The sequence below is a fragment of the Bufo gargarizans genome, chromosome 4 (assembly GCF_014858855.1).
Source record: "Bufo gargarizans isolate SCDJY-AF-19 chromosome 4, ASM1485885v1, whole genome shotgun sequence".
Taxonomy (NCBI): Eukaryota; Metazoa; Chordata; class Amphibia; order Anura; family Bufonidae; genus Bufo; species Bufo gargarizans.
In genome coordinates this window covers 439,665,569-440,819,001 of record NC_058083.1, presented here as the reverse complement: position 1 = coordinate 440,819,001, position 1,153,433 = coordinate 439,665,569, and the positions used below count along the sequence as shown (strand labels likewise).

Genomic DNA, 1,153,433 nt, shown 5'->3' with positions numbered 1-1,153,433 from the left:
TGCTGTGGGCGGAGAAAAGGCTTCCTCTGCATCACTCTCGCATACAGCATCTCCTTGTGTAAAGTGCCCCGAATGGTTGAACAATGCACAGTGACTCCATCTGCAGCAAGATGATGTTGTAGGTCTTTGGTGCTGGTCTGTGGGTTGACTCTGACTGTTCTGACCATTTGTCGCTTCTGTCTATCTGAGATTTTTCTTGGTCTGCCACTTCGAGCCTTAACTTGAACTGAGCCTGTGGTCTTCCATTTCCTCAATATGTTCCTAACTGTGGAAACAGACAGCTGAAATTTCTGAGACAGCTTTCTGTATCCTTCCCCTAAACCATGATGGTGAACAATCTTTTTGTCTTCAGGTCATTTGAGAGTTGTTTTGTAACCCCCATGTTGCTACTCTTCAGAGAAAATTAAAAGAGGAGGGAAACTTACAATTGACCCCCTTAAATACTTTTTCTCATAATTGGATTCACCTGTGTATGTAGGACAGGGGTCACTGAGCTTACCAAGCCAATTTAAGTTCGAATAATTAATTCTAAAGGTTTTGGAATCAATAAAATGACAACAGTGCCCAAATTTATGCACCTACCTAATTTTGTTTAAACAATTATAGCACACTTTCTGTAAATCCAATAAACTTCATTTCACTTCTAAAATATCACTGTGTGTGTCTCCTATATGATATATTTAACTGACATTTTTTATCGTAACAACCAACGATTTATACAGGAAAAGCATGACGATTAACAAGGTTGCCCAGACTTTCTCATCCCATTGTATATGCAAATCACATATCTTAATTTGGCTGGCATGAGAAAAGATGAAAAGATTAGCATTCTTTTCTGTTTTGAAAGAAATCTAATTTGAATATATCTCCCATAAAGTCAAAGGTATGCAAATTAGCTTGCCTGACAAAAAAAAAAAGAGGGGATATCCTATCTAATGCCAGAAAAATTAAGATATGTGATTTGTGATATACTCTTCTTAGAAACCAAGAGTAGTATCACCAGGCATACAATACCAATGCATATTTTTTGGTCTGTCTAATGATAAAGAGCACCAAAGAGAACCGCACAAGGCAAGTCTACCAACTAAGCCAAGTCTATCTTGAAACTTTCTGGTTCTCTTGTCTGTCTAGAAAGAGAATTATCTTACATGTTGGGAGAGGTGTAAGCTTTACAGGATATTTTACTTTTCTTGTCTGTCAGTTGAATGTCATTTTGGAGGTCTTTCTGGTTCATGTGATGTTGAATGAAAATATTGAAATAAAATTGCTACAGGTGATGAATTTTCAGGTGAACAACAGAGGGCTATAAATATACCTACTTGCTGCGCACAGGTGAACAGTAAAATGAACACAGCATTAATATGAGCATAGCATTATTTTCACACAGTAAATTGGCAGAGATGTTTCCCTGCCTTTTAAACATGCATATGTAGCAAAGTAAGAAAAATACCTAAGTCAATCTCACATCTGCAAGTTGTTTTTTGAGGACAAAACCCCTTTATCAGAGAATAAAAACAGATGAGAACATTTCTTGTTGCAAGGCCTTAGAGGGAACTTCTGCGTTGGTACTATTTCTATTATGGAGACCAGTTGATGCACGTAGACAACTCTCCTCTGGATTTCTAGGTAAAATATATGCAAATTATCATGTCTAACATCTGCCTGCATCAGATAGGTACGATACTGCTTACTCGTAATTGGTGTACCATGGGCTCTCCATAATGAAGAAGAGTACCACTTAGACAACGCACATATATTGTTGTGAAACACACATTTCTGTAGTAGATGACTGTGCCCGAATTTTTTTATTTTTTTTGTGAACTTGAAACGCAATGAATCTTGTCTGGTTTGCTCATCTCTAGCTTGTACATTGGAGGGATGGTACGTCTGTTAGATAGAGAAACGAGAGTTTAACCTCTTAGGGACCAGCCTGTTTGGGTTTTAATGTCCAGAATATTTTTCCATTTTTTCATGTCTTTAGGGGTCTTTCATTAGGAAACGTGTTCATTTCTGGTTATTAAAAAATTACCTGCTGATGTCCTGCTAGGTATTCCTTGGTTACAGGTTCACAATCCTGTTATGGATTGGGAAACAGGAGAATTGGAGATTAGGGGTAAAGATTGTACTAATAATCTATCTACTGTACTTTACCTATGGCCTAGCTGCAAATGATTCGTCTAAAATTGTCTAATATCATTAATGAATTTCAGGATGTATTTGTAGAACATAGTTCTGTTTTTCTGCCTCCCCACAGAGTCCATGACTGTGCTATTGAATTGATTCCAGACTCCAAATTTCCGAAAGGGCATATATTGATTTGTCGGGTCCGGAACATCAGGCCATGAAGGACTACAATCATTAAAGAAAGTCGGAAAGTGTCATATCCAACCATCTGTTTTTCCTATGGGAGCAGCTTTTTATTTTGTTGTCAATAAAATATGGCAGTCTCAGACCATGTATTGACTGCTGGGAGATTAATAAGATCAGAGTAAAAAAATGCCATTGATAACATACCTTTTTAATCAGATCCAGGGAGCTAAATGGTTTACCAAGTTAGACCTCCAAAAGGCTTATAATATTATTCGCATCAAGGAGGGTGAGTGGAAAGCAGTGTTTAATAACCCATTGGGTCATTTTTAAGATTTGGGGATGCCATTTGGTATCAGCAATGCCCCTGCCAGCTTTTAAAACTTTGTGAATGATTTGTTTAGGGAATTTGTTAGAAGATGTTTGGTCATTTATTTAGATGATATCCTGGTGTACTCACCTGATTTAAGTTCTCATGTTCAACATGTTAAGTCTGTCTTTCAGATACTGCATGATAATTTGTGATCTGGGAAATTAGAAAAATGTTTGTTTTGGGTTAAATAAGTGCTATTTTTGGGGTATATCATATCCCCAGACTCACATGGACTTGGTTAAGGTTTAAGAGATTAATGACTGGGTGCAACCTAAGTCTCTCAAGGCCCTGCAGAGGTTGTTTGGATTAATGAATTATTATAGAAAATGTATTAAAACTACCGTATGTGTGTTGTTGCCAAACCTCTTACCAGGAAAGGTGCTTATGTTGTCAATTAGAAACCTAAGGCTACGGTTGCCTTTGAAACACTGAATAGGTGTTTTGTTGAAGCTCCTATTCTTACCTAACCGGATCAGAATCAACCTTTAATTGTGGCGGTCGATACTTCTGAGGTAGGAGTGAGAACTGTGTTTTCTCAGGGTACATTCACTTTTACCTGTTTGAAACCCTATACGCACTTCTCTAGAAGATTTTACTCTACTGAAGATACCATATTTGTCGCTTTATAAGATGCACTGTTTTCCCCCTAAAAGTTTGGGGAAAATGGCTGTGTGTTTTATAAAGCAAATACTAGTGAAAGCTTTTATTATGGAAGCACTCACTAGTATGCATTAGGTGCCAGGAGGGGGAAAGAAGCACTGCAAACACTTCCAATACTCATCCTCCCTGATCTTTTTTTGCTGTGGCTGGCGCTGCACTGTCCTGTCCCCGTACAGCATCAGAACGTATTGCGAGCACTATGACCTGATGCTGCACGCTGTCAGGTGACAGTGCAGTGTGGGCCGGAGAAGACAGGGGAGCGTGACTTCTGCCGGAGATGAAGAGAAGCCACGGTGCAGGAGAGGTAAGAGGAGTTTTTTATTTTATTCTGATCTGAGGTCAGAAACAAAGGACTGATCTGAGGTCTGATGGGGGTCAGAAATAAAGGGCTGATTTTTGGTCTGATGGGTGTATGACATTAAGAGCTGATCTGAGGTCTGATGGGGATCTGACATAGAGGGCTGATGGGGTTCTGACATGTTGTCCTGATATGGGGGTCTGATATGATGTCCTGATATTTATGGGGGTCTGATCTGAGGATCTAAAATAAGGTCTGATTAAAAAATTTTTTTTCTTATTTTCCTCCTTATCGCGTGCATCTTATAAAGTGAAAAATATGATAATTATGATATAGGAAATCATGAGCTTTTGGCCATTAAGTGGGCCTTTGAGCCTTTGAGTAATCGTGCCATTTTCTTATGGGGGCTAGGCACCAAGGTTATTGTTCTGACTGATTACAAAAGCTAAGTAGTAAAGGACCGGCACTCACTCTTGAAGTCTTGCAAATATTTCTTTATTGCCACATATCTGTATCTGTGATGCGTTTTGGCACAAACTGTGTCTTTATCAAAGTTTGATAAAGGCACAGTTTGTGCCGAAACGTGTCACAGATACAGATACAGATATGTGGCCTTTACTACTACTATTATATGGGATGCCAATCCTAAGACACCGTGACGACACCATAGAGCCAGCGAGATATGGTATGGTCACTGGTTACCAAGGTGTGATGTTACGCCCTCCTGGAGGAGCAGGTAAGGTCAGCTTGATACAGTTTACACAGACACCTCCTGTCCACGTGGACACAGAGAGGCAACAAGCTGAGAGAGCCTTTTCACTGCCCCAGTGAAACAGCGCTTTCTCATCCCGGGTAAACTGCCACCAGGTTCTTGTTTGATATAAGCCTGGTCCACTAACAGGATTATACAGGGTAAGATACCAACTCGCGGTAGCATATTACTAGGCCGAAACAAGAACGTGGGGATTCGTGATCGAAATACAAGACAGCACAAGATTAAATTATATATTTAATCGCCTTAAGGGCTCACTAGAGATAACACTATACACACAGAAAATATATACAGTGGTCTGAGGTTACAAATACAGATGATAGGGTACAACAGGGCTAAGCAGAACAAAAGTCAGTTTACCAGGTATAGGAGTCCTTTGGGTTGTAATGAGTTCTTGGCTATGGTCACATGGGAAGCAGTGATGTCAGCTGGTTGCAGGTCCTTTCAGAGAAAGACACACCCGCTTTCTCGCGCAAGCCTTTTAACCTGTATCTGGCAGCACATGAGCCACAAAACGGATTAGGGATCATGGCTCCAGACCAGAATGTCGCAGGGAGGTGGTTCTGTGATGAATGGATGCGCCTGGGTTCCACCTACCAGTAGAGGATGGTACCGTTATTTTGTTTCTGTGGGGAGATATGTATATCTCCCCTCCCTGGCATCCCACCACCAGACTATGACCACGGGCCTGTTTATCATGGCCACAGGACACAAATATGCATCTGGTTTATGTCTGTGATGGATGGGCGATTCATAATTCCTTATGAATCACCGGTTCCATGATGTCTGATAATGTTCATTGAACTGGGGAATGGCCTAGACCAGTGATACCGAACCTATGGCCCACGGGCCAAATGCGGCCCGCGAAGCCATGTCATGCGGCCAGCGCAGTAAAAGGACTTTATCAGCGCAGGGCTCGCTGCGAATGGCACAGGCATAGTGGAAAACACACATAAATGTAGAAACTACACCCCTCAAGTTATTCAAAACTGAGTTTATAAACTTTTTTAACCCTTTAGGTTTTCCACAAGAATTAAAGGAAAAGGAGATTACATTTTTAATTTTTTAATTCATTTTTTCCTGTAACACATCAAGGGTTAAGAGCCAAATTAAACTCAATATTTATTACCATGATTCTGCAGTTTACAGAAACACCCCATATGTGGTCGTAAATTGCTGTATGGGAACACGGCAGAGCTCACAATATTTGAAAGAAAAACAATCACATTTTTATGTCTCCATTTTCAGAAAGCCAAATCTTTATTATTTTTTGGCCGATTGTCTTAGTTAGGGTCAAATTTTTCTGCGAGATGAGATGACATGACAGTTTGATTGGTACTATTTTGGGGTACATACTACTTTTTGATTGTTTGGTATTGCACTTTTTGTGATGTATGGTGACAAAATAATTAATTTTTTGGCACTGTTTTTAATTATTAATTTTTTTTTACGGTGTTCACCAGATGGGTTAGCTCATGTGATATTTGTATAGAGCAGGTTGTTTCGGATGCAACGATACCTAATATTTTTTTTATATATATATATATTTGATAAAAGCATTTTTGAAACAAAAAAATTATGTTTTTATGTCTCCATTTTCTGAAAGCCTTATTTTTTTTATTTTTTTGCCAATTGTCTTACGTAGAGTCTCATTTTTTACGGCATGAGTAGACGGTTTGATTGGTATTATTTTTGGGTACATACTGCTTTTTGATTGCTTGGTATTATACTTTTTGAGATGTAAGGTGATAAAAAATGGCTTTTTGGCACAGGTTTTAATTCTTTTTATGGTGTTCACCAGATAGGTTACCTCATGTGATATTTTTTATAGAACAGGTCGTTACGGATGTGGCGATACCTAATATGTCTGTTGTTTAAATATATTATGGTTTTAAACAATAAAAGCGTTTTTGAAAAAAAAAAATTTTTATGTCTCCATTTCTCCATGTCATCTTTTTTATTTTTGGGCTGATTGTCTTATGTAATGTTTAGCGGGATGAGATGATGGTTTGACTGGTATTATTTTTGGGTATATATGAGTTTTTGATTACTTGGTAATACACTTTTTGTGATAAAAAAAATTGGGTGTATATGTCTTTTTGATTGCTTGGTAATACACTTTTTGTGATAAAAGGTGATAAAAAAATTGCTACATTACAGACGTGGCGATACCCAATATGTCTGTTTTTTTAAATATATTATGGTTTTAAACAAAAAAAGTGTTTTTGAAACAAAAAAACGTTTTTATGTCTCCATTTCTCCATGTCATCTTTTTTATTTTTTGGCCGATTGTCTAATGTAATTTTTAGCGGCATGAGATGACGGTTTGACTGGTATTATTTTTGGGTATATATGACTTTTTGATTGCTTGGTAATACACTTTTTGTGATAAAAGGTGATTAAAAATTGCTTTTTTTAGAAAAGTTTTTATTTATTTAGTTTTTACAGTGTTGACCGGATGGGGTGGATTATGGGATATATTTATAGAGCAGGTTGTTATGGACGCGGCGATACCTAAGATGTGTGTTTTTTATTTGTTTTTTCTATTTTTTTTAATGTTATATGTCTCTTTTTATGGGAAAGGAGCTTTTTTTAAATTGAAACTTTATTTTTTTTATTGTTGAAAACAGTTACATAGTTACATCGTTAATACGGTTGAAAAAATACATAAGTCCATCAAGTTCAACCAATGGAAAGGTGGGGACTCGAATCCCAGAAGGAATTAAGACTCAGATTTCTACACATTTATACACAGCATTAATGTTATTTACTTTTAAGAATTAATCTAAACCCTTTTTAAAACTGTCCACTGTTCCTGCTGTGACCACGTTCTTAGGAAGTCTATTCCACAGCGTCACAGTTCTTACAGTAAAGAAGCTTTGATGCTTCCAGAGACTGAACTTTTTACTCTCCAATCGGAGGCAGTGCCCCCTTGTCCTTTGAACGCATTTTACATGGGTGAAGGATGCTCGTCTGCTGCCATCCTTCACTCACTGCGCCTGCACCTAATACTAAAATGGATTTGCGGGGCTCAGAGGAGACCGACGATGTCAATCACCTTTACAAGGGCATGCCAAACGGTGAGAGGAGGGAGCCTCTATGTGCTGCAGCAACACCCCACTAGCACCTAAAGGCTCATTTGCATATTATAAAACTCATTATTTAGCATGAACGGTGGCAGGCAGGGAGATATAAGTCATATAGTTATGTTCTGCTGACATTAGCACATCGCTAATGTCAGCCAGCTACATAACGATTTTTCTGATGACAGAAACCCTTTAAAGAATTTTTGGGAATTTGTTTTTCTCTCTTTTGCTACCTGCTGTTCGTTTTATATTTTTGCTAATTTTATCTCCTTTTTACAGATTTTGTAATCTTCAAACGCTCCAGCTGACCCCTCAGATTTGTATTTGTATTTTTTAAATGCCCTTTTTTTGTCTTTTATTGCCCTTCTTACAGTAGCTATAAGCCATGGGATGTTTAATTTTAGCCGTTTATACTTGTTACCTAAAGGAATAAAAAAAAAGTGCAATTACTCACTGTGAATTTAAAGCTCTCCCATTTATCCTCAGTATTATTATGTGACACTAGCTGCACCCAGTCTATGCCCTGAAATGCTGCCTTCAACCCAGGGAAATTAGCTTTTTGGAAATTTAGTGTCTTTGCTCTGCCTCACAGAGTTTGCGTCTTATAGTTTAGGGGGAATATAATTATATTGTGGTCACTATTACCTAGTGCTTCTCAAATAGTAGTATTTCCAACAAGCTCTGCATCATTAGAGATTACCGGATCCAAAGAGCATTGCCCCTAGTGGGAGCTTCTACAAACTGGCCCATAAAGTGGTCCTGCAGCAAGTTGAGGAATCTTCTCCTCTTTGCGGTTAGGGCAGAATCATGTCCCCAGTCAATGTCTGGGAAGTTAAAATCTCCCATTATGACCACTGTACCAGCTAATGCAGTCTGCTCTATTTGATTATACAGTTGCGTTTCTATCTCCTCTGTGATGTTAGGGGGTCTATAAGATTGCACCAAGTATTATTTTTTCAGTGTTTATATCCCTTTGAACTTCCACCTATAAGGTTTCCACATCCTCACCATCCTTACCCACAATTTCCTCTTTCACACTTGTCTTCAGATCACTCTTCACATACAGGCACACGCCACCTCCTTTTCTATTGACCTGGTCTTTCCTAAATAGTGTAAAACCCTCAATATTTACAGCCCAGTCATGCAAAGAATCCAACCATGTCCTAGCCACACCAACTACATCTATGTGTTCTTCTAGTACCATAGCCTCCAGCTACCCCTTTTTGCTAGCTAGACGTCTGGCATTTGTGAAAATACATTTTAAATCACTATTACCTGTAAAGTGAATATATGGGATTTTTGGGTTACCTTGGTTGTTGTTTGTATGCAACAAGTTCTTGTTACCAGCAATTCTATTTTTCATAAGTGTATTGCTATGCCCAGTCTTCTCACTACTTTCCTCGATAACATCAGCACCCAATAAATCCTCAATGTCCCCTTCTATATCCCACTCTCTATCTACACTATCTACCCCCTTATTAGTATGGTCCCCCACCCTCCCCCCAGATCCTAGTTTAAAAGTTCCTCCAGCCGTCTAGTCATTTTTCCCCCCCAGGGCAGTTGCACCCCCCCATTAACCACTTCAATCCCGCTAGCTGAAACCCCCTTAATGACCAGGCCACTTTTTACACTTCTGCACTACACTACTTTCACCGTTTATCGCTCGGTCATGCAACTTACCACCCAAATGAATTTTACCTCCTTTTCTTCTCACTAATAGAGCTTTCATTTGGTGGTATTTCATTGCTGCTGACATTTTTACTTTTTTTGTTATTAATCGAAATGTAACGATTTTTTGCAAAAAAATGACATTTTTCACTTTCATCTGTAAAATTTTGCAAAAAAAACAACATCCATATATAAATTTTTCGCTAAATTTATTGTTCTACATGTCTTTGATAAAAAAAATGTTTGGGCAAAAAAAAATGTTTTGGGTAAAAGTTATAGCGTTTACAAACTATGGTACAAAAATTTGAATTTCCACTTTTTGAAGCAGCTCTGACTTTCTGAGCACCTGTCATGTTTCCTGAGGTTCTACAATGCCCAGACAGTAGAAAACCCCCACAAATGACCCCATTTCAGAAAGTAGACACCCTAAGGTATTCGCTGATGGGCATAGTGAGTTCATAGAACTTTTTATTTTTTGTCACAAGTTAGCGGAAAATGATGATTATTTTTTTTTTTTCTTACAAAGTCTCATATTCCACTGGTTGAAATTTCAGGTTGAAATGGTCTATGAGGGGCCGAATTTTGTGGAGCCGGTCAAAAGCTGGGTGGCCTCTGGGACGGGAGGTGGTGTTGTCACTAAAGTGCAGGAAACGCAGGATGGTCTCAAATCGTGTCCTGGACATAGCAGCAGAGAACATGGGCATGTGATAAATTGGTTTCGGGGACCAATATGACCGCAATTCATGCTTTTTAGTTAGACCCATGTTGAGGAGAAGGCCCAGAAAAATTTTAAATTCGGAAACTTGGACTGGTTTCCACCGGAAAGACTGGGCATAAGAGCTTCCCGGGTTGGCGGATATAAATTGTGTGGCATACCGATTTGTTTCAGCCACGACTAAGTCCAAGAGCTCCGCAGTCAAGAACAGCTCAAAAAATCCCAGGGCCGAACCGATCTGAGCTGTCTCAACCCAAACTCCAGACTGGGCGGTGAAAGGGGGAACTACAGGTGCGGCTGAAGTTGGGGACTGCCAATCAGGGTTTGCCAGCACCTCAGGGATTCTACGGGCTCTACGGGCCCGTCTTTGCGGTGGCTGCGATGGGGTCACTACTGCTCGTGCCACCGTACCAGCTTCAATTGCCCTTCTGGTGCTCGCCACTTCACCAGGTTGTACGGCAGTGCTGGTACTAGGTCCAGGAAGGGCTGCGCTGCTGGTGTATGCCTCACCACGTAATCCGACAGCACCAGCCCCACTCTGCTGCTCTTGAAGCGGATCCTGCGCAACCTGTGGTCTAGCGACACGGGGCCGGGTACGCCTGGTGCTATCAGGGACCTCAGCCTCCTCGTCCGAACTTTGGGTCAGAGAGCCACTGCTTTCTACAGGTTTGTATTTTCACCCGCTAGATTCATCAGATGACGGTTCCCATTCCTCAACCGACTGGGTCAGAAGCCTGTAGGCCTCTTCAGAAGAATACCCCCTGTTTGACATTTGGGCAACTAAATTTAGGGGTATTCCCTGAGACTACCCAAGAAAAAAAGCAAACCTCAGGGATTCTAGGGGCTCTACGGGCCCGTCTTTGCGGTGGCTGCGACGGGGTCACTACTGCTCGTGCCACCGTACCAGCTTCAACTGCCCTTCTGGTGCTTGCCACTTCACCAGGTTGTACGGCAGTGCTGGTACTAGGTCCAGGAAGGGCTGCGCTGCTGGTGTATGCCTCACCACGTAATCCGACAGCACCAGCCCCACTCTGCTGCTCTTGAAGCGGATCCTGCGCAACCTGTGGTCTACGCCACGGGGCCGGGTACGCCTGGTGCTATCAGGGACCTCAGCCTCCTCGTCCGAACTTTGGGTCAGAGAGCCACTGCTTTCTACAGGTTCGTATTCTGACCCGCTAGATTCATCAGATGAGGGTTCCCATTCCTCAACCGACTGGGTCAGAAGCCTGTAGGCCTCTTCAGAAGAATACCCCCTGTTTTACATTTGGGCAACTAAATTTAGGGGTATTCCCTGAGACTACCCAAGAAAAAAAGCAAACCTCAGGGATTCTAGGGGCTCTACGGGCCCGTCTTTGCGGTGGCTGCGACGGGGTCACTACTGTTCGTGCCACTGTACCAGCTTCAACTGCCCTTCTGGTGCTTGCCACTTCACCAGGTTGTACGGCAGTGCTGGTACTAGGTCCAGGAAGGGCTGCGCTGCTGGTGTATGCCTCACCACGTAATCCGACAGCACCAGCCCCACTCTGCTGCTCTTGAAGCGGATCCTGCGCAACCTGTGGTCTAGCGACACGGGGCCGGGTACGCCTGGTGCTATCAGGGACCTCAGCCTCCTCGTCTGAACTTTGGGTCAGAGAGCCACTGCTTTCTACAGGTTCGTATTCTGACCCGCTAGATTCATCAGATGAGGGTTCCCATTCCTCATCCGACTGGGTCAGAAGCCTGTAGGCCTCTTCAGAAGAATACCCCCTGTTTGACATTTGGGCAACTAAATTTAGGGGTATTCCCTGAGACTACCCAAGAAAAAAAGCAAGCCTGTCTTACAAATGGGAGGCTAGCGTGTAAAGTGATTGTGCAGTGATCACAAAAGAAAAAAAGGTTTTGTCACTGCGGTGGGGCGGGTGTAGGCGAACGCACGTGTGGGCGACCGATCAGGCCTGATCGGGCAAACACTGCGTTTTGGGTGGAGGGCGAACTAAAGTGACACTAATACTATTATAGATCTGACCGTGATCAGTTTTGATCACTTACAGATACTATAACAGTACAAATGCTGATTAGCGATACGCTAATCAGCGAATAAGGGACTGCGGTGCGGTGGGCTGGGCGCTAACCGATCGCTAAACTACCTAACCAAGGGACCTAAACTATACTAAAACCTATCAGTCAATACCAGTGAAAAAAAAAAGGGACAGTTTACACTGATCACTTTTTTCCTTTTCACTAGTGATTGACAGGGGCAAGAAGGGGTGATCAAGGGGTTAGTTGGGGTGCTGGGAGGTGATCTGGGGGCTAAGTGTGGTGTTGGTGGGTACTCACAGTGATGTGTGCTCCTCTGCTGGAACCAACCGACCAAAAGAAGGAGCAGAGGAGCACAGCAGCCATTTAACACATCATATTTACTAAATATGATTTGTTATCTGGCTGCTGATTCGTTTTTTTGAAAATCAACAACCTGCCAGCCACGATCATTGGCTGGCAGGTTGATGACGAACTTGTCTTTTACATTTTGTCGGCCCGCGATGCGCATGTGCGGGCCGGCTTTCCCCGAAATCTCGCGTCTCGCGAGAGGACGCACCGGCGCGTCCACCCAGAGAAACAGGACCGCCGCAAAGACGCAATCCTGCGTACGGCGGTCCTGAGCAGGTTAAGGTGCAGCCTGTTCCTACTGTAGAGCCTGTAACCAACAGAGAAGTCAGCCCAGTTCTCCCTAAGCTCCCGTTGTCTCTCTGGTGACGCTCGTGGCAGTGGTAGTATTTCTGAAAACACTACCTTGGAGGTCCTGGACTTGAGCTTCTCTCATTTTTAAGGACCTTCCATCTCCCCCTGACTTTGTCATTGGTGCCAATGTGTACAACGATCGCAGAGTCTTCCCCAGCCCCACCCAGCACTTTTATTTCACTTTTATAACTTATTTTTGTCCCATGGGAATTTAACATTTCAGGGTCTGATCCCTGTTTCAATACAGCACAATACATCTGTATGGTGCTGGGTTGAACTCTCAGTGCCTTACACTGTAAGATGCTGACGGTTGCCTAGGAGACCCAGCCCTGGGGCTGGTTCTCTTGGGCTTCCGTAGATGGCTGTCCCGATGCCTGTGCAAGGCATTGGGCCTGCCATAGTAACCATGCTGATGGGGATGTACAAGCTGCCACAAACCCCCTGTATGCCGCGGTCAACGTAACCATGGCATACAGAGGGTTAATCCACTGGCATCCGTGTTTTCACCGATACTGACAGATACAGCAGGAGCCTGGCTGTCAGTATATTAAAGGAGACCACGGCACTCGTTTTTTCGTATGTAAGAAAATTATTTTTATATTTTCATATTTTCATTTCATGATATATTTTCCATTTCATTTCATGATATTATTTCAAAATTTCATTGTTTTAAAGCATCCAGGAATGCAAAAGACTTGGCCAACGTTTAACGTTTCGGTCCTTGTATGGGACCTTGATCACGGCCTGGAGTAAAATACAATGTAATATGTCAGGAGACATTATATATAATAAGATAGGATATATTACATCATTGTTCATAGTATATAATACAAGTATGTCAAAAATAGTTAGCTCTCGTATTACTTAGGAGCACAGAGGATGACAGGTAAGTATAACGTCATATTATATAGGTGTCATCTATAGTAGAGTTACATACAATAGTATGATAATAGAGCTACACGTAGTTGAGTACAGTTTAAGTACAACATTGAGCGGCAAAATAGGAGAACGGAAGAGAAAACAAGACAAGACAAAGTATAAGACAAAACTACATGAATGGGCTGGAGTCCACAAGCAATGAGGCAATAGTATATCATGCGAAATTCATGGTTGGCAATGGCAAAGTTGAGCTGACAATATGGCAGTATGGCATAGCTTCTCTGGGGTGACAAGACCTGTAGGGTATTGCAAAGGTTAAGTAATGGTATACAGACATGTAGATATATATAAATAGATAAGTAGAGCCTCTAATAAGGTGCTAGGTAAGGGTCAGGGTCACATCCCATAGGAACATATGGTCGGAGTTTGCCACAGGGGAGTAGAATAGATGGAGCGTCCATTACCTTTGTCCGTGTTGCATGTTGCCTGATGTGGGATGCGCTGGTGTAGGCAGCGCTAGTGCCGTATTTAAGCGTGCCGCCGGTGTGGGCTGGCGTCCTGCGCACGCCTCCGGCTCCGTCGCACACATGACGCAGCCGCACGCGGGCGGATGACGTCACTGTAGCGGCCGCGCCGGCGCGCATGCGCAGTAGGCCCGCCGAGACCTGTGCTGGCAAAATAGTACTGGCATAAGGTGTATGGGAGTTAGTACAATAGTGAAGGCATCAGTGGCTTGCCGCAAAGGCCCATATATACTATAGCAATGCAGGCAGAAGTAGGCAGAGGTGAATATATCGAACCAGGATATTAAGATAATAATAGTGGCTATAATAATGGCCAAAGAACAGAATGGTCAGTCTAAATCCTGTAACTAGTATGATATAGATATAGTATAATTTGCTATGGATTACATCTTATGTTCTATACGGCTGTAAAGAATGATATCACTAAGAATATAAATGATCTAAAAACAGGAGCTCTACATACCCCACAAAATCTGAAAAGTGAGGAACACATGGCCCTCAAAATTCTCCAAGATGACAAATCCATAACCATCAAACCAGCAGACAAAGGAGGAGCAATTGTGGTAATGGATACCACAGCTTATATAGCTGAGATCAGACGACAACTGACCGATGCTAGTACATACAAAAAAGTTACACTCAACCCACTCTTCCGCATTAAAAAAGAAATCACTAACTTTCTTGACCACCACCTTCAATTAGGCACTATTGATAAGGCTACATACACATTTCTCAATAATGAGAATCCAGTTACCCCAGTACTTTACACACTACCCAAAATACACAAAAACATGTCCAACCCGCCAGGCAGGCCTATTGTAGCCTCCACTGACTCTATACTCTCTCCCCTGTCAATTTTCCTGGAAAAAATACTGACACCATTGGTAAAAAGGACACGCTCTTTTATTCTCGACACATCACATTTTCTATCCATCATTCTAAATATCACTAACATCACTCCTGAGGATCTTCTGATAACACTCGATGTCAACAGTCTTTATACCTCCATCTCCCATAACAAAGGCATCCAGGCCGTCGAAGCTCTCTTAACCACCTCCGATTACTCCCCAGATACACAAAGGTTCTGCACGGACCTACTCAGATTTGTACTAGAAAACAATTATTTTATGTTTGGCGATGACTTCTATGTACAACAGCGGGGTACGGCTATGGGGGCCAACGTGGCGCCACCGTATGCTAATGCTTTTATGGCCAAATTTGAAGAAGATTTGGTCTACACTAACCCCCTTTTCTTGACCTATGCCAAAACTTGGCACCGATACATCGATGACATTTTTTGCATCTGGAATGGCGATATAAATTCATTTACGGAATTCACCAAGTATATCAATAGCCAGGACCCTGACCTAACATTCACCTCCCACACAGATACGCTATCCATCAGCTTCTTAGACACAGTAGTCCTGAAAACCGAGGTAGGTACTCTCACAACAGATTTGTATACTAAACCCACTGACCGTAATACATTACTACATTTTTCCAGCTGTCACCCAAAAAACACCAAAAAATCCCTACCACGCTCACAATTCAAAAGAATAACCAGGATCGTAGGAAATCCCTCCATGAAAAAACAGCGACTCACCGAAATGTCGAATAAATTCAAAAACAGGGGTTACCCCACTTCCCTACTCACTAAAGAACTGGTTCTGGCCACATCCGCAGCTTCTATACCACCTAAAACCATCTCCCCACCACGAGTCCCCTTGGTAGTGACGTACCATCCATTCATTCCAAAGATTCAGTCTATTGTCAAAAAACACTGGCCTCTACTTCAACAATCCTATCCCGAAGTCGCCGAATTTAAACATCCCTTCCGAATGTGCTACAAGAGACCAAATAATTTGAGAGATAAACTAGTACATGCCGACATCGGTCCCCTCAAAGCCACACCACAACAAACCACCCTAGCCCCGAAAAAAACAGGTACATACCCATGCCTCCACTGTGCTCAGTGCACCAACGTCATCAAAGGGAATCGTATAACACATCCCCGTTCGGGCAAAATCTACCATTCAAAAAACTTTTTTACATGTAGCTCCTCATTTGTAGTATATCTAATCAAATGCCCATGCGGCCTGGCCTACGTGGGGGAGACTACACAAAACATACGCGACCGAATTTCCAAACATAAATCCGATATCCGATGTAACAGAACTGAACAACCCATCCCACATCACTTTTCCCTTGCCAAACACCAAATTAGCCAACTCCGATTCCAAATACTGGAACAAATACCGGCAGGACGACGAGGCGGTAACCGGATCGCGCGCCTAAAAGAACGCGAATCATTCTGGATATTTGAACTAATACCCTCTTTCCAAACGGTATGAATCGGGACTTTGATTTTTGCACATCATGACAAACTTTTCTCAGATTGACATTACCATATGTGTGGCAAGTCTAATACAACTGGACATTCAATATCCCATACTTATCTTTTTCTTTCATATCTGATATGAATGACCTCTGTTTATAATGTGACATTTATTAACGAGATTTACTAATACCTATTTTTCTTTACCTCCCACAGACAAAATGACTCTTAAAGTCCATCCCAACCAGGTAGTATACAATATAGTCATATAGTATTTTCTTTATAGCCGTATAGAACATAAGATGTAGTATTTTCTTTACAGCCGTATAGAATACAAGATGTAATCCATAGCAAATTATACTATATCTATATCATACTAGTTACAGGATTCATTTAGACTGACCATTCTGTTCTTTGGCCATTATTATAGCCACTATTATTATCTTAATACCCTGGTTCGATATATTCACCTCTGCCTACTTCTGCCTGCATTGCTATAGTATATATGGGCCTTTGCGGCAAGCCACTGATGCCTTCACTATTGTACTAACTCCCATACACCTTATGCCAGTACTATTTTGCCAGCACAGGTCTCGGCGGGCCTACTGCGCATGCGCGCCGGCGCGGCCGCTACAGTGACGTCATCCGCCCGCGTGCGGCTGCGTCATGTGTGCGACGGAGCCGGAGGCGTGCGCAGGACGCCAGCCCACACCGGCGGCACGCTTAAATACGGCACTAGCGCTGCCTACACCAGCGCATCCCACATCAGGCAACATGCAACACGGACAAAGGTAATGGACGCTCCATCTATTCTACTCCCCTGTGGCAAACTCCGACCATATGTCCCTATGGGATGTGACCCTGACCCTTACCTAGCACCTTATTAGAGGCTCTACTTATCTATTTATATATATCTACATGTCTGTATACCATTACTTAACCTTTGCAATACCCTACAGGTCTTGTCACCCCAGAGAAGCTATGCCATACTGCCATATTGTCGGCTCAACTTTGCCATTGCCAACCATGAATTTCGCATGATATACTATTGCCTTATTGCTTGTGGACTCCAGCTCATTCATGTAGTTTTGTCTTATACTTTGTCTTGTCTTGTTTTCTCTTCCGTTCTCCTATTTTGCCGCTCAATGTTGTACTTAAACTGTACTCAACTACGTGTAGCTCTATTATCATACTATTGTATGTAACTCTACTATAGATGACACCTATATAATATGACGTTATACTTACCTGTCATCCTCTGTGCTCCTAAGTAATACGAGAGCTAACTATTTTTGACATACTTGTATTATATACTATGAACAATGATGTAATATATCCTATCTTATTATATATAATGTCTCCTGACATATTACATTGTATTTTACTCCAGGCCGTGATCAAGGTCCCATACAAGGACCGAAACGTTAAACGTTGGCCAAGTCTTTTGCATTCCTGGATGCTTTAAAACAATGAAATTTTGAAATAATATCATGAAATGAAATGGAAAATATATCATGAAATGAAAATATGAAAATATAAAAATAATTTTCTTACATACGAAAAAACGAGTGCCGTGGTCTCCTTTAATATTCATTATCTCATATTACCACTGAGCACCGTGCAAAAAGAATTTTCAGGAGTGCCGTCCAACTCAAGTGTATCATGGCTGTCAGTATAAGCTGGGCCCCTGCTGCTGATTGCGGTAGAGCGTGTGGGGAAGCCGGTTATCCCTAGGACGTGAATGGTCGTCCTAAGGCGTTAAGTACCGGCCAGTTAGGACGAGCATTCTTGTCCTATGTCAGCAACCTTGTTAAGTCCTTATTGAAAAAAACATTGCTTCTCTGGTTTCACATGAACCTCCTGGTCAAGTGGAGGTAGAAGGTGAGAAGGAGTAAGAGGTTGGTAGAATTTTGGATTCCAGAAGAATCTGCAATAAATTTCAATATCTTGTCCACTCGAGGGGTTACAGTCCTGAGGAGAGGTCATTGGTGTCAGCTAATGATGAGATCCATGCTGATTGATTGGTTAAAAGGCTCAATTTGTTACACCCTGATAAACTTGCTCCTATTGATGGTCTGATGTCCCCTCCTGAAGGGGGGCAGTACTGTCAGGGTTCCCCTGGTTGCTTTTGCCTCCATACGGCAGCAGCATCTGATTGCGTGGAGAACCAGGATGCGGCCAGTCCAGTGAAGAAGTGCACCAGCGTGAGCTACTGTTCCCGGAGTATAATGGCTGGCACTGGCACCTACAGGTGCCAATGAATTTCTTTCTATCTGGCTCCCCCTATTGTTCACAGGGATTTTTGAAGACTCCCTTAGATGTGACTTTCTATTTGGCTTGGTGACTACGGTTTTGGCTTCTGGAGTTCTGGTATCGTATTTGATCTTCTGACTCTTTCAGCGGGACCTGCGTTGAAGTCACCATGTTCACCACGTGGTGAGCGCGATTACTTCATCAAAGGTCCTTTTGCAGGCCCTGAAAGAAGAAGAAGACGATGCAGGCTGTGCGATCAAGTGCATGAGGGGAGTTATGCTTTTATTATTTTTTAACCCTCAATTGACATTATACTTAGCATTCTTTATTAACCATCCCAGGACCGCCGCACGCAGGATTGTGTCCTGGCGGCGGCCCTGTTATTCTTCCTAGACACGCCGGCGCATCATCTCGCGAGAGGCAAAATTTCCTGTGAACGCGCACACAAAGGAGCGCGCGTTCACAGAAACCGAAGGTAAACCAGTGGATCTACAGCCTGCCAGCGGCGATCATTCGCTGGCAGGCTGTAGATGCGATTTTTAACCCCTGAAAAGTATATCAGACGCTGTTTTGTTAACAGCGTCTGATATACCTGCTACCTGGTCCTCTGGTGTTCCCTTTTGCTTGGATCGACCACCAGAGGACACAGGCAGCTCTGTAATAAGTAGCACCAAGAACCACACTACACTACACCCCCATCACTTATTAACCCTTTATTAACCCTTGATCACCCCCCTGTCATTGATCACACCCCTGTAAGGCTCCATTCAGACATCGGTATGTGTTTTGCGGATCCGTGGATCCACGGATCCGCAAAACACGGACACCGCGGATCTGCAAAACACTGACACTGGCAATGTGTTTTCCGCATTTTGCGGATCCGCACATTGCCAGAACTATATAGAAAATGCATTTTCTTGTCCGCAATTGCCGACAAGAATAGGACATGTTCTATAGGCTCTACAAAAAACACAGTATTCGCCCGATCAGGCCTGATCTTGAGCGCATACTTGCGTTCAGTCCGCCACACCGCAGTGACAGAATTTTTTTTCTGATCACTGCAAAAACACTGCAAAATCGCTGCGGCGCTATAAAGATCACTTTTGAGGGGCATGGCGAGTTCATAGAAGATTTTTTTTTTCAGGCGCAAGTTAGCAGAAATTTTTCTTTTGTTTTTTTGTTTCATATTCCACTAACTTGTGACAAAAAATAAAATCTCACATGAACTCACCATACCCCTCACGGAATCCAAATGCGTACATTTTTTTAGACATTTATATTCCAGACTTCTTCTCACACTTTAGGGCCCCTAAAATGCCAGAACAGTATAAATACCCCATAAGTGACCCCATTTTGGAAAGAAGACACCCCAAAGTATTCCGTGAGGGGCATGGCGAGTTCCTAGAATATTTCTTTTTTTGGCACAAGTTAGCGGAAAATTTTTTAATTTTTTTTATCTTACAAAATCATTTTCCGCTAACTTGTGCCCAAAAAATATATTCTAGGAACTCGCCATGCCCCTCCTGGAATACCTTGGGGTGTCTTCTTTCCAAAATGGGGTCACTTGTGGGGTATTTATACTGCCCTGGCATTTTAGGGGCCATAAAGCATGAGAAGAAGTCTGGAATCCAAATGCCTAAAAATGCCCTCCTAAATGGTACTCATTGGAATTTGGGCCCCTTTGCGCACCTAGGCTACAAAAAAGTGTCACACGTGTGGTGTCGCCGTACTCAGAAGAAGTAGGGCAATGTGTTTTGGGGTGTCTTTTTACATATACCCATGCTGGGTGAGAGAAATATCTCTCTAAAAAACTACTTTTTTTCCCATTCTTTTATACAAAGTTGTCATTTGACAGAAATATTTCTCTCACCCAGCATGGGTATATGTAAAAATACGCCCCAAAACACATTGCCCTACTTCTCCTGAGTACGGCGATACCACATGTGTGACACTTTTTTGCAGCCTAGGTGGGGGGGGAAACACACACTCTAAAGAAGAAAATTCATTTAAAATTATCAGTGTCTAGTGTCATATGGGATTAATCCGAAGTAGTGTAATTGAGTTCACCATTGTTTTGTGGGGTCCCTTGGTGGGTGTAACTCATCCCACCTTTTACTATAGGGTGGTATTCACACTGGCAGTTATAGTGCTGATTGTTTTCTTGTAGTCACATGCGGTACACTAGTGAAGGTGTCACTCCTGCTGAGAATCTCTGCTCTCTAACCTCTGTAATCAAGGTGACCATACAGCTAACAATGTTGCTGTTCTTGTATTAGATGTAACTATTTGTCTCTGCCGCAGGGCTGCCTCTGAATCGCTGGTCTCCCTCTCTCTCTACTATCTCCCTCCTCTCGCTCTCTGCTCAGACTCTACTAAGTCCTCTATTACTGTTCATAGAGGTCTCAGTTTGCGCTGTGAATACCTATTTCCCTCACTCTAACACTCTCCTTATATGCTATGCTGCTGCTACATATACCCCACATCCCCTGACTAAGCCACAGCGTGTGGTGAAACATGTCGGGAGGGGTGGTATAGTGTCACACGTTTTAAACAGTGTCTAGTTGCAGGGAGAAACAGTCTTTAGCACGCTGCAGCAGCAGCATAGCATATAAGGAGAGTGTTACAGTGAGGGAAATAGGTATTCACAGCGCAAACTGAGACCTTTATGAACAGTAATAGAGGACTTAGTAGAGTCTGAGCAGAGAGCGAGAGGAGGGAGATAGTAGAGAGAGAGGGAGACTAGCGATTCAGAGGCAGCCCTGCGGCAGAGACAAATAGTTACATCTAATACAAGAACAGCAACATTGTTAGCTGTATGGTCACCTTGATTACAGAGGTTAGAGAGCAGAGATTCTCAGCAGGAGTGACACCTTCACTAGTGTACCGCATGTGACTACAAGAAAACAATCAGCACTATAACTGCCAGTGTGAATACCACCCTATAGTAAAAGGTGGGATGAGTTACACCCACCAAGGGACCCCACAAAACAATGGTGAACTCAATTACACTACTTCGGATTAATCCCATATGACACTAGACACTGATAATTTTAAATGAATTTTCTTCTTTAGAGTGTGTGTTTCCCCCCAAAAAATAATATTTTTTTTTAAAAATAAATTATCAATAAAGATATAATTTTTTAACATTAGTTAGGGACCCCTACAGGGATTCTAGGTCTCAATAGACAAATAACAGGGAAAACTCCACACCTAGAGCATGCTGCATTTTGAAATGCAGTAGCTGGCAAAAATACTATGAATCTTAAAACTGAATGGAGACCCATGTGTCCATGTAAAGTGGCAACAAAATGTTCCACAACTGTGACATGGCGAGCCACAGCCAAAATGCATTTGCTAGCTGGCCAAAAGCTGTGGTTCTATGCAGCGTACTAATTAAAGGGGTTGGGCACTATATACGTACTTTAAACAACATTATAAGAGACAGGGTAAAAATGAGTTTCCAAATATGCTTTATTTAAAAATATGTCTGCTAATCTTTTTATAGTAAGCCACGCCCCCTGAGCCCCGATCTGCCATGCAGCCAGTTCGTCCATGGCTGCAAGCAACATGGAGGAGCTTTAGAGAAAGCTCGTACATGCCTTTATTGTAACTGCACATGGGCTGCTTTTCCTAATCTGCTAAGAGCAGCGCATGTCCAGTCTGCCCCCGACGATCACTTTGATTGGCTAGTCTGTACAGATCACAGGATCCTAATTCCAGCTGAAAGGTTCTGATCCCCACAGTCCGTGACTGTGGGAATCAGAACCTTCTAAAAATGTGTGTATATATATATATCCCCCCCAATGGGCTTTAGCTCCCATTGTGTCCCCCTAATTTCAGGATGGCCGGCGGCAGTGCTGCAGATCCCCCTTCCACCCCGATCTGTTTCAGGGTGGCCGGAGAGGTTAGCAGAGTTTCAGCTATAATATACAGCTGACACTCTGCTTGAAACAGCCGACATAGGGACCGCTGTATGGAAGGGGTTAAGAGATGGAGGCAGCTCCCTCCCTCTCCCGTCGGGCTGCAGCTGTGCTGCGGCAGCCGCCCGATGCTTGATGGGTTAACAGAGGGAGCTCCCTCTCCCATGTGGCAGCGTCCCAGTGGTTACCATGGCAACCAGACGCCTTCACAAGGCTTGCCTTGGTATAGCTGATCAGGCTCCTGCTAAAGGCAGGAGCCAGATCAGGCTTACTGTGAGTGACAATGCACTGCAGTACACTATACAGTGTACTGTAGGATATTGTAAGCCATCAGACCCACTGGATCTTCAAGAACCAAGTGGGTCTGGGTCAAAATTTTTTTTAAAAAAAGTGAAACATTTTATAAAATTTCTTCTTATAGCCACACATTTATAATTGATTAAAAAAGTTTAAAATAAAATAAACTACACATGTTTGGTGTCATCGCGTCCGTAACGACCTGATCTATAAAAGGATCATGTTACTTTCCCCGCACGGTGAACGCCATAAAAAAAAAGAGAAAAACTATGATGGAATTTAAATTTTTCCCATCTCACTTCCCCCCAAAAAGGTATTAAAAGTTATCAAAAAAGTCATATGTACCCAAAATAGTACCAATCAAACCGTCACCTTATCCCCCCAAAAAATGAGCCCCTACATGAGACAATTGCCCAAAAAATGAAAAAAATATGGCCTTCACAAAATGAAGACACAAAAACATGCTTTTATTGTGTAAAGCCAAAATAAATAAAAAACTATAGACAAATTAGGTATTGCTGCATCCGTAACAACTTGCTCTTTAAAAATATCAAACACTCTTCCGCCAAAAGGTAAATGCCGTAAAAAAATAAAATACAAAGTGTGCCAAAACAACCAATTTTATTTGTCTATTTGCCCAATAAAGTGTAATATTGAATGATTTCCAGAAACTGGAGACACAAATTTTTTTTTTTCAAAAATGCTTTATTATGTAAAACTGAAACAATCAAACAAAGTAGACAAATTTTATATCATCACGTCCGTAACAACCTGGTCTATAAAAATAGCACATGATCTACCCTGTCAGATGAACACTGTAAAAAAAAACTAAAATTAAAAATAGTGCCAGAACAGCCACTTTTGGTTAACTTGCCTAACAAAAAGCGTAATATAAACCAAAAATGGTACCAATAAAAACATCAACTCTTCCCGCAAAAAAATTACCCGTGCACAAGATAATTAGTATACCTTTCAGAAAATGGTGACACAGAAACAAAAAGATGTCATGTGACCACTCCTATGAAGATGCTTGCTGTGATGCATGCTGGGATTTTTACTTTCACTTTGAAGCTGCTTCACCCACACAGCCTCTCATCAATTGGAGCATGCTATGCTTAACACATTAGAAAAATTATATGTACACAGTATATCTCTCATGCAAATGCCTTGTGGCTTTAATTATTATCTGGGGTCATTTTTTTTGTTTTTATGCGTATGGTGGCCAACCCCTTTAAGTATTCACACAATGCTATTTGTTAATGGCCACATGATTCTTCTGAAAAAGGGGTTGGAATAATTTACATTGGTTAAAAGGTTTGTGCAAGAATAGGAGGATAGCCAGCCCCCCCCCCCCCCCCCTCCTAACTTGGCAGGATCTGTAAAGGGAAGATTACTTTCTCGCTTCCCAGTGCAGGCTCCCAGCTCCTTGTCCTCCAGGCCTGTGACACTCAACTGGGCTCCGTCGCTGTAAACATCTGGTTTGACGCCACCACAGCCAATCACTGGCCGCAGCAATGACCGGCTCCCCTTACGTTATACCAAATGGTCACATAATGCAAGGGGTTCCCGTCTCCGCAGCAGTCAGTCATTGGCTACAGCGATCTCAAACCAGATGATATATTTACAGCTAGGGAGCCCAGTGGAGCATTTCAAGCCTGGAGCAGAAGGAGCGGAAAGCAGGTAAGTAATCTTCCCTTTACAGGTCCTGCCAAGTATGTCTGGGGTCATTAATATCAGATTGTCGGGGGGGCCCCCGACTCCTGGTACCCCCACCAATCAGCTGTTTAAAGAGAAAGCCGTACTCATGCAAGCACTTCTTGTTCTTTGTTGTCTTCAAGTGAATGGGACAGCTTAATTGCAACCGCAGAGAATGAGCACAAGTGCTGCCTTCTCTGATCAGTGGGGGTGATAAGTTGGAATTTTCAATATCAGGACCCGATTTAATATGGAAATGTTTTGCTGGGACTTACTGTAATGAATCTGGACCTTATGTTATTGGATTTTTGACTATTGATATTTGTTTGGCCTGGATTATGAAATGTATTATTTTTAATGATTTTTTTTTTTTGAAGTATACCAATTTCTATTATATACTTATGTATTTCTTTACCATCTGATTAATATTTCTTTATTTTCACAATTTATTTTCTTCTCTAGCTTGATTATAATATATATATATATATATATATATATATATTGTTATGTAGCACTATTTACTCTAGATTTCGATGTGGGGTGTCATGGTCATGAACAAGTCCAGCAGTAATACCCTGTTCAATGATTAGATAACTCAATTTAATGAGTATAAACAAACTTATACATAGTCATTAGGGTGGGCCATGACACAGTAAGACACACTAAAGTGAGTGGTGGGGAAATTGTCCCTGCCACTGCTGCCCTACTCTGGTCCTCTGCCCAGGGACGTCCCCTAATGGTGGGGACTCCCTGTCCTTGTGCCTAGCCTCACCTCTTGTCTAACCCTGATGAGGTGACAGGTGGAGAGAAACTAGTGTCAGAGTGGTCCCCCAATGGATGACCAGCACAGATAACAAAGAAAGGAAAGAAGGTGTCCACTGTAAACAGCCCTCGTGACGGATCGCCAGGAGGGACAGGGTCAACCTAGTGGGTAAAATACGCAGACAAACACACGCACAAAAATACACTGATAAGATAGTTTTATGATGTAAATATGATACATTTACATCATAAAACTATCTTATCTTTATTTACATCATAAAACTATCTTATCAGTGTATTTTTGTGAGTGTGTTTGTCTGTGTATTTTGCCCACTAGGTTGACCCTGTACCTCCTGGTGATCCGTCACGAGGGCTGTATACAGTGGACACCTTCTTTCCTTTCTTTGTTATCTGTGCTGGTCATCCATTGGGGGACCACTCTGACACTAGTTTCTCTCCACCTGTCACCTCATCAGGGTTAGACAGGAGGTGAGGCTAGGCACGAGGACAGGGAGTCCCCACCATTAGGGGATGTCCCTGGGCAGAGGACCAGAGTAGGGCAGCAGTGGCAGGGACAATTTCCCCACCACTCACTTTAGTGTGTCTTACTGTGTCATGGCCCACCCTAATGACTATGTATAAGTTTGTTTATACTCATTAAATTGAGTTATCTAATCATTGAACAGGGTATTACTGCTGGACTTGTTGATTTCCTTACTATTACCCTTATTCTGTATATATTGGTATCGCTACTGCTGGACTTTCGTGTCATGGTCATGGGCTGCCATATGTTTCCTATTTTATTTTTATTTTTTCACCAGTTTTTTTTTCATGATATAATTGTATCATCAGATTAGTTTATTTTTTTTTACTTCTTTGTAGATATTACCTTTTTTACATTTTTTGTTTTGTATGGGCTTATATTTTAAATTTACGTAATTTTTTCATTCTTTATTTTTATATATTTTTTACATAACATGTATTTATTTGCACTTTTTAATATATTTATAATGGTGCTTGCAGTTCTGATATTATATACAATACACATAATTGCATTATTTACTTATATGGAGCACAGCATTTTTCTTATATTGGATGTGTGTCCTCTGAAATTCTCTATACATGCATGTGGTGTTAGTGTATGGCTGTTTTATTTGTTTTCATATCTTTTGTCATCCGTATATAATTAGTGCAGGCACAAAGTTTTGTAGTCAGTGCTGGCACACTTTGTGCCTGCACTAATTATATATAGATAACAAAAGATATGAAAACAAATAAAACAGCCATACAGCTTTGTGGACTGCTGTCCAGGACCATGACACTTGTTACATCGGGGTAGATAATACCAGGGTTAACCCATAGAGGACGAGCGCCATACATGTACGGCGCAGCAAACATAGTGTTTGTGCAAAGCACTACAGTGCTCCGATTGGGTGGGCACAGAAGCTGTGCTCTCCCAAACAGTACAGGGACCCCAGCTGTTACTAACATCCGAGCCCCTGCTGTACCCACCAGAACGCTGACAACACCAATGCTGGTGGATTAAGCCATCAGATGCTGCACACAGTGCTGACCGCACAATCTAAGCGGCTTGCAGAGGGAGAGGATGGGCTTTCTCTTTGAACCCATCTGCTCACTGCCCTGCGATGATGGCTAGATGATGGTCGCCGTGGCCCATGGAAGTCCTAATAACGGGCTTCTGGGCTGCTAGCTATGGAAGCACATGAGACCCAGCCCCCAGTGTAATCGCTGCGTCGACCGCGGCTCTTTAAAAATATAACATGAACTACCCTCTCCAGCTGAGACCATAAAAAAAACTGTGCCAAACAGCCATTTTTTGCTCTCTTGCCTCACAAGTAATTTGTACTCCAAAAAGTCATATGCACCTGCAAAAACAAGCTCCCACACAAGACAATGGGCAGAAAAAAAAATGGTCTCAGAAAATAGCAAAGCAAAAACATGACCTTTTTAAAAAATGCTTTTATTGTATAAACCTGGGAATAATATATATTTGATCTACCCCATCAGGTGAACATTATAAAAAATATATAAAAACGGTGCCAAAAAATGAGCCCTCGTACAAGATCTTCGCCAGAAAGATAAAATTAATATGGCTTTTAGAAAAAGGTGACGCAAGCTATGGGCAACTGCTTTGATTTTAATTACTCTTGTGAGTATAATACATCTGTTGATTTGTACTAGTCTCTGTTTGCTTTTCTATTTTGTCCATCAATTTCTGACCAAAATACAGGAATTGAGCTGGCAGAAATAAGTTTGCAGGATATACTGTGAGAGACATGAAAAGCAGCGAATGACCATACCAAAATGAGAAAAAGGCTAACTACAGGCTCCAACTTACTCTGTTTGTTTGTCGGAAAAAAAAAAAGAGCAGCGCGGTCCAATTATCTTTATATTGCACTTCACTGAGTACCCTGCAGCTCTCAAAATTAGGAGACGCAACTTGAGACATTTTATATATTTCCAGGACATTCAGGGTCGTTTGGCTGTGTTCCAGAAAAAATAGATAAAGATAGAAAACCTGCAAAAAAAAGTTTAAACTTTTTTTTTTACGCCAAAAACAGGTGTAGGGATGTGTTTTTTCTAATAAACGTATACATTTTTAATTTGCGTTATTTTGTTTAATTTGTTTGGATGGATGGCTTTTCTGTTTTTGGTCTGTATGCTCATTTAAAGTATATGTGTTACAGCACCCCTATATTTTATGGAGCTATCTGCCATTGATTATATTCATTTTCTAAAAAAGGAGTTAAAACGTATTTCTCTAACACTCAAAAATAGGGGTGGCACGTTCACATAATACAACTGGTATTGACCACAAAGTAAAAAAGCTGGTGGGAGGGTCACACTAATGTTATGAAGTAACTCTTGGAAGTAGCTCTTATTTTTCCATATACAATATAGTATATAGGGGTCCCAGACGAAAGCATGTCGAAAAGCACATTGGGGCAGGCGCCACCTTGCACTGTCCTTTTGATTTTTACATGTGGATAATTTATTTACAACAATTCTGGGCACCCCTGGTCAAAATTACTGTTACTGTGAACAGTTAAAGGGAGTCTGCCACCACATTTTGACATTATAGACCGCTTACATAGCGCTGTAGCATAACTGTAGATGATTCAAATGGTACCTTTGTTGTGTTCTTGTGAAGTTCACCCGAGGCAAAAATTGACTTTTATTCGTATGTAAATGAGGGCTCGCAAGTGCCCAGGCTTGGAGCCCAGGCTTCTCTGAATCTTTTGCTCATATACCCGGCCCAGCCTCTGCCTCTACCCGCCCTTCTCTTCCCTTGCGTCCTCCTTCTCTCCCAGCGAGATCTTGCGCCTGCGCTCTCCCTCGCTGGGCCGGGGCATGTGCACTGCGATGCCTATTGTGGACATGGCATCACTGTAGTTACTGCGCATGCACCGACCAACGGCGCAAAACCAGCGGCAAAAAGGCTGACCAGAATGACAAGAATATTTCCAATGGGCAGCTCTATATGCAAAATATGTCATCTATGTGCTTTCCAAATTTTGGCATAGGCTTGATACAATTCATGAGTGTAAATATAAGATACTTCTTAATTTGTTGTGAAACAATTTGCATATGAGGGTGCACATTAGAAATTATCATAGTACTATTTTTCAAAGAAAGAAATGTAAGCAAATAATTGTGTTTGCATATGGATGTTTTTTCTAGCATACAGGGAGATACATTTTCTTTATCTAACTTTTATTGTGCAGTAGTTTGTTTGAGAAAGGCCTGTTGTTGGGTGAAACATCACATGTATAATCTACAGCTCAGTAAAATAATTTAATCATTTACAAATAGTATGGAGCGAAGCAAAGCATCCAAAGTGGAATTCGGTCTGAATTTTAAGAAAAATTTGATTCTAAATGAAGCTGAATTTCCTTGTGTTAATTCGGAACAAATTTCTTGTCTAAGGTATGTGAATCTGCCAAATCAAATTTTTTAAAGCTTCACTCATCTATATTTACAAAGCAACAGAGTGCTCATGTTTTCGTATTTATTGATTATACGTTTTGGTTACCCTATGTTGAGCACAAGTATCATGTAAACATTAGATAAAACACAATGAGAACCAATATTTAAAAAAAAGGCGGTCATACATATTAAATAATTGTCAACTTAATTTGATAATCTAATGCTGGTTGGTTTCATAGAAATTGTTGACAAGTAGAGATGGCCTTGCGGTTCGCCTGGCGATCGTTTCGCGGCAAGCTTTGCGTGTTCGCGATTCACCGAACATGCGAACGTATGAAGAAATTCGCGCCCGCCATATTCTTTTACAATATAAAGAACTTTGACCCATGACAAATCCATCCATCGGGTGGTACAGGACAACCAATTGAGATGTTACAGCACATGGACATACCCCCACCTTATAAATAAACCTGATCTGGCCGCCATTTTACATTCAGTGTTTTGCCAGTGTAGGGAGAGGTTGCTGTGTGGAGCAGGGACAGACTGTTAGGGACACCAAACGCTAACTAATAGGGCCACAAATGTCATTTTAAGGACTGTTATAGGTGTGCTATCTATATGTGTGATACACAGAGGGGTGTGATATACTTATAATATACTTTTATAATGAGTCAAAAACACATAGATCTATATAGTGATCACCTGGAAGTCAGGGGCTAGGGGCTTACTAGGGCCATTTTTATATAGGGTAAGGTTCCGGACGGGGTCGCTCTTATCAGGGCGGGTGGTCTGTGGTTAGGCTATCAGGGCCAGGATAGCACCCCCCTGTCGGGCAATGTCAGGGACAGTTCTTTGCCCACCCTGTCCTTCAATACCCCATCATCATCTAGCCGAGGGATAGATGGTTTTTGCTTTCCCTCCGGGATTCATGGATGTGCACTGGAACCCCTGGAACATCCTCATGTGCACTCTGGATAGATCATCAGCATCTAATCGGCGGGAGTCCGACACCATGTACCCCCGCCGATCAGCTGTTTGAGAAGGCAGCGGTGCTTCAGCAGCCTTCTCGCTGTTTACCGCCGGCCCACTGACATCACGACTAATATCAACTAGCATGGGCGGGGCTAAGCTCTGTTTACTTGAATGGAGCTTAGCCCCGCCCACACTAGTTGATACTAGTCGTGACATCACTGGGCCAGCGGTAAACGGTGAGAAGGCCGCGCCGCTGCTGGAGCGCTGCTGCCTTCTCAAACAGCTGATCAGCGGGGGTCCTGGGTGTCAGGCCCCCGCCGATCAGATGCTGATGATCTATCCAGAGGATAAATCATCAGTTAAAACAAAGTGCAGAACCGCTTTAACTTTAATAATTTAATTTATTTTCATTTTGAGGGATATCTTTTCCATTCACACGACCGCAAAATGGGTCCGCATCCGTTCCGGTGCAGATCCATTCATGTTCAATGGGGCCGGAATGTGCTGTCCGCATCCGCATTTGCGGATCCACACTTCCGCATCTATGCTTCCGTTTCCGCAAAAAAATAGAACATGTCCTATTCTTGTCCGCAATTGCAGACAAGATTAGGCATTTTCTATTATAATGCCAGAGATGTGCAGTCCACAAATTGCGAAATGCACATTGCCGGTGTCCGTGTTTTGCGAATCCGCAAAACACTTACGGACGTGTGAATGGACCCTCATAGTACAATTATTAAAGGTTACATTCGATCTTTATGTATATTCTAATGGATTGCCTTACTACTACTAATATATTTTCTTTATAGCGCATTTGGGTACTGTATAGTGCATTTACACAGGCGCGTACGCAAAATTATATTGCCAATATTTCACATTGAAAAAGATAATAAATGGAGATCGCAAATTAGAATAATACATCTAGTATGTCAGTGTCCATGTTGTGGGACTATTTGTGCACTTGTAGTAATTATTTCTTGGCTGCAAATATGAGCTAATGGTTCTTCAGGTTTGCCTACCATTAAAATGAATGGGACCCGCCGCGAATTTGCGGTTCGCGAACATTTGATAGATAAGGATTAGGAATATGTTGATATACAATTGGATAGACATTTCTGGTTTTATAGTTCCCTATAAACACTGCATTAACATGTAATTTGGTGGTTTCTTTATTTTTATTCCACTGCCATTTGTATTCTAAATGAAGCATGTGCTGGATGTGGAATTTATATATTTTTTTAAATTAAATAAACAACTACAGGTGAAAAGAATCAGCTCAAAAAATTCAATACCTACGTGGCTTACTTGTGTTTTTATGTGTTTACTTGAACCAAAAAGTTAGGAAAAGTACATAAAACAGAGTATTTATAGTACCTCAAATCCAAATGTTTACTTGACTGCAAGCCCAAACCAGTTGTAATTTTCTTTCTACTATATCAAAACATTTGTCAAATAGTATATAAAGTAAAGTACCTACAGAGGACTACCAGACCGCATGAAGTCAATAATATACTTCTTTTGCAGGTTTGCCGAAACGCGCGTCCGGGTTAGCGCCATTCCAGTAGGAGGCACATTATGAGTAAGTGATTCTGCCTTTTATTTTTTGCTGCATTATTTTTACACTTGCAGTTGCAATTCTTAATTAATTGTTGGAGCAGTATGAATTAGTACCATTGTGCCCTTTTCTGGTTGATGTTGCCTTTTCTCTGCACTTTTTTTTATATATTGTGATTTTTCCTTATGAATTTTTGTATATAAAGTATATTATTGACTTCATGTGGTCTGGTAGTCCTCTATAGGTATTTGTATTTTTTTCTACCATACGCATATGCATACTTAGGGTAGTTACATTATCTGAGCTAGTCCTCAATTCAATTATTAAGGGTTGAGCCTTTTTGGTATGTTAAGTATTAGGCTACTTTCACACTAGCGTTCGTCGGTCCGCTCGTGAGCTCCGTTTGAAGGAGCTCACGAGCGGACCCGAACGCCTCCGTCCAGCCCTGATGCAGTCTGAATGGAGCGGATCCGCTCAGACTGCATCAGTCTGGCGGCATTCAGCCTCCGCTCCGCTCGCCTCCGCACGGCCAGGCGGACAGCTGAACGCTGCTTGCAGCGTTCAGCTGTCCGCCTGGCCGTGCGGAGGCGAGCGGATCCGTTCAGACTTACAATGTAAGTCAATGGGAACGGATCCGCTTGAAGATGACACCATATGGCTCAATCTTCAAGCGGATCCATACCCCATTGACTTTACATTGAAAGTCTGAACGGATCCGCTCAGGCATCTTGCGCACTTAGAAATTTTTCTAAGTTATTAATGCAGACGGATCCGTACTGAACGGAGCCTCCGTCTGCATTAATATGATCGGATCCGTTCAGAACGGATCCGATCAAGCGCTAGTGTGAAAGTAGCCTTATACGTACAAGGTGAATATGAAAAATACAAAAAAAGTTGAGGACTATAGGTACATCTGTCATGGCAGCTAAATCTACCATTGTGTTGACATCTGACCACATTACAGAACCCCCATGTTACCAACAAATGATCATATAAAAACAGACAACCAATGCAGGAACATACAAATCCCTATTGCTATAACCCATTTTGAATAAATAAAGTAAATTGAACAATGGGATATAGTTTAGCCTCACAATAATGGTCCCTTTCACTACAGATATTGTTTCCCTAAACTCCTTGGGGTTGTTAGGATGAGAGGGCTCCTCAATTAGCTGTTCTTAAATAGTTTTTCCTGGACAATTTTGCTGAAGGCAAGTAATCCAGATGGCTATAAATTGTCAATTAGATTCTTTATAAACGCAAGTTGTGCTTCATCTCTGTATCCTTCTGCCTGCTGTTCCAATGCAAAAACAAGCTAAATGTTACTGAACTGGGCAGATGGTACGAGTAATCACACTCCCACTGAAATATGTTTAAACAAGTTTGCTGCCTTACTATATCATATTGGTTATTCTAGGTCAAACATTTTACTTGACTTAATTGTTTTTTAATACATTTGTTTGTTTGCTTTTTCTTATGCTAATCCCCATGTTCCCATTTGTGAATTTTGTTTTTAAGGTGGCTGTCCCAAAAGTGGCTGTCCCATTAGAGTGTGTCTAAGGCCAGCTGCACACATTGCGTAATTTGTGCGGTTCTGTACAGATTCCCATGGAGAAAAACTAGCGTATTACAGTACCAGCAAAGTGTATGAGATTGCACAAATGTCATGTACACTTTGCAGACTTATTCCGTGCAGAAAATGACCTGCATTGCAGATTACTAAATCTGGAGAATGTCAAATATGTTTGTGGTTTTAGTTATGGATTTCACCAAAAATCGCTGTTAGACATTGCAGATTTTTGCGCGGATATGCTGCAGAAACGCACAGAAATACACGTCGAAATTCGAATTTGTGAGGATCTTATGTACGTTCAGCGTAACCCATATGCAGGTGGCCTAAAGGTTAACATGGGTGGCCAACTAGAAATATTTTGGTTGCAGAAATATTTACAGCCACACATACTGTATATAACTGGATTAGTTACTGACGATATAGGCTTGGACTAAATACTAAGTCTGGTGATATTGCCTTAATGGGAATTTTTTGTTTCAGGATATTGATGACCTAACTTCAGTATAGATCAGTGATGGCTAACCTTGGCACTCCAGCTGTGGTAAAACTACAACTCCCAAGATGCCCCGCTTGTTTGGCTGCTCTAAGAACTCTATAGAAATAAATGGAGCATGTTGGGAATCGTAGTTTCACCACAGCTGGAGTGCCAAGGTTAGCCATCACTGGTATAGATCATCCATAATAGATTGGTATGGGTTTGTAACTGGGCACCCCTTCTGATCAACTATTTGAAGGTGCTGAAGAGTGCATCATTCTGTCTACATGCATATCGTCTACTTGGTAGAGACAGTACAAGGTATTTCAGCTTTGTCCCATTCACTTAAAAAGGACAGCAGGTAGATGGTCTCAAATAAACAAAAGAGACTGTAGTGTTTGCATGAGCGCCGCAGCATCTTGGAACAGCTGATTAGTAGGGGTGTCAAAAGTCAGACCCCCAACTATTTGATATTCATGGCTTATCCTGAGGACAGGCCATCAAACTCCTCTAACAAACAAACCCATATTTTACAGTAAAATAAAGTTGCAGTTACTGTTCACAAATAAGGGCACTTTGGCCTCATACACACTGTTGAGGGAAGTGTCAAATATATATATGTATATGTGCCTGGACATATATGCATATATATAGGCCCTTTCTCTGGGCCCGTCCAGGTGGGTTGTGTATTCATACATGGAGATGTATGTATGCCCCCTTTTGGCAGCATACATCTCTATGTATATAGAATATGCATCCTGGGGGTGGGTTTCATGAGTATGGGCACATATGTCTATGGATGTGTCCCAGACATCTATAGATATGTGTGCCCATATATATATACAGGGAGTGCAGAATTATTAGGCAAGTTGTATTTTTGAGGATTAATTTTATTATTGAACAACAACCATGTTCTCAATGAACCCAAAAAACTCATTAATATCAAAGCTGAATATTTTTGGAAGTAGTTTTTAGTTTGTTTTTAGTATTAGCTATTTTAGGGGGATATCTGTGTGTGCAGGTGACTATTACTGTACATAATTATTAGGCAACTTAACAAAAAACAAATATATACCCATTTCAATTATTTATTTTTACCAGTGAAACCAATATAACATCTCAACATTCACAAATATACATTTCTGACATTCAAAAACAAAACAAAAACAAATCAGTGACCAATATAACCACCTTTCTTTGCAAGGACACTCAAAAGCCTGCCATCCATGGATTCTGTCAGTGTTTTGATCTGTTCACCATCAACATTGCGTGCAGCAGCAACCACAGCCTCCCAGACACTGTTCAGAGAGGTGTACTGTTTTCCCTCCTTGTAAATCTCACATTTGATGATGGACCACAGGTTCTCAATGGGGTTCAGATCAGGTGAACAAGGAGGCCATGTCATTAGATTTTCTTCTTTTATACCCTTTCTTGCCAGCCACGTTGTGGAGTACTTGGACGCGTGTGATGGAGCATTGTCCTGCATGAAAATCATGTTTTTCTTACCTTGCAGACTTCTTCCTGTACCACTGCTTGAAGAAGGTGTCTTCAAGAAACTGGCAGTAGGACTGGGAGTTGAGCTTGACTCCATCCTCAACCCAAAAAGGCCCCACAAGCTCATCTTTGATGATACCAGCCCAAACCAGTACTCCACCTCCACCTTGCTGGCGTCTGAGTCGGACTGGAGCTCTCTGCCCTTTACCAATCCAGCCATCTGGCCCATCAAGACTCACTCTCATTTCATCAGTCCATAAAACCTTAGAAAAATCAGTCTTGAGATATTTCTTGGCCCAGTCTTGACGTTTCAGCTTGTGTGTCTTGTTCAGTGGTGGTCGTCTTTCAGCCTTTCTTACCTTGGCCATGTCTCTGAGTATTGCACACCTTGTGCTTTTGGGCACTCCAGTGATGTTGCAGCTCTGAAATATGGCCAAACTGGTGGCAAGTGGCATCTTGGCAGCTGCACGCTTGACTTTTCTCAGTTCATGGGCAGTTATTTTGCGCCTTGGTTTTTCCACACGCTTCTTGCGACCCTGTTGACTATTTTGAATGAAACGCTTGATTGTTCGATGATCACGCTTCAGAATCTTTGCAATTTTAAGAGTGCTGCATCCCTCTGCAAGATATCTCACTATTTTTGACTTTTCTGAGCCTGTCAAGTCCTTCTTTTGACCCATTTTGCCAAAGGAAAGGAAGTTGCCTAATAATTATGCACACCTGATATAGGGTGTTGATGTCATTAGACCACACCCCTTCTCATTACAGAGATGCACATCACCTAATATGCTTAATTGGTAGTAGGCTTTCGAGCCTATACAGCTTGGAGTAAGACAACATGCATAAAGAGGATGATGTGGTCAAAATACTCATTTGCCTAATAATTCTGCACGCAGTGTGTATATATATATATATATATATATATATATATGATATATTGTAATATAGGTGGGCTTACCTACCCCCTATATGTATATGTGTCCATTCCTATATGTTTATGGATGTGCCTCAAGCATCCATAAACATATATGGCAGTTAGTCTGGTGCCCCAAATCCCCCGCTCAGATGCGCCTGCTGGGGGTGGTGGAGGAGACCGACAGTTGGACAATTATGTCCAGCGTCAGCCTCTACAAAGGACAGAAGATCAATAAGATCCTCTGCCCTTTGTCACCATCTCCGGCCGCGCCGGAGATGGTGCGCCTAACAGGGACATGGGAACAAAGAGTTCCCATGCCCCTGTGGGTGGCTGACCTCGGGCGCTGAGGTAGGCATCTGCTTCACAGGCGTGAGGATCAAAGGATCCCCCCCTGGAAGCGCGCTCCAAGATCCTCGGGCCGGCGCGGTGACGTCATATCACCGCTCCGGCCCACAAATTCAGGCCGGCGGTGTGCATGCACACGGCGGCAACAGTGGGACTGTGAGCGGGCGCCGCCAAGCTTAAATAGGCCGGCGGCACTCCGCTCAGCAGTCAGGTAAGTCACCCAGCAAGAAGAGGCATCCCCTGGACCAACGAGCCCCCCTGGACAACGAGCATATCACCGCTGAGTATATCACCCTCCCTATACCACCAACGATCTATATATATATATATATATATATATATATATTATCCCCTTACCCTATACCACCAACGATCCTCTGCCATCTATCTTCCCCTGCATTAACCCTTATCCCTGCCCTGCAACACCACCAACCCCTGTGTTCCCCTATAGCCCCTGTTTCCCTTGGTTTCCCCCCTATAACCCTTGGTCTCATATACCCTTAACCCTTGGCAACCCTTACCTTCCCCTGCAGCTCATTTACCCTTACCCCTGAACCCTTGGTAACCCTTACCTTCCCCTGCCCTGAGCCTAATCCCCCTGTGTTCCCCCAGGATCCCCGCTACCCTGTTATTACCCCTGATACCCCCTTCCCGGCTGCCCTGTTTACCCCAGCTGCCGCAGTGTCTGTATTTACCCATTGTAATTCCCCGTAGGGATAGTATATTGCCAGGATTGGGTGGGCTCCGGATAAAGTGTATGTATGAGATTGTAGTTCAATTCTGGGGAGGAATTGGGACTGCGAGTGTTGTTAGGACCGTATTAGTGTATTGTTATAGTGTGTGTACTTATTGCTGTGTCCTGTTATAACTATATATATCTATTCCCTTGATATAGATATATATGGTTATAAACATATGTTCATTTGTAGTAGTAAGGCCCCCACAGCAATAGTTGTAGTGTATTGTTGGTACTGTATGATTAGTGTATTACGTATGTTATATTCTGTAAGGATTAATAAATACTGTGTTATTTATACCTATTGTGTAACGTGTGGTTACTAGCAGTAGTTAGTAAGGCGCATGCAGCTAGTTTAGTGATTAACGTAAGGCAATCAGTAGTGATTTGTTGTTAATTTAGGCATAAATAGGCAGAGTCATCAATAGACGACCTCCATCTATTTATAAATATTAATTATTGAGACTTGCATAAATATCAATAATTAATATCCCCTTTAACATTGGCGAGCCAGACCCACTGCTGGGAGTTTGTATCTGTGTTTGGTTTTGGGAAGAAAAATCGCTTACGCTGTGAAATAATCAGGTGAGAAGGACGCGGTCAGTGTATTCTGAGCGTCCATAGCCTGAAGGTTCGGACAAGTAGAGCGTTTTTTCTTAATCAGAACTAGTCACAGAGCAAACTCTACAGCAGAGAATCTAAAATCTTTTCAGATTTTTGTATATTAATATTCTCTGATTCCCTTACACGCTGAAGACTGAAGAGAGAACCATCATCATTGAAGCAAAAGTCGTCTGGCTGGTCGGGAGAAGACGTTCCGAATATTGAAGGACCTCCTCCACGCAGCAACACAGTACAACGAACAACGACACCAATGAAGATGTGAGTATGAACTTTGCCACACTGCAACACCTCAGCAAACATAGCACATACAACCCCATCATCCCCACCACGTACAAATCCACTGAGCTGCTATGGTCCACTTTATTGGACCAAGCATACACTCATGATAAACTCTGCATTAATCGTAGTAAAAAACGGCTCCAAATGTAGCCAAATTGGTTCACACCTTTGAGGATATCATTTGGAAGCCGGAACATCTTGAAACACTTAACAGTAAAACAAAGGCAGAGGAAGTTTCCAACACGGCAAACTTTCACTGCAATTGTTGTGTTGAGAACATCAAACAGTTACACACATTACAAACACAACTACAAGAGAAGTCCCAGTGTACGGTCGAGAGGGGCAGGGAGATTTGCGTGTTAGAGTCTAGACTCTCGGACAAGGAGAGTTTCTACTCTGACATGGACAAGGAACTGATCAGACTGTATACTTAGATAAATCAGTTCAGGAACAATACGGTATCTATGGATAACATGATTGTTCAACTTCGAGAGGACCTGGCTGCGAAAACGCAAACCATTGCGGATTTGCAGCAGGTCATCTCGAATCTGTCACGGCCTGGTGCTAACAGCATGTTGCCCACGAAAAAGGTTTGTGTTTCGGGAACGGCACAGGGGGAGACAGCGGTGACTGCGCCAAGGTCTCCCACGGATCAAACGTCCGACGCAGTAAACACCAGGGGACAGGTGGAACGGACGCTACCTTTCACCCAAACACCCAGGGAGAATAGGGGTAGCAACTGAGTCTAGGAAATGGACAACGATTGGAGAGAGGAAAGTGGGTGGCCATTTACCACTTCCAATCCGCCAACGCGTCCGGAAAGACAGGAAGATTTCTATCCTAACCATTCCAGTATGGAAAGGATAAACTTCCTGTTACGGATTTGCAAGGAGATCCCAAAATATGATCCCATTGTAGAGCCGTTTACTTCATGTGATATCTTCGAGGGTCACTGTAACAAGTATTCAGTGGCTCACGAATATCGCATGGAGTTATTCAAGTTATGGTTACCTACACACCTAAACCAAAGAATGTACAGTTTTATGACAAGGAGGAATGTCTCTTCATACTCCATTGGGACGTCACTCCAGATATCCTGTCCAAGTTCAAACCCACTATACATGACGAACCTCTGTCTATGTGTAGTCAGTTTGAAGCCATGTATAGAAGGGTTACAAAGGATCACGGTATCGGAATTCCACAGGGTATGATACGTATGTTTGTGGAGAAATTCCCATACGTTGACACTGCAATCCGGTTGAGCCATCCCTCACGGATGCTGCTATGATTATTGAGCAGTGCAGACAGGATACACTGCTCAATAAGAAATCCGTCAAAGTGACGGAGCATGCGCCTGTACACGATACATCTCAAGATGAACGGGTACAGCACACAAAAGGTAATTCAGATATTCGCCCCACGGCCCCGCCATTGGAAAGGATAGGAGGCATTCGATGCTTCCTATGTTTACAATACGGGCCCATAAAGAGGAATTGTCCACAATGGTCACGTAATAACCGGACAAATCCTGAGAGAACGGCAATAATAAGGGTTTCAAGATGAAACCTAATTATGCCAAACCAGTGGGGGAATATCTGGGACATTCACAGGTCCAGACACCAAAACGTGTGGCTGTTGTGAATGACCCAGCGCGTTCGGTAAGGAGTGTGTAATCCCTGGAATCCACACTAAGGGTCCATAGCAAGAACCCACAAGTGGCAGTATGTACCTCACAGGTACCTAATGGGAGTCTGGTAGAAATTGATTGAAGATCAGGGATCCCTAAAGATCTGGCGCCAGTATGTCCCATCATACTGGATTCTTCAGGGAGACCCCACATAAAGGCCGAAATCAAAAATCAGGACGCTGAAATCATGATTGACACTGGTGCGGAAATCTCCATTACCAATATCAAACATGATTTACATCCCAACAGCCCTCAGTGTGTGGTGATCGGATTTGATCACCAACAAGGGGGGGTGAAGGCTCACAGAATAGAAGAAGTAATTGTCCAGATTACCAGTTAGACTACCCTTAGGATCCCCATGTGGTATTATCCCGGTTCTGACAACATTATTGGAACCGACGTAATGACACAAAATGGGTGGATCCTAGATCTGGCAAATAGTATTGTATGGAAGGGTCCCAGACAATCCAAGGTGTTTGTCATCCAACGCCAGTTTTTGGGACCACCATTGCCAACAATAGATGACTCTACGGAAGTACTTAAGATCTCGCATAATCCAGACTTTGAGCCTATTGTGTATGAGTACCCCGATCTGTAGGCCCAGGGAAAAAAACGATTGTGGCAGACTGATTGGAGTTCAGGTGGACATACAAGGTCCCGACCCTCCACCTCAACACCAATACCGCTTTCCGCCAGAAGCCACACATTCAATTTTGGACACTGTCCAGGAATTGAAAACTAGGGGCGTGGTCATAGAGGGCAATTCTAAATGCAACAATGCCCTCTGGCCAGTAAAGAAAAAGGACACCAATGCATGGAGGCTCACCATAGACCTCCGGGTCCTCAACAAATACACCCCAATGTCCGCTCCAGTGGTGGCACAGACTCACGACATCATGACCAGAATAAGCGGCAAAAGTCGCATATTCTCAACCATAGATGTTGCCAATGGGTTCTTCTCAATTGAACTCACTGAAAACTGTAGGTAAAAATTTGCCTTTACAGTAGTAGTACTCCCCCAGGGATTCCACAGTAGTCCCACGTATTTTCACCAGGCATTGGCAGCCTTTCTGAGTGTATTTTCACGGCTGGGATGCGTTCTGCAATACGTGGATGACCTGCTCTTACACACAGAAACCATAGAAGAACACTTGGTTCTGTTAAAAGAGCTATTGGGACTCCTGGTGAAGTCAGGACTCAAGCTGAGTCCCCATAAGGCAAATTTGGCCAGAACAGAGGTGACTTTCCTTGGAGTCCAAATTTATTTTGGAGCCAAAGGAATTGTGGCAGCCAGAGTGGAAGCCATGGTAAAGTTACCTAGGCCGGGCACGCTACAGGATTTGAGAAAATTCCTGGGAGTTGCTAATTTCATGAGGGAGTTCATAGAGGATTTTTCTGCCAAAGCAAAACCCTCTATGAACTCCTCAGAGGAGAAGACCCCTCAATCAAAGATTGGTTTGATGCACAGGAAGAGGCCTTTTCTACTTTGAAAAGGGACCTCTCCTCTGCCCCTGTATTGGCCACTCCCCATCCTGAAGGGGAAATAGCCATACAGGCGCATGCAGGGACAGAGTTTATCTCAGCGGTCCTCCTACAGCAGATAGGGGATGACACTAGACCACTGGGATACTTCTCCAGGTTACTTTCGCCTGTTGAATGAGGGTTCGATGAGTGTGCCAAACAACTGGCAGCCATACACTATGCCGTCAAAACCACTGAGCATATTGTAGGCTTCAGGCCCCTCACTTTGCAGACTCCACACTCTCCATTGGCCCTTCTGCTCCGTGATACACTCCCTGGAGTCTCCCAACAGAGATTCGGGAGGTGGATTATGGATCTCAGTGGCCGGAGTCTGCAGGTGAACCACAAAGCCAAGTATGTTCTGTCCCAGTTACTGAACCTAACTGGCACCGAACATGACTGTGGCCAACCAGCACATATCAATGTGCCACAAATTTTCAGGACCGATAAACATCCAGAAGACAGAGTCATCTTTGTTGATGGCTCTCGATTTTTCATGGATGGGACCTATGTCACAGGTTATGCTGTGCTGGATGAGACCACAGGTACCCAGAATCTTGTCAAGTTACCAGGTCACATGTCGGCACAGCGGGCGGAACTGGAGGCGGTCAAGGAAGCCTTGCTTCTTCAACCCCCAGGGAAACGAACCATATATAGCGACAGTTCATATGTAGTTCGTTCTCTCACCCTGCACCTGGACACATGGAAAAGACGAGGATTTGTGGACAGCCAGAACAAACCTCTGGCTCATTTGTCGGTCCTGAAAGAACTTTGGGAATGGGGCATGGCACACACGGCGGAAGCAGCCATCAAAAAAATCCCTGCGCATCAGAAAGGGGACGAGCCTTTGACGCTAGGTAACAACAAAGCGGATGAATTGGCCAAACTAGCGGCAGTGTCTGGGATCCTTCGAGAAACAGGCACTGAGCCACTACCAGCCTACCAGATTGCAGTTCGTACCAACCTGAGTAAAGGCCCGGTGTCATTTGAGGAGGAACAAGCCAAGGATCCTCTTCTAATGACACACCTCACATCTCCACAGCATCCCTGGTCAATACAGCAAGGGATCCTGTGTTCCAATACCGGTGCACAGCAATTTCCTCTTCCCGTGGTTCCACAGCATCTGCAAGTTCCTCCTGCAGATGGTCCGTGGTCCGCACTACAAATAGATTTTATAGGACCTTTACCAACAGGAAGTCGTAACTATCATTACGCACTGGTGGTAGTGGATGTCTTCTCTAAGTGGGTAGAAGCCATCCCTATGGTTAATGATTCGGCTACAACCACTGCCCGTGTTCTCTGGGAACAGGTTTTGTCACGATGGGTTATCCCCAGATTGATAGAGTCAGACAGAGGGACCCATTTCACGGGTAAGGTAATGAAAGCGCTTTGTGGTCTTTTAGACATAAAGCAAAGGTTTCATGTGCCTTACCACCCTCAGTCTGCAGGTATCGTGGAGCGGATGAACCGGACCATAAAAACACGACTTTCTAAAGCACTACTGGTGAAAGGTTCCTCATGGGTAACCTCTCTGCCAGCCATGCTAATGGGAATCCGAGCTACCGAGGCTACCAGTACCGGTATCACCCCATTAGAACTAATGACCGGACGCAAAATGCCCCTATGCCTGCCCAATGAACCCCTAGTGTCAGAACCAGTGAAGAACGCCATCGCCAGAGACCTGTTTCTCCAACAGGTACAACTAAACCTGAAGGAGTTATTGCCTCATGCAGCGATATGGCTACACAGACAGTATCTACAGCGGGAAACACCAATGCCCTCTGTAGGGGAGCTGGTAATGGTAAAAATCTTCCGTCGGGCCGGTCCCTGGGATGCAAACTGGGAAGGACCCTATCAGGTCCTTGAAATAATGGGTGACACCATGCTAAAGGTGCAAAGGCCGATGACAACCAAGAAAAAGTCACGTAGAGGGCAGGGAGTTTTATGGGTCCATATCAACCAGGCCAAGGCCACCTGAGCCTCCCCAACTCAATAATGTGAACCCTCGCAGAGTTGGGTGACGGGGAGGATGTGGTTGGTGCGTCGAGGGTGGATCCATGAAACTAATCACATTCATATTGAATTAACAGATCACGGGAGGGAGACTCACCAAGGTTACGACTAGCCAGAAAAGATATAGTAATCCTCTGAACAAGGCATATCCCCAACTTGTGGCACTGATGGTAAGCATGATGATGGCAGGCTCAACCTCTTCGGGAGAGGGCCTGGGAGTTAATAATGATATGGCTGACATATCTATGAATAAACCCGGCCTTTTAATGGTGGAATGTTTGGAGGGCAAAATCCTGAAACCATACGAGAACTTTTCCTTTACACCAGGACAGTGGTATCTGTATGGTTTCCAGAGGGAGAGTTTTGCCCAAGGTGTACATCAACATTATACCCCTGTGGAGAATGTGTCTGCCATACAACATGATTTACATGCCCTCTGCCTCAAAGAATTCAGACATTTTCGGGACTATGACCCTACTCCTATGAGATCTTTAAGATGGGTGTCTAGGGAACCTCACTTGCATCCTTACAAACAAGTGGAAGCCAACACTACCACAGTGTTGTGTACCAAGGAGGGGGTTCTGAGTCCCAAAGATGTCATGGGTGCAGAGTATAGTGGCTAGTATATCCTTAAAGCTACCTTCATAAGGAGGGATAGCCAAGATGGGCTGAGGGTAAGGACATATTTTGACAGACCCATTCCGGTAAAGGGCACCCTAAAAGCTTATTGTATGTTAAGAGATTCCCAGATGATTATCACTAGGGAATCCAGTTATGTTCAGAGACATGTGTCCACAGATTACATACGAACCAGTATAATGATGTTAAAGTTAAACTGCAGTAACTCTGGCCAGGCCCTATGGAATGACCAAAGTGGTCCGGTAAAACTGGAAGGCTTTTACCGAGCCACCATTTTAAAAGTACGCACAGATGCCCAGGATCCCAGGTATGCTCAGTTAAGGGGATCTCCATCCATACGATCCTTTATGATCACCATCATGAGAGACAATTGTGTTCAGGAGGTGACTGGATACTATTTCATCACCTATGCCCACTGGGAACAAGATACCCAGATGGTAACATTGGACACTAATCCCTGGAGTTGGGATTTAGTGTGCAATGGGGTGGATACCCCTACAGTGGATGTATGGATGGACGGTACCCCTATGAATGAGGAATACCGGGGTAGGAATGTGTCTTCTGATTGGAAATCAATATAGATGGTTCATTTAGATGGCCTTTTTGCAAGGCAGTAGATGAAGGGTGCTGGACATTTACACAATGGGTCTATCTGTCTAAATCCAAACCCGTAGGGAAACTAGTATTACAGGTTGGAGAAAGTGACCAATGGTATCCGTTCAGAGGTAGAGGGCAAGTTTGTGTAACAGTGGTGAGGATCCCCTATGAAGCGACAGGTCTCCAACCTGTAAAAATGCATTTAGACTCTTGTAACGCCCCTATCCATCAATTGGCAGATCCTATAGCTCCTCAACTGTCATCCCCATGGAAGATCATCACGGGGACAAAATTCGTCCAATTTACTTGGAGAATTTCCGTAGATGACTTCCGAGTCGACCAGTGGGATCACAGATGTGGGGAGTTTGTGAGAAACCAAATTGACATGATAAGAGGTTGGATAGAGGCGGGGCAAGAGGTAAGAAAGGACGATCTCATACACAGGAATTACAGGGGAAGAAGAGATCTGATAGCCATGGGACTAGGCGGAGGTGCATTGGGAGTGGGCGCCCTGAACACTATGGATATGGAAGTCCTGAGAGGTAAACTTGGAGATGTTGCACGACACGCCGGAGAAGGGTTCGAGACCCAGCTTGATGTAAACCACGTCTTAGAGGGTTTGCAGCATTCGCACATAGATGCCACTACCTCTCTATCTTCTGCTTTACGAGAGAAGTTTAGAAGGTTAGTTATGGGTCTCTTGGAGGTACAGGATAGAGCTCAGCTCGCTCTGGCGTGTACGCAAGTCCAAAGTGAACTCTCGGGCAACCTTAAACATATTGTATCATTATTGTACGGCGGCCACTTCCCATTTAACCTCCGCCAACGGGTAAGTCCTCTTATATCTCCTTTTGCAGCCAATCACACCAACTGGTGGGTAGTCCAGTGGCATGGCTGTAGGAATCTCACGTGCACTGCGTCGTCATTGGCTCCTGTATCTGGCCATCTCAGACAGGGTTACAGTGCAGTTAACCTAGGGATTGTCATAAATAACCAGACGGTGCTCCATCCACAGCTCCCCTCGGGCGTTCTAACCTATGAGGGAGGCCATCCTTATCTGTTAGACACAGAGGAATGTTGGAATAAAGAGGTAGTCAAGGTAGTCAGGATCGGGTGTTAAGACACCAATGTTGGAGCACCGAGGGGTCCTGTGAGATGAAGGCCAGCCCAATACCCTCCTCCCCTAAATACCTGGGACAAGGGTATTGGTGCTGGTACCAAAGGCAAAACATGTCTTATACCATTTATGGGACTAATTGCACCGAGAGAGGAGTACTCCTCCCTGGAGCGTATTGCACCTTTAGTCCCGTCCTAGGTTTAGATGTCGCAGAGCTACAAGGAAGGACACCAATCACCTCGGAGAAGAGACTCGACATCCGCCCTGACGTACCCGTGAAACTCCAGAAGATACCTCTTGGATTTGGGATAGAACTCAAAAATCTCCTGCTAGACTTCAGCCAAGAAGATGAAATACTTAAGAATCTTCGAGAAACAGAGAAACAGGCCACCATCCAACTGACGCACGACAAGAATAAAATAACGGCAATCACTACCGCTTTGGACAAAAACTCCAATATCTCCTGGTGGGAAAGTCTGTTCGGCTACAGTCCAAAGGCAACATCCTTCTTCAACCTATTGATAACCCGGTGATAGTTCTTCTGGTTCTGGTAATCATCATGTACACGGGACTGTGTCTAATCTACAGGAGGGTCAAGAGACTTGCGGACCAGCTAAACCAGAACCAGACAGAACTTCACGAAGTTAATAGTAGGAGGCTCAGGACTTAGCTCCAACAAAGTCCTGAAGCCAGAGATCACATGGACATATGGTTTCCTATGAGGGTCGGGATGAAAATCCAAAAGCCATCCTGTGACCTCATAGTATTGTGTGTGTGGGTATAAATATTGTGTTGTAGTAGTTTTGCTATGAGGGTTCAGGATGAACATCCAAAGCCATCCTGGGACCTCATAGCATTGTGTGTATGTATATCACGTATTAGATTTTCGTAGGAGGGTTCGGGGTATAATCATAGGCCACCCGGTGACCTCATCATACTGTGTATAGCGTTATATTGATTATTTGCATGTGAGTTCCCCGTGTACCCATGGACACTTTAGGTGCAAATGTGCGACAACCATACTAGAATATGGCTGGACGTACACGTGCATCCTATAGTCATTTCCCCAATGACACAAGGGTCTGCTAACTACCGGTGTCTTGGGAGCTATAGAGAGTAAGGCCAGGTTGCATGAGTCTCTATGGGTACACATTGAATTGAATTAGGCTGTATTGGGAGGGATGTGACATGTTTGTGTGAGTGGGGAATAGATTCCCTAGGGTCAGGCCCCTCATTTACTAAGGTATTTGCCGCTTCAACATCGACAATGGGGACTTTTTGTAAGGGTTAGACTGAATGATGGTAGTGTGGGGTTCCTTCCTGCAGTTAGAATTTAGATACTATGACATCACCCCTCACCAGAAATTCTGACCTGCCTTGTAAAAACCTACGTATCTGTCCATGGGAGAATCTCTCCGACAACTGAGTCTTCAATCAAGATGAAAGTCATACTTGTGTTAAAAGGCCAGCCTACGGCCGTCCGTACCCCATTAGGAGGTGCTACATGTATTACCGGCACTGACATTGGGGGTGACGGACGCCAGAAGAACAACACTGGCAAGAAAAGAGAACACGGTCGCTGAGTGGAGCGATCTAAAGACGGCGAGGGTGAAGCCATTCCAGAGTCAGAAATAGACTACATAGGGAGTGGCTGACACCTGAGGATCATAATGTAAGATGCCAAGGAAGTTATCCAAAGAGAAGACTGTGTATTCGGTGGATGGAAACGTTTGGTGAAGGACAGGTCAGAGATATTAGTCATGATGGGTGATGTCTAGGTACCTAAGGGTCATATTACATCAGTCCTTCCTGAATCGTCACCTAGTGGGCGATTGAGAGGAGACAAATACATCCCAACCCTTACCCCAAAATGTTATTGTCGTGTTCCCGACAACAGGGGGATTGTTGAGGGAAGTGTCAAATATATATATGTATATGTGCCCGGCCATATATGCATATATATATAGGCCCTTTCTCTGGGCCCGTCCAGGTGGGTTGTGTATTCATACATGGAGATGTATGTATGCCCCCTTTTGGCAGCATACATCTCTATGTATATAGAATATGCATCCTGGGGGTGGGTTTCATGAGTATGGGCACATATGTCTATGGATGTGTCCCAGACATCTATAGATATGTGTGCCCCTATATATATATGAAGAAAAAGACCGGCACTCGAGTCGTATGTAGAAGATGATGCTTTATTCAAGCATATTCACGCATCAGAGGAACAGAGCAGAAAATAGGCGACACGTGTTTCGGCTCACACCTGAGCCTTTGTCAAGCATACGCCATATAATCTGAACACAAATTTAAATAGAGTGCCACCCTTAACATGAATAACGTATTGACGTCACATTACCAATCATAGTATACATAGTATACAATTATACACATTGTTACATGAAAAATAATAATAATAATCCAGTACATTGTTGCAATGAAGTTACAACAGAATCATAATGCAATTATGTTACATTTCTTTTATATATCAACAATTGAATATTCCACTTCCTATATCACCAAGAAAATAATAAATGAATAAATAAAATACTAAATGAATAAAGAACACTGATGGTATGAGACAGCTGCAGACAGCATACCTAGAAACATCATATTGTGTATGAATTTTTTTTTCCATCTAAATACAGGCTAACTTTGATATTCTTCTCTTTATAATTTCTTTTATTTTTTCTGAGACTAAAGAGGAGAAAGGAAATAATATATAAAAATATTATTATTATTATTATTATTATTATTATTATTATTATTATTACGGTTTGAAAAATATTCTATTTAAAAAAAAAGCATTTAAATCATATTCTCGATTGAAACCTCTAGGTTCCAGAGTTTGCAAGGTGTGTATCCAGTAACTTTCCAGTTTTTTCAACGATTTCAAATCATTGAGCAAATGTTGCCACCACGTCGAGGTGGCAACAGATTGCTCATGTTGAAAAAACTGGAAAGTTACTGGATACACACCTTGCAAACTCTGGAACCTAGAGGTCTCAATCGAGAATATGATTTAAATGCTTTTTTGTGAAATAGAATATTTTTCAAACCGTAATAATAATTATAATATTTTTATATATTATTTCCTTTCTCCTCTTTAGTCAAAGTTAGCCTGTATTTAGATGGAAAAAAAAAAAATTCATACACAATATGATGTTTCTAGGTATGCTGTCTGCAGCTGTCTCATACCATCAGTGTTCTTTATTTATTTAGTATTTTATTTATTCATTTATTATTTTCTTGGTGATATAGGAAGTGGAATATTCAATTGTTGATATATAAAAGAAATGTAACATAATTGCATTATGATTCTGTTGTAACTTCATTGCAACAATTTACTGGATTATTATTATTATTTTTCATGTAACATCAATGTGTATAATTGTTGCGCATGATGATATGTATACTATGATTGTCATGGTAATGTGACGTCAATACAATATTCACGTTAAGGGTGACGCTCTATTTAAATTTGTGTTCAGATTATATGGAGTATGCTTGACAAAGGCACACGTGTCGCCTGTTTTCTGCTCTGTTCCTCTGATGCGTGAATATGCTTGAATAAAGCATCATTTTCTACATACGACTCGAGTGACGGTCTTTTTCTTCATATTACTACGGGCAGCCTTTCTCTGACGCGTGCACCGGGAGCTCTGGACACGAGGAGTGCCGTCTGTGTTCATTCTACTGCCCCTATATATATATATATATATATATATATATATATATATTATATATTGTAATATAGGTGGGCTTACCTGCCCCCTATATGTATATGTGTCCATTCCTATATGTTTATGGATGTGCCTCAAGCATCCATAAACATATATGGCAGTTACTCTGGTGCCCCAAATCCCCCACTCAGATGCGCCTGCTGGGGGTGGTGGAGGAGACCGACAGTTGGACAATTATGGCCAGCTTCGGCCTCTACAAAGGACAGAGGATCAAGAAGATCCTCTGCCCTTTGTCACCATCTCCGGCCGCGCCAGAGATGGTGCGCCTAACAGGGACATGGGAACAAAGTGTTCCCATGCTCCTGTGGGTGGCTGACCTCCGGCGCTGTAATTACAGCGCCGGAGGTAGGCGTCCGCTTCACAGGCGGGAGGATCAAAGGATCCCCCCCCCCCCCCCCCCCGGAAGAGCGCTCCGAGATCCTCGGGCCGGCGCGGTGACGTCATATCACCGCGCCGGCCCACGTGTTCAGGCCGGCGGTGCGCATGCGCACGGCGGCAATAGTGGGACTGCGAGCGGGCGCCGCCAACCTTAAATAGGCCGGCGGCACTCCGCTCAGCAGTCAGGTAAGTCACCCAGCAAGAAGAGGCATCCCCTGGACCAACGAGCCCCCCTGGACAACGAGCATATCACCCGCTGAGTATATCACCCTCCCTATACCACCAACAATCTATATATATATATATATTATCCCCTTACCCTATACCACCAACGATCCCCTGCCATTTATCTTCCCCTGCATTAACCCTTATCCCTGCCCTGCAACACCACCAACCCCTGTGTTCCCCTATAGCCCCTGTTTCCCTTGGTTTCCGCCCTATAACCCTTGGTCTCATATACCCTTAACCCTTGGCAACCCTTACCTTCCCCTGCAGCTCATTTACCCTTACCCCTGAACCCTTGGTAACCCTTACCTTCCCCTGCCCTGAGCCTAATCCCCCTGTGTTCCCCCAGGATCCCCGCTACCCTGGTATTACCCCTGATTCCCCCTTCCCGGCTGCCCTGTTTACCCCAGCTGCCGCAGTGTCTGTATTTACCCCTTGTAATTCCCTGTAGGGATAGTATATTGCCAGGATTGGGTGGGCTCCGGATAAAGTGTATGTATGAGATTGTAGTTCAATTCTGGGGAGGAATTGGGACTGCGAGTGTTGTTAGGACCGTATTAGTGTATTGTTATAGTGTGTGTACTTATTGCTGTGTCCTGTTATAACTATATATATCTATTCCCTTGATATAGATATATATGGTTATAAACATATGTTCCTTTGTAGTAGTAAGGCCCCCACAGCAATAGTTGTAGTGTATTGTTGGTACTGTATGATTAGTGTATTACATATATTATTACGTAAGGATTAATAAATACTGTGTTATTTATACCTATTGTGTAACGTGTGGTTACTAGCAGTAGTTAGTAAGGCGCATGCAGCTAGTTTAGTGATTAACGTAAGGCAATCAGTAGTGATTTGTTGTTAATTTAGGCATAAATAGGTGGAGTCATCAATAGACGACCTCCATCTATTTATGAATATTAATTATTGAGACTTGCATAAATATCAATAATTAATATCCCCTTTAACACACACAAAGCCAATACAGAGACACACGGGGGGTAATTTACTAAGCTGAAATACACCTAAATTAGGTGCATTTCAGATGCAGATGGAGGCGCAACGGTTAGTTGTGACGATATCTGCGACTTCGCTCCATTCACGCCAGGTCTAAAATTGTGGGCATGGCGAGGATGGGGAAGGCAGGAGGCCTGTCTCATTCATCATTTTCTACGCCTGTTTTAGTCATAGACAATTGTCTAAATGTAAGACGCCGGTCTAAAATGACGATCCTAATAAATGTACCCCACAGTATCCATGCTCCACTGTAAGATACATTTGAGTCTGTGTAATATAGAATACAACAGGGAAAAAAATGGGATAGTGGGGACGTGTAGACCTTTATTGGTGCCATATACAAGCACTTAGACACCACGTTTGCAACATTCACTCTCCAATATGTCTTCTTTAACCAAAAGGAAATATTATGTAATGTTTCCATTTTCCTTGTGCAAAATATGATCCATTGTTCCATTAAAAAAAAGATGTATAGGGGTAGAACTGTATGGAATTTTCACTGCAGGTTTGTTGTAGATTTTACTTGGAATTTGTCACAGATTCCACCCTATGCACTGCAAAGAGTGAAATCCGCAGTGGAAATCTGCAGCATAACTTGACTTGCTGTAGATTTAAACTCCACACAGCTGATTTTTGTTTTTGTTTATTGCAGCCTGTGGATATCATATTTCTTAAAATCCTAGCCACATTTCTGGCCCTAAAAAATGCTGCATATTTGCTGCATGCAAATCAGTGCAGGCAGATCAACACTTTTAATATGGATGTACTTAACAGAGCAGATCTCCTAAACATGATTTGAAAACATAGGTCCTGTTCAGATCATGTTAAAAGCCTCTACTTCGCTATTTCATACAATGGCATGCAGTGAAAAAACATATACAGTCGTATACTTTTTTTTTTTTTTTTTACAATAGGACCCTATGAGTAATGTATCAAACGGTACAGTGGTATGTTACAGACCTCTATCACAAGTACATGATTGAAGCTGTCCTAGCGTAAATATGAAACGGAGGCCATTATTGTAATGTGAACAGCGCCAGTGGAGTAACAATAACAGTCGCACCCTGCCAGGTCCCAAATGGGCCCACAGTGGCAGAGTTACTTTAAACTGAATCTACATCCTCAGACTGTACAGGCTGCTTTAGGTGGTGGCCTACTAGATTTCAGAAGCAGATGATGTTAGTGTTCTGGAGCAGGAGGCACGGCAGCAAGAAAATAATCTGTCTGTTCCTGTCCAGACACAAGTGTGTTCATTGTGAGAAACTAACAGCGTGTGTCATCATGAGGTCCTGTTCTGACCTCCGCTCTTCTGTCAGGATTACACAGCTTTATAATGATTTATAATACTGTGAGTGACCTTGAGAGTCCTGGAATCTATTGTACTTCACTGATAGCATGTCAGTGTAATTCAGTACATTCCAGGACTCTCAGGATCACACAACATTACAAATAATTATAAAGCCGTGCGATCCTGTCAGAAGAGGGGAGGTCAGAACGGGACCTCACACTGACACACGCTGCAAGTTTCTTGCATTGAACTCATTCAAGTGTCTCTGGCCTGATTTTCGCGTGACACATCTGCAGCATTGTACAGTAAAGCAAAGTGGATGAAATCAAATCCACACACTGTGGAAAAAACAGGGACATTGTTGCTATGTGGGAGCAGAAAGGGGGACGTTGTGTGTGGCTCCACAAACTGAGGCATTGTTGTGTACAATGCATAAAGGGAGCACTATTAATGTGTGGGTCACCTAGAGCACACCATTACTGTGTGGGCAGTAAGGGCACTAGTACAGTTTGGAGGGCACTATTACTGTGTGGGGCCGAAAAAGGTGGTACTTTTACTCTGTAGGGCACCGAGAAGGCATTATTACAATCTGGGGAACCATTACATCTGGGGCACTATGGATGGGGAGTTTTTGTAGAAGAGGGAAACAGTAGGGAGGTTGCTGGAAAACCAAGAAACAAATAATATCTGCATTAAATTCTGCAGAGATAATCTGCAGCTGGAAGAAGTTTTGGCTGAATGGAAGTGAAATGTGAACCACTCCAATCAGAGAGGACATCATGTGAGTCACTCAATTTACTTGTACTGTCTAGGCTCTGACAGCAAAGGGCCCTTGTGCAGGATGTGTATTTGGGCCCCCTTTTCTTCCAGCCCCTCCTGCATATACACATGCATATCTAAAATATGCAAGTACTGTATACATGCAATAACATTACACAGCTTGTCTGATCTGTAATGCTTTTATGGAAATTAGGAAGAAAAGCGTCATTCTCAACTGTCAGAATCTGCCTTGTAGCCAGAGGCTTGAAGGGATGCATTGCAGCTCAAAAACTGTTGCTTAGGCACGAGGAGGCTATGGTGGACTAAAAGAACAGGAATTGAATTATTGGTCAGTGGAAGAGTGTTGTTTTCACAGACACATCAAAATTTTAAATGGCAAAAGTTTGTTTGTCGTACGACAACTAAGCACATGATTCTTGCCTGCATTCAGCCAGAGGTGGTGTGGTTGGTGACTTACTAAAAAATTGAAGGAATCATGGGCTCCAAAGTGCTACCACAACACGCTGGTGTGCGGTGCCATACTTCCAGCATCCATCTTATTGGTTGTGGTTTCACACTATAGCAAGTTAACGACCATTATGATAGGTCATCAGTATCAGATTGGAGCAGAATAGCTGTATAAGGAGACAGCGCACGCAGTGCGCACGTGCTGTCTCCCTTCTCTATTCCTGTTGACCGCTGCTGTCTATGGTAAAGACCATAGACAACAGTGGTTACCAGGAAGAGAGAGGGAGACGGAATGTGCGCACTGTGGGTGCCATCTCCTCAAACAGCTGATTGGCAGGGGTGCTGTGTGACAATAATTGCTGAAGAACATGCTTTGGCCACCCCAGAGTCCCGATTGCTATCCAGCTGACCGCTTTTGAAACAGGTGTTTGTCTGATGTGCAAGTTTCAAACCAAAATCACTTTGTAGAGTTTCTTCAAGTCAAATGGGCTGCAATTAGAGCTGAAACGTTGAACAAACTGACCAACAGAATGCCCTTTGTTTGCACTGCTATGATCTCAAACATCACAGGAAAAGCTAAAAAAAAAAAATATCCTGCACGATGTAATAAATGAATATGCGGATGTCCATGGCTACATTTATCAAAGAAAAATGACTAAAAATAATGCACTAACAGAATATATGCAAACATTATATATGGACTAAGCCTTAGTAGTAAGAGGGGATATGTTTCGTCAAAGTGACAGGTACCACGCCCCTTTTACACGCCCCCTTTTATATCTCTTGATATAAATTTGATATAAAATTTATAGTGTTTGATATAAGCTTTATAGTTTGATATTGTTTGATATAAATATAGGGCTAGCTATTAAAATTTATAGGTATTGCTATTAAAATTTATAGGTCTAGCTATTAAAATTTATAGGTCTCGCTATTAAAATTTATAGGGCTCGCTATTAAAAATTTATAGGGCTCGCTATTAAAATTTATAGGTGTCGCTATTAAAATTTATAGTGTTCGCTATTAAAATTTATAGGTCTAGTTATTAAAATTTATAGGTATCGCTATTAAAATTTATAGGGCTCATTATTAAAATTTATAGGGCTCGCTATTAAAATTTATAGGGCTCGCTATTATTTATAGTGTTTGATATTAAAATATTAAAATTTATAGGTCGAGCTATTAAAATTTATAGGTCTTGCTATTAAAAATTTATAGGGCTCGCTATTAAAATTTATCGTGTTTGATATTAAAATGTATAATGCATGATATTTTAATATAATAGTATTAAAAATCAAAACGATGACAAATATAATTTGGTTAAAAAGCTTTATTCATTTTCCTTATTTACAACATTCCCGTAGGGACAGACACGTTTGACTGTAATTACAGCATCGTATACATAACCGTTTCATGCGTTTTGTTACAAATGACCGCACAATACGGTAATTTTTTCTAAAATAGTTAGTGAACATTTTTAACACATTTTCAAAAGAGCTCCCTTTAGCGAGGCATTGCAAGATATAGATACAGTAATGGCCGCAGACCGTACTAACGGCGTCTTGTATTTGTCTGTTTTGGTACCTTATAGTCTTAGAATTTTTATATAAAAACTGCATAAACTCGCCCGGAAATATTTCATTTGCGTGGGATAAACCATAACTATCAAAAAAAATAGATATATCATTCGGGTATAATATAATTAAAATCCAATGCTTCCCCGCTGATACGAATTATCCGTATTTACAATGTAGGCCGCGGGCCTGTCGATGATCTTACCCCCCGGTAATAAATCACACGGGAATACACCTTTAAATATGCACATGACGTTAACATCAGCTTTAATAACACATGCAATTTCATAATTATTCATGTCTATTGAAAATCATATAATACCTCCCGACGATTATTTATTTCAATAATATTTTCATGAACTGAATATACAATCATATTAATTGTGTTCGCAATCGGTTCGGCAAATCTAATTTCAGCTCGCAGATTGCCAGTTTTTACTAGTGAGAAATGGCCGCCGGGCTCCTGATCCGGCGATAAATCAAAAGCGAACAAAGTGTAACCGTTCAAAAACTCGTGTCGATCGACTGATAAAGCGTTGTCGGCCTTGTGTTTCCCCGAAATATGTACTAGTGACATATATTCACGAACAGCTGACTCGTCTTGGAAGTTAGGTTGAAAAGGTTTTGCAGGTATCTGTTGACCATCCAAATATAAGGCTGCATAATTCACATTATAGTGGTTGAAGCACAAAGGGTTTCTTTGGTAACTCCCGGAAAATGATTCGTTATCCACAAACGCTAGTATTACTGTTTTTGGTAGGTTGCCGAGGAAAAGATTCTCGTGGTTACATATGCGAGTACCGGCGGGTACGCTATACACTTTAAGCGACGCCCGATCGATCGAGTACTTTGCGTTAGCGGTTAACAGAGCACGACTGTGACCGATTCTTACAGCGGGCGATACTTCTACTCTTTTGACAAACAGGGAAGCGTGCTGTATCTGTACTTTAAAATGTGCAGCCTCGGCCGACATAAGGCAGAAAGTGTCTTTGTTTCTTGTCAATTTTATCTTTAGATCTAAACTGTTCAGTATTAACTTCGGTTGATTAAATATATCGGCGTAAATGGGGCCCATTAATTCAACACTCCTAGAGCGGGCTGAATACTTTGCTCTCTTGCTGAAGCCGTCATTACGCTCGTCGAGAACCCGATCATCATGATGTCCCGCTGTGTCTTTATAGAATAAACCGGCTGTAAATTGGGTCGCTAAAGTTTGTGAATTATAATTTATTAGGGACTCTATATACGCTCTATACGTATAAAGGTTGTCGCTTCTTGAAATCAACGTGTCGCCGAGCGTTATATCCAGTTGATTAAAAAGACTCGCTATAGGGTGGTTAATAAGTGCAACGCGGGATCCTTCCGGTATGGGGGTGTTATCAGGACTAACGATTTTGCAAACGACGTGTAACAACGTGTTATTAAGGTCGTAATAATATTCACCGCTGCCCGTGATGTAGATTTCCAAAGGTGCATTGTCAGTGATTGCGGCGATTGGCTGCACCTCTACATAAAGCGATTTTTCAATGCTTGTTTGGGTAGGTGGTATTTGAAAGATATCCAACTCTGATTTGGCGTACTCGGCGGAGGCGTCATGCACGAAAGCCATAGTGTCTGACTAGAAGATGTCACTCGGTGAGCGACTTCTTGTTTTCTGGCGGCGACGTCTCTTAGGTTGTGCTACTTTATTCATAAAAGATGGTAAGACAATGGCTGCTCGGTCACGTTTTCTTTTACGCGTTTTTTTACGTATTTGAACGACACCAGAGCCCTCCTGGTTCTGCGCCGACCTATTTACACGATCCATAAAGGCTGTCGAAGCCGTAGTAACAACGTCTTTAGCGATGTTACGGGCGGCTGTTTTCACATGTGGTTTTGCAAGCTCCACACCTTTCTTAAATAGGGGAACGACACGGCGGAACAGACCCCGAAATAACCCGGCGAGTCCAGAACCATGCATGAATTCAGTACCGTGGAAGCCGTCCAAGCCATGAACGGCTTGCGTTATGTAATAATGCGTATAAGCGTCCGGGTCACCGTACACTCTCTGGGACAACATTTTAGTGCATCGTCACCGCGCGCGGTCTAAAGTGTAATCGCACAATAGTCTTACCGTATTTGAATTTAACAGGTTTAGCCTGATCCGTCAGTATCGATATTGTAACCGTGTCAAAATGATGTTTACAAACAGGTATATAGTCCGGCCGTTGATACTTTTGCGTGACGATATCACCATTCTTGCCGCCTAACTCGACAGTTCTTAAAAGTTGTACGTAACTATCGCCAACAAGTTGATGTTGGACGATATCGGTACATACAAACAATGTATAAAAACCGGCTTTAATATCGGAATTATTTTTTTTCTCTTTTGATGAAACTAGAGCAAGCCCCTTTTTACCACCAACATGATGTTCTAAAACAGGTAAGCCGGGTCCTTTGTAGCGGAGAGTGATGTGCTCGGTGTCGACATTCTTGAGCGGCGGAGCTTTCGAATACCCCGTCAGCCCCAAAATATTCCCCAACTTCACACAAGGCATGAACTTGTATGCTGGTGAATTCAGTACATAAACGGTTCTGTCAATATCATCGTATCTTAGACGCAATTGATCGGGAGGTATTTTTATAGATTCAAGCTTGCTATTAATGGCTTTGATGAGATCTTGCATATTGGAGTAATAACCCGATTTAACAAAAAGTTCGCTGATCGTCTCGTCGCGCTGGGCGACGTAGAATACACCATCTCCGGGGCCAAAGGTTTCCCACGTATGTGGATACTGAATCTCCACTAAAGCTACTTCGTAAGGGCCGCGAAGATGCACCGCTTTTGCTAACTTAGTGGTGTAATCGGCGATGCTGTTTTCGGGATAAAGTTTGGCGGAGGCGTTGCAAGGCAGTGTGATAAAAAACGATCCGTCCTCCATAGTTTACAGACGCATCAACTGTTTTTCAGGCACCCAAGAGTTAAACTTGTCAGGGTAACCTATCCACTTTACAAAACACAACGTATTACCCTGAACTTTGTTCTTTATCAGTATTTTTTCTATCCTGTAAACGTGTAGCTTGTCGAGAGTTACTTTTTGGACTTCTTCCGGGTAGAACGAGCCTTCAATGAGCTCATCAGACAGGTCTTTCAGCTTATAAAGGGGTCTGAGGCCCCTAGTGTTTACAGCATGAATTTTAAATATCTTGTCCGTATAGGTTTGTTCATACCCCTTTGTAAAAACACCCTTATAACGAACAATTCTGATGTGGTCACCTATTTGTAATACCTGTTTAACTTTTTTAATAGTATCGTAACACCCGTAGATATTTTTCCAAACGGTTAAAGAGTTCTCTTTTGTCACATCGACGGGGCGCCGCCTTATAGTTCTGTGGTATGTGTGGTTATAACTATACACCAAGTCTTGCAACTTGTCGATGTACCTGTACGTGTTTTGTTCTCTAAGATAGCGCCACATTTTAGTTTTCAGCGTTCTATTAAAACGCTCGACCAACGCTGCCTTAACAACGTTTGTAGTTAAAAAATGATGTATTTTATAGGTTTCACAAAGATGCCGCATAGGTTTGTTTATAAACTCACGGCCCCGATCAGTCTGTAGCTTTCGGGGGGTTCGGCCGCTTAACTTAAATATCTGCTCAAAAGCGGTAGCCACGGTCGCCCCGGACTTATTTGAAAGGCCCGACACCCAGGCATATTTAGATAGAATATCAATGACCGTCAGCAGGTATTTTACACCATTATTTTCTTTAGAAAAATCCATCATCGACACAAGATCTGCCTGCCATTGCGCATCTATATCAGACACCACAACCTTGTTTCTTGTAAAGGTTTTTTTAACAGGTTTGTATAATGTGTAAGTATCCTCGTTACTCAACCAGTTTTTGACAGCTTCTTTTCTTATTCCAAATTTCCGTACTTCTCTGAATAAGGCGTCAACGCCCCCATAAGAGCCGACAGCTTTTGGCGTGTAGTACTGTTTTCGCAATATTTTGCTTTTTGCAGGCATTTTAGCTGTGTTTTAAACAGCGTCTACTCAATAACACGTCCTAACTGTTTATACAATTTTAAATAATCAAGCTATTATATTTATTGTAAAAATAAAAAACAGAATACATTTTTATTTTAAACAGTTTATGTATAGTAAATAAACATTATAAGACATTACACACAAATACATTTTATATACAGGCACAGTAAAAATTTATGTAAAACAAATAAAAGTATTATAAGATGTTTAATACAAACAAAATTTATATACAATCGCCAAAGTAAGAAAATTTACAACGTTAACCAAGCAGCTTGCAACAAGGGCGGTGGCCTCTTTTTAGGTAGTAATGATCCACGCGGCGATACAGTAGGCGCACTTAATAACCCCGGGGGTGTAAAAGGGCTTCGAGCCACGTCAAAGGGCTCACTCAGCGACCGCTTTTTCAAATTATCGAAAAGTTCTCTTGTTCTTGTGTTACCGATAACCGTTGACGGGGCGTTCAGCTGTGCAATAGTCTCCATAAAATAGTCCCAACCGTGAGGTTTAATATTAGGCAAGCCGTGACTCTGGGTAGCCGTTCGAATCAGGTCAATAATGTTGGATCTGGGTACAGTTTGTTCTTTGTAAATGAACTCACCCATAGCGTTCCAGCACGGCTTATTACCAGAGCGGTACAGTTTACTTAACAATAGTTCGGCATTTTTTCTATAACGTGTGTTAATACTGTCAAGTATCTCGTTATTATCTGTGCTGCTTGAGGCTGCATTTGACAATTGTTGTTGATCGGTTTGCGGCTGTGTAATCAGGGTTATACCAGACATTTCTTTACCGGACTGTTTGTTGAGCATTAAGTACCTCTGTAACACAACTGTGTAGCTCTTAATTTTTTCATCATCTGAAAGGTCATTTCTGTGTAGTATTTCACTAATCTCAGCATCTAAGCGCCGTATGGCTGTTTGGCGTATATCTGTTGCATCTACGGAGGTATTTTTAAGCCTGTCCATTTCATTTTTGGAAACCAGGAACATTTTCTCTGCATGCTGCATTATGAACCACCGGCAGTATTAGCTATCAGGCTAGTGATTAAAGGTATAGCAAAGCCGAGCAAAGCTCCTATAAAACCGCCGCTCTGGCTCACAATGCGTTTCTTTCCTTTAATGGAGTACTTTTTATCGCTTAATTTCTTTATAGCCCTACGCCATTTTTTCAATATATTTTTTTGGCGCTCTTTAAGGGGGATCTTTCCTTTAAGAATGTTGAGAGCTATCTCGCCAATAGCCGATATATCAAATCATTACTGGCGTTACGTAATATAGATTTTCGGGCCTTCAGATTTGTTTTGACTAATGCTTTTAAAAGGTCCCAATTACGCCGGATCCTGTTCGACATCCTTACAGCACCAGCGCAGCTAACAAAAATAACCGTAAAGATGTGCGCTACCTAATTTTAGAGCTTCTGTTTGCACACATAAGCTACAGGCAGATCTGGTGGGAACAGACCGGTTCTGAGTCGCAGGTCCTCAGGCGTGTCAGATCTTAAATCTACAAGTAAATAGCCGTAAGGCTTGTGTGTAGCATCTTCAAAAGCTTCTAAAAAGAAACGTGTTTTACCGGGGTACATCTGCCGAGCCAACGTAATAACCTGTAATTTATCACGAGGGTTCTTAAAAAGGACCATGTATTTAGTGTTTAAATTTATGGTTCGGCTTTTCTTACCCTGACAAAAAACGTTTTGAACGAGATACATAATGCTCAAATTTCTGTGGTGCACGTATTTGGTGAATGCGTTTTGTATTTCAAGATTTTCACAAGCCGCCTCCATAAGATCATCAACATCCGCCAAATTTACCTTGTCCGTTGGAAATAGATCCGCGTCTGTAAAATTTTGCGGGACCCCCTCGATAAACCTGATATTTGTAAACAAACGGGTTAGTTCATCATACAATTTCTGCCAACAGGCGTAAAACCAAATGACATTATCAGGTTTGTGCGACATTAACGTATCCTTGTGCATTAATACATTTTTAACAAGAAAACTCTTTTCGGAATTTGAGGGTCCTGCTAGAATACACGAAAAAGGGTGTTGAAATTGTGCAGTCATATTTAATAGCCAAAAGGCAGCGTTGTAAAGTCAACTGTCAGCTGCCTCTTTGTGTAGACGCACTTTTGCGTTTTACGTAACGGTCTTGTCTCTATGGTCAAGCGCTTCCTATTTCTGAAAATGCCATCTTGCTCGATGCCTATTGTTTTCTGCGTCTCGGGGTCGCTGTTGTGTGAGTAATCCAACACAAGGTCTTTTAAACTGTCAAAATTAACAAGCCGTGTGTTAGCGACATTGAGTGTTATACCCTTAACCTTCAATACGGTTTTGCCGTTGTTAAGTTTGTAGCCGTAAGTCTTTGGGCCTGCGGACACAAACTCGGTAATGTGGGCATCGTCGGGTATTTCACTAGTTAGTTCACCGAGAAAATCACCCAAGGGTGGTGTCCATTCAGACCCCTTACTCACGAATATTACGGAGTCTGTGTCATGATAAAGGCAACGTTCCTGTAGCCTGTCTAGGAGTGTGTATAATTTGAGTCTGGCATAGGCGGTTGTAAAACAGGCTATAAAAATGTTTGTGTTTTTGTTGTGGGTGTAGCGCTCTTTTACATAGCGCCAATTGACTACGGCCGTATCGTCATCGATAAAATTAACCTCGGAGAGGTCGTAGTACGGCACAAAAGCTAATTTGAAAAGCTCGTCAGGGTCCGTGACTATGCTGGTACGTGACAAGTTAGAACGCTGGCCAAACTTACCCCACAAAGAGTTTAGGAACAGTTTTGAAATTTGTCTTTTTGCGGGGTTTACAGCTATCTTATCAGAGCGCAAGCAGACATCTTCTTTTTTTTTAAATGCCGCTATGTAAGCGGCTTTTTCAGAATCCGTTTTACACCAACTGGGATAACCGGAAGCCTCCTGTTTATCTCTGAGGTGTAATTTGATGTACGGGGCGAACAAATTGTCTGTTGTATTCGGAAAATGCCGGATCTCGTAGATCTCGGCAATCCTGTAACCTTTTTCAACAGCTAAAACTAGCTCTATGGTGCACCATGTACCGGTTAGGGACCGCTCATCGTCTGTGTGACTGCAAATGTCTTTCTGACAGCCCAAGGCACATGTGTAACATAGCGGAAACATTAGTTTTTTATTTAGCTTTACAGGGAGGACCGGAAAAAATAAGTCTCTTGGCGGGTACACTTTAACTCGCGCAATGCCAAAGTATTTTTTGATGTATCCAAAATGATCATAAATGATTTTTGGGTGCCCTACAGGGTATGTCTTAGTTTTATTAACAAAAGGGTACAGACTGGTGAAATCGTAATAATGCAATGTTTCATCGGCCTGCACCTTGTGGTAAAGTTTAATGGCGTTAGTTCGCCCGCCGTAAAGCGCGTCACGAGGATCCAAAGGAGCTGGGAATTTCATTTTAATCAGAAAGTCTTTGACCCCCGAATCGTTTGCAATCATTTCCCGCCACTCGTGTTCCCACAGGACGCGGACCGTAAAGCCTTGTCGCTGTAGTTGACTTTTCCTGACTAGGTAAGATTGGTATAGCTGCCCGTAGGACGATTTAGTAAGCTCGTTGCTGTCCTGCTCGTTATAACACACAGGACACCCATGATAAAAACAGCCCTGAAATTCAAAAGCGGTGTGTTTACCGTTAACAAAAGCATACCCGTCCCAAAAATATTTACCAACCTTTTTTTCACCGCCCTTTAACGCGTGTTGTATAGAAATGCCTTCAGCATGTTCAAGGTACATGAGCCAATGTATAGCGGGTGTTGAAAAGCGTTTCTGGGTCTTGTGGTAATTATCTGCAGGGACAATCGCTATGGTATTTTTGGGTAGAAATTTAAAGCGATACATGGCCATGCACACAGATGCCAATGTGATAAGCTGGAGTGGATCAATACATTTAGTGACCGTTCTGTATTTGTTTTCACTTTTAATGTATTGCAACACTTTTTGTTCCGTCATGGCCATAATCGTGTCCCTGTAACACTCACAAGCCCTTCTCAAAACCTCAACATCCTGCTTACAGTAAGCTTTTAACTCTTTTTGAAAATTAAAGGTATCCTTTTTATGTTTCTCATACCAATCTGTGAATTCTTTTTTATCACCGGGCATCATGTATTCGACACCATAATACATAGCGGCCGGTAGGGCGCCTATGTAGTTTTGATTTTCGGCCGTGTTGAAAAAATGCGGGAAGTGCCCCTTGGCGCCTGAAAAACCCATAGCCTCGGGCATCTTGCTGAGTTTCATAGGCATGAAATTCAGAGAGTCTATGAACCAAATTTTTAAGTCCTTCAGGGTAACGCACATTAACCGACTGCCTTGATTTATAATATCAATTTTAAATTTTTCATTAATCAACGCCTGTAAAACAAAAGCAGCCTGCATTGTGAGCTATGAACGTGTAACCCAAAAACTTACCATCGGCAAAAAATCGCACAAAGTCAAACGTACAGGTTTTTCTGCTAAACTGCCAGGAGTCGGGTCCGTATAGTGTGGTTGCGTAAATGAAATTGGGTACATGCAAGCCTGTTTCTTGCATGCATTCAAAATCGTAAAAGATGTACTTGTCAGTCATTTTTTGGGGGGTGTATGGCTGCATGTAACAAACATGGTCGTCAAATTTGTCAACCTGTCCGCCGCAGATGGTGCATTTTAAACCGTTACATTTGTGCTCATCGCCGTTGTCTATATATTTGTAACAAAATCCGCAAAAAGTTTTTTCTTACAAAGAGCTTTATCACTAAGTGACAGGTTTCTAAAACATGCAGCTGAACGGCAGTACGTCCTACATATCGGGCAACGTGTATTATTAGACTGCTCCGCACAATTCGGGCTCTGGCACGCTTTACAAAACTGCATGCACCCGTGTCGGAGTCAGCTGTTCGTGAATATATGTCACTAGTACATATTTCGGGGAAACACAAGGCCGACAACGCTTTATCAGTCGATCGACACGAGTTTTTGAACGGTTACACTTTGTTCGCTTTTGATTTATCGCCGGATCAGGAGCCCGGCGGCCATTTCTCGCTAGTAAAAACTGGCAATCTGCGAGCTGAAATTAGATTTGCCGAACCGATTGCGAACACAATTAATATGATTGTAGATTCAGTTCATGAAATTATTATTGAAATAAATAATTGTCGGGAGGTATTATATGATTTTCAATAGACATGAATAATTATGAAATTGCATGTGTTATTAAAGCTGATATTAACGCCAGGCGCATATTTAAAGGTGTATTCCCGTGTGATTTATTACCGGGGGTAAGATCATCGACAGGCCCGCGGCCTACATTGTAAATACGGATAATTCGTATCAGCGGGGGAAGCATTGGATTTTAATTATATTATACCCGAATGATATATCTATTTTTTTTGATAGTTATGGTTTATCCCCCGCAAATGAAATATTTCCAGGCGAGTTTATGCAGTTTTTATATAAAAATTCTAAGACTATAAGGTACCAAAACAGACAAATACAAGACGCCGTTAGTACGGTCTGCGGCCATTACTGTATCTATATCTTGCAATGCCTCGCTAAAGGGAGCTCTTTTGAAAATGTGTTAAAAATGTTCACTAACGATTTTAGAAAAAATGACCGTATTGTGCGGTCATTTGTAACAAAACGCATGAAACGGTTATGTATACGATGCTGTAATTACAGTCAAATGTGTCTGTCCCTACGGGAATGTTGTAAATAAGGAAAATGAATAAAGCTTTTTAACCAAATTATATTTGTCATCGTTTTGATTTTTAATACTATTATATTAAAATATCATGCATTATACATTTTAATATCAAACACGATAAATTTTAATAGCGAGCCCTATAAATATTTAATAGCGAGACCTATAAATTTTAATAGCTCGACCTATAAATTTTAATATTTTAATATCAAACACTATAAATAATAGCGAGCCCTATAAATTTTAATAGCGAGCCCTATAAATTTTAATAGCGAGCCCTATAAATTTTAATAACGAGCCCTATAAATTTTAATAGCGATACCTATAAATTTTAATAGCGATACCTATAAATTTTAATAACTAGACCTATAAATTTTAATAGCGAACACTATAAATTTTAATAGCGACACCTATAAATTTTAATAGCGAGCCCTATAAATTTTAATAGCGAGCCCTATAAATTTTAATAGCTAGACCTATAAATTTTAATAGCGATACCTAAAAATTTTAATAGCTAGCCCTATATTTATATCAAACAATATCAAATTATAAAGTTTATATCAAACACTATAAATTTTATATCAAATTTATATCAAGAGATATAAAAGGGGCGTGTAAAAGGGGCGTGGTACCTGTCACTTTGACGAAACATATCCCCTCTTACTACTAGCCTTCATTCTGATATGATAAAATCTGAGAATCTCAGCCAATATATTTCGATCAAAACATATCTGTGCCCGCCTACCAGTGCCAAGGTGGTCTCAGTTAGGCAGGTTGTACTCTAAGCCTATCTATGCCATTGGGCATCTATATCTACATTGGGATGCAGACTCAAGCATCCAATGAGAGGAAGAGCATACACAGCTACATGTACTAACTAAGCAAAACACCTCACAGGTTATAACAGGAAACAAAGTAGCTTCACTGAAATAGGTTCTCTCTGATTAATTGCACTCACACCAGGACTCTGTGATAGAGATGAGCGACTCAAAGTTGACTAAGTGGAATTCGATCTGAATTTCAGAAAAATTTGATTTGCACTGAAGCCAAATTTTCTCACGCTTCGTGGTAACGAATCACATTTTTTCCTAAAATGGCTGCTGCACATGTTGGGACATGGAACAAATAACTCTGGGAACGAGGGATCATTCACAATGCCATGCATGCAGCCAATCAGCAGCCATCCAGCCCCTGTGATATCACAGCCCTATAAATAGCCTCAGCCATATTTGGATTCTGCCATTTTCCAGTGTAGTGCAGGAAAAGACGTGACAGGTGATAGGGACATTGCTAGGAAAGACTTTATTGTGCTGAAAAAAACTATTTAGAAGTTCAGGGAAAGATTATTCATAGTGTAGAGAAATTATAGGGAGGTATTATCTACACCATAAAAGGAGAATAGTGTTATGCAAGCGGGTGTGGACTCACTGCGCAACTCACTGGGTATACTGTGGAGGGGTGTAACTAAGCCCCTATCTGGTCTTCTCTAGAGCCTCTGATGGTGAGGATAGGCTTGGGCAGTTAGGGTAGTTGCCAGGGGCTACTCCAGAGAAGTCTCTGAGTTAGTGGCAACTGACCAGGGGGTCAGAGTACTCGGTGCAAGCACCGAGGGGACTTGCATGGCCAGGAGGTTCGGGGTCTGGACAGGCGACAATCGAAGTCAGTAAGCGAAGTCCGAGATCAGAGGCAGGCGGTAAACAAACAAAGTCTATAAACGAGATCCTAGATCAGGGACAGGCGGAAAACAGGCAAAGTTCATAAACGAAGTCCAAGGTCAGTGCGGTAGTGGGTATGCGTCTCACACCTTCAAAGAGATTATCAACATAGCACAGATCTGCATGTTCATGCTTTTTATTATACTTCCAAAATTGTAATCTTGAACATTACATCGAACATATGATAAAGCCCGACCCGGGTTTCACTCCTGCTTCGTCTGGGGCGTTTCAGTTTCACTTTCGGGTATGGGCAGTATTTATCACCACGTCACATCCTCCCACTGTTTATGTCATTGCTAAAAATGCCCTTATACCATTTCCTTGTTATTATGGCCCTTTTTTCAGTATTGCTCAAACATTTAAATTCTCATATGCCTATATGTAAAACACTCATAAATCAAATAAAATATAGCAATGAAAAAACGTTCTCTTCATTTACCTTTTCACTTGACTATGTTCAAAAATAGCAGTTCCATGCAAAGCGATACTCCTGAACGGATCAATATCCACATGATTGCCCCACATGGGCTACAAGTGAATTCTTGGATGCTAAGTATCCTATAAGAAAAATTAACACCCGTATTGGCTACATCAATCCCATCAATGCGACAAGGTCCCAAATCCCGCACCATTCTCACCGCGGTCCATATCATCTTTCCACAGGATGACGCTACACAATGAGTAAAGAGCCCTGTATCCTCATTCTTATACTGATAACTAGTACAATTATTTTCTCCCACTTCCCTCTATGCATTCTACTCTCCTGTCCTTCCCCTACAGCCCCAACCCCCCCTCCTTTTCCATAGATGTGACCTTACTATTTTAACATCCATAACTATCATAATGCTATCTCCTGGTATTGAGAGAACTATATACGATAAGGCCAACCAAACTATAAAGCAATTCGTTTTCTTTAATTAAGGAACTACCTCAGTGCATGTATACAGATTTTATGTCCCACTATATATTTAACCCGTTGGGTTGTAATGTGTTCATATTATAAATCCATTCTGCCTCCTTTTTATTTATATATTTGACAGGGTCTCCCTCTCTCCATTTATTCAGTACTAACTCTAACCCCATAAACTTCAGACTCTCTGGATTCTTATTATGAATTTTCTTAAAATGTGCCGAAAAGCTATGCATCTCCAGCCCCTTTCTGACGTTTCTTATGTGTTATTCACTGATTCTTATCTTCAGTTGGCTGAGTGTTCTTCCTACCTATTGGAGTTTACAGGAACACTCCAACACGTATATACAGACGTGGACAAAATTGTTGGTACCCTTTGGTCAATGAAAGAAAAAGTCACAATGGTCACAGAAATAACTTTAATCTGACAAAAGTAATAATAAATTAAAATTCTATAAATGTTAACCAATGAAAGTCAGACATTGTTTTTCAACCATGCTTCAACAGAATTATGTAAAAAAATAAACTCATGAAACAGGCATGGACAAAAATGATGGTACCCCTAACTTAATATTTTGTTGCGCAACCTTTTGAGGCAATCACTGCAATCAAACGCTTCCTGTAACTGTCAATGAGACATCTGCACCTCTCAGCAGGTATTTTGGCCCACTCCTCATGAGCAAACTGCTCCAGTTGTGTCCGGTTTGAAGGGTGCCTTTTCCAGACTGCATGTTTCAGCTCCTTCCAAAGATGCTCAATAGGATTGAGGTCAGGGCTCATAGAAGGCCACTTTAGAATAGTCCAATTTTTTCCTCTTAGCCATTCTTGGGTGTTTTTAGCGGTGTGTTTTGGGTCATTGTCCTGTTGCAAGACCCATGACCTGCGACTGAGACCAAGCTTTCTGACACTGGCTAGTACATTTCTCTCTAGAATTCCTTGATAGTCTTGAGATTTCATTGTACCCTGCACAGATTCAAGACACCCTGTGCCAGACGCAGCAAAGCAGCCCCAGAACATAACAGAGCCTCCTCCATGTTTCACAGTAGGGACAGTGTTCTTTTCTTGATATGCTTCATTTTTTCGTCTGTGAACATACAGCTGATGTGCCTTGGCAAAAACTTCGATTTTTGTCTCATCTGTCCACAGGACATTCTCCCAGAAGCTTTGTGGCTTGTCAACATGTAGTTTGGCATATTCCAGTCTTGCTTTTTTATGATTCGTTTTCAACAATGGTGTCCTCCTTGGTCGTCTCCCATGTAGTCCACTTTGGCTCAAACAACGACGGATGGTGCGATCTGACACTGATGTTCCTTGAGCATGAAGTTCACCTTGAATCTCTTTAGAAGTCTTTCTAGGCTCTTTTGTTACCATTCGGATTATCCGTCTCTTAGATTTGTCATCAATTTTCCTCCTGCGGCCACGTCCAGGGAGGTTGGCTACAGTCCCATGGATCTTAAACTTATGAATAATATGTGCAACTGTACTCACAGGAACATCTAGTTGCTTGGAGATGGTCTTATAGCCTTTACCTTTAACATGCTTGTCTATAATTTTCTTTCTGATCTCTTGAGACAGCTCTTTCCTTTGCTTCCTCTGGTCCATGTCGAGTGTGGTACACACCATATCACCAAACAACACAGTGATTACCTGGAGCCATATATATAGGCCCAATGGCTGATTACAAGGTTGTAGACACCTGTGATGCTAATTAGTGGACACACCTTGAATTAACATGTCCCTTTGGTCACATTATGTTCTGTGTTTTCTAGGGGTACCATCATTTTTGTCCATGCCTGTTTCATGAGTTTATTTTTTTACATAATTCTGTTGAAGCATGGTTGAAAAACAATGTCTGACTTTCATTGGTTAACATTTATAGAATTTTAATTTATTATTACTTTTGTCAGATTAAAGTTATTTCTGTGACCATTGTGACTTTTTCTTTCATTGACCAAAGGGTACCAACAATTTTGTCCACGTCTGTAACTCCTATACTTTCACATTATAGATGACCTTTTACTTTTAATTCCTTATCATTTGCCGTTGCCACTGTATTATTTCTGTTCATACTCCTTCTTCCTCCTTTCGGTCTATTTTTACATCCAACGCAGAAGCCGCATCATGTGAACATGCCTCTTATGGGCTGCGGCTCTCCTTTATGCAGGCAGCTATATATGATCTTATCTTTAATTGTTGGGGCTTGTTTAAATATAAATGGAGGTCTCTCTGGAATAGAATTTCTCAAGATTCCCCAGTTTTTCTTAATTACCTCTTTGATCTGAGGACACATTATGGAGTATTGCGTAGAGAAGGAAAAGCTATTTTTACCGCTGTAATTTTTTCTTTTTTCTTTCTTCCCTTCGTTTCCTTGTCTTACTTTTTCTTTGCTACTGATTAGTTCCTCCTCTTTATAACCTTTTTCTTTAAACCTTTTTCCACTCTGTTCATCATAATCTTTTATTTTTGGAACCATTTTTTTTAATTCTCTGAAATTGGCCTACAGGGATGTTTTTTTATCCAGGGTTTATGATGGCAGCTGCTCACATCGATATAACCATTGCGATCTGTGGGTTTGAAAAAGGTCCTCATATGGATTAACCCATCCTCCACTATAATTTTTAAATCGAGGAAGTTAGGCTACTTTCACACTAGCGTTCGGGCGGATCCGTTCTGAACGGATCCGCCCATAATAATGCAGACGGAGGCTCCGTTCAGAACGGATCCGTCTGCATTATATTAGCTAAAAAAAGCTAAGTGTGAAAATAGCCTGGGACGGATCCGTCCAGACTTTCAATGTAAAGTCAATGGGGGACGGATCCGCTTGAAGATTGAGCCACATTGTGGCATCTTCAAACGGATCCGTCCCCATTGACTTACATTGTAAGTCTGGACGGATCCGCACGCCTCCGCACGGCCAGGCGGACACCCGAACGCTGCAAGCAGCGTTCAGCTGTCCGCCTGTCCGTGCGGAGGCGAGCGGAGCGGAGGCTGAACGCCGCCAGACTGATGCAGTCTGAGCGGATCCGCCTCCATTCAGACTGCATCAGGGCTGGACGGCTGCGTTCGGGTCCGCTCGTGAGCTCCTTCAAACGGAGCTCACGAACGGAAACCCGAACGCTAGTGTGAAAGCAGCCTTAACTGTTTTTCTGCTAATGTTTTCAGTAAATTTAATATTCCAAGTTTTATCATTGATATACACAATAAATTATCTCAGAGCTGCTTTCTCCCCTTTCCAGATACATAGACAGTCAGAATAAGACTGCCATCACCCTTCTTTCTACTTAATAAGGGGTCAATACATATATATGCTCCAAATATACCATGAATAAATTGGCAAAACTGGGTGCGAATTTTGCACCCATCGCAGTACCATCGGTCTGCAATTAAAAACAATCCCCATACCAAAAATTATTATGATCTAAGCAAAAATCAATGCAATCCAAGATTAAGCTCTTTTTTTTTTTTTAAGTTCCTTATCTCTATCTAGATAATATTCTACCACTGTCAGGCCTACTTCTCTCGGTGTAATAATATACAGGGACATCATGTCTACTGTCACTAGGAACATATCACCAGTAAAGGATTGTTGTTCTTTTAATATCTTCAGGACTTGCCCTGTATCTTTAAGAAAAGAAGGGGTTGTTGGTACATATTTTTGAAGGAAAATATCCACATACTCAGAGACTCTGCTTGTGAAAAAACTGAAACACCCCAGACGAAGCAGGAGCAAAACCCAGGTCGGGCTTTATCATATGTTCCATGTGATGTTCAAGATTACGATTTTGTAAGTATAATAAAGAAGCGTGAACTATTTTACATGCAGGTCTGTGCTATGTTGATACTCTTTTTGAAGGCATGACAAGCATACCCACTACCACTCGTTGGTTCAGAGATTAAGAAGCTGTGAAGGAGGAAGGATAAGGAAGAGATTGGAAGAAGCAGCATAAAAGGAACCAGTGATTTTTGTGTTACCCCTATGCTTTCCTTTATTGCAGCACGAACCCTAACCATTTTTTATACGTTTGGACTGAAAGAAGTGGGAACCTACTTCTACAAAGGGAGTGCAACTAATATCAGCACGTAATCTAATACACAAAACTTTTGTATAGGAAAAATAATACGTCTTAATTGCTGTTCTGCAGTGAAGTAATATTGTATTATAACCATCTAGTAGTAGTAGGAAAGATATGTATGTCCTATTAGCTGTTCTGCGGTAAATTTTGATTGTTATACTTTTTGTTTGGGGGTGTATTAACAGGAAAAAGAATACGTCTTAATTGTCGTTCTGCGGTGAAGTTATATTGTACTACAGCTATTTACTGAGTGTATTAACAGGAAATATATGTATGTCCTATTAGCCGCTCTGCTGTGAATTTTGATTGTTATACTTTTTGGGGGTGTAGTAACAGGAAAAAGAATACTTCTTAATTGCCGTTAACAGACTTTTTTGGGGTGTATTATTTTAATTGTAATTTAATTCTTTTTTATACAGTATGTCAGACAGACAAGTGACAGACCCTTCAAAGGGAACGGGCAGTGGCCAAAATGTCGCAGGCAGAAGTAGCAGCAGAAGAAGGGGGGGTAGCAGCAGGAGTCACAGCGACCCTGAGCTCCCAGTGTCATCTAGCGGTCTTCGACTTCATCGCAAGTGACATCAGACACCTCCAGCCAAGAGTCGGTGGGTTCCTCTGACATGATGCTTAGTTGGCACGGCCCAGGAGCAGGCCCTGTGCCCTTAACTGTCCTCAACCTGCCTCTGTCATTTTCTGTTCCCTCAGCACGAAAAGTATTATATGCTGTGGGCTCGGCTTCACTTTTCAGCGAGGAAGAGCTACTAGAGGGCAGTCAGCAGCTACTGCCCAGCCAAGATCTGCAGGAGACATCCGCCACTTCCTCCGGTATGCAGGCAAGTAGTGATGATGAGAGTTGCATGGGAACAGGTGTTGCGAGTGGTCAGGCTCCTGGCCTTGAGACGATTGAGGGGGACATCAGTGACGTGGAGACAGTTGCGGATGATGATGTAGCCGATCGCACTTAGGAGCCGGGTGAAGAACGGGCTTCATCATTGTGCTTTCCCAGCATTTATTTATTTCATTTAAGATAAATTGCTGTATTTGTGTTATCATAGCATTACCATGTAATATAATGCTTCCACCCTGTTGTCATTCTTGATTTAGGTTTCTTGAATGTATTATGTAAAACCCATTGCCTATGCTCTGTCTTCTCCTCCCTTTCAGTGACATCATATCCTGTTGTTCTCTTCCTGTGTCTTTTTTTCTGCAGCAGACTCAGAGCTGGTGAGAGCATTTCATTTTGACCTCTAATATCCTCTAATGTTCCTCTATGAGTCTTTGCTCAAGGTAAACTCAATAAATTACCAAAGCATCTCCATCGTATCCTCCTCACTGGAAACTCACATTCAACTGGTACCACGACCTAGGAATATTAGTGAGTTCAGCTGTCTACCATTACTTGTACAGAGATTCCCACTCACAACCAGTCAGAGACTTTTTTAACTTACATTTGTGGCACAATAGTCAAAAACTAAGCCTAAATCTACAGTCTTTGCAGGTCTACATGCATTTTGCAAGCAAGCTTAGAGCTGTCCGCCATCTTACATGCACGTGGCTTCATAAGCACAGTGAGTAAGCTGAAATCCTTTCTTAAAGAGACAGTACCATTTGAACATAAATAACATGTCCACAAAAGGCTTTGTGGATTTCTCGGACACTGAACATACAGAAACTCACCCTGCTCTCAAAAACTCGGATATAAAACAGAGCCCATGTTCACTGAAGAACAAACTGTATGATCTAAACGTGTTATCAAATCAACACAAAAGATTAGAGAGAGAGAACGTTCAGGCAACCAAAGAAGAGTTCAGTGATAATTTAAATGACTTATGGCAAATAACTGAACACTATATAGCAGCTCTTTCACGCTATAACAATGATGCACCAAAGTTAACCACAGCGTTGAATCGTTTAACTAATGTCTATGTTTGCTATCAGCGACTGTCTGCAAAGTACATTACCTTTCTGAACGATTCCAATTTTGATGATGCTTCAGAAGAGTTGAGAGAGAGAAAGAATCTCCTCCAGAAAGGATGCCTTAGTACAAGACACTAAGAACAAGGCAGTACTCCACATTGTACACTTGCAGGAGGTGAGATCTCATCGATCAACTTCAACCAAATATACACTTTCATCTTCCAAAACCTCTTGTTCTGGAAGGTCGGCATTACATGACAATCTTATAGAGATCTGGGAAGAAGCAGAGGAAGCTAGTGTAAGAACTTGCTTTGTTAAGAAGGAGGCTGAGGTCGCAAAGAAGTGAGCAGAAATGGAGGCTGAGAATGCAAAGAAGAGAGCAGAAATGGAGGCTGAGAATGCAAAGAAGAGAGCAGATATAGAGGGTGAGAACGCAAAGAAGAGAGCAGAAATGGAGGCTGAGAACGCAAAGAAGAGAGCAGAAATGAAGGCTAAGAATGCAAAAAAGGAGGCAGAAATGGTGCAGATGGAGGAAGATGCAGAAGCCCAACTAAAAGTTCTCCAAACAGAAAGAGAAGAAGCAGCTACCTTAGCTAAACTGAAGGTCTTCAAGCAAGCATTAGGGCAAGGTAGCAACCTAGACTGTTTCATCCCAGGATAAGTGGATGACCCAGCCGACCGCACTGCCAGATATGTATGTGCTAAGGCAATTATTGCCTGCTCCTCCTGCTAAATCGCATGTACCAACGCCACTTCTAAATCACCAACAGGGTAAACCCACAGAGCAACAGATATTGTCACCCACCGATAAAAAGGTAATTTCTAGCCTAGAGCCAGCTGATCCTCCAGAGACTAAACCACAGCTTAATCCTTATGCCACATCATTTGGTCCTGATAAATCTCAGCCTTATGTGCCAGAGCCTCTACATGCCCCAGAGACACCACAATGCAATCCAGCAACAAGGAATGGGAGATCAGACATGTCGGACTTTGCCAGATACATGATGCGCAGGGAGCTGATTAACATTAGTCTCTCGAAGTATGATGACTGTGCTGAAAACTACAGAGCCTGAAAGTCTACCTTTGAAGCTGTAATCAGCGATCTTAACCTCACTGCCAAGGAAGAACTTGACTTTCTTGTCAACTGGTTAGGCCTAGAATCTTCAGAACGCATAAAGACATTAAGAGCAGTTCATGCAGGCCACTCAGAGGAGGGTCTCGCTTCAGCATGGGAGAGACTTGAACAGACCTATGGCAGTTCTGAAGCTATAGAAAGCGCCTTATTCAAGAGACTTTAAACCTTCCCAAAGATAACTGGCAAGGACAATTGCAACCTCCAGGATCTGAGCGACCTACTAAAGGAATTAGAATTGGCTAAAATGGACCCACATCTGCCAGGACTGAGTTACCTTGATACTGCCCATGGCGTCAATCCAATTGTGCTGAAACTACCACACGGCATGCAAGAAAAATGGGCAGACCAGGGCTCCAGATACAAGAGAGAACACAATGTGTCTTTTCCCTCTTTCTCTTATTTTTCAAGATTCATCAGTGACCAAGCTCAAATTAAGAATGATCCCAGCTTTGACTTCACAGAATCCACTCTCCCTGCTTCATCCTCATGCTCCAGGTATGACAACACAACATATAAGCGTAGAGATTTAAGCGTAACGGTATCCGTTAGAAAGACAAACATCCCACTTATTGCAACCTCCACTACTAGGAAGGACACCTCTGTCCTTAAAGAAAGGGACCCTAATCGCATGTGCCCTATCCACAAAAGACCTTATCCTTTAGAAGAATGTTGTGGGCTCAGGGCAAAGACTTTGCAAGAATGCAGAGAGACACTTAAAAGAGATTGGAGTATTGGTACAAGTGTTGTACTTCGTCAAATCATATGGCAAAAGACTGTAAAGCTATCCTCAGGTGTGCAGAATGCAGCAGTAACAAGCATGTTACATCAATGCATCCTACTTTGCCTCCGGACAACGCACCATCTCAAGCCGCAACCAACGCCGTCGCACTTCATGGCTGGGAGCCACCGGCTCAAGAGCTAGCTACAATCACGTTCTCTTCTTCCTGTATGGAAATATGTGGCAAGGAGACTGGTTCCAAGTGCTGTGCAAAGGTGTGTTTGCTCATCGTCTACCCAGAAGGGCAATCTGAAAAGGCCACAAGAATGTACGCCATTATAGATGAACAAAGCAATAGGTCTCTGGCGAAACCTGAATTCTTTGAGATGTTCGGCATAACAGGGGAAGCAACACCATACACACTTGTTCTGGTCGTGTAGAGACTTATGGCAGAAGAGCCACTGGATACCTTTTCTCCTCCATTAAAGGGAATGTTCATATACCCTTGCCAGCGTTAGTTGAATGCGACCAGATACCTGATAAAAGAGATGAAATTCCTACTCCAGAAGCTTCATATCATCATTCCCACATGAAACATCTAGGTAGTGAGATTCCTGTTATGGACATGAATGCTGACGTCCTACTCTTGCTCGGGAGAGACATTCTGATGGGCCACAAGGTGCGGCAACAATGCAATTGTCACGTACCGGCAGGACAGGTAGTGGATCCTCTGGACCAGAGAGGCGATGGCGCGGGTTGTACTAAAGGACCGGTTCTAAGCAGTTACTGGTCTTCACCAGAGCCCGCCGCAAGGCGGGATGGATTTGCTGCGGCGGTAACTACCAGGTCGTGTCCCCTAGTAACAACTCGACCTCTCTGGCAGCTGATAAGGCGTGGTACACAGGGAGAAGGCAAGAGTGTAGTCGGACGTAGCAGAGGTCAGGGCAGGCGGCAAGGTTCAAAGGCGAGTAGACGGTAGCAACTGGTTCGGCAACAGGCAAGGCAAACTAACACAGTGGAACGCTTTCTCTGAGGCACAAGGCACAAAGATCCGGCTGGAAGCTGTGGGAGGAGAAGGTATAAATGGGCAGTGCACAGGTGCAGCCTAATTAAGTCAGCACTGCCTCTCACAAACCTTAACCCTTAATAACCCCTTTGGACCAGGCACCAATCACTGGTGCACTGGCCCTTTGAATCTAAGAGTCCCGGCGCGTGCGCGCCCTAGAGAGCGAGGACGCACATGCCGAGACACTGGAGTGCTGCCTGGGGGCATACGCTGTGAGCGCTCAGAGGCCAGCAGGGGACCCGGAGCGCTCAGCGTAACAGTACCCCCCCCCCCTTTGGGAGAAAAACGGTTAAAGACAGCAGGTTTAAGAAGGGAGACATGGAAGGAGTTATGGATTCGGAGGGAGGGAGGAAGATGGAGCTGATAAGAAACTTGATTGATACGACTCTTGATTTTATAGGGTCCCAAGAAACGAGGGCCCAACTTGTAACTTGGGACCCTAAATCGGATGTACCTAGAGGAGAGCCACACCTTGTTACCCGGGCGAAATTCCGGAGGAGATCTGCGTCTCTTGTCAGCTTGAACCTTCATACGGGCGGAAGCCTTGAGGAGAGCAGTGTGGGTTTCTCGCCAGATGGAGGAAAAATCCTGTACAAGACTGTCAACGGCAGGTACAGAAGAAGGAGTGGGAGACTGCGGCAGAGGTGGAAGAGGATGACGGCCAAAAACTACAAAGAAAGGAGACTTGTTAGAGGCAGAGGATTGTTTGTAGTTGTAGGAGAACTCCGCCCAGGGAAGTAGATCAGCCCAGTCGTCATGGCGTGAGGATACAAAGTGACGCAGATAGTCACCCAAAATTTGGTTCACCCGTTCTACTTGGCCGTTAGACTGAGGATGGTACGAAGAAGAAAAGTCCAATTTGATCCCGAGCTGAGCACATAGAGCCCTCCAGAATTTGGAGACGAATTGTACCCCACGATCCGAGACAATATGTTTGGGAAGGCCATGGAGACGGAAGATGTGTTGGAAAAACCGCAATTAGACTTACCGGTAATTCCGTTTCCTTGAATCCACCATGACGGCCCACATTGAGATTGACCCTTGACCTCTGTAGGGGCAGGAACACATAGAGAGTTTAAGAACCCCCCACCCCTCCACCTCCTCAGTGCTTTACAATTACCCGAAAAGGTGGAACAAAAGTAAAAGGATATTGATTCATACCCTTAAACTCCTATTTATCCTAAAGTACGTATATATGAAAAATATATTTGTAAGTATATATCCCTTTTTTTTTAAATAAAAATCTTTATTTTATTTTTTTGGGAAGGGGAATAGTATGGGCCGTCATGGTGGATTCAAGGAAACGGAATTACCGGTAAGTCTAATTGCGGTTTTTCCATTTCATCCACCATGACGGCCCACATTGGGATATAACAGATAACTAAGAGGGTGGGGATAACGCCTGTAAAACCTTCCGGCCGAAAAGAGCTTCATTCGAATCCGGAAGATTAAGACGGTAATGTTTTACAAAGGTATTAGCGCTTGACCATGTTGCAGCTTTGCAAATCTGGTCCAGCGAGACTCCTCCTCTCTCAGCCCAAGAGGAGGCAGTGGCCCTAGTAGAGTGGGCCTTAACATTATCAGGACTGGGTTTATTTTGGATCCTGTAACAGCATTCAATGGTGGATCTGATCCATCTGGCTATGGAAGACCTAGCTAGTTTCTTTCCCTTATTTTTCCCCGAAAACTGAACGAGGAGATTGTTATCAACCCTAAAATCTTTTGAGGAATCCAGGTACTGGATAACTGTATCCCTGACATCTAAGAGATGTAAATTAACGCTAGACCCTGAAAATTCAGATCTGGGGATGAAAGGTAGGAAGATCTCCTGTTCTCGATGAAAGGGGGAGACTACTTTTGGGAGAAAACCTGGATCGAGAGTTAAACGGATGTGATTTTTGCTGATCTGGAGGTAGGGTTCTCTACAAGAAAGGGCCTGGATCTCTCCAATACGTCTGGCTGAGGTGATAGCAATCAAAAAGGCAGTTTTTAGGGAAAGGTGTTTTAAAGAGATTTCTGATAACGGTACAAAGGGAGGTTTTGTTAGGCCCTCTAGGACGATGTTAAGGTCCCAAGTAGGAGCTCTGGATTTCAGAAAGGGTCTCAATCTTGAAACCGCTCTAAAGAACCTCCTGATCCATCTGTGACTAGCTAGGCTGCAGTCATAAAAAGAGCTGAGAGCAGAAACCTGGACTTTCAGAGTACTAGGTCTTAGGCCCAATTCCAAGCCGCACTGCAGAAAGTCCAAGATCCTATTGATGGGAGGGGAGGAGGTGTCTGGGCGCTCCACTCCTAACCAAGAACAGTATCTCTTCCAGATCTTTAGGTAGATGGCAGACGTCACCTTTTTCCTACTGGCCCTTAGGATAAATATCACCTTTTCTGAGAGACCCCTGTTTCTCAACGTCTCGCTCTCAGGATCCAGGCTGACAGTTTGAATATCCCGGGGTCTGGATGAAGTAGAGGGCCCTGGACTAGAACGTCCCTCTGGAAAGGGATCTCCCATGGATCCTCCAGCGATAGCTGTTTTAGAGTGGAGAACCAACTCCTCTTTGGCCATAAAGGGGCTATTAGGATCAGAGTAGTTGGTTCCCCTAGGAGCTTCTGGATGACCCGGGGTAGAAGAGGTATTGGGGGGAAGGCGTAGGCCAGATTCCAATTCCAGTGTATTGACAGGGCATCGATTGCCCAGGGTCTGTCCTCTAGGTTTAGGGAGCAGAAGCATTCCACCTGCGCATTTTTTCTGGAGGCGAACAAGTCTACCTCCGGACGGCCCCATCTTTCCGAGATCTTCTGGAAGATATCCCTGTTCAGAGACCATTCTCCTGGATCTATTATCTTCCTGCTCAGGAAGTCTGCTATCGTGTTTTCGCAGCCCCTTAGGTGGATGGCGGAGAGAGATAAGACGTTCTCTTCTGCCTAGGAGAAGATTCTTCTTGCTATCGCACTCAGAGGCCGTGACTTTGTCCCTCCTTGATGTCGCAGATAAGCCGTTGTGGTGTTGTCGGACATTACTCTTAGGTGTCGCCCTTTTAAAAGACTCTCTCCCCTTAATAACGCCTCCAGGACCGCATACAGCTCTCTGTAGTTTGAGGATCTGACTCTTATCTCGGCTGGCCAGGAGCCTTGCAGAAGATGATCTCCTATCTTTGCACCCCAGCCTCCGAGGCTTGCGTCTGTGATTACCTGAACGGCCGGATGGTTCTGCCACTGTAGGCCTCCAAGCAGTCTTCTTCTTTCTTTCCACCAATCTAGGTCTGTCTTTACGGCCTGCGGAATCCGGAAAGTCTTGTCCAGACTTACTTGCTTCCCGTCCCAGATACCTAGGATCCAACTCTGGATCACCCTTGTGTGGCTTTGGCACCAAGCAACTGAGGGAATGCAGGCGGTTAGGCTTCCCAGGAGACTCATGGCCTTCCGGATGGAGCAACTGCGAGTCCTCTGGAATGCTCGGATCTTTTCCGTCAGTGTAGTGGCCTTGTCCTGAGGGAGGAAAGTTTTCAACAGGGATGAGTCCAGTTCCACACCCAGGAACCTTATTCTCCTGGATGGGATTAGGGTGGATTTCTTTAGATTTATGATCCAGCCGAGATTTTTTAAGAATTCCGAGAATCTTTGAGTTGCCCGGAGGTTTTCGGACTCTGTCTTGCCCAGAATCAGGAAGTCGTCGAGATATGGGATGATTGTAAATCCCTCTTGACGAAGATAGGCCACCATCTCTACTACGACCTTTGTGAAGACCCTGGGGGCCGAGGAGATACCGAAGGGAAGGGCCACGTATTGAAAGTGATGGATTGATCCGTCTGGACCCTTTAGAGCAAATCTTAAATACTTCTGAGAGAGATGATGAATGGGGACATGGTAGTAGGCGTCCTTTAGATCGATTGATGACATGAACGCCCCCTTCTGGATCAGGGGAATTGTGGATGGGATGGTCTCCATCCTGAACCTCCTGTATAGAATGGACTTGTTTAGGGGTTTTAGGTTTATAATAGTGCGAAAGGATTGGTCTGGTTTTTTTACTAAAAAAAGGCTGGAATAAAACCCTCTCCTTTCCTCTGGGATAGGGACCTTCTGAATCACCCCTAGGTCCAAGAGGTCTTGGACGCCCTGCCAAATTTTTGGAAGTTCTGACCTGCGCTGGGGTGAGATGCAGAATCTTCTTGGGGGGACTGATGTGAATTCTATCTTGTAGCCCTGAGAGATTACATTTAGAACCCAGGGATTTGAGGTTACCTGTTTCCAGGAAGATAGAAAACCCATCAGTCGCCCCCCTACTCTGGCATCACTGCTGTTTATTTTGTCTATTTTGGGGATTGAGGATGAAGCCTCTTCCTCTCCCTCCTTTGGGACAGCGCCATCGGCCGGTTTTCCCTTTCCCCCTGTAGGATCTCTGCTGAGGCTGGAATTGACGAAAGGGCTTCTTTTTAGAATGTTTTTCCTCTGGGAACCCCTTTTTCTTGTCTGCCGCCCCCTCTAGGATTTTATCCAGAGTGGGACCGAAGACAAATTCCCCCGAAAAGGGGATGGAGCAAAGTTTGGCCTTGGAAGCCTTGTCCTCGGACCAGGCCTTCATCCATAACGCCCGCCGGGCTGCATTAGAAAGAGCCGCATCCTTGGCTGAGAAACGGATCGACTCTGCAGAAGCATCGGCCAAAAATGCTGTGGCGGAGCGGAGAAGAGGGAGCGAATCTCTGATCTCTTCTCTTGGGGTTTTATTTTTCAGGTGTTCGTCCAACTCCCCTAGCCATATATACATTGCTCTGGCAACGGAGGTAGCAGCGATATTAGTTTTGACCCCAAACATGGCTGATTCCCAGGATCTTTTTAGGAGCCCATCTACCTTTCTATCCATAGGATCGCTCAACTGTGAGGAGTCTTCAAAGGGTAGGGCGGTCTTCTTTACTACCTTGGCCACCTGTAGATCCACTTTAGGGGTCTGATTGTAAAGTTTGCATTCAGTCGGGTCAAAGCAGAGCCTGTTTCTGAACTCTTTAGGAACGCCTAATCTTTTCTCTGGGTCTGACCATTCTTCCATTATCATCTCTTTTATATTTTCATTAATGGGAAAAACTATAGAGGATTTGGATCTAAGACCCCCAAACATTCCGTCCTGTACCGTACGGGGTTTAGGGGTATCCTCGATACCCATTGTGGATCTGACTGCTCTCAGCAGCTCCTCCATTTCGTCAGCGGAGAAGAAATATTTTTTTATCCTCGTCCGGAATTTCCCCGTCAGGACTAGGAAATTGTCTGAATGAGGTGGAAGCCACTTCAACATCTTCACCCTCAGAAGAGGAGATAGCGGACAATTTGCGTTTCTTGGAGGGGATGGGAGTACTAGCGGGGGCAGACAAGAGGACTTAATTTCGTCCGCAATAAAAGATTTCATCTCAGACAGTATATCTGGTTGTTCTTCCTTCCAAATTTCCGTTGTGCAAGATTTGCACAACCTTTTTTTGTAGTTCTCAGGGAGATACTTAGAGCAAGCGCAGCATTTTAAGAGTTTGGATTTTGGTTTTGACTCCTTGCTGGAGTGAGGAAGCAACCAGATATGCCACAATTAGTATTTCAATGACAGGAGACTGAAATATATACCCCCCAGGAGGGGACTCACGGTACTGGCAGCAGTGGGATCAGGGCCTTCCTGGCGGGGAGCAGGTGTCTCAGACATCGCGGTGCAGCAGGCAAGGGCCGGAGGGAACCGCGGTCTTCTTCCTTTTCAAATACCCCGGCGTCTGACGTCATCTAGCTGCGCCCCTAGTGACGGCAAGAGCCGGCGCCGCACGAGCCTATGAGAGGATACGTGCGACGTCCGGCCTGCCTCCTGAATAACGGACTTGCCATGGGAGGAGGGAAGATCTGTAATAAAGTCCATGGCGATATGAGACCAGGGAACTTCAGGAACAGGTAGAGGCAAGAGGAGACCCGCTGGTTTCTGGCGAGGCGATTTATCCCGGGCGCAAATCATACAGGCCTGGACGAAGTCCGAGACATCTTTCTCCAGAGAAGACCACCAGTACCTTTGGGAGATTAGTTGGAGAGACTTTTGCACCCCTGGATGACCGGCAAAAGGGGAGGCGTGGCCCCACTTGAGAATTCGCAGCCGCTGACGTGGAGGTACGTAGGATTTGCCAGGAGGAAGAAGGCGCAGGTCCACGGGAGCGACTGTAATAAGGCGTTCTGGAAGGATAATATATCGAGGTGTTAACTCGTCGCCCACCACATCAGAGGAGCGAGACAGAGCATCTGCCCTAATGTTCTTACAAGCCGGACGGAAATGGATCTCAAAATTAAAGCGGGCGAAGAACAGAGACCAACAAGCCTGATTTAATCTCTGAGCAGACTGAAGATAAGCCAGGTTCTTGTGGTCCGTGAAGATGTACACAGGATGTGTGGCGCCCTCGAGTAAATGTCTCCATTCCTCCAGTGCCAATTTAATAGCCAGCAGTTCCCTGTCCCCAATGGAGTAATTTCGCTCTGCGGAAGAGAATGTTTTTGAAAAGAAGCCACAAGTAGAAGTCTTGCCCCGGGAAGACTTCTGGGTGAGGACAGCTCCGGCTCCCACCGAGGAGGCATCCACTTCAAGAGAGAAAGGCTTGGTGGAATCTGGTCTAGAGAGAACGGGAGCAGAGGCAAAGGCAGATTTCAGGGACTGGAAGGCTTCCTCGGCTTGGGAAGGCCAGGATTTGGGGTTAGCTCCTTTTCTTGTGAGGGCCACGATAGGAGCTACCAGAGTGGAATAGTGAGGGATGAATTGCCTGTAGTAATTCGCAAAGCCCAGAAATCTTTGTATGGCTCGGAGACCAGAAGGGCGTGGCCAATCCAGAACCGCCAAGAGCTTGGCTGGGTCCATTTGAAGTCCTTGGGCTGAGATAATGTATCCCAGGAAAGGCAGGGAGGTCCATTCAAAAATACATTTTTCAAGTTTAGCGTACAGGCGATTTCTCCTAAGACGAGTAAGAACTTGTTGCACATGGACCCTGTGTTGATCCAAATTCGAGGAAAAGATGAGGATATCATCCAGGTATACGACCACGCAGGTGTAAAGTAAGTCCCTGAAAATATCATTGACGAATTCCTGGAAGACAGCAGGTGCGTTGCAGAGGCCGAAGGGCATCACCAAATACTCAAAATGGCCGTCCCTTGTGTTAAAGGCGGTCTTCCATTCGTCTCCCTCACGGATACGGATCAGATTATAGGCCCCTCGAAGGTCCAATTTAGTGAAGATCTTAGCCCCTCTGAGATGATCAAATAGCTCAGAGATTAGAGGCAGAGGGTAACAGTTCTTGATGGTAATTTTATTAAGACCTCTGTAGTCAATGCAGGGGCGGAGGGAGCCGTCTTTTTTTGTCACGAAGAAAAAACCGGCCCCAGCAGTAGAAGAAGATTTTCTTATGAATCCTCTCTGTAGGTTCTCACGTATATAGTCGGACATGGCAAGAGTCTCAGGAGGTGAGAGAGGATAAATTCTGCCCCGAGGTGGAGTAGAACTGGGTATCAGGTCGATCGGGCAATCATAGGATCGGTGATGAGGAAGGACCTCAGCTTGTTTCTTGCAGAAGACATCCGCGAAGGAATGGTATGGCTTGGGTAGCCCAGAAGGCGGAGAAACTTGCGGATTCTGTTTGACCAGAGCAAGCTTGAGACAGCGGTCCGAACAGGAGGAACCCCAACGCAGGATCTCACCGGTGGACCAATTCAGGACAGGACTATGACGTTAAAGCCACAGCAGACCCAGGAGGAGTTCAGAGGAACAGAAGGGAAGGACAAAGAACTCTATAGTCTCGGTATGAAATATTCCGATGTCCATCTGCAGAGGCTGGGTACGGAACTGCACGGTGGCAGAGAGTCTCTCACCGTTAACAGTAGAGATGAAAAACGGCTTGGGTAGACGGAATACGGTACTTGTCAACCAAGGAGGCGTGAATGAAGTTGCCAGCTGAACCGGAATCCAAGAAGGCGGCTGCGGCGAAAGAGGACTTGGAAGAGATGATCAACTGCACGGGTATGATGAGACGTGGAGAGGAAGAATCCACACCTAGCAACGCCTCTCCCATGTTTACTAGGTGCGAGCGTTTCCCCGAACGCGGTGGACGGAGAGGACAATCTCTAAGGAAGTGCTCGGTACTGGCACAGTACAGACACAGGTTCTCGTTTCTGCGGCGGCTTCGTTCTTGCGGAGTCAGGCGTGACCGATCCACCTGCATGGCTTCCACAGCGCAAAATCCAGTAGCGGGTTGAGATGGACGCAGAAAAACGGGAGCCAGACGAGGAAAGCGTCTAGGACGAGCTTTTTCCTTTTCAAGGAGGAGTTCCTCTTGTCTTTCGGCGAAACGTTTGTCTATCCTAGTGGCCAGCAAGATGAGGTCACTAAGAGTGGAAGGAAGCTCACGTGCAGCCAGAACGTCCTTTACTTCACTGTTAAGTCCCTTCTTGAAGGTGGCGCAAAGGGCTTCATTGTTCCAGTTCAGCTCAGAGGCCAGGGTGCGGTACTGAATGGCATAGTCACCCACGGAAGAACCTCCTTGGGTCAAATTTAGTAAGGCAGTCTCTGCGGAGGTAACCCGGGCAGGCTCCTCAAAAACATTCCGGAACTCTAGGCAGAAGCTCTGGACGGAAGCGGTGGCAGGATCTGCGCGGTCCCATAGTGGTGTAGCCCAGGCCAGGGCCTTCCCGGACAGTAAACTAAGAATAAAGGCTACCTTGGCTCGCTCAGAAGGAAACTGGTCGGACAGAAGCTTGAGGTGGAGAGAGCACTGCGACAAGAACCCATGGCACTGCTTAGGATCTCCGTCATATTTGTCTGGTAAAGACAAACAGATTCTGGAACCGGTGGCAACTGCAGGCGGAGGTGATGCAGCAGGAGCAGACAGAGGAGCTGGCTGTTGCTGAGAAGGCAGGAGCTGCTGCAACATAGCGGTCAACTGGGCCAGCTGTTGACCCTGCTGGGCCACAATAGTGGTGAGGTCCGCTAGGCTTGGCAGGGGAACATCAGCGGGATCCATGGCCGGATCTTACTGTCACGTACCGGCAGGACAGGTAGTGGATCCTCTGGACCAGAGAGGCGATGGCACGGGTTGTACTAAAGGACCGGTTCTAAGCAGTTACTGGTCTTCACCAGAGCCCGCTGCAAGGCGGGATGGATTTGCTGCGGCGGTAACTACCAGGCCGTGTCCCCTAGTAACAACTCGACCTCTCTGGCAGCTGATAAGGCGTGGTACACAGGGAGAAGGCAAGAGCGTAGTCGGACGTAGCAGAGGTCAGGGCAGGCGGCAAGGTTCAAAGGAACGGGTTCGGCAACAGGCAAGGCAAACTAACACAGTGGAACGCTTTCTCTGAGGCACAAGGCACAAAGATCCGGCAGGAAGCTGTGGGAGGAGAAGGTATAAATGGGCAGTGCACAGGTGCAGCCTAATTAAGTCAGCACTGCCTCTCACAAACCTTAACCCTTAATAACCCCTTTGGATCAGGCACCAATCACTGGTGCACTGGCCCTTTGAATCTAAGAGTCCCGGCGCGCGCGCGCCCTAGAGAGCGAGGACGCACACGCCGAGACACTGGAGTGCTGCCTGGGGGCATACGCTGTAAGCGCTCCGAGGCCAGCAGGGGACCCGGAGCGCTCAGCGTAACAGCGATGGTCCTAACATCGCTGTATGCATAGATAAGAGCCACATACCATCTCAAGTGGACGTCATCATTACGAGGTAAAGGAGAAGCTTTCTAAGGCTACTTTCACACTAGCGTTCTGCTGTCCGCTCGTGAGCTCCGTTTGAAGGAGCTCACGAGCGGAGCAGAACGCTTCCGTCCAGCCCTGATGCAGTCTGAATGGATGCGGATCCGCTCAGACTGCATCAGTCTGGCGGCGTTCAGCCTCCGCTCGTCTCCGCACGGCCAGGCGGACAGCTGAACGCTGCTTGCAGCGTTCAGCTGTCCGCCTGGCCGTGCGGAGGCGTGCGGATCCGTCCAGACTTACAATGTAAGTCAATGGGAACGGATCCGCTTGAAGATGACACCATATGGCTCAATCTTCAAGCGGATCCGTCCCCCATTGACTTTACGTTGAAAGTCTGAACGGATCCGCTCAGGCTACTTTCGCACTTAGAAATTTTTCTAAGTTATTAATGCAGACGGATCCGTACTGAACGGAGCCTCCGTCTGCATTAATATGATCGGATCCGTTCAGAACGGATCCGATCAAACGCAAGTGTGAAAGTAGCCTTACCTCTTTAAGGCACCAGACATCATTCCTACCCTTTATAACAACTTAGGAAGATCAGTGTTTTGTACAACACCAGAGAACAACAGATTAGCTTTGTCCATAGATGACAAAGAGTTTATAAAATAATGGACATTGGATTCTTCAAAGATGCATCTAACCACTGGGTTGCACCTTTACCTTTCCGTTCTGTAAGAGCCAGACTTCCTGACAACTGGCAACAGGCACTATTCAGATTCATGTCCTTGCGACGAACGTTAAAAAACAAGCCTGAAATGAAAAATCATTTTGCGGCCTTCATTGAAAAGATATTTCACAATGACCATGCAGAGCCGGATCCACCTTTGCAAGAGCATGAAGAATGCTGGTACCTTCCCTCTTTTGGAGTATATCACCCATGGAAACCAAACCAGATAAGAGTGGTGTTCGACTCAAGTGCCAAACATAATGGCGTATCTCTGAACGACGTCCTTCTTACCGGTCCAAACCTGACAGATAATCTGTCAGGAGTACTTATGAGATTCAGAAAGGATCCAGTTTCCATTACTGCAGACATTAAACAAATGTTCCATTGCTTTATCATACGGCAAGATCATAGAAATTATCTCAGGTGTCTTTCGCACAGAGACAATGACAACCAGCAAGGAAATGGTTGAATACTGCATGAAGGTATGTGTTTGGTAATCGGTAACAGTCCTTCACCTGCTGTTGCTACATATGGCCTATGTAGGGCTGCCTCTGATGGTGAGTCATAGTTTGGGAAAGATGCCCGAAACTTCGTTGAAACTACGTGGACGACACACTCAAGTCCTTGCCCACAGCGGAGGAAGCCATAGTTCTGCTCAAAAGGACACAAGGTATACTTTCAAAATCTTGTCTGAGGTTACATATAATCGCCTCTAACTGTGCTGCTGTAATAAAAGCTTTCCAGCCCAGTGATTATGCCACAGAATTCAGATACTTGAATCTAGGGATAGACAATCCACCAGTAGAGTTGAGCAGACACCTGGATGTTCGGGTTCGACGGGTTAGGCCAAACTTACTCGATCCTGAACCCCATTGAAGTCAATGGGGACCCAAACTTTTGAGCACTAAAATGGCTCTAAAAATGTCTTGGAAAGGGCTAGAGTGCTGCAAATGGCAGCAAAACATGGCAAGTGCTCTGCAAACAAATGTGGATAGGGAAATTACTTTAAATAACATAAAATACATAAAAAAATTAAAATAATAATCTTGATCTAGGAGGATGATGTCCATGTGGTAGGAGGTTGAGGAGGCAGTGGATGTGGCGGTGTAGGTGGAAGTGGTGGTGGAGGAGGAGGAGGAAGTAGCCTACACTGAGTATTACACGTACACGTGTGCCATAAACCTCTCACTGCAGAAGATATTGTCCTAAGTGAGTTGCTTGTGATGCGTAACGTACAGCAGAGTGCCTTTCACACGGAACTGAAATGTATACATGACAAGCAAGATATTATTATTTATTATTATTAAAGCGCCATTCATTCCATAGCGCTGTACATATGAGAAGAGGTATACATACATAATACAGACAATTGCACTAATCATAAACAAGACGAGTTACAAACTGGTACAGAAGGAGAGAGGGCCCTGCCTGTGAGGACTTACAATCTACATGATATTCCAAAAAGCAGCCCCATTGTCAACTAGAAATCAATGACTGACGATCAAGGAATGCTGAGGGTTGGTGGTCACCTAAATAAGGCTAAGTTAGACATTTCAGAAAGGAATCCCCTGTTTATTCCTGCCAATCACCATGTTACACTACACTGCTGGAACGGCATTATCATGAAACAATCAAGCACTAAGGCAGACATTTCATTGAGGGTGCTTTAAGAGCTGCAGGTTAGTGATGATCGAGCACCAAAGTATTCGGGTGTTCGGGCCAAACACATTGCTATATTCATATGCTCGGCAAAGCACCCGAGTATAAAGGAAGTCAATGGGAGACAACCTGGCATCCCCTCCTCTGAAGAGGGGAGGGTGCCTGGTCCATAGGAAAAGGTCATAAAGTGACAGAAACACCACTGAAATGTATCAGGAACACCATGGGGACGATGTCTGGATGCATCTTGGACTCCCAGGTTGCTGCTGGGAACCATGTTGTCCGAGTTCTACGCCACTTTTACAGACTGACAAAAATACGCACATCCCCCCCCCCCCCCAAAAAAAAAACTGGAAAAATTGTTAGGAAACATTCTTTCCGGTATATTTAATTGTATATAAAGTGCAAGTTCTGCAATAAAATTGCAAGGAAGAGGTACTCCAATGCAACCTGTATATCACATAAAGGAGGGCCTCATTCACAATTGTTCATGTAGTGGGACTCCTACACTCATAAAGCATATGCACTAAGTGAAAGGGCTGCCAAAAATTACAAGGAACCGACACTCCAATACACTCTTTGTTACAGGAGGGAATCATGCACAGCCTTGAAAAATTATGATTGATGGCCTGCTGGTGACCCTCAAAAACATTTGGAGCAAATGCCTGCTGATCTGACCATCTAAAACATTAGGGGTGAGGGCCTGCTGCCGCATTGGTGACTCTAGATAACCTCTGGGCGATTGCACGTCCCTGTGACGGCAACGATCCATTCGGATGTCTGCCCTATCAACTTTCGATGCTCTTTTCTGTGCCTACCATAGTGATCACGGGTAACGGGGAATCGGGGTTCCATGCCAGAGAGGGAGCCTGATAAATGGCTATGTCTACTACTTCAAAGCAAGGCAGCATGAGTCGCGGGCCTGCATGTGAGCTGACCCAGTAAAAGATTTGAGTTGCGGGCCTGCAGGTGAGCTGAACCAGTAAAAGATTTTAGGTGTGGGCCTGCTGGTGAGCTGAGGTGGAACCGAAAAACCCAACTTGAATTTTATGGCTGCATAAATCTGCAGGTGACAGTGATACAGCTCCACAGATTTGTTTCCATCTGCATCTTTCTAAGCAATCTGTGGAGCTGTGGTCTTTTATGCAGACTCAATAATTGTGCGACTACAGTTGCTACTCTCCCTAGGAGTGGCCATCCTGTAAAGATGACTGCAAGAGCACAGCGCAGACTGCTCAATGAGGTGAAGAAGAATCCTAGAGTGTCAGCTAAAGACTTACAAATGTCTCTGCCATATGCTAGCATCCCTGTTAGCGAATCTACGATGCGTAAAACACTAAACAAGAATGGATTTCATTGGAGGATACCACAGAGGAAGCCACTGCTGTCCAAAAAAAACATTGCTGCACGTTTACAGTTTGCACAAGAGCACCTGGATGTTCCATAGCAGTACTGGCAAAATATTCTGTGGACAGATGAAACCAAAGTTGAGTTGTTTGGAAGAAACACGCAACACTATGTGTGGAGAAAAAGAGGCACAGCACACCAACATCAAAACCTCATCCCAACTGTAGTGGGGGCATCATGATTTGGGGCTGCTTTGCTGCATCAGGGCCTGGACGGATTGCTATCATTGAAGGAAAAATGAATTCCCAAGTTTATCAAGACATTTTGCTGGAGAACTTAAGGCCATCTGTCCACCAGCTGAAGCTCAACAGAAGATGGATGTTGCAACAGGACAACAACCCAAAGCATAGAAGTAAATCAACAACAGAATGGCTTAAACAGAAGAAAATATGCCTTCTTGAGTGGCCCAGAGTCCTGACCTCAACCTCATTGAGATGCTGTGGCATGACCTCAAGAAAGCGATTCACACCAGACATCCCAAGAATATTGCTGAACTGAAACAGTTCTGTAAAGAGGAATGGTCAAGAATTACTCCTGACCGTTGTGCACGTCTGATCTGCAACTACAGGAAACATTTGGTTGAAGTTATTGCTGCCAAAGGAGGTTCAACCAGTTAATAAATCCAAGGGTTCACATACTTTTTCCACCTGCACTGTGAATGTTTACATGGTGTGTTCAATAAAAACATGGTAACATTTAATTCTTTGTGTGTTATTAGTTTAAGCAAACTGTGATTGTCTATTGTTGTGACTTAGATGAAGATCAGATCACATTTTATGACCAATTTGTGCAGAAATCCATATCATTCCAAAGGGTTCACATACTTTTTCTTGCAACTGTATGTACAGTCATGGCCAAAAGTTTTGAGAATGACACAAATATTAGTTTTCACAAAGTTTGCTGCTAAACTGCTTTTAGATCTTTGTTTCAGTTGTTTCTGTGATGTAGTGAAATATAATTACATGCACTTCATACGTTTCAAAGGCTTTTATCGACAATTACATGACATTTATGCAAAGAGTCAGCATTTGCAGTGTTGGCCCTTCTTTTTCAGGACCTCTGCAATTCGACTGGGCATGCTCTCAATCAACTTCTGGGCAAATTCCTGACTGATAGCAACCCATTCGTTCATAATCACTTCTTGGAGTTTGTCAGAATTAGTGGGTTTCTGTTTGTCCACCCGCCTCTTGAGGATTGACCACAAGTTCTCAATGGGATTAAGATCTGAGGAGTTTGAAAATATGTTGAAGAAGAAAAAAAAAGAAAAAGGAATAAGGGAATTAAACGCAGTGAAAAGGGAAGGAGAGAAAGCATTTTCTGGAGCGCCAAGAGGACTATTTAGACGTGGTGGAATGTTAGGGTGGGATATAAATGGTTTGGTGGGCATTCACCGAGGCAGCACCCTGAAGCAGTGTACGTCAGTGCACTGCAAGGTAGTATGAAGATAAAAAAGAAGAAAAAGGTGGGGGGCGCCATGGTAAAGAAAAAAAATATAAAAAATATATTCAGATAAGGGCGGTGTAGTAAGTCTATGGAGAGTTACTACTTTGCTACTCCGATTTGTGCTACTACTTTACAGTATCGATATATTGTGAAGGCATATATATCACTGTGTCTATGTAGTTAGCGGTAGTCTCAGTATATGGTGAGCCTATATATCACTGTGTCTCTTTATATTTTTATATATATTTTTATATTTTTTTTCTTCACCTTGGCGCCCCCCATTTTTTTCTTCTTTTTTATCTTCATGGACCCAAAATGTCAATGTTTTGGTCCCCGAGCCACTTAGTTATCACTTTTGCCTTATGGCACGGTGCTCCATCGTGCTGGAAAATGCATTGTTCTTCACCAAACTGTTGTTGGATTGTTGGAAGAAGTTGCTGTTGGAGGGTGTTTTGGTACCATTCTTTATTCATGGCTGTGTTGTGAGTGAGCCCACTCCCTTGGATGAGAAGCAACCCCACACATGAATGGCCTCAGGATGCTTTACTGTTGGCATGACACAGGACTGATGGTAGCGCTCACCTTTTCTTCTCCGGACAAGCCTTTTTCCTGATGCCCCAAACAATCGGAAATAGGCTTCATCGGAGAATATGACTTTGCCCCAGTCCTCAGCAGTCCATTCACCATATTTTCTGCAGAAGATCAATGTGTCCCTGATGTTTTTTTTGGAGAGAAGTGGCTTCTTTGCTGCCCTTCTTGACCCCAGGCCATCTTCCAAAAGTCTTCGCCTCACTGTGCGTGCAGATGCGCTCACACCAGCATGCTGCCATTCCAGAGCTAGCTCTGCACTGGTCGCACTCCAATCCCGCAGCTGAATCCTCTTTAGGAGACGATCCTGGCGCTTGCTGGACTTTCTTGGATGCCCTGAAGCCTTCTTAAGAAGAATTGAACCTCTTTCCTTGAAGTTCTTGATGATCCTATAAATTGTTGATTGAGGTGCAATCTTAGTAGCCACAATATCCTTGCCTGTGAAGCCATTTATATGCAACGCCAGGTCACTATGGTTAATAATGGAAGAACACTTGATTTCAAGTATCACCCTCCTTTTAACAGGTCAAGTCTGCCATTTTAACCCAATCAGTCTGACATAATGATCTCCAGCCTTGTGCTCGTCAACATTCTCACCTGAGTTAACAAGACGATTACTGAAATGTTCTCAGTAGTTCCTTTAATGACAGCAATGAAATGCAGTGGAAAGTTTTTTTTGGGATTAAGTTAATTTTCATGGCAAAGAAGGACTATGCAATTCCTCTGATCACTCTTCATAACATTCTGGAGTAAATTCAAATTGCTATTGTAAAAACTTAAGCAGCAACTTTTCCTATTTCCAATATTTATGTAATTCTCAAAACTTTTGGCCACGACTGTATATGCAGCCAATTGAGTACACAAATAAACATAATAGGACAACTGTTACATATACAAACACAGATATCCTGCAGTCCTGCGATGTGCGAGGGCCATGTGGAAACGGGAACCTAGGCCCGATGCCAGAGATACACAAAAATAGGTAGTGACAGGTCTGCACAATAAAGCATGAATGCATAAGCTACATAACTAAAAACTGTATTGGCAAATAATGGCTTGAATCAATTACCCATGGTGGACTGATGACCCGGGGCTCACAATGTGCTAGAGCCCTGCCTTTGTTGGAACTGCTGTGTTTTCTCCTTGTATCCCTTCCTCGGTTGCCTAAGGAAGTATGGACTCTGCCACCAGTGTTGTCAGACAGAACATTTTGGAGCAATTTTCCAACAAGGATCTTCTGGTATTGCACCATTATGCTCGTCCTCTCCACCACAGGAATGAGAGATGAGAAGTTATTTTTGTAGCGGGGGTCGAGAAGGGTGAACACCCAGTAATCCGTGTTATCTAAAATGCGTATAACGCGAGGATCCCGAGAAAGACAGCCTAACATGAAGTCAGCATTGTGTGCCAGAGTACCAACAGGCAAGAAGTCGATGTCGACATCAGGATGACTCTCCGTCTCCTCATCCTCCTCCTCCACTCCTGTCCATCCACGCAAAACAGATGGAATTAAAGTTCCATGGGTAATACCCTCTGTAGCAGAGGCAACTGTCTCCAGCTCTTCCTCCTCCTCCTCCTCATGGTCCAATTCACGCTGAGAAGACGAACTGAGGGTGGGCTGGCAATCACTCTGTGTAAAGTCCTCCCCCATTTCCTCATCTGCCACTGTCACGGACGGTGTACAGGAAACAAGACAAAGCAACATGCATATATGACTCACTGGATCCAAAGCTAAGGAACCATAAGGGAGACCCCTGCACAAGACCTGAGACTTTCCCTGGCTGCTCAGCCTATGCAACGATCCCAGAGGTTAATGGTTGCATATCCACGTACCTCAACTATATAACCCCTGAACACCCTACAATAGTGAGGGGACACGACCACCGGCTCCCTACACCAGACACGGAGGGAGTCAGGGTCACCTGGGATCCAGCAAACAGAAAATAACAGATAAATGTACAGCACTTAACTTTGTAGCAGACTGGAAAACAAGATCAGCATGCACACACACTCCAGGAAGTAGTATAAGCCGCCCAGTAATGCATTATGGGGCGGAATTTAAAGGGATGCAATCAGTCCAACCACATGACAGCTGAGAGAGTCTAACGAGATGAGGAACTGAATATCACAACAAAGAAACTCAAGGAGGAGGTTCTGAAAGGCTTCTGTCAGAGCTTCTCAGCTGTCTGGTTGTGACAGTACCCCTCCCTCTACGAGTGGACTCCGGACACTCAGAGCCCACCTTCTCAGGATGGGACCTATGGAAAGCCCTGATGAGACGAGAGGCCTTAATGTCCGTCACTGGGACCCACATCCTCTCCTCAGGACCATAACCCTCCCAATGAACAAGGTACTGGAGAGAACCGCGGACAAGCCGAGAATCCACAATCCTAGAGACCTGAAATTCAAGATTCCCATCAACCATAATCAGAGGAGGAGGCAAAGGCGAGGGTACAATGGGTTGAACATACGGTTTCAATAAGGACTTATGAAAAACATTATGGATCTTCCAAGTCTGAGGAAGATCAAGACGGTAGGCAACAGGATTGATGACAGACAGGATTTTGTAAGGCCCAATAAACCTAGGACCCAACTTCCAGGAGGGAACCTTCAATTTGATATTCTTGGTAGACAACCACACCAGATCACCAACATTCAGGTCCGGACCAAGCACACGTCTCTTATCTGCCACACGCTTATATCTCTCACTCATGCTCTTTAGATTATCCTGAATCTTTTGCCAAATAGATGACAATGACGAGGAGAATCTGTCCTCATCAGGTAAACCAGAAGACCCCTCTCCTGAGAAAGTCCCAAACTGCGGATGAAACCCATATGCACCAAAAAATGGTGACTTATCAGAGGCCTCCTGACGACGGTTATTTAAAGCAAACTCAGCAAGGGACAAAAAAGAACACCAATCCTCTTGATTCTCCGCCACAAAACAGCGCAGATATGTCTCCAGATTCTGATTGACGCGCTCTGTCTGGCCATTCGACTGCGGGTGGAAAGCAGAAGAGAATGACAACCGAACCCCCAAGCGAGAACAGAAAGCCTTCCAGAATCTGGAAACAAACTGCGTGCCCCTATCAGAGCCTATGTCTGAAGGAATACCGTGCAATTTGACAATGTGATCAATAAATGCCTGCACCAGCGTCTTAGCATTGGGCAAACCAGGAAAAGGGATGAAATGCACCATTTTGCTAAAACGGTCCACCACCACCAGAATCACAGTCTTCCCTGAGGAACGAGGCAGGTCCGTTATGAAGTCCATGGACAGATGTGTCCAAGGACGGGAAGGAATGGGTAGGGGAAGGAGAGGACCTGATGGCCGTGAATGAGGGACTTTGGCACGAGCGCAAGTCTCGCAGGGAGCCACAAAACCCTCAACCGACTTACGAAGCGCAGGCCACCAGAATCTCAGAGTGATGAGATCCAGTGTGGCTCTTGCCCCCGGGTGCCCAGTAAGGACCATATCGTGGTGTTCCTTAAAAATCTTGTGTCTTAAAGCGATAGGCACAAACAACCTCCCAGGAGGACAAAGATCAGGAGCCTCTGACTGGGCTGCCTGCACCTCTGCCTCCAATTCAGAAAAAAGAGCAGAGACCACCACACCTTCAGTCAAAATGGGACCCGGGTCTTCAAAATTCCCGCCTCCCGGAAAACAACGTGACAGGGCATCTGCCTTCACATTCTTAACTCCAGGGCGGAACGTGACAACAAAATTAAACCTAGAAAAGAACAAAGACCATCTGGCCTGTCTCGGGTTCAGACGCTTGGCTGACTCCAAGTAGGCCAGATTTTTATGGTCAGTAAATACGGTAATAGGGTGTCTGGCTCCCTCTAGCCAATGGCGCCATTCCTCAAAAGCCAACTTGATGGCCAACAATTCCCTATCTCCCACATCGTAATTTCTCTCTGCGGAGGAGAGTTTTTTCGAGAAAAAGGCACACGGTCGCCATTTGGCAGGAGAGGAACCCTGAGACAAGACTGCCCCCACACCCACCTCAGAAGCATCAACCTCAACTATGAAGGGTAAAGAAATATCAGGTTGCACCAAGATGGGAGCGGAAGCAAAACTCTCCTTGATATTAGAAAAAGCCTTACGTGCCTCTACTGACCAAGAAGAAAAATCTACCCCCTTTCTGGTCATATCAGTGAGTGGTTTAACAATAGAGGAATAATTCAAAATAAACTTCCTGTAATAATTGGCAAAGCCCAAAAAACGCATCAGCGCCTTCTGATTCTCAGGAAGCTCCCACTCAAGCACAGCGCGGACCTTCTCGGGGTCCATGCGAAAACCAGAAGCGGAGAGAAGAAACCCCAGAAATTGAATTTCTGGAACCGCAAACACACATTTTTCCAGTTTCGCATATAATTTATTCTCCCGCAGGATGAGCAAGACCTGACGTAAATGTTCCTTATGAGTTTTGAAATCAGGAGAAAAAATCAAAATGTCATCCAAATACACTAATACAAATTTTCCCATCAAATGATAAAAAATGCTGTTCACGAAATGCTGAAAAACGGCTGGGGCATTCATCAAACCAAAAGGCATAACCAAATTTTCAAAATGGCCCTCAGGGGTATTGAAGGCCGTCTTCCATTCGTCTCCTTCTCTGACCCTGACCAGGTTGTATGCCCCTCTTAGATCTAATTTGGAAAAGACTTTAGCCCCAACAACCTGGTTAAACAGGTCCGGGATCAGAGGAAGCGGATAAGGGTCACGAATAGTGATACTGTTCAGCTCCCTGAAATCCAGACAAGGTCTTAAAGAACCATCTTTTTTCTTAACAAAGAAAAAACCAGCGGCAACAGGTGACTTCGAGGGTCGTATGTGTCCTTTTCTCAGACTCTCAGAGATATAAGCACGCATAGCGATCCTCTCAGGTTGGGAAAGAGTGTATAAACGAGATTTAGGCAGTTTGGCACCTGGGATGAGATTAATAGGGCAATCGTACTCCCTGTGCAGGGGCAAATCCTGAAATCCACTCTCAGAGAAGACATCCGAAAATTCAGAGAGAAAAGATGGTACAGTCTTAGTAGCAACCTCAGAAACAGATGTCGTGAGGCAATTCTCTCTGCAAAAGTCACTCCAACCATTTATTTGCCTCGCTTGCCAATCAATGGTGGGGTTATGTTTAGTGAGCCAGGGTAGCCCCAACACTAGAGGAGTAGGCAAACCGCTAAGGACGAAACATGACACATCCTCAACATGAGCATCACTCACAATTAAACGGATATTGTGAACTATGCCCTTTAATGATTTCTGAGAAAGTGGAGCGGAATCAATAGCAAAAACAGGAATATCCTTTCCCAACGTGCGCACCTGGAAACCATGAGTTATTGCAAATTGATTATCAATAAGATTGATAGCTGCTCCACTATCCACAAAAATCTCACAAAAAATGTTCTTGCTCTCTATCGCCACCCTAGCCGGCAGGACAAAACGGGAACTACAAGCAAACGGAAAACCTTCAATCTCCGCCTCAACCCTGCCAATATTACTCCCAGAAAACTGCCTGAATCTCCTAGAAGGACAAACGCACAGAATGAGACCGCTGCACTGTCCTGGGACTGAGTATGACAGGAAGGGGACATCTCTCCTCTCTCTCTAAGACGCCTGTCAATACGAACGGCCTGAGACATAGCAGAGTCCAAAGAAATAGGCCTCTCATGAAAGGCAAATGCATCTTTCAATCCCTCTGAAAGACCATGGCAAAATTGACTTCGGAGTGCAGCATCATTCCAACCAGTATCAGCTGCCCATCTCCGAAATTCTGAGCAGTATATTTCTGCGGATTGTTTACCCTGGCATAATAGACGTAGTCTAGACTCAGCCAGAGCAATACGATCCGGATCATCATATATCTGACCCAGGGCTAAGAAGAATTCATCCACTGAACGGAGAGGCCGTGCCCCCTCCGGCAGCGAAAAGGCCCAAGACTGAGCGTTACCCCTGAGCAGCGATATAATAATCCCCACCCTCCGTTCCTCATCACCAGAGGAAAGGGGAAGAAGGCGAAAATGGAGTTTGCAAGCCTCTCTAAAACGCACAAAATTCTCACTACCCCCGGAGAACGTATCCGGGAGCGAGATCTTAGGCTCAGAACAAACTCCATGAACGCAAGCTGAACCGGTCACTTGAAGCTGAGAGAAAGTCTTACGGAGATCAGCTACCTCCAATGAAAGACCCTGGAAGCGTTCAGCCAAAAGTGAAACCGGATCCATGCTTGAGACGGTTTTGGCGGCTTATAATGTCACGGACGGTGTACAGGAAACAAGACAAAGCAACATGCATATATGACTCACTGGATCCAAAGCTAAGGAACCATAAGGGAGACCCCTGCACAAGACCTGAGACTTTCCCTGGCTGCTCAGCCTATGCAACGATCCCAGAGGTGGATGGTTGCATATCCACGTACCTCGACTATATAACCCCTGAACACCCTACAATAGTGAGGGGACACGACCACCGGCTCCCTACACCAGACACGGAGGGAGTCAGGGTCACCTGGGATCCAGCAAACAGAAAATAACAGATAAATGTACAGCACTTAACTTTGTAGCAGACTGGAAAACAAGATCAGCATGCACACACACTCCAGGAAGTAGTATAAGCCGCCCAGTAATGCATTATGGGGCGGAATTTAAAGGGATGCAATCAGTCCAACCACATGACAGCTGAGAGAGGCTAACGAGATGAGGAACTGAACATCACAACAAAGAAACTCAAGGAGGAGGTTCTGAAAGGCTTCTGTCAGAGCTTCTCAGCTGTCTGATTGTGACAGCAACATTCAGAGCGTCGTCCTTAATTGTGAGCAGTGATCGTTTGAGTAGACACAGCAGTGGGATGGTTACGCTGATAATAGCGTTATCGTCACTAACCATCTGTGTGGATTCATCAAAGTTTTTTAAAACCTCACAGAGGTCTGACATCAATGCCCACTCCTCGCTTGTGAATAGTGGCAGTTGACTCGAAAGGCGACGACCATGTTGCAGTTGCTATTCCACAACTGCCCTCTGCTGCTCACAAAGCCTGGCCAACATGTGGAACGTAGAGTTCCAGCGTGTGCTCATGTCGCACAACAGTGGGTGAGCTGGAAGCTGCAAGCGCTGCTGCAGCGTTGACAGACCGGCTGAAACTGTAGACAACTTGCAGAAATGGGCACACATGCGGCGCGCCTTCACTAGTAGCTGTGGCAAATTGGGGAAGGTTTTGATAAACCGCTGAACCGCAAAGTTTAAAACGGGGGCTAGGCATGGGATGTGTGTTAGGTTGCCGAGCTCCAAAGCCTCCACCAAGTTATGCCCATTGTCAGACACAACCATGCCTGGCTGAAGGTTGAGTGGCGAGAGCCACAGCTCGATTTGGCCCCTATACTCTGCCACAGCTTTGCGGCGGTGTGCTGTTTGTCCCCTAAACAGATCAACTTCAACACGGCCTGTTGACTCTTACCCACAGCAGTGCTACACTGCTTCCAGCTAGCGACTGATGGCTTACTGCTGCTGGAGGTGGAAGTGGGGGTTAGAACCAGTAATATAGCTGCTGGCGGAGACCCTGATGGACGTAGGGCCCGCAATCCTGGGCGAGGGTAGCACCTGTGCCATCCCAGGGTACAACTCACTCCCGGCCTCCACAACATTCACCCAGTGTGCGGTCAAGGAAATGTAGCGTCCCTGGCCACCAGCACTTGTCCATGTGTCCGTGGTTAAGTGGACTTTCCCAGTAACTGCGTTGGTCAGGGCACGGGTGATGTTCTGGGACACATGCTGGTGTAAGGCGGGCACGGCACACGGTGCAAAATAGTGGCAGCTGGGGACTGCGTACCGAGGGACGGCCACCGACATCAGGCTGCGGAAGGCCTCAGTGTCCACAAGCCTAAATAGCAACATTTCAAGGGCCAGTAATTTCGAAAGTTGCTCATTTAGTGCTATAGCCTGCAGGTTGATATTTGCACTTGCATTCAAATAACTGTGTTATGGACATTTGGCTGCTGCGCTGGGACAGGGAAGTGGATGTTGTTGCTGATGGTTCATGCGAAGGTCCAGGTGCAGGGCGAGGGGCATCCGGGCCTGCGCCTTCAACAGGGGATTGGCCAGCAGTGCGTAACACAGGGGAAGAGGAGGCAGTGGGGTGACCCGCAGATGCAGACTGTGGACTCAGGCGTCCGGCCCACTTGTTAGGGTTCTTGGATGCCATGTGGCGGGTCATGGTGGTGAGATTGCTAGTGTCAGGCGGCCCGCGCAGTAACAGGACTTTATTAGCGCAGGGCGCGCTGTGAATGGCACAGGCAGCAAAGCGATGCTGCCTGTGCCTGCAATCTCCCCGCCCAGCGCCGCCTCCTAGCTAATTTATTCACTGCACTTGCCTCTGTGAAATTGAAGAGAAGCACCGTGATCTCGCACAGGCACACTGGCAGAGGCCAGGAAGACGGTGCATGCGCACTTCGATGCCTCTGCCAGTGCGCCTGTGCGAGATTACGGTGCTTCTCTTCAATTTCACAGAGGCAAGTGCAGTGAATAAATTAGCTAGGAAGCAGCTCTGGGTGGGGAGGAGATCTGTGGATGACATTGAGGAGCATATCTGTGGATGACACTGAGTGGGGATCTGTGGATGACACTTAGGGGGATCTAGGGAGGGGTGTGGGGATGTTGAGGTGGGAGGTCCTGGAGGGGTGTTTGGGTGGGAGCTCTGGAAGGGGTGGGAGGTCCGGTATGTGGGGGTGGGAGATCCGGGAGGGGGCCCATAATTTTTTTTTGCTATAGGGCCCAGTCATTTCTAGCTACGCCCCTGATTGGTAAGATTGGGCGGGCACTGGAGCGATAAAGTGCCCTGCTGTAGGAGAAGCGGGAGGGGGAGATGAAAGGAGGAGGGGACAGCTCCTGGTGGTCTCGGGCACACGGCACAAGCATGGCGGTGGAGGATCTGACTGAAGCCTAAAGACCAGACATCAAGGTAGACCTGCAGAAGAAGGTGACAGCGCAGTATGTGATGTATACATGTGTGTAATGTATGTAGTGCAGTATGTGATCATCACATACTGCACTATTTACATTACACACATGTATACATCACATGCCCCCTCACAGTAATAATGCCAAGATATGTGCCCTCTACACAGTAGTAATGCTCACACATTCCCCCTCACAGTAGTGATGCACAGATATGTGACCTTCACAGTAATAATGCCAAGATATGTGCCCTCTTCACAGACCTAATGCTCACACATGCCCCCTCACAGTAGTTATGCCCAGATATGTGCGTGATCATCACATACTGCACTACATACATTACACACATGTTTACATCACATGCCCCCTCACAGTAATAATGCCACGATATGTGCCCTCTTGACAGTATTAATGCTCACACATGCCCCCTCACAGTAGTGATGCCCAGATATGTGTCCTCTCACAGTAATAATGCCAATATATGTGCCCTCTTCACAGATGTAGTGCTCACACATGCCCCCTCACAGTAGTTATGCCCAGATATGTGCCCCTCACAGTAGTTATGCCCTGATATGTGCCCTCCTCACAGTAGTTATACCCTGATATGTGCCCCCTCACAGTAGTTATGCCCAGATATGTGCCCCCTCACAGTAGTTATGCCAGATATGTGCCCTCTTCACAGTAGTAATGTTCACACATGCCCCCTCACAGCGTTTGCATTTCTTTCTGGCAAAGCTACCTGGTTCAGGCCCGCAAAATTTATATTAAGTCTAGTGCGGCCCTCAGACGAAAAATGGTTGGGCACCACTGCCCTAAAGAAACAGTTTTCGGATGCAGGACAGTATATGTCCCAGAAACACACAGAATATGGACACTATTTTAGGCCCAGATTATTGGAATCTGCGGTATACAGACACTGTTTTCTTATGTAGTTTATATTTATATTTTTCACTATATCTGGGCCTGCCAACCACACAATTTATTTTTTGGATAAATTATGGAATAAAAAATGTTTTCTGTATTATAATTTTTTCCCAATATCTGGGCCTGACAACCACACAATGTATTGAAGCGCAGATCACACACAATTCACGGGTTGCACCATTGACAGCAAAAATGTGGATAGATTATGGGAAAAAATAGTGTTTTCTGTATTATAATTTTTTCCCTATATCTGGGCCTGACAACCACACAATGTATTGAAGCGCAGATCACACAATTCACGGATTGCACTGTTGACAGCAAAAATGTGCATAGATTATGGAAAAAAATATAGTTTTTTCTGTTTTATAATTTTTTCCTTATATCTGGGCCTGACAACAACTAAATGTATTGAAGCGCAGATCACACAATTCACAGATTACACCGTTGACCGCAAAAATGTGGATTATGGGGAAAAAAATATTATTTTCACTAATATTCTTCCTATCTCTGCCCCTTACACACAGAAGGTATTGCTACACAGATGTCACAGGTCACTGCAGACACTTCTATACAGCAAAATAATGGCTATTTCGAAAAGTATTAAAAAAAATAAAAAATTTGTACAACTTTTAATAATTAAATCAGCCGCAAAACATGCGGGGGGGGGGGGGGGGAAGATTCGAGCATGGAGCTCGAGCACATGTGGTTACTTGGCCGAGCATGTTCGCTCATCACTACCGCATTTCTTTGGAAAGTGGGAGCAACCAGGTTGCTTATATAATTCACCATTGCATTAAAAGTTACAAGGCAAGGGGAAAACTGCAACATCAACAAATGTCTGATTTGTCAGTTGATAGGACAAGCACCGAACCACCGTTTACTTATGTTGGTCTGGATGCCTCATCTGGAATATGCAGTTCAGTTCTAAACACCAATCCGTAGAAAGGATGCCCTGGAGCTGGACAAAATGCAAAGTAGAGCAACTAAACTGATAAGGGGCATGAAGGGTCTTAGTTATCAGGAACGATAAAAAGAATAAGGTGGTACATGATTAACCTATACACTATGGGTCAAGGCAGCACCGCAGAGACAAGGCCAGGTCCTAGTGACACCTCCACATTTGTGTTGGCCTGGTTCCCACACCAATCTACCTCCTCCACATCCTCCTGTGGATATCCTTCCATCCCCAACAGAAGCAGGGCAATGTCGCTCCCAACTCCCTCTGAGTCCTATCATATGTGTAAAGTGAAGCGTTGCCATGCCATGTTAGAACTGATCGGCCTGGGCATGAGTAACCAATCACTTGCTAAAGTACATCAAGCAGCAAACATCCCTTTAGCTGTCTTTATGCCATCACCAACTGGGCAAGGTGGTCAGCGATAATGGCAGAAACATCATGCCCACACTGCATTTGAGTAAATAACACATGCACCCTGCATAGTGCACGTGATAAATCTCGTCTTGCAAAGTTTTTTGAAAAAGTATAGCAGCTTGCAGAGGGTGCTGGCCATGTCCAGACAACTGTCTTTGCATTTCAAAGAAAAAACACAACACAACAGCACTCTGCAAACACACATAAAGTACAATAATGCCATAGTTATAGAAAATATTCTGGTGCTAATACTACACTTATTTTAAAAATTTGAGATTCTTGGCAAATACATTTTGTACAAAATGATTTCTGTCCCGTTTGCCATTGTCAAGGCGATCTCTATAAGATGGGAACCTAACACTAAACACTACCTGTTATAGTTCCATACTGGCCAACATAAAATCCAGGGAATACAGGTGCCAACATGCATGCCGAGCCCACTCTATACCTCTCCTGGTGCCAGATGGCTTCCAATGAATGCAGTCTACAGCTTTATACATACACTAATTAAAATCAGCCTATGGGGCAGACAGGCTGGTCAGGGGTGCAAGACTAACAGGTGTAGAAAATGGTCTAAATGTAAGCCAGCAAAGAAGCTGGTCTACATTTAGAAGCGGTGCTGGATTACCTGTGGCAACCCCCAACTTGTTACCACCGCTCTGTACCTTTACTGCAGAAATATATGGCACAACATAGAGACATGGGAATAGATGCCCCAGAATTGTTATTACATGGGGAATATGCATGAAGCTATTTAAACAGGCATGTCAGGAGTGGTGAAAGAGAAAAGGAATATCCCACGGCGCAAGAACCACCCAGTGGTTGGAATAGAATGAAAGTTCATTTTTATTAAGCAAGCGGTACAACGCGTTTCAGGGATATACCCCTTCTTCAGGTACCAATGACTTGCAAGTCATTTGTACCTGAAGAAGGGGTATATCCCCGAAACACGTTGTACCGCTTGCTTAATAAAAAAGAACCCTCATTCTATTCCAACCACTGGGTGGTTCTTGTGCCATGGGATATTCCATTTCTCTATTGAACTACTGGCTTTCTGACGGACTCCAGGCATCCCTGAACAGAAGCACTCATCCCGGGCTGCATACCATCCGCCGTGAGGGGCTTATGCCAACCTGACATACGTCTTCATTAGAGTTGTGCCTAATTTAGCACAACTCTACCAGATGAGCCTCCACTACTTATTACCCATCTAAAACATTACCCTATGGTGCACCATTTTTTTGTTCTACAGCTGAACGAAGCCTGCTTTTATTAAGGAGTGGTGAAAGGTCCTCTTTAAGCAGTAATATTTAAAGGCTATGTACACCTTTGGGGACAATTTTTTTTTAATGATGGCATTGTATTCATTTTGAGCTAAAAATAATTTTTTTAATTGGTCTTTATTGCAAATATGGAACTCTTTTTCTGTACAGGGCTGAGATGCTCTAATAAACGGATCTGAATTTTCTCTCTCTTCTGTCAGCCAGCTAATCTGACGGCTCCTTATCTCTGCTCTCTGAAATTATAAATCCTCACTATAGCTCAATCCTTATTTTACTGATAAGAATGTAGCTTAAATAAGTGTTTATGAGCTCTTAGTAAATTAGAGATAAGGTTTATTAGATGACCACACAAAGTGAAAGTAAAAAGTAGATTCACATAGCTAGACAAACAGTTAACCCTTTGCGACAGAACAGCTCAGTGTAAGGCCGATTTATTGGCCTGTATTTGTGGGAGGGGCATGGCTGCCTACTTCAACAGCCAGCGTCCCTCTCACTCTGTACGTCGTTACAGCGTTTGATGAGCCACACCTGGCTTCCCAGTGAGAGGAGTTCAGCATTCCTGGATATCCTGACGTCGGTGAGGGTGAGAAGCTGCTTCTCTGCAGCGCACAGTGTTAGGGTCCGACCGGGGAGCTGCGCTGCTCCCCACGCGGTACGGGTGTCCAGCCGGCGGTGGGTCGGCCCCTGGCTGATGGGGGTTCCCCCGCACTGGTGCACTCTGCCAGGGAGCTGCGCGGCTCCCCACGCGGTTATCATGTAGGGACACAGGGGACACCGTGGCCCCGCTCCTTATCTTCGTTAAAGTCTGGCACGGGCCGCCGTGCCGTTAGTGAGGCAGGGATCAGGGATGAGAGAACCAGGCTGTTCAGGGGGAGCAGGTCATAGCCGGTGGCTAGCTTCCTTCTGCCGGCTGCACACAAGGTCGCCCAGAGGGTCATTTAGGCACGGGGGATTAATTAGTCCGTACAGGTTAGTACTAGGTCTCCGGGGAGGGGTGGGTTACAGGGTACTGCATGGTCTACAGACCTGGTCCATCATAGTAAATCCTAGCTGGGATTGCTGGTCAGGAGCCGAGGTTCACTCGTCTCAGTGTCAAGCCAGTACAGGGGCTTAGTAGGCGCAGCTTGCGGTGGTAGCTTCCCCCCCAGGTTAGGCAATTCTTATTGGCAAGGGTTAATGGTAAAAAAAATATATATATAGAAAAAAAAAATTGAAATAGAAAAAGGAAAAGAAATTCAAAAAAAAAAAAAATATTTTTTTTTTTTACTTGTTTGCGTGGTTCTTTACGACGAATGCACAATCCAGGGTTAATGTCTTGATTGTTTTGCTTCTAGGTCCTAACTTGTCTCGGCTACACCCTGATTTGTGGCTTATCAGCAAGGTACTAGGGGTACATGTCGGGGGGGGGGGGGGAGAGAAGTCACAAGCTTGGTTTTCAATAAAGTCTGGCACGGGCCCCCATGCCGTTAGTTAGGCAGGTTTCAGGGGTGGGAGAACTAAGCTTGGTCAGGGTGAGCACGTTATAGATGGTGGCTGCCTTCCTTCTGCCAGCCGTACATAAGGTTTCCCAGAGGGTTATTTAGATACAGGGTGTTAATGAGTCCATGCAAGTGATTTATTTTAATTTGCAAAGGGTTGATTTTATAAAAAAAAAAAAAAAAGATAATAATGCTGCCTGCACATCTTGCATTCTGCCATGGAGCAGCGCGAGCTCCCCGTGCGGCAATTGCGTAAAAGTACAGGGGACAGCATGTACCAGGGATCTTAGACGGGTGTGTTGGTGTCATGGAACCATGAACCAGACGTACAACAAGAGATAAGTGGGAATAAGAAGGCTTTATTGAAAATCAAGCTGTAAGCAAAAGTCCAAACGGATGGCTAAACCGAAGCAGGGTCTTGCGTAGCCAGAGGTCAGGAACCAGAAGGGTAGTCAGACGAAGCCAGGATCAGGAACCAGCGGGGTAGTCAGACGAGGCCAGGATCAGGAACCAGAAGGGTAGTCAGACGAAGCCAGGATCAGGAACCAGCGGGGTAGTCAGACGAGGCCAGGATCAGGAACCAGAAGCAGCAGCAGTCTTAGAAGCATGTGAACACAGGAGGACCAAGCAAGGAACTGAAGCCACAGACCTCCTATATATATGAGCTAGGCATCCAGCTCCTCCCAGTGGGAAGGAGAAGCCGCAGGGTGGGAGGCTACAAGAAACCCAGAAACCAAGATGGCCGCCAGCACATGTCAAACGAAGGAGAACAGCAAGAAGGTAAGACCATGACAGTTGGGTCTGGTTTAGTAGGGACGGGTTTAAAAAAAAAAAAAAAAAAAAAAAAAGAAAAGGGAATTCATAGTTGGCGAAGCAAGGTCTCCGGGGAAGAGCGGGTTACAGAGTACCGCACGGTCTACAGGCCTGGTCCGCTGTGAGCAACCCTAGCGGAGGCTGCAGGTCAGGGGCCTAGGTTCGCTGGTGTCAGTGTTAAGCCAGTACGGGGGCTTAGTAGATGTGGCTTGCCTTGGTATTTTACCCTCCCTAGGTTTCCAGGTTAAGTAAATTTTAATTGGTAAAAGGTTAATTTGTAAAAAAATAAATAAAAATGCTGCGCAGGGTTTCCTCACGACATGTGCACAATCCAGTGTTGATGCCTTAATTGTTTTGTTTCTAGGTCCAAACCTTGTCTCAAATTACATTCTGAAATTGGGCTTATCGGCAAGGTAGTAGGGGTACACGTCGGGGAGGGGGGAGGAAGCTTGGTTTGTGTCTCATGCACCGTCTCATGTCCAGGTCGTGCTGTGTTACTACCGTTCTGCGGTTGTCAGTCCGTAGGTATTCTGAGCAGGTAAGTGCATGGTCACCCTCTGGGTGTTACTTTCTGGGTGTCTGTTCGAGTTGGAGAAGGGTTTTGATCGGTCTTTGCGAAGTGCCCCCCTTTCAGTGGTGGAGAGTTAGTCCCGATGGGGTGGTCACAGGTAAGTTTAGCAAGAAGGAGAGACTTATCATCGACCTGTCAGCCCCACGTGGTTCTCATGTCCCTAGTCTTAACTCCCTCATTCCTTCAGAGGAAGTGGGCATGAGGTATTCTTATATTGATAAGTGGAAGGTCCGATACTACTTTTCCACCAAACTCGCTTTCTGTTCTAGGAGCAGCCCGTGGCTCTTTGATCAGTTGGCTCAGGCCTCTATTGGGTTTTAGAATATAAGGTACGCTGTGAATTTATTCCTTATACAGATGACTTCCTGCTGATCTAGAGGCCAGGGTCAGCCCCCTTAGAGCTGGGGAGATTGTTGAGCTGTTTTCCCAGTTAGGTGTCCCGGTCTCCCCCAAGAGACCTGCTAGCTCAGGTTTTGCTGCTATTTTGGCACCCACTTGGTTGCAGGCGAGTGGCCTGCTGAGGTGAGACAAATCCCAGGTTTCCTGCAAACCTCAGCACTTTTCGAGCTGTACCCCATTGTGGTGGCCGGCCCGTGTTTGGGGCAGCAGCTGGGTAAATCGCGCTGTTTTGTTTGTAACCGACAACGCTGCGGTGGTAGATATCTTAACCAATGGGTTGTCTAAGTCGTCTTATGTCATATGTCTCTTGAGACGTCTAGTTCAACTCTCCTTGCGACATCATTTTTGTGTTAGTAGTACGCATGTGCCAGGTTCTCAAAATGTGGCAGCTGATGCTTTATCGAGGGCTAATTTCTCCCTTTTCGCAGGTCACGCCATAGGCGGATGTTGTGGGCGCTACCGTCCCCGTCACGAGTCACTAATACTGGTTTAAATGGTCACCTAGAGACAGCCCACTCCTTACTAGCCTAGCCCCTTTCGCCGTATACAACTAGGGCATATCGCACTGGGTGGAGGGCATTTGCAGGTTTTAGGGAATATGCCCTCAAAGGGAGTCCAGTTTTGTTGAATACATCCTTGCCTTCATTGGCTACTGCCACTCTGAGCTCAAGCTGTCCCACAACACGGTGAAGTCGTACTTGTCTGTCAGTCATCCTGAACGGGCATCGGAGTTCTCTGTGCATTCTGTCAAAGCTACGTTGAGGGGTTTGAACAGATGTGGACCAGGAGGCCAAGTACGCATACAAGCTGTTACTGGACTGCTTTTCGTAACCTATCTGACATTCTGGATAGGAACCTTTTGGGGTTTTGCCCAGCCTGGTGCTTAAATCCGCTGTTTATTTAGCCTTCTATGGTTTCTTGAGGCCTGGGGATAGTAGCAAGTTTCTCACAGTCAGCCAGTTGGTCCAGGGTCCCAAGGGTTACGTGCTGCTGCTGAGGACATCCAAGACCTCGCAGACAGGTCTCCCAGTCCCAACGTCCTAGTTCCCTATGTCTCATCGATGGTGCCCTGTCAGAGTTCTTCATCAGCTGCAGGTTCAGGCCAAATAGTCCACTATTGCCATTCAGGGTGGTACCGCTCGCCTCTCACCAGTTCATGTCTCACATACGCTCCTCAGTTGCCAGTTTGGGAGGCGACCCAGCTACGATCTCAGGACTTCTATTCGTATAGGTGCAGCATCCACAGCCTACAAGAATCAGGTACCAGCGCATGCCATCCAGAAGTTGGGACGTTGGCGCCCCTCGTGTTTTTAGCCGCTATATACCTTACCCCAAAACTAAGATGTCAATGGCTTTCCAAAGTCTGGTTTTGTGATCTATGCTGTAATAATTACTCCTGCTACTCAGTATGTCTTTTGCCCTCTTTCAGGTGTCCCTACTTCGGCGCGGTTGCGGCATAACTCTAACCGCTTAGGGGCAGGGTGGTCTCAGGTGGGACGGGGTGCATTCTCTTGGTTGCCACGACCACAAGTGTAAGGCCGATTTATTGGCCTGTATTTGTGGGAGGGGCATGGCTGCCTACTTCAACAGCCAGCGTCCCTCTCACTCTGTACGTCGTTACAGCGTTTTCCCCACCCACCCTTACTATCCACTACTCTTAAAGGGGATGCCCTCTTTCAGGTGTCCCTACTACGGCGCGGTTGCGGCATAACTCTAACCGCTTAGGGGCAGGGTAGTCTCAGGTGGGACGGGGTGCATTCTCTTGGTTGCCACGACCACAAATATATTTTAATAAAAAACAATTGAAAAAAGGATTTGTAGCTCAAAATGAGTAAAATGAAATCATAAAAAATTTGCCCCCGAAACCACTTCCAGATCAGGCCATTTGCCCCTTTCCTAACCAGGCCTAATTTTGCAAATCTGACAATGTCACTTTATGTGGTAATAACTTTGGAACACTTTCACTTATTTAAACCATTCTGAGACAGTTTTCTCGTGACACATTGTAGATCATGTTAAGGTTAAATTTGAGTCAATATGTTTTACCTTTATTTATAAAAAGAAATCTAAAAGTTACAAAAAACTTTGCTTTGAAGACAGATAGTGATACCTCATTAAATATTTATTAATTAACGTTCATCATATGTCAACTTTATGTTGGCATCATTTTGGTAATGTACGGTAATTTTATTCTTTAGGACATTAAAATTTTAGAAGCAATTTTTGAAATGTTTAAGAAAATTTCCAAAATCAACTTTTTTTAAAGTAACTAAACTTTTGAATATATTTTTGCTAACATGTCCCTGATGCGCTAATAATTTTTTTTGTTATAAAGTTTATTAATTTATTTTTTAATAGACTTTCTCCCCCTAAATAGCACCTTTCCCTGTGTGCTTAAAATTGACTTTTTTGTGCACCGCTGACTTCTCAGCGGTGTATGGAGTTGACACTTTATCAATGGGGCTGCAGCGCAGGGAGTATGGGCAGGAGCGCATATTACTGCTCGTGCCCGTAATCCCCAGAGGTTTACTAAATGCTGGCATAGCACATGGGTACCCTGTAACCATGTACTATGCCAGGATTAGCTGAGCGGAGCTGCTCCTGCTTCTACCTGCTTTGCTAAGCTAAAAGACCTGACATGCAGGACTTTTAGCTTAGCGAAGCAGGCAAAAGCAGGAGCCTGCTCCACTCAGCTAATCCTGCCATAGCACATGGTTACAGGGTACCCATATACTATGTCAGCATTTAGTAAAACTCCGGGGGTATGGGAAGAAGCAGCAATATGCGCTCCTGCCCATACTGCCAACGCTGCAGCCCAATTGATAAACTGTCAACTCCGTACTGTGTACACTGCTAAGAAGTCAGCGGTAAAAAGAAAAGTCAATTTTAAGTGCACAGGGAAAGGTGCGCTTTAGGGAGGGGAAGTCTATTTAAAATACATTAATAAAGTATATTACAAAAAAATGTATTAGGGCATTAGGGACATGTTAACAAAAAATGTATTCAAGAGTTTAGTTACTTATTAAGGACCAGCTCAGTTCTGAAGTCACTTTGAGGAGCTCACATAATAGAAACTATCCATAAATGACCCCATTTTAGAAATTATACCCCTCAAATTATTCAAAATTGGTTTTAGAAATGTTGTTAACCCATTAAGTATTTCACAGGAATTAAAGCAAAATGGAGGTGAAATTTCTAAATTTCACTTTTTTGCAGATTTTCCATTTGAATAAATTTTTTACTGTAACAACCTTAACAAAAAATAACCCTCAATATTGATTACTAGTGATGAGCGGGAGGTGCCATAGAATATTCGTTTCATATTCGTCGAAATCGAATATTCGTCATTTTTATAGTTTTCGCGATTAATATGCGATTTAAATAATCGCGTATTGCGATTGTAACTTAAGGCTTCTTTCCTATTAGTTTGATATCTAAAATTAGCGAATATGACAAATGTATTCGTCATATTCCTCAAAACGAAGATAACAAAGTATTCTCCATCTTCGTTTTAGCTCCATATTCGTCAACTTCGCTAATTCTAGCAATCAAATAGGAAAGTTGACTATAGAGACAGCTGTTTTTAATTCGCTATGAGATTATATTACTTAGCTTTTTTTTATAATTATAATAATTATCAGGTATTATAATTATTCTATTTATTTCTAAAAAAAAGCAAAGTAATATAATCGCATAGCGAATTTAACTTAGCTGTCTCTATAGTAAACTATAGTAAACTTTCCTATATGATTGCTAGAATTAGCGAAGTTGACGAATAGGTAGCTAAAACGAAGAAGGAGAATACTTTGTTATCTTCGTTTTGTGGTATATAACGAATACATTCGTCATATTCGCTAATTCTACCAAGCCAACCATAGTAAACCAGGTCCAAGTTGAAATCGCAATTCGATTATTATAACTTAAATTAATCGAATTGCGATTTCAACTTAGCACTGCTATATTCCATATTAGGCTAGAATTAAGGAATATGGAATATAGCAGTGTTAAGTTGAAATCGCAATTCGATTATTATAACTTGAATGAATCGAATTGCGATTTCAACTTATACAGTCTACCATGTTTGGTTTGTTATCGCGATAATACGTAATTTAAATAATCATGTTTGTGCGTCCGTACGTGCGTGCGTCTGTACGTGCGTGCCTGTCTTTGGATCGCAAGGGAAGTGGAGAGAGACCGATTAGTGACAGAGATTTTGAAAAGTTTATTCGAAAATGGCAAAGAGCAATTTCAATCAAGAAGAGCTGGAAGCTTTGATCACTGTAAGTAATTCTACCGAAAAAAGTATGTCACTGTTAAAGAGGAGGCCACAGTTCAAGTCACTGTTAAAGGGGCGGTCACTATTCAAGTCACTCTTAAAGGGGCGGCCACAGTTCTAGTCACTGTTAAAGGGGAGGCCACTATTCAAGTCACTCTTAAAGGGACGGCCACAGTTCTAGTCACTGTTAAAGGGGAGGTCACTATTCAAGTCACTGTTAAAGGGGAGGCCACTGTTCAAGTCACTGTTTTAGGGGAGTCCACTGTTCAAGTCACTGTTAAAGGGGCGGTCACTATTCAAGTCACTCTTAAAGGGGTGGCCACAGTTCTAGTCACTGTTAAAGGGGCGGCAACTATTCAAGTCACTCTTAAAGGGGCGGCCACAGTTCTAGTCACTGTTAAAGGGGCGGTCACTATTCAAGTCACTCTTAAAGGGGCGGCCACAGTTCTAGTCACTGTTAAAGGGGAGGCCACTATTCAAGTCGTTCTTAAAGGGGCAGCCACAGTTCTAGTCACTGTTAAAGGGGAGGCCACAGTTCAAGTCACTGTTAAAGGGGAGTACACTGTCAAAGTCACTGTTAAAGGGGCGGCCACTGTGGAGTTTAGTTCTTATATTTGCCTTGAATATAAATGTTTTTATTTTATTTTACTTTCATATAGTTCCATAGGGAACTATATAAATATTTACTCTTTTACCGTTTTGATATTAAATTTTATTTTTAATAGTTGACATGACTATAATTACTAATAATTGTATTTTGGGATTACATCCTTTCATTGTTATCTTGCAGACTATGTTGGAGAAGGGATATGATGATCTAAAATGCCGTTTAGAGAAACAGGCTATAGTACGGAGAGAAGCACGCCGGCTGTGGCATTTGCATGGAAAGGTTCATTCCAAAAATGCAATGTTAAAGACCTTAAACGGCATCGGATGGATCTCATCAAAGAGTTCAGAGACAAAAATTGTCCAGGTACGATGCTTACATTATTTTTATTATCACCCACCTATTGTTATTTATGTGTTCAGTTATGCAAATAAGTATTTCTATCCCTTTACAACTGATAACTTAGTTCAGTGGTGTCGAACCGATGGGACGGGTGCTAAAGACGGCACTCAGAGCCCTCTCTGTTGGCTGCATACCCTTGAAAAGGTCTAAGGCGTGCTAATCGGCTTTAGACATTTCCTACCATACAGCTTCGCAGGCACACTATTAACAGCACAGTCAGCATATTGAATGTAGGCAGGCTGTTACAGCAAAATGATAATTGTGAGGAAGACAGACTATACTGGTATTCAGGTACAATGGTAACGTTGGAAATTTGCAATAAATAATTTAGTTGGGTTTCTCTTCTGCCTAAAAGTTCTCCAGCACGAATTTGATAAATGTTGGGACACGTGGCTGATTATCCCTTTACAATATATACATACACTCACAGCGAGATACAGATATATGATGTAAACCCTTATCCAATGTCAAAACAGTTGACTTGGTCCACCTCATTTCAATAACCCTGCAACAGTACCTTCCGAACCAATGCCCCCCGCTAACTCATCCTAGATATTAACGTTTTCAACTGTAAACCATCTGAATGACTTCATTCATAGTTTCATCTCAACACCAAATCATGTGAAATCAAACATAGGGGTAATCATTATCCCTTCCAGATCCCACCATAGATAAATTTGTGTACAGTTAGCTTTTTTTTGTTTTGCTTTGCTTGTTTATCTTGGAATTTTTGTAAAATTTGTTCATTACAGGGGTGCCTCTTCCTAAAGTAAGAGCTAAGCGCTCTAACAAGAAGGTGGTGGTGGAAGAGAAGGCGATGACGGAGGATGAGGAGGATGAGGAGCAGGAAGAGGAGCAGGCAGGACCATCAGGGCATCAGACCCATAGCCCACCTGAGGCAGATGAGGTCCAGGAGGATGAGGAGGAGGAAGAAGACGAGGTGGTGACCACCCCCCGCCAGGAGGGTAAATATATTCTGTTTTAATTTAAAAAATGTCCCCACACACATACAGGTGTCAGTTTAATCTTTACCACAGGCAGATTTTATTCAAGAAAACAATTATAAACAAGTTCAACCTCTAAATGTTATTCAGACTTCAAATATTACATAACCTAAAGTCCCACACTTTGTGTTCACTCCAAGCAGTGTAACAAAAATATTAGTATATCACCACTCTTTAGGGTCTGTCAGAGACCATGCTCATTTCTCTGCAGGTTCAGTTTTCACATCTCCTGTCCACACTTGAAAAGAACAGCATTTTTAATCCAAACTTTATTAAAAAGGCTTCATGGACAGGAGTGACCTGTGCCACTATATCTGTCTGGGCACTCAGTCCAAAAACACGGACCCTAATTAATTCCACGTAAAGTTTTTTTTACAGCTAGCTGATGTTACTGGTGTACTGATTTCCATAAAGTATTTAAACGAGGCATACAATTTAATTAAGATGTAACGAGCATCGAAAATATAAAAATTTTCTTAGACTAAAAAATAAAGTGCACTAAACCATATTAATATTTATCAAAAAAATGGTGTAAAAACTATGAAACTGTCAACAAAGAACGTACAACACACAACATTAATATAAAACATGAACACTATAAAGTAATTAATCTACATAAAAAGCATTAATTTAACTACTAAGTCCATAACCCTAAAGTCTAAAGAACTATTATTAATCCTAACTAAACCAATATATAATGGATTAACATAGTAACATAGTATATAAGGCTGAAAAAAGACATCTGTCCATCCAGTTCGGCCTGTCATCCTGCAAGTAGAAGCCAATTTTCACCACTTTAGGGGAATAAAAAATTATTTCCCAACTCCAATCAGGCAATAACAATAATTCCCTGGATCAACTACCCCTCTCTAGTAGCTATAGCCTGTGATATTATTACGCTCGAGAAATACATCCAGGCCCCTCTTGAATTCCTTTATTGTACTAACCATCACCACCTCCTCAGGCAGAGAATTCCATAGTTTCACTGCTCTTACCGTAAAGAATCCTCTTCTATGTTTGTGTACAAACCTTCTTTCCTCCAGACGCAGAGGATGTCCCCTCGTCACAGTCCTGGGGATAAATAGATGATGGAATAGATCTCTGTACTGACTTCTGATATATTTATACATAGTAATTAGATCTCCCCTCAGTTGTCTTTTTTCTAAAGTGAATAACCCTAATGTTGATCATCTTTCAGGGTACTGTAGTTGCCCCATTCCAGTTATTACTTTAGTTGCCCTACTCTGGACCCTCTCCAGCTCTGCTATGTCTGCCTTGTTCACAGGAGCCCAGAACTGTACACAGTACTCCATGTGTGGTCTGACTAGCGATTTGTAAAGTGGTAGGACTATGTTTTTTATCAAGGGCATCTATGCCCCTTTTAATGCAACCCATTATCTTATTGGCCTTGGCAGCAGCTGCCTGACACTGGTTTATGCAGCTTAGTTTGCTGTTTATTAAAATTCCTAGGTCCTTTTCCATCTCAGTGTTACCGAGTGTTTTACTGTTTAGTATGTACGGGTGACTTGCATTATTCCTTTCCATGTGCATAACTTTACATTTGTTAGTGTTAAACCTCATCTGCCACTTATCTGCCCAAGCCTCCAATCTATCCAGATTCTTCTGTAGTAGTATACTGTCCAAGCGCATGGATCATGTGATCGCATGGCACGTCATCCATGCGCATGGGGCGCTCTGACGTCACTCTGGAGCGCCCTTGGAGCCGCACGGACTGTAAGTATACCGCTACCCCGCTCCCCGCTCCTACTATGGCAACCAGGACTTTAATAGCGTCCTGGCTGCCATAGTAACACTGAAAGCATTTTGAAGACGGATCCATCTTCAAATGCTTTCAGTACACTTGCGTTTTTCCGAATCCGGCGTGTAATTCCGGCAAGTGGAGTACACGCCGGAGCTGGACAACGCAAGTGTGAAAGAGGCCTTAGTCGAAGATGTACTTCTTCCTGGGTCAGACAGGACTTTATCTGCTTTATACACCAAACAATGATTGTCTTTTAAAGTAGATTTAAAATTAATATTTCCTTTACTTTTACACCAATAAACAATGTGCAGCGGGAGCAGTGTGAAAGGATGAAAAAGTTGAGGGCGCTGCACATGAGAAAGATAAGGGAGCAGAAGCTCCAATTCTCCCATGAGCTGACCCTAGCAGTGGAGGCCAACCAAAAGGACATGGATGGACTGCTCCAAAAGCTCAAAAAAATTTAACAATTGCCTTAATTTTTTATTTTTTTTTCATTTGTTTTTTGGGGGCTTCAGTTATTTATGTTCTTAATATTGTTCTCTATTTAAAGATTGTTTTATAATACTTTATTGTTGTGTTTTGTTTTGTTGTAACCAATGGTGTTACAGTACGGACAATTTAGTCTGGGCCAAAGTAATAATTCATTATCATTACATACAGGGTAATAGACATGGCGCCGCTTATGGTCGCACCACTTATTCACTATGACTATTTTCTTGTGCCGGTGGTCATGTGTGTGCCACAATACTGCGGACTGAGGCGCTCTTAGCAGCATGCGTGACGGGACCAGGTCCAATCATAGACCTTGTACAACATGCATACATGTAATCAAAATACAAGTATTAGTACTTAATGTGATCATGTCATCCCAAAAAAATATATAATTATGGCTATAAATGGAAAAAATTTGATTTGAGGTTACCGTTATAACATTACATTGTATTTAAATTGCATGTGTGTGGGGTATGAGCAATGGGGTATTGGCCAATGGCCATGTGAGGAGAGGTGTACCTGTGTAGTGAGGTGACGGTACGGTATGGGGTGTACAGCTGGTTCACCTCTACGTGGTGCACCCTGGGTTATGGTAAATGAACCAGCGAATACTAAAATACTGGAGGTCAATCATTACTTCTCATAAACTGTGTGTGAGTGAGGAGGTGGGGGGTGGACATGATGGAGGGGGGTTGGTGTGGGTTTTATAGCGTGGGATATACAGTGTGTAGCACGTAAATAGAGGTGCTATGTGCATATGAGAGATATTTGTCTGCTATCCATACATACATGTTACAGACATTGTAGTGTGGTGTAACTACTTTAATTTGTGCCATAATCATTTACCACTTCACACCCAATGACGTAGCTATACTTCATCCAGCAGAATAAATAAACATAGATCAATCCTTATGCGGGCGCCGTGGCCACCTGCTTTGTGTGGCTGCATAAACCCACGGCTAATGTCTGTGACCGTCAGTAATACCGATGGTGAACATTTAACCCATAGTATGTAGTGGTCACTTGTTAACTATAACAATACAAGCAATACGAATATTTTAGCAATAGTGTTGAATTCGAAATGCAACAAATTTTTATTGCATTGCAATTCCAGCTTTGGAGATTTTGCTATAGGTGGTATTGGTAGAATTAACTAATAAAACAAATATAGTACTGTATGTCAGAATAGTGCATTATAAAAGTTGAGCAAATAACATGGGGATAGGCGCTAAAACAAAATAATAATGTCTTTATTAATTGTCTGATTAAGAAATAAGGGGTATCAACCGTCAGTATAATGTGCAAAACTGACTTTAACAATTGTGAAAACACTGATACATACCAAATAGCACCACCATCTGGATTGCCAGTGTAGTCTCACAAGCTACTAGCATAAGGGGCTCATTCAACCACAGGGTTCAAGATGTGTATCCCAGGGTGAAAGGTATCAAGGGGATGTATTGGTATGGGAATTTCACCAAACACCACTCCAAAACAGTGAGAGCCAGCGCGCAGACTCTCACTGCACTAATAATCACAGGTGCTGGACTATGGCAGAGCAATAGCATTCACTCCAGGTGGATTAAAGGAGCAATGGTTGCCCTGACATGTCCCTTATTTGCAACAGCTCAACGCTGCGTTTCCATGCATTGGGAATGCATTTCATCAGGAGCTATGTGTACCAGGTTAATACTAGAGCCCAGAGCCTCAGTGTTGTTTTAATAACCGAGGTAATGGACAAACAAACAGTCAGTGATAGAGATCCCTGCCTAGCACCGTTTTCCTCTAGTGTGAGGTACGGAGCTTTACAAACAGTCACTATCCTGCCTGAGCTAGCAACCTCTAGGCTGAGGTGCTGCGTGCTAGTGTGCATGTAATCCGGCACTGTGATGGCCGCAAAGCGGCCCACAGAACACCGAGCTTTACAGGGTGAAACCCCGCCCTGTTAGACACGCCTCCGTCAATCAGCCAATCCGGCCAGGAGGCACGGCACAAGGCAAACTAAAGGCTGAAGGGTGGAGGAACAAGGTGAGTCACAGGGAAAGCGCAGCAAGCGCCACATAAACAAAGCAAGGAATTTACAAAGCGGCTTTATATATTTATCGCAGCATGGACATCTTTATTGTAATATACAGTGAAGGAGAGTCACTCCAAGAGAAGTGTGTAAAAACGGACAGACACATAGATTCATGTGTGTAGCCACTTGTATCAATGATCACACACATGAATCCACTTCTCATAGTGCATTGTACAGTAACACAAAGAAATCAGCCTGGTCACTAGATGAACGGGACGTATGAGATCGCATCATTGAGGCCGGATGGTTTGATGGTATTCAGAGAAAAAATCCATCTCGCCTCTTTTTGCAACAATATGCGATCATAATCACCGCCCCTTGGTGACGGCTTCACAGAGTCGATCACTTGAAATTTGACCGAAGATGTATCCCCCCTGTGAAGGTCAAGAACATGACGAGCAATTGGCGTATCTTTGAGATTGGTAATATCCAAAATATGCTCCCCAATCCGTCTTCTTAGCTCTCTGATGGTTTTACCCACATATTTGATGCTGCATATACATGTCATTAAATACACAACACCAACTGACTTGCAATTGTGGAAAGACTTAATGAAGAACGTTTTATCCGCAGTGCTGTTAGTGAAGCTTTTGGATTTTTTAATGAACCCACAAAATTTACAGGATCCACAAGGAAACGTACCTGTAAGTGGGTTTCGCAGCCATGACTGCGGACGGGGGCTGATGTACAGACTATGTGTCAACATATCACGTAAATTATTGTTGCGGCGATAAGTGACTGAAGGGTTGGCTGAAATCATCCCACCAATATCCGGATCGGATTTCAAAATGTCCCAGTGCTCGTTAAGGACATGGCGCACCTCGTCATGGGCGCCGTCAAAAGTCCCAATGATCCTCACAATATTCTCACTATTGTCCCTCTTTTTCGGAGACAACAACCGATCCCTGTTAGTACTCATTGAGTGCTGGTAAGCCTGCTTTAGACACTGCTGAGGATAACCACGACACTGAAACCTCTGCTGGAGATCTTTAGCAGCCACCCTAAAATCACTGAGATGAGAACAATTCCTCCTAACCCTCAAGTATTGGCCCTTAGGGATTCCTCTCCTAAGGGCCACCGGGTGCGCACTGTCCCATTTCAAAAGGTTATTGGTAGCTGTGGGCTTTCTGAAAACGTTGGTACTAATATGCCCATCAGCAGACAATGAAATGGACAGATCCAGGAAGGAAATGTTCTTCAAATCCATTTCTGAGGTGAAAAAAAGTCCCACGGTGTTGTTGTTGAGGACCGCAACAAATTCACGGAACAATTCGCTATCGCCCCCCCACAGGATCAGCACATCATCGATGTACCTGATCCAGAGGGGGACAACATCCGTGAATCGCTCCATATCTTCACAAAACACTACCTCCCTCTCCCACCAGCCCAGGTAGAGGTTCGCAAAAGTCGGGGCACAGGGACTGCCCATTGCGACCCCCCTGAGCTGGTGGAAGATAGAGCCATCAAACAAAAATACATTGTGTGTGAGTATGAAACTCAACAATTCCATTACAAAGGCATTATGGGCCCTATATTGTTCACCCCTCTGCTGAAGGAATGTTAGGATCGCTCCACAGCCCAATCCGTGAGGGATTGAGCTGTAGAGCGCCTCCACATCCAAACTGGCCAGATAGGTACCACTGTCACATTGGACACCATCCAAGCGTCCCAGCACATCCATAGTATCCCTTACATGTGAGGGCAAGCTGTTAACAAATGGACGCAGGATGGTATCAACATAAGTACTGATATTGGCTGTCAAACAATTGTTTCCAGACACTATCGGCCTCCCCTTTAGAGGTTCATACCCCTTATGAACTTTGGGGAGACAATAAAAGGCCGCAGTGACTGGGTGTGAAGGTAACAAAAAGGCCAATTCAGTCTTGTCAATGAGTTTCTTCTCAAGGGCTTGGTTCAAAATACAGGACAATTCCACCTTATAAGTTGGCGTGGGATCAGACGGAAGTAGTTCATATGTAAGCTTGTCCCTGAGCACGCTCATACACATATTACGATATTGTTCGTGCCCAAGGACAACAATATTTCCGCCTTTGTCTGATGATTTAATCACCACTTCTTTGTCCTGTTGCAATAACCACAAGGCCCCTCTTTCTTGGTCATTCAAATTGTCACTGTTAAGTCCATGCATGTCAATCTGACTCAACTTATTAGACACTATGGACACAAAAGTATCAATTGGGGTGCAATCACCAATAGGTGGCATTTTTGTTGAGGGTAATCTAAGCTTGGTGAACGGACCATCACCTGGATCCCTTTGTCCCTCAGCCAGAAGATCTGATAAGATTTGGACATCTGGCAAGTCTGATATATCAATTCCTAGCTCTTCGCATTTCCTGCGGTCATTATTGACAAAAAAATTTCGCCACTTGAGCTTACGCGCAAATAAATTCAGGTCTTTGACCCACCCAAAACAATCAAACCTGCGCATCGGGACAAATGAAAGGCCCTTTTGTAGAACATGGGTCTCCATGGTAGTTAGAGTCCGTGAAGACAGGTTAATAACTTGTAACTCGTCCTTCATTGATCTAGATGGAAATAGGGATGTAGTTTGGGACGTACAGGGGGATGTCAATGTTTGTTCCTCAGTAAGTATTGGGAAATCAGCGGGGTATCGTCTAAAAAACCCCCCTACCGTATTGACCTCTACCTCCTCGTCCTCTTCTACTACCCCTACCTCTATTCCTACCACCATACGGTCTTCTAGCGGACTGGGACCTTGTTCGCTTATCACCAGTAGCGTCTGAATCTATTTCACCCTCTGAGGAAGAGACTTCGGTATCTAACTCAAGAGCATCCGAATGTTTGATGCTATAATCAAAGATTTTGCCCTCTTTAAAGTCTCTGATATCTCTATTGAAAAGGGAGTGTTTCTTTTCTTTTAACTGGGCAGTGTATTTTTCCACAGAAATTTGGAGGAGTGACTCCTTTTTATTAAAATCAGTGTGACTATTGAATTTTTTTTTTGCCTCAATTGCTTCCTTCAGGTCACTTTCCAGAGATGTCACAACACTCTTTTCCTCCTCCAATAGGAGTTTCATCAGTCTCAGAGAGGAATCTACGGACTCCTTCTCCCACTTTTTCAGGAAGTCCGCAGATCTCAATCGGACTGATGGTGTGATAGGATTCCTCAGGCCACGTGGGACAATTTTATTCCCAATATACGTTTCCAAAGACTGCACCTCCCACCAAGATCTAACAAAATTTTTGTAGATCTTAGTGACTTGTTTGAAAGCAGAAGAGATGGTAATTGTCTGAGAGGCAAAAGATATGTCTCGCTCAGAAAACACCTCACTAGGATCTCCCATCCACTGTGCGGTGTCAATGCCGCTAGATAAAAAGCCTGCCATTCCTTGTATAATAATTAAATGGAATAAATTGAAATGATATATTAAATATACGCCTATAAATACAATAGAGCAAATAACATGGGGATAGGCGCTAAAACAAAATAATAATGTCTTTATTAATTGTCTGATTAAGAAATAAGGGGTATCAACCGTCAGTATAATATTGGAGTTGGATTCGCAATGTGGTTAATTGAAAATATTATCACATTGTGATTAAAAATTAGCACTGCTAAATTCAATATCAGTTAAGTTCGTTAATTCTAGACCCATTCCATTAGAGACCCAGCAGCAGCCTCAAGTTGCAATCGCAATGCGATTAATATAACTCAAAGTAATCGCATGGCGATTTCCACTTAGTACTGCTATATTTCATATTCGTTAATTCTAGCCTAATATGGAATATAGCAGTGCTAAGTTGAAATCGCAATTCGATTAATTCAAGTTATAATAATCGAATTGCGATTTCAACTTGGACCTGGTTTACTATGGTTGGCTTGGTAGAATTAGCGAATATGACGAATGTATTCGTCATATTCCACAAAACGAAGATAATGAAGTATTCTCCATCTTCATTTTAGCTACCTATTCGTCAACTTCGCTAATTCTTGCAATCATATAGGAAAGATTACTATAGTTTACTATAGTTTACTATAGTTTACTATAGAGAAGTTTAATTCACTATGCGATTATATTACTTAGCTTTTTTAAAAAATAAATAGAATAATTATAATACCTGATAATTATTATAATTATTCTATTTATAAAAAAAAGCTAAGTAATATAATCGCATAGCAAATTAAACTTAGCTGTCTCTATAGTAAACTTTCCTTTATGATTGCTAGAATTAGCGAAGTTGGCGAATAGGTAGCTAAAACGAAGATGGAGAATACTTTGTTATCTTCGTTTTGAGGAATATGACGAATACATTCGTCATATTCGCTAATTCTACCAAGCCAACCATAGTAAACCAGGTCCAAGTGCCGATATTCGCTAAAAAAATTCGATATTCGAATATTCGCGCCCAACACTATTGATTACCCTGATTCTGCAATTTGCATGTGTTGTTGTAAACTGCTATATGGGCACACGAGAGGTTTCAGATGGTAAGGAGCTCAATATGGTTTTTGCCAGGCAGATTTTGTTTTAATGGTTTTTAAGCGTGATGTTGCATTTGAAGAGACCCTGAGGTACCCCCACAGTGAAAACCCCCAAAAAGTGACCACATTTTGTAAACTACACCATCCAAGGAATTTTTAAGGGGTGTAATGAGCATATGACCCAACAGGCGTTTCATATAATTTATAATATTTGGCTGTGAGAATGAAAAATTGCCTTTTTTTTTTTTGCTTTAGGCCCAAACTTTTTTTTTCACAAAGGATAACATGAGAATATTAACCCACAATTATCTACCCATTTTCTCATGAATACAGTAACACCTCAGTTGTGGTTGTAAAATGTTATTTGGGGATACGCCAGGCCTCAGAAGGGAAGGAGTGGCATCTGGATTTTCCAACATGGAATTTTCTGACATGGTTTTTAAGAGCAATAACTTTTTAAAAAATTTTGACAGAGCTGTGGGAGGTCTTTTTTTTTGCAGGACAACCTGTAGTTCTCATTGGCACAATTTTTGGGGTACATTTGGCTTTCTGATCGCTTTTTATCTCATTTTTATCTCATTTTCTGGAAGGTGAAGTCATCAAAAAAAGCTGGTGTAATTTTTCAGTTTTTTTACACCGTTTACTTGATGGGATAGATCATGTGATATTTTTATAGATCTGGATGTTACGGACACGATGATACCAAATATGTTTTTGGCACAATAAGAAAATTTTTAGAAAGAAAGATCATATTTTTGAGTTGCTCTTTTCTTAGATCCATATTTATTTATTTTTATGGCTATTGTCTTGTGTGGGGGCTAGTTTTTTGTGGGATAAGGGGATGATTTTATTGCTAATATTTTGGGGCATATATGACTTTTTGATCGATTAACATTATGTTTATGGTGAGGTGACTAAAAAAATATTTTTTCGTAATGTTTATAATTTTTTTTTTTTTTACAGAGTTCACTTAATAGGGTAGATCATGTGATATTTGTATAGAGCCGGTCATTACGGATGCGGTGATCAAAATATGTCTATTTTATTTCAATTAAAAAAAAATATTTTATGACTAAATTGGGCAGGGATTTTTTTTATATATGAAACTTTTTTTTCTAAATAAAGCATTTTATTATTTTTATCTCACATAAGGTCATACAAGACCTCTGGGGGACATTAAACTTTGTTTTACTATTGATTTCTCCTGCAGCAGGGGCTGAAATAGAAGCCACAGTTACAGGGGAAATATACTCCCCAGAGAGGATGGACAGCAAATCACCATACTGTACTGCCTCATTGCAGGGCTGATCGAGGTCTGTGGAAAACCCGGCAGCTCCTGCAGTCTCCCGGCCCCAGCAGCCACATGACCATCGGGTCAGGACAGGAAGACACAGGAACACATTGCTTCCTATGGGGGACACAAAGTGTAAAATAAAAAATGAAAAATAAAAATAATAAAGTATTTTATATAAAAAAAACATGTTTCACATGTAAAAAAAAGTCCCCAATTGTCATTTAAAAAAAGTAAAAAATAGAAAAAATAAAATAAAATAGATATATTTGGTATCGCTGCGTTCATAATGACCGGCTCTATAAAAATATCACATGATATACCCCTTCAGATGAATGCCATAAAAAAATAAACATTACACCAAAATAGCTTTTTTTAGTTGCCTCACCACCCAAAAAACATAATTGTCAATTGATGAAAAAGTCGTATGTAACCCAGAATGGTAACAATAAAAACATCACCTTATCCCACAAAAAATGGCCATAGCCAGAAGAATTTAAATATATGGCTATAAGAAAAATGCAACAGAAAACATTTTATATATATATATATATATATATATATATATACATATTTGGTATTGCCGCTGTAAGAAGGTACCTGGAATCATCGTGGATGGACGGTATGTGTCACCGAGGTTCCTGGCCATGGTGAAGTAAGAGTATTTTATGTGTCAGCAGCAGCTATTGCTAATTGACACCTTGAGATGGGGTGGAATTGATACCTTGAGGTGAGTGGATTTACCTCCCTCTGACAGTGGAGCTCAGGAGTCTGTGTGCTGTGAACTGAGGGCTATGCTGGAATTTGAGGTTTGAGCCGGGCTGGAGGACTCAGGCCCCTCTAAAGGCGAACAGGCCGACTATGGACTTGATGAGGCTGAACTGCTAACAGGGTGTGAATTAACACACAGGAGAAAAGTTGACTTTTATTGTTTATGGACTTTTCTTGTGTGTGAACAAACACCAAGCCACCTGCGTTTTGTGATACACCAATGTGTGAATAAACACCGCTGTTTGATTCAAGAACTGTATACTTTGCCTCTATACTGCATCCGCTACTCATAACTACCAGAGCAAATCCCCAAATTGGTGGAGGATGCGGGCAAGCGCAGTGAGGCTGGCATGAACGCTGATATATTTTTGGGTTTGCATTTTTGGGCACAGTTGTATGTCGTACATCAAACCAGCTGTATTTCAATCCGTGCCACATGAGAAAATGGAGGCTGTTGTGAAGTCCCTCATGGAGGCTAATTTGCAGCAGCAAGAGACCAACCTGCACAAACAGGAGGCTAATAAGCAGCATCAAGAGACCAACCAGTTGCTGCTACAACACGTGATGGTTTTGCAGACAGCAGCAGCAACCCCAAGCGTCCACGATGCCCGGAAAGCAGTCCGTGCAGCGATCCCTAAGAGGACACCCGCAGACAACATCAAAACCTACCTAATGATGTACGAGAAAGTGGCCACAAGGGAAAATCTACCCGTAGACCAGTGGGCTGAGGTTGTCGCACCTTTCCTGGCATCAGAGTCCCAGTGAGTGTATTTCGACTTGCCGGATAATCAAGCGGACGACAACCCGAAGGTAAAGGGTGAGATTTTAGCAAGACTGGAGTTGAATGTGTTGGTCTGGGCCCAGTGGATACATCAATGGGGGTTTAAGCAGGGTGAGCCAGCGAGATCCCAGTATTATGACTTACTCCACCTTTTTCAAAAGTGGCTACAGCCTGATGTGCTGAGTCCCAAATCTCCACTATGAAATCCTAATAGGTAGAGATGTTCCAGGTTTCCCTGCCCTATGGCTGTTGTGAGAGTTAAAGGGGTTCTGCAGTTTGTTTAAACTATCCTCTGGATAGATCATCAGCATCTGACCGCCGGGGGTCCGACACCCGGGACCCCCACCGATCAGCTATATGAGAGGGCAGGTGCGCTCCAGCAGCGCCGCGGCCTTCTCACTGTTTACCGCTGGTCCAGTGACGTTACTACTAGTACCAACTGGCCTGGGCAGGGCTAAGCACCTTATTTAAAGAGGTCACAACAAGGGCGCATTATATGTGAAGAGGACACTAGTGGGGGGCAATAAATGTAAAGTGGACACTACTGGGGACATCATAGGGCACCACTGGGGGGCATTATATCTACTGGAGTCTAAATGGGGATGATTACTAAGTATAAAAGGAGGCATTAATACTAGATATCTGTGTTCTGTTTGTTCAATTATGTAGAAAGAAGTTGTGGTCAGGAGACATCATCAGTGCGATCTGTGCAAGACTATGAAAAAAAAGGAAAGAGAACAACTCTAGTCAGAGGAGAAATGACCCGTAAGTGTATAGTGAAGGCCTATATGGGTTTATTGACTAGTGTGTTTTTATCCCCTCCACCCCCTTCCGCAAGATTTTTTTTTGTGTGAAACCAGTCCCTGATTTAGAGGACTAAGTCGTCCTTAGTCTTTCAACTATCCCTAACTCACTACCTGAAGAAATGTTTAAAAAACTAAAATAACAAATGTTTTATTGGGTATACTAATAAAATGAAATAAAGAAAAGAAACCACCTGATTTCCCAGGGGCTAATAGGCAGAGAATAAATGAAGCTGGTTGCCCATGTTTCTCTAATACAGTTTCACCCAGGAACCTGTAATTTATAATCTATCTTCCTGGATTAGCGGAGTAATCAAAGTGAACACCACCTCCATAGACACCATTGATTTTTATCACAAGTTGCCTGCTGCTATTTTGGATCCAAACCCACGCCTCAGCGAAACGAAGTGCAGGAGCTGCTCAGGCACTCAGATTCGCTAAGGCATGGGTTTGGCTCCACTACAGGAGAGGAGCCAACTCTTTATATGCGCTTGCAAACAATGGCCACCTTGTGGGCATTCTAGGGCTATTCACGCTGCGACACTGCACCAGAGGTGGTAGGCGGCATACTGATTTGTGTATTCGCTGTGCTCTTGATGACCCACTTTGTGGTGAAACGAGTAGAGCAAACCTTAGTCAGAGCCAGCGAGCCCTTCTCAACTAGCTAGCCATGCTTACAGTTTAGGAGGTAGGACTCGTCTTTGTTCCAATCAGACCCTGAGCTAGAGGATGGGCAATCAATCATGTCTGTGTGTGTAGGAACAGCGAGAGTGAGCACATTAGGATCAGAAAGCTACAAATGGGACCACAGGTCCAGCTCACAGGGTCAGAAATCACACAAGACCTGAACTGTAATACATAGTAACATAGTACATAAGGCCGAAAAAAGACATTTGTCCATCCAGTTCGGCCTGTCATCCTGCAAGTTGATCCAGAGGAAGGCAAAAAAAAAAAAAAAACTGTGAGGTAGAAGCCAATTCTCCCCACTTTAGGGGAATTAAAAATTCCTTCCCGACTCAATCAGGCAATCAGAATAACTCCCTGGATCAACGACCCCTCTCTAGAAGCTATAGCCTGTAATATTATTACGCTCCAGAAATACATCCAGGCCCCTCTTGAATTCCTTTATTGTACTCACCATCACCACCTCCTCAGGCAGAGAGTTCCATAGTCTCACTGCTCTTACCGTAAAGAATACTTTTCTATGTTTGTGTACAAACCTTCTTTCCTTCAGACGCAGAGGATGTCCCCTCATCCCAGTCACAGTTCTGGGGATAAATAGATGATGGGATAGATCTTTGTACTGACCCCTGATATATTTATACATATTAATTAGATCTCCCCTCAGTCATCTTTTTTTTAAAGTGAATAGCCCTAATTTTTACAATCTTTCAGGGTACTGTAGTTGCCCCATTCCAGTTATTACTTTAGTTGCCCTCCTCTGGACCTTTTCCAGCTCTGCTATGTCTGCCTTGTTTACAGGATCCCAGAACTGCACACAGTACTCCATGTGTGGTCTGACTAGCGATTTGTAAAGTGGTAGGACGATGTTCTTATGCCCCTTCTGATGCAACCCATTATCTTATTGGCCTTGGCAGCAGCTGCCCGACACTGGTTTTTGCAGCTTAGTTTGCTGTTTATTAAAATTCCTAGATCTGTTTCCATGTCAGTGTTACCGAGTGTTTTACCATTTAGTATGTACGGGTGACTTGCATTATTCCTTCCCATGTGCATAACTTTAAATTTGTCAGTGTTAAACCTCATCTGCCACTTATCTGCCCAAGACTCCAATCTATCCGGATCCCTATGTAGTAGTATACTGTCCTCATCAGTGTAAATTACTTTACACAGTTTAGTGTCATCTGCGAAAATGTATACTTTACTATGCAAGCCTTCTACAAGATCATTAATAAATATATTGAAGAGAATAGGGCCCAATACTGACCCCTGAGGAACCCCACTAGTGACAGTGACCCAATCTGAGTGTGTACCGTTAATAACCACCCTCTGTTTTCTATCATTGAGCCAGTTACTTACCCACATACAGACGTTTTATCCGAGTCCGAGCATTCTCATTTTATATATTAACCTTTTATGTGGTACAGTGTCAAATGCTTTGGAGAAGTCCAGATATGCAACATCCATTGATTCGCCGCTGTCAAGTCTAGAACTTACCTCCTCATAGAAACTGATTAAATTAGTTTGGCAGGACCGATCCCTCACGAAGCCATGCTGATATGGCGTTATTTGCTTATTTCCATTGAGATGCTCTAAGATAGCATCTCTCAGAAAACCTTCAAACAGTTTACCTACAACAGATGTTAAACTTACCGGCCTATAGTTTCCAGGCTCTGTTTTTGGGTTTCCAGGCTCTGTTTAACTAAATGTGTGTTTGCAGAGCAGGAGAGCCAAACAGTGGAGGCAGGTCCGAGCACCAGTTGCAGAATAGCACCATTAATGCAACTGGACGTACTGTAGATTTCTTGAAAACGTTTCACTCGTTCTTCCAACGAGCCTTCTCAATTCTGAGTGACTGTACAAAAATGTAACTGAATCAACATCTGGTAATTTTACCCAGCATTGGGTCAAAGGTGTTTATTCCATTATCCTAATTGGAGTCAGTAGGTGATAAAGACTTCCCAGAAAAAGGTGTTAAGACAGCATTGTATGTGGCAGACAATAGATGTCTAACCCCCTCACCTCTATTCAAGCTTGGCTTCTCCATTTTTACGTAGATGGCCTCCTTCACGCCTCGTTTGTACCAATCGGCCTCCTTATCCAAAACACGTACTTGACTGTCTTCAAAGGTGTGACCTGTTCCTTTTAGATGTAAGTACATGGTTGAATCTTGACCAGAGGTTTTGGCTCTTCTATGGCTCTTACCTCTGGTCAAGATTCAGCCGTGTACTTACATCTAAAAGGAACAGGTCACACCTTTGAAGACAGTCAAGTACGTGTTTTGGATAAGGAGGCCGATTGGTACAAACGAGGCGTGAAGGAGGCCATCTACGTAAAAATGGAGAAGCCAAGCTTGAATAGAGGTGAGGGGGTTAGACATCTATTGTCTGCCACATACAATGCTGTCTTAACACCTTTTTCTGGGAAGTCTTTATCACCTACTGACTCCAATTAGGATAATGGAATAAACACCTTTGACCCAATGCTGGGTAAAATTACCAGATGTTGATTCAGTTACATTTTTGTACAGTCACTCAGAATTGAGAAGGCTCGTTGGAAGAACGAGTGAAACGTTTTCAAGAAATCTACAGTACGTCCAGTTGCCTTGATTTATTCTTTACAGATATACTATGACCTGGATAAATGAGAACCTTCACAGACAGCACCATTAATGTTTACTGACTGTGACAGTGAGCTACTTGGGATATGTTCAGCCGCTTTCTGATACATATGTCCACATAACATAATTACATAAAGTCACATGCTTCTTGTACTACCACACAAAAACCACACCCTTACCAAGTTTATGCTACTTTGCATCATGCTACTGCACCTAGAAGTTTTCTATGCCCTCATGAGAGATATTGATGCAGATTCAAATTAGCAGCAGGTAACCCAATGGTGTCCATGGAGGTGGTGCTCATTTTGATCACTCTGCTCACTCAGGAAGATAGATTATAAATTACGGCTTCCTGGGAGACACTGCATAAGAGAAATATGGACAACCACGTTTCTTCAGGCAGTTAGTGATAAATATTTTGAGACATAAACCTTTTCAACCCTTTCAGGACCAAGACATTTTTCATCTTTCTGCCCAGGCCATTTTTAGCAAATCTGATATATGTCACTTTATGTGGTAATAACTTTTAAATGCTTTTACTTATGCAGGCCATTCTGAGATTATTTTCTTGTCACATATTTTACTTCATGACAGTGGTAAAATTGAGTCAAAAAATTTCATTTTTATTCATAAGAAAATACCAAATTTAAAAAAAATCTGGAAAAATTAGCAAATTTCCACATTTCGATTTCTCTACTTTTATAATAGATAGTAATAACTACTAAAATAGTTATTACTTTACATTCCCAATATGTCTACTTCATATTGAGATAATTTTGTGAATGCCATTTTATTTTTGGGTGACGTTAGAAGGCTTAGAAGTTTAGAAGCAAATTTTAAAGTTTTTCTGAAAGTGCATCCCCCATAGTCCTGACTCCCACACTGCACAGTCACCAGGCCACCGCCCACTGTCAGAAAAGACAAGCCACTCTGACAAAGTCCAAACTCCTGTGCTGTGACAATGATCTGTAAAATTAGACTTAGGGTCCATTCACACGTCTGCAAAATGGGTCCGAATCCGTTTCGCAATTTTGCGGAATGGGTGCAGACCCATTCATTTTCAATGGGGCCGCAAAAGATGCGGACAGTACAGTCGTGGCCAAAAGTTTTGAGAATGACACAAATATTCGTTTTCACAAAGTTTGCTGCTAAACTGCTTTTAGATCTTTGTTTCAGTTGTTTCTGTGATGTAGTGAAATATAATTACACGCCCATCATACGTTTCAAAGGCTTTTATGGACAATTACATGACATTTATGCAAAAAATCAGTATTTGCAGTGTTGGCCCTTCTTTTTCAGGACCTCTGCAATTCGACTGGGCATGCTCTCAATCAACTTCTGGGCCAATTCCTGACTGATAGCAACCCATTCTTTCATAATCACTTCTTGGAGTTTGTCAGAATCAGTGGGAGTTTCCAGGCCATGGACCCAAAATGTAAACGTTTTGGTCCCCGAGCCACTTAGTTCTTACTTTTGCCTTATGGCACGGTGCTCCATCGTGCTGGAAAATGCATTGTTCTTCACCAAACTGTTGTTGGATTGTTGGAAGAAGTTGCTGTTGGAGGGTGTTTTGGTACCATTCTTTATTCATGGCTGTGTTTTGGGGCAAAATTGTGAGTGAGCCCACTCCTTTGGATGAGAAGCAACCCCACACATGAATGGTCTCAGGATGCTTTACTTTTGGCATGACACAGGACTGATGGTAGCGCTTACCTTTTCTTCTCCGGACAAGCCTTTTTCCTGATGCCCCAAACAATCGGAAAGAGGCTTAATCGGAGAATATGACTTTGCCCCAGTCCTCAGCAGTCCATTCACCATATTTTCTGCAGAAGATCAATCTGTCCCTGATGTTTTTTTTGGAGAGAAGTAGCTTATTTGCTGCCCTTTTTGACACCAGGCCATCTTCCAAAAGTCTTCGCCTCACTGTGCGTGTGTCACGGCGGACAGGATCTCAGAAACACAGATAAACCAAGCAACAAGTTTCTAGGCGAGAAGCTGGGGTAAGGTCACCTCCTAGCAAATACTGCTAAGCCCACATACAGACCCTAAAGGTGGGAATAATGTGTCCTCGTGCCTGGGCTGCAAATACCCTAGAATCCCTGAGTGTCACGAGGGTGTTAAGAGCCACGTCTGACTCCGTTATACCCGGGGTCAGGAAGTCGCAGCGGGTGGCTGCGCGCTCTATGTCTAAAGATCACTGTGTTTCTTAGTGTTTGTTTTCTGTGTTTGCCTTGCTATCCTTTTTGTCTCACTCAGGGATCCGTAGCTTCTCCTCCTCAGCTGTTTCTTGTCTGCCACTCCCAAACTCCTTATATTCTCCTCTCACACTTCTCTAGTTGCCAGTTATAGAGCTTCCTGCCTGGACATCTATGCTGACCCACTGGAGCTGAGAATCTGGTTGTTGTTCCAGAGTGCTACCCTCCGGATCCCTGTTGGGCTTTTGTTGTCTCCTGTTGTTGCCCTCCTGGGATTATATGTTTAGTTTGTATTGTCTGTCCTCCCCTTGGTGTTTTCCTTTAGAGCTAGTGGTGCGGACTAGTGTTCCCACCGCCCTGTTCACTATCTAGGGCTCATCCTAGGGAAAGCCAGGGTTTTAGGCACGTGATCGGCGTACGGGTGAGGAACCCGTCTAGGGACGACAGGGCAGCCAGGCGCCAGTCGCAAGGTGAGTCAGGGGTCACCACCTTCCCTCTCACTAGGGCAGGGCCTCCCTCTTTTCCTCCCTCCGTGTCACGTATGTGACAGTTACGCCGATCGTGATATTATAACTGGCCCTTATTTTTTTTTGAGAAAAAAAAAAAAAATTTTATTTTTTTTCTCTACTTAGAATCCAATATGGATCCTATTGCTGCTTTGGCAAAACAGCTTCAAGGCCTGTCTTTGGAGGTGGCAGGATTGAAGGCGTCTGTCCTCCAACAGCAGCAGCAAATGCAGCAGACCGTAAGCCCAGCGGTTGCTATGGGTAACCAGGTTGTTACAGAACCCAAGGTTGTTCTTCCTGACAGATTCTCTGGGGGAAGGGACAAATTTGTGTTGTTCTGTGAGGCCTGCAAATTATATTTTAAGCTGCGCCCTTACTCCTCAGGTAATGAAGAACAGCGGGTGGGGATTGTTATTTCCCTGCTTCAGGGGGACCCGCAATCCTGGGCGTTCTCGTTACCCCCTGGTTCCCAGGCTCTCCGGTCAGTGGAGGGATTTTTTGGGGCTTTGGGTCTCATATATGATGACCCTGACCGTGTCGCCCTGGCTGAGTCGAAGTTACGGAGACTCCTACAGGGAGATCGGCCAGCAGAGGAATATTGCTCAGAGTTCCGCAGGTGGGCTACGGATACTCAGTGGAACGACCCGGCTCTCAGGAGTCAGTTCTGCTCTGGGTTATCTGAAAGGGTTAAGGATGCGCTGGCGCTGTATGAGACCCCCCTTTCCCTTGATGCTGTTATGTCCCTCTCTATCAGGATAGATAGACGTCTTAGGGAGAGATCGAAAATTCCTGAGCAATCGGTAACCTCTCCCAAGCAGCAGTTAGTCTGTACTGACTTGGATGAGCCTATGCAGCTAGGAGGAACTTCTCGTCAGGTCCGTCCTCCTGAGGTTCGCCGTAGGTGGGGGGCTTGTTTTTTCTGTGGGGGGAAGGGTCATTTCATTAATGTCTGTCCCTCCTTTTCCCAAAAACAAAAGACCGTCGGAAAACTACTAACCCCAGGCTGTGCGGAGGATGTCAGCCGGGGGGTATACGTTTCCTCCATACGAACATCTCAATTTGTGTTGCCAGCGGTTATTGTTTTTGGTGTTAAGACGGAGTCTATTTCTTTTTTTCTAGACAGTGGTGCAGGGGTAAATTTGATAGATGCCCATTTTGCCCGCACTATGGGTTTGTCTCTCTGTACGCTGCAGAGACCCATTCCCATATTCGCTATTGACTCTGCTCCTCTGTCTCAGAGAAACCTCACTCACGTTGTCCATAACTTACATCTTCGGGTAGGGGACCACCATAAGGAGCGTCTTTCATGTTACGTTCTGGAGGGCCTTCCCTCTCCTGTGGTATTGGGTCTTCCCTGGTTGGTAGCGCACAATCCAGTGGTGGATTGGCAGGCCAGGGAGATATTGGAGTGGAGTGAGCATTGCAGAGAGAATTGCTTAAATAACAATTGCTTAATCGCCTCCATAGCTTCCCTACCTACATTTATTTCGGACTTTGAGGACGTTTTTTCTGAAAAGGGTTGTCAGAAGCTACCACCTCATCGTCCTTATGATTGCCCGGTTAACCTGATTCCCGGTGCAAAATTACCCAAGTCCAGGTTGTATAATCTTTCGGGTCCCGAGAGACAAGCCATGAAAGATTATATCTCCGAGAGTCTGGCCAAGGGACACATCAGACCCTCTTCTTCACCCGTGGCTGCAGGGTTTTTCTTTGTTAAAAAGAAAGATGGGGGCCTGCGTCCTTGCCTAGATTTCCGTGAGCTAAACCGGATAACCGTCCGAGACCCATACCCTCTTCCTCTCATTCCTGACCTTTTTAATCAGATTGCGGGTGCTAGGTGGTTCTCCAAACTTGATCTTAGGGGGGCCTACAATCTGATTCGTATCAAGGAAGGGGATGAGTGGAAGACAGCTTTTAACACCCCTGAGGGGCATTACGAAAATTTAGTCATGCCTTTCGGTCTGACCAATGCCCCTGCTGTCTTCCAACATTTCGTTAATGATATTTTTAGTCATCTCATCGGCAGGTTTGTAGTCATATACCTAGATGATATCTTAATTTATTCGGCTGATCTGAAAACACATGAAGTACATGTCAGGCAAGTACTGCAGGTCCTACGGACGAATAAATTATATGCGAAAATTGAAAAATGTGTCTTCGCCGTTCAGGAAATACAATTCCTGGGATATCTATTATCTGCTTCAGGTTTCCGTATGGATCCTGGGAAGGTCCAGGCAATTTTAGATTGGGATCTTCCTGAGAACCTTAAAGCTCTACAACGGTTTTTGGGTTTCGCAAATTTCTACAGAAAGTTTATTAAAAATTATTCAGTGATCGTTAAACCCCTTACTGACATGACTAGGAAGGGGACTGATTTTTCTAAATGGTCTGACGCCGCTAAAATTGCATTTTCCTCTCTAAAAGAGAGATTTACCTCGGCACCTGTCCTAATTCAACCTGATGTCTCCCAGACTTTTATTGTTGAAGTTGATGCGTCGGAGGTGGGAGTGGGGGCTGTATTGTCTCAGGGTCCGTCTCCTGGCAAATGGCGTCCTTGCGCTTTCTTTTCCCAAAAATTATCTGCAGCAGAAAAGAACTATGATATTGGAAATAGGGAACTGTTGGCAATTAAACTGGCGTTTGAAGAGTGGCGTCACTTCTTAGAGGGAGCAATCCACCCCGTCACGGTAATTACGGATCACAAAAACCTTCTGTACCTAGAATCGGCTAAGCGTCTCACCCCTAGACAAGCTAGGTGGTCGCTATTCTTTACCAGATTTAACTTTGTAATCACCTATCGTCCTGGGGCAAAAAATACCAAGGCAGACGCATTGTCTCGTAGTTTCCCTGGAGGGGGTAATGTTAGTGATCCGGTACCTATTTTACAAAGAGGAGTGGTTGTCTCTGCTGTACACTCTGTTCTAGAGGGAAAGGTGTTAGAGGCCCAGGGGGACGCCCTGGCCTCTTGCCCCTCAGAGAAATTGTTTGTACCGTTAAACCTGCGTCTTGAGTTATTGAAGGAACATCATAATTCGGCACTTGCTGGGCACCCGGGTAGTAAAGCAACCTTGGAGCTATTGTCTCGTCGTTTTTGGTGGCCAAGGTTGCGTCAGGATGTAATAGATTTCGTGTCTACTTGTTCTACTTGTGCACGCGCGAAAGTCTCTCATACACGTCCAGCAGGGTCTTTATTGCCACTTTTCATCCCCAATAGACCATGGACACATCTATCAATGGATTTCATCACTGACTTACCTTTGTCTGCGGGTAAAACAGTTATCTTGGTAGTAGTAGACAGGTTTAGCAAAATGGTACACTTTATTGCGCTACCCGCCCTTCCTAATGCTAAGACTCTTGCTCAGGTGTTTATCAGTGAAATCGTGAAGCTTCACGGGGTCCCTTCCGATGTGGTTTCGGATCGGGGAACCCAGTTTATTTCTAAGTTTTGGAAAGCTTTTTGTACCCGTTTAGGGGTACACTTATCCTTTTCCTCAGCTTTCCATCCTCAGTCGAATGGACAGACTGAGCGTACCAACCAAAACCTAGAAACATATTTAAGGTGTTTTGCGTCTGAAAACCAAGAGGTGTGGTCATCATATTTACCGTTAGCCGAGTTTGCCATAAATAATCGCCGTCAGGAATCCACTGGCAAGTCACCATTTCTTGGTGCATACGGTTTTCATCCCCAATTTTGTACTTTCAAAGAGGGGGGGTCTTCTGGGGTTCCCGAAGAGGAACGGTTTTCTTCATCTCTTTCATCGTTATGGCAGAAGGTGCAAGCTAACTTGAAAAATATGAGTGGTAAATACAAATGCATGGCCGATAAGAAACGGTCGCCAGGTCCGGACCTAGGAGTGAATGACTATGTGTGGTTGTCTACTAGGAATATTAAGTTGAAGGTTCCCTCTTGGAAACTGGGTCCTAGGTTCATTGGTCCTTATAAAATTGTAGCCGTCATTAACCCTGTGGCTTTTCGCCTGGAGCTACCTCAGACTTTTAAGATCCATAACGTCTTCCATAAGTCGCTGCTCAAGAAGTATGTTCCACCTCTAGAACCATCACCGCTGCCACCTCCTCCTGTTGTTGTGGATGGTAATCTGGAGTTTCAAATATCCAGAATTGTTGATTCTCGTCGGGTCCGCCGCTCTCTTCAGTATCTGGTGCATTGGAGGGGTTACGGTCCCGAGGAAAGAATGTGGGTTCCAGCTTTAGAGGTAAACGCCAACAGGTTGATTCAGGCTTTCCATGTCTCTCATCCGGAGAGACCTGGTCCTGAGTGTCCGGAGGCCCCTCGTGAAAGGGGGGGTACTGTCACGAGGGTGTCAAGAGCCACGTCTGACTCCGTTATACCCGGGGTCAGGAAGTCGCAGCGGGTGGCTGCGCGCTCTATGTCTAAAGATCACTGTGTTTCTTAGTGTTTGTTTTCTGTGTTTGCCTTGCTATCCTTTTTGTCTCACTCAGGGATCCGTAGCTTCTCCTCCTCAGCTGTTTCTTGTCTGCCACTCCCAAACTCCTTATATTCTCCTCTCACACTTCTCTAGTTGCCAGTTATAGAGCTTCCTGCCTGGACATCTATGCTGACCCACTGGAGCTGAGAATCTGGTTGTTGTTCCAGAGTGCTACCCTCCGGATCCCTGTTGGGCTTTTGTTGTCTCCTGTTGTTGCCCTCCTGGGATTATATGTTTAGTTTGTATTGTCTGTCCTCCCCTTGGTGTTTTCCTTTAGAGCTAGTGGTGCGGACTAGTGTCCCCACTGCCCTGTTCACTATCTAGGGCTCATTCTAGGGAAAGCCAGGGTTTTAGGCACGTGATCGGCGTACGGGTGAGGAACCCGTCTAGGGACGACAGGGCAGCCAGGCGCCAGTCGCAAGGTGAGTCAGGGGTCACCACCTTCCCTCTCACTAGGGCAGGGCCTCCCTCTTTTCCTCCCTCCGTGTCACGTATGTGACAGTTACGCCGATCGTGATACTGAGATGGTGAAAGGGGATTAGGGCAGCCTGCTCCCTCAGAACCTGGTGGGGACAGGCATAACACAAACAGCCTAGACAGCAAACCACAGAAACCAAACTTATCTTATCTGAGCCGGAACAGACAATCCTTCCTTCCTTACTTCCAAGGCCAGACTGATTTCTATAACCCGCTCTGAACACTGGGATTGAGTCTGATTTAAACCAATGACCCCACCCAGTGCACCTGAAGGGAGGAGGATCTAGCACGACTCCAAAACAAAACAAAAAACTAAACACGTGCTGCTAATCTGGCCGACCTCCGCACATAGTCAGAGCAGGGCATGACAGTACCCCTCCTTCTACGGGTAACCTCCGGACACCTCGGACCAACCTTATCCGGGTGGGATCTGTGAAAAGCCCTCACCAGTCAGCTGGCACTGACATCCAGCGCCGGAACCCACATCCTCTCCTCAGGGTCGTATCCCCTCCAGTGTACCAGGTACTGAAGGGAACCCCGAAGAACTCTAGAGTCAAGAACCCTGGAGATCTCGAACTCCAAACTTCCATCGACCACAACAGGAGGAGGGGGCAAAGGCGATGGTTCCACCGGTTTCACGTATTTTTTCAGTAAAGACCTGTGGAACACATTATGGATCCTGCAAGTCTGCGGAAGATCCAGCCGAAACGCTCCTGGATTGATCACTGCAGATATTTTGTACGGACCAATAAATCTTGGACCCAGTTTCCAAGATGGCACTCTCAGTTTAATATTTTTAGTGGACAACCACACCAGATCACCCACACACAGGTCCGGACCAGTCACACGTCTCTTGTCAGCCATTCGCTTATACCTCTCACCCATCTTCTCAAAATTCACTTGGATCCTCCGCCAGATAGAAGACAAGGCAGAAGAGAATCTCTCCTCCTCTGGCATCCCAGAGGAACTAGTGCCAGAAAAGGTACCAAACTGAGGATGAAAACCGTATGTGCCAAAAAATGTCGACTTACCCATGGACTCCTGCCTACGGTTATTCAAAGCAAATTCTGCTAGGGACAAGAATGAGGACCAGTCCTCCTGATTCTCAGCCACAAAGCACCTCAAGTAGGTCTCCAGGTTTTGTTTAGTACGCTCTGTCTGTCCATTCGACTGCGGATGAAAAGCCGAAAAGAACGAAAGTTGAAGGCCAAGCCGAGAGCAGAACGCCCTCCAAAACCTGGAGACAAACTGCGTGCCCCTATCAGAGACTACATCCGAAGGAATACCATGCAATTTCACAATATTATCAACAAAAATCTGTGCAAGAGTCTTGGCATTAGGCAGACTAGTTAATGATATAAAGTGAGCCATTTTACTAAAACGGTCAACTATCACCAAAATTACTGTTCTCCCGGAGGAACTCGGCAGATCCGTTATAAAGTCCATAGACAAGTGCGTTCAAGGATGAGATGGAATAGACAAAGGAAGAAGTGAACCAGCCGGTCGAGTATGAGCAACCTTTGACCGAGCACAGGTTTCACAAGCTGTAACGTAATCCTCAATGCTCTTACGTAACCCTGGCCACCAGAACCTCAGTGACACCAGTTCACAGGTGGACTTACCCCCAGGATGTCTAGCAAGGACAGTATCGTGATGTTCCTTGAATACCTTGTATCGCTGACCTTCAAACAACCTACCTGGGGGACAAGAACCAGGAGCCCCCTCCTGGGCTCCCAACACCTCCATCTCCAATTTGGGGTACAGAGCGGAGACCACCACCCCATTAGCCAAAATCGGAGCAGGATCCTCTGAATCACCTCCCCCAGGAAAGCTGCGAGACAAGGCATCTGCCTTGACGTTCTTAACCCCCGGGCGAAAGGCAACCACAAAATTGAACCTGGTAAAAAACAGTGACCATCTGGCCTGTCTAGGGTTCAGACGCTTGGCAGATTGCAGGTAAGCCAAATTCTTATAATCTGTATATACTGTAATGGGGTGAGACACCCCCTTCAACCAGTGACGCCATTCCTCAAAGGCCAACTTGATGACCATCAACTCTCTATCTCCTACATCATAATTCTTCTCGGCGACCGAGAGTTTCTTGGAGAAAAAAGCACACTGGACCCATTTGCCAGGAGATGAACCCTGCGACAGCACTGCTCCAACCCCCACTTCTGATGCATCAACCTCCACCACGAATGGCTGAGACACATCGGGCTGCACCAGAATGGGAGCAGACGCAAAACACTCCTTAATAGCTGAAAAGGCCTGCAATGCCTCATCCGACCAGACAGAGACGTCGGCGCCCTTCTTAGTCATATCAGTGAGAGGTCTTACAATGGTAGAATAGTTCGAAATACATTTTCTATAATAATTAGTAAACCCCAAAAACCGCATTAAAGCTTTCTGATTCTCTGGTTGGTCCCATTCCAGAACCGCCCGGACCTTTTTGAGGTCCATACGAAAACCAGAGTCAGAAAGCAGATATCCAAAAAACAGAAGCTCCTGCACCGAAAACACACATTTCTCCAATTTGGCATATCATTTATTCTCCCGAAGGATAGTGAAGACCTGTCTCACATGATCCTGATGGGTCTTCAGATCAGGAGAGTAAATTAAAATGTCATCCAAGTAAACCACCACAAACCTCCCCACCAAATTATGGAAAATGTCATTGAAGAATCGCTGAAATACTGCTGGCGCATTCGTCAACCCAAAAGGCATAAACCAGATTCTCAAAATGACTCTCGTGCGTATTTAAGGCCGTTTTCCACTCATCCCCTTCCTTGATTCTGATCATATTGTAGGCCCCTCTCAAAGCCAACTTGGAGAACACCTTGGCTCCAGCAATCTGATCAAAAAGGTCGGAGATCAAAGGTAGGGGATATGGATCCCCTTCCGGAAATCCAAACAAGGTCTCAGCGATCCATCCTTCTTTTTTACAAAGAACAAATCTACTGCCACTGGAGACTTAGATGGCCTAATATGACCTTTTGCCCAACTCTCGGCGATATACTTCCGCATGACCTCTCTTTCAGGTTGAAAAAGATTGTAAAGCCGAGACTTTGGCAACTTAGCACCTGGGATGAGATTAACTGGACAATCATAGTCATGATGAGGGGGCAATTCCTGAGCCCCACCCTCCGAAAAGACATCCGCAAAATCAGAGAGATACTGAGGTAAAGCCGTAGTGGACACACCAGAGATAGATGTGCCTAGACAATTATCCGAACAAAATTCACTCCAACCAATGATTTGTCTTGCTTGCCAATCTATAATTGGGTTATGTTTAGTCAACCATGGTAACTCCAAAACTATAGGAGCCGGCAAATCCTTCATGACAAAACAAGACATAATCTCAACATGTGAATCACCCACCCTTGTCACGTACCGGCAGGACAGGTAGTGTATCCTCTGGACCAGAGAGGCGATGGCGCGGGTTGTACTAAAGGACCGGTTCTAAGCAGTTACTGGTCTTCACCAGAGCCCGCCGCAAGGCGGGATGGATTTGCTGCGGCGGTAACTACCAGGTCGTGTCCCCTAGTAACAACTCGACCTCTCTGGCAGCTGATAAGGCGTGGTACACAGGGAGAAGGCAAGAGCGTAGTCGGACGTAGCAGAGGTCAGGGCAGGCGGCAAAGGTTCACAGGCGAGTAGACGGTAGCAACGGGTTCGGCAACAGGCAAGGCAAACAAACACAGTGGAACACTTTCTCTGAGGCACAAGGCACAAAGATCCGGCAGGAAGCTGTGGGAGGAGAAGGTATAAATGGGCAGTGCACAGGTGCAGCCTAATTAAGTCAGCACTGCCTCTCACAAACCTTAACCCTTAATAACCCTTTTGGACCAGGCACCAATCACTGGTGCACTGGCCCTTTGAATCTAAGAGTCCCGGCGCACGCGCGCCCTAGAGAGCGAGGACGCACACGCCGAGACACTGGAGTGCTGCCTGGGGGCATACGCTGTGAGCGCTCCGAGGCCAGCAGGGGACCCGGAGCGCTCAGCGTAACAACCCTTAAGTGCAATATGAGTGAGACTCCTTTGAGAAAGAGGGGAAGAATCAATTGCAAAAACCGGAATCTCTCTTTCTAAAGTGCAAGTACTCAGGACTAGATTTTGAAGAAAAAGAAAGTCAATAAGGGTTACCCCAGCACCACAGTCAAGGAATACTTCAACAAAAAATTCTCTCGAGTCTAGCGCCACCATAGCTGGAAGGAGAAAACGGGTATTACAGGGAGCTTGCATACCTGCCTGCTCCACCACACCATTCACGCTACCAAGAGTCAGGAAAGATTTTTTTTTCTTTTTCTCATCAACATGCGGTTTAACAAAAGTACAAGCAAAAATAAAATGACCACTTTTCCCACAGTAGTAACATAGTTTATGCAATTTCCTAAAGTCTCTACTACCAGAACGGAAAGAAACCTGACCCAGCTGCATGGATTCCTCCCCTACCCCAGAGTTACCTGTAACATCACCCTGGGAAGCAGTAGAGACAAAACCACTCACAGAAGGGATCCCTTGCACGGGGGGAGCCCTACCCTTCTCTCTAATACGTCTGTCTAACCGTACTGCCAAAGACATTGCATTCTCCAAAGAATTTGGGTACTCATGAAAAGAAAGGGCATCTTTCAATCTCTCGGATAACCCCTGACAAAACTGACTACATAACGCGGGGTCATTCCACTCTCGGTAGCCCATCTCCTAAACTCAACACAGTACGCCTCTGCAGTATGTTCACCCTGTAATAAATTACGTAATTTCGATTCCGCCATCGAGACCCGATCTGGGTTATCGTAGATTTATCCCAGGGCCTTAAAAAATTCTTCCAGCGACCGGAGGGCCCGAGAACTGGGCGGCAGAGAAAAGGCCCAGGATTGCGCGTCCCATTTAAGCAGAGAAATGATAATACCAATCCTCTGACTTTCATCACCTGACGACGATAGACGCAGCCAAAAATACAATTTGCATGACTCTCTAAAATGGATAAAGTAATCCGTACCCCCTGCAAATCTATCAGGAAGAGCGACTTTAGGCTCCCCACAAATTTGACCTGCACCTGATGCCAGAGCATTCTGACACCGTGTGACCGAATTACGCAGATCCGCAACCTCTAGGGATAATCCCTGCATGCAGTCAACTAGTGCATCAATTGACTCCATCACAGAACAGCTGATCAATGGCAGTCACAGTATGGCGGGTTATAATTTCACGGCGGACAGGATCTCAGAAACACAGATAAACCAAGCAACAAGTTACTAGGCGAGAAGCTGAGGTAAGGTCACCTCCTAGCAAATCCCTAACAGCTCTCCCTATATTGCTAAGCCCACAATCAGACCCTAAAGGTGGGAATAATGTGTCCTCGTGCCTGGGCTGCAAAAACCCTAGAATCCCTGAGATGGTGAAAGGGGAATTGGGCAGCCTGCTCCCTCAGAACCTGGAGGGGACAGGCATAAAACAAACAGCCTAGACAGCAAACCACAAAAACAGAAACCAAACTTATCTTATCTGAGCAGGAACAGACAATCCTTCCTTCCTTGCTTCCAAGGCCAGACTGATTTCTATAACCCGCACGGAACACTGGGATTGAGTGTGATTTAAACCAATGACCCCACCCAGTGCACCTGAAGGGAGGCGGATCTAGCATGACTCCAAAACAAAACCGAAAACTAAACACGTGCTGCTAATCTGGCCGACCTCCGCACATAGTCAGAGCAGGGAATGACAGCGTGCAGATGCGCTCACACCTGCCTGCTGCCATTCCTGGGCAAGCTCTGCACTTGTGGCACTCCGATCCCGCAGCTGAATCCTCTTTAGGAGACGATCCTGGCGCTTGCTGGACTTTTTTGGATGCCCTGAAGCCTTCTTAACAAGAATTGAACCTCTTTCCTTGAAGTTCTTGATGATCCTATAAATTGTTGATTGAGGTGCATTCTTAGTAGCCACAATATTCTTGCCTGTGAAGCCATTTTTATGCAACACAATGATGGCTGCACGCGTTTCTTTGCAGGTCACCATGGTTAACAATGGAAGAACAATGATTTTCAAGCATCACCCTCCTTTTAACAGGTCAAGTCTGCCATTTTAACCCAGTCAGCCTGACATAATGATCTCCAGCCTTGTGCTCGTCAACATTCTCACCTGAGTTAAGACGATTACTGAAATGATCTCAGAAGGTCCTTTAATGACAGCAATGAAATGAAGTGGAAAGGTTTTTTTGGGATTAAGTTAATTTTCATGGCAAAGAAGGACTATGCAATTCATCTGATCACTCTTCATAACATTCTGGAGTATATGCAAATTGCTATTATAAAAACGTAAGCAGCAACTTTTCCAATTTCCAATATTTATCTAATTCTCAAAACTTTTGGCCACGACTGTACACCATGTGCTGTCCGCATCCACAATTCCATTCCGTGGCCCTGCAAAAAAATAGAACATGTCCTATTCTTTTCCGCAGCCACGGACAAGAAAATACATTTCTATCATAGGGCTGGCCATATGTGGTCCGCAAAATGCGGAAAGCACATGGCCGTGTTTCCGTGTTTTGCGTATCCGCAATTTGCAGACCGCAAAACAGTTGCAGACTTCAAAATGGACTCTTAGAGAGTAGTTTTACAGTACTGTCTAGTGTTTAAATCTAAACGTAAAGATCAGCACTTTAGTGTAGCGTGAGAGTTGGGACTTCTTCCTTCTGACAGCAGGCGGTGGCCTGGTGACTGTGCAGTGCAAGTGGGTCTTCTTTAGCGAAATCTGAACTAACAGTGGGCCACTGTCAAATCAGATGCCACTGACAAACTGACAGTTGGGTAGTTTGTAGACTGTGACAGTAAGTGGCGAGTAAAATTGTGTGTCATGAATGACCCACCTCTACTTACCTATGCTGCATGGACCAGAATAATGGCTGGCTCTTTCTTCCTTCTGGCACCACTGGTGTGGTGTTGTTCACTGCCGGCTACAACTGTGTTAATTGGTGGAAGTCCCTACTGGCTGCTGGTCCACCAGCTTAACATTGCAGTGCAGTGGAAAGGGAAACAACTTGCTTGTCTCTCCCTTCTTCTGCCTTGTTGATGTGTGTGTGCCAGCTTGGGGCCTGCAGACCAGTTTCACACTGTTCACTGAGGCTTTCAAACAGGCAGGCACCAATTGTGTAGAGATCATTATTCATCAATCTTCTCTTTATCTTCACTAGTATTACAATGAAGATTATGATTTGAACGGAATCACTGTGACAATTTTCTTTTAATGTACATATTGGGGGAGATTTATCAGTGTTTTTATATCACAATAGTGGCACGTCATATTTGCCACTTTATGAGCTCCTTGCCATTTTTTTATAGTTTCAAAGACTGGGACGAGCTTACTGGAAGAGGGGCGTGTCCATAGACATTAATGTACAGTGGATTAAAAGGGACATTTTTAACCAAAATGGTAGTTCAGCAGGTGTCTTTTAGCAACAAAATAACCAGTTTAGCCAACCAATAACAAACTATGATCATTTGAAAAGGAGACCACCATGAAATTGTCTTGCAATAGCTGAATTAAATATCTTTCCTTCCGTGTGAAAATGGAGACATACAGAGAAGAGATGAGCTAATCAATTCTAAACTAATTAGATTCATCACAAATTTCACAGAAATTCTTCTTTCAAACACATAAGAAGCTTTGACCATTCATTCTGATGAACTAGCAAAACAGCACCACCATCTTACATTTAAAATTCACTACACTAGAGAAGAAAATAGGTAAGGGAAGATGAAAATGGATCACATGACCCCAGGACAGTGGCGTACTAAAGTGGGGGGGGGAGTTCGCCCCAGATGTCTGCTCTCAAGGAGTAGCCAGAAGCAATACAGATGGAAGCGCTCATTGCTGGAGCGCTGGGAGCTGCGGTCCTGTCACTCACCGCTCAGTTCTCAGCGCTCCTCCGCTCCTTCAGGCCGTCGGCGCACAGAATGGTGAAGCAAGAAGACTTCTGCTCCACCATTCAGCTTGCAGACACAGATTGTGCTCCCTGCCTGTGTGGGCGGAGCCTGCAGCCCAGAAATCTGCAGAAGCTCTGCCCACAAAGTGCTGAAGAGTGATCTGAGTCTGCAGGGAAGAGAGGTATGTGAGCATCAGGAACGGGACAAGTAGTAGTTACTATGTTTGTTTGTTTTTATACAGATGGGGCACAGAGGGCTTTTTTACTATGGGGGGCACAGAGGGCATTACTAATGTGAAGAGGGCACAATGGGCATTTCTACTATGGAGGGGGCACAGAGCCAGAGGACATTACTACAATGAAGGGGGCACAGAGGGTATTATTATTATGAAGGGGACACAGTGGGCATTATTACTGTGAAAGGGGCACAGTGGGCATTATTACTGTGAAGGGGGCACATTGGGGATTTCTATTATGGAGGGGGCAAAGAGGGCATTACTAGCACAGTGAGCTTTACTACTATTAAGGGGGCACAATAGGCATTATTACTGTGGAGGGGGCACAATGGGGATTATTATTATGAAGGGGACACAATGAGGATTATTACTATGAAGGGGACACAATGGGGATTATTATGTGAAGGGGCACAATGAGGGCATTACAACTAGGAAAAAGAAACAGAGAGGGCAGAACTACTTTGATGGGGCACAATATGGGCATAACTACTGTGAGAGGGAACACATCTGTACAAAACTACTGTGAAGGTTGTACAATGAGGGCAATACTACTGTGAGGTGTTTGGCAAGATTAACAGAAAAGTATATGGTGAAGTCCTGAAAGGGGTGTATATACCACCCAGCTTCCTCAACTGGGTGAGGTAAATAAAATCCAAAAGGTTAAAATGGTCTCATCAATGTGTAGGTTTCTGAGACAGTTTTGTTAAGTTAATGGGCTGAATTTTATTGGACTGGGAGAAGGTAGGCTTGGTCCACCCCATTCCAGGGCAGATTTTCCCCTAGCCTGAAGGATCCCCAGCTAAAGCCAGCTGTGTTGTTAAGGGTAAATAAAACACAGTCTAGGCTGTTAGTTTGAGAAGAGTGATGCCTGGGAAAAGTCTAGGAAACTGGCTGCCCTGCTGGCTAGTGAAGGCTGGATTAAAGATGTGAATTGCATTCAATAGGTGAGCCAGGGATAATCGTTGTGCATTAAGTAGAGCCAATACGGGCAGGTGTTTATTTTGTTTGGTTTATGTTTTGTAGTGCTGGACCTTCACCTTACCCAGTGTTATAACTGGGTTTGCCTCTATTGCCGGAGTGTTATATAAACAAAATAAAGCAACGTTTGGAATTTAACCCTGTGGTCTGCAAGAGAATCTGTCATCGCTACCCTGCCTGAGAGTGTAACCCCTTACAGGTGATACAATTCTTTTAAAGTATTGGGGGGGGGGCTGAGAAAGGACCCGCCCGGGTTCCAAACACCCTAGGCATGCCACTTCCCAAGGAGGGTCCCCTGCCGATGTGCTTGCCCACAATGCTTTGCAGTCAGCCTGACTGCCATTCAAAAGGGAGGATATTGGCTGATCTATCAGGTTCTATGCTAGCTCTGAAGCAGACACCATTGTGAGCTCAGCAACTGATGTGGCAAGATGTGTCTGCCGTGGGCATTCAAGTACAACCGTAAGAACCACAGCTCTATTGTAGCAATGAGGCAGCATCACAAGATACAGTGGAAAAATAGAACCAGCAATCATAACAATACTGTCCTCCTTCTCCCAGTCTTCTTTATGGCTGTATCCAAAAGCAGTACAGTCCTTGTTATTGTTATAATCAGTTACTGGTCCTCTGCTCCATTGTTAGTCATTCATAACAAAATGTGTGGCCAAGAAACATCTATGCTCCCCCAACAATTAGCTTGTGTGCAAGCCGAACTCCCATCTAGCTAAGTTGCTTGTGGTGCAATTGCTGCCTACCACTTAGTGGACTCCACTGCCTTTAGGGTACTGATGATGTGCGGTCAGCCTTGATGGAAGTTACCTAGACACCATTATTACAAAAAAAAAACATCCCTGCCTTGTACTCTAACATGATAGAGAACATGGCCTGCTAGTGGCGTCGCTACCGGGGGGCGAGGGGGGGGGGGCAATTGCCCCCCTATGTTATTCTTTGCCACAACCGGGTGTCCCCCCTCTGATTCCCCAAAGCAGCTGCTCTGCCTCTTAAGCCCCAATTGCCGGTAAATACTAATGAGCGCTTCCATTATGGAAGCGCTCATTAGTACCGAAAGACCAGGAAGTGGTAAACGCTGGTAAACTCTGTACTTACCGCTTCCTGGTCCTCGGCTGTCGCTGTGCGTGCCGCTCTGTTCGCCCGCTGTGTCCTCCAGTATCTTCACTGAATTGGTTCTACTAGGCGGAGTGTGCTCTGTTTCACCCTGGGCGTTCCTTCTCCCAGGCTGTGAACTCTGCGCTGCGATTGGGAGAAGGAACACCCAGGGTGAAACAGGGCAGACTCCGCCTAGTAGAACCAATTCAGTGAAGATACAGGAGGACATAGCGGGCGAACAGAGCGGCGCCCAGGGATAATAGTAAGTGCAGTGAGATCCCGGGGCGCCGCTCTATGTAGCCTAAAAATTATCTTACAATGTTTGGACCGATGAAAGGTCCTCTTCAACCCCTTAAGGACTCAGCCCTATTTCACCTTAAGGACTTGGCCATTTGTTGCAAATCTGACCAGTCTCACTTTAAGTACTGATAACTTTAAAACGCTTTTACTTACCCAGGCCGTTCTGAGATAGTTTTCTCGTCACATATTGTAATTCATGACACTGCTAAAATTGGGTCAAAAAAAGTTATTTTTTTTGCATAAAAAATACCAAATTTACCAAAAATTTTGAAAAATTGGCAAATTTAAAAGTTTCAGTTTATCTACTTCTGTAATACATAGTAATACCCCCACAAATTTTGATGACTTTACATTCCCCATATGTCTACTTCATGTTTGTATCATTTTGGGAATGCCATTTTTTTTTATTGGGGATGTTACATAGCTTAGAAGTTTAGAAGCACATGTTTCGAAAATTTTCCAAATCCCACTTTTTATGGACCAGTTCAGGTCTGAAGTCACTTTGTGAGGCTTACGTAATAGAAACCACCCAAAAGTGACCCCATTTTAGAAACTACACCCCTCAAGGTATTCAAAACTGATTTTGTTAACCCTTTAGGTCTTCCACAAGACTTCATGGCAAATGGACATAAAATGTAATGTTTTGGGAACATTTTCCAATATAATCCATTGCAGGACTGGTTTTGTTTATACCGTGTCCCATTTCAAGCCCCTCGTTGTACCCCATGAATAGAAATTCCCAAAAAGTGACTCCATCTAAGAAAGTACACCCCTCAAGTTATTCAAAACTGGGTTTACAAACTTTGTTAACCCTTTAGGTGTTCCACAAGAGTTAATGGCAAATGGAGAAACAATTTAGAAATTTCAATATTTTCTTGGAAAATTTTCAATTTTAACCAATTTTTCCAGTAATAAAGTAAGGGTTAACTGCCAAACAAAACTCAATATGGGTTGACCTGATTCTGTTGTTTGAAAGAACACCCCATATGTGGTCCTAAACTACTGTTTGGCCAAACAGGAGGACATAGAAAGATGGGAACGCTATATGGGTTTTGGAAGGCAGATTTTGCAGGACTGGTTTTGTTTATACCATGTCCCATTTCAAGCCCCCCGTTGCACCCCTAGAATAGAAATTCTCAAAAAGTGACTCCATAAAAGACAGTACACCCCTCAAGGTATTCAAAACTGGGTTTACAAACTTTGTTAACCCTTTAGGTGTTCCACAAGAGTTAATGGCAGATGGAGAAACAATTCTGAAATTTAAATTTTGGGGAAAATTTTCCATTTTAACCCATTTTATCCAGTAATAAAGTAAGGGTTAACTGCCAAACAAAACTCAATATGGGTTGCCCTGATTCTGTAGTTTGCAGAAACACCCCATATGTGGTCGTAAACTACTATTTGTCTGAATGGCAGGACATAGAAGAAGGGGAACGCCATATGGTTTTTGGAAGGCAGATTTTGCTGGACTGGTTTATTTACACCATGTCCCATTTCAAGCCCCCTGTTGCACCCCTAGAATAGAAATTAAAAAACATGACCCCATCTAGGAAACTACAGGATAAGGTGGTTGTTGTTTTGGGACTATTTTAGGGTAAATATGATTTTTGGTTGCTCTATATTACACTTTTTTGAGGCAAGGTAACAAAAAAATGTAATACTAAAATTGTTTCTACATTCGCTATTTAGTTTTGTGGAACACCTAAAGGGTTAACAAAGACTGTAAAGTAACTTTTGAATACCTTGAGGGGTGTAGTTTCTTAGATGGGGTCACTTTTTTGGAGTTTCTAGTCTAGGCTTCATCAGGGGGGGCTTCAAATGGGACATGGTGTAAATAAACCAGTCCATCAAATTCTGTCGTCCAGAAACCATATGGCTTTCCCTTCGTTCTATGCCCTGCCGTGTGGCTATATAGCCATTTACGACCACATATGGGGTGTTTCTGCAAACGACAGGATTTGGGCAATAAATATTTGGTTTTGTTTGGCTGTTAACCCTTGCTTTATTACTGGAAAAAAAGGATTCAAATGGAGATTTTGCCCAAAAATGGGTGTTTTGGCACCGTTTTTATTTAATATTTTTAATGCTGTTCATCCGAGGGGTTTGGTCAAATGTTATTTTTATAGGTCAGATTCTTATGGACGCGGCGATACTTAATATGTCTACATTTTAAAATTTATTTAGATTTTACACTATATTATCATTTTAGCAACCCCCAAAAATTATTTTAGTATCTCCATAGCCTGGGAGCTACGTTTTTTTTTTTTTTTGGGCGACTATCTAATGTAGGGGCTCATTTTTTGTGGGATGAGATGGCGGTTTTATTGGCACTAATTGGGGGTGCATATGACATTTTGATCGCTCGCTATTACATTTTTTGTGATGTTAGGTGACCAAAAATGCCATTTTTTTTTACACTTTTTTTTTTTAACGCTGTTCATCCGGGGGGGTTGGGTTAAATGTTATTTTTATAGAGAAGATTTTTTTTTCCCTAACTAACTTTTCCCTTCTATCCCTGCTTAACGGTGCCTCTCCCTCACTGACCCTAACCTACCTGAAGGGTGATGGGTGCCGATGGGGGGATCGCAGGAGCCTGGTGAGGACGGTGCTGGATGGTGCAGGTGATGAACAGGAAGAGGAGGGGAGAGAGGAGCGCTGGAAGTTTGAATCTCGCGCCTCTCTCCCTGCACCGATCAGCACCCTGGACAGAGGCATTCAGCAACACGGCCAGCACCACCTCTCCCAAATGTTCGTACTGTGATTAGGTGGTGTGTAATCACACCACCGATCACAGTCTTTTTTCCGGTTCATGGACAGGAAAAAAATGCAAATGAATTGACCTGCGGTTTGCTGCGATCGCCGATGCGGGGGACCCCCCCCCCGGCATTGTGACAGGATGCCCGCTGAATGATTTTAGCGGACATCCTGTTCGGATTAACCCCCGCTACGCCACAATCGCGATTTAAAGTTAGGACATACCGTTACGCCCTGGGTCCTTAAGGACTCGGGAAACAGGGTGTACTGGTACGCCCCAAGTCCTTAAGGGGTTAACTTAGTATTTTTAAAGTCCTGCGTAACTTATGATTGTACTACATCTTTTGTTTTCTGTAGTCCTGCGTGACATGATTCTATTACTTGTTTTCATATTCCGGCTGTGAACAAATCCAGATGGACCGAAAAGTTGGCCGCAATTCAATTAGTATATCTGCACCCTAAGGATGGAATAAATCTCTTTATTTCGAAAAAAATTCTCTTTGAGTGCCGTGATTTGATAGAAGCCTGGAGCAGCTGTTATGGGCAGGGACAGTACATGCCTTTCATGGGCCACTGGGTCAATGTTTTGTGCCGGAGTAATGACGCAGCACCACAGCAACCAGGCATTTATCTACCTCCTCCATGCTCTCCTCAATGGACATCCTCCTGTTCCCACCAGAAAGAGGGCGGAGTGTTGCCTCCACCCCCCCCCCCCCCCTCTTCCTCCCTAATATCATAAGTGTAAACTGAAGCGTTGCCAAGCTGTCATAGAACTGATGAGCCTGGTTGAGAGAAGCCACATAGCAAATCAGTTGCTAAAGTGCTTCAAGAAGCAAATATCCCACTGGATGCCTTCCTGCCAATTCCAACTGTGCAAGGCGTTACATTTGGGGGAAATTACACATGGTCCCTGCATTGAGCTTTTGATAAATTTTGTGGTGCAATGCTTTTTGAAAAAGTATTGTGTCTTGTGCAAAAGGTGCTGGCCATATCTAGAAGAATTTCTGCATATTTTATCTATTCTTATGTGGATAAGAACGATCTCCTGGACAGACAGGATATCTACCTCTGCACCACCTGATCGGCGACTTCCAACTTGCTGGAATACCACTTTGCATAAGCTTACATCATATGATTACATCATGCACAAGACCAGCAGGAAAAATGTTTTTTTGAACTCAGGCAGTCGCAGCTCATCAGAGCCACATGCTGCATATTAGCTCCCTTCGAACAGGCCACCAGACTTGTCAGGGACAACAGCAGCATCATCGATGTCGCCCTCTGATATTTATATTAGAGCAAAGCTCATTATGATGCAAATGGGATGGTGACATTATGACATTAATATGTGCGTAAATAGCAAGCAAGAATCTGCCCCATTAGTGCATAATTTGTGGATGCTTTTTCAGAACAAGCTTTTACTTCTTCCGATACTAATGTGTATAAATACAGGCAGGCATCTTCCTCTGTTAAGACATCATTTTTGGACTGCTTGTTCAAAACAAGCCACTGTCTTTTTCCAATACCACTGTATATTTTTAAACATCTTCGAAAGGTATCTGCCCCCAATAAGGGACCATTTTTTTAATTTTTTTACAAATTTTAAAAACCCTAAAACCAATGGTGCAATTTTTTTAAACAGGCGGTTTCTTAACACCATCAGCCATGAGTTTACCCATAGCTATACATGTACAGTGGATATAAAAAGTCTACACACCCCTGTTAAAATGTCAGGTTTCTGTGATGTAAAAAAATGAGACAAAGATAAATCATTTCAGAACTTTTTCCACCTTTAATGTGACCTATAAACTGTACCACTCAATTGAAAAACAAACTGAAATCTTTTAGGTGGAGGGAAGAAAACAAAAAAAAACAAAAATAATATGGTTGCATAAGTGTGCACACCCTCTTATAACTGGGGATGTAGCTGTGTTCAGAATGAAGCAATCACATTCAAAATCATGCTAAATAGGAGTCAGCATACACCTTCAATCTTTTAAAGTACCTCTGATTAACCCCAAATACAGTTGAACTGCTTTAGTTGGTCTTTCCTGGAATTTTCTTAGTTGCATCCCACAGCAAAAACCATGGTCCATAGAGAGCTTCCAAAGCATCAGAGGGATCTCATTGTTAAAAGGTATCAGTCAGGAGAAGGGTACAAAAGAATTTCCAAGGCATTAGATATACCATGGAACACAGTGAAGACAGTCATCATCCAGTGGAGAAAATATGGCACAATAGTAACATTACCAAGAACTGGACGTCCCTCCAAAATTGATGAAAAGACGAGAAGAAAACTGCTCTGGGAGGCTACCAAGAGGCCTACATAAACATTAGAGGAGCTGCAGGAATATCTGTCAGTTACTGGCTGTGTGGTACATGTGACAACAATCTCCCGTATTCTTCATATGTCTGGGCTATGGGGTAGAGTGGCAAGACGAAAGCCTTTTCTTACAAAGAAAAACATCCAAGCCAGGCTACATTTTGCAAAAACACATGTGAAGTCTCCCAAAAGCATGTGGGAAAAGGAGTTATGGTCTGATGAAACCAAGGTTGAACTTTTTGGCAATAATTCCAAAATATATTTTTGGCGCAAAAACAACACTGCACATCACCAAAAGAACACCACCCCCACAGTGAAGCATGGTGGTGGCAGCATCATGCTTTGGGGCTGTTTTTCTTTAGCTGGAACTGGGGCCTTAGTTAAGCTAGAGGGAATCATGAACAGTTCCGAATACCAGTCAATATTGGCACAAAACCTTCAGGCTTCTGCTAGAAAGCTGAACATGAAGAGGATCTTCATCTTTCCGCATGGCAATAACCCAAAGCATACATCCAAATCAACAAAGGAATGGCTTCACCAGAAGAAGATTCAAGTTTTGGAATGGCCCAGCCAGAGCCCAGACCTGAATCCGATTGAAAGTCTGTGGGGTGATCTGAAGAGGGCTGTGCTCAGGAGATGCCCTCACAATCTGACAAATTTGGAGTGTTTTTGCAAAGAAGAGTGGGCAAATCTTGCCAAGTCAAAATGTGCCATGCTGATAGACTCATACCCAAAAAGACTGAGTGTTGCAATAAAATCAAAAGGTGATTCAACAAAGTATTAGTTTTAGGGTGTGCACACTTATGCAACCATATTATTTTAGTTTTATATATTTTTTCCCTATACCTAAAAGATTTCAGTTTGTTTTTTAATTGAGTTGTGCAGTTTATAGGTCACATTAATGTTGGAAAAAGTTCTGAAATGATTTATCATTGTCTCATTTTTTTACATCACAGAAACCTGACATTTTAACAGGGGTGTGTAGACTCTTTATATCCACTGTGTCACTTGCTGTCTTCGCATTACAGAGCTTGAAATGAGGGGAGGGGGTATAGAAACATTTGAAAAAAAAAAAAGAAGAAAGAAAATGTATTTGGGTAAGTGTCATGCAACAATTTTCAGGCCAGTTGAAGCACTTTTGATTTTGATAGAATAAATTCTATACTGAATCCAATTTGACATATTTTTTCCAGTTGGACCTGGAAAGAAATTCATGAAATTTGCTTATCTCTAATTCAGAGGTTACTTATAGCCACATAAACTTCTATAGGAAATTTTACAGAGCTATGGTTGTGTGCAGTCCTAAGGCTAGACTCATACATGGTGTAGTGATGGCCCGAACTATTCGCGAACTATAGCTTGTTCGCGTTTGCCACGGCGGGCGAACATATGCGATGTTCGGTCTGCCCCCTATACATCATCATTGAGTAAACTTTGACCCTGTACCTCACAGTCAACAGACACATTCCAGCCAATCAACAGCAGACCCTCCCTCCCAGACCCTCCCACCTCCTGGACAGCATCCATTTTAGATTAATTCGGAAGCTGCATTCTCAGTGAGAGGAGGGACAGTGCTGCTGCTGCTGCTGATTCAATAGGGAAAGTGTTAGCTAGGGCATTGTTCTGTGTCCACAGACTCATCTGCTGTAAGGACAGCGTCCTAACAGCACCCCAAAAAGCCCTTTTTAGGGCTGGTACATCAGTGTGCTTTTGTATTTTTATATATATATATATATATATATATATATATATATATATATATATATATATGTATATATATTGCAGTTGCCTAGCTGCCCGTGTGTGAGAGGCTGCAGGCTCAGTCACAGACAGAACCGTGTGCACAGTGCACACCATTCATGTAGAGTGTGACAGAAAATACCTTGCAGATAAAAAAAAATGTATTTAATATTTTTCTGTGATATAATCACATTTGCAAGCCTGTGTGTGTCAGGCCCACACAGACTGTATTGTGGCCACTGGCTAGTGGCTAGGCCTCCACTCATACCGCTACAGGGTGTCACTCACTCAAATACCTTGCAGATAAAAAAAATTATATTTAAAATGTTTCTGTGATATAATCACATTTGCAAGCCCGTGTGTGTCAGGCCCACACAGACTGTATTGTGGACACTGGCTAGTGGCTAGGCCTCCACTCATACCTTTACAGGGTGTCATTCACTCAAATACCTTGCAAATAAAAAAAATTATATTTAATATTTTTCAGTGATATAATCACAGTTGCAAGCCAGTGTGTGTCAGGCCCACACAGACTATATTGTGGCCACTGGCTAGTGGCTAGGCTCCACTCATAACGTTACAGGGTGTCACTCACTCAAATACCTTGCAAATAAAAAAAAATTATATTTAACTTTTTTCAGTGATATAATCACAGTTGCAAGCCAAGTGTGTGTCAGGCCCACACAGACTGTATTGTGGCCACTGTCTAGTGGCTAGGCTCCACTCATACCGTTACAGGGTGTTACTCACTCAAATACCTTGCAAATAAAATAAATTCTATTTAATATTTTTCTGTGATATAATCACATTTGCAAGCACATGTGTGTCAGGCCCACACAGACTGTACTGTGGCCACTGGCTAGTGGCTAGGCCTCCACTCATACCGTTACAGGATGTCATTACTCAAATACCTTGCAAATAAAAAAAAATTATATTTAAAATTTTTCTGTGATATAATCACAGTTGCAAGCCAGTGTGTGTCAGGCCCACACAGACTGTATTGTGGCCACTGGCTAGTGGCTAGGCTCCACTCATACCGTTACAGGGTGTTACTCACTCAAATACCTTGCAAATAAAATAAATTCTATTTAATATTTTTCAGTGATGTAATCACATTTGCAAGCCGTGTGTGTCAGGCCCACACAGACTGTATTGTGGCCACTGGCTAGTGGCTAGGCCTCCACTCATACTGTTACAGGGTGTCACTCACTCAAATACCTTGCAAATAAAAAAAATTATATTTAAAAATTTTCAGTGATATAATCACAGTTGCAAGCCCGTGTGTGTCAGGCCCACACAGACTGGTATATCACCTACACTGTGCATTGGGTCAACCTGCTGACGGCTGCCAAGCATGGAATGCGTGGCTCTGCAGCGGAGTTGGTGACACCGCCACGACTTGCAGGCAGGCCTACTGCCACCTCCTCTACTCCTCCTACTCCATCCTCTTCCATAACCTCCTCGCCTGAGTCCTCTTCTGCTGCGGCGACTGGCTGCACATCAACTGAATCCCCCCAGCTCCCAGGGGCTATTCCACATCCCGGATACGACAGTGTCATGCTGTCTTGGGGTTGACTTGCCTGAAAGCAGAGAGCCACACCGGACCAGCACTCCTGTCCGCCCTGAGTGCACAGGTGGATCAGTGGCTGACCCCGCACCAACTGGAGATCGGCAAAGTGGTGTGTGACAATGGAAGCAATTTGTTGGCGGCATTGAATTTGGGCAAGTTGTCACATGTGCCGTGCGTGGCACATGTGTTGAATCTCATCGTGCAACGCTTTGTGTCTAAGTACCCAGGCTTACAGGACGTCCTCAAGCAGGCCAGGAAGGTGTGTGGCCATTTCAGGCGTTCCTACACGGCCATGGCGCACTTTTCAGACATTCAGCGCCAAAACAACATGCCAGTGAGGCGCTTGATTTGCGACAGCCCGACACATGTTCGGCCGCCTGCTCCAACAAGAAAAGCCGTCAACGAGTATTTGTATGACCGGGGCGCTAGGACAGCCTCTGCGGAGCTGGAAATTTTTTTGCCACTTTACTGGACGCTCATGCGCAATGCCTGTAGGCTCATGCGTCCTTTTGAGGAGGTGACAAACCTAGTCAGTCGCACCGAAGGCACCATCAGCGACCTCATCCCATTTGTTTTCTTCCTGGAGCGTGCCCTGCGAAGAGTGCTGGATCAGGCTGTAGATGAGCATGAAGAAGAAGAGTTGTGGTCACCATCACCACCAGAAACAGCCTTGTCATCCTCGCTTGCCGGACCTGCGGCAAACGCTGCAAGAGGAGTATGAGGAAGAGGAGTCAGAGGAGGAATGTGGCTTTGAGGAGGACGAAGACCAACCACAGCAGGCATCCCACCAGGGTGCTCGTTGTTGTCACCTATCTGGGACCCGTGGTGTTGTACGTGGCTGGGGGGAAGAACAGACAATCAATGACATCAGTGAGGACGAGGAACGGGAAATGAGTAGCTCGACATCCAACCTTGTGCAAATGGGGTCTTTCATGCTGTCATGTCTGTTGAGGGACCCTCGTATAAAAAGGATGAAGGAGAACAACCTGTACTGGGTGGCCACTCTACTAGACCCCCGGTATAAGCAGAAAGTTGTGGAAATGTTACCAAATTACCGACATTCAGAAAGGATGCAGCAGTTCAAAACCAAACTAAAAAATATGCTTTACACAGCTTATAAGGGGGATGTCACAGCACAACGGGAATCTAACTGGGGAAGAGGTGACTTCCTGAAATCGCAAGTTAGTGGAATATGAGACTTTGTAAGGAAAAAAGAAAAAAAAAATCATCATTTTCCGCTAACTTGTGACAAAAAATAAAAAATTCTAGGAACTCGCCGTGCCCCTCACGGAATACCTTGGGGTGTCTTCTTTCCAAAATGGGGTCACTTGTGGCGTAGTTATACTGCCCTGGCAATTTAGGGGCCCAAATGTGTGAGAAGTACTTTGCAATCAAAATCTGTAAAAAATGACCGGTGAAATCCGAAAGGTGTACTTTGGAATATGTGCCCCTTTGCCCACCTAGGCTGCAAAAAAGTGTCACACATCTGGTATTGCCATACTCAGGAGAAGTTGAGGAATGTGTTTTGGGGTGTCATTTTACATATAACCATGCTGGGTGAGAGAAATATCTTGGCAAAAGACAACTTTTCCAATTTTTTAATACAAAGTTGGCATTTGACCAAGATATTTATCTCACCCAGCATGGGTATATGTAAAATGACACCCCAAAGCACATTCCCCAACTTCTCCTGAGTACGGCGATACCAGATGTGTGACACTTTTTTGCAGCCAAGGTGGGCAAAGGGGCACATATTCCAAAGTGCACCTTTCGGATTTTGCAGGCCATTTTTTACACATTTTGATGGAAAAGTACTTCTCACACATTTGGGCCCCTAAATTGCCAGGGCAGTATAACTACGCCACAAGTGACCCCATTTTGGAAAGAAGACACCCCAAGGTATTCCATGAGAGGCATGGCGAGTTCCTAGAATTTTTTTATTTTTTGTCGCAAGTTAGTGGAATATGAGACTTTGTAAGAAAAAGAAAAAAAATCATCATTTTCCGCTAACTTGTGACAAAAAATAAAAAGTTCTATGAACTCACTATGCCCATCAGCGAATACCTTAGGGTGTCTACTTTCCGAAATGGGGTCATTTGTGGGGTTTTTCTACTGTTTGGGCATTGTAGAACCTCAGGAAACATGACAGGTGCTCAGAAAATCAGAGCTGCTTCAAAAAGCAGAAATTCACATTTTTGTACCATAGTTTGTAAACGCTATAACTTTTACCCAAACCATTTTTTTTTGCCCAAACATTTTTTTTTTTATCAAAGACATGTAGAACAATAAATTTTGCGAAAAATGTATATATGGATGTCGTTTTTTTTGCAAAATTTTACAGCTGAAAGTGAAAAATGACATTTTTTTGCAAAAAATTAATAACAAAAAAAGTAAAAATGTCAGCAGCAATGAAATACCACCAAATGAAAGCTCTATTAGTGAGAAGAAAAGGAGGTAAAATTCATTTGGGTGGTAAGTTGCATGACCGAGCGATAAACGGTGAAAGTAGTGTAGTGCAGAAGTGTAAAAAGTGGCCTGGTCATTAAGGGGGTTTTAGTTAGCGGGGTTGAAGTGGTTAAAATTCCTAGGTCCTTTTCCATGTCAGTGTTACCGAGTGTTTTACCATTTAGTATGCACGGGTGATTTGCATTATTCCTTCCCATGTGCATAACCTTAAATTTGTCAGTGTTAAACCTCATCTGCCACTTCTCTGCCCAAGCCTCTAATCTATCCATCTGTAGCAGTATATTGTCCACTTCAGTGTTAATTACTTTACACAGTTTAGTGTCATCTGCAAAAATTGATATTTTACTGTGCAAGCCTTCTACAAGATCATTAAAAAAAATTATATTGAAGAGAATAGGGCCCAATACTGACCCCTGAGGTACCACACTAGTGACAGTGACCCAATCTGAGGGTGTACCATTAATAACCACCCTCTGTTTTCTATAATTGAGCCAGTTACTTACCCACATACAGACATTTTCTCCCAGTCCGAGCATTCTCATTTTATATACTAACCTTTTATGTAGTACAGTGTCAAATGCTTTCGAGAAGTCCAGATACACGACATCCATTGATTCACCACTGTCAAGTCTAGAACTTATATTTATGTTCAGCAAAAAAATAGAACATGTCCTATTATTGTCTGCATTACGGACAAGGATAGTACTGTTCTATTAGGGGCCAGCTGTTCCATTCCGCAAAATACGGAATGCACCGCGGATGTCATCCGTATTTTTTTTGGATCCGTTTTTTGTGGACCGCAAGAGGCCTAAAACAGCATTATTAAGATTAAAAACAGGTGTAAACACTTTAATAAATGTGCCCCAATGATTGTACTTAGAGATGAGTGAATTTTTCAAAAATTTGATTTGCCGGTTAGCTGAATATTTAGTTCGATCCAAATATATTTGCGGCAAATTACTTTAAAAAAAAATCTATTTCGCGACTGCTGAGAGTCTTTATATAGTGGTGTAGAACACTGTGCCTTGTAGTAACATGCATAGGTAGCCTGCTTTGGTAGTGAAAGAATACTGTCAGTATGACATGCAGATGACAGGCGTCCCTCTTAGAATCACTGCACACTTCAGTTATTTGGGCAGTCACAGGGCCAAAACTGACCAAATAACTCAAGTATGAACTCAGCCTTACAGGTCAATGTTAGCAACAAGAAGAAGCGCACTGCTTTTACACCGTCGCCATCTGATTCCACATAGATGTTATCAGAACCAGTTCTATTAAATGCTTATATAAGTAGAGCCCCCGACAGAGTGGAGAGGGTGTCAGCAGTAAGTTTGTGCTGACGTCACTGATTAATTTGCCCTTCCTCTGATCCATCAGAACAATAACCCACAAAAAACGGATCCTGTCTGTGGAGCATATACGCCTTCATTCGGTCAGCATTTGCTCAATAATCAATCAGTATTGCTAATGCCAAAAGAAACAGGAGTGGATCTAAAACAGAGATGACACGTGTATGGAATATTTGCATGTCTTCTGTGTTTTTTACCCACTCCTGCTTTTGGCTACCAAACCATAAGCCAATTCTGAAGGGACCATACAGACCTTACAGCTGCTACACAGACAGGATCTATTGTGCGTCTCATTTTTCCTTCCTTCTGACAGATCAGAAGAAAGGTCAAACAAATGATGATGTCAGCCAGGCCAAAATAGTGGCCCAGTTATGAAGTGGGGAGGGTGGGAACAGCATGAGGAGACAACAGAGTGGCCCAATGACAGGGTCTGGAGGTTGCGGCAGCATCAGGAAGCCACATAGTGGCACAATGACAGAGTCTTGAGGTGGTGGCAGCATGAGGAGACCAGAGAGTGGCACAATGACAGTGTGAAGGTAGCGGCAGCATCAGGAGGCCACAGAGTGGCACAATGACGGAGTCTAGAAATTGCAGCAGTATGAGGAGGCCATCGAGTGGCAAAATGACCAAGTGTGGAGGTGGCAGCAGTATGAGGAAGCCACTGAGTGGCACAATGACAGAGTTTGGATGTGACAGCAGTATGAGGAAGCCACCAAGTGGCACAGTGAACAAGTGTGGAGGTGGCTGCAGTATGAGGAAGCCACCGAGTGGCACAATGACAGAGTCTGGAGGAGGCGGCAGCAGCAGTAGCAGCATCAGGAGAAAGCCACTGAGTGGCACAATGAAAGACTCTGGAAATTGCAGCAGTATGAGGAGGCCACCGAGTGGCACAATGACAGAGTGTGGAGGTGTCAACAGTATAAGGAGGCTACTGAGTGGCATAATGACAGCGTGTGGAGGTGGCGGCAGTATGAGGAGGCCACCGAGTGGCACAATGACAGAGTGTGGAGGTGGCAACAGTATGAGGAGGCCACCGAGTGGCACAATGACCGAGTGTGGAGGAGGCGGCAGCAGCAGTAGCAGCATCAGGAGAAAGCCACAGAGTGGCACAATGACAGACTCTGGAGGTGGCAGCAGTATGAGGAGGCCACCAAGTGGAACAAGGACAGAGTCTGGAGGTGGCAGCAGCAGCAGTAGCAGTATCAGGAGAAGGTCACCGAGTGGCACAATGACAGAGTCTAGAGGTGGTGGCAGAATGAGGAGGCCACCGAGTGGCACAATGACAGTGTGGAGGTAGCAACAGCATCAGGAGGCCACAGAGTGGCACAATGATAGAGTCTGGAGGTGGCGGCAGCAGCAGTAGCAGCATCAGGAGAAGGCCACCGAGTGGCACAATGACAGAGTCTGGAAATTGCAGCAGTATGAGGAGGCCACCAAGTGGGACAATGACAGAGTCTGGAGGTGGCGGCAGCAGCAGTAGCAGCATCAGGAGAAGGCCACCGAGTGGCACAATGACAGAGTCTAGAGGTGGTAGCAGCATGAGGAGACCAGAGAGTGGCACAATGACAGTGTGGAGGTGGCAGCAGCAGCATCAGTAGAAGTCCACAGAGTGGCACAATGACAGAGTCTGGAGGTGGCGGCAGCAGCAGTAGGAGCATCAGGAGAAGGCCACCGAGTGGCACAATGACAGAGTCTGGAAATTGAAGCAGTATGAGGAGGCCACCGAGTGGCACAATGACAGAGTGTGGAGGTGGCAGCAGTATGAGGAGGTCACTGAGTGGCACAATGACCGAGTGTGGAGGTGGCAGCAGTATGAGGAAGCCACTGAGTGGCACAATGAGAGAGTCTGGAGGTGGCGGCTGCAACAGTACCAGCATCAGGAGAAGGCCATCGAGTGCAACAATGACAGAGTGTGGAGGTGGCAGCATTATGAGGAGGACACTGAGTGGCACAATGACCGAGTGTGGAGGTGGTATCAGCAGAATCAGTAGAAGTCCAAAGAGTGGCACAATGACAGAGTCTGGAGGTGGCATCAGCAGCATTAGCAGCATCAGGAGAAGGCCACTGAGTGGCACAATGACAGATTCTGGAGGTGGCATCAGTATGAGGAAGCCACCGAGTGGCACAATGACAGAGTCTGGAGGTGGCGGCAGCAGCAGTAGCAGCATCAGTAGCAGGCCACCAAGTGGCACAATGACAGAGTCTAGAGGTGGTGGCAGAATGAGGAGGCCACCGAGTGGCACAATGACAGTGTGGAGGTAGCAACAGCATCAGGAGGCCACAGAGTGGCACAATGACAGAGTCTGGAGGTGGCGGCAGCAGCAGTAGCAGCATCAGGAGAAGGCCACCGAGTGGCACAATGACATAGTCTGGAAATTGCAGCAGTATGAGGAGGCCACCAAGTGGGACAATGACAGAGTCTGGAGGTGGCGGCAGCAGCAGTAGCAGCATCAGGAGAAGGCCACCGAGTGGCACAATGACAGAGTCTAGAGGTGGTAGCAGCATGAGGAGACCAGAGAGTGGCACAATGACAGTGTGGAGGTGGCAGCAGCAGCATCAGTAGAAGTACACAGAGTGGCACAATGACAGAGTCTGGAGGTGGCGGCAGCAGCAGTAGGAGCATCAGGAGAAGGCCACCAAGTGGCACAATGACAGAGTCTGGAAATTGAAGCAGTATGAGGAGGCCACCGAGTGGCACAATGACAGAGTGTGGAGGTGGCAGCAGTATGAGGAGGCCACTGAGTGGCACAATGACCGAGTGTGGAGGTGGCAGCAGTATGAGGAAGCCACTGAGTGGCACAATGAGAGAGTCTGGAGGTGGCGGCTGCAACAGTACCAGCATCAGGAGAAGGCCATCGAGTGCAACAATGACAGAGTGTGGAGGTGGCAGCAGTATGAGGAGGACACCGAGTGGCACAATGACCGAGTGTGGAGGTGGCATCAGCAGAATCAGTAGAAGTCCAAAGAGTGGCACAATGACAGAGTCTGGAGGTGGCAGCAGCAGCATTAGCAGCATCAGGAGAAGGCCACTGAGTGGCACAATGACAGATTCTGGAGGTGGCAGCAGTATGAGGAAGCTACCGAGTGGCACAATGACAGAGTCTGGAGGTGGCGGCAGCAGCAGTAGCAGCATCAGTAGCAGGCCACCAAGTGGCACAATGACAGAGTGTGGAGGTGGCAGCAGCAGCATCGGTAGAAGTCCACAGAGTGGCACAATGACAGAGTCTGGAGGTCGCGGCAGCAGCAGTAGCAACATCAGGAGAAGGCCACTGAGTGGCACAATTACAGATTCTGGAGGTGGCAGCAGTATGAGGAGGCCACCGAGTGGCACAATGACAGAGTTTGAAAGTGGCGGAAGCAGCAGTAGCAGCATCAGTAGGAGGCCATCGAGTGGCACAATGACAGAGTCACTCGGTGGCCTCCTCATACTGCTGCCACCTCCAGAATCTGTCATTGTGCCACTCAGTGGCCTTCTCCTGATGTTGCTGCTGCTGCTGCCGCGACCTCCAGACTCTGTCATTGTGCCACTCTGTGGACTTCTACTGATGCTGCTGCTGCCACCTCCACACCCTGTCATTGTGCCACTTGGTGGCCTGCTACTGATGCTGCTACTGCTGCTGCCGCCACCTCCGGACTCTGTCATTGTGCCACTCAGTGGCTTCCTCATACTGCTGCCACCTCCAGCAGTATGAGGCCACCGAGTGGCACAATGACAGAGTCTAGAGGTGGTGGCAACATGAGTAGACCAGAGAGTGGCACAATAACAGTGTGGAGGTAGCGGCAGCATCACAAGACCACAGAGTGGCACAATGACAGAGTCTGGAGGTGGCGGCAGCAGCAGTAGCAGCATCAGGAGAAGGCCACCAAGTGGCACAATGACAGAGTGTGGAGGTGGTGGCAGCAGCAGCATCGGTAGGAGTCCACAGAGTGGCACAATGACAAAGTCTAGAGGTGGCGGCAGCAGCATTAGCAGCATCAGAAGGCCACTGAGTGGCACAATGACAGAGTCTGGAGGTGGCAGCAGTATGAGGAGGCCACCGAGTGGCACAATGACAGAGTCTGGAGGTGGCGGCAGCATCAGGAGACCACAGAGTGGCAAGTTGACATAGTGTGGAGGTGGCAACAGCATGAGGAGGCCACAGCATGAGGAGGCTACAGAGTGGCACAATGACAGAACGCGGAGGTGGCAGCAGCAGCAGCATCAGGAGGAGGCCACAGGGTGGCACAATGATAGAGTGTGGAGGTGGCGGCAGCATCAGGAGGCCACAGAGTGGTAAGATGACATAGTGTGAAGGTGGCGGCAACATCAGGAGGCCACAGAGTAGCAAGGTGACAAAGTGTGGAGGTGGCTAGTGTTGAGCGCTAATATTCGAATAGCGAATTTTAATCGCGAATATCGTCACTTTGAGAATTCGCAAATATTTAGAATATAGCGCTATATATTCGTAAAATTGAATATTTGTGGGGTTTTTTGTTTTGTTTTTAACACAGTACACATTAGGTGATCATTCCTCCCTTCTTCTAGCTTGTGGCCCAATGAGAAGGCTTTATCACAGCTTAGCAACATCCCTAGCAGCCAATAGAAAAGTTGCTTACCGCTTACTATTTTCAAAAATATTGGAGCACTTTATCTGCATATTAAGCTATTCTAATGTTCTGCCGGTTTCTGGCGGGGACAGTTTCCGTTGCTGTCTGGCTGTTGATGAGCCATATCAGCTGTGTATTTTACTGTACCCAGTGTAGCACTCACCACTAACTGTTCTCAGTGGATGGCAAAGTGGCCATCCTCTGGGTTACTTTGGAACATCCAGTTGTCAGACTGTGGCTCTGATGTAGCCCTGCACTGGATACTGTGCCTCGATTCAGGGGTATTATCCTATTAGGCGCTTTATATAGCGGTGAAATATACAATAGTCGCCACTTACTTGCCACATGTGATTTATACCAATGTTCTTTTGGGTCTATCTCAATTAGAGGACTGTTGTCACCTGACTGGTACTCAAATTGTTGATGTTTAGCGCTACACTATTTCTACACCCATCCAGTCTGTGTGAGGCAAAAGTTTCCTCCATTTGACCCTTCAGTCAGCCTAATTCCCACAATGTTTTAAGGTCACACACCCTTTCTGTATGTTTTTAACATATATCATTAGTAAAACTTAATATTTTTGATTTTTCAACGTCCTTTAAATTATTTGCTTCTTGTACCAATACTCTGGATGTATACACTTCCACCACTGAATATTTATTTTTGTTTTTGTTGGAGAGAGAGAGAGAATCCAAAAAACAATTTCTCTCCACCTGGAGACGAATCCTGCTCCCGACAGCAGCGGTTGGGAAGGTCATGGAGCGTCCCGGCCATCCGGCATCTATTTGCCCTGCTGAAGGATTATTTTGAAAGTGTGTAGAAGCCACACTGGGCCCCCACGCTGCATATTTATCATGGAGACATCATGGAGATTTTACCGCATATAACCGCAGCGCTCACCGCTGAATAAAGCTTGTTTTTCGACCGAAACACTTCAATAAAGATTTTACCACATACAGGTGAAACTCAAAAGTTTTTAATATTGTGCAAAAGTCTATTAATTTCAGTAATGCAAATTAAAAGGAATTGCATTAATGCAGCTTAAAATTTTAGTTTTGTGAAAAGGTTCAATATTCTAGGCTCAAAGTGTCACACTCTAGTCAGCTAATTAATCCATACCCCCCTGAGCAAAGGGTACCTCAAAATTGTGACTTTGGGGTTTCATAAGCTGTAAGCCATAATCATCCGAATTATACCAAATAAAGGCTTGAAATATCTCGCTTTGCATGCAATGAGTCTATCTCATATGTTAGTTTCACCTTTAAAGTTGCATTACTGAAATAAATTAACTTTGTACGATAATCAATTTTTTCGAGTTTTACCTGTATAACCGTCACCGACATGAACTGAGAATATATTTTTCTTTTTCTACTGAAATAGGCCACTAAACGCTTTCAAGACATATATAACCGCGGCCAACGTGAACTGAGTGTCACACCGGTGACAGGTTTGAGAAGGTCTGAAAGATTATCTGCTCATTAGTGATCTGACAGCCTCTTTTGGTTTCACTTTGTCTGTGTGTTGCTTGTATGTCCACACCTCCTGTTCAGGTGTGGATCATGTGACCTTTACCTCCCCTATTTAGTTTGACTTCACCCATCACTCCTTGCTCTGGATAGCTTGGTGTTGGAAGAGCTGGAGTGTGGTTCTAGTTGAAGTCCTGATCATCCATCATCCTTAGAAGTTAAGTGTTCCGCTTGTTGTGTTTTGTATTCCTCCCCCCCCCCCCCCCCCCCTGTTGTTTACTAGGCCTCAGTGAGACGCTGGTTCCTTCACCAGGGAAGGGGCGGGTTGTCTCTGCCCTGTCATTAAGTCTAGGGCATCCGAGGGCCACCAGGGCCACCAGGGTTTTCTAGGTTCCTGTGTATAGGCATCTCTACCATATGGATAGGAGTTAGGGCCAGGAGCAGGGTTGTATAGGTGGTGACCCTTTTCCTTCCCTAGCGGTGAGGCCTAATGTCTTTTCCCTTCCATCTTGTTGTCTTTTGGTGTTCTCCCCTACTACGGTAATTACGGATCACAAGAATCTGGCCTACTTGGAGTCGGCTAAGCGACTGAACCCAAGGCAGGGCAGATGGTCATTGTTTTTTACCAGATTTAACTTCATCGTCACTTACCGCCCTGGGGTTAAGAACATCAAGGCGGATGCTTTGTCACATAGCTTTCCTAGGGGGGGTGAGTCTAATGACCCTAGTCCCATTTTATCTGAAGGGGTAGTTATTTCTGCTCTTTATCCTGATCTCGAGGCCAGGGGGTTGGAGGCACAGGAGGATGCTCCGGACTCTTGTCCTCAGGGGAAATTGTTTGTTCCCCCCCCGAATTACGTCACAAGGTGTTCGAGGAACATCACTGTACGGTGCTTCCTGGGCACCCTGGGAGCAGATCGACTATCAATCTCATCTCTCGCAGATTCTGGTGGCCGGGGTTGCGTAAGTGTATTGAGGACTATGTGTTAGCTTGTGGTACCTGTGCACGTGCCAAGATGACACATACTCGGCCTTCCGGATCTCTGCTTCCATTGGCAATCCCATCTAGACCTTGGACCCATTTGTCCATGGATTTTAGCACAGATTTACCGAATTCTTCAGGAAAGACCGTGATTCTGGTGGTTGTCGATCGTTTTAATAAAATGGTACACTTTATTGCATTACCTAGTCTACCCAATGCTAAAACACTTGCGCAGGTGTTTGTCGACAACATCGTAAAACTACATGGCATTCCCTCTGATGTGGTGTCTGATAGAGGGACTCAGTTTGTTTCCAAATTCTGGAGAGCGTTTTGTACTCGTCTGGGTGTACAATTGTCCTTCTCTTCGGCTTTTCATCCTCAGTCGAACGGACAGATGGAGTGCACTAATCAGAATCTGGAGACTTACTTGAGATGTTTTGTTTCAGAGAATCAGGAAGAGTGGTCTTCCTTTTTGTCGTTAGCTGAGTTTGCTGTAAATAACCATAGACAGATATCCACTGATAAGTTGCCTTTTTTGGGGGCATATGGGTTCCGTCAACAGTTTGGTACATTTTCTGGTGCTCATAATTCCGGCATTCCTGAGGAGGAACGATTTTCCTCTTCTTTGTCTTCTATTTGGCGGAAAATCCTAAATAACCTGGAAAAGATGGGCAACAGGTATAAGCGTGCGGCTAACAGGAGACGTATGAGTGGACCGGACCTGAGAGTGGGTGATTCTGTGTGGCTGTCTACAAGAAACATTAAACTTAAGGTACCTTCTTGGAAGTGCGGACCAAGATTTATTGGTCCATATAAGATCACTGCCATTGTTAACCCTGTAGCCTTCCGTCTTGAACTTCCTCAGGCATTGAAAATCCATTATGTATTTCATAAATCGTTGTTAAAGAAATGTGTTGAACCTGTTGAGTTGTCCTCCTTGCCTCCCGCTCCTGTCATGGTGGACGGCAACTTGGAATTTCAGATCAGCAGGATTGTGGACTCCCAAGTTCTCCGGAGGTCCCTCCAGTATCTTGTTCATTGGAGAGGGTACGGACAAGAGGAGAAGATGTGGGTTCCAGCGACTGATCGACTGATGTTAATGCTAGTCGTCTGGTGAGAGCATTCCACAGAGCTCATCCTGATAAGGTTGGTACTGTCACACCGGTGACAGGTTTGAGAAGGTCTGAAAGATTATCTGCTCATTAGTGATCTGACAGCCTCTTTTGGTTTCACTTTGTCTGTGTGTTGCTTGTATGTCCACACCTCCTGTTCAGGTGTGGATCATGTGACCTTTACCTCCCCCTATTTAGTTTGACTTCACCCATCACTCCTTGCTCTGGATAGCTTCATTTGGTGTTGGAAGAGCTGGAGTGTGGTTCTAGTTGAAGTCCTGATCATCCATCATCCTTAGAAGTTGTGTTCCGTTTGTTGTGTTTGGTATTCCCCCCCCCCCTGTTGTTTACTAGGCCTCAGTGAGACGCTGGTTCCTTAACCAGGGAAGGAGCGGGTTGTCTCTGCCCCGTCATTAAGTCTAGGGCATCCGAGGGCCACCAGGGTTTTCTAGGTTCCTGTGTATGGGCATCTCTACCATCGAGAGGTGCCCATACGTTTAGGAGTTAGGGCCAGGAGCAGGGTTGTATAGGTGGTGACCCTTTTCCTTCCCTAGCGGTGAGGCCTAGTGTCCTTTCCCTTCCGTCTTGTTGTCTTTTGGTGTTCTCTCCTACTACATCTGTGACACTGAGAATGTATTTTTCTTTTTGTACTAAAATAGACCACCAAACGCTTTCAAGACATACAACCGCCGCTAACGTGAACTGAGAATGTATTTTCTTTTTGTACTGAAATAGGCCACTAAACGCTTCAAGACATACTGTATAACCACAGCCAACTTGAACTGAGAATGTATTTTTCTTTTTGTACTGAAATAGGCTACTAAACGCTTTCAAGACATATAACCGCCGCCGACGTGACTGCGTGACTGCTACCGCCACTACTTCTGTGAATACCTGCACCACTACTTCCCGGATAGGTAGGCTGCTGCGAAGCAGGCGCTCTACACCGGGCACGTTTGGCTCCCGACCTCCCACTGCTGCCACCCTGCTGACTCCCAGCCATACTTTCAACACATATAACCGCCGATGTGAACTGAGAATATATTTTTCTTTCTGTACTGAAATAGGCCACTGAACGCTTTTGCCACAAATAAGTGCACCAATGAAGTGAGTATATATTTTTCTTTTTGTACTGAAATAGGCCACTAAATGCTTTTGCCACAAATAAGTGCATCAGTGAAGTGCGAATATTTTTTCATTCTATAATGAAATAGGCCACTAAACGCTTTTGATACAAATAAGTGCAACCAGTGAAGTGCGTATATTTTTTTTCTTTCTATAATGAAATTGGTCACCAAACCCTTTTGCCACAAATAAGTGCACCAGTGAAGTGTGTATATTTTTTTTCTTTCTATAATGAAATAGGCCACTGAACACTTTTGCCACAAATACGTTTTTTCTTTCTGTACGCTTTCAACACATATAACTGCAGAAGTGAACTGCATATATATTTTTATTGTTTGAAAAGATAGAAGCCACTAAAGGATTTTCAACATAGCACTTGCACCCCAAGAACTGGGCTTAGCTCTGACACATTTTGGGCTTAACCCACCCACAGTGTCCGCGGCATCACAAGATTCTGAAGCAGAAGAGTCCCTGGCTATTCTTTGGGAGATATGTGGCCTCTGCTCTTTTTTGCTACCGCCATCACCCTTTTCCTCTGATGTTGCCTCATCCTCAGCATCCTGATCTGGCTCCCAGGTCCTGTGTAGCATACAATCATCATCGGAGTCCTCAACCTTCCTTTTTGCTTCTATAAGACTATGTGATATCATGATGGGTTCTTTGCCACCCCCCCCCCCTGCTCTTCCCCAAATGCCACTGTCGCTGCCCCCAACACGAATAGCGCGGCAACAGGGGCCAACCCTACCACAACCACCACGGTTATGCCTGGGGTCTGTACCTCCTCCTCAGGGCAGTGCAAATGCTGATTTCTCTCACAGAAGTCATCAATAGGTAGACTCTCTTGACTATCTGCCGTAGGGTTTGATGGGGTTTTCTTCTTACTAATCAAGAAAAGGAAGGCGCCACTCTACGAAGAGGCAGTGAAGACTGGGATTATCTCGGCAAAGGAGAAGTGCTCACTAACACAGATTTAGACGGATTTGTGAACAATATTTGAGAGTAATGGGTCTTTTGAGTATGTAGAAAATGTTTCAGATCTTTGAGTTCACTTCATGCAAAATGGGAGCAAAACCGAAAGTGTTGCGTTTATATTTTTGGTCAATATAGATATATATATATATACAGTAAAGACCAAAAGTTTGGACACACCATCTCATTCAAAGTGTTTTCTTTATTTTCATGACTGCACTTGGGGGCACTTTCAAAGTTTTCCCAATTTTTCGGACTGACTGACCTTCATTTCTTAAAGTAACGATGGCCACTTGTTTTTCTTTACTTAGCTGCTTTTTTCTTGCCATAATACAAATTCTAACAGTCTATTCAGTAGGACTATCAGCTTAGTATCCACCTGACTTCTCCACAACGCAACTGATGGTCCCAACCCCATATATAAGGCAAGAAATCCCACTTATATAACCTGACAGGGCACACCTGTGAAGTGAAAACCATTTCAGGTGACTACCTCTTGAAGCTCCTCAAGAGAATGCCAAGAGTGTGCAAAGCAGTAATCAAAGCAAAAGGTGGCTACTTTGAAGAACCTAGAATATGACATATTTTCAGTTGTTTCACACTTTTTTGTTATGTATATAATTCCACATGTGTTAATTCATAGTTTTGATGCCTTCAGTGTGAATCTACAATTTTCAAAGTCATGAAAATAAAGAAAACTCTTTGAATGAGAAGGTGTGTCCAAACTTTTGGTCTGTACTGTATATATAAATATAATGTATAATGCCCTCTGTATTAATTGTATATATAATGCCCCTCTTGTATTATTAGTATACATAATAGTCCCCTCTGTATTATCAGAATATATAATGACTCCCTCTGTATTATTAGTGTATACACTCACTTAAAGAATTATTAGGAACACCATACTAATACGGTGTTGGGTTCCCTTTTGCCTTCAGAACTACCTTAATTCTACGTGGCATTGATTCAACAAGGTGCTGATAGCATTCTTTAGAAATGTTGGCCCATATTGATAGGATAGCATCTTGCAGTTGATGGAGATTTGAGGGATACACATCCAGGGCACGAAGCTCCCGTTCCACCATATCCCAAAGATGCTCTATTGGGTTGAGATCTGGTGACTGTGGGGGCCATTTTAGTACAGTGAACTCATTGTCATGTTCAAGAAACCAATTTGAAATGATTCGAGCTTTGTGACATGGTGCATTATCCTGCTGGAAGTAGCCATCAGACGATGGGTACATGGTGGTCATGAAGGGATGGACATGGTCAGAAACAATGCTCAGGTAGCCCGTGGCATTTAAACGATGGCCAATTGGCACTAAGGGGCCTAAAGTGTTCCCAGAAAACATCCCCCACACCATTACACCATCACCACCAGCCTGCACAGTGGTAACAATGCATGATAGATACATGTTCTCATTCTGTTTACGTATTGTAGCCTCTTTTTCCTATTTGTAGTGGAGATGAGTGGTACCCGGTGGGGTCTTCTCCTGTTGTAGCCCATCCGCCTCAAGGTTGTGCATGTTGTGGCTTCACAAATGCTTTGCTGCATACCTCGGTTGTAACGAGTGTTTATTTCAGTCAACGTTGCTCTTCTATCAGCTTGAATCAGTCGGCCCATTCTCCTCTTACCTCTAGCATCAACAAGGCATTTTCGCCCACAGGACTGCCGCATACTGGATGTTTTTCCCTTTTCACGGAGAGTGACTTAATAAGTCATAAAACTTACACCCCTATGAGAAGCGCCAAAGCCCCAGGAAATAAGGAAGATGAAATTAAGTAAGCAATTAAGGTATGGTAGATCATATACCCAGATCAGGGTAACCAGGAAAAGAGAGTGAACTCAGTGAACAGTAGACACACCACTGAGGCGTCCTAAAGTAAACAATAAGTAAAAGTATTCACATATGGTCACCCTATAGGGTATATTAGAAAAGCCAAAAATAATCAACTCACTTCACGGGGGGTGGCCAGCTGGATAAGCTCAAGACACCAGCATGGACCAATACCCCCCAATCCGGAGTGCCTGTAGAGTCGTCCACACTGACAATTGCCCAGTAGGAAAAGGAAAGGCTTCACTTCAGTGGTATTGTTTGAAGACTTTGGCTTCTTTATTAATTCATAAAAGGCTCAACGCGTTTCGGGGTATGCAGACCCCTTCTTCAGGAGCAAGTACAGACAGAATACAAATAAAAATAAGCTTATAATAATAATACCTGGTGGCCCTATATATAGGGCTTGTGAAGGAATGCCAATATGGTGTCTTTTGGCGCCAAAAAGGAGGGGGTGGGGACCACGTGGGAGGCGGATGGGCGTACACCGCCTCCTCTCTCATTCAGGGAATGCTTTAGGAGGGAAAATAATGAACTTCCGGTATCCGATGCGTTCCAGCCTGGAACGCATCCGGAACTTCCGGTCCGGCAGGCGCTCCAACCTGGAACGCACAGAGAGCCGGGATATATCACTTCCGGTGTGCGTCTCACGCTGGACCGCATAGACTAACTTCCGGTCCGGCGGTGAGAGTGCCAGTTAATACAAATTGTATATTTAGAGGAGGGACAGTTAGGACCACTTAAGGAATCGCATATATAAGGGCATAAGGGGCACACAAGGATTCATATAACCCCATATGTGCACATGGGCGTATAACACTTATATAAAAACATATTTTGGCAATCAATTGGTACATATATATATATATATATATATATATATATATATACATAAAAAGCAGTAGAAAAATAAAAATATATATAAATAAGATAAAGTGGACATGGGGAAGAGATTTTTTAGAGAACCAAAAATATAGTTAAAATATAATTAAAAACTAATAATGAAAATATTAAAAGTGAAGGTAATATATTAAAATAACATATTAGAAAGATTGTTATATTAAAAAAAAAAACATGAGGTATTATATAATCATAAATATTTAAAAGTAATCCAAAAAAAAGGAGAGAAATATATATAAAGAAAAAAAAAATTTTTTTAAATTAAAATAAAGACTAAAAAATAATCAAAGAAAGGAGAATCCCATCAGTAATTGACATATTCAAGTGCCTCATTTAGGCCAAATGGCGCTAATGTATTGAGATGATATATCCAAAACATTTCTTTAAGGCTGAGTTGTTGAAAAGAAGATGGTACGTATTCTAGTGGAATCATCTTGAGGGTAGCCGAATTTCCTTCATGCTTAAGTGCAAAATGGCGTGGTACACTATGAGTAGTAGTTTTTCTATTAATATTGGAGCGATGCTCATTCATACGCTCCCTTAGGGTTTGGGTGGTACGACCCACATAATAGAGCCCACAAGGACACCAAAGTAAATAAACAACATTCGTTGTACCACAGTTCATATGGTGTTTGAAGGAAATCTTATTGTTAAGTGTTGGTAAGTGAAATTCGCCTGTTGCACATTGTAGCATAGCGCAACACTTGCATCTTCTTAATCCACATTTGAATACACCTTTAGTCATTCCTTGTTTTTTGTCGTGTTGTGTCAGGCTAGTTCTCTCACCGGCTAGCTTTGGGCAAGAGGTGGCTATTATATTCTTAAGTGTTTTGGCTCTACGATAGATTAGATTCGGTTGTTTACGGATTTGTTTGCCTAAAATAGGGTCTTTTTGTAGAATTGGCCAATACTTATTAAGGATCTGTCTTATGATATTGTGTTTAGAATTATATCTTGTAATAAGACTGGGTTTGTACACAAAGGGGTTAGTTTGATTCTTAATTTTTGGTTTGAGACTGGTCGTTTGTGTCTCCTTAAGGACTCTATTTTTTGATTCTCCAATGAGTTGCAAGGGGTAACCCTTGGCGATGAATCTCTCGCCTAACAGGTCTAATTGTTCCCTCATTACCTTGTCCTCAGTGCAATTCCGCCTAATACGTCTCATTTGGCTATAGGGTATGTTACTCTTCCATTTATGATGGTGACAGCTATCAAAATCTAGGTAACAATTTGTATCAACGTTTTAAAAAAAAGTCTTTGTCAGAATTCTATTATTGACAATATTCAGATGTAGATCAAGAAAAACTGCTTCTTTCGGATGGTGTTCTAGAGTGAAACTAAGATTCCAATCATTTGTGTTAACATTATTTACAAAAAACTTCAAATCTTCAACATCACCCTTCCAAGCTAAAATAATATCGTCTATATAACGTTTATAGAATATGATATTGGGATGGCAGAGGAAACCGAACCGTTTCTCAAACGCCCCCATCACAAGATTGGCGTATGATGGGGCAAACTTCGCCCCATAGCTGTGCTTTTTTGTTGTAGATAGAAGGTGTTGTTGTGAGTAAAATAATTATGATATAAAATAAACTCAATACATTGTAAAACAAAATCTCTCTGAATCTGTGGCATAAGTGTGTCAGCATCAATGAAGTCTTTGATTGATCTTAAACCTATTGAGTGTGCAATGTTACTATAAAGTGCTGTAACGTCAAGGGTTGCCCACATATACTCGTCTCTCCACTCAAAAGCTTCTAAAGCACAGATTAGTTGGGCAGAATCTCTAAGATAGGAGGGCAAAGAGATTACGTATTTTTGAAGTAGGCCGTCGACATATTCAGACAAATTAGACGTGAGTGAACCAATCCCTGAGATGATTGGCCGCCCGGGGGGGTCCTTCAGGGATTTGTGTACTTTCGGCAAAAAATAGAAACGTGCTGTTGAAGGATGTAGGGCTTTAAGGTACGCTTTCTCCTTTTTATCAATAACGCCATTTTGATGGCCTATTTCGATCATTTTATTAAATATTTGGACATATTCCTTTGTAGGGTCATAGCTAAGTTCTTTGTAGTACTCAGTATCCGACAGAATTCTAGCTGATTCGGCCTCATAGTATGAGGTGTCCATAATGACTATTGCTCCCCCCTTGTCAGCACTTTTTATAACTATATCTCGATTCTTTTTTAGATTCGTTAAGGCTAACTGAAGATTCCGATTTAAGTTATTGGGTCCCGGGGCTGGTAGAGTAAAATCCTTCTTTGTTGACCTATTGGTACAAGTTACTCTATTACAAAAGAGAAGACTTAAGAGCTTTTGAATACAATGAAGTTCGATCTAAATGTCGTAAATTTATTAGAGACCTTAATGATTATGCCAATAAAGGAATACGAGTATGGGATAGAAAAACTTTATTAAATAATCAGGGTTACTATAGGGGGAATAATCCCCACCACCCTATATCTTTACCCACTGAATTCCGCTCCAACGATCAGCCACTAATGTCAGATACCAATAGATCACTATCATATGCACAAGTAGCGCATATTGGTTTAAGATCCAGAACATTCTATAACAGCAAGACAAAACAGGCTAAACTCCCTGCGATTAAAGAGGTTAGGAGTACATATCCCATTACCCGATCCCCACCGTCCACCAATGGATTAATATCACCAAAACTTCCTGGACCTCTGGGCCAACCCCCTATTATTAGACAAACTGATTCGATTGTAAACATTATTCAGTCTCAACATCTCACCGTTGAGTCTTTACCACGGAAACCCATTGGACCCTTGCTCACTCCCATTGCGACTACCGATATCAATCTTTCCATTTATGGCACACCATTACCCTACAGGGAACCTAGGATTGAGACGGGTACAATACCAGACCCCCCTATTTCCCTTTTAGATAAAAATGATAGGATGGACAAAGCATCAAATGATCTATCTGGCTCACTATTAGATATCACCACCCATTCCCTATCTCAGTCTAGCCCTGATGCTTTTTTAGCGCTTCCACCCAGCTTACAGGAAAGTCCTTTTTTAGACCAGCTATCACCTCTGATTACCCAGCACTATCCAACCACTCCAACCCCACCCCCTCCGAGAATCAATTTATCCAGTATCCAAGATCTCAACACACTAATCTCGACTCCGAGCCCCAACCAGGTCATTCCCAGACCACTCTTCACCCCAAAGATCACACAATTTTACACACCAATCCAGAGTACAAGAAAAAGACAAAAATCTGTCACAGAGGACGTAGAGGAGGCCGAAAGAGATATGCCGGTGTCCAAAAGGAACAGACCCAAACCACTCCCCCAGTAATTACTCCATCATCACAAAGAGACTCACTAAGAGAGAGAGGGATTTTTAACCTATCTAGGTATTTGCTAAAACCGAATGAGATTGAATTGCTCAGTAAAGGACTATCTTTTTGCCCCTCAACCGAGCCGGATGTCTTTGAACTTTTCATTGATTTAAATAAATTTGTCCGTAAACTCACTCTTCAACGTCATTTTACCGTAAGAAATCTATGTACCACTAATATATTAACATCAACGGAAAAACAATCACCACATCTTCCGCCGTTAGCTTATCCAACACCCCTAATAGAAGGTTCGGAGACTGTCACTGCTACTCCCCTCAAACCATCATTAAAAAGAAAATCGTCCTTTTAGCCCTTGGAAAGTAGAGGCCCTCACATTGAGAGTTTCTATAATATTGTTATGGATGAGTAGTTATTAGTAGGGTGGGCACTCTAATATCTGGGTCACAGAGTAGGCAATGCGGCAGTGTTTAATTGACAGTAGTTTATTTTAGTAACACCAAAACAGATCAAAATCTGCTAAAAATAATGTATCTATAAAATTGATAAAATTAGTAAAAGTAAATATACTTGATAAAATATATTGTGGTATGTCCACTGGTAATAATATGATATGGCCTGGGTGTACTGGCCGAGGATCATATATAATATCCGTAAATTCTGATTTGTACAAGCTATATTAGCAAGTATATTTATTCTCTGGAACAGCAGTCTCCTTTAACTCCACATAATCAAATAAATGTAAAATATGAAAATGAGTGACCAGTGCATAAGATATAAAGAAACCAAAATTAGGTGATAAACATACAAATTTTATATTAAGGTGCATTAAACTAGAAGTGTTCAATTGGTTGCAATAATGTGCAAACGTGCAAAATATCTGTGGAGATTTATCCTCAAGCTCAATCTTTCTAGATGTAACACAAGAGTTGTAACAAAAAAGTTCCTGAGAAACGGCTTGTTATTCCAGCATATATATTCTATTATGCAATATGTCAGTCCGGCGAATCTCTAGTTAATAGCGCTATAAAGCGCAGCAGCGATAGTTGGTACAATGTATCAGTCCGGCAAATCTCTAGTTGGTACAATCTATTAGTCCGGCGAAACTCTAGTTGGTGCCGCTATGGAGCGCAGCAGTAATACTTAGTTATTTCAGCAGTGGAGCTATTGAGCGATGTTATGTGCACATATAATCATTTATTTTGTTACTCACATGCGGGCTTTCAGCCGTCTTCACCGTGGCGTCCCACGTAGTGGAGGTTCTGGGTAAAGTGTATCGCTAAACCCCAAGTAGCATACGGCCTGGCTATTTTGAATACAGGATCCTCTGGTATATTACCGTGTTTCTGCCAGGTCCTGGTTGTGAGTAACAGTGCTGGTAATGTTCGGTCAGCTCCGCTGCAGGTTCACCTGGATGTCCTTAATTAGGATACGTGCTCCACCTTTCTTTTAGTGCAGTCACGTACATAGGTGTCTGTTTAGTGTCCATAAAGCTTTAAAGTCCTGGAAAGCGCTTTCTTCTGTCCAATATCAAGTGGCAAACTGTTGCGGTTTATAGTCAGGTCCAATTGGTCCACGCCAGACGCGTTTCGAAGGGTATCCACCTTCTTCCTCAGTGGCTCTGTGCCACTGAGGAAGCCACTGAGCCACTGAGGAAGAAGGTGGACATCCAGGTGAACCTGCAGCGGAGCTGACCGAACATTACCAGCACTGTTACTCACAACCAGGACCTGGCAGAAACACGGTAATATACCAGAGGATCCTGTATTCAAAATAGCCAGGCCGTATGCTACTTGGGGTTTAGCGATACACTTTACCCAGAACCTCCACTACGTGGGACGCCACGGTGAAGACGGCTGAAAGCCCGCATGTGAGTAACAAAATAAATGATTATATGTACACATAACATCGCTCAATAGCTCCACTGCTGAAATAACTAAGTATTACTGCTGCGCTCCATAGCGGCACCAACTAGAGTTTCGCCGGACTAATAGATTGTACCAACTAGAGATTTACCAGACTGATACATTGTACCAAATATCGCTGCTGCGCTTTATAGCGCTATTAACTAGAGATTCGCCGGACTGACATATTGCATAATAGAATATATATGCTGGAATAACAAGCCGTTTCTCAGGAACTTTTTTGTTACAACTCTTGTGTTACATCTAGAAAGATTGAGCTTGAGGATAAATCTCCACAGATATTTTGCACGTTTGCACATTATTGCAACCAATTGAACACTTCTAGTTTAATGCACCTTAATATAAAATTTGTATGTTTATCACCTAATTTTGGTTTCTTTATATCTTATGCACTGGTCACTCATTTTCATATTTTACATTTATTTGATTATGTGGAGTTAAAGGAGACTGCTGTTCCAGAGAATAAATATACTTGCTAATATAGCTTGTACAAATCAGAATTTACGGATATTATATATGATCCTCGGCCAGTACACCCAGGCCACATCATATTATTACCAGTGGACATACCACAATATATTTTATCAAGTATATTTACTTTTACTAATTTTATCAATTTTATAGATACATTATTTTTAGCAGATTTTGATCTGTTTTGGTGTTACTAAAATAAACTACTGTCAATTAAACACTGCCGCATTGCCTACTCTGTGACCCAGATATTAGAGTGCCCACCCTACTAATAACTACTACATTATTTCTGGTGATCGGGGTACGACATCAGGGTGGAGCACCTTGCCAGCTGGAATCAGGGGTGAGCCGACCTGTATTACAATTTTACAATTGTTATGGATGAGTTTAAAGACACTTTTTCCCAATTAGGTCCATCCAACCAATTAACTTGTACCAATAGGTCAACAAAGAAGGATTTTACTCTACCAGCCCCGGGACCCAATAACTTAAATCGGAATCTTCAGTTAGCCTTAACGAATCTAAAAAAGAATCGAGATATAGTTATAAAAAGTGCTGACAAGGGGGGAGCAATAGTCATTATGGACACCTCATACTATGAGGCCGAATCAGCTAGAATTCTGTCGGATACTGAGTACTACAAAGAACTTAGCTATGACCCTACAAAGGAATATGTCCAAATATTTAATAAAATGATCGAAATAGGCCATCAAAATGGTGTTATTGATAAAAAGGAGAAAGCGTACCTTAAAGCCCTACATCCTTCAACAGCACGTTTCTATTTTTTGCCGAAAGTACACAAATCCCTGAAGGACCCCCCCGGGCGGCCAATCATCTCAGGGATTGGTTCACTCACGTCTAATTTGTCTGAATATGTCGACGGCCTACTTCAAAAATACGTAATCTCTTTGCCCTCCTATCTTAGAGATTCTGCCCAACTAATCTGTGCTTTAGAAGCTTTTGAGTGGAGAGACGAGTATATGTGGGCAACCCTTGACGTTACAGCACTTTATAGTAACATTGCACACTCAATAGGTTTAAGATCAATCAAAGACTTCATTGATGCTGACACACTTATGCCACAGATTCAGAGAGATTTTGTTTTACAATGTATTGAGTTTATTTTATATCATAATTATTTTACTCACAACAACACCTTCTATCTACAACAAAAAGGCACAGCTATGGGGACGAAGTTTGCCCCATCATATGCCAATCTTGTGATGGGGGCGTTTGAGAAACGGTTCGGTTTCCTCTGCCATCCCAATATCATATTCTATAAACGTTATATAGACGATATTATTTTAGTTTGGAAGGGTGATGTTGAAGATTTGAAGTTTTTTGTAAATAATGTTAACACAAATGATTGGAATCTTAGTTTCACTCTAGAACACCATCCGAAAGAAGCAGTTTTTCTTGATCTACATCTGAATATTGTCAATAATAGAATTCTGACAAAGACTTTTTTTAAAAAGTTGATACAAATAGTTACCTAGATTTTAATAGCTGTCACCATCATAAATGGAAGAGTAACATACCCTATAGCCAAATGAGACGTATTAGGCGGAATTGCACTGAGGACAAGGTAATGAGGGAACAATTAGACCTGTTAGGCGAGAGATTCATCACCAAGGGTTACCCCTTGCAACTCATTGGAGAATCAAAAAATAGAGTCCTTAAGGAGACACAAACGACCAGTCTCAAACCAAAAATTAAGAATCAAACTAACCCCTTTGTGTACAAACCCAGTCTTATTACAAGATATAATTCTAAACACAATATCATAAGACAGATCCTTAATAAGTATTGGCCAATTCTACAAAAAGACCCTATTTTAGGCAAACAAATCCCTAAACAACCGAATCTAATCTATCGTAGAGCCAAAACACTTAAGAATATAATAGCCCCCTCTTGCCCAAAGCTAGCCGATGAGAGAACTAGCCTAACACAACACGACAAAAAACAAGGAACGACTAAAGGTGTATTCAAATGTGGATTAAGAAGATGCAAGTGTTGCGCTATGCTACAATGTGCAACAGGCGAATTTCACTTACCAACACTTAACAATAAGATTTCCTTCAAACACCATATGAACTGTGGTACAACGAATGTTGTTTATTTACTTTGGTGTCCTTGTGGGCTCTATTATGTGGGTCGTACCACCCAAACCCTAAGGGAGCGTATGAATGAGCATCGCTCCAATATTAATAGAAAAACTACTACTCATAGTGTACCACGCCATTTTGCACTTAAGCATGAAGGAAATTCGGCTACCCTCAAGATGATTCCACTAGAATACGTACCATCTTCTTTTCAACAACTCAGCCTTAAAGAAATGTTTTGGATATATCATCTCAATACATTAGCGCCATTTGGCCTAAATGAGGCACTTGAATATGTCAATTACTGATGGGATTCTCCTTTCTTTGATTATTTTTTAGTCTTTATTTTAATTTAAAAAAAAATTTTTTTTCTTTATATATATTTCTCTCCTTTTTTTTGGATTACTTTTAAATATTTATGATTATATAATACCTCATGTTTTTTTTTTATTTTTTTTTTTTTTATATAACAATCTTTCTAATATGTTATTTTAATATATTACCTTCACTTTTAATATTTTCATTATTAGTTTTTAATTATATTTTAACAATATTTTTGGTTTTCTAAAAAATCTCTTCCCCATGTCCACTTTATCTTATTTATATATATTTTTCTTTTTCTACTGCTTTTTATGTATATATATATATATATATATATATATATGTACCAATTGATTGCCAAAATATGTTTTTATATAAGTGTTATACGCCCATGTGCACATATGGGGTTATATGAATCCTTGTGTGCCCCTTATGCCCTTATATATGCGATTCCTTAAGTGGTCCTAACTGTCCCTCCTCTAAATATGCAATTTGTATTAACTGGCACTCTCACCGCCGGACCGGAAGTTAGTCTATGCGGTCCAGCGTGAGACGCACACCGGAAGTGATATATCCCGGCTCTCTGTGCGTTCCAGGTTGGAGCGCCTGCCGGACCGGAAGTTCCGGATGCGTTCCAGGCTGGAACGCATCGGATACCGGAAGTTCATTATTTTCGCTCCTAAAACATTCCCTGAATGAGAGAGGAGGCGGTGTACGCCCATCCGCGTCCCACGTGGTCCCCACCCCCTCCTTTTTGGCGCCAAAAGACACCATATTGGCATTCCTTCACAAGCCCTATATATAGGGCCACCAGGTATTATTATTATAAGCTTATTTTTATTTGTATTCTGTCTGTACTTGCTCCTGAAGAAGGGGTCTGCATACCCCGAAACGCGTTGAGCCTTTTATGAATTAATAAAGAAGCCAAAGTCTTCAAACAATACCACTGAAGTGAAGCCTTTCCTTTTCCTACTGGGCAATTGTCAGTGTGGACGACTCTACAGGCACTCCGGATTGGGGGGTATTGGTCCATGCTGGTGTCTTGAGCTTATCCAGCTGGCCACCCCCCGTGAAGTGAGTTGATTATTTTTGGCTTTTCTAATATACCCTATAGGGTGACCATATGTGAATACTTTTACTTATTGTTTACTTTAGGACGCCTCAGTGGTGTGTCTACTGTTCACTGAGTTCACTCTCTTTTCCTGGTTACCCTGATCTGGGTATATGATCTACCATACCTTAATTGCTTACTTAATTTCATCTTCCTTATTTCCTGGGGCTTTGGCGCTTCTCATAGGGGTGTAAGTTTTATGACTTATTAAGTCACTCTCCTTGATTCTCTCTTACACACCGAATTCTTTCAGTATGAACACCCCTTTCAGCTGCCTCCCCTTTTACATTTTTTTCTCTTTCTCCTGCCTCTGCTTTTTTACGTCTTCCTGTTCTCCATCCACTGGCGCCTCTAGTTATATCCTGTCTCTTGGAGTTTTCCACCAGATTGGAATAACCCTCGCCTTTTTCTTTTTCTCTATACCTGCTTTCCCTTTTCACACCATTCTTTGTAAACCCTAGAAATGGTTGTGCGTGAAAAGCCCAGAAACTGAGCAGATTGTGAAATACTCAGACCGGCCCGTCTGGCACCAACAACCATGCCACGCTCAAAATTGCATAAATCACCTTTCTTTCCCATTCTGACATTCAGTTTGGAGTTCAGGAGATTGTCTTGACCAGGACCACAACCCTACATGCATTGAAGCAACTGCCATGTGATTGGCTGACTAGATAATCGCATTAATGAGAAATAGAACAGGTGTTCCTAATAATTATTTAGGTGAGTGTATATATATCACTCTCTGTATTATTAGGATATATAATTGCCCCCTATGTATTATTAGAATATATAATGATCCCCTCTGTATTATTAGTATATACAATGGCCCCCAATGTATTATTAGAGTATATGATGCCCCCCCTGTATTATTAGTATATATTATGGCCCCCTCTGTATTATTAGTATATACAATTGTCCCCTCTGTATTATTAGGATATGTAAGGGCCCCCTCTGTATTATTAGAATATATATTGGCCCCTCTATTATTAGAATATATAATGGCCCCCCTCCATATTATCAGTATATAATGGCCCCCTGTCACGATCAGTGTGTAGGGAAACCTCCACACTAAACACAGGAAGGAAGGGGAGCAGTAACTGGGCCTGGAAACTAAGGAAGAAACAGGTCACCTCCTAAACAACCCTAATCCGGGCCCTAACTACCTATCAATATGAATAGACCTTGAAGGTAGGGATATTTATATGCTGTATACCTAGGCCCTGGAATGAGGTTAGGACCAGAGACAACCCTTTCCTCTCCAGATGGACGAATGGAAGTTTCTGTCTCAGGCCCAGATACAAACAACAGGGAATATAACAAACACAAAACAATAAGAACAGACAAGACTTATCTGAAAGTAGAAAACTGGCAACTTCAGAATTACCACAGAGTACAACCGACCAGCAAGTTAGAAGGCAGGAAGAAAATCGATTAACCGCACCTCCAAGAGTGAGAAGCGGCTACTTGGCCCCATAGCAAGAATCTAAATTGGGCCCACTTTCCCTTTTATAGCCCCTCCCACTACCCACTCCAGGCCTCTCCTTTTGTTCCATGAACTGTTCTTGCTGCTGCGTTTTATAATATATGCCATCAGGGTCGGATTGGGATTACAAAACAGCCCTGGCACACAAAAGAGCTATAATAGATGGAGTGTATACAGATGTATAGTATATACAGCAGTGTACAGTTATGTGAGGTACACGGTATAATATATGCAGTGTGAACAGGTATATAGTATATTCCCTAGTGTACTGATATATGAGGTACAGGGTATAATATATGCAGTGTGTACAGGTATATAGTATATACAGCAGTGTACTGATATGTGAGGTACAGGGTATAATATATGCAGTGTGTACAGGTATATAGTATATACAGTAGTGTAATATGTGAGGTACGAGGTATAATGGATGCAGTGTGTACAGATATATTGTATATAAAGCCTGTACTGACATGTGAGGTATAATAGATGCAGTGTGTACAGGTATATAGCAAATATGCAATGAGCCGGACCGTGGTACGCTTACACCGACACCAAATTATGCAGTGGGTCAGCATATGGGTATAATAGTCTATAGTTTGTTTGCAACGCCAATTGCAGCGTGCGCAGGGTACAATCACAGGGCCCTCCAAGGTGTTATAACTCACACCCCAGGGTAGGAATGCCAGAGTGGTGTAATGTCTCTGTATGGTGGTGATAATGGTGTCAACGGTGTCTCCTACCTGGGTACGGCTGGACTCATGGATCTTGCAATAAAATGAGTGTGATGCTAGTAGGGGTAATAGAAGACTTTGCAGCAGAAATTGAGATCCAGACCTTTGGTAAAGTTCAAACTTGTCTTTGCTGAGAGTAGCTTTCATCCAAGCAAGATACAGTATTAGTCTTAGGCCCCAGCCGGTATTGGCAATGGTTGGCAGAAATTTATACTTCTGCTCTCTCATGTACCTGGAGCTTTGCAGGAAAGGACGTCTGCTTTGTATCTCTAAACTATGGCATGAATTTGGCTTCTGCACTTTCTACCTTCTGCTGTATGGGGAGTGACTAGCTGAGGAGGAATATAGCTTCTCCTGGGTCTCTGGACTGTACTCACAGTTATTTTCCCAGGGTATGATTCTTCCTGGAACTGGAGTTGTCTGCTTGCTTCTTCCAGCTGAGACTGCAAGGTTCAGGCTGGGGATGATCAATGTCTCAGCGGAGACAAGATCCTGGCTTGATTCCCTATATCTGGGAGCTCCTACATGTAAGGCAGGGACAAGGAAAAGAAAAAAGGAGAGGGGATTAGCACAAGCCCTTTTGAAAGAAAGGGTCTGGGATATCCTGGCAGGGCGCCAAATGAAAGACTGTATTAGTGGTTAAGAGTATAGACGATAAATGAGATAGTACAGGCAGCCACAGGTATATAGTCCAATTAGGAATGTTCCCAACATCCGATAAATACCCCAACCATGGGATGATTACTTTCAAGTAATGGAAGCCTATGGCAATATTACTAAATATATAACCTACACAGAAATGCCAGACCGCTTCTTAAAAGAATTGGTACAGGAGATAAAAATGACAACATCACTGGAGGAAACATACAGTGGACGCAAGTCCCATTAATCCTAACATGGCTATTTTGTTGAAATGCATGTATAATGTACAATTAAACATAGGACATAGGACAATTACCCATACTGTGCTTCCTCCAGGATGGCGCCAACCCCAACGCGCGTTTCGGCGTACCTTCGTCTGGGGGTAGCGTCATCACTGGGGGACACAGTTTATATATTGGAGTCAGCCAATCAACACATACCAGCAGCCTGTCAATCTGTTTGTCATCATTATGCGCCAGGACTAGTCTGTCGCTTCGGATGCCGGCATCCCAAGAACCACGTGACCTATTCGGATCACCTGATCCTCGTATGGTCACATGGTCCGGATGACGTCACTTGAACGCGCACATTACTGTCGCGGCCCCGCGGCGTCATCCTAATCTATGCATACACCACTGAATCATTGCAGAACAGTCATTTATCTTGCTCCTATGATGGAGCGACAAACAAAGAAGCGAAAACATCATAACATAAGATGTATCGGAGTGTGTGTAGGAGGAAACAAACATAAAAGGAATAAATAAATCATGACCACCTTGATTATAGTATGGGAGGAAAGAAACAAGGTCTCCGGAACCTGATTTAAACATAATACATAAGAATAATATGTGCTATGACACAATACTGGGTGAAATAAACATAATGCTTCAAAAATTAATAATAAATAAATAACCCATATTACCCATGATTACAAAAAGGACACTCCATTAATTAAAATCTATCCATAGATATAATATATAAATTCATTCATTACGTGATTATTCCTCTACCTATACCTATATTACCACAGTTTCATATTTACAACATGATATATGTGCAATGTCTATACGTGTACATCAATTAAAAATCACCCATCATATTGGGCCAATTATGATACTAATGAAACTGTATCCATTAGTAATGTTATTAATTTCATATTAAAGTGCAAGTGCCTTATGGATGTATACATATATGTCCATTAGAAACTGTATACTATCCATACACCGGATTTATATAAGAACCGGGGACCGTGAAGGAAAGAAAGAAAAGAATGGGAGGAAAGGGATGAGGGAAGGGGGAAAAAGGGGGAAAAAGGGGGAAAAAGAGGGGTGGGGAGATGAGAGAGGATATACAAGGAGGAAGGAAAGAAAAAGGGGAATGAGAGAAGGAAATACATGTGAAGAAAGAACTATGTAAGCCATGGGCCTGCGAAGCAGGGCCATGTTAACCTAGCTGGTGCCATACACACACTCACATGGATCTATTTGTACTCCTATTGTGTAATGGTGTTACCATGTCGCGTCTCCCAGCGCGCACGCTAAAGCGTGCGAACCGGGAGTCGCAAGACGGGAACACCACCCAGCGATGACCCTAGAGATGAGGGGTTAAAAATGTTAAAACATATTAAAATACAAAATATACAAATGAAAACCCCCCCTAAATTTAGGTGTGGAGACCCATGTGATCCATTATCTACAGGAACGAGGAGAAGCCAGTGGATTCATTTAGGCCACCCGGGTGAAGTGAATTAAATTTCCAAATCCACTTACACTCGAGCTGTCCCAATCTTTTTGTTATATTGCCACCTCTAATATTTTTCATGACACAATCAATCGCCCGCACCTTCAAAAACGCGGGATTGCAGCCGTGATATATTTTGAAATGTCTCGCAACCGGTTTTAAATTACATAGATCTTCCTCCTTGGTCGCTGCCATTATATCTCTGACGTGTTCTCGCACTCTCACTTTTAGTTCCCTTGTGGTTAGACCCACATAAATTTTTGGGCAAGAACATTTCGCATAATACACGACTGCCGTACTCGTGCATGTGAGGCATTGTGTAATTTTAAAGGTTTTGGTGTTGGTTGTGTCATCAAAGGAGGTTGCCCTCTCCATATTAGGGCATGCTATACATTTCCATGCATGGGACAAAACCCCATTTGGGCCTGCCTATTCCTGGAAAAAGAGGTTGATTTTGTTTTACAACAATTTAGTTTTACAAATCTTTTAGATTTTTGGATCGTCTAGCTGTTACCATAGGGAATGGTGCTATATATTTTGTCAAAATGGGATCAGTCAACAAGATAGGCCACGATTTCCTCAGAGCATCTTTCATCTCTCCCCATCTTTCATGGTATCCTGTAATATATCGTGTCCTAATATCGTTGATCCTTTGATCTCCAGAAAATAGTAGATCCTGTCTTGAGCTTGTTTTCACTCTCCTATAGGCCTTTTTAATTGCACGTTGGCTGTATCCACGGCTGGTGAACCTCTTCTTTATCACCGCAGCCTGTTGTTCAAATGTTTCATCTGTGGAGCATATTCTCCGAGCCCGTAAATATTGACCGATCGGAATCGAGTTAATCATCTGTGGAGGATGTGATGAAGAGGCATGTAAATATGAGTTTACTGCTGTTGGTTTCCTGAAAATGTTTGTCACTATATACCCATTAGTGTCTTTTTCCAATTGTACATCCAGGAACTCAATAGATTCACTGCTACTTTTGTATGTTAATTTAATATTCTTGCAATTGTTGTTCAGTGCTTCAAAGAATTCCCTTAGCTCTTCAGTACTCCCCTGCCAGATCATGAATACGTCGTCGATGTACCGTGCCCAGAAAATGGCGTGGTCCATCGACATGTACTGATCTGACAGGAAAAGGTCCCTCTCCCACAGCCCCAGGAACAAATTTGCGTATGACGGCGCACAAGGCGCCCCCATTGCAGTCCCCTGGAGCTGCAGGTAGAAGGACCCTCCGAAGGAGAAAAAATGGTGTGTCAAGACAAAAGAGAGAAGTTCCAGAAGGAACTCTCTACGATTGGCCTCCAAATTGCCTTGCGTAAGGAAGAAATCCACCGCCTGAATACCATCCATATGTCTAATGCTGGTATACAGCGACTCGACGTCGCAAGTCACCATAAGTGTGTCCTCCCCCAAATGGATACCATCGACTTTCCGTAAAAAGTCGGTCGTATCCTTAATATAGGATGGAAGGCTGGCCACCATGTTTTTCAATTGAGAGTCCAGGTATCGTCCTACTTTCTCTGTCAAGCTACCCCGGCCTGAAATTATTGGCCTCCCAGATGGTGTTTTGGGGTTTTTGTGAATTCTGGGTAGCAGGTACAGAGTAGGTGCCACTGGTTCTTTTACGATTAAGGCATCATGTAGGGCCCTAGATATCACTTGGTTGTCAACCGCCTTCCCCAAAATCATACAGAGATTCTTCTGAAAGGACTGTAATGGGTTGAAGGTCAGCTTTTTATAGCATTCCTTCTCCCCCAATTGTCTGTAGGCCTCACGTTCATATAGATTATTAGGCCATACCACAATGTTGCCCCCCTTATCAGAGGGTTTGAACACCACGTCTTGTAATTTGCCAAGATTCTTCAGACTGAGCCGTTGAGCTCTTGACAAATTATCCCTTGGGGTGAACATCACCATATTCTCAAATTCTCTGGAGACAAGCTTCACAAAGAGGTCAACTGCTGGACACAGGGAAAGTGGAGGGAACTTCTTAGACTTACATTTAATGGAGGCCGGTATCTCCTCAGTTGCATGTAATTCGTTTTCTCCTGCCAATTCCTCCAATATTTGAACTGCCTGCATCTCTTCAGGAGTAGAAAAAGCCCCACTCTCAGCCTCCTTATGATGCCATCTTTTTAATAGTAGAGAGCGGGCAAATATGTGCAAATCCTTTACTGCTGTAAACAAATCAAATATTGCACAAGGGGAAAAGGTTAGACCCTTTTCCAGTAATGAAATATCAACTGGTGACAGAATGTGATTGGATAAATTAATTACCTTCAGCCCATCATGGCTGCTGGTATCCCTTCTGTCAGCAAAAGGCCTCCTTTTTCCATTCGAAGCTGGTCCTGGGGGTCCCTTTCTCTTCTGTATCCCACCCGATCTGGTCATTCTACCATCTACCTCCTGGCTGTCAGAGATTGATGAGAGGGATAATGTTGAAGGTGTTCGGTTCCAGGGGGTGAGACTTGCGTCCACTGCATGTTTCCTCCAGTGATGTTGTCGTTTTTATCTCCTGTACCAATTCTTTTAATCATGTATACATTCTTTTTGTGACATTAATTGTGATTTTTGTAATAAAGTATTTAATCAATATAAGCGGTCTGGCATTTCTGTGTAGGTTATATAGGAATGTTCCCATATTGTGCAAAAGGGTAAATAAAAGGAAAAGGAAAAAAGGAACCTGTGAATGGCGCCACGTACTTAAACAAAGCAGTAATATCTCATTAATTGATAGTCACTGGTTAGTCATATGCAGTGTTCAATAATTGACTATATAATAAACAACACTTATACCTCTTAGCTGGAGTGGTCCAGTTATCAATTGATAATAATGGGATGTAGTAGTGTCCTATGGACATTGAATAAAACATAGGCATAAAAACATTATTAAAAAGCACTCACTTCACCCAGGAGGGGCAGGGTGGGATAAAGCTCATGACACCCACTCTGCTACCTCCTGCGCCTGGATCGCCCGTAGAGTATCCGGAATTGACGGCAGTAACACTTGGAACTTCTGGTCAAAGTATCCTTTATTCAGGACAGGGTATGGGTGGGGTGCAGGCTCAACGCGTTTCGGGGTCTTGCAAGATCCCCTTCATCAGGAGCATGAGTACATTGTTGCGAGGTCTCATATTTAAAAATAGAAAAAAGGCGGCAAACACAAAGAGGTTACGTCCCTTCCGGGCTGTGCTCCAGCGTGGAACGCAAGTGGACTGGAAGGCAATCAAAAGATGCAACGCCACTTTTCGATTGCGCTCCAGCGTGGAATGCACCGGGCCGCCTCATAGCTGCGGACTCGAACAGGCTGAAACATCTGTACAGGAGATAAAATAGTGGCTGGATGGCTAGTGAAATTTTAAGGATTATGGCTTCTGATACATAATCTTAGCAGTATATAGAGATGTATAACAATCTGCTGCTGTATAAATAGATGTATAGAAAAAAAGAACTATAAGCAGTATTCTAGTACAACAAAATCGACCCTAATTACCTAGAACCTGGGATATATAAATATATGTGTATAAGGGCACATCACAAATTGTAAATCTAAATGTTCTAAAACAATCATATAAAAAAAGGAATAAAATGAATTGAAAAAAATGAAAATGAACTTCCGTTATCCAGAGGCATGTCAAACAATTGCATGTTAAAATTGCTAAAAACACGTACATATACATACTCACAATAAATACAATTACACTTAAATCCCTTACATAAACCCTTAACAATAATCCAAAATGTCCTTAAAATAGTAAAATATAAAATTAATTAATCTAAAACTATAATAGATAATTAAGACCGTAGATGTATTAAGACAGATTTTATGTCCCATTCAATATTGTGTCCATGTGGCTGCAATGTATTCATTTCATAGATCCATTCAGCCTCCTTTTTATTGATTTGTGTGGCTGGATTACCTCCACGCCAATGGCGCTTCACTAATTCCACGCCACAAAATTTGAGACCAATGGGATCCTTTTGATGGAATTTTTTGTAATGTGCCGAGACACTATGGGTCTCCAGCCCTTTTTTAATGTTTCTAATGTGCTCTGCAATTCGGACCTTCAGCTTCCTTAATGTTCTGCCAACATACTGAAGTCTACATGGGCACTCAAGTATGTAAATCACCCCCATGGACTCACATGAAATATTACCTCTGACTTTTTTTTAGATTGATTTGGAAGTAGACACAATATTTTCCATTTTGCTTTTCTTCTTATCCTCCCTGGAGCGGTTTTTACAACAAAGGCAAAAACCGCACCAGGTGAAAACATTGCAGGGTTTAGACAAATTCATATCCTCTTTCACAAAACACCGCACAAGACTGTTTCTAACTGTGGGGGCCCTTTTAAATATAATAGGTGGTTTGGTGGGGATGAGGTCTCCTATGACCGAATCATTTTTAAGAACATTCCAATTTTGTTGGATAATCCTCTTAATTTGTGGACAGTTAACGGAATAAGTGGTGGAAAATGCTAATTTATATTTATCCCCATTCTGTGTTTTATACTCACTCGAATCCTTCTTTTTAATATTCAAATTTTCAGACTTCACCTCCTCCCTTTGATTAATTAACTCCTCCTTTTTATAACCTTTTTCTATGAATCTATTCACAATGATATCACTCTGTTTTTCATAGTCATCAAGACTGGTACAATTTCTTTTAATGCGTTTTAACTGCCCCTTTGGTGCATTGCAGATCCAAGGTGCATAATGACAACTGCTCCTTTCTATATAACCATTACGGTCAGTCGGCTTGAAATATGTTGTAGTTTTAATTTTTCCTTTTTCCACCCTAATTTCAAGATCCAGGAAATGTATGGTGCTTTTACACACATCCTGGGTGAAGTGGATATTCCACTTGTTTGAATTAATCTGGGAAATAAATTCCATTAATCTTATCTCAGTGCCGTACCAAATTCCAATGCAGTCGTCGATGTACCTCCTCCAAAGTAGGAGACTGCCCCCCTCCATATCTTTTTTTATAATGGGACAGATATTAAAATGCTCCCAATAGGCCATGAAGAGGTTAGCGAAACTGGGTGCGAATTTCGCACCCATCGCCACACCATAAATTATTATGCTCAAGGCAAAACCGTATGCAGTGTAGAATGAAAGATTTTTGATCCTCACTCATTTGATCATCATTATCCATATAGAATTTAATCGCCTTCATACCTATGTTGTTTGGTATGATGGTATATAATGAAGTGACATCTAGAGTCATCATGAATGCATTCTCACTGATATTGTCAAACTCTTTTAAAATCTCTAAAATATGTCCTGTATCCCTTAGATAGGAAGGTGTGGAGGTTACATATCTTTGCAAAAAAATGTCAATATATTCTGATACACGGCTGGTGATCGAGTCTATCCCCGAGACTATAGGTCTCCCAGGGGGACACTATGAATATTAAAAAGAAGGATTCGAGTGAGTATAGAACACAGAATGGGGACAAATATAAATTTGCGTTTTCCACCCCTTATTCCGTTAACTGTCCACAAATTAAGAGGATTATCCAACAAAATTGGAATGTTCTTAAAAATGATTCGGTCATAGGAGACCTCATCCCCACCAAACCACCTATTATATTTAAAAGGGCCCCCACAGTTAGAAACAGTCTTGTGCGGTGTTTTGTGAAAGAGGATATGAATTTGTCTAAACCCCGCAATGTTTTCACCTGGTGCGGTTTTTGCCTTTGTTGTAAAAACCGCTCCAGGGAGCATAAGAAGAAAAGCAAAATGGAAAATATTGTGTCTACTTCCAAATCAATCTAAAAAAAAGTCAGATGTAATATTTCACGTGAGTCCATGGGGGTGATTTACATACTTGAGTGCCCATGTAGACTTCAGTATGTTGGCAGAACATTAAGGAAGCTGAAGGTCCGAATTGCAGAGCACATTAGAAACATTAAAAAAGGGCTGGAGACCCATAGTGTCTCGGCACATTACAAAAAATTCCATCAAAAGGATCCCATTGGTCTCAAATTTTGTGGCGTGGAATTAGTGAAGCGCCATTGGTGTGGATGTAATCCAGCCACACAAATCAATAAAAAGGAGGCTGAATGGATCTATGAAATGAATACATTGCAGCAACATGGACACAATATTGAATGGGACATAAAATCTGTCTGCATGGTGTGATTTACCTGAATATATACTGTCTTAATACATCTACGGTCTTAATTATCTATTATAGTTTTAGATTAATTAATTTTATATTTTACTATTTTAAGGACATTTTGGATTATTGTTAAGGTTTTATGTAAGGGATTTAAGTGTAATTGTATTTATTGTGAGTATGTATATGTACATGTTTTTAGCAATTTTAACATGCAATTGTTTGACATGCCGCTGGATAACGGAAGTCACTTTTTGTTCCGGGGCAAAAGGTTGTTATATACTGGTGGACTATAGCGGCGTCTATACCGCAGCCCCTGACGAAGCTAACAGCGAAACCCGGGTCGGGCAAACATATATGCATGTGAAAACTCTGGAATATGTGAGTAAAATAAAATTTGGTTACCTCTGAGTGCTGAGGGTATTGCACCATCTCTCTGTCCTTTCTGTGAAGGTAATCCTGATTCGGCTGGAGTGAGCGGTTGGTGGCTTGAACTGAGAACTGATTACAGGCTGGAGGTGGACAGCAGGCTTATTGCATATGAAGTGCGGACCTGCAGTTCATACTTTTCACGGCTGAATAAGAACTTGGCTCTCTGTGTTTTTGGTTTTATTAACCACTTTCATAAACTGCTAACAATATAGCGTGGTTCCTGCATATAACTTTGTACTTTACATTAAGGAGATTGAACCTACTCTATCAAGGACACCGCTGCTTGATCTAGTAATTCACACCAAACACTACTTGTTTTAGCGTTATGCTGTAGTGATATATACTATAAAACATACTTCAGTGAAATAAAATAAAGGATAGTATATAATACGTATTCAGTCAAAATATTCTGTCCATAGACAGAGAACGTATTGAAACAGTATGATATAATAAAACCGAGGATCATGATAATTTATAAGAGACATAATATATATAGGGGGTATTTATAAGAGACATAATATACACTCACCTAAAGAATTATTAGGAACACCATACTAATACGGTGTTGGACCCCCTTTTGCCTTCAGAACTGCCTTAGGGCTCTTTCACACCTGCGTTATTGTCTTCCGGCATAGAGTTCCGTCGTCGGGGCTCTATGCCGGAAGAATCCTGATCAGGATTATCCTAATGCATTCTGAATGGAGTGAAATCCGTTCAGGATGCATCAGGATGTCTTCAGTTCCGGAACGGAACGTTTTTGGGCCGGAGAAAATACCGCAGCATGCTACGCTTTTTGCTCCGGCCAAAAAAACTGAAGACTTGCCGCAAGGCCGGATCCGGAATGAATGCCCATTGAAAGGCATTGATCTGGATCTGGCCTTAAGCTAAACGTTGTTTCGGCGCATTGCCGGATCCGACGTTTAGCTTTTTTAGAGTGGTTACCATGGCTGCCGTGACGCTAACGTCCTGGCAGCCATGGTAAAGTGTAGCGGGGAGCAAGGGAGCAGCATACTTACCATCCGTGCGGCTCCCAGGGCGCTCCAGAGTGACGTCAGGGCGCCCCACACACATGGATGACGTGATCGCATGGCACGTCATCCATGCGCATGGGGCGCTCTGACGTCATTCTGGAGCGCCCCAGGAGCCGCACGGATGGTAAGTATACCGCTCCCCCTCTCCTACTATGGCAACCAGGACTTTAATAGCGTCCTGGGTGCTATAGTAACACTGAAAGTATTTTGAAGACGGATCCATCTTCAAATGCTTTCAGTACACTTTGCGTTACACGGCGTGTAATTCCGGCAAGTGGAGTACACGCCGGATCCGGACAACGCAAGTGTGAAAGAGGCCTTAATTCTACGTGGTATTGATTCAACAAGGTGCTGATAGCATTCTTTAGAAATGTTGGCCCATATTGATAGGATAGCATCTTTTTTTTTTTTTTTTTTTTTTTTTAAACATCTCTTTATTGAAGTGGAAGGAACCATACAATGCGAACATCAGTTGCTTGACAGACATGATATAAAACATTATCTGCGGATTTTACAGGCAGGTAACATTACATAGTTCCCCACTCATTTTTCAATTTTTTCCACCAATAAAGTCACTCCACCCTCCCCCTCCCCCCAATCCTCCTCCCCCCTCTCAACTCCCCTCCCCCCTCTCAACCCCACCCAACCCAGAAACACTAGTCCGGTCGCTGAATACCATTCCACGAAATACTCTTCACGTCATGAGTCAGTAGGTCCCCCAAGACACCTTATATCTCCAGCTTTCCCAATCTGTTTGCAAGTTGCGCTTTGAGGTACCATTCAGTCAACCTGAATGGGGTCATTAGCTCTCCTATCTCGCCAGCAGACAAAAACTCCTCTACAAAAACCTTCCATTTCTTGATGAATTTCCCCACCCGTTGTTCTTTGTCTTGCTCCACCTCCAGCCTTTCCAAATAGAGGACATTCTTCATCACCCCTACCACTTCGTCCCATGACGGGACTTCCGCCCCCAACCAGTGCCGCAATAGCGACTTTTTCACTGACATCAACAGAAGATGTATCCCTCCCTTGTTCACCACCGCCCCCAAGTCTTCCTCCTGATTCTTTGGTACATAGTGAAAGACACATTGTTGGGGTGTCGATCCCACTTTCTCCCCCCAGACCCTTTCTATTGTTGCTATTGCTTGCTGCCACAGCGGTTGTATTTTTGGACACTCCCAGATAGCATGCAGCAGTCCCGCCTTAGGGAGATCACATTTAGGACATTTTCGTAAGTAATGGGCGGGTGCATCTCGATATGATAAATTAAAGGCATATGTCGCCCTGTGCATAAGTCTTAGTTGCGTTTCTCTCCACTGCTCATTGTATGTTGCCCGCCGTACCAATTCGAGACCCTCCCTCATTTTCTTTCCCAAGTTTTGGTCTGACAGCTCCCTCTCCCACGGCTTATATGCCCCTTTAACTAGGCCTATCGTCTGGATATTGTGGAGCTTTTGGTGGAGATCCGATAGGGACATGGGAGAGCCATCCCTACCTAGCAAAGCTGCAAACCATGCCAGCCTGTCAGAGTCACCCAATGTGTTCGCCTGCGCTTTGCAATAGCTTTTGACTTGCTGATAGGGGAGATAATGTGCGTCCTGAAGGGCATACTTTTCTTTCACCTGCTCCCATGACAGCCACTGGAGACCGTCACTCTGTAGTAGGTCACCAAGCATCATAATGTTTCTGTTTCTCCATACCTGGAACAAGCTATTCTCCCTGCCTTGGGGAAATGCCGGCAACGACCACAGCGGTAGCCTAGGGGACACATAATAGGGGAGACCGTAGATCTTTCTGATTGCCTTCCACGCCATTATGGTGTCCTTTAATAAAACCGCCCCTTTAATTGAAGCCGGAATATCTCTTAGCTTGGAATGTAGTAGGGCTTCTAAATCTTCCCCCCCAGCCAATTCCTTTTCAAATGATAACGCAGAGTAGTGGCCTGTTCCCCACACCCAATCTCGTATATGCCTAAACAAAGACGCCAGGTTATAATGGCGTATGTGTGGAAGCTGTAACCCCCCTTCATATTTTAACATCGTCAGTTTCGCATAGGCAATGCGTGGTCTTTTAGCTTTCCAGAGGAAGCGGTTAAAGGCTCTCTGCATCCTCGTGACGTCTGCGTGTTTTAGCAATAGTGGGATTGTTTGGAGCGGATAAAGCAGCTTCGGAAAGCTCATCATTTTAATCAAATGTGCTCTACCACATAGAGACAGGGGCAGATCTTGCCATTTGTCCAATTCCCTCTCTATTTTCGAGAAGAGAGGGGGATAATTCAGCGCATATATTGAGCTCGGGGTGCGTCCTATCTTAATACCCAAATAAGTCAGATAATCCTTTCGTATCTCCACCCCTTTTTCTACCTCACTCCCCCGATGTGGTCTATGCCCCAAAAACATTGTCATACAGCGCTGTCAAATAGTTCCTAAAAAGTCCCCTTATATTGAACCTATCCAGTACCATGTCCAGCCATTGCCAGCTAACGTTATCGAACGCTTTCTCAGCATCAATTGCCAGCAATGCTGGACATGGCCCCTCTTTACTCTCCCCCTTCGTACTTAGGGCGGCTAGGACCTTACGCACATTGGTTACTGCAGACCTGCCTTTCATAAATCCTACCTGGTGCGGGCCTATTAGATCAGGTACACAAATGGCCAACCTATTGGCCAAAATTTTGGATAGGACTTTGATGTCCTGGTTGATTAAGGATATCGGTCTATAAGCACTCGGTTGAGTTAAGTCTCTTCCTGGCTTCGGAAGAATTTTAATATAGGCCATTTTGCCCGTGCCAGGTAGACTCCCCCCTCCCAAAATGTCGTTAAACATCTTGGTCAACGTCGGGACCAATTCTTGGTGCATTGACTTATAAAATTCCGCAGGGAACCCGTCGGGTCCCGGCGCTTTATGATTTGGCAGAGATTTAATGGTCGCCCTCACCTCTTCCTCCCGTATTTCACCATTTAAGGCTTCTAACACGTCAGCAGACAGTCGCGGGAGATCTACCTGATCCAAGAGATCCCTTGCCGCCAACGGGTCAAAGCTGTCACTCGTGTACAACGTCTGATAGTATTCACCCAGGACCTCTACTACGTCTTTTGGTTGGGTATGTAGTTTTCCTAGCTTATCCTTCAGGGGATGCAGCGCTGGTTGCTTAGCAAAGGGACGCGTTAAGTTGGCCAGTAACCGTCCTGCTTTATTACCCAAGCGGAAAAACTTAGCCCTTTGGTAATCTCCGACCCATTTTTCACGTCTTTCCTGGCAATAGTCAAAGTTATGTTTAGCTGTTACCCAGAGCAATTTATTTGCGTCTGTAGGATTGTCCTGGAATGCAGTATATGCCCTCCGTACCTGTCCCGTAGCCTCATCAAATTTTTTCTTCTCATCCCGCTTAATCCCTATCGTGTAGGACATTATTCTGCCTCTCAGCACCGCCTTCGCCGCATCCCAGAACAATCCCTGATCCATCATATGGTCCGCGTTATCCTGTGCATATTCCCACCACCAGCCTTTCAGTCTGTCTATGCACTCCTTATCCTTGGACAAATGTTGGGGCATTCTCCATATATAATCGTGGCCTCTAGGAACAGTGTCCATGAGCTCCACCAGTACTGGGGCGTGATCCGAGATCACCAAATCAGAAATGACCACCGCCTGGACCCTAGATAATAACCTAGACGATGTCAAGAGGTAGTCAATCCTGGACCAGGACCCCTGGGAACATGAGTAGTGGGTAAATTCACGGTCTTCGGGATGGTAGTGGCGCCATGCGTCATGAAGCCCTGTACTCTGTAGTAATGGGAGTAACGTCCGGTTTTTGCTCTGTTTGCTAGCGGACCCAGAGACCGTCCTCTTCCTATCCTCCTGCTCGCTATGGACTCGATTAAAGTCCCCCCCCCACCAATAGCATTTGCGATGCTTCCGCCAGGATGTCCCTTTCCAGTGTCCTAAAGAAGACCGCCTGGGAGTCATTCGGGGCATAAATGTTATACATTACTATCTGTCCCACCGGTGAATCCAAACACAGGCGCATCCACCTCCCCTGCTTGTCTGTTGACATTGCTGAAATATCATACCTCAGGCGCTTATGTAACAAAATCATCACTCCCGCCCGTTTGCCAGTTGAGGGCGAGCCCACCACCTGACCCACCCACAAACGACGCATCCTTACGAAATCTGCTTCTTCTAAATGGGTCTCCTGCAGAAATGCAATGTCTATTTTAAGTTTCTTGAGATGGCGTAATACTGCCATCCGCTTTGCCGGGGAACGAAGTCCCTTAACATTCCATGTGGCTACTCTCATAATTGATTCTCCATTTAATGATCTCAGCAGGAGAAACCATTCTGATTAGACCTCTATTATATTTTGCTTGGTGACCTCTAAAAATCCTCGCATTCATTTTCCCCAGACTAGTGAATCTGCCCTCCCCCCCCCCCCCCGTTCCCCCGTGCCCCACCCCACAACATAAACACCCATAGTATTGACTTCACTTTTTTCGCACATCTTATAGTGTAGTAGTTGTCACTACAAAATTCTAACTGACTCATTTACTCTCTCCCACCATATCACACTCTCCAGCCCATATAGTTAAACACAACAGGTTGCTATAAACTCAACGATAATGGAACATAAGTCCATTTTTGTCTCACGTGTCCCTTCAAGGAGGCATCATCCATGGAAGTCCATACTGAAGGTCGCCTCTGTTCACTCTGGGTCTGCCTCCCGGTGCTCCGACCCCTTGGCTCTTGGCGTTAATCGTCCTGGATTCAATCTAGCCCCTCTTCCTCTGACCGAGGCCACGGACCTTTGGGAAACTGACAGGGTCGCATCTGATTCCAAGGAATCCCACTCCAATGCCTCTTTTGCTTCCCCAGGGGAATGGAAGGTATCGACAGAACCATCTTGCTGAAAAACCCTCAGGGTTGCTGGATATATCAAAGCAAGCTTGGTTTTATTCCTAGCCAGCATGGAGCAGACCTGGGAAAACTCTCTCCTGCGTTTGGCCACCTCCGCGGAGTAGTCACTGAACAGCAGGATCTTGTTGCCCCGGATGATCAAGGGTTGTTCTTTGCGCCTATATTTTGCCAATATGGCCTCTTTGGCAGCGTAGTTAAGATATTTCGCTATCGTAGCTCTGGGCCTTGCATTATTGGATCGCGCCCCTGCTGGTGGTGGTGGTCCCAGCCGGTGTGCCCTTTCCACTATACAGGCGCCCCTTAATCCCAGTGCTTGCGGTATTTCCACCTCGCATATATCTGCCAGCTGGTTCGGAGGGATTGACTCTGGCAAACCGATGAACCGCAAGTTGCTCCTCCTGGAGCGATTCTCCAGATCGTCAATCTTTTCTTTCAGGAGTTGATTACTCCGCAGGAGATCACTAATGTTGTTCTGAGCCCTCTCCAGCTCGTCTTCCACTACCCCCACTCTTTGCTGTACCTCTGTGATTTGAGAGGTATGCTGCGCCACTTCATTCTGCAGTTGTTGTAGAGCCGCAGCTACCGTGGCCTCCAGGGAGGCTTTAATATCTGGAGCCAAGAGTTTTGCCACTTCTATGGCCATGGTTTTGCATGAGGCTGTAATATCTCCTTTCAGGAGGTGACCACAGTCCACATCCTCATCCTCCGAACCGGAAGCCTCCGTACTCCTCTGTGTGGACTGGGAAGCCGAACGGGTGAGCCTGTGGCGTTTTTCACTCACCGGCGCCATCTTGCCCTTGGCTCTCGAATCCTCTCCTGTCGGGTGTACTGCCTGCACCTCTTTCTGCGAACCGCCTCTGACCACGAATTTTTCCATGAGCGGCCCCCTGGTGTTCTCGGGGGGTTTGTGGGGATACCAACTAGCCCCGATAAGCGGCGGTTCCACAAATCACGGGCCGGACGAGCGGAGCTCCTCTGATTAGCGGCCGTCCATGCGCGCGCCGGAACCGGAAGTCTAGAATAGCATCTTGCAGTTGATGGAGATTTGAGGGATGCACATCCAGGGCACGAAGCTCCCGTTCCACCTCATCTCAAAGATGCTCTATTGGGTTGAGATCTGGTGACTGTGGGGGCCATTTTAGTACAGTGAACTCATTGTCATGTTCAAGAAACCAATTTGAAATGATTTGAGCTTTGTGACATGGTGCATTATCCTGCTGGAAGTAGCCATCAGACGATGGGTACATGGTGGTCATGAAGGGCTGGACATGGTCAGAAACAATGCTCAGGTAGCCCGTGGCATTTAAACGATGGCCAATTGGCACTAAGGGGCCTAAAGTGTGCCCAGAAAACATCCCCCACACCATTACACCACCACCACCAGCCTGCACAGCGGTAACAAGGCATAATGGATACATGTTCTCATTCTGTTTACACCAAATTCAGACTCTACCATTTGAATGTCTCAACAGAAATCGAGACTCATCAGACCAGGCAACATTTTCCAGTCTTCAACAGTTCAATTTTGGTGAGCTTGTGCAAATTGTAGCCTCTTTTACCTATTTGTAGTGGAGATGAGTTGTACCCGGTGGGGTCTTCTGCTGTTGTAGCCCATCCGCCTCAAGGTTGTGTGTGTTGTGGCTTCACAAATGCTTTGCTGCATGCTTCGGTTGTAACGAGTGGTTATTTCAGTCAACGTTGCTCTTCTATCAGCTTGAATCAGTCGGCCCATTCTCCTCTGACCTCTAGCATCAACAAGGCATTTTCGTCCACAGGACTGCCGCATACTGGATGTTTTTCCCTTTTCACACCATTCTTTGTAAACCCTAGAAATGGTTGTGCGTGAAAAGCCCAGATACTGAGCAGATTGTGAAATACTCAGACCGGCTCGTCTGGCACCAACAACCATGCCACGCTCAAAATTGCATAAATCACCTTTCTTTCCCATTCTGACATTCAGTTTGGAGTTCAGGAGATTGTCTTGACCAGGACCACAACCCTACATGCATTGAAGCAACTGCCATGTGATTGGTTGGCTAGATAATCGCATTAATGAGAAATAGAACAGGTGTTCCTAATAATTCTTTATGTGAGTGTATATAGGGGGTATGATAGTTTATATGGAATATATGTAAGGGTTATAATGGATATAACGGTGATAATATTTATTCAATCCTTTGTTGATAATTAAATGGCTCTATTAGAAAAAGTGATATCCATATAAAAGAATGGATCGAGGAGTCATAGTTAATAGGATCTATATATATGATGAATAAACAGATTTCATCAAATCTGATCGCCTAGAATCCATAAAAAGATCTTAAAAAGAATGTTTATAAAAAATAAAAAAATATATAGAAAAAATATAGAAAAATATATATATGTAAATTTTTTTATAAAACCATATAGGTATGTGTATATATTATATTGTAATCTTGATATTATGAAGAGAAAAAGTCACTATGAAACTACAGAACATAGCGGTACCCAGTTGTATAGCAGTGAATGTATATATAATGCATGATGCTTTATCTTTCAAAATATTTTTATTGATTTTTCCAAAGTGTGAAGTACACTTATAACATATATGTAAATTATGGTTAGAAACATTGTTTAAGTTATTGCAATTTGTTACAGAAATTACAAGATAATAATAATTGACTAACAATAATCTGATACTGTGAGTGAGACAGTGTTTTATGATAAGTTTCAAGATGTTAACATTAACAATGAGTCAAAGATTTATTTTAGAGCTAGTGTCATGGTCTTGAGCTTCACATTAGGCTCTGGTGGATCGAGGATCTTCAGTTTTTACAGTTTAGTTCTCCTCGGCTTCAGGTAGTCTTGAATAGATGTGTCAATATGTTTAAATGAAAGTGTTATTGATAAGAGAATATGACTAAGTTTTGTTTGGAAAGTGTAGTAGCCAACTCTCCCATCTCTTTTTACATTTGTATCCGTTACCAATTTGCCATGCAAAAGCTTGTTCAGAGGTGCAATTATTTGACACTATTGAAATAATATAATTTATTTCTGGTGTGATTTTTGTTTTCCAATGTTTTGCTATTAAGAGTCTAGTAGCTATTGCGATATGGCAAATTGGAGATCTCCAATCCGGTGAGAGGTTTTCCAGTCCAATAATTAGTAGGAATAGTTCTGGTGTAAGGATGTCTTTTTTCCCTGTAATCAGCATGAAAAGGCTTTCCAAATCTCTTCATAATTTTTTTAATTTGGGACATGACCAAAAGATGTGTTTAATTGTGCCAACTCTGTCGCATTCTCTCCAGCACTTGTCTGAGTGGTCTGGGTAAATATTATGTAATTTTTTAGGTGTGAAGTACCACCTTGAATGCATTTTAAAGAACTGCTCTCTGTGTAAAGTGCAGGCAGTTGCTTTGCGCAAGTTTATACAAGCGGCTTCCCATTCTTTGGGTTGAAAGGTTTTCCCTAATTCAGTTTCCCATTTATCACGGTAGTGTAACTTGATTGGTTGAGAATCTTAATTATATATGTCATATTACTCTTTGGTAGTTATTTTTTTGTTTGGTCTAGCATTCTTGACTAAGTCTGAGATGTCGCTGGGTAGCCAGGTTTCTTGAAAGGGGTATTTGGTTAAATGGTTGGCTAGTTTTTGGTATGTTTTGAGATCTTTTGTGTCCAAATCGTATTGATTTTTGATAGAGTCAAAGTTTCTTATTCTCCCATTTTCCATTACATTGTGTATATATGTTCCGCCTTTTTTTCCCATTCTGAGAGTGTAATTAATTATCTAACAGGATAAATTATAGCTGTAGATAGAGGGCATGGTCAGATGGCACATCGGGGGATGTATCTAGTTTAGAGGGAATATAATGGGGGTGATATTAAAAAAAATAAACATTCTAAAAATAAACATTCTTTCTCTACGTCAATTCTTTAATATCTGTATGAAGCAGGGACCTTTCATGTGATACACGTGGGGGGACTCGGTGGCCCTGGTTCAATGTATTAAGTGTCCTAACTAAGAACATCATAACATTATGGATTGTATCTGCTGGATTTTAGTATGATAAGGTGTTCAAAAGAAAGATCCAATGCATTTCTTTTTGACATAATTGTTGGTAAGATGTGGTGATGTGTTCTATGGGTGATACTTTCAGAGTGGATGGATCATTATTGTGTTTTTCGGAGAAGTGACGAGAGACGCTATGAGTTAAAATACCCTGTCTAATGTTGGAGCGGTGTTCATTCATTCTCTCCCTAATAGGGTCACGGATGGTGTTGCAGAAAGCTGGAACTTATAAATAAACATCCGACTGGCTTGATCCCAAACTAAAGAGCATATGGGTGAGCCCTATAAAACCCCTAGAGCTCTCCGTGACTGCTATGCCCATGCAAAGGTCTTTATGGGAGACGATTGCATGTCCACGTACCTCATACTATGTGACACCTGAAAACCCTATAATAGTGAGGGGACACGACCACCGGCTCTCTGCACTTAATAGGGAAGGAGTCAGGGTCACCTAGAATCAAGCCAGCAAGGAAACCCAAATAAAGGAAACAGACTTATCTGAGGAATCAGCAGAAGCAGCATCCAGCAGTGAACACAATCCAAGAAGAAGTATAAACTGCAAAGTGAGGCAGTATGGGAGGGAATATAAAGGGAGAGAATTAGTGTAAATAGGTGACAGCTGGGAGAAGGAAAAGAGATGACAAAGTGAAACCAAAACAAAGAACTTCATGCAGGTAGTGTCACGGCTGGCGGTGGGGGAAACCCCCAGCCGTGCGGTACCCGTAGATGTTGGGTCGCTGCAAGGTCAGGACCACAGGATCAGGGAGCAGGTCACCTCCTAAAGTCTCCCTGATCTGACCCTAACTCCTAACCTGCATGGGCCGACCTTTAGGGTAGGAGGACCCATGCGCTGGAACCTCGGGTCCCTACTATCCCTCCGCAGGTCCCTAGGCTAGGAGCTGGATAGACTACCTGTTCCTCCAGAACACGGAGGAACAGGAGCCTAGAAAGGCCAAGCTGGTAAATAAGGGGAAACCAATACACCTTATGGCAGTGGCAGGTATGTGGAACTACTACCTCACCTACCTGCCATAAACACACAGCCCGGAACCCATGCAAAAGTGCTGTCTGTCTAACAACCACAGAAAAGACAACAGCACACAACATACATCACACGGGGAACCAGGGAACCATAAGGTGCAACAAACCAGCAACCACATACACATAAACATAACATCAGACAAGGTAACAAAGGTTTTACTAACAAGGTTTTATGACCAGAAGGTTGGTCCTCACCAGGCAGATGGAGGAGACAGGAGGCTGCTCCAGCCAGCATGGCTGAGAGCAACCTACTGAAGCCTGCAGGAGTCTCAGGCTATATAGGCCGAAAGGCCACACCCACCAGTCAACCACACCCAGTGACAACACACACACTGGGAAGGGAGTTAACCCTTCCTACACCACAGAAGGGAAAACACCAACTGAAAGGGGAATAGCACACACACTCACTCACCTGTCACCGCTGGCAACGGCATGCGTGGCCACCGTGTCCTGCAGAACAACCAGCAGGCAGAGACCCTGCCACCACATGCACAACACCAGACGTTGCCGCGGACAACCGCAGGTGAAGGGAGGTGTCCAAGTGCATACAACCTCATGCACAACAAACAGACAAGGAAGTGCACACAAACACAGACGAAGGACGTGCACACCAAAACACGTTGCCAAGGGCAACCGCACGCATGCCTGTTATTCGCGGCAACCGCACCTGAGGCAAACCACTAAGTGCCCCCAGCTGCGGTTGCGACAACACCAGACCGCGGATAACTGCATGCGGCTCCCAAGGAGTCACGACCATGACCAGGGGTCGTGACAGGTAGAGAAGAACATCTAACAGACCTTCCCACAGAAGTGGCGGTGACAAATTGTTTGTGTAGTTCTACCAACATATTTGAGTTTGCATGAGCATGTCAATAGATACACCACGTTTCTTGTCCCGCAATGTAGATCCTGTTTTATCTTCCAATAATCTTCTTGTCCCTCTTTGGGGGTATCTAACAGTATTTCTTTCACCCCGTGAGTGATCATGGTGCATCATAGACACTTTTTCAGCTGACATTTCCTTATCCTTGTCGTCATTAGTATTTTTCAGGGTGGGGTGACTTTTTTTGTCTCTAGTTTTGGACAGTATGGGGTAATTATATTTTTGAGAGTTTGTGCTCTCCTAAACATAATGGAGGGTTGTCTCGGAATAGAATCTCTTAAAATCCGGTTCTTGAGCAGGATGTTCCAGTGTTTCATCAATATTTGTCTGATGGTCTTATATTTTGCGTTGAAACGGATGATGAGGTTATACTGGTATTTATCATCAGTTTTGGTTTTCGATTGAGTGGAGCTAAGAGCTGTTTTCTGGGAGATGGTTAGTACCCTCTTTGCCGTAGCATTGATGAGCCCTTTAGGGTACCCCTTTTCTTTAAATCTATCTTTAAGTATTTCCAACTGTTCTCTCATTACTTTATCCTGGGACAGTTTCTTCTAAATCTTTTCATCAGCCCGAATGGAATATTATTTTTCCATTTTGAATAATGGCAACTGGAATAATCAAGATAACTGTTCGCATCCACTTTTTTAAAATGAGTGAGTCGTAATTCTGTTGGATGTTGTTTTGATGTGAATATCTAAAAAAATAACTGTCTGGGGGTCATGTTCAGAGCTGAATTCCAGACCCCAGTGGTTCGTATTAAGTTCCTTTATAAAATTGATCAGGCCCCCCTTGTGCCCATTCCAGATAAGTATAATGTCGTCAATATATCTTTTATAAAATATAATGTGATCATTGGAGGTTAGACCTAGTTTTTCTTCAAAAAGGCCTACGAATAAATTAGTGTAGGAGGGCACAAATTTCGTCCCCATCGCCGTGCCTTTAGTCTGTAAATAAAATTTGTCATTAAAAGTAAAGAAATTTTGGTGAAGAATAAAATGAATGGAGGAAAGAATAAAATCTTTTTGAAACGAGGGCATGGCATGATCTTTGGTAAAAAAATGCTTGATTGCTTGTAGGCCAAATTCATGCTGGATGTTACTATATAAAGAACTAACATCCAATGTAACCCAGTGGTACGTTGTTTTCTATTCAATGGTGTCAAGTAGGTTTATTAGATGTGAAGAATCCCTAAGGTAGGAGGGGAGTTCTAAAACATATTTCTGTAGAAATTTGTCCACATAGGCAGATAAATTGGATGTGAGTGAATCGATGCCAGATATAATTGATCTCCCTGGGGGGTGTTCAATTGATTTATGGATCTTTGGTAGAAAGTAAAAACGGGCTAATGTGGGGTGATTATTGGAAAGAAACACTTTTTCTTTTTTATTTAAGATTCCTAAAGCAAAACCTGAGTCTAGTAATGACTGTAAAGCTTTTTTGAACACAGGTGTGGGATCACTAGTGATGATCCTATAATAGTTTGTGTCTGATAGGATTCTATTGGCTTCTGCTAAATAATAATCATGATCCATGATGACAATCCCCCGACCCTTATCGGCGTTCTTGATAACTATATCTTTGTTGTTTCTAAGGGCCTTGAGGGCTTTGTTTTCATGATGATTTAGATTTAGCGGGGATTTATTAGCTCTAGTTTTTGTTAAGGCTTTAAAGTCTTCAAGAACTAGATTGAAGATGGTCTCCAAGTTGGGGCCCCTACTTCCTATAGGGTAAAAGGACCATTTTGGTTTAAAGTTGGAAGGTACAGGGGGGTAGCTCCTACATGCACAGCCTTCCCCTAGCAGGGGTGGCTGGCACACTAACTTACTTCTCCACCCATGAGGCAGGATGTGGGCATAGCCTACTCTGCTTACAGAGGTGGGAGTTAAACTGGAATGAACTATTCCAGCCTAGGAACACTAAACTGAACCTAGCTCCTTGCCAGAACATTGCTTCCACCTGCTGGTGAACATGAAAATTACAGCAATATACATTTAACAAGGCTTATAAAGCACAGGTGTGAGGATGTAAGGTAAAATTAAATCAGATGACAATGTTAATGCTCTTGAGAGATTGTAGCGGGGTAAAAGAGTTTTGTAACACAACTCTGGGGTGTTACATTCCTCCTTAATTTGAGTTAAGCCTCCCTCAGCTAATGCTTAGGAGGAGAGGCAGCTCTGGGGTACCCAAATAAAATACAAAGTGCTGCATGTGTTACATATATGACATACAAAGACAAAACATATAACAGCTACCCTAGGTTCCTGCCCGCATGAGTAGGGTGTCATAATTAACAGTTTACCTCTCGGTATAACCAGTGAACCAACGTCTGCACTAAGCAATCACTACTGACTGACTTTTGGAGTATCATCCACCAATACCAAAGAAAGTATGGGGGTGCCTTTACTCTGTAGTCCCACCATTATGTAATGAAATGCCTGCAAATGCCTGCATTCCCTTCCCTGCACCAAAGTCAAAATATAAGGCTCATAGCACAATCACTATGGTGACTATGGGTAGCTAAAAGTGGCTCTAAGGTTTGAGGCACCATACCTTAGGCAAAGGCACAGAAGGGGAGGTATTAGCGTCTCCATGCACTTCTGGCAGTCACAGGAGGAAGATATGAAAATACCATGAAACTCCTGGAAGACACCTCAGGATGGGAGCAATCTTGAACACATAACAAGCGGAGAGGAGGGGTCAAAAACTTCTCTAACCATTCCCGAAGCAGCGGGGTTACCCGTGTAGTTACTAGACCTGCCGGGACTTACCACTTGGTCCTACCCTGGGTACCCGGGATATATGACACCAGATGTAGGCCATTAGTATTAAGCTTCCATATGGGCAGTTTGTTTAAAGGGGGGAGAGAACAAGAACTGTAAAGTAAGGCACACTGGAGTAAGGCGCTACATATCTGGTTCAGTGCAAAGTTAAGTGCAATTTCACAATAAGTGCATGAGGGTCACATTGCTGCACCTAAAAGAGAATACACACAATGGGCATAAAATACTTGAATTTTGCATAACCTGAAAACCAAAATAGTAAATGTGGCGCACAGGAGTAACTACTGACCAAGAAGAGGTGCACTCAGTCAAGTGAACTCACCCTGTCCACTCAAGCACAAAACCGAGTGAACAAAGATAACTGGGCACTCTCAGGATATCTGAACCATTTGAAATGTATTTAAAGTTATTTGCATGTAGTACCAATAGATATAGTAGGTGGCAATATACACAACGGCGGTAAATAATATCACAAATAGCTAAAAAACATTCCCAAAATCCACAACATGCAGTAATTAGGGATGAGCGAACCCGAACTGTATAGTTCGGGTCCGTACCGAATTTTGGGGTGTCCGTGACACGGACTCAAACCCGGACATTCTCGTAAAAGTCCGGGTTCGGGTTCGGTGTTCGTCGCTTTCTTGATGCTTTTTGAAAGGCTGCAAAGCAGCCAATCAACAAGCGTCATACTACTTGCCCCAAGAGGCCGTCACAGCCATGCCTACTATTGGCATGGCTGTGATTGGCCAGAGCACCATGTGACCCAGCCTCTATTTAAGCTGGAGTCACATAGCGCCGCCCGTCACTCTGCTCTGATTAGCGTAGGGAGAGGTTGCAGCTGCGACAGTAGGGCGAGATTAGGCTGATTAACTCCTCCAAAAGACTCCATCCATTGATCGATCTGCAGCTGTGGATGATTGAACTGCTGCTATTGAATTGCTCACTGTTTTTAGGCTGCCCAGAGCGTTTTTCAGTCACTTTTTTCTGGGGTGATCGGCGGCCATTTTGTGTCTTGTGTTGCACCAGCACAAGCTGCCACCAAGTGCATTTAACCCTCAATGGTGTGGTTGTTTTTTGGCTAAAGCCTACATCAGGGTCAAGCTGTCACACCAAGTGCATTTAACCAGCAATAGTCTGTTTATTTTTTGGCCATATACTACATCAGGGGCAAGCTGTCACCAAGTGCATTTAACTCTCAATAGTGTGGTTGTTTTTTGGCTAAATCCTACATCAGGGTGAAGCTGTCACACCAAGTGCATTTAACCAGCAATAGTCTGTTTATTTTTTGGCCATATACTACATCAGGGGCAAGCTGTCACCAAGTGCATTTAACTCTCAATGGTGTGGTTGTTTTTTGGCTAAATCCTACATCAGGGTGAAGCTGTCACACCAAGTGCATTTAACCAGCAATAGTCTGTTTATTTTTTGGCCATATACTACATCAGGGGCAAGCTGTCACCAAGTGCATTTAACTCTCAATGGTGTGGTTGTTTTTTGGCTAAATCCTACATCAGGGTGAAGCTGTCACACCAAGTGCATTTAACCAGCAATAGTCTGTTTATTTTTTGGCCATATACTAGATCAGGGGCAAGCTGCGCCTGTCACCAAGTGCATTTAACCCTCAGTAGTGTGGTTGGTCAAGCTGTCACACCAAGTGCATTTAACCAGCAATAGTCTGTTTATTTTTTGGCCATATACTACATCGGGGCAAGCTGCGCCTGTCACCAAGTGCATTTAACCCTCAGTAGTGTGGTTGGTCAAGCTGTCACACCAAGTGCATTTAACCAGCAATAGTCTGTTTATTTTTTGGCCATATACTACATCAGGGGCAAGCTGCGCCTGTCACCAAGTGCATTTAACCCTCAGTAGTGTGGTTGGTCTAGCTGTCACACCAAGTGAATTTAACCATCAATAGTGTGGTTCTTTTTTGGCCATATCCCAGTCTAATTCTGTCAGTAAACGTATACTTGTCACCCAGCGCCTAAATACTAGGCCTCAAGTTTATATCCAGCTAAATCTGTCGTTACTGGTGTGGCTGGTCAAGTTATTTAGTGTCCGTCAAAGCACAGTTTTTGTTCTGGGTTGAAATACAATTCCCAATTTAGCAATTTCCTAATTTAGTGGTTTCTGCTGTATCAGAGCTATTTTAAATCTATCCCGAAAAGGGTATATAATATTCAAGGTGCACATAGGGTCATTCTGAATAACTTCACACACACGCTACTGTGCATTTCCAAGTCTAATTCTGTCAGTAAATCTATACCTGTCACCCAGCGCCTAAATACTAGGCCTCAAATTTATATTCAGCTAAATCTGTCGTTACTGCTGTACTGTTGTGGCTGGGCAAGTTATTTAGTGTCCGTCAAAGCACATTTTTTGTTCTGGTTTGAAATACAATTCCCAATTTAGCAATTTCCTAATTTAGTGGTTTCTGCTGTATCAGGCCTACTTTGAATTTATCCCTAAAAGGGTATATCAGATTCAAGGTGCACATAGGGTCATTCTGAATAACTTCACACACACGCTACTGTGCATTTCCCAGTCTAATTCTGTCAGTAAATCTATACCTGTCACCCAGCGCCTAAATACTAGGCCTCAAATTTATATCCAGCTAAATCTGTCGTTACTGCTGTACTGTTGTGGCTGGTCAAGTTATTTAGTGTCCGTCAAAGCACAGTTTTTGTTCTGGTTTGAAATACAATTCCCAATTTAGCAATTTCCTAATTTAGTGGTTTCTGCTGTATCAGAGCTATTTTAAATCTATCCTTAAAAGGGTATTTCAGATTCAAAGTGCACATAGGGTCATTCTGAATAACTTCACACACATGCTACTGTGCATTTCCAAGTCTAATTCTGTCAGTAAACCTATACCTGTCACCCAGCGCCTAAATACTAGGCCTCAAATTTATATCCAGCTAAATCTGTCGTTACTGCTGTACTGTTGTGGCTGGTCAAGTTATTTAGTGTCCGTCAAAGCACATTTTTTGTTCTGGGTTGAAATACAATTCCCAATTTAGCAATTTCCTAATTTAGTGGTTTCTGCTGTATCAGGCCTACTTTAAATACATCCCTAAAAGGGTATATCAGAATCAAGGTGCTGATAGGGTCATTCTCAATAACTTCACACACACGCTACTGTGCATATCCCAGTCTAATTCTGTCCGTAAAACGTATACCTGTCACCCAGCGCCTAAATACTAGGCCTCAAATTTATATCCTGCTAAATCTGTCGTTACTGCTGTACTGTTGTGGCTGGGCAAGTTATTTAGTGTCCGTCAAAGCACAGTTTTTGTTCTGGGTTAAAATACAATTCCCAATTTAGCAATTTTCTAATTTAGTGGTTTCTGCTGTATCAGGTCTACTTTAAATACATCCCTAAAAGGGTATATCAGAATCAAGGTGCTGATAGGGTCATTCTCAATAACTTCACACACACGCTACTGTGCATATCCCAGTCTAATTCTGTTCGTAAAAAGTATACCTGTCACCCAGCGCCTAAATACTAGGCCTCAAATTTATATCCTGCTAAAACTGTCGTTACTGCTGTACTATTGTGGCTGGGCAAGTTATTTAGTGTCCGTCAAAGCACATTTTTTGTTCTGGGTTGAAATACAATTCCCAATTTAGCCATTTCCTAATTTATTGGTTTCTGCTGTATCAGAGCTATTTGAAATCTATCCCTAAAAGGGTATATCAGATTCAAGGTGCACATAGGGTCATTCTGAATAACTTCACACACACGCTACTGTGCATTTCTAAGTCTAATTCTGTCAGTAAACCTATACCTGTCACCCAGCGCCTAAATACTAGGCCTCAAATTTATATCCAGCTAAATCTGTCGTTACTGCTGTACTGTTGTGGCTGGGCAAGTTATTTAGTGTCCGTCAAAGCACATTTTTTGTTCTGGGTTGAAATACAATTCCCAATTTAGCAATTTCCTAATTTAGTGGTTTCTGCTTTATCAGGCCTACTTTAAATCTATCCCTAAAAGGGTATATAATATTCAAGGTGCACATAGGGTCATTCTGAATAACTTCACACACACGCTACTGTGCATTTCCAAGTCTAATTCTGTCCGTAAATCTATACCTTTCACCCAGCGCCTAAATACTAGGCCTCAAATTTATATTCAGCTAAATCTGTCGTTACTGCTGTACTGTTGTGGCTGGGCAAGTTATATAGTGTCCGTCAAAGCACATTTTTTGTTCTGGTTTGAAATACAATTCCCAATTTAGCAATTTCCTAATTTAGTGGTTTCTGCTGTATCAGGCCTACTTTGAATTTATCCCTAAAAGGGTATATCAGATTCAAGGTGCACATAGGGTCATTCTGAATAACTTCACACACACGCTACTGTGCATTTCCCAGTCTAATTCTGTCAGTAAATCTATACCTGTCACCCAGCGCCTAAATACTAGGCCTCAAATTTATATCCAGCTAAATCTGTCGTTACTGCTGTACTGTTGTGGCTGGTCAAGTTATTTAGTGTCCGTCAAAGCACAGTTTTTGTTCTGGGTTGAAATACAATTCCCAATTTAGCAATTTCCTAATTTAGTGGTTTCTGCTGTATCAGAGCTATTTTAAATCTATCCTTAAAAGGGTATTTCAGATTCAAGGTGCACATAGGGTCATTCTGAATAACTTCACACACATGCTACTGTGCATTTCCAAGTCTAATTCTGTCAGTAAACCTATACCTGTCACCCAGCGCCTAAATACTAGGCCTCAAATTTATATCCAGCTAAATCTGTCGTTACTGCTTTACTGTTGTGGCTGGTCAAGTTATTTAGTGTCCGTCAAAGCACATTTTTTGTTCTGGGTTGAAATACAATTCCCAATTTAGCAATTTTCTAATTTAGTGGTTTCTGCTGTATCAGGCCTACTTTAAATACATCCCTAAAAGGGTATATCAGAATCAAGGTGCTGATAGGGTCATTCTCAATAACTTCACACACACGCTACTGTGCATATCCCAGTCTAATTCTGTCCGTAAAACGTATACCTGTCACCCAGCGCCTAAATACTAGGCCTCAAATTTATATCCTGCTAAATCTGTCATTACTGCTGTACTGTTGTGGCTGTGCAAGTTATTTAGTGTCCGTCAAAGCACAGTTTTTGTTCTGGTTTGAAATACAATTCCCAATTTAGCAATTTCCTAATTTAGTGGTTTCTGCTGTATCAGGCCTACTTTGAATTTATCCCTAAAAGGGTATATCAGATTCAAGGTGCACATAGGGTCATTCTGAATAACTTCACACACACGCTACTGTGCATTTCCCAGTCTAATTCTGTCAGTAAATCTATACCTGTCACCCAGCGCCTAAATACTAGGCCTCAAATTTATATCCAGCTAAATCTGTCGTTACTGCTGTACTGTTGTGGCTGTGCAAGTTATTTAGTGTCCGTCAAAGCACAGTTTTTGTTCTGGTTTGAAATACAATTCCCAATTTAGCAATTTCCTAATTTAGTGGTTTCTGCTGTATCAGGCCTACTTTGAATTTATCCCTAAAAGGGTATATCAGATTCAAGGTGCACATAGGGTCATTCTGAATAACTTCACACACACGCTACTGTGCATTTCCCAGTCTATTTCTGTCAGTAAATCTATACCTGTCACCCAGCGCCTAAATACTAGGCCTCAAATTTATATCCAGCTAAATCTGTCGTTACTGCTGTACTGTTGTGGCTGGTCAAGTTATTTAGTGTCCGTCAAAGCACAGTTTTTGTTCTGGGTTGAAATACAATTCCCAATTTAGCAATTTCCTAATTTAGTGGTTTCTGCTGTATCAGGCCTACTTTAAATACATCCCTAAAAGGGTATATCAGAATCAAGGTGCACATAGGGTCATTCTGAATAACTTCACACACACGCTACTATGCATTTCCAAGTCTAATTCTGTCAGTAAACCTATACCTGTCACCCAGCGCCTAAATACTAGGCCTCAAATTTATATCCAGCTAAATCTGTCGTTACTGCTGTACTGTTGTGGCTGGTCAAGTTATTTAGTGTCCGTCAAAGCACAGTTTTTGTTCTGGGTTGAAATACAATTCCCAATTTAGCAATTTCCTAATTTAGTGGTTTCTGCTGTATCAGGCCTACTTTGAATTTATCCCTAAAAGGGTATATCAGATTCAAGGTGCACATAGGGTCATTCTGAATAACTTCACACACACGCTACTGTGCATTTCCCAGTCTAATTCTGTCAGTAAATCTATACCTGTCACCCAGCGCCTAAATACTAGGCCTCAAATTTATATCCAGCTAAATCTGTCGTTACTGCTGTACTGTTGTGGCTGGGCAAGTTATTTAGTGTCCGTCAAAGCACAGTTTTTGTTCTGGGTTGAAATACAATTCCCAATTTAGCAATTTCCTAATTTAGTGGTTTCTGCTGTATCAGAGCTACTTTAAATCTATCCCTAAAAGGGTATATCAGATTCAAGGTGCACATAGGGTCATTCTGAATAACTTCACACACACGCTACTGTGCATTTCCAAGTCTAATTCTGTCAGTAAACCTATACCTGTCACCCAGCGCCTAAATACTAGGCCTCAAATTTATATCCAGCTAAATCTGTCGTTACTGCTGTACTGTTGTGGCTGGTCAAGTTATTTAGTGTCCGTCAAAGCACATTTTTTGTTCTGGGTTGAAATACAATTCCCAATTTAGCAATTTCCTAATTTAGTGGTTTCTGCTGTATCAGGCCTACTTTAAATACATCCCTAAAAGGGTATATCAGAATCAAGGTGCATGATAGGGTCATTCTCAATAACTTCACACACACGCTACTGTGCATATCCCAGTCTAATTCTGTCAGTAAAACGTATACCTGTCACCCAGCGCCTAAATACTAGGCCTCAAATTTATATCCTGCTAAATCTGTCGTTACTGCTGTACTGTTGTGGCTGGGCAAGTTATTTAGTGTCCGTCAAAGCACAGTTTTTGTTCTGGGTTGAAATACAATTCCCAATTTAGCAATTTCCTAATTTAGTGGTTTCTGCTGTATCAGGCCTACTTTAAATACATCCCTAAAAGGGTATATCAGAATCAAGGTGCTGATAGGGTCATTCTGAATAACTTCACACACACGCTACTGTGCATTCCCAGTCTAATTCTGTCAGTAAAACTATACCTGTCACCCAGCGCCTAAATACTAGGCCTCAAATTTATATCCTGCTAAATCTGTCGTTACTGCTGTACTGTTGTGGCTGGGCAAGTTATTTAGTGTCCGTCAAAGCACATTTTTTGTTCTGGGTTGAAATACAATTCCCAATTTAGCAATTTCCTAATTTAGTGGTTTCTGCTGTATCAGGCCTACTTTGAAATTATCCCTAAAAGGGTATATCAGATTCAAGGTGCACATAGGGTCATTCTGAATAACTTCACACACACGCTACTGTGCATTTCCCAGTCTATTTCTGTCAGTAAATCTATACCTGTCACCCAGCGCCTAAATACTAGGCCTCAAATTTATATCCAGCTAAATCTGTCGTTACTGCTGTACTGTTGTGGCTGGTCAAGTTATTTAGTGTCCGTCAAAGCACAGTTTTAGTTCTGGGTTGAAATACAATTCCCAATTTAGCAATTTCCTAATTTAGTGGTTTCTGCTGTATCAGGCCTACTTTAAATACTATCCCTAAAAGGGTATATCAGATTCAAGGTGCACATAGGGTCATTCTGAATAACTTCACACACACGCTACTGTGCATTTCCAAGTCTAATTCTGTCAGTAAACCTATACCTGTCACCCAGCGCCTAAATACTAGGCCTCAAATTTATATCCAGCTAAATCTGTCGTTACTGCTGTACTGTTGTGGCTGGTCAAGTTATTTAGTGTCCGTCAAAGCACATTTTTTGTTCTGGGTTGAAATACAATTCCCAATTTAGCAATTTCCTAATTTAGTGGTTTCTGCTGTATCAGGCCTACTTTAAATACTATCCCTAAAAGGGTATATCAGATTCAAGGTGCTATAGGGTCATTCTGAATAACTTCACACACACGCTACTGTGCATTCCAAGTCTAATTCTGTCAGTAAACGTATACCTGTCACCCAGCGCCTAAATACTAGGCCTCAAATTTATATCCTGCTAAATCTGTCGTTACTGCTGTACTGTTGTGGCTGGGCAAGTTATTTAGTGTCCGTCAAAGCACAGTTTTTGTTCTGGGTTGAAATACAATTCCCAATTTAGCAATTTCCTAATTTAGTGGTTTCTGCTGTATCAGGCCTACTTTAAATACTATCCCTAAAAGGGTATATCAGATTCAAGGTGCACATAGGGTCATTCTGAATAACTTCACACACACGCTACTGTGCATTTCCAAGTCTAATTCTGTCAGTAAACGTATACCTGTCACCCAGCGCCTAAATACTAGGCCTCAAATTTATATCCTGCTAAATCTGTCGTTACTGCTGTACTGTTGTGGCTGGGCAAGTTATTTAGTGTCCGTCAAAGCACAGTTTTTGTTCTGGGTTGAAATACAATTCCCAATTTAGCAATTTCCTAATTTAGTGGTTTCTGCTGTATCAGGCCTACTTTAAATACATCCCTAAAAGGGTATATCAGAATCAAGGTGCTGATAGGGTCATTCTGAATAACTTCACACACACGCTACTGTGCATATTCCAAGTCTAATTCTGTCAGTAAACCTATACCTGTCACCCAGCGCCTAAATACTAGGCCTCAAATTTATATCCAGCTAAATCTGTCGTTACTGCTGTACTGTTGTGGCTGGGCAAGTTATTTAGTGTCCGTCAAAGCACATTTTTTGTTCTGGGTTGAAATACAATTCCCAATTTAGCAATTTCCTAATTTAGTGGTTTCTGCTGTATCAGAGCCTACTTTAAATCTATCCCTAAAAGGGTATATCAGATTCAAGGTGCACATAGGGTCATTCTGAATAACTTCACACACACGCTACTGTGCATTTCCAAGTCTAATTCTGTCAGTAAACCTATACCTGTCACCCAGCGCCTAAATACTAGGCCTCAAATTTATATCCAGCTAAATCTGTCGTTACTGCTGTACTGTTGTGGCTGGGCAAGTTATTTAGTGTCCGTCAAAGCACATTTTTTGTTCTGGGTTGAAATACAATTCCCAATTTAGCAATTTCCTAATTTAGTGGTTTCTGCTGTATCAGGCCTACTTTAAATACATCCCTAAAAGGGTATATCAGAATCAAGGTGCACATAGGGTCATTCTGAATAACTTCACACACACGCTACTGTGCATTTCCAAGTCTAATTCTGTCAGTAAACCTATACCTGTCACCCAGCGCCTAAATACTAGGCCTCAAATTTATATCCAGCTAAATCTGTCGTTACTGCTGTACTGTTGTGGCTGGTCAAGTTATTTAGTGTCCGTCAAAGCACATTTTTTGTTCTGGGTTGAAATACAATTCCCAATTTAGCAATTTCCTAATTTAGTGGTTTCTGCTGTATCAGGCCTACTTTAAATACTATCCCTAAAAGGGTATATCAGAATTCAAGGTGCTATAGGGTCATTCTGAATAACTTCACACACACGCTACTGTGCATTTCCAAGTCTAATTCTGTCAGTAAACCTATACCTGTCACCCAGCGCCTAAATACTAGGCCTCAAATTTATATCCAGCTAAATCTGTCGTTACTGCTGTACTGTTGTGGCTGGGCAAGTTATTTAGTGTCCGTCAAAGCACAGTTTTTGTTCTGGGTTGAAATACAATTCCCAATTTAGCAATTTCCTAATTTAGTGGTTTCTGCTGTATCAGGCCTACTTTAAATACTATCCCTAAAAGGGTATATCAGATTCAAGGTGCACATAGGGTCATTCTGAATAACTTCACACACACGCTACTGTGCATTTCCAAGTCTAATTCTGTCAGTAAATCTATACCTGTCACCCAGCGCCTAAATACTAGGCCTCAAATTTATATCCAGCTAAATCTGTCGTTACTGCTGTACTGTTGTGGCTGGGCAAGTTATTTAGTGTCCGTCAAAGCACATTTTTGTTCTGGGTTGAAATACAATTCCCAATTTAGCAATTTCCTAATTTAGTGGTTTCTGCTGTATCAGGCCTACTTTAAATACTATCCCTAAAAGGGTATATCAGATTCAAGGTGCACATAGGGTCATTCTGAATAACTTCACACACACGCTACTGTGCATTTCCAAGTCTAATTCTGTCAGTAAACCTATACCTGTCACCCAGCGCCTAAATACTAGGCCTCAAATTTATATCCAGCTAAATCTGTCGTTACTGCTGTACTGTTGTGGCTGGGCAAGTTATTTAGTGTCCGTCAAAGCACAGTTTTTGTTCTGGGTTGAAATACAATTCCCAATTTAGCAATTTCCTAATTTAGTGGTTTCTGCTGTATCAGGCCTACTTTAAATACTATCCCTAAAAGGGTATATCAGAATTCAAGGTGCATGATAGGGTCATTCTGAATAACTTCACACACACGCTACTGTGCATTCCAAGTCTAATTCTGTCAGTAAACCTATACCTGTCACCCAGCGCCTAAATACTAGGCCTCAAATTTATATCCAGCTAAATCTGTCGTTACTGCTGTACTGTTGTGGCTGGGCAAGTTATTTAGTGTCCGTCAAAGCACAGTTTTTGTTCTGGGTTGAAATACAATTCCCAATTTAGCAATTTCCTAATTTAGTGGTTTCTGCTGTATCAGGCTACTTTAAATACTATCCCTAAAAGGGTATATCAGAATTCAAGGTGCACATAGGGTCATTCTGAATAACTTCACACACACGCTACTGTGCATTTCCAAGTCTAATTCTGTCAGTAAACCTATACCTGTCACCCAGCGCCTAAATACTAGGCCTCAAATTTATATCCAGCTAAATCTGTCGTTACTGCTGTACTGTTGTGGCTGGGCAAGTTATTTAGTGTCCGTCAAAGCACAGTTTTTGTTCTGGGTTGAAATACAATTCCCAATTTAGCAATTTCCTAATTTAGTGGTTTCTGCTGTATCAGGCCTACTTTAAATACTATCCCTAAAAGGGTATATCAGAATTCAAGGTGCACATAGGGTCATTCTGAATAACTTCACACACACGCTACTGTGCATTTCCAAGTCTAATTCTGTCAGTAAACTATACCTGTCACCCAGCGCCTAAATACTAGGCCTCAAATTTATATCCAGCTAAATCTGTCGTTACTGCTGTACTGTTGTGGCTGGGCAAGTTATTTAGTGTCCGTCAAAGCACAGTTTTTGTTCTGGGTTGAAATACAATTCCCAATTTAGCAATTTCCTAATTTAGTGGTTTCTGCTGTATCAGGCCTACTTTAAATACTATCCCTAAAAGGGTATATCAGATTCAAGGTGCTACATAGGGTCATTCTGAATAACTTCACACACACGCTACTGTGCATTTCCAAGTCTAATTCTGTCAGTAAACCTATACCTGTCACCCAGCGCCTAAATACTAGGCCTCAAATTTATATCCAGCTAAATCTGTCGTTACTGCTGTACTGTTGTGGCTGGGCAAGTTATTTAGTGTCCGTCAAAGCACATTTTTTGTTCTGGGTTGAAATACAATTCCCAATTTAGCAATTTCCTAATTTAGTGGTTTCTGCTGTATCAGGCCTACTTTAAATTATCCCTAAAAGGGTATATCAGATTCAAGGTGCACATAGGGTCATTCTGAATAACTTCACACACACGCTACTGTGCATTTCCAAGTCTAATTCTGTCAGTAAATCTATACCTGTCACCCAGCGCCTAAATACTAGGCCTCAAATTTATATCCAGCTAAATCTGTCGTTACTGCTGTACTGTTGTGGCTGGTCAAGTTATTTAGTGTCCGTCAAAGCACAGTTTTTGTTCTGGGTTGAAATACAATTCCCAATTTAGCAATTTCCTAATTTAGTGGTTTCTGCTGTATCAGGCCTACTTTAAATACTATCCCTAAAAGGGTATATCAGAATTCAAGGTGCACATAGGGTCATTCTGAATAACTTCACACACACGCTACTGTGCATTTCCAAGTCTAATTCTGTCAGTAAACCTATACCTGTCACCCAGCGCCTAAATACTAGGCCTCAAATTTATATCCAGCTAAATCTGTCGTTACTGCTGTACTGTTGTGGCTGGTCAAGTTATTTAGTGTCCGTCAAAGCACATTTTTTGTTCTGGGTTGAAATACAATTCCCAATTTAGCAATTTCCTAATTTAGTGGTTTCTGCTGTATCAGAGCCTACTTTAAATCTATCCCTAAAAGGGTATATCAGATTCAAGGTGCACATAGGGTCATTCTGAATAACTTCACACACACGCTACTGTGCATTTCCAAGTCTAATTCTGTCAGTAAACCTATACCTGTCACCCAGCGCCTAAATACTAGGCCTCAAATTTATATCCAGCTAAATCTGTCGTTACTGCTGTACTGTTGTGGCTGGGCAAGTTATTTAGTGTCCGTCAAAGCACAGTTTTTGTTCTGGGTTGAAATACAATTCCCAATTTAGCAATTTCCTAATTTAGTGGTTTCTGCTGTATCAGAGCCTACTTTAAATCTATCCCTAAAAGGGTATATCAGATTCAAGGTGCACATAGGGTCATTCTGAATAACTTCACACACACGCTACTGTGCATTTCCAAGTCTAATTCTGTCAGTAAACCTATACCTGTCACCCAGCGCCTAAATACTAGGCCTCAAATTTATATCCAGCTAAATCTGTCGTTACTGCTGTACTGTTGTGGCTGGGCAAGTTATTTAGTGTCCGTCAAAGCACATTTTTTGTTCTGGGTTGAAATACAATTCCCAATTTAGCAATTTCCTAATTTAGTGGTTTCTGCTGTATCAGGCTACTTTAAATACATCCCTAAAAGGGTATATCAGAATTCAAGGTGCACATAGGGTCATTCTGAATAACTTCACACACACGCTACTGTGCATTTCCAAGTCTAATTCTGTCAGTAAACCTATACCTGTCACCCAGCGCCTAAATACTAGGCCTCAAATTTATATCCAGCTAAATCTGTCGTTACTGCTGTACTGTTGTGGCTGGGCAAGTTATTTAGTGTCCGTCAAAGCACATTTTTTGTTCTGGGTTGAAATACAATTCCCAATTTAGCAATTTCCTAATTTAGTGGTTTCTGCTGTATCAGAGCTATTTAAATCTATCCCTAAAAGGGTATATCAGATTCAAGGTGCACATAGGGTCATTCTGAATAACTTCACACACACGCTACTGTGCATTTCCAAGTCTAATTCTGTCAGTAAACCTATACCTGTCACCCAGCGCCTAAATACTAGGCCTCAAATTTATATCCAGCTAAATCTGTCGTTACTGCTGTACTGTTGTGGCTGGTCAAGTTATTTAGTGTCCGTCAAAGCACATTTTTTGTTCTGGGTTGAAATACAATTCCCAATTTAGCAATTTCCTAATTTAGTGGTTTCTGCTGTATCAGGCCTACTTTAAATACTATCCCTAAAAGGGTATATCAGATTCAAGGTGCACATAGGGTCATTCTGAATAACTTCACACACACGCTACTGTGCATTTCCAAGTCTAATTCTGTCAGTAAACCTATACCTGTCACCCAGCGCCTAAATACTAGGCCTCAAATTTATATCCAGCTAAATCTGTCGTTACTGCTGTACTGTTGTGGCTGGTCAAGTTATTTAGTGTCCGTCAAAGCACATTTTTTGTTCTGGGTTGAAATACAATTCCCAATTTAGCAATTTCCTAATTTAGTGGTTTCTGCTGTATCAGGCCTACTTTAAATCTATCCCTAAAAGGGTATATCAGATTCAAGGTGCACATAGGGTCATTCTGAATAACTTCACACACACGCTACTGTGCATTTCCAAGTCTAATTCTGTCAGTAAACCTATACCTGTCACCCAGCGCCTAAATACTAGGCCTCAAATTTATATCCAGCTAAATCTGTCGTTACTGCTGTACTGTTGTGGCTGGGCAAGTTATTTAGTGTCCGTCAAAGCACATTTTTTGTTCTGGGTTGAAATACAATTCCCAATTTAGCAATTTCCTAATTTAGTGGTTTCTGCTGTATCAGGCCTACTTTAAATACTATCCCTAAAAGGGTATATCAGATTCAAGGTGCACATAGGGTCATTCTGAATAACTTCACACACACGCTACTGTGCATTTCCAAGTCTAATTCTGTCAGTAAACCTATACCTGTCACCCAGCGCCTAAATACTAGGCCTCAAATTTATATCCAGCTAAATCTGTCGTTACTGCTGTACTGTTGTGGCTGGTCAAGTTATTTAGTGTCCGTCAAAGCACAGTTTTTGTTCTGGGTTGAAATACAATTCCCAATTTAGCAATTTCCTAATTTAGTGGTTTCTGCTGTATCAGAGCTATTTTAAATCTATCCCTAAAAGGGTATATCAGATTCAAGGTGCACATAGGGTCATTCTGAATAACTTCACACACACGCTACTGTGCATTTCCAAGTCTAATTCTGTCAGTAAACCTATACCTGTCACCCAGCGCCTAAATACTAGGCCTCAAATTTATAGTCAGCTAAATCTGTGGTTACTGCTGTGCCTGTATTAGTGTAATACGGTACCTAAATAGATAGCCAGATAGTGTTAGGTGTCTGTAAAAAAGGCCTGAATTTGAATTCAATACATTGGGCCAAATAATATTTTTGTTGTTGTGGTGAACGATAACAATGAGGAAAACATCTAGTAAGGGACGCGGACGGACATGGTCGTGGTGGTGTTAGTGGACCCTCTGGTGCTGGGAGAGGACGTGGCCGTTCTGCCACATCCACACGTCCTAGTGTACCAACTACCTCAGGTCCCAGTAGCCGCCAGAATTTACAGCGATATATGGTGGGGCCCAATGCCGTTCTAAGGATGGTAAGGCCTGAGCAGGTACAGGCATTAGTCAATTGGGTGGCCGACAGTGGATCCAGCACGTTCACATTATCTCCCACCCAGTCTTCTGCAGAAAGCGCACAGATGGCGCCTGAAAACCAACCCCATCAGTCTGTCACATCACCCCCATGCATATCAGGGAAACTGTCTGAGCCTCAAGTTATGCAGCAGTCTCTTATGCTGTTTGAAGACTCTGCTGGCAGGGTTTCCCAAGGGCATCCACCTAGCCCTTCCCCAGCGGTGGAAGACATAGAATGCACTGACGCACAACACTTATGTTTCCTGATGATGAGGACATGGGAATACCACCTCAGCAAGTCTCTGATGATGACGAAACACAGGTGCCAACTGCTGCGTCTTTCTGCAGTGTGCAGACTGAACAGGAGGTCATGGATCAAGACTGGGTGGAAGACGATGCAGGGGACGATGAGGTCCTAGACCCCACATGGAATGAAGGTCGTGCCACTGACTTTCACAGTTCGGAGGAAGAGGCAGTGGTGAGACCGAGCCAACAGCGTAGCTAAAGAGGGAGCAGTGGGCAAAAGCAGAACACCCGCCGCCAAGGGACTCCGCCTGCTACTGACCGCCGCCATCTGGGACTGAGCACCCCAAAGGCAGCTTCAAGAGTTCCCTGGCATGGCACTTCTTCAAACAATGTGCTGACGACAAGACCCGAGTGGTTTGCACGCTGTGCCATCAGAGCCTGAAGCGAGGCATTAACGTTCTGAACCTTAGCACAACCTGCATGACCAGGCACCTGCATGCAAAGCATGAACTGCAGTGGAGTAAACACCTTAAAAACAAGGAAGTCACTCAGGCTCCCCCTGCTACCTCTTCTGCTGCTGCCGCCTCGGCCTCTTCTGCTGCTGCCGCCTCGGCCTCTTCTGCTTCTGCCGCCTCGGCCTCTTCCTCCGCCTCTGGAGGAACGTTGGCACCTGCCGCCCAGCAAACAGGGGATGTACCACCAACACCACCACCACCTCCGTCACCAAGCATCTCAACCATGTCACACTGGCAGCGTTCAGCTCTCCATCTCACAAACATTTGAGAGAAAGCGTAAATTCCCACCTAGCCACCCTCGGCCCTGAATGCCAGCATTTCTAAACTACTGGCCTATGAAATGCTGTCATTTAGGCTGGTGGACACAGACAGCTTCAAACAGCTCATGTCGCTTGCTGTCCCACAGTATGTTGTTCCCAGCCGCCACTACTTCTCCAAGAGAGCCGTGCCTTCCCTGCACAACCAAGTATCCGATAAAATCAAGTGTGCACTGCGCAACGCCATCTGTAGCAAGGTCCACCTAACCACAGATACGTGGACCAGTAAGCACGGCCAGGGACGCTATATCTCCCTAACTGCACACTGGGTAAATGTAGTGGCAGCTGGGCCCCAGGCGGAGAGCTGTTTGGCGCACGTCCTTCCGCCGCCAAGGATCGCAGGGCAACATTCTTTGCCTCCTGTTGCCACCTCCTCCTTCTCGGCTTCCTCCTCCTCTTCTTCCACCTGCTCATCCAGTCAGCCACACACCTTCACCACCAACTTCAGCACAGCCCGGGGTAAACGTCAGCAGGCCATTCTGAAACTCATATGTTTGGGGGACAGGCCCCACACCGCACAGGAGTTGTGGCGTGGTATAGAACAACAGACCGACGAGTGGTTGCTGCCGGTGAGCCTCAAGCCCGGCCTGGTGGTGTGCGATAATGGGCGAAATCTCGTTGCAGCTCTGGGACTAGCCGGTTTGACGCACATCCCTTGCCTGGCGCATGTGCTGAATTTGGTGGTGCAGAAGTTCATTCACAACTACCCCGACATGTCAGAGCTGCTGCATAAAGTGCGGGCCGTCTGTTCGCGCTTCCGGCGTTCACATCCTGCCGCTGCTCGCCTGTCTGCGCTACAGCGTAACTTCGGCCTTCCCGCTCACCGCCTCATATGCGACGTGCCCACCAGGTGGAACTCCACCTTGCACATGCTGGACAGACTGTGCGAGCAGCAGCAGGCCATAGTGGAGTTTCAGCTGCAGCACGCACGGGTCAGTCGCACTGCGGAACAGCACCACTTCACCACCAATGACTGGGCCTCCATGCGAGACCTGTGTGCCCTGTTGCGCTGTTTCGAGTACTCCACCAACATGGCCAGTGGCGATGACGCCGTTATCAGCGTTACAATACCACTTCTATGTCTCCTTGAGAAAACACTTAGGGCGATGATGGAAGAGGAGGTGGCCCAGGAGGAGGAGGAGGAAGAGGGGTCATTTTTAGCACTTTCAGGCCAGTCTCTTCGAAGTGACTCAGAGGGAGGTTTTTTGCAACAGCAGAGGCCAGGTACAAATGTGGCCAGCCAGGGCCCACTACTGGAGGACGAGGAGGACGAGGATGAGGAGGAGGTGGAGGAGGATGAGGATGAAGCATGGTCACAGCGGGGTGGCACCCAACGCAGCTCGGGCCCATCACTGGTGCGTGGCTGGGGGGAAAGGCAGGACGATGACGATACGCCTCCCACAGAGGACAGCTTGTCCTTACCCCTGGGCAGCCTGGCACACATGAGCGACTACATGCTGCAGTGCCTGCGCAACGACAGCAGAGTTGCCCACATTTTAACGTGTGCGGACTACTGGGTTGCCACCCTGCTGGATCCACGGTACAAAGACAATGTGCCCACCTTACTTCCTGCACTGGAGCGTGATAGGAAGATGCGCGAGTACAAGCGCACGTTGGTAGACGCGCTACTGAGAGCATTCCCAAATGTCACAGGGGAACAAGTGGAAGCCCAAGGCCAAGGCAGAGGAGGAGCAAGAGGTCGCCAAGGCAGCTGTGTCACGGCCAGCTCCTCTGAGGGCAGGGTTAGCATGGCAGAGATGTGGAAAAGTTTTGTCAACACGCCACAGCTAACTGCACCACCACCTGATACGCAACGTGTTAGCAGGAGGCAACATTTAACTAACATGGTGGAACAGTACGTGTGCACACCCCTCCACGTACTGACTGATGGTTCGGCCCCATTCAACTTCTGGGTCTCTAAATTGTCCACGTGGCCAGAGCTAGCCTTTTATGCCTTGGAGGTGCTGGCCTGCCCGGCGGCCAGCGTTTTGTCTGAACGTGTATTCAGCACGGCAGGGGGCGTCATTACAGACAAACGCAGCCGCCTGTCTACAGCCAATGTGGACAAGCTGACGTTCATAAAAATAAACCAGGCATGGATCCCACAGGACCTGTCCGTCCCTTGTGCAGATTAGACATTAACTACCTCCCCTTAACCATATACAGTCATGTGAAAAAATTAGGACACCCTTTGAAAGCATGTGGTTTTTTGTAACATTTTTAATAAAAGGTTATTTCATCTCCGTTTCAACAATACAGAGAGATTAAAGTAATCCAACTAAACAAAGAAAACTGAAGAAAAGTCTTTTCAAGATCTTCTGTAAATGTCATTCTACAAAAATGCCTATTCTAACTGAGGAAAAAGATAGGACACCCTTGCCCCTAATAGCGAGTGTTACCTCCTTTGGCTGAAATAACTGCAGTGAGACGGTTCTTGTAGCCATCTACCAGTCTTCGACATCGGTCTGAGGAAATTTTACCCCACTCCTCAATGCAGAACTTTTTCAGCTGTGAGATGTTTGAGGGGTTTCTTGCACGTACAGCCCTTTTCAAGTCACCCCACAGCATCTCAATGGGATTCAAATCTGGACTTTGACTTGGCCATTCCAGGACTCTCCATTTCTTCTTTTTCAGCCAATCTTTGGTTGATTTACTAGTATGTTTTGGGTCATTGTCATGTTGCATGGTCCAGTTCCGCTTCAGCTTTAATTTTCTTCAAGCACCTTCTGATACACAGTAGAATTCATCGTGGATTCTATGATGGTGAGCTGACCAGGTCCTGCTGCAGCAAAGCAGCCCCAAACCATGACACTTCCACCTCCATGCTTCACAGTTGGTATGAGGTTCTTTTCTTGGAATGCTGTGTTTGGTTTACGCCAAACATGTCCTCTGCTGTTGTGTCCAAATAATTCAATTTTGGACTCATCTGTCCAAAGAACATTATTCCAGAAGTCCTGGTCTTTGTCAACTTTATCTCTGGCAAATGTCAGTCTGGCCTCGATGTTTCTCTTGGAAAGCAAAGGTTTCCTCCTTGCACACCTCCCATGCAAGTTAAACTTGTACAGTCTCTTTCTGATTGTAGAGGCATGTACTTCTACATCAACAGTAGCCAGAGCCTGCTGTAGTTCTCGAGATGACACTTTAGGGTTTTTGGAGACCGCTTTTAGCATCTTGCGGTCTGCTCTTGGGTTTAACTTGCTGGGGCGACCAGTCCTGGGCATGTTGGCAGTTGTTTTGAAAGTCCTCCACTTGTAGACTATCTTCCGGACAGTGGAATGGCTGATTTCAAAATCTTTTGAGATCTTTTTAAATCCCTTCCCAGACTCATAGGCTGCTACAATCTTTTTTCTGAAGTCCTCTGACAGCTCTTTTGCTCTCACCATGGTGCTCACTCTCACTTCAACAGTCAGGAGCACACGAAACTAAATGTCTGAGGTTTAAATAGGGCAAGCCTCATTCAACATGCAGAGTAACGATCTACTAATTATGTGCACCTGGTGTGATATACCTGTGTGAGATCTGAGCCAATTTAAGAGGGAATACATGTGAGGGTGTCCTATCTTTTTCCTCAGTTAGAATAGGCATTTTTGTAGAATGACATTTACAGAAGATCTTGAAAAGACTTTTCTTCAGTTTTCTTTGTTTAGTTGGATTACTTTAATCTCTCTGTATTGTTGAAACGGAGATGAAATAACCTTTTATTAAAAATGTTACAAAAAACAACATGCTTTCAAAGGGTGTCCTAATTTTTTCACATGACTGTATTATTGTACTCCAGGGCACTTCCTCATTCAATCCTATTTTTATTTTCATTTTACCATTATATTGCGAGGCTACCCAAAGTTGAATGAACCTCTCCTCTGTCTGGGAGCCAGGGCCTAAATATATGCCAATGGACTGTTGCAGTGGTGGCTGACGTGAAGCCTGATTATCTGCTATGACATGCAGACTGATTCTCTGCTGACATGAAGCCAGATCCTCTGTTACGGGACCTCTCTCCTCTGCCTGGGTGCTGGGCCTAAATATATGACAATGGACTGTTGCACTGGTGGCTGACGTGAAGCCTGATTCTCTGCTATGACATGCAGACTGATTCTCTGCTGACATGAAGCCAGAGTCTCTGTTATGGGACCTCTCTCCTCTGCCTGGGTGCTGGGCCTAAATATATGACAATGGACTGTTGCAGTGGTGGCTGACGTGAAGCCTGATTCTCTGCTATGACATGCAGACTGATTCTCTACTGACATGAAGCCAGATCCTCTGTTACGGGACCTCTCTCCTCTGCCTGGGTGCTGGGCCTAAATATATGACAATGGACTGTTGCACTGGTGGCTGACGTGAAGCCTAATTCTCTGCTATGACATGCAAACTGATTCTCTGCTGACATGAAGACAGATTCTCTGTTACGGGACCTCTCTCCTCTGCCTGGGTGCCTGGGCCTAAATATATGCCAATGGACTGTTCCAATGTTGGGTGACGTGAAGCCTGATTCTCTGCTATGACATGCAGACTGATTCTCTGCTGACATGAAGACAGATTCTCTGTTACGGGACCTCTCTCCTCTGCCTGGGTGCCTGGGCCTAAATATATGCCAATGGACTGTTCCAATGTTGGGTGACGTGAAGCCTGATTCTCTGCTATGACATGCAGACTGATTCTCTGCTGACATGAAGACAGATTCTCTGTTACGGGACCTCTCTCCTCTGCCTGGGTGCTGGGCCTAAATATATGACAATGGACTGTTGCACTGGTGGCTGACGTGAAGCCTTATTCTCTGCTATGACATGCAGACTGATTCTCTGCTGACATGAAGACAGATTCTCTGTTACGGGACCTCTCTCCTCTGCCTGTGTGCTGGGCCTAAATATTTGACAATGGACTGTTGCAGTGGTGGCTGACGTGAAGCCTGATTCTCTGCTATGACATGCAGACTGATTCTCTGCTGACATGAAGCCAGATCCTCTGTTACGGGACCTCTCTCCTCTGCCTGGGTGCTGGGCCTAAATAGATGCCAATGGACTGTTGCAGTGGTGGCTGACATGAAGCCTGATTCTCTGCTATGACATGCAGACTGATTCTCTGCTGACATGAAGCCAGATCCTCTGTTACGGGACCTCTCTCCTCTGCCTGGGTGCTGGGCCTAAATTTATGACAATGGACTGTTGCAGTGGTGGCTGACGTGAAGCCTGATTCTCTGCTATGACATGCAGACTGATTCTCTGCTGACATGAAGCCAGATTCTCTGTTACGGGACCTCTCTCCTCTGCCTGGGTGCTGGGCCTAAATATATGACAATGGACTGTTGCACTGGTGGCTGACGTGAAGCCTGATTCTCTGCTATGACATGCAGACTGATTCTCTGCTGACATGAAGACAGATTCTCTGTTACGGGACCTCTCTCCTCTGCCTGGGTGCTGGGCCTAAATATATGACAATGGACTGTTGCACTGGTGGCTGACGTGAAGCCTGATTCTCTGCTATGACATGCAGACTGATTCTCTGCTGACATGAAGCCAGATCCTCTGTTACGGGACCTCTCTCCTCTGCCTGGGTGCTGGGCCTAAATATATGACAATGGACTGTTGCACTGGTGGCTGACGTGAAGCCTGATTCTCTGCTATGACATGCAAACTGATTCTCTGCTGACATGAAGACAGATTCTCTGTTACGGGACCTCTCTCCTCTGCCTGGGTGCCTGGGCCTAAATATATGCCAATGGACTGTTCCAATGTTGGGTGACGTGAAGCCTGATTCTCTGCTATGACATGCAAACTGATTCTCTGCTGACATGAAGACAGATTCTCTGTTACGGGAACTCTCTCCTCTGCCTGTGTGCTGGGCCTAAATATATGCCAATGGACTGTTGCAGTGGTGGCTGACGTGAAGCCTGATTCTCTGCTATGACATGCAGACTGATTCTCTGCTGACATGAAGACAGATTCTCTGTTACGGGACCTCTCTCCTCTGCCTGGGTGCTGGGCCTAAATATCTGACAATGGACTGTTGCAGTGGTGGCTGACGTGAAGCCTGATTCTCTGCTATGACATGCAGACTAATTCTCTGCTGACATGAAGACAGATTCTCTGTTACGGGACCTCTCTCCTCTGCCTGTGTGCTGGGCCTAAATATATGCCAATGGACTGTTGCAGTGGTGGCTGACGTGAAGCCTGATTCTCTGCTATGACATGCAGACTGATTCTCTGCTGACATGAAGCCAGATCCTCTGTTACGGGACCTCTCTCCTCTGCCTGGGTGCTGGGCCTAAATATATGACAATGGACTGTTGCACTGGTGGCTGACGTGAAGCCTGATTCTCTGCTATGACATGCAGACTGATTCTCTGCTGACATGAAGACAGATTCTCTGTTACGGGACCTCTCTCCTCTGCCTGGGTGCTGGGCCTAAATATATGCCAATGGACTGTTGCAGTGGTGGCTGACGTGAAGCCTGATTCTCTGCTATGACATGCAAACTGATTCTCTGCTGACATGAAGACAGATTCTCTGTTACGGGACCTCTCTCCTCTGCCTGGGTGCCTGGGCCTAAATATATGCCAATGGACTGTTCCAATGTTGGGTGACGTGAAGCCTGATTCTCTGCTATGACATGCAGACTGATTCTCTGCTGACATGAAGACAGATTCTCTGTTACGGGACCTCTCTCCTCTGCCTGGGTGCCTGGGCCTAAATATATGCCAATGGACTGTTCCAATGTTGGGTGACGTGAAGCCTGATTCTCTGCTATGACATGCAGACTGATTCTCTGCTGACATGAAGACAGATTCTCTGTTACGGGACCTCTCTCCTCTGCCTGGGTGCTGGGCCTAAATATCTGACAATGGACTGTTGCAGTGGTGGCTGACATGAAGCCTTATTCTCTGCTATGACATGCAGACTGATTCTCTGCTGACATGAAGACAGATTCTCTGTTACGGGACCTCTCTCCTCTGCCTGGGTGCTGGGCCTAAATATCTGACAATGGACTGTTGCAGTGGTGGCTGACGTGAAGCCTGATTCTCTGCTATGACATGCAGACTAATTCTCTGCTGACATGAAGACAGATTCTCTGTTACGGGACCTCTCTCCTCTGCCTGTGTGCTGGGCCTAAATATTTGACAATGGACTGTTGCAGTGGTGGCTGACGTGAAGCCTGATTCTCTGCTATGACATGCAGACTGATTCTCTGCTGACATGAAGCCAGATCCTCTGTTACGGGACCTCTCTCCTCTGCCTGTGTGCTGGGCCTAAATATTTGACAATGGACTGTTGCAGTGGTGGCTGACGTGAAGCCTGATTCTCTGCTATGACATGCAGACTGATTCTCTGCTGACATGAAGACAGATTCTCTGTTACGGGACCTCTCTCCTCTGCCTGGGTGCCTGGGCCTAAATATATGCCAATGGACTGTTCCAATGTTGGGTGACGTGAAGCCTGATTCTCTGCTATGACATGCAGACTGATTCTCTGCTGACATGAAGACAGATTCTCTGTTACGGGACCTCTCTCCTCTGCCTGGGTGCTGGGCCTAAATATATGACAATGGACTGTTGCACTGGTGGCTGACGTGAAGCCTGATTCTCTGCTATGACATGCAGACTGATTCTCTGCTGACATGAAGCCAGATCCTCTGTTACGGGACCTCTCTCCTCTGCCTGGGTGCTGGGCCTAAATATATGACAATGGACTGTTGCACTGGTGGCTGACGTGAAGCCTGATTCTCTGCTATGACATGCAAACTGATTCTCTGCTGACATGAAGACAGATTCTCTGTTACGGGACCTCTCTCCTCTGCCTGGGTGCCTGGGCCTAAATATATGCCAATGGACTGTTCCAATGTTGGGTGACGTGAAGCCTGATTCTCTGCTATGACATGCAAACTGATTCTCTGCTGACATGAAGACAGATTCTCTGTTACGGGAACTCTCTCCTCTGCCTGTGTGCTGGGCCTAAATATATGCCAATGGACTGTTGCAGTGGTGGCTGACGTGAAGCCTGATTCTCTGCTATGACATGCAGACTGATTCTCTGCTGACATGAAGACAGATTCTCTGTTACGGGACCTCTCTCCTCTGCCTGGGTGCTGGGCCTAAATATCTGACAATGGACTGTTGCAGTGGTGGCTGACGTGAAGCCTGATTCTCTGCTATGACATGCAGACTAATTCTCTGCTGACATGAAGACAGATTCTCTGTTACGGGACCTCTCTCCTCTGCCTGTGTGCTGGGCCTAAATATATGCCAATGGACTGTTGCAGTGGTGGCTGACGTGAAGCCTGATTCTCTGCTATGACATGCAGACTGATTCTCTGCTGACATGAAGCCAGATCCTCTGTTACGGGACCTCTCTCCTCTGCCTGGGTGCTGGGCCTAAATATATGACAATGGACTGTTGCACTGGTGGCTGACGTGAAGCCTGATTCTCTGCTATGACATGCAGACTGATTCTCTGCTGACATGAAGACAGATTCTCTGTTACGGGACCTCTCTCCTCTGCCTGGGTGCTGGGCCTAAATATATGCCAATGGACTGTTGCAGTGGTGGCTGACGTGAAGCCTGATTCTCTGCTATGACATGCAAACTGATTCTCTGCTGACATGAAGACAGATTCTCTGTTACGGGACCTCTCTCCTCTGCCTGGGTGCCTGGGCCTAAATATATGCCAATGGACTGTTCCAATGTTGGGTGACGTGAAGCCTGATTCTCTGCTATGACATGCAGACTGATTCTCTGCTGACATGAAGACAGATTCTCTGTTACGGGACCTCTCTCCTCTGCCTGGGTGCCTGGGCCTAAATATATGCCAATGGACTGTTCCAATGTTGGGTGACGTGAAGCCTGATTCTCTGCTATGACATGCAGACTGATTCTCTGCTGACATGAAGACAGATTCTCTGTTACGGGACCTCTCTCCTCTGCCTGGGTGCTGGGCCTAAATATCTGACAATGGACTGTTGCAGTGGTGGCTGACATGAAGCCTTATTCTCTGCTATGACATGCAGACTGATTCTCTGCTGACATGAAGACAGATTCTCTGTTACGGGACCTCTCTCCTCTGCCTGGGTGCTGGGCCTAAATATCTGACAATGGACTGTTGCAGTGGTGGCTGACGTGAAGCCTGATTCTCTGCTATGACATGCAGACTAATTCTCTGCTGACATGAAGACAGATTCTCTGTTACGGGACCTCTCTCCTCTGCCTGTGTGCTGGGCCTAAATATTTGACAATGGACTGTTGCAGTGGTGGCTGACGTGAAGCCTGATTCTCTGCTATGACATGCAGACTGATTCTCTGCTGACATGAAGCCAGATCCTCTGTTACGGGACCTCTCTCCTCTGCCTGTGTGCTGGGCCTAAATATTTGACAATGGACTGTTGCAGTGGTGGCTGACGTGAAGCCTGATTCTCTGCTATGACATGCAGACTGATTCTCTGCTGACATGAAGACAGATTCTCTGTTACGGGACCTCTCTCCTCTGCCTGGGTGCCTGGGCCTAAATATATGCCAATGGACTGTTCCAATGTTGGGTGACGTGAAGCCTGATTCTCTGCTATGACATGCAGACTGATTCTCTGCTGACATGAAGACAGATTCTCTGTTACGGGACCTCTCTCCTCTGCCTGGGTGCTGGGCCTAAATATCTGACAATGGACTGTTGCAGTGGTGGCTGACATGAAGCCTTATTCTCTGCTATGACATGCAGACTGATTCTCTGCTGACATGAAGACAGATTCTCTGTTACGGGACCTCTCTCCTCTGCCTGGGTGCTGGGCCTAAATATCTGACAATGGACTGTTGCAGTGGTGGCTGACGTGAAGCCTGATTCTCTGCTATGACATGCAGACTAATTCTCTGCTGACATGAAGACAGATTCTCTGTTACGGGACCTCTCTCCTCTGCCTGTGTGCTGGGCCTAAATATTTGACAATGGACTGTTGCAGTGGTGGCTGACGTGAAGCCTGATTCTCTGCTATGACATGCAGACTGATTCTCTGCTGACATGAAGCCAGATCCTCTGTTACGGGACCTCTCTCCTCTGCCTGGGTGCTGGGCCTAAATAGATGCCAATGGACTGTTGCAGTGGTGGCTGACATGAAGCCTGATTCTCTGCTATGACATGCAGACTGATTCTCTGCTGACATGAAGCCAGATTCTCTGTTACGGGACCTCTCTCCTCTGCCTGGGTGCTGGGCCTAAATATATGACAATGGACTGTTGCACTGGTGGCTGACGTGAAGCCTGATTCTCTGCTATGACATGCAGACTGATTCTCTGCTGACATGAAGACAGATACTCTGTTACGGGACCTCTCTCCTCTGCCTGGGTGCTGGGCCTAAATATATGACAATGGACTGTTGCAGTGGTGGCTGACGTGAAGCCTGATTCTCTGCTATGACATGCAGACTGATTCTCTGCTGACATGAAGCCAGATCCTCTGTTACGGGACGTCTCTCCTCTGCCTGGGTGCTGGGCCTAAATATATGACAATGGACTGTTGCAGTGGTGGCTGACGTGAAGCCTGATTCTCTGCTATGACATGCAGACTGATTCTCTGCTGACATGAAGCCAGATCCTCTGTTACGGGACCTCTCTCCTCTGCCTGGGTGCTGGGCCTAAATATATGACAATGGACTGTTGCACTGGTGGCTGACGTGAAGCCTGATTCTCTGCTATGACATGCAAACTGATTCTCTGCTGACATGAAGACAGATTCTCTGTTACGGGACCTCTCTCCTCTGCCTGTGTGCTGGGCCTAAATATATGCCAATGGACTGTTGCAGTGGTGGCTGACGTGAAGCCTGATTCTCTGCTATGACATGCAGACTGATTCTCTGCTGACATGAAGACAGATTCTCTGTTACGGGACCTCTCTCCTCTGCCTGGGTGCTGGGCCTAAATATCTGACAATGGACTGTTCCAGTGGTGGGTGACGTGAAGTCAGATTCTCTGCTATGGGACCTCTCTCCAATTGATATTGGTTAATTTTAATTTATTTTATTTTTATTCATTTCCCTATCCACATTTGTTTGCATGGGATTTACCTACATGTTGCTGCCTTTTGCAGCCCTCTAGCCCTTTCCTGGGCTGTTTTACAGCCTTTTTAGTGCCGAAAAGTTCGGGTCCCCATTGACTTCAATGGGGTTCGGGTTTGGGACGAAGTTCGGATCGGGTTCGGATCCCGAACCCGAACATTTCCGGGAAGTTCGGCCGAACTTCTCGAACCTGAACATCCAGGTGTCCGCTCAACTCTAGCAGTAATCCTAAAATATCATAAAATAAATGGGATACAATAATCTAAACATTCGAGGAATAAAATGGAATAATCGATTCACACTTATTAACAGCAATGGTAGCAAATCGTACAAATATTTCGTATAACTATTCGTATGGGAAAAGTCTTGAATCTATTGGTGGCGATAAAACAATGTCCTAAAACTACGCCCAATTCGATAAGTTGGCAGTGGTATCCAAAAGTTCTAATGTCCCAATGAGCAATAGGTAAACAGAGCTAATTGCATGAACCAGCGGCGTCCCACTGAAATGTTAGCAACGAAAGTTTAAATGAAGCCAGATTAAAATTGAACGGTCTTACCGGCTCACTTGCTGAGTCGACAAGGTTGCTTTGTACAATGGTCCTATGGATCTGTAGACCAGTAGTATACAAGCAATATTCGTCCTAAATTTGCACACTGGCAACTGTTTGGCACGTGTAGTCAGACCTTCACCATGGAATCAGGTCTTACAGGTTGCTTTTCGAATATACCATTCGTGTGGCGGACGATTTCTCTTTGCGAAAATCCGGTAAAATCCTCCAGCTTCCCAAGTGGTCCAGAATTTGGGGTCCTGTCTAAGCTAGATGCGTTTTAGGGTATCGAATTACCAGCGGCGGCCGTCTTGCCAGCCGGTGGAGGAACTCACAGCCTCCGGGGACACTCCAAAAACGCTGGGGGCAGATCTCTTCACAAGCTGGGAGACCGGAGCTCTGGTGGGTGAGCCTCGTACACTGGCTCTCCCTGGACTGTCATTTGGTTCCCCTTGGGTGATGGGAGCGCCATCTTCCTTGGCTCCTCTGTCACAATCAGTGCAGGAAATGCAGGAAGTGAGGGTGGAGCCCAGAGGGTGGAGTCTGCACTCCCTTGGCTCCCATTGCAAAGTTCTTGGTGGGCAGGCCTGAGAGTTCCCGCTTCTAGGGGGGCGTATTTGGAATTTTTGCACTCTTGAGAGGGCGTTCTTGAGGTTTCCTGCTTCTGAAGGGCATGAAGAAGCGGCGTCATTATGCAAATATGGCGAATTAACCCTTGGAGTGCTGGTGCGCACTGTGTAGCGCTCTCTGGCACAGAAATAAAGGCAGCAAAGTGAATTTTCAGGGTTTTGGCACAATTTTAAGGTCTTGCAGTACTGTTAAACATGCAATTTGATCCTGTTGGCACACAATTGCATCCGTCTGCAGGCACACAGTTGGATCTGCAGGCACACAATTCCATCCGATCGAGTTCGTGATGCCAAAAATGCAATGAACCGGACCGTGGTACGGTTACACGGGCGCCAAATTATGCAGTGGGTCAGCATATGGGTATAATAGTCTATAGTTTGTTCGTGACGCCAATTACAGCTTGCACAGGGTACAATCTCAGAGCCCTCCAAGGTGTTATAACTCACACCCCAGGGTAGGAATGCCAGAGTGATGTAATGTCTCTGTATGGTGGTGATAATGGTGTCAACGGTGTCTCCTACCTGGGTATGGCTGGACTCATGGATCCTGGCTCACTTGCAATAAAATGAGTGTGGTGCTAGTAGGAGTAATAGAGGAATTTGCAGCAGAAATTGAGATCCAGACCTTTGGTAAAGTTCAAACTTGTCTTTACTGAGAGTAGCTTTCATCCAAGCAAGATACAGTTTTAGTCTTAGTTCCCAGCAGGTATTGGCAATGGTTGGCAGGAATTTATACTTCTGCTCTCTCATGTACCTGGAGCTTTGCAGGAAAGGACGTCTGCTTTGTAGCTCTAAACTATGGCAGGAATTTGGCTTCTGCACTTTCTACCTTCTACCAGCTGAGGAGGAATATGGCTTCTCCCGGGTCTCTGGACTGTACTCACAGTTATTTTCACAGGGCATGGTTCTTCCTGGAACTGGAGTTGTCTGCTTGCTTCTTCCAGCTGAGACTGCAAGGTTCAGGCTGGGGATGATCAATGTCTCAGCGGAGACAAGATCCTGGCTTGATTCCCTATATCTGGGAGCTCCTACATGCACAGCCTTCCCCTAGCAGGGGTGGCTGACACACTAACGCTAACTTCCTTCTTCACCCATGAGGCATGATGTGGGCATAGCCTACTCTGCTCATAGAGGGGGGAGCTAAACTGGAATGAACTATTCCAGCCTAGGAACACTAAACTGAACCTAGTTCCTTGCCAGAACATTGCTGTCACCTGCTGGTGAACATTAAAATTACAGCAATATCCATTTAACAAGGCTTATAAAGCACAGTTGTGAGGGAGTCAGGTAAAATTACATCAGATGACAATGTTAATGCTCTTAAGAGATTGTAGTGGGCTAAAAGAGTTTTGCAACACAACTCTGGGGTGTTACAAATACAGCAGCTCGTACCTCACATATTAGTACACTGCTGTATATACAATATATCTGTACACACTTCATCTATTATACCTCATACCTGCCATATCAGTAAACTTCTGTATATACTATATATCTGTACATATTGCATCTATAATACTGTGTAATATATGCAGTGTATATGCATATATATATATATATATATAGTACAGACCAAAAGTTTGGACACACCTTCTCATTTAAAGAGTCTTCTTTATTTTCATGACTATGAAAATTGTAGATTCACACTGAAGGCATCAAAACTATGAATTAACACATGTGGAATTATATACATAACAAAAAAAAGTGTGAAACAACTGAAAATATGTAATATTCTAGGTTCTTCAAAGTAGCCATCTTTTGCTTTTGTTACTGCTTTGCACACTCTTGGCATTCTCTTGATGAGCTTCAAGAGGTAGTCACCTGAAATGGTTTTCACTTCACAGGTGTGCCCTGTCAGGTTTAATAAGTGGGATTTCTTGCCTTTTAAATGGGGTTGGGACCATCAGTTGCATTGTGGAGAAGTCAGGTGGATACACAGCTGATAGTCCTACTGAATAGACTGTCAGAATTTGTATTATGGCCAGAAAAAAGCAGCTAAGTAAAGAAAAACGAGTGGCCATCATTACTTTAAGAAATGAAGGTCAGTCAGTCAAAAATTGGGAAAACGTTGAAAGTGTCCCCAAGTGCAGTCAGAAAAACCATCAAGCGCTACAAAGAAACTGGCTCACATGCGGACCGCCCCAGGAAAGGAAGACTAAGAGTCGCCTCTGCTGCGGAGGATAAGTTCATCCGAGTCACCAGCCTCAGAAATTGCAGGTTAACAGCAGCTCAGATTAGAGACCAGGTCAATGCCACACAGAGTTCTAGCAGCAGATATATCTCTAGAACAACTGTTAAGAGGAGACTGTGTGAATCAGGCCTTCATGGTAGAATATCTGCTAGGAAACCACTGCTAAGGACAGGCAACAAGCAGAAGAGACTTGTTTGGGCTAAAGAACACAAGGAATGGACATTAGACCAGTGGAAATCTGTGCTTTGGTCTGATGAGTCCATATTTGAGATCTTTGGTTCCAACCACTGTGTCTTTGTGCGACGCAGAAAAGGTGAACTGATGGACTCTACATGCCTGGTTCCCACCGTGAAGCATGGATGAGGAGGTGTGATGGTGTGGGGGTGCTTTGCTGGTGACACTGTTGGGGATTTATTCAAAATTGAAGGCATACTGAACCAGCATGGCTACCACAGCATCTTGCAACGGCATGCTATTCCATCCGGTTTGCGTTTAGTTGGACCATCATTTATTTTTCAACAGGACAATGACCCCAAACACACCTCCACGCTGTGTAAGGGCTATTTGACCATGAAGGAGAGTGATGGGGTGCTGCGCCAGATGACCTGGCCTCCACAGTCACCGGACCTGAACCCAATCGAGATGGTTTGGGGTGAGCTGGACCGCAGAGTGAAGGCAAAAGGGCCAACAAGTGCTAAGCATCTCTGGGAACTCTTTCAAGACTGTTGGAAGACCATTTCAGGTGACTACCTCTTGAAGCTCATCAAGAGAATGCCAAGAGTGTGCAAAGCAGTAATCAAAGCAAAAGGTGACTACTTTGAAGAACCTAGAATATGACATATTTTCAGTTGTTTCACACTTTTTTGTTATGCTTATGATTCAACATGTGTTAATTCATAGTTTTGATGCCTTCAGTGTGAATCTACAATTTTCATAGTCATGAAAATAAAGAAAACTCTTTGAATGAGAAGGTGTGTCCAAATGTTGGGTCTGTACTGTATATATATATATATATATATATATATATACACAGAGCAGTGTATTGATGTGAGACATACAAGGTATAATACTGTAGATGCCTTGTTTTTAGAAATATGTGGTCAGTATTACATTATGCTCACTGTGTGTGTGAGGTACATGAGGTACTGATCACGTCTGATGTATTATACATATGAGTGAGCAATGACTAAAATTAGGACTTGGGAGGCAAATGACAAAAAGTGGAGGACCTCCTCTTACCACTCCATTCCAGTCTGTATGGATCAATGCAGAGCTGATTTTGAACTTCTAATACTTGCTGTTAGGGGTTGAAGGACCTGTGATGATGTCATCACAGGTCCTGGCAGATGTACCTTTGAAACCTAGGAACTATACCATTTCCTACACCAGTTCCTTTGCTAGATTCTGCAGGACCTGTGATGTTGAAGATAATGTCATCACAGGTCCTGGCAGATGCACTGTTCTAACCTGGGAACTACACTTTACACTGTGCAGTTCCCTTATAGGACCTGTGATGACATCATTAAAGGTCCTTTAGCTTATGAAAGATAGACAATTAGGGGGCGGGGCCTCTCCTCCACTTCGGGCCCCTCTTTCTCACGGGTCCCATAGCAGCTGCGTGGTCTGCCTATATGATAGTTACTCCACTGTGTATATGGCCCCCTTTCTCTCTATATAATGGCCACCTCTTTCTATATATAGAAATCAGTGTATGTATTTCAACTTTGTAGTATTTTATAATGCTCCCCCACTCCCCACACTGCCTGCATTAGGTACATACATAATAAAAAAAATACTCACCTCTCTTCTGCTCTCCATCTGAGCTTGTCTCTTGAGTTTGGGCATCCCACTGCAGGCGGTCACGAACACATCATTGTGCTACTAAATTTAATTTAGTAAGACTCCTGTACTCCACTTGGGTTTCAGTATAATGCTTTTATTTTGTGCGGTTCCAGTCAAATGTACCCACCCAGCACTTACAACGGCCATACCACTAGGGGCACAATATGATATTTAGCACTATAAGACCCCTCATACTCTGTACCTACCTTCTAGCCTCAGACAGAATGTACGTTATGTCTTAATCCCTCCTATTTTACTCCTTAATTCCACCAACTGATGCCTTTTGCCCAATTTCAACCCCTGTGAAATACCAAAGTGATCCATTGGAGAATGAACCCACCTCCTAAGGCCACCAACCTGCCACAGACACTTCTGATGAAAAGGATCCCCCAGGGTCCCCCAGATGACAGACTGCGCTCTCTCTATATGCTATATCGACATGCTTTTCTTCTTCTGTTTAAATTTAATCGATATACTATGTGCTGTATGTCTATTGCACACTTATTGTGACACTTTATATGCTGTACGACTATTGCACACTTATTGTGATACTTTATATGCCCTTCCAGTTGTACATAAGAATGCTATTCAGCCGAAAACGTTTTACTGGAACTGCACAAAATAAAAACATTATACTGAAACCCAAGTGGAGTACAGGAGTCTTACTAAATTACATCTATCTGGTTTGGGAACCATCTCCTAACACCCACGCAATCTAATTGGAGAACAATCCAACCTTATATCGCACATCATTGTGCTACATCATCACATCATCTTACGAGACCCGGCGCAGGAGGTCATGGTGATGTCATCACGATCTCCTGCGGCATTCTACTGGCTCATAGGCTTCAGGCCTATTGACCTAAGAGGCAGAACAGAGGGGGTGAGAGCTATAGGCTTCCGTGGCCCCCACTGAACTGTTTGCTGCCTGTCGCCCCCTGCAATTTGGTGCCTGGGGCAATTATCCTCCCTGACGCTACGACACTGTGTCAGACAGCCACCAGTTGATATTGCTGGAGTATCATAGGCCATCAATATAAAAGGAGTGGACCTTTAAGTCTAGCATAAAATGTAGCAAAGGCATCATGTTGGGTTTTTACATTACTCTTTTTTTTTTTTTTTATAAAAATGCAGCATCGTGTGTTTTTTTTCTGGTGTTTTCCCCTATAATTGTACAAAAAGCTGTACAAAATGTCCCAAAATAAAAAATTATATTCTAAATTGCTTGCAAGGCATGGCTTTTTAAAGTTTTAAAATAAAGAAAAGTGCGTGAGAAGGATGCCTACATATTTAAAAAAAAATCACCACATGAATGAATGACTTACTTTAGTAGGTTTATTAAGTATAATTAAGGAAATCAAGAAGCTATATGGCATTAATGTATATGTGTTTAACTGTGTCAGCCTACAGGAAATTAAATAGTTACTCCATAATTTACAGACTTCATTGGGAGGCATTTGTATAGATTTTTTCCACGTTACACAGTCTGTGTGTATGCTGCCTTCAAAAGAGTGTGTTGTGTGCAATGAACAGAGGACACATTTGTGTGACGGAGTGTGGATATTTGGACAGCCCTTCCCTTTTTCTGAAGTTTCACTCAACCCCCACATTGTGCTTTCGATGGAGCTGTAATCTGATCTGTATTCAGAAGTTAAAACGTCTCCCATTAGTCACTTCCAGCCTATGTATTTATTAACGTAAAAGAATTTGAGAAAATCCCCCCCAACTTATGAGAAAATCAGAACACGGAGGTTATGAGAACATTCTTCTGAATTAAAAACATATAAAGACTTAAGACTTTCCACATGTTCTGGAGATTTCTTAGGATATTTGTAGATGTTGGTTGTGTTATACTGTGTACAAGTTAACCACCTCCCGACCGCCTAATGCACGGATGCGTCCGGAAGGTGGTTGATTCATTCCTCCTGGACGCATCCGCGTGTCATCTCGCGATAGCCGAGATTTCCTGTGAACGCGCGCACACAGGCGCGCGCGCTCACAGGAACGGAAGGTAAGCGAGTGGATCTCCAGCAGGCTGGAGATGTGATTTTTTTAACCCCTAACAGGTATATTAGACGCTGTTTTGATAACAGCGTCTAATATACCTGATACCTGGTCCTCTGGTGGTCCCTTTTGTTTGGATCGACCACCAGAGGACACAGGCAGCTCAGTAAAGTAGCACCAAACACCACTACACTACACTACACCCCCCCCTGTCACTTATTAACCCTTTATGAACCACTGATCACCCCTGATCACCCCATATAGACTCCCTGATCACCCCCCTGTCATTGATCACCCCCCTTTAAGGCTCCATTCAGAGGTCCGTATGATTTTTGCGGATCCACGGATACATGGTTCGGATCCGCAAAACGCATACGGACGTCTGAATGGAGCCTTACAGGGGGATGATCAATGACAAGGGGGTGATCACGCATATAGACTTCCTGATCACTTCCCTGTCATTGATCACCCCCCTGTCATTGATCACCCCCCTGTAAGGTTCCATTCAGACGTCCGTATGATTTTTACGGATCCACTGATACATGGATCGGATCTGCAAAACACATACGGACATCTGAATGGAGCCTTACAGGGGGGTGATCAATGACAAGGGGGTGATCACGCATATAGACTTCCTGATCACTTCCCTGTCATTGATCACCCCCCTGTCGTTGATCACCCCCTGTAAGGCTCCATTCAGACGTCCATATGATTTTTACGGATCCACTGATACATGGATCGGATCCGCAAAACACATACGGACGTCTGAATGAAGCCTTACAGGGGGGTGATCAATGACAAGGGGGTGATCACGCATATAGACTTCCTGATCACTTCCCTGTCATTGATCACCCCCCTGTCATTGATCACCCCCCTGTAAGGCTCCATTCAGACATCCGTATGATTTTTACGGATCCACTGATACATGGATCGGATCCGCAAAACACATACGGACGTCTGAATGGAGCCTTACAGGGGGGTGATCAATGACAGAGGGGTGATCACCCATATAGACTCCCTGATCACCTCCGTCATTGATCACCCCCCTGTAAGGCTCCATTCAGACGTCCGTATGATTTTTACGGATCCACTGATACATGGATCGGATCCGCAAAACACATACGGACGTCTGAATGGAGCCTTACAAGGGGGTGATCAATGACAGGGGGGTGATCACCTCATATACACTCCCTGATCACCCCCCTGTCATTGATCACCTCCCCTGTAAGGCTCCATTCAGACGTCCGTATGTGTTTTGCGGATCCGATCCATGTATCCGTGGATCTGTAAAAATCATACGGACGTCTGAATGGAGCCTTACAGGGGGGTGATCAATGACAGGGGGGTGATTAATGACAGGGGGGTAATCAGGGAGTCTATATGGGTGATCACCCCCCTGTCATTGATCACCCCCCCTGTAAGGCTCCATTCAGACATTTTTTTGGCCCAAGTTAGCGGAAATAGTTTTTTTTTGTTTTTTTTTCTTACAAAGTCTCATATTCCACTAACTTGTGTCAAAAAATAAAATCTCACATGAACTCACCATACCCCTCACGGAATCCAAATGCGTAACATTTTTTAGACATTTATATTCCAGACTTCTTCTCACGCTTTGGGGCCCCTAAAATGCCAGGGCAGTATAAATACCCCACATGTGACCCCATTTCGGAAAGAAGACACCCCAAGGTATTCTGTGAGGGGCATATTGAGTCCATGAAAGATTGAAATTTTTGTCCCAAGTTAGCGGAAAGGGAGACTTTGTGTGAAAAAACAAACAAAAAATAAATTTCCGCTAACTTGTGCCCAAAAAAAAAAAATTCTAAGAACTCGCCATGCCCCTCATTGAATACCTTGGGGTGTCTTCTTTCCAAAATGGGGTCACATGTGGGGTATTTATACTGCCCTGGCTTTTTAGGGGCCCTAAAGCGTGAGTCTGGAATCCAAATGTCTAAAAATGCCCTCCTAAAAGGAATTTGGGCCCCTTTGCGCATCTAGGCTGCAAAAAAGTGTCACACATGTGGTATCGCCGTACTCAGGAGAAGTTGGGGAATGTGTTTTGGGGTGTCATTTTACATATACCCATGCTGGGTGAGAGAAATATCTTGGCAAAAGACAACTTTTCCCATTTTTTTATACAAAGTTGGCATTTGACCAAGATATTTATCTCACCCAGCATGGGTATATGTAAAATGACACCCCAAAAAACATTCCCCAACTTCTCCTGAGTACGGCGATACCACATGTGTGACACTTTTTTGCCGCCTAGTTGGGCAAAGGGGCACACATTCCAAAGAGCACCTTTAGGATTTTACAGGTCATTTTTTACACATTTTGATTTCAAACTACTTACCACACATTGGGGCCCCTAGAATGCCAGGGCAGTATAACTACCCCACAAGTGACCCCATTTTGGAAAGAAGACACCCCAAGGTATTCCGTGAGGGGCATAGCGAGTTCCTAGAAAAAAAAAATTGTCACAAGTTAGTGGAATATGAGACCTTGTAAGAAAAAATAAATAAATAAATAAATCATCATTTTCCGCTAACTTGTGACAAAAAATAAAAAGTTCTATGAACTCACTATGCCCATCAGTGAATACCTTAGGGTGTCTACTTTCCGAAATGGGGTCATTTGTGGGGTGTTTGTACTGTCTGGGCATTGTAGAACCTCAGGAAACATGAAAGGTGCTCAGAAAGTCAGAGCTGCTTCAAAAAGCGGAAATTCACATTTTTGTACCATAGTTTGTAAACGCTATAACTTTTACCCAAACCATTTTTTTTTACCCAAACATTTTTTTTTTTATCAAAGACATGTAGAACAATAAATTTAGCGAAAAATTAATATATGGATGTCGTTTTTTTTTTACAAAATTTTACAACTGAAAGTGAAAAATGTCATTTTTTTGCAAAAATTTCATTAAATTTCAATTAATAACAAAAAAAGTAAAAATGTCAGCAGCAATGAAATACCACCAAATGAAAGCTCTATTAGTGAGAAGAAAAGGAGGTAAAATTCATTTGGGTGGTAAGTTGCATGACCGAGCAATAAACGGTGAAAGTAGTGTAGTGCAGAAGTGTAAAAAGTGGCCTGGTCATTAAGGGGGTTTCAGCTAGCGGGGTTGAAGTGGTTAAAACTATATACTGTAAAGCTCAATTAACAGAATTTACACATTCTAAATACCAATTTCCCATGCACTGCTAAATAATTCATTGTAAATTCACCAGCAGTAAATATTTTATATCCATAGCATGTCAACTTAAGCTGCGAATTTCCACCAGGGAAATTTCATCCTATGCAATACAGTCGGTTGAGGTGGGTTTTGCTGCAGATTCGTTGCACATTTTGTTGCGTATCCATGGCAAAATACGCAGTGGATTTTCCATTCCATTTTACTTTCTGTGTGGACGTACACAAAGATATTTTTGTAAATTAGATGTGAAAAAATTTGTAGTCACAAATTAGAAGACCAGTCATTCCTGTGATGACAAATTGAAAAAACTCCTGTTTACAAATGACCATAACTGCAATAAGGCTTGCCTGACCGCCAAATATATAGTAAATATATAGTAATAGTATAGTAAATATATAGTATACAGCATTCCAGAATAATTTCAATTAAAATGTCAGCTCTAATAAAATGACATCTATGGTGCCGGATTGTCTCCCCTGAGAGGAAAAGGATCGGCTGTTGAAATCCAACATACCCCCCACAGTCATCATTTGGAGGGGGGGTTGTCAAAAAAACGTACCAGCTTATTATATTTTTGGGGTAATTTTTCAAACTGGTGTAAAGTGGAACTGGTTTAGTTGCCCAAAGCAACCAATCAGATTCCACCTTTGATTTTTGACAGATCATTTGGAAAATGAAAAGTGGAATCTGATTGGTTGCTATGGGCAACTGAGTCAGTTCTACTTTACACCAGTTTGAGAAATTACCCCACTTGTTTTTTACATTTTGCTATCACGATTGTCAGATGTTAGTCTTATAGGGAACTGTATAACAGGGGTGGTCGAAAGTACTATTTATCATGAATGATGAAAAGTAACACTATGTTGTCAGCAAAGTTATGCCACCCCTAGCATGTTATTAAAAATATTCCTGCGGGAGAATTTATTTGTGCCAAATGAAACTGTTCCACACCAGCATTATGAAAGGGAAACAAGTGCTATATTCACCATACTAAAATGAAGACACTATTCAGGCTGGAGTTTGCAGCGACTAAGAGCACCGTTAAACACTTGTGTTGACGATTATCATTGCATTTGTCACTTGGACTTAACTGAGGATGTTTAATAAGGCCTGAAAAATCTTCATATATTAGATGCTGGACTTCTTCTATTTTACTGGCATACCTCCATAGTACTCTAGTCCTGCTGAAGTCAGTGACTTGGGTGGCCTTTGCTCTAATGTGTATGGGTGCCTTAAGGAATGAGAGCTAAGGGGGTTTTCAATTTGCATCAACATCCTTTTATATAATCATTCATGAAGGTAGCTGTAATTTTGTAATGTTCCTATAGTATCTTCTGCTCAGGGCTGTGGTCACATGACCAGGTCCATGCAGCTCTTTCTAATTTCCTGTGATAAGTTCATGGGCGTGTCATAGCAGCAGCAGAGGCAGTGATTAGGGAGTGTCTATGTAAATAGCTGTGTGGGAGGAGCTATGAATTAGCTGAGCATTGTTAGGAGCTATGCTAGAGCAGTGGAGAAAGGAGAAGTGCATCATGGGTTTGGTTGGATACAGAATAGGAAGTGCTACATACAGGAGGTAAACCATCCAGATTGTTTTATGAGTACATGCAGGGCCGGCGTCATAACCCGGCATCCCCGGGAAAGTGCCGGGGCCCAATGCTCCTGGGGGGGCCCACTGAGCTGCTATGAGCACTTCCATCAATACAGATGGGAGCTCTCACTGCTGTCACTTCACTTACGCAGTACCCCTCTGGTGGGCCCTCTGAGCTGCAGAGACTCAGGACACGCCCCCTCTACACAGAACACATGCTGCCTGAGGAGAGAGACCGCAGGGCTGGAGCTGGAGCAGAGAAGTGTGAAGACAGTCTGTGAGTGAGTCTGCACTGTGACTGTCTCTTGTCTGTGGGACAGAAGGGGGGGGTCTCTTCAATCTGCTGCTGCTTCATTCTATTTAGAGTTGTGTTACTGTTTCATTAAGCAGTTTGTCTCCATGATACCTGCCCCCCCCACATATCCTGTCCTATCTCATCCTCATGGGGCCCCTGCTGTCTCCTTTCGTCCCTCATGTATCCAGAGCTCTTGTTTCACCCTCCTATCTCCTATTGCTGCCCTGCACAGACCTCCTGCCACTACTTCTTGTATGAATCCCCCTCAGAGCCCCTTCCACCTACTTGCTGTGTCCACCCCTCCTGTCTATCCAGGGCCCCTGTCTAACTCCTCTGCCTCTCATTATGGTGGCATCTGAACCGCATTCACCATAAGGACCTTCTAACGTCACAGGGTCATGTGACTGTGCCCCCCCACCCTGTACTGTGCCCTTTTATACCCTGCATTGTGCCCTCCTTCCACACCCTGTGCAGTGCCCCTAGTCATTCTGTGTACTGTGCCCTCTTATACCCTTTTATCCGGTCACTGTATAGTGGTTTTATCATTGTATGGCGGTGTTATCACCATATGGCGGTGGTATCCAATAACTGCATGGCCATAACTGTATCCCCTTCCATGCCCACACCACTTTTTTTAGACCTGGCATGAGCGGGAAAAGATACAGATTGCGGTGTTAAGGACCTTTGCGCCACAATCTGTGTCAGAAATACGCCTAATATAGACGTATTTCTATATAATAAATGACCCCCTAATTGTATTATTATTCGGGGGTAGGGCTAATATCTTTATATTATATAGATTCTAGTGTATTATACTGTGCCCTGTATTTCCCAGTACAAAATAATCCTTGGGAAACATAATCCTCATCCCTGACCACCAGGACGAGGTAGCGCTCAGTACATGGTGGCCTCCCCTCTCCGCCACGCTGCTCCGCTGTGTACTGGTACTTATTCTAACACTAGGGCTGGGTTCACATCCTATTTGTGCCATCCATTTAATGTATACCAAAAATGTATGGGTTAACAGATGCCTCAGACTGATGCTGTACAGTGGCGTCCGTTCACCATACAGTTCCATGGTAGAAAAAACATATACGTTAACATATGCATTTTTTACTTGACTCTGCAGGATACAAAAACGGGGAGCGCTGCACATTTGTATACATCAAACCAATAGGAAAAACGTGATGTGAACACACATTGGGGGGGAGGGGGGCGTACTAAAATTTGCTGTGGGGCCCAGTCAGTTCTAGCTACATCACTGCACATCTCCTTCTCTCCTCCAGGCCTGGCTCACTGCTGCCGCGGGCCGGAGGAGAGAAGGAGTGCAGGGAGCTGCGGTTAGTGATGGACAGGACCGCCGGCTCCCCTGCAATGATAGGTATGTGAGGGCCACTGGGGGGTCATTCATCACACTGTGAGGGCCCCTTACACAGTATAATGACTCCCAGTGCCCCCCATTTAGTATAATGACCACCAGAGCCCCTATTAAATATAATGACCCCTCGTGCCCCCTCCATACAGTATAACCCCCAGTGTGGGGGCGACTGGGGGTCATTATTCTGAATGGAGGGTCACTGTGGGGTCATTATACTGTGAGGGCCCCTTACATAGTATAATGAACCCCAGTGTCCCCCATTTAGTATAATGATCACCACTGACCCTCCATTCAGTATAATGACCCCCAGAGCCCCCTCCATACAGTATTCCCCCAGTGTGGGGGCTACTGGGGGTCATTATTCTGAATAGGGGCGACTGGGGGTTATTATTCTGAATGCAGGGCCACAGGTGGTCATTATACAGTGGGGGGGGGGAATTGGGGGTTCATTATACTGTGTGAAGGGCCACTAGTAGTCATTATACTGTGTGAAGGGCCACTAGTAGTCATTATACTGTATAGGGGCCACTGGGGGTCATTATACCGTGTGGGAGCCACAGGGGGACATGTCATGGTAAAAAAATGCCTCATGGGGGCCCACTGAGATTTATCGCCCAAGGGCCCACATGAACCTGGAGCCGACCCTGAGTACATGAGTATATTTGTTAAAAGCTGTAGCAATCCTAGAAAATCCCCTTAACCTTTTCTCACCTAGGATGTATTCTGATTGCTAGATCTCAGGCTGTGTAGCAATACAAACTCACAATCTAATCTTTAACAAAAGTCGAAAATCACAGGACTATTCATTGGAAGTTACAGCGCTTAGAAATGGGTTTCAGTGAGAGCTGAATATACATGTAGCTCTGCCTCTTGATCTAAATTCTTAGAATGTCACATCCATAGCTGCTGCACAGCAGAGAGGAGGTGAGGAGGAACCAGTGGGAGACCTGCTGACAGGCAGCAGGAGGAGAGAAGAGACAGATAGCTTTCTCTCTCCCTAACTGTACATGTTCCCGGGGGGAGGATAACGTGAATTATTTTTTGTGCATGCTATCAATCCCCTTTCCCCATCAATCAGAAAGCATACTTGCTTTCTGAATGTAAGATATGGGGAGTCTCTTTTTTTTTTTTCAAGATTAGAAATGAGAAGATGAGCACTTGCTCATCTAATCAACCCTCTGCACCTAATTGGGCAATTATTGTTATTATTGAAGCCATGGCCCAGATATTTGCCAGCATCCAGATCACAATGTCGAATAAGTTGCACCAAGCACACCACAAACACCAATAAAGTTTACATTTTACACAGTCCCTATCCTGTTCATGCACAATCTTTAGAGTAAAATATACAGACAGGGGCGTACATAAAAATCACTCGGCTCCATAGCAAGAATCTAAATTGGGCCCCCATTCCCCTTTTATAGCCCCTCCCACTACCCATTCCAGGCCTCTCCCTTTGTTCCATGAACTGTGCTTGCTGCTGTTTTATAATGTATGCATTCAGGGCCGGATTGGGATTACAAAATGTATAGTATATACAGCAGTGTACAGTTATGTGAGGTACGCGGTATAATATATGCAGTGTGTACAGATATATAGTATATTCCCTAGTGTACTGATATATGAGGTACAGGGTATAATATATGCAGTGTGTACAGGTATATAGTATATACAGCAGTGTACTGATATATGAGGAACGAGGTATAATGGATGCAGTGTATACAGATATATAGTATATACAGCCTGTACTGACATGTGAGGTACGAGGTATAATAGATGCAGTGTGTACAGGTATATAGTAAATACAGCAGCGTATTGACAGCTTGTACCTCACATATCAGTACACTGCTGTATATACAATATATCTGTATACACTGCAAATATTATACCTCATACCTCACATATCAGTAAACTTCTGTATATACTATATATCTGTACATATTGCATCTATAATACTGTGTAATATTTGCAGTGTGTGTATATATATATACATATATATATATATATATATATATATATATACACAGAGCAGTGGTGTATTGATGTGAGACATACAAGGTATAGTACTGTAGATGCAGTGTTTACAGAAATATGTGGTCAGTTCTACATTATGGTCACTGTGTGTGTGAGGTACATGAGGTAGTGGTCACGTCTGACGTATTATACATATGAGTGAGCAATGAGTAAAAACAGAGCATGGGGTGGGGGGTTAATGAAGAGAAGTGGAGGACCTCCTCTTACCACTCCATTCCATTCTGTATGGATCAATGTAGAGCTGATTGTGAACTTTTAATACTTGCTGTTATGGGTTGAAGGACCTGTGATGATGTCATCACAGGTCCTGGCAGATGTACCTTTCAAGCCTAGGGACTACACCATTTTTGGTGCAGTTCCTTTGTTAGATTTTGCAGGACCTGTGATGTTGAAGATGATGTCATAACAGGTCCTGGCAGAAGCAATGTTCTAACCTGGGAACTACACTTTACACTGTGCAGTTCCCTTACAGGACCTGTGATGACATCATCAAAGGTCTTTTAGCTTATGAAAGATAGACAGGAGCAATTAGGGGTGGGGCCTTTCCTCCACTTCGGGCCCCTTTTTTTCACGGCCCCATAGCAGCTGCATGGTCTGCCTATATGGTAGGTACACCACTGTATACAGACCTCTTCTCTTGTGGTACCCGTTACACACTGCAACAATAGCGATAATAATTGCTACAGAGGAATCTAATATAGTTCTGACAGATGGAAAAGATTTTCATCAGTCAGAAAAGACATTTTACTCAATGCTGTCGCCATAAATAATAGTTTTGAAGTACTTAAAAAAAAAAAGAAAAAGCAACTATATTCAGACGCTTTTCAGATGGGAGCTCTTATTGTCCCCTTATTATTATTTAGGGCCCACCAGTAAAATTCATTTTAGGGGCTAATGCGCAGCTATATGCAAATACCACCTGCTCACACAGAGGCAGGCAGCAGCAAAATGCTCAAGGTGATTGATTATGGGGCTGCTGCAGCAACTTCGAGAAGGTCCCTGAGGAAAGAGGATAGAAGAGGTGGGCCTCTGTGTTTAGAGGTCTTCTCCACCAGCATCTACAACTTTAAATTGTGGAGTCTCTTAACTCTACCCAGTTTTTATATGGACGGATAGCATGTCTATTCGTATGTAGTGCAGTCAATCTACTGTGCCATGTGCAACTTGCGCAATCGGTATAGGACTGGCAGCCCACCCTAGCTCTAGGGCCCACCAGGGAATTTAGCTGTTCCCCTGTGGGCCGGTCTGAGACTGTGCAGGAGGTTCAGGTGTTGTGTACATAATACAGGGGCTATAAAGCACCCATACTAAACCCGTCTGTGAGCAGTCTTAGTTATTGCATTATATAATATATATTCAGGGATTTATCATTGTTAATTAGGATTATATTTTATATAGATGAATGGAAATGATATACAATATAATCCCCACCACTTGCATGCAAATGTTGGTTGGTGCTTTCCTTTATTCTTTGCATTTATTTAACACATGCAGCATTGATTGTACAAATGTGTGATATGTAAGAACTCCTCACATCTTATCCTTTTTTTGCAGACTATGGGGCACATTTATTAAGAAGCTGATTCCGCCACAACATGAGACAGGCGTGAGAAAGAATCCGCACCAGATATACGCCATAAAAGTCCTAAATGACCCGCTAGATTTTTATCTATCTCTGCTAGAGAATATATTTAGACACAAATTAGAAAACCACTGTTTGCTGCCAGGCTGCATGAGGGTGGTTGTGTGTATTAGTCATTAGGTTATTTTATAACTCATTTTATACACTATATGCTGTGCACTTTCACAAAAAGTAGATTTTGATAAAAAGTCATCTATTTGCTAGTATACATTTTTTACGCATTTGTGGATATCTTCCAAATATCACACGGCCTCTATTTCAGTGTTTTTATATAGCACAAGCTCTCGATGTATATGCTTGTGTTATATATTAGCTTTGCACAATTCCATATGTTAGTTTTACATTGTTTAATGTATGTAGAATGACTGGATGTGAGTTTTAGATGCAAAAGTTTGTTTTGATGCATTTTTTTATATTTCCTGTTTGTCACAAAGTTACCTAAATGTGGACATGTCATCAGTCTGTCAAGGCAGCTGCAATTATCACGTTGTCTTCTTTCAGGAAACATAGGTTTTCGGGGTACACTTACAGTTGTGTTCAAAATAATAGCAGTGTGTTGAAAAAAGTGAATAAAGCTTAATATCCTTCTAATAGCTTTTATTTCTATACACACAAATGCATTGGGAACACTACACATTCTATTCCACATCAAAACATGAAGAAAAATATATCAAATATGTGTTGTTGCTCTAAAGAAATTGAAAAAAAGAAAAATAGCAGTGTTTGTATTCTTCTTTACAAACTCAAACATTCACTATATAAACTGAAAAAGTTTAAAGATTTTGCTTTCCTTTGAATCACTTAACTAATATTTAGTTGTATAACCACTGTTTCTGAGAACTGCTGTACATCTGTGTTGCATGGAGTCAACCAACGTCTGGCACCTGTGAACAGGTATTCCAGCCCAGGATGATTGGACTACATTCCACAGTTCTTCTCTATTTCTTGGTTTTGCCTCAGAAACTGCATTTTTGATGTCACCCCACAAGTTTTCTATTGGATTAAGATCCGGGGATTGGGCTGGCCACTCCATAACGGCAATCTTGGTCTGGAACCAAGATGTTGCACGTTTACTGGTGTGTTTGGGGTCGTTGTCTTGTTGGAACACCCATTTCAAGGGCATTTCCTCTTCAGCATAAGCCAGCATGACCTCTTCAAGTATTCTGATGTATTCAAGCTGATCCCTGGTATGCGATAAATAGGCCCAACACCTTAGTATGAGAAACATCCCCATATCATGATGCTTGCGCCACCATGCTTCACTGTCTTCACAGTGTACTGACTTGAATTCAGTGTTTTGGGGTCATCTGACAAACTGTCTCTGGGCACTAGACCCAAAAAGAACAATCTTACTTTCATCAGTCCACAAAATATTGCTCCATTTCTCTTTAGGCCAGTCAATGTGCTCTTTGGCAAATTGTAACCTCTTCAGCACATCTTTTTTTCAACAGTGGGGCTTCTTGCAGATAGCTTGGCTTCACATTGGCATCTTCTAATTGTAACAGTACTCACAGGTAACTTTAGACTTTCTTTGATCTTCCTGGAGCTGATTGTTGGCTGAGTCCTTGCCATTTTGGCTATTCTTCTATCCATTTGAATGGTAGTTTTTCACTTTCTTCCACGTCTTTCAGGTTTTGGTTGCCATTTTAAAGCATTTGCGATAATTTTAGCTGAGCAGCCTATCATTTTCTGCACTTCTTTATATGTTTTCCCCTCTCCAATCAACTTTTTAATCAAGGTACGCAGTTTTTCTGAACAATGTCTGGAACAAACCATTTTTCTCAGAATTTCACAGAGAAATGCACTGTAACCAGCATGTACAATATTTGCTGCCTTCCTTCCTTAAATAAGGGCAATAATTGCCACCTGTTTTTCAAAGAATGACTGACCCCACTAATTGAACTCCACACTGCTATTATTTTTAACATGCCGCTTTCAATTAGTGATTCAATCACACAGAATCAGCAGCATGCATGTCCTGACTGTTGGGTCTGTTGGATTTCTATTATTCTACTACACCTGTTAGTAAATTATTTGCCATTTAGAAATATCATTTCTACCAAAAACAGTGATTGATCAGGTAAGTGATGTCTGACTGCTATTATTTTGAACAGAGCTGTACTTTTCAAGGACTGTAATCCCTACATTTTTTGACTTTTTTATTTGTTATGATACTTATTTTTTTATAATTCCTGTTTGTCACAATGTTATATGAAAATGGACATGGTTGTCAACAGTCTGTCAAGGCAACTACCAAACTGAGGAGACTGACAAGTGAAAATAGGAGACTGTTTGAATGCTTAAAGGGAAGGTGTCACCTGGAAATGACCTAGTTTTTTTTATCAAATTTTGCACAGACGCAGGAATTACAGGGATGTGGTACATGCATGGTATTTAGAACTTGCATTTGACATGATAGGAATTTGAACATCTATCAATTAAATACTTAGGTGTGGGAAAGGCGGCGCAGAGAGCTTGACTTCAGGAGAGAAAGCTGCTGCCCCTTTGACTTCAAGAGCCTAATTTACATGATAAGGGCAGGGAAATAACAGCGTTTTTTTTTCCCCCATTAGGTGCATCTGACACCAGGGGCAAAACCAATTTTGAAAACAAGTTACAGACTTCTATAAGTTAAAGGGGTGTTCCTATCACAGACATTCGGGGTATATCGCTAGGATATGCCCATTTTGTCTGATAGGTGCGGGTCCCACTTCTGGGACCTGCACCTCAACTAGAACAGAGTAGGAAGAGCTCTGGCTGGAGGACCCCGGATATCCCAGGGTCCATCCACCACCAAGCGCTGCTCCCATAGGAGTGAATGGGAGCGCATCGCACACGAACGGACCCTGCTCCCATTCATTTCTATGGGGCAGACGGAAATAGCCGAGCCAGTGCTTGGCTATTTTCAGCGACCCCATAGAAATGAATGGGAGCAGGGGCCGTTCGTGTGCGATGCGTTTCCCATTCATTTCCCTGCTTTGTTCTCATTGTAGGTGCGGGTCCCAGAGGTGGGACCATTGTCTGTGATGGAATTACCCCTTTAATTCTGGCCATTTATATGTGTTTTCTATGTGACAGATTCCCTTTAAGAGTTTCTGTTCTTTAGGAGCAGCCACATGGGCCATAGACATGATAGGCTAAAAGGTCCTCATTGACTTCTAAGGGAGAGTTCCCGGGAAAGTCTCAACATATTATTAGGCCTTGTGGCCAGTGTGAACACTGCATGATTCTTGAACTTTTTTTTTTAAAGATAGATAGTGACATGGAAAATTTAATAAAAAATCACCCAAAAATTCTAAACAAAATAGGTTTACCATAAAAGCATGATTTAAACAAAAGGTCATTTTCAGATGACATGTTCCATTTAACATATGAATAAGATTTTTGTGAAACTCACCTGTAAAATCATTTTCTCGTCTTTTCCATTGGGGGACACAGACCATGGGTATAGCCTAGGCCATTACCAGGAGGAGACACTATGCAAATAAAGAAGAAAGCTCCTCCTCCACAGGCTATACCCCCAGGCTCCCACAGGAGGACCTCAGTGCGTGCAAAAGCAGTAGGAGAAGGAGACCAAAAAATTTGCAAAAGAAAAAACCAGAACAAGGGAATACCGCCATCAGACCGAGACCATAAGGTCCCAACATAATTGAACCAACCCCTCCTGCAACAGACAAGAATGGGTGGGAGCTGTGTCCCCAATGGAAAAGACGAGAAAAAGATTTTACAGGTGAGTTTCACAAAAATCTCCTTTTCTCGCCCATTCCATTTGGGGACACAGACCATAGGATGTCCCAGAGCAGTCCATGGGGTGGGAAAAAGATTAACACCACCAGAGGGGCACATTGAATGGTCAAACAGGAACCACTGCCTGCAATACCTTGCGCCCAAGGGCAGCATCAGCTGATGCCAAAGAATGCAGTTGGTAAAACTTTGCAAAGGTATATAAGGACGACCAGGTTGCTGCCTTACATAGTTGCGAAGCAGAAGCTTGATTACGCCTAGCCCATGAGGCCACCAGAAACACCACCTTCCAGGTGGGAAGAGTCAGGGAAATCTCCCTCAGGGGTTTGAAGGGAGCCGCCTGGAGGGAAGACAGAACCAGATTGAGATACCAGGGGGGCAGAGGAGGAACATACGGAGGAACCGAATGCGCCACCCCCTGCATGAAGGTCCTCACTGAGCAGAGCCAGGGACCGCTGAAAAATAATGGCTAGAGCCAAAACCTGACCTTTCAGGGAGCTCAGGGACAATCCCATCTCAAGGCCCGACTGGAGAAAGGAGAGGACCACCAGAACAGAGAAACGAAGGGGACAAATGCCTAGCTTCTCACAAAAGGCGAGAAAGGCCTTCCAGTTACGATAGTATATCCGGGAGGAAGCTGGTTTCCTGGCTTTGATCATGGTCTTCACGACGGAGTCCGAGAAGCCCCTCTTCTTCAGGATGGCGGTCTCAACAGCCACGCCGTTAAACAAAGCGACCGTAAATTCTGGTGGAAGAGCGGTCCTTGAGACAGCAGGTCCTCCCTGAGAGGAAGAGGCCACGGAATGTCTGCCAGCATCCGAGTGACCTCCGAGAACCAGGCGCAGCGAGGCCAATCGGGGGCGATGAGGATGGCCGGAATCCCTTCTACCGCGATCCTGCAAAGAACCTTTGGAAGTAACGGCAGTGGTGGAAAGACATAGAGGAGGGCGAAATCTTGCCACGGAGACACCAGAGCGTCCATCCTGTATGCCTCCGGATCCCGAGCTCGGGCTAGGAACGTGGGAACCTTGTTGTTGAGCTTGGACGCCATCAAGTCCACGTCCAGTTTGCCCCAACGACGACAGACGTCCTTGAATACCTCCGGGTGCAGAGACCACTCTCCCGGATCCACCTTGTTGCGACTGAGGAAGTCTGCCGCCCAGTTGTCGACCCCTGGGATGTACACCGCCGACAGAACTGGAACGTGAGCCTCCGCCCACTGAAGGATCCCTCTTACCTCCTGCATCACCATCCGGCTTCGGGTCCCGCCCCGATGATTGATGTAAGCCACGGCTGTGGCATTGTCCGACTGGACCCTAACCAGGTGACCCACCAGGAAAGAAGTCCAAGGAGAAAGGGAGAGGAAAAATTGCTCTGAGCTCCAGAATGTTGATCGGAAGGCAGGCCTCCACCGCTGACCAAACCCTGTGAACCGTCCGCGTCCGGAGAACGCCACCCCAACCCAGGAGACTGGCGTCGGTGGTGACGACCGTCCAGGAGACTGGAAGGAAGGACCTCCCTGAAGTCAGGTTGTGAGAGGAGAGCCACCACGGGAGTTCTGCGCAAGCCCGAGGAGGCAGGCGGATCCGAGAGTTCAGACCTCACGATGTCTTGTCCCAGGAGGACAGGATCGCCTGCTGCAGAGGCCGAGTGTGAAACTGAGCAAAGGGGACGGCTTCGAAGGAGGCCACCATCAGGCTCTGATGGAGAGATACCGGGAGCGCAGAAGACGAGACACCGACTCCTGAATCCGAGAGAACTTGGCCTCCGGAAGGAATACCCGGGCTGCCGTGGTGTCCATAATCATCCCCAGGAAAATCACCCTCTGGGAAGGTCGAAGAGAGGACTTTGGGAAGTTGATCAGCCAGCCGAACTGTTCCAGGGTCTGGACAGTGATTCGGACGCTGTCTTCTGCCTGGGGAAGGGAGGGAGCCTTTATCAGTATGTCGTCCAGGTAGGGCAACAGAGATATGCCTCTGGTACGGAGAAGCACCATGAGCGGCGCCAAGATCTTGGTAAATACCCGCGGGGCTGTCGCCAGCCCAAAGGGAAGAGCAACAAAATGATAATGATGTCCACCGATGGCGAAGCGCAGGAATCTGAAGTGAGATTCCGCGATAGGGACATGCACATAGGCGTCTCGGATGTCCACTGACGCGAGGAACTCCCCCAGAAGAAGAGAAGCAATAACGGAGCGGAGGGAGATCCGCCTATACTTATCTGCATCCTGCAGTCTTCGCCCTCTGCTCCACACCAGCGGGTACACCTCTTCAGTCAGTTGGCACAAGGAGTGGCAGTGATCTGGATAGAGGGCAGGAGTAGGTGACCCTGGATCTGATAGGCTGCCGGAGCTGCAGGTTGAGCCCGGTTCCACTTATCTTCTGGGGGGGGGATCTGGAGGTAGCCGGGGATGCCATTTTGACCCCGTCACTCGCTCCACTGAGAGACCAGGGCAGCCCCATGCTGCCCTGCATCCTCTGTTGAGAAAAAAACAAACAGGAGTAGAAAAGTCAGAAATGTCAACCTCCTTATCCGACACCAAGCAAGAACTGAGGTCCTCCTGTGGGAGCCTGTGGGTATAGCCCGTGGAGGAGGAGCTTTCTTCTTTATTTGCATAGTGTCTCCTCCTGGTAATGGCCTAGGCCAGGCATGCTCAACCTGCGGCCCTCCAGCTATTGCAAAACTACAACTCCCATCATTCCCGGACAGCCTACAGCTATCACTCTACAGCAGGGCATGGTAGGAGTTGTAGTTTTACAACAGCTGGAGGGCCGCAGGTTATGCATCCCTGGCCTAGGCTATACCCATGGTCTGTGTCCCCCAATGGAATGGGCGAGAAAAATGATTACTCTGACTACAAGGTGAAAAGGATTGTTTGTATAAAAAAAAAAATCAAGGCTTGTAAACACACTATCTACAAGCTGCATAATGTACAAGTGTTAACCCACCATAAATATCTATTTTTAACCTATACCATTGCCTCCATCCATGGAGTATTCCACGATGGCATGCCTGCGTTCCTGAAGTCTGCCCCCTGTGATCCTATAGCATGGGTTGCTTTTGCTGGAATATGTGGGAGCTACAGACTGATGGCATTGTCCCCCAATCCTGTTTTTTAATGACTTGTAGGTTAAGTTGGTTATAACACTGTTTATATTTTATTTTTGACGAAATAGCTTAATTTATTCTTTCATGTCAGAGGAATTCAAATAGACTGAATATTAAAAGAAAAAAGTGGGGATGATGTAAAGTTCTTGCACACGAACTTGATGTGACGGTTCACAGCAGCGTTGACGAAATCCCACGCCTGCGCCTTTCACTTCTGTCTTCGGCTCAGGGAGTGAATGCATCATTCCTGGTGCCAGATTCCTCACTGCGCTTGCTCCGAATACGTCACAGTGAGGAAGCCGGCATCAGGAGAGCGGCCTTCACTCACTGCGCTGCGCCTAAGACAGAAGTGAACGGTGCAGGCGCGGGATTTCGTCAACACTGCTGCGAACCGTCACATCAATCAAGACGAGCGGGGCGGGCAGAACAGGGGACCTTGGTGGGATAAAGGGTGAGTAGACGGAGCCTCTAGGTGATGATTTTATGCCCACATAGCACCTAGAGTCTCATTAGCATATTATAAAAGTGTTTTTTTTTTTAACCAAAACAGCTGCAGGGAGAAAGGTAAAAACATACTGTTATGTAGTGCTGACATTAGCGCATCGCTAATGTCAGTCAGCTACATAACAGTATTTCTGGTGGTAGAAACCCTTTAAAGAAGTTTTCTCACTGGTTACAAAGATTAGTTTTCAACATAAAGGGACAGTTAAAAGAAGACATTTTCTAAATACATTGGTCAGTAGATTTTACTTTACAAAGGAAAAGACCGGCACTTCGCTGATGTAGATCACAATGTAGATTTATTCAGTCACATATTCAAATGGCATAGTGACGCGTTTCAGCACAGGTGTGCTTTCATCAGACTGCAATAAAACATCTTACACTCCAGCTATTTATACATAAATGAAACACAAAGGAACTAACATCATCAAAGGAGCTCCGCCTCCCTCATTAAATAAAAATTTGCATATCAAATAATTGCAATGAAAAATTTGCATTGAAAAATTCGCAATAGAAAATTCGCAATAGAAAATTCGCAAAAAACATATCCACTCTATACTGGCGAAGATTTTCAGTCACATAATCCATTCTTGCAGTGATTAATCACGCTGAAGAAAAAAAGAAATATATTTATCGGACTCCATAAGGCCGAATGCCTTATAGGAAGCAGGACACATTGTACTCACGATTGAGGCCCCTGGGCTCCATTGTCTGAAGACGATGGATCCAGTAAGCCTCTCTTTTCAATAACAATTTATTTCTGTCACCCCCTCGACGGGGTAATGATACACCTTCAATAATCTGATACCTCAATTGCGAGATGTTGTGTTTTTTATCATGAAAATGAAGGGGTATTGGGAGTAATAAATTCTGTTTACGGATAGTAGATTTGTGTTTACTTAGTCTGGCCTTCATTCTCATCGAGGTTTCCCCCACATATAGTAATCCACATGGACATTTAAGAATGTAAACCACAAATCTACTATCACAAGTGAACGTGCCCTTATTGGAATATTTTCACCTGAGTGAGGGTGGGAAAAACATGGACCCTTTATAATGCTGGAACAATTGACACAATTTAAACAAGGAAAAGTGCCCCGTCTAGGTGTAGATAAAAAACTCTGTCCTCTTTCTATTTTATTGCTTCCCACATCTGCCCGGACTATTTTATCCCTAATATTTTCTGCCCGTTTATAGCATATCATGGGTGGCCTCTGGAACTCTCCTATCCGTGGATAGGACTTGGATAATATGTGCCAATGTTGATTAACAATAGTCCTAAGGCGCTGGGACCAGGGATGGTATTTAATCACTAAGAGGATCCTTGTTTCTTTCTTAGTTCTATCCGGTGGTATAATCTCAGCTTTATTACGCTGTATTTTCAATAGATCAGGGGGGTAGCCTCGCTCTCTAAATTTATTGGTCATATCGTCTAATCTTGTTTGACACATATCCCTATCGCTAACGATCCGTCTAACCCTCTGGTATTGGGAATATGGGATAGATTCCTTGATGGTTGCTGGGTGACTACTTGAAAAGGACACCAAACTGTTCCTATCTGTTGGTTTCACGAATAAATCCGTCTGTATTTTACCTTCTTTGTCCCTAGTCACCCAGGTATCCAAAAAGGAAATTTTATCAGAACTATGGTGTACAGTGAATTTAAGTTCATCCCAGATGGAATTTAAATACGTGGTAAATTCCATAAGGGATCGGACGTCGCCCCGCCATACGCAAAAAATATCGTCGATAAATCGACGCCAAAATATGCAATGTTGATGATATAGAGGGCTAGAGTAAACAAATTGACACTCGAAAGAAGCCATATATGTATTTGCGTATGGCGGTGCGACATTCGATCCCATCGCGGTCCCATGGCACTGCTGGTAAAAGGAATCTTGAAACAAAAAATAATTTTGCTCAAGAACTATTTTCAAAAGTTCCAGAAGAAATTCCCTTTCTGCCTTTTTGTATGTGCTTGTGCCTAAGAGACCCGCGACTGCATTGATTCCTTTTTCATGAATAATAGATGTATAAAGGCTGCACACGTCTAAAGTGACGAATATGCAGCCTTCATCCACCTGGAGAGAGCTAATTTCAGATAGAAAATGGCCAGTATCTCGAATATACGATGGTGCTAGTTTAGTTAGAGGGGTTAATACCCTCTCCAAAAAAATAGCTGGATTTGAAAGTATGGAGTCGGTGGACGCCACTATCGGGTGACCTGGTGGATTAATTAGTGACTTATGCACTTTTGGTAGAGTATAAAACACCGGGGTAATCGGATGTTGATTTATAAGAAAGACCCCCAATTTGGCGTCCACCACTCCATTCTCTTTGGCTTTATCTACCACTTGCTGTAAAATTTCTTTGATATGGTAGACTGGATCACTATTTAGTATTATAAGTACTACTAACCTGAACGTATCAAAGTTCCCGGTCGGGCTGAAAGATAACTGTTAAACAGTTTAATTTGAGAGTAAAAAGTAATTATACACCTCCCAGGACACATCATCCAGTTGAGACATTTATTAAATTGGTGCAAAATGATGTGGATAAATTGTTGCAACAATGTAAACAAGGAAAGTTACATGTACATTATAATTTACCTGTGGAGGAGAAACATGCCCTTGACTCTTTATTAAAGGAGAAATCCTTAATAATAAAACCCGCAGATAAGGGGGGGGGGGGGGGGGGGGGGCATCGTTATCTTAGACAAAGAATATTACGTTAGCGAAATTTTACAACAATTACAGGATAGTAGTACTTATAAAATACTAAATAGTGATCCAGTCTACCATATCAAAGAAATTTTACAGCAAGTGGTAGATAAAGCCAAAGAGAATGGAGTGGTGGACGCCAAATTGGGGGTCTTTCTTATAAATCAACATCCGATTACCCCGGTGTTTTATACTCTACCAAAAGTGCATAAGTCACTAATTAATCCACCAGGTCGCCCGATAGTGGCGTCCACCGACTCCATACTTTCAAATCCAGCTATTTTTTTGGAGAGGGTATTAACCCCTCTAACTAAACTAGCACCATCGTATATTCGAGATACTGGCCATTTTCTATCTGAAATTAGCTCTCTCCAGGTGGATGAAGGCTGCATATTCGTCACTTTAGACGTGTGCAGCCTTTATACATCTATTATTCATGAAAAAGGAATCAATGCAGTCGCGGGTCTCTTAGGCACAAGCACATACAAAAAGGCAGAAAGGGAATTTTTTCTGGAACTTTTGAAAATAGTTCTTGAGCAAAATTATTTTTTGTTTCAAGATTCCTTTTACCAGCAGTGCCGTGGGACCGCGATGGGATCGAACGTCGCGCCGCCATACGCAAATACATATATGGCTTCTTTCGAGTGTCAATTTGTTTACTCTAGCCCTCTATATCATCAACATTGCATATTTTGGCGTTGATTTATCGACGATATTTTTTGCGTATGGCGGGGCGACGTCCGATCCCTTATGGAATTTACCACGTATTTAAATTCCATCTGGGATGAACTTAAATTCACTGTACACCATAGTTCTGATAAAATTTCCTTTTTGGATACCTGGGTGACTAGGGACAAAGAAGGTAAAATACAGACGGATTTATTCGTGAAACCAACAGATAGGAACAGTTTGGTGTCCTTTTCAAGTAGTCACCCAGCAACCATCAAGGAATCTATCCCATATTCCCAATACCAGAGGGTTAGACGGATCGTTAGCGATAGGGATATGTGTCAAACAAGATTAGACGATATGACCAATAAATTTAGAGAGCGAGGCTACCCCCCTGATCTATTGAAAATACAGCGTAATAAAGCTGAGATTATACCACCGGATAGAACTAAGAAAGAAACAAGGATCCCCTTAGTGATTAAATACCATCCCTGGTCCCAGCGCCTTAGGACTATTGTTAATCAACATTGGCACATATTATCCAAGTCCTATCCACGGATAGGAGAGTTCCAGAGGCCATCCATGATATGCTATAAACGGGCAGAAAATATTAGGGATAAAATAGTCCGGGCAGATGTGGGAAGCAATAAAATAGAAAGAGGACAGAGTTTTTTATCTACACCTAGACGGGGCACTTTTCCTTGTTTAAATTGTGTCAATTGTTCCAGCATTATAAAGGGTCCATGTTTTTCCCACCCTCACTCAGGTGAAAATATTCCAATAAGGGGCACGTTCACTTGTGATAGTAGATTTGTGGTTTACATTCTTAAATGTCCATGTGGATTACTATATGTGGGGGAAACCTCAATGAGAATGAAGGACAGACTAAGTAAACACAAATCTACTATCCGTAAACAGAATTTATTACTCCCAATACCCCTTCATTTTCATGATAAAAAACACAACATCTCGCAGTTGAGGTATCAGATTATTGAAGGTGTATCATTACCCCGTCGAGGGGGTGACAGAAATAAATTATTGAAAAGAGAGGCTTACTGGATCCATCGTCTTCAGACAATGGAGCCCAGGGGCCTCAATCGTGAGTACAATGTGTCCTGCTTCCTATAAGGCATTCGGCCTTATGGAGTCCGATAAATATATTTCTTTTTTTCTTCAGCGTGATTAATCACTGCAAGAATGGATTATGTGACTGAAAATCTTCGCCAGTATAGAGTGGATATGTTTTTTGCGAATTTTCTATTGCGATTATTTGATATGCGAATTTTTATTTAATGAGGGAGGCGGAGCTCCTTTGATGATGTCAGTTCCTTTGTGTTTCATTTATGTATTAATAGCTGGAGTGTAAGATGTTTTATTGAAGTCTGATGAAAGCACACCTGTGCTGAAACGCGTCACTATGCCATTTGAATATGTGACTGAATAAATCTACATTGTGATCTACATCAGTGAAGTGCCGGTCTTTTCCTTTGAAACGTTTGTCTGGACGCCATTCCACGGACACGTGCACTGCGAATTTAAAGAAGGTAGTGCCGCCCTGCTTCTTACTAGATTTTACTTTAGTCATGAACTGTAGAGTCTAGACAGATCAGCAGGTCTCTCACTGCATACAGGTTTCTATGGTAACCTGCATACCAGGACAGGCTTGGACTGGCCCACAGGGATACAGGGTAATCCCCGGTGGGCCCCTGAGCAAGGTGGGCCCATAGTCTCCCACCCCCTGCATAAGTGGCACATAACACATTAAATACACTACACTACATACATACTGTATATTCAATGTACAGCACCTCAAGCAGTCTATGTTCATATAAACAACTTGTCGATTTGCATAATACTTAGTTTGAATACTGTAGGGCTCCGTACAGTATTATAATGTATTTTCTCCTATGTTATTACTTCACGAAGTCTCGCGAGACTTTGTATAATAACTTTGTAAATCAATTTCTACTGTAAAAAAACATTTCCCACACTGGAGTTCGGTTCCAAGTGGTAACTTCGGCTAATAGGAGCCAATACATTCCAATCCTGTATGGAGTTCTCACTCTGTACAGTATTCAAATGATGTATTATGCAAATCGACTTCGGATGTTTCATCCGAAGTCGATTCATTCATCCCTAGTTGTGAGGACTGAGAAGCATGGCTTTACCTGTAATTTTGTTAGAGATCACAATCTCCTGCTCTGTCAGAGTAAAGCCTCATGCAGACGTCCGTGGAACGGGGTCCGTGAGATACTGGACTGGCATCCTGCTTAGTGCAGGAGAGCACGGTGTTATTGGTTGCTATGACGCCGTGCGCTTCATGCCGCCACCGCAGTAAAGTAATACACTCATATAGATCATAAGAGTATAATACTGTACTGTGGCGGCAGCACAAAGCGCACAGCGTCATAGCAACCAATAACACCGTGCGCGCCTGCACTAAGTAGGATGCCAGTCCGGTATCTCACGGACTCCGTTCCATGGACATCTGCATGAGGCTTAAAGCCTCTTGCACATGAACAGTTTTTTTCTGCTTACGTTCCATTTTTTGCGTTCCATATACTGAACCATTAATTTCAATGGGTCCGTAAAAAAATGGAATGTACTTCGTATGCATTCTGTTTCCGTATTTCCGTTCTGTTCAAAGATAGAATATACCCTATATAGTGAATGAAGCCTAAAAGAGGTATTCCCATCTCAGACATTTAGTTCCCATTCACACGACCGTATTTTTGCTCCTCATCCGATCCACGTTTTTGGCGGAACGGATGCGGACCCGTTAATTTCAATGGGTCCGGAAAATGTAGAACATGTGCTATTCTTGTCTGTTTTGCGGAAAGGAATAGGCATTGTTATAATGGATCCCCAAAAAATATGTCACACGGACGCCATCCATATTTCTTGCGGATTCGCATTTTGCGGACTGCAAAATACATACAGTCGTGTGAATGCACCCTTATATTATATCTACAGTATATGCAATAAATATCTGATACAAGAGAGAACCAACCACACAACGATTTCAGGAAATGGGGTCCCATGAACGACCTTCCAGCCTGATGAGGTGGCTGCTGGCTGCCACGTCCAGAAAGAGACAGGACGGTGGTATACAGGGAGTGCAGAATTATTAGGCAAATGAGTATTTTGACCACATCATACTCTTTATGCATGTTGTCTTACTCCAAGCTGTATAGGCTCGAAAGCCTACTACCAATTAAGCATATTAGGTGATGTGCATCTCTGTAATGAGAAGGGGTGTGGTCTAATGACATCAATACCCTATATCAGGTGTGCATAATTATTAGGCAACTTCCTTTCCTTTGGCAAAATGGGTCAAAAGAAGGACTGGACAGGCTCAGAAAAGTCAAAAATAGTGAGATATCTTGCAGAGGGATGCAGCACTCTTAAAATTGCAAAGCTTCTGAAGCGTGATCATCGAACAATCAAGCGTTTCATTCAAAATAGTCAACAGGGTCGCAAGAAGCGTGTGGAAAAACCAAGGCGCAAAATAACTGCCCATGAACTGAGAAAAGTCAAGCGTGCAGCTGCCAAGATGCCACTTGCCACTAGAGTTGAGCGAACACCTGGATGTTCGGGTTCGAGAAGTTCGGCCGAACTTCCCGGAAATGTTCGGGTTCGGGATCCGAACCCGATCCGAACTTCGTCCCGAACCCGAACCCCATTGAAGTCAATAAGGACCCGAACTTTTCGGTACTAAAAAGGCTGCAAAACAGCCCAGGAAAGGGCTAGAGGGCTGCAAAAGGCAGCAACATGTAGGTAAATCCCCTGCAAACAAATGTGGATAGGGAAATGAATTAAAATAAAAATTAAATAAATAAAAATTAACCAAAATCAATTAGAGAGAGGTCCCATAGCAGAGAATCTGGCTTCACGTCACCAACCACTGGAACAGTCTATTCTCAGATATTTAGGCCCCGGCACCCAGGCAGAGGAGAGAGGTCCCGTAACAGACAATCTAGCTTCATGTCAGCAGAGAATCAGTCTTCATGTCATAGTAGAGAATCGGGCTTCACGTCAGCCACCACTGCAACAGTCCATTGTCATAAATTTAGGCCCAGCACCCAGGCAGAGGAGAGAGGTCCCGTAACAGACAATCTGGCTTCATGTCAGCAGAGAATCAGTCTTCATATCATAGCAGAGAATCAGGCTTCACGTCACCCACCACTGTAAGAGTCCATTTTCATAAATTTAGGCCCAGCACCCAGGCAGAGGAGAGAGGTCCCGTAACAGACAATCTGGCTTCATGTCAGCAGAGAATCAGTCTTCATGTCATAGCAGAGAATCAGGCTTCACGTCAGCCACCACTGCAACAGTCCATTGTCATAAATTTAGGCCCAGCACCCAGGCAGAGGAGAGAGGTCCCGTAACAGACAATCTGGCTTCATGTCAGCAGAGAATCAGTCTTCATATCATAGCAGAGAATCAGGCTTCACGTCACCCACCACTGTAAGAGTCCATTTTCATAAATTTAGGCCCAGCACCCAGGCAGAGGAGAGAGGTCCCGTAACAGACAATCTGGCTTCATGTCAGCAGAGAATCAGTCTTCATATCATAGCAGAGAATCAGGCTTCACGTCACCCACCACTGTAAGAGTCCATTTTCATAAATTTAGGCCCAGCACCCAGGCAGAGGAGAGAGGTCCCGTAACAGACAATCTGGCTTCATGTCAGCAGAGAATCAGTCTTCATGTCATAGCAGAGAATCGGGCTTCACGTCAGCCACCACTGCAACAGTCCATTGTCATAAATTTAGGCCCAGCACCCAGGCAGAGGAGAGAGGTCCCGTAACAGACAATCTGGCTTCATGTCAGCAGAGAATCAGTCTTCATATCATAGCAGAGAATCAGGCTTCACGTCACCCACCACTGTAAGAGTCCATTTTCATAAATTTAGGCCCAGCACCCAGGCAGAGGAGAGAGGTCCCGTAACAGACAATCTGGCTTCAAGTCAGCAGAGAATCAGTCTTCATGTCATAGCAGAGAATCAGGCTTCACGTCAGCCACCAGTGCAACAGTCCATTGGCATATATTTAGGCCCAGCACCCAGGCAGAGGAGAGAGGTCCCGTAACAGAGAATCTGGCTTCATGTCAGCAGAGAATTAGTCTGCATGTCATAGCAGAGAATCAGGCTTCACGTCAGCCACCAATGCAACAGTCCATTTTCATAAATTTAGGCCCAGCACCCAGGCAGAGGAGAGAGGTCCCGTAACAGAGGATCTGGCTTCATGTCAGCAGAGAATCAGTCTGCATGTCATAGCAGAAAATCAGGCTTCACGTCAGCCACCACTGCAACAGTCCATTGTCAGATATTTAGGCCCAGCACCCAGGCAGAGGAGAGAGGTCCCGTAACAGACAATCTGGCTTCATGTCAGCAGAGAATCAGTCTTCATATCATAGCAGAGAATCAGGCTTCACGTCACCCACCACTGTAAGAGTCCATTTTCATAAATTTAGGCCCAGCACCCAGGCAGAGGAGAGAGGTCCCGTAACAGACAATCTGGCTTCATGTCAGCAGAGAATCAGTCTTCATATCATAGCAGAGAATCAGGCTTCACGTCACCCACCACTGTAAGAGTCCATTTTCATAAATTTAGGCCCAGCACCCAGGCAGAGGAGAGAGGTCCCGTAACAGAAAATCTGGCTTCATGTCAGCAGAGAATCAGTCTTCATGTCATAGCAGAGAATCAGGCTTCACGTCAGCCACCACTGCAACAGTCCATTGTCATAAATTTAGGCCCAGCACCCAGGCAGAGGAGAGAGGTCCCGTAACAGAGGATCTGGCTTCATGTCAGCAGAGAATCAGTCTTCATATCATAGCAGAGAATCAGGCTTCACGTCACCCACCACTGTAAGAGTCCATTTTCATAAATTTAGGCCCAGCACCCAGGCAGAGGAGAGAGGTCCCGTAACAGACAATCTGGCTTCATGTCAGCAGAGAATCAGTCTTCATGTCATAGCAGAGAATCAGGCTTCACGTCAGCCACCACTGCAACAGTCCATTGTCAGATATTTAGGCCCAGCACCCAGGCAGAGGAGAGAGGTCCCGTAACAGAGGATCTGGCTTCATGTCAGCAGAGAATCAGTCTGCATGTCATAGCAGAGAATCAGGCTTCACGTCACCCAACATTGGAACAGTCCATTGGCATATATTTAGGCCCCGGCACCCAGACAGAGGAGAGGTTCATTCAACTTTGGGTAGCCTCGCAATATAATGGTAAAATGAAAATAAAAATAGGATTGAATGAGGAAGTGCCCTGGAGTACAATAATATATGGTTATGGGGAGGTAGTTAATGTCTAATCTGGACAAGGGACGGACAGGTCCTGTGGGATCCATGCCTGGTTCATTTTTATGAACGTCAGCTTGTCCACATTGGCTGTAGACAGGCGGCTGCGTTTGTAATGACGCCCCCTGCCGTGCTGAATACACGTTCAGACAAAACGCTGGCCGCCGGGCAGGCCAGCACCTCCAAGGCATAAAAGGCTAGCTCTGGCCACGTGGACAATTTAGAGACCCAGAAGTTGAATGGGGCCGAACCATCAGTCAGTACGTGGAGGGGTGTGCACAAGTACTGTTCCACCATGTTAGTGAAATGTTGCCTCCTGCTAACACGTTGCGTATTAGGTGGTGGTGCAGTTAGCTGTGGCGTGTTGACAAAAGTTTTCCACATCTCTGCCATGCTAACCCTGCCCTCAGAGGAGCTGGCCGTGACACAGCTGCCTTGGCGACCTCTTGCTCCTCCTCTGCCTTGGGCTTCCACTTGTTCCCCTGTGACATTTGGGAATGCTCTCAGTAGCGCGTCTACCAACGTGCGCTTGTACTCGCGCATCTTCCTATCACGCTCCAGTGCAGGAAGTAAGGTGGGCACATTGTCTTTGTAGCGTGGATCCAGCAGGGTGGCAACCCAGTAGTCCGCACACGTTAAAATGTGGGCAACTCTGCTGTCGTTGCGCAGGCACTGCAGCATGTAGTCGCTCATGGGTGCCAGGCTGCCCAGGGGTAAGGACAAGCTGTCCTCTGTGGGAGGAGTATCGTCATCGTCCTGCCTTTCCCCCCAGCCACGCACCAGCGATGGGCCCGAGCTGCGTTGGGTGCCACCCCGCTGTGACCATGCTTCATCCTCATCCTCCTCCACCTCCTCCTCATCCTCGTCCTCCAGTAGTGGGCCCTGGCTGGCCACATTTGTACCTGGCCTCTGCTGTTGCAAAAAACCTCCCTCTGAGTCACTTCGAAGAGACTGGCCTGAAAGTGCTAAAAATGACCCCTCTTCCTCCTTCTCCTCCTGGGCCACCTCCTCTTCCATCATCGCCCTAAGTGTTTTCTTAAGGAGACATAGAAGTGGTATTGTAACGCTGATAACGGCGTCATCGCCACTGGCCATGTTGGTGGAGTACTCGAAACAGCGCAACAGGGCACACAGGTCTCGCATGGAGGCCCAGTCATTGGTGGTGAAGTGGTGTTGTTCCGCAGTGTGACTGACCCGTGCGTGCTGCAGCTGAAACTCCACTATGGCCTGCTGCTGCTCGCACAGTCTGTCCAGCATGTGCAAGGTGGAGTTCCACCTGGTGGGCACGTCGCATATGAGGCGGTGAGCGGGAAGGCCGAAGTTACGCTGTAGCGCAGACAGGCGAGCAGCGGCAGGATGTGAATGCCGGAAGCGCGAACAGACGGCCCGCACTTTATGCAGCAGCTCTGACATGTCGGGGTAGTTGTGAATGAACTTCTGCACCATCAAATTCAGCACATGCGCCAGGCAAGGGATGTGCGTCAAACCGGCTAGTCCCAGAGCTGCAACGAGATTTCGCCCATTATCGCACACCACCAGGCCGGGCTTGAGGCTCACCGGCAGCAACCACTCGTCGGTCTGTTGTTCTATACCCCGCCACAACTCCTGTGCGGTGTGGGGCCTGTCCCCTAAACATATGAGTTTCAGAATGGCCTGCTGATGTTTACCCCGGGCTGTGCTGAAGTTGGTGGTGAAGGTGTGTGGCTGACTGGATGAGCAGGTGGAAGAAGAGGAGGAGGAAGCCGAGAAGGAGGAGGTGGCAACAGGAGGCAAAGAATGTTGCCCTGCGATCCTTGGCAGCGGAAGGACGTGCGCCAAACAGCTCTCCGCCTGGGGCCCAGCTGCCACTACATTTACCCAGTGTGCAGTTAGGGAGATATAGCGTCCCTGGCCGTGCTTACTGGTCCACGTATCTATGGTTAGGTGGACCTTGCTACAGATGGCGTTGCGCAGTGCACACTTGATTTTATCGGATACTTGGTTGTGCAGGGAAGGCACGGCTCTCTTGGAGAAGTAGTGGCGGCTGGGAACAACATACTGTGGGACAGCAAGCGACATGAGCTGTTTGAAGCTGTCTGTGTCCACCAGCCTAAATTACAGCATTTCATAGGCCAGTAGTTTAGAAATGCTGGCATTCAGGGCCAGGGATCGAGGGTGGCTAGGTGGGAATTTACGCTTTCTCTCAAATGTTTGTGAGATGGAGAGCTGAACGCTGCCGTGTGACATGGTTGAGACGCTTGGTGACGGAGGTGGTGTTGGTGGTACATCCCCTGTTTGCTGGGCGGCAGGTGCCAACGTTCCTCCAGAGGCGGAGGAAGAGGCCGAGGCGGCAGCAGCAGAAGAGGCCGAGGCGGCAGCAGCAGAAGAGGTAGCAGGTGGAGCCTGAGTGACTTCCTTGGTTTTAAGGTGTTTACTCCACTGCAGTTCATGCTTTGCATGCAGGTGCCTGGTCATGCAGGTTGTGCTCAGGTTCAGAACGTTAATGCCTCGCTTCAGGCTCTGATGGCACAGCGTGCAAACCACTCGGGTCTTGTCGTCAGCACATTGTTTGAAGAAGTGCCATGCCAGGGAACTCCTTGAAGCTGCCTTTGGGGTGCTCGGTCCCAGATGGCGGCGGTCAGTAGCAGGCGGAGTCTCTTGGCGGCGGGTGTTCTGCTTTTGCCCACTGCTCCCTCTTTTGCTACGCTGTTGGCTCGGTCTCACCACTGCCTCTTCCTCCGAACTGTGAAAGTCAGTGGCACGACCTTCATTCCATGTGGGGTCTAGGACCTCATCGTCCCCTGCATCATCTTCCACCCAGTCTTGATCCCTGGCCTCCTGTTCAGTCTGCACACTGCAGAAAGACGCAGCAGTTGGCACCTGTGTTTCGTCATCATCAGAGACATGCTGAGGTGGTATTCCCATGTCCTCATCATCAGGAAACATAAGTGGTTGTGCGTCAGTGCAGTCTATGTCTTCCACCGCTGGGAAAGGGCTAGGTGGATGCCCTTGGGAAACCCTGCCAGCAGAGTCTTCAAACAGCATAAGAGACTGCTGCATAACTTGAGGCTCAGACAGTTTCCCTGATATGCATGGGGGTGATGTGACAGACTGATGGGGTTGGTTTTCAGGCGCCATCTGTGCGCTTTCTGCAGAAGACTGGGTGGGAGATAATGTGAACGTGCTGGATCCACTGTCGGCCACCCAATTGACTAATGCCTGTACCTGCTCAGGCCTTACCATCCTTAGAACGGCATTGGGCCCCACCATATATCGCTGTAAATTCTGGCGGCTACTGGGACCTGAGGTAGTTGGTACACTAGGACGTGTGGATGTGGCAGAATGGCCACGTCCTCTCCCAGCACCAGAGGGTCCACTAACACCACCACGACCATGTCCACGTCCGCGTCCCTTACTAGATGTTTTCCTCATTGTTATCGTTCACCACAACAACAAAAATATTATTTGGCCCAATGTATTGTATTCAAATTCAGCTGAATATAAATTTGAGGCCTAGTATTTAGGCGCTGGGCGACCGGTATGGGTTTACTGACAGAATTAGATTTGGAAATGCACAGTAGCGTGTGTGTGAAGTTATTCTGAATGACCCTATGTGCACCTTGAATATTATATACCCTTTTAGGGATAGATTTCAAATAGCTCTGATACAGCAGAAACCACTAAATTATGAAATTGCTAAATTGGGAATTGTATTTCAACCCAGAGCAAAAAATGTGCTTTGACGGACACTAAATAACTTGCCCAGCCAGAACATCACAGCGGTAATGACAGATTTAGCGGGATATAAATTTGAGGCCTAGTATTTAGGCGCTGGGTGACCGGTATGGATTTACTGACAGAATTAGACTTGGAAATGCACAGTAGCGTGTGTGTGAAGTTATTCTGAATGACCCTATGTGCACCTTGAATATTATATACCCTTTTAGGGATAGATTTCAAATAGCTCTGATATAGCAGAAACCACTAAATTATGAAATTGCTAAATTGGGAATTGTATTTCAACCCAGAACAAAAAATGTGCTTTGACGGACACTAAATAACTTGCCCAGCCACAACAGTACAGCGGTAACGACAGATTTAGCGGGATATAAATTTGAGGCCTAGTATTTAGGCGCTGGGTGACCGGTATGGATTTACTGACAGAATTAGACTTGGAAATGCACAGTAGCGTGTGTGTGTGAAGTTATTCTGAATGACCCTATGTGCACCTTGAATATTATATACCCTTTTAGGGATAGATTTCAAATAGCTCTGATACAGCAGAAACCACTAAATTATGAAATTGCTAAATTGGGAATTGTATTTCAACCCAGAACAAAAAATGTGCTTTGACGGACACTAAATAACTTGCCCAGCCACAACAGTACAGCGGTAACGACAGATTTAGCGGGATATAAATTTGAGGCCTAGTATTTAGGCGCTGGGTGACTGGTATGGATTTACTGACAGAATTAGACTGGGATATGGCCAAAAAATAACCACACTATTGCTGGTTAAATGCACTTGGTGTGACAGCTTGACCAACCACACTACTGAGGGTTAAATGCACTTGGTGACAGGCGCAGCTTGCCCCTGATGTAGTATATGGCCAAAAAATGAACAGACTATTGCTGGTTAAATGCACTTGGTGTGACAGCTTGACCAACCACACTACTGAGGGTTAAATGCACTTGGTGACGGGCGCAGCTTGCCCCTGATGTAGTATATGGCCAAAAAATTAACAGACTATTGCTGGTTAAATGCACTTGGTGTGACAGCTTGACCAACCACACTACTGAGGGTTAAATGCACTTGGTGACGGGCGCAGCTTGCCCCTGATGTAGTATATGGCCAAAAAATAAACTGACTATTGCTGGTTAAATGCACTTGGTGTGACAGCTTCACCCTGATGTAGGCTTTAGCCAAAAAACAACCACACCATTGAGGGTTAAATGCACTTGGTGACAGGCGCAGCTTGCCCCTGATGTAGTATATGGCCAAAAAATAAACAGACTATTGCTGGTTAAATGCACTTGGTGTGACAGCTGAGCTTCACCCTGATGTAGGCTTTAGCCAAAAAACAACCACACCATTGAGGGTTAAATGCACTTGGTGACAGGCGCAGCTTGCCCCTGATGTAGTATATGGCCAAAAAATAAACAGACTATTGCTGGTTAAATGCACTTGGTGTGACAGCTTCACCCTGATGTAGGCTTTAGCCAAAAAACAACCACACCATTGAGGGTTAAATGCACTTGGTCGCAGCTTGTGCTGGCGCACCACAAGACACAAAATGGCCGCCGATCACCCCAGAAAAAAGTGACTGACAAACGGTCTGGGCAGCCTAAAAACAGTGAGCAATTGAATTTCAGCAGCTCAATGATGCACAGCTGCAGATCGATCGATTAATCAAGTCCTTTGGAGGAGTTAATCTGCCTAATCTCGCCCTACTGTCGCAGCCGCAACCTCTCCCTACGCTAATCAGAGCAGAGTGACGGGCGGCGCTATGTGACTCCAGCTTAAATAGAGGCTGGGTCACATGGTGCTCTGGCCAATCACAGCCATGCCAATAGTAGGCATGGCTGTGACGGCCTCTTGGGGCAAGTAGTATGACGCTTGTTGATTGGCTGCTTTGCAGCCTTTCAAAAAGCGCCAAGAAAGCGTCACAAAAGCGCCAAGAAAGTGACGAACACCGAACCCGAACCCGGACTTTTACGAAAATGTCCGGGTTCGGGTCCGTGTCACGGACACCCCAAAATTCGGTACGAACCCAAACTATACAGTTCGAGTTCGCTCATCCCTACTTGCCACCAGTTTGGCCATATTTCAGAGCTACAATATATTGGTTTCCTTAACGATTTTTTCTGGTCCTCAACTGTGCCTCACACTCAGAGTACCCTGTGCAGGGGTAATCAAAATCCCCAGGATTGCTTACCAGTCGTGTATCATTACCTTGATATAGGTGTAACTGTAGCCATTCCTTTTTGCCATTATAGGACATTGTTTGTCGACTTTTCTTGTATGTGTAGTCCGGCTGTAGGCCAGATTTTAAAAGAATATCATTAAAAGGTATATTTTAATTGGGAAGGTGTTCCAGTATATATTCAATTATTCTTCCCTTAGATTTATTTACTGCCAAGCAGGTTTGTGATGTGGCATATTTCAGAGCTGCAACATCACTGGAGTGCCCAAAAGCACAAGGTGTGCAATACTCAGAGACATGGCCAAGGTAAGAAAGGCTGAAAGACGACCACCACTGAACAAGACATACAAGCTGAAACATCAAGACTGGGCCAAGAAATATCTCAAGATTTTTCTAAGGTTTTATGGACTGATGAAATGAGAGTGAGTCTTGATGGGCCAGATGGATGGGCCCGTGGCTGGATTGGTAAAGGGCAGAGAGCTCCAGTCCGACTCGGACGCCAGCAAGGTGGAGGTGGAGTACTGGTTTGGGCCGGTATCATCAAAGATGAGCTTGTGGGGCCTTTTCGGGTTGAGGATGGAGTCAAGCTCAACTCCCAGTCCTACTGCCAGTTTCTGGAAGACACCTTCTTCAAGCAGTGGTACAGGAAGAAGTCTGCATCCTTCAAGAAAAACATGATTTTCATGCAGGACAATGCTCCATCACACGTGTCCAAGTACTCCACAGCGTGGCTGGCAAGAAAGGGTATAAAAGAAAAAAATCTAATGACATGGCCTCCTTGTTCACCTGATCTGAACCCCATTGAGAACCTGTGGTCCATCATCAAATGTGAGATTTACAAGGAGGGAAAACAGTACACCTCTCTGAACAGTGTCTGGGAGGCTGTGGTTGCTGCTGCACGCAATGTTGATGGTGAACAGATCAAAACACGGACAGAATCCATGGATGGCAGGCTTTTGAGTGTCCTTGCAAAGAAAGGTGGCTATATTGGTCACTGATTTGTTTTTGTTTTGTTTTTGAATGTCAGAAATGTATATTTGTGAATGTTGAGATGTTATATTGGTTTCACTGGTAAAAATAAATAATTGAAATGGGTATATATTTGTTTTTTGTTAAGCTGCCTAATAATTATGCACAGTAATAGTCACCTGCGCACACATATATCCCCCTAAAATAGCTAAAACTAAAAACAAACTAAAAACTACTTCCAAAAATATTCAGCTTTGATATTAATGAGTTTTTTGGGTTCATTGAGAACATGGTTGTTGTTCAATAATAAAATTAATCCTCAAAAATACAACTTGCCTAATAATTCTGCACTCCCTGTACAAGTGCACGGCTCTCAATTCCGTTGTGTGGGGGTTAGAGAACAGTTGACCAAGATAGCTTGGCCTTTTCCATAACTCACAGTGCGTACACACAGCCACCTCTCCAGTTCTTTCTAAGGCTACTTTCACACTCGCGGCAGGACGGATCCGACAGGCTGTTCACCATGTTGGATCCGTCCTGCCGCTGCTCCGTCCCCATTGACTATAATGGGGACAGGGGCGGAGCTCCGGCGCAGCACGGCGAAAGCCACTGGACTAAAAAGTCGGACATGTGGACACGGCTTTCGCCGTGCTGCGCCGGAGCTCCGCCCCCGTCCCCCTTATAGTCAATGGGGACGGAGCAGCGGTCCGGCGAAATAGCGGCAGGACGGATCCGACATGGTGAACAACCTGTCAGATCCGCCCTGCCGCAAGTGTGAAAGTAGCCTAAGCTTGCCGTCATATATAATATTAATACATTTTGGTTATAGTCATATCTGCAACAAACATATTGTTAGGTAGAGTCATTATATTAAAGGGGTTGCAGCTCTATTCATCAGTATATGAGAAAGCCAAGCGTTGTAGTCAGCTATGTCTGGCAGTCATTCAAGGGAATGGACCCCTGTTTCTGTGATCAGTCGGGGTCACAGCGGTCGGACAGTCACTGATCGGAAGGCTATTCCATAGCTTGTGGAATTTGGCACAACCCCTTTAATTCAGTTGCTTGGTATACTGTCTCTAAAACAATAAAACTAGATGATCACTATATGTATACTGAAATGTCACAATATTGGCCTTTGTCAGTGAATTTGTTTGCTAATGGTTGTAAATAACCGCGCATATTTACACAAAAAAAATACACATACATTTACCATAATAATAAAACAGCCATAAACACAAAAGGGACACACAGAATAGAAGACAACAGGTAAGGTTTGAAAGGGACAGAAGAAACAAATAAAGCTAGAGGCTGATTGGAATAGGTGGAGGCCATGCAATTGCTAATTTACAGCCAGGTCCTGACTTTGCAATGTATATATGTGGGACTAGTGCCTTATAAGTAATCTCTGGGGTGGGTTATGTCACGTAAGTCTGAAAATGTACCCTGGTATATTACACATTATATGGTGGAAGACACAGAAAGTCACTGCTATCTCCTCTGTGATATGGAATCACCACTTGAATGCTTTCTCCCTGGCACACACAGGTACAGTAAGGTTCCTGGCACCTCTGTAGGTCTGTAAAACATTGCTGTGTGCATGAGGCTGAAGACTTAGTACAATTCAGTTGTCAGCTTTTGATATCTCATAAAGACATGCAGACGATTGATCATGGGGGTCTGGATCCTTGGACACTAAAGACCATGCTCCTTTATCTCCTGTTGGAATTTATTATTCCCATACACCTCTTTTTGGCGTAAAAAAAAAGTTGCAAATCAACTGGATTTTTGACTTTTAAATGCATTTGAGTCTTTACTAGTCGCAATCTTCATTTTATGCTGTCCTCGTCAAGTCTTCGAAAAGCGTCTGTGGCGTTGGCAGAGGGAGGGCGTAGCAAAGGCGGAGTCATCGAACCTGGCTAATTCATCATTATTTATACCAAAATCTGGTGGAAATAACTGAAATTACAGCATCTTGGAGCTTGCACGAAGGGCTGGAGGAGGCAGGTTATTTATGACCAGGCCTGCTCCTCCACGCCTATCAAGACACTGGACTGGATAAATCAGGGCCAAAGATCTTCAGAGAACTTGCTGCCCCGTTTCCAGCGAGGGGTCTATGCAAAGATACTTTTTATTATTGAATGAGTAATACAAGCAGTTACTCATCCAGTCATGGCAGGAGAGGTGACAGCCCCTCTGACTGGCAGGCAGAACATGCCAACATGAAAGAAACCGTCATGGGCAGGAGAAGGGGAAGGGCCAAGAGTCTCATTGGACTGGCACACGCTGGAAGGTTTGCCCTGTCAGAACTGATAGTACTGAATTTTAACCCAAAAGTGACAGCCCGCTGCAAGGGTGGCATAGTATAGGTGACAGGTTCCTTTTAAGTTATCCATAGATGGAATAATAAATGGAATTGTAGTAAAAATGAGTCTGTAGAATGAATAAGTCCTCTTTTTTTCTTCAGCAGGGGTCAGGGTTGTCAACCCAAATTTTTCTTTTTCTGGACAACTTGTACCTAAATCACGGACAGCCAACATTTTTTACAGACAAATTGGAAAACCAGTAATACATGTCTATAGTTCAGTACACTGAACTAGCATTTACAAATTCTGACAATTTCCATCAAAATAAAGTGCCAACTGCCTCAAAAAATTAAAAAAAAATCACACAGGAAAAAAAAGTCGCCTATTTTTATGGACTGTCCGGAAATTTCTGGACAGTTGTCAACCCTGGCAGCGGTCCACAAATGTTTGGGACAGTTCTAGGAAATAGAGGACACAGTACTTTCTGAGCTTTGTCCATTTCATCTTATGGTGGGTTAAAATGTTGTGAAGAATGCTGATTTGTAAAGTTACACCTGACACAAAAAGGATAAGTTTCATCAGGGAGAACCGTGTCCACCTGGCACTTAGTGCAGACAGTGCAGTGCTCCTGCCTATAATCCCAGGTTGCCTCCACTTATCGTGTATGAGGGGACGTGTGGCGGCACAACAATGGCTGCTGTTTGTAAAGCCGGAATGTTTGCTGTGAGGGAGGGCTCCGCGTGTGAAAATGCTGGCAAAGGACAAGGAGCCGCCGGGGGGAGGGACCGAGGGACAAAGGGACGACGAGGGGCCTGGGCATGGGAAGTTTTGGGAGGGTTGACGTTGTGGGGAGGAGGCACAGCAGGATGGAGGAGGAAGCGGGCCGGGACTAGGAGGAGAATGAGCAGCTAGACAGAGCAGGCAGTGAGCGCCGCTTCTCCTCTGTCCGCACAGTCACACCATCGGGGGACCCGTGTGACCAGCAGCCATGTCTGTCACCACCAGCCTCCTGTGTATCAGCCCTGGCCTGGGGAACTGAACTATGGGAACTTGAGAGTCGCCGCGGATGTGCTAGACTGCAAGAGCACTGCCATCAGTATTATTCGAAGGAGACACCATTGTCCGGGCTGGATATTTACCACGTATCATGGAACCTGTCACAAAGTGGACTCCAACGCAAGTAGTGGACTGGATGAGAGGTGGGTGGTGTGCCCGGTGTGCTGGGGGAGAGGGAGTCGTTGTGCTGGGGGCAGTAGTAAAGAGAAGTAGTGTTCAGGGGCTAAAGGGGAGAGGGGCAGGAATATGTACTAATGGGGCAGTAACTGTAGTGCAGATCAGTAGCTGAGGGATAGTGGTAGTAGTGCAGATCAGTAGCTGAGGGATAGTGGTAGTAGTGCAGATCAGTAGCTGAGGGATAGTGGTAGTAGTGCAGATCAGTAGCTGAGGGATAGTGGTAGTAGTGCAGATCAGTAGCTGAGGGATAGTGGTAGTAGTGCAGATCAGTAGCTGAGGGATAGTGGTAGTAGTGCAGATCAGTAGCTGAGGGATAGTGGTAGTAGTGCAGATCAGTAGCTGAGGGATAGTGGTAGTAGTGCAGATCAGTAGCTGAGGGATAGTGGTAGTAGTGCAGATCAGTAGCTGAGGGATAGTGGTAGTAGTGCAGATCAGTAGCTGAGGGATAGTGGTAGTAGTGCAGATCAGTAGCTGAGGGATAGTGGTAGTAGTGCAGATCAGTAGCTGAGGGATAGTGGTAGTAGTGCAGATCAGTAGCTGAGGGATAGTGGTAGTAGTGCAGATCAGTAGCTGAGGGATAGTGGTAGTAGTGCAGATCAGTAGCTGAGGGATAGTGGTAGTAGTGCAGATCAGTAGCTGAGGGATAGTGGTAGTAGTGCAGATCAGTAGCTGAGGGATAGTGGTAGTAGTGCAGATCAGTAGCTGAGGGATAGTGGTAGTAGTGCAGATCAGTAGCTGAGGGATAGTGGTAGTAGTGCAGATCAGTAGCTGAGGGATAGTGGTAGTAGTGCAGATGAGTAGTTGAGGGATAGTGGTAGTAGTGCAGATGAGTAGTTGAAGGATAGTAGTAGTAGTGGTGATCAGTAGCTGAATGATAGTGGTAGTAGTGCAGATCAGCAGCTGAAGGATAGGGATAGTAGTAGTGCAGGTCAGTGGTTGAAGGATAGCAGTAGTGCAGGTTGGTAGTAAAGGGATAATAGTAGTTGAAGGATAACAGTAGTGCAGGCCAGTAGTTGAGGGATAATAGTAGTAACAGTAGTGCAGAAGAATAGTTGAAGGATAGCAGTAGTGCAGGTTGGTAGTCAAGGGATAATAGTAGTTGAAGGATAGCAGTAGTGCAGGCCAGTAGTTGAGGGATAATAGTAGCAGTAGTGCAGATGAGTGGTTGAAGGATAGCAGTAGTGCAGGCCAGTAGTTGAGGGATAATAGTAGTGCAGATGAGTAGTTGAAGGATAGCAGTAGTGCAGGCCAGTAGTTGAGGGATAATAGTAGCAGTAGTGCAGATGAGTAGTTGAAGGATAGCAGTAGTGCAGGCCAGTAGTTGAGGGATAATAGTAGCAGTAGTGCAGATGAGTAGTTGAAGGATAGCAGTAGTGCAGGCCAGTAGTTGAGGGATAATAGTAGCAGTAGTGCAGATGACTGGTTGACGGATAGCAGTAGTGCAGGCCAGTAGGGGGCGCAGTACTTCACAGCTGACTGACCTGCCTGCTCTGCTGCAGGGTCTCATGTCCCCCCTCTGATCTGCTTCCTCTCAGTGAAGTCTTTGAAGTTTCTTCCCCCTGTGCTCCCTCCACCATAGACGTCACTTACCCCCAGTTAAAGTCTGCTTAGTCCTGGTCAGACGTGATACTGGGACCTGCTGACATACTGGCAGACGACTCATGTTGGTAATGTGGGCAGTTGTCAGCAGGCCTGGCATGCAGCAGGTCCTCCCCAACTGGAGAGAAATAGTAACAGATGGGACAAAAGCTGCTCACTTCCTGCACTGTGGGAATCAACACCAGGGGAAGGGAATGGCAGAAATATTCTAAAAAATATGGGCCTAACCTCTAATAACCCTGTTGGCAGGTCTGGGAAGAGCTTGTGGTGTGCCAACTCCTCCCATGCCAGCTGCTTGAGGTCCCTGTGGGTACATGTACCAGCTTGTAGTTGTTTCTCCTTGCCTTGTGCATTGTGTGGGTCCGGCCACCATCCTTTATACACCAGGAGCCCGTGGCAATCTAACAGATCTATGAGGTTTATTGAGTAGGCTGCTGGTAGATTTAGTAAGAGACCACTGAGTAGGTTATTGGGAACTTGCTGTGGTGGTCTCAGAGTTTATTTTACTGTCATTTTGTATACAGTGTTTATGTATGGACCATATATACTCATGCCCGCTGACAGTGTACATGTTCATGCTTCTGTTGTGCCTGCCGCCTGTTGCTTCTGATTCTGTGTAGTTGGTTTCATTGTAAAAAATAAAAAAAGTTTTTTCCCCCCAGACTTTTATGTTAAATGTGGGGGAAAAATTGAGCCTAAGGCCTCTTTCACACGAACGTAAGGGCTCCGTGCCCGTGCTGCACCGACCGTGGGGAAGCCACATGCGGATTGCGGACCCATTTCCTTGAATGGGTTCCGAGATCCGTCTGTTCCGCAAAAAGATCAGACAAAGAGCACACAGGGGTTCCGTTCCGTGCTTCCGTTGCGTTCCGCACCGCATCTCTAGATTTGTAGACCCATCCGCATCCCTGATGCGGAATGCACACGGCTGGTGTCCTTATGCTCATGTGAAAGAGGCCTAAAACGGCATGTGTGATTGCAGCCTAAGGCTAGGTTCACATCTGCAGCAGGAGGACACAGTAGCTTAGCATGCGCTGGCAGAATGGCGGACGCCAGAATGGAAACCCAACGGACCCTGTTATAGTCAGTTGGGTACATCGGGAGGCTCTGGTGTCCTCCATACGAGGGATCTAGAACAGAAAAATGGAAAGTACACCAGAGATGTAAAGCCAGCCTTGAGGTCATTGTCATCTGTCAGGATCCGTTACCAAACAGATCCACCCTGGATCCTGTCAGAACAGAATCCCCCCAGTGTGAGGAGGTGTTTCCAGTTCTATACTTGTCTGGAAGCCTTTGTTACTTGTTATCCGCCCTGTAGACTCGTTGTACACCGTCATATACTGAAAGGAATCCCAGTCACTGGTACAAGACAGAAGCGGAGGCCTCTGGCAGCAGACCTTCTGATGGACGGCTGTCTCGGTGATACTTCTGATCTTCCCAATAACCTCAGTATACTTTATCCCAGTTTCTGATACGCTGTGTGACAGCCCCCTTGGTGACGAATGGTGTCGTAGTGTCTGGACTGGCAGCATGAACACAGTAGAATTGGAAAGTGTCCAGGAGCCATGTTCACACTAGTTAGTCCTCAGATGACTAGATTACAGGCTAATCCTCTGCAGACTGTTCCAAACATGTGGGAAGTTCTCAGGTTCTTCTCCTACTTACTGACACCACTGGCATGTAAGGTTGGCAGCTGCACATCAAGCCACAGTGGGTTATGTAGCATCACAATGCCTATGTAGTGCCTTCTGCCAGTACTGCCCCTCATTTTACTAGACATGAGGCGTTTGTCATATTGTTGGGTGCTATATTAATTTTCTTATTACAGAGCTCCCTACAAGGTATATACCGGTAATAAACCCATATGTGCACAAGGAATAACTGATCAAACTACTCTGAAATCCTAGCACGTAAAGTAACAATACAACGGTGCTTATTCTGTGGCTGGGTTCAGTTACCTGGTCATGTGTTCCTGTAGGGTAGTGTGGTGCGGAAACGCTGGAGGGTAACGGATGCCAAAGGATCCCATAGTTTCTTATGCCGGAGAGAAAGACGCTGTATCCCGCTGTCAGGCTATGGATGCCGGTTGACTAGTGAACATATATAATACAAAGATCTGTTTTAATTTGCCTCCATGGGAACAAGTTGTTAGTCACTGAGTTAAGTTTCGGAACAAATAATTTGTCTTTAATATTACTTAGTGGTTACTCCCATATTGCCTGCTCATCAGAGGAGGTGAGAGATGCAGTTGTGTGCTGCAGTCATCTCCTCTGCACCATCTGCTGCCCAGAAATGATGATTTCGGTCACCAGAGCAGTGATTCTGTTACCTGCTGAATGAGCAAGGTGTTCGGTGGTGCCTTTACACAGGGCAGTTAGCAGAAATTGCCTCCTGTAAAGGTCTAGTTGTCAGCTGAATGATCGTTCGCCGACAGCTATCTCTCGCGACTCCCCCATACACATACAGTTTCAGTTTGTGAAAGTTTTCAATGGGGAGAGAGGAGACAGCCTCTGCCAGACACTTTATCTCCTGGGAGAACTATAGGAGCAGGTGAAAATATTCAATTCGCCCGATCCTTGTCCCCCCAACATCATCTGCTGGGGAGTGTTGGGATCTTTCCATACCCGTTAGGCCTCATGCACATGGCCGTTGTTTTGGTCCGCATCCGAGACGTTTTGGCGGCTCTGATGCGGACCCATTCACTTCAGTGGGGCCGCAAAAGATGCGGACAGCACTCCGTGTGCTGTCCGCATCCATTGCTCCGTTCTGTGGTCCGCAAAAAATATATAACATGTCCTATTCTTGTCCGCGCTTTGCGGACAAGAATAGGCAGTTATATTAAAGGCTGTCCATGGCTTTCTGTAAATTGCGGAAGCCTTAGACTGTTGGCCAAACTCCCGAAACGCCACGTGGAGGGGGGGAGGTGTGAACGATGTCTGTCTCAGCGTCCCTCATGATGTACCATTTTATATTGGAATGAAGTAAAGAAATAAAAATAAACAAAAGGTTTTGTACCAGCGACTTGTGAGGATGACTTCTATTGTAAGGTAAAAAGAAGACGCACGTCTGCAAGAAGCTGGTCAGTGCTGGGTTAGGACGAGCTCCTGGAGTGGACTTGTCTTTGCTAAAGGTGGCTGAAGTGCTACATATTACCCAAACCCCCTGTTCTCATTGGGTTCTCCCAACAATCCGCTTTTGGCGTTATGGTGCATTTCGATGAGTGGATAATCGGATAGGCGATTAACCGCACAGTCACATGACAGTCAAGCATTTTCATGCAAAGATTATTCTGTACAAATTTGCATGTGGTTCACTGTGTTACACAGGTATAGCAACGCAGTGATTTACATAAAACACGCCGGTTTTTGCATTGTTCTCAACGACGGACCTTTAAAAACCACATTTTAATAACTACACGTGATTGATTATTCATTGGTGTAAATGATTTTACAGGCAATGAACGAGCGTTTTCAGTCACTACGTACGCTTCCAGGACACGATTATCGCATAACCTGAATGGTGCTCGTGTAGATCCGCCATTAGGCACTTCACCCACACTTACACAGACAGCGCTATTCATGGACCATCTGGAGCTCAAGAAGAACAGACATTTAAATGTATAAAATTACAAGTTCTATTGAATCTTGTCCCACAAAAGTATTTATCAATCTGCCGCTGCAATTCATGGTGGGAGGTTCATGCACGCGGCCGTTGTGCGTCCGTTCCGTGCCTTGCAGACCCCAATTTGCGGTCCTCAGTGCACGGGCAACTTGAATGGGTCCATGATCCGTCCGCACCGCAAAAAAAATAGAACTTGTTGGAGGCACAGCCAGAAACATTTCAAGAGAGTACGCATTCGTGATGCGGAGTGCACACGGCCGTGTGCATGAGCCCCTACTCAGAAAGCCATTATTGGGAATGAACTGTTTGTTCCTGATACTTGCCTGCTTGTCACAGGAGGTGAGCGCTGCAGGTACAGAACATACCGCATTCACCTCCTTTGAGTGGGAACCAGCGCTCATCACTGCCGTTGTTCCTCCCCATAGAGTGTCTTTGTTTCGGTTTACATAGGTTGAAATTGATTTTGGTGTTCACATCAACGATGCTTTCACCCAATGAACGAGCCTTTTTACAAATGGGGTCAGCAATGTCCGGAACTCCAGCTGTTGTTAAACTACAAGTCCCAGCAATCTACATTCAGTTTTGTGAGAGCTTTGAGAACACCCAAGCAAATATGCATGCTGGGAATTGTAGTTTCACAATAGCTGGAGGCTGCTGACCCCTGCTCTCCACCATGGCAGCTGGCCATGGGTCATGTATCTGATGAAATAGTTTAGATTGTCTTTAAGACTGGGGCTACACAGCGACTTGTGTCCCGCTTGGAGCTAGTGACATTTGTGTGCCATCGTCTGTTCCGTGCACGAAGACTATATTCACATGTAGCAGAGTTATTCAAGTTATTTCAGAAAATAAATTTCATTCATCTGAATGGGGTTGGTCATGGAAAGTTGAACAAGCGGTATAGGAAGTGGTATTTTGCGTCAGTACTTGGCTGCAGATCTTTCCATCCTGGCTTTTCTCTGTTTAGACTTCTACTCTTGGCCTTTACCTACAGTATGACAATGACTGCTATGTGAAAGCGGACAATAAAGAGAGGGGGTATAGGAAGAGTCCACTTCTATTTTTTTTTTTAAATCTATTACTATCTAAGGCTTCAAAAATCATGTAAAATCTGCATCAAAATGACACGTGAAAGCGTCCAAATACGGTAATTATATCCAAATATCTTACTGCTCTGCATGTGATTGACCTTGTTTAGATGGACTTTAAGAATTTGGTCTTCAAGGTGGTACTGAAAGGCCTGCCACTCTGGGCAACATGTACGCGGCTTGACCTGACGGCAGGGTTTCAAAAATAAAATTTTCGCTAAGGCCCTTGGAATTTGTCAGGCATTGCTTTGCCAGCAGTCTCCTCCATACCTTTACTACATTACAAAAAGTGTCAGTAACCTTTTCTTTAACCTCGCTGCCCCACATGTACATTATCGTCGGCTTACATTGCTGTGTTAATTGTGCTGACAGCAAAAATACCAGTACAACTTATGGGAATGTGTCACCAGAAAATGGCCTGCTGTGTAAATCACGTCTTTATGTAAGGCTACTTCCACACTAGCGTTAGAAGAATCCAGCAGGCAGATCCGGAAATCCGTATGTAAACGGATATCATCATTTGTTTCCGGATCCGTCTGACAAATGCATTGCAATACGGGATCTGTCTCTCCGGTGTCATAACACTTGGTACCGGATCCTGCATTAATACATGTCAATAGACGTTTTTCAAAACGGGCGCATACAGCAGGATGGCGTAAAAAGATGCTTTGTAAATAACCCCCAATGAGTCAGCTCCTGTCCATTGTATCTAAGGCCCATTGCGGAACTCTGGCCCGCCCCCATTATAGTCAGTGGGGCCGGAGCGGTAGTCCGGGGCCACGCGTGCACTAACTGCAGCGCGGATCCGACAGGCTATTCACCCGCCGGAACAGACTGCCAGAGTTCCTTGCCGCTAGTGTGAAACTAGCCTAAATGCTGTTAAGGACAGTGCAGGCAAGATAGCAGCTGCCATAATTATGGTCAGAAAATAGAATTAAAAAATCTAAAATCATTAAATAAAAATAGATTAGGTAAAAAAGGAGACGTGTCACTGTCTGGCAGAAAACATTTAAGTGTGGAGTTGACCATCCAGTTTTCAAACGAGTAATTCTCATATGTTAAGCCTCCTCCTCCTCGCACCAGTAGATTCAGGTTACATGCAGAGGTTCTCTGCTTTCTCTTCACTGTAGTGAAGTTATTTATCTGTATACTTCACATACACTCAGATTTCTCAATGGTCTGTACCTTTTCAGCTATTTAAACATATCGGAAATAGTTTAGCATCATGTGTTGCCAAAATAGGGGAGAAAATATCCTCGGAAAAAATGAGATTTGTGCTAATTTTATCAATGGATCCGCAAAACACGGACAGTGGCAATGTGCGTTCCGCATTTTGCAGACCGCACATTGCCAGCACTATAGAATATGCCTTTTCTTGTCCGCAATTGCGGACAAGAATATGACATGTTCTATTTTTTTTCGGGAACGGAATTGCGGACCCGGAAGTACGTGCCCGCAATTCCGTGTCCGGGCAGCACATCGTGCTGCCCCATAGGAATGAATGGGTCTGCAATTCCGTTCCGCAAAATGCAGAACGAAATTGCGGACGTGTGACTAGACCCTAGTGGTGTAAATTTGTGATTGACACTTTAGGAGATTATTGTCAGCAGAAGCAATTCATTTCAGAGAGATTTGGGCTACTTTCACACTGGCGTTTCTGGGTCCGCCTATGAGATCTGTTTCAAGGCTCTCAAAAGTGGCCCAAAACGGATCAGTTCAGCCCTTAATGCATGGGGGCAAATGACACACTCTAATACTAACTTAACGCTAATAAATGATTGACACCAACAACATAGTGGAGGAAATGGCCGCTGAGCTTTATTAAGGGTCACTTAAAATTATTTAACAACCATAAATAAATAAATAAATTAATTTAAAAATACCATAATAACCGATACCAAAAGACCAATAATAAATTAACCATATAAAGACCAAGATCCACTCAGCATGAGCTGAGCGACACTACCCCTCTAATAAAGCCCAGCGACAGGTGACACAGTGCGAAAATAAGGGAAGGGGGGGTGGGACGCTGGTCAGTTCTTCAGGCACATCTGAGCCAGCTCTGCCGAACCTGTAAATATAAAGGGGAACAGCTTCCCGCCACTAAACCAACAACAAATCAGAGGGCTGGAAATCTCCCCCAGCAACAGCCAGCACCAATCAGCTGCGCTCTTCACTTGTACAGCAGGAATCTTCTAGACTACAGGTAACACATTTTTCTGAGGTAAATGTACCTGTAATAGAAAAAAGGGCGGGAAAAGACAAACAGGGGAAAAAGACATGGATCCTACTTCAATCCTAATTATGTAAACCTATGGTGTCATTGCCCCCATGCTTCCCCCCAAGCTAAACGCTCTGGTGGGGTTAATTCATGGGGGCAAATGACACACTCTAATACTAACTTAACGCTAATAAATGATTGACACCAACAACATAGTGGAGGAAATGGCCGCTGAGCTTTATTAAGGGTCACTTAAAATTATTTAACAACCATAAATAAATAAATAAATTAATTTAAAAATACCATAATAACCGATACCAAAAGACCAATAATAAATTAACCATATAAAGACCAAGATCCACTCAGCATGAGCTGAGCGACACTACCCCACAAGCCACGCCTAACATAGGCGAGGCCCCCCACAAGACAGCAGCCATTTCTCCACTATATTCTGAAAACCCAAGTTAAAAATATCAATCCCTACCTCAGAAAGATGAACGTTATCGGATCTAAAAAGGCCAGGCAAAAAACCCTCCAAGTCTGAATGCCTATAACTAAAACCGCCCACTAAAGGGAGAAATTTTTCAAGGGCCCTGTTCACTCTTTTCCGGATTTTTTCCATAAATTTACCGTCCCTCCCGGACCAAACTAAGCGAGGGACAATCTCTGAAAAAACTAAGTTAGTACTAGGAAGACTATGATGTAATAAGGCCAGGTCCCTCTTCATGACCCACAGTAGCTCACAGGTCCTTATCTTACCTAAATCATTCCCCCCAAGATGAATGATAACCAAATGAGGAACAGGCCATTTTTTAATAAGCTTATTAATTTCATCCATTAACCCTTTCCAACACAACCCTCTAACACCCTGCCAAAAAATAAGAACTTCAGATGTATTAAACGACAAATTCTCTGAGTATATTCTTTTTTCAGCTCGCTTCTGAGCCCAAAAAACAAATGAATGTCCCACAATCCAAATCACAAACTGACTTCCTGCAAAAATAGAAAAGCATTCAGACTGGCAGCATTAAATTCGGCCTAACATAAATTTTAAACCTATTAGATTCCCACCTCCCAATTCTTTTAACTACTGAATCATCCAGCCCAAACCTGGCAGCCTCCGTCGCAGCACCTATCCTAAAAGAGTGTGACGAGAATTTTGCAGAACTAAGGCCCAATTTCCCCAAACATTTTTTAAAAATTGCGCTGAACTGAAATTTAGTGAGAGGGGAGGAATCCTGGTGCATTAAAAAGGAACCACACTTAGAGGGATGCATCTCATACAAGCACCTTACCAATTTAACCGGACAAAATTCAGAACCCACCCAAGAATGTAAACTAACTACCTGACCCCTACCATACTGATCAGTTTTTGACTTCCTAACAAGAATCTCGACTTTATCATTACTCACCATAACATCAGAAAAACCCAAACCTGACACACTATTACGGCTTGCCGCAACTAACTCACTAATCCTAAAAGCCCCGAAAAAGGCTAACACAAAAGCTGTACGAAAAAGCAATATTTCACCCTGGTCCCTACACACGTCAGACAAAACTTTACAAAGCTGCCCCAATAAAGAGATAGAAATTGGCCTCCTAGCATCCAACTTACCAATACCTTTCTTGTAACCCTTCAGAGCCTGCTTAATCTGAAAAAAGGAAGATAACGGCCTCTCACCCCGCAGTTTCTGAAAAAATGACACGCCAGCCACTACTTTCGCCACAGATGAAGCCGCCAATTTCCTATTAAATAAGCTAGTAACAAACAATACACCGCAACTTAAAACATCCCCTTTAATATCCATTGAGCAAGCATTTAAAAAATACCACCAATCCCGCCATGCGGCAGAGTAAGCTGCCCATGTTCTCGGGGCCAAGGACCTCTCAATAGCTTCAGACATCAGTCCCAAATCAAGCCCCACAGATGTTGAGGACATGGGCTCCCATCCAGATCCGCCTCCGGAGCTAATTCCCGGAATCTCAGGAACTGTGAACGAGACAAAGAATCAGCCAACACATTAGATGACCCTACAATATATTTCGCTTTGATCCATATATTAAACTTCATACACAACAGAACTAAATGCCTTAATAATTTTACAACTACATCACATTTGGATGAAAGAGTATTGATCGCAAAACAAACCCCTTTGTTATCCGTGTGTAATAATATCCTTTTATCCTTAAAATCATATCCCCATAGAACAACAGCAACAATTACTGGAAAAAGCTCTAATAGAACAATATTCCTTGTAAGACCATTAACAACCCAAGAAGCAGGCCACCTCTCAGCCGACCATTTACCATTCCAAAAAGCCCCATATCCACAGCTACCAGCCGCATCCGTAAATAAACCCAAAGCGTCAGAACTCGAAAATTCCTCCTGCCAACAACTAGAACCATTAAATTCCTGTAGGAATTCTAACCAAACACCCATATCCTCCTTCAAACATTTAGTCAACCGAATGTGGGAATTAGGAGACTTAAGGCCCCTAGTTGAAAAATATAGTCTACTAGAAAAAACTCTACCAATGGGGATAACCCTACAAGCAAAATTAAGTGACCCCAGAAGAGATTGCATATCTCTAAGAGTACATTTTTTCTTACTTAACAAAAGCAAAAGTAACACCCGAATTTTTTCCAATTTCGCCTCTGACAGTCGAAACTCCATGCGACTAGAGTCGATAACTATCCCAAGAAACTCTAAACAACAACACGGACCAACCGTCTTCTCTTCTGCTACTGGAATCCCAAAACAAGAACAAATATCCAAAAACCTACTTAACAAATCTGAACAAGTACTAGAATTAGAAGAACCAACAAATAAAAAATCATCTAAGTAATGAAGAACCCCATTAAAACTTACATCATACTCAACAACCCATTGGATAAAAGTTGAAAATGCTTCAAAGTAATAACAGGACAGTGAAAAACCCATTGGCAGGCATTTATCAAAATAAAAATAACCGTCAAACTGAAAACCTAGTGAGTTGAAGCCGTCTGGACAAACAGGCAATAAACGAAATGCAGATTTAATATCAGCCTTAGCTAACAGGGCATCCTTACCAAAAGTCCTGACTAAAGCTAGTGCATTATCAAAAGAGGCATATGAAACAGAGGCCTCAGATTTATCCACCATATCGTTCAAAGAGCTTTTTCCTGGGAACGACAGGTGATGAATCAACCTGAAATCTCCAGGCTCCTTCTTTGGCACAACGCCCAAAGGAGAAAGCCTAAAATTAGCAAACGGCGGCTCTAAAAAGGGGCCCTCAATCCTCCCCAAATCAAGCTCCTTCTGAATCTTACTACGAACTACCTCTTTATGTAAAATCACAGATTTTAAGTTCTCAACCCAACAGCAGCCAACGCCAGAAAAAGGTGGAACTTCAAAACCATATAAAAACCCATAAAAAATTAAATCAGCTTTCTGACGGTCTGGATAGAGAGCGAGCCATGGCTGCATTTCTGCTAACTTCACTGGACTCCACGCTTTTTGCCACCTGCTCCCTGACGTTTGGCTGCTGCTGGCCTGACTGGGAGTTCCTTTTAAAGCAACGGGACATAGGATGGAACCCCCCACAAAAAGAACATTCATGTCTATACCGGCAATTATTTAACCATTTACAGGTAGACTCGTTATAAGCAAAGCAAACGCCTTTCCTCATAACAGTCTGAGCCGACGCCGGCGGTTTTGCCGGTATAGTTTTTTGCGGCAACATTAAATTTACCCATAGCCCAATGTCCTTCACACCCCATTTAAGGGATGGATGGACAGCTAGCTTTTGGCGGAATGTCTCATCGTAATGAAACCAAGCCATCCCGCCAAAATTCCTATAGGCTTCAGTTACAATGTCTAAATGCTGGAAAAGTCCTGAGCACAGCTCAGAGTGCTTCTCCCCCAAAACCGCAGCATAAACACAAAATGCCTGAAGCCAATTATTAAATGATCTAGGGGGAAAGCGTTTCTTATCATCTTCTATTTTCTCATCTTTCTTGAAAGCACTATCTTTGGCGGACGGTAATAACGCCATTAATTCCACGTATTCCATCCGCCAAATACGCTCCTTCATAGTTGCACTAAGATGATAACCTAAAGGAGACACTTCACAAGCTAGTGCCTCCTTTAAACAAGTCTCCTTAACCCCTGCGCCTCTCTCCAGCACAGGCACCACACTACCAGCATTACTACTAGCATTACTACCAGCATTACTACTAGCATTACTACCAGCATTACTACCACCAGCATTACCACCAGCATTACCACCAGACGGAGTAACCACCGTACTTTGACCACTGCTCCAGACATCTGAAGCACCATGAACCATATGCCTGCTAGAAAACTCAGCTAGCAGCTTAACCAAACCATTTAACACAGACGACTCAGACAAGGGAACAACATTGATGTTCTCACCCACTGGCTGTCCTTCCTGGCGTGGACCATAGGCAGCAGATGATAGGTGTGGTGATCTTCCCAGGGGGCCCGGAGATGGCTCAACCAGCAGAGGTGGGAGCCTCTCAACAGGCAGCCCCTGTAATTCATCCTGCAGGATCTGCTGCTCCACTTCCTGCTGCAGCTCCTCAGTGGCAGCATCCTGATGACGTTCCACACCAGTGAGAACAGCTTCTGTATAGGAACTGCCACTCTGCCTTCCAGACTCTCTGATCCTGGAGGACTGCCGGCCTCTCTGAGAAGCTGCTCTTCTCCGATTGGTGCTGCGCCGACGCCCCGCCCCCGGGGGAGGAGTACAAGCGCTCCCTGCACTTCTAGCTCTTTTGCTGGGCAGCGCTGCAGCCTCCTCCTCCCGGAAACGGCTGCTGGATCCTCTGGTGGTGCGCAGCTCCGGACGGCTTCCCCATGCTGGCACCGGACTTTCTTCAACAGCTGGCGGCGGCGGCGGCTCCAGAGACAGCGGCGGTGGTAACATCGGGGACCCCAGCGGCGGTACAGACGAGCTCGGCGGCGATGTCAGCACTTCAGGTGGGCTTGATAGCAGCGGCGCCGGCATCTTCAAACAGCTCCGCAGCCACTCTTCTCCGCCGGCGGACCCCGCTCTCTTCATCAGCTGCTGCAGGAGTTCTTCCATGTCCCACGCTGGTCAGTTCTTCAGGCACATCTGAGCCAGCTCTGCCGAACCTGTAAATATAAAGGGGAACAGCTTCCCGCCACTAAACCAACAACAAATCAGAGGGCTGGAAATCTCCCCCAGCAACAGCCAGCACCAATCAGCTGCGCTCTTCACTTGTACAGCAGGAATCTTCTAGACTACAGGTAACACATTTTTCTGAGGTAAATGTACCTGTAATAGAAAAAAGGGCGGGAAAAGACAAACAGGGGAAAAAGACATGGATCCTACTTCAATCCTAATTATGTAAACCTATGGTGTCATTGCCCCCATGCTTCCCCCCAAGCTAAACGCTCTGGTGGGGTTAATTCATTCTGAATGGATAAGGATCCGTTCAAAATGCATCAGTTGGCCTCCGTTTAGCCTCCATTCCGCTCTGTAGGCGGACACCAAAACGCTGATGTCCGTCTTATGAAACTGAGCCAAACTGATCCGTCCTGACTTACAATGTAAGTCAATGGAGACGGATCCGTTTTTACTGACACAATATGGTGCAATTGAAAACTGATCCGCCTCCCATTGACTTTTAATGTAAGTCAAAACGGATCAGTTTGCATATTTTTTTTTTATGTTCATGGTAATGCATGAACCCCATCGAAGTGCATGGTCCCCCATCGAAGTGCATGGTTCCGCATACGGGCCACAAAAAAAGAAAAGGTGCGGGTGCGTTGCAGGAACATGCGCAATTTTTCCGGGCGAGTGCAAAACATTGCACGAGTGAGAAAAATCGGCATGTTTGGTACCCAAACCCGAACTTCTTGACAGAAGTTCGGGCTTGGGATCGGTGTTTTGTAGATTAACATGGTTATAAGGGAAAATAATAGCATTCTGAATGCAGAATGCATAGTACAATAGCGCTGAAGGGGTTAAAAAAAATATATTTTTTTAACTCTCCTTAATCCACTTGCTCGCGCAGCCCGGCTTCTCTTCTGTCTGTCTTCTGTGCTGTGTGAAGGAAAAGGACCTGTGGTGACACTGACATCACTCCGGTCATCATATGATCTATCACCATGGTAAAAGATCATGTGAAGCCGGGCTGCGCGAGCAAGTGGATTAAGGCGAGTTAAAAAAATATATATTTTTTTAACCCCTTCAGCGCTATTGTACTATGCATTCTGTATTCAGAATGCTATTATTTTCCCTTTTTTAACCATGTTAGAAGGGAAAATAATAATGATCGGGTCTCTATCCCGATCGTCTCCTAGCAACCGTGCGTGAAAATCTTGCGTTGCGTGGAAAGCGCACAATATAGAGCATGCTGCGATTTTCACGCATTACCGCTCATGTGCACAGCCCCATAGAAATTAATGGGTCCTGATTCAGTGCGTGTGCAATGCAGTCAACTCACACATCGCATCCGCGCGGAATACTCGCCCGTGTGAAAGTATCATCGAAAGGTTAATTTATTTCAGTAATTCAATTAAAAAAGTGAGTCTCATACAGTACAGACCAAAAGTTTGGACTCACCTTCTCATTCAAAGAGTTTTCTTTATTTTCATGACTATGAAAATTGTAGATCACACTGAAGGCATCAAAACTATGAATTAACACATGTGGAATTATATACATAACAAACAAGTGTGAAACAACTGAAAATATGTCATATTCTAGGTTCTTCAAAGTAGCCACCTTTTGCTTTGATTACTGCTTTGCACACTCTTGGCATTCTCTTGATGAGCTTCAAGAGGTAGTCACCTGAAATGGTTTTCACTTCACAGGTGTGCCCTGTCAGGTTTAATAAGTGGGATTTCTTGCCTTATAAATGGGGTTGGGATCATCAGTTGCGTTGTGGAGAAGTCAGGTGGATACACAGCTGATAGTCCTACTGAATAGACTGTTAGAATTTGTATTATGGCAAGAAAAAAGCAGCTAAGTAAAGAAAAACGAGTGGCCATCATTACTTTAAGAAATTAAGGTCAGTCAGTCAGAAAAATTGGGAAAACTTTGAAAGTGTCCCCAAGTGCAGTCACACAAACCATCAAGTGCTACAAAGAAACTGGCTCACATGCGGACCGCCACATGAAAGGAAGACCAAGAGTCACCTCTGCTGCGGAGGATAAGTTCATATTAGAGACCAGGTCAATGCCACACAGAGTTCTAGCAGCAGACACATCTCTAGAACAACTGTTAAGAGGAGACTGTGAATCAGGCCTTCATGGTAGAATATCTGCTAGGAAACCACTGCTAAGGACAGGCAACAAGCAGAAGAGACTTGTTTGGGCTAAAGAACACAAGGAATGGAAATTGGACCAGTGGAAATCTGTGCTTTGGTCTGATGAGTCCAAATTTGAGATCTTTGGTTCCAACCACCGTGTCTTTGTGTGACGCAGAAAAGGTGAACGGATGGACTCTACATGCCTGGTTCCCACCGTGAAGCATGGAGGAGGAGGTGTGATGGTGTGGGGGTGCTTTACTGGTGACACTGTTGGGGATTTATTCAAAATTGAAGGCATACTGAACCAGCATGGCTACCACAGCATCTTGCAGCGGCATACTATTCCATCCGGTTTGCGTTTAGTTGGACCATAATTTATTTTTCAACAGGACAATGACCCCAAACACACCTCCAGGCTGTGTAAGGGCTATTTGACCATGAAGGAGAGTGATGGGTTGCTGCGCCAGATGACCTGGCCTCCACAGTCACCGGACCTGAACCCAATCAAGATGGTTTGGGGTGAGCTGGACCGCAGAGTGAAGGCAAAAGTGCCAACAAGTGCTAAGCATCTCTGGGAACTCCTTCAAGACTGTTGGAAGACCATTTCAGGTGACTACCTCTTGAAGCTCATCAAGAGAATGCCAAGAGTGTGCAAAGCAGTAATCAAAGCAAAAGGTGGCTACTTTGAAGAACCTAGAATATGACATATTTTCAGTTGTTTCACACTTTTTTTGTTATGTATATAATTCCACATGTGTTAATTCATAGTTTTGATGCCTTCAGTGTGAATCTACAATTTTCATAGTCATGAAAATAAAGAAAACTCTTTGAATGAGAAGGTGTGTCCAAATTTTTTATTTCTTTTAATGTCAAGGAATTGACCAAAACTGATGGATTTTGCATGTTTATCAAGTCTGTTCAGATATTCAGTTCTTGCTCAAAAAACACATTGAGGATCATTTACTAAGGCTACTTTCACACTTGCGTTCAGAGCGGATCCGTCTGAGACGGATCCGCTCATATAATGCAGACGGTGGCTCTGTTCTGTACGGATCCGTCTGCATTATAATGGTAAAAAATGTCTAAGTGTGAAAGTAGCCTCAGACGGATCCGTCCAGACTTTCAATGGGGGACGGATCCGTTTGAAGATTGAGCCATAATGTGTCATCTTCAAACGGATCCGACCCCATTGACTTAGATTGTAAGTCTGGACGGATCCGCACGGCCAGGCGGACACTCGAACGCTGCAAGCAGCGTTCAGGTGTCCGCCTGCTGAGCGGAGTGGAGGCTGAACGCTGCCAGACTGATGCATTCTGAGCGGATCCGCATCCACTCAGAATGCATTAGGGCAGTACGGATGCGTTCGGGGCCGCTTGTGAGCCCCTTCAAACGGAGCTCACAAGTGGACACCCGAACGCTAGTGTAAAAGTAGCCTAACATTGCTACGCCAGTTTTTGGTTTAAAAAAAAAAAGCCTCGACCCCTTTTTCTGACTTTTTAAATGCCATCCTTGCCACTTGGGGGAAGCAGGGAACCTGCACCTCGTCATAAACTAGCCGCTTTCTCCGGCAGCGCAGGGGCTATCAAAGACTGGTAAAAGGCTGGTCTTTGAATCCATTCTAATCAATGCATATGTGTGTTGTCCATGGAGAAAACTGTTTACTAACGTGATAGAGGCCGTAGGTTGCCTGCACACGGTGCAGATTGTGTGCATTATATTTGCATGAAATCCTCACCAAAACCACACACACAATGCAATTTCTGCAAAAGCAAAGTGTACATGAGATTTGTCTCCTACACTTTGCTGGAACTCTATTAGGGCTCATGCACACAACATAGCTGTTTTTGTGGTTCTCAGATTGCCGGCTGCGTGCGTTCCGCATTTTGCAGAATGCAGTGTCCAGCCAATAATAGAACAGTCCTATCCTTGTCCCTAATGCAGACAAGAATGGGACACTATATTTTTGCAGTGTTTTTTTACAGCCCCATTGAAGTGAATGGGTCCACATCTGACCTCCAAAAATATGTTTGTGTGCATGAGCCCTTGCGCATTGGTTTTTCCTGGTACTGATTACGCCGTATTGTCACCCTGTGAGCCACCCATAAGCCTTTCTCAGACGGGTGTGTCCAATGCAGAAAACACATTATAATGCTGTGCCATCCTGTGAAAGGAGCAGTGTCCATAACGGAAATAATGCTCCCACACTGGACACACTCGTCTGAGAGAGGCCTCAAGGCAGGTTTTTACAGTGTTTTGGGGGAGGTTTTGAGGCAGATTTTCCTGAAGGTTTTTCAGCCAAAGCCAGAAGTGGATTTGAAAGGAATCAGAAATATAAAGGAATGACCTGTACTTCTCCCTCCTGCAGGTTCCATTTTTGGCTTTGGCTGAAAAACCTGTAGGGTAATCTGCCTAAAAACATCTTCCCAAAAACTCTGTGTGAATCTACCCTTAGGCTGAGTTCACACGGGCGTGTCCGGATTAGGTCCGGATGTGTCCCGGTGTATTGCGGCAAACCCACGCGATTAGGTACGCAATTGCAGTCAGTTTTGACTGCGATTGCGTTCCGATGTTCAGTTTTTATCGCGCGGGTGCAATGTGTTTTGCACACGCGTGATAAAAAACCGACTGTGGTACCCAGACCCGAACTTCTTCACAGAAGTTCAGGTTTGGGTTTGGTGTTGTGTAGATGTTATAATAGCATTCTGAATACAGAATGCTTAGTAGGTGATCAATTGAGGGTTAAAAACTATTAACTCGCCTCCTCTTGATCACGTAGTTCAGGTCTCTTCTTTACTTCTTTAATAATGAACTACTGGCTAAAGGACCTGTGGTGACGTCAGATCACATGCTCCAATCACATGGTCCATCACCGGGAACTATTTTTTTAACCCTCAATTGAGGGCTCAATTCAGAATGCTATTATTTTCCCTTATAACCATGTTATAACCATGTTATAAGAAAATAATAGTGTCACCTAGCAACCATGCGTGAAAATCGCACCTCAGCCGCACTTGCTTGCGGATGCTTGCGATTTTCACTCTGCCCCATTCTCTTCTATGAGGCCTGCGTTGCGTGATAAACGCACAATATAGAGCATGCTGCGATTTTCACGCAACGCATAAGTGATGCATGAAAATCACTGCTAATGTGCACAGCCCCATAGAAATTAATGGGTCCAGATTCAGTGTGGGTGCAATGCGTTCACCTCCCGCATTGCACCCACGCGGAAATCTCGCCCGTGTGAACTCAGCCTTAGGCAAGCGCATTGGGAGCGTGATTTCCCATAATGAACTCTGCTTCTGAGACAGGACTGCACCGGCATATTAATGATTTATAATGCTGCATGTCTCTGCCCGACATTGGCTGTAATGATTTGTACTGAGGGCTTTATGTGAGTACAAATCATTACAGTGGAGGCCAGGCAGAGACACACAGCATTATAAATCATTATAATGCTGTGCAGTTCTGTCACAGGAGAAGTGTCTAGACACCGCACCATGCGTGTTTCCCGCAGTGGATACTCTCCTCTGGAACTGCCCTTACAGAATAAACCTGAAAAAAGCACTTTCCACACACATGCACGACAGATGACTTGCCTGCCCAGTATGTAGACTGAAGATTTATAGTAGACCCTAACACACTCTTGAGTCTCATATGAGAATGCCATGAGATTGAGAAAGAACTCTCAGAATAACAAGGTCATGGCCTACACTTTTATTGCACCCTTTAGAAACACTGAAGACAACTACTCAAGATATGTAAAAGCAGAGCATACCGTTTTCAGTTAGGCACAACGCTTGGTAGTAGATATTAGAATAATGGTAAATCACAGTGAATACAAATAAGGCCCCGTTCACACCACCATATTTGTGCTGCCCATCCTGTCCACATTTTTTACAGATTGGATGTGGTCCCATTAATTTCTCTGCATCTGTATGTCCCTTCTGCAGCCCTGCAAAAAAGATTAAAGATGTCCTAATTGTTTCTGTTTGCAGAGGAGAATAGGCATTGTTACAATGGGTTGGAAAGAAATGGATGCATCACTAACGTCATCTGCGTTTTGCAGACTGCAAAGTACATATGGTCTTGTGAATGCACCCCAAGTGTACCTAAAATGCACCAACGCATTGAAGATCAGTTGCCATAGATTTTTGGGTCAGGAGGCAGAAAGTACACTTTATTCACACATACTGGGGCACATTTATTAAGGGACTTGTGATTATTTTAGTCATAAAATAACTGCCTGTACAACAGTATTCAGTCACACAGATGGTTTTACGGCGTGTTTGTCAACTGGATGGGACGGGGGTGGAGTGGACCGTGCATCAGTGGAAGAACTGTGGAAACATGCACTCCTTTGGTCTGTGATGTGGACCAAACATGTCCATTTGAAGACTATGATGACGTCCATGTTCTGTAAGAGGTTTTCACTGAACATTGGTAGGCTGGCTAGTCTTATCATTTTCTATGCCTGTTTTAGGCATAGGAAATGGTCTAAATCTACTCTAGCAAGGGAGCTAGTGTAGATTCAGACAGGCAGTCGAGCCGCCAAAGTTTTGTAGACGCCCGCACCTCTACATAAATTCATATGCATAATTAAAATTACATAATGTATCCCCAAATACCACATAATCAGACCAAAATAGGCCTATACAGTCTGAGTTAGTCCAGCACAAAAAGATCTTTAGGAATAAAAAGCTGACTTTTCTAAATGTCCTTATTTCTTCAAGAAAAAGCTACATACCGTACATTATCTACCCATTTAACGGCATGGATAGAAATATTAGCAATCAGAATGTTCATATAAAGCGATGAAGACTTTCTGATAAAAATTGAATGGGACGATTACATGTGGTGGTGGTGGTAGTAGTGGTGTGTTTTCATGGACAAATCTGCAAAATCTTCATGTCATATTGTAACAGTATAGTAATGGTGGAGTGTCTAAGCCTCTATAAAATCAATAGAAATTGCTGCCTATGTTACACCTTATAAACCGTGGTGATTCACCCTTCATTTATTGTTGTGTGAAAAGTAGCAACAGACAGATACATGGAGAGCGCTATTGTCATATAATTATTATAGAGTGAATTATAGAGTCTCGTCCTAACTTGTAGAGAGCCACATAGTCACTGGTGGTGTCACCTGGAAGCCAATGTAATGAAGTTAGTGACATGCAGCACTGCACTCAGTCCGCACAAAGGATAAAAAGCCTTCACAGTATAGGCCATGTGGCTCCTCGCACCTTCATTTGCAGCTTGCAGCGGAGTGCGCTCTCCTCTACATACGCGTCTCACAAGGGAGTGAGCCAGATAGGGCTGGAGGGGTTAAAAAAAAAAAAAAATTTTTTTTTACTCACCTTAATCCACTTGTTCGCGCAGCCGGCATCTCTTCTGTCTTGTTCTGTGAGCAATAGGACCTTTTGATGACGTCACTACGCTCATCACATGGTACTTCACATAATCCATCACTATGGTGATAGATCATGTGACGGACCATGTGATGAACGCAGTGACGTCATCAAAGGTCCTATTGCTCACAGATGAAGACAGAAGAGATGCCGGCTGCACGAACAAGTTGATTAAGGTGAGTTAAATTCTTTTTTATTTATTTTTTTAACCCCTCCAGCCCTATTTTACTTATAACCATGTTATAAGGGAAAATAATAATGATCGGGTCTCCATCCCGATCGTCACCTAGCAACCGTGCGTGAAAATCGCACCACATCTGCACTTGCTTGCTGATGCTTGCGATTTTCACACAACCCCATTCATTTCTATGGGGCCTGCGTTAAGTGAAAAACGCACAAAGAGGAGCATGCTGCGATTTTCACGCAACGCACAAGTGATGCGTGAAAATCACTGCTAATGTGCACAGCCCCATAGAAATGAATGGGTCCGGATTCAGTGCGGGTGCAATGTGTTCACCTCTCGCATTACACCCGCTCGGAAAACTCCCCCATGTGAAAGGGTTCTCGGCAACCACTTACTTTTAACTTTTACATGACGAACCGCTAAAATCAACTCGCCTGTCTCTACTTTATACTGCCGTTAGTATGGGCAGCATAAAGTTGATGATGGGTCCCTTTAAGGCCTTATTCACACATCAGTGTTTAGTCAGTGATTTCCATCAGTAATTGTGAACTGAAACCAGGAGTGGCGGCTACACAAAGATAAGTTATCATGGAACAATTTACCACTATTCTTTTTTGACCCATGCCTGATTTTTTTTTATCACAATCATTGAAGGAAATCAGTGACTGAACACTGACTGTGTGAATAAGGCCTTACTCATATACTGTTTTCTGATATGACAGGCATGGGTCTGGGGACCCCCATTCTCCCAATATACTGTTCCAAAGTTCCAAAAATGGATACACAGTGTACGAGTGGTACTTGCCTGTGCTGTGTGCTACTCATCTTCTCTTTGACATGGAAACTACATGTGAGTAGCCACACGTGAACATGTTTTTTTTGTATGTAGATGGTTGGGGGCTGCTCAGATTGGCATTGCAGGTCTCATGTGGCCACAGGTTGTGCACCCTTGTTTTAGGGACTCCTGCTGGGTGTGAATGAATGCGATCTGTCCTAGTCATTCACAAATGCTTTGCTGGTGACTGGGAATTACCTTGCCGGTGGATGAGAGGATATAACTTATTAGTATTATTGAGTATTTTTTGTAGTAGGCCACAAGAGGATTCCAAAAATAGGAAAAAATGAAGGAAAAATACCTCTGAAAAAACCTCCTGTGATCCTGTATTTATGTATATCATACAGAAATATGCTTAAATTAGGTGTATTTCTGGCACAGATTTCGGTGCCAGCAGGCCCGTCTCATTTACCATTTTCTACGCCTGGTTTAGGATGCTTTCACACTAGTGTTTTTACTGGATCCGTTACTGATAATAATACAACCATCTGCATCCGGTATGAACGGATCCGGTTGTATTATCTTTAACATAGCCAAAACGAACTCCATTGAAAGTCAATGGGGGACAGATCAGTTTTCTATTGTCAGATTGTGGCAACTTGCTCTGCAACCCAGGACAGAAAGAAAACTACAACATGCTGCGGTTTGCTCTCTGGTATGGGAACGCAACTAAACGGAACAGAATGCATTTTGGAGTATTCCATTCTGTTCAGTTCAGTTTTGTCCCCGTTGACAATGAATGGGGACAAAACTGAAGCGTTTTTTTCCGGTATTGAGCCCCTAAGACGGATATCAATTACGGAAAACTAAAATGCTGGTGTGAAAGTAGCTTAAGGCCTAATGCACACAAACGTGCTGTTTTTTGTGGTCCGCAAATCGCGGATCCGCAAAAAAACAGAAGCCGCCCGTGTGTCTTCCGCAATTTGCAAAATGGAATGGGTGGCCCATTGTAGACATGCCTATTCTTGTCTGCAAAACAGACAAGACTAGGACATGCTATATATTTTTTTTTTTTGCGGGGCCTCGGAACGGAGCAACGGATGCGGAAAGCACACGGAATGCTGTCCGCATCTTCTGCGGCCCCATTGAAGTGAATGGGTTTGCATCGGATGCGGACCATAACTACGGTCGTGTGCATGAGACCTTAGGTGTAGAAAATGGTCTAAATGTAAGATGACAAGGAAGCTGTCTTACATTTAGAAGCAGCAGTGGATCTACCAAAATTATGAAGAGGTTGGCGCCTCTATGTAAATCCAGCGGATCCACCGCTAGCATAAGGGTTATTAAGACCGGCGTCTAAAATGCCGGTCTTAATAAATGTGACCCATAATCTACGTCCCCACACAGGTCCTTTGGTAAATCTAGACAACTATCTCTGCCGCTCTTCCTTTGCAGCACTTTTAGACTGTCTCTCCATACGTGCATTAGTCTTTATGTAAATGAATAGTTTTTGGTGTTTTTTCTGTGCCGGTTGCTTGTGTCATTGATGTGTTTCCTTTCTTTTTGTAACTTTTGTAGAATACCCCAGGACTGTGCAGCAGGCAGATTAGTCAGGGCAACAGATGGCATATCAGTAATAGCTGATTTCCAGCCCTGCCCTGTAGTTACACTACTATGTGTGAACTCGGCTAACTCCTAATCCTGGAACTATTCTGCTGGAACCTTGGGAGAATGTATCAGTTCACATGCTCAGAGATTTACAGCAGACTTAGCAGGTCACACACTCTTTTCCTGTTGGTTAGAAGGGATTTGCACGGTGCTATGTGAGGGGCGGTGGTTTTGCTTGATCTTAGACATTGTCATTATACTGTGTTATTGCTTAATATTCTCCAAGGTAAGTGAACATTTCAGAGGCACAATGTCTTCAAACCTGTAAAAGAGATGCTCTGTTTTATGACAGATCCTTCATTCTATGACAAAAGCCATTTAGAAATATTCTTTTGACCAGTTGTGTCCTGCAGCCAAGGAATCTGGGGGCGCCCTGTGCTGCTACAGTAGGTCTACAGCTCTGGTGTATATCTGGCTCTGTTCCAGTATAGACCAGTGGTGGAGAACCTACGGCACAGGATCCTCTCTGTGGACACCCGCACCCTGGAAAAAGTCTAAGGTGTACCAATATGCCTTAGACCTTTTCTGCCATTCATCAGTGCAGGGCGTGCTATGGACAGCACAGGCAGCGCACTAAATGCAGGCAGGATATTATAGCTAAGTGATAAAGTACATGGAAGATATACTGTATTGGTATTCAGGTTAAATTGACGTGTTGGCACTTTGCGATAAATAAGCGGATTGTAAGGAACTCTGTCTCCAGAAGGTTCCCCATCACTGGTATAGACCATCTCCCTATGTGGGCATCCCTGTATTAGAACAGCAAACAATCCATAGGCTTTTCTTTGGTGTACTCAGCCCCCAATGTTTAGTCTGTGTATCACTCAGGTGGTACTGTAAAACCACTTATATGCTGTACAGGAGGCAGAACATACTATTTAGGGCTCATGCATTTGTCTGTAAATGTGACAAGAATAGGACAGGTTCTATTTTTTTGCAGGTGCCATAAAATGGAAATATGGATGCGGACATCTTCTTAAAGGAAATCTGTCACCAGATACACGATTATGAATCCATCCAACTTATGTGGGATATGCACGCTTGTCTGTACTTTGTAATGGTCTGGTGATAATTCAATATGTGGCCCCATTGTGTAGAAATCAGCCTTTTTATTTTATGCTAATTTGCCCTCGGAGTAAGAAGAACGTTGCCATATCACCGCGTTGCACCTAAGGCTCCTCTCCTTTCCAGTTCCTGCCACACACACCCTTTCTTAACAGAAAAAAATGCCTAAAAACTGATGTCACGCACAACTTTTATGGCAGTTTTTGATGCAGTTTTTTCAGCCAAAGCCAGAAGTGAGTTGGAAGGTAATTAGAAATATAAAAGAAAAACTAAGGCTACCTCACACGGTACAGATTTGTATGCAGAAAATCCACATGAAATAAAAATATGATAAAACTGCACATAAATCTGGACTATTTATTGCGGTTTCCATGCATTTTTATGCAGATTTTGGTGCAGATTTTCTGTTTATGTTAAAGGAAATGTGTCATCAGAAAATGACATATTGTTTAAATCGGATAACAATTCTATATATCAGGTGCCGAGTGTCACACTATCCTGCTATTCATGTACCGTTCTTCTATAGAGATACTGGTGCATCCATACAGCCCATTACAAAGGTCCAGTTTACCTTACTACACTCTGCTGTGGTTCCGGTGCACGTGTCTGTCCTCTCCTTAGTGCGGGAACCACAGGAGATTATAGCAAGGTAAACTGGACCTTTGTAATGGGCTGTATGGATGCACCAGTATCTCTATAGAACGGTACATGAATAGGGGGGATAGTGTCGTGTAGTACCAGATATATAGAATTAGTATCTGTTATGTTAGGCAGCAGTAGCAGTACGGTTGTGGTACTGCAGGCATAGTTAAGATGCTAAATTAGGGTGTACAGCGCCAGTGGTGTTGTCTTAAAGTTTATTACTGGTATATTGTTTAAATCAAGTTTTTATGTTAAACTTATTTTTCTTGGTGTTTTTTTCCATGTCACTATTTATATTTAAAAAATGTATATAATCCTGCAGCTTCCACAACGGTCACTAGGCCTAATAGGTCGTGATTTTCTGTTCAGGTAACTTTTCAGCAGTCATCATCACTAAGGATGAGCGAATCGACTTCAGAATTAGCAGAATACGAGCGCTCCGTCCAGTATTAGAATGTATTGGCTCCGATAAGCCGAAGTTATTACTTTGCGAAGTCTCGCAAGACTTCGCATAATAACTTCAGAAATCGATTTAGAATGTAAAAAAAAAACATTTCCCGAACTCGGGTTCAGTTCCAAGGTACGGGTTCAGCTCACTGCGTACAGTATTGAAACAAAGTTTTATGTGAATTGATTTTGGATGTTTCATCCGACGTCGATTCGCTCATCCCTAATTATCACCACAGGCAAAATTACAATGACAAGTAACACCTCTGTATAGATAACAGTGGGTCCACCATTCTCAGTATGTGGTATCACGGCTTTGTCCTGACCTCTACTCATGTCATAGAGCATGCCGATACAAGTCAATAGGACCCCTCCTGTGCTGCTCTCAAAAGACAGGAAGTCTTAACATATTTCAGGCCTAGTGGCCAAGGTGTGATTTACACAATAGGTCATTTTCTGATTGAAGTCTGTGGGGAAAACCACTCTAAAGAAGGTGTGGAATCGCACAAACAATTCACATGCTGCAGATTTAAGAATCTGTATGGCAGGTCAATATCCACACCGACTCAAAAAAACAACGTGAACATGAGATTGGTAAAATCTCAATTCACTTTGCTGATACTGAATTACACTGAGAAAACGCGCACAATCTGCATAGTGTACAATTACTATTACACGTCTTCCTGCTGGATCCACTTCTGGCTTTCTGGCTTTGGCTAAAAAAAAGTGCTCCTAAAACTGCCACAGCAGCTGTGCCAGATCTTTATGTGGGCGAGTGATATGGTTTCCATACAGTGCATAGTCTGTAGCAAGGTGGTTACTGCTCCTATGTTGTATGAACAATGTGTTGTTGGCATTTATACTATTTATATCTTTATGAGACTAGTAAACGGCAGTTCTTGTAAAGTGGTAGGAAATCAGGTCTCAGCCTTGTGGCTGTAGCTGAGCACGCTGTGGATGAAAGGTGCCTAATAGAACAACTGTTTAAACAACTTCTGTGTTTGCTTTCTGCCTCGAAATGTAATTAGCCTCATGGCGCTCTTTTCGGTGGCTTATTGCAGTGACAATCACATGCACTTGTTGTTTAGAGCAGTTCCATAGACTTGTCTATAGAAAAGAAATTACTAAAAATGCGACTATAAAAAGCCTGTAAAACACCAAACTTTCATGCCATTGTTCACAAGCTAAAAAAAAAATGCCCTGACCCAATGTGACATATCTCTAAATAATTTGTTTCTTGCATAGCAACCACCCGGTTGTGCAGACGACAGTCGACCCCATTCACTTCATCTTAGGCCTCATGCACACGACCGTTGTGTGCATCCGTGTCCGTTTTCTGTGATTTTCTGCGGACCCAAATGCACCGTTGTTCATCCGCGTCCGTGATCCGTGTTTCCTGTCTGTCAAAAAAAAATAGGACCTGTCCTATTTTTGTTGACGGACAACGGTTCACGGGGCCATTCAAGTCAATGGGTCCGTGAAAAAACACAAGATTGTCATCTGCGTCAGTGATCCGTGTCCGTAGGCTACTTTCATACAGATGGATTCGAAGATCCGTCTGCATAAAAGCTTTTTCAGAGCTGAGTTTTCAATCACTAATACAGTAGAGGGAGGGGGGGGGGCGCACTGGCCACCAATGAAATTAATACAGTAGAGGGAGGGAGGGGGGGGGGCCGCACTGGCCACCAATGAAATTAATACAGTAGAGGGAGGGAGGGGGGCCGCACTGGCCACCAATAAAATTAATACAGTAGAGGGAGGGAGGGGGGCCGCACTGGCCACCAGTGAAATTAAAACTGGGGAGAGAGGGGGTGCCTGCCAGCACCTGATATCTTACAGGGGGCTACGATACGCACAATTAACCCCTTTAATTGTGCTGATCACAGCCCCCTGTAAGAGATCGGGTGCTGCCAGGCAGCAGTCATGTACACAGTTCTTAGTATATTCTAACTTGAAGCGTCCCCATCACCATGGGAACGCCTCTGTGTTAGAATATACTGTCGGATCTGAGTTCTCACGATCTAACTCAAATCCGATGGTATATTCTAACATAGAGGCGTTCCCATGATGATGGGGACGCTTCAAGTTAAAATATACCCTGACTTTACATTGAAAGTCAATGGGGGACGGATCCGTTTGCAATTGCACCATATTGTGTCAACGTCAAACGGATCCGTCCCTGTTATCTTGCATTGTAAGTCAGGGCGGATCCGTTTGGCTCCGCACAGCCAGGCGGACACCAAAATGATTTTTTCCTTCATGTTCGTGGATCCTCCAAAAATCAAGGAAGACCCACGGAAGAAAAAACGGACACGGAACTACGGAACCCGTTTTTGCGGACCGCAAAAAAAACAAAACGGTTGTGTGCATGAGGCCTTAGTTATGTTGCGGTTCCTCTGCTCAGCAGGTGGCCAAGTGCCCTTGTGCAGGGTAAGGGCTCGTTCACACGACCTTTGGTCTCTCAGGCCCGTGACGTGAACCGCAAATTGCGGTCCGCAATGCATGGGCACCTTCCGTGGAGCAGGCGCATGCGGATCTCATACTTATTCACTTGAATGGGTCTACAATCTCTCCGTTCCGCAAAAAATATAGAGCGTGTTCTATCTTTTTGCGGTGCGGAGGCACGGAACGGAACCCCAGAAAGCACTCCGTAGTGCTTCGGTAGTGTTCCGTTCTGTGCTTCTGTTCCACATCTCCGGATTTGCGGACCCATTGAAATGAATGGGTCCGCATCCGTGATGTTTAATGACAACGGAACTGTGCCTGTGTATTGCAGATCCGCAAATGAGGTCCACAATACGGGAACGGGATACCAACGGTTGTGTGAACAAGCCCTAAGGGTAGGTTCACACTTAGGTTTTTTGGCAGTTTTTATGTAATTTGAGCCAAAGCAAGAAGTGGATCCAACGGGAACAAGAAGTATAATCTTTCCTTTATCGTTTTCATTCCCTTCCAAACATTGCCACAAAAATCTATGCCACAGCCCTGAATCTGTATTTTACTCTTTTTACTCTCAGGATCAATGTGGGGCCCTGAGGTTGGACTCTCATATCCTAGTGATATGCCATTACTTACTAAACATTTGCAAATATGCAAATCAATTCTATATGAATTTAATTTGTTGTGAATTTCCCCCAAAATTTGGCTTCTAGTAAATTAGACACTTTGGGGTTCATTCAATGACCTCTACCATTCTACATCAGAATATAGAGAAGATGAAGTCCTAGCAGGCTTGCCCATAATGCCTTGCAATCAGCCACAGCCAAGCATATTATATCATTGGATATGACCTAGGCACTATATAACATCCCAACCAGGATAGGCATAGGCTTTCTGGGCTTGTAAATTGAAGGTATAGGATGTCACTAACAGGCCATAGTGTTAGGCTGTCGCCTATTTACAATGGTCAAGTCTAAGTGCTGCACAGGTCTCTAGTTCAACGGGGAGAAGAAGCACAGCTCTCATATGACAGTCAAGCTCCCGCTCTAACGGCTGTCTGGCATAAGCAGTACAGTGTATTATAGAAACGATTTTACTAATGTATTGTGATTGTCCATATTGTCTCCTTTGCTGGTTGGATTAATTTTTTCCATCGCATTATACACTGCTCATCGCGACTGCAATACGGTGACAGCCTATGCATGCTCCCCACAGTCCTGGCCACCATAGAGGCCATAGTTTTTTCTTGTCTTAACTTTGTCTACATGATAAATGCCATTTAAGCTCCTGACTCCTGATAATACTGGTTATATATGGAGAAACATGTTGAGGGAACTTAAGAACATGATTGAATTGTATAGCTGTTCTGGTGATGGTCATCAGCTTCTGCTTCTCCTGCTCCTCCCCCGCTGTGCCATCATTAGTCCATAATGAAATGTGTGGGCAGGAAACAATATGTTGAAACTACTACTGCCACTACACAGCTGCACATCTCCTGCCTTGTCTATCATGTTCCATACTGTGCTCCTGCTGCTGCTGCTGCTGCTGTGTAGACAGCCACACATCTCCTGCCTTGTCTATCATGTTCCATACTGTGGTGCTGCTGCTACTATCCCTACACAGCCACACATCTCCTGCCTTGTCTATCATGTTCCATACTGTGGTGCTGCTGCTACTATCCCTACACAGCCGCACATCTCCTGCCTTGTCTATCATGTTCCATACCGTGGTCCTGCTGCTGCTACTACCTGTACACAGCCGCACATCTCCTGCCTTGTCTATCATGTTCCATACTGTGGTCCTGCTGCTCCTACTACTACTTCTACACCGCCACACATCTCCTGCCTTGTCTATCATGTTCCATACTGTGGTCCTGCTGCTGCTTTCCCTACACAGCCACACATCTCCTGCCTTGTCTATGATGTTCCATACTGTGGTCCTGCTGCTGCTACTTCTCCTGCACAGGCACACATCTCTTGCCTTGTCTATCATGTTCCATACTGTGGTGCTAGTGCTATCCCTACTAGGGTGGTTGCGGGTATCGAAATTTCGATACCGAATCGATACTTTTGTCCCGGTATCGATACGATACCAGGATTTCCATTTTTTCGATACTGGCCTACGCTGCTGCGCAGTCTAGTATCTCTGAATATGAGCGCGCTGCTGTCGGCGCGCTCATGTTCTCTCAGCAGCAACGGGGAGAAGAAAGCAGTCTCTCCCTCCCCCTGTGCCGCTGCCACCAATGGGGAGAGAGGGGCGGGCACACTGCGCCACCAATAATAAGGACTTTTCCTGGGCCCAGACTTTAAGTATTAGGCTACACAGAGCGGCCCCCAGAACTTACTATTATTCCTGGGCGCCGCTCCGTTTGCCCGCTGTGCGCCTGTGCCCCAATACTGTCTCCTGCTCCATATGCTAATTACTATGGAGCAATGGGGAGGAGACATCAGCTTCTCTCCTGGGCGTTCCTACATCGCAGGGAGATGTTTTTGGACCCCTTCCCCAAATACCATCGTGTAAATAAGTACCGGCAGGCATTTACCACTGCAAAATGATCATTTTGGACAGTTTTTAAAAGACATAGAAAACAGTATAATGTGTTTTTTAAACAGGTTGCTTGTTACCACCAGCTGCAATCAGTATACCCTTAGCTATATATGTCACTGTCTCTTTGACATTACTAATACTTCCTTGGCATTAAGATGCTTGAAAGGGGTTGGATACAGTCCAAAGAGACCCCAGAGTGTCATGCACCACTTTCAGGGCAATAGGGGTATTTTTGATTTGTGACTAATTTATTTGGGCCCAGAGAAATCTGACGGCTGAATTAATAGAAACAATTGATGGCTGAATTTCTGAAAATTTGCTCATCTCTAGCCATGTGTTAATGAGATGGGAACACCCCTTTAATTATATATTCAGGTATATTATTACTGACATTCTCTCGGAGGATATTTATGTCAGAGGAATCGATAGAGCTTGAATATTTACGAAAATGACCAGAGGACTGGAATTTGGTTTTAATAAATGTTGTACAATAATTTGTCTGTCAGAATGATGGGAGAGGCCATGCTACACAGCATTGTGTTACTAAAGTAAAGATTGGCAATGAAATGCGATGCTGGGATGAATCACATCTTGGAAAGAACGCAGACAAGGATGAGGGATGAGATCTTGCTGATACCAGAGAAATGGCAAAGTTCATATTGAAGGCTGTAGGGACGCATGATCTTATCTCTTTTACAAATGATGTCAGATCTTTAGGCCCCTTTCACACGGGCGAGTATTCCGCGCGGATTGAACGCATTGCACCCGCACTGAATCCCGACCCATTCATTTCTATGGGGCTGTTCACATGAGCGGTGATTTTCACGCATCACTTATGCGTTGCGTGAAGATCGCAGCATGCTCTATGCTTGTGCGTTTTTCACCTAACGCAGGCCCCATAGAAATGAATGAGGTTGCGTGAAAATCGCAAGCATCCGCAAGCAAGTCCGGATGCGGTGCGATTTTCACGCACGGTTGCTAGGAGACGATCGGGATGGAGACCTGATCATTAGGGCTGCAGCTAACGATTATTTGAATAATCGATTAGTTGCCGATTAATTTCTACGATTAATCGATTAATCGGAAAAAACGACAAAATTACAAAACAGAGAGGTTTATATGATCTTACTTGAAAAATTATGTTCAAAGGCCATATTAAAACAAATTGTGGACGACACTATTATGGGGGCTCTGTGGACGACACTATTATGGGGGCTCTGTGGACGACACTATTATGGGGGCTCTGTGGACGACACTATTATGGGGGCTCTGTGGACGACACTATTATGGGGGATCTGTGGACGACACTATTATGGGGGATCTGTGAACGACACTATTATGGGGGATCTGTGAACGACACTATTATGGGGGATCTGTGGACGACACTATTATGGGGGATCTGTGGACGACACTATTATGGGGGATCTGTGGACGACACTATTATGGGGGATCTGTGGACGACACTATTATGGGGGATCTGTGGACGACACTATTATGGGGGATCTGTGGACGACACTATTATGGGGGATCTGTGGACGACACTATTATGGGGGATCTGTGGACGACACTATTATGGGGGATCTGTGGACGACACTATTATGGGGGATCTGTGGACGACACTATTATGGGGGATCTGTGGACGACACTTATGGGGGATCTGTGGACGACACTTATGGGGGATCTGTGGACGACACTTATGGGGGATCTGTGGACGACACTTATGGGGGATCTGTGGACGACACTTATGGGGGATCTGTGGACGACACTATTATGGGGGATCTGTGGACGACACTATTATGGGGGATCTGTGGACGACACTATTATGGGGGATCTGTGGGCGGCGTAGTTATGGAGAGGGGGGATCTGTGGACGGCGTAGTTATGGAGAGGGGGATCTGTGGACGGCGCAGTTATGGAGAGGGGGATCTGTGGACGGCGCAGTTATGGAGAGGGGGATCTGTGCACTGTTATGGGCATAACAGTGCACAGATCCCTTTCCTCATAACAGTGCACAGACCCCCCTTCCCATAGCAGTGCCATACACAGACCCCCCTCCTCCCCATAGCAGTGCTATACACAGACCCCCCTCCCCATAGCAGTGCCATAGACAGATCCTCCCCCCTCCCCATAGCAGTGCTATACACAGACCCCCCCTTCCCATAGCAGTGCCATAGACAGATCCTCCCCCTCCCCCTTCCCCTTCCCCCTAACAGCCCCGGCCCCGATGCTTGCATCTTTATTTTACCTTTTTACAATGACGCTCCCGCTCCTGTAACAGCCAGGCAGAGCGGACGGCGGCGTAACGTCACTCAATCACGTGACGCGCCTGCTCCGCCCACTTCATGAATGAAGGAGGCGGAGCAGGCGTGTCACGTGAGTGAGTGACGTTACGCCGCCGTCCGCTCTGCCTGGCTGTTACAGGAGCGGGAGCGTCATTGTAAAAAGGTAAAATAAAGATGCAGCGACCGCCCGCCCGAATAGCAACGAATCGGCGATTATTCGATAACTGGATTCGTCGACAACGAATCCAGTTATCGAATATAATCGATTACATCGATTAATCGTTGCAGCCCTACTGATCATTATTATTTTCCCTTATAACATGGTTATAAGGGAAAATAATAGCATTCTGAATACAGAATGCATAGTAAAATAGCGCTGGAGGCCAGGGGTTAAAAAATAAATAAAAAATTATTTAACTCACCTTCACATGATCTTTTACCATGGTGATGGATCATGTGATGACCGGAGTGACGTCACCACAGGTCCTGTTACTGCACACAGCTAAGATGAAGACAGGAGGAGATGCCGGCTTCACGATCAAGTGGACTAAGGTGAGTTAAATTATTTTTTTTAACCCCTCCAGCACTATTTTACTATGCATTCTGTATTCAGAATGCTATTATTTTCCCTTATAACCATGTTATAAGGGAAAATAATACAATCTACAGAACACCGATACCAAACATGCGCGATTTTTCTCACGTGAGTGCAAAACGCATTACAATGTTTTGCACTTGCGCAGAAAAATTGCGCATGTTCCCGCAACGCACCCGCACATTTTCCCACAACGCCCGTCTGAAAGAGGCCTTACTGAGAAAGCCATTCATTTATATTCATTCTCTGCTGTGCTCTGTTGGATATGGATTTAATAAAGCAGAAGTAGTAGTTGTGTAGGACCGCATTGACCGACCCATTGGGGGACATTTACTAAGCATGTTGCACCAGAATAAGGGTACTTTCACACTTACGGCAGGACGGATCCGGCAGGCTGTTCACCCTGTTGGATACGTCCTTCCGCTGACTATAATGGGGGCGGCGCTCCGGCGCAGTACGGCAGTGCACGGCGAAAGGCTGCCGGACTAAAAGTCCTGCATGTCCGACTTTTTAGTCCGGCGGCCTCTGACCGCGAACTGCTGTACTGCGCCGGAGCGCCGCCCCGTCCCCATTATGGGAACGGAGCGGTGGTCCGGCGGCATGGCGAAACAGCGGAAGGACGGATCCGACAGGGTGAACAGCCTGCCGGGTCCGTCCTGCCGCAAGTGTGAAAGTACCCTTATGGTGTAAAATGCGCCAAAAGGAATGGTGTTTTGATTTGCACCAAATTTCTTAACTGTTTTCGCCAGAATTTTTTACCAAAAAAATGCATCACTCCAGAAATGAGTTAGAAATGTCAGTGTGGGCGGGGCTATCAAATTGGCGCATATTACGCCTTATTTATCATCTACTTATCAGCAGAAATGGCTCCAGTTGTTGCGGACAATTAAGCCAGTTTATGTGGTGGTGTTTACTCCAAAAAGTCAAATTTATCAGAGAAAGATGTGACATTTTCTCAAAAAGTCACATGTATGGAAAGAAAAAAACAACTTGTCGTGGGAACAAGTGATAGGTGAGTAATATAACAGGATGCATTTATTTTTATCTAATCTAAATGAGCTAAACTGCAGGGTTTTGGCACTAAATGGACATTCAACAAAAGCGTCCCAAGTCTGAGACAAAAGTCGCAATTTACCAGTGGAAATGTCGCAAATATGTTTAAAAAGTCGCAAGTGCGGTCTGGCGGGGTTGGCTGAAATGGCGCAGTTCTGTTAAAAAAAAAAAGTCACCTTTTAGTGCTATTGGCATTAAAATGTTGAAAATTTAGAGAAATAGTCGGGTAATCAAGTTTATATTTAAATAAGTCACATTTTAAAAATGAAGGCGAAACAAATCACCTTTTGATATGTTATGTTAGTATTTTTTTGGCGCAAATTGCACCATTATTGATAAATGTCCCCCATTTTGTTTCCAGAATCAGATCTGAATTCAGCATGTTTTGCATATATTACTTTGCTCAAACATTCTAGTATCAGCAGTGCTGCAGTGAGGAGAGTTGTGGGCTGATTGGAATTTGTTTATCCAGAACCAGCATATTACGCACATTGGTCCCTTTCTCATTGGGTTTGCAGTCTATTTAGTACCCACCACGCCATGCACAAGATGTTTGTGGAGTGCTCTCATGCTTTCCTTTTAATCAGTCATAACCTTGGACGTGCTCTGAGACTGATATCGTTTCTTTTGAACAGCTGACAGATTAAAACCAGATCAGTATATTTACACCAGTTTTCTATCTCACTGTCCCGAACATGTGTGACTCTTTTGGGGAAAGTGGGTTGACTTTAAGGTAGTCATGCACATTAGTCTAGAGTTGATCAAAATTGATGATTTCAATCTAAGCAATCATTCACTGGGTAAAATTCAACGGCTAACGACTGTTTTAACCCACCGATGACAGACCACATCATCTGAAAAGAAGCTGGCCATGTTTGAAATTTACATCTGATAGCCAGATAAAACTCTTTAGTTTAAAGAAAGATCGTTCATGGATGAGAAATGTTTCTTTGAAGGAATGATCCTAGAGGGATCTTTTGTCTATAGCCTGGTTTAATTGAATGAGTGGCCAGCATGAACAACTAGAATGGACAGTATAGCTGTGTCTGCCAAATGTCCATTATCCAGATGATTGTTTGGTCAGCTGCTGTTCATCCATCAACCAACTTCTATCTAAGGTATATGGCCACCTTCAAAGAGTACCTAAACTTTTATACTAACTTTTAATATATTGTTCCTAACCCCCTAAAAAATATTTTTCTAATATACTGACATGCAGTTTTCTTAGAAACATAGAATGTGTTGGCAGATGAGAACCATTTGGCCCATCTAGTCTGCCCAATATACTGAATACTATGAATAACCCCTGGACCCTATCTTATATGAAGGATGGCCTTATGCCTATCCCATGCATGCTTAGCTGAGCAGGCAGAATCAGGAGCCCGCTCCGCTCATCTAATCCTGGCATAGTGCATGGGTACAGGGCACCCATGTGTTATACCAGCAGTTAGTAATAGTCCAGGGAGCACGGGCAGGAGCAGCAATGTGTGCTCCTGCCCGTACTCACAGCGCTCCCCATTCATGAAATGAGTTCTCCGTACTACGCTGAGCTGTCAGCAGTGTACGGAGATCTGAGTTTTAAGCGCACCAGAGAATGGTGCACTTTAGGGATGAAAAAGTAGGATAAAGATAGAAAATTAATAAATATAGTATATTAGAAAAAGTTTTTTTTAGGGGGTTAGTAACAATATATTAAAAGTTAGTATAAAAGTTTTGTTACTCTTTACACTGCTAGATACAGCAGGCGAATGTCAGGAAGAAAATGTTCCTTCCTGGCAATCATCTGCTCATCAGTAAAGGAGACTGCTGCTATTATATGCAGCGATCTCCTCCATAGTATGGGGAGGAGTGAACACTAATGCCATTGCTCGTCCCCATACAGAATCATTGTTTGCCAGCAGCAGACTAATGTTTAGACGGCATGCTTTGCAATGATTTAGGTGACTGCACAAATCCATTTCGCTCGTTCATTGGGTACCTTTACACTAGCAGATTTTTGCTATTAATGAACATTCTTACGCATGCTTGTCTTGCCGACGCTAGGGCAGTGTAAAGGGGCCTTTAGAGTTGTAGTTTGCAAGTCATTTATTAGCAATTGTCTTCATTCTCTTATATGAAAAGTGGCACAAAACAATGCCAGGCATTCCATAGCAGCAGAATGTTTGCCCTGTTGGTAAATGTGGTGTATGATGCACTGGTACTGATACATTTCCCTTCTTAGGCCCCTTGCACATGGGCACGGGTGCAATGCGTTACGTGAACGTATTGCACCCGCACTGAATCCTGCCCCATTCATTTCAATGAGGCTGTGTACATGAGCAATGTTTTTCACGCATCACTTGTGCGTTGCGTGAAAATCGCAGCATGTTCTACATTCAGTTTTTTTCATGCAACGCAGGCCCCATAGAAGTGAAAGGGGCTGCGTGAAAATCAGAGCTGTGGAGTCGGTGGATAAATGCTCCGACTCCAAATCCGACTCCTCAGTTTTTGGTACTTCCGACTCCCCGGCTCCGACTCTGTTTTTATTATGCAAATTTATTTTAAACATTCCTTGAAGGAAAGAAAGGCAACATACATGTCATTACCACAGAACTACTGGCTAGGAAGCTGCTGGCTTCTCCTTTGTGTGCTGATCTTCTGCTGAAGATAAGGCAGTGGGGGATCCAGGAAGGGGCATTTATTGTAAAACCTGATTTCCCTAGTAGAATCCCAAAGTCATGTTTAAAGTTTAAGCTAACAATCTGAGTTTACAAGTTTTTATAGCCTCAGCTGAATGACAGCAGTTTTTCAAATGGCTTACAGCTTCAGTCTTGAACTATTGACTACCCATTCCTTTCACTTATACAAGTGTCTAGTCCTGCAAAAAACATATTTACTGTTATCAGTGAGAGGCGAGGCTAACCACGGGCGTTGCGTTCCCTGTAACCGCTCCTTAACTGTGCGTTGTGTGCCATGTAGTGAAGCATATGAAAAGCATGCTTCTTCATGGTCACTTAACGTGTTCATTTTACAGTAATGTGATGCATGCATTGGCCTTTATTGTTACAGTGGAGAAGTACCATATTTTTTGGAAAAGTGGGGGGAAAATAGTAGTGCGTCTTATGGGGCGAATGCTGCGACCGTCCGGTGAATAGGCTGAGAGGGAGGAGGGGCTGGGGGTCGGCATCTGTTTCTGTAATGGCAGCGGGGCCCGTTGCAGTCGCTGTATTCTACTACACCGGGCCCCGCTCACTGTAGTATACGTTAATCATATGTAACTTGTGGGTATTGTTAAAGTATTCCAATCATCTTAAATCTAGCGCTTTACTACTTACTACTAACTTCTTGGCAGTCAGGAGGCCGGGTGGGCGCTCGTAGCGTAGCTCACTACGTCACGCGCCTGCTCTGCTCACTTTATGAATGAAGCAGGCACCGGGCCCCGCTGCCATTACAGAAACGGATGCCTGCCCCTATTCACTACACAGGGACACTGTTATGGGGGGGATCTGTGGATGACACATAAGATGCTATATACAAACCGGATTCCCAAAAAGTTGGGACACTAAACAAATTGTGAATAAAAACTGAATGCAATGATGTGGAGATGGCAAATGTCAATATTTTATTTGTAATAGAACAGAGATGACAGATCAAACATTTAATCCGAGTAAATGTATCATTTTAAAGGAAAAATACGTTGATTCAAATTTTCACGGTGTCAACAAATCCCAAAAAAGTTGGGACAAGTAGCAATAAGAGGCTGGAAAAAGTAAATTTGAGCATAACGAAGAGCTGGAAGACCAATTAACACTAATTAGGTCAATTGGCAACATGATTGGGTATAAAAAGAGCTTCTCAGAGTGGCAGTGTCTCTCAGAAGCCAAGATGGGTAGAGGATCACCAATTCCCACAATGTTGCGCAGATAGTGGAGCAATATCAGAAAGGTGTTACCCAGCGAAAAATTGCAAAGACTTTGCATCTATCATAATCAACTGTGCATAACATCATCCGAAGATTCGGAGAATCTGGAACAATCTCTGTGCGTAAGGGTCAAGGCCGTAAAACCATACTGGATGCCCGTGATCTCCGGGCCCTTAAACGACACTGCACCACAAACAGGAATGCTACTGTAAAGGAAATCACAGAATGGGCTCAGGAATACTTCCAGAAACCATTGTCAGTGAACACAATCCACCGTGCCATCCGCCGTTGCCAGCTGAAACTCTACAGTGCAAAGAAGAAGCCATTTCTAAGCAAGATCCACAAGCTCAGGCGTTTTCACTGGTCCATGGATCATTTAAAATGGAGTGTGGCAAAATGGAAGACTGTTCTGTGGTCACGAGTCACGATTCGAAGTTCTTTTTGGAAATCTGGGACGCCATGTCATCCGGACCAAAGAGGACAAGGACAACCCAAGTTGTTATCAACGCTCAGTTCAGAAGCCTGCATCTCTGATGGTATGGGGTTGCATGAGTGCGTGTGGCATGGGCAGCTTGCATGTCTGGAAAGACACCATCAATGCAGAAAAATATATTCATGTTCTAGAATAACATATGCTCCCATCTAGACGTCATCTCTTTCAGGGAAGACCCTGCATTTTTCAACAAGATAATGCCAGACCACATTCTGCATCAATCACAACATCATGGCTGCGTAGGAGAAGGATCCAGGTACTGAAATGGCCAGTCTGCAGTCCAGATCTTTCACCTATAGAGAACATTTGGCGCATCATAAAGAGGAAGGTGCAACAAAGAAGGCCCAAGACGATTGAACAGTTAGAGGCCTGTATTAGACAAGAATGGGAGAGCATTCCTATTTCTAAACTTGAGAAACTGGTCTCCTCGGTCCCCAGACGTCTGTTGAGTGTTGTAAGAAGAAGGGGAGATGCCACACAGTGGTGAAAATGGCCTTGTCCCAACTTTTTGGGGATTTGTTGACACCATGAAATTCTGATTCAACATATTTTTCCCTTTAAAATGGTACATTTTCTCAGTTTAATCTTTTGTTCCGTGATTTATGTTCTATTCTGAATAAAATATTAGAAGTTGGCACCTCCACATCATTGCATTCAGTTTTTATTCATGATTTGTATAGTGTCCCAACTTTTTTGGAATCCGGTTTGTATGTGCCATCCACAGATGCCCCCATAACGGAGCCATCCACAGACCACCATTAGTTCAAAACCCACCAAAAGCACACCCTTTTGGTTAAAATTTATTTATTATTTTCCTCCTGAAAAACCTAGGTGCATCTTATGGGCAGGTGATTCTCATAGGGCGAAAAATACAGTAATTAATTATAACTTTTTGTGAATTGGGACATTTAAACTTGCTTTTTTTATTTTTTTTATTTCAATTTAAATCTAGTCGGAGTCGGTTAATTTTTTGCTGACTCCAGGTACCCAAAATTGCCTCCGACTCCACGGCCCTGGTGAAAATCGCATAGCATCCGCAAGCAAGTGCGAATGCTATGCGATTTTCACTGATGGTTGCTAAGGAGATAATGTGGAGGTCCATCCACTTTATTATTTTCCATTATAACATGGTTATAATGGAAAATAATAACATTCTTTAATACAGAATGCTAAATAAAATGTCCCTTGAGGGTTAAAAAATAATAAAAAACTTAACTCGCCTTATCCACTTGATCTCGCAGCCATTATCCTCTTCTTTCTTTTTCTTGCAGGACCTGCAAAAGGACCTGCGCTGACGTCATCACGCTCATGATGTGGTGAGCGCGATGACGTCAGAGCAGGTCCTTTTGCAGGTCCTGCAAGAAGAAGAAAGAAGACGATAACGGCTGCCAGATCAAGTGGATGAGGTGAGCTAATTTTTTAAAATTATTTTTTAACCCTCAATGGACATTTTACTTAACATTCTGTATTAAGAATGATATAACATCTACAGAATACCTAACCCAAACCTGAACATCAGTGAAGAAGTCCGGGTTCGGGTCTGGGTACCAAATTTAGTTTTTTATCACGCGCATGCAAAATGCATTAAAACGCTTTAAAACTGAACAACACAATCGCAGACAAAATGGAGTGAAATTGCGTGTGCACTCGCGCGGGTTTCCCGCAATGCACCCGCAACGCATCCAGACAAAATCTGTGACGCCCGTGTGCACGGGGCCTTAGAGCGGCAGTTCTGGCTTTTTATCACAAAGCTTAAAAGAAATGTATTTGGGGCAAATGCAGTCTTTTCTTTTGGTTTACATTTGTGTTTAAATAAAAATGTTCTGTACATATAGAATAAAGAAATACTGTTACATGTGGTGGTAGGTGGTAAATTAGCTCTGTGTACCAGGAAGTATGAAGGAAAGCTATTAGTTTTTTTCTGCTTTTATATACACAGTGTATTTTCCACCATTGCAATTCCCAAAAATGCTCCATTTCAGTTACAGCCCTAGAGCATCAGGAACATTATCATCCCACCCATTAGGTACGGCCAGGAGGTGTCCAGTACCTTGGTACCCAGTGCTTTAGACCTTCTTTTGCTTATCAACAGAATTCATGTTATTTTTCATGTTAGTATAGTTTTTTTATGGTAGTTTTATCGGCGTGAGATCTAGTTTTTTAAATTCAGTTCCCCAGAAATATAGAAAAGATTAATACTTAAAATGTGATGCCCTTTTTCCTATTTAAGTATTATGTTTGGTACAACGCAATATGGATATTCGGCAAGGAATGTGATATAATCAGACTGAAATGTAAACCGACCAGTGTTGAGGATATATGTCTGTTCATGTGTAATGCTCTTAAGCAACAGGTTACATAAGTGCAGAAATAAATGTTGTACAGGATATACAAATATCTTGGCATGCCCCTAAATGCAGAAATTCCATGGCTGTCCCAACCATTTTATCCAAACACCAGCTGGATTCATGCCTTTTTTTAACAGTGAACGGAGTGGGTGAGGGGTTGTCACGTTTACTAACAAGCAGGGCATTGTGAGACAACAATGTTCTGTACGATTATGAAGGCAGCTGCCGGGACTTGTCCAGTGGTGCAGGTGTTCCTTTCTGCACCGCAGTTATGTCATGGATTTGTTCATAGAGGGATGTTTTTTTTTACCTGGGTTGTATTAGAACAAGAAGAGCCAGGTGTCAGCTGATCTCCAGCCCCGTATGACAGTACACAGGCTGTTTTACTCCACCTAGCAATCATTAATTTCCCTCTTAGTGGATATGCTTCAGAAACAGTGTCTCATGGAACTTTTAACTTAAGGGGTTGTCCGAGATAATTAGAAATCTAGGACAAGACCCACTGATGTTCTATATACCTCTATCTACAATGGTGTCACTGCTTGTTAACAAACTGCAGTGTTGACATGCCAGTATAGCACGTGACTGCTGCAGCCAATCGCTGTCCTCAGCGGTGATGTGCCCATCACTGTGATGGTGGCATGTACAGTTCAGTGAAAGTATACTGGCACATCTCCACTGCAGTTTGAGGAACAACGCTGGAGATAGGGGTGAGCATAACATAATTTTTATTTTAACCACTTGGGGAGCGTGCCTGAGATTTTTAATTATCTTGGGCAACCCCTTTAAAGGGATATGCTGTTCCTGTAGCATCCAAGTTACAGAAACAGTGGAAATTGCTATGTTGCGCTGTTTTCGTAGCTCACATTCATTCCTATGGGAGTTACAGAAACCGAGTAGCACAGTCTATGCCGTGGCATGCTGGAGGATTCCCTGGATGGCTGAGTAGGAATAACCATTTAAAGGGGTTTTGCCTCCTAGAACATTTATCACCTATCCTGTGGTCATGTCTAAGTGGCACAGGTTCACTTACCAAGCTGTGCGCCTTTTTACATGACCAACAGTGCCATTTAATGCAAAGTGCATACTTGATATGGCAAGACCTTACAATGTCCCCACAACCCCACCTGCGAGCTAGATGAGTATGGGTAGATTGCAGTTATCATTTTATCTTCCTTACTTATATTCCATATTGCACCATATTGGGGAGATTTAGGCCTCATGCACACGGCCGTTTTTTTTTGCTGTCCGCAAAAACGGATTCCGTTGTTCCGTGATCTGTGTCCGTTTTTTCTTCCGTGGGTCTTCCTTGATTTTTGGAGGATCCACGGACATGAAAAATGAAAAAAAAATCTAAGTCAAGTTTGCCTTTGAAATGATAGGAAAAAATGGACACGGATCACGGACGCGGATGACAATCTTGTGTGCATCCGTAATTTTTCACTGACCCATTGACTTGAATGGGTCCGCGAACCGTTGGCTGTGAAAAAACATAGGACAGGTCATTTTTTTTTCACGGACTGGAAACACGAATCACGGATGCGGATGACAAACGGAGCATTTTCCGTTTTCTTTTTCCACGGACCCATTGAAAGTCAATGGGTCCGCGGAAAAAAACTGAACAACGGCCGCGGATGCACACAACGGTCGTGTGCATGAGGCCTTATAAAAACTAGCCCAAAGGAAATGTGAGAGAGCTAGCAGTCACAGTCCTGCTCAGTGCATATTAGACCCTTGAAAAGGGTTTTCCTCAATATTAATACTGATGACCTATCCTCAGTAAACTTTGTGAAGGCATCGGCACTCCTGTGAGCACCACGGCCATCTCCATGCTTGCCAAGCACAGTGCCTTACATTGTATAGCAGCTGTGCTTGGTATTACGCTCAACCATATTCACTTCAATGAGAGGATAGGTCATCAGTATTAACATCTCAGAAAACCAAATGACTACTTTTCCTTGTCTCAAGGTTTCTCCTGACTGAAGATATTTATAAAAATGACTCAATCCAGATAATAGATGGAGTTATGTGTGAAATGAGAAAATGAACGTTTGTTTATATTGAGTTTTCCACATAAAGAAAGAATGAGCAAAATCCTAGTCTAAACATTAATTTTGGGCTCCTGTTAAATTTTTCATCTTCTATTTATTAATTATTTTCCAGTGGAATGAGTTCCAATATTGTACTATTGGCAACGTAGGACCAAATGTTCTCACATGCATTTCATAAGATAAGACCTTGTGCAACAAGACAGTTCAGTGTTCACAGGGTCATACAGCGGTGCATTGTGGGGGTCAATGTGTGCTGACTTCTGGAACACAACACAAAGAGAAAAGGCTGGCAAAGTCAAAGTTTAAAGGGAACCTGGATTTTGTGTATAGAGCTGAGCATATGGGTTGCTAGATGATCGCTAGCACATCGGCAATACCCAGTCCCCATAGCTTTGTGTGCTTTTATTGTGTAAAAAAAAGATTTTATACATATGCAAATTAAGGCTACTTTCACACTAGCGTTCGATCGGATCCGTTCTGAACGGATCCGATCATATTAATGCAGACGGAGGCTCCGTTCAGAACGGATCCGTCTGCATTAAAATGGCAAAAAAAAAGCAAAGTGTGAAAATAGCCTCGGACGGATCCGTCCAGACTTTCAATGTAAAGTCAATGGGGGACGGATCCGCTTGAAGATTGAGCCATATTGTGGCATCTTCAAACGGATCCGTCCCCATTGACTTACTTTGTAAGTCTGGACGGATCCGTACGCCTCCGCACGGCCAGGCGGACACCCGAACGCTGCAAGCAGCGTTCAGCTGTCCGCCTGTCCGTTCGGAGGCGAGCGGAGGCTGAACGCCGCCAGACTGATGCAGTCTGAGCGGATCCGCTCCATTCAGACTGCATCAGGGCTGGACGGCTGCGTTCGGGTCCGCTCGTGAGCCCCTTCAAACGGAGCTCACGAGCGGACACCCGAACGCTAGTGTGAAAGCAGCCTAACTTAAGATGAGTCCTGTCCCTGACGCAGAACTCATCTCAGGTTAATTTGCATATGTATCAAATCAATTTTATTATACAATAAAAGCACACAAAGCTATGGGGACTGGGTATTGTGGATGTGCTAGCGACCATCAAGCAACCCATGTCCTCGGCTCTCTACACAAAATCCCGATGACAGGTTCCCTTTAAAGAGACTAGTCTTCACTCCAGAAATTTGATTTTTGTGCAGTCAAAGATCACTATTTAGAGAATATGTACTGACCCTCTCCTAGGCATCACACACAGTGTCAGTTTCAGATTGTTCTTCTATTGCTTAGGGACACTGAAACTTTGGGTGTTCCTATTCTTTGGTAAGATTCTGCTTACGTTGGTCACACAGGATCGTAAAGTTAAAGGGGTGATTGTATGGATACCCATTCACTAAAATATAAAAATTGTTCATCTTCCTTTATAGAAGAGGTCACTTACATGGTCATATAGACTGATAGAAGTCTTCCTTTATAGAAGATGTCACTTGTGTGGTCCTATAGACTGACAGACGTCTTCCTTTACAGAAGATGTCACTTACATGGTCTTATAGGCTGACAGGCGTCTTCCTTTTATAGAAGATGCACTTACATGGTTTATAGACAGACGTCTTCCTTTATAGAAGATGTCACTTACATGGTCCTATAGACTGACAGACGTCTTCCTTTATAGAAGATGTCACTTACATGGTCCTATAGACTGACAGACGTCTTCCTTTATAGAAGATGTCACTTACATGGTCCTATAGACTGACAGACGTCTTCCTTTATAGAAGATGTCACTTACATGGTCTTATAGGCTGACAGACGGCTTCCTTTGTGCTGGACTACCAATGACAGCAGTGCTTGTAAGGGAAACGTGTCTGTTGGACATGTTTTGGCATGCTTACTTAAAGTTCTAAGAAGAGGGCTTGTCAGAAATACTTAAGACCCTAACCTATTTCTTCTTAAGCCCTTTGGGTAAGATGAGGTGTGCCTTAACATACTAGGAAGGAATTTGGCTCTTAAATTGTACTGTATATTATCTGATTTTTATAGCATGCACATTATCTTGTTACTACTGGCTTTTGTTTGTAACTGTGAAAATGTTTGATGTTCAAAACTTTTCATGAATATAACACAAATGATGTGTAACATGTAAAACTCTTGGAAATTAACCCTTAAAATACCTATTATTATTTTCTTTCCCAGCTGAACCTTTGTGGTCACTCCCAAAGCTAGGAATGGTGTGAGGTTAATGACAGACAATTCATGGAGTTGACGTGGCCTTCACATTTACATTTCCCAGCTCTCCATCCAGTTGAGCACCTGTGGGATTTGCTGGAAGAACAAGTCTGAGCCATAAAGGCCCTACCACCCAACTTATGTTTTGGTGAGAGATACCACAGGACACCTTCAGAGGTCTTGTGGAGACTGTGCCTCCATGGGTCGGAAGCTGTATTTGCCAGCATGTATAGAGCCTACACAATATCTCTTACATAAGACTTTGTGGGTTCTACTGTCTTCCTATGTCCTTATAAGCAGCTAGTCAGAATAAAACTATGGGGCACATTTATTAAGACCAGCGCTTGAGACGCCAGTCTTAATAAACTCCTAATGGTGGGTTCACACTAGCGTTAAGGATTCTGCTATGGCTTTCCATTATAACATGGTTATAATGGAAAATAACAGAATCCATAAGACAGAAGTTATTTTCCGTTATAATGGAAAGCTATAACGGAATCCCTAATGCTAGTGTGAACCCACCCTAAGCTGGTGGTGATTCCTCTGAAGTTATGTAGAGGCGCCGGCGTGTACATAACTTTGGCGGATCCTCCACCATTTCTAAATGTAAGACCGCTTCCTAGCTGTCTTACATTTAGACCTTTTTCTATGCCTGAAGCGGCACCCACACAAATTTTTTTAAGACCTGGGGTGAGGGGGGAAATTTGCAGATTGCAACGCAACTACACCTGAAATACGCCTAATATAGGCGTATTTCAGCATAATAAATGACCCCCTATGTTCACATGGTCAGGATTTGCAGAAATAAAATTGTAGTGGATTTTGGATTTGTATTAAAATTGAAAGGAGTTAATCTGCCAGATTGCCTCCAGAGCACGGAGAATGGGTGATAGAAAAGATTCCCATGCATTGCTGGCATACTTGCAGCAGTCTTACTGGATTTAGGTAAGGAGCACATACTTCCAGACAGGATACCAAGCATGTGAACACAGCTTTATATGGAGCATTGTAATGTCACCTCCAAATGACCGTATAGGTCCCTAGATGTGCCCAGAAATAAGAGGTTGTTTCCATCAACAGCACAACCACCTCTCATCAGTTGTGTTAGCAAATGTCTTTGTGGTTGCAGTTATTGGACAGGAATGTGTTTTGTTAAGCATGGATAATGAATTAGAAACAGTGCGCTCTGCTGGCCTTGAAATTCTATGCTCCGAGATGATTTTCCTGTGCGAGTTCAGAGGCGCAGCTGTACAAGCATCTTCCCTAATCCTTGACATAAAAATCCAAAGGTGTTCAACTTCACATCTAAGGTGATTATTCCGTTTTTTGAGCCAGTGTATGCTCTCCCTGTGTTTGTGTGAATTTCTTCCCACACTGCATAAATATACCAGTTGGCATAATTGGCCACCTATGAAATGGACTGTGTGTGAGATAGGAATTAGAGTGTGAGACACATTAGGTGTAAGGACAGATATGTGATTGCAATGTCTGTACAGAGCTGCAGAATATTGTGGCATTATCTAAGGAAATAAATCCATCAAAATTTGCTGTGTTGATCAAAATCAGATATACATAAGAATTTTTCTTGGTAAGGCTACTTTCACACTAGCGTTGTTTAAATCCGGCGTTCAATTCCGACACCGGAACTACCTGCCGGATCCGTAAAAATCTGTGAAAACGGATTACATTTGAATCCTGATCAGGAAAAAACAGATCCGTTATTTATGGACTAACTTTTTTTTCACATTTTTCGGGTTTAACATGCAAAAGCCGGATCTGGTTTGACTGAACATACGGCGACGGATCCGGCGTTAATGCGAGTCAATGGGAAAAAGACCGGATCCGGAGTTCAGTCAAAGTGTTCAGGATTTTTGGCCGGAGGTAAAAATACAGCATGCTACGGTTTTCTGAAAAGCCTGATCAGTCAAAAAGACTGAACTGAAGACATCCTGATGCGTCCTGAACGGATTACTCTCCATTCAGAATGCATAGGGATAAAACTGATCAGTTCTTTTCAGGATTTGAGCCCCTAGGTCGGAACTCAGCGCCGGAAAAGAAAACCGCTAGTGTGAAAGTACCCTAACCAGTCATTGCCCCAACATGTCGTTTTTTGTTTTTTTTTGTATATGTGGCTAATGTTTTTCTTGACATATTCTGGATTTGATTTGTCTTTTATATAATTGCAATATGGCCTTGTAGATCATGTTCTAGAGTACTGCTGGCCCTACATTGTAATGTATCACAGAAAGTGTGCCCCATAAAACAAATTCAAAAATAGGAGGGTGCTGCCCATGTACGCAAACATATACATTAAACCATAACAAGGAGCACATAAAAAAGCACAAAAACATCACATGATTAAATCACAAAATTTTATTAATATCCAAAAATGATCACAAAAAAACATTCAAAACCATTAAAAACAACATTTCATGAGAGATGTTTAGAAATATACCTACACCTGCCACAACAGCTACCCCTTATAAGGTTCAATATCTGTGAGACAAAAGTGTTGAACCAATAAAGTGACCAGTGCATATAAAGTGCCAAGATATAAAGTGAGCGTAACAACTTTAAAGTGCCATCTATTTGATATGCAAAATATCTGTAAATAATAATACATATACAACCCCCTAATAATAATAATAATAATAAAAATATATATAGATTTGTGGTAGGAGCTAATCGAGGAACAGAGTAGGCATGCCTATGTACTGCCCTGAACCAACTGGCTGGAGTGTGCCCGGTGCCAGTGACGAGGTAAGGCCTAGATAAGTGGGCAAAGAGAACCGGCCCGGAGTAGGGTGCAATGTATTATTGGAGCATCATGGAACCCATAAAGCCCAAAGAACGAAAGGCTCTGACAATCTCAACTCGCGGATTGGGAATGTACCTAGCGTAGCAGGACGACCGCTAACCGGTACCGGTGCCGGTACCTGATGACTGGATGCTGCGGAAGCGGCCCCTACGTGAGAGGAGTGCCCAGATACCGTGCTAGGGTTGAACCCCAACCCAGCCGCTAGGGTGCGGATATTGGAGACAACTGGGCCGAAGAAGGGGGGCCTACCGTTAATCGGGAGCAACGGGTCGTCTAACGCAGGAGACTGGAGTGAGGCCAGAAGCTCTTGGAGCGCCTTGACGGGACGCCAACAGTTGGCCGTAGGGAAGAACTCTACCTCGGTGGGAGGACCAGCCTGATTGGACTTGGTGGCTGGGATGGACAGTAAGGTGGACCGAATGCCAGGCGAGATGTCGCCCGAGCAGGGTCGCTTGGTTGACCGTGTCGCAGGTGAACTCCCCGGGTCTAAGAACCCATAGAACCCTAGGTACATGGCTGCTTTGGTGATGATGCTTGCTGAGTGCCCAAAAGGGAGACCGTCTAGGGCTACGGACAAAAAAACCCCGAGCGTTTCAGGCAAATATAACAATACCAGAGTGATTCAGGCAAATGTGTACAACATGTGGGAAAAAAGACCTGAGCGATTCAGGGAATACGTAACCTGAGTGAATCAAGAAAATACACACAACCTGGAAATACCGCCAACCTGAAAGAGACAGGAAAATACAAAACCTGAGTGATTCAGGGAAATACGTAACCTGGGTGAATCAGGAAAAACGTACCACCTGGAAATGCCGGCAACCTGAAAGAGACAGGAAAATACAAAACCTGAGCGATTCAGGGAAATACCTGACCTGAGTGAATCAGGGAAAACGTAAACCTGAGTGACTTGGGCACCTACATAAACCTGAGCGATCCAGAAAACATGAACCCGGGCGATTTTGGAAACATAAAACCAGAGTGATTCAGGTAAATACATGAACCTGAGCGATTCAGGAAACACGTAAAACCTGCGCGACTCCGGGGAATTAGACCTGGGTGGATGGGTAAATACGTGAATTTGTGAGCTAATCCGGGAAATACATGAAACCTGAGAATCAGAAGGAAACAGGAATGAACATGGTATAGAAAGGATCGCAACCTAACCGAATCAACGGACAGCGCTGCCAACTCTCCAGCGATACTAGGAATGGCGGCTCGTGATGAACGAAGGAAGTCTCTGAGCTGCGGAGAAGCGTCACGCCGCTACTCGGCTGGAATTTACCTGAAACCCGGCCCCGTGGAGTGACCGGGCATGGAGGAGCCCTGTGACACAATTGAGGATGGATCAAAATTCCGGTGGCCTGAGGCCCTGCTTACATGAAAAATAAGCTTGCGTTAGTACGAGACCCGGAGACAGGTGCGATCTGGTGGCACTGGAAAGAGGCGACGGAGAACCGGGATGCAGCCTGGGCGCCATGGCCAACTGCTGGGTGACCCTGGACAGCCAGAATAAGAGCCCGAAGTCGCGCCGCATGCAACAAACCTGCGGAAACAGGAATCCAGGGAGCACACAAGACCCGAGCGATCCAGGGAACATTACCCCTAAGTGACTAAGGGGAGGCATAACACCAGAGCAATCCAGGGGACCTGGCCCCTGAGTCACTTAGGGAAGACATGACACATGCAATTTTGGGAACATGACACCTGTGAATTGGAGAAAACATAACCCTGAGCGATTCAGGGAAGACATGACACATGCGATTCTTGGGTAAATGACGCCTGCAATTTGGAGAAAACAACATAAACCTGAGCGATTATGGGAAGACATGACACATGCGATTTTTGGGAACATGACACCTGCGATTTGGAGAAAAACATGAGCGAATCAGGGAAGAAAACCACGCTACTGACTTCTGCAGTGAGATGAAGACCTATGAACGGGAGCTCGTAAAGACGAATACTTAACGCAGTGACAGGGTGTAACAGCAGCCTCGTGGCTGGATCTTACCTGGACAAGGAGGAAACTTAGGCGCAACGATAGTGGCTTGCTTGCAGCTCTGGTGGCCGAGGCCCTGTTTATGGGAAGAAATAGGCTGTGTTTGGACCGATACCCGGCGAGGGATGCAAACAGCTAGTCCCTCATGCAGCGAAAGGGTGTGTGACCCTGACCCATACGAACCTGGACCGGAACCGTGCCCGAGTGACTCAGGGAACACACGACACCCGGGTTTATACTGCACATGACACCTGACCAACACGGGGAACACATGACCCCCGAACGCAACAGGAAACACAAGACGCCCGGCCAACCAAGGGGATCCATGATACCCGAGCGAACAGGGAACACATGTCCCCCGAATGAACAAGGGACACATGACCCCCGAGTGACCCAGTGAACACGTAACGCCAACACGAAGCCGGGCGGACACCGCACCTGAATGACTTGAGGGAAACCTGATATCTGAGCGATTCAGGGAAGACATTAACGCCAGAGCGAATCGGGGCAGATACCACCTGAGTAAACCAGAGAAGACATTACACCTGAGCGAACCAGAGAAGACATTGCACCTGAGCGAACCAGAGAAGACATTGCACCTGAGCGAACCAGAGAAGACATTGCACCTGAGCGAACCAGAGAAGACATTGCACCTGAGCGATTCAGGGAAGACATTGCACCTGAGCGATTCAGGGAAGACATTGCACCTGAGCGATTCAGGGAAGACATTGCACCTGAGCGATTCAGGGAAGACATTGCACCTGAGCGATTCAGGGAAGACATTGCACCTGAGCGATTCAGGGAAGACATTGCACCTGAGCGATTCAGGGAAGACATTGCACCTGAGCGATTCAGGGAAGACATTGCACCTGAGCGATTCAGGGAAGACATTGCACCTGAGCGATTCAGGGAAGACATTGCACCTGAGCGATTCAGGGAAGACATTGCACCTGAGCGATTCAGGGAAGACATTGCACCTGAGCGATTCAAGGAAGACATTGCACCTGAGCGATTCAGGGAAGACATTGCACCTGAGCGATTCAGGGAAGACATTGCACCTGAGCGATTCAGGGAAGACATTGCACCTGAGCGATTCAGGGAAGACATTGCACCTGAGCGATTCAGGGAAGACATTGCACCTGAGCGATTCAGGGAAGACATTGCACCTGAGCGATTCAGGGAAGACATTGCACCTGAGCGATTCAGGGAAGACATTGCACCTGAGCGATTCAGGGAAGACATTGCACCTGAGCGATTCAGGGAAGACATTGCACCTGAGCGATTCAGGGAAAACATTGCAATGGAGCGATTCAGGGAAAACATTGCAATGGAGCGGTTTGGGGACCTCATTTCATTTGAGCGGATCAGGGAATACTTGCACCTGAGCTATTCAGGGAGTACATTGTACCTGAGTGAATCGGGAACGACATTACACCTGAGCGATTCAGGGGACAAATGACACCTGGTGGTTGCAGGGATGACATGACAACTTGTGCGGACCGGGAAACACGTGATACTTGGGCAGTACCACGAATGACGTTATCCTGAGCGATTCAGGGAAAGCGCGACCCCTGGGTGACCTAAGGGCAGCTGCACCGGACGCGAGGCCCAGGTACCAGACCCCTGACCTCAAGGAACGACTGCCCTCACTCACCCAGGGGATGAAGATCGAACAACGCAATGGCGTGGGTGGGAGGCGCCCAGCCTGGCAGTAAATCACGATTCCCCCCTTTTTTTTCTTTTTTTTTTCTTCACAGCAGTGCGGGGGTTAACGGGCAGCAGGCCAACAGCCAGTATTCAGCCGGCAACTCGTTCATAGGAGAACGGAGCTCCCCGGAGGCAGGGCTGCTGCGCTGCTAGTCCTGGCGCTCTGGACCCCCGCACTGGGAATATGGCAGGAAGACGGTATGGATGCCATGGTGCCGCTGCTAACATTAACTAAGTGGGAACACCCCCTGACTGGAATGAACCATGGCCCAATATGCAGCTGTGTGAGTCGTCCCCGTCTGCCCCCCTCTCTCTGTGAGGCGCGCCGCCCCAATTTGCGGCGCATGCGCCGGAGGGACCGGTACCTGGAGGCGGGGGAGGCGTCGCAATGTGCACGCACCAGCCGCAGTCGCGGTGGCGGGCAGTGCGGGGGTTAACTGGCAGCTGCTGCGCTGTTAATCCTGGACCCTACGGAGCTTCAGGCCAGCTTGAAACGGGGAACACGAGGTGCCGGTGGCAGGCGCGTCCGGCCGGGCCGCAAAGCGGTAATGCTTACAGGAGACGACGCGGCTGGCTGCACGAACCGGGATGCGGGGTGACGAAACGACGGAAGACGCGACCGGAAGTGACGTCAGGCGCTGATGCTGCTGAAGCAAAGAACGGGCGCCCTCCTGCTTGTACCAGAGGGTTTAAATAGGGTAGGTCGCTCCACCCACAATTACAGGCTGCACGCAGCCTCAACTATATATATATATATATATATATATATATATATATATATATATATATTTATTATATATTTCATTCACAATTGTGGTACATTATACTGTACGGAAATTAATATATCTTAATTCCAATGCATGATTACAGAATTATAAAAATACATAGAAGTAGATATATATTCGGTTGCTGCCTCTCTGTATTTCATGTTCAACATAGGTAATAATTCCCTATTATGTAGATAGCCAGACGAATATAGACGACTCTTCAATCATATACAAATATTGCAGGTAAAAAAGCTAATTCATTCCACATTATTCCATAAAAACTAAAATCCTCTGTGGTGGTAACGCTGAATTAGATGGCAAGTCCAGCACATGTATCTGTCCTAATGTGAAGATCAGTTGATCATTTTCAGCGTATTGAATATGAATGTCCTCCTGCAGTCACTGGCTAGGAAGGGGCAAACAACAAAGCAAAAGGCAGGATGGGCGCACGTACGGTTGGGCGATATCAAAATATTCCCATGATAACAATATTAAGAAATTTATCACGATAACGATATACAGTATATCACGATAAATGGCAATTCAGAAAAAAACACTCAAAATATTTACTTGTGTTTCCTTGTTGCCCCCATACATTATAATGTCTCCTTGATGCCCATATGAAGTAATATCTCTTAGTTGCCCACCAAGAACGGGGTCACCGTTCCCTAAAAATCTGATGGAGCAGTCGTGCCCCCTGCTGCTCCATTTCTATGGGAGTGCTGGAGATGGCAACGATCAGCCATCTTCACCGCTCCCACAGAAAATGGGACATCCTAGTGGAAAACCCTGATAAGTGGGTTATTCAGTGTGCCCATCATAGGTTTCACAGCCAGGAAGTGCACCCTGGAATCATAAAGATGCCTTACAAGTCAAATAAAGCATTAGGAGTCATTCACTAAAGACTGGCGTTTCCCATATGGGTCTTAGTCCCTACACACTACAGCCATATTACCCAGAGTGCAGCGACTGTTCTCAGCCCCGGCCTCTCTGTGCAGCAGCCCCCAGAGTGCAGCGACTGTTCTCAGCCCCGGCCTCTGTGCAGCAGCCCCCAGAGTGCAGCGACTGTTCTCAGCCCCGGCCTCTCTGTGCAGCAGCCCCCAGAGTGCAGCGACTGTTCTCAGCCCCGGCCTCTCTGTGCAGCAGCCCCCAGAGTGCAGCGACTGTTCTCAGCCCCGGCCTCTCTGTGCAGCAGCCCCCAGAGTGCAGCGACTGTTCTCAGCCCCGGCCTCTCTGTGCAGCAGCCCCCAGAGTGCAGCGACTGTTCTCAGCCCCGGCCTCTCTGTGCAGCAGCCCCCAGAGTGCAGCGACTGTTCTCAGCCCCGGCCTCTCTGTGCAGCAGCCCCCAGAGTGCAGCGACTGTTCTCAGCCCCGGCCTCTCTGTGCAGCAGCCCCCAGAGTGCAGCGACTGTTCTCAGCCCCGGCCTCTCTGTGCAGCAGCCCCCAGAGTGCAGCGACTGTTCTCAGCCCCGGCCTCTCTGTGCAGCAGCCCCCAGAGTGCAGCGACTGTTCTCAGCCCCGGCCTCTCTGTGCAGCAGCCCCCAGAGTGCAGCGACTGTTCTCAGCCCCGGCCTCTCTGTGCAGCAGCCCCCAGAGTGCAGCGACTGTTCTCAGCCCCGGCCTCTCTGTGCAGCAGCCCCCAGAGTGCAGCGACTGTTCTCAGCCCCGGCCTCTCTGTGCAGCAGCCCCCAGAGTGCAGCGACTGTTCTCAGCCCCGGCCTCTCTGTGCAGCAGCCCCCAGAGTGCAGCGACTGTTCTCAGCCCCGGCCTCTCTGTGCAGCAGCCCCCAGAGTGCAGCGACTGTTCTCAGCCCCGGCCTCTCTGTGCAGCAGCCCCCAGAGTGCAGCGACTGTTCTCAGCCCCGGCCTCTCTGTGCAGCAGCCCCCAGAGTGCAGCGACTGTTCTCAGCCCCGGCCTCTCTGTGCAGCAGCCCCCAGAGTGCAGCGACTGTTCTCAGCCCCGGCCTCTCTGTGCAGCAGCCCCCAGAGTGCAGCGACTGTTCTCAGCCCCGGCCTCTCTGTGCAGCAGCCCCCAGAGTGCAGCGACTGTTCTCAGCCCCGGCCTCTCTGTGCAGCAGCCCCCAGAGTGCAGCGACTGTTCTCAGCCCCGGCCTCTCTGTGCAGCAGCCCCCAGAGTGCAGCGACTGTTCTCAGCCCCGGCCTCTCTGTGCAGCAGCCCCCAGAGTGCAGCGACTGTTCTCAGCCCCGGCCTCTCTGTGCAGCAGCCCCCAGAGTGCAGCGACTGTTCTCAGCCCCGGCCTCTCTGTGCAGCAGCCCCCAGAGTGCAGCGACTGTTCTCAGCCCCGGCCTCTCTGTGCAGCAGCCCCCAGAGTGCAGCGACTGTTCTCAGCCCCGGCCTCTCTGTGCAGCAGCCCCCAGAGTGCAGCGACTGTTCTCAGCCCCGGCCTCTCTGTGCAGCAGCCCCCAGAGTGCAGCGACTGTTCTCAGCCCCGGCCTCTCTGTGCAGCAGCCCCCAGAGTGCAGCGACTGTTCTCAGCCCCGGCCTCTCTGTGCAGCAGCCCCCAGAGTGCAGCGACTGTTCTCAGCCCCGGCCTCTCTGTGCAGCAGCCCCCAGAGTGCAGCGACTGTTCTCAGCCCCGGCCTCTCTGTGCAGCAGCCCCCAGAGTGCAGCGACTGTTCTCAGCCCCGGCCTCTCTGTGCAGCAGCCCCCAGAGTGCAGCGACTGTTCTCAGCCCCGGCCTCTCTGTGCAGCAGCCCCCAGAGTGCAGCGACTGTTCTCAGCCCCGGCCTCTCTGTGCAGCAGCCCCCAGAGTGCAGCGACTGTTCTCAGCCCCGGCCTCTCTGTGCAGCAGCCCCCAGAGTGCAGCGACTGTTCTCAGCCCCGGCCTCTCTGTGCAGCAGCCCCCAGAGTGCAGCGACTGTTCTCAGCCCCGGCCTCTCTGTGCAGCAGCCCCCAGAGTGCAGCGACTGTTCTCAGCCCCGGCCTCTCTGTGCAGCAGCCCCCAGAGTGCAGCGACTGTTCTCAGCCCCGGCCTCTCTGTGCAGCAGCCCCCAGAGTGCAGCGACTGTTCTCAGCCCCGGCCTCTCTGTGCAGCAGCCCCCAGAGTGCAGCGACTGTTCTCAGCCCCGGCCTCTCTGTGCAGCAGCCCCCAGAGTGCAGCGACTGTTCTCAGCCCCGGCCTCTCTGTGCAGCAGCCCCCAGAGTGCAGCGACTGTTCTCAGCCCCGGCCTCTCTGTTATCCAGCGCCGGTCTCCTGGCTCTGGGGGTTTACAGCCACTAGATGCCATTTCTTTGTGACCTAAAGGGCTTATACCCCTGTGACTAGGGTTGTCACAATACCAACATTTTGATAAAATTTCGGTCCCATAAAAAAGTAATGCAAAACTCGATACCACGCAAAAGAAAAATTAAATGCCAAAATAAAGTGTGCATTCCACAATTTATGGAACGTGCGGCCCAACAGTTCTATCCCATTTTTTAGGGGAGAAGGAGACAAAAAAAAGGAGAATCGTGTGTTTTTTACATTATTTATTTATTTATTATTTTTTTCTGTTTCGGTGTTCACCACATAAGAGATATTTTTCAATAATTTAATAGTTTGGACTTTTCTGGACGTGGCGATACCTTTTTTTTTTTTTTTTTTTTCTTCCCTTATGGGGCTAGAACCTGGGATCTTTTCATCCCTTGTCCTATGCACCCTAATAGAGAAACGTGTCTTATCTGACTTTGGAGTACTTTCACACTAGCGTTAGAAGAATCCGCCAGGTAGTTCTGTTGCCGGAACTGCCTGCCAGATCTGAAAATCATTAGATCATTTGTTTCTGGATCCGGATGCGGATCCGTCTGACAAATGCATTGAAATACCCGATCCGTCTCTTTGGTGTCATCTGGAAAAACTCATACGGTATTTATTTTTTTCATATTTTAAATCGGATGCTTCAAAGCAGAGATTTCCTGAACACTTGGTACCGGATCCGGTATTAATACATTTCAATGGAAATTAATACCGGATCCGGCATTCCAGCAAGTGTTCCAGAATTTTGCCCGGAGAAAATACTGTAAAAGGGACGAAATGAAAGACATCCTGATGCATACTGAACGGATTGTTTTCCATTCAGAATGCAATGGGATAAAACTGATGTGTTTTTTCCCGGTATTGAGCCCCTATGACGGAACTCAATACAGGAAAACTTTAACGCTGGTGTGAAAGTAGCCTTATAGGGCCAGAGAAAAGTCCATCATTATCAGCGTGCCAGGTATTATATTCTATTGCAATCACTGCACAGCAATGATAGAACGCCAACTTTGTTAGTATCGTTGGTGTTGTTTCAATAACAGTTACTTACTTGGAGTGCAGCTCATCAGTTCTGAGGGTACGGGATTTGCACTAACCCCTCCTCCTTTCTTAATACCGTTGGGTGCTTTTGGTACCTTATGTATATCTCTATGGTGGTGGCACACTTCTGAGTTGCGGAACCACAAGCAATGATTTGATAATGAATTGTAGCGTGCTGCTTCTCCCAGCAATGGTGAGTTTGCTCCAAGACGAGTGTTGCTTTATATACCTTAGGTCTGGACCATAAAATTGTATATAGAAATATTGCCATATGCATTTGGTGCACAAGCTCCTTCTTCAGTGGCTTATGTTTATAAATATGGCGATACCGTCTTTTTTTAATAGTGTTGGGGACTGGTTATAGGGTTGAAATAAATTACAGCGGAGATTAGGTTCAAATTAAAGCCCGTATATGGAATCCTTTTATATCCAGCTATCCTCATAATTATATACCTGCTTTTATTGTGGTCTTTGTATATTTCTTCACCATATGTCAATGATACCTCCTATGACCACATATCAACAAATCCTTACACATTTCAAAAAGGCCATGTTCTCAATATTTTGGACCTTAGCTTACTGCGGTTTACATGCAGTTTATAGGTGCTTTTTTTCGCATTTGAATGCGTTTTATTTCCATACCTTTGCTTTATCCTTTATTACATAGATTCATTATATTCAGTAAAAAAAAGGGTTAGAAGAAAGTGTATGTATTATAGTTTCTTCATATATTCCATCTCTTCTCCTAGATTTGTAGTCATATTGTACCCTGTACCCTACCATATAGAATAACACATATATAGGGATATAAACGTATGAAAATATAAAATAAAAAAAATGTAATTCAACTGGATCCCAATAAGGGTCGTATTGTTATGGAAGATGGTTTGAAAATATTAACAAATATTTGAGGGAGATATATTTTAGGCCCAGAGCCAAGGGGAGATCGAGGTGCTGGTATAGAACAGCCGGAGTACTTCCTGAAAGAAACCCAAACGGCTCCATGTTGGAGTTTAAACTGAATGGCAACAATGTATTGAATTCAAAAAGTCTTCTTGCTTCAGCACGAGACATTCTTGCGATATGGCTCCCGCCCCTCCAATGTGGTTTAATCCTCTCTATTGCCACAAACGTTAATACACTAGGGTCAAGCATAACACAAAATGACAGCCTCTAGATCAGGGATCAGCAACCTCCGGGCACTCCAGCTGTTCTGAAACTACAACTCCCAGTATCCTCCTTTCACTTCTTTAGGAGTTACAAGAACAGCTAATCAAGTGTGCATGCTGGGTGTTGTAGTTTCACAGCAGCTGGAGTGCCGAAGGTTGCTGCACCCTAGATTTACAGGGGAGCCTAGTGGTTATCACTGCGTGATGACGTCATCCAGATCCACAACAAGTGACTGGCCGTGCGAGCACCTGGCACCAGAGGTATGTGTCTAGGTCTTTCGCTTGTGCCCTTGGCACCAGCATGCACCACCATCCGTTGTGCCTGTGTCCTGCTCTGCCAGTGCCTCAGGTCTTTTCAGAGTCTACCAAGAGCCCCGGTGGCACGACATACCCACCTGAGAGCTCATTTACAAGCACGTAACTTTGGTGGGCAGCAATGGCCATGTAATGGATGGCAAACCCCAGTGACCAGCGGCACAGAAACAGCAGCAAAAATGTAAGGGATTGTCCCAAGATCCACAATATTTACCTATCCATACTTGACCCAGAGAACACTAGAACTATGTAACCAAGGTGGGACCCCCAGCGATCATGTACTTGAAGGGGCCATGTCTGTTTTTAGTAATGACTTGCATTTCCCATGCAATAACAATTCTGGGGAATCCATTCTTGTGACTCTATATTGTACCATTCCTCTAGAACTATAAGGCCTCTTTCACACGGGCGTCATATTTTTGGCCCGGATAAGAGGCGGGTGCGTTGCGGGAACACGTGCGATTTTTTTATTTATTTTTTCCCACGCAAGTGCAAAACATTGTAATGCGTTTTGCACGCGCGTGAGAAAAATCGCGCATGTTTGGTACCCAAACCCGAACATCTTCACAGAAGTTTGGGCTTGGGATTGATGTTCTGAAGATTGTATTATTTTCCCTTATAACATGGTTATAAGGGAAAATAATAGCATTCTGAATACAGAATGCTTAGTAGGTGGTCAATTGAGGGTTAAAAAAAATTAACTCCCCTTCTCCTCTTGATCGCGTAGTTCCCGGTCTCTTCTTTACTTCTTTAATGATGAACTACCGGCTAGGACCTGTGGTGACGTCAGATCACATGTTCCAATCACATGGTCCATCACCGTGGAGAGGTGAGGGGTCCTCCTTACTGATAAGTATAAATATCGATCTTAGGACAAACCCTTTAAACCTCATAAAATCACTGCAACAGTGACCTCAGTGGTACTGCCCCCCCTCAGCGCAACAATGACCTCAGTGGTACCGACCCCCCCTCAGCGCAACAGTGACCTCAGTGGTACCGACCCCCTCAGAGCAACAATGACCTCAGTGGTACCGACCCCCCTCAGAGCAACAGTGACCTCTGTGGTACCGACCCCCCTCAGAGCAACAGTGACCTCTGTGGTACCGACCCCCTCAGAGCAACAATGACCTCAGTGGTACCGACCCCCCTCAGAGCAACAGTGACCTCTGTGGTACCGACCCCCCTCAGAGCAACAGTGACCTCTGTGGTACCGACCCCCCTCAGAGCAACAGTGACCTCTGTGGTACCGACCCCCCTCAGAGCAACAGTGACCTCTGTGGTACCGACCCCCCTCAGAGCAACAGTGACCTCTGTGGTACCGACCCCCCTCAGAGCAACAGTGACCTCTGTGGTACCGACCCCCCTCAGAGCAACAGTGACCTCTGTGGTACCGACCCCTCAGAGCAACAGTGACCTCTGTGGTACCGACCCCCCTCAGAGCAACAGCGACCTCAGTGGTACCGACCCCCTCAGAGCAACAGCGACCTCAGTGGTACCGACCCCCTCATGGATGCATGGAAGACCGTTCTAGAGTACTAGTAATGGTTTCCCTGCATAAATAGCAACCCCTTAATGTTATGTAGGCCTTCGTATTAACTATTTGAATTACTGTAACTTTCGTACTCCTCAAAAATGGTAGGAGGGGTATTTTTACTCTTCCAGAAAAAATGTAGCTACCTCTGTGTATGTAAAGAAATATATTAAAACAAATATAAATATTCAACACAGTGCACAGTGAATGAATAAGCGAATGTGCAAGTATACCGATGACGACTCCAAAGAGTTTAAAATACTCTTAAAGCATAGCGTTAATTATAAATCCATGCCAACAATATGCATCAAATATACAGCAATAGGCAAAAAGGTAGTGTATATAAATACAATTACGCAAGCGCAGTGCAAGAGGTGACAATTATAAATATTCAGGCGCATCAATAGTATATAGGCAGCAGAATACAATGCAATAAATGCCCAGTCCCCTGTATCAATATACCTATTTTCAAATTATGAACTTGAAGGTATGAATGCAGCACATTATATATCAAAATGAGATTCGCCAAGTCTCGTGCATGTGCGGTGCGCTCTGTAGTAATGCGTTATCCCATCTCCTGCTGCCGCTGTTAGTTGGGTTTCAGCGGTGCAATGTGCACGCGCGAGACTTGGGGGATCGCCGCCACACTGCAAGTTGTCACTCTCAGGCAAGAGGGGACGGTTAGGCGGAGTGGTTACCTTGACTTGAAGCAAGGAGGCTGCTGCCCCCTTGACTTCAAGCTGGCCAGCACTATAGCGCTGATGGAGAATAAAACGCAGTTTTTTTAACTTGCGCAGCATCGGAGAACAGGATGAAGCATATGATTATTAACAGGCTGCGGGCTACTATAAGGTACTGCTGGCGGGTGTACATGTATTTTTGAGGTGACAGGTTCCCTTTACCAATCCACTTCCGCTTGCAATAGTTTGTGATTACAGTCATGGTGACGAATAATGGGAAATAACTTTTGGAGGCCAAAAGTTCTAAGGCCCAGCAAACTACCCTGATGATGGGTCCAAAATGTGCTGCCTCTCTTTGATGTCGTTCTGCTAGAGACATATGTGTTTGTAGATGTGTTCTTAGTTCTTTTGATGTTTGTCAGCAGGTGCAGACTAGAACATAAGTGACATCACGTGTTTTGCAAGTAATATGTTAACGTGGTTGTCCGGGTTCATAGCTGAACCCGGACATACCTCCATTTTCACCCAGGCAGCCCCCCTGACTTGAGCATCGGAGCATCTCATGCTCCGATGCTCTCCTTTGCCCTGCGCTAAATCGCGCAGGTCAAAGGCATTCTTAGGAGTTCTGGTGACGTACCGGGGCTCTCCATAGGGCTGCCAGGAAGCCCAGTGACGTCACCGGCACTGATGGGTGTCACCGAACACACTGACTGTGCAATCACAACGTTATGGCCATTGTGACATATTTTAGGCTGATATTACGTCAGGCAGATGGGACTTCTCAGGAAATTTGATATGATGGCTCCTAAGTACCTTACTAATGCTTGTACGACTAGTTACCATGTGAATGACTACTGTGCCAAGTGTATACAAAAATAAAATAAAAACCCTCTAAGGGACCCTCCCGTCCATTCTAACAGATGTTTTGCTAACCTTTTGTGCATTCCTTGCCCAGTCATACCATTCTTGGTCCACACCTGATCATGTCGCTTTCCTCTTAGACTACACCCTGTTTGACAATAGCACATTGGAGTTGTTGCTTTGATAATGTGAGAGTATATTCATACCCTGCTCTGAACGAACCAGTGATTTGTGGCAGACATTTTTTCACAGACGTATGGTCCCAGAGATCAGAGAACGAGCACAGTAACACTTTCTATACTTGGGAAGGTCATTACAATAGTTTCAAGAAAGAAAAAGATAAGGGCTGTCCAGTAATGCCCAATCAATGGAACATTATCCGGGAGCCAGTTATCTTGCAGCATGGCAACAGAATCCACTTGAACTTCAGCAGTAGCTGCAGAAACCAGATAGGTCGTATTGTTCACCACATAAATGTTTTAATATTTAAACTAGGTTCACTTAAATGATGAGAGATGTGTGAATAGAGAGTAAGCTCTAGAAGATTTTTGTCAGAATTTATGAAGCATGAATTTTGTTTGCTTATGGTTTCCCTCATTGTAGCTCACTCTATAAATAAAGGTATTATTAGGAATAGGAAAATGTTTTGTAAGAATTGTACATATGTGGAATGGAGACATGTATGTAGAAGTGCCTTGCAAATGTATTCACCCCGCTTGAATTTTTTTTCGTGTTTTTTTTACATTACAGCCTTAAAGGGAACCTGTCACCATGATTTAGCGCATAGAGCTGGGGACATGGGCTGCTAGATGGCCACTAGCACATCTGCAGTACCCAGGTCCCATAGCTCTCTGCGCTTTTATGGTGTTAAAATACCGTTTTTAGTGATATGCAAATTACCTCCTATGTGTCCTGTAGCCGGAGATGAGTCCAGCGGAAGGGAGCCCAGCACCGCCCCGCGTCCGCCGAATCTCCTCCTTGCCTGCTGACGTCATAGAGCTGCAGTGCCGAAATCTCGCGATGCGCGAGCTAGCGCATGCGCAGTCTCGGCATCATGTTCATTCCCTGTACTGGAATCAGCACAGGGAACGAACTACGCATGCGCTAGCTCGCGCATCGCGAGATTTCGGCACTGCAGCTCTATGACGTCAGCAGGCAAGGAGGAGATTCGGCGGACGCGGGGCGGTGCTGGGCTCCCTTCCGCTGGACTCATCTCCGGCTACAGGACACATAGGAGGTAATTTGCATATCACTAAAAACGGTATTTTAACACCATAAAAGCGCAGAGAGCTATGGGACCTGGGTACTGCAGATGTGCTAGTGGCCATCTAGCAGCCCATGTCCCCAGCTCTATGCGCTAAATCATGGTGACAGGTTTCCTTTAAGTTGAATGTTTTGTCAATCTGAATTTTATGTGATGGCTCAGAACACAATAGTCTAAGTTGGTGAAGTGAAATGAGAAAAATATATAAATAAAACCATTGTTCAGAAATAGAAAACAGAAAATCGGCATGTGCATATGTATTCACCCCCTTTGTTAGGAAGCCCATAAAAAACTCTGGTGCAACCAATTACCTTGATAAGTTACATAATTAGTGAAATGATGTCTACCTGTGTGCAATCTAAGTGTCATGATCTGTCATTACATATACACACCTTTTTTTAAAGGCCCCAGAGGCTGCAACACCTAAGCAAGAGGCATCACTAACCAAACACTGCCATTAAGACCAAGGAACTCTCCAAACAAGTAAGGGACAATATTGTTGAGAAGTATAAGTCAGGGTTAGTTTATAAAAAAAATATCCAAATCTTTGATGATGCCCAGGAGCACCATGAAATCCATCATAACCAAATGGAAAGAACATGGCACAACAGCAAACCTGCCAAGAGACGGCCACCCAAAACTCACAGACCGGGCAAGGAGGGCATTAATCAGAGAGGCAGCACAGAGACCTAAGGTAACCCTGGAGGAGCTGCAGAGTTCCACAGCAGAGACTGGAGTGTCTGTACATAGGACGACAATAAGCCGCATGCTCCATAGAGTTGGGCTTTATGGCAGAGTGGCCAGAAGAAAGCCATTACTTTCAGCTAAAAACAAAAAGGCACATTGTGAGTTTGCGAAAAGTCATGTGGGAGAGTCCCAAAATGTATGGAGGAAGGTGCTCTCGTCTGATGAGACTAAAATTGAACTTTTCGGCCATCAGAGAAAACGCTGTGTCTGGCGCAAACCCAACACATCACATCATCCAAAGAACACCAACCCCACAGTGAAACATGGCGGTGGCAGCATCATGCTGTGGGAATGTTTTTCAGCAGCCGGGACTGGGAAACTGGTCAGAGTTGAGGGAAAGATGGACAGGGATATTCTTGAGCAAAACCTGTACCACTCTGTGCGTGATTTAAGGCTAGGACAGAGGTTCACCTTCCAGCAGGACAATGACCTCAAACACACTGCTAAAGAAACACTTGAGTGGCTTAAAGGGAGTCTTTCACCTAAAATGACCATTATACACCACAAACATCGTGATATCCATTACATTCCCCATATTCTAATCTTACCTTTCATGTTGCTGTCCATCACCTATTTTCTCGTAAAAATGCTTTTATTCCATATGCTAATTAGGTTCTGAAGGTGCCCAAGGGCGGCGTTTATGCGGCCGGTGCCCATGCCCCACGTCTCTGTTCAAATCTAACCCCTCCCCTTTCACCCCTCTGGCCCGCCCTAGGTTCTTCAGATTCCATCCTCCCGTCATTGACAAATCCGGCACCTGTGCCGTTCAACATAATCCTCGCGCCTGCGCACTCCATTATCCACTAGGGCAGAGGGAGCAGAGTAGGGCTGCAGCTAACGATTATTTGAATAATCGATTAGTTGCCGATTAATTTCTACGATTAATCGATTAATCGGGAAAAACGACAAAATTACAAAACAGAGGTTTATATGATCTTACTTGAAAAATTATGTTCAAAGGCCATATTAAAACAAATTGTGGACGACACTTATGGGGGATCTGTGGACGACACTTATGGGGGATCTGTGGACGACACTTATGGGGGATCTGTGGACGACACTTATGGGGGATCTGTGGACGACACTTATGGGGGATCTGTGGACGACACTTATGGGGGATCTGTGGACGACACTTATGGGGGATCTGTGGACGACACTTATGGGGATCTGTGGACGACCTTATGGGGATCTGTGGACGGCGTTTATGGGGGATCTGTGGACGGCGTTTATGGGGGATCTGTGGACGGCGTTTATGGGGGATCTGTGGACGGCGTTTATGGGGGATCTGTGGACGGCGTTTATGGGGGATCTGTGGACGGCGTTTATGGGGGATCTGTGGACGACACTATTATGGGGGATCTGTGGACGACACTATTATGGGGGATCTGTGGACGACACTATTATGGGGGATCTGTGGACGACACTATTATGGGGGATCTGTGGACGGCGTAGTTATGGAGAGGGGGATATGTGCACTGTTATGGGCATAACAGTGCACAGATCCCTTTCCTCATAACAGTGCACAGACCCCCCTTCCCATAGCAGTGCCATACACAGACCCCCCCTCCTCCCCATAGCAGTGCTATAGACAGATCCTCCCCCCTCCCCATAGCAGTGCTATACACAGACCCCCCCTTCCCCCTAACAGCCCCGGCGCTTGCATCTTTATTTTACCTTTTTACAATGACGCTCCCGCTCCTGTAACAGCCAGGCAGAGCGGACGGCGGCGTAACGTCACTCAATCACGTGACGCGCCTGCTCCGCCCACTTCATGAATGAAGGAGGCGGAGCAGGCGCGTCACGTGATTGAGTGACGTTACGCCGCCGTCCGCTCTGCCTGGCTGTTACAGGAGCGGGAGCGTCATTGTAAAAAGGTAAAATAAAGATGCAGCGCCCGCCCGCCCGAATAGCAACGAATCGGCGATTATTCGATAACTGGATTCGTCGACAACGAATCCAGTTATCGAATATAATCGATTACATCGATTAATCGTTGCAGCCCTAGAGCAGAGCGTTTAATGCGCACGCGCTGGCCCGTACATCCAAATCTTGCGGCAGTTTACTTCCGCCGGCTAGATCGGGAGGTACAGGCCGGCGCATGCGCATTAAACGCTCTGCTCCCTCTGCCCTAGTGGGTAATAGAGTGCACAGGCGCGAGGATTATGTTGAACTGCGCAGGCGCCGGATTTGTCAATGACGGGAGGATGGAATCTGAAGAACCTAGGGCGGGCCAGAGGGGTGAAAGGGGAGGGGTTAGATTTGAACAGCGACGTGGGGCATTGGCACAGGCCGCATAAACGCCGCCCCTGGGCACCTTCAGAACCTATTTAGCATATTGAATGAAAGAGTTTTTAATAGAAAATAGGCGATGGACGGCAATATGAAAGGTAAGATTATAATATGGGGAATGTAATGGATATCATGATGTTTGTGGTGTATAATGGTCATTTTAGGTGAAAGATTCCCTTTTAAGGGGAAACATGTAAATGTGTTGGAATGGCCTAGTCAAAGCCCAGATCTCAATCCAATAGAAAATCTGTGGTCAGACTTAAAGATTGCTGTTCACAAGCGCAATCAACTTGAAGGAGCTGGAGCAGTTTTGCAAGGAGGAGTGGGCAAAAATCCCAGTGGTAAGATGTGGCAAACTCAGAGACTTATCTAAAGCGACTTGGAGCTGTGATTGCCGCAAAAGGTGGCTCTACAAAGTATTGACTTTAGGGGGGTGAATAGTTATGCTCATTGACTTTTTCTGTTATTTTGTCTCATTTGTTGTTTGCTTCACAATAAAAAATAAACATCTTCAGAGTTGTGGACATGTTCTGTAAATTAAGTGATGCAAATCCTCAAACAATCCATGTTAATTCCAGGTTGTGAGGCGCCAAAATACTTTTGCAAGGCACTGTATATACATTAGTGGTCTGAGTAAATCAAAATAAATTCAAAGATAAAATATAACCATAAAACAAGCCAGACTAAAATGACCACAAAACCTAAAATGTACTCTTTTTATGGAGCTCAGTGACACAGTAGCTGCGTAAAAAATGGCCACATCAAATTGCTGGCCAGTTGGTCAGATGTTGCACCATGTGTGGCCCCTTTTGTTTACCTTGTTCCTGTTTGGACAGAAGGCTCCTACATTCCTTAGAGGTTTAATCCCTGCTGTGTTGGCATTCACGGAGAGAGTAATCGGGCAGTTATTGTTTTAGGATGTGTTCACACATCTAAAGCAGGAGTTCAGTTGCTATGTCTCCAAGAAAAGCCTATCCAGATTGGGATAACAAAGCCATACTGTTTCCACAGAATTAATCGCCCTTCTGAACACTGAAACATTGCATGCAGTATCTTTTTGTCCGCTAAAGGAAAAACGGACAGAAAGGGCATATGGATGTGAAACGGCAACTACTATTCTCCATTTGCCACTATGTTCTGCTTGTACCTTCAAGGAGGACCTGTATGTTTTAGTGGCTTACAAGTGCTGGCGCATCTTTTCATAGACCTCTGTATTGTGCCCTCTCTCTTTTAGGCCAAGTTCACACCAGTTATTTGGTCAGGGAGCCAAAACCAGGTGCGGGTGAAAAACACAGAACAGGAGGAAATCTTTCCATTACACCTTATCTCTGTGTAGGCTTCACTACTGATTTTGGCTCACAATAACTGATGGAAAAAAATGAACTTGGCCTTATTCCTCCCAGGAGTATAAGATTTAGGCCTAGTTCACACGAACGTATGGCTTTTATAGTTTTTTGCGGTCTGTTTTTTAACGCATCCGTTCTTCAGTTTTTGAGTTTCGTTGTGTTTCCTTTCCGTTTTTCCTTTCCGTTTTTCTATATGCCATGTACAGTATACAGTAATTACATAGAAAAAATTGGGCTCGGCATAACCTTTTCAATAGATGGTTCAGAAAAAACAAAACGGATACGGATAACATACAGATGCATTTCCGTATGTGTTTTTTCTGCGGACCCATTGACTTGAATGGAGCCACGGAACGTGATTTGCGGGCAATAATAGGACATGTTCTATCTTTCAACGGAACGGAAATACGGAAATGGAATGCATACGGAGTACATTCCTTTTTTTTTTGCGGAACCATTGAAATGAATGGTTCTGTATACGGAATGCAAAAAACGGCCCGTAAATGGAAAAAAAAAACGGTCATGTGCAATAGGCCACGGTCCGTATACAGAACCATTCATTTCAATGGTTCCGCAAAAAGTGAAATGAATGGTTCCGTATACGGACCATATCGGAACACAAAAAAATGTCCCGTACACTTGCAAAGAAAATAGGCCTTATGCCTATTTCACATGACCGTTTTTTTTCTTCTTCCATTTACGGGCCGTTTTTTCGTTTCAATGGTTCCGCAAAAAAAAAAGGAATGTGCTCCGTATGCATTCTGTTTCCGTTTTTCTGTTCCGTTAAGAGATAGAACATGTCTTATTATTGTCCCCAAATCACGTTCCGTGGCTGCATTTAAGTCTATGGGTCTGCAAAAAAAACTGAACACATACAGAAATGCATCCGTATGTCTTCCGTATACGTTCCGTTTTTGTGGAACCATCTATTGAAAATGTTATGCCCAATTTTTTCTATGTAATTACTGTTTCCGTATGGCATATACAGTATAAACAGAACAGAAACGGAAACACAAAGGAAACAAAAACGGAACAACGGATCTGTGAAAAAACGTACCGCAAAACACTGAAAAAGCAATACGGTCATGTGAAAGAGGCCTTAGGGTCCATTCACACGTCCGCAGAATGGGTCCGCATCCGTTCCGCAAATTGCGGAATGGGTGCGGACCCATTCATTCTCTATGGGGCAGGAATGGATGCGGACAGCACTAAGTGTGCTGTCCGCATTTCTGGAGCGCGCCCCCAATCTTCCGGTCCGCGGATCCGTAAAAAAATAGAGCATGCCCTATTCTTGTCCACAATTGCGGACAAGAATAGGCAGTTCTATGGGGGTGACGGCCAGGTGTATTGCGGATTCACAATGCACTACGAACGTGTGAATGGACCCTTAGGTCTCATGCACATGTCTGTTGTGCACGGGCAACGTCCGTGCGGCGGCCAGGATAGATTGAGACCCATTCAACTTGAATGTGTCCGTGATCCATCCTCACCGCAAAAAAATGTAACACTCCGTAGTGCTTCCGTGGCGTTCCATGCCTCAGCTCCGGATTGTGGACCCATTCAAGTGAATAGGTCCGTATCCGTGATGCGGGGAGCACACGGCCGGTGCCCACATATTGAGGCCTAATTGACACTGGGCATTGCCATCAAGTTTATGCATCAAGCTGTGTCATACTGACAATATGAGCTCTTGTTGGAGAGGACCAGTGTATGGAGACACATTGACAGGAGGTTTGGTAACAATCAGTATTTATGCACGATACGTCTAAACTTATTAGGCAACCATAGTGCAGCTCTCATTTCAGAAGACAATGCTGAGTTGTGATTGGTTCCTCTGACAGTGTCAATTAATAGCACCTATTATTATTTATTAGGTATACATTTGACTTGCTTGTCATTTTTTTTTTATAAAACTGCCTAAACTTTCATCTTTTTTTTTTTTTATGCAGGACTTGATGACACTTTGCAGCCCTATGTTGTCAGCATAGAAAGGGAGAAGATTAATGGTGAACAGCTCCTAAAGATATCCCATCAGGATCTGGAAGAACTAGGCGTGACACGAATTGGTCACCAGGAGCTTGTTCTTGAGGCTGTGGATCTCCTTTGTGCCTTGGTAAGTAGACAATTGCTTCGTACAATGTTTGCCTCTATATTTGATTCATTATTTTATTAGCCCTTATAAGCACCCAGGGACTGGCCCCAGTGGACCCCTAACAAAGGCAGGCTCCCCAGTGCCCCAGCACAGCACCTCAGCCAGCCTATATCTGTATGAAAACTGGGTAGATTATTTAGGAAACTGTTTATTATTATTATAGACATCTTGGTGGTTAAGGTGACTTTTGGGTACAGAGGCAGGTCAGCCTCTTTCCTCAGGAACCCCATAATCAATCACCTTGAGCATCTTATTGCTGCTGCCCGTTGCTATGTAAGCAGGTAATAATTGCATGTAGCTGTACAGCGGTCCCCTAGAATGAATTTTACTGGTGGGCCTTAGGCACCCCAATCTGACACTGCATATGAGTATGATGGTGCCCCTTATTGCAGTTCAGCCCATTCAGTTGGAAGGGCTGAGTGGGGATAAGCTGCAGTACCAGGCACAGCCATAAGCTACTTTCACATCTGCGTTTTTCCTTCCTAGTATTGAGATCCGTCATGCGGATCCGGCATGAAACACAATGTAAGTCAATGGTGCCAGATCCTTTTTCTCGGACACAAAAGACCTTTTTAGAGACAATACAACCGGATCTGTTTATAATGGATGCAGCCGGTTGTATTATCCTAACGGAAGTGTTTTTGCTGATCCCTGACGGATCCAGCCAAACTGCACCGCTCTCCCTTCATGATGCTTTTTAGTGGGGTTCCCAACTCTAGGATATAAAAATACCCCATCAATGTCAGGCGTTAATATTTTATTGTCGGGTCCTGTTTATTTCTAAGTAGTGGTCCGCTAAGGGCAAGATGCGACCCCCTCCACCCCTCTTACTGATCTCTCCATGATCAAGTTTCTCTTGAATAATTTGGTGTAAACTTCGCTACAAATAAATAATAATTCTAGATGAGCTCAGTGTGCATAAGAATGACGCCCCCAAACATAAAGGACTTTTCTTTGTAAGACTTTGTTTTTTATATCACTTTGCGAGGCTTCCTGTTCAATAAGAAGTTATTTTTGCATAACTTGCTGTCCCATCGGCTATTGTCAAAAGTCCCTCAGCAGAGAACGGAGAAACTCATGCAGGCACCGCATCCTCCCCATTCAGGTCGGGATCCAGTTCTTGAGATTGGTGCGGGTTCGACCTCTAGGACCTGCTATCTAATTGATATGACACAAATGTCGAGATGGTACAACCCCTTTAAGGTCATAAATAATTTTACTAAGGGCTCTTTCACACTTGCGTTCTTTTCTTCCGGCATAGAGTTCCGTCGTCGGGGCTCTATGCCGGAAGAATCCTGATCAGTTTTATCCTAATGCATTCTGAATGGAGTGAAATCCATTCAGGATGCATCAGGATGTCTTCAGTTCAGGACCGGAAAGTTTTTTGGCCGGAGAAAATACTGCAGCATGCTGCACCTTTTGCTCCGGCCAAAAATCCTGAAGACTTGCCGCAAGGCCGGATCCGGGATTAATGCCCATTGAAAGGCATTAATCCGGATCCGGCCTTAAGCTAAACGTCGTTTTCGGCGCATTGCCGGATCCGATGTTTAGCTTTTTCTGAATGGTTACCATGGCTGCCGGGACGCTAAAGTCCTGTTTGCCATGGTAAAGTGTAGTGGGGAGCGGGGGAGCAGTATACTTACCGTCCGTGCGGCTCCCGGGGCGCTCCAGAGTGACGTCAGGGCGCCCCAAGCGCATGGATCACGTGATTGCATGGCACGTCATCCATGCGCCTGGGGCGCTCTGACGTCACTCTGGAGCGCCCCGGGAGCCGTGCGGACTGTAAGTATACTGCTCCCCAGCTCCCCACTACTACTATGGCAACCAGGACTTTAATAGCGTCCTGGCTGCCATAGTAACACTGAACGCATTTTAAAGGCGGATCTGTCTTCAAATGCTTTCAGTTCACTTGCGTTTTTTCAGATCCGGCGTGTAATTCCGGCAAATGGAGTACACGACGGATCCTGACAACGCAAGTGTGAAAGAGGCCTAACTCAAGTATCTTAATTTTAGGATATGTCTAAGCATTCTCAATGTCCTTAAATTTCAGGATAACTGTAGCTCCGTATGCTCTATCCTGAACATTTTTATTTTCTTGAATTATTATCAATCATTCTAGGATGAATTCACATGTTGCAAATTTGCTGCAGATTTAGAGACCAATAATCTGCAGCAATTTGCAGTAAAATACGTGTTTTAAAAACCCCATCCACATGTAGCAGAAAAAAAATCTGCATAGCATTGAGGGAATGCTGTGAAAGTCCACAGAAGTGGAGTGAGGCCTACAGGACAGAGCTCTTTGAGTTACTTTCACACCAGCGTTTTTGCTGGATCCGGCAGGGTTTAGCAAAAACGCTTCTGTTACTGATATTACAACCATCTGCATCCGGTATGAACGGATCCGGTTGTGTTATCTTTAACATAGCCAAGACTGATCCGTTATGAACTCCATTGAAAGTCAGTGGGTAATAGATCCGTTTTCTATTGTGTCAAGAGAAAACGGATCCGTCCCCATTGACTCTGCATCCTGCAGTTTGCTCCCCGGTATGAGAACGGAACGGAATGCATTTTGGGGCATTCCGTTCTGTTCATTTATGTTTTGTCCCCCTTGACAATGAATAGGGACAAAACGGAAGCGTTTTTTCCGGTATTGAGACCATATGACGCTAGTGTTAAAGTAGCCTTAGGGAGTTTATTGATTCGTATCCGTCCCAGACAACTGGGTGGATTGCTTTTGGGCTACAGATTAAAAGGGAATTCTCAGGGCAGTCCATATAGATGCGGAGAACACACACTACTGAATACAATGCATCATCTTATGATGACGTCATAACTGTGATTACATGAAAAGCCTATATGTGCCGTCATACTACTATATGGACCTTCACTCTATTATAGGTTGTGAAATGAATCACATTGTTAGACATATACAATGACCTTGCCGCAAGTGAATGGAAAGAATGTCCAATCATTCCATTCTCATTACTACAACACTCGTTACACCCTTTTTTCACTGTCTGCCAAGTTTTTCTTAAAATGGAAACGGCTTTTACCTTGTAGAATATGAATCTGCATTTCTGTTTATAGGATAAAGTCATCTTTGAGTCACAAGTTAGGCTTTCTTCACATTTTGTTTTGTTCACATAGCACAGCGCAGCAGGGAGCATCCTATTCCCCCTAATAGATCTCTATTAGGGTGAAAAGGAGAAGGGATCAAAAGATTCCAGGTTCTAGACCCCTAAGGGGACTAATAGTTATTAAATAAAAAGAGAAAACAAATTTCAGTTTTTAAATTATTATATTTGCTAATGTAAGCAGATTCCATATATGCCCCTCTTACCTCGGGCTGTGCAGTAATTACAGTAAAAAAACATACTTTTATGATATGCAAATTTCTTCACTACCAGCAAGTTGGGCAGACTTGCTGGTAGCAACCGCATCCCCTGTTGGTAGCAACCGCCTCATTCTCTTTCGGGTGTAGGGCTGACGTCATCGGCGCAGGCGCACTGAGGAAGGAGTGGCCAATCGAGCGGCCTTCTCTCAGAGCGCCTGCGTCGAATGAGGACTGGTGCAACGCAGGCGCGGGATTTGAGGCTACAGGCAGGGCCAGCGAGGGGAGGAGAGCGCTCGCTGGCCCTGTCAATCAAGTGGAGGAGGGGGCGTTTTTTCAAACGGAGGATGCGGTGGCTACCAGCAAGTCCGCCCAACTTGCTGGTAGTGAAGACATTTACATATCATAAAAGTAAGGTTTTTTTACTGTAATTACTGCACAGCCCGAGGTAAGAGGGGCATATATGGAATCTGCTTACATTAGCAAATATAATAAGTCAAAAACTGAAAATTGGGGGTTGGGGGGTGACAGAAGCCCTTTGAAATAGCCATGATGGATCCGTCATGAACACCATTGAAAGTCAATGGGGGATGGATCCGTTTTCTTTTGTGTCCGAGAAAACTGATCGGTCCCCATTGACTTACATTGTCCGCTACTTGCAGCGTTATTCTGTCCGCGGTGGGGAAGCAATCAAATGGAACGGAATGCATTCTGGTGCATTCAGTTTTATTCAGTTTGGTCCATGTTGACAATGAATGGGGACAAAACTGAAGCGTTTCCACCACTATTGAGCTCCTATGATGGATCTCAATAGCGGAAAGGGAAAGCACAGATGTGACAATAGCCTTACGTATAAAATATATTAACAATAAAAAAAATAAACATATCACGTATCGCCTCATCCGAAAATGTGGAAACTATTAAAATATGAAATAAAATTCCTGTACAGGGAAGGCCGTAACAGGAAAAAAAAACACGATTCGCCATCTTATTAGCCACCCCCATCCCCCAAAAATTGAAAAACAGTGATCAAAAAGTGGTACGTACCACAAAAAAAACTGGAGTTTGTCCCGCAAAAAAAAAGCCCTCAAACAGCTCTGTGGATGGAAATATAAGAACATTTTGGCTGATAGAAATGGCGATGCAAAGAAAATGTAGAATAAAAAAATTATTATTTTTTGTTTACAAGTTTGGTGTCGCTGTATTTGTATTGAGCCGCAGAATAAGAACGTCATGTCATTTTTAGCATACAGTGAACACCATAATGTCAAAACCCAATAAAACCTTCAATTTAACCCTACAAAGAATTTTCTTCACCGGTTTCCATTAAGAGACATGGTAAATTACATGGTGCCCTTAAAAAATACAACCTACGGTATGTCACAAAAAATAAGACCTCACATGGCTATATGGAGGAAAATTTCAAAAGTTATGGCTAATGGAACGTGGGGAGGAAAAAACGAAAATGTGAAACCAAAAATGGGCCTGGTAGTTAAAGAGTTAATATTGCCCACTTACTTATTTTTGTATTTTAACATTATCCAAACTTTATTAGTAGGAAGCAGCCAGAGCAAAACTAAGGGTGGTAATGTATTTTTTTACTTGTAGATGCTGCGTATGCATGGAATATTATACCTGTGAGATGAGCGGATGTGCACAATGTGATACTTTATCTAGCACAGAAATAAAGACATATCCTAAAGCTTTCATTTTTTTTACCAGCCCATTGTCTTACACATTTGACGAAAAATGAAATAGAATTGGTTCCACGCCAGATCCTTAGGCTGTATTAGGTCTCATACAATTTCCTGCTAACATTTTTTTTAATCAAGCAACAGTTCTGACCTGAGCATTGTTGGCTGTCACTGTATTGATGCCACATAATATCCATTTCCATGGAAAAATATGTTATTTAGGCCCTATTCACTCAACTGTATTTTTGGTTTGCATCCGATCTGTATTTCTTTGCGGATAGGATGTAGACTCGTTCATCTCAATAGGTCAGCAAAAAATGCGGTACAGTTGAGCATGTGCACTGCCGCCAATAGACAGGGATAGACGAGCGCTGTTCTCAGTTATCTCTAGCAGTCCCATAATGATGAATAGAGCGGCAGGCAATGCTTCATTCATACGTGGGAACATCCCTATTCTTGTGATTGTCGCTGGTCCGTGTCACCATCTATCTAATAGTTATCTACTGTACAGTAGTATGGGAATAACGTTTTGCAATTATCAAAATTATTAAATGCGTTAAAGGGGTTGTCTTACGAAAAATATTTTAAAGTCTTCTAACCAGCATTCTGTAATTGCATATAATTAGAAATATAGCATAGCCACTGAGTTATTCAGTAAAATATTTCTGTATGGCGCCACCTGTTGTTTTTTTTTCTTACTTCTTTGTCCTGCTCACTGAGATGGCCGCACATGCTCAGTTTCATCCTTTAACTAGCTCCTGAGCTGTGATAGGGAGAAACTGGACACGCCCCCTTAGGCTACTTTCACACTAGCGTTCGGGTGTCCGCTTGTGAGCTCCGTTTTGAAGGCTCTCACAAGCGGCCCCGAACGCATCCGTCCAGCCCTAATGCATTCTGAGTGGACGCGGATCCGCTCAGAATGCATCAGTCTGGCACCGTCTGTCCTCCGCTCCGCTCAGCAGGCAGACACCTGAATGCTGCTTTCAGCGTTCGGGTGTCCGCCTGGCCGTGCGGAGGCAAACGGATCCGTCCAGACTTACAATGTAAGTCAATGGGGACGGATCCGTTTGAAGATGACACAGTATGGCTCAATTTTCAAACGGGTCCGTCCCCCATTGACTTTCAATGTAAAGTCTGGACTGATCCGTTCAGGCTACTTTCACACTTAGAATTTTTTTTACAATATAATGCAGACGGATCCGTTCTGAACGGATCCACCATCTGCATTATATGAGCGGATCCGTCTCAGACGGATCCGCTCTGAATGCAAGTGTGAAAGTAGCCTTAGCTGCAGCAGAAAAGACACTCCCCTTGTGCTGTCAGCTTGATATAAATGTAGCAGAGCAATAAGTAGAGATCCATGTGAGGTACAGGGCTGGTTCTAGCTTTGTTAGAAAGAGGTTGTTGTGTACTATATGATGTATGATTGATTTTTATTTTTTACATTAGTTATAGGATAACCTCTTTAACAGATTTAGAATTTACAGTTATTTTAGAAATAATATTTAAAACCTTTTCCACAAGACTATTAAAGGGATTTTCTGGGATATTTAACAGGACAGATTGGAGATGGAGCACATGGAAATCCCTATGATCCATGCACAAACATCTAATGCATTTGGCCAGCTTGGGAGGCATCAGGTAGCACTTATCAATGCAGTTTGTGGAATCATCAGTGATTTTATTCTTATGAGTATATGTGCAGACAGACCTTCCTTTGGCCGCTTTCACAGAAACGTATTTGCAATCCGTGTATGGACCAGATTTTATGTACCGGAACCCGCTGCTAATGTTAGTAAATTGAGCTATTCACATAGGCATGTCCTAGTTTTTTGCTTCCAAATCTACACATTTTAGTCTCTGGGCGTGCACAAAAGGAATGTAATGCATGTAATTCCTCATGAAATATTGAAGCAATGGTAATGTCAATACTTATAGTACATCATCTGGAATCTGTGCGTATTCTTGGATAAAGTTAAATTAAATCCACTGCGTTAATTGAGATCTTTCATATGAATGTTTAACAGGAAAATTAATCTGAGCTTTACATTTTTACATTTTGTATAGTTATTGAGATGATCAGATACCAAAAGGTCCGTTAGGTTCCATCATCTATCATTTTTACATGTTCTAGTTACCGTTTACCTATAGTAGATTTATGCTGGTTGTATGTTCTTCTCCAGGAAGTTAGGGCATGGGAAAGCAAAATGCTCAAGACGCGCTACTAATTGTCTATTCAGAGCATACATATAAGGCAATAAGGTAATGAGGTGACATTCTTTTCAGATCAAAGGTTAGCTCTCGGTCAGTTGAGTTTTTTTATTTCACATCACATTTTTCTGCTCAGTGTTGCATGCCCTAAAGCAGTCAGAATGGCTTATGTCAGTGGATGGGTGAATGGCTGAGATAGAGACCGCTCTAATTGCTACAACTGGTTAAACTCCCCTTTAACATAATTAACCTATTCCTTTTACTGTTTGCTGTTTTATTGCTTTGTGCTGGCTGTAAGTGTTCTGCCTACATTTGTAAATGCATCAGAGTATACAGCACTGAAACAAAAGCTTCCAAGTGTAAAATACATTTATGGGTATCTGTACGTATAAGTAGCAGGTTGTTAAACACATACATGTTTTGTATATATTTATACAAAAGAACAAGTTGGTCTGGTGAGATTTATCAAAACTGGCTTAGGCCAAGTTCACACGTCAGTGATTTGGTCAGTTACTTCCATCAGTTATTGTGCGCTAAAACCAATATTGAAGCCTACTCAGAGATAGGCTACATTCACACGAACGTATTTTGTTCCCGCATCTATTCAGTTTTTTTTGCGGATTGGATGAGGACCCATTCATTTCAATGGGTCCGCAAAAAATGCGGACAGCACACCGCGTGCTATCCGCATCCGTATGTCCGTTCCGTAGCCCCGCAAAAAAAAAAAAATAGAGCATGTCCTATTGTCTGTTTTGCGGACAAGGATAGGCATTGTTACAATGAATCTGCAAAAAAACGGATGCAATACGGATGCCAAAAGGACGTCATCCGTATGTTTTGCAGATCAGTGTTTTGCGGACCGCAGACCACATACTGTTGTGTGAATGTAGCCATAAGGTGTAAGGTTTCCTCTTGTCCTGTGTTTTTATCACGTCTGATTAGGCAGGTAACAGACATGAGGCGCAGAGGGGAGGGAAGAAGAGTGGTGACCCCTAACTTACCTAGCACTGGCACCTGGCTGCCCTGACGTCCCAAGCTAACCCATACTCTGATCACGTGCCTCGTCCCTGGCTTACCCTGATATACAGTGCCTCGCAAAAGTATTCACTATACCCCCTTTTTTCTAGTTGCTTTAGATAAGTCTCTATGAGCTTGCCACATCTTACCACTGGGATTTTTGCCCATTCCTCCTTGCAAAACTTCTCCAGCTCCTTCAAGTTGGATGGTTTGCGCTTGTAAACAGCCACCTTTAAGTCTGACCACAGATTTTCTATTGGATTGTGATCTGGGCTTTGACTAGGCCATTCCAACACATTTACATGTTTCCCCTTAAACCACTCAAGTGTTGCTTTAGCAGTGTGTTTGGGGTCATTGTCCTGCTGGAAGGGGAACCTCCATCCTAGCCTCAAATCACGCACAGAGTGGTACAGGTTTTGCTCAAGAATATCCCTGTATCCATCCATCTTTCCCTCAACTCTGACCAGTTTCCCAGTCCCAGCTGCTGAAAAACATCCCCACAGCAGGATGCTGCCACCACCATGTTTCACTGAAATTAAGATAAAAAAATAAAAAAATTGGAACTTAAAGGGCTTCTGCCCCCCCCCCCCCCAAACAGCAATTTTCAGTATTGGACTTAATATAATTGCTAATGTACGCAGAGTCCACATATACCCCTCTTACCTCTGGCTGTGCTTTAAATTCTTTAAAAATAGTACTTTTGTGATATGCAAATTTCTTCACTACCAGCAAGTTGGGCGGTTACTTGCTGGTAGCCGCCGCATCCTCGGTCTAAAAAAAACACACCCTCCTCCACTTGATTGACAGGGCCAGCGAGCGCTCTCCTCCTTCCTCTGGCCCTGTTTGCAGCTGAAATCCTGCGTCGTACTGGTCCTCATTCGGCGCAGGCGCTCTGAGAGAAGGACGCTCGCTTGGCTGCTCCTTCCTCAGTGCGTCTGCGCCGATGACGTCAGCCCTACACCCAGAAGAGAAGATGCCGGCATCGCTGGTAAGGAGGCGGAGAGTCCGGTGACATCGCTGGATGCTTGATTCAGGTAAGTAATAAGCATGCAGCCACTACAACCAACAACGAAATGGGGTGCCATTATTTTACAAGAAGTATATTTAGACACACTATACCACCAACGCTTATAAATAATATACCCATAATTAATTTATAAATAAGTGTATGTGTGTGTGTGTGTGTGTATATGTATATATATATATATATATATATATATATATATATATATATATATATAAAATCACTATTTCCAGCAAGTGTGAACTGCACTATAATCTGGTGGCGGGTGCCAGCGGCTGATGAAGCGATCAAAGACTTCAGAATAACAATAATCCAAGAGAATCCACTGCACTTCCTTGCGTAAAAGCACACTGGAACCTTTTTCAAGCAGTGATACAAAGAAAGGGGAGGTGCACATAGTGTGTATATATAGCGTATTGCATATCAATTAATCAATAACATCATTAAGTATAAAACATGATAAACTTCATAAAATCATGTATCAAAATCCAAATAAACATGATTCAAAAGCAAGTGTGACGTATGTGTAATCTATATGTGACAAAAAATATCTATCCCAAACGTGTTTGCACATAAAAAGACTCTAAATCACATTCCATAATAGTTAAGACATCAATATGAGCCAATTGCCTCTATCCTATAAATACCTCAGCATTCACCACAATCCTCCACTTACTGATGAAGGGAGAGACTCCCGAAACGCGTTAGGTATTTCAACAATCCTCTGCTCCTATCACTCGTAACGGAGCTAGAGGATTACCCAAAACAAGCCGGGACCATTCAACACAAAGCCGCGACCACGTGACAACCTACGTCACCTTACAGACGCGCGAACCACGCCTCCCGGCGTCCCTAGCAACATGAGCTACACTGCCGACTCCCGGATCCAGGACAGCCGCTGAGGGAGAACAAATCACCGCTAGAAGACCGAAGACAACAACGCTGGGTGAAGGGTAAGTGACCTCTGCAGCCAGAGAAAGTGCGGGACGCCGCACCCAGGCACAGAGCACCCCTTCTTCCCACAGTACCCGCATGATAATTACAACACTATCCTATGATACATTGTACTAATGCACATGTCTGCGGCTCTATGAAACTTAATTGACTTACAATATTTAGTCACATCACGTACCCTCCATGGAATAACACGGATCATAAAAGGAGTCCTAAGGCGCAATACCCATTCTTTTATTCATATCTAGAGAATATTATTATAAAAGAATAAGACTACCTTAGATTAAGGAGCAATACGGATTATTCTAAGACTATTATTCCATGAATAGACTTATCTACCCATAAGGACATCGTTACTACTATTATTATTTTTGCCCTTTTTGTCTTTCTAGCGCATTATTTTCCTAGCGCACATTTTATATCCATATATTCACATTTCCCAGCGCATCATCCTTATAGCGCATATCCATATCTATACATACACATATATTTTATTCCTACAACCTCTTCAATACCAGCTGGTAACCATTGAATGATAATCCACCCATCTCCATAAAAAAGATCCTCCAATACGATATTTTATTGAACACTTTTTAATATACCTTACAGTCACTATATATACAAATAAATTTATTTATTGACCCAAATCAGAGTGCGCCTGCTTAATCTCTTTCTTTCACATTATCTACTCCTGGGTGAGTCAGTTTTAGCAGCTCTGCACCTCGATCATTCTCCTGAGCGGTAGAGCCGTCTATTCCACTTATTCTCTTTATAGTAATTATCTGCCACTCATCCCAGTAGGAATCGGGTACAAACTGTACCAAGTTAGGTTCAAGAATTCCAAGTGAAGACAGAGCACACATATATAAAAAAAGTAATATCATGTGTATAGTCTCAATATACATATACATATAGTGTATATATCATATATATTTATTAATTATGGCTATATTATTTATAAGCGATGGTGGTATAGTGTGTCTAAATATACTTTTTGGAGAATGCCTAGTAGGCATGATGAGTCTTATAGGCCATGCAATGCACCTCTAGGAAAAACATAACGTATGTAAATTAGCTCTGTTTGCAAATGAAAAAAATAAGGCTGGGTCCCAACATTTCAAAGTCAGCTATCCTAGAATCCAATATTTCACCTTTTTAAATTAAATAGGGAAGTGGTTTTCTTGCTGATTTGACATTTATCTGCAGGTCATGGAATCTCTGCATATTGTCATACATGTTACACTTGGTGTTGTATATATGGACATATTCTCCCATAGAAATAATGGTTCTAGGGGTGACTACCTCTGCATATATTATATATCTGATGGAGCGGATATGTATGGAATCTTACAGAAAAAAATTATATAGTAATGGCCAAATGCTCTACTGAGACATATTACAACCCTGTGCAGGGGGGGGGGGGGGGGGGGGTCTAAAAAGTGTAGTGTTTATATATTGGAATACATTTTTAAAGCTTTTTTTCCATTCCTTCTTTTTTTGGTGGGATTGTCTCAGTAAGAATGTAATGATTAACTAGAGTGGAATGTTAAATATTTGCATTATTCTAGATGTGTGTCAAGGAAATCATGTAAGTTTCCCACCTACAAGGAATGGAGAGGTCTGTAATTTTTATCATAGTTAGGCCTCATGCACACGACCGTTGTGTGCATCCGTGGCCGTTGTGCCGTTTTCCGTATTTTTTTCGCGGACCCATTGACTTTCAATGGATCCGTGGAAAAATCGGAAAATGCACCGTTTTGCAGCCGAGACCGTGATCCGTGTATCCTGTCCGTCAAAAAAATATGACCTGTCCTATTTTTTTGACGGACAACGGTTCACGGACCCATTCAAGTCAATGGGTCCGTGAAAGAACACGGATGCACACAAGATTGGCATCCGTGTCCGTGATCCGTGGCCGTAGGTTACTTTCATACAGACGGATCCGAAGATCCGTCTGCATAAAAGCTTTTTCATAGCTGAGTTTTCACTTCGTGAAAACTCAGGTCCGACAGTATATTCTAACACAGAGGCGTTCCCATGGTGATGGGGACGCTTCTAGTTAGAATATACAACGAACTGTGTACATGACTGCCCCCTGCTGCCTGGCAGCACCCGATCTCTTACAGGGGGCTGTGATCCGTACAATTAACCCCTCAGGTGCTGCACCTGAAGGGGTTAATTGTGCTATCATAGCCCCCTGTAAGAGATCCGGGGCTGCCAGGCAGCAGGGGGCAGACCCCCCTCCCTCCCCAGTTTAAATTTCATTGGTGGCCAGTGCGCCCCCCTCCCTCCCTCTATTGTAATAATAGCATTGGTGGCACAGTGTGCGGCCCCCCTCCCTCCCTCTATTGCATTAACATTGGTAGCAGTGTGCGCCCCCACCCCTCCTCCCTCTATTGTTTTAATACATTGGTGGCAGTGTGCGCCCCCCCCCCCCCCCCAGATCATTGGTGGCAGCGGAGTTCCGATCGGAGTCCCAGTTTAATCGCTGGGGCTCCGATCGGTAACCATGGCAACGAGGACGCTACTGCAGTCCTGGTTGCCATGGTTACTTAGCCTTAGCAATAGTAGAAGATTCATACTTACCTGCTGGCTGCTGCGATGTCTGCGTCCGGCCGGGAGCTCCTCCTACTGGTAAGTGACAGCAATGCGCCGCACAGACCTGTCACTTACCAGTAGGAGGAGCTCCCGGCCGGACACAGAGATCGCAGCAGCCAGCAGCCAGGTAAGTATGATGCTTCTACTCCGCTGCCACCAATGATCGGGGGGGAGAGGGGAGGCCTCACACTGCCACCAATGCTATTATTACAATAGAGGGAGGGGGGCGCACACTGCCACCAATGCTATTATGACAATAGAGGGAGGGAGGGGGGGGGGGCGCACACTGCCACCAATGCTATTATTACAATAGAGGGAGGGAGGGGGGGCGCACACTGGCCACCAACGAGTTAACTACAGGGGAGGGAGGGGGGGGCCCACTGGCCACCAATGAGTTAAAAACGGGGGGGGGGGGGGGGTCTGTCATGTACACAGTTTTTTTGTATATTCTAACCTGAAGCGTCATCCCATCACCATGGGAACGCCTCTGTGTTAGAATATACTGTCGGATCTGAGTTTCACGATGTAGCTGATATCAGACAGTATATTCTAACATAGAGGCGTTCCCATGGTGATGGGGACACTTCAAGTTAAAATATACCATCGGATTGGAGAAAACTCCAATCCGATGGTATAAAAGAACTCCAGACTTTACATTGAAAGTCAATGGGGACGGATCCGTTTGAAATGGCACCATATTGTGTCAACGTCAAACGGATCCGTCCCCATTGACTTGCATTGTAATTCAGGACGGATCCGTTTGGCTCCGCACGGCCAGGCGGACACCAAAACGACTTTTTTTTCATGTCCGTGGATCCTCCAAAAATCAAGGAAGACCCACGGACGAAAAAAACGGTCACGGACCTACGGACCCCGTTTTTGCGGACCGTGAAAAAATACTGTTGTGTGCATGAGGCCTTACACTACAACTGTGAGAGACAGAATCTAAAAAAAAAAATCCACAAAATCAAATGTATGATTTCTAAATAATTAATTAGCATTTTATTGTATGAAATAAGTGCAGGTGAAACTAACAAAATTAGAATATTGTGCAAAAGTTCATTTATTTCAGTAATGCAACTTAAAAGGAGTTGCATTAATGCAACTTAAAATTAGAATTTTGTGAAAAGGTTCAATATTCTAGGCTCAAAGTGTCGCACTCTAGTCAGCTGATTAATACTCCCTGAGCAAAGGGTACCTCAAAATTGAGACTTTGGGGTTTCATAAGCTGTAAGCCAAATTATAACAGATAAAGGCTTGAAATATCTCGCTTTGCATGCAATGGGTCTATCTCATATATTAGTTACACCTTTTAAGTTGTATTACTGAAATAAATGAACTTTGCACAATATTCAAATTTTCCGAGTTTCACCTGTATTTGATACAATAGAAAAACAGAACTCGCTATATGGTACAGAGACCTTTGTTTGCAAACACAGAGGTCAGACGTTTCCTGTAGTTCTTGACCATGTTTGCACACATTGCAAAAGGAATTTTGGCCCATTCCTCCATACAGATCTTCTCCAGATCTTTCAGGTTTCGGGGCTGTCACTGGGCTACATTGAGTTTCAGCTCCCTCCAAAGATTTTTGATTGGGTTCAGGTCTGGAGATTGGCTAAGTCACTCCAGTACCTTAACATTTTTCTTATGGAGCCACTCCTTAGTTGCCCTGGCTGTGTGTTTTGGATAATTGTCATGCTGGAAGACCCAGCCGCGACCCATCTTCAATGCTCTTACTGAAGGAATGAGGTTGTTGGCCAAAATATCGCCATACATGGCCCCGTCCATCCTCCGTTCAATATGGTGCAGTCATCCTGTGCCCTTTGCAGAAAAGCACCCCCAAAATATGATGTGTTTTCCCCCATGCTTCACAGTGGGGATGGTGTTCTTGGGGTTGTACTCATGCTGCTTCTTCCTCCAAACATGTCAAGTCATCTGACCACATGACCTTCTCCCATGCCTCGTCTGGGTCATCCAGATGGTCATTGGCGAAATTTAAACGGGCCTGGATATGTGCTGGCGTGAGCAGGGGGACCTTGCGTGCCCTGCAGGATTTTAACCCATGACTGCATAGTGTGTTACTAACGGTAATCTTTGAGACTGTGGTCCCAGCTCTCTTCAGGTCATTGACCAGGTCCTCCTGTGTAGTTATGGCCTGATTCCTGACCTTTCTTAGAATCATCCTTACCCCATGAGGCGAGATCTTGCATGGAGCCCCAAACCGAGGAAGATTGACAGTCATCTTGTGTTTCTTCCATTTTCTAATAATTGCACCAACAGTTGTTGCCTTCTAACCAAGCTGCTTGCCTATTGTCCTTTCTGTAACCTATCCCAGCCTTGTGCAGGTCTACAATTTTTTTTTCCTGGTGTCCTTAGACAACTCTTCCGTCTTGGCCATGGTGGAGAGGTTCGAGTGTGATTGATTGAGTGACAGGTGTCTTTTACACAGGTAACGAGTTCAAACAGGTGCAATTCATACAGAAAAAGAAGTGCAGACAGTGCTCCAGACAAAAAAAAATATCAAGGAGCCATTTGGCTCCTAACCTGAAAAATTTAGTCGCCAAATTAGATTTTTAGTCGCCAAATTTAAAATACATATAATATAGCTAGGATGCTTAAGAGCATGGCGTCAGTGCATTCACTGTCAGACTAGCCGGATTCGCGTTGGTAATCCCTAGGTGCTGGGTCCTGGCTCATTCGCTTCTGGGCCTCCGCTGCTTGTCTTGGGTTTCTCCATGAAAACGTTTGGCTGCAGTGGCATCAAGACAATCACTGGCCACAGTGTGAGGGGCGGATCTTCACCCAGCGTGTGTCTGCTGGATGAAAGCCTTTTTTTTTCTTAAGGAGGCAGAGCAGCGGAGGGTCTAGGCGCAAATGGCTACATGACAACAAAGCCTTGTCGCCATTTTTCAATCTAAGTGGTATTGGTGACCATTTTGGTCGCCATCTGGAGCACTGGCCTCCACAAATTGCGGATCCGGAAAACAAAACGAATGACGTCCGTATGGCATCCGTTTTTTTGCGTATCCATTGTAACAATGTCTATCTTTGTCCGCAAAACTGACAATTTCTATCTTTTTTGCGGGGCTACGTAATGGACATATGGACACGGAAACAAAATACCTTTGTGTAAATGTAGCTAAAGGGTATATTTACACGCAGCAGATTTGTTATCGAAATTTCTGTGACCGAAACGCACTTCCAATCATCTGAATGGGGTTCTTCCTGCAGCAGGGGCATACTTTACTGCCTTCAATTGAATGGGACAGTCACAGAAATGTCTCCAATAAATCTGCCACATGTGCCACTTAGGCTACTTTCACACTAGCGTTCAGTTGTCCGCTTGTGAGCTCCGTTTGAAGGGGCTCACAAGCGGACCCGAACGCTTCCGTCCAGCACTAATGCATTCTGAGTGGACGCGGATCCGCTCAGAATGCATCAGTCTGCCAGCGTTCAGCCTCCGCTCCGCTCAGCAGGCGGACACCTGGAGGCGTGCGGATCCGTCCAGACTTACAATGTAAGTCAATGGGGACGGATCCGTTTGAAGATGACACACTATGGCTCAATCTTCAAACAGATCCGTCCCCCATTGACTTTACATTGAAAGTCTGGACGGATCCGTCTGAGGCGATTTTCACACTTAGAAATATTTGAACAATATAATGCAGACGGATCCGTACTGAACAGAGCCACCGTCTGCATTATATGAGCGGATCCGTCTGAGATGGATCCGCTCTGAACGCAAGTGTGAAAGTAGCCTAAGGCCTCATGCACACGACCGTTGTGTGCATCCGTGGCCGTTGTTCCGTTTTCTGTTTTTTTTTCGCGGACCCATTGAATTTCAATGGGTCCGTGGAAAAATCGGAAAATTCACCGTTTGGCAGCCGCATCCGTGATCCGTGTTTCCTGGCCGTGAAAAAAATATGACCTGTCCTATTTTTTTCACGGCCAACGGTTCACGGACCCATTCAAGTCAATGGGTCCGTGAAAAATCACGGATGCACACAAGATTGTCATCCGCGTCCGTGATCCGTGTCCGTTTTTTCCTATCATTTCAATGGCAAACTTGACTTAGATTTTTTTTTCATTTTTCATGTCCATGGATCCTCCAAAAATCAAGGAAGACCCACGGACAAAAAACGGTCACGGATCACGGACCTACGGACCCCGTTTTTGCGGACCTTAAAAAAAAACGGTTGTGTGCATGAGGCCTAAGACACCAGAGTTACTATAAACCAGAATTACTGTAAGGGATTTACTAAGAACTAAGGGGGTTCATCAAACTGGTGTAAAGTAGACCTGGCTTAGTTGCCCATAGCAACCAGATTCTACCTTTAATTTTCCAAAGGAGCTGTGAAAAATGAAAGGTGAAATCTGATTGGATGCTATGGGCAACTAAGCCAGGTCTACTTTACACCAGTTTGATAAATGACCATCTAAGGGTTTTTCTAGAATCGTAAAACCTTCATAAGGGCGCATGCACACAAACATATTTTCTTTCCGCTTCCGTTCCGTTTTTTTTTTTTTTTTTGGACCGTAGGCGGAACCATTCACTTAAATAGGTCCGCAAAAACAACAGAAGATACTGTGTGCATTCCGTTTCCGTATTTCCGTCCTGCAAAAAAAGTAGTGCATGTCCGATTTATTGTCCACAAATCACTGTCCGAGGTCCCATTCAAGTCAATGGGGTCCACAAAACATACGGGACGCACACGGAACACATCCGTATGTCATCCGTATTTTGCGGATCCATACTGTAGAAATGCTTTCCTTAGCCCATATTGCTCATGTGTTTGATGATTAATACGTTAGTGTTTCCGATCCGCAAATACGGAAACCATATGGATATGTTTTGTGCAATAACAAAACGGAAGATGACTTAAATCGGAGAATAAAAAACCTCTGATATGGAACAACGGATCTGTGGAAAACGGACTGCAAAACAATAACTGTCATGTGCATGAGCCCTAAGGCTGTATGCAGGTTTCAGTGTATTATGCAGCAGTGCACACATCACCGCTGAGTTGCACCAAAAACTGCTAGTGTCCAGCCTAAACAGTCACCCCCAATTATTCCACCAGACAAGAACATTTTGGGGCGTCATATCCTCTGTGCGGCAGTTGCCCATAGCAACCAGTCAGCCTGCAGCTCAGAGAACATGAATGTATCTGATTGGTTGCCAAGGGCAACTGCTAACCGTCCTCTCCTACCTGCCGTAGTGAGCTGACGCTGGCTCTTCTCGTGTCCTGGTGTGAGCGCAGCAGGCCGGACTTCAGCGGTCACCGGGAAGACGCGCGGAGGAGGGAGAGGAGAGCAGACACCACAGACCCGGCATACTGCAGCTGGCGTTGTGATGGCGGGAGTACCAGCGATTCCCGGCGGCACAGGAAGAATACCAGTCCGAAGCGAACAATCCGGTTGTGGAGAGGCTGCGGCGGGTCTGGGCTCGGTTTCTCCCCCTTGCAATGGTTGTCATGTTTTGGGGTTCCATGCTGCGAGGTCCCCTGTTTAAATATATCTCCTCCATTCATCAGCTCGGCCGGATAGAGCTCCCGCAGAAAGTTTTCCAGCAGATGTCGGCTCTCCGCCCGGTCCTACAGTTCCCCGACCACCAGGACTTGTTGAGGACCCCGAAGCGCTCCAGCACCTCCCTGAAGCGGCTCTCCGTGCAGTCTCTCGCTATGCCGGCCTTTATCATCCTAGCATCATCCTGATTTTACAGCTCCGTACACAATCCACTGCCTGCAGAGCAGCGGAGGGTCTAGGCGCAAATGGCGACAGGACAATAAAGTTTTGTCATCATTTTGCAATTCTAAGTCGCATTGGCGACCATTTTGGTCGCCATCTAGAGCCTTGGCAGAGTAGGAGGGGTTCTTAAAGAAACACTAACAGGTCTGAGGGCAATAATTCTTGCTGGTTGGTAGGTGGTCAAATACTTATTTCATGCAGTAAAATGAAAACTATTTAAAAATCATACGATGTGATTTTCTTTTTTTTTTTTTTTTTTTTAGCTCTAACAGTTGAAGTGTACCTACGATAAAAATGACAGACCTCTTCAGTCTTTGTAGGTGGGGAACCTTTGCCATTGTATCAAATACTTTGTGTGTGTGTGTGTGTATATATATATATATATATTCTTTGGATACTATAGATATGTATATGTGTGTATATATGTGTATGTGTGTGTATATATATATATATATATATATATATATATATATAATATATACACACACACTAGTAGAAGAACACGGCTTTGCACGGATATATTTCATTTAATGTTTGTGTGTCATTAAAAGATATCAATAGTATCCACTATAACGGTGACATCTACAGCACCCAGCCCCCTTAACAGTGACCTCCACAGCCTCCTACCCCTTAACACTAACTCCCCCCCACTGTGCCCCGCTGCCTTAAATTGTGACCTCCACAGCAGCCAACCCTTGTAACTTTGACCTTCACAGCAGCCCGCTCCTTTAACAGTGACCTCCACAAGAACCCACCTGCGCCCCTAACATAGACCTCCACAGTGGGGCATTATTGTCTTTAATTGACAGTATATAAAACCCCACAGAATTAGTATACACTGAAGGTCATGTGAGTTACAAGTTACATCAGCCTCTACAACAACGTTGGCTAAGCGTTATATTAACTCGCACATAAGCTATCTAATACTAAGAATGTCCTTCATTGCCTATAGCAACCAATCAGAGCTTATATTAATGACCTATAGCAAAATAGAAGCTGAGCTGTGATTGGTTGCTATATGCAACCTGATGAATATCCAGGCTAGCTGCCACAATAGCCAACAGACAATGGCTCCTGTAGTTTGGTGGTTAGGTTACTAAGCGTATTTTTATGACGTTCCCTGGGTCACAGGAGGCAGTAAATGCAACAGTGTGGATTCCTTTACACACATACATACACTCAGCTTTATATATTAGATATATCTATAATATATAAATATATACATATATATATTATATTAACATGATGGCTGGTAAAGTACTGGAGGGAGTGTATACCTCACCCAGAAGAAGGTACAAGAATCCAGGAAAGTGGTGTGGTTTCAGTGTAGTGTAGTTTGCTGAGGCATTTTTGTTTGTTTAAAGTATGTCAGTGGCCTACATTTTTGTGGAATGGTGGGTAGGTTCTAGAGGGACCTCCCTCTCACTCCACTGTGGCATTTTCCCCTAACCTGAGATGAACCCAGGTGTAGCTGCTGGGCTCATTGCTGTACGGCTAAGGCTACTTTCACATTTGTGGCATTGCATTCTGGCTGCCAGTTCTGTAAGAGAATGCTGGGAATCTGACGGACACAAACCGCAGAGTGCAATTCGACGCATTTTTACCGGATTGTGACTGTATCGCCTCAGGACCTCATTATAGTTAATGGGGCCGGCGGGCATTCAGGTTGCATCTGGCAGTGCCGGATTCTGAAAATTCCAACAGGCTGTTCTCTGCGGAAATCAGCCTACCGGAATAGCTGCCACAGATATGAAATCAGCCTAACACCAGGCTCAAAGCCTCATTCAGTGTTAGTGCCTGAAGACTGATTCCCGTGTGTTTGGATTTGAAGTACATAGTTTAGGTAACCTAATGTATAGTTAAGCTTTGTTCACATCCCGTTGCCGGATCCTCTACATCACCACCGGATCCCCGTTGCCTGCAATGAGGTCTGGCAGTGATGCCGTGTTTCGGCTGGACAATTAACATCGTATTCAATGGTTTTTTTTCCATCCAACAGCTGGCATTTGTGCCAGATCTCTGAAATGAAGATGTGAATTCAGCTTTAGCGCCCAAACTTTTTGTGACATGACCGAAATGGTGGATGTGACAGTATTTGCTTGTACATTCCAGATGTTCATTTGGTGATCACGGGCACAGTGGGCAACTGACTGGTGCAGATTTGTGGAATATATATCAGACTGCGTGTATGTGAGCATTGTGTTCTTCACAGCACATACCGGAAGCATGCCATTAGCTTTGTACAAAGGACATTCGGTCTGTGCTATATACAAATCCTTTTGTAAAATAAACAGAAAACTTCCCATGTATTCCACTTCTCGGGAAATCCTCTGCTTGAGGTATTCACAGATTTACAGCCTCAAAGTCTATGGTGACATGACACATTACATGAAACAGAATATCAACAAAGCGAGTGTGAAGATGGGATTGGTCAGGCTTTGTGCCAGTCTAAATCTGGAAGGTATTTGGAGTTGTTCTCATGTCAGCATTGTGTTAAGTAGTTTCAGGATGTTTCCATATCGTTCACACTGTTGGAAGAACATTCTAAAGTATAATGGGAAGAACAGGGCAGTCCGCACTATGCTAAATCTGGTGTATGCCTTGGTGTAATGTTATTTTAGAAACTGTCTCCAGTTGTCAAGATTGTAGCTGACAACTAAGGCTACTTTCACACCAACGTTTAAGTTTTCCGGTTTTGAGTTCCGTCATATGGGCTCAATGCTGGAAAAAACGCTTCAGTTTTGTCCCCATTCACTGTCAATGGGGACAAAACTGAACTGAACAGAATGGAATGCTCCAAAATGCAAACCGCAGCATGTTGTAGTTTGCTTTCCATCCTGGGATGGGGAGAAATACGGATCCGGCATGACCCCCAATGCAAGTCAATGGGGACTGATCAGTTTTCTCTGACACAATCTGGCATGATAGAAAACAAATCCGTCCCCCATAGACTTTCAGTGGAGTTTATGACTGATCCGTCTTTAGTGTAATATGTCTCCAAGTCTAATATATTTATGTATGAAAAATATATCAACCTGATTTGGTAATCCTCTCCAAATATAGTGTATGTTTATTTGGCGTAAAGAACACCCGGAGGACTCATCACCAGGATTCAGCAAGAGTTATATAAAAAATGTATAATGCAATTTATTATCGGTCTTCATAAAAGTTGATTACTTACAAAAATAGTTTAGGAAAAGTCTTAAGCCTCATGCACACGTCCGTGGAACACGGACCGTGAGATACCGGCCTGGATTCCTGCTGAGTGCAGGAGCGCACGGCGTCATTGGTTGCTATGACGCCGTGTGCCCGCTGCTGTACAGTAATACACTTGTATTATCTATGCGAGTGTATTACTGTACAGCAGCGGCGGCATTGGTAAAACGGTAGGAATCTTCTCCAAAGGTTCCATGTGTCTTCCATGATCTTCAGCAGCAACCACCCGCAACAGACGTGAGAGTGAGAATCAGACCACCCTCTTGTCTGTCTCTGTCAGTCGTTTATACCATAGAAATAGGCGTGTCTTAACTAATGTATGGGCTTATACATCGTCATATATAGAGACTTCAAGTATAATTTTGACATTCCCATACAGACCTCCCATTGCCAAGTGTATTACTATAGATGGTGTCAGTGTGTAGTGTAATATATACTTTAAATTAAATACCAATTAATATTATATCCTATATAATTTAACACTTGGCTATGTTAAAGATAATACAACCGGATCCGTTCATACCGAATGCCGACGGTTGTATTATCAGTAACGGAAGCGTTTTTGCTGAACCTTGCCAGATCCAGCAAAAACGCTGGTGTGAAAGTAGCCTAAGCGTTTTTATACTGAAGGGATGCCACAATCCTAGTGCCCGTTATTTACTATAAAATTGGCTATTGAACTGTTGATGCTTACAGTACATTGTATAGGTGTTTTTCCTTAAAGTGCCACTGTCTAGCGACATATCAGAAGTTTTGATTGTTGGGGTTGGAGTGCAGAGACCCCCGCTGATTGCTAGATCAAGGACAGACAAGTGCTCACATAGTGCTCACTGCAGGAGATGAAAGGGAGACAGACTCAGCTGAAAGTCTATGGGCCCTGTATCGAGGAGAGAAAGCGATTGGCCACAGTCTTGGTGCTCACACCCCTACCAAAAAACTTTTGATATGTTTTTATGACATCAAAAGTACAGTACCATTTCCCTCTTAGCTTGAGACATCCCAAGATGAGTGGGGTCAGATGACCAACTTAGAAAAGAAAAATGTATCTTTACTCTGTAAGGCGTTGTTTACGTTCTATGGAGCACATTTATTAAGGCGTTTTAGACACCAGTCTTAATAAAGCCCTAAGCTGGCGGTGGATCCCCCAAAGTTATGAAGAGGCACCGACCTCTCCATAATTTCGGCAGATCCAGCGCCAGTTCTAAATGTAAGACATCTTCGTAGCTGTGTCTTACATTTAGACCTTTTTCTACGCCTGAAACAGGTGAGACGATCCTGTCCCCTTTCCCGCAAACAATTTTTAGACCTGGTGTGAGTGGGGAGAAGTTGCGCATATATATATATATATATATATATATATATATATATATATATATATATATAATAAATGAACCCCCATGTGTCTGGACACATCTGTAGTTGGGGGACGGGCACTGTTCTGTCTAAGGCTACTTTCACACTCTTGTTTTGCCTTCCTGTTTATGAGATCCATTCTGGGCTCTCACAAGCGGTCCAAAACGGATCAGTTTGCATTCTAATGCATTCTGAAAGGAAAAGAATCTGCTCAGAATGCATCAGTTTGCCTCCGTTCCACTTTGGAGGCGGACACCAAAACACTGCCTCCAGCGTTTTGGTTTCTGTCTGATGAAACTGAGCCAAACTGATCCGTCCTGGCACACAATGTAAGTCAGTGGGGACGGATCCGTTTTATCTGGCACAATAGAAAACTGATCCTTCCTCAGTTGACTTTCAGTGGTGTTCAAGACGGATTCATTTTGGCTATGTTAAAGAAAATACAAACTGATCGGTTCTGAACGGATGCAGACGGTTGTATTATCTGAACGGATCCGTCCATGATGGATCCGCACAAAACACGAGTGTGAAAGTAGCCTAAGCTGTATTCTTTGGCATTGAAAGTGTTTGCAACAGGTGAAGTGGTTACTGGGCCTCGTTAGTATGTTTTAACCCTTTCCAGTTCCCTGAGCTAAATGCACCAAACACATTCAATAGCTGTCATTCATTCAGCCAACAACTGAGTCTCCCAGCATCCTCATACACACACATGATCAGTGGCCGAACATCTATGTGTATTTAATGGGGAGAGAGGAGAAAACTGTCGCCGAACCCATCGTTCTCAGCACGTTCGCTGGCAATTCACTAATGTGTATAGAGGGAAGACCAGGAGGGGGTGATTTTGCATTGGAGTAACGCCTCTGTTAAGGTGTCCATGTCAGCTGATCATACATGGTTGGTTCGGCAGAACATGTTTATCATGTTGATGGGGTGAGAGGAGACAATTGTTTATCTCCAGGGAGAACAAAAATTTCAGTTTTCATTCTCTCTGATGTCGGGGGAGAGTTGGGACATCCTAGAACAATTAGATTGATGGGTTTGGTCAACAATACACTGATGTGTTTGGGTGTCTTTACAGTTAAGGCTACTTTCACACTCGCGTTTGGTGCGGATCTGTCATGGATCTGCACAGACTGATCCGTTCAGATAATACAACCGTCTGCATCCGTTCAGAATGGATCAGTTTGTATTATCTACCATAGCCAAGACGGATCAGTCTTGAACACCACTGAAAGTCAATGGAGGACAGATCCGTTTTCTATTGTGACAGATTTTGTCATAGAAAACTGATCTGTCCCCATTGACTTGCATTGTGTGCCAAGAAGGATTCGTTTGGCTCAGTTTAGTCAGACGGACACCAAAACGCTGATGTCCGCCTCCAAAGGGGAATGGAGACAGAACGGAGTCAAACTGAGGCATTCTGAGCGGATCCTTTTCCATTCAGAATGCATTAGGGCAAAACTGATCCGTTTTGGACCGCTTGTGAGAGCCCTGAACGGATCTCACAAACGGAAACCAAAACGACAGAGTGAAGGTAGCCTAAGGCATACAAGCAGGGAGAATCTCAACACTACACGAATAGAGGACTTTGATGGTTCTTTATTCATTATCTAGCATCAATTTACTGTAGTGGAGACAACATCATGTCCTGACAAGTTTCTTTGATAAAGATGACATTGCCCAAAAATATAATGAAGCCACATAACATGTTAACAGGGTTGTCTCATCTCGTCGTTGTTAAGGCGAGATGAGACACAGTCCCGACCATCTCCCGGATGGGAAACATCCGGCCCGCGCTGTTTTAGTAGCTCCCATTGGAGTGCATTAGAGCAACAGAAACAGCATAGCATGGAAATGTATGTGGTTTCCCTCACTCTGAAACACCATAGCTTGCTGTGCTACATAGTTTCCGTAGCTTTCCTGCATATCAACGTGAGCTATTAAAACAATGAGCACCAGATCGCTCTGCTCGTTCTCGGCTGGAAGATGTGTCTCATGTCGCCTTAGTAATGGTGAGATGAGACAACCCCTTTAAGGTTGTGTTCCCATATGAAGTGAATTGGAGTAGCGCTGCAGTAACTAGCTATGTCCTATACCAACTTCGGGAGTTGGAGCTACTCAGGAACGACGGATCATGTGGGGTGTGAGGTGTCAGGCCGCTAATGAGATATTGATGCAATAGCAGCAAATGGACGCTGGCACAGATTGATACAGTTACCAGAATCACTTGTATCGGCACATGCAACAGATGTGTCCATTTGCTGTTCGCAGAGTATGTGGTCTCCGCCATCTTGCAGCCCATGGAAGCGGAAGATGACAAGGGAGTATGTTTACTTCACTGACACTGGGGCAGCTGGAGGACACTATACAGTTATGTATGCTTTTATTGCGCATTCATGACTGTATATGGCATTTTGACCAGTTTAAACCCCGGTTTCTCCTGTAAAACGTAATAGTCTTTATTCTGACTGCTTTATTCTGACTTTTTTTTTTTTTCAGAATTATGGTCTGGAAACTGACAATATGAAAAACTTGGTGCTAAAACTCAGATCGTCTTCCAACAACCTTCAAAATTATATTGGCAACAGGAGGAAAAATGCAACTTATGATGGGACTACTTCATATAAACCTCCCAATGAGTTCCTTACATCAGTGGTAGAACTGATAGGCACAGCCAAAGGCATGTTAGCATGGCTGGACAGGTAAGCCGTAACATTGAAGTCATAAAGTTTTGTGATGATAAATATCCCTGAATAAGACATTGGGGAAGATGTCTTATCCTTTTGATAGCATGTATCAGAGCTGTCTATAAGCAGCATTAGCGCTTCTCACTCATCCCCTCTAAACGTGACCACGTTTTTATTACTTAGTTCTGTGTATAGGAGCCTCTATAAAACAATCTTTTCTTGTGATCTCTTCTGATCCACGTTTCCTTTTTCCATGATTTTTCACCGACCAGCATCTGCCCAGTTTTTATTGTTTCACTCACTTCTCCAGAATTTCCTATACCAAGTACAGTGAACTCTGAACTTTGTAGGCAGCTATCGTTTTCATGTTCTTTCCCATAAGAGATGAGAAGACTCAAACAAATCCTTAGACTTCTCATGTCATTGAAGAGAAACCTAATTTTAACTTCCCTTGGCATTTTGATAAAAGACAGGCTTCTTTCCTGTTACGGAATGCAGAACTTGGCTCGCTGTCCGCAGTCCACTTATTTCTGCGGTTTAAAGTGAGAGAGGAAACTATTCTGCTGCTTAACGGAGAAAGATGTTCCCTGGCCGGTTGACCCACATTCACAATGTATGTTTAGTCTGCCAGCATGTGCTCTTCAAAGCGTTTCAGCTTCACCTTTATTCATACTGGATTTTTATGTTTGCTTACAGGACACCATTTACTGGGATCACCGACTTCTCTACAACAAAGAACAAAATCATTCAGCTTTGTCTGGATTTGACAACCACCGTTCAACAGGTCATACGAAGTAGTGCTCTGGATTTATCTCATGAAATCTATAGAATTACATATATCATGAAGCAAGAATATCAATATACTGAAGTCAGTTAGTACTCATTACAATGCACCTATACAGTCCCATAGACCTGTACCAAATATCCTATCAAAATCATTCAGATTTGCTCAATAGATACTAGATCCCTGAAAATATCTACAGACAAACATTTCAGTTTGAAAAAGATTGCCACTTATTTACTCTGAGTCTTTTATGTCTATAGAGCACTTGTGTGACACGTCTGATAGAAAAAGTGCCTGATGCTGGAATGTGGCATTCTGCACAAAGATAAATAATGGTGGAGATGTATCAAAAATGGTGCAAAGGACCAATCAGCTGGCTCCTTTACTTTTCCAAAGGAGCTGTGAAAAATGAAAGGTGGAATATGATTGGTTGCTGTGGGCAGCTAAGCCAGTTCTACTTTACACCATTTTGGATAAATTTCCTTCCATGTGTCTTTCTTCACTAGCTGAATCCACAATTTTCCTAGGTTATTCTTTCAGTGTCGAAGACAATATCTTATTATTAGCTGCCAATTTATAGAATTGTGGGTGGAGACATAGATGCCTTGCACCATCAGACTCACCCTTTGGCAGCATAAACAAGTTTCTCCTATTGGAGTGCCAGCTTCATTGTGTTTGCCCTTGTTATTTAGCCAGTGAGTTGGTTCTAATGACTCATTTCAGTTTATCGTCATGCTATTCTTAAATCAAACACTGAACCTCTAGCTGGGCTACAACAGAAACTAAAGCAAGCTGTAGACATGAGGTGGTTGTTAGCCGAGGGCTAGATCTCCTGATCCTATCCATACATATGCATGCTCGGCTCAGCCAAGCATGCAAATGTAGTGAATGTCAAAGAGAGAAAGTAGCTGCCAGACACATCTGCCTAAGAACTGAATCGGCCAGTTTAAGCCCAGCTTGCCTGGTCCTAGAATCAGGAGACATTAAAGGGGTTCTCCGGGAATTAAGAAAATGAAAACACTTAAATAATATTTTATTATAAATATATTCCCAAATATCTTTCATTATTTATAATGGCTTGTTTTGTCTGAGGAGCAATCATTAGGAAAAATAAAATGACTGCTGTCCTATTGGTACACACAGAACCTGTCCTAATCTCATAGCAGGACACAGCCACATCCCCACCTCCTCTCTGTTCTTCATGTCTCCTTATGACCTCCATTCCTACAGAGATTCAGCTGAAGATCATATTAAACTGTATCCAGGACCATTATCCCTGACGAGCAGGGCAGTGAGGAGGACAAGGCAGCTCTTTACCTTAGTGCTCTGAAGTACCTTGTCCTGCTGTGTGATTAGGACAGGTTTTGTGTGTACCAATAGGACGCGGGCAATTTTATTTCTCCTAATGATTGCTCCCTAGACCAAAACGAGCCATTATAACTAATGAAAGGTATTTGGAAATATATTTATCATTAAGTAATATTTACATATTTTCATTTTCTTAATTCCTGGAGAACCCCTTTACCCCTTCTCGACTGCCATACGGCTATATACGCGCTATTTACACATATCCTGTGCAGATAGCACGTGTATAAACTTCATGGCAGCTCTTTAATCCAAGCGCTGCCAAACGCTTGGATTAAAGCTTCTGCCCCTTCACTGCTGCTGTCACGGACAGCATACAGTCCAGTAATGCTGGCAAGGCACCAATCAGAGTGGTCCCTTGCCAGCGATGGACCCGATTGGTTAGTCTGTGCAGACTAACCAATTGGATCGCGGCAATGTAAAAGTGCCTGTTCCAGGCTCTGATCTGCAGTCTGCAGATGAGAGCCTGAAATCAGGTAGGTGTATTCCGTGCCCCCGATCTGTGGGGCCCATCTGTGCCCCCCACACCCCGGGAAGGCACTCTCCCTGCTGGCATCTGTCCCCGCCTGCCCCTGATGCCCCCCCCCCAAATCCATGTATCCTGCCCAAATCTGTGCCCCCGGCCCCCGATGCGGTCCCCCGCTGTATTGGATGGCGGCGGCTCCGTTCCTCAGCTGTATGCTGACACTCTGCTGTAACCCTTTAGATGCCGCGGTAGCGGCATTCATGGGATTAATAGAGAGAGGGGGCTCCCTTTCTCAACTATTGAGAGCCGCTCTGCGATGGCAGCGGCCCGATGGTTGCCATGTCAATCGTACGCTTTTTAAAGGCGTCCGGTGGTGCCATCTATCAGAAAATCTAATAGTACTATACTTTGCAATGCAAAGCATTGCAAAGTATAGTACAGCCATCAGCCCCACTAGATCTTCAAGATCCAAGTTGGACTTGATAAAAGTGTGAAAAAAAAAAGTTTAAAATAAATAAGTACAAATGTAAATTAAAAATAAAATACATTTTTTTGCCCGCCGCTCATTTATACAGAGATAAAAAAAAAATGAGAAAAAAAGAGAAAAAAAGAATAAACTACACATTCGGTATTACCGCGTCCATAACAACCGGCTCTAAAAATATATCACATGATCCACCCACGTCCAATAAACACCATAAAAAATAAAAACTGTGTCAAAAAAAGCAATTTTTGTCACCTTGCATCACAAAAAGTGCAACACCAAGCGATCAAAAAGGCATATATTCCACAAAATGGGACCAATAAAACAGTCACCTTATCCCGCAAAAAATGAGCCTCTACATAAGAAAAATGCTTAAAAAACAAAAAAAAACTATGTCTTAGAACATGGATACACTAAAACATCATTTTTTGGTTAAATATGCTATTATTGTGTTAAAGTGAAATAAATTAAAGTATACATATTAGGTATCGCTGTGTCCATAACAGCCAGCTCTATAAAAATATCACATGACTTAACCCCTCAGCTGAACATGGTAAAAAAAAAATTATAAACAGTGCCAAAAAAAAGCCATTTTTTGTCACCTTACATCACAAAAATTTCAACACCAGGTGATCAAAAAGGCGTATGCCCCCCAAAATAGTACCAATCACACTGTCTTAGGTAGTGTCTCATTTTTTGCAGGATGAGGGGACAATCAGTCATAAAATAAAAAAAGCTATTGCTCTCAGACTATGGAGACACTAACACATCATTTTTTTGGTTTAAAAAATGCTATTATTGTGTAAAACTTCAATAAAAATTTATGCCACGTTCGTAACGATTTGCTCTATAAAAATATCACATGACCTAACCTGTCAGGTGAACGCTGTAAAAATAAATAAAAATGATCCAAAAATACCAATTTTTTGGTCACCTTGCCCCATAAAGTGTAATAATGAATGATCAAAAAAATCATATGTACCCAAAAATGGTACCAATAAAAACGTCAACTCTTCCTTCAAAAAACGAGCCTCTGCACAAGACGATTGACAGAAAGATAAAAAAAATAAGGCGTTCCGAAAATAAAGACACAAAAACATAATACAAAAATATATATAATGCTTTATTATGTAAAACTGAAACAAACAAAGAAAATAGACATATTTGATAGCATTGCGTCCATAACAGCCTGCTCTATAAAAATAGCACATGATCTATCATGTCAGATGAATCTTGTATAAAATAAAAACAGTACCAAAACAGACATTTTTTGGTTACCTTGCCTCACAAAAAACCTAATATAGAGCAATACAAAATCATATGTACCCCAAAATAGTACCAATAAAACTGACACCTTATCCCCTAGTTTCTAAAATGGAGTCACTTTTTGGGAGTTTCTACTGTAGGGATGCATCAGGGGGGCTTGAAATGGGACATTGTGTCTAAAAACCAGTCCAGTAAAATCTGCCTTCCAAAAACCATATGGCATTCCTTTTCTTCTGCGCCCTGCCGTGTGCCCTTACATCAGTTTACGACCACATGTGGGGTGTTTCTGTAAACCGCAGAATCAGGGTAATAAATATTGAGTTTTGTTTGGCTGTTAACCCTCGATGTGTTAAAGAATAAAATGGATTAAAATGGAAAATCTGCCCAAAAAATTAAATTTGTTACTTTCAGACTCGCATTTTGTGCGGATCCGTCATGGACCGATCTGTTCGGAACGGATCCATTTGTATTATCTTTAACATAGCCAAGGCGGATTCGTCTTGAACACGATTGAAAGTCAATGGGGACGGATACGTTTTGACTGACACAATTTGGCACAATAGAAAACGGATCCGTCCCCATTGACTTACAGCGGAATGGAGACTGAACTGATTAATTCTGAGCGGATCCTGTTCCATTCAGAATGCATAAGAATGCAAACTGATCAGTTTTGGACCGCTTGTGAGAGCCCTGAACGGATCTCGCAAACTGAAAACCAAAATACGAGTGTGAAATTTCATCTCAATTTTCCTTTAATTCTTGTGGAACACCTAAAAGTTTAACAAAGTTTGTAAAATCAGTTTTGAGTAACTTGAGGGGTGTAGTTTCTGCAATGGGGTCATCCACTCTGTAAGCCTCGCAAAAAATTTTCTTAAAAATTTTATGAATTGCTTCTAAAATTCTAAGCCTTCTAACATCCTAAAAAATTAAATTGATATTTACAAAATGATGCAAACATAAAGTAGATATATGGGGAATGTTAAGTACTAAATATATTATGAGATATCACTTTCTGTTTTAAAAGCAAAGAAATAGAGATTAAAAAAATTGCTAATTTTTCAGAATTTTGGGTAAATTTGGGATTTTTTTTATAAATAAAGGTGAAATATATTGACTTAAATTTATGACTATCATGAAGTACAATGTGTCACGAGAAAACAATCTCAGAATGGCTTGGATAAATAAAAGCGTTCCAAAGTGAATAGCACAGAAAGTGACACGTGTCAGATTTGCAAAATTAGGGGCACGAAGGTGAAAAATGGCTTGGTCTTAAAAGGGTTAAAGAGGACCTGTCGCCACAAAATTCAGTGCAATATAAAAGCACCAAGTTGTTATAGAGCAGGAGAAGCTGAGCTGATTAATTCATAGTTTTGTGGCAAAAGATTTGGTAAAAAAAAGAATTATGGGGCACATTTATTAAGACTTAATAACCCCCTAAGCTGGCGCAATTGCAGACAAGAATAGGCATATTCTATTAGAGACGGCAATGTGCAGTCCGCAAAATGCGGAACGCACATTGCCCCTATCCATGTTTTGTGGATCCACAAAACATGTTACGGACGTGTGAATGGAGCCTAAGGGCTATTTTATACTGGCCAAGGATTGGGTCAATTCATGCAATGAGCAAATCAATTCTTCTTCATAATGAGTTCTTTACCTCTAGACATCTTGGTCCTGACAATTGTGCGCCTCCACCACTGCTCCAAACTGCGACGCAAGTGCAGAGCCATTGCTTCCACTTCGGGAGCAGTGTCTGTTCATGTGCAGCTATCACCATATAAGAACATTAGTTCCTGATAACTGACCTGTGTAAAGGTGCCGGTGATCACCCAACATATGCACAAAACATTCATTTGTTGGCTGATCATCTTTGATGTGAGCACATAGAATCGTCATTGTTGGAAGCACGTCACCCTGAGTAAACGGAGTATGTGCTGCCAACAATATGCAAAGTGAATGGGAGATGAGTGATCGTTGTTTGCCCCCTTTTACTTGCATCTTGCCACGTGAAAGTCCCTTTAACTTCCTAACAGTCATGTTAAAATTCAAAATACCCTTCCAAAAATTTTACTTTTTTATTGTAGATTTTTTATGTGTCTGCAGTAAATCTTCTTAACTCGGGGGACACAATTGCATTTTTAACCCCTTAGTGACATAATTAATTTTAGCCTTAGTAAACCAATAAGAGGTTTCCCCTTTGTGTTCTAGCAGTTACATTTTTCCTACATTTTTTTTGCTTTTGTTTTGCGGGATTAGTTGTAGGTTTTTTAGGAACCATTTTGGGGTATATATAGTGTATTAAATAACTTTTACTGTGTGGTAAAAATAACATTATTTTATTATCTAGGTCACTACACTGATCATAATGTCACATTTTTATATATTTTTACTGTTTTGTTTTTTTCTCTCCTCCTGTCAGCTGTACAGCTGCTCCCTCATTCTCCTCCAGACTGACAGGGAGCGGGCTGCTTAAGCTGCTCATATTTCTGGTTTGGTACCAGCTAGAGATATTGAATAAAAGCAATATGTTCAGTACAGGGGAAGATATCACTGATAGAAATTGAGATGCTGTGAATACATTTGAAAGTGAAAGTAAAACCATGTTTTACCCGCGATTATTCCCGTCTTAATTTCTAAGAGTGATTTCTCCTCTGTTGCTTGGACTTTAACTGGAATGTCAGCTTTCAAACAAGACCAGTTCAATGTTTGTAGTTGCTACCATTCAGGTGATATCAGGATCTATAGCAGCCCTCCCACAGCTCGGGCAGAACAGTTAGCTCCTTTTCCCACTCCCCGAGCTGGACTCAGAGAAAACAGTTAGGTGGTTAAACAACCACTGATCAACTTGTTTGTCAGCAATCAGTGCTTGTAATTGGGCCCCTTCATGGGACTGACTAAGAAGACCCTAAAGGTGGCTTTAGATGGCACAATTCTGCAGCCGATTGTGGGGAGGGAAGCTTTCCTTCCCAACAGTCGGCTGCTTGTTCAGTGAAGTAGACCCAATCTCCTTCAGTGTATGAAGATGAGGATCGCTAATGCGATCCCTTGTCCTCATAATCATTGTGTCTGAGCAGCAGATCGCTGTTTAAACCACACGATCTGCTGCCCAAAAACTATGATCGGTGGTGCCTGCATGAACGATAGGATCACCCGATGAACGAGCGTTTCGCTTGTTCATCGGGTGATCGGTGGCACATTTACATGGCCAGATTGTTGGGATTGTCTGGACAATTATTGGCTTGTGTAAATGCAGCTTTACTTGTTGTTATAGGTAGGCTACAAACCTAAGATGTGAGCCCAATCATTGGTGGAAAAGCAAGTTGCATTTTTCATCCAGCTTTTGAATGCCTGTTTTAATAGCTTCATGCATTCCCCCTGTGATAACAGCTCTGGAACATATTTTGTTATGTCTCTATGTTGTGCCATTTCTTTATTATTTCTACTAAAAGTTATGAATGAATTGCTGTCAGTCTGCAGTAAGGGTACAGTGGGGTGGCAACCAGTTGGTGGTGAGTACCTGCACAGACTCACTCTATTCAATCAGTGCTGCCATTTTCACATTGTGCAGGTACACCCCAACTTGTTACCCCCCCCCCCTCTCTCTATACCCTTACTGCAGACTGCTACCAATTCATTTATAACTTTTAGTAGAAATAATAAAGGAATGGCACAACACACAGACATAAGAATTGATGTTCCAGAATCATTATTACATGGGCAAACAGACATGTCAGAAGCGGTAAAAGGTCCTCTTTAAAACAAAGACATTATTGACTTTGTAGCCCTAACCTTAAAAGGGAAACAGACGTGTTTCTAGAGTGCAGGGTTTCATGGCATATTAAGGCACGAGAGAGCATGTGAGTTGATATTTTCAAAAATATTAAAAAATAAACGTAAAAAATAAAACCGTTTTTGTGTCCAGAAAGAGCTAGCGCATGACATAAAATAAAAGAACTGTGGTGTCAAATGCCCTTTACTATTGTTCCTGAACCTCACAGTTCTTTACCTGATGTAGTGAAAGAGTGTAAACTCAGTACTCCTGAGCAGGCTTTATGACATACTTCAAAATTCCACAAATTATATCACAAACCGAATTCACTAAATAATTCCACGTTCATAAATGACAACCGCTCTTATAATTCTAATGTGTTTTTTCTTGTCCTTGCAGGAATCCACAGTTGCTGAAATGGAAGATTCAGTTCTAAACGTTGTAAGCATATTTTATGTATAATTCTGGAGTATGGATGGCTAGAAAGATAGATAGATATTGAAGGAATGTAGTACATATATGAAAAGTAAAGGAATAAGAGGCCAGTAACCAAGACCAAGGAAATACAAAAGGAAAAAAGTTGCAGTATTCCACTGAAGTTGAAAAGGAGCATGCTCTTATCAGAAAGGAGTGTAAGACCAGTAGCCAAAGATATACACTTTGGGCAGGGTATGCTGCAAGCCCCCAGCATTCTGACTGTGCATTCCATGCATTTGGTGTAATATAATAAGAATTGTTTGCACTTTGGTGATGGTGCTTATTGTGCACCTAACAGTATATCTGTATGCAGTAGTGATAGCTCACCACCTTTAGTGACCAGCTTGTCTAGGCCTTAATTAGAGATGAGCGAAGTGTTGAAAAATTTGATTCGGCTACTTCGACAAGAAATTAGATTCATTCAGAATTACTTTGTAACTAATCTCATTCCATTATATGGAGCAGATGCAATGATGGGGCGCTGACACCTCCACCCCTTTTCCGGTCATTTGATCGCAGCATCTGAGAGTCACATTTAGTCTATCAGGGTGTTAATCAGGGTCTAAAATGAAAAAATCTATACAGTCACTTCATCCATATGATTGCGGAGAGGCCGTCGCAGGCATCTTGATTAAAGACGTCACTGATGACGTCACCGCGCCTGCCCAGCTTGATGATTTGGGGATGTCACAGGTCAGCGTGTGCGAGAATTTGCATGTTCTCTTCAATCAAGATGGCCTCGACAGTGTCTCTGCAATCAAATTGATGAGGTGAGTATGTTTGGTTTTTCTTTTGTCGCCATTTAAGGGAAAATTGAGTCGTTACCATGAAGTGCCAGCAAATTCCGGCAAATTTAATTTTTCCTAATTCGATTTGCTCAACACTAGTCTTAATGACCAACCAATTTTTTTCATTGTCCCATTCCAAGAGCTATAACTTTTTTATTTTTGTGTCAATGTAGCCATATGAGGGTTTGTTTTTTTGCTGGACAAGTTGTAGTTTTTAATGGCACCATTTGCAGTACATATAACTCGGTAATTAACTTTTATTTACTCTTTCTTGGGGGGATAGAAAAAAACACCAATACCGCCACAGAATTTTTATGTTGTGAGACATCAGCACCACTTGATATCATTCGGGGGTGCTGATGCTTGACAGAGGGAGCATCCTCCCTTTGAACCACTTAAATGCTGTGGTCGCTATTCAATGCTGCTATGGATGTGGCATTCAAGGAGTTAAATAGTCCGGATTTGTGCTTCTGATGATATAGCCCGTTAGAGCAGGAGTCATATGAGAGCCAAGCTCCTGCTTCGTGCTGCACGGGAGACCTGTGCAGAGCTTAGATTAGAGACAAACGGCTTAGCCGAAGGCCCCTTAGTGACCACCGTAAAAAGGTGTATTGGCAGTCACTAAGGGTCCACTGAGGTCCTGTCATAGCACCATTCTCAAGCAGGCTTCACATGGTTGAATTAAATCACTTACTTGGATTGGACTTCAGTGGAGTGCTGTGATAGATAAATAGATAGATCGATAGCTGCCACGTTCTGTCCTTCTCCGTTTGTCTCTAATTAAGATGGTGCTTAGGCGGTGAGAAGCGGACAACAGCCCCAAGCCAACCCTACTTTCAGCATGCTGCCTGAATTTCTCCTATAGTGCCTCCAGTTCCAGTAGCATGCTCCTCGAATGGCCAAGGATAGAAAAAATTTAAGTGCCTATGCCAAGTCCATTGCAGGCCACAGGTCTTTTTCAGTCTGCTGCCTGAGCCACCAATGCTCTTGTGCAATATGTAGATAGATAGATAGATAGATATATGATAGATGGATATAGAAATATGATATATAGATAGATATGATAGATATGATAGATATAGATATATGATAGATATAGATATATGATAGATGGATATAGAAATATGATAGATATATGTTAGATATAGATAGAGTAGAATGAAGTAAGAAGATTGTATTTATTTAATGTGTGAGAAGTTACCCTGCCTGGATCGGGATCCTCCTGTCAAGGATGAATAATGTCAGTCTTATTTTACCTTGAACTACGCTACTGGGGAAACTCTCTCTTGCATATCACACGTACAATAAAACGTTACCCCTTTACTATTCTGACAGTCTGTCTTCCAGCGGAACCATTGTTTACTAAATGAATTAATAAAAATGCCTAAATCCGCTTTGCCCCATTAAACAGAAGACATACAATGTGATTTATTCCTCCTGATACAGTTCAGTATGTAAAAGTGATTCCTATGTACTAAACTATTTATAGACTTCCATTTTGATGTGTTGCTTAATTTGACTCTTGACTGCTGAAACGAGGCAAGGTGATCTCATCTTTGCAAGCGTTTAATCTTCATTTCCATCTCACTTGGACGTAGTAGATATTCTTTTGATGGATGGAGAATTTTTCAGTGAAGTCCAATTAGCAGAATAGTTTTTGACTGACAAGCCAGTTTACTAAGAAAGTTTTGCCTTTGACGTTTCTTTGTATTTTTGCATTGCCTGTTTTATAGCCTTTTCTTTAATGTCTGGTAAGAAAATATCATGCTAAATAAGAACTTTAAAGTAACTAGAACCTGTATGAACATCCTAGAGAGTAGAGTAATAATAAGGGTAAGACAGCACTTTCCAACCAGATAAAGCAGTAAAGATACAAAAATATGATAAAAGGCTAAAGGATGCTGTGGAGCTTATTGTATGAAGAGGAATGATGCTGAGAAGCAGATAATGATATTCTGTTAGAGTAATGTAAAACTATGTTATCTGTTTTTTTTCTTGCAGTCTAAAGTTCTAAATGGAATATGTGACAAAACGTACCGATTTACCACAGACCCTTTAACAAGTCAAAGTGCCTGTCTGGAGGAAGTCGTCCTAACTAATATTAGACCGGGGGAAGGGTTGGTAAGTACATAGCATTGCTCCTCAGCCGGTGTAATATGCTAGGAGATTACAAGATGCTGTACCCACAAAATGCAACAGCACAGTTTCAATTGTACAAAGAAAAGAAGCTCAACCTCGGACTCACCATTTTTGCTATGTCCAAAAGATTGCCAAAAGGATAAAACGTAGGTTGGGCATTGCTACATATGACAGAAATCAAAACGGGAAATGTCATCAGAATGTCTCAGTTGTACAGCCTCAGGTTTTCCAGCTTTACACCCTATGATAGTGATTTGCTTCTTTAAACTACATGGATCAGTGGGCATGAAGGAATCTAAGTATAGCTGTTTTTTAAGGGGTTTTCTGAAACTCTGATATCAATATATGATCTGTGTGAACTACCAGAACCCTAGCTGGACATCTGTTTGAAGGGACAGTGCTGTGGTCTCCATAGCGTGCAAAGCTGTACTGTACATTGCATGGTGACTGTGCTTGTATTGCAGCTCAATCCTATTCACTTGAATCAGACTGAGCTGGATAAAGGCCATGTGACTGATGGACATGACCTCACCGGCTGAGGAAGCAGGGAGCTGCATTGCTCCTTCCAACAGCTGAGGATAGGTCATCCATATCCAAGTCCCGGAAAACCTAGACCATCAAGTGATTGTATCTTGACACCACAATTTTCGAGTGCCAAGAGATTTAAGACTATATGTATGTATTATTGCAGTTAGATCTCATAGATATAAGATAAAAGTAGCTCAGATTAATTCTCTACTGGTAGGTCACCTGGAGTGCTATCAGGCTTGGATGTGGCTTTAGACCTCCATGAAAACATGTATGACTTTTCTGGAAACATTGGGTTATGGGTTAGGTTTGTCCTGTATGATGTAGGCAAAATACACAAGGCTGCTTCTTAGATAAAATATTACTAATAAATACAAAAAATGACTTACATTCTTTTAAAATCAAGCCCAGATGTGGAACTTTAACAGCCTGAAATCCCTTACACAAATGTTTCCATTACTATAGCCTTCAGTACCAGTTTTTATATATTTTTTGGTTTCCAGAAGAATGCAGTTTAATGTTTTCATATTTTTATTAGGATGTATGTGACCATTAGCTATTTTTCCTCTCCTTAGGGAATGTATATCAAATCCACATATGATGGGCTGCATGTCATTACAGGAACTACAGAAAATGTAAGTGAAATCTGTTGCAGCTGTCTCCTAATTTAACTAGTGTATAAAGCTATATGTACACGACTGAAACTCTATGGGAGTATTCACATGGCCTTTTCTATTTTAACAGCCAGTGAATAGCGGCTATCAAAAAATAGGACATGACAGACCTCATTGAAATTAATTTGGACCATTTTTATCTGCCGCTTAGACAGGTGTGCACCCGTCTAACGGCCATTCAAAACATTACACTAAAACAATATGGCCTGTTAGAGGTTTAAATTTTTTTTTAAATTAACACTCACCTTGGCCACTTGCACGCGCAGCGGCAGTCACTCCTCTCTTGATTGAAAAGGACCTGCCGAAGGGCTCAGCATGATGACGTCACTATGCGCTCATACTGGGAGCACGGAGGGACGTCATCACTCTGAGCGCAAGTCGATGAAGAGAGGAGCGACTACCTCTACGTGTGCAAGTGGATGAGGTGAGTATTTTTTTATTGTGATGATTGCTAAAAATTACAGCTGGGGGCCTCTATGGGCGACATTACTAATTCTTGGGGGCACTATGGGGGACAATATAACTGCTGGGGGCCACTATGGGAGACATTACTAATGCTGGGGGACACTATGGGAGACATTAATACTGCTGGGGCTACTATGGGGGACATTATTACAAATAGGGGCCACTATGAGGGACATTATTACTGCTGGGGGCCATTATGTGTACTAAGGGAACGGCAGGGGTTGGAATCTTTATAAAAAAAGCCAATGAAATTCATCCATTTTTTCATGCCTATTTTTAATGGCCAAGAAAAAATTATGAAAAACGGCCATTAAAAATAGACAGACAGACAGACAGACAGAAAATGGATGTACAAATGGTTGAAAAATGGCCATGAAAAACTGACAGCATGTTTTTGTTTTTTTCCACTGTTGTGTGCATGTAGCCTAACAGTCTCTGTTGCTCGGAGATTTATTACAAATGATTTGCAATCTTGGTAAAATAGTAACTTTGTAAGATTGAAAAAAATGCATCCATCCAGTTCAGCCTGTTATCCTGCAAGTTGATCCAGAGGAAGGCAAAAAATCTGTGAGGTAGAAGCCAATGGCCTTCATTTTAGGGGGAAAAAAGCCTTCCTGACTCCAATCAGAATAACTCCCTGGATCAACAACCCATCTCTAGTAACTATAACCTGTAATATTATTACGCTCCAGAAATACATCCAGGCCCCTCTTGAATTCCTTTATTGTACTCACCATCACCACCTCCTCAGGCAGAGAGTTCCATTGTATCACTGCTCTTACCGTAAAGAATCCTTTTCTATGTTTGTGTACAAACCTTCTTTCCTCCAGACGCAGAGGATGTCCCCTCATCACAGTCACAGTCCTGGGGATAAATAGATGATGGAAGAGGTCTCTGTACTGACCCCTGATATATTTCTACATGTTTATTAGATCGCCCATTAGTCCCCTTTTTTCTAAATAACCCTAACTTTGACAATCTTTTCTGGTACTGTAGTGACACATTTCAGTTTTTACTTTAGTTGCCTGTCTTAAAATGTATGTAAAATGTATGAACACTGCTATGAAAAGGATCAAAAAGACCTTTTACATACACTTCCCGTCGTAAAGCCTTCTTCAGCACATCCCAAAGATTCTCAATGGGGTTAAGGTCTGGACACTGTGGTGGCCAATCCATGTGTGAAAATGATGTCTCATGCTCCCTGAACCACTCTTTCACAATTAGAGCCCGATGAATCCTGGTAATGTCATCTTGGAATAGGCCCATGCCATCAGGGAAGAAAAAATCCATTGATGGAATAACCTGGTCATTCAGTATGTTCAGGTAGTCAGCTGTCCTCATTCTTGGAGCACATACTGTTGCTGAACCTAGACCTGACCAACTACAGCAACCCCAAATTATAGCACTGCCCCCACAGGCTTGTACAGTAGCACTAGGCATGATGGGTGCATCACTTCATCTGCCGCTCTTCTTACCCTGATGCGCCCATCACTCTGGAACAGGGTAAATCTGGACTCATCAGACCACATGACCTTCTTCCATTGCTCCAGAGTCCAATCTTTATGCTCCCTAGCAAATTGAAGCCTTTTTTTCTGGTTTGCCTCACTGATTAGTGGTTTTCTTACGGCTACACAGCTGTTCAGTCCCAATCCCTAGAGTTCCCTTCGCATTGTGCGTGTGGAAATGCTCTTACTTTCACTATTAAACATAGCCCTGAGTTCTACAGTTGTTTTTCTTAGATTTTGATTTTACCAAACGTTTAAGTGATCGCCGATCACGATCATTCAGGATTTTTCTCCCGCCACATTTCTTCCTCGAATACAATGGGTCCCCACTAACTTTCCAGTTTTTAACAATGCGTTGGACAGTTCTTAACCAAATTTTAGTAGTTTCTGCAATCTCCTTAGATGTTTTCTCTGCTTGATGCATACCAATGATTTGACCCTTCTCAAACAGACTAACATCTTTTCCATGACCACGAGATGTGTCTTTCGACATGGTTGTTTAAGAAATGAGAAGCAACTCATTGCACCAGTTGGGGTTAAATAACTTATTGCCAACTGAAAGATAATCGCCTATATAGTAATTATCCAATAGGAGGCTCATAACTATGCTTAGTTAAATCCAGGCAGTGTATAAAGCTGCTTCACCACCATAAAATTACATGCAGTGTTTGGCACCCTTGCCGATCAGCAGGTGCCTTTTTCTAGACCAACTATGTCACTTTCATTGGTGACATGGCCTAGGGGCAGCTCAGTTCCATTCAAGTGAAAGGGACTGTGCTGCGATACCAAGCATGGCCGATATCAAATGAACAGCATGGTGCTTGGTAAAATGTGAGGAAGCTGTGGCACTCACCTGAGCGCTGCAGCCCATGCAATCATCTGATTGACGGGGTGCTGGGAATCATACTCCCACAATCACATACGTATGAAAGGCTCAGATTTCTTCCGGCACATGTCTTCCTACACAATGGATCTGTTCTTGGCACTTCAGAAGCATTTTTAATGTTTTCATAAAAAAAACATCACCCTCTATATAGGGGTATGGGTAGAAATTCAAACATGGCTTAAAAATACTTATACTACATGATGGCAAACAAAAAACACTAAAAGGGTCCTTATACACATGAATTTGGCTCTGGTGTTTTACCACTAGTTAAACAAAATGCTAGAATCTGCAATTTTTTGCACACAAATAGGGGCAATATCAGTGTTTAGACCATTTTTATGGGGTAAAAAGGTTGCGAATTATGAAGTGTGCCTTATTTGCCCAAAAGATTTACTGATATCTATGCCATGAACTGGTCTAAATGATAGCGTAGATTTGAAGGTCTGGGCAGCAGATCGCTGTTTACACAGCACGATCAGCTGCCCCAAAACAATGCTTTATCTGTCAGTATATACAATGAATTCATCCGATCATTATGTGATCGCCGGTACCATTACACAGGCTGATTATTGGGCAAAAGTGTCCATACGAATGTTCATTTCTGATAATTGTCCAAATAGTGGACCATTCAAGGGACCATTACAGACTGGTAGAATTCGGGAAATGTTTGTTCTCTTATAATCAAGTCAAACAAAGTCAAGCTATTGAATCAGTATTTCTTATGAAACATTCCTTCACCCACAAGTTTTCCACCATCGTCGCCATTGCCCATGTCTACAGCTTTACAAGAGGACAAGCTGTAATGAAAAGTCCAGTTGTATGTGAAGAAAAGAGTTTGTTTTCTTCTTTGCTTGCAGATACAAAGTCTGCTGAAGGTGTTTTAGGTAAAGCTTATTTTTAATTAGGCGGCAGAATAAAAGGTGGAATTCATTCACAGCCAACAGACCCCGTGATTTTTTTATCCGACTGCTAGATGCCAGCTTCTTATTGCATGATTAAATGAGGAGACTGGTACCATTTTTATTCTGTGCTTGTTGCTATGGGATTTGTTGTAGCCTTATGAAGAATGCTTTACTTTGTGTAAAGGACAAGCACAACATTCACCACTGTTATAAGATAAATAACGACTAAACATTTGCACAAGCAGTGATTTCCGAAGAAATCATCAAGTATCACCATTGGCAAGAAGTTCGAATGAGGTACCCACAAGGAAGTGAACAATGCTAAATGTTAACAAAATAAGGTCATTCTCATGCGTCATTCTCATGCTGCTGTCATAGGCTCTGTTCTGAGCCTCTGTCAGCCATTCCTTCTATTTGACAGAAAGAATAGCACAGCATGGAGCACTAGTCTTTCTGTCAGAATGACAAAAACCACATTAGGATTCATATTGGATGATTATTTCATTATTTTTAAATTACATTTCACACTAACGGACATACAGGAGAATACAATACTACATATATATTACATGCAGTTACATCTCTTCTGATATAGACGTTTTCTTTCCTCATCTTATCCAACTCATCATGATGACTTCTTTAAGCCATGTCTCATCATCTTAGAGTCCTACTTTTTCATCATCCTCCCACCTTGTGAACACCCTATCCTGCCCCCTCCAATACTGTTCCTGCAGTGCTCCCCAATACTATACTTCAGAAACAGATAGCCCCCCTGAAATTACTAGTACCACACAGATAGTGCTTTCTTTAAAACTTAATGCCACACAGTACCCTTTAAAATAATTGTGCACAGCAAATAGTGCCCCCGACAGTGATAGTGTCATAAACAAAGTGTTCCCCAGAAATAATTGTGCCCACAGCAATAGTTCTCCCAAAAGTCCTAGTAATAATAATTCTCTCCCAGAGTGCCTTTGTTATTAGTGTTCCTACTTTGCCCCCAATAGTAATAATGTCCACCATTGTGCCCCAAAAGTATTAATGCTCCCAACGTGTCCATACCAATAATCATGTTCCCCATAGTCCCCCAGTAGTAACGAAGCCCACCAGAACACCACCTACAATAGTAATAATTCGACCTATAGTGCCCCTAGTAGTAATAAAGTCCACCATAGTGCCGCCCAGTAGTAATAAAGCCCACCATAATGCCTCAGTAATAATAAAGCCTACCATAGAGCCCCTCAGTAGTTAAAAAGTCCACCATAATTCCCCCAGTAGTATTAAAGCCTCCACAGTGTGCACCAGTAGTAAATATGCACCCTTATAGTGTCAGTAGTATTAAGACCCCCATAGTATGCCACAGAAGCAATCATACCCACCCAAAATGCATCCAGTAGTAATAAAGCCCCCATAATGGCTCTTATAGTGCTGCCAGTTGTACTATTTGTCCCCATATTGGCCCCATAATAATAACCCCCCACCCCTCCCATAGTGGCCCAATAGTGCTGATCCAAGAGAAATCTCAAACGTACTTACCTCCATGCTGCTGTCAGTTCCGGCAATCATGATGATGTTGATGTCATCTCACCACCTACAGTGTCCTCTCCTCTATGCCTTTAGCCTAAGAGAGTGAACTGCCCCACTGCAGCATTCAAATGTATCGCCGTCCTCAAGACAGAGATAGAGTTGAATGTTGAGCGGTCCTCGTGACCAGCAATAAAACAATGAGCCAGCAGCTGCTGTAGCTCTCACAGCTTTTAACAGTAGATAGCACTGTTGGCAGCTAAAGGAGGGAACTGAGCATATGCATCCACCTCAGTGAGGTGGACAGAGAAATAACGAAAGGAACAAACAGCAGGTGGTGCTCTATAGATACATTTTATTTAATAAGTCAGTGGCTATACAAAATTTTTAATTACTTGCAATAACAATTTCAGATCCAGGTGCTGGTTTAAAAAATTAGAATTATGCATATTTGTTTGTGTTGCTTAATAGAATGGAGACACATTATCGTATGATTTGAATGGAAAATATAAAAATGACCAACATAATCCAGGAATACAAGACTTTGTTGTAATACTGTCTCTTGGAACATGACATCAGCCAGGCTCGCTCCCTAGGCACAGCTCCACAGATACATTCTCTAAAGCTGTTATAGTTACCTGCAACAGAACAAACAATCTCCAGAAAACAACTAAAGACAGGTCTGGGCATTCTCGTTGATTTGTTTTTCATTTCTTCCAACTCCCCAGTCGCCAGCTGATATGTCCCGGAAGATTCATGCAGGTGATGAAGTGATACAGGTTAACCGCCAGACTGTGGTAAGCAACGTGGTATTATTTTAATCGTTCTTCAGTAAGAAAAAGTACAGACAATTACATCAGAGGATGGATAGCACAGGCATTGAAACCCAGGCACACATTTCCGCATGGTATCTAAATTGGTAGAAAGTGGAACATCAGTATTGAGTCTTGCTGATGTGTGCTACTGTTACTTGAACTCATCCTACTGTCATATGTGTAGGACACAATAAACACCAGATTGGGAATAGTACAAAATCATATACTAAAAGACTGATAGGAGTAGTCGTGCTACATATGTCAGCCGGAGGGTGAAACAGAGCAGTGCATGACGAATAGAAGGCAAGGTGACGAATAAGTAGTGGCTTTATCTATTATATTAGGAGAAAAGATAGAAAACTTAGCTATATCGGTTGAAGTTCCACCTTTCTCAGATCAATGTTATGGAATTAGTTGTTAGATTAATTATAACCCTCAATGCCTTTTGCTATTAGGCTACTTTCACACTGGCGTTTTGGTTTCCGTTTGTGAGATCTGTTTCAGGGCTCTCATAAGCGCTCCAAAACGGATCAGTTTTGCCCTAATGCATTTTGAATGGATAAGGATCCGTTCAGAATGCATCAGTTTGCCTCCGTTCCGCTCTAGAGGAGGACACAAAAACGCTGCTTGCAGATCCGTTTTCACTGATGCAATATGGCACAATAGAAAATAGATTGCATTTTGGCAATGTTAACGGATCCGTTCTGAACGGATGCATGCGGTTGTATTATTGGTGCGGATCCGTCTGTGTAGATCCATGAAGGATCCGCACCAAACACCAAAGAGTGTGAAAGTAGCCTTAGATAAGCATCTAGCCTGTCGTTACTGCCTCAGGGTAGAATATTCAATAGTTTGATTTCTGTAACTGTAAAGTGTGTTTTCCTGTCCTAAAGTCTACTAGTGCTGCAACGAGTACTCTATTAAATCGAGTAATTCGACACCATTTTTTTTTAAATTTCAGGTGCCTTTCCGTCAGAAAGACAGTGGCATGTGGCACCATATGCCACAATGAAAGAAGCCTTTTGAGAATCAAAAATTGAAGTCTGGGGAAATAAAGGGCCTTTGTAATGGGGACATCTTAGGCTACCTTCACACTGGCGTTTTGGTTTCCGTTTGGGAGATCCATTCAGAGCGCTCACAAGCGGTCCAAAATGGATCAGTTTTGCCTTAATGCATTCTGCAAGGATAAGGATCCGCTCAGAATGCATCAGTTTGCCTCCGTTCTGTCTCCATTCCGCTTTGGAGGAGGACACCAAAACGCTGCTTGCTGCGTTTTGGCGTCCGTCTGACGAAACTGAGCCAAACTGATCCATCCTGGCGCACAATGTAAGTCAATAGGGACGGATCCGTTTTCACTGACATAATCTGACACAAGAGAAAACTGATCCGTCCCCCATTGACATTCAATGGTGTTCAAGACGGATCCGTTTTGGGCGGATGCATGCAGTTATATTATCTAAACGGATGCGTTTATGCAGATCCATGACGGATACGCACCAAACCAGAGTGTGAAAGTAGCCTAACTTGTAAAATATTGAGACAAAAAAAGATGTCCTCATAATGACATCTATACATCCAGACAGTAACAGCCCTGTTCCTGTGCACTCCACAAATACCACCGTCTGTAAGCCTGTCTGCATACAGGATTACAATAAATATATGGGTGGGGTGGACCTTGCAGACCAAATGCTACAGCCCTATAACGCCATCAGGAAATCCCGCATTTGGTATAAGAAACTTGCAGCCCACCTTATGCAAGTAGCCTTGTATAATTATTTTGTCATATTCCAAAAAGCAGGGAACCAAGGAACATATCTTGATTTTCAAGAACAAATTATTAAAGGATAACTGTCATATTTTTATTTAAAATTCCATTTTCATATATGTTGTTGCTGCTGTGGTGATAATCCATAATCACAAATTTTTATTGCGAATATCGGCACTATCCCTGTCTGATGGGAGCATGCACACAGCGTTCGGGACTGCCCACTACTACGTCCTCCGTCTTCTGTATATAGAAGATAGGTGACGGAGGACACCTAGCTGTTTTAGCCGCACCACTGAAATGCCTGGGAGAGGAAAGAACATGCTGCACTTACTAGTTAATTCAATACCTATACAAAAGTGTTAACTAGGGAACTAAAGTAAACTTAATAAGACCAATCCAATTGCATAAAAAAAAAAAATTGGAGAGCAGCGCCAGGATAGCAGTGGGATAGCGTCATCTAGTCATGTCAGCAGAATTATCCCAGGGCAACATTTTCAATCAGAAAAATGAAAAAAGCAGAGCCCAAAAGAGATGTAGGGTTGTTGCAAGAATGGGATATGGCGGGATACTATATATCAATGTGACACCTGTCCAGATAAGCTTGGACTTTGCATTAAGCAGTGTTTCCGCATTTACCATTGTAGCGGAGAGGTAGTACAATCCACGAGGTCTCCGCTGGTAGACAGGAAAAGCAGGCAATAATCCAAATAGGCCGGTACAGCATACAATCCTTCCCTCCCAAGAACTAGACGAAACATAGGCTGGGAGTCAACTGAGGTCTTTATTCCAAGTTCCAACATTTATACAAGTCCCCATGCAAGGGGTTTCCATAATGACATGGCAGGGGCATTCCCCACATTTCTCCCATCAGGCATTGCATTTCTCCCATCAGGCACCGCTGCACGAACAAAGGATCTAAAATTGCCGACCGCCGCATGGTCGGTAGTCGAACGACGGCCACCCGAACTCCTCTTAACTACCGATTGTAACAATGTTGCAATCCTTAATGGGAGCCCCACGACCTCCTATGTGTGGTCTCCATTCGGCAGTTTGTTCTTTTTACGAACAGTGTTGAAATTCACTGTTCGTGAAGCAATTGCATGACTGTTGGCGATTGTCATGCCGCCAGCATAGGAGCGTTACAGCCCACCTGAACCATATTACACAAACATATATACGCTTGGTTCTTTAAAGTGGTATACACATATGCCATAACATCATACATACAGGAATTACAGTATACAGTGGCTGGGTTTGCCACGACCATACTTAATTTAATACATTTACATATTTTTTACTACTTTTGTGCACTTTTGGCCATTTTAATTAATTATGCAATCCACTGTTTTTTAACACTCCACATTTCGTTATATTAGCCAATTATTATTTGGAAAATTAGACAAACTCCAAAATGTAAAAATACATTCTCATTATACCCCTAGATCAGTGATGGCTAACCTGTTACAGACCAGGTGCCCAAACTGTAACCCAAAACCCTCATATTTATCGCAAAGTGCCAACACGGCAATTTAACCTGAATACTACAGTCCAATATAGTATATATCCCATGTACTTTATAATTCAGCAATAATAGCCTGCCTACATTTGATGCGCTGCCTGTGCTGTTCATAGTGCGCCCGGCGCTGATGAATGGCAGGAAAAGTCTAGGGCATATTGGTACACCATAGACTTTTTCCAGGGTGTGGGTGCCCACAGAAAGGGCTCTGAGTGCCGCCTCTGGCACCCGTGCCATAGGTTCGCCATCACTGCCCTAGATGAATACCGTAAAATAATAAAATTCTCACTAAACCCCTATATGAATACTTTAGGGCAGGGGTGGCCAACCTGTGGCTCTTGAGCCACAAGCGGCTCTTTGCTTCTTCAAGTGAGGCTCTAGCTGTGAAGCCAGGAAGCAGTCAGGCTGGCTCACTCTCCACCCCATGCTCAGATCTCTTTTCCTGATCGGGCACTGTTGCTACTTTGCATTTCCATCTCACTCTTCACTACGTCCTGATGCACACAGTGTGAGAATGTAGTATGTGGAGACATGCACTATGACCTGACGTTGTGCTCATCAGGTCACAGTGGAGAGCGTGTCAGACCTGCAGAGTAGCAGAAGCCTAGTGCCTGATCAGGAGGGAAGATATATTTTTTTAAATTATAGAACTGAACATGGGGGTCTGATCTTATCATTGGAGGTTCTGATCTGAGCATGGGGGGGTTCTGATCTGGACAATGGGGGCCTGATCTCAGCATGAGTGGGATGATCGGAGCATGAGGGTTCAGATTTGAGCATGGGGGGCAGATCTGATCATGGGGGTCTTGTTTGAGCATAGGTTGGTCAGGTCTGATCATGGGGGGGTCAGATCTGAGAAGGGGGGAGATCTGAGGGTCTGACACTGGGAGTCTGATTTGTGTTGCCTGATCCGAGCATTGGGGGTCTGATTTGGAGGTCTGATGAGGTTTGGGGATCTTATTGTAGGTCAGATTAGGATTGGGGATCTGATTTAGGAGTCTGATCTGAGGTCTGATGAAAAATATTTTTTGGGTTTTTTTCTCTGCTAATGAAAAAGAAAAAAAATATTTTAGCAGAACTCAGATCGGATGAAAAATATTTATTTTATCTTTTTTTTCTTTGTGAAAACCTAGGTGCATCTTGTAGGGCGAAAAATATGGTGACTCGTGTGTAATTGTATAGCTTGTGGCTCCTGGTAGTCATATGTTGTTGTTTTTTGGCTCTTTGTGTACGTAAGGTTGGCCACCCCTGCTTTAGGGGGTGTAGTTTCCAAAATGGGGTCACATTTTGGGGTACCTCAGGGTAACTTCAAATGCGACACAGCACCTGAAAATTATTACAGTGAAATCTGCCCTCCAAAAGCCATATCGTCCTCCATCTGTTCTAAGCTCTGCCGTGCGCCCATGCAGCCATCGACAACCACATACGGGGTGTTACTGTAAACTGCAGAATCAGGGTAATAGATATTGAGTTTAGTTTGGCTGTTAACCCTTGCTGTGTTACAGGAAAAAATTTATTTAAATGGAAAATCGGCGAAAAAAGTTTACTTTTGAAATTTCATCTCCATTTTCCTTTCATTCTTGTGGAGCACCTAAAGGGTTAACAAAGTTTGTAACATCAGTTTTGAATAACTTGAGGGGTGTAGTTTCTAAAATGGGGCCATTTTTGGGCAGTTTCTACTGTGTAAGGCCCACAAAGTGACTTCATAACTGAACTGGTCCTTAAAAAGGACGGATCTGTTTTCTATCCATTTGGCTCCGTTTCATCAGACGGACACCAAAACGCTGCAAGTAGATTTTGATGTCCGCCTCCAGAGCGGAATGAAGACTGATTGGAGACAAACTGAGGCATTCTGAGCGGATCCTTTTCCATTCAGAATGCATTAGGGCAAAACTGATCTGTTTTGGACCGCTTGTGAGAGCTCTGAACGGATCTCACAAACTGAAATCCAAAACACGAGTGTGAAAGTAGCCTTAACTGAACTCCTAAGTACCTGTGGATGTATGCCATCTGGATCAGGGGCTTTTTGCTCGTCTGCATGATATCTGGTACTGGCAGCTCACTTGCGAGCACAGATTAAAAATATCAGTTTAATATCTCTGCCTTCCCTTTGTCCTCTACAGTTATAGTCCCATGGTTATCTTCTAGTATAACATTTTTTGGCATGTATATATTTTAAAAGTTTTGGGAATTTATTTTAATGTTTAGTTTACATTTCCCGTTTGAGCTCTTTATAAACCTGGAATACTTTTTCAGAACCCATGACATACAGGATTTTAAATGTGATTTTTTTTTATTTTTTTTTCAAGTATTTATATTATTCCGTCTCTCCACCTATGAAAAAGAGGTCCTTATTTGTAAATTTACATTTTTATTCATTTATTCTGTTAATTTCAAAACTATATTTTATATTATGCTAAACTTTGAGTAAAATGTGTATTCTGTTGCTCTTAAGGTTGGATGGCAATTAAAGAATCTTGTAGCAAGATTGAGAGAAAATTCGGGTGAAGTCACCCTGGTTCTAAAAAAAAGACCGACAGGAACTTTCAATTTCACTCCTGCTCCTTTGAAAAACTTGAGATGGAGACCACCTGTTGTGCAGGTATGTAGAATAAGCTAAATACACTCATTGACAAAAAATAACTCCCCAAGAAGAAGTTGTTAGAATGGAATGAAACTTTGTTTGAATGTAATGATAATATATGTACAAGTGATTACAATATAAGAGTGAAAGGGCACATTTATTGGAGAAAACGGTACAATTAAAAGCAGGCTCCAGTACCCTATTGGGCAGCCTCGAGCTTGGATACAAGATGAGATGCAGTTGAGCATGGAGACATACAGGTTCTATATAGTATCCTGCAGCACATTTGTCCACAGTTGTTGCAGCTGGGTCTGTAGATGCTGTACATTCATAGGCTAAATAAGCTGGCACCTCAGGTCATCCCATAAATGCCTGATTGGCAATACATCTAGCGACTGGGTAGGCCAAGGAAGTGTTGCAATCTGGTGGAGACGTTAATGGGAAACTTTTGCTGTGTGTTGGAGAGTATTATACTGCTGAAAAATGCCATTCGGAAACCCAGCCATGAGAGGCAACACATGTGGCCACAGGATGTCCTGCATATATCTCGGAGCTGTTAGTTTCCCTTGTATCACTACTAGGGTTGACTGACTGGAGTTCTGGCACGTAGTAATCCATGTTTCTCATTCATGACACCACTGCAAAAAAAAGGAGACTGTGGATAGATGCCATGAGACAAAATTTCCTTCTGATAAATGCCTAGAAATGAACTGGACACAAGGGTGTGTAATGAAGGTGCCACCTTTGGCTGGAAGGTGGACAGCAAAACTATGGGAGCTGCTCATGGTTGTCTGTGGATTACACTATCCTCTTTACTGGTGGTCTGTCTGGGTCCTGTTCTCCATTTGTGTGTACCATCACATAACCGGTGCTTCTAATACCTCATAAAAGCTTTGGCCCAAATGTCCTTAATGGTGGGAAATTTGTCAACATGACCATCCTGCTTTTCTCACTCCAGTGATGCACCTCCTCTAAAAGTCTGTCGACACCACAAAATGTCTTCGAGTGCGTTGTAGAGGCATGTCTAGCAGTCACTACCCAAAAGTAGCCCATGAGAGCTTTTTTTATAGGGCAGCGGGGGAAGCACTTTTATGCCCTCTTGTGGCAGCACCCATTGTTTAATCAGACCACACATGTAATCATTTACATATCTGCCTGACACATATCTGCATGCCAACATTTGCAGCAATATGACATTTCTATCTAGGTGCTTTCTTTTATCTTTGTCAGTGAGTGTGTATTATTCAACCATTTTCATCACTATTTAAAAAATCTAATAACTTATAGGGAGTCTGTCAACAGGAAATTCACTGTTAAAACAGGCACAGTGCTTTTTAGGGATAGCTTAGCTGAAAGTAAAGGATACCTTTCACTTTGTGGTCCTTTGCCTCATTCTGCATATCCAAATTAACAGTTAAAAGGGTTATCCAAGTTATTTTTTTGTTCTTTGAATGTTTCTAACCATGCAAATGCAAGGGGTTTTCAATTCACTTGCTTCATCTACATTGGCCCTGTTGGTCTAGTTAGCTGAGCATCACATGACCTGTGATGTCAGCGTCTTTCCCTGCTCTAACATTCCATGCACAAGCCTGAGGGAGCAGGAAGGCTGTGCTAGTTGGAGCAACAAGCCACACCCCCTGCACTACCCGATCTGGTGGCTTAGCTTTCTGCCCTGTGTTTCCCCTCTTACTGGATTCTCTAGCAAAGTTTAACCCCTTCTATCATCAGCAGCACAGACTCAGGGTTGGAGGCTCTGCCTCAGGTACTGAGCAACTTCACGGTTTCCTCAAGCACTGAAGAAACAAAGCAAATAAAATATATATAAAATATATCAAACAGCCTTAGGTACGTTGCCTTTCTTTCGGTGCGTCGCGAATTCCAGTAGTGAAGTGGGCAATGTTCACATTTATCGACACGTTTTCTTTAAAAGGACCGCGCTGCACCAGGACAGAGCTGAAAAATCCTCCTTTCCAGATCTCACAGGAATTTCTTTAATATAGGTAAGCGATCAGCTCACTTAAGTACACCTCTCCTCCAGGTAACCTTATGAGAAATCAAGGTGACACCAATAGTGAAGTACATTCACACGAGGTTCCAACTGCAAGGTTTTTATTATACTTACAAGGTGGATAAAAATCACATGCGGTGTATACAAATCAATTCTACTTACTTGGATCGACCACCAGAGGACACAGGCAGCTCTGTAAAGTAGCGCCAAACACCACTACACTACACCCCCCCCTGTCACTTATTAACCCCTTATTAACCCCCTGGTCACCCCATATAGACTCCCTGATCACCCCCCCTGTCATTGATTACCCCTCTGGAAGGCTCCATTCAGATGTCCGTATGTGTTTTGCGGATCCGTGACACCCCGTCATTGATCACCCCCCCTGTAAGGCTCCATTCAGACGTCCGTATGTGTTTTACGGATCCATGAATCGGATCCGCAAAACACATACGGACGTCTGAATGGAGCCTTACAGGAAGCTGATCAATGACAGGGTGGTGATCACCCCATATAGAATCCCTGATCACCCCCCTGTCATTGATCACCCCCCTGTAAGACTCCATTCAGACATTTTTTTGGCACAAGTTAACGGAAATTTATATATTTTTTTTTTTTCTTACAAAGTCTCATATTCCACTAACTTGTGACAAAATATAAAATCTCACATGAACTCACCATACCCCTCATGGAATTCAAATGCGTAAATTTTTTTAGACATTTATATTCCAGACTTCTCACGCTTTAGGGCCCCTAAAATGCCAGGGCAGTAAAAAAAAACCCACATGTGACCCCATTTCGGAAAGAAGACACCCCAAGGTATTCGCTAAGGGGCATATTGAGTCCATGAAAGATTGAACTTTTTGTCCCAAGTTAGCGGAAAGGGAGACTTTGTGAGAAAAAACAAAAAAATCATTTTCTGCTAACTTGTGCCCAAAAAAATAATAATCTTCTATGAACTCGCCATGCCCCTAATTGAATACCTTGGGGTGTCTTCTTTCCAAAATGATGTAATATGTGGGGTATTTATACTGCCCTGCCATTTATGGGGCCCTAATGCGTGAGAAGAAGTCTGGGATCCAAATGTCTAAAAATGCCCCCCTAAAAGGAATTTGGGCCCCTTTGCGCATCTTGGCTGCAAAAAAGTGTCACACATGTGGTATCGCCGTACTCAGGAGAAGTTGGGTAATGTGTTTTGGGGTGTCATTATAGATATATCCATGCTGGGTGAGGGCTCTTTCACACCTGCGTTATTGTCTTCCGGCATAGAGTTCCGTCGTCGGGGCTCTATGCCGAAAGAATCCTGATCAGGATTATCCTAATGCATTCTGAATGGAGTGAAATCTGTTCAGGATGCATCAGGATGTCTTCAGTTCCGGAACGGAACGTTTTTTGGCCGGAGAAAATACTGCAGCATGCTGCGCTTTTTGCTCCGGCCAAAAATCCTGAAGACTTGCCGCAAGGCCGGATCTGGAATTAATGCCCATTGAAAGGCATTGATCCGGATCCTGCCTTAAGCTAAACGTCGTTTCGGCGCATTGCCGGATCCGACGTTTAGCTCTTTTAGAGTGGTTACCATGGCTGCCGGGACGCTAAAGTCCCGGCAGCCTTGGTAAAGTGTAGCGGGGAGCGGGGGAGCAGTATACTTACCATCCGTGCGGCTCCAGGGCGCCCCAGGCGCATGGATCACGGGAGCCGCGCAGACTGTAAGTATACCGCTCCCCCGCTCCTACTATGGCAACCAGGACTTTAATAGCGTCCTAAGTGCCATAGTAACACTGAAAGCATTTTGAAGGCGGATCCGTCTTCAAATGCTTTCAGTAAACTTGCGTTTTTCCGGATCCGGCGTGTAATTCCGGCAAGTGGAGTACACGCCTGATCCGGACAACGCAAGTGTGAAAGAGGCCTGAGATAAATATCTTGGTCAAATGCCAACTTTGTATAAAAAAAAAATTGGAAAAGTTGTCTTTTGACGAGATATTTCTCTCACCCAGCATAGGTATATGTAAAAAGACACCCCAAAACACATTGCCCTACAGCGATACCACATGTGACACTTTTTTGCAGCCTAGGTGGGCAAAAGGGACCCACATTCCAAAGAGCACCTTTAGGATTTCACAGGGCATTTATTACACATTTTGATTTCAAACTACTTCTTACGCATTAGGGCCCCTAAAATGCCAGGGCAGTATATCTACCCCACAAGTGACCCCATTTTGGAAAGAAGACACCCCAAGGTATTTCGTGATGGGCATAGTGAGTTCATGGAAGTTTTTATTTTTTGTCACAAGTTAGTAGAATATGAGACTTTGTAAGGAAAATAAAAAATAAAAACTCAGGAAACATGACAGGTGCTCAGAAATCAGAGCTGCTTCAAAAAGCGGAAATTTACATTTTTGTACTATAGTTTGTAAACGCTATAACTTTTACCCAAACAATTTTTTTTTTTTTACCCAAACTTTTTTTTTTTTTAGCAAAGACATTTAGAACAATAAATTTTGAGAAATATTTATATAGAAATGTAGTTTTGTTTTGAAAAATCTTACAACTGAAAGTGAAAAATTTCATTTTTTTGCAAAAATTTCGGTAAATTTCGATTAATAACAAAAAAAGTAAATGTCAGCAGCAATGAAATACCACTAAATGAAAGCTCTATTAGTGAGAAGAAAAGGAGGTAAAATTCATTTGGGTGGTAAGTTGCATGACCGAGCAATAAACAGTGAAAGTAGTGTAGTGCAGAATTGTAAAAACTGGTCTGGTCATTAAGGGTGTTTAAGCTAGGGGGGCTGAGGTGGTTAAGTGAGCTAATCGCTTACCCATATTCAAGAAATTCCTGTGAGATCTGGAAAGGAGGATTTTTCAGCTCTGTCCGAGTGCAGCGCGGTATTTTTGAAGAAAATTGAAGAGACAAATACTGTGCACAGAATCGTCCCTCCCTCCTCACCTTGCAAACAAGGTGACAAAGACCAGAGGAGTTCTCTCCTTTGTACTCTTGTGCTGGCTGTGAAGAAGTTTCTGCAGAACATTATACAAGAACAGGTAGGAGGGAAGATCCTGTGTGTATCAGCAATGTCATTGTACTGTACAACTAGGACTTGCAGTCCCACACATACAACATGAGTATCCCAGCAGTTACACTGCAGACAGGCCAGCAATTATATTGACCCCTTTTTTAGAGCAGGAGAAGAAAGGCAGTCTTGGTTGACTCCCACAAATATTCATGAGGAAAAATTCAGTTTGCTTTTCACACACCCACAGCTTCTGCAACTGCATGCAAACAAAGGGGCCAGAACTCAACTAGGGAAATTAGTAAATATTATTTTTTGGCCTAAAACTTGCTTAGTATAGAATGCTGATCATCAGATTTACAGTGCTTTTTATTTTAATTTTATTTTTTATATATAGAACTTGGACAACCCCTTTAAGTCCACCCAGGGCGAGTCCAAGCCACTCTGTGTATCCTTGCTGCTCCTGCTTTCTCTGCCAGTCCCTCCCTCTCCTTCACTGACAGGGCCAGGTTCCTCAATAGTCATCGTGCCTGGTCCCATCAATCAAGAAGGAGATTGAGGGGCTGGCAGAAGAAGCAGGTGCTCTGATGGGCATTTGCTTTGTTTTCTCTAGAATGAAAAACAGATCACTAAGGGAAAGGTATCATTACATGCAGCTGAGCTTTCCTATGCAGCATTGTGTTTGTTTCAATGGTGAAGTTCCTGGTGACAGATTTTCTTTATATAAAAGAGGTTGTATGAGATCAGGGGGAAAAAAGATTCTTGTCCATGATCCACCACCCATCATTTTTAACACAATTATTTTTAATAATGTATATCTTTCTTGTAAATTTAGACAAGCCCACCGCCCACTACAACACAGTCTCCTGAAAGCACATTGGATACCTCACTAAAGAAAGAGAAGCCAGCAATTCTTGATCTTTACATTCCCCCACCACCAAGAGTTCCTTACTCCCCAAGGTATGTATGAAGCAACTCTTTTGAAAGGTACCGGTTTAGTCATTTTCCAAATGTTTACATCTGTACAATATTAGATGATATTTAATTTGTGTTTTACATTTATTTTCAACACACAATTGGGCACCCTTACAGGCACACCAGCCAATGATGTTGATGTTTGTGGTAAAAATCAGCATTAGTAATTTTTTGGGCATCTTAAATACCATATTTAGAAGCATTTCTGAAGTATTTATACAATGAGGGCACAAATACCACAGTGTGAGCATAACTACTGTGATCGGGCACAATGTGGATATTACTAGGGGACACATATCTGGAAATAACTATTTTTTTTAAGTACTGGGGGGAGGTGCAAGAGAAAGGACCCGACCCGGGTGCCAAACATCTTAGGCATGCCAGTGGATACAGCCTAAACAGCAAGTTGGTGAAAAAAAAATGTTTTGGGTGGAAATCCTTCACAGGCCAAGCCAATTTCACATAAGTGTAATACGGGTAAAAATCCAAACCCGGCCTTGAATGACCATTACGACCAGATGCACCCATATTATACTTGTTTGAAATGGTCCTTCATTTGCTAATTTTTAAACCTAAATATAGTGTAAAATGAACCTTGTAACATTGTTTTAGACTGTGAAGGCAAATTAATGACACTGTACAATTTGATTGTGTTTTTTAATATAATAAAAGCATATTTTCTGTGTTTTTAGAGATGAGAAGATGAGTTTCAGTTACAGTGGTTACAGAGATTCACATCCACGCTCAAAAGGTTCTGAATCTCCAAACTCTTTCCTTGATCAGGAAAGCCGAAGGAGGTTTACTATTGCAGACTCGGATCAGCTGCCCTCATATCCAATTGAAGTTCATGTCCAACCTGCTAAACTAAGAGACAAGACTCCAATGTATGGTAAGCTTTGAAACTTTAAAACTTCTAATTATACGGTTTTCTTCATACCATATACAGTAGGTATATCATTAATTCTGAAAAGGAAGCAGCGCCAATTTGATAATGATAACCCACCCTGCACAACCCATTTAATTAAAGTTTTTTATTTCTCAAAAGTACAATAAACATTTCAGTATACAGTAAGTACAAGTCTCCTAGGCCCACTGGTGCCTGTGGTGGTGGCGGCATCAATATGTATTCACATGGTGGGTGTCATCTGGACAGTGTGTAGCATAGCATTGGAAGCAAGGAGAAAATGGGAGAAACCTTCGCTAGAGAAACAGAGAAGAATCAGTACATGAAGAATATTGAAACATTTCTTATTGCTCACTTTTTGGCTGAATACAATTTTAACTGAATTTTTAATTGCCTTTTTAGAAGGAATGTGGAATATTTAAAAGACTCCCATTCTGTGAATTGGAGATACTAGTTCCCATTGCTGACCTCTTGACATATGACACCTTACAAAACAGTTATGATTATCCTCTACAGATTTTTATTCTCATTTCAGACTATTACTATTCATTTTTATCTTTATCGATAAAAATTAATGTAAAGAAAAACCTCTAGAAACATTCAGTTGCCTATTTTAGTTTATGGATTTAGTCTGTTTCACTAATTCATTCTTCTGTCATTGTGAATAGGTAAGCCACGTCCTCTATCTATGCCTGCTGAAGCTAGCTGGATTGTGTCTACAGAATCGTTTTCACGGCATAGAATGACAGGAAAAAAAGGTAAATTAGTGAATAGCTGCTCTTTAACAGACAAGCACACAAATAAATATTATAGTCACATATGTAAGAGAATTAAAGGGGTTGGCCAATTTCCATTGTCATATACAGTAATGTATGCTCCATTCAACTATGCTTAATTGCATACTGTCCCCCAGGTTTCCTAATGGAGGACCCCGGCTGTCCCAGTTTCAGTGAAGTAAACGTACTCATCTGTCATCCTCCATGTCTGTGGACTGCAAAAAGGTGGCAACCACTTCCACTGGCTTTTCCTGGGTACCTTCTATTCTACATGTGCGCTGATCAGCAGATGGACTTATCCAGTGCATGCCAGATATAGGCAGCAGAATAGAAGGTACTCAGGAACAGCTTGAGGAAGTCTTGTAGCCCATGGAAGCGGAGGACAACAAGTGAATATGTTTACTTCATTGAAACCGGAGCAGCCAGGGGCCTCTATTAGGAAACCTGGGGGGCAGCATACAGTTAAGTATGCTGGAATAGAACATACATTACTGTATATGGCATTTTGACTAATTACATTGAAAATTCCCTTTAAGCCTGGCATATATCCATATTGTATAGTGAAGATTTTTAACCAGCTATTTTAAATACATCTTTGTATGATTGTATGGTACTGACAAGAATGCATATGGCATATTTTTACATATTTATTGTAATTGAATTTCCTTTCTTTTTAAGGTGATGAAGCACTCTCCAGGTATTTCAGTAATGAGAGGATAGCACCAATAATAGAAGAAAGTGTATCATCTCGTAATTATTTTACCAGATCAACTGAGAGGCATTTAATCAGAGGAACAGATTATATTAGGGGCAGCCATGGTCTTCTAAACATGGACTTGCACAATAGCGCAACAATGCCATACCAGGAGGAAGGTTCCAGGAAACACACTACCGCTTCCTCTTCAAAAAATAGCACCACGGAACCCTCACTACTGGTCAGTTGGTTTACCAAACTAAAACTCTTGAGTCGCTGACATCGTTTCCATAGACATTTACCTTTCAGTGCCTTTGCCCTTATAATGGCAGTATTATGTGAAGCTAGTTCCCCAGCAATGAATGGGATTTGCCTTCACAGCTTGCTTACTTTTGCAAAATGGCATCAGGATATGACAATGCCACAAATAATTTATCAGCAATAAAGAGGAAATAAATATTTTGAAATCACGTGTATTCTAGCTATAGAAATTATTTTTGTCTCCTGGATGATGTTCTTTTTTGTACTTTCTTACAAAGCTCTGTTAAAGAAACGCAATACGTGCATGTAAATTTTATTTACATTTTTTGCGCAACTACTTTTTTAAGAACTGTTCAAGAATTAAGTAATTTATTAAAAAATAGTTGTCATTTTTTTTCCTTTTGCTGTTTACCAAAGGATCATTTATTTAATATTGATTTTAGGATGCTTTCATTGCATTCGGTTTTTGGTTAGCAATTATACTTTCCTAAGGTGTTTAAGCAATATGAAAGAAAACACATTTCACATTTTATTTAATGGAATTTTTGATCATATCAATAAGGCATATAAGTACATGAATGTGCAGAGATTTGTCTTGTCACTTTCTACTTCTTCTGTCAGCTCCCCTTACATTTTTTATTTAGTAAATACTTGTATTCCCCATAACAATTGTGGAGCGTCTTAGGACTTCGTTACGTTCCTCTTCTATCCCTCCTAGGAATTTATGAATAAATTGACAGCTGGGTGCTTCCATTTTCCTTCTAAAAATGTTGTGTCCCTACATACTCTGACCCTCTCAGCACCGATTGGACAGTGTTAGATTGTGTAGGGACAAAATACCAGCTGTCAATTCATTCAGGTTCCTAGGAACAATAATATCAAATATATTAAGAAACTGTATCAAGTCTACTATGCTAATGGTTTGTGAGGTTAAGTACACTTTAAAGGTTATCAGAGTTTTAAAGGGTTTATCCAAGTTAAATAAAAAAAAAAAGGCAGAGAAGCTATTAGAATAATAAAAAAGTTGTACTGTCTGGAATCCCGTGTGATCCAGCTCCACCACTCCGATCCTCCCCACTGCCATGGCCATAATGTTAAGTTCTTGAATGGAGCAATGAAATGCTTGTATATCAATCACTGTGACCACTGCAGCTAATCACTGGCCTCAGTAGTAAAGGACAGTTACAGGGCAAGACTGCTGAAGCCAGTGATTGGCTGCAGCGGTGACATGCGTTATGCAGGCAAGTCACCACTGCTGGCAGGGAAAATTGAGTGGCAAGGGCTGGAACGGAGGGGGCTCAAGACTGAGTATAATCCTTTTTTTATTAAAATAAATAAGGCAGGGATTTTTTTTTTTTAAATAAGGTCTGTTGTATGTGCTGCTGTGCACATCAACTTCTGTTTTGATTTGCTGAGATTAATAGACCCTACAGAGCTTCCAATTTATGTCCTTGTAGGTTATTATTGTAAAGGTGCCTTACAAATGAGGAAACTGCAAAGAAACAGGTTCTCTCATCAGCTTATCTGAATCAGAGCTGTTCATTTCTAGACCTTTTCCCCTACTACTTCCTGCTTATCTTCTTTTCTATACTATACAAATATCATTGCACTTACCTACAAAGCATTTGTTACAAGCGGTAAGGATGTAAAGTAAAGGGGGTGACAGGAAGAGGAGGGAACAACCTACTTATGGATGTCGTACTTTAAAGAAATGCTTAAGCCTATGCAAAATGCCATTACTTAGAGACAATGAAGGTGATGTACTAAGAAGGCTACACTAATTTAAGGTGTAAAAAAAATAGAAGAAAATGATAAACTTTGAATTAAAAAAAAAGGTGTAAAAAAAATGTTGCAAGATCCCAAACTTTTGTCTCAGGAGGTCTGTTCCTTCCTGATAACTGCCTGCTCATCAGTGGAGGAAAGAGCTGCATTTACCGTACATGCAGCAATCATTTCTGCTGTATGGGGACGAATGATGGCTGTGGCCATCATCCGTCCTCATACAGATTCATTGTTTTTCTGGGCAGCAGATCGCTGTTTAGAGGTAAATCTCCTGCCCAGAAGCGATGGTGACTGCATCAGTGATGATTTCACCCGATGAACATGCGTTTTATTCATTCATGTGGTGATCTGTGGTATCTTTACATCGGTCGTTTGTACTAACGTTTATTCCTGATAATCGGCCCAACAATTGCCTTGTGTAAACCGGCATTACTTACCATAACTGAGAATGTTAAATTTGTCTATGGCTTACTGTTTGAGACATATATACGTGGAAAATGTAAAGTAACAGTTTCTCTGCACATAGATGTGAGTTCTAATGATCCCTTAGCATTCAATGTACAACAGAATGTACAGAATAATTTGGACATTCTACAGTGTAGGTATCATTGTTTAGCATAGCATATGTGTATATATATGCTATGTACTCTTAAAGGTATTGTGCAAGAATGGACCTGTAAAGGGAAGCTTACTTGCCTGCTTTCCTGCGCTGGCTCCCCACTTTGTCTCCTCCCAGCCCATGATGCTCCCTTTCAGAAAACATCCAGCCGATCACTGGCCGCAGTGATGACCAGATCCCTTTGAGTCATGTGCCATCTGTCATGAAGTAGAGGGGGGGGGGGGGGGGGGGGGGTCACCGCCGTGGCCAGTGATTGTCTGCAGGCAATATTAATCAATCCAGTGCCGGGAAGCAGGTAAGTAAGCTTCCCTTTACAGGTCTGATGAAGTGGGGAGGTTTGCCAAAACCCGTCCGTTCTTGCACAACCCCTTTAAGCATTTGCCTTTAGCAATGAGCACTATTTAGCAAGGAGGTAAACCTTCTATAATTACTGATATTCGAGTCAGGTATTGAAAGCCATGTGTTGCACTAGCAGGGATGTTTGTAATGTGTTTTAAACATTTAAATGTTTTTTTTATATTATTGTTTGTTTTCTCTTGTACTTATAACATATGATCAGTTTAACTGTTAAGATACCTCCTTAAATCAGTCCTCCAAAGCTTTAGGCTTCATTCACATCACCATTCAGCCTTTCCGTTCTCCTGCTCCGTTTAGGAGCAGGAGAACGGAAAGGACGGATAAGGCACATAACTGACGCAAAAAACTGAGCCCTTATGCCCCCTAGACTATAATGGGGTCCGTTTTGTGTCCGCTTCAAAATCATCTTCTGAGCGGAAAAATAAGTCCTGCATGCACAACTTTTGTCTCCGCTTAAAAATCTTCTGAGCGGAAACATAACGGACCCCATTATAGTCTATGGGGTCCTAAGGGCTCAGTTTGACTCAGTTTGGCATGGGTTATGTGCCTTTTCCATCCTTTCTGCTCTCCTGCTCCTAAACTGAGCAAGAGAATGGAAAGGCTGAACGGTGATGTGAACGAAGCCTTAGTCAAATTAACAACACAAATTCTTAAAGAGGACCTTTCACTCGTATACAAACTAAAAACTAACTCCATCAGTGGGCAGAGCGGCGCCCAGGGGTCCCCCTGCACTTACTAGTATGCCTGGGCGCCGCTCCGTTCGCCCGGTATAGGCTCCGGTGTCTCAGCTCCGTCTGTTGTACTGGACTGATTTTTTGTAGGAGGCGTGTCCCTTGCTGCAGCACTGGCCAATCGCAGCGCACAGCTCATAGCCAGTCTATGAGCTGTGTGCTGCGATTGGCCAGCACTCGGGTGTCCGCCTGGCAGTGCGGAGGCGTGCGGATCTGTCCAGACTTACAATGTAAGTCAATGGGGACGGATCCGTTTGAAGATGCCACAATATGGCTCAATCTTCAAGCGGATCCGTCCCCCATTGACTTTACATTGAAAGTCTGGACGGATCCGTCTGAGGCTATTTTCACACTTAGCTTTTATATGCCAATATAATGCAGACGGATCCGTTCTGAACGGAGCCTCCGTCTGCATTAATATGATCGGATCCGTTCAGAACAGATCCGATCGAACGCTAGTGAGAAAGTAGCCTTAAGCTGTTTAAGGAGTTGTTCAATTTTACAATATTGATGACCTGTCCTCATTAGTATCAGATTAGTGGGAGTCTGACTCTTGGAACCCCCACGATCAGCTGCGTCCTCTTCGGGGTTTACCTAGAAATTTCCAATGCACCAAATTCCAGGTCAAGTTATGCTTGTGCGTGTGAGCATATCCTCAAATGCATAATCATATTGTATAGATATTTATGACTTGTAACCTTGGAAACTCTCCCTCAATGTGAAGGGGTAACTGTTACCTAAGCATCACAGTACCACTACAAAAGTCAATTAAATGTGTATATCAATCAATTATATACCTAGATGCAGTGCTTATTTGTGGAGAAAGTCAAATGCCCAATTAACAAAGCAGTCTGGCTATAGACCCTTATTTTCTAAAACCACCTCTGGTAAGTATTACCAGGTATGGGGGGTAGGGGGTCAAATGGCTGTGATATGAAATAATGTCATACCTTCTATATTTGCCTTCTAGTGGTATAACAAGACATAGATTGGGGCAAATATTAGGAAATGGACACTTGCCTGTTACATACTGAGGTCTGTGTGCATATTTTCTTAGTTCTTGTATTGCTCATACAAATCTGTATCTTTATACATAGCAATAATGAAATAATTGAGAAACTGTATATTGCACTTATTAAAGTATACAATGTTTCAGGAGCATCGTGTAATTTTATAACCTTTTCTGTCAAGGCAAGCTGAAAAATTCCAACTAGGAGTAAACATGTAAATATATTATGACTGTACAAACTATTTCATTACATTTAAAATAAGCTCAGTTTGATCCATTGTATTGCATTTTACTTGGGCTTTGTCATGGCTTCAGGTGACTGCAAGGTTTTATAACCAGTTGATTATTGATGCCCACCAAATTAAGAAGGGGCCACTTGTATAGTTTCTTCCTATTGAACTCATTGCATGTGGTTTCTGCAACTTCCATTCATTTCAATAGCAAGAGATTGCTTGTACATCGCCTGCTCGACTATTATTAAAGGAGTTTTCCGTTAGTTTTACACTGATGACCTATCCTTATTGGTGGGGGTCCGACACATAACTGTTTAAGAAGGCATTGGTGCTCGCAGAAGCACTATGGCCTTCTCCAGCTTTGCCATGTGACATGTTCATCAGTCTCATAGCTCAGCTGCGATACCAAGCATAGCCACTATACAATGTATGGCACTGTGATTGGTTTGCTGAGAGAAGGCTGCAGCGCTACTGCTAGCGCTGGTGTCTTCTCAAACAACTGATCCCCGGGGGTCAGTATAAAACTCTCTGGAAACCCCTTTAATTAAGAGACTGATTCTTGAGATCATTAGGGTCTCAGTGGATGGTCCCTATAGATCAGTAATTGCTGAAGCCAGTCATTGGCAGCAGTGGTACACAAGACCATGTCTATGCCCCGGTTGGAAGAAAACAAGCTGGGACTGGAAGATGAAGGTAAGGGAACCAGCACAGCAGACTGGAGCAGCATGTAGCAGATAAGTATGAATCCGGAGGCGATGCAGAGCAGACGCCTTGCCTTGATAGTTAATATTCCCAGAAAAAAAACAATTAAGGGGTATTCCCATCTCAAACATTAATGGCATATCGATATGATACGCCATCAATGTCAGATAGGTGCAGGTCCCACTAGGGTTATAGGGATATGCCATCAATACTTAACATTGGTATAAACCCTTTAGGTATAGATCATTAAACCTATTTTCTTTCGTTGGGGGGCTTTAAAGAGCATGAGCTATAGATGTTTACATGTTAACACATACATTAGTGTGGTTCCAGAGGTCTATGCTTGGGTCATATTTTCACAGGATATATTGCAAGCTTTTAGTATATTTGTTCAGTTGAGGCCCTTATGTATCAAAAAGGATCCAAAGAAATAGTTTTGCAGTTCAGCTGGGTAGATATCAGGTTTCACTGGTTACTCTGGGCAAAATGGATACTGAACTCATGGAAATTGGAAAGTTTTATTTGATTAATTTCTATTATTATCTAACAAATATTACTGTTGGTGAATACAGTATTTAGAATACTACAAAGTAAATATTAGCAACAACCCACACTATGATTTAGACTGAATTCGCAAGGCCATAATATGTTCACAATTTAGCCTCTGCATTACTACCACAACACCCAATCTCTGCTGAACCCTGTGGGATACAGGTATGGCTGTAATATAACTGCTATAATACTCCCATACTGTGGTCATGTTAAATGAGCCTCATAATTATGTCCTCCTTCACACAGCCTTTTTTTTTTTTTCAAGCTTTTTAATTTAATTTTTATGTAGTGTTATCTAAAAACGTGAATTTTTTTTTCTTGCCTTTTTTAAGTCCTTTAGGAAAGTCTATGGGTAAAATGCCAGAAGAGGAAAAAAAAAAAAAAACCTCGCAGCAAAAAAAAGTCAAAATGACAAAAACACAACAAACTAAATCTCTTTGTATGTAGAATGTTAACACAGTGACATCTTCCGGCAGAATCTCTGAGCTAAAACAAAAATGCTGTGAAAACCCCGCACAACGATGTTTCTTTCTTAATGTTACAGAAACCGGAAGTCTAGTTTTGGAAACCAAAGTCATTTTTCCTCTTTTGTGTGCTTCACTTAACTCTCGCTGTACCTCATTTGTTTTGATGGTTTATAGAGTGATTCGTGAGCGGTTTTCACTTGTAGATATTTTCAGGAAGAGCTAATGTCTATTTTTATGCAATACAATCAGATTACACATATATTTATAAGATTTGCTGGTTTATAAGTTTATGGCTTCTTTGTAATGCAATTATGTTAAATTCTTATTATATGTTTTAAGTCTGTATTACTGCCTTTAATAAAAGCTGACATTTCAAGTTTTGAATAGCTGATTTAGAAAAGTGAAATACTAAAGGCATTTTATTGAAAGGTTGTGTGCCTTGCTTCATCTGCTCACTTATTTTGCTTTATTTTACTTTGCGTAAAAGAATATTTATTATTTCAAAGATTGACATTAATACGGACATATAATAATTTGGGCTTGAAGAGCTATTAAAAACAAGATTGAAATCAGTCGAGGAGAAAAGCACTTGAGTATTAATAGAAAACTGGTGGCAAAGTTCGTGTCACTGAAAATGTAGAACAGAAAGAATGTGTATTTCCTTGGATAATCTCTCACAACACAAATCTGTAGAATGAAGTATGCCCACAACAACCTATGCAGGTTGTACCTGTTGGTAGACAACTCTGGCAGTGGTGTATCACTCGGGAGAACTAATGGATCCAGTATTAAAAATCCTGTTAATGACCAGCCTGTTTTGACCTTACTGTCCAAGCAAAATTTTTCATCGTTTCCTTCCAAGATGCAGAACTTTATTATTTTTCTGTCTATGTAGCCGTATGAGGGCTTGTTCTTTGAGGGGCAAGTTGTAGTTTTTAATGTTACCATTTTGGGGTACACATAACTTACTTATTAACTTTTATTAACTCTTTCTGGGAGGGTTATATGATATTATCTGGTGTGAAGTTAATGAACCTCAGCAGCGGTCCCCTTAAGGGAGTAGGTTCGATCTCCTAAGCGAGTTTGCAAACAGAAAATGCGGGAACCGCGCTCTAACACACAGTTAATGTCAGTTCTTGAACCTTGCAACCACAGAACACCGAACGTCCACTCCAGCTCGCAGAGGCGTTATTCCTAGAGAAATAATGTTCGTACGAACAGATGTATAAACCGCCTCTTGCTGGTCCACAGGTCTTATAAAGGTTCACCAACCATGGAATCCAAAAACCCCGGACACGGATACCTTCAAGAAGGAATAGAACAAATGGTGCAATACCCTCGGGATCTTAAGACGTAAGCGGTTTATTGTACTTACAATTATTAAATGACAAACTTGCACATAGAAATGCCCGACCCGGGTTTCGCTATTCGCTTCTTCAGGGGCTGCGATGCACTCACCGCTGCAAACACGAGTAAAATGTCTTCTACCCCGGAACTGAAACGGACTTCCGTTTTCAGATTGCTTATCACCTACAGGTGTCCGATATCACATGTGCATGATATAAACATATAAAATCAAACGTGCATAATATAAACATATAAAATCAAGTGTGCATGATACAAACATCTAAAATCACATGAATGATCGACACATACAGTATAAATACATAAAAAATTATTTTCTCATATAAAATGAATATAAAATATATAAAAAATGTGCTGGTATCAAAAGATCAAGCCATACAAACTGCTTTTATATCCCACTCTATATTTAATCCCTGTGGGTGTAAGGTGTCCATCTCATATATCCATTGCGCCTCTTTTTTATTAATTTGCGTGGCGGGATTACCTCCACGCCAATGGCGTTTTACTAGTTCAATACCGCAAAATTTTAGACCACTGGGATCTTTTTGGTGGACTCTTTTAAAATGGGCTGAAACACTATGTGTTTCCAGCCCCTTTCTGATATTTCTAATGTGTTCTGCCACCCGAACTTTAAGCTTCCTAAGTGTTCTACCTACATATTGGAGCCCACAAGGGCACTCCAACATATAGATAACTCCCATAGTTTCACAGGAGATATTTCCCTTTATCTTTAACGTGGTAGTTTTGGAGGTGGATACAATTTCTTTTATTTTAGATTTTTTCTTTTCTTCCCTGGAGCGGTTTTTGCAACAAGGGCAGAAACCACACCAGGTAAAGGCATTGGAGGAATTCGTAGTGGTGGGATCATTTTTCACAAAGCTGTGTACAATACGGTTCCTAACAGTAGGGGCTCTTTTAAAAATAAACGGAGGTATTTTTGGGATAAGGTCTCCAATAATCCGATCATTTTTTAAAACATTCCAGTTCTGATGGATAATTTTTCTAATCTGGGGGCACATAGTAGAATAGGACGTGGAGAAGGCAAATTGGTACTTATCCCTTATCTGATTTGGATCCATATTTTTATTCTTTATTTTAGGGTTATCTGATTTTACTTCTTCTCTCTGTTTATATAATGTTTCCTTTTCATATCCCTTTTCTATGAACCGATCTATAATGATGTTACTTTGATTCTCAAAATCTTCTACATTGGTGCAATTCCTTCTGATACGTTGTAGCTGTCCTTTCGGTACATTGCACAACCAGGGCTTGTGATGACAGCTACTCCTCTCTATATATCCATTCCGATCAGTGGGCTTGAAATAAGTTTTGGTTGTGATTAGAGTTGAGCGAACACCTGGATGTTCGGGTTCGAGAAGTTCGGCCGAACATCCCGGAAATGTTCGGGTTCGGGATCCGAACCCGATCCGAACTTCGTCCCGAACCCGAACCCCATTGAAGTCAATGGGGACCCGAACTTTTCGGCACTAAAAAGGCTGTAAAACAGCCCAGGAAAGAGCTAGAGGGCTGCAAAAGGCAGCAACATGTAGGTAAATCCCCTGCAAACAAATGTGGATAGGGAAATGAATTAAAATAAAAATTAAATAAATAAAAATTAACCAAAATCAATTGGAGAGAGGTTCCATAGCAGAGAATCTGGCTTCCCGTCACCCACCACTGGAACAGTCCATTCTCAGATATTTAGGCCCCGGCACCCAGGCAGAGGAGAGAGGTCCCGTAACAGAGAATCTGTCTTCATGTCAGCAGAGAATTAGTCTGCATGTCATAGCAGAGAATGAGGCTTCACGTCAGCCACCACTGCAACAGTCCATTGGCATATATTTAGGCCCAGCACACACACAGGCAGAGGAGAGAGGTCCCGTAACAGAGAATCTGGCTTCATGTCAGCAGAGAATCAGTCTGCATGTCATAGCAGAGAATCAGGCTTCACGTCAGCCACCACTGCAACAGTCCATTGTCATAAATTTAGGCCCAGCACCCAGGCAGAGGAGAGAGGTCCCGTAACAGAGAATCTGGCTTCATGTCAGCAGAGAATCAGTCTTCATATCATAGCAGAGAATCAGGCTTCACGTCACCCACCACTGTAAGAGTCAATTTTCATAAATTTAGGCCCAGAACCCAGGCAGAGGAGAAAGGTCCCGTAACAGACAATCTGGCTTCATGTCAGCAGAGAATCAGTCTTCATATCATAGCAGAGAATCAGGCTTCACGTCACCCACCACTGTAAGAGTCAATTTTCATAAATTTAGGCCCAGAACCCAGGCAGAGGAGAAAGGTCCCGTAACAGACAATCTGGCTTCATGTCAGCAGAGAATCAGTCTTCATATCATAGCAGAGAATCAGGCTTCACGTCACCCACCACTGTAAGAGTCAATTTTCATAAATTTAGGCCCAGAACCCAGGCAGAGGAGAAAGGTCCCGTAACAGACAATCTGGCTTCATGTCAGCAGAGAATCAGTCTTCATATCATAGCAGAGAATCAGGCTTCACGTCACCCACCACTGTAAGAGTCAATTTTCATAAATTTAGGCCCAGAACCCAGGCAGAGGAGAAAGGTCCCGTAACAGACAATCTGGCTTCATGTCAGCAGAGAATCAGTCTTCATATCATAGCAGAGAATCAGGCTTCACGTCACCCACCACTGTAAGAGTCAATTTTCATAAATTTAGGCCCAGAACCCAGGCAGAGGAGAAAGGTCCCGTAACAGACAATCTGGCTTCATGTCAGCAGAGAATCAGTCTTCATATCATAGCAGAGAATCAGGCTTCACGTCACCCACCACTGTAAGAGTCAATTTTCATAAATTTAGGCCCAGAACCCAGGTAGAGGAGAAAGGTCCCGTAACAGACAATCTGGCTTCATGACAGCAGAGAATCAGTCTGCATGTCATAGCAGAGAATCAGGCTTCACGTCAGCCACCACTGCAACAGTCCATTGTCATAAATTTAGGCCCAGCACCCAGGCAGAGGAGAGAGGTCCCGTAACAGAGGATCTGGCTTCATGTCAGCAGAGAATCAGTCTGCATGTCATAGCAGAGAATGAGGCTTCACGTCAGCCACCACTGCAACAGTCCATTGGCATATATTTAGGCCCAGCACACACCCAGGCAGAGGAGAGAGGTCCCGTAACAGACAATCTGGCTTCATGTCAGCAGAGAATTAGTCTGCATGTCATAGCAGAGAATGAGGCTTCACGTCACCCACCACTGCAACAGTCCATTGGCATATATTCAGGCCCAGCACCCAGGCAGAGGAGAGAGGTCCCGTAACAGAGGATCTGGCTTCATGTCAGCAGAGAATCAGTCTGCATGTCATAGCAGAGAATGAGGCTTCACGTCAGCCACCACTGCAACAGTCCATTGTCATAAATTTAGGCCCAGCACCCAGGCAGAGGAGAGAGGTCCCGTAAAAGAGGATCTGGCTTCATGTCAGCAGAGAATCAGTCTGCATGTCATAGCAGAGAATCAGGCTTCACGTCAGCCACCACTGCAACAGTCCATTGTCATAAATTTAGGCCCAGCACCCAGGCAGAGGAGAGAGGTCCCGTAAAAGAGGATCTGGCTTCATGTCAGCAGAGAATCAGTCTGCATGTCATAGCAGAGAATCAGGCTTCACGTCAGCCACCACTGCAACAGTCCATTGTCATAAATTTAGGCCCAGCACCCAGGCAGAGGAGAGAGGTCCCGTAACAGAGGATCTGGCTTCATGTCAGCAGAGAATCAGTCTGCATGTCATAGCAGAGAATCAGGCTTCACGTCAGCCACCACTGCAACAGTCCATTGTCATAAATTTAGGCCCAGCACCCAGGCAGAGGAGAGAGGTCCCGTAACAGACAATCTGGCTTCATGTCAGCAGAGAATTAGTCTGCATGTCATAGCAGAGAATCAGGCTTCATGTCAGCCACCACTGCAACAGTCCATTGGCATATATTTAGGCCTAGCACACAGGCAGAGGAGAGGTTCATTCAACTTTGGGTAGCATCGCAATATAATGGTAAAATGAAAATAAAAATAGGATTGAATGAGGAAGTGCCCTGGAGTCCAATAATATATGGTTATGGGGAGGTAGTTAATGTCTAATCTGGACAAGGGACGGACAGGTCCTGTGGGATCCATGCCTGGTTCATTTTTATGAACGTCAGCTTGTCCACATTGGCTGTAGACAGGCGGCTGCGTTTGTCTGTAATGACGCCCCCTGCCGTGCTGAATACACGTTCAGACAAAACGCTGGCTGCCGGGCAGGCCAGCACCTCCAAGGCATAAAAGGCTAGCTCTGGCCACGTGGACAATTTAGAGACCCAGAAGTTGAATGGGGCCGAACCATCAGTCAGTACGTGGAGGGGTGTGCACACGTACTGTTCCACCATGTTAGTGAAATGTTGCCTCCTGCTAACACGTTGCGTATCAGGTGGTGGTGCAGTTAGCTGTGGCGTGTTGACAAAAGTTTTCCACATCTCTGCCATGCTAACCCTGCCCTCAGAGGAGCTGGCCGTGACACAGCTGCCTTGGCGACCTCTTGCTCCTCCTCTGCCTTGGCCTTGGGCTTCCACTTGTTCCCCTGTGACATTTGGGAATGCTCTCAGTAGCGCGTCTACCAACGTGCGCTTGTACTCGCGCATCTTCCTATCACGCTCCAGTGCAGGAAGTAAGGTGGGCACATTGTCTTTGTAGCGTGGATCCAGCAGGGTGGCAACCCAGTAGTCCGCACAGGTTAAAATGTGGGCAACTCTGCTGTCGTTGCGCAGGCACTGCAGCATGTAGTCGCTCATGTGTGCCAGGCTGCCCAGGGGTAAGGACAAGCTGTCCTCTGTGGGAGGCGTATCGTCATCGTCCTGCCTTTCCCCCCAGCCACGCACCAGTGATGGACCCGAGCTGCGTTGGGTGCCACCCCGCTGTGACCATGCTTCATCCTCATCCTCCTCCACCTCCTCCTCATCCTCGTCCTCCTCGTCCTCCAGTAGTGGGCCCTGGCTGGCCACATTTGTACCTGGCCTCTGCTGTTGCAAAAAACCTCCCTCTGAGTCACTTCGAAGAGACTGGCCTGAAAGTGCTAAAAATGACCCCTCTTCCTCATCCTCCTCCTCCTCCTCCTGGGCCACCTCCTGTTCCATCATCGCCCTAAGTGTTTTCTCAAGGAGACATAGAAGTGGTATTGTAACGCTGATAACGGTGTCATCGCCACTGGCCATGTTGGTGGAGTACTCGAAACAGCGCAACAGGGCACACAGGTCTCGCATGGAGGCCCAGTCATTGGTGGTGAAGTGGTGCTGTTCTGTAGTGCGACTGACCCGTGCGTGCTGCAGCTGAAACTCCACTATGGCCTGCTGCTGCTCGCACAGTCTGTCCAGCATGTGCAAGGTGGAGTTCCACCTGGTGGGCACGTCGCATATGAGGCGGTGAGCGGGAAGGCCGAAGTTACGCTGTAGCGCAGACAGGCGAGCAGCGGCAGGATGTGAACGCCGGAAGCGCGAACAGACGGCCCGCACTTTATGCAGCAGCTCTGACATGTCGGGGTAGTTGTGAATGAACTTCTGCACCACCAAATTCAGCACATGCGCCAAGCAAGGGATGTGCGTCAAATTGGCTAGTCCCAGAGCTGCAACGAGATTTCGCCCATTATCACACACCACCAGGCCGGGCTTGAGGCTCACCGGCAGCAACCACTCGTCGGTCTGTTGTTCAATACCCCGCCACAACTCCTGTGCGGTGTGGGGCCTGTCCCCCAAACATATGAGTTTCAGAATGGCCTGCTGACGTTTACCCCGGGCTGTGCTGAAGTTGGTGGTGAAGGTGTGTGGCTGACTGGATGAGCAGGTGGAAGAAGAGGAGGAGGAAGCCGAGAAGGAGGAGGTGGCAACAGGAGGCAAAGAATGTTGCCCTGCGATCCTTGGCGGCGGCAGGACGTGCGCCAAACAGCTCTCCGCCTGGGGCCCAGCTGCCACTACATTTACCCAGTGTGCAGTTAGGGAGATATAGCGTCCCTGGCCGTGCTTACTGGTCCACGTATCTGTGGTTAGGTGGACCTTGCTACAGATGGCGTTGCGCAGTGCACACTTGATTTTATCGGATACTTGGTTGTGCAGGGAAGGCACGGCTCTCTTGGAGAAGTAGTGCCGGCTGGGAACAACATACTGTGGGACAGCAAGCGACATGAGCTGTTTGAAGCTGTCTGTGTCCACCAGCCTAAATGACAGCATTTCATAGGCCAGTAGTTTAGAAATGCTGGCATTCAGGGCCAGGGATCGAGGGTGGCTAGGTGGGAATTTACGCTTTCTATCAAATGTTTGTGAGATGGAGAGCTGAACGCTGGCGTGTGACATGGTTGAGACGCTTGGTGACGGAGGTGGTGGTGGTGGTGTTGGTGGTACATCCCCTGTTTGCTGGGCGGCAGGTGCCAACGTTCCTCCAGAGGCGGAGGAAGAGGCCGAGGCGGCAGCAGCAGAATAGGCCGAGGCGGCAGCAGCAGAAGAGGTAGCAGGGGGAGCCTGAGTGACTTCCTTGGTTTTAAGGTGTTTACTCCACTGCAGTTCATGCTTTGCATGCAGGTGCCTGGTCATGCAGGTTGTGCTCAGGTTCAGAACGTTAATGCCTCGCTTCAGGCTCTGATGGCACAGCGTGCAAACCACTCGGGTCTTGTCGTCAGCACATTGTTTGAAGAAGTGCCATGCCAGGGAACTCCTTGAAGCTGCCTTTGGGGTGCTCGGTCCCAGATGGCGGCGGTCAGTAGCAGGCGGAGTCTCTTGGCGGCGGGTGTTCTGCTTTTGCCCACTGCTCCCTCTTTTGCTACGCTGTTGGCTCGGTCTCACCACTGCCTCTTCCTCCGAACTGTGAAAGTCAGTGGCACGACCTTCATTCCATGTGGGGTCTAGGACCTCATCGTCCCCTGCATCGTCTTCCACCCAGTCTTGATCCCTGACCTCCTGTTCAGTCTGCACACTGCAGAAAGACGCAGCAGTTGGCACCTGTGTTTCGTCATCATCAGAGACATGCTGAGGTGGTATTCCCATGTCCTCATCATCAGGAAACATAAGTGGTTGTGCGTCAGTGCATTCTATGTCTTTCACCGCTGGGGAAGGGCTAGGTGGATGCCCTTGGGAAACCCTGCCAGCGGAGTCTTCAAACAGCATAAGAGACTGCTGCATAACTTGAGGCTGAGACAGTTTCCCTGGTATGCATGGGGGTGATGTGACAGACTGATGGGGTTGGTTTTCAGGCGCCATCTGTGCGCTTTCTGCAGAAGACTGGGTGGGAGATAATGTGAACGTGCTGGATCCACTGTCGGCCACCCAATTGACTAATGCCTGTACCTGCTCAGGCCTTACCATCCTTAGAACGGCATTGGGCCCCACCATATATCGCTGTAAATTCTGGCGGCTACTGGGACCTGAGGTAGTTGGTACACTAGGACGTGTGGATGTGGCAGAACGGCCACGTCCTCTCCCAGCACCAGAGGGTCCACTAACACCACCACGACCATGTCCACGTCCGCGTCCCTTACTAGATGTTTTTCTCATTGTTATGGTTCACCACAACAACAAATATATTATTTGGCCCAATGTATTGTATTCAAATTCAGCGGGATATAAATTTGAGGCCTAGTATTTAGGCGCTGGGTGACCGGTATGGATTTAGTGACAGAATTAGACTTGGAAATGCACAGAAGCGTGTGTGTGAAGTTATTCTGAATGACCCAATGTGCACCTTGAATATTATATACCCTTTTTGGGATAGATTTCAAATAGCTCTGATATAGCAGGAACCACTAAATTATGAAATTGCTAAATTGGGAATTGTACTTCAACCCAGAACAAAAAATGTGCTTTGACGGGCACTAAATAACTTTCCCAGCTACAACAGGACAGCGGTAACGAGAGATTTAGAGGGATTTAAATTTGAGGCCTAGTATTTAGGCGCTGGGTGACAGGTATGGGTTTAGTGACAGAATTAGACTTGGAAATACACAGTAGCGGGTGTGTGTGAAGTTATTCTGAATGACCCAATGTGCACCTTCAATATTATATACCCTTTTTGGGATAGATTTCAAATAGCTCTGATATAGCAGGAACCACTAAATTATGAAATTGCTAAATTGGGAATTGTACTTCAACCCAGAACAAAAAATGTGCTTTGACGGACACTAAATATCTTGCCCAGCAACAACAGTACAGCGGTAACGAGAGATTTAGCGGGATATAAATTTGAGGCCTAGTATTTAGGCGCTGGGTCACCGGTATGGATTTAGTGACAGAATTAGACTTGGAAATGCACAGAAGCGTGTGTGTGAAGTTATTCTGAATGACCCTATGTGCACCTTCAATATTATATACCCTTTTAGGGATAGATTTCAAATAGCTCTGATATAGCAGAAACCACTAAATTATGAAATTGCTAAATTGGGAATTGTACTTCAACCCAGAACAAAAAATGTGCTTTGACGGACACTAAATATCTTGCCCAGCAACAACAGTACAGCGGTGGGTAACGAGAGATTTAGAGGGATTTAAATTTGAGGCCTAGTATTTAGGCGCTGGGTCACCGGTATGGATTTAGTGACAGAATTAGACTTGGAAATGCACAGAAGCGTGTGTGTGAAGTTATTCTGAATGACCCTATGTGCACCTTCAATATTATATACCCTTTTAGGGATAGATTTCAAATAGCTCTGATATAGCAGAAACCACTAAATTATGAAATTGCTAAATTGGGAATTGTACTTCAACCCAGAACAAAAAATGTGCTTTGACGGACACTAAATATCTTGCCCAGCAACAACAGTACAGCGGTAACGAGAGATTTAGCGGGATATAAATTTGAGGCCTAGTATTTAGGCGCTGGGTCACCGGTATGGATTTAGTGACAGAATTAGACTTGGAAATGCACAGAAGCGTGTGTGTGAAGTTATTCTGAATGACCCTATGTGCACCTTCAATATTATATACCCTTTTAGGGATAGATTTCAAATAGCTCTGATATAGCAGAAACCACTAAATTATGAAATTGCTAAATTGGGAATTGTACTTCAACCCAGAACAAAAAATGTGCTTTGACGGACACTAAATATCTTGCCCAGCAACAACAGTACAGCGGTGGGTAACGAGAGATTTAGAGGGATTTAAATTTGAGGCCTAGTATTTAGGCGCTGGGTCACCGGTATGGATTTAGTGACAGAATTAGACTTGGAAATGCACAGAAGCGTGTGTGTGAAGTTATTCTGAATGACCCTATGTGCACCTTCAATATTATATACCCTTTTAGGGATAGATTTCAAATAGCTCTGATATAGCAGAAACCACTAAATTATGAAATTGCTAAATTGGGAATTGTACTTCAACCCAGAACAAAAAATGTGCTTTGACGGACACTAAATATCTTGCCCAGCAACAACAGTACAGCGGTGGGTAACGAGAGATTTAGAGGGATTTAAATTTGAGGCCTAGTATTTAGGCGCTGGGTCACCGGTATGGATTTAGTGACAGAATTAGACTTGGAAATGCACAGAAGCGTGTGTGTGAAGTTATTCTGAATGACCCTATGTGCACCTTCAATATTATATACCCTTTTAGGGATAGATTTCAAATAGCTCTGATATAGCAGAAACCACTAAATTATGAAATTGCTAAATTGGGAATTGTACTTCAACCCAGAACAAAAAATGTGCTTTGACGGACACTAAATATCTTGCCCAGCAACAACAGTACAGCGGTGGGTAACGAGAGATTTAGAGGGATTTAAATTTGAGGCCTAGTATTTAGGCGCTGGGTCACCGGTATGGATTTAGTGACAGAATTAGACTTGGAAATGCACAGAAGCGTGTGTGTGAAGTTATTCTGAATGACCCTATGTGCACCTTCAATATTATATACCCTTTTAGGGATAGATTTCAAATAGCTCTGATATAGCAGAAACCACTAAATTATGAAATTGCTAAATTGGGAATTGTACTTCAACCCAGAACAAAAAATGTGCTTTGACGGACACTAAATATCTTGCCCAGCAACAACAGTACAGCGGTAACGAGAGATTTAGCGGGATATAAATTTGAGGCCTAGTATTTAGGCGCTGGGTCACCGGTATGGATTTAGTGACAGAATTAGACTTGGAAATGCACAGAAGCGTGTGTGTGAAGTTATTCTGAATGACCCTATGTGCACCTTCAATATTATATACCCTTTTAGGGATAGATTTCAAATAGCTCTGATATAGCAGAAACCACTAAATTATGAAATTGCTAAATTGGGAATTGTACTTCAACCCAGAACAAAAAATGTGCTTTGACGGACACTAAATATCTTGCCCAGCAACAACAGTACAGCGGTGGGTAACGAGAGATTTAGAGGGATTTAAATTTGAGGCCTAGTATTTAGGCGCTGGGTCACCGGTATGGATTTAGTGACAGAATTAGACTTGGAAATGCACAGAAGCGTGTGTGTGAAGTTATTCTGAATGACCCTATGTGCACCTTCAATATTATATACCCTTTTAGGGATAGATTTCAAATAGCTCTGATATAGCAGAAACCACTAAATTATGAAATTGCTAAATTGGGAATTGTACTTCAACCCAGAACAAAAAATGTGCTTTGACGGACACTAAATATCTTGCCCAGCAACAACAGTACAGCGGTGGGTAACGAGAGATTTAGAGGGATTTAAATTTGAGGCCTAGTATTTAGGCGCTGGGTCACCGGTATGGATTTAGTGACAGAATTAGACTTGGAAATGCACAGAAGCGTGTGTGTGAAGTTATTCTGAATGACCCTATGTGCACCTTCAATATTATATACCCTTTTAGGGATAGATTTCAAATAGCTCTGATATAGCAGAAACCACTAAATTATGAAATTGCTAAATTGGGAATTGTACTTCAACCCAGAACAAAAAATGTGCTTTGACGGACACTAAATATCTTGCCCAGCAACAACAGTACAGCGGTGGGTAACGAGAGATTTAGAGGGATTTAAATTTGAGGCCTAGTATTTAGGCGCTGGGTCACCGGTATGGATTTAGTGACAGAATTAGACTTGGAAATGCACAGAAGCGTGTGTGTGAAGTTATTCTGAATGACCCAATGTGCACCTTCAATATTATATACCCTTTTAGGGATAGATTTCAAATAGCTCTGATATAGCAGAAACCACTAAATTATGAAATTGCTAAATTGGGAATTGTACTTCAACCCAGAACAAAAAATGTGCTTTGACGGACACTAAATATCTTGCCCAGCAACAACAGTACAGCGGTAACGAGAGATTTAGAGGGATTTAAATTTGAGGCCTAGTATTTAGGCGCTGGGTGACAGGTATGGGTTTAGTGACAGAATTAGACTTGGAAATACACAGTAGCGGGTGTGTGTGAAGTTATTCTGAATGACCCTATGTGCACCTTCAATATTATATACCCTTTTAGGGATAGATTTCAAATAGCTCTGATATAGCAGAAACCACTAAATTATGAAATTGCTAAATTGGGAATTGTACTTCAACCCAGAACAAAAAATGTGCTTTGACGGACACTAAATATCTTGCCCAGCAACAACAGTACAGCGGTGGGTAACGAGAGATTTAGAGGGATTTAAATTTGAGGCCTAGTATTTAGGCGCTGGGTCACCGGTATGGATTTAGTGACAGAATTAGACTTGGAAATGCACAGAAGCCTGTGTGTGAAGTTATTCTGAATGACCCTATGTGCACCTTCAATATTATATACCCTTTTAGGGATAGATTTCAAATAGCTCTGATATAGCAGAAACCACTAAATTATGAAATTGCTAAATTGGGAATTGTACTTCAACCCAGAACAAAAAATGTGCTTTGACGGACACTAAATATCTTGCCCAGCAACAACAGTACAGCGGTGGGTAACGACAGATTTAGAGGGATTTAAATTTGAGGCCTAGTATTTAGGCGCTGGGTCACCGGTATGGATTTAGTGACAGAATTAGACTTGGAAATGCACAGAAGCGTGTGTGTGAAGTTATTCTGAATGACCCTATGTGCACCTTCAATATTATATACCCTTTTAGGGATAGATTTCAAATAGCTCTGATATAGCAGAAACCACTAAATTATGAAATTGCTAAATTGGGAATTGTACTTCAACCCAGAACAAAAAATGTGCTTTGACGGACACTAAATATCTTGCCCAGCAACAACAGTACAGCGGTAACGAGAGATTTAGAGGGATTTAAATTTGAGGCCTAGTATTTAGGCGCTGGGTGACAGGTATGGGTTTAGTGACAGAATTAGACTTGGAAATACACAGTAGCGGGTGTGTGTGAAGTTATTCTGAATGACCCTATGTGCACCTTCAATATTATATACCCTTTTAGGGATAGATTTCAAATAGCTCTGATATAGCAGAAACCACTAAATTATGAAATTGCTAAATTGGGAATTGTACTTCAACCCAGAACAAAAAATGTGCTTTGACGGACACTAAATATCTTGCCCAGCAACAACAGTACAGCGGTGGGTAACGAGAGATTTAGAGGGATTTAAATTTGAGGCCTAGTATTTAGGCGCTGGGTCACCGGTATGGATTTAGTGACAGAATTAGACTTGGAAATGCACAGAAGCGTGTGTGTGAAGTTATTCTGAATGACCCTATGTGCACCTTCAATATTATATACCCTTTTAGGGATAGATTTCAAATAGCTCTGATATAGCAGAAACCACTAAATTATGAAATTGCTAAATTGGGAATTGTACTTCAACCCAGAACAAAAAATGTGCTTTGACGGACACTAAATATCTTGCCCAGCAACAACAGTACAGCGGTAACGAGAGATTTAGCGGGATATAAATTTGAGGCCTAGTATTTAGGCGCTGGGTCACCGGTATGGATTTAGTGACAGAATTAGACTTGGAAATGCACAGAAGCGTGTGTGTGAAGTTATTCTGAATGACCCTATGTGCACCTTCAATATTATATACCCTTTTAGGGATAGATTTCAAATAGCTCTGATATAGCAGAAACCACTAAATTATGAAATTGCTAAATTGGGAATTGTACTTCAACCCAGAACAAAAAATGTGCTTTGACGGACACTAAATATCTTGCCCAGCAACAACAGTACAGCGGTAACGAGAGATTTAGAGGGATTTAAATTTGAGGCCTAGTATTTAGGCGCTGGGTGACAGGTATGGGTTTAGTGACAGAATTAGACTTGGAAATACACAGTAGCGGGTGTGTGTGAAGTTATTCTGAATGACCCAATGTGCACCTTCAATATTATATACCCTTTTAGGGATAGATTCCAAATAGCTCTGATATAGCAGGAACCACTAAATTATGAAATTGCTAAATTGGGAATTGTACTTCAACCCAGAACAAAAAATGTGCTTTGACGGACACTAAATATCTTGCCCAGCAACAACAGTACAGCGGTAACGAGAGATTTAGAGGGATTTAAATTTGAGGCCTAGTATTTAGGCGCTGGGTGACAGGTATGGGTTTAGTGACAGAATTAGACTTGGAAATACACAGTAGCGGGTGTGTGTGAAGTTATTCTGAATGACCCAATGTGCACCTTCAATATTATATACCCTTTTAGGGATAGATTCCAAATAGCTCTGATATAGCAGGAACCACTAAATTATGAAATTGCTAAATTGGGAATTGTACTTCAACCCAGAACAAAAAATGTGCTTTGACGGACACTAAATATCTTGCCCAGCAACAACAGTACAGCGGTAACGAGAGATTTAGAGGGATTTAAATTTGAGGCCTAGTATTTAGGCGCTGGGTGACAGGTATGGGTTTAGTGACAGAATTAGACTTGGAAATACACAGTAGCGGGTGTGTGTGAAGTTATTCTGAATGACCCAATGTGCACCTTCAATATTATATACCCTTTTTGGGATAGATTTCAAATAGCTCTGATATAGCAGGAACCACTAAATTATGAAATTGCTAAATTGGGAATTGTATTTCAACCCAGAACAAGAAATGTGCTTGAACGGACACTAAATAACTCGCCCAGCTACAGCACTAGGGACAGATTTAGCTGGATATAAATTTGAGGCCTAGTATTTAGGCGCTGGGTGACCGGTATGGATTTAGTGACAGAATTAGACTGGGATATGGCCAAAAAATAAACAGACTATTGCTGGTTAAATGCACTTGGTGTGACAGCTTCACCCTGATGTAGGCTTTAGCCAAAAAACAACCACACCATTGAGGGTTAAATGCACTTGGTGACAGGCGCAGCTTGCCCCTGATTTTGTATATGGCCAAAAAATGAACAGACTATTGCTGGTTAAATGCACTTGGTGTGACAGCTTCACCCTGATGTAGGCTTTAGCCAAAAAACAACCACACCATTGAGGGTTAAATGCACTTGGTGACAGGCGCAGCTTGCCCCTGATTTTGTATATGGCCAAAAAATGAACAGACTATTGCTGGTTAAATGCACTTGGTGTCACAGCTTCACCCTGATGTAGGCTTTAGCCAAAAAACAACCACACCATTGAGGGTTAAATGCACTTGGTGACAGGCGCAGCTTGCCCCTGATTTTGTATATGGCCAAAAAATGAACAGACTATTGCTGGTTAAATGCACTTGGTGTGACAGCTTCACCCTGATGTAGGCTTTAGCCAAAAAACAACCACACCATTGAGGGTTAAATGCACTTGGTCGCAGCTTGTGCTGGCGCACCACAAGACACAAAATGGCCGCCGATCACCCCAGAAAAATGAGACTGACAAACGGTCTGTGCAGCCTAAAAACAGTGAGCAATTGAGGATCAGCAGCTCAATGATCCACAGCTGCAGATCGATCAGTTAATCAAGTCCTTTGGAGGAGTTAATCTGCCTAATCTCGCCCTACTGTCGCAGCCGCAACCTCTCCCTACGCTAATCAGAGCAGAGTGACGGGCGGCGCTATGTGACTCCAGCTTAAATAGAGGCTGGGTCACATGGTGCTCTGGCCAATCACAGCCATGCCAATAGTAGGCATGGCTGTGATGGCCTCTTGGGGCAAGTAGTATGACGCTTGTTGATTGGCTGCTTTGCAGCCTTTCAAAAAGCGCCAAGAAAGCGTCACAAAAGCGCCAAGAAAGCGACGAACACCGAACCCGAACCCGGACTTTTACGAAAATGTCCGGGTTCGGGTCCGTGTCACGGACACCCCAAAATTCGGTACGAACCCGAACTATACAGTTCGAGTTCGCTCATCCCTAGTTGTGATTCTTCCTTGTTCTAACATGATTTCTAGATCAAGAAAGTGGATGGTAGTTTTACTAATCTCCTCAGTGAATTTTATATTCCATTCATTGGAATTGATATAGGAGATGAAATTCAACAATCCCTTTTCAGTGCCCTGCCAAATACCAATGCAGTCATCGATATATCTTTTCCAAAAACTAAGACTGCCATCCACGGTATCTCTCTTTAGTGCAGGGGAGATGGTGAAATGCTCCCAGTATGCCATAAAGAGGTTGGCAAAACTTGGTGCGAATTTCGCACCCATCGCCACACCAGAAGTTTGCAGGAAAAAGTAATCATTATACCAAAAATAATTATGTTTTAGACAATATTCTATACAGTCCAGGATAAATGTTTTTTGGTTTTCACCCATCCGCTCATCCCCATCTAAATAAAATTTGACCGCGTTCATGCCGATTTCGTTAGGTATTATAGTGTATAACGATGTAACATCCAGGGTCATTAGATAGGTGTTGTCTGAGATGTTATCAATATCTTTCATTAACTCCAATATATGCCCTGTGTCTCTTAAATAAGAGGGAGTAGTAGTCACAAAACGCTGTAAGAAAATATCTATGTACTCTGATACTCTACTGGTGATTGAGTCGATACCAGAGACTATCGGTCTCCCAGGGGGGCGCTCCACATTTTTATGCACCTTTGGTAAGTAATATATAGTGGGAGTTTTTGGATGTAAATTGTTTAAATACTGATATTCCTTCTGGTTAAGGACCCCTTGAGCAAGACCTCTATCCAGAAGGATTTTTAATTGCTTTTTATATTCGATGACCGGATCACCTCTTAGTTTTTTATATGTCTTTTCATCACTCAAGATTCTCGCCATTTCGGCATCATAATCCCCCTTATCTAACACCACTATCCCCCCCCCTTTGTCGGCTGGTTTAATTATTATTTTGTCATGTTGTTCTAGACTTTTTAAAGCCTCTTTTTCTTTTTTACTTAAATTATTCTGCTTCATGCCCTTTGTATTTATTTGGTCAAGTCCCTTCAATACCCCACGTTTGAATGCTTCAATACATTCATTTTCTTTGTTATCTGGATAAAATGTGGATTTATTCCTTAGATCTGTATATATCTCCGTCCCATCTGTTTGGGGAGCCCTGATAGGGTTTTTTATAAGGTATTTACGAATATTAAGTTTTCTGATGAAGCGGTGTAGGTCCAAGTAGGTCTCAAATTTGTTACCCTGATATGTGGGTGCAAACTTGAGACCCTTACCTAAGACCGACAGCTCCTCCGATGACAAAATATGTGAACTTAAATTGTAAATACCTATTGAGTTCCCCTGCCTTTCTTCGCCTCGGGGCTTGTTATGTCTCCTTCCTCCTCTATTGCCTCTACCTCTCTTTTTTTCTTTCTGGGCGTTTCCTCCTTCTTTTGCTGTGTTTGTGGTATTTGCGGTATTTTTCCTTTTACTAGTTTGTGAGGAAAATTTTGTTCCTGGACACTATTGTCAATTCTTTCATTAGGATATGATCGTATTTCATTGCTGGTTTCCCTTTCAATATAGGTTTCATTTTTTTTATTATGTATTTTGGGGGAATAAGTCTCCCTTCTATTATATCCTGTTTTATTCTCATAGCTTGTTTCATTATAATACATATCATTATGATTCCTATAATTTGTTTCAGTTTGATACCTTCCATTATGTTCAGGTGCATAATTGTCCCTACCTCTGTAATTAGAATACGGGCGGTATTGTTGTCTAAACCTCCCTTGATTTTGGTATTCTCGGGGGCCCTGATGGTACCAATTGTTATTTCCTCGATATGGCTGGGTATTATAGTGGGAATGGCCATCCCCTTCGTAGTTATATTGGCCATAATTTTTTCGATACCCATTCCACCTGGGTCTATAGCCCCGAGGATTTTTTTGACCCCAACCAGAGTTAGATTCTACATGGTAATTCTGTGTAGTGTTTTTCTGTACGGTATTCTCATTGTTTGTAGGTTCACTGACAAAAACTGCTATTTCTTCCTTTTTTTGTTGTTTCCATTTATACACTGTGTTATTTTTATAATCATCAACTACCTTTAGATACTTTTTTTGTTTTTTTCTTTTTCACTTCTTGCTTACTTTTTGTCAGTGAACCTACAAACAATGAGAATACCGTACAGAAAAACACTACACAGAATTACCATGTAGAATCTAACTCTGGTTGGGGTCAAAAAAATCCTCGGGGCTATAGACCCAGGTGGAATGGGTATCGAAAAAATTATGGCCAATATAACTACGAAGGGGATGGCCATTCCCACTATAATACCCAGCCATATCGAGGAAATAACAATTGGTACCATCAGGGCCCCCGAGAATACCAAAATCAAGGGAGGTTTAGACAACAATACCGCCCGTATTCTAATTACAGAGGTAGGGACAATTATGCACCTGAACATAATGGAAGGTATCAAACTGAAACAAATTATAGGAATCATAATGATATGTATTATAATGAAACAAGCTATGAGAATAAAACAGGATATAATAGAAGGGAGACTTATTCCCCCAAAATACATAATAAAAAAAATGAAACCTATATTGAAAGGGAAACCAGCAATGAAATACGATCATATCCTAATGAAAGAATTGACAATAGTGTCCAGGAACAAAATTTTCCTCACAAACTAGTAAAAGGAAAAATACCGCAAATACCACAAACACAGCAAAAGAAGGAGGAAACGCCCAGAAAGAAAAAAAGAGAGGTAGAGGCAATAGAGGAGGAAGGAGACATAACAAGCCCCGAGGCGAAGAAAGGCAGGGGAACTCAATAGGTATTTACAATTTAAGTTCACATATTTTGTCATCGGAGGAGCTGTCGGTCTTAGGTAAGGGTCTCAAGTTTGCACCCACATATCAGGGTAACAAATTTGAGACCTACTTGGACCTACACCGCTTCATCAGAAAACTTAATATTCGTAAATACCTTATAAAAAACCCTATCAGGGCTCCCCAAACAGATGGGACGGAGATATATACAGATCTAAGGAATAAATCCACATTTTATCCAGATAACAAAGAAAATGAATGTATTGAAGCATTCAAACGTGGGGTATTGAAGGGACTTGACCAAATAAATACAAAGGGCATGAAGCAGAATAATTTAAGTAAAAAAGAAAAAGAGGCTTTAAAAAGTCTAGAACAACATGACAAAATAATAATTAAACCAGCCGACAAAGGGGGGGGGATAGTGGTGTTAGATAAGGGGGATTATGATGCCGAAATGGCGAGAATCTTGAGTGATGAAAAGACATATAAAAAACTAAGAGGTGATCCGGTCATCGAATATAAAAAGCAATTAAAAATCCTTCTGGATAGAGGTCTTGCTCAAGGGGTCCTTAACCAGAAGGAATATCAGTATTTAAACAATTTACATCCAAAAACTCCCACTATATATTACTTACCAAAGGTGCATAAAAATGTGGAGCGCCCCCCTGGGAGACCGATAGTCTCTGGTATCGACTCAATCACCAGTAGAGTATCAGAGTACATAGATATTTTCTTACAGCGTTTTGTGACTACTACTCCCTCTTATTTAAGAGACACAGGGCATATATTGGAGTTAATGAAAGATATTGATAACATCTCAGACAACACCTATCTAATGACCCTGGATGTTACATCGTTATACACTATAATACCTAACGAAATCGACATGAACGCGGTCAAATTTTATTTAGATGGGGATGAGCGGATGGGTGAAAACCCAAAAACATTTATCCTGGACTGTATAGAATATTGTCTAAAACATAATTATTTTTGGTATAATGATTACTTTTTCCTGCAAACTTCTGGTGTGGCGATGGGTGCGAAATTCGCACCAAGTTTTGCCAACCTCTTTATGGCATACTGGGAGCATTTCACCATCTCCCCTGCACTAAAGAGAGATACCGTGGATGGCAGTCTTAGTTTTTGGAAAAGATATATCGATGACTGCATTGGTATTTGGCAGGGCACTGAAAAGGGATTGTTGAATTTCATCTCCTATATCAATTCCAATGAATGGAATATAAAATTCACTGAGGAGATTAGTAAAACTACCATCCACTTTCTTGATCTAGAAATCATGTTAGAACAAGGAAGAATCACAACCAAAACTTATTTCAAGCCCACTGATCGGAATGGATATATAGAGAGGAGTAGCTGTCATCACAAGCCCTGGTTGTGCAATGTACCGAAAGGACAGCTACAACGTATCAGAAGGAATTGCACCAATGTAGAAGATTTTGAGAATCAAAGTAACATCATTATAGATCGGTTCATAGAAAAGGGATATGAAAAGGAAACATTATATAAACAGAGAGAAGAAGTAAAATCAGATAACCCTAAAATAAAGAATAAAAATATGGATCCAAATCAGATAAGGGATAAGTACCAATTTGCCTTCTCCACGTCCTATTCTACTATGTGCCCCCAGATTAGAAAAATTATCCATCAGAACTGGAATGTTTTAAAAAATGATCGGATTATTGGAGACCTTATCCCAAAAATACCTCCGTTTATTTTTAAAAGAGTCCCTACTGTTAGGAACCGTATTGTACACAGCTTTGTGAAAAATGATCCCACCACTACGAATTCCTCCAATGCCTTTACCTGGTGTGGTTTCTGCCCTTGTTGCAAAAACCGCTCCAGGGAAGAAAAGAAAAAATCTAAAATAAAAGAAATTGTATCCACCTCCAAAACTACCACGTTAAAGATAAAGGGAAATATCTCCTGTGAAACTATGGGAGTTATCTATATGTTGGAGTGCCCTTGTGGGCTCCAATATGTAGGTAGAACACTTAGGAAGCTTAAAGTTCGGGTGGCAGAACACATTAGAAATATCAGAAAGGGGCTGGAAACACATAGTGTTTCAGCCCATTTTAAAAGAGTCCACCAAAAAGATCCCAGTGGTCTAAAATTTTGCGGTATTGAACTAGTAAAACGCCATTGGCGTGGAGGTAATCCCGCCACGCAAATTAATAAAAAAGAGGCGCAATGGATATATGAGATGGACACCTTACACCCACAGGGATTAAATATAGAGTGGGATATAAAAGCAGTTTGTATGGCTTGATCTTTTGATACCAGCACATTTTTTATATATTTTATATTCATTTTATATGAGAAAATAATTTTTTATGTATTTATACTGTATGTGTCGATCATTCATGTGATTTTAGATGTTTGTATCATGCACACTTGATTTTATATGTTTATATTATGCACGTTTGATTTTATATGTTTATATCATGCACATGTGATATCGGACACCTGTAGGTGATAAGCAATCTGAAAACGGAAGTCCGTTTCAGTTCCGGGGTAGAAGAAATTTTACTCGTGTTTGCAGCGGTGAGTGCATCGCAGCCCCTGAAGAAGCGAATAGCGAAACCCGGGTCGGGCATTTCTATGTGCAAGTTTGTCATTTAATAATTGTAAGTACAATAAACCGCTTACGTCTTAAGATCCCGAGGGTATTGCACCATTTGTTCTATTCCTTCTTGAAGGTATCCGTGTCCGGGGTTTTTGGATTCCATGGTTGGTGAACCTTTATAAGACCTGTGGACCAGCAAGAGGCGGTTTATACATCTGTTCGTACGAACATTATTTCTCTGGGAATAACGCCTCTGCGAGCTGGAGTGGACGTTCGGTGTTCTGTGGTTGCAAGGTTCAAGAACTGACATTAACTGTGTGTTAGAGCACGGTTCCCGCTCTTTCTGGGAGGGGGCTACGAAAAAACAGCAATACTGCCACTGAGCTTTTATGTTATACATTTTGTGGTGTTCATTTTTTTACATCGCTGCATCCCAAGACCCATAACTTTTTTATTTTTCTTTCTAATGAGCTGTGTGGGGGCTTGATTTTTGCGGGACGCCTTGTAACATAGTATATAAGGCCGAAAAAAGAAATTTGTCCATCCAGCCTGTTATACTGCAAGTTGATCCAGAAGAAGGCAAAAAAAAAGTGAGGTAGAAGCCAATTTTCCTCACATAAGGGGAAAAAAATTCCTTCCCGACTCCAATCAGGCAATCAGAATAACTCCCTGGATCAACGACCCATCTCTAGTAGCTATAGCCTGGAATATTTGTATACTCCAGAAATACATCCAGGCCCCTCTTGAATTCCTTTATTGTACTCACCATCACCACCTCCTCAAGCAGAGAGTTCCATAGTCTCACTGCTCTTACCGTAAAGAATCCTCTTCTATGTTTGTGTACAAAACTTCTTTCCTCCAGGCGCAGAGGATGTCCCCTTGTCACAGGCTGGGTTCACACGGGCGTTGCGGTAAAAGATGCGGGTGCATTTCGGGAACATGCGTGATTTTTTTCCCCTGCAAATACAAAGCGTTTAATGTGTTTTGCACATGCGTGAGAAAAATCTGCATGTTTGGTACCCAGACCCGAACCCGGACTTTTTCACAGAAGTTCGGGTTAGGTGTTCTGTTGACTGTATTATTTTCCCTTATAACATTGTTAGAACGGAAAATAATAGCATTCTGTATTAAGAATGCTTAGTAAAATAGTGATGGAGGGGTTAAATTTTTTTAATATTTAACCTTTATAAATATTATATTTAATCTTTATCCACTTGTTCGCGCAGCCCAGCTGCTCTTCTTTCTTCTTCGAGAAAAAGGACCTGTGGTAACGTCACTGCGCTCATCACATGGTCCATCAAATGATCCATCACTGGTGATGGATCATGTGATAAGCGCAGTGATGTCACCACAGGTCCTTTTCCTCCTGGACAGCAAAGAAGAAGACAGAAGAGAAGCCTGGCTGCGCAAACAAGTGGATGAGGAGAGTTAAATTATTATTATTATTTTTTTTTTAACCCCTCCAGCCCTATTTGACTTAGCATTCTGTATTAAGAATGCTATTATTTTAAAAATAAAAATAGTGATCGGGTCCCCATCCCGATCATCTCCAAGCAACCATGCGTGAAAAATCGCATTTTCACGCAATGCACAAGTGATTTGTGAAAATCCCTGCTCATGTGCACAGCCCCATAGAAATGAATTGGTTTGGATTCAGTGCGGGTGCAATGCGTTCACCTCACACATTGCACCCATGTGAAAATCTCGCCCGTGTGAAAGGGGCCTTACAGTCCTGGGGATAAATAGATGATGGGAGGGATCTCTGTATTGACCCCTAATATATTTATACATAGTAATTAGATCTCCACTCAGTCTTTTTTCTAAAGTGAATAACCCTAATGTTGATAATCTTTCAGGGTACTCCACTGTACCCTCTCCAGCTCTGCTATGTCTGCCTTGTTCACAGGAGCCCAAAACTGTACACAGTACTCAATGTGTGATCTGACAAGTGATTTGTAAAGTGGTAGGACTATGTTCTCATCACAGGCATCTATGCCCCTTTTGATGCAATCCATTATCTTATTGGCCTTGGCAGCAGCTGCCTGACACTGGTTTTACCTAAAATTCTTAGGTCCTTTTCCATGTCAGTGTTACCCAGTGTTTTACCATTTAGTATGTACGGCTGACTTCCATTTTTATCCTTCCCATGTGCATAACCTTACATTTGTCAGTGTTAAACCTCATCTTCCACTTCTCTGCCCAAGCCTCCAATCTACCCAGATCCATCTGTAGCAGTATACTGTCTTCTTCTATATCTGGGTAGTTGAAGTCGCCCATAATGATGACCTCATTATGATTTGCCGCCTCGTCTATCTTGTTTAGTAGCAGATTTTTTGTGGACTCTGGTATATTAGGCCTCTTTCACACTTGCGTTGTCCAGATCCGGCGTGTACTCCACTTGCCGGAATTACACGCCGGATCCGGAAAAACGCAAGTGTACTGAAAGCATTTGAAGACGAATCAGTCTTCAAAATGCTTTCAGTGTTACTATGGCACCCAGGACGCTATTAAAGTCCTGGTTGCCATAGTAGGAGCGGGGGAGCTCCAGAATGACGTCAGAGCGCCCCATGCGCATGGATGACGTGCCATGCGATCACGTGATCCATGCGCTTGGGGTGCCCTGACGTCACTCTGGAGTGCCATGGTAGCCGCACGGATGGTAAGTATGCTGCTCCCCACTACACTTTACCATGGCTGCCAGGACTTTAGCGTCAATGCCTTTCAATGGGCATTCATTCCGGATCCGACCTTGCGGCAAGTCTTCAGGATTTTTGGCCGGAGCAAAAAGCGCAGCATGCTGCAGTATTTTCTCTGGCCAAAAAAACGTTCCGTTACGGAACTGAAGACCGCCTGATGCATCCTGAACGGATTTCACTCCATTCAGAATGCATTAGGATAAAACTGATCAGGATTCTTCCGGCATAGAGCCCCGACGATCATTGACACCCTCAAGCAAGAGGGTAAGACACAAAGAAATTTCTGAACGAATAGGCTGTTCCCAGAGTGCTGTATCAAGGCACGTCTGTGGGAAGGAAAAAGTGTGGCAGAAAACGCTGCACAGCGAGAAGAGGTGACCGGACCCTGAGGAAGATTGTGGAGAAGGACCGATTCCAGACCTTGGGGGACCTGCGGAAGCAGTGGACTGAGTCTGGAGTAGAAACATCCAGAGCCACCGTGTGCAGGAAATGGGCTACAGGTGCCGCATTCCCCAGGTCAAGCCACTTTTGAACCAGAAACAGCGGCAGAAGCGCCTGACCTGGGCTACAGAGAAGCAGCACTGGACTGTTGCATGTCATTTGGAAATCAAGGTGCCAGAGTCTGGAGGAAGACTGGGGAGAGGGAAATGCCAAAATGCCTGAAGTCCAGTGTCAAGTACCCACAGTCAGTGATGGTCTGGGGTGCCATGTCAGCTGCTGGTGTTGGTCCACTGTGTTTTATCAAGGGCAAGGTCAATGCAGCTAGCTATCAGGAGATTTTGGAGCACTTCATGCTTCCATCTGCTGAAAAGCTTTATGGAGATGAAGATTTCATTTTTCAGCACGACCTGGCACCTGCTCACAGTGCCAAAACCACTGGTAAATGGTTTACTGACCATGGTATTACTGTGCTCAATTGGCCTGCCAACTCTCCTGACCTGAACCCCATAGAGAATCTGTGGGATATTGGGAAGAGAAAGTTGAGAGACGCAAGACCCAACACTCTGGATGAGCTTAAGGCCGCTATCCTGGGCCTCCATAACACCTCAGCAGTGCCACAGGCTGATTGCCTCCATGCCACGCCGCATTGAAACAGTCATTTCTGCAAAAGGATTCCCGACCAAGTATTGAGTGCATAACTGAACATAATTATTTGAAGGTTTACTTTTTTTGTATTAAAAACACTTTTCTTTTATTGGTTGGATGAAATATGCTAATTTTTTTAAATAGGAAATTTGGGTTTTCATGAGCTGTATGCCCAAATCATCAATATTAAAACAATAAAAGGCTTGAACTACTTCAGTTGGTGTGTAATGAATCTAAAATATATGAAAGTCTAATGTTTATCAGTACATTACAAAAAATAATGAACTTGAATGAATGAATATGCTAATTTTTTTAGAAGGACCTGTATTCCCGGATGTGTGGGCTTTAGACAGGACTTTACACAAAGGCAGACCCCTCCCCCTCTCAGGTTTTGACTATCCTTTTTAAACAGACTGTAACCCTGTACATTAACTGCCCAGTCATAGCTATCATCCAGCCATGTCTCAGTTATTCCCACTATGTCATAGTCCTCCTCAAACATCACTAATTCCAGTTCACCAGTTTTATTAGTCAGGCTTCTGGCATTAGTATACATACATTTAAAGGGAACCTGTCATCAGGATTTTGGGTATAGAGCTGAGGACATGGGTTGCTAGATGGCCGCTAGCACATCCGCAATACCCAGTCCCCATAGCTCTGTGTGCTTCTATTGTGTAAAAAAATATTTTATACATATGTGTAACGGATCACCTGGCACCCCGACCGGGTACCTCCGTTGCTAGATGCTCCTAGTGCTTTCCGAGGACTCCAAGCACTCCACTTGACACCGTACGTACTGCAGACCCCACAAACCGCCGTAGCTTGGTTGAGGTCTCACCGTCTCCTACCCACCCTGGACCTACGACAAGGCTCCAGGCTTCAGTGGGTGAACCTCTCCTAAAACCAGAGAGCAGGAACAGCTCTTACAAGAGCTAGTAGTTATGCCACGGGAGTATAGCAAATCTTCAGCATATAGCAATCCCCCAGTTTTGATCAGTTATCCAAACACCAATCTCAACATGATGAAGGATAAAACAGGAACACTTTATTGAGGGCTATCCGCCCGTATTTATGCAGGTCCCCATCTGGTGGCCACGTCCTTAGAGAACCAGAAGGGAGACTGTGACACAGGACAGATATGCAGCAATTCAGGATACACAGACACAACACATCCCCACAATGCATCATGGTTTCCTCCTCTCTGCCCGGCGACACCCGAGGAGCAATCCAATTATGTCTCAGGACAAAGGGAAATCGCCAATACAGGGAGTGCAGAATTATTAGGCAAATGAGTATTTTGACCACATCATCCTCTTTATGCATGTTGTCTTAGTCCAAGCTGTATAGGCTCGAAAGCCTACTACCAATTAAGCATATTACGTGATGTGCATCTCTGTAATGAGAAGCGGTGTGGTCTAATGACATCAACACCCTATATCAGGTGTGCATAATTATTAGGCAACTTCCTTTCCTTTGGCAAAATGGGTCAAAAGAAGGACTTGACAGGCTCAGAAAAGTCAAAAATAGTGAGATATCTTGCAGAGGGATGCAGCACTCTTAAAATTGCAAAGCTTCTGAAGCGTGATCATCGAACAATCAAGCGTTTCATTCAAAATAGTCAACAGGGTCGCAAGAAGCGTGTGGAAAAACCAAGGCGCAAAATAACTGCCCATGAACTGAGAAAAGTCAAGCGTGCAGCTGCCAAGATGCCACTTGCCACCAGTTTGGCCATATTTCAGAGCTGCAACATCACTGGAGTGCCCAAAAGCACAAGGTGTGCAATACTCAGAGACATGGCCAAGGTAAGAAAGGCTGAAAGACGACCACCACTGAACAAGACACACAAGCTGAAACGTCAAGACTGGGCCAAGAAATATCTCAAGACTGATTTTTCTAAGGTTTTATGGACTGATGAAATGAGAGTGAGTCTTGATGGGCCAGATGGATGGGCCCGTGGCTGGATTGGTAAAGGGCAGAGAGCTCCAGTCCGACTCAGACGCCAGCAAGGTGGAGGTGGAGTACTGGTTTGGGCTGGTATCATCAAAGATGAGCTTGTGGGGCCTTTTCGGGCTGAGGATGGAGTCAAGCTCAACTCCCAGTCCTACTGCCAGTTTCTGGAAGACACCTTCTTCAAGCAGTGGTACAGGAAGAAGTCTGCATCCTTCAAGAAAAACATGATTTTCATGCAGGACAATGCTCCATCACACGCGTCCAAGTACTCCACAGCGTGGCTGGCAAGAAAGGGTATAAAAGAAGAAAATCTAATGACATGGCCTCCTTGTTCACCTGATCTGAACCCCATTGAGAACCTGTGGTCCATCATCAAATGTGAGATTTACAAGGAGGGAAAACAGTACACCTCTCTGAACAGTGTCTGGGAGGCTGTGGTTGCTGCTGCACGCAATGTTGATGGTGAACAGATCAAAACACGGACAGAATCCATGGATGGCAGGCTTTTGAGTGTCCTTGCAAAGAAAGGTGGCTATATTGGTCACCGATTTGTTTTTGTTTTGTTTTTGAATGTCAGAAATGTATATTTGTGAATGTTGAGATGTTATATTGGTTTCACTGGTAAAAATAAATAATTGAAATGGGTATATATTTGTTTTTTGTTAAGTTGCCTAATAATTATGCACAGTAATAGTCACCTGCACACACAGATATCCCCCTAAAATAGCTAAAACTAAAAACAAACTAAAAACTACTTCCAAAAATATTCAGCTTTGATATTAATGAGTTTTTTGGGTTCATTGAGAACATGGTTGTTGTTCAATAATAAAATGAATCCTCAAAAATACAACTTGACTAATAATTCTGCACTCCCTGTACACATGTGGAGACAACAGGACAGGAATCACCACCCAAACACACAATGTCACACCCCCACAGAAAACACAGACATTTAACATATCCCCAGATATCTCAAGTCTGAGTGCATATTATTAGGTGAATGGCACTCAGAATACACGAATACAATACTATTAGCTATCTGGGTACCGTCACATAACATACAATTGAACCAAACGCATAATAACATAAAATACAATTCCAAAACAGATTTAAGCTGTGCGGCTGGTCTGTCTTCTCCTTTAAAGTTAGTATGGGCCATAATCCTGAGGCAAGAGGCTGGCAAACAGCCCCCTCCAAAACACCGTGGCGAGGTTGGTTTCGCCACAATATGCAAATTAACCTGAGACTCCATATGACTCTTCTCTGATCACACAAGTAAGATATGAGTCGTATATGTAATTTGCATAAAAGGCGGGAAGTACTAAAATGCATAATACTTTTTTAATTTCATTTGCAGACAAATTCAATGTCATTTATATGTTTAGGGTAACACAATGAACATTTAGAAACGCTTAGTGAGGGTAGCATAGTAGAGGTGACAGGTTCCCTTTAAGAGGTTTATGTATATTTTGTACCCTACACTTTTCCTTCTGAGCTTTTCTAGTCCCTCCTTCCATTTCTCCCCCAGTCCCATTACCTTGCCCCCGGTCTCTATCTTCCCATCCTATAACGTAATTACCCTTCCCCACAGTCCCTAGTTTAAACACTCCTCCAATCTTCTAGCCATCTTCTCCCCCAACACAGCTTCCCCTTCCCCATTGAGCTGCAGCCCATCCCTACGATAGAGCCTGTAGCCCAAGCATGTCAAACTCAAAGGCTAACATGGGCCAAAAAAACTAAATTTAAGTTTATGTGGGCCCCATAAAAAAAAAACGCCTGGCCGTGCGGAGGCGTGCGGATCCGTCCAGACTTACAATGGAAGTCAATGGGGACGGATCCGTTTGAAGATGACACAATATGGCTCAATCTTCAAACGGATCCGTCCCCCATTGACTTTCAATGTAAAAGTCTGGACGGATCCGTCTGAGGCTACTTTCACAGTTAGAATTTTTTTTACAATATAATGCAGACGGATCCGTTCTGAACGGATCCACCGTCTGCATTATATGAGCGGATCCGTCTCAGACGGATCCGCTCTGAACGCAAGTGTGAAAGTAGCCTTAGGGGCGAGAACCTGGGATCTTTCATCCCTTGTCCTATTCAGCTCTATCAGGGTGAATAGGACTTCACACTGTCCCTGCTGCTCTGTGCCTTGTGCACACAGCATCAGGGATGTTACCATGGCAACCAGGGCTTCTGTAGCGTCCTGGCTGCCATGGTAACTGATCGGAGCCCCAGGCTTACACAGCTGGGGCTCCGATCAGAAGCTGCCACTGCACCACCAATGAGGGGGAGGGGAGAGGTCCCTGTGGCCACTGCCACCAATGATTTCAATACTGGGGGGGTTGAGAGGGGCTGGCGCACTGTGCCACCAATGATTTTAATGGGATGGGGGGGTTGAGGGGGGGGGGGGGGGCACACTGCACCACCAATGATAAATTACCCCTTTATACAGGAGGCGGGTACTGGCAGATCAGCAGTTAACCCCTCAGGTGCGGCACCTAAGGGGTTAACTGCCTCTGATCGCAGCTCCCTGTCAGGGGCAGGGTGCCGGCAATGCGATTCTGCTGCCGGCACCCGCCTCCTGTATTGTGTTAAACTACTTTCACTATCAGGCCACACAGAGCGGCGCCCAGCGATGTCTCAGCACTCACCATTAGTCCTGGGCGCCGCTCGTTCGACTGCAGTGCTCCATTACTGTCTCCTCTCCTGCTCCACATGCTGCTGATTACTATCGGAGCGATGGGAGGAGACATCAGCTTCACTAGTGGGTGTTCCTTCTTCCTGGCTGTAGCGCTGTCCAATCGCAGCGCAGGGAGAAGGAACGCCCACTAGTGAAGCTGATGTCTCCTCCCATCGCTCCGATAGTAAGCAGCATGTGGAGCAGGAGAGGAGACAGTAATGGGGCACTGCGGGCGAACGGAGCGGCACCCAGGACTAATGGTGAGTGCTGGGCGCCGCTCTGTGTGGAAATAGTCCAATCATTGGTGGCGCAGTACGCCCCCCCTCCCTCTATTCTCATTGGTGGCGCAGTGCGCCCGCCCCTCCTCCCCCCTCTATTCTCATTGGTGGCGCAGTGCGCCCGCCCCTCCTCCCCCCCCCCCCTCTTCTCATTGGTGGCAGCGGCAGCAGCACAGGGGGAGGGAGGACAGCTTCCTTCTCCCCGTGCTGCTGAGAGAACATGAGCGCGCCGATAGCAGCGCGCTCATGTTCAGAAATACTTGCCGGGCCGCAAAAATATTCATTGCGGGCCGCATGCGGCCCGCGGGCCGCATGTTTGACACCCATGCTGTAGCCGATAGAGAAGTCACCCCAGTTCTCCAGGAACCCAAACCTCTCCTTCCTACACCAGTTCTTGGGCCATTTATTAACCTCCCGCTGCCTTACTTGTGTGGCTCGTGGTACCGGTAGTATTTCGGAAAATACTACCTTTGAGGTCCATGCCCTAAGCTTTTGACCTAAATTCCCAAAATCATTTTTAAGGACGCTCCACCTACCTCCAACTTTGTCATTGGTTCCGACATGGACCATGACCAGCCCCTCCCAGTAATCTTTCAACCCGATCCACGATGTGTCGAACTCGAGCGCCAGGAAGACAACACACCGGTCGACAATCCCAATCTTTGTGACAGATTGCCCTATCTATACCCCTAATAATTGAGTCTTGTAGTTTATATTGGTATCGTTTTGGGGTGCATAACACTTCTTGATTGCTTTTTATTAACTTTTTTTGTGGTGAATAAGCAAAAAGCAGCAATTCTGGCACATTTTTTTTTTTTACGATGTTCACCATACTGAATAAATTACATGATAATTGCGTAGTGCAGGTCATTATGGATGCGGTAATACCAAATATGGAAACATTTTATTTTTCCAGGTTTTTTTCCATTTGAAAAGTGTTTTTTTTTTTTAAAAAAGCATATTTTTGGCTAAGTTTGGCTATGTAGTGTACTGTTGCATCTTGCTGCTGTAAAGTGCAGGATGCAGATAGACTCAGACTGGGCTGCAATCAAGTTTTCTTTGATAACGAAACTGTGACAACTTACTGGCTAGATGCAATATGTATGTACAGTATCTCACAAGTTCACCTCTCACATTTTATTCTATCTTTTTATGGGACAACAATGAAGATATGACTTGTATAACAGTTTCAATTTGGTATGTCCTCAAAATAACATAGCAATTAACGTCTAAAGCGCTGGCAACAAAAGTGAGTACACACCTAAGTGAAAATGGCCAAATTGTGCCCAATTAACAATTTTCCCTCCCCGGTGTCATGTGGCTCGCTAGTGTTACAAGGTCTCAGGTGTGAAAGGGGAGTAGGTGTGTTAAATTTGGTGGTATCTCTCTCATACTGGTCACTGGAAGCTCAACATGGCACCTCATGGAAAAAAAGAATTGTTGCTCTACATAAAGATAGCCTAGGCTATAAGAAGATTGCCAACACACTGAGTCTGAGCTGCAGCATGGTGGCCAAGACCATACAGCGGTTTAACACGACAGGTTCCACTCAGAACAGGCCTCGCCAAAGTCAACCAAAGAAGTTGAGTGCACATGCTCAGCATCATATTGACAGGTTGTCTTTATCAAAATAGACATACAAGTGCTGCCAGCATTGCTGCAGGTTAAAGGGGTGGGGGGGTCAGCCTGTCAGTGCTCAGACCATATGCTGCACACTGCATCAAATTGGTCTGCATGGCTGTCATCCCAAAAGGAAGCCTCTTCTAAAGATGATGCACAAGAAAGTCCACAAACAGTTTGAGGAAGACAAGCAGACTAAGGACATGGATTACTGGAACCATGTCCTGTGATCTGATGAGACCAAGAAAAACTTATTTGGTTCAGATGGTGTCAAGCATGTGTGGCAGCAACCAGGTGAAGAGTACAAAGACAGGTGTGTCTTGCCTACAGTCAAGCATGGTGGTGGGAGTGTCATTGTTTGGGACTGCACGAGTGTTGCCAGCTGTGGGGTGCTACAGTTCATTGAAGGAACCATGAATGCCAACATGTCCTGTGACATACTGAAGCAGAGCATGATCCCCTCCCTTTGGAAACCGGGCCTCAGGGCAGTATTCCAACATGATAATAATCCCAAACACACCTCCAAGACAACCACTGCCTTACTAAAAGAAAACAGAGGGTAAAGGTGCTGGACTGGCCAAGAATGTCTCCAGTCGTAAACCCTATTGAGCATCTATGGAGCATCCTTACACGGAAGGTGGAGGAGAGCAAGGTCTCTAACATCCGCCAGCTCCGTGATGCCGTCATGGAGGAGTGGAAGAGGATTCCAGTGGCAACCTGTGAAGCTCTAGTGAACTCCATGCCCAAGAGAGTTAAGGCAGTGCTGGAAAATGATGGTGGCAGCACAAAATATTGACACTTTGGGCACAATTTAGTACTCACTTTTGTTGCCAACGGTTTAGACATTAATGTCTATGTGTTGAGTTATTTTGAGGGCACAAAATTTACACTGTTATACCAGCTTTACACTGACTACTTGTAAATTGTATCAAAGTGTTATATCTTCAGTGTTGTCCCAGAAAAAGATAGAATAAAATATTTACAAAAATGTAAGGGGTGTACTCACTTTTGTGAGATACTGTATGTTTAGAACAGTCTTTGTATGACCCACAGTAGCAGCCAGGATAACATAAACACTTTATTGAGCTAAAGACAATTTCTAAACAATTTTGTGTTTAGCCTCTGAATACAATTGCAAAAAAAGAAAGTGAACCATTTGGAATTTCCTGGATTTCTGCATTGATTACTAATAAATATGGGCTGATTGTTTTCTAAAGGGATACTCCTGTCAGAAAGGTGTATTGTTTTGAAACGCAATATTCATAGAAAACAAATATTTAAATAATTTTTGGCTGGTTTTCTTTTGACTACTATACCACTGAAAATGTAATACAAAATATTGTACTTCGATGCTCCACAGAGATAAAACTCTTATATAGATATACAACCCATTGTTAGTTTTGTGAGGAAAAAAATGCTATATGTTAGTAAAATTAGTAGAATTAGGATAACAGTATGACAGCTTTATTGTTGTCTTGATAGGCCAGATAAAGATGGCCACAGAAGATTTACATGAAGTGATCACCCCCACTGAATGAGGATAAGCAATGGCTACTGCCATTACTCATCAACATACACATTAATTGTTTAGACAGCAAGGTCTGATACCCAGAAGCAATAATTGTCCGCACCCACAATCATTTCATCCAATGAATCCGCACCCACCCAGTTGTCCGCACCCACAATCATTTCATCCAAATGAATGAGCATTTCGCTCATTCATTGGCTGATTAAGATACCTTTACATTTTTTTTGCAGGATGGGCTGTACTTTTTATTGGTATCATTTTGGGGTACACATGTCTTTTTGATCACTTTTTATACCATTTTTTGTGGACGTGAAGTGGGCAAAAATGGCACCGAAATAGAAGACGTCATCGGCGCAGGCGCACTGAGGGAGTGCTGAGGAGACGAGCCTCCTCATCTCAGAGCGCCTGCGCCGAATCAACACAGGCGCGCGATTTTTGAAATGCCGACAGGGCTGGCCGGAGGAGGAGATCCCGGCTGGCCCTGTCAATCAACACGACGAGGGGGCGGATTTCTGCAGCAGCTACCAGCAAGTAGCCGCCCTCCTTGCTGGTAGAGACCGAATTTACATATTATAAAACTTCGTTTTTTGCAGAAACTGCTGGATCAAAGTAAGTAACACAATTATATTGTCATATATCGCAATATAACTAATTTCACTAGCCCCAAAAAAATAAAAATAAATCACTTTAGTGGGGTGACAGAAGCCCTTTAAATTCCACCCTGGCATTTTAAAACAGATAGGTTCACTTGCTGTGTGGTGAACATGAAATGTGTTTGTGCTCTTCCCCCTCCCCCATCTGAATTTTCCACCCCACGTCTCAGTTCTAATGGCATATTTGGATGGACATTACATTCAGCACCACCAAAAATACAGGAGTATACAACACTACATATCTATTACATCCAGTGACGTCAACTGTGATTATGTCAATCCTCTTTTGTCATCTTCTCCATTCGACCCAGACTAACATGATGATTTCTTTCAGCTATGTCTCTTCTCTGCACAGTTTACCCTCAGTAGTAATAAGGCCCCCTAAAGAGCTCCCAGTAGTAATTAAGCCCCTACAAAAAGCCTTCTGTGGAGCCCCCAGTAGTAATAAGGTTCCTCTATATTGCTCCAAGTAATTATAACGGACCATGTAGTGACTCTAGTAGTTATGCCGTCTATAGTACCCCCAGTAGTTATAATGTACCCCATAGTGCCCCAGTACTTATAATGCACCATGTAGTGCCCCAAGTAGTTATAATTAGTGATGAGCGGCAGGGGCAGTATTTAAATTTGTGATATTTAGCGAATATTTTGTAGAATATTCACCATATATTTGCGAATTTAAGAATTTGCGATTATTTTCTTGATTGCGAAAACCGGCAATGCAATATTCGTGTAATACGCACGCAATACAGGCGTGGGTCACTTTTGCTACATTTACCAAGCTTCCTGGGACTGGAAAAAATGCTTGGCATGGCAGAACATTAAAAATGGCTTTATATGCAGATAGAGTGCTCCAAAATATTTGTGATTGCGTTAATAATGCAAATATTTTGGCGCAATACGTGAAACTTCACATTTTAGCAGGTCTGACTACATATTACTGATTGGTGCACTATGTATTGTTGTGACATAACAGCACTATGTATATATGGACAGCAGAATCTATCACACTACACTGCAACAGCTACACAATATCAGGATAGCTCCCACTAACTATCTGTATTATTTATATAAGCTATCTAACTATCTATCTAATGTAATAAGTGGAAGGCACAGAGCATAGTAATGACACTGCTGTCTCTCTCAGAACTCCATAAAACTACAGAAAATAGCTGCTGGGGAGGTTCTTTTATAGTAAGGGGTAGGCAACTTTCCTATTGGTTGCTAGGGATGTTTCTAAGCTCAGACAAAGACATTGCAGCCTTCTCATTGGCCCACAAGCAAGAAGCAGGGATGGATCATGGGTTCAGATGTTTTTTTTTAGAATATTAGAAAATACGAATATTTATCGCTATATTCTAAATATTTGAGAATTTTTGAAGTGCGATATTCACGATTAATATTCACAATTGGAATATTCGTGCCCAACACTAGTTATAATGTGCCCCATAGTGCCCCAATAGTTATAATGTACTCTGTAATGCCCCAGTACATATAATGCCCCCTGTAGTATCCACAGTATTTATATCCCTCTGTTGTGCCCCCAGTAATTATAATACACCCCGTATTACCCCAGTGCTTTAATGTGTCCCTGTAGTGCTCTCAGTATTTATAATGTCCCCTGAACTTATACTACTGGAGGGTGGCACTGCAGGAGAGTGTTATGTTTCCTCAAAATGACAGGAAAAAAAATCCTCAAAAAGATTTTTTCAAAATGTCAGGAGAAAAAAAAAAACTCAACTGACTGGCTATAGACGGCATTATAACTACAGGGTCCATTATAATTACCTGGCTGCGGGCAACTCAGTCCACAGGTCGGAAAAGGTTTCGCAAATGGCAGCCTGTGGACTGCGTGGCAGAAGTGGTCAGGAAATAATTGCTTTACAACCACCTGTGCTGCCTCTTAGGTTACATGCCTAGTGGCCTATGAAAGTGATTTACAGTGGGATTACATAGTTAATACAGTTGAAAAAAAGACATAAGTCCATCAAGTTCTGCCAGGGATAGGTGCGGATGCGAATCCCAGAAGGAATTGAGACTCAGATTTCTACACGTTTTCATAAGCATTTATGTTGTTTACTTTTAAGAATTCATCTAAACCCTTTTTAAAACTGTCCACTGTTCCTGCTGTGACCATTAGTGTTGATCCCGAATATTCGAATTGCAAATTTTTATAGCAAATATCGGCACTTCAAGAATTCACAAATATTTACAATATAGTGATATATATTTGTAATTTTGAATATTCAAAATATTTTTTTTATCAGTACACATGATCTCTCCCTGCTTCTAGCTTGTGGGCCAATGAGAAGGCTGCAATATTTTTGACTTTAGGAGTAGTGTTCATTGCACATTTTTGTAATGCCAATTTTTATCGCAAATTTTTCAATTACCGATTTTCGCAATCAAGAAAATAATGACTCGAGATAATGAATTCACGAATATATGGCGAATATTCACCCAAATATTTGTGAAATATCACAAATTCGTATATTGCTCCTGCCGCTCATCACTAGTGACCATGTCCTGAGGAAGTCTATTCCACAGCTTCATCGTTCTTACACTAAAGAAGCTTTGACTCTTCCAGAGACTGAACTTTTTCTTCTCCAGTCGGAGGCAGTGCTCCCTTGTCTTATGAGGCATTTTACATGGAACAGTTTTTCACAGTATTTTTGTATGGCCCATTTATATATTTGTATAGGTTAATCATGTCCCCCTTTAGAAGTCTCTTCTCAAGACTAAATAAATTAAATTCTTTTAATCTTTCTTCATAACTAAGACCCTCCATGCCCCTTATCATTTTAGTCACTCTCCTCTGTACTTTTTTCCAGTTGTAGTGTGTCCTTTCTATGGACTGGTGCCCAGAACTGAATGGCATATTCCAGATAGGCTGCACCGGCACATACCTGCCCCGCAAGTCCATGCCTCGTACATTGAGAAGAAAGAAAGAACAAAAGAACACTTGGGTTGAAAGCAGTGGTTTCTAAGGGTAAAACCACTGGGTTAAACCCTGTTCCCGAACCCACCAAAGAGCGCCAAACTCTATTATAATATTTTATTAGGGTTGCCTAGCCACTTTTTTTTTTTTTTTAAACCAACTGTAGGTGGCATTGTGCAAACAATAGGAGGAATGTAAGTGGTTACGCCAAACCCTATTCCGTTGTTTTGTTAGGTTTTTCTAGCCCCTTTTTTTTAAGTCCAAGTGCAGATGGCTTTGTGCATATAGTAAGAAAAATAGAAGTGGTAGCGCCACCAAAACAAGTTAAGACAAGTAAAAGAATAACATGCTAAAATCATAATAATATGAGCAGTGTAGGTAATTACCCGGATTGACACCAGGAAACCAAGAGCCCCCCCCCCCCCCCCCCCTCCGCCAGAATCACCTTTAGAATCTTAGAAGATGAAGGCAGCCAACATCAGTCAGGGCTTCTGTTCAGGTTCTTTATTAATGGTCAAAATCTTGCTCAACGCATTTCAGGGCTTAACAATATCCTCTTCCTCAGAAGCAACATACATAAGAGTATGCCCTGTCTATATATAGAGGATTGCAGGCCCGCCCAAAAAAGGGGGAGTATTACACTCTGCCAGGTGGAGGTGCACGGCGTGTAGGGGTGCGCATGTCCGGAAGTAAAATAGTCTGATGCGCTCCAACCTGGAACACACCCAGCATCTCCGGAGACAAGCGACCCGATTTGTACATGACAGGAAGTTAAACTCCGGTTCGATGTGCTCCAGCCTGAGACGCATCCTCCACTTCTGGTGACATAGTGCGTTCCAATGTGGAAGGCAAACAGAGTGTGGCTTACGGTTGGGTACTCCCCTACAATATTAGATTAAAGCATTAAAAAGATAATGGAGAGTCGATTGTGTCTATATATTGTTTGGTTAGTTAAGGGGACATATTATAGTATATTTACTATTCTAATTGGTGGTTGTAGATTTCGCATTGATTCAGACATATATATACACACCATATGTATTATATTATATGTCAGGATGCCCAATTGAGTTTGGGAACGGTCTGATAAATCCTGACGGATTATCTATAGACAAGGGAAAGCCCAATAGATGGCTTCTCAAAATTATACAAGACATACATAAAAAAACGATGATTAATAATAAAAAATAAAGTTAAGATGAATGCCCAGGTATGTGTGAATACATACATAAAATCATGAATAATGATTCAAATCGATTAATACATAAATATGTATGAAAAAGCATAGATATGTACAGGGAGTGCAGAATTATTAGGCAAGTTGTATTTTTGAGGATTAATTTTATTATTGAACAACAACCATGTTCTCAATGAACCCAAAAAACTCATTAATATCAAAGCTGAATATTTTTGGAAGTAGTTTTTAGTTTGTTTTTAGTTTTAGCTATTTTAGGGGGATATCTGTATGTGCAGGTGACTATTACTGTGCATAATTATTAGGCAACTTAACAAAAAACAAATATATACCCATTTCAATTATTTATTTTTACCAGTGAAACCAATATAACATCTCAACATTCACAAATATACATTTCTGACATTCAAAAACAAAACAAAAACAAATCAGTGACCAATATAGCCACCTTTCTTTGCAAGGACACTCAAAAGCCTGCCATCCATGGATTCTGTCAGTGTTTTGATCTGTTCACCATCAACATTGCGTGCAGCAGCAACCACAGCCTCCCAGACACTGTTCAGAGAGGTGTACTGTTTTCCCTCCTTGTAAATCTCACATTTGATGATGGACCACAGGTTCTCAATGGGGTTCAGATCAGGTGAACAAGGAGGCCATGTCATTAGATTTTCTTCTTTTATACCCTTTCTTGCCAGCCACGCTGTGGAGTACTTGGACGCGTGTGATGGAGCATTGTCCTGCATGAAAATCATGTTTTTCTTGAAGGATGTAGACTTCTTCCTGTACCACTGCTTGAAGAAGGTGTCTTCCAGAAACTGGCAGTAGGACTGGGAGTTGAGCTTGACTCCATCCTCAACCCGAAAAGGCCCCACAAGCTCATCTTTGATGATACCAGCCCAAACCAGTACTCCACCTCCACCTTGCTGGCGTCTGAGTCGGACTGGAGCTCTCTGCCCTTTACCAAACCAGCCACGGGCCCATCCATCTGGCCCATCAAGACTTACTCTCATTTCATCAGTCCATAAAACCTTAGAAAAATCAGTCTTGAGATATTTCTTGGCCCAGTCTTGACGTTTCAGCTTGTGTGTCTTGTTCAGTGGTGGTCGTCTTTCAGCCTTTCTTACCTTGGCCATGTCTCTGAGTATTGCACACCTTGTGCTTTTGGGCACTCCAGTGATGTTGCAGCTCTGAAATATGGCCAAACTGGTGGCAAGTGGCATCTTGGCAGCTGCACGCTTGACTTTTCTCAGTTCATGGGCAGTTATTTTGCGCCTTGGTTTTTCCACACGCTTCTTGCGACCCTGTTGACTATTTTGAATGAAACGCTTGATTGTTCGATGATCACGCTTCAGAAGCTTTGCAATTTTAAGAGTGCTGCATCCCTCTGCAAGATTTCTCACTATTTTTGACTTTTCTGAGCCTGTCAAGTCCTTCTTTTGACCCATTTTGCCAAAGGAAAGGAAGTTGCCTAATAATTATGCACACCTGATATAGGGTGTTGATGTCATTAGACCACACCCCTTCTCATTACAGAGATGCACATCACCTAATATGCTTAATTGGTAGTAGGCTTTCGAGCCTATACAGCTTGGACTAAGACAACATGCATAAAGAGGATGATGTGGTCAAAATACTAATTTGCCTAATAATTCTGCACTCCCTGTATAACAAAGCGAAAGAACCTGTTCATACGACAAAAGAGAGCTATACATCACAATAAAAAATATATAATCTGTAAAATATAATAAATGCCCATACGACAATAAATGAATAAGACTAGTGTAAATAGACAACAAGCATCATCCCTAAATAATTTAAGTAAAAAATAATTCCAGGGATAGATTTCAAACAGGGAAACAGATGTTGTGCATTTCCCTTAATATTAGTCACAAAATGGTCCAAAGCACTTCAACAGGGGAAGTACGATGGTACACTCCTCAGCATAATACCAAGACACTACAAAAATTGGAGTGCGAAAAAACACCTAATTGATTAAAAATATATTTTTATTTGATACAATATTAAAAAGATAATAATCATGACATTACAATAATATAACGTGATGGCAGGGTACAACAGCTGCTCACCACCTCTGTAACTCCCTCAAAAAACAAGTAAGGAGGGATGTATAGGCCGTTCCAAAGACTAAATGAGATCAGAGCATACCCTCATCAATCAATATGGTGCAACCAGCACATGCCCAATATCCTATACAAATGATCAAACTCAAATATATGGTAAACATACCTAATCAATAGATAACGGGTGCAGAGGTGGTGGTGCTCCTCAAGAGGTTCCGGAACCTACATTTTACTCTAGAACTCCACCCTAGAGAGGCCATGTTTTGGGATCTCCATCTCAGCAGTCATAATAACTATCTCTACTAGTACACATTTTAAAAGTGTTGATGCAAGTAGTTTTTTAGATTTCAGAAGTTGTCATTATCATAAATGGAAAACTAATATACCCTTCAGCCAAATGAAGAGGATCAGACGTAATTGCACAGACGATAATACAATGAAAGAACAGATAGATATTTTAGGTACGAGGTTCATGGATAAGGGTTACCCCCCTCAGCTTATTAGGGATTCGAAAAATAGAGTACTCCAAGTAAACCAGAAACAAAGCCTTGAACCCAAAAAACTGCAAAAAAAAAAAACAAAGCATCTGGACCCGGCCTGTTAACCAGATACAACCGCAATCACAAACTGATTCGACACATTCTAAAGAATAATATATCCTATTTTAGGCAAAGATATACCAAGACAACCTAATTTAACTTTTCGTAGAGTAAAAACTTTGAAAAACATGTTGGCCCCCTCGTGTCCGAAAAATAAATGTTTTCAATCACAAACCCGGAAATCATTAGAAATGAAGGGCTCCTTTAAGGACTAGGCCTGCCTGATGTCCAGACCATATATAAAGCTATACAACTAGGTCAATGGTTGAACCTGGCCTTCCCTCATGATTACAATCTCAACAGAGCAGAGTTGTCAGACACTCTGAAAGGGCACTCACTCAAAGACCTATGGATCCCCCCTAAACACCACAATCAGAATATCAAATCTGAAGCAGATTTTTTGGTTAGAGGGTCTTCACAAACCTGGAATTCAATTGCTCCTCATCTGGCCCCTTCTCCTTCGCCGCTACTCCTGGCAAGCCTGATACCTGTGGTTGTAGGGAAAGACTCACCATCCTTCAAGACAATGTGGGAACATTTGGATCACGTGTCGGTTGGAGAGTTCCTTGCGGGCAGAGTGGTTCCTGACCTAGCGAATCTGAAGGAATACCTACCAAACTTTTCACTCACATTTTTACATATTGCCCATTTTAATAGCTGTTGCAAGGAATTTATTGGGAGATTCCCATTTTAATAGCTGTTGCAAGGAATTTATTGGGAGATTCTTCCCACTTAGGGAAAAGACAAATTTTGAGCTTTCCATATCCACTCCTGATAGCCGTAAGAAAAAGTTGTCGAAACTACTGCGCACATGCAGAAAGGCCATGGATACTGGCATTCCGGGTTATATCACTTCTTGGGAAAAGGAACTGAATATCACATTCTCAAATGCGGATAAAACCCACATACTTCAAAACTCACATGGTTATTCTAGGTGTGTTCGATTGCAAGAGACTCAATATAAAAAGTTATCTCAAGATGGTATAAGACACCTGAATTCCTTTATACACATGGTCTGTCGCCCACAAATTTGTGCTGGAGATGCAAGACACAGATTGGCTCACTCACCCATATATGGTGGTCTTGTTCTATGATTAGACCCTTTTGGAGTGAGGTGGAGCGAGTGATAAATTAGTTCAGAGATAAACATTTGACTTTAACCCCTTCTATAGTTCTTTTAGATTGCACCTCGGAAAATTACAGACCTTCATCCTCAAACTTAACAACCCATCTGTTGATGGCGGCCAGGTCCCTGATCCCCCTGAGATGGTTAGATACATCACCTATCACGATTGATCAATAGCTAGAGAAAGTAGGCCAAATATGTAGATTTGAGGAGATGTGCAGCAGATCATCTAGGTCTCACCACAAATTCCTCCGAATCTGGACATCATGGTTGTCATCATCCTACTGCACATGGAATAAGTAATATATTCAGAAGCTAGGGCTGTACTCTACGAGACAATTGCAAGATAAGATCCTCTAACCACCCCCCTCCTTCCCCTCACCTTTTCTTTCGCCATATACTTCATTTACCCCCTACTTTTGTTCTTTTTTTTACCAAATCTCAGTCATGTTATACTCTACCCAATTATTACTGGTCAGCGGAGTATTTGGTTTACTACTGTTCTGTTATGACACACATTACTCAGTACTTACAATATCAAATGTAAGTGCCAGATTTGTTGGTCACAAAAAGAAAATGTTCCTTTACCTATGCTATATTGTAAATGTCTGGTACTGTAGTTTTGGAGTTTGCAAACTCCTTTATTACTTTTGTTCTATCAAAAGCTATAAATGTTGACTTTATGAATACTTTTGTCAATAAAAACAGTTGATAAAAAAAAGAAATTAAGGGCTCCTTTAAATGTGGGGCATGTAAGTGCAAGTGCTGTAAGATGATCAATGTAGCTCAGGGAGAAGTGCGACTATCACAACCAAAAGGTAGAATACAGTTCCAACATCATATGACATGTGGCAGCACAAATATATATTTATTACAGTGCCCTTGCAATCTCTATTATATAGGCCGTACCACCCAAACGCTTAGAGAACGGATGAACGAGCATCGGTCTAACATAAATAGGAAGATTACCACTCACAGCGTGTCACGCCACTTCACAACAATGCATGATGGTGATCCAACAGGCTTGAAAGTAACTCCACTAGAACTGATCCCAACTTTCAACAATTGTGTAGAAAGGAAATGTTTTGGATTTACCAAATGAATTACACCGTACGGCCTTAATGAAACATTAGAACACATTAACTATTAGACTCAACCATCAAGCCCTTAACCAAGTAATACCCCTATTTCTTCACCACAGCCCTTAGCATAGCGTCAGAGATTAGTGTATTCAACAACTCGGATTCGATGTATACGCACACCAATCTGTTTCCCCGTTTGAAATCTATCCCTAGTATAATTTTTTACTTAATGGTAGTATGATCCGTGTATTTAGGGATCATGCTTAGGTTTTATTCTATACTTTATGCTTATGTCCATTTACACTATTCTTATTCATTTTTATTGTTATGTATTGCTATGATTTATTGTTGTATTGTCACCAATGAACGTGACGTAGTTGGCCTAGAAAAAGGCACCGGCTGATCGTCAAGGGTACCAAACACTGCATGTAATTTTATGGTGGTGAAGCAGCTTTATACACTGCCTGGTTGGTCCCAGAAGAGAGCACAGATAAACTGTAATGCACAAAACATCTCACATTTAGCCCCAGATCACCCCCCATCACCACAATTAACCCCTTGATCACCCTTGTCAATCACTAGTGAAAGGGAAAAAAATGATCAGTGTAAACTGTTACTTAATTTTTTTTCACCAGTATTGACAGTTAGGTTTTAAGTTAGTTTAGGCCCCTTTGCTAGGTAGGCCCCGTCGGTTAGCGCCCAGCCCACCGCAGTCACTGATTCGCTGATTAGCGTATCGCTAATCAGCATTGGTACTTTTATAGTATCTGTAAGTGATCAGAACTGATCACAGTCAGATCTATAATAGTATTAGTGTCACCTTAGTTCGCCCTCCACCCAAAACACAGTGTTTGCCCGATCAGGCCTGATCGGTCGCCCACACGTGCGTTCACCCATGCCCGCCCCGCTGCAGTGACAAATTTTTAATTTTTTTTTATCTGCGCAATCACTACACAAGCGCTGCGGCGATAAAAAAAATCTGTTTTTAAATATTTTTTTTATCAATTGCAGCGGCTTCCTGTACTTCACTAGCCTCCCATTTGTAAGACAGGCTTGCTTTTTTGTCTTGGGTAGTCTCAAGGAATACCCCCTAAATTTAGTTGATCAAATGGCAAGTAAGGGGTATTCTTCTGAAGAGGCCTACAGGCTTCTGACCCAGTCGGATGAGGAATGGGAACCCTCATCTGACGAATCCAGCGACGAATACGAACCTGTAGAAAGCAGTGGCAGTCTGACCCAAAGTTCGGACGATGAGGTTGAGTTCCCTGATACCACCAGGCGTACCCGGCCCCGTGTTGCTAGACCACAGGTTGCGCAGGATCCGCTTCAAGGGCAGCAGAGTGGGGCTGGTGCTGTCGGATTACGTGGTGAGGCATACACCAGCAGCGCAGCCCATCCTAGACCTAGTACCAGCACTGCCGTAGAACATGGTGAAGTGGCGAGCACCAGAAGGGCAATTGAAGCTGGTACGGTGGCACGTGCATTAGTTCTCCCTTCGCAGCCACCACACAGACAGGCCCTCAGAGCCTCTAGAGTCCCTGAGGTGCTGGCAAACCCTGATTGGAAGCCCCCAACTTCAGCCGCACCAGTAGTTCCCCCTTTCACCGCCCAGTCTGGAGTTCGGGTTGAGACAGCTCAGATCAGATCGGCACTGGGGTTTTTTGAGCTGTTCTTGACTGCGGAGCTCTTGGACTTAGTCGTGGCAGAAACAAACCGGTATGCCACGCAATTTATAGCCGCCAACCCGGGAAGCTTTTATGCCCAGTCTTTCCGGTGGAAACCCATCCAAGTTTCCGAATTTAAAACTTTTCGTGGCCTTCTCCTCAACATGGGCCTGACAAAAAAGCATGCATTGCGGTCATATTTGTCCACAAACCCAATTCATCACATGCCCATGTTCTCTGCTGCCATGTCTAGGACACGATTTGAGACCATCCTGCGTTTCCTGCACTTTAGTGACAACAGCACCTCTCGTCCCAGAGGCCACCCAGCTTTTGACCGGCTCCACAAAATTCGGCCCCTCATAGACCACTTTAACATCAAATTTGCAGATTTGTATACCCCTGAGCAAATCATCTGCATAGATGAGTCCCTTATACATTTTACCGGGCGCCTTGGCTTCAAACAATACATCCCAAGCAAGCGCGCCCGGTATGGGGTCAAATTGTATAAGCTCTGTGAAAGGGCCACAGGCCATACGCACAAATTTCGAGTCTATGAGGGTAAAGATCAGACCCTGGAGCCGGTCGGTTGCCCTGACTACCTGGGGAGCAGTGGGAAGACCCTCTGGGACTTGGTGTCACCCTTATTTGGCAAGGGGTACCATCTTTATGTGGACAATTTTTACACAAGTGTGCCCCTCTTCAAGCATTTGTTTCCTGAACAGATTGGCTGCTGTGGCACCGTGCGACCTAGTCGCTAGGGCTTCCCCCAACGGCTCGTTACCACCGTCTTGCAAGGGGGGAGAGGGCTGCCTTGTGTGACGAAGAACTGCTTGCGGTGAAATGGAGAGACAAGCGTGACGTAGCAGGAGTAGAATAAGGCGTGACACCCGCTATTTCTGTCCTGACTGCCCTGACCACCCTGCCCTATGCTTAGGGGAGTGTTTCCGGAAGTACCACACACAGGTACACTTAGCATAGGGATTGCATCACACAGGACAGGCACACAGGGCTCTTAGGGCCCTTTCACACAGAGCTGCTGCAAACCTCTCCTTTCACCTGGGACAAAGTGCATAATGTACTTCGCCACATCTCTGGACGATTTGCGCTTTGCACATTCTCCCATGGGGAAGGAGAGGTTTGTCCTATAAAAAGGTAAAAAAAAGAAAACACCGGTAAGCAAAAAAGTTAATGTTCCAAAAGTTCAATAAAGTTTATAAAAGTTAATGGTCTGTTTCAAATGTTATATAAAGTTAATGTTAATAAATTTATTGCATTGCGACCATTTTTTTATTTTATTTTTACCTTCTAGGTGGACCAACCAATCGACCAGCTGCAGCACTGATGTGCATTCTGACAGAAGCATTGCGCTGCTGTCAGATTACACAAAAGTCGGTGTATGCGGCGCTGCAAGACAAGATTTCTCCTCTGCAGTAAAAAAGATACGTTTGCCGAGGCTTATGAGCTGAGGGGCAGCGTTCATATGCTTTGGCAAACACTTTGTATATAAAAAATTAAAAAAAAATTCTGGCAATGATTTATTCATCCACATCGATTGATGTGAATGGAGAAATCAGGTTTGCCAGGGCATACGGGCTGAGTGGGTTTGGATGTTGGGCGGAGCTCCTATGTCCTGGCAGACACCTTTCCCCTATTTTTTTTTTTTTGCACATTTTTGGCAGAGATTTTTTCATCCACATTGATCGATGCAAATGAAGAAATCTGTGCCGTTCATTTTTTCTTTCAGCCCAGAGGCTGAACGGAAAAAAAAAATCTCATTACCTGTATGCTCAATATGAGGAGAATAGCAGAAACTCCTAATGCTGGCCATACATGTAATGATTGTGTAGACCCTCAAATGCCAGGGCAGTACAAACACCCCACAAATGACCCCATTTTGGAAAGAAGACACCCCAAGGTATTCGCTGAGGGGCATATTGAGGCCATGAAAGATTGAACTTTTTGTCCCAAGTTAGCGGAAAGGGAGACTTTGTGAGAAAAGACAAAAAAAAAATATCTATTTGTGCCAAAAAAAAAAAAAAAAACTTCTATGAACTCACCATGCCCCTCACGGAATACCTTGGGGTGTCTTCTTTCCAAAATGGGGTCACATGTGGGGTATTTATACTGCCCTGGCATTTTAGGGGCCCGAAAGCGTGAGAAGTCTGGAATCCAAATGTCTAAAAATGCCCTCCTAAAAGGTACTGGTATTGCCGTACTTGAAGTAGGGCAGTGTTTTGGGGTGTCTGTTTACATATACCCATGCTGGATGAGAGAAATCTCTCTCTAAAAGACAACTTTTCCCATTTTTTTTATACAAAGTTGTCATTTGACAGAGATATTTCTCTCACCCAGCATGGCTATATGTAACAATACACCCCAAAACACATTGCCCTACTTCTCCTGAGTATGGCGATACCACATGTGTGACACTATTTTGCAGCCTAGGAGCAAAAAGGGGCCCAAATTCCAATGAGTATCTTGAGGATTTCACAGGGCATTTTTATGCATTTGGATTCCAAACTACTTCCCACGCTTTAGGGCCCCTAAAATGCCAGGGCAGTATAAATACCCCACATGTGACCCCATTTTGGAAAGAAGACACCCCAAGGTATTCCGTGAGGGGTATGGTGAATTCATGTAAAATTTTATTTTTTGTCACAAGTTAGTGGAATATGAGACTTTGTAAGAAAAATAAAAAATAAATAAATCATTTTCCATGAACTCACTATGCCCATCAGCGAATACCTTAGGGTGTCTACTTTCTGAAATGGAGTCATTTGTGGGGTGTTTCTACTGTCTGGGCATTGTAGAACCTCAGGAAACCTGACAGGTGCTCAGAAAATCAGAGCTGCTTCAAAATGCGGAAATTCACATTTTTGTACCATAGTTTGTAAACGCTATAACTTTTACCCAAACCAATAAATATACACTTATTGCATTTTTTATCAAAGACATGTAGAACAATACATTTAGAGAAAAATTTATATAGAAATGTAGTTTTATTTGAAAAATTGTACAACTGAAAGTGAAAAATGTCATTTTTTTGCTAAAATTTCGGTCAATTTCGATTAATAACAAAAAAAGTTAAAATGTCAGCAGCAATGAAATACCACCAAATGAAAGCTCTAATAGTGAGAAGAAAAGGAGGTAAAATTCATTTGGGTGGTAAGTTGTATGACTAAGCAATAAACCTTGAAAGTAGTGTAGTGCAGAATTGTAAAAAGTGGTCTGGTCATTAAGGGGGTTTAAGCTAGGGGAGCTGAGGTAGTTAAAAAGGACTGACTGTCGGATAGTTCCCACAGGATGCGAGACTATGGTGACAGCTGGGTCTGAAGTGACAACTTAGAACCAAGTTATCTACATTGCCTAATGAAAATGTGAACCAGGCACCTGAAAAAGCCTGAGCAAGTGCACGTAGTTTTCACTGAGGGGGAGTCTCCAGTGAGAACTGGGTCTTGTGGACCTGAGGTTACAAATATGTTTATATACTGTATGATGTGATGTTGGGCTGTTATATTGTTTTGTTGTGGGGTAAGACACTTCTGCAGATAGTGAGGAAACTCCTGCAGAACCTGTACTTGGCAGTTTAAATAATGGTCTAAGGGAGCGGCACATGGGGAAAGAATATTGCCTATTGAAAACAATGGTGCTGATAAGAAACAGGTGAATGATGCAGAAGTGCAGATAAATGTTGTGAGCACCGAGTGGAGCAATCCTACTCTCGTGAACGTGCAAGAAAGGGTAGCAGTCCTAGAGGGTGTATCACACATACCAGAGGTGGACATGCAGTCTCCACAGTGTTTTATGGGCAATAAAGTAATGTCCCAGGTAGGGATTAACTTGGCAGTGCCTCTAGAGGTCAGCGTTAATAATGACACGAATGACATAGGTGATATATGTGCTGTGAAGTTGGTGGTTACTAGTAGCGACTAGTGAAGAAGCTAAGGCCAAGGTCTTGAAATGGGAGAAATCCTTGGATGTTCCAGAGACCAAAGTTAAGGCGGAAGGAGCGACTGCCGAAGTGGGAAAAGCCAGTGAAGACGCAGTAGACTCTGAAGCTGCCCCTAAACCCAAAGAAACCCCTGCTGAGTAGTGATGAGCGAGCACCAAAGTATTCGGATGTTTGGTCCGAACACATTACCATATTTGTGTGCTCGGCCGAGCACCCGAGTATAATGGAAGTCAATGGGAGACAACCAGATACCCCCTGCTCAGAAGAGAAGTGGCTGTCTGGTTAATAAAAATAAGGTTAGAAATTGATGGAAACCCCATCAAAATGGTTTGGAAATAGCATTAAGAGGATAGCTGAATGTGTCTTAGACTCCTATTATGTACAACATACAATAGACAACCACACAAAAGCTGTATACCAAAAGCCAGGTATGTGCAAGCCATCAATCTATCCATGAGACAGACAGGCTTAATCAACATACCTTACAATGGCAGCCTTGTGCATTATGAGATATTCCAAACCAGCTCTCATCTGACTGAGAACCAGTAAACCTCAAAGATATTTTGCATCTGTGGATGGCTTGGGTGGACCTACACACCTAGGTCAATATAATTAGGACGACAAAAAGTTTTCAGATTGTCCTAACATAATATTCAATAACCTTTCTATAGAGTTTTGTCATGTAAAAACTAATTTGCATAAACATGGGCATATGGGAAAGACATGCAAATAAGCAGACTCTACCTTGTTTTTCAGCTGTCATAAGACTATGAAAACCAATAGATGGCGCTTATAATCCGGGACCACTTATAATCCGGGACCATTCTGAATATGTATCTTTGACCACAACTCTCTGGACACAGTCCTTCAGCCAGTTTTCAATCTAATTACAAACTATACTTTCCAAGCCTATAGGTCTATAATTACCTGTGAAGGACCTTGATCCTTTTTTGAATATAGTCACCACGTTTGCCTTACACCAATCACTTGGCACTGTACCAGTACCTAGAGAATCTTTTAAAATTATCTGTCCAGCTTAGTCAATATAAATCAATAGAAAAAGGATCTGAAAGTCAAAGTATAATGTCCAGCAGTATTGATCCCTTTAAAACGTAACTTTTACTCTTCAAATTATAAAATAATACCACCGTAGTGGTTCACCAGTGAGAAAGTGATAAGACAAACAACAATAATCATAGATACGAAGATGTTCCTGGGAGCTAGTCGTAAATACACTTATAGAGGGGTGAGTGAACACAGGGCAGCTGAGGGGAGCAGTGGGCAAAACTATACTCTCCCTATGCTCACCCTAGCTAAAACCTCAGCCCAGGGACGTCCCCTGGTGGTGGAGACTCCCTGTCCTCGTTCCTGGGCTGACTGCCCTGCGTTTACCCTCCTCTCCAAAAATAACAAAATGTGCTCCCCAGGAAGCTGACGGGTGTATTAATGTGTCCCTGGTAATTGAATACTCTCAGGGCCACTATAATGGATAAAGACCAGTTCAATGAACAGGTGAATTGGATAAATGTCACCTCTAAACATACGGGACCAAGCACTGGGGCATCAAACCGGTGCGTTCCCAGGCTGGTTCCACAAAAGCCCCTACGCGTTTCCCCTATTGCTAGGTTCATCAGGGGGCATACATGGTCAGAGATACAACCATCAAAGTGATAAATCAAAGATACTTAAAATATAGTTGAGGCAACAGGACCAGAGACGCAGATGATATTAAGCATAGGACCAAGGGACCCGTTTGATATGTCCCACCTGTAAGAAATAAAAACATTCTCAGTTCAGGTGCTGGATATAATATATATATATCCCCTGTACCTCCTTAAGATCAGCACTTACTTAATATCCTGTGCAATCAGGAGGCTAAAGGGCCCACACGATACGGGCCAATACTTCACCCAGGAAGCTGTGAGCAAAAGGTCAAATATAGTGTGAAACACACTACATACTATGATGGTATCAACTCTTAATAAATGGTCCAGACTTACATTTAAGCTGCGTCCTGGTAGCGTCCTGTTCCTCCTCTCATTCACACTCGCTCTCATTCCCCTAAATACCCACTTACCCGCTGTACCGAGTTCGCGCTAATTAGCATGCAAAATCAGCTTAAGCCAAAAAGTGAGGTGTCACAGCCGGGGTCACTTCCGGCCTGTGAGCCGTATACACATGTAGCGATTCGTCCCTCCTATAGTTAGGGGCGTACCCCCCATCACTAGGAGCCGGCCGGATCAGGTGGAGCGCACTCGGACATAGCATCCGGTTGCATGGAACGCACAGTCGCGTCACTTCCGGTCTGTGCGGCGCCTCTCCCAGGTGGAACGCATAAGGCAGCCACATCCTGTTCTGTGGAACACAAGGTCGCACCACATCCGGTCCATGAGCCGAATCGTTTATAGTAAATAAAGATCCTATGTCAGCAGAGGCAGCCCAGCAGGCAAGGCGACGCTCAATACATATATAGATCCGGCCAGCCTCATCTGGCATAGTAGTGTTTGTTGTGGCATTCTAATAATAGGGGAAGAAGAGTGGGGTGTGAAAGATGTTAATAGTTCACTCTCATACTTTTCACTTTGGTGTATTCCTATGATAAAGGTAACACCTAAAACACATTGGATGACTAATGTGCAGTCTGGATACTTTTAAGTTGTATCCTAATTCTTTCATCTTGGCTATTGGTGAAGTTACCGAAGTGGCGTTATTTTTTAGACAGAGAGACAGGAGAGACGTACATATAGATAAAGAGGCCCCCCCAGGATAGATCACAGGAAACAAGAAAACGTGAGTCTCTCATTAATCCCTAGTGGTGCCTGGGATCTAAAGCGGTGAATCCATACGCACTCTTTTTGGAGGATTTTACGGTCCCAGTCTCCGCCCCTTGGTGACAATGGGATGGTTTCCAGGACCGAAAATCGCAGACATCTGGGATCGCCGCCATGCACATCAATTACATGTGACGCGACGGGTGTGATCTTTTTCTTCACCACGTCGTTCACATGCTCACAGATCCGACGCCTGACCTCTCGAATGGTTTTGCCTATATAATCCATAGGGCAAGGGCACTGGCATAAATATACCGCACCCTTGCTCCTACAGTTGTAGAAATCTCTGATTTCATAGGCTTGACCAGTGACTGAGCAGATATTCGATTTTGTGGTGGAAATAAACGCACATGCTTTACAGGAGCCACATTTGAACATCCCGCAAGGTTTCCGGTCCAGCCAAGTACCAACTCCAGTTGGTGTGGTGTAATGGCTATGGACTAGACGGTCTCTTATACTCCTCCCCCGCCTATAGGTGACACTCGGTTGCTTCGTCAGCACATCCTTCAGGTCAGGGTCCATGTGGAGAATTGGCCAGTACCTTTTCAGGACTGACATTACTTCCACGTTTGCGCAGTCAAATACAGATATCAGGCGTATGGGTTGTTGTCCACTCTGTACCTTTGGTTTGGGGACAAGGAGTTCGATACGTTCCCTACTTGCGGCGTTCCGGAACGCCCCTCCAAGGACCGTTTGGGGATAACCCCTCTCCCTGAATCTCATCTGTAGCTTCTTGGCCTCAGTGTGGAAAGCCTTACCCTCAGAGCAGTTTCTCCGGGTCCTCAGATACTGGCCCCTTGGTATACCGCGTTTAAGCGGTGGTGGGTGATGGCTCTCCCAATGCAACAACGAGTTGGTCGCGGTGTCTTTCCTGAACATGTTGGCAGTGAGTTTTTCTCCCTCCCTGGTTATCCGTACATCAAGGAAAGAAATAGAGCGATGATCAAACTCGAAGGTGAACCGCAACCCAACATCGTTGCTGTTAAGGGACCCCACAAACTCCCGGAGTTCCTCCGACCCACCCTTCCAAATCACGAAAATGTCGTCTATATATCGTGTCCAGAAGGTGATCTTCTCAGACCACCAGGTCACAGCATCTGGAAACACGCAAGTGTCCTCCCACCAGCCCAGGAAGAGGTTGGCATAGGTGGGGGCACAGGGGCTCCCCATTGCCGTCCCCCTGAGCTGGTGGTAGAACCGTGAGTTAAAAAGGAAGAAATTGTGGGTCAGAGTGAACTCCAGGAGTCTGAGAACAAAGATGTTGTGTGCTCTGCAGTGGATATCCCTCGTCTTCAGGTAATGTTCTGTGGCAAAAATCCCTTTGGTGTGTGGGATTGAGCTATATAGGGACTCGACATCTATACTGGCCAGTATGCAGTCCTGGTCCACATTGATCGCGTCAATCTTGCTGAGGAAGTCCATCGTGTCCCTCGTATATGAGGGTAAAGACACGACGAACTCCCTCAGCACGCGATCAACGTAGATACCACAATTCTGGGTCAGGGAGTTAACCCCAGAGACGATGGGACGTCCCTTGAGGGGTGTAACCCCCTTATGGATTTTGGGTGATTTTGCATGCTAATTAGCGCGAACTCGGTACAGCGGGTAAGTGGGTATGAGAGCGAGTGTGAATGAGAGGAGGAACAGGACGCTACCAGGACGCAGCTTAAATGTAAGTCTGGACCATTTATTAAGAGTTGATACCATCATAGTATGTAGTGTGTTTCACACTATATTTGACCTTTTGCTCACAGCTTCCTGGGTGAAGTATTGGCCCGTATCGTGTGGGCCCTTTAGCCTCCTGATTGCACAGGATATTAAGTAAGTGCTGATCTAAAGGAGGTACAGGGGATATATATATATATTATATCCAGCACCTGAACTGAGAATGTTTTTATTTCTTACAGGTGGGACATATCAAACGGGTCCCTTGGTCCTATGCTTAATATCATCTGCGTCTCTGGTCCTGTTGCCTCAACTATATTTTAAGTATCTTTGATTTATCACTTTGATGGTTGTATCTCTGACCATGTATGCCCCCTGATGAACCTAGCAATAGGGGAAACGCGTAGGGGCTTTTGTGGAACCAGCCTGGGAACGCACCGGTTTGATGCCCCAGTGCTTGGTCCCGTATGTTTAGAGGTGACATTTATCCAATTCACCTGTTCATTGAACTGGTCTTTATCCATTATAGTGGCCCTGAGAGTATTCAATTACCAGGGACACATTAATACACCCGTCAGCTTCCTGGGGAGCACATTTTGTTATTTTTGGAGAGGAGGGTAAACGCAGGGCAGTCAGCCCAGGAACGAGGACAGGGAGTCTCCACCACCAGGGGACGTCCCTGGGCTGAGGTTTTAGCTAGGGTGAGCATAGGGAGAGTATAGTTTTGCCCACTGCTCCCCTCAGCTGCCCTGTGTTCACTCACCCCTCTATAAGTGTATTTACGACTAGCTCCCAGGAACATCTTCGTATCTATGATTATTGTTGTTTGTCTTATCACTTTCTCACTGGTGAACCACTACGGTGGTATTATTTTATAATTTGAAGAGTAAAAGTTACGTTTTAAAGGGATCAATACTGCTGGACATTATACTTTTAAAATTATCAACAGAGGCACAGCAATGACTGAACTGAGCTCTTTAAGCACTCTTGGGTGTAATCCTCTGGCATCACTGGCTCCTATGTTCTGAGGGTGGCAATACAGTTGTATCTGTGGTGGACTCTACGTTCAGGACCCTGGGTAAGGGCTTATTGACACCCCTGGAGCTGGCAGCCCATCCCAGTACTGACCCATTTGACAGTTGCCAGAATTCCCAGATGGGTAGTTTGGCCCTACTAACCAAGGTATAGGAATTTGCTGGTGTGTCGGGTTGCAGTCACAGCCTACCTGTGATATCCCAACATACAGGGTGTGTCTCCCACAGTAGTACACATATTTGGTCATCATGCTGGCTTCTCCCAGCAGCTTAATGGCACAAAACATGGCATAACACATAGAGTGAACACAATGGTCAAGGAAGTCCCACAGATGCTCTATTGGGTTCAAGTCTAGGGAATTAGGGGGCCAGGGTAGTACTTGGAAGTCTTGGTCATGCTCTTCCAACCAATGTCAGACATTTCTAGCCATTTGACTTGTCAAATTGTCTTGCTGGAAGATCCCATCCACCCCAGAGAAGACAATCAGCATGTATTTAATTTCATTTAGCACCATTTTGGGGTACAAATAACTTACTGGTTAACTTTTATTAACTCTTTATGGGGTAGCTGGGAAAAACAGCAACACTGCCACTAAGTTTTTTGGCATAAATAACATGATAACTTTACTATCTGGGTCAGTAAGATTTACAACGATATCAAATACATATTGGGGGAGATTTATCAAACTGTAGTGTAGAACTGGCTTGGTTACCCATAACAACCAATCAGATTCCACCTTCCATAGCGCCTTTGGAAAATTAAAGGTGGAATCTTATTGGTTGCTATGGGCAACTAAGGCTACTTTCACACTAGCATTTGGCTTTCCGGCTTTGGCTGTGAGATACATTCAGGGCTCTCAAAAGCGGTCCAAAACGTATCAGTTTTGCCCTAATGCATTCTGATAAATGATCCGCTCATTGCATCAGTTTGCCTCCATTCAGTCACCATTCCGCTCTGGAGGCGGACACCAAAACGCTGCCTGCAGCGCTGCCTGACAAAGTGGAGCCAAACGGATCTGTCCTGGCACACAATGTAAGTCAACAGGGACGGATCAGTTTTCTCTGACACAATCTGGCACAATAGAAAACGGATCCGTCCCCCATTGACTTTCAATGGTGTTCAAGGCTATAGAAGACATAATACAACCGGATCCATTCTTGACAGATCCATGTGGTTGTATTATTGTAACGGAAGCGTTTTTTACAGATCCATTACAGATCCGCAAAAAACGCTAGTGTGAAATTAGCCTAATCCAGTTCTACTTTACACCAGTTTGATAAATCTCCCCCACTGTCTTTTTTATTGTTTTACTACTTTTACACAAATAAAGGCCTAAAAAAAATTAAGAAAATGTTTTTGCATCACCACCTCCTAAGGCCCATAACTAGTGTTGAGCGAATCGATCCGAATTTCAGGGATGCCGCAAAGCCTAATTTTCTTGTGCTTTGTGGTAGCAAATTGATTTTCCCTGAATGGCAGTAAAAAATAAAAAATCATATTGCCAGCTCGTCACGATCAAATGGATAAGGTAAGTATGATTTTTTAAATTTTTATTTCACACTGTCTTATTACTGTCAGCTATGAACGTAGCATCTGAGGGGTACAATGACGGAGAGGGAAGCGCAATCGCCGCTCCTTGTCATTGCACCCACTACTTACTAAGAAATTCACAAACTTTTTTTTTTTTTATTGGGTGAAGCAGCCGAATTGAATTTTACAATACTTAGCTCATTTTAACCCATAACTTTAAATTTTCTTTCTACAGAGCTGTGTGAAGGCTTGTTTTTTGTGGGACGACGTGTACTTTTCATTGATATCACTTTGGGGTACATAAAACTTTCTGAGCACTTTTTATTTATTTATTTTATGTTCACTGTATGGGTTAAATTACATAATTGTGTATTGCGGGTCATTACGGATGCAGCAATACCAAGTATGTGGAGAGGATTTTATTTTTTCCTTTGAAAATCTTTTTTTTTTCAATGGAAAAAAGATGTATTTTCTTACTTGGAAAGTTAATAAACTTTTTAACCATTTAAGGGGACTTTAATAGGCAATCTTTTAATCACTTCTATAATACATTTGTATTACTAATGCAGTACAAATGTATTTGACTGTCAGTTCCATACCGACAGTCACCAGCAGGCTGCGTATATACTTCTGGCAGGCCTGGGCCTTCACCAGCTCCGGGCATGCCAATCAAATACATTGGCACCCCATGATTTTATTCATGGCCTGCTGATGGGAGACAGAGGGAGTTGACTCCCTCTAAACTACTTACTTACTGTGGTTGCTATTGACTGCAACATCTAAGGGATCGGCTCACCTGCCAGTCTGGGCAATTAGAGTCGAGCCCATCTCTCCACTTTTATGACTGCCTAGAATAAAGACTATTAATGACCACCATAAAAAGGCATATGGGTAGTCATTAAGGAATAATGAGTTAACACCCCAAAAAGTGTGTGTGTGGCATCTTTTAAATGTTGTGCTTTTTTTCTGTCACTCATTTTAAACCTGCCTGATCAGTGCTCTCAAAGCTGTCAAAAAGTAGTATATATTGTCAATGACAAAATGATCCTACTGTATAGTAGGAACACTTTCGGTTTTGTTCCCATTTTGCATGAGGTGAACTGAAAGATCTGAAAAATGTTCTACATACGCAAAAGACCTATTACTCAAATATTGTTCACAAATCTGTCTAGATCTGTGTTAGTGAGCACTTCTCCTTTGCTGAGATAATCCATCCCACCTCACAGGTGTGGCACATTAAGGTGCTGATTAGACAGCATGAATATTGCACAGGTGTGCCTTAGACTTCCCACAATAAAAGACCACTCTGAAATGTGCAGAGTTTTGCCTTACTAGGGGGTTGGTCAGAAAACCAGTCAGTATCTGGTGTGGCCACCATTTGCCTCATGCAGTGCAACACATCTCCGTCACATAGAGTTGATCAAATTGTTGATTGTGGCCTGTGGAATGTTGGTCCACTCCTCTTCAATAGCTGTGCGAAGTTGCTGAATATTGGCAGGAACTGGAACACACTGTCGTATACGCCGATCCAGAGCATCCCAAACATGATCAATGGGTGACATGTCCGGTGAGTATGCTGGCCATGCAAGAACTGGGATGTTTCCAGCTTCAAGGAATTGTGTACAGATCCTTGCAATATGGGGCCGCGCATTATCATGCTGCAACATGAGGAGATGGTCGTGGATGAATGACACAACAATGGGCCTCAGAATCTGGTCACGGTATCTCTGTGCATTCAAAATGCCATCAATAAAATGCATCTGTGTTCGTTGTTCATGGGGAGCGCCCGACAGCCTATGGAGGGTGATAAGAGACTGGTGGTACTCCCTGATCCCCTTTGCCCCCGAGTAAATAATGGGGTCATGGCCCCTTTAAGGGTTTGTGAGCAGAGGCCTTCCCATGAGCCAGTGGGAATGGGGCGGTGCTGAGGGGCTATATATTCCTGGGAGTGAGCGTTTCACTTCCTCTTGACGGCGGATGTGCTGGTTGAGGTACCCCTTGCCGCTGTCATGTCCGCAGGAGATATGGCCCTGCGGGATTCACTCCTTGCGCGCTTTCAGGAGGAAGGAGAGGGGTGGCTGCGGGCATTCCTTGGGAGCCTGCACTCCCCTTTGCCTTCTTCTACTCTGGCCCCTCTGCCTGTTGTTATCGCTGAGCCGGCGGTTCCTGCCGCCGGCTCTGCCTGTCGTTCGGGGGATCGGCGGTCCGCGCGGCGTTCCCGCCCCCCGGCGCGGCTTGGCCATAGCCCCCCTGCTCCCATCGTAACCCATTGCAGTGGTCCCCAGGGCTCTCCCGGGTCTGGGGAGCGCTTACCTGTTCCTTCCAGGCGCCGTGGCAGGTCGGGCCGCTCCGGCGGGCGGAGGGATGGTGGGCGGTCTCGGCGCAGCGCTGTGGCTCCTCCCCTTCCTCCGTCTCCCGGAAGTGGGTTCACGGCTGGCGGCGCGCTGAGTGAAAGGAGTAGTATGGGAGCCCGGGAAAGCGCGATGGGGGAGGAATTACCCCCTACACCCCCCTCTTCTCAATTATTGCCCCCTCCGGTTTCTGTAGGGCAGGGGATGTCTGTGCTGGCGGCGGCACCTCTGTCTGGGGATCCAGGCAGTGGGTCGCAGAGCGTCCTGTTGGCCCCCCCTTGCATTATGACCACCCCCCCGCCCCCTCCCTCCCAGGTTCTACCTGTTGATGTGGCCCCCAGGCAGAGGAGACGCAGGGAGGTCTCTGTCTCTCCCTCCTCTTCATTAGAAGATGGCAGGGGTGAGCGTACTTATCGCAGGCGTCCGTCCCGTCGCCATTCTAGGGCACGAGGGAGTCGGAGACGCTCCAGATCCTCCAGGTGGCGTTCCCCCTCATCTTCGGAGTTGTCATCGGGCGCATCTGAGGAGTCTGGTAGAGTTTCACGGAGCAGAGGAATGAGGGCAGCGCCGAGCTGTACGTCCAGGGCCCCAAGCCTGGTTCATCCGGTGGTTCAGAGTCAGGCGGTTTCCGTGGAGGTGCCTTCTCCGGTGGTTCCTAGTGTTCCGGTTGGTGAGTTTCAATTTGCTGGGGCATGGGGGGAAGGTGGTTCTGTGGCAGGTATGGAATCGGTGATGCGGGCTTTGTTAGAAAAATTGCAGGATCCCCCAGCCCCAGTAACGGGCCCGACTCCTTCCCCTGTGGGTGCGGGGATACATAAGGAGGCTTTTTTCTGCGGGGTTAGCCCCTTGGGTTCACATGTGGAGGAGTCGGTTAAGGAAAAGATTTGGGCTAATCATTACGTAGACATATGGTCCCTTATCTCGGTCGATCAGCATACAGTTGATAGGGAGCGCAGGGTTCCGGATAAGCCGTATGAGCGTAGACCGAAGGTGGCCAAAACTATTGGGAATTGGCTTCAGGCGTTTGCGGTTTTGGGATGCGTCATGGGTCAGCGACACCCTGAACGTTGTTCGGAGATGTTCGTTTATGTGGATACGGTGTATAGTGCTTACAAGGCCCACGGGGGCAGCGCCTGGTGGCGGTATGACGAGGAGTTTAGGAGGCGCCTTGCCCTTCAGCCTGATGTGGGTTGGGGAGTAAAAGCGACTGATGTATGGCTGCGGCTCATGTTATCTCAAAGACAACAACCCTTTCACGGCGCGGCCGCCGGTGCGGGCACTTCGCAGGCCCATGCATCGGTGGCCGTCAGACGCCCAGGAGTGTGCTGGTCGTTCAATGAAGGGAATTGCAAGTACGCGGGTTTATGCAGGTTCAAGCATGAGTGCTCTGTGTGTGGAGGCTCCCACGCCGGGAATAGGTGTTCGGGACAGGCAGCCAGACTTAGTAAGTTTACAGCCCAGAGTGAGGGTAAGGACCCCGGTGAGCGTGGACGCGATGTCCCCGTGGTTAGACAGGTACCCCGATAGGCAGGCTGCTTCTCAGATTCGTTCTGGTTTTTTGGTGGGTTTCTTTATCCCGTTTGTTCTCAACCGGTCACCTGTTTTTAGTGATAATTTGAGGTCCGCCAGGGATCATCCTGAGGTGTTGAGGGAGAAGTTAGCTAAGGAGGTCGAGTTGGGTAGGATTGAAGGCCCGTTTTCTTATATCCCATTTCCTAACCTAAGGGTGTCCCCGTGGGGTGTGGTTCCGAAAAAGGAGGTTGGGAAGTTTCGTTTGATTCATCATTTGTCTCATCCTAAGGGCTCCTCGGTGAATGATGCGATTCTTCAGGAAGAGGCATCTGTTTCTTACGTTTCATTTGACAGGGCGGTCTCTCTGGTCAGAGATGCTGGTAAAGGGGCCCTTTTAGCTAAATCTGATATTGAGTCGGCATTTAGGCTCCTCCCTGTTCACCCCGATTGTTTTCACTTGTTGGGAGGTTGTTGGGAGGGGCAATTTTACTATGACACTTGTTTGCCGATGGGGTGCTCCATATCATGTCATTATTTTGAGTTGTTTAGTTCCTTCTTGGAGTGGGTGGTGAGATTTGAATCCGGGATGTCGTCTGTGATACATTATCTAGATGATTTCCTGTTTGTTTCCCCCAGCGACGGTGGGGGTTGCAGGTACTTGTTGTCATTGTTTTTGTCCTTGATGGGACGGTTTGGGGTCCCTATTTTGGCTGAGAAGACGGAGGGCCCGGTCACGTGCTTGTCCTTTTTGGGGATCGAAATTTATACGGTTGCTATGGTTTTTCGGTTGCCTGGAGAAAAGTTAGAAAGGGTATTGGAGTTAATTGAAGGTTTTCTGTCAGTTAGGAAGGTGACGCTGAAGCAGCTTCAGTCTTTGTTGGGTTTGTTGTGTTTTGCATGCCGGGTCATGCCTATGGGGCGTGTTTTTTCCCGCCGGTTGTCGTTGGCCACAAAAGGGGTGTCCTCTCCGGGGCATCGTATCAGGTTGACTAAGTCCCTTAAGGCGGATCTGCGCGTGTGGCGTTCCTTTTTAGATGGTTATAACGGCCATACTTGCTATATTTCCAAGGAAATCGTTAGTTCGGAGTTGTCATTGTGGTCGGATGCGGCCGGGTCCTGCGGTTTCGGTACCATATTGGGTGGTGAATGGTGTTTTGCTCCTTGGCCGGAGGCGTGGAGGGAGGCTGGTTTGTGCAGAAATCTGACGCTGTTGGAACTGTTCCCTATAGTGGTAGCAGTAGAGATTTGGGGGGAGCGGTTAGCGAATAAGCACGTGTGTTTTTGGTCTGATAATCTGGGAGTGGTGCAGGTGATCAATCGTTTATCTTCCTCTTCTCTTCCGGTGCTGGCGTTAGTTCGTCACCTGGTTTTACGGTGCCTGGATTATAACATTTACTTTCGGGCCCGTCATGTCCCGGGGGTAGATAATAGAGTCGCTGATGCTCTCTCTCGTTGTCATTGGCAGGTCTTCCGGGAACTTCATCCGGAGGCGGACGAAGGTGGCAAGGAGTGTCCTCCGTTCCTGTGGCGTCTGGTGGACAGCTGATGTCGCTTATTAGCTCCTCGGTCGCGCCAGCTACGTGGCAATCGCATGGTAAGGCCTGGGCTGAGTGGTTGTCGATGGTGGGTTCTAGGGACGTGTCCTCTCGTGAAGATATCCGGCTGGAGGTCACGGTGGAATGGTTGCTTCGTTTGCATTCTTCGGGTGTGTCTTCCCTTGTTGCACTGCGGCGGCTGTCAGGTGTGGCTTTCTTTTTTAAATTGTGTGGTTGGACGGATGTAACAAAACACTTTGTGATTCGCCAGGCCATGCGGGGCTGGCGGAAGGCGTATGTAGCGCGTGAGCGCGTCGCCCGTTGTCATTTTCTTTACTGTGTAGGTTGATTGTTTGTTGCGCTAGCGTTTGTAGATCTGCATATGAGGAATCTCTTTTTGCTGCCAGTTTTAGTGTCGCTTTCTTTGGTGCATTGCGTGTTGGGGAATTATTGGCCCCGTCTCTTAAGAAGGCGGGTGGTTTGTTGGTGCAGGATGTAGTTTTAGCCAATGGCGCCCTTCGCATTAGGGTCCGCCGGTCTAAGACGGATCCGTATGGTCGCGGGGCGTGGATCCCGCTTCTTCCTGTTCTGGGTCCCGCCTGCCCGGTGAGTTTGGTGGGGGAATTCATGAACAGGAGACGCAATGGTGCTAATTTCTTTTCGCATGAGGATGGGACTCCGGTGACTAAGTTTCAGTTTACGGCTGTTTTTAGACGGTGTCTTTCGGAAGTTGGTGTGGATCCGAAGGAATTTGGCACCCATTCGTTCCGCATTGGTGCGGCTACCGAGGCTGCTAGAGCGGGTTTGCCTGAAGCGGAGATTATGCGTATTGGTCGCTGGCGTTCATCTTGCTTTGCGCGATATATCCGGCCGGATTTGCTGCTTTAATTAAATACATAATACTAATACAAGCATGGAATTTATGATGAAGGATAATGACGGTATTTGAACAATGTCATGTTAATTTTCAGTTCTTTATTACAGGCGTGGTTATGTTCTGGTGGTTCTTCTCTAACGTGGTTATCTTTTCAGGTGCTGAGCGTCCAGCAGTATGGATTGTTGGGCACTCCTACGTATTTTGGGCGGCACAGCGGGCCGAATGTCGGCCTGGCGGGCGCAATCTTGGATTTCGGAACGTGGACGTCCTATGGAGAGGTGTTCGGGGCCTACGGTGGTCACAATTACTCACGGAGGTGGTCGAGATTGGTGTACGTTCGGTGGGTCCGGTGATCTTGGTGATTCATGCCGGGGGTAATGATCTGTGCCATTTACGAGTGGCGGAATTGTTGACGCTTATGCGTTCGGATGTTGAGCGTTTTCCGTCATTTTTTAGGGAGATGGTCCTAGTGTGGTCAGAGATTGTCCCAAGGGTGGTGTGGCATGGGGCCCGGGATGGTGAGGCGTTAGAAAAGGGCAGGCGTACGGTGAACGCTCGGATCTCCCGGTTTGTGCGTTCAAAGGGGGCAGTGGTTGTTCGCCATAGGCAGCTAGAGGGTGACAACCGGGCGTTGATGAGGCCGGATGGTGTTCATCTTAATGAGATCGGTCTGGATATATTCTTATCGGGTATTCAGGATGGAATTGAGCAGGCCATGTTTTTGCTGGGTGGTGGTCGGAGCCACGTGTAGGCACGAGTCTCCTCCGTGGCGGTATATAATTCAGTATGGAGTTGGTTATGGCACAAGGCAGACTTGCCCGCTGGGAGGCCAGCGGCTGGCATACTGCGCCATTTACAGTTATGGTGTTATGATTAAATAAAGTAAGCTGTGGCCGATCATCACCCAGCATTAAAAGTAAAATGGTTGTCGGTCTCTTATTTAAGGGAATGGGTTGTGAGTAGGCCTGACCGGGTGGCCCATCCCCCCAGGGGTTTTATCCCTATTTACCAACAGTCTGGGGAGCGCCCGACAGCCTATGGAGGGTGATAAGAGACTGGTGGTACTCCCTGATCCCCTTTGCCCCCGAGTAAATAATGGGGTCATGGCCCCTTTAAGGGTTTGTGAGCAGAGGCCTTCCCATGAGCCAGTGGGAATGGGGCGGTGCTGAGGGGCTATATATTCCTGGGAGTGAGTGTTTCACTTCCTCTTGACGGCGGATGTGCTGGTTCCCACCCGCCCTCCCCGAAAAGGTTGATGTTTTTGATGTATTGCATCCGTTTTCCTCACGCGAGGTATTTTTCAAAAAAAAAAAAAAAAAAAAAGACTTAAAAAAAAAAAAAGAAGAATAAAAAAAAAAAAAAAAAGGAAAAAGACAAGAAGGATGTTGATGGAAATATAAATGATATTTTTTGATGTTATGAACACAAGTCACAGCTGGCGGTATATAATTCAGTATGGAGTTGGTTATGGCACAAGGCAGACTTGCCCGCTGGGAGGCCAGCGGCTGGCATACTGCGCCATTTACAGTTATGGTGTTATGATTAAATAAAGTAAGCTGTGGCCGATCATCACCCAGCATTAAAAGTAAAATGGTTGTCGGTCTCTTATTTAAGGGAATGGGTTGTGAGTAGGCCTGACCGGGTGGCCCATCCCCCCAGGGGTTTTATCCCTATTTACCAACAGTCTAACATACGCCTGCCCTTACCATAACCTCACCGCCACCATGGGTCACTCAATCCACAACGTTGACATCAGCAAACCGCTCACTCACACAATGCTACACACGCTGTCTGCTATCTGCCCTGAACAGTGAAAAACGTGACTTATCTGTGAACAGAATGCCTCTCTAACGTGCCAGACGCCATTGAATGTGAGCATTTACCCACTCAAGTCTGTTACGACGAAGAACTGCAGTCAGGTCCAGCCCCCGATGAGGATGACAAGCATGCAGATGAGCTTCCCTAAGACGGTTTCTGACAGTTTGTGCAGAAATTCTTTGGTTATGCAAACCGATTGTTGCTGCAGCTGTCCGGGTGGCTGTTCTCAGACGATCATGCTGGATGTGGAGGTGCTGGGCTGGTGTGGTTAAACGTGGTCTGCGGTTGTGAGACCGGTTGGATGTACTGACAAATTCTCTGAAACGCCTTTGGAGATGGCTTATGGTAGAGAAATGAACGTTCATTGCATGGGCAACAGCTCTGGTAGACATTCCTGCAGTCAGCATTCCAATTGCACGCTCCCTCAAACGTTGCATTGTTTGACATCTGTGGCATTGTGCTTTGTGATCAAACTGCACATTTCAGAGTGGTTTTATTGTGGGCAGTCTAAGGCACACCTGCGCAATATTCATGCGGTCTAATCAGCACCTTGATATGCCACACCTGTGAGGTGGTATGGATTATCTCGGCAAAGGAGAAGTGCTAACTAACACAGATTTAGACAGATTTGTGAACAATACTTGAGAGTAATGGGTCTTTTATGTATGTAGAAAATTTTTCAGATCTTTGAGTTCAGCTCATGCAAAATGGGAGCAAAACCGAAAGTGTTGAGTTTATATTTTTGTTCAGTGTATTATTAGGCTTATTATTATTAGGCTGAATTCACACCAGCCTTTGCTTAGAGAAAATGGAAAAAATAAATAAAATAAAAATGGTTCATTTGTTTGGTATTTTGAGCATCAATTGTGCTCAGTTTGTGTCAGTTCCTTTAGGTTTTAGTTATTTTTTTTACAGAAGAAAAAGTCTGACAGGACTTTTTCTCTTTAAAATCAACTGAAACCTGACGAAACTGACACACGCTGGCATAAACTGATTCTCAAAATATCAATCAAACAAATAATTAAATGGATCATTCTTTTCTGTTCCTCTGATGGAATATGCGTAAATACAATAAACACAACACTGACTAGCAGTCAGTAAGAGTATTGCAAAACGTATATATGTCATAATGATATTACAACAGCACCCTCTAGTGGTATATACACTAGTTAGTTTAGAGAAAAGACAGTGAGAGAGAAAATGTTTTAATTAAAATACAGTATATTATAATATAGTGTATTTTAATTAAAATAATATCTTTCTCACTGGTCTAAATTACATAATGCTTTTATACATGTATTTATTTTTAAACTGAAGTGAAGATTATCATAGATGACTGTCAATGCCATACCTCACGATATACAATATTCTTGATGTTACTTTTTCTACTGCTTATGAAGTGGTAAGCCTCTGTTCATGTTACAATTTGTCCTTTTGTTTGGTGTGTATGTCAGGAAGTGCCCCTGACATATATGATAATATGCCTATGGACTTCATTGAAAAGCATAGTGGACTTTATATGGCATAGTTTATTTTACAATGGGAATCAATGAGACATATGCAGCTGTCTAGGCAACCTGTTGCATACATATGAATCATACATTTCAAATTTCCATGGTGAGCACAATAGTTTTATTTTTATAAGCTAATTGAACTACAATATTAGTATATTGTATGTGTGAAGATACCAGGCATACAATGAAAAAGTATATAAACATGGAAAAAATCCTTAATCCACAAATATTTGCCACTTAGATGTTAGCCTCAGACCCGTGTGAGAATGCCAACCACTGAACCACTGTTCTGCTCATTTGCCGTTAAATGGATTTTTGTAGGCTATCGAACTACATATGCAGGGCCGGCATTAGGAGTGGATGACTTGTGCGGCCATACCAGGTGCCTCACCACTCACTCTTGAAGGCACCAGATGATCCGCTCTCCTGGGCACCTGGTCACCAGGATAATACACCACTTTCTTGGGCACCAAGAGCATGGAGGCACATTGAGCATGGAGGAACAGAGAGAACATGAATGCACAGACAATGCATGAGGGCACCGAGAACATGGGGGCACAGAACATATAGTGCTTTATAAGGGGGCACAGAACATGTGGCACTATGCATGGGGAACAGAGCATGTGACACCACGTATCGGGGCAAAGAACATATGGCATTATGTATGGGGCGCAGAGCATGTGGCATAGCATGGGGGCACAGAGTATGTGGTACTATGCATAGGGGCACAGTAAGGGGACACATCACGTAGCACATGCAAGGGGACACAGAGTATATGGCACTTGTTATGTGGGCACAGAGCATGTGGCACTATGTATAGGGGTGCAGAGCATGTAGCGCTATGTATAGGGGTGCAGAGCATGTGGCACTATGCATGGGACTCACAGCATATGTCACTATGCATGGTGCTACAGTATAGGGGCACATAGCATGTATGTAGTTTGGTCAGTAGATGGCAGCAAAGGACCAATTTGCATTGAAGTTTACCATAGAGAAAGTGTATTACTGTGATACTAATTCTTTAAGGCAGCAGCTAAGTGTTGAAGTTACACGCCCTTATGATGTCAGCCTGCCTCAGTGTGAGCAGGAAGAAGGAGGAAGAGAGACTTGAACTGCAACTGCTGCCATATTGGCAAGATAGAAAACATGTTCTGTGTTGTGCAAGACGTGTGTGGAGATACTAAAGGACTTCCCTGTGCAGCCAAGCTGTGTGAACTTCGGTCTAGAGACGGATGGAGTGCAAAGAAACCGTGCATTTAGTGAAACCAAGTTAAAAAGGACTGTGTGCAGCAACTAACCTGTGGAGCCGACATTGGGCTGAGTGAATTGCCACAAACAGTAAAGAAACTCACAGTGCTGTCGAGGTACTGGACAGTAACTGTAAAATTCTGGATTATATTCAACAGATTTTCCGGCCTGCTGAGGAGGACTTCTTTGTTGCGGATCCTGCATTGGTTAAAGGAAAAGGATGACATCGGGCCCCACCCTGCACTTCCACAAATTGTAAGAGGTCCACTTGGACCACTGGGATAAGGGGGTGCGCACCCGCTTGAAAGTTACGGTCAGTTAGGGACAGTTTCTGGGACTATTATTTCTTAGTGTCCGCACTGTGAATTCGGACACAGTAAAGGTAAAAATTGTTGCAGTATTTGACTTGTACTGTTTATACTGTTTTGAATATTTTGCTTGTCTTTACCTCTGTTACTTCACTATTAACCTGCTCTGTTACTTCACTATTAACCTGCTTTTATTAATTTATAGTAAATGCAGTTTTCTTAATCTTGACTTCTGCGTACGCACTCTTTTCTGGTTGCGGAGTCAAACCACCTGCCTTGCTCTCGGTTCACAAATTGGCGTAGTTGGCAGGATCCACCTACCAGAATGGATGGCGGCACATCCGATAGGATGGATGGTGCTGGAGGAAGAATGCCAGCATGGGCTGTAATGAATCAGTTAGCAAAGTTTGATGGCAATAATATGTCTGAGTGTGTGGGCAGAGCAGATACGAATGGTACAGCACATGTACCAGACCGCACCAGAAGTACTAGTAGAGCTAGCCATATTGATGTTACAAGGAGATGCTAAGACTACAGTGATATTGCGGCCATTTGAACAAAGACAGACATTTGAGCAAGTTCTCCAGATTCTAGAAACTATTTATGGAGAAACCGCGTTGCTGGGGTCCCTGCAGGCACGGTTCTTCCAGAGGGTACAAAAGGAGAATGAAAGTCTCCCTCAGTATGCAAATGCCCTACAAGAACTGCCCCGAGATATTCAAGGGAAGGAAAGAGGGGGCTCATCAGCCTTCTGTAACCCTGATCGGACACTCCATGACTAGTTTGTTCTGGGGATCCGTAATGGCAGTTTGACTGTTGCTATGCAGGACTTTATACGAATAATGAACTCCCTGGTTTCCTGAGCCTGTTTAGAGGAGAGGCTGTCAGCAATTTTTATTGTGGCAACCGATTCCTTTGCATCAGACAGAGGAGCCGGAACCTCTTGGTTTCCCTATCCTTCCAAGGTTTTAGCAAATTAACATGGTAAACCTGCTCCGGTTTTTGCCTCCCCAGCTGGTGTACTTAACCAAAACCGATCACCCGTGTTAAAGATTCAGACTCGGGCCTGACGATTATAGATCCAACTCTGGGCTCGCTGAGCAGCCTCCATATGCTCCCTGACAAGAGGCAAAGCGGTCTCTATCTGCTGTTGCATCTTGGTAACATATTCAAGGACTCTTTTATGCGGAGTGGGTTGTTGTTCCCATGCCTTTTTGGCTATGTCCAACAAACCACGAGGATGTCTGCCATATAGCAATTCAAAGGGCGAGAACCCAGTAGAGGCCTGAGGCACCTTTCACACTGCGAACATGAGATAGGGCAGAAGAAGGTCCCAATCCTTTCTATCTTTGGACACCACCCTTTTTAACATGGTTTTTAGAGTTTTGTTAAACATTTCAACCAGTCTGTCAGTTTGTGGATGGTACACGGACATCCTTCACTGTTTAATACACAGTTACTTACAGAGGTCCCTCATGAGCCTTGGACATAAAAGGGGTCCCCTGGTCAGTCAGGACCTCTTTAGGTAACCCCACTCAGGAGAACATTTCCATTAGCTCTTTAGCTATAAGTCTCGCCGATGTATGTCGTAGTGGCACTTCCTCTGGGTACCGAGTGGCGTAATCAAGGACGACCAAGATGTGTTGATGTCCCCTAGCGGACTTCAGTACTGGGCCTACTAGGTCCATAGCGATTCGCTCAAATGGTAGAGGCACCAAGGGACTGCGAAAAAGGTGCTGGGGGCTAGTTGCCTGGCAGGTCGGGCAAGACTTACAGAACTCGTCCACCTCCTTAAACACACTGGGCCAGTAAAACCGTTGTAGTATCCGGTCCTGTGTTTTCTGCATTCTAACAAGAGTTTGCAATAAGCTTGGGGCACCACCAACTGTTCAATTGATTCACCGTACAGCTGATTCACCCAATAAAACATATCCTGATGAACCACAAAACGGGGGAACACCGACTCTGCCCCTGGTTGTTGTGGTTCACCATCAACTATTAATACATTTTCCCAGGCTCGGGATATGGTTGAGTCCTGGTGCTGAGCGGTACCAAAATTATCCCCAGAGATATTGAGGTCTGCCAGCTCAGGACCCGGTGTCAAGTCCTCCATGTCTCCCACCATCACACTTAGCGGGGTTGTCTCCTCCTCTTCCACCAAAGTGGCGGTCACCCCTACCGCTGGCCCTTCGGACTCAGGTTCCCAGGGTTTTGGTCTCCCCCCTGAGCCGGGCCATTCTGCTAGGGTTACCCCTGTCTCATGGGTATCAGTCACTCTCGTTACCAGCCACAGTGCCGGGAAGTCTCTCCCTATTATAAGTTCATAGTGTAGGTTGGTTGCGACAGCCACCTCATGGGTCCATCTGCGGAAACAGTGGACAGAAACACCATAGCAGTAGGGTAGTCTTTTAAGTCTCCATGTATATACATGACTCCGACCTTATGGCCGGTGTACTCAGCGGAGCGTACCAGGGAAGCCCTTACCAGGGTCACCAGACTCCCTGACTGGAGTGTCTCCCACCTCCACCTGGCACAGGTGGTTCAGAGACTCCAGAGCACCCACGCCACACAGTTTCCTGGCGTATAATGATTGACTGAAGCCATAGTTCATGTCCATGGGTTCCCCCTGCTGTGGGCATTCCGCTCGAACATGGCTAGGCTCCCGACACCACCAGCAGACCATTGGAGCAGGGTCCACAAGGGGCCACATCCGGGGCAGGTTTGGTGGGCACCAGTTGCCGGGTCCAGGGCAGATGGACATGGGATTTGAGTGCCCCCTTCCCAAAAGAACCCCCTGTATGTTCTGGGTAGCCTTATAGTGCTCCACCAGGTCGACCATCTCCAGCGTATTACCTGGAGAGACCTGGCCAATCCATTGCTGGAGAGGGGGTGGCAGAGCCCTCCAGAACCTGTCTGCTAGTAACCGGTCCAGCATAGCAGTGGGGCTCAGCACATCAGGCTGTAGCAACTTTTGCAACAGGTTGAGCAGGTTATAATACTGGGGTCTCATGGGCTTAGCCAGGTTGAACTCTCACTGATGCACCCGCTGGGCCCGGACCAGCACATTCACCCGTCTTGACAAAATCTCCCCCTTTACCTTTGGCTAGTCGGCCGCTTGATCTTCCAGCAAATCGAAATACACACACTGAGACTCTGATGCCAGGAAAAGAAGCAATGACCTCAACCCACTGGCTGGGGGCAGCCTTTCCCTGGTGGCTACTATGTCATACATCGCCAGGTATGTTTCGATGTCATCTGTGGGTGTCATCTTAGGGATCGCTGCTCGGACTGCTTTCCGGGCATCGTGGACGCTTGGGGTTGCTCCTGCTGTTTGCAAAGCCATCACATGTTGTAGCAGCAACTGGTTGGTCTCTTGCTGCTGCTTATTAGCCTTGCGTTGCTGCAGGTTGGTTTCTCACTGCTGCAGATTAGCCTCCATGAGGGCCTTCAAACAGCCTCCATTTTGTCACATGACACAGGTTTAAATCTAGCAGGTTTGATAAACGACATACACCTGTGTGCAAACCCAAAATATTTTGGCGATCACGCCAGCCTCACTGCTGTTGCGCGCTCCAAGCCACCAATTGTAGGGATTTGCTCTGGTAGGCATGGTAAGCGGATGCAATACAGAGACAAGGCCACATTTGAAAAAACAAAAGTCCAGTGTTTATTCACACAGAGAAGGCAGAAAAGAAAAACAATGCTTTACAGGGTCCTGGTGTTAGTTCACACAGCAAGAGTTCCCCAAATAACATAAATCACCTGGCAGACCACAGCAGGATTTAGGGCGCCTGACTCCCAGCAGGCGGCTCTCATGCAACTCTCAGCCTTGCAGTATGGCGGATCTCATCAGCTACCAAAAACACAGAGCTTCCACATCTCCACTATCACTTGGAGGATCATACCACACTCAGCTGAGCTGCTGGCTGGGTTTTTAAACCCCAGCCCAAAACCTATCTTGGACATCGGGAATAGCCACCCACCCTGCAATTTGGCTGTTCCCAATAAGAACCGTTCCGGATTGGCTTTACAGCCACACTACGTAAAACAGTGTCAGCGAGCACTAGCTGCCGCTGACACACAAAATTACCGTTTCATATCTCACGAGGCCAGGAACCGCGGTGACACGTACCTTCCGTTAATGACGGACCCTTGCGCCTTCCTACAAGGTGCAGCTTAAAATTATTATAGTGAAATCTGCTTTCCAAAAACCATATGTTGTTCCTTTCCTTCTGCGCAATGCCGTGTGCCCATACAGCAGTTTACGACCACATATGGGGTGTTTCTGTAAAGAATCAGGGCCATAAATATTGAATTTTGTGTGGCTGTTAACCCTTGCTTTGTAACTGGAAAAAAAAAAAATTAAATGGAAAATCCGCCAAAAAAGTGAAATCTCCATTTTCCATTAATTCTTGTGGAACACCTAAAGGGTTAACAAAGTTTGTAAAATCAGTTTTGAATACCTTGAGGGGTTTAGTTTCTAAAATGTGGTCATAGTGGTTTCTATTATGTAAGCCTCCCAAAGTGACTTCACACCTGAACTGGTCCTTAAAAAGTGGGTTTTGGAAATTTTAAACTTCTAAACTTCTAAGCCTTCTAACGTCCCGAAAAAATAAAATGGCATTCACAAAATGATCCAAACATGAAGTAGACATATGGGAAAATGTAAAGTAAGGCCCCTTTCACACGGGCAAGTATTCCGCGCGGATGCGATGCGCGAGTTAAACGCATTGTACCCGCACTGAATCCCGACCCATTCATTTTTATGGGGCTGTTTATATGAGCTGCGATTTTCACGCATCACTTGTGCGTTGCGTGAAAATCGCAGCATGCTCTATATTCAGCGTTTTTCACCTAACGCAGGCCCCATAGAAATGAATGGGGTTGCGTGAAAATCGCAAGCATCCGCAAGCAAGTGCGGATGCGGTGCGATTTTCACGCACTGTTGCTAGGAGACGATCGGGATGGAGACCCGATCATTATTATTTTCCCTTATAACATGGTTATAAGGGAAAATAATAGCATTCTGAATACAGAATGCATAGTACAATAGCGCTTGAGGGGTTTAAAAAAATAAAAAAAATTTAACTCAACTTAATCCACTTGATCGCGCAGCCGGCATCTCCTTCTGTCTTCATCTTAGCTGTGTGCAGTAATAGGACCTGTGGTGACGTCACTCCGGTCATTACATGATCCATCACCATGGTAAAAGATCAAGATGAAGACAGAAGGAGATGCCGGCTGCACGATCAAGTGGATTAAGGTGAGTTAAAATATTATAATATTTTTTTAACCCCTCCAGCGCTATTTTGCTATGCATTCTGTATTCAGAATGCTATTATTTTCCCTTATAACCATGTTATAAGGGATAAATAATACAATCTACAGAACACCGATCGCAAGCCCGAACTTCTGTGAAGAAGTTCGGGTTTGGGTACCAAACATGCACGATTTTTCTCACGCGAGTGCAAAACGCATTACAATGTTTTGCACTTGCGCAGAAAAATTGCACGTGTTCCCGCAAAGCACCTTTTCCCGCAATGCTCGTCTGAAAGAGGCCTAATAACTATTTTTGGAGGTGCTACTATCCATTGTAAAAGTAGAGATATTGACATTTTCTAATCTTTCAAAATTTTGGGTAAATTTGATATTTTTTTATAAATAATAAATATTTTTTTTTACTCAATTTTACCACTGTCATGAAGTACAATATGTGACGAGAAAACAATCTCAGAATGGCCTGGCTAAGTAAAAGCGTTTTAAAGTTATCACCACATAAAGTGACAAAATGGCCTGGTCCTTAAGGTGAAAAATGTCAGGCTTCCGTTTTGCATTTAGTCATAATAGAAGTCTATGGGCAGCATAACGGATCCGTCCTGGTTACCGCTATGCAGGACTGGACTCCTGCATAACGGAAACCAGGACGGATCCATTATGCTGCCCCTACACTGAAGGATCAAAACGGAATGCCTCTTAAAGGCCTCTGTTTTTGCTTCCATCTTCTGGATTCCGTTATAAAACAAAAACGGAATCCATAAGGCTGGGTTCACACGGGTCGTGACAGATTTGTTCAGGATGCGTCCTGGGTGTATTGTGGCAAACCCGTGTGAGTAGGTCTCCAATTGCAGTCAGGTTTGACTGCCATTGCGTTCCGTTTTTTTTATCGCGCGGGTGCAATGTGTTTTGCACACGCGTGATAAAAAAAATGTATGTGTGTCCCAGACGCGATCATTATTATTTTCCCTTATAACATGGTTATAAAGGGAAAATAATAGCATTCTGAATACAGAATACTTACTGAAATAGAGCTGGAATTAAAATACATTTAACTCACCTTAATCCACTTGTTCGCGCAGCTGGCATCTCTTCTGTCTTCATCTGTGAGGTAAAGGACCTGTAATGATGTCACTGCGCTCATCACATGGTCCATCACATGATCCATCACCATGGACCATATAATGAGCACAGTGATGTCATCACAGGTCCTTTACCTTACAGATCAAGACAGAAGAGATGCTGGCTGCACGAACAAGTGGATTAAGGTGAGTTAAATCATTTTTTTAATTATTTTTTTAACCCCTCCAGCCCTATTGTACTATGCATTCTGTACTCCGAATGCTATTATTTTCCCTTATAACCATGTAAGACCTCATGCACATGACCTTTTTTTTTGCGGTCTGCAAAAACAGGTTCCGTAGTTCCGTGATCCGTGTCCGTTTTTTCTTCCGTGGGTCTTCCTTGATTTTTGGAGGATCCACGGACATGAAGGAAAAAGTAGTTTTGGTGTCCGCCTGGCCGTGCGGAGCCAAACGGATGCAATGCAAGTCAATAGGGATGGATCCGATTGACGTTGACACAATATGGTGCAAATGCAAACGGATCCGTCCCCCATTGACTTTCAATGTAAAGTCAGGAGTCCCTATTATACCATCGGATCGGAGTTTTCTCTAATCCGATGGTATATTTTAACTTGAAGCATCCCCATCACCATGGGAACGCCTCTATGTTAGAATATACCATTGAATTTGAGTTAGATCGTGGAAACTCAGATCCGACAGTATATTCTAACACAGAGGCGTTTCTATAGTGATGGAGACGCTTCAAGTTAGAATATACTACGAACTGTGTACATGACTGCCCCCTGCTGCCTGGCAGCACCCGATCTCTTACAGGGGACCATGATCAGCACAATTAACCCCTCAGGTGCCGCACCTGAGGGGTTAATTGTGCGTATAATAGCCCCCTGTAAGAGATCAGGGGCTGCCAGGCAGCAGGGGGCAGACCCCCCTCCCTCCCCAGTTTTAATTTCATTGGTGGCCAGTGCGGCCCCCCCACCCCCCCTCCCTCTACTGTATTAATTTCATTGGTGACCAGTGTGCAGCCCCCCTCCCTCCCTCTATTGTATTAATTTCATTGGTGGCCAGTGTGCGGCCTCCCTCTCCCCCAATCATTGGTGGCAGCGGAGAGTTCCGATCGGAGTCCCAGTTTAATCGCTGGGGCTCCGATCGGTAACAATGGCAACCAAGATGCTACTGCAGTCCTGGTTGCCATGGTTACTTAGCAATATTAGAAGCATCGTACTTACCTGCTGCGCTGTCTGTGACCGGCCGGGAGCTCCTCCTACTGGTAAGTGACAGGTCTGTGCGGCTCATTGCTTAATGATCTGTCACTTACCAGTAGGAGGAGCGGGTCACAGACAGCGCAGCAGGTAAGTATGATGCTTCTAATATTGCTAAGTAACCATGGCAACCAGGACTGCAGTAGTGTCCTGGTTGCCATGGTTACCGATCGGAGCCTCAGCGATTAAACTGGAACTCAGATCGTAACTCTCCGCTGCCACCAATGATGGGGGGGGGGGAGAGCGTGGGCCGCACTGGCCACCAATGAAATTAATACAATAGAGGGAGGGAGGGGGGGCCGGGGGGGCCGCACTGGCCACCAATTAAATTAAAACTGGGGAGGGAGGGAGGTCTGCCCCCTGCTGCCTGGCAGCCCCTGATCTCTTACAGGGGACTATGATACGCACAATTAACCCCTCAGGTGCCGCACCTGAAGGGTTAATTGTGCAGATCACAGCCCCCTGTAAGAGATCGGGTGCTGACAGGCAGCAGGGGGCAGTCATGTCCACAGTTCATAGTATATTCTAACTTGAAGCGTCCCCATCACCATGGGAACGCCTCTGTGTTAGAATATACTGTCGGATCTGAGTTTTCACAAAGTAAAAACTTAGATCTGAAAAAGCTTTTATGCAGACGGATCTTTGGATCCGTCTGTATGAAAGTAGCCTATGGACACGGATCACGGACACGGATGACAATCTTGTGTGCATCCGTGTTTTTTCACTAACCCATTGACTTGAATGGGTCCGTGAACCGTTGTCTGTCCAAAAAAATAGGACAGGTCATATTTTTTTGAAGGACAGGAGACATGGATCACTGACGCGGATGAACAACGGTGCATTTTCCGAGTTTTTAACGGACTCATTGAAAGTCAATGGGTCCGCAGAAAATCACGGAAAATGGAACAACGGACACGGATGCACACAACGGTCGTGTGCATGAGGCCTTATAAGGTAAAATAATAATGATCGGGTCCCCATCATAATCGTCTCCTAGCAACCGTGCGTGAAAAACCGCAGCCTCATTCACTTCTATGGGGCCTGCGTTGCGTGTAAAATGCACAATATAGAGCATGCTGCGATTTTCACGCAATGCACAAGTGATGCGTGAAAATCACCACTCATGTGCACAGCCCCATTCAGTGCGGGTGCAATGCGTTCACCTCACGCATTGCACCCGTGCAGAAAACTCGCCCGTGTGAAAGGGGCCTAACGGCGATGTGAACCCGCCCTTATAAAAAATATTTCCCAATTAGTTACATGCACTAAAGCACTCTATATGTATTTCAAATTACTGTAGTTTTAATATCTTTAAGATAAATGCTAGTGTTCTAAATAAAATGGAGTAACTACATCTAAACAATTTGTTTTTATCTATCTGTCTTGATTTCTGCTATTATATTTATTTCCTTTTTTATTCTAAATAGCGATTTAAGTTACATTTATTCCACAATTAAAATTTGCATAATGTGTATTTTAGAGACCATAGTAATATAACATGCTCTAATTTTATCCATTTTACAGTTTATTGCTAATCAGCAGATGAAACATGATAAAGAATACTTCATAGAGTGATACTGTAAGTATTAACTTCTTTTTGTCATTGGGACTCATGACTGAGGATAGAGTTCTGCAGATTCATGCAAGATTAGTTCTCAGGTAACATTACTTTCTAATTTAAGTATTATTGTTCGGTTACATAAAGCTCCATTACATGAAGCTAAAATGCTTCATCTTTGTAATAAATGAAGTTTATGAAACCCAGACGTTAATATTACCAGATATAGCTTTCACTGCATGCTTCCTCTTTCTCTGCAGTCACGCTTTCCTTTGAACTGTATTTGTGTCTTTAACACATAGATATTGAATAACAATCCCTGCTTCCCCATTTAGTTTAAAGGCTACACTGTACTCAGCAATCTTTGGTTGTGCAACAGGTGTTGTGGCTAAGATCACTGTGTAGTACCAGCCTGAATAAAAGGAAAGAACATTACTAGCTAGTGAAAATGTGTGCCTTGACAAAGGCCTCAGTGAGAAGGCCGAAACGTTGCTGGGAATAAAGTTTGGGGTCGTCACCCTATCACCCATAACTGGAAGTGCTGCCTCTTCATTCGGTGAATATATATGTTGGAGGACAAGCCAGCCTTTCTGAGGAACATTGCACCCAGTGCACAACGTCTGACTGTGCTGCTGCATCATCTGTGGTATTATATATATATATATATATATATATATATTTGTGGTCCTGGCTACGGCGCGAAGCCTGGAGAGTGTGACTGAACCTAATCTAGCTAAAGTGGCTGGTGGTGTGCCTGTTGCCACGTGACGAGGGTAGGCCAAATAAAGGGGGCAAAAATACGAGTAGGAAAGGTTTAGGAAACAACTCTTTATTGTAAATGATGGTACTACAGAACTAAGTCTGAGAAAGCTGCGGCGATTTCGGCTTTTGGATGCGGGATGTATTGTGAGAAACAGGAGGACTTCCAGCGACCCATTTTGCGTATGATATGGGCCGGGACCCCATGTTTGGAGGCGGCGGAGACGGCTCCGATCCTGAATAAATGGCCAGTGATGGCCTGGGGGTTTAACCCTAACCCTGACGCGAGGCTGCGAATGTGTTTGACGAACTGCGAGGACGTGAGTGGCCGTGAGGGGAAAGGAAGGAGAGGGCTGGCGGGAGCCCGGTTGCCCAGGGTGGTTAGTAACCTGTTAAGGACGGCCACGGGGCACCAGGAGTTGGTGGTAGGGACGTATTCTATGCGCACTGGGGGACCGGTTTGTGAGGTTTTGGAGACTGGCAAGGTGAAAGTGAAATGTGACTACGGGTGAGTTGGTTTAGAGCAGGGCCTATGTTGTGAGGAGAGGTGCCGGTGAATTCCCCGGGCCGGAGAAAGCCGTAAAAGCTTAAGTAGAGGGCGGCTTTGAGAATGCAGCTTCTGAAAGGGCCAAAAGGACTGCTGTCTAGGGAGAATGAGAGTTTCCTAAACAGGTCCCCTGAGACGGGTTGCCTGGACGGTTCGGATTTGTGTGAGCTTTTTTGAATACCCCTCAGCGTGGCTTTGATGGCGTGGGAAGAAAAGATTGGGTTGCTGTCTGGATGACGGATTATGAGGTGATGCTGGACCCCTGACAAATACGATCTGATGGTGCTGAAAGAGAGGTGTAGGTCCTTGTAGCTTTCCAACCAGACTGGTAATTTCTTGTGGAGTTTTCGGACAGGGACTTGCGGATGAGAGTTTGAGCCATGAATAAGTGCCTGTCTAGTCCAGGATCAGGGAGCCGAAGTCCGGGGGGGGGGGAAGGGGGGGGATCCCGATTCTCTCGGCTTGTGGCATGACCTGGAAGAAGAGAGTTAGGTTTAAGCGAGACAAGGCATCTGCTGCAATGTTCCTGATGCCCTGAATGTGGGTGCAAGAAACATGAAAATTGTATTTGAGGGCAAGCCAGGCGAGTTTGCATAGGAAGCGCATGACTTTGGGTGAGCTGGATCTGCCTTTAGTGATGATGTCGACGACCGTGTGGTTGTCGGTGATGAAACGCACTGGTATGTTGCTCCATTCTTCGCCCCAGACTTGTGCGGCTGCCACGATGGGGTACAACTCAAGGAGAGGAGAGGACTGAATGGCTTGAGGGTCCAAGTGGATTTGGGAGGGCCAGGAATCAGCGAACCACTGGTGGCCGAATAAGGCGCCGAACCCGACGGATGCGGCCGCATCGGAGTACACGGTTGGACAGGCGGGACGAGGGACGAACATGGAGATGCCATTCCATGCTGACAGAAAGACCCTCCACATGTCTAGGTCGGTCAGGGCTTCACGGTCCAGTTGAATCAGCGAGTCCTCGGTTGTGGCTGTAGGTAACAATTGGAGGAGTCTTGCTGTGAAGGATCATCCCTGTGGCATGATGCGGGTTGCGAAATTGAGAGAGCCCAGAAGTGACTGCAGGTCGCCCTTGGACATGGTTCTGGATCCGATGTGAGCAGAAATGGATGATTGGAGTCTGACTAGTTTGTCCTCTGGGAGTCTGGCTTCCATTCTGCAGGTATCTAACGTGATACCCAAGAAGGTGAGGACCGTGTTAGGGCCATCGACCTTTGATGGCGCCACTGGGACCTGTAAGGCGGAAAAAATGCTAAGGAGGCTTTCCAATCTGTCAGGCACGTGGTTGGGGTTCTCGACCAGTAAGAAATCGTCCAGGTAGTGTATGACTCTGGGACAGTTGCAGTGATTTACCAGGATCCAATGGAGGGCCTGGGCGAACTGATCAAAGAGTCAGGGGCTGCTCTTTGACCCGAACGTGAGGCGGGTGGCAAAGTAGTACTGGTCCCTCCATTTGATCCTGTGAAACCTCCAGAGGTGGGGTTGGATTGGCAGAAGCTTAAAAGCGTCCGAAATGTCCGCTTTTGAGAGCCAAGCGCCTGCCCCTACCTGTAGGATGAGTTGGATGGCTTCATCCAGGGAAGAGTAGTGCATGGAGTACTCTTCCGACGGTATCAAGGAGTTGAGGCTTGGGACGCTGGATGCATGAGGCACTGACAAGTCGTAGATTAAGCGTTTTTTATTGGTATTTTTCTTGCTGACCAACCCGATGGGGCTCACCCTGTAGACCTGGAAGGGAGGGGTGGGAAAAGACCCTATGATGAAACCCTTCTGCAGCTCGACCTGCAGAAGGGAATCCACCGAAGCCGGGTCCTCCATGGCCGACATGAGATTGGGGGTCTCCCAGGAATCCCGAGGCAGGGTGACAAGACCGGTGTGGAAGCCTGTTGAAAAACCGGAATGCAGGAAATCGTCGAAGGCGGGATCGTGGTGGGTAGTGAGGAGGGAGACGAGAAGGGGGACATTAATGTCGGCTAGTCAGCTTTTGGCCGAGCGCTGGGAGCAGGAGGACTGGGTGTGGGCTCGGAAGCAGGTGGAACAAATGTGGAGCGCCTTACATTTGCTGTAGTTGCAGAAGCTGGAATTGAAATTATTACACAACTGTTTTTTCCGAGTTACACGATGGGGCGACCTAATTTATCCAGGAGCGGACCCGGCTTCTGGGGGGCAGAAGTGCTGGGCTGCTGTTTGGGCTGGGAGGTGACATGAGAGTTTGGGCACCAGTCAGATGCGTGCAGAACTGACTGGCAGTTGGAGCAAAAAGGTGACCTGAGACCTGCAAAGTGTCTGCAGAATAGCTCCATGTCTAGAGAGGCCCAGTTGGTGATATGCTGGAACTGGGCGAGGGCTGCGGCTGCTTTCGCCAAAAACGACCGGAGATAGTCGTAGAAAGCAAATCCTCCGTATTTGTGCCCGAGCTCCGTAACCCTGTATAAGTATGCGTCCAGCTCCTCTCTTCTCGCTGGATGTGCCGAGCAGATGATGTCACAGTAGAGGCTGAACGCGAGCACGAACTCTGGGATGGAGAGTTTTTTGTTCAGCCGGGAGTCTTTGGCCTTCAGGACTACGGACACATCCCCGCAAGCGATGGTCCGGTTTTCCACCGTGTCATGCGTGGAGATGAGGACTGCTGCCAGGTTCACGTCCTTGCCTGCGAGTATGTCCCTGCGCAGGTTTTCGGGGACGAAAAAGGAAGGTGCTATTTCGGGAGCCCCGGACAACCTACCTGGGGAAGACGGCTGGGAAGTGGAAGGACCTAGGTCGGGACTGGAGGGAGCGGCAGGCGAAGCGTCCCTGTTTTCGACTGCCTGGAGCCTGGTGTTGATGTCGCAGATGGAACTGGACAGGTTATTGATAGTGGCGTGTAGTTGCGTCAGTGACAACTGTATGGTTGACATGGAGACCTGTTCCGTGGGCCCTGTGGATGGCTCAGGAAACAAGAGGCGATATAATTCGGCTTTCCGGGCTGTGGCCGAATGGCGGATCCCTCGCCTGTTCAGCTCAGCGATCATCTTGGGGATGGTCCATGTCCGGTAAAAAGAGAGACTTGCTCGTTCCGATACCGCGGACTCTACGGTCGATAGAGCGTCCTCAAGATCGGAAACGTGGGACATGGTAGAGCTGAAAAACGAAGAGGGAGAAGACGAAGCTGGAGGGGGAAACGAGATGGGTGCGGGCGATGTGACTGAAGAATGCGTGTAGCGGGAACGTGGTGCCTTGAGTCTGGGCGAGGCCGGAGGACGCGTGGTCCCCTTGCTGGGCGTGATCTCTCAACTTACCTTAAGTCACTGGAACCGTTCGTGCCGCGAATAAAGGGGGATGGACAAAACTGGCGAAGCCGAGGTTGTCACTACTTCACCTAAAAAGAACGGTATATGATGCTACGATTGGCTATGCCGGGCGGCCAGAATAGCGAATCGTGTCCGCTACTTACCTGGAAGACCGAATAGATTCTAAGGGAGCACTAACGGAGTAGCTTAACCACCTGAAAGAACAAGACCGGACGTGTTGATTTGGGAAACCGTAGCTGGTGCGTGACCAGAGCCAGAGGTTTCCTGGGGTATGACCGGGCCGGTGCTGGGAATGACACGTGTGACTGCTGCAGTGGCAAGCAAAGGAGTGGAAAAGCGCGTCATGGGTGGGATTGCGTCCCGGCAGAACTGATGGAGTTTGCGACAAGGGGTCGCTGAGAGAAATGTGTGCCAGGGCGATCCTGGGTGGACGAGGTTAAGGAGCGGTTCAGGGCGTACCTGTGAAGACTGTTGGGGCAAAGTGGGGCCTGGCCGTAGCAGGCCCGGGGTAGGTGTGGGAATGCGAGGTGGGCGCACCACCTTGAAGACACATGGGTTGCGTGACCCGAGCGGAAAACAAAGAGAGAGATAGGACACAGACAGGCAATGTCAGATGGATGGAGGGAAACAGGAAACTTGCCTGTGGAGAGCGACAAGAGAGAGAGAGAGAGGAAAGAGATGAGAAGAGTGCAGGGCGTTCCTGCGGACAGAAGAGTGGTGGAGGATGGACGGGTTGGGAAACATTTTAATTTTTTTATTTTTTATTTTTTGGTGAACCCGTACGTGGCCACCCGGAGGAGGAGGGTGCTGGGATGGCAGACCCCGGAGCAGCCGGGTCCCCCCCCCGGCCGTGCTGGCGGCCACCACCCGGCCCGGGAGGAGAAAGGGAGGGGGGGGGGCGGCGGCACTCGGCGGGGGGGCAACGGACCAGCACCGGAGAAGACAAGCCCGCGTGGAGATGTGCCCCAGTGGTGGTTGGTGTGTGGACCAGTGTTGAAGGGGGGGCAAAAGTGGGAGGGACAGAGGCCGAGCGGGAAGGCCGCACTGTCCCTCCCCATGGCGGGGTGTCATGGGTGATGGAAGGTGGCAGGTGGGGGGGAGGGTTGTGCGTGTGGACAGGGATGGCCGCGGCCATGTGATGGCTGGTGTTTTATTTATTTATTTGTTTATTTATTTATTTTAATTTTATTTAGATTTTTTTCCTTTTTTTTTCTTTCTGGAGTGCATGACGGCGAGACGGAAGCGGCAGGAAAGGAGACAGATGACCGGGCGGGGTGCGGAGGTACTGGTGGCGGGGCGACGGGCGGAAGCTGAGGAGGGGGGAATTACCTTGAAGGTGGCGGTTCTGGCGTACAGAAACCGCTGCACGTGCAGGCAGCTTTCGGGCCGGAAATGCGAATGAAAGGTGCAGCTCCTCCTACCAGCGTCAGAGAGAGGACGTGCACCAGGAGAGCTGGGCGGCGGAGATTAAGAAGCCCCCTACGCCCCTCCCACAAAAGCAGGCTGGATTCAGCCTGCTGAATATATATATATATATATATATATATATATATATATATATTTATATTTATATTTATATTGTGACAACTCGGGGTCACTTAGCTCTCCAGGATCGCTATCTTCTCAGCTTAGGCCTCTTTCACACTTGCGTTGTCCGGATCCGTTGTGTACTCCATTTGCCGGAATTACACACTGGATCCGGAAAAACGCAAGTGAACTGAAAGCATTTGAAGACGGATCCGTCTTCAAAATGCGTTCAGTGTTACTATGGCAGCCAGGACGCTATTAAAGTCCTGGTTGCCATAGTAGTAGTGGGGAGCGGGGGAGCAGTATACTTACCATCTGTGCGGCTCCCGTGGCGCTCCAGAATGACGTCAGAGCGCCCCATGCGCATGGATGACGTGTCCATGCGATCACGTCATCCATGCGCGTAGGGCGCCCTGACGTCACTCTGGAGCGCCCCGGGAGCCGCACGGACGGTAAGTATACTGCTCCCCCGCTTCCCACTACACTTTGCCATGGCTGCCAGGACTTTAGCGTCCTGGCAGCCATGGTAATCATTCAGTAAAAGCTAAATGTCGGATCCGGTAATGCGCCGAAATGACGTTTAGCTTAAGGCCGGATCCTGATTAATGCCTTTCAATGGGCATTAATTCCGGATCCGGCCTTGCGGCAAGTGTTCAGGATTTTTGGCCGGAGCAAATAGCGCAGCATGCTACAGTATTTTCTCCGGCCAAAAAACGTTCCGGTCCTGAACTGAAGACATCCTGATGCATCCTAAACGGATTTCTCTCCATTCAGAATGCATGGGTATAATCCTGATCAGGATTCTTCCCCGGCATAGAGCCCCGACGACGGAACTCTATGCCGGAACAAAAGAACGCAAGTGTGAAAGAGCCCTTAGACGGTTGGCGCGCCTCAAAAAGCCACTCCAACACTGCAGATTTGGGTGCAAACTGGCCATGTCCAGCTTTATTGTCACTTTTACAGCAGACCGAACATAAATCATAAACAAAAAATTCTAAGGCTACTTTCACATTAGCGTTCGGGGCTCCGCTTGTGAGTTCCGTTTGAAGGCTCTCACAAGCGGCCCTGAATGCATCCGTACTGCCCTAATGCATTCTGAGTGGATGTGGATCCACTCAGAATGCATCAGTCTGGCAGCATTTGGCCTCCGCTCAGCAGTCGGACACCCGTTCGGGTGTCCGCCTGGCAGTGCGGAGGCAAACGGATCCGTTCAGACTTACAATGTAAGTCAATGGGGACGGATCAATATCAATATCGCTCAACTTTCAAACGTATCCGTCCCCCATTGACTTTCAATGTAAAGTCTGGACGGATCCGTCTGAGCTACTTTCACACTTAGAATTTTTTCTAAAATATAATGCAGAAGGATCCGTTCTGAACGGATCCCATCGCCTGCATTATATGAGCGGATCCGTCTGAGCAGACCCCAGACGGATCCGCTCTGAACGCAAGTGGGAAAGTAGCCTAAGCTGTCTGGCCACAGACTCCACAGTATTTCTCCCCCTCTATCGGGATCTGGGTTTACCACCCAACTTCCCAAAACACAGCATGGTGCTTACCCCACACAGAGTTAGAGGGTTCCAACTCCCACAGGCCTTGGTGCAGCCTGCTCCTTCCCCAGACCGGGGGCCCTGATTGAGGATCTAAGCCCACATTTTTTTGAGCTCCTCTGCTGGCTGCTAATTCTCTTAATTACCAGCCTAGCTGCTGCAGACTGTGGGAAAAAACTATTTTCCCAGCCTTTCTTGTTCTCACCCAGCTTCCTCTGGGCAGGGGCGGATTAAGTGGCCTAAAGGCCCGGGGCTGTTCCTCTAGCTTGGGTCCACGAGAAAAACAGTATACTACACAGTATATCCTTCTGACCCCCCCAGCCATAATGATAAACATATTTAGATGGATATCAAATTCCGCACAGTCACATATACAGGGTGCACCACATGTCTATTGCATCTAGTGATGTCTCATCTGATGTAGATGTTCTTTCCTCATTTTCTTCACCGTAAACAGACCACCATGTTATTTTAGCCACGTCTTGTCTCTGCAGAGTTTACCACACAGACTTCTTACTTTCCTGAGTTTTCCATCATCCACTCCCTAAAGTACTCTCAGCAGTTATAATGCCCCCCTATAGCAACCCCAGTAGTTACACTGCCCCCTATAGCGCCTCCATTAGTTATGTGCTCCCAGTAGTTATATGTTCCCCTATAGTGCTTATTGCCCCCAGTAGAGCCTATTTACCCGTTCAGATATATGTATAAGGGCTTGTTTGTTGCAGGACAAGTTGCACTTTTTAATTGGCACCATAGCATACAATGTAAGGGAAAACTGGAAATAAAATTCAAATGGAATGAAAAAAAAACAAAAAAACAAAACACAATAGCGCCATAGTTGTATGGGTTTTGTTTGTACAGCATTCCCTACGTGGTAAAACTGAATGAACTGTTACTGTTATCCAGGTCAGTCCGATTATAGCGGCACCAAACTTGTATGTCTTTTTTGTGTTTTAATACCCCCAAAAAAATAAAAGCTTTGGAAAAAAGTATTTTTTTCTTTGTATCACCATATTCTGACTATTTTTTTTTATAGCTATGTGTGAGGGCTCATTTTTTGTGGGTTGATCTGTAACTTTTATTGATACCAATTTGGTGTCAATTTGGTGTATATGACATTTTTTTGTTTTTTTCCAGGCAGATGAAGAGATGAAAAATTGCAAATTGGCCGGGTGTCTGCCGTTTTTTAAAGACAATATTTACTTACAAGTTGTACGGCGGTAGGGTATTGGATAATCATGCAAAGGGTTACTAGGAGGATGAGTAAGCAGCGGTATATAATACTTCACATAAAGGTTTTTTTTATTCGACAGCATCTTCACATTCGCAGTGTTATTATCATTTGGAGGCAATTTTGCACTGCCAATTATCTGCCTCCCAGGAAACTACATGGCCATGCTGTTTCTTGAAAGGTCACTAAATTCAGTGGTTATGTAACTTCAGAAATACACATATTGCTGACTGGCATTCAACATGTCCCCACAGCCACAGGGTTAGCTCCCAGCCCCACATTGTCCCTTACATTTCAAGCTGCAGCCTACAGGCAGCACTCATGACCTACAGACTTGAAGCAGCATTGTCTCAGGGCAGTGACTGACTGACAAATTTGCACAGCGAGTGTTCTGTGCAGTGCTACGAGCAATGTGCTCACTCTTACCCTAAGTTCACACCTGAGCGTTTTACAGCGCGTTCAAACGCGCTGTAAAACGCTCAACACGTGAAAACCAATGCTTCCCTATGGCCCTGGTTCACACTTGAGCGTTTGAACGCGCTGTAAAACGCCCCGACGCATAAACAAGTTCTTGAGCTTTTTTTGGGGGCGTTTGTCGCGCGTTTTGGCCCATAGACTCATTGGACAACACTGCAGTCAATCACTCAAACGCGCGTTTACTATTGCAAAAAACGTGCATAAAAACGCGCGACAAATACACTCGTAAAACGCGCGTCTCAGAAACGCTCAGGTGTGAACCCAGGGTAAAAGCCGCCTCCTGCTGCCTAATTCTTCTCTTCTTGCTGCAATGCTCCTGTACTCTTGGCCAGCATGGAGTCAGTGCTGAATCTAAGTCCCGCGCAGAACGTCCTGACTCAAGCATCAGGACGTTATAACTGTAGGTCTGCTGTAGATTGTTAGTGTGGCATTGCGACTCGTGGCAGTGCTGTGCTTTAGGCCTCATGCACACGACCATTTTTTTTTACGGTCCGCAAAAACGGGGTCCGTAGGTCCGTGACCGTTTTTTCGTCCGTGGATCTTCCTTGATTTTTGGAGGATCCACGGACATGAAAAAAAAGTCGTTTTGGTGTCCGCCTGGCCGTGCAGAGCCAAAAGGATCCGTCCTGAATTACAATGCAAGTCAATGGGGACGGATCCGTTTGACGTTGACACAATATGGTGCAATTGCAAACGGATCCGTCCCCATTGACTTTCAATGTAAAGTCTGGAGTCTCTTTTATACCATCGGATCGGAGTTTTCTCCAATCCGATGGTATATTTTAACTTGAAGCGTCCCCATCACCATGGGAACGCCTCTATGTTAGAATATACTGTCGGATATAACACAGAGGCGTTCCCATGGTAATGGGGCTGCTTCTTCTAGTTAGAATATACTACAAACTGTGTACATGACTGCCCCCTGCTGCCTGGCAGCACCCGATCTCTTACAGGGGGCCGTGATCAGCACAATTAACCCCTCAGGTGCCGCACCTGAAGGGGTTAATTGTGCGTATCATAGCCCCCTGTAAGAGATCCCTCCCTCTATTGCATTAATAACATTGGTGGCAGTGTGCGGCCTCCCCCGGCCCCCCCTCCCTCCCTCTATTGCATTAATAACATTGGTGGCAGTGTGCAGCCTCCCCTCTCCCCACCCCCCCGATAATTGGTGGCAGCGGAGTTCCGATCAGAGTCCCAGTTTAATCGATGGGGCTCCGATCGGTAACCATGGTAACCAGGACGCTACTGCAGTCCTGGTTGCCATGGTTACTTAGCAATAGTAGAAGCATCATACTTACCTGCTGGCTGCTGCGATGTCTGTGTCCGGCCGGGAGCTCCTCCTACTGGTAAGTGACAGGTCTGTGCGGCGCATTGCTGTCACTTACCAGTAGGAGGAGCTCCCGGCCGGACACAGACATCGCAGCAGTCAGCAGGTAAGTATGATGCTTCTACTATTGCTAAGTAACCATGGCAACCAGGACTGCAGTAGCGTCCTGGTTGCCATGGTTACCGATCGGAGCCCCAGCGATTAAACTGGGACTCCGATCGGAACTCCGCTGCCACCAATGATCGGGGGGGGGGGGGGAGAAGGGAGGACGCACACTGCCACCAATGTTATTAATGCAATAGAGGGAGGGAGGGGGGGCCGGGGGAGGCCGCACACTGTGCCACCAGCGTATTAATACAATAGAGGGAGGAAGGGGGGGGCCAGGGGGGGGCGCACACTTGCCACCAATGTTATTATTACAATAGAGGGAGGGAGGGGGGCCGCACTGGCCACCAATGAAATTTAAACTGGGGAGGGAGGGGGGTCTGCCCCCTGCTGCCTGGCAGCCCCAGATCTCTTACAGGGGGCTATGATGCGCACAATTAACCCCTTCAGGTGCAGCACCTGAGGGGTTAATTGTACGGATCACAGCCCCCTGTAAGAGATCGGGTGCTGCCAGGCAGCAGGGGGCAGTCATGTACACAGTTCGTTGTATATTCTAACTAGAAGCGTCCCCATCGCTATGGGAACGCCTCTGTGTTAGAATATACTGTCGGATCTGAGTTTTCACGAAGTGAAAACTCAGCTCTGAAAAAGCTTTTCTGCAGACGGATCTTCGGATCCGTCTGTATGAAAGTAACCTACGGCCACGGATCACGGACACGGTGTCACGGATGGTGTACAGGAAACAAGGCAAAGCAACAAGCATAAATGACTCGCTGGATCCAAAAGCTAAGGAACCAAGGGAGACCCCTGCAGAAGACCTGGCACTTTCCCTGGCTGCTCAGCCTATGCAAAGATCCTAATGGTGGAGGTTTGCATATCCACGAACCTTGACTAAGTAAGCCCTGAGCACCCTACAATAGTGAGGGGACACGACCACCGGCTCCCTACACAAGATACGGAGGGAGTCAGGGTCACCTGGGATCCAGCAAACAGAAAATAACAGATAAATGTACAACACTTAGCTTTGTAGCAGAGAGGAGAACAAGGTCAGCATGCACACACACTCCAGGAAGAAGTATAGGCCGCCCAGAAAAGCATTCTGGGGAGGAATTTAAAGGGAAGCAATTAGTCCAACACATGACAGCTGAGAGAGGCTAACGAGAGGCGGAACTGAATACCACAACACAGAAACTCAAGGAGGAGGTTCTGAAAGGCCTCTGTCAGAGCTTCTCAGCTGTCTGGTTGTGACAGTACCCCTCCCTCTACGAGTGGACTCCGGACACTCAGAACCCACCTTCTCAGGATGGGACCTATGGAAAGCCCTGATGAGACGAGAGGCCTTAATGTCCGTCACTGGGACCCACATCCTCTCCTCAGGACCATACCCCTCCCAATGAACAAGGTACTGAAGAGAACCGCGGACAAGACGAGAATCCACAATCCTAGAGACCTGAAATTCAAGATTCCCATCAACCATAATCGGAGGAGGAGGCAAAGGCGAGGGTACAATGGGTTGAACATAAGGTTTCAATAAGGACTTATGAAAAATATTATGGATCTTCCAAGTCTGAGGAAGATCAAGACGGTATGCAACAGGATTGATGACAGACAGGATTTTGTAAGGCCCAATAAACCTAGGACCCAACTTCCAGGAGGGAACCTTCAATTTGATATTCTTGGTAGACAACCACACCAGATCACCAACATTCAGGTCCGGACCAAGCACACGTCTCTTATCAGCCACACGCTTATATCTCTCACTCATGCTCTTTAGATTATCCTGAATCTTTTGCCAAATAGATGACAAAGACGAGGAGAATCTGTCCTCATCAGGTAAACCAGAAGACCCCTCTCCCGAGAAAGTCCCAAACTGCGGATGAAACCCATATGCACCAAAAAATGGTGACTTATCAGAGGACTCCTGACGACGGTTATTTAAAGCAAACTCAGCAAGGGACAAAAAAGAACACCAATCCTCTTGATTCTCCGCCACAAAACAGCGCAGATATGTCTCCAGATTCTGATTGACGCGCTCTGTCTGGCCATTCGACTGCGGATGGAAAGCAGAAGAGAATGACAACCGAACCCCCAAGCGAGAACAGAAAGCCTTCCAGAATCTGGAAACAAACTGCGTGCCCCTATCAGAGACTATGTCTGAAGGAATACCGTGCAATTTGACAATGTGATCAATAAATGCCTGCGCCAGCATCTTAGCATTGGGCAAACCAGGAAAAGGGATGAAATGCACCATTTTGCTAAAACGGTCCATGGACAGATGTGTCCAAGGACGGGAAGGAATGGGTAAGGGAAGGAGAGGACCTGATGGCCGTGAATGAGGGACCTTGGCACGAGCGCAAGTCTCGCAGGCTGCCACAAAACCCTCAACCGACTTACGAAGCGCAGGCCACCAGAATCTCCGAGCGATGAGATCCAGTGTGGCTCTTACCCCCGGGTGCCCAGCAAGGACCGTATCGTGGTGTTCTTTAAAAATCTTGTGTCTTAAAGCGAGAGGCACAAACAACCTCCCAGGAGGACAAAGATCAGGAGCCTCTGACTGGGCTGCCTGCACCTCTGCCTCCAATTCAGGAAAAAGAGCAGAGACCACCACACCTTCAGCCAAAATGGGACCCGGGTCTTCAAAATTCCCGCCTCCCGGAAAACAACGTGACAGGGCATCTGCCTTCACATTCTTAACTCCAGGGCGGAACGTGACAACAAAATTAAACCTAGAAAAGAACAAAGACCATCTGGCCTGTCTCGGGTTCAGACGCTTGGCTGACTCCAAGTAGGCCAGATTTTTATGGTCAGTAAATACGGTAATAGGGTGTCTGGCTCCCTCTAGCCAATGGCGCCATTCCTCAAAAGCCAACTTGATGGCCAACAATTCCCTATCTCCCACATCGTAATTTCTCTCTGCGGAGGAGAGTTTTCTTGAGAAAAAGGCACACGGTCGCCAATTGGCAGGAGAGGAACCCTGAGACAAGACCGCCCCCACACCCACCTCAGAAGCATCAACCTCAACTATGAAGGGTAAAGAAACATCAGGTTGCACCAAGATGGGAGCGGAAGCAAAACTCTCCTTTATATCAGAAAAAGCCTTATGCGCCTCTACTGACCAAGAAGAAAAATCTACCCCCTTTCTGGTCATATCAGTGAGTGGTTTAACAATAGAAGAATAATTCAAAATGAACTTCCTGTAATAATTGGCAAAGCCCAAAAAACGCATCAGCACCTTCTGATTCTCAGGAAGCTCCCACTCAAGCACAGCGCAGACCTTCTCGGGGTCCATGCGAAAACCAGAAGCGGAGAGAAGAAACCCCAGAAACTGAATTTCTGGAACCGCAAACACACATTTTTCCAGTTTCGCATATAATTTATTCTCCCGCAGGATGAGCAAGACCTGACGTAAATGTTCCTTATGAGTTTTGAAATCGGGAGAAAAAATCAAAATGTCATCCAAATACACCAATACAAATTTTCCCATCAAATGATAAAAAAATGCTGTTCACGAAATGCTGAAAAACGGCTGGGGCATTCATCAAACCAAAAGGCATAACCAAATTTTCAAAATGGCCCTCAGGGGTATTGAAGGCCGTCTTCCATTCGTCCCCTTCTCTGACCCTGACCAGGTTGTATGCCCCTCTTAGATCTAATTTGGAAAAGACTTTAGCCTCAACAACCTGGTTAAACAGGTCCGGGATCAGAGGAAGTGGATAAGGGTCACGAATTGTGATACTGTTCAGCTCCCTGAAATCCAGACAAGGTCTTAAAGAACCATCTTTTTTCTTAACAAAGAAAAAACCAGCGGCAACAGGTGACTTCGAGGGTCGTATGTGTCCTTTTCTCAGACTCTCAGAGATATAAGCTCGCATAGCGATCCTCTCAGGTTGGGAAAGATTGTATAAACGAGATTTAGGCAGCTTGGCGTCTGGGATGAGATTAATAGGGCAATCGTACTCCCTGTGCGGGGGCAAATCCTGAACTCCACTCTCAGAGAAGACATCCGAAAATTCAGAGAGAAAAGATGGTACAGTCTTAGTAGCAACCTCAGAAACAGATGTCATGAGGCAATTCTCTCTGCAAAAGTCACTCCAACCATTTATTTGCCTCGCTTGCCAATCAATGGTGGGGTTATGCTTAGTGAGCCAGGGCAGGCCCAACACCAGAGGGGTAGGTAAACCACTAAGGACGAAACATGACACATCCTCAACATGAGCATCACTCACAATTAAACGGATATTGTGAACTATGCCCTTTAATGATTTTTGAGAAAGTGGAGCGGAATCGATGGCAAAAACAGGAATATCCTTTCCCAAAGTGCACACCTGGAAACCATGAGTTATCGCAAATTGATTATCAATGAGATTGACCGCTGCTCCACTATCCACAAAAATCTCACAAAAAATGTTCTTGCTCTCTAGCGCCACCCTAGCCGGCAGGACAAAACGGGAACTACAAGCAAATGGAAAACCTTCAATTTCTGCCTCAACCCTGCCAATAGTAACAGACGGAACATTTTTAAAAGATTTTTTCCTGTTTGTTTCTTTATTACTCCCAGAAAACTGCCTGAATCTCCTAGAGGGACAAATATTTGCCAAATGATTTATACCTCCACAACAAAAACAAACCCTCCCATGCGAGCTGAATCTTCTATTGTCAGAAGCAATCAACCCCAGCTGCATGGGCTCCTGCTCAGAAGGGGCTGACGGCGACTGAGACCCCTGTGCACAGAATGGGACCGCTGCACTGTCCTGGGACTGAGTATGACAGGAAGGGGACATCTCTCCTCTCTCTCTAAGACGCCTGTCAATATGAACGGCCTGAGACATAGCAGAGTCCAAAGAAATAGGCCTCTCATGAAAGGCAAATGCATCTTTCAATCCCTCTGAAAGACCATGGCAAAATTGACTTCGGAGTGCAGCATCATTCCAACCAGTATCAACTGCCCATCTCCGAAATTCTGAGCAGTATATTTCTGCGGATTGTTTACCCTGGCATAATAGACGTAGTCTAGACTCAGCCAGAGCAATACGATCCGGATCATCATATATCTGACCCAGGGCTAAAAAGAATTCATCCACTGAACGGAGAGGCCGTGCCCCCTCCGGCAGCGAAAAGGCCCAGGACTGAGCGTTACCTCTGAGCAGCGATATAATGATCCCCACCCTCCGTTCCTCATCACCAGAGGAATGGGGAAGAAGGCGAAAATTGAGTTTGCAAGCCTCTCTAAAACGCACAAAATTCTCACTACCGCCGGAGAAGGTATCCGGGAGCGAGATCTTAGGCTCAGAACAAACTCCATGAACGCAAGCTGAACCGGTCACTTGAAGCTGAGAAAAAGTCTTACGGAAATCAGCTACCTCCAATGAAAGACCCTGGAAGCGTTCAGCCAAAAGTGAAACCGGATCCATGCTTGAGACGGTTTTGGCGGCCTATAATGTCACGGATGGTGTACAGGAAACAAGGCAAAGCAACAAGCATAAATGACTCGCTGGATCCAAAAGCTAAGGAACCAAGGGAGACCCCTGCAGAAGACCTGGCACTTTCCCTGGCTGCTCAGCCTATGCAAAGATCCTAATGGTGGAGGTTTGCATATCCACGAACCTTGACTAAGTAAGCCCTGAGCACCCTACAATAGTGAGGGGACACGACCACCGGCTCCCTACACAAGATACGGAGGGAGTCAGGGTCACCTGGGATCCAGCAAACAGAAAATAACAGATAAATGTACAACACTTAGCTTTGTAGCAGAGAGGAGAACAAGGTCAGCATGCACACACACTCCAGGCAGAAGTATAGGCCGCCCAGAAAAGCATTCTGGGGAGGAATTTAAAGGGAAGCAATTAGTCCAACACATGACAGCTGAGAGAGGCTAACGAGAGGCGGAACTGAATACCACAACACAGAAACTCAAGGAGGAGGTTCTGAAAGGCCTCTGTCAGAGCTTCTCAGCTGTCTGGTTGTGACACACGGATGCCAATCTTGTGTGCATCCGTGTTCTTTCACGGACCCATTGACTTGAATGGGTCCGTGAACTGTTGTCCGTCAAAAAAATAGGACAGGTCATATTTTTTTGATGGACAGGATACACGGATCACGGTCTCTGCTGCAAAACGGTGCATTTTCCAATTTTTCCACGGACCCATTGAAAGTCAATGGGTCCGCGAAAAAAAACGGAAAATGGCACAACGGCCACGGATGCACACAACGGTCGTGTGCATGAGGCCTTACACGGTGTGACTGCAAACCAATAAGGGGCATTTGGAGCGGCGATGAGCCCCACAGGGACAATGGACCCGGGACTGCTGACCCAAACATCACTATTATAATCCGCCACTGCCTCTGGGTGAGATTCACAATTTTAATGGGCCTCATATGGCCCTCTGGCAGCTCCACTGCCACAATATAAATTTCTGTTGACTGTCTATCTGTTCTTTATGCACAGCCAAATGACTTTTGAGATACAATTCATTTCAGGCGTGCTAAAAAAAATGTATAGTTTGGTTTGGACCGGAATTAATTCTACCTGAACCAAAGTTGCTGCAATTGCCCTGAAAATTGGTAAATGCTACCCTTTATTGTTCTAGGACTATAGGAATTTTTAGGAAACAATGTTATCGCTTTTCATTAAAAGGGGGTTTCCAAGATGTTTTTACTGATGAACTATCCTCAGGATAGGTCATCAGTATCTGAGAAGGCAGCAGCATACTTGTGAGCACAGTAGCCTTCTCTCAGCTTTTCCTAGACCGGGTGACGACACATTCATCAATCACGTGGCCTTGGAGCAGCTCAGCCCCATAGAAGTGAATGGGGTTGAGATGCAATACCAAGCACAGCCGCTATACAATGTATGACACTGTGCTTGGTAAGCTGTAAGAAGGCAGCAGCGCTCACAGAAGCACTGCTACCTTCTCAAAACAGCTGATCAGCAGAGGTTCCAGGAGTTGGACCTCCACCAATCATATACTGATGACCTATCCAGAGAATCTTGGAAAACCCTTTTAATTTTTTATGCATTTTATCTTCCCCCTCCCGAGCTCTTGAAAGCAACAACAGCAAAAGCAATAGTGACATTGACATATATAGCTATGGGCAAACTCAGTAAACTCATGTTTGATGGCGTTAACAAACAGTTTGTTTAAAAACTATGCTTTTACATATTACAAAGCTTTCAAAAATTGTCCCTTATGGGGGGTAGATAGTGTTTAAACACACACTGTGTTATGGGGGGAAAAAACTGTGCTTGTTTGGGGACCAAGCCTCTAAAAATTATGTCTTAACAGGGGCAGAATGCACGCACAAGTGATAATTGTTATTAGCAACAAGGAGCAGCACCCATACAGAACATGATAGTAAGCAGGCAACATGTGGTAAGGCAGGTAGGCAGGCACACAGCAACAGTGGTAAGATGGGGCACCATCAGCAAGGCTAGATTTATTTATCAGCTTAAGCTGGAAGAGTGTGAAAATCCTCTTGGATTCATGCCTGGTTCATTTTGATGTTTTCAACATTGGCAGAGAACAACTTGGCCCACTCGAATGTCACCATACCTCCTGCTGCACTGAAAACCCTCTTCAAGATGGCATTGGAGGCTGGGTAAGAAAGAAGACAGAGAGCATACTGGGTCCGTTCAGGCCACTGTTCTAGTCTGCCTGCCCAGAGGTCCATGGGGTCAGGGAACATGCCAGACAGGTCAGAGTTCAGGTAGCACTGAACTTGGGTGTTGAGGAGGTAGGTCTCTGTTTTCTGACTGGTGTGGCAGGCGAAAAAAGTGTTCCATCATATTGAAGAGACTGAGCTGGCTGCTGTGGCTTCTGAGACTGTGGGAGTTGGGTGATCCTGTGAGAAGTGGAGTGAGGCCTCTCTATCAGACATGCTGGCGGCAGGTGTCTGTTCACTGAAAGCTGAGGCAAGCTGCATACACAGTGTTTCCTGGTAATAAAGTAATTTGGCCTCCCTTTTGGTAGGAGACAAACATTTTCCTATTTTCTTTAGTGCATAAGCAAGCAAGCATACAACTCTTGACTCAATGCATGTTATAGGATGGAGGAAGAGTGGGAGAATGCTCTACCCTGGTGCTGTTGGGGATAGAAGGATGTCCATGGATATGGAGGTGGAGGAGGCGGATAAGTGCCTGGTGTGGGAGCCAGGACAACACAAAAGTGGATGATGATGATGATGATAAGGACACCGTACTGTATGCATTGGATATGGCCTGGCTGCTGCAAAGATGACTGTTCGAGCTACAGGAGACAATTTCTTTGCAAAAATGGACAAGTTTTGCAGGAACTGTAAAAGCTATGGACATGAGATCGAAGAATGCAAGCAAGTGGTGTGTACCAGAGAGAGAGAGAAAAGAGGAAAAAGTTGAAGAAAGTGAGGAGAAGGAAGAATAAAGTGATTTTGAATTATCAGAAGAATTTAAGAAGAGATTTGGTCAGTTAAGAATGAGATTTAATGACGATCGGCTATAAAGAGGTCGCATAAGAGGGTATTTACATCCAAATCAGGTGAACGGTGTAGGAATTACAACAGTTTGCATATGTGCCTCCCACTTGTTAAGGGACCGAAAGTAATGGGACAGAATAATAATCATAAATCAAACTTTCACTTTTTAATACTTTGCAGTCAATTACAGCCTGAAGTCTGGAACGCATAGACATCACCAGACACTGGGTTTCATCCTTGGTGATGCTCTGCCAGGCCTCTACTGCAACTGTGTTCAGTTCCTGCTTGTTCTTGGGGCATTTTCCCTTCAGTTTTGTCTTCAGCAAGTGAAATGCATGCTCAATCGGATTCCGGTCAGGTGATTGACTTGGCCATTGCATAGCATTCCACTTCTTTCCCTTAAAAAACTCTTTGGTTGCTTTTGCAGTATGCTTTGTGTCATTGTTCATCTGCACTGTGAAGCGCCGTCCAATGACTTCTGAAGAATTTGGTTGAATATGAGCAGATAATATTGCCTGAAAAACTTCAGAATTCATCCTGTTGCTTTTATCAGCAGTTACATCATCAATAAATACAAGAGAACCAGTTCCATTGGCAGCCATACATGCCCACGCCATGACACTACCACCACCATGCTTCACTGATGAGGTGGTATGCTTAGGATAATAAACAGTTCCTTTTCTTTTCCATTCTTTTCTCTTCCCATCACTCTGGTACAAGTTGATCATCTTGGTCTCATCTGTGCATAGGATGTTGTTCCAGAACTGTGAAGGCTTTTTCAGATGTCATTTGGAAAACTCTAATCTGGGACATATACCCAGGGAGAAAAGAGCAGGGCGGCATTGCTACATATGGCGTGGGGATGTGCCAGGTGCTAGGCGGCTCTGTTGAACTTCAAACACAGTAAACGTGGTGCTCTGCCCCAAAAATAATGTCCCATAATCGTGAGAATGGAGAAGAAAAAGCAAAAGAGGGGCGGCACTCACCACTGTTGTAGCAAATCCTTTATTCTCGTGGTATAAAATACAGAAGACAGGAGCAGACGTTTCGTGCGGATCTGCGCTTCGTCTGGCCTCTGACCATTTTTTCCTTGGTAGTACACCCAACCAAAGCACATCTATATAATTTTAATATTTTTTAGATGTGAAATATAAATGAGATTCTATCGAGTTTTTTATCGAATATATTTTATATTTTTATTTTTTATTTAACTTTTTTTTAAAAATATTTTTTACTCAATTTTTCATTGAATATTTTTATTAAACATTCTTATTAGTAAAATTTTATTATGATTATATATTTACTTATATTTTAATTCCAGGAATAATAATGATTTTTTTCTGAAGAAATCACAGAAAATCATATAGAGGTCAATATCAGAAAGTAAAAATCGCATAAAAAAATCACATAAGAAGCAGAAAATCGCATACAAATCGCATGATCATCACATGAAAAAATATTTAAGTAAATGTTTGTTTCAATATATAATATTTTATATATCAATCCATACTACCTACAAATATGGTTCCTGATCAATCATTACTATATTCTTTCCTATATCTTGTGTGACTTGTATATATTGTGAGATTTGAATGAATCCAGATCCATGTTTTTTGTAAAAATACTCATATATTAATTAGATACCAGGTGAAATCCATTTGGATTTTTGGAGGTCTGGCTTGGACTCTATATAAACCAAAACGAAATATGGTACTCCCACTCACTGATGAAAGGACCACATGGCCTGAAACGCGTCTGAAGAAGTTGGGGGTGAACTTTTTGCTTGCAAGCTAGGAAAAAGGACTTTGTTTAGTCTCTCAACCTTAAACAACTATAAAGCGCATGGTCATATCAATGTGAACAGCTACACACAAGCATTCCATTGAACTCAGCGCACTGCTCTTTGGCATCTGGGTCACGTGGTCACTGCTGACATCAAGACTACATTGAATGGAACTTGGGAGCACCACTCCACCCCACGTGAGATGCAGAGAAAGCCTGCACATAGATACGTATACCCACGGGACTGCAGAGGGAAAACTCCTGGAAAGGTAAGCGCCGGATATAATACCATAGAAATCGCGGGACGCCACGCTGAGTTATACCGGCCTGAGACCTATCTACCCTCAATTGCAGGTCCTTCATTAACTGTTCATTACTGTGCCTTAATTCATGGTCTAAACATAGTAGGGCTGATACTGGTAGTCACAAACTACTACTAACCTGTTCACATTGCAACAAAGTACCGGAAACACTTTGATACTTTGTTTGTACCACCAATATTTATTAGACTATTGTTTTGAACTGAAGCACCCTCCTTGGAATTGGAACATTCAGTATTTAATTGCTGCTATCGATCCCCATTGAACTTTATCGATCTCCACTAGCTGCTATTTTAATACCTGGTTGCTGCTATATTTATGCATCATATTTAACACTTGTTTTTCTGCTATCTGCTTATTTATGCATTGTATTAACTGTTACTAGCTGCTATATTAGATACAAGTTCTTTTAATATCACCTGGATTTTTAACAATAAATACATGCTCCTTATGTAAGTGTTGCCTCCTACCTTTCATACATTTATTTATTTCACAATTTCAATTGAGTCTACTAGCAGTGCACCTATCCATTTTTACTCCTGGTTGAACAACCCATTTTTCCTCTCTTTTCCTCTATTGCCAAAAATGGGTGTTTTTTAAACACAGATTATTGCAGTATTTCAAGCTTGTATTTCACAATGACAAATGCAGCAAAGGCCCCAGATGTAGGGTATTGCCAAAAATGGGTGATTTTTAAATCCAGAATATTATGGCAGTATTTCAAGCTTGTTTTTCACACTGAAAAATGCAGCAAAGGCCCCAGATGTAGGGTATTGCCGAAAATGGGTGCTTATTTAAACCCAGAATAGTATTGCAGTATTTCAAGCGTGTATTTCACACTGAAAGATGCTGCAAAGGCCGTTAATTGAGTATTTTGCCCAAAATTGGTGTTTTTAATAATAGAATATAAAAGCAATATCTACCGCTTGTATTTCACACTGGCAAATGCAGCAAAGGCTGCTAATTTAGTGTTTTGCTAAAAATTGGTGTTTTTTTAATGACAGAATATTATTGCAGTATTTCAAGCTTGTACTTCACAGTGTCAAAAGCAGCAAAGGCCCCAGATGTAGGGTATTGCCAAAAATGGGTGATTTTTAAACCTAGAATATTATAGCAGTATTTCAAGCTTGTATTTCACACTAACAGATGCAGCAAAGGCTGCAGATGTAGGGTATTGCCAAAAATGTGTGTTTTTTTAAACCCAGAATAATATGGCAGTATTTCAAGCTTGTATTTCACACTGAGAGATGGCGCAAAAGCCTCTAATTTAGTATTTTGCCCAAAATGTTATATATTTTTTTTATAACAGAATACGACAGCAGTATCTACCACTTGTATTTCACACTGACAAATGCCGCAAAGGCCGCTAATTTAGTATTTTGCCAAAAATGGGTGTTTTTTTAAACCCAGAATATTATTGTATTTCAAGCTTGTTTTTCACACTGACAGATGCAGCAAAGGCTGCTAATTGAGTATTTTGCCCAAAATGGGTGTTTTTTTTAAAACAGAATATTATTGCAGTATTTCCAGCTTGTATTTCACAGTGACAAATGCAGCTAAGGCCCCAGATGTAGGGTATTGCCAAAAATGGGTAATTTTTAAACCCAGAATATCATGGCAGTATTTCAAGCTTGTTTTTCACACTAAAATGCAGCAAAGGTCCCAGATGTAGGGTATTGCCAAAATTGGGTGATTTTTAAACACAGAATATTATTGTAGTATTTCAAGCTTGTATTTAACACTAACAGATTCAGCAAAGGCCTCTAATTTAGTATTTTTCTCAAAATGGGTGTTTTTTTTAATAACAGAATACAACAGCAGTATCTAACGCTTGCATTTCACACTGACAAATACAGCAAAGGCAGTTAATTTAGTATTTTGCCCAAAATGTGTGTTTTTTTAAACACAGAATATTATTGCAGTATTTCAAGATTGTATTTCACACTGACAGATGCAGCAAAGGCTGCAGATGTAGGGTATTGCCAAAAATGGGTGTTTTTTTAAACCCAGAATATTATTGCAGTATTTCAAGCTTGTATTTCACACTGACAGATGCATCAAAGGCCGCCAATGTCGTATTTTGCTCAAAATGGTTGTTTTTTTAATAACAGAATATAACAGCAGTTTCTAATGCTTGTATTTCACACTGACAAATGCAGCAAAGGTCGCCAATTTAGTATTTTGCCCAAAATTGGTGTTTTTTTGATAACAGAATATTATTGGAGTATTTAAAGCTTGTATTTCACACTGACAGATGCAGCAAAGGTCGCATATGTAGGGTATTTCCAAAAATTGGTGTTTTATTCTTTTAACCCCAGAATATTATTGCAGTATTTCAAGCTTGTATTTCACACTGAAAAATGCAGCAAACGCTGCAGATGTAGGGTATTGCCAAAAATGGGTGATTTTCAAACCCAGAATATTATAACAGTATTTCAAGCTTGTATTTTACACTGACAAATGCAGCAAATGCCCCAGATGGGTATTGCCAAAAATGGGTGATTTTTTTAAATTCTGAATATAATTGCAGTATTTCAAGTTTGTATTTGACTGTCACAGAAACACATATGCTGTGCTGGTGCACTGAACTTGCAAAAAAAATGGCCGCTAACTAACATACGGATAAAAGTTATTTTTCTGTGTCACTGGGCTCAGGGCAGGGTTAGGCCTCATGCACACGACCGTGCCATTTTTTGCGGTCCGCAAACCATGGATCCGCAAAAAACGGAAGGTGCCGTTGTTGCCTTCCGCAATTTGCGGAACGGAACGGGCGCCGGCAATATAAATGCCTATTCTTGTCCGCAAAGCGCGGACAAGAATAGGACATGTTATAATTTTTTTTGCGGGGCCGCGGAACGGAGCCACGGGTGCGGACAGCACATAGAGTGCTCCACATAGAGGGCTCCATTGAAATGATTGGGTCCGCATCCGAGCCGCCAAAACGGCGGCTCGGATGCAGACCCAAACAATGGCCGTGTGCATGAGGCCTAAAAATATTGTGCACCCACAAAACAAAATCGCCGTAGATCGCTGAGTTAAACAAGCACTTCTGATAATATATTCTTTCCTATTCTCTCCCTCACAGCAGCAGCATCCTATCCCTACACTAAACAGAGCAGAGTGACATGCAGCTTATATAGAGGCTGGGTCACATGCTGCACTGGCTAATCACAGCCATGCCATTAGTAGGCATGGCTGTGATGGCTTCTAAGGGCACACGATTAAACAGTTGTTGATTGGCTACTCTGCAGCCTTTCAAAGAGCGCCATTAACTCGCCGAACACCGATCTCAAACTTTTACTGAAAAGTTTATCCAGATAGACACATCGCTGTATTGAAGTGGGCAAAATCACAGAGACAAACCACAGCACAATTATTGTATTGCTTCAATATAGGAGGCTAGATAAAGAATACTATTTGCTTACATTGTCATCTACCTATATTTGAGTCTTCTACAACTGCTGGACAGCTTATGACAGTACATCTGCTTTGTGTTTTATATACAGTGGGATGCGAAAGTTTGGGCAACCTTGTTAATCGTCATGTATAAATCGTTGGTTGTTACGATAAAAAATGTCAGTTAAATATATTATATAGGAGACACACACAGTGATATTTGAGAAGTGAAATGAAGTTTATTGGATTTACAGAAAGTGTGCTATAATTGTTTAAACAAAATTAGGCAGGTGCATAAATTTGGGCACCAAAACCTTTAGAACTAATTATTGGAACTCAAATTGGCTTGTTAAGCTCAGTGACCCCTGACCTACATACACAGGTGAATTCAATTATGAGAAAGTGTATTTAAGGGGGTCAATTGTAAGTTTCCCTCCTCTTTTAATTTTCTCCGAAGAGTAGCAACATGGGGGTCTCAAAACAACTCTCAAATGACCTGAAGGCAAAGATTGTTCACCATCATGGTTTAGGGGAAGGATACAGAAAGCTGTCTCAGAGATTTCAGCTTCCACAGTTAGGAACATATTGAGGAAATGGAAGACCACAGGCTCAGTTCAAGTTAAGGCTTGAAGTGGCAGACCAAGAAAAATCTCGGATAGACAGAAGCGACGAATGGTGAGAACAGTCAGAGTCAACCCACAGACCAGCACTAAAGACCTACAACATCATCTTGCTGCAGATGGAGCCTCTGTGCATCGTTCAACCACTCGGCACACTTTACACAAGGAGATGCTGTATGCGAGAGTGATGCAGAGGAAGCCTTTTCTCCGCCCACAGCACAAAAAGTGCCGCTTGAGGTGGGCTAAAGCACATTTGGACAAGCCAGCTTCATTTTGGAATAAGGTGCTGTGGACTGATGAAACTAAAATTGAGTTATTTGGCCATAACAAGGGGTGTTATGCATGGAGGAAAAGGAGCACAGCATTCCAAGAAAAACACCTGCTACCTACAGTAAAATATGGTGGTGGTTCCATCATGCTGTGGGGCTGTGTGGCCAGTGCAGGGACTGGGAATCTTATCAAAGTTGAGGGACGCATGGATTCCACTCAGTATCAGCAGATTCTGGAGACCAATGTCCAGGATTGAGTGACAAAGCTGAAGCTGCGCCGGGGCTGGATCTTTTAACAAGACAACGACCCTAAACACTGCTCAAAATCCACTAAGGCATTTATGCAGAGGAACAAGTACAACGTTCTGGAATGGCCATCTCAGTCCCCAGACCTGAATATAATTGAAAATCTGTGGTGTGACTTAAAGAGAGCTGTCCATGTTCGGAAGCCATCAAACCTGAATGAAGATGTTTTGTAAATAGTAATGGTCCAAAATACCTTCAACCAGAATCCAGACTCTCATTGGAACCTACAGGAAGTGTTTAGAGGCTTACTGCACCCACTGCTGGATAAGGGTTACCATCTATATGTGGATAATTACTACACAAGTCTACCGCTGTTTCAGTCCCTAACTTCCAGAGGTACTGTGGCGTATGGCACAGTACGCAAAAATCTGAGAGGCCTCCCTAGATCCCTGGTAGGGCAACCACTAATGAGAACATATTGGTGGTTAAGTACAAGGACAATAGGGATGTATTTTTACTGACCACCATTTACACTAACACCAGATCCCCTGCTCCTGTACGAGGTACCACAACCACTACCCCCAAGCCAGACTGCATCCTATAAGCATATGGGCGGGGTTGATCTTTCAGATCAAGTTTTGAAGCCTTACAGTGCCACACGAAAGATAAAAGTGTGGTACAAAAAGCTGGCTGTGCACATTGTACAGATGGCGCTGTACAATGGGTACATGCTATTTAGATCTAGAGGCCAGACAAGAACATTCCTACAATTTTTAGAGGTGATGATAAAGGCGCTAATTCTGCAGGTTATGGTGCCTGAATTGTACCAGGGCAACATTTTCCTGGTGAAGCCCTCCAAACAGCAAGGAAGGGAAGGACCCAAAAAAGATGCAGGGTGTGTTCCAAAAGAGGGATAAGGAAAGACACCTTTTACCATTGCGAAACCTGCCCAGAAAAACCCAGCCTGTATATCGAGGATTGTTTCAGAATCTACCACTCATCCATGGATTATTAATTCAATTTCATCCTTGATGTACCCTGTAGTTTTACCACCTTATATCTCTGATTAAGGGTCCATTCACACGTCCGTAACGCGTTTTGCGGATCCACGGATCCGCAAAACACGGACACAGAAATGTGCGCTCCGCATTTTGCGGACCGCACATCGCCGGCACTAATAGAATATGCCGACAAGAATAGGACATGTTCTATTTTTTTCGTGAACAGAAATGCGGCCCCATAGAAATGAATGGGTCCGCAATTCTGTTCCGCAAAATGCGGAACGAAATTGCGGACGTGTAAATGGGACCTTAGTCCGCATAGCTTACATATCCACTTTTCACCAACCACTACATATTAATTTCTGCAAAACACCAGTTTGGTCAAAGGTGCCCTTTCCACCCCTTAAAATGTTCATACAGGGGTGCACTTTCCAAAATGGTGTCACTTCTTGGGTTTTCAATTTCTGGGCATCTCAGGAATTTTTTAACATGCTACATGGCAGCTAAATTCCATGTCTGCCAATTCAGGACTTCGAAATCCATATTTAGCATTTTCTCTCTCGAGCCCTGCTGTGCGCCCATACAGCAGGCTACAAGCACATGTGGGGTGTTTCCAGAATGGGGAGAAAATGGGTAACACATAATGGGGTGCATTTTCTCCTCTTACCCCCCTTGTGAAAGTGAAAAATTGGGGTTTGGTTGTATTTTTTCATTTTCACAGCCGAGTGCTTTTAAATCCGTTGATTTTAAAGTGTTTCTGCATTCTGGGAGACACCTGTTTGCTGAAAAGTACCCTTTCCACCCTTTAAAATGTTCGTACAGGGGTGAACTTTCCAAAATGGGTCACTTCTTGGGGTTTTCCATTTCTGGGGACTTCAGGAATTATTGAAATGCGGCACGATTGGCACCTAAAATCCATGTCTGCCAAGTCAGGCCTTCAAAGACCATATTTTTCTGTTTAAATCTGGAGCCCTACTGTGCAGCCATACAGCAGGCTACAAGCACATGTGGCATGTTCCCGTATTTTGTCCTCCAAAAGCCCTACGACACTGCTTCCCTTTTGAACCCTGCAAAGCCCTATGACACTGCTTCCCTTTTGAACCCTGCAATTTTTTTTTTTGGGGGGGGGTTGTAAACTGCAATATCAGGGTAATAAATATTCAGGTTTATTTTTATTTTAACCTTTTCTATGTTACAGCAAAAATGTAAGGAAATGGAAAATCTGAAAAAAATTATGAAATTTCACCTCCATTTTCATTTCATTGTTGTGGAACACCTCAAGGGTTTAAAAAGTTTGTAACATCAGTTTTGAATAATTTGAGGGGCATAGTTTCTAAAATGAGGTAATTTAAGGGTGGTTTCCATTACATAAGCCCCTCAAAATCACTTTATAACTGAATTGGTGCTTAAAAAAATGGTTTTGGAAATTTTGTTCAAATTTTGAAAAATTGCTTCTAAAATTCTAAGCCTTTTAACATGCTAAATAAATGAAATGACATTTACAAAATTAAGCCAACATAAAGTAGACATATGGAAAATGTAAAGTAATTTGTGAGGTATCGCTGTCTGCCATAAAAGAAGAGAAATTCATATTTAGAAAATAGTGAATTTTTCCATACTTTCAGTAATTTTAGTTTTTTTTAAATAAATAAAGGTGAAATAAATTGACTCAAATTTATCACTAACATGAAGTACAATGTGCCACAAGAAAACAATCTCAGAATTGCTTGGATACGATTCAGTTCCAAAGTTATTAGCACATAAAGTGATGGCCTGGGATTTAAGGTGAAAAGTGTCTTGGTACTGAAGGGGTTAAAATTATAGTCATGTATTTATGTTATGCCATGGTTCTAGAGCTGTATTTATGTTATTATTTCTGGCACTGTATTGTAACTCTGATGGTCCATGCTCACTGGCATGACGTTTCTCCTGGCAGCCGCTGGAATGTTTATCTACACTCCTGTTCAGTGTTCCCAGTGACTGCTCATGTAGCGCTGTTCCATCCACTCCACACAGGCTGAGGCCTGCTTCTTGACTGCAGTGCCTCGCCGTGACACTAGGGTGCATGCACACCTCTTCATCTCTTAAAGGGACAGCCCACACATCTTAGGCTACTTTCACACTTGCGTTCGGGGCTCTGCTTGTGCGTTCCGTTTGAAGGCTCTCACAAGCGGCCCCGAACTGATCCGTACAGCCCCAATGCATTCTCAGTGGATAAGGATCCGCTCAGAATGCATCAGTATGGCACCGTTTGGCCTCCGTTCCGCTCAGCAGGCGGACACCCGAACGCAGCTTGCAGCGTTTTGGTGTCCGCCTGGTCGTGCGGAGCCAAACGGATCCGTCCAAACTTTCAATGGAAGTCAATGGGGACGGATCCGTTTGTCCTGGCTCCGCTTTGACACGGAACCATTCACGTCTCTGCGCATGCCCAGTAACTTCCTGTCCCTCCCCCTCATCGTCGGCCATTTTGGATTTTCGACTTGGTGAGACTGGTAAGTATATGAAGTTTTGTCTGTTTGTCTATCTTTCTTTTTTTTTACTATCTATCTATCTATCTATCTATCTATCTATCTATCTATCTCTCTATTTCTAGGGTGGGGGGGCTGCTGGCACTTGGGAAGGCGTGTGTGTGTGTCTGGAACAGTGGGGGCCGCTGGCACTGGTGGTGGGGGCTGCTTTTATGGGGGGCTTCTGGCACTGGGGGGCTGCTGGCACTGCGGGGGGGGGGGGTTTGGCTGGAACTGGGGGGGCTGCTGGCACTACGATGATGTTTGTGGCTGAAACTGTGGTTGCTGCTGGCACTGTGGGTGTGTTTGTCACTGGAACTGTGCGGTGCTTCTGGCACTGCAGGGGTTTTTGTGGCTGGAACTGTGCGGTGCTTCTGGCACTGCAGGGGTTTTTGTGGCTGGAACTGTGGGGTCTGCTGGCACTGCAGGGGTGTTTGTGGCTGGAACTGTGCGGTGCTTCTGGCACTGCAGGGGTTTTTGTGGCTGGAACTGTGGGGTCTGCTGGCACTGCGGGGGTGTTTGTGGCTGAAACTGTGGTGTCTGCTGGCACTGCGGGGGGTTTGTGGCTGAAACTGTGTGGGCTACTGGCATTGGGGGGGGGCTGAGGGCACTGTGGGAAGGTTGTTTGGAACTGGGGGCCTGATGTCATTGTGGGGGGCTGCTGGCACTATGCGGGGCTGCTGTCTCTGGGGGTGTTTATGGCACTTGGGGGGGGGGGGGATTATGGATCCTGTCGGATTAATTTTTTTAATCATTTTATTATTAGGGTTGTTCCAAAAAAAATAAAAAATAAAACAAATTGAAAGAGACATCTGCGATGGGCAAGCACAGATCTATATTTTAAAAAGTAAGTATTTAAAAAAAAAAAAAAAAAAGGTGATATATGAGGAAATAGTGCTCTACAAGTTCCTTTAACGTTATCTGCATTTTGTCTGGTATTCTGTTGTGTACAGATGTCATCAAAGAAAACAACCGTAGACTGGAAAAACCCACCCAGAAGGCGACGTCGTATCCAGTGGCCGGTAAGTATAAAATGAACACTTGGAGTTTTTACTGTTTGATTCGTTGCATTAATCAGTATGTGCTATTATTATAGATTTCTTCTTCATCTGCGGAGGGCTCTCCGGAAGTGGCCAGCTCACCTGCCGCATCACCAGCGTCCAGGGGAGGTGGACCAAGCCCGGACTGGGGCTGTCAAGAAGTAAGTATATATATATATATATATATATATATAATAAAAATGGCGGCACTGACTGCAAACAGAAAAAATGGGTGCACGTTCCAGGGGAATCGACTTCTTACCCCAATCAATGAATCCAGAAAATGGATGGCATTCCAGCTGGATGAAAGTGAAGTTTTTCTTTATTCAACCATACGGTGCAACGTTTCGGCTCCAAAAATAAGCCTTTCTCAAGCCTTGAGAAAGGCTCATTTTTGGAGCCGAAACGTTGCACCGTATGGTTGAATAAAGAAAAACTTCACTTTCATCCAGCTGGAGTGCCGTCCATTTTCTGGATTAATTTTTATATATATATATATATATACAGTACAGACCAAAAGTTTGGACACACCTTCTCATTCAAAGAGTTTTCTTTATTTTCATAACTATGAAAATTGTAGATTCACATTGAAGGCATCAAAACTATGAATTAACACATGTGGAATTATATACATAACAAAAAAGTGTGAAACAACTGAAAATATGTAATATTCTAGGTTCTTCAAAGTAGCCACCTTTTGCTTTGATTACTGCTTTGCACACTCTTGGCATTCTCTTGATGAGCTTCAAGAGGTAGTCACCTGAAATGGTCTTCCAACAGTCTTGAAGGAGTTCCCAGAGATGCTTAGCACTTGATGGCCCTTTTCCCTTCACTCTGCGGTCCAGCTCACCCCAAACCATCTCGATTGGGTTCAGGTCCGGTGACTGTGGAGGCCAGATCATCTGGCGCAGCACCCTATCACTCTCCTTCATGGTCAAATAGCCCTTACACAGCCTGGAGGTGTGTTTGGGGTCATTGTCCTGTTGAAAAATAAATGATGCTCCAACTAAACGCAAACCGGATGGAATAGTATGCCGCTGCAAGATGCTGTGGTAGCCATGCTGGTTCAGTATGCCTTCAATTTTGAATAAATCCCCAACAGTGTCACCAGCAAAGCACCCCCACACCATCACACCTCCTCCTCCATGCATCACGGTGGGAACCAGGCATGTAGAGTCCATCCGTTCACCTTTTCTGCGTCGCACAAAGACACATTGGTTGGAACCAAAGATCTCAAATTTGGACTCATCAGATCAAAGCACAGATTTCCACTGGTCTAATGTCCATTTCTTGTGTTCTTTAGCCCAAACAAGTCTCTTATGCTTGTTGCCTGTCCTTAGCAGTGGTTTCCTAGCAGATATTCTACCATGAAGGCTTGATTCACACAGTCTCCTCGTAACAGTTGTTCTAGAGATGTGTCTGCTGCTAGAACTCTGTGTGGCATTGACCTAGTCTCTAATCTGAGCTGCTGTTAACCTGCGATTTCTGAGTCTGGTGACTCGGATGAACTTATCCTCTGCAGCAGAGGTGACTCTTGGTCTTCCTTTCCCGGGGCGGTCCGAATGTGAGCCAGTTTCTTTGTAGCGCTTGATGGTTTTTGTGACTGCACTTGGGGACACTTTCAAAGTTTTCCCAATTTTTTGGACTGACTGACCTTCATTTCTTAAAGTAATGATGGTCACTCGTTTTTCTTTACTTAGCTGCTTTGTTCTTGCCATAATGCAAATTCTAACAGTCTATTCAGTAGGACTATCATTGTGTATCCACCTGACTTCTCCACAACGCAACTGATGGTCCCAACCCCATTTATAAGGCAAGAAATCCCACTTATTAAACCTGACAGAGCACACCTGTGAAGTGAGAACCATTTCAGGTGACTACCTCTTGAAGCTCATCAAGAGAATGCCAAGAGTGTGCAAAGCAGTAATCAAAGCAAAAGGTGGCTACTTTCAAGAACCTAGAATATGACATATTTTCAGTTGTTTCACACTTTTTTGTTATGTATATAATTCCACATGTGTTAATTCATAGTGTTGATGCCTTCAGTGTGAATCTACAATTTTCATAGTCATGAAAATAAAGAAAACTCTTTGAATGAAAAGGTGTGTCCAAACTTTTGGTCTGTACTGTATATAAATATATATATATTTTTTATTTTTTATTTAAGTACAGTCTTCAAAATTTTTTTTATTTGTTTTAGCAATCTGCACCTAGAGCCGCCAGCGAGGATCCCCCAGTCGCCTCCAGAGTCCGCGGGAATGAGCGTGGCGGTCGTAGACGTGTAAGTCTTGAATTAAGTAGTTTTAATTTGCATTTGGTATTAGGATTTACATAAAATTTTGTATTCCCTTTTTTTCAGGGTTCCGTAGGCTCCACCAGGGAAGATGAGGAGTTCGGGGTTCCGACCATCGATAACCTGCTCCTCATCCAACTGGTGGAGGCGCGTCCAGCATTATGGGACCACTCCGACCGCCACCACGCCGATTATCGTCGTACCCAGCGGCTCTGGAGGGACATCTGTGCTGAAATTTTCGAGACCTGGGGGGATCTAAATGCGGCGGCTCAGGAGAAATAGGGTAAGTAAAACAATATGTATTTTGTTCTTTTCCTTTCATCATGCTGATTTAAGTTTTTATTGTTTTTTTCTATAGTAAAACTGGTTACAACGCGTTGGCGATCTATCCGGGACCGCTTCAGGAGGGATTATAACAAGGAGGGTCAGGCCCCGAGTGGCTCCGGAGGAACCTCAGGGACCACCTACATCCATACGGCGGCCCTGGGGTTCCTACGAAAGGCAATGGCACCAAGAAGGTAAATATAAAAAAAAAAATATTAATTGTAAAGGGGCTATCTGAGACAGGGTAGCTTTTGGCTCCGCTGTTTTGGCCAGCCCCCTACAGTCAGAGGGACAACTGTTCTCTCTGTCTGAGTGTAAGGGGCTGTCTGAGACAGTGGAGCGTTTGGCTCCCCTGTTTTGGCCAGCCCCCTACAGTCAGATGGACAACTGTTCTCTCCATCTGAGTGTAAGGGGCTGTCTGAGACAGTGGAGCGTTTGGCTCCACTGTTTTGGCCAGCCCCCTACAGTCAGATGGACAACTGTTCTCTCCGTCTGAGTGTAAGGGGCTGTCTAAGACAGTGGAGCGCTTGGCTCCGCTGTTTTGGCCAGCCCCCTACAGTCAGACGGTCAACTGTTCTCTCTGTCTGAGTTTAAGGGGCTGTCTGAGACAGCGGAGCATTTGGCTCCCCTGTTTTGGCCAGCCCCCTATGGTATACGGTAGACATAGCATAGAACATGGATGTTTTATTTAAAGAACAATTCATAACTTTCCTTATTTTTTTCCAACAGAAGTGCCAGCAGCACTCGGGAGCCTGACCAACCTCCTGAGGCGGAACCGGAACAGATCGCCAGCGCCAGCCCTCCTGTCCCTCATGTATCGGCTCAGGATAATCCGGGTCCCCTACCGGGTCCCTCTGCTCAACAGAGGCTCTTAGGTTTTCGTCAAAATTTGAGAGCCCTGGTGAGCGGGCATAGATCCAGTAGGCCAAATCGAGCTGATTATGCGAACCTTGTAGAGGTCGTTTCCGACGCTCTAGAAGGTTTTGCCCAACATCAGATGGAGTTTGGTGCTGACTTGATTCGCTGCTGGAAGGGGGCGGAGTCGGCATTCCAACACAGCCCAAACTACCATTATGGGCTAAGCCTAATCAGTTTGATGGACTCAATGACGCCCGAGCAGTTGCATGAGTTTAAGATCATGCTAGAGAACGGGTCATGGGAAATCATGGGTAACCTTGGCACTACAGCTGTGTTGAAATTAAAACTACCCTAGTCTCACTACTGTGCGTTTATTATAAGACCCTTGGTAGTTTTTATATCAAAACAGCATTAGTGCCAATGTCGTAAATCCATTAAAACATGACCATCAATAATGAGCTATCTTTTGGCTCTTTATTGATCGTAGACCCTATGATTGACACATGAACAAGCAAATGCTTGTTCATTGTTCAATCTTGTGCCCTTTCATATGAGCCCTTGTGGGAGTCACGGTCCAACAGAATCATCAGGAATTCATTAATAAATTGTGATTTTTTATTTTTTTTTAAACAATTTTTATTTCGGAGAAATAGGCAGTATACAAACAAACAAATCACAATAAATATTCATGCTCGCAGGCATGGATACACATTCTATCTTGCAGAATAATATACATAATACTCAGCTGTCTAGCATTTAAGTAGTACGTGCCTTATCCGAATTTTCAATTTTCTCCCCCCCTTAGTAAATAATTCCCTCCCTACCCCCCCAACTGTTTCCCAACTCACAATGCCATGACAATATCTCACATTGAAACCTCCGGGTAAAGTACCTCACATTCATGTGCAGTAGAGATATCACTCATTAATATTTTCTTCCTCTAGACTACCTCTAATCCTCCTAATGTACCCTTTAATTTCCCTTCTAGATACCACCTAGTATGTACGAAAGGCCTAACAACTTCTGATACTTCTGTTGGTGTCAATGAATGTACAATAAATCTTTTCCAAGTATGAAAAAACTGCTTTGCGGACTTCTCTTTGCTACGTTCTACATCTAGCCTGTCCAGATACATGATATACTTCATAGCCCCCAGTGCTTCTTGAAATGTAGGAACTGTGGGATATATCCAGTGTCTGAGTATGGTCTTTACCACTGCCAAAAGGAACAAGTGTATCCCTTTAATATGAGTAGAATGGGATATTTCTCCTTTTTCATCCAGTGGTATATAATGAAAAATGCAGTGCAAAGGTGACATTTGTGGTTTTATTCCCCATACTTGCTGGATATACTCGACAGAGTCCTCCCACAGAGACTTCAAGTGAGGACAATGCCAAAGCCCATGCAATAAGTTAGCTTTTTGCTGTGAACATTTAGGGCACCATCTCAGATAATGCGCGGGCACGTCTCTATAAGATAGATCAAAGGCATACGTAGCCTTATGGAGGATCCTAAAATGCATCTATGACGAAACCAACCTCGCCACAGTGTTTTGGAGGGGGCTGGTTGCCAGCCTCCTGCCTCAGGATTATGGCCCATACTAACTTTAAAGAAGACAGGCCGGCTGCACAGCTTAAATCTGTCTTTGGAATTGTATTTTGTTATGTGAGGGTACCCAGATGGCTAGTTTAATTGTATTCGTGTGGTCTGAGTGCCATTCGCCTAATGATATGCACTCAGACTTGAGCTATCTGGGAATATGTTAAATGTCTGTGGTTGCTGGGAGGGTGTGACATTGTGTGTTTAAATGGTGATGTCTGTCCTGTTGTCTCCACATGTGTATTGGCGATCTCCCCTTTGTCCTGAGAGATAATTGGATTATTCCTCGGTTGTCTCTGGGGCAGAGAGGAGGAAACCATGATGCATTGTGGGGATGTGTTGTATCTGTTCGGTGTGTCGCAGTCTCCATTCTGGTCCCCTGGGGGCGTGTCCACCAGATGGGGACCTGCATAAATACGGGCGGGTAGCCCTCAATAAAGTGTTCCTGTTTTATCCTTCATCATGTTGAGACTGGTGTTTGGATAACTGATCAAACTGGGGGATTGCTATACGCTGAAGATTTGCTATACTCCCCTGGCATAACTACTAGCTCTTGTAAGAGCTGTTCCTGCTCTCTGGCTGTAGGAGAGGTTCACCCACTGGAGCCTGGAGCCTTGTAGTAGGTCCAGCGTGGGTGGAGGACGGTGAGACCCCAACCAAGCTATGGCGGTTCGTGGGGTCTGCAGTGCGTACGGTGTCAAGTGGAGTGCTTGGAGTCCTCGGAAAGCACTAGGAGCATCTATCGACGGAGGTACCTGGTCGGGGTGCTAGGAGATCCGTTACATTGGTGGCAAGCGGTGGGATGGCGTCCTAGTGTGAGGAGAAGCAGCTCGGAGACACCGTTCGTGGAGTATATTGAGGGCAACGCTAGTATCCGTACAGCGCCCCTGGCTACAGCAGGATGGAATCGGCTAGTCTTCGAACAGCGTTCCACTACGAGGAGGATGATGACCCGGACTGGAGAGATGCAGTCCGGAAAGGCGTCTGGCACGAGGCCCTGGAAGATGTACAGCATCGGCGGGGCGAGTGTCTCCCCAGTGAGGAGCAGCAGTTGTGGATGCGAGTGGCCCTGCGAATGCCCCTTCTGGGAGAGGAGCCCCTGAATGAGTGGGTGACAGAACTGGAGAGCCTGGTATGGAAGGAGCTTTGGCTAGATGACGCCTACCAGGCACTCTGGTGGTATGTGATTCGGCACTCTCCCTGGATGGCTGAGCACGACAGACCCGAGGGTGAGGATTATGATGGCCCTGTTGTTTGAGGCCTTTGCAGAACCGGAGTTCGGAGATGCTGGAGGGTCCCGGTTCTGGGATATCTATGACTACAGGGAGGCTATGCATGATTGGGCTACAGGTGAGACAAGACCTGGCATCTCTAGTGACAAAGGAGTGGGAGCTGGAGCAGGATTACCAATACCGCTTCAGCTCAATTCGGTCCCAATATACACTGCCAGAGAGCTGGGTGGCAGCCCCAGACCTACAACCCTACAGCTGGGAAGACCCGACTGAAGTATCCCCTGCTTCAGTACCAGCTACAGAGGTAGGGGTCCTCATAGACTGGTCCTGTGAGGAACCACAACAGGCAGGTGGAGACGGGACCGAGGGCTCTCCACCGGGATGCTGGGATGCTGGCCCAGACCCTCAGCAGCAGCCGGAGTTGCCAGGTGTGGACGCAGGTGATCCTGACTCGCAAATGTTGAGGGACCTCACAGACTGGTCCTGGGAGGACCCACAGATGGCAGGTGGAGATGGGACCGAGGTCTCTCTACTGGCCCTACAGGGATGCTGGGCCGCCTACCCAGATCACCAGCGGCATTGCATATCACAGGGAGAGGAGACAATCGGTCTCTCTCCCCAGCGGCAACCTGAGTTCCAGGGGGAGGAGATGCTGGGTCCCTCTGCCTTACAGCAACCAGAGTCCTGGGGAGGAGAGGCAACCGGCCTCACCTTCCACCAGCAGCTGGAGATACCGGGAAAAGGGGAACACAAGCCCCTCTGCATGGGCGCAGATGAGACCGCGGGCTCGGTGCCAGTCCTACAGGGATGCTGGACAGTCGGTCCAGATCCCCATCCATCTCCGCAGGGATACCAGGAGGAGGAGGTAAGCGAGCCCTCCCCTTCCCAGCTGCTTCCCAACAGAGTTCTGGGGGCAGGGGATGAGCCTGCGCTACCCACTCATTTCTTCCCAGCGGAAGAGCTGGCATCAGGGCAGAGCGCAGCCGGCCTCTGCCCTCCTCTATCCTCTTCTCCAGAGCCGGACATCCCACAGGCTACCCCAGTGGAAGTGCTGGCATCGGGGCAGAGTGCAGTCGGCCTCTGCCCTCCCCTATCCTCTTCTCCAGAGCCGGACTCCCCACCGGCTACCCCAGCGGAAGAGCTGGCATCTGGGCAGAGCGCAGTCGGCCTCTGCCCTCCTCTACCCTCTTCTTCAGAGCCGGACTTTCCACAGGCTACCCCCGCGAAAGAGCTGGCATCTGGGCAGAGAGCAGTCGGCCTCTGCCCACCAAGTACCTACAGCTCCAAGCTGGAGAACCACAAGGCAGCAAGGAGTCGCAGATGCCCACTCAACAGCTGGGGACATACAGAACAGAGCCAAGCACCAAAATTCAACAGGTCCAGTATGGGGTTGTGGTTGGACTGCCAGACTAACTCAGGTACTGACCGTGAGGTCAGGTATCTGGTTAGTCTTCCCTGGAAGGGGGAGATGTGTGACGAAACCAACCTCGCCACTGTGTTTTGGAGGGGGCTGGTTGCCAGCCTCCTGCCTCAGGATTATGGCCCATACTAACTTTAAAGAAGACAGGCCGGCTGCACAGCTTAAATCTGTCTTTGGAATTGTATTTTGTTATGTGAGGGTACCCAGATGGCTAGTTTAATTGTATTCGTGTGGTCTGAGTGCCATTCGCCTAATGATATGCACTCAGACTTGAGCTATCTGGGAATATGTTAAATGTCTGTGGTTGCTGGGAGGGGGTGACATTGTGTGTTTAAATGGTGATGTCTGTCCTGTTGTCTCCACATGTGTATTGGCGATCTCCCCTTTGTCCTGAGAGATAATTGGATTATTCCACGGTTGTCTCTGGGGCAGAGAGGAGGAAACCATGATGCATTGTGGGGATGTGTTGTATCTGTTCGGTGTGTCGCAGTCTCCATTCTGGTCCCCTGGGGGCGTGTCCACCAGATGGGGACCTGCATAAATACGGGCGGGTAGCCCTCAATAAAGTGTTCCTGTTTTATCCTTCATCATGTTGAGACTGGTGTTTGGATAACTGATCAAACTGGGGGATTGCTATACGCTGAAGATTTGCTATACTCCCCTGGCATAACTACTAGCTCTTGTAAGAGCTGTTCCTGCTCTCTGGCTGTAGGAGAGGTTCACCCACTGGAGCCTGGAGCCTTGTAGTAGGTCCAGCGTGGGTGGAGGACGGTGAGACCCCAACCAAGCTACGGCGGTTCGTGGGGTCTGCAGTGCGTACGGTGTCAAGTGGAGTGCTTGGAGTCCTCGGAAAGCACTAGGAGCATCTATCGACGGAGGTACCCGGTCGGGGTGCTAGGAGATCCGTTACAGCATCTCCCTCCATGTTTCACTTGTAATCGCCTGTCTCACTTTCTCCATCCCTTCCCTCAATTTAGGAGTGACTGTACCCTCCCCTAGTTCTTCTTCCCACCTCTTATATACTTTATCTCCTATTGGGGTAGAAAGGATGTTCTGCATTCTTCTATAGAGGTCAGATAAAGAGTACTCCTGGGCTCCCACCAGGGCCCCAAACCAGGCCAATCTCTCAGGGTCTCCCAGTTTCACTGATTGAGCCACGCAGTATGAGTGTATCTGCTTATATGACAGAAAATGGGAAGCTGGGATCTGATATTTGGATTGAACCTCAGGCCATGTTAAAAGCCCAGTACCCCCCTCGCTCAATAATTGTTGCAATACAAGAATCCCTTTACCCTTCCACAGTCTAAAAAGACCAGATTGCCTGCTTTCCGGAAATGCTGGGAGATTCCACAATGGCATATAGGGAGTAATATACATGGGCAGTTTATATAATTTATGTATGCTCCACCATGCAGCCAGAGTGTCCCTCAGAACTACATAGTCTTTGAACGGCTTAGGGAGATCTCTTACTCTAGTATGTAACAAGGCTACTAAATCCCAAGGTGCTACCAATTCACTTTCCAGGGGGGTATTTGAGAAATACGAGGTGCCTTTCAGCCAATCCCTAGCATGTCTAAATAATGAGGCCAAGTTATATCTTCTGATTGACGGCATCTGAAGTCCTCCTTCCCACTTAGTGAGGCAAAGTTTATCATATGCTATTCTAGGACGTTTTCCCTGCCAAAGGAACCGTACAAACGCTCTTTGGATCCTATTGACATCAATGTGTGTCAACAGGAGGGGTATTGTTTAAATTGGATAGAGCAGTCTCGCGAAACTTACCATTTTTAAGAGATAAGCCCTCCCAAAAAGCGAAAGCAGTAATTTAGTCCACCTGTCTAGCTCCATTTCTATTTTCCTAATTAGGGGATCATAATTTAACTTATACAGCGAGGATGGGTGTCGCCCTACTTTGATACCCAAATAGGTCAGATACTGTGGTACCACTTCAACGTTGCAAAAGTCACATTCCAGCTGGACTTGAGAACCTCCTTTATCTAAGAATAACAATTGGCTCTTGGTGACATTTATTTTGTACCCAGTGGTTCCTCCAAAATACTCAAATGTATCTAGTATTTTTTGAAGGTAAAGGTGTGGGGAGTCTATAAATAGCAAGATATCGTCTGCAAAGCAGACTAGTTCAATCTCTTTCTTACCTATCCGAATCCCTTTAAAAATATCTGATTGGATCAGATGTTGTACAAGTGGCTCCAGAGCCAAATTGAACAGGAGGGGAGATAAGGGGCAGCCCTGCCTTGTACCTCTGTACAAAAAGCCGGGTACACTTACCTGAGCTTGCGGGCTCTGATAGATGTTTTCAACCAGTGATTTGAAAGATCCCTCTACTCCAAAAGCAGTCATGGATCTCCACAACCAGCTCCAGGTTACAGTGTCGAAAGCTTTCTCCGCATCGACAGACAACAAGGCAGGGCTCCCTCCCCCACAACCAGGTCCATGGTGAATATAGTCCTGCGCCACCAAAACCGATCTGATGTTAGTCACCGCTGCTCTATTTTTTATAAATCCTACCTGGTGCGACCCTATAAGATATGGCATATGTTGCGCCAATCTATTAGTTAACAGTTTTGTCAGTATTTTAAGGTCTTGGTTAATTAAAGAGATTGGTCGGTATGAGGCGGGCTGCGCCATATCCTTGCCTGGCTTGGGGATGAGTTTGATATGCGCCATGTTCCCAGATTGCATAATACTCTGACCCTCCAGGCAACTATTGAACAACAATGTTAAAAAAGGGGTAATTTCCTCTTTGAGTCCTTTATAAAAGTCCGCTCCAAATCCATCAGGGCCCGGAGCTTTCCCATTTACAAGGGATTTAATGGTATTTTTTACCTCATCTTCCGTGATCTGAGCATTAAGATGGGTACGCATTTCCACTGTAAGCCGTGGTAACGAGATCTTAGATATAAGTTCCTCTGCTAATTTAGCGTCATATTCTGCTTGACCGTATAGAGTAGCATAGAATTGCCCAAAGCAGTCTACTATTCCTTTTGGGTCTGTGACCCTGTGTCCCGACGCATTTATTACGCTTTTGATATTAGTGCTAGGCACATAAGGTTTGGCTAGATTAGACAGCATCCTCCCTGCCTTATTTCCATATTTGAATAGATGTGACTTCTTATAATCCCCGGACAGTTTTGTATTCTGCTCGACATAAAAATCGTAACTATGTTTAGCCGTGACCCATTGGGTTTTATTAATATCTGTTGGATTATTTAGGAAGGCCGTATATGTACCTCATCTGTCGCTGCGTTCAATTTTTGGGCCAGCTTCCTCTTTTTAGCTGCGGCATATGAAATTATGCGCCCCCTAATAACTGCCTTTGCCGTGTCCCAGAATAGGGTATAGTTATCTCGGTGTTCCCTATTAGTATCTGCAAATTCCCACCACCACCCTTTCAGTTGTAGGAGAAATTCCTCATCTGTAGCCAAATAGCTAGGCATGCGCCATATGTAATCTGTACCTCTGGGTATATTTTCCAAAAGGGATAGGGATACTGGGGCATGATCCGATATTAGAATATCTAGTATCTCTGCTCCCTTCACCTTCCCCATCAGTCCTGGTGAGACAAGTGCATAGTCTATTCTAGACCAAGACTGATGGGCAGGCGAGAAATGAGTAAACTCACGTTCCGTCGGGTTTAGGTGTCTCCATATATCTGTCAGGGCAGTAGATTGCAAAAAGGAGCCAAGTGTCATTCTCTGGACAGTTGTCCCTCGTCTCAGCATATCTGCTGCCTCCACTCTCCTACAGTCTTCCTGAGTGTTATGAACTACATTTAGGTCACCCATCACTATCATACTACCACGCCTCTCCTGCACAACCTTCAGCTCTAACTCTGAAAAAAAAACTAGCTTGCATAGCATTAGGCCCATATACATTAAACAGTGTTAGCCTGCCTACATCTGTATCTAGATCAAGCTTCAGTAATCTACCTTTATCATCTCCATCTGTTGATAATACCTCACATCTAAGCCTCTTATGGATTAATATCATCACACCTGCTCTTCTTCCATCTGAGGGAGAGCCGTATATTTGTCCCACCCACATGCGCCGCATCCGCCAAAAATCAGCCTCCCCAAGGTGCGTCTCCTGGATTAAGGCTATATCAGCTTGTAATCTCTTTAGGTGACGTAGAACCATTATTCTTTTATGCGGGGACCTCAGCGCTCTAACATTCCAGGAAACTAATTTAATCATTTGAGCTGAGTAGATGGTATTGGTGAAATAGAGGCACCTTTGAGAGGCCGATTCTCGGCGAACAACCCTCCACAAAGCCCGTTAGATATATTGCAAACATGACATTAGATGGCATAGCAAACATAATCCCCCCTCCCAACGTAATCCCGGTAAACATATAAACCCTCTCTCCCCTGAGAAACTGGAGAGTGCTCAAACAATACAGCAAATCTTCTATAGACTCCTCTTTTTTCGCACCGACCTGGGCTAGATCGCTGCATACTCTTAGCCCAGAGTCCATTTCCTAAAACCACTTCTTTCTTCACCGACCTCCCCTCCCCGGACAAATCACAATCATGGTAATAAACTTGTATACTAACTTCCCCTCCGCTAAACATATTCAGTGCATGATAACCGAAAACCCATACATTCCTTACTGAGTTCTTTACAAGCATGGGTCACCATCCTCAGCATAGATTCGCGACTATCCGCTATCTAAATGATATATAGTGCGGTTATCTCCAATCTGGGCTGGAAGCAGGATCTCTCCTTCGTCTCGGAGAAACTCCAGGTGATGCAGTTGACCGCACATTTCTTGTATTCCCAAAGCGACCCCCTCTTGGCGAAGCCGCTCCGCTGTTAGGTGATCTTGTGACTGGGTCCCTTGGTAGATTGCAGTCCTCCAGGGCATCTGCAGCATCCGAAGGTGTAAGGTAAGTGTCCACTCCACCATCCTTCCTGAATACTCTCAGTATTGCCGGATAAGTTAGGGCAAATGTAACTTTCTAGTGTACTAGCTCGGTACATATTTGAGAGAAGGCTCTCCTTTTCTTGGATACCTCCATGGAATAGTCCCCAAAAATTAGGATCTGATGGCCACGTAATTTGAGCGGCTGCTTAAGCCTTCTATACTTGAACAAGATGGCCTCCTTATCTGCGTACTTCAGGAACTTTACCTTGGTCGTTCTGGGTCTCCTCTGTGGTTCGGCCTCCAAGTTATCTTGCGGCGGGCCGATTCTATGCGCTCTCTCGACCGTTGCTGGGGCCTGAAGTCCCAATGCTTGTGGCAACTCGTCTGAGCAGATTCGGGATAGCTGGTGCGCTGGAATGTTCTCTAATAAACTGAGAATACGCAGATTACTTCTGCGGGACCTGTTTTCCAAGTCTTCAACTTTATCCCGGAGCGCCTTATTAGACTGTGTAACGTCCCTGAGCTGGGTATGAACTCTCTCCAGCTCGTCCTCCACAATGCCCATTCTTTGCTCAAGCTCCTGCACTTGCTCCGTGTGCTGGTTCACCGTGGCCTGCAGCTGCTGTAAGGAAGTTGAAATTGTAGCTTCCAGAGTGGCTTTTATATCTGGCGCCAATAATTTAGCTACCGCTATGGCCATGTCTCTGCAGGAGGATTCCAGATCGCCAGCCTGTTGAGCCCTTTCCAGCTGTGTGAATATCAACTCCTCCGTCTCTTGCGGCTGAGAATTTTGTGAGGACGAGCGAGTCATCCTCTTCCCAGCCATCTTGCTCTTCTGAAGTTCAGCTAAGTCGTGCGGTGGGAGAGGCGAGCTGACCAGCGGGGTGCCACTGCGCACTACAAACTTCTCCATCTACCTCCCTGTATGTTGGGGAGATATACAGTCGGGGTAATGAAGCCCCGGGTCTCGGCTACGCCCGCTGTTAGTATCCGGCGAGACGGAGCTCTCTCTGCTCACCTCCTTACATGTGCGCGCCGGAACCGGAAGTCTAAATTGTGATTTTAACGTTTAATGATTTCCCGATGACGCTAATATAACTAGTGTGATTACCACAAGGGACACGCAAGGGTACATACATACAGTTTTTAAAGGGGTATGCACATAGACAATGGGGGGGATTTCACTTGAATATGCCCCCATTGTCTGATAGGTGTGGGTAACATTGGTAGGACCCACACCTATATCGAGAACGGAGCGGGGAGCACTGTTGCTGTAGGACAAGAAATTTCCCATGGTATGTCCACCACCAAGCGCTAATCCCTGCCTCTCCCATAGAAATGAATGGAGGGCGGAAGCGCAGTGCGACCTCATCTACTTTCTTGGCTTCGTTCTCAATATATGTGAGGGTACCAGCCGTGGGACCCGCACCTATAAGACAATGTAGGCATATCTTAAAGTGGTATGCCCCCATTGTATGAGATGAGAAAACTCCTTTAAGGCCTCTTGCACACGACTGTATGCCCCAAGAGACATGCGGGCCATATGTCCCGTAGTGGCATTGATCGTGCGCACGAGAGTACACAGCATCATAGTGTACAATGATTCTGTGCAAGTTGAGCTGCCCACGGGGATATAGTCTTGCACTAATAGATCATATGTGTGGGGGACAATAGCCCAGTTTGCGGCACAGCATGGTCAGCATCATGATGCTCTGTACTCCCGTACGCACGATCAATGACGATCAGGGACATATGGCCTGCTAACGAACACTATACATCTTTAAGTGCATGTAGTTATGTACAAGATGTGGTCAAAGTCAGACCAGCTTTGAACTTCAACAAGATAGCCCTGGAGAAATATAGGAGCATTACAACCCTATAGATCTGAATACATGAAGATGGAACCTAGAAATGCTTTTCATTCCAAAACGGATCCGCTAAACAGATGACAAAACAGAAACCAATGTGACAAACAGATCCGTAATACAAACGGATCCGTACAAACGGATCCGTCTGAATGGCTTCCGTTTGGCTCCGTTTAGTCAGTTTATTGACGGATCCGTTTGAAATGCCCTTTAAATGGATCCGTGAACCGCAAGTGTGAAAGTAGCCTAAATCTTCCCCAGGCTATGGAAAGGTTACTTCACTTGCAGACCCTGCAAAGGTCCATTGCTATACATGGGCGTCCGCAGAAATTTTTCCAGGGAGGGCATAATTTTATTGACATCCATGCTCTGCTTGTTTCTGAGAATGTAATGAAGGGGAGGGGCATATTCATTATCACAAAGTATAATAATGCATGAGCTGTTCAGTGGCGGATCCAGAGCCTGGTCTCGGGAGGGGCACTTCTAAACAAAACAATGTTGCTTATAGAACAGACTACACAGTGTAGTGGTATACTGTATATTGTGTGGCACAGTGTAGGCTATATGTGTATAACATAAACATATTTCACATGAAAACTTACAATTACTTGGCTTGGCCCTTGGGGATCTCGGACACCTCTTCAACACTTGGCTGGGGGGCTCGGCGGAGCTGATGTTGTGTTTTATCCTAATGAGAAAGATTTCATAATAAGGATTTGGAGAAGGGGCAGAGAAATAGCAGAGCAGGGAGAGGATGTGCTGCTACTAGGGGGTCATACCATGTGGGAGTAATAAAGCCCACCATAATGCCCCCCAGTAGAAATAATTCTCCTTATAATGTGACAGTGCAAAAAATACCCCCTTGCAATGCCCCCAGTTGAGCTAATGTCCTCATAGTGCCCCCATAATGTGTCAGTATAAAAGACCCCTATATAGTGCCCCCAGTAAATGCCTCTATAGTGCTCCTCTCCCCCCTTCCTCCTAGTGCCCACCATAATGTGTCCCAGTATAAAATGCTACTGTACAGAGCCCCCCATATAAAACACCCCTTCTTTATGGCCTCAGTAGATGCCCCTATAGTGCCCCCAATAATGTGCCATCATGTGCCAGTAATAACAGCCCCCCATCATGTGCCAGTTATAACAGCCCCCCATCATGTGTCAGTAATGACAGCCCCCCATTATGTGCCAGTAATGGCAGCCCCCTATTATGTGCCAATAATGACAGCCCCTATTATGTGCCAATAATGACAGCCCCCCATTATGTGCCAGTAATGACAGCCCCCATTATGTGCCAGTAATAACAGCCCCCCATCATGTGCCAGTAATAACAGCCCCCCCATCATGTGCCAGTAATGACAGCCCCCCCTTGTACCAGTAATAACAGCCCCATTATGTGCCAGTAATGACAGCTCCCCATTATGTGCCAGTAATGACATGCCAGTCCCCCATTATGTGCCAGTAATGACAGCCCCCCATTATGTGCCAGTAGCCAGAGCCCCCATTATGTTCCAGTAGCCAGAGGCCCCCCATTATGTGCCAGTAGCCAGAGTCCCCATTATGTGCCAGTAGCCAGAGACCCCTCATCATGTGCCAGTAGCCAGAGACCCCCATTATGTGCCAGTAGCCACCAGTATTGTACACAAAAAAATAAACACTTATACTTACCTCCTTGGCAGCGATGCGATGCAGGCCTCTTCTGGCTTGTGTCCCACGCTATACGGCTCAGGTGGCACAATGACATCATCGCGCAGCCTGCAGCCTATCAAGGGAAGGGAAAGGGACACGCCTCTCCCTCCCCTGCCTCAGCACAGTAAGGCTACTTTCACACTAGCGTTCGGAGCGGGTCCGTCTGATGTTTCATCAGACGGATCCGCTCCTATAATGCAGACGTTTGCATCCGTTCAGAACGGATCCGTCTGCATTATAACTTAGAAAAATTTCTAAGTGTGAAAGTAGCCTGAGCGGATCCGTTCAGACTTTACATTGAAAGTCAATGGGGGACGGATCCGCTTGAAGATTGAGCCATATGGTGTCATCTTCAAGCGGATCCGTCCCCATTGACTTCCATTATAAGTCTGGACAGATCCGCTCGCCTCTGCACGGCCAGGCGGACACCCGAACGCTGCTTGCAGCGTTCAGGTGTCCGCTCACTGAGCGGAGCGGAGGCTGAGCGCTGGCAGACGGATGCATTCTCAGTGGATCCGCCTCCACTGAGAATGCATTAGGGCCAGACGGCTGCGTTCAGGGCCGCTTGTGAACCCCTTCAAACGGAGCTCACGAGCGGACACCTGAACGCAGGTGTGAAAGTAGCCTAATCTGTATTGCTGTCCTGAGGACCGTATCGCTGTCCTGAGGACTATGGAGATGAATGCTGCCCGCCGCCCCCCCCCCCCACTTCTGAGCAGCTGGGGGGGGGGGCATTGCCCTGTTGCCTCCTCCCTGGATCCGACAATGCTGCAGAGAAGAGACAGAACTCACAGATTTCCAGGCCCCCCCACGGATGCCCATGTTGATATAGTGTCTGTCTACTTGTGTCCGAATATTTCCTAACTACTGGATTTGACCCTCTGTTGCCTGACTTCTGTCTGATTCCTGGATTTGAACCTGTCCAGCCTACCCTGACCTCCGCTTGTCATTGTCTATGGTTTTACCTTATCCTTCGGTGCTCCAGAACAGTGTCTCTTACCTCCATTGGTCAGTAGTGATGTCCCGAACCATTTGCCGGCGAACAGTTCACGGCAAACATAGCTTGTTCGCGTTCGCCGCGGCGGGCTAACATATGCAATGTTCGGTCCGCCCCTAAACATCATCATTGAGCAAACTTTGACCCTGTACCTCACAGTCAGCAGACACCTTGCAGCCAATCAGCAGCAGACCCTCCCTCCCAGACCCTCCCACCTCCTGGACAGCATCCATTTTAGATTCATTCGGAAGCTGCATTCTTAGTGAGAAGAGGGAGAGTGTAGCTGCTTCTGATCTAATAGGGAAAGCGTTAGCTAGGGCATTGTTCTGTGTCCACAGACTCATCTGCTGTAAGGACAGCGTCCTGACAGCACCACAAAAAGCCATTTTTAGGGCTGGTACATCAGTCTGCTTTATTTTATTTTATATATATATATATATATATATATACATTGCAGTTGCCTGCCCGTGTGTGAGAGGCTGCAGGCTCAGTCACAGACAATACTGTGTGCACACCATTCATACAGGGTGTCACAGACAATACCTTGCAGAAAAAATAAATCAATTTATATTATTTCTCTGTGATATAATCGCATTTGCAGGCCAGTGAGTGACTGTGTGGCCCACAGACAGGACTGTGTGCACACCATCCATACAGGGTGTCACAGACAATACCTTGCAGAAAAAAAAATTATATTTATATTATTTATCTGTGATATAATCGCATTTGCAAGCCAGTGAGTGACTGTGTGGCCCACAGACAGTACTGTGTGCACACCATACATACAGGGTGTCACAGACAATACCTTGCAGATTTTTTTTTTCAATTTATATTATTTATCTGTGATATAATCGCATTTGTAGGTCAGTGAGTGACTGTGTGGCCCACAGACAGTACTGTGTGCACACCATCCATACAGGGTGTCACAGACAATACCTTGCAGATAAAAAAAATTCAATTTATATTATTTCTCTGTGATATAATTGCATTTGCAAGCCAGTGAGTGACTGTGTGGCCCACAGACAGTACTGTGTGCACACCATCCATACAGGGTGTCACAGACAATACATTGCAGATAAAAAAAAATCAATTTATATTATTTCTCTGTAATATAATCGCATTTGCAAGCCAGTGAGTGACTGTGTGGCGCACAGACAGTACTGTGTGCACACCATCCATACAGGGTGTCACAGACAATACCTTGCAGATACAAATAATTTAATTTATATTATTTCACTGTGATATAATCGCATGTGAAAGCCAGTGAGTGACTGTGTGGCCCACAGACAGTACTGTGTGCACACCATCCATACAGGATGTCACAGACGATACCTTGCAGATAAAAATAATTCAATTTATATTATTTCTCTGTGATATAATCGCAGTTGCAAGCCAGTGTGGGTCAGGCCCACACAGACTGTACTGTGCCCACTGCCCACCACTTATATAGGGTGGCACAGTACCTTGCACGCATAGTACCTACCACTTATAAAAAAAAAATGACAGGCAGAGGCAGGCCACCCCACAGGGGCCGTCGTGGCCGTGGTGCTGTGATTTCTACTGGCCCTGGAATAATGCCCAGTGCTCAGAGGCCACGTACCCTGAACCCAAAAAATTTGGAGAAAATAGTTGACTGGCTTACACAGGACGCTCAATTTTTCAACAGCTTCCGCTAAGAACCTTGACGCACCATCCTCCTCCAGCTCAGTTTTAGTCACCTGCTCTCAAGTTACCACTCTCCCGCCCGCTGCCACCACCACCACAGCCACCACAGCCACCACAGCCGCTTCACTTGATCCCTCAGAGGAGTTATTTACACATCAGTTGGTTGAAATTAGTGATGCGCAAACATTATTGATGGAGGATGTAGATAACAGGGATATGTCTCAGTCAGGCAGCATTACACACATGGACGTACAGTGTGATGATGATGATGATCATCATCACACTGTATGTCCATGTGTGTAATGCTGCCTGACTGAGACATATCCCTGTTATCTACATCCTCCATCAATATTGGTTGCGCATCACTAATTTCAACCAACTGATGTGTAAATAACTTGTACCCGCTGCTGCTTCCTTTGCTGAGGTGTCAGATACAAGTGAAGTGGTTGATGATGACGATGTGTCCGTGGATGCCACGTGGGTTCCTGCTCGAAGAGAAGAAGAAGAGCGGGAAAGTTCAGAAGAGGAGACAGAGAGAAGGAGGAGACGAGTTGGAAGCAGGGGGAGGTCGTCTCAAGGAGCTAGTTGCACAGTCAGACAGCATGTATCGGCACCCAGGGTCAGCCAGACAGCACGCCAATCAACGCATGCTGTTGCCACCACCAGAATGCCGTCATTGCTCAGCAGTGTGGCTTATTTTTGTGTGTCTGCCTCTGATAACAGCAATGCCATTTGCAACCTGTGCCAAAAGAAACTGAGTCGTGGGAAGTCCAACACCCATCTCGGTACAACTGCTTTGCGAAGCCACATGATCTCACATCACAAACGCCAATGGGATCAACACATGAATAGCAGCACACAAACTCAAAGCCACCATCCTCCACCTGGTCCAGCATCTTCAGCCACGTCAACCACTGCTGTCTTCCTTGCCCCCTCTCAACCACCCGCCACTCCGCCTCTCACCTTCAGCAGTTCCATCTCATCTGCCCACAGTCAGGTGTCTGCAAAGGAAATGTTTGAGCGTAAGAAGCCAATGTCACAGAGTCACCCCTTTGCCCGGCGTCTGACAGCTGGCTTGACGGAACTCTTAGCCGGCCAACTTTTACCATACCAGCTGGTGGAGTCTGAGGCCTTCAAAAAATTTGTCGTTATTGGGACACCACAGTGGAAGGTACCCGGACTAATTTTTTTTTTCAAAAAAGGCAATCCCAAACCTCTACTCAGTGATTGAAAAGGAAGTCATGGCATCTCTGGCATACAGTGTTGGGGCAAGGGTCCATCTGACCACTGATACCTGGTCTGCAAAGCCCGGTCAGGGCAGGTATATCACGTACACTGCGCATTGGGTCAACCTGCTGACGGCTGCCAAGCATGGAATGCGTGGCTCTGCAGCGGAGTTGGTGACAACACCGCGACTTGCAGGCAGGCCTACTGCGACCTCCTCAACTCCATCCTCTTCGATAACCTCCTCAGCTGAGTCCTCTTCTGCTGCGGCGTCTGGCTGTACATCAACTGAATCCCCCCAGCTCCCACATCCCGGATACGACAGTGTCACGCTGTCTTGGGGTTGACTTGCCTGAAAGCAGAGAGCCACACCGGACCAGCACTCCTGTCCGCCCTGAACGCACAGGTAGATCAAGAGGAAGAGTTGTGGTCACCATCACCACCAGAAACAGCCCTGTCATCATCGCTTGCCGGACCTGCGGCAACGCTGCAAGAGGAGTATGAGGAAGATGAGTCAGAGGAGGAATGTGGCTTTCAGGAGGAGGAAGACCAACCACAGCAGGCATCCTAGGGTGCTCGTTGTTGTCACCTATCTGGGACCCATAGTGTTGTACGTGGCTGGGGGGAAGAACAGACCGTCAATGACATCAGTGAGGACGAGGAACGAGAAATGAGTAGCTCGGCATCCAACCTTGTGCAAATGGGGTCTTTCGTGCTGTCATGTCTGTTGAGGGACCCTCGTATGACCTGTACTGGGTGGCCACGCTACTAGACCCCGGAATAAGCAGAAAGTGGCAGAAATGTTACCAAATTACCAAAAGTCAGAAAGGATGCAGCAGTTCAAAACCAAACAAAAAAATATGCTTTACACAGCTTATAAGGGGGATGTCACAGCACAACGGGAATCTAACTGGGGAAGAGGCGAAAGTAATCCTCCTCCTACCACGACCATGGCGGCAAGGACAGGACGCTTTACAGATGTGTTGTTGATGGAGGACATGCAGAGCTTTTTCAGTCCTACACATCGCCACATCCCTTTGGGATCCAGCCTTAGAGAACGACTCGACCGACAGGTGGCAGACTGCCTTGCCTTAACTGCAGATATCGACACTCTGAGGAGCGATGAACCACTTGACTACTGGGTGTGCAGGCTTGACCTGTGGCCTGAGCTATCCCAGTTTGCGATAGAACTTCTGGCCTGCCCCGCTTCAAGTGTCCTGTCAGAAAGGACCTTCAGTGCAGCAAGAGGCATTGTCACTGACAAAAGAAGTTGCCTCGGTCAAAAAAGTATTGATTACCTCACCTTCATTAAGATGAATGTGGCATGGATCCTGAAGGGACTGACAGTGGGGGATACGTTTGACTAACAAAAGGCCTGATGACATGCCTTGGCCTCAAAATGGTCACCACGCTGCTGTATTTAATGTCTGCATACAGGATGACTTTCATGAATTCTCCACCACCAACTAGGGTTCAAGCCGCAATGTTTTAGTCACCTTTCTGCCTGGAAAACATAATTTTTTCCGGCAGTTGCTACAAATGCGGCTGCAACAATACCATTATTTTTCAGGCATGTGTACATGCCTAATTCTTCTGGCCTCTGGTGCTGCACTGTGGCTGCAAAAAAAAAAGGCACATACAAGTGTCAATTCCCCTTCGTGATCGGTACCTTGTTGTGGTGAAGGGGCTTGCGTATCACAATGAAGCGATCATCACCTCTATGAGTGTGTTGGCAATGTTGCCACACCCCAGATGATAAGGCCGTTGCTTCATTATGATCAGACCAAAGCAATCGGCTGGATAATTTTTCATAGAAAAAAGATAAATTATTATTTATTTTTTTAAGCTGTATGGGTTTTTAACACATAAAATAAAAAAAATCCTAATAAAGTCTCTTAATAGTTTATTAGAATTTAAAAAATCTCTATCAATTCCAATACAAAGCAAATACAAAGCTCGGAACTAAATTATTTCAGGATGTCATAATGGTTCGTTAATTCGACAATGGTTAATCAATTTGACACACGTCCCCGGATAGGGGACGTAACAGGGATTAAACTGATAGGAATAGTACTAGTTAAGACACCACTCATATAGGGTCAGGGTGTCAAAGCACATTGCTCCGTGCACGCGCAGTGCCCCAACTTGGGAGTAAGAGGACCGACCAAGCTGCTTTTCCATCTCCCGTTTCCTAAAATCAATTCAGTTTGGTCTGTCACTGTGAAGGCAGTCGAGGGTACCTGGCCTAAAAATTTTTTTCACAAAAGGCAATCCCTGATATGGGACGTAACAGGGATTAAACTGATGAGAAGAGAACTATAGAAAATACCACTCATATCGGGTGTGACAGTAAATTGCACGGCGCAGACGCAGTGACCGTGGATTAAAACAAAGGGCAGGGAGCCAACGTTTTTTTTACCATCTCCCAGTTCAAAAAATCTATTAAATTCACCTTTCGGGGACCCTTGGTGTTGTACGTGACTGGGTGGAGAAAGAAACCTTCAATGACATCAACGGGACATGGCTAGCTTGGTATCCAACCTTGTGCAAATGGGTAGTTTGCGGTTGGGCAAATGGACTGTTTGCGGTTGTTTGCGGTTCATTAAAAGGGGAGTTTGGTCTGTCAATGTCTGTGAAGCGGGTATAACCCTTACACTACCTGATCGATACAACATCATACCTGATCGTATACACACACTGGATGTTTTAAACCACGTTGTTCAAAAAAAATTAGGATTGTTAGGTGATTTATGCCCTTTATGGATTAAAATCCAACTCTGCGTCAACTATGTAATTTTCCATGGGAGTTTTGCCATGGATCCCCCTCCAGCATGCCACAGTCCAGGTATTAGTTCCCTTGAAACAACTTTTCCATCACTACTGTGGCTAGAAAGAGCCCCTGTGGGTTTTAAAATTTGCCTGCCTATTGAAGTCAATGGCGATTCACCCGTTCGTTAACATTTGCAAAAATTTGCATTTGTCGTTCGCGAATGGAAAATTTTATGTTCGTGACATCTCTATTGGTCAGTAATCACGGCTGTATTTATATTATATACTTGGTTCTGGTGCTCGATTTATGTAATGAGCTTAATTCTGTTGCTATATTTGCCATCCCCTGTGTCTTGCTGCTGTATTCAAGTTATTAAATTATTATTATTATGTTATGTTATTAACTAGGTTCAGGCGCTGTATTTATGTTATGTGCTTGGTTCTGCTGCTGTATTTATGTTATGAGCTTGTCCCAGTTCTGTATTAATGGCATTTATCCGAGGGACTTAGGGGCACATTTATTAAGACCAGCATTTTAGATGGCGGTCTTAACAAAGGCCTTGTGCTGGCGGTGGATCCACTAAAGTTATGACTTCCAGCGCCAGTCCTAAATGTAAGACATAGGAAAAAAGGATTGCGCTGCAGGAGAGTATGCTTAAAAGTCCAAAAATTATATATATGTTCTATTGTCTATGGAAATCTTCAGTCAAATAGGTTCATCCATACACATCAAACACAGCTGCGGTGTGGAAATCTGAAATAAAATAGAAACCGCACTATGGTGTAGTAACTTCTCAAAAGGAGTGTCACCTGATAACAGGTTATACTCACAAGACTCAGATGGTATTAGGCGTAAAAAGCAGGCTTAGCGCTGTCATCCACCCAGGAACTGCACACCTTAGATGTCGTTCACTAGACCACATGGACGGACAGGGTGCTTTACTGCTTATGTGAAATCTTGCACAAGCACAAGCAGGATCCCAAAATGAGCACTTTGGCAGGATATCACCAAACTCCACACTCTTCAAGGTCTCGGAGAAAAGATGTCAACCAATAGTGAAGTACGTACCACAGTGTTGAATAAAAAGGATTTATTATACTCACAAAGAACGCAAGTTTTGGAGCAAGTTAAAACAAGTAGAGAAAGCCCGACCCGGGTTTCGCCATGATGCTTCGTCTATTTCTACTCACTTGTGTCCTGGATTTTGCAGCGCTAGAGGGTAAGATATCTGAACAGGAATTGTACCTTATATTTTCTAAATGTAAGACAGCTTCTAAGCTATCTTACATTTAGACCATTTTCAACGCCTAAAACAGGCATAGAAAATGGTGAATGAGAAGGACCTGTCGAACACGCCCACTCATTTAGACCTGGCTTGAGCGAATTTAAGTATAGTAAATGACCCCCTTAGTTCTGGTGCTGTATTTGTGTTATTTCATTGGTTTTGGTGCTGTGTTTATGTACTGGGATTGGTTTTTGTACTGTATTTAAGATATAAACTTTGTTTTGATGCTTCATTTGTATTATGTGTTTGGATATGGTGCTCTATTCATGTTATGAGCTTAGTTCTGGTACTGAATTTGTTATAAGCTTGGTCCTGGTGCTCTGTTCGTTATATGCTTTGTTGTGGTGCTGTATTTATCTTATAAGTTATGAGTTTGGTCTTGGTGCTGTAATTATGCTATGTCATTGGTTGTGTGTCACGCTCGCGTGTGGGAGGAAAACACCACACCGAGCATAGGAGGGAAAGGGGATACCAGAATAAGGCCTGGAAACTAGGGAAGGAAGATGGACACCTCCTAGAGAAAACCCTAACTCCAGTCCTAACAGACTACCAGTATGCACAAACAGGCCCCAAAGGTAGGCAAGTTCATACACCAGATACCTAGAATCCCACCTCACTCTATAGGACCCTGGAACTAATGTCAGGACCGAGTCTACCTGTTCCTCCAAAGGGAAGGACGAACCGAAGTCTCCCTCAGGCCCAGGAATGTGCACAGACATTTTGAATGGCAGGGGCTTAAGTAAAAAAAAAGGCACTTGTTATAATTTCAAAAATGTTTGTACCACAAAGCTTACTTTTCTAGAAGTCCTACCTTGTTCTCCATTAGTTTGTTATACTGTAATTGCAAACACTACAGATACAAAGTAATGTATATTTGTTTTATTTAAATACAAACTTGTAACTTTGTAACTAACATGTCACATTAAAACTGTAATAAAATTTCCATCCCTATAAAAAAATTAAAATGTTTGTGATAACATTACACACAACACAATTCATTCACAATCACTTTCATTCCCTTGTTTTTTGTCCCTTATAGCAGCAACCTTCGGGGGAAAATGTACCTGTTTATGTTTACTACTTCACTGTGGTTTATGGGAATGTCTTTCTCAATAGCCAGGAGTAGGAGGTCAGAAAGCCTATCTTATGAACAAAGGTTTCTCAGTGTATCTTTTACAGCTTGAGCTTGGAAAAGAACCTCTCCACTGTTGCTGTTGACACCAGAATTGTTGCATAGGTTCTTATCATTTCCGCCAGTGTTGGAAAGATATCCTGCCTAGTGTTGTCTCTCAGTGTTGTTAACAGATCCTTCACAGTGGATGTGTCTGGGAAAGAGGCATAAAAGACCCTGAGCTCTGTTCTTAACTTTTGCTCTTCTCCTACATAGAATTCACATAGTGTGGGAATGGCCTCAAGAGAGTCAGGGCCTATGACATCTTTGCCTAACCAGTTGTTGGCCTTTGTCAAACTGTTAAGTGCACTTAGTATTTTACTACCCTGTGTCTCGCCATCTCCCCTAAATATATTTTTTGTAGTTCCTGAGAAAGAACATCAATGAATGTATAGTATACCTTCCCTCTATAGTAGTCTTTTATGGACTGGATTGAGTGGCTCTCTGTGGCTGCATGGGTACTGTCACGGAATGTGTACAGGTAACAAGGCAAAGCAACATGTATAAACGACTCGCTGGATCCAAAAACTAAGGAACCAAGGGAGACCCCTGCAGAAGACCTGGCACTTTCCCTGGCTGCTCAGCCTATGCAAAGATCCTAATGGTGGAGGTTTGCATATCCACGAACCTTGACTATAAAGCCCTGAGCACCCTACTATAGTGAGGGGACACGACCACCGGCTCCCTACACAAGACACGGAGGGAGTCAGGGTCATCTGGAATCCAGCAAACAGATATTAACATATAAAAGTACACTTAGCTTTGAAGCAAACAGGAGGACAGATCAGCGTGCACACACACTCCAGGAAGAAATATAAGCCGCCCAGAAAAGCATTCTGGGGAGGCATTTAAAGGGAAGCAATTAAGACATGACAGCTGAGAGAGGCTGACGAGAGGAGGAGCTGAATACCACAACACAGAAATTCAAGGAGGAGGTTCTGAAAGGCCTCTGTCAGAGCTTCTCAGCTGTCTGGTTGTGACAGTACCCCTCCCTCTACGAGTGGACTCCGGACACTCAGAGCCCACCTTCTCAGGATGGGACCTATGGAATGCCCTGATGAGACGAGAGGCCTTAATGTCCGTCACTGGGACCCACATCCTCTCCTCAGGACCATACCCCTCCCACTGAACAAGGTACTGAAGAGAACCGCGGACAAGACGAGAATCCACAATCCTAGAGACCTGAAATTCAAGATTCCCATCAACCATAATCGGAGGAGGAGGCAAAGGCGAGGGTACAATGGGTTGAACATAAGGTTTCAATAAGGACTTATGAAAAACATTATGGATCGTCCAAGTCTGAGGAAGATCAAGACGGTATGCAACAGGATTGATGACAGACAGGATTTTGTAAGGCCCAATAAACCTAGGACCCAACTTCCAGGAGGGAACCTTCAATTTGATATTCTTGGTAGACAACCACACCAGATCACCAACATTCAGGTCCGGACCAAGCACACGTCTCTTATCAGCCACACGCTTATATCTCTCACTCATGCTCTTTAGATTATCTTGAATCTTTTGCCAAATAGATGACAAAGACGAGGAGAATCTGTCCTCATCAGGTAAACCAGAAGACCCCTCTCCCGAGAAAGTCCCAAACTGTGGATGAAACCCATATGCACCAAAAAATGGTGACTTATCAGAGGACTCCTGACGACGGTTATTTAAAGCAAACTCAGCAAGGGACAAAAAAGAACACCAATCCTCTTGATTCTCCGCCACAAAACAACGCAGATATGTCTCCAGATTCTGATTGACGCGCTCCGTCTGGCCATTCGACTGCGGGTGGAAAGCAGAAGAGAACAACAACCGAACCCCCAAGCGAGAACAGAAAGCCCTCCAGAATCTGGAAACAAACTGCGTGCCCCTATCAGAGACTATGTCTGAAGGAATACCGTGCAACTTGACAATGTGATCAACAAATGCCTGCGCCAGCGTCTTAGCATTGGGCAAACCAGGAAAAGGGATGAAATGCACCATTTTGCTAAAACGGTCCACCACCACCAGAATCACAGTCTTCCCCGAGGAACGAGGCAGGTCCGTGATAAAGTCCATGGACAGATGTGTCCAAGGACGGGAAGGAATGGGTAAGGGAAGGAGAGGACCTGATGGCCGTGAATGAGGGACCTTGGCACGAGCGCAAGTCTCGCAGGCTGCCACAAAACCCTCAACCGACTTACGAAGCGCAGGCCACCAGAATCTCCGAGCGATGAGATCCAGTGTGGCTCTTACCCCCGGGTGCCCAGCAAGGACCGTATCGTGGTGTTCTTTAAAAATCTTGTGTCTTAAAGCGAGAGGCACAAACAACCTCCCAGGAGGACAAAGATCAGGAGCCTCTGACTGGGCTGTCTGCACCTCTGCCTCCAATTCAGGAAAAAGAGCAGAGACCACCACACCTTCAGCCAAAATGGGACCCGGGTCTTCAAAATTCCCGCCTCCCGGAAAACAACGTGACAGGGCATCTGCCTTCACATTCTTAGCTCCAGGGCGGAACGTGACAACAAAATTAAACCTAGAAAAGAACAACGACCATCTGGCCTGTCTCGGGTTCAGACGCTTGGCTGACTCCAAGTAGGCCAGATTTTTATGGTCAGTAAATACGGTAATAGGGTGTCTGGCCCCCTCTAGCCAATGGCGCCATTCCTCAAAAGCCAACTTGATGGCCAACAATTCCCTATCTCCCACATCGTAATTTCTCTCTGCGGAGGAGAGTTTTCTTGAGAAAAAGGCACACGGTCGCCAATTGGCAGGAGAGGAACCCTGAGACAAGACCGCCCCCACACCCACCTCAGAAGCATCAACCTCAACTATGAAGGGTAATGAAACATCAGGTTGCACCAAGATGGGAGCGGAAGCAAAACTCTCCTTGATATCAGAAAAGGCCTTACGCGCCTCTACTGACCAAGAAGAAAAATCTACCCCCTTTCTGGTCATATCAGTGAGTGGTTTAACAATAGAAGAATAATTCAAAATGAACTTCCTGTAATAATTGGCAAAGCCCAAAAAACGCATCAGCGCCTTTTGATTCTCAGGAAGCTCCCACTCAAGCACAGCGCGGACCTTCTCGGGGTCCATGCGAAAACCAGAAGCGGAGAGAAGAAACCCCAGAAATTGAATTTCTGGAACCGCAAACACACATTTTTCCAGTTTCGCATATAATTTATTCTCCCGCAGGATGAGCAAGACCTGACGTAAATGTTCCTTATGAGTTTTGAAATCGGGAGAAAAAATCAAAATGTCATCCAAATACACCAATACAAATTTTCCCATCAAATGATAAAAAATGCTGTTCACGAAATGCTGAAAAACGGCTGGGGCATTCATCAACCCAAAAGGCATAACCAAATTCTCAAAATGGCCCTCAGGGGTATTGAAGGCCGTCTTCCATTCGTCCCCTTCTCTGACCCTGACCAGGTTGTATGCCCCTCTTAAATCTAATTTGGAAAAGACTTTAGCCCCAACAACCTGGTTAAACAGGTCCGGGATCAGAGGAAGCGGATAAGGGTCACGAATTGTGATATTGTTCAGCTCCCTGAAATCCAGACAAGGTCTTAAAGAACCATCTTTTTTCTTAACAAAGAAAAAAACAGTGGCAACAGGTGACTTTGAGGGTCGTATGTGTCCCTTTCTCAGACTCTCAGAGATATAAGTACGCATAGCGATCCTCTCAGGTTGGGAAAGATTGTATAAACGAGATTTAGGCAGCTTGGCGTCTGGGATGAGATTAATAGGGCAATCGTACTCCCTGTGCGGGGGCAAATCCTGAACTCCACTCTCAGAGAAGACATCCGAAAATTCAGAGAGAAAAGATGGTACAGTCTTAGTAGCAACCTCAGAAACAGATGTCGTGAGGCAATTCTCTCTGCAAAAGTCACTCCAACCATTTATTTGCCTTGCTTGCCAATCAATGGTGGGGTTATGTTTAGTGAGCCAGGGTAGCCCCAACACTAGAGGAGTCGGCAAACCGCTAAGGACGAAACATGACACATCCTCAACATGAGCATCACTCACAATTAAACGGATATTGTGAACTATGCCCTTTAATGACTTCTGAGAAAGTGGAGCGGAATCGATAGAAAACACAGGAATATCCTTTCTCAAAGCGCACACCTGGAAACCATGAGTTATCGCAAAGTGATTATCAATGAGATTAACCGCTGCTCCACTATCCACAAAAATCTCACAAAAAATGTTATTGCTCTCTAGCGCCACCCTAGCCGGCAGGACAAAACGGGAACTACAAGCAAACGGAAAATCTTCAATTTCCGCCTCAATCCTGCCAATAGTAACAGACGGAACTTTTTTCAAAGATTTTTTCCTCTTTGTTTCTTTATTATACCCAGAGAACTGCCTGAATCTCCTAGAGGGACAAATATTTGCCAAATGATTAATACCTCCACAACAAAAACAAACCCTCTCATGCGGGCTGAATCTTCTATTGTCAGAAGCAATCAACCCCAGCTGCATGGGCTCCTGCTCAGAAGGGGCTGACAGCGACTGAGACCCCTGCGCAGAGAATGGGACCGCTGCACAGTCCTGGGACCGAGTATGACAGGAAGGAGAGATCTCTCCTCTCTCTCTAAGACGCCTGTCAATACGAACGGCCTGAGACATAGCAGAGTCCAAAGAAATAGGCCTCTCATGAAAGGCGAATGCATCTTTCAATCCCTCTGAAAGACCATGGCAAAATTGACTTCGGAGTGCAGCATCATTCCAACCAGTATCAGCTGCCCAACTCCGAAATTCTGAGCAGTATATTTCTGCGGATTGTTTACCCTGGCATAGGAGACGTAGTCTAGACTCCGCCAGAGCAATACGATCCGGATCATCATATATCTGACCCAGGGCTAAAAAGAATTCATCCACTGAACGGAGGGGCCGTGCCCCCTCCGGCAGCGAAAAGGCCCAGGACTGAGCGTTACCCCTGAGCAGCGATATAATGATCCCCACCCTCCGTTCCTCATCACCAGAAGAATGGGGAAGAAGGCGAAAATGGAGTTTGCAAGCCTCTCTAAAACGCACAAAATTCTCACTACCCCCGGAGAACGTATCCGGGAGCGAGATCTTAGGCTCAGAACAAGCTCCATGAACGCAAGCTGAACCGGTCACTTGAAGCTGAGACAAAGTCTTACGGAGGTCAGCTACCTCCAATGAAAGACCCTGGAAGCGTTCAGCCAAAAGTGAAACCGGATCCATGCTTAAGACGGTTTTGGCGGCTTATAATGTCACGGAATGTGTACAGGTAACAAGGCAAAGCAACATGTATAAACGACTCGCTGGATCCAAAAACTAAGGAACCAAGGGAGACCCCTGCAGAAGACCTGGCACTTTCCCTGGCTGCTCAGCCTATGCAAAGATCCTAATGGTGGAGGTTTGCATATCCACGAACCTTGACTATAAAGCCCTGAGCACCCTACTATAGTGAGGGGACACGACCACCGGCTCCCTACACAAGACACGGAGGGAGTCAGGGTCATCTGGAATCCAGCAAACAGATATTAACATATAAAAGTACACTTAGCTTTGAAGCAAACAGGAGGACAGATCAGCGTGCACACACACTCCAGGAAGAAATATAAGCCGCCCAGAAAAGCATTCTGGGGAGGCATTTAAAGGGAAGCAATTAAGACATGACAGCTGAGAGAGGCTGACGAGAGGAGGAGCTGAATACCACAACACAGAAATTCAAGGAGGAGGTTCTGAAAGGCCTCTGTCAGAGCTTCTCAGCTGTCTGGTTGTGACAGGTACTCTGGCAATATTTTGCAGTCACCCTCCTCTGTCTTTGCTGTCCTGGGGAGACTGTGGGAATGCTGATCCCAGTGGCTTCTGCCTTTTCAGTGGCACTTTTAAACAGCTTTCCAAACTGTTCTTCTGTCCTGAGGTTGGACAAGGTATCCTTTACTCCATTAACAACAGTACATGCTCTGGACAGATCAATATCACAGTTCTGTAGAGCACCAGAGGCAAGTGCAGTCACCTCAAACACTGGAGTGGCTATCTCAAGGCAAAGCAAAAACTCTAAGTCTATGGCTTTAAGGTACATCCTGGCATTTCCAGCAGCAGTATCGGGAGGCTCCTGCTCTGTAATGTCAGTGAGGACTTTGACCATCGAACTCATACCTTTAAGAAGGACCTTCAGGGCTTTTTCTCTACATGCCCAACATGTGTCAGAGAGCTTTTGCAGTTGAATTACACATTCTCCAGGGTGCAAGGCTTCTTGACATCTCACAAATGCAGTGTGCCTTTTTGTAGAGCTGGTGAGAAACACATAGAGCTTCTGTACCAGGTTGAAAAAGATAATGAAGTGGATGCTTGATTTTGCAGCTTCAACTAAGACCAAATTTAGGCAGTGGGCTTGGCAGTGCACATATAGAGCCTTGTTATTGTGTTGCAGTATTCTTGACTGCAGTGCTTTGTATTGACCACTCATATTGGCAGCACCATCATAGCGTTGACCATGCATGTTTTTTATATGTAGATTGTTGTTCTTTAGTAAGTTAAGAACTGTTTTCTCCATCTCTTCACCTGTCGTTTTTGACACATTGCAGACCTGGAGGAAGCGCTCCTTGACTTCCATTACTGGGAAGGAAAGACAACCAAAGGGAACCACAACTAAACAACAACAGACTAGGCCCTAAACCTAGGGAATACAGAGGTCACCTCCTAGCAATCCCTGATACTCTCCCTAAGCTGCTAACAACATGTGAAAACTTCAATGGTAGAAATGCACATGCACAGGAACCTGAAACTGCTGAAACACTGCACCAAACCCTCAGTTTGGGGAACAGGGAAAGCAGCAAATGGGTCCTTCTAAACTGAAGGAGCTAGTGTCTCCCTGAGGCCTAGTCAGGACAGACACACCAAGAAAAGGGAAAGGACTTAGCTTGAGATGTAACTGGAACAGGAGAACCACCACACAAGCAGAGCATTCCACAGAAGAACTATCAGCCGCAGGGAAATGAGTGAGAGGCGGAACATATAAAGAGATCTGTCAGACTGTCGGCGGTAACAGTACCCCATTTTACGGGTGACCTCCGGGCACCCAGGACCAACTTTATAAGTGTGGGCTCTGTGAAAGGCCTTCAGAAACTGACTGGCATTTACATCTGCCGCCGGGACCCACATTCTCTCCTCCGGACCGTAACCCTTCCAATGAACGAGGTATTGAAGGGAACCCCGAAGCACACAAGAGTCAACAACTCTGGAAATTTTAAACTCCAGATTCCCGTCAACCATGACAGGTGGAGGTGGCAAGGAAGATGGTACAGCAGGTTCAACATAACTCTTTAACAAAGATTTATGGAAGACATGGATCTTCCAAGCTTGCGGAAGTTCAAGGCGAAAAAAAACTGGATTAATAATGGCAGATATCTTGTATGGACCAATAAATCTTGTACCTACTTCCAGGATGGCACCTTCTACTTAATGTTCAAAGTGGACAACCACACCAAATCACCCACATTCAGGTCTGCCCATCTTTTTTAAATTTATTTGAATTTTCCGCCAGATAGATGATTAGGAAGAAGCAAATCTCTCCTCATCAGGTATACCAGAGGAACTATTCCCAGAGAACGTACTAAACTGAGGGTAAAACCCATATGCACCAAAAAATTGTGACTTATCAGTGGACTCCTGACGACGGTTATTCAAAGCAAATTCAGCCAAAGACAAAAATGAGGAACACTCCTCCTGATTCTCAGCAACAAAACACCTCAAATATGTCTCCAGATTCTGGTTAGTGCGTTCAGTTTGTCCATTCGACTGAGGGTGAAAAGCCAAAGAGAAGGACAAACGAATCCCCAGGCGAGTACAGAAAGCCTTCCAGAATCTGGACACAAATTGAGTCCCTCTATCAGACACCACATCAGAGGGAATGCCGTGTAATTTCACAATGTTATCAGCAAATGTCAAAGCCAGAATTTTAGCATTGAGTAAACCAGAAAATGGAATAAAGTGTGCCATCTTACTGAAGCGGTCAACCACCACCAAAATCACCGTCATCCCCGAAGAACTGGGCAAATCTGTGATAAAGTCCATGGACAAGTGCATCCAGGGACAGGATGGGATGGACAAAGGAAGAAGAGATCCTGAGGGCCGAGTATGAGTCACCTTGGCACGTGCACAGGTCTCACAAGCTGCCACATAGCCCTCAATCGTCTTACGTAAACCCGGCCACCAGAAAATATGAACAACAGTGGATCTGCTCCCAGGGTGTCCAGCAAGCACAGTATCATGATGTTCCTTAAACACCTTGTGACAAAGTTCAGAAGGAATAAACAACCTCCCTGGGGGACAGGAATCAGGTGCCTCTCCCTGAACTTCCAACACCTCTGCCTCCAGTTCAGGAAAGAGGGCAGATACAACCACCCCATCAGCCAAAAATCAGACCAGGATCCTTAGTATCACCCCCCCCCCCAGGGAAGCTACGTGACAAGGCATCTGCCTTGACATTCTTGACCCCAGAGCGAAAAGTGACTGAAATTAAATCTGGTAAAAAACAAAGACCATCTGGCCTGCCTTGGGTTCAAACGTTTAGCCGACTCCAAGTAGGCCAGATTTTTATGATCGGTAAATACAGTAATGGGATGAATCGCTCCTTCTATCAAATGATGCCATTCATCAAAGGCCAACTTAATGGCCTGCAATTCTCTATTGCCAACATCATAATTTCTCTCGGCAGAAGAGAGTTTTATCGAAAAAAAAAAAGGACCCAGGAGAAAACCCCCAAAAAGTTGCAAAATTGTGTTTTTCTCTTATATTTTTCCCCACAAATATTACTTTTTTGGTTTCACCGTACATATTATGGTAAAATGAGTGATGTCATTACAAGACTCTACAGACTCTAATATGCAAAGAGACAAAGCACTACATCTCCCAGTATGCAAAGGGTCAGCGCACTACAACCACAAGTATGCAAAGGGACAAAGCACTACAACTATTGTTCCTTTGCATACTTGTTTTGTTCCTGGACTTTACATTATATACAATATATTACCAGGGTGGGCACTGAAGGCACTAAAGGAACTTAGGAAGCAAACAGAGTCACACAGGCTGGTGCTTGCAACCCTGCATTAATCCCACTGGGGGGGTTTACATGACGTAGCAGATGTGCGTCACGCATGTCCGCTACCCAGGCAGCCTTAAAGGACCCTGTCATCCTGACCCTGCACTGGTGAGCAGGCGGACTAGTGAATAAATTGTATTGGTGAATAAATTGTGCTGCCTCCGGCAGGATGGAGGAGGGGGATGTGTGCGGACTCGCGGCTCGCTTGTAGTGGGTCGGCTTGGGACAACATAAAAAAAGGCATTAAAGGGGCAGGGACGGAAGGGGGCAGGGGCTCAAGCCCCCTTTGAGCCCTATGTGTGCACGCCCCTGCTCAGGCCTAATGACAAACAACAGGGAAAGGCAACATACACATAATTAGCCGTTCAGTGGTGAACATACATTGTTTTATAGACTTTTTGGGGTGTGTTAATTTACTTATAATTAAATTATTTTACTTTACAATTTTTCAGACAGACAGGTGACAGGTCCTTCAAATGGAACCTGCAGTGGCCAAAATGTTTCTGGCGCAGGCACAAGTAGCAGCAGAAGAAGGGGGGGGGGGGGGTGGCAGCAGGAGTTGCAGCGAGAGGCCTGAGCTCCCAGTGTCATCTAGCGTTTATGTCTTGACCAGAGTCGGTGGGTTCCTCTGAAATGACACATAGTTGGCATGGCCCGAGAGCAGGCCCTGTGCCCTCATCTGTCCTCAACCTGCCTCTGTCATTTTCTGTTCCCCCAGCGCAACAAGTATATGCCGTAGGCTCGGCTCCACTTTTCAGCGAGGACAAGCTACTAGAGCATAGTCAGCAGCTACTGCCCAGCCAAGATCTGGAGGAGACATGTGCATTTTCCTCCGGTAGGCGGGCAATTAGTTATGATGAGAGTCATGTGGGATCTGGTGTTGCGAGCGATCAGGCTCCTGGCCCTGAGACTGTTGAGGGGGACATCAGTGACATGCAGACAGTAGCAGATGATGATGTAGCTGATCGCACTTGGGTGTTGGGTGAAAAAGGGGCTTCATCAGGAGAAGAGGGTGGCAGCTTGAGCTTTAGGCAGCGGCTGAGCTAGCAAGGTGGTAGCGTGGCCGTGAGTCAACAGGGTGGCAGCAGTGGGAGCTCAGGAGCCAAACGTGACTGGGGTAGACTGCCAGCTTCACAGGGGTTCACAGAGGCAGCAGTAGCAGGCAGTCAGCGTGGAGTGTTCGGAGGAATATGCCATACTTGGAGGTCTGGCAGTTTTTGTCAAGCTGCCAGAGGAGGTAAACATGGCCATTTGCCGGATCTGTGGTAGAAGGTAAAGCGTAGCCAGGGTGCCAATGTTGTCACCATGGCCCTGAGTCAACCATAAAGTGGCCTGGGAGAATCATGGTGCTAATGCAGTGGTCCAGCCTGCCGCAGCAACCGCTGCATCGCCCAGTGACCAGCATCCCTTTTCCTGCAATCAAGGCTCCACCACCTCAGCTGAAGGGAGCTGTCTGTCTTTCCCATCATCTACTAGTCCTGATGTTCCTGCTCCTCATCCTCCTACTCCTCGTCAGTCATTTTGGCAGCAATCGATCACCGAAGCGATTGCCAAGAGACAACAGTATGTGTGCATTCATCCAATGGTACAGAAGCTGAATGTGCTCCTGGCTAAGTTGCTGGTGCTGCAGTCCCTCCCTTTGCAAGTGGTGGACTCTGCATCTTTCAAACAACTGATGGCTTGTGCCGAGCCGAGGTGGAGAGTCCCAAACTGTCATTTCCTTTCAAAAAAAGGCAGTACCAGCCCTGCACACCTATGTTTAACAGAAAGTCGGCCAGTCCTTAAGCCTGTCGGTGTCCGCCAAAGTGCACGGCAGCGCCAACGTGTGGAGCTGTAACTACGGTCAAGGACAATATATGTCCTTTGCAGCCCACTGGGTACATGTGGTTCCTGCCCAGCCACATAGCTACTTGGCAAGGTGATGCCGCTGCTACCTCCAAGTTCTCACGCCGTTGGTCCTGCGACAATGTCCGCCTCTGCCTCCTCATCCTCCACTGTGTCATCAACCTCCACTGCAGGGACAATTCACAGTGCTTCTCCAACATACCACATACAGTGGCGGAAATAATTATTTGACCCTTCACTGATTTTGTAAGTTTGTCCAATGACAAAGAAATGAAAAGTCTCAGAACAGTATCATTTCAATGGTAGGTTTATTGTAACAGTGGCAGATAGCACATCAAAAGGAAAATCGAAAAAATAACTTTAAATAAAAGATAGCAACTGATTTGCATTTCATTGAGTGAAATAAGTATTTGAACCCCTACCAACCATTAAGAGTTCTGGCTCCCACAGAGTGGTTAGACACTTCTACTCAATTAGTCACCCTCATTAAGGACACCTGTCTTAACTAGTCACCTGTATAAAAGACACCTGTCCACAGAATCAATCAATCAAGCAGACTCCAAACTCTCCAACATGGGAAAGACCAAAGAGCTGTCCAAGGATGTCAGAGACAAAATTGTAGACCTGCACAAGGCTGGAATGGGCTACAAAACCATTAGCAAGAAGCTGGGAGAGAAGGTGACAACTGTTGGTGCGATTGTTCGAAAATGGAAGGAGCACAAAATGACCATCAATCGACCTCGCTCTGGGGCTCCACGCAAGATCTCACCTCGTGGGGTGTCAATGGTTCTGAGAAAGGTGAAAAAGCATCCTAGAACTACACGGGAGGAGTTAGTTAATGACCTCAAATTAGCAGGGACCACAGTCACCAAGAAAACCATTGGAAACACATTACACCGCAATGGATTAAAATCCTGCAGGGCTCGCAAGGTCCCCCTGCTCAGGAAGGCACATGTGCAGGCCCGTCTGAAGTTTGCCAATGAACACCTGAATGATTCAGAGAGTGACTGGGAGAAGGTGCTGTGGTCTGATGAGACCAAAATAGAGCTCTTTGGCATTAACTCAACTCGCTGTGTTTGGAGGAAGAAAAATGCTGTCTATGACCCCCAAAACACCGTCCCCACCGTCAAGCATGGGGGTGGAAACATTTTGCTTTGGGGGTGTTTTTCTGCTAAGGGCACAGGACAACTTATTCGCATAAACGGGAAAATGGACGGAGCCATGTATCGTGAAATCCTGAGCGACAACCTCCTTCCCTCTGCCAGGAAACTGAAAATGGGTCGTGGATGGGTGTTCCAGCACGACAATGACCCAAAACATACAGCAAAGGCAACAAAGGAGTGGCTCAAGAAGAAGCACATTAAGGTCATGGAGTGGCCTAGTCAGTCTCCGGACCTTAATCCAATCGAAAACCTATGGAGGGAGCTCAAGCTCAGAGTTGCACAGAGACAGCCTCGAAACCTTAGGGATTTAGAGATGATCTGCAAAGAGGAGTGGACCAACATTCCTCCTAAAATGTGCGCAAACTTGGTCATCAATTACAAGAAACGTTTGACCTCTGTGCTTGCAAACAAGGGTTTTTCCACCAAGTATTAAGTCTTTTTTTGTTAGAGGGTTCAAATACTTATTTCACTCAATGAAATGCAAATCAGTTGCTATCTTTTATTTAAAGTTATTTTTTCGATTTTCCTTTTGATGTGCTATCTGCCACTGTTACAATAAACCTACCATTGAAATGATACTGTTCTGAGACTTTTCATTTCTTTGTCATTGGACAAACTTACAAAATCAGTGAGGGGTCAAATAATTATTTCCTCCACTGTATGCAGGGCACGGCGGTGTCACGCTGCACTGTACCTAATTTGCTTGGGCAAACTGAGTCACACAGGGGAGGAACTGCTTTGTGTCATTCATCAAGAAATGGAATCCTGCCTTTCTCCTCGACAACTCAAAATCAGAACCATGGTGTTGGCGCTGCTTTAAGGAGGTCTGAGCCATGCGCCCTGCATTGCGCATGTGTTCAATCTGATCGTAAAGAGGTTCTTGAAGTCTTCCACCCATCTCCAAGACTTCCTGAAAATGGCCAGGAAACTGTGCATGCACTTCAGCCTCTCTTACACTGCAAAGCTCACCCGCCTCGAGCTGCAAAGGCAGAATGGCGTTCCCCAACATCGGCTGATATGCAACATTTCCACCTGTTGGAACTCCACCCTCTATATGTTGGAGCGATTATATGAATAGAGAAAGGCCAAAAAATGTGTTGATGATACAGGCGTGTAACGGACCGTTTCAGCAGACAAGGGGTTAAAATCCGTTTAGGCGATATGCCCCTTTCTGAGAGACAGGCACAGCTACTGCAGAACACCAACCTCCCGAACTGGATACAAAATAGCACTCCAAACTGGAATCTCGCGGATAGCTGCCAGCAGACGAACAGGAAAAGCATCCAATCAGCTTACACTCCTGGCAATCAGTCTCTAACAGCATATAGGGAATCCCCCCAATAACGAGACAAGGCTCCGTCTTGAGGGTCAGCAGTGGTCTGATGTACTGGCACACCCAGCCTGGTTTTTATTACAGTTTTGCAAATACAGAACAGATACAACACATCCCCACAATGCATCATGGCTTCCTCCTCTCTGTCCCAGAGACAACCGAAGGCAATCCAATTATCTCTCAGGACAAAGGGAGATCACCAATACACATGTGGAGACAACAGGACAGACATCACCATTTAAACACACAATGACACACCCCCACAGCAAACACAGACATTTAACATATCCCCAGATAGCTCAAGTCTGAGTGCATATCATTAGGTGAATGGCACTCAGAATACACAAATACAATAATATTAGATATCTCGGTGCCCTCACATAACATACAATTTAACCGAATGCATAATAACATAAAATACAATTCTACAAACAGATTTAAGCTGTGCGGCCGGTCTGTTTTCTCCTTTAAAGTTACTATGGGCCATAATCCTGAGGCAAGAGGCTTTTAAACAGCCCTCTCCAAAACCCAGTGGCGAGGTTGGTTTCGCCACACATCTCCCCCCCCCACCCCCAGTGAAGACTAACCAGATACCTGACCTCACGCCGGTCGGTACCTGAGTTAGTCTGGCAGCCCACCCACAACCCAATATTGGACCTGTTGAATCTTAGGGCCTGGCTCTGTTCTGTAGGTCCCCAGCTGTTGAGTGGGCATCTGCTACTCCTTGCTTTGCGGTTCTCCAGCTTGGAGCTGTAGGTACTTGGTGGGCAGAGGCCGACTGCGCTCTGCCCAGATGCCAGCTCTTCCGCTGGGGATGCCTGTGGGAAGTCAGTCTCTGGACAAGAGGATAGGGGAGGGCAGAGGCCGACTGCGCTCTGCCCTGATGCCAGCTTTTCCGCTGGGAAGGGATCAATGGGTATTGCAGGCTCATCCCCTGCCCCCAGAACTCGGTTGGGAAGTAGCTGGGAAGGGGAGGGCTCGCTTACCTCCTCCTCCTGGTATCCCTGCGGAGATGGCTGGAGATCTGGTTGTTTGAGGGGGAGACCGACTGTCTCCTCTTTGGCTAAACAGCCCTGTTGCTGGGGGACAGGACCGACTGTCCCTACCCCCTGTGCTGTGAGTGCAGAGACCACGGTCCCATCTGCACAGTTGTGGGGCTTACTGTCTCCCCCTGGTGCGTTAAGCTGCCGCTGGGGAATGGAGACTAGGCTCCCAGTACCCAACAAATCCTGCTGCTGCTGGGGGACAGGACCGACTGTCTCTGCCCCCTGTAACTCCGCCTGCCGCTGGGGAATGGAGACTCGGCTCCCAATTCCCTGTACATCACACGGCCGCTGGGGAATGGAGACTAGGCTCCCAATTCCCAAAAAATCATGCTGCCACTGGGGGGCAGGAACAACTACCTCTGCCCCCTGTAACTCAGCCTGCCGCTGGGGAGGGAGGCCGCTGCTCTCCCCTCCCTGCACTTCACACTGCCGCTGGGGAATGGAGACTAGGCTCCCACTGTCCCGCAACCGTAACTTCCGATGGAGGTCCACCCAACGTGGCAGCGGACCGTCACCTTCTGCCCAGTATAGTAGGGTCTTAGACACTAGACTCCTCACGAACTTCACGTATTTCTCAGCTGGATTGGGTCCGAAGAAGTTCAGCCGCAACCACATCATACGGTCAAATTCCTCAACAGAGTATCTGTACTCCACTGCTGGTTCCATCCTGGTGCTTTTAGGGTCACTGTACTGAGACATGCGTTGCCCTTAAATTGTAGAATCCACAGAAATGGTGTCTCTTGTAGCTGTCCTTCTGGCTGTAGGAACGATCCCGCTGCTTGCCACCAATGTAACGGACTGTTTCAGCAGACAAGGGGTTAAAATCCATTTAGGCGATATGCCCCTTTCTGAGAGACAGGCACAGCTACTGCAGAACACCAACCTCCCGAACTGGATACAAAATAGCACTCCAAACTGGAACCTCGCGGATAGCTGCCAGCAGACGAACAGGAAAAGCATCCAATCAGCTTACACTCCTGGCAATCAGTCTCTAACAGCATATAGGGAATCCCCCCAATAACGAGACAAGGCTCCGTCTTGAGGGTCAGCAGTGGTCTGATGTGCTGGCACACCCAGCCTGGTTTTTATTACAGTTCTGCAAATACAGAACAGATACAACATATCCCCACAATGCATCATGGTTTCCTCCTCTCTGTCCCAGAGACAACCGAAGGCAATCCAATTATCTCTCAGGACAAAGGGAGATCACCAATACACATGTGGAGACAACAGGACAGACATCACCATTTAAACACACAATGGCACACCCCCACAGCAAACACAGACATTTAACATATCCCCAGATAGCTCAAGTCTGAGTGCATATCATTAGGTGAATGGCACTCAGAATACACAAATACAATAATATTAGCTATCTGGGTGCCCTCACATAACATACAATTTAACCGAACGCATAATAACATAAAATACAATTCTACAAACAGATTTAAGCTGTGCGGCCGGTCTGTTTTCTCCTTTAAAGTTACTATGGGCCATAATCCTGAGGCAAGAGGCTTTTAAACAGCCCTCTACAAAACCCAGTGGCGAGGTTGGTTTCGCCACACAAGGCGGACAGAGGTACTCCCCTGTGTAACTTCGATGTTAGCCAGTGGCAGCTTATGCGTCACACCTGCCATTTGCTGGGGCCCTTTGAGGAGGCCACATTATTTGTCGCCTGAGACTACGGGATGAACAACGTCATTCCACTGCTTCTTGTCCTGAAACAGATGCTGCTAAATCTGTCTGGACAGGGGACAGGAAACGAGGCAACTATATTTCACGGCCACATGAGCCCTGTAGGGGCTGAACTAGAGGAGGAGGAGGACATTCGAGCACAAGCAATGCATAGAGAAACATGCGTTAGGACTGTGTGGTTCTCCTGAGGACATTATATTTTGATGGGTATGCTATCATTACGATTTACTTGTTGATTGCCTATGTATTTATTGACCTCTTATTTGTATAGGGGTAATTTTTTGTACATAAGTTTGGGATGATGTTTTTATGTCCTGGCACTGTAATCTTTGGTATTAGGTATTTCCTTTGGTGTACACATTTTTGTTGACAACTTCATCTCTAATACTAACAGTCACCTCGATATAGGCAATTATATGCATATTGTACCAATGTATTGCCATACCATCCCTCAGGGGAACCGAACTTTTATTTCTTGTGGGTTTCTCATCTCTTTTTAATCATGTCAAGCCATATATATTTATGTAAATTAAATTTACTATTTTTTGAGCTACAGAGACTCTGTTGTTTTTGTAGGTGGTTGTATTGATATAGAGTTGGAGAGAGTGTTTTCCCCAATATGGGTGCCTTCCTACTTACCATACCACCCTAATCTAATCCTGGTTCCAGAATTGCCCACAATTTGTCATCCTGTATTTATGCTATGTGTTGATTGTATTGCCAAGGATGGCAATACAATTTAATCTAATGCAGTGGAAGAGCTAAAGGACCTGTGGTAACATCACAGGTCATGTGACCAGTAAAACATGCAGTGGTTGAGAAGGACCTGCGATGATCTCACCATCATGTGACCAGAAGAGGAGAGCAGTGAAGAGGAGAAGTCCTGGGGGAAGAAGCTGTGGTGATGTCTGCTACATGAGGGGAGGTAAGTGAAGCGATAGGCAGAGCAATGCTGGGAGTTGTGGTTATTTAACTGGGACTGTATGTTTGAGCTGAAGGGAGGGATTTTATTTATATGCAACTGTGTGTTGGAGGTGGCTGGGAAGGGGGTCATGTTATTTACATGGCACTGTATGTTGATAGTGGCTATAGGAGGGAGTGATGTTATTTACATGGGACTGTATGTTGTAGGGGGCTTGGGGAGCAAGTAATGTTATTTACATGGGACTATATGTCGGAGGGAGTGATGTTATTTACATGGGACTGAATGTTACAGGGGTCTGATGGAGAGAGTAATGTTTTTTACATGGGACTGTATGTTAAAAGTGTCTGGTGGGGGGAATGATGTTATTTACATGGGACTGAATGTTGAGGGGGTGATGTTTACATGGGATTGCATGTTGGAGGCAGCTGGGGAGGGGGTGATATTATTTACTTGGGACTGTATGTTGAAAGCGGCCGGGGAGGAGTGATGCTATTTACATGGGACTGTATTTTGGAGGGGGCTGCAGATAGAGATGGATGTTATTTACATAGGACTGTATATTGGAGGGGGCTGGAGAGATGGTGTGATGTTATTTACATGGGACTCTATGGCGGAGGCAGGAAAACGGTGTTATTTACATAGGACTGTATGCTGGTTGGAGGAATATTACTACAGGGATCACAGGGAACCTGCAAATGTAGGGGACATTGAGTTCTTATTACTACTGGGGGCTCTATAGAAGGGACTTGTAGATCTGCCTTATTTCTATATTTCTACTAAGAGCACTATGGGGGCCTTATTAGTATTGAGGGGTCTGTAGAGAGCTTTATTACCACTGTGGGAACAATGGGGGGCCTTATTTCTACTGGGGGCTCTGTGAGGGTATTATTAATACTGGAGGGCTCTTCTACTAATGGGGGGCACTCTTAGGGAGCATTATACTGGTTGGGGGCCCTGTAGGGGGCAGTATTACTACGGATGCACTAATATTTCTTCAGGATAGTATTTGGGGGTATTGGGGGGGGCACAGCGAGCAGCAGGATAAGACTGTGGGGACTCCACGTTGGGGGATGATAATAGTAATGTGAGAAAGTTAAGATATCTGTGTGTCACACTCTGCAGAGACGAGGCATGGCTGAAAGAAGATGTACGGACCAAATGGAGAAGATGATGACAGAGAAGATCTACATCGGAGGAAAGGTCACCTGGAGGCACTGGATATGACAGGTATGTGCTGCTGTATAGAAAATACAGCAAAATGCGGTGTGTGGGGGGAGAGGGGTGGCGACTTAAAAAACTGGGCCATATTAATTGGAGCTTGGGCCCCGGATCTTTTGAGACCCTAGCAACGCCCCTGCTATCGATACTTCTGTTGTCCCTGCCTACATGTACTGGCCTGGTGTGTTGGCCCGGCTTCTATCAGTTTGGACCCACATTGTGCCACTTTTATTTAGTATTTTGTTCAGGGCCACTTTATGTTCCCAGTCTGCCCCTGCCCCTGCTTGGTCCTGGCACTATATTTATGTTATGAGCTTTGTTCTCCTGATGAAGCATTCTTGCGAAACATGTCAGATGAGCAAGGAACACCATGGTTGGCCGCACATCTCCTGCTTATGACTTTTGTTCATTTACTTTCAATTGTCTTGTAATGTGCTTATGGGTGATTTTCTCTGGACTTCTGTCTACATGAGATAGGTCTCCTAGTTGCGACCCTATTCTACTGCTTACTTTATTGACATAAGCAATCGGTTATTGTTAGATGCATGTTATATATAGCTTTGACTATGGCATGTTATTCACTTTTATATAGTGTCATACATTTTTTGCCCACCGGGTGTCCCTCCTGCTTTACATTGATTTCATTGTTCTGTGTATTCCTTTGCAATGAATAATGCTTTTTAATGGGATTTTTCTGTAAAGAAATTGTGATATTTATTTATTGCTATTTTTTTTAATTTTATTTAGGGATTTACATGTTTTTTGTTGGTATTATTTGCCATGTAACCTTATTTGTTAGGTCAAGTTTGTAAGTATGTTATGAGCTTGGTTACATTTATTTTGCATCACATTACATTTCTTGGTTACATTTCTTCTGGTTATAGTTATGTTAGGAACTTTGTGTAGATGCTGTATTTAAGTTATAAGCTTGGTTCTAGTGCCTTAAAGGGGTTGTCTTACTTCAGCAAGTAACTGCATTCAGTTTTCCATCACATTATACACTGCTGATTTCCATGTTTATGACCACCCTGCAATCCATCAGCAATGGTCATGCATGCACATTATAGATAAAAGCGCCAGCCTCTCTGCTGGCCGGGACTGTCGGACAGCACAAAGGATGGTGCTTTCACGGCCACCACTGATGGGCTACGGGGTGGTCATAACCATGGAAAAGAGCAATGTGATGGAAAAATAAATCTAGCCAGCAAAGGAAGCAATATGGACAATCACGATACATTATTACATTATTAAGTGCCTTGTATTAACTTTACATAGTAAATGCTATTTGCTGAATTGAGACAACCCATTTAAGCTTGAAACTGAAACTGTATTGGTGTTTTAAAGTTTTGCATTTGTTGGGAAAAAAGCTGGAAGATAAGCTACAACTGTGTTTCCTATTACAGGTGCCCAATCTAGCTAAATAGACTGCATATCTGTAGTACTTTATGTGCACTTATAGGTTGAAATGTTTTGTAGTGGGAAGGTATGTATGTATACATAGTAACATAGTAACATAGTACATAAGGCCGAAAAAAGACATTTGTCCATCCAGTTCGGCCTGTTATCCTGCAAGTTGATCCAGAGGAAGGCAAAAAGAAAAAAAAACCCTGTGAGGTAGAAGCCAATTTTCTCCACTTTAGGGGACTATAAACTTCCTTCCCGACTCCAATCAGGCCATCAGAATAACTCCCTGGATCAACGACCCCTCTCTAGTAGCTATAGCCTGTAATATTATTAAGCTCCAGAAATACGTCCAGGGCCCTCTTGAATTCCTTTATTGTACTCACCATAACCACCTCCTCAGGCAGAGAGTTCCATATTCTCACTGCTCTTACCGTAAAGAATCCTTTTCTATGTTTGTGTACAAACCTTCTTTCCTCCAGACGCAGAGGATGTCCCCCTCGTCACAGTCACAGTCCTGGGGATAAATAGCTGATGGGATAGATCTCTGTACTGACCCCTGATATATTTATACATATTAATTAGATCTCCCCTCAGTCGTCTTTTTTCTAAAGTGAATAACCCTAATTTTGATAATCTTTCAGGGTACTGTAGTTGCCCCATTCCAGTTATTACTTTAGATGCCCTCCTCTGGACCTTCTCCAGCTCTGCTATGTCTGCCTTGTTTACAGGAGCCCAGAACTGTACACAGTACTCCATGTGTGGTCTGACTAGCAATTTGTAAAGTGGTAGGACTATGTTCTTATCACGGGAATCTATGCCCCTTCTGATGCAACCCATTATCTTGTTGGCCTTGGCAGCAGCTGCCTGACACTGGTTTTTGCAGCTTAGTTTGCTGTTTATTAAAATTCCTAGATCCTTTTCCATGTCAGTGTTACCATTTAGTATGTACGGGTGACTTGCATTTTTCCTTCCCATGTGCATAACTTTACATTTATCAGTGTTACATGATGTGTTAAAGGGAACCTGTCACTGGAATTTTTTGCAATAGAGCTGGGGACATGGGCTGCTAGATTCCTGCTAGCACATCTGCAGTACCCAGTCCCCATAACTCTCTAGCAGCCCCTGTCCCCAGCTCTATGGCCAAAATCCCGGTGACAGGTTCCCTTTAAACTAATAAGTGTATGAATTCCATGATGCCAAAATGAGAAAATATACTTTTTTGAGGCCCTGGAAAATTAGCAGTTGTTTATATTTTACGGTATTCATATTTTGTGTGTTAATTTCAATGAATGGTCGTATGAAATGTGGGATCTTTTGCAATCTGAATTATGGAATTTCTTTAATCAGGAATTTTGTTGACAAGTGCCCATTAAAATAAATACCAAATCAAGGTTCTATTTTGGTAACTGACAAGGCACGTTGATCTGTTAAAAAATGAGGAAGTAAAGACGTGAAATATATGGTGAAAAGGACCAACAGGAAATGTTAGCACAAGGTACTGCAGTAAATGTTATGACAGAAAGAAAATAGTTTTCAGTATCTATGTGTGACCATTATTTCATATACACATGGACAGAGGTGCTCAGCATGGAGGAAAGGGAAGGGAAACACATCTAACACGTAAGCAGACCTCACCATGAACACTAGAAATACCATTAGATAATGACTGAATTACTGTACTGTATACAAACACTGTACAAAGACTAGTATTAACACCATACAGAGATCATACAGTGGTTGATAATAGATTCTAACAGATATACATGCAATGAGCAGGACACTAGTACAAGGCAGTGGGTCAGGATAGATATGTGTATGAGTCTATAGTAGTTTGTGACGCCAATTGGAGCTTGCGCAGGTACTGCAGCAGGGCCCTTTAAGATGTTATAACTCACTTACCAGATGAGGAATGCCTCTGTATAGCAGATATGGTAGTGTCACCGGTGTCTCCTACCTTGGTACGGCTGGACTCCTGGTGTCACGGCCTATGGTGTGTTTTGTGACACTTTCCTTCACTTGGTTGCCCGTGGCAACGTGTGGTGTTGTGTGCATGTGGTGGCAGTGTCTCAGCCCTATGGCTGATCCCCAGGACATGGTTGCCACGCATGCCGTTGCCCGCGGCAACAGGTGAAGTGTGTGTTTATGTGTGTACTTCCCCTTTAAGTGGCCGTCTTCCCTTGCCTTGTGTTGGAAGGGTTAACTCCCTTCTGTGTGTGTGATCATCTGGTGTGTCTGAGTGTGTGTGTGGCTACTTTGGGCTATAAAGCCTCTGCTGTTTTCAGTTAGCTTAGGGGTTCTTCAGCCATGGTTGCTGGAGACATCCTCCTGTTATACCATCTGCCAGTGGGGACCACCCTTGTGGCCATAAGCTTTATGTATGGTGTTAAGTAGATGTTTCTTTGGTCTTTATTTATTGCAGCATATGGTTTCCTGGTTTCCCGTGTGATGTGTGTTGTGTGCTGTGTCTCTTGTGTTGTTGTGGACAGCAGCACTTATACATGGTGTGGGGATCCGCTCTGGTAGGCAGTGGTAGCGAGTGCAGTATAGAGGCAGCACAGAATGGTCTTGGTGTAAAACACGTTGCTTTGTTTATTCACACGGTGCATACAAGTGAAAGACGGTGCAGTTCATAGGGAGGGTGGTCACACACAACAGCAAAATAATAGTTCAAACACAGCAAGTCCCTGCTGCAGGCTACTTGAGGCCTGTTTCAGTCACATAAAGCAAAGTCTATTCAAAGCCAGGAGTAATGTCACCTTTTTCTCCTTGGTGAAGTAAGTCCATGGGTCTTGCTTCTAGCCACAGGACACGGATCCCTCCTGGTTTCAGCTGCAGGATCCTGCACAGTCCTTCACAGGCCTCAGCACACAGCCCAGCTCACCTCCACTTCTCACTCTCACAGCCAGAGAACACAGAAGCTTCACATTGCACACCACACCCTTGTTGCTGGTCAGGTTTTAACCCTTCCCTGCAAAACCTGGCCTGGACCGTGGGGAGACAGGCACCCGCCCGCATATCTGCCTGCTCCCAATAAGAGCCGGCCCGGATCCGCTGTGTTAACAGCATAACCGCTGCAATATGCACTTTTCTGGCTCTTACTCCACCGGTGTCAGGACCCCCGGTGGCACGTACCTGCCGTCTATTACCACCCCAGGTACTCTCCTACATATCCCCCCCCTTTGTTCAACCCTGAAGGGTTGCACACCCTGTTCAATCCTGAGGGGTTGGACACATGTACAACATTGTACCCGGGAAAGGGCATTGGCATTCCCCTGTAAGCGGCCTGCCCTGTGTTCGACACTGAACTTAAAATTCTGGAGGGACAAGAACCATCTGGTGACCCGGGCACTCCCCTCCTTGGCCCGGCTCATCCACTGGAGAGGGGAATGGTCGGTCACCAGACGGAACCTTCTCCCTAACAGATAGTACCTAAGGGACTCGAGGGCCCACTTAATGGCCAGGCATTCTCTCTCTACCACACTGTACCTGGTTTCCGCTGGGGTGAGTTTGCGACTCAGGAAGACAACAGGGTGTTCCTCCCCACTGATTTCCTGAGAGAGTACTGCCCCTAGGCCCACTCCAGAGGCGTCCGTCTGAACGACAAATTCCCGTGTGAAGTCGGGTGTCACCAAAACCGGGGACCCACACAGAGCCGACTTCAAACGGGAGAATGCCTCCTCCGCCTGCTCATCCCAGCGGACCATCACCGTCTTCCTCCCCTTTAAAAGTCTTGTCAATGGGGCCGCTACTGTGGCAAAGTTGGGGATAAAGCGCATGTAATATCCTATCATCCCTAGGAATGAACGTACTTGCTTGGTGGTAAGAGGTCTGGGCCAGCTCTTGATCGCCTCAACCTTGTCTACCTGGGGTTTGACAACTCCCCGCCCAATCACGTATCCCAGGTACCGGACCTCCTCGAACCCGAGCGAACACTTTTTTGGGTTGGCCGTCAGTCCAGCTTTTCTAAGTGAATCGACTACGGCCTGTACCTTGGGCAGGTGACTCTCCCAGTCCTGGCTAAACACGATGATGTCGTCCAGATATGCCGAAGCATATGGACGATGGGGCCGTAGGATGACGTCCATCAATCGCTGGAAGGTGGCTGGAGCGCCATGTAGGCCAAAGGGCAAAACTTGGTACTGAAATAACCCCTCGGGGGTGACAAAGGCAGTCTTCTCCTTTGCCGCCTCCGTGAGAGGCACCTGCCAATATCCTTTTGTGAGGTCGAGGACCGAGAAATAGCGAGCTTTCCCTAGCCGTTCTATGAGCTCGTCTACCCGGGGCATGGGGTAGGCATCGAATTTCGACACTTCGTTGAGCTTTCTAAAGTCATTGCAGAAGCGCAGAGTACCGTCAGGTTTTGGGATGAGGACTATGGGGCTGGCCCACTCGCTCCTTGACTCCTCAATCACCCCTAACCTCAACATGGACCTTACTTCTTCTGAAATGGCCTGTCGCCGGGCCTCCGGTACACGATACGGCTTTAACCGTACCCTGACGTGGGGCTCGGTGACGATGTCATGTCGGACTACCGAAGTTCGACCAGGAAGCTCAGAGAATACGTCCCTATTTCGACTCACCAACTCTTTGGCTTCCTGAGCTTGTTTAATCGACAGACCACCCGCTATCTTTACCGCGGAGGTGCCCTCCCGGACCTCGGGTGGAGCTGGGATCTTCCCCGCAGACAAGACAGTGCTTGGGCTGTCCCCAATGAGACACTCCCTATCTCTCCACGATTTCAGTAAATTTACATGATATACCTGTTCTGGCTTCCGCCGGCCTGGCTGGGATATCTTGTAATTCACTGACCCTACCTTCTCTTTCACCTCGTAGGGACCTTGCCACCGTGCCAAAAACTTACTGTCAATGGTGGGGACTAGCACCAGTACCCGGTCACCCGGGTTAAATGTCCGTACCTGGGCACTCCGGTTGTATACCCGGCTCTGTGCCAGTTGGGCGGCTTCCATGTGTTCCCGGACGATTGGTAGGACTGTCTCTATACGGTCCTGCATCTTTTCTATATGCTCTATAATACTCTTGTGGGGGGTGGGCTGTTGCTCCCACGCCTCTTTTGCGATGTCCAGCAACCCTCTTGGCCGTCGACCATATAATAGCTCGAAGGGCGAGAATCCCGTAGATGCCTGGGGCACTTCTCGCACTGCGAACAATACGTACGGCAGCAACAGGTCCCAATCCTTTCCGTCTTTGGCTACGGTTCTTTTAAGCATAGTTTTTAGGGTTTTGTTAAAGCGTTCCACTAGTCCGTCGGTCTGAGGATGGTATACGGACGTGTGCAACCGTTTAACCCCTAAAAGCTTGCAGAGCTCCCTCGTCACCTTAGACATGAAGGGCGTCCCCTGGTCGGTCAGGATCTCTTTTGGAATCCCCACCCTTGCGAACATACCCATGAGTTCTTTAGCTATGAGCTTAGCAGAAGTATGACGTAGTGGGATCACTTCAGGATATCTGGTGGCATAGTCTAAGACCACCAAGATATGCTGGTGCCCTCTGGCCGACTTGTTTATGGGGCCTACCAGATCCATCCCTATTCGTTCGAAGGGGACCTCGATGATGGGCATGGGTACTAGGGGACTGCGATAGTGGGGCTGGGGGCTCGTCATCTGACACACTGGACAGGATTGGCAAAACCTTTTGACCTCCTCATAAACCCCGGGCCAATAGAACCTTTGCAGAATCCGCTCTTGGGTTTTTTTTACGCCCAAATGTCCTCCCAGCACGTGGGAGTGGGCCAAGTCCAGTACCACACGGCGGTATGGCTGGGGTACCACCAGCTGCTCCACTACCTCTTGCTGCACTTTGTCCACCCTATACAGCAGGTCCTGGTTAAAAGCCAGATGGGGAAACACCGAGTCGGCCCCTGGGTGCTGAGCCACCCCATTTACCACTGTCACCCCTTCCCTCGCCCGTAATAACGTCGGATCCTGGAGCTGGGCGGTCCCGAACGTGTCACGGGATACCTCCAGGTCCGGGATGGACGGGGTTTCCACGGATTCGCCTGCCAACACCTCTAGGGGAAACCTATCGGGATGACACTCTACAGGTGATGTGGTGACCCCTACAGCTGGTATCCCTGCATCGGGATCCTCAGGCACTGGGCCCGATTGTCGTCTGTCCCTAAGGGAATGCATATTGCTCTTCCATAGAGTCCAGAACAAAGGAAAATCCCTTCCCAGTATGGCGGCATAAGGGATTTGGCGTCCCACTCCGACGACATGCTGCACCTCTTTGCCCAACACGGACATGGTAACCCTGGCAGTGGGGTACTCCCGGCGGTCCCCATGGATACAGACAATGGACAGGGTTTGCTTCTCTGGGAGTGTCTCAGACACTAAGGACTCATGCACTAGGGTCACCAGGCTCCCAGAGTCCAGCAAAGCATTAATCGGATGCCCATTGACCAAGACTTGGCACAAAGGTGGCATATCGATGGTCGGCCTGGCATCCGCGGTACATACAGGCCGGGCAAAGAAAGAGGACCGGCGAGCGAACCCGCAGTCCATGGGTTCAGGTGTTTGAGGACAGTTCGCTGCCCTATGTCCCAGGCCGTGGCAGTGCCAACATTGAATCCCCGTGGTCCCTCCCCGGTCTCTCTTCCCTGGAGTAGGACTAGCCTTCCCCCCCTTTGTGGTTGGGTCCCTTTTTCCGGATCCCTAGCCTGAGAGGGAGCCCGACGGGATTCCTGCACCTGCGTTGAGTCCCGCACCAAGTCCTGGGTTGCCACATACCTCTCGACAAGGCTTACTAACTGATCCAGGGTGCCTGGATCACCTTGTCCCACCCAGCGCTGTATTGCTCTTGGGAGGGTACGCACCAAACGATCCACCACCACACGTTCCACCATCTGCGAGGGGCTCAATGTCTCAGGCTGCAGCCATTTTTTTACGAGGTGTAACAGGTCATAGGCCTGGGACCGAGCAGGCCGGGACTCTGAGAAAGCCCACTGGTAGACTCGATGTGCACGCACATAGGTATTAACCCCAAGACGAGCCAACACCTCCCCCTTCAGCCTCTCATAGCTCTTGGCTTCCTCCTGACTGAGGTCGAAGTAGGCCTTTTGTGCGTCACCCACTAAAAATGGCGCCACTACTTCGGCCCACTGTTCTGCCGGTAACCTTTCCTGTTCCGCAGTGCGTTCGAAGACCATCAGGAACGCCTCGATATCATCCCCGGGGCCCATCTTTCTTAACGCTGAGCGCACCTTATCCCGGGCAGCAGGTAGGATTGCGGTCCCCCCCGGGACGGCTTGTTGTTGTAACACCCGCATGGACTCCTGCATAGTCGCCAGTTGCTGGGCCAGTAGACTATTCAACTGCCGCTGGTCTCTCAGGGCTTCCTCATGTCTCCGAGTAGCCTCCTCATTACTTTGCACCAAGTGTCTAATAGCCTCCTCCATTTTATCTGGAGCCACAAAACTTGCTGGCTTAATATATGACATACAGTCCAAACAGCACAATTTTCAGCCTCACTGCCGTTTGCCCGCTGAAGCCACCAATTGTGGGAATCCGCTCTGGTAGGCAGTGGTAGCGAGTGCAGTATAGAGGCAACACAGAATGGTCTTGGTGTAAAACGCGTTGCTTTGTTTATTCACACGGTGCATACAACAAGTGAAAGACGGTGCAGTTCATAGGGAGGGTGGTCACACACAACAGCAAAATAATAGTTCAAACACAGCAAGTCCCTGCTGCAGGCTACTTGAGGCCTGTTTCAGTCACATAAAGCAAAGTCTATTCAAAGCCAGGAGTAATGTCACCTTTTTCTCCTTGGTGAAGTAAGTCCATGGGTCTTGCTTCTAGCCACAGGACACGGATCCCTCCTGGTTTCAGCTGCAGGATCCTGCACAGTCCTTCACAGGCCTCAGCACACAGCCCAGCTCACCTCCACTTCTCACTCTCACAGCCAGAGAACACAGAAGCTTCACATTGCACACCACACCCTTGTTGCTGGTCAGGTTTTAACCCTTCCCTGCAAAACCTGGCCTGGACCGTGGGGAGACAGGCACCCGCCCGCATATCTGCCTGCTCCCAATAAGAGCCGGCCCGGATCCGCTGTGTTAACAGCATAACCGCTGCAATATGCACTTTTCTGGCTCTTACTCCACCGGTGCCAGGACCCCCGGTGGCACGTACCTGCCGTCTATTACCACCCCAGGTACTTTCCTACAATGGGTTTCAGGCTCTGTGTCGGTGGCAGGTAGGTGTGGTACTAGTCTCACTTACCTGCCATTGCCATATGTCTGTTTCTGTTTCCCCTGTCTTTATAGTTTGGCCAGTGAGACTCCTGTTCGTCCGTTTCTAGGAGGAACAGGTAGTCTTACACAGCTCCTAGTCCAGGGCCACCCTGAGGGCTAGCAGGAATATTAGGTTCCGGAGTATGAGCCCTCATACCATCAGGGTCAGCTCATACAGGCTAGGAGACAGGGTCAGAATTTGGGATTGTTAGGAGGTGACCTGCTCCCTGATTCCTGTCCTGGCCATGCTCTGACCATCCATCTGCTGATACCTCACGGCTGAGGGTTTTCCCCATCCTCAGCCGTGACACCTGGATCCTGGCTCACTTGCAATAAAATTCAGTGTAGTCGGTAGGAGTAATGATGGAATGATTGAGATCCAGACAGGAGATATAATCCAACTTGTCTTTACTTAATGGGAATAGATATCCATACGAGTTACAGCAATAGTCTTTTTAGGTCCCAGCAGGTATTGGCAATATGTGGCAGGAATTTATATCTATTCTGCTTCTGATCATATGCCTAAAGAATCTGGCAGGTATTTATCTTCTGCTCTGTCTGTCTTTTGCTTGTTGTGGGCCTGACTAGCTGAGGAGGTATTTGGCTTATCCTGAACTCTGGATATGTACTCACAGCACTGCTCGCAGGGAATGATGTCGTCCCGGAGATCTGAAGTTCTGGAGGTTGTTGCTTGCTTGTCACCAGCTGAGGTAGATGACTCAGGCTGGGAAGATGGATCCTTTCCTCACCCGAGGCGGGATCCAGGGTTGGGACCCCTGGTTCTGGGAGCTCCTACCAACACAGCCTGCCCCTAAACTTCCTCTCCTTCTCATGAGACAGGACATGGGAACGTCCCACTTCTGCTCACACAGGGGAGGCTAGACTGGAATGGACTATTCCAGACTAGATATACTAACCTAGCTATGGTCTGCTACATATTGCTGCCACCTGCTGGCGGACAGGGAAATTACAGCAAATACATAATACAGGCCTGGAAAATACATATAATGAAAATGCACAGTTTGACTACACAAGATGACAATAAATATACACTTGACATATTGTAACAGGGAGACAGAGTTTAGTGACATACTCTGGGATGTTACATACATATTTAAACAGGCGTATGTTGTGCTCACTATTTTCTATCTGGCCTGGACCACCCTGCCAACTTCATTCAGCCATAACTTGTGTTTGCAGAGTTTGCAACAGACATATCTTTGGCTTCTCCTTTTTCCAGCATCCACCCTACCTTTTCTGTACACAAACTCACACTTCTGCTGATAATCCCAATTATGCCCCTGTTGCTGCTACTGAGCCTGCTTTGTGGCACAGGGCCCCTAATAAATACCAGGGACTACAGGTTCATCTCCATAGTGTTGTGGAAATTTTATTATTCGGACATTTAATCTTAGGATGTGTGTGTGTTTTATAGATTGTCATCATGTCTCTCAGTGGTAATGGTAGATTATTGTATACATGAGTTTGCTATGTTATACAAGGATGGGGTGTGTCCATTATCTGCACAGCCACATTCACTGCCCCTCCCTGTCCTTTGATATGTCATCACTTCCTGTATCCTTGTCTTGGGCCAGCCCCCTTTTTACACCTTTTGTTTAGTCAATAAAGGACGGACTGGGCAAGGAGGAGGGGGAGATGCTTAGGAGAATTCAATCAAGATGGTAGCATTTGGGTGGTTCTCTGGCTGCGACTGAGGGAAGATGGACTTACCTTTTTCCTTACACAAACTTTGATGCGAGCTGATTACAACTATTGATATTTTTACCACAACAGATGGCGAGCTCAGGAAGGAAATCATTTTTTTTCCCTGTTATCGGCAGAACTTAAAGGAGACACAGTTTAATTTTCAAAAAGCAAAAAAGGCCGGCATAAGGTAATATCCTTTTCTTTACTCTCATTTTTGAGAAAGTTTTGGTCTTTGAGAACTGAAATCTGTGTACTCCAATCTGCTGGTATCAGAGGAAAAAGAAATTGGTTCAAACAATTGGTTGTTGTCTGCCGCATCAAAGGGTGTGGGGAGTAAGGTAAGTGTTTTTCCGTTGTGTTGATTGTACAGAGATTGTATGATGTTTTCTTGTAACTTCTTAACTTTTATGTTACTGTGATTTTGTAAGAGGCGATTTTATAGAGGCAGCAATTGGTTTTAGTGTCTGTACATTAGAGACAGGGTTCAGAGTGGTTTTTGTATTGTTAGCCTGTAAATAACCCATAGAGTGGAGGTTTTGCTCTGGTTTAAACATAGGGAAATATAAAAACTGTTTTTATTGCTGGATATTGTAAACACTATCTTGATTTCCTTTGTGTGACCATGCTTGTCGGCCATCGTGACTATGCTTGTCGGCCATCTTGACCATGCTTGTCGGCCATCTTGACCATGCTCGTCGGCCATCTTTACCATGTACCATGCTTGTCGGCCATCTTAGTCAGTTTGCTATGGAAGGCGATTTGATTGTTTTTGACTAGTGTTTTGTTTTTTGTAGCAACCATTGTGGTGTTTGTTTTCTGGTACAATGGAAAGTATTTTAAAGAAGTAGCAAAGTTGAAGGACATGGCGCCCATTCTTCAGGCTATGCAGGGATCTACTGATCCATGGCTGCAGGCCCAGAATTGTGTAGCAAACATGATCGGTACCAAAAAATGGCGCAAAAGGAAAGGCAAGTATGCTCTGATTTTTGCTGCTGGGTGGATAGCGGATAAATATCAGGAGTCTTGTAGACTGAAGCTGAGTTTGGAAGGAGAAGTGGAAGATTTAAAAGTGGAAATTGTTAAATTGAGATCTCTTGTCCAGCAGGCAGCTGAAGCTAGCCCTGAGTATGAATGTACTGTGAGGTGTAATACTGCGCTGCGCAAGGAGAATGAATGTTTATCTGAAAGCCTGATAAAACAACCGTTGGAGAGTAATGTGTCTGGGATTAGAGGCAGAACCCAGGGACAGCCAAGGTCTTGGACCAATGAGGCAGATTTTAAATCACAATATGAACGGTTAAAATGTGAAAGAAACCGGCTTTGGGACCTTGTGATGTTAAATCCTGCTTCTCTGGTCAAATGAATCTGAAGCTGTTTGGGGCTGGGCAAATTAACATTTCAATTACTTGGTGGGTAGGAATTCCTCCTGTACGGTTTCAGGGGAACCCTCCAGGACATTGATTTGTTAATTCAGTCCTATACAATTGTATGTGTTCCTGAGGTTTTAGTTTTTGCATGAGTTTGGGGTTTTAAGGTAAAATTTATTTTTTACTAAAGCTCAATGTATGTAATCAAGTGTTTTTTTCCTTTTTATTTTTCAGTTATATTTGTCTATTTTTGTTTCGGTATTTCTTTGATTAATTTATATTTACATTTTTCTTTTTTTACTCATTTTAATTTTTTAGGTTTTTATTGCATATTTGGTGCTTTTCTCTCTCTCTCCCTCTCTTTTCTCTGTAGATTTGGTTAGGAGTACTGGGGGTCTCATGATATTGTGTGCGAACTACTGTCTGAATTCAAGGGTTGCTGCTGAGTGAGAGGTTTTTGATCAGTCACTGCAAAAAGGGCTTTGTGTGCTGTTCAGCTTGACTATATAGAATCATATCGGTAAAGGAAAGTGAGTTGATGAGCATTTTTTAAGGAGACAAGGTGATGTATATCACCTGGGCATACCAATAGCTGTGTGAGTAACCCCATTCCCCACAGGAGTACTGTGTGTTCTGTGTGTACCCCTCATCCCCACAGAAGGTACTGTGTGTTCTCTGTGCACCCCTTTTTCCACTCCAGGTCAATTGGAAGCCCTATCCTGTGGTCAGGTCACTATTCAGAGCCAAAACCGAGGCTGGTATATCTCATTAGGAGACTCAGAGGGCCGCCGTGTGTCGACGAGAGCCCTTTTCCTCACACTGATTACTCCTTTTCCTGAGGTCTAACTAGGGTGAACGGAGTCGGTCCCTAGAGCAACTCAGAGGTGAACGAAGAGGAATAACAGCTGCCCAGCGTGTGTCGCAGGGCAGTCCTTGCGTAGGTCGCGGGACAATTCCTTGCGTAGGTCGTGGGAAAATTCCTTGCGTAGGTCGCGGGAAAATTTATGCTCGAGCATCGGTTTAGGGAAAATTAGGGATCAGAAGGGTACCACTTCTGACTACTATAGGACAGCCAAGCAGTACATGAAATCCATCTATAGAGGAGGAGTTGTTAAGGCCCCTCAAAGATTGGCACCAAGGGACTGTAGGTTCAGAGTGGACCATCCCCAAAGAAGGTATATGGTTATGCCAGGCTAGCAGACACCATTGACAAGGGTCAGGCCCATACTGACAGGAGCAGGGCAGGGGCAGAGCTATGATTAGTGAGAGTCAGAATCCTTTTTAAAACTTTGGGAGGTCTTGGGGCTCACTGGTTTTCCATTGGATCCGGGCGAAAAGAAATAGGACATATACTTATGTTTTTTGTCTCCATTCCTTCTATACGCCGGAGTGAGATGTTCCTGATGTCTAATCGACTGGTATACCGAAGCCCGAACAGACAAGACGCCCTGAAGACCAAACCATGGACCAGATGCAGAGGATCCCAAACCAGCCGGCGACCAACGCGAAACGCCACCTCCTTCAGTCAGCTTCCGAAGAAAAGAAGCTACGTGTCAAGATTGACGTTCTGTTTTCCATCATCTGTTTTGTTTTATGGATTCAGGACTTTTCGTAGACAAGACTGTTTTTTTTTTCACAGAAGATCAAGATTCGCCAAGGGACACTGGGGAGCATATGACAAAGAGGAGGGACTGTTGTGGAAATTTTATTATTCGGACATTTAATCTTAGGATGTGTGTGTGTTTTATAGATTGTCATCATGTCTCTCAGTGGTAATGGTAGATTATTGTATACATGTGTTTGCTATGTTATACAAGGATGGGGTGTGTCCATTATCTGCACAGCCACATTGACTGCCCCTCCCTGTCCTTTGATATGTCATCACTTCCTGTATCCTTGTCTTGGGCCAGCCCCTTTTTACACCTTTTGTTTAGTCAATAAAGGACGGACTGGGCAAGGAGGAGGGGGAAGATGCTCAGGAGAATTCAATCAAGATGGTAGCATTTGGGTGGTTCTCTGGCTGCGACTGAGGGAAGATGGACTTACCTTTTTCCTTACACAAACTTTGATGCAAGCTGATTACAACTATTGATATTTTACCACAACAATAGGCATGTTTCAGAGTTCCAGCAGGCTATCTCTGGATCAGCATTGCTGGACGTTACTGGAATAACTATAATGCATGCAGCAGTATTTGTCCGTCATACTGGGCAAGTAGTGGCTGGATCTCTGCTGGACCCCAATAAAGTCAATAGGACCGGCAGTCATTTCGGTAAAATCTGGCAACGCTGGATCCAGAGAATTCTGGCGTGCTTGTCTCTGCAGGAACCGCCTGCCGGAACTCCTGCGGTAAGTGTGAAACGGGCCTCAGCTGAGAACTAAATATACAATTATGCACTATTCTTTAATCTGTTACGGACACAGGGCGTATAGGTACGCCCTGATGCCCTGGTACTTAAGGACACAGGGCGTGGGCGGTGATCGGAACAAGGTGCCTGCTCAAATCATTGAGCAGGCACCTTGGGTCAATGCCCAGGGTGGTCCTGTAACCCCCCCCGCGTCGGAGATTGCAGCAAACCGCAGGTCAATTCAGACCTGCGGTTTGATGCGTTTTCTGATTATTCGGGTCTCTGGGGACCTGATAACCCGGAAAAGGACGGTGATTGGTGGTGTTATAATACACCACCAATCACCGTCCTGCGATCCTGAGAGGTAGCTGTCATGCCACCTCTCAGTATCGCTACTCATTGGTCGGCTGGGCACGTGGGCGGGCGGAGCGGCAGTTTTGAATTGCTGGAGCTCCTCTCCCCACTCATACCGGTCCGTGGAGCGGCAGAGAGAGGAGCCCGGCTGTTGTGTGAGTTTTTTTGTGCCATCAGGCACACATCTGTGATTTTTGGTGAGGTAGGGAGAGGTAGATTAGGCAGGGATAGTGAGGGACAGTTAGGGGGAAAAACTTTTTTTTACTGTGGTTTAGCACCAGATCAGGTGTCTGGGGTCCACAGCACTCAGCTGTGTGATCCTAGAACCCCCCAGGGGTGCTGCAGCTTCCCCCCCGCCCCCCCACCCACATTTTTTGTGGGCGGAAGTTTTTTATTTGCATGCACTGACTGTGGCCGGCACTTTTAGTGTCCAGTCACTGTTAGCGCATCGCCCACCCCACCGCTGATCAGCTTTGTACCACTGAATTGTATTTTATTTTTTTACACTTTTTGGTATTTTCAATGTATTTATTTTTGCTAAAAAAATTCAGTTAGGTGTAGGGCAAAGTCCGTGAACACCCGTTGCGCACACATACGCACACTGAATAACGTTTTCCACGCACACACACACACTCCCCTATGGCCCGCCAGACGTTCTCGGCCGAGGAGGCATACGCCCTGCTTGCCTCCAACTCCGAGAGCCCCAGTGACGAGGATGACTGCACTTTCCTTTTGTCATCCACGTCCTTCCCATCATGTAGCGATGATGATGAGCCCCCAAGGCGGCGGAGCAAGGGGACCGCCATGCTAGGGACCCTGTGGCCCACACTAGTACGAGAAGCTCTGGGGCTTGTATTAGGTTTCCTGCCCACCAGTTAAGTCCACCTGAGCACCCTACCTGTGAACTTGTCTGGTGTACCCCAGAGCATTTTGAGCCTGTGATTCCTGATTTTATTGGCCAGGCAGGAATCCAGATCTTTTTTGGCTAGGGCCGTTGGCTGGACTCCGGTCAGTGCAGCCAAGATGAGGATGTTTTGGGGCCTCGTGCTGGACATGGGCCTAATCAAAAAACCTAGTGTCAGGCATTACTGGAGTGGGGACGTCCTATACCAGACCCGACTTTACAGTACGGCCATGACACGTACCCGGTTTGAGGCCATCTGGAAATGCCTGCCTATGACCGCCTGTACAAAATCAGGCCGGTCATCGATCACTTTGGGGCCAAATTTTTGGAGGCCTAAGGGAGGTCGAGGTTGATGAGTCTCTCATTGCTTTCAAGGGGAGACTAATTTTCCTCCAGTATGTTCCCTCTAAGCGGGCGAGGTATGGCGTGAAGCTGTACAAACTTTGTGAGAGTACCTCAGGATACACTTACAAGCTTCCTGTGTACGAGGGGAGAGATTCCCGTATTGAACCCCCAGAATGTCCCCCCACTCTGGGTGTTAGCGGGAGACTTGTGTGGGACCTTATGTACCCACTGCTAGATAAAGGTTACCACCTGTACGTGGATAACTTTTATACTAGTATCCCCTTGTTCCAGTCCCTTGCCGCCAGATCCATGTCCGTTTGTGGGACCATGCGGAGAAATCAACGCGGCCTCCCTACCCACTCCCTCCAGGTACCTATCCCCAGGGGTGAGACCTGTGCCCCTACCAGTGGAAACCTGTTGCTGGTCAGATATAAGGACAAGAGGGATGTCCTTGTACTGTCCACAATTCACAGTAACGGCATCACCCCTGTCCCTGTGCAAGGTACCGCGGCAACGGTTCTCAAGCCTGATTGTATCATCGACTAAAATCGGTATATGGGAGGAGTTGATCTCTCTGATCAAGTCCTCAAGCCATATAATGCCATGCGCAAAACCCGGGCATGGTACAAAAAAGTTGTGGTCTACTTGGTACAGGTTGCCTTGTCCAACTCTTTTGTGCTTTCCCGGAGTTCTGGCAACACAATTCCTGCAGTTCTATGATGCAGTCCTCAAGGCCCTGATCTTTTCTTGTACATTTTTTATTTGGTTGAAATGTAATAAAATTAACAGTGTCAAAGTTGAAATTCACTTTGACAGCTGTACAAATAACAATAAAATTGTAATAACATCATCGTACAATATAGGTATTAAAGAACATTACTTGTATCAAATATTACATAAGATAATATAACATTAAAATAAATGGGTAAATAGGGGAGAAACAGAGGATAAAAGGGTAGAGATCGGTTAACAAGGGAAAAGGTGGGAGAGGGTAGGGAAGGAAAAAAGGAGAGAAAAGAAAACTGAACCTTTAAGGCATCAGTCAATACAGCTAAGATTGAGCATCTAAAGGATTTTACAAATAAGTATACATTGATCATCTGGTTATAATTCAAATATATCCAAGTACAAAAAACAAGAAAAGTGAAAAGAAAAAAGAAAAACAGTATATTGTTACATCAGATTAGATTAATTCAAAGAGCTCGTCATTTTTTAACTGATATTTTATCCACTTCTGCCAAATGGCTTCAAATTTATCAGTGTTATGATGTATCGTCCATTTGCGTCTTTTGAACTTCTGTATTTTGCAAACTTCTGTTGTCCATTCCAGTATAGTGGGTGGATCTTCTAGGAGCCATCTTCTAGGTATAATAGCTTTTGCTGCGTTTAGGAAAATGCTCATAAGTGCAGATTTGTAGAGTGTTTGAGATGTGTCATAGATATTAAACAAAACCAACTTCTCAGATAAAGTAATCTTAGTACCGAAAATTTCGTCTAGAATTTTACATAGAGCATGCCAAAAAAGGGCTAGTTTTGAACATGAAAACCAAATGTGTGAGTAAGTACCTGGGTCAATATGGCATCTCCAGCATTTATTACTAATATCACTATTTATTCTGTGCATAACCAATGGGGTCTTATACCATCTAGCGTTTATTTTGAATTGTGTTTCTTTCATGGTGTATGAACAAGATGTTTGGTCTATGTATCTAATCATTTGATTAATCTGGTTGTCGTTTAGGTGATGATTTAATTCTTTGTTCCATTTATCAATGTATAAAGGCGGGGTGTCAGAATCATTTAACATTTTATATAATTTAGATAGAATGTATCGGGGCGTATCGATATTATGGAGTAGAACCTTCATAGTGTTATTTATGGCATTTTTATTGATGGATCTCCACTGGGTAGTGTTACCAACTAGTGTACTATATTGCTTAGTAGATAAATTCTGTAATCCTGGAGCGTCTAAGACTTCAGAGAACGATTTTATATTATTATCTCTGTATATGTCTTTCAACTCTAAGCGTTTACTAGTCGAGTTGCCTTCTAACTCTGTAATTATATTGGTCCATGTATGTGGGATAAAGCTACTTACTGGGATATTCAGGTCTCCATTCGGTATCAGGTCTCGTGATTTATTAATGTTATGCCATTTGTTTAATGTAAGCATTGTAATTATATTTTTGATTTTTTTCTTCTTCCTAGTGTAGCTGGGCGTTTTCCAAAGTAAAGTGTACAAGTCAATGTCTGCACACTCTCGTTCTATTTCGACCCATTTTTTGTCTGGAGATATCTTCCTCCATTCTATAATCCTAGCTAGGGTGGAGGCTTCATAGTAATTTTCTAGATCAGGTAGGCCAGTACCGCCATTTTTCCCTGATCTAGTCAAAGTTCTATAATGGATCCTATTTTATTTATTCTGCCAAATAAATTTTAAAATATTTTGTTTCAGTTGTTTAAATAGGGTCGCTGGTAAGTTAATAGGCAATGTTTGGAATAGATAAAGAATTTTTGGAAGTATGGACATTTTAATTACATTTATTCTACCAAACAAGGATAGCCATAGTGGTTTCCAATCTGTCATTAATTTGTTAATCTCTTTTAGTAATGGTATATAATTTATGTTATATAGATCTTTAGGATCCCTGCAAATATTTATCCCAAGATACTTGAACGAATTTTTTGCAACTTTAATCGGGATGGACTGTTTGATATCTTCCCAAAGTGACGTGTCAAGGGTTACATTAAAAAGTTCTGACTTATTAAGATTTATTTTAAAGTTTGATACTTCTTGAAACCTATCAAATTCTTCTATCAAGTTTGGTAATGATTTTTGGGGATTGGTGACGGCAAAGAGAGTATCGTCTGCGAAGGCAGCAATTTTATGTATTTTGTGTTTAGTATTTATCCCTTCGATGTTTGGATTTTCCCTAATTTTTGTGAGGAACGGTTCTAGACATAACACGGAAAGTAACGGTGACAAGGGGCAACCTTGTCTTGTACCATTATAGATATTGAATGGATTAGAAAGGAGTCCGTTTACCCTGATGCAGGCCGAAGGTGTGGAATATAATGCCATAATTTTCCCTATAAACGTTTGGGGAAATTTCAATTTGCTTAATACAGCTTCTAGGTATTGCCAATCTAGTCTGTCAAACGCCTTTTCTGCATCAGACGCCAACAGAAGTAAAGGAATTTTTTTAATTTTTGCTAATTGTATTATATGTAATATTTTAATTGTATTGTCTTTGGCCTCCCGCCCAGGAACAAAACCAACTTGATCATTGTCAATCAGTGTAGTCAATAATCCTTGTAGTCTATTCGCAAGAACTTTAGCGTAGATCTTGATGTCGTTATTTAATAACGAAATTGGTCTATAGTTGCTACAGTCTGATTCATCTTTGCCTTCTTTAGGAATGACCGTAATGTGAGCCAATAAGGATTCATTCCTGGGCGGGCAGACCTTGGAAATCTCATTAAAATATGACATTAAGTGGGGTGCCAGGATGTCTTGGAATTTTTTTATAGTAAATAGCGGAGAAGCCATCAGGGCCAGGGCTTTTGCCGTTTTTAATGGAGTTAATCGCATTTTTAATCTCATCAATTGTAAAGGGTGATTCAAGTTTTTGTCTGGTATCTTCACTTAATCGAGGTGGGTTAAAATCATTTAAATAACTATTTATGGCTTGCTTCGTGTTATCTTGGGACTGCCTGTCTTTTTTTAAATTATATAATTGTCCATAGTATTCCTTGAAGGAATCCGCAATCTTTTTGGAGTCTGAGGTATGTTCATTATTTTGCATCTTTATTTTGGATATGTTGGTTTTGGCTCTTTCTTTTCGTACCAGATCGCTAACGTTTTACCGCATTTGTTGTCGTGTAGATAGTGTTTGAATCTAGATAGGAAAATACATTTTTGGTTATCTTGATCCAGCAACTCCTTTAGATCTCTCCTCAACTTTGCTAACTTTTGTTCTAGAGTTGTATCTAACGTGTTTTTGTGTATTAGTTCTAGTTTTTTTATTTCATTCATTACATTGTCCAGGTCTTTGGTGCGCTTCCTTTTTTCTCTAGCTCCCATTTGGATCAGATAACCTCTTATAACCGCTTTGTGTGCTTCCCAAATTGTGGGGTTACAGTTACCTTCAGAGATGTTGTCTTTGAAGAAGTTTTTCAAGTGGGTATTAAGTACAAACACGTTGTCCTGTTTCGCTATTAGACTTTCGTTTAATTTCCAAGTGCCTCTGGTCTTGTCTAGGGGCAGTGATTGGAGTGTAACGTATAGCGGGGCATGATCTGAAAGAGTTATCGGCTCGTAATCAGCTTTTTTGATCATATCGATATCTCTCTGACTTATGAAAATATAGTCTATTCTGGTATAAGTTTTGTGAACTGTTGAATAGAAAGAGTAGTCCCTGTCTGTGGGATGGAGAGCCCTCCACACATCAACTAGTTGGTGTTGTTGTAGGATCTTTTTGATTGTTTTGATTTTTGCAGCTGAAATAGCTGATTTACCTCTTGAGGAATCAAGAGTAGGTTCCAAAACCACGTTAAGGTCTCCACCAACAATCAGGGATCCCTCAAGAAAGGAATCTAGTTTTGAAAAAACAGATTTTATGAAATCGACCTGTTTCTCATTGGGGGTGTATATGTTTACAAATGTATGTAATCCATTATTTATATACCCTTTAACAAAAATATACCTTCCTTCGGGGTCAGTGAAAGTATCCTTATGTCTGAATTGTAAGTTTTTGCTCATGACTATTGAGACTCCTTTTCTTTTTTGTAGGGGAGTGCAAGCATTGAACCATTGGGTGTAATACTTGTTTTTAGAGATCGGTGTATACAATTTTTTAAAATGAGTTTCCTGCAGGAAAAGTATATCTGCTTTACTTTTTTGAAAAATTTTCAATAACTGATTTCTTTTAGACGGAATATTCATTCCATTAGTGTAGCACATGTGAATCCTACCATCCTTTAAAATTATTATGAGTACGATGACTGAGAGTAGTGAGTTGTGACTGGTACCTTTAAACAAAAAGAGATAGCAACAGGAAATAAACCAAAAGAACAATCAAAGAACAGATTTCCCAGTACACCTCGTAGAGTCTGGTACTGAGATAAGTATTAAATATATTTAGCGTCTGAGTTACAGGGGAATCCAAAGGGTTTCCCGGTAAATCAGAGTTTATGGTGCCAGGAGGGCACCACTAAGGTGGGGGGGGGGGGGGGGAAATAGTGTGTATAGTACTTACTGATTAACTTTGCCCTACAACTGGGCATAAATTACAAAGAAACATAAAGTGATAGAGAACATGCATATTGTAGGTCTGTTTTGATTGGAAGGGGGAACGCGGCTAGATGGCCTAGTTCCCCTGCCCAAAATTCGTCATGTATTAGACCTTAGACAGGCGTCATGAGCCCGACAATTATTTCAACTATAACTTATTATATATAAAAGGATATCGGGTAACTTCAGCCCGGGGTGAAGCTTCTCCCAGTATTTCTTGGGATTCTATAGTGATTGACGTCAGGTGTGTCTCTTCTCCTCTGTCTGGGTGTTTCAAACTTTTCCCATCTACCAGCTGCTGGAAATGTTGAGGTGTCGTCTGTATTTTCTTCAGCTGTCCAGTCTGGGACTTCTATAGTTCCAATGTTCAATTTTGGCAGCACCGAGTAGAGTTCATCTGGGGTTCTAATTGTAAATGGACGACTGTTATGTGTGATTAGGATACCAAACGGATATAACCACCTGTATCTAATCCCATTGTCTCTTAACGCTTTGGTGAGTGGTTGGAGAGCTCTTCTTTTTCCCAATGTTAGTTTCGATACATCTTGGAATATTGAAATCTCTTTACCCTCATACTCAATTTTCTTGGCTATCCTGGCTTTACGCAGTATTTCTTCTTTAGTACGGAAGCTCAGTATATAGCATAGTACATCTCTGGGCGCATCTTTGGGTGCATTTCTAGGTTTGAAGACCCTATGTACTCTTTCTAGACCTAAGTCTTGGTTCTCTTCTTTGCTCAACAATTCACAAAATATTGTTGTTAGTGTCTCACTCAGATCCTTGTCTTCTACAGTCTCGGCCAGGCCTCTTATTCTAAGGTTATTCCGCCTGGATCTGTTTTCTAAATCATCAATGTGCATGGTTAACGCGTAGATGTTTTTTTGTTGTGACTTAATTTGGTTCTCCATCTGTGAGGTTTGTTGGGTTACCGTTTCTGAAGACTCTTCCAGGGAGATCACTCTTGAATGTAACTGGCTCAAATTAGTCTCGATTTCAGAGATCTCTGACTTCAGTGTATTCGTCAGCTCATGAAACATATCTCTCATTGCACTGGCGGTTGGGAGGGACTTAATGTACTTTTTAAGACTTGAGACTTCTTCATGTTCTTGACCTTGTGATTCCTCCTCGCTATCTGACCCAGATGACACCGCTTGCGCAGCTTCGTGTTTACTTTTGTGTTTCATGGTAGTATTGTTCCTCATAGGAGAGGTAACATTTTCTCTAGGTAGCTTGACGTCTGGCACTCTACCTGTGGTCTTGTTAGGTCTGCTTACTTCTGTTTGGCTTTTAACTTTCTTCATACCTTGTTCTAATTGCACACGTTAGGTATTGATTCAAATTGTCACTAATGCCTGGAGATGATTGATGCAGAGACAATGGGTTATGTCAATATCACTTTATGGGATTAGCTTCTTCATATCAAGCTAATGAGGGAACATATTCTCTATCATAGCATATGCGTCCTAGTTCCGTGTAACGGCGGCCTGCATTTATGTACTACGGGCCGTGCGTGTATATTTTCACTATCTTAGCAATATGCCTTGGTTTTAGGTAATAGCAGTCTGCAGTTTATGTACAAAAGGCACTTCTAGATGGTGTGAGTAAATCAGAGCACTTCTGGTGGGAGGCCGGGGGTAGTAGGACTGTAGATTGCAAGTATAATCAAGATTCACCCTCTTCTATATTTTCACCGTAACAGATCAGTATCACTGTATAACTATTAGGGTATTTGGAAAGGTGCTGGTTAATAAATCAACTGTCCTTCACAATAAGAATTCCAGTAACCTGTGGGTATCTTAATGGGAGCTGTCAGGTTCCCCCCGGAGCACTTTAAATCACTTGTCTGCCAATTGCTTTATTCCTGTTGCAAACTGTATTATAATTGGTGTATACTGAACACCTAAACGTAGACATGTGCCAGGGGAATGTGAATAGCAAGTGCAGCTATCAACTACACTGCTCCGATTTGAAAATCGCGCTCAAAGAATCCTGCTTAGCTACGGCCGGCGGATGGATCTCTCCTCCAGAGCATCTCCGTCTCCTATCTGCTCAGTACCAGTGGGGATTCAAGTAATAGTCCCGCAGAAATCTTCTCTTATCTAACTGCTGCTGGTCTGGAAACGGCTTAAGAACTTACCGCTCCAGTGGTGGCTTGTGCAGGTGATAAAAAGAGACAATTTAGTGTTCACTTTCACACCGGACCTCCGAGGTGATGGCCGGAACTACTTTCGCTGAGCCTGGTGTAGTTGAATCGGCAGTCAGCGATGCTGTTATTTCGCTAGTGTCCGAGCTTGCAAACTTCTCACCCTAGAACGGTCCGGGTATCTGCTGTGAATCTCAGTTGGGATCGGCAGCTGGTAGCATATAAGCCGCAGGGCACGGCTCTTACTGCCCGGGTGGGCGTTCTAATAGAGTCTGGTGCTTGCCAGACTGCCGCAGGCCACAACTTTCCTCTTTCTTCAAATTCAGAGATAAAGATGTTCTGGTGATCCAGAAAGTGTTCTTAATCTGTATTCGTGGTATTCAAGCAATAAAAAATCCAATTTAAATCGTCTTTTTGCTGATTTTTCCCTTACTCTCCACAGAGCTCACACAGGCTGCGTCTTGTCAGCTCTGTAGCTAGCTCCGCCCACCGGCCCTGATCTTTTCTGACCAGGAAAGAGCAGGCCGGAGTACCTCTGGAACTGGAGGCGCCCGGAATGTGTGGTCCCCCATACTGGAAAGAAGGGACGGTCCCAAAAAAGTGCAGAGTGTGTCACAGGAGGGGGATCATCCGGATCTCTGCATTTTTGGTTGCTTCAGGGAGTACCACACTTCCATGGAGTACTACATTTATATTCCCCTTCCCCAATTTTGCCACTGGCAATTGAAAAAATATATATATGGTTCTCAGACTTGAGACACTAAAACAAAAACAAAAAAATTTCAAAAATATTATTTTGCAAAACTAAAATAAATAAAAAAGTAGACATATTGGATATCGCCGCGTTCGTAACAATCTTCTCTATAAAAATACCCATTGACCTAACCCCTCAGATGAACACGGTCAAAAAAATAAATACTGTGCAAAAACAGCTATTTTTTGGGCAAATGTTCCATTTTAATCAGTTTTTTTTCCCAGTAACAAAGCAAGGGTTAACAGCCAACAAAACTTAATATTTATTACCCCGATCCTGCAGTTTATAGAAACACCCCATATGTGGTCGTAAACTGCTGTATGACCAAACGGCAGGGGCAAAAGGAAAGGAATGCCGTATGGTTTCTGGAAGGCAGATTTTGATGGCCTTTTTTGGGGGCACCATGTCCCATTTGAAGAACCCCTGATGCACCCATAGAGTAGAAACTCCATAAAAGTGACCCCATCTGATAAACTACACTCCTCAAGGTATTCAAAACTGATTTTACCAACTTTATTAACCCTTTAGGTGTTCCTCAACAGTTTATGGCAAATGGAGATGAAATGTCAGAATTTCTATTTTTGGTAACCTTGCCTCACAAAAATGTAATATAGAGCAACCAAAAATCATATGAACCCTAAAAATAGTCCCAATAAAACTGCCACCTTATCCCGTAGTTTCCAAAATAGGGTCAATTTTATGGAGTTTCTAGTCTAGGGGTGCATCAGGGGGGCTTCAAATGGGACAAGGTGTCAAAAAGAAAGGCCATCAAAATCTGCCTTCCAAAAACCACACAGCGCTCCTTTCCCTCTACGCCCTACCGTGTGCCCGTACAGTAGTTTACGGCCACATATGGGGTGTTTCTGCAAACTACAGAATCAGGGCAATAAATAGAGTTTTGTTTGGCTGTTAACCCTTGCTTTGTTACTGGAAAAATGAATTAAAATAGAAAAATTGCCCAAAAATCTAAACTCTGAAATTTTATCTCCATCTGCCATTAACTCTTGTGGAACACCTAAAGGGTTAACGACGTTTGTAAAATCAGTTTTGAATACCTTGAGGGGTGTAGTTTTTAGAATGGGGTCATTTTTGGGTGGTTTCTATTATGTAAGCCTCCCAAAGTGACTTCAGACCTGAACTGGTCCTTAAAAAGTGGGTTTTTGAAAATTTCTGAAAAGTTTCACGATTTGCTTCTAAACTTCTAAGCCTTGTAACATCCCCAAAAAATAAAATTTTATTCCCAGAATGATCCAAACATGAAGTAGACATATTGGGAATGTAAAGTAATAACTATTTTTGTAGGTATTACTATGTATTATAGAAGTAGAGAAATTTAAACTTTGAAATTTGCTAATTTTTGAAAATTTTTGGTAAATTTTGTATTTTTTTATAAATAAAACATAATTTTTTTAACTCAGTTTTACCAGTGTCATGAAGTACAATATGTGACAAAAAATCTATCTCAGAATGGCTTGGATAAGTCAAAGCGTTTTAAAATGTTATCACAACATAAAGTGACACTGGTCAGATTTGCAAAAAATGGCCTGGTCCTTAAGGTGAAAATTAGCCCGGTCCTTAAGGAGTTAAGTACAGGATTTACCACTATGCTCTGTTCCTCAGGGTAAGTCCAACGTTATCAATAATAAAATGACTACGGAAATATGTGAGTCGCTACGGAATGTAATATCAGACAAAATACCCATCCATGTCATATCAACAGGGTATTGATCACATAGTGACATCTTTCAGTGGGTGCCAAACTCTGTAAATTCCAAAAGTCTTAAAGCTCCGGCAGAGTATCGGTGGAGGCAGGCATCAGGTACACATCTCTCAATCTGCGGCATATAAGATCACATGGATATATCCCGAATAGGCACGAAATACAACAAGACCTGTTAAAAACAATAATAAACAAATACCATTATTAATAATGTCAGTTAAAACCAAATCATAAGTCCTGGGTATTGGACCCAGACCGAGAGCAGATGACATCGAGGAGGCCCCCTGATGAGAGCTGCGAGCACCGAGGAATGCACCACCAGAACGCAACAATAAAGGGGAAAAGGGGAAGAAAAAGAAGAAGATAAAGGAGAGGAGGGGAGAGAAATACAAAGTCTACCAGATTGCTCCATCACAAGAATGGCGCAAAACTGTTGCCTTCGTTCAACCCAAACGGTGTGATTGTATTTAACAAAAATATCCATTTTGTTTCTTTTTGGGCTAGTATTTTCTTCCAATCTCCTCCTCTTGGAGAGATCAGCACACGATCCACACCTCTAATCCTAAGTAATGTCCCATCCGAGTTATGTTTCTCTTTAAAATGTCTTGGTAAGGTCTTCAGTTGTGTGGAGTCCTGTTCTTCTCTGGCTGCCTCAATAGAGAGGACGTGTTCCCTCACCCTTCTTCTTAACTGCCGGGACGTCAATCCCACATAAATGAGATTACAGGGGCAGATGGCCCAATACACAACGCCAATCGTCGTGCACGTAATGGCATGTGTAATCTTGAACACCTTATCCCCTGCCGCATTGTGGAAGTGAGTTGCTCTGTCCATATTGGTACAGGCAACACACTTCCCACATTCTTTACTCCCCCATGGTGGCCCTTTATTGCCAAACAGCCTCACTTCCTTACGGACATAGTGACTGCGGACCAATTGGTCCCGCAAATTTTTTGACCTACGATAGGTTATAGAAGCCTGTGGGGGTATCACCTCCTGCAGCTGGCGGTCCGATGTCAACATTCTCCAATATTTATTTAGCACCGTGTTTGCCTCTTTCGACTTACTGGTGAATCCGATAATAAATCTGATCTGTTGTGAATCCTGCCGAATCTGTTGCTTGTGAAGCAGATCACTTCGCTTCGAAAGACGTGCTCTTTTGTAGGCCATCTCTATGCACCGATTCCCGAACCCTCTCTCCCTGAATCTTTGCCTCAGATCTTCCACCTGTGTCTCAAATAGCCCATCCGACGAGCAAATCCTGCGAGCTCGCAGGAATTGCCCCACAGGTATACTTTTTATCAGGTTGCCTGGATGTGACGACCCTGCATGTAGCAATGCATTTACGGAGGTTTCTTTGCGGTATAAGTTAGTGCCTGGACGCCTGTTGGTATCCACCTGGAAAATCACGTCTAAAAACTCGACGTCCATGCGACCAACCTTAAACGTAAGTTTTATATTTTTAGTGTTGTGATTCAATAGCCGAATGTAGTTCCCAAACTCTTCCTCCGTCCCCTGCCAGATAATTAGTATATCATCAATATACCTACCCCAGTAAAGCACTTTACTGGATTCTGGCAGGGGACTGGATTGGAGGATGTCCGTCTCCCACAGCCCCAGGAACAGATTTGCATATGAGGGTGCACATGCTGCCCCCATTGCCGTACCCTGGAGCTGTAGGTAGAAGGACCCCCCAAAAAGGAAAAAGTTATGGGTAAGGACAAAATTGAGAAGAGTTAGAATAAAATTACACTTCTCCTTAACCATAGTCGTGGTCTTCAAGAAGAACTCCGTAGCTTCCAACCAACCATGGTGTTTAATTGACGTATAGAGCGATTCTACGTCGCATGTGGCTATCAGCAAGTCAGATTCGAGGTGGATACCCTCCGTTTTCCTCAAGATGTCCATCGTGTCTTTTAAATGTGTAGGTAACCCCTCCACCAGCGGCTGTAAAAAATGATCAATATATTTACAGGCTGCGTCATTTAGGCCATTCACCCCTGATGCGATGGGCCTACCAGGGGGCTTCGTTGGATCTTTGTGGATCTTGGGCAAAAGGTACAGGGTAGGAATGACCGGATGTTCCAATAACATGTGGGAACTGTGTTTCCCTGAGATGACCCCTTGTTCAACCCCCAGTTGCAGGATAACCTCCAAATCCTGCTTAAATTTTATTAAGGGATTGAATGTCAGTTTCTTATAGCAGCTACCATTCTGCAGCTGTCTTTGCACCTCCTTCTCATACATACATGTCGGCCATATTACGATGTTCCCACCTTTGTCCGCCTGTTTTATGACCACATCATCCCGCTTCCCTATCTCCTTCAGTGCTCGTCTCTCCCCACTTGTACAGTTATCTCTCCCCTTCTGGTCGGAGATATGTGAGAGTTCACATTCCACCAACTTAACAAAATGATGCACATTCGAATATAATGATAAAGCTGGGAAGTTCTTAGATTTTGGGATCAGGGTCTTGGGAAACTCAACAGATTTTTCTGCTACTTCCTGTTCATCCAGAAGTGCAATCAAATTAGCAAGTGTTTCCTGTTCCATTTTCGTGGTAGAATTAGAATCCCCCCTCTGGTGATAGATTTTTTAAAAAACCAGGCCTCTGGCAAACAGATGTAGGTCCTTCACTGCAGAAAAATAGTCAAGAGTTCATGCCCTCACCCGGCCTGTGTATGAGAAATTTTCTCACCTTAGCCATTTGGCTTACTCAGGCTAAGTGGTGAGGGGTGCTTGGGGGGATAGTTCCTGACTGGTACCTTGGTGGGGCGCTGATTCGCAGTGCCGCCACTTTATTGCTGCTAATTTTATATATATTTATTATGTCCAAAGGTTTGTCTTTTTGTGATGAATTAATAAAATATTTTGTTATGCATATACATGTGTGTTGTTGTCTGTCGGATTTATGAGTTGGTGCTCGCACATGATTCTCTCACTGGTTGTGAGAGGTATATCGGTTATAATATGATGTATATGTCAAAGATGTACTTTACATATGTTAGCGATTGCTGTTGGATTATGCAAGGGACATATTTACTATCTGATATTCTTATGTTGAAAAATCTATAAAACTTGAAAGTAAAAAAACAAACAAAAAAAACAAAAAAAAAACCTTTTGGGTCTTGGAAAAGTTTTCTCAGAATAAAAACTGTGAAATTCACTCCCTACTCTGTCTTTCCCTTCCTACCCTCTACACTCCCTGTCTATGTTGGAGCTGAACATGTGTCATCTGGTGCTATATAGCATAGTGATGCTCGAGCCCAACAGATATTCATCACTATACAGATGTAGCAGAGGTAACACACACTCTTAACTCAAATTTTTTAACTCATCGCTTTATCTTGAAACAAAAGCCATTAAAAAGCAATTGCTTAACGCATTTAGTTGCATTTAGTTTCGATAACATGTCTCATAATGCATGTGTACCCTGCTACATCCTGGTTCCAGTGCAGGGTGTTAGGTAGTGTGATAGGTTCTTCTGTCCATACATACAGTCGTGGCCAAAAGTTTTGAGAATGACATAAATATTAGTTTTCACAAAGTTTGCTGCTAAACTGCTTTTAAATCTTTGTTTCAGTTGTTTCTGTGATGTAGTGAAATATAATTACACGCACTTCATACGTTTCAAAGGCTTTTATCAATTACATGACATTTATGCAAAGAGTCAGTATTTGCAGTGTTGGCCCTTCTTTTTCAGGACCTCTGCAATTCGACTGGGCATGCTCTCAATTAACTTCTGGGCCAATTCCTGACTGATAGCAACCCATTTTTTCATAATCACTTCTTGGAGTTTGTCAGAATTAGTGGGTTTTTGTTTGTCCACCCGCCTATTGAGGATTGACCACAAGTTCTCAATCGGATTAAGATCTGGGGAGTTTCCAGGCCATGGACCCAAAATGTCATTGTTTTGGTCCCTGTGCCACTTAGTTATCACTTTTGCCTTATGGCACGGTGCTCCATTGTGCTGGAAAATGCATTGTTTTTCACCAAACTGTTGTTGGATTGTTGGAAGTAGTTGCTGTTGGAGGGTGTTTTGGTACCATTCTTTATTCATGGCTGTGTTTTTGGGCAAAATTGTGAGTGAGCCCACTCCCTTGGATGAGAAGCAACCCCACACATGAATGGTTTAAGGATGCTTTACTGTTGGTATGACACAGGACTGATGGTAGCGCTCACCTTTTCTTCTCCGGACAAGACTTTTTCCTGATGCCCCAAACAATCGGAAAGAGGCTTCATCGGAGAATATGACTTTGCCCCAGTCCTCAGCAGTCCATTTACCATATTTTCTTCAGAAGATCAATGTGTCCCTGATGTTTTTTTGGAGAGAAGTGGCTTCTTTGCTGCTCTTCTTGACACCAGGCCATCTTCCAAAAGTCTTCGCCTCACTGTGCGTGCAGATGCGCTCACGCCTGCCGGCTGCCATTCCTGAGCAAGCTCTGCACTGGTGGCACTCCGATCCCGCAGCTGAATCCTCTTTAGGAGATGATCCTGGCGCTTGCTGGACTTTCTTGGACGTCCTGAATAGGGGTGAGCGAACCCGAACTGTATAGTTCGGGTTCGTACCGAATTTTGGGGTGTCCGTGACATGGACCCAAACCCGAACATTTTAGTAAAAGTCCGGGTTCGAGTTCGGTGTTCGTCGCTTTCTTGGCGCTTTTTGAAAGGCTGCAAAGCAGCCAATCAACAAGCGTCATACTACTTGCCCCAAGAGGCCATCACAGCCATGACTACTATTGGCATGGCTGTGATTGGCCAGTGCAGAATGTGACCCAGCCTCTATTTAAGCTGGAGTCACATAGCGCCGCACGTCACTCTGCTCTGATCAGTGTAGGGAGAGGTTGCAGCTGCGACGTTAGGGCGAGATTAGGCAGTGATTAACTCCTCCAAAAGACTTAATTCAGTGATCGATCTACAGCTGTGGATGATTGAACTGCTGCTATTCAATTGCTCACTGTTTTTAGGCTGCCCAGAGCGTTTTTAAGTCACTTTTTTCTGGGATGATCGGCGGCCATTTTGGTGTCTTGTGGTGCGCCAGCACAAGCTGCCACCAAGTACATTTAACCATCAATAGTGTGGTTATTTTTTGGCTATATCCTACATCAGGGTCAAGCTGTCACCAAGTGCATTTAACCATCAATAGTGTGGTTATTTTTTGGCTATATCCTACATATGGGGCAAGCTGTCACCAAGTGCATTTAACCATTAATAGTGTGGTTATTTTTTGGCTATATCCTACATCAGGGTGAAGCTGTCACCAAGTGCATTTAACCATCAATAGTGTGGTTATTTTTTGGCTATATCCTACATCAGGGTCAAGCTGTCACCAAGTGCATTTAACCATCAATAGTGTGGTTATTTTTTGGCTATATCCTACATATGGGGCAAGCTGTCACCAAGTACATTTAACCATCAATAATGTGGTTATTTTTTGGCTATATCCTACATATGGGGCAAGCTGTCACCAAGTGCATTTAACCATCAATAGTGTGGTTATTTTTTGACTATATCCTACATCAGGGGCTTGGCTGTGCTTGCTATTTTATTGAGGGGCCAAAATAGCAGTACCCTAAATCTTGTGTTTCAGCTGTGGCCAGCCAATTGTAATACTGTCTGCTGTCTGGCAAAGGATATATTTTTGTTCAGGGTTGAAATACAATTCCCAACTTAGCAATTTCCTAAATTAGTGGTTTCTGCTGTATCAGGGCTACTTTAAATCTATTCATTAAAAGTGTATATAAGATTCAAGGTGCAGATAGGGTCATTCTCAATAACTTCACACACACGCTACTGTGCAATTCCAAGTCTAATTCTGTGTGTAAACGTATACCTGTCACCCAGCGCCTAAATACTAGGCCTCAAATTTATATTCATCTAAATCTGTTGTTATTGCTGTGGCTGGTCAAGTTATTTAGTGTCCGTCAAAGCACAGTTTTTGTTCTGGGTTGAAATACAATTCCCAATTTAGCAATTCTCTAAATTAGTGGTTTCTGCTGTATCAGGCCTACTTTAAATCTATCCCTAAAAGGGTATATTAGTTTCAAGGTGCAGATAGGGTCATTCTCAATAACTTCACACACACGCTACTGTGCAATTCCAAGTCTAATTCTGTGTGTAAACGTATACCTGTCACCCAGAACCTAAATAATAGGCCTCAAATTTATATTCAGCTAAATCTGTTGTTATTGCTGTGGCTGGTCAAGTTATTTAGTGTCCGTCAAAGCACAGTTTTTGTTCTGGGTTGAAATACAATTCCCAATTTAGCAATTCTCTAAATTAGTGGTTTCTGCTGTATCACGGCTACTTTAAATCTATTTATTAAAAGGGTATATTAGATTCAAGGTGCAGATAGGGTTATTCTCAATAACTTCACACACACGCTACTGTGCAATTCCAAGTCTAATTCTGTGTGTAAACGTATACCTGTCACCCAGCGCCTAAATACTAGGCCTCAAATTTATATTCATCTAAATCTGTGGTTATTGCTGTGGCTGGGCAAGTTATTTAGTGTCCGTCAAAGCACAGTTTTTGTTCTGGGTTGAAATACAATTCCCAACTTAGCAATTTCCTAAATTAGTGGTTTCTGCTGTATCAGGGCTACTTTAAATCTATTCATTAAAAGTGTATATAAGATTCAAGGTGCAGATAGGGTCATTCTCAATAACTTCACACACACGCTACTGTGCAATTCCAAGTCTAATTCTGTGTGTAAACGTATACCTGTCACCCAGCGCCTAAATAATAGGCCTCAAATTTATATTCATCTAAATCTGTCGTTATTGCTGTGGCTGGTCAAGTTATTTAGTGTCCGTCAAAGCACAGTTTTTGTTCTGGGTTGAAATACAATTCCCAATTTAGCAATTCTCTAAATTAGTGGTTTCTGATGTATCAGGCCTACTTTAAATCTATCCCTAAAAGGGTATATTAGTTTCAAGGTGCAGATAGAGTCATTCTCAATAACTTCACACACACGCTACTGTGCAATTCCAAGTCTAATTCTGTGTGTAAACGTATACCTGTTACCTAGCGCCTAAATAATAGGCCTCAAATTTATATTCAGCTAAATCTGTTGTTACTGCTGTGCCTTTATTAGTGTAATACGGTACCTAAATAGATAGCCAGATAGTGTTAGGTATCTGTAAAAAAAAAGCCTGAATTTGAATTCAATACATTGGGCCAAATAATATTTTTGTTATTGTGGTGAACGGAAACAATGAGGAAAACATCTAGTAAGGGACGCGGACATGGTCATGGTGGTGTTAGTGGACCCTCTGGTGCTGGGAGAGGACGTGGCCCTTCTGCCACAGCCACACGTCCTAGTGTACCAACTACCTCAGGTCCCAGTAGCCGCCATAATTTACAGCGATATTTGGTGGGGCCCAATGCCATTCTAAGGATGGTAAGGCCTGAGCAGGTACAAGCATTAGTCAATTGGGTGGCCGACAGTGGATCCAGCACATTCACATTATCTCCCACCCAGTCTTCTGCAGAAAGCGCACAGATGGCGCCTGAAAACCAAGCCCATCAGTCTGTCACATCACCCCCATGCATATCAGGGAAACTGTCTGAGCCTCAAGTTATGCAGCAGTCTCTTATGCTGTTTGAAGACTCCGCTGGCAGGGTTTCCCAAGGACATCCACCTAGCCCTTCCCCAGCGGTGGAAGACATAGACTGCACTGACACACAACCACTTATGTTTCCTGATGATGAGGACATGGGAATACCACCTCAGCACGTCTCTGATGATGACGAAACACAGGTGCCAACTGCTGCATCTTTCTGCAGTGTGCAGACTGAACAGGAGGTCAGGGATCAAGACTGGGTGGAAGACGATGCAGGGCACGATGAGGTCCTAGACCCCACATGGAATGAAGGTCGTGCCACTGACTTTCACAGTTCGGAGGAAGAGGCAGTGTTGAGACCGAGCCAACAGCATAGCAAAAGAGGGAGCAGTGGGCAAAAGCAGAACACCCGCCGCCAAGAGACTCCGCCTGCTACTGACCGCCGCCATCTGGGACCGAGCACCCCAAAGGCAGCTTCAAGGAGTTCCCTGGCATGGCACTTCTTCAAACAATGTGCTGACGACAAGACCCGAGTGGTTTGCACGCTGTGCCATCAGAGCCTGAAGCGAGGCATTAACGTTCTGAACCTTAGCACAACCTGCATGACCAGGCACCTGCATGCAAAGCATGAACTGCAGTGGAGTAAACACCTTAAAAACACAGAAGTCACTCAGGCTCCCCCTGCTACCTCTTCTGCTGCTGCCACCTCGGCCTCTTCTGCTGCTGCCGCTGCCTCGGCTTCTTCGTCTGCCTCTGGAGGAACGTTGGCACCTGCCACCCAGCAAACATGGGATGTACCACCAACACCACCACCTGCGTCACCAAGCATCTCAACCATGTCACACACCAGCGTTCAGCTCTCCATCTCACAAACATTTGAGAGAAAGCGTAAATTCCCACCTAGCCATCCTCGATCCCTGGCCCTGAATGCCAGCATTTCTAAACTACTGGCCTATGAAATGCTGTCATTTAGGCTGGTGGACACAGACAGCTTCAAACAGCTCATGTCGCTTGCTGTCCCACAGTATGTTGTTCCCAGCTGGCAGTACTTCTCCAAGAGAGCTGTGCCTTCCCTGCACAACCAAGTATCCGATAAAATCAAGTGTGCACTGCGCAACGTCATCTGTGGCAAGGTCCACCTAACCACAGATACGTGGACCAGTAAGCACGGCCAGGGACGCTATATCTCCCTAACTGCACACTGGGTAAATGTAGTGGCGGCTGGGCCCCAGGCGGAGAGCTGTTTGGAGCACGTCCTTCTGCCACCAAGGATCGCAGGGCAACATTCTTTGCCTCCTGTTGCCACCTCCTCCTACTCAGCTTTCTCCTCCTCTTCTTCCACCTGCTCATCCAGTCAGCCACACACCTTCACCACCAACTTCAGCACAGCCCGGGGTAAACGTCAGCAGGCCATTCTGAAACTCATATGTTTGGAGGACAGGCCCACACCGCACAGGAGTTGTGGCGGGGTATAAAGCAACAGACCGACGAGTGGTTGCTGCCGGTGAGCCTCAAGCCCGGCCTGGTGGTGTGCAATAATGGACAAAATCTCGTTGCAGCTCTGGGAATAGCCGGTTTGACGCACATCCCTTGCCTGGCGCATGTGCTGAATTTGGTGGTGCAGAAGTTCATTCACAACTACCCCGACATGTCAGAACTGCTGCATAAAGTGCAGGTCGTCTGTTCGCGCTTCCGGCGTTCACATCCTGCCGCTGCTCGCCTGTCTGCGCTACAGCGTAACTTCGGCCTTCCCGCTCACCGCCTCATATGCGACGTGCCCACCAGGTGGAACTCCACCTCGCACATGCTGGACAGACTGTGCGAGCAGCAGCAGGCGATAGTGGAGTTTCAGCTGCAGCACGCACGGGTCAGTCGCACTGCGGAACAGCACCACTTCACCACCAATGACTGGGCCTCCATGCGAGACCTGTGTGCCCTGTTGTGCTGTTTCGAGTACTCCACCAACATGGCCAGTGGCAATGACGCCGTTATCAGCGTTACAATACCACTTCTATGTCTCCTTGAGAAAACACTTAGGGCGATGATGGAAGAGGAGGTGGCTCAGGAGGAGGAGGAGGAGGAAGATGAGGGGTCATTTTTAGCACTTTCAGCCCAGTCTCTTAAAAGTGACTCAGAGGGAGGTTTTTTGCAACAGCAGAGGCCAGGTACAAATGTGGCCAGCCAGGGCCCACTACTGGAGGACGAGGAGGACGAGGATAAGGAGGAGGTGGAGGAGGATGAGGATGAAGCATGGTCACAGCGGGGTGGCACCCAACGCAGCTCGGGCCCATCACTGGTGCGTGGCTGGGGGGAAACGCAGGACGATGACGATACGCCTCCCACAGAGGACAGCTTGTCCTTACCTCTGGGCAACCTGGCACACATGAGCGACTACATGCTGCAGTGCCTGCACAACGACAGCAGAGTTGCCCACATTTTAACGTGTGCGGACTACTGGGTTGCCACCCTGCTGGATCCACAGTTCAAAGACAATGTGCCCACCTTACTTACCTGTACTGGAGCGTGATAGGAAGATGCGCGAGTACAAGCGCACGTTGGTAGACGCGCTACTGAGAGCATTCCCAAATGTCACAGGGGAACAAGTGGAAGCCCAAGGCCAAGGCAGAGGAGGAGCAAGAGGTTGCCAAGGCAGCTGTGTCTCGGCCAGCTCCTCTGAGGGCAGGGTTAGCATGGCAGAGATGTGGAAAAGTTTTGTCAACACGCCACAGCTAACTGCACCACCACCTGATATGCAACATGTTAGCAGGAGACAACATTTCACTAACATTGTGGAACAGTACGTGTGCACACCCCTCAACGTACTGACTGATAGTTCGGCCCCATTCAACTTCTGGGTCTCTAAATTGTCCACGTGGCCAGAGCTAGCCTTTTATGCCTTGGAGGTGCTGGCCTGCCCGGCGGCCAGCGTTTTGTCTGAACTTGTATTCAGCACGGCAGGGGGCGTCATTACAGACAAACGCAGCCGCCTGTCTACAGCCAATGTGGACAAGCTGACGTTCATAAAAATGAACCAGGCATGGATCCCACAGGACCTGTCCATCCCTTGTGCAGATTAGACATTAACTACCTCCCCTTAACCATATATTATTGTACTCCAGGGCACTTCCTCATTCAATCCTATTTTTATTTTCATTTTACTATTATATTGCGGGGCAACCCAAAGTTGAATGAACCTCTCCTCTGTCTAGGTGCCGGGGCCTAAATATATGACAATGGACTGTTTCAATGTTGGGTGACGTGCAGCATGATTCTCTGCTATGACATGAAGACTGATTCTCTGCTACGGGACCTCTCTCTTCTGCCTGGGTGCCTGGGCCTAAATATCTGACAATGGACTGTTCCAGTGTTGGGTGATGTGAAGCATGATTCTCTGCTATGACATGAAGACTGATTCTCTGCTGACATGAAGCCACATTCTCTGTTACGGGACCTCTCTCCTCTGCCTGGGTGCCTGGGCCTAAATATCTGACAATGGACTGTTCCAGTGTTGGGTGACGTAAAGCATGATTCTCTGCTATGACATGAAGACTGATTCTCTGCTGACACGAAGCCAGATTCTCTGTTACGGGACCTCTCTCCTCTGCCTGGGTGCCTGGGCCTAAATATCTGACAATGGACTGTTCCAGTGTTGGGTGACGTAAAGCATGATTCTCTGCTATGACATGAAGACTGATTCTCTGCTGACATGAAGCCAGATTCTCTGTTACGGGACCTCTCTCCTCTGCCTGGGTGCCTGGGCCTAAATATCTGACAATGGACTGTTCCAGTGTTGGGTGACGTGAAGCATGATTCTCTGCTATGACATGAAGACTGATTCTCTGCTGACATGAAGCCAGATTCTCTGTTACGGGACCTCTCTCCTCTGCCTGGGTGCCTGGGCCTAAATATCTGACAATGGACTGTTCCACCAGTGTTGGGTGACGTGAAGCATGATTCTCTGCTATGACATAAAGACTGATTCTCTGCTGACATGAAGCCAGATTCTCTGTTACGGGACCTCTCTCCTCTGCCTGGGTGCCTGGGCCTAAATATCTGACAATGGACTGTTCCAGTGTTGGGTGACGTGAAGCATGATTCTCTGCTATGACATGAAGACTGATTCTCTGCTGACACGAAGCCAGATTCTCTGTTACGGGACCTCTCTCCTCTGCCTGGGTGCCTGGGCCTAAATATCTGACAATGGACTGTTCCAGTGTTGGGTGACGTAAAGCATGATTCTCTGCTATGACATGAAGACTGATTCTCTGCTGACATGAATCCAGATTCTCTGTTATGGGACCTCTTTCCTCTGCCTGGGTGCCGGGGCCTAAATATATGACAATGGATTGTTACAGTCGTGGGTGACATGAAGCCAGATTCTCTGCTATGGGACCTCTTTCCAATTGATATTGGTTAATTTTTATTTATTTTATTTTAATTTTAATTCATTTCCCTATCCACATTTGTTTGCAGGGAATTTACCTACATGTTGCTGCCTTTTGCAGCCCTCTGTTTTACAGCCTTTTTAGTGCCGAAAAGATCGGGTTCCCATTGACTTCAATGGGGTTCGGGTTCGGGACGAAGTTCGGGTCGGGTTCGGATCCCGAACCCGAACATTTCCGGGAAGTTCAGCCGAACTTCTCGAACCCGAACATCCAGGTGTTCGCTCAACTCTAGTCCTGAAGCCTTCTTAACAAGAATTGAACCTCTTTCCTTGAAGTTGTTGATGATCCTATAAATTGTTGATTGAGGTGCAATCTTAGTAACCACAATATCCTTGCCTGTGAAGCCATTTTTATGCAACACAATAATGGCTGCACGCGTTTCTTTGCAGGTCACCATGGTTAACAATGGAAGAAAAATTATTTCAAGCATCACCTTTCTTTTAACAGGTCAAGTCTGCCATTTTAACCCAATCAGCCTGACATAATGATCTCCAGCCTTGTGCTCGTCAACATTCTCACCTGAGTTAACAAGACAATTACTGAAATTATCTCAGCAGGTCCTTTAAAGACAGCAATGAAATGCAGTGGAAAGGTTTTTTTGGGATTAAGTAAATTTTCATGGCAAAGAAGGACTATGCAATTCATCTGATCACTCTTCATAACATTCTGAAGTATATTCAAATTGCTATTATAAAAACATAAGCAGCAACTTTTCCAATTTCCAATATTTATGTAATTCTCAAAACTTTTGGCCACGACTGTACATACTACAGACATAGTGCTGGGATGTCACAAGTTCACAACAATACTGCACCAATCAGTAATATGTAATCAGACCTGCTAAAATGTGAAGTTGCACGTTGTAAAGGAGGAATATTAATCACCAATATTATGCGAATATCGATAATTAATATTCCTAAATAGGAAGAGCCGTCTAGTGAAGACTCCGCCTATTTATGCCTTTATATAACAATAACACAATACTTTCGCTATGCTTTACACTAATCACTAATGCTAGCTGCATGCGCCTTACTAACTCGCTACCGCTAACAAGTACACGCTACACAAAGGGTACAAATATAACGGTATTTATTTAACACACTAAGCACGCAATACACTAACAATACACAGCACTACACATATACAATACTCAACTACACTACACGTTCCCAAATTCCACCCACAAACTAACTATACAATACACACATACAAGTAATATTAACAATAACCCACCCATCTGCACTGTCCCTACGGGGTACACCGAGGGTTAACGGTGGTCTTACAGGGGTGTAAGCCGACCACAAACACAAAGGATCAGAACTGTACAGCAATGCAAGGGATAAATACCCTGCAAGTGTACAGTGGGAGGGGGGGGGGGGTGGCAGGGTTTAAGCATTGGTTACAACCAGGGGTTAATCAGGGTAGGAAAAGGGTGAACCGGGGGGGGGGGGGATAATCGTAATCTAATTATACGCTAAATCTATATATATTTATAGATCAATGGTTATAAATATATATACATATAGAAGTACACACCACAATACAAATCTACAATTCCCAATTTCACCCCACACTCTAGCTGTATTGGATTCCACCCCAATTCCACCCCAAAACACACACTCAGCTGCTACTGGAAGCAGGCAGCAGTGAAGGGATAGGCAGGGAAGGGGTGAATATGGTTGGCACTGCAAGGGCAGAGGTACAATGCCATCCCAGCGTATACTCAGCCATCTCCAGGGGCAAATGGGCCTCTCTTCCTTCAGGCACCAGTCCTCATGTGTCTCTGGTTCTAGTCTGGTTGCAAGAGACCTTCTTCCTGGTTTCAGGCTCCTATATCAGTCTCAGAAACCCCCACCTCCCCCCTTCTCAGGGGTGTGACATCATAGTGTGACTGTGACGTATGTGTCACGGCTGAGGATGGGGGAAATCCTCAGCCGTGCGATGACGGAGGATGTCCGGTCACTACTTGGCCAGGACCACAGCATTAGGGAGCAGGTCACCTCCTAGTGCGTCCCTAACGCTGACCCTGTCTCCTGTCAGTATGAGCCGACCTTGATGGTAGGAGGGCTCATACGCTGGAACCTACTAGTCCCTACAAGCCCTCAAGTCGGCCCTGACCTAGGGAACAGAGTAGGACAACCCACTCCTCCAAGACAGGAAGGAGCAGGAGTCCCTACAGCCAAGCTGTAGGGAAAAGAGGAACACGAATGCAAACCAATGTATATGGCAGGCGCTGCACTAGTTCCAGCCACCTGCCACAGCCCTGCTGACTGGATCCGTGTGCAGGAAAGCTGAAGTCCACAAATAGCAAACTGAAGTCAGCACAAACTCACCCACACACCGGAACCCAGATACATGGTAGCACAGAAATCTACCAGAAAACATAAACCGAACATCACACAGACAAAGACAAACTGAACATAAACTTATGACCACAGTGGTGGCTCTCACAGGCAGATCAAATACACAGGAGGCTGCTCCAGCTAGCAGAGCTGAAGCAACCTACTGAACCATGCAAGAGACTCAGGCTATATAGGCCAAAGTGGCCACACCCTCCGGTCAACCACACCCAGTGACATCAGACACACTGGGAAGGGAGTTAACCCTTCCAGCACACAGATTAACCCTTCCAGCACACAGAAGGGAAAACACACATATAAGGGGAAGTGCACACAAAACCTAATACACCATGCACACAACACACACACCTAACAAAAAGGGAGTCAAGTGAGACTGCATGCCAGAGCAGCAAGCTGCCTAGCGACGCTCAGGCTGCTCTGCTGCAAAATACCACGCTAGTTGCCTGCGGCAACCACAAGTGAGGCCACACACCAGCGGCCCTCACCCATGGTTGAATACCCATACAAAACCGCAGGCAACCGCATGTGGTCAAGGAGTCACGGTCATGGGCATGGCCGTGACAGTATGCATGCCAGTTGGCCCCCTGAGGCTAGCAGCACCACACGCCCAGCCATGTCACAAACACAAAGTGGGGCCGCATAGTAAATAGGGTGATAAACCTCAAATCAATTGATCCTTTGAAGTCACCAGCCACCTGGAGACATATCCACCCCCTGCAGGAACTCGCTGAACGCCGGGGAAATTTAAGTATATATATATGTATATAGATACTTGGGGCGCATCTATATACATATAATTACTCATTAGAAACCTGGGGGCATACATTGGCAGTTATAGGCCTATATATATATATATATATATATATATACACACACCTGGGGGAGAGCCATGGCAGATACACATATATGTCCTCCTGATAATATATATACACATATATAAGGGGCATAATGTATTCTAAGGGGGATTATAGATTATATATATAAATATATATATATATATATATATATATATATATGTTATAAGGGGCCACAGCCATATATATATTATAAGGGGCACGGTCTAAAGGAGGCACATATTTCCCACAGGGGCCACCATGAGCCCCTGGGGATCACCATGGGCAGACGTGCGCAGATGCAGGGCACATCTGCGCACATCGTCCCATGATGCTGTGGTTAATGTATGCACATATATACCATACATGCCCGCACATGTTTGCAGGCATGCATGGATATATATGCATACGTCTCAACCCTTCCTCAACACACGTATTGAACAAAAATATGCACATCATTAATTGCCGATTTGCGCAATTGCAAATATATTGGAGCACTCTATCTGTATATAAAGCTATTGTAATGTTCTGCCGTGCCAACCATTTTCTGCAGTCTCAGGAAACTTCTAGCAGCTTGAAAAATGTAGCAACAGTGACCCACGCCTGTATTGAATGCGCAATACGTCCATATTATATTGGCTATTATCACAATCAAGAATAGAGAATTTGCGAATATATCACAAATATTCGCCAAAATATTTGCAAAATATTGTGAATTTGAATATTGCCCCTGCCACTCATCACTAGTAATAATGCCATTTGGCCATGGGACTTTCTCCTTGTGGGTCCCCACCAGCTACACAGGGTAGGCAGCAAGATACCTTAGTTGTTCTTCCCCTGTCGTCTATTACTGCATAAGCATCAGCGTCTGTTCTAAGATAAATATGCGGGGGATGAGACAGTTCATGCCACAGTTGTCCCTATTGACAAATTTTGTAGTCTCTTCAAAGGGCTTCAGCACCTGACAGGTGTCTCAGATGAGCTGCCACTGGCTAACATCTGTGGGGAGTCTGGCTCTTCCAGAAATTTTTAGACTAGAAGGTTTTTCACTCTGGGAATGGAGGGGACTGTGGGGTCTAGAACAGCTATTCAATGGTAAAGTACTTAAAACATTTCAGCAATTGCACAATGCGAAATATTACCGGATCCGCGCTGATTCTCTCTGCATCAGTCTCTAAATGGTAAGTGTATTCCCTTCTCTGTGAATCCAGCGCCTTCTCCTGATCTTTTTTCACGGCGCAATCCTCCATCCAAGGTTGTTTTGTCACTCTTTCAATGCAGCACCAGCAGAAAAGTATCTTTGTGCAAAATCATCAATAGGAAAAATATATAGTGAAGTTCTGCAACATAAGGTATAACAAGGACAATTTATTCACTCACAGGATAAAACTTTTTCAACAGCATAAAATCGATCATCACCAAAAGTCCAAATATGCCTGGTTTAGCTTCAGCTTCTTCAGGGGAAAACCTTCATATCACTTAATTCAGGGCAGTGTTTATATTCCCAATCTGCCTCATTTACCGTTCTTAATTAAATAGTGCCCACATTTTACAAAACCTTATTGCTATAAAAGTATATGAGAAATGTTTAAAAAACATTGCAAATGTTTAAAAATACATATTCCTCCATATCAGCTTATATAATACACAAAAACCATACAAATCCCCCAGGAAGACCAATTATATACGGTCCGGGAATATGTGGATGTATTTTTACAATACATGAAATTGGCCCCTTCTTATTTGAAGGATATAGGGTCGATATTGAAAATAGTGAGAGATTACAAAACATTTTCAGAAGACATGTAATTAGTAACAGTGGATGTAATATCGCTTTGCACAATAATTCGTAAAGAAAAAGGACTAGAAGCATCTGGAAAAGGATGATAGCTTGAAAATAAAACAAAAATAATCTCTCCTGAAGTGTATTGGTTTATGACAAGGATTTCTATCTGCAGACTAACGGAACAGCGATGGGGGCAAAAATTCGCCCCCAGCTTTGCAAATTTGTTCATGACAAACTGGGAAAGTATTTATATAGACCCTCTATTGGAGAGAAAATAATAAAATAACCAGCTAATCCTCTGGAAAAGGGATATAGATGAGTGTATGTGTATTTGAAGGGGAGACCTGAAAGAACTACAACATTTTATTGTGTACATTAATAATAATGACTGGGGCATAAGGTTTACAGAAAACATAAGGACCTAGAAATATATGTTGAAGATGGAAAGCTGAATACAAGAACATTCTTCATGCCAACAGATAGAAATGGTTATATAGATGTGATTAGCTGCAATTATCTCCTTAAGGGCACAGCCTTATTTCACCTTAACCCTTTCATGACCAAGGGTCATTGATGCCCCAGTGTCCAAGTCAAAATTTACAAATCTGACATGCGTCACTTTATGTGGTAATAGCTTTGAAACACTTTTACTTATCCACGCCATTCTGAGATTGTTTTCTCGTGACACATTGTACTTCATGATAGTCATATATTTGAGTCAATATATTTCACCTTTATTTATGAAAAAATCCCAAATTTACCCAAAATTTGGAAAAATTCACAATTTTCCAAATTTCAATTTCTCTGCTTCAAAAACAGAAAGTCATACCTAATAAAATATTTATTACTTAACATTCCCCATATGTCTACTTTATGTTGGCATCATTTTGGAAATGTAATTTTATTTTTTTAGGACATTAGAAGGCTTAGAAGTTTAGAAGCAATTCTTGCAATTTTTAAGAAAATTTCCAAAACCCACTTTTTAAGGACCAGTTCAGGTCTGAAGTCACTTTGTGGGGCTTACATAGTGGAAACCCCCATAAATGACCCCATTGTAGAAACTACACCCCTCAAGTTACTCAAAACTGATTTTAAAAACGTTGTTAACCCTTTAGGCGTTCCACAAGAATTAAAGGAAAATGGAGATGAAATTTCTAAATTTCACTTTTTTGGAAGATTTTCCATTTTATAATTTTTTTTTCTTTAACACATTGAGAGTTAACAGCCAAACAAAACTCAATATTTATTACCCTGATTCCGCGGTTTACATAAACACCCCACATGTGGTCGTAAACTGCTGTACGGGCACACGGCAGGGCGCAGAAGGAAAGGAATGCCATACGGTTTTTGGAAGGTAGATTGTGCTGGATTGGTTTTCTGAACGCCATATGTTTTTTATTTTTGTGCCGATCGTCTTGTGCAGGGGCTCGTTTTTTGCAGAAAGTGTTGAGGTTTTTATTGGTACCATTTTTGGGTACATAGGATTTTTTGATCATTCATTATTGCACTTTATGGGGCAAGGTGACCCAAAAATTGGCAGTTTTGGAACAGTTTTCATCTATTTATTTTTACAGCTTTCATCTGAGGAGTTAGGTCATGTGATAGTTTTATAGAGAAGATCGTTACGGACGTGGCAATACCTAATATGTATACTTTTTCTTATTTATTTAAGTTTTACACAATAATAGCATTTTTGAAACCCAAAAAATGATGTTTTAGTGTCTCTATAGGCTGAGAGCCATAAGCCTTTTTGATCGCTTGCTGTTGCACTTTTTGTGATGTAAGGTGACAAAAATAGCTTTTTTGGCACTGTTTTTTTAATTTTATTTTGATGGTGTTTATCGGACGGGGTCTATCATGTGATATATTTATAGAGATGGTGGTTACGGACGCGGTGACACCTAATATGTGTATTTTATTTTTTCATTTTTTATAGGAAAAGGCAATTTCTTTTTTCTAATTTACATTTTTATTTATTTTTACTTTTATTATTTTCACTCCAAAGTATAGTACTTCCAGATTGCCTGTAGGTGGCAGCACTGGACACCTTTGCCATGGCAACCGGACGCTTTTGCAAAGCGTCTGTTTGCCATGGCAACCATCGGGTGCTGCAATCACAGCGCTGCAGCCCCGATGGTGGAGAGAGGGAGCTCCCTCCCTCTGTTAACCCCATGGATGCCACAACCGTGGCATCTATAGGGGTTACAGGAGAGTGTCAGCATAGAGCTGACATTCTCTGCTGATGGCGGCGGCTCAGTAATGGAGCCGCCGCCATCGCACACAGCAGGGGGATCGGGGGGGCAGCGCTGGAAAGAGGGGGGGTCGGGAGGCTGCCTACAATATTGAGAGATGCTGGGGCAGGAGGGGCGGCTAGAAAATTAATGCAGGGGGCGGGGAGGGGGCGGACCGCATGCCATCAGGGCAGGAGATGAGTGCAGGAGAGGGGCACAGATCGGCGGGGCACAGATGGGGGGGCACAGAGGGGCACTAAGGGCTTGGAGGGCCACAGATCGGGGGGCATGAGTTACACTATCGGCTTTCAGGCTCTGATCTGCAGAGCGCAGATCAGAGCCTGAAACCGGCATTTTTTCACTGCCGCGATCCGATTGGTTAGTCTGCACAGACTAACCAATCGGATCGATTGCTGGCAAGGGGCCACTCTGATTGGTCCCTTGCCGGCATTACTGCACTGTATGCTGTCCGTGACAGCATACAGGGCAGGGGCAGAAGCTTTAATCCAAGTGCTTTGCACGGGGTATGTGCAGCTATCACGTATATATACAGATTGTGGTCGGGAAGGGGTTAAGGACCAGGCCATTTTTTGCAAATCTGACCAGTGTCACTTTAAGTGGTGATAACTTTAAAATGCCTTGACTTATCCAGGCCATTCTGAGATAGCTTTTTTGTCACATATTGTACTTCATAACACTGGTAAAATAAAGTTAAAAAAAATTCATTTTTATTTATAAAAAAATACAAAATTTAGCAAAATCTTTTACAAAATTGCAAATTTCCAAGTTTTAATCTCTCTACTTCTATAATACATAGTACTACCTCCAAAAATAGTTACTTAATGTTAATTACTTTACATTCCCCATATGTCTACTTCATGTTTGGATCATTTTGGGAATGATATTTTATTTTTGGGGGATGTTACAAGGCTTAGAAGTTTAGAAGCAAATCTTGAAATTTTTCAGAAATTTTCAAAAACCCAATTTTTAGGGACCAGTTCAGGACTGAATTCACTTTGCGAGGCTTACATAATAGAAACCACCCAAAAATTACCCCATTGTAGAAACTACATCCCTCAAGGTATTCAAAACTGATTTTATAAACTTTGTTAACCCTTTAGCTGTTCCACAAGAATTAATGGAATATAAAGATACAATTTCAAAAATTCTCTTTTTTGGCAGATTTCCATTTTAATATTTTTTTTTTAACTTTTACAAAGCAAGGGTTAACAGCCAAAGAAAACTCAATATTTATGGCCCTGATTCTGTAGTTTACAGAAACACCCCATATGTGGTTGTAAACTACTGTACGGGCACACGGCAGGGCGCAGAAGGAAAGGAATGCCATACGGTTTTTGGAAGGCAGATTTTGCTGGACAGTTTTTTTTTACACCATGTCCCATTTGAAGCCCCCTGATGCACCCCTAGAGTAGAAACTCCCAAAAAGTGACCCCATTTTAGAAACTACAGGATAGGGTGGAAGTTTTGTTGGTACTAGTTTAGGGTACATATGATTTTTGTGAGGCAAGATAACAAGAAATAGCTGTTTTGGCACCGTTTTTATATTTTGTTATTTACAACATTCATCTGACAGGTTAGATCATGTGGTATTTTTATAAACCAGGTTGTGACGGATGCGGCGATACATAATATGTATACTTTTTATTTATTTTGTAAGTTTTACACAATGATTTAATTTTTGAAGCAAAAAAAAATCATGTTTTAGTGTTTCCATTACTGTTTTATTGGCACTATTTTGGGTGTGTGTGACTTTTTGATCGCTTGCTATTACACTTTTTGTTATGTAAGGTGACAAAAAATGGTTTATTTAGCACAGTTTTTATTTTACATTTTTTATGGTGTTCATTTGAGGGGTTAGGTCATGTGATATTTTTATAGAGCCGGTCGATACGGACACAGCGATACCTAATATGTATACTTTTATTTTATTTATGTAAGTTTTACACAATTATTTCATTTTTGAAGCAAAAAAATCATGTTTTAGTGTTTCCATAGTCTGAAAGCCATAATTTTTTCAGTTTTTGGGCGATTACCTTGGGTATGGTATGATTTTTGCGGGATGAGATGATGGTTTTATTTGCACTATTTTGGGGTGCGTGTGACTTTTTGATCGCTTGCTATTAAACTTTCTGTGATGTAAGGTAACAATTTTTATTTATTTAGCACAGTTTATTTTTTACGGTGTTCATCTGAGGGGTTAGGTCATGTGATATTTTTATATAGAGCCGGTCGCGGCGATACCTAATATATATACTTTTTTATGTAAGTTTTACATAATAACAGCTTTTTTAAAACAAAAAAAATCAGGTTTTAGTGTCTCCATATTATGAGCCATAGTTTTTCTATTTTTTGGGAGATTGTCTCAAGTAGGGGCTCATTATTTGCGGGATGAGGTGACGGTTAGATTGGTACTTTTTTTGTGGGCAAACGCCTTTTTGATCGCTTGCTGTTGTACTTTTTGTGATGTCAGGTGACAAAAAAATGGTTTATTTAGCACAGTTTTTATTTTTTATGGTGTTCATTTGAGGGGTTAGGTAATGTGATATGTTTATAGAGCCAGTCGATACGGACGCAGCGATACCTAATATGTATACTTTTTTTCCCCCCTATTTTTTACCAATTTTTTTAAATTTTATTTGTGGAAAATTCCTTTTTTTTATTTTTACTTGAAACTTTAAATTTTTTGGGGGAAAACTTTATTTTTTCAACTTTTTTTACTTAATTTTTTCAACTTTTTTGACTTAATTTTTTGTCACACTTTGGGACTTGAACTTTTGGGGGTCTAATCCTTTACAATGCATTCCAATACTTCCCGTAGTCCTGACTTTTTTATTTTTCCAATCACATAGCCTTCTGAGGGCTTATTTTTTGCGGAACAAGTTGTACTTTCTAATGGCACCATTTACGGTTGAATTCCATGTAGTAGGAAGTGGAAAAAAAATTCAAATGGGCTAGAATTGGGAAAAAACACAATTATGATAAAGGTTTTTTTATTTATTTTTTCACACTATACACTTTGCGGTAAAATTGTTATCTTCATTCTCCAGGTCAGTACGGTTACAACGATACCACACTTTTATAATTTTTCTTGCAATTTAATAGAAAAAAAAAATATTAAAACCTTTGAGGAAAAAAAAAAAATTTATAACCATAATCTGATCCCTATAACTTGCTCATTTTTTGTGAGACGATCGGTTCTTTTCAATGATGCCAATTTGAAGTGTGTGCGACTTTTTGATCACTTTTTATAAAAAAAAAGTAATTGTAATATGTAATCAACCTTATGGCTGATCGCATACATGTGCCACGGGTCTCTCCTATTTAAAATAGCAGAAACCCCATGGCTATGGCGCATCACGCGTGAGAGAGCACCATGTTTGCAGACCATGTTTGTGGAGGTCCTTAAGGGGTTAATAAAAATTTGTTTACGGTACATGGTGTGGCTTTTGCGGTGCATGCAAGAATAGGCTACAGGAGCAAACACGGAAGAAAAAGGAAGATAGCATTTCTTTGACTGTGGGTTGAAAAAGTTTTAGGATTAAGGGAGAACGGTTGTGTGAAAGTATGGGGGTCATATATGTTCTGGAATGCCCCTGTGGATTCCAGTATTTAGGAAGGATCCTAAGAAAACTAAAGATTAGAATACAGGAACACATCCACAATATAAAGTGTGCGTTTTTAGCACACCTTAGAAAGTATCATAAAAAATACCCTAGAGGTCTCAAATTTACAGGGGTAAAGTTGGTAAAAGAGAAGTGGAGAGGTGAAGACCCAGTAAAAAATATTAACAAAAAAGAGGCTGAATGGATTTATAATATGCAGACCTTGCAGCCAAGAAGTCTAAATATAGAATGGGATGAGGTAACAGTCCGACAATGCCATTTTATAGGTTAGGAGTAGAGATGAGCGAATTTCATATTTTGAAGTTCGTGTGGGTTCGTGTTGTGGTGTTTATTGAATTGCATTATGGATTCCATTACCACGGACCATAACGCAATTCCATGATGGAATGCATAGCGGAATGCCTTTAGATGCATTCCATTATTCATTCCGTCATAATAGAAGTCTATGGCCTGCACAACTGATCCGTCCAGTTTAATTTATGCAGGAGAAGACTCCCCTGCATAACGGAAACGGGACGGATCCGTTTTGCAGCCCATAGACTTCTATTATGAAAGAATGAATAATGGAATGCCTCTAAAGGCGTTATGGTCCGTAGTAATGGATTCCATAAAGCAATTCAATAAATACCACAACACGAACCCGCACACAAACTTCAAAATATGAAATTCGCTCATCTCTAATTGGGAATATAAACATTGCCCTGAATTAAGTGATACGAAGGTTTTCCCCTGAAGAAGCTGCTGAAGCTAAACCTGGGTTGGGCATATTTGGACTTTTGGTGATTATTGATTTAATGCTGTTGAAAAAGATTTTTCCTGTGAGTGAATAAATTGTCCTTGTTATATTTTATACTGTGGAACTTCACTATATATTTTTCTCTATATATTGAAGAGTGACAAAACAACCTTAAAAAAAATAAGGAGAAGGAGCTGGATTCACGACCTTCACAGCTCCCACCCCTTAACACTGACCATAGGTTACAGTCCCCTTAACTGACCTTGACTATTCCCGACCCCCTTAACAGAGATCTCCACAGCGACTGCTCCTTTAACAGTGACTGCCACAGTACCCCGCTCCCTTAACAATGACCTCCACTGTACCCCATTCCCTTAACAGTGACCTCACAGTACCTTGCTGCCTTAATAGTAACCTCACAGTACCCTGCTGCCCCTTTTATAGTGGCCTCCACAGTCCCCTCCTCCCTTAACAGTGACCTCCACAGTGCCCGCCCCTTTAATAGTATCTTCTACAGTGTCCTGCCCCCTTAACAGTAACATATACAGCGCCTTCCCTTTTAACAGTGGCCTCTACAGCGGCCATCCCTTTATTAGTGACCTGCACAGTATCCTGTCTCATTAACAGTGATTTCCACAATAGCCCACCCCATTAACGGTGACCTCCACAAAGCTCCGTTCCCTTAAAATGTGACCTCCACAACACCCCGTCTCTTAACACTGATCTCCATAGCAGACCAACTCCTTAACTGTGAACTCCACTGTTCCCTGCCTTCTTAACAGAGACCTCCACAGCGCCCGCCCCTTTAACAGTCACTTCCACAACATCCTGCTCTCTTAACAATGACCTCCACAGCGGCCAGACCCTATAACAGTGACCTCCACAGTGGCTACCCTATCTCCTTAACAGTGATTTCTACAACACCCCGTCCCCTTAACAGTGGCCTCTACAGCAATCTGCCTCTTAGCACTGACCTCCATAGGGGACCGTTTCCTTAACTGTGACCTCCAAAGCAGCCTGCCCCTCGGCTGGCCAGAGGTCCAGTTTTAGGCCGGAAAATCAGGCCGGAAAATCTGAGAAATCATAAAGTGATTAAATAACTTAAAGTGAGAGTACAGATACTCAAGAGAGAAATATATCCACCATTTTATGTTGAATGACAAGATTGAACAGTTGAACCACCATCTTAATCCTACCGCTCTTTTGTGATATCTTTTCAACCAGTGTTATGAACATGGACTATCTGGTATGGAGGCAGCAGTGATATATGAAGAAAAGTTGAAGCTAATAAAGAAGTTATTTCAAGCATTTGGTGTTATCTTTAAACCTACTGTTTCCATAGAATGGTGCTAGAGTAATTACAGAGTAATAGACAGTCTGGTTAGACCAAAAGTCAGAGATACCAAAATTCTTCTAATGCCACAGTGCAATAGGCACTTCATAGTGCTGCGCCGGCCACGGTGGAACTATTACCCTCAGAGGGCGAAGCAATAGCGCTCCTCAACTTGCACAGTAAAGAGCGTATTAGAGGAGTGGAGCGCCAGCATATACCGCCGCGCAGCAACTGTTCCCTGAGTGAACAAGCAAAGACATCTCAGAGGAGCTTCCATAAAGGCCATAGAACATGCACACTAGTCAAACTGCAGCTGACTCTTAAAGTGGCAGAACGGCAAAATCAAAAATAGTCATAGAAAGAGTGCCAACCCTCCTGCTATCCCTAGTGGGAGGCCACAGTCAAGAGCTAGAGTGCCTATCCATGAAGAGATCACATACTGCAGTCAGCTATTTTCCCACCACTAGGCCCAAAGCCTGCAGCAGCGTATCCGGGCCAGCGCATCGTAAGTATGCACAGAGCATTGTAAGTCATCACAGAGCATCGCAAGTCAGCGCAAGCATCGCATCATATCAAGAAAAGACACGTCTCCCTTAAGATTGACATTTATTCCTGCTCTTCAGAATAAGGTCAGAGCTCTCCTTTTATTACTTATCATTGCATATAGGCTTTGGCATAAAGAGACATTTTTTGTGTTCAGAAATAAGAGACTTTAAATAAAAACAAAGGATAATTTGTAGTACATGGACTCTAAAGCATGCAAAGTGAAAGTAATTTGTTGCCTGCATTTATCACTGTTGTATTTAAAGTGAAAGGACTCTTAATATTCGTTTTGATTGTCAGTATTGCATTTAAAGTAAAATGTCTGAGCCTAGTATTACCATGCCACTGTTAGAGGATGCAAAGATAGATAGAGTAGAAGTTGAAGAGCAAGGGAACCTGTCTGAGGTAGAAGAGTCTGATATAGCATAAGTTTTGCCTCAAACAAATATAACCTAAGCAGATAAACTAAGACGTTTATCACGTGCCAGAAAACCAACCCCAAAGATGCTGGAAAATTTGGAGCAAGAAGCAGCACTGAAAGGAAAAAAGTTTGACAGAATGTATGATAAATGGAAATTATACATTAAAGACATTCGTAAAAAGTTAAAGCAAGAAAGTATAAAAGGGAACTTGAGTGATATGTTGGAGACGGTAGAAGAATCTGAATCAGAGCTTATGGCAGCATATGTCAACCTGCGGTCATTTACAACACCTTCCCAGGATATTGTAAGGAACATCGACACATGTACTGCTGTCACTAAAGATTTGGTAAAGCTCATGAGATAACTATCATCTGCAGAAAACTATGATGAAATTAAAGCAAGAAGTAGAATGAATTAGCTTTTTATGAGAGACTATGCTAGGTCCTTAGGTGATACCTCAATCTCAAGTGTGACTTCCTTCTCTAGCAGAAGTGCCACCCATATATCAGAGTCCTCAAATACTTCAGCCAAAAAAAAGGAATTAGCTGAACAACTTGCTGTCAAGAGAGCAGAAATTGAAATGGATGCTGCCATCGAGGTGCAGCGCCAACTGATGGAAGCTGAAATCGAGGCACAGCGCCAACAGATGAAAAGTCTGGAAAGGCAGAAAGAAGTTAAGATCATAGAAGCCAGACTCAGAGTACATGAGGAGGATATGAGTCCGAGTAGTCATAGGTTCAAATCTGTACTAAGTGAAGAAACAGATTTCTACTTTCCTTCATATGCCCAGGAGAATGGAAGGAAATCTCCAGCATGTAGTGAAGAAATAAATTATTATCCTTCCATCTATGCTCATAAAAACAAAGAGAGGCCTAGTCCAGTGTTAGGAAAAAGGTGTGTGAATTTAACCTCTATCTCTACCGGAAAAGATGAAGAAAAGGACTAACCTAATTCAAAAGTAAGTGAGAAAATAGAACCGGATGATTCTATTCCTAGATGCCATGGAGAATGTTACAACCATTGTCCCAGCAAGACCACTGAGAACAGTCCTAGCTAGACTTCCCATTCCGGAACCCACTGTATTTTCAGGAGACATACTGAAGTTCATAGAGTGGAAGGCAAGTTTTGAAATGATCATTGAGCATCATTGCTTCAGTCCAGTTGACAAGTTATTCTACCTTCAGAGATATGTCGGTGGAGAAGCCAAGGAAGTTCTTGGAGATAACTTCTATAGAAAAGACGAAGAAGCCTTCAAACAAGCTTGGGAAAAAATTGAATGCAACATATGGTCATCCTTTCTTAGTACAAATAGACTTTAGAGAGAAACTGAATAACCGGCCTAAAATAAGTCCTAAAGAACACTTCAGACTCCAAATGTATGGTGGCTTCCTGCAAGCATGCAGCAATGCCATCCCACATGTTCAAGTACTGGAATTACTGAACGACTATCTAGAAAACCACAGGATACTAACTAAGCTACCTGAAGAAGTGGCTTCTAGATGGAATCACTATGTGACTAAACAGTTAGATCTAGGTAAGAACTTCCCGAGTTTTGAAGAGTTCTCTGAGTTCATCAATAAGGAAGCACAGATAGCATGTAATCCAGTAACATCATCTTACGTCTTAAAATCCTTACAAGAAAGACCTGCAAGAGAGATAAGACGTGCAAGAGCAACTAGTTTTGCAACCAACACAGCAGCTAAAGGTCCAGATACCTATGAGAGCAAGTTCAAATACACTATGTCACGGCGGACGAGCACTCAGACACACAGATAAACCAACAACCAGGCTCTAGGCGAGAAGCAGGGGAAGGGTCACCTCCTAGCTAATCCCTGATCTCTCTCCCTGCACTGCTCAGCCCACATTCAGACCTTGGTGGTAGGAATGATGTGTCCCTGTGCCTGGGCTAAAACACCCTAGATTCCCTGAGATGGTGAAAAGGGGAAATAGGAGCAGCCTGCTCGCACAGAACCTGGATGAGAGAGATGACACAAACACAACCTAGACAGCAAACAACAAAAACTGAAACCACACTATAGTCAGAGCAGGGCATGACACACTACTGGGATCAGTAGAGAGACAGACAACCTTCAAGTGTATGTTCTGCGGAGAGAACCACTCCCGACATAAGTGCCAGCTATTGAAGGCGAAGTCTCCAAAGGAAAAGATAATTTTTTTGCAAGATAACCAACTGTGTTTCGGATTCCTAAGAAAAGGCCATGTTACTAAGGAGTGTAAGAAAAAGGCAACATGCAGAGTTTGCAAAGGACGCCATCCTACACCACTACATGAAGAACTTCCAAAGAAAGATAAATCCTCAATACCTAAAGATACTGAGAAAGGAAAGAAAGTATTGGTATTCTCTTGCAGAGTGAGGGAAGGAGAAAGCAATGGCACATCAATGGTTGTACCAGTGTGCATATTAAATCCTAAAAGGAGGAACAAGAAGGTATATGCCTATGCGCTACTGGATGCCCAGAGTGATGTCACCTTCAATGATCAAGAAATCTGCAAGAAATTACTACAGAAAGTGGCTACAGAACCAGTGACGCTCAAACTCACCACAATGACAGGGAGAGACACATTAGTGAACAGTCAAAGGATCAAAGGACTGAGAGTTAGAGGATTTCATTCAAACTGCAAATTAGATCTACCTCCAGCTTATACAAAAGACTAAATACCTCTAGATCGAGATCTACCTGTGAAACGGCCAATAAATGGGAGCAACTATCTGTCATATCTCATGAAATGTCCCTGCTGAAAGAGTTTTGCTGTTGGACTGTTGTTGGAGGAAAACATCAGATCGCAAACTCAAGACAGGTGACAGGATTGTGTCATTGAATATCTGTCCAAGAGTTACCAATCGAAGTCCCGCAAAAATAATCAAGATCCTTGAATCCGACTTTGCAGACATAAGTTCTAAAGAAAAGAGTGTATCCCAAGAAAACATAAAGTTCGTACACACTCTAGAAGAAAATATTCAGCAGAATCAACAAGGTCATCTTAAAATGCCCTTACCTTTTAGAGAGCGACCTCGTCTGCCAAATAACAGAAATCTAGCCCTAGCAAAGATGGGAAGAGATCCCAAATACAAGCAGGATTATTTGAAATTAATGGAAGGCATTCTCAAAGAAGGACATGCAGAGAAAGTTAATAAAAAACCTAAAGAAGGAGAAGTGTGGTACATCCCTCATCAAGGTGTTTACCACTCAAAGAAACCAGATAAGAATAGAGTGGTAAGTGATTGCTCAGCAAAGTACGAGGGTGTTGCATTGAACGATCATCTACTAAATGGACCAGATCTTACAAACACTCTGCCTGGAGTACTCTGTAGATTCAGAAAGTATCCCGTAGCAGTCATGTGTGATGTTCAAAAGATGTACCACCAGTTTCATGTAAAGAATGACAATAGAGACTTCCTGAGGCTCCTATGGTGGGAGAACAGAGATACAGATTCAGAGCCAGCAGAATACAGAATGAAAGCACACTTGTTTGGAGCAGCATCGTCTCCAGGTTGCACCAATTATGGTATGAAGTACCTAGCCAATCAGAATGAAAAGGATTGCTCATCAGCAGCAAAGTTTCTGAAAAAAAAAACTTTTATGTACAGTAGATGATGGTCTCATAAGTCTAGAGTCCACAGAATCTGCAATAAAACTAGTGAAAGAAAGCCAAGAGTTATGCGCAAGAGGAAACCTGCGCCTTCACAAATTCATCTCAAACAACAGAGAGGTACTGGAATCCATCAGCGACTCTGAATGTGCAACAATAATGAAGAATTTAGATCTCAATTATGATCATCCTATAGTTCAGAACGTACTTCGATTGGGATGGAATGTAGAAAATGACAAGTTCTTCTTTGAAATATCTATTGAAGAGAAAGTTGCAACTAGATGAACCATTCTTTTCGCAGTGGCTTCTATATTTGATCCATTGGGATTCTTGGCCCCAGTAATCTTCAGAGCAAAAGAAATACTACAAGAATTATGCAGACAGAAGTTGAGAAAATTTGAGGCCAAGGTGGGAGAGTTGGATAAGGCTTGCAAAACTTGAGGGAAGTTCGAATACCCAGATGTTTTGTACCTCATGATTTCGGAAAGTACAAGAAAATAGAACTTCATCATTTTTTAGATGCCAGTAGTTATGGGTATGGTCAGTGCTCCTACATCAGAGTAATATGAAAGGAAAAGATACACTGTTCCCTGGTTATAGGGAAGGCCAGTGTTGCCCCTAACAGTATTCAGATAATACCAAGACTTGAACTGACAGCAACCGTAGTTTTAGCATCAGTAAGCAAGTTTCTGAGAGTAGAATTGAAAATGAAAATAGATGAAGAATATTTTTGGACAGACTCGCAAGTTGTCCTAGGATACATAAACAACAACGCTTGAAGATTCCATATCTTTGTCACCAAAAGAGTTGAGAAAATTTAGGAAATAAATCCAGAACATTGGCATCACATTGACACATAGCATAATCCAGCAGACCATACTTCAAGAGGCCTGAAAAATTCTAACTGGTTCATAGGCCCAGAGTTCCTTTGGGAAAAGTAAATCACGCCCAGTAAAGGTTATACAGAATTGTCTATGGGTGATCCAGAAGTAAAGGTTGTACAAACATTGAGCACTGCTGCCAAGTGTCAAGATGACATATTTAAAAGACTAGCCAGATGTTCAAAATGGAATACAGTCATAAACGTAGTAGCTTGAATTCAACGTATGGCAAAGGGAATCAGAAAGAAGTAATCATTGAATGTAGAAGAAAGACTGAAACCTGAAGAAACAGTCATAGGACCCATTCAAAGAGATTCTACAGTGAAAAGTTGAAGAGACTTAGTCAAGAACCTAAAAGGCTTCCAAACAAACACCCATTGTACAAGCTTAATCTTGTTCTGAAGGATGGTATACTGAAGGTGGGAGGGAGACTGGAAAATGTGTCGTTACCTAGCAGAGTGAAGCATCCAGCAATTCTACCCAAACACTCTACCTTCACAAGATTGATTATTGATCACTACCACAACATATCCTTGCATCAAGGAAGAAGCTTTACCCAAACTTGTTTGAGAGAAGGTGGTTACTGGATTGTGAAAGGAAGCAAAGTTATAGCAAAGTATATAAGTAAATGTGTAGTCTGCAGAAAGGCATGTAGACCTACAGAAGAACAAAAAATGTTCTTTATAGCGGAATGGATTGTTTTGGCCGATTTACACCAAACAGAACTGCAAGGAGTACAAGAGATATGGACTAATATTTACATGTTTGAGTTCCAGAGCGATTCACCTGGAAATGTTAGAAGATATGGCAACTGACAATTTCATCAATGCCTTGAGATGTTTCATAGCCATTAGAGGTACTGTTAGAGAGCTAAGATCTGACCAAGGATCTAATTTTTTCAGAGCAAAGAATGAATTGAAGAAAGCTCTAAAAGAGATCGATAAAGAAAAGAGTATTTGTTAGAGAAACAGTGTGATTTTCATATGAATGCTCCACATGCAAGCCGTACAGGAGGAGTTTGGGAAAGACAAATCAGAGCTGTGAGAAATGTGTTACGTTCAGTGTTGAAAAAGAACGCCGGAAGAATAGATGATGCTTCACTTAGGACTCTATTCTATGAAATAATGTCTATTGTTAACAGTCGTCCACTTACAGTCGGATTACATAAGCCACCGCCTGGCAAGTTCACCAAAGAGGATTTATATGCCAGAAGGAGATGGCGAAGAGTTCAATATCTATCAGATCAGAAGAGAGAAATATATCCACCATTTTATGTTGAATGACAAGATTGAACAGTTGAGCCACCATCTCAATCATACCGCCATTTTGTGATATCTTTTCAACACGTGTTATGTACATGGACTATCTGCTGCGGAGGCAGCAGTGATATATGAAGAAAAGTTGAAGTTAATAAAAAAGTTATTTCAAGCATTTGGTGTGCTCTTTAAACCTACTGTTTCCATAGAACAGCGCGAGAGGAATTACAGAGTAATGAACAGTCTGGTTACATGAAAAGTCAGAGATACCAAAATTCTTCATAGTGCTGTGCCTGCCACACTCTCCACTATACTGTACCTAGTCTCGGCTGGGGTAAGTTTGCGGCTCAGAAAAACAGCAGAATGTTCCTCCCCATTGATGTCCTGACAGAGTACAGCTCCGAGGCCTACTTCAGAGGCATCGGTCTGTACCACAAACTCACTCTTAAACTCAGGCGTCACCAATACCGGGGATCCACTCAGGGTAGACTTTAAAGCGGAGAAAGCCTTTTCTGCCTGCTCATTGCACTGAACAGTCACTCACTTGTGTCCCTTCAAAAGGCCTGTCAATGGTGCCGCGACTGTAGCAAAATTGGGGACAAACCTCATATAGTAGCCCACGATACCCAGGAACGACTTTACTTGCCGAGTAGTGATAGGTCGGGCCATTTCCTAATTGCCTCAATTTTGTTCACCTGAAGTTTAATAGTTCTGCGCCCAATTACATACCCCTGGTACTTGGTCTCTTCTAACCCTATCACGCTCTTCTAACCCTATAGCGGTTAAGTTTGACTCCTCGATGACACCTAGCTGGAGAATTCGCTGCACTTCCTCCGCAATGGCTTGTTGCCGAGCCTCGGGTACCTGGTATAGTTTTAGCCGGACTTTTGCCTGAGGCTCAGTGATAATGTCATGTCAGACTATGGAAGTGCATCCAGGGAGGTCCGAGAACACATCCGTGTTCCGACTAATGAACTCCCTGGCTTTCTGAGCCTGTTTAGAGGAGAGGCTGTCAGCAATTTTCACTGTGGCAGTCGCTTCCCTTGCTTCAGACAAAAGGGATGAAAAACTTCCCCTAGGAACTCTGGTCATGGGCTGTCTCTCCGTACAGGTTTCCCTATCTATGCAGGGTTTGAGCAGATTCACATGGTACACATGCTCTGGCTTTCGCCTCCCTGGCTGGTGTACCTTGCAATATACCTCTCCAATTTTTTCAAGTACCTCGTAGAGCCTCTGCCACCTAACTAGGAACTTACTGTCTACAGTTGGTACCAGAACCAATACCCGATCACCCGGGTTAAGCGTCCGGACCCGAGCCTTCAATTATATATCCTACTCTGGGCTCGCTGCGCTGCCTCCATATGCTCCCTAACTAGAGTTAAAACTGTTTCCATCCGTTCTTGCATCTGGGTGACGTACTCACCAACACTTCTGTGTGGTGTGGGTTGTTGTTCCCACACCTCTTTAGCCACGTCCAACAGACCGCAAGGGTGTCTACTGTATAGAAGTTTGAAGGGGGAGAACCCAGTAGAGGCCTGGGGCACCTCTTGCATTGAGAACATGAGATAGGGCAGAAGAAGGTCCCAGTCCCTCCTATCCTTAGAGACCACTCTATTTAGCATATTTTTTTAAGTTTGATTAAACCTCTCAGGCCATCCATTTGCAGATGATACGCGGACTTCCGTAGCTGTTTTATGTGGAGCAACTTACAGAGTTCCCTTATCACCTTGGACATAAACAGGGCCCCTTGGTCAGTCAGAACCTCCTTAGGCAGACCCACGCGAGAAAACATCTCCATTAACTTCTTAGCTATGAGTTTGGCTGATGTATGTTACAGTGGCACTGCCTCCGGCGTAGTCGAGGACAACCAAGATGTATTGGTGTCCTCTTGCAGACTTCAGTACCGGGCCTACGAGATCCATAGCAATTCGCTCGAATGGGACCTTGGTAATCGGGAGGGGTACCAGGGGACTACGGAAATGTGGCTGGTGGCTAGTTATTTGGCAGGTTGGGCAAGACTTAAAATATTCTTCTACCTCTCTGAACACACTTGGCACTGGGCCAGTAAAACTGCTGCAGAATCCGATCCTGCATTTTTTTTAATTCTGAGATGACCCCCAAGAACATGCTGGTGGGCTAACTCTAACACGAGTTAGCGATAAGCCTGGGGCACCACCAACTGTCTAATGGATTCACCTCGCAGCTAGTTTACTCGATACAACATCTCTTATTAATAAATTTTCCCAGGTTCGGGATAGGGTTGGGTCCCAATGTTGTGCAGTACCAAAATTATCCCAAGAGACATTGAGGTCGGCTAGCTCCGGACCTGGCAGGAAGTCCTCCATTTCTCCTCCCATCACACTTAGCAGGGTTGTCTCCCCCTCTTCCACCGAAGTGGCACTCACCCCTACCGCTGGCTCTTTGGACTCAGGTTCCCAGGGTTCTGGTCTCCCCCCCTGAGCCGGGCCACTCTGCTAGGGTCACACCTGTCTCACGGATATCGGTAACTTTCGTTTCCAGGGTAGTCTCTCCCAATTATTAGTTCATATGGTAATTTTGTGGTGATGGCCACCTCATGAGTCCACCTGCCGGCCACCGTTGATATAGGGACAAGGGCGGTGGGATAGTCCTTTAAGTCCTCATGAATGCACGCAACGCCGACCCTTCGGCCAGTATACTCGACAGGCCTCACCAGGGCAGCTCTTACCAGGGAAACTAGGCTCCATGAATCCAGCAGTGGCACCGCCAGAGTGTCCCCCACTTCCACCTGGCACAGGTGGCTATTGTCTACAGTCTCAGAGGTACCTGTGGCACACAGCTTCCTGGCATACAATGAGTGGTGGTAGCCATAGTTGGTATTCATAGGTTTACCCCGATGGGGACAGTCGACCCTTATGTGTCCAGGCTTGTAACACCACCAGCAAACCACTGGGGCTGGGTCTGCATGGGATGCGTTCCAGGCGGGTTTGGCTGGCACTGGACGCCGGGTCTGGGGTGGAGATTTCTGGGGTTTGATGGGCCCCCTCCCAAAAGAACCTTCCTGCAGATTTCTGGTGGACTCGTAGCGTTTCACCAGGTCGACCATCTCTAAGACATTACCAGGAGACACCTAGCCGATCCAATGCTGGAGAGGGTACGGCAAAGCCCTCCAAAACACATCCGCCAACAGACGGTCCAGCATAGCAGTGGGAGTCAATATGTCAGGCTGAAGCCATTTCTGCAACCAGTGTAGCAGGTCATAATATTGTAGTCTGGTGGGTTCAGCCGAGTTAAATTCCCACTGGTGCACCTGCTGAGCCCGGACCAATACATTAACCCCCAGTTTCACCAGGATTTCACTTTTTCATGTCGGGTAGTTGGCCGCTTGATCATCGGGAAGATCAAAAAACACTTGCTGGGGCCCAGACGCCAGGACCGGATCGACGACCTCAGGCAACTGGTCTCGGGTAACTTCTCCCTCACGGCCACTGTGACGAACTGCGACCGCCGCGGCCACAATATGTCACAAAACCGTCACAGCGCCCCTAGTGGTCAATCCGCAAACAGGCCTCCCGGCCACTTTCAGCACACCGACAGTCTAACTTGAGTCCGTACAGTCGATAGGCTGAAAGCGCAGGGATTGGACCGCCGATTGACCGCCAGTAAGCGTGTGAGCGACCAGACCGGAACTACACACAGGGTAGTTTAACTGCCACCACCTTGCAATTTATGGGAGCAAGGAACCCACTATCTAGTTAACACAACCGAGTAGCTTTCCCTTCGGAGAGGCTAGGGTAAGTTTTTGCAGTGTTTGAAAACAGGCATATGGCTAGAGAAATGACTTGGAGGTCATTTATTATATATCTATATACAATGCAAATTATCAAGATGCACAGTAATTATTAACACAATAATAAAGGAAAGTATAGTCCAATAAACAAAAGGGAGAAAAGGAAGAAAATACTTAGTTTCCGCAGAAAAGATGTCTGTTGGTGAAATAGTCCGTTGCAGGGATAAAGTCCAAGAAACCTTTGTCCAGCTTAATATGCCTACAGCCCACGGGTTCTCTGGCTGAGGCCCTCTTTAGGTGTTGTTAAAAGTGGAGAACTCCTTTAGCAGATTCTAGGTCTTTGTTATAAAGGGTCCCATAATCAAGGTGGGGAATTGAGAGTCCGCCTGCTGGGCAGGCTGTATTCCTGAGGTGAATGTCAGTTCTGAAATATGGCATGTGCCATATCGCAGGATGTCTCCGCTGTACACAAGTAACAAGCACATATTCACATTCCCCACAAAATATGGAGTTCAGGGATACCAAATATTACTATTATAACTGGTTCTATGATGGGGTAACACCATAACTTTACCTGGGCACATCTTAGAGTTATGTTTGTCCTATGTAAACGTCCAGTGAATTCTGAGTGACACGATGATGTAATTTTTACGTCCGTAAGATGCATGGTCTCTCTTAAAAAGGTAAAAATCATATCTCAGATTCATGTTGCAATCTGGGAAACCTTGTAAGCACAGACCCTTATGGCAGCGACACCATATGGCTCCCCCCAGGTGCAGTCTTCACACCTAGCTGTGATATCTCTTCAGAAAGGGAAGTTCTTTTGTCAACCTGAGGAAGCCAGCTGTAATTGCGTTATCTGCTGGGCATCTATTGACTGACTTGAACAAAAGGACTATGTTGTTCTCTGGGTACAACAGAAGGACAGAAGGAGACGCTCTGAATAATCAAATTGTAGGTTCTGGGGCCTAGGGAAATAATTACTGTTTATTAGACCTACTGATCAATAAGGCAGAGTAATATTGATAATATTGGGAGGACAGTTCAATATTCTTGCGGATCATCCGTGACAGTCACCTTTTCGAACATTGCCATATAGGTCTCGGCATCATCAGAGGGGGATATCTTAGGGATCCCCGCATGGACAGCTTTCCATGGATGTTCTGGGACGCGCCGGCCGCTTGCAACGCCATGACATGTTTTAATAGCAGCTGGTTAGTTTCCTGCTGCTGCTTGTTAGCCTCCCGCTGCTGCAAGTTAGCCTCCACGAGGGCTTTCACGACCGCCTCAATTTTGTCAGGGGACACGGGTTGTAACCCTGCCGGCTTAATGTAGGACATACACTTGTGCCCGGGAAAAACAAAAAAAACTTTTCGGCCTTCAGGCCTGCCTCACTGCGTTTGCTCGCATCCGACACCAATTGTAAGGTTTTTCTCTAGTAGACAGGCTAGTGGATGCAGTATAGAGGCAATCGCAAAGTCTTTAACTTAAACAGTTCGGTGTTTATTCACAAATAAGGAAAAACAAAATGACCGTTCACAGTCTTGGTGTTTGTTCACACCATACAATGTTCACAGAACAAAATCGTCACCTGGTTAGCAGTTTTCCACTCGCAGTCCACAGCAGGCTTTCGGGGCCTGTTTCCCAGCATGCGGCTCTCAGCCCTTTAGTACGGCACAAATTCACAGGTCCCAAAACACAGAGACTCCCCAGCTTCTCTGTCAGATGGAGGAAAAACCACACCCAGCTGAGACTGCCGGCTGGGTTTTATATAGGCCAAAAAAAGACCTGGCCTGGACCGTGGGAGGAGCCACCCACCCATGCAGAACTTTGGCTACTTCCAGTAAGAGCCGTCCCAGATCGGCTTTACAGCCATTCTAACAACAAAACAGTGTCAGTCAGCACCAGTTGCTGCTGACACTTAAAACTACCGGCTCTTACCTCACTGAGGCCAGGAATCTCGGTGACACATACCTTCCATCAATGATGGCCCCTTGCGCCTTCTTACAAAAGGTACAAGGCATCATCGTGTTACCGAGGTTCCTGGGCTCGGTGGAGTAAGAGACAGTTTTTATGTGTCAGCAGCAGTTGCTGTTTGACACCTTGATACTTAGTATGGCTATAATAGCTTAGGCTACTTTCACACTGGTGTTTTGGCTTTCCGTTTGTGAGATCCGTTCAGGGCTCTCACAAACGGTCCAAAATGAATCAGTTTTGCCCTAATGCATTCTGAATAGAAAAGGATCTGCTCAGAATGCATCAGTTTGCCTCCGTTCCGCCTCCATTCCGCTTTGTAGGCGAACACCAAAACGCTGCTTGCAGCGTTTTGGTGTCCAACTGACGAAACTGAGCCAAGCGGATCCGTTCTGACACACGATGTAAGTCAATAGGGACATATCCATTTTCTATGACACAATCTGGCACAATAGAAAACGGATCTGTCCTCCATTGACTTTTAATGGAGTTCAAGACGGATCTGTCTTGGCTATGTTAAAGATAAAACTAACTGATCCATTCTGAACGGATGCAGACAGTTGTATTATCTGAATGGATCCGTCTGTGAAGATCCACAAGGGATATGCACCAAACGCAAGTGTGAAAGTAGCCTTATCCTGGACGGCTCTTACTGGGAGTAGTCAAAGTGCTGGGTGGGTGACTACTCCCCATGTTCCAGGCTGGGTTTTGCCAGGCAAAAAAAAAAACAGCCAGAACTGCCAGGTGGAGAGGATTATCTCCATCTGACATTGGAGCTCAGGAGGTCTGTGTGCTGTGATCTGAGGGCTGTGTTGGGATCTGCGGCTTGAGCCGGGCTGGAGGGCTCAGACCCCTGTGAGGGTGAACAGGCCGCCTAACTCCTGCCTGTGGACTTGACAAGGCAGAACTTCCAACAGGGTGTGAAGTAACACCCAGGAGAAAAGGTGACTGTTTTGTAAATGAACTTTTCATGTGTGTAAACGATCACCAAGCAACTTGCGTTTTTGTTTTGCTTTCACGTGTGAATAAACACTGATGTTTTGAACCAAGAACTTGTACTTTGCCTCTGTGCTGCATCTGCTAATCTTAACTACCAGAGAGAATCCCCACAATACTAGCATCACAGGGGGCATTATAGTACAGGGTGACTATAGGGCGGTGAAAGAATTATCCATTCTAGCATTATAGGGGGGATATTATACTACAGGGGCACAACAGAAATGGAGAGCATTATACATAATAGCAATAGAGGGGGCATTATAATACTGGGACATTAAAAGGGGGTCATTATAATTGCAAGGGACACTGCAACAGGACTTTATAAATACTGAGGCTATTACAGAGGGCAGTATAAATACTTGGTGTTACTTCTACTGCCATTCCATTGTCCTCATGTATTTCCACTCAAAATCACCATGGTGACACAGCTTGATATATTACATGGTGGTTTGGTGTTGAAATAAAAAATCAACACCTTTTTTCAGTCAATGTCTTCTTGCCCCAGACACTCCCCAATTTAGTGTGCAGCTTTGGCAGGCTGTGCTGGTTAGTGGAGAAGCAGACAGAAGCTCCTGCTGACTGCTTCTCCACCAAACACAATGAGGTTCTGCCACATATCACGGATGTCCAGCATTGTAGTGTGGCAAAAAAGAGCACCAATAAAACGCATGTGCTTTTTGCAATAATATACTTGCATTTATGGTGAGTTTTCTTCCAGTAAAGGGAAAACACACAGCACAACTTAAGTCTGTTGTGTGTTTTCCCTTTGCTGGAAGAAAATATAACCGCAGGTATGTTGTTGCAAATACTGCATTTTTTCATGTGTTTGTTTGCTGCATCCATAACTCAGCACAGCCGTGATGTGTGGCAGCACCCTAAGGGTTTGCCTGGCTTTTTTTTTTCTGCCCTCACCTATCTCACTATTTTCTTGACATTCTGCCCCCTATTGTACTTGTACACAGTATGACTTAGGCTACTTTCACACTAGCGTTCGTCGGTCCGCTCGTGAGCTCCGTTTGAAGGGGCTCACGAGCGGACCCGAACGCAGCCGTCCAGCCCTGATGCAGTCTGAATGGAGCGGATCCGCTCAGACTGCATCAGTCTGGCGGCGTTCAGCCTCCGCTCCGCTCGCCTCCGCACGGACAGGCGGACAGCTGAACGCTGCTTGCAGCGTTCGGGTGTCCACCTGGCCGTGCGGAGGCGTGCGGATCCGTGTGGATCCGTCCAGACTTACAATGTAAGTCAATGGGGACGGATCCGTTTGAAGATGCCACAATGTGGCTCAATCTTCAAGCGGATCCGTCCCCCATTGACTTTACATTGAAAGTCTGGACGGATCCGTCCGAGGCTATTTTCACACTTAGCTTTTTTTTTGCAATTTTAATGCAGACGGATCCGTTCTGAACGGAGCCTCCGTCTGCATTATTATGAGCGGATCCGTTCAGAACGGATCCGCCCGAACGCTAGTGTGAAAGTAGCCTTAGACTTGCTATGAGAGCCATTTACTTCCGCATAGACCCCTTCCACCTTAAACATACACTTACACATACTTAAATCTCCATATAGCTAAGGTCAAGTCATCGGGTCCTGATGGCCTCTCGATCAAAGTCTATGTTAAATACAAAGACACTATAGCGCCACAATTACTTTTCCTCTATAATGACATTTTTGCCACCGGGTGTTTCTCAGACTCATTGAATGATGCTAACATTATTGTCCTGCTAAAACTAGATAAAGATCCTGAGAATTGTAGTTCTTACTGCCCTTTATCACATGTTAATATCAATTATAAGTTTATTACAAAAATCCTTGCAAAAAGACTCAAGTCTACTACTGATAACATTAGGAGGTATCAGTACCTTGCCCAAATAGGATGGCACCACAATGTTTGGGCCTTGGCATTGCTAGATGCTGCTAATACTTTAGATTCTGTAGAATGGCCTTATGTCATGGAGGTTATTTGACGATTTGGCTTGGGGAGTGTATTTGTCAAATGTATGTCCATTATCTATGTGCAATCTTCTGCTACAGTTATATTGAATAGACTTCTCTTTTCCTCCTCCCGGGTACATAGGGAAACAAGACAGGGTTGCCCCTTGCCAACCCTATTGTTTGCAGTGGCAATTGAGCCCCTAGCACTGGCTATTAAGCAAGATATGTCCTTTTAAGGCATTACCGTAGGTACCAGGGTAGATCGGAAAGGTATTTATGCAGATGATTCTCTTAATGTCATATGCTAGTGATTCTCTCTCATATGCCATCTCTCTCATTCTTAAAAATTGGCAAAAACCCTACCTTATGCCGTTATCTAGATCTAGAGGGCGAATTGGGAACGTGCAAGGTCAACTCACCGTTGTCTCTCATTTTAAATACTTGGGAATATACATAGAGATAGCTCTCACTATCTTATGACTTATTCACACAGTCAGTGTTCGGTCAGTGATTTCCATCAGTTATTATGAGCCAAAACTTGGTGTGGCTCTAAACACAGAATAGGTTCAGATCCTTCCCTTACACCTTATTTATAAGTATGCCCCAATCCTGGTTTTGGCTCACAATCACTGATGGAATTCACTGATCAAAATACTGACGTGTGAATAAGTCATTACTCTCTTAACATTTCCGCCCTACTGACATATCTCAGAGATCCCGAACTTGGGGTTCTTTACACTTGTCTGTGGTGGGCAGGATTAACCTCCTTAAAGGGAGTCTGTCACCTCCATATGGCCATATACAGTGCTTACATGGCTCTGTAGCACACCTATACAGGATTGTAACGGTACCGTTGTCTTTAGACTTGCACCAGCAGGAAAAACGAAGTTTAATTCATATGCAAATTTGAACTCACAAGTGCCCAGGGGAGGCGTTCAGTGTTTAGGAGCCCAGGCTGCTCTGCCTTCTTTTCACTTTACTCCTCCCCAGCCTCTGCCTTTGCCCGCCCTCCAAGTCTCTTGGCTCATCGATAGGTCCGGACTTGGAGGGCGGGCAAAGGAAGAGGCTAGGGAGGAGAAAAGTGTATGGGGGACTTGGGATTCTAATGTGTATGAGCAGCTTAATGACCAAATGAGGGCATGAGCACTAAAAGTGACTAGGGCAGCGTGAACTGTAAATACGGCCCATGGATTTCTGGACAGGGAGATTGGAAGGGTGGCTAGAACTGGTTTTATGACGCAAGTAACTCTTAGAATGTTTTATTTAAAGGGGTTTTCTGGGATTTTGATACTGATGACCAGTATCTGATCCAGGGGAAGGGAAGGGGCGGGTCAAACACCAATCAGCTGTTTGAGAAGGCACCGGCACTCCTGTAAGTGCTGTGGCCTTCTCTGTGCTTACCAAGCACAGTGTCGTACATTGTATAGCGGCTGTGCTTGGTATGGCAGCTCATCCTCACTCATTTCTATGGGGCTGAGTGCAGCACCAAGCACAGCCACTATAAAATGTATCAAAATCCCCTTTAAGATGGAGAGTCCCTTTAAGCCACTACTCCAAGCAGGATACTCACCTGTTCTTTATTTTGTTTCTTTTTAGCTATGATCAAGTTACTATAAATTTAGATGGTGACTCATTTTCAGCAGTCCTCTGAACTGTTATATTACCATTCTTTCGCTTTTTTTTTTTCATAAACGGTGGGCCACTTATTCCAGTGGAGGAAATGTGTGGCATATTACCATAACAACCATAATTACATATGTTAATAGACTTTTCCTTATTTCTGAGTATGTTAAAGGGGTTCTCCAGGAATAAGAAAATGAAAATAGTTAAATATCACTTTATTATAAATATATTCCCAAAATACCTTTCATCAGTTATAATGGTTCGTCTTGTCTGGGGAGCAATCATCAGGAGAAATAAAATGACCGCTGTCCTATTAGTACACACAAAACCTGTCCTGTCCAATACCGTCCAACACTGAGCTAAAGCGCTATCTCATCCTCACCTACTTGTCAGAAATTATCCTGAATACAGATGATAAGATCTTAATCTGAATCTCTGTAGGAATAGAGTTCATGAGGAGACATAAAGTACAGAGAGGAGGGTGGGGATGTGGCTCATGAGCAGCAGCAGTTGTATACAGTCTCCATTACCACAGCCCCACATTACCACAGTCTGTCCTGTCCATCCTGTCTGTACTTTATGTCTCCTCATGAACTCCATTCCCACAGAGATTCAGCTGAAGATCAGCTGTGTTCAGGACCATAATCCCTGACAAGTAGAGCAGATAGGAGGATGAAGCAGCTCTTTAGCTCACTGTTGTGAAATAACTTGTGCTTCTGTGTGATTAGGACAGGTTTTGTGTGTACTAATAGGATGGCGGCCATTTTATTTCTCCTAATGATTGCTCCCTAGACAAAACAAGTCATTATAACTAATGAAAGGTATTTGGGAATACATTTATAATAAAGTAATATTTAAGTATTTTCATTTTATTAGTTCCTGGAGAACCCCTTTAAGCATAAAGTTTGTTTTAGTTCCCCTTTTCCACATTATGCAACTAAGTTCAGAAGCTGTGACAGTGATCATTAGAGAGTGACGTATGTTCTATTGGATGAATCTACACAGCTTGCACATGCTGCTTTCCTCTGAAGCAATCTTGGTAATATAACTAGCTTGTGAAAAGGTTTCCTGTCACTAAGATGCTCACAGTGGATTTCACCACCTGATTATTGCTGCTGCATAGAACGTCTGAGTATGTAATTTCTTTTCTGTTTCACTTCATATGCTCTTTTAAGTGTTAATGTGATACTTAAATTACAGGTTTTGTTATTTATCTTCCTACCCCAAATTATCTCAAATCGGCTGTTGTGTGCATACACATCTGCTGAAAAGAAGAAACGACTTGTAGATATTATGTAGTTCAAAAGTGAAATTTTCCATTCTGTTACAATGTAGAATTGCAGATTTTTTTTTATTGTTATTTACATTTTGTTTTAGAACTCACATTATATTTGAACTGCAGCCACTCCTAGCTAATACATATCTTGTATACACACATTTTTGAGTTATGAAGTGTACAATACACTTCCGTTTGTCAAATAGCCACTAGCTGCTTGTAGGCATTTTGAGAAAGAGGAAGTGGCACTGTCATAGAGACAAGCTTGTTACATGCTGGTGTAATTATACTTCATGTAATGCTGTACAATTGTACCATGAACCATTCTTTCATGTACAAAACTTGCGGTGCCATCCAAGAAAACGCTTTTACGATATCTCATACACTGTTATTATAAAACTTTGTTCAACGTATAATTATTTCTCTACTATGCCACCCACTCATGGCTAAATGTGGCCTGTGACTAAATATTCCAATAAGCTGACACTCATACACCCACTTTTTTTTTTTTGCTAGAACAGTATGATTTTGTGATTGTGCTTGCAAGTGAACCTGGAAAAAGAGTAAGATTTTGCATAATTTCACCTGTCCCCACATCCCAGTCTTTTTGATGAATGGACAAACAATCAGGGCAGGATTCCCTGTAACAATACTAATGTAAATCACTTTTAGGTCCAGCACTACATTGTCTTTACTTTAATATCAAAATAAACAGCATATGCATTTCGAGCAGAATGCCACTGTTAGTAATAGCATAAAAGACATAAGCTAGCACTCCCTCTATAAACAGGTAATAGAGGGTGTACCTATCTTAAATACAAACAGTAACGTGAGATATTTTAGGTTAAGAAGGGTAATATGGAAACACCGTCAATCTTTTTATTTGTTAAAATCTTCATTCAACAGTTCACAACATGTGGGACACCCAGTCCAGCAACATGTAAGCCCCCTTCCCCGCCAGGCAATGTTTTAGGAAAAGAGAGAAAATAGGGTGAGACAACTGTGGCATGATGTTTTTTGGAAATGGCACTTGAACTGAGGTGGCAGATATTGGAGCATGTAAAAGTTAGGAAAAATTTTACTTCTGAAAGAGACCTATTGGATAATAAAATTGGAATCAATTGTATATATAAAAAAAAGGGTTAAATGAAACTTGTAGCTTTAATGTATTGTTAAGTTCACTCTAATATAGTTATGGGGATATTTATTGTAACCTGTGGAACATTTGTAAGATAAGATATTTATATGAAATTTCCATTGTACATATTGTTCGAATATTGATCGTGAGATTGTTTGGCCTCATTATATAAACCTGTGGGGCCATTTATCAAACTGGTGTAAAGTAGAACTGGGTTAGTTGCCTATAACAACCAATCAGATTCCACCTTTCATTTTCCAAAAGAGCAGTCAAAAATGAAAGGTGGGATCTGATTGCTTGCTATGGGCAACAAAGCAATTTCTACTTTACACCAGTTTGATAAATTACCTCACTAGTCCTTTCTTCCTCCTACACGCATAAGTAAGGAGGTCATCAATGTAGCATCCATACCAGCTGACACAAGATAAGAATGGTGCATGATACTTGTTGGACATCAAATTATTATTTTCGTGTCTGTACCACCCAGCATGTGTTTTTTTTTTTCCACACCCAATAATTCATTGAGCAGTACATACCATTTAAAGTGAAAAATGAAGCAACTTTTCAATGTCATAACTTTAAAATATCCTATTGCTAAAGAGTTTTCGGTTCCTATAAATTGATCGCCTAGGTCACCAATATCAGATTAACATAGAAACATAGAATGTGTCGGCAGATAAGAACCATTTGGCCCATCTAGTCTGCCCGATATACTAAATACTATGAATAGCCCCTGGCCCTATCTTATATGAAGGATGGCCTTATGCCTATCCCATGCATGCTTAAACTCCTTCACTGTATTTGCAGCTACCACTTCTGCAGGAAGGCTATTCCATGCATCCACTACTCTCTCAGTAAAGTAATACTTCCTGATATTAGTTTTAAACCTTTGCCTCTCTAATTTAAAACGATGTCCTCTTGTAGCAGTTTTTCTTCTTTTCAATATTCTCTCCTCTTTTACCTTGTTGATTTCCTTTATGTATTTAAAAGTTTCTATCATAAGGTCCTTTAATCTTTCCTGGTAAGTTTTATCCTGCAATCCATGTATCAGTTTAGTAGCTCTTCTCTGAACTCTCTCCAAAGTATCAATATCCTTCTGGAGATATGGTCTCCAGTACTGAGCACAATACTCCAAATTAGATCTGACAGGCACCAGTCAGCTGTTCCCAGCACCCACTGGTTCCAGAAACAACACAGTGGATGAAAGTCCCGTTCACTATTTAGTGATTGTGCCAGCTTAATCCATTTCTGGAGCTGATCTGCCGAGAACCAACAAAGCTTTCTGCTTCTTGCTCCATCCACTGTATTGTTTCCAGTATTGGTGCCTGCAGTCATTAGCTGATGAGTGGGGTGCTAGGTGTCAGAGCCCTACCAATCTCATATTGATAACCTCGCCATAGGATAGATCATAAATATGTAGAGACCATAAAACCACTTTATGTGGTACAGCTTTACAGAGAGCCACATGTCTCTTTGTCAACAGACAGCAAACAAACCTTTAGTGTAGTTTGATCCTGCATTCATGCTCACTCTATCCCCCTACTTCTTACCAACCTACTGAACAGCTATAAAGATGGAAACAGATCAACAGATCAGACTACACTGAACTTATTTCCTGGCTTGTAAGAGGGTTGGAAACATATGAATTTGGACTATGACTTTTTTATGGTACCTTACTCAAGGATGGTGCAACTGGACACAACTAGATGTTTTTAGATGTTTACTACAGAGCTACAGTCTCTAAGAGACAAACTTGATGGTAACAGACAATATTGTAGCATACAGCTTGATACTTATGGACAAAGAATTGTAAGACACCAGGCTGTGCGCTGACTAATAGCAACAGAACAGTCTCTTACTACATTTTACTAAATAACTCACTGGTGGTTGCCAGCAGTAGTTGAGTAGAGATGTCGCAAACATAAAATGTTCCGTTCACGAACGGCGAGAGCGAATTTTTGCAAATGTTCACGAACGGGCGAACCACGCAAACCGCCATTGACTTCAATAGGCAGGCAAATTTTAAAACCCACAGGGACTCTTTCTAGCCAAAGTAGTGATGGAAAGGTTGTTTCAAGGGGACTAACACCTGGACTGTGGCATGCCGGAGGGGGATCCATGGCAAAACTCGCATGGAAAATTACATAGTTGACGCAGAGTTGGGTTTTAATCCATAAAGGGCATAAATCACCTAACAATCCTAAATTATTTTGAACAACATGGTTTAAAGCATCCATTGTGTGTATACGATCAGGTATGATGTTGTATCGATCAGGTAGTGCAAGGGTTATGCCCGTTTCACAGACATTGACAGACCAAACTCCCCTTTTAATGCACCGCAAACAACCGCAAACAGTCCATTTGCCCAACCGCAAACTCCCCATTTGCACAAGGTTGGATACCAAGCTAGCCATGTCCCGTTGATGTCATTGAAGGTTTCTTCCTCCACTCAGCCACGTACAACACCAAGGGTCCCCGAAAGGTGAATTAAATTGATATTCCGAACGGGGAGATGGTTAAAAAAACGCTGGCTCCCTCCCCTTTGTTTGAATCCACAGTCACTGCGTCTGCGCCGTGCAATTTACTGTCACACCCGATATGAGTGTTATTTTCTGTAGTTCTCTTCTCATGAGTTTAATCCCTGTTACGTCCCCAATCTCGGGTCCATTTATTGAATTGATTTTTCGAATGGGGAGATGGTTAAAAAAACGCTGGCTCCCTCCCCTTTGTTTGAATCCACGTCACTGCATCTGCGCCGTGCAATTTACTTTCACACCCGATATGAGTGGTATTTTCTGTAGTTCTCTTCTCATCAGTTGAATCCATGTTACGTCCCATATCAGGAATTACCTTTTGTGAAAAAAAAATTTGGCCGGGTACCTTCGACTGCCTTCACAGTGACAGACCAAACTCTGATACACCAAACTGAATTGATTTTAGGAACCGGGAGATGGAAAAAGCAGCTTGGTCGGTCCTCTTACTCCCAAGTTGGGGCACTGCGCGTGCACTGAGCAATGTGCTGTAACACCCTATATGAGTGGTGTCTTAACTAGTACTATTCCTATCAGTTTAATCCCTGTTACGTCCCCTATCCGGGGAAGTGTGTTGAATTGATTAACCATTGTCGAATTAACGAACCATTACGACATCCTGAAATAATTTAGTTCTGAGCTCTGTACTTGCTTTGTATTGGAATTGATGGGGATTTTTTAAATTGTATGCATTATTTCTAATAAACTATTAAGAGACTTTATTATGATTTTTTTTATTTTATGTATTAAAAACCCATACAACTTAAAAATAAATAAAATTTATGTTTTTTTTCTATGAAAAATTATCCAGCCGATCGCTTTTGGTCTGATTATAATGAAGCAACTGCCTTATCATCTGGGGTGTGGCAACATTGCCAACACACTCATAGAGGTTATGATCGCTTCATTGTGATACGCAAGCCCCTTCACCACAACAAGGTACCGATCACAAAGGGGAACTGACACATGTATGTGCCTTTTTTCATTTTGTTTTTGCAGCCACAGTGCAGCACCAGAGGCCAGAAAAATTAGGCATGTACGCATGCCTGAAAAATTTGGTATTGTTGCAGCCGCAGACGGAAAAATTTATGTTTTCCAGGCACAAAGGTTACTAAAATATTGCGGCTTGAACCCTAGTTGGTGGTGGAGAATTCACGAAAGTAATCCGGTATGCAGACATTAAATACAGCAGTGTGGGGACCATTTTGAGGCCTAGGCATCTCATCTCATCAGGCCTTTTGTTAGTCAAACATATCCCCCACTGTCAGTCCCTTTGGGATCCATGCCTCATCAATCTTAATGAAGGTGAGGTAATCAACACTTTTTTGACTGAAGCGACTTCTTTTGTCAGTGACAATGCCTCCTGCTGCACTGAAGGTCCTTTCTGACAGGACACTTGAAGCAGGGCAGGCCAGAAGTTCTATCGCAAACTGGGATAGCTCAGGTGACATGTCAAGCCAGCACACCGAGTAGTCAAGGGGTTCATCGCTCCTCAGAGTGTCGAAATCTGCAGTTAAGGCGAGTTAGTCTGCTACCTGACGGTCGAATCATCCTCTAAGGCTGGATCCCGAAGGGCTGTGGCGATGTGTAGGACTGAAAAAGCTCACTGATGTCATTGACGGTCTGTTCTTCCCCCCAGCCACGTACAAGCACCCTGGGATGCCTGCTGTGGTTGGTCTTCGTCCTCCTGAAAACCACATACCTCCTCTGGCTTCTCTTCCTCATACTCCTCTTGCAGCGTTGCCACAGGTCCGGCAAGCGATGATGACAAGGCTGTTTCTGGTGGTGATGGTGACCACAACTCTTCCTCTTCACGCTCATCTACAGTCTGATCCAGCACTCTTCGCAGGGCACGCTCCAGGAAGAAAACAAATGGGATGAGGTCGCTGATGGTGCCTTCGGTGCGACTAACTAGGTTTGTCACCTCCTCAAAAGGACGCATGAGCCTACAGGCATTGCGCATGAGCGTCCAGTAACGTGGCAAACAAAATTACAGCTCCAGAGGCTGTCCTAGCACCCCGGTCTTACAAATACTCGTTGACAGCTTTTTCTTGTTGGAGCAGGCGGTCGAACATTAGGAGTGTTGAATTCCAACGTGTCCGGCTGTCGCAAATCAAGAGCCTCACTGGCATGTTGGTTCGGCGCTGAATGCCTGAAAAGTGTGCCATGGCCGTGTAGGAACGCCTGAAATGGCCACACACCTTCCTGGCCCATGTGATAACTTGCCAAAATTCAATGCTGCCAACAAATTGCTTCCATTGTCACACACCACTTTGCCGATCTCCAGTTGGTGCGGGGTCAGCCAATGATCCACCTGTGCATTCAGGGCGGACAGGAGTGCTGGTCCGGTGTGGCTCTCTGCTTTCAGGCAAGTCAACCCCAAGACAGCGTGACACTGTCGTATCCGGGATGTGGAATAGCCACTGGGGAGCTGGGGGGATTCAGTTGATGTGCAGCCAGACGCCGCAGCAGAAGAGGACTCAGCTGAGGAGGTTATGGAAGAGGATGGAGTAGGAGGAGTAGAGGAGGTGGCAGTAGGCCTGCCTGCAAGTTGTGGCGGTGTCACCAACTCCGCTGCAGAGCCACGCATTCCATGCTTGGCAGCCGTCAGCAGGTTGACCCAATGCACAGTGTAGGTGATATACCTGCCCTGACCGTGCTTTGCAGACCAGGTATCAGTGGTCAGATGGACCCTTGCCCCAACACTGTATGCCAGAGATGCCATGACTTCCTTTACAATCACTGAGTAGAGGTTTGGGATTGCCTTTTTTGAAAAAATAATTTGTCCGGGTACCTTCCACTGTGGTGTCCCAATAGCGACAAATTTTTTGAAGGCCTCAGACTCCACCAGCTGGTATGGTAAAAGCTGGCGGGCTAAGAGTTCCGTCAAGCCAGCTGTCAGACGCAGGGCAAGGGGGTGACTCTGTGACATTGGCTTCTTACGCTCAAACATTTCCTTTACAGATACCTGACTGTGGGCAGATGAGATGGAACTGCTGAAGGTGAGAGGTGGAGTGGCGGGTGGTTGAGAGAGGGCAAGGAGGACAGCAGTGGTTGACGTGGCTGAAGATGCTGGACCAGGAGGAGGATGGTGGCTTTGAGTTTGTGTGCTGCTTGTACTCATGTGTTGATCCTATTGGCGTTTGTGATGTGAGATCATGTGCCTTCGCAAAGTAGTTGTACCGAGGTGGGTGTTGGACTTCTCACGACTCAGTTTCTTTTGGCACAGGTTGCAAATGGCATTGCTGTTATCAGAGGCAGACACACAAAAAAAATGCCACACTACTGAGCTTTGCAATGACGGCATTCTGTTGGTGGCAACAGCATGCGTTGATTGGCGTGCTGTCTGGCTGACCCCGGGTGCCGATATATGCTGTCTGACTGTGCCACTAGCTCCTTGCGACGACCTCCCCCTGCTTCCAACTCATCTCCTCTTTCTCTCTGTCTCCCCTTCTGAACTTTCCCCCTCTTCTTCTTCTCTTCGAGCAGGCACCCATGTGGCATCCACGGACACATCGTCATCATCAACCGCTACACTTGTATCTGACACCTCAGCAAAGGAAGCAGCAGTTGGTACAACATCATCATCACACTGTACGTCCATGTGTGCAATGCTGCCTGACTGAGACATATCCCTGTTATCTACATCATCTGGCAATAATGGTTGTGCATCACTAATTTCATCCAACTGATGTGTAAATAACTCCTCTGAGGGATCAAGTGAAGCAGCTGTGGTGGTAGTGGTGGTGGTGGCGGCGGGTGGGAGAGTGGTAACTTGAGAGCAGGTGACCAAAGCTGAGCTGGAGGAGGATGATGCGTCAAGGTTCTTAGCAGAAGCTGTTGAAGATTGGGTGTCCTGTGTAAGCCAGTCAACTATTTTCTACAAATTTTTTGGGTTCAGGGTACGTGGCCTCTGAACACTGGGCATTATTCCAGGGCCAGGTGAAATCACAGCACCACGACCACGACGGCCCCTGCGGGGTGGCCTGCCTCTGCCTGTCATTTTTTTTTTAGATAAGTGGTACTATGCGTGCAAGGTACTGTGCCACCCTATATAAGTGGTGGGCAGTGGCCACAGTACCGTTTGTGTGGGCCTGACACACACTGGCTTGCAACTGGGATTATATCACAGAAAAATATTAAATTGATTTTTTTTTTATCTGCAAGGTATTTGTGACTCACACCCTGTAATGGTATGAGTGGAGGCCTAGCCAGTGGCCACAGTACAGTCTGTGGGCCAGACACACACTGGCTTGCAACTGGGATTATATCACAGAAAAATATTAAATATAATTTTTTTTTATCTGCAAGGTATTGTCTGTGACACCCTGTATGAATGGTGTGCACACAGTACTGTCTATGACTGAGCCTGCAGCCTCTCACACACGGGCAGCCATGCAACTGCAATATATATATACAGTATATATATATATATATATATATATAAAAGCAAAAAACGGAACAGCACCTCCTGAGACTAATCGCAGGTGCAGGCTACCCGGCAATAATACAGCAAACAAATAAAGTAGCAGCACACCACTAAATGCACTAAGACTGAGTATACAAGTGAATATGTGAACAGGGTCAAATACATGACGCCAATATTATTATTATTATTATTTACTGCAAATGCAGTAAAGAAGCTTTTAGCGCATATTATTGATCAAAAATATGTCGGGCCCACCTACCAGGCGACAAGGTTGCTTCTTATCAGGTGGGACCTACTCTAACATGGAGGGTCCAGCTCCATTTTCACTCTGATTTAAAAACACCAAGGGCTGGGGGATGGGCGAGGAGTGCTAAGTTCCAAAGAGGATGCCTAGTCCTCTATAATATACATATAAGCAAAAAACGGAACAGCACCTCCTGAGACTAATCGCAGGTGCAGGCTACCCGGCAATAATACAGCAAACAAATAAAGTAGCAGCACACCACTAAATGCACTAAGACTGAGTATACAAGTGAATATGTGAACAGGGTCAAATACAGGAGGTGCTGTTCCGTTTTTTGCTTATATGTATATTATAGAGGTGACTATCCTCAAAGATATGGGGGCGCTGAGGTTCCGCCTTGCCACTATGTAGTTTGATCTCTATTTCTTGCATTGCTAGGTTTCATTTGTTGGGGGATTTTTTTTTTAACAAAATAGACCCAGTAATGCACCTAAAAAGCATGGTGATAAGGGCTGGTGATAAGTCCAGGGGGTGTTCAACTTGTTAAAAAAACTGACTGTTGTATACATTAAAATTACAAGCTAACATGATATTTTGTGATGAGGTGCAAAACTATGGCAAAAAATACGAGTGTCATACACACTAGTTAACTGCCCATCAGGAGCTCCAGCTCCTCCTTATATCCTAGCCTCAGATACCATGCAATGCAACAGTACAGCATCTGCACATGCAAGCCACATTTTTTTCTCCTACAGTGGTAAAAATTGGCTTCTACCTCACAGTTTTTTTTTTTTGCCTTCCTCTGGATCAACTGGCAGGATCACAGGCCGAACTGGATGGAGAGATGTCTTTTATCAGCCTTATAAACTGTGAATACTATGAAAGGAAAAAAGGAAATAATGTGAAGAAAAAGTGTATATACAAGAGGAGAGACCCCTCCAGTGCACTTTAAAAGTGCTGGAGCATCTGATAGGATGTCTTTGTCTCTGTATTGTTATCTGTATTGCTTAGACAGTAAGCACTTCCTCAGTAGGCAATGTATTTGTTAGATATTTGTCTCCCCTAGCAATAGTGGTTTTATTAAACCAAACAGGAAGTGTCCTATATCTCCAACCCAAAAGAGGTATAAATGAATCACCAGTGACAAGCTGATAACTAATAGCCCTTCCCAAAAAGGGAGTTATGTTACAGTATTTGAGTTACTAATATATAATCTCCAACTGTAGTGTAATATATTATATATTTCCAAGATCTCTAATATATTCTCCCCCCCAACAGAAACATTAGCTACTCAACGGAAACCTTTGAGTGTTAAAGTGGTTAACACAAGAAGGTATTTAATGTACCAAAAACTGCCTATCTAGAAGGCTCATAGGAGTCCACTGGGGAGCTAGTTAACCACCGACCGCTCATCCTCACATTGAACAGTGTATTGCATAACGGACCCTTTACACAGGCCAATTCTTGGCCAGATGATCACTAACAAGCGTTCATAGGAATCGCAGTAGCGATTATCTGATAAACATGTAAAAGTGCTGACGATTACCTAATGAATGAGCGAAACACTAGTTCATTGGGTAATCACATCATTCATATGGTCACAAAAATCATTGTTTGCCGGCTGCAGATTGTGCTGTGAACACAGCATCTGCTGCCAGCAAACAAGGAGTCTGTATGGGGACGAGCAATGGCATTAGTGATCACTCCTCCCCATACTGTGGAGGAGACAGCTATATGTAAATACAGAGGTCTCCTCCACTGACTAGCATGCGATAGCCAGGAGAGAAATACTTCCTTTCCAACAATCACCTGCTATATCGTCCAGGCTAAAGGGATCTTAATTCCATATAAGTGTGGGAAAGGCTGCAGTCCGTTGACACTAAAGTCAGTGTGTATTCTGCCCCCTGACATGTTTCGCCATGTGCAAGGCTTCATCAGGGGTCAAGGGCTAATGTAACTTATGCATCCCTGACTACATTGGTGGAGAATATATTAATATCTATACCGTAAAAATATATTTATCTCCCTGCCCTTTCTCACTGATTAGCATGCTCAGGGCTGTCAGTGATTGATTCTGCTTTATCCCCGGTATGCTGACTAATTAACCATCCATGGGGAGATTCATAAGAAGCTGTAGTTTGAAAAAAAAAATTGGGGGAAATGTTTTATAAACTGTTTTCCCCCCAAATAAAGCGTAATGTGCCATGCCCCACATATAATGTATTTCAATGGTATCATAATGCGATATGCTACGATGTGACTCAACAGTCGCAAAAAAAGTCTTCTTTCTGGAGCGTGCATTGCATCCTGTCATTGATCAAGCCATCGAGGAGCAGGAGCTGGAAGATGAGGAAGTCGCAATGCTGAATGAATTCCCAGGGGGGCTACTGCATCTGAGACAAGTCAGCAGGAGTCTGAAGAGGAGTCAGATGAGGATGGTGGCCTGGGGGAGGGGCAAGAAGAGCAGGCTTTGAGGGGGCTTTAAACTTTTCGGGGATCCCCGGTGTTGTCCCTGGCTGGGGGGAGGAGACCCAGGACGACATTCTCCTGGGCGATGAGCAGGAGCCAGGGAGCTCCACTGCTTCCAATTTAGTGCAAATGGGGAACTTCATGCTCTAGTGTTTGAAGAGAGACCCCGTATAAAAAGCATAAAGGGCAAGGACCTGTACTGGGTGACAATGTACTCAGACCCCCGGTACAAACACAAAATGGCAGACATGTTACCTGTTGCGGAAGCTGGCAGAGGAATTTCTACCCACAGCAAAACAGGTGCTGGTACCAATCCTACACATCTTCAAACTGCCCTCTTCTTGCAGGCGCGGTAGTATTGGTACCCGCACATGCCGGGCCCCTCACAATGAATATACTTACCCCGCTCCCTGAGCCGCTCCTAGTCCCCGCACCGCCGCTGCTGCTTCTCACCACGCATGGATGAAAACATCCGGTGTCGGGGGGCATCCAATGGCAGGCGTGGACGGGGACATGCCTCCCTCGTATCGCTGGTGACATAAGGGAGGCTCATCCCCGCCTGCCATTGGCTGCTCCCACCCGACACCGGATGATTTCATCCGCACAAGGGAAAAAACAGCAGCGGCGGTGCGGGAATCAGGAGCGGAGCAGGAAATGGGGAGCCAGGTAAGTATATTCAGGGGGGCATTTAATAGTCTTGGATAATCCCTTTAACCGTTTCATATATTGACACACAGTGTGCATTACTTAATCTATTTAAAATCGTGCAAAACAGCAAAATATCCTACAATAAGACATTCAAATGGCAGCATTCATATAATCCTTTGGGTCTCAAAGACCACAACTTAGTTATCCAATACCCCTCACATTGTAATTTACACATTTCAATCTGGATATTGACATTACAATGAACTTCTTCTAATATTGACCATCTCAGTTCACACACAACATGTCTTTGCTCAAAGAAATGTCTCTCAACGATTTCACCATCATTTTTTTTCTTGGTTATAATTGTTTACCTTTTTTTTTTTTTAAATATCTATTTTATCTTGTGCAGACTTGTGAAACACACTTAGGCCTCATGCACACGGCCGTTATTTTGGTCTGCATCCGAGCCGCAGTTTTGGCAGCTCGGATGAGGCCCCATTCACTTCAATGAGGCTGCAAAAGATGCGCATCCGTTGTGCTGTCCGCATCCGTTGCTCCGTTCCGTGGCCCCGCAAAAAAAAATATAACCTGTCCTTATCTTGTCCGCGCTTTGCGGACAAGAATAGACAGTTATATTAAAGGCTGTCCGTGCCGTTCCGCAAATTGCAGAATGCGCACGGACGCCATCCGTGTTTTGAGGATCTGCGATTTGTGGACCGCAAAACACACAACGGTCGTGTGCATGTAGCCTTATTCTGTGTTTCTTTGTTGCAAAAGACCTGATGACTGAACAATGTTTATTAAGCCTAATTTTAATAGGTTGCAATGTCTGTGCCACATATACCTTACCACAGGGCACTTCAACATGTAAATGACATGTGAAGAACTCCCAGACATTAATCTTTGATCTATGTAAAGGATGATCTAACACTTCTCCTTTGATAACTGCATTGCAATTCTGGAAACTCAAATAGCCATTGTCTAGAGGCTTTTTTAGGTGAAACATCAGCCCTGATTAGGTTATTAGCCCAAGACTTACCTCTTTTATATACAAAATATGGTTTGTCTATAATAAAACATCCAAATTTAGTATCTATAATTTTTTTTTAACTAGCATTGAATGTGAATCCCACACAGAGCCATATATTGTTCTATTTCTTTTTCATTTCTTTTATTTTTAAATACTAGAAATCCCTTGTATCCAGTGATCTCACCTCCTGGCCAGCTCGTAACACATCATTGGCATAATAATCTCTAGCTGTGAACTTTTTCACCATTTTCATCGTGTTTTTTTTTTAAAACTCCTCATTACTACAAATTCGTCTTAGGCCTCATGCACACAACAGTATTTTTTCACTGTCCGCAAAACGGGGTTCCGTTGGTCCGTGATCCGTGACCGTTTTTTCGTCCGTGGGTCTTCCTTGATTTTTGGAGGATCCACGGACATGAAAAAAAAGTCGTTTTGGTGTCCGCCTGGCCGTGCGGAGCCAAACGGATCCGTCCTGAATTACAATGCAAGTCAATGGGGACAGATCCGTTTGACGTTGACACAATATGGTGCAATTGCAAACGGATCCGTCCCCATTGACTTTCAATGTAAAGTCTGGAGTCTCTTTTATACCATCGGATCGGAGTTTTCTCCAATCCGATGGTATATTTTAACTTGAAGCGTCCCCATCACCATGGGAACGCCTCTATATTAGAATATACTGTCGGATATGAGTTACATCGTGAAAACTCATATCTGACAGTATATTCTAACACAGAGGTGTTCCCATGGTGATGGGGACGCTTCTAGTTAGAATATACTACAAACTGTGTACATGACTGCCCCCTGCTGCCTGGCAGCACCCGATCTCTTACAGGGGGCCTTGATCAGCACAATTAACTCCTCAGGTGCCGCTCCTGAAGGGGTTAATTGTGCGTATCATAGCCCCCTGTAAGAGATCAGGGCTGCCAGGCAGCAGGGGGCAGACCCCCCCTCCCCAGTTTGAATATCATTGGCAGACCCCCCACCCTCCCTCTATTGTAATAATAGCATTGGTGGCACAGTGTGCGGCACCCCCTCCCTCCCTCCCTCTATGGCATTAACATTGGTGGCAGTGTGCGGCCTCCCCCAGCCCCCCCCAGCCTCCCCCTTCCTCCCTCTATTGTTTTAATACATTGGTGGCAGTGTGCGCCCCCCCTTCCTCCCTCTATTGTTTTAATACATTGGTGGCAGTGTGCGGCCCCCCCTCTCCCCCCCTCCCCGAATCATACTTACCTGGTAAGTGACAGCAATGCGCCGCACAGACCTGTCACTTACCAGTAGGAGGAGCTCCCGGCAGGACACAGACATCGCAGCAGCCTCAGGTAAGTATGATTCTTCTACTATCGGAACTCCGCTGCCACCAATGATGGGGCGGGGGGGGGGGGGGGGGGAGAGGGGGGCCGCACACTGCCACCAATGTATTAAAACAATAGAGGGAGGAAGGGGGGGGCGAGGGGGTCCGCACACTGCCACCAATGTATTAAAACAATAGAGGGAGGAAGGGGGGGGCGAGGGGGGGGCGCACACTGCCACCAATGTATTAAAACAATAGAGGGAGGAAGGGGGGGTGGGGGGGCGCACACTGCCACCAATGTATTAAAACAATAGAGGGAGGAAGGGGGGGGCGGGGGGGCGCACACTGCCACCAATGTTATGCAATAGAGGGAGGGAGGGGGGGCCGCACTGGCCACCAATGAAATTTAAACTGGGGAGGGAGGGGGGTCATGTACACAGTTCGTTGTATATTCTAACTAGAAGCGTCCCCATCACCATGGGAACGCCTCTGTGTTAGAATATACTGTCGGATCTGAGTTTTCACGAAATGAAAACTCAGCTCTGAAAGAGCTTTAAAGGGACACTGACAGGGCCAATAAGCATATTGAGGTATATATATGGCAGTACAGGTCTTATAATGGGTATTACAATCATCTAAGTATCCCCCCCTGTCCACATTATACATACAGTAAACTTAAGTTTTATAACCTGCTCCAACGGTCTTCAATCTGCCCAAGGGGCGGCGTTTCACCTCTCTTGCGCCCAGCCAGCCTCCCCCAACTGCCGCTTTGAAGCGCCGCCCAGCTCATGAATATTCAGTTTGCTGGGCGGCTTCTGCGGTCCCCGCTCTGAAGCGCTGCGCTGAACAGTGCCCTGCGCATGCGCCGGATCTTGTGAAGTCGGGGACAGTAAGCGCCGCCCAGCGAAGTGAATATTGATGAGCTGGGCGGCGCTTACTGTACCGGACTTCACAAGATCCGGCGCATGCGGATCTTGTAATACCCATTATAAGACCTGTACTGCCATATATATACCTCAATATGCTTATTGGCCCAGTCAGTGTCCCTTTAAAGCTTTTATGCAGACGGATCTTCGGATCCGTCTGTATGAAAGTAACCTAAGGCCACGGATCACGGACACGGATGCCAATCTTGTGTGCATCCGTGTTCTTTCACGGACCCATTGACTTGAATGGGTCCGTGAACCGTTGTCCGTCAAAAAAATAGGACAGGTCATATTTTTTTGACGGACAGGATACACGGATCATGGTCTCGGCTGCAAAACGGTGCATTTTCCGATTTTTCCACGGACCCATTGAAAGTCAATGGGTCCGCGAAAAAAACGGAAAACGGCACAACGGCCATGGATGCACACAACGGTCGTGTGCATGAGGCCTTCGGCCTCTTTCACACGACCATATGACTTTTTCAGTGCTTTGCGGTCTACTTTTTACGGATACGTTGTTTGCTTTTTGTTTCCGTTTCTGTTCCGTTTTTCCGTATGGCAAATTCAGTATACAGTAATTATATAGAAAAAATTGGGCTGGGCATTTTCAATAGATGGTTCCGCAAAAACGGAACGGATACGGAAGACATACGGATGCATTTCGTATGTGTTCCATTTTGTTTTGCAGACCTTGACTTGAATGAAGCCACGGAACGTGATTTGCGGGCAATAATAGCACATGTTCTATCTTTCAATGGAACAGAAAAAGGAAAATACGGAAACGGAATGCATACGGAGTACAAAAAAAACGGTCGGTCGGTCGGTCAACATATGTTCTTTAGGTATACCCTTAAACACCTGAGGGGCATGATAACTTTCTCTTCTCAGGAGGTTGCTTTTATCTGTAGGATTACAGAACTGTGTGGTAGTCAGTTCTTTTTCCTTTTTGCGGACTTCAATGTCCAAATAACATATCATAGTGGTATCTTTGGTAAAAGGAAACTTAGTTAGTTCATGTTGACTGTTTAGAAATAACAAAGCTATTCAACTGTTCTTCAGAACGTGTCCGCAGCATAAATATGTTGTCCACATACTTCAATCTCACTCCATATGCAGCAGGTACCTGCTGGGGTTGTGAGAAAGTTGATTAGGGGGAGGGTGTTCAAAAATTTGCTGTGGGGCCCAGTCATTTCTAGTCGTGCCCCTGTCTGGTGCCATGGAGACACAGAGCTGTAGACACAAAACAATAGGATATTTTTATTTTTTATTGCAAATTTGCATTTTTTTATGTTAAAATGTATTGGGGCAATTTTTTTAAATTAGTTGTGAAAGTGTACTGTAGGTGCATACTATGTATGACAAACTGAAGTATGGAGCAAAGTTTTCTTTTCTGTTATTATACAGCTATATACACTGAACAAAAGTGTAAATGCAACACGTTTTTGCTCCCATTTTGCATGAGCTGAACTCAAAGATCTGAAACATTTTCTACATACACAAAAGACCCATTACTCTCAAATATTGTTCACAAATCTGTCAAAATCTGTGTTATTGAGCACTTCTCCTTTGCCGAGATAATCCATCCCACCTCACAGGTGTGGCATATCAAGGTGCTGATTGGACAGCATGAATATTGCACAGGTGTGCCTTAGATTGCCCACAATAAAAGAACACTCTGAAATGTGCTGTTTGATCACACAGCACAATGCCACAGATCTCGCATTGTTGAGGGGGCGTTCAATTGGCATGCTGACTGCAGAAATGTCTACCAGAGCTGTTGCCCATGCAATGAATATTCATTTCTCTACATAAGCCATCTTCAAAGGCGTTTCAGAGAACTGGCCTCACAACCCCAGACCATGTGTAACCACACCAGCCCAGGACCTCCACATCCAGCATGTTCACCTCCATAATCGTCTGAGAACAGCCACCTGGACAGCTGCAGCAACAATCGGTTTGCATAACTAAAGAATTTCTGCACAAACTGTCAGAAACCGTCTCAGGGAAGCTCATCTGCATGCTCGTCCTCCTCATTGGGGGCTGGACCCGACTGCAGTTCGTCATCGTAACAGACTTGAGTGGGCAAATGCTCACATTCGATGGTTTCTGGCACGTTGGAGAGGCACTGTTCACGGATGAATAGCGTTTTTCACTGTTCAGGGCAGATGGCAGGCACCGTGTGTGGCGTTGTGTTGGTGAGCGGTTTGCTGACATCAATGTTGTGGATCGAGTGGCCCATGGTGGCGGTGGGGTTATGGTATGGGCAGGAGTATGTTATGGACAATGAACACAGGTGCATTTTATTGATGGCATTTTGAATGCACAGAGATACCATGACGTGAGATCCTAAGGCCCATTGTTGTGCCAATTATCCACGACCATCACCTCATGTTGCAGCATGATAATGCACGGCCCCATATTCCAAGGATCTGTACACAATTCCTCGAAGCTGAAAACATCCCAGTTCTTTCATGGCCAGCATACTCACCGGACATGTCACCCATTAAGCATGTTTGGGATGCTCTGGATCAGCGTATACGACAGCGTGTTCCAGTTCCTGCTAATATTCTGCAACTTCGCACAGCTATTGAAGAGGAGTGGACCAACATTCCACAGGCCACAATTAACAATCTGATCAACTCTATGCGACGGAGATGTGTTGCACTGGGTGAGGCAAATGGTGGCCACACCAGATACTGACTGTGAGGAATATGGATTAATATTTACTGTCAGCCATGTCCTCACACCCCCCATTTGCTGACAGACAACAGAGGTAGGGATTTCCCTGCTTCAAAGCCCCCCAGCCCTGATTGTAATTTTATGCACCTCTTGGCATGACTCAGGGTACATGCAAAATAAGTTTACACCCCCCATGTGCTGACAGATTGCAGAGGTAAGGAACTCCACAGGAGGGCCCTGCTTCAAGGAAAAGTTCACACCTCCATGCACCAGTTTGGAGCCAGCTGAATCTTGCAGGAACCCCCCCCCCCCCAGCAGGGGGTATCTGCTTTTGCCTGGTTCAATGAGATTTCCTAGACATATTGGCACCTACCTCTCATAAGGAATTATGAATCACCTGGCCACCGCAGACGCAAACCGGATACATATTTGTGTCCCGGTGGCCACGAGGTACGGTCCCATGGTCTTTGTTTACTCGTACCCAGTCGGGGTAGGGAGATACCCATATCTCCCCATAGAAGCCACCTACCGGTACCAGGTTTGGGCTCTAATTGTAGCCGGAACCCAGGCAGGTCCATTAGTCCCAGAACCATCTCCCTGTGACCCTCTGGTCTGGAGCTATGACCCCTAAAGGGTTTTGTGGGTCATTCACCGTCAGCCCAGAAGAGGGGGAGTTGACCCCTCCCTGAGGCCGGGAGGGGATGGACCAGCTACAGGTTAAAAGCCTGGTGCCAGCAAGTAGGCGGCGTCTTTTCTCTGAAGAGGGGTCACATTCTACACATGTGTTTAGAGGGACCCAGGAAATAGCAGGAGATCACAGCCCCTCGTGTGGCCTCCGGTTCAGGACATCGCCAAGGAACTTTCATCATACTTGGTAACTTACTTTCACACTGCTTAATCCTATTGTAACCATATACCCTGTAATCTGTAACCTCAGACCACTGTATATATATATTGTCTGTGTATAGTGTGTTATATCTAGTGTGCTCTTATAGCGATTAAATATATAATTTAATCTTGTGCTATCTTGTATCTCGATCACGAATCCCCACGTCCGTGTTTTGGCCTAGTTATAAGCTACCGCGGGTTGGTTTCTGACCCTATATAAGCCCGGTCCGGAAGGAGCTCATCGCCACAGAACAGTTCTTGTGGAACTGCCCAGAGGATCTCCAGCAGTACCTCCGTGACCGGAAGCCAAAGGGGGCCTCCGCAACAGCAGCCCTGGCCGATGAATACACCAACAACAGGACTTCAGAGGCCCGGAAACCTGTCGGCTGGAGAGGGGGTAAGACGCACGCTGCACCTGCTACCCCTGCCCCTAGGCCCAAGTGGGCACCGGCCCCTGCTGCACTTTCCACATCGGTGGGGGAACCCCGACTTTGTCACCTGTGTAAGCAGCCAGGACACTTCAAAGCCATGTGTCCCCAGCGCCCGAGGGATCCGTCCCAGTCATCAACCCGGAAACCGTCCACGGTGTTGTGTGTGGGTGGGGGTGGTGGGAGGTCCCTTGACAATGTTCAACCAGTCACCGTGGGCCAGGCCGTGGCCATGGGACTTAGAGACACCGGCGCTGAAATGACACTGGTACGGCCTGAACTGGTGACACCCTATGATTTACTGCCCGGGAGATCCCTCACTGTCTCCGGGATTGGAGGAGTGGAACCGGCGCTGCCCGTCGCCAAGGTCTATCTGGACTGGGGCGCCGGTCGAGGAGTGAGGGAGGTGGGGGTATCCGCAAATATCCCTGCCAGTGTTTTGCTGGGGACGGACCTGGGGCGGCTTGTGTCTAAGTACGTGGCCGCTGACACCCCAAGGTCCGATTCCCCAGAATGTGATGTGATGTTCCCCCCTGATAATACTGTGAAAGTACCCATTATGCCTGTTGATGGGGAGGTGGGGGATGTGATGTGTGCCTCTCCCCTCAGTGGAGAGGGGGTCATTCCTGCCAGCTGGGCTGAAGCCCCAGGGTGTAGCCAGCAAGCCTGCTGGACCCTGTTGTCCTCCAGTGTGGTGACTGGGGGGACAAGCAGGGGGCAGACAGCTGCAGGGGGGGAGGATGCAAATGAGGTCAGGGCTGTCCCAGGAGAAGTAGGACTGCCAGGTGAACTCTCAGTGCAGGGTCCCTCCCCCACTGGGATGTCAGAAGGCCAGGTTAGTCCGTCTGGACTGGCGACTTGGTCGGGAGCCGAGGGAAAGCAGGCACTACCAGCAGTGGCAGCGGCCATAGCTGCCGTCACGCGCAGTGGGAGTGCTGGGGCCTTAGGGGCCCCTCAGGGGTCTGATGGCTTTCCCCCTTCCGACCAAGTGGCTGCCGAGTCAGAGGGAGGCCAGGAGACAGGTCCCAGGGACCTGACAGGGGACGTGGCAGTCTCGTCTATTCTGGCCACGTCCAGTCAGGAGTTTCAGGCAGCGTTAGCGGCTGACGCCAGCCTGAACGCTCTCAAGGAGCAAGCGGAACAGCCCCCCTCGGACTCAGACCTCGAGCGGATGGTCTGGGACCAAGGACGGCTGTACCGGGTCACGGTCCAGCCGGGCTCACAGGAGGCGTGGCCTAGGGACCGACAGCTAGTGGTACCCTATCAGTTCAGGAAGGAGTTGTTGCAGGTTGCGCATGAGATTCCAATGGCTGGACACCTAGGGATCGCTAAGACAAGGGCCAGATTAGCCCAGCATTTCTACTGGCCAAAGATGGGGGCTGATGTGGTTGCCTACTGCCGTTCATGTGACACCTGCCAGCGGGTGGGGAAGGCGGGGCGACGCCCCAAAGCCCCACTGGTAACGCTGCCCATAATTGAAGAGCCTTTCAGGAGGGTGGCTGTGGATCTAATTGGACCGCTGTCCATTCCCAGCAGCTCCGGGAAACGCTTCATATTGACGGTAGTAGACTATGCCACCCGGTACCCAGAGGCGGTAGCCTTGTCATCCATTCGGGCTGACAAGGTGGCTACTGCTTTGCTGGAGATTTTCTCCAGAGTGGGCTTTCCCCAGGAAATGCTCACCGACCGGGGGACCCAGTTCATGTCGCAATTGATGGAGTCCCTCTGTAGGCAAACACAGGTGCAACATCTGGTGACCAGCCCGTACCACCCACAGACAAACGGCCTGTGTGAACGATTTAATGGCACCTTAAAGCAGATGCTTAGGATGTTGGTCGACTCCCACGGGCGTGACTGGGAGCGGTACCTCCCACATCTGCTGTTTGCTTACCGAGAGGTCCCACAGGCCTCCACGGGGTTCTCCCCCTTCGAGCTCCTGTACGGGCGACGTGTGCGGGGGCCCCTGGCTCTGGTGAAAGAGGCCTGGGAGGGAGAGGTAGTCACCCCTGGAGTGTCGGTCGTCGAGTATGTCATGCGCTTCCGGAACAAGATGCAGGCCTTGTCGCAGCTGGTGCACGATAATATGGAGCGGGCCCAGGCCGACCAGAAGCGATGGTATGACCAGAACGCTTGTGAGAGGACCTACCAGGTGGGTCAGAAGGTATGGGTACTGGTCCCCGTACCTCAGGACAAGCTTCGGGCGGCCTGGGAAGGCCCGTACCTCGTGCATCAGCGCCTCAATGCCGTGACGTACCTGGTCACCCTGGACCACGCCCGAGGAAGGCGGAAGGCCTTCCACGTGAACATGATGAAGGCCCATCATGAGAGGGGGGAATGTGCCCTCCCTGTCTGCAACCTCCCCGAGGAGGGGGAGGAGGAAACCCTCCTGGACATGCTCACCCAGGTGAAGGCGGGTGGGTCCATCGAGGATGTGGAGGTGGGCCAACAGCTCTTGACGGACCAACGGTCCCAGCTGTGGGCCACCCTTCACCCCTTCTGGGAATTGTTCAGCAACAAGCCCGGAAGGACGGAGTTGGCTGTCCATCACGTGGACACTAGGGATCACCCCCCAATCCGGCGTTCAGCATATCGGGTTTCCTTGGAGGTGCAGCAGCACATGCGCCAGGAGATGGACGAGATGCTGAAGCTGGGGGTCATCCAGGCATCCAACAGCGCTTGGGCCTCGCCTGTGGTCCTCGTCCCAAAGAAGGACCGGACCACCCGGTTCTGCGTGGACTACAGGGGACTCAACGCTGTCTCGGTCACCGATGCGTACCCTATGCCACGCATCGATGACCTGCTCGATCAGTTGGCCGGGGCCCAGTACCTGACCATCATGGATCTGATTCCCCTGACCCCGGAAGCGCGGGAACGCTCTGCCTTCATCACCCCCTTTGGATTGTACGAATCCACAGTGATGCCGTTTGGCATGAAGAATGCCCCTGCCACTTTTCAGCGGATGGTCAACACGCTGCTTAAGGGACTCGAAAAGTACGCGGCCGCGTACCTGGATGACATTGCCGTTTTCAGTCCCACCTGGGAGGATCACCTGCAGCACCTGACGCAGGTGCTGGGGCGGATCCACCAGGCAGGCTTGACCATCAAGCCGGAAAAGTGCCAGCTGGGCATGAGCGAGGTCCACTACCTGGGGCACCGGGTAGGTGGGGGGACCCTTAAGCCAGAGCCCGGGAAAGTGGATGCTATCGCATCCTGGCCCACCCCCAAGACCAAGAAACAGGTGATGTCCTTCCTGGGCACCGCAGGGTACTATAGGAGGTTTGTTCCCCACTATAGTAGCCTGGCGAAGCCCTTGACGGATCTCACCAAGAAGAAGCTGCCCTCCGCAGTCGATTGGACAAACGACTGCGAGACGGCCTTCCGAGCGCTGAAGGCCGCCCTCTCGAGCTTCCCTGTACTACAGGCGGCCGACTTCACGCTGCCGTTTATAGTGCAGACTGACGCCAGTGATTTTGGCCTCGGTGCCGTACTCAGCCAGGTTGACACTACGGGCCAGGAACACCCTGTTCTGTACCTGAGTCGGAAGCTCCTGCCGAGGGAGGTGGCGTACTCCACAATGGAGAAGGAGTGCCTGGCAATTGTCTGGGCACTGCAACGGTTGCAGCCGTATTTATACGGGCGCCGCTTCACGGTGGAGACCGACCACAACCCCCTCAGTTGGTTAAACACCGTATCCGGGACGAATGGGAGGCTGCTACGCTGGAGCCTAGCTCTCCAGCAGTATCACTTGACCATTCGCCACAAAAGGGGCCGTGACCACGGGAACGCCGATGGGCTATCCCGACAAGGAGAGGGGGCGGATGGGCGCACGGGGGAGCACAGGAATGTGCTGCCCCCTGGCGCCCTCTAAAAGGGGGAGGTGTGAGGAATATGGATTAATATTTACTGTCAGCCATGTCCTCACACCCCCCATTTGCTGACAGACAACAGAGGTAGGGATTTCCCTGCTTCAAAGCCCCCCAGCCCTGATTGTAATTTTATGCACCTCTTGGCATGACTCAGGGTACATGCAAAATAAGTTTACACCCCCCATGTGCTGACAGATTGCAGAGGTAAGGAACTCCACAGGAGGGCCCTGCTTCAAGGAAAAGTTCACACCTCCATGCACCAGTTTGGAGCCAGCTGAATCTTGCAGGAACCCCCCCCCCCCAGCAGGGGGTATCTGCTTTTGCCTGGTTCAATGAGATTTCCTAGACATATTGGCACCTACCTCTCATAAGGAATTATGAATCACCTGGCCACCGCAGACGCAAACCGGATACATATTTGTGTCCCGGTGGCCACGAGGTACGGTCCCATGGTCTTTGTTTACTCGTACCCAGTCGGGGTAGGGAGATACCCATATCTCCCCATAGAAGCCACCTACCGGTACCAGGTTTGGGCTCTAATTGTAGCCGGAACCCAGGCAGGTCCATTAGTCCCAGAACCATCTCCCTGTGACCCTCTGGTCTGGAGCTATGACCCCTAAAGGGTTTTGTGGGTCATTCACCGTCAGCCCAGAAGAGGGGGAGTTGACCCCTCCCTGAGGCCGGGAGGGGATGGACCAGCTACAGGTTAAAAGCCTGGTGCCAGCAAGTAGGCGGCGTCTTTTCTCTGAAGAGGGGTCACATTCTACACATGTGTTTAGAGGGACCCAGGAAATAGCAGGAGATCACAGCCCCTCGTGTGGCCTCCGGTTCAGGACATCGCCAAGGAACTTTCATCATACTTGGTAACTTACTTTCACACTGCTTAATCCTATTGTAACCATATACCCTGTAATCTGTAACCTCAGACCACTGTATATATATATTGTCTGTGTATAGTGTGTTATATCTAGTGTGCTCTTATAGCGATTAAATATATAATTTAATCTTGTGCTATCTTGTATCTCGATCACGAATCCCCACGTCCGTGTTTTGGCCTAGTTATAAGCTACCGCGGGTTGGTTTCTGACCCTATATAATCCCGTTAGCGGACCGGGCTTATATCAAACGAGAAACTGGTGGCAGTTACCCGGGCTGAGTGTGGGCTGTTTTCACTGTGGCAGTGAAAAGGCCCTTCCAGCTTGTTGCCTCTCTGTGCCCGCGTGGACAGGAGGTGTGTGTGTAAACTATACCAGCCTGACCTTACGTGCTCCTCTGGAGGGCGTAACTTCACGTTTTTGGTAAACCCCGTGATCATACCAGGTCTCGTGAGCTCTACGTGGTTGACGTCAGCGGACACGAGGGGTGGTATTCATCACACTGACTGGTTTTCTGACCCCTCTCCCCCCCCCAGTAAGGCAAACCTGTGCACATTTCAGAGTGGCTTTTTATTGTAGGCAGTCTAAGGCATAGCTGTGCAATATTCATGTTGTCTAATCAGCACCTTGATATGCCACACCTGTGAGGTGGGATGGATTATCTCAGCAAAGAAGAAGTGCTCACTAATACAGATTTAGACATATTTGTGAACAATACTTGAGAGTAATGGGTCTTTTGTGTATGTAGAAAATGTTTCAGATCTTTGAGTTCAGCTCATGCAAAATGGGAGCAAAACCGAAAGTGGAGAGTTTATATTTTTGTTCAGTGTATATTATGCCCTGATCTGAATGTGACCTCCTGTTAGAGATGAGTGAATCGATTCTAAACTAATCGATGTTGTGAATTTTGCAAAAATTCTTCTTCCAAACAAATCAATTTTTCATTTAAAATTCAGTACACTAGTGAGGAAAACAGGGCAGGGAGGATGAGGATGGAGGTTCACAAGACACCAGGCTGGGCCCCAGCCAGCAGGCTTGCACACAGAGCTTTTTAGTCATAATCTGTGCTGCTCCTACTAGTAGAAGTTTTGGAGAGAGTATAAATAGCCACTAAATCCTCCAGTATTCACATTAAAGGTTTCTCCTGTGTCTCTTCTGAATGCTGCTAATCTCCACACATCATTTTCAATAACAGCTGTACTATCACCAAAATTCCTCCAAGAGTCCTTTACCAGGAAAAAGGAAAGTATTCGATAGTGAAGTACCTATGATGATGGTTAAAACACGCAAGATTTGTTTCACCTACAGGAGAAAGGATAAACACACCAATAGCAATAAAACGTCATGTCTCAGAATCGCCCTACCTAAGTGTTACACCAGCCATATCAAGTGTGACATTGAGAAGAGATTGAAGAGGATACTGGAGGATTTGGTGTCTATTTATACTGGCTAGGCCACTCCAGGACCTTGCTTGGCTATACTGGCTAGGCCACTCCAGGAAATGCTTCTTGCGGAGCCACTCCTTAATTGCCTTGGCTGCATTTTTTGGATCCTTGTTATGCTGGAAGACCAAGCCACATCCCATCTTCAATGCTCTTACTAAAGGAAGGTGGTTGTTGGCCAAAATCTCGCAATACACGTCCATTCTCCTTTCAATACGGTACAGTCGTCCTGTCCCCTTTGCAGAAAAGCACCCCCAAAGCTGGCAAACTTCAAACGTGCTGGCATGAGCAGGGGGAGCTTGCGTGCCCTGCAGGATTTTAATTCATGATGGTGTAGTGTGTTGCAGTAATCTTTGAGACTGTGGTCCCAGCTCTCTTCAGGTCATTGACCAGGTCCCCACATGTAGATCTGGGCTGATTCCTGACCTTTCTCAGAATCATCCTTACCCCACGAGGTGAGATCCCAGACCAAGGAAGATTGACAGTCATCTTGTGTTTCTTCCATTTTCTAATAATTGCGCCAACAGCCTATGCCCATCCCAGCCTTGTGCAGGTCTGCAATTTTGTCCCTGGTTGTCACGAGGGTGTCAAGAGCCATGCCTGACTCCGTTGTACCCGGGGTCAGGAGGTCGCAGCGGTTGGCTGCACGCTCTATGTAAGATAGGGATGTTTCCTTATTGTAGCTTTCTGGGTTTGCTTTGCAAACCCTTTTGGCTCACTCAGGGATCCGTAGCTCCTTCTTTCAGCTGTTCCTTGTCCAGCACTCTCAATCCTCCTTATATTCCCCTCTCACACTTCTCTGGTTGCCAGATATAGAGCTTCCTGCCTGGACATCTATTCTGACCCACTGGAGCTGTGTTGCTGCGTTCTCTGATTGTTGCTTTAGAACGCTACCCTCCGGATCCCTGTTGGACCTTTGTGGACAGTTGTTGTCGTCCACCTGGGTGTTTGTGTTTGTCTGTCCTCTCCCTGGTGTTTCCCTCTTAGTGCAGTCGTGAGGACTAGCGATCCCACCGGCCCGTTCATTATCTAGGGTTCATTTCAGGGAAAGCCAGGGTTTAGGCACGTGATCGCCGCACGGGTGAGGAACCCGTCTAGGGATGTCAGGGCAGTCAGGTGCCAGCCGCAAGGAGAGTTAGGGGTCACCACCTTTCCCTCTCCCTTGGGCAGGACTTTCCCTTTTTCCTCCCTGTGCGTGTTGCCGGTCATTACACTGGTATCCTTTGCAGCAGCAATAAAGATCAGAGGCAATGTACAGACAAAACAAAACAAAAAAACACCAAGGCCAAATCTGCTTGTATTGTGGTCAACTCGGGAACTCGTGATGCCACTGATACCGTTGTTGCAGGCTCAAGATGTGCCAGACATAGGCTGGAATCCACTGCTGGTAGCTCTTTGAGGGTAACTGGCTATGGGAATTTTTCACCACAGTGCCTGCAGACAAAACCACTGACATGTGCAAGATCTGCAGGATGAAAATAAGCAGTGGGCGTTCAAACACAAACCTAGGCACCAGGGCTCTATTGTATCACATTAGGTGGCACCAACAGCAAGGGTGGATTGGCCATAGACACTACAGAGAAATTTCTAAGTGGGCCGATGCCCAGGGGTCACTCAAACCCTTTTAATGGCCGCAGGCCAGGTACATCAGGATCTGATGTTTAACGGCCGCAGGTGCCCTCCTGAACTCAACTGTATTACTGTCTTCATCATGGTGATACAGTTAAATACTGTGGTTGGGGCAGCAGTATTTTGTGCTGTCCTGTGGTATTTGGTTCTCCTGTGGCAGTATTCTGAATAGCACTACAGTATCGCAGGCCGAAACTCCTTCTCTTGTCTCTGCCTATATGTTTTGGCTTGTATTCTGTCAGTTTATTCCCACCTACAACATGGGGCCACTTTTAGTTTTTCTCCAGGGCCACTTATCCACCCCTACCCACCAGATCCAATGGGAAAACAAAATTTGCCACTAACAGTCAGAACAATACTGTCCTCCTACTCTCAGTCTTCTTTGTGGTAGCCAGGCCACATTCAAAAGCAATGCAGTGTCCTTGTTATCATCAGTTAATAGTTGTCCCACTCATACTACTTCTATGTTCTGTTGTCGGTCATCCATAACAGAATATGTGGCCAGGAAACAACTATACTTAGCTAGCAACTTGCCACTTGGCTAGGTTGCTGGTGGTGCAGTCGCTACCATATCACACTTTTAGGAAGGTCATAGCATGTGCTCAACTTCACTGGAAGATACCTAGTCACTATTTTTTCTCCAAAAAAAAACACCCCTGCCTTGTACTCTGAGGTGGCGGAGAATGTGGGCAACTCCTTGGAATTTTAACTATGCTACCCTTGACACCTGGAGCAGTTGTTATGGGCAGGGACAGTTTCAAGCAGTGAGCACATAAGGGGAGGAGTGGTAGTTGTGGCCCTCAGTGGAGTAGTACTTACAGTTCATGGTGGCAGTCCTCCCTCTGGCCCTCCCTGGGGCTGTGTAGTGAATGGATTTTAGTACAAGTAGCAACACAATCACAATTCAGAAGTGTCTTACAGTGTCATCATACGGGTAACATAATGTCATAGATAGTAGTACTTTCAGTCTATTTCTATACTATTTCTATACTATTTACAATCTTTTCAAGTAAAGTCATGCAATTAGGTTCTAATTTCAGTTCCAAAACTGAGAAGTTAGCAGTAAAGTAAGTAAAGTCAACAAAATGTCCAGGTACAGCTTGGAAAGCTTAATATTAATCAAAACAGTTGTGTGTCGGTTATGGTACAGCATAAGAGATACATATCGAGAGGTACACAGTAAAGATGATTAGATGGCTGGTTAGGCAGAATCCTTCTAAAGGAGTAGAGTCCAATAAGAGGGGTTAGCACATAAAATTTCTATATGAAGATCAATCTTGCCAACATTTCCTATACTTGGTTATATTCTGTCTCTCCCATGCAGCTAGTTCCTCAAATCTATATATTTTGTCCACCTTACCCACCCATTGTGGTATAGATGGAAGATCCTTAGACAGCCGGTAATGAGGAATCAGCAGTCGGGTCGCAGAAGTCTGTATCTTGCTAGCATTGTTCTAGACCTTACTTGCAGGTTCTAGACCTTTTCAATATATCTGTTATTCTTTCACATGTTCTTTAGTGTTAGAGCTATTCTTTGGTAAATGACCATATTTCTCACCCTATAAGATGCACCTGCCCATAAGATGGACCTAGGTTTTTGGGGCTCAGACTCTTATGTTAATTACACTTCAGCTCAGACCCCAATAAGATCTCTGCTCAGACCCCCAATGTTGAGTAGACTTCCGCTCAGATCCCAATAAGATCTCAGATCAGAGCCCCCAATGTTAAAAATAAAATAAAAATCAACCTCTTCTGTTTCAGACGCCACTGCTGCTCCTGAGATTCAGCACTCTTCGTGCTGCACTGTTACCGGACTTTGCAAAGCGTGGGGTCACAAAGCGTGCCTAAGTCTCACACTGTGTGCAGGTCACAGCACAGTGTGCGGCTCCAGCAGAAAAAAACTGGGGAGTGGTGAGTACAGACAGCACAAGGAGTGCTGGATTTACTACTCGCTGGTCCTATTGTGCTAATGAGCGCTCCCATAATGGAAGCGCTCATTTCATTCAACTACATGCATTCATTACATGCATCTTATAGGGCAAAAATACAGTAAGTCTCAGACATGGCCATTCTCTGCAAACACCAGACTTCTCTAACTCTAAACAGGACACACCTGGGTTGAACACCTTGACAACCTGTGTGATAAAACAGTGCTAACCAAATAGTTGTCTGTACACTTGCCAAGGGACTTGGCATGGTATGGTACTTTTACCATAAATCACAACATTGCACTAAATAAGAGCAGTTTAAGTTCTGCAGCAATAGTTAAGTGGGGTACTGCACAGGACATGTGTTTCATGGCCCCCTAGGTCAATGTTTTGCATGGCATTGGCAACGCAAAACCACAGCAGCAAGGTCTGGTCCTATTGACACCTCCACATTTGTGTCAGTCCTGCTGGATGTCTCCCTGCCAACTTAAACTGAGCAAGATCATTAGTGACAATGGCAGGAACAACATGGCTGAGCTGTATTTGGGCGAAATAACACATGCTCCCTGCATGGTGCGTGGGATAAATATACTGGTGCTATGCTTTTAAAAAAAGAATCATGGCTTGCAGAAGGTGCTTGCCATATCCAGGCGAGTATCTGCACATTTCATCCATTCTTATATAGCTTAGGCTCCTTTCACACCTGCGTTCAGGTGTCCGCTCGTGAGCTCCGTTTGAAGGGGCTCACGAGCGGCCCTGAACGCAGCCGTCTTGCCCTAATGCATTCTCAGTGGAGGCGGATCCACTGAGAATGCATCCGCCTGCCAGCGCTCAGCCTCCGCTCCGCTCAGTGAGCGGACACCTGAACGCTGCAAGCAGCGTTCGGGTGTCCGCCTGGCCGTGCGGAGGCGAGTGGATCCGTTCCGACTCATAATGGAAGTCAATGGGGACGGATCCGCTTGAAGATGACACCATATGGCTCAATCTTCAAGCAGATCCGTCCCCCATTGACTTTCAATGTAAAGTCTGAACGGATCCGCTCAGGCTACTTTCACACTTAGAACATTTTTCTAAGTTATAATGCATACGGATCCGTTCTGAACGGAGCCACCGTCTGCATTAATATGAGCTGATCCGTTCAGAAAGTAGCCTAAGAACTCCCTCCTGTACTTTTAGTAACAGAACTGTCTACCCTTGCACTTCTAGATCAGCGACATTCCATCTCACTGGAATTCCAGCCTTGCATATGCCTCTGTATGATCCATGTAATGTGGTTAATATTTACATCATGCAACAGACCGCCAAAAGAGAAAGGGGGTGATTTTATTTATTTTTTTATCATTTATTTTTAAATATTTTTAAAAACTTTTTTCTTTTATACTTTTTAAAAGTTCCCCTTGGGAACTCGAACATGCAATCATTATATTGTTTCTGTCATAGACTCCAATGCATTAGTATTGAAGTCTATGAGAATTTCACTATACTCTTATGTAGTCCGGCCACAGGCACCCGCTGGAATTCCAACTTGTTTAAGCTTGACGCTGGGTTCAGACCTGAGCGTACTTGAACGCACGCTCTGTATGCACGATTGTACGGGCGTTTGCAATCGCGCATACAGAGACAAGCGAAGCCCATTGTCGCGCGTTCCCGCTGAAGTCTATGTACGGGAACGCGCGACAAGACGCCCCAAAGAAGCTCCTGTACTTCTTGGGGCGTCGGATGTTTTACAGCGCGATCGTACGCGCTGTAAAACACTCAGGTGAGAACCATTCCCATAGGGAATCATTGGTTCTTGCCTTTTGAGCGTTTTACAGTGAGTAGGAACTCGCTGTAAAACGCTCAGGTCTGAACCCAGCCTGACTGTCTGTATGAGCAGGCTAAGCTAGTGTCACGGATAATGGAGAAGGGGAAAACACCAGATACACACAAAAGAAATAGAAAACAGTCTAGGCCTCAAAAGCTAAGGAAGAAGAATGGTAATCTCCTAGTCATCCCTAGGCCTTTCCCTAAGGCCTCATGCACACGACCGTTGTGTGCATCCGTGGCCGTTGTGCCGTTTTCCGTTTTTTTTCGCGGACCCATTGACTTTCAATGGGTCCGTGGAAAAATCGGAAAATGCACCGTTTTGCAGCCGAGGCCGTGATCCGTGTATCCTGTCCGTCAAAAAAATATGACCTGTCCTATTTTTTTGACGGACAACGGTTCACGGACCCATTCAAGTCAATGGGTCCGTGAAAGAACACGGATGCACACAAGATTGGCATCCGTGTCCGTGATCCGTGGCCGTAGGTTGCTTTCATACAGACGGATCCGAAGATCCGTCTGCATAAAAGCTTTTTCTGATCTAAGTTTTCACTTCGTGAAAACTCATTTCCGACAGTATATTCTAACACAGAAGCGTTCCCATGGTGATGGGGACGCTTCTAGTTAGAATACACTGCAAACTTTGTACAAGACTGCCCCCTGCTGCCTGGCAGCACCCGATCTCTTACAGGGGGATATGATAGCACAATTAACCCCTTCAGGTGCGGCACCTAAAGGGGTTAATTGTACTATCATATTCCCCTGTAAGAGATCAGGGCTGCCAGGCAGCAGGGGGCAGACCCCCCCCCTCCCCAGTTTGAATATCGTTGGTGGCACAGTGTGCCCCCACCATCGCACCCCCCCCTCCCTCCCTCTATTGTATTAAATCGTTGGTGGCACAGTGTGCCAACCACCATCGGCCCCCCTCCCTCCCTCTATTGTATTAAATCGTTGGTGGCACAGTGTGCCAACCACCATCGGCCCCCCTCCCTCCCTCTATTGTATTAAATCGTTGGTGGCACAGTGTGCCAACCACCATCGCCCCCCCCCCTCCCTCTATAGCAGTAACATTGGTGGCAGTGTGCGGTCTCAACAGTAGAAGATTCATACTTTACCTGCTTGCTGCTGCGATGTCTGTGAACGGCCGGGAGCTCCTCCTACTGGTAAGTGACAGTTCTTTAGCAATGCGCCGCACAGACCTTTCACTTACCAGTAGGAGGAGCTCCCGGCCGGACACAGACATCGCAGCAGCAAGCAGGTAAGTATGAATCTTCTACTGTTGAGACCGCACACTGCCACCAATGTTACTGCTATAGAGGGAGGGGGGGGGGGCGATGGTGGTTGGCACACTGTGCCACCAACGATTTAATACAATAGAGGGAGGGAGGGGGGCCGATGGTGGTTGGCACACTGTGCCACCAACGATTTAATACAATAGAGGGAGGGAGTGGGGGGGCGATGGTGGGGGCACACTGTGCCACCAACGATATTCAAACTGGGGAGGGGGGGGGCTGCCCCCTGCTGCCTGGCAGCCCTGATCTCTTACAGGGGAATATGATAGTACAATTAACCCCTTTAGGTGCCGCACCTAAAGGGGTTAATTGTGCTATCATATCCCCCAGTAAGAGATCGGGTGCTGCCAGGCAGCAGGGGGCAGTCTTGTACAAAGTTTGTAGTGTATTCTAACCTGAAGCGTCCCCATCACCATGGGAACGCCTCTGTGTTAGAATATACTGTCGGATCTGAGGTTCACGAAGTAGCTCATATCCGACAGTATATTCTAACATAGAGGCGTTCCCATGGTGATGGGGACGCTTCAAGTTAAAATATACCATCGGATTGGAGAAAACTCCAATCCGATGGTATAAAAGAATTCCAGACTTTACATTGAAAGTCAATGGGGACGGATCCGTTTGAAATGGCACCATATTGTGTCAACATCAAACGGATCCGTCCCCATTGACTTGCATTGTAATTCAGGACGGATCCGTTTGGCTCCGCACGGCCAGGCGGACACCAAAACGACTTTTTTTTCATGTCCGTGGATCCTCCAAAAATCAAGGAAGACCCACGGACGAAAAAACGGTCACGGATCACGGACCCACGGACCCCGTTTTTGCGGACCGTGAAAAAAAACTGTCGTGTGCATGAGGCCTAAGGCTGGGTTCAGACCTTATTTACAGCGCGTTCCTACGCGCTGTAAAACGCTCAACAGGAAAGAACCAATGGTTCCCTATGGGAATGGTTCTCACCTGAGCGTTTTACAGCGCGTACGATCGCGCTGTAAAACGCCCGACGCCCCAAGAAGTACAGGAGCTTCTTTGGGGCGTCTTGTCGCGCGTTCCCGTACATAGACTTCAGCAGGAACGCGCGACAATGGGCGTTCACTTGTCTCTGTATGCGCGATTGCAAACGCCCGTACAATCGCGCATACAGAGCGTACGTTCAAGTACGCTCAGGTCTGAACCCAGCGTAACTCCTGCTAGTATGAGCAGATCCTGATGGTGGAAATGCTCATACGCTGTATACCTATGCCCTGCTAAAACTAACGAGCCCTAGGATAGCTAGCAGGAGACGAGACAGCTGGTTCCTTCCCAGATGAAGAAACCCGCGTCTCCCTGAGGCCTAGAACCAAAACACACCAGAGAACAACAAACAGAACAGGCAACTTGTACTTAGCTTTGAGATGTATGGAGAAGCAGGAGATCCAAGACAAACAAGCTCTAGCAACTCCAATAGGAAATATCAACTGCATGGTCAGCAGTGTGTGTGGACCTAAAAAGAGCCTCATCACTGATAACCAGCAGAACCCGGGCAGAGGTGAGATTCTGCCAAACAACAACATACAAAGAGGAAAACAGAGAGACCTGTCAGACAGCCTCACGTGCAGCAAGTCTATCCAATCTTCTCACCTCTGTCACAGGAGGGCCCGTGCCCAATTTGTCATCTATGTACTGTCTTGCCCAGCCTCCAATGCATTGTCAGAGATGTATTCAGCATGGCAGGTGGCGTTGTCACACCAAAACAGACAAAATTGTTCTCCACAAGTGTTAAATACATGACATTTCTGATAATGAATCTGGCCTTACTGGCATTGGGGATTAGCTATTTATAACTAACCCAATGATGCCATTTCTGCTGTCAGACTGTCTGTGTTCCATACTATACTGTTGCTGCAGCCATGGCTACCACTTTCCCTGCTTCCACTACTACTGCCCCCACATAGCCATACATGTGGGGCTATTGCCGCTACTACTGCCCTGGATAGAGGCTCATCTCCTGCCTTGTCCATCATGTACCATACTGTGCAGTTAACCATGTAGCCATTTAAACAACCTGGTAAATGCATATGACTAGAGATGAGCGATGTTCTTGAAAATTAGATTTGTCTGCTTTGTAGAATTTTACCCCAAAAATTGCTTTGTGACGAATAACTTTGTCACAAAGCGCATTTCTTTGTAAGTAGTGGGTCCGATGACAGGAAACAGCAATTGCACGAGATCTTTAATCAAGATGGCGGTGGGTTCTTTGCGCTGAAATGGGCGAGGTGAGTATGATTTTTTTTATCCCATTTCAGGTAAAATCGATTTGTTACTATTAAGGAAGAGGAAATTCTGCTTCGTGGCGTATCAAATTTTCCTAGAAATTTCGATCAAAGTCCATTTCGGACACTGCTACTGACTACCGAATTCACGAATGAAAGGTCCAAAAACTTAGCGACTCCTAGGCACTCCTGTGAAGTGACATATTTTGCAGTTTTGATGTTGGTCTATTGGAGTCATAAAGATTGAGTTCACACTTCAGTTATTTAGTCAGTCATTTCCATCAGTTATTGTGAGCCAAAACCAGGCGCAGGTCAAAAACACAGAACAGGTGCAGATCCTTCCCTTATACCTGATCTCTGTGTAGGCTTCACTACCAGTTTTCCTTCAGAATATGGCCTCATGCACGCAAACATATTTTCATTCCGTGCCCTTTTAGTTTTTTTGTGGACCTTATATGGAACCATTCATTTCAATGGGTCCGCAAAAAAACGGAAGGTACTTTGTGTGCATTCCGTTTACGTTTGTTCGTATTTCCATTCCGCAAACACATAGAACATATCCTATTATTGTCTGCATTACAAACAAGGATAGGACTGTTCTATTAGGGGCCAGCTGTTCCGTTCCGCAAAATACGGAATACACACGGATGTCATTCGTAGTTTTTGTTGATCCATTTTTTGCGGCCCATGTGAGGCCTAACTGATGGAAATAACTGACCAAATATCTGAAGTGTGAACTCAGCCTATTGCCACTACTTTTCTTTGTGATTAAGTGGCCTAAGGCAGGTATTTAGGATAATTACACATTATGATACATTAAAAATATGAAGATTAATACAATAAAAACACAAGTTGTCCTCAAATTGTTAAAAAGTATTTTTTCTTTTTTATTACATCTTGTTGTGATTATAGCTATAACAGAGGCATTCATTCAGCTCCCACAAGTACAAGAAGATATTTGGGTGGATTTAAAGTAGCTTGCACGCCAGCCTTATAAAACAAAAATATTTCTACATTTATTATGCCTCATTCACACGTCAGTGTTTGGTCAGTGATTTCCATCAGGGATTTTGAGCCAAAACCAGATGCGGCTCTTAACACAGAACAGGTGCAGATCTTTCCCTTAGGCCTCATGCACACGACCGTTCAGTTTTTTGTGGTCCGCAAATTGCGTATCCGCAAAATACGGAGGCCGCCCGTGTGCCTACTGCAATTTGCGGAATAGAACAGGCGGTCCATTGTAGAAATGCCTATTCTTGTCCGCAAAACAGACAAGAATAGGACATGTTATTTTTTTTGCGGGTCCACGGAACGGAGCAACGGATGCGGACACCCATTGAAATGAATGGGTCCGCAGCCAAGCTGCAAAAAACTGCGGCTTGGATGCGGACCAGAACAACGGTCGTGTGCATGAGGCCTTATACCTCATGTTTGTGGAGGCTCACAACTGATGGAAATCACTGACTAAAACACTGAAGTGTGAATGAGGCTTACGGCCCCTTTCACACGGGTGTCACAGATTTTGTCCGGATGCGTTGCGGGTGCATTGCGGGAAACCCACGCGAGTGCGCATGCAATTTCAGTCAGTTTTGTCTGCGATTGCGTTGCGTTGTTCAGTTTTTTCCATGCGAGTGCAAAGCATTTTAATGCATTTTGCACACACGTGATAAAAAACGGAATGTTGGTACCCAGACCCGAACCCGGACTTCTTCAATGAAATTCGGGTTTGAGTTCGGTGTTCTGTAGATTTTATTTGATGACGTCAGCGCAGGTCCTTTTGCAGGTCCTGCTAGAAGAAGAAAGAAGACGATAACAGCTGCGCGATCAAGTGGATGAAGTGAGTAATTTTTTAATTATTTTTTAACCCTCAAGGGACATTTTACTTAGCATTCTGTATTAAAGAATGCTATTATTTTCCATTATAACCATGTTATAATGGAAAATAATAAAGTGGATGGACCTCCACATCATCTCCCTAGCAACCATCTGTGAAAATCGCATAGCATATAGAACATGCAGCGATTTTCACGCAACGCACGTGATGCGTGAAAAACATTGCTCATGTACACAGCCCCATTGAAATGAATGGGTCCGGATTCAGTGAGTGTGCAATGTGTTTACGTCACGCATTGCACCTGCACGGAATTCTGGCTCATGTGAAAGGGGCCTAACAGTTGCATGTGGAAGTTTGCTCTTCATCAGGCCTCATGCACACTGGCCGTGTGCTCCCCGCATTACACGGTCGCGGACCCATTCACTTGAATGGGTCCGCAATCTGGAGTTGCGGTACAGAACGGAGGCACGGAACCCAACGGAAGCACTACAGGGTGCTTCCATGTTGTTTCTGTCCGTGCCTCTGCACCACAAAAAAAATAGAACAAGTTGAATGGGTCTTGAGCTGTCCTGGAAGCCTCACGGACGTTGCCTGTGCATTGGGGACCGCAAATTGGCCTTGAGTGCACAATTGATTTACAACAGAATTTTAGCTCAATGGCCAAAATAGGTAGAAATTTTATATAGATGTACAGTCAGGTCCATAAATATTGGGACATCAACACAATTGTAACATTTTCGGCTCTATACACCACCACAATGGATTTAAAATGAAACTAGCAAGATGTGCTTTAACTGCAGACTGTCAGCTTTAATTTGAGGGTATTTACATCCAAATCAGGTGAACGGGGTAGGAATTACAACAGTTTGCATATGTGCCCCCCACTTATTAAGGGACCAAAAGTAATGGGACAATTGGGTTCTCAGCTGTTCCATGGCCAGGTGTGTGTTATTCCCTCATTATACCAATTACAATGAGCAGATAAAAGGTCCAGAGTTAATTTCAAGTGTGCTATTTGCATTTGGAATCTGTTGCTGTCAACTCTCAAGATGAGATCTGAAGAGCTGTCACTATCAGTGAAGCAAGCCATGATTAGGCTGAAAAAAACAAAACAAACCCATCAGAGAGATAGCAAAAACATTAGGCGTGGCCAAAACAACTATTTGGAACATTCTTAAAAAGAAGGAACGCACCGGTGAGCTCAGCAACACCAAAAGATCGGAAGACCACAGAAAACAACTGTGGTGGCTGACCAAAGAATTATTTCCCTGGTGAAGAAAACACCCTTCACAACAGTTGGCCAGATGAAGAACACTCTCCAGGAGGTAGGTGTATGTGTGTCAAAGTCAACAATCAAGAGAAGACTTCACCAGAGTGAATACAGAGGGTTCACCACAAGATATAAACCATTGGTGAGCCTCAAAAGCAGGAAGGCCAGATTAGAGTTTGCCAAACGACATCTAAAAAAGCCTTCACAGTTCTGGAACAACATCCTATGCCCAGATGAGACCAAGATCAACTTGTACCAGAGTGATGGGAAGAGAAAAGAATGGAAAAGAAAAGGAACTGCTCATGATCCTAAGCATACCACCTCATCAGTGAAGCATGGTGGTGGTAGTGTCATGGCGTGGGCATGTATGGCTGCCAATGGAACTGGTTCTCTTGTATTTATTGATGATGTGACTGCTGACAAAAGTGGATTACGGATGAAATGATGGATGTTTATCTTGACTGTATTTTTTTCCCTACTATTACTTTGGCTCAAAGGAGGGTACTTGAGGCTGATCTCTCAATTCAGGAGCTTGAAGGGGCAATTAAACTTTGCTCGTGTAACTCCACCCTCGGCTCAGATGGACTCCCATATGAATTTTATAGTAAATATAAGGAGGTTATTTTTCCCAAATTGTTGGGGGTCTTTGCTGAGTCGGTGGAGGAAGGGACCCTACCGGGTTCAATGTCGGAAGCTGAAATAATATTAATTCCAAAAAAAGGTAAGGACCCCACAGAACTGGGACCCTACAGACCGATTTCATTGTTCAACGCAGATGTAAAGCTCCTTGCAAGGATTTTGGCCTCAAGACTCTCTGGGGTCATCTCCTCCATTGTCCACCTGGACCAGAATGGTTTTATCCCAAATAAGGGTACTCACCATAATCTTCATCGGCTTTTCGCTAATATACAGGCCCCCGGTGGGTCTGCTCGCTCCACCCTGTCATTGGATGCCTCTAAGGCCTTTGACAGGGTGGAGTGGTGATTCCTGTGGAGGGTCCTGGCCAGGATGGGCTTTGGGGAGAGATTCATAAATATGAATGGGCTGCCCATTGTCCCCACCCCTATTTTATATTTATATTGAGCCTTTGGCTCTGGCTATCAGGCAGGACACCCAAATTAAAGGATTTGGAATACTAGGCGTGGAAGATCGGATTTCCCTATATGCGGACGATGTCCTTTTTTTTATAGATAGTACAGAAATAACTGCTCCAAGAATTATTCATACGGTTAAACTATTTGGTGAGGTATCAGGCCTAGATATAAACTGGTCGAAGACAATTTTGATGCCAATAGATCCGTTACCCCAAGAGGAGTCCTTGATAACCCAGATAGATGTTGTTGACACTTTTCAATACTTGGGCATGAGGATATCTCCCAGGGTTGAAAATTGTGTACAACTCAATCTGATCCCATTGATAATGAAAATTAGGGCAAAAATAGGGATTTGGCTGAGACTTCCTTTATCTAGGGCAGATCGACTTTCACTGGTCAAGATGGTGATTCTACCTCAAATCCTCTATGTTCTTAGGTATACACCTACCTGGATAGAGGATAAATATTTTAAGCTTATGGAAAGAATAATAAATTATTTAGTTTGGGGAAGAAAACGTGTTAGACTCAAATTGGAATACTTGTATAAACCTTTGGAACAGGGGGGTTTAAATCTCCCTTGTTTCAAAGGTTACTTTATTGCTGCTCAGCTATGGATGTGTTATTAATGGGAAAATAGTACATTTTTGAGTAGGTTAGTGAGAAGTTCCTCGCATAATAATATATTTACGCTTCTGGAATCCGGCCTACTGATTGGTAGAGACCAGGGCCATAAAGCGACTACAAAATCATTACTGAAAACCTGGGCTACCACTAGAGGATGGTTGGGGGTGAAAGGATCCCTTATATTTACGCCTCTTTGGCACAATATTCACTTACAGAGTTTAGACGGTATAGCTACGGATCAATTTTGGCAAAAGACTGGGATTCTTTATATTACACAGGTTGTTAAGAATAGAGAGATTAAGTCGTTTGTGGAACTATCACATAATATAGTGAACCTCCCTTGGATCAGGCATTTTCAGCTTCGGTCAGCACTTCTTAGTTTGAAATAGATAATACTTCTCCGCTAAATGGGTGGCTGGGAAGTTACCACAAAGAATGAAGATTTCCAATATATATATAAACTATTACTTAAATCACGTTTTGGAGAGATACAATTGCCGGGACAAAGGGCTTGGGAGATGGATTGCCCAAATATACAATCGGTAGGGTGGCGAAGTATTTTTACTAATTTTGATTTACTATCTCACAATTTTAATCAATAACAATATGTTCTAATACAGTTTAATATCTATCATAGATTATATGTTACCCCCACTTGGTTAAACAAGTGTGGATTAAGAGACACCTCCAAATGTCCTCAATGTGATACTGTAGGTGCGGATTATCTGCACATGATCTGGGCCTGTTCAGAACTCAGAGCTTACTGGAACGCTATTCATAATCTTCTTACTCAGAAATTGAAAATATGGATTCCTCTTGAGCCACAATTGTTCTTACTGAATGACTTTTCGTTAATAGGTAGCCATAAATATCAAAAGATTATGTTAGGTAGAACACTATTATTGGCCAGAGTTTTGATTAGTCGGAGCTGGTTTGCACGCTATACTCCAAAGGTAAACAATTGGATAAGTTTGGTTAATAAGGTTAAAAACTATGAACGGATTCTCTATAAGCAGAGAGATGCACTATAGAAATGGACTAAGATATGGGATGATTGGAAGTGTTGACTTAATTCTATTTGTAATCGTATTTCAGTGTTTTTTTATTTATTTATTTTTTCCTTTTTCTCTCTCTTCTCTTTCTTTCTTTCTTTCTTTCTTTCTTTCTTTCTTTCTTTCTTTCTTTCTTTCTTTCTTTCTTTCTTCTCCCCTTCCTTCTCTGCCTTTTAGGGGGTGGGGAGGGTGTACGCATCACAGGGGAGGGGAGGGGTGGGGGTTGGGTGTAAAATGGTATTAATGAATTAATTAATTATATTAAGTTTGAATATCTTGTGTGTATTCGTTTTGTATATTAATAAAGAAATTGATAAAAAAAAAAAAATAAGCAGCAGGATGAATTCTGAAGTGTTTTGGGCAATATTATCTGCTCATATTCAACCAAATGCTTCAGAACTCATTGGACGGCGCTTCACAATACAGATGGACAATGACCCAAAGCATACTGCAAACGCAAGCAAAGAGTTTTTTAAGGGAAAGAATTGGAATGTTATGCAATGGCCAAGTCAATCACCTGACCTGAATCCGATTGAGCATGAATTTCACTTGCTGAAGACAAAACTTAAGGGAAAATGCTGCAAGAACAAGCAGGAACTGAAGACAGTTGCAGTTGAGGCCTGGCAGAGCATCACCAGGGATGAAACCCAACATCTGGTGATGTCTATGCATTCCAGACTTCAGGCTGTAATTGACTGCAAAGGATTTGCAACCAAGTTATTAAAAAGTGAAAGTTTGATTTATGATTATTATTCTGTCCCATTACTTCTGGTCCCTTAACAAGTGGGAGGCACATATGCAAACAGTTGTAATTCCTACACCGTTCACCTGATTTGGATGTAAATACCCTAAAATTAAAGCTGACAGTCTGCAGTTAAGGCACATCTTGTTTGTTTAATTTCAAATCCATTGTGGTGGTGTATAGAGCCAAAAATGTTAGAATTGTGTCGATGTCCCAATATTTCTGGACCTGACTGTATAGGGATGTTTAATTGAAGTGTATTTTTTGGCACTTCAGCAGTGGCCAGGTACGGGTGGATAATATTCTGTATTTGTCGTGACGCCAATTGCAGAGTGCGCAGGGTACTATCCCAGGGACCTTCCAAGGTGTTATAATGCCAGAGTGGTGTAATGGCCTATAATGTCTCTGTAGATTGGTGGTAGTTGTGTCACGGTGTCTCCTACCTGGGCACAGCCGGACTCCTGGCTCACTTGCAAGAAATTTGAGTGTAGTGATAGTAGGAGTAATAGAGGAACTTTGCAGAATAAATGATGTCCAGACCTTTAGATGAAGTTCAAACTTTGCTTTACTTGAAAAAAATTTACATCCAAACAGTATACAGCTTTGGTCTCTTGGTCCCAGCAGGTTTTGGCAATGATTGGCAGGAATGAGTACTTCTGCTTAAAATGTGGAGCTTGCAGGATAAACGTCTGCTTGGTAGTTCTGTAACTGTCAGGATTAGCTTCTGCACTTATCTGTAACTTCTGCTATGTGGGGACAGACTAGCTGAGGATGAATAGGCTTCTCCTAGGACTCTGGACTTCTCTCACAGATGGATTCTCAGGGGATGCTTTCTTCCTGGAACTCTGGAGTTGGTCTGTAGTTTCTGTTTCTTCATCCAGCAAAGCTGAAGGTGCTCAGACTGGGTATATGGCCATGTCTCTTGCGGAGACGTGCCCCTACTTTCTTCCCTAAGGAGGGAGTACCACTCAAAACCCTCCTTTCCCTAACAGGGGGTAAACTGTATCTGGCTCTAACAGTTTTTTCCCTCTACCTTGGTGCAGAAAGAAAGACTAGCCCACCTCTCTCCAGAAGGGGGGCAGAATAGAACAGGAATGTTCCACTCTGAAGTGCCATAACAATGAGACTATCTCTGCCAATGATGCTGCCACTCGCTGGTAACCAGGATAATTACGTGAACCATTACATTTAACATGGCTTTATGCACATTTCTGTAGGACATAATGTAACTTATATCAGATGACGGTGGATAGAGGTAAAAAATTGAACCTTATGTAAGGCGGCGCTGCTGCAGAAGACAGGACTCAGGTAGGTAAAATAAAGTAGGTTCTTTATTTGTATTAGTCTACGTGTTTCTGGGGCGGACTGCCCCCTTCATCAGGACAATAGGTCTGTACATTATGGGTTTGATTACTGTGCTTTTTATGGTGTTTTTTGGCGCAATAGTTCGGGATTCTGTGGGCGTGTGGGGGGGCGTGAGAAGGGCGGGGGCGTGTACGCACATGCTTTGTTGTTGTTGCCATGGCGCTCCTGGCCGGCATGTTGTTGACTGTGCAGGCCTTGCCGGCGTATCACGATCGGGCCTTGCTTACGTGCTGTGTGGGCGGGGTGGTGCCGTAACGCTCCTGGCTGGCTTGTTGGTGTCTGGGCCGGCTTTGCTTACATCTCCTGGGCGGGCTTTGCTGACGTATTCTGTGGGCGGTGCGATAATCCTCGTGCTCCAATGTTTGTGGGCGGTTACCGTGCTCGCTCTGTTGGTGTGTCTATTCAAGTGGTGGGTGTGGCCTGGGCAGAGTTGGCTTTAGGTGCTTTAGGTCACGATCGCCTACTGTGAATGTTCATGCTGTGTCATATCGTTTTTCAGGATGGGTTGATCTACTAGACTCACATGGGATTATTATATGCCGCAACATATGTATGAGTCTGTATTGGGATTATTAAGTGTGAGGGGTATAGACAAGTGTTTCTGTATATAAAACGTCTGGACTGGGCGTTACGCGTATAAAAATAAATAAATAAATATAAATTATAATAAAAAAATAAATGAAATGGATATATATATATAAAATTTAGTGAAAATAAATAAATATGGTAAATTATACCAAAAATAGAAATAATTGAAAATAAAAGTTATATATATATATATATATATATATATATATATATACACTCGTAGTAATCGTGATGATAATAGATAGAGATAGTCAGTGATAGGGGACGAAAAGATAAATAGAAGAATGAAGTGGGCGTATAGTCTGAGCTAATGGTGGATGATATCTATAAATTAAAAAGTTGCAAAGGAGATGCCGTATATAGGAATGTTACTCTGAGGGTCTTATCAGGTGTTTTCAGCCTAGATATTCTCAAGGTAAAGGGATATATATTTTGGATCCAGCTGGGATCTGTATTTTTGCGGATGGCCGTGTGTGTGGGTCTTAAGGGATTAGGGTAGGTAAGGGGTTTATGTCTAAAAAGTTGTAGATTGTAGAAGGGATTTTCCTCTGAAAACTACAAGAGGAGAGGGTGGGGAGGGTTGAGGGGTAGGAGCGAATTTTTGGGTTAAAACTATTATAATGGTCAATATTAATGCATACCCCTATGTGTGCACAACATAAAGCGAGCTGTACGTTTGTACGTATGGGCGCACGCATTTGTGTCTGTAGGTGTTGTGGGGTATATATGTAATTTCGAATTACAGGATGGTTTCACTAATCTCATTTAATCCAAAGGGGGTTAAAGTGTCCAGTTGGAATATCCAAAATACTTCCCTTCTCTGCAGGCTGGTGAATCTATTGTAGGGATTCATAGGTATGTAGTCGATAGGTGTGATTTTTATCTCATGTTTGTCTTTTTCTGCTATGGTCATGCAGTGTCTGGCGATGCTATGTTTCACGCTCTGTTTCCGTATATTATATCTGTGTTGGTTTAATCTGCAATGTACCGGCTGTGTGGTACGGCCCACATATTGGAGGCCGCATTGGCATTCAATCAGATAGATGACATAGCTGCTCTGGCAAGTGAGGTGATGTTTGATTTTGAAAGTGGTACCGTTCTTTGTTGATGTGAAGGTTGTGCTTCTATGTGTGATGGTATTGCAACAGAGGCAACGTCTTTCCCCACATTTGTAGCTGCCCCTTATTTTCTGTGTTGTGCACTTTTTTTCTCCAGTGTTTTGTTTTGGTTTGTTTGGGGCCACAGTACTCTTGATTGTGGGGGCTCTTCTGTGTGTAATTATTGGTTTCTTGGGTAGGTATTTTTCGAGATAAGGGTCTTGTTTCAGAATGTGCCAATGTTTTGTTAGTATTGTGCGTATGCCATTATTGGATGTATTGTATTGTGTGATAAGGTTGAGATGTCTTTCTGTTTGGGTTCCTTCCCTTTCTGTCGTTTTACTGGTCAGGCATTCTTTTTGAGTATTTTTAATGCTTCTTTTGTATGCGTCTGTAACGAGACATTTTGGGTAACCTTTTTCAATGAAGCGTTTTTGTAGAATTTTGGCTTGTTTTTTGAAGTCTGAATCTTCTGTGCAGTTATGTCTAACCCGTTTGTATTGACTATATGGCACGTTCTGTAGCCATTTTTTGTGGTGGAAGCTTTTGTAGTGTATGTAGCTGTTTGTGTCTACCTGTTTAAAAAATGTTTTTGTTGTGAGGGTGTTGTTTGTGATAGTGATTGAGATGTCTAAAAAGTCTATGTGAGTTCTATCGAAGTTTGGGGTGAGGGTAATATCAGATGACGTTATAAGAGGCGCTTGGAAGATAGTAGTGCCGTGTAGTAACACAACTCTGGGGTGTTACACTTCATTATTGTGATATTAAGACAAATTAAAACTCATGATCAAATAGATAAAAATTTAAGATGAGTGAACTTTCTCAAATTTCTCTGCTGCTGCTTCTTGCTGGTGATATCTCTCCAAATCCAGGCCACCCTCAGCAAATCCCCACTACCACCTCTTCCTCCTACTACTGCTCTCCTTCTACAAATTTCTGTAACCCCTTAAACCTGAAAAACATTCTCCTGATCCCTGCTCCTTTGGTCCCTCTTGCAGGTGCATTATGGAATGCTCGCTGTGTCTGTAACAAACTGTCCTACATTCATGATCTCTTCATCTCTCGCAAACTTTCTTTTCTGGGTCTAACAGAAACATGGCTGACAACCTCTGACACTACCTCCCCTGCTGCACTCTCTTATAGCAGATTTAATTTCACTCACCCCCCCCCCACCCCGGCTGCAAACATGGTGGAGGAGTTAGTCTGCTCCTACTGCCCAACTGCTCCTACAGCCCAACTCCTCTGCCACCCTCCATTACTCTCTCTTCATTTAAAGTACACACTGTTCCCATTTTTTAATACAAAGTTGTCATTTTAGAGAGATATTTCTCTCACCCAGCATGGGTATATGTAAAAAGACACCCCAAAAGACATTGCCCAACTTTTCCTGAGTACGGCGATACCACATGTGTGACACTTTTTTGCAGCCTAGGTGCGCAAAGGGGCCCAAATTCCTTTTAGGAGGGCATTTTTAGACATTTGGATTCCAGACTTCATCTCACGCTTTAGGGCCCCATAAATGCCAGGACAGTATAAATACCCCACATGTGACCCCATTTTGGAAAGAAGACAATGTATTCTGTGAGGGGCATGGCGAGTTCATAGAAGATTTTTTTGGGCACAAGTTAGCGGAAATTGATTATTTTTTGTTTTTTTCTCACAAAGTCTCCCTTTCCGCTATCTTGGGACAAAAAGTTCAATTTTTCATGGACTCAATATGTCCCTCAGCGAATATCTTGGGGTATCTTCTTTCCAAAATGGGGTCATTTGTGGGGTGTTTGTAATCATTACACCCCACAAATCAGTACATGTACGGCCAGCATTAGGAGTTTCTGCTATTCTCCTTATATTGAGCATACGGGTAATGAGATATTTTTTTTTCGTTCAGCCTCTGGGCTAAACGAAAAATTGAACGGCACAGATTTCGCGAAGGCACACCGAAACGCGCGTTGGGGTAGCGCCATCCTGGTCTTCTTTCACACTTGGTCCCTCCTTGGTGAGTTTCAGATCACAGTCTCCCTGCTATGGCTTTGTGCTGCCGATGTTGAGACTTCTCACTTGGCCTTTATTCATTGTTATACTGCCTGTATATTTCTGTACTGCCAGTGTTCCAGCATATTATGCACTACAGCCATGGTGGGTTTTGTTATCGGTCTTTACTCACCTCCAACTATTCAATATATTATTTTGTACACTGGACTCATGAGTTGGTCATTGTACCCTATATAGATGTGTTTTTCCTCTCATGATCTTAGTATTATCTTTACTACATGCACTTTGTGACCAGTGTGTGCTTCCAGGGTGGCGCTCGTTTTTCTCCCCCTACCTTGTCCTTGGCATCAATTATATGTGTGTTTTTAATCATGTATTTAATAAAATATTTTTTCTAATCATTAGTTTGGTACTTTGAGCTTCCTTCCTCTTTTTTTCTGCTAAGGGATAAGGTGGCAGTTTTATTGGTACTATTTTAGGGTACAGATGATTTTTGGTTGCTCTATATTATACTTTTTGTGAGGCAAGGTAACATAAAAGTAGCTGTTTTGACACTGTTTTTATGTTTTGTTTTTTACAACGTTCATCTGACAGGTTAGATCATGAGCTATTTTTATAGAGCAGGTTGCTACGGACACGACAATACCAAATATGACCTTTTTTGGTTGTTTGTTTGAGTTTTACATAATAAAGTATTTTTGAAAAAAATAATTTTTTTGTGTCTCCATATTCTGAAAGCCATAGTTTATTTTTGGGGCAACTGTCTTATGTAGGGGGCTCATTTTTTTCAATATTAGATGACGATTTGATTGGTACAATTTTGGGGTGCATATGACTTTTTCATCGCTTGCTATTACACTTTTTGTGATGTAAGTTGCCAAAAAATTGCTTTTTTGACACTGTTTTTTTATTTATTTTATTTTTTACGGTGTTCAACTGAGGGGTTAGGTCATGTGTTCTTTTTTTAGAGCAGGTTGTTACTTTTTTTTATTTATTTAAGTTTTATACACTAATGTCATTTTTGAAGAAAAAAAATCATGTTTTAGTGTCACCATAGTCTGAAATCCATAGTTTTATTATTTTTGGGGCGATTCTCTTAGGTAGGGTATAATTTTTGCGGGATGAGATGACAGATTGGTACTATTTTGGGGGCATACGCCTTTTTGATCGCTTGGTGTTGCACTTTTAGTGATGTAAGGTGATAAAAATGTTTATTTTTTATGGTGTCTATCGGACGGGGTGGATCGTGTGATATATTTATAGAGCTGGTTGTTACGGACGCAGCGATACCTAATATGTGTGTGTTTTTTTCTTTCTATTTTTTTATTATAAAATCAGGGGAAAGGGGCGTTTTTTCTTTTTTTAACTTGAAACTTTATTTTTTATATCCAAAACACTTTTTTTTACTTTTTTTTTTTAACTTTATTTCTGTCCCATACTGGGACTTCAACTTTTGGGGGGTCTGATCCCTTCTGCAATGCATTACAATACATCTGTATTGTAATGCATTGCCTATTAGTGTATGACACTGAGTCATACACTAACAGGCTGCCTAGGAGACTCAGCCTGAGGCCGGATCTCCTCGGCACCCGTAGAAGGCAGGTCCCGATTCCATGCAAGGCATTGGGTAACCTCTGCACGGCATCGGGCTGCCGTCTGACACATAGAGTCCCCGCCACAGCAGTGCAGGGACTCGATGCACTGTTTCACCCGCCGGAAACAACTTCACGGCCAGCGCGGACCGGCTGCACAGAAGGGGTTAATCCGCCGGCATCGCTGTAAACAGCGATGTTGGCGGATACAGCAGAGGCCCGACTATCAGGGACTGCTAGACCCCTGCAGTGATCGGGTGCACACCGATCCGGTGCCCGTCCGATCAGCCCGCCGTGCATGTACGGCGGAATGCATTCTGGCAATGCATCCCCCGCCGTACATGCACGGCATTTTGCTGTAAGGGGTTAAACATGCTATCATTACACCCATCCTCAAAAAACCTTCACTTGACCAATCTTCTTTGTCCAGTTGTCGCCCCATATCACTTCTTCCATATGCCTCAAAGCGACTTGAACAACATGCCCATTCTGGATTGTCCTCTCACCTCGCATCCTGCTCCCCTTTTTACCAGTGTAAGGGATCATTTACTCTTAGGGGGTCGCCATCACAGATTACTTCACCAGACAAGGGTATAATGTCCAAACTCGTGCTTTATTCTGGACACTTCAGCAAAAATAGGCAATGAAGTCACAGCTTCAACTCATCACGTGTGACATCCACTCTAAATAATAAACACTTGCCTATCTAGGCTCTAACTACAGTAAAACATATTATGTGTCTATGACTCACCTAAACATCACACTTCCCCATGCATTTTATTGTTCACATCGCCACACCGGCTACAATCTGGCTTCCGACCCTACCACTCAACTGAAACTGCCCTTACCAAAGTCACCAATGACCTGCTAACAGCCAAAACAAAAAAACATTACTCTGTCCTCTTTCTACTTGACCTGTCCTCTGCCTTTGACACCGTCGACCACTCAAACTCCCTCATCGCTTGGCATCACCGACCCTGCCCTCTCCTGGATCACATCATACCTCATAGTCCGGACATTTAGCGTATCCCATTCTTAAACCACCTCCTTGTCTCATTCCCTCTCTGTTGGTGTCCCGCAAGGCTCTGTGCTAGGACCCCTGCTCTTCTCTATCTACACCCTCGGCCTGGGACAGCGCATAGAGTCCCATGGCTTTCAGTATCACTTTTATGCTGACGTCACACAAATCTACCTCTCTGGTCCAGACATCACCACCTTACTATCTTGAATCCCACAATGCCTATCTTCGATATCCTCCTTCTTCTCATCTCGCTTTATTTAACTTAACATGGATAAAACAGAATTTATTCCCCCATCTTGCTCAACCCCCCAACAGACCTGTCTATTACGATCAATAGCTGCACACTCTCCCCAGTCAACCAAGTCCGCTGCTTTAGAGTGACCTTGGATTTTGCTTACTGTGTCATTCCTCCATACCTTGTAGATTGTAGGCCCTCTCGGGCAGGGCCCTCTCTCCTTCTGTACCAGTCTGTAACTTGTCTTGTTCATCCTTACTGCAATTGTCTGTATTATGTATGTATACACCTTATCGTATGTACAGCGCCATGGAATGAATGGTGCTTTAATAATAAATAATAATATATAAAAAAAATGATTTATGTTCAAATTGATTCTACACAAATTGGCCAAAAAATTGGTATGACACTCTGAGGTCTCCTGTGATTGTCATAGCTTTTTTATTATATTTTTTATTTTTACAAATTCTCTCTCTTTTCTCATCCCATCCCTTTTAAGCTTTTTAATGTCAGAGTGAGACTGACATATATAACTATTGGTAAGTGCATGGTTTCATATAGAAACCTTCCAAAAATTGTCCCTTATTGAGGGCAAACACACACACAATATTTTTGGAAAAAAAACTGTGGCTTGTTAGGACCAAGCATCTAAAAATGGTGCCTAAATGTGGCAGAATGCCTGCCCATATATATACAAACATACAAACACACTTTTTCAGAAGAAACAGTGACTTGTTCTGAACAAGCCTAGAACAAGTCTCCCTTTTTTTGGGAGCAGGACTAGTACAGTGTGTATGTGAAAAGGGAACGTTGTGTATGAGTAATAACTGGCAGCAATGGTAGTGCCAGCAGTAACGGCATGACAAATAATAAACAAGGCATTAGATGTGTGTGTAGCTGTGTTGGTGTAGCAGTAGTAGTGGGGGCTGTGTAGTGATAATAGTAGTGGCGGTAGGGGTAATGGAAGTGGCAGTAGGGGGATTAGCATCAAGCATGATGGTAGGCAGGCAGGTAGTGGCATGATGGGGCCTTCATTAGCCTTAGCTGGAGTCATGTAAAAAATCCTCATGGATCCATACCTTGTTCATTTTGACAAACGTTATGTTTAGTACACTGGCAGAGGACAACTTTGTCCGTTTGAGTGTAATTCCTTGAAAACCCTCCCTGAGATGACATTGGAGGCTGGACAAGACAGTACAGAGAGAGCAAACTGGGCTACTTCCGGCCACTGCTCCAATATAGCTACCCAGAAGTCCATGGGGTCAGGGAATGTGGTATGCACTGTAGAATGGCCAGAGTCCAGGTAGAACTGCACTCGGTTTTTCAGGAGTGGGGGTGGATAGGGGCCTTCTGGTCAGAAATGCAGACATCAGGCATCTGTTTGCTGAAAGCAAGCTTCCTTTATCCTGTATAAGGGATCATTTCTTTGCAGCGGGTCACACTCACAGATATCTCACCAGACAACGGATTTTCATGTCCAAACTGTGCATTTATTTTGACAGTCTTCTTATAAAGGATAGTCCAGTTTTACATCCCTGGGTGGGGTGAGGTTCCCGCACCGCCAACACTAATAAACTCCTGCCCGTCTAGGCGCTACCTAAACACAATACGTCCCTATCTCACTCATAGAGCTCAGTTCACACATGGACAACATATGCGGCTTTCCTCAGCCAACATCAATGCTGCAGCCTCAAGGCTGTGGCAACTCCAGTACCTTTTGCGGGAGTGTGGCCCAGTAGTCCTCCAGACGCTGGGCGTGCAACCCTTGTTCTATAGGTGTCGCTAGGTCTTCCAAACCTCAGGCTAGTCAAAGCCTTGTGGCCCCTCAGTCCTCCTGACTGAGACCACACACAGAGCCTCTGCTTCACAAAACAGTCTCGCTCTCCCTCCTCAGACTGACCTACTCTGAGGCGCTTTATGCAAACCTGATTACAGCAGGCCTCACCTGCGATCACCTCAGGTAGAAAGAAAAACCCATACTGGAAGGGTGTGGACTGGTAACTCCCTTTACCAAGCCTAGCCACCAGTCCAAGTAAAATCCAGCCCAGAAAATGTATTCAAAAAGGCCTTAGCAAACTATGCTTTGCTGAGACTACTGCCACTCTATGGATTTTATCTGTCTCACATATCTGAGATACCTGAAGTGGGACAACACACCTTCCAGCACTGTTCACATTACCACACCTGGTAATAATTTGCCCTCCCTAAAAGCAACAGGAAAACATTCTCCCATTTTGGTTTGATAGCGAGTGTCTAAAAACATGGCTATCCATTAATCATCAGAATGTTTGATGGTAAGGATACGCCTGTCATTACGTAAGCAAACAAGCATTCAGCTTGCCATTCTTGCCAGTGCCCCCAAGGACCCAGTTCTTTTGAGCTCCTTCCCACACTGAGATGATTGGTCATTATTACCAGTGTCATCGTCATCATTTTTCAAAAAGCATTTCACAACTAAATTTATCACATGCACCAGGCAAGGAGCATGTGTTATTTCCCCCAAAAGCAGAGTGGGTCTGATATTCCGACCATTGTCACTGACTACCTTTCAAAGTTGGAGTTGGCAGGCAGACAACCATTTGGATGTTTGCCGCTTGATGCACTTTAGCAAGTGATCGGCTGTGTGGCTACTCTCACCCAGTCCGATCAACCCTAACACGGCATGGCAATGCTTCATTTTACACATATGATAGGAAGGAGGGGAAATGGGAATGATGCTTTGCCGTGCTTATGTTAGGGATCAATGGAGGATGATGTGGGGGAGGAAGATAAGCCTGGTGTGGGAACCAGACAAATGTGGCAATAAGACCTGCCCTTGTTGCTGCGGTGCTGCCTTACTGATGCCGTGAAAAACACTGACCCAGTGGGCTGTGAAAAACGTGTACTGTTCCAGCCCATAACAGCTGCTTCATGTCCTCTGCACTATGAGAATACATGGCATGGATGGTTTTTATGAAGAAATAATGCTGGCTAGGTATTTTCCCAGCAAGGTTGAGCATACACCATCATTTCCCTGGAGGCAACAGACTTCATTAGGTGTTATGGCAACATTTGCACCACTAGCAACTTGTCCAGGTGGAATTTAAGCTTGCGCACCAGCGGATTGTGTACAGTTATTTCCTCGCCACACATTTGGCTGACAACTAAGCAGATTAGGAGGAGGTGTAGTCTGAGTGGGAGAAGCAGTAATTGATGATGACAAGGACACTGCACTGCACGTGCATGCTGCCTGGCTGCCGCAAATGAGACCTTAAAGTCTATGTACATCTTTGGAAGCAATTTTAGTTTTATGATTGCATTTTACTCATTTTTGGCCAATTTTTTTTTTCAATTGACCTTTATTAAAAATATTGACCCGTTCAGTCACAAAGTGTTAACTGTTTTTCTAGCTGTGTGACTGGTACTTTGTACTGGTTATCTAATAAACCTTGTCTTTAAACTACTGAGAGGTCATAAACACTTATTTAAGCCACATTCTATTCTTATCAGTAAGATAAGAATTGAGCTATGAGTGCTTAGGAGGTCAGAGAGCAGAGGTAAGGAGCTCCTAGTCTGACAGAAAAGACATCAAATCAAAAGAGTGCTACTAGATCTCAGCTCTGTACTAAAAAAGTATTCCATATTTTTAATAAAGACCAATATATTTTTTTATTTTAGCTGAAAATGATTACAATGCAATGATAAAACAAATTGCCCACAAAGGTGTACATAGCCTTTGAGATCTTGTTGAGCAAACTAGCAGCCATTTCTGTTTTCCCACGGGAACTGGTGATGCTGCTTTATGTGCTCCAATAGAGTTTTTGTGCTTATGTTTGTATTCGAATGACCAAGGCTTATTTTCATCCACCAGATCTTGCACACAGCAATGCTTTTACCTTCCGGCACTGTGGAGAAAAACTGCCAGATGGGAGATACTGGCACAGAGCTGACCATAATAGAAGCAGGGAGGTTCTGGTCGTTTGTTACCTCTGCTCCTTATTTCTCTTTACCACCCTCCTCCTCTGATATCACCTCCTCCTCAGCATCTCAATCCAGATTCTAAGTCCTGTCCAACACACAATTGTTATCAATTGTCTTTACTGTCCCTGACACTTTTATCAGACTGTGATATGTCACTGTATGCTTCTTGGCTCCCCTCCTGATTCCCTGTTCACTGTTTTCCCCAAGTGGCACTGTCGCTATCACTGCCCCGACTGCTACCAACATGGTTACAAGTGCAACTACTACCACCAACAACAAGCTGTGCATGAAGTCCCACGTCTGAGCTTGGGAACTTGGGTTATATTCAGCTTTCCCAAACTATTCCAACGTCTCTGCACATGTGATATGCAGTACAGTAGGAGAGCTGGGTGACATTACAACATGTAATGTCATCCAAGTTTCCTGCTATCCTGCATGACACAAGTATAGAGGCATTAGAGTATGGGCAGTGGGGCCCATTCAGTTCTAGCCTGCGGCTGACTAGCATTATTCCTTCCCATGTGCATAACCTTACATTTGTCAGTGTTAAACCTCATCGGCCACTTCTCTGCCCAAGCCTCTGATCTGTCCTGATCCATCTGTAGCAGTATACTGTCCTTTGTTCTGTTAATTACTTTACACAGATATTTTACTGTGCAAGCCTTCTACAAGATCATTAATAAAAAATATTGAAGCGAATAGGGACCAATACAGTGAAATGACGGGCACATTAGTGTAGTGGGTGGGCAGATAGATGAGTCTGACTGCTGCATTTAGGACAGACTGAAGGGCGCTCTGTGTGGCCTGATAGTGAAAGTCAGTCTTTAACGCAATACAGGAGGCGGGTGCCGGCAGCAGAATCTCATTGCCGGCACCCTGCCGCTGACAGGGAGCTGCGATCAGAGGCAGTTAACCCCTTAGGTGCCGCACCTGAGGGGTTAACTGCTGATCTGCCAGTACCAGCCTCCTGTATAAAGGGGTAATTTATCATTGGTAGTGCAGTGTGCCCCCCCCCCCCCCTCAACCCCCCATCCCATTAAAATCATTGGTGGCACAGTGCCCCAGCCCCTCTCAACCCCCCCAGTATTAAAATCATTGGTGGCAGTGGCCACAGGTACCTCTCCCCTCCCCCTCATTGGTGGTGCAGTGGCAGCTTCTGATCGGAGCCCCAGCTGTGTAAGCCTGGGGCTCCGATCAGTTACCATGGCAGCCAGGACGCTACAGAAGCCCTGGTTGCCATGGTAACATCCCTGATGCTGTGTGCACAAGGCACAGAGCAGCAGGGACAGTGTGAAGTCCTATTCACCCTGATAGAGCTGAATAGGACAAGGGATGAAAGATCCCAGGTTCTCGCCCCTAAGGCTACTTTCACACTTACGTTCAGAGCGGATCCGTCTGAGACGGATCCGCTCATATAATGCAAACAGTGGATCCGTTCAGAACGGATCCGTCTGCATTATATTGTAAAAAAATGGGTTTTTTTTGGGATGCGGCCCACATAAACTTAAATTTTGTTTTTTTGGCCCATGTTAGCCTTTGAGTTTGACATGCTTGTCCTAAAACATTTAATGTGAAAATGGCTTAATGTAGCTTAATGTACCATAATGTGCCTAAACCTCAATTAATTGCCTTGAAACTTTGCACAACCTAAGATCTCAGCTTTCCAAACCTATCCGATTTTGGCTACCCACAAGGCAAATAAATGACATTAAGCTTGTTTTTTGGGGAGCTTAATGTGGCTTAATGTACATACGGTAAAACAACTTAAATGTTAACCGATTTCCCCCAAACTTCCCATACTACAAGACGGAACCCTGATGAACCCCAACATCAAGAGGAAGAGGAGAAGTAGTGCCAGCAAATGATACACTAAAGGAGTGGCCAGAGAAATAGGAAGAGAACCAGAAGAGAGCAGTGTCCTTAAGGCCAGTTGAGTGGAGCATGGCGAGGAGGAGTTTGTGGTCTACCATATCAAATACTGCAGAGAGATCCAGAAGAATCAGTAGAGAAAAGTTGCCATTGCTTTTTGTCATCAGGAGACTGTTAGACGCTTTGGTAAGGGCAGTTTCTATAGAGTGGAGCAGGCAAAAGTCACATTATAGGGGTCAAGAAGAGAGTTTGCAGAAAAATAGCATATTAAGGGAGAGTAGACAAAATGTTCAAGGAGTTTAGAGATGAAGGGGAACAGGGGCGGATTGGGACCTTAAAGTAGCCCTGGAAAAAAGACTAAAAGTAGCTCTGTTTTGTAGTTGGGTCCAAATTGATTGAAGGCAGGGCCAGCAATACCATATTGTGGCACATTATACCCCCCCAACAGAGCCAAATACCACAGTTCATCACAAAATACATCCCCAAAAACTTCCACTGGCCGGCGGCCCCCTGGGCATCTGCCCACCGGGAAATTTCCCTGTAAGGTCTATGGCCAATCTGCCCCTGGAGAGGAGCTTGTAAACAGGTCAGTAGTTACAGTAGCAGCACAGGTTGGGTCAAGATATTTTATTTTTTAGTAGTGGGGTTATAACAATGTTTGAAAGAAGAGGGAAAGGTATCAGAACAGAGAGAGAAAGGTTAAATATTGTAGTTAAGTTAGTAATGACAGCCAGGCAAAGTGACTGGAGGAGGTGTGAGGGGAAAGGATCACTGTTGCAGTTCGTGGGTCAAGAAGAAGAGAGAAGCCTTGAGACTTCTTCTGTTATAGGGTCAAATGAGGAAATAAAACTCAAGAAATTATTTGGGTTATTTGAGAGTGAGGAGATGAGAGAGGTGAAGAAGTTCTGTTTGGCAATGTGGAGGTCCAAGTTGTAGGTATTAAGCAAGCATAAATTTATAATTAGGAAAATCTGTAGATATTCGTGATTTTCTCCATAAGTGTTCAGAACACCTAGAGCAAGGCTGGAGAAAACATGCTTCATGTGTGTGCCAGGTTAACCGTGTTCTACATTGGATTGTAACTGGAACTGCTTCATTCATGGTGGTTTTGAGAATATGGTTATAATGATTGGCAGCTAGATCCATACAAAAGAGGGGAGAGATTGAGGCCAGACATAACTGTAGGTTGTTGACGAGTTGCTGGGGGTTAATGGTGTGTTGATTTGAGAGATTGAGCAGAGGCAGAAAAATACTGGATTTGCATGGCAGAGGAAGTAAGCTGTGAGAAGCCGAGAGAGAAGGCCATAGAAAGAAAGTGAGAAGCTGATGGGGAGTTAGGATCATCAATGGTGATGCAAAAATCGTCAAAATAAGAGTTGGTAATTTGGATGATAGGAAGTGAGGAGGCCAAGCAGGGGAGGGGGGGGGGGGGTGAAGATAGACATCAGCCACTCACAGAAGTCTGATGATGTGAACCTCAAAATAATGGAATGTAGGAGAGGTTATAGCAGGAATTAATTGAAAAGTGCACTGTGGAGAAAGTAGTATGCCTACTCCACCGTGCCTGTTATCAGGTCTGAGGGTATGAGAAAAGTGTAGCCCACCATAGGATACAGTGACGCAGTATCAGAATGTTGAAGCCAAGTTTCTGTGAGAGCCAGCAAGTTAAAGGGGTTGTCTGCTTTTTACTATTAATGACCTATCCTCAGGAACAGACAGAGCTGTCCCAAAGAAGTGAATGGGGTGCCATACTTGAAATTACACCTGCTCATTTCTACAATTGTTACGGCAAGCAGGTAAACAGAGAAGAGAAGGCAGTGTTGCCTTCTCTTCAAACAGCTGATCAGCGGGGATGTCAGGATTTGGACCCCCGCTGATCTGATATTGATGACCTTTTCTGAGGATCAGTCATCAATAGTAAAAAACAGACAACCCCTTTAAGACACTTTTCTTATATTATTTTTCTATATGCTTTCCCTGATCAAACTTTAAAACATTCCCAATTATATCTCCCTATACTCTTCCTTTACTCAAATTATATGTAGTCTCTACCACACTAGATTAACAGCTTGTGTCTGTAATAGCTTTTATCAGACACATCCACAAGACATCCTTTCTGGTCACAAGTTGAGCAGGATGGTGTTTCTTTTTTCTGAGCACAAGAACCTGACTGCATACTATTCCCTGACTGACTAATCAGGCTGTGTCAGCCTCTGAGCCAGTTAGGGCAAGCCCTCCACCCACTCCCAATTTCATCTCAGTGTCATGTGATTCTTGATCTTTATCCTTCCTCCTGGTTTTATCATCAATATTCACAGTAAAATGGTGCTGGGCACCAAAACTTTTGATTTGTTTGATGAATTTTTGTGAAATTCGTAATTAATTCAATTTGCTTAGAATCAATTTGCTCATCTCTAATGAAAATACAATTCAAAACAGGGTTGTTCCATTTTAGCCTTTCATGGCCCACATGTAAGTTACTCACAGTGTAAACTGGCCCGGCTGGCTGGAATTATGGAAGCAGCTGAGCATCCGGGACTCCACTGTCTCAGAAACTTCCCATAGTAGTGAATAATGGACACTCAAGCAGAAGTTATGAAAACAACATAGCTTACTGTGCTACACTGTTTGTGTAGCTCCCATTAACTGCTATGGGAATTACGTAAACAGCAGGGCACCAACGGTTCAGCCATTTCCGTAACTCTGCCTCCCCAGGCAGCACTTACTGTGGGTTATTCCCATTAAAGCCATTATGGGACACTCCCTTTACGTTTCTTAATCTTATCATTTCAAATAAATTAATTTCTAATTTTTCATAATTAAAAATTGTGTAAGAAGACAGTAGGTGTCTTGGAAATGACATCTAATTACTTAATTACTTACTTAACCAGGAAAAAAAAATTGAAGGTTCCATACCTCTATTAAAATTCTGACAGCAGAACTTTTGATGTACAGTAATTTAAGCCTTTTCACTTTGCAAGTGACAAGTTACAGTGCAAGATTATCAAATGGAGTAGGAGGATAATAAAAGATTAGGATAATAAGATTTAGTGTGTTAGTTGACGATGCCGAAGGGCTCATTTGAACTCAGTTTGTCATTGTCTAAAGAATAATAACTGTTATTGTCTACGTAATTATTGATTATTGACTAGTTTATAGTATTAACAGATGTAAGACAAAATCATTGGGCAGTAGTGTGACTAGAAATGACTGGTCCCCATAGGAAATATTTGAACAGGCCCCAACCTATCTAGTTCCCTGTGATACCCCCTCTTTTGCAACCCCCACTCCTGCAGCTAGTGAAGATTGCACGCTTGCCATACAATCCCCCACCCACTTATATATCAAATATGAAAATAAGATAAAGAACTCACTAGTGCTCAGGGATCTAAAGTGATTTCTAGTAAATGCAGAAAAAAGGGTGCTACAATCTCAGAAGCTGCCTGTCAAAGTGCCTATAATACTAAACTACAAGATTAAGAAAAAGCAATAAATCAAAAAAACTTAAATAACTTAAACAACAGGTTCCGCAATGACATACATATAAAGCACACTCTAAGGCCTCTTTCACATGGGCGTCATGGATTTGGGCCGGATAAGATGCGGGTGCGTCGCGGGAAAATGCATGATTTTTCCTCGCGAGTGCAAAACATTTTAATGCGTTTTGCACGGGCGTGAGAAAAATTGGCATGTTTGGTACCGAAACCCAAACTTCTTCACAGAAGTTCGGGCTTGGGTTAGGTGTTGTGTAGATTGTATTATTTTCCCTTATAACATGTCTATAAGGGAAAATAATAGCATTCTCAATACAGAATGCATAGCAAAATAGGGCTGGAGGGATTTAAAAAAATAATTTAACTCACCTTAATCCACTTGTTCGCGCAGACCAGCTTCTCTTCTTCCTTCTTTCTTCAGGACCTGGGTAAAGGACCTTTGATGACATCACTGCGCTCATCACATGGTCCATCACATGATCCACCACCATGATGATGGATCATGTGACGGATCATGTGATGAGCGCAGTGACATCACCACAGGTCCTTTTCCTCCTGCACAGCAAAAAAGAAAGAAGAGATGGCGGCTGCACGAACAAGTGGATTAAGGTGAGTTAAATTATTATTATTTTTTTTTAACCCCTCCAGCCCTATTTTACTGAGCATTCTGTATTACGAATGCTATTATTTTCCCTTATGACCATGTTATAAGGGAAAATAATAATGATCGGGTCCCCATCCCGATCATCTCCTAACAACCATGTGTGAAAACTTGCTCGCGGATGCTTGCGATTTTCACGCAGTCCCAATCACTTCTATGGGGCCTGCATTGCGTGAAAAACGCACAAAATAGAGTATGCTGCAATTTTTTCACGCAACGCACAAGTGATGCGTGAAAATCACCGCTCATGTGCACAGCCCCATTGGAGTGAATGGGTCCAGATTCAGTGCGGGTACAATGCGTTCACCTCACGCATTGCACCCGCGTGGAAATCTCGCCAGTGTGAAAGAGGCCTAAGGCCTTTATTACACTGGCTGATAGTAGGAACGCTCATTATCAATGAGTAAGACAATAGTGGATAGCTCACTACCTTTTCCAAACGGACCTGGTGCTCTAGCCTAAAGACTGCTCACCCAATCAGTCAAAAGGTAAATAGTGGAAAAAATGTATAAGGCTGGCACCAAAATATGTGAAATCAATAGGAAATGGCTATTTATTAAATAAAAACACAATTCAATACACAATCAATTGATAAAATATACGATATGAATTAATAGGAAATGCACAATATAAAATACGCAATATTAAAAGACCGCAATTTGTATGCGCACACACTGTAGGCTACAATCTTGGGGGTATTCTCAGATACTCCCCAAGAGGCTCAAGATGTATCTGTTGAGAGATGAATAGTGATCAAATGGTGTCCTCCTTGGAATAGTCTTCTAGTTAAAATGCTAATGCATTTTAACTAGAAGACTATTCCAAGGAGGACAGTGTGTGCGCAAATTGCGTATTTTATATTGTGCATTTCCTATTAATTCATATCGTATATTTTATCAATTGATTGTGTATTGAATTGTGTTTTTATTTAATAAATAGCCATTTCCTATTGATTTCACATATTTGAGTGCCAGCCTTATACATTTTTTCCGCTCATTATCAATGATCCGTCAGTGTAATACTTCCGCCTATTACCCAATGAACGAGCAAATAATAATTCATTGGGGAACCCAGATTTTTAAGCAGGCTTATAAAAAATCACAGTTTGCCAGCAGTAGATCGTGCTGTTTGCCAGTGGTAGATCGTGCTGTTTGCCAGCGGTAGATCAGACTTTATTACTATGGAGGGGGTACAGAGGACTATATTACTATGGAGGGGGCACAGCGGGCATCACTACTATGGAGGGGGCACAAAGGGCATTACTATTGTGAAGGGGCACAATGGGCATTTCTACTATGGAGAGGGCACAGAGCCAGAGTGCATTACTACAATTAAGGGGGCGCAGTGGGCATTATTACTGTGAAGGGGGCACAGTGGGCATTATTACTGTGAAGGGGGGCGCAATAGGTATTTCTACTATGGAGGGGGAACAGAGGGCATTACTAGCTCAGTGGGCATTACTACTATTAAGGGAGCACAATGGGCATTATTACTGTAGAGGGGGCACAATAGGCATTATTACTATGAATGGGGCACAGTGGCCATTATTACTATAAAGGGGGCACAATGGGGATTATTACTATGAAAGGAACACAATGGGAATTATTGCTCCGAAGGGGACACAATAGGGATTATTACTATGAAAGGGGCACGATGGGGATTATTACAGTGAAGGGGCACAATGGGGATTATTACTGTGAAGGGGGCACAAAGAGGGCATTAGAACTGTGAGGGGGCACAATGTGGGCATAACTACTGTGAGAGAGCATATTGCGGAGAGCTCATTAGTGCAGCCTTTACCTCTCTCCTACTCCCCCTTGTGTTAATTTTAAAAAAAATGCACTCATCTCCGCCACTTGCTCGTGGTGCTGACTGGATGTGCAGGACAGGACCTGTGAGACGTCATCACGCTGGAGCGCAGGTCCTGTCCTGCACATCCAGTCAGCAGTGAGTGTCCATCACAACGCAAGCAAATGGAGGAGGTGAGTGCTTTTTTTATTTTTGGGCAGAAGCAGAGAAGGGGGCATTATTCTTCCTGGGGACACTAATAGGGGCATTATTCTTACTGGGGGCATTATTATTATTGGGGGCACTAATAGGGATATTATTCTTCCTGGAGCCACTAATGGGGGGGGGGGCATTATTCTTCCTGGGGGGCACTAATAGGGGCATTATTGTTACTGCTAGCACTAATAGGGGCATCATTCTTACTCGGGCGCACTAATGGGGGATATTAATTCTGGGGTGCACTAATGGGGGCATTACTATTACTTGGGGCACTAATAGGGACAGTATTAATTCTGGGCAGCGCTAATGGCGGCATTACTAATACTGGGGCACTAATGGGGGCATTATTAATGCTGGGGGTCACTAATGGGGGCATTATTAATCTTGGGCGGCACTAATGGGAACATTAATATTACTGGGGGCAGTAAAATAATTGGGATCCACATTATGACAGCGACTTAACACCCTGTGTTAAGCCAAGCCCCCACAGCCCCACACCCTTTGGGGTGTGGCTTAACTTGGCAGGTATTTTTTGTTGGGAAAGGTGTCAACCCTAAGTATATATCATACAGTCAGTAGTGAGGACAGATGCAGTATACAGTATACAGTCAGTAGTGAGGACACATACAGTATACTGTATATTATATAGTCAGCAGTGAGGACACATGCAGTATATAGCATACAGTCAGTAGTGAGGACACATGCAGTATATAGTATACAGTCAGTAGTGAGGACACATGAAGTATATAGTAAGTATACAGTCAGTAGTGAGGACACATGCAGTATACAGTATACAGTCAGTAGTGAGGACACATGCAGTATATAGTATACAGTCAGTAGTGAGGACACATGCAGTATATAGTATACACTGAGTAGTGAGATCACATGCAGTATAAAGTAAGTATACAGTCGGTAGTGAGGACACATGCAGTATATAGTATACAGTCAGTAGTGAGGACATATGTAGTACATATTATATAGTCAGTAGTGAGGACACATGCATTATATAGTATACAGTCAGTAGTGAGGACACATGCAGTATATAGTATACAGTCAGTAGTGAGGACACATGAAGTATATAGTAAGTATACAGTCAGTAGTGAGGACACATGCAGTATACAGTATACAGTCAGTAGTGAGGACACATACAGTATATATTATATAGTCAGTAGTGAGGACACATGCAGTATATAGCATACAGTCAGTAGTGAGGACACATGCAGTATATAGCATACAGTCAGTAGTGAGGACACATGCAGTATATAGTATACAGTCAGTAGTGAGGACACATGAAGTATATAGTAAGTATACAGTCAGTAGTGAGGACACATGCAGTATACAGTATACAGTCAGTAGTGAGGACACATACAGTATATATTATATAGTCAGTAGTGAGGACACATGCAGTATATAGCATACAGTCAGTAGTGAGGACACATGCAGTATATAGTATACAGTCAGTAGTGAGGACACATGAAGTATATAGTAAGTATACAGTCAGTAGTGAGGACACATGCAGTATACAGTATACAGTCAGTAGTGAGGACACATGCAGTATATAGTATACAGTCAGTAGTGAGGACACATGCAGTATATAGTATACACTGAGTAGTGAGATCACATGCAGTATAAAGTAAGTATACAGTCGGTAGTGAGGACACATGCAGTATATAGTATACAGTCAGTAGTGAGGACATATGTAGTACATATTATATAGTCAGTAGTGAGGACACATGCATTATATAGTATACAGTCAGTAGTGAGGACTAGTGTTGATCGAGCACCAAAGTGCTGGGGTGCTCTGGCTGAACACATCGGGATTCTGTATAATGGAAGTCAATGGGAGAACCCGACCATTAAACCAGGTACCCCCTGCTCTGAAGAGGGGAGGGTGCTTGGTTCATAGGAAAAGGTCAGAAATTGCTGGAAACACCACCGAAATGGTTCGGGAACAGCATGGGGAGGATGTCTCGATGCATCTTGAACTCCCAGGTCGCTGATGGGAACCATGTTGTCCGAGTAGTACGCCACTTTTACAGACTGACAATAATACGCACAAAACCGAGAAAAAAAACTATTTTAGAGGAAAAATTGTTAAGAAACGTTCTTTCCTTTATATTTACTTGTATATAAAGTGCAAGTGGGCCTCATTCACATTGTGGTACAATAGTTCAGGTAGTGGGACTCCCACACTCATAAAGCCTATGCACTAAGTAAAAGGGGTGCCAAAAATTACAAGGAACCGACGCTCCAAAACACCCTTTGTTACACATAAAGGAGGGCATCATGCACACCCTTGAAAAATTATGATTGATGGCCTGCTGGTGAACCTCAAAAACATTTGGAGCAAGAGCCTGCTGATCTGATCATCTAAAACATTAGGGAAGAGGGCCTGCTGCCGCATTGGTGACTCTAGATAACCTCTGGGCGATTGCACGTCCCTGTGATGGTGACGATCTATTCGGATGTCTGCCTTATCAACTTTCGATCTTCTTTTCTGCGCCTACCACGGTGATCATGGGTAATGGGGAATCAGGGTTCGATGCTGGAGAGGGAGTCTGAGAAATGGCTACCACATCCAAGGGAGGTCAATGGCTGAAATCTGATTGTCTGTTGTTGCCTTGCCCCTTTTTTTCCTAATTGTGAACCACCCAGAGAGGGTGGGTCAAGTTATTAAAGCACAAGCGTCCAAGGAAGGCAGCAGGCGCGCGGCAATTACCCACTCCCGACTAAGGGAGGTAGTGACGATAAATAACAAGAGGCCCTGGTATTGGAATGAGTACACTTTCCGTTAATAATGATCTATTGGGGGGCAAGTCTGGTGCCAGCAGCCGACTTGATCCCGGCCTCCACAATGTTCACCCAGTGTGCCGTCATGGTGAGGACTCTTGGCTACTGAGACTGGACTTGCAGGTGAGGGTCTGCTGCCGCTTTGTTGACTCTAGATAACTTCTAGGCGATCACATGTCCCCGTGAAGGCAACGATCCATTTGGATGTCTGCCCTATCAACTTTGGAGCAATTTTTCAACAAGGACCTTCTGGAATTGCACCGTTCTGCTTGTCCTCGCCACCAGAGGAATGCGAGATGAGAAGTTCTCTTTGTAGTGGGGGTCAAGAAGGGTGAACAACCAGTAATCCGTGTTGTCTAAAATGTGTATAACGCGCGGGTTGTGGGAAAGGAAGCCTAACATGAAGTCAGCCATGTGTGCCAGAGTGCCAACAGGCAAGACTTCGCTGTCATCATGAGAAGGTGAGCTGACCCTGTAAAATATTATATGCGAGGGCCTGCTTTTGAGCTGACCCTGTAAAACATTATATGCGAGGGCCTACAGATGAGCTGACCCTGTAAAACATTATATGCGAGGGCCTGCAGTTGAGTTGACCCTATAAAACATTATATGCAAGTGCCTGCAGGTGAGCTGACCCTGTAAAACATTATATGCAAGGGCCTGCAGGTGAGCTGACCCTGTAAAACATTATATGCGAGGGCCTGCAGGTGAGCTGACCCTGTAAAACATTATATGCGAGGGCATTATATGCGACGAATAAGCATGTTGATATGATGGAAGGAGGAGGAGGATGAGAAAAGGAAGATTTAACCATATATCCTTTTTTGTGGTGGAAGGGGTGCATGGGAATACAGTGTATTGAGTACATTAAACAGCACATTTAAAGTGCCTTTGATCATCCGCTTTCCTTTGATGGAGTTCAGAAGTCTGGGGCAATCCAAGCCTTCTTAATTTTTATAAGAGTCAACCTATCAGCATTTTCAGTTGACAGGCGGATACGCTTATCTGTTATAATGCCACCAGCAGCACTAAATACTCGCTCAGACAAAACGCTGGCGGCAGGGTAGGCCAGCACCTCCAAGGCATAGAGTGCCAGTTCATGCTACATGTCCAGCTTGGACACCGAGTAGTAGTAAGGCACTGAGGGATCACTGAGGATGCTGACATGGTCTGCTACATACTCCTTCACCATCTTCCAAAACTTTTCTCTCCTTGTGACACTAGGCCACGCATCAGGGTGAGGGTGCTGGCGGGGTGTCATGAAACTGTCCCAGGCCTTGGAGAGTGTTGCCCTGCCTCTGTTGGAACTGCTGTGTGTTCCTCTTGTCTCCCCTCCTCGGTTGTCAAAGGAAGTACGGACTCTGCCGCCAGCGTTGTCATATGGAAATTTTTGGAGCAATTTTTCAACAAGGACCTTCTGATATTGCACCGTTTTGCTCATCCTCTCCCCCTGAGGAAGGAGAGATGAGAAATTCTCTTTGTAGCCGGGGTCGAGAAGGGTGAATACCCAGTAATCTTTGCTGTCTAAAATGCGTATAACGCACGGTCACAGGAAAGGCAGCCTAACATGAAGTCAGCCATGTGTGCCAGAGTACCAACAGGCAAGACTTCGCTGTCGTCATCGGGAGGATGACTGTTCATATCCTCATCCTCTTACTCCTCTTCTGCCCACCCACGCTGAACATCTGGAATTAAACTTCCATGTGTACTACCCTCTGTAGCAGAGGTAACCGTCTCCTGCTCCTCCTCCTCTTCATCGTCCAATTCGCACTGAGAAGACGGACACAGGGTGGTCTGGTTATCATCCTGTGTAATGTCTTCTTCCCCCATTTCCACCTCTTCCACATGCAACGTCGTCCTTAATTGTGAGCAGCAAGCGTTTGAGTAGACACAGAAGAGGGATGGTTACGCTGATAATATTGCCGCTCACCATCTGTGTTGATTCCTCAAAGTTTCTTAAAACCTCACAGAGGTCAGACATCCATGCCCACTCATCGCTTCTGATTAGCGGAAGCTGACTGGAAAGGTGATTACCATGTTGCAGCTGGTATTCCACTACTGCCCTCTGCTGCTCACAAAGCCTGGCCAACATGTGGAACATCGAGTTCTAGTGTGTGCTTACGTCACACAACAGCTGGTGAGCTGGTAAGTTAAAGCGCTACTGCAGTGTTGACAGACCTGCTGAAGCTGTCGATGACTTGCGGAAATGTGCACATACACGGTGCACCTTCACCAGTAGCTCAGGCAAATTGGGGTAGGTTTTGAGAAACCACTGAACCACTAAGTTTAAGACGTGGGCTAGGCATGGGATGTGTGGGAACTTGCCAAGGTCCAAAGCCGCCACCAAGTTATGGCCATTATCACACACAACCATGCCTGGTTGTAGGTTGAGTGGCAAGAGCCACAGCTCAGCCTGGTTCCTTATCCCCTGCAACAGCTCTGCTGCTGTGTGCTGTTTGTCCCCTAAGCATATCAGCTTCAGCACGGCCTGTTGACAATTCCCAGCTGCAGTGCTACACTGCTTCCAGCTACCGGCTGACTGGTGATGCACGCGGATAATTCGGAGGTGGAAGTGGAGGAGGAGGCGGAGAAGTGGGGGTTGGAACCACTAACATAGGTGCTGGCGGAAACCCTGATGGAATTAGGGCTCGCAATCCTCAACGTTGGTAGCACCTGTGCCATCCCAGGGTACGACTCGCTCCCGGCCTCCACAATGTTCACCCAGTGTGCCGTCAGGAAAATGTAGTGTCCCTGGCCAAATGCACTTGTCCATGTGTCCATGGTTAAGTGGACCTTCCCAGTAACTGCGTTGGTCAGGGCTTGTGTGACGTTTCGGGACACATGTTGGTGTAAGGCAGGCACTGCACAACTTGAAAAATAGTGGCGGCTGGGGACAGAGTACTGCGGGGCGGCCGCCATCATCAGGCTGCGGAAGGCTTCAGTGTTCACAAGCCTAAATAGCAACATTTCCAGGGCCAGTAATTTTGAAAGGTGCGCATTTAGTGCTATCACCTGTGGGTGGGTGGCTGGGTATTTGCGATTGTGTTCAAATGCCTGGGGTAATGACATATGGACGCTGCGCTATGACAGGGAAGTGGATGTGGTCGCTGATGGTGCTTGCGAAGGTCCAGGTGCAGGGCGGGAGGCATCCTCGCTGCACCTTCGACAGGCGATTGGCCAGCACGTACCACAGGGGAAGAGGAGGCAGTGGTGTGACCCACATACACAGATTGTGGACCCCGGCATTCGGCCCACTTATTATGGTGCTTGGGTGCCATGTGGCGGACATTGTGGCCTGTACTGCTGTCCTTGCTCGGCTTTCCACCTTCCCAGGTTGGGTCAGTGACCTCATCATCCACCACCTCCTCTTCCACTTCCTCACTCTGATCATCCTCTTGACTTGTTGACCTAACCACAACCTCAGTGATTGACAACTGTGTCTCATTATCTTCATTAACCTCTTGAGACAGTAATTGCAGTTGACTCATTGGCAACTGTGTCACATCATCATCCACCTCATTAAACACTAATTGCCGTTCCCCACCGTCATGTTCTTGTGGATGCTAAAAAGGTTGGGAATCAGGGCACAAGATCTCATGGCCCTCTTCAGGCGTGCTTGACGAGAGGGCCAAATCAATGTAATGGCGATGAAAAGAGCTCCTCAGAATATTCCAAGTGTGGGATCACTTGTTTGCAAAGACTCTCCATGGTGGGAGGAAGGAGGATCAGGGTGAGGATTCTGTTGACCAGACTCTTGGCTACTGAGACTGGACTTGGTGAAACACAGGGTGGTGCTTAACCGACTGGAAGCATTATCTGCTGCAATCCAATCGATCACCTGATCACACTGGTCTGACTTCAAGAGTTTTGTCCTGCGACGCCCTGCAAACTGGGGCAAGAAGTTAGGTAATGTGGATGATTGTTTTTGGCCTCTGCGTGAACCATTAGCATCACGGCCACTTCCCCGTCCCTTAATGCAAGCCTTCTTCATATTAAAGGGTTATATGCACGCTTGACACACAAGATGTGGCACGGATGCCACAGTTCACAGCAAGAAGTATATGAAAAAGTACTTAAAAAAAGGAAAAAGGAAAATAGATTTCACTTATATTTTTCCTATCTCTGTCCCTGACACACCTTCTTCTATTGCACATATGTCACAAGTCACTGCAGACACCCTCTATAGAAAAAGTATTGAAAATGATGGAAAAAATATACTAGTTTGCACTTATATTTTTCCTATCTCTGGCACTGACACACAGAAGGTATTGCACAGATGTCACAAGTCACTGGGGACACCCTCTATAGAAAGAGTATTGAAAATGATGGAAAAATATGCTTGTTTGCATTTATATTTTTCCTATCTCCCGCCCTCACACACAGAAGGTATTGCACAGATGTCACAAGTTACTGCAGACACCCTCTATGGAAGCAGTATTGAAAATGATGGGAAAATTTTTTGGATGGGTATACTATATTGCTGTCACCTCACACAATAGTCCTTAAAAGGACTTTTGGGTCTTTGAAATGTTTTTCAACTAAATAGATTGCGAATCTTGCAATCACACTCCCTACACTATCTGTTTCTTCCTAAGCGCAGCTCTCCCTGACTACAAATGAGCCGAACATGCGTCATCGAGTGCTATATAGCACCCGATGACGTGTTTCTGCCAGCCAATCACTGCAATGCCAGTAGTTAGCAGATAGCTGGAACATATAAATAAACAGGCGCCTGGCTTGATCACAAACTAAGGAACACATAGGTGAGCCCTATAAAACCCTAAGAGCTCTCCCTGACTGCTATGCACATGCAAGGGTCTGTATGGTAGACGATTGCATGCCCGCGTACCTAATCCTGTGTGACACCTGAAAACCCTATAATAGTGAGGGGACACAACCACCGGCTCCCTGCACTTAATATGAACGGAAGGAGTCAGGGTCACCTAGAATCAAGCCAGCAAGGAAAGAGGTAGAGAAGAACGTCTGCCAGATCTTCTCACAGAACTGGCGGTGACAGTACCCCTCCCTCTACGGGTGAACTCCGGACACTCAGAGCCCACCTTCTCAGGATGAGACCTATGGAAAGCCCTAAAGAGACGAGTGACCTTAATGTCTGCCACTGTGACCCACATCTTCTCCTGAGGACCATAACCCTCCTAATGAACGAGGTACTGAAGAGAACCGTGGATAATGCGAGAATCCACAATCCTAGAGACCTGAAATTCAAGATTACCATCAACAATAATCAGAGGAGGAGGCAAAGAGGAGGTTACAGTTGGTTGGACATAAGATTTTAATAGAGACTTGTGAGAAACATTCCAAGTCTGAGGGAGATCAAGGCTGAAGGCAATGGGATTGATGACGGACAAGATCTTGTAAGGCCCAATAAACTTAGGACCCAACTTCCAGGAGGGAACCTTCAGTTTGATATTCTTTGTAGACAACCACACCAGATCACCAACATTCAGGTCCGGACCAGGCACACGTCTCTTATCCGCCACACACTTATATCTCTCACTCATCCTCTTCAGATTACCCTGAATCTTTTGCCAAATAAATGACAAAGACGAGGAAAATCTCTCCTCATCAGGTAAACCAGAAGACCCCTCTCCAGAGAATGTCCCAAACTGCGGATGAAACCAATATGCACCAAAAAATTGTGACTTATCAGAGGACTCCTTGCGACGGTTATTTAAAGCAAACTCAGCAAGGTACAAAAAAGAACACCAATACTCCTGATTCTCTGCCACAAAGCAGCGCAGATATGTCTCCAGATTCTGATTGACGCGTTCGGTCTGACCATTCGACTGCGGGTGAAAAGCAGAAAAGAACGACAACCGAACCCTCAAGCGAGAACAGAAGGCCTTCCAGAATCTGGAAACAAATTGCATGCCCCTATCAGAAACGATGTCTGAAGGAATGCCATGCAATTTAACAATATGATCAACAAACGCTTGCGCCAGCATCTTAGCATTTGGTAACCCAGGAAAGGGAATAAAATGTGCCATTTTGCTAAAACGGTCCACTACCACCAGAATCACAGTCTTCCCCAGGAACGAGGCTGGCTGCCTGAACCTCTGCCTCCAAATCAGGATAAAGAGCAGAGACCCCCCCTTCAGCCAAAATGGGACCCGGGTCTTTAAAGTTCCCCCCTCCCAGAAAACAACGTGACAGGGCATCTGCCTTCACATTTTTAACCCCAGAACGGAACGTAACAACAAAATTAAACCTAGAAAAGAACAAAGACCATATGGCCTGTCTCGGGTTCAGACGCTTGGCCGATTCCAAGTAGGCCAGATTCTTATGGTCGGTAAACAGGGTAATAGGGTGTCTGGCTCCCTCTAACCAATGGCGACATTCCTCAAAAGCTAATTTGATGTCCAACAACTCCCTATCTCCCACATCGTAAATTCTCTCTGCAGAGGATAGTTTCCTTGAGAAAAAGGCACACGGTCGCCATTTGGCAGGAGAGGGACCCTGAGATAAGACCGCACCCACACCCACCTCAGAATCATCCACCTCAACAATAAAAGGTAGAGAGACATCAGGTTGTACCAAAATGGGAGCGGAAGCAAAACTCTTTTTAATACTAGAAAAGGCTTTAAGCGCATCTACCGACCACAAGGAAAAATCCACCCCCTTTTTAGTCATATCAGTGAGTGGCTTAACAACAGAGGAATAATTCTAAATTAACTTTCTGTAATAATTGGCAAAACCCAAAAACTGCAATCAGCGCCTTCTGATTCTCAGGAAGCTCCCAATCAGCACAGCGCAGACCTTCTCAGGGTCCATCCGAAAACCAGAAGCGGAGAGAAGAAAACCAAGAAATTGAATCTCAGGAACAGAAAACACACATTTTTCCAGTTTAGCGTATAATTTATTCTCCTGCAGAATCAGCAAGACCTGACATAGGTGGTCCCGATGAGTCTTGAAATCAGGAGAAAAAATCAAAATGTCACCTAGATACACCAGTACAAATTTCCCCATTAAATGATAAAAAATGCTGTTCGCAAAATGTTGGAAGACGGCCGGAGCATTCATCAAACCAAAGGGCATAACTAAATTCTCGAAATGACCCTCAGGGGTCTTGAAGGCCATCTTCCATTCGTCCCCTTCCGTGACCTTGACTAGGTTGTATGCCCCTCTTAAATCCAACTTAGAAAAAACGTTAGCCCCAACAATCTGATTAAACAGGTCCGGGATCAGAGGAAGCGGATATGGGTCACGAATCGTGATACAGTTCAGCTCCCTGAAATCCAGACAAGGTCTTAAAGAAGCATCTTTTTTCTTAACAAAAAAAACAAACTGCGGCAACAGGTGACTTTGAGGGTCGGATGTGTCCCTTTCTCAGGCTCTCAGAGATATAGGTACGCATAGCGACTCTTTCAGGTTGGGAGAGATTGTATAGTCACGATTTTGGCAGCTTGGCGCCTGGGATGAGATTAATAGGGCAGTCGTACTCCCAGTGAGGGGGCAACTCCTGGACACCACTCTCGGAAAACACATCCAAAAATTCAGAGAGAAAAGATGGCACAGTCTTGGTAGAAACCTCTGAAAGATCATTGTGAGGCAATTCTCTCTGCAAAACTCACTCCAACCATTTATTTGCCTTGCTTGCCAATCAATGTTGGGGTTATGTTTCGTGAGCCAGGGTAGCTCCAACACTAGAGAAGTAGGTAATCCGCTTAAGACGAAACATGACATATCCTCAACATGAGCGTCACCCACAGTCAAACGGATATTGTGAACTATGCCCTTTAACGATCTGTGAGAAAGTGCAGCGGAATCGATAGCAAAAACAGGTATATCCTTTTCCAAAGTCCATACCTCGAAACCATGCGTTGTTGCAAATTGATTATTAATGAGATTGACAGCTGCTCCACTATCTACAAAAATCTCACAAACAATGTTCTTGCTGTCTAGCGCCACCCTGGCAGGTAGGAGAAAACGGGAACTACAAGCAAACGGCAAACTTTCAATTTCCGCATCAACCTTGCCAATAGTAGCAAATGGAAAGTTTTTAGAGTTTTTTTTGTCTTTTTTTGTTTTTATTACCCTCAGAAAATGCCATGAATCTCCTAGAGGGGCAAACATTAGCCAAATGATTTATACCCCCACAACAGAAACAAACCTTCCTCTGAGAGCTGAATCATCTACAAACCGGATTCCAAAAAGTTGGGACACTAAGCAAATTGTGAATAAAAACTGAATGCAATGATGCGGAGATGGCAAATGTCCATATTTTATTTGTAATAGAACGTAGATGACAGATCAAACGTTTAATCCGAGTAAATGTATCATTTTAAAGGAAAAATACGTTGATTCAAATTTTCACGGTGTCAACAAATCCCAAAAAAGTTGGGACAAGTAGCAATAAGAGGCTGGAAAAAGCTGATTTGAGCATAACGAAGAGCTGGAAGACCAATTAACACTAATTAGGTCGATTGGCAACATGATTGGGTATAAAAAGAGCTTCTCAGAGTGGCAGTGTCTCTCAGAAGCCAAGATGGGTAGAGGATCACCAATTCCCACAATGTTGCTCAGAAAGATAGTGGAGCAATATGAGAAAGGTGTTACCCAGCGAAAAATTGCTAAGACTTTGCATCTATGATCATCAACTGTTCATAGCATCATCCGAAGATTCAGAGAATCTGGAACAATCTCTGTGCGTAAGGGTCAAGGCGGTAAAACCATACTGGATGCCCTTAAACGACACTGCACCACAAACAGGAATGCTACTGTAAAGGAAATCACAGAATGGGCTCAGGAATACTTCCAGAAACCATTGTCAGTGAACACAATCCACCGTGCCATCCGCCGTTGCCAGCTGAAACTCTACAGTGCAAAGAAGAAGCCATTTCTAAGCAAGATCCACAAGCTCAGGTGTTTTCACTGGGCCAGGGATCATTTAAAATGGAGTGTGGCAAAATGGAAGACTGTTCTGTGGTCAGTCGAGTCACGATTCGAAGTTCTCTTTGGAAATCTGGGACGCCATGTCATCCGGACCAAAGAGGACAAGGACAACCCAAGTTGTTATCAACGCTCAGTTCAGAAGCCTGCATCTCTGATGGTATGGGGTTGCATGAGTGCGTGTGGCATGGGCAGCTTGCATGTCTGGAAAGGCACCATCAATGCAGAAAAATATATTCAGGTTCTAGAACAACATATGCTCCCATCCAGACGTAATCTCTTTCAGGGAAGACCCTGCATTTTTCAACAAGATAATGCCAGACCACATTCTGCATCAATCACAACATCATGGCTGCGTAGGAGAAGGATCCGGGTACTGAAATGGCCAGTCTGCAGTCCAGATCTTTCACCTATAGAGAACATTTGGCGCATCATAAAGAGGAAGGTGCAACAAAGAAGGCCCAAGACGATTGAACAGTTAGAGGCCTGTATTAGACAAGAATGGGAGAGCATTCCTATTTCTAAACTTGAGAAACTGGTCTCCTCAGTCCCCAGACATCTCTTGAGTGTTGTAATAAGAAGGGGAGATGCCACACAGTGGTGAAAATGGCCTTGTCCCAACTTTTTTGGGATTTGTTGACACCATGAAATTCTGATTCAACATATTTTTCCCTTAAAATGGTACATTTTCTCAGTTTAAACTTTTGTTCCGTGATTTATGTTCTATTCTGAATAAAATATTAGAAGTTGGCACCTCCACATCATTGCATTCAGTTTTTATTCACGATTTGTATAGTGTCCCAACTTTTTGGGAATCCGGTTTGTACTATCAGAGGCAAGTAAAACCCAGCTGCATGGCCTCCTCCTCAGAGGGGATTGAGACAGACTGAGACCCCTGTGCACTGAATGAGACAGCCCCACTGTCCTTGGGCTGAATATGACAGGAAACAGTAGTGTCCTCTATCTCTCTAAGACGCCTGTCAATACGAACAGCTAGAGACATGGCTGACTCGAACGACGCTGGTCTCTCATGAAAAACAAATGCATCTTTAAATCTTTCCGAAAGACTATGGCAAAATTGACTTCGGAGTGCAGCATCATTCCGACCATTATAAGCTGCCCAACTCCGAAATTCAGAACAATATATCTCTGCGGACTGTTTACCTTGGCATAAAAGATGCAGTTTAGATTCAGCCAGAGCAATACGATCCGGGTCATCATATATCTGCACCAGGGCTACAAAAAAATTCATCCACCGATTGGAGGGGCCTTGCCCCCACCGGCAGCGAAAAGGCCCAAGACTGAGCGTTATCACTGAGCAGCGAGATGATGATCCCCACCCTCTGCTCCTCATCACCAGAGGAATGGGGAAGTAGGCGAAAATGGAGTTTGCAAGCCTCTCTAAAGCAAACAAAATTCTCACTACCCCCGGAGAACGTATCCGAGAGCGAGATCATAGGCTCGGAACAAACTCCATGAACGCCAGCAGAATCGGTCACCTGAAACTGAGACACAGTTTTACAGAGCTCTGCTACCTCCAGCGAAAGACCTTGCATGCGGTCAATCAATGCTGAAACCAGATCCATGCTTAAGACGGTTATGGCGGTTTATAATGTCACGGGTGAAGTTAGCAGATAGCTGGAACTTATAAATAAACAAGCGACTGGCTTGATCCCAAACTAAGGAGCTTATAGGTGAGCCCTATAAAACCCTAAGAGCTCTCCCTGACTGCTATGCACATGCAAGGGTCAATATGGTAGACGATTGCATGCCCGCGTACCTAATCCTGTGTGACACCTGAAAACCCTATAATAGTGAGGGGACACGACCACCGGCTCCCTGCACTTAATATGGATGGAGTCAGGGTCACCTAGATTTAAGCCAGCAAGGAAACATAACAAAGTAAAAGACTTATCTGAACAAACAGCAGAAGCAGCCTCCAGCAGTGAACACCTCATCCATGAAGTAGTATAAACCGCAAAGTGAGGCAGTATGGGAGGGATTATAAAGGAAGAAGATTAGTCGAAATTAGTGACACCTGGCAGAAGGAAAGGAGATGAGAAATTGAAACCAAAACAAAGAACATCATACAAGAGGTAGAGAAGAGCGTCTGCCAGATCTTCTCACAGAACTGGCGTTCACAGCATTACAGTGAGGTCAGTACTTACCTGCACGTTTATTGGCTGCATAGCAGCCACAAAACGTCCAGGGAGAAGACTCGAGCATGGCGCTCAAGCACATGCGGTACTAGGCCAAGTTCCGCCATGTGCTGAGTATAGCGATGCTCGAGCCGAACAGCAGTTCGGCAGAGCATGCTCGCTCAACACTAGTGAGGACACATGCAGCATATACTATACAGCCGGTAGTGAGGACACATACAGTATATAGTATATCCTCAGTAGTGAGGATGCATGCAGTATATAGTATACAGTCATTAGTGAGGACACATGCATTATATAGTATATAGTCAGTAGTGAGGACACATACAGTACATAGTACATAGTCAATAATGAGGACACATACGGTTTATAGTCAGTAGTGAGGACGCATGCAGTATATAGTATATAGTTGGTAGTGAGGACACATGCATTATATAGTATACAGTTAGTAGTGAGGACACATGCATTATATACTACACTGCCTGTCCCAAAAAAAATTGCCACCAAAAAAAAGGTCACACACTAATATTTAGTTGGACTACCTTAAAGGGAACCTGTCACCAGTTTTATGGTGTCCTAACTAAGGGCAACATAAATAAGTGACTGATTCGCTTAGCAAAATGCTGGGTCACTTTATTTAATTGACCCAGTCAATCTGCCAACATCTTGTATTGAAAAGCTCTAGCTGAAAATGATGGTCATGAATATTTATGAGCTCCTGACTCTCCCCGCCCACCTGCTGCTGAATGACAGTTTGTTTCCATAGGAATTAGCAGCAGGTGGGCAGGGGAGTGGCTATAGCTCTGAATTAAATATACGCTGGACTCAATGACATCACGCCGGACTCTAATCAGCTCATTAGCATGTGGAATGCGGCATCTTTGTGTGTATATTATGAGGTAATAATCTGTCACACCAGTAAGTGAATACATCTAAGGCACTTTTTAGTAGTTAATGATTGTATATAATTAGTTAGATTATAATCAAATATCCACATGACAGGTTCCCTTTAAGCTTTGATTACAGCACACATTCGCTGTGGCATTGTTTCGATAAGCTTCTGCAATGTCACAAGATTTATTTCCATTTTTCAACAAGATCTTGTATTGATGATTGTAGAGTCTGACTGCTGTGCAAAGCCTTCTCCAGCACATTGCAATGATTCTCAATGGGGTTAAGGTCTGGACTCTGTGGTGGCCAATCCATGTGTGAAAATGATGTCTCATGCTCCCTGAACCACTCTTTCAGAATTTGAGCCCAATGAATCCTGGCATTGTCATCTTGGAATATGCCCGTGCCATCAGAGAAGAAAAAAATCCATTGATGGAATAACCTGGTCATTCAGTATGTTCCAAGTAGTCAGCTGACCTCATTCTTGGAGCACATACTGTTGCTGAACCTAGACCTGACCAACTACAGCAACCCCAGATCATAGCACTGCCCTTACAGGCTTGAACAGAAGGCACTAGGCATGATTGCAGAATCACTTCATCTGCCTCTCTTCTTACCCTGATGCGCCCATCACACTGGAACAGGGTAAATCTGGACTCATAAGACCACATGATCTTCTTCCATTGCTCCAGAGTCCATTCTTTATGTTTCCTAGAAAATTGAAGCCTTTTCTTCTTGTTTGCCTCACTGATTAGTGGTTTTCTTATGGCTACATGGCTGTTCAGTCCCAATCCCTTAAGTTCCCTTTGCATTGTGCATGTGATAATGCTCTTACTTTGACTATTAAACATAGCCCTGAGTTGTACTGTTTTTCTTTAATTTGATTTCACCAAACGTTTAAGTTGATCACGATCATTCAGGATTTTTTTCCTGCCACATTTCTTCCTCGAATACGATGGGTCCCCACTATCCTTCCAGTTTTTAATAATGTGTTGGACAGTTCTTAACCCAATTTTAGTAGTTTCTGCAACCTCCTTAGATGTTTTCTCTGCTTGATGCATGCCAATGATTTGACCCTTCTCAAACAGGCTAACATATTTTCCACGACCACGAGATGTGTCTTTCGACATGGTTGTTTAAGGAATGAGAAGCAACTCATTGCACCAGTTAAGGTTAAATGACTTATTGCTAGCTGAAAGATAATCGCCATGCAGTAATTATCCAATAGGAGGCTCATAACTATTTGCTTAGTTAAATCTAGGTGGCGACTTAATTTTTGGACAGGCAGTGTATATAGCATAGTCAGTAGTGAGGACACTTACAATATATAGTATACAGTCAGTAGTGAGAACACTTACAATATATAGTCAGTAGTGAGAACACATGCATTATATAGTATATAGTCAGTAGTGAGCACATATGGAGTATATACAGTGCTGCCTATAATTATTCATACCCCTGGCAAATTTTGACTTAAAGTTACTTTTATTCAACCAGCAAGTATTTAAGTATTTTTTTTTGACGGGAAATGAGGTGTCTCCCAAAAGATAATAGGACGATGTACAAGAGGCATTATTGTGGGGGAAAAAAACCGTTTCTCAGCTTTTATTTACATTTAAGCAAAAAGTGTCCAGTCCAAAATTATTCATACCCTTCTTAATAAACAATAGAAAAGCCTTTATTGGCTATTACAGCAATCAAACACTTCTTATAATTGCAGACCAGCTTTTTGCATGTCTCCACAGGTATTTTTGCCCTGATCTTTAGCTCCCTCCACAGATTCTCAATTGGATTCAAGTCTGGACTCTGGCTGGGCCACTCCAAAACGTTAATGTTGTCTGCTAACCATTTCTTCACCACTTTTTCTGTGTGTTTTGGGTCATTGTAATGCTGAAATGTCCACTGGTGCCCAAGGCTAAGTTTCTCTGCAGACTGCCTGATGTTGTCACTGAGAACCCTCATGTATCCTCACTACTGACTGTATACTATATACTGGATGTGTCCTCGCTACCGAGTGTATACTTGCTATATACTGCATGTGTCCTCACTACCGACTAATCACTATATACTGCATACATCCTCACTAATGACTATATACTGTATGTGTCCTTACTACTGACAATATACTATATACTGCATGTGTCCTTTTTTCATGGTGCTGTTTACTGTGATTAGGTTCCCTGGTCCATTGGCTGAAAAACACCCCCAAAGCATTAGGTTCACACCACCATGTTTGACAGTGGGGATGGTGTTCTTTGGGTTGAAGGCTTCTCCTTTTTTACGCCAAATGAAGGAAACATTATTGTGACCAAACAATTTAATTTTTGTTTCATCTGACCATAACACAGAAGACCAGAAGTCTTCTTCTTTGTCCAGATGAGCTTTTGCAAAGGCCAAGCAAGCTTTTGTGTGCCTTATCTGGAGAAGTGGAACCCAGCAGTTTGAAGTGTCCGTTGGATCGCCTGCCTTGAGACATTGCCACCAGCAGAGCCCAGATTCACCAGGATGGCCTTAGTGGTGATCCTTGGATTCTTTTTCACCTCTCTAACTATCCTCCTGGCCAGCACAGGTGTCACTTTTGGCTTCCGACCAAGTCCTCTCTGATTTTCCACAGTGCGGAACATTTTTTGCTCAAATGTAATTAAAAGCTGAGAATTTTTTTTTCCACAAGAATGCCTCTTGTACATCGTCTTATTATCTTTTGGGAGACACCTATGTCATTTCCCATCAAAAAATTACTTGCTGGTTGAATAATAGTAACTTTAAGTCAAAATTTGCCTGGGGTATGAATAATTATGGGCAGCACTGTACTATATAGCCGGTAGTGAGGACACATGCAGTATATAGTATGCAGTCAGTAGTAAGGACACTTACAGTATATAATATATAGTCAGTAGTGATAACACATGCAGTATATACTATATAGCCGGTAGTGAGGACACATGCAGTATATAGTATATTGTCAGTAGTAAGGACACATACAGTATATAGTCATTAGTGAGGATGTATGCAGTATATAGTGATAAGTCGGTAGTGAGGACACATGCAGTATATAGCAAGTATACACTCGGTAGCGAGGACACATCCAGTATATAGTATACAGTCAGTAGTGAGGACACTTGCAGTATATAGTATACAGTCAATAGTGAGGACACATGCAGTATATAGTATACAGTCAGTAGTGAAGACACATCCAGTATACCAGTATATAGTATACAGTTGGTAGTGAGGACACATACAGTATATAGTTGGTAGTGACATGCAATATATATTATACAGTCAGTGAGGCCATATGCATTATACAGTCAATAGTGAGGACACGTGCAGTATATAGTATACAGTCAGTAGTGAGAACACATGCAATATATAGTATATAGTTGGCAGTGAGGACAAATGCAATATATAGTATACAGTCAGTGAGGCCATATGCATTATACAGTCAATAGTGAGGACACATGCAGTATATAGTATACAGTCAGTAGTGAGGACACATTTAGTATATAGTATATAGTATATAGCTGGTAGGTAGGACACATGCTATATATACCGTAGTATACAGTCAGTGAGGCCATATGCATTATACAGTCAATAGTGAGGACACATGCAGTATATAGTATACAGTCAATAGTGAGGACACATCCAATATATAGTAAACAGTCAGTAGCGAGAACACATGCAGTATATAGTTGGTAGTGATGATACGTGCAATATATAGTATACAGTCAGTGACGCTACCTGCATTATACAGTCAATAGTGAGGACACATGCAGTATATAGTATACAGTCAATAGTGAAGACCCATGTAGTATATAGTATACAGTCAATAGTGAGGACACATGCAGTATATAGTATACAGTCAATAAGTAAAGACTAGGGATGAGCGGATCCGTGGATGGAAACTCAAACCCAAACCTAAAACCCATTAAAGTCAATGGGGACCCGAACTTTGGTGCACTAAAATGGCTGTAAAAAAGTCATAGTAAGGGCAAGAGGGCTGCAAAAGGAAGCAACATAGGGGTAAGAGCGGGACAATTGCCCTGCAAACAAATCTGGATAGGGAAATAACTTAAAATAACAGAAAAAATGTATAAATAACTAAAAAAGCTAAAATTTCTGGGGAAATTGTGTGAAGTGTTATTGCCTCCACCAGTAGTCTACAACTGAAGTGGGCGGAGTAACTGGGTGGAGTGGCTTGAGTAACTGTTGTGTGGTTGGAGTAACTGTGGAAAGGTTGGACTAGGCAGAGTAAATTTATGAAGTGGGCAGAGTAACTGTGTGGAGTGTTTGGAGTGAATAAAGATAATAAACATTACACTAACCAACTGATTGATCAAATTTAAAAAGTGCACATGGCAAGCTTGATAGAGTGAGAAATGCATTTCAACTTTTATTTATTTATATAGCACATTTATTTGCAATGTTGCCCAAAGTGCTTCATAGTTACATTAAAACATACTTTTATAAAAACATTAGAATCCGATTTGTGTAGGTGGGCTTGAAAATGAGGGAGTGGTGGCAGTATAAAAATCATGTCCTGATTTTTCAGCTCACACTCTAGCTTTTGTCACTCTGCTGACTGCTTACACACCTGGGTTCCTATGGCAACTCACTCTACAGCAAGGGCAGAGAAGAGCGGTTAAGAGTGATTTTTAGTGGCAGCAGGGATAACTGAACGTTTTGATATAAGATTTCTGTAGGTGGGCTTGAAAATAAGTGAGTGGTGGCAGTTTAGAATGCATGTCCTGATTTTTCATCTCACACTCTAGCTTTTGTCAGCTCCCACTCTAGTTTTGAACATTCCACCATTCATTCCTATGGAACCAATTTCAGCACAAAAAGGCCAATATTTTGTGAACCATTCGGCAAAACGTTCCACAAAGTAATAGCACACCAATCGAGAACAATACGCACGTTTTGGTATATTATTGTCTATGTAGTGTAAAAACTGTGGGAGGAGTTAGGATGGTAAATTTGGCTATAATAATAAGAATATATATGTGAGATAACAGTAAGTGGTCTTGCCATGCAAGAGCACTTAATACTCTTGAATTAGGAGGCAGAGGTCAAAGTGGAGTAGGAGGTTGAGGAGGCGGTAGACGTTACGGTGTAGGTGGAAGCGGCTGTGGAGGAGGAGGAGATAGCCAAGACAGTTTTTTTTTCCTTTATTTATTCTGTATAAATTTGGGATGGCCCCAATACATTGGGAAATGTAAAAGAGAACGCAAGGAGAAAGTGCGCTGCAGCATAACAATGGCTGAGTGCGGCCAGTATACTTGTCTATTCAGCACAAGGTGCTCTTCCTCCTGTGCCACATCCTCTTCCATCATCGCCCAAAGCATTTTTTCAATGAGACATAGAAGTGGGATCGTAACGCTGAGGACGGCATAATCAGCACTGGTCATGTTGGTGGAGTACTCGAAACAGCGCAACACAGCACACACGTTTCGCATGGAGGCCCACTCGTTGGTAAAGTGGTGCTGTTCCACAGAGCTACTCACCCATGCGTTCTGCAGCTGAAACTCCACTATCGCCTGCTGCTGTTTGCACAGTGTCTCTAGCATGTGCAAGGCAAAGTTCCACATGGTAGGTACATTGCATATGAGGCAGTGAGCGAGAAGGCCGAAGTTACGCTGCAGCGCAGACAGGCGAGCAGCAGCAGGGTGAGAATGCTGAACGCGCGCACAGACGGCCTGCACTTTCTGCAGCAGCTCTGACATATCGGGGTAATTTTTCAGGAACCTCTGCACCATGCTCCAGGCAAGGGATGTGCGTCAAACCGGCTAGGCCCAGAGCTGCTACGAGATTTCTCCCATTATCACACACCACCAGGCTGGGCTTTAGGCTCAGTGGCACCAACCACTCATTGGTCTGTTGTTCCATGCCCGTCCACAGCTCCTGCCAGGTGTGTTTTTTTTCCCCCCAAACAGATGCATTTCAAAATTGTCTGCTGTTGTTTCCCCCTGGCTGTGCTGAAGTTGGTGGTGAAGGTGTTTCACTGACCAGATGAGGAGACGGTAGAGGAGGAAGTGGAGTAGCAGGAGGAGGCAACGAGAAACGTCCTGCAATGCTCGGTGGAGGAAGGACGTGCGCCAAACTGCTATCCGCCTCAGGCCCAGCCGCCACTGCATTTAACCAGTGTGCAGTTAGGGAGATATAACGTCCCTGCCCGTACTTACTTGTCCACCTATCAGCCAGGTGGGGTCAGGTGGGAGAGAATGTGAAGGAACTAGAGGCACTGTAAGCCACCCAATCAATCTACTACCGCCTCTACTTGTTCCGGCCTCACCATTCGTACACCGGTATTCGGGCCTACAAAATAATGCTGAATGTTCTGTCGCCTACGTGCACCTGAGGAATGTGTTTCATTTGGGCGTGTAGCTGGCACAGATCGACCACGTCCTCTTCCTGCAACAGGAGCTCCACCAACACCAGCAGCACCACAACCAGGGCCACGTCCCTTATTTGATGCTTTCCTCATTCTTTGAGGTCACACACTTAACTAACAGACAGATTAACTATATAAATTTTCCTGTCATGTATGCAGTGCAGGTGTACTTCACACCAAAAATGGGTATATATCACCCACTGATCTAACAGACAGATGAACTATATTAATTTCCCTGTCACGGATGCAGTGCAGGTGTACCTCACACAAAAAATGGGTATATATCACCCACCGAACTAACATTTTATTTTTATTTTTTATTATTATTATTTTTACAAAAAATACAAAATTACTAAAGTACAGAGGAGCTAAAAGGAGCAAAAAATCCCACCAAGATAAGTATACGCAAACATTTGGACAAAATTATATAGTAGATCCCAAATCGTATCCTTAATAAGCTCATATCTACCCTCCTCTATCTCATTAGTAAAATACAAAATATATTTTCTACTCCCCATCCCCTACCCCCCCTGCCCCGACTGTCCGCAATGGGAGCCCCGACGCTCCCCCTTCAGAAACCAGAGGAAAGTCCTCCGGTGGTCCAAATTAATAGGGTTCAGCCCAGTTGGCCCATACCAACTCCCTTTTCCACCTCTGACCCTCAGTCGCGCAGCCAAAAAGTTCATAATACTTTATCCTACTCATATAGTTTTTCCATTCAGCGAAGGTCGGGGTGTTTTCAGATACCCATTTCTGAATAATCAATACTTTAGCAATCACTAAACCCTTCATCCATAGTTGTAATAAGGTGTACGGTATTTTACCTTTTATATCAGTTGAACCTAGTCCAAAAATAACGAACTCAAACGACGGATCTGGGCAAAATGTATCCACAATTTCCAATTTTCCCAAAATGGTTTGCCAGTATCTCTGAACACTGGGACATCTCAATAAAAGATGCAAAAAAACAGCCTCTTCAATTCCACACTTCCTACAGGAGAAAACTCTCCCGTTACCTCGATATGTTTTAGACAGGGGTATAGTAGAGCCTATGCACAATCTTAAATTGAATCAGCCTATGTTGATTTGACACCGAGACTCCTTGGATATTTTTATATACCCTTGCCCAATCCCTAACCGTGCCACCCAATTCCTTATTCCATTTCCTTTCACTCTTAAACTTTGTAAGTCGACCTAGCTCTACTTGTAAACTAGCATAAATTTGTGATATTTTAACATTCGTGCTTAACGTGGAAAAGCAAAAATCTAAAAACGATTGCTCCTGAACACAGTGAAACCTTATTAATAGTGGATAAAGTGCCATGTACAACCTGTGCATACCTAAACTGCACCATAAAAGTGATATCTTCATCTAAAAAGATTTCAGAGAGGGCTTTTAATTTCCCATCCCGAAAAAAAGTGTGCAACTGTCGTAATCCCCCTATTTGTCCAAAAGTGGTAGTCCCTTATCTTATCAAACTCAATTAAGGCTAAATTATTCCACAGAGGGGAAAAGTGCAGCGCATGCATAACATCAAGGAGACCCTTAACATTATTCTAGACTTTCTGCAACATATAGGAGATCGGGCACTCAGGGCCCCTAGTCTCCAACCCCATTAGTAGTACCATGTGTTGCAGTAAGATCTACAATACTATGTTTTGGTGCTGGGGCAAACTTTTCAGATTTTTCCTGTGCCTTTATAGCGTGTCTAAGCTGCAAATATAAATAAAATAATTTTTGAGGGATATTGAATTCTTGTTGTAACTGCGTGAATTCTTTTAATGTACCCTCCGAGTATAACTGAGCCACCCTATCAAGGTTATAGGAGTTCCACACCTGTAGTTCTGTAATTTTGTCCAACTCCTTGTACATGAAATTAGGCCATATCGGGGTATACATCGTACAACCAGAGATTTTTGTTATGCTTCTGTAATGACCGGCAACACGCACAGGGAGGAAAACAGGGAAAGCCCTGCCCAAGGGAGAGGGAAAGGTGGTGACCCCTAACTCACCTTGCAGCTGGCACCTGCCTGCCCTGACGTCCCTAGACGGGTTCCTCACCCGTGCGGCGATCACGTGCCTAAACCCTGGCTTTCCCTGAAATGAGCCCTAGATAATGAATGGGCCGGTGGGATCGCTAGTCCTCACCACTGCACTAAGAGGGAAACACCAGGGAGAGGACAGACAAGGACAGACAAACACAAACACCCAGGTGGACGGCAACAATTGTCCACAAAGGTCCAACAGGGATCTGGAGGGTAGTGTTCTAAGGCAACACTCAGAGAACGCAGCAACACAGCTCCAGTGGGTCAGAATAGATGTCCAGGCAGGAAGCTCTATATCTGGCAACCAGAGAAGTGTGAGAGGGGAATATAAGGAGGATTGGGAGTGCTGGACAAGGAACAGCTGAGAGAAGGAGCTACGGATCCCTGAGTGAGCCAAAAGGGTTTGTAAAGCAAACCCAGAAAGCTACAATAAGGAAACTTCCCTATCTGACATAGAGCGTGCAGCCAACCGCTGCGATCTCCTGATCCCGGGTACAGCGGAGTCAGGCGTGGCTCTTGACACCCTCGTGACAGCTTCTGGCTTTCCACCACCTTATGAATGGTACGCAGGACACCATGTTGACTCTGCTTGGTGTGAAAGGTGCCATCTTCCAGCGCAGACAACAAGCAGGGCCATCCCAGGAGATAGCCCACTATCTTTCCTGCCATATTCATCTTCTCTACATCCCCTAATATGTTGTAGCTGACTCGCTAAATAATATAACCACAGGTCTGGTAAGGCCAGGCCCCCATTTGTATTTGTTAATACGAGGGATACCCTTCTTCCAAATTAAGTCCCTAAACAGGGCATTTACTTTATAAAAAAAAATAAGCGGGATCCAGCAAGGTGTATTATGGAGAAGGTACAGTAACTGGGGAATCAGTATCATTTTTATAAGATTGGTCCTCCCAGCCATTGAGAGCGGCAGTTTGACCCATGTATTCACCTTATTTTTGAATCTATGTAGCAGGGGAGAGAAACAGAACTGGATCACACATCCACAATGCTATGCTTTGATCTAACTCGCTTATCAGCGCTATATTAAAGTGTACAGCCCCCCATACTGCATGCTGTACAAGAGGCATTAGTGTACATTTTGATCAAAAGGCATAAGCCCACTCACCATGCCAAGGTCGCCTCTGTGAGTGGAACCTACTCTGACAAAAAGGCGCAGCGCAGTGCGGTGACAAAGCGGCACTGCCCAGGTAGGCGGGGGGACCCAGGAGTCAAAACAGCAACCTTGATGTCTGACAATACCACCCATAGCACTGGGTCCCACCAACCCACCAGAACAGCACCACAAAAACAAAGGCCACCACACAGTACTGCACCATGTGAACAGTTGTCTAACACAACATGTCCATTGCTATCAGGAGCTACAGGTCAATGACCACTATATGCAGACTTGTGTGATTAAAACTACCTGTGCCGAATGGGAGGAGTGCTGATACCAGTAAAGAAAAAATAGACCATTAATATACCAGGGGGAGAGAAACAAAACCGGATTGCACATCCACAATGCTATGCTTTGATCTAACTCGCTTATCAGCGCTATATAAAAGCGGTGGAGTTAAGTTCAGGCTTTCATATTCCCTTGTATCAGGAGTTATTTGAACGCCTAAATACTTTTGCGTATTCCAAGACCTATCGCGTCTTCCAAGGTTGGGGCACCTCCGTTAGTTAATGGCATAACTACGGACTTCGTCCAGTTAATGCGAAGACCAGATAGAGAACCATATTCATTGATGATCTGCATGGCCCCCTTAAGGGAGTTCATCCAGTCATCCAAGAACAACAGCAGATCATCTACATAGAGCTCAACTTTTTCAGTCGGCTCACCATATTGAAAGCCTCGCACTGAGGTTGCTCTTCTCAAAGCTTCCGCCAAGGGCTCCACCACCACCGCAAACAAAAGCGGCGACAGGGGACACCCTTGTCGCGTCCCCCTATGCAGCTCAAAGGAGTTGGACAAATTGCCGTTAATCCGCAATTCTGCTCTCGGGGAAGCATACAGAAGATGCACCCACTCTATGTAATGGTGTCCAAAGCCCATCCTTTCAAGCACTAGCCATAAGTATCGCCATTCCACACTGTCAAATGCCTCATCCAAAGATGCAACCGCCGCATTCGAGGTGTGGACCTGGCTCGCCTGAATATTCAGAAATAGTCTTCTGACATTCACAGCAGTGGAGGCCTTCGGCATGAAGCCAGCCTGGTCTGTGTGAATAAGCAGTGTAATAACCCTATTCAGTCCGTTTGCCATCACTTTTGCCAGCAATTTCACATCCGTCTGAAGGAACGAAATTGGTCTATAAGAATCCGCCTCTTTATCATCCTTACCAGGCTTCGGAATGAGCACAATTATAGCCTCATTCATCGAGGCAGGCAATCGTCCTACTTCTTTCGCCTCTCTGCAAACCTCCAGCAATTGCGGCAAAAGTATGGATGCATATCGTTTATACAGTTCAGTTGGTAGGCCATCTCGCCCTGGTGCCTTATTTTTTTATTTAAACTTTCTTTATTAAATTTCCAATAATAACAGACAAAATTATTTTTTTAAACATATATATATATGATCTTCATTTTCCAACCCCATATAACCCAACCCTTACCCCACCCCCAGATGTGTCCTCCTTCGGCACCAGTCCTCCGCAACCCGACCGAGGAAAGATGTAGAAGGATGGAGAGCGAAGGAAAATCTATCTATTCCAATCTCTCCAAATTTTACTCCATTTTAATTCAATATCTCTTTGCTTATACAGGATATGTTCGTATCTCTTATTGATATCTAGCAATTTTAACCATGTATTAATTAATACTTGGAGCCTCTCGCACAAACCAAGAGTGTGCTATTAGGAGTCTTGCCAGGAACATTATCTTAATCAGAAGATTTTTTTTATATTGATAACAAGCCACCCTGGCAAGATCCCCAATACCCAAACATCAGCCTATAAAGGTATCCGCACGTTCAACTTACTCTGGATATAGTCATGAATAGACCACCAATATTGTTTCAACTTTGGGCATGACCAAAACATATGCAAATAGTCCGCGTCCAGAGCCTCACACCTAGGGCAATTGGCATGACTCCTAATACCACATCTCCTAAGCCATTGCGGAGTAACATACAATCTATGTAGAATATTAAACTGCACTAAAACGTGATTAAAATTATGTGAAATCACTTTAAGATCCTGAGAAACCCTCTCTTGATCCTCCACGTGAGTCATTGAGGAATCATTTAGCCAGGCCCTCTGACCAGGAGACATAATATCACCGAATCGTGCTATAAGTAAACTTTTATACAGTTGAGAAATCTTCCTCCTTTGCCCCAAATTCTCTACCAATTCATTAAATTGTGTAAAAGCGTGAATTTCAAGCCTATTTTTTTCTTTAATATTTAATAGCGCCGACCTTAACTGTGGGTATCGGAACCATGATAGTTTGTGTACATTTTGTCTTTGTGATAGTACCGTGAATGAAACTATATCCCCATTCCCTATTACCTGTGTCAAATACAAAATATTACCTTTTTGCCAATATAAATCTCTATTTAATTCAGCTAAATTTTGAAAGTGCTTATTATGCCAGAGCGGAGTACATCCAATTGAACCTTTCACTCCATACCAGTCTGATCGAATACCATGACTTCATAAAGAGGTTCCTGGCGGAATTAAATTCTCTATCGGAGTTGGTCAATTGACCAGACTCCAATAGTGTGAAAAAGTTGTCATAAGGAGATCTATTAACTAAATACTTACAGAGTAAGTCCACTCACGAAAAAAACTAAACTGTGTGGCCCAAAAATAACTCCTGAAGCAGGGGAGATTGACTCCTCCTCTCTCCAAGGGCTTATACCAATGCTCTAGTTTAAGTCTTACGCGTTTCCGCCCCCAGAGTAAATCCCTAATCATTCTTTCTATTATTTTAAAAAATCTATCCCCAATCCAAACTGGAGAGTTCTTAAAAAGATATAATAACTGGGGGAGAACCACCATCTTGATTAAGGATACTCTGTCAGCCTTTGATAAAGGTAAGCGGAGCCAAGTTGTTATTTTAGATTTTAGCTTGTTTATCAATAGAATCAAATTGAGCGGGATAAAACCTTCCACCCTTGGAGAGATTATAATTCCTAAATACTCAAAGGAATCTGCAATTTTTAAAGTATTAATTGGGGCTTCAATTTGGAATAACGGGTTATCTAAAAGCATATTCCTATTGTCCAGGGGCATGAGAGTAGTTTTTTCCCAGTTTACATCCAGACCAGAAATCTCTCCAAACTAATGTATCATTTGAATAACGCTCAGCAGTGTGAATTGTGTCTGCTGCACATAAAACAAAATATCATCTGCGTAGAGAGAAATTCGGTCTTCAATTCCCAATATCCCGAACCCCAAGATCCCAGGGTCCTGTCTAACTCTAGCCACCAAAGGCTCAATATAAATATCAAATAAAAGAGGAGAGAGCGGCCATCCCTGGCGAGTGCCTCTAGTTAAAGTAAAACTTCTTGTCAGATGACCATTTATATTCAATCTTGCAGTAGGAGATCTGTACAGAAGTTTTATCATATTAGTAAACCTAGGGCCAAAGCCCTGGTGCCTTATTATTAAACGTGGATCCTAGAGCTTCCTCCCCGGTAACTCTTTAAGAGTTACCGGGGCGTCTAACATATCTTTTTTCTCTGCCGAAAGGTCAGGCAGCGGCAGCCGCTGTAAACATTTTTTTATCTCCTCCTCCGAAGCTGTCGTTTTGGACTCATATAACGAGGAGTAGAAGGACTGCATAATGTGAACTATCTCATTAGGATCATTCCTTATTACTCCCTCCGAATCCCTAAGCGCCGCTATATTCAATGTTTGTTGCTGAGCTCTGGAAATCAAAGCCAGCAATCTTCCTGCTTTTACCCCCCTCATAATAGGCCTGCTTTTGGAAGAAGCGTTTATTCTTTGCATTTTGCAATAATTTGTCATTAAATTTTTGCTGTGCATCCTTCCACCTTGTCTCAGTGTCCGCAGTTGGAGCAACCACATGTGTTGCCTCCAAGAGCTCCACCTTAGTAGACAATCTTTGTACTGTTAACTTGGTTTCAGTTTTTTTTGCATTAATATCCCCTATTAACAGCCCCCTTAAATAGGCCTTCATGGCGTCCCATACCACCAGTTTAGACACCGACGGGAGATTAAGGTAAAAAAATTCCTTCAGTTTGTCTCCTATGCCCCCAAGATCCGGCAGCACATGTAACCAGTGTGGATTGAACGCCCAGACCATATTCCTCCGTATTCTGGTCGGTTGAAAGTCAGCTATCGCCAGAACCGGCAAGTGGTCCAAGTCTACGTTGTAAGTATTGCACATCTCGGAGAAAGCGCCCCATGTTAGCATTCCCTAATATTAGGTTAGTCTTCGATAAAGAGTCATAGGTAGAGGAGACACACGAATATTGTTTCGTTGACTGATTTTTTCAACCGCCAGAAATCTAACAGAAGGGATTCCCGTAGGAGCTTTCCAAATGGGGTAAGGTCGCACCCAAGAGAGTGAGAGCTCCCTCCCATCTTGTCTAACGTTGGGTCAATAATACTGTTAAAGTCTTCCAAAACAATGACTGAAACATCTGGCACTTCCGCTAAGTAAGCCAGAATAGACTTGAGTACCTGTGGGGAGTAAGGCGGTGGGATGTATTATCACACACAGGGTAGTATACAGTGTACAGTGCAAGCAGATATATCTCCCTTCTCTATCTATCTTGTACAATATACAGGTAAAAGCTATGGATTTATGCACTAAAATGCTTACGCCTCTCGCATATGTAGAATACGTAGCATGGTAGCATTGTCCAGCCCAATGTGGACTGAGAAGCTTTGTTTGATCCTCCAATAAGTGCGTTTCTTGGATGCAACATATCACCGGGTGGTGTTGTTTGACATTGTCTAGAATAGCCCGCCTTTTGTTACTATCCTTCACTCCTCTAGTGTGCCAGCTGAGAAAGTGAACTATTCCTGTCATGACAATATTTTAATCATCAGGACATTGAGACGGGTGAGGCCCAGGGTGTCTACTGCTAAAGGGCACAACATATTCCCCATGTCATGTACCGGGACTCTGACTACTGAATATCGAGGAAACATGGTCACAGTTTACACACACTAACTAGCAAAAATGAAAAGAGACTCTCCCCTTTCTTTAACCTACCTAAATGAATAGAACCAAGATGATGCTATAGTCTCAACAGCGGGGCCCCGCCAAATACACCCGGGTTACCAGGCCTGTGGAATCACAATAGCACCCACCGTTGAGGCCAAGCACCAGTGGTTATCCTATCTACCCCAAATCCAGGGCACTGTTAACAATAAATATAACTGTATGAAAAACAGATAACAATTTTTATTGCAATTAGAGAATAAATGATGTATGCGACATACGCCCTCACCTCCTGCACCTCAAGAACGAAAAGTATTAAACCCAATGCAAGATGACCCTTCCATTAGTAAGTTGGAGGAGCCACTCTGTTTTACACATTTTGAACCCCTTATAAGCTCACCAGCCATACTGTCACACATGCCAACTGACACACTACATGCTCTCAATGTCGATTGTGTGGATTATCACCGCGTCTTCCGGCCATCAGTTTCCATCTGCCTCCAACTGTCGCTCATAACGGTCCAGCCACTTCCTTGCCTCATCTGGGTTGTCGTGGAAAGACGTAGTCCCCAAGGCCACTATCCACAACTTGGCAGGGTATATCATGGAGTATGCAACATTCAGGGACCGTAGACGTTTCTTTATATCCAGAAATTTCGCTCTCCTTTTGTACTCCCTGAGAGAAGTCCGGGTATAGTGATACCTTATGTCCATCAATAGTGAGATCCGACAACTCCCTAGCTTTCCTCAAAATAATGTCCCGATCTCTCTAGTGCAATAATTTCACCAGTAGACGTCTAGGAGGCGCCCCCGGTGGTAGCGGTCGGTTAGGGACTCTATGAGCCCGTTCCACAGCAAAAAACTGCGTCAACACCTCTGCGCCAAATTTGTTTTTAAGCCAAGTTTCAAAAAATTCTGCCGGGTGGCTTCCTTCAGCCTTCTCAGGTATGCCAACCATTCTAATGTTATTTCGGCAGGCCCGATTTTCCAGGTCATCCTGTTTGGCGGCAATGAATGACATCCACCCGCCTGGCGTACTCTCTCATATCTCTTTTCAGGGGGGTAAGGTATCCTCAACCTCACCCATTGTATCTTCTAAGGCCGTGGTGTGCTCTGCCAGTTTCCTCAGATCATGGCGTACAATAGTGACATCTTCTTTGATCGCTCCTACTTGTACAGTAAGAGTAGTAAGCGACTTGCCGCAGTTATTTATGGCCAGCATAACGTCTTTCAGAGTAGGCTCGTCTGAATCAGACTCTATATCCCCCATATTATTATCTGCTCCATCATCAGGGCACAGTGAGGAGAATCTATTGGACTGGACTGCAGATCCCCCAGACGGCTCCTCCATTTCAGGATCAGAGTCCATATGCCCTTCCCCCTTAGCAGCCACTTGCCTCTTTTGGGAGCCTTTGCCCCCTACCACTGAAGAGGTCCTGGCGAATTTCTCTAACCTGGCTGCCACAGCACGCTGCGTCTCTGCTGCCCGGCACTAGCAGCCTGGAGTTGCCGCGCTGGCGCCATCTTGTATTTCCCTCTCCGCCGCTTTACTGTCTTTTTTAAGCTTTATGGCTGCAGGGAGTCTGCCTTGGCGATGTCTAGGGGCTAGGCAGCTGGTTAGGGAGTCGAATGGAGGCAGGTTATTTCTGGTGTAATGTGGATTTCAGGATGTTTTCCCCGTATGGTGCAGAGGAGCTCGGCCAGCATGCTGCCACTCACATGCTCTGCTTAGCTCCGCCGAAGCCTGTTTGATCTGGATTTATTAACTTTTTTATTATCTTCTTAAGGCGATTAGCTAGTACTTTCGCCAGGATTTTATATTAAGGAGCGAAATGGGTCGATAAGACCAAATTCCGCTCTCATCTTTTCCTTTTTTTTTTTAATCAGACTAATTGAGGACTCTCTTAACGAGAGTGGCAGTTTACCCTCAAGTAAAGACTGATTTATTACATGATCAAGAAAGGGCAACAAGGTATCACCATATACTCTATATAGTTCAAAAGGCAGGCCATCTAGTCCCTGCAGTTCAGTTACAGAGATGGGGGTCATTAATAGTTTTGCTTTCTTGATCTGAGAGTCTTTCCAGATTGATCGAGCCCAAATACGCCCTTAAATTCTCCTCCCCCTGATTTAACCCTGAGCGATAGAGAGCTGAGTAGTGTTCCACAAATTCCTGTATAATTCTTTCCTGGTTATTTACCATACCTCCACCCGTTCTAATTTTCCTGATTACATTACTAGATCTTTGGCTAGAGGCAATCAGTGACAATAATTTCCATTCCAATACTTCATTTTGATAACTTGATTTCCTACGGAATCATTGGCAAAAGCTAAGTCAATCCTGGACATCGTTCCACGCGCAGCGCCAAAGCAGGAGAGTGCCGCCCTATTGGCATATAAGTGCCTCCAAATATCCACTAGGGACAGCTCCCGACAAATACCCGTCGACGCGGAGCGAGACCCAGGACAACCAGCCGGGACTCTATCAAGCAGGGGATTCAAGACATTGTTAAAAAAATCCCCCATTACCAGCACCTGGCAGGTGTCCCTATCGGCTATATAGGAGGCCAAGCAAGCCAGGGCAGAGGACGAAAAGGGAGGTGGAATATATACAAATGCAAGATAAGATACCTTTCATTCGATCGTCCATATATAAAAGCATATCTTCCCTCTCTATCAACCGGTTCAAAAATATATTCCCTTATGGATATACACACTGAACCCACACGAGTGGGAAGACCAACTGGAATGATACTCAGCCCAGTTCTTCTTTAAGTGAGAGTAGTTGCCAGGGGAAGAGTGAGTTTCAAGTAAAGCAAGTAAAGCAACTATAGCCGGCAAGTATTTACAAACTCGGTCAAATATCATAGATCTTTTCACTCTCTCACCTAGGCAATGAACATTCCATGTTAATATATTGTAGATCATAACGGGCTAAGACCAAACAGGGGGGAGGCCCTGTAGCTCCATGACATGAACTACAACACAGAGATCCCATCGCGGTCAGCCATAACCACCCCCACAACCCTCCCCCCAACAACCCTTCCCCACCCCCAAAACCTCCTAACCTCATAATGATTCATGAGACACTAGACCCCATAAACCTCTTACATAATTCGCCCCCCCACCCTCATCCAAAACCGCCCATAAAAGGTTTCTGTCACCAGGATTAACGATATGTAGATATTTATATTTGCCCATTAGTCTTCATGCAGTGTTTACAATGATCCCTTTGTTTATGCTCTGTGTGCCTTATATTCTTAACTGGGGTATGAACAAAGTGTACCCTCTCTTTATATACAATTCTAAGTGTGGCAGGATAGCGCATAGCATATTTGATGACCGCAACCTTTTTTCATCTCATATTTTCTCCTTTTGTTCCGGGTATCCCTGGAGAAATCAGGGAAAATTTGGATCAGATTATTATTATACTCTATCTCTCGTAGTTCTCTCTTCCGTCTCAACACCCAATCTCTGTCCCTGGAACTAAGCACCTTCAGGTGTTTTTTATAAAGGAATTCTATGCGCGCGTTCCACACTGAAGGTAGTGGAGTTATGTTCTGACCCCAGGCCTGATCAAACCATTCTTGAATAAATGCCTCTGGATCCTGTTGCTCTATTCCCTCCGGGAACCCAATAATTCTCAGATTCTGTCTACGAGATCTAGCTTCCAGATCGGTCAACTTACTCCTAAGCCTAGTCTGCTCCTGCTCCATTTATTTAACCTTTTTGGATAGCCCCGCCACCTCGCCCCCCACAGACTGGACCTCAGTACTCATTTCCTTAAGTTTTTTCTTACTTAAATCGTTTTTAATCAAAGCCAAGTCTGCCTGCAGCAAGGAGACGGAGCCAGCCAACGCCACAACTGACATATTTGTACTCTGTACAGCCCCTAAAATATCTGCCAATTTTCCATCTATGATCTCTAAGCGGTCATCCTTAGTACTAGCCCCCCCCTTTTGACTCTCAGTGCCTAAATGCTGGGAAGCCTGTTCCTCGCCCCTTAAAATCGGAAGGTTCTTCTGAACCCCCCCTTGTTTTTGAGATCGGAGACTTAAGGAATTTATCCTGCTTAGCTTGTGGGCTGGATGATATCACATTCTTTGGTAAGCCCAGCCCCCCGATCTCCTATTATATTTGGGTGGCATTGCAAATTCTATAAAAAAAACTGCAAAAGCAGCTACACTCAAACAGAACCACGAATAATAGGCCCACTCTAGACAGCCACACGGTTCAGTCTCTAGAACGTAGTCAGAAGCCGGGCCAGGATCAGTCCCCCGAATCTTATACGGCAGTTTGTTCCACACACAGGTGGGCAACCTCAGACAAATAAGGGCAGAAAGCCAGTCCCTCCACACTAGATCCAGTCCTTCGATGACCGTTCCCCGCAACAGTCCAATAGGAGAGAGAGGAAGAGCTAAGGGTCCAGTATGGTAACCAGTTCACATCAATCGAAGTAACAGATACTGGAGATGCTCAAAGAACTGCTATCTTTCAGGTATAGAGAGAAATACAGTCCGATCTCACCCGTCTTCAGCTTTTTTGAGCCACTGAACCAGTCTGTATCGACACTGCTGCACGCGCCTGCTTCAGCGTTGCACCCTCAAACTCGTCCGGACTTCTGCCAACCTTCAACGGTTTTTCACAGGAGGCCCCCTCCACAAAATCACTCCAGCCCCACCTCAGCTCCACAGCTTCCAGGCTAGATCACCCTACAGGGCATTATGAGCAGCCACCTCCAACCACAATCAGGGAACACATCCAACGCCACTGCGTAGCATATATGGTTAAGGACTGAGGCAGGCAGGTGGGCACAGCGGAGCATAGCAGCAGTGAGGGAAGGGATCAGGGCAACAGGGGAGCAGGGAGGGTCCTCTTATCCGCAGTACCTTACCTAGAGTAGTCGGGGTGCAGCCGTCCTACACAGACGCATCCACTCGCGATAGAGAGCTTTCCCCTGGCCACGTACGCCAAGCACACAAGCACGCAGCTTCAGGGGAGATGCGGGAGATGGGCGGCACATGAAAAATGGGTATATGTCACCCACCAAACTAACAGACGGATTAACTATATTTATTTCTCTGTCACGGATGCAGTGCAGGTGTACCTCACACAAAAAATGGGTATATGTCACCCATTGAACTAACAGACAGATTACCTATATTCATTTCCCTGTCACGGATGCAGTGCAGGTGTACCTCACACAAAAAAATGGGTATATTGGGCAGACTAGATGGGCCAAATGGTTCTTATCTGCCGACCCATTCTATGTATATGTTACCCACCGAACTAACAGATGGATTAACTATATTAATTTCCCTGTCACAGATGCAGTGCAGGTGTAGCTCACACAGAAAATGGGTATGTCACCCACCGAACTAACAGACAGATTAACTATATTAATTTCCCTGTCATGGATGCAGTGCAGGTGTACCTCACACCAAAAATGGGTATATGTCACTCACCGAACTAACAGATGGATTAATTTCCCTGTCACGGATGCAGTGCAGGTGTACCTCCCACCAAAAATAGGTATATGTCACCCACCGATCTAACAGATGGATTAACTATATTCATTTCTCTGCCACGAATGCAGTGTAGGTGTACCTCACACAAAAATGGGTTTATGTCACCCACCGAACTAACAGACGGATTAATTATATTAATTTCCCTATCATGTATGCAGTGCAGGTGTACCTCACATAAAAAATGGGTATATGTCACCCACCGAACTAACAGATGGATTAATTATATTAATTATCCTGTCACGGATGTAGTGCAGGTGTACAGCACACCAAAAATGGGTATATGTCACCCACCAAACTAACAGACAAATTAACTATTATATTTTTGTGTCAGTGGTGCAAAGATGGTGTATTGCACCCACAAAAGATCGCTATAGGTCACCCACAGAATTAACAGCCAGATTAATTATTATATTTCTGTGTCAGGGGTACAAAGCTGGTGTATTGCACCCACAAAAAAATCACTATAGGTCACCCACAGAATAATTCCTAACACTCTCCCTCACTTCAGCTGCCTGCTTCCTGTCCCTGCACTACTCAGAGCTGATGGGCGGTGCTACACGTGATCCAGCTTGTATAGAGGCTGGGTCACATGATGCACCAGCCAATCACAGCCATGTCATTACTAGGCATGGCTGTGATGGCTTCTAAGTGCCCACAGCTTAAAAGCTGGTTGATTGGCTGCTCTGCAGCCTTTCAACAAGCTTTATTAATCGCCTGAAGACCGAACTTGAACCTGAACTTTTGCTGCAAAGTTCGGGTTTAGGTCTGGGTCCCCGAACTTGCAAAGTTCGGTACAGACCCGAACTTTGCAGTTCGGGTTCACTAAACACTAGTAAAGACATATGCTGTATATAGTATACAATCATTAGTAAATCACATAAATTATATAATATACAATCAGTAGTGAGGACACAAGCAGTATATACTATATAGCCGGTAGTAAGGACACATGCAGTATATACTATATAGCCGGTAGTGAGGATACAGTATTCGGACTGTCTCCATTTCACTTCACAGTCTTGTCCTCCACACTTCTCTCCTGCTCTGCCCCTCATTTCTAGTCCCACTGTTTTCTCCGGAACAGCTTGCCAGATCGCCTCCGCTAGTGTGCAATTATCCTAAGTCAGTTTCCTTTATACCAATTTTTATAAATCTCCCCCATATAGTTGTGAATGTCATGGAGTAATTTTATGAGTAGCTGCAAAATGAGAATGTTGAACATTGACATTATAAATATTTCTGTCAAACGCAATGTTCATCTGAAAAGTTTATTTTGTAGCTTTTCTATTTGATCAATCACATTTGCACATAGCTATATTCTATGATAGGCTAAAATATGCAAAAACACTGATAATATTAGTCAAGTATTCTAACTTTGTTGTTCCATTGCTTTAATACTCAAATCCACTAAAGGGATTGGGAGTAAAATTTGTTAATATATGTGTATTTAGGAAAGATGAGTAAAAAGTGTAGACAAATCGAGAAACTTAACTGCAAATCAGCAGTATTGCGCCATAACAAGTGACACATGCCACAGTTTTCCTATATAAGTCATTGCTGTTTTGTGCTGTTGCCATTTTTTTGCTTTACTATCAACCAGAAAAGGAGTAAACCTTGTCCTGTAATTGTTGGAATATACTTGCTAGCTGCTGCATTTTTTCAAATTTACTTCTAAGTAGAGTTGAGCGAACACCTGGATGTTCGGGTTCGAGAAGTTCGGCCGAACATCCCGGAAATGTTCGGGTTCGGGATCCGAACCCGATCCGAACTTCGTCCCGAACCCGAACCCCATTGAAGTCAATGGGGACCCGAACTTTTCGGCACTAAAAAGGCTGTAAAACAGCCCAGGAAAGAGCTAGAGGGCTGCAAAAGGCAGCAACATGTAGGTAAATCCCCTGCAAACAAATGTGGATAGGGAAATGAATTAAATTAAAAATTAAATAAATAAAAATTAACCAAAATCAATTGGAGAGAGGTTCCATAGCAGAGAATCTGGCTTCCCGTCACCCACCACTGGAACAGTCCATTCTCAGATATTTAGGCCCCGGCACCCAGGCAGAGGAGAGAGGTCCCGTAACAGAGAATCTGTCTTCATGTCAGCAGAGAATTAGTCTGCATGTCATAGCAGAGAATGAGGCTTCACGTCAGCCACCACTGCAACAGTTCATTGGCATATATTTAGGCCCAGCACCCAGGCAGAGGAGGGAGGTCCCGTAACAGAGAATCTGTCTTCATGTCAGCAGAGAATTAGTCTGCATGTCATAGCAGAGAATGAGGCTTCACGTCAGCCACCACTGCAACAGTCCATTGGCATATATTTAGGCCCAGCACACACACAGGCAGAGGAGAGAGGTCCCGTAACAGAGAATCTGGCTTCATGTCAGCAGAGAATCAGTCTGCATGTCATAGCAGAGAATGAGGCTTCACGTCAGCCACCACTGCAACAGTCCATTGTCATAAATTTAGGCCCAGCACCCAGGCAGAGGAGAGAGGTCCCGTAACAGACAATCTGGCTTCATGTCAGCAGAGAATTAGTCTGCATGTCATAGCAGAGAATGAGGCTTCACGTCAGCCACCACTGCAACAGTCCATTGGCATATATTTAGGCCTAGCACACAGGCAGAGGAGAGAGGTCCCGTAACAGACAATCTGGCTTCATGTCAGCAGAGAATCAGTCTGCATGTCATAGCAGAGAATGAGGCTTCACGTCACCCACCACTGCAACAGTCCATTGGCATATATTTAGGCCTAGCACACAGGCAGAGCAGAGAGGTCCCGTAACAGACAATCTGGCTTCATGACAGCAGAGAATCAGTCTGCATGTCATAGCAGAGAATGAGGCTTCACGTCACCCACCACTGCAACAGTCCATTGGCATATATTTAGGCCTAGCACACAGGCAGAGCAGAGAGGTCCCGTAACAGACAATCTGGCTTCATGACAGCAGAGAATCAGTCTGCATGTCATAGCAGAGAATGAGGCTTCACGTCACCCACCACTGCAACAGTCCATTGGCATATATTTAGGCCCAGCACCCAGGCAGAGGAGGGAGGTCCCGTAACAGAGAATCTGCCTTCATGTCAGCAGAGAATTAGTCTGCATGTCATAGCAGAGAATGAGGCTTCACGTCAGCCACCACTGCAACAGTCCATTGGCATATATTTAGGCCCAGCACACACACAGGCAGAGGAGAGAGGTCCCGTAACAGAGGATCTGGCTTCATGTCAGCAGAGAATCAGTCTGCATGTCATAGCAGAGAATCAGGCTTCACGTCAGCCACCACTGCAACAGTCCATTGTCATAAATTTAGGCCCAGCACCCAGGCAGAGGAGGGAGGTCCCGTAACAGACAATCTGGCTTCATGTCAGCAGAGAATTAGTCTGCATGTCATAGCAGAGAATCAGGCTTCATGTCAGCCACCACTGCAACAGTCCATTGGCATATATTTAGGCCTAGCACACAGGCAGAGGAGAGGTTCATTCAACTTTGGGTAGCATCGCAATATAATGGTAAAATGAAAATAAAAATAGGATTGAATGAGGAAGTGCCCTGGAGTCCAATAATATATGGTTATGGGGAGGTAGTTAATGTCTAATCTGGACAAGGGACGGACAGGTCCTGTGGGATCCATGCCTGGTTCATTTTTATGAACGTCAGCTTGTCCACATTGGCTGTAGACAGGCGGCTGCGTTTGTCTGTAATGACGCCCCCTGCCGTGCTGAATACACGTTCAGACAAAACGCTGGCTGCCGGGCAGGCCAGCACCTCCAAGGCATAAAAGGCTAGCTCTGGCCACGTGGACAATTTAGAGACCCAGAAGTTGAATGGGGCCGAACCATCAGTCAGTACGTGGAGGGGTGTGCACACGTACTGTTCCACCATGTTAGTGAAATGTTGCCTCCTGCTAACACGTTGCGTATCAGGTGGTGGTGCAGTTAGCTGTGGCGTGTTGACAAAAGTTTTCCACATCTCTGCCATGCTAACCCTGCCCTCAGAGGAGCTGGCCGTGACACAGCTGCCTTGGCGACCTCTTGCTCCTCCTCTGCCTTGGCCTTGGGCTTCCACTTGTTCCCCTGTGACATTTGGGAATGCTCTCAGTAGCGCGTCTACCAACGTGCGCTTGTACTCGCGCATCTTCCTATCACGCTCCAGTGCAGGAAGTAAGGTGGGCACATTGTCTTTGTAGCGTGGATCCAGCAGGGTGGCAACCCAGTAGTCCGCACAGGTTAAAATGTGGGCAACTCTGCTGTCGTTGCGCAGGCACTGCAGCATGTAGTCGCTCATGTGTGCCAGGCTGCCCAGGGGTAAGGACAAGCTGTCCTCTGTGGGAGGCGTATCGTCATCGTCCTGCCTTTCCCCCCAGCCACGCACCAGTGATGGACCCGAGCTGCGTTGGGTGCCACCCCGCTGTGACCATGCTTCATCCTCATCCTCCTCCACCTCCTCCTCATCCTCGTCCTCCTCGTCCTCCAGTAGTGGGCCCTGGCTGGCCACATTTGTACCTGGCCTCTGCTGTTGCCAAAAACCTCCCTCTGAGTCACTTCGAAGAGACTGGCCTGAAAGTGCTAAAAATGACCCCTCTTCCTCCTCCTCCTCCTCCTCCTCCTGGGCCACCTCCTCTTCCATCATCGCCCTAAGTGTTTTCTCAAGGAGACATAGAAGTGGTATTGTAACGCTGATAACGGTGTCATCGCCACTGGCCATGTTGGTGGAGTACTCGAAACAGCGCAACAGGGCACACAGGTCTCGCATGGAGGCCCAGTCATTGGTGGTGAAGTGGTGCTGTTCTGTAGTGCGACTGACCCGTGCGTGCTGCAGCTGAAACTCCACTATGGCCTGCTGCTGCTCGCACAGTCTGTCCAGCATGTGCAAGGTGGAGTTCCACCTGGTGGGCACGTCGCATATGAGGCGGTGAGCGGGAAGGCCGAAGTTACGCTGTAGCGCAGACAGGCGAGCAGCGGCAGGATGTGAACGCCGGAAGCGCGAACAGACGGCCCGCACTTTATGCAGCAGCTCTGACATGTCGGGGTAGTTGTGAATGAACTTCTGCACCACCAAATTCAGCACATGCGCCAAGCAAGGGATGTGCGTCAAATTGGCTAGTCCCAGAGCTGCAACGAGATTTCGCCCATTATCACACACCACCAGGCCGGGCTTGAGGCTCACCGGCAGCAACCACTCGTCGGTCTGTTGTTCAATACCCCGCCACAACTCCTGTGCGGTGTGGGGCCTGTCCCCCAAACATATGAGTTTCAGAATGGCCTGCTGACGTTTACCCCGGGCTGTGCTGAAGTTGGTGGTGAAGGTGTGTGGCTGACTGGATGAGCAGGTGGAAGAAGAGGAGGAGGAAGCCGAGAAGGAGGAGGTGGCAACAGGAGGCAAAGAATGTTGCCCTGCGATCCTTGGCGGCGGAAGGACGTGCGCCAAACAGCTCTCCGCCTGGGGCCCAGCTGCCACTACATTTACCCAGTGTGCAGTTAGGGAGATATAGCGTCCCTGGCCGTGCTTACTGGTCCACGTATCTGTGGTTAGGTGGACCTTGCTACAGATGGCGTTGCGCAGTGCACACTTGATTTTATCGGATACTTGGTTGTGCAGGGAAGGCACGGCTCTCTTGGAGAAGTAGTGCCGGCTGGGAACAACATACTGTGGGACAGCAAGCGACATGAGCTGTTTGAAGCTGTCTGTGTCCACCAGCCTAAATGACAGCATTTCATAGGCCAGTAGTTTAGAAATGCTGGCATTCAGGGCCAGGGATCGAGGGTGGCTAGGTGGGAATTTACGCTTTCTATCAAATGTTTGTGAGATGGAGAGCTGAACGCTGGCGTGTGACATGGTTGAGACGCTTGGTGACGGAGGTGGTGGTGGTGGTGTTGGTGGTACATCCCCTGTTTGCTGGGCGGCAGGTGCCAACGTTCCTCCAGAGGCGGAGGAAGAGGCCGAGGCGGCAGCAGCAGAATAGGCCGAGGCGGCAGCAGCAGAAGAGGTAGCAGGGGGAGCCTGAGTGACTTCCTTGGTTTTAAGGTGTTTACTCCACTGCAGTTCATGCTTTGCATGCAGGTGCCTGGTCATGCAGGTTGTGCTCAGGTTCAGAACGTTAATGCCTCGCTTCAGGCTCTGATGGCACAGCGTGCAAACCACTCGGGTCTTGTCGTCAGCACATTGTTTGAAGAAGTGCCATGCCAGGGAACTCCTTGAAGCTGCCTTTGGGGTGCTCGGTCCCAGATGGCGGCGGTCAGTAGCAGGCGGAGTCTCTTGGCGGCGGGTGTTCTGCTTTTGCCCACTGCTCCCTCTTTTGCTACGCTGTTGGCTCGGTCTCACCACTGCCTCTTCCTCCGAACTGTGAAAGTCAGTGGCACGACCTTCATTCCATGTGGGGTCTAGGACCTCATCGTCCCCTGCATCGTCTTCCACCCAGTCTTGATCCCTGACCTCCTGTTCAGTCTGCACACTGCAGAAAGACGCAGCAGTTGGCACCTGTGTTTCGTCATCATCAGAGACATGCTGAGGTGGTATTCCCATGTCCTCATCATCAGGAAACATAAGTGGTTGTGCGTCAGTGCATTCTATGTCTTTCACCGCTGGGGAAGGGCTAGGTGGATGCCCTTGGGAAACCCTGCCAGCGGAGTCTTCAAACAGCATAAGAGACTGCTGCATAACTTGAGGCTGAGACAGTTTCCCTGGTATGCATGGGGGTGATGTGACAGACTGATGGGGTTGGTTTTCAGGCGCCATCTGTGCGCTTTCTGCAGAAGACTGGGTGGGAGATAATGTGAACGTGCTGGATCCACTGTCGGCCACCCAATTGACTAATGCCTGTACCTGCTCAGGCCTTACCATCCTTAGAACGGCATTGGGCCCCACCATATATCGCTGTAAATTCTGGCGGCTACTGGGACCTGAGGTAGTTGGTACACTAGGACGTGTGGATGTGGCAGAACGGCCACGTCCTCTCCCAGCACCAGAGGGTCCACTAACACCACCACGACCATGTCCACGTCCGCGTCCCTTACTAGATGTTTTTCTCATTGTTATGGTTCACCACAACAACAAATATATTATTTGGCCCAATGTATTGTATTCAAATTCAGCGGGATATAAATTTGAGGCCTAGTATTTAGGCGCTGGGTGACCGGTATGGATTTAGTGACAGAATTAGACTTGGAAATGCACAGAAGCGTGTGTGTGAAGTTATTCTGAATGACCCTATGTGCACCTTGAATATTATATACCCTTTTTGGGATAGATTTCAAATAGCTCTGATATAGCAGGAACCACTAAATTATGAAATTGCTAAATTGGGAATTGTATTTCAACCCAGAACAAAAAATGTGCTTTGACGGACACTAAATATCTTGCCCAGCAACAACAGTACAGCGGTAACGAGAGATTTAGCAGGATATAAATTTGAGGCCTAGTATTTAGGCGCTGGATGACAGGTATGGGTTTAGTGACAGAATTAGACTTGGAAATACACAGTAGCGGGTGTGTGTGAAGTTATTCTGAATGACCCAATGTGCACCTTGAATATTATATACCCTTTTAGGGATAGATTTCAAATAGCTCTGATATAGCAGAAACCACTAAATTATGAAATTGCTAAATTGGGAATTGTACTTCAACCCAGAACAAAAAATGTGCTTTGACGGACACTAAATAACTTTCCCAGCTACAACAGGACAGCGGTAACGAGAGATTTAGCGGGATATAAATTTGAGGCCTAGTATTTAGGCGCTGGGTGACAGGTATGGGTTTAGTGACAGAATTAGACTTGGAAATACACAGTAGCGGGTGTGTGTGAAGTTATTCTGAATGACCCTATGTGCACCTTCAATATGATCTACCCTTTTAGGGATAGATTTCAAATAGCTCTGATATAGCAGAAACCACTAAATTATGAAATTGCTAAATTGGGAATTGTATTTCAACCCAGAACAAAAAATGTGCTTTGACGGACACTAAATAACTTTCCCAGCTACAACAGGACAGCGGTAACGAGAGATTTAGCAGGATATAAATTTGAGGCCTAGTATTTAGGCGCTGGGTGACAGGTATGGGTTTAGTGACAGAATTAGACTTGAAAATACACAGTAGCGGGTGTGTGTGAAGTTATTCTGAATGACCCAATGTGCACCTTGAATATTATATACCCTTTTAGGGATAGATTTCAAATAGCTCTGATATAGCAGAAACCACTAAATTATGAAATTGCTAAATTGGGAATTGTACTTCAACCCAGAACAAAAAATGTGCTTTGACGGACACTAAATAACTTTCCCAGCTACAACAGGACAGCGGTAACGAGAGATTTAGCAGGATATAAATTTGAGGCCTAGTATTTAGGCGCTGGGTGACAGGTATGGGTTTAGTGACAGAATTAGACTTGAAAATACACAGTAGCGGGTGTGTGTGAAGTTATTCTGAATGACCCAATGTGCACCTTGAATATTATATACCCTTTTAGGGATAGATTTCAAATAGCTCTGATATAGCAGAAACCACTAAATTATGAAATTGCTAAATTGGGAATTGTACTTCAACCCAGAACAAAAAATGTGCTTTGACGGACACTAAATAACTTTCCCAGCTACAACAGGACAGCGGTAACGAGAGATTTAGCGGGATATAAATTTGAGGCCTAGTATTTAGGCGCTGGGTGACCGGTATGGATTTAGTGACAGAATTAGACTGGGATATGGCCAAAAAATAACCACACTATTGCTGGTTAAATGCACTTGGTGACGGGCGCAGCTTGCCCCTGATGTAGTATATGGCCAAAAAATGAACAGACTATTGCTGGTTAAATGCACTTGGTGTCACAGCTTGACCAACCACACTACTGAGGGTTAAATGCACTAGGTGACGGGCGCAGCTTGCCCCTGATGTAGTATATGGCCAAAAAATAAACAGACTATTGCTGGTTAAATGCACTTGGTGTGACAGCTTCACCCTGATGTAGGCTTTAGCCAGAAAACAACCACACCATTGAGGGTTAAATGCACTTGGTGACAGGCGCAGCTTGCCCCTGATTTTGTATATGGCCAAAAAATGAACAGACTATTGCTGGTTAAATGCACTTGGTGTGACAGCTTCACCCTGATGTAGGCTTTAGCCAAAAAACAACCACACCATTGAGGGTTAAATGCACTTGGTGACAGGCGCAGCTTGCCCCTGATTTTGTATATGGCCAAAAAATGAACAGACTATTGCTGGTTAAATGCACTTGGTGTGACAGCTTCACCCTGATGTAGGCTTTAGCCAAAAAACAACCACACCATTGAGGGTTAAATGCACTTGGTGACAGGCGCAGCTTGCCCCTGATTTTGTATATGGCCAAAAAATGAACAGACTATTGCTGGTTAAATGCACTTGGTGTGACAGCTTCACCCTGATGTAGGCTTTAGCCAAAAAACAACCACACCATTGAGGGTTAAATGCACTTGGTGACAGGCGCAGCTTGCCCCTGATTTTGTATATGGCCAAAAAATGAACAGACTATTGCTGGTTAAATGCACTTGGTGTGACAGCTTCACCCTGATGTAGGCTTTAGCCAAAAAACAACCACACCATTGAGGGTTAAATGCACTTGGTCGCAGCTTGTGCTGGCGCACCACAAGACACAAAATGGCCGCCGATCACCCCAGAAAAATGTGACTGACAAACGGTCTGGGCAGCCTAAAAACAGTGAGCAATTGAGGATCAGCAGCTCAATGATCCACAGCTGCAGATCGATCAGTTAATCAAGTCCTTTGGAGGAGTTAATCTGCCTAATCTCGCCCTACTGTCGCAGCCGCAACCTCTCCCTACGCTAATCAGAGCAGAGTGACGGGCGGCGCTATGTGACTCCAGCTTAAATAGAGGCTGGGTCACATGGTGCTCTGGCCAATCACAGCCATGCCAATAGTAGGCATGGCTGTGATGGCCTCTTGGGGCAAGTAGTATGACGCTTGTTGATTGGCTGCTTTGCAGCCTTTCAAAAAGCGCCAAGAAAGCGTCACAAAAGCGCCAAGAAAGCGACGAACACCGAACCCGAACCCAGACTTTTACGAAAATGTCCGGGTTCGGGTCCGTGTCACGGACACCCCAAAATTCGGTACGAACCCGAACTATACAGTTCGAGTTCGCTCATCCCTACTTCTAAGTATTTTCTGGCATTAATTTTGGCATTATGCTCTATAGTTGAAAACAAGCACCAGCAATCTGAAATTGACAGACAGCTACACTTGCAAGAAAAAGTAAGTGAACACTTTGGAATTACCTTGCATTCTGCTATAATTACTAATAAAATGTGGTCTGATTATTGTCTAAGGCTGCATTCACACGTCCGTGGAACATGGACCGTGAGATACCGGACTGGCATCCTGCTTAGTGCAGGAGCGCACGGCGTCATTGGTTGCTATGATGCCGTGTGCTTCCTGCTGCAGCCGCAGTACAGTAATACACTGTTATAGTGTAGTACGAGTGTATCACTGTACAGCGGCGGCAGCAGGAAGCGCACGGCGGCATAGCAACCAATGACGCCATGTGCTCCTGTACTAAGCAGGATGCCAGTCCAGTATCTCACGGTCCATGTTCCACAGACGTGTGAATGCAGCCTAACTAAACTAATGAGACACAAACCAAACATGACTGCCTATTATGCTTTTGGAGTGATCTTAACCCCTTCATGACAGAGCGATTTTCCATTTTTTTGCTCCCAGTCTTCCAGGAAGCATAACTTTGTATTTATTTATTTTTTTGCTCACATGCCATATCAGGGCTTGTTTTTTAGTGAGACAAGTTATACTTCCTAATGGCACCATTTAATATTGCATACAAAGTAGTTTTCTAATAGAAAGAGAGAATCCAGCTTCTTGTGGAGTAAAAAATAGTTCTTTATTGGCTCATCTTATAAAATCCACCAAAATCACAGGAAAAAGATGTACAGTAACATGTTTTGGGCTACAGAATCCAGCCCTTCATCGAGACATCCAAGACATGTAGTTTTCTGGATTTAATTTTTATGGCATTACCTACAGTATGCAGTAAAAATGACATGTTAACGTCATTCTATAGTTCAGTTCCATCAGAACAATACCACATTTTTACATTTGTTCTTAGAAAAAATGTTTTTTCTTTGCATATTCTAACACTAATAACTTTTTTATCTTTACATGTTCAGAGCTGTGTAAGGGCTAATTTTTTTGCGGGGCTAACTGTATTTTTCATAGATACCATTTGGCGGTGTGTATGACTTTTTAGTACTTTTTATAAATTTTTTGGAGAGAGGTAAAGCAACCATAAAACTGGGAATTGGCCAGTTTAATTTTTTTTTTCTGTTAAGCCTTAACAGGATAAATACTTTTATATTTTAATAGTACTAGGAAAATTTTGGGACACAGCAATACTAATAATTTTTATTTGTTTTATTGTTTATTTATTAAAAAAATGGGGAAAGGGGGTGATTTAAATGGCACAGCTCAACTCCTGGGAAGGCACCATCCATAAAGACCCAACATCTGCCGTTCATGTCGGGAAGGGGTTAACATGAAGCTGACTCTAAAGGCCCGAACACCAGGTTTGTCTGACTAACCAATATGTATGGGGAGCTCCTGATTATCACCCAACAGATGGTGTTGGGTCAGTCAAGGAACAGGGGATCTAAATATTGTTAATCAGTGGGTGTGAACCCACTGTGTGACTTGAACATATTTGACTTGGTGATACTCCCAAGTGCCTTATCTAAGTAAACCCTGTGGTATTCACACTGTAACCTATACATAGTGATTTTAATTTTGCTCAAGTGCATGCTGCCCACAGGGTGAAGAGACACCGGTGGTGAGTATCTAGACATCAGGCAAAATTCGTAGTCAGGAGCAGACTGGGATCAGGACATGCAGAGTACATGCAATTTGATAAACAGTTCAAAGTTAGGGCAGACAGCACAGGGTCAGAATGGAGAATAGGCAGATTTCAAATCAGACAGAAAAGGGTCAAATCCTAGTAGCAAACAGAAGTCAGTACATTGGAAGATGAACATAAAACAGCACATCTTTTCAGGAACCTAGCAAACTGGAACCTATTGCTCAGTCACCCTCCATAGGGGAAGGGGTTGTAAGTACTCCAAAGGGCCAATCATTGGCTGGTACAGATTACAGTGTGTGTACTGGTCTCACTGCCCACTGCTGTCTCTGCCAGATGTGGCAGGTGCATGCTCCATCCCATGCTGGCGTCCCATAGGGTTGCGCGCCAGCCACTTGACTTCACTTGACTTCACTTTTGTCATTTATGCTTCCAGGGTTGCATACTTCCTGCCTCCCAGCATTGGCCCCTCGGCGTGGTTACAAGGTTAAATAGCAGCTTCCTCTTCCAGAAAGGTGTTCTGTTCTCATCATTTGTGTTTGACCCAGCCTGTGATATGATGATAAGAAGCCATTGGACAACGTTTCGGTCTAACCTAGACCTTGTTCACGGCTGTAATATTGGCTGCCAAGTAGTTGTAGGGAGGATTGGCTTCTTATCTTTTTTGGATGGAATAAAGAATCTTAACTATTTTGCAATACAACTGAGTGCCGTGGTTTACTATATCTGACTTTGAATACCATTAACCACTGAGCACCACCTTCAGCAACTAGGAGTGCTGACCAACTCTTTCTCTACTGCATCGACTACTGGACCTGTCTTACCCTGAGCCTGCTTGATCCTGTGTACCACACTGCTATCTGATACCAACTTCTGACCTCTGGCTTGTCTCTAACCATGCTTCAGCTTCTGCCTCTGACAATCATCATCCATCATCATCTGCTGCCTTAACTCCAGTCTTCTCTGCAATACCACTTCTTACTACTGTGTCTGCTATTTGACTCAGTGAGTTCACACTAACTGTGGTTCTTACAGCAATTTTAGCTACTGGATGTCTTTCAAGTAGAACATGATACAGATGTTGAGCAATGGTCAGACAATGAGAGTGGCACCTAGTGCCCCAGCTCAGAACCTGTCCATGGTCCCAATCAAACCATGAAAGAACCAACAAGAGAGATTAACTGAGAAAGACAAAATGTAGAAGTAACAAATGCCCTTTAACTGAAACTTATTTTGCCAATTAGCTCTTGGAGAAATCATTAACACAGAGGGTAACTTAAATTTTTACTTTAGTGTCCAAATTATCAATCTAGGTGCATTATTTATAAAAACAATTTTGACAAACTGTGCCAAATAAATACTTATGGGGTCATTTATTAAGAACAGCGTTTTAGACTTGCTGCGCCTAAGTTATGTAGAGGCCGGCGACTTTCTTAAATCTACACCAGTTCCCCTGCTGGCATATATTTCAGTCATTTTCTATGCCAAAAACAGGCGTAGAAAATGATAAAAGACGGGTAGCCATAACCCTGGAAAAGTGGCGTGAGCGGAGAAAAGTAGCAAGTTTGGAAGCAAATTCCCTTTGCAACTGAATCTACAATAAAAGTATTTATCATAAATGATCCCCTTAGTTTAAATATGGTGCATTATATTTATAGCATTACATTTTTTCAACTGTGACACAGACTGCAATCAGAGCACTGCTAAAAAAAAAAATGTTACATTTTGCTGCTCCCGGGATATTTAATTTTTCATCTGTGACATATTTAGAGCAAACTAAATAAGTAATTATATCATTGCATTCAAAAAGAGAAGTGGAGCTAGGCAAAACAACCCTTACTCCAAAAAAGAATAGATAGAATTGTTGGTGTAGGAAATAAAATGAACAGCTTAATTTATTATAGCAGGCTCCTACCTTATTTGTTAATAGCTATATTATTTAGAGCGGTGCCTTGAGTATAGTATTAGGTGCACCATAGAGAAAGGTTATTCTCTGTTAGTACTACCTCTGTTTTTCAGCCATGCAGAAAGACGTGAATAGACCCAGTGGACAGTGGTGTACATATAGGAGTAAGGGCCCCATAGCAAGGTTCAAACCAGATCCCCCCCCCCCCCCCCCACACACACACAGAACAGAAGGTCTTCCTCCTTTCAATGACCCTTGGCCCATTTTTCCCACTGCCTCGTTTGCTAAAAGTAGTTTCTTTAGAGCAGGGGTGGGGAACCTTTTTGCTGCTGAGGGCCATTTGGATATTTGTAACATCGTTCACGGGCCATACAAAATTCTCAACTTAAAAACTTGTCTGTTATGTTTGTTCAAACATATAAGTGACTTAGGGGTACGTTACAGAAATTGGGCTCCAGTTTAAAAAATCTAGAGCGTTGTATTTTTGGAGCACAAAATTGCACCTGCACTGTATATTACAAATAGTACAGACGCCATTTTGACCACATATAGCAGTCTATATCAGATCAGACCCCCATCCTCAGATCAAACCCCCCAGCCTCAGATCTGACCCCCAAAAGGCCCCCAGACTCAGATCAGACCCCACCCCCAGCCTCAGATCAGCCCCCATCAGACCACCCAGCCCCAGATCAGCCCCATCAGACCCCCCAGCCTCAGATCAGACCACTCCAGCCTTAGATCATCCCTCAGATGATCCCAACTGGGCCCCCTCTTGCCCTGGGCCCCATAGCATGGTCTGCCGCTATGGTAGTTATGCCCCTGCCAGTGGATCACCGCTAAATGGTTAATATGTAGTCGATCAGTGCAAAAGAGTTAATGTTGTAATTCATTGCCAAAGTATTTAACATGGTTAAAGTATCGTATTTCTTGTACACTGTGAATCCCAAATTATTGTTTATAGGTAGCAAATTGTTAATCTGGTAGACATAGTATGGCTGCCAGGAGACATGCTGGACCTGTGCTGCCCCCCCCCCCCTATCCACCCTCTTAGAGTATAGAGCCCCTAGAGAGCAGAGGTAGAGTCAAGATATGCCTAGTGTTTGCTGCTGATAATGAGGCCTAGTACAGAGACTACCCCAGACTTTATTGATGGTTGAGAACTTCTTTCAAGGCATTGCTTGGACAGTATGGGAAACGCTTGTTTATGGCAACAGACTTTACTGCCTCTGGAACCCTCCACACTTCTGAGATGGACTGACCATCAGTTAAAACCTGCAACCCACAGCCTGGGTATTGCTGAATTGCATGCCAGAACAGTATTGCATGCCTGTTTTTTGGGGGAAGATTGCAAAGTGTACCTAGAGAGACTCAGTAAGGATCACTAATAGGGATGAGCGAACCCGAACTGTATAGTTCGAGTTCGTACCGAATTTTGGGGTGTCCGTGACACGGACCCGAACCCGAAAATTTTCGTAAAAGTCCGGGTTCGAGTTCGGTGTTCGTCGCTTTCTTGGCGCTTTTTGAAAGGCTGCAAAGCAGCCAATCAACAAGCGTCATACTACTTGCCCCAAGAGGCCGTCACAGCCATGCCTACTATTGGCATGGCTGTGATTGGCCAGTGCAGCATGTGACCCAGCCTCTATTTAAGCTGGAGTTACGTAGCACCGCACGTCACTCTGCTCTGAACAGTGTAGGGAGAGGTTGCAGCTGTGACTGTTAAGGCGAGATTAGGTAGTGATTAACTCCTCCAAAACACTTAAGTCAGTGATCGATCTACAGCTATGGATCATTGAACTTCTGCTATTCAATTGCTCACTGTTTTTAGGCTGCCCAGAGCGTTTTTCAGTCACTTTTTTCTGGGGTGATCGGCGGCCATTTTGTGTCTAGTGGTGCGCCAGCACAAGCTGCCACCAAGTTCATTTAACCATCAATAGTGTGGTTATTTTTTTGCTATATCCTACATCAGGGGCAAGCTGTCACCAAGTCCATTTAACCATCAATAGTGTGGTTATTTTTTGGCTATATCCTACATCAGGGGCAAGCTTTCACCAAGTCCATTTAACCACCAATAGTGTGGTTATTTTTTGGCTATATCCTACATCAGGGGCAAGCTGTCACCAAGTCCATTTAACCATCAATAGTGTGGTTATTTTTTGGCTATATCCTACATCAGGGTCAAGCTGTCACCAAGTGCATTTAACCATCAATAGTGTGGTTATTTTTTGGCTATATCCTACATCAGGGGCAAGCTGTCACCAAGTCAATTTAACCATCAATAGTGTGGTTATTTTTGGCTATACCCTACATCAGGGGCAAGCTGTCACCAAGTCCATTTAACCATCAATAGTGTGGTTATTTTTTGGCTATATCCTACATCAGGGGCAAGCTGTCATCAAATCCATTTAACCACCAATAGTGTGGTTATTTTTTGGCTATATACTACATCAGGGGCAAGCTGTCACCAAGTCCATTTAACCATCAATAGTGTGGTTATTTTTTGGCTATATCCTACATCAGGGTCAAGCTGTCACCAAGTGCATTTACCATCAATAGTGTGGTTATTTTTTGGCTATATCCTACATCAGGGGCAAGCGGTCACCAAGTCAATTTAACCATCAATAGTGTGGTTATTTTTGGCTATACCCTACATCAGGGGCAAGCTGTCACCAAGTCCATTTAACCATCAATAGTGTGGTTATTTTTTTGGCTATATCCTACATCAGGGGCAAGCTTTCACCAAGTCCATTTAACCACCAATAGTGTGGTTATTTTTTGGCTATATCCTACATCAGGGGCAAGCTGTCACCAAGTCCATTTAACCATCAATAGTGTGGTTATATTTTGGCTATATCCTACATCAGGGGCAAGCTTTCACCAAGTCCATTTAACCACCAATAGTGTGGTTATTTTTTGGCTATATCCTACATCAGGGGCAAGCTGTCACCAAGTCCATTTAACCATCAATAGTGTGGTTATTTTTTGGCTATATCCTACATCAGGGTCAAGCTGTCACCAAGTGCATTTAACCATCAATAGTGTGGTTATTTTTTGGCTATATCCTACATCAGGGGCAAGCTGTCACCAAGTCAATTTAACCATCAACAGTGTGGTTATTTTTGGCTATACCCTACATCAGGGGCAAGCTGTCACCAAGTCCATTTAACCATTAATAGTGTGGTTATTTTTTGGCTATATCCTACATCAGGGGCAAGCTGTCATCAAGTCCATTTAACCACCAATAGTGTGGTTATTTTTTGGCTATATCCTACATCAGGGGCAAGCTGTCACCAAGTCCATTTAACCATCAATAGTGTGGTTATTTTTTGGCTATATCCTACATCAGGGTCAAGCTGTCACCAAGTGCATTTACCATCAATAGTGTGGTTATTTTTTGGCTATATCCTACATCAGGGGCAAGCTGTCACCAAGTCAATTTAACCATCAATAGTGTGGTTATTTTTGGCTATATCCTACATCAGGGGCAAGCTGTCACCAAGTCCATTTAACCATCAACAGTGTGGTTATTTTTTGGCTATATCCTACATCAGGGGCAAGCTGTCATCAAGTCAATTTAACCATCAATAGTGGGGTTATTTTTTGGCTATATCCTACATCAGGGGCAAGCTGTCACCAAGTCCATTTAACCATCAATAGTGTGGTTATTTTTTGGCTATATCCTACATCAGGGGCAAGCTGTCACCAAGTCCATTTAACCATCAATAGTGTGGTTATTTTTGGGCTATATCCTACATCAGGGGCAAGCTGTCACCAAGTCCATTTAACCATCAATAGTGTGGTTATTTTTTGGCTATATCCTACATCAGGGGCAAGCTGTCACCAAGTCCATTTAACCATCAATAGTGTGGTTATTTTTTGGCTATATCCTACATCAGGGGCAAGCTGTCACCAAGTCCATTTAACCATCAATAGTGTGGTTATTTATTGGCTATATCCTACATCAGGGGCTTGGCTGTGCTTGCTATTTTATTGAGGGGTGAAATACAATTGCCAAAATAGCAGTACCCTAAATCTGGTGTTTCAGCTGTGGCCAGCCAATTGTAATACTGTCTGCTGTCTGGCAAAGGATATATTTTTGTTCTGGGTTGAAATACAATTCCCAACTTAGCAAATTAGTGGTTTCTGCTATATCAGGCCTACTTTAAATCTATCCCTAAAAGGGTATATTAGATTCAAGGTGCTGATAGGGTCATTCTCAATAACTTCACACACACGCTACTGTGCATTTCCAAGTCTAATTCTGTCTGTAAACGTATACCTGTCACCCAGCGCCTAAATAATAGGCCTCAAATTTATATTCGTCTAAATCTGTGGTTATTGCTGAGGCTGGTCAAGTTATTTTGTGTTCGTCAAAGCACAGTTTTTGTTCTGGGTTGAAATACAATTCCAAACTTAGCAATTCTCTAAATTAGTGGTTTCTGCTGTATCAGGCCTACTTTAAATCTATCCCTAAAAGGCTATATTAGATTCAAGGTGCTGATAGGGTCATTCTCAATAACTTCACACACACGCTACTGTGCATTTCCAAGTCTAATTCTGTCTGTAAACGTATACCTGTCACCTAGCGCCTAAATAATAGGCCTCAAATTTATATTCATCTAAATCTGTGGTTATTGCTGAGGCTGGTCAAGTTATTTTGTGTCCGTCAAAGCACAGTTTTTGTTCTGGGTTGAAATACAATTCCCAACTTAGCAATTCTCTAAATTGGTGGTTTCTGCTGTATCAGGCCTACTTTAAATCTATCCTTAAAAGGGTATATTAGATTCAAGGTGCTGATAGGGTCATTCTCAATAACTTCACACACACACGCTACTGTGCATTTTCAAGTCTAATTCTGTCTGTAAACGTATACCTGTCACCCAGCGCCTAAATAATAGGCATCAAATTTATATTCATCTAAATCTGTGGTTATTGCTGAGGCTGGTCAAGTTATTTAGTGTCCGTCAAAGCACAGTTTTTGTTCTGGGTTGAAATACAATTCCCAACTTAGCAATTCTCTAAATTAGTGGTTTCTGCTGTATCAGGCCTACTTTAAATCTATCCCTAAAGGGTATATTAGATTCAAGGTGCTGATAGGGTCATTCTCAATAACTTCACACACACGCTACTGTGCATTTCCAAGTCTAATTCTGTCCGTAAACGTATACCTGTCACCCAGCGCCTAAATAATAGGCCTCAAATTTATATTCAGCTAAATCTGTCATTACTGCTGTGCCTGTATTAGTGTAATACGGTACCTAAATAGATAGCTAGATAGTGTTAGGTGTCTGTAAAAAAAGGCCTGAATTTGAATTCAATACATTGGGCCAAATAATATTTTTCTTATTGTGGTGAACGGTAACAATGAGGAAAACATCTAGTAAGGGACGCGGACATGATCGTGGTGGTGTTAGTGGACCCTCTGGTGCTGGGAGAGGACGTGGCCGTTCTGCCACAGCCACACGTCCTAGTGTACCAACTAGTCAATTGGGTGGCCGACAGTGGATCCAGCACGTTCACATTATCTCCCACCCAGTCTTCTGCAGAAAGCGCACAGATGGCGCCTGAAAACCAAGCCCATCAGTCTGTCACATCACCCCATGCATACCAGGGAAACTGTCTGAGCCTCAAGTTATGCAGCAGTCTTATGCTGTTTGAAGACTCTGCTGGCAGGGTTTCCCAAGGGCATCCACCTAGCCCTTCCCCAGCGGTGGAAGACATAGAATGCACTGACGCACAACCACTTATGTTTCCTGATGATGAGGACATGGAAATACCACCTCAGCACGTCTCTGACGATGACGAAACACAGGTGCCAACTGCTGCGTCTTTCTGCAGTGTGCAGACTGAACAGGAGGTCAGGGATCAAGACTGGGTGGAAGACGATGCAGGGGACGATGAGTTCCTAGACCCCACATGGAATGAAGGTCGTGCCACTGACTTTCACAGTTCGGAGGAAGAGGCAGTGGTGAGACCGAGCCAACAGCGTAGCAAAAGAGGGAGCAGTGGGCAAAAGCAGAACACCCGCCGCCAAGAGACTCCGCCTGCTACTGACCGCCGCCATCTGGGACCGAGCACCCCAAAGGCAGCTTCAAGGAGCTCCCTGGCATGGCACTTGTTCAAACAATGTGCTGACGACAAGACCTGAGTGGTTTGCACGCTGTGCCATCAGAGCCTGAAGCGAGGCATTAACGTTCTGAACCTTAGCACAACCTGCATGACCAGGCACCTGCATGCAAAGCATGAACTGCAGTGGAGTAAGCACCTTAAAAACAAGGAAGTCACTCAGGCTCCCCCTGCTACCTCTTCTGCTGCTGCCGCCTCGGCCTCTTCTGCTGCTGCCGCCTCGGCCTCTTCCTCCGCCTCTGGAGGAACGTTGGCACCTGCCGCCCAGCAAACAGGGGATGTACCACCAACACCACCACCTCCGTCACCAAGCATCTCAACCATGTCACACGGCAGCGTTCAGGTCTCCACCTCACAAACATTTGAGAGAAAGCGTAAATTCCCACCTAGCCACCCTCGATCCCTGGCCCTGAATGCCAGCATTTCTAAACTACTGGCCTATGAAATGCTGTCATTTGGGCTGGTGGACACAGACAGCTTCAAACAGCTCATGTCGCTTGCTGTCCCACAGTATGTTCTTCCCAGCCGGCACTACTTCTCCAAGAGAGCCGTGCCTTCCCTGCACAACCAAGTATCCGATAAAATCAAGTGTGCACTGCGCAACGCCATCTGTGACAAGGTCCACCTAACCACAGATACGTGGACCAGTAAGCACGGCCAGGGACGCTATATCTCCCTAACTGCACACTGGGTAGTGGCGGCTGGGCCCCAGGCGGAGAGCTGTTTGGCGCACGTCCTTCCGCCAACAAGGATCGCAGGGCAACATTCTTTGCCTCCTGTTGCCTCCTCCTCCTACTCAGCTTCCTCCTCCTCTTCTTCCACCTGCTCATCCAGTCAGCCACACACCTTCACAACCAACTTCAGCACAGCCCGGGGTAAACGTCAGCAGGCCATTCTGAAACTCATATGTTTGGGGGACAGGCCCCACACCGCACAGGAGTTGTGGCGGGGTATAGAACAACAGACCGACGAGTGGTTGCTGCCGGTGAGCCTGAAGCCCGGCCTGGTGGTGTGCGATAATGGGCGAAATCTCGTTGCAGCTCTGGGACTAGCCGGTTTGACGCACATCCCTTGCCTGGCGCATGTGCTGAATTTGGTGGTGCAGAAGTTCATTCACAACTACCCCGACATGTCAGAGCTGCTGCATAAAGTGCGGGCCGTCTGTTCGCGCTTCCGGCATTCACATCCTGCCGCTGCTCGCCTGTCTGCGCTACAGCGTAACTTCGGCCTTCCCGCTCACCGCCTCATATGCGACGTACCCACCAGGTGGAACTCCACCTTGCACATGCTGGACAGACTGTGCGAGCAGCAGCAGGCCATAGTGGAGTTTCAGCTGCAGCACGCATGGGTCAGTCGCACTGCGGAACAGCACCACTTCACCACCAATGACTGGGCCTCCATGCGACACCTGTGTGCCCTGTTGTGCTGTTTCGAGTACTCCACCAACATGGCCAGTGGCGATGACGCCGTTATCAGCATTACAATACCACTTCTATGTCTCCTTGAGAAAACACTTAGGGCGATGATGGAAGAGGAGGTGGCCCAGGAGGAGGAGGAGGAAGAGGGGTCATTTTTAGCACTTTCAGGCCAGTCTCTTAGAAGTGACTTAGAGGGAGGTTTTTTGCAACAGCAGAGGCCAGGTACAAATGTGGCCAGCCAAGGCCCACTACTGGAGGACGAGGAGGACGAGGATGAGGAGGAGGTGTAGGAGGATGAGGATGAAGCATGGTAACAGCGGGATGGCACCCAACGCAGCTCGGGCCCATCACTAGTGCGTGGCTGGGGGGAAACGCAGGACGATGACGATACGCCTCCCACAGAGGACAGCTTGTCCTTACCTCTGGGCAGTCTGGCACACATGAGCGACTACATGCTGCAGTGCCTGCGCAACGACAGCAGAGTTGCCCACATTTTAACGTGTGCGGACTACTGGGTTGCCACCCTGCTGGATCCATGGTACAAAGACAATGTGCCCACCTTACCTCCTGCACTGGAGCGTGATAGGAAGATGCGCGAGTACAAGCGCACGTTGGTAGACGCGCTACTGAGAGCATTCCCAAATGTCACAGGGGAACAAGTGGAAGCCCAAGGCCAAGGCAGAGGAGGAGCAAGAAGTCGCCAACGCAGCTGTGTCACGGCCAGCTCCTCTGAGGGCAGGGTTAGCATGGCAGAGATGTGGAAATGTTTTGTCGACACGCCACAGCTAAGTGCACCACCACCTGATACGGAACGTGTTAGCAGGAGGCAACATTTCACGTACTGACTGATGCTTCGGCCCCATTCAACTTCTGGGTCTTCAAATTGTCCACGTGGCCAGAGCTAGCCTTTTATGCCTTGGAGGTGCTGGCCTGCCCGGCGGCCAGCGTTTTGTCTGAACGTGTATTCAGCACGGCAGGGGGCGTCATTACAGACAAACGCAGCCGCCTGTCTACAGCCAATGTGGACAAGCTGACGTTCATAAAAATGAACCAGGCGTGGATCCCACAGGACCTGTCCATCCCTTGTGCAGATTAGACATTAACTACCTCCCCTTAACCATATATTATTGTACTCCAGGGCACTTCCTCATTCAATCCTATTTTTATTTTCATTTTACCATTATATGAACCTCTCCTCTGTCTGGGTGCCGGGGCCTAAAAATATCTGACAGTGGCCTGTTCCAGTGTTGGGTGACGTGAAGCATGATTCTCTGCTATGACATGAAGACTGATTCTCTGCTGACATGAAGCCTGAATCTCTGTTACGGGACCTCTCTCCTCTGCCTGGGTGCCAGGGCCTAAATATCTGACAACAGACTGTTACAGTGGTGGGTGACGTGAAGCATGATTCTCTGCTATGACATGAAGACTCATTCTCTGCTGACATGAAGCCTGAATCTCTGTTATGGGACCTCTCTCCTCTGCCTGGGTGCCGGGGCCTAAATATCTGACAATGGACTGTTACAGTGGTGGGTGACATGAAGCATGATTCTCTGCTATGACATGAAGACTGATTCTCTGCTAACATGAAGCCTGAATCTCTGTTATGGGACCTCTCTCCTCTGCCTGGGTGCCTGGGCTTAAATATCTGACAATGGACTGTTACAGTGTTGGGTGACGTGAAGCCTGATTCTCTGCTATGACATGAAGACTGATTCTCTGCTGACATGAAGCCAGATTCTCTGTTATGGGACCTCTCTCCTCTGCCTGGGTGCCAGGGCCTAAATATCTGACAATGGACTCTTACAGTGGTGGGTGATGTGAAGCATGATTCTCTGCTATGACATGAAGACTGATTCTCTGCTGACATGAAGCCTGAATCTCTGTTATGGGACCTCTCTCCTCTGCCTGGGTGCCGGGGCCTAAATATCTGACAATGGACTGTTCAAGTGTTGGGTGACGTGAAGCATGATTCTCTGCTATGACATGAAGACTGATTCTCTGCTGACATTGTGGCGAAACCAACCTCGCCACTGGGTTTTGGAGAGGGCTGTTGCCTCAGGATTATGTCCCATAGTAACTTTAAAGGAGAAAACAGACCGGCCGCACAGCTTAAATCTGTCTGTAGAATTGTATTTTATGTTATTATGCGTTCGGTTAAATTGTATGTTATGTGAGGGCACCCAGATAGTTAATATTATTGTATTTGTGTATTCTGAATGCCATTCACCTAATGATATGCACTCAGACTTGTGTTACCTGGGGATATGTTAAATGTCTGTGTTTGCTGTGGGGGTGTGCCATTGTGTGTTTAAATGGTGATGTCTGTCCTGTTGTCTCCACATGTGTATTGGTGATCTCCCTTTGTTCTGAGAGATAATTGGATTGCCTTCGGTTGTCTCTGGGACAGAGAGGTGGAAACCATGATGCATTGTGGGGATGTGTTGTATCTGTTCTGTATTTGCAAAACTGTAATAAAAACCAGGCTGGGTGTGCCAGCACATCAGAGCACTGCTTGACCCTCAACACGGAGCCTTGTCTCGTTATTGGGGGGATTCCATGTATGCTGTTGGAGACTGATTGCCAGGAGTGTAAGCCGATTGTATGCTTTTCCTGTTCGTCTGCCGGCAGCTATTTGTGAGGTTCCAGTTTGGAGTGCTATTTTGTATCCTTATGGTTCAAATAGCCTTGCGGCTAATAGATTCCCGTTTGCGGTCTAATTTAAAATATAACGTTTATTATATGTTCCTTTAAAAAGATATACGGGAAGACAAAAAAAGAAAAGAGATGGTAGTAGCTCCATTGCCCCTGAAGACGCCACATCCGTGGTGAAACATGTCGGGGGAGCTGCTAGTTAGGTTTTAAATAGTGACGCTTGTGCTTGGTGTTCGGCTCCCGGTGCACTGCAGACACCGGGCAAGCCGATACAAATAACAGCAACACTCGATCTACTAAGGGGAATAAAGGCGTAGAGCTTTACACACTCCAGCTACTCTGATGTAGGGCTGACAGAGAGCAGTTATCTCGTCATACCCTTACGAAACCAGAGTAGGGAAATAGACAAGGATAAATCCCGTAGATAGAGTGGTAGATACATTATGATTAGAGACTGCAAACATAAGCAGTAACCGCTGAAAAAGAAAACAATTATTGCTGCAAGCACAAGGTCACTTTAATTTTAAGATACATCTTTTTTCTTTTTTTGTCTTCCCGTATATCTTTTTAAAGGAACATATAATAAACGTTATATTTTAAATTAGACCGCAAACGGGAATCTATTAGCCGCAAGGCTATTTGAACCATAATAATTTGAAAATCCCGGGTCCAAAGGGTCCCTGAAGGGCTATTTTGTATCCAGTTCGGGAGGTTGGTGTTCTGCAGTAGCTGTGCCTGTCTCTCAGAAAGGGGCATATCGCCTAAACGGATTTTAACCCCTTGTCTGCTGAAACGGTCCGTTACATTGGTGGCAAGCAGCGGGATCGTTCCTACAGCCAGAAGGACAGCTACAGGAGACACCATTTCTGTGGATTCTATAATTTAAGGGCAACGCATGTCTCAGTACAGCGACCCTAAAAGCACCAGGATGGAACCAGCAGTGGAGTACAGATACTCTGTTGAGGAATTTGACCATATGATGTGGTTGCGGCTGAACTTCTTCGGACCCAATCCAGCTGAGAAATACTTGAAGTTCGTGAGGAGTCTAGTGTTCAAGACCCTACTATACCGGGCAGAAGGTGACGGTCAGCTGCCATGTTGGGTGGACCTCCATCGGAAGTTACAGTTGCGGGACAGTGGGAGCCCAGTCTCCATTCCCCAGCGGCAGTGTGAAGTGCAGGGAGGGGAGAGCAGCGGCCTCCCTCCCCAGCGGCAGGCTGAGTTACAGGGGGCAGAGGTAGTTGTTCCTGCCCCCCAGCAGCAGCATGATTTTTTGGAAATTGGGAGCCTAGTCTCCATTCCCCAGCGGCCGTGTGATGTACAGGGAATTGGGAGCCGAGTCTCCATTCCCCAGCGGCAGGCGGAGTTACAGGGGGCAGAGACAGTCGGTCCTGTTCCCCAGCAGCAGCAGGATTTGTTGGGAACTGGGAGCCTAGTCTCCATTCCCCAGCGGCAGCTTAACGCACCAGGGGAGACAGTAAGCCCCACAACTGTGCAGATGGGACCGTGGTCTCTGCACTCACAGCACAGGGGGTAGGGACAGTCGGTCCTGTCCCCCAGCAACAGGGCTGTTTAGCCAAAGAGGAGACAGTCGGTCTCCCCCTCAAACAACCAGATCTCAAGCCATCTCCGCAGGGATACCAGGAGGAGGAGGTAAGCGAGCCCTCCCCTTCCCAGCTACTTCCCAACCGAGTTCTGGGGGCAGGGGATGAGCCTGCAATACCCACTGATCCCTTCCCAGCGGAAGAGCTGGCATCAGGACAGAGAGCCGCTAGCCTCTGCTCCACCAACCCCCTTGTTACAGGACTGGCTTGTACCCCCCTCACCCCAGCAGAAGAGCTGGCATCTGGGCAGAGCACAGTCTGCCTCTGCCCACCAAGTACCTACAGCTCCAAGCTGGAGAACCACAAAGCAAGGAGTAGCAGATGCACACTCAACAGCTGGGGACCTACAGAACAGAGCCAGGCCCCAAAATTCAACAGGTCCAGTATTGGGTTGTGGGTGGGCTGCCAGACTAACTCAGGTACCGACCGGTGTGAGGTCAGGTATCTGGTTAGTTTTCCCTGGGGGGGGGGGATGTGTGGCGAAACCAACCTCGCCACTGGGTTTTGGAGTGGGCTGTTTAAAAGCCTCTTGCCTCAGGATTATGGCCCATAGTAACTTTAAAGGAGAAAACAGACCGGCCGCACAGCTTAAATCTGTCTGTAGAATTGTATTTTAGGTTATTATGCGTTCGGTTAAATTGTATGTTATGTGAGGGTACCCAGATAGCTAATATTGTTGTATTCGTGTATTCTGAGTGCCATTCACCTAATGATATGCACTCAGACTTGAGCTATCTGGGGATATGTTAAATGTCTGTGTTTGCTGTGGGGGTGTGCCATTGTGTGTTTAAATGGTGATGTCTGTCCTGTTTTCTCCACATGTGTATTGGTGATCTCCCTTTGTCCTGAGAGATAATTGGATTGCCTTCGGTTGTCTCTGGGACAGAGAGGAGGAAACCATGATGCATTGTGGGAATGTGTTGTATCTGTTCTGTATTTGCAAAACTGTAATAAAAACCAGGCTGGGTGTGCCAGCACATCAGAGCACTGCTTGACCCTCAACACGAGCCTTGTCTCGTTATTGGGGGGATTCCATGTATGCTGTTGGAGACTGATTGCCAGGAGTGTAAGCCGATTGTATGCTTTTCCTGTTCGTCTGCCGGCAGCTATTTGCGAGGTTCCAGTTTGGAGTGCTATTTTGTATCCAGTTCGGGAGGTTGGTGTTCTGCAGTAGCTGTGCCTGTCTCTCAGAAAGGGGCATATCGCCTAAACGGATTTTAACCCCTTGTCTGCTAAAACTGTCCGTTACAGACATGAAGCCAGATTCTCTGCTATGGGACCTCTCTCCAATTGATATTGGTTAATTTTTATTTATTTCATTTTTATTAATTTCCCTATCCACATTTGTTTGCAGGGGATTTAACTACATTTTTCTGCCTTTTGCAGCCCTCTAGCCCTTTCCTGGGCTGTTTTACAGCCTTTTTAGTGCCGAAAAGTTCGAGTCCCATTGACTTCAATGGGGTTCGGGTTCGGGACGAAGTTCGGGTCGGGTTCGGATCCCGAACCCGAACATTTCCGGGAAGTTCGGCCGAACTTCTCGAACCCGAACATCCAGGTGTTCGCTCAACATCATTGTTACTGCTTATACATAGCTATAGGGCGAATGTTATCTACAAGGATGGATTCATTCTCAAATTGGTTGAGTTCCTTCTTCATGGAGGTGTGGGCCAAGAATGCCACGAAAACATGCGTGCTGACTATGAATGTACCTTGCATTAGTACACCCTGGTCTGACTGGACCAACTGCCTTAGTGCCAATTCTCATCGAGAAGTAGCGACCTGGTGTTCCCCTTGAAAATTCTATCCTCACCATCAGGGGTACTGTGAAGAAAATGGGGTCCACTTAGACAATGCCCTTAGAGGAGGTTGGTCACGTGGCACAGTGTGTTCACACACGCTGGTTCGTGAAAATAAGTCTAATGCACAGTAATTCTATGTATAACAGAACAAATTAAGTATAAATGGTGCAGCAGGTAACCTAGATAAACGAGCCTATACAGTATATTAGACTGCCTGACGACAATCAGTCTGATGCACGGTAAGTCTATTTATAACAGAACAAATTAAGAATTAATGGCGCAGCAGATGAACAAGAGGCAAAGGGCGATTACACTGAGCCTGCCTTGTCCCTGCAGTCTCCCTATGCTCTCCCTACACTGTCCATGCACTCTCCCTATCCAATATTCTACAATTAAAAGCTTTCTAAAACACTGTCCCTAGTGCTTGCCACATCTCTCCTTATGTTCAGTTCACAGTGAAATAGTGGCGACCGCATGGGATTAGGTTTTTATAGGGCCGTGACATCACAGGGGATGGCTATCTGCTGATTGGCTGGCTGCATGGCATTATGGGTGATGTCACATTCCCGGGCTTGTTATTTTCACTTTGTAACACGTGTAGTCACCATTTTAGGAAAAAAATAATTTGGTACTACGAAGTGCAAGGAAGTTCGGATTTGTGGTGAATTGAATTCACCAATTAATTTCCCTTCTATTTGCTCAGCACTAATAATCACATAGTGAATAATATGCCCCTGTCTCCAGTCCTACACATTTCACTAGCTTTATTTCTTCAGGGACTTATGTGAGCAGAAAAGTAACAGGTCTAAGGTCAGAGCAGCAGTGGCATAGTGCCATCGCCTAGTTGCTCCTTTTATTCACTGTGCTCCTCCCCTTTGGCTCATAATGATCAGCAGCCAATCATCACTTAGTGGGTGTTCCTGTCTCACCTTGCATCATGTTGTGCTGATATTCTTTATACAAGAGCAGCTAATGCTGTCAATGACAACTCAAAAATGCATCTCCTAGCTTTAATACCTGATCGGTTCACTTATCCCTTTCTTGACCAAGGGTCATTGATGCCCCAGTGTCCAGGTCAAAATTTACAAATTTGACATGCATCACTTTATGTGGTAATAGCTTTGGAACACTTTTATTTATCCAAGCCTTTCTGAGATTGTTTTCTCATGACACATTGTACTTCATGATAGTCATAAATTTGAGTCAATATATTTCACCTTTATTTATGAAAAAATCCCAAATTTACCAAAAATTTTAATTTCCCTGCTTTTAAAACAGAAAGTGATACCTCATAAAATATTTATTACTTAACATTCCCCATATTTCTACTTTATGTTGGCATCATTTTTGGAAAAGTCATTTTATTTTATTTTTTAGGACATTTATAGGAAGCAATTCTTAACAATTTTTAAGAAAATTTCCGAAACCCACTTTTTAAGGACCAGTTCAGGTCTAAAGTAACTTTGTGGGGCTTACATAGTGGAAACCCCCCATAAATGACCCCATTGTAGAAATTAAACCCCTCAAATTACTCAAAACTGATTTTACAAACTTTGTTAACCCTTTAGGTGTTACACAAGAATTAAAGGAAAATGGAGGTGAAATTTCAAATTTAACCTTTTTGGGCAGATTTTCCATTTAAATTTTTTTTTATTCTTTAACACATTGAGGGTTAACCACCAAACAAAACTCAATATTTATTACCCTAATTCTGGGGTTTACAGAAACACCCCACATGTGGTTGTAAACTGATGTAAGGGGAGCAGGGAGCAGAAACAAAGGACAGATTTTGCTGAACTGGTTTTTAGATGCCTGATGCACCCTTACAGTAGAAACTGCCAAAAGGTGACCTTATTTTGGAAACTAGGGGATAAGGTGCCAGTTTTATTGGTACTATTTTGGGGTACATATGATTTTTAATTGCTCTATATTACGTTTTTTATGAGGCAAGGTAACAAAAAAATGGCTGTTTTGGCACTGTTTTGTTATTTGTAAGATGTAAGAATCATTTGACAGGGTAGATCATGTGCTATTTTTGAAAAATAAATTATGTTTTTGTGTGTCCATTTTCTGAACACCATTTTATTTTTATTTTTCTGCCAATCGTCTTGTAAAGGGGTGCTTTTTTTGCAGAAAGAGATGAGGTTTTAATTGGTACCATTTTTGGGTACATAGGATTTTTTGATCATTTATTATTACACTTTATTGGGAAAGGTGACCAAAAAATTTGCTGTTTTGGAACAGTTTTTATTTATTTATTTTAACAGCTTTCAACTGAGGGGTTAGTCCATGTGAAAGTTTTAAAGAGCAGATGGTTATGGACGTGGCAATATCTAATATGTATACGTTTTCTTATTTATTTAAGTTTTACACAATAATAGCAATTTTAAAACAAAAAAAGTGATGTTTTAGTGTCTCCATAGTTTGACAGCCATAGCTTTTTTTTATTTTTGGGGCGATTGTCTTAAATAGGGTATCATTTTTTGCGGGATGAGGTGACGGTTTGATTGGTACTATTTTGGGGGCATAATCCTTTTTGATCGCTTGGTGTTGCACTTTTTGTGATCTAAGGTGACAAAAATGGCTTTTTTGGCACAATTTTTATATATTTTTTACAGTGCTCACCTGAGGGGTTAGGTCATGTGATATTTTTATCAAGCATGTTGTTAGGGACGTGGCGATACCAAATATGTACACTTTGTTTATTTATTTCACTTTAACACAATAATAGCATATTTGAAATAAAAAAAATGTTTTAGTGTCTCCATGTTCTGAGAGCTATAGTTTTTTTTTTTTTTAGCGATTTTCTTATGTAGGGTCTCATTTTTTGCGGGATGAAGTGACCATTATTGGTACCATTTTGTTTGACATACGCCTTTTTGATCGCTCGGTGTTGCACTTTTTGTGATCTAAGGTGACAAAAATGTCTTTTTTTTACACATTTTTTATTTTTTATGGTGTTTATCGGACGGGATCAATCATGTGATATATTTATAGAGACGGTTGTTACGGACGTTGTGATACCTAATATGTGAAGTTTTTTTTCTTCTTTTTTTTTAAAGGAAAAGGCAATTTTTTATTTACATTTTTATTTATTTATTTATTTTTACTTTTATTATTTTCAATTTTTTTTCATCAAGTCTCACTTAGATCTTGAAGATCCAGAGGGGCTGATGGCTGTACTATACTTTGCAACGCTCTATCATTGTAAAGTATAATACAAACCGGATTCCCAAAAAGTTGGGACTCTAAACAAATTGTGAATAAAAACTGGATGCAATGATGTGGAGATGGCAAATGTCAATATTTTATTTGTAATAGAACGTAGATGACAGATCAAACGTTTAATCCGAGTAAATGTATCATTTTAAAGGAAAAAATACGTTGATTCAAATTTTCACGGTGTCAACAAATCCCCAAAAAGTTGGGACAAGTAGCAATAAGAGGCTGGAAAAAAAGTAAATTTAAGCATAACGAAGAGCTGGAAGACCAATTAACACTAATTAGGTCAATTGGCAACATGATTGGGTATAAAAAGAGCTTCTCAGAGTGGCAGTGTCTCTCAGAAGCCAAGATGGGTAGAGGATCACCAATTCCCACAATGTTGCGCAGAAAGATAGTGGAGCAATATCAGAAAGGTGTTACCCAGCGAAAAATTGCAAAGACTTTGCATCTATCATCATCAACTGTGCATAACATCATCCGAAGATTCAGAGAATCTGGAACAATCTCTGTGCGTAAGGGTCAAGGCCGTAAAACCATACTGGATGCCCGTGATCTCCGGGCCCTTAAACGACACTGCACCACAAACAGGAATGCTACTGTAAAGGAAATCACAGAATGGACTCAGGAATACTTCCAGAAACTATTGTCAGTGAACACAATCCACCGTGCCATCCGCCGTTGCCAGCTGAAACTCTACAGTGCAAAGAAGAAGCCATTTCTAAGCAAGATCCACAAGCTCAGGCGTTTTCACTGGGCCAGGGATCATTTAAAATGGAGTGTGGCAAAATGGAAGACTGTTCTGTGGTCAGACGAGTCACAATTCGAAGTTATTTTTGGAAATCTGGGATGCCATGTCATCCGGACCAAAGAGGACAAGGACAACCCAAGTTGTTATCAACGCTCAGTTCAGAAGCCTGCATCTCTGATGGTATGGGGTTGCATGAGTGCGTGTGGCGTGGGCAGATTGCATGTCTGGAAAGGCACCATCAATGCAGAAAAATATATTCAGGTTAAAGAACAACATATTCTCCCATCCAGACGTCATCTCTTTCAGGGAAGACCCTGCATTTTTCAACAAGATAATGCCAGACCACATTCTGCATCAATCACAACATCATGGCTGCGTAGGAGAAGGATCCGGGTACTGAAATGGCCAGTCTGCAGTCCAGATCTTTCACCTATAGAGAACATTTGGCGCATCATAAAGAGGAAGGTGCAACAAAGAAGGCCCAAGACGATTGAACAGTTAGAGGCCTGTATTAGACAAGAATGGGAGAGCATTCCTATTTCTAAACTTGAGAAACTGGTCTCCTCGGTCCCCAGACGTCTGTTGAGTGTTGTAAGAAGAAGGGGAGATGCCACACAGTAGTGAATATGGCCTTGTCCCAACTTTTTGGGGATTTGTTGACACCATGAAATTCTGATTCAACATATTTTTCCCTTAAAGGGTTTCTACCACTTAGGTGTCACATATTTGGCTGTCAGACACTAGCGATCCGCTAGTGTCTGCTCTGGCCAACCATCCTAATATAATTGCTTTTGGGGCGGTGGTTTGGCTAAAAAAACTACTTTTATTAATATGCTAATGAGCCTCTAGGTGCTATGGGGGCGTCATTAGCACCTAGAGGCTCCGTCTACCTTTAGAAACTGCCGCCCCCAGCGCGTCCCTCCAGCCCGCCCATCTCCTCCTGAATGCGATCCTCGTATGTATTCTGCGCATGCGCAGTAAATGTCTGACAGCTTCCCTGCTCAGACATCTCCACTGCGCCTGTTCCTCGGAGCACTATGGCGTCATCGCGCAGGCGCAGTGGAGATGTCTGAGCAAGGAAGCGGTCAGACATTCACTGCGCATGCGCAGAATACATACGAGGATCGCATTCAGGAGGCGATGGGCGGGCTGGAGGGACGCGCTCGGCGGCGGCAGTTTCTCAAGGTAGACGGAGCCTCTAGGTGCTAATGACGCCCCCATAGCACCTAGAGGCTCATTAGCATATTAATAAAAGTAGTTTTTTTAGCCAAACCACCGCCCCAAAAGCAATTATATTAGGATGGTTGGCCAGAGCAGACACTAGCGGATCGCTAGTGTCTGACAGCCAAATATGTGACACCTAAGTGGTAGAAACCCTTTAAAATGGTAAATTTTCTCAGTTTAAACTTTTGTTCCGTGATTTATGTTCTATTCTGAATAAAATATTAGAAGTTGGCACCTCCACATCATTGCATTCAGTTTTTATTCATGATTTGTATAGTGTCCCAACTTTTTTGGAATCCGGTTTGTACTATCAGATTTCCTGTAGATGGCAACACTGGACACCTTTACCGTGGCAGCCCCGATGGGTGAGAGATGGAGCCCCTTCCCTCTATTAACCCCATGGATGCCGCTGCCGCGGCATCTAAGGAGTTACAGCAGAGTGTCAGCATACAGCTGACACTTGCTGCTGATGGCGGCGGCTCAGGAATTGAGCTGCCGCTATAAAATACAGCAGGGGGACCGCATCGGGGGCTGGGGGCACAAATGGGGTCATCGCTAGAAAGGGGTGGTACGGCCAGCATTGAAGGGGGCACAGATGGGGGCAGGATGCCTGGATGGGGGAGGGGGGGACCGCTTTAGGGGCAGGATACAGGGATGGGTGGGAACCGCATCAGGGGCAGGCGGGGACAGATGGCAGAGGAAGGGCTCACAGGAGGGGCGGTTGGAGGCGCACAGGGGGGAAACAGATTGGGGGGCACCAGGACACATAACCTGATTTCAGGCTCTGATCTGCAGAGCGCACAGACTAACCAATCGGCCACTCTGATTGGTCCCTTACCGGCATTGCTGCATTGTATTCTGTCCATGACAGCAGCAGGGCAGGGGCAGAAGCTTTAATCCAAGCGCTTTGCAGCTGCACAGGGTATGTGCAGCGAGCATGCATATAGCCGTATGGAAGTCGGGAAGGGGTTAACTAAAGAAATAGTTTATAAGGCTGAAAAAAGACATCTGTCCATCCAGTATTACATATTTTGTTCAGAATCACAAAAGACCCTCTCTTCAGTCATGTTTATTATGTATGAGCTGTTAAAGATTATATCTATAATGATCAAAGATGTCTATACAATATGAAGCGACTGAAGCTTAGACTTTTATTCTGACCAAAGAGTGTATTTGATTAATTTTCATTTCACTTGCAAGAGTAATTTGTCCCAGTCACCCTCTGTTATACCTGTGGGTACTGTGGTCATTCCACTGAAAATAATAGCTCTTACATCCCATCCAGGTTTATCCCAAATGTGTTTAGCGATAGGGGTGTCCTTTTATTCCAGATATCACCAGTGGAAATGAGTGAAGTTTATAAAAAATTGATTTGGCAGCTTCATCGAAGTTTGACGAGAAATCTGATTTGTTCCTAATTCATTTGTGACAAATCGCTGTGTTAAAACCCCATTTAGCCTATCAATCAATGGGACCATTTTTAATGGGCACTTAGACAGAATTGCACATGTCTAACAGCTGTTAAAAACGGTAATACCCTAGTGCAATATGGCCTTTTGGATTTAAAAAAAATAAAAAAATCACTCACCTCATCCACTTACCCACGCAGAAGCGGTCGGCTTCCCTCTTGATTGAAAAAGACCTGCCGAAGGACCAGCGCTGAGTGTGATGATGTCACTGCGCACTCCCAGCATGATCACGTGATGACATTATCATGCTCAGCGCAGGTCCTTCGGCAGGTCTTTTTCAATCAATAGAGGAGCAGACTGCCTCTGTGCGAGCAAGTAGATTACGTGAGTGATTTTTTCCCCCCGTCAGTTTAGAAAAAATTATTTGTTACCAAGAACCACTAGAAAATTCGGCTTCGTTTAGAATAGAATTTTTTGGACTGAATTCCACTTTGGATGCTTCTCTTCACTCAACACTAATCCCCAGAGTGTTGACAAATTAATTTCTAGAATTTTGTTTTGGTTTTGCCCACGTAATCCAGTGGGCATCTGAATTTCCCCAGGTATTTGACTCCTTCAGATTTGCAGTTCATAAACTCTCTGATCAAATAACTTTTTCCTGTTGAACTACTATCAAATGTCTTGGAAGGAGAGATTTGATTACACACAGCATATGTGCCAAATTTAATCCCTTCAACTCCGGGCCTGTTTTCACCTTCCTGCCCAGGCCATTTTTTGCAAATCTGACATGTGTCACTTTATGTGGTAATAACTTTGGAACACTTTTACTTATCCAAGTCATTCTGAGTTTTCTCGTGCATTGTACTTCCTGATAGTCATAAACTTGAGTCAATATATTTCACCTTTACTTGTGAAAAAATCCCAAATTTACCAAAAATTCTGAAAAATTCCCAAATTTTCAAATTTCTATTTCTCTACTTTTATAATAGCTAGTAATACCTCATATAATAGTTATAACTTTACATTTTCCATATGTCTACTTCATGTTTAGATCATTTTGAAAATTACATTTTATTTTTGGGGGGACTTTAGAAGGCTTAGGAGTTTAGAAGCAAATCTTGAAATTTTTCAGAAAATTTCCAAAACCCACTTTTTAAGGACCAGTTCAGGTCTGAAGTTACTTTGTGAGGCTTACATAATAGAAACCACCCAAAAATTACCCCATTTTAGAACCTACACCCCTCAAGGTATACAAAACTGATTTTAAAAACGTTGTTAACCCTTTAGGTGTTCCAGCAGAATTAATGGAAAATGGAGATAAAATTTCAGAATTTCATTTTTCTGGCAGATTTTACATTTTAATCCATTTTTTCCAGAAGCAAAGCAAGGGTTAACAGCCAAATACAACTGCTGTATGGGCACACGGCAGGGTGCAGTAGGAAAGCAACGCCATATGGTTTTTGGAAGGCAGATTTAGCTGAACAGGTTTTTAGATGCTATGTTCCATTTAAGGCCCCCTGATGCACCCCTACAGTAGAAACTCAAAAAAGTTACCACATTTTGGAAACTACGGGATAAGGTGCCAGTTTTATTGGTACTATTTTGAGGTACATATGATTTTAAATTGCCCATTTTTATTTTTTATTTTTAACAACTTTCATCTGGCAGGTTAGATCATGCGCTATTTTTATAGAGCAGGTTTTTACAGACGCAATGATATCAAATATGTCTACTTTCTAAGGCTACTTTCACATTAGCGTTCGAGGCTCCGCTTGTGAGTTCCGTTTGAAGGGTCTCACAAGCGGCCCCAAACGGATCCATACAGCCCTAATGCATTCTGAGTGGATGCGGATCCGCTCAGAATGCATCAGTCTGGCAGCGTTTGGCCTCCGCTCCTCTGGCGGACACCTGAACGCTGCTTGCAGCGTTCGGGTGTCCGCCTGGCCGTGCGGAGGCAAACGGATCCGTCCAAACTTACAATGTAAGTCAATGGGGACGGATCCGTTTGAAGTTAACACAATATGGCTCAATTTTCAAATGGATCCGTCCCCATTGACTTTCAATGTAAAGTCTGGACGGATCCGTCTGAAGCTACTTTCACACTTATAATTTTTTCTAAAATATAATGCAGACGGATCCGTTCTGAACGAATCCCATCGTCTGCATTATATGAGCAGATCCGTCTGGGCAGACCCCAGATGGATACGCTCTGAACGCAAGTGTGACAGTAGCCTAAGATGTTTGTTTCAGTTTTACATAATAAAGCATTTTTGAAAACAAAAATTAGGTTTTTGTATCTCCATTTTCTGAACGCCCTTTTTTTTATATTTTACTGCCAATCGTCTTGTACAGGGGCTCGTTTTTTGCAGGAAGAGTTTACGTTTTTATTGGTACCATTTTTGGGTACATATGATTTTTTGATCATTCATTATTACACATTGTGGGGCAAGGTGACCAAAAAATTTGTTGTTTTGGCGCAGTTTTTATTTATTTATTTTTAAAGCGTTTACCTGAGGGATTAGGTTATGTGACTTTTTTTATAGAGCGGATTGTTACGAACATGGCAATACCTAATATGTCTTATTTTTCTTATTTATTCAAGTTTTACACAATAAAAGCATTTTTGAAACCAAAATAATAATATTTTAGTGTATCCATAGTCTGAGAGCCAAAGCTTTTTTATTTTTTGACCAATTCTCTTAGGTAGGGTCCAATTTTTTTGCGGGATGAGATAACGGTCTGATTGGTACTATTTTGGGGGTCATACGCCTTTTTGATCACTTGCTGTTGCAATTTATTTTTTATGGTGTTCACCTGAGTGGTTAGGTCATGTGATAGGTTAGGTCTGGTTGTTATGGATGTGGCGATACCTAATATGTATAGAGATGTCGGAAACATAACATTTTCTGTTCGCGAACGGCAAACGCAAATTTATGCAAATGTTCGCGAACAGGCAAACCGGGTGAACCGCCATTGACTTCAAAAGGCAGGCGAATTTTAAAACCCACAGTGACTCTTTCTAGCCACAGTAGTGATGGAAAAGTTGTTTAAAGGGGACTAACACCTGGACTGTGGCATGCCGGAGGGGGATCCATGGCAAAACTGCCATTGAAAATTACATAGTTGACACTGAGATGGATTTTAATCCATAAAGGGCATAAATCACCTAACAATCCCAAAATGTTTTGAACAACGTGGTTTAAAACATCCAGTGTGTGTATACGATCAGGTATGATGTTGTATCGATCAGGTAGTGTAAGGGTTAATGCACCGCAAACAACCGCAAACAACCGCAAACAGTCCATTTGCCCAACCGCAAACTCCCCATTTGCACAAGGTTGGATACCAAGCTAGCCATGTCCCGTTGATCTCATTGAAGGTTTCTTCTTCCACCCAGCCACGTACAACACCAAGGGTCCCCGAAAGGTGAATGATTTTTTTGATCATTCATTATTACACATTATGGGGCAAGGTGACCAAAAAATGTGTTGTTTTGGCGCAGTTTTTATTTATTTATTTTTACAGCGTTTACCTGAGGAATTAGGTTATGTGACTTTTTTATAGAGCGGATTGTTACGGACATGGCAATACCTAATATGTCTTATTTTTCTTATTTATTTAAGTTTACACAATAATAGCATTATTGAAACCAAAATAGTATTTTAATGTATCCATAGTCTGAGAGACAAAGCTTTTTTATTTTGACCAATTCTCTTAGGTATGTTTTTGTATCGATCAGGTAGTGTAAGGGTTAATGCACCGCAAACAACCGCAAACAGTCCATTTGCCCAACCGCAAACTCCCCATTTGCACAAGGTTGGATACCAAGCTAGCCATGTCCCGTTGATCTCATTGAAGGTTTCTTCCTCCACCCAGCCAGTAAAACACCAAGGGTCCCCGAAAGGTGAATTGAATTGATTTTTCAAACAGAGAGATGGTTAAAAAAACGCTGGCTCCCTCCACTTTGTTTGAATCCACGGTCACTGCGTCTGCGCCATGCAATTTACTGTCACACCCGTTATGAGTGGTATTTTCTGTAGTACTATTCTCATCAGTTTAATCCCTGTTACGTCCCCAATCTGGGGTCCATTTATTCAATAGATTTTTCGAATGGGGAGATGGTTAAAAAAACGCTGGCTCCCTCCCCTTTGCTTTAATCCACGGTCACTGCGTCTGCGCCGTGCAATTTACTATCACACCCGATATGAGTGCTATTTTCTGTAGTACTATTCTCATCAGTTTAATCCCTGTTACGTCCCATATCAGGGATTGCCTTTTGGGAAAAATTTAGGCCGGGTACCTTTGACTGCCTTCACAGTAACAGACCAAACTCTGATACACCAAACTGAATTGAATTTAGAAACCGGGAGATGGAAAAAGCAGTTTGGTCGGTCCTCTTACTCCCAAGTTGGGGCACTGCACGTGCACGGAGCAATGTGCTGTGACACCCTATATGAGTGGTGTCTTAACTAGTACTATTCCTATCAGTTTAATCCCTATCCAGGGACGTGTGTCAAATTGATTAACCATTGTCGAATTAACAAACCATTACGACATCCTGAAATAATTTTGTTCTGAGCTCTGTACTTGCTTTGTATTGAAATTAATGGGTATTTTTTTAATTGTCTGCATTATTTCTAATAAACTATTAAGAGACTTTATTATTATTTTTTTATTTTATGTATTAAAAACCCATACAACTTAAAAAAAAGAAAATGTTTTTTTCTATGAAAAATTATCCAGCCGATCGCTTTTGGTCTGATAATAATGAAGCAACGGCCTTATCATCTGGGGTGTGGTAACATTGCCAACACACTCATAGAGGTGATGATCGCTTCATTGTGATACGCAAGCCCCTTCACCACAACAAGGTACCAATCACGAAGGGGAATTGACACATGTATGTGCCCTTTTTTTGTTTTGTTTTTGCAGCCACAGTGCAGCACTAGAGGCCAGAAAAATTTGGCATGTACACATACCTGAAAAATCAGGTATTGTTGCAGCCGCTGCTGTAGCAGCGGCCGGAAAAGTTGATGTTTTCCAGGCAGAAAGGTGACTAAAACATTGCGACCTGAACCCTAGTTGGTGGCGGAGAATTCACAAAAGTAATCCGGTATGCAGACATTAAATACAGCAGCGTGGGGACCATTTTGAGGCCAAGGCATGTCATCAGGCCTTTTGTTAGTCAAACGTATCCCCCACTGTCAGTCACTTCGGGATCCATGCCTCATTCATCTTAATGAAGGAGAGGTAATCAACACTTTTTTGACCGAGGCGACTTCTTTTGTCAGTGACAATGCCTCCTGCTGCAGTGAAGGTCCTTTCTGACAGGACACTTGAAGCGGGGCAGGCCAGAAGTTCTATCGCAAACTGGGATAGTTCAGGCCACAGGTCAAGCCTGCACACCCAGTAGTCAAGGGGTTCATTGCTCCTCAGAGTGTCGACATCTACAGTTAAGGCGAGGTAGTCTGCTACCTGTCGGTCGAGTCGTTCTCTAAGACTGGATCCTGAAGGGCTGTGGCGATGTGTAGGACTGAAAAAACTTTGCATGTCCTCCATCAACAACACATCTGTAAAGTGTCCTGTCCTTGCCGCCGTGGTCGTGGTAGGAGGAGGAGTACTTTCACCTCTTCCCCTGTTAGATTCCCGTTGTGCTGTGACATCCCCCTTATAAGCTGTGTAAAGCATATTTTTTAGTTTGGTTTTGAACTGCTGCATCCTTTCGGCAATTTGGTAACATTTCCGCCACTTTCTGCTTATACCGGGGATCTAGTAGCATGGCCACCCAGTACAAGTCGTTCTCCTTCATCCTTCTTATACGAGGGTCCCTCAACAGACATGACAGCATGAAAGACAACATTTGCACAAGGTTGTATGCCGAGCTACTCATTTCCCGTTCCTCATCCTCACTGATGTCATTGACGGTCTGTTCTTCCCCCCAACCACGTACAACACCACGGGTCCCAGATAGGTGACAACAACGAGCACCATGGGATGCCTGCTGTGGTTGGTCTTCCTCCTCCTCAAAGCCACATTCCTCCTCTGACTCCTCTTCCTCATACTCCTCTTCCAGCGTTGCCGCAGGTCCGGCAAGCGATGATGACAAGGCTGTTTCTGGTGGTGGTGGTGACCACAACTCTTCCTCTTCACGCTCATCTACAGCCTGATCCAGCACTCTTCGCAGGGCACGCTCCAGGAAGAAAACAAATGGGATGAGGTCGCTGATGGTGCCTTCGGTGCAAATGACTAGGTTTGTCACCTCCTCAAAAGGACGCATGAGCCTACAGGCATTGTGCAGGAGCGTCCAGTAACGTGGCAAAAAAAATCCCAGCTCTGCAGAGGCTGTCCTAGCACCCCTGTCATACAAATACTCGTTGACGGCTTTTTCTTGTTGGAGCAGGCGGCCGAACATTAGGAGTGTTGAATTCCAACGTGTCGGGCTGTCGCAAATCAAGAGCCTCACTGGCATGTTGTTTCGGCGCTGAATGTCTGAAAAGTGCGCCATGGCCGTGTAGGAATGCCACACACCTTCCTGGCCTGCTTGAGGACATCCTGTAAGCCTGGGTACATAGACATAAAGCGTTGTACGATGAGATTCAACACATGTGCCATGCACGGCATATGTGACAACTTGCCCAAATTCAATGCCGCCAACAAATTGCTTCCATTGTCACACACCACTTTGCCGATCTCCAGTTGGTGCGGGGTCAGCCACTGATCCACCTGTGCGTTCAGGGCAGACAGGAGTGCTGGTCCGGTGTGGCTCTCTGTTTTTAGACAAGTCAACCCCAAGACAGCGTGACACTGTCGTATCCGGGATGTGGAATAGCCCCTGGGGAGCTGGGGGGATTCAGTTGATGTGCAGCCAGACGCCGCAGCAGAAGAGGACTCAGCCGAGGAGGTTATGGAAGAGGATGGAGTAGGAGGAGTAGAGGAGGTGGCAGTAGGCCTGCCTGCAAGTCCTGGCGGTCTCACCAACGCCGCTGCAGAGCCACGCATTCCATGCTTGGCAGCCGTCAGCAGGTTGACCCAATGCGCAGTGTAGGTGATATATCTGCCCTGACCGTGCTTTGCAGACCAGGTATCAGTGGTCAGATGGACCCTTGCCCCAACACTGTATGCCAGAGATGCCATGACTTCCTTTTCAATCACTGAGTAGAGGTTTGGGATTGCCTTATTTGAAAAAAAAATTCGTCCGGGTACCTTCCACTGTGGTGTCCCAATAGCGACAAATTTTTTGAAGGCCTCAGACTCCACCAGCTGGTATGGTAAAAGCTGGCGGGCTAAGAGTTCCGTCAAACCAGCTGTCAGACGCCGGGTAAGGGGGTGACTCTGTGACATTGGCTTCTTACGCTCAAACATTTCCTTTACAGACACCTGACTGTGGGCAGATGAGATAGAATTGCTGAAGGTGAGAGGCGGAGTGGCTGGTGGTTGAGAGGGGGCAAGGAGGACAGCAGTGGTTGACGTGGCTGAAGATGCTGGACCAGGAGGAGGATAGTGGCTTTGAGCTTGTGTGCTGCTTCTACTCATCATAATGTGTTGATCCCATAGGCGTTTGTGATGTGCGATCATGTGCCTTCGCAATGCAGTTGTACCTAGGTGGGTGTTGGATTTCCCACGACTCAGTTTCTTTTGGCACAGGTTTCAAATGGCATCGCTGTTGTCAGAGGCAGACACACAAAAAAAATGCCACACTGCTGAGCTTTGCAATGACAGCATTCTGGTGGTGGCAACAGCATGCGTTGATTGGCGTGCTGTCTGGCTCACCCAGGGTGCCGATACATGCTGTCTCACTGTGCCACTAGCTCCTTGCGACGACCTCCCCCTGCTTCCAACTTGTCTCCTTCTTCTCTCTGTCTCCCCTTCTGAACTTTCCCCCTCTTCTTCTTCTCTTCGAACAGGCACCCATGTGGCATCCACGGCCACATCGTCATCATCAACCACTTCACTTGTATCTGACACCTCAGCAAAGGAAGCAGCAGCGGGTACAACATCATCATCATACTGTACGTCCATGTGTCTAATGCTGCCTGACTGAGACATATCTCTGTATCTACATCCTCTGGCAATAATGGTTGCTCACCACTAATTTCATCCTACTGATGTGTAAATAACTCCTCTGAGGGATCAAGTGAAGCGGCTGTGGTGGTAGTGGTGGTGGTGGCGGCGGGTGGGAGAGTGGTAACTTGAGAGCAGGTGACAAAAGCTGAGCTAGAGGAGGATGGTGCGTCAAGGTTCTTAGCGGAAGCTGTTGAAGACTGGGTGTCCTGTGTAAGCCAGTCAACTATTTTCTCTGAATTTTTTGGGTTCTGAACACTGGGCATTATTCCAGGGCCAGTGGAAATCACAGCACCACGACCACGATGGCCTGCCTCTGCCTGTCATTTTTTTTTTAGATAAGTGGTACTATGCATGCAAGGTACTTTGCCACCCTATATAAGTGGTGGGCAGTGGGCACAGTACAGTCTGTGTGGGCCTGACACACACGGGCTTGCAAATGTGATTATATCACAGAAACATTTTTAATAGATTTTTTTTTATTTTCAAGGTATTTGAGTGAATGACACCCTGTAACGGTATTAGCGGAGGCCTGGCCAGTGGCCACAGTACAGTCTGTGTGGGCCTGACACACATGGGCTTGCAAATGTGATTACATCACAGAAAACATTTTTATAGATTTTTTTTTTATCTGCAAGGTATTTGAGTGAATGACACCCTGTAACGGTATGAGTGGAGGCCTAGCCCACAGTATAGTCTGTGTAGGCCTGACACACACGGGCTTGCAAATGTGATTATATCACAGAAAAATGTTAAATAGATTTTTTTTTATCTGCAAGGTATTTGAGTGAATTACACCCTGTAACGGTATGAGTGGAGGCCTAGCCACTAGCAAGTGGCCACAGTACAGTCTGTATGGGCCTGACACACACGGGCTTGCAAATGTGATTATATCACAGAAAAATGTCAAATATAATTTTTTTTATTTGCAAGGTATTTGAGTGAATGACACCCTGTAACGGTATGAGTGGAGGCCTAGCCACTAGCAAGTGGCCACAGTACAGTCTGTATGGGCCTGACACACACGGGCTTGCAAATGTGATTATATCACAGAAAAATGTCAAATATAATTTTTTTTATTTGCAAGGTATTTGAGTGAATGACACCCTGTAACGGTATGAGTGGAGGCCTAGCCACTAGCCAGTGGCCACAGTACAGTCTGTGTGGGCCTGACACACCCGGGCTTGCAAATGTGATTATATCACAGAAAAAATATTAAATAGAATTTTTTTTATCTGCAAGGTATTTTCTGTCACATCCTGTATGAGAGGCTGCAGGCTCAGTCACAGACAGCACATGCACACCGCATGTGCTGTCTGTGACTGAGCCTGCAGCCTCTCACACACGGGCAGCCAGGCAACTGCAATATATGTATATAAATATATATATAAAAAAAAGCACACTGCTGTACCAGCCCTGAAAAGGGCTTTTTGGGGTGCTGTCAGAACCCTGTCTATACAGCGGATGAGTCTGTGGACACAGAACAATGCCCTAGCTAACGCTTTCCCTATTGAATCAGCAGCAGCAGTACTCTCCCTCCTCTCACTGAGAATGCAGCTTCTGAATGAATCTAAAATGGATGCTGTCCAGGAGGTGGGAGGGTCTGGGAGGGAGGGTCTGCTGCTGATTGGCTGGAATGTGTCTGCTGACTGTAAGGTACAGGGTCAAAGTTTACTCAATTATGATGTATAGGGGGTGGACCGAACATCGCACATGTTCGCCCGCCGCGGCGAACGCGAACAAGCTATGTTCGCCAGGAACTTTTCGCCGGTGAATAGTTCGGGCCATCACTACTCATTATTTACTTCTAGAAGACAATTGTATATACATATAGTACAGTTAGATTTGATGTAGCAGTAGATAGGAAGCACTAGTGATACAAAAATAATAATGCCCATATTTATTGATTTGCCACTGATGCCCTCTGACCAGTTCTTTTACCAGAGAGGACAAAATGGGTACCAAGTTGAGATATTTCAAGGCACCAACCAAAAACTAGAAATATAGATATAGTGGCCAACATTACCACTACATATTCTGATGCTTCTTGCATCGATGACCAGCTACAGGTGTAATATAAATACTGGAAACAAAGGCATAGGAGAAAAAAATAACCCAGGCAAACTTAAATAATTTGTCAAATGAAGCACGTAAACATTAGTCTCTCATTCAAACCATCGGGGGACTGGGACCAAAAGCGATATATCCATTCAGATTCCTTCTGAAGCATCTTTTGGTCCAATTCTCCTTTCCTAGGGGGGAATGGTATTATTCCAAGTGCTGCAAACTTAACCACTTCCCATCTGGGCCATTTGCCCCCTTCCTGACCAGGCCTAATTTTGCAAAACTGATATATCTCACTTTATGTGGTAATAACTTTGGAACGCCTTTATTTATCCAAGTCATTCAGAGATTGTTTTCTCGTGACACATTGTACTTCATGATAGTCATAAATTTGAGTCAAAATATTTCACCTTTATTTATGAAAAAATCAAAAATTTACCCAAAAATTTAAAAAATTTGCAATTTTCAAAATATCAATTTCTCTGCTTTTAAAACAGAAAGTGATACCTCATAAAATATTTATTACTTAACATTCCCCATATGTCTACTTTATGTTGGCATCATTTTGGAAATGTCATTTTATTTTTTTAGGACGTTAGAAGGCTTAGAAGTTTAGAAGCAATTCTTCAAATTCTTAAGAAAATTGCCAAAACCCACTTTTTAAGGACCAGTTCAGGTTTGAAGTCACTTTGTGGGGCCTACATAGTGGATCCCCCCATAAATGACCCCATTGTAGAAACTACACCCCTCAAGGTATTCAAAACCGATTTTACAAACTTTGTTAACCCTTTAGGCGTTCCACAAGAATTAAAGGAAAATGGAGATCAAATTGTTAAATTTCACTTTTTGGGCAGATTTTCCATTTTAATCAAATTTTTTCTTTAACACATCGATGGTTAACAGCCAAACAAAACTCAATATTTATTACCCATATTCTGCGGTTTACAGAAACACCCAACATGTGGTCATAAACTGCTGTATGGGCACACGGCAGGGCGCAGAAGAAAAGGAAATCCACATGGTTTTTAGATGCCATGTCCTATTTGAAGCCCCCTGATGCACCCTTACAGTAGAAACTCCCAAGAAGTGACCCCATTTTGGAAACTAGGGGATGCCAGTTTTATTAGTACTATTTTTGGGTACATATGATTTTTTGATCATTCATTATAACACTTTATGGGGCAAGGTGACCAAAAAATTGGTTGTTTTAGCACAGTTTCTATTTATTTATTTTTACAGCGTTCACCTGAGGGGTTCAGTCACGTGGCGATACCTAATATGTATACTTTTTCTCTTTTATTAAAGTTTTACACAATAATAGCATTTTTGAAACAAAAAAATTATGTTTTAATGTGTCCATGTTCTGAGCGCTATAGTTTATTTTATTTTTTTAGAGATTTTCTTATGTAGGGGCTAATTTTTTGTGGGATGAGGTGACGGTTTTATTAGTACCATTTTGTGGGACATACGCGTTTTTGATCACTTGGTGTTGCACCTTTTGTGATGTAAGGTGACAAAAATAGCTTGTTTTGACACATTTATTTTTATTTTTTTCCGGTGTTCACCCGAGGGGTTAGGTCATGTGATATTTTTATAGAGCTGTTTTTTACGGACACGGCAATACCAAATATGTCTATTTTATTTAATTTTTTCTATTTTTAACATTTTTTTTATTCCTTACTTGGGGACTTTTTTTTTTTTTACATGTGAAACTTTTTTTATTTTATTTTTTCAACCCTTTATTTTTTATTTTTTATTGTACACTTTTCGTCCCCCATAAGGTCATACAAGATCTCTGGGGGACATTTACTTCACTTTTTCTTTTTTTTTTTCACTGTTGATTTTTCCTGTAACTGGGGCTGACATAGTAGCCCCAGTTACAGGAGAAATGCACCCCCCAGAGAGGCTGTACAGCGATATACTGTGCTGTACAGCCTCAGTGCAGGGCTGATCATGGTCTATGATAGACCTGACAGCTCCTACACTCTCCGGTCCCGGCGGTCACATGACCGCCGGGCCGGAACAGGAAGCGCATAGCACTTCCTGCTCTGCATACACAGCGCTCGGTGAGCGCTGTGTATGCAGCGATCCAGAAGGCAGGGAGACCTGGGCACTGTCCCTGCCTTCTCTCTGGGTTGCCCTGCTGTCACTTTTAAAACGTCCATTCAGAAATAGAAATTCACCCATAGGACGTTTATATCCTATGGGCGGACGGAAAGTGGTTAAGAGCATGAGGATCACCGTTCTGAAAGTCAACTATGTGATTAGCTACCGGTGTGTTGTTTTTCTTATTAATATTGTTGACATGTTTGCAGATCCTGCGTCTAAGTACTCTGAAGGTCTTAATTGTAATTTCAATAGTCCACTGGCGCTGATGCTTCCTATATTTTGTGCTGCAGTACCGCAACAGTACAGCAATACCTGCTGCTAAAAATACCTCACTGTAAAACAACTCTATTCAGGATACTGCAAACTACCTTCCCCACTATCCTCCCTGGTTCCCCTGCTTGAGAAGGACCACAGGTGCATGCCAATATATAAACCAAGAGTACCTTGCTATTAAACCTTCCTCAGTGGTGTCTGCTTTTCCTCTATTGCAGGCATGACATTAATACGGGGCGTGCTCCAGTAGAAAGATACCAGACCCGCTACACCCTGAACTCAAGCCTGCAATAGAGGAAAATCAGAGACCATGGAGGAAAGTTCAATAGCAAGGTAATCATAGTTTATATATTGGCACGCACCTGTGGTCCTTCTCAAGCAGAAGGGGAACCAGGGAGGATAGCAGGGAAGGTAGCACCCGGTATCTCTGACGCTGGGTTCAGACCTGAGCGTACTGAACGTATGCTCTGTATGCGCGATTGTACGGGCGTTTGCAATCGCGCATACAGAGACAAGCGACCGCGCATTGTCGCTCGTTCCCGCTGAAGTCTATGTACGGGAACGTGAGACAAGACGCCCCAAAGAAGCTCCTGTACTTCTTGGGGCATCGGGCGTTTTACAGCTCAGGTGAGAACCATTCCCATAGGGAATCATTGGTTCTTGCCTGTTGAGCGTTTTACAGTGCGTAGGAACGCGCTGTAAAACGCTCAGGTCTGAACCCAGCCTGAAGGTCTTGCCAATATAATCCTTAGAGCATGTACATTGGCAAATATACACCACGCCTTTACTTTTGCAATCAATGAAATCTTTGATAACATAATTAAGTTTAGTCATGGAACAAGTTATTATTTTGGAAGTACATACAAAACTGCATGCTTTGCAGGATCCACAGTGAAATATGCCACATGGTTTTCTATGCAACCAAGTACCTTCCCTTTTTGGGCCGGTATAATGACTGTGAACCAAACGGTATTGCAGACTTCTGCCTTTTCGATAAGTGATCTTAGTGTAAGATCTTAGTAAGATCTGGGTCCATAGATAGTATTGGCCAATATTTGTTTAAAAACCCTCTAATCTTTTTATTAGCTATATCGTAAGTGGATATCAGGCGAATAAGATCCTTATCTTTCTGATCAGTAGTCCTGGGGATGAGGAGATCACTTCTCTGTCGTATCTGTGCTTGTTTGAAAGCACCCCTCAGAATAGATTGGGAATAACCCCTTTGTAGAAGTCTGTTATATAGTTTTTTGGATTCTAGATAGAAATTCTCACTATGGGAGCAGTTTCTGCACATCTGCAGATACTGCCCCTTTGGTATACCTCTTTTCAAAGTAGGTGGCAGTAGGTTTACGAATTACGGAACTAACTAGCCTGTCTTCTTGTTTTTCAATTACCATGTCAAGAAAGGTTATGCATTTCATTTGTACCTCATACATAAAAGAAAGTTCAATCTCGTTGTCATTAAGAGTCTCAATCAATCTATGAAAATCATCTTTACTCCCCTTCCAGATAAGGAAAATTTTATCTATTGCTTTCGGTCCCAGTCCTCTGGCAGTTTGAATGATAGACTAATGTTCATGTGCTTTATTTGACAAATTATTTGAGTTTCGGATGTCTGGCCTATCAACTTTCGATGTAATTGTCAGCTCAAAACCATTGTAAATTACGGGTAACGGGAAATCAGTGTTTGATTCCGGAGAGGGAGCCTGTGAAACGGCTACCACATCCAAAGAAAGGCAAGCGGGTGGTGCCCAAATCACACACTCCCGACTCGTGGAGGTAGTGACGATAAATAACAATAAAAGACTTATAAGATGCCCTGTTGGAATGAGTAATAAAAAATTACAGGGAATGTCACTGCGGTATTTTGGATGAGGAAACGTTATACCGGAGAGGTCTTCTTGCCGCTTTGTTGACTCTAAATAACTTCTGCCTGATCGCAAGTCCCCGCGACGTCCACAATCCATTTGGATATCTTCCCTATCAACTTTTGATGTTCTTTTATGCGCTTAATACCACTTGTAACGGGAAAGCATTGTTCTATTTCGGAGAGGGAGCCTGAGTTGTGGGCTTGCAGGTGAGCTGACCCTGTAAAACATTATATGCGAGTGCCTGCGGGTGAGCTGATCCTGTAAAACTATATATGCGAGGGCCTGCAGCTAAGCTGACCCTATAAAATATTCTATGCAAGGGCCTGCATGTGAGCTAACCCTGTAAAAGATTTGAGTTGCAGGCCTGCATGTGAGCTGATGCAATAAAAGATTTGCGTTGCAGGCCTGCAGCTCAGCTGACCCTGTAAAAGATTTGAGTTGCGGGCCTGCAGGTGAGCTGACCCAGTAAAAGATTTTAGGCGCGGGCCTGCTGGTGAGCTGAGGTTGAACCGACAAACCCAAATTGATTTTGATGGCTGCATTTATCTGCAGGTGACCGTCATACAGCTCTACAGATTTGTTTGCATCTTTCTCAACAATCTGTGGCCTCAGTCTTTTATCCAGACTCAGTCATTGTGCCACTATGTGGCTGCCTCATGCTGCCATCTCCACACCATGTCACCTTGCCACTCATTTTTATCACCATGCTGCTTAAAAGGCATTAAACTGATCACCAGGCCCACAATTTAATTAAGGTTTTGGAATCAGTAAGCCTAACTTGCTTTTGTGGGCTGCATCAGTGGCGTAGCTAGAAATGACTGGTCCCCACAGCAAATTTTTGAATGGGGCTCCATCCCACAGTAATTTTTTAGCAACCCCTTCCTTTCATGCCGCCCTCTTTCCTGTGGCTAGTAAAGATCACCCTCTCAGACCTGGGCCGGCAGCTGTTCTATCCATTTAATACACTATACTGTCACTGTATATAATTTCATTGTGTAATACTGTTAAGCGGGCCCTGACCAAATCCTTTAGTCCTCCTGGATGGGCCCCTTCTGGGTCAGGGCCCAAAAGCTGCAGCTTCCCCTGCTTCCCCTATAGCTACACCTCTGGTCTGCATTAATCTGCAGGTGACCGTCACACAACTCCACAGATTTCTTTTCATCTGCATCTTTCTAAACAATCTGTGGCCTTAGTCTTTTATCCAGACTCAGTCATTGTGCCACTATGTGGCCTCCTCATGCTGCCATCTCCAGACCATGTCACCTTGCCAATCATTTTTATCACCATGCTGCTGCTGAGGCTGCTTAAAAGGCCTTAAACTGATCACCAGGCCCACAATCTAATTAAGGTTTTACGCACAAAACCAAAGTAAAAAAATCATTGATTGATTGAAAACATTTCCTGTATATTATTTACTTGTATATAAAGTGCAAGTGCTGCCAAAAATTACAAGGAAGAGGCACTCCGATACAACCTGTATATCACATAAAGGAGGGCCTCATTCACATTGAGTTGCCGGCCTGCAGATGAGCTGACCCTGTAAAAGATTTGAGTTGAGGGCATGTTGGTGAGCGGACCCTCTAAAAAATTATATGTGAGGGCCTGCTGGAGGGAGGACCCTGTACAGCCATTATCAGGCAACCATGCCTGGTTCTAGGTTGAGTGGCGAAAGCCACAGCTTAGTCTGGTCTCTTATCCCCTTCCACAGCTCTGCGGCGGTGTACTGTTTGTCACCTAGGCAGATCAGCTTTAGCACAGCCTGTTGCCGCTTCCGCACTGCAGTGCTACACTGCTTCCAGCTACCGACTGATGCTTGACTGGTGCTGCACGAGGATACTTCAGAGGTGGAAGTGGAGGAGGAGGCAGAGGAGGAGAAGTGGGGGTTGGAGCCACTAACGTAGGTGGTGGCAGAAACCCTGATGGAATTGTGGCCCGCAATCCTTGGCGTCGGTAGCACCGGTGCTATACCAGGGTACGAGTCGCTCCCGGCCTCCACAACATTCACCCAGTGTGCCGTCAGGGAAATGTAGCATCCCTGGCCGAAAGCACTTGTCCATGTGTCCATGGTTAAGTGGACCTTCCCAGTATCTGCGTTGGTCAGGGCACATGTAATGTTAAGGGACACATGTTGGTGTAAGGCTGGCATGGCACACATTGAAAAATAGTGGCGGCTAGGGATTGCAACATCAGGCCTAAATAGTAACATTTCCAGGGCCAGTAATTCGGAAAGCTGCGCATTTAGTGCTATGGCCTGTGGGTGGGTGGCTGGGTATTTGTGTTTGCGTTCAAATGCCTTGTGTTATGACATCTGGACTCTGCGCTGGGACAGGCTGGTGGATGTGGTCACTGATGGTGCTTGCAAAGGTCCAGGTGCAGGGCGGGGGCATCCGGGCCTACATCTTGGAAAGGGGATTGGCCAGCACGTAACACAGGGGAAGAGAAGCAGTGGTGTGACCCGCATACACAGATTGTGGACCCAGACGTTCGGCCCACCTATTAGGGTGCTTTGATGACATGTGGCAGATCATGCTGCTGGTGGTGAGGTTGCTAGTGTTCACGCCCCGGCTCATTTTGGTGTGGGACAGGTTGCAAACTACTATTCTTTTGTTGTCCGCACTTTCCTCAAAAAAGAGCCATACTGCCAAAAACCGACCCTTTGGCAAGAGAGATTTACGCAAAGAGGTGCTCTGTGGAACAGTTGCAGGCCTGTTTGGTGGTGCCCAGCTTGTACCTTTTGCCACCCCACTGCCTCTTCCAGACTGTTGCAGTGCTGCAGATCCCTCCCCCTCTGTACTGCTCTTCTCTCTTGTTGCCACCTTCCCAGGTTGGGTCAGTGACCTCGTTGTCCAGCACCTCCTCTTTCACTTCCTCACTCTGATCATCCTCCTGATTTGTTGACCTAACCACAGCTTCAGTGATTGACAACTGTGTGTCATCCTCTTCCTCAACCTCTTGAGACAGTAATTGCGGTTGAGTCATTGGCAACAGTGTCTCATCATCATCCACCTCATTAAACACTAATTGCCATTCCCCAGCATCATATTCTTATGACTCTGGATGCTCAAGAGGTTGGGAATTGGGGCACAAGATCTCAGGTCCCTTGCGTGCTTGGCGAGAGGGCCAAATCAATTAATGGCGATGCAAGAGGTCCTCGGAATATCCAAGTGTGGGATCACTTGTTTGGCCAGTTTACAAATGGTGGGAGGAAAGAGAATCATGGTGAGTATTGTGTGGACCAGACTCCTGGCTGCTGAGACTGGACTTGGTGGAAGACAGGGTGGTGCTTAACTGACTGGAAGCACTATCTGCTGCAATCCAACCGACCACCTGCTCGCACTGGGCTGACTTCAAGAGTGGTCTCCTGTGCCGCCCTGCAAACTTGGACATGAAGCTAGGTATCTTGGATGATTGTCTTTCTTGTGCTCTGGCAGCAGGCACAGTTTCAATGCACCCAGGGGCCACAGCCTCTGCGTGCACCATCAGCATCACGGCCACTTCCCCATCCCTTAATGCTCGCCTTCTTCATATTGCCTTCTTCGTCAACATGGCTACTGTCTTTACAGTGATAGCAGTACTTACCTGCATGAGTGTGGGGCACAAGATCTCAGGTCCCTCTTCAAGCGTGCTTGGCGAGAGGGCCAAATCAATTAATGGAGATGCAAGAGGTCCTTGGAATATCCGAGTGTGGGATCGCTTGTTTGGCCAGATTATAAATGGTGGGAGGAAGGAGGATCAGGGTGAGGATTGTGTGGACCAGACTCCTGGCTGCTGAGACTGGACTTGGTGGAAGACAGGGTGGTGCTTAACTGACTAGAAGCACTATCTTCTGCAATCCAACCGACCACCTGCTCGCACTGGGCTGACTTCAAGAGTGGTCTCCTGTGCCGTCCTGCAAACTCGGACATGAAGCTAGGTATCTTGGATGATTGTCTTTCTTGTGCTCTGGCAGCAGGCACAGTTTCAATGCACCCAGGGGCCACAGCCTCTGCGTGCACCATCAGCATCACGGCCACTTCCCCATCCTTTAATGCTCGCCTTCTTCATATTAAATGTTATATGTTATAAGGGACCGTTTAAAAGAAAAATGTGGATAAATTATGGAAAAAATATAATTGTTTTCGCTAATATTTTTCCCAATTTCTGGGCCTGACACACACACTATTGCAGCACAGATGTGACAATTCACTGCAGACACCGTTTATAGGCAAAGTGTGGATAAATTATGGAAAAAATATATTTGTTGTCAGTAATATTTTCCCCAATATCTGGCCCTGACACACAGAAGGTATTGCAGCACAGATGTCACAAGTCACTGCAGACACCCTCTATCGAAAAAGTATTGCAAAATATGGAAAAAAAAATATTGCTAGCTATATTATATTGCTGCCAGCCTGCCACCACACACAATAGGTCCTTAAAAGGACTTTTGGGTCTTTGAAACGTTTTTCTATTGAATATATTGCGATCACACGCCCTACACTATCTGTCCCATCCTAAGCGCAGCTCTCCCTGACTCACAATGAGCCGAACCTGCGTCATCGGGTGCTATGCCAACATGGCTACTGTCATTACAGTGATAGCAGTACTTACCTGCACGTTTATTTGCTGCTTAGCAGCTGTGAAACATACGGGGAGGAGACTCGAGCATGGCGCTTGTGCACATGTGTTACTCGGCCGAGTACCGACATGTGCCGAGCATAGCGATGCTCAAGCTGAACAGGTATTCTGCCGAACATGCTCGCTCAACACTAGAAGTAAAACATGCGTTCCACGGCTGCGGTCCACTGGACCAGAAAATACTACTCCGGCGGGCAGAAACTCCATGCGGTGCTAGGGTGCTAGCATTTAAGCCTTAGTGCTGGCGTTGGTCCACTACTACACCGTTCTGTATCAGCAGAGGAGCATGCCAGCCCCCTGTCTGCCAATGTAAGTATTTATTCGTCATACTGACCATATATCACAGTTATTGTAAGCAAACACAAGCATTTATAGCATTTGTCTGTATTTTCCTACAGGGATCTTTGTCTTTGCTGAGCATCTTTTGGCCACACCTGGGCAGACATTCTTGAATTGTCATACCGGGGTAAAAGTACCCAAATATCATTTTAAGCTCCTCACATCTAACTATTTCCTATATTTGGATATATATTCTTTATCCTTTATTACCCCCTGATGAAACTCATTGGGGTGCAGGGATCATTATGCTACCTTATACGTCCACTACAGGGTGTTTATAGGGTGGCTCAGGTTAGGAACGAGGTCAGGGAGCCCCTACCTTCTGGGGGTATACCTGGGCTGAGGGCTCCTCTGACCTATAATTGATATCTGATGTTATGTTATACCATATAGGACTTTTTTGGTATTATATATTTTTTTTCTTTTTCTAATGTGTTTCTAGAGCTTGATTACATATATTTTCAAAATTATCTTTAATAAAGGTTTGTTTTTAGGGATCTCGCACATTTAGAGATATACATATATTCATTTGTCAGGATAGTAGTACTTGTAATTACACCGCCCTTCTGAGACAACAGACAGTGTAATGAACAAGAAGCAGTGCTCGCATGGAGCCTCCTCTTCAAAGAGCTGATAGGTGGGGGTGTCAGGTGTCGGACCCCCGCCGATCGGATATTAGTGACCTATCCTGATGATCAATATACATGGCCTGCACAACTCTATTAAAGGTGTGGCTAGTTACCTGCAATGTGAATGCTGTTTTGCAGTTTTTAAACACCTTTGTTGAACATGCACTGATGCACAAAGTGAAGCAACATGTACGAATTCCATATAATGTGCAATGCGTGGTTCTAAATTATATTAGTAGGTTAATTTGTTCTATTGACACTTTAATATTGATTTTGAGATGCATGTTTTTGGCAAGACTTGATTGCAAGAGCCTGGATAGCCAAAGAATTTCCAAATAAATTAGGGATTATAAGAAAATATTATATAAAAGCAGGAATAATATAAAACACTGGTTTGATATTTGGTCATGCTGGGACAATATTTAGATATTGCAAGGAATGGGACCTATTCATAGTTTAGTCTTCTTTTATTTTTTTCTTTATTCCTTCCCTCCCTCTCCCTCTTTCGGCAGGACAAAAAAATAAGAATAAGGCTACTTTCACATCTGCGTTTTCCTTTCCAGTTTTGAGATCTGGCAGACGATCTCAAAACCGGAGGAAAACGCTTCAGTTTTGTCCCTATTTTCAACAAACTGGAATGGAGTGCACAAGAATGTATTCCGTTCCAATCTGTTGTGTTCCCATGCCAGACACAAAACCACTGAAATCAACGTTTGTGTGTGGCATGGGAAACTGAACATGCCAGATATGGCACCAAAAACCATGTAAGTCAATGGTGCCAGATCCATTCTGACCGGTTGAAGACAGTTTTATTATTCAAATGGATGTGTTTTGCTGTGATCCCATGCCGGATCTCAAAACCAGACAGCAAAAACGCAGATGTGAAAGTAGCCTAAATTGAGCTGCAAGGCATTATGGGCAATCTAATTTTCTTTGTATTCTTATATGTATGGCAGACACCATATTCGTGCAGGACAAATCCAACTTCAGATTAATTAGAAACTAGAATCTTTGGGAAAATCATAACAAATTTGATTAGTGCAGAATCGGTTTACTCATGTGGCCTGTCATTTTTGAACTATAGGGGGAGATTTACCATCTCCCGATGGCCACTGCAACAAATTTAACTTCTTTTATGCCAGTTTTCTGGCTTAACAGAAGCCAGAGATCTATGGTAGCTCAGAGCTACTGTACATTTCTGTGTAGGTGCACAGACTGCCAGAGGATGTCCCTTATTTATGACAAGGGATGTGCCCCATCATAAATGTGACACATCCTCTGACAGTGCAGGGAATATGCAGACCAGTGCAAAAAGTGATGGTCTTGATAAATCTCTATGATAGAACCAAAAATACATACAGTTTGCAAATGACAGGTGTCATTTAAATTGATCCTGTTAATTTTGTTTCATTGCAGGTGTAATGATGGCTTCTGAAGGAACCAAAGAGGTGAGCAACAGAATATTAAACTGATGTATACTATTTGTTTTACAGTTTTTCCATTGAAAATGTTTTCTCTGCTCATTGCTGACAAGAAGATGGTAATTTCTAGCTGGAGTTTAATTATTATGACCAGAGGCGTAGCTAAAAGCCCATGGACCCTGATGCAAGCGTTCAACTTGGGCCCCCTTCCCTCAGTGCTTTGTGGCTTGGGGCAGAGCAGCACAGCTTTCCTTCTACCTGAGGCAAAAATTGAAATGACACACCCCCCATGCCAAATTCTTGACCCGTCCCTCCAGCCAGAAGTGTAATTTGAACATTCTGGGCCCCAGTGCAAAATATATGACAGAGCCCTCCCAGCATGCACTTTCAGTGGCGTAGCGTGGGTTGCAAGCACCTGGGGCAAGCCATGTATTGCACCCCCCAACCTGTGGACACGCCCCTTTTTACAGATAATGTAGTAGTCCTATGTAACACCACAGATAATACAGTGATAACTCTCTGAGTACAGATAATGTAGTAGATGGGTGTGAGGCCCCAGAATTCAGAACACGCACAGAGTGATCTGAAGTCTGGGGCCAGGATGCAGCAGGGTGGGCCAAATTCTCAATCCACCCCCCAACCCTACCGTGAAACAAATATCTATTTGGACATTACATACATCACTACAATATATACAGTATAATACAGCACCACATACCTCAACCATCCAGTGACATCTCCTGTGATGTAGACTGTCCTCAACGTCTTCATTCGGAGATAAGACCGCCATGATGCCTTCTTTCAGCTGCGTCTTATTTCTGCAGAGTTTTATTATTACTATTTATTATTATTATATATAATGGCCCCCTCTGTATAATATAAATTGGCCCCTCTGTATAATGTATAATGGCCCCTCTGTAATATTAGGGTATATAATGGGCTATTATATATCCTAATAATACGGAGGGGGCCATTATATATTATAATAATACTGGGGGGGTCATTATATATAATAATTATACAGGGGGGCCATTTTATTTTATAATTATACAGGGGGTCCATTATATATAATTATACAGGGGACCATTATATATAATACAGAGGGACCATTATATTTTATAATTATACAGGGGGGCCATTATATATAATAATTATACAAGGTGGGGCATTATATATTATAAAGAGGGGCCATTATATATAATAATTATAATGGGAGCTATTATATATTATACAGAGCGGCCATTATATATAATAATTATACAGGGGGACCATTATATATTCTACAGAGGGACCATTATATATTATAATTATACAGAGGTGCCATTATTAATAGGCCCTCTGTATAATATGTAATGGCCCCTCTGTATAATATGTAATGGCCCCTCTGTATAATATATAATGGTCCCCCTGTATCATTATAATATATTAGTGGTGCCCAACCATTTTACGTCTGAGGGCCGCACTTGACATAGTATAAATTTCGCATGCCAGAACCAGGTAGCTTTGATGGAAATAAATACAAACACTGAGGGGGCACGTGTGAGCAGTACTACTGTGAAGGGCAAAAAATAATATCTGGGCATTTTTTATGTGAAGGGGGCACATCTGGGCATTTTTACTGTAAAGGGGGCACATCTGGGCATTACCCCTGTGAAGGGGGCACATCTGGGCATCACCCCTGTAAAGGGGGCACATCTGGGCATCACCCCTGTGAAGGGGGCACATCTGGGCATCACCCCTGTGAAGGGGGCACATCTGGGCATCACCCCTGTGAAGGGGGCACATCTGGGCATCACCCCTGTGAAGGGGGCACATCTGGGCATTACTACTGTGAAGGTGACACATCTCTGGACGTAGCAAGACTAAGGAGTTGAATGCAGGAAACTCTCTCTAGAAATGCCCTGTGGTGCAATATTATGAGTCCTCTCTCCCTCATCAATATTGCTAAGCGCGTTCGGAGCAGCAACCCAAGTGGCCCATATGGGCACCAGACATAGTGATCACATATTAAGAAATAGGCTCAGGTCCAATCACTTCCACCACTACCACACCTCGCCAGTCACACCCTTCATAGACCTCCTTCTCCCATCGGACTCATCCTCACCTTCTCCTTCCACATGCTCTGATGGCTTGCTGAGAGTCCAGTGGGGTCTGTACAGGCGGGTGGGTTCATTTCTTGCCCCCTCTGTGCACATATATGTCCATTTTGCACCCTCTGTGCATATATATATATATATATATACACACATATACACATTTTACCCCCTCTGTATATATTCCTATTTTTGGCCTCTCTTTATCTATATTCCATTTGTCCCCTGTGTACATATTCAATTCCCCCCCCCACTGTATATATTAAATTTTTTGCCCCTTCTGTATATATCTGGGTGTTTTTTTTTTGCCCCTTTATATTTCATGATTTTCCCTTCCTTCCTGTGTTCGGTGACACCCATGTGCCCTTATTAGGTAGGATAGTTCTTTCAGTTGGCTTCATATAGTATATGAAGTCAAAGAAACACTAAGGGGGTCAATTATTATACCGAAATATGCCTATATTACGTGTATTTCAGGCGCAGATGGGGGTGCAACAATTAGTTGTGCTATCTGCGACTTTTCCCCACTCAGGCCAGGTCTAAAATTGTGGGCATGGTGTGGGTGGGGAATAGGACGGGGCAGCATTTACCATTTTCTATGCCTGTTTTAGGCGTAGCAAATGGTTTAAATGTAAGACAGTTTGGAAGCTGTCCTACTTTTAGAACTGGTGCTGGATGCACCAAAGTTATGGAGTGGCCTGCGCCTCTTCATAACTTCGGCGGATACCCCGCCAGCTATGGGACTTTATTAAGACCGGCTTCTAAAATGCCAGTCTTAATAAATGTGCCCCTAAATTTTAAATTGGCAGCTGACAAAAAGAACTGCTATAATCATTAACACATATGGGATAAAAAAAAAAAAACAGCTATTTAATTCACATTATGATGAAAGACATGAGAAACTGAAACATGGCCTAGAAGGAGGGTGAAGACTTCCTGTTATGCACAATTTTTAGCTTCTGTAAAATGGGTTTGTTTCACATAAAAAACACACTGTTTATTTCTTACTGACAGGAGAACAATTAATTTGTCTTATGTTTATCCTTAAAGGGGTTGTCCGGGTTCAGAGCTGAACCCGGACAGCCCTCCAATTTCACCCCAGTAGCCCCCCTGACATGAGCATCGGAGAAGTTCATGCTCCAATGCTCTCCTTTGCCCTGCGCTAGATTTTGCAGGGCAAAGGCATTTTTTGGAGATCCGGTGACGTATCGGGGCTCTCCATGGGGGCTACCAGGAAGCCCGGTGACATCACCGGCACTGATGGGTGGGATTTAGCTTTGACCTAGCCAGTAAAACGGCTAGGGCTGAGCTAAAGCCCGTCCCTCAGTGCCGGTGACGTCACCGAAGACACTGCCGGGCGGAAGTTTAAGCAAAAGACGTTGAAAACAAAAGAGCCCATGCCCTGCTCGATTTAGCACAGGGCAAGGGAGCGCATCGGAGCATGAGATGCTCCGATGCTAGCCTCAGGGGGGCTGCCTGGGTGAAAATAAGGGTATGTGTTTTGTTGCAGATGTCACCCTTCCATTGAAAAGGTTGAGATCCGCAGCCAAATTTCACAAACATTATTGACATGCTATTAAATTTGACAATCAATTTCCACACTGGAAAAATCCACAAAGCGTACATAAGATTTGCTGGTATGGTAAGGGTGCCTTCACATCAAATCATATCAAATGTATAACCCATAGCATGGCTCTATTGGAAAAGACAATATTAGCTTTTAATTAGTGTAGATAAAATACAAGGCCCAAAACAAACTAAGCTCCTTTTTAAAATAAAAAATATATAAAAAAGAGGAATGGTATTCCCAGATCTAGTAGAATCTGGCTACCGTGTAAAATGAATACTGCAGGTGGGATCAGGAAGTGAAGATGAGTTTGACTTCCCATATCTTAAACATCCCACGGTGGGCACTTTTTATAGTTTGGGTATTAATAATTGGTTACAGTGGCTCTACCGCCCTAAATCCACAGAATAGGTGCACTCTCCGTGGCACCCCTCTGCCGATATAAAATAGCTATATAGGACAATAAATGGTATGGAGGGCACTCAAATATCCGTTGTTGCAAGGAAACATACAATATAGATATACCTGGAAATATTTATTCAATACATATTTACAATAAAATCTGAATACACTTGAAAAAATAAAAATACACAAATGTACAAATTATAAAAAAATATATATATAAAAAACAAATATATAGAAATATATAGAATGGGCATATGGATTATATCAATAATATCAATATGGGAAATATAATAAAATAAAGTTATAGAGAAAATGAATACACACCTCAATGTGTGTATACCATTCTTTAAAAAAACAAACAAACATGATTTGCAAGTATTTGTTTGTATCTTGTGGCATATATAGTTAAATCTGTGATTAAAACTAAATATCAAAACAATATATGGTTTATCATGGGTAGGAGAACAAATCAGCATTTTTTTAATATATAGGATAAGTATGAACAGTACCATATGTGACGGACTGAACCATCACTGGGGCTGCTGGAGAAGCCTGAGGGCCAGCCTCCTTCCTACAGATTATGGACCGAGAACTATGGAGACCCCCTCAGACCTTTTGGGGTTACAAGGAACTATGAACCCTGATTTATGTGTGTAATTTATATGCCACATATTTCCTATGGCCCATTAAAAAGGCATGGTGTGGATTCAGTTGTGGAAAGGAGGGATCGTTTACCTCCTCCTCCTGGCATTCCTGCGGGGTTGGTGGAGGATCCGTACCGGCCGTCCAGCATCCCGGTAGGCCTGGTGCACAGACTGGGGTCCCATCTGCACCATCGGAGTTAGGGGTGCCACCCCCCTGTGGTTGGGGAAACAGACTGATTGTCTCCTCTCCCTTCAAGGTACACTGCCGCTGTGGAATGGAGACGATGCTCTCCTCTCCCTGCAAAACATACTGCCACTGGAGAGCAGAACCGACTGACCCTACTCCCGGAAACTCCAGTTTCCGTTGGGGATCTGGGCTGACTGCCCAGCATCCCTGTAGGGCCGGTGGAGAGTCCACTGTTGTGGGGCTTACTGTCTCCCACTGGTATGTTAACCTGCCGCTGGGGAGAGGGGGTAACAAGCTCCTCTCCCATACATACTTCCAGCCGATGGGGAGGGCGACCGACCGTCTCCACCCCCAATACAGTGTCCTGCTGCTGGGGGACAGGACCGACTGTCTCTGCCCCCTGTAACTCAGCCTGCCACTGGGGAATGGAGACTGGGGTCCCAATTCCCTTCAGGACCGGTGGAGAGACCTCGGTCCCACCTCCACCGGCCACCTGGGGTTCTTCCCAGTAAACCTCCACAATATCCTCCCAGCTGAAGGGCTCTGGACCTGGGTCTGCCACCCAGCAATCCGGCAGTGTATATTGGGGCCGAATTGAGCTGAGGAAGTATTGGTAATCCTGCTCCCCAGCTCCCACTCCATTGTCACTAGAGATGCCAGGTCTTGTCTCACCTCTCTCGCTGTAGCCCAATCATGCATAGCTTCCCTGTAGTCATAGATATCCCAGAACCGGGACTCTCCAGCATCTCCGAACTCCGGTTCTGTGAAGGACTCAAAACAACAGGCCAGGGCCATCATAATCATCACCCTCGTGTCTGTCGTGCTCAGCCATCCAGGGGGAGTGCCGAATCACATACCACCAGAGTGCCTGGTAGGCGTTGTCTAGCCAAAGCTCCTTCCGTACCAGGCTCTTGAGTTCTGTCACCCACTCATCCAGGGGCTGTTCTCCCAGAAGGGGCATTCTCAGGGCCCTCACATCCTCAACTGCTGCTCCTCAGTGTGCAGACTCTCGCCCCGCCGACACTGTACATCTTCTAAGGCCTCGTGCCAGACGCCTTTCCGGACTGCATCCCTCCAGTCCGGGTAATCCTCTTCCTCATAGTGGAATGCTGTCCGAAGACTAGCCGATTCCATCCTGCTGTAGCCAGGGGCGCTGTACGGATACTAGCATTGCCCTCAATATACCTCATGAACGGTGTCTCCGAGTTGCTTCTCCTCACACTAGGACGCCATCCCACTTCTGCTACCAATGTAACGGATCTCCTGGCACCCTGACGGGGTACCTCCGTCGATGGATGCTCCTAGTGCTTCCTGAGGACTCCGAGCACTCCACTTGACACCGTAAGCACTGCAGACCCCATGAACCGCCGAAGCTTGGTTGAGGTCTCAACGTCTCCTACCCACCCTGGACCTACGACAAGGCTCCAGGTTCCAGTGAGTGAACCTCTCCTAAATCCAGAGAGCAGGAACAGCTCTTACAAGAGCTAGGAGTTATAGCCAGGAGAGTATACAGCGTATAGCAATCCCCATACACATGAGACAAGGCTCCATGTTGAATGTAAAACAGGAACTCTTTATTGAACACACAGCATTGACTTATATATAGGGATGAGCGAACTCGAACTGTATAGTTCGGGTTCGTACCGAATTTTGGGGTGTCCGTGACACGGACCCGAACCCGGACATTTTCGTAAAAGTCCGGGTTCGGGTTCGGTGTTCGTCGCTTTCTTGGCGCTTTTGTGACGCTTTCTTGGCGCTTTTTGAAAGGCTGCAAAGCAGCCAATCAACAAGCGTCATACTACTTGCCCCAAGAGGCCATCACAGCCATGCCTACTATTGGCATGGCTGTGATTGGCCAGAGCACCATGTGACCCAGCCTCTATTTAAGCTGGAGTCACATAGCGCCGCCCGTCACTCTGCTCTGATTAGCGTAGGGAGAGGTTGCGGCTGCGACAGTAGGGCGAGATTAGGCAGATTAACTCCTCCAAAGGACTTGATTAACTGATCGATCTGCAGCTGTGGATCATTGAGCTGCTGATCCTCAATTGCTCACTGTTTTTAGGCTGCCCAGACCGTTTGTCAGTCACATTTTTCTGGGGTGATCGGCGGCCATTTTGTGTCTTGTGGTGCGCCAGCACAAGCTGCGACCAAGTGCATTTAACCCTCAATGGTGTGGTTGTTTTTTGGCTAAAGCCTACATCAGGGTGAAGCTGTCACACCAAGTGCATTTAACCAGCAATAGTCTGTTCATTTTTTGGCCATATACAAAATCAGGGGCAAGCTGGCCTGTCACCAAGTGCATTTAACCCTCAATGGTGTGGTTGTTTTTTGGCTAAAGCCTACATCAGGGTGAAGCTGTCACACCAAGTGCATTTAACCAGCAATAGTCTGTTCATTTTTTGGCCATATACAAAATCAGGGGCAAGCTGCGCCTGTCACCAAGTGCATTTAACCCTCAATGGTGTGGTTGTTTTTTGGCTAAAGCCTACATCAGGGTGAAGCTGTCACACCAAGTGCATTTAACCAGCAATAGTCTGTTCATTTTTTGGCCATATACAAAATCAGGGGCAAGCTGCGCCTGTCACCAAGTGCATTTAACCCTCAATGGTGTGGTTGTTTTTTGGCTAAAGCCTACATCAGGGTGAAGCTGTCACACCAAGTGCATTTAACCAGCAATAGTCTGTTTATTTTTTGGCCATATACTACATCAGGGGCAAGCTGCGCCCGTCACCAAGTGCATTTAACCCTCAGTAGTGTGGTTGGTCAAGCTGTGACACCAAGTGCATTTAACCAGCAATAGTCTGTTCATTTTTTGGCCATATACTACATCAGGGGCAAGCTGCGCCCGTCACCAAGTGCATTTAACCAGCAATAGTGTGGTTATTTTTTGGCCATATCCCAGTCTAATTCTGTCACTAAATCCATACCGGTCACCCAGCGCCTAAATACTAGGCCTCAAATTTATATCCCGCTAAATCTCTCGTTACCGCTGTCCTGTTGTAGCTGGGAAAGTTATTTAGTGTCCGTCAAAGCACATTTTTTGTTCTGGGTTGAAGTACAATTCCCAATTTAGCAATTTCATAATTTAGTGGTTTCTGCTATATCAGAGCTATTTGAAATCTATCCCTAAAAGGGTATATAATATTCAAGGTGCACATTGGGTCATTCAGAATAACTTCACACACACCCGCTACTGTGTATTTCCAAGTCTAATTCTGTCACTAAACCCATACCTGTCACCCAGCGCCTAAATACTAGGCCTCAAATTTATATCCCGCTAAATCTCTCGTTACCGCTGTCCTGTTGTAGCTGGGAAAGTTATTTAGTGTCCGTCAAAGCACATTTTTTGTTCTGGGTTGAAGTACAATTCCCAATTTAGCAATTTCATAATTTAGTGGTTTCTGCTATATCAGAGCTATTTGAAATCTATCCCTAAAAGGGTATATAATATTCAAGGTGCACATTGGGTCATTCAGAATAACTTCACACACACCCGCTACTGTGTATTTCCAAGTCTAATTCTGTCACTAAACCCATACCTGTCACCCAGCGCCTAAATACTAGGCCTCAAATTTATATCCCGCTAAATCTCTCGTTACCGCTGTCCTGTTGTAGCTGGGAAAGTTATTTAGTGTCCGTCAAAGCACATTTTTTGTTCTGGGTTGAAATACAATTCCCAATTTAGCAATTTCATAATTTAGTGGTTTCTGCTATATCAGAGCTATTTGAAATCTATCCCTAAAAGGGTATATAATATTCAAGGTGCACATTGGGTCATTCAGAATAACTTCACACACACCCGCTACTGTGTATTTCCAAGTCTAATTCTGTCACTAAACCCATACCTGTCACCCAGCGCCTAAATACTAGGCCTCAAATTTATATCCCGCTAAATCTCTCGTTACCGCTGTCCTGTTGTAGCTGGGAAAGTTATTTAGTGTCCGTCAAAGCACATTTTTTGTTCTGGGTTGAAGTACAATTCCCAATTTAGCAATTTCATAATTTAGTGGTTTCTGCTATATCAGAGCTATTTGAAATCTATCCCTAAAAGGGTATATAATATTCAAGGTGCACATTGGGTCATTCAGAATAACTTCACACACACCCGCTACTGTGTATTTCCAAGTCTAATTCTGTCACTAAACCCATACCTGTCACCCAGCGCCTAAATACTAGGCCTCAAATTTATATCCCGCTAAATCTCTCGTTACCGCTGTCCTGTTGTAGCTGGGAAAGTTATTTAGTGTCCGTCAAAGCACATTTTTTGTTCTGGGTTGAAATACAATTCCCAATTTAGCAATTTCATAATTTAGTGGTTTCTGCTATATCAGAGCTATTTGAAATCTATCCCTAAAAGGGTATATAATATTCAAGGTGCACATTGGGTCATTCAGAATAACTTCACACACACCCGCTACTGTGTATTTCCAAGTCTAATTCTGTCACTAAACCCATACCTGTCACCCAGCGCCTAAATACTAGGCCTCAAATTTATATCCCGCTAAATCTCTCGTTACCGCTGTCCTGTTGTAGCTGGGAAAGTTATTTAGTGTCCGTCAAAGCACATTTTTTGTTCTGGGTTGAAGTACAATTCCCAATTTAGCAATTTCATAATTTAGTGGTTTCTGCTATATCAGAGCTATTTGAAATCTATCCCTAAAAGGGTATATAATATTCAAGGTGCACATTGGGTCATTCAGAATAACTTCACACACACCCGCTACTGTGTATTTCCAAGTCTAATTCTGTCACTAAACCCATACCTGTCACCCAGCGCCTAAATACTAGGCCTCAAATTTATATCCCGCTAAATCTCTCGTTACCGCTGTCCTGTTGTAGCTGGGAAAGTTATTTAGTGTCCGTCAAAGCACATTTTTTGTTCTGGGTTGAAATACAATTCCCAATTTAGCAATTTCATAATTTAGTGGTTTCTGCTATATCAGAGCTATTTGAAATCTATCCCTAAAAGGGTATATAATATTCAAGGTGCACATTGGGTCATTCAGAATAACTTCACACACACCCGCTACTGTGTATTTCCAAGTCTAATTCTGTCACTAAACCCATACCTGTCACCCAGCGCCTAAATACTAGGCCTCAAATTTATATCCCGCTAAATCTCTCGTTACCGCTGTCCTGTTGTAGCTGGGAAAGTTATTTAGTGTCCGTCAAAGCACATTTTTTGTTCTGGGTTGAAGTACAATTCCCAATTTAGCAATTTCATAATTTAGTGGTTTCTGCTATATCAGAGCTATTTGAAATCTATCCCTAAAAGGGTATATAATATTCAAGGTGCACATTGGGTCATTCAGAATAACTTCACACACACCCGCTACTGTGTATTTCCAAGTCTAATTCTGTCACTAAACCCATACCTGTCACCCAGCGCCTAAATACTAGGCCTCAAATTTATATCCCGCTAAATCTCTCGTTACCGCTGTCCTGTTGTAGCTGGGAAAGTTATTTACTGTCCGTCAAAGCACATTTTTTGTTCTGGGTTGAAATACAATTCCCAATTTAGCAATTTCATAATTTAGTGGTTTCTGCTATATCAGAGCTATTTGAAATCTATCCCTAAAAGGGTATATAATATTCAAGGTGCACATTGGGTCATTCAGAATAACTTCACACACACCCGCTACTGTGTATTTCCAAGTCTAATTCTGTCACTAAACCCATACCTGTCACCCAGCGCCTAAATACTAGGCCTCAAATTTATATCCCGCTAAATCTCTCGTTACCGCTGTCCTGTTGTAGCTGGGAAAGTTATTTAGTGTCCGTCAAAGCACATTTTTTGTTCTGGGTTGAAATACAATTCCCAATTTAGCAATTTCATAATTTAGTGGTTTCTGCTATATCAGAGCTATTTGAAATCTATCCCTAAAAGGGTATATAATATTCAAGGTGCACATTGGGTCATTCAGAATAACTTCACACACACCCGCTACTGTGTATTTCCAAGTCTAATTCTGTCACTAAACCCATACCTGTCACCCAGCGCCTAAATACTAGGCCTCAAATTTATATCCTGCTAAATCTCTCGTTAGTGCTGTAGCTGGGCGAGTTATTTAGTGTCCGTTCAAGCACATTTCTTGTTCTGGGTTGAAATACAATTCCCAATTTAGCAATTTCATAATTTAGTGGTTTCTGCTATATCAGAGCTATTTGAAATCTATCCCTAAAAGGGTAGATCATATTGAAGGTGCACATAGGGACATTCAGAATAACTTCACACACACCCGCTACTGTGTATTTCCAAGTCTAATTCTGTCACTAAACCCATACCTGTCACCCAGCGCCTAAATACTAGGCCTCAAATTTATATCCCGCTGAATTTGAATACAATACATTGGGCCAAATAATATATTTGTTGTTGTGGTGAACCATAACAATGAGAAAAACATCTAGTAAGGGACGCGGACGTGGACATGGTCGTGGTGGTGTTAGTGGACCCTCTGGTGCTGGGAGAGGACGTGGCCGTTCTGCCACATCCACACGTCCTAGTGTACCAACTACCTCAGGTCCCAGTAGCCGCCAGAATTTACAGCGATATATGGTGGGGCCCAATGCCGTTCTAAGGATGGTAAGGCCTGAGCAGGTACAGGCATTAGTCAATTGGGTGGCCGACAGTGGATCCAGCACGTTCACATTATCTCCCACCCAGTCTTCTGCAGAAAGCGCACAGATGGCGCCTGAAAACCAACCCCATCAGTCTGTCACATCGCCCCCATGCATACCAGGGAAACTGTCTCAGCCTCAAGTTATGCAGCAGTCTCTTATGCTGTTTGAAGACTCCGCTGGCAGGGTTTCCCAAGGGCATCCACCTAGCCCTTCCCCAGCGGTGAAAGACATAGAATGCACTGACGCACAACCACTTATGTTTCCTGATGATGAGGACATGGGAATACCACCTCAGCATGTCTCTGATGATGACGAAACACAGGTGCCAACTGCTGCGTCTTTCTGCAGTGTGCAGACTGAACAGGAGGTCAGGGATCAAGACTGGGTGGAAGACGATGCAGGGGACGATGAGGTCCTAGACCCCACATGGAATGAAGGTCGTGCCACTGACTTTCACAGTTCGGAGGAAGAGGCAGTGGTGAGACCGAGCCAACAGCGTAGCAAAAGAGGGAGCAGTGGGCAAAAGCAGAACACCCGCCGCCAAGAGACTCCGCCTGCTACTGACCGCCGCCATCTGGGACCGAGCACCCCAAAGGCAGCTTCAAGGAGTTCCCTGGCATGGCACTTCTTCAAACAATGTGCTGACGACAAGACCCGAGTGGTTTGCACGCTGTGCCATCAGAGCCTGAAGCGAGGCATTAACGTTCTGAACCTGAGCACAACCTGCATGACCAGGCACCTGCATGCAAAGCATGAACTGCAGTGGAGTAAACACCTTAAAACCAAGGAAGTCACTCAGGCTCCCCCTGCTACCTCTTCTGCTGCTGCCGCCTCGGCCTATTCTGCTGCTGCCGCCTCGGCCTCTTCCTCCGCCTCTGGAGGAACGTTGGCACCTGCCGCCCAGCAAACAGGGGATGTACCACCAACACCACCACCACCACCTCCGTCACCAAGCGTCTCAACCATGTCACACGCCAGCGTTCAGCTCTCCATCTCACAAACATTTGATAGAAAGCGTAAATTCCCACCTAGCCACCCTCGATCCCTGGCCCTGAATGCCAGCATTTCTAAACTACTGGCCTATGAAATGCTGTCATTTAGGCTGGTGGACACAGACAGCTTCAAACAGCTCATGTCGCTTGCTGTCCCACAGTATGTTGTTCCCAGCCGGCACTACTTCTCCAAGAGAGCCGTGCCTTCCCTGCACAACCAAGTATCCGATAAAATCAAGTGTGCACTGCGCAACGCCATCTGTAGCAAGGTCCACCTAACCACAGATACGTGGACCAGTAAGCACGGCCAGGGACGCTATATCTCCCTAACTGCACACTGGGTAAATGTAGTGGCAGCTGGGCCCCAGGCGGAGAGCTGTTTGGCGCACGTCCTTCCGCCGCCAAGGATCGCAGGGCAACATTCTTTGCCTCCTGTTGCCACCTCCTCCTTCTCGGCTTCCTCCTCCTCTTCTTCCACCTGCTCATCCAGTCAGCCACACACCTTCACCACCAACTTCAGCACAGCCCGGGGTAAACGTCAGCAGGCCATTCTGAAACTCATATGTTTGGGGGACAGGCCCCACACCGCACAGGAGTTGTGGCGGGGTATTGAACAACAGACCGACGAGTGGTTGCTGCCGGTGAGCCTCAAGCCCGGCCTGGTGGTGTGTGATAATGGGCGAAATCTCGTTGCAGCTCTGGGACTAGCCAATTTGACGCACATCCCTTGCTTGGCGCATGTGCTGAATTTGGTGGTGCAGAAGTTCATTCACAACTACCCCGACATGTCAGAGCTGCTGCATAAAGTGCGGGCCGTCTGTTCGCGCTTCCGGCGTTCACATCCTGCTGCTGCTCGCCTGTCTGCGCTACAGCGTAACTTCGGCCTTCCCGCTCACCGCCTCATATGCGACGTGCCCACCAGGTGGAACTCCACCTTGCACATGCTGGACAGACTGTGCGAGCAGCAGCAGGCCATAGTGGAGTTTCAGCTGCAGCACGCACGGGTCAGTCGCACTACAGAACAGCACCACTTCACCACCAATGACTGGGCCTCCATGCGAGACCTGTGTGCCCTGTTGCGCTGTTTTGAGTACTCCACCAACATGGCCAGTGGCGATGACACCGTTATCAGCGTTACAATACCACTTCTATGTCTCCTTGAGAAAACACTTAGGGCGATGATGGAAGAGGAGGTGGCCCAGGAGGAGGAGGAGGAGGAGGAAGAGGGGTCATTTTTAGCACTTTCAGGCCAGTCTCTTCGAAGTGACTCAGAGGGAGGTTTTTTGCAACAGCAGAGGCCAGGTACAAATGTGGCCAGCCAGGGCCCACTACTGGAGGACGAGGAGGACGAGGATGAGGAGGAGGTGGAGGAGGATGAGGATGAAGCATGGTCACAGCGGGGTGGCACCCAACGCAGCTCGGGTCCATCACTGGTGCGTGGCTGGGGGGAAAGGCAGGACAATGACGATACGCCTCCCACAGAGGACAGCTTGTCCTTACCCCTGGGCAGCCTGGCACACATGAGCGACTACATGCTGCAGTGCCTGCGCAACGACAGCAGAGTTGCCCACATTTTAACCTGTGCGGACTACTGGGTTGCCACCCTGCTGGATCCACGCTACAAAGACAATGTGCCCACCTTACTTCCTGCACTGGAGCGTGATAGGAAGATGCGCGAGTACAAGCGCACGTTGGTAGACGCGCTACTGAGAGCATTCCCAAATGTCACAGGGGAACAAGTGGAAGCCCAAGGCCAAGGCAGAGGAGGAGCAAGAGGTCGCCAAGGCAGCTGTGTCACGGCCAGCTCCTCTGAGGGCAGGGTTAGCATGGCAGAGATGTGGAAAACTTTTGTCAACACGCCACAGCTAACTGCACCACCACCTGATACGCAACGTGTTAGCAGGAGGCAACATTTCACTAACATGGTGGAACAGTACGTGTGCACACCCCTCCACGTACTGACTGATGGTTCGGCCCCATTCAACTTCTGGGTCTCTAAATTGTCCACGTGGCCAGAGCTAGCCTTTTATGCCTTGGAGGTGCTGGCCTGCCCGGCAGCCAGCGTTTTGTCTGAACGTGTATTCAGCACGGCAGGGGGCGTCATTACAGACAAACGCAGCCGCCTGTCTACAGCCAATGTGGACAAGCTGACGTTCATAAAAATGAACCAGGCATGGATCCCACAGGACCTGTCCGTCCCTTGTCCAGATTAGACATTAACTACCTCCCCATAACCATATATTATTGGACTCCAGGGCACTTCCTCATTCAATCCTATTTTTATTTTCATTTTACCATTATATTGCAAGGCTACCCAAAGTTGAATGAACCTCTCCTCTGTCTGGGTGCCAGGGCCTAAATATATGCCAATGGACTGTTGCAGTGGTGGCTGACGTGAAGCCTCATTCTCTGCTATGACATGCAGACTGATTCTCTGCTGACATGAAGCCAGATTGTCTGTTACGGGACCTCTCTCCTCTGCCTGGGTGCTGGGCCTGAATTTATGACAATGGACTGTTGCAGTGGTGGCTGACGTGAAGCCTGATTCTCTGCTATGACATGCAGACTAATTCTCTGCTGACATGAAGCCAGATTGTCTGTTACGGGACCTCTCTCCTCTGCCTGGGTGCTGGGCCTGAATTTATGACAATGGACTGTTGCAGTGGTGGCTGACGTGAAGCCTGATTCTCTGCTATGACATGCAGACTAATTCTCTGCTGACATGAAGCCAGATTGTCTGTTACGGGACCTCTCTCCTCTGCCTGGGTGCTGGGCCTAAATTTATGACAATGGACTGTTGCAGTGGTGGCTGACGTGAAGCCTGATTCTCTGCTATGACATGCAGACTGATTCTCTGCTGACATGAAGCCAGATCCTCTGTTACGGGACCTCTCTCCTCTGCCTGGGTGCTGGGCCTAAATTTATGAAAATGGACTGTTGCAGTGGTGGGTGACGTGAAGCCTCATTCTCTGCTATGACATGCAGACTGATTCTCTGCTGACATGAAGCCAGATTGTCTGTTACGGGACCTCTCTCCTCTGCCTGGGTGCTGGGCCTGAATTTATGACAATGGACTGTTGCAGTGGTGGCTGACGTGAAGCCTGATTCTCTGCTATGACATGCAGACTGATTCTCTGCTGACATGAAGCCAGATCCTCTGTTACGGGACCTCTCTCCTCTGCCTGGGTGCTGGGCCTAAATTTATGAAAATGGACTCTTACAGTGGTGGGTGACGTGAAGCCTGATTCTCTGCTATGACATGAAGACTGATTCTCTGCTGACATGAAGCCAGATCCTCTGTTACGGGACCTCTCTCCTCTGCCTGGGTGCTGGGCCTAAATATCTGACAATGGACTGTTGCATTGGTGGCTGACGTGAAGCCTGATTCTCTGCTATGATATGAAGACTGATTCTCTGCTGACATGAAGCCAGATTGTCTGTTACGGGATCTCTCTCCTCTGCCTGTGTGCTAGGCCTAAATATATGCCAATGGATTGTTGCAGTGGTGGCTGACGTGAAGCCTGATTCTCTGCTATGACATGCAGACTAATTCTCTGCTGACATGAAGCCAGATTGTCTGTTACGGGACCTCTCTCCTCTGCCTGGGTGCTGGGCCTAAATTTATGACAATGGACTGTTGCAGTGGTGGCTGACGTGAAGCCTGATTCTCTGCTATGACATGCAGACTGATTCTCTGCTGACATGAAGCCAGATCCTCTGTTACGGGACCTCTCTCCTCTGCCTGGGTGCTGGGCCTAAATTTATGAAAATGGACTCTTACAGTGGTGGGTGACGTGAAGCCTGATTCTCTGCTATGACATGAAGACTGATTCTCTGCTGACATGAAGCCAGATCCTCTGTTACGGGACCTCTCTCCTCTGCCTGGGTGCTGGGCCTAAATATCTGACAATGGACTGTTGCAGTGGTGGCTGACGTGAAGCCTGATTCTCTGCTATGATATGAAGACTGATTCTCTGCTGACATGAAGCCAGATTGTCTGTTACGGGACCTCTCTCCTCTGCCTGTGTGCTGGGCCTAAATATATGCTAATGGACTGTTGCAGTGGTGGCTGACGTGAAGCCTCATTCTCTGCTATGACATGCAGACTAATTCTCTGCTGACATGAAGACAGATTCTCTGTTACGGGACCTCCCTCCTCTGCCTGGGTGCTGGGCCTAAATATATGCCAATGGACTGTTGCAGTGGTGGCTGACGTGAAGCCTCATTCTCTGCTATGACATGCAGACTAATTCTCTGCTGACATGAAGACAGATTCTCTGTTACGGGACCTCTCTCCTCTGCCTGGGTGCCGGGGCCTAAATATCTGAGAATGGACTGTTCCAGTGGTGGGTGACGGGAAGCCAGATTCTCTGCTATGGAACCTCTCTCCAATTGATTTTGGTTAATTTTTATTTATTTAATTTTTATTTTAATTAATTTCCCTATCCACATTTGTTTGCAGGGGATTTACCTACATGTTGCTGCCTTTTGCAGCCCTCTAGCCCTTTCCTGGGCTGTTTTACAGCCGTTTTAGTGCCGAAAAGTTCGGGTCCCCATTGACTTCAATGGGGTTCGGGTTCGGGACGAAGTTCGGATCGGGTTCGGATCCCGAACCCGAACATTTCCGGGATGTTCGGCCGAACTTCTCGAACCCGAACATCCAGGTGTTCGCTCAACTCTACTTATATACACATGACATACTGAGGACATGACATAGCAGCCAATCCTGTACAGTTCAAACACAAAACTAACCCTATTCAGCAAACACACTGGCATTGACGCAATCCACAATGAACAGGCAAACAGATATCTTCACCCCCACCATAATGAATGAATGGGAAGAGGAGACACATGTGATGGGATTATCTCCTGAGTGTATCATATGAGTCGGCTGCTATTATAATCAACCATCTTAATCCCATCACTAACACAATCAGGGGGAGTCTCAGTGCAGAGTTAACCCTTTTTGTGCTGCTGAATCCACACTATGCCTTTTTAATGGGCCACAGGAAATATGTGGCATATAAATTACACACATAAATCAGGGTTCATAGTTCCTTGTAACCCCAAAAGGTCTGAGGGGGTCTCCATAGTTCTCGGTCCATAGTCTGTAGGATGGAGGCTGGCCCTCAGGCTTCTCCAGCAGCCCCAGTGACAGTTCAGTCCGTCACACCATATATATAGACAAACAATGTACTTTCACATAGTGTCATAATTCCTATATGTCCAATTTCTTTAACACCATTCCCCTTATATATCGCTTAATTTAAACTGACTGCTATATATTAGTACTGTATCAAAGATGGTGAGTGTCTTTTCTATATAGAAACGTGGTTAGTTGTTATAATTAATCCTTCAGCGTTATTGCTGGGCAGTTACTTGTCACAGTCTCCAATTGTTAGTGGTTAGTGTAACTTAGAAAGTTTGTTCAAATTACAGTCTTTTATGTGACCAGGGAACTGTGTATCCAGAGTGGGAACGTATCGCTGTAGCCGCTGTGCTGAGAATGCCTCACTCCTTTGGCGTCCAATGTCTCTTGACCTGTCCTGTCCTCTCTTGAGAAAACTTACAACAGGTGTTGAATCAAAAAAGCCTGGGCCCAGACTTCAGAATCAAAATTTCCTGGTTCAATTAGAACTGTAATTCAAACAGTCCTCCTCATCCTGCTGTTCACATTTTGACATCATGAGACAACACCTAACAATTTATCAACAGTACCTCGCCATTACGAGTCTTCAAGCAGGATGTCACAGAGTGTCATCAGCAGGTTACAACAGAGATACAGAGAGACTGGAAGAGTCATAGAAAGGCATAGAAGTGGGCGTCCTTCGGCCACATCCCACACTAATGGCCGCTTTATTGTGAACAATGCCCTGTGGAATCGGCACATTTAAGGAGGGTGAGAGGCACCCAAGTGTCACATCAGACCATTAGAAACCGTTTACATCAGCGTGGTCTGCATGTTGGGTACCTGACCACACCACCAGGCAGAGGCATCATGTCTTGCATGGGCCAGGGAGCATCTATCCTGGACGAGGGACCAGTGAGCCTCAGTGCCATTTATTCATGAAAATAGATTCACGCTGAGCAGAAATGATAGCAGCCAACAATGTTGCAGACAACAAGGAGAGCGCTATGCATCAGCCACTGTTGTCACCAAACGAGCGGGTTACTCCATCTGGACAACCAGAAGAGGTGTAGAGCATTAAGGGATTACTAGGGGCAGCCAGGTCTTTTCTTCCTGATCCCACTTGGAGTATTCATTTTACACGGTAGTCAGATTCTATCAGATTTTGTAAGACCATTTGGTATATTTTTTATTTCAAACTGGTGTTTTGAGCCTTGTATTTTATCTACACTAACTTAAAGATATTGTCTAAATATTTTATTTCCCATTAGGAGTGAAAGAGGCCTCAGGCCTTGTTCACGTTTCCGTTTTTCACTGATGTATGCATTTTCCTTGGACATCTCATGTACCCATTGATTTTAATGTGTTTGTTGACACATCAGTATTTTTTACTGACCATGGGTTAGTGAAACAAATCACAAAGGAAAACATGCCAATTGCAATATATGGCATCCATGTTTGGTCCGTTATTCACTGACCACTGAATCTCCTTAAAGAGACCTTGCTTGCTGTGCTATACTATTTCCAGAACTCCCGTGTCCCTCAATGGTAGCTACTGAAGCAGCGAGCACCAGATCTCGTCGTGACTGTCTCATCTAGCCTTCTTAATGGTGAGATGAGGCAACCCCTCTAAGCAATGTCTTATTTTTTTATATTACTCAACTATTAAAGGGGTTGTCTCACTTCAACAAGTGGCATTTATCAAGTAGACAAAGTTAATACAAGGCCCTTACTAATGTATTGTGATTGTCCGTATTGTCTCCTTTGCTGGATTGATGAATTTTTCCATCAAATTATACACTGCTCATTTCCATGGATACAACCACCCTGCAATCCAGCAGCACCATTTTATGTGCACCGCCCCCCCCATGTGGTCCCAGCCACCAGAAGGGCCAGTGCTTATTCCTGTAATGTGCAAACTCAACCACTGCTTCTGGATTGCAGGGTGGTCATATCTGGATACGTGCAGAGTTTGTATAATGTAATGGAAACATAAATGAAGCCAGCAAAGGAGGCAATATGGACAATCACAATACAATAGTAAGTGCCTTGTATTAACTTTCTCTACATGATAAATGCCACTTTGAACCATTTTTTAACCCTACTTTGTGGAGTGTAGGGCTTAGTGATCTTATAGACAGATACAGTGGGATGCGAAAGTTTGGGCAACCTTGTTAATCATCATGATTTTTACTGTATAAATCGTTGGTTGTTACGATAAAAAATGTCAGTTAAATATATCATATAGGAGACACACACAGTGATATTTGAGAAGTGAAATGAAGTTTATTGGATTTACAGAAAGTGTGCTATAATTGTTTAAACAAAATTAGGCAGGTGCATAAATTTGGGCACTGTTGTCATTTTATTGATTCCAAAACCTTTAGAACTAATTATTGGAACTCAAATTGGCTTGGTAAGCTCAGTGACCCCTGATCTACATACACAGGTGAATCCAATTATGAGAAAGAGTATTTAAGGGGGTCAATTATAAGTTTCCATCCTCTTTTAATTTTCTCTGAAGAGTAGCAACATGGGGGTCTCAAAACAACTCTTAAATGACCTGAAGACAAAGATTGTTTACCATCATGGTTTAGGGGAAGGATACAGAAAGCTGTCTCAGAGATTTCAGCTGTCTGTTTCCACAGTTAGGAACATATTGAGGAAATGGAAGACCACAGGCTCAGTTCAAGTTAAGGGTCGAAGTGGCATACCAAGAAAAATCTCGGATAGACAGAAGCGACGAATGGTGAGAACAGTCAGAGTCAACCCACAGACCAGCACCAAAGACCTACAACAGGCATCCTCAAACTGCAGCCCTCAAGCTGTTGCAAAACTACAACTCCCAGCATGCCCGAACAGCCTACAGGTATCCGCCTACAGCAGGGCATTGTGGGAGTTGTAGTTTTACAACAGCTGGAGGGCCGCAGTTTCAGGATGCCTGATCTACATCATCATCTTGCTGCAGATGGAGTCACTGTGCATCGTTCAACCATTCGGCGCACTTTTCACAAGGAGATGCTGTATGCGAGAGTAATGCAGAGGAAGCCTTTTCTCCGCCCACAGCACAAAAAGTGCCGCTTGAGGTGGGCTAAAGCACATTTGGACAAGCCAGCTTCATTTTGGAATAAGGTGCTGTGGACTGATGTAAATAAAATTTAGTTATTTGGCCATAACAATGGGCCAAATAACTAAATGGAGGAAAAAGAACACAGCATTCCAAGAAAAACACCTGCTACCTACAGTAAAATATGGTGGTGGTTCCATCATGCTGTGGGGCTGTGGGGCCGTGTGGCCAGTGCAGGGACTGGGAATCTTGTCAAAGTTGAGGGACGCATGGATTCCACTCAGTATCAGCAGATTCTGGAGACCAATGTCCAGGAATCTGTGACAAAGCTGAAGCTGCGCCGGGGCTGGATCTTTCAACAAGACAACAACCCTAAACACTGCTCAAAATCCACTAAGGCATTTATGCAGAGGAACAAGTACAACGTTCTGGAATGGCCATCTCAGTCCCCAGACCTGAATATAATTGAAAATCTGTGGTGTGACTTAAAGAGAGCTGTCCATGTTCGGAAGCCATCAAACCTGAATGAACTAAATATGTTTTGTAAAGAGGAATGGTCCAAAATACCTTCAAGCAGAATCCAGACTCTCATTGGAACCTACAGGAAGCGTTTAGAGGCTGTAATTTCTGCAAAAAGAGGATCTACTAAATATTGATTTCATTTCTTTTTTGTGGTGCCCAAATTTATGCACCTGCCTAATTTTGTTTAAACAATTATAGCACACTTTCTGTAAATCCAATAAACTTCATTTTACTTCTCAAATATCACTGTGTGTGTCTCCTATATGATATATTTAACTGACCTTTTTTATTGTAACAACCACCGATTTATACAGGAAAATCATGACGATTAACAAGGTTGCCCAAACTTTCGCATCCCACTGTACTTCCATCTCTGCTGTGCTTGGTATTGCAGCTCAACCCCACTAACTTTGCATGTGACAAAGATAATACACAGGGGGACCTTATTCAACAAATTATGTCATTTTTGAAGTTATTTGGTAGGACAGACCTTATTTGGGGGTTTCACAGCAGAAGCAGTGAATGTACACAGTATGCACAATAACATTTTAGTTTTTAATTACCGTATTTTTCGCCCCATAAGATGCACCCCCCACCCCCCAAAGTGGGGGAAAAATTCCCCTGCGTCTTATTATGAAAGCGCTTCATTAATACCAGAGGACCGGGAAGCGGTACTCACCGCTTCCTGGTCCTCGGCTATCGGCTGTGCAGGGCTGCGCACAGCATGAGGGCGCTCTGTGACCTCACACTGTGCACCGCAATACATAGCCGACAGCAGGATAAGGAGGATCGCGATGGTGAGGAGCGGTGGTGTCCAGGAGCAGGAGAGGTAAGTGTTTTATTTTATTTTATTTGCAATGCTGATGGCTGACATATAGGGGTTGATATATGGGGCTAATGGCTGACATATGGGGGCTGATGGCTGACATATAGGAGCTGCTAGCTGACATATGGGGGCTGCTAGCTGACATATGGGGGCTGACATATAGGGGCTGGTATATGGGGCTGATGGCTGAATATATGGGGCTGATGGCTGACATATGGAGGCTGATGGCTGACATATGGAGGCTGATGGCTGACATATAGAGGCTGATGGCTGACTGACATATGGGGGCTGATAAATGGCTGAAGGTTGGGGGGTTGATCTGAGTTCGTACCGAACTTTAGGATTTTTGGACCCCGAACCCAAACTTTTCAGTAAATGTTCGGGTTCAAATTCGGTGTTCGGCAAGTTAATGGCGCCTTTTGAAAGGCTGCAGAGCAGTCAATCCACAAGCTTTGACTCATGTGCCCTTAGAAGCCATCATAGCCATGCCTTCTAATGGCATGGCTGTGATTGGCCAGTGCAGCATGTGACCCAGCCTCTATATAAGCTGGAGTCACGTTGCGCTGCACATCACTCTGCTCTTCCTAGTGTAGGGATAGGATGCTGCTTCTGTGAGGGAGAGAATAGGAAAGAATCTGTTATCGGAAGTGCTTGTGTTAACTCAGCGATCTACAGCGATTTTGCTTGCTCTGCCCTGAGCCCAGTGACACATAAAAATAACTTTTATCCGTCTGTTAGTTAGGTGGGCGTCGGCGGCCATTTTGTGAAGGTTTAGTGCACCAGCACAGTAGATGTGTATTTGTGACAGTCAAATGCAAGGTTTAAATACTGTAGTTATATTTAGGGTTTAAAAAACACAATTTTTTTGCAAGATAATACATTTTGGATCCTTTGCTGCATTTGTCACAGTAAAATACAAGCTTTAAATACTGCAATTATATTTTTGTTTAAAAAAACACAAATTTTTTGCAAGAACCTACATCTGGGGCCTTTGCTGCATTTGTCACAGTGAATTACAAGCTTTAAATACTGAAATGATATACTGGGTAAAAAAATTTTTTGCAAGACTCTACAGCGTTTGGTCTCTCTTGCATTTTTTAGGCAGTCACTAAAATGCAGCTTGCAGTGTTTTGGTGTCCGCCTGACTATGCGGAGCCTAACGGATCCGTCCTGACTTTTAATGTAAGTCAAGACGGATCTGTCTTTACTTGCACTTTTTTTTTTACAAATGGATCCCTTATGAATGGATTCAAGCGTTTTCATTATCGGTGCAGATCCGTTTTGCAGATACAAGACAAATCCGCACCGAACACCAGTGTGAAAGAAGCCTAAGCTGAACCGTGGATAGGCTGGACTTGTCTTTCTGTAAAGCTAAGTAAATCGATTTTGTCACTAGTGTTTTTATACTGTACTTTGTCTTAATAATCATAGTGGGGGGAGTGAAAGGTAGATGGTGTAGCCCGTTTTCACAGTATGGATATACAGTTGCAAGAAAAAGTATGTGAACCCTTTGGAATAATATGGATTTCTGCACAAATTGGTCATAAAATGTGATCTGATCTTCATCTAAGTCACAACAATAGACAATCACAGTCTGCTTAAATTAATAACACACAAAGAATTAAATGCAACTGTAGCTGGCTGGCACATGTTCATCATTTACATGGGAAATAAATGGCACCAGGATGCACTATAGGGAGAAGGAATGCTAAGGGAGGCAGTGTGATGCTCTGAGCAACATTCTGCTGGAAAACCTTATATCCTGGCATTCATGCAGATCTTACTTTGACACATACCTTAGCATTGTTGCAGACCAAGTAAACCCCTTCACAGCAATGGTATTCACTAAGATGTGGGCTCTTTCAGCAGAGCAATGCTACATTGTAGAAATTGTTCAGGAGGAACAAGACAAGAGTTTAAGGTGTTGACTTGGTCTGCACAAATGTTATGGTTGATCAGTGTAGGTTCTCCATAAAAATCAGAAAACAATGTTCAAGTACATCCAAGTTGGTTTTAACACACTTAGAAATTCACCACAGCACAAATAGCTGCTGATGCATTAAAACGGACCATGTGTGTAACCTTTTCATCAATTCGAAACATAATGAGGCATATTCTTTTAGCATAGATATAAAACATTTTCAGTTCTGTTTGTGTTTAAGTTTAACCCTGTCTTAATTTGCCTGCTTGCCCTGCTTATGTCTTCACTACCACTCAGCCTGACAGGTTGTCCCGTGTCTTCATTCATATACAGTACCAGTGTGCAGTCTACATCCAGTCTGCATTTAAGTCTTAGTGACTGTACAGACAGTACATGTGGTTTTCCTATGCTTTTGGTGCATTTTCTGTATCCTGAGATCTTGTTGCCAGCACCTAAGTCCCTGGCAGCAGTAGGTCAGCTGCCAACTACACTGGAACCATCCCAGGAGGTAGCAGTCTGGTCGCTTCCCTGCAGCAAAGACCATATCCCTCTAAAGGGGTTAAAGGGTGAATACCAAGGCATTCTATCCTACTTGTCTTGCGAGTATGGCTATTTCCCGCACATTCCAAGATAATTTTACAATTGCTACTTTTATTACTAATCAAATTTTAGATAGAACTCCAGTTAAGGAAAATTAGTCATTGTTTGTGCCTTTTCGGGCTTCAGCTTCTCCAAATATAGGAAGTTTCTCAATTAATCCAGTATCAATTCCATTTCAGGAGGCCTTGTAGAAATCCATGGTTTTAGTATGCATCTCTTAACTGGCAACAATATTATATAGTTAAACAGTACAGTTGAAAAAATATATATGTCCATCAAGTTCGAGCAAAGGATAGATGGGCCAGTGGGTTCCAAGACCTGAGAAAACTATTATGGCAGTTGGTGTGGAACCACTGTGTCAGCCAACAGATTTAAAGGGGTTCTGCACTTTGTTTTAACTGATAATCTATCCTCTGGATAGATCATCAGCTTCTGATCGGCGGGGGTCCGACACCCTGGACCCCTGCCGATCAGCTGCTTGAGAAGGCAGCGGCGCTCCAGTAGCGACGCGGCCTTCTCACTGTTTACCGCCGGCCCACTGACGTCACGACTAATATAAACTAGCGTGGGCGGGGCTAAGCTATGTTCAATTGAATTAAGCTTAGCCCCGTCCACGCCAGTTGATACTAGTCGTGACGCCAGTAGGCCAGCGGTAAACAGTGAGAAGGCCGCGGCGCTACTGGAGCGCCGCTGCCTTCTCAAACAGCTGATCGGCAGGGGTCCCGGGTGTCAGACCCCGCCGATCAGAAGCTGATGATCTATCCAGAGGATAGATCATCAGTTAAAACAAAGTGCAGAACCCCTTTGACTTTCAGTTACTCCTAAGGGCGTTATCCTGGCAGTCCCTGGTGCCGGCTTCCTTTCTTCGGTGCTGGCTCAGTGAGGAAGCCGGCAGCCGGAGCACGTTCTTCACTCACTGCGCCGAATACTAAACAGACGCGGGATTTACGTGACGATGAGGAGAATTCGACAGTCAATCAACTGGGCGTGCCAAAGGGTGAGTAGACCGAGCCTCTAGGTGCTGAAGCATATTTTAGAAATCTTTATTTTAAGAGAACGGCGCAGGCAGGGAGTTATAAAGCACACTGTTATGTACTGCTGACATTAGCACATTGCTAATGTCAGTCAGCTACATACCGCTATTTCTCATGACAGAAACCCCTTAACGGTGGCAGGTGCATGCGCATGTTTACACAAATACAATTGTTAATGTCATAATCAACTGTGGCTTGTTCAATAAGCATTGAAAAGCTCAATTTCTTTTAGAAGCAGCAGCAGTACAGTGGGGAAGTGGAAGGGGTAAGCTGTTATAGGGGTAATAAGTGGCAGCAATAGTAACAGTGCATTGCATGGAACAGACAAGGCAGTAGATGTGCAATTGTGTAATGATAGTGGCAGTAGGGGAAGTTACGTTCAGCAGTGCAGTTATATGCTCTAAAGCCCTTTTTGTTTTGTATTAGTGGCAAAAGTAAAATACATTTGCCGTTCAGTGGTGCAGTTATATGCTCTAAAGCCCTTTTTGTTGTGTATTAGTGGCAAAAGTAAAATATATTTGCCGTTCAGTGGTGCAGTTATATGTTCTAAAGCCCTTTTTGCCATGTATTAGTGGCAACAGTAAAATATATTTGCTGTTCAGTGGTGCAGTTATATGCTCTAAAGCCCTTTTTGCCGTGTATTAGTGGCAACAGTAAAATATATTTGCCGTTCAGTGGTGCAGTTATATGCTCTAAAGCCCTTTTTGTTGTGTATTAGTGGCAAAAGTAAAATATATTTGCCGTTCAGTGGTGCAGTTATATGTTCTAAAGCCCTTTTTGCCGTGTATTAGTGGCAACAGTAAAATATATTTGCTGTTCAGTGGTGCAGTTATATGCTCTAAGGCCCTTTTTTGTGTATTAGTGCCAACAGTAAAATATAATTGACATTCAGCGGTGCAGTTATATGTTCTAAAGCTCTTTTTTGTGTGTATTAGTGTGTGCGAAAAAAAGGCATATTGTTGTGTGGTGAAGTGAGAAAATTATAGACTTTTTTGGGGGTGTTTTAATTTTCTTTTTATTTATTTATTTACAGAGAAGTGCCAGGCCCTGCACAGGGGAGTGGCAAAGGCTTAAATGTTTCTGGCGCAGGCACAGGTCGCAGCAGAGTAAGGGGGCGTGACAGCAGGAGTCACTGCGAGAGGCCTGAGCTCCCAGTATCATCTAGCGGTCGTGTCTTGACCATCAACCCAGTGGTTTTTAAATGGTTGACTCGGTCATCTCTGTTTTGGATCCACTCCTGTTTTTTTGGCATTAGCAATACTGATGGATTACTGACCAAATTCTGACTGAATTGTGAAGGCGGATGCTCAACAGACAGGATCCGTTTTTTGGTGGTTATTGTTTTGACGGTTCAGAGAAAGGGCAAAATGATAAACTTACTGCTAACACCCTCTCCACTCTGTTGGGGGGGGGGGGGGGCTCTACTTGTATAAGCGTTTAATAGAACAGGTTCTGTAGACATCTATGTGGAATCAGCTGACGACAGCGTAAAAGGAGTGTGCTTCTTCTTGGCACTAACATTGACCTGTAAGGCCTGTTGCACACAAATGTATTTTCTTTACGTGTCAATTAGTTTTTTTTTTTTTTTGCGAACCGTATACGGAACCATTCATTTCAATGGGTCCACAAAAAAACCAGAAGGTACTCCGTGTGCATTCCATCTCTATATTTCCGTTCCGCAAAAAAAGGCTAAGTTTCACACTCACGTTTGGTGCGGATCCATCATGGATCTGCACAAACGCATCCGTTCAGATAATACAATCGCATGCATCCGTTGAGAATGACATTGAAAGTCAATGGGGGACGGATCCGTTTTCTATTGTGCCATATTGTGTCAGTGAAAACGGATCCGTCCCCATTGACTTACATTGTGTGTCAGGATCCATTTGGCTCAGTTTCGTCAGACGGACACCAAAAGCAGAGCAAGCAGAATGGAGGCGCAACGGAGCCAAACGGAGCCAAACTGAGCCAACCTGATGCATTCTGAGCGGATCCTTATCCATTCAGAATGGATTAAGAGGAAAACTGATCCGTTTTGGACCGCTTGTGAGAGCCCTGAACAGATCTCACAAACAAAACCAAAACGCCAGTGTGAAAGTAGCCTTACGGAAAAGGATAGTACTGTTCTATTAGCGGCCAGCTGTTCCATTCTGCAAAATACATACAGACCGCAAAATACATATGGTCGTGTGCATGAGGCTTAAGGCTGAGTTCATACTTTAGTTATTTGGTCAGTTTTGGCCCCGTGATTGCCCAAATAAGTGAAGTGTGCAGTAAATCTAAGAGTGACGCCTGTCATCTGCATGTCATATGGACTCACAGTATTATTTCACTACCAAAGCAGACTCCCTATGCATGTTACTGCAAGGCACAGTGTTCTACTGAGTTTAGTCCTCCCCCCCATTTATTGCCCGAAGCTAAAAATTTTATGTAGTATTGGTGAATAGAGAAACGGACAAAGTGCTGAAGAGAAAAGATTAGAGATGCTTGTCAAAGATTGCTAAAGATATTCCAGTTATTTGAGAATGAACTGTTAGGAGACTTTTACATAAGCCAAGGATTTTTTGGGCCAATTGTCAGAGATGAGAGTGCATAGGAACACTCATTCCCAATTATTGCCCCAAATAAATGTCTCATACTTTATGGTGCACATAAAGTTGTGTAACAGATATGTGCTGCTGGTAGTAATAGGGGCAATTTACCAAGGTGTTTACACCACTATTGTACACACCTTAATGTGCACGCCATATGTGCCATAATTTGCGACTTTTTATGCTTCGCAAAACTTTTCAAAATGGCTAGAAAAAGGGTCAGGTTTTAGCAGGAGGGGCAGGGCTTCACACTGGCTGCCAGATTTACTGCAACTTTCGGCTGAAGTCTGCATAAGGCTACTTTCACACTAGCGTTCGGCTGTCCGCTCGTGAGCTCCGTTTGAAGGGGCTCACGAGCGGACCCGAATGCTTCCGTCCAGCCCTGATGCAGTCTGAATGGATGCGGATCCGCTCAGACTGCATCAGTCTGGCGGCGTTCAGCCTCCGCTCCGCTCGCCTCCGCACGGACAGGCGGACAGCTGGCGGTGTCCGCCTGGCCGTGCGGAGGCATGCGGATCCGTCCAGACTTACAATGTAAGTCAATGGGGACGGATCCGTTTGAAGATGCCACAATATGTCTCAATCTTCAAGCGGATCCGTCCCCCATTGACTTTACATTGAAAGTCTGGATGGATCCGTCCGAGGCTATTTTCACACTTAGCTTTTATATGCCAATATAATGCAGACGGATCCGTTCTGAACGGAGCCTCCGTCTGCATTATTATGATCGGATCCGTTCAGAACGGATCCGATCGAACGCTAGTGTGAAAGTAGCCTAAATCTCTGGCTGGCATAGACTTCAATTTCTAGCACACTGCATGTCAGAGATGCTCCTAATTTATTAAGGCACCTGCCTCTTAATAAATTAGGTACATCTCATGGCAGTGCAGGGAGATCATGACTGACATATGGTTACACCAGTCTGAATAAATCTCCCCCATTGAATCTGTATGAGGATGACGGAGCAGGGATTTTTGTCCCCATGCAGAGGAGGTGATTGCATCATTTAAATGCAGTCGCCTGTGGTCAAGATTAGGCAAATATTGGGAGTGTTCAGTTTGTCCCCAATAATTGCCTGGGCATCGGCCTATATAAAAGGTTATTAACTGTTTGTAATATGAGCTAATAAACTCTTAGCAAATAAACACACATGTATGTCAATGGTTGCTAAGAAATATATGGAACAGCTCACAAGCTGGTGCCAAATGTATAGTTACAGCTGACATAGTTACAGTGACAGGGTTAGAGTTATCTACGATCCCAGCTGTTTAACCCCTCAGATGCCTCAGTCAATAAAGACCACTGCATCTGAGTGGTTAGACAGAGGGAGCTTGCTAATACAATGACAGCTGGGCCTTCTGAAAGCCCCCCCAGGACTGCCAGCATCTTACAGTAATTTGACCAATTTTTCGGTCCAATCCCTGGACTCTGTTCACAGCCTTATGTATAGGAGAGCTATGTGGACGGCATGGCATTTAGTCCACTGGAAGGAGTGTATTTCTTTGCTAGTGCCATCTGCACAGGTTTCTTATGCATGAGGCCACAAACAAGGTCCAGGGATTGGACCTATATGTTGGCCAAATTACTGTGAGATGCTGGATGGATATCCCCCCCACACACAAATTATTCACTTGTTTCTGAGTCCCTAAGTAAAATAATCTGCTGAATAGTGGCCATTATACAAGCATTGTCAGCTGTTTCTCTGTATGACAAGTTACATATATTTCGCTTCAAATGCAGGCTTTATTATATATTCATGCAATTTGAAAGCCACCCCTTCTATTTTTTTTAATTATTAGACATCATGAAATACCTGCTGTATGCCTTGCCATATTAATTTAGAAAAGACACTTTCTAGTCTATTTTTTACCAAGAAACCCCCCCACAGAAGATGGCTTCACAGCCCATACATACACAGCCTTTGTCAAAGATAAAGTAGTGACAAGGGATGTGCCTTCTCTGAAGTATCTGTGTAAGATAGAAGACTAAAGCTGTTTTTTAAAGCGTTAAATATTTTTGACATTTTTGACATCTTAGTAATCTCATAATTGTTCGGATATGTGCAATTACTAAGCTTGCGTCATAAAAATTATTAAAGCAGAAAAGAAGAATTCAAGAATTAAATACCATTTTCAGCAGCAGATGAAAATAATGCATTTTGATTTACAGTAATTGTTTGATTTACTCCAGTTTACTCACAAATTATGGAAGAGATGTGTATTAATGTATGACTGCACAATAAGTTATGCTAAACAAAACTCTGCATGCAGTTGAGTAAACTTTTTACTATATAAAAACATATAAAAAAATATATAAAAGATACCAATTTGAGAAATACATATATAAGACATTACATTTTTGACACCAAACTATCCTTTCACACATAATTATGCATTACAAATCACCAATGAAATTATCAAATTCAGTAATAGATCCAATAATAATTATACATTTATCCACCAAAAAAAGGAAAACACTTCCTAACTTCCCCCTCTCTTTTTCCACTGTGCAAGGAATGTACCTGCCCCCCCCCCCCCCCCAAACCACACATACAAATATAAACATATACGTGCAAATAAAAAAACATCTTGTTAATATGGGTCAATATGTTTATAGTATGTATATATTTTTTTGATACTAGGTCATGCCTCTAACTCTGCCCAAAGCATAACTATACACAACCTACACAATGCGCACATAGTAGTAATGCCTACACTGTGCCCCCTTCACAGTAGCTATACCCAGATATGTGCCTCTTCACAGCAGTTATACTCAGATCTGTGCCCATTTCACAGTAGTTATGCCCAGAGATGCCCAATTCACAGTAGTTATGCCCAGATATGTGCCCCCGTCACAGTAGTTATGCCCAGATGTGTGCCCCCTTCACAGTAGTTATGCCCAAATATGTGTCCCTTCAGAGTAGCTATGCCCAGATATGTGCCCCCTTCACAGTAGTTATGTCCAGATATGTGCCCCTCACAATAGTTATGTTCAAATATGTGCCCCTCACAATAGTTATGTTCAAATATGTGCCCGCATTACTGAGAAAAATGCAACCATCAAATTGAGCAGGGTTAGCCACTGATCAGCCTGTGACCGCAGAGCTGAAAGCAGTGCAGGACCGGTGTGGCTTTTGGCTTCCAGGCACAACAGCCGCAGCACAGCTGTAATGACCGACGTCACACAAAGGGAGGGAAAAGGGAAGGCCCTGCCCAAGGGAGAGGGAAAGGTGGTGACCCCTGACTTACCTTGCGGCTGGCACCTGACTGCCCTGACGTCCCTAGACGGGTTCCTCACCCGTACGCCGATCACGTGCCTAAACCCTGGCTTTCCCTAAGATGAGCCCTAGGTAGTGAACAGGGCGGTGGGATCACTAGTCCGCACCACTGACACTAAGAGGAAAACACCAAGGAGAGTACAGACAATACAGACAAACATATAATCCCAGGTGGGCGACAACAGCAGACCACAAAGGCCCAACAGGGATCCGGAGGGTAACGTTCTGGAACAACAACCAGGGAACACAGCAACACAGCTCCAGTGGGTCAGTATAGAAGTCCAGGCAGGAAGCTCTATATCTGGCAACCAGAGAAGTGGGAGAGGGGAATATAAGGAGGTTGGGAGTGCTGGACAAGGAACAGTTGAGGAGAAGGAGCTACGGATCCCTGAGTGAGCCAAAAAGGGTTGCAAAGCAAACCCAGAAAGCTACCATAAAGAAACAGCCCTATCTTTCTACATAGAGCGCGCAGCCAACCGCTGCGACTTCCTGACCCCGGGTATAACGGAGTCAGGCGTGGTTCTTGACACCCTCGTGACAGTACCCCCCTCTCTACGAGGGGCCTCTGGACACTCAGGACCAGGTCTCTCAGGATGAAAGGCATGAAAAGCCCGAACTAGCCTGTCGGCGTTTGCATCAGATGCAGGAACCCACATTCTTTCCTCGGGACCGTAACCTCTCCAATGCACCAGATATTGAAGAGAGCGGCGGACCCGACGAGAATTAACAATTTTGGATATCTGAAACTCTAGATTACCATCCACAACAACAGGAGGGCCGGCAGCGGTGACGGTTCTAGAGGTGGAACATATTTCTTGAGTAACGACTTATGAAAGACGTTATGGATTTTAAACATCTGAGGTAGCTCCAGGCGAAAAGCCACGGGGTTAATGATGGCTACAATTTTGTAAGGGCCAATGAACCTAGGACCCAGTTTCCAAGAGGGAACCTTCAACTTAATATTCCTAGTAGACAACCACACATAGTCATTCACTCCTAGGTCCGGACCTGGCGACCGTCTCTTATCAGCCATGCATTTGTATTTACCTCCCATATTTTTCAAGTTAGCTTGCACCTTCTGCCATACCGATGAAAGAGATGACGAAAACCGTTTCTCTTCGGGAACCCCAGAAGACCCCCCCTCTTTGAAAGTACAGAATTTGGGATGAAAACCATATGCACCAAGAAATTGTCGATTATTTATGGCAAACTCAGCTAATGGTAAATATGATGACCACAACTCTTGGTTTTCAGACACAAAACATCTTAGATATGTCTCAAGGTTTTGGTTGGTACGCTCAGTCTGTCCATACGACTGAGGATGGAAAGCTGAGGAAAATGACAAGTGTACCCCCAAACGGGAACAAAAAGCTTTCCAAAATTTTGAAATAAACTGGGTACCTCGATCCGAAACAACATCGGAAGGGACCCCGTGAAGCTTCACGATTTCACTGATGAATACCTGAGCAAGAGTCTTAGCATTAGGTAGTGCGGGTAACGCAATGAAGTGTACCATTTTGCTAAACCTGTCCACTACTACCAAAATAACTGTTTTACCCGCAGACAAAGGTAAGTCAGTGATAAAATCCATTGACAGATGTGTCCATGGCCTATTGGGAATGACAAGTGGTAATAAAGACCCTGCAGGACGTGTATGAGAGACTTTCGCGCACGCACAAGAAGACACAAAATCCATTACATCCTGACGCAACCTTGGCCACCAAAAACAACGAGACAATAGCTCCAAGGTTGCTTTACTACCCGGGTGCCCAGCAAGTGCCGAATTATGATGTTCCTTTAATAATTCGAAACGCAGGTTCAATGGTACAAACAATTTCTCTGAGGGGCAAGAGACTGGGGCGCCCCCCTGGGCCTCTAACACCTTCCCCTTCAGAGCAGAGTGTACCGCAGAGACAACCACTCCTCTTTGTAGAATGGGTACCGGATCACTCACATTACCCCCTCCAGGGAAACAACGAGATAATGCATCAGCCTTGGTATTTTTTGCCCCAGGACGATAGGTAATAACAAAGTTAAGGCTACTTTCACACTTGCGTTAGGAGCGGATCCGTCTGGTGTCTGCACAGACGGATCCGCTCCTATAATGCAATCCGTTGCATCCGGCCGGAAGCTCCTCCTACTGGTAAGTGAAAGGTCTGTGCGGCGCATTGCCTATAGCACAGACCTGTCACCAGTAGGAGGAGCTCCCGGCCGGACACAGACATCGCAGCTCTTCAGGTAAGTATAATGCTTGTATTTATTGCTAAGTAACCATGGCAGCCAAGACTGCAATAGCGTCTTGGTTACCATGGTAACCGGTCGGAGCCCCAGCGATTTAAACTGGGACTCCGATCGGTACTCTCCGCTGCCACCAATGATGGGGGGGGGGATTTTAATTAGGGGGGGGAGAGGGGAGGCCTCACTGGTCATACTACTTGGAATCCGCACTGGCCACCAATAAATATAGAGGGAGGGGGAGGCCGCACTGGTCATATTTAATACTGAGGAGGGAGGGAGGGGGAGGCCGCACTGGTCATATTTAATACTGGGAATCCGCACTGGCCACAGGTGAATATAGAGGGAGGGGGGCCGCACTGGCTACAATTAATACTGGGGAGGGAGGGGGGGCCGCACTGGCCACCAATAAGTTAATTACAGGAGGAGGGGGGGTCTGCCCCCTGCTGCCTGGCAGCATCTGCCAGGCAGCAGGGGGCAGTCATGTACACAGTTCTCAGTATATTCTAACATGAAGCGTCCCCATCACCATGGGAACGCCTCTGTGTTAGAATATACTGTCGGATCTGAGGTTGACGATGTAACTCAAATCCGATGGTATATTCTAACATAGAGGCGTTCCCATGGTGATGGGGACGCTTCAAGTTAAAATATACCATCGGATCGGAGAAAACTCCGATCTGATGGTATATTAATAGGGACTCCTGACTTTACATTGAAAGTCAATGGGGGGCGGATCCGTTTGAAATTGCACCATATTGTGTCAACGTCAAACGGATCCGTCCCCATTGACTTGCATTGTAAGTCTGGACGGATCCGTTAGGCTCCGCACGGCCAGGCGGACACGAAAACGCTGCAAGCTGCGTTCGGGTGTCCGCCTGCTGAGCGGAGCGGAGGCCAAACGGTGCCAAACTGATGCATTCTGAGCGGAACCGCATCCACTCAGAATGCAATGGGGCTGTACGGATCCGTTCGGGGCCGCTTGTGAGAGCCTTCAAACGGAACTCACAAGCGGAGCCCCGAATGCTAGTGTGAAAGTAGCCTAAACCTGGTAAAAAATAGCGACCACCTAGCTTGTCTAGGGGTGAGACGCTTAGCTGATTCGAGGTACAGAAGGTTTTCGTGGTCCGTAATCACAGTGATGGGGTGGATTGCCCCCTCTAAAAAGTGACGCCATTCTTCAAACGCTAGTTTAATAGCCAATAGTTCCCTATTCCCAATATCGTAGTTCTTTTCTGCTGCAAATAGTTTTTTAGAAAAGAAAGCACAAGGACGCCATTTTCCAGGAGACGGACCCTGAGACAGCACAGCCCCCACTCCCACCTCTGACGCATCGACTTCAACAATAAAAGGCTGGGAGACATCAGGTTGGACTAGTACAGGTGCCGAGGTAAACCTCTCTTTTAGAGAGGAAAAAGCAAGTTTAGTGGCGTAAGACCATTTAGAAAAATCAGTCCCCTTCCTAGTCATGTCAGTAAGGGGTTTTACAATAACTGAATCATTTTTAATGAATTTCCTATAGAAATTTGCGAAGCCCAAGAACCGTTGCAGTGCTTTGAGGTTCTCAGGAAGATCCCAATCTAAAATTGCCTGGACCTTCCTAGGATCCATACGGAAACCTAAAGCAGATAATAAATAACCTAGGAATTGTAACTCCTGAACGGCGAAGACTCACTTTTCAATTTTAGCATATAATTTATTCGTCCGTAGGATCTGCAGTACTTGTCTGACATGCACCTCATGTGTTTTCAGATCAGACGAATAAATTAAAATATCATCTAGGTATATTACCACAAACCTGCCGATAAGTTGACTAAAAATGTCATTAATGAAATGTTGGAAGACAGCAGGAGCATTGGTCAGACCAAATGGCATGACTAGATTTTCATAATGCCCCTCAGGGGTGTTAAAAGCTGTCTTCCACTGATCCCCCTCCTTGATACAAATCAGATTGTAGGCCCCCCTAAGATCAAGCTTGGAGAACCACCTAGCACCCGCAATCTGATTAAACAGGTCAGGAATAAGAGGAAGAGGGTATGGGTCTCGGGTGGTTATCCGGTTTAATTCGCGAAAATCTAGGCAAGGACGCAGGCCCCCATCTTTCTTTTTACCGAAGAAAAACCCTGCAGCCACGGGTGAAGAAGAGGGTCTGATGTGTCCCTTAGCCAAGCTCTCGGAGATATAATCTTTCATGGCTTGTCTCTCCAGACCCGAAAGATTATATAACCTGGTCTTGGGTAATTTTTGTGCCGGGAATAAGGTTAACCGGGCAATCATAAGGACGGTGAGGTGGTAACTTCTGACAACCCTTTTCAGAAAAAACATCCTCAAAGTCCAAAACAAATGTAGGTAGGGTAGCTATGGAGGTGACTAAGCAATTGCTATTTAAGCAATTTTCTCTGCAATGCTCACTCCACTCCAATATCTCCCTGGCCTGCCAATCCACCACTGGATTGTGCGCTACCAACCAGGGAAGGCCCAGCACCACCGGAGTGGGAAGCCCCTCCAGAACATAACATGAAAGCATCTCATTATGGTGGTCCCCTACCCGAAGGTGTAAGTTATGGACAATGTGGGTGAGGTTTCTCTGAGACAGAGGAGCAGAATCAATAGCGAAAATGGGAATAGGTCTCTGTAGCGTACAGAGAGACAAACCCATAGTGTGGGCAAAATGGGCATCTATCAAATTTACTCCTGCTCCACTGTCTAGAAAAAAAGAAATAGTCTCCGTCTTAACGCCAAAAACAACAACTGCTGGCAACACAAATTGCGATGTTCGTATGGAGGAAACATATACCCCCCGGCTGACATCCTCCACACAGCCTGGTGTTAGTAGTTTTCCAACGGTCTTTTGTTTTTGAGGAACGAAGGACAGACATTAATGAAATGACCCCTCTCCCCACAGAAAAAACAAACCCCACGCCTACGGCGAACCTCCGGAGGATGGACCTGACGAGTAGTTCCTCCTAGCTGCATAGGCTCGTCTAAGTCCGTACAGACTAACTGCTGCTTGGGAGGGGTTACCAATTGCTCCGGGTCTTTCAATCTGTCGCTAAGACGTCTATCTATTCGGATAGAAAGGGACATAACCGCATCAAGGGAAAAGGGGGTCTCATACAGCGCAAGCGCATCCTTAACCCTTTCGGATGACCCAGAGTAGAACTGACTCCTGAGAGCCGGGTCGTTCCACTGGGTATCCGTAGCCCACCTACGGAACTCAGAGCAATACTCCTCTACTGGCCGCTCTCCCTGTAGGAGTCTCCGTAATTTTGATTCAGCCAGTGCGACTCGGTCAGGGTCATCATATATGAGACCCAAGGCCCCAAATAATTCATCCAGTGACCGGAGAGCCTGGGAATCAGTGGGTAAAGAGAACGCCCAGGATTGCGGGACCCACTGCAGCAGGGAAATAACAACCCCCACCCGCTGTTCTTCATTACCAGAGGAGTAAGGGGCTTGCGGTCAGTAGCAACCGCTGGGCTTGCGGTCAGTTGTAATTGCTGCTGTTGCTGGAGGACCGACACCTTCAATCCTGCTACCTCCAAAGACAGGCCATGAAATTGCTTTGACAAAGCAGCAATTGGATCCATACTGGATTCTAAGTAGGTAAAAAACATATATATATATTTTTTTTTACCTACACAAAATAAGGGCCAGATCTAATGTAATGACCGGCGTCACACAAAGGGAGGGAAAAGGGAAGACCCTGCCCAAGGGAGAGGGAAAGGTGGTGACCCCTGACTCACCTTGCGGCTGGCACCTGACTGCCCTTACGTCCCTAGACGGGTTCCTCACCCGTACGCCGATCACGTGCCTAAACCCTGGCTTTCCCTAAGATGAGCCCTAGGTAGTGAACGAGGCGGTGGGATCACTAGTCCGCACCACTGACACTAAGAGGAAAACACCAAGGAGAGGACAGACAATACAGACAAACATATAATCCCAGGTGGGCGACAACAGCAGACCACAAAGGCCCAACAGGGATCCGGAGGGTAACGTTCTGGAACAACAACCAGGGAACGCAGCAACACAGCTCCAGTGGGTCAGTATAGAAGTCCAGGCAGGAAGCTCTATATCTGGCAACCAGAGAAGTGGGAGAGGGGAATATAAGGAGGTTGGGAGTGCTGGACAAAGAACAATCTGAGGAGAAGGAGCTACAGATCCCTGAGTGAGCCAAAAAGGGTTGCAAAGCAAACCCAGAAAGCTACCATAAAGAAACAGCCCTATCTTTCTACATAGAGCGCGCAGCCAACCGCTGCGACTTCCTGACCTCGGGTATAACGGAGTCAGGCGTGGTTCTTGACACCCTTGTGACAACAGCATAGCAACGTCTGACCTGGCACGTCGAATAGGTTCTCGGGAGCTTGGCGGGAGCAGCGGAAGAGGCGGTAGCAGTGTAGAAGGAGGAGTCAGCCGAGGAGGAGATGGAGGATGGAGTAGGAGGAGGAGAAAAGGCAGACCTGCATGCAATCCGTGGCGGTAACACCAAACCCACATGGGTGCCACAGGTTACATGCTTGACGGCTGTCAGAACTTACACTCAGTGGGCAGTAAAAGTTATGTACCTTTCCTGCCCGTGTTTTCTAGACCACATGTGCAGCACGCCAGACCTGCAGGGTATAGCGATAGTGAGGTCACAGTATGGGCAATCGAGGGTTACTCACTTTTCTGAGGAGAACCCTGGGCAGGCATGCGACAGTGAAGGAGAGGTAGACACTAGTTCCTCTGGGGCACACTCTGATTGTAGGGACCAGGCCTGATGGAGTGTGAGGTGCCCTGGATGTTGCAGATATTCTGAGTGCCTTAGGTAAGGTCCCTTTAAGAATCGTGACGCCAGTGCCTGTTTGCAGGAGGATTAATGGAGTACACAGTTGGTAAACCAAACGTTGCTTTACTTTATACAACAATCCAACTTTTTACAATCAGTTGCAGGGGTGTATAATGCAGTTCTTTACAGTACATATGCACAGCAGGTTTACTTGATAGCACAGCAGGTTTCAATCTTGCAAGATACTTGGAGGGTATACAGTTAATGCTTTGCAGTACAATGCTGCTCTATCCCCTCAGCTATTCTAGCTGGCTGGATCCCAAGGCCCGGATGCCTAACTGTTGGCTTAAATCTATGGTGTATATAATCCTTCCTCCAGTATTGGCACTTGCTTTAGGTTACAGTACCTTTGTTTTCCTAGCTGTCTTCACTGCTGGATTGGAAAGGTGACTGCAGGTTTCTCCCAGGAGGTGTTCTCCTACTACTGGGGTGTCTCAACTGAGCTATCCTTAGCCTCAGGAGCTTCAGGCTGACTAGGTGACTCCTCTAGTCCCCTGGAATACACTCGGTCTCCAAGCAGGCTGTACTCCTTCTAGCCTCCTGGTGCAACTAGAAACCAGGACTATCTAGCTGCATGTCAGGAGGAGGCCCTCAGCATATCTTGGGCTGGTGCCTTCTCACTTCTGTCTCCACAGACTCCTGACTATGACCTAACCCCTCCCTGTCTGGGCCTGGACATTTATACTAGGGGCTCCCTATCTCCCTCTAGTGTCTGGAATGTTTAATTACACCCAGCTAGGCCTGCTAAGCATTAACAGGGGAAATATACCAATGCACAAACACACAGGAAATACATTACAATGCATGGATAAATACAATATCACTGTCCCTTGTGAACATGTTACCCAATTGACCCTTGTGCAGTGCCCACTCCTACCTAGTGGGACACTACACATGTCTGTGGTCAGATGTATCTTGGCACCGATAATGTGTGCCAGAGATATATTAACTTGCCGCTGAACGTGGCCATATAGTTCAGGGATGCCCTTCTGGGAGAAATGTTTCCTTCCGGGGACCTTCCATTGATCGTGCCAATGGCCACAAATTTTCTAAAGGCCTCCGAGTCCACTAATTTATATAGCAGTAGTTGGCGGGCTAGCAGTTCCGACAAGCGAGCGGTCAGCCATTGGGCAAGAGGGTTATCCAGCGTCATCAACTTTTTTACGCTTGGAAATTTGGGCCACAGAAGCCTGCCTTCTGCCAAATGAACATGACAACGCCACGGTGGAAGGTGGAGTGGAGGACAAATGGGAGGAGAGAGGAGAAAGAGAAGGAAAAGAGGCAGGACGTGGAGCGCCGGGAGTGTGGCTTTGTGGGTTCTGACAGCGTAGCTCCCACTGGGCTTGTGATGGAAGGCCAGGTGCCTTCTTAATGCGGTCGTCCCTAGGTGAGTGTTGGGCTTACCGCGACTTATGCATTGACAGCACAGGCTGCAGATGGCAACACTATTGTCAACAGCACAAACATTTAAAAAAGCCCACACTGCGGAGCCATGGGAGCACAAGATGTGACCGTGAATGGTGGATGGCTCGCTCCAGATACATTGCAGTCTGCTTTTTTCCTCCTGTGCAATGCGAATTCTGCCTGCTTCTCCTCCTTCTCCTCAGTATTTTGTAAAAGCAGGTATATCGCACCCCTCAATCAGTATTTTGTGGAAGCAGGTATATAAAACCCCTCAATCAGTATTTTATGGAAGCAGGTATATCACACCCCTCAATCAGTATTTTGTGGAAGACGGTGTATCGCAGGCCTCTATAAATATTTGCTGGAAGCAGGTATATCGCACCCCTCAATCTGTATTTTGTGGAAGCAGGTATATAGAACCCTTTAATCAGTATTTTGTAGAAGCAGGTATATTGCACCCCTCAATCAGTATTTTGTGGAAACAGGTATAGAGAACTCCTGAATCAATATTTGGTGGAAGCAGATATATCGCATCCCTCAATCAGTATTTTGCAGAAACAGGTATATTGCACCCCTCAATCAGTATTTTAAGGAAGCTAGTGTATGGCAGGCCTCCATCAATATTTGGTGGAAGCTGGTGTATCATACCCCTCAATCAGTATTTTGTGGAAGAAGGTATATACAAACCGGATTCCCAAAAAGTTGTGGACACTATACAAATCGTGAATAAAAACTGAATGCAATGATGTGGAGGTGCCAACTTCTAATATTTTATTCAGAATAGAACATAAATCACGGAACAAAAGTTTAAACTGAGAAAATGTACCATTTTAAGGGAAAAATATGTTGAATCAGAATTTCATGGTGTCAACAAATCCCAAAAAAGTTGGGACAAGGCCATTTTCACCACTGTGTGGCATCTCCCCTTCTTCTTACAACACTCAACAGATGTCTGGGGACCGAGGAGACCAGTTTCTCAAGTTTAGAAATAGGAATGCTCTCCCATTCTTGTCTAATACAGGCCTCTAACTGTTCAATCGTCTTGGGCCTTCTTTGTTGTACCTTCCTCTTTATGATGCGCCAAATGTTCTCTATAGGTGAAATATCTGGACTGCAGACTGGCCATTTCAGTACCCGGATCCTTCTCCTACGCAGCCATGATGTTGTGATTGATGCAGAATGTGGTCTGGCATTATCTTGTTAAAAAATGCAGGGTCTTCCCTGAAAGAGATGACGTCTGGATGGGAGCATATGTTGTTCTAGAACCTGAATATATTTTTCTGCATTGATGGTGCCTTTCCAAACATGCAAGCTGCCCATGCCACACGCACTCATGCAACCCCATACCATCAGAGATGCAGTCTTCTGAACTGAGCGTTGATAACAACTTGGGTTGTCTTTGTCCTCTTTGGTCCGGATGACATGGCATCCCAGATTTCCAAAGAGAACTTCGAATCGTGACTCAAGAACAGTTTTCCATTTTGCCACACTCCATTTTAAATGATCCCTGGCCCAGTGAAAACGCCTGAGCTTGTGGATCTTGCTTAGAAATGGCTTCTTTTTTGCACTGTAGAGTTTCAGCTGGCAACGGCGGATGGCACGGTGGATTGTGTTCACTGACAATGGTTTCTGGAAGTATTCCTGAGCCCATTCTATGATTTCCTTTACAGTAGCATTCCTGTTTGTGGTGCAGTGTCGTTTAAGGGCCCGGAGATCACGGGCATCCAGTATGGTTTTACGGCCTTGACCCTTACGCACAGAGATTATTCCAGATTCTCAGAATCTTCGGATGATGTTATGCACAGTTGATGATGATAGATGCAAAGTCTTTGCAATTTTTCGCTGGGTAACACCTTTCTGATATTGCTCCACTATCTTTCTGAGCAACATTGTGGGAATTGGTGATCCTCTACCCATCTTGGCTTCTGAGAGACACTGCCACTCTGAGAAGCTCTTTTTATACCCAATCATGTTGCCAATTGACCTAATTAGTGTTAATTGGTCTTCCAGCTCTTTGTTATGCTCAAATTTACTTTTTCCAGCCTCTTATTGCTACTTGTCCCAACTTTTTTGGGATTTGTTGACACCGTGAAAATTTGAATCAACGTATTTTTCCTTTAAAATGATACATTTACTTGGATTAAACGTTTGATCTGTCATCTACGTTCTATTACAAATAAAATATTGACATTTGCCATCTCCACATCATTGCATTCAGTTTTTATTCACAATTTGTTTAGTGTCCCAACTTTTTTGGAATCCGGTTTGTAGAACCCCTTAATCAGTATTTTATAGAAGCAGGTATATCGCACCCCTCAATCAGTATATTGTGGAAGCAGGTATATCATACCCCTCAATCAGTATTTTATGGAAGCAGATATATCGCACCCCTCAATCAGTATTTTGTGGAAGACAGTGTATTGCAGGCTTCAATCAATATTTGGTGGAAGCAGGTATATCGTACCACTCACTCAGTATTTTGTGGAAGCTGGTGTATCACAGGCCTCAATCAATATTTGGTTGAAGCAGGCATATTGCACCCCTCAATCTGTATTTTGTGGAAGCAGGTATATAGAACCCGTTAATCAGTATTTTATGAAAGCAGCTATATCGCAACCCTCAATCAGTATTTTGTGGAAACAGGTATATAGAACACCTGAATCAATATTTGGAGTAAGCAGGTACATTGCACCCCTCAATCAGTATTTTGTGGAAGCAGGTATAGAACCCCTTAGTCAGTATTTTGTAAAAGCAGGTATATCGCACCCCTCAATCAGTATTTTGTGGAAACAGGTATATAGAACCCCTTAATCAGTATTTTGTAGAAACAGGTATATCACACCCTCAATCAATATATTGTGGAAACTGGCATATAGAACCCCTGAATCAATATTTGGTGGAAGCAGGTATATCGCACCCCTCAATCAATATTTTGTGGAAGCAGGAATATGGAACACCTGAATCAATATTTGGTGGAAGCAGGTATATTGCACAACTAAATCAGTATTTTGTGGAACCAGGTATAGAACCCCTTAGTCAGTATTTTGCAGAAGCAGGTATATCGCACCCCTCAATCAGTATTTTGTGGAAACTGATATATAGAACCCCTGAATCAATATTTGGTGAAAGCAGGTATATCGCACCCCTCAATCAGTATTTTGTGGAAGCCGGTATATTGCGACCCTCAATCAGTATTTTGTGGAAACAGGTACATAGAACCCCTGAATCAATATTTGGTGGAAGTAGGTATATCTCACCCCTCAATCAGTATTTTGTTGAAGCAGGTATATCAAAACCCTAAATCAGTATTTTGTGTAAGTAGGTATATCGCACCCCTTAATTTATATTTTATAGAAGCAGGTATATCGCACCCCTGAATCAGTATTTTGTGGAAATAGGTTTATAGAACACCTGAATAAATATTTGGTAGAAGCAGGTATATTGCACACTCTATCAGTATTTTGTGGAAGCAGGTATAGAACCCCTTAGTCAGTATTTTGTAGAAGCAGGTATATTGCACCCCTCAATCAGTATTTTGCGGAAGCAGGTATATAGAACCCCTGAATCAATATTTGGTGAAAGCAGGTATATCGCACCCCTCAATCAGTATTTTGTGGAAGACGGTGTATCGCAGGCATCAATCAGCAATTTGTGGAAGCAGGTATATCACAGCCCTCAATCAGTATTTTGTGGAAGCCGGTGTATCACAGGCCTCAATCAATATTTGGTGGAAGCAGGTATATAGAACCCCTCAATCAGTATTTTGTAGAAGTAGGTATATCGCACCCCTCAATCAGTATTTTGTGGAAACAGGTATATAGAACCCCTGAATCAATATTTGGTGAAAGCAGGTATATTGCACCCCTCAATCAGAATTTTGTGGAAGACAGTGAATTGCAGGCCTCAATCAGTATTTTGTAGAAGCAGGTATATTGCACCCAATAATCAGTATTTTGTGGAATTCGGTGTATCACAGGCCTCAATCAATATTTGGCGGAAGCAGGTATATTGCATCACTCACTCAGTATTTTGTGGAAGCCAGTGTATCACAGGCCTCAATTAATATTTGGTGGAAGCAGGTATATCACACCCCTCAATCTGTATTTTGTGGAAGCAGGTATATAGAACACCTGAATCAATACTTGGTGGAAGCAGATATATTGCAACCCTCAATCAGTATTTTGCGGAAGCAGGTATAGAACCATTAGTCAGTATTTTGTAGAAGCAGGTATATCGCACCCCTCAATCAGTATTTTGTGGAAGCAGGTATATAGAACACCTTAATCAGTATTTTGTAGAAGCGGGTATATCGCACCCCTCAATCAATATTTTGTGGAAGCAGGTATATAGAACACCTGAATCTATATTTGGTGGAAGCAGGTATATTGCACCCCTCAATCAGTATTTTGTGGAAGCAGGTATAGAACCCTTAATCAGTATTTTGTGGAAGCAGGTATATCGCACCCCTTAATCAGTATTTTGTGGAAGCAGATATATCAAACCCCTTAATCAGTATTTTGTGGAAGCAGGTATATCGCACCATTCAATCTGTATTTTGTGGAAGCAGGTATATAGAAACCCTTAATCAGTATTTTCTGAAAGAAGGTATATCGCACCCTTCAATCAGTATTTTGTGGAAGCAGGTATATAGAACCCTTTAATCAATATTTGGTGAAAGCAGGTATATCACATCCCTCAATCAGTATTTTGTGGAAGCTGGTATATCAAACGCATTAATCAGTATTTTAGGGAAGCAGGTGTATCGCAGACTTCAATCATTATTTGGTGGAAGCAGGTATATCAATCCCCTTAATCTGTGTTTTGTGGAAGCAGGTATATAGAACCCCTTAATTAATATTTGGTGGAAGCAGTTATATCGCAACCCTCATAGTAATATAGTAACATAGTACATAAGGCCGAAAAAAGACATTTGTCCATCCAGTTCGGCCTGTTATCCTGCAAGTTGATCCAGAGGAAGGCAAAAAAAAACAAAAAAAAAACCTGTGAGGTAGAAGGCAATTTTCCCTACTTTAGGGGAATAAAAAATTCCTTCCCGACTCCAATCAGGCAATCAGAATAACTCACTGGATCAACGACCCCTCTCTAGTAGCTATAGCCTGTAATATTATTACGCCCTAGAAATACATCCAGGCCCCTCTTGAATTCCTTTATTGTACTCACCATCACCACCTCTTAAGGCAGAGAGTTCCATAGTCTCACTGCTCTTACCGTAAAGAATCCTTTTCTATGTTTGTGTACAAACCTTCTTTCCTCCAGATGCAGAGGATGTCCCCTCGTCATAGTCACAGTCCTGGGGATAAATAGATGATGGAATAGATCTCTGTACTGACCCCTGATATATTTATACATATTAATTAGATCTCCCCTCAGTCGTCTTTTTTCTAAAGTGAATAACCTTAATTTTGATAATCTTTCAGGGTACTGTAGTTGCCCCATTTCAGTTATTACCTTAGTTGCCCTCCTCTGGACCTTGTCCAGCTCTGCTTTCTCTGCCTTGTTTACAGGAGCCCAGAACTGTACACAGTACTCCATGTGTGGTCTGACTAGCGATTTGTAAAGTGGTAGGACTATGTTCTTATCACGGGAATCTATGCCCCTTCTGATGCAATCCATTATCTTATTGGCCTTGGCAGCAGCTGCCTGACACTTGTTTTTGCAGCTTAGTTTGCTATTTATTAAAATTCCTAGATTATTTTCCATGTCAGTGTTATCGAGTGTTTTACCATTTAGTATGTACAGGTGACTTGCATTATTCCTTCCCATGTGCATAACTTTACATTTGTCAGTGTTAAACCTCATCTACCACTTATCTGCCCAAGCCTCCAATCTATCCAGATCCCTCTGTAGTAGTATACTGTCCTCTTCAGTGTAAATTACTTTACACAGTTTAGTCTCATCTGCGAAAATTGACACTTTACTATGCAAGCCTTCTACAAGATCATTAATCAATATATTGAAGAGAATAGGGCTCAATACTGACCCCTGAGGTACCCCACTAGTGACAGTGACTCAATCTTAGTGTGTTCCGTTAATAATCACCCTCTATTTTCTTTTATTGAGCCAGTTACTTACCCACATACAGACGTTTTCTCCCAGTCCGAGCATTCTCATTTTATATACTAACCTTTTATGTGGTACAGTGTCAAATGCTTTGGAGAAGTCCAGCTATACAACATCCATTGATTCGCTGCTGTCAAGTCTAGAACTTACCTACTCATAGAAACTGATTAAATTAGTTTGGCATGACCGATCCCTCACGAAGCCATGCTGATATGGCGTTATTTGCTTATTTCCGTTGAGATGCTCTAAGTTTAACAGATGTTAAACTTACCAGCCTATAGTTTCCAAGCTCTATTTTTGGACCCTTTTTGAATATTGGCACCACATTTGCCATGCGCCACTCCTGTGGGATATTCCCTGTCAGTATAGAGTCCGCAAATATCAGAAATAAGGGTCTGGCTATGACATTACTTAATTCCCTTAGGATACGGGGGTGTATGCCATCCGGTCCTGGTGATTTGTCTATTTTAATCTTTTTAAGTCGCTGATGTACTTCTTCCTGGGTCAGACAGGACACTTTTAATGGGGAATTGTCACGAGGGTGTCAAGAGCCACGTCTGACTCCGTTATACCCGGGGTCAGGAAGTCACAGCGGGTGGCTGCGCGCTCTATGTCTAAAGATCACGTTGTTTCTTAGTGATTGTTTTCTGTGTTTGCCTTGCAATCCTTTTTGTCTCACTCAGGGATCCGTAGCTTCTCCTCCTCAGCTGTTTCTTGTCTGCCACTCCCAACCTCCTTATATTCTCCTCTCATACTTCTCTAGTTGCCAGTTATAGAGCTTCCTGCCTGGAATTCTATACTGACCCACTGGAGCTGTGAATCCTGGTTGTTGTTCCAGAGTGCTACCCTCCGGATCCCTGTTGGGCTTTTTGTTGTCTCCTGTTGTCGCCCACCTGGGATTATATGTTGAGTCTGTATTGTCTGTCCTCCCCTTGGTGTTTTCCTTTAGAGCTAGTGGTGCGGACTAGTGTTCCCACCGCCCTGTTCACTATCTAGGGCTCATCTTAGGGAAAGCCAGGGTTTTAGGCACGTGATCGGCGTACGGGTGAGGAACCCGTCTAGGGACGTCAGGGCAGCCAGGTGCCAGCCGCAAGGTGAGTCAGGGGTCACCACCTTCCCTCTCACTTGGGCAGGGCCTTCCTCTTTCCCTCCCTCTGTGTCACGTATGTGATAGTCACGCCGATCGTGATATTATAACTGGCCCTTATTTTTGGGGAGAAAAAAAAAATATTTTTTTTTTTCTCTCTACTTAGAATCCAATATGGATCCTATTGCTGCTTTGGCAAAACAGCTTCAAGGCCTGTCTTTGGAGGTGGCAGGATTGAAGGCGTCTGTCCTCCAACAACAGCAGCAAATGCAGCAGACCGCAAGCCCAGCGGTTGCTATGGGTAACCAGGTTGTTACAGAACCCAAGGTTGTTCTTCCTGACAGATTTTCTGGGGGAAGGGACAAATTTGTGATGTTCCATGAGGCCTGCAAATTATATTTTAAGCTGCGCCCTTACTCCTCAGGTAATGAAGAACAGCGGGTGGGGATTGTTATTTCCCTGCTTCAGGGGGACCCGCAATCCTGGGCGTTCTCGTTACCCCCTGGTTCCCAGGCTCTCCGGTCAGTGGAGGGATTTTTGGGGCTTTGGGTCTCATATATGATGACCCTGACCGAGTCGCCCTGGCTGAGTCGAAGTTACGGAGACTCCTACAGGGAGATCGGCCAGCAGAGGAATATTGCTCAGAGTTCCGTAGGTGGGCTACGGATACTCAGTGGAACGACCTGGCTCTCAGGAGTCAGTTCTGCTCTGGGTTATCTGAAAGGGTTAAGGATGCGCTGGCGCTGTATGAGACCCCCCTTTCCCTTGATGCTGTTATGTCCCTCTCTATCACAATAGATAGACGTCTTAGGGAGAGATCGAAAATTCCTGAGCAATTGGTAACCTCTCCCAAGCAGCAGTTAGTCTGTACTGACTTAGATGAGCCTATGCAGCTAGGAGGAACTTCTCGTCAGGTCCGTCCTCCTGAGGTTCGCCGTAGGTGGGGGGCTTGTTTTTTCTGTGGGGGGAGGGGTCATTTCATTAATGTCTGTCCCTCCTTTCTCAAAAACAAAAGACCGTCGGAAAACTACTAACCCCAGGCTGTGCGTTGGATGTCAGCCGGGGGGTATACGTTTCCTCCATACGAACATCTCAATTTGTGTTGCCAGCGGTTATTGTTTTTGGTGTTAAGACGGAGTCTATTTCTTTTTTTCTAGACAGTGGAGCAGGGGTAAATTTGATAGATGCCCATTTTGCCCGCACTATGGGTTTGTCTCTCTGTACGCTGCAGAGACCTATTCCCATATTCGCTATTGATTATGCTCCTCTGTCTCAGAGAAACCTCACTCACATTGTCCATAACTTACACCTTCGGGTAGGGGACCACCATAATGAGTGTCTTTCATGTTACGTTCTGGAGGGCCTTCCCTCTCCTGTGGTATTGGGTCTTCCCTGGTTGGTAGCGCACAATCCAGTGGTGGATTGGCAGGCCAGGGAGATATTGGAGTGGAGTGAGCATTGCAGAGAGAATTGCTTAAATAACAATTGCTTAATCGCCTCCATAGCTTCCCTACCTACATTTATTTCGGACTTTGAGGACGTTTTTTCTGAAAAGGGTTGTCAGAAGCTACCACCTCATCGTCCTTATGATTGCCCGGTTAACCTGATTCCCGGTGCAAAATTACCCAAGTCCAGGTTGTATAATCTTTCGGGTCCCGAGAGACAAGCCATGAAAGATTATATCTCCGAGAGTCTGGCTAAGGGACACATCAGACCCTCTTCTTCACCCGTGGCTGCAGGGTTTTTCTTTGTTAAAAAGAAAGATGGGGGCCTGCGTCCTTGCCTAGATTTCCGTGAGCTAAACCGGATAACCATCCGAGACCCATACCCTCTTCCTCTCATTCCTGACCTTTTTAATCAGATTGCAGGTGCTAGGTGGTTCTCCAAACTTGATCTTAGGGGGGCCTACAATCTGATTCGTATCAAGGAAGGGGATGAGTGGAAGACAGCTTTTACCCCCCTGAGGGGCATTATAAAAATTTAGTCATGCCTTTCGGTCTGACCAATGCCCGTGCTGTCTTCCAACATTTCGTTAATGATATTTTTAGTCATCTCATCGGCAGGTTTGTAGTCATATACCTAGATGATATCTTAATTTATTCGGCTGATCTGAAAACACATGAAGTACATGTCAGGCAAGTACTGCAGGTCCTACGGACGAATAAATTATATGCGAAAATTGAAAAATGTGTCTTCGCCGTTCAGGAAATACAGTTCCTGGGATATTTATTATCTGCTTCAGGTTTCCGTATGGATCCTAGGAAGGTCCAGGCAATTTTAGATTGGGATCTTCCTGAGAACCTTAAAGCTCTACAATGGTTTTTGGGTTTCGCAAATTTCTATAGAAAGTTCATTAAAAATTATTCAGTGATCGTTAAACCCCTTACTGACATGACTAGGAAGGGGACTGATTTTTCTAAACTGCCTGACGCCGCTAAAATTGCATTTTCCTCTCTAAAAGAGAGATTTACCTCGGCACCTGTTCTAATTCAGCCTGATGTCTCCCAGCCTTTTATTGTTGAAGTAGATGCGTCAGAGGTGGGAGTGGGGGCTGTATTGTCTCAGGGTCCGTCTCCTGGCAAATGGCGTCTTTGCGCTTTCTTTTCCAAAAAGTTATCTACTGCAGAAAAGAACTATGATATTGGAAATAGGGAACTGTTGGCGATTAAACTGGCGCTTGAAGAGTGGCGTCACTTCTTAGAGGGAGCAATCCACCCCGTCACGGTGATTACGGATCACAAAAACCTTCTGTACCTAGAATCGGCTAAGCGTCTCACCCCTAGACAAGCTAGGTGGTCGCTATTCTTTACCAGATTTAACTTTGTAATCACCTATCGTCCTGGGGCAAAAAATACCAAGGCAGACGCATTATCTCGTAGTTTCCCTGGAGGGGGTAATGTTAGTGATCCGGTACCTATTTTACAAAGGGGAGTGGTTGTCTCTGCTGTACACTCTGTTCTAGAGGGAAAGGTGTTAGAGGCCCAGGGGGACGCCCCGGCCTCTTGCCCCTCAGAGAAATTGTTTGTACCGTTAAACCTGCGTCTTGAATTATTAAAGGAACATCATAATTCGGCACTTGCTGGGCACCCGGTAGTAAAGCAACCTTGGAGCTATTGTCTCGTCGTTTTTGGTGGCCAAGGTTGCGTCAGGATGTAATGGATTTCGTGTCTACTTGTTCTACTTGTGCACGCGCGAAAGTCTCTCATACACGTCCAGCAGGGTCTTTATTGCCACTTTTTATCCCCAATAGGCCATGGACACATCTGTCAATGGATTTCATCACTGACTTACCGTTGTCTGCGGGTAAAACAGTTATCTTGGTAGTAGTAGACAGGTTTAGCAAAATGGTACACTTTATTGCGCTACCCGCACTTCCTAATGCTAAGACTCTTGCTCAGGTGTTTATCAGTGAAATCGTGAAGCTTCACGGGGTCCCTTCCGATGTGGTTTCGGATCGGGGAACCCAGTTTATTTCTAAGTTTTGGAAAGCTTTTTGTTCCCGTTTGGGGGTACACTTGTCATTTTCCTCAGCTTTCCATCCTCAGTCGAATGGACAGACTGAGCGTACCAACCAAAACCTAGAAACATATTTAAGGTGTTTTGTGTCTGAAAACCAAGAGGTGTGGTCATCATATTTACCGTTAGCCGAGTTTGCCATAAATAATCGCTGTCAGGAATCCACTGGCAAGTCACCATTTCTTGGTGCATACGGTTTTCATCCCCAATTTTGTACTTTCATCGGTTCCCGAAGAGGAACGGTTTTCTTCATCTCTTTCATCGGTATGGCAGAAGGTGCAAGCTAACTTGAAAAATATGAGTGGTAAATATAAATGCATGGCCGATAAGAAACGGTCGCCAGGTCCGGACCAAGGAGTGAATGACTATGTGTGGTTGTCTACTAGGAATATTAAGTTGAAGGTTCCCTCTTGGAAACTGGGCCCTAGGTTCATTGGTCCTTATAAAATAGTAGCCGTCATTAACCCTGTGGCTTTTCGCCTGGAGCTACCTCAGACTTTTAAGATCCATAACGTCTTCCATAAGTCGTTACTCAAGAAGTATGTTCCACCTCTAGAACCATCACCGCTGCCACCTCCTCCTGTTATTGTGGATGGTAATCTGGAGTTTCAAATATCCAGAATTGTTGATTCTCGTCGGGTCCGCCGCTCTCTTTAGTATCTGGTGCATTGGAGGGGTTACGGTCCCGAGGAAAGAATGTGGGTTCCAGCGTCAGAGGTAAACGCCAATAGGTTAATTCAGGCTTTCCATGCCTCTCATCCTGAGAGACCTGGTCCTGAGTGTCCGGAGGCCCCTCGTGAAAGGGGGGGTACTGTCACGAGGGTGTCAAGAGCCACGTCTGACTCCGTTATACCCGGGGTCAGGAAGTCGCAGCGGGTGGCTGCGCGCTCTATGTCTAAAGATCACGTTGTTTCTTAGTGATTGTTTTCTGTGTTTGCCTTGCAATCCTTTTTGTCTCACTCAGGGATCCGTAGCTTCTCCTCCTCAGCTGTTTCTTGTCTGCCACTCCCAACCTCCTTATATTCTCCTCTCACACTTCTCTAGTTGCCAGTTATAGAGCTTCCTGCCTGGAATTCTATAGTGACCCACTGGAGCTGTGAATCCTGGTTGTTGTTCCAGAGTGCTACCCTCCGGATCCCTGTTGGGCTTTTTGTTGTCTCCTGTTGTCGCCCACCTGGGATTATATGTTGAGTCTGTATTGTCTGTCCTCCCCTTGGTGTTTTCCTTTAGAGCTAGTGGTGCGGACTAGTGTTCCCACCGCCCTGTTCACTATCTAGGGCTCATCTTAGGGAAAGCCAGGGTTTTAGGCACGTGATCGGCGTACGGGTGAGGAACCCGTCTAGGGATGTCAGGGCAGCCAGGTGCCAGCCGCAAGGTGATTTAGGGGTCACCACCTTCCCTCTCACTTGGGCAGGGCCTTCCTCTTTCCCTCCCTCTGTGTCACGTATGTGATAGTCACGCCGATCATGATAGGAATTTATTTTTACATTCTGCATGTCATCTGAGAGTTTATTTTCCTCAGTGAATACATTGGAGAAAAAAAATATTTAACAGCTTTGCTTTCTCCTCGTTGCTTTCTGCGACTCCCCCCTCATTACTCTTTAAAGGGCCGACACCTTTAGATTTATACTTTTTAACATTTATATAATTGAAGAACATTTTAGGGTTAGTTTTACTCTCTTTGGCAATTAATCTCCCCGTCTCTAGTTTGGCCGCTTTTATTTGTTTTTTACATGTTCTATTTTTTTCCTTATAGTTTTTCAGTGCTTCAATGCTACGATCCTGTTTTAGTGATTTATATGCTTTCTTTTTGTCATTTATTGCTTTCTTTACAGTTCTATTTATCCACATTGGTTTCTTTTTGTTCCTTAACCTTTTATTCCCATATGTTATGTACCTCTCACAATGAGATTTTAGGATATTTTTAAAGATATCTCATTTTGTTGCTGTACTTTGTCCCAGTTAGTTAGGCCTATGGCCTCTCTTAGTTGGCTAAATTTAGCTTTTTTGAAGTTTGGTATTTTTGTTCCTCCCTGTAGAAACGCTCTTTTGAATGATAATTGAAAGGTTATTACTTTATGGTCACTATTTCCCAGGCGTCCCCCGACCTGGACATCTGTTGTTCTGTCAGGCCTATTGGTTAATACTAAGTCCAGTATGGCCGTCCCTCTAGTTGGGTCCTAAACCAGTTGGGAGAGGTAATTGTCTGGGGTTATTGCCAAGAACCTGTTTCCCTTATGAGAGATACAAGTTTCAGTTTCCCAGTCTACAAACCGGATTCCCAAAAAGTTGGGACACTACACAAATTGTGAATAAAAACTGAATGCAATGATGTGGAGATGGCAAATGTCAATATTTTATTTGTAATAGAACGTAGATGACAGATCAAACGTTTAATCCGAGTAAATGTATCATTTTAAAGGAAAAATATGTTGATTAAAATTTTCACGGTGTCAACAAATCCCCAAAAAGTTGGGACAAGTAGCAATAAGAGGCTGGACAAAGTAAATTTGAGCATAACGAAGAGCTGGAAGACCAATTAACACTAATTAGGTCAATTGGCAACATAATTGAGCTTCTCAGAGTGGCAGTGTCTCTCAGAAGCCAAGATGGGTAGAGGATCACCAATTCCCACAATGTTGCTCAGAAAGATAGTGGAGCAATATCAGAAAGGTGTTACCCAGCGAAAAATTGCAAAGACTTTGCATCTATCATCATCAACTGTGCATAACATCATCCGAAGATTCTGAGAATCTGGAACAATCTCTGTGCGTAAGGGTCAAGGCGGTAAAACCATACTGGATGCCCGTGATCTCCGGGCCCTTAAACGACACTGCACCACAAACAGGAATGCTACTGTAAAGGAAATCACAGAATGGGCTCAGGAATACTTCCAGAAACCATTGTCAGTGAACACAATCTACCGTGCCATCCGCCGTTGCCAGCTGAAACTCTACAGTGCAAAGAAGAATCCATTTCTAAGCAAGATCCACAAGCTCAGGCGTTTTCACTGGGTCAGGGATCATTTAAAATGGAGTGTGGCAAAATGGAAGACTGTTCTGTGGTCAGACGAGTCACGATTCTAGGTTCTTTTTGGAAATCTGGGACGCCATGTCATCCAGACCAAAGAGGACAAGGACAACCCAAGTTGTTATCAACGCTCAGTTCAGAAGCCTGCATCAATGATGGTATGGGGTTGCATGAGTGCATGTGGCATGGGCAGCTTGCATGTCTGAAAAGGCACCATCAATGCAGAAAAATATATTCAGGTTCTAGAACAACATATGCTCCCATCCAGACGTCATCTCTTTCAGGGAAGACCCTGCATTTTTAATAAGATAATGCCAGACCACATTCTGCATCAATCACAAAATCATGGCTGCGTAGGAGAAGGATCCAGGTACTGAAATGGCCAGTCTGCAGTCCAGATCTTTCACCTATAGAGAACATTTGGCGCATCATGAAGAGGAAGGTGCAACAAAGAAGGCCCAAGACGATTGAACAGTTAGAGGCCTGTATTAGACAAGAATGGGAGAGCATTCCTATTTCTAAACTTGAGAAACTGGTCTCCTTGGTTCCCAGACGTCTGTTGAGTGTTGTAAGAAGAAGGGGAGATGCCACACAGTGGTGAAAATGGCCTTGTCCCAACTTTTTGGGGATTTGTTGACACCATGAAATTCTGATTCAACATATTTTTCCCTTAAAATGGTACATTTTCTCAGTTTAAACTTTTGTTCCGTGATTTATGTTCTATTCTGAATAAAATATTAGAAGTTGGCACCTCCACATCATTGCATTCTGTTTTTATTCACGATTTGTATAGTGTCCCAACTTTTTTGGAATCCGGTTTGTATATCTGGGTAGTTGAAGTCCCCCATAAGAACCACCTCATTATGATTTGCCGCCTCGTCAATCTCTATTTCGTGGAAGCAGGTATATAACACCCCTCAATCAGTATTTTGTGGAAGCCGGTGTATCGCAGTCCTCAATTAATATTTGGTGGAAGCAGATATATCGCACCCTTCAATCAGTATTTTGTGGAAGCAGGTATATCAAATCCCCTAATCAGTATTTTGTGGAAGTAGGTATTTCGCACCCCTCGATCTGTATTTTGTGGAAGCTGGTATATCAAACCCCTGAATCAGTATTTTGTGGAAGCAGGTATATCGCACCCCTCAATCAGTATTTTGTGGAAGCAGGTATAGAGAACCCTTCAATCAGTATTTTATAGAAGCAGGTATATCGCACCCCTCAATCAGTATTTTGTGGAAACAGGTATATAGAGCACCTGAATTAATATTTTGTGGAAGCAGGTATATTGCACCTCTCAATCAGTATTTTGTGGAAGCAGGTATATCGCACCCCTCAATCAGTATTTTGTGGAAGCAGGTATATCGCACGCCTCAATCAATATTTTGTGGAAGCAGTCATATAGAACACCTGAATCAATAATTGGTGAAAGCAGGTATCTTACACCCCTCAATCAGTATTTTGTGGAAGCAGGCATAGAACCACTTAGTCAGCATTTTGTAGAAACAGCTATATCGCACACTTTAATCAGTATTTTGTGGAAACAGGTATGTAGAACTCCTGAATCAGTATTTGATAGAAACAGGTATATCGCACCCCTCAATCAGTATTTTGTGGAAGCCGGTGTATCGCAGGCCTCAATCAATATTTGGTGGAAGCAGGTATATAGAACTCAATCCCTATTTTGGAGAAGCAGGTATATATCACCCCTCAATCAGTATTTTGTGGAAACAGGTATATAGAACACCTGAATCAATATTTGGTAGAAGCAGGTATATCGCACCCCTCAATCTGTATTTTGTGTAAGCAGGTATATCAAACCCCTTAATCAGTATTTTATGGAAGCAGGTATATCACACCCCTCAATCAGTATTTTGTGGAAGCAGATATATCAAACCCCTTAATCAGTATTTTGTGGAAGCAGATATATCGCACCCCTCAATCTGAATTTTGTAGAAGCCTGTATATCAAACCACTTAAGGCTACTTTCACACTCACGTTTGTTGCGGATCCGTCATGGATCTGCACAAATGCATCCGTTTAGATAATACAACCGTCTGCATCCGTTCAGAATGGATCAATTTGTATTATCTGTAACATAGCCAAGATGGATCCGTCTTAGGCTACTTTCACACCTGCGTTCAGGTGTCTGCTCGTGAGCTCCGTTTGAAGGGGCTCACAAGCGGCCCTGAACGCAGCCGTCTGGCCCTAATGCATTCTCAGTGGAGGCGGATCCGCTCAGAATGCATCCGTCTGCCAGCGCTCAGCCTCCGCTCCGCTCAGTGAGCGGACACCTGAACGCTGCTTGCAGCGTTCGGGTGTCCGCCTGGCCGTGCGGAGGCGAGCGGATCCATCCAGACTTATAATGGAAGTCAATGGGGACGGATCCGCTTGAAGATGACACCATGTGGCTCAATCTTCAAGCGGATCCGTCCCCCATTGACTTTCAATGTAAATTCTGAACGGATCCGCTCAGGCTACTTTCACACTTAGAAATTTTTCTAAGTTATAATGCAGACGGATCCATTCTGAACGGATGCAAACGTCTGCATTATAGGAGCGGATCCGTCTGATGAAACATCAGACGGACCCACTCCGAACGCTAGTGTGAAAGTAGCCTTAAACACCATTGAAAGTCAATGAAGGACGGATCCGTTTTCTATTGTGTCAGTGAACTTGCATTGTGTGTCAGGACGGATCAGTTTGGTTCAGTTTCGTCAGATGGACACCAAAACGTTGCAAGCAGCATTTTGGTGTCTGCCTCCAAAGCGGAATGGAGGCCGGACGGCGCCAAACTGATGCATACTGAGCGGATCCTTATCCATTCAGAATGCATTAAGGGCAAAACTAATCCATTTTGGACCGCTTGTGAGAGCCCTGAATGGATCTCACAAATGGAAACCAAAATGCAAGTGTGAAAGTAGCCTAATCAGTATTTTGTGGAAGTAGGTATATCGCACCCCTCAATCAGTATTTTGTGGAAACAGGTATATTGAACCCTTTAATCAATATTTGGTGGAAGTAGGTATATCACACCCCTGAATCAGTATTTTGTGGAAGCCGGTGTATCGCAGGCCTCAATCAATATTTGGTGGAAGCAGGTATATCGCACCCCTTAATCAGTAATTTGTGGAAGCAGGTATATAGAACCCCTTAATCAGTATTTTAGCAGAAGCAGGCATATCACACCCCTCAATCAGTATTTTGTGGAAGCAGGTTTATCAAACCCCTTAATCAGTATTTTGTGGAAGCAGGTATATCGCACCCCTCAATCAGTTTATTTGGGGGCAACAGATATATCACATTAGTTGCAATTATATATTCCAATAGTGTTTGTGCCTCTATATAGCTGCGGTATCGCAGCAGAACCACACACAACTGCTGCACAATACAAATGCACTATAATATACTTTCTATGTTAGAAAGTATATTATACTTATATCACACCCCTCAGTATATCACACCTATAGATAGCACACTCTCTATAATATCCAGTCCCATGTAAATAACATGACTTCTTACCCTCCAGTCTAATATAATATCCAGTCCCATGTAACTAACACCCCTCTCCTCCCTTTAGCCTCTCTAACATACAGTCCCAGTTAAATAGCATATTTCCCTCCCACTAAGCAGGGAGGAGGTATAATGAGGAGAATCACATCTCCCAGCATTTCTCTGACACTTACTTGGCATCACAGTTCTCCACTGCTGAGCGCTGACCTCATCACAGGTTCTATCACCACTTCCAGTGTTGAAAAGGTCACATGAATATGATGTCATCGCAGGTCCTTCATCTATGGAGTACAGGCAGAACTGGCAGCAGATTCACAGTAAATCCTAATCCCCACACACACCCAAAAAAAAGCCGACTCCACCACAAGGCGACCAGGTTACCCTGCCAGAGGAAGGGAGTGAAAAAAAAAAAAAAAAACACCTACAAAAAAAAACACCTCAGCTGGCACTGGGAAGAGCCCCCCTCCCTCTCTGGGGCCCTGTGCAGCTGAACCAGCTGCACAGGTGATATTTTCACCCCTGTACCTAGAGTTTCCACATCTGTTTAAATTTCTGCAATATATTTCTTTTAGACATTTTGAATCCCAGTCCTGAAGCAATATTTAGTCAATTTTTGGGTGAATAATACAGGCGATTTAAAATGAAAAACTGAGATAGACATTGTGCTGAGTTCAAAGAGATCTGCATATTGTTAAAAATCTGTTCCCACTGATGTTAAACAAGTGGTTCAATGCAATCCTCCCAATAAAGATTACCTAATAAAGAATATTTTCCTATTTTTTTTATTAAATAAAGATTTATAGAGGAATGTAATTTTATCTTTAATAGTTAAAAATTCCATAAGTAGTGATGAGCGAAGTTATGAGAAATTAGATTTGGCTGCTTCGCCCAATTTCCAAAAGAAATCAAGTCAAGAAGCACATTCCTTTGTATGTGGTGTGTGCAATGATGGGTAACAGAAATCGTGCCCCCCTCCATCATTGAACCCCTCAGATGCCGTGTTCAGCAAGAAAGACATATTCACCTTATCCATTAGCTAGCATAGAGGCCGTCACGGCCATCTTGATTGCAGACACCATGCGAAATCACGTGCAATTACATAATCACATCAACACACTGGCCAGGAGTGGTGATGACATCACCGCGCCTGGACAATGAACTGACGTCACCCCACGTGACATTTCTTTCAGTTTCTGCAATCAAGATGGCCACGATGGACGAGGTGAGCATGTTTTTTGTTTTTTACTTCAGACAGTCTTTGTATTGATTCATGGAAACAAAGGAATACGGGAGATCATCAGCATATAGCAATACATTTTCAGAGACTTCTTTGAATAGACACCTTACTTTTTTCTTGTCTTGCGGCCAAAGAGCGGCCAAAGGTTTTAACGAACTTGAAAGAGCAAAGTTAAAAGTGAGCAGTTCTGCCTTGATCCCCTTTTTATTTTAAAGACTCTAGATACCTGCCATTTACCAACACTCTTGCATAGGTCTATATAAAACAAATTTATGGAGGAAATGAACCCTGTTCCATAGCACATATATTCAAGGAGTTAGAAGCTTTAGAAACATCTAGTGCCAATAGAGTTCTTTCCTCTGCGCTGGATTGTTCAGCCTGTAGATTCAAAGGACATATAATGTATGCATATTGTCGGAGGTGGATTTGCCAGGTACAGTATATATGCACTGCAAAAATTGCAACTTTCCCTTATGCCTATGACAGCACCCTTGAGTGACCGCCTCCATCCTGGAAGGGAACAGGAACTTTCATGAAGAGCTCTTAATACCACCAGTTCCTGTTTCTTGTCCTACAGATAGGACGATTTCTGGAGAGCTCTAGCAGGCTGCAGGGTCCTGATGGTAGTTACCATAAGGGTTTACCTGGTATGGAGTAAGTCTCCTCTTGAATAGCTCTAAATCCTCCTCAGATGAGGAGTCCATGGGCAAACCCCTATTTTCCCCAGAGGATACTGATGCTCTGCTTAAAGCAATTAGAGCCACTATGAAAGTCGATGAATCTAAAGAACAGAAAACAGTCCAACAAATAATGTTTGGTGACCTGGGCCATAAAAAATGCAAGAGTCTTTCCGGTGAATGAAAATATTAAATACCTGATACAAAAAGAATGGAAAAAGCCTGATAAAAAATTCTTTATACCAAAAAATGTAAAAAGAAAATACCCCTTTGATGAAGGTGAATCCTCTTGTTGGGACAGGCCTCCTAAACTGGACGCTTCAATTGCCAAAATGTCTAAAAGAGCTGCTCTGCCGTTTGAAGATCCAGGTTCCCTAAAGGATCCTATGGACAGGAGAGCAGAGGTATATCCTAAAAATGCCTGGGAAGCCTCTACTCAGGTGTTTAAACCTAATATTGCTGCTACATCTACGGCAAGATCCTTAAAATTGTGGTTACAAGATCTAGAATCCCACATTGAGAATTAGACTCCCAGGGAACAATTACTAGAGGTTTTCCCTACGATATTGTCGGCAGTGGATTTCATATCTGATGCATCTGCGGCTGCCTTGAAGTTGAATGCTACTGTAGATCTGTCATCTTAACCAATTCTGCTAGAAGGGCGATTTGGCTTAAAAGCTGGCCGGGATATACAGGTTCAAAAAATAAATTATGCGCAATTCCATGTCTAGGTGATTTTCTTTTTGGGCCAGTTCTGGGCGAACTCTTGGAAATCAGTAAGTTGGTGGCTAGAACCCTCAAACCCGTCACAGGGGCTTCCCTGGGTTCTGCAGGAACAAATATGAATTACCACGGATGCAAGTCCAACGGGATGGAGGGCATACTGCCAGTCAGAAGTTTGGCAGGGAGAGTGGAGTTTTTCTTGCCCTAGATGCTTTTCTCACCAAAATAAAAGGAAAAGGAGTGAAAGTTTTTTCAGACAACACTATAGTGGTATCTTATTTGGACAAGCACAGAGGTACAAGATAAGAAGATCTTATGTCACTAACCGAAAATATTTTTTCTCTAATTATTCCCTGCGTACCATTTATCAAAGCGGTTCACTTAAAAGGTACAGAAAACAAAAAAGTGGATTTCCTGAGCAGAAACCGGTTAGACCAAGGCGAATGGACTCTAAACCAGGAAGTATTCAAACATATAAACCAACTTTGGGGCTGTCTTCTGATAGATCTTTTTGCTACCAGACAGAACAGGAAGTGCCATCAGTTTTCTTCTCTAAATCCAGAAGATCTACCTACAGGAATAGATGCCTTTGCTCTCCCATGGCCCGACCATCTGCTTTATGTCTTTCCACCACTAAAGTTAATACCAAGAGTACTACAAAAATTGAGACCACAAGACAATTCTGGTCGCCCCCTTTTGGCCAAGAAGAGCCTGGTTGCCTGGTTCACTTGGCTCAGGAGATTGTCTCTCACGGACCCATGGATTCTTCCAGACAGACGGGATCTGTTGTTTCACGGTCTGATCCTGCATCCAGAAGTAGTAAATCTTCATCTAGCAGCCTGGTATCTGAGGGGAGGATCTTAGAACAAAAAAGCTTATCCAAACAAGTGATTTATACCCTTCTGTCTTGTAGGAAGGAAATTACCTCCACAATCTATCTTAGAATATGGAAAATGTTTTTGAGCTTCTCTAGGATCCCGATATATCCCTTGGGTCCCCCTCCGATGCCAGAAATTTTGGATTTTCTTCCGAGTGGGCTTAATAAAAAACTAAGACTCGGTACACTCAAAGTGCAGATTTCAGCCCTCAGTGCCTTTTTTTATTTTTCTCTCGCCAATCATCCTTGGCTTAGGAGATTTTTTAAAGCAGTTAGCAGAACCAATCCAGTAATTAGATCCTCAGCTCCCCCATGGGATCTCAACCTAGTTTTATCTAGCTTAATGGAACCTCCTTTTGAACCTCTTCAGGATTTACCAATTAAGTTTGTCATTTAAAACTGCTTTCCTAATCACTATCACCAGTGCTAGACGTGTGAGTGAGATTTTTGCTTTTTTTTACCTCTCCTCCCTATACTAACATCTTGGATGACAGAGTTATCATTAAACCTGATCCCTCTTTTCTTCCTAAAGTGGTCTTCTTTTTCCATAGGTCCCTAGATATTGTTCTACCTTCTCTGTGTCAGTTCCCAAAGAATGAGAAAGAGAAGAAATTATATTGTCTAGATGTGAGGAGATGTCTTTTTCCGTACCTAGAAATCACTAGCGTCTGGAGGAAATCCTCTAGACTTTTTGTTCAGTTTCAGGGGAAGAACAAAGGTAATAAGATTTCATCTAGAACACTATCGAGATGGATAGTTGGTGCCATCTCTTTAGCCTATCACTCATCAGTAACTCCTGGGCAGAAAGTCTGTCTCTAACTCCTGGGCAGAAAGAGCAGACGCATCCCTAGAGAAGATTTGTAGGGCTGCTACCTGGAAGTCTCATTGTACCTTCTTCTGCCACTACAAGTTAGAGCTAGACTCTAGAGAGCGGTTATCATTTGGTAGGAAAGTAGGAAAGTCCTACATTCTAGTCTTCTCTCAAGGGTGCTGTCATGGGCATAAGGGAAATTTAAGATTACACTCACCGGTAATCACTTTTTCATGAGCCCATGACAGCACCCTTTAGAGACCGCCTCCATCCTGGACAGGAAACAGGAACTTTCGTGGAGAACTCTTAAGGAGGGACTCTGCCCCCATACCACCAGTTATTTGGAAGTGGTCTCAGAAGGGAGCTGTCAAGGGCTCATGGAAAAGTGATTACCGGTGAGTGTAATCTTAAATTTCAAAAATGTTGTTGGGGGTATCCTTGCCAGCAATTGTCAGAGTTTATAAAGGAAACAGGACTATATCAATGTTTCTCTCAGAGGATAAGTTGGAAGTCTATGCTTTTTTGTGAAATGCCAAAACCCAATAATTTAACTATCACCAATTCCATGTACTGAGAATACAATTCAAATGGTAAACTATCTAATCTGGTGTATTTATGCTTCGCAACAGAGTAAAGAAACACATTGATTTCATAATCAATAAGTCATAAGGGAGCATCTAAGATTTCTCTCTGATTACATGTTAATTTGGGAACGAGATCCCAACAAGAAAATCCTTTAATTCCCTATACTCAAACTGGGGTTTATTCTAATAAAGTTTCTCATCATAATTAAAAATGTCCTCCATTATAATTTCTTGAGTATTTGGACACATACCATAGCTTTATAAAAGATTAACCACTAATTTTTATTTTGGTCAGTGGGATTATCTATACAGTATATTGTATTCTTTCTCCTTTTTCATCATTCTGTTTGCTAAATCTTGTACCTACTTAAATAGGTAACTTGTTTAATAATAATAATAATAATACCTCTGATGTACGCCTTACCAGTGTCCTATACTATGAATAGAGAGGCGGAGCTTATTTTATTTTATTTTTTTATAAAGCTTCTACTAATATGTTCTTGCCCCTCCACAAATCCTAGCCAAGGTGGGTTCAGTCTAGAGGCATGTGTTACAACTCTATGCTCAATGTTCACCGCAGCCAATACTGGTGAATGAAATCTATTCTTGAAAACACATTGTGCATTTTAGAATAGCAAGAAAATTCTATCTCTTTGGGTTCCTTACCCCCTACGCGTCTTCCCATCCAAACTCTTCCAAGAAAGTATTCTACTAAACCTGTGAGCCTCCCATTTCTTTTGTATCCATCTCATGATTTAGCACTTTGTTAAAATCCCTACACTTAAAAGTACATAATTATTTCTAGTCATCATATAACTGTTTCATTTGAATAACGCTTCGGGTGTGTGTGGTGGTGGTATATACATATTAGCTATCACCCTTAATCTGTTTTCAGTATGACATTGGACATTACTTAATATTTTTGTGTAGACTTCTGGCTCTGGCGCACGCATGTATGGCCCCACAAACAGTGGGCTCTGTAGCTCCGGTCTATAAAAATTGGAGAAATCCAACAACCTCCAGCACCACACAGAGAACTTTCTAATGAGAGACAGATCTCTGACAGCAGATAACCCATTGCCTGACATGAGGCAAGATGGCATCAGGCGCAGAACGCTCCATGAGAGTCATTTTTTCCTCTTCTTAGCCTCCTCAAAGACAAGCAGAGCAGAATCCAGACATTACAGGACACGGTTTCATCTACTCTGACATAGCTTCAGGCCAAAGTGGTTTAATTCCTCTAAGATCATGGAGCTGGGGTCATGGATTAACCTCATTGAATGCTAAATGGAGAGATCACAAACCTACAGTAGGTTCTTAAAGTAAAGCAAATTACTCTGCTGATGTGTTTACAAAAAATGGCGTGGTATAAAAAGGCAGGAAGTGCTCAACCCCATATGCAGTTGTGCATCTATACCCAGGGGAGCAGATCCAGCACTTGTGGCCCATTGCTAATGGCAATTCCCAGCAAAAATGCTTACAGTGGAAGATGCCCGCAGCGGACCACAAGTACCACAAAAAGACATCCTACACAAGATAGAAAAATGTGTGGATGGAAATATCTATATGAAATAAACATTAATAAGGAAGGTGCACTACTGTGGATGCAAACAAACAAGTCTGACTAAACCCTCAAACTGGTGTTAAGGACTATAAGGTTCGACTCACAGCAAACTCCCAGTTACCTCCAGCATGCAGCCGTGCTTGCAATGGGAGGAGGCTGTGAGTCCCCTACAAGACTAACTGATTAGGCCCAGGCCTCACAGGTGCACCTAAATGTTGCCTGTGGATGAAAATCAGGCACATTTAAATATGGAGTTTATATACCTCCAAACATATCTATATACAAACTACAAAAAATGGTGTGGCGTCAAAAGGCAGGAAGTGCTCAACCCCATATGCAGTTGTGCATTGTTAAGGGAAATATTAATTATTGATATTTTGGATAATACCAATAATGAATATTCATGAATAGGCGTGAGTCATCTAGTGATGACTTCGCCTATTTATACCTTAAATATAAAACTATCTCTGTTAGTCAGCAAATTGCCAAACTAACCACCTCTGTTGACTATAGACTTCACTGAACTAACCTACGTGTGACTTACTACTACCACTACTACTACTTTGGTCACTTAAAACACTATACAGTCGTGGCCAAAAGTTTTGAGAATGACACAAATATTAGTTTTCACAAAGTTTGCTGCTAAACTGCTTTTAGATCTTTGTTTCAGTTGTTTCTGTGGTGTAGGGAAATATAATTACACGCAATTCATACTTTCAAAGGCTTTTATCGACAATTACATGACATGTATGCAAAGAGTCAGTATTTGCAGTGTTGGCCCTTCTATTTCAGGACCTCGGCAATTCGACTGGGCATGCTCTTAATCAACTTCTGGGCCAATTCCTGACTGATAGCAACCCATTCTTTCATAATCACTTCTTGGAGTTTGTCAGAATTAGTGGGTTTTTGTTTTTTCCACCTGTCCCTTGAGGATTGACCACAAGTTCTCAATGGGATTAAGATCTGGGCAGTTTCCAGGCCATGGACCCAAAATGTCAACGTTTTTGTCCCGAGCCACTTAGTTATCACTTTTGCCTTATGGCACGGTGCTCCATCGTGCTGGAAAATGCATTGTTCTTCACCAAACTGTTGTTGGATTGTTGGAAGAAGTTGCTGTTGGAGGGTGTTTTGGTACCATTCTTTATTCATGGCTGTGTTTTTGGGCAAAATTGTGAGTGAGCCCACTTCCTTGGATGAGAAGCAACTCCACACATGAATGGTCTCAGGATGCTTCACTGTTGGCATGACACAGGACTGATGGTAGCGCTCACCTTTTCTTCTCCGAACAAGCCTTTTTTCTGATGCCCCAAGCAATCGGAAAGAGGCTTCATCTGAGAATATGACTTTGCCCCAGTCCTCAGCAGTCCATTCACCATATTTTCTGCAGAAGATCAATCTGTCCCTGATGTTTTTTGGGGAGAGAAGTGGCTTACCTGCTGCCCTTCTTGACACCAGGCCATCTTCCAAAAGTCTTTGCCTCACCGTGCGTGCAGATGCGCTCACACCTGCCTGCTGCCATTCTGTCACGGCCTATGGTGTGTTTTGTGACACTTTCCTTCACTTGGTTGCCCGTGGCAACGTGTGGTGTTGTTTGCATGTGGTGGCAGTGTCTCAGCCCTGTGGCTGATCCCCAGGACATGGTTGCCATGCATGCCGTTGCCCGCGGCAACAGGTGAAGTGTGTGTTTATGTGTGTACTTCCCCTTTAAGTGGCCGTCTTCCCTTGCTTTGTGTTGAAAGGGTTAACTCCCTTCTGTGTGTGTGATCACTGGGTGTGTCTGAGTGTGGGTGTGGCTACTTTGGGCTTTAAAGCCTCTGCTGTTTTCAGTTAGCTGGGGGGTTCTTCAGCCATGGCTGCTGGAGACATCCTCCTGTTATACCATCTGCCAGTGGGGGCCACCCTTGTGGTCATAAGCTTCATGTATGGTGTTCACTAGATGTTTCTTTGGTCTTTATTTATTGCAGCATATGGTTTCCTGGTTTCCCGTGTGATGTGTGTTGTGTGCTGTGTCTCTTGTGTTGTTGTGGACAGCAGCACTTATACATGGGTTCCAGGTTCTGTGTCGGTGGCAGGTAGGTGTGGTACTAGTCTCACTTACCTGCCATTGCCATATGTCTGTTTCTGTTTCCCCTTTCATTATAGCTTGGCCAGTGAGACTCCTGTTCGTCCGTATCTACGAGGAACAGGTAGTCTTACCCAGCTCCTAGTCCAGGGCCATCCTGAGGGTTAGCAGGAATATCAGGTTCCGGAGTATGAGCCCTCCTACCATCAGGGTCGGCTCATACAGGCTAGGAGACAGGGTCAGAATTAGGGATTGTTAGGAGGTGACCTGCTCCCTGATTCCTGTCCTGGCCATGCTCTGATCTCCATCTGCTGATACCGCACGGCTGAGGGTTTTCCCCATCCTCAGCCGTGACAGTATGACCACAAAGGCTCCCCATATGGCATTCCCTCGAAAGAGGGTGCAGCATGTTCCGCCATCTACGGATGGGGTACATGCGCGTTCTCCGGAGGGAGAGTGATATGGGGGTTTCACCGTTTACGGCGCGGTGAGTGGCATTCCCCGCCATTCCTTTATCACCGGTGTCCGTGTTGGTGTCCCTTTGTTTGTCATTTCCCTCCCCCCCCCATTGTTTTTTATGCCACACCAACTTTCCCCTTTTGTTGTTGGGAGGGGCTTTGAGGGGTGGGAGTATCCCGCCTTTGGAAGAGGGCGCAGCATGTGGTGCCTGCCGCTTTCTGGCAGACATGCTTATCCTCTGGAGGGAGGGTGAAAGGGGAACCCTGATACTGTGCAGTTCTCTGTGGCTGTGGCTGCAGTGTGTGTGAACTGGCACTTGTGGTTGGGTCTCTCCTCGTCCACTTCTCAGAGGTTTGCTCACCTGTGTCGGTGTGGCTGGCTGCAGTCGTCGTTGGACTGGCTGTAGTGTGTGCTGGGAGAGGATGCATGCTGGCAGCGACTTAGTGGAACCGTTTACTGAGAGTGGACGCAGTGTTCAGTGCAGTCTCTCCGGGCTGTTTCTTTGCTGGTCTCTGGTCCCTGTGTGTTGTTCCAGAGGCTGGCAGTCAGCACCCTGGTCCCTGTGTGTTGTTCCAGGGGCTGGCAGCAGTCCTGGGGAGACTCGCTGACACTGATTCTGCTACCCTTTTCCCTTCTCCCTTCCCTGTTTTGGGTCCCACACTGGTTTTCCCTTTTTGTGTTGGTAAGGGTGCTTTGAGGGGTGAGAGTGTCACGGCCTATGGTGTGTTTTGTAACACTTTCCTTCACTTGGTTGCATATGGTTTCCTGGTTTCCAGTGTGATGTGTGTTGTGTGCTGTGTCTCTTGTGTTGTTGTGGACAGCAGCACTTATACATGGGTTACAGGTTCTGTGTCGGTGGCAGGTAGGTATCCTGGCACTTGCTGGACTTTCTTGGATGCTCTGAAACCTTCTTAACAAGAATTGAACCTCTTTCCTTGAAGTTCTTGTAAATCCTATAAATTGTTGATTGAGATGCAATCTTAGTAGCCACAATATCCTTGCCTGTGAAGCCATTTTTATGCACTGCAATGATGGCTGCATGCATTTATTTGCAGGTCACCATGATTTCAAGCATCACCCTCCTTATAACAGGTCAAGTCTGCCATTTTAACCCAATCAGCCTGACATAATGATCTCCAGCCTTGTGCTCATCAACATTCTCACCTGAGTTAACAAGACGATTACTGAAATTTTCTCAGCAGGTCCTTTAATGACAGCAATGAAATGCAGTGGAAAGGTTTTTTTGGGATTAAGTTAATTTTCATGGCAAAGAAGGACTATGCAATTCATCTGATCACTCTTCATAACATTCTGGAGTATATGCAAATTGCTATTATAAAAACTTAAGCAGCAACTTTTCCAATTTCCAATATTTATGTAATTCTCAAAACTTTTGGCCACGACTGTACACTGTATTATGAATAATAAAATATGTATTACACAATACAATGATACAAGTCTAATAATACACTATATATATATATATATATATATATATATATATATATATATTTATAGATTAATGGTTATATATACATATAGACGCACACACCATAGTACAGTAATAACACTACAATAAACACAATATTATTAAACACAATACAAACCTAATTACACTACACAATACACAATTCCCATTCCACCCCACACACTATCTATACATTACACTTACTTACACACATACGTATATCAGCAACCCACCCTATATACACACTGTCGCTATGGGCACAAGGGGTTAATCAGCCGAGCAGCATTAAAGGGGATACTGCTGCAGGGGTATAGGGAGCAGTGAAGGGGCAAATTCAGCAGGGGTAATAGGCAGAGTACTGGGGTACAGGGACTCTGCAGTACAGGTCTCTGCTGGGCAGGATCAGTCTAGCAAGGGGTAAATATGCTGCTGGGGTTACAGGGTCCACAGGGGGGCTGCTGGGACAGACCAATGCAGGGGTTAATGCTCTGCAGGGACAGGGCAGAAACTGCAGCAGCAGGGGAAAGGGTACTGCAGGGTTGATTCAGGGGTATCAGGGCAGCAGACTGCAGCAGGGGAAGGGACAATGAAGGGGTTACTACTGCAGGGGAGCAGGGCACTGAAGGGGTTAATGATGGGGCTGGTTCAGGGCAGAAGGGTTAACAGGGGTAAATGCTGGGGACTGCAGCAGGGGAAGGAGGCAGGGATACTCAGCCAATCCATGACTTGGTCATCGATGAGCACTGTCTGCTCCCTCTCTCTTCTCTGGAGCTGCCTGGGATCTGAGCGCTGCCTGCGCTCTTCCTCTGATCAGGGTACTGGGGGTAGACTCTTCCTTCCCCCGAGCACAGCACTGCCTGCGCTTTCAAAGGGGGGAATCGTCTCTACTCAGCATCGGCGGGGCCTGTCTTTTCCTGAGCGCAGCACAGCGCTCTGTGTTTTCAGGGAAAGGGGTAGGGATCCCGTTCTGAGCAGCGCAGTGCCGCTGGGGTGTTTAAACCCTGCGGCGCTCGCTCCTGTTTTCCCACCCTCAGCCCAGTCCACGTGGGCTGGCGTGGTGATATGACGTCACCGTGCCAGCCCTCGCATCCTGGAGCGCGCTTCCAGGCAGGGGGACCCTTTGATAAATAATGCATACCTCTGGCGCTCTAATTACAGTGCCAGAGGTAAGAGGCACACAGGGGCATGGGAACTCTTTGTTCCCATGTAAATGTTAGGCACACCATCTCCGGTGCTGCTGGAGATGTTAACAAAGGGCAGAGGATATTTATTGATCCTCTGTACTTTGAAGAGGCAGAAACTGGACATAATTGTCCAGTTGTCGGTCTCTCCCTCCTGCAGGAACATTCCGGGGGGGGGGGGGGCATCCATGGGGGATCTTCTGGCCACATTTTAACTCTATATATATATTCATAGTTGCTTGGGGCACATCTATAAATATATATATATATATATATATATATAATATATATATATATATATATATATATATACAGTACAGACCAAAAGTTTGGACACACCTTCTCATTCAAAGAGTTTTCTTTATTTTCATGACTATGAAAATTGTAGATTCACACTGAAGGCATCAAAACTATGAATTAACACATGTGGAATTATATACATAACAAAAAATTGTGAAACAACTGAAAATATGTCATATTCTAGGTTCCTCAAACAACCACCTTTTTCTTTCATTACTGCTTTGCACACTCTTGGCATTCTCTTGATGAGCCTCAAGAGGTAGTCACCTGAAATGGTCTTCCAACTGCGGTCCAGCTCACCCCAAACCATCTCGATTGGGTTCAGGTCCCGTGACTGTGGAGGCCAGGTCATCTGGCGCAGCACCCCATCACTCTCCTTCATGGTCAACTACCCTTACACAGCCTGGAGGTGTGTTTGGGGTCATTGTCCTGTTGAAAAATAAATGATGGTCCAACTAAACGCAAACCGGATGGAATAGAATGCCGCTGCAAGATGCTGTGTTAGCCATGCTGGTTCAGTATGCCTTCAATTTTGAATAAATCCCCAACAGTGTCACCAGCAAAGCACCCCCACGCCATCACACCTCCTCCTCCATGCTTCACGGTGGGAACCAGGCATGTAGAGTCCATCCTTTCACCTTTTCTGCATTGCACAAAGACACGGTGGTTGGAACCAAAGATCTCAAATTTGGACCCATCAGACCAAAGCACAGATTTCCACTGGTCTAATATCTATTCATTTTGTTCTTTAACCCAAACAAGTCTCTTCTGCTTTTTGCCTGTCCTTAGCAGTGGTTTCCTAGCAGATATTCTACCATGAAGGCCTGATTCACACAGTCTCCTCTTAACAGTTGTTCTAGAGATGTGTCTGCTGTTAGAACTCTGTGTGACATTGACCTGGTCTCTAATCTGAGCTGCAGTTAACCTGCGATTTCTGAGGCTGGTGACTCGGATGAACTTATCCTCCGCAGCATAGGTGACTCTTGGTCTTCCTTTCCTGGGGCGGTCGGCATGTGAGCCAGTTTCTTTGTAGCGCTTGATGGTTTTTGTGACTGCACTTGGGGACACTTTCAAAGTTTTCTCAATTTTTTGGACTGACTGACCTTCATTTCTTAAAGTAATGATGACCACTCGTTTTTCTTTACTTAGCTGCTTTTTTCTTGCCATAATACAAATTCTAACAGTCCACCTGACTTCTCCACAACGCAACTGATGGTCCCAACCCTATTTATAAGGCAAGAAATCTGACTTATTAAACCTGACAGGGCACACCTGTGAAGTGAAAACCATTTTAGGTGACTACCTCTTGAAGCTCATCAAGAGAATGCCAAGAGTGTGCAAAGCAGTAATCAAAGCAAAAGGTGGCTACTTTGAAGAACCTAGAATATGACATATTTTCAGTTGTTTCACACTTTTTTGTTATGTATATAATTCCACATGTGTTAATTCATAGTTTTGATGCATTCAGTGTGAATCTACAATTTTCATAGTCATGAAAATAAAGAAAACTCTTTGAATGAGAAGGTGTGTCCAAACTTTTGGTCTGTACTGTACATTGCCATGTAGCTTTCAGTGTCGTCTGCGGGTGTCATCTTAGGAATCGCCGCACGGACTGCCTTCCGGGCATCGTGGAAGCTCGGGGTCGCTACTGCTGTCTGCAGAGCCATCACATGTTGTAGAATCAACTGGCTGGTCTCTTGCTGCTGCTTGTTAGCCTTCTGTTGTTGCAGGTTTGTCTCTCGCTTCTGCAGATTAGCCTCCATGAGGGCCTTCACAACACCCTCCATTTTGTCATGGGACACGGGTTGTAATTCCGCTGGTTTGATGTATGTCATACAACCGTGCCCAAAAATGCGAACCAAAAAATATTTCGGCATTCGCGCCAGCCTCACTACTTTTGCCCGTATCCTCCACCAATTGCGGGGATTCGCTCTGGTAGACAGCACAAGCGAACGCAGTATAGAGACAAAGACCAGTTTTTAACTCAAAAAGTGTTTTAGTCACACTTATGGCAACAAAACAGTACGACAGTCCATATGTAGTTTTGGTGTTCGTTCATACCTAGACATTTCATACAGCAAAACAGCCACCTGTTATCCTAGGTGTTAGTTCACACCCGATCGGCATTGCTCAGGACAGAGCAGTACTCCCAAACTCAGGCCTCCAGCCTAGCACACGGCTCAGATCCGAATCAAGTGATTGCCAGAGCTCCTCTGTCAGAGAGAGAGGAAATTACCACCAGCTGACACTGCTGGCTGTTTTTTTTTTTTATATAGGCCAGTCAAAACCCGGCCTGGAACGTGGGGAGTAGTCACCCACCCAGCACTTTGACTACTCCCAGTAAGAGCCATCCCGGATAAGCTTGTAAGCTTTAGTATAGCTGTAAGCTATTACAGCTATACTAAATAGCATGGTGTCAAACAGCAACTGCTATTACTTCACTGAGGCCAGGAACCTCTGTGACACATACCTTCCGTCAACGAAGGTCCCTTGCTACAGTGGCTAGACACATGGAATGCAACAATTGTAGTCCATGTCCTGTATATGCCCGTGGGTTGTGACTTCAGCCTCAGTCTGTGTGCAACAGACTAATGGGTCCTACAGGAGGTGGCCACGCTATTTAAATATATAACAAAGTTTTTCAAGGGTCATGCGACCAAAGCGTGGCTTGAATCACCTACTGACTAACTTTTTATTTTTAATGCATAAAACTTATACTTTTATTATTGCTATTTAAAATTTAACACTCTAAATTATGTTTAAAAATCCTCAAGATGAGCGGTGAGAACTGATATGTAAGTTTTGTGTACCTCTGCTCAGTATACACCACTAGGTGGGATAGCCCTGATAACGTTCTCAGGGCTTACCCAATTTCCTAAACCTTTTCAGCAACTTTATGTTTAGTTGCACGTGTGTCTCTGCTATGGAGACTCACTACGCTCATCTGACTCTAAAATCTAAAGTGTTCCTGCTTCCCTACATGTTTCGCCAAAACTTCGGCGTCCTCAGGGGATATGCAGCATATCAACATTAAAATAAATAAATGCTTGAAATAGATCCCTTTGTGTGTAATGATTCGTAAATCTTCCAAAACAGTTCAACATAGTAGGTATATGCATTTTGGAAAGTTGCCTCAAAGGGGTTATACGACTCCTCTGGATAGGTCATAAGCATCTAATCAGTATGGGTCTGGCATCTGGAACCCCCACTGATCAGCTGTTTGAGAAGGCCCTGGCACTCTTGTAAGCCATGTGGCCTTCTTGCAGCTTTTCCTAGACCGTAGACATCACAAGCATCGTGTGGCTTAGACACAGCTCAGCCCCATTCACTTGAATGGAGCTAAGCTGCGCATAAGCCTCATGATGATTTTAACGTCATTGGTGTAGGGTAAGCTTAAAAAATGTCATGGTAGTCACAGGAGCATCGGGGCCTTCTCAAACAGCTGATCAGTCGAGGTCCCTAGTGTCGGAACGCCACCTATCAGATCCTGATGACCTATACAGAGGATAGGATAACTCCTTTAGTCATAATTTGATGTGAACATGGTACAACTCTCATCCTAAAACCGAATGCCAACCCAGACATTAGTTAGACACGCGTTCACATAATGATATAATTAAAATGCATACAAGGGTGGGGACCTTAGTAGAATTATTTTTAAATTTGAATCCTATTGGGTTTTTACTTTGGACCGTGGGTTACCCAAAGGACTTAACAATAGACATGATTTGATTTATGAATATTAAAATCAAATAATAAGTGTGGGTATTTTGATATTTTGATTATCCCTCCTTAGATAAGACAGCTCCTGTGTATTTAGGTTTTTGTATTTGTGTCTTATATATGCATTATAATTCTATCAATATGTGAACACATGAGCTCAAATGATGTCTGGGCTTTCATGTGTTTTTAAAAGAAGAGTATTAGCATGTTCAGATTAGGTTATGATTAAGGCAACTTGGTAAAATGCATAAACCTGCTATATTGCACTGCTGTAGAAAATTTTAAAATGGATAAAAAATAATTCTGTGGATACCACATTGTGCTGGAAATTGTTTCTACTAGTGGGCTGACCTCACGCTAAAAGTTCCATGCATGTTGGTTTCTGTTCTGCAGTAGGTGATCCGACAAACTTGTTTGCTTAACTTCAGTCCTTAGGTACACTTAACAGGACTTGATTTTAGTATGTCTGAAAAAGGGAAGACGTGGCTATTCCTGGTTCAGTTCTATACAGTAACTAGCAGAAGGACTCGGCTTTGCACGGATATATTTCATGTATTTCATTTAATGTTTGTATGATATCAACAGTATCCACTATAACAGTGACATCTACAGTACCCCGCCCCCTTAACAGTGACCTCCACAGCCGCCCACCCCTTAACACTGACCCCCTCCACAGTGCCCCGTCTTCTTAAAATGGGACCTCCACCCCCTTAACTTTGACCTTCACAGTAGCCTATCCCTTTAACAGTGAGTTTTACAGAACCCCACCCCCTTGACAGTAACCTCCACAGGTGCCCGCCCCCTTAACAGTGACCTCTACAGCACCCGCCCCTTAACACTGACAAAAGGTTACAGTCCACTTAACTGACCCCCACCATTCCCGGCCTCCTCAACAGAGTCCTCCACATCGACTGCCCATTTAACAGTGACTGCCACAGTACCCCGCTCCCTTAACAGTGACCTCACAGTACCCCACTGCCTTAACAGTGACCTCACAGTACACCGCTGCCCCTTTAATAGTGGCCTCCACAGTCCCCTCCTCCCTTAACAGTGACCTCCACAGTGCCTGCCTTTTTAACAGTGACCTCCACAGCAGCCTGTCCCCTTAACAGTAACATCCACAGTGACCTCCACAGTGGCCGTCCCTTTATTAGTGACCTCCACAGTACCCTGTTTCGTTAACAGTGATTTCCACAATAACCCACCCCCTTAACAGTGAGCTCCACAGAGCTCCATTGCCTTAAAATTTTACCTCCACAAAACCTCGCCCCCTTTAACAGTGACCTCTATAGCACCCCGCCCCTTAACACTGACCTCCATAGCGGACCTGCAACACGCCAGACCTGCAGGGTATAGACGAAGTGAGGTCACGGTTATGGGCAATCGAGGGTACTCACTGTATTGGAGAACCCTGGGCAGGCGCGTGGCAGTGAAGGAGAGGTAGACACGGTTCCTCTGGGGCACACTCTGTATATAGGGACCAGGCCTGATGGTGGATGAGGTGCCCTGGATGTTATGGGTATTTTGAGTGCCTGGGGCAAGGTCCCTGTTGTATTCGTGACGCCAGTGCCTTTGGACGGTGGCACGCCGGTTGGTAGTTGGAATGATGGAGGTACACAAGTAGAATAGTGAACCAAACGTAACTTTACTGAACAATGCAACTTTGTACAGCAGGTAGTAGTACAGTCTTTCAATCACAGTTCCACAAGTAGGCTTATTCACAAAATGGCAGGCAATATTTATGCAAGATACGCAGAGGGTAAATTCACAAGCACTCAGCAGCAGGTTGTACCTTTCCTCAGAATAAATGTACACTGTCCTTTCTAGAACTCCTGCTCTGGCTTTATCTCCCAAGGCCCGGATGCCTAAAGGGTGGCTTAAATCCTTGGTTATTAGATTCTTGCTGCACTTTCTAGTTTCATCTGCCCATCAGGGTCACTTAGCTTACCCTGGATCGCCCTCTCTTGTAAAGTGGATGACTGTGGGTTTCTCCCAGGAGGTTGGGTCCTGCAACTGGGGTGTCTTCAGAGCTAACTAAGGCTCTCTTGTTCTCAGGCAGGCTGGAGCTTCTCACTAGCCTCCTGGACATCACTAGCAGCCAGGGCTATCCAGCTGCATGTCAGGAGCAGGCTTTTTAACCTCTGTCTTCTCAGACTCCTGACTCTGCACTCCCTCTCCCTGTCTGGGCCTGGACATTTATACTAGGGGCTCCCTATCTCCCTCTAGTGTCTGGGATGTCTAACTACACCCAACTAGGCCTGCTGTTGCATCAAACAGGGGTACATTGCATATAACAACACATTAAAACATACATTAAATGCACAATTAAACATGACATTTCTGTTCCTTGTGAGTAGGAGTAACGCGCACACCAATTGACCCTTGTGTAGTGCCCACCCCTACCTAGTGGGACACTACAGACCTTCTCCTTAACTGTGACCTCTACCGTTCCCTGCCCCCTTAACAGAGACCTCCACAGCGGCCCGCCCCTTTATCAGTAACCTCTACAGTATCCTGCCCCTAAACAGTGACCTCAATAGCGGCCCACTCCTTTAACAGTGACCTCCACAGTGTCCGGCCCTTTATTAGTGACCTCCACAGTACCCCATCTCCTTAACAGTGATTTCCACAACATTTTTGCTCCCTGAGGCGAAAACTGAAATGGTGCCCCCTCAATGCCAATTTCTTAACCTAACACCTATGCCACAATTAACTCGCTCATTCCCCATGGCTCTTCCGCTGCCCCCTCTTGTCTCTACCTAGTGCTGCCTGAGGCGATCGCCTCACCTGGCCTCATTGGTGGTGCGCCCCTGACCTCGCCACTTACTGTGGCCTCTACAGCAAACAGCCCCTTAACACTGACCTCCATAGCGGACCATCCCCTTAACTGTGACCTCCATGGCAGCCTGCAACTAGGGTGGCCAGAGGTCTGGTTTTAGGCTGGACAGTCCGGCTTTCAGACTCCGTGTCTTCCGTCCGGCGCAGGGCCTGGACGGACACAGGGATGTCTTTTTGAACAGCTCACTCTCAGACAGCAGCACTGTCCTGTCCGAGCGTGAGCTGCAAGTCACCCTCCCTTCTATCCCTGCAGCTGACAGAAGTAGATTTTTACCTTAATTTTTTCATTCCCCATCGGCTGTGGAGTGGGGGGGGGGGGGGGGGCGTGACTTAACCAAGTTGGGGCCTTGTCTTAGTGGGACACTGGGGGGGTCTGTCTTTTGATGGTGGCCTGAATGGCCACCTTATCTGCCCCCTGAACTGTGACCTCCACAGCACTCCGCTTTCTTAAAGGGGTTCTCCAGGAATTAAGAAAATGAAAATACCTAAATATTACTTTATTATAAATATATTCCCCAAGTGCCTTGCTCACACTTCAGTTATTTGATCAGTTATTTCCATCAGTTATTGGGAGCTAAAACCAGGTGCGGGTCCAAAAACACAGAATGGGTGAATATCTTTTCATTATACCTTATCTCTGAGTAGCCTTTACTCCTGATTTTGGCTCACAAAAACTGATGGAAATAACTACTGACTAAATAACTGATATTTGAACTGGCTCTCAATTGTGCTGGAAAATCACTAGATGCAATTTGCTTCAAAATGTGCCAAAATTGTAGAAAAATAATGGATGTGCACAGTCAATAGTGAATTTGGATCAATATCTGCAAAGTGATTTAGGATTTCAGTCACACTTTTATTTTTTGCCTGAGATACACTTAAAGGGGTATTCCGGTGGGTAAACGTTATCCCTTATCAACAGCAAAAGAGATAACTATCAGATCTCATGATCGGTGGGGGTCCCAGTGGTAGGAACCCCACCGATCATGAGCATGGTGACCCCATACACCTGCAGGTCAGCTGCTGCTCCCCTGAAATGACCAAAGCAGCCAATCGCACAGGTGGGCAGCCTCTCCATTTATTTCTATAGGCGTTCCGAGCAGAGTACTCGGCTATCTCCAGAACTCCCATAGAGTGGGTGGATAGGGGATAACTTTTACCTCTCAGAATACCCCTTTAAATATATGATTTTACTGCAACAGAATATATCGGAAATGAAGGTGGCATTTGAAGAATTAACTAAATACATTATGGTTAACACAGCTACTGGCAGGAAGTAGCTTTTTCACATGACAGAAACTGAAGGGAAGAGAAATGTGGAACATAAATGATTGCACTTTCAAGAGAGAGACTATACACAAAAACTACACAGGAAAGCTGAGAGTAATACATAAGAAAATTGCATCAAGAATGTCCACTATGTACTATGTGTTAAAAGAGGTCCACTTAACATATCGTCAATTATCATTATTGTGTATCCAAGCAAGCAAAATATTGTGTAACACAACAAGAGATTTAAAGGGGTTGTCCAAGTTATATTTATTGATGACCTATCCTCAGGATAGGTCAACAATATCAGATCGGCTGGGGTCCGACACCCCTGCCGATCAGTTGTTTGAAGAGAAGGCACGCGCCGTGCCAGCGCTGCCTCCTCTTCATTGTTTACCTGCTCGCCGTTGCATCTGTAGCAGTGAGCAGGTGTAATTACACCCAAGCTGATCCGTACCATCCGACCCGCTGATCGACGGGGGTGCCAGGTGTCGGACCCCAGCCAATCTGATATTGATGACCTATCCTAAGGATAGGTCATCAATAAATATAACTTGGACAACTCCCTTAATAAATAGATATGTGTACCTCCAGATAAAAATAAAAATGCATTATGAAGTATATATTTTATTTTATATGGCAAATTCCCCAGAGTTAAGAAAATTCTGACAATGTTTCTAACTGCTGTTTCAAACAGCAGAGACCTGCCGCTAATTACCGTGACCGACAATAATGCCGATCGCCGTAATTAAAGGATTTAGATGCCATGATCAAATTAGATCACGGCATCTAAAGTGTCAAAAACTGAGGACAATAGGGATGTCGGTAGCTGCTTTGAATGTTGTGAGTCTCGCTGACAAGACCCACAGTATTCATGCTGCAATTCTTATTTTGGCCACCAGATGGCAGGCCAACTAAAGAAATTAGCAATTGACAGTAATACATTCATTTTAAAAATACACGATGGTTCAAAATGAAAAATTTAATAACACATTTTATAGGTTCATATATGAGCTTCAAATTCATTACGAAAAATTGTAATTTTTAAAAAACATATATAGAAAAAAATAAAAAATATATAAAAGTCAAACGAAATACCCAAAAATGCTAAAAAAAAAATGAAATACCCCAAAATATAAGTATAATGGGTATCACCGTGACTAAAACTGCCCATACTATTCAAATATAAAAATATTTTTCCAATACTGCGAATGGCGTAACGGAAAAAAAAAATTTCATGGCTTTTCTTACCCAAAATTATGTAATAAAGTGTGATTAAAAAATCACAAACACTCCAAAATGGTATGAATAAAAAGTACAGAAAAAAGAGCCCTATTCATCTCAGTAGACATAACTATAAAAAGTTATGGGGGGGCAGAATATGGTGTTGCATATTTTCAAAATGTAAATTTATTCCTACACTATTTAGAAATAAAAAAAACTATACATATGGGGTATCATTGCAATCGTACGGACCCAGAGAATTAAGAGCATGGGTCACTTTTGCCTCAAACAAAACACAGTGGGAACAAAACACGTAAAACGGTGGAGGAATTCAGTTTTTTTTCCTATTCCAACCGATTTTTTTTTTTTTTAAATACCGCTTCCCACAACATTGTATGCCATGTTTATGGTGGCATTAGAAATTACAACTTGTACCACAAACAATAAGACCTCATATAGCTATGTTAATGGAAATATACAAAAGTTATGGCTCAAGGAAGATAGGGAAGAAAAATTAAAATGCAAAAATGAAAAAACCTCCAGTAGTGAAAGGGTTACGACTGTATATTTGGATCCTATTTAAAGGGATTCTGTCACAAGGTTTCACCCATTTAAGATAAAAATATGCTTATGTTCAGGGTGCCTTCACGATTCCTAGTGTGGTCTTATAAATGTAATCTGTAGGCTAATTTTGATTAAAAAAAACGCTATTACTAACCTGTCAATCAAAAAAATAAGGCACCCGCCGCCGCTCGTGCCCAGCACGCCTTTCCCAACCTCAGCACCGCCTCATAATCTTCTGTGACACCTCCCGCTCTCCCTCCCTCCCCCCTCCTCCTGCTGTAACATCGCTGTGACGCCTCCCCCTCCTCATGCTGTAACATCGCTGTGACGCCTCCCCCCTCCTCCTGCTGTAACATCGCAGTGATGCCTCCCGCTCTCCCTCCCTTCCCCCTCCTCCTCCTGCTGTAACATCGCAATGTTACAGCAGGAGGAGGAGGGGGAGGGAGAGCGGGAGGCGTCACAGCGATGTTACAGCAGGAGGAGGGGGGAGGCGTCACAGCGATGTTACAGCAGGAGGAGGAGGGAGGCGTCACAGCGATGTTACAGCAGAAGGACAGGGGAGGCGTCACAGCGCCTAAGTCATTCCTGTGTTGCCTTGGCTGTGTACTTAGGGTCATTGTCTTGTTGGAAGGTGAACCCTTTGCCCCATTTGAGCTCCAGAATACACTGAATCAGGCTTTCATTAAGATTATCTCTGTACTTTGCTCCACTTGCTTTCCCTCAAGCTTGACCAGTCTCCCTGTCCCTAGCACTGAAAATACACCCCCTGCAGCATGATGCTGCCACCACCATGCTTCACTGTAGGCATGGTATTGTGCAGGTCATTAGCAGTGCCTGGTTTCTTCCAGATATGATAATTAGAATTGAGACCAAAAAATTAAATCTTGGTTTCAACAGACCAGAGAATCTTGTTTCACACAATCGGAGTCCTTTAGGTGCTTTTTTGCAAACTCCAGATGGGTTTTCCGGTGTCTTTTACTGAGGAGAAGCTTTTTCTGGCCACTCTGCCCACAAGCCCAGATTGGTGGAATGCTGCAGTGATGGTTGACCTTCTAGAAGTTGATCCCTTCTGCACACAATATCTTTGGAGCTCAGCCAGAGTGACCATTGGGTTCTTGGTCAGCGCTCTCACCAAGACCTTTCTCCCCTAATTATGTAGTTTGGTGGGGGTGGCCAGCTCTAGGAATAGCTGTGGTTGTTCCCAAATTCTTCCAAGAATTATGGAGGCCATTTTGATCTTGGGAACTTTCATTGCAGCAGAAAGTTTTTTTGTACCCTTCTCCAGATGTGTGCCTCTACACAATCCTGTCTCTGAGCTCTACAGGCACAGGTGGGATTTAAATTATAAACCCACCCGAGGCCGTCCGAAAAGGAAACTCAATAAGGTGCCACTCCCTGGTGAAAATAGGTTATAGAGACTGTATTGAATAGTATATACCGTAAATGGACAGATGTTCAGTTGGCACCAGTGTGGAATGAGACAAAAGCCTACTGGAATAAAAGAAATCAGTGTACACTCAATTCACAGAGGGGTGGTCAACAGGATAACCTCAAGACACCTGAGACTTTTAATCCCCCTGGCCAGGATCGCATGAAGAAATCTTGATGGCAGCCCATGCCTGGAGGCTTCTTATCAAACACTTTATTTCACACAATATATGGCCCATATATTCTCATAGTCTCAGGTGTCTTGAGGTTATCCTGTTGACTACCCCCCTGTGAAGTGAGTGTACACTGATTTATTTTATTCGATTAGGTTTTTATCTCATTCCACACTGGTGCCTACTGAACATCTTTCACCAGGGAGTGGTGCCTTATTGGGTGTTTCATTCAGACGGCCTCGGGTGGGTTTATAATTTAAATCCCTTTTATCCCCCTTTTATCTACGTTCACTGGGGTTGAACCCAGGTTCAATCCCACCAAATACCTGTGCTGCCTTCCCAATATAGCAATTAGTAAAGTGATCTTCTACGTGTATCCGCTCATCTTTTATCATTTCTTCCCTTGACTCCACCTTCTTGGCGCCTTGTAGTGGGAGATACTTTTTTCCAATCTGGGCCAATTATCCGTAATTGGTACCTCACACTATAACCCTCTATTTTTGTTATCTTTTCTTCTCTCGACTGAGCTCTACAGGCCATTCTCTCCTCCTTATGGTTTGGTTTTTGCTCTGATATGCATTGTCAGCTGTGAAACCTTGTATATAAAGGGTGTGTATTTCCAAATCATGTCCAATTAACAGAATTTAACAAAATATGCATTTCACAAGGGTGAAAAGCTGCTTTTGATGTGATGCTGTGACAAATATGGTTTGTTGAGTTGAGGGTCTTGTGTATGTTCTATAACATTTGGTTTAAAGACAGTTACATAGACAATTTGTATATGTGTAATACTGCCCATTACTTACAGAGTTAAATGTTATAATTTCTATGCATTTTTAAAACTACTTAAAAAAAAGTAATTCCCATTATGCTACTACTTAGGCACCTTTTCTTGCACCTTCATCTAGGGCAAACTGCATGGAAGTAAGTGTCTATCTATAATGGACAATACTGTCTCATATGATTTGCGGGAACATTCCTGATCATCCATTTGCGGTCATCTTTTTATTTACAGCCAGCTTTCACCACTTCAAATGAAATTACTGCTGCAAACAAAAAAAAGTCACCTTTACTTCTTTAAATGAAAAATATACTCCATCTAAAATTAACTTCACCCCCAAAACAGATTGAGTTTAAGAAACACATTGACTACTAAAAGAGAAGCATTTTCTTCAGTTAACCGCCTTGTACTCAAGCAACCATGTTTGTCATAAATCCTGTTTCATTTTTGATTTTCATGTAGTATTAAATAATTTTCTGGTCTAATGAACACACTGGTCATGTTGTAGCTAGGAGTAAACACACAACTTGATCTATTTCATGGCAAATGAAATTCTCATAAAAATGTCAGTATTCAGAATGCCTGATTCATCAAGAAATAGAAACGAACTGCAAATGTAGCACTTAACTGTAGCTTCCTCATTTGCCTGTGTGTGCAGCATAGATTGTTCTTCTCACAGACCCTCCTTTTCTTTTAACTCCAGCCTCCTCCATAACAAGCACAATAAGAAATTTCCTCTCTATCTTGCTTTCCTCTGTCCATTTCCTGTAGGTTTCCTTGCGGTCAAAGCAAAGGAGGAAATCTAGAGGTAAGCAACAGCTATATTTTCTTATTTTTGTAGAAATTGTATTTGCCCATGTATAGTTTGTGACTCTGCTTTGGAGCTCTACATGGGTTAAGCTAAGTAATATAAAAATAGAACTACTTACCTTGAACACAGTTTTATCTGTAATGTACTGCTATTGCCTAAACATGGGAAATGTACATACTGTGTTCATCCAGTTATCTCCATAGACATATAATAGAGTTAAAACAAATACAACAAATTGCAGATGAATACACCGTTTGTGGGTTGGATGGTCATACAAGCATGATCATTGTACATTTATACTTTTAGTACTAAGTTGTGGAAAACAATGTGTTCTGTCATTTTATGCCTATAAACAACATTTATATCTGACAGTTGTATTATGATCAGTGATGACATCTTTGAAAATATGAATTGTATGAATCAGTACGATATTAGTCTATTCATTGGTAATCCTGAAGTGATTTTCCTTATTTATTGCACAGTCAGTATATTCAAAATGAGTCGTAGAAGAATCTCATGCAAAGAATTAGGAGATGCTGATTGTCAAGGATGGTTGTATAAGAAAAAAGAAAAATCATTTCTTGGCAACAAGTGGAAAAAGATTTGGGCAGTTTTGAAAGGTTCATGTTTGTACTGGTATACCAGCCAGATGGTAAGTGCACATTTTTACTACTCACTTTTTTATATCACTAATGGAAATGTTAAAACAAAAATCGAATAAATAATAATGTAGATTCCATTTAATGTGTTCGGTTTCCTGTATTCTTAACATTACTGAATGGTGATTGCATAAATATAATCTTATGGTTATATATTATGGATATAGAGAAAAAAAGACAATGCAACAGCACTCACTTCCTGAACTTTATGGCGGCACAGGTAGTATTTAGTGTTAGGTTACCGTCTTACAGAGATCACCTTGACGTTTGGCAGACGGGCCCAAATGGTTTTGTACAAAATGCATTTGCCAAGCATCTCACTTTATAAATAAGTGTAGCATTAGCACTATTAAAACTATATTTTTTGTCACTATGGCATTATTGTACTTTATCTGGTTTGCAGAGTGCTGCTGCATTGTCTTTTTTACTCTGTTTTCAGCCATGACAGCGTGCACCTGCGCATTGGGATGTGCTGACTGACCCCCTTTTCTTTGCAGATATATATTATGGATAGAGATGAGCAACGTTTTCAAAAATCTGATTTGGCTGCTTTGTCGGGTTACTTCGTAACGAATCGCATTCAATTGTATGGAGTGAATGCAATGACGAGAAATGGCGATCGCACCCCCCCATCATTTAACCCCTCAGATACTGCGTGCAATGCTGATGGTCATCTTATGAATAGCATGCATAATCATATGTGTACATTGTAATTACCCCCGCAGCATGTTGTCCTTTAATCATTTTATTCCATGCTTACTTTCATTTTCAATTTTTTATGGTAATACCTCTATCCCTTAAAGGGGTTATTCAAGGTCTAAAACAAGCCCCCCAATTCCAGGCTCCTAATATATATATTATACTTACCACGCTCCTGTCTCTGTTGCGGCCTGCTATTGGCTGCTTCCCCCGTTGCCGGATGTTTTGATCCATGCAACAGGGAGATGCAGCAGCAGATGGAAGCTCTCATTGCTGGAGCGCTGGGAGCTGCGGTCCTGTCACTCACCGCTCAGCTCCCAGCACTCCTCCCCTCCTTCAGACCCGGGCGCACAGAATGGTGAAGCAGGAAGATTTCTCCATAGTCGACCAGCCTGTGTGGGCGGAGCCTGTAGCCCAAAAATCTGCATAAGCTCCGTCCACACCGTGCTGCAGAGCGATCTGTGCCTGCAGGGAAGAGAGGTATGTGAGCTTCATGAATGGGACAAGGTGAGTAGTTACTGTGTTTTTTTTTTTTTTAATACAGAGGGGGCATAGAGGGCATTACTACTGTGGAGGGCACACAGAGGGTATTACTAATGTGAAGGGGGAACAGAGGGCATTTTTACTGTGAAGGGGGACAGTGGGCATTATTACTGTGAAGGGGGCACAGTGGGCATTATTACTATGAAGGGGACACAATGGGGATTATTACTATGAAGGGAGAACAATGTGGATTATTACTGTGAAGGGGGCACAAAGAGGGCTTTACAACTGTGAAAGGGGCACAGAGAGGGCATGACTACTGTGAGGAGGGCATAACTACTGTGAAGGGGAACACATCTGTACCAAACTACTGTAAAGGTTGTACAATAAGGGCAATACTACTGTGTGGGGGTACATATTTTTTTAAGTATTGGGGGTGTGCCAGAGAAAGACCCCACCCCAGGTGCTAAACACCCTAGGCACGCCACTGCCCCCACTGTGCTACATTTGACTAGTAATGTGCCCCAAAGTGCTCTGTTATAATAACATTGTCCCTCACTGTGCCAAGTTATAATAGTAATGTCACCAACTGTTCCCTGTTAGAATTCTAATGTCCTCCATGTGCTAATGTGCTAATGTCAGCTGAACCTAACTAGCCTATTCCTAGCTTTATCCATGCCCCCGTTTCTCCATAAATGTAACTTTTATAATATGGAAATTAGTCTCTAGTAGCAGGAGGGGAGTTGCTCCTGCTCCTAGAGGTTCCATTCTCCCACCTCTGTCAAGTTTTGATTGACTGGGCTAGGCAGCGTTCGCATCCTCCGGCTGGTCCTAAGTGCATGGCATTTAGTATTCGTGGCGCCGTGGCGTTTAGTATTCGGCGCAGGCATAGTGAAGGAAGGACGCTCACTGACTGACTTCCTTACTGCGCCTGCACCACCATGCACTCAGGGCCGGCAGGAGGATGCGAACGCTGCCTGGCCCTGTCAATCAAGACTTGGAAGGAGGTGACAGAGGTGGGAAAACTGAGCCTCTAGGAGCAGGAGCAATGCCCCCCTGCTCCTATAGGCTAATTTGCATATTATAAAAGTTACATTTATGGAGTAACGGGGGCATGGATAAAACTAGCAATAGGCTAGTTAGGTTCAGCTGACATTAGCACATCGCTAATGTCAGCCAGTTTAATTTAGGTATTTCTGGTGACAGAAACCCTTTAACCACCTCCGGACCGCCTAACGCAGGATCGCGTTCCGGAAGCGGCTGTCTCAGGCACAGTCACGCATCTATGCGTCATCTCGCGAGACGCAAGATTTCCTGTGAAATACATATACCCATGCTGGGTGAGAGAAATATCTCGGCAAAAGACAACTTTTCCAATTTTTTTATACAAAGTTGGCATTTGACTGAGATATTTATCTCACCCAGCATGGGTATATGTAAAATGACACCCCAAAACACATTGCCCAACTTCTCCTGAGTACGGCGATACCACATGTGTTTTTGCAGCCTAGGTGGGTAAAGGGGCCCACATTCCAAAGAGCACCTTTAGGATTTCACAGGGCGTTTTTTACACATTTTGATTTCAAACTACTTCTCACACATTAGGGCCCCTAAAATGCCAGGGCAGTATAACTACCCCAGAAGTGACCCCATTTTGGAAAGAAGACACCCCAAGGTATTTTGTGATGGGCATAGTGAGTTCATGGAAGTTTTTATTTTTTGTCACAAGTTATTGGAATATGAGACTTTGTAAGGAAAAAAAATAAAAATTCTGCTAACTTGTGACAAAAAATAAAAGTTCTATGAACTCACTATGCCCATAAGCGAATACCTTAGGGTGTCTACTTTCCAAAATGGGGTCATTTGTTGGGTTTTTCTACTGTCTGGGCATTGTAGAACCTCAGGAAACATGACAGGTGCTCAGAAAGTCAGAGCTGCTTCAAAAAGCGGAAATTCAAATTTTTGTAAAATAGTTTGTAAACGCTATAACTTTTACCCAAACCATTTTTTTACCCAAACATTTTTTTTAGCAAAGACATGTAGAACAATAAATTTAGAGAAAAATGTATATATAGATGTCTTTTTTTAGAAAAATTTTACAACTGAAAGTGAAAAATTTCATTTTTTTGCAAAAATGTTGGTAAATTTCGATTAATAACAAAAAAAGTTAAAATGTCAGCAGCAATGAAATATCACCAAATGAAAGCTCTATTAGTGAGAAGAAAAGGAGGTAAAATTCATTTGGGTGGTAAGTTGCATGACCGAGCAATAAACGGTGAAAGTAGTGTAGTGCAGAATTGTAAAAAGTGGTCTGGTCATTAAGGGGGTTTAAGCTAGGGGAGCTGAGGTGGTTAATGTCTCCCACTCCCATTATAATACTAATAATGTCCTCACTGTGCTATATACTATACTATGTCCTGTTATATAGTAATGACCCCACTGTGTCCTGTTATATAGTAATGACCCCACTGTGCTCTGTTATATAGTAATGACCCCCACTGTTCTTGTTATATAGTAATGACCCCATTGTTGCCTTCTATATGGTAATTTCTCCCACTCTGCCCTGTTATATAGTAATGGCCCCACTACATCTGGTTATATAGTAAAAAACCCACTGTGTCCTGTTATAAAGTAATGACCCCACTGTGTCCTGTTATATCATTATGACCCCACTGTGTCCTATTAAATAGTAATGACCCCACTGTGTTACCTGTTATATAGTAAGGACCCCACTGTGCCCACTGAATTTTAAAAAGGCTAATTTCCCTGGGTTGAAGGCAGCATTTCAGGGCATAGACTGGGAGCAGTTACTGTCACATAATAATACTGAGGATAAATGGGAGAGCTTTAAATCCACATTGAGTAATTGCACTAAAAAGTTTATTCCTCTAGGCAACAAATATAAACAGCTAATATTATCCCCCACCCCCATAGGTTGTAGCTACTGTAAAAAGGGCAACAATTGACAGGAAAGGACATTTAAAAAATACAAATTTGAGGGGTCAGCTGTAGCCTTTTTTACAAAGGGCTTAATAACATCTGTAAAAAGGAGATAAAATTGGCAAAAACAAAAATGAACAGCAGGTGGCAAAAGATAGCAAAACAAATCCCCCAAAAATCTTTAAATATATAAATATATAACTGTGCCCTGTTATATAGTAATGATCCCACTGTGTCCTGTTATATAGTAATGACTGCACTGTGCCTTGTTATATAGTAATGACTGCACTGTGCCTTGTTATATAGTAATGACCCCACTGTGTCCTGTTATATAGTAATGACCCCACTGTGTCCTGCTATATAGTAATGACCCCACTGTGTTCTGCTATATAGTAATGACCCCAGTGTGTCCTGTTATATAGTAATTTCTGCCACTGCACCCTGTTATATGGTAATATCTGCCATTGTGTCCTGTTATCTGGTAATGACCCCCATTGTGCCCTAATATATAGTAATGACCCCCAGTTATATGGTAATGACACCCACTGTGTGCTCTTTGCAGCAATAAAAAATATAGAAACTCACCTAAACCCATTCTCATGATGAGCAGCCACTTATTCACGCTCGCTGTGATCTTCTCAGCCCAGGTGGCACTTTGTAGTAACATCATCACTATGCCTTCTAGATGCTCCTGACCTCCTTGGGGCCTAAGGTAGCCTGTGACTTAACAAAGTAAGTGGAAGGGTCTCCTCCACAGTTTTTAACTGGATTTGCATCTTGAAGATGTGAACACAGTTGAAAGTGATGCCTGCCCAGGCATGTGGGTTGCAGAGGGGGAGAGGGGTTGTTATGCCAATGTTTCTGACTGATACACAGTGCATTGAAAAAGTATTCTTGAAATTTTCCACATCTTTTCATGTTACACCCACAAACATAATTTTATTTTATTATGATTTTATGTGATAGACCAACACTAAGTGGCAAGTAAGTGTAAGGTGAAAAGAAAAAGATACAAGGTTTTCAAAGTTTTAAATAAAAAAGTGCGTAGGCTCAAAAGTGGGAGACTCAATTATTAAGGGTACAGATAGGGCAATCTGTACAAAGACCGGGATTGTTGAATGGTGTGTTGTCTTCCTGGTGCTGGAGTTCGACACATCACGGATCGGGTTGACAGATTACTGGGAGGGGCTGGAGAAGATCCAGCGGTCATGTTCCATATCGGAACCAATGACAAAGTTAGGGGTAGGTGGAGCATCCTTAAAAATAATTTTAGGGATTTAGGTCAAAAGCTTAGGACGAGGACTTTAAAGGTAGTATTTTCAAAAATACTACCAGTACCACGAGCCACACAAGAAAGGCAGCGGGAGATTAGGGAGATTAACAAGTGGTGCAAGAATTGGTGTAGGAAGGAGGGTTTTGGGTTCCTGGAGAACTGGGCTGACTTCTCTGTTTGCTGCAGGCTCTATCGTAGGGATGGGCTGCACCTCAATGGGGAAGGGGCAGCTGTGTTGGGGGAGAAGATGGCTAGAATATTGGAGGAGTGTTTAAACTAGGGACTGGGGGGGAGGGTAATTACGTTATAGGATGGGAAGATAGTGCAGATAGATGCCGGGGGCAAGGTAATGGGACTGGGGGAGAAATGGAAGGAGGGACTAGAACAGCTCAGAAGGAAAAGTGTAGGATACAAAATATACATAAACCTCTTAAATGTATGAATACTAATGCCATAAGCCTGACTAATAAAACTGGTGAACTGGAATTAGTGATGTGTGATGAGGACTATGACATAGTGGGAATAACTGAGACATGGCTGGATGATAGCTATGACTGGGCAGTTAATGTACAGGGTTACAGTCTGTTTAGAAAGGATCACCAAAACCGGAGGCGGGGGGGGGGGGGGGGTATGCCTTTATGTAAAGTCCTGTCTAAAGCCCACACTCCGGGAAGATAAGTTATGTGAGGGACATAAACATGTGGAGTCACTGTGGGTAGAAATACATGGAGGCAAAAACAATAATAAATTACTAATAGGAGTTTTTTTTATAAACCACATAATATACCAGAGTCCACATAAAATCTGCTACTAAATTACATAGATGAGGCGGCAAATCATAATGAGGACATCATTATGGGGGACTTAAACTACCCAGATACAGACTGGGAAACTGAAACTTGTACATCTCATAAAGGAAACAGGTTCTCAGCAATAACTAAAGACAATTACCTTTCCCAAATGGTTCAGGACCCGACCAGAGGGACGGCCATACTGGACTTGGTATTAACCAATAGACATGATAGAACAACAGATGTGCAGGTCGGGGGACACCTGGGAAATAGTGACCATAAAGTAATAACCTTCCACTTATCATTTAAGAGTGTTTCTTCAGGGAATGTAAGAAGGTACAAGGAATCATAGTGGATGATAGGTATGTGTCACCAAGGTTCCTGACCTCGGTGGAGTAAGAGCTGGTTTTTATGCGTCAGCAGCAGTTACTTTTTGACACCTTGATACTTAGTATGGCTGTAACACTGTAATAGTCGATCCGGGATGGCTCTTACTGGGAGTAGTCAAAGTGCTGGGTGGGTGACTACTCCCTATGTTCCAGGCCGGGTTTTGCCAGGCATAAAAACCAGCCACCACTGCCAGGTAGAGAGGATTACCTCCATCTGACAGTGGAGCTCAGGAGGTCTGTGTGCTGTGATCGGAGTGCTGTTTTGGGATCCGCGGTTTAAGACAGGCTGGAGGGCTCAGACCCCTGTGAGGGTGAACAGGGCGCCTAACGCCTGCCTGTGGACTTGACAAGGCAGAACCTCCAACAGGGTGTGGAGTAACACCCAGGAGAAAAGGTGACCTTTTCATGTGTGTGAACGATCACCAAGCAACTTGCGGTTTTGTTTTGCTTTCACGTGTGAATAAATACTGATGTTTTGAACCAAGAACTTGTACTTTGCCTCTGTGCTACACCCGCTAATCCAAATACCAGAGCGAATCCCCACAGGAGGAACAAAAACACCAAACTTCAAAAAAGTTAAATTTAGCCAACTAAGAGAGGCCATAGGCCTAACTAACCGGGACAAAGTCCTCAAAAATAAAAAAAATACAGCCACAAAATGGGATACTTTTAAAAGCATCCTAAATTCTAATTGTGAGAGGTACATACCTTATGGGAATAAAAGGTTAAGGAACAAGAAAAAAACTATGTGTCACGGAAGGTGTACAGAAAACTAGAAGACACAAAATGAAGATCTGACTGACTGGATCCAAAACTAAGGAACCAAAGGGAGAGCCCTGCAACAGACCTGGCTCTCTCCCTAACTGCTCAGCCTATGCAAAAATCTCAATGGTAGATGATCGCATATCCTCGTTCCTCGACTGTATAACACCTGAACACCCTATAATAGTGAGGGGACACGACCACCGGCTCCCTACACTTAATACGGAGGGAGTCAGGGTCATCTGGGATCCAGCAAACAGGAAAACACAAATAAATGAACAAAACTTATCTGTAGAAGACTCAGTAGTAGCCTCCAGCATGAACGCACTCCAGGAAATTGTATAAAACGCAAAGTGATGCAGTATGGGAAGGGATTTAAAGGGATGCAATCAGTGCAACTACATGACAGCTGAGAGAGGCTAACGAGATGAGAAAACGAAAGCAAAACAAAAGGAACCTCAAGGAGGAGGTTCTGAAAGGCATCTGTCAGAGCTTCTCAGATGTCTGGTGGTGACAGTACCCCTCCTTCTACGAGTGGACTCCGGACACTCAGAGCCCACCTTCTCAGGATGAGACCTATGGAAAGCCCTGATGAGACGAGTGGCCTTAATGTCCGTCACTGGGCCCACATCCTTTCCTCAGGACCATAACCCTCCCAATGAACGAGGTACTGGAGAGAACCGCGGACAACACAAGAATCCACAATCCTAGAGACCTGAAATTCAAGATTACCATCAACCACAATCGGAGGAGGAGGCAAAGACGAGGGTACAATGGGTTGGGCATAAGGTTTTAATAAGGACTTATGAAAAACATTATGGAATCTTCCAAGTCTGAGGAAGATCAAGACGGTAGGCAACAGGATTGATGACGGACAAGATTTTGTAAGGCCCAATAAACTTAGGACCCAACTTCCAGGAGGGAACCTTCAATTTGATATTCTTAGTAGACAACCACACCAGATCACCAACATTCAGGTCCGGACCAGGCACACGTCTCTTATCCGCCACACGCTTATATCTCTCACTCATGCTCTTTAGATTATCCTGAATCTTTTGCCAAATAGATGACAAAGACGAGGAGAATCTGTCCTCATCAGGTAAACCAGAAGAACCCTCTCCAGAGAATGTCCCAAACTGCGGATGAAACCCATATGCACCAAAAAATGGTGACTTATCAGAGGACTCCTGACGACGGTTATTTAAAGCAAACTCAGCAAGGGACAAAAAAGAACACCAATCCTCCTGATTCTCCGCCACAAAACAGCGCAGATATGTCTCCAGATTCTGATTGACGCGCTCTGTCTGGCCATTCGACTGCGGGTGGAAAGCAGAAGAGAATGACAACCGAACCCCCAAGCGAGAACAGAAAGCCTTCCAGAATCTGGAAACAAACTGCGTGCCCCTATCAGAGACTATGTCTGAAGGAATACCATGCAATTTGACAATGTGATCAATAAATGCCTGCGCCAGCGTCTTAGCATTGGGCAAGCCAGGAAAAGGAATGAAATGCACCATTTTGCTAAAACGGTCCACCACCACCAGAATCACAGTCTTCCCCGAGGAACGAGGCAGGTCCGTAATGAAGTCCATGGACAGATGTGTCCAAGGACGGGAAGGAATGGGTAACGGAAGGAGAGGACCTGATGGCCGTGAATGAGGGACTTTGGCACGAGCGCAGGTCTCGCAGGCTGCCACAAAACCCTCAACCGACTTACGAAGCGCCGGCCACCAGAATCTCCGAGCGATGAGATCCACTGTGGCTCTTGTCCCCGGGTGCCCAGCAAGGACAGTATCGTGGTGCTCCTTAAAAATCTTGTGTCTTAAAGCGAGAGGCACAAACAACCTCCCAGGAGGACAAAGATCAGGAGCCTCTGACTGGGCTACCTGAACCTCTGCCTCCAATTCAGGATAAGGAGCAGAGACCACCACACCTTCAGCCAAAATGGGACCCGGGTCTTCAAAATTCCCACCTCCCGGAAAACAACGTGACAGGGCATCCGCCTTCACATTCTTAACCCCAGGGCGGAACGTGACAACAAAATTAAACCTTGAAAAGAACAAAGACCATCTGGCCTGTCTCGGGTTCAGACGCTTGGCTGACTCCAAGTAGGCCAGATTCTTATGGTCAGTAAACACGGTAATAGGGTGTCTGGCTCCCTCTAGCCAATGGCGCCATTCCTCAAAAGCTAACTTGATGGCCAACAACTCCCTATCTCCCACATCGTAATTTCTCTCTGCGGAGGAGAGTTTCTTCGAGAAAAAGGCACACGGTCGCCATTTGGCAGGAGAGGGACCCTGAGACAAGACCGCACCCACACCCACCTCAGAAGCGTCCACCTCAACTATGAAGGCAGAGAAATATCAGGTTGTACCAAGATGGGAGCGGAAGCAAAACTCTCCTTGATATTAGAAAAGGCCTTACGCGCCTCTACCGACCAGGAGGAAAAATCTACCCCCTTTCTAGTCATATCAGTGAGTGGTTTAACAACAGAGGAATAATTCAAATAAACTTCCTGTAATAATTGGCAAAACCCAAAAAACGCATCAGCGCCTTCTGATTCTCAGGAAGCTCCCACTCAAGCACAGCGCGGACCTTCTCGGGGTCCATGCGAAAACCAGAAGCGGAGAGAAGAAACCCCAGAAATTGAATTTCTGGAACCGCAAACACACATTTTTCCAGTTTAGCGTACAATTTATTCTCCCGCAGGATGAGCAAGACCTGACGTAGGTGGTCCTTATGAGTTTTGAAATCAGGAGAAAAAATCTAAATGTCATCTAGATACACTAATACAAATTTCCCCATTAAATGATAAAAAATGCTGTTCACAAAATGCTGAAAGACGGCTGGAGCATTCATCAAACCAAAAGGCATAACCAAATTCTCAAAATGGCCCTCAGGGGTATTGAAGGCCGTCTTCCATTCGTCTCCTTCTCTGACCCTGACCAGGTTGTATGCCCCTCTTAGATCCAACTTGGAAAAAACTTTAGCCCGGGATCAGAGGAAGCGGATAAGGGTCATGAATTGTGATACTGTTCAGCTCCCTGAAATCCAGACATGGTCTTAAAGAACCATCTTTTTTCTTAACAAAGAAAAAAACAGCGGCAACAGGTGACTTCGAGGGTCGTATGTGTCCCTTTCTCAGACTCTCAGAGATATAAGCACGCATAGCGACCCTTTCAGGTTGGGAGAGATTGTATAAACGAGATTTAGGCAGCTTGGCGCCTGGGGTGAGATTAATAGGGCAATCGTACTCCCTGTGAGGGGGCAAGTCCTGAACACCACTCTCAGAAAACACATCCGAAAATTCAGAGAGAAAAGATGGTACAGTCTTAGTAGAAACCTCAGAAACAGATGTCGTGAGGCAATTCTCTCTGCAAAAGTCACTCCAACCATTTATTTGCCTCGCTTGCCAATCAATGGTGGGGTTATGTTTAGTGAGCCAGGGTAGCCCCAACACTAGAGGAGTAGGCAACCCGCTTAGGACGAAACATGACACATCCTCAACATGAGTATCACTCACAATCAAACGGATATTGTGAACTATGCCCTTTAACGATTTCTGAGAAAGTGGAACGGAATCAATAGCAAAAACAGGTATATCCTTTCCCAAAGTGCATACCTGGAAACCATGAGTTATAGCAAATTGATTATCAATGAGATTGACAGCTGCTCCACTATCTACAAAAATCTCACAAAAAATGTTCTTGCTCTCTAGCGCCACCCTGGCAGGTAGGACAAAACGGGAACTACAAGCAAACGGAAAACCTTCAATTTCCGCATCAACCTTGCCAATAGTAACAGATGGAACGTTTTTAGAGGATTTTTTTCTTTTTGTTTCTTTATTACTCTCAAAAAACTGCCTGAATCTCCTAGAGGGACAAACATTTGCCAAATGATTTATACCTCCACAACAGAAACAAACCTTCCTATGAGAGCTGAATCTTCTATTGTCAGAGGCAAGCAAACCCAGCTGCATGGGCTCCTGCTCAGAAGGGATTGAGAGCGACTGAGACCCCTGTGCACTGAATGAGACCGCCGCACTGTCCTTGGACTGAGTATGACAGGAAGGAGTGATCTCTCCTCTCTCTCTAAGACGCCTGTCAATACGAACGGCCCGAGACATGGCAGAGTCCAAGGAGGTAGGTCTCTCATGAAAGGCAAATGCATCTTTCAATCCCTCTGAAAGACCATGGCAAAATTGACTTCGGAGTGCAGCATCATTCCAACCAGTATCAGCTGCCCATCTCCGAAATTCTGAACAGTATATCTCTGCGGACTGTTTACCCTGGCATAAAAGACGTAGTCTAGACTCAGCCAGAGCAATACGATCCGGATCATCATATCTGACCCAGGGCTAAAAAAAATTCATCCACTGAACAGAGGGGCCGTGCCCCCACCGGCAGCGAAAAGGCCCAGGACTGAGCGTTATCCCTGAGCAGCGAGATGATGATCCCCACCCTCCTGCTCCTCATCACCAGAGGAATGGGGAAGTAGGCGAAAATGGAGTTTGCAAGCCTCTCTAAAACGAACAAAATTCTTACTACCCCCGGAGAACGTATCCGGGAGCGAGATCTTAGGCTCAGAACAAACTCCATGAACGCAAGCTGAAACGGTCACCTAAAACTGAGAAACAGTTTTACGGAGATCTGCTACCTCCAATGAAAGACCCTGCATGTGTTCAGTCAAAAGTGAAACCGGATCCATGCTTGAGACGGTTTTGGCAGTTTATAATGTCCCGGAAGGTGTACAGAAAACTAGAAGACACAAAATGAAGATCCGACTGACTGGATCCAAAACTAAGGAACCTAAGGGAGAGCCCTGCAACAGACCTGGCTCTCTCCCTAACTGCTCAGCCTATGCAAAAATCTCAATGGTAGATGATCGCATATCCTCGTTCCTCGACTGTATAACACCTGAACACCCTATAATAGTGAGGGGACACGACCACCGGCTCCCTACACTTGATACGGAGGGAGTCAGGGTCACCTGGGATCCAGCAAACAGGAAAACACAAATGAATGAACAAAACTTATCTGTAGAAGACTCAGTAGTAGCATCCAGCATGCACACACTCCAGGAAGTTGCATAAACCGCAAAGTGATGCCGTATGGGAAGGGATTTAAAGGGATGCAATCAGTGCAACTACATGACAGTTGAGAGAGGCTAACAAGATGAGAAAATGAAAGCAAAACAAAAGGAACCTCAAGGAGGAGGTTCTGTAGAACATCTGTCAGAGCTTCTCAGATGTCTGGTGGTGACACAATGTGGAGAAATAGAACTGTAAAGAAAGCAATAAAAGACAAAAAGAGAGTATTTAAATCACTAAAACAGGATGGTAGCGAGGAAGCAATGAAAAACTATAAGGAAAAAAAAATAGAATATGTAAAAAACAAATAAAAGCAGCCAAACTAGAGACAGAGAAATTAATTGCCAAAGAGAGCAAAACTAACTCTAAAATGTTTTTCAATTATATAAATGGCAAAAAGTATAAATCTGAAGGTGTCCGCCCTCTACAGAGTAATGAGGGGGGAGTTGCAGAGAGCGACGAGGAGAAAGCAAAGCTATTAAATATTTTTTTATCCAACGTATTCACTGAAGAAAATAAACTGTCAGATGAAATGCAGAATGTAAAAGTTAATTCCCCATTAAAAGTGCCCTGTCTGATACAGGAAGAAGTACAGCGGCGTTTTAAAAAGATTAAAATAGACAAATTGCCAGGAGCAGATAGCATACATCCCCGTATCCTAAGAGAATTAAGTACTGTCATAGCCAGACCCTTATTTCTGATATTTAAGGACTCTTTACTGACAGGACGTGTTCCACAGGATTGGCGCATAGCAAATGTATTGGCAGTATTCAAAACGGGTCCAAAAAAAGAGCCCGGAAACATTAGTTCGGTAAGTTTATGTTGTGGGTAAACTGTTTGAAGGTTTTCTAAGAGATGTTATCTTGGAGTACCTCAAGGAAAATAATCAAATAACTCCATATCAGCATGGCTTCCTGAGGGAACGGTCATGTCAAACCAATTTAATCAGTTTCTATGAGGAGGTAAGTTCTAGACTTGACAGAGGCGAATCAATGGATGTCGTATATCTGCACTTCTCCAAAGCATTTGACACTGTACCGCATAAAAGGTTAGTATAGTTATTAATGATACACACTCAGATTGGGTCACTGTCACTAGTGGGGTACCACAGGGGTCAGTATTGGGCCATATTCTCCCCAATATATTGATTAATGATCTTGTAGAAGGCTTGCACAGTAAAATATACATTTTTGCAGATGACACTAAACTGTGTAAAGTAATTGACACGGAAGAGGACAGTATGCTACTACAGAGGGATCTGGATAGATTGGAGGCTTGGGCAGATCAGTGGCAGATGAGGTTTAACACTGACAAATGTAAGGTTATGCACATGGGAAGGAATAACGCAATTGACCCGTACATACTAAATGGTAAAACTCTAGTTAACACTGACATGGAAAAGGACCTAGGAATTTTAGTGAACAGCAAACTAAGCTGTAAAAAACAGTGACAGTCGGCTGCTGACAAGGCAAATAAGATAATGGGTTGCATCAAAAGGGACATAGATGCCGTGATTAGAACATAATCCTACCACTTTACAAATCACTAGTCAGACCACACATGGAGTACTGTGTACAGTTCTGGGCTCCTGTGAACAAGGCAGACATAGCAGAGCTGGAGAGGGTACAGTGGAGGACAACTAAAGTAATAACTGGAATGGGTGGACTACAGTACCCTGAAAGATTATCAACATTAGGGTTATTCACTTTAGAAAAGAGACGGCTGAGGGGAGATCTAATTATTATATATAAATATATCAGGGGACAGTACAGAGATATCTCCCATCATCTATTTATCCGAGGACTGTAACTGTGACAAGGGGACATCCTCTGCGTCTGAAGGAAAGAAGGTTTGTACACAAACATAGAAGAGGATTCTTTATGGTAAGAGCAGTGAGACTATGTAACTCTCTGCCTGAGGAGGTGGTGATGATAAATTCACTAAAAGAGTTCAAGAGGGGCCTGGATGTATTTTTGGAGTGTAATCATATTGCAGGCTATAGCTACTAGAGATGGGTCGTTGATCCAGGGAGTTATTCTGATTGCATGATTGGAGTTGGGAAGGAATTTAAGTGGGGAAAATTGGCTTCTACCTCACAGTTTTTTTGTTTGTTTTTTGCCTTCCTCTGGATTAACTTGCTGGATAACAGGCCAAACTGGGTGGACAAATGTCTTTTTTCTGCCTTATATACTATGTTACTAAGTATACATTTGCCTCCCTGATTCAATGCTTTTTAATTACAGTTGCAAGTCTTTAGAGTTATGTCTCTACCAGCTTTGCATATCTAGAGGCTGACATTTTTGCCCATTCTTCTTTGCAAAATAGCTCAAGCTCAGTCAGATTGGATGGAGAGCATCTATGTACGTTTTGCCACAGATTCTCAATGAGATTTTGATCTGGACTTTGTTGGGGCACAAAAATATGCTTTGATCTAAACCATTCCATTGTACCTATGGCTGTATGTTTAGGGTCATTTTCCTGCTGGAGTGTCAACTTCTGCCCCAGTCTCAAGTGTTTTGCAGCCTCCAACAGGTTTTCCTCCAGGATTGTCCTGTTTTTGGCTCCATCCATCTTCCTATTAACTCTGACCAGCTTCCCTGCTGAAGAAAAGCATCCCCACAGCATGATGCTGCCACCAACATGTTTCACTATGGTGTTCAGTACACACCAATAATAAATGACTCACACTAGTGAGTACCCGTGACAAGCCCACACGTAAGGTAAAACACCAAAAAGGAGAAAAGGGCCAGCACACAATGATATTATATATAAACTTTATTAAGCATCTCCAGACGAGACAAAGGACAATAAGATATACATAAAACACAATATGATGGTGGATGGAGAGCACACCAGATGACATGAGGCCCCACTAAAGGCTCATCCTATTATGGCAAATTAATTCAAGCATGTATTATGCATATAAGCCAAACAGGATATAAAGTACATATAGTTGGGCAGGACTATCAGAACGGAGTGAAAATATCATACAATATACAAAAAGAAAATATAAAGTGCATAGTGCAAAAATGGCAAAGTATATGAATCGTTCAGACTGAATTGTCCACAAAAAAGCCATACAATAGATACCTGAGTGGTGCACCAACAACCCCAACGTACGTTTCACGCAACCTTCTTCAGGGGGAAGTGTGTCAGGGGGAAGTGTGTACATAAAACACATCATATTGTGTTTTATGTATATCTTATTGTCCTTTGTCTCGTCTGGAGACGCTTAATAAAGTTTATATATAATATCATTGTGTGCTGGCCCTTTTCTCCTTTTTGGTGTTTTACTATGGTGTTCAGGTTGAAGGGCAGTGTTAGAATTCCACCACACAATGTGTTTTGCATTTAGGCCAAAAAGTTAAACTTTGGTCTCATTTGATCAGAGCACCTTCTTCCACACATTTGCTGTGTCCCCTACATGGCTTGTGATAAACTACAAACAGGACTTCTTTTGGCATGCTTTCTTCTTGCCACTCTTCCATAAAGACCTCTTGGCTGCTTCTCTAATTAGTGCTCTCCTTGCCTCCTCCTGTCAGTTTAGGTGGACAGCCATGTCTTGGTAGGTTTGCTTTCCATTTTCGGATGATGAATTCAACAGTGCTCCATGAGATGTTCAGAGCTTGGGATATTTCCTATAACCTATCTCTGCTTTAGACTTATCCACAGCTTTATAACTGACCTGGTGTGTTCCTTGGTTTTCATGATGCTGTTTGATCACTAATGTTCTTTAACAAACTCCTGAGGCCTTCACAGAATAGCTGTAGTTATACTGAGAATAAATACCACAGGTGGACTTTAGTTACTAATTAGGTGACTTCAGAAGCCAATTGGTCTCACTAGATTTTATTTAGGGGTATCAGTGTACAGGTGGCTGAATACAAATGCATTCCACATTTTTCAGATTTTTATTTATTAAAAAATGTTTAAATCATGTATCATTTTCTTTTCACTTCACACATACTTGCTACTTTTGTGTTGGTCTATTACATAAAAATCCTAATACATTTAAATTTGTGGGTGTAATGTATTTGTAGAAGCCATCCTCTTTTCAAATTCATCTTTTTACAGTTGGTGTTATGTTTGCTTCCACAATGAGCTGGAATTTCATTGAATCCATTCTTCCCTCTACCCATGAGAAATTCCCGGTGCCATTGGCTGCAACCCAACCCCAAAAGCATGATTGATACGCCCCATCCTTAATGGTTGGAGAGGTGTTCTTTTCATGAAATTCTGTGTCCTTTATTCTCCAAACATACCTTTGCTCATTGTGGCTAAAGAGTTCTATTTTAACCTCATTGGTCCACAAGTCTTGTTTGCAAAATGCATCAGGCTTTTTCCAAACTTCTGACTCTGAATTTTGTGGTGAGTCTGATGACTCTTCTATGAAGGCCATGTGTGTGCAGGTGTCACTGAACAGTAGAACAATGTACCACAACTCCAGAGTCTGCTAAATCTTCTAGAATCTTCTAGGTCTTTTGCAGTAAAGTGAGGGTTCTGATTTGCCTTTCTACCAATCCTACGAGCAGATGTCTCAGAAATTTTTCTTGGCTTTCCAGACCTTTTTTTTTTTTATCTCCACTGTTCCTGTTAACTGTCATTTCTTAATTACATTTCGAACTGAGGAAATGGCAATCTGAAAACGCTTTATTATCTTCTTATAGCCTTCTCCTGCTTTGTGTTTCCTCAACCATTTTAATTTTCAGTGTTAGGCAGCTGCTTAGAAAGAACCTATGGCTGCTGTTTTTTGGGACAAGATTAGAGGAGTCTAGGTATTTTTAAAGCTTTGAAATTTGCATGACCTGGCCGTACATAATGATGATTATGAGCAAGCATTAACCCTAACAGGCTATTTAAGGTCTGAGACCTTGGTCAAAGTTATCTGAGCTCTCAAATCTCCTTGGATTCTCATATTTTTGCAAGGTATTCCTTTCCTTTTTTGCTCAAAAATTGTGGAAGACAAAAATAATACACCAATATTGAAAAGTGTGTTTCATCTTCTACTTTATGCCTTTTGGAGACCATTTCATCTTCAGCTTTCTTAACTGTTAATAGTTACAGTCATTTTGACCAATGGGTGCCCAAACTTGTGACTGCTACTGTATACTTTATGATACTTTTTATATGGTACTTTCTGTGTGAAAATGGAACTGTTGCAATAGTAATATGTAAGGTGCAAGTGGGACGTGAACCAAACTTAGGCTTTGATGAATAAACAGATTTGTTACATAACAGGCTCTCTATTAAGTGCCCCACTAGGTAGGGGACTAGCAGCTCTTTCCTCCAAGCTCCGGACTATCATCTCCCACTAAATTACCTCCTTTCGTCTTCTCACCTCTGAGCCTCGACGCTTGATATCAGCTCAGCATGGAACACAACTCTGAATGGTGCACAGCTCTCTTCTTCCAACCCAACTTGCAAATGTGTCTTTCAGATTTTTACATACTGTATAATGTAATGCCTTACAAACTAGCCATAGCCATAATACATGTATATGGTATTCATTAATTTTACAAAGTCTCTTGTTGCCTAGGGCAGGCATTCCAGAAGTCTCCAGCCATCTTTCTATCTACTGTGCACAGAGAAGATGATATACTAATGTATTATGTGCATGCTCCCCATGCATCTGAATGTCTCATTAAACCATGGGAGTCGTTACTAAATGGAGGGAAATGATCAGAGACGTATGACAACTAAACCCATTACAAAAATCTTTCAACAAACCAAAAAGCTTGCTGTTCTTATCTCTGTTCTGAAACAAGGTCTGGCTTTTGTTAATGGAAAACATGTGGTCAATATCAGTTTCAGACAGGAGATTATAATGGAAAGATTCTGTTTTATTGAGATAGACAATAACCTTTTAGTGCAACCATGATTCTAACCTCAATACTAATACTGTTCTATCTGTTTGTGCATGTACACAAAATGTTTTTAATTTGTTTTTGAATGAAATTGGATTTAAACTTTTTTTCTGGTGCTGGGACTATATTTTGTTATGTAATAATTAATGGGGTTATGTCAAACTACTTTTCACTATTCTGTGAATTTTCTTAAATTACTCTAGCTCCCATTCCTTTTTGGCTAGTTTTCCCCCCTCAAATTTACCTCATTTATACAGTTGAGCGAACACCTGGAAGTTTGGGTTCGACAGGTTTGGCCAAACTTCGCAAAAAAGTTTGAGTTCGGGACCCGAATTTGACTCCGAACCCCATTGAAGTCAATGGGGACTAGAACTTTCGAGCACTAAAATAGCTGTAAAATAGTCATGGAAAGGTCTAGAGGGCTGCAAAAGTGAGCAACATGTGGTTAAGAGTAGAGTTGAGCGAACACCTGGATGTTCGGGTTCGAGAAGTTCGGCCGAACTTCCCGAAAATGTTCGGGTTCGGGATCCGAACCCGATCCGAACTTCGTCCCGAACCCAAACCCCATTGAAGTCAATGGGGACCCGAACTTTTCGGCACTAAAACGGCTGTAAAACAGCCCAGGAAAGGGCTAGAGGGCTGCAAAAGGCAGCAACATGTAGGTAAATCCCCTGCAAACAAATGTGGATAGGGAAATGAATTAAAATAAAAATTAAATAAATAAAAATTAACCAAAATCAATTGGAGAGAGGTCCCATAGCAGAGAATCTGGCTTCCCGTCACCCACCACTGGAACAGTCCATTCTCAGATATTTAGGCCCCGGCACCCAGGCAGAGGAGAGAGGTCCCGTAACAGAGAATCTGGCTTCATGTCAGCAGAGAATCAGTCTTCATATCATAGCAGAGAATCAGGCTTCACGTCACCCACCACTGCAACAGTCCATTTTCATAAATTTAGGCCCAGCACCCAGGCAGAGGAGAGAGGTCCCGTAACAGAGGATCTGGCTTCATGTCAGCAGAGAATCAGTCTGCATGTCATAGCAGAGAATCAGGCTTCACGTCAGCCACCACTGCAACAGTCCATTGTCATAAATTTAGGCCCAGCACCCAGGCAGAGGAGAGAGGTCCCGTAACAGACAATCTGGCTTCATGTCAGCAGAGAATCAGTCTTCATGTCATAGCAGAGAATCAGGCTTCACGTCACCCACCACTGTAAGAGTCCATTTTCATAAATTTAGGCCCAGCACCCAGGCAGAGGAGAGAGGTCCCGTAACAGACAATCTGGCTTCATGTCAGCAGAGAATCAGTCTTCATGTCATAGCAGAGAATCAGGCTTCACGTCACCCACCACTGTAAGAGTCCATTTTCATAAATTTAGGCCCAGCACCCAGGCAGAGGAGAGAGGTCCCGTAACAGACAATCTGGCTTCATGTCAGCAGAGAATCAGTCTTCATGTCATAGCAGAGAATCAGGCTTCACGTCACCCACCACTGTATAAGTCCATTTTCATAAATTTAGGCCCAGCACCCAGGCAGAAGAGAGAGGTCCCGTAACAGACAATCTGGCTTCATGTCAGCAGAGAATCAGTCTTCATATCATAGCAGAGAATCAGGCTTCACGTCAGCCACCAATGCAACAGTCCATTGTCAGATATTTAGGCCTAGCACCCAGGCAGAGGAGAGAGGTCCCGTAACAGACAATCTGGCTTCATGTCAGCAGAGAATCAGTCTTCATATCATAGCAGAGAATCAGGCTTCACGTCACCCACCACTGCAACAGTCCATTTTCATAAATTTAGGCCCAGCACCGAGGCAGAGGAGAGAGGTCCCGTAACAGAGGATCTGGCTTCATGTCAGCAGAGAATCAGTCTTCATGTCATAGCAGAGAATCAGGCTTCACGTCAGCCACCACTGCAACAGTCCATTGTCATAAATTTAGGCCCAGCACCCAGGCAGAGGAGAGAGGTCCCGTAACAGACAATCTGGCTTCATGTCAGCAGAGAATCAGTCTTCATGTCATAGCAGAGAATCAGGCTTCACGTCACCCACCACTGTAAGAGTCCATTTTCATAAATTTAGGCCCAGCACCCAGGCAGAGGAGAGAGGTCCCGTAACAGACAATCTGGCTTCATGTCAGCAGAGAATCAGTCTTAATGTCATAGCAGAGAATCAGGCTTCACGTCACCCACCACTGTAAGAGTCCATTTTCATAAATTTAGGCCCAGCACCCTGGCAGAGGAGAGAGGTCCCGTAACAGACAATCTGGCTTCATGTCAGCAGAGAATCAGTCTTCATGTCATAGCAGAGAATCAGGCTTCACGTCACCCACCACTGTAAGAGTCCATTTTCATAAATTTAGGCCCAGCACCCAGGCAGAGGAGAGAGGTCCCGTAACAGACAATCTGGCTTCATGTCAGCAGAGAATCAGTCTTAATGTCATAGCAGAGAATCAGGCTTCACGTCACCCACCACTGTATAAGTCCATTTTCATAAATTTAGGCCCAGCACCCAGGCAGAGGAGAGAGGTCCCGTAACAGACAATCTGGCTTCATGTCAGCAGAGAATCAGTCTTCATGTCATAGCAGAGAATCAGGCTTCACGTCACCCACCACTGCAACAGTCCATTTTCATAAATTTAGGCCCAGCACCCAGGCAGAGGAGAGAGGTCCCGTAACAGAGGATCTGGCTTCATGTCAGCAGAGAATTAGTCTGCATGTCATAGCAGAGAATCAGGCTTCACGTCAGCCACCAATGCAACAGTCCATTGTCAGATATTTAGGCCCAGCACACAGGCAGAGGAGAGAGGTCCCGTAACAGAGGATCTGGCTTCATGTCAGCAGAGAATCAGTCTTCATTTCATAGCAGAGAATCAGGCTTCACGTCACCCACCACTGCAACAGTCCATTTTCATAAATTTAGGCCCAGCACCCAGGCAGAGGAGAGAGGTCCCGTAACAGACAATCTGGCTTCATGTCAGCAGAGAATCAGTCTTCATGTCATAGCAGAGAATCAGGCTTCACGTCACCCACCACTGCAACAGTCCATTTTCATAAATTTAGGCCCAACACCCAGGCAGAGGAGAGAGGTCCCGTAACAGACAATATGGCTTCATGTCAGCAGAGAATTAGTCTGCATGTCATAGCAGAGAATAAGGCTTCACGTCAGACACTAATGCAACAGTCCATTGTCAGATATTTAGGCCCTGCACCCAGGCAGAGGAGAGATGTCCCGTAACAGAGGATCTGGCTTCATGTCAGCAGAGAATCAGTCTTCATATCATAGCAGAGAATCAGGCTTCACGTCACCCACCACTGCAACAGTCCATTTTCATAAATTTAGGCCCAGCACCCAGGCAGAGGAGAGAGGTCCCGTAACAGATAATCTGGCTTCATGTCAGCAGAGAATCAGTCTTCATGTCATAGCAGAGAATCAGGCTTCACGTCACCCACCACTGTAAGAGTCCATTTTCATAAATTTAGGCCCAGCACCCAGGCAGAGGAGAGAGGTCCCGTAACAGACAATCTGGCTTCATGTCAGCAGAGAATTAGTCTGCATGTCATAGCAGAGAATCAGGCTTCACGTCAGCCACCAATGCAACAGTCCATTGTCAGATATTTAGGCCCAGCACCCAGGCAGAGGAGAGAGGTCCCGTAACAGAGGATCTGGCTTCATGTCAGCAGAGAATCAGTCTTCATATCATAGCAGAGAATCAGGCTTCACGTCACCCACCACTGCAACAGTCCATTTTCATAAATTTAGGCCCAACACCCAGGCAGAGGAGAGAGGTCCCGTAACAGACAATATGGCTTCATGTCAGCAGAGAATTAGTCTGCATGTCATAGCAGAGAATCAGGCTTCACGTCAGCCACCAATGCAACAGTCCATTGTCAGATATTTAGGCCCAGCACCCAGGCAGAGGAGAGAGGTCCCGTAACAGACAATCTGGCTTCATGTCAGCAGAGAATCAGTCTGCATGTCATAGCAGAAAATCAGGCTTCACGTCAGCCACCACTGCAACAGTCCATTGTCAAATATTTAGGCCCAGCACCCAGGCAGAGAGAGGTCCCGTAACAGACAATCTGGCTTCATGTCAGCAGAGAATTAGTCTGCATGTCATAGCAGAGAATGAGGCTTCACGTCAGCCACCACTGCAACAGTCCATTGGCATATATTTAGGCCCAGCACCCAGGCAGAGGAGAGAGGTCCCGTAACAGAGGATCTGGCTTCATGTCAGCAGAGAATCAGTCTGCATGTCAAAGCAGAAAATCAGGCTTCACGTCAGCCACCACTGCAACAGTCCATTGTCAGATATTTAGGCCCAGCACCCAGGCAGAGGAGAGAGGTCCCGTAACAGAGGATCTGGCTTCATGTCAGCAGAGAATTAGTCTGCATGTCATAGCAGAGAATCAGGCTTCACGTCACCCAACATTGGAACAGTCCATTGGCATATATTTAGGCCCTGGCACCCAGACAGAGGAGAGGTTCATTCAACTTTGGGTAGCCTCGCAATATAATGGTAAAATGAAAATAAAAATAGGATTGAATGAGGAAGTGCCCTGGAGTACAATAATATATGGTTAAGGGGAGGTAGTTAATGTCTAATCTGGACAAGGGACGGACAGGTCCTGTGGGATCCATGCCTGGTTCATTTTTATGAACGTCAGCTCGTCCACATTGGCTGTAGACAGGCGGCTGCGTTTGTTTGTAATGACGCCCCCTGCCGTGCTGAATACACGTTCAGACAAAACGTTGGCCGCCGGGCAGGCCAGCACCTCCAAGGCATAAAAGGCTAGCTCTGGCCACGTGGACAATTTAGAGACCCAGAAGTTGAATGGGGCCGAACCATCAGTCAGTACGTGGAGGGGTGTGCACACGTACTGTTCCACCATGTTAGTGAAATGTTGCCTCCTGCTAACACGTTGCGTATCAGGTGGTGGTGCAGTTAGCTGTGGCGTGTTGACAAAAGTTTTCCACATCTCTGCCATGCTAACCCTGCCCTCAGAGGAGCTGGCCGTGACACAGCTGCCTTGGCGACCTCTTGCTCCTCCTCTGCCTTGGCCTTGGGCTTCCACTTGTTCCCCTGTGACATTTGGGAATGCTCTAAGTAGCGCGTCTACCAACGTGCGCTTGTACTCGCGCATCTTCCTATCACGCTCCAGTGCAGGAAGTAAGGTGGGCACATTGTCTTTGTAGCGTGGATCCAGCAGGGTGGCAACCCAGTAGTCCGCACAGGTTAAAATGTGGGCAACTCTGCTGTCGTTGCGCAGGCACTGCAGCATGTAGTCGCTCATGTGTGCCAGGCTGCCCAGGGGTAAGGAAAAGCTGTCCTCTGTGGGAGGCGTATCGTCATCGTCCTGCCTTTCCCCCCAGCCACGCACCAGTGATGGACCCGAGCTGCGTTGGGTGCCACCCCGCTGTGACCATGCTTCATCCTCATCCTCCTCCACCTCCTCCTCATCCTCGTCCTCCTCGTCCTCCAGTAGTGGGCCCTGGCTGGCCACATTTGTACCTGGCCTCTGCTGTTGCCAAAAACCTCCCTCTGAGTCACTTCGAAGAGACTGGCCTGAAAGTGCTAAAAATGACCCCTTTTCCTCCTCCTCCTCCTCCTCCTCCTGGGCCACCTCCTCTTCCATCATCGCCCATCAAGTGTTTTCTCAAGGAGACATAGAAGTGGTATTGTATCGCTGATAATGGCGTCATCGCCACTGGCCATGTTGGTGGAGTACTCGAAACAGCGCAACAGGGCACACAGGTCTCGCATGGAGGCCCAGTCATTGGTGGTGAAGTGGTGCTGTTCTGTAGTGCGACTGACCCGTGCGTGCTGCAGCTGAAACTCCACTATGGCCTGCTGCTGCTCGCACAGTCTGTCCAGCATGTGCAAGGTGGAGTTCCACCTGGTGGGCACGTCGCATATGAGGCGGTGAGCGGGAAGGCGAAGTTACGCTGTAGCGCAGACAGGCGAGCAGCAGCAGGATGTGAACGCCGGAAGCGCGAACAGACGGCCCGCACTTTATGCAGCAGCTCTGACATGTCGGGGTAGTTGTGAATGAACTTCTGCACCACCAAATTCAGCACATGCGCCAAGCAAGGGATGTGCGTCAAATTGGCTAGTCCCAGAGCTGCAACGAGATTTCGCCCATTATCACACACCACCAGGCCGGGCTTGAGGCTCACCGGCAACAACCACTCGTCGGTCTGTTGTTCTATACCCCGCCACAACTCCTGTGCGGTGTGGGGCCTGTCCCCCAAACATATGAGTTTCAGAATGGCCTGCTGACGTTTACCCCGGGCTGTGCTGAAGTTGGTGGTGAAGGTGTGTGGCTGACTGGATGAGCAGGTGGAAGAAGAGGAGGAGGAAGCCGAGAAGGAGGAGGTGGCAACAGGAGGCAAAGAATGTTGCCCTGCGATCCTTGGCGGCCGAAGGACGTGCGCCAAACAGCTCTCCGCCTGGGGCCCAGCTGCCACTACATTTACCCAGTGTGCAGTTAGGGAGAAATAGCGTCCCTGGCCGTGCTTACTGGTCCACGTATCTGTGGTTAGGTGGACCTTGCTACAGATGGCGTTGCGCAGTGCACACTTGATTTTATCGGATACTTGGTTGTGCAGGGAAGGCACGGCTCTCTTGGAGAAGTAGTGGCGGCTGGGAACAACATACTGTGGGACAGCAAGCGACATGAGCTGTTTGAAGCTGTCTGTGTCCACCAGCCTAAATGACAGCATTTCATAGGCCAGTAGTTTAGAAATGCTGGCATTCAGGGCCAGGGATCGAGGGTGGCTAGGTGGGAATTTACGCTTTCTATCAAATGTTTGTGAGATGGAGAGCCGAACGCTGGCGTGTGACATGGTTGAGACGCTTGGTGACGGAGGTGGTGGTGGTGGTGTTGGTGGTACATCCCCTGTTTGCTGGGCGGCAGGTGCCAACGTTCCTCCAGAGGCGGAGGAAGAGGCCGAGGCGGCAGCAGCAGAAGAGGCCGAGGCGGCAGCAGCAGAAGAGGTAGCAGGGGGAGCCTGAGTGACTTCCTTGGTTTTAAGGTGTTTACTCCACTGCAGTTCATGCTTTGCATGCAGGTGCCTGGTCATGCAGGTTGTGCTCAGGTTCAGAACGTTAATGCCTCGCTTCAGGCTCTGATGGCACAGCGTGCAAACCACTCGGGTCTTGTCGTCAGCACATTGTTTGAAGAAGTGCCATGCCAGGGAACTCCTTGAAGCTGCCTTTGGGGTGCTCGGTCCCAGATGGCGGCTGTCAGTAGCAGGCGGAGTCTCTTGGCGGCGGGTGTTCTGCTTTTGCCCACTGCTCCCTCTTTTGCTACGCTGTTGGCTCGGTCTCACCAGTGCCTCTTCCTCCGAACTGTGAAAGCCAGTGGCGCGACCTTCATTCCATGTGGGGTCTAGGACCTCATCGTCCCCTGCATCGTCTTCCACCCAGTCTTGATCCCTGACCTCCTGTTCAGTCTGCACACTGCAGAAAGACGCAGCAGTTGGCACCTGTGTTTCGTCATCATCAGAGACATGCTGAGGTGGTATTCCCATGTCCTCATCATCAGGAAACATAAGTGGTTGTGCGTCAGTGCAGTCTATGTCTTCCACCGCTGGGGAAGGGCTAGGTGGATGCCCTTGGGAAACCCTGCCAGCAGAGTCTTCAAACAGCATAAGAGACTGCTGCATAACTTGAGGCTCAGACAGTTTCCCTGATATGCATGGGGGTGATGTGACAGACTGATGGGGTTGGTTTTCAGGCGCCATCTGTGCGCTTTCTGCAGAAGACTGGGTGGGAGATAATGTGAACGTGCTGGATCCACTGTCGGCCACCCAATTGACTAATGCCTGTACCTGCTCAGGCCTTACCATCCTTAGAACGGCATTGGGACCCACCATATATCGCTGTAAATTCTGGCGGCTACTGGGACCTGAGGTAGTTGGTACACTAGGACGTGTGGATGTGTCAGAACAGCCACGTCCTCTCCCAGCACCAGAGGGTCCACTAACACCACCACGACCATGTCCACGTCCGCGTCCCTTACTAGATGTTTTCCTCATTGTTATGGTTCACCACGACAACAAAAATATTATTTGGCCCAATGTATTGTATTCAAATTCAGCGGGATATAAATTTGAGGCCTAGTATTTAGGCGCTGGGTGACCGGTATGGATTTAGTGACAGAATTAGACTTGGAAATGCACAGTAGCGTGTGTGTGAAGTTAATCTGAATGACCCTATGTGCACCTTGAATATTATATACCCTTTTAGGGATAGATTTCAAATAGCTCTGATATAGCAGAAACCACTAAATTATGAAATTGCTAAATTGGGAATTGTATTTCAACCCAGAACAAAAAATGTGCTTTGACGGACACTAAATAACTTGCCCATCCACAACAGGACAGCGGTAACGACAGATTTAGCGGGATATAAATTTGAGGCCTAGTATTTAGGCGCTGGGTGACCAGTATGGATTTAGTGACAGAATTAGACTTGGAAATGCACAGTAGCGTGTGTGTGAAGTTATTCTGAATGACCCTATGTGCACCTTGAATATTATATACCCTTTTAGGGATAGATTTCAAATAGCTCTGATATAGCAGAAACCACTAAATTATGAAATTGCTAAATTGAGAATTGTATTTCAACCCAGAACAAAAAATGTGCTTTGACGGACACTAAATAACTTGCCCAGCCACAACAGTACAGCGGTAACGACAGATTTAGCGGGATATAAATTTGAGGCCTAGTATTTAGGCACTGGGTGACCGGTATGGATTTAGTGACAGAATTAGACTGGGATATGGCCAAAAAATAACCACACTATTGCTGGTTAAATGCACTTGGTGTGACAGCTTGACCAACCACACTACTGAGGGTTAAATGTACTTGGTGACGGGCGCAGCTTGCCCCTGATGTAGTATATGGCCAAAAAATGAACAGACTATTGCTGGTTAAATGCACTTGGTGTGACAGCTTGACCAACCACACTACTGAGGTTTAAATGCACTTGGTGACGGGCGCAGCTTGCCCCTGATGTAGTATATGGCCAAAAAATGAACAGACTATTGCTGGTTAAATGCACTTGATGACGGGCACAGCTTGCCCCTGATGTAGTATATGGCCAAAAAATGAACAGACTATTGCTGGTTAAATGCACTTGGTGTGACAGCTTGACCAACCACACTACTGAGGGTTAAATGCACTTGGTGACGGGCGCATCTTGCCCCTGATGTAGTATATGGCCAAAAAATGAACATACTATTGCTGGTTAAATGCGCTTGGTGTGACAGCTTGACCAACCACACTACTGAGGGTTAAATGCACTTGGTGACGGGCACAGCATGCCCCTGATGTAGTATATGGCCAAAAAATAAACAGACTATTGCTGGTTAAATGCACTTGGTGTGACAGCTTCACCCTGATGAAGGCTTTAGCCAAAAAACAACCACACCATTGAGGGTTAAATGCACTTGGTGACAGGCGCAGCTTGCCCCTGATGTAGTATATGGCCAAAAAATAAACAGACTATTGCTGGTTAAATGCACTTGGTGTGACAGCTTCACCCTGATGTAGGCTTTAGCCAAAAAACAACCACACCATTGAGGGTTAAATGCACTTTGGATGCAGCTTGAATGCACTTGGTCGCAGCACCGCACAAGACACAAAATGGCCGCCGATCACCCCAGAAAAAAGTGACTGACAAACGATCTGGGCAGCCTAAAAACAGTGAGCAATTGAATTTCAGCAGCCCAATGATGCACAGCTGCAGATCGATCGATTAATCAAGTCCTTTGGAGGAGTTAATCTGCCTAATCTCGCCCTACTGTCGCAGCCACAACCTCTCCCTACGCTAATCAGAGCAGAGTGACGGGCGGCGCTATGTGACTCCAGCTTAAATAGAGGCTGGGTCACATGGTGCTCTGGCCAATCACAGCCATGCCAATAGTAGGCATGGCTGTGACGGCCTCTTGGGGCAAGTAGTATGACGCTTGTTGATTGGCTGCTTTGCAGCCTTTCAAAAAGCGCCAAGAAAGCGTCACAAAAGCGCCAAGAAAGCGACGAACACCGAACCCGAACCCGGACTTTTACGAAAATGTCCGGGTTCGGGTCCGTGTCACGGACACCCCAAAATTCGGTACGAACCCGAACTATACAGTTCGAGTTCGCTCATCCCTAGTTAAGAGCATGGCAAGTGCTCTGCAAACAAAGGGAAATGACTTAAAATAACATAAAATACGTAAAACAATCTAAAATAATAATCTGGATCTAGGAGGAGAAGGTCCATATGGAGTAGGAGATGGAAGAGGCAGTGGATGTGGTGGTGTAGGTGGAAGTAGCGGTGGAGGAGGAGGAAGTAGCCAACACAATTTTTTTGTTTTGTTTTTTAATTTTATTTTTTTAGTTTAAATTTGGGTAGACCACAAAACATTGGGAAAAATAAAAAATAAAACAAAGAGAACGTGCGCTGGAGTGCAACAGTGGCTGGGTGAGGCCGGTATACATGTCTATTCTGCACAAGGTACAGACAAGTCCTATGGGATCCCTGCCTGGTTTATTTTAATGAACATGAGCTTCTCCACATTGGCTGTGGACAGGCGGCTGCGCTTGTCTGTGATAACCCCCATCCTGCCATGCTAAACAAACGTTCAGACAATACACTGGCTGCAGGGCAGGCCAACACCTCCAAGGTGTAAAGGGCAAGCTAAGGCCATGTGCCCAATTTGGAGACCCAGAAGTTGAAGAGGCAGACCCATCAGTCAGTACGTGTAAGCTTGTGCACACATACTGCTCCACCATGTCGCACTATCTTCCCTGTCAACTTTTGATGTTTTTATGCGCCTTCCATGGTGATCACGGGTAACAGGGAATAGGGGTTCCATGCCGGAGAGGGAGCCTGAGAAAGGGATACCACATCCAAGGGAGGTAAATGGCTGAAATCTGATTGGGTGGAGAGGGTGGGTCAAGTTATTAAAATAAATTCAGCACATGTGCAAGGCAAGAAATGTGCGTCAAACCAGCTAGGACCAGAGCTTCTACGAGATTTCGCCCATTATCGCACACCACCAGGCCGGGCTTAAGGCTCACTGGCACCAACCACTCATCGGTCTGTTGTTCAATGCCTGTCCACAGCTCCTGCGCGGTGTGGGGTTTGTCCCCCAAACAAATACGTTTCCAAACTGCTTGCTGTCGTTTCCCCCTTGCTGTGCTGAAGTTTGTGGTGAAGGTATTAAGTTGACCAGATGAGGAGGTGGTAGAGGAGGAGGAAGCAGTGTAGGAGGAGGAAGCAACAGGAGGCAAAGAAATCATCGGTGGTGGAAGGACGTACGCCTCAGGCCCAGCCGCCACTGCATTTACCCAGTGTTTTGTTAGGCAGAAATAACGTCCCTGACCGTGCTTACTGGTCCATGTATCTGTAGGTATGTGGACCTTGCCACAGATGGCATTGCGCAGTGCACAGCTGATTTTGTCCCCCACTTGATTGTGCAGGGAAGGGATGGCACGCCTGGAAAAGTAGTGGCGGCTGGGCAGAACGTACTGAGGGACAGCCCCAGCCATCAGATTCTTAAAACTGTCCGTGTCCACCAGACGGAATGACAGCATTTCAAAGGCCAGGAATTTGGAAATGCTGGCATTCAGAGCCAGGGATCGCGGGTGGGTAGGGGGGTATCTCCTCTTTCTCTCCAGTGTGTGGGAGAAAGACAGCTGAACGCTGCTTCCATGGGACATTGTGGAGATGCTTGGGGACTGAGGTGGTGGCGTTGCTGCCACATCCTCTGTTTGAGCGGTGGCAGGTGCCACTGTCACTCCAGAGGGGGGTGAAGAGGCCGATACTGCAGCAGAAGAGGAAGCAGGAGGAGCCAGAGACCTTTCTTGGTTTTTTAGGTGTCTAATCCACTGCAGCTCATGCTTTGCACTTAGATGCCTGGGCTTGCAGGTTGTGCTCAGGTTTAGAACATTTATGCCTCGCTTCAGGCTCTGATTGCACAGTGTGCAAACCACTCGTGTCCTGTCTTCAGAACATTGACTGAAGAACTGCCACACCAGGGAACTCCTTGGAGCTGGCTTTGGTGTGCTCGGTCCTTTGGTGCGGTGGGCAGTAGCAGGCGTACTGTCTAGGGGAATGCCACTCCGCTTTTGCACCCTGCTCCCTCTTTTGCTTTGCTGGTGGCTCTGTGCAACCACCGCCTCTTACTCCGAACTACAAAGGTCACTCGCATGACCTTGATTCCATTTGGGGTCGAGGATCTCATCGTCCTCCACATCATCTTACACTCAGTCTTCACCCCTGCCCTCCTTGTCGGTCTGCAGACTGCAGAAAGCCGCAGCAGTTGGCACCTGTGTTTCGTCATCATTCGAGACGTGCTGCGGTGATCCTCCTGAAACATAAGTGATTGGGCATCGGTGCCAGTCTCTTCCAATTCTGGGCCAGGGCTATGTGGATGGCCCTGGGAAACCCTGCCAGCAGAGTCATCAAAAAGCAGAAGAGACTTCTGCATGACTCGGGGCTCAGACTGCTTGCCTGATTTGCAAGGGGGTAAGGTGAAAGACTGATGGCCATGGGCTGCAGGTGCCAACTCTGATCTTTCAGCAGGGGACTGGGTGGGAGACAATGTGAAAGAACCGGAGGCACTGTCAGCCACCCAATCTACTATCGCCTGTACTTGTTCTGGCCTCACCATTCATAGAGCTGCATTTGGCCCTACCAAATAACGCTGAAGGTTCTGTCACCTACTCGCACCTGAGGAAGGTGTTTCACTTGCGCGTGTAGCTGACTCAGATTGACCACATCCTCTCCCAGCAACAGGAGCTCCACCAGCAGCACCACAACCAGGGCCACATCTCTTGTTTGATGCTTTCCTCATTTTTTGGGGTCCCCCACAAAAGTAACAGACATTTTTACTAAATTAAGTTCCATGTGAACAATGCAGAGCAGGTTTTTTTTTGACGGCCAAAATGGGTTAATGTCACCCAACAATGGAAGAGACGAATTTTAGAAATTTAGGTCCCTGTCACCAAGGCAGAGCAGGGGGTTTTGGACTGGAAAAATGGGTTAATGTCACCCAACAATGGAACTGCGAGTTTTTTTTTACTTATTGCCTGGTCTGCTATGCAGTGCACAATGAAACAGATGGATTTAACTTTATTTTTTAACTACCAGAAATTCAGCACAGGGCTAAAAGGTACTTATTGCTTCCCAAAAAAAAGTTTTTTTAACCCTAAATGAAACAGATCGATTTAACTGTGATTATATTTAACTCTCACAAATGAAGCATAGGGGTTTTTAACATAACAAATTATGGATATGTCACCCCTACAATGGAACAGATGGATTTGCTGAATTTATGTGCCTGCCTGTCATATATGCAGGCCTCAGAGGTACTTTACACCCAAAAATGGGAATTTGAAGCCCACAAATGTAACACCGGTATTTAATGGTTTTATTTGACTGATAGGAACGCAGCGTAGACCGCAAATGTACTTTATAGTAACAAAAATTGGAATTTTTCACCAAAAAATGTATGTAACTGCAGTATTTGGCGGTTTTATTAGACTGTCAGAAATGCAGTACAGAGCAAAAAGGTACTTTATTGTCCAAAAAAAGGGTTTCTTTAACCATAAATAAACAGATGGATTTTAACTGAGATTATATTTCAATCTCACAAATTAAGTACAGGGGTTTGTTACTTAGAAAATTGTGGATATGTCACCCCTACAATGGAACATATGGATTTGCTGAATTTATGTGCCTGCATGTCACATATGCAGTGCAGGCCTCAGAGGTACTTTACAACAAAAAATATGTCACCTCCACAATGGAACACATGGATTTATCTGATTATACTGTATTTCACTCTCAGAAATGCAGCACAGGGGTACTTTACAGAAAAAAATGGGGATATGTCACAGACATAATTCTTTTCCATTGCTCTGGCACATATGCACTGCAGGTGCACTTTAAAAATGGGTATATGTCAGCCACTGAACTGTCAAAGGGTCAAAGGATTGAGAGTTAGAGGACTTCATTCAAACTTCACATTAGATCTACCTTCAGCTTATACAAAAGACAATATACCTCTAGATCGAGATCGCATACCTACCTGTGAAACAGCCAATAAATGGGAGCACCTATCTGTCATATCTCATGAAATGTCCTCGCTGAAGGAGTTTGGTGCTGGACTGTTGATAGGTTACTATTGTCCCGAAGCCTTGGTACCATGAAAGGTAATCACAGGAGGAAAGGGTGAACCCTACGCTGTTCAAACTGATCTAGGGTGGGGTGTTGCTGGAGTAAAACAGCAGATCGCAAACTCAAGACAGGTGACAGGATTGTGTCATCGAATATCTGTCCATGAGTTACCAACTGTAAGTCCAGCAAAAGTAATCAAGATCCTTGAATCCAACTTTGCAGACCAAAGTTCTAAAGAAAAGTGTATCCCAAGAAGACATAAAGTTCGTACACACTCTAGAAAAAAGTTTTCAGCAGAATCAACAAGGTCATCTTGAAATGCACATACCTTTTAGAGAATGACCTCGTCTGCCGAATAACAGAAATCTTACCCTAGCAAGATTGAAATTTTTGAAGAAAAAGATGATAAGAGATCCCAAACTGAAGAATGATTATTTGAAATTCATGAAAGGCATCCTTGAAGGACAGGCAGAGAAAGTTAATAATCAGCCTAAAGAAGGAGAAGTGTGGTACATCCCACATCAAGGTGTCTACCACTCAAAGAAACCAGATAAGATTAGAGTGGTATTTGATTGCTCAGCAAAGTACGATGGTGTTGCATTGAACGATCATCTACTAAAAGCACCAGATCTTACAAACACTCTGCCTGGAGTCCTCTATAGATTCAGAAAGTATACCGTAGCAGTCATGTTTTATGTAGATGATGGTCTGATAAGTCTAAAGTCCACAGAATCTGCAATCAAACTAGTGAAAGAAAGCCAAGAGCTATGTGCAAGAGGAAACCTGTGCCTTCATAAATTCATCTCAAACAACAGAGAGGTACTGGATTCCACTCTGAATGTGCAGCAACAATGAAGAATGCAGATCTCAATTATGATCATCTTCCAGTTCAGAACATACTTGGATTGGTATGGAATGTAGAGAACGACAAGTTCTTCTTTGAAGTATCTATTGAAGAGAAAGTTGCAAATAGACGCACCATTCTTTCCACAGTGGCTTCTATATATGATCCATTGGGATTCTTGGCCCCAGTGATCCTCAGAGCAAAATAAATACTACAAGAATTATGCAGACAGAAGTTGGGATGGGACGAGCCCATACCTGAAAATTTGAGGCCAAGGTGGGAGAGCTGAATAAGAGACTTGCAAAACTTGAGAGAAGTTCGGATACACAGATGTTTTGTACCTCATTATTTTGGAAAGTAGAAGAAAATAGAACTTCATCATTTTTCAGATGTCAGTAGTTATGGTCAGTAGTCCTACATCAGAGTATTAGGAGAAGAAAAGATACATGTGCCCTGGTTATGGGGAGGGCCAGTGTTGCACCTTCCAGTATTCAGACAATACCAAGACTTAAAATGACAGCAGCCGTAGTCTTAGCATCAGTAAGCAAGTTTCTGAGAGAAGAATTGGAATTGAAAATAGATGAAAAATATTTTTGGACAGACTCACAAGTTGTCCTAGGATACATAAACAAGGAAGCTCGAAGATTCCAATTTTTTTACGCCAAAAGGGTTGACAAAATTCAGGAAATAACAAATCCAGAACATTGGCATCACATTGACACAAAGCATAACCCAGCAGATCATGTTTCAAGAGGCCAGAATGTAAGAGAATTGAAAAATTCAAACTGGTTCACCGGTCCAGAGTTTCTTTGAGAAAAGGAAATCACACCCAGTAAAGGTTACACAGAATTGTCTACGGGTGATCCAGAAGTAAAAGTTGTACAAATATTGAGCACTGCTGCCAAGTGTCAAGATGACATACTTGAAAGACTAGCCAGATGCTCAAAATGGAATACTGTCATAAACATAGTAGCTCGAATTTAACGTTTGGCAAAGGGAATCTGAAAGAAGGAAACATTGAATGTAGAAGAAAGAATGAAAGCTGAAGCATAAGACTCATTCAACAGAGATTCTACAGTGAAGAGTTGAAGATACTTAGTCAATAACCTAAAAGGCTTCCAAACAACCACCTATTGTACAAGCTTAATCTTGTTCTGCAGGATGGTATACTGAAGGTGGGAGGGAGACTGGAAAATACATTGCTACCTAGCAGAGTGAAGCATCCAGCAATTTTACCCAAAAACTCTACCTTCATAAGATTGATTATTGATCAACACCACAACAAATTCTTGCATCAAAGGAGAAGCTTTACCCAAAGCTGTTTGAGAGAAGGTGGTTACTGGATAGTGAAAGGAAGCAAAGTTATCGCAAAGTTTATAAGTAAATGTGTAGTCTGCAGAAAGGCACGTAGACCTACAGAAGAACGAAGAATGGCAGATTTACAGGCAGATCATGTAAACCCATCACCTCCATTTCTTTATAGCGGAATGGATTGTTTTGGCCTATTCATCACCAAACAGAACCGCAAGGAGTACAAGAGATATAAACTAATATTTATATGTCTGAGCAATTCCAGAGCAATTCACCTGGAAATGTTAGAGGATATGTCAACTGACGCATTTATCAACGCCTTGAGATGTTTCATAGCCATTAGAGGTACTGTCAGAGAGCTTAGATCTGACCAAGGATCTAATTTTGTAGGAGCAAAGAATAAATTGAAGAAAGCTCTAAAAGAGATCAATAAAGAAAAGGTAACTGAGTATTTGCAAGAGTATTGCTTAGGACCCTGTTCTATAAAGTAATGTCTATTGTTAACAGTCGTTCACTTACAGTTGATAACATCAACGATCCAACAAGTTTGGACCCTTTAACTCCCAACCATCTACTTCACCTCTAATTACATACAGCCACCACCTGGCAAGTTCACCAAAAAGGATTTTTATGCTAAAAGGAGATGGCGAAGAGTTCAATATCTATCAGAACAGTTTTTGAATAGATGGAGAAAAGAGTACTTAGCCAATCTTATGCTAAGAAGTAAATGGAAAACACCCAGAAGAAATGTCCAAGTTGGTGACATAGTGTTAGTAAAAGAAGAAGATTTACCTAGAAGTCAATGGAAATTGGACAAAGTTCTAGAAGTTCAAAAGGATTAAGACAAACTAGTAAGAAGAGTGTTGTTACAAATAGGGAGATAAACCAAAAAAGAGAAAAAACTGGAACTGCTTATAGCTATTGCCTTTGGGCGCTGCTCAGCTAGATGTATCACACAAATGGTGAGTTAAAAAGGTATTTATTAGTCTACGCGTTTCGAGGGAATTGGACCCTCTTCTTCAGGACAATCAGTAATACAATACAAAACAGTTTGAATTTATTTATACACTTATTTTTGGCGCCTTTCCGCAATTGTACGGGGCGTGGCTATGGGCGGAGTTAGTATAAGTAGACATAAATTAAAATGATCAAAATTCTATCGGTCTTTGGTAAAAACAGGATTGGGCACACTTAACCAAGGTGTCCGGTGATCACTGAGGAAGAAAATATACACCAGTAGTAATTATGAGCCGAAGACGGCGAAGAGCGGTCATATTCCAGGGCGGGTTACTATGTCCCGCCCACCTTTATGACGTGACGCTGGAGGGGTGGCTATGTTTCGTTCGGTAAATGGGGCGCTGGGAAGCGCTAGGCTGAACAAACTGGTAGGACACGCCCCCATCCGCCCCCTTCCCCTGACACGTAGGCTAGTGGGGCGGGCCACAGGGATGCTGTTTGGTCCTGTATGATAGTAAAGGAGGCGCTGAGAAGAGCTACGCTGTCCGGAGTGGTGAGGGAGATTATCTCACCTCCTGACATGTAAGTTAGTGGGACGGGCTAAAAGGATGCTTGCTGAGTACTATATGGCGATGAAGAGATAGCAGGGGAGATAAAAGGGAGAGGGAGATGAGAGGGATGATACCGCACAAAACGAACGCTTTGGAGTATAAATCTATTTGGTGTGAACATTAAACAATAAACTATATAGCAGAAACAATAGTGTGCATAAGACACACGGTTTTTAGTAAAAAAGGGGGGGAGGGGGGAGCCAGAAGGATATCTTGGCAGACGGACATTATGTATAAAAATAATAGTAATCTTTAAAAATACAGGGAAATAAAATGTAAAATATAAATAAAGATACTAGATAAAAAAAAAAAAAAAAAAAAAAAAAAAAAAGGGGGGGGTATATAATATGTAAAATATAGGGTGTGGGTAATGGCATATGCTATTTGGTTAGAGTACTGTTTCACTAAGTTCATTGAGACCATGGGGTGTTAGCGTATCAAGTTGGTATATCCAGAAGACCTCCCGTTTCTGTAAAATGTCAAACCGATTAAATGGGTTTTCAGGTATATGTTCTATGGGAATGATTTTTATTGGGTGTTTTTGTTTTTCTGTGGTTGTTGCACAGTGTCTTGACAGACTATGTTTTTGATATAAGCGTCGTATATTATGTCTGTGTTGATTCAATCGACAATGTAGTTCCTGTGTGGTGCGCCCCACATACTGCAGGCCGCAACTACACTCAATTAGGTATATAACGTAGGAAGACTGGCACGTCATATGTTGTTTTATGGGGAAGGATATTTTATTGTGGTTTGACATGAATGTGACTTGATTGTGGGTAATTGTTTTGCAGCAGAGGCATCGCTTGGACCAGCATTTGTAACTGCCTGCATTCTGTGTCGCAATTTTTCTAGATTTGTTTTGTGATTCATTATGTTGTCTAGGTTTACTAGGGGCCAAGATGCTTTTTATCGTTGGGGCTCGTCTATATGTAATAATTGGTTTGGATGCTAGATGTTTTGAAAGATATGAATCTTGAAGTAATATATGCCAGTGTTTGGATAAAATATTCTTAATGTGTACATTTGACGTGCTATACTGGGTGATGAAATTAAGACGATCTCGTTTTTCTTGTTTTTTGGAGGTTCTGGTTAGACATTCCTCCTGGGACACAACGGAGCTTTTTTTCAAAGCATTTTTTATCAGTTTTGCAGGATATTTTTTTGCCGAAAATCGTTTACGGATGGTGTTTGTTTGTTGTATAAAATCTTCTTTGTATGTGCAATTGCGTCTTATTCGTTTAAACTGGCTGTATGGTATATTTTGTAGCCATTTTTTATGATGAAAGCTGGAGTAGTGGATATAGCTGTTGCTATCTACCGGTTTAAAGTATGTTTTAGTGGATATGGTGTTGTTGTGACTCTGGATGATAATATCTAAGAATTCGATTTCCGTTTTATTATAATTGAGAGTAAAAGTGATACCCCAATCCGTTTCGTTGAGTGATTTGCAAAAGGTTTTGGCAGAGAGTTCGTCCCCATCCCATATAATGAATATATCATCGATATATCTCCTGAAAAAAATGATTTTGTTTTTATAGGTTGGGTGCTTGGTTATGTGTAGTTCTTCGAACTCCCCCATAAATAGATTGGCAAAAGACGGCGCTACTCGTGTCCCCATAGCGGCCCCCTTACACTGGTGGTAGATGTTTCCATTATATATGAAGTAGTTGTTCTCTAGTATGAACTGTAAGCTTTGTAACAAAAAAGAAACTTGTGATGATTTTAAGCTGATGTCCCTTTCCAGCACTGATTGGATGCACCGGAGGCCTAGCTCGTGTTTAATGTTGGTATATAGTGACGTAACATCCAGAGTGAGAAAAGCATATGTTTCTTCCCAGTTGATAGTTTTTAGTTCCCGGATGAGCTGACTGGAGTCATGTAGATAAGTGGGCAGGTTTTTTACATATGGCTGTAAATGAAGATCCATATATTGAGATAGATTGCTTGTCGCGCATTTGGTATTGGAGACGATGGGTCTGCCTGGGGGGTTATCTTTATTCTTATGGATTTTTGGGAGATGATAAAAGTAGGGGTTACATGGAATTTTGGGTAAAAGGAAATTCTTTTCTTTTTTGTTTATGTAGCCCTTACTATGAGCCTCTTTTACTAGACTGGTTAGGCTCGTATTTACATTTATGAAGGGATTATGATATATTTTTGAATAATATTCAGTGTCGCATAGAATCCTTTGGGCCTCGTTTTCGTACTCAGTGTAATTCTGGATAACTATTGCCCCCCCCTTGTCGGCAGGGCGAATAACTATATCTCGGTTGTTTTTTAGTGTGTTCAATGCTATTTGTTCAGATTTTGTCAAGTTGCCATTATAATTATAACTCATTGATTCATTGGTTAAAATCTTAAGATCAGCTGAGATTAAGTCAAAGAAAGTGGGTATGTAATGCCCTTGGCTATATGACGGAAAAAAATTGGATTTCGGGCGTACATCAATATGTCTGTACTCCTGATCTATTGGATTGGTGTCATGCTTCTGTGGTATGGGGTTTTCTCTTGAGAAGTGTCTTTTTATTGTTAAATTCCTTCTGAACTTCTGGATATCAATAAACAGCTCAAAGGGGTTAACTTTATTGTGTGGGCAAAAGGAAAGTCCTTTTTGCAGTAGGCCAGTCTCCTGCTTATTGAGTTGGTATGTGGATAAGTTAAATATTTTGATAGTTGTATTTATAGGCGGTATTGTCTTCTTTTTATTAATTATTTTAATTTTCCTTTTTTGGACTCCTCCTCTCTTTCCTCTCCGTCTAATTTTCTTTTTGTTGGTGTTGGTCTGAAGTATTTGGTTATTTGTTGGTGGTTTTTTGGAATGGCACCTGTGCTCCTTGCTACCCCTAAAAAAGGAGAGTGCGAGAAAGAGGGGTTTGGTTCAACTGTTTTTCTTGGTGACGTGGCGGGATTTAAAAAGGGTACAAGGCCCCCCTTCTTTGGATCTGTATTGTCAATTATTACATGGCTAGTGGGGGTCTCGGTAGTGGGGTCAGGTGATAGATGCAGGGAAAAATTAAGATCAGCCTGCGATAGACTAAACAGCGAATCCTGATCCGTATTAAGGTCAATTAGATTAGTATGATTGTCCCTATTTATGTGTATAGCTTCCCGTCGGGCCTTAAAATCATTGTATTTTGAACGGAGTGTCCGAAAGTTATCCAGGAATACGTCAGTCGAAAGTTCTTGCTTCTTGAGGGTGGACGGTGGAATGTTTGTTGTGAGAGAATATCTATCTGACTTCTGTGTACTGTATGTGTTAGGTTGATTGGCATTTGAATGGTGAGTATTAGTGTCCTGTTGTCTTATTGAGGCTTGCGAGTGATTATGTGTGGTGTTTGTAATTGGATAGCTGGGTTCTTGAGTAAAGGTCTTAGTGTTACTAGGGGGTATGAATGGGAGGACTATTTCAGATGGGAGGGCTTTTTCAGAGGTACCATATTTAGGTTTAAGTGTGGGATGATGATTATTAATTTGATTGGGGTCCTTTGGTGGATGGTTGGTTGAGGAACGATTTCTGTTTTGGACTACATATGTTGAATATTTTTGTTTGGTGGGGAACCTGTTACTAGATTTGGTGTTTCCTATAGTTTGGGCAGAGTCACTATAGTTGGGTACAGGATGGGCTGATTCTATCTTAAAAGACGGTTGATGCTGTTTTTTAGATATACGGTAGGGGCCGTTTTCTCTGTCTCTTCTGTCTCGTTGTAATTTTTGTGATTTTTTGGCTATGAGGTCTTGTTCATTTTGATAGATTCTATTGGTGAGGTTGTGATTAGTGTTTGTGAAGTCCTTATGTGAGGAAAAAGATCTGAGGGTTTCTATATCTTTCTCTATAGCGTTTGTATATGATTCTATAAGGGTTTGTCTTTTATTGATCGCCATTCTAATAAGACCTGCTGAACATTGGTCCAAATAGTCATTCCATTCAAAAACGAATGTTTGGTCGTCAGGAAAAGTGGGTGCTATAGGGAGCCTCAGTCCTCTTGGCGCTAAGTTTTCTTTCTGATAAATTTTAAGGAACATTATATCAAGATGGTGAAACAGTTCGTTCTTTAGATTTTTCTCCAACGAATTAAACAGTTTGTGCATAGTCTCAGATTCTTCTATTGTATAGTCAGTTGTATTATCAGTTGTGCATGCACCTGTATTCTTGAAGATTCCATCCTTTGAGGTGTAGCGGGATACCAGGTTCTCACGTTGCTGTAGTCGATGGGAGAAATATTCCATCTTTTCGGTGTTTAAATCCCTTAGAAGCTTTGTCTTGGGTAGGTGGGTTCCGTTCTTCCAATAATATTGGATCAGATGTATATGTAGAGAGAAAACAAAACGGAGAAGAGGCACTGCCTCATGTGTAGTATTGACAGTGGTAATAGGTAAAGTAAGGTGAGTGGCGTGCTTACCAGAGATGGTTGTGAAGAAGTCACAACCGCTGTAGGATGCCTTGCTGGTATATAATCCTCACCAGCGCAGGAGGGGAGAAACACCTTGTTGAATAATTTATTTACTGTATTCTTGTATGGCACGATGGCGAATCTCATGGACCGCGTTCTGGGTTACACGTTAAGGCAGCTAATATTCTCTTCCCAAAAAAAGTCGGACATCAAAGGTCCTCCGGTCCAGGTGAGTTTACACAGGTTGTTACAAATAGGAGACTCAAAACTTGACAAAAAAGGTAAAAGTCTCACTACTCCACTCAAGTTGGAACGTCCTATACAGAAGTTAGTTGTTCTACTTGAGAGTAATAAAAGACACTTGGAAGTTAAGAACCTGATGGAAAATTCCTCAAATTCATGTTCAAGTCCTACCACTAAGAACATAGAATTATAGGTAATTTTGGTGGGAGTGTAGCTGGCCAGCTAAGACCTGTCCTAGGTTGCTAATATAGCTTAATAGGTTTAGATAGCTAAACCTGCCAATAACCGTAATACAATTCCTATGTTTGTATGTTAAAGACAAAAGCAGAGTTATTTACAGTGACTTCATGTTTGGATGTCAGAAATCTGTTATATATTGTGTTCACAGAAGCAGAGAGGCCAAAATAGGTATTTAAAACAGTGATATATTGTTCCTTCTGTTAATGTAGTGATTAGAACTGCATACAGAACCAGTTATGTATGTTTACTTACAGTTCCACCATACAAACGAACTACTGAGCCATACAATCATACAATCCAAACAAATTGCATACAAATGCAAACTGCTCATACCAGATCATAAACAATTGTATAGAGTAAACTGCAAACCAAGTAAAGCAAGTGAACTATTAATTAGACCTCAGATATACCTCTAAGAGAAATCATAAAGTGCTTAAATAACTTAAAATGAGAGTACAGATACTCAAGAAAGAAATATATCCACAATTTTTTATCGAATGACAAGATTGAACAGTTGAACCACCATCTTATGCATACCGCCATTTTGTGATACTTCATTCAACACGTGTTTTGTACATGGACTATCTGCTGCGGAGGCAGCAGTGTTATATGAAGAAAAGTTGAAGTTAATAAACAAGTTATTTCAAGCATTTGGTATGCTCTTTAAACCTACTGTTTCCATAGAATGGCGTTAGAGAAATTACAGAGTAATAGACAGTCTGGTTAGACTAAAAGTCAGAGATATCAAAATTCTACTAATGCCACAGCGCAAAAGCCACTTCATAGTGCTGCGCCTGTAATAGGTGGTATTTCTCTGTAACTGATGGAAAAACAGTTAGCATTCTTAACCCATTTAAACATCTTTATTATCTTAGCAACCCCAGCATCAGTATCAAAGGCATACACTACCTAAACCTAAAGCTTTTAGTTGAAGTTGTATTTCAAATATTACACATTTCTCTGGCCTGGTCCCTTGTTCTTGTGGATTTTAACCACCTCCCATCCGCACGTTGACTAAAAATGTCCGGGAGGTGGTTCTATATCTCTGAATGGACGTTTCTGAACATCCATTCAGAGATTGAAGCTGCACGCTAATCGTACAGCTGCAGATCGGGTTGCCCGCTGTCAGTGACAGCAGGGCAACCCTTAGAGAAGGCAGGGACAGTTCCCAGGTGTCCCTGCCTTCTAGATCACTGTATAGACAGCGTTCACCTAGCGCTGTGTATACAGTGCAGGAAGCGCTATGTCGGGGCCGGAGAGTGCAGGAGCTGTCGGGTTTTTCACAGACCTCGATTAGCCCTGCACTGAAGCTGTACAGCTCAGTTTACCGCTGTACAGCTTCTCTGGGGGGTGTATTTCCCCCGTAACTGGAGCTACTATGTTAGTTAAAGTGAAGTTAAATGTCCCCCAGAGGGGGACGAAAAGTGTAAAAAAAAAAAAAAAAAAAAGTTTTCAAATAAAAAACTAAAAAAAAGGTTTTACAAAAAAATTCCCCAAGTAAGGAATAAAAAAAAAGTAAAAATACAAAATAAAAAATAGACATATTTGGTATTGCCGTGTCTGTGACAGTCGGCTCTATAAATATCTCACATGATCCACCCAGTCCGATAAACACCATAAAAAACTGTAAAAAAATGCAGTTTTTGTCACCTTACATCACAAAAAAACACAACACCAAGTGATTAAAAAGGCGTATGTCCCACAAAATGGTACCAATTAAACCGTCATCTCATTCCGCAAAAAATGAGCCCCTACATAAGAAAATAGCTAAAAAAATAAATAAAAATATAGCTCTCAGAACATGGACACATTAAAACATAATTTTTTGTTTCAAAAATGCTATTATTGTGTAAAACTTAAATAAATAAAAAAAAGTATACACATTAGGTATCGCCATGTCCGTAACGATCTGCTCTATAAAAATGTCACATGAACTAACCCCCTGAAGTGAATGCTGTAAAAATAAAAAATAAAAACTGTGCTAAAACAACAAATTTTTTGGTCACCTTGCCCCATAAAGTGTTATAATGAATGATCAAAAAATCATATGTACCCAAAAATAGTACTAATAAAACTGGCACCTTATCCCCTAGTTTCCAAAATTAGGTCACTTTTTTTCTAACGTCCCCAAAAAATTAAATGACATTTCCAAAATGATGCCAACATAAAGTAGACATATGGGGAATGTTAAGTAATAAATATTTTATGAGGTATCACTTTCTGTTTTAAGAGCAGAGAAATTGAAATTTTGAAAATGACAAATTTTTCTAAATTTTTGGTAAATTTGGGATTTTTTCATAAATAAAGGTGAAATATATTGAAGTACAATGTGTCACGAGAAAACAATCTTTGAATGGCTTGGATAAGTAAAAGTGTTCCAAAGTTATTACCACATTAAGTGAGATATGTCAGATTTGCAAAATTAGGCCTGGTCAGGAAGTGGGCAAATGGCCGGATGCGAAGTGGTTAAAAGAATTTCTGTCACCAGACAAACCCATTTGCTATAGCAGTGGGTGTGGAACCACAGTGTCAACTAACAGATTTGGCTTTGGGCTAAATCGAAATGCGTTACTGTAATTCAGTGCAGGGGAACCACCAGGCCGCTACCTCCTGGAATAGTCTCTGTTTGATTGGCAGCTGACCCACTGGGGTCAGAGACACTAGCACCAAGGGAGCTGGCAAATCTGTAGTCAGGGATAGGCCAAGGTCATAGCAGGCAGAATACGTACAATCCAACAAACAGTCCGAGGTCTGGGCGGGCAGTCAAGGTCAGGTAGAAGAGGGTCAGAATAAAGGAATCGTGCAGAAGTCGCTACACAGGCAGACAAATGGATACAGCACACCCTTGCAGATATTAGTAAGCCAAACAACCTATTGGCCAGACACCTTCCCACAGGGGAAGCTGCCTTAAGTACCCAAGGGTGACCAGTGCTGGTGTGAATTAGGGTGCACACGCTCTAACCCTTTAAGAGCCAGAGGAAATTTGCACTTGTCCTATGTGTAGAAGAAAGAGGCACTGATGGCATGAGGAAGGCAGTGGCCAGATAAGGAAGAAGTAGACAACTTTTGGGGCTGGTTCGATGCAGGGAAAGACCAGTGGGTCCTGGCCCTCGGAACAAGGGCAAAACTGTGAGTGGACTGCCCGAGACAGCGGAGCAGTGTCACAGGCCACCAATGTAAGACCCATTAATAAATAGCATCCATAAGATGCCTGTAGCATACCTCCCAACCGTCCCGGATCGGGCAGGACAGTCCCGGATTTCAGTTGCTGTTCCGTGGTCCTGGTCCAGGTCTCTGGCAGCTGTTCATGCTTCCATAGGACGCAGAGACAGCAGCTGCCTGGAATAATGAAGCAAGAGCCGTCCGTCAGCTCTCTGTTTCATCATTCCTCCCCCCTGCCGGCACTGCACACTGCAGGTCTGGGTAGGGAGCGGGGCTGGGGTGTGGCGGGGCTGCTCTGTGTGTCCTGCTGCTGTTGTTGCTGCTGGGGAAAGAGATAAGTATGTGGAGTTTTTTTGTGCCTATGAAGGGGGCACTTTACTGCCCATTTTACTGCCTGTGAAGGGGGCACGGCTGGGCATATTACTGCCTGTGAAGGGGGCATGGCTGGACATATTACTGCCTGTAAAGGGGGCACAGCTGGGTATATTACTGCCTGTAAATGAGGCACAGCTGGGCATATTACTGCCTGTGAAAAGGGCACAGCTGGGCATATTACTATGAGAGGGCACTTTACTGGGCATATTACTGTCAAGGGGCATTTTACTGGGCATATTGCTATTAGGGGGCACTTTACTGGGCATATTAGTATTAGTGGGCACTTTACTGGGCATATTAGTATTAGGGGGCACTTTACTGAGTGTATTATTATGAGGTGGCACTTTACTGGGCATATTACTGTCATGGGACACATAACTGGGCAACTAATATAAGGGGGCACATATCTGGGCATCACTAGGGGATCTGGAGGCATTTAGGGGACTGGGTGGGATTAGGTGTTTAGTAGTGTTGATCAAGCACCAAAGTGCTCAGGTGCTCTGGGTTAACACATCTGTATGCTCGTGTGCTCTACCGAGCACAATGGAAGTCAATGGGAAAACCCCTGGCATCCCCTGCTCAGAAGAGAAGAGGGTGTCTGGTTCACAAAAAAAGGTTAGAAATTTATGGAAACCCCATCAAAATGGTTTGGAAACAGCATTAAGAGGATAGCTGGATGCATCTTGGACTCCTATTATCTATGACATAGACAACTACACAAAGGCTATATAAGTCAGCATACCTTACCATGGCAGCCATGTGCACATATTTGTGAGACATTTCAAACCAGCTCTCATCTGACTGAGAGACAGTAAGCCTCAAAGTTACTGCAGATCTGTTGGATGGCTTGGGTGGACCTGCTCACCTAGATTTATATCATTAGGGAGACAAAAAGTTTTCTGATTGTCCTAACAAAATATTCAATAACCTTTCTATACAGTTTTGTCATGTAAAAACCAATTTGCATAAATATGGGCATATGGTAAGACATGCAAATGAGCAGAATCTGCCTTGTTTTTCAGCTGAAAAATTATTTGCATGGAGTAATAGTCTTATGACAAGACTATTAGTGTAGCCTTTTGCATGAAAAATTTGCTATTAGAATATTCGCGATCTACACTACTCATGAACAGCGCCATCTATTGGATTCATAGTCTTGTCAAAAGACTATGAAAACAATACATGGCGCTGTTCATGAGTTCATGAGTCATTACAAGCAGGGTACTAGTCCTCAGATTCACCCTTACAAGCTTATATTACCGCATATAAAGTACTAGAAGGTGTGTGAATGATAGCAGCAATCCGATATACACCTCAGTGTTAGTGCAGGCTATTATAGGCTGAGTGCTACACGGTGTGTGGCCTGTTGAACAGTGTGCCCCACTTACTAGCGCCCCAACAAGATAAACAGCACCATCTATTGGTTTAATAGTCTTATGACAAGAGTAATAGTCTTGTCATAAGACTATGAAACCAATAGATGGAGCTGTTCATGAGTAGTGTAGATCGGGAATTTTCCATGCAAATGGTTTTTCAGCAGAAAAACAAGGCAGATTATGCTCATTTGCATGTCTTTCCCATATGCCCATGTTTATGCAAATTAATTTTTACATGACAAAACTGTAAAACTTTTTGTCTCCCTAATAATATTGATCTAGGTGCGCAGGTCCACCCAAGCCATCCAACAGATCTGAAGTAACTTTGAGGCTTACTGGCTTTCAATAAGATGAGAGGTGATTTGGAATGTCTCATAGTGCACAAGGCTGCCATTGTAAGGTATGCTGACTAAGCCTGTCATCTGTCTCATGGACAGATTGATGGCTTGCATATACCTGGCTTTTGGCATATAGCCTTTGTGTGGTTGCCTATTGTATCTCGTAGATAATAGGTGTCCAAGACACATCCAGCCATCCTCTAAAAGCTGTTTCCAAACCATTTTGATGGGATTTCCATCAATTTCTAACCTTTTTTTTTGTGAACCAGACACCCTCTCTTTTTTAGAGCAGGGGGTGCATGGTTTGATGCTCGGGTCTCCCATTGACTTTCATTGTATAAAATTGTACTCGAGCACCCGCAGTATTCGTCCGAGCACTCGGATGTGCCGACAGCAGTTCAGCAGAGCATACTCGCTCAATGCTAGTGTTTAGTTATGTTTTGGGTGGAGTTAGAGGCGTGGTACGCCGCACATAATGTCCCTCTTTCGTCTTGGGAGGTATGCTGTAGTAATGTGATTCTGCAGGTGCTATTGCACCTAAAAGTTCAGGGCACTGCTGAATAAAGCATGCACAATTAAAAAGCATAAAACTTTGGATGTTTTTATAATGTGTTGACAGACTATAATATTTGGTGGATATGTATTTGAGTAGTGTTACATAACAGTAAATAAATACATTTTGAGCATAGAGGTGTGGTTCTCTTCGTTATTCTCTCGATCTACTAACTGCTGCAGTAAAATAAATATTATTTACACTACTACTGTCTGGGTTGCATGATAACATCAATTTAATAACTCTTCTGTGCAGGGACATCCCGTCATGTGTCCTCCACTCTTTTGACCTGTTCTTGTGAGCGGAGGTTAAATGACACAACATCAGTATGCAGGAGAATTAGTCTGTTGTTGCCAGGCAGTTTTGAATTGCTCAAATTAACATCCTATAGTACAGATAGTATTTCCTTTATCAGATTTCTGCCACTGTCAAGCTTACATGTAACACTCGCAGATCTTTAGAACAAGCACTATTGAACTAAAACTGAACCTCTCAAAAACTGAACTTCTTGTCTTTCCCCCATCTACTAACTCACCTAAACTTGATATTTCAATTTCGGTCTGCAGCACTATCATAACTCCTGCGCAACATGCCCGCTGTCTTGGGGCCACATTTGACTCTGATCTTTCCTTTGTTCCCCATATTCAATCACTTACACGCTCTTGTCGTCTGCACCTCAAGAATCTCGCCAGAATCTGCCCTTTTCTTACGGTGGAAACGGCAAAACTTTTGTTGTTGCCTTAATTCATTCTCGTCTTGACTACTGCAACGCATTACTAATCGGTCTCTCTCTCGCTCATCTATCCATCCATCTGCTACACTGATGCTACTACTGTAGTCTGTGCCAGTCACTTTAGTGGTTGCCCATCCACCACAAAATACAGTTCAAACTTCTCACCCTCACCCACAAAGCTCTCCACAGTGCTGCACCTCCATACATCTTCTCCCTCATCTCCATCTAATACCCTACTCGTGCTCTCCGTTCTGTTAGCGACCTAAGATTAATAACCTCCATAATTCGTACCTCCCACTCCCATCTTCGAGATTTTTCTCGAGCTGCACCTACTCTCTGGAATACTCTGCCCCAGAATACTAGGTCAATTCACAACTTCTCCACCTTCAAAAGTGTCCTAAAAACACATCTTTTCAGGCAGGCTTATCAAGCTACCTAAACTGACTATTCCCCGACTAAGCCTCCCCCCACCAACTCCTCTAGCCTAAACTTGATCCTCTAGTACTCCCAAACCCAAAGTAGATCGTCCGGCACCACTCCTGTCAGTTCAATAATGTCTCAAATCCTACTTATCACAATCAATACCTTATGTGTCACCCCCAATTCCTCATAGATTGTAAGCTCTTGCGAGCAGGGCCCTGACTTCTAGTGTTTCCGTTGCATATTAGCCAGTTAGTTTTGTTTCATACATGAACCCTATGAATTTGTAAAGTGCTGCGGAATATGGTGGCGCTATAACATAACATAGTAACATAGTAACATAAGGCCGAAAAAAGACAGTTGTCCATCCAGTTCGGCCTATTATCCTGCAAGTTGATCCCGAGGAAGGCAAAAAAAAACAACAAAAAAAAAACCCTGTGAGGTAGAAGCCAATTTTCTCCACTTTAGGAGAATATAAAATTCCTTCCCGACTCCAATCAGGCAATCAGAATAACTCCCTGGATCAACGACCCCTCTCTAGTAGCTATAGCCTGTAATATTATTAAGCTCCAGAAATACGTCCAGGCCCCTCTTGAATTCCTTTATTGTATTCACCATCACCACCTCCTCAGGCAGAGAGTTCCAGAGTCTCACTGCTCTTACCGTAAAGAATCCTTTTCTATGTTTGTGTACAAACCTTCTTTCCTCCAGACGCAGAGGATGTCCCCTCGTCACAGTCACAGTCCTGGGGATAAATAGCTGATGGGATAGATCTCTGTACTGACCCCTGATATATTTATACATATTAATTAGATCCCCCCTCAGTCGTCTTTTTTCTAAAGTGAATAACCCTAATTTTGACAATCTTCCAGGGTACTGTAGTTGCCCCATTCCAGTTATTACTTTAGATGCCCTCCTCTGGACCTTCTCCAGCTCTGCTATGTCTGCCTTGTTTACAGGAGCCCAGAACTGCACACAGTTCTCCATGTGTGGTCTGACTAGCGATTTGTAAAGTGGTAGGACTATGTTCTTATCACGGGAATCTATGCCCCTTCTGATGCAACCCATTATCTTGTTGGCCTTGGTCGAGTCCTATTGCTCTAGGAATATTCAGAAATTTTAACTCAGAAGACTGAAAAATTATTTCTAGTAATGTAGCTTTGTCCTACACAATATACAACCAAACTGCCAGACAAACTAGTTTCTTTTTATTTCGTCACATCCTGTCTCTAAAAGCTTCAGAGTATGTGGGCCCTTTTATCATAAATATGTGCCAGTTTTCTGAAGTCAAAAAGTTGCAAATTCTGTGTTTGTAACTTTTACAAGGAACTTGCACAAAAACATTTGTGAAAGTAGTGCTTCTCTGCCTCTTTCGATAATTTCCTGAAAAAAAAAAAAAAAATACATGGTGGGGGGTGCTGTGATGCCACATCTTTCATCTTCTATGCCAGTTTTCTGGCATAAAAGAACACTCAAGTCTATGCCAGAATGGGGTTGGCATAGATATAAGTATAGATGCACGTACTTTTAGATGACCAGCGCACGCCAATAAATCTGCCCTTATGTTTTTAAGGTGCAGTTCCTTTAGAAATCCTAATGGCTCTAAGCATTTTATATACAAACCTATTTATTCATGAAAATAACTATATAATAGAAGCCTTGTTTCTATTGATCACTGATTTCCAGTTCCCTGAATGCAGTAAGCAATGTAAAGAAATGATGGTTTCATTCTGGTTGCCTCCATCTATCGACATAAACATCCAGAAGCAAAGTCTGAAATCTATACCAGTGTATTAATACATTATGTTACACTATGACAAAGTGATTTATTTTTAATTTTATAATCAGCTTGATTTATAAACTGTTTACACCTCTAGTATTCTTCTCAGATACAATGCTCCACTACACCCTCCTTAAAGAGGCTCTGTCACCAGGATCAACCCTATTAGACCAGGCATATAGCCTGGTAGGGTCGATGTAGTTGAATAAAGCAATACCTGTATTCTATTGAGACACATGGAAACCAGTGTAACCACTCAATACAAATAAAGAAAAAAAGATTCTAATAATAATTCCTTGCTGCTATTCCAATTTTTCTCCTCTCCATAATCATCTTATGACATATAACAACTTTTATGAGCTTTGTAGAGTGTCATTGACAGTAACAGCTGTACAAAGCTCTGTTTCAGCCATCCTGACCTACAGCATTGTTCATTTTTACAGAGCATAGCAGAAGGAGCAATCAGCTGGGGTCAGCAGGAAAGGAGTTGCTTTTGCTTATGCTCTAGAGGAAGTTTTTTGGATCTTGCAGATAATATCTATACTATGACAAGTGGTATTTTTGCCGTCACATATTAATGGATGCTTACAGTAATTGTGTATTAATAGTCAATTACTAAAATTCCATCGTCTACCATGAATAATTGTTGCCAAAATGTTTATATAGATAAGCCAGACCTTCCAAGTGTCCCTTTTTTGGAGGGACATTCCCTATTTTGGAACCAAGTTCCTCTGCCCCTCTTTTCTCCCTAAATGTCCCTCTTTTGGATCTGAGGTATAGATTTACATTTACAATATTCATCAAGAAAGTGTTGGATCAAGAAAGTGTCTGGTTACTATCTGTATCTTTGACCCCACCTTGTATATTATTTCAATATTTGATACAATTTGGATTTTAAAATGTTTATATTCAGATCATTTTTGGGCTATTGTGCACTAAGAAAATTATTAAAGTGTGTAAATATACAGGAAAATGGACTTGCACACAATGAACCATAAGTGTCCCTCTCTAACTGTCTAAAAAGTTGGGAGGTATGGATAAGCCCACACATTTCTAACTTCTTTCAATAAGTCTGGCATTGTACCTATAGATCATCAAAACCTTTAGTCATCCGTGGTAGTTTTGGCCACTAAACAAACAATGCAATTGCATGGGGCACCAATGATTAGAGGATTTCTTTAAGTCCCTGGCAGCTGGGTCCCCCCAGCAGTGGCATTTATTTCAACTGGGGCCACGGCCTCAAGACACGGATACAGTTGAATACAATAGTGAACCAGGGAGCCTTCAGCTCCCTGCTTCACAATTCACTCTGTGACCAGTGGTGTGGTGCAGGCAAAGACGAGACATTATTGTGTCTACCAGACATTCGTGGGAGCTGTGGGAATGGCATTATATTGTTTTAGGGGCACATGTAAGGAGCACTGTACTGTGTGAGGGACATATGTAGGGGGCACTATACTGTTTGAAGGGCACACAGAGGGCATTATACTATATGTGGGGTATATTATTATTATTATTATTTTATAAAGCATGCTGTCAACAGCTCAGGCAAGATGGCTGCCCCGATAATCTAGCATCAATGATAGAATAAAAAATCTGCATCACTATCTGGTTTATAACCGACAGAAAAAAATGATAGGTGACACACTCCCTTTAAGAGATTTTCTATTCATTTGTGTAAAGTAGTTCCAAAATGCAGCTACACTTTAAATGCATGTTCTATCTATCACAACTTCTGTAAATATGTAATTTCACTTCGGGAACATTTAGGGACAAAAAGAACAGATTTAAATATATTTACAGACATAGAGTGGTATCTATGGAAACAAGGGAATGTTCTTAGTATAAAGTTTGTGCATCTATTTGCCTTAGTGAAAAAGGCATTGTGCACAGATAATATATAGATGAATAGTAATGTGCCTGTGTTATCATCTATATATAAAAAAGGACGTATATATGTATGTATATGTGTATGTATGTATGTGTGTATGTGTGTATGTATGTATGTTCCACGAAAAATCAAAAACGCAACCATCCATTTTTAACTAAACTTGGTTTACACATCCCTTGCTACTTGTAAAGAAATCTTGTGGGGGTCTCAGCTCTCTAGGACATACCGTTCCTGAGACATTCCCCAAAAGTTTGCATTAGCCAATACAAGCCTGCAAGTCTTTCACTTAAAGGGACCCTGTCACCGGGATTTTGTGTATAGAGCTGAGGACATGGGTTGCTAGATGGTCCCTAGCACATCCACAATACCCAGTCCCCATAGCTTTGTGTGCTTTTATTGTGTAAAAAAAAGATTTGATACATATGCAAATTAACCTGAGATGTGTCCTGTATGTGATATGAGTCAGGTTCCCTTTAAATCCTAACTGCCATACACACGGTCACATGTCTCTTATCAGCCAATAGAAGCTCGCAGATCATACTCCAGGTTGCCATAACAACTGATCACAGGTTTTAGCATTTCGCAGGTCCTGAAATATTCAGTCATATGACGTATGACGGCACAACTACACTGCTACATGCATGGGGGGCAGGTGCCACTATTAAACCGCCGGGCGCTGTGTAGTTCACTCTTAAAGGACCGGGCTCTGTGGAGTTCACTGTTAAAGGGGCTGGCACCATAGAGTTCACTGTTAAAGGGGCGGGCACCATGGAGGTCACTGTTAAAAGGGCGGTCACTGTTAAAGGGGTGGCCACTGTGAAAGTCACCATTAAAGAGCGGTCACTGTTAAAGGGGCGGCCACTGTGAAAGTCACTGTTAAAGGGGCGGGCACCGTGGCGTTCACTGTTAAAGGGACGGGCACCGTGGAGGTCACTGTTAAAGGGGCGGTCACTGTTAAAGAGGCGGCCATTGTGAAAGTCAGTGTTAAAGGGGTGGTCACTGTTAAAGTCACTGTTAAAAGGGCGGTCACTGTGAAAGTCACTGTTAATGGGTGCTATCACTGTGTTTATATATAAAAAAAGGACGTATATATGTATGTGTGTATGTATGTGTGTGTGTATGTGTGTGTGTATGCATGTGTGTATGTCCCGCGAAAACTCAAAAACGCAACCATCCATTTCAACAAAACTTGGTAAACGCTTCCCTTGCTACCTGGAAATAATTCTTGCGGGGGTCTCAGCTCTCTAGGACGTACCGTTCCTGAGATATTTCCCCAAAAATGACCTGCATTAGCCAATACAAGCCTGCCAGCCTTTCACTTAAATCCTAACTGCCATACACATGGTCACATGTCCCTTATCAGCCAATAGAAGCTTGCATGTCATACTCCAGGTTGCCATAACAACTACTCACAGGTTTTAGTAGTTTGCATGTCCTGAAATATTCAGTCATATGATGTATGATGGCACAACTACACTGCTACATGCATGGTGGGCTGGGGCCACTATTAAATGGACGGGCGCTGTGGAGATCACTGTTAAAGGGGCGGGCACCGTGGAGGTCTTGTTAACCCCTTAAGGACACGGCCCTATTTCACCTTAAGGACTAGGCCATTTTTTGCAAATCAGATTTTAAGTGCTCATAACTTTAAAACGCTTTGACTTACCCAGGCCGTTCTGAGATTGTTTTTTCATCACATATTGTACTTCATGACACTGCTAAAATTGGGTCAAAAAAGTTAATTTTTTTTCATAAAAAATACAATTTTTACAATTTCTTTTGAAAAATTAGCAAATTTCAAAGTTTCAGTTTCTCTACTTCTGTAATACATAGTAATACCCCCAAAAATTGTGATCATTTTTCATTCCTCATATGTCTACTTCATGTTTGTAGTATTTTGGGAATGATATTTTATTTTTTGGGGATGTTACAAGGCTTAGAAGTTTAGAAGCAAATTTAGACATTTTTCAGAAATCTTCAAAATCCCAGGTTTGAAGTCATATTGTGAGGCTTAGATAATAGAAACCTCCCAAAAATGACCCCATTCTAGAAACTACACCCCTCAAGGTATTCAAAACTGGGTTTACAAACGTTGTTAACCCTTTAGGTGTTCCACAAGAGTTAATGGCAGATGGAGAAACAATTTTGAAATTTCAATTTTTTGGAAAATTTTCCAATATAATCAAATTTTTCCAGGAGTAAAACAAGGGTTAACTGCCATACAAAACTCAATATGGGTTGCCCTGATTCTGTAGTTTGCAAAAACACCCCATGTGTGGTCGTAAACTACTGTTTGGCCGAACGGTAGCACATAGAAGGAGGGGAACACCATATGGGTTTTGGAAGGCAGATTTTGCAGGACTGGTTTTGTTTATACCATGTCCCATTTGAAGCCCCCTGTTGCACCCCTAGAATAGAAATTTCAAAAAAGTGACTCCATCTAAGAAAGTACACCCCTCAATGTATTCAAAACTGGGTTTACAAACTTTGTTAACCCTTTAGGTGTTCCACAAGAGTTAATGGCAGATGGAGAAACAATTTAGAAATTTCTATTTTTTTGAAAATTTTCCATTTTAACCCTTACTTTATTACTGGAAAAAATGGGTTAACAGCCAAACAAAACTCAAAATGGGTTGCCCTGATTCTGTAGTTTGCAGAAACACCCCATACGTGGTCGTAAACTACTATTTGGCTAAACGGCAGGACATAGAAGAAGGGGAACGTCATATGGTTTTTGGAAGGCAGATTTTGCTGGACTGGTTTATTTACACCATGTACCCTTTCAAGCCCCCTGATGCACCCCTAGAGTAGAAACTCCATAAAAGTGACCCCATCTAGGAAACTACGGGATAAGGTGGTTGTTGTTTTGGGACTATTTTTGGGGTAAATTTGATTTTTGTTTGCTCTATATTACTCTTTTTTGAGGCAATTTAGCAAAAAAATGTAATTCTAAAATTGTTTCTACATTCGCTATTTAGTTTTGTGGAACACCTAAAGGGTTAACATAGTTTGTAAAGTAACTTTTGAATACCTTGAGGGGTGTGGTTTCTTAAATGGGGTCACTTTTTGGGAGTTTCTAGTCTAGGCTACATCAGGGGGGGCTTCTAATGGGACATGGTGTAAAAAAAAAAATGTGGCCATCAAAATCTGCCTTCCAGAAACCGTATGGAGTTCCCTTCGTTCTATGCCCTGCCGTGCGGCTATATAGCCATTTACGACCACATATGGGGTGTTTCTGCAAACTACAGAATCAGGGCAATAAATATTTAGTTTTGTTTGGCTGTTAACCCTTGCTTTATTAGCAGGCATCCTAAAACTGCAGCCCTCCAGATGTTGTAAAATTACAATTCCCACCATGCCCTGCTGATGGCTGTAGGTTGTCTGGGCATGCTGGGAGTTATAGTTTTACAACATCTGGAGGGCCGCAGTTTGAGGATGCCTGCGCTAAAACTAATATTTTTTGGGGAAAGAAAAATTGTTTCCGTGTCTCCAAAGTCTTAGAGCCATAGTGTTTTATGTTCTCTAGTGGACTGTTGGGGATTATAAAAATGTAGTACTCCATGGAAGTGTGATACTCCCTGAAGCAATAGATAACGCAGAGGCCCGGATGATCGGGGAACGTGTCACATTGAGTGGTGGTGTCTTTCCGTATCCCCCTCTTGTGACACACTCTGCACTTTTTTTGGGTTCGTCCCTTCTTTCCAGTATGGGGGCCCACACCTGGAAAGTGTTGGCCAGGGACGATCCGGGCGCCTCCAGTTCCTGAGGTACTCCGGCCTGCTCTTTCCCAGTCCGAAAAGATCAGGTCCTTGAGGACTGCCTCATAGAATTGGAGGAATGTCCCTGTGCTGCCAGCGCTTCGGGATCGTACAAAAGAGTTGTACATGGCAACCTGCACCAAGTAGACCGCAACTTTTTTGTACCATGCCCGGTTTTGCGCATGGCGTTATATGGCATGAGGACTTGATCAGAGAGATCAACTCCTCCCATATACCGATTGTAGTCGACGATACAATCGGGCTTGAGGACCGTTGACGCGGTACCTCGCACAGAGACTGGGGTGGTGCTGTTCCCATGGATTGTGGACAGCATAAGGACATTCCTCTTGTTCTTATACCTGACCAGCAACAGGTTTCCACTGGTAAGTGCACGGGTCTCACCCCTGGGGATAGGTACCTGGAGGGGGTAGGCAGGGAGGCCGCGTTGATTTTTCCGCACGGTCCCACAAGTGAACGTGGATCTGGCGGCAAGGGACCTGAACAAGGGAATGCTGGTATAAAAGTTATCATCCATTATCCAACCATTATCCAGCAGTGGGTACATAAGGTCCCACACGAGTTTCCCGCTAACACCCAGAGTGGGGGGACATTCTGGGGGTTGAATACGGGAATCTCGCCCCTCGTACACATGAAATTTGTAAGTGTACCCTGAGGTATAGACGGATAGATGGAAGTTTGGAATAAAAGTAATTTTTCTTTTTTTTTCCTAACTTACTTTTCCCTTCTTTCCCTGCCTAACGGTGCCTCTCCCTCACTGACCCGAACCTACCTGGGTGGCGATGGGTGCAGGAGGTGATGGCGATTAGGGGGACACAGGAGCTGGTGCTGGACAATGCTGCATGGTCAGGGTGCTGGACAGGAAGAGGAGGGGAGAGAGGAGCGCAGGAAGTTTGAATCTCGCGCCTCTCTCCCCTGCACCAATCAGCACCCTGGACAGCAGTGTTCAGCATCAGGGCCAGCACCGCCTCTCCAAATCTTCGGACTGCGATTGGTGGTGTCAAATGACCCCCCCCCCCCTGCGTTGTTACGGGATGCCGGCTGAATGATTTCAGCCGGCATCCTGTTCCGATTAACCCCCGCGGCGCCGGAATCCCGATTTTAAGTCAGGACATACCGGTACGTCCTGTGTCCTTAAGGGGTTAAAGGGGCAGTCACTGTTAAAGGGGCGGTCACTGTGAAAGTCACTGTTAAAGAGGTGGTCACTGTGAAAGTTACTGTTAAAGGGGCAGTCACTGTGCAAGTCACTGTTAAAGGGACGGTCACTGTGAAAGTCACTGTTAAAGGAGCGGTCACTGTGAAAGTCACTGTTAAAGGGGCGGTCACTGTGAAAGTCACTGTTAAAAGGGCAGTCACTGTGAAAGTAACTGTTAAAGAGGCGGTCACTGTTAAAGGGGCGGCCACTGTGAAAGTCACTGTTAAAAGGGTGGTCACTGTTAAAGGGGCAGACACTGTGATAGTCACTGTTAAAGGGGTGGTCACTGTTAAAAGGCGGTCACTGTGAAAGTCACTGTTAAAGGGGCGGTCACTGTTAAAGGGGTGGTCACTGTGAAGGTCATTTTTAAAGGGGTGGTCACTGTTAAAGGGGCGGCCACTGTGAAAGTCACTGTTAAAGGGGCGGCCACTGTTAAAGTCACTGTTAAAGGGATGGTCACTGTTAAAGGGGCAGTCACTGTGAAAGCCACTGTTAAAGGGACAGTCACTGTTAAAGGGCAGTCAATGTGAAAGTCACTGTTAAAGGGGCGGTCACTGTTAAAGGGGTGGTCACTGTGAAGGTCATTGTTAAAAGGACGGTCACTGTTAAAGAGGCGGCCACTGTGGAAGTCACTGTTAAAGGGGCGGCCACTGTGAAAATCACTGTTAAAGGGACGGTCACTGTTAAAGAGGCGGTCACTGTTAAAGGGGCATTCACTGTGGAAGTCACTGTAAAAGGAGCGGTTACTGTTAAAGGGGCGGTCACTGTGAAAGTCACTGTTAAAGGGGCGGCCACTGTGAAAATCACTGTTAAAGGGACGGTCACTGTTAAAGAGGCGGTCACTGTTAAAGGGGCATTCACTGTGGAAGTCACTGTAAAAGGAGCGGTTACTGTTAAAGGGGCGGTCACTGTGAAAGTCACTGTTAAAGGGTCGGCCTTTGTGACAGTCACTGTTAAAAGGGCGGTCACTGTTAAAGGGACGGCCACTGTTAAAGTCACTGTTATTTAATATAAAATTGCAATAAATAAATACTCGAGCAATCTTTATTTACATAGCGCCGACATATTCCACAGCACTATACAAACAAAATCATACATTACATAGCAACAACTAATTAACTGTTATGACAACAGGGATGAGGGCCCTGCTTGTAAGAGCTTACAATCTATGAGAAAATAGGGTTGACACAGAAGGTAAAAAGTACTTTGCTCATACAATGGTCCAGCCATCTGAACAAAAACACAGAGGAGCAAATATAATTGTGCATGAGCCAGTCACCAGTGGTGGATACAGTTGGATGATCATCAGGCTCTGAGGAATGAGGAAAGAGAAGAGTTAGTTTAGGGAGTGTGATAAATTACCCTAAAATAATTTGTTTTAAGGAGTCCCATCTGTGGATGTTGGGAATTAACCTGATTGCTTGGATTATGGCATTCCAGAGAACTGGTGCAGCTCAGAAGTCTTGGAGACGGGAGTGAGAGGTTCAGATTTTGGTGGATATTAGTCCATAAGTCTAAATTGGTAAATTGGAAAAACTGGAGAGCACAGATAGGGAAAATGACAGACACAAATGAGGAAGATGCAGAGAGGTGCAGTTCCATGGAGAGCTTTGTGGGTAAGAGTGAGAATTCGAAATTGAATTATATAGTTAATGTATGGGCAAGCAGTGCAATGAATGGCATAGGGTGGAGACATCAAAATTGCAGTTAGATGGATATTAATCTGGCTGCTGCATGACAGATTGGAGAGGGGAGAGTCTGGTGAGGGGGAGACCAATTAGTAATTAGTTACAGTAATCAAGTTGAGAAAGGATCTGGATAACAATGTTTTTGTTGTTTTCACAGTAAGAAATGGTGGATTCTATAGATGTTTTTAAGATGAAGGCAGCATGAGTGGGTGAATGATACAGTGTCAGCCCCCTCCAGGTGAAATCCAACATGCCTGAACCTTCTTTATCTAAGATCTGTTGTTAAAGCAAAGTCAGAAAACCCCTATGCACATTGGATGGTTGGCTGGTCCCACCAAAATAAATGAATTCAATCAGTGGCAGATTAAGTAGACCATAGGCTTCAAAATGCTGCAAAAATGTGGTCTTCCCTGTGGCTGCCCTGTCATTCCAGGTCCATAGTTAATACCACCTTTCTGAGCCAGCATTCACAAATAGGTGTCACCATTTCCTGAGTCAAATGGCTGGGGGTCAATTATCGCTGAAAGTATCAGACTGTTGAAAAGGGAAAGGCCTGGGCTACAGAGTGTAGTTATGAATACTTTTTCTATAATACAATATACTAAAAGTGACATGTCAGGAGAGGTGGAAGATACTCTAGAAACCCACTGACCTAAATGAAATGTCTTCTTTGTTTACAGATGTTCAACTTTTTTTCATGACTGCCATGATGACTTCTCTTGATGACTGCAGTTTGCTGCTGAAACATCTTTAGCCCCTTGTTTCTGCAGGCATCTCCAGTCTATATAGTAACACAAAAAATGCATAACACCTTGTCTTTGAAACCAGAGAAACAATCTGCAGACTGCATTGAGCTTTAAAAACTAACTGAAAACAGAGTGTGGGAGCTTGCAAGTGTGCTTTGTTTTGTCTTTATAGCTTGTGACTTGATATTACGTGTAGAGTATTAATGTTATCATGTTAAAAAGATCTGTGTGCATTGATGAGAGCTTCTGTGCTTGACTTTTAAATTGTACTTTATATCAAGTCAGAGTGGGGTTATTTGTTATCTCTTATATATAGTGTATATAAAAACAAATTCTGTCTGTCTGTCGTCTTTCTGTTCTTTATGCATGGTCAAATGACTGAACCGATCTGCACCAAATTTGGCACATAAGTACATCAGGTGTCCAGAAAGGTTTTAGGTCTCAGCTCCCTAGGAGGTATGATTCTTGAGATATTCCCAAAAAATGCAAATATGGCACCATCACAAAACCCATATTAGCAATAGAAGCTCGCAGGTCTTTCACTCCTATCCTAATTGTCATACACACGATCACATGACCCTTATGTCACGCTTCGGTGTGGGAGGGAAACACCACACCGAGCATAAGAGGGAATAGGGAACAGAGAATCAGGCCTGAGAACTAGGGAAGGAAGATGGACACCTCCTAGTAGAACCCTAACCAAAATCCTGACTGACTACCAGTATGAACAGACCCCAGAGGTAGGCGTGTTCATACGCAGAAATACCTAGAGTTCTATCTAGTCCTATAGAACCCTGGTACTAATGGCAGGGGCGAGACTACCTGTTCCTCCAAAAGGAAGGACGAACATGAGTCTCCTTCAGGCCTAATACAAACAATAGGGAAATGCAACACACAGAACCCAAACAAAATACAAAAATACAGAAAGGGAAAGGAAAGACTTAACTTCAAAGGGCCTATGGAAGCACCAGGAACTCTGCCGAGATTCACCAGCTATCCACAACTGAAACTGAAGCTATAAACCGCACAGCGTTGTGGGAAAAGCAACAATAAATAAGGAAGGTTAAATGACCACATTTGCAACACCTGAGGCAAGGGGTGCGGCCATTACCAGAAACAACAGACGTCTATTGATCCACAAGGAAAACCTGTCAGATTAAACCACGTGTTGCCAATCTCACCGATCTCCTGCCACCTGTCGTGGCAATGCCTGTGACATCTTATTGGCCAATAGACACTCGCAGGTCCTACAGTCTTGACATACAAACATTTTTACACAAGGTTTCTATAACAACCCAGCTGGTTTTCTTCACTGATATAGGTCACCTTTAAGGGGATGGGGTGCTGTGGAAGTTAATGTAAAGGGGACGGGGCTCTGTAGAGGTAACTGTTAAGGGGATGGGGTGCTGTGGAGGTTACAGTTAAGGGGATGGGCTGCTGTGGAGGTTACAGTTAAGGGGGTGAGCTGCTATGGAGGTCACGGTTAAGGGGTGAGGGGCTGTGGAAGGGGGCAGTGTTAAAGGGGCAGGCCACAATGGAGATGACTGTTAAGAATGGTGGGTGCTGTGGAGGTCACATTTAAAGAGGGTGGGGCACTGTGCAGGTTACTATTAAGGAGCGAGCCACTGTGAAGGTCAATGTTAAGGGAGGTGGGGTGCTGTGGGGGAGGTCTCTGTTAAAAGGTTGGACCACTGTGGAGGTCACTGTTAAAGGGGTAGGGTGCTATGGAGGTTACACTTTAAGGAGGCAGAGCACTGTGGAGGTCACTGCTTAGGGGGCAGGCCACTGTGGAGGTCAATGTTAAGGGGGTAGAGTGCTGTGGAGGTCACTGTTAAGAGGCAGGGCATTGTAGAGGTCACTGTTAAGGGGGACACTGTGGATATATTTTAATCACACATCAACATTAAATGAAATCGTCGAAATATACCCATGCAAAGTGGGGTCATTCTGCTAGTAGCTTCTATATTGTAACTACAGTATATCTGTTTGTCTTAGAGGTTAATTACATAGTATTTGGGGGTTATATTGTGGGGTACACTAGAGTTTAGTCTCTAGCGCGTTGCACAGGTGACTAGTTAGGGGTGTGGTTACCTAATAAAGGACTTACATTACCTGTTATACTGCTTGTTCCTTTAAAGCTAGAAGAATAATGTGCAGATTGTGTTGAGGCTGAGTGGGAAAAAGCAGCATTAAAAGCTGAAAAGCTGAAGTGTGTAACTTGAGATTAAGTGAATTCAGATTCTGTGATTTTAGAAACTAATCAACTTTATTTATCCGTTTGTTTATCTGTTTAACCCTAGCAACAGCCAGTTTTCAACTTCCTGACAAACCTGACATGTCACCTTAAGTGTCTTATATCGACGGTCCGTGCCCACCACCATCCGATACTCTTGGCACAGGCACAGTGTCTCTCAACCTACTGCTGCCATTGATCTGGTGATCGAGACCCGCTGTCCCTCCTCTGCCCACCTGCAGTGGGCCTGGCTGGAATCCAATGTCTCATATTGAGCTGCAGGCCACGGCCTGTGCTTCTTAGCTAGATCTTCTCTGTTTGCCCATAGGGCATGCACACACTTCCCTGCTCTTAAAGGGCCTGTGTGCATAACCAAGTCTTCCCCAGCCCATGGCTGGCCACCTCACTTAAGGCCTGCTAGTCCCTGCAAAGGTGTTCTGTTCCGTTTGTCTGCCCATGTACTGACCTCTGCCCGATTCTGGACTTTGACCCAACCTGTGCCTGATTACAGTATAGACCCTTTGCTGTCTACCATAATCTCACACCTGTTTCACGGATTCGCACAAACTCTGCCTTCTGTGACCTTGGCTTGTTACTGACTAAGAGTTTTGCTTGATCCCTAGGTGCTCCATACCAGTGTCTTTGACCCTCATGAGTCATCTGTCAACCACACCAAGATTATTCCATGAGGTAGCGGCCTAGGTGGCTCCCCTGTAGGAAAATACAGATCCCTGCTGAGTGCTGAGGCGCATAGTGCATAAAAGTTTCCAACGCTCTGCTGTGCTGACTCAATAGCTGCAGATTTCCATATCTCCTCTGGCATTAACATCTGGAGAAGAACCGCACACTGAGAGCTACAAGGCCTGGGTTTCCATGGCCAACCAGCTGCATGCAAACCTTACATCGCCAAGCACAATGCCCAGCATTGGATAGAGTGGTGTAAAACACACCATCACTAGAGATGTCCTGAACTATTCGCCGGCGAATAGTTCCCGGCGAACATAGCTTGTTCGCGTTCGCCGCCCCGGGGGCGAACATATGCGATGTTCGGTCCGCCTCCTACACGTCATCATTCAGTAAACTTTGACCCTGTTTCTCACAGTCAGCAAACACATTCCAGCCAATCAGCATACCCTCCCTCCCAGACCCTCCCACCGCCTATCAAAAAGCAAGGACAGCATCCATCTTAGATTAATTCTGAAGCTGCAGTGTCACAAAGTTGTAATCGCAATGCGATTAACACAGGTTATTTTAATCGCATTGCGATTACAACTTAGAGCTGGGTTCCTAATGGTTATATTGATAGAATATAACGAAGATTGAGAATATAGTGCTATATTCATTGTCAATTCTAGCAATACAACCATTAGGAACTCAGATCTAAGTTGTAATCGCAATGCGAATAATGCAGGTTATATTAATCGCATTGCGAATTCAAGCTAGCGAATGCAAGCTAAGTTTCTAATGGTTGTATTGCTAGAATTGACAAATATAACGAATATAGCACTACATTCTCAATCTTCATTATACAGGGAGTGCAGAATTATTAGGCAAGTTGTATTTTTGAGGATTAATTTTATTATTGAACAACAACCATGTTCTCAATGAACCCAAAAAACTCATTAATATCAAAGCTGAATATTTTTGGAAGTAGTTTTTAGTTTGTTTTTAGTTTTAGCTATTTTAGGGGGATATCTGTGTGCAGGTGACTATTACTGTACATAATTATTAGGCAACTTAACAAAAAACAAATATATACCCATTTCAATTATTTATTTTTACCAGTGAAACCAATATAACATCTCAACATTCACAAATATACATTTCTGACATTCAAAAACAAAACAAAAACAAATCAGTGACCAATATAGCCACCTTTCTTTGCAAGGACACTCAAAAGCCTGCCATCCATGGATTCTGTCAGTGTTTTGATCTGTTCACCATCAAAATTGCTTGCAGCAGCAGCAACCACAGCCTCCCAGACACTGTTCAGAGAGGTGTACTGTTTTCCCTCCTTGTAAATCTCACATTTGATGATGGACCACAGGTTCTCAATGGGGTTCAGATCAGGTGAACAAGGAGGCCATGTCATTAGATTTTCTTCTTTTATACCCTTTTTTGCCAGCCACGTTGTGGAGTACTTGGACGCGTGTGATGGAGCATTGTCCTGCATGAAAATCATGTTTTTCTTACCTTGCAGACTTCTTCCTGTACCACTGCTTGAAGAAGGTGTCTTCCAGAAACTGGCAGTAGGACTGGGAGTTGAGCTTGACTCCATCCTCAACCCAAAAAGGCCCCACAAGCTCATCTTTGATGATACCAGCCCAAACCAGTACTCCACCTCCACCTTGCTGGCGTCTGAGTCGGACTGGAGCTCTCTGCCCTTTACCAATCCAGCCATCTGGCCCATCAAGACTCTCTCTCATTTCATCAGTCCATAAAACCTTAGAAAAATCAGTCTTGAGATATTTCTTGGCCCAGTCTTGACGTTTCAGCTTGTGTGTCTTGTTCAGTGGTGGTCGTCTTTCAGCCTTTCTTACCTTGGCCATGTCTCTGAGTATTGCACACCTTGTGCTTTTGGGCACTCCAGTGATGTTGCAGCTCTGAAATATGGCCAAACTGGTGGCAAGTGGCATCTTGGCAGCTGCACGCTTGACTTTTCTCAGTTCATGGGCAGTTACTTTGCGCCTTGGTTTTTCCACACGCTTCTTGCGACCCTGTTGACTATTTTGAATGAAACGCTTGATTGTTCGATGATCACGCTTCAGAAGCTTTGCAATTTTAAGAGTGCTGCATCCCTCTGCAAGATATCTCACTATTTTTGACTTTTCTGAGCCTGTCAAGTCCTTCTTTTGACCCATTTTGCCAAAGGAAAGGAAGTTGCCTAATAATTATGCACACCTGATATAGGGTGTTGATGTCATTAGACCACACCCCTTCTCATTACAGAGATGCACATCACCTAATATGCTTAATTGGTAGTAGGCTTTCGAGCCTATACAGCTTGGAGTAAGACAACATGCATAAAGAGGATGATGTGGTCAAAATGGCCTAATAATTCTGCACGTAGTGTATTCTAGCAATAAAACCATTAGGAACCCAGCTCTAAAATGAATACGCAATGCGATTAATATAACCTGCATTAATCGCATTGCGATTACAACTTTCTCAAATCCGACAGTACATTGTAGCATGGAGCCGTTCCCGTGGTGATGGGGACGCTCCATGAGCACGGAAGTCGGCAGAAGCTCTAAGTTGAAATCGCAATGCAATAAATTCAAGTTCTATAAATCGCATTGCGATTTCAACAGAACTTCTGCTGACTTCCGTGCTCATGGAGCGTCCCCATCACCATGGGAACGACTCCATGCTAGAATGTACTGTCGGATTTGAGAAAGTTGAAATCGCAATGCGATTAATTCAAGTTCTATAAATCGCATTGCGATTTCAACTTACCACACTCTGCGTCAACTACGTAATTTTCCATGGGAGTTTTGCCATGGATCCCCCTCCGGCATGCCACAGTCCAGGTGTTAGTCCCCTTGAAACAACTTTTCCATCACTATTGTGGCCACAAAGAGTACCTGTGGGTTTTCAAATTCGCCTTCCTATTGATGTCTATTGCGGTTCGCCCGGTTCGCATGTTCGTGAACATTTGCGGAAATTCGTGTTCACTGTTCGTGAACGGAAAATTTTATGTTCGCGACATCACTAACCATCGCTAGACTCTGGAGCAGTGAAACCGTGTGCTGTAGAATGCTAAATAATTATCTGGCAGTCTGATGGACGAGTCTGGGTTTAGCGAATGCCAGGAGAATGTTACCTGTATGACTACATGTGCCAACTCTTGTTGGAGGAGGGATAATGCTGTGGGGTTGTTTTTCAAGGGTTGGCCTAGTCCCCTTAGTTCCGGTGAAGGAAAAAATGAATGCTTCAGCAATTTTGGGTTCATTTGGTGTGAAAGAAGTTGACTGGGTCACACAGAGCCCTGACCTCAACCTCGTCAAAAGAGGCCCTCTCTTCCAACATCGATATCTGTCCTCACAAATACTCCTCAAGACATATGGGTACAATTTTCCACAGATATACTTCAAAGCAAGAAAACCTTTTGAGAAGAGTGAGAACTGTTTTAACTGCAAATAATTTAGAACTGGATTTCATCTATTATATAAAGCTGAGTGTATGTGTGTATGTATGTATGTCCACTAAAGGAATCTGCACCATCGCATTTACAATCACATAATTTGGCACACAGGTACATCAGGTGTCCGGGAAGGTTTTAGACCAGGTCTCAGCTCTCTAGGATGTACCGTTCCTGAGATATATAAAAAAAAAATATGCATTAGCCAATAGAAGCTTGGTCACATGACCCTTAGAAGCCAATAGAAACTCGCAGGCCTTTAGCCTCCACATACACAGTTTTACTCCAGGTTTCCATAACAATCCAGCCATTTTTCTTCACTGCTGTAGGTCAGCTTTAAAGGAAATCTGTCACCAGGATAATCGCTATTGAAGTAAAGCCATGGCCTAATAGCACACATTATGTCAACATGTACCTTTGTTCCAGCAATAGATGTTTTTATCCTCTGAAAATCCAGTTTATTTGGTATGCAAATGAGCCAGTAAGGTGCCCAGAGGGTCGTCACTCTTGCAGGAAGGAGCCCAGACATGCCCCCAGCCACAATGTGTCCACCCTCAAAAGATGAACTTAAAACTCCGCCCCCAGGTTCCACTAAGCCTCTGATATGGTTAGGCCACTCCCACTCCTCAGCCGACGGGATTGAAAGATCGAAGGTAAAAATCTACTTCTAGGCCCTCTAAGCCACGCCCCAATCTGGTTAGGCCACTCCTACTCCTCAGACAGATTGAAAAAATTAAGTTAAAAATCTACTTCTGTCAGCTGCAGGGGTGGGAGGGACAGTGACTTTTTCCCTGCAGCTCACACTCAGACAGCACAGTGCTGCTGTCTTAGAGTGAGCTGTTCAAAATCCTTGTGTCCATCCAGGCCCTGTGCCAGATGGAGGACAGGGAGTCTGAAAGCTAAACTGTCCGGCCTAAAACTGGACCTCTGGCCACTGCTGTGGAGGTCACAGTTAAGGGGATGGCCCGTTATGGAGGTCAGTGTTAAGGGGCAGATTGCTGTAAAGGCTACTGTTAAGGGGGCGGGCCCCTGTGGAGGTCACTGTCAAGGGGGTGATGTGCTGAAAAACTCACTGATAAAGAAGAAGGATGCTGTAAAGATCAAAGTTAAGGGGGTGGGCTGCTGTGGAGGTCCAATTTTAAGGGACGTGGCATTGTGGGGGGGGGGCTGTGGAAGTCATTGTTAAGTGGGCGGGCTGCTGTAGATGTCACTGTTATGGTGGATAGTGTTGATATATTTTAACGACACACACAAACATTAAATTAAATAGATTAAATATACCCGAGCGAAGCCGGGTCCTTCAGCTAGTCTAATATATAAAGCTGAGTGTATGTATGTGTGTGTGTGTGTGTATGTCCGCTAAAGGAAACCTCACTGTCACATTTACAATCACTAAATTTGGCACACAGGTACATTGGGTGTGCGGGAAGGTTTTAGACTGGGTCTCAGCTCTTTAGCATGTACCGTTCGTGAGATAATCCCCAAAAATGCATTAGCAAATAGAAGCCTGGTCACATGACCCTTATCAGCCAATTGAAGCTCGCAGGCCCTTAGTCTCCACATACACAAAGTTTTACACCAGGTTTCCATAATAACCCAGCCATTTTTCTTCACTGCTGTAGGTCAGCTTTAAAGGGGCAAGACACTGTGGATGTCACTGTTAAGGGAGCTAGTGCTGTGGAGGTCATAGTTAAGGGGGCAGGTAGGGTAGTCATTTAGGCCACCCTGAAAAGACGGACTTAAAAACTCTGTCCCCAAGTTCCACTAAGTCACGCCCCAATCCAATTAGGCCATTCCCTCCCACTCCGCAGCCGAAGGGGATTAAAAAAATGAAGGTAAAAATCTACTTCTGTCAGCAGGGGTGGGAGGGAGGGAGAGTTTCTCAGTGCTGCTGTCTTAGAGTGAGCTGTTCATGAGAGTAACTGTGGAGGTCACCAATAAAGGGACGGCCGCTGTGGAGGTCACTGTTAAAGGGGCAGGGTACTGTAGATGTCACTGTTATAGTGGATACTGTTGATATCTTTTAATGACACACAAACATTAAATGAAATAGATTAAATATACCAGTGCGAAGCTGGGTCCTTCTGTAGTAAAAGCTATATTTATATATAACTGTCGCTACATTTGCAAGTCAAAATCTTTTGTACATCCATTTACAAACAAAGAATACCCTATTAGATTTCATTTAACCTGTGCGTCATCATACGTAATTTATGTCTTATCATGTCCATGTAATCTATTATATGTAGGAGAAACATCTACTGAACTGAAAGTCAGGTTAAATAATCACAGAAATTCAATTAGGAAAAGTCGCACCGATTTACCGGTTTCCAGACATTTTGCATCCCTTCATCATGGTGAACGGGATCTAAGATGCTGGATAATCGACCATGTTGCAATGCCCAGGAGAGGTGGCGACCGTCTGACAATCTTGAAAAAGCGAGAATTAAGATGGATTCATATCCTGGATAGCTTGCATCCAACAGGACTTAATGTAGAATTTAGATAAAAAGTCTGTATTGAAGCTGAACCATATTTTCCCTGTATGTGTTGTTCTTCCATCTTGGCTTAGTATATTTGTGCCTTGAAACAGTGATAATACTGAAAAAGTATATTACACGGAGTATTCAATTCTGTAATTAACTTGTTAATTTTTCTTTGCCTTTTAGAACTATTTTGCAATTTTATAAGAATTTTGGATTGAGATCGTGGAACTGGCCCTCTTCGATGACAATGGAATTATGCTGCAACATCAAAAAAAAATTCGCACTGCGTATTTCCAGAGATAAAAGAAAAATATTTTCTCTTTGTTTTATTTGCATATGTTTTCCTCTAGGAATTCCTCTTATGGCTGCGAGTTTTCAGTAATTACGCTGGCGGTGCCGGTCGGGTACATTGACGTGTCCCCCTCTGACACATGCCGCGTAGTGGGTAGGATCCATCTTGACAAAGTTGGCTCCTTCCTCACATACTGATCTAGTAGGATGTACCTACTGCGGCCCAATATATCATATAGGAAAGCATTTTGCACACCGAAGGCACTTATGTATTATATACTAGTTGGGCAATGTTGCCCTTTGCTAAAATGGTGCCTCTGATGCAACTGGGTTGTAGCGCATGCGTCACCTGAGAGCTGTATGACAGAGACGATGACGCGAACCTGGGCATGTGAATGAATAGAGACGCTCAAGGAAACACGATGCTGTAAGCGGACGCCATTTCATCGAGAGGTGCGATATCTACGATCTCTATCCGATATACCACTCACCTTATTGTACACATTGTATAATTATATATTATTTATTCATATGATCAGCACACAGGGAGAAAGTTCCTGTGATGTGTATCTCTTAAGCACTTATATATTTATGCACTTGCACTTTATCTACATGCATCACATGTGTTTAATTTATTCATGATTGTAACCACAATACGATTGGTTAGTCATTTTAGACATGCCTTTATATGTCGTCATTTTCACTGTTTCTATGCTGGAAGAAGGCTCTTGTGAGCTGAAACGTCGCAGAGTTGCCATATTATGGGTGAATAAAGCTCCACGTATTTTCACTTTTATCCGGAGTGCAGTCCAATCTTTCTTCAACCATATTATTGGGGCATTGCCGCAGCCCTTACGGATTTTGCACCCACATTAAGGGTGGTGCTCCCTCAGGATTTTTTCTTATAATATATATATATATATATATATATATATATTATTCCATTGCAGCTGCACCATTTTTTCCTCGTAGTGTGGGGGAGGGCTGGTGACGATGCTATTGGCACCGTATGGTTGACATGTTAACCTGGTGCCAGTGGTTGTCGCTCCTTGTTTCCCACTGGCGCACCTACAGGGGGGGTCCAGCGGGTCTGGACCCCCCCTAGAACAACCAGGCAAAAAATGTTTTTTTAATCCTTCAGGGCCGCACCGCCGATCACCACAGGCGGCGCGGCCCTGGATGTAATTGTAGCGGCAGCGGCGGCGAAGGGGGGGGGCAGTAGGAGATGAGCGCTTCCATTGTGGAAGCGCTCATCTCCATATCTGTGCTGCGGCAGGGGAGGGAGAGAGGTGTGTCCCTCCCCTGTTCTTCTGATAGTCATCATCGCGCTGCCTGAGCCGGGCAGCACACAGCAGGGACACGGGCCGGAAGAGGCTGCATCGCATCGCTGCTGGTAAGTATCGGTGTATTTTTTATTTTTTTATTTTTTTTTGAGGGGGGGAGCTGGCACTATGGGGGGCACTATAAAAGGGGAGAATTGCACTATGGGGGAGCACTATAAAAGGGGAGAACTGCACTATGGGAGCACTATAAAAGGGGAGAACTGCACTATGGGAGCACTATAAAAGGGGAGAACTGCACTATGGGGGCACTATAAAAGGGGAGAACTGCACTATGGGGGGCACTAAAAAAGGGGAGAACTGCACTATAGGGGGCACTATAAAAGGGGAGAACTGCACTATAGGGGGCACTATAAAAGGGGAGAACTGCACTATGGGGGCACTAAAGGGGAGAACTGCACTATGGGGGCACTAAAGGGGAGAACTGCACTATGGGGGCACTAAAGGGGAGAACTGCACTATGGGGGCACTAAAGGGGAGAACGGCACTATGGGGGCACTAAAGGGGAGAACGGCACTATGGGGGCACTAAAGGGGAGAACGGCACTATGGGGGGCAGTAAAGGGGAGAACGGCACTATGGGGGGCAGTAAAGGGGAGAACGGCACAATGGAGGGCAGTAAAGGGGAGAATGGCACTATAGGGGGCAGTAAAGGGGAGAACGGCACTATGGGAGGGCAGTAAAGGGGGGAACGGCACTATGGGGGGCAGTAAAGGGGAGAACGGCACTATGGGGGCAGTAAAGGGGAGAACGGCACTATGGGGGCAGTAAAGGGGAGAACGGCACTATGGGGGGCAGTAAAGGGGAGAACGGCACTATGGGGGCAGTAAAAGGGAGAACGGCACTATGGGGGGCAGTAAAGGGGAGAACGGCACTATGGGGGCAGTAAAGGGGAGAATGGCACTATGGGGGGCAGTAAAGGGGAGAACGGCACTATGGGGGGCAGTAAAGGGGAGAACGGCACTATGGGGGGCAGTAAAGGGGAGAACGGCACTATGGGGGGCAGTAAAGGGGAGAACGGCACTATGGGGGGCAGTAAAGGGGAGAACAGCACTATGGGGGGCGGTAAAGGGGAGAACGGCACTATGGGGGCATTATTTGGGGGGCACCATGGGGGAGAGAAGCACTATGGGGGCTCTAAAGGGGCTTTTTTTTTACACATTATGGGGGGCACTATAGGGGAGAATGGCACTATGGGGCATCTGGTGGCACTATAGGGGCATTATTTTGGGGCACTAAGGGGAAGTGGGGGCTCTAAAGGGCTCTTTATTCTTATTGGCACATTATGGGGGCATTATTGCATCTGGTGGCACTAAGGGGGCATTTTTTTTACTGGCACATTATGGGCAACACTATGGGGAAGGGGAGAGGAGCACTATGAGGGCATTTACTGGGGCACTATATAGGGGTATTTTATACTGGCATACATTATGGGGACATTAGCTCAACAGCGGGTACTAAGCGGGGGTACAATAATTTTTGGGGACATTATCTTTATACTATTAGTGTCTGGGCGCAGTTATTTTTTTAGAGCACTGTGTGCCGAAAGTTGTGGAAGGGGGCACTATCTGTGTGGTAGCAGTATTTCCAGGGGGGCTGTTTCTGCAGTATAGTATTGGGGGCACAGCGGGCACAGTATTGGGGCACTATCTGTGTGGCAGCAGTATTTCCAGGGGGACTGTTTCTGCAGTATAGTATTGGGGGCACAGCGGGCACTATCTGTATGGTAGTAGTATTTCCAGGGGGACTGTTTCAGCAGTATAGTATTGGGGGCACAGCAGGCACAGTATTGGGGGTGGCAGGAAAGGGGGTTCAGAAGATGTGGAAATGTGGGAAACTAATGTCTGTTTGTTAATCTCTGCAGAGACGGGAGATGGCTGAAAAATAATCATGGCGGTCTGGTCTGAATGGAGAAGATGAGGAAAGAGAACGTCTACAACAAAGGTGACATCACTGGATGTAAGAGGTAGGGGGCGCTATGTAGAAGAGGAGATGCTCCGGCTCCTCCCTTGCCATTTGCAGAAGGAGGATTCAGAGCTGGGTGAGGACAGCCAAAGGGGGCAGCAGGCAGATGGTGGGGGGAACCACAGGCCTTGAGCAGGATCGGGGGAGGGAGGAGAGCGGAGGAGCTTCCTGGCTGCAGCCGGCTGTCTATTGTATAATGTGAAGCAGGCAGTGCAGCCAGGACACGCCCTCCCCTCACGGTATGATATGTAGAGACAGGCCTCAACAATAGAATGTCAGCTGTACAGTGTTTGTTGGGAGTGGCCTATTATATGTAGGAGGGGCTTTTAATAATGGGCTTCGCGCGCCGCATTGCTCTTTTCCTGCAGAACTTTTAGAATCGCCAAGTAAAAGAATCAGCGCAACACGCTACACCCCCCGTCCCTGCAAGCCCAAGGGGGCTTTGAAAAATTGAATTAGCACAGCACACTACACATGCCACATTTTTTTGCCTTTCGGACCCCCCCTAGCCAAAATTCCTGGGTGCTCCCCTGTTGTTTCCCACCCCCCCTGCACACAGTGAGGAAAATAGATGTGGATTGTATGCGCGATGTGTCTGTCCCGATGCCCCCGCTGGTGTCCGCTCTGGGATGTTTATCCCACATTACCATGGTAACTGACATGCCCCCTGACACGTCGCTACTGCGGCTGTGTCACATGGCCTGGCTCTCCTCCCCTCGCCGCTGCGCTGACGATGCGCTCCACTGAGTGACGTTTGCGTCCCAGGGGGCTTGCGTGGTTGCGTAGCGACGTCGGGAGGTGAGCGAGGTACGTCTGGCCTGGCGCATGCGTGGTGCGGAGGGGGGAACGCCAACACTGGCCGACTCGTCGGGTCCATGGGTGGTAGGTCCTATTTTAATTTTGATATGATGCAGCTGCATCACTAGGAAGAAATTTTAACCCTGTATGTACTGAGCACTTTTGCACTTTATATAAGACCCCTGATGTCGCACTATCTATGGTCAAGGGTTACAATTTTTATATGTGTACTTGACTGTATACTGTATTACACTGAGGAATGAACACTGTTAATATGAGTTTTGCAGTTTTATTATAATTAACATTTATGGATGTAACACGAATATGTATCAGATACTGATTGTCATGTGATGTTGTTGAAGATCATGTGATCGTATTGAAAACATATGGATTCACCAATTGCACTGAGTGATTATTGAGTTGTGGGTATATAGACCCAGTAGTAAGCACTATTGTATAGCTTGACAAAGGCCTCATTGAGTAGGCCGAAACGTTGCTAGGAATAAAGTTTTGGGGTCTTCACCCTGTCACCGAAAGCTGGAAGTGCTGCCTCGTTATTTGGAGAATATATATATATATATATATATATATATTGCAAAAAAGGGCAGCACTCCAGAAAGTAAAAATGCAAAAATTGCTTTATTTACCCATATGGGACATGTGATGTTTCGGCTCTATGCAGGTGCCTTTCTCAAGCGGTGAGTACAGACAAAATACTGAGTTTATATACCATTATACCAAGTCATATGAATTCACAAGACAGGTGTAATCAATTCATAATATATAAAACAATTTGACAAAAAGTGCATTACAACTACAAACATTACAATGTAACTCCAATAATCACTGATGCATGATCATGCAATAAATATCCAATTGACAAACTGTGTACATGATTCTGTGATATATAAAAATTCTTACAAAAATTCATAATTATCAATCATAACATTAACAGTGCCAGCTGTGTTTAATAATAAAGTGCTAAGTGCTTACTACGTGGTGATGCAGACGGAGGGTGAAGGAGGAGATAGAACATGAATGGCTGCCATAGCTCGTGCGGTCCGGCGTGCCTATAGCGCTGTTGCGCATGTCTAGATGACGTATACTTCACACTTCCGGGTTTCGATGTGCTCACAGTGCCGCGGCTGCATACTGCCGCCTTGATGTCACCTCGGCCATTTTTATTGTGGGAACAATACCAATACTAACAGGCACTTCTACTAGCAACGTCCGATGTAAGCAGGATCAAGGTGATAGCACATATTAGTGCCATGTCACTTATGTAGGTGGCTAAGTGGGCTCGGATGAGGGCTACCACAACGTAAGAAGTGGAGCCTCCATCCGGGACCCCTGACCAGTTGCGCATCAGCACGCTAGTTCAGAGTCGCACTGTATCTTTGATCCACACCCACCTATCACCACCTATTAAAGAGGGTTCTCCTCATAACCACCTACCCTGCAAACAACGGATTGCAACCATAAAGATCCCAAATATGGACAAGAATAGATCTATCCCCATCAGTGTATTAAAGCAGCATGCCGTCCACGAATGCAGCCTCAAACTTCCTCACTTCATACTCCGTGGCATACCATCTACAATAAAAAAATAAAATAAAAATAATTAAAATATTAAAATTCATAAAGAACATATGCTTTGTCCAGTACAAATAATCACACTATATACACAGGAGCGGTTGACACCATAATACGCAGCAAATGGGCAAACCACAGTCCTAGCCAACCCCAATTTTATAGTCCACATTAAGACCATGCGGTTTAAGGGACTTCAGTGTGTGAATCCACTTCAATTCCCTTTTTTTTAATAGATTAATTCTGTTGCCACCTCTCCTAGGCATTGGTATAAAATCAATAATGCAGCATCTCAAATCCCTTTCTGTGTGTTTAAGGTCAACAAAATGTTTTGACACCGGCAGGTCGAGATGTTTTTTCCTTATGCTTAGACGGTGATTGTTAAGCCGTGACTTGAAGTCAGTGGTTGTCTCACCGACGTAAATCAAATTGCACGGACACATAAGCACATAAATAATATAACTGGAATCGCAGGTCAAGTAATGCCGTATCTGATATACCATCCCAGTTTGTGAATGCACAAAATTTCGGCCTTTTAAAATATATTTACAGTTAACGCACGATAGACACGGAAAACATCCAACATTGCTTGTTGTCAGCGTTGTCTGTCTTGCTGTTTTTAGTGTGCCTACATCGGCATGAGCTATGGCAGCCATTCATGCTCTATCTCCTGCTTCACCCTCCGTCTGCATCACCACATAGTAAGCACTTAGCACTTTATTATTAAACACAGCTGGCACTGTTAATGTTATGATTGATAATTATGAATTTTTGTAAGAATTTTTCTATATCACAGAATCATGTACACAGTTTGTCGATTGGATATTTATTGCATGATCATGCATCAGTGATTATTGGAGTTACATTGTAATGTTTGTAGTTGTAATGCACTTTTTGTCAAATTGTTTTATATATTATGAATTGATTACACCTGTCTTGTGAATTCATATGACTTGGTATAATGGTATATAAACTCAGTATTTTGTCTGTACTCACCGCTTGAGAAAGGCTCCTGCATAGAGCCGAAACGTCGCATGTCCCATATGGGTAAATAAAGCAATTTTTGCATTTTTACTTTCTGGAGTGCTGCCCTTTTTTGCAATTTTTATCTATTTGGATTGGCTTATATCCACATTGGGCCAGCTGCACCCGTTTTTATATCATTGACGGTGCTGCCACTTTTTTTGATTATATATATATATATATATACACTCACCTAAATACATATTAGGAACACCTGTTCTATTTCTCATTAATGCGATTATCCAGTCAACCAATCACATGGCAGTTGCTTCAATGCATGTAGGGTTGTGGTCCTGGTCAAGACAATCTCCTGAACTCCAAACTGAATGTCAGAATGGGAAAGAAAGGAGATTTAAACAATTTTGAGCGTGGCATGGTTGTTGGTGCCAGACGGGCCGGTCTGAGTATTTCACAATCTGCTCAGTTACTAGGATTTTCATGCACAACCATTTCTAGGGTTTACAAAGAATGGTGTGAAAAGGGAAAAACATCCAGTATGCGGCAGTCCTGTGGGCGAAAATGCCTTGTTGATGCTAGAGGTCAGAGGAGAATGGGCCGACTGATTCAAGCTGATAGAAGAGCAACGTTGACTGAAATAACCACTCGTTACAACCGAGGCATGCAGCAAAGCATTTGTGAAGCCACAACATGCACAACCTTGAGGCGGATGGGCTACAACAGCAGAAGACCCCACCGGGTTCCACTCATCTCCACTACAAATAGGAAAAAGAGGCTACAATTTGCACAAGCTCACCAAAATTGGACTGTTGAAGACTGGAAAAATGTTGCCTGGTCTGATGAGTCTCGATTTCTGTTGATGGTAGAGTTCGAATTTGGCGTAAACAGAATGAGAACATGTATCCATCATGCCTTGTTACCACTGTGCAGGCTGGTGGTGGTGGTGTAATGGTGTGGGGGATGTTTTCTGGGCACACTTTAGGCCCCTTAGTGCCAATTGGCCATCGTTTAAATGCCACGGGCTACCTGAGCAGTTCTGAAGGCAAAATGGGGTCCAACACCGTATTAGTATGGTGTTCCTAATAATTCTTTAGGTGAGTGTATATATGTTTTTCTATTATAACAATTTGGACTATATTTCACATGGGGGCTACATCTAGAGAATCTGTAAAAATGTAATGTAGAACTCAATAAGAAACAAACTACCTAGTACTATTCTGAAAGATTTACATTATAAAAAGTGAAGTTTTATAGATAGATATATTTATATCCACCAGCAACATCTTTCAGTGGCGTCTGTGTGATCAATGTGTGTACAGTAGGTCATAAAACAGCATTAGTCTTAAAACTGTATGGAAAAAGTGATAATTATAGAATCATAGCCACTGATCACAAAAGTGTAAGAAAGAGAAATGTTTATGTGATGCAAAATGCTGCAAGTACCCATGACATTTTGTTGCTAAGTAACTGACATAAAGTATTACATAAAGTTTAAGGCAAAATTACAGTCCTGCATTGTGGGCTATTGTGATTGTGCATATCAGATTTTCTTTTAGCATTGTTGAATGTTTATGGAATTGTAGGAAATATGTCAGATTTAAATATGAATATGAAGTCTGTTTCTATTCCTTTTTTGTGTTTTCTTTCATTATTGAACAGGATTGTGTTAAAGTAAAGTACACAAAATATATGCAGTTCAAATGAAAGAAAAAATATTGCAACCCGCTCCTAATTTTATTTTATTTTCCTTTGACCCGTTATCTAACTTTGTAAGAGCATGAGCTAGCTTTCTTTTTGATCTTCAAATTCATTACCTGCTGGACTTGTCTAGTCAACAAAAGGACAATACTGCAGTCAGATCAAATCTATTAGGCTACATCACATCTCCGGTGAATGTTTCCGGAGCTCATAGGATCTGGCATTGCCAGATTCAACAGTTCACAGCCAGATCCCTATTGACTATAATGGGATCCGATGGTGATCTAGCTGCTTTCCAGCATAAATGCAAAGGTTTTAGCTGGACAAATATTGCTGCATGCAACAGTTTTTGTCTGTCTGACTGTCAGCATCTATGCCGGGTTTCAGCCGGACAAATATGGCAGACAGTTGGCATTTATGAATGATCAGGCTGCTGGATCATCTGTAACGGGAGCTGATCGGGTACAATAGCCGGTGGGTGACTGTTGTGTTACACAACTCTGATTATGGACATTTAACCCCACTGCATCTGATGGGTCATTTCCCCGGTACAGGAGCCAGTCAATTGCCATCAGGAAAACTGGGACACAGCATACCACTGTAGGTTATGTTTTAGATAGTAAAAAATGTCCCACAAAAAACCATCATAAAGTTATGTGAACAGTTATGTGGCTTTAGAAGTAAGAAGCTTTAGGAGTAAGAAATGAAAGCAAAAAAAAATTAAAATATGAAAATAGTTCAGATGGAAGGGGTTAATGAGCAAATGCACTTTATAAAAACTTTTCTCAGTGACATATAAAAGGTGGAGGGCCAAGTGCCAAGGCCCCTGCCGATTGCTAAAATAACAAGTTAGAAGCACTCATTTGAGCAATGTCTCTGATTACTGCTGAAGACTGCCTCAATAGAAAGTAGGATATATTTCCACTGGACCGGGGGTCGAGTGGAGGGGTGGACCGTAGGCGCAAAAACGCAACCAGAGTATTTTTAGAAACCAATGTTTTTTTATTATTGTTATAGTGACAACGCGTTTCGGGGTTCTGCGGACCCCTTTTTCAAGTCGAAAACAACATATACTCAAAATTACACACATTAGAAACACAAAGGTGTGCCTAAGGCTACAGGATTGCCCGGTAAAAGGAGATAATACTGGATAAAAGGTAGTGGTAACATAGCCGTCACGAGTAATGAAAGTAAAAAAAGTGATTACATGAATCATGAGGTCGTGACTGGATAAAAGGATACATGAATAGGTAAATGCAGGGCAGTTAATGCTGTAAGGAGTTGGTAAAAAGAGATTGAGAGCTAGGTATGACTTGTAAAAACAGGACATCAATAAAAAATATATACGTATAATATAAAATAAAATATATATGTGTATATAAAAATATATACGCATACATGCACACACATATACAAGTATATAAGTATAAAAATCTGCACCCATATATATAAGTATAAAGTGGGCGCTAGTTGAAAAGTAAGGCAGAGTATTAGGATTAGATGGTACAATAGCAAGTAAAAAATATACACTAGATGATGGCGCGTCTGGACGTGTAGTATAGTGCCAATTGGTGAGTAATATTATGGTTGGTTAAGGGTTAAAGTGTGAAAAAACAAAAACAAAGGTTTTTTTATTTTTTATATTTTTTTTTTCACACTTTAACCCTTAACCAACCATAATATTACTCACCAATTGGCACTATACTACACGTCCAGACGCGCCATCATCTAGTGTTATATTTTTACTCGCTATCTAATCCTAATACTCTGCCTTACTTTTCAACTAGTGCTCACTTTATACTTTTATATATATGGGTGCAGATTTTTATACTTATATACTTGTATATGTGTGCGCATGTGTGCGTATATATTTTTATATACACATATATATTTTATTTTATATTATACGCATATATTTTTTATTGATGTCCTGTTTTTACAATTCATACCTAGCTCTTAATCTCTATTTACCAACTCCTTACAGCATTAACTGCCCTGCATTTACGTATTCATGTATCCTTTCCCACAAAATAGAGCCTTTATTAGATGCAGTTAAAAATATCCAATACAGGAAAAGAAGAGATCCGAAGGCACATTTAGCCACAATCAATGGGAAACTGTACCAAGAATGAACATGCTTATTCTTTTTTCATATGTATTTTCATTTAAATGAATAATCACATCAAAATCCACAGCAAAAACAAAACATGCATGCAGGATTTTTCTCTAGTCAAAAATAATTGATGTCTGACAGAACTGACACAAACTGATGCTTAAAATAAGGCAGATCAGTGATTTTTCATTTTTATTTTCTTCTGATGGATCAGAACAATGGAAAGCTCAGCGCGGATGTGAACTCATATATTATCATCCATATGTGTTATTAGAGAAGATCTAACAATAAAAAAGGAAAATAAACAACTCGGATTAATCAGTATCAGAGGTAAGTAGCTACAATGAGAGGGTGTACAATCACATACATATGCATTATAGCGTGAAGGTGTATCTGGGGTCCACAGAGAAAGTAGATGACATCGAAGGGTCCCAGACCTTTTCAAAGACATTGACCGTATCTGTCCTGATTGCAGTGAGTCTTTCACAAAGGAGCAATTTGTTGACCCTATCTATAACCGCTTTTTTGCTGAGCGAGGGTGTGCGCCATTTAAAAGCGACATGAATTCTTGCAGCCAGCAAGATAAATTGTGATAACTTGAAATTAGCCATGGTTAACCCTGAAGGTTTGTCGCCTAATAGACATTGAGAGATCGTAGCCAGATATCTACAACTTAAGGTGGAGGCAATCAATGAGCAAATCTGATCCCAGAAACGCCTCACCACCGGGCAATTCCACCAAGTGTGTAGCATTGTGCCGTCCGCATCACATCCCCTAAAACATTTCTGGGATACCTCTGGGTACATAAGATGTAACCTGGCTGGAACCATGTATGTTCCATGCAAGATTTTAATAGAGGTTTCAGCTAAGGTAACTTGCCAGGAACCTTTCGTAAGTGTTTGCGAACGCTGGAACCAAGTGGGTGAGCATCAAGGTATCCATACACTCTGGACAGAAGACCTTGCTTATACAGAGAATATGCGGCCATTCTCTCAAAAGGGGTAAAGTCTATGTTCTGGGCTGACCCTACTAATGACTTCAAAAAGGAGAAAATTATATTAACATTAAAATGTTCTCCACCAGGGGAAGAGTGTTTCCCCCAAAAAATTGCTTTTAGATTCTAAGGTACCCCTACGAAGGAATTTATGTAGCGAGCAAAGATTGTTGCTGATCCACCAGTGAAAGGACGTGGAATGCAAACCCGGGCGAAACAACGGGTTGCCAAAAATCGGGGTCAGCGGGGATGGAGTGGACTGCAACTTATATTTGAACCGTACTGACCTCCAGAGTATCAATGAATAATGAGATAGGAGGGATGTGCTGCGGACGGTCGACGGCAAAGATGAAGCCGTCCATATCAAGGCTGTCCAAGTATAAGACGAAGAGAAAAACGGTGTGTGACCACAGTGTGAGGCGCCAGTCAAGCCAAGGGAAAATTATCAAGAACAAAATCCGTGGGATCTATATATTCAACCCGTACGGACCAATGCTGATACACGTACTAGAAGTGTAGAGGATTAGGACCAATTCCTGGTCACTAATTAACGGTGATAACAGTAGCAGGAGTATAAAATGGGATTAGACCCTGAACAAACAGATCCTGAGTGGGTATCGTATAACTAGTAGTAAAACCGTTGTAAAAATCACACTGGTATTACCAGGTTTTAGACCCATACAGGGCCAATGTATATAAAAGGATATAAACGTATACTGTGTATACAATCAATAAAATCAATAAATAATAATCGTCACCACTCACTTCACGGGGAGGAAATTTTGAGGGATGAAGCTCAAGACACCCAAAAAAATTACCTCCCAATCCTGGATCGCTTCAAAGATCTTAGGAAGAGGCGGCAGTTCCAAGCCAGGTACTTCTTGCAAATTCCTTTATTTTCAAAAACAGCAGGAAAAGAGAGCTCTACGCGTTTCGGGGTACAGACTGAGTCCCCTTCATCAGGAGCAGAATGTTATTACATAAAACAAACCGACATTTTATACCTGGAATGTGGGATCAAACCAAAATGGTGTCCTGTGGTTGGGGTGATGTCACTTCCGGGTCAAATTGTGCAATAGTCGTTATCCAGTCTTTTTTCTTTTTTTCTTCTCATGGGACGGGTGATGTTGCTGGAGGGCAGGCCAGCTATCTCTTATCTATTTCAATAGTATGGTGCAAGTGTACTGCCTTAAAAACCTGTACATTTTAAAATCAGGGTACCGGAGTGTGCCAGAGGATCACTTCTGGTCCGTGGAACGCACAGCTGGAGCGCACGCTAGATTAGTGCGCATGCGCCAGGCTAGGTACCGGAAGTGTAGCGCATATGTCCTGGCGAAAAGGAGATGTGGAACGCATGATGCGTTCCACTCGCGACATTGCTAGGGGACTGTACTATGCTATCTTCCGGACAAAAGTGTATATAGAACGGGGCCAGATGGAAAGAAGGGATGGACGGGTATATAAAAAAAGGAACTTGGACCACTGTATACATATATCTCAGGGGACAATAATGTTAGTAGGTACCTAGAATATAAATGGATATATGTCTCGAAGAAATATATGTATAAAAAATATATGTATGAAAATATATGTATAAAAGGGACTGCATAAAGAAAAAGTGAAGGAAAAGAATGATTGGGGATTCAGACCACTACACATATATATAACTCCAAGCCCCTTAGTAGTTGGGTTCTGAGTTTCCAAAGATAAGGGAAAACATATATACTTGCATATATAGAAAAACCTTATACTTGCACAAAAAAATACGCATAATATGCATAAAGTATATATTAAACACATACTGAGAAAATATATAAATAAATACATACATATAAAAACCTCTGTTTGGGAGGTGGTTATAAATAAATAAATAAATATATACAAATGTAAAAATTCTATTCAGGGGTGGTGGATTTCATGAGTGGATTAAGGATTTAGTGATCAGTAATTAGTATACTCAAGGGTTTCATTAAGGCCGAAAGGGGACAGCGTATTCAGACGATAAATCCAATACATTTCTTTCCGTGATAAACACTGATACGACTGGGGTACCCATTCAAGGGGTGTAACTTTTAGAAGTGCTGATTCAAGTATAAGGTGCCATATTAGACATTTCTAGAGAGACCCATAGTGGCTGTTTTCTCTTGTCCAGGTGTGTTAGAAAGAGTTGTGCCAACCTAGCTGCTCTATTTCAAGAAGTCTGGCACTGATAAACCCCCCTGGGATTTATGTTTGCACATAGTGGATTTAGAAATGCGAGGTCTCTTGTTAGCCCATATAAACTTCATAATATCCTTCTGTAGGGACTTTAGGTCGGCTGAGGGGACTGGGATGGGTAGCGTTCTAAACAAGTACAATAGTCTTGGTAGCACTACCCTTTTGACTATATGAATCCTACCAACCCATGATACCGGCAGGGAAGCCAAAGATTTCAAATCCTAATTTTATTGTACATCGGGGGGAAGTTAAACTTGTAAACCAATTCGGGTTTGGTCGGCAATGACGTCCCTAAATAGGAAATATATTGCGTCATAAGCTGGAAAGGAAAGTTACCTATTAGTTGCTCTTTCTGCTGGGGGGGGGGGGGGACATTGCAGGTGAGGAGTTCTGACTTGCTGTGATTAATTTTAAGGCCCGAGACTTCTGAAAAGGACTTTAACAATAGCAGCAGGTTAGGGAGCAGGTTAGGGAGGGACACTGTGGGGTTTGTAATGGACATTAGCAAGTCATCAGCAAATAGGCTCAGTTTGTACTCTGTCCCACCTATAGTCATTCCGCTAATGTCAGGGTTGCCTCTAATATGAATGGCCAAAGGCTCCATTGCTAAAGCAAAGAGGGCAGGACATAAGGGGCAGCCCTGTCGTGTACCTCTATGAATCCTTATAGGGGAAGGACTAGAGGTGGGAAGTTTAAAGTTCGCTTCAGGACTAGAGTACAATGAGCCTATCGCTGTAAGGAAGGGGCCAATTATTCCCATCTTGGACAGGTCTTTGTTTAAATAGTCCCAGGTGACTGAGTCGAACGCCTTTTCTATGTCTAATGCTAATAGTACTAGGGGTATTTTACATTGATTAGCTCCTTGCACTAGATTCAATACTTTTCTAATATTGTCTGGGGCCTCTCTCCCGGGAATGAACCCCACCTGGTCCTTATGTATTAAATCGGGTAGAATGGCGTTCAGCCGCCGGGCCAATATGGAAATGAAGATTTTGTTATCTAAATTAAGGAGTGAAATTGGCCTATAGTTCGAGGGGTTCAAAGGGTCTTTGTTGGGTTTGGGAATAACTGTGATGTTGGCTTTCAGAAATTCAATTGGAGGGACGCGTCCTTGCAAAAGGAGATTGCAATACTTTGCAATGTGGGTGGAAAGTAGCGGGGCAAATTTCTTATAATATAGGGCTGAAAACCCGTCTGGACCAGGGGCTTTACCTAATTTGAGATCTTTTATAGTCACCTCAACCACCTCCTCAGATACCGGTCTGCCAAGCGACGAGGAAATCTCTGTCGTCACTCGGGGGATAGGGATCGAGGCGAGGAAGCTGTGTAGATGGGACTCTGGGGGGGGGGGGGGTTTGGGGGTTGAATAAAGCTTTTGGTAAAAGGAATGAAAATGCTTGATGGATCATGTCAGGGTTGGAAGTAAGGTGTCCTGTGGCCGTACGCAGTTGGAATACCTGGTTTAATCTCTGTTTGGCCTTAAGTTGCGAGGCCAGCATTTTATCAGGCTTGTTGGCAAAACGATAATAATATGAGGCTGTCCAGCGCAGGGCTTTTTCTGTGTTATTAGAGAGCATGGTATTTAACTGTAATTTAGTATCTTTTACCGCTTTTAGCAGATACAGGGAAGGTGAACGTTGATGGGCCTTAACCAGTCTCTCTAGTTTAGCCTCTAATGCTCTCTGTGCCTCAGTACGTTCGCGTTTCAGTCGTGAAGCTACATTAATAAGTTTCCCCCTCATAAATGCCTTATGGGCTAACCACACATTTAACAGATCGGAGTCAGTCGTAGTGTTGTCCCTGAAAAATTCCCGAATGTCTACCTGTAACTGATCTACCAAGCCCGGTCTGGACAACAAAGACTCATTCAGTCTCCAGTGAAAAGGCCTAGGTGTCCGTCCTGGACAATCTATCTCGGCCAGTACCATGTCATGATCCGACCAGGAGGAAGGGATATGCCTTGAATAGGACAAAATGGGCGAGTAATAAGTATAACTCCTTTGTGGTCCATTATGTTCCCTCCACGTATCTGCTATGTTCATGGATTCAAGAACCTTGCGGATTCTGATGTCATGTGTACGAGGACGAGGTTGGGCGGGAAGGGATGAGCGATCTAATACAGGGTTAACAGTAAAATTAAAGTCCCCGCACCAAATCACCTTGTGAAATGTAAGTGCGTCAATGATAGAACCCATCTCACTAAAAAATTAAATGGGGTCCTCATTGGGTGCATACACATTAACCAGGCAGAGAGTTTCCTCCTGGTATGTTCCTAACAGAATGACAAATCTTCCGTTGGGGTCCAGGATTGATTGTGTGACTGTCATCGGGAAGGAATTCCTTAGTAGCGTTATCACACCCCTACTCTTAGACTGAAAAGTAGATGAATAGAACCTGGTATACTGAGGGTGAAAATATTTTGGGTGGGACCCTGGTGTATAATGAGATTCCTGAAGGCAAAGAACGTCTGGTTTGCAGCCTTCCGTTTTCTAGGGGAGATTAGACCCCTTACATTATGTGACAGGACTTTATACATGATCTGTGATAACTAAGGGGATCGTATGTATGCTAAAGGTAGTGATGTTCTCTGGCTCAGTTACCCCAACAACCAACTCTACACTTATTGTCAATCTCTCATTGGTACCGTAAAATAATTGATCCAAAACATAAAAATCAAACAATAGAACAGAAAAAGTTATGACTATAGCATGAAAAGAAACGTCTAACATTGACTGACTCGGGTCAGCTAACTCTAACAGGTTGGATGAGGGAGGACCTCGCCCAAAAATGGCGCAAATCCCCGTCTCCATCAACCCTCTCAGGTGAGGCAACATGAAAGTCCACTAGGCTACTTCCCTGGTGTAGGACTCCAGGTCAAGGTGAAAATCAGGCATAGCTGAGGCATCCTTGATGCGGGGTGAGTCGACATGGGAATAATTATGACTGTCTAATAGGACAAAGTACAACATAACAGGGTCAACGGTGACCCTTAAAAACGTTAGAACAGTAAGTTCAAATCTTTAGAGTATCAGGACACCTTAATCATCATAGTTCAGGTCCTTGGCAACCGACTCACGGAACCGGATGACGGGGCCACTGTGGTCCAAACTCTAGCTGGTCTTTGAGGCTTGGGGGCCGGATCCGGTCCATCTCTTTGGTCATGAGGTATGCCCGCTTTCTGCAAGGTCTCCAGGCCTTCCGATAGTGAGCGAACCACATGGGTCCGGGAGTTGAGCTGAAAGGACAGCGCGAAGGGGAAGCCCCATCTGTATTTGACTTGTGCCCTCTGTAGTGCTTGAGTAACAGGCCACAGGTCGCGGCGGAGGGTGGATGGCGCCAAGTCCGCATAAAGATGTACAGATGACGGGAGGCCCGGTAGTTCAGAAATGTTTCTGGCTGCTGCCAAGATCAGATCCCTGGTCTCAGGGTGGTGGAATTTCAATATAACATCCCTGGGTAGATCACTGGAGCATGGTTTGCCCAAGGCCCTGTGGACTCTGTCCATTTTCAGGGGACTTTGATCCTCCTGTGGAAGAAGGGCGTTGAATAGCGCTGTCATGGTGGCAGGCAGATCTGTGTATAATTCCGGCAGACCTCTCACCCAAAGGTTTCCTCTGCGGGACCTATTTTCGAGATCCTCGATCTTGGATTCGAGTGCCTCTAGTTGCGCTGTGTGCGCATCAATGCCCGCTCTATCTGTCCCCAGAGCATCTGCAATATCATCGGTCCAGGACTCTAAGTCCGAGACCCGCTGCCCCAGGTCTTGAATTTGGCAAGTGAATTCCGCCACTGCTTGCGATAGCTCCGTGCGGAACAACGATGCTATGTTGGTAAAAAGCTCCGTCTGACCAGGCTGCTGTTCTCGGGGCTCCAGGATGGATCCACTGGCTGTGGAGGAGGCGGGGCTTGACAGAGCTGGAGAGGGGTCCGCCATTGCTGTTTGCCCGGCACTTCTAAAGAGTTCAGGTAAAGTCTGTGAAGGAGTCGGCGTATTCTCCGTTCTCGCCTTTCCTCTTTGATGGCACATCTTCGTGCAACTTGTCACGAAATCTGGAGGCTTGTGGAGCCGGTATAACGGCGCTTAAGGAGGGTTTTCTGCAGCCCGCAGCACAGAGCTCATGTTTCCTTCATGTATCCTTTTATCCAGTCACGACCTCATGATTCATGTGATCACTTTTTTTACTTTCATTACTCGTGACGGCTATGTTACCACTACCTTTTATCCAGTATTATCTCCTTGAGTATATATTGTTTTAGACTTGAAAAAGGGGTCCGCAGAACCCTGAAACGCGTTGTCACTATAACAATAATAAAAAAACATTGGTTTCTAAAAATACTCTGATTGCATTTTTGCTGGTCCTGGTCCAGTGGAAATATATCCTATTCATCGACCCAGGCAGCGGCTTGGCCCCCGCCAAAGGGGAACGCGGACGGAATCGGCAGCATCAACCAGTGAGACGTAATCAGTCCTATTCACCTCCAGTCCAGTTGCACCAAACAATAGGTGCATCAACAACAGGTGAGCAGTACCACTCTTCCTGTTGCTCTGGAGGCTCGGCTCTTAACTTATTTACCCTATGAGCGCCTTTTTCTCTCCTTGGCCATTATCTACTCAATAGAAAGTAGAAAAAAGAAGTATAAGTACTTCATTTAGATTTCCCACTCCTTTTGAATCCACTCCTGGGTTTTGACAGTTACCCAGGAGGAGCAGTTTTTGGATCCGTTCAAATAATAAAACCGTCTGCATCCGTTCAGAACTGATCTGTTTGTATTATCTTTAACATAGCCAAGACGGATCCGTTGTGAACACCATTGAAAGTCAATGGAGGACAGATCCGTTTTCTATTGTGCCAGATTGTGTCATAGAAAATCCGTCCCCATTAACTTACATTATGTGTCAGAACGGATCAGTTTGGCTCAGTTTCATCAGACGGACACAAAAATTCTCCAAAGCGGAATGAAGACGGAACGGAGGCAAACTGATCATTTTCCATTCAGAATGCATTAGGGCAAAACTGATCTGTTTTGGACTGCTTGGGAGAGCCCTGAACGGATCTCACAAACAGAAAGCCAAAACGCAAGTGTGAAAGTAGCTTAAAGAGTTGTCCAAATCATTACTAGTGATGTCCCATATTTAGGATAGGCCATCACTATCTGACCGGTCAACCCTCTTGTAAAGGGTTGGATAATCTCTTTAAGGCAAATGTGAACAAAGCTGTACTTAAAGATGCATAGGCCTCGATTTATCAAGAACGAGTAGGGGAAGATAAGTTTCCCCCTAAATGTAGCATTTTAGTAAATATGTCTAAGGCTACTTTCACACTTGCGCTTGATCGGATCCGTTCTGAACGGATCCGATCATATTAATGCAGACGGAGGCTCCGTTCAGTACGGATCCGTCTGCATTAATAACTTAGAAAAATTTCTAAGTCTGAAAGTAGCCTGAGCGGATCCGTTCAGACTTTCAATGTAAAGTCAATGGGGGACGGATCCGCTTGAAGATTGAGCCATATGGTGTCATCTTCAAGCGGATCCGTTCCCATTGACTTACATTGTAAGTCTGAACGGATCCGCTCGACTCCGCACGGCCAGGCGGACAGCTGAACGCTGCAAGCAGCGTTCAGCTGTCCGCCTGGCCGTGCGGAGGCGAGCGGAGCGGAGGCTGAACGCCGCCAGACTGATGCAGTCTGAGCGGATCCGCTCCATTCAGACTGCATCAGGGCTGGACGGAGGCGTTCGGGTCCGCTCGTGAGCTCCTTCAAACGGAGCTCACGAGCGAACCGACGAACGCAAGTGTGAAAGTAGCCTTATGTGTGTGGAGGAAACCCATGCAAACTAGTTTACCAGTAAAAAATAAATGTCACAGTCAGATTAATGTGTGTAAGGACCTTCATGCTATTTTCATGTCATTGTCTTCATTTTTTATTATCTCTTTGTTAGCCCGCTCTCATAATCTCTATTTTACCTTAGCCCATGCTAGTGCTGCCCTTCATTTACACTTTAAGCCAAATCTTTTTTTTCTTACAGAAAATGATGCAATCCACACAATATATTACAGTTTTATAAATATGATAAAGACTGAATAATTTTGATATTTTTGCACATTATTTTATAATCGTATATTGATAATCAAATAGTCCAAAAATAAATAAATTCATATAATGCAAATGGTAAAAACAAAATTTATGGAAATACCAGCTAATATAACATCTAAAATTATACATTACAGGCTGAAAAAGCTGAAGGTTTCATCAATCTTTCTGAGTTCATTGTGAATCCTGCCACTGATAGCAAGAAAAAATAGTGAGTTGAAAAATATATATTTTTTTACTAATATGTATTTGTTTACCTTTATTAAATATAATTTTAAGGGTGCACTCAGACGCTGCAGATTTTGTTGCAAAAATTTCCGTGACTGAAAATCAGTTCCATTCACCTAAATGGGGCTTACAGAAATCCATGTGCTTTCAACCCCATCCAAATGAATGAAACCGATTTTCTGCTGTGGAAATTTCTGCAGCAAAATCTGCAGATGTGAGTGCACCCTAGTAGACAAAATGTGCACGGATCTGAATAACAATTATCAGTGTGTTCCATGTAAAGATTATTGCACATTATTCTATTTCATGTATCAATACATAGTTAAAAACATCTAGTTTTTGTCAAGTAGGTTGTAATAGTTATGAATGTGTTGATCACATGTAGGTTCACATTTACAGCAATGCAGATATAGAAAAATGCTAGCAGTGTGTGGGCTTGTAACACAGTAACAGGGCTGCCATCAGAAATTTTGGGGCCCCTTACACAGCTCAAGGCCTGGGCCCCCCCTCCTACCCCGCCGCTTTAGAATCCATCCTGACTCCACCTCCCCTCCACCCCCAAGGACCTACCACCAATTTCATAATTTTTTTACAACTACAAAGACAGTAAAAAGTGATAATCAGTGATTTCAGTAAGGAATTCATTTTTGACCAAATAATATGAAGCCTGCTACTACGACAAGGTAGACTCTTTTAAGCAGGACCCTACACTAACACTAACTACACTATCTGTTCTAATCTGCCCTAGCAATCTTCCCCTGGCACATTTAAATAAAAAAAAGCACAAGGTTTACTGTTACAGTGTTATGGGGGGAATCTGTGGAGGACTTACTCTATTGGGGGGGGGGGTGAATATGTGGATGACACACTGTTATGGGGGAATCTGTGGATGACACTGGTATGGGGGAATCTGTGGATGACACACTGTTATGGGAGAATCTGTGGATGACACACTGTTATGGGGGATCTGTGGATGACACACTGTTATGGGGGATCTGTGGATGACACACTGTTATGGGGGATCTGTGGATGACACACTGTTATGGGGGATCTGTGGATGACACACTGTTATGGGGGATCTGTGGATAACACACTGTTATGGGGGAATCTGTGGATGACACACTGTTATGGGGGAATCTGTGGATGACACACTGTTATGGGGGAATCTGTGGATGACACTGTTATGGGGGAATCTGCGGATGACACACTGTTATGGGGGGAATCTGTGGATGACACACTGTTATGGGGGAATCTGTGGATGACACTGTTATGGGGGATCTGTGGATGACACACTGTTATGGGGGAATCTGTGGATGACACTGTTATGGGGGAATCTGTGGATGACACAGTTATGGGGGATCTGTGGATGACACTGTTATGGGGGATCTGTGGATGACACACTGTTATGGGGGGATCTGTGGATGACACACTGTTATGGGGGGGATCTGTGGATGACACACTGTTATGGGGGAATCTGTGGATGACACAATGTTATGGGGGATCTGTGGATGACACACTGTTATGGGGGAATCTGTGGAGGACTTACTGTTATGGGGGGAATATGTAGATGACACACTGTTATGGGGGAATCTGTGGATGACACACTGTTATGGGGGATCTGTGGATGACACACTGTTATGGGGGATCTGTGGATGACATTGTTATGGGGGATCTGTGGATGACACACTGTTATGGGGGAATCTGTGGATGACACACTGTTATGGGGGATCTGTGGATGACACACTGTTATGGGGGATCTGTGGATGACACACTGTTATGGGGGATCTGTGGATGACACACTGTTATGGGGGATCTGTGGATGTCACACTGTTATGGGGGAATCTGTGGATGACACACTGTTATGGGGGATCTGTGGATGACATTGTTATGGGGGATCTGTGGATGACACACTGTTATGGGGGAATCTGTGGATGACACACTGTTATGGGGGAATCTGTGGATGACACACTGTTATGGGGGAATCTGTGGATGACACACTGTTATGAGGAATCTCTGGATGACGCACTGTTATGAGGAATCTGTGGATGATACTGTTATGGGGATCTGTGGATGACACTGTTATGGGGATCTGTGGATGACACACTGTTATGGGAGATCTGTGGATGACACACTATTATGGGGGATCTGTGGATGACACACTGTTATGGGGGATCTGTGGATGACACACTGTTATGGGGGATCTGTGGGTGACACACTGTTATGGGGGGGGGTCTGCGGGTGATGCACTGTTATGAGGGATCTGTGGATGACACTCAACCACTCTCAAACCCAACTGGTCAAACTTGTTAAATGGATCCCAAACACAATATGCACAATAACACCCCCCACCCCCTCCAACACTTAATTAACCCCTTCATGGCCTAAACATTTTTTTCAAAGCTGAACACAAAGCTAAATAGGGCTGGGTGGGCTGGCAAGGGAGGGGTTAATAACAATGATGGAGGATCATGGCCCTGTGGGATAATCCAGAAAACAGCTTTGCATTTTACCCCTGAGCAAAGACCACACAACAAGTTGGACATGCAGTACTTTTAGTCTGGCGGCCTTTCGCCATGCTCTGCCGTGCTGGGCCGGAGCTCCACCCCCGTCCCCATTATAGTCAATGGGGATGGAGCGGTGGTCCGGCGAAATAACGGCAGGACGAATCTGACAGGGTGAACAGCCTGTCGGATCCGTCCTGCCGCTAGTGTGAAAGTAGCCTTACAATCTCATGGCTTCTGAGCAACAGATCGCGTGGTCTTCACAGCCATCTGTCACTTCTCTTATCTCTTTTCTCCTGGCCCTTAATCTTATCACTGCTGCAAAAGCATCAGCCTCAGTGTAAACTGTTCTAGAGTCTGACTCACGGCTCTTTTAACTCAAAGAATCGAATGAGTCACTAACTAAGTCGGATCTTTAGATTCTTTTAACCTGAGGCTCATTTGATTCTTTCTTAGACTCCCTGCACTTGTGTCAGTGACTCAGAGCTGCTAGTGCTTGCCTTGCCTCAGCTCTGATTGGTTGGTGGGCGGGGAGGGGAGGGGCTGGCAGAAGCAGCTTCCACTCTAGGATCAGATTACACTCCTCCCGAGTCCCTCCCCTCCCTGCTGCCAGCGGCTCTGCTATTGTGTGCTAGGTCAGACTGAGCTGTTTCACACGGATCGGCTCAGTCAGAGAAATCGACTCCTCCGGTTCAGTGAACTGAATCGATTCAAATGAATGATTCGTTCATGAACTGGACATCATTAGCAAGGAATGATCAATTGCCCCCCCTCTAGCGATGCAATAAAGTTCAACTCAAGTCACTGACAAATGAGAGGGGGTAAAAAAAAAAGTTTTTTACATTGGAACTGGCCGGGCCCCCCCAGGGTCTGGGCCCCTTACTGGGGTATCAGCTGTACCCCCCTGATGGCGGCCCTGCACAGTAACATAGTTTATAAGGGCTCATGCACACAAGCGTATTTTCTTTCCGCTTCCATTCTGTGTTTTTTGCGGACCATATGCGGAACCATTCACTTCAATGGGTCCACAAAAACAAGGGAAGGTACTCTGTGTGCATTCCGTTTCCGTATTTCTGTTCCACAAAAAAGTAGCGCGTGTCCTATTATTGTCCGCAAATCACGGTCCGAGGCCCCATTCAAGTCAATGGGTCCGCAAAAAATACGGAATGCACACAGAACAAATCCGTATGTCATCCGTATTTCATCCTTATTTTGCAGATCCATACTGTAGAAATGCTATGCCCAGCCCATATTGCTGATGTATTTGGTGATTAAAAAGTTACTGTTTCAGCTTCCGATCCGCAAAAAACGGATCGCATACGGAAACCATACGGATATTTTTTGTGGAATAACGGAACAGAAGAGGACTTAAATCAGAGAAAAAAATAACTCAGATATGGAACAACGGATCCGTGAAAAACAGACCGCAAAACAACAACGGTCGTGTGCATGAGCCCTAAGGCTGAAAAAAGACATTTGTCCATCCAATTCGGCCTGTTATCCTGCAAGTTGATCCAGAGGAAGGCAAAAAATCTGTGAGGTAGAAGCCAAATTCCCCCACTTAAGGCTGCTTTCACACGGGCGTTGCGGTTTGGGGCTGGATGCGTTCAGAGTGCGTTCAGTGAAACTCGCACTATTTTGCAAGTAAGTTCAGTCAGTTTTGTCTGCGATTGCGTTTAGTTGTTCAGTTTTTTCCATGCGGGTGCAATGCGTTTTGATGCGTTTTTCACGCACGTGATAAAAAAACAGAATGTTTACAAACATCTCTTAGCAACCATCAGTGAAAAATGCATCGCACCCGCACTTGCTTGCGGATGCAATGCATTTTTCACGCAGCCCCTTTCACTTCTATAGAGCCAGGGCTGCGTGAAAAACGCTGAATATAGAACATGCTGTGATTTTCACGCAACGCAGAACTGATGCGTGAAAAACAACGCTCATGTACACAGACCTATTGAAATTAATGGGTCAGGATTCAGTGCGGGTGCTATGCGTTCACGTCATGCATTGCACCCGCGCAGAAAACTCGTTCGTGTCAAAGGGACCTAAGGGGAAACAAAATTCCTTCCCGACTCCAATCAGGCAATCAGAATAACTCCCTGGATCAACGACCCCTCTCTAGTAGCTATAGCCTGTAATATTATTACACTCCAGAAATACATCCAGGCCCCTCTTGAATTCCTTTATTGTACTCACCATCACCACCTCCTCAGGCAGAGAGTTCCATAGTCTCACTGCTCTTACCGTAAAGAATCCTTTTCTATGTTTGTGTACAAACCTTCTTTCCTCCAGACGCAGAGGATGTCCCCTCGTCACAGTCACAGTATGTATCAGCAGCGTGAGAATATTTCATAATCAAGTAATGTGGCACTATATGGTAGCCAAAATATGTACAGTTCTATGTGAAAACAGTCCTAATAAAAAATGTCAGCGTTACAGCTTTTATTTTTTTTTAGAACAAAAATGAATGGGGTAGCAGAGCGACTCGCAAGCTGCCACAACTGTGACTCTAGAGATAGTCGTAAAAAAAAAAAACAAGCAAGGTTGGGGTCAGAGGTCACGAACGTGGCAGTCTACGAGTCATGTTCTGACCCCATTTATTTCTAGGGCTGCACTACTGTAAAGTGATCCTTGGTCGCTTGACATTGGATATGATGATTGGCAGTGGTGTCGCAGGGCAACACGTGATAGTCACAAAAAAATCTCACTATTTTACACTATTGACTATCACTTGGTTATGTTTTTTTGTGCCCTGTAACAATCACACGACATCAGGTTGCTGACAAGTTGCACATATTTTTTTGTCATGCGACATGTGACCATACAGCCCCAGCTTTAATTAGTAGTCTAATTGGTTGTTATGGACGTGGTTTTCATAAAACCAGTTGCTTATAGCAGTAATTTAATTTTTTAAAATTAAAAAAACATTATTTTTTTTAAACAATTATTTCTCGTCCAAAAATATTTACTTACTTCACTGAGGGTCCTTTCACGCATTGCTTTTTGCTGAGGTTTTTCTACACTTGTGTTTTTGGTGCATTTTTGTGATAAAAATACCAGCTCCAGATATTAGCTGGAGGTCTGTGGAAAATATCAAAAACAAGACACACAATCTTTATTTTATTTATTTATTTATTTATTTTCTCCTGGCATCTTTGTTAATTAGGTGGCACGTTTTTTTTCTTACTGGCTTCTTTTCAAAAGTGCATGAAGAAAAGGGTATGAAGAAAAAGCACTGTTTGCAAAAAATGCGTCAAAAACCACAGGTAGACAAAAAAAACACATGCGATATACAGTCGTGGCCAAAAGTTTTGAGAATTACATAAATATTGGAAATTGGAAATGTTGCTGCTTAAGTTTTTATGATAGCAATTTGCATATACTCCAGAATGTTATGAAGAGTGATCAGATGAATTGCATAGTCCTTCTTTGGCATGAAAATTAACTCAATACCAAAAAAACCTTTCCACTGCATTTCATTTCTGTCATTTAAAGTCATTTCAGTAATCGTCCTGTTAACTCAGGTAAAAATGTTGACGAGCACAAGGCTGGAGATCATTATGTCAGGCTGATTGGGTTAAAATGGCAGACTTTACCTGTTAAAAGGAGGGTGATGCTTGAAATCATTGTTCTTCCATTGTTAACCATGGTGACCTGCAAAGAAAAGCGTGCAGCCATTATTGCATTGCATAAAAATGGCTTCACATGCAAGGATATTGTGGCTACTAAGATTGCACCTCAATCAACAATTTATAGGATCATCAAGAACTTCAAGGAAAAAGGTTCAATTCTTGTTAAGAAGGCTTCAGGACGTCCAAGAAAGTCCAGCAAGCGCCAGGATCGTCTCCTAAAGAGGATTCAGCTGCGGGATCGAAGTGCCACCAGTGCAGAGCTTGCTCAGGAATGGCAGCAGGCAGTTGTGAGCGCATCTGCACGCACAGTGAGGCGAAGACTTTTGGAAGATGGCCTGGTGTCAAGAAGGGCAGCAAAGAACCCACTTCTCTAAAAAAAAACACATCAGGGACAGATTGATCTTCTGCAGAAAATATGGTGAATGGACTGCTGAGGACTGGGGCAAAGTCATATTCTCCAATAAAGCCTTTTTCCGATTGTTTGGGGCATCAGGAAAAAGGCTTGTCCGGAGAAGAAAAGGTGAGCGCTACCATCAGTCCTGTGTCATGGCAACAGTAAAGCATCCTGAGACCATTCATGTGTGGGGTTCCTTCTCATCCAAGGGCCTGGGCTCACTCACAATTTTGCCCCAAAACACAGCCATTAATAATTTCTTCCAACAATCCAACAACAGTTTGGTAAAGAACAATGCATTTTCCAACACGATGGAGCACAGTGCCATAAGGCAAAAGTGATAACTAAGTGGCTTGGGGACCAAAACGTTGACATTTTGGGTCCATGGCCTGGAAACTCCCCAGATCTTAATCTCATTGAGAACTTGTGGTCAATCCTCAAGAGGCGGGTGGACAAACAAAAACCCACAAATTCTGACAAACTCCAAAAAGTGATTATGAAAGAATGGGTTGCTATCAGTCAGGAATTGGCCCAGAAGTTGATTGAGAGCATGCCCAGTCGAATTGCAGAGGTCCTGAAAAAGAAGGGCCAACACTGCAAATACTGACTCTTTGCATAAATGTCATGTAATCGTCGATAAAACCCTTTGAAACGTATGAAGTGCGTGCAATTATATTTCACTACATCACAGAAACAACTGAAACAAAGATCTAAAAGCAGTTTAGCAGCAAACTTTGTGAAAACTAATATTTGTGTCATTCTCAAAACTTTTGGCCACGACTGTACATATATTGTGAGGGATTAGCTCGCTTTCGGGGGTCACACTCACAGATATCTTCGCCAGACACCAAGTTAAAGGTCCAAACACTGTGCTTTATTGCGGCACATCCGCGTAAACCTAAACAATTATACAAAATAAACACCTTGCCCATCTGGGCTCTACCTAAACAGAATAATATCTCTGACTCACCTACATAACGCAGTTCACACTTGGAATCAGATGTGGCTTTCTCAGCCAGTCAATTAGCAGCCTCCAGGCTGTAGCAAAACAGTATGTCTGGGGAACTAGGGCCAGAAGTCCGCCTGTCACTGCAGGCGTTGCGTGGTCCCCCAAACTCTATTCAAAGCCTTATGGCACCTCAGTCCTCCTGAGCAGACACAGAGCCTCTGCAGGCCTCTGCTTCACAAAACACTCTCCCCTGACTGACAGTCTGGGCTGGGTTCTTACCCCAGACTGATTGTGGCACCTGGTGCTGCCTCAGACCTGATGATTGCTAGGGAAGACATGGAAACTCCTGCCATCAATATCACCTAGCAGCCATAAGGCCTGTCACTGCCTCACAAACACCCCCCCCCCCCCTCTCCTTTGTTCAAGCCCGGAGGGGTGAACACTAGCATCAAACTAAGATGCTCGTGAGAAGGCATCGACCTGGCCTACAGTCTTCCCCTTATTCTGCCAGACCCTGGACAACAGCACTTGGTTTGTCACCAACATGAGTTTATTACTAGAGTTGAGCGGACACCCGGATGTTCGGGTCCGGCAGGTTCGGCCGAACTTGAAAAAATTGTTTGGGTCCGGGACCCGAACTTGAACCCGAACCCCATTGAAGTCAATGGGGACCCGAACTTTTGGCCACTAAAATGGCTCTAAAATAGCCCTGGAAAGAGATAGAGGGCTGCAAAAGGCAGCAAAATGTGCTTAAGAGCATGGCAAATGCTCTGCAAGCAAATGTGGATAGGGAAATGAATTAAAAAAACATGAAAGACCTTAAAAAATATATATATATTAGGAATGATGTAGGAGGAAGAGGTAGAGGAGGCGGTGAATGGGTGGATGTGGCGGTGTAAGCTCACGTGGCGGTCTAGGTGGAAGTGGCAGCGAAGGAGGAATAGGTAGCCAACACAGATGTGTGTTATTTTGCATTTTTACATAGGGGTATCCCCGAAAATATTGGGACATATATAAAAAAAAAAAAAGGAATAAGTGCACTTGAGTACAAGGATGGATGGTTGAGGCTGTTAGAACTGTCTATTCTGCACAAGGTATAGACAAGTCTTGTGGGATCCAGGCCTGGTTCATTTTAATGAACGTGAGCTTGTCCACTTTGGCTGTGGACAGGCGGCTGAGTCTATCTGTAATGACGCCTCCTGCTGTGCTAAATACACGTTCAGAGAGTACACTGGCTGCAGGGCAGGCCAGCACCTCCAAGGCATACAGGGCAAGCTCTGGCCATGGGGACAATTTGGAGACCCAGAAGTTAAATGGGGCAGAACCATCAGTCCGTGTAGTACGTGTAGGTGTGTGCACAGGTACTGTTCCACCATGTTGTTCAAATGCTGCCTCCTGCTAACATGCTCCCTATCAGCAGTTGGGGCGGATGTTGCGACGAGGTGACAAAGCTTTTCCACATGTCGGCCATGGTAACCCTGCCTTCTGAGGTGCTGGTGCTGACACAGCTGCGTTGGCGACCTCTTTCTTCTCCCCTGCCTTCGCCTTGTGCTTCCACTTGTCCCCCGGTGTCAGTCGGGAATGCTCTCAGGAGCGCATCTACCAATCACGCTCCGATCACGCTCCAGTGAGGGAATTAAGAACGTCACATTGCCTTTGTAACGGGGATCCAGCAGGGTGGCCAACCAGTAGTCAGCACATGTTAAAATGTGGGCAACTCTGCTGTTGTTGCACAGGCACTGCAGCATGTAGTCGCTCATGTGTGCCAGGCTGCCCAGAGGTAAGGACAAGCTGTCCTCTGTGGGAGGCGTATCATCTGCGTCCTCCATATCCCCCCAGCCACGCACCAGTGATGGGCCCGAGCTGCGTTGGGTGCCACCCCGCTGTGAACATGCTTCATCCTCATCCTCCTCCTCCTCCTCCTCCAGTAGTGGGCCTTGGCTGGCCAAATTTGTACCTGGCTGTTTCAAAAAACCTCCCTCTGAGCTACTTCTAAAAGACTGGCCTGAAAGTGTTAGAAATGACCCCTCTTCCTCCTCCTGGGCCACATCCTCTTCCATTATCGCCCTAATTGTTTTCTCAAGTAGACATAGAAGTGGTATTGTAATGCTGAAAACGGCGTCATCGCCACTGGCTATGTTGGTGGAGTACTCGAAACAGCGCAACAGGGCACACAGGTCTCGCATGGAGGCCCAATCATTGGTGGTTGAGTGGTGCTGTTCCGCAGTGCGACTCACCTGTGCGTGCTGCAGCTGAAACTCCACTATGGCCTGCTGCTGCTCGCACAGTCTCTCCAGCATGTGGAAGGTGGAGTTCCACCTGGTGGGCACGTCGCATATGAGGTGAGAGGGAAGGCTGAAGTTATGCTGTAGAGCAGACAGCCGAGGGGGATGAGAACTCCGGAAGCACGCACAGATGGCCCGCACTTTATGCAGCAGCTCTGACATGTCAGGGTAGTTGTGAATGAATTTCTGCACAACAAAATTCAGCACATGCGCCAGGCAAGGGATGTGCGTCAAACAGGCTGGTCCCAGAGCTGCAACGAGATTTCGCCCATTATCGCACACCACCAGGCTGGGCTTGAGGCTCACTGGCAGCAACCACTCATCGGTCTGTTGTTCTATACCACGCCACAACTCCTGTGCGGTGTGGGGCCTGTCCTCCAAACAATTAAGTTTCAGAATGGCCTGCTGAAGTTTACCCCTGGCTGTGCTGAAGTTGGTGGTGAAGGTCTGTCTCTGACCGGATGAGGAGGTGGTAGAAGAGGAGGAGGAAGCTGAGTAGAAAGAGGAGGCAACAGGAGGCAAAGAATGATGCCCTGCGATCCTTGGCGGCGGAAGGACCTACGCCAAACAGCTCTCCGCCTGGGGCCCAGCTGCCACTACATTTACCCAGTGTGCAGTTAGGGAGATATAGCAACCCTGGCCGTGCTTATTGGTCCACGTATCTGTGGTTAGGTGGACCTTGCCAAAGATGGCGTTGCGCAGTGCACACTTGATTTTATCCGATACTTGGTTGTGCAGGGAGGGCACGGCTCTCCTGGAGAAGTAGTGGCGGCTGGGAATGACGTACTGTGGGACAGCAAGCTACATGACCTGTTTGAAGCTGTCCGTCTCCACCAGCCTGAATGACAGCATTTCAAAGGCCAGTAGTTTAGAAATGCTGGCATTCAGGGCCAGGGATCGAGGGTGTCTAGGTGGGAATTTACGCTTTCTCTCCAAGGTTTGTGATATGTAGAGCTGAACGCTTCCATGTGACATGGTGGAGATGCTTGGTGACGGAGGTGGTGGTATTGGTGGCAGATCCTCTGTTTGCTGGGCGGCAGGTGCCAACGTTCCTCCAGAGGCAGAGGAAGAGGCCGAGGCAGCAGCAGAAGAGGGAGCAGGAGGGGCCTGAGTCCTTTCTTGGTTTTGAAGGTGCTTACTCCACTGCAGCCCGTGTCTCGCATGTAGATGCCTGGTCATGCAGGTTGTGCTAAGGTTCAGAACGTTAATGCCTTGCTTCAGGCTCTGATGGCACAGCGTGCAAACCACTTGGGTCTTGTCGTCAGCACATTGCGTGAAGAAGTGCCAAGCCAGGGAACTCCTTGAAGCTGCCTTTGGTGTGCTCGGTCCCTGGTGACGGTGGCCAGTAGCAGGCAAACTGTTTTGGCGACGGCTGCTCTGCTTTTGCACCCTGCTCCCTCTTTTGCTATGCTGTTGGCTCGGTCTCACCACTGCCTCTTCCTCTGAACTCTGATAGTCAGTGGCACGACCTTCATTCCATGTATGGTCTAGGACATCCCCTGCATTGTCTTCCTCCCTGACCTCCTTTTCGGTCTGCACACAGAAAGCCGCAGCAGTTGGCACCTGTGTTTCGTCATCATCAGAGACGTGCTGAGGTGGTATTCCCATGTCCTCATCAGGAAACATAAGTGGTTGTGCGTTAGTGCATTCTATGTCTTCCACCCCTGGGGAAGGGCTAGGTGGATGCCCTTGGGAAACCCTGCCAGCAGAGTCTTTAAACAGCATAAGAGACTGCTGCATGACTTGAGGCTCAGACAGGTTCCCCGATATGCACAGGGGTGATGTGACAGACTGATGGGCATGGGTTTCAGGTGCCACCTGTGCATTTCTGCAGAAGACTGGGTGGGAGATAATGTGAACCTGCTGGATCCACTGTCGGCCACCCAATCGACTAGCGCCTGTACTTGCTCAGGCCTTACCATCCTTAGAACAGCATTAGGCATGACCAAATATCGCTGTAGATTCTGGCGGCTACTGGGACCTGAGGTAGTAGGTTCAGTAGGACATTTAGCTGTGGCAGAACGGCCATGTCCTCTCCCTGCACCAGAGGCTCCACCAACACCACCACGACCATGACCGCGTCCCTTTTTAGATGTTTGCCTCATAGTTAGCGTTCACCAAGCAAAGTAAAAAGTGGTTGAGTCTGTTAAAAATAATTATCCGCCAATAAAAACCCTGATGTAGGTTATTGCACTCAATTTTATTTAGCGGTATTTGTGGCCTAAATTTAACAGTAACTTATGCACCTATAATCACAGATGTGCAGTATATAAAACACAATGTTTTTTCCACCCCGGTATGCGAAAGCCGTATTTCTGGCCTAAAATGAACAGTCCCTTATGCACCTATAATCCTAGATGTGCACTATATGAAACAGAGGGGTTTGTTTCACCCAGTATGCCAAAGCCGTATTTCTGGCCTAAATGTCACACTCACTTATACACCTATAATCCTAGATGTGCACTATATGAAATAGGTGGGTTTTTTTCACCCCAGTATGCCCCAGAATGAGAAAGCCGTATTTCTGGCCTAAATGTAACACTCACTTATGCACCTCTAATCCCAGATGTGCAGTATATCTGAGGTTTTTTTTTAACTCCAGTAAGCAAAAGCCGTATTTGTGGCCTAAATTTCACAGTAATTTATGCACCTCTAATCCCAGATGTGCAGTATATCAGAGTTTTTTTTTAACCCCAGTAAGCAAAAGCTGTATTTGTGGCCTAAATTTCACAGTAACTTATGCACCTCTAATCCCAGATGTGCAGTATATCAGAGGTTTTTTTTTAACCCCAGTAAGCAAAAGCCGTATTTGTGGCCTAAATTTCACAGTAACTTATGCACCTATAATCACAGATGTGCAGTATATAAAACACTATTTCTTCCACCACGGCATGCAAAAGCCATATTTCTGGCCTAAATGTGACACTCACTTATGCACCTATAATCCTAGATGTGCACTATATGAAACAGATGAGTTTTTTTCACCCCAGTATGCCCCAGTATGAGAAAGCCGTATTTCTGGCCTAAATTGAACAGTCACTTATACAGCGATAATCCTAGATGTGCACTATATGAAACAGAGTTTTATAACCCCAGTGTCTCAAAGCAGCATTTCTGGACTTGCAGACATGCAGCTATCCTGTGCTGGTGGACCATCGTTGCATAAAATGGCTGCCGATTATGTATTGACTAACTAAAGGAAGTAGTAGTAGTTGGCTCAGGGCAGGCTTTAAACAATTGTGCACTGCACCCACAAAACACATTTGCTGTAGATCGCTGAGTAAAGAAACAGTTCTTCATAAGATTCCTCCCTGATCTCTCCCTCACAGAAGATGCAGCCTATCCCTACACTAATCCGAGCAGAGTGACGGGCAGCGCTACGTGACTCCAGCTTAAATAGAGGCTGGGTCACATGCTGCAGTTGGCCAATCACAGCCATGCCAATAGTAGGCATGGCTGTGATGGCCTCTTGGGGCAAGTAGTATGACCCTTGTTGATTGACTTTACAGTTCGGGTTCGCTCAACTCTATTTATTGCGGAACAGATAAGACTTACGGGATTTTCTTGCCCATCTCACGACAAAGTACTCTCTTCTCCAAGCAAGGATGAAGCACTTTCGCACCCGTGACCTCTCTCTTTTCTTTTTTTTTTTTCTCTCCACGTCTGGTATTTGGCCCCTGGAACTTCTCTCAGCAGATGGTTTTATACAATCAGCAGGCTTTCTTATTAGATTCTCTGGCTTCTGCACCTGCTCCTCATGTCCTTTCTTGCTGCAGCTCTTGACTGAACTGTTCCCAGTAATGGTCGTGTCCCGACCCCTCCTCCTTTGCCTTGCAGGGCTCCTTCAGCAGAGCATGCTTGTCCCCGCTCGCTTCTTTTACGGGTCTCCAGTTCACATCTTCCTTCTTTCCAGCAGTGGTTTCCCCTGCTTTGGGGACAGTTTCAGAGACCTCTGCTTCTTTAGTAGTTTTTCCCACTATGATAGCCGCTCCTTCAGTCTCTGCAGCACCTGAGGACTTCACATCCTCCACCACCTCAGCCTTAACTTCTTCAGCCTTTGTTTTCTTGGACCCGACATCATATACTTGCCCTCTTAAGTCCTTCTTCTCTTTCTCCTCGAGGAAGGAGTCCCCTGGGACTTCACCAGACTCGTCGACTTCTGGCCTTTTCTCCAGAGGCACACTCAGGACACTGTTCTCCTTTCGGGAGGAATTCAGGAGAGCCAGCCCATAGTATTAGACGGGATCCGCATAGTGGACGTCCATCTCCTCAAATTTCTTCCCCAGCAGGCTGCTGGCTACTTGGAAAGCCTTGTAGGCGGGGACATCTTTCACGGCCAGGTCCTGGCTACACACTGCCATGAGTCCCTTGGCCTGTGCATCCACATCAGCCCCATCAACGGGTTCAGCAGAAAGATCTTCCATTTCCTCTGCCTCGGTCGGCACCACAGCGCCACCATCCCCAGACCCCTTCTTAACAGGCTCTGGCTTAGACTTCTTGGCCTCTAACTATTCAGGCTTAATCTTCTCCAACTCATAGATGTTCTTCCCGACATCATCCTTTGAGCTCATGAAACCCTCCATCTCTGCTCCGAGTTGCTTGTTCAACCTCTCAAACTCATTTCGCTCCTCTTGCGCTTCTTCAAGAGCTCTAGCCAATTAGAGGGCCTTGACATGGCAGCTTCCCTCTTGGAGTTGCTAACAGTCAAAGCACATACGTCACCTAAACTGCTCGTGTCCTTATTAATCCTGACCGCTAGGGGCACCGATGAGCTGATCTCCATCTGGGACACATCCCCAGCAACCATAGAACCCCATGGAGACCGCATATCCACCTCCGGTACGTGTGGTACACTCTCTAATATTGCCACACCTTCCGGTCCATTCACCGCATTGATTTCCCTCAGCTGTCTTTTATCAACACCTCTGTCTTTTTTAAGATTTTTGTTCTAGGGGGTGCTATTCCCCTAACCACATCCTGCAACGGTAAAGTCATGTCAATTTTTCATAAGACGTCATTATGCACTTTATCAGCACCATAGTTTCTAAGGGCCACTTCACTTAAAGGGTTAGGTACCAGTTCTGCAGGAGTCTCATTACTGACTTCAGAAGTGTTTACACTTCCCCACAAATTACGGAACAACGGGAACTCACGACCCAACGTTCCCTCATACATGAGCGTATTTATGCTAGCAAGTCCATCAGTCCCAGCTGTCACCGTAGTCTCACGCCCGGTTAACATGATTAACCGCATGTCTGTCCTGCACATACGTCACCTATACTGCTCGTGTCCTTATTAATCCTGACCTTAGATTTGGTAATAATATTTTATTAAAGTCAACGTGTTTCAATGGCGGAGTGCCCCCTTCGTCAGGACAATTTATAGAATACAAACTCACTTGTGGTTGAGACATTTAAAACACTGTTTTGGCGGGTTAATCAGAGGGAGGTACAAAGGTAGGGACGGGCGTGTTTAGTATAATAAGGCTGCTAGATAGCCATAAATCACGTCAATTAGAAGAAGATGCTAGGAGAGATGCACACTTGTATCTAATGCATTACCTGAAGGAATATATTGTAAAATGTGTAAGCTGCAGTTGCGCTAGACTAAGCGCTACATGTGGCGGCTTCATCCATATTCTAAGCTGATACATTCAATACATTTAATGGTATATTTCATGTTACTAAAGTATCCGATCTCTTGCGCTGGTATCCCCACAGAACCACAGCGCACGGAGTTCTCCTACACACAGCCAGAGCCATTCCCAGCTCCATGCTCTCCCTGTGTGCAGCGATCCTCCGTGTCAGCTGCTCTGCAGGATCTCCAGCCGCACACTGCCTGTCGCGATCTTGTGGAGCACCAGCGCTGCCCGATCTCTGAACTTGAATAGTAACACTCCACATCGTCACGCCGTGCATCATTGGTGTTATCCTGGGTTCCTATTCTCTGCATCGGCTAATGCAGTGGCCCTGCAAGGTGCGGGACTCTTGTTTCACAGAAAATAGGGTGATTCCTGTGTGTTCCATTATTTGGGCGCCTGGTCCCAATGTCTGTCTAATTGTCAAATGGGCTGCTAGTATATAGCGGGGGTGGGTGTAAGATTACAATTAAAACTAACATAAGAGTTCTTGGCCAGTCTGTGCCGGAAGAATTAGGATATTCTTATTATTATTATTATCGGCTACGACTGTCTTTCAGAAGACACTACAAGCTGTGTCTTGTCGTAGTAAAACTATATATATGTATAATGAGATTACACCCATAGCTCTCATTGTACTGTTGTATACTTTGATAAAACTAAAATTCATAATAAATCCCTATCTAGTTAGCTATTTTTAGTGTAGTTAAAAATAAGTGGGCTCATAAAGGGCATAGTTAATGGGGTTAATTGGGTAGATAGATAAATATAAAAAAAGATATATATAATAAATATATACATATATATAAAAGTAGCACATCAAGTTACATAGAATTAAACAGAATAAAATAACATAGAATAAAGTAGATGTGCATGCGGAAGAATATGTTATGGTAAATATTCAATATTCTCTAACATTGTTCTGCTAGTCCTAATTTTCTATGGATCGTTACTATAGAGGGATTGTACAGGCATATACACATGTGTATATATATATATACATATACATACACATACATACACGTACATGCACAGGGTTGTGTGTATGCCTGTCGGTATAACTGGTTGGTATGTGGATATGTATTATTAGTCATTATGTAGTCCTTATTTTATATATGTATTATTTTTGTTATCATAAAAATAGTCTCACTGATTTCATTCAAACCTCGTGGGCTCAGTGTATCTAGTTGGTACATCCAATATACTTCCCTCTTCTGTAATTTTTAAAAGCGGTTCAGCGGGTTTTCTGGTATGAAGTCAATGGGGGTGATCTTTATCTTGTGTTTGTCTTTTTCCGGGGTGGATGCACAGTGCCTAGAGACCCTGTGTTTTAGACATTGTTTACGGATATTGTACCTATGCTGGTTCACCCGGCAGTGGAGGGCTTGGGTGGTTCGGCCCACATATTGTAGGCCGCATCCGCACTCGATAAGATAAATGACATAGGTAGAATGGCATGTGAGATGGTGTTTTATTGGGAATGTCGTACCATTATGGTTGGAAGTGAAAGAGGTCTGTTTATGTGTAATGATTTTACAGCATAGGCACCTCTTAGATCCACACTTATAGCTCCCTTTTTCTTTTCCTTTTTCTTGGCTCTGTCCGCTTTCTTCTATTGCTAGGGTATGTTGTTTCGGTTGGCTCGGGGCTAATATGTTTTTTATGGTGGGTGCCCGTCTATAGTTAATTTTTGGTATAGTGGGTAGGTATTTTGCTACATATGGATCTTGTAGGAGAATGTGCCAATGATTTTCAAGGATTTTTCGTATCTGTCTATTAGACGCATTGTACTGAGTAATGAAGCGGACTATTTCGATAGGGTCCTGTGGTTTGGTGTTAACTGATAGGCATTCCTCTTGTGATTGTAGATTACTCTTTTTTATAGCGTCTTTGACAAGTTGTTTTGGGTATCCTTTATCTCGGAACCTGTTCTCCAGGATCTTTGTCTGTGTTTTGAAGTCCTCATGTTTTGTGCAATTGCGTCTAATCCTTTTACATTGGCTATAGGGTATGTTTTGCAGCCACTTTTTATGATGAAAACTAGAATAATGGATATAACTGTTAGTATCCACTGTTTTGAAATATGTTTTTGTGCTTAACAGACTATTGTGACATGAAATAATAATGTCTAGGAACTCTATCTCCACTTTATTAAAATTAGGGGTGAAAGAGATCCCCCAGTCTGTTTTGTTTAGGGAATTGCTGAATATTTTTGCCGATTCTTCCTTCCCATCCCAAATGATAAACAGATCATCAATGTATCTTTTATAATATATAATCTGTTTATGGAAATCAGAGTGATTATTGATACATTTTTCTTCAAATTCCCCCATGAATAAGTTGGCAAACGCCGGCGCTACACGCGTCCCCATGCGCTGATGGTAGACTGTGTTGTTGTACATGAAATAGTTGTTCTGAAGTATAAAGCCGTCAAGGAGAAATTCTATTTGGGGTGATGTTATCGTGTCATCCTTTTGTAGGACCATTTTTATGCACTCTATTCCTATATCGTGCTCAATGTTCGCGTAGAGGGCTGTGACGTCCATTGTGAGAAGGCCATATGTGTCCTTCCACTCTATTTGTTTCAGTTCTCGGATTAGTTGGCTCGAGTCGTGGAGGTAGCTTTGCAATTTCTTCACGTAGGTTTGTAAGAACATGTCCATGAACTGGGATAAATTGCTGGTAGCACTCTTTGTGTTTGAAACAATAGGTCTGCCGGGTGGGTTTTGTATGTTTTTGTGGATTTTGGGCAGGTGGTAAAAATATGGGATACATGGTGTTTTCGGAGACAAGAAGTTACGTTCTTTTTTATTTAAATACCCTTTTTCGTGTGCCTTCTTAACCAGGGTATTTAGTTTTTTTGTAATCTCAGGGAACGGATCGTGTAGGATACGTTCATAGTAGGTGGTATCACTGAGAATGTTCTGTGCTTCTTTTTCATAATCCCCATAGTTCTGTATGACCAAACCCCCCTCCCTTATCTGCAGGCCCTTATGATTAGTTCCTCATTCTTTTTCAATGTGTCAAGTGCTCTGCGTTCATGGTATGTTACGTTTCCCTTAAGTGCGTTACTTTTATCAGTTTCTGTTCCATTCGCGATCTTTTTCAGATCGGTAGATATAAGATCAAAGAAAGTCGGGATGCAATGTCCCTGGCTGTGTAGTGGGAAAAAACTGGATTTGGGTTGAACCTCTATATGTCTAAAGTTATCCGTGTCTATTGTTTGGATTTCTCCATTGTTTTCTATGGTCTCCTTTTCACTAGTTGGTCTTTCGTTCTGTCTTTGAATAGGTGTTTTGTTTTTTTCCAGGTCAAAATGCCTCTTTATTGTTAGGTTACGTCTAAACTTCTGGACGTCTATGAATAGACCTAAGGGGTCGACCTTGTTTTGGGGACAAAAAGACAATCCTTTATGTAGAAGGCTGGTTTCATGTGTTGTTAACGTATGTGTAGATAGGTTAAATATTTTCACTGTGGATGTTTCTTTGATAGAGGTGGGGGGGGGGTTGTTTCTTTGCATTTACACAACTCTTCCTTTTTTGGTGTTGTCCCCCTCTCTTTCCTCGTGTTCTAGTTTTCTTTTTCTTTTTGGGAAGTATTGGGTAATCTGTGGGTTTGATTTTGGACGGGAGGGGGAGGGACGCGACTCCCATAACATTCCCAACTCAGGGTCCCCCCACCATAGGAACCGCAGAGAACCCTGACAACATACCCCACTCCCACGACTATACCCTCCATCTTTTCCCTACCCCTAGTTCCCACATTTTCCCTTTGATCGAAATCGAGGAGCACATTTCGGTTATTGATAATACAGCATCAGGCTCTAATGCATTTGTACCATTTTTAAATCATGCCAGATTACCCAACGTACCTAGTGCTCCTTTTTTAGAAGTAGAGTCGCGTCCCTCCCCCTCCCGTCCAAAATCAAACCCACAGATTACCCAATACTTCCCAAAAAGAAAAAGAAAACTAGAACACGAGGAAAGAGAGGGGGACAACACCAAAAAAGTTGTGTAAATGCAAAGAAACAAGCCCCCCTACCTCTATCAAAGAAACATCCACAGTGAAAATATTTAACCTATCTACACATACGTTAACAACACATGAAACCAGCCTTCTACAGAAAGGATTGTGTTTTTGTCTCCAAAACAAGGTCGACCCCTTAGGTCTATTCATAGACGTTCAGAAGTTTAGACGTAACCTAACAATAAAGAGGCATTTTGACCTGGAAAAAAACAAAACACCTATTCAAAGACAGAACGAAAGACCAACTAGTGAAAAGGAGACCATAGAAAACAATGGAGAAATCCAAACAATAGACACGGATAACTTGAGACATATAGAGGTTCGACCCAAATCCATTTTTTTCCCACTACACAGCCAGGGACATTGCATCCCGACTTTCTTTGATCTTATAGCTACCGATCTGAAAAAGATTGCGAATGGAACAGAAACTGATAAAAGTAACGCACTTAAGGGAAACTTAACATACCATGAACGCAGAGCACTTGACACATTGAAAAAGAATGAGGAACTAATCATTCGGCCTGCAGATAAGGGAGGGGGGTTTGGTCATACAGAACTATGGGGATTATGAAAAAGAAGCACAGAACATTCTCAGTGATACCACCTACTATGAACGTATCCTACACGATCCATTCCCTGAGATTACAAAAAAAACTAAATACCCTGGTTAAGAAGGCACACGAAAAAGGGTATTTAAATAAAAAAGAACGTAACTTCTTGTCTCCGAAAACACCATGTATCCCATATTTTTACCACCTGCCCAAAATCCACAAAAACATACAAAACCCACCCGGCAGACCTATTGTTTCAAACACAAAGTGTGCTACCAGCAATTTATCCCAGTTCATGGACATGTTCTTACAACCCTACGTGAAGAAATTGCAAAGCTACCTCCACGACTCGAGCCAACTAATCCGAGAACTGAAACAAATAGAGTGGAAGGACACATATGGCCTTCTCACAATGGACGTCACAGCCCTCTACTCGAAAATTGAGCACGATATAGGAATAGAGTGCGTAAAAACGGTCCTACAGAAGGATGACTCGCTAACATCACCCCAAATAGAATTTCACCTTGACGGCTTACGCTTTATACTTCAGAACAACTATTTCATGTACAACAACACAGTCTACCATCAGCGCAAGGGGACCGCTATGGGGACGCGAGTAGCGCCGGCGTTTGCCAACTTATTCATGGGAGAATTTGAAGAAAAATGTATCATTAATCACTCTGATTTCCATAAACAGATTATATATTATAAAAGATACATTGATGATCTGTTTATCATTTGGGATGAGAAGGAAGAATAGGCAAAAATATTCAGCAATTCCCTAAACAAAACAGACTGGAGGATCTCTTTCACCCCTAATTTTAATAAAGTGGAGATAGAGTTCCTAGACATTATTATTTCATGTCACAATAGTCTGTTAAGCACAAAAACATATTTCAAAACAGTGGATACTAACAGTTATATCCATTATTCTAGTTTTCATCATAAAAAGTGGCTGCAAAACATACCCTATAGCCAATGTAAAAGGATTAGACGCAATTGCACAAAAAATGAGGACTTCAAAACACAGACAAAGATCCTGGAGAACAGGTTCCGAGATAAAGGATACCCAAAACAACTTGTGAAAGACGCTATAAAAAAAAGTAATATACAATCACAAGAGGAATGCCTATCAGTTAACACCAAACCACAGGACCCTATCGAAATAGTCCGCTTCATTACTCAGTACAATGCGTCTAATAGACAGATACGAAATATTAGCGAATTCTCGAAGTGCCGATATTCCCAATTAAAATTCACAATTCGAATATTCGTAATCAACACTAGCACCCACCATAAAAAACATATTAGCCCCGAGCCAACCGAAACAACATACCCTAGCAATAGAAGAAAGCGGACAGAGCCAAGAAAAAGGAAAAGAAAAAGGGAGCTATAAGTGTGGATCTAAGAGGTGCCTATGCTGTAAAATCATTACACATAAACAGACCTCTTTCACTTCCAACCATAATGGTACGACATTCCCAATAAAACACCATCTCACATGCCATTCTACCTATGTCATCTATCTTATCGAGTGCGGATGCGGCCTACAATATGTGGGCCGAACCACCCAAGCCCTCCACTGCCGGGTGAACCAGCATAGGTACAATATCCGTAAACAATGTCTAAAACACAGGGTCTCTAGGCACTGTGCATCCACCCCGGAAAAAGACAAACACAAGATAAAGATCACCCCCATTGACTTCATACCAGAAAACCCGCTGAACCGCTTTAAAAAATTACAGAAGAGGGAAGTATATTGGATGTACCAACTAGATACACTGAGCCCACGAGGTTTGAATGAAATCAGTGAGACTATTTTTATGATAACAAAAATAATACATATATAAAATAAGGACTACATAATGACTAATAATACATATCCACATACCAACCAGTTATACCGACAGGCATACACACAACCCTGTGCATGTACGTGTATGTATGTGTATGTATATGTATATATATATATACACATGTGTATATGCCTGTACAATCCCTCTATAGTAACGATCCATAGAAAATTAGGACTAGCAGAACAATGTTAGAGAATATTGAATATTTACCATAACATATTCTTCCGCATGCACATCTACTTTATTCTATGTTATTTTATTCTGTTTAATTCTATGTAACTTGATGTGCTACTTTTATATATATGTATATATTTATTATATATATCTTTTTTTATATTTATCTATCTACCCAATTAACCCCATTAACTATGCCCTTTATGAGCCCACTTATTTTTAACTACACTAAAAATAGCTAACTAGATAGGGATTTATTATGAATTTTAGTTTTATCGAAGTATACAACAGTACAATGAGAGCTATGGGTGTAATCTCATTATACATATATATAGTTTTACTACGACAAGACACAGCTTGTAGTGTCTTCTGAAAGACAGTCGTAGCCGATAATAATAATAACAGGAATATCCTAATTCTTCCGGCACAGACTGGCCAAGAACTCTTATGTTAGTTTTAATTGTAATCTTACACCCACCCCCGCTATATACTAGCAGCCCATTTGACAATTAGACAGACATTGGGGCCAGGCGCCCAAATAATGGAACACACAGGAATCACCCTATTTTCTGTGAAACAAGAGTCCCGCACCTTGCAGGGCCACTGCATTAGCCGATGCAGAGAATAGGAACCCAGGATAACACCAATGATGCACGGCGTGACGATGTGGAGTGTTACTATTCAAGTTCAGAGATCGGGCAGCGCTGGTGCTCCACAAGATCGCGACAGGCAGTGTGCGGCTGAAGATCCTGCAGAGCAGCTGACACGGAGGATCGCTGCACACAGGGAGAGCATGGAGCTGGGAATGGCTCTGGCTGTGTGTAGGAGAACTCCGTGCGCTGTGGTTCTGTGGGGATACCAGCGCAAGAGATCGGATACTTTAGTAACATGAAATATACCATTAAATGTATTGAATGTATCAGCTTAGAATATGGATGAAGCCGCCACATGTAGCGCTTAGTCTAGCGCAACTGCAGCTTACACATTTTACAATATATTCCTTCAGGTAATGCATTAGATACAAGTGTGCATCTCTCCTAGCATCTTCTTCTAATTGACGTGATTTAAGGCTATCTAGCAGCCTCATTATACTAAACACGCCCGTCCCTACCTTTGTACCTCCCTCTGATTAACCCGCCAAAACAGTGTTTTAAAGGTCTCAACCACAAGTGAGTTTGTATTCTGTAAATTGTCCTGACGAAGGGGGCACTCCGCCCTTGAAACGCGTTGACTTTAATAAAATATTATTACCAAATCTAAGGACTGATCTATATGCCAGCAGCGCCGGACAGTGGTCTCCTACTTTTATGAAAATCTGCATACCAATTTTCCTGGAACTACCGAGACAGGAAGAGACCCAGGCAGCAGCACGGCATCCCCTGAAGCTGGTGGGGATAGATACCAGCTAAGGCATATACAGCTGTTGTGACTCATCACAACAGCATTCGGTAAGCGAATTACACACCTAATATTATATTGTTTATAAGGCGGTACCACACATGAGGCGCTGTGTTTTTTCTCTTTTTCTTGTCTATTAATCCTGACCGCTAGGGGCACCGATGAGCTGATCTCCACCTGGGACACATCCCCACCAACCATAGAACCCCATGGAGACCGCATATCCACCTCCGGTACGTGTGGTACACTCCCTAATATTGCCACACCTTCCGGTCCATTCACCGCATTAATTTCCCTCAGCTGTCTTTTCTCAACATTTATCAACACCTCTGTCTTTTTTATAATTTTTGTTCTAGGGGGTGCTATTCCCCTAACCACATCCTGCAACGGTAAAGTCATGTCAATTTTTCATAAGACGTCATTATGCACTTTATCAGCACCATTGTTTCTAAGGGCCACTTCACTTAAAGGGTTAGGTACCAGTTCTGCAGGAGTCTCATTACTGACTTCCGAAGTGTTTACACTTCCCCACAAATTACGGAACAACGGGAAATCACGACCCAACGTTCCCTCATACATGAGCGTATTTATGCTAGCAAGTCCATCAGTCCCAGCTGTCACCGTAGTCTCACGCCCAGTGAGAACTACCAGACAGTCCTGATTAACCGCATGTCTGTCCTGCACATTTATCACTTTACCACTCTCAGTCTTTACTTTTGTGCTACGGTGCTACCTCTTACCCGGGCTAGCATGGGATCTCAGATTTTTGACATCCCTAAACTAGCTTTGGTCATGGGCAATTTAGGCAACACAGCAACTTTCACCCCTGCAGACTCCTGCGAGATAGCAACACCAACAGGCTTACCTGCCTGTTCAGTGACTGCTTTTTTCACATTGTCCAATACTTTTGCAACAGTTTCTTGCCTAGGTGACTTATAACTACCGGTCTAGCAGGTAGCAACTGCCGCCGGCTCACTGTCACTGGGTCTGCCACACAATCAATAACAGGAACAATCTTACCCACTGTTGTCACGGGTTTGGCAGTCTCGGGAGACAAGGACATCCCATGGACATCTCTACCAAGATCATCATCCAAAATCCAGCTTTTGGAGACCTGCCCTTGATTCCTGGTACCATGATCACCTGCAGACTCTGTGAGACAACCGTTGCCACTGGAAACCACATGGTCTGGAGTCCAGACCTTTCCCGGGCGGTCACTCCAGCCTCAAACGTTGGGACTCTGTGCACAGTTGCAGGGTATATGGAAACCCATGAGAGCTGCACCGCTCTCCACCTTCTTTTCTTTCTTACGGTTTCCCTTGGCAATGGCACAATTCCGCTTGTCCACCAGAACTCCAACCGCAGAACTTGAAGTACTCCTGCCATACCATATCTGCCAAAATAAAGGAAAATTCTTGCCCAGTACGAATTATGTCCTCAGGGTCTTGCATTTCAGTAGTTCCCACTGCATGGAGCCATAGTCTGTCACAAAGGTCAGTGACACCTTTATTTTTGTTTCTGGCTTCACACGAGCGTGTTTGGTCCATAAAATGCACTAAATGTGACGGCTGCATTGTCTGGACCCATAGCTGCTTGTCTGAACTCAGCATCACATTAAGGGGTCCTTCTATCTTCATTCAGCAGGACCTGCGCTGGTGTCACCGCGCTCACCACGTGGTGAGCGTGATGACGTCAGAGCAGGTCCTTTTGCCAGTCCAGTAGGAAGAAGAAAGAAGACGATACCGGCTGCACGATCAAGTGGATGAGGTGAGTTTATTATTTTTTAACCCCTCAATGGACATTTTAGTTAGAATTCTGTATTAAGAATGCTATTATTTTCCCTTCTAACCATGTTAGAAGGGAAAATAATGCAGTGAATTGACTTTAATGGGACCCAGGGTTGCTCATCCCTATTTACTTACATAATCTCCTAGCAACCATGCGTGAAAATCGCACCGCATCCGCAAACAAGATTTTCACGCAGCCCCATTCACTTCTATGGGCCCTGTGTTGCGTGAAAAACGCAGAATATAGAACGTGCTGCGATTTTCACACAACGCACAAGTACACAGCCCCATTGAAATGAATGCTACAATGCGCTCATGTTTGTGCAGAAGCATCAAATGTAGGTGAACATGAACTTAAAAGGGTTTTCCAGTAATAATTATAATTCATCTAATGGTCCCAAGTCTGCTTCCTAAAAAAGAAGATTCATACTTACCTGCTCTATGCTGCTTCGTCCTCCGCTGTGTCCATCTTTTGTTCCCCACACTGTTTACATCTGGCTGATCGTGGGCATAGTCACATGCACTGCTCCAGCCAATGACTAGCTTCAGAGGTGATGTGGCCACAAGCAGCACGTCACCACCGAAGCCAATCATTGGCCGGAGCAGTGCATGTGACCATGCTCATGGCCAGCCGTATGTTAACAGTGTGGGTACTGGTAAATGGAGACTGCAGAGGACCGAAGCAGCATGGAGCAGGTAAGTATGAATCTTCTTTTTCAGGATGAAGGCTAGGACATTATACAAAATATAATTATTACAGGAAAACCGCCTTTATAGGGGATCTCCAAGACTTTCCTAGTGATGACCTATCCTCTGGATAGGTGGCAGTCTGACACTTGGGGATAGCGTCTCCAAACCCTTTTTGATGGTCCAGTGTAGTAAGAGAAGAACACTGTATTCGGGGTTACGTGCTAGCCTTGATGGAGATGCCGTCTAACTTATGCATAACGTTTATTTAAGTGGCAGCTGTCTAAAGGTAAATGTACATGATGCAGATTGCATGCAGTTTTTCCAGGTGGATTTACGTGCTGAGAATATCACTGTGTAATACAGTATCAGCAAAGTGAATGAGATTTTTTACACTTTGCAGATTTTTTTATGTGAAGAAATTGACCTGCCTTAAGGATTTTAAAATCTGAAGCATGTCAATTGTTTGTAAGATTTAGCTCCTTATATATAGTGGTTTCCCACATATACTTCAATGGGGTTGTTATTATAAACAAATCTGCAACAAAAACACATAGCAAAGGTCCCAAAAAACTTTAACTATTTCAGATTTATGCCTTATTCACATGTCAGTGTTTTGGTCAGTGATTTCCATCAGTGATTGTGAGCCTAAACCAGGATTGGCTTTGGTGTGTTGGACAGATCTAAATTCCTCTCAATGAATGAGGGGAATAGAGAAATAGGACAGAAAAGGGGCGCACAATAGGGTAGTATTTATATACAGATACAATGATAATATCATAGGAATTGTGAAGGCTCACATTTTTTGGTTGTGCAAAATTTAGGCACAACTCTATTGAAGTCTTTAAAGTGATGAGACTTATCTTCCGGAACTGCAGCCGCAGATTGTGAGTGATTTTTGATGGGATGTCCAGTCCCACAAAAGGAAAAATGGCAATAAGAGAGAAATTCTGCTTCGGCGCAAGTCCACAAATGGAAACAGTCTCACAAGTATGATAGTTCTTCTTTAATGGAAACAACGCATTTCAGGGAGTGAAACTTACCTTTCATCAGGTTTCATAGTATTACAATAAACAGACAAATATTTATAGGTGCAGAAAAAAAAAAAAAAAACGGGTACCTGGGGCCCGCCCCCTAGGACCGGAGCTACCGCAAAAAAACGGGTACCTTCAGACATCAGGTAAACTCAATCTAATGAAATCTTAGTTTTGTTTATACAAATCTTACTATGGTGTAATCCCATGTAATTCTGTGTAAGTTCAATAAAAAACGAGTATCAAACATTTATTTTTAAGTAAAGACATTTCTGTGTATTTAACACATATACATCATGTGACTGCAGGAGGTCACATGATCGGACTGCAGACCGGAGACATGCACATCCTCTGGTCATCGGCTCTCTCTCTCATATGGAAATGCAGGGGCAGAAGGAGAGAGGCCGATCACCATGGGCTCCTGTCTCTGTATGTGTGAATACTTTGCTGTCTGCAGGAGGCCGCCGACCAGGGGGCGTGTCGGTCTGTGACGTCATGGCCATGTGATCGCAACCTTGCGGTCACATGATCCGTTGCCAGGACAACGGGAATGCTTTGGTTTCAGGCCACAATTAGGTGATATGAAAGAGCTCTGCCCTGGTGTATCAAGGGGATTCAATAGACCGGGTTACAGCTCTGTATATTGATTTAGGATAGCTCTGCATAGTACATATGCTTGGAGTGCATACTAAAATCATAATTATTATAAATGAGGGGTAAAAAATGAATAAAGGGTAATCACATAATTATCAGATAATCAATAGATAATTGATAAATAGGGTGTATATAAAATGAATAGGTAATATGAATAAAATCCAATAGCACTGTTTAAGTAAAAATCAATATAAAAACTACTCATGATTGGTAAGAATATAAAATAGAATTGTTTATAATAAAAATATACAATATAGTGGGATATAAATATAGATATAAAATCAGAGTGAGTTCAGATATGCCGTTTCCCTAATGCTAGTTATTTTCAGGTACTCAGAGGGCACATAATATATTATATTATTTTGGTACATTATTTTATTTTTGTTTTTTATTATTCTACATTTTTATTTCTATTTTTATTATTATTATTATTATTATTATTTGTATGGGACATATTGCTTGTTATATATCTAACGTTGGATACTTGGACTTCATAGATTAATTTCAAATGCCTTGTTAAGGCCATAGGGATTGAGGCTGTTTAATATCCAGTACATCTCTCGGCGTGTGATGTACTGGATGTCTTTCTGGAGATGGATTGTGATCTGTTCTATAGGTGTCACTGAGAATCCGACTGCATTACCCTCGTGCTGTTCCGTTGCGTGTCTGGAGATGCTATGTTTCATAAATTTCTTTTTGATATTTGACCTATGCTTATTAAATCTGTTGCGTAGGATTTGAATGGTGCAGCCTACATATTGTAGATGACATGGACATTCAAGCAGGTATATTATGTGGTTAGAATTGCAGGTTAGGTGTTCTGAAATCTGAAAGGATTCCCCAGTTTAGCGGCTTTGGAAGGGTGACCGCTGGTAGATGCTAGTGCAGCACAAACATCTACGGTGACCACATTTGTAGCTGCCTTGGGGGGTCCTAGTGTCCTGATCACGGGTGGGATAAGTAATAGATCTTAGTTTACTGGGCGCCAGAATATTTTTTAGGTTTTTTGCTCTTCTGTATGTGAAGCGGGGATTCGCCGGAATGATTTGGCTCAAAATGGGGTCTCTTTTTAGGATGTGCCAGTGTTTCTCCATAGCCGCTTTGATTGCTTTATGGTTCTGATTGTATGTTGTTATAAAATTGTACCCATAGGAACTGATTTCAGTGTCTCCCTTCTCTTTTTTTGTTGCTGGTGCCAGACATTCTGATTGTGTAAAATCAGCTGCTTTTTGTCTTGCACCCACCCATAATGATGTTTCTTGGGTATTCTTTTTGTTTGAACCTAGATGTTAAGGTATACGCATTGTAGTGTAAAGTCCGTATCTAATGTACAGTTTTGACGGAGGCGCTTGTATTGGCTAAAAGGAACGTTGGCTTTCTTTTCCCTGTAATGTGAGCTCCGGAAATCGAGATAGCTATTGCTGTCTACCTTTTTGAAAAATGTACAGTCATGTGAAAAAATTAGGACACCCTTTGAAAGCATGTGGTTTTTTGTAACATTTTTAATAAAAGGTTATTTCATCTCCGTTTCAACAATACAGAGAGATTAAAGTAATCCAACTAAACAAAGAAAACTGAAGAAAAGTCTTTTCAAGATCTTCTGTAAATGTCATTCTACAAAAATGCCTATTCTAACTGAGGAAAAAGATAGGACACCCTCACATGTATTCCCTCTTAAATTGGCTCAGATCTCACACAGGTATATCACACCAGGTGCACATAATTAGTAGATCGTTACTCTGCATGTTGAATGAGGCTTGCCCTATTTAAACCTCAGACATTTAGTTTGGTGTGCTCCTGACTGTTGAAGTGAGAGTGAGCACCATGGTGAGAGCAAAAGAGCTGTCAGAGGACTTCAGAAAAAAGATTGTAGCAGCCTATGAGTCTGGGAAGGGATTTAAAAAGATCTCAAAAGATTTTGAAATCAGCCATTCCACTGTCCGGAAGATAGTCTACAAGTGGAGGGCTTTCAAAACAACTGCCAACATGCCCAGGACTGGTCGCCCCAGCAAGTTCACCCCAAGAGCAGACCGCAAGATGCTAAAAGAGGTCTCCAAAAACCCTAAAGTGTCATCTCGAGAACTACAGCAGGCTCTGGCTACTGTTGATGTAGAAGTGCATGCCTCTACAATCAGAAAGAGACTGTACAAGTTTAACTTGCATGGGAGGTGTGCAAGGAGGAAACCTTTGCTTTTCAAGAGAAACATAGAGGCCAGACTGACATTTGCCAGAGATAAAGTTGACAAAGACCAGGACTTCTGGAATAATGTTCTTTGGACAGATGAGTCCAAAATTGAATTATTTGGACACAACAGCAGAGGACATGTTTGGCGTAAACCAAACACAGCATTCCAAGAAAAGAACCTCATACCAACTGTGAAGCATGGAGGTGGAAGTGTCATGGTTTGGGGCTGCTTTGCTGCAGCAGGACCTGGTCAGCTCACCATCATAGAATCCACGATGAATTCTACTGTGTATCAGAAGGTGCTTGAAGAACATGTGAGACCATCAGTTAGAAAATTAAAGCTGAAGCGGAACTGGACCATGCAACATGACAATGACCCAAAACATACTAGTAAATCAACCAAAGATTGGCTGAAAAAAAAAAAAAATGGAGAGTCCTGGAATGGCCAAGTCAAAGTCCAGATTTGAATCCCATTGAGATGCTGTGGGGTGACTTGAAAAGGGCTGTACGTGCAAGAAACCCCTCAAACATCTCACAGCTGAAAAAGTTCTGCATTGAGGAGTGGGGTAAAATTTCCTCAGACCGATGTCGAAGACTGGTAGATGGCTACAAGAACCGTCTCACTGCAGTTATTTCAGCCAAAGGAGGTAACACTCGCTATTAGGGGCAAGGGTGTCCTATCTTTTTCCTCAGTTAGAATAGGCATTTTTGTAGAATGACATTTACAGAAGATCTTGAAAAGACTTTTCTTCAGTTTTCTTTGTTTAGTTGGATTACTTTAATCTCTCTGTATTGTTGAAACGGAGATGAAATAACCTTTTATTAAAAATGTTACAAAAAACCACATGCTTTCAAAGGGTGTCCTAATTTTTTCACATGACTGTACGTGTCCTGATTTCTTTGTTTTGTATAAAAATCTCTAGATCCCAAAAATCTATTTTTTCCGGATCATGCGCTCCTGTGAGTGATATGCTCCATTTTTTTGTATTGACGTGGGAAATGAAATTTTTTATTGTTGTCTGGTCGCCATCCCAAATGAAAATGAGATCATCAATGTATCTTTTGAAAAAGATGATATTATCTGTCCAGAATTTAGTTTAGTAAATGAGGGTCTCTTCAAAAGCTCCCATGAACAAGTTAGCATAACTCGGCGCGAAACACATCCCAATCGCAGTGCCCCTTTTCTGTCTATAGATTTTGTCTTGAAATGTGAAAACATTGTGTTTTAAGATGAATTCCATCCCTTTAATGATAAATGATCTCTGTTGTATAGGCATCTCTTGATCATTGTTCAAAAAAGTGGAGGCACACTTCAGTCCCAAGTAATGGGATATGTTGGTGTAGAGTGCTGACACATCTAGAGTGAGCAGAAGGTAACTCTCTTTCCATTTGATATTATTTAGTAGTGTGATAAAGGATGTGGAGTCTTTCAGATGGGACTTCAAATTTAGAACATATTTTTGGAGGTGGATATCAGTGTAATGGGAAAGATTCCTAATAAGGGAGGTGACACCGGAGATGATGGGTCTCCCGGGGGGATTTTTTAGGTCTTTATGGATTTTGGGGAGGTGGTAGAAGGTGGCGAGTGTTGCATCTTTCACAAGAATATATTCTTTCTCCTTTTTGTTTAAGATGGTTTCTGCTGATTTGATGAGTTTCCCAAAATCTTCCCTATCCTGTGTTGATGGGTCCTGTTGAATGGGTAGATAATAGTTTTTATCAGATAGTATATTGAGGGCTTCTTTGATGTATTCCTCTCTGTTTTGAATCACAACTCCACCTCCTTTGTCTGCATTTTTAATTATAATATTTGTGTTTGACTGTAGACTTTTGAGGGCCGCTATTTCAAAAGGTTTAAGATTGTGTTGTCTCGGATGAGGCAATGAAGTGGTCTCTTTATTCATTTGTCTAAATTCATTGGAGACCAGGGAATAGAATGTGTCTAAGAAGTTGCCCTTATGATGGATTGGATAAAAATTAGAGGGTGATTTTAAACCTGAAGGGATAGCTCTAGGGTCTTCTTTCTCAGATGGAGAAATGGCAGTGGATCCTATAAATAGCATTTTTGCAAAGTTTTCTGTTATTTTAAAATGTCGTTTTAGGGTAAGTTTTTTAATATACCGGTTGAAGACTAAAAATAGATCAAATTCATTGATTTTACTACTGTAACAGAAAGAAAGGCCTTTGGATAGTATGGCAATTTCTGCTTTTTCAGAGTGTATGAGGATAGGTTATATATACCATATGATTTTTCTATATCTTCCAGTGGTTGTTTTCCAACTAAATTTATGTTTTTCTTTTTACTTTTGCCTGCTCTACATCCTCTTCTAGTTTTTTTCATTTAGTGGGTTTTTGGCTTAGTGGGTGAAAGAAATTAGTAATGGTAGTTGTTTTGGGGCTCTTAAGAATGGGATAAGCTACCGTGGGGTGAATAAGGGGAGGGAGAGCTATAAATGAAAGAGAGGTGGAGGGACCTGCTACAGAATGGTCTGTGGTCAAATTGAGGTTGATGGGTCTAGTTGGGGGAGGCATGGGGTGGGTATTGGAAGAACAGTTGGGTGGGTCTGGAGTGGATATTACACAGTCTGGATAGGAAGTATTAGTGGGAGGTGTACAGCTATGGACAGTAAGGAGTGAATCAGCTTCCACATCTGAGGAATTGGAGGGAGTGGAAAGCCTGGGAGAAGTCGGCATTGAGGGGTGGGAGTGGGTGTAAAAATTGGTGGGTGGTAGATTGAGTGGCCCACATGCCGCTCTGACGTTTTCAGGAAAAACAATGGATGGACAGAGGATGGGTGTTTTGTTTTTGAAGGAAAAGAATGAGTCTGATTTTCTTGGGCTATGTGATGGAGTGAAAAACTCTGAATTTGGTGTATCTGGATAGGAAATTGGGGTAGAACCTTTGATGTTGGTCTCATTGTTTATGGGGTCTATGATTTTTCTGATGTGGTGGGTCTTGTTTTGAAGTGTGTGTTCTGTCCCATTGATGGATGGCAGGGGTCTTGTGGCTGCTGATGTCCTTTGTGGGGATCTGGGTTGGGTCCGTGTGTTCTGGTGGTGGGTGGGCTTGTTTCTATGTAGAGGTTCCGTGGTTTCCAGTGTTGTGAATGTTTGTGATTTTGTGTTAGTCTAGATGGTGGTTTGGAGGTAGTAGTTTGGGTCTGCTCATGATTGATGTCTCCCCTGTTAGTGTTACTTGGTTGAACTTGTTGTTCTATTCGTGTTTTATAGTTAGAAGTGGGTGGCTCTGTGGGTTTTTGCCAAAATTTTATGTTATTTGTGAAAAAATCCAACTGGTCTCTGGCTAGCTTGCCACTTTTTTTGGTTAGGGTATCTTTTTCGAGAGTGAGTATCCTAGATGTGATAAGCCGATCAAACTTGGGGAAGTTAATGTGTGCTCTGTGTTTGGATAATTCCGCATAACACTCAGATATTTTACCCCCTAGATCTAAATATAGGGACCGCCTTTTTTCAATTAGTCTAATCATGAGACCTTTAACACAGTCCAGTAGATAGTTGTACCAATCAGTGGTGAAGTTCAAGTCTTCTTTAAATGAATTACCAAACCTTAGTCTCAGGCCACGGGAAACAATCTGTTCTTGTATGTATATCTCCAAAAAAGTAGCATTCAGATGATGCTGTATTTCCTCAGTAATAAGTTTTTCAAGTTTATAAAATAAGTTCAATAACGATTTTTCATCAATAGTACTTGCGTTTTTTTCTCCTTCTCCTTCTGTCCATGGGCTCCAGTCTCTGTATGTGTGAATACTTTGCTGTCTGCAGGAGGCCGCCGGCCAGAGGGCGTGTCGGTCTGTGACGTCATGACCATGTGTTAATAGGTAATATGAATAAAATCCAATAGCACTGTTTAAGTAAAAATCAATATAAAAACTACTCATGATTGGTAAGAATATTAAATAGAATTGTTTATAATAAAAATATACAATATAGTGGGATCTAAATATAGATATAAAATCAGAGTGATTTCAGATATGCCGTTTCCCTAATGCTAGTTATTTTCAGGTACTCAGAGGGCACATAATATATTATAATATTTTGGTACATTATTTTATTTTAGTTTTTTATTATTCTATATTTTTATTTCTATTTTTATTATTATTATTATTATTATTATTTGTATGAGACATATTGTTTGTTATATATATAACGTTGGATACTTGGACTTCATAGATTAATTTCAAATGCCTTGTTAAGGCCATAGGGATTGAGGCTGTTTAATTTAACAATCCAGTACATCTCTCGGCGTCTGATGTACTGGATGTCTTTCTGGAGATGGATTGGGATCTGTTCTATAGGTGTCACAGAGAATCCGACTGCATTACCCTTGTGCTGTTCCGTTGCTTGTCTGGAGACGCTATGTTTCATAAATTTATTTTTGATATTTGACCTATGCTTATTAAATCTGTTGCGTAGGGTTTGAATGGTGCGGCCTACATATTGTAGATGACATGGACATTCAAGCAGGTATATTATGTGGTTGGAGTTGCAGGTTAGGTGTATTGAAATCTGAAAGGATTCCCCAGTTGAGCTGCTTTGGAAGGATGACCTCTGGAAGATGCTAGTGCAGCATGAACATCTAAACCAGGATTGGAGCCTCCACAGACATAAGGTATAAGGAAAAAATCTGCTCCTTTTCTGTGTTTAGAGCCGCACCTGGTTTTGGCTCAAAATGAGTGATGGAAATCACTGACCAAACACTGACGTGTGAATGAGGCATAATGTGCTTTATAATGCTGTCTTGGTGCAGATTTGCTTCAGTTTTTATGCATACAAATACAGAAAGGGTATATTTAGATGTATAAACCACATCACAGGCAACTTTTTGTGATTTTGTGCATGTGGTGGTTTAGTGACCGTAGCTTTTTTATTTGTGTGACTGCCAAAATAATTTTAGCAATTTTTTTTTTACTTGACACGACTTTTTATTAGAATGTTTAGATTTTTTTTTAATTAGGTTTAATTTGAAAGAAAACTGCTAATTATTATTAAAAGGTTTTTTTATAGCTTTTTATTTATTAAATATTAAAACTAACACAAAAATTAATTGTTGCAATGGGTTCCCTATTTTGTGACGATCGGTTTCATATATAACATGTATAGGTTTGAGAGAACTGGACAACTATGGTGACGGTTTCTGTTAGAGACTTCATTTATTTTATTTTTTTATTATATATTTTTTTACTTATATTTAAATTTCTTTTTGGAGCATAATATGTCCCGGAGGAGGTCATTAAAAGACCTCTGGGGACATTGCCTTTTTTTTTTTTTTCAAACATTTTTGAAACTTTTTTAAAAACATTTTTTTAAACTTTTTTTCACGCAAAAAATCCATTCAAGATGGATTTTTCTGCCACTGTCGTGTTGCAGTCACAGAATGTCGCATGTTGCAGTGCGACACGATAGACTACCATTATAAAAATTGTCGCGCGACAATGGTGTGACAAGATGACGTCACAACAAATGTTGCAGTGTAGTTGTGCCCTATCTGTCGCGCGACTTATTGTCGTCGTGTAGACCTAGCCTAAATCCCAATGCTGATCAGCACTGGGATTAAAGCGCTGTCTGCACGTGTATATACAGGTCCTTCTAAAAAAATTAGCATATTGTGATAAAGTTCATTATTTTCTGTAATGTACTGATAAACATTAGACTTTCATATATTTTAGATTCATTACACACAACTGAAGTAGTTCAAGCCTTTTATTGTTTTAATATTGATGATGTTGGCATACAGCTCATGAAAACCCAAAATTCCTATCTAAAAAAATTAGCATATCATGAAAAGGTTCTCTAAACGAGCTATTAACCTAATCATCTGAATCAACTAATTAACTCTAAACACCTGCAAAGGATTCCTGAGGCTTTTAAAAACTCCCAGCCTGGTTCATTACTCAAAACCGCAATCATGGGTAAGACTGCCAACCTGACTGCTGTCCAGAAGGCCATCATTGACACCCTCAAGCAAGAGGGTAAGACACAGAAAGAAATTTCTGAACGAATAGGCTGTTCCCAGAATGCTGTATCAAGGCACCTCAGTGGGAAGTCTGTGGGAAGTAAAAAGTGTGGCAGAAAACGCTGCACAACGAGAAGAGGTGACCGGACCCTGAGGAAGATTGTGGAGAAGGACCGATTCCAGACCTTGGGGGACCTGCGGAAACATCCAGAGCCACCGTGTACAGGCGTGTGCAGGAAATGGGCTACAGGTGCCGCATTCCCCAGGTCAAGCCACTTTTGAACCAGAAACAGCGGCAGAAGCGCCTGACCTGGGCTACAGAGAAGCAGCACTGGACTGTTGCATGTCATTCGGAAATCAAGGTGCCAGAATCTGGAGGAAGACTGGGGAGAGGGAAATGCCAAAATGCCTGATGTCCAGTGTCAAGTACCCACAGTCAGTGATGGTCTGGGGTGCCATGTCAGCTGCTGGTGTTGGTCCACTGTGTTTTATCAAGGGCAGGGTCAATGCAGCTCGCTATCAGGAGATTTTGGAGCACTTCATGCTTCCATCTGCTGAAAAGCTTTATGGAGATGAAGATTTAATTTTTCAGCATGACCTGGCACCTGCTCACAGTGCCAAAAACACTGGTAAATGGTTTACTGACCATGGTATTACTGTGCTCAATTGGCCTGCCAACTCTCCTGACCTGAACCCCATAGAGAATCTGTGGGATATTGGGAAGAGAAAGTTGAGAGACGCAAGACCCAACACTCTGGATGAGCTTAAGGCCGCTATCGAAGCATCCTGGGCCTCCATAACACCTCAGCAGTGCCACAGGCTGATTGCCTCCATGCCACGCCGCATTGAAACAGTCATTTCTGCAAAAGGATTCCCGACCAAGTATTGAGTGCATAACTGAACATAATTATTTGAAGGTTGACTTTTTTTGTATTAAAAACACTTTTCTTTTATTGGTCGGATGAAATATGCTAATTTTTTTAGATAGGAAATTTGGGTTTTCATGAGCTGTATGTCAAAATCATCAATATTAAAACAATAAAAGGCTTGAACTACTTCAGTTGGTGTGTAATGAATCTAAAATATATGAAAGTCTAATGTTTATCAGTACATTACAGAAAATAATGAACTTTATCACAATATGCTAATTTTTTTAGAAGGACCTGTATATGCTATCTGCATGGGGCATGTGCAGATAGCACGTATATACACAGTGGGCAGTCGGGAAGGGGTTAAAGGGACCCCCTGTTGAACATATTGTCTGAGCTGCAGGCAGCATTGATATATGGTTTTATGGGAAAAGATTCAGTAAAACTCGTATTTCAATCATTTAAATGCCTGCTCATTCTGGGCTTTGAAATCTAGGAGGCAGTCCTATCAGTGATTGACAGCTATCTCTGTATTCACAGTCATTCATTCATTCATTAATTCCTTGACTGCAATGCCCAGAATGAACAGGAATTAAAATGAATGAAATACAAGTTATACTGAATCTTTTCCCACAAAACTGTACATCAATCTGCTCAGCTCCTCCTGCTCTATAACATGCTGCCTGCAGATTATACTGCATTTTCATGGTTCCCTTTTTTGACTGCCTGGTCAAAATCATTTTATGCAGCTATACCCTCAGGCCTCTTGCACGCGAACATTGTGCATCCGTTCCGTGCATTGGGGACCGCAGTAGAACTTGAAAATAGTTCTATTTTTTGCAGTGCAAAGGCACGGACAGAAACGCCACGGAAGCACTCCGTAGTGCTTCCGTGGGGTTCCAATCTGTGCTTCCATTCCACATCTTCGTGATTGCGGAGTGCACACGTATGCCCCGTGTATTGTGGACTTGCCATATGCGGGCCGCAATACGGCCACGGGCACACAACGTTCATGTGCAAGAGGCCTCAGGTCTATCGACTGCTTTAGTGTTGATTCACACAACCGGGTTCTGTCTAGGAAACATGGTCTGACTGCAACATAGTTTTTAATGATACAATCAGTTCCTACAGTATCTGATCGCGGGTCTATTGTACTGTATTCACATCATCATGTACAGTACAATATAGGGAGTGCAGAATTATTAGGCAAGTTGTATTTTTGAGGATTAATTTTATTATTGAACAACAACCATGTTCTCAATGAACCCAAAAAACTCATTAATATCAAAGCTGAATATTTTTGGAAGTAGTTTTTAGTTTGTTTTTAGTTTTAGCTATTTTAGGGGGATATCTGTGTGTGCAGGTGACTATTACTGTGCATAATTATTAGGCAACTTAACAAAAAACAAATATATACCCATTTCAATTATTTATTTTTACCAGTGAAACCAATATAACATCTCAACATTCACAAATATACATTTCTGACATTCAAAAACAAAACAAAAACAAATCAGTGACCAAAATAGCCACCTTTCTTTGCAAGGACACTCAAAAGCCTGCCATCCATGGATTCTGTCAGTGTTATGATCTGTTCACCATCAACATTGCGTGAAGCAGCAACCACAGCCTCCCAGACACTGTTCAGAGAGGTGTACTGTTTTCCCTCCTTGTAAATCTCACATTTGATGATGGACCACAGGTTCTCAATGGGGTTCAGATCAGGTGAACAAGGAGGCCATGTCATTAGATTTTCTTCTTTTATACCCTTTCTTGACAGCCACGCTGTGGAGTCCTTGGACGCGTGTGATGGAGCATTGTCCTGCATGAAAATCATGTTTTTCTTGAAGGATGCAGACTTCTTCCTGTACCACTGCTTGAAGAAGGTGTCTTCCAGAAACTGGCAGTAGGACTGGGAGTTGAGCTTGACTTCATCCTCAACCCGAAAAGGCCCCACAAGCTCATCTTTGATGATACCAGCCCAAACCAGTACTCCACTTCCACCTTGCTGGCGTCTGAGTCGGACTGGAGCTCTCTGCCCTTTACCAATCCAGCCATGGGCCCATCCATCTGGCCCATCAAGACTCACTCTCATTTCATCAGTCCATAAAACCTTAGAAAAATCAGTCTTGAGATATTTCTTGGCCCAGTCTTGACGTTTCAGCTTGTGTGTCTTGTTCAGTGGTGGTCGTCTTTCAGCCTTTCTTACCTTGGCCATGTCTCTGAGTATTGCACACCTTGTGCTTTTGGGCACTCCAGTGATGTTGCAGCTCTGAAATATGGCCAAACTGGTGGCAAGTGGCATCTTGGCAGCTGCACGCTTGACTTTTCTCAGTTCATGGGCAGTTATTTTGCGCCTTGGTTTTTCCACACGCTTCTTGCGACCCTGTTGACTATTTTGAATGAAACGCTTGATTGTTCGATGATCACGCTTCAGAAGCTTTGCAATTTTAAGAGTGCTGCATCCCTCTGCAAGATATCTCACTATTTTAGACTTTTCTGAGCCTGTCAAGTCCTTCTTTTGACCCATTTTGCCAAAGGAAAGGAAGTTGCCTAATAATTATGCACACCTGATATAGGGTGTTGATGTCATTAGACCACACCCCTTCTCATTACAGAGATGCACATCACCTAATATGCTTAATTGGTAGTAGGCTTTCGGGCCTATACAGCTTGGAGTAAGACAACATGCATAAAGAGGATGATGTGGTCAAAATACTCATTTGCCTAATAATTCTGCACTCCCTGTAGATCCACAATCAAATATCTATCATAACCATACACCATTAGATCACAATTGACTATAATGGGATCTTGCAGGTTTCCGGCATAAAATAAATGCTACTGTATTTTTCTGGCAGGAATCCAGCTGTATGACAGAAACCTACAAGATTCTGTTATAGTGAATGGGGATCCAGCCATGCCTGGTAGTGGCTAGATACGGTGCAATATGGTACAAAGACTATCCATGTACACAGCAGAGTGGTGGACCTAGCATTACAGAGCTAATTCCCAGAGTGTGCAATATGATTCACTTAGGCTACTTTTACACTTGTGGCAGAGTGATCCGGCAAGCAGTTCCATCACCGGAACTGCCTGCCGGATCCGTCAAAACGTATGCCAACTGATGGCATTTGTAAGACTGATCAGGATCCTGATCTATCTTATAAATGCATTGAAATGCCAGATCCGTCTTTCCGGTGTCATCTGTAAAAACGGATCCAGCATTTATTTTATTTTGAATGCCGGATCCGGCACTAATACATTCCTATGGAAAAAAATGACGGATCGGCATTCAGGCAAGTGTTCAGTTCTTTTGGCAGGAGATGAATCTGCAGCATGCTACGGTTTTATCTCCGCCCTGAACAGTGAAATCAAAATGAATTGAAGACATCCTGATGCATCCCGTACAGAATGCTCTCCATAAAGAATGCATGGGGATAAAACTGATTAGTTATTTTCCGGTATTGAGCCCCTAGGACAAAACTCTATGCCGGAAAAGAATAACGCTAGTGCAAAAGTACCCTAAGTTGTTTGATGGTTTATTCATGGCCATATAAATTTTTCCAGTTTGATCAGCAATATTTTGATTCTAGAAATCATCACAGATGCTTTATAATATCAAAGACCATTGTACTTCCTGGTGCTCAAATAGTTCAATTAGCAACATATGGTTCTAATTAAAATTGATATTAAAGCAGTCTTATGTTTATTTCAGACATTTTGTTTCATATTGAAAAGTTTCTAGAAAAATGCATAACACAAATCCCCAACCAGAGCATTGCCAAGAGACCACAAACACCCCAGGAAACTGTCTTAAAGGGTCCCTACAGCCTATCATCAATTAGGTGAAATGTGTTGGGATTGTTCTCAGACCTCACGTGTGCTCACATGTTTGGTACTGTGTCTTTGTCTATATCACTTAGGATACATGCACTATTTTGTTGTTTTTTTGTACGTTATTGTCTAGGAATAGGTTGCCTGCCATTGATCTATGGCAGTACCCATCCCCCTGTTTAGGGTCTCCTGGAATTTATAGGAGGCACGAGACACGGGATCGCCCCTATCGGGGCAGCTATTCCGTTTGTAGGTAGGGCCATCTGGTATAGGGTGAAACTAGGGTCAGCTTCCCTTATTTCCATCATTGGTCTACCCGACCCACCCTATACGACCCACCCTATACTTCATTTCCCTTATGGGATAGCTATTTTCATTTTATTATTTTTTTTATTTTTTTGTGTATATATGGGGACAAGTTTTTATTGTAATATACTAATGAAAGCTATGTTTTAGATGGTGGATTTCAGTGACCCCTTGCATTACTATACCACTGTTAATATCTTACCTCAGACGGGTACACGTCTGCTCTGTGAATTTTCTGTACTTGTAACACTTCTACTATCGTATCAATATACCAATAATTGATATGGCCGTTTTTTGAGCACGCAAATAGATCTAGATAGATGGCTTGTAGAAGCCAATAAAATTTTCTCTGATAAAGAATTGACCTTTCCCAATACCACGGCTGTGTCAATTAAAAATACGTTTAGAGATTTATACAACATCAATAAGGAACATCTAAAATCGTGGTGGGAGATTTAGTCACTTGATAATTACATAAAAAAACTCCATCGTACAGAAGGGATTACGGATCCCTATACGTCTAGCAGCACGCATCTGCACACCAGAATTATTATTAAAGTGGGTTACAGAAGCGACTACCAGTTCAATACGCCTTATACGATTATTACTTGATCAAGAAAAAATTAACATTGTTGAAATTGATAAACGTAAATTGAACTTAACAGAACAAGCATTAAGATTTAAAGACCATACTGAATTCTCCATAAAAGAATTAGAACTACAGAATAATATTGAGAAACATAAAGCGGTATTGGTTGAACGTAAACATAGATAATTTATAACAGATTTAGCTGAATTTAGAAATAATACTGCCTACGAAAATATGATACTAAATTCCAAGGGATCAGCAACTGAAACTTCGGCTTCAGAGACGGATAGTTCTGGCCCCGAATCTAATAGTCGCAAACAACCCTATACAAATCAGAGAAGGCATTGGAGAGGTAGAGGTCGTGCTAGAGGTCGCTATAGACACTCAGGCCCCGGATTTCAATAAAGTGCCTACCCCCCAACGAGCTATCCTCCAACGGGTTCCCCCTGTCTACACAATGGTTACCACCCAATACAAATCAAGATCAGGGTGGAAGCTCACAGGGAATAATTCAGAGTTCGCCCGACAGCGAGGATGTATCCTCTGGGCCTTTGGGCTTCTCATCAGTATTAGGGCAGAACTCACAGAATTTTTTAGGACAAGGCCCACCGAACACCTATGCATTGAGAGACCGACAACAGTCTCAACAATACAAAAATAAACATGTCCACTACTGATGAGTCACAAATTATTAATCTGTCTGGGATATCTTTATCCATGGCCGAATTATCAATACTGAGGAAGGGACTTACCTATGTACCCACCACGCGTTTCAATTGTTTTGATTGGATCAAGGATCTACAACTCTTCACAAAGAAATTACGGTGGCAAACATTTTTTGCTACATCAGATAGAAAGAGATGTACTGAATTAGGCCTTGATCCTGAAGATCTAGGGGGTTTTGATGATCTTATGGATCTACTAAATGATGATCAACGCAGGGCCCTTTCACTTCTCTGAAAAATAAAAGCACCAGGATGCACCCAAAACCTTGAATGAAGCACCCAAAACCTTGAATGAAGCGAATATCAAACTTTTCTTGAAATCCGTTCCAAGAGACTTAGAAAAAATTCGGACAATTAACAATTACAAAAATTACACTGTGGGGGAGATAGAGGCTTTACAACAACTAAATAAAAATAAGAATCTGATAGTAAAACCATCAGACAAGGGTGGCAACATTGTTATTTTGTCTCTTCAACAATATAGAGACATGTGTTCCACCCTATTGTCTGATGCAAAAAACTATGAATTATTAAAAACAGATCCCACTAATCAATATGTCCATGAGCTGTCTTTAATACTGAGAGGAGCGCTCAATGAGAAAGTTATTGACTGTAAAGAACTGGAATATCTGTTGCCTACTAATCCTAAGACGGCCACTTTCTATGGGCTCCCTAAAATTCACAAAGGGGTGAACCCCTTAAAGGGGCGACCGATAGTATCGGGGATTGAGAGCCTTACACACCATGCAGGCACATATATTGATCAAACCTTTTGCTCCTTTGTGACTGCCCTACCATCTTATCTACGGGACACCACTGACCTCCTCAAACGTGTTGAGGGTATTGCTATCGAACCAGACAGTTGGTTTGCCTCAGTTGATGTGGAGGCACTCTATACGTCCATTCCCCATAACAAGGGACTGGCGGCTGTCAAATACTTTCTTGATTCTAGATCAAAGAACCTTTACCAAGATAATTGCTTTATCTTGCAACTACTAAATTTTGTCCTGACGCAATTATTTTGTGTTTGAGGACCGTTTTTACCACTAGCTCAGGGGTATCGCCATGGGAAGCCCATGTGCGCCGACCTATGCCAACTTGCTCCTGGGCTGGTGGGAGGACACCATTGTCTTTTCCGAATCTATGTATCACTGGACCAAGCATATCACCTTGTGGTGCAGATTTATAGATGACGTGCTACTATTATGGTCAGGATTGAAAACCGAATTCAAGCAATTCATGGAATGCTTGAACTCCAATCATATAGGCCTTTACTTCACCTCAGAAATACATCGTAACTCTATCACCTTTTTAGATGTCTCCCTACAAAGAGATGAAAACAATTTTATCAGAATAACTTTGTTCTGTAAAATAACCTCAACAAACAGTCTTTTGAGGAGGGACAGTTTTCATCCTATGTCCCTAAAAAGAGGTATCCCTAAGGGACAGTTTCTCATAGTTCACAGGAACTGTTCCGAACCATCCAATTTCACACTAGAAGCATCTAAACTGTTCCATCGTTTTAAACAAAGGGGCTACCCAGACTCGTGCCTCTATGAAGCATGGAATTGGGCCAATACAAGAGACCGACCGATGTTACTCCAACCACAGCAAAAGAAAAATGATGGATGTGAACCCATCAGAATTGTTGGTATATACGATACGGAATCACATCAAGTTCGTGACATTCTCGATCGATATTGGTCCCTTATTAAAATGGACCCAGATCTGACAGATGTGTTACCTGATAGTCCATCTATTACCTATAGACGTGGACGTAGTGTTGGTGACACTCTTGTCCACAGCCATCTACAAACATCTAAATCTGAGACTTGGCTATCCAACAGACAAACTGGGACGTTTAGATGCGGAAAATGCAAAGCCTGCAACTTCATAGCCACTGGTAGGACCTTTTCTAACAGCCAGAATAGCAAAACTTTCAATATTCCTTGTTTTGCCAATTGTAACTTACATTAATGTCATTTATATGGCACAATGTATTTGTTGTTTAAAATATGTAGGCAAGACGAGCAGAGCCTTCAAGAAAAGGATCCTTGAACATATTGGCGATATCAGGAACAAACAAGATAAACCAGTGGCTAGACATGTTTGTTTAAACCATGCAGGCAATCCGCAGACGATACGCTTCAGTGCGATTGAAACCATTAGACCCTCTATTAGGGGTGGGGATACAGATAAAATTCTGAAACAAAAGGAGTCCAGGTGGATCTATAGTCTTAATACCATCACACCATCTGGACTTAATAAATGTATTGAATTTGCATGCTTCATTTAACATACGGTCATCATTATCATAAGGTTCGAAAAGAGTTCATTTGGAAACCAGTTCCCTAAGTGAGAGGATACATAATATTACCCTCCCCCTTGTCTTTTCTGGACCACTTAATATCCTCGGACATATACTCCTTTTATAGGCTATTTCTGTTTTTATTTACTCCTACATAACCTTATCTAAGTTATTCCCGATATCTTCATATATTGGATTCATTTTATCATTGCCGAATTGAACATCTTTCTTTAGCCACTTGCTGCGTGCCCTGTTACATATAGTAGCGAATAGCGCAGGTCTATGAAACAATAATAAATAAAAAAGCTACAGAACCTTGGAGGTGGGCGGTATTCTCTAGTCACATGATCGACTTGTGGTCAGTTGACCAGCCGTCATGTGATCGGCTTGTGGTCAGGTGACCAGCCGTCATGTGACACTGAATGGTGAGCAGTGCAGGTGTTCCAGAATTTTCTGCTACCCGGAATTTTTTGCTACCCACATCACTTCCGGTAGTAACGTGGGAGGTGTGTCTCTCACCTCGGCTTGTCATTCATTAGCTCTGCCGGGGGTTTGTCGGCGCAGGAGCGGAGGATTCACCCGTAGCGTGAACGCGCCGAAGGTAGCATAAAATTCTGGCCCACTGAAACCGGAATTTTCTGCTACCTTCAGTCGTCTTTTTCGCGCATGCGCATTGGGCCGGAGTTTTCTGCTACCTTCGGCCGTCTTCTTCGCGCATGCGTAGTGGCCCGGAATTTTATGCTACCTTCGGTGCATTCACGCTACGGGTGAATCCTCCGCGCCTGCGCTGACAAACCCCCGGCAGAGCCAATGAGAATCCGAGGTGAGAGACACACCTCCCACTTCACTACCGGAAGTGATGTGGGTAGCAAAAAATTCCGGGTAGCAGAAAATTCCGGAACACCAGCACCTGTGATCAGCCAGCATCCGGGTGATGGGCGGTCCTCCCGGTCACATGATCGGCTTTTGGTTAGGTGACAAGCCGTCATGTGACCAGCCGATCATTTAAAACAGCGCGCCATACAGCGTGTCATTCTGCAGACATCATCAGCGCGGCAGCATGTATTGTTGGTGGGACCTCTCTCCCCTTCCCCGCTAGTGCCTGGGCACGCAAGTATCACTAAATATCATGGCGCAAACCTAGCACCATTTCACGCTTGTTATAACTGAGTTTGTATGTGGTTCCATATTAATTTTTATTTTTTTTGCATTTGTTCTGCCACTTATGCAAATAAGAGGTTGTTATCTGAATGGGTCTGGATTATATATCCGTTATCCAGCCATCTCCTTGGTTATAACATGTTGTCAACTTGCCTACATATGCCTGCTTACCATCATGTTTTGAGACATTAACACTGGTATTCCCTTGTCTACACATGGGGGTATTGACCACCTGATTGTCAACCAGGGGTGATATCTATATATCCCCTTTTGTCTATATGGGATTCTACCAATATCTGTTGTTACTGAATTGGCTTGTGGTTCTATCTTATGGACATTGTTTCGCTATTTGCACCACAATATACCAAAAAGGGGTTGTTATTTAAATAGACTTGGATTGTATATCAGTTATCCAGCCATCTTTGTACCTCTTTGGTTGTAACATGTTGTTAATTTGCCTTTATATGCCTGCTTATCATCATTCCATGTCCTGATCATCAATATCGGCATTATCTTACATGCACATTGGGGTATTGACCACCTGACTATTAACCAGGAGTCATATCTATGTATCCCCTGAAGTGCATATGGAATTCTACCACTTAGTTTATCCAGATTTGGGAACCAAATAGACAATACTTTAGTTCTCTATTGTTGTCTTTGATTGGCTGCATCTTAGTCCATTCATATTTCTGACAACACTCTCATAGTAATCCCCTGATGAGCCTATCATCAATTAGGCGAAATGTGTTGGGATTTTTCTCAGACCTCACGTATGCTCACATGTTTGGTACTGTGTCTTTGTCTATATCACTTGGGATACATGCACTATTTTGTTGTTTTTTGTACGTTATTATCTAGGAATAGGTTGCCTGCCATTGATCTATTGGCAGTACCCATCCCCCTGTTTAGGGTCTCCTAGGGTTTATAGGAGGCACGAGACACGGGATCACCCCTATCAGGGCAACTATTCCGTTTGTAGGTAGGGTCATCTGGTATAGGGTGAAACTAGGGTCAGCTTCCCTTATTTCCATCATTGGTCTACCCGACCCACCCTATACTTCATTGCCCTTATGGGATAGCTATTTTCATTTTATTATCATTATTTTTTTCATTTTTTTGTGTATATATGGGGACAAGTTCTTATTGTAATATACTAATAAAAGCTATGTTTTAGATGGTGGATTTCAGTGACCCCTTGCATTACTATACCACTGTTAATGTCTTACCTCAGACGTGTACACGTCTGCTCTGTGGATTTTCACATGTCAGTGTTTTGGTCAGTAATTTCCATCAGTGATTCTGAGCTAAAACCAGGTGTGGCTCTAAACACAGGACAGATGCAGATCTTTCCCTTATACCTTATGTCTGTGGAGGCTCCTATCCTGGTTTTGGCTCACAATTAGGGATGAGCGGTTGTGTTTCAAGTTCGGCGTGCAATGTTCGGGTTCAGGTTATTTAAGAATTCTATTATGGATTCCGCTATCACGGACCATATAAGTTATGGTCTGTGGTAGCGGAATCCATAATGGAATTCTTAGATAACCCAAACCCGAACCTTGTACGCCGAACTTGAAACACAAAATTTACTACTCACAATCACCGTTTTAAACCACTGACCAAAAGACTGACGTGTGAATAAGGACTCTTGCACACGAACGTTGTGCATCCATTCCATGCATTGGGGACCGCAATTTGCGGTCCCAAATGCACGGGCAACGTCTGTGCGGTAGCCGGGACGGATCAAGACTCATTGAACTTAAATGGGTCTGTGATCAGTCCGCAGCGCAAAAAAAAAAGAACATAGTGCTTCTGTGGGGTTCCAATCTGTGCTTCCATTCCACATCTCCATGATTGCGGACCCATTCAAGTGAATGGGTCCGCATCCGTGATGCAGAGTGCACACGGGCCAGTGCCCATGTATTGCGGACCAGCCGTATGCGGGCCGCAATACTGCCACGGGCACACAACATTCGTATGCAAGAAGCCTAAGGCTTAAGGGTGCCATTATGGAGATCCGCTACTGTTCCCTACAAGGCTGCAGCTAATGCCTGTGTTGCTGTAGCAAGAGAGGAGTGCTGTCCTGAGGCACTCCAATTTTTGCCCAGAACAGCATAAGTTTGCCAGAACTGTCTCTGAAAATCAGGGACAGTCCCACCAAATTCTCGACAGTTGGCAATTATGCCCATAAAGAACCAGAAGGTAGCCACAGGGTGCCCCAAGAGCAGCTTAGAGTATTTTAAGGAAGGAAGGGAGGGTTACCAATAAGGAGTAGGTGGCTCTCACAGCATATCTGGGTGATATTGTGTACAAGTTAAATAAAGGGCAAAGTGGCGAGCAGATCGTGATGTTGCATTGGATGAGAGATGGGTGAGGGCAGGAAAAGAGAGCCAAGGAACTAATGCATATTACAGGCAGCACCTCATTGTGTTTGGTGGTGGAGCAGCAGTCAGCAGGGGCTTATTTCTACTTTTAAAATAGCACAACCTGCCAGGGGCACATGCTAAAATAAAACTCAGGGAGCATCTAGGGCATGAAGGCATTGGCTGAAAAATGACATGGCTTTTTTATTTTAATACCAAAGCACCATGTAATCTATCAGGGTGTGCCGCCATGGAGATTTGGGGTGGAAATACATGAGAGCAATGGAATGGCAGTACAAGTAGTAGTCTGTATAGTATAATTGGTGGACAGTGACACAACTCCTACTTCGTTCTGATTCCTTTCAAAAGGTGGGTTTGCAATGTGACGCCTATCCCCAGGGCCCTCCTATATCACGTACCAGGTGTAGGAAATACAGAGTGGTATGTTGCGGCCTAAAATGTCTCTTTCTGTGTGCCACGGTGCTCCTACATGGATACGGCTGTCCAGACTTTGAGATGAATTTCAATGGCAGCTTTACTTAAATATACATTTCTCCAAACAGTTTTAGGCTTTGTCTTGGTTCCAGCAGGTTTTAGCATTAAACTGGCAGACAAACTCAACTCTGCTATATCTTTCTCTCACTCTGCTGTTATGACAAGCTAACTTGGTGTCTTTGTTTCCTCTTTATGCTGCACTTCACTCTTGTAGTCTGATTTATGTTCAACCAAAAAGTAGGTTAGAATCCTGGCAGCTCCGACATGAAGTCTCAACCAGAACAAATTAGAACTGACACACCTCCTTCTGGTAGCAAGCAGGACTGGGCCACTTCTGCCCAAAGGGGGGACAATGGAATGGTAAGTTCCATTGTCTCTAAGGATAGCTTTGACATTTATGCTGCCACCTACTGGTGAACCAGGCACATTACATGTAATAAACAGCTACATAACAAGATTATGAATGTACATTGTGGATTCTCTAGGCACTGGTACAGTGCCAAGTGATTGGCGCAAGGCAAACGTGGTGCCCATACTCAAAAAAGGATCAAGGTCCTTCACAGGTAAATCTAGACCAGTTAGTTTGACTTCTGTTAAGAGGACTCTTAAGGGACTATATACAGGAGTATGTGAATGTAAATAATATTATAAGTGATAACCAATATGGGTTTAAAGTAAAGTCTAAAAGTAAACTTTACTTGGTAAAATGTCCCACTATCCCCATCTGATATGTTGTATGGTCTTTTGTGAATAAAATATGGGTCTATGGGATTTGAAAGTCATAACATTCTGTTTTTATTTACATTAGATTTTACACAGCGTCCCAACTTTTTTGGAATTTGGCTTGTATATCATTTAGCACTACAACTCCTGCTATATCTCTGTGTGTTTGAGAAAAGTATGAGTCAGTGGTACTTTTACTTCTCTCTTACTTTTCTTTAACTCTTTGGTGGACAGTATGGACTGGAGTGGACTAATGGCAGTCACAATGAGCCTGTCTGCTGGCTTCTGAAGCTACCTCTTCTGACCATTTATTAAAGCAAGCCCTTAGAATAGGCCCCCTCTGCTCTCTCATGGTCCTTTTGGACTTATTATGTGATGCTTGTGCTAGTCATCTTCTATCAGCGACTGGCTGAGCTGCAACTGCCTGCGGTCGCTTGCTGCTTCTTCCTACTAGTAGAAAATAAATTCTTATTTCAGAAAACCGTTGTGGGCGTCTAGCATGCAGACCACGCTGATGTAAAAGGTTTCATTGGTCTGACGTGATACTTGGGTATCTCTCACCTCCCTTACGTGTTCCTGGAGTTGTGTGGCATTCATCATCCTGCAGGGCATTGTTCACAATGAAGCAGTCATCAGTGTGGGATGTGACCAAAGGACATCCACTTCTATGCTTTTCTGTGGCTCTTCCAGTATCTCTGTTGCAACCTGCTGGTGACACTTCAAGCTCAGTGGCCACTTCCGTCTGAGAACATCCTGCTTGACGCCTTGCAATGGCGAGGTACTGTTGATCAATTGTTAGGTGTTGTCTTGGTCTCATGATGTTAAAATGTGAACAGCATGATGAGGAGAACTGTTTAAATACCAATTCTAATTGAACCAGGACATTTATCGTGTGACTCATGGATCACACACCTGTTGTGAATTTTGCCATTAAGTTTCTTGTTATAGAACAGCCAGTTGTGCAAAAAGTACTTAACATTACAGTTGGACATGTGCATTACATTTTTTTTAGAGAAGGTCACATTAAGTTCACCTGTAAAGGTTAGAGTGCATTTTAGGTTTATCCTGAAATTTCACCCACAAGCCAAATATCCCTAACTTTTTTATGAGTAGTGTATCATTATTAGATCGCTTTTGTCATAGACTGCACATGTAGATTATTGCAGTATATGGTAGTATTACAAAAGTTGATGAAAATGGTTTCCGGGATTCAGCAAGTCCTGCAAAGCCACAAATAATGAAGTAACAAAAGTGCCGATGGTCACCTGCTACATACGATTTTTCACTATGCACTGAGCACGTTTGTTACTTCAATAATTGGAAATACTGAAGACAGGTCAGTGCCGTGGATTGTTTTCTTTTTCTTGAGATTGTGCCTGACTTTTTTCCATTGAGCACCACGGTTGTCTTTCACCTATAAACCTGTGTGCCCAGAGAGCTGGCATGGAAGTGGTGCCGGCCGTTTATATTCTTTTGCTCAAAGCCACAAATAAGCAGTGTTCCAGGATTTTAATATTGATGGCCTAGCCTCAGGATAGGCCATTAATATCTGATTATTGGGGGACAGTGTAATATTTTTAGAGATTTTTAAATAGTTTTAATAACTTTATTTAACAGGTTTTTTTTTTTTTTTTTTTGCATTTTTATAGTCTCTGAATTTGAACCTGTGGTTGTTTGATTGCTTGTATTATATGCTGTATTACAGTATATAGGGATATTTACCACAGTCTATAACATCCTGGAGCCACTATGACAACTTGTTGGCACCCTGCATTTGGGGAAGTGGTGATCAAAGGACAAAGGGAGCTCTCTCCCTCTGTCTAACCACTTAGATGCTGCAGTCACTATTGAATTGCCAGGACTGGAGTTATCTCTGAGTAGGATGCGAACTGTGTAATACAGCTAGCACCCATAAGCAATGGCACTGGCTGAGCTCTTGAAATTGCAACATCACTGTGGCACACAGTACAGCCTTGAGCGCCAACTACATGCACTCAGTGATAAATAGTTGGTCACTGAGTGCCAATGCTGCTGTAATACCTGGTAACGACAGATGATGGATATATTTGTCATGCATGCATGCATGGAGCATATATGGAGCAGCTCCCAAACTGAGCTCACCCCATACATGACAGGTGCCGGATTCGTAACACAGCTGACACCTGGCTGCACTGACCGTGATCAAAGATATCTCCCATCCAATTCAATTAACTCCTCAGATGTCGCAGTCTAATGGGGCATCTGAGAGGTTAGTCAGAGGGAAGGGGCTTCTCTGTCCCCAATCAAAGCAGGCATAGGGAAATTGTGGGGTTCTGATTGGGGTCCCAGGCTTGCTATAGGAAACTGCCTGCAGCAAGGATAATCGGCATGCAGTGAAAATCACATAGATTGCATTTCTATATTATTGCGGTCGATGGAATAAGTGATCAGAAGTTCCCATATTCCCAAAAAACACAGTATAAAAAATGTTTTTAAATAATATATAAAGTCAAATCATTTGTCACTTCCAATTTTCACATATAAAAAATAACAATAAAATAACCATAATTGGTACAGCCATGTCTGAAAATGTCCAAACTATGAAAATATAAAATATTAAAATATTTATCATGTGTGGTAAATGCTGTTATGAAAAAAATATTTAAATTACTGATTCACTATTTTTTGGTCAACTAACCCCCTACAAAAATGAATACAATTGAGCAAAATTGTATGTATCCCAAAACAGTACCAATAAAAACTAAAGCCTTCTGTAGACAGAAATATAATAATCTTTATTTATATATCACCAACATATACCGCAATGCTTTACAATCAAAATCAAAGAGTTTTTAAGGGTTTTTTATTAGTACTAAACCTTTTTCAAAATTAATTAAATTGGATACCAATGTAAAGCTAGTGAACTGCAGAATAAGTTTGACATGTCATTTTTAGCACACAGTAAATTCCGTAAAAATAAAACACAAAACCTACGGCCTCTTTCATACAGGCGTCATGGATTTGGGCCGGATAAGATGCGTCGCGGGAACATGCACGATTTTTCAGCGTGAGTGCAAAACATTTTAATGCGTTTTGCACGCGCGTGAGAAAAATCGTCATGTTTGGTACCCAAACCCGAACTTCTTCACAGAAGTTCGGGTTTGGGTTAGGTGTTGTGTAGATTGTATTATTTTTCCTTATAACATGGTTATAAGGGAAAATAACAGCATTCTTAATACAGAATGCTTAGCAACATAGGATTGGAGGGGTTAAAAAAAATAATAATAATTTAACTCACCTTAATCCACTTGTTCGCACAGCCCGGCTTCTCTTCTTTCTTCTTTCTTCTTTCTTCAGGACCTGGGTAAAGGACCTTTGATGACATTACTTCGCTCATCATATGGTCCATCACATGATCCATGGTGATGGATCATGTGACGGACCATGTGATGTGCGCAGTGATGTCACCACTGGTCCTTTTCCTCCTGCACAGCAAGGAAGAGGAAAGAAGAGAAGCCGGGCTGCGCGAACAAGTGGATTAAGGTGAGTTAAATAATTTTTATTTTTTTTAACCCCTCCAGCCCTATTTTACTAAGCATTCTGTATTAAGAATGCAAAAAAATAATGATCGGGTCCCCATCCCGATCATCTCCTAGCAACCATGCGTGAAAATCGCACCGCATCTGCACTTGCTTGCGGATGCTTGCGATTTTAACGCAGCCCCTTTTACTTCTACGGGGCCTGCGTTGCGTGCAAAAAAGCACAAAATAGAGCATGCTGTGATTTTCACACAACGCACAAGTGATGCGTGAAAATCCCCGCTCATGTGCACAGAAATGAATGGGTCCGGATTCAGTGCGGGTGTAATGCGTTCACCTCACGCATTGCACCAGCGCAGAAATCTCGCCCGTGTAAAAGAGGCTTAAAACATGGTGGGATTGCATTTTTTTTTTTTTTTCAATTTCACTCCACAAAGAATTTTTCCCATTTATCAGTACAAGATATGGTAAATTAAATGAAGTCATCACAATACAAGATGTTTTGCATAAAAAAATAAGACATCTTATAACTATGTTAACTGATAATTAAAAAGTTATGGCACTTGGAAAGCCGCAGAAAGGTAAAAACGAACAATGAAACTTGGCCTGGTCATTATGGGGTTAAAAGCATAGTGCTAATAAAATCATCAAAATCATATTAATACATTTCCAGTGCAAGACATGGTAAATTAATGGTGCCTTTAAAATATATAACTTGTCCTGACTATGTCAACAAACAATTAGGCAGGAAAACCAAAAACGCTAAAATGAAAATTGACTAGGTCATTAATGGGTTAAAACATATATGATATATGGCAAAACTGTGTGGATTAATCTGTGACAGGCCAACTGAATAGATATATTTACGTCTATTTGTTTCTTTTAAAGTGCTGTAAAGATCAGTCATCCGAAGACCAAGGCCTTTTATTTTGCCGCTGAAAACAGAGAAGAGATGAATAAGTAAGTGTCAAGAACTATTCAACTGTAATTGAACTATGTGTCATTTTCTCTAGTTTTCATTCTGAGCAATGCAGCCACAAGTAGAGTTGATTTTAGGACACCAGTCTCATATCAACTTGCTGGTCTGTACATGCCACCTGTCAGGGCCGTCTTTAATATTGATTGGACCCTGGGCAAAAATTTACTTGGGCCCCCTGGATCCCGCCTTCCCACACCCTAGCATGCAATCACGCCCTCCACCACAACACACACAAAAAAAAATCCACATACCTGGTAGAGTACAGTGAATGACTGTAAATACTTCCAGTTCCAGGCTGGAAGTGGGCACTGCTCTACAGGAAGGAGACCAGGGCTCGGCTCACCCTAGTGTTACAGTGCACCCCAGCACCCCACAGTATGCAGTATAGCACCATATAGTATACAGCAACCCACAGTATGGAAGCAGTATAGCACCCTATAGTATACAGCACCCCACAGTATGCAGTATAGCACCCTATAGTGTACAGCACCCCACAGTATGCAAGCAGTATCCCACCCTATAGTATACAGCACCCCATAGTATGTAGTATACCACCCTATAGTATACAGCACCCCACAGTATGCAGTATAGCACCCTATAGTGTACAGCACCCCATACTATACAGTATACAGCACCCCACAGTATACAGTAGAGCAGTATAGCACACTGCAGTATACAGCATCCCATACTATACAATATACAGTACCTCACAGTATATAGTAGAGCAGTATAGCATCCCACAATATATACAGCACCCCACAATATACAGCACCCCAAACTATACAGCATCTCACAGTATACAGTAGGGCAGTATAGCACCCCAGAGTATACAGCACTCCACAGTATACAGTAGAGCAGTATAGCACTCCACAATATACAGCACCCCACAGTATACAGCACCCCAAACTATACAGTATACAGCACCCCACAGTATACAGTAGAGCAGTATACAGCACCCCACAGTATACAGCACCTCACAGTATACAGCACCCCAGGTATACAGTAAAGCAGTACAGCACCCCACAGTATACAGCACCCCAACGGTATACAGCACCCCACAGTATACAGTAGAGCAGTATAGCACCCCACAGTATACAGCACCCCACAATATACAACACCCCACAGTATACAGCACCCCATAGTATACAGTAGAGCAGTATAGCACACCACAATATACAGCACCCCACAGTATACAGTAGCTTACAGTATATTAGTATAACAGCCCCTGTCACCTTTTTCTGATGTAATTTTCACAAAAAAAAGCTCCACAGTTAAGGCAAACTTCTCCTGCAGCAACACTCCTGGTAGAAAGGACCTTTGATTACCTTATAGCCATGTGACCAGTAATATTGCTAGGTTACTGATCACATGGTGATGATGTCATCTAAGGTCATTTCTCCTAAGAGAATCACAGCTCTCACAGTTCGCTGCCTGGAGTGCCGGTGTTCCATTAGATTTCCCTACCTCGTGAGATTTCCCTACCCTCGTCACTTCCGGCTGCACCGGACATGACGTGAGGAGGTGTGCCGCGCCGCACAACGACGGGGTAGGGAAATTTCACAGCAGGGTTAGCAGGACACCGGCCGACACTGCGCATGTGCAGAGAGCCTCACCAGCAGCTAGAGTAGGGAAACATTATGGGCCAGTGCGCAGGCACGGTGATCGGATGGATGTTCTCAGCTGGACACCGGCCGTCACTGCGAATGCGCTTGGAGCCTCACCAGCGGTTAGGTTAGGGAAAAAGCAGTGGGCCATAATTTTTCCCCTTCCCTAAGCGCTGGTGAGGCTCCCAGTGTATGCGCAGTGTCGGCCGGTGTCCAGCTAACTTTGCTGTGAAATTTCCCTACCCCGTTGTTGTGTGGCGCGGCACACCTCCTCACGTCATGCCCGGTGCGGCCGGAAGTGATGAGAGTAGGGAAATCTCACAAGGTAGGGAAATCTAACGGAACACCGGCACTCCAGGCAGCGAACTGTGAGAGCTGTGATTCTCTTAGGAGAAATGACCTTAGATGACATCATCACCATGTGATCTGTAACCTAGCAATATTACTGGTCACATGGCTATAAGGTAATCAAAGGTCCTTTCTACCAGGTGCGGCCGGAAGTGACGAGGGTAGGGAAATCTCACGAGGTAGAGAAATCTAATGGAACACTGGCAGGCAGGCATGGCATGGCAGCACCCCCCTATGTAGCTGACAGCCTGACACCCGGGGCAGTGGCCAGCAGGGCTCAAGAGGCAGCTGCCTTGGCCCCCCAAGGAGCAACTGGGCCCGGGGCAGCTGCCCCTTTTGCCCCTTGTTAAAGATGGCCCTGCCACCTGTCCAGTTGTATATTTGTCAGCCAAACCCTACTTTCCTATTGACCTCAAGCGTTTGTCTTTTCCAAGGACACGGGAAGTAAAACTTGGAAGAAGTATTATTTGTAAATTTACTACTCTTGTGGTTGCCTTCTCTTTTAATGAGAACCTGTCACCACAAAATGCTGTGAAATCTTCTGGCAGCATGTTATAGAGCAGGAAGAGCTGAGCTGATCGAAACTTGTGATTTATGCATTTAAAACTCTGGACCGTCATTTTAGGCGCCGGTCTTAATAACCCCTGTGCTGGCAGTGGATCTACCAACGTTATGAATCGGCGCCAGCCTCTACATAACTATAGTGCATCCACCTCCAGTCTAAATGTAAGCCATCTGGTTTAAATTTAGACCATTTTCTATGCCTTAAACTATTCCGTTTTATCCAGCTGATGAAACCCAAACTCCCACTTTAACTTCCTCTTTGGCAAATTTTGCATTTTTTTTTTTTATTTATTTGTATTTTCATTTTAATGATTCATGTGAATAAAAATAGATGTACTATACTCCCTACTTCTGGAGAGCAACTGTACAATGAAGGTAAAACTAGCTTTATCACGCAAGTTTTCAACCACAAGTCTAATTTTAGAAATTTATCCTTCATAATTTGTTTTTTTGACAAGTAGATTGATGTACTGCCTTCATTGGAGTTCTCCTGCTGGTAAATCCAGTTGATTGCTAGATTTTCTCCTTTTATCGTGAGTCGATGCGAGATATCACTACTTATAGTTAAGTTAACTTCTTTTTAAGGCTCCTGATCACCTACCTCTTACTTTGCTTTATCTTACCATATATATTGTACAAAATATCCAGTCCTGTCCTATAAACACTCTGAAATAAAAATGAAATATGCTGTAGACATAATAATACCTGTGACAATACAAATAGAGATGTCCCGAACTATTCTCTGGTGAACATCGCTTGTTCGTGTTCACCACAGCGGGCGAACATATGCGATGTTCGGTCCGCCCCCTATTTGTCATCATTGAGCAAGCTTTGACTCTGTACCTCACAGTCAGCAGACACATTCCAGCCAATCAGCAGCATACCCTCCCAACCAGACCCTCCCACCTCCTAGCAAAAAGCAAGGACAGCATCCATCTTAGATAAATTCAGAAGCTGCAGTCTTAGTGAGAGGAGGGACAGTGCAGCTGCTGCTGATTTAATAGGGAAATCGATAGCTAGGCCAGTGTATTCAGTGTCCACTACAGTCCTGAAAGACTCTTCTGATCTGCTGTAAGGACAGCGTCCTGACAGCACCCCAAAAAGCCCCTTTTAGGGCTAGTACATCAGTCTGCTTTTTTTCCCTCTGTAATCTAATTGCAGTTGCCTGCCAGTGTGTGTATCAGGCCCACAGCGTATACTGTGCCCACTTGCCCAGTGCCACCACTCATATCTGGTGTCACAGTAGCTTGCATAAAAAAAAAAAAAGTTTTTGGACTGTAATATAATTGCAGTTAGTTGCCTGCAAGCAGGTGTGTCAGGCCTTTAGCGTCAGTGTGTACTGTGCCAACTACTGCCAGTGAACAGTGCCACCAGTGCCACTCATATCTGGTGTCACAGTAGATTACATTTAAAAAAAAAAAAACCGTTTTTGACTGTAATATAATTGCAGCTAGTTGTCTGCTAGCATGTGTCAGGCCTTTAGCGGCAGCATGTACTGTGCCAACTACTACCAGTGCACAGTGCCACCAGTGCCACTCATATCTGGTGTCACAAACAGATTACATTAAAAAAAAACTTTTTTGACTGTAATATAATTGCAGTTAGTTGCCTGCAAGCGTGTGTGTCAGGCCTTTAGCGTCAGCGTGTACTGTGCCAACTACTGCCAGTGAACAGTGCCACTCATATCTGGTGTCACAGACAGTAGATTACATTTTTTTTAAAAACTAAAAACTTTTTTGACTGTAATATAATTGCAGTTAGTTGCCTGCAAGCGTGTGTGTCAGGCCTTTAGCGTCAGCGTGTACTGTGCCAACTACTGCCAGTGAACAGTGCCACTCATATCTGGTGTCACAGACAGTAGATTACATTTAAAAAAAAACAAAAAAACTTTTTTGACTGTAATAAAATTGCAGTTAGTTGCCTGCAAGCGTGTGTGTCAGGCCTACAGCGTCAGCGTGTACTGTGCCAACTACTGCCAGTGAACAGTGACACCACTCATATCTGGTGTCAAAGTAGATTACAGTGTAAAAAAACACAGCAATTTTGACTGTAATATAATTGCAGTTACTTGGCTGCAAGCGTGTGTGTCAGGCCTACAGCGTCAGCTTGTACTGTGCCAACTACTGCCAGTGAACAGTGACACCACTCATATCTTGTCACGGAGGGTGTACAGGAAACAAGACAACACAAAATGAATATACGACTCACTGGATCCAAAACTAAGGAACAAAAAGGGAGACCCCTGCATCAGACCTGGCACTCTCCCTGACTGCTCAGCCTATGCAAAAATCCCAATGGTAGATGATCGCATATCCTCGTACCTCGACTGTATAACACCTGAACACCCTATAATAGTGAGGGGACACAACCACCGGCTCCCTACACTAGATACAGAGGGAGTCAGGGTCACCTGGGATCCAGCAAACAGAAAAACACAAATTAATGCACAACACTTATGTTGTAGAAGACTGGGAAGTAGTATAAGCATGCACACACACTCCAGGAAGTAATATAAACCGCAAACTGATGCACTATGGGGAGGGATTTAAAGGTATGCAATCAGTAGAACTACATGACAGCTGAGAGAGGCTAACAAGATGAGGAGCTGAAAGCAAAACAAAGGAAGCTCAAGGAGGAGGTTCTGAAAGGCATCTGTCAGAGTTTCTCAGATGTCTGGTGGTGACAGTACCCCTCCTTCTACGAGTGGACTCCGGACACTCAGAGCCCACCTTCTCAGGATGGGACTGTCACGGCTGTTTAAGGGTAACAAGAGTATACACAGTAAAAAGAGCTACTGACCGGACCCAAACTAGGGAAGAGAAAGGGTGACCCCTGTCAGACCCTCAACACTCTCCCTATGCTGCTAAAGCACATGCCCGGATCCAAATGGTGGAACGAGGCATGCCCGCGTACCTTAGACTGATGAGCCCTGTAACCCCTACAATAGTGGAAGGGGCACGGCCTCCGATGCCCTGCACAGAATAAGGAGGGAACCGGGGCCACCTCAGATCCAGTCAGGAAATCACCAGGTACATAACAAAGTCTGCACACTTAGCTGATGGAGCTGCAGCCGTAGAGAAGACGGATCCAAGGACCGCTGGCAATATCCGGAGTGCTTGCAGCAGCAGAACACAGGTCCAGAGAACTAGTAGCTAAAGGAGTGAAGATACTCAAGGCAGAGCTACAACTGAAAGGAGAAATATAATCCACGCCCTGCAATAGGAGGAGGGGTGATTTAAAGGCAGAGAAATCAAACGCAGGAGAGACAGCTGAGAGTAAGACCTCATCACAGGGGCGGAGAAACAGAACAGTGAGAAAACCTCCAACCCTAAGTGACATCATCACAGGGGTGGAGACACAGAGCTTTGAGAACGTCTCAAAGCTCTGGTAGTGACAGTACCCCCCCTTCTACGGGTGGACTCCGGACACCCAGGACCCACCTTCCCAGGATGAGCCCTATGAAATGCCCTGATAAGGCGAGTGGCTTTAATGTCCGACATCGGAACCCACATCCTCTCCTCAGGACCATAACCCTTCCAATGAACGAGGTACTGAAGAGAACCGCGGACAATGCGAGAGTCCACAATTCTGGAAACCTCAAACTCCAGATTGCCATCAACCAAAATCGGAGGAGGAGGCAAAGAGGAGGGTACCGTGGGCTGGACATATGGTTTTAAGAGAGATCTGTGAAAAACATTATGTATCTTCCAAACCCGTGGAAGATCAAGGCGGAAGGCAACAGGATTGATGACTGACAAAATTTTATAAGGCCCAATAAACTTGGGGCCCAATTTCCAGGAGGGAACCTTCAGTTTAATATTTCTTGTAGACAACCACACCAGATCACCCACATTCAGGTCCGGACCAGGCACACGTCTCTTATCAGCCACACGCTTATACTTCTCACTCATCTTTCTGAGATTACTCTGAATCTTTTGCCAAATGGTAGACAAAGACGAGGAAAATCTCTCCTCCTCAGGTAAACCAGAAAGAGCCCCTCCCGAGAATGTCCCAAACTGCGGATGGAACCCATATGCACCAAAAAATGGTGACTTATCAGAAGATTCCTGACGACGGTTGTTCAAAGCAAACTCAGCAAGAGGGAGAAATGAACACCAATCCTCCTGGTTCTCTGCCACAAAACAGCGCAAATATGTCTCCAGATTCTGATTGAGGCGCTCAGTCTGACCATTCGACTGCGGGTGAAAAGCAGAAGAGAAGGACAGCCGAACCCCCAGGCGAGAACAGAAAGCCTTCCAGAACCTGGACACAAACTGCGTGCCTCTATCGGAAACAATCTCAGAGGGAATGCCGTGCAATCTAACAATATGATCGACAAAAGCTTGCGCCAACGTTTTAGCATTGGGTAAACCAGGGAAAGGAACAAAATGAGCCATCTTGCTAAAACGGTCCACGACCACCAGGATCACCGACTTCCCCGAGGAACGAGGAAGATCCGTGATAAAGTCCATGGACAGGTGTGTCCAAGGACGGGAAGGTATGGGTAACGGGAGAAGGGAACCTGAAGGTCGTGAACGAGGGACCTTAGCGCGAGCGCACGTCTCACAAGCCGCCACAAAACCCTCCACAGACTTACGAAGAGCTGGCCACCAAAATCTCCGAGCAATGAGATCTACCGTGGCTCTACTCCCGGGGTGACCAGCAAGAACTGTATCATGATGTTCCTTAAAGAGTTTGTGACGTAGCTCAGGAGGCACGAACAACTTCCCGGAGGGACAACGGGCAGGTGCCTCAGACTGGGCAGCCTGGACCTCGGCCTCCAAATCGGAATATAGAGCAGAAACAACTACCCCCTCCGCCAAAATGAGACCCGGGTCCTCGGAGTTTCCTCCTCCCGGAAAACAGCGAGAGAGAGCATCAGCCTTCACATTCTTGATCCCAGGGCGGAAAGTAACAACAAAATTAAATCTGGAGAAGAACAGAGACCATCTGGCCTGTCTCGGATTCATACGCCTGGCCGACTCCAGGTACGCCAGATTCTTATGGTCGGTAAAAACGGTGATAGGGTGCCTGGCCCCCTCCAACCAATGGCGCCATTCCTCGAAAGCCAACTTGATGGCCAACAACTCCCTATCTCCCACATCATAGTTTCTCTCTGCCGGGGAGAGTTTTCTAGAGAAAAAGGCACAAGGTCGCCATTTGGCAGGAGAGGGGCCCTGGGACAAAACTGCACCCACACCCACCTCGGAAGCATCCACCTCAACAATAAAAGGTAAGGAAACATCGGGATGCAGCAAGATGGGAGCAGACGCAAAACTCTCTTTAATCTTAGAAAAGGCTGCAAGCGCCTCCTCCGACCAAGAGGAAAAATCCGTCCCCTTTTTTGTCATGTCAGTAAGGGGTTTGACAATAGAGGAATAATTCAAAATGAACTTTCTGTAGTAGTTAGCAAAACCCAGAAAGCGCATCAATGCCTTCTGATTTTCAGGAAGCTCCCACTCCAGCACAGCACGGACCTTCTCCGGATCCATGCGAAAACCAGAAGCAGAGAGGAGAAAACCCAGAAATTGAATCTCTGATACCATAAAAAGACATTTCTCCAGCTTGGCATACAGTTTATTTTCCCGCAGTATCTGCAGGACCTGAAAAAGATGATCCTGATGAGTCTGAACATCAGGGGAAAAAATCAAAATATCATCAAGATACACCAATACAAATTTCCCCATTAAATGATAGAAAATACTATTAACAAAATGCTGAAAGACGGCCGGAGCATTCATCAGGCCGAAAGGCATAACGAGATTCTCGAAATGCCCGTTAGGGGTATTAAAGGCCGTTTTCCATTCATCCCCCTCTCTGACCCTGACCAGGTTGTACGCGCCTCTCAGATCCAATTTGGAAAACACCTTGGCCCCAACAATTTGGTTGAAGAGGTCCGGGATCAGAGGAAGGGGATAGGGATCGCGAATCGTGATACGGTTCAGCTCCCTAAAATCTAAGCAAGGTCTCAGAGAGCCATCTTTTTTTTTAACAAAAAAAAAACCCGCGGCAACAGGCGACTTTGAGGGACGAATATGCCCCTTCTCGAGACTCTCAGAGATATAGGTTCGCATTGCGAGTCTCTCCGGTTGTGAGAGATTGTAGAGGCGTGCCTTTGGCAGCTTGGCGCCGGGAATGAGGTTAATGGGACAGTCAAACTCCCGGTGAGGAGGTAGCTCCTGAACACCGCTCTCGGAAAACACATCCGAGAAATCAGAGAGAAATGATGGCAGAGTTTTAGTAGACACCTCAGCAAGAGTGGCTGTGAGACAATTCTCTCTACAAAAGTCACTCCACTCATTTATTTGCCTTCCTTGCCAATCAATAGTGGGGTTATGTCTAGTGAGCCAGGGTAGCCCCAAAACTAGAGGAGAAGGCAATCCGTTAAGGACAAAACAAGATATCTCCTCCACATGAGTGTCACCTACAGCTAGCCGGATATTGTGAACAATGCCTTTCAGAGATCTCTGCGAGAGTGGGGCAGAGTCAATAGCAAAAACAGGTATATCCTTTTCTAATGTACAAACCTGAAACCCATGCAAAGCCACAAATTGAGTGTCAATAAGATTGACGGCCGCTCCACTATCGACAAAAATCTCACAAGGAATGACCTTGCTCTCTAGCGCCACCCTGGCAGACAGGAGAAAACGGGAACTGCAGGTCAGAGGAAAAGCATCAATTCCCACATCAACTTTGCCCAAAGTAGCAGATGAAGCAGAACTTGATGATCTACCTCTTGAGGTTTTTCTCTTATTATCGCTCTTAGTACAGTTCAGGAATCTCCTAGACGGACAAACATTTGCCAAATGACCTATGCCCCCACAACAAAAACACACCATATTCTGAGGACTAAATCCTCTTTTATCAGGGGCAAGTCGGCCTAGCTGCATGGGCTCCTCCTCAGAGGGGAGCGAGACAGGATGAGACCCCTGCATGCTGAATGAGTCCGCACCATTGCCCCTAGACTGACAATGGCTGGACGGAGAGGTCTTGTTTCTTTCCCTTAGACGCCTGTCAAGGCGTACCGCCAATGACATGGCAGACTCTAAGGATGTTGGTCTCTCATGGAAAGCAAAGGCATCTTTCAAACCCTCTGAGAGACCATGACAGAACTGACTTCGGAGTGCAGCATCATTCCAGCCTGAATCAGCTGCCCATCTCCGAAATTCAGAACAATAAAGCTCCGCAGACAGTTTGTTCTGGCATAGAACACGTAAGTTCGATTCTGCCAGAGCAACACGATCCGGGTCATCATATATCTGCCCCAGGGCCACAAAAAACCTCTCCACGGATCGCAGGGAAGGATCCCCTGATGGCAGCGAAAAAGCCCAAGTCTGAGCATTACCTCTGAGCAGGGAGATGACAATCCTCACCCTCTGTTCCTCATTACCAGAGGAGTGGGGACACAAACAAAAATGGAGTTTACATGCCTCTCTGAAGCGAACAAAATTCTCACTGCCCCCGGAGAACGTTTCCGGAAGTGAGACCTTTGGCTCGAAACAGACTCCATGAGCCGGAGCAGAGCCCAATGCTTGTAGCTGAGTCAGAGATTGACGGAGATCCGCTACTTCCAAAGAAAGACCCTGCATGCGGTCAACCAGGTCAGAAAGCGGATCCATGTCAACAAGGACGGTTTTGGTGGATTATAATGTCACGGCTGTTTAAGGGTAACAAGAGTATACACAGTAAAAAGAGCTACTGACCGGACCCAAACTAGGGAAGAGAAAGGGTGACCCCTGTCAGACCCTCAACACTCTCCCTATGCTGCTAAAGCACATGCCCGGATCCAAATGGTGGAACGAGGCATGCCCGCGTACCTTAGACTGATGAGCCCTGTAACCCCTACAATAGTGGAAGGGGCACGGCCTCCGATGCCCTGCACAGAATAAGGAGGGAACCGGGGCCACCTCAGATCCAGTCAGGAAATCACCAGGTACATAACAAAGTCTGCACACTTAGCTGATGGAGCTGCAGCCGTAGAGAAGACGGATCCAAGGACCGCTGGCAATATCCGGAGTGCTTGCAGCAGCAGAACACAGGTCCAGAGAACTAGTAGCTAAAGGAGTGAAGATACTCAAGGCAGAGCTACAACTGAAAGGAGAAATATAATCCACGCCCTGCAATAGGAGGAGGGGTGATTTAAAGGCAGAGAAATCAAACGCAGGAGAGACAGCTGAGAGTAAGACCTCATCACAGGGGCGGAGAAACAGAACAGTGAGAAAACCTCCAACCCTAAGTGACATCATCACAGGGGTGGAGACACAGAGCTTTGAGAACGTCTCAAAGCTCTGGTAGTGACAGGGACCTATGGAAAGCCCTGATGAGACGAGTGGCCTTAATGTCCATCACTGGGACCCACATCCTCGTCTCAGGACCATAACCCTCCCAATGAACGAGGTACTGGAGAGAACCGTGAACAACACGAGAATCCACAATCCGAGAGACTTTAAATTCAAGATTACCATCAACCATATTCGGAAGAGGAGGCAAAGACGAGGGTACAATGGGTTGGATATAAGGTTTTAATAAGGACTTATGAAAAACATTATGGATCTTCCAAGTCTGAGGAAGATCAAGACGGTAGGCAACAGGATTGATGACAGACAAGATTTTGTAAGGCCCAATAAACTTAGGACCCAACTTTCAGGAGGGAACCTTCAATTTGATATTCTTAGTAGACAACCACACCAGATCACCAACATTCAGGTCCGGACCAGGCACACGTCTCTTATCCGCCACACGATTATATCTCTCACTCATGCTCTTTAGATTATCCTGAATCTTTTGCCAAATAGATGACAAAGACGAGGAGAATCTGTCCTCAACAGGTAAACCAGAAGACCCCTCTCCCGAGAATGTCCCAAACTGCGGATGAAACCCATATGCACCAAAAAATGGTGACTTATCAGAGGACTCCTGACGACGGTTATTTAAAGCAAACTCAGCAAGGGACAAAAAAGGGCACCAATCCTCCTGATTCTCCGCCACAAAACAGCGCAGATATGTCTCCAGATTCTGATTGACGTGCTCTGTCTGGCCATTCGACTGCGGGTGGAAAGCAGAAGAGAATGACAACCGAACCCCCAAGCGAGAACAGAAAGCCTTCCAGAATCTGGAAACAAGCTGCGTGCCCCTATCAGAGACTATGTCTGAAGGAATACCATGCAATTTGACAATGTGATCAATAAATGCCTGCGCCAGCGTCTTAGCATTGGGCAAGCCAGGAAAAGGGATGAAATGCACCATTTTGCTAAAACGGTCCACCATCACCAGAATCACAGTCTTCCCCGAGGAACGAGGCAGGTCCGTAATGAAGTCCATGGACAGATGTGTCCAAGGACGGGAAGGAATGGGTAAGGGAAGGAGAGGACCTGATGGCCGTGAATGAGGGACTTTGGCACGAGCGCAGGTCTCGCAGACTGCCACAAAACCCTCAACCGACTTTACGAAGCGCCGGCCACCAGAATCTCTGAGCGATGAGATCCACTGTGGCTCTTGCCCCCGGGTGCCCAGCAAGGACCGTATCGTGGTGTTACTTAAAAATCTTGTGTCTTAAAGCGAGAGGCACAAACAACCTCCCAGAAGGACAAAGATAAGGAGCCTCTGACTGGGCTACCTGCACCTCTGCCTCCAATTCAGGAAAAAGAGCAGAGACCACCACACCTTCAGCCAAAATGGGACCCGGGTCTTCAAAATTCCCACCTCCCGGAAAACAATGTGACAGGGCATCTGCCTTCACATTCTTAACCCCAGGGCGGAACGTGACAACAAAATTAAACCTTGAAAAGAACAAAGACCATCTGGCCTGTCTCGGGTTCAGACGCTTGGCTGACTCCAAGTAGGCCAGATTTTTATGGTCAGTAAACACGGTAATAGGATGTCTGGCTCCCTCTAGCCAATGGTGCCATTCTTCAAAAGTCAACTTGATGGCCAACAACTCCCTATCTCCCACATCGTAATTTCTCTCTGCGGAGGAGAGTTTCTTCGAGAAAAAGGCACACGGTCGCCATTTGGCAGGAGAGGAACCTTGAGACAAGACCGCACCCACACCCACCTCAGAAGCATCAACCTCAACTATGAAGGGTAGAGAAATATCAGGTTGTATCAAGATGGGAGCGGAAGCAAAACTCTCCTTGATATTAGAAAAGGCCTTACGCGCCTCTACCGACCAGGAAGAAAAATCTACCCCCTTTCTAGTCATATCAGTGAGTGGTTTAACAACAGAGGAATAATTCAAAATAAACTTCCTGTAATAATTGGCAAAGCCCAAAAAACGCATCAGCGCCTTCTGATTCTCAGGAAGCTCCCACTCAAGCACAGCGCGGACCTTCTCGGGGTCCATGCGAAAACCAGAAGCGGAGAGAAAAAAAACCAGAAATTGAATTTCTGGAACCGCAAACACACATTTTTCCAGTTTCGCGTACAATTTAATCTCCCGCAGGATGAGCAAGACCTGACGTAAGTGTTCCTTATGAGTTTTGAAATCAGGAGAAAAAATCTAAATGTCATCCAAATACACTAATACAAATTTCCCCATTAAATGATAAAAAATGCTGTTCACAAAATGCTGAAAAACGGCTGGAGCATTCATCAAACCAAAAGGCATAACCAAATTCTCAAAATGGCCCTCAGGGGTATTGAAGGCCGTCTTCCATTCGTCTCCTTCTCTGACCCTGACCAGGTTGTATGCTTCTCTTAGATCTAATTTGGAAAAAACTTTAGCCCCAACAATCTGGTTAAACAGGTCCGGGATCAGAGGAAGCGAATAAGGGTCACAAATTGTGATACTGTTCAGCTCCCTGAAATCCAGACAAGGTCTTAAAGAACCATCTTTTTTCTTAACAAAGAAAAAAACAGCGGCAACAGGTGACTTCGAGGGTCGTATGTGTCCTTTTCTCAGACTCTCAGAGATATAGGCATGCATAGAGACCCTTTCAGGTTGGGAGAGATTGTATAAACGAGATTTAGGCAACTTGGCGCCTGGGATGGGATTAATAGGGCAATCGTACTCCCTGTGCTGGGGCAAATCCTGAACTCCACTCTCAGAGAAGACATCCGAAAATTCAGAGAGAAAAGATGATACAGTCTTAGTAGAAACCTCAGAAACAGATGTCGTGAGGCAATTCTCTCTGCAAAAGTCACTCCAACCATTTATTTGCCTCGCTTGCCAATCAATGGTGGGGTTATGTTTAGTGAGCCAGGGTAGCCCCAACACTAGAGGAGTAGGCAATCCGCTAAGGACGAAACATGACACATCCTCAACATGAGCATCACTCACAATTAAACGGATATTGTGAACTATGCCTTTTAAAGATTTCTGAGAAAGTGGAGCGGAATCAATAGCAAAAACAGGAATATCCTTTCCCAAAGTGCATACCTGGAAACCATGAGTTATCGTAAATTGATTATCAATGAGATTGACAGCTGCTCCACTATCTACAAAAATCTCACAAAAAAAATTTCTTGCTCTCTAGCGCCACCCTGGCAGGCAGGACAAAACGGGAACTACAAGCAAACGGAAAACCTTCAATTTCCGCCTCAACCCTGCCAATGTTAACAGATGGAACATTTTTAAAGGATTTTTTTCCTTTTTGTTTCTTTATTACTCCCAAAAAACTGCCTGAATCTCCTAGAGAGACAAACATTTGCCAAATGATTTATACCTCCACAACAAAAACAAACCTTCCCATGCGGACTGAATCTTCTATTGTCAGAGACAATCGACCCCAGCTGCATGGGCTCCTGCTCAGAAGGGGTTGACAGCGACTGAGACCCCTGCGCACTGAATGAGACCACTGCACTGTCCTGGGATTGAGTATGACAGGAAGGAGTGATCTCTTCTCTCTCTCTAAGACGCCTGTCAATACGAACGGCCCGAGACATGGCAGAGTCCAAGGAGGTAGGCCTCTCATGAAAGGCAAATGCATCTTTCAATCCCTCTGAAAGACCATGGCAAAATTGACTTCGGAGTGCAGGATCATTCCAGCCAGTATCAGCTGCCCATCTCCGAAATTCTGAGCAGTATATCTCTGCAGATTTTTTACCCTGGCATAACAGACGTAGTCTAGACTCAGCCAAAGCAATATGATCCGGATCATCATATATCTGACCCAGGGCTAAAAAGAAATCATCCACTGAACGGAGGGGCCGTGCCCCCACCGGCAGCGAAAAGGCCCACGACTGAGCGTTACCCCTGAGCAACGATATAATGATCCCCACCCTCCGTTCCTCATCACCAGAGGAATGGGAAAGAAGGCGAAAATGGAGTTTGCAAGCCTCTCTAAAACGCACAAAATTCTCACTACCCCCAGAGAACATATCCGGGAGAAAGATCTTAGGCTCAGAACAAACTCTATGAACGCAAGCTGAACCGGTCACTTGAAACTGAGAAAGAGTCTTACGGAGATCTGCTACCTCCAATGAAAGACCCTGAAAGCGTTCAGTCAAAAGTGAAACCGGATCCATGCTTGAGACGGTTTTGGCGGTTTATAATGTCACGGAAGGTGTACAGGAAACAAGACAACACAAAATGAATATACGACTCACTGGATCCAAAACTAAGGAACAAAAAGGGAGACCCCTGCATCAGACCTGGCACTCTCCCTGACTGCTCAGCCTATGCGAAAATCCCAATGGTAGATGATCGCATATCCTCGTACCTCGACTGTATAACACCTGAACACCCTATAATAGTGAGGGGACACGACCACCGGCTCCCTACACTAGATACAGAGGGAGTCAGGGTCACCTGGGATCCAGCAAACAGAAAAACACAAATGAATGCACAACACTTATCTTGTAGAAGACTGGGAAGTAGGATCAGCATGCACACACACTCCAGGATATAATATAAACCACAAACTGATGCACTATGGGGAGGGATTTAAAGGTATGCAATCAGTACAACTACATGACAGCTGAGAGAGGCTAACAAGATGAGGAACTGAAAGCAAAACAAAGGAAGCTCAAGGAGGAGGTTGTGAAAGGCATCTGTCAGAGCTTCTCAGATGTCTGCTGGTGACATATCTGGTGTCACAGTAGCTTGCAAGCATAGTACAACTAATCTAAAAAAAATGACAGGCAGAGGCAGACCACCCCGCAGGGGCCGTTGTGGTTGTGGTGCTGTGATTTCCTTTGGCCCTAGAATAATGCCCAGTGTTCAGGGGACACGTACCCTGAACTCGAAAAGTTCTGAGGACATAGTTGACTGGCTAGCACAGGACACCCAATCTTCTACAGCTTCCGCTCGGAACCTTGACGCACCATCCCCCTCCAGCTCAGCTTCGGGCACCTCTCAAGTTACCACTCGCCCGCCTGCCGCCACCACCAATACTAGCACCACAGCTGCTTCACTTGATCTGTCAGAGGAGTTATTTACACATCAGTTGGAAGAAATGAGTGATGCACAACCATTATTGCCAGAGGATGTAGATCTGTCTCAGGGATATGTCTCAGTCAGGCAACATTACACACATGGACGTACGGTGTGATGATGATGATGTTGTACCCGCTGCTGCTTCCTTTGCTGAGTTGTCAGATACAAGTGAAGCGGTTGATGATGACGATGTGTCCGTGGATGTCACGTGGGTGCCAGCTCGAAGAGAAGAAGAACAGGGGGAAAGTTCAGATGGGGAGACAGAGAGGAGGAGGAGACGAGTTGGAAGCAGGGGGAGATCATCGCAAGGAGCTAGTGGCACAGTCCGACAGCATGTATCGGCACCCGGGGTCAGCCAGACAGCACGCCAATCAACACATGCTGTTGCCACCACCAGAATGCCTTCATTGCAAAGCTCAGCAGTGTGGCATTTTATTTTGTGTGTCTGCCTCTGATAACATCGATGCCATTTGCAACCTGTGCCAAAAGAAACTGAGTCATGGGAAGTCCAACACCCATCAGGGTATAACTGCTTTGTGAAGGCACATGATCTCACATCATAAACGCCTATGGGATCAACACATGATGATGAGTACAAGCAGCACACAAACTCAAAGCCACCATCCTCCTCCTGGTCCAGCATCTTCAGCCACGTCAACCACTGCTGTCCTCCTTGCCCCCTCTCAACCACCCACCACTCCGCCTCTCGCCTTGAGCAGTTCCTGCTTATCTGCCTACAGTCAGGTGTCTGTCAAGGACATGTTTGAGCGTAAGAAGCCAGTGTCACAGAGTCACCCCCTTGCCCAGCGTCTATCAGCTGGCTTGTCGGAACTCTTAGCCCGCCAGCTTTTACCATACAAGCTGGTGGAGTCTGAGGCCTTCAAAAAAAATTTAGTTATTGGGACACCGCAGTGGAAGGTACCCGGCCGAAATTTATTTTCACAAAAGGCAATCCCCAACCTGTACTCTATTGTGGAAAAGGAAGTCATGGCATGTCTGGCACACAGTGTTGGGGCAAGGGTCCATCTGACCACTGATACCTGGTCTGCAAAGCACGGTCAGGGCAGGTATATCACATACACTGCACATTGGGTAAACCTGCTGACGGCTGCCAAGCATGGAATGCGTGGCTCTGCAGAGGAGTTGGTGACACCGCCGCGACTTGCAGGCAGGCCTGCTGCCACCTCCTCTACTCCTCCTACTCCATCCTCTTCGCTAACCTCCTCGGCTGAGTCCTCTTCTGCTGCATCTTGCTCCACATCAACTGCACCCCCCCCCCCCCCCCCCAGCTCCCCAGGGGCTATTCCACATCCCAGATACGACAGTGTCACGCCGTCTTGGGGTTGACTTGCCTGAAAGCAGAGAGTCACACCGGACCAGCACTCCTGTCCGCCCTGATCAGTGGCTGACCCCGCACCACCTGGAGATCAGCAAAGTGGTGTGTGACAACGGAAGCAATTTGTTGGCGGCATTGAATTTGGACAAGCTGACACATGTGCCGTGGATGGCACATCTGGTGAATCTGATCGTACAACGCTTTGTGCATAAGTACCCAGGCTTACAGGACATCCTCAAGCAGGCCAGGAAAGTGTGTGGCCATTTCAGGCGTTCCTACACGGCCATGGCGCACTTTTCAGATATTCAGCGGCGAAACAACATGCCAGTGAGGCGCTTGATTTGCAACAGCCCGACACGTTGGAATTCAACACTCCTAATGTTCGACCGCCTGCTATAACAAGAAAAAGCCGTCAACGAGTATTTGTATGACCGGGGTGCTAGGACAGCCTCTGCGGAGCTGGGTACTTTTTGGCCACGTTACTGGACGCTCATGCGGAATGCCTGTAGGCTCATGCGTCATTTTGAGGAGGTGACAAACCTAGTCAGTCGCACCGAAGGCACCATCAGCGACATCATCCCATTTGTTTTCTTCCTGGATCATGCCCTGTGAAGAGTGCTGGATCAGGCCGTAGATGAGCGTGAAGAGGAAAGGTTGTGGTCACCATCACCACGAGAAACAGCCTTATCAGCATCGCTTGATGGACCTGTGGCAACGCTGGAAAATGAGTCTGAGGAAGAGGAGTCAGATGAGGAATGTGGCTTTGAGGAGGAGGAAGACCAACCACAGCAGGCATCCCAGGGTGCTCATTGTCACCTATCTGGGACCCGTTGTATTGTACATGTCTGGGGGGAAGAACAGACCTTCAGTGAGATCAGCCAGGACGAGGAACGGGACATGAGTAGCTCGGCATCCAACCTTATGCAAATGGGGTCTTTCATGCTGTCGTGCCTGTTGAAGGACCTTCGCATAAAAAGGCTGAAGGGGAACAACCTATACTGGGTGGCCACACTACTAGACCCCCGGTATAAGCAGAAAGTGGCTGAAATGTTACCGAATTACCGGAAGTCGGAAAGGATGCAGCAGTTCCAAAACAAGTTAAAAAGTATAGAAGGTAGGTTATTGGTGGCTCACCTGGTCAGTACAATGTGTAGGTGCTCTGGTTCTGGACTGATTCACCCAATCAGGAGGCGGTTTATAACAATAAAAGTATATAGTGGAAAAACCGGCACTCTACATCTATCAATAATGCTAAGGAGGCAGTATGTGGGATAGTAAAATATGTATTTATTTTTGTAAGGGTACGTTTTAGGAGTGGGAAATAAAGAGGTAGAGGTTCTAAAAATGTGGAAGTCCAAAGGATGAGGTTCTCATAAATAAAAATAACAATAAAAATGATGTTTTGCCATATACAGCGTTGCAGATGCACAATACCAGAGATATGTCAAAAAATATACCAAAAAATAACAGGAGTAGCAAAAATAGCAAATATATGCAGAGTGGAGGTGTGGCACTGCAGTAATTATCTAATAGCGGTTTTCACCTTCCGTGGGTACAGTGAGTGGTTGTGTCCATTTGTATGTAGTCCATAAAAATTGTCTGTCTGTACCTCCGGTCTTGGTCACATAGGAGGTATATAATATATGGATAGAGCGGTGAAAAAATAAAAATAAAAAGGATAAAAATATATATAAAATACAAAAATGTAAAAATATAAAAATATATGTAAGTGGTATGTCAGTCGGGTGCTGTACTTAGTGTGGCGTCCCACACATTAAAGGGAACTGCACCCTGACTGTTTACCTTTCTTTGCGAGGTGTCCTGGTTGTTGGAGCAGCCTTGCTGCGCTCTGCAGTGTATGTTTTCCCGGTCTTCTCGGCGTGCCACGTGGATATGACGTCACTTCTTCGGTGTCTCACGTGTCTTAGCCGGACTTGGTTTTAAGATTTTCGTTGGTGGTCTTTTTTGATCCGGAGGATTCAGATGGGATTCGTTGCTCGGAAGCGCTTCCAGGATGAGGTTATTGGCAGGTTTTCAGAGGGAGGTCACCAGACGCGTTTCGAAGGACTACGCTGCCTTCTTCATCAGTGGTAGCCCTCTGACTGCCGTTGTACTGCCTTTTATGCTGCTGGTGGATCTTTCAAAGACCTGGACTGGATCTTATTTTGTATGGTCCAGACTTTTGGATGTGGTGGTTCCATCGAAAATCTGGATAAGTACTAATGATAAGTACTACTTTTGTTTGCTGTTTTCTGTGTGTGTGTGTTTGTGCTATTGTTGGTAGTGTGATGTGTTTTGTTTTGGTTCTTTGTTGATTAATAGTTTCTGACTTAATTCTGCGGTTTTTCTCATAGTGTCTGTGTTTGCTGCGGTACCGCTGCGGCTTCTACTAATTGTGCATTTTTGTATTCTTGTATTTTTGTATTCGGGCCTGCTTGGGGACCTTAGTGTGTATTTTTTCTAGTGGGTTGTTCTTTATTGATTAATGGTCTTTAATGTATTCTGGATTCTGTGCTTTTGATCTTTCTTGCGGTATTTTGTCCGCGTTGTGTTTTTATTTTTATTGGGAAATTTGGTATCTAAGATGTCTTGTATTGTTTTTGTTATCCTACGGTATTGCTGTGTGTTGGTGCGTTTGGTGATTATAACAGTGTGTTATAATAGGTGTTGGCGGGGGGATTAGTAACGGGTGAGGTGAGTGATTGGGGTAGTGCGTTCCGTTCTGGGTGTTGGTGGGGGAAATAATTATTTGGGGGGGTTTTCTCGTTTTACTCAATTATGGTCCAGGATTTGGGTGCGGTTTTTGGGATTCATTACTCAAATTTATATGGTGTAATCCTGTGGTGCCCTTGCGTTTCTGTGGTGCGTTTTTTTCAGCAACGTGTTTAGAGGGATTTGAGGGATTGGGGGATAATTGGTGTCCAAGGGGCCTGGTGTGATTTTTGTGTTTGTGTTTTACTTACAATATTGCTGTGTTTTTACGTGATGTGTTTCTGGGGAGTGTTTTGTGGGGTGGTGATATCTAATGGGGGGTGCAGTGTATTGTGTGTTGACAGGGGTGTGTTAGGTGGTGGTGTTAGGGTAGTGTGTTATGTGATGATTGCTGGTGGCGGAATTGGGCTCCTTATTAGTGCTACATGTGTTGTCTAATGTGGTTGTGCTCATACTTTCAAGGTTTAGATGCGGTTTTTGGGATCCAGTTTTTTTATATATATATTATTGTGTGTTCCGTTGGTCATGTGTGTTTGGGATTGCTGTTATGGAGTCTGGGGGTCCATGTTGGGGTCTCTTATGGTGTTGCTGTGTTTGTTGATCCAATTGTAGGGTTCAGTCTTGGGTTGTATAATTTTTGTTACCTGTTTTTGCATTTGAGATGGTGGGTTTCTCAGTCTTTTTTGGTAGTGCTTGGTGTGGGATTTCTTTCTTTTTGTGCTATTTTGCTGTGTTGGTGGGGTGGCGGCCACGTATCAAGTGTCGGTAGGGGTGCTGGTAGACAGCCGGACGCCTACCGCAAGTCAATTTGGGGGCAGCCACTCTGGGGATGGTTTATAAGAACCCAAATAGTTCAAAGTCAGCGTTTAGGCCTCCTGGTATGATTGTATTGAACTCAAAGATGAATTTTGATTCAATGCGGGACATCTTGGCTATGTGGTTTCCTCCTCTCCAGTCTATTTTTACATTTTCCAGTGCTGCAAAGGATAGTCCTGATGGGTCTTGTTTGTGGTGTATTTTGAAGTGTTTGGAGAGTGAGTGGGTTTCAAGGCCTTTTTTGATATTGTTTATGTGTTCTGATATTCGTTTTTTTAGGGTTCTTTTTGTTCTACCGATGTACTGTTTTTTGCAGGGGCAGGTAATGATATAGATTAAATTTGTGCTGCTACAGGTGAGGAATTCTTTTATTTCGTATTCTAGGGTTGTGGTTGTGGATTGTACTCTTTCAGTTTTTTTCTGGAATGAGGTGATTTTACAATTAGAGCATTGATTACATCTATAGAATCCTTTGAGTTTTTGCCATGTGTTTATTGTTAAATTGTGTTTTTTGTGTGGTGGTTTGACAGATGGCGCAATTTTCAGGCTTAGGTTTGGGGCCTTTGTGTATATGATGTGGGGTTTTGTGGAGATGGAGGCGCCTATCGTTTTGTCCTTTTGAATGTGGTGCCAGTGAGTGTTGATGATTTTTTCAATATTTTTGTGTTGTGTGCTGAAGGGTAATATAAGCTTTGGGGTTTCATTTGTTTGTATTTGTGTCTTTGTTTTTTTCTCGGGGTTATAGTTGAAAAAAGAGGTTCTATCTAATTTTCTTACCTTTGTGAGGGATGTCTCGATTTTTGTTGGGGGATATTCTTTTTCAATGAATTGTGCTTTTAGGGTCTCAGCCTCTTTTTCAAATATGACGTCTTTGGTACAATTGCGTCTCAGACGTCTGAATTGGCTCTCGGGTATATTGTTGAGCCATCTTGGGAGGTGGCAACTCGAGTAAAGGATGAAACTGTTTTTTGCTGTTGGTTTGTGAAAGGTGCAGCATGTGAGTTTATTGTCTTCTACTTTGATATTTAGATCCAGGAATTCTATTTCAGTTTTGTTTATATTGGCTGTGAATTGTAGGTTTATTTGGTTATCATTTATTTCTTCCAGGAATTTTTTTAGGTCGATTTCACTTCTCTGCCAGATGAAGACTACATCGTCAATGTAGCGTTTCCATAGCACCAGATCCGTCCCCAGCCGATGCTTTATGTGATCATCCTCCCATTGTGACATGAAGAGGTTTGCATAGCTAGGGGCGAATCTGGTGCCCATGGCTGTACCCCTGATTTGTAGGTAGTAGGTGGAGTCAAAGGAGAAGTAGTTGTGTCCTAGGATTAATTCGACCCCTTCGGCTATGTAGCTTATTTGTTCTTTTTGAAATTCGTTACTTTTTTCTAGTTGTATAGTCATTGCTTCAATCCCGTGTTTGTGGTCTATTATTGTGTATAAGGATTGGACGTCTAGAGTGCCTAGGATCCAATTAGGGTTGTACTTTATGTTTTCCATTATTTTGATTATCTGTGTGCTGTCTTTGATATATGTGTTTGTTTTTTTGACAACTGGTTGAAGTAATCTGTCAATGTGTTGTGAGAGATTTGATGTGAATGATCCAATTCCGGAAATTATTGGGCGGCCTGGTGGGTTCTCTAAGCTTTTGTGAACTTTGGGTAAGCAATAAAAGATCGGAAGTCTTTGTTGTGTATTTAGGATAAATTTTGCTTCTTGTTCAAGTAGGAAATTGTTGTCTAGTCCTTTCTGGCAATACTCTTTTAATATTTGGCCATATGAATTGATGGGATCTTTATTGAGTTTTTGATATGTGGTATTATCTGATAATAGTCTGAGGCATTCCGTTTCATATTGCACTTTGTCTAGAACTACGGTTGCACACAGATAATCAAAATAATGGAAAACATAAAGTACAACCCTAATTGGATCCTAGGCACTCTAGACGTCCAATCCTTATACACAATAATAGACCACAAACACGGGATTGAAGCAATGACTATACAACTAGAAAAAAGTAACGAATTTCAAAAAGAACAAATAAGCTACATAGCCGAAGGGGTCGAATTAATCCTAGGACACAACTACTTCTCCTTTGACTCCACCTACTACCTACAAATCAGGGGTACAGCCATGGGCACCAGATTCGCCCCTAGCTATGCAAACCTCTTCATGTCACAATGGGAGGATGATCACATAAAGCATCGGTTGGGGACGGATCTGGTGCTATGGAAACGCTACATTGACGATGTAGTCTTCATCTGGCAGAGAAGTGAAATCGACCTAAAAAAATTCCTGGAAGAAATAAATGATAACCAAATAAACCTACAATTCACAGCCAATATAAACAAAACTGAAATAGAATTCCTGGATCTAAATATCAAAGTAGAAGACAATAAACTCACATGCTGCACCTTTCACAAACCAACAGCAAAAAACAGTTTCATCCTTTACTCGAGTTGCCACCTCCCAAGATGGCTCAACAATATACCCGAGAGCCAATTCAGACGTCTGAGACGCAATTGTACCAAAGACGACATATTTGAAAAAGAGGCTGAGACCCTAAAAGCACAATTCATTGAAAAAGAATATCCCCCAACAAAAATCGAGACATCCCTCACAAAGGTAAGAAAATTAGATAGAACCTCTTTTTTCAACTATAACCCCGAGAAAAAAACAAAGACACAAATACAAACAAATGAAACCCCAAAGCTTATATTACCCTTCAGCACACAACACAAAAATATTGAAAAAATCATCAACACTCACTGGCACCACATTCAAAAGGACAAAACGATAGGCGCCTCCATCTCCACAAAACCCCACATCATATACACAAAGGCCCCAAACCTAAGCCTGAAAATTGCGCCATCTGTCAAACCACCACACAAAAAACACAATTTAACAATAAACACATGGCAAAAACTCAAAGGATTCTATAGATGTAATCAATGCTCTAATTGTAAAATCACCTCATTCCAGAAAAAAACTGAAAGAGTACAATCCACAACCACAACCCTAGAATACGAAATAAAAGAATTCCTCACCTGTAGCAGCACAAATTTAATCTATATCATTACCTGCCCCTGCAAAAAACAGTACATCGGTAGAACAAAAAGAACCCTAAAAAAACGAATATCAGAACACATAAACAATATCAAAAAAGGCCTTGAAACCCACTCACTCTCCAAACACTTCAAAATACACCACAAACAAGACCCATCAGGACTATCCTTTGCAGCACTGGAAAATGTAAAAATAGACTGGAGAGGAGGAAACCACATAGCCAAGATGTCCCGCATTGAATCAAAATTCATCTTTGAGTTCAATACAATCATACCAGGAGGCCTAAACGCTGACTTTGAACTATTTGGGTTCTTATAAACCATCCCCAGAGTGGCTGCCCCCAAATTGACTTGCGGTAGGCGTCCGGCTGTCTACCAGCACCCCTACCGACACTTGATACGTGGCCGCCACCCCACCAACACAGCAAAATAGCACAAAAAGAAAGAAATCCCACACCAAGCACTACCAAAAAAGACTGAGAAACCCACCATCTCAAATGCAAAAACAGGTAACAAAAATTATACAACCCAAGACTGAACCCTACAATTGGATCAACAAACACAGCAACACCATAAGAGACCCCAACATGGACCCCCAGACTCCATAACAGCAATCCCAAACACACATGACCAACGGAACACACAATAATATATATATAAAAAAACTGGATCCCAAAAACTGCATCTAAACCTTGAAAGTATGAGCACAACCACATTAGACAACACATGTAGCACTAATAAGGAGCCCAATTCCGCCACCAGCAATCATCACATAACACACTACCCTAACACCACCACCTAACACACCCCTGTCAACACACAATACACTGCACCCCCCATTAGATATCACCACCCCACAAAACACTCCCCAGAAACACATCACGTAAAAACACAGCAATATTGTAAGTAAAACACAAACACAAAAATCACACCAGGCCCCTTGGACACCAATTATCCCCCAATCCCTCAAATCCCTCTAAACACGTTGCTGAAAAAAACGCACCACAGAAACGCAAGGGCACCACAGGATTACACCATATAAATTTGAGTAATGAATCCCAAAAACCGCACCCAAATCCTGGACCATAATTGAGTAAAACGAGAAAACCCCCCCAAATAATTATTTCCCCCACCAACACCCAGAACGGAACGCACTACCCCAATCACTCACCTCACCCGTTACTAATCCCCCCGCCAACACCTATTATAACACACTGTTATAATCACCAAACGCACCAACACACAGCAATACCGTAGGATAACAAAAACAATACAAGACATCTTAGATACCAAATTTCCCAATAAAAATAAAAACACAACGCGGACAAAATACCGCAAGAAAGATCAAAAGCACAGAATCCAGAATACATTAAAGACCATTAATCAATAAAGAACAACCCACTAGAAAAAATACACACTAAGGTCCCCAAGCAGGCCCGAATACAAAAATACAAGAATACAAAAATGCACAATTAGTAGAAGCCGCAGCGGTACCGCAGCAAACACAGACACTATGAGAAAAACCGCAGAATTAAGTCAGAAACCATTAATCAACAAAGAACCAAAACAAAACACATCACACTACCAACAATAGCACAAACACACACACACAGAAAACAGCAAACAAAAGTAGTACTTATCATTAGTACTTATCCAGATTTTCGATGGAACCACCACATCCAAAAGTCTGGACCATACAAAATAAGATCCAGTCCAGGTCTTTGAAAGATCCACCAGCAGCATAAAAGGCAGTACAACGGCAGTCAGAGGGCTACCACTGATGAAGAAGGCAGCGTAGTCCTTCGAAACGCGTCTGGTGACCTCCCTCTTAAAACCTGCCAATAACCTCATCCTGGAAGCGCTTCCGAGCAACGAATCCCATCTGAATCCTCCGGATCGAAAAAGACCACCAACGAAAATCTTAAAACCAAGTCCGGCTAAGACACGTGAGACACCGAAGAAGTGACGTCATATCCACGTGGCACGCCGAGAAGACCGGGAAAACATACACTGCAGAGCGCAGCAAGGCTGCTCCAACAACCAGGACACCTCGCAAAGAAAGGTAAACAGTCAGGGTGCAGTTCCCTTTAATGTGTGGGACGCCACACTAAGTACAGCACCCGACTGACATACCACTTACATATATTTTTATATTTTTACATTTTTGTATTTTATATATATTTTTATCCTTTTTATTTTTATTTTTTCACCGCTCTATCCATATATTATATACCTCCTATGTGACCAAGACCGGAGGTACAGACAGACAATTTTTATGGACTACATACAAATGGACACAACCACTCACTGTACCCACGGAAGGTGAAAACCGCTATTAGATAATTACTGCAGTGCCACACCTCCACTCTGCATATATTTGCTATTTTTGCTACTCCTGTTATTTTTTGGTATATTTTTTGACATATCTCTGGTATTGTGCATCTGCAACGCTGTATATGGCAAAACATCATTTTATTGTTATTTTTATTTATGAGAACCTCATCCTTTGGACTTCCACATTTTTAGAACCTCTACCTCTTTATTTCCCACTCCTAAAACGTACCCTTACAAAAATAAATACATATTTTACTATCCCACATACTGCCTCCTTAGCATTATTGATAGATGTAGAGTGCAAGTTAAAAAGTATGCTTTACACAGCGTATAAGGGTGATGTCACCGCACAACGGGAATCTAACAGGGGAAGAGGTGAAAGTAATCCTCCTCCTACCACGACCACGCCGGCAAGGACAGGACGCTTTACAGACGTGTTGTTGATGGAGGACATGCAGAGCTTTTTGAGTCCTACGCATCGCCACAGCCCTTCGGGGTCCACCCTCCGAGAACGACTCGATCAGATATCGACACTCTGAGGAGCGATGAACCCCTTGACTACTGGGTGTGCAGGCTTGACCTGTGGCCTGAGCTATCCTAATTTGCGATAAAACTTCTGGCCTGCCCTGCTTCAAGTGTCCTGTCAGAAAGAACCTTTAGTGCAGAAGGAGGTATTGTCACTGAGAAGTCGCCTAGGTCAACAAAGTCTAGATTACCTCACCTTTATTAAGATGAATGAGACATGGATCCCGAAGGGACTAAGAGTGGGCGATACATTTGACTAAAAAAGGCCTGATGAGATGAGATGCCTTGGGCTAAAAATGGTTCACAAGCTACTGTATTTTATCTCTGCATTCCGGATGACTTGCGTGACTTCTACGCCACCAACTAGGGTTCAAGCCTCAATTTTTTAGGGCACTTTCTGCCTTGAAAACATAAATTTTTCCGGCCAATACCTAATTACCTAATTTTTCAGGCATGTGTACATGCCTAATTTTTCTGGCCTCTGGTGCTGCACTGTGGCTGCAAAAACAACAAAAAATGCACATACATGTGTCAATTCCCCTTTGTGATCGTTACCTTGTTGTGGTGAAGTGGCTTGAGTATCACAATGAAGCGATCAATAATCTAACCCAAGAGAGAGTCAAAAGAGCCACCCCATAAATGCACATCCAACCATTGTAGGATAAAAAATATATATTTATAAAGTTTATTAGACACAACAACACACACGCATTAAAAAATTGTATACAATATAGAACAAAGTGCGGTATGCAATAAATATATGTAACCGACACACACAGGTCCACTGAATTATCACAAGAAAATGTATGCGTTATCAACCAGCATATAAAGCAATACAATAAATCACATATAGCAAATGCAAGGTAAGGTAAGACCACTAGAATTAAAGGTGCAATAAGACCGACATGGGGTCAAATATCAAGAGCCAAACCTACATAGCCAGCTGGTACAGTGGACCTGGAAATATACCAAGCGCCCAACGCGTGTCGCCGGAGCAATCCGGCTTCCTCAGGGGTAAAGGACTGTGTGTTGGAGCGTCAGTTAATATAGGGTATTGAATAAACTGTAATTGCGTTCACCTGTGCAGCAGGAACTGTGGTCAGTGCGTGAGCGTATCAGATTCCAGTCAGAACAAGGAACCGGAAGTGTAAGTCACATGATCGGCTGGTGGAACGCATGGTGGAACGCATATGCGCTCCACCAGCCAAAACACAGCCACATAACCAAGGGGACATGGAAGGCAAACATATTTGTACTAAACATTAGAAGATAATGTGGCAAATGAACAACTGTAGCTATTTAGAGCAACATCGGCAGTGCCAGGTAAGCTGGTAAATGATCCGGACGATATTTACAAACCGGAAGTAGATAGTGAAACCGGAAGTGACGTGCCGCTATGGAACGCATGGTGGAACGCATAGTGCGCTCCACTGTGAATGGTGGAGCACACAATGCGTCCAGCACACGCCCAGGGGCATGGCAGCACACTGAAAGGCACAGGGGAGGCACACTCAAGGAGGATGGGGGTGGAGCACTAATATATGCATACATACTGGTCATGTTCAGCAATACTAATAATAATAATAATATAATATGACAGATGCATAACAGAGGATTGAACATGTACATACATAATATGCAAAATTCAAAATTCAAATGTGCATTGTCTTTAAACACAATGAAGCGATCACCTCTATGAGTGTGTTGGCAATAGCAATGTTGGCAAACCCCAGATGATAAGGTTGTTGCTTCATTGTGAACAGACCAAAAGCGATCAGCTGGATAATTTTGCATAGAAAAACATTAATTTTCTTTGTGATCATCTAAGGTGATCATTAAAGCCTACTAGGCCAACAATGGGCCCACACTGCAGAATCATTGTTTTCTGGGTCACTTAACTGTCACTGAACTACCTCAGCACGACCATAGGCTTTGAAAAAAACCCATCACCAGCAATCTCCCAAACGTGCGCACGAGCACAGTCATCACTACACCAAGATTGACGCATAGAGGAATAAAATTTATGTCAACTCTTTGAGTTGATATGAATAGTACTATTTAACACACTACTCACAGTACATTGCACGGCGCACGTGCAGTGCTCCAAATTGGAAGTAGGAGGACCAACCAAGCATCTTTTTCCATCTCCCGGTTCCTAAAATCTATTCCATAGACCGGCCCCTGATAGGGGACATAACAGGAATTAAACTCTCTCTATACAGGAAAGACAGAGTAGGCAAGAAGGGGGGAGGGGTGGCCCTGCATGTGAAAGATAGCATAAAATCTAATTTGATACAAGTTAGCGAGAACAATTTGGAGTCAGTTTGGGTTACCTTGCAGCTTGATAATCATAAGGTAACTCGTGTAGGTGTGATATATAGACCACCTAGCCAAGTCAAAGAATTAGATGATCTACTAGTTGAGGAAATAGCTAAAATGACATTGAAGGGGAACGTTATCATTATGGGAGACTTCAATCTTCCTGATGTAAACTGGAAAACCAAAATATCAAGTTCTGCCAGGAGTACAGATATTCTAAATTCCCTACTGGGATTATCTCTACAGCAAGTAGTGGAGGAGCCAACCCGGAAGGAGGCCATTTTAGATTTAGTATTCACAAATGGGAATTTGGTATCTGATATTACTGTAGGGGAAAGCTTGGGATCAAGTGATCACCAGTCAGTGTGGTTTACTATAAGTACAGTGACTGAGTCACACCACACAAAAACAAAAGTTTTAGATTTTAGAAAAACAGACTTTTCTAAAATTAGATTAGTGGTACACGAATCCCTATCAGACTGGAACAGTTTTATTGGAGTCCAGGAGAAATGGGACTACTTAAAAGTGGCACTATTGAAGGCAACAGAAGATTGCATTAGGCTTGTCAGTAAAAGCAAAAAAAGGAAGAGACCACTGTGGTACTCAGCAGAAGTGGCCCAAATTATTAAAAACAAAAAGATAGCATTTAGGAATTATAAAAAAAAACTAAATGAGGATGACAGACAAATTTATAAGATTAGGCAGAGAGAGGCCAAACAAGTTATAAGAGCTTCTAAAGCACAGGCAGAAGAGAAATTAGCTCAGTCAGGGAAAAAAGGCGATAAGGCATTCTTCAGATACATAAATGAAAAAAGGAAACTAAAACAAGGAATTACCAAATTAAAAACTAAAGGAAGGTATATGGAAGAAGATAAAGAACTAGCTGACTGCCTCAATGAATACTTCTGTTCAGTTTTTACAAAGGAAAATGAAGGAGAAGGACCTCAGTTAGGAATGAAGACTAATGAATCTTTTGACGCATGTGTCTTTACAGAGGAAGAGGTTCTAAGTCAACTGTCTAAAATTAATACAAATAAGTCACAGGGGCCTGATGGGATACACCCAAAGCTATTAAAAGAGCTCAGCGGTGAACTAGCAAAACCATTAACAGATTTATTTAACCAATCACTGGCAACAGGAGTCGTCCCAGAAGATTGGAAATTAGCAAATGTTGTGCCCATTCACAAGAAAGGTAGTAAGGAGGAATCGGGCAACTATTGGCCAGTAAGCCTGACATCAATAGTGGGGAAATTAATGGAAACCATCTAAAATCCCATGGATTGAAAGATCAAAAACAGCATGGGTTTACTTCAGGGAGATCATGTCAAACTAATCTTATTGATTTTTTTGATTGGGTGACTAAAATAATAGATGGAGGAGGTGCAGTAGACATCGCTTATCTAGACTTTAGTAAGGCTTTTGATACTGTCCCACACAGAAGGCTTTTCAATAAAGTGCAGTCATTGGGCTTGGACTCCCATATTGTTGAATGGATTAGGCAGTGGCTGAGGGACAGACAACAGAGGGTTGTAGTCAATGGAGTATATTCAGACCAAGGTCTTGTTACCAGTGGGGTACCTCAGGGATCTGTTCTGGGACCCATATTGTTTAATATCTTTATCAGCGAAATTGCAGAAGGCCTCAATGGTAATGTGTGTCTTTTTGCTGATGATACAAAGATTTGTAACAGGGTTGATGTTCCTGGAAGGATACACCAAATGGAAAAGGACTTGGGAAAACTAGAGGAATGGTAAAAAATCTGGCAACTAAAATTGAATGTTGATAAGTGCAAGATAATGCACCTGGGACGTAAAAACCCAAGAGCAGAATATAAAATCAGTGATACAGTCCTAACCTCAGTATCTGAGGAAAGGGATTTAGGGATCATTATTTCAGAAGACTTAAAGGTAGGCAGACAATGTCACAGAGCAGCAGGAAATGCTAGCAGAATGCTTGGGTGTATAGCAAGAGGAATTACCAGTAGAAAGAGGGAGGTGCTCATGCCGCTCTACAGAGCACTAGTGAGACCTCATTTGGAGTATTGTGCTCAGTACTGGAGACCATATCTCCAGAAGGATATTGATACTTTGGAGAGAGTTCAGAGAAGAGCTACTAAACTGGTACATGGATTGCAGGATAAAACTTACCAGGAAAGATTAAAGGAACTTAACATGTATAGCTTGGAAGAAAGACGAGACAGAGGGGATATGATAGAAACTTTTAAATACATAAAGGGAATCAACAAGGTAAAAGAGGAAAGAATATTTAAAATAAGAAAAACTGCTACAAGAGGACATAGTTTTAAATTAGAGGGGCAAAGGTTTAAAAGTAATATCAGGAAGTATTACTTTACTGAGAGAGTAGTGGATGCATGGAATAGCCTTCCTGCAGAAGTGGCAGCTGCAAATACAGTGAAGGAGTTTAAGCATGCATGGGATAGGCATAAGGCCATCCTTCATATAAGATAGGGCCAGGGGCTAGCCATAGTATTTAGTATATTGGGCAGACTAGATGGGCCAAATGGTTCTTATCTGCCGACACATTCTATGTTTCTATGTTTCTATAAACTGATAGGAATAGTACTACTTAATATACCACTCATATAGGGTAGCACAGTACATTGCACGGCACACGCGCCGTGCCCCAAATTGGAAGTAGGAGGACCAACCAAGCATCTTTTTCCATCTCCCGGTTCCTAAAATCTATTCCATACAGGTCCCCTGATAGGTGACGTAACAGGGATTAAACTGATAGAAATAGTACTACTTAACATACCACTCATATTGGGATTGCACAGTACATTGCATGGCGCCTGCGCAGTGCCCCAAATTGGAAGTAAGAGGACCGACCAAGCATCTTTTTCCATCTCTCGGTTCCTAAAATCTATTCCATACACCAGCCCCTAATAGGGGACGTAACAGGGATTAAACTGATAGGAATAGTACTACTTAACATACCACTCATATTGGGATTGCACAGTACATTGCACGGCGCACGCGCAGTGCCCCAAATTGGAAGTAAGAGGAACGACCAAGCATTAGAGTTGAGCGAACACCTGGATGTTCGGGTTCGAGAAGTTCAGCTGAACCCGATCCGAACTTCGTCCCGAACCCGAACCCCATTGAAGTCAATGGGGACCCGAACTTTTCGGCACTAAAAAGGCTGTAAAACAGCCCAGGAAAGGGCTAGAGGGCTGCAAAAGGCAGCAACATGTAGGTAAATCCCCTGCAAACAAATGTGGATAGGGAAATGAATTAAAATAAAAATTAAATAAATAAAAATTAACCAAAATCAATTGGAGAGAGGTCCCATAGCAGAGAATCTGGCTTCCCGTCACCCACCACTGGAACAGTCCATTCTCAGATATTTAGGCCCCGGCACCCAGGCAGAGGAAAGAGGTCCCGTAACAGAGAATCTGGCTTCATGTCAGCAGAGAATCAGTCTGCATGTCATAGCAGAGAATCAGGCTTCACGTCAGCCACCACTGCAACAGTCCATTGTCATAAATTTAGGCCAAGCACCCAGGCAGAGGAGAGAGGTCCCGTAACAGACAATCTGGCTTCATGTCAGCAGAGAATCAGTCTTCAAATCATAGCAGAGAATCAGGCTTCACGTCACCCACCACTGTAAGAGTCCATTTTCATAAATTTAGGCCCAGCACCCAGGCAGAGGAGAGAGGTCCCGTAACAGACAATCTGGCTTCATGTCAGCAGAGAATCAGTCTTCATGTCATAGCAGAGAATCAGGCTTCACGTCACCCACCACTGTAAGAGTCCATTTTCATAAATTTAAACCCAGCACCCAGGCAGAGGAGAGAGGTCCCGTAACAGAGGATCTGGCTTCATGTCAGCAGAGAATTAGTCTGCATGTCATAGCAGAGAATGAGGCTTCACGTCAGCCACCACTGCAACAGTCCATTGGCATATATTTAGGCCCAGCACACAGGCAGAGGAGAGAGGTCCCGTAACAGACAATCTGGCTTCATGTCAGCAGAGAATTAGTCTGCATGTCATAGCAGAGAATGAGGCTTCACGTCAGCCACCACTGCAACAGTCCATTGGCATATATTTAGGCCCAGCACACAGGCAGAGGAGAGAGGTCCCGTAACAGACAAGCTGGCTTCATGTCAGTAGAGAATCAGTCTGCATGTCATAGCAGAGAATCAGGCTTCACGTCACCCACCACTGCAACAGTCCATTTTCATAAGTTTAAGCCAAGCACCCAGGCAGAGGAGAGAGGTCCCGTAACAGACAATCTGGCTTCATGTCAGTAGAGAATCAGTCTGCATGTCATAGCAGAGAATCAGGCTTCACGTCACCCACCACTGCAACAGTCCATTTTCATAAGTTTAGGCCAAGCACCCAGGCAGAGGAGAGAGGTCCCGTAACAGACAATCTGGCTTCATGTCAGTAGAGAATCAGTCTGCATGTCATAGCAGAGAATCAGGCTTCACGTCACCCACCACTGCAACAGTCCATTTTCATAAGTTTAGGCCAAGCACCCAGGCAGAGGAGAGAGGTCCCGTAACAGACAATCTGGCTTCATGTCAGCAGAGAATTAGTCTGCATGTCATAGCAGAGAATGAGGCTTCACGTCAGCCACCACTGCAACAGTCCATTGGCATATATTTAGGCCCAGCACACAGGCAGAGGAGAGAGGTCCCGTAACAGACAATCTGGCTTCATGTCAGCAGAGAATTAGTCTGCATGTCATAGCAGAGAATGAGGCTTCACGTCAGCCACCACTGCAACAGTCCATTGGCATATATTTAGGCCCAGCACACAGGCAGAGGAGAGAGGTCCCGTAACAGACAATCTGGCTTCCTGTCAGTAGAGAATCAGTCTGCATGTCATAGCAGAGAATCAGGCTTCACGTCACCCACCACTGCAACAGTCCATTTTCATAAGTTTAGGCCAAGCACCCAGGCAGAGGAGAGAGGTCCCGTAACAGACAATCTGGCTTCATGTCAGTAGAGAATCAGTCTGCATGTCATAGCAGAGAATCAGGCTTCACGTCACCCACCACTGCAACAGTCCATTTTCATAAGTTTAGGCCAAGCACCCAGGCAGAGGAGAGAGGTCCCGTAACAGACAATCTGGCTTCATGTCAGTAGAGAATCAGTCTGCATGTCATAGCAGAGAATCAGGCTTCACGTCACCCACCACTGCAACAGTCCATTTTCATAAGTTTAGGCCAAGCAGAGAATGAGGCTTCACGTCAGCCACCACTGCAACAGTCCATTGGCATATATTTAGGCCCAGCACACAGGCAGAGGAGAGAGGTCCCGTAACAGACAATCTGGCTTCATGTCAGTAGAGAATCAGTCTGCATGTCATAGCAGAGAATCAGGCTTCACGTCACCCACCACTGCAACAGTCCATTTTCATAAGTTTAGGCCAAGCACCCAGGCAAAGGAGAGAGGTCCCGTAACAGACAATCTGGCTTCATGTCAGCAGAGAATTAGTCTGCATGTCATAGCAGAGAATGAGGCTTCACGTCAGCCACCACTGCAACAGTCCATTGGCATATATTTAGGCCCAGCATACAGGCAGAGGAGAGAGGTCCCGTAACAGACAATCTGGCTTCCTGTCAGTAGAGAATCAGTCTGCATGTCATAGCAGAGAATCAGGCTTCACGTCACCCACCACTGCAACAGTCCATTTTCATAAGTTTAGGCCAAGCACCCAGGCAGAGGAGAGAGGTCCCGTAACAGACAATCTGGCTTCATGTCAGTAGAGAATCAGTCTGCATGTCATAGCAGAGAATCAGGCTTCACGTCACCCACCACTGCAACAGTCCATTTTCATAAGTTTAGGCCAAGCACCCAGGCAGAGGAGAGAGGTCCCGTAACAGACAATCTGGCTTCATGTCAACAGAGAATTAGTCTGCATGTCATAGCAGAGAATGAGGCTTCACGTCAGCCACCACTGCAACAGTCCATTGGCATATATTTAGGCCCAGCACACAGGCAGAGGAGAGAGGTCCCGTAACAGACAATCTGGCTTCATGTCAGTAGAGAATCAGTCTGCATGTCATAGCAGAGAATCAGGCTTCACGTCACCCACCACTGCAACAGTCCATTTTCATAAGTTTAGGCCAAGCACCCAGGCAAAGGAGAGAGGTCCCGTAACAGACAATCTGGCTTCATGTCAGTAGAGAATCAGTCTGCATGTCATAGCAGAGAATCAGGCTTCGCGTCACCCACCACTGCAACATTCCATTTTCATAAGTTTAGGCCAAGCACCCAGGCAGAGGAGAGAGGTCCCGTAACAGACAATCTGGCTTCATGTCAGTAGAGAATCAGTATGCATGTCATAGCAGAGAATCAGGCTTCACGTCACCCACCACTGCAACAGTCCATTTTCATAAGTTTAGGCCAAGCACCCAGGCAGAGGAGAGAGGTCCCGTAACAGACAATCTGGCTTCATGTCAGCAGAGAATTAGTCTGCATGTCATAGCAGAGAATGAGGCTTCACGTCAGCCACCACTGCAACAGTCCATTGGCATATATTTAGGCCCAGCACACAGGCAGAGGAGAGAGGTCCCGTAACAGACAATCTGGCTTCATGTCAGTAGAGAATCAGTCTGCATGTCATAGCAGAGAATCAGGCTTCACGTCACCCACCACTGCAACAGTCCATTTTCATAAGTTTAGGCCAAGCACCCAGGCAAAGGAGAGAGGTCCCGTAACAGACAATCTGGCTTCATGTCAGCAGAGAATTAGTCTGCATGTCATGGCAGAGAATGAGGCTTCACGTCAGCCACCACTGCAACAGTCCATTGGCATATATTTAGGCCCAGCACACAGGCAGAGGAGAGAGGTCCCGTAACAGACAATCTGGCTTCCTGTCAGTAGAGAATCAGTCTGCATGTCATAGCAGAGAATCAGGCTTCACGTCACCCACCACTGCAACAGTCCATTTTCATAAGTTTAGGCCAAGCACCCAGGCAGAGGAGAGAGGTCCCGTAACAGACAATCTGGCTTCATGTCAGTAGAGAATCAGTCTGCATGTCATAGCAGAGAATCAGGCTTCACGTCACCCACCACTGCAACAGTCCATTTTCATAAGTTTAGGCCAAGCACCCAGGCAGAGGAGAGAGGTCCCGTAACAGACAATCTGGCTTCATGTCAGTAGAGAATCAGTCTGCATGTCATAGCAGAGAATCAGGCTTCACGTCACCCACCACTGCAACAGTCCATTTTCATAAGTTTAGGCCAAGCACCCAGGCAGAGGAGAGAGGTCCCGTAACAGACAATCTGGCTTCATGTCAGTAGAGAATCAGTCTGCATGTCATAGCAGAGAATCAGGCTTCACGTCACCCACCACTGCAACAGTCCATTTTCATAAGTTTAGGCCAAGCACCCAGGCAGAGGAGAGAGGTCCCGTAACAGACAATCTGGCTTCATGTCAGTAGAGAATCAGTCTGCATGTCATAGCAGAGAATCAGGCTTCACGTCACCCACCACTGCAACAGTCCATTTTCATAAGTTTAGGCCAAGCACCCAGGCAGAGGAGAGAGGTCCCGTAACAGACAATCTGGCTTCATGTCAGTAGAGAATCAGTCTGCATGTCATAGCAGAGAATCAGGCTTCACGTCACCCACCACTGCAACAGTCCATTTTCATAAGTTTAGGCCAAGCACCCAGGCAGAGGAGAGAGGTCCCGTAACAGACAATCTGGCTTCATGTCAGCAGAGAATTAGTCTGCATGTCATAGCAGAGAATGAGGCTTCACGTCAGCCACCACTGCAACAGTCCATTGGCATATATTTAGACCCAGCACACAGGCAGAGGAGAGAGGTCCCGTAACAGACAATCTGGCTTCATGTCAGTAGAGAATCAGTCTGCATGTCATAGCAGAGAATCAGGCTTCACGTCACCCACCACTGCAACAGTCCATTGGCATATATTTAGGCCCAGCACCCAGGCAGAGGAGAGAGGTCCCGTAACAGACAATCTGGCTTCATGTCAGCAGAGAATTAGTCTGCATGTCATAGCAGAGAATGAGGCTTCACGTCACCCACCACTGCAACAGTCCATTGGCATATATTTAGGCCCAGCACCCAGGCAGAGGAGAGAGGTCCCGTAACAGACAATCTGGCTTCATGTCAGCAGAGAATTAGTCTGCATGTCATAGCAGAGAATCAGGCTTCACGTCAGCCACCACTGCAACAGTCCATTGGCATATATTTAGGCCCAGCACCCAGGCAGAGGAGAGAGGTCCCGTAACAGACAATCTGGCTTCATGTCAGCAGAGAATCAGTCTTCATGTCATAGCAGAGAATCAGGCTTCACGTCACCCACCACTGTAAGAGTCCATTTTCATAAATTTAAACCCAGCACCCAGGCAGAGGAGAGAAGTCCCGTAACAGAGGATCTGGCTTCATGTCAGCAGAGAATTAGTCTGCATGTCATAGCAGAGAATGAGGCTTCACGTCAGCCACCACTGCAACAGTCCATTGGCATATATTTAGGCCCAGCACACAGGCAGAGGAGAGAGGTCCCGTAACAGACAATCTGGCTTCATGTCAGCAGAGAATTAGTCTGCATGTCATAGCAGAGAATGAGGCTTCACGTCAGCCACCACTGCAACAGTCCATTGGCATATATTTAGGCCCAGCACACAGGCAGAGGAGAGAGGTCCCGTAACAGACAATCTGGCTTCATGTCAGTAGAGAATCAGTCTGCATGTCATAGCAGAGAATCAGGCTTCACGTCACCCACCACTGCAACAGTCCATTTTCATAAGTTTAGGCCAAGCACCCAGGCAGAGGAGAGAGGTCCCGTAACAGACAATCTGGCTTCATGTCAGTAGAGAATCAGTCTGCATGTCATAGCAGAGAATCAGGCTTCACGTCACCCACCACTGCAACAGTCCATTTTCATAAGTTTAGGCCAAGCACCCAGGCAGAGGAGAGAGGTCCCGTAACAGACAATCTGGCTTCATGTCAGTAGAGAATCAGTCTGCATGTCATAGCAGAGAATCAGGCTTCACGTCACCCACCACTGCAACAGTCCATTTTCATAAGTTTAGGCCAAGCACCCAGGCAAAGGAGAGAGGTCCCGTAACAGACAATCTGGCTTCATGTCAGCAGAGAATTAGTCTGCATGTCATAGCAGAGAATGAGGCTTCACGTCAGCCACCACTGCAACAGTCCATTGGCATATATTTAGGCCCAGCACACAGGCAGAGGAGAGAGGTCCCGTAACAGACAATCTGGCTTCCTGTCAGTAGAGAATCAGTCTGCATGTCATAGCAGAGAATCAGGCTTCACGTCACCCACCACTGCAACAGTCCATTTTCATAAGTTTAGGCCAAGCACCCAGGCAGAGGAGAGAGGTCCCGTAACAGACAATCTGGCTTCATGTCAGTAGAGAATCAGTCTGCATGTCATAGCAGAGAATCAGGCTTCACGTCAGCCACCACTGCAACAGTCCATTTGCATATATTTAGGCCCAGCACACAGGCAGAGGAGAGAGGTCCCGTAACAGACAATCTGGCTTCATGTCAGTAGAGAATCAGTCTGCATGTCATAGCAGAGAATCAGGCTTCACGTCACCCACCACTGCAACAGTCCATTTTCATAAGTTTAGGCCAAGCACCCAGGCAGAGGAGAGAGGTCCCGTAACAGACAATCTGGCTTCATGTCAGCAGAGAATTAGTCTGCATGTCATAGCAGAGAATGAGGCTTCACGTCAGCCACCACTGCAACAGTCCATTGGCATATATTTAGGCCCAGCACACAGGCAGAGGAGAGAGGTCCCGTAACAGACAATCTGGCTTCATGTCAGTAGAGAATCAGTCTGCATGTCATAGCAGAGAATCAGGCTTCACGTCACCCATCACTGCAACAGTCCATTTTCATAAGTTTAGGCCAAGCACCCAGGCAGAGGAGAGAGGTCCCATAACAGACAATCTGGCTTCGTGTCAGTAGAGAATCAGTCTGCATGTCATAGCAGAGAATCAGGCTTCACGTCACCCACCACTGCAACAGTCCATTTTCATAAGTTTAGGCCAAGCACCCAGGCAGAGGAGAGAGGTCCCGTAACAGACAATCTGGCTTCATGTCAGCAGAGAATTAGTCTGCATGTCATAGCAGAGAATGAGGCTTCACGTCAGCCACCACTGCAACAGTCCATTGGCATATATTTAGGACCCAGCACACAGGCAGAGGAGAGAGGTCCCGTAACAGACAATCTGGCTTCATGTCAGTAGAGAATCAGTCTGCATGTCATAGCAGAGAATCAGGCTTCACGTCACCCACCACTGCAACAGTCCATTGGCATATATTTAGGCCCAGCACCCAGGCAGAGGAGAGAGGTCCCGTAACAGACAATCTGGCTTCATGTCAGCAGAGAATTAGTCTGCATGTCATAGCAGAGAATGAGGCTTCACGTCACCCACCACTGCAACAGTCCATTGGCATATATTTAGGCCCAGCACCCAGGCAGAGGAGAGAGGTCCCGTAACAGACAATCTGGCTTCATGTCAGCAGAGAATTAGTCTGCATGTCATAGCAGAGAATCAGGCTTCACGTCAGCCACCACTGCAACAGTCCATTGGCATATATTTAGGCCCAGCACCCAGGCAGAGGAGAGAGGTCCCGTAACAGACAATCTGGCTTCATGTCAGCAGAGAATCAGTCTGCATGTCATAGCAGAGAATCAGGCTTCACGTCACCCACCACTGTAACAGTCCATTTTCATAATTTAGGCCCAGCACCCAGGCAGAGGAGAGAGGTCCCGTAACAGACGAATCTGGCTTCATGTCAGCAGAGAATTAGTCTGCATGTCATAGCAGAGAATGAGGCTTCACGTCAGCCACCACTGCAACAGTCCATTGGCATATATTTAGGCCCAGCACACAGGCAGAGGAGAGAGGTCCCGTAACAGACAATCTGGCTTCATGTCAGCAGAGAATTAGTCTGCATGTCATAGCAGAGAATGAGGCTTCACGTCAGCCACCACTGCAACAGTCCATTGGCATATATTTAGGCCCAGCACACAGGCAGAGGAGAGAGGTCCCGTAACAGACAATCTGGCTTCATGTCAGTAGAGAATCAGTCTGCATGTCATAGCAGAGAATCAGGCTTCACGTCACCCACCACTGCAACAGTCCATTTTCATAAGTTTAGGCCAAGCACCCAGGCAGAGGAGAGAGGTCCCGTAACAGACAATCTGGCTTCATGTCAGTAGAGAATCAGTCTGCATGTCATAGCAGAGAATCAGGCTTCACGTCACCCACCACTGCAACAGTCCATTTTCATAAGTTTAGGCCAAGCACCCAGGCAGAGGAGAGAGGTCCCGTAACAGACAATCTGGCTTCATGTCAGTAGAGAATCAGTCTGCATGTCATAGCAGAGAATCAGGCTTCACGTCACCCACCACTGCAACAGTCCATTTTCATAAGTTTAGGCCAAGCACCCAGGCAGAGGAGAGAGGTCCCGTAACAGACAATCTGGCTTCATGTCAGCAGAGAATTAGTCTGCATGTCATAGCAGAGAATGAGGCTTCACGTCAGCCACCACTGCAACAGTCCATTGGCATATATTTAGGCCCAGCACACAGGCAGAGGAGAGAGGTCCCGTAACAGACAATCTGGCTTCATGTCAGCAGAGAATCAGTCTGCATGTCATAGCAGAGAATCAGGCTTCACGTCAGCCACCACTGCAACAGTCCATTTGCATATATTTAGGCCCAGCACACAGGCAGAGGAGAGAGGTCCCGTAACAGACAATCTGGCTTCATGTCAGTAGAGAATCAGTCTGCATGTCATAGCAGAGAATCAGGCTTCACGTCACCCACCACTGCAACAGTCCATTTTCATAAGTTTAGGCCAAGCACCCAGGCAGAGGAGAGAGGTCCCGTAACAGACAATCTGGCTTCATGTCAGTAGAGAATCAGTCTGCATGTCATAGCAGAGAATCAGGCTTCACGTCACCCACCACTGCAACAGTCCATTTTCATAAGTTTAGGCCAAGCACCCAGGCAGAGGAGAGAGGTCCCGTAACAGACAATCTGGCTTCATGTCAGTAGAGAATCAGTCTGCATGTCATAGCAGAGAATCAGGCTTCACGTCACCCACCACTGCAACAGTCCATTTTCATAAGTTTAGGCCAAGCACCCAGGCAGAGGAGAGAGGTCCCGTAACAGACAATCTGGCTTCATGTCAGTAGAGAATCAGTCTGCATGTCATAGCAGAGAATCAGGCTTCACGTCACCCACCACTGCAACAGTCCATTTTCATAAGTTTAGGCCAAGCACCCAGGCAGAGGAGAGAGGTCCCGTAACAGACAATCTGGCTTCATGTCAGCAGAGAATCAGTCTGCATGTCATAGCAGAGAATCAGGCTTCACGTCAGCCACCACTGCAACAGTCCATTGGCATATATTTAGGCCCAGCACACAGGCAGAGGAGAGAGGTCCCGTAACAGACAATCTGGCTTCATGTCAGTAGAGAATCAGTCTGCATGTCATAGCAGAGAATCAGGCTTCACGTCACCCACCACTGCAACAGTCCATTTTCATAAGTTTAGGCCAAGCACCCAGGCAGAGGAGAGAGGTCCCGTAACAGACAATCTGGCTTCATGTCAGTAGAGAATCAGTCTGCATGTCATAGCAGAGAATGAGGCTTCACGTCAGCCACCACTGCAACAGTCCATTGGCATATATTTAGGCCCAGCACACAGGCAGAGGAGAGAGGTCCCGTAACAGACAATCTGGCTTCATGTCAGTAGAGAATCAGTCTGCATGTCATAGCAGAGAATCAGGCTTCACGTCACCCACCACTGCAACAGTCCATTTTCATAAGTTTAGGCCAAGCACCCAGGCAGAGGAGAGAGGTCCCGTAACAGACAATCTGGCTTCATGTCAGCAGAGAATTAGTCTGCATGTCATAGCAGAGAATGAGGCTTCACGTCAGCCACCACTGCAACAGTCCATTGGCATATATTTAGGCCCAGCACACAGGCAGAGGAGAGAGGTCCCGTAACAGACAATCTGGCTTCATGTCAGTAGAGAATCAGTCTGCATGTCATAGCAGAGAATCAGGCTTCACGTCACCCACCACTGCAACAGTCCATTTTCATAAGTTTAGGCCAAGCACCCAGGCAGAGGAGAGAGGTCCCGTAACAGACAATCTGGCTTCATGTCAGTAGAGAATCAGTCTGCATGTCATAGCAGAGAATCAGGCTTCACGTCACCCACCACTGCAACAGTCCATTTTCATAAGTTTAGGCCAAGCACCCAGGCAGAGGAGAGAGGTCCCGTAACAGACAATCTGGCTTCATGTCAGTAGAGAATCAGTCTGCATGTCATAGCAGAGAATCAGGCTTCACGTCACCCACCACTGCAACAGTCCATTTTCATAAGTTTAGGCCAAGCACCCAGGCAGAGGAGAGAGGTCCCGTAACAGACAATCTGGCTTCATGTCAGTAGAGAATCAGTCTGCATGTCATAGCAGAGAATCAGGCTTCACGTCACCCACCACTGCAACAGTCCATTTTCATAAGTTTAGGCCAAGCACCCAGGCAGAGGAGAGAGGTCCCGTAACAGACAATCTGGCTTCATGTCAGTAGAGAATCAGTCTGCATGTCATAGCAGAGAATCAGGCTTCACGTCACCCACCACTGCAACAGTCCATTTTCATAAGTTTAGGCCAAGCACCCAGGCAGAGGAGAGAGGTCCCGTAACAGACAATCTGGCTTCATGTCAGTAGAGAATCAGTCTGCATGTCATAGCAGAGAATCAGGCTTCACGTCACCCACCACTGCAACAGTCCATTTTCATAAGTTTAGGCCAAGCACCCAGGCAGAGGAGAGAGGTCCCGTAACAGACAATCTGGCTTCATGTCAGCAGAGAATTAGTCTGCATGTCATAGCAGAGAATCAGGCTTCACGTCAGCCACCACTGCAACAGTCCATTGGCATATATTTAGGCCCAGCACACAGGCAGAGGAGAGAGGTCCCGTAACAGACAATCTGGCTTCATGTCAGTAGAGAATCAGTCTGCATGTCATAGCAGAGAATCAGGCTTCACGTCACCCACCACTGCAACAGTCCATTTTCATAAGTTTAGGCCAAGCACCCAGGCAGAGGAGAGAGGTCCCGTAACAGACAATCTGGCTTCATGTCAGCAGAGAATCAGTCTGCATGTCATAGCAGAGAATGAGGCTTCACGTCAGCCACCACTGCAACAGTCCATTGGCATATATTTAGGCCCAGCACACAGGCAGAGGAGAGAGGTCCCGTAACAGACAATCTGGCTTCATGTCAGTAGAGAATCAGTCTGCATGTCATAGCAGAGAATCAGGCTTCACGTCACCCACCACTGCAACAGTCCATTTTCATAAGTTTAGGCCAAGCACCCAGGCAGAGGAGAGAGGTCCCGTAACAGACAATCTGGCTTCATGTCAGTAGAGAATCAGTCTGCATGTCATAGCAGAGAATCAGGCTTCACGTCACCCACCACTGCAACAGTCCATTTTCATAAGTTTAGGCCAAGCACCCAGGCAGAGGAGAGAGGTCCCGTAACAGACAATCTGGCTTCATGTCAGCAGAGAATCAGTCTGCATGTCATAGCAGAGAATCAGGCTTCACGTCAGCCACCACTGCAACAGTCCATTGTCATATATTTAGGCCCAGCACACAGGCAGAGGAGAGAGGTCCCGTAACAGACAATCTGGCTTCATGTCAGTAGAGAATCAGTCTGCATGTCATAGCAGAGAATCAGGCTTCACGTCACCCACCACTGCAACAGTCCATTGGCATATATTTAGGCCCAGCACCCAGGCAGAGGAGAGAGGTCCCGTAACAGACAATCTGGCTTCATGTCAGCAGAGAATTAGTCTGCATGTCATAGCAGAGAATGAGGCTTCACGTCAGCCCACCACTGCAACAGTCCATTGGCATATATTTAGGCCCAGCACCCAGGCAGAGGAGAGAGGTCCCGTAACAGACAATCTGGCTTCATGTCAGTAGAGAATCAGTCTGCATGTCATAGCAGAGAATCAGGCTTCACGTCACCCACCACTGCAACAGTCCATTGGCATATATTTAGGCCCAGCACCCAGGCAGAGGAGAGAGGTCCCGTAACAGACAATCTGGCTTCATGTCAGCAGAGAATTAGTCTGCATGTCATAGCAGAGAATCAGGCTTCACGTCACCCACCACTGCAACAGTCCATTGGCATATATTTAGGCCCAGCACCCAGGCAGAGGAGAGAGGTCCCGTAACAGACAATCTGGCTTCATGTCAGCAGAGAATTAGTCTGCATGTCATAGCAGAGAATCAGGCTTCACGTCAGCCACCACTGCAACAGTCCATTGGCATATATTTAGGCCCAGCACCCAGGCAGAGGAGAGAGGTCCCGTAACAGACAATCTGGCTTCATGTCAGCAGAGAATCAGTCTTCATGTCATAGCAGAGAATCAGGCTTCACGTCACCCACCACTGTAAGAGTCCATTTTCATAAATTTAGGCCCAGCACCCAGGCAGAGGAGAGAGGTCCCGTAACAGAGGATCTGGCTTCATGTCAGCAGAGAATCAGTCTGCATGTCATAGCAGAGAATCAGGCTTCACGTCACCCAACATTGGAACAGTCCATTGGCATATATTTAGGCCCCGGCACCCAGACAGAGGAGAGGTTCATTCAACTTTGGGTAGCCTCGCAATATAATGGTAAAATGAAAATAAAAATAGGATTGAATGAGGAAGTGCCCTGGAGTCCAATAATATATGGTTAAGGGGAGGTAGTTAATGTCTAATCTGGACAAGGGACGGACAGATCCTGTGGGATCCATGCCTGGTTCATTTTTATGAACGTCAGCTTGTCCACATTGGCTGTAGACAGGCGGCTGCGTTTGTCTGTAATGACGCCCCCTGCCGTGCTGAATACACGTTCAGACAAAACGCTGGCCGCCGGGCAGGCCAGCACCTCCAAGGCATAAAAGGCTAGCTCTGGCCACGTGGACAATTTAGAGACCCAGAAGTTGAATGGGGCCGAACCATCAGTCAGTACGTGGAGGGGTGTGCACATGTACTGTTCCACCATGTTAGTGAAATGTTGCCTCCTGCTAACACGTTGCGTATCAGGTGGTGGTGCAGTTAGCTGTGGCGTGTTGACAAAAGTTTTCCACATCTCTGCCATGCTAACCCTGCCCTCAGAGGAGCTGGCATTGACACAGCTGCCTTGGCGACCTCTTGCTCCTCCTCTGCCTTGGCCTTGGGCTTCCACTTGTTCCCCTGTGACATTTGGGAATGCTCTCAGTAGCGCGTCTACCAACGTGCGCTTGTACTCGCGCATCTTCCTATCACGCTCCAGTGCAGGAAGTAAGGTGGGCACATTGTCTTTGTAGCGTGGATCCAGCAGGGTGGCAACCCAGTAGTCCGCACAGGTTAAAATGTGGGCAACTCTGCTGTCGTTGCGCAGGCACTGCAGCATGTAGTCGCTCATGTGTGCCAGGCTGCCCAGGGGTAAGGACAAGCTGTCCTCTGTGGGAGGCGTATCGTCATCGTCCTGCCTTTCCCCCCAGCCACGCACCAGTGATGGACCCGAGCTGCGTTGGGTGCCACCCCGCTGTGACCATGCTTCATCCTCATCCTCCTCCACCTCCTCCTCATCCTCGTCCTCCTCGTCCTCCAGTAGTGGGCCCTGGCTGGCCACATTTGTACCTGGCCTCTGCTGTTGCCAAAAACCTCCCTCTGAGTCACTTCGAAGAGACTGGCCTGAAAGTGCTAAAAATGACCCCTCTTCCTCCTCCTCCTCCTCCTGGGCCACCTCCTCTTCCATCATCGCCCTAAGTGTTTTCTCAAGGAGACATAGAAGTGGTATTGTAACGCTGATAACGGCGTCATCGCCACTGGCCATGTTGGTGGAGTACTCGAAACAGCGCAACAGGGCACACAGGTCTCGCATGGAGGCCCAGTCATTGGTGGTGAAGTGGTGCTGTTCTGTAGTGCGACTGACCCGTGCGTGCTGCAGCTGAAACTCCACTATGGCCTGCTGCTGCTCGCACAGTCTGTCCAGCATGTGCAAGGTGGAGTTCCACCTGGTGGGCACGTCGCATATGAGGCGGTGAGCGGGAAGGCCGAAGTTACGCTGTAGCGCAGACAGGCGAGCAGCAGCAGGATGTGAACGCCGGAAGCGCGAACAGACGGCCCGCACTTTATGCAGCAGCTCTGACATGTCGGGGTAGTTGTGTATGAACTTCTGCACCACCAAATTCAGCACATGCGCCAAGCAAGGGATGTGCGTCAAATTGGCTAGTCCCAGAGCTGCAACGAGATTTCGCCCATTATCACACACCACCAGGCCGGGCTTGAGGCTCACCGGCAGCAACCACTCGTCGGTCTGTTGTTCTATACCCCGCCACAACTCCTGTGCGGTGTGGGGCCTGTCCCCCAAACATATGAGTTTCAGAATGGCCTGCTGACGTTTACCCCGGGCTGTGCTGAAGTTGGTGGTGAAGGTGTGTGGCTGACTGGATGAGCAGGTGGAAGAAGAGGAGGAGGAAGCCGAGAAGGAGGAGGTGGCAACAGGAGGCAAAGAATGTTGCCCTGCGATCCTTGGCGGCGGAAGGACGTGCGCCAAACAGCTCTCCGCCTGGGGCCCAGCTGCCACTACATTTACCCAGTGTGCAGTTAGGGAGATATAGCGTCCCTGGCCGTGCTTACTGGTCCACGTATCTGTGGTTAGGTGGACCTTGCTACAGATGGCGTTGCGCAGTGCACACTTGATTTTATCGGATACTTGGTTGTGCAGGGAAGGCACGGCTCTCTTGGAGAAGTAGTGGCGGCTGGGAACAACATACTGTGGGACAGCAAGCGACATGAGCTGTTTGAAGCTGTCTGTGTCCACCAGCCTAAATGACAGCATTTCATAGGCCAGTAGTTTAGAAATGCTGGCATTCAGGGCCAGGGATCGAGGGTGGCTAGGTGGGAATTTACGCTTTCTCTCAAATGTTTGTGAGATGGAGAGCTGAACGCTGCCGTGTGACATGGTTGAGACGCTTGGTGACGGAGGTGGTGGTGGTGGTGTTGGTGGTACATCCCCTGTTTGCTGGGCGGCAGGTGCCAACGTTCCTCCAGAGGCGGAGGAAGAGGCCGAGGCGGCAGCAGCAGAAGAGGCCGAGGCGGCAGCAGCAGAAGAGGTAGCAGGGGGAGCCTGAGTGACTTCCTTGGTTTTAAGGTGTTTACTCCACTGCAGTTCATGCTTTGCATGCAGGTGCCTGGTCATGCAGGTTGTGCTCAGGTTCAGAACGTTAATGCCTCGCTTCAGGCTCTGATGGCACAGCGTGCAAACCACTCGGGTCTTGTCGTCAGCACATTGTTTGAAGAAGTGCCATGCCAGGGAACTCCTTGAAGCTGCCTTTGGGGTGCTTCGGTCCCAGATGGCGGCGGTCAGTAGCAGGCGGAGTCTCTTGGCGGCGGGTGTTCTGCTTTTGCCCACTGCTCCCTCTTTTGCTACGCTGTTGGCTCGGTCTCACCACTGCCTCTTCCTCCGAACTGTGAAAGTCAGTGGCACGACCTTCATTCCATGTGGGGTCTAGGACCTCATCGTCCCCTGCATCGTCTTCCACCCAGTCTTGATCCCTGACCTCCTGTTCAGTCTGCACACTGCAGAAAGACGCAGCAGTTGGCACCTGTGTTTCGTCATCATCAGAGACATGCTGAGGTGGTATTCCCATGTCCTCATCATCAGGAAACATAAGTGGTTGTGCGTCAGTGCATTCTATGTCTTTCACCGCTGGGGAAGGGCTAGGTGGATGCCCTTGGGAAACCCTGCCAGCGGAGTCTTCAAACAGCATAAGAGACTGCTGCATAACTTGAGGCTGAGACAGTTTCCCTGGTATGCATGGGGGTGATGTGACAGACTGATGGGGTTGGTTTTCAGGCGCCATCTGTGCGCTTTCTGCAGAAGACTGGGTGGGAGATAATGTGAACGTGCTGGATCCACTGTCGGCCACCCAATTGACTAATGCCTGTACCTGCTCAGGCCTTACCATCCTTAGAACGGCATTGGGCCCCACCATATATCGCTGTAAATTCTGGCGGCTACTGGGACCTGAGGTAGTTGGTACACTAGGACGTGTGGATGTGGCAGAACGGCCACGTCCTCTCCCAGCACCAGAGGGTCCACTAACACCACCACGACCATGTCCACGTCCGCGTCCCTTACTAGATGTTTTCCTCATTGTTATGGTTCACCACAACAACAAAAATATTATTTGGCCCAATGTATTGTATTCAAATTCAGCGGGATATAAATTTGAGGCCTAGTATTTAGGCGCTGGGTGACCGGTATGGATTTAGTGACAGAATTAGACTTGGAAATGCACAGTAGTGTGTGTGTGTGAAGTTATTCTGAATGACCCTATGTGCACCTTGAATATTATATACCCTTTTAGGGATAGATTTCAAATAGCTCTGATATAGCAGAAACCACTAAATTATGAAATTGCTAAATTGGGAATTGTATTTCAACCCAGAACAAAAAATGTGCTTTGACGGACACTAAATAACTTTCCCAGCCACAACAGGACAGCGGTAACGAGAGATTTACCGGGATATAAATTTGAGGCCTAGTATTTAGGCGCTGGGTGACCGGTATGGATTTAGTGACAGAATTGGACTTGGAAATGCACAGTAGCGTGTGTGTGTGAAGTTATTCTGAATGACCCTATGTGCACCTTGAATATTATATACCCTTTTAGGGATAGATTTCAAATAGCTCTGATATAGCAGAAACCACTAAATTATGAAATTGCTAAATTGGGAATTGTATTTCAACCCAGAACAAAAAATGTGCTTTGACGGACACTAAATAACTTTCCCATCCACAACAGGACAGCGGTAACGAGAGATTTAGCGGAATATAAATTTGAGGCCTAGTATTTAGGCGCTGGGTGACCGGTATGGATTTACTAACAGAATTAGACTTGGAAATGCACAGTAGCGTGTGTGTGAAGTTATTCTGAATGACCCTATGTGCACCTTGAATATTATATACCCTTTTAGGGATAGATTTCAAATAGCTCTGATATAGCAGAAACCACTAAATTATGAAATTGCTAAATTGGGAATTGTATTTCAACCCAGAACAAAAAATGTGCTTTGACGGACACTAAATAACTCTACCATCCACAACACGACAGCGGTAACGAGAGATTTAGCGGAATATAAATTTGAGGCCTAGTATTTAGGCGCTGGGTGACCGGTATGGATTTACTAACAGAATTAGACTTGGAAATGCACAGTAGCGTGTGTGTGAAGTTATTCTGAATGACCCTATGTGCACCTTGAATATTATATACCCTTTTAGGGATAGATTTCAAATAGCTCTGATATAGCAGAAACCACTAAATTATGAAATTGCTAAATTGGGAATTGTATTTCAACCCAGAACAAAAAATGTGCTTTGACGGACACTAAATAACTTTCCCATCCACAACAGGACAGCGGTAACGAGAGATTTAGCGGAATATAAATTTGAGGCCTAGTATTTAGGCGCTGGGTGACCGGTATGGATTTACTAACAGAATTAGACTTGGAAATGCACAGTAGTGTGTGTGTGAAGTTATTCTGAATGACCCTATGTGCACCTTGAATATTATATACCCTTTTAGGGATAGATTTCAAATAGCTCTGATATAGCAGAAACCACTAAATTATGAAATTGCTAAATTGGGAATTGTATTTCAACCCAGAACAAAAAATGTGCTTTGACGGACACTAAATAACTTTCCCAGCCACAACAGGACAGCGATAACGAGAGATTTAGCGGGATATAAATTTGAGGCCTAGTATTTAGGCGCTGGGTGACCGGTATGGATTTACTAACAGAATTGGACTTGGAAATGCACAGTAGCGTGTGTGTGTGAAGTTATTCTGAATGACCCTATGTGCACCTTGAATATTATATACCCTTTTAGGGATAGATTTCAAATAGCTCTGATACAGCAGAAACCACTAAATTATGAAATTGCTAAATTGGGAATTGTATTTCAACCCAGAACAAAAAATGTGCTTTGACGGACACTAAATAACTTTCCCATCCACAACAGGACAGCGGTAACGAGAGATTTAGCGGAATATAAATTTGAGGCCTAGTATTTAGGCGCTGGGTGACCGGTATGGATTTACTAACAGAATTAGACTTGGAAATGCACAGTAGCGTGTGTGTGAAGTTATTCTGAATGACCCTATGTGCACCTTGAATATTATATACCCTTTTAGGGACAGATTTCAAATAGCTCTGATATAGCAGAAACCACTAAATTATGAAATTGCTAAATTGGGAATTGTATTTCAACCCAGAACAAAAAATGTGCTTTGACGGACACTAAATAACTTGCCCAGCCACAACAGTACAGCGGTAACGAGAGAATTAGCGGGATATAAATTTGAGGCCTAGTATTTAGGCGCTGGGTGACCGGTATGGATTTAGTGACAGAATTAGACTGGGATATGGCCAAAAAATAACCACACTATTGCTGGTTAAATGCACTTGGTGACGGGCGCAGCTTGCCCCTGATGTAGTATATGGCCAAAAAATGAACAGACTATTGCTGGTTAAATGCACTTGGTGTCACAGCTTGACCAACCACACTACTGAGGGTTAAATGCACTTGGTGACGGGCGCAGCTTGCCCCTGATGTAGTATATGGCCAAAAAATGAACAGACTATTGCTGGTTAAATGCACTTGGTGACGGGCGCAGCTTGCCCCTGATTTAGTATATGGCCAAAAAATGAACAGACTATTGCTGGTTAAATGCACTTGGTGTGATAGCTTGACCAACCACACTACTGAGGGTTAAATGCACTTGGTGACGGGCGCAGCTTGCCCCTGATGTAGTATATGGCCAAAAAATGAACAGACTATTGCTGGTTAAATACACTTGGTGTGACAGCTTGACCAACCACACTACTGAGGGTTAAATGCACTTGGTGACGGGCGCAGCTTGCCCCTGATGTAGTATATGGCCAAAAAATGAACAGACTATTGCTGGTTAAATGCACTTGGTGTCACAGCTTGACCAACCACACTACTGAGGGTTAAATGCACTTGGTGACGGGCGCAGCTTGCCCCTGATGTAGTATATGGCCAAAAAATGAACAGACTATTGCTGGTTAAATGCACTTGGTGACGGGCGCAGCTTGCCCCTGATGTAGTATATGGCCAAAAAATAAACAGACTATTGCTGGTTAAATGCACTTGGTGTGACAGCTTCACCCTGATGTAGGCTTTAGCCAAAAAACAACCACACCATTGAGGGTTAAATGCACTTGGTGACAGGCGCAGCTTGCCCCTGATGTAGTATATGGCCAAAAAATAAACAGACTATTGCTGGTTAAATGCACTTGGTGTGACAGCTTCACCCTGATGTAGGCTTTAGCCAAAAAAACAACCACACCATTGAGGGTTAAATGCACTTGGTCGCAGCTTGTGCTGGCGCACCACAAGACACAAAATGGCCGCCGATCACCCCAGAAAAATGTGACTGACAAACGGTCTGGGCAGCCTAAAAACAGTGAGCAATTGAGTATCAGCAGCTCAATGATCCACAGCTGCAGATCGATCAATAATCAAGTACTTTGGAGGAGTTAATCTGCCTAATCTCGCCCTACTGTCGCAGCCGCAACCTCTCCCTACGCTAATCAGAGCAGAGTGACGGGCGGCGCTATGTGACTCCAGCTTAAATAGAGGCTGGGTCACATGGTGCTCTGGCCAATCACAGCCATGCCAATAGTAGGCATGGCTGTGATGGCCTCTTGGGGCAAGTAGTATGACGCTTGTTGATTGGCTGCTTTGCAGCCTTTCAAAAAGCGCCAAGAAAGCGTCACAAAAGCGCCAAGAAAGCGACGAACACCGAACCCGAACCCGGACTTTTACGAAAATGTCCGGGTTCGGGTCCGTGTCACGGACACCCCAAAATTCGGTACGAACCCGAACTATACAGTTCGAGTTCGCTCATCCCTACCAAGCATCTTTTTCCATCTCCCGGTTCCTAAAATCTATTCCATACACCAGCCCCTGATAGGGGACAAAACAGAGATTAAACTGGTAAGAACAGATTTTTATTTTTATTTTAAAAAAAGAGAACAGCCTCTGCGGAGCTGGGTATTTTTTGGCCGTGTTACTGAACGCTCATGCACAATGGCTGTAGGCTCATGCGTCCTTTTGCGGAGGTGACAAACCTGGTCAGTCAAACCCAAGGCAACATCATCAACCTCATCCCATGTGCGTTTTTTCTGGAGCATGCCCTGCGAAGAATGCTGGATCAGGCCGTAGATGAGCATGAAGAGGAAGAGTTGTGGTCACCATCACCACCAGAAGCAGCCTCTTCGTCGTCGAATGCTGGACCTGCGGCAACGCAGAGAGAGGAGTCTGAAGAAGAGGAGTCAGAGGAGGAATGTGGCTTCGAGGAGGTGGAAGACCAACCACTGCAGGTGTCCCGGGGGACCCTTGGTGTTGTACGTGGCTGGGTGGAGGAAGAGACCTTCAATGACGTCAGTGAGGACAAGGAACGGGACATGGCTAGCTTGGTATCCATCCTTGTGCAAATGAGGAGTTTGAGGTTGTGCAAATTGACTGTTTGCGGTGTGTTAAACGGGGAGTTTGGTCTGTCACTGTGAAGTGGGCGTAACCCTTACACTACCTGATTGATACAACATCATACCTGATGTCTTAAAGCACGTTATTCCAAACAATTTAGGAATGTTAGGTGATTTATGCCCTTTATGGATTAAAACCCGACTCTGCGTCAACCACGTAATTTTCCATTGGAGTTTTGCCATGATCCCCCTCCAGCATGCCACAGTCCAGGTGTTAGTCTCCTCGAAACAACTTTTCCATCACTATTGTGGCCAGAAAGAGTCCCTGTGTGTTTTAAAATTCGCCTGCCTATTGAAGTCTATGGTGGTTCGCCCGTTCCTAAACGTTTGCAAAAATTTGCGTTCGCCATTCGCGAACGGAAAATTTGATGTTCGCGACATCTCTAAATACAGGCCAATCGCAGCGCAGAGCTTACAGCCTGGGAGGTTTTTTCTCCGAGGCTGTGAGCTCTGCGATGCGATTGGCCAGCGCTACAGCCTAGGAGAAGGAGACGCCTAGCAGAACAAGGGCAGTCTCCTCCTACTATAACCAAGTCCCCAAACATACCGGAGGACATAACTGGAGAACGGAGCGCGCCCAGGGATAATAGTAAGTGCAGTGAGATCCCTGGGCGCCGCTGTATATGTCATGATACTTAGTTCACAATGTTTGGACCGATGAAAGGTCCTCGTTAATGTCTTGTTAATAACCTTGATATTTACAGATTATTGTCCTTTTGATTAAACCAGCATAAGCAGAATATGTAGCAGCATACTTTATATTGTATAAGCTTTGGAGAATGACAACATGAGCCAAAGCTCATGATTCCATCACCATGGAGATGCTCTGATTTTGTATTTTTATTTTTTTTGAAAGTTAGATACACTTATTATTATTCCGATATGTGCTAATTACAGGATCTGTATGCATCTCAGAGAACCTGACTGTCAGGAGTATGGATTATTGTTTAATGGCGGCCATGATTTTCATTTAATTCAACTTGGTCAGTGTACGTGCAAAATAAGTTCTCACACCAGCCATCAGCTGTCAGATAGCAGAGGTAGTGAACTCCACAGGAGGACCCTGCTTCAAAGCCCCAGCCATATGAAAAGGAACTTCTTGTAGGCCTTTGTTTACAATTTCACATCCCATTCAGACAGCAAGGATCCTGCAGGAAAACCTCCGTGCAGTGGGTCTAGGCCATTCCCCAGTTCAATCAAATCTATCAGACAGCATGGAATCGGCGATTTATAAGGAATTATGAATCGCCCGGCCATCACAGGCACAAACCGGATACATATTTGTGTCCTGGTGGCCAGGATGAACATGCCTATGGTCTTACTTTGGTGGTAGGATGCCAGGGAAGGGAGATATACATAACCAAATAACGGTACCATGTTTGGACTCTATTTGTAGCCGGAACCCAGGTGGATCTGTTGGTCCCAGAACCATCCCCCTGTGACGTTCTAGTCTGGAGCTATGGGCCCTAATGTGTTTTGTGGGTTCTTGGCTGCCAGCCCAGAAGAGGAAGAGGGGATCCTTCCCAGAGGAGGGAAGAGGAGGAGCCTGCTACAGTTTAAAAGGCTTGTGCCAGCAAGCGGGCATGTCTTTTCTCTGAAGGAGGGTCACATCGTGCCATGTGTTTAGAGGGACCTGCAACCAGCTGACATCACTGCCCTCCATGTAAATACAGCAAAGGACTAACCATAACCCAAGGGAACCTTCATCTACCCGGTAACTGACTTGAACTCTGTGTAATCCTGTTTATTACCTGTATTTGTAACCTCAGACCACTGTATATATTCTTAGTGTATATTGTGTTATCTAGTGTGCCCTTAAGGCAATTAAATATATAATGTAATCTTGTGCTGTCTTGTATCTTGATCACGAATCCCCATGTCTGTGTTTCGGCCTAGTTATAAGCTACTGCGGGTTGGTTTCTCTTCTATATAATCCTGTTAGCGGACCGGGCTTATATCAAACAAGAAGCTGGTGACAGATTACCCGGGCTGGGAAAGCACTGTTTCACTGCCGCAGTGAAAAGGTTCTCTCAGCTTGTTGCCTCTCTGTGCCCGGTGGACAGGAGGTATCTGTGTATACTGTACCAAGTTGACCTTACATGCTCCTCCAGGAGGGCGTAACATCACATCTTGGTAACCAGGGACCATACCGCGTCTCGTGAGCTCGACATAGTTGACGTCAAGTGGGCACGAGAGGTGTTAGCCATCACACTGACAATCTTCAATTACCTTTCATGAGAGGAGATTGCTTACTATCCAGTCTGTGAATGTTAACTTGGATTCTGTATCAACACTTTATATCAATTGCTGAATATCTGTCAAAGGGGCTATCCCAAGAATTACAAATTATAGTAATGCACTCCAGTATTTTAAAGAACACCATTCCAACTGTGAAGCATGGAAGTGGAAGGATCATGTTGTGGGCGTGCTTTGCTACAGGAAGGACTGGCACATTTCACAAAATGTATGGCATTATTGTTATGATGGAGCCTTGTGTCCACTGCCATCCCACTCCTCTGGGCTCCTCACTCATCCTCCTGCCACTGCTTCACCTTCTTCCTGACAGCTGTTGGCCCTCCTTTGCCCACCTATAGCGGACTCAGTCGACGGAGCTCTGTGTACATGTTTGTAGGCACAGCCTGTGCTGGTCATCTGGCCCTCCCAAATTGTTCCCTAGGGTGCGTGCTCACTAACTGTTAGAGGGCCACTGCAACCCTAAACTTGGATACCTATAGACTGGCCACCTCTGTGGAGGGGTTCCTGAGCTTTAGATTTTCTAGGTTGCTAGTCATGGTGAAGGTGTGATGTTCTATTTGACTGCCCAGTGTTTTGACCTATGCTCATTTATTGACTCTTACCCTCCACTGCCTGTCCTGACTACTGCTTATTTACTATGTTAACCCTAAGATGCCTGTCCTCACCTCTAATTTGTTTCATGGATATGCATGAACTCTGCCTTCCCAGACCTCTACCTGTTTCCTTACTATGAGTTTTGTCTGATCCCTCGTTGCTTCACATTAGTGTATCTGACCCCCGTGGGTAAGCTGACAACTACACCGGGACTATTCCAAAATGTGGCAGCCTGGTGGCTCACCTTCAGTGAAGGCCAAATCCTTGTGTAGGGATTAAAGAGTGAAAACCATGGGACTGCCCGGATAACGCCCTTAGGTCTAGCCTTAAAGGATAACTGTCACATTTAGACCCTCATTTCAATTTTCATATCTGTAGTTACTAATAACATGATATTCCAGAATCAGTTACTATTAGACTGAATTACCCCATATTTAATAAGATTCAGCCCTTAGCAACCAGTCTGCATAAAACTACAATTTCACTATTCAGTTAAGATGGCCGCCACTGCCCTCACCCTGAGGCTAATCCCGCCTGCCCTTACTAGCCAGTAACAATAGCCCCCAAAAGTGTCAGTAACCAGAGCCCTCCCCCTAAAGGGTTAATCTCCAGCAGCACAAAGGGGTCTTCCCTGTTGTGCGCTGGTTCAACTCTGCCTTCTCCAGCTCTGTTGAGTGAGGGAGTGTCTGCCAAGCGCAGGGACAGGAAGAAGTGCACACAGCCCAGGCACTGTTATCAGCTGCTGGGGAGGACCTGGCTTTAATCATTTACTTACAGTCCCTGGCTGTCAGTAATCTAACCTTGCAGGCTGCCTGCTTCTGCATCCTCCGTCCTTCAACAGATAGACGGACCATGCCTAGCAACCCTATTTTAAGCACAGGTAAAAGTAGGCAGTACAGGGAACAAAAATGTGGAATTAAGGGGTAATTGAATACACAGTGAAAAGATGAAATAGGGCCACCAAGGAGATATTAATCACCACAATCCAATAAAAAAATAAAAAAAATAATAATAATAATATGACAGTTATACTTTAAGTCAAACCAGTTACAGTGCATATAAAAAGTCTGCACACCCCTGTTAAAATGTCAGGTTTCTATGCTGTGAAAAATACATAATTTCAGAACTTTTTCCACCTTTAATGTGACCTATAAACTGTACAACTCAGTTAAAAAACAAACTGAAATCTTTTACATGGAGGGAAGAAAACAAACAAAAAAATAATAATATGGTTGCAGAAGTGTGCACACCCTCTTATAACTGGGGATGTAGCTGTGTTCAGAATTAAGCAATCACATTCAAAATCATGTTAAATAGGAGTCATCATTTAAAGTGCCTCTGATTAACCTCAAATAAAGTTCAGCTGCTCTAGTTGCTCTTTCCAGAAATTTCCTTAGTGGCATCCCATAGCAAAAGCCTTGGTCCACAGAGAGGTTCCAAAGCATCAGAGGGATCTAATTGTTAAAAGGTATGTCAGGAGAAGGGTACAAAAGAATTTCTAAGACATTAGATATACCATGGAACACTGTGAAGAAAGTGGAGAAAATATGGCACAACAGTGACATTACCAAGAACTGGACGTCCCTCCAAAATTGATGAAAAGACGAAAATAAAACTGGTCTGGGAGGCTACCAAGAGACCTACAGCAACATTAAAGGAGCTGCAGAAATATCTGGCAAGTACTGGCTGTGTGGTACATGTGACAACAATCTCCTGTATTCTTCATATGTCTGGGCTATGGGGTAGAGCGGCAAGACGAAAGCCTTTTCTTACGAAGAAAAACATCCAAGCTTGGCATCATTTTGCAAAAACACATCTGAAGTCTCCAAAAAGCATGTGGGAAAAGGTGTTATGGTCTGATGAAACCAAGGTTGAACTTTTTGTCCATAATTCCAAAAGATTTGGCACAAAAACAACACTGCACATCACCAAAAGAACACCATCCCCACAGTGAAGCATGGTGGTAGCAGCATCATGATTTGGGGCTGTTTTTCTTCAGCTGGAACTGGGGCCTTAGTTAAGCTAGAGGGATTTATGAACAGTTCCAAATACCAGTCAATATTGGCACAAAACCTTCAGGCTTCTGCTGGAAAGCTGAACATCAATAGGAACTTCATCTTTCAGCATGACAACGACCCAAAGCATACATCCAAATCAACAAAGGAATGGCTTCACCAGAAGATGATTGAAGTTTTTGAATGGCCCAGCCAGAACCCAGACCTGAATCCGATTAAAAATCTGTGGGGTGATCTGAAGAGGGCTGTGCACAGGAGACGCCCTTTCAATCTGACAGTTCTGTAGTGTTTTTGCAAAGAAGAGTGGGAAAATCTTGCCAAGTCAAAATGTGCCATGCTGATAGACTCATACCCAAAAAGACTAAGTGCTGTAATAAAATCAAAAGGTGCTTCAACAAAGTATTAGTTTAAGGGTGTGCACACATATGCAACCATATTATATTTTTATAATTCAATTGAGTTGTACAGTTTATGGGTCACATTAAAGGTGGAAAAAGTTCTGAAATGATTTATCTCTGTCTCATTTTTTTTTTTTTTTACAGCACATAAACCTGACAGTTTAACAGGGGTGTAAACTTTTTATATTCACTGTAGTTGGCAAGGTGGTTCCACACCCACTGTCTGTAACAATTATGAGGAAGGAAACTGTATATGCATATATTGAAGCAACATCTCAAGACATCAGCCAGCAAGTTAAATAGGTTAAAGTTTGAAATAGGTTCTCCAAAAGCATACTTCCAGAGTTGTGGCAAAAATCATAAAGCCCTGACCTCAATACCATAGAAAATGAATTGCAGAACTGAAAAACTATGTTCCAGCAAGGAGGCCTAAACTCTTGACTGGACGAATGAGCCATAATTTCAGTAACTTATTGTGAGAAGTTTGTGGAAGGCTACCTAATATGTTTAACCCAAGTTAGACATTTGAAAGGCACTTCTGAGATGACAGAACAAAATCTGAAGTAAATCATTGTCTCCAGTCTTAGGGCTCGTTCACGCGAACGTATTTTACATTCCGTATACAGGCCGTTTTCTGCATTCCACATACGTTCTGTATACGGAACCATTCATTTTAATGGGTCCGCAAAAGATGCGGACAGCACTCTGTGTGCTGTCCGCATCCGTTGCTCTGTCCCGTGGCCCCACAAAAATTATCCTGTCCTATTCTTGTCTGTTTTGCAAATTGCAGAAGGCACATAGGCGGCATTTGTTTTTTGCGGATTCACAATTTACGGACTCCAAAAAACGTCACGGTCGTGTTAACAAGCCTTTATTCTGACATTTGACATTCTTGATCCCAACTGACCTAAGGGAGGAAATGTATACTAATATAGTATATGTTATCTATTGGTCAGCCCTGCAGCCAAAACTTTAAAACCACTTGCCTAATATTGTGAAGTTGCCTCAACACACCAAAACTACTCAGACCCATTGAGGCGAGTGCAGGGACCCAATGGTTCACTGCTACAGGTTTAAAAACTGTAAGATGATGATGTTGTTTTTTTTTTTTTTTTTAATCTCTTCTCCTGAAGGCTATGTATATGGGGTTAATAGTTCGCCATAGATGCAGTTTCTATTTGGGGACGGTTCCACCTCCCCTTCTAGACAGGTGGTTAGTTAGTCAGAATAAGGGTGCTACCACATGACACAATGGTGCTGTGTTTTTTGTGCGACCAAAAAATACCTAAAAAACAAATGCAACAACAGACCGGTGTTTATGGTGTGTTTTCTTCAAGCAAAAGGAAAACACACAGCAAAACTGAATTACATTAATTACATAATAGAGTTACATTAAGGTAATTTAAGTTTTCTGTGTGTTTTCTCATTGCTGGAAGAAAAACACCATAAATGCAGGTATGTTGTTGCAAAACTGCATGCATTTTTTTATCCGCACCAAAAATGCAGCACAATAGTGATGTGTGAAAGCACCCTAAGACAGAGTGGTGTAAAAGAACCAAGAAAATGAGCAGTTTTAGGAATTGCAGTGACCAACAAGCAGCAGGGTAAAAAGTAGACAGAACCATGTGGCATCTTCAGAGGAAGTGGAGATTTTCTTTATTCTGGATGGTTAAGCAGCCATATAGAGGGACTATACATGATACAAGTCTGTGGAGGTAAAGCACGTAGCCTTTCTTTGGACTTCACTGTGTTGGCTGGGCTAGAGGTTTCAGTCTCCCAGTCACACCAAAGAGGCATATTGTCACGAGGGTATCGAGAACCACGCCTGACTCCGTTATACCCGGGGTCAGGAAGTCGCAGCGGTTGGCTGCACGCTCTATTTAAGATAGGGCTGTTTTCCATATGGTAGCTTTCTGGGTTTGCTTTGCAAACCCTTTTGGCTCACTCAGGGATCCGTAGCTCCTTCTCCTCAGCTGTTCCTTGTCCAGCACTCCCAAACCTCCTTATATTCCTCTCTCACACTGCTCTGGTTGCCAGAGATAGAGCTTCCTGCCTGGACATCTATTCTGACCCACTGGAGCTGTGTTGCTGCATTCTCTGATTGTTGATTCAGAACGCTACCCTCCGGATCCCTGTTGGACCTTTGTGGACTGCTGTGGTCGCCCACCTGGGTGTATGTGTTTGTCTGTATTTGTCTGTCCTCTCCCTGGTGTTTCCCTCTTAGTGCAGTGGTGCGGACTAGCGATCCCACCGGCCCGTTCACCATCTAGGGCTCATTTCAGGGAAAGCCAGGGTTTAGGCACGTGATCGCCGCACGGGTGAGGAACCCGTCTAGGGACGTCAGGGCAGTCAGGTGCCAGCCGCAAGGTGAGTTAGGGGTCACCACCTTTCCCTCTCCCTTGGGCAGGGCTTTCCCTGTTTTCCTCCCTATGCGTGACGTCGGTCATTACATTATCTCTGGCCCTTATTTTGTGTAGGTAAAAAAAATAATAATTTTTTTTTACCTACTTAGAATCCAGTATGGATCAAATTGCTGCTCTGTCCAAACAATTTCATGGCCTGTCTTTGGAGGTGGTAGGATTGAAGGCGTCGGTCCTCCAGCAACAGCAGCAATTACAACTGACCGCAAGCCCAGCGGTTGCTACTGGTAACCAGGTTGTTGCGGAACCCAAGGTTCCTCTCCCTGACAGATTTTCTGGGGGAAGGGACAAGTTTTTGACATTCCGTGAGGCCTGTAAATTATATTTTAAGCTGCGCCCTTACTCCTCTGGTAATGAAGAACAGCGGGTGGGGGTTGTTATTTCCCTGCTGCAGGGGGACCCGCAGTCCTGGGCATTCTCTTTACCTACTGATTCCCAGGCTCTTCGGTCAGTGGATGAGTTTTTCGGGGCCTTGGGTCTCATATATGACGACCCTGACCGTGTAGCACTGGCTGAATCAAGATTACGGAGACTCTTACAAGGAGAGCGGCCAGTAGAGGAGTATTGCTCTGAATTCCGTAGGTGGGCTACGGATACCCAATGGAACGACCCGGCTCTCAGGAGTCAGTTCTGCTCTGGGTTATCCGAAAGGGTTAAGGATGTGCTTGCATTATATGAGACCCCCTTTTCCCTTGATGCGGTTATGTCCCTTTCTATCCGTATAGAGAGACGCCTTAGGGACAGGATGAAAGAACTGGAGAAATTGGTAACCCCTCCCAAGCAGCAGTTAGTCTGTACGGACTTAGACGAGCCTATGCAGCTAGGAGGAACTACTCGTCAGGTCCGTCCTCCTGAGGCTCGCCGTAGGCGTGGGGTTTGTTTTTTTGGTGGGGAGAGGGGTCATTTCATTAATGTCCTTCTTTCCTCAGAAACAAAAGACCGTCGGAAAAACTACTAACCCCAGGCTGTGTGGAGGATGTCAGCCGGGGGGTATACGTCTCCTCCATACGTACATTGCAATTTGTGTTGCCAGCGGTTATTATTTTTGGTGATAAGACGGAGACTATTTCTTTCTTTCTAGACAGTGGAGCAGGGGTAAATTTGATAGATGCCCATTTTGCCCGCACTTTGGGTTTGTCTCTCTGTATGTTACAGAGACCCATTCCCATATTCGCTATTGATTCTGCTCCCCTGTCTCAGAGAAACCTCACCCACATTGTTCATAATTTACACCTTCGGGTAGGGGACCACCATAACGAGATGCTTTCAGGTTATGTTCTGGAGGGGCTTACCACTCCGGTAGTGCTGGGTCTTCCCTGGTTGGTAGCGCGCAATCCAGTAGTGGATTGGCAGGCCAGGGAGATATTGGAGTGGAGTGAGCAGTGCAGAGAAAATTGCTTAAATAGCAATTGCTTAGTCGCCTCCATAACTACCCTACCTACATTTATTTCGGATGTTTTTTCTGAAAAGGGTTGTCAGAAGTTACCACCTCATCGTCCTTATGATTGCCCGGTTAACCTTATTCCCGGCGCAAAATTACCCAAGACCAGGTTATATAATCTTTCGGGTCCAGAGAGACAAGCCATGAAAGATTATATCTCCGAGAGCTTGGCTAAGGGACACATCAGACCCTCTTCTTCACCCGTGGCTGCAGGGTTTTTCTTCGTTAAAAAGAAAGATGGGGGCCTGCGTCCTTGCTTAGATTTTCGCGAATTAAATCGGGTAACCATCAGAGACCCATACCCTCTTCCTCTCATTCCTGACCTGTTTAATCAGATTGCGGGTGCTAGGTGGTTCTCCAAACTTGATCTTAGGGGGGCCTACAATCTGATTCGTATTAAGGAGGGGGATGAGTGGAAGACAGCGTTTAACACCCCTGAGGGGCATTATGAAAATCTAGTTATGCCTTTTGGTCTGACCAATGCTCCTGCCGTCTTTCAACATTTCGTTAATTACATTTTTAGTCATCTAATCGGCAGGTTTGTGGTAATATACCTAGATGATATTTTAATTTATTCGTCTGATCTGAAAACACATGAGGTGCATGTCAGACAAGTACTGCAGGTCCTACGGACGAATGAATTATATGCTAAGATTGAAAAATGTGTTTTCGCCGTTCAGGAGATACAATTCCTGGGTTATTTTTTATCTGCTTCAGGTTTCCGTATGGATCCTAGGAAGGTCCAGGCAATTTTAGATTGGGATCTTCCTGAGAACCTCAAAGCACTACAACGGTTCTTGGGCTTCGCGAATTTCTATAGGAAATTCATTAAAAATTATTCACTTATTGTAAAACCGCTTACTGACATGACTAGGAAGGGGACTGATTTTTCTAAATGGTCTGACGCCGCTAAAGTTGCTTTTTCCTCTCTAAAAGAGAGGTTTACCTCAGCACCTGTACTAGTCCAACCTGATGTCTCTCAGCCTTTTATTGTTGAAGTCGATGCGTCAGAGGTGGGAGTGGGGGCGGTGCTGTCTCAGGGTCCGTCTCCTGGCAAATGGCGTCCTTGTGCTTTCTTTTCTAAAAAACTATCAGCAGCAGAAAAGAACTACGATATTGGCAATAGGGAACTATTAGCTATTAAACTTGCGTTTGAGGAGTGGCGTCACTTCTTAGAGGGGGCAGTCCACCCCGTCACTGTGATTACGGACCACAAAAATCTCCTGTACCTCGAATCAGCTAAGCGTCTCACCTCTAGACAGGTTAGGTGGTCGCTATTTTTTACCAGGTTTAACTTTGTGATTACCTATCGTCCTGGGGCAAAGAACACCAAGGCTGATGCACTATCTCGTTGTTTCCCTGGAGGGGGTAATGTGAGTGATCCGGTGCCCATTCTACAAAGAGGAGTGGTTGTCTCTGCGGTACACTCTGTTTTGGAGGGGAAGGTGTTAGAGGCCCAGGGTGACGCCCCGGTCTCTTGCCCCTCAGAGAAATTGTTTGTACCGTTGAACCTACGTTTCGAATTATTAAAGGAACATCATAATTCGGCACTTGCTGGGCACCCGGGTAGTAAAGCAACCTTGGAGCTATTGTCTCATCGTTTTTGGTGGCCAAGGTTGCGTCAGGATGTATTGGATTTTGTGTCTTCTTGTTCTACCTGTGCGCACGCAGAAGTTTCACGTACACGTCCTGCAGGGTCTCTATTACCACTCGTCATTCCCAATAGACCGTGGACACATCTGTCAATGGATTTTATCACTGACTTACCTTTGTCTGCGGGTAAAACAGTTATTTTGGTAGTAGTGGACAGGTTTAGCAAAATGGTACACTTCATTGCGTTACCCGCACTATCTAATGCTAAGACTCTTGCTCAGGTATTCATCAGTGAAATCGTGAAGCTTCACGGGGTCCCTTCCGATGTTGTTTCGGATCGGGGTACCCAGTTTATTTATAAATTTTGGAAAGCTTTTTGTTCCCGTTTGGGGGTACACTTGTCGTTTTCCTCAGCTTTCCATCCTCAGTCGAATGGACAGACTGAGCGTACCAACCAAAACCTTGAGACATATCTAAGATGTTTTGTGTCTGAAAACCAAGAGTTGTGGTCATCATATTTACCGTTAGCTGAGTTTGCCATAAATAATCGTCGTCAGGAATCCACTGGCAAGTCACCATTTCTTGGTGCATATAGTTTTCATCCCCAATTCTGTACTTTCAAAGAGGGGGGGTCTTCTGGGGTTCCCGAAGAGGAACGTTTTTCGTCATCTCTTTCATCGGTATGGCAGAAGGTGCAAGCTAACTTGAAAAATATGGGAGGTAAATACAAATGCATGGCTGATAAGAGACGGTCCCCAGGTCCGGACCTAGGAGTGAATGACTATGTGTGGTTGTCTACTAGGAATATTAAATTGAAGGTTCCCTCTTGGAAACTGGGTCCTAGGTTTATTGGCCCTTACAAAATTGTAGCCATCATCAACCTCGTGGCTTTTCGCCTGGAGTTACCTCAGACTTTTAAAATTCATAATGTTTTTCATAAGTCGTTACTCAAAAAAATATGTTCCACCTCTATAACCATCACCGCTGCCACCCCCTCCTGTTGTCGTGGATGGTAATCTAGAATTTCAGATATCCAAAATTGTTAATTCTCGTCGGGTCCGCCGCTCTCTTCAATATCTGGTGCACTGGAGAGGTTACGGTCCCGAGGAAAGAATGTGGGTTCCTGCGTCTGAGGTAAACGCCGACAGGTTAGTTCGGGCTTTTCATGCCTCTCATCCTGAGAGACCTGGTCCTGAGTGTCCGGAGGCCCCTCGTAGAGAGGGGGGTACTGTCACGAGGGTATCGAGAACCACGCCTGACTCCGTTATACCCGGGGTCAGGAAGTCGCAGCGGTTGGCTGCACGCTCTATTTAAGATAGGGCTGTTTTCCTTATGGTAGCTTTCTGGGTTTGCTTTGCAAACCCTTTTGGCTCACTCAGGGATCCGTAGCTCCTTCTCTTCAGCTGTTCCTTGTCCAGCACTCCCAAACCTCCTTATATTCCTCTCTCACACTTCTCTGGTTGCCAGAGATAGAGCTTCCTGCCTGGACATCTATTCTGACCCACTGGAGCTGTGTTGCTGCGTTCTCTGATTGTTGATTCAGAACGCTACCCTCCGGATCCCTGTTGGACCTTTGTGGACTGCTGTGGTCGCCCACCTGGGTGTATGTGTTTGTCTGTATTTGTCTGTCCTCTCCCTGGTGTTTCCCTCTTAGTGCAGTGGTGCGGACTAGCGATCCCACCGGCCCGTTCACTATCTAGGGCTCATTTCAGGGAAAGCCAGGGTTTAGGCACGTGATTGCCGCACGGGTGAGGAACCCGTCTAGGGACGTCAGGGCAGTCAGGTGCCAGCCGCAAGGTGAGTTAGGGGTCACCACCTTTCCCTCTCCCTTGGGCAGGGCTTTCCCTGTTTTCCTCCCTGTGCGTGACGTCGGTCATTACACATATTGTAAGTCTGCACCCTATATTCCACCAGGCAGGAAACCTTGAACCAGAGTGTGCCATGAGGGTAACAAAGGGTGTGCCCCTCTCTTTACTGTGCTCAGCCCAGTGAGCGCTGGTGAAGGCTATACCTACTGTAAGTACTTATTACCATCATCTTCTTACGCCATGCCAATCCAGTTCTTTCGCCTTCCGCCTCTGAATGTGTCTTGTAGAATCTGGCACCAACATGTTAGCATACAAACTTTTAATGGAGCCTCCATAGATTTGACATGTTTTGCAGCACATTCCACAGATGCTCAATTGAATTGAGCTCTGGAAAATGTGGAGGCCACGTCAACTCTTTGAATTCTCTATCAAGTTGCTCAAAGTTATGCTGACCAAATTTTGCAGTGTGACATGGTTGTTATATTCTTTTAAAAGAGGTCACTGCCATTAAGAAATACTGTTGCCATGAAAGGTTGTTCTTGGTCTGTGACAATGTTTAATTAGATGGAATGTGTCAAAGTAATATCCACATTAAATCTAGGACCTATGATTTCCCAGCAGAACATCATAGTGCATCAGTTGGCTTGCCTGCTTTTCATAATCCTGGTTCCATCTTTTTCCCAAGTAAGCAACATAACATCACCATCGTATAAAAAAAAAAAAAAAGAAAAAAAAAGGTAACTCATCAGACCACGCCAACTTCTTCCTTTCCCCCATGTTCCAAGTTCTGATTCACACATGCTCAATGTTCGTGCTTTCAGTGGTAATCAAGGAAAAGCATGGGTACCCTGATTGGTCGGCAGATACATGACAGATATGCAAAAAGCTGCAATGTCAGCATTAACTTTGTCAGCAATTTGTGCTACAGTTGCTCTCCTGTGAGATCAAACCAAACAAGCCAGCCTTCACCTCCAATAAGTATCAATTAGCCTATGCATCACTGCTGTTCTGGAGTTTTTTTGACCCAGTTGTCTAGTGATCGAGTGATTGTCTAGACCTTGTCAAATTCACTCAGATCCTTATGCTTGCCCATTTTTCCTGCTTCACGTTATAGTTACTAGATTTCTGGATAGGTCATTGATCCATGAAGTTATTCCAATTGCCTGATTGGAGTCGGGAAGTAATTTTTCCCCCTAAAATGAGAAAAATTGGCTTCTACCTCACAGTTTTCTTTTCAACTTTTTTTCAACTTTCATCATAACAGGCCGAACTGGATGGAGAGATGTCTTTTTTCAGCCTTATGAACTATGTTACTTGCCACCTAGTATATCACACCCTTCTATGTGCCATTGTAACAGGACAAAAAATGTTATTAATTACACCTTAAAGGGGTTATCCAACCCCTATAATGAACCCTCCATGATCCGGCTGATCGGTGTAAATGTACGGTATACACACAGGAGGGGTATTTTTTAAGTCTGCTATGTCAGTTTAGTTGTGAAACATGTCACAAGTGATGCCAGCGTTTGACATTTGGTGATACTCACCACTTGTGAGTGAAAAGTAGGTAAGGATTTCAGATCTTAAATCTCAGTTATGATGTGCAACTTTTTAAAAAGTCGCATCTCCCCATCAGGCAACCCCCTGGTGTACTTTTACATATATAAGTGTACACAACATTGCACTTGTGTGCCACACATATTATTACTGTGCGTCATTTCATAAATTTGGCGCAACCTCACAAAGCAAAGACAGACTTAAAGGTGTTGTGTAAATTCAGATAATAGCATTTATAATGTAGAGAAAATTAATACAAGCCACTTACTAATGTATTTTTATTATCCATATTGCTTCTTTTGCTGGCTGGATTCATTTTTCCATCACATTATGCGCTGCTTGTTTCCATGGTTATGATCATCCTGCAATCCATTAGTGGTGGTTGTGCTTGCACACTATAGGAAAAAATACTGGCCTCAGTGGTGGCCAGGACTGTGAAAGCTCCCATAGGCTGGTGCTTTTTCCTATAGTGTGCAAGCACAGCCACCATTGATGGATTGCAGGGTGGTCATAACCATGGAAACAAGCACTGTATAATGTGATGGAAAAATGAATCCAGCCAGCAAAGGAAGCAATATGGACAATCACAATACACTAGGAAGTGCCGTGTATTAACTTTCTCTATGTAATAAATGCCATTTTCTGAAGTGAGACAAAGTCTTTAAACCTGACACCAAAACCACCGCAAATAATAAATTCCCCAAACAACGCTTTAAGGGAACCTGTCAGTGGCAAAACCGATCCCAAACCGCCAGCAGTACCTTCAGGTAGCCGGCAGTGAGTTTTGAATGATGATTTTCTTACTGCATTCTGATGAGGCAGAAGTATGAAAAACAATCTTTTATCCTCCGTCCATGCTATTTTCCAGTGAGGCTTAAAGTCAAGGGGGCAGCAGCCTCCTTGCTTCAAGTCAAGGTAACTGAGCTTATGCCCGACAGCTGAGCTTATGCCTGACAGCGCTTATGTCCGACAGCCGTCTGGCTTTGCCGAACAGCCGGCTGTCAGTCACAGCGAAGGGGCAGGAAGGGGGCGCGGTTACCTCGACTTGAAGCAAGTAGGCCGCTGCCCCCTTGACTTCAAGCCTGACTGGAAAATAGCGCGGACGGAGGATCAAATATTGTTTTATATACTTTTGCCTCATCAGAATGCAGTAAGAAAACATCATTCGAAACTCACTGCTGGCTACTTGAAGGTACTGCTAGCAGTTTGGGATGGGTTTTGCCACTGATAGGCTCCCTTTAAATTGTATTAGAACGTTGTACTCTTCTGTTTTCAGCAGGTAATGACACATTTTATAACACTGTACTTTTACATGTTGCAGTCAGTATATAAACTACTCTCATTTTTGGAACCTTTCTTTTCAGATGGCTAAATAAACTAGGCCTTGCTGTAATTACTCATCCAATAAAAGATAAAAAAGATGAAGGTAATTACAATATTGTTTAATGGGTAAATGTAAAATGGTTATATTTCTACTGTAGCTGTATGCCGATTGACCTATATTAAAGGATAACTGTCACATTTAGACCCCAATTTCAATTTTCATATATGTAGTTACTAATAGCATGATATTCCAGAATCAGTTACTATTAGACTGACTTACCCCATATTTAATAAGATTCAGCCCTTAGCAACCAGTCTGCATAAAACTGCAATTTCACTATTCAGTTAAGATGGCCACCACTGCCCTCACCCTGAGGCTAATCCCGCCTGCCCTCACTAGCCAGTAACAATAGCCCCCAAAAGTGTCAGTAACCAGAGCCCTCCCCCTAAAGGGCTAATCTCCTGCAGCACAGAGTGGTCCTCTTACCACATGTTGCTTTCATTTACAGTCATGTGAAAAAATTAGGACACCCTTTGAAAGCATGTGGTTTTTTGTAACATTTTTAATAAAAGGTTATTTCATCTCCGTTTCAACAATACAGAGAGATTAAAGTAATCCAACTAAACAAAGAAAACTGAAGAAAAGTCTTTTCAAGATCTTCTGTAAATGTCATTCTACAAAAATGCCTATTCTAACTGAGGAAAAAGATAGGACACCCTCACATGTATTCCTCTTAAATTGGCTCAGATCTCACACAGGTATATCACACCAGGTGCACATAATTAGTAGATCGTTACTCTGCATGTTGAATGAGGCTTGCCCTATTTAAACCTCAGACATTTAGTTTGGTGTGCTCCTGACTGTTGAAGTGAGAGTGAGCACCATGGTGAGAGCAAAAGAGCTGTCAGAGGACTTCAGAAAAAAGATTGTAGCAGCCTATGAGTCTGGGAAGGGATTTAAAAAGATCTCAAAAGATTTTGAAATCAGCCATTCCACTGTCCGGAAGATAGTCTACAAGTGGAGGGCTTTCAAAACAACTGCCAACATGCCCAGGACTGGTCGCCCCAGCAAGTTCACCCCAAGAGCAGACCGCAAGATGCTAAAAGAGGTCTCCAAAAACCCTAAAGTGTCATCTCGAGAACTACAGCAGGCTCTGGCTACTGTTGATGTAGAAGTACATGCCTCTACAATCAGAAAGAGACTGTACAAGTTTAACTTGCATGGGAGGTGTGCAAGGAGGAAACCTTTGCTTTCCAAGAGAAACATCGAGGCCAGACTGACATTTGCCAGAGATAAAGTTGACAAAGACCAGGACTTCTGGAATAATGTTCTTTGGACAGATGAGTCCAAAATTGAATTATTTGGACACAACAGCAGAGGACATGTTTGGCGTAAACCAAACACAGCATTCCAAGAAAAGAACCTCATACCAACTGTGAAGCATGGAGGTGGAAGTGTCATGGTTTGGGGCTGCTTTGCTGCAGCAGGACCTGGTCAGCTCACCATCATAGAATCCACGATGAATTCTACTGTGTATCAGAAGGTGCTTGAAGAACATGTGAGACCATCAGTTAGAAAATTAAAGCTGAAGCGGAACTGGACCATGCAACATGACAATGACCCAAAACATACTAGTAAATCAACCAAAGATTGGCTGAAAAAGAAGAAATGGAGAGTCCTGGAATGGCCAAGTCAAAGTCCAGATTTGAATCCCATTGAGATGCTGTGGGGTGACTTGAAAAGGGCTGTACGTGCAAGAAACCCCTCAAACATCTCACAGCTGAAAAAGTTCTGCATTGAGGAGTGGGGTAAAATTTCCTCAGACCGATGTCGAAGACTGGTAGATGGCTACAAGAACCGTCTCACTGCAGTTATTTCAGCCAAAGGAGGTAACACTCGCTATTAGGGGCAAGGGTGTCCTATCTTTTTCCTCAGTTAGAATAGGCATTTTTGTAGAATGACATTTACAGAAGATCTTGAAAAGACTTTTCTTCAGTTTTCTTTGTTTAGTTGGATTACTTTAATCTCTCTGTATTGTTGAAACGGAGATGAAATAACCTTTTATTAAAAATGTTACAAAAAACCACATGCTTTCAAAGGGTGTCCTAATTTTTTCACATGACTGTATATACTGAGCAGATGGCAGATCTCCCTTCCCTGGTCTGCGCTGCTCCAACTCTGCATCCTCCAGCTCTGCTGAGTGAGGGAGTGTCTGCCAAGCACAGGGTCAGGGAGAAGTGCACACAGCCTAGGCACTGTTATCAGCTGCTGGGGAGGAGCTGGCTTTAATAATTTACTTACAGTCCCTGGCTGTCTGTAATCTGACCCTGCACGCTGCGTGCTTCTGCCTCCGTCCTTCAACAGATAGACGGACCATGCCTAGCAACCCTATTTTAAGCACAGGTAAAAATAGGCATCACAGGGAACAAAAATATGGAATTAACGGGGAATTGAATATACAGTAAAAAGTTGAAATAGGGCCATCAAGGTGATAGTAATCACCACAATCCAATACTCAAAAAATATATACGACAGTTATCCTTTAAAAAAATGTGTCATTTATAAAGCACGGTGCTCAGATTACAATCAAGCATGTTTATCAATGCAGTTACAGCAGTTTTCTGGTGCAATTGGATTAAACAATAGGAATATTACATTGCCACTGTTTCTTACATATTGGTAAATGAAGACATGACTTTCAGGTAACAACGTAGCCAGGTCCCAAAACGCAAGATCTATGATATGCAATGGATTTATGGGGAATTTGCATGTAAAATAAAAATATATTTGGTTACCTTAGACTGTGTTAGTGTCCATCTGCCCTAGTGTTGGGGTTCATTCTTTAAACCAGTTTCTAGTTTTAAGAGAGGATAACTATTGACAATCCCTTTTGATAGCAAAACTTGACTAACAATGTGTTGGTGTACTCTTCTAAAACCAACACGGGTTTGTATGAGGAAGTAATTGCAAACATGTTGATCATGAGGCTGATGTGATATATCTATATTTTACAAAAGCATTTGATACTGTACCACATGGGAGCCTTGTACTTAAGCCACAAAAGCAGAGACTGGGGAGCAATATACGCATATAGGTAAACAAATGGTTATAGGATAGAAACCAAAAATTGTATAGACTCAGAATGGGCTAAAGTCAGCAGCAAGGTACCACAAAGATCTATGCTAGGCCCAATTCTCTCTAACCAGCAATTTTTATTTTTATTTTTCTCCCTGTCTTCCAGGAGCCATTACTTTTACATTTTTCCATTCACATAGCCATATGAGGGTTTGTGTTTTCGCAGGAAAATTTGTAATTTCAAATGGTGCCATTTAATAATACATACAATATAGTGGGAAGCAAAAATTTTTGGGGTGTAATTGGAAAAAAGAACCCGCAATTCCGTCAGTTTTATGGGTTTTATTTTTTTGGCATTCCAATTGCTGTAAAAACTGACGTTAACTTTCATTCTTCAGGTCAGTATTATTACAGTGAATAGTTTTTCTTGTGTTTTAATAATTTTTACAAAAAGGCAAAGAAATTTTTTATTTTTTTTCAAAGTTTTTATCATCATATTCTGACCCTCATAATTTTTTATATTTATACCTATAGAGCTGTTTGAGGGATCATTTCTTGCAGGGGGGGTCTGCTACTTCAATTTATTTTGGGGGGAGTTGAAGCGACCAACAAACAAAGAATTGGCTATTTAGTTTTTTTTCCAATATACCATTCACCATAGGAAATACTGTAAATACTTTTTTTTTTATAGATTTTTGTTGTTTATTTTTAATATGGGCAAAGGGGTGATTTATTTATTTATATATATATATATATATATATATACATTTTTTATTTTTTATTTTATTTTTTTTACACTGTTTTTTACCCCTAGGGAACTTCAACATGCACTCTGGGTAATTGACCAACCTTTGTCAGAAAGGTGTTAATGATCTTGTACGGTGTTGGTTTTTGCTGATGACACAAAACAGTGTAGGATACTTGAAACCCAGCCTGATTTTAAATACTACAGAGGGACTGGCAGCATGGGCAAGAACATTTTCTAGGCCACAGTAATTGTATGGCTGGTTAAGATGAAATAAAACTGAGGACAACAGGACAAGAAAAGGACTTGAATATTGGATTCAGTTTTGGGTTCCATATACTATAAAGCATATAAGAGAGATAGAAAGGGTTCAGAAGCAGGTGACCAGATTATGAAATGAGAGGCTTAAACAATCATGCCTGTTCAGCTTGAAAAAAAATCCATGTGTGGTCAGTGCAAAGAACTGGCACAGGATTTCTTTTTTCCAATGACTTTACCGAGAACTAGGGGACATTCATTATATGTGGAGGAAAGGCAATTTAGGAATGGGTTAATTACAGTTAGGCTCATGCACATGGCTGTGTCTGTAATGTTGAATTGATCCACAAACAATGGCGCATTCTGCATTTTTCTCATACTCGTCAATAGAAAGAACTATTCTTGTCTGCAATAAAGACAAAAATAGGACATATTCTAGAATCTGGAAAAAAAAACGTATGTGTGCATGGCCCAATAGAAATGAATGGGTTAGTGTATTATCTGCAAAAAATATTGTTAGCACAGAGATGAAAAATACGGTTGTTTTAGGTGTTAGTCAAATGGAATGTCCTACCCAAGAGGTAGTAATGGCAGATACAAGCTCAGCATTTAAAGTGCTAGAAGAACTTGATGGACCTGTGTCTTTTTTTCACATTTCTGTAGTTAACTATATAGAGATGAGCGAATCAAAGTTGACGAAGTGGAATTCGATCTGAATTTCAGGAAAATTCTATTTGCACTGAACCCGAATTTCCTCACGCTTCGTTGTAATGAATCGCATTTTTTCCTTAAATGGCTGCCGCACATGTTAGGACATGGAGCAAAGAACTCTGGGAACGAGGGATCACCCAAAACTTTTTTTAGGCTGAATAGAAGTTCAGGGAAAGATTATTAGAAATGTAGGGAAAGAATAAGGAGAAATGATTTCACACTATAAAAGAAAAACATGGTCAAATACGGGAGTGTACAGCCTGGGTAATAGCAGCAATTCTATTACACCTTGCTGCACTGACTGGGGATCCAAATTGCCATTATACTGCTGCTTTTAGGTTTGCAATAGATTATACTTCTGTAATTCCAGCAAACCTTGCTTGTTATTGGGGTGCAAGTGCTGTGTGATACAGCCATTAACTGGGTGTATTACTAGGAAATATCTTATTAGCCGTTGTGTGGTGCAGTTATATGTTCAAAAGCATTTTTTGGGGTGTATTAGTGGAAAAAAGTATTATTAGCCGTTCAGCGGTGCATGTTCTGAAGCCTTTTTTGGGGTGTATTAGTGGGAAAAAAGGGCTTATTTGCCGTTCATTGGTGCAGTTATATGTTCTGAAGCCTTTTTTGTGGTGTATTAGTGGGAAAAAAAGTCTTATTAGCTGTTCAGGGGTGCTGTTATATTTTCGAAAGCCTTTTTTGGGGTGTATTAGTGGGGAAAAAAGGGCTTATTATCCTTTGTGCGGTGAAATGACAAAATGACAGTCTTTTTTAGGGTGTATTAGTGGAAAAAAAAGTCTTATTAGCACTTGTTTCCGGTGAAGTGACAAAAATACAGCTTTTTTAGAGGTGTATTAGTGGGAGAAAAATGTCTTATTTGCTGTTCAGCAGTGCTTTTATATGTTTTAAAGCCTTTTTTGTGGTGTATTAATTTCCTTTTTATTTGTAGTGGGGAAAAAAGGCTTGTTAACTGCTGTGTGCAGAAGTGACCAAATTACAGCCTTTTTTGGGGTGTATTAATTTCCTTTTTATTTATTGATAAGATATAACAGTATGTCAGACAGAGAAGTGACAGGCCCTGCACAGGGGATGGGAAGAGTCCTAAATGCTTATGTTGCAGACACAGGTTGCAACAGAGTAAGGGGGCGTGGCAGCAAGGGTCACTTCGAGAGGCCTGAGCACCCGGTGTCATCTAACGGTTGTGTCTTGACTAGCAACCCAGCGTTTGGTTTACTCGGTCATCTACTTTGTCCCAAGTGACATCAGACACCTCCAGCCAAAAGTTGGTGAGTTCGTCAGATACAACCCTTAGTTGTCATCGCCCGGGAGCAGGCCCTGTGACCTCACCTGTCCTCAACCTGCCTCTGTTCTTTTCTGTTCCCTCAGCCAGACAAGTATTATATGCTGTTGGCTCAGCTCCACTATACAGCGAGGACGAGCTACTAGAGGACAGTCAGCAGCTACTACCCAGCCAAGATCTGGAGGAGACATCCGCCGCTTCCTCCGGTAGGCTGGCAAGTAGTGATGAGGAAAGTGCGTGGGAGTTGGTGCTGGCTCCTGGCTCCTGGCTCAAAGACCGTTGAGGAGGATATCAGTGACGTGCAGACAGTACTCAATGATGATATAGCCCATCGCAATTGGGAGCCGGGTGACGAAGGGGCTTCATCATCATCGGGAGAAGAGGGTGGCAGCTTGCGTGTGAGGCAGCGGGGGAGCCAGCAAGTCGGTAGCGTGGTCGGGAGTCAGCAGAGTGGCAGAAGTGGGAGGTCGGGAGACAAACATGCCTGGAGTAGACCACCCACTTCGCAGAAGCATACCTGCCCGGAAAGTAGTGGTGCATGGGTTCACAGAGGCAGCGGCCGTAGCAGTCAATCAGTGGGGTAAAATCATCTACTCGGTGGTGTTGCAGTTTTTTGTTAAGCCGCCTGAAGAGGTGAACAAGGCTATTTGCCGAATATGTGGGCAGAAGGTGAAGCATGGCCATATGGCAACATATGCAGCATCACTATAAAGTAGCCTGGGAGAACTGTGCCTCCGATGTGGTGGCCCAGCCTGCCACATCACCCAATGGCACGCACCCGATTTCAGGCAGTCAAGGCTCCACCAGCTCAGCCGAAGTGAGCTGCCTGTCCTTCCCATCATCTACTGGTCCTGATGCTCCTGCTCCTCGACCTCCTACTCCTCGTCACTCATTTTTTCAGCAGTCGATCACCGAAGCGATTGCCAAGATCGCGTGTGGTCATCCTATGGCGCAGAAGCTGAAAGTGCTCCTCGCCAAGTTGTTGGTACTGCAGTCCCTCCCTTTCCAAGTGGTGGATTCTGCACCTTTCAGAGAAATGATGGCATGTGCCGAGCCGAGGTGGAGAGTTCCAAGCCGTAATTTCTTTGCGAAAAAGGCAGTACCAACCCTGCATAAATATGTAGAACAGAAGGTGGGCCAGTCCTTGAGCCGCATGTGCAGGGCACGGTGGTGTCATGCTGTTTTACACCTCATTTGCCTGGGTGAAAGGAGTCACACAGGGGAGGAACTCCTCCATGTTCTTCATCAAGAAATCGAATCCCGGTTTTCTCCACAACAACTCAAAATTGGAACCATGGTGACCGACAAATGGAACAACATGGTGTCGGAGCTACGTCAAGGAGGGCTGAGCCATGCACCCTGCATGGCGCAGGTGTTAAATCTGGTTGTCAAGCGGTTCCTGAAGTCTTCCACCCATCTGCTAGACATCCTAAAAATGGCCAGGAAACTATGCATGCACTTCAGCTACTCATACACTGCCAAGCACACCCTCCTTGAGTTGCAGCAGCAGAATGGCGTCCCCCAACAAAGGCTGATATGCGACGTTTCCACCCTCCATATGTTGGACCGACTATACGAACAGAGAAAGGCCATAAATGATTTCTTGAACTACTATAGAGACAGCCTATGTAGACAGTTGGTTGTTGCCTATCTGCACCATTAGCCATCCTCTCGCAGGTCTGGTGTTGCAGGAAGGGGGGGGGGTAGAAGCAGTACCAGCTCTGTGAGCAGCAGCTTGAGTCTAGAGTCGCTGATGAGCAGCTTTCTTCACTCTACTAGTGAAGAAACTACTCACCAGCAGCTAGACCTGGAGCAGAACCTGAACCAGCAGGTGGTGGCATACTTAGACAGCACCCTGACACCCCACATTGAATATCCGCTGGACTACTGGGCAGCCAAACTGTCCGAGTTTGCCCTGGAATAGCTGTCCTGCCCAGCCAGTAGTGTGGCATCAGAGTGGGTGTTTAGAGCAGCGGGGGCCATAGTCACCCCAAGGAGAACTCGCCTGTCCACCCAAAATGTGGAGAGATTGACCTTTTGTCAAGATGAATTAGGCATGGATTTCCACCCACCAATGCCTGATGCATCAGATTAGATCATCCATGCTGCCTCACCCAAACCTTGACAAAAGAGATTGGTTTCTTCTGGCTACCTGCCTAAGTTACTATTCTGATTGCCACCAACTCCCCACTCTGTCACCGGGTCTCTCTGTGGTCTCCAGATGTTGCTTCAACCTCACCACTCAGGTCTCCTCATGCTGCTGTTGCCACCTCCACAGTATGTCACCTTGCCACTCTGTGGTCTCCTCATGCTGCTACCAACTCACAACTATGTCTCTGGGCCATTCTGTGGTCTCATCATGCTGCTGCCACCTCCACACTATGTCACCTTGCCAGTCTGTGGCCTCCTCATGCTGCTGCCAACTCACAATTCTGTCTCTGGGCCACTCTGTGGTCTCCTCATGCTGCTGCTGCCACCTCCATTCTATGTCACCTTGCCACTCTGTGGTCTCCTCATCCTGCTGCTACCACCTCCACACTATGTCACCTTGCCACTCTGTGGCCTCCTCATGCTGCTTCCAACTCACAATTGTGTTTCTGGGCCACTCTGTGGTCTCCTCATGCTGCTGCTGCTGCCACCTCCACAATATGTCATTGTGCCACTTTGTGGTCTGCTCATGCTGCTGCCTCCTCCACACTATGTCACCTTGCCACTCTGTCGTCTCTTTATGCTGCTGTCAACTCACAACTCTGTCTCTAGGCCACTCTGTGGTCTCCTCATGCTGCTGCTGCCACCTACACATTCATTGTGCCACTCTGTGGTCTCCTCATGCTGCTGCCACTTCACCACACTGTGGTCTCCTCATGCTGCTGTCACTACACCACTCTATGGTCTCCTCATGCTACTGTCATGGATGTAGCAGGGGAGAACACTAACAGGCCTTACCGCCAGGGAAGGAAAAGGGTCACCACCTATAAAACCCTGCTCCTGGCCCTAACTCCTATCCTTATGGGCACCTCTCGATGGTAGAGGTACCCATACACAGGAACCTGGAAAACCCTGGTAACCCTCGGGTGCCCTAAAGGTAATGACAGTGCAGAGACAACCTGTTACTTCCCTGGTGAAGGAACCAGCGTTTTGCTGAGGCCTAGTAAGCAACCAGAGAAGAGGGGGGGAATACAAAACACAACAAGCCAAACACTTAACTTCTGAGGATGATGGATGAACAGGACTTCAACAAGAACCACACTCTAGCTCTTCCAAGAGCAAATGAAGCTATCCAGAGCAAGGAGTGATGGGTAAAGTCAGGGAGAGGTAAAGGTCACATGATCCACACCTGAACAGGAGGTGTTGACATACCAGCAACACAAAGTGAAACAAAAAGAGGCTGTCGGATCACTCATGTGCAATCAGTCTTTCAGACCTTCTAACAACTGTCACAGGTGTGACAGCTGCTACCTCAACTTTGTCACTGGGCCACTCGGTGGTCTCCTCATGCTGCTGCCACCTTACCACTATGTCACTGGGCCACTCTGTGGTCTCATCAGGCTGCTGCCACCTCACCATTATGTCACTGGGCCACTCTGTTGTCTCCTCATGCTGCTTCTACTTCACCATTATGTCATTGGGCCATTCTGTAGACTTCTCATGCTGTTCCCACCCCCCCCCCCCCCCCCCCACCCCACACTCTATGACTGGGCCACTATTTTGCCTTTATGGCCTGGTTGACATCATAATTTATTTGACCCTTCTTCTGATCTGTCAGAAGGAAGGAAAAATAAGACGCAAAATGGATCCTGTCTAAGTAGCAGCTGTAAGGCCTGTGTGGTCCCATCAGAATTGGCTTATGATTTAGTAGCCAAAAGCAGGAGTGGGTACAAAACACAGAATACATGCAAATATTCCATTGACGTATCATTTCTGTTTTGGATTTACTCCTGTTTTTTTTGGGCTTTAGCAATACTGATGGATTACTGACCAAATGCTGACCGAGTGAAGGCAGATGCTCAACAGACAGGATCCGTTTTTTGGGAGTTATTGTTCTGATGGATCAGAGGAAGGGCAAAATAATCAGTGACATCAAAACAAACTTACTGCTGACACCCTCTCCACTTTGTTGGACGGCTCTACTTCTATAAGCATTTAATAGAACAGGTTCTGTAGACATCTATGTGGAATCAGCTGACGACAGACGGTGTAAAAGGCTTTTTCTTGACGCTAACATTGACCTGTAAGGCTTTCACAGTTTCACACTTGAGTTATTTGGTCAGTTTTGGCCCCATAACTGCCCAAATAAGTGAAGTGTGCTCTGATTCTAAGAGCGACGCCTGTCATGTCCGTGTCATACTAACTCACAGTATTGTTTCACTACCACAGCAGACTACCTTTGCATGTTATTGCAAGGCACAGTGTTCTACACTATTATGCAGGCTCTCTGAAGCCAGAAAATTTTTAACGCGATTCGCCACAAATAACTTCGGATCGAATCAAATCTTTTTGGAAAAAAGATATATAATGTTTAATGTTGCACAGCTTTTCTCTGTGATGAGTATCAGGAGCTTCTCATTACTGTACTCACTTTCCAAGTTCCTTTTAGCCCTTACTAAATTCAATACAGTTCTATAATACTACATTTGATGACAGACCCAGAACAGAAATGGCAAAGAGCTTTCACTCAGTACAGTGCAGAGCTATTACTGTACATTCCAGTATCAATCACCGTTATGTAACTCTTGTCAAAATTAAAAGCTAACCAGAGGGTAGAGTATTCATCACAATATAAGACTGGGGCTAAGCGCCGATCGTGACCACAACACCTACAGCGCGACCAATGATTACTGTGTAGCAGTATAATGAAGAAAACTGCAGCACTCCTACTGTTCAATTAATGAGGTGGTTTATTCAGTAATCAGCACCAAAAACATAGAGATGTTTCCACTGGAACTAAGTCTTTCAAAAAAGACTTTAAAGAGGACCTTTTATGGCTCCAGACTTTATAAACTATCTATCAGGGTATGTAGGGCATACAGCGGGCATAGTGCTTACTATTTTTCTGGGTGCCGCTCCATTCGCCCCGCTCTGGCCCTCGTTAAATTCTCCTGCCCTGTATGCGAATTTTCGCATCAGAACAAGGAGGAGGACACTGCCCTGTTTCTCAATGGGCGTCTCCTTCTCCTTGGCTGTGAGCTGTCCAATCGCAGTGGAGAGCGTCACAGCCAGGGAGAGCGCTATTAGATTCCCGCTGTATGCCCTACATACCCTGATACTTAGTTTATAAAGTCTGGAACCATGAAAGATACTCTTTAAAAAAGTAAAAAAAATTCAGTTGAAGTCGAAATATCGCTGTGTTTAATAAACCAGCTCATTATTTGAAATGGAGGAAAGCTGCAGTTTTCTTCATTGTATACTCTGGGATTCAAATTTGGCGAAGCAGCCGAGTCGAACTTTTCAATAATTCGCTCATCACTAATAAACACACATATACATATCCTAAAAACATACATATAGCATGAACACAAATCCAGTATATAGAATAGACAGCATATACACACACCATCATTCACTCTTTTTCACTAGTTGCATCAGGGAGATTCTGATGCACCGAATGTGTGTTAGTCAATGCACTTTGCCATCCTTTTACATATAACCCAAGCATTGCTAACTTAAAGAGCATTTAAACGGCCCAATAATCGGGCAGATTATTGGGAACAACCATTTCTGCAAACTTGGCGCTGATCACCAAGTGAACAAGCAAAACGCTTGTTCATCAGGTGATCCTGTCGTTCATGCAGGCACCATCGATCTTGGCTTCTGGGCAGCAGATTGTGCTGTATAAACAGTTATCTGCTGCTTAGAAACCATGGTTCTGTATGAGGATGAGGGATCACAATATCGATCCCTCGTCCTCATACTGTGAAGGAGATCGCTGCATGTAAATGTGTTGTCTCCTTCAATGAACAAGCAGCCGACTGTCAGGAAGGATAGCTTACTTCCTAACAAGTCGGCCCGTGCTCAGTTGGCCCATGTAAATCCAGTTTTAATCACAAGTAGTGATCACAACTCCTTTATCACACCCCAAAATGAATTTATACCCCAGACCAGAAGACAAAGTGTATTCAGACACAAACCCCAGAGTAAATACAAACATCAGACCCGAAAATAAGTACAATCACTTAAAAAATACACACTATACCCCAGTCCAGGGTTGACTTACTTCTCAATATTTTTCTAGACAACTATGCACATGCAAGGGTCTCAATGGTAGACGATTGCATGCCGACGTACCTATGACTGTGTTACACCTGAAAACCCTATAATAGTGAGGGGACATGACCACCGGCTCCCTGCACTTAATACGGACGGAGTCAGGGTCACCTAGAATCAAGCCAGCAAGGAAACACAATAAAGGAAAATACTTATCTGAGCAAAAAACAGCAGCAGCCTCCAGCAGTGAACACTTCATCCAGGAAGTAGTATAAACTGCAAAGTGAGGCAGTATGGGAGGGAATATTAAGGAAGACAATTAGTCTAAATAAGTGACACCTGGCAGAAGGAAAGGAGATGACAAAGTGAAACCAAAACAAAGAACGTCACACAAGAGGTAGAGAAGAACGTCTGCCAGACCTTCTCACAGAACTGGCGGTGACAACAGGACTGGAGAAGTGATACTGTGCAGTGTCCTTGTATACAGAATAAGAGCAGATAAATAGAATTACACCCAGTATACAGGACTGGAGAAGTGGTACGGTGTAGTGTCCATACATACAGAATAAGAGCATATAAATAGGATTACACCCCGTCTAAAGGACTGGAGAAGTGGTACTGTGTAGTGTCCATACATACAGAATAAGAGCAGATAAATAGAATTACACTCAGTGTACAGGACAAGAGTGTGTGTCTATCTATATATCTACTCAGTAGCAGTAATTACTGTATATATCTGTCAGTTAACATAATTTCTCTTTTGATTTTCTTGTAGATTGCTGGAGTGAAAGTGAACATGATGATCATGATCTAACATCAGAGTCGCCCTCTTTTGTACGTGAAAAATGCTATGATTTACTGTGTTATACCAATTAAACCTGCCTGCTATACTAATGTCATTGCAGCATAGTCATATCCTGCAGGCACTTTATTCAATTTTCTAAGCAGATCATCAAATATTTGTAATTAGTTATACAGGAAAAATCAAACCACCACACAACAGTGAAGATCATGTGAGAATATGAACAGTGTTCTGTTAAAAAAGAGTCAGTGGGATGTGAAAATATAAGGTCATACAACACAATATCCAGTGACTCTAGTCTAACTACAACAATTGTGTGGTTTAGAAAATGTATGAAACATGAAATCTAATAGTAATACCTGACTACAGAACACACCAGATTGGGGTCAATAGTTGTTAAGTTAGAGGCACAGGATAAACAGACATAGGTGGGCAGGAAACATACATTTACAGGCAGAAATCAGGCAGATTGGAAATTGGAAATCAATATAAAGTTAAGATAAGTTATGAAATAAACTAGGTCAGAAGTGGATGAAAAGAAAAAAATCTGAAAGTATAACCTAGCCAGTCACCATTGTCAACCTCGTTGCTCAGGCATGAGAGTGGTATACCAATCCATAAAGTGGTGGCCATCCATAGGAGAAGCCAAGACAATGAAGACAACAGCAGACTAAGAGTAGATAGGAAGATCTTGCCGCATTGGGCATAGTGCCAAGATTAGAGAGGACTGAGTTTAGTCTAAAATGAATCTAGGGGAAACCAAAACCTAGTAACCTCACATTTAATGCTCATTTGCTTTGGACTCTCGGGTACTTGAAGTATGGACATGTGAGATTTAGTTGAGTTTCCCTGGCAACACAATGACTGCAGGTGCTTTGACATTGATCAGAGGAGTATTCCGACTGCTGATAACTAGCCAATGTTATTCAAGATGTATTGGACCTCTCCTGTTAAGTGCCTGGAGCTGGTGTAACCATACATTTAAAGCAAAAACATCTGGAGCCCAGCAGTCTGTGAAAAAACAACACAATTACTAACCTAACTTGATCTTAATAAATGTCATAAAGCCATACATATTTTGGCAGGATCAGCTGACTATCTAATGTGTATATGGTCCTCCAAACGCTCCCCGATGGCAGATATCAGAGGTAATAACAATGGGATAGTTGGATTTGAGTCTTTTTTTTTCTTGGGAAGGTAAGCCGCAGCCAGAGGAGTCTGAGAGTGGCTTTCTCCCCATTTAGGACACATTCATACTCAGGAGAAACAGCTTTAGGTTGACAGCTTTCTAATGTGTATGGCCGACCTTAGAGGTGTTTTGTTTTATTGACTATTGTCAAAACATTCGAGCTGTTGTATTTTTCAAAGTCCACAGTCAATATATTGCTTCACTTTAAAGGGAATGTGTAATCAGAAACAGTGATGGCCAGTTTGACGTGTTTGCCCACGAACACATGCGGGGTGCCATCTTTACTGATAAGTCCAGCGAGGCACAGGTAAGTCCTTACCTGTGCCTGTGCGTGAGCCGGTCTGAAATGAAATGCGGTCTCCGGGTGCAGGCAGTTCCAAGAACAGCCCGATGAAGGCCCCCGGAGGCTGTTCTCGGAACTGCCTGCTCCCATGACTGCATTTCATTTCAGACCAGCTCGCGCACAGGCACAGTTAAGGACTTACCTGTGCCTCGCCGGACTTGTCAGTAAAGATGGCACCTCGCATGTGTTCACGGGCGAACACGGCGAACTGGCCATCACTGATCAGAAAATATTTAAATCATATTTTATGTGTAACTTATTGTTTTTTTAATTTTTGGTGGTTTATTTATATTTTTCATGTCCCTATATTAACCACTTAAGGACCACAGGTTTATACCCCCCTAGTGACCAGGCCCTTTTTTACAAATCGGCACTCCACAACTTTAGCGGTTTATTGCTCGGTCATGCAACTTACCACCCAAATTAATTTTACCTCCTTTTCTTCTCACTAATAGAGCTTTCAGTTGGTGGTATTTCATTGCTGCTGACATTTTTACTTTTTTGGTTATTAATCGAAATTTTACGATTTTTTTGCAAAAAAATGAAATTTTTCACTTTCAGTTGTAAAATTTTGCAAAAAAAACAACATCCATATATAAATTTTTCGATAAATTTATTGTTCTACATGTCTTTGATTAAAAAAAATGTTTGGGTAAAAAAAAAAGGGTTTGGGTAAAAGTTATAGCGTTTACAAACTATGGTACAAAAATGTGAATTTCCGCTTTTTGAAGCAGCTCTGACTTTCTGAGCACCTGTCATGTTTCCTGAGGTTCTACAATGCCCAGACAGTACAAACACCCCACAAATGACCCCATTTCGGAAAGTAGACACCCTAAGGTATTCGCTGATGGGCATAGTGGGCATGGGTATATGTATGTAAGTAAAGATACCGGCTCATATGTTTTTTATAGTATTTATATCCGCGTGCCCGGTGTCCTAGTTTTTTCAAAAACTCCTTTACAGGTAAGCAGAAACAATAGACAAATTTTCAGACTCCAGCACTCACTTTTTCTTGAAGTTTCAAGTTCTCCGGCTTTATTATCAAACGTGCACAGATAATACAAGGTTCGATTCTCATAGGTGTAGGCTGTTGATGCGTTTCGAAAGTTCTTATTCGTAAAAGTAGAGTACTTTTACGAATAAGAACTTTTCGAAACGCGTCAACAGCCTACACCTATGAGAATCGAACCTTGTATTATCTGTGCACGTTTGATAATAAAGCCGGAGAACTTGAAACTTCAAGAAAAAGTGAGTGCTGGAGTCTGATAATTTGTCTATGGGTATATGTAAAATGACACCCCAAAACACATTGCCCAACTTCTCCTGAGTACGGCGATACCAGATGTGTGACACTTTTTTGCAGCCTAGGTGGGCAAAGGGGCCCACATTCCAAAGAGCACCTTTAGGATTTCACCGGCCATTTTTTACAGATTTTGATTTCAAACTACTTCGCACACATTAGGGCCCCTAAATTGCCAGGGCAGTATAACTACCCCACAAGTGACCCCATTTTGGAAAGAAGACACCCCAAGGTATTCCGTGAGGGGCATGGCGAGTTCCTGGAATTTTTTATTTTTTGTCACAAGTTAGTGGAATATGAGACTTTGTAAGGAAAAAAATAAAAATAAAAAAATCATCATTTTCCGCTAACTTGTGACAAAAAATAAAAAATTCTAGGAACTCGCCATGCCCCTCACGGAATACCTTGGGGTGTCTTCTTTCCAAAATGGGGTCACTTGTGGGGTAGTTATACTGCCCTGGCATTCTAGGGGCCCTAATGTGTGGTAATTTGTTTGAAATCAAAATGTGTAAAAAAGGACCTGTGAAATCCGAAAGGTGCACTTTGGAATATGTGCCCCTTTGCCCACCTAGGCTGCAAAAAAGTGTCACACATGTGGTATCGCCGTACTCAGGAGAAGTTGGGGAATGTGTTTTGGGGTGTCATTTTACATATACCCATGCTGGGTGAGAGAAATATCTCGGCAAAAGACAACTTTTCCCATTTTTTTATACAAAGTTGGCATCTGACCAAGATATTTTTCTCACCCAGCATGGGTATATGTAAAATGACACCCCAAAACACATTCCCTAACTTCTCCTGAGTACGGCGATACCACATGTGTGACACTTTTTTGCAGCCTAGATGCGCAAAGCGGCCCAAATTCCTTTTAGGAGGGCATTTTTAGACATTTGGATCCCAGACTTCTTCTCACGCTTTCGGGCCCCTAACATGCCAGGGCAGTATAAATACCCCACATGTGACCCCATTTTGGAAAGAAGACACCCTAAGGTATTCCGTGAGGGGCATGGCGAGTTCCTAGAATTTTTATTTTTTTGGCACAAGTTAGCGGAAATTGTTTTTTTTTTGTATTTTGTCACAAAGTCTCCCTTTCCGCTAACTTTGGACAAAAATTTCAATCTTTCATGGACTAAATATGCCCCTCATGGAATACCTTGGGGTGTCTTCGTTCCGGAATGGGGTCACATGTGGGGTACTTATACTGCCCTGGCATTTTAGGGGCCCTAAAGCGTCAGAAGAAGTCTGGAATATAAATGTCTAAAAAAATTTACGCATTTGGATTCCGTGAGGGGTATGGTGAGTTCATGTGAGATTTTATTTTTTGACACAAGTTAGTGGAAATATGAGACTTTGTAAGAAAAAAACAAAACAAACAAAAAAATTTCCGCTAACTTGTGCCCAAAAAAATGTCTAAATGGAGCCTTACAGGGGGGTGATCAATGACAGGGGGGTGATCAGGGAATCTATATGGGGTGATCACCCCCCTGTCATTGATCACCCCCCTGTAAGGCTCCATTCAGACGTCCGTATGATTTTTACGGATCCACTGATACATGGATCGGATCCGCAAAACACATGCGGACGTCTGAATGGAGCCTTCCAGGGGGGTGATCAATGACAGAGGGGTGATCACCCATATAGACTCCCTGATCACCTCCGTCATTGATCACCCCCCTGTAAGGCTCCATTCAGACGTCCGTATGATTTTTTACGGATCCACTGATACATGGATCAGATCCGCAAAACACATGCGGACGTCTGAATGGAGCCTTCCAGGGGGGTGATCAATGACAGAGGGGTGATCACCCATATAGACTCCCTGATCACCTCCGTCATTGATCACCCCCCTGTAAGGCTCCATTCAGACGTCCGTATGATTTTTTACGGATCCACGGATACATGGATCGGATCCGCAAAACACATGCGGACGTCTGAATGGAGCCTTACAGGGGGGTGATCAATGACGGAGGTGATCAGGGAGTCTATATGGGTGATCACCCCTCTGTCATTGATCACCCCCCTGTGAGGCTACATTCAGACGTCCGCATGTCTTTTGCGGATCCGATCCATGTATCCGTGGATCCGTAAAATATCATACGGACGTCTGAATGGAGCCTTACAGGGGGGTGATCAATGACAGGGGGGTGATCAATGACAGGGGGTGATCAGGGAGTGTATATGGGGTGATCACCCCCCCTGTCACTGATCACCCCCCTGTAAGGCTCCATTCAGACGTCCATATGTGTTTTGCGGATCCGATCCATGTATCCGTGGATCCGTAAAAATCATACGGACGTCTGAATGGAGCCTTACAGGGGGGTGATCAATGACAGGGGGGTGATCAATGACAGGGGGTGATCAGGAAGTCTATATGGGTGATCACCCCTCTGTCATTGATCACCCCCCTGTAAGGCTCCATTCAGACGTCCGCATGTGTTTTGCGGATCCGATCCATGTATCCGTGGATCCGTAAAAATCATACGGACGTCTGAATGGAGCCTTACAGGGGGGTGATCAATGACGGAGGTGATCAGGGAGTCTATATGGGTGATCACCCCTCTGTCATTCATCACCCCCCTGTAAGGCTCCATTCAGACGTCCGCATGTGTTTTGCGGATCCGATCCATGTATCAGTGGATCCGTAAAAATCATACGGACGTCTGAATGGAGCATTACAGGGGGGTGATCAATGACAGGGAAGTGATCAGGAAGTCTATATGCGTGATCACCCCCTTGTCATTGATCACCCCCCTGTAAGGCTCCATTCAGACGTCCGTATGCGTTTTGCGGATCCGATCCATGTATCCGTGGATCCGTAAAAATCATACGGACGTCTGAATGGAGCCTTACAGGGGGGTGATCAATGACAGGGGGGTGATCAATGACAGGGGGGTGATCAATGACAGAGGGGTGATCAATGACAGGGAAGTGATCAGGAAGTCTATATGCGTGATCACCCCCTTGTCATTGATCACCCCCCTGTAAGGCTCCATTCAGATGTCCGTATGCGTTTTGCGGATCCGATCCGTGTATCCGTAAAAATCATACGGACCTCTGAATAGAGCCTGACAGGGGGGTGATCAATGACAGGGGGGTGATCAATGACAGGGGGGTGATCAATGACAGGGGGGGTGATTAGGGAGTCTATATGGGCTGATCAGTGGTTTATAAAGGGTTAATAAGTGACAGGGGGGGTGTAGTGTAGTGTAGTGGTGTTTGGTGCTACTTTAGTGAGCTACCTGAGTCCTCTGGTGGTCGATCCTAACAAAAGGGACCACCAGAGGACCAGGTAGCAGGTATATTAGACGCTGTTATCAAAACAGCGTCTAATATACCTGTTAGGGGTTAAAAAAATCACATCTCCAGCCTGCCAGCGAGCGATCGCCGCTGGCAGGCTGGAGATCCACTCGCTTACCTTCCGTTCCTGTGAAGGCGCGCGCCTGCGTGCGCGCGTTCACAAATTGGCGTTAGTGTGACCTGGGAGAGCCGCCGCGATGACGCCTTTCGGCGTTAGCGTGGCGGCAAGCGGTTAAAAGAAATCCTAAAATCATGCAGTGCTCACACTGGTCACTAGTTCTAAAATATGTTGACTTCCTATCTTTTGAGAACAGCTACATAGGTCATAAACACAATGTACAAGAGCTGACCCCATTATCTTCTACGAGAAAGTTTTCTAGGCATTCTCTGTAACTTGTGCATAGGTAAGACATAAGCTCTGCTGTCACCAGAAACGAGCGAAGTTTTCAAAAATTAGATTCAGACGATTCTGCCAAGTTCTTCAAGAAATTAGATTCCTTCTGAGTTAATTTGTCACCAGTAACAATAAATATGGTATACCCAGGCCACTCTGCCTAATCATATGCCTCCCACTTGGTGGCCCAATCTCACTGTGAAGGCTTGGAACATAACCACTTCACATCTGGGCCATTTGCCCCCTTCCTGACCAGGCCTAATTTTGCAAATCTGACATATCTCACTTTATGTGGTAATAACTTTGGAACGCTTTTACTTATCCAAGCCATTCAGAGATTGTTTTCTCGTGACACAATGTACTTCATGCTAGTCATAAATTTGAGTCAATATATTTCACCTTTATTTATGAAAAAATCCCAAATTTACCCAAAATTTTGAAAAATTTCACAATTTTCTAAATTTCAATTTCTCTGCTTTTAAAACAGAAAGTGATACCTCATAAAATATCTATTAGTTAACATTCCCCATATGTCTACTTTATTGTGGCATCATTTTGGAAATGTCATTTTATTTTTTTAGGACGTTAGAAGGCTTAGAAGTTTAGAAGCAATTCTTAAAATTTTAAAGAAAATTGCCAAAACCCACTTTTTAAGTAACCCCTCAAGTTACTTAATACTTATTTTACAAACTTTGCTAACCCTTTAGGCATTCTACAAGAATTGAAGGAAAATGTCACTTTTTTGCCAGATTTTCCATTGTAATCCATTTTTTTCTTTAACACATTGATGGTTAACAGCCAAACAAAACTCAATATTTATTACCCAGATTCTGGGGTTTACAGAAACACCCCATATGTGGTCATAAAATGCTGTATGGGCACACGGCAGGGCGCAGAAGAAAAGGAGCGCCACATGTTTTTTAGATGCCATGTCCCATTTGAAGCCTCCCTGATGCACCCTTACAGTAGAAACTCCCTAGAAGTGACCCCATTTTGGAAACTAGGGGATAAGGTGCCAGTTTTTTTCGTACAATTTTTGGGTACATATGATTTTTTGATCATTCATTATAACACTTTATGGGGCAAGGTGACCAAAAAATTGGTTGTTTTGGCACAGTTTTTATTTATTTTTACAGCATTCACCTGAGGGGTTCGGTCAAGTGACATTTTTATAGAGCAGATCGTTAGGGATGTGGCGATACCTAATATGTATACTTTTTCTTATTTATTTAAATTTTACACAATAATAGCATTTTTGAAAAAAAAATATGTTTTAACGTGTCCATGTTCTGAGAGGGGGCAGTGGCAATAAGGCTGTGTTAACATCACTGTTTATGTTTCCTTTCTTCTGATCTATCAGAAGAACATAAAAAAAAAAAAAACAATCCTGTATTTTGAACATCCATAAAGCCTCTTTCAGGCAGTCAGTATTTTGTTAGTGTTTTGCATCAGTATTTGATCAGTAATTGTAAGCCAATAACAGGAGTGGGTCCAAAACAGAGATAGAATTTAATGGAATTATTTGCATCTCATCTGTGTTTTGGAACCACTCCTGCTTTTGGCTTACTATTTCTGATCAAATACTGATGCAAATCACTGACCAAACACTGACTAAAAGAACATATTAGCTACAATGAATTTGGGTCAAGTTGGTGGAGTAATTTGTGTGGTTCATTCCAATAACCAAAGACACTGGCAATAATCCAAATCCAGCGGCTATGTTTGATCCATCTAGCAAGTTCGGCCCATCAGCTTTTAACCCTACATGTTGAAAGCAAAATACTATTAAGTTCATAGTATAGAGGGATCCCAGACCCTATGGGGGGATCTACATGGGCTAAAATTTTGCTGCACTACACAGTGATGTTGAATTTGTTTAAAATTTGTCATGGCTGTCAGAGTGATACAGTATAAAATTTTACATAAACGAACATGTTAGCTAGGAATTATGAATTTGGGTCCAGCAATTGGTCTGGTAATACTATTGTAGTTCCGACCATAAACGATTGCAATAATGACGCAGACTAATTTTTTTCGCTAACAGAACATATTGGCTACAATTAATTTGGGTCAAGTTGGTGGAGTGATTTGTGTGGTTCATTTCGATAACTAATTACACTCTTCCCTTCTAGCAATAATCCAGCTGCCAGGTTTGATTCAACCAGCAAGTTCAGCCCATCTGGTTTTAACCCTAACACAAGGAGTTATTTGCCCTCAGGAGTTCCGCATCCAACTGGAGGGCCAAGTGGCGTTCAGTACTAACTGTTCTGTGATGACCTTACATGTCAAGGTCATCATAGAACTCATTTTTTTGCTAAAAGAATAATTTTTCCAACAAAAAACTATGATCAACTCTTGGGCAACTCTGCTGTGCGAATAATCAATCTAATTGTGCTGCCCACAAGGTGTTAAATAAGACCGCTCTGTAACACTGAATCACTGTAACTGTTTGGCTAAAGAAGCGGTTAAATATCAATGTAGACACTCCACAAACAGTAGAATGAGACAGGTGTATTACCCCAATTTGTGAATCAGGGCCTAATAGAATTCCTTATCTATTAATCATGGTGGACACGCCACAACAGTAGATTGAGACGGGTGTATCATCCCAATTTGAGAATAAGGGCCTAATATATCTGCTGATTGGCTGGCTGCACAGGATTATTGGTCGTATTGCATTCCCGTGCTTCTTACTTTCACTTTGTAACACATGTAGACGCAATTTGGGGGAAAAAACTATTAGTTACCATGAAGCACAAGGAAATTTGATTTTGTTGCGAATCAAATTTTTCCCTGAAACTCGGATCAAAGTCAATTTATTTCACTTTGATTCACTCAACACTAGCTATCACCTATTGTGATTTGTGTATTCTGTGGTATGTATACAGAGCTGTTACTTGTCATTGTAATTCTGCCTTTGGTGATAAACATAATGGCTACTGAAAAGTTACCTGTACAGAACAAGAAATCATGACCTATTATTAGACATAGTGACTAGTGCGAAAATGTTTATATATAGATAGCAACATGGAATATTAATATATAAACAATAAGCAATTTTCTGATGATACATTCTGTTTAGGCCTCTTGCATACGACCATATGGATTTTTCAGTATTTTGCGGTCTGCAAAAACGGATCCGCAAAAAATACTGATGATGTCCATGTGCATTCCGTTTTTTGCAGAACGGAACAGCTGGCCCCTGAAAGAAAAGTACTATTCTTGTCCTTTATGCAGACAATAATAGGACATGTTCTATCTTTGAATGGAATGGAAATACGGAAACGGAAGGCATACGGAGTACCTTCCATTTTTTTTGCAGATCCATTGAAATGAATGGTTCCGTATACGGAACGCAAAAAACAGAACGTAAGCTGAAAAAAGTTTTTGGGGATTATAATACTGAAGATCTATTCTCAGGATAGGTCATCGATATCAGATCGCGGGGGTCTGAGACCCAGCACCCCCACTGATAAGCTGCTGAGCCAGTGCAGGCTGCCCTTCATTGTTTACCTGCTTGCCATCGACATCGCAGTGATGAGCAGGTGTAATTATAAGAAGCCGTCCTATTCACTTCTATGCAACTGCTCGTTCCTATACAAGTGTATAGAAAGTAGAGATGTCGCGAACATAAAATTTTCCGTTCGGGAACGGCGAACGCGAATTTTCGCAAATGTTCACAAACGGGCGAACTGCCATAGACTTTAATAGGCAGGCGAATTTTTAAACCCACTGTCACGACCCTTGGTCATGGTCGTGACTCCTTGGGAGCCGCATGCAGTTGCCCGCAGTTTGGTGTTGTGTCAACCGCAGCTGGGGGCACTTAGTGGTTTGCCTCAGGTGCGGTTGCCGCGGACAACAGGCATGCGTGCGGTTGCCCTTGGCAACGTGTTTTATGTGCACTCCCTTTGTCTGTTTGTGGTGCACGAGGTCATGTTTTGTATGCACGTAGACACCTTCCTTCACCTGCGGTTGTCCGCGGCAACATCTGTTGTTGTGTGCATGTGGTGGCAGGGTCTCGGCCTGCTGGCTGTTCCCCAGAACATGGTTGCCACGCATGCCGTTGCTGGCGGTAACAGGTGAGTGTGTTTGTGTGTTTTATGGATTGTGTGTACTTCCCCTTTAAGTTGGTGTTTTCCCTTTCCTGTGGTGCTGGAAGGGTTAATTCTCTTCAGTGTGTGTGATGTCACTGGGTGTGTTCTGACCGGTGGGTGTGGCCACTTAGGCCTATAAAGCCTCGTTCTCTGGCTTGGCTCAGTAGGTTGCTTTCAGCCAGGCATAGCTGGAGCAGCCTCCTGTATATTACCATCTACCAGTGGGGGCCTCCCTTCTGGTCATAAATCTTTGTTATCTAGGTGTGTGTGGGGTTTTGTGTTATTGCAGCTTATGGTCCAGGGTTCCTGTGTGATGTCTGGTGTGTGCTGTGTTCCTTGGTGTCTTGAACTAACAGCACCTGCACATGGGTTCCTGGTTGTGTTGTCTGTGGCAGGTGAGTGTTGTGTGGATTACTTTTGCCTGTCACTGCCATAGCTGTTTCTGTTTCTCTTTATGCTGCTTGGCCAAGGAGACTCCTGCTCCTCCGTGTCTAGGAGGAGTGGGTTGTCTTACTCTGTTCTCTTAGTTCAGGGCCGACTTGAGGGCTTGTAGGGACTATAAGGTTCCAGCGTATGAGCCCTCCTACCATCAAGGTCGGCTCATACTGACAGGAGACAGGGTCAGTGTTAGGGACGCAATAGGAGGTGACCTGCTCCCTAATTCTGTGTTGTTTGGCCAAGTGGTAACCCTACCATCTCCTGGCACCGCACGGCTGGGGGTTTCCCCCACCTCCAGCCGTGACACCCACAGGGACTCTTTCTGGCCACAATAGTGATGGAAAAGTTGTTTCAAGGGGACTAACACCTGGACTGTGGCATGCTGGAGGGGGATCCATAGCAAAACTCCTATGGAAAATTACGTAGTTGACGCAGAGTCGGGTTTTAATCCATAAAGGGCATAAATCACCTAACATTCCTAAATTGTTTGGAATAACGTGCCTTAAAACATCCAGTGTGTGTATACGATCAGGTATGATGTTGTATCGATCAGGTAGTGTAAGAGTTACGCCCGCTTCACAGACCAAACTCTGATAGACCAAACTCCCCGTTTAACGCACCGCAAACAACCGCAAAGAGTTGTCGTCAATAGTTGACACACTCATGACATACATTTTATTCCTCTATGTGTCAATCTTGGTGTAGTAATGACTGTGCTTGTGCGCAAGTTCGGGAGATTGCAGGCGATGGTGGTTTTTCAAAGCCTATGGTCGTGCTGAGGTAGTTCAGTGACAGTTAAGAGACCCAGAAAACAATGATACTGCAGTGTGGGCCCATTGTTGGCCTAGTAGGCTTTAACGATCACCTTAGAATTGATCACAAAGAAAATTAATCCAGCAGATCACTTTTGTTCACAATGAAGCAATGACCTTATCATCTGGGGTGTGCCAACATTGCTATTGCCAACACAATAGAGGTGGTCGCTTCATTGTGATACGCAAGCCCCTTCACCACAACAAGGTAATGATCACGAAGGGGAATTGACACATGTATGTGCCATTTTTTTTTGCTTTTGCAGCCACAGTGCAGCACCAGAGGCCAGAAAAATTAGGCATGTACACATGCCTGAAAAACTAGGTATTGTTGCAGCCGCTGCTGCTGATATTTTCCAGGCAGAAAGTGTACTAAAACATTGCGGCTTGAACCCTAGTTGGTGACGGAGAAGTCACACAAGTCATCCGGCATGCAGAGATTAAATACAGCAGCGTGGGGACCATTTGTAGCCCAAGGCATCTCATCAGTAGTGTTGAGCGCGAATATTCGAAAAGCGAATTTTTTTCGCGAATATCGCAACTTCGCGATTTCGCGAATATTTCGAATATAGTGCTATATATTCGTAAAAACGAATATTCGTTTTTTTTTGTTTTTTTTTCACAAAATTACAGTACACATATAATTGATTGTTTCCCAAAGGTCCAACGGCTCAGATCTTACTCACATTGCCTAGAAAGTGATTGAGGCGCGAAGCTTCGTAAGGCGATTTTATTAGCGCACATGCGAATATCGGCACGTCCCAGAACAGAGGCAAAGGGCTTTGCATTCATACATTAGTGAATTGAGTTGCGAATCTTCGTAAGGCGATTTTATTAGCGCACATGCGAATATCTACACTTGTCCCAGAACAGAGGCAAAGGGCTTTGCATTCTTACATTAGTGATTGAATTGAGCTGCGAATCTTCGTGAGGCGATTTTATTAACGCAAATGCGAATATCTACACTTGTCCCCAGAACAGAGAGGCAAAGGCCTGTGCATTCATATAGTATAGCACCATATTCGCGAATACGTAGAACTTCGTAAAATTCGATTTACGAATATTCGTATTTTTTATTTTACTTTCCACCTTACAGATGACATTGATCTGTACTCTGTCAACTACTGTCATCACCCCCCACTGTATCTCGATTGATTCCCAAAAGTCCAAAAGCTCAGATCTTACTCACATTGCCTAGAAAGTGATTGAGGCGCGAATATTCGTAAGGCGATTTTATTAGCGCACATGCGAATATCTACACTTGTCCCAGAACAGAGGCAAAGGGCTTTGCATTCTTACATTAGTGATTGAATTGAGTTGCGAATCTTCGTGAGGCGATTTTATTAACGCACATGCGAATATCTACACTTGTCCCCAGAACAGAGAGGCAAAGGCCTGTGCATTCATATAGTATAGCACCATATTCGCGAATACATAGAACTTCGTAAAATTCGATTTACGAATATTCGTATTTTTTATTTTACTTTCCACCTTACAGATGACATTGATCTGTACTCTGTCAACTACTGTCATCACCCCCCACTGTATCTCGATTGATTCCCAAAAGTCCAAAAGCTCAGATCTTACTCACATTGCCTAGAAAGTGATTGAGGCGCGAATATTCGTAAGGCGATTTTATTAGCGCACATGCGAATATCTACACTTGTCCCAGAACAGAGGCAAAGGGCTTTGCATTCTTACATTAGTGATTGAATTGAGTTGCGAATCTTCGTGAGGCGATTTTATTAACGCACATGCGAATATCTACACTTGTCCCCAGAACAGAGAGGCAAAGGCCTGTGCATTCATATAGTATAGCACCATATTCGCGAATACATAGAACTTCGTAAAATTCGATTTACGAATATTCGTATTTTTTATTTTAGTTTCCACCTTACAGATTACATTGATCTGTACTCTGTCAACTACTGTCATCACCCCCCACTGTATCTCGATTGATTCACAAAAGTCCAAAAGCTCAGATCTTACTCACATTGCCTAGAAAGTGATTGAGGCGCGAATCTTTGTAAGGCGATTTTATTAGCGCACAGGCGAATATCGGCACTTGTCCCAGAACAGAGGCAAAGGGCTTTGCATTCATACATTAGTGATTGAATTGAGTTGCGAATCTTCGTAAGGCGATTTTATTAGCGCACATGCGAATATCTACACTTGTCCCCAGAACAGAGAGGCAAAGGCCTGTGCATTCATATAGTATAGCACCATATTCGCGAATACTTCGAACTTCGTAAAATTCGATTTACGAATATTCGTATTTTTTATTTTAGTTTCCACCTTACAGATTACATTGATCTGTACTCTGTCAACTACTGTCATCACCCCCCACTGTATCTAGATTGATTCACAAAAGTCCAAAAGCTCAGATCTTACTCACATTGCCTAGAAAGTGATTGAGGCGCGAATCTTTGTAAGGCGATTTTATTAGCGCACAGGCGAATATCGGCACTTGTCCCAGAACAGAGGCAAAGGGCTTTGCATTCATACATTAGTGATTGAATTGAGTTGCGAATCTTCGTAAGGCGATTTCATTAGCGCACATGCGAATTTTGCATCTCATAAATTATAATATGTATTATGCGATGCGAAAATTCGAATTATCGCATATGCGAAATAATAACGAATTCGAATATTCGCGAATATTTTACGAATATTCTTTCGAATATTCGCGAAATTTCGCGAATTCGAATATGGGACATGCCGCTCAACACTACTCATCAGGCCTTTTTTATTCAAATGCATCCCCCACTGTCAGTCCCTTCGGGATCCATGCCACATTCATCTTAATAAAGGTGAGGTAATCTAGACTTTTTTGACCTAGGTGACTTCTTTTCTCAGTGACAATACCTCCTGCTGCACTGAGTGTCCTTTCTTACAGGACACTTGAAGCAGGGCAGGCCAGAAGTTCTATCGCAAATTGGGATATCTCAGGCTACGGGTCAAGCCTGCACACCCAGTAGTCAAGGGGTTTATCGCTCCTCAGAGTGTCGATATCTGCAGTTAAGGGGAGGTAGTCTGCTACCTGTCGGTCGAGTCGCTCTCTGAGGGTGGACCCCGAAGGGCTGTGGCGATGCGTAGGACTTAAAAAGCTCTGCATGTCCTCCATCAACAACACGTCTGTAAAGCGTCCTGTCCTTGCCATCGTGGTCGTGGTAGGAGGAGGATTACTTTCACTTCTTCCCCTGTTAGATTCCCGTTGTGCTGTGACATCACCTCACATCTCATCGAAGGTCTGTTCTTCCCCCCAGCCACGTACAACACCAAGGGTTTCAGATAGGTGACAACGAGCACCCTGGGATGCCTGCTGTGGTTGGTCTTCCTCCTTCTCAAAGCCACATTCCTCCTCTGACTCCTCTTCCTCAGACTCCTCTTCCAGCGTTGCCACAGGTCCAGCAAGCGATGATGATAAGGCTGTTTCTGGTGGTGATGGTGACCACAACTCTTCCTCTTCCTTTTCACGCTCATCTACGGCCTGATCCAGCACTCTTCGCAGGGCATGATCCAGGAAGAAAACAAATGGGATGAGGTCGCTGATGGTGCCTTCGGTGCTGACTGACTAGGTTTGTCACCTCCTCAAAAAGATGCATGAGCCTACAGGCATTGCATGTGAGCATCCAGTAAAGTGGCAAAAAAATACCCAGCTCCGCAGAGGCTGTCCTAGCACCCCGGTCATACAAGTACTCGTTGACGGCTTTTTCTTGTTATAGCAGGCGGTCGAACATTAGGAGTGTTGAATTCCAACGTGTTCAGGTGAAGAGGCTGTGGTGCTAGTGTTGGTGGTGGCGGCGGGCAGGCGAGTGGTAACTTGAGAGGTGCCTGAAGCTGAGCTGGAGGACGATGGTGCGTCAAGGTTCCGAGCGGAAGCTGTAGAAGATTGGGTGTCCTGTGTAAGCCAGTCAACTATGTCCTCTGAATTTTTTGAGTTCAGGGTACGTGGCCTCTGAACACTGGGCATTATTCTAGGGCCAAATGAAATCACATCTCCACGACGGCCCTTGCGGGATGGCCTGCCTCTGCCTGTCATTTTTTCTTTTTAGATTAGTGGTACTATGCGTGCAAGGTACTGTGCCACCCTATATGAGTGGTGGGCCTGACACTCACTGGCAGGCAACTGCGATTATATTACAGAGGAAAAATTAAATGATTTTTTTTTTATCTGCAAGGTGCTGTGCCACCCTATAAGAGTGGTGGGCAGTGGGCACAGTACAGTCTGTGGGCCTGACACTCACTGGCAGGCAACTGCAATTATATTACAGAGGAAAAATATAATGAATTTTTGAACAGCAAGGTGCTGTGCCACCCTATATGAGTAGTGGACAGTGGGCACAGAACATTCTATGGGCCTGACACTCACTATCAGGCAACTGCAATTATATTTTATTTTTTATTTTTTTCATTATACAAAAAGAAACATACACATTCCAAGCACAACAAATATTTAAATATCTCCAAAAGACCAAATACAGTTCCATCTTACCCTAACCAATTATTTTATACTATTTTTCTCCCCATCTCCCATTCCCCCTTATCTTTTCCCTTTCCTTTCCATTTACCCACCCACCACCCTTATGAGGCGGGGGGAGGGGGACGTGTAAAAAAATAAAATAAAATCCTGCCCTAAAGTAACCATTTATTCCAAAGATCCTCAATACTTTTTTCGTTTTTTCTGTGACCCTCCATCACACGTTCTTCCTTAATCAAATTATCCACCGCTTTCCTCCATTGTCTCACTGTTGGAAGGTCTAACCCTACCCATTTCTTAAGTATAGGAAGTCTGGCTTGAAATAGCACTTTGCAGAGAACCACTCGTATATCTCTATTTAAATTCAGATGTTTAATTGCCCCTAATATGCAAATCACCGGATCTTCAGGTATTTGAACCTACAGAATTAAATTTACAGTCTCCAGAATTTCCCTCCAATATCTAAACAACCTTGGGCATCTCCAGAAACAATGTATTAAATCAGCGTTCTCTCTCCCGCATTTTAAACATGCATCCGAAACTCTCACACCCATTATCTTCAATAACCGTGGGGATCGATGCAACCTATGCACTACAAAAAACTGTGAGATCTTATGTGAGCCCCTATTGGAAACCATTGAGTAACTTCTGAGGGCATCTTCCCATTTATCTTCAGTAAGAGATTGAAGTTCATCCTCCCATTTTTTTCTAGCGAGTATTAAAATCCGTTTCTTTTTAATCTCCATCAATATCTTATATCTTTTTGCCGTTATACCGCCCCTTTCCCCCTCTTTAGTAAATTTGTGTATTATATCAGATTTTTCTATTTTATATTTGTCCTCCTGAAGGGATATCCGCAGGGCATTCCTAAGCTGAAAGTATTTATACATATCTTTTTGAGGAATCCCAAACTCACTAACCATTATATTAAAATCTTTCAATTTGCCCTGTTCCAATATCTGACTAAGGTATTTTATCCCTTTTTTTTCCCAGTCTATATACATCTTAATCGTTTGTAATTCCTTAAGATTTATATGTTTCCAAATAGGTGTATAATATAAAAACCCTTTAATCTCTAATATTTTTTTAATCTCCACCCATATATAGTTTGATAAATTCAGTATTCTATTACTTGTGCTCTTTTTACCCAATATACCGGATTCTAACACCTCCAAATAATTCCACTCTTCTTTCCACCCTAATCTGTTTATAACTTGTCTTCCCACCAAACCATTTAAAGTACCTTTTATGTGACCATATTGTGCTATTAAATAATAAAAAAACCAATTTGGAACAGCTAGTCCACCCTCGACTACTGGGAGCTGCAACACTTCTTTCCTTATCCTAGGGATAGCACCTTTCCAGAGAAAGTCCCCCATTAAGCTATCAAATAACTTAAAAATACTCTGCGGTAACCTCAACGGGGCATTTTGGAGAACATAAAGTATTTTAGGGAGAAAAATAATTTTTATCAAGTTTACCCGACCCTGTATTGACATTGGTAAGCGCCGCCAAATGTGTACTTTAGTCCTAAATTCTTTTAGTAAGGGGAGTATATTTAATCTTTCGTATTCAGCTATATTTCAAGAAATTTGTATACCTAAATATTTGAAGTTGTCATGTTTCTCTAACACATGAACCCTTAAATCGCTCTGCAATTGAGCGTCACCCAACATCAACATATGTGACTTCCCCCAGTTAATATTTAACCCAGAAAAAAAAAAACTTATCTATTATATTAATAACTCTATTAAACTGATTCCCAGTATTGTGCATAAATAATAGAATATCATCTGCATACATCAAAAGTTTTTCTTCTCCACCCTCATATTGAAAACCTTTAATCTCCCTATCATTTCTTATTATACATGCCAACGGCTCAATTGCAATGGCAAATAATAATGGTGAGAGGGCATCCCTGCCTAGTGCCCCGATAGAGGGCAAGAGGCAGGGACAAGCTCCCGTCCACCATCACCCTAGCCCTAGGATTATGATATATTAACTGAATCCATCTTATAAATTCCTCCCCTATACCGACCCTTTTTAGTACAGCCCATAGGTATTCCCATTCTATACAGTCGAATGCTTTTTGGGCATCCAGTGAAAGCACTGCTTTCTCCCCAGGTTGTAGTCTATTAGCTTCGATATTTAAGAACAACCTTCTTATATTTGAATATATCGTTCTCCCAGGTATAAAACCTGTCTGATCCTCATTTATAACTCCCCCAATCACCTTCGACAACCTCTCGGTCAAAACCTTTGCCAAAATTTTAACGTCCGTGTTTAGGAGAGATATTGGCCTATATGATCCCAGGTCGAGTTGTTCTTTGTCTTTTTTTGGAATTAGAGTTATAATTGCCTCTTTCATGGATTCTGGTAAATCCCCAGTTTTTTTGGCCTCATTCAATGTTGTTTTTAACTCTGGTAATAACACCTAGGAGAACGTTTTATATATTTCAAAAGGGAGCCCATCACCCCCCAGTGCCTTATACGGCTTTACCTTACTCAGGACCTCTTTTATTTCCACCATCGATATTTATTTTTCTAAGTATTCTTTTTGGGACTGAGATATCTGTTTAAGAGGTATCCTATCTAGGTATAGGTCCAAATCTTGTTTTGGATAATGTGCCCTGGATTTATAGAGTTCCTGTCTGTGGGCCTGACACTCACTGGCAGGCAAAAAATAAATGAATTTTTTAACAGCAAGGTGCTGTGCCACCCTATATGAGTGGTGGGCAGTGGGCACAGTACAGTCTGTGGGCCTGACACTCACTGGCAGGCAAAAAATAAATGACTTTTTTAACAGCAAGGTGCTGTGCCACCCTATATGAGTGGTGGGCAGTGGGCACAGTACAGTCTGTGGGCCTGACACTCACTGGCAGGCAACTGCAATTATATTACAGAGGAAAAATTTTATGAATTTTTTAACAGCAAGGTGCTGTGCCACCCTATATGAGTGGTGTGCACACAGTACATTGTACACACGGGCAGGCAACTACAAAATATATATATATATATATATATATATATATATAAAACTTATTTTCCGGTCCTGCATCGAGGGACTACTGCGGGCACCGCTACAGCTACAGCTGCATATTGAGGAGTGCTGCCTGACCTCTTTCATGGATTTATATATATATAAATCCAGAAAAAGGACGGCACTCCGTTCTTGTAGAAATAAAATTGGTCTTTAATCAACCTTGCGGTACCGCAAGGTTGATTAAAGACCAATTTTATTTCTACAAGAACGGAGTGCCGTCCTTTTTCTGGATTCATTGATTGGGGTAAGAGGTCCATTCCCCTGGAGCGTGCACCCATTTTTTTCATTTTTTGTAGTCAGTGCCGCCATTTTTCGTATTTATATATATATATATATACAGTGGAGGAAATAATTATTTGACCCCTCACTGATTTTGTAAGTTTGTCCAATGACAAAGAAATGAAAAGTCTCAGAACAGTATCATTTCAATGGTAGGTTTATTGTAACAGTGGCAGATAGCACATCAAAAGGAAAATCGAAAAAATAACTTTAAATAAAAGATAGCAACTGATTTGCATTTCATTGAGTGAAATAAGTATTTGAACCCTCTAACAAAAAAAGACTTAATACTTGGTGGAAAAACCCTTGTTTGCAAGCACAGAGGTCAAACGTTTCTTGTAATTGATGACCAAGTTTGCGCACATTTTAGGAGGAATGTTGGTCCACTCCTCTTTGCAGATCATCTCTAAATCCCTAAGGTTTCGAGGCTGTCTCTGTGCAACTCTGAGCTTGAGCTCCCTCCATAGGTTTTCGATTGGATTAAGGTCCGGAGACTGACTAGGCCACTCCATGACCTTAATGTGCTTCTTCTTGAGCCACTCCTTTGTTGCCTTTGCTGTATGTTTTGGGTCATTGTCGTGCTGGAACACCCATCCACGACCCATTTTCAGTTTCCTGGCAGAGGGAAGGAGGTTGTCGCTCAGGATTTCACGATACATGGCTCCGTCCATTTTCCCGTTTATGCGAATAAGTTGTCCTGTGCCCTTAGCAGAAAAACACCCCCAAAGCAAAATGTTTCCACCCCCATGCTTGACGGTGGGGACGGTGTTTTGGGGGTCATAGGCAGCATTTTTCTTCCTCCAAACACAGCGAGTTGAGTTAATGCCAAAGAGCTCTATTTTGGTCTCATCAGACCACAGCACCTTCTCCCAGTCACTCTCTGAATCATTCAGGTGTTCATTGGCAAACTTCAGACGGGCCTGCACATGTGCCTTCCTGAGCAGGGGGACCTTGCGAGCCCTGCAGGATTTTAATCCATTGCGGTGTAATGTGTTTCCAATGGTTTTCTTGGTGACTGTGGTCCCTGCTAATTTGAGGCAATTAACTAACTCCTCCCGTGTAGTTCTAGGATGCTTTTTCACCTTTCTCAGAACCATTGACACCCCACGAGGTGAGATCTTGCGTGGAGCCCCAGAGCGAGGTCGATTGATGGTCATTTTGTGCTCCTTCCATTTTCGAACAATCGCACCAACAGTTGTCACCTTCTCTCCCAGCTTCTTGCTAATGGTTTTGTAGCCCATTCCAGCCTTGTGCAGGTCTACAATTTTGTCTCTGACATCCTTGGACAGCTCTTTGGTCTTTCCCATGTTGGAGAGTTTGGAGTCTGCTTGATTGATTGATTCTGTGGACAGGTGTCTTTTATACAGGTGACTAGTTAAGACAGGTGTCCTTAATGAGGGTGACTAATTGAGTAGAAGTGTCTAAGCACTCTGTGGGAGCCAGAACTCTTAATGGTTGGTAGGGGTTCAAATACTTATTTCACTCAATGAAATGCAAATCAGTTGCTATCTTTTATTTAAAGTTATTTTTTCGATTTTCCTTTTGATGTGCTATCTGCCACTGTTACAATAAACCTACCATTGAAATGATACTGTTCTGAGACTTTTCATTTCTTTGTCATTGGACAAACTTACAAAATCAGTGAGGGGTCAAATAATTATTTCCTCCACTGTATATATATATAAAAAAAAGCAGACAGATGTACCAGCCCTAAAAAGGGCTTTTTGGGGTGCTGTCAGGACACTGTCCTTACAGCAGATGAGTTTTTGAGGACTGGAGTGGACACAGAACACTGGCCTAGCAAACAATTTCTCTATTAATTCAGCAGCAGCAGCACTCTCCCTGCTCTAACTAACACTGCAGCTTCAGAATGAATCTAAGAGGGCTGCTGTCCTTGCTTTTTTCTAGGAGGCGGGAGGGTATGCTGATTGGCTGGAATATGTCTGCTGACTGTGAGGTACAGGGTCAAAGTTTGCTCAATGATGACGTATAGGGGGCGGACCGAACATCGCATATGTTCGCCCGCCGAGGCGAATGCTCACGATGTTCACCGGGAACTGTTTGCCGGCGAATAGTTCGGGACATCTCTAATAGAAAGGAGCCATCCCATTGAAGTGTAATTCTTCTTGTAATTACACAATAAACAATGAAGGGAAGGCAGCGCTCACACAAGCCCAGCCTTCTCTTCAACCAGCTGCTCAACAGTGCTGGGTGTCGGACCCCTGTTTATCTGATATTGATTACCTATCCTGACGATTGGTCATAGTTTATAATAGTTTATAAGGCTGCAAAAAGACATCTGTCCATCCAGTTCAGCCTGTTATCCTCCAGGTTGATCCAAATGAAGGCAAAAAAAAAAATTATCTGTGAGGTGGAAGCCAATTTTCCCCACTTTAGGGGAAAAAAATCCTTCCCGACTCCAATCATGCAATCAGAATAACTCCCTGGATCAACAACCCATCTCTAGTAGCTATAGCTTGTAATATTATTACACTCCAGAAATACATCCAGGCCCCTCTTGAACTCTTTTAGTGAACTCACCATCACCACTTCCTCAGGCAGAGAGTTCCATAGTCTTACCTTAAAGAATCCTCTTCTATGTTTGTGTACAAACCTTCTTTCCTCCAGACGCAGAGGATGTCCCGTTGTCACAGTCCTGGGGATAAATAGATGATGTGAGAGATCTCTGTACTGACCCTGATATATTTATACATAGTTATTAAATCTCCCTTGAGTTGTCTTTTTTCTAAAGGTATTACAGTTATTACTTTAGTTGCTCTCCTCTGAACCCTCTCCAACTCTGCTATGTCTGCCTTGTTCACAGGAGCCCAGAACTGTACAGTGGTCTGACTAATGATTTGTAAGGTTGCAGGACTATGTTCTCATCACAGGCATCTATGCCCCTTTTGATGCAAATCATTATCTTATTGGCTTTGGCAGCCTCCTGACATTGGTTTCTACAGCTTAGTTTGCTATTCACTAAAATTCCTAGATCATTTCCATATCAGTGTTACCTAGTGTTTTACCATTATGTACTGGTGACTTGTATAACCTTACATTTGTCAGTGTTAAACCTCATCTGCCACTTCTCTGCCCAAGCCTCTAATCTGTCCAGATCCCTCTGTAGCAGTATACTGTCCTTTTCCATGTTAACTGATATTTTACTGTGTAAGCCTTCTACAAGATCATTAATAAATATATTGAAGAGAACCTTTTATATACTAACCTTTTATGTGGTACTGTGTCAAATGCTTTGGAGAAGTCCAGATATACGACATCCATTGATTCGCCGCTGTCAAGTCTAGAACTTACCTCCTCATAGAAACTGATTAAATTAGTTTGATATGACCGATCCCTCATGAAGCCATGCTGATATGGCGTTATTTGCTTATTTTCATTGAGGTACTCCAAGATAGCTTCTCTTAGAAAACCTTCAAACAGTTTACCCACGACAAATGTTACTGACGGCTTATAGTTTCCGGGCTCTGTTTTTAGACCCTTTTTGAATATTGGCACTGCATTTGCTATGCGCCAATCCTGTGGAACACTCCCTGTCAGTATAGAGTCCTTAAATATCATAAATAAGTGTCTTGCTACTTAATTCTGTTAGGATACGTGGTGTATGCCATCTGGTCCCGGCGATTTGTCTATTTTAATCTTTTTAAGACGCTGCTGTACTTCTTCCTGGGTCAGGCAGGGCACTTTTAATGGGGAATTTACTTTTACATTCTGCATTTCATCTAACAGTTTTTTTTCTTCAGTAAATACAGTGGAGAAAAAAATATTTTATAGCTTTGCTTTCACCTCATCGCTCTCTGCAACTCCACCATCATCACTCTGTAGATGGCCAACACTTTCAGATTAAGGCTACTTTCACACTATCATTTTTGCTGGATGCGGCAGTGTTCAGCAAAAACGCTTCTGTTACTGATAATGCAACCATCTGCATCCGTTATGAACGGATCCGGTTGTATTATCTTTAACATTGCCAAGACAGATCTGTCATGAACTCCATTAAAAGTTAATGGAGGATGCATCAATTTTCTATTATGGCACATTGTGTCAGAGAAAACGGATCCGTCTTGCTCTGCATCCCAGGACGGAAAGCAAACTACAACATGTTGCGGTTTGCTCTCCGGTATGGGAATGCAACTAAACGGAACAGAATGCATTTTGGAGCATTCCGTTCTTTTCAGTTTAGTTTTGTTCCAATTGACAACGAATGGGGACAAAACGGAAGCATTTGTTTCTGGTATTAAGCCCCTATGATGTATCTAAATACCAGATAACTAAAACGCTACCGTGAAAGTAGCCTTATACTTTTTACCATTTATATAATTGAAGAACATTTTGGGATTAGTTTTACACTCTTTGGCAATTAATCTCTCGGTCTCTAGTTTGGCTGATTTTACTTGTCTTTTACATATTCTATTCTGGAAAAAACCATATAGTTTTTTAATGCTTCCTTGCTACCCTCCTGTTTTAGTGATTTAAATTATTTCATCGATATTAAAATTCTAGAAAACACCTTTAAATTCGATTTGCTACACTCTCTTTCTCTTTTTCCTTAGCAAGCTCCGATCTGCTAAACAATAGTTACAGCTAAACTAAAAAAAAGTCTTTCACTTGTTACCTTTAGAAAACCAGTACTCCCAATGACTGCATCAGACATAAAATTGACAGTTTGTTTTCATGTGATTTCTATGTACAGTGTTGGCTCCAATATTTTTTGGAACACATGAGCTTCCCTTGTACAACAATTTTTTTTTTTTAAATCTATCACAGTTGTTGCTCATAAAAATCCACATACTTTTGGTATGTGAGATGGTACACCGTAATGTAATCTTTGTTTCTTTTTACACAATGCCCAACTAAGATAAATTCTGATTGTTCTAATTTTATTACTTATTTGCTTGCAGGCAAAACATAATTCACCCTCAATTTCTTCTGAACTTGCCATACCACTACATGTACGTTCTCTAGCCCACAACTCTGGATCATCACTGTGTATCATGGAATATCAAGAAAAAATATTACATCGTCCCATGACAAACAGTTCATCAGCTCCTGAACTTGAGAAATTGTTTGTAGAACAGAATCTGTACCAAAAGAAAGATGTTAGAATGTTAAATGCGGACTTTAAGATACAAGTAGAGGAACCAGAATTAAACACGAGCTTGCCATCCATGGTTACAGAGGGTCTACATATGAAAGCAAAAGGTAAGCACGACAGCAACAAAGTGGAATAACTAAAATACAAACATAAACCAACCAGTAAACCAATAAAGGAAATTATTCAATCACCAAAATAATACACAATATCAAAGTCAGAAGCTTCATCATGTTCAATCAATACAACTAAAATGTTGTCCCAGACTAGAGCCATGTATTGCACATCCACAAATTATACAATGAACCGTTGCTGATGAGCATACGTTGATAAACATTAAATTCTTGTTTGTAATATGTTTTGACCAAATTTGTAAGTCCACTTGTCACTGCCACATTACCTCAACCTCTTTCGAGTGGCTCATTAGGATAATTTAGGGCGTAACGGGAGAGGGACAATTCAGTGATATTATAGCACTTCTGCCAAGATAAGCCCCCACAACAGCCACCCTGTAGCATTGTACCAAGTCTTTTTTTTTTTTTTTTCCTGCAGTTGTGAAGCTTGTCTTTTACCTTAAATGGTTTTCCGTGAATTAAGAAAATGCAATTATTGAAAATACATAAATATTACTTCATTATAAACACATTCCTAAATAGCTATTATAATTTACAATGACTTGTTTTCTCTAGGGGACAAGCATCAGGAGAAATAAAATGGCGGCTCTGCTGCTAGCACAGAGGAAGTTAGAGGTTCAGGGAAAATAGTTAAAGAGCTCTCTCAGCCCTCTTAACCTGTCTGGCTGTAATAAGTTACCATCTTACATACAGCTGATAAGATGTCAGCTGTGTGTGGTAATGGAGCAAAGTGAAAGTACGGAGAGGAGGACGGACACGGCAGATTGCTGTGGTGCTGTGGTAATGTAGCAGACTGCTGCTACTCATGAGCCACATACCCCACCCATCCGTCCTCCTCTCTCTACTTTCACTTCACTCTTATCATCTTATCAGCTGTATGTAAGATGGTCTTTAGCTAACTGCACTGAACATCTGATATTTCCCATCCCAGCTGTGTTATGAAGACGGACTTTCTCTGTGCTAGCAGCAGAGTTGCCATTTTATTTATTTTGTCCCTAGAGAAAACAATACATTATAAATTATGAAAGCTATTTAGGAAAGTGTTTATAATGAAGTCATATTTATGTATTTTCAGTAATTGCTTTTTTGTTAATTCCCGGAGAATTCCTTTAACTATACATAGATGAACAGTTCATTTTACTAGGGTGAAGTACGTTTGAAAGCTGATTAGTCACTTTCCAAAGTGTCATATATACATAATCCAATCCTACTTTTGAAAAAAAAAAATGCATTAAAAACCTGAATGTGTGGCAGTATCCTTGCAGTAGAATTTAATAGATTCCTCAATTTATTCAAATGAAAAAATGGACAAGAAAAGAAAAGAAAAAAAGAAAAACCAAAGCAAAAGTCAACAAATGACCCTGCGTGTGAACAAACAATTGGAAATACATAGTGCTAAACACAACAGTATAAAAGAATGTCATTTCATTAATGATCTTCTCAATTTCCAGAGTGTGTCTATCGAGTATGATTATATACTGGTCACACTTTGTGCTGTGTGTGAGTGTGTGTGGTATTGTAATGACAATGCTATTTTATTGCTAATATATTCCTATTCTCTTCTACAAAATAAAGATGATGATGAAATGGAAAAATTATACAAATCTCTGGAAGAAGCTAGTCTATCACCAATTGGAGATCATCGACCCTCTTCGAGAATTGAACTAAGAAAGTCTTTTATTAAACGCAGCAAAAACCCTTCAATCAATGAAAAACTGCACAAAATCAGGACTTTGAACAGCACTCTAAAGGTAAGGTTAATTATGTTCTAATATTAACCCTTTGACACAAATGGATGTAGCTGCAAGTCCAGATTGCATGGAGGTTTCTGCAATCAGACGTACAGCTACATCCAAATGGTTACTGTATGCTGAGACATGATTAAGTGTCACAGTCCCAGCGTATCCACTGTTAGAGACAGCGGAGGCACTGGAAAAGACGGCAAGAGACCAATTAGAGTGGTTCCTTGCTGATCACTGATTGGTTAGTCTGTAGATACTAACCAATCAGAGCCTAGCCTAGCTCTGATCTCCACCATTTGAGACCTGAGTAAAGGTAATGGCTGCCCCCTCTGTGCATCTTCTGTGACGCCATTGCACCCCCTCAGTGCCCCCAATGATCGAGATGTTATTGGCTTAGTGACTAAGCCACCTTCATGAGCAGTGGGTCTCATCTGTAACATATAGATGACACTATGCTGCAATAGCAAGGATCAGTTCTGACAATGATCCCAGCCATTAAACCGCTTAGATGCAGCGGTCAGTAGCAGAATCTATGGGGTTAACAGAGGGAAGGGGCTCCCTCTCTCCCCCATGGAACCGTCGTGCTGCGATGGCAGCATCCCAATGGTTGCCATGGCAGACAGAGGCCTTACAAAAGCCTCCAGATTTGTCATGTATCTAAGCCGGCCAGGCCAGAGGCAGGGTCTGATCAGGTCTAGTGTCAGTGTAAAACTGAAAGTAGAGTGCATTGCTATAGATGACTATTAGAGTGCACTGTACAGCAATCAGACCCACTTGATGTTCAATAACCAAGTGGACAGGTGATGAACAGTACTTGATTTCATTAGATCAGATAATCTTGTTACTCACAATCTGAGAGTCCTTTAGGTACTTTTTTTGCAAACTCCAAGTTGGCTTTTATGTGTCCTCATGCCCACGACCGTATGTATTTTGTGGTCCGCAAAAAACGGATCTGCAAAAAAAACGGTTGGCCCCTTATAGAACAGTACTATCCATGTCCGTAATGCGGACAATAATAGGACATGTTCTATTTTTTTGCGGAATGGAAATACAGACATACAGAAACGGAATGCACATGAAGTACCTTCAATTTTTTTTGCAAACCCATTGAAATGAATGGTTTTGTATATGGTCCACAAAAAAACCCAGATTGGATGCGAAAAGAAAATACGTTTGTGTGCATGAGCCCTGAGGAGAGGCTTTTTGGCCACTCTGCCATAACGCCCAGATTGGTAGAATGTTGCAGTGATGGTTGACCTTTTGGAAGTTTCTCCCATCTGCAGACAGGATCTTTGGAGCTCAGCCAGAGTAATATTTTAGTTCTTGATCATTTCTCTTGCCAATGCCCTTCTCCCCAGATTACTTAGTTTGATGAGGCAGCCCGCTCTAGACAGAGTCCTGTTCTTTTCCAAACTTCTTCCTTTTAAGAATTATTGAGACTACTGTGCTCTTGGAAAATTTTAATGCATCCGAAATATTTTATACCCTACTCCAAATCTGTTTCTCCACACAATCCTGCCTCTGAGCACTACCTGAGCACTACCTCCTCATGGCTTGATTTTTACTCTATGTTTTATCAGCTGTCAGACCTTGTATAGACAGCGGTGTGTCTTTCCAAATCAACTGAATTTACCACAGGTGGACTCCAATCAAGGTGTAGAAACATCTCAAAGATGATCAAGAGAAATAGGAGTCCCCCAGAGCTAAATTTCAAATGTCATAGCAAAGGGTCTGAATATTTATGTCAAGGAACCATGAACCAGACGTACAACAAGAGATAAGTGGAAATAAGAAAGCTTTATTGAAAATCAAGATGTAAGGCAAAAGTCCAAACGGATGGCTAAACCGAGCAGGGTCTTGCGAAGCCAGAGGTCAGGAACCAGAAGGGTAGTCAGACGAAGCCTGGATCAGGAACCAGCAGGGTAGTCAGACGAAGCCAGGATCAGGAACCAGAAGCAGCAGCAGTCTTAGAAGCATGTGAACACAGGAGGACCAAGCAAGGAACTGAAGCTACAGACCTCCTATATATATGAGCTAGGCATCCAGCTCCTCCCAGTGGGAAGGAGAAGCCGCAGGGTGGGAGGCTACAAGAAACCCAGAAACCAAGATGGCCGCCAGCACATGTCAAACGAAGGAGAACAGCAAGAAGGTAAGACCATGACAGTACCTCCCCCTCAAGGGCCCCTCCTCCGCGGAGTAAAGAACGGTTTCTGAGGAAAGCGTGCGTGGAAGGCTCGGAGCAAGGCAGGAGCATGGACATCTGCGGAGGGAACCCAGGAACGCTCCTCTGGACCATAACCACGCCAATGGACCAAAAACTGCACCCGACCGCGGACCAGGCGTGAGTCCAGGATATTGCTCACCTCATACTCCTCACGATTGCCCACTTGGACCGGACGAGGCCGAGGAACCGAGGAAGTGAAACGATTACACACCAGTGGCTTCAACAGGGAGACCTGAAACACGTTGGAGATCCGCATGCCAGGAGGAAGTGCAAGGGCATAGGCTACCGGGTTTACCCTGCGAAGCACTCGGAAGGGACCAACAAAGCGAGGCGCCAGCTTGGGAGTGGGCACTCGAAGGTTGAGGTTGCGGGTGGACAACCATACGCGGTCTCCGACCTGGTAGGAAGGAGCGGGCGCTCGTCTGCGATCAGCCTGGAGTCTCTGGCGCTGCGCAGAGACCTCAAGGGACCTCTGGATCTGTACCCAAGAAGCACGTAGGACGGAAAGGTGATCCTCCACAGCCGGAATATCCTGGGGAGAGAATACCTCCGGTAACACGGCAGGTTGGAACCCATAATTGGCCATGAAGGGAGACATCCCAGAGGAAGAGTTCACCGCCGTGTTCCTGGCAAACTCAGCCCAAGGCAGGAGGTCAACCCAATTGTCTTGGTGATCGGAGACATAGCAACGAAGGAATTGCTCCAAGGCCTGATTGGATCGTTCTGCGGCCCCATTGGACTGAGGGTGGTAGGCCGAGGAGAAAGAGAGATGAATCCCCAACTGGGAGCAAAAGGCGCGCCAGAACCTGGACACAAACTGACTCCCCTGATCCGACACAATCTCCTTGGGCAAACCGTGCAACCGGAAGACCTCCCTGGCAAAAATCGAGGCCAACTCTTGTGCAGAGGGTAACTTCTTGAGAGGAACACAGTGGCACATTTTGGAAAACCGATCCACAATCATGAGAATGACCGTATGGCCTCGGGATGCAGGGAGGTCCACAATGAAATCCATCCCCAGGTGTGACCATGGACGCTCCCCGGTGGCTATTGGTTGCAAAAGGCCCAACGGAAGGTGCCGAGGGGACTTACTCTGGGCACAAACGGAGCATGCCGCTACGTATGCGGCGATGTCGGAACGTAGAGAAGGCCACCAGAACAGACGTGAAACAGCCCAGGACAGCTGATTCTTTCCAGGATGCCCCGCGGCCTTGGAGTTATGATAGGTTCGCAACAACCGAGTGCGCAACTCCTCAGGCACAAAACATCTGCCGTTGGGTCTCCCAGAGGGAGCACCAGATTGAGCCGCCAAAATCTGCTCACCCAGGGGAGAGGTCAGGCTGGTGCGAATGGCGGCCAGGATCTGATTCGGAGGTATGACCGAAGTCGGAATCGACTCCTCCCCGGACAGCTCGGAGTACTGCCGTGATAAGGCATCCGCTCTGATGTTCTTGGAACCGGGTAGGTAGGAGACCACGTAATTAAAACGTGACAAGAACAGAGCCCATCTGGCCTGACGTGGTGTCAATCTCTTGGCCTCAGAGAGGTAGGTCAGATTCTTGTGGTCCGTCAGGATGAGAACCGGAACCACCGAGCCCTCGAGCAAGTGCCTCCATTCTTTAAGGGCCTGCACGATGGCCAATAGCTCCCTGTCACCAATCTGATAGTTGCACTCCGCGGAAGACAGTTTCCAGGAGTAAAACCCACAAGGAAGCAGAGGACCCTCTGGTGTTCTACGCTGAGACAGAAGGGCGCCTACTCCCGTCTCAGACGCGTCCACCTCGAGGACAAAAGGCAACCCAGGGTTGGGATGCGACAGAATCGGAGCCGACACAAAGGCGGACTTTAGAGCCTCAAAAGCTCGGATGGCCTCGAGCGGCCAGACCTGGGGATTACTGCCCTTCCTGGTCAGATCCGTGAGAGGCTTGGCTAGCATGGAAAAGTCCCTGATGAACTTCCGATAATAATTGGCGAAGCCCAAAAAGCGCTGCAGGGCACGAAGACCACTGGGCTGGGGCCACTGTAAGACAGCCGAAACCTTCTCAGGATCCATGGAGAACCCCTCAGCGGAAATGATGTAACCTAAGAAGGTTACCTGGGATCGGTGAAATTCGCATTTCTCAAGCTTACCGAACAGCTTGTTCTCTCGTAACCGTTGCAACACTCGTCTGACATCCAGAATGTGGGCCTCCATGGATTCAGAATATACCAAGATGTCATCCAAATAGACCACCACACCCATCGACCACCACACCGGTCGACAACCGACCCATCAGCAACAGGTCACGGAAAACATCGTTGATGAATTCCTGGAAGACTGCGGGCGCATTGCACAACCCAAAGGGCATAACCAAGGATTCATAATGACCGGTCCTGGTGTTAAACGCGGTCTTCCACTCATCGCCCGCCTTGATCCTTACCAGGTTATATGCTGCCCTCAGGTCGAGTTTGGTAAAGACCGTGGCCCCTTTGAGGCGATCGAACAGCTCGGAAATCAAGGGTATCGGGTAAGCGTTCTTGATCGTGATGCGATTGAGACCCCTGTAATCGATGCAAGGCCTCAACTCACCGCCCTTCTTTTTCACAAAGAAAAATCCAGCCCCTGCCGGGGACGAGGATTTGCGAATGTGTCCGCGTGAAAGCGCCTCCCTCACGTACTCCTCCATGGCCTCATTCTCCGCTACCGACAGTGGATAGACTTTGCCACGAGGAGGAACGGCACCAGATTGTAACTCTATGGCACAATCGTATGGGCGGTGCGGAGGTAGGGCAACCGCACGCACCTTATCAAATACATCCCGGTACTCCTCGTATTCAGGAGGCAACAGAGAGTCCGAGGAAGTACACAGCAACTTGACAGGCCCATGGATGCAACTAGCCCCACACTGCGGTGACCACGAGAGGATCTCGGCCGATCTCCAATCGAAAGTCGGATTATGCTTCTGGAGCCAGGGGTACCCCAAGACCACCGAGTAGTGTGGAGACTAAATAACCTGGAGACAGACCGACTCTCTGTGAACGGCACCAATGGCCATCCCCACTGGAAGGGTCTCCTGAGTCACGTGTGGCGGCAGAAGGGGTCTGCCGTCTATCGCCTCAAGAGCCAGTGGGGAACCTCGAGGCTGCAGAGGAATGGAATTGGCGGCAGCGAACACACTATCAATGAACAAACCACCAGCACCAGAGTCCACCAACGCCTGGGTCGTCACCGAGCCCCTGACCCAGGAGAGGACAACAGTAATCAGTGGTTTGTCAGCATGGGAAACCGGGGACGAGGAGACTCCACCCAAGATCTGCCCCCGACAGGATCTCAGGTGCGAGCGTTTCCCGGACGGTTCGGGCATGCCAACCGAAAATGCCCACCGAGACCACAGTACATGCATCGGCCCTCGCGTCTCCGGAGTACCCTCTCCCCCTCGGACAGGCGAGCAAACCCCAGCTGCATGGGTTCACCCCCAGACAAGTCATCCCCAGGAGGCGTGGGAGGAGAGGGAGGCACGGGTGGGACAGCAAACGTAGGCGCCAATCTGTTAGAAGACCTCCGCAGGCTCTCCTTAAAGGAAGGTCTCTCCCTGAGTCTGGTGTCAATCAAAATCAGGAAAGAAATAAGAGACTCGAGCTCCACTGGTAGGTCCTTAGCTGCAACCTCATCCTTCAAGGCATCCGAGAGACCATGAGAGAAAGCAGCGACCAGAGCCTCATTATTCCAGCCCACCTCTGCTGCCAGGATACGAAACTCAATGGCGTATTCAGCTACGGATCGTGAACCCTGTCTGATGGACATAAGGAGCTTCGCAGCAGAGGCAGCACGAGCCGGCACATCGAATACCTTCCAAAGAGAAGCAACAAAACCGGAAAACTCGGCAACCACCGGATTGTTGTTCTCCCATAAAGGGCTGGCCCAGGCCAAGGCCTTGTCCGAGAGCAGCGAGATCAAGAAGCCCACCTTTGATCTCTCAGTAGGAAAGGCATGTGGCAGCAACTCGAAATAAATGCCCACCTGGTTAAGGAAACCTCGGCACTGAGTTGGCTCTCCCCCAAAGCGCTGTGGAAGGGGGGCAGAACCGGTCATACCCCGAAACACCGCAGGCGCAGCAACAGGTGTCGGGGTAGACTCTGGCGCAACAACCGGAGCGGCAGTAGGAGCGGGCCCAGGAGCGACAACCGACCCATCGGCAACGGAAGCTAAATGAGCCGTGCGTTCAAGCAGGGTTTGCAACGCCACAGCGAACCGACCCAACAGGTGATCCTGCTGATCAAGTCTGGCAACCAGCGTAGGTAGCGAGGATGGCCCTGTACCGTCAGAATTCATGGCTTGGTCCTAATGTCAAGGAACCATGAACCAGACGTACAACAAGAGATAAGTGGAAATAAGAAGGCTTTATTGAAAATCAAGCTGTAAGGCAAAAGTCCAAACGGATGGCTAAACCGAGCAGGGTCTTGCGAAGCCAGAGGTCAGGAACCAGAAGGGTAGTCAGACGAAGCCTGGATCAGGAACCAGCAGGGTAGTCAGACTAAGCCTGGATCAGGAACCAGCAGGGTAGTCAGACGAAGCCAGGATCAGGAACCAGAAGCAGCAGCAGTCTTAGAAGCATGTGAACACAGGAGGACCAAGCAAGGAACTGAAGCTACAGACCTCCTATATATATGAGCTAGGCATCCAGCTCCTCCCAGTGGGAAGGAGAAGCCGCAGGGTGGGAGGCTACAAGAAACCCAGAAACCAAGATGGCCGCCAGCACATGTCAAACGAAGGAGAACAGCAAGAAGGTAAGACCATGACAATTTATGTTCATGCCACATTTTAGTTTTTCCTTTGTAATAAATTAGCAAAAGTGTCTTCAATTTTTCACATTGTCATTATGAGGTGTTGGGTACAGATTAATTGGGGGGAATTTTTATTATTTATTTTAGCACAAGGCCATATCATAACAAAAAGAGAAAAATATGAAAAGGGACTGAAGACTTTCCAAATGCATTTTATATATAATGGCTTAAAGCCCACAGATCTTTCAGTTCAACACAGTCACAGTCTGATAAGCTCAATGAATAATTTTGCCTCAGACATTGAACATTTTGCTGTAGGTGCAAAAGTATGCGCTTTATAATAAATAATAAGTGTTGAAGGGGTTAGAGTCTTTCTGTTAGGACTAGTCAATATGATAGTGTTTGGTCAGTCATGTTCATCAGTAATTTTGAGCCATAACCAGAAGCAGGTCAAAAACACAGAACAGGTGCAAATCTTTCCATTATACCGTATCTCTCTGTACGCTCCACTTCTGTTTTTAGCTCACAATTATAACTGAAATCACTGAAACATCAGCCAAACTACTGATATGTGAACTAGGCCTTGAAAACAGACTTATAATGAATGAGCATCTGAAATAATTTAGTATTGTATTTTTATTTTAACATAGTAGAATATGATGTAGATTTATGTAATATTAATATTTCTATTTTTTTTTTGACAAGTGCAAAGAACATGACTTGGCGATGATTAACCAACTCCTGGAAAGTGGTGAAATCACAAGTGAAAAATACAGAGAATGGAAAGATAATAATACATTACTATTTCAAGATCTATACTCATCACCTTGTGTTCAAGTCTCTGCTGACAATACAACGCTAGAAACATCATTCAGTTGAGCATTACTCCGAAGGATTAACGCATATTTTTATTTATTTTAAAGCTTGTACATATTTTCCCCCTTTTCAAAATTATTTAAACACTGCAATGAAGATGACCAAAGGATGTTTATTCTCCGCGTACCCTTTGTATCTTTTATATATTCGCTGTCCTTCGCACCAGAGGCTAGAATCTCCTGGAATAAGTTCTGGAAAAGATCAGTAGTTATGACATCCTCACTTTCCACATGTACAATGCATTTTTATAAATGTTGTTGGACTTGGACAAGTGTCATGTGATCAATAAAGTATTACCTTTCCTTTGGACTGGATCAGATAAAAAATATGGTACTTCTTGGGGAAGCTAAAATTTGCAGGTAAATGAAGAGGACTTTTTAAAAGGAAGGTTAATGGGACACTCTTGAAGACAGGTCATCAGTATAGAATATTTGGAAAACCCCTTTAAATATTATAACCCCAAGCTGCATTCCCAATTCTGATGGATGCCATTGGAAACAACCAGCTTATTAGATGCTTTCCTAACAACTTAAGCTGGACATAAACTTTACATAGCTGTTGGCCAAACAAGCCTCCTGACCTTTCCCAAAAAAATGCACGCTCAGCTGAGAGTGCATGTGCTCCCAATATGGAAATAAGGGAAATAGGCCAGTGCCAGATATCTCTGCCAGCAGCGTAACTCCCTTGAGAACAAAAAAACTAAAAAAAAATCATGCATGTTGAAAAGGTGACCCACACTTCCTTCATCCAGCATCTGCAATCGGGGGAAAGTCAGGACACCCTCTTACTCACTATGTGGTTGGGCAGCCATGCTGAACTTGGCGAGTTGGGGCAACATTCACTTAATGTGTATGATTGGCCAGCTTTAGCCAAGTGCCCATAATGTAATGGGGAAAATTGTCTCTCCACCATTAGATTATTGCACATTGCCTGGCGTAAGGATGATGCTTCCCAGAATGCAAGTCACACAAGAATGTGCTGTACAGAAATGTAGACTCGGGGGACACATGGCGGATTTGCCGTTGTACAGTCCCAGAGAAATGGATAAGAATTTCCGAAATCTCATCCATGTGCTGCGTATTTAAACTGCAGCAGAAAACAGTTGATTTATCTTGCAGACTTCACCCTTGTCAATACAGTGGGTGAAATTTGCTGGCTTTTTCCACAGCAACAAATTGTATTGTTTGATGCAGAAAAACAGCTATAGTCATAGAATATACTGTATGTCATATATGTCATATAAGTATTTGGTAAAATGGGGTCAGAAGGTGGACACATCATTTATGAAAAGTGGAAACACTGCGGGGGACATTTATCAACACCGGTTTATTGCACGCTGGTCTTGATTCCCCCTGTGCTGCTGGAGGATGGGCATGCCTCTCATACATTTGGAGCATCTCCTGGTTGGGCCACGTCTGATGGCAGCCTCGTAGCTGTTATAGTCTTTTTCATGCCAGAATACTAGCAAGAAGAAAGATAAATGTGGCAGTCCTGCAGCACCCCCTGCGTCCCGCTGGTGGCACAGCCCATTTATACGCCACTTTGGAAAAGTGGCATGGAGGGAAAAATGTTGCACATTTTGCAACACAAATGGAATTCAACAAAAATGTACAACCTATTTACACCACAAAAGTGACGGAAATAGATTATTAAATGTCCTCCTTCACTCTATTACTTTGTTCTATAATGAATGTGCAGTCATGGACTGTGTCTACTTGCATGTGTGTCAGTCACTTCGTATATTTATACACTGCAAGGCCACAATGTTTTTTTTAATTTTAATTTTTCTTATTGTATTCGTCAATCAGATGCTTTTAATGTGTACTGTATGTACTTTCTTTATTTTCAGGTTGTTGGGGATCTGAAACAGACATCACTGTGATAATTTTATGGCCCAAAGAGCATTTCTAGTGGACTGATATCAATCGCATATGAATATTATTTTCCTGATATTTCCTTTTTACAAATTAAGGGCTCTTTCACACGAGTGAGTTTTCCGTCTGGATGCGATGCATGTAGCGAACACATAGCATCCAGACTGAATTCTAATCCTGACCTATTCATTTCAATGGATATGTGTACATGAGTGCTGTTTTTCATGCATCATCTTTGTGATCAGGAAAAATCACAGCATGTTCTATATTGTGTGTCTTTCATTCAGCTCTGGTTCCATAGAAATGAATGGGGCTTGCATGAAAAACAGAAGGCATCTGGATGTAATGCGTTTTTCACTAATGGTTGCTAAGAGGAACACGCACATGAAAAACGCTTATAATCTGGATACAACCTGGATGGGGAAAAGGCACACTGACCGCAATTGTAGAAAGAACTGCATGCAAAATAATCAGTTTTTCCCTAAACAGTTCCTGAAACAATCCGTTCATGTGAAGGAGGCTTATGTATACAGTGTTCATAAACCTTTACAGACCCCGATCTCATACAAATTAAATGTTCATTTAAAGTTAAATATAAACATGAGAAACCCTGCCTATAGAAGTTTTCAGTGAATGGTGTGGATTTTGGATGAAAATTGACAGGTATCACCCTCATCATTGCAAAGGCTATAATCAGCATCATAATTTGACGCAATTTAAAATATGTTGTGGGCTTTTGTTGTGGGATGAAATTTGTAAACATCTTGTCAACTTTGCTATAAGGCTGGTTTCACAAGGGCGTTGCGGGAAAAGATGCGAGTGCATTGCGGAAACATGCACGATTTTTTCCCCGCGAGTGCAAAGCATTTTAATGCGTTTTGCATGCGCGTGAGAAAAATTGGCATGTCTGGTACCCAGACCCGAACCCGGACTTCTTCACAGAAGTTCGGGTTTGGGTTAAGTATTCTGTAAATTTTATTGTTTCCCTTATAACATGGTTAAAAGGGAAAATAATAGCATTCTTTAATACAGAATGCTTAGTAGAAGGTCAATTGAGGGTTAAAAAATAAAAAAAGTATTAACTCGCCTCCTCCAATTGATCGCGTAGCTGCCGGTCTCCTGTTCTTTCTTCAGAACCTGTCAAAGGACCTGTGGTGACGTCACTGTGCTCATCACATGGTCCATCACTATGGTGATGGATCATGTGATGAGCACAGTGATGTCACCACAGGTCCTTTGAAAGTTCCCGGAAGAAAGAACAGGAGACCAGTGTTCCATTATATTTCCCTAACTCGTGAGATTTCCCTACCCTCGTCACTTCCGGCCGCACCGGACATAACGTGAGGAGGTGTGCCACGCCGGCGCACAACGATGGGGTAGGGAAATTTCACAGCAGAGTTAGCTGGACACTGGCCGACACTGCGCATGCGCCGGGAGCTCACCAGCGGTTAGGGTAGGGAAAAATTCTGCACGTGTCCTATTCTTGGCTGCAAAATTTTAATGGGTCTACAAAATAAAACTGATGCAACACGGACGTCATTCGTGTTTTGTGGACAGATACGGTCATGTGCATGAGGCCTAAAGTTGGGCCTTTATACAGCAGCGCAAGGGCTATCAAAGACTGGCATAAGAAGCTGATCTTTCATAAATAACCCCCATTATGTGCAGCAATACTGCAAAAATCTGCATGGAAATCTGCAGCTGCACATCTGAACCAAATCATGGATTTCAGGTGACAGGCAAAAAATAAAATACTTACTTTTTGCAGCTATTCTATGGCTCACTTGCCTGAACTCATGACAGTGTCTGTACAACCCAGCCTCCTGCGATGATGTCTCGGCCCATGTGACCACAACAGTTTGTGATTCGTTGCAGATATCACATAGAGGCAGTGGCATAGTGTGGGCGGGGGGCCCCCCAAACTGTGGACATGCCCCCTTTTTACAGATAATGTAGTAATGTCACCTGCAGTCCTATGTAACACCACAGTCATAACTCTCTGAGTACAGATAATGTAGTAGATGGGGTGAGACCCTAGAATTCAGAACATGCACATTGTGACCTGAACCTTGGGGCTGGGCTGCTGTAGTGTGGGCCAAATTCTCAATCCACCCCCCTCCTTCTCTGAAGAAACCCATGATTTTAGAACCATAGTTTCTACGGAGGTCTGCAGGTGGCCAATCTCCATAGAAAAATAGTGAATTCCTCAGAATCTGCTGAGTAACATCACAACAGAATATGATAAAAGCAATATAAAGATTAAATCTAAAAAGTTTTAAAAATATATAAAAATCACCCCTCTCTATTATAAAAATAAACAAGCTGCATCCCAAAATGTCCAAACTATTAAAATATAAATGTATTTATCCTGTACGGTGATTGCCATACTGGAAAAATAGAATCAAAACAGTCGATCTGCTTTTTCATTGCTTCTCCTCCCAAAATTTTTATAAAAAGTGATCATAAAGTCATACACACCCCAAAATGGTATCACTGAAAACTACAGGTCACCCCCCAAAAATGTGCCCTTATATAGCTCCGTAGACAAAAATATAAAAACGTTATGGGGGATTTTTTTATTTATTTTTTAAGAAAAACAATACAAATGTATTATCGTTGTAGTTTTACTGACCCAGAGAATGAAGATCATGGGTCAGTTTTACTGCATAGGCAACGCCCTAAACTTTAAAAATTTAATAAATATGTAACGGAATCCACATCTGGTAATTATACCCAGCATTGGGTCAAAGGTGTTGAACCATTATCCTAATTGGAGTCAGTAGGTGATAAAGACTTCCCAGAGAAAGGTGTCAAGACAGCATTGTATGTGGCAGACAATAGATGTCTAACCCCCCAACCTCTATTAAAGCTTGGCTTCTCCATTTTTACGTAGATGGCCTCCTTCACGCCTTTTTGTACCAATCGGCCTCCTTATCCAAAACGCGTACTTGACTGTCTTCAAAGGTGTGACGTGTTCCTTTTAGATGTAAGTACACGGCTGAATCTTGACCAGAGGTTTTGGCTCTTCTATGCTGAGCCATACGCTGATGTAGTTGTTGTTTTGTTTCGCCGATATACAGAACAGAACAGAACTTAGCCCAGACCAAGTGTGTGCCTTACTGGACCTTTGTCTGAGTACCACCTACTTCAAGTATAAGGACAAGTTCTACAAGCAAAAACATGGCTGTGCTATGGGATCGCCAGTCTCGCCTATTGTAGCGAACCTGTATATGGAGGAAGTAGAAAGGAAAGCCCTGACCACTTTCAAGGGAATTACACGTCATTGGTTCAGATATATGGATGACACTTGGGTTAAAATTCATAAACAAGAGTTACAGGCTTTCACCAACCACATCAACTCAGTGGATCATAACATCAATTTCACGCGGGAAGATATGCAGAACAAAAAACTGGCGTTTCTGGACTGTCTTATAACAGTGGAAGAGGGAAGGAAGCTGGGAATAGAGGTCTATCGAAAACCAACACACACAGACCAGTACCTGCTATTTGATTCCCACCATCCTCTAGACCACAAACTGGGAGTCACCACCTACACCACCGGGCAGAGAAAATCCCCACCAGCACAGAGGCCAAGGCGAAGGAACTCAAACACCTCAGAGGGGCACTTAAAACTTGTGGGTATCCAGTTTTGGCCTTTTTCAAAACAGAAGGAAGGAGAAGAAAGACCACCAAGACTACCAGTGAGGGCGAGAAGCATGACAGACGCAAGAATATGGTTATCCCATAGGTAGCTGGGGTGTCTGAGAAACTCAAAAGGATTTTTAATAAACATCACATTCCTGTTTGCTTTAAACCCAGCAACACACTGAGGCAACAACTGGCTCACCCCAAAGACCCAACGCCTAAACACAAGATGGACAACATTGTGTACGCAGTCCAGTGCAATGAGGAATGCTCAGAACTGTACAGGGTGGGCCATTTATATGGATACACCTTAATAAAATGGGAATGGTTGGTGATATTAACTTTCTGTTTGTGGCAGATTAGTATATGTGAGGGGGGAAACTTTTCAAGATGGGTGGTGACCATGGCGGCCATTTTGAAGTCGGCCATTTTGAATCCAACTTTTGTTTTTTCAATAGGAAGAGGGTCATGTGACACATCAAACTTATTGGGAATTTCACAAGAAAATCAATGGTGTGCTTGGTTTTAATGTAACTTTTTTCTTTCATGAGTTATTTGCAAGTTTCTGACCACTTATAAAATGTGTTCAATGTGCTGCCCATTGTGTTGGATTGTCAACGCAACCCTCTTCTTCCACTCTTCACACACTGATAGCAACAGCGCAGGAGAAATGCTAGCACAGGCTTCCAGTATCCGTAGTTTCAGGTGCTGCACATCTCGTATCTTCACAGCATAGACAATTGCCTTCAGGTACGAGATGTGCAGCACCTGAAACTACGGATACTGGAAGCCTGTGCTGGCATTTCTCCTGCGGTGTTGCTATCAGTGTGTGAAGAGTGTGTGAAGAGTGGGAGAAGAGGGTTGCATTGACAATCCAACACAATGGGCAGCAGATTGAACACATTTTATAAGTGGTCAGAAACTTGTAAATAACTCATGAAAGAATAAAGTATGTTAAAACCAAGCGCACCATTGTTTTTCTTGTGAAATTCCCAATAAGTTTGATGTGTCACATGACCCTCTTCCTATTGAAAAAACAAAAGTTGGATTCAAAATGGCCGACTTCAAAATGGCCGCCATGGTCACCACCCATCTTAAAAAGTTTCCCCCCTCACATATACTAATGTGCCACAAACAGGAAGTTAATATCACCATCCATTCCCATTTTATTAAGGTGTATCCATATAAATGGCCCACCCTGTATATCGGCGAAACAAAACAGCGTATGGCTCAGCATAGAAGAGCCAAAACCTCTGATCAAGATTCAGCCATGTACTTACATCTAAAAGGAACAGGTCACACCTTTGAAGACAGTCAAGTACGCGTTTTGGATAAGGAGGCCGATTGGTACAAACGAGGCGTGAATGAGGCCATCTACGTAAAAATGGAGAAGCCAAGCTTGAATAGAGGTGGGGGGGTTAGACATCTATTGTCTGCCACATACAATGCTGTCTTGACACCTTTTTCTGGGAAGTCTTTATCACCTACTGACTCCAATTAGGATAATGGCATCAACACCTTTGACCCAATGCTGGGTATAATTACCAGATGTGGATTCAGTTACATATTTATTCCCAGAATTTTTGTACAATCACTCAGAATTGAGAAAGCTTGTTGGAAGAACGAGTGAAACGTTTTCAAGAAATCTACAGTATGTCCAGTTGCCTTGATTTATTCTTTACAGATATATACCATGACCAGGATAAATGAGAACCTTCACAGACAGTCTTGTCTTGATTGTTGACATTGACACACATACAAACCGGATTCCAAAAAAGTTGGAACACTATACAAATCGTGAATAAAACCTGAATGCAATGATGTGGAGGTGCCAACTTCTAATATTGTATTCAGAATAGAACATAAATCACGGAACAAAAGTTTAAACTGAGAAAATGTACCATTTTAAGGGAAAAATATGTTGAATCAGAATTTCATGGTGTCAACAAATCTCCCAAAAGTTGGGACAAGGCCATTTTCACCACTGTGTGGCATCTCCCCTTCTTCTTACAACACTCAACAGACGTCTGGGGACCGAGGAGACCAGTTTCTCAAGTTTAGAAATAGGAATGCTCTCCCATTCTTGTCTAATACAGGCCTCTAACTGTTCAATCGTCTTGGGCCTTCTTTGTTGCACCTTCCTCTTTATGATGCGCCAAATGTTCTCTATAGGTGAAAGATCTGGACTGCAGACTGGCCATTTCAGTACCTGGATCCTTCTCCTACGTAGCCATGATGTTGTGATTGATGCAGAATGTGGTCTGGCATTATCTTGTTGAAAAATGCAGGGTCTTCCCTAAAAGAGATTACGTCTGGATGGGGGCATATGTTGTTCTACAACCTGAATATATTTTTCTGCATTGATGGTGCCTTTCCAGACATGCAAGCTGCCCCTGCCACACGCAATCATGCAACCCCATACCATCAGAGATGCAGGCTTCTGAACTGAGTGTTGATAACAACTTGGGTTGTCCTTGTCCTCTTTAGTCCGGATGACATGGCGTCCCAGATTTCCAAAAAGAACTTCGAATGGCGACTCGTCTGACCACAGAACAGTCTTCCATTTTGCCACACTCCATTTTAAATGATCCCTGGCCCAGTGAAAACGCCTGAGCTTGTGGATCTTGCTTAGAAATGGCTTCTTCTTTGCACTGTAGAGTTTCAGCTGGCAACGGCGGATGGCACGGTGGATTGTGTTCACTGACAATGGTTTCTGGAAGTATTCCTGAGCCCGTTCTGTGATTTCCTTTACAGTAGCATTCCTGTTTGTGGTGCAGTGTCGTTTAAGGGCCCGGAGATCACGGGCATCCAGTATGGTTTTACGGCCTTGACCCTTACGCACAGAGATTGTTCCAGATTCTCTGAATCTTCGGATGATGTTATGCACAGTTGATGATGATAGATGCAAAGTCTTTGCAATTTTTCGCTGGGTAACACCTTTCTGATATTGCTCCACTATCTTTCTGCGCAACATTGTGGGAAATGGTGATCCTCTACCCATCTTGGCTTCTGAGAGACACTGCCACTCTGAGAAGCTCTTTTTATACCCAATCATGTTGCCAATTGACCTAATTAGTGTTAATTGGTCTTCCAGCTCTTCGTTATGCTCAAATTTACTTTTTCCAGCCTCTTATTGCTACTTGTCCCAACTTTTTGGGGATTTGTTGACACCGTGAAAATTTGAATCAACGTATTTTTCCTTTAAAATGATACATTTACTCGGATTAAACGTTTGATCTGTCATCTACGTTCTATTACAAATAAAATATTGACATTTGCCATCTCCACATCATTGCATTCAGTTTTTATTCACAATTTGTTTAGTGTCCCAACTTTTTGGGAATCCGGTTTGTACACCTTCCTCCTGGAGAGTGTTCTTGATCTGCCCAACTGTTGTGAAAGGTGTTTTCTTCACCAGGGAAAGAATTATTCCGTCATCCCCCACAGTTCTTTTCCGTGGTCTTCCGGATCCTTTGGTGTTGCTGAGCTCACCGGTGCGTTCCTTCTTTTTAAGAATGTTCCAAACTGTTGTTTTGGCCACGCCTAATGTTTTGCTATCTCTCTGATGGGTTTGTTTCGTTTTTTTCAGCCTAATAATAGCTTGCTTCACTGATAGCGACAGCTCTTTTAATCTCTTCTTGACAGTTGACAGCAACAAATTCCAAATGCAAATAGCACACTTGAAATGAACTCTTGACCTTTTATCTGCTCATTGTAATTGGGATAATGAGGGAATAATACACAACTGGCCATGGAACAGCTGAGAAGCCAATTGTCCCATTACTTTTGGTCCCTTAACAAGTGGGAGGCACATATGCAAACTGTTGTAATTCCTACACTCTTCTCCTGATTTGGATGTAAATACCCTCAAATTAAAGCCGACAGTCTGCAGTTAAAGCACATCTTGTTTGTTTCATTTCAAATCCATTGTGGTGGTGTATAGAGCCAAAAATTTTAGAACTGTGTCGATGTCCCAATATTTATGGACCTGGCTGTATATAGTTGAATGAAGTTTTAAAATATGTAAAAAAATAATAAAAAATAGCGAATTGGCCATTATCCCACTGTACGACATAAATGCGTCTATATTTTACTAGTATGGGAATTTGGGGACGAGGATGTTTATGATCTTTATTAATTGTTTATTGTGGGGGAGTTGAATTTTTATATTTTTGAAGGTTGTTTTTTTTCTGTTTTTTACTTTTTACACATTCATTCCACTTGAGGGACTTGAACATGCAATCATTAGAGAGCTTGTCCCTTAGACTACAATGAATTAACATATATTTCTGCCATCTGCAGGCCTCCATAGGAACTATCACTGTAGGTCAGTGGAACTAAGGCTACTACAAGGAATGCACAGCTCCCCCAATTGCCGCAGAAAGCGTTAAAGTTATATTATACATTAGAGGTACCCCAAAAAGGTGGCATTAAAATGCAACTCAGCCCACAAAATAGTCCTTACCAGCCCCTTTATTCTGCATAGATTGATTCTGTTCCTGGCACTTCTGGATCATGTGCCATGCAGTCTGCTCACCACACTAATACAGCATCTGCTGTGTCAGTTTGAAGTGAGATTCTCTATGTACCTCTATGACATGCTCATTGAGGCACTCATAGACCTACATAGAGAATTTTACATATGGCTGACACAGCAGACCCTGCATCAGTGCAGTGGTTAGATAGCAATAAGAGGCCAGTAAGGGCTTTCACTGTACCAACCTAACCATTACAAATGGGGGGATGTCCAATAAAAAAAAGTTTTTTTAAAGAGATTAAATGAAGTGTGAATGTGTTTGGTCATTAAAAGATACTAAATACACCTTAAATAATACGGATATTCTAATTGTAATACAGATGTAAATACAGGTTGTACTGACATCTAGTGTCCAACATGAACATTGCAATCTAGATCCATACTGAAAAGTTTTCAAGTAGACTTTGGATGCAAAATAATACAAATGCATGCATCTGTTTAGAACGGATCCATTTGTATTATCTGTAACATAGCCAAAACGTATCTGTCTTGAACACCATTGAAAGTCAATGGGGGACGGATCCGTTTTCTATTGTGCCATATTGTGTTAGTGAAAACGGATCCATCCCCATTGACTTACATTGTGTGTAAGGACGGATCTGTTTCCCTCCGCATTGCCAGATGGACACCAAAACGCTGCAAGCAGCGTTTTGGTGTCCGCCTCCAGAGCAGAATGGAGACAGAACGGAGGGAAACTGATGCATTCTGAACAGATCCTTATACATACAGAATGCATTAGGGCAAAACTGATCCATTTTGGACCGCTTGTGAGAGCCCTGAAACAGATCTCACAAACGGAAACCAAAACACCAGTGTGAAAGTGGACTAAAAGCAACTAAAATGAAAAATCAGATGTTAAAAAGGGATTTCCTTTAAACAAGAAGAGGTTGTTGTAATGATCCTTCCTGAATATATAAGGGCTCTTTCACACTTGCGTTCTTTTCTTCCGGCATAGAGTTCCGTTGTCAGGGCTCTATGCCGGAAGAATCCTGATCAGGATTATCCCAATGCATTCTGAATGGAGAGAAATCCATTCAGGATGCATCAGGATGTCTTCAGTTCAGGACCGGAACGTTTTTTGGCCGGAGAAAATACCGCAGCATGCTGCGCTTTTTGCTCCGGCCAAAAATCCTGAACACTTGCCGCAAGGCCGGATCCGGGATTAATGCCCATTGAAAGGCATTAATCCAGATCCGGCCTTAAGCTAAACGTTGTTTCGGCGCATTGCTGGATCCGACGTTTAGCTTTTTCTGAATGGTTACCATGGCTGCCTGGACGCTAAAGTCCTGGCAGCCATGGTAAAGTGTAGTGGGGAGCGGGGGAGCAGTATACTTACCGTCCGTGCGGCTCCCGGGGCGCTCCAGAGTGACGTCAGGGCGCCCCATGCTCATGGATGACGTGATCACATGGCACGTCATCCATGCGCATGGGGCACTCTGACGTCATTCTGGAGCGCCCCGGGAGCCGCACGGACTGTAAGCATACTGCTCCCCTGCTCTCCACTACTACTATGGCAACCAGGACTTTAATAGCGTCCTGGCTGCCATAGTAACACTGAACGCATTTTGAAGACGGATCCGTCTTCAAATGATTTCAGTTCACTTGCGTTTTTTCCGGATCCGGCGTGTAATTCCGGCAAATGGAGTACACGCCGGATCCGGACAACGCAAGTGTGAAAGAGCCCTTAGCAAATAATTGTGACCAGATTTTTCATAGACCACCCTGAATTACTGATATCCATGGCTAATCCCCATAGATAACAACTGTAGATGATAAATAATCAGATGTACAGGTATCACAAAATTATACATAATGCAAAAGAATATCAGTTTACAGTTACCAAGAACATTATATCGTAGCTTGTATGTGTTTGTAAATTACAATGTGACTGATTTTTCATCTCAAGTATTTATTCTGTTCAAATCATCTGTACATTTTGTGGCATGTCACCTTCTCTAAAAGTACATCACTGCACTTTAGAAAACATGCAAGCTTTGTAACTATAAAATGTATATGTAAGCTGAAATAAAATCTTATTTGTGATGTTACTACTGCATTCAAGAGACCTTTAGGAACATTTCCATATCATTTTATGCATGGAATAAAAATATCTTAAAGGTGTTGTCTCACTTCAGCTAGTGGCATTTGTTGTGCAGAGAAAGTTAATCCAAGGACCTTCTAATGTGTTATTGTCCATATTGCCTCCTCTGCTGGCTGTATTCATTTTTCCATCACATTATACACTGCTCGTTTCCAAGTCTAATTTTACGATAGTTTTCCACATTTTTTCACCCATCTTTCAAATCACAGCATTCTCTGGGTGTGAAGTTTGTCCATTATATGCAGGAATAGGTTTCATAACCCTACCACACCTCAGTGATTATAAGGAAAAGAATCTCTGGAGACGTGAGAATAAAGACTAATAATAAAAGAAAAGTAAAAGAAAACCAAAAAGCCAAGAGAGGGAACTAATATGGTACAGGAGTCATTTATGAAATCAGATCAAATCAGTTTTGTGGTCTAAAAATATCACAACTGCGAATTTTTTGCAACATTTCGTGATCTTCAACACGTCTCACAGTGATCTATGTTTAAGAGCTAAAAGTAAGATTAGACCTGGATTATAGCTCATTTACTATGTGCGGCTTTTGCAAAAGTCGTGACCCACATTACAATCTTAAATTATAAATTACCCCATATTATCAATCTTTTTAGACCTTAACTTGGGATTAAATCTCATCCCTAAAACAAAATGGATTTAAGCAAGAACATAACACTTTTGCTATTGCTAATACAACACTTAAAAAAAAAAAAATAATAATAATATATATGTATATATATATATATATATATATATATATATACAGGGAGTGCAGAATTATTAGGCAAGTTGTATTTTTGAGGATTAATTTTATTATTGAACAACAACCATGTTCTCAATGAACCCAAAAAACTCATTAATATCAAAGCTGAATATTTTTGGAAGTAGTTTTTAGTTTGTTTTTAGTTTTAGCTATTTTAGGGGGATATCTGTGTGCAGGTGACTATTACTGTGCATAATTATTAGGCAACTTAACAAAAAACAAATATATACCCATTTCAATTATTTATTTTTACCAGTGAAACCAATATAACATCTCAACATTCACAAATATACATTTCTGACATTCAAAAACAAAACAAAAACAAATCAGTGACCAATATAGCCACCTTTCTTTGCAAGGACACTCAAAAGCCTGCCATCTATGGATTCTGTCAGTGTTTTGATCTGTTCACCATCAACATTGTGTGCAGCAGCAACCACAGCCTCCCAGACACTGTTCAGAGAGGTGTACTGTTTTCCCTCCTTGTAAATCTCACATTTGATGATGGACCACAGGTTCTCAATGGGGTTCAGATCAGGTGAACAAGGAGGCCATGTCATTAGATTTTCTTCTTTTATACCCTTTCTTGCCAGCCACGCTGTGGAGTACTTGGACGCGTGTGATGGAGCATTGTCCTGCATGAAAATCATGTTTTTCTTGAAGGATGCAGACTTCTTCCTGTACCACTGCTTGAAGAAGGTGTCTTCCAGAAACTGGCAGTAGGACTGGGAGTTGAGCTTGACTCCATTCTCAACCCGAAAAGGGCCCACAAGCTCATCTTTGATGATACCAGCCCAAACCAGTACTCCACCTCCACCTTGCTGGCGTCTGAGTCGGACTGGAGCTCTCTGCCCTTTACCAATCCAGCCACGGGCCTATTCATCTGGCCCATCAAGACTCACTCTCATTTCATCAGTCCATAAAACCTTAGAAAAATCAGTCTTGAGATATTTCTTGGCCCAGTCTTGACGTTTCAGCTTGTGTGTCTTGTTCAGTGGTGGTCGTCTTTCAGCCTTTCTTACCTTGGCCATGTCTCTGAGGCTCTTTTTATACCCAATCATGTTGCCAATTGACCTAATTAGTGTTAATTGGTCTTCCAGCTCTTCGTTATGCTCAAATTTACTTTTTCCAGCCTCTTATTGCTACTTGTCCCAACTTTTTGGGGATTTGTTGACACCGTGAAAATTTGAATCAACGTATTTTTCCTTTAAAATGATACATTTACTCGGATTAAACGTTTGATCTGTCATCTACGTTCTATTACAAATAAAATATTGACATTTGCCATCTCCACATCATTGCATTCAGTTTTTATTCACAATTTGTTTAGTGTCCCAACTTTTTGGGAATCCGGTTTGTACACCTTCCTCCTGGAGAGTGTTCTTGATCTGCCCAACTGTTGTGAAAGGTGTTTTCTTCACCAGGGAAAGAATTATTCCGTCATCCCCCACAGTTCTTTTCCGTGGTCTTCCGGATCCTTTGGTGTTGCTGAGCTCACCGGTGCGTTCCTTCTTTTTAAGAATGTTCCAAACTGTTGTTTTGGCCACGCCTAATGTTTTGCTATCTCTCTGATGGGTTTGTTTCGTTTTTTTCAGCCTAATAATAGCTTGCTTCACTGATAGCGACAGCTCTTTTAATCTCTTCTTGACAGTTGACAGCAACAAATTCCAAATGCAAATAGCACACTTGAAATGAACTCTTGACCTTTTATCTGCTCATTGTAATTGGGATAATGAGGGAATAATACACAACTGGCCATGGAACAGCTGAGAAGCCAATTGTCCCATTACTTTTGGTCCCTTAACAAGTGGGAGGCACATATGCAAACTGTTGTAATTCCTACACTGTTCTCCTGATTTGGATGTAAATACCCTCAAATTAAAGCCGACAGTCTGCAGTTAAAGCACATCTTGTTTGTTTCATTTCAAATCCATTGTGGTGGTGTATAGAGCCAAAAATGTTAGAACTGTGTCGATGTCCCAATATTTATGGACCTGGCTGTATATAGTTGAATGAAGTTTTAAAATATGTAAAAAAATAATAAAAAATAGCGAATTGGCCATTATCCCACTGTACGACATAAATGCGTCTATATTTTACTAGTATGGGAATTTGGGGACGAGGATGTTTATGATCTTTATTAATTGTTTATTGTGGGGGAGTTGAATTTTTATATTTTTGAAGGTTGTTTTTTTTCTGTTTTTTACTTTTTACACATTCATTCCACTTGAGGGACTTGAACATGCAATCATTAGAGAGCTTGTCCCTTAGACTACAATGAATTAACATATATTTCTGCCATCTGCAGGCCTCCATAGGAACTATCACTGTAGGTCAGTGGAACTAAGGCTACTACAAGGAATGCACAGCTCCCCCAATTGCCGCAGAAAGCGTTAAAGTTATATTATACATTAGAGGTACCCCAAAAAGGTGGCATTAAAATGCAACTCAGCCCACAAAATAGTCCTTACCAGCCCCTTTATTCTGCATAGATTGATTCTGTTCCTGGCACTTCTGGATCATGTGCCATGCAGTCTGCTCACCACACTAATACAGCATCTGCTGTGTCAGTTTGAAGTGAGATTCTCTATGTACCTCTATGACATGCTCATTGAGGCACTCATAGACCTACATAGAGAATTTTACATATGGCTGACACAGCAGACCCTGCATCAGTGCAGTGGTTAGATAGCAATAAGAGGCCAGTAAGGGCTTTCACTGTACCAACCTAACCATTACAAATGGGGGGATGTCCAATAAAAAAAAGTTTTTTTAAAGAGATTAAATGAAGTGTGAATGTGTTTGGTCATTAAAAGATACTAAATACACCTTAAATAATACGGATATTCTAATTGTAATACAGATGTAAATACAGGTTGTACTGACATCTAGTGTCCAACATGAACATTGCAATCTAGATCCATACTGAAAAGTTTTCAAGTAGACTTTGGATGCAAAATAATACAAATGCATGCATCTGTTTAGAACGGATCCATTTGTATTATCTGTAACATAGCCAAAACGTATCTGTCTTGAACACCATTGAAAGTCAATGGGGGACGGATCCGTTTTCTATTGTGCCATATTGTGTTAGTGAAAACGGATCCATCCCCATTGACTTACATTGTGTGTAAGGACGGATCTGTTTCCCTCCGCATTGCCAGATGGACACCAAAACGCTGCAAGCAGCGTTTTGGTGTCCGCCTCCAGAGCAGAATGGAGACAGAACGGAGGGAAACTGATGCATTCTGAACAGATCCTTATACATACAGAATGCATTAGGGCAAAACTGATCCATTTTGGACCGCTTGTGAGAGCCCTGAAACAGATCTCACAAACGGAAACCAAAACACCAGTGTGAAAGTGGACTAAAAGCAACTAAAATGAAAAATCAGATGTTAAAAAGGGATTTCCTTTAAACAAGAAGAGGTTGTTGTAATGATCCTTCCTGAATATATAAGGGCTCTTTCACACTTGCGTTCTTTTCTTCCGGCATAGAGTTCCGTTGTCAGGGCTCTATGCCGGAAGAATCCTGATCAGGATTATCCCAATGCATTCTGAATGGAGAGAAATCCATTCAGGATGCATCAGGATGTCTTCAGTTCAGGACCGGAACGTTTTTTGGCCGGAGAAAATACCGCAGCATGCTGCGCTTTTTGCTCCGGCCAAAAATCCTGAACACTTGCCGCAAGGCCGGATCCGGGATTAATGCCCATTGAAAGGCATTAATCCAGATCCGGCCTTAAGCTAAACGTTGTTTCGGCGCATTGCTGGATCCGACGTTTAGCTTTTTCTGAATGGTTACCATGGCTGCCTGGACGCTAAAGTCCTGGCAGCCATGGTAAAGTGTAGTGGGGAGCGGGGGAGCAGTATACTTACCGTCCGTGCGGCTCCCGGGGCGCTCCAGAGTGACGTCAGGGCGCCCCATGCTCATGGATGACGTGATCACATGGCACGTCATCCATGCGCATGGGGCACTCTGATGTCATTCTGGAGCGCCCCGGGAGCCGCACGGACTGTAAGCATACTGCTCCCCTGCTCTCCACTACTACTATGGCAACCAGGACTTTAATAGCGTCCTGGCTGCCATAGTAACACTGAACGCATTTTGAAGACGGATCCGTCTTCAAATGATTTCAGTTCACTTGCGTTTTTTCCGGATCCGGCGTGTAATTCCGGCAAATGGAGTACACGCCGGATCCGGACAACGCAAGTGTGAAAGAGCCCTTAGCAAATAATTGTGACCAGATTTTTCATAGACCACCCTGAATTACTGATATCCATGGCTAATCCCCATAGATAACAACTGTAGATGATAAATAATCAGATGTACAGGTATCACAAAATTATACATAATGCAAAAGAATATCAGTTTACAGTTACCAAGAACATTATATCGTAGCTTGTATGTGTTTGTAAATTACAATGTGACTGATTTTTCATCTCAAGTATTTATTCTGTTCAAATCATCTGTACATTTTGTGGCATGTCACCTTCTCTAAAAGTACATCACTGCACTTTAGAAAACATGCAAGCTTTGTAACTATAAAATGTATATGTAAGCTGAAATAAAATCTTATTTGTGATGTTACTACTGCATTCAAGAGACCTTTAGGAACATTTCCATATCATTTTATGCATGGAATAAAAATATCTTAAAGGTGTTGTCTCACTTCAGCTAGTGGCATTTGTTGTGCAGAGAAAGTTAATCCAAGGACCTTCTAATGTGTTATTGTCCATATTGCCTCCTCTGCTGGCTGTATTCATTTTTCCATCACATTATACACTGCTCGTTTCCAAGTCTAATTTTACGATAGTTTTCCACATTTTTTCACCCATCTTTCAAATCACAGCATTCTCTGGGTGTGAAGTTTGTCCATTATATGCAGGAATAGGTTTCATAACCCTACCACACCTCAGTGATTATAAGGAAAAGAATCTCTGGAGACGTGAGAATAAAGACTAATAATAAAAGAAAAGTAAAAGAAAACCAAAAAGCCAAGAGAGGGAACTAATATGGTACAGGAGTCATTTATGAAATCAGATCAAATCAGTTTTGTGGTCTAAAAATATCACAACTGCGAATTTTTTGCAACATTTCGTGATCTTCAACACGTCTCACAGTGATCTATGTTTAAGAGCTAAAAGTAAGATTAGACCTGGATTATAGCTCATTTACTATGTGCGGCTTTTGCAAAAGTCGTGACCCACATTACAATCTTAAATTATAAATTACCCCATATTATCAATCTTTTTAGACCTTAACTTGGGATTAAATCTCATCCCTAAAACAAAATGTATTTAAGCAAGAACATAACACTTTTGCTATTGCTAATACAACACTTAAAAAAAAAAAAATAATAATAATATATATGTATATATATATATATATATATATATATATATATATACAGGGAGTGCAGAATTATTAGGCAAGTTGTATTTTTGAGGATTAATTTTATTATTGAACAACAACCATGTTCTCAATGAACCCAAAAAACTCATTAATATCAAAGCTGAATATTTTTGGAAGTAGTTTTTAGTTTGTTTTTAGTTTTAGCTATTTTAGGGGGATATCTGTGTGCAGGTGACTATTACTGTGCATAATTATTAGGCAACTTAACAAAAAACAAATATATACCCATTTCAATTATTTATTTTTACCAGTGAAACCAATATAACATCTCAACATTCACAAATATACATTTCTGACATTCAAAAACAAAACAAAAACAAATCAGTGACCAATATAGCCACCTTTCTTTGCAAGGACACTCAAAAGCCTGCCATCTATGGATTCTGTCAGTGTTTTGATCTGTTCACCATCAACATTGTGTGCAGCAGCAACCACAGCCTCCCAGACACTGTTCAGAGAGGTGTACTGTTTTCCCTCCTTGTAAATCTCACATTTGATGATGGACCACAGGTTCTCAATGGGGTTCAGATCAGGTGAACAAGGAGGCCATGTCATTAGATTTTCTTCTTTTATACCCTTTCTTGCCAGCCACGCTGTGGAGTACTTGGACGCGTGTGATGGAGCATTGTCCTGCATGAAAATCATGTTTTTCTTGAAGGATGCAGACTTCTTCCTGTACCACTGCTTGAAGAAGGTGTCTTCCAGAAACTGGCAGTAGGACTGGGAGTTGAGCTTGACTCCATTCTCAACCCGAAAAGGGCCCACAAGCTCATCTTTGATGATACCAGCCCAAACCAGTACTCCACCTCCACCTTGCTGGCGTCTGAGTCGGACTGGAGCTCTCTGCCCTTTACCAATCCAGCCACGGGCCTATTCATCTGGCCCATCAAGACTCACTCTCATTTCATCAGTCCATAAAACCTTAGAAAAATCAGTCTTGAGATATTTCTTGGCCCAGTCTTGACGTTTCAGCTTGTGTGTCTTGTTCAGTGGTGGTCGTCTTTCAGCCTTTCTTACCTTGGCCATGTCTCTGAGTATTGCACACCTTGTGCTTTTGGGCACTCCAGTGATGTTGCAGCTCTGAAATATGGCCAAACTGGTGGCAAGTGGCATCTTGGCAGCTGCACACTTGACTTTTCTCAGTTCATGGGCAGTTATTTTGCGCCTTGGTTTTTCCACACGCTTCTTGCGACCCTGTTGACTATTTTGAATGAAACGCTTGATTGTTCGATGATCACGCTTCAGAAGCTTTGCAATTTTATGAGTGCTGCATCCCTCTGCAAGATATCTCACTACTTTTGCCTTTTCTGAGCCTGTCAAGTCCTTCTTTTGACCCATTTTGCCAAAGGAAAGGAAGTTTGCCTAATAATTATGCACACCCGATATAGGGTGTTGATGTCATTAGACCACACCCCTTCTCATTACAGAGAGGCACATCACCTAATATGCTTAATTGGTAGTAGGCTTTCGAGCCTATACAGCTTGGAGTAAGACAACATGCATAAAGAGGATGATGTGGTCAAAACACTCATTTGCCTAATAATTCTGCACTCCCTGTATATATAGTTTGGGAAAATTTTTGAAGTGCTGTCCTGGGTTTCCAGAAAAATAATTAATGGTAAGATCAATTTGTGTTTTCTCCTCACCCATGTTAGATTAAACTATGGACCAAAAGAATTATGGAGGGCAAGACTGGACCCTTCCTCCCAAAAACAGCTTCAGAATCAATCTGAAGCCTATGATGCTTTAAAAGAGTGTGTGGGGTGGAGCACTTTGCCTCTCTACAGATCTGGGAGAGAAGCATCAACTCTCTCTGTCGAGGAGTTGGCTACCGTGCTAGTCAAGTGAGCACCAAACCCATCGTGAAATTAGAGAGAATCTTCTCCTCTACCCTCCATTCTAAAGTAGATTTAATGTAGGCAGTTAAACATTGTCTAACATATATCTTTCTATCTAACAAAGGCAAAATTATTTCCTGCCTTTTGTGCAAATTATGAAAATTTACTTACTGAAATGTTTGTTTCTTGTAGTCGAAAGGCAGCACAATGGGCTAAATGTTGACTTCCCCTAGTGGATAGAAGAATAGAACAATAATAAAATTCTATTAAACACAAGTCAGACTCTGTATAAAAAGGGCACAATAGACAAGAATTTATTGGGCGTGTTATGCTGTGCTGCCTTCGGACTACAGGAAACAAATTTTGGTAAGTAAATTTTCATATTCCTGGTCGTCCTCAGGCAGCACAATGGGACATAACAAGCAATTTAAGGGAGGGAAGATTGCAATGCAGCCTTAAGCACCTCTCTACAAAAGGCTGAGTCTATTGTGGCATTTAAGTCTAAGCGATAATGATTTATAAAAGTATTAGGGTTTGACCACATAGCTGCATTACAGATCTGGTCCAATGGAATATACAGTGAGCTGCTTCATTCCATGAAGAAGAAGCCGATGTTATGTATTGAGTCTTGATTCCAATAAGACATTGCTGCCCTGCTTCCTGGTAACATTTACTGATTAAGCTTCTATCCCATCTATGCAGGGGACTGGCTTTGTTGCCTTTGTTTTGGCCTTTGGACTGAATAAACAATGCTTCTGAGTTTCCGAAGGTCTTCGTTCTTTACAAATAACATAGAACCGATCTATAGACATCTAGGAAGTGTAGGCCATCATCTCCAGTCCTTCATTTGCCTTAAGTGAGAACTGGAAGAATTACTTCCTGGTTTAGGGCCAACTGAAAAGCAATCTTCGGAAGAAATCCGGGTATCGATCTGAAGGTGAGACAGTACTAGATATCTCTAAAGTAAGGATGTTTAGAAGACAATGCTAGGATTTCACTTATTCGATGTGCAGATGCAATAGAAACCAAGACTATTTTCCATGACAGCAAGTGCAAGATGATATCTATCACTGGTTCAAACAGAGGGGAAGAGAGGCATTTGGGAACTAGTGACAAATCCCCTGATGCAGAAGGAGGACATATTGGAAGATTTGAAATCCTTATTGCTCTGAAAAAAACTTCTGATCGAGGTCCCATTAAGAGTAGAGTTAATGAACTTTAAGGGTGTTAGATTTGAGACCCTTCTGAAGTCAATCCTGAAAGAACTGTAAAACACTAGGAAGAGCTGTAGGCATATAATTCATTGTACTAAATTATGATTAAGTGTTCCATTCTCTGTCATAGAATCTGTAGCAGGTCTTATCGCTTGTCTTAGAGTCTGGTGAAGAAACCTTCACCTAACAATCCTCCCCTCAGCCACCAGGCTGTAAGGTGTAACCATGCTGGGTCTGGATAAAGGAATCCATTCTGTGACAGGAGATTCCTCCTGAGAGGTAGTTTCTGGAATTGACCTTGTGACATTGACAGTAGGAGATGGAATCAGAACCGTCTGGGCCAAAAGGGAATTATCACAATGACAGATGCCTTCTCCTGTTTGATCTTTTGAAGGACTCTGGGAATCAGAGGCAAGGGGGGGATCATATACAGGAACTTGTGCTCCCAGCTGACAGAAAGAGCATCCAAGGCCAGAGGCTTGTCCTTCTTGTTGGAGAGTACAACAATGGAAGCTGAGCATTCTCCCTGGTCGCGATCACCTCTATTTCTAGGGGTTGCCGGACCACTTGATCGAGTCCCAGGTCCAATTGTGGAAGAGACACTGTACGCTGTGGGAGCCCCTCTTGCTCTCCCCCCACTCCACCGCCCGCCTTTTATACCCACACTGACCCCAGGGACAGAGTGCTATTGTTGCCGCATGGTTTGGTGGCGAAGGTCCCATCGGCCTGTTTTTCTGGTCCAAACACATGTGAGGTGGTGAGTGCTTAGGTGCCCCCCTCCCACCCCACCGCCTGTATTTTGCAGTACATGGATCTCGCTGAGTACAGGCAGAAACTAGCCCACTATTATACCTAGTTGAAGTGGAATGGAGATGTGACTGTCCGGGGAGATCATACGTTTTGGGGCTCTATATAGCGGGCATATCAATATCCCAACAAATACACCAACCAATGGGACTTGTTTCAGTATACACTATCTTTAGTATTTTTGCTGATTGTAATGAATGTATAAGTGAATATCTGTCCCCCTAGACCAGTGAAAATAAGACTGGGGCTTCTGTTTTATGTGTCCAAGATTCCTATTTCGTAGAGAGTGATCAATAGTAAGGTAATAGACTTTTGGGGATATCTCGGGACCCCTATCTTTTTGGGACCCCGAGATATCGCCCCGGCATCGGGACAAGTGAGTAATTTAACATGCCGCCAAAGTATAATAGGAAGTTTGTGGGCACTGGATCACCCAAAGCCGGGGCCGGAAACAGCCCACAGGCGAGAATGGATAAATACTTGAAATCACCAACATTAATTACCAGGCCTTAAATCGAGAGATCCCGATACAGACAGACTAGACATCATAGATAATAGGTTGGTGAATATATTGGAAGTTGTCCAGACTACAAATAGATCAGTGACAGATATCTCCACTATAGTTAAGACCCTTCAGACGGATATCACCCTAATCCGAGACGACATGAATAAAAGGTTGAGTATTAAACTCGTAGAAATGGGATTGGCAGAGGTAAAAACAGAACAGACACATATGGCCAAGTCAATAGACGTTCTAGAAAGGGAGAATAAGTGGGCCAATATGAAGATAACTGACTTGGAGGACAGAGATTGCAGGAACAATTTGAGGATTGTGGGGTTCCCTGAGGGAGTAGAGGGGGACAGCCCTGCTGGATTTTTACAAAAATGGCTTGTACATGAATTGGGATCCGGAGGGGACTCGACCATGCTATGCGTGGAACGGGCACGGTCACGGTTGTTGGAGGACGGCGGACGACTCTCTTATAGCTCCATAACGTAATGACTGAAAAAGTCCTAACATGGAATGTACGCGGTCTAGGGGATAGATCAAAATGGGTCATAGTTTTTGACCTGATTACTCGACATCTCTCCGCAATAGTAGCACTTTTGGAAACACATGCACCACCAGAGATCCCTGATTACTTAACAAAAAAATGGGCGGGGCATCAGTTCCACTCCAGATTTTCGTCATACTCCCGTGGGATCAGTGTATATGTCCATAGGAACGTTGACTATGTTCCGTTGGAACAGTGGATTGATACAGATGGGAGATTTATCTTTCTCTATGGCCGATGGAATGGCAGGAAGTGTATTCTAGCCTTCTTATACATCCCCCCCCCCCCCCCATTTGCTATGACAGTCCTTAACAAGTTGACGGTGTTCATGTATAATAGAGAGCGGTGCCCGGTGTTAGTATGCGGAGACTTTAATTGTGTACTAGACCCTGAATTAGATAGAATATTTACTGCTGGAAAATATAAACAGGGAAAATACTCCTTACTTCGAGGGTTCTGTGATGAAACAGGGCTAAATGACGTCTGGCGATGGCTGTACGGTAATAAGCAAGTGTTCTCTTGTTTTAGTAAAACATACAATGCCATGTCCAGAATTGACATTGCCCTGGCCAATAGCGAGATGCTCGTTCTAACCTCGAAAATGAAATATGAGATTCATGGAATCTCGGACCACTCACCGATTTTACTGGCCATCAAGACAGGGGGACAATCTGCAACAGTCAGACCGTTTAGACTGAATGCACACTGGTTAACCATTTTAAAAGACACAGAGAGGATAAATAAGGAACTTGCTTATTTTTGGCGAGAAAACATTGGTACAACGCACATCCACTTTGTGTGAGACGCAATGAAGGAATATCTGCGTGGGCTGTACTATGGTATAATTAAAAACAAAAGTTTTTCAAAGAGGAAAAAAGTTTGGAAGAACATGCAAAATACCTGGAAGGTATGATTAGAATAAATAATGATGAGAATATGCGGGCCAAATTAAAATCAGCTAACGATCATTATAGAAATTACATGACGAAAAAGGCACAGAACAAATTGTTCTTCCAAGGATATGAGCATTTCTGCGAGGGAGGCACCACAGGTAAATTGCTAGTCTCCATAATATCCAATCAAAAGGCCCCCCAAAAGATCAGACAAATTTAAACAGGTGAAGGCCGGAAACTGGAAAATGCAGCGGAAATTGGGGGAGAATTCGTAAAATATTTTAATAACCTTTATCGCTCTGAATTAGATGACACAGGGACTAATATAGAAGATTTTCTGAAACAAATTAGGATTCCAGCACTGTCTGAACCAGATTCGGCCCTCCTGAACTCCCCCATTCTTTTAGGGGAGTTGCAGGAGGTTATAATGGGAATTCAGGGTTCCTCGGTCCCCGGATCGGATGGGCTCCCGTTTGGTATATATAAGAGTCATGCAGAGATCCTCCTACCCGGGTTACTGCAGGTATTAAATGAATCATGTCTCAGTGGAAAACTGCCCCCGTCGTTAATGGAAGCAGTTGTCACACTGATTTTGAAGAAAGGGAAGGATGGAAATAAAGTTGAGGCCTATCGACCTATATCTCTGCTCAACGCAGATTATAAGATAATCGCTAAATTCCTTGCAAACAGATTAAAAAAGGTAATAACTGGCTTAGTTCATACCGATCAGACGGGGTTTATCCCCGGGCGACAAATTCAGACCAATATACGGAGGACTTTCCTGAACGTGCAGATGGGGGGGAGAGGACCGCTCCATCCTGTCCTTAGATGCCGCCAAGGCCTTTGACCGGGTGGAGTGGCCCTTTCTTTGGCAGACCATGTACAAGATGAACTTGGGTCAAAAGTTTATCAGATGGGTGAAAATGTTATACAACAGCCCAGTGGCTAGAATCAACATCAATGGGGCGATTTCCCCCGTCATTTTCTTGCAGCGTGGGACACGGCAGGGTTGCCCACTCTCCCCACTTCTCTTTGCACTCTTCATGGAACCCCTGGCATGTAGAATTAGAGCTGATCAGGGTATTGTGGGATTCGGGGGAAGGGGGGCGGGGGATAAGATCAGTTTGTATGCGGACGATGTATTGTTTTACTTAAATGACGGGTGGAGAAATGTCCCACGTGTTATGCAAACAATAGATGAATTCGGCCGGGTGGCCGGGTACGAGATAAACTGGTCTAAATCCGTCCTCTTCCCTCTGAACCGTGTACCCCCACAAAACGACCTAAAGGTAAAAATTATCTCCTCACTAGATCACCTGGAATATTTAGGTATAAGGATTGGTAGCTCAATCAAGGATTATAACAAATTAAACATCATTCCCTTAGTAAACAAAGTAAAGGAGACGGTTAGGGTCTGACAGAAACTGCCCCTTTCACAGATTAATAGAATCGCACTGATTAAAATGATCCTGTTGCCCTGGATACTGTACGTGGTCGGCCCCTGCCCCGTATGGATAGAAGACAGCGTCTTCATCCTGATCAATAAATTGATTAACGACCTGATATGGGGCAGGAAAAGGGTTTGCATCAAGTTACATCTGGCGGCCTTGGACTCCCACATTTTTAAAGTTATTATTTATGTTCACAATTGCAGTGGTGTATCAATTCCGGGGATGGTTTATTGATATCTTATCTTATTAACCACTTCAACCCCCCTAGCTGAAACACCCTTAAATGACCAGGCCACTTTTTACACTTCTGCACTACACTACTTTCACCGTTTATTGCTCGGTCATGCAACTTACCACCCAAATGAATTTTACCTCCTTTTCTTCTCACTAATAGAGCTTTCATTTGGTGGTATTTCATTGCTGCTGACTTTTTTTGTTATTAATCGAAATGTAATGATTTTTTTGAAAAAAAATGTCATTTTTCACTTTCATGAATAAATAATGAAAGTGGGGCACACTCTAAAAGTATAGGGATCTTTATTAACACTATTAGTAATAAAAGCACTCAAATAGTAGCAGATATTAAAATGACAGCAGATCTTGAAAATAAAATTACGAAAAAAGGTCTAAAAGTATAATAATGTAGACAATAAGATTAGACCTTAAATTATAAGTTACCATAAAATGGATAAAATATGAATAAAATCTATTAAATAGGATACTATGGTTAATTTCATGGATCCCAATGAAAACTTAATGTACGAGTGATCGATCACTATGTGAACTCACTTGTTGCTTGGTACAAAGTCCCATAAAGTTGGTATATTATTTATATACTTTGCAGAAAGTCCTTGCTTGCCAATGCTGGCAGTAATCAGTAGCGTATGCAGCCTGTAAATTAAATGTTATACAGTGTTCCGGCTGTTCATACGCACAGCGGCGTCCCGCTGTATTTGCTTTAATAATGCGATCGCTTGGCGAGAATCTGGAGAGGCTTACCCGAGGGTCTTTTAGAGCTGGATGTTGTACTCGCGACTCGGCATACCTGTCTTGATTCCGGTCTCACGAGCTGGTGTCCAGATTTGAATTTTTAAGCGCCAGTGGAGTTTGTTTGTTGCACGCGGTGTCGATGTCTTTCATCACCAGCGTGACAGCAGTTACTCACTTCGGCGGCTCACTGGTAAAAAGATGATTATCCAGACTTCCTCAGTTTTGCAGGGTCTCTCTACTCCATAGGGGGGCTGATACCAGACGCGTTTCGGGGATTTACGAAAATGACCCCTTCCTCAGTGGTTAGTTACCCCCTACTTGTGTTCCATTTTTATAGTGGATGAAGTCTATCAGAAAAGCTGGTTCAAAGTCCCGGATTTTTTTCTCGGATTGGGATCCATGTATATCATTTGGCTTCATACATATGTCAAAAATGGTGTTTTCAACTATTCCATCAGTATCTTATATAAATAAATAACACACATTGTTTAAAAAG

At 44.2% G+C, this 1,153,433-nt stretch overlaps 2 protein-coding genes and 1 long non-coding RNA gene across 7 annotated transcripts; all 3 read left to right on the top strand.

Moving 5' to 3' along the window:
- Window positions 1–279,650: 279,650 nt before the first annotated feature.
- On the top strand, window positions 279,651–409,254 carry CNKSR3 (CNKSR family member 3). Of its 2 annotated transcripts, none has more exons than XM_044289601.1 (13): window positions 279,651–280,013; window positions 349,682–349,845; window positions 375,530–375,732; window positions 376,414–376,501; window positions 384,251–384,292; window positions 387,118–387,237; window positions 388,359–388,418; window positions 394,465–394,533; window positions 400,291–400,437; window positions 406,271–406,395; window positions 407,103–407,299; window positions 407,983–408,072; window positions 408,769–409,254. In XM_044289601.1, the coding sequence occupies exons 1-13, from the start codon at window positions 279,962–279,964 to the stop codon at window positions 409,062–409,064; spliced, it is 1,653 nt and encodes a 550-aa protein (XP_044145536.1). In that variant the 5' UTR covers window positions 279,651–279,961; the 3' UTR covers window positions 409,065–409,254. The 2 variants fall into 2 exon arrangements, with proteins under 2 accessions (XP_044145536.1, XP_044145537.1); XM_044289602.1 differs by having other exon boundaries at window positions 407,983–408,070; window positions 408,766–408,897.
- Window positions 409,255–412,893: 3,639 nt separating this feature from the next.
- On the top strand, window positions 412,894–415,873 carry LOC122934265. The gene is made up of 2 exons (XR_006388643.1): window positions 412,894–413,421; window positions 413,505–415,873. It is a non-coding gene; the product is annotated as an uncharacterized LOC122934265 (long non-coding RNA).
- A 219,728-nt stretch (window positions 415,874–635,601) lies between these two features.
- Window positions 635,602–1,128,840, top strand: IPCEF1 (interaction protein for cytohesin exchange factors 1). Of its 4 annotated transcripts, XR_006388642.1 has the most exons (12): window positions 777,640–777,739; window positions 786,279–786,310; window positions 868,167–868,203; window positions 868,689–868,858; window positions 957,034–957,107; window positions 1,010,632–1,010,703; window positions 1,078,783–1,078,844; window positions 1,091,808–1,091,866; window positions 1,116,423–1,116,723; window positions 1,118,323–1,118,498; window positions 1,126,183–1,126,712; window positions 1,128,203–1,128,840. XR_006388642.1 is itself a non-coding variant. In XM_044289604.1 (11 exons), exons 2-11 carry the CDS (start codon window positions 786,284–786,286, stop codon window positions 1,126,354–1,126,356), a joined length of 1,152 nt encoding a protein of 383 aa, XP_044145539.1. In that variant the 5' UTR covers window positions 635,602–635,670; window positions 786,279–786,283; the 3' UTR covers window positions 1,126,357–1,128,840. The 4 variants fall into 4 exon arrangements, 3 of the variants coding, with proteins under 3 accessions (XP_044145539.1, XP_044145540.1, XP_044145538.1); XM_044289604.1 differs by lacking the exon at window positions 777,640–777,739 and adding an exon at window positions 635,602–635,670 and having other exon boundaries at window positions 1,126,183–1,128,840; XM_044289605.1 differs by lacking the exon at window positions 777,640–777,739 and adding an exon at window positions 741,165–741,182 and having other exon boundaries at window positions 1,126,183–1,128,840.
- The last annotated feature ends 24,593 nt before the right edge of the window (window positions 1,128,841–1,153,433 follow it).

Bases quoted from the DNA above. Each gene is read 5' to 3' on its own strand.
- IPCEF1 (XM_044289604.1), top strand. From the start codon at position 786,284: ATGATGGCTTCTGAAGGAACCAAAGAG. The intron at 868,204-868,688 runs GTAAGCAACAGC...TTTATTGCACAG, and splicing joins GCAAAGGAGGAAATCTAGAG to TCAGTATATTCAAAATGAGT. The intron at 1,078,845-1,091,807 runs GTAATTACAATA...ATTTTCTTGTAG, and splicing joins AAAAGATAAAAAAGATGAAG to ATTGCTGGAGTGAAAGTGAA.
- CNKSR3 (XM_044289601.1), top strand. From the start codon at position 279,962: ATGGAACCTGTCACAAAGTGGACTCCAACGCAAGTAGTGGACTGGATG. The intron at 349,846-375,529 runs GTAAGTAGACAA...TTTTTTTTTCAG, and splicing joins TGGATCTCCTTTGTGCCTTG to AATTATGGTCTGGAAACTGA. The intron at 388,419-394,464 runs GTAAGTGAAATC...CCAACTCCCCAG, and splicing joins TTACAGGAACTACAGAAAAT to TCGCCAGCTGATATGTCCCG.